General features: G+C 38.7%; 20 protein-coding genes and 4 long non-coding RNA genes across 34 annotated transcripts in view; 15 read left to right on the plus strand and 9 right to left on the minus strand.

Moving 5' to 3' along the window:
* LOC5575715 (protein krasavietz) overlaps window positions 1–3,757 on the plus strand; it is a 25,113-nt gene extending 21,356 nt beyond the window's left edge. For both annotated transcript variants that reach the window (XM_001655769.2, XM_001655770.2), the window contains 3 exons: window positions 2,058–2,277; window positions 2,350–2,472; window positions 3,336–3,757. In XM_001655769.2, the coding sequence (XP_001655819.1) occupies window positions 2,058–2,277; window positions 2,350–2,472; window positions 3,336–3,361 (369 nt within the window). In that variant the 3' untranslated portion in view covers window positions 3,362–3,757. The remainder of the gene's footprint in view (window positions 1–2,057; window positions 2,278–2,349; window positions 2,473–3,335) is intronic.
* A 27,613-nt stretch (window positions 3,758–31,370) lies between these two features.
* LOC110679643 lies at window positions 31,371–31,587 on the plus strand. The gene is made up of 2 exons (XR_002502674.1): window positions 31,371–31,407; window positions 31,487–31,587. It is a non-coding gene; the product is annotated as an uncharacterized LOC110679643 (long non-coding RNA).
* Window positions 31,588–32,521: 934 nt separating this feature from the next.
* Window positions 32,522–34,647, minus strand: LOC5575716 (alpha-1,3/1,6-mannosyltransferase ALG2). Of its 2 annotated transcripts, none has more exons than XM_001655768.2 (2): window positions 34,488–34,647; window positions 32,522–34,428 (listed from the first exon to the last, which is right to left on the minus strand). In XM_001655768.2, exon 2 carries the CDS (start codon window positions 34,424–34,426, stop codon window positions 33,179–33,181), a length of 1,248 nt encoding a protein of 415 aa, XP_001655818.2. In that variant the 5' UTR covers window positions 34,427–34,428; window positions 34,488–34,647; the 3' UTR covers window positions 32,522–33,178. The 2 variants fall into 2 exon arrangements, with proteins under 2 accessions (XP_001655818.2, XP_021706104.1); XM_021850412.1 differs by having other exon boundaries at window positions 32,522–34,442; window positions 34,488–34,621.
* An 11,939-nt stretch (window positions 34,648–46,586) lies between these two features.
* Window positions 46,587–74,893, plus strand: LOC5579220 (activating signal cointegrator 1 complex subunit 3). Its single transcript, XM_021854117.1, has 9 exons — window positions 46,587–47,024; window positions 47,086–47,353; window positions 55,654–55,809; window positions 55,874–57,698; window positions 68,602–71,812; window positions 73,602–73,770; window positions 73,831–73,997; window positions 74,061–74,515; window positions 74,578–74,893. The coding sequence occupies exons 1-9, from the start codon at window positions 46,897–46,899 to the stop codon at window positions 74,742–74,744; spliced, it is 6,546 nt and encodes a 2,181-aa protein (XP_021709809.1). The 5' UTR covers window positions 46,587–46,896; the 3' UTR covers window positions 74,745–74,893.
* A 47,898-nt stretch (window positions 74,894–122,791) lies between these two features.
* On the minus strand, window positions 122,792–126,473 carry LOC5579221 (metal transporter CNNM4). Its single transcript, XM_001664251.2, has one exon. The coding sequence runs from the start codon at window positions 126,252–126,254 to the stop codon at window positions 123,633–123,635; it is 2,622 nt and encodes an 873-aa protein (XP_001664301.1). The 5' UTR covers window positions 126,255–126,473; the 3' UTR covers window positions 122,792–123,632.
* A 16,309-nt stretch (window positions 126,474–142,782) lies between these two features.
* On the plus strand, window positions 142,783–154,850 carry LOC5579222 (copper homeostasis protein cutC homolog). The gene is made up of 2 exons (XM_001664252.2): window positions 142,783–143,472; window positions 154,468–154,850. The coding sequence occupies exons 1-2, from the start codon at window positions 142,924–142,926 to the stop codon at window positions 154,696–154,698; spliced, it is 780 nt and encodes a 259-aa protein (XP_001664302.1). The 5' UTR covers window positions 142,783–142,923; the 3' UTR covers window positions 154,699–154,850.
* On the minus strand, window positions 154,732–162,132 carry LOC5579224 (vacuolar protein sorting-associated protein 16B). 2 transcript variants are annotated; one of them, XM_021850490.1, is made up of 7 exons: window positions 162,103–162,132; window positions 161,624–161,707; window positions 161,041–161,558; window positions 160,957–160,984; window positions 160,438–160,585; window positions 154,870–155,408; window positions 154,732–154,811 (listed from the first exon to the last, which is right to left on the minus strand). In XM_021850490.1, exons 2-7 carry the CDS (start codon window positions 161,690–161,692, stop codon window positions 154,770–154,772), a joined length of 1,344 nt encoding a protein of 447 aa, XP_021706182.1. In that variant the 5' UTR covers window positions 161,693–161,707; window positions 162,103–162,132; the 3' UTR covers window positions 154,732–154,769. The 2 variants fall into 2 exon arrangements, with proteins under 2 accessions (XP_021706182.1, XP_021706183.1); XM_021850491.1 differs by lacking the exon at window positions 162,103–162,132 and adding an exon at window positions 161,958–161,976.
* Window positions 162,133–166,404: 4,272 nt separating this feature from the next.
* On the plus strand, window positions 166,405–202,550 carry LOC110678343 (coiled-coil domain-containing protein 174-like). The gene is made up of 4 exons (XM_021851097.1): window positions 166,405–166,544; window positions 166,606–167,036; window positions 167,770–168,059; window positions 201,262–202,550. The coding sequence occupies exons 1-4, from the start codon at window positions 166,473–166,475 to the stop codon at window positions 202,491–202,493; spliced, it is 2,025 nt and encodes a 674-aa protein (XP_021706789.1). The 5' UTR covers window positions 166,405–166,472; the 3' UTR covers window positions 202,494–202,550.
* Window positions 202,551–307,685: 105,135 nt separating this feature from the next.
* On the minus strand, window positions 307,686–801,514 carry LOC110679431. 7 transcript variants are annotated; one of them, XM_021853987.1, is made up of 4 exons: window positions 801,264–801,514; window positions 800,972–801,080; window positions 323,816–324,076; window positions 307,686–308,319 (listed from the first exon to the last, which is right to left on the minus strand). In XM_021853987.1, the coding sequence occupies exons 2-4, from the start codon at window positions 801,012–801,014 to the stop codon at window positions 307,787–307,789; spliced, it is 837 nt and encodes a 278-aa protein (XP_021709679.1). In that variant the 5' UTR covers window positions 801,015–801,080; window positions 801,264–801,514; the 3' UTR covers window positions 307,686–307,786. The 7 variants fall into 7 exon arrangements, with proteins under 7 accessions (XP_021709679.1, XP_021709678.1, XP_021709677.1 ...); XM_021853986.1 differs by having other exon boundaries at window positions 801,222–801,514; XM_021853985.1 differs by lacking the exon at window positions 800,972–801,080 and adding an exon at window positions 792,345–792,774 and having other exon boundaries at window positions 801,264–801,513.
* On the plus strand, window positions 529,129–529,894 carry LOC110679432. The gene is made up of 2 exons (XR_002502484.1): window positions 529,129–529,744; window positions 529,806–529,894. It is a non-coding gene; the product is annotated as an uncharacterized LOC110679432 (long non-coding RNA).
* Window positions 801,515–814,761: 13,247 nt separating the features above from the next.
* LOC5568222 (dynein light chain Tctex-type) lies at window positions 814,762–829,616 on the minus strand. Of its 2 annotated transcripts, none has more exons than XM_001652104.2 (3): window positions 829,401–829,616; window positions 817,177–817,342; window positions 814,762–815,613 (listed from the first exon to the last, which is right to left on the minus strand). In XM_001652104.2, the coding sequence occupies exons 1-3, from the start codon at window positions 829,419–829,421 to the stop codon at window positions 815,465–815,467; spliced, it is 336 nt and encodes a 111-aa protein (XP_001652154.1). In that variant the 5' UTR covers window positions 829,422–829,616; the 3' UTR covers window positions 814,762–815,464. The 2 variants fall into 2 exon arrangements, with proteins under 2 accessions (XP_001652154.1, XP_021708417.1); XM_021852725.1 differs by lacking the exon at window positions 829,401–829,616 and adding an exon at window positions 817,410–817,599.
* A 2,674-nt stretch (window positions 829,617–832,290) lies between these two features.
* Window positions 832,291–833,653, plus strand: LOC5568221. The gene is made up of 2 exons (XM_001652103.2): window positions 832,291–832,822; window positions 832,882–833,653. The coding sequence occupies exons 1-2, from the start codon at window positions 832,632–832,634 to the stop codon at window positions 833,270–833,272; spliced, it is 582 nt and encodes a 193-aa protein (XP_001652153.1). The 5' UTR covers window positions 832,291–832,631; the 3' UTR covers window positions 833,273–833,653.
* On the minus strand, window positions 833,442–834,763 carry LOC5568220. Its single transcript, XM_001652102.2, has 2 exons — window positions 834,329–834,763; window positions 833,442–834,276 (listed from the first exon to the last, which is right to left on the minus strand). The coding sequence occupies exons 1-2, from the start codon at window positions 834,497–834,499 to the stop codon at window positions 833,497–833,499; spliced, it is 951 nt and encodes a 316-aa protein (XP_001652152.2). The 5' UTR covers window positions 834,500–834,763; the 3' UTR covers window positions 833,442–833,496.
* A 117-nt stretch (window positions 834,764–834,880) lies between these two features.
* LOC5568219 (DNA-directed RNA polymerase II 16 kDa polypeptide) lies at window positions 834,881–835,861 on the plus strand. Its single transcript, XM_001652101.2, has 3 exons — window positions 834,881–835,062; window positions 835,321–835,501; window positions 835,565–835,861. The coding sequence occupies exons 1-3, from the start codon at window positions 834,999–835,001 to the stop codon at window positions 835,737–835,739; spliced, it is 420 nt and encodes a 139-aa protein (XP_001652151.1). The 5' UTR covers window positions 834,881–834,998; the 3' UTR covers window positions 835,740–835,861.
* LOC5568218 (gamma-tubulin complex component 5) lies at window positions 835,780–871,635 on the minus strand. The gene is made up of 5 exons (XM_021852724.1): window positions 871,398–871,635; window positions 870,836–871,337; window positions 848,257–849,488; window positions 846,849–848,103; window positions 835,780–835,948 (listed from the first exon to the last, which is right to left on the minus strand). The coding sequence occupies exons 1-5, from the start codon at window positions 871,476–871,478 to the stop codon at window positions 835,905–835,907; spliced, it is 3,114 nt and encodes a 1,037-aa protein (XP_021708416.1). The 5' UTR covers window positions 871,479–871,635; the 3' UTR covers window positions 835,780–835,904.
* A 48,199-nt stretch (window positions 871,636–919,834) lies between these two features.
* On the plus strand, window positions 919,835–920,346 carry LOC110678897. The gene is made up of 2 exons (XR_002502027.1): window positions 919,835–919,957; window positions 920,016–920,346. It is a non-coding gene; the product is annotated as an uncharacterized LOC110678897 (long non-coding RNA).
* Window positions 920,347–921,424: 1,078 nt separating this feature from the next.
* On the plus strand, window positions 921,425–969,681 carry LOC5568217. The gene is made up of 3 exons (XM_021851290.1): window positions 921,425–921,787; window positions 948,676–949,806; window positions 966,345–969,681. The coding sequence occupies exons 2-3, from the start codon at window positions 948,794–948,796 to the stop codon at window positions 969,208–969,210; spliced, it is 3,879 nt and encodes a 1,292-aa protein (XP_021706982.1). The 5' UTR covers window positions 921,425–921,787; window positions 948,676–948,793; the 3' UTR covers window positions 969,211–969,681.
* A 90,401-nt stretch (window positions 969,682–1,060,082) lies between these two features.
* On the plus strand, window positions 1,060,083–1,062,166 carry LOC5568216 (probable ATP-dependent RNA helicase DDX55 homolog). Its single transcript, XM_001652098.2, has 2 exons — window positions 1,060,083–1,060,348; window positions 1,060,408–1,062,166. Exons 1-2 carry the CDS (start codon window positions 1,060,244–1,060,246, stop codon window positions 1,062,124–1,062,126), a joined length of 1,824 nt encoding a protein of 607 aa, XP_001652148.1. The 5' UTR covers window positions 1,060,083–1,060,243; the 3' UTR covers window positions 1,062,127–1,062,166.
* Window positions 1,062,167–1,069,975: 7,809 nt separating this feature from the next.
* On the minus strand, window positions 1,069,976–1,099,073 carry LOC5568215. Its single transcript, XM_021855549.1, has 4 exons — window positions 1,098,583–1,099,073; window positions 1,085,083–1,087,270; window positions 1,079,656–1,081,110; window positions 1,069,976–1,071,243 (listed from the first exon to the last, which is right to left on the minus strand). The coding sequence occupies exons 1-4, from the start codon at window positions 1,098,703–1,098,705 to the stop codon at window positions 1,070,549–1,070,551; spliced, it is 4,461 nt and encodes a 1,486-aa protein (XP_021711241.1). The 5' UTR covers window positions 1,098,706–1,099,073; the 3' UTR covers window positions 1,069,976–1,070,548.
* Window positions 1,099,074–1,107,508: 8,435 nt separating this feature from the next.
* LOC5568214 (methyltransferase-like protein 23) lies at window positions 1,107,509–1,108,751 on the plus strand. Its single transcript, XM_001652096.2, has 2 exons — window positions 1,107,509–1,107,654; window positions 1,107,744–1,108,751. The coding sequence occupies exons 1-2, from the start codon at window positions 1,107,535–1,107,537 to the stop codon at window positions 1,108,329–1,108,331; spliced, it is 708 nt and encodes a 235-aa protein (XP_001652146.1). The 5' UTR covers window positions 1,107,509–1,107,534; the 3' UTR covers window positions 1,108,332–1,108,751.
* LOC5568210 (SRA stem-loop-interacting RNA-binding protein, mitochondrial) lies at window positions 1,107,625–1,108,751 on the plus strand. Its single transcript, XM_021851402.1, has 2 exons — window positions 1,107,625–1,107,654; window positions 1,107,744–1,108,751. Exon 2 carries the CDS (start codon window positions 1,108,419–1,108,421, stop codon window positions 1,108,692–1,108,694), a length of 276 nt encoding a protein of 91 aa, XP_021707094.1. The 5' UTR covers window positions 1,107,625–1,107,654; window positions 1,107,744–1,108,418; the 3' UTR covers window positions 1,108,695–1,108,751.
* A 12,793-nt stretch (window positions 1,108,752–1,121,544) lies between these two features.
* LOC110678375 lies at window positions 1,121,545–1,133,827 on the plus strand. The gene is made up of 2 exons (XR_002501544.1): window positions 1,121,545–1,121,583; window positions 1,133,389–1,133,827. It is a non-coding gene; the product is annotated as an uncharacterized LOC110678375 (long non-coding RNA).
* A 1,409-nt stretch (window positions 1,133,828–1,135,236) lies between these two features.
* Window positions 1,135,237–1,137,745, minus strand: LOC5568211 (tubulin alpha-1 chain). Its single transcript, XM_001652094.2, has 2 exons — window positions 1,137,604–1,137,745; window positions 1,135,237–1,136,688 (listed from the first exon to the last, which is right to left on the minus strand). Exons 1-2 carry the CDS (start codon window positions 1,137,604–1,137,606, stop codon window positions 1,135,339–1,135,341), a joined length of 1,353 nt encoding a protein of 450 aa, XP_001652144.1. The 5' UTR covers window positions 1,137,607–1,137,745; the 3' UTR covers window positions 1,135,237–1,135,338.
* A 7,728-nt stretch (window positions 1,137,746–1,145,473) lies between these two features.
* LOC110677770 (apyrase-like) lies at window positions 1,145,474–1,146,569 on the plus strand. Its single transcript, XM_021849154.1, has 2 exons — window positions 1,145,474–1,145,624; window positions 1,145,684–1,146,569. Exon 2 carries the CDS (start codon window positions 1,145,865–1,145,867, stop codon window positions 1,146,552–1,146,554), a length of 690 nt encoding a protein of 229 aa, XP_021704846.1. The 5' UTR covers window positions 1,145,474–1,145,624; window positions 1,145,684–1,145,864; the 3' UTR covers window positions 1,146,555–1,146,569.
* Window positions 1,146,570–1,153,433: the final 6,864 nt, after the last annotated feature.

The raw sequence follows: 1,153,433 nt of genomic DNA on the forward strand, positions 1-1,153,433 counted from the left end.
TTCCAGTTTGTTGCGTGTATGTTTTCACCGCGAAATAAGCATAAGCCTTCAAGGCCGTACAATTCGTAGTTGCTACTCAAGTAATTTGATCCATGTAATCTGTACCTGCACTGTATTATAAAATTATTCGAATAAAAAACGTGCCGTCACCAGAAGCTATAGTACAACGCCGTCATTTTTAATGACAAACTGTTCACAGTTATTGTATAAATTCAAAAATTGTTCAACAGGAATGCGAAAGCCTACTCACTAGACCTATTCATATTTTCAAAAATGTCTGGAAAATCCCCAGTCAACCAATACTTTGATTTTTCATTGCGAAATGAACTTCTGGCCAAAATTTCACTCAATTTAGAGTAAATTTAGTTGTGCTTCAAATCAATTATGTGTTTTTGGGCTATTTTCAAGCTTTAAAAAATCATAACTACCGAACGAAACATCAAAATTTATCGGAAATACTTCTACATAGTAGTTTATCCAATTCTACGAACTTTTGCCGAACACAATTTTATGATTGGAGCAAGTTTTAACATAGTTTGGTTGAGGTTTGTATCTCGAGGTTCTTGAAAATCTCTTTTTTCGGGAATTGTTTTCACTGAACAGCATGCCTGCATGAAAATTTCGGATTTTTTATTTCCAGACATGATGACAATGCATATCTAAAAGTCAATCCCGTTCAAAGTAATCATTTATCTTACGAAAATAAATTGTAAAAAATAGGTAATTATGAAGCACATTTGTAAATCCACTGTGGGTGAGCCAAGAGCACCACCGTGAGCTTCAATGAATACAAAAAATGAACACGTTAGCACTGCCTTTTCTCAGTCGACGATGATGATTGTTTTCAAATCGTTCTAAATGATCAGTGAAATGCGTTCAAAACAATCATCACTTGGAAAGAAAAAGCAATGCTAACTTGTTCAATTCATTCGTTTCCGGTACATGTGTCATGCATGATTTAACTATCATCAGGTTGCGATGCGGTGCTCAATCTTTGGGCATTTATTGTAATTTATTGCCTTTAGCAACATGTAATCTGTTGATGGTCAATGAATTCATAAATGTATTATGTTTGATTCCCGTTGACTAGGGCCTGAAAAAATAATACCAATGCATGTTTTATATACCATGTATATTGAGAAAACTGTAATTTCTGGGTACAGCGGAGCACAAATTTGGATCAAACAATGTTAAAACTCAATTTAATCTTGTTAACGTGTTCGACAAACTTTAACAGAATAGAATTAGCTTTCAAATAGTGGTAATAGCAAGTGGTTTTGATTTTCCACATGGTAGTTATGATTTTTCAAACCTTGAAATAAGCCCAAAAACACATTTTCAACTTGAAGCATACTGAAATCTTTATCAAATGAGCTGAAAATTTGACCAGACATTGTTCTTAGCATGAGAATTCCGAATACTGCTTGACCGGTAGATTTCCAGACATTTTTTAAAATATGAACAGGTCACAACTCACACTCCGAGCACAAAAGCCTGATTCCGGTTAAATACTATTAAAAAGGAACAAACTCACCAGATGCCTGCCTCCTGAATTTGTTTTCCGGACAAAAATCCAACACAGTATTGTTCCGGAAAGCAAGTAACACACGCAAGTTCTTTACGGTTCACCACTACTATTCACTATCACGAAAACATATGTTTTCACCGCGAGATGCAAAACTAGTTTTAAGTAAGAGTCATATTTTCCCTCTTTACCCATGGATCGCATCACCGATCAAAGGTCAATTACAGATCTTTCTCCTTCCTCACTAATCAACGTCCTTCCCGAGGTGATCGTGGAGATGCAGAGGCATCCTCGGTCTCTAGAAGCAACAATCATTACGCACTAACATTCCTTCCCCATCCCACCTTACTATAAGCACTTGGCCGGCGCCGTTATTGATCAAAAATGTGAAAGCTGCTAATCGCGGTAATCAATTCAACCAATAAACAAAAGAAAAGTGTCAGTTGTCTTGGTTTATTATCTTTGCCCAGTTCTAGCCGTCTCGGATAGCTGACGGGACCATTATCTCATGCTCACGCTTTCGCCGTTGCAGATCTGGAGCACCGTGATGTCACTAGCCGAATGGAACAAAAAGGAGGAACTGGTCGCCGAACAGGCGATGAAACATCTGCGAACCTACACGCAGCTGTTTGGGGCGTTCTCCACCACCCAGAAGGCGGAGATGGCCCTGCTGCTCAAGGTGCAGGAGTTCTGCTACGAGAACATGAACTTCATGAAGGCGTTCCAGAAGATCGTGCTAATGTTCTACAAAAGTAAGTTACCTATATTTATCCTGTGCAGTTTTGAGCAAACCTAACGGTTACCTTTCACCTTTCATCAAACAGCCGAGGTTGTTTCCGAGGATTCGATCCTCAAGTGGTACAAGGAGGGACACTCAAATAAGGGCAAGATGCACTTCTTGGAGCAGATGAAGCAATTCATCGAATGGCTGCAAAATGCCGAAGAAGGTAAGTCCCAATCCAAAAGCGGAAATCACAGTAGCTTTTTTGTCGTCCGCATCATGTAAACCCCAGACTTTGGGCCGTTTTTTCTGCCGCTGTCTGGTCGTAAACTGGTGCTAGAAAAAATACGTGCGATTCTGTTTCACCGCCAGTGCAGCCGATGCCGTGCTTTCTGATGGTTAAAGGAGTCGACACAATGTATGCAAACTTGGTTGTGAATCCATTCTATTTGTTGATGAAGTTTAAGGATGTGAGTAAATTGCGTTTATCGAAACCTGAGTTTTTAACTATGGTATACAATGTTGGATTATAAAGGGCTATTATCCGAGAAATTCCAGAGTTTCATTTTTTAATAGTGTTTCTAGTTTCTTCAGGATTTGTTGCAAGGAACTCCCAGATATTTCGATTGAGCCAATTCTTCCAAAATTAAAGTTAATAACATGGTATTGGCGAACTCGTCGCTCTAATAAAGATCAATAGTTATAATTATAACCATAATAATAACATGGCAGTTTGCAGTATGGCATCTCAGTCGCTTTTAGGTCTGCATTCATGACTTAGCTTTTGACTAGCACTACTCACATCACATGATAAGATTTCCTTATTCTTCAAATTTAGATGGATCACTTTTGGAAAATTATTACCTATGCATCATTAGGCAAACACAGTCAGTACGAAAATATGTTCGTTAAGGCTGTCTTAAAACTGATGCAAAAGTAAATTGATAACACTGGTTTGACCATTGAGTGCCACCTTGTTTGGTACTCAATGACTAATTGGGTTATCACAAAATTTATTTGCGTATAAGTTTGGTAACAATAATTTTAGGAATATTATTATAATTTTTTATTTTTTTTTTCTACTTGCAGAAACCGAATCTGAGGAGGAAGATTAAGTTATGCCCTAGAAATAAAAAAACTAAAATTGACGATTCATCGTGTAACGCGATGGGAGAGTATATCACAGACACTGGACAAAACACACCCATACATAACACACATTATATTAGCAAATGAAATGCAACATATTTATTCTATACACCAATAAATAGTTCTCACGTGGAACTATACGCAGAACGAGAGGAGTCGAAACACAAGACCTCACGGAAAACCCTCTCGAGATTTGAAACCCTCATATACATCAAGAATAACACGCGATTACGCAAGAAAAAGGGGCAGTGCAGAGATTCTAGATAGCGGAGTAAAACATTGTGAAGTTACAGTAACAACAGGAAAGCCCTTAAGAATTAGTTCATCTCTAAATTAATATATAAAAAAAACAGGAAGCTAAACGGTAAACACAAATTTATACAAAACAAAAAACGTAATAAAAAAAACTGCTACAAATCAACCAAATCAGGAAAATCTGTGACCATTTACTCAAGAGAAAACAAATTCTCCCAAGTCGAACGAAAAGAAATTGCACATCACAAAGTAACCAAAAAAAGAAAAACACCCCCAAAATGAGCACCTGTTGCTTTCTCAGTTGAAAGAAAGTTTGCTCAGACATGACAACATCCCTTGCCGAAAAACAATTCTAAACTAGAGAAACAGCAGCCAATCGTGGTAGTCATTTTTGCTACTAACCGCAAGTTCCGCGAAACTTGAAGTCACACCTTGTCTCGCGTTGATGAAACAAACGATACAGTCAACCACAGCGCAATTGAAGTATATAAACTCGTGTTTCAGTAAAGACATAACGTTAAAAATCACTTGATAAACAGCGACGCAAAACAGAGTTTGGAGTCTTCCACTTTTTTGCTACTTAAATTAGAAACCGAGTGAAATATTCTATTAAAAATGATATGAAACACAGAAAACCTAAATGACCCATAAGACCAGCAAGACACATTCGAGGGAGGCGTTCGGAGAGATGAAAAAGAAAACGAGAGATAGCAAAAGACAGCTAATGAATCAAGTTGCATAAAATCTCACGACACAGTTGGACTAAAATTAATAAATAAATTATTTAACGTAATCTGGTATGGTTGAAGTGCGGCCAATTCTTATGAAAGAAACATGTCCTGGTAATCTCCCACTCGCTGCCTTTCGTACTCAGTTTCGTCTCCTGGAGTACCGCTGACTTAGGGTCAAATTGATTACTATATGTCACAACTTCTCTTTTTTTCGACATTTACAGTATCGGACATATAAAATGCACCAAAGCCGTTTTCCCATACAAAATAGTTAACTTCAGAGAGCTATAACTCCGCCGTTTCTCAACCGATTTTTTTTCGCATAGTTTGTCTGATACATTACTTTTCGTCTTGGTGCATTTTTTATGTCAAAATTCAACCTATCTATAACTTTTGAATCAATAGTTTACACACAACTTTTTCAATAGTTATCGAAAATTGAGGTAATTTGTAGATCGTCACAGAAAAAATGAAAAAAATCGGTTGAGAAACGGTGGAGATATAGCTCTCTGAAGTTGACCATTTTGTATGGGAAAACGGCTTTGGTGCATTTTATATGTCCGATACTGTATCTTTTGATTATGTTGCATTCTCTTTTCGGGGATCAATCGTGTCCGGTTTACGTAATGCAAGTGCGGAAAGATATTCGTGTTCAGTCGAGAATGGATTACAAACTGGTGAGCTCGTTTCATGCTTATGATAACACAGGCAACATTGCGTTTGAATTTTTAAAACAATGGATGGCTCGTCACTACAAGTGTCGGCATGTAGCCTTAGTCCTGTTTCATATAATTTAAATATACACATAGGCAGGTACCTTTTTTTGTCAGTACTATAATCAACCTTGGAATAGTTCGACATTATGGATGCCGAAGTTACTACTAGTCTTGAGTAAGAGTAATATTTTTCCTCCTTGTCCATGGATCGCATCACCGACCAGAGGAGACTACCAGATCTTTTTCCTCCCTGACTAACACCCTTCCCGTTGTGATTGTGTAGATGCAGTTATTATCGGTATCTTGAAGCAACAATCACACACTAACGTTCCTTGCCCATCCCAACTGACTGTAAGGACTTAGCCGGTGCCGTTATTTATCATTAATATGAAAATTGCTAAATGTGGACTTCGAGAGTAACTGGAAAGTTTCATCCCTTATTATTTTGGATCTAAGTGCAATTCTTACCGGTTTACTCCCTGCCCTTAGGTGATGGGATTGACGGTGATTTATCAAGCGATTACATATTGTTGATATTGTGAAAAATTACTCTAATGCTAATATATTGATCGCGAAAATAATCGTAATTATAACTTATGAAATGTAAGCTAGTCGAATAGTTTTAAGTTAAATAATGAGCTGTGTTTCAATGCTTAAATATATTTTACACTTGATTTATCACACCTTCAGCATGAGTTTAGTTACTGTCGCATGATCTAACACCAGATAACTACGCGTAATGCTGGAGGGACCGGCAGGGCCTACTACCAGTCTCTACTAACACTCAAATCACTAACAAGACTGGGAAACCAACGATCACCTTCTTCAGTAGCACTATTTCTAATAGTAGTATTAGTTCAATATACATAAATCTTTTTCAGTAGACCACGAGGCGCAAGAGTGGGTGCGGGTGGTCTCTGCGTCCACAGGTCATTGAAAATAGACATTTATGTTAGGTTTACTAACAATGTAGTAATTATTACCTTAGTAATACCGTAAAGTGCCGTAATTCAGCGCATCGCCTAAATCCGCGTATTTGGTCCAAAATTAGTCAAAATTTAAGAACAATTTTGAAATTTGCCCATACTGCTATTTGTATATGCTGGTAATGCATCATAATTCCAATTAAAATTATCATTAACAATAATTTACGATTTTTGAGAAATATTCCAAAAGGTTTTGAATTACGGCATTTTACGGTATTGCGTTATTAAGCAAGGTAGGTTGTAGCGGTATTAGAGATAGTTTGATAGTGTTACTGATATACCGTGAGGGCCCCTAACTCTGCGCAGCTCCTAACTCTGCGCACTTTTACCAAAATTCACCAAAATCTGGTAAAACACTTAAATTTTTGTTTACAATTTTTGTTTCATATATTGCTACAATAGTAATAAAAAAGTACGCGAAGAATTTTCTTGACAAATTATGTTTATTACTCTAATAAAAAATGAAATAGCTTTAAAAATATTGAAAAACGTCCAAATTGACTGCCCGTTAGCAAAAATGCTAAGGGAGTACCTCATCACTTAAGTCATTTGAAGCAAATTAAAGAGAATATGTTTCAGATTTTTAGTACGTAGGCACTAGTTTATTTATCGAGCAATCATCACTGGTAAAGTGCAACTTTTTTTTCCTTCATTTTCTTATTCTTCTTAAGTGCGCATAGTAAGGAACCATTTTTCAACTATGTTCCTTACTATGCGCAGCAGTTATAAAACGTTATTTTCAACAAACAATCAACCCTCCAGAGGTCGATATTGAAGGGAACCATCGACTTGTCGACACCATCGTGATATGGAATAGAAATGCTTTGGAAAATTGTTTGAGGGGACCATCATAGTAAGGGAAGATTAAAAAATGACGTCCTTCACATTTTAAGGATTTCTACACTCCGTCTCCTCAGTCTCTGTCGCGATTTTTACAGTACCTAATGTCACATTGTCATAGACTCTTCCTCCCCTCAACGATGGACGTAATTTTTGAATGCTCCCTAACCATGCAATAAAATAATTTAGATATTTTGTATAGTTTCATGAGTCAATATCGAGTAATGGAACACCGAGGTTTAATCGTATTTGCTATATAGAAACGCCAATAAAGTACTGTTATTGATCTGCAATAGGAATCGTTCATTAATTACGTCACGCTTATACAGAGTGGCGATACTTCTCAATTGATTGATGAACAATACATGAAGAATGGATATACCCTTTCGCTTAAACTATTCTTCGTATTTAGTAGAAATGTTCGGGTTTTACCAGAGTCTATAAATGAAGAGTTGCGCGAAGAGTGAAACCAAATCTACCTATCGAACTGTCAAACCGTCTACCTATCGAGCAGACCAGCATAACAAATAGCCCCATTAAACATTTGACAGTTCAACAGCCGACTAAATTGGTTGTTGCACCGACGCTTATGGAAGTTTAACACAGCGAACAACTGACTAATCGCTAGATTAAATCGGGTGACCGAGGAAATCTGCGTTTTAGTAGGTCAACTTGCTTGGATTTTACTTAAAATACCGATTTATCCACCTATTTAGTAGGATTGCGTCGGCCCACCCTATTAAATCGGATGATATTCGATTGATCCTTGTGTTAATCTTCCATAAGCGACGGTGCAATAATCGACCGATTTTGCAACTAATTTAGTCGGCTGTTGAACTGTCAAATGTTTAATGGGGAGGGGCTATTTTTGAAGAAAAAGGAGAACAATCATTCAAAGAAGCCTCTTCGCGCAACTCTCTGTATATAGACTCTGGGTTTTACAAACCCGAACCAGGTTCTTATTTATTTACTTCAAACCCGGATCCGACCCGAATCCGAGACAATTATTTAATACCGAATCCGGACCCGAACAGAACCAAACAAATTTGGGTTTTATATTTTCTAATGAAAATACATAAACAGTCCAAGCTAATTTTCCTTTACACGCCAAAAGTGAACGCAAAAAAGACGTAGTTTGTACGTGTGATTGTAATTTCGATTATTTTAAGAGTTGCCCTTAATGGCATTCATTAACACTAATTATCATGGATTGAATTATAGATAAAATTCACTTCATTTAGTAAACTTCTATGTTACAGACATTCCACGCTCCACTAGGGACGTAAAGTCGTATAAAGTAAGAAAATGAAGATTAATTCAGAGTTTAACTGCTAGTAATGCTTTTAGTAAAATACTTTAACTGTTATAAAGAATTTATCGAGTGCGCAGAGTTAGGAACCTAAATGCGCAGAATAAGGAGCATTGCAAAAATGAGTGCGCAGAGTTAGGAACACGGACACCCTTGAGAAAAATTAAAAAAATGCAATAAAAATCATTACTTAGTGAAACTTTTATATTTTTTCCTTATACATAAGATCAATAAGTATTTGCTCCGAAAATTTCAGACTATTGTGTTTTGTTTTCAATTAATTACAGCTGTTTGAAATTTGAAAAGCCTTAAGTGCGCAGAGTATGGGGCCTTCACGGTATGTATAATAATTAGAAAACTGATGACGCTGTTGTTACTGAAATGTTTCATTTTTAAATATCTTTTATAATATAATATAATATTATTGAACAAAATGCTGTAATTTACACCTTATTTAATTCTCTACGCATTTTTGCACTACTTTGCATTTATTACACCAACACTGGCGACATTAGCGTTCTTTGGGTAGTATTTCTGTTATGTAGTAGTAACCTCTATCGTTTTTATTCTAACGATCATAACATAATTATCGCGAGCGTAGTAGTGGAAATAACATAGAAGTAGCTTTTGTATTTGTAGTTAAGGTATCATGGTTAGTTCCCTGTCCTTTGGTTCAGAAAGGGGTATGGGCGCGTTCTGCCAACTCGGTCGAGGCAGATTTCTTGTGTGAACAAGTTACAACATGGACGTTCTAAAGTTCCAGAATGAAGTGTTGTGCATTTGAAGATGGGATGGATTCACGTTCGTAAGCACTTCTGCTTATCTATAAAGTTATATGCAATAACCTACCCTTAGCTTAACTATTTGAATTAATAGTTGCAAATATAACTATCGTTTTAAGCTTACTAACATGTCGTCGCGTTAATTTTATCATAATGATCTTTTATCTACATCCATCGAACCATTCTGAATGGCCGTTGTGAGAATATCACCAAGAACTTCTCACATGCAATAAAGCTGGATTGTCATACATTGAAACATCAAGGTTCTCGCTCTTTCGGATTCATTTTTTTGTTGTTTATCATTAGTTTCAGGGATTGTTATCGTGGGAATCCAAAGAGCGAATTTTGTATGACTTCAATGTACGTCAATACTGCCATAAAGCATGTAATAATCACTAACATTCCTTCTCTCTTTATCCTTGTTTCCATATCTAACCCGCTTCGAGGAATAATTCATCGAAGAGGAAAGGCATCCTTATCATGGCAGCGTAATGGCCGAGAAAACGTCGGTTTGCGGTCGCATCTCTCCATCCTCGGTTCTGCCCTACGCTCGCCAAATCGATACGCACTTGATCCGCCTACCTAGCTTGCTGCACTCCACGCCTTTGTTAAGTATAAAGTTTCTGTAATCATTGAATACTAATTGAAAGGTAAATCAAATGAACTTATTATTTAACTTATAACAAATTTGTTCCACAGAGCGATTTACAAAACACCACACAAAATCCCTCCTTTCACATATCCTTAGGCAAAACACTTCACTACCGTTATATGTATGACTGATTCATGTTCTTTCGACCTTGCATCATTCATACGTGTAGGGGAAGTCTAGAGTAAAAGCAAAACTTAAAGAACCTTCTGGTCAAAGATGTTGCGTTGCCTACTTCCCAAACTCCAAAACCCTCGGTGTATTATGGAAGGTGTGAGTTTTAAAATAAAATAAAATAAAAGTGCAATTCTTACCGGTTTACTGATCAATCACGGAGTAGCAACCATTGACATGTACAGTCAGTCCAGTGGCGATTCCCTAACCTCAAATCTACCTGTTCCACGAATAGAAATTCTTGATTTTATGCAACCAATTTGCATCTATCAAGTAAAGATTTGCTAGAAAGGAAGATTCCAATAATTTACTATTTGCTTTATGATCTCAATTTGTCGAAAAAGGCATTTTTAGATGCGTAGAACAAGTAAAAAGTGAGGTTACGAGTCGCCTCGGAGTCAGTCTATGCTATGCAGTCGCTGGTTTAATGATGGGCATAGCCGGCAATGAGTCTCAGTCCCTTTTAGTTTTTTAGTAAATTAATCACTAGGTATTGCATAAGATCGCAGAAGGCAGCGCGCGCGAACAGATGTGTTGAAAATTTATCTTACGTTTTCATCGTCTCCGCAAATTATTAGATTCGGCTGGTGAAACGACTGGATTAGTTTTTGAAGAAAGTGTCTAGGGTAAATCGGTATAATGCGCCCCAACCGGGCAATACGCCTCACTTCATTTTCAAGGGATTAAGGCTTATTTGACACGTAAACATGATTACATACCTTAAATATCTGCGAAAAACTGATGTTGCGCTTATAAGATCTTTGAGAAGTATGAACAATCAATAAAAATATCGAAAATCAGCTTTTTGGCGTAAAATTTTGGGTCCGATCGATAGGGAAGCCTCGTTGTAAATGAAGCCCATCCTTTACTATTGTGCTTATTACAAAAACTTTTACCGGAAGACGACTGCTAATAGACCCTTTTAAGCTTAGCAAGTGGTAGAATTCTCCTTGGAAACATTTCTAAAGCGCTGCGGAACTTTTTCTACGGGAGGGGCATATTGCCCGGTTTGTTTTGAAATGTCAAGATTTGGACCATTTACGTAAAACGTCTTGTACTCTTTTTAGAAGCTACCCGGTAAGAGAATGTTGCATGCAGAGCATGGCGAATTCAGTAAATAACGCTTTGACACAAAAAAAACAGAAGTAATGCATTTGCTACTGCGATAGAGCAGTTTTGCCTTAGGGGGGGGGGGGGGGGGGGGGGGTGTATTATACCTGTTTACCCTATAGCGGAAATAAAATGGTTTATTCTGCACGCGTTCTGCTGGGCAATGCTTTGTTAAGGGGGCAGGATCCATCATTGATTTCGGAATTTTCAAACAGTTTTTTCGTTCAAAATTTACAGGAAAATGTGTTCACTGTATTCTTTTCTCCAACAGAAACACAATGAACACACTTTCATCAAATAATTTTTAGTTTTGAACAGAAAAACTGCTTCTGAAGTTTCGATCAGTGCGATAACGAAACGTTGAACGTTGTTAAAGCCCAAGTACCAGGTGAAGATGCAACGAAACCAAACCTCAAATTTCCAGGAGAGCGGGGTTGGAGAACCGCTGCACTGGGTTATTTCCAAGATTTGGGAGGAGGAAGTATTGCCGGAGGAGTGGATGGAAAGTGTCGTGTGTCCCATCTACAAAAAGGGCGACAAGTTGGATTACGCCAATTATCGTGCGATCACAATTTTGAGCGCCGCCTACAAGGTACTCTCCCAAATTCTATGCCGCCGTCTATCACCAATTGCTAGAGAATTCGTTGGACAATATCAGGCAGGATTTATGGGCGAACGAGCAACAACGGACCAGATATTCGCCATCCGCCAGATGTTGCAGAAATGCCGCGAATACAATGTACCCACACATCATTTATTCATCGATTTTAAAGCGGCCTATGATACAATCGATCGAGAACAGCTATGGCAGATTATGCACGAATACGGTTTCCCGGACAAACTGATAAGATTGATCAAGGCGACGATGGAGCGAGTGATGTGCGTAGTCCGAGTATCAGGGACACTCTCGAGTCCCTTCGAATCTCGCAGAGGGTTACGGCAAGGTGATGGCCTTTCGTGTTTACTGTTCAACATTGCTTTAGAGGGTGTGATAAGAAGAGCGGGGATAGACACGAGTGGCACGATTTTCAGAAAGTCCGTTCAGTTACTTGGTTTCGCCGACGACATTGATATTGTTGCACGCAACTTTGAGACGATGGCGGACACGTACATCCGACTAAGGGCTGAAGCTAGGCGAATCGGGCTGAACATCAATGTGTCAAAGACGAAGTACATGATAGCGAGGGGCTCAAGAGAAGACACGGCACGCCCCCCACCTCGAGTTCATATTGACGGTGATGAAATCGAGGTTGTCGAAGAATTCGTGTACTTGGGCTCACTGATGACCGCCGACAACGACACCAGCAGAGAAATCCAGAGACGCATCGTTGCTGGAAATCGTGCCTACTTTGGACTCCGCAGAACGCTCCGATCGAGCAAAGTTCGCCATCGCACGAAGTTGACCATCTACAAGACGCTGATTAGACCGGTACTCCAACGCGCCCTTGGTGTTTTCGAACGGAAGGTGTTGCGGACCATCTACGGCGGAGTGCAGATGGAAGACGGAACGTGGAGAAGGCGGATGAACCATGAATTACACCAGCTGCTGGGAGAACCAACCATTGTCCACCTCGCAAAAATTGGGAGGCTGCGGTGGGCCGGGCATGTCACCAGAATGTCGGATACCAACCCGGTGAAAATGGTTCTCGAAAACAATCCGACCGGCACAAGACGACGTGGTGCGCAGCGAGCAAGATGGGTTGATCAAGTTGAGGACGATCTGCAGACCCTTCGCAGAATGCGTGGCTGGCGACGGGCAGCCATGGACCGAGTCGAATGGAGACGTCTCCTACGTACAGCAGAGGCCACCCAGGCCTTAGCCTGACTGGTAAGGTAAGTAATGGGTTGGAGAACCGGAGGGCGGATGGGTCTGAGGGCTTGGTCGAATAATCACTCGCTTATGGTGACCATCCGATCAGGTTTTTAGCTTGAACTTTTCTAGATTTTTGCTCTTGAGAGTTTGAGTTTTGGCTTCATTTCATCTTTACTAGAAAAATAGTTTTTTTTTGCGTCGTGGCGTCGCTGGAGTTTTTTTCTCGTTTTAGTTTGCACGCGTTTTGAGTGCAATCGAGTTCAGGTTTTCTCGTCGGAGTGATTTTGCTGTTGTGAAATGAGCTTTCTGATTAAAGTAGCTACAGCTGCTCAAGCAAGGATGGATGATCAATTTGGTGAGCTCGTTTCATATTTTTATTTTAAATGTGCAATATATTATGGACAGTAAATCAATTGTCAACCAACACGCAGCAACAAAGACATTGTCCTCTCCTATTCTTGTTGCAACAATTCTGTGCGGCAACAACAGTTGATCATCACTTGAACAGAATATGACAAAGATTGCTCACCGCGTGCCCAGTGATTTTTGAGGCTTTGCATTGCAATGTTTGAGATTTTTTTCCATGTTGGTAAACATTGCCATATTATATGTAGAACAAATTCATAAAATAAATTTGATTTTGTGTTTAAAACAACTGATTAATCACGAGTTGAAAAGGTTGACCTGGTGTGTGACCTCTTTTGTAAGGCTTATTTGCTGTTGAACAATGTGTTTATTAATCGATATTCTGGTCTTCTTTGGTTAACTGCTCGGATGATATATCAATGTTGAATTAGAATTTTTTTAAATCACCCCTATTCTTGTTTACGCCAGCAAAATCAAATGGGCCATGGATTCGAACGAATAGGATTCGATCGAATGTTGGATCCGCCGTAAACAAGAATGAGGGTGAATACCTATTCAGCTTTTAATCATGTTCATATTAAGAATGGAAACAGTTGAAGTGTGTAGCAACCAAAATGTTAGTTCGTCTTTTGTAAAACTGTTTACACAAATATATTTGTTTGGTGGAATATTGGCTCTTAAATAGAAGGAAAAATGACTTGTTCAACTCATTAGTAAAACGATCTTGACAAGTCGACAGAGATTGTTTTGAAAGTTTAATAGGTGTTGATTCTACTATTACTATGAAAAATGTTGAACATTGACTTAAATTTGGATCTAAATAGCATCTTCTCAGCTCTTTGTAGGGCATTTTTTTTGCAGCTGTCACCATTTTCAACAATAATTAAATATTTATGTTTATTTGTGACTGGACTGTTAGTTGGGTAACCACTTTCATGTAATTATTGTTAAATTATTATTTATACTTTGATTATCATTAAAAATGTAAAAAAAGTTGAAATTTGGCGTGACATAATTTGTGTACCATCCCATACTCATATACTGCCATTCACATTGTTTATAAGTTTTACTAATCATGCTAGTCAACATTTTAAGTATTAGACACTGAAACTTTTGTACGATTTGTTGTTAATCAAATGTTCAATATTCTACTAAAATGATGACTACAACCTATAGAAGCTTTAAATCAGCCAATTGTTAAACTTCTTATGTGTTGTAGAACAAAAGCTGCTATATTTTCATTTTCGGAGGTTTATTCAGCTCTTACTCAAAACACAAACTTCAAGTGGAATGACAGCTTTTTATAATCGGAAATTAATTTTATTCAATTAATGATTCAACTAAAAATTTGTTCAGCAATGGTTGCTGCTATGCAGCTTGTATTAAACACGTAAGTATCTTAAGATCTACCAAATATTCCTTGGGAAGTGATAACACACCTACATATATGGGATTTTAATTTGTGAAAGTTGTGCAAATCTCAGTCTGATGTCGGCGAGGAAAGTGAAGAAACCAGCATTGAATTTTACAGCTTGGAGTTGTTCTGGTGAGTTCGTTCCTGCTCACCTGTAGTTATCTCTTTTTCCCACAAACAATTCCATGAGTCTACTTAGTTTTTCGTAACACGAAGGTAATACAAACCCGCCATAGAAAAAAACATGTCAGCTACCTCTCATATAAAATAGTTTCATGAACTACTGGTAGCTCTATTTTTTTTCTTTATTATTATCTTTGTCTTTGCGGGGCAGAGGTCAGAATGAGTTTTCTTCTCATTTCAGAGAGTGAGTAATGGCGCTTTAGCGTAGGCTTTATAGCTAGGACATGAGAAAGAAATACCCGTGTCCCATCCCAGGAAACGAAAAAGGACCATAAACGGAGTGCTCATCAACAAAAGTCCAGTTGTTAATTACACCTATCGTTTGTCTGGTGAGTTGCACGCTTACTGTCAATGATGATGTCACGCTACACGATAAGTGTTCATCTGCAACAACCAGACAGCTCACCAATCCACCGCGAGGTGGATCGTGCTGAGTTGTTGAGTTGAAGGAGAGCGAAAGAAGGAAGGCACAAAAGTCTGTTTGACAGCTCTGCAGAAAGACAGAGCGCGTGCGCACGGAAAGAGCGCGTGCGCACGGAAAGAGCGCCAGTTCGGCTCGATTTGCAATGATCGGTTATTATTATTATTATTTTTTCGCTATTGGATATTCTATGGTTTGGTTGATCGATGTTAAAGTTTGTTTTAAAAGCAGCTCCACTTATTTTGAAACACATTGCCGTGTACAATAGTAGACAACACAACTAATTTAATTAAAATAATTTGAAATTATAATTAGTACATATACAAAAGGGGAAGAACGTTTAGGCTGGTTGTGCATTACGATAAAATCTCTTAACATAAGCAATGTTTGTTGTTGGTTCTTGTGGAAGGTTCAACATGTTCGGCTTAACGAATCTTATTTTAAATATCGAATAACACCACATGCAATTGAACAAAAAGGATGTGATTACAATAGACTTTTGATATTTTCAATTCTGAACCACCGCAAAAAAAAATATATTGGGAATCAAAATTCTCCTGAGAGGGATGATGTGGGGGAGGCTCATTCTAATTAATATTGTCGTTCAATTATGGGGATAAATTAAAATTGTTTTTGTTCTATACATACTTATTTATTATAATTACCTGTAAATATTGATACAGCACAATTCAAGTATTTAAATATCAAATAGCAAACATAGATATGGTCGGTGTTCAGACAGACTGAACCAAGTGTTTTTTTCAATCGAGTAAGAAAAATGTACCCCAAACATGTGAAACATCAAAATATTATAGATATTTACTGTAATAATGGAACTTATCTATTTGATGATACATTTGTATCAAAATAACATGGAAGATTTAAAATTGATGGAGTTCTTTACGTATCCTTAGAGCTCCAAAATTCATCTAGTCTGGTCTGTCTACACACCGACCATATGATTCTCAAAAACTCATGAGAATGGTATTTTACTCTTTGAACTGTTATTTAATTTGGATGTGTTTAAAAGATTTATAAATTTAATTTATTATTGATGTTACGAGCTATGTCTGTAGTTAAACTTAATGCTACACAAGAAATATATTTGAATCAAAGTATTTTTATATATAAATCATATGAAAAAAAAAATGTTCCAGAAAGTACTCTAGAATTCTTTGGGAGCGTCTCCCGGGATTCTTCCTTAAATCATTCATGAATCCTTCAAATCCTCTCTTGAGATTATTTCTGAATTTTCTTCCAGATATCGCTCTGGGATTCATCCAAAAAAAACGTTACCATTCCGGTATTACTTCTGAGATTCTTTCGGATATCCCATTGCGATTATTCTGGACATCTTTTTGGATTTTTTTGCAGAACTCTGTATGTGATTTTGCGTGTATCTCCTTAAGGATTACTTTCGAAATCCAGGAAATTAAATTCTTTGAAATTCTTGAAAATTGTTTTCGAAATACTATGGAAGATTTTACCATAAATCCTGATACAATCCATTTGGATATTTAAAGAGGATTTTATCAAAAAATGTACGACTCTACTAGAAATTCTTCGAAAATTCCTCCGAAAAAAACTCCAGATTTTTATCCGGAAATACTTCTGGTATTCTTATGAGAATGCCTCTGGTATTCTTCCAAAAATGACTTGAGATGCTTTCGGAAATCTTTCTGAAATTCTTCAAGAAATTCCACTGAGATTTTTACGCCAATATCTTTGAAATACTCCTGGGACTCTTACAAAAATCCTGTTGGAAATTTTTTTTTTTCGGATATCTTTCTATTCTAAATTTTTCAAAAAATTTTGCTGGGATTGTGCTGTAAAACCTGCTAAGATTCATCCAAAAATACGACTGTCATTCTTCCGGATATCATTCAAAAATTCCACCGGAAGTTTTCGTGAGATTCAACCGTAAATCGTTCTGGTATTTTTCAGAAATTCCATTGAGATTCTTAAAAATATCCTTCTGAAAAATTTTCTGAGAATTGTTTTGGGATTATAGAAGGATTTCCAGAAGAATTCCAAGGCGATTCACAGAAACATCACTTCTGTATGAAGGATTATGGTTAATATCTGAAATAATCCCATGAGAATTCTAAATCCAAATTACAGTGATATTCAAAAGAATCCCAGAAGTTATTTCGCCAGAATCCCTGAAAGATTTAAAGGATATTCACAGACATCCAGAAGATTTCATGAATATTTTCCAGAATAATTCCGATGTCCAGATGAACTGTAGAAAGATTCATGGAATAATTTCAAACGGGATTTTCGGAATCATTTGAAAGTAACTTTCAGAAGATCCTCAGAAAAATAAATCAGTAATCAAAGTAATCGAAAAAATCTCATTATTTCAAGCAATGCTCGTTGGTTCATGTCGAAGGATCAACATGTTCGGCTTAACGAATCTTATTTTAAATATTGAATGACACCACATACAATTAAACTAGTATGTGATTACAATTCTGAATCACCGCAAAAAAAAATTTAGAATCACAATCCTTCTGAGAGGGATGATGTGGTGGATGCACATTCTAATTAAAATTGTCGTTCAATTATGGCGATAAATTAAAATTGTTATTGTTCCATAAATACTTGTTTATTATAATTACTTGTAAATATTGATACAGCATATAAAAAGATATTGGTCCAGAAATTACTCCAGAATTCTATGGAATTTCCCTCCTGGGATTCTTCCTTAAATCAATTATGAATCCTTCAAAACCTCTCTGCGATTGTTCTGGAAATCTAAAGATTATTTCTGATTTTTCTCTAAGTTCTTCTGGAAATCACAGAATACTTATAGATATCGCTTTTGAACTCATCTAAAAAACATCGTTAGCATTCCGGTACTATATCTGAGATTCTTTCGGATATCCTTTGTGATTCTTCTGGACATCTTATTGGAATATTTGCATAAATCTGTATGTGAGTTTGCGTTTATCTCCTTAAGGATTACTTTTGAAATCCTGGAAATTCTCGAAGATTCTTTCGGAAATTCAATGGAAGATTCTAACAAAAATCCTGATGCAATTCTTCTGGATATTTTTAGAGGATTTTGCCAAAAAATGTACTACGACTCTACTACAAATTCGTCGAGAATTCCTCCGAAAATAACTCTGGCCTTTTTCCGGAAATACTTCTGGGATTATTATGAGAATACCTCTGGTATTCTTCCGGAAATCACCTGAGATGCTTTCGGAATCCCTTTAGAATACTTTCAAGGATGCTTCCGAAAATCTTTCTGAAATTATTCTAGAAATGCCACTGAGATTTTTACGTCCATATTCTTGAAATTTGTCTGGGACTCTTCCAAAAATCCTGTAGGAAATCTTCCAGATATCTTTCTAGCATTCTTTCGGGAAGCCTTCTGGGATACTTTCAAATATCTTTCTGAGGATCCTTCAAATCCTTCTGTTAAGGATTCTTGCAGAAATTCTTCCCGAATTACCTCTAGACTCTGGGAGTTTCCTGAATTTTTCAAGAAAACTGTTATTATTTCGACTATCTCTCTAGGATTCTTTCGGAAATTCTTCTACAATACCCCCAGATTTCTTTCTGTTATCCTGCTGGAGGACTTCAAAACATCTTTCAACGATTCTTCCAGAAATTTTACTGGAATTTTTCAAGAAATTCTGCTGGGATTCTTCCGTAAAACCTGCCGAAATTCATCCGGAAATACGACTGGAATTCTGCTTGAATGATAAGCATTCAAGAATTCCACCGGAAGTTTTTGTGGGATTCAACCGTAAATTGTCCTGGTATTTTGTTTAAATACATTGAGATTCTTAGGGAAAAATATACAGGATTCTTAAAAATATCCTTCTGAAAATTCTTCTGGAAATTGCTTTGGAATTAAAGGAGGATTTCCGGAAGAATCCCAGGTCGATTTACAGAAGAACCACAGAAAAATCACTACAATATTATCAGGGAGATTTCTAAAGGAATTATTTTAAGGATTCTCGTAAATTCCTGAAACAATCTCAGGAGAATTTCGAATGGATTTTGAATGTTTTTTTTACAGTGATATCCAAAAGAATCCCAGAAGTTATTTCGCAAGAACCCCTGAAGATTCAATGAAAAGTCACAGACATCCAGACGATTTCATGAATATTTTCCAGAATAATTACGATGTCCGGAAGAGCTCCAGAAAGATTTACGGAATAATTTCAAATGGAATTTCCAGAACCATTTAAAAGTCACTTTCAAAAGATGCTCAGAAAAAGAAATCAGTAATCAAAGAATCTCATAGGTATTTTTTAAAGTCCCAGTGACTGTCCGGTAGTTTTCTTGGAGGATTTCCATTTGAAGTCAAGAGGGATTTTCAGAAAATTCTGCCAAGGATTTAAGAAAATTTTCAAGGAAAATCAATGATAAATCACGAAAAAAATTCAAAAACACTTCCTTATGAATTTCCAGAAGAATCACAGAGTTTTTTTTCTCAAAAAATCTTAGAAAAAAATTCTAAAGAATCACGAAGGAATTTTCGGAATAATTCTGGATATACAAAATTATCTCAGGCAGAAACAATAAAATCAATAGCAATAAATCTGTAAGAATATAAGGAGGATTTACAAACAATTACAGAGGAATTTTCGGATGATTTCCATAAATAAAGATTTAAAAAAATCCCCGTCGTCTGCAAGATTCTTAGCAGGATTTTCGGAAGTATTCCACAGGGATTTCTGGGAGAATTCCATTGGGATTTACAAAAGAATTCCAGAGGAATTTCCGAAAGAATCCCAAGAATTTGCACGGAAGAAAGTGAAGTGAAATAATAGATTTATTTGATTATAGTCTCAGGCGTCTTTCCGAGAGTATTCTAGAATAATAGGTATAATCTAAGACATTTTTCGGAAAGAATCTCAAAGGGATTTTGAAGAACTTTCAAAGAGTTTCACGGAAGAAATACTGAAGAATTACGAGAAAAATATCAGAATTTAAATAATAATTTCGATTGGATTTCCAGAAGAAATCCCGAGAAATTTTGTGAGAATCCCCGAACCCAGATTTTTAAAATAGATTCCATTACACTGGAAAGCAATCATTAAATCATTTTCGGTAGAATTCCAGAATTTTACGGCAGAATTCCAGAATTTTACAGCAGAATCCTGAAAGGATTTCCATAATAACCCAAGATGGGTTTCTGGGATAGTCCAATAGGAAGTCCCAAGGAGGTTATTGGAAAAATCAGAGCGATCAAAGAAATAACTACATATAATAATTTCAGAAGGATGAATCTCAGTGGATTGTCCTCTAGCACCACAACTAATATATACTAATATATACAACTCAATACTTAATTATAAATTGCGTTGATCTGAGTGTACGCCATCCAGTTTGGGGGCGGATTGACGGTATCGAAGTGGATTAAAAGCAATTATAGGAGAACGTGGGGAAAATACATATGAACTGCGCAGAATACATTTAGCATTGCTGCGCACTTCTAAAAGCATTTTATTTTTATTAAAATGTTTGATAGTAGAACGACAATGATCATCAGTTGATTTTCCGCTACTGTTTTTTTTAAATCACAATTGTTATTTCTTTCCGTGCACGCGCTCGGGAAATGAATCTGGCCATGGTGCAACAACCGCGCTACAATCGATGAATCCTATGCGACAAAAATTGTCGGCGCTATCCGTCAAATTCGCTCACCAAAGCTATTTTGGTGACTTTAACATCACAGCTAAAGCCACTCCCAACGAATTTATCTTTATCCCTGAATTGGAACGGTTGTCCCCGTTTCTTTCTAGAAAAATTGAAATTTTTCGTCAATCATGTTATTTATACGTAAATAATCTGATTGCCGGAAATTTTAGAAATATCTTAAAACCCAAGTCTGCACAGTGGGCCTGGCCATTTTAATATCTGATCATATTTCAGATATGCTACAAATATTAATACTGACACGAAAGTACCGTAAACTGGGTGAAGTTGATCACTTTTGAGCGATTTTGTTCAATAAAATCTGATGGGATGCAATTTTTATCATCCAGATATTTTTTAAACCAGAACTGGTTGAATGTTTATCGAATTATGTTAAGAAAATTTTGACAAAATCCAATTTTTTCACTGGAAATGATTTTTTATTCTCAATTTATATTTGAAACTGGTTAAAGAAAACATATCTGGAATGAATGCGACAGTTTATTTAAGTGGTGTCTTCACATGGTCTTAGAAATAGTCGATTGTTTGGAGTAGAACCCTTCAACAGTTCATAAAACATTTCATTAAAAACATGTTTTTCCATGGTGTAATTATTTTCTATGTCAAACCAAATAAAGGAAAATGAAGTACATGTACTAGACACTGCCACAACACAGAAATGTTGATAATTTAAATCGAATTATAGCTCCCTTGACTGATTGTCCCTGTCCTTTGGTTCAGAAAGGGGTATGGGCGCGTTCTGCCAACTCAGTCGAGGCAGATTTCTTGTGTGAACAAGTTACAACATGGACGTTCTAAAGTGTCAGAATGAAGTGTTGTGCTTGTGGGGAGCACTTGAAGATGGGATGGAAGGTCATTACTTCGCGTTCAAGGTGCTTTACTTCTGCTTATCTATAAAGTTATATACAATAACCGACCCTTAGCTTAACTATCTAAATTAACAGTTGCATATCCCTTTCGGGACGAACCAGCACAATTGTGCTGTTCGGCACCCTTGACATTGAATGATTATTTCAGCCAATAAATCATTGTTTTAATAAACTTTTTCGATTTCGATTATTGAATTATCATTGATACTTGCAATCAAACACAACAGCTTTTGTTTACATCGTGTTTAGAAAACACCAGCTCAGGGTAAACAAAAAGTAAATAAACACCGTAAGAATTGAAAAAGTTTTATCTGTCGCAACTTTTCAACTATTCGTTTTTTCTAGGTATGCACAGATACGAATCGAGAGTGAAAGAGTCATTCTTTGAAATGGTGAAGACCAAATGAAAATTGATTCAAACAGCAAAGATTTCTGGAGGGACAAAGTGGGACCAGCACAATTGTGCTGGTGCCGGCACTTACCCGGTCGATGTTCGTTGTGGACTCCCAATTTTCATTTTCAGTATTTTGATCGAATTAAGTGGCTGAATCTGGTTCTAATGTCCACAATAGTGCATTATATTGCATTAAAACATGAATGAGTGATTTCATACGAATCATAAGGATGATGTACCGTTCGAAAACTATGTAACAGAAACTCATAGCTTTGGTTTAAAAACTTTAATTTTTTATACGTCCATATTTGAAATAGATTTGGAATCTCATGTAATGTTTTAAATCTCCTATAGCAAAGTTTAAAACAAAGTAAAAGTTTAGGGGAACGTTCAAAAATTACGTCAATCATTTAGGGGAGTGGAGGTGTATGAAAGTGCGACAGTGCAGGTGGGAAAAAGCGTGATAGTGGACATGGGGAGGATTTAGATTGACTTAAAAACAATGAACGTAATTTTTGAATTTCCCCTTCCTTTGATAATCGATCAATACCATGTTGACGCGATAATCCATTTTGGTGTTCTAAAATTTATGCCGGTTCAATATCTGCCATAATATTTATGAAATTTGACAACTGAAGCTGAAAACCTTTACTTACTATTTGCTTCCGAACCACAGAGTCCTTTAAATGGCATACTATTGATGTATGCAGCCCATGCTGGTCTTCTTTTTCTTCTTCTTGGCATTACATCCTCACTGGGGCAGAGCCTGCTTCTCAGCTTAGTGTTCAATGAGCACTTCCATAGTTATTACCTGAGAGCTTGCATTGCCAAAGTTGTCATTTTCACATTCATATTTTATGAGGCAAATACGATGAAACTCTATGCCTCTATGGAAGTCAAAGAAATTTCCATTACGAAAAGATCCTGGACTGACCGGGAATCGAACCCGAACACCGTCAGCATGGCTTTGCTTTTTAGTCGTGGACTCTAACCACTCGGCTAAGGATGGCCCCTACTGGTATTACTCGCAAATATGTTGTTTATGATGAAATGCGTTTGAAATACTCTACTTAACTATTAAACAATGTATGAAGTTATGGAGTCTAGATTATCCGCTCATATAAAAAATATCGTTTCATTCCTTTTACGTATAAAATTATATTGTCCAAATCTTGAATTTTGAGACTTAGATAAGCTGATATATTAAAAATAAAAATCTGTACTTTATTGCCGTGCGTATAGTGTTGCAAAGTAACTAGCAGTATCGATCAAAGAAGTTTAGGTTCAATTGACGCTGCAGTATTTTTTTCGTCAGATACGTATTATGATACGTATTACGATTGTGCCATTTGGCGTTGCATGCTAGTCCGTTGATTCGTGTGATGCTCCCCTTACATAATGCTTTCCAGGAAACTTTCCACGGTAGGATTGACAGCTAAAAATGTACATGCAACCGAAACGAAAGGGAAAACAAAACTTACGAGTATGGTCGAGCTTTACATTTTCCTTAGTAATCTAACGGTCACACCGATTGCCAGAGGGGGCAGTGGCAATCCTCCTTCCCTTCGTACAAAAGAACAATTTTACTATGAGAATTCATCTTGTGTTTGAATTCTTCAACGATTGTCTCCAGCACTCGTATTTATACAGTAGTTACGTCATGGTAGATTATAAAACTTAAAAAGTCTTCCAAACATCAGACTTTTTGAAAACATCTTCGAAGGTTTTATCAACAGTCCGCAATGGAGATATGCACAGCTGAGTAGTCGACAAACGAATTACATACATTCGCGTGTATTAGTAAATCGTGATTCGTAACTTGGCAACCTGGCAATTATTTGGTAAAAATGAAAAACCGAAAAAAAAAGCCGAGTTCACGAAAAAGAAATTTGGTATGTAGGTTCATTCATGAATTCCTCTAAGAATTTCTCTAAAGGTTAAGATGCATCGAAGCCAAACCTCGAATTTTCAAGAGCACAAATCTAGAGAACCAGGCAACCGTTTGTACTGAAAATTTAACTCATTGGTCACATTTTGTTACATTCTTTCAGGGTTTTTTTTTTTAAAGTAATATCTCGAAGATTCCCTTTAAAATTTGCCTTTAATGTTTTATTGGTTTTCTGCCTTGAAAAACTCTATAAGCTCTTGAAAGTATCCCTTCAAAACTACATTTTGATGAAATTTGCTCACAGTATTCTGAATGTAGTTTGGCCTAGGACTCATCGATAGTTTCAAAAACTCCTCTTAAAACTGACTTAGAGTTTCCTTCAGAAATTCCTCTAATTTCACTTATATTTATTGCAAAATTGCTAAAATTATGAAGGATTTTTACTAGAATCATCTCACGAGATTTTTCAATAATTCGACCAGGAATTTCACGAAGTTTTTTTTCAAGCATTTAATCATCCCATAGGTATAGAAATAATTTCAGATATTTATTCACGACTTTATCGAATGTCATTTATGAATACAAAAAAATCGCAAACTAAAGAAAGTTTCCAAAAATATTATTTTTAAATTTTCATACCGGAAACAATTTTTTACAACAATTCCAGGTCAAATTCTTGATGAAATTCCTGCGAAACTTTTAAAACAATTCTATAAAAATCTTAAAAACAGTTCTGGATAAATTTAAAAATATTTTAAAATTTACATAGAAATCTCCAGTTGAAATATTTTATGAATTATACTTAAAGGAATAGCAAGAAGAGTTTCGAGGCAATTACTGATGCCATTTTAAAATAAATTCTGAAAAAAAATTTAAAGAAATTTTCGTTTGATTTTTCTTAGGAATTCCGGTGTCCTAAGAAAAATTCTTAGATAATTCAAAGGTTAGGTAGAACTAAGATTCAGATTGATGCCGGTTGTGTTACAGGCCAGAGCGAAATTGCCGATCAAAGGGATCCTTTGGCACGAAATTTGAGAATGCAATTGTGAGGGCCGCTATTCTCCCCCTGATAAACAAAAAAAAAAAAAAACTGACTACGCACATGTCCCTCGCCCCCTTTAAAGGCTATGTAGGTCGGGGGGGGGGGGGGGGGGGGGGCGACAAAATCGGTTCTCTACTGTATTACAATGACTTTATTTGCATTTTAAGCAAACAGACTCGATTTAAAAATAAAATAAAGTAAATTTGATATTGGGAGCCAGATAGCCATAACGGTAAAAGCGCAGATACTAAGCAAGATCATGCTGAGGTTCGTAGGTTAGAGTCCAGCCGGTCGAGCATCTTTTCGTAAAGGGAATTTTCTCGACTTCCCTGAGCGTAGAGTATGATCGTACCTGTCACATAATATACACATGCAACATTGGTCGATTGACAAAGAGAGCTGTTAGTTAATATCTGTGGAAGTGCTCATGAGAAGTTGAGAAGCAGGCTTCTTTAGCGTCAGAAAGAAGAAGAAATTTTATGGTAATTATTAGCACTTAAAAATGCGCCATTCTTGTTAATTAACGTCCAAGCTGTCGGGCACATATGACGTAAATTTACATGAATTTTTAGGGAAGCTGCTTACGCAGACTGAATATTTTGACGTTTCCATTTTAGCTCTAGGAATAAAATGAATGATTCCAGTTATTTAAAATAAATTAGTTATATGTTACAAACCTTAACAAAATCATCGATCAAGCATCATTTTAAGGAGGGCTATGTGATTTCAAAAGTGATAGTGTATATGTTAGGTAAAGTGAACGAAAGAGGTTGGAGGGAGTCTCTAAAAAAATAATTTATATATGAACAAACATAGCAAAACCAAGACGTTTTGATTGAGACAATTAGTTTTCAAGTTATTCACACATGTATGTTTACCCATTTTTATATGACGTAGACTAGTTCTTGAATAATCTCGATAAACGTCATCGTCACGTGATGCTTTGAATCTTAAAGAGAATATGAAGTATTTTTTATCTCTCGTACATTGTTTTCGTCCCATTTATAAAAACAAATCATATAAATTAAAATATATTATTTTTTTAAAAAACATAATTATTTCTGAATTTTTGAGTCACCCTATCTCACGAAAGAGCACCCTAATGACGAATTAAAAAAATACGGGTCCAAAATTTTTAAAAAAAGGCATAACTTGAACAATTTTTCAAAAAAAAAAAAAAAATTTTTTTTCGAACATCGACCGCCTTGGGGACGGACCAGCACAATTGTGCTGGTCTGAATTTGACCCTAAAAAGTTCATGGAGTGATAGAATAGCCAAAATAAAGAATGTTTTGTTCTACGAGATGATGAGTTTATAAGGTAAATTTTGAAATAATCACTCAAATATGGTCCGTCCCGAAAGGGATATACAATAATCGTTCCGAGCTTACTAACATGTCGTCGCGTTAATTTCATCATAATGATCTTTTATCCACATCCGTCGAACCATTCTGAATGGCCGTTGTGAGAATATCACCAAGAACTTCTCACATGCAATAAAGCTGGATTGCCCTACATTGAAACTTAAAGGATTTCGCTCTTCCGGATTCATTTTTTGTTGTTTATCATTAGTTTCAGGGATTGTTATCGTGGAAATCCAAAGAGCGAATTTTGTATGACTTCAATGTAGGCCAATACTGCAATAAAGCATGTAACAATCACTAACATTCCTTCTCTCTTTATCCTTGTTTCCATATCTAACCCACCATTATTATGAGGAACACCTTAACGGAGAGGACGAACATCCCTTATCATGTCAGCGTAATGGCCGAAGAAAAAGATGAGTATAAAGTTTTTATAATCATTCTTATTACTAAATGAAAGGTAAATCAGATTATCTTATTATTTAACTAATAACACATTTGTTCCACAGAGCGATTTACAAAACACCACACAAAATCCCTCCATTCCCAAATCCTTAGGCAAAACACTTCACTGCCGCTATATGTATGACTGATTCATTTTCTTTTGATTTTGCATCATCCATACGTGTAATGGAAGTCTAGAGTAGAAGCAAAACTTAAAGAACCTACTGGTCAAAGATGTTGCCTTGCCTACTTCCCATATTCCAAAATCCCCGGTGTATTATGGAAGGTGTGAGTTTTTAAACTTATGTTGGAGACTTGGCCCTTGACCCCCTTGTACATCAATAAAATAAAATAAAATAAAATAAAATTATAGCTCCCTTCACTGATTGTACAGGTGGCTACGCAAATGTTCAACTTCTCCCCACTGATCAACTACATCCCGAATTACGGTACCAGAAAATGTGCTGGTATTTCCAGGATGCTTTTCATTATTGGCTGTGCAAGCACTTAGAATAGAATTGCTAAGGATTGAATGATGGATTCTTGAGCCTTAAGTAATCGAATCTAATGGTGTATCATTGTGAAGTTAACTACGTCTTACGGTAATATACTGGGTGTCAATTGAAAATCTAAAATGTCACGGGCACTATTCCGTCACGAAACTATGTAAGATTTTGAGTAATAATAACTCAGCCAATTATCGGTAGATTTTCAATATTTTCCCACCAATCGGTCCGAAATTTATACAGGTATCAGGTATCAGAAATTTGGCTCAGGCGGCACGTTCCCCTACAAATGGGAGATTTGTGCCTCGCACGTCATCGCCGTCTCATCACTTACCCGATAGAAAGGATTATGGAAAGGGAGAGGATGGGAGTAAAAGGAAAGGAGGGGAAGTCAGGAGGAAATATCGTAACAAGCACCCCAAATGGGATGCTTATATCGATTGCATTGGTTTTGATGTTACGGAGGGTGTAGAATGATAGAAAACCAAACTAAAAAAAAGAATGATTTCCTAGCTCCCAACGTAAACATAATGTTAAGAATTCTGCTCAGCACCCCTGGAAAGGATACTGTAACTCATTCAACTTATCAACGTCTGCGTAACAACGGTTCTTCTGATATAGAAGTCCGTTGTTGAAGACGTTGACAAAAGAGCTTGAAGAGGGCTCATTTCTTCGAGAGAAGACGAGCAGAAATTTTATGAAAACCATAGTTAATCATAAAATTTTGCTTCCTAAGAAGTTCAACAGAGTTATCACCAATGCTGCAGAAGAACAGACGATATCCATTCTCCATTGACTTGACATTGTTGATCTTCCAGAAGTTTGCTAAAATCGAGGGATTCTGGAAAACTATTCGATTCAGCACATCAGTTTGGTTCAATTTTTCATTCGCATTCCAAGGAACGCGTAGGGTAGATGTACCAATAGTGGAGGTACTAAGCACGATTGAACTTCATTTATTCGCCTTAATTCAAGAAGCGCTATTAATGAACATGTTAATGTTGTAACGGGAAGGAACGGCCATTGACTTAATGAGAAAAATTATTTGATCTCAGTAATCCACGGCATGTCAGTGAAAAATAATACCTCCACTATTGGTACACTGTTCTTGTAGTTGCGGTATATTTTTAATTTGTGTTCCTATAGTTGCGGTATCCGTTGTTTTCCTAAGGGATCCTCCATTATAGGAACACTTTACCGCAACTATTGGTACAAGTAAGAAAAGTTTTAGCAATTTTAGTGATATTTCATCAGTTTAAAAGCAATTGGAACGCTCTTTACAACTATTCCGTGTATCAACAAGTCAATACGTCGATTGGCAGTGTCAGTTCTGTAGCTAATGTAATCAAATCAGTGAAAATGGCACTACCGCAACTATAGGAACACCCACAATTAAGGGAACACTTACCCTAAACAAACATTGTTTGTATAAAGATTGAACGGTTCAAATACAAATTTGCAACCATCAATCGCTGTCTCGTTGATCACCATCAACTTCTGCTTCAACCAGTCATGGCTTTCTTGGTTTTCGGGAGAAAACCACATTCGGCCATATCTGATCCCGCAGCCACACACGGAGAAAATGAAGTACTCAAAAGTGAGTTCATTCCACTCAATTCCGGGGGTTCGTGCGTTAACCTAATTTTGAGTTGATGGGGTAGAAGTTGTTTTCATTTGCAGCCATGCGAAAAAATACCTACTGGCTAAGTTCTTTCCACTCAACCGGCAGATCAAATAACTCAACTTCCAGTACTATGCCACTTACTCAAATTTGAGGTAACGCACAAAGGTTCGGTTTTTGGGTTGTTTGGCTCTTCGCTCTCTGACAACAATAGAAGGAGCGAATGAAATAGGGAGAGAAAAATAACTCAAAAGTAAGTTAAAAAATACTCAAATATGGGTTTTCCGTTTTCTCCGTGCAGAATGTAGGGATCAACGAGCCAGGCGGCGTCTGATATAGAAAAACGTTTAAATCGCTAAGTAATTCATCCTTCAGAGCGTTTGTGAAAAAGCCGTTCTGAAGCTTTATCTGAAAGCGCAATGACGATCGTGAATTACTAGCATTAACTTCCGAAAGAAGAATTTTACCTGCGGAAGCTGCTTTGCGGTTAAATTTTTCCGCTGGTTCTTTGTATAGTTTTTCCCCTAGAGGAACAACTAATTGCATCCAGTAGGGGTAGAAGAAGCAGCCACTGGTAATTCTTTGTCATCATTCTGAGTTCTCTCAAAAGCATGTTTAGTAGATGCTTTTGAGGAGGACTCGGCATGTGATTCTGAACTACCGGTTTCATTACCCACAAAATCAGCCATGTTAGAGATGCTGTGTTCTATAGCACGAACGAGATGATCAGCTATCCAAGGCGTCCAAAAGAGAAAAGAAAGATCGTCTGAGTTCAGATAATCTCTTGACCCATTGGAAGTTGTAACTCACCAACACAATTAGTTGTAATGATAATAAGGAAGAGCGAGAATCTTTCCAAAGCCGAACAAAGATATCGTAAACTAATTCGCAGTGCATACTACTTTACACATTCGCATACATACCTAGAACAGTACTCAAGAAAAAAGTACTTAAGGTGAAGATGAATCGAAGCCAAACTTCAAATGTTCAAGAACATAAATATAAAGAACCAGGCAACCGACCACACTGAAAATTTGATCAATTAGTGACAGATTGATAAAGATTTCAGCCTGAACGGATATCTAATTCTCCTGATCTGTGCTATTGAAAATCTGAAGGGTAGCTTAGATTAATCTTTACCTTAAGCCGCTTTTAAATCATTCACTTGTTTCTGTGAAATAAACCTGCATTCGTATGTGAACACAGATTCTCACAGCGATACCACAGACAAACAGACGTTACACTGAAGAAATTTCCATCGACCACTCATTTAACGATCATTTCAAATTCGCTATGTTACAAACCTCATAACCAGAGGCGCGCACATCGTTTTTCTTTGCGTTTGACGTTTCACACTACCGCCATCTGCCGGTCTTGTTGCACGAAACACCTTTTCGTGCAACATGCTCACCAGATGATGATGGTGTAAACTGGGCGATGGATTTTGAAGAAATTTGTTCTAAGTGTTACGTCTGTTTGTCTGTGGCGATACGGTAAACTCACAAGGCGGCTCGTTTCTTTCGAATACTGTGCCAGCCAGTCATGCAAATTTATGCCGCAGTCGTACCACAAACAATCCGTACAACATTTTACTCAAAAGTAGAAGAGAAAACTTTTGATTTTTGACGATAGACTGTCGAAAATTGGGAAAATGTCGACCCCTTTCTTACGCAACCAAACACGTTCTAATTGTCTTCCACGATTCTTTTTGGTTGGCAAGTGCACTATAAAAGCAGACCGATTTCTGCTTCTTTGCTCATTCTTCTTTTGACGTAAACTATAGTTAAATATACTGGGTGTCAATTGAAAATCTAAAATGTTGCGACCGTCACTATATTATGTTAGATTTTGAACTAAAGGAAGGCTGCATCTAGGACAATCGACTAAAATTCAAATGCAGAAAATCACTTGGCGTAGTTAACGTCATGCGGTCGTCTCTTGTACACAACCCCCTCGGATTTTTTTCATCAAATTTTTGTGGGAAAGCGAGCTTTTATTGCATGCAAAATTTTAGCAATGCACACGGAGAAAAAATGTTAAAAAGGGATTCATTCTTACGCAGAAAGGTTTTTAATCTTTTTAGGCTGTGAACCGTTTCACCGATTCGTTTAACTTTTAGTTAAAATTTGACAGTTCAATACACTCAAAAAAATCCAAACGTCATTGCTACGTGAAAAATCACGTAGATCATTCCAAATTCATTTTACCTCCACTTCACCTGACTAAGATAAAGATCACTAAACCATTCATAAACATCAAATAGTGACTCGGTAATGTTTACTGAGGTTACCTATCGCGCTTACGTGGAATTCACGTAGGTGCCTGAGTTCATTTTGACATCTGCATAGTGTACGTACATTCGGTGTTGAGCGCAAATCCTAAGATGGCGCCCGCTTGATTTAGAAGAACTTCAGAAGCTGCTGCGGCTTTAAACCCTGTGTAAGATTGATTTCAAGGTAAATATGCTTTGAATACCGAAGAATCCGTGCATTACTTCATATTTTATACGTGATTTATAACCTCTATCAATTATAGCACGCGAAGGCTACAACAAGACAGACCAAACTTACAACATTGGGGAAACGAACAGGAATCAAAATGCTCAGATTGACAATAAAAATATCACAATCTTTTAAGTTTGTTTACATTTTCCAATTGGGAATTAGTTTTCTTCCAAAGCCTATTAGAAATAAGATTGGTCTTTATTACAGTTAAATTTAATGCAAAACCATCTAGGTCCTATTGAAACGCTTCGTAAAGGCTACCGGAAAATCCACGTAGCTCTTACGTTTAGCGACGGTGGAATGGACGAAGTTCAAAAGTTCATGCGTTCATTCTGGGCTACCTATGATTAACGTAAGAGCTACGTGAAAAGTGCGATGGAAAAAAATCACGTATGTTTTCACGTAACAATGACGTTTGGATTATTTTGAGTGTAGTTTATTTATTTATTTATTTTCGTGCCTATTCTGCGCGGCGTTTGAGGTGACACAAGTCGAATGAGGTGAAAATTGTCGACTTGCTCCCATTTGATTAACATTAGTCGTCTCACGTGACTCGCGGTGGGAGCGACTCGTCTCGAATCACACGCCGCGCAGAATAAGCACATTTGACAGTTCAAAAGTTATTTTTTGCTCCCGGTAATTTGCGAATTACTAATCATCTGTCAAATTTGTTCTGAAATACTATTCGTGTGTCAAAATCGAAATGGATCGACCACGAAGTTAATTTTAACCATTTGAAGGGAAAATGACCACCGAAATGTCATATTTTAACTAAAAGTTAAACGACTTGGTGAAACGGTTCACAGCCTAAGGGGAATTTTTCGAATTTGGACAATTCTCCTTCCATGCTATGCTGGGCCAAATGACTGCATAAAAGTACATTGCACACTTATCACACTATTGTGGATCACGTAGTCATGATTATTAGTCGCTCTGTTATGCATGCAATTCAAAGGGAAATGACTCATAATAAGTGGGTAACCCGTAATGATGTGATCACTGTACGCAGTGAATTAATTCAGCTTCGTAATGTCTCTATCTCAAAAATGAACAGATAAACAAAACATATTTTTTTATCACTGATTTTATTTTAGGTGCAGCAAGTACTATGTTTCTAATTTCATTCACAAAGGTGAGGGTAAAACCAATAAAATTTCAGCGTTATTATTGATTCCACTAGAACTTATTCTGCCATTCGAAAATGTATATTGCTCATGATGAGAAAAATGAAAAAGTCAAGCTTGGCCAATTTTAGAGATGACTCCCATAACGAATAAGTTTCTAGCGCTGAAACAAGAATAACACCGAAAGTTACTTACGACTAGTTTTATGATGAATCGATATTCTTTGAAAAGATTAAGGTAGCTTTTGCGAGCCACATGCAACTACAAACAGCAGGAGCAAAGTTTAGAGGTTCAGCAAACTGTCATTGTAAAGCATTTTAACAGTATAATTATAATAACGCGTTTTAGTCACATTTTTCACAGGACTCTAATCAAGAACATTATTTTTGCCTTACAACTATCACATTAATAAATTTGGAACAAAATGAGCGCTTTCTTTTTTCTTTCACGTGGCACTATTTTGCCAAACCTTTCGGAGAAAACACCGCCATTGAAGAGAGGAGGTAGGTTAGCATTCGATCGATCAGTCAGTAGCAGTTAGCGACATTCCGCATGGCCTGCAGTAGCAGAAAAGCTGACAGCGGAAAGGCAATTCTTCGCTATTTCTGCTTCTTCTGGTCGTCCCCCTTGCTCACCACCAGATCCTTAACGATGTTGTCCAGCTTGGTGCTGAACGCTTCGAAGGCAAACCGCTGCTGAACGCGTTTCCGTCCCATCTCGCCCATTCGTTCGCAGTTCCGGTCGTCCTTGACGCACTTGGCCATGGCAGCCGCAAAGCTATCCGGTTCCGGTTCACACAGGAAGCCGGTTTGATCGTGAATGATGGTTTCCGTGGGGCCGCCACTGTTGGCCGCAATGACCGGCTTGGCGAGATACATTCCTTCCAGGGGCACTATTCCGAAGTGTTCGTTCTCCGGGGTGTACACCAGAACTTGGGCACGCTGAAGCAGGAACAATTTCTCCCGATCACTCGGCGACCGGAGGAATTTGATCTTACTGCGAAGGCCCATATCTTCGGCCAGGTCTTCCAGTTCGTCGAAATGTTCGACGTTTTCCAGGACGCGTTCGTCGTACCCACCTGCCACTATGAGAAGCAGTTTGTTCCATTCGTGGGACGAGACTAGCTTTTGCAGCTTTTCGAAAGCCAGAAGGGCGAGTGGCAGATTCTTCTTCCTCTCGTAACGGTTGATGGATAGGAATACGAAGCAATCGGGAGGAATGCCGGCGATTTGATCCTTCTCCTCTACGACCGTTTCGTCGAAGTATTTGGTATTGAGGGACGGGTATAGAATGTCCGGATCGACGGAGATTCGTTTGAAAGTTTCCTTGAATACTCTGCTGGTGAACTTGCTGTTGACCAGGATTCCATCTGCCTGTCCTGTCGTAACTTCCTCAAGGAAATTCAGCGGCATTCGATAGTACTTCTTCAGCAGGTTGCCCGGCTTCGACAGCAATTGATCCGGATAGTGACAATAGAACAGAACTTTTGGATTAGCTCGTGCCAACCGTAGAATGGGAATCCCCAGTGAGATTAGATCACAAAACACCACATCAAAACGCTCCTTCTTCGAGAGGAAAAACGTAAAGTAGAACGCCGCATAGACCATTCTGACGTAAGCGCACAGAGCGTAACATCGGCCGAAAATGTCCCTCGGAATCCAATCGCCAACCGTCTTGACCGCCAGTTTACCATCTTTGGTCTCCTCGAAGCAATGGTCCGGATCGTGATGGTTGGTCAGGAAGCTGACAGTGTGGCCTTTGTTTTGCAGTGCGAGGGCCGCATCGACGACCAGCCGCTCGGCGCCTCCAATACCCAGGTCCGGATGGACGAACAGAATGCGTACCATGTCTGAAATTTGACGACTGTTTTTGACTACGGTGTAACTATGAAAAAAAAAAACCACAAACCTGCGTTGATTTTTCACCTGAACTGGAAAATCTCCAACTTTTTTCTGTGAAACTCCTGATGAACGGATGCTGCACACGCAAAATCTGGATGCAGAGGCAGAGATACGTGGGAGTGCCAGCAAAACAAAAAGGATGATTCTGTCAGAAGCTAAAGGACAAAACAAAAGTGGAGACGCCCATGCGGCGAATTTAGGAGCTGATGTGTGAACGAACCCCACATAGAGAACATATGTGTCGCACCCTAATGGGACGCGATGCACCGACAGTCAATGCAGTCAATCAACAGTAAGCGCCGACCCTGGTCAGCTATCGTGAGTAGACAAAACAAAGTGGAAAGTTGATCAGCAGATAACATGTAGGTGCTTTATTTATCTATTTCTACTTAAATCCTAATTTGAATTGTTTATTCTACCTTAATCTAGTATTTACGGCTAGGCCGAGTGTTTAATTTGTTATCCTAGTTAAACTCTACGTAAACTAAAACACAGCACAGGTAAAATAAGAACTAAAAATCATGCAAATCTTAACCCTAATTATGCACATATCCACAGCAATTGCGACATAAATCATTAAACTAATAGTACGGATGTTGTAGCTAGTACGGACGAAAGTACCAACAGAAGAACACTAAACGTGAGTAACTAATGATTATACGGATTATGCATGCAACGACACAAAAACGAATTCCTATGTATCCCAAACACAACATATTAGCTATTAAGTACTGATCCCACAGTGGGCTGAATTAGCGTAATTAATGCCAAAATTTGAAATTAATTGTGAAATATTTTTTGGTTGTCTCTATTCCGCAAAGGGATTTTATCGCTTCGTGAATAAATTGTTACGAAATCGGAAACCGTTCTGTCTGTTAATCCGTCCGTCTGCTTGCGCAACATATTTATAAAATCCGTTTACGATCGGGGGCTCGGTATGTCAAAGAAAGGTGACGGTCAAAGCAAGCGGGGAACTTCTCCATCGAACAAAGATCCTTTGCCGGTAGTGAGCTGCGATATATGTCGGAAGCCGGATGATAGCCGTATGGTAGCGTGTGATTCGTGTGGGCAGTGGTATCATTTCATGTGCGTTAGTGTGGACTCGAGTGTACAGGACGAAGATTGGAGCTGCAAGAAATGTTCTGAAGCAGGAAAACAACTTCTAGCCAACACATCTACACCGAACAACGCCGGAACAATACCGAAGTCTGGAACAAGCAAACCAGCGGATCTGAACGTGGAGGACTATGTTCAGAAGCAGATAATGGCGATGCAGAAGAAGTTCGAGAAGATGATGAAGGAGAAGGATGACCAGCGGCTGAAAGAGCTCAGAGATCAACGGAAGCAGTACGAACAGCTACTGAAAGCCACGGAGCAACGTGTGCAGCAACTGGAACAGCAACATCGGGGAATCACATCGAGTGAAAGCGGGATAGCAGGGAGTTTGTCTGATAAGCAGCCCAAGCAGACTTTGCCTAGAGGCGGATCGACGACAAATTCGAATGATCTCCGAATGATGCTCGGTGGTGGATTACCTGAGAGTTTCGGTCGTTACCAGCATCCGGATGTGGCTAGTGGTGTAAATAATCCGCTGCAATGGACTCTTGGAACGGGGCCGACGGCTAGTTCGACCAGCAATCCATTACCGCAAATACATGTTCAGGACGTTAGCCAAGGCGACGACGTTCTAGCGCAGGAGCTGCTGTTACTGGAGGAGAAGCAAGCGTTAGAGAGGAAGCATTTAGAGGAAAGAAGTCGACTTCTACAGCAACGATACGCGATCGGCGGAAGTGCTACTACCGGGCTGAACCCTCAAGCGACAGTATTCCAGCCGAATGTAAGCAGTGCTTTCAGTGTTCCCCTGCTTAGCCAAAGTCAAGTTTCAGCGCGGCAAGCGGTTAACAAAGAACTCCCGCCATTCTCCGGAGACCCCGAAGAATGGCCGCTCTTCATAGCAAGTTATGAGCACTCTACTAGAATCTGCGGATACAGCGAAGAAGAAAACATGCTGCGTCTTCAACGAAGCCTGAGAGGAAAGGCTCTGGAAGCGGTACGTTGCCGACTATTGCTGCCTGCGAATCTTCCCGGAGTGCTAGCGACGCTGAAGACCCTTTTTGGAAGACCGGAGATAATCGTTCATTCGCTGGTGAACAAAATTCGTGAAATGCCACCACCGAAAGCGGAGAAACTGCAATCGCTGATTGACTTCGGAGTAGCGGTTCAAAACGTTTGTGCCACTATTGCTGCATCAGGCCTGGACGAATACATGTGTAATGTGGCTCTCCTTCAAGAGTTGACGGAAAGATTGCCGCCGGCGATCAGGTTGAACTGGGCGTATCATCGACAGGGTCTGAGTAGAGTGACACTTTCGGAATTTGGAGATTGGTTGGGTAAGCTAGTCGAAGCGGCCAGCATTGTTACGATACCCTCCATCAGTGCTCCGAAAACAGAGCGACGCGGACAGAAAGGGGAGAATTACATCAACGTTCATTCGGAAAGCTGTTCAATTGTCGATGCTGCTGCGAAGGAGCGTCCGTCTACGCCGAAAGGTTGTCTTGTATGTCAGAACGAATGCAGTGGTTTAGAAAAGTGTCCGAAATTCCTCGACATGGACGTCGGGACCCGCTGGACGATTGTGAAGGAGCAAAAACTGTGCAGAAAGTGTCTGCGGAAGCACTTCGGATCCTGTCACATCAAAGCGTCATGCGGAAGGCATGGATGTACGTTCATGCATAATAGTCTGCTGCACGATGACAAGCGATACAGCAAACCTGCTACCACGGAAGTAGCGAAAACGCCTGCAGAAAACTCATCGGAAAGCTGCAACACGCATTCGAAAACGGCGAGGAAAATACTCTTTCGGTACGTGCCAGTTACGATCTACGGTAAAGGGATACAAGTAACTACCTATGCCTTTCTCGATGATGGATCGTCAGCAACTCTGATGGAACACAGTCTGTTGAAAGAGCTGGGGCTTAAAGGAAGGTCCCATCCATTGTGCCTGGACTGGACCGGTGGACACCAGCGAGAGGAAAACGAGTCGGTCATGCTGGCCCTGAAGATTTCCGGTGCTAATGATGCCAGCGAAGTATTCGAGCTTCCAGAGGTCCACACAGTCCGAGACCTTTCTCTGCCGAAGCAATCGGTGTTAATACCGCAGTTAGAAACAACATATTGTTACATCAAAGGATTGCCATTAGAATCGTACGACAATGTCTCTCCGCGAATCCTTATTGGAATGGACAACTGTCGGCTGGGCCATGCTCTTAGAAGCATAGAGGGTGGTGAGAATGAACCAGTGGTGTCCAAAACACGTCTTGGATGGATGATCTACGGCCCCTGTGCGATCGAATCCGGTACGATCAACTCTAATCATAGCAGCCATCATAGTTTCCATATCTGCCCGTGCGTGAAGGAAGACGAAAAGGATCTGAATACGGCTGTGAAGGAGTACTTTTCCATCGAGTCTCTGGGGATCTCCGGGTCGCCCACATCACTTCCGTCGAAAGATGAAGAACGAGAGTTGAAGATCTTGTCTACCGAAACACGATTGGTTGGAAACCGTTATGAGACTGGCCTACTGTGGCGCTTTGATCAAGTCCCGTTGCCAGACAGCAAGGGAATGGCTCTGAAACGTCTGGGCTGTTTGCAAAAGCGACTGAGACGGGAACCTGAATTAGCCATTGCGATGCATGTGAAAATGGCCGAATACGAGGAGAAGGGTTATATCCGGCGGCTTTCGACAAGGGAGAAGGCAGAGAAGCACTCCAATGACTGGTATCTGCCGATTTTCCCTGTCACAAACCCGAACAAACCTGGGAAGCTACGAATAGTCTTCGATGCGGCGGCGAAAGTTAACGGCGTTTCACTAAATTCATTCCTTCTGACGGGGCCTGATCAACTAGTATCGCTACTTGCCGTGCTCTACAAGTTCCGCGAGTTTCGAGTTGCCGTCGTAGGAGACATCAGAAAAATGTTCTTTCAGGTTCGGATGAAGAAACAAGATCAACGAAGCCAGATGATTCTGTGGAACAATGGAAAGACCGAAGATGAGCCGGATGCCTACGTGGTGGCAGTCATGACCTTTGGTGCGGCGTGTTCTCCGAGCAGTGCACACTACGTGAAAAACCGGAATGCTGACAGGTTTGAAAAAGAGTATCCGAGAGCGGTCGAGTGTATTAAGTACGAGCACTACGTTGACGACATGTTGGCGAGTGTCGAAACCGAGGAAGAAGCGGTGAAGCTAGCCACTGAAGTGCGAACCATCCATTCTGAAGGAGGCTTCGAGATACGAAATTGGTTATCGAACTCAAGCAAAGTTGTCACGAGTCTGCATGAGAACAGCACCACAGAAAAGAATATGAGTTTCAATACGGAGATGTCGACGGAAAAGGTGCTTGGAATGTGGTGGGATACCACGACAGACACATTCACCTTCAGATTATCGCCGAAGCATGATCAGGAGCTGCTCTCTGGTACTAGGATGCCCACAAAACGCGAAGTCCTGAGGACGTTGATGGCAATATACGATCCATTGGGACTTATTGCCAATTTCCTGATCTACCTCAAAATTCTGTTGCAGGAAATCTGGCGCTCTGGATGCGGTTGGGACGACGAGATTAGTGGAAAGATAGCTGATAGATTGTCGACATGGATTGAAGCGCTACCGAACGTTCGCCAAGTCAGGATTCCACGCTGCTATAGATACGAAACGTCCGCTAAACCGACGAACAACGTGGAGTTGCATATCTTCTGCGATGCTAGCGAGAACGGAATAGCTGCTGTAGCCTATTTTAGATTCGAAGAAAAACAAATAGTGGAGTGCGCGCTGGTCGGGTCGAAAACTCGTGTGGCACCCCTAAAGTTTCTATCCATCCCCCGCCTCGAGCTTCAGGCTGCTGTCATCGGAGCTCGTCTCGCCGATTGTATCGTGAAATCGCATCGTTTGAAGATCACGCAACGTGTATTCTGGACAGATTCACGTGACGTAGTGTGCTGGCTGCGATCGGACCATCGACGATACAGCCAGTTCGTTGCGTTCAGGGTGAGCGAGCTACTCGACACCACCCAAGTGAGCGAGTGGAGATGGCTACCGACCAAACAGAATGTAGCAGACGAAGGCACGAAGTGGCAAAGGCCTCCAGATTTCCAACCGAGTAGTCGCTGGTTCCGCGGGCCTGATTTTCTGTGGAATCCCAAGAAGGAATGGCCCGGAGATAGCGGAGATCAAGGTGCGACCATAGAGGAGATCAGACCCAGTGTCCTGCATCACACATCCGTGTCTCCGTCAACAGTGGTGAACTTCGAGCGATTCTCAAAATGGAAACGACTGTTAAGATCGATGGGATACGTTCACCGATTTATCGCTACGCTTCGCAAAGGCACTAAGAAGCTCGTCGGCCCTCTAACGCAGGATGAGCTGAAACTGGCCGAAAATACCATCTATCGGATGGTTCAGCAACTAGCCTACCCAGATGAAATTCAACTGATCCGTGACAAAGATCCAGGAGCTTATCCGTGGGAGCGCGTTCTACCGAAAACGAGTCCGTTGCACAAGCTGAGTCCGTTCATCGACGAGCACGGCGTATTACGAATGCGTGGACGTATTGACGCCTGCGAGTGGGCAGACAAGGCTGCGAAGAATCCAATCTTATTGCCGAGAAATAATCACGTAACCAACCTCGTGATGGCAGATTACCACGCAGCGTGCCGTCATCAGAACCACCAGACGGCAATTAATCAGATTCGTTTAAAATACAACATTCCCCGTCTTCGTTCGGAATTCGGCCGCGTCCGCAACAGCTGTCAGCGCTGTAAAATCCGACAAGCACGTCCGCAACCTCCAGAAATGGGGAACCTACCGCCCGCTCGCCTGGCAGCCTTCCAGCGACCGTTTTCATACACTGGAATCGACTATTTCGGGCCGATGACCGTACTGGTTGGCAGACGCGCTGAAAAAAGATGGGGTGTCCTGCTGACCTGCATGACAACCAGAGGTGTGCACATCGAAGTTGCACATTCGCTGACAACGGACTCATGCATTCTCGCGTTACGCAACTTCATTGCTAGAAGAGGCGCACCGTTAGAAATTATAAGCGACCGAGGAACGAACTTCATCGGGGCCTCCCGAGAGCTTTGCGAAGCCCTGAAGCACGTCAACGAAGAGGAGCTGATGGTAGAATTCGTCAGCCCGGATACCAAGTGGACTTTCAATCCACCAGCCGCTCCGCATTTTGGTGGCTGCTGGGAGCGTTTGATCCAATCAGTGAAGAAGACCCTACACGATTTCGAGCCATCCCGCTTGCCATCGGACGAAATCCTTCGAACTATGCTATTAGAGATAGAAATGATCCTAAACTCTAGACCACTCACTGACATACCGCTCGATAACGATACCGAACCCCCACTAACTCCGAACCACTTCCTGTTAGGTTCTGCTAATGGTAGCAAGCCCCCGATCGTCTTTGATGATAAACCTAATGTGCTCAAGAGATCGTGGACGATGGCCCAACTGTACGCTGACCATTTCTGGAAGAAGTGGGTGGCCGAATACTTGCCTACCTTGACCCGCCGGACAAAGTGGTTTCAACCAGCCAAGCCAATTCAAGAAGGCGATTTGGTGATAGTCGTCGACAACAGCCTTCCGCGGAATTGCTGGCCAAGAGGACGAGTCGTCAAGGCGATTCACGCCAAGGACGGACAGGTACGACGCGTAACCGTGCAGACAGCGAGTGGGCTTCTTGAGAGACCGGCAATAAAGGTGGCAGTACTAGATGTCGGTGCAAAAGGAGGTAAGCCACTTGACCACCAGTGGCGTACCGAGGGGGAGTGTCGCACCCTAATGGGACGCGATGCACCGACAGTCAATGCAGTCAATCAACAGTAAGCGCCGACCCTGGTCAGCTATCGTGAGTAGACAAAACAAAGTGGAAAGTTGATCAGCAGATAACGTGTAGGTGCTTTATTTATCTATTTCTACTTAAATCCTAATTTGAATTGTTTATTCTACCTTAATCTAGTATTTACGGCTAGGCCGAGTGTTTAATTTGTTATCCTAGTTAAACTCTACGTAAACTAAAACACACAGCACAGGTAAAATAAGAACTAAAAATCATGCAAATCTTAACCCTAATTATGCACATATCCACAGCAATTGCGACATAAATCATTAAACTAATAGTACGGATGTTGTAGCTAGTACGGACGAAAGTACCAACAGAAGAACACTAAACGTGAGTAACTAATGATTATACGGATTATGCATGCAACGACACAAAAACGAATTCCTATGTATCCCAAACACAACATATTAGCTATTAAGTACTGATCCCACAGTGGGCTGAATTAGCGTAATTAATGCCAAAATTTGAAATTAATTGTGAAATATTTTTTGGTTGTCTCTATTCCGCAAAGGGATTTTATCGCTTCGTGAATAAATTGTTACGAAATCGGAAACCGTTCTGTCTGTTAATCCGTCCGTCTGCTTGCGCAACAATATGCTTGCACGGTGAAAAATTTTTAATGGTAAACTTTAATTTGAATTATTGACCGTTCAGTTCCTAATTGTTCGCGACCGTTTGAAACAGTCGTCGTTCTAAACGGTCGGTGAAACAGTCGCTGTCAGATTTGGCAGCAACAACGAGTGAGAAGATTTTCGCACGCAAACTAGCACCACTACTCTTTTAATTAGAGCAACAAGGACAGCAGAGTGAGCGTCGTCGAGTCAGATTTCCAAAACAGCTGTTGTTGACACTCGGCTGCCGGCTGCACAGCTCGGAAAATGAGGGATGGTTGGATGGAATGTTTATCAAAGGATTTATGTTTCACTAAACAAAATTTAACTTGTGATAAATGTTTCTAATGCTCAAAATACAGATTCAATGCAACAGTTCAATAAAAGGCAATAGCACAGACAAACAGACGTCACACTCTCATCGATGTCCATCGACCAACTTTTTAACGATCGATTCGAATATATGGTAGGTGGTCAATCGACCACCCGCAGCGCTCGCGTCGCTTTTATTCGTGTTTGACGTTTACACACTACCGCCATCTGTTGGTCCATCGGCCAACTACAGTGTTTTTAGCATTGGGCGTACATGTTTTCGCAACTATGATTTTGATCGCGATTTGTTCGAAGTGTTACGTCTGTTTCTCTGTGGCAATAGTTTATTGCGCGTAAGGTTATCCTAATAGGGTCCTAAAGCCCTGTCTCAATTTTGAAGCCAAACGCTTAAGATTAGGCCGAAAACACATGTTTACTCAATTTTTAATGTTTTTCATTTGTTTAAGTACAAAAAAAAACATTTTTTTTATGTTTTTATAGTTTTTGTCACACCCCTTGGTTTAAACTCAAGTTTTGGGTGTATTTTGTTTTCCGTGTCCCTTTCGAAATGTCAGATAGGAACAACCCAAGTGTTAAAATTAAAACCCCTGTGGTAATTTTGTCGACTAAGCGAACGTCAAACATGATCTCAAGTGTCAAGGTTCATTTATGGATCCAATTTTTAAATTAAAGTTTCAATATGATATATCCGTTATTTAAGAGGGAAAAATTGCTAAAGTAGTTGCAGTAACATGCTCTTTCGTATTATTAAATGAAAATAAGATTTCATCCAACATTTTAGGACCCTATTGAATCGGAAATGGCAGCGGAGAATATGGAGCTCGGAGAATATGATGTATTTTGTAACCTATTTCAGCCCGTGTTTTGGTGTATGTTGTCAATTGGTGAAAAGTCTCTAGACTCCCTCACCCATAAATACATATTTTATTGATTATCAAATTCGGCTTTTATTTTACAATACATTAACAAAACTACTTGCTTTTTGGAAGCTAGGGGTCCCATGGATTCCATCACAGATTTTTCAGGTCTTACTGCAGGACATCAACTCAAACTTTAAGCCAAGATAGCGAAGCTTACAGGATTGAAGAGCTGCTCCTAAAAGAATAATATGGTGATCGATACAATTTCCCGGAAGTGAGCATTTTGCTTTTTGTTCTGGAAACAAACAGCTAGCTGTTACTTTTACGCAAAGGTTCACAACCCGGATAAAAACGTATCATTCAGTGAATGGAATAAACCATTAATATACAATATAACGTATTGGATACAATACAGCGTATTGTAATTGAATGTCGAAGCAATATTATTCTTGTTTAGATATACAATTCAAATATTGTAACAGAACATTGTATTGTTTTTAATTGGTTTTATACCTTACAATTTTGGTCAAATTCCTATTTTCGCGTAAAACAACTGTTGCTTTTTTCTATGTAGCTTTGCTGAAAGAAATAAACAAAACAAGTTCAGAAAGCAAGAAATGTTGGGTGAAAAATATTCAAAAAGTAAAAATAAGTAGTTTTTTAGAAGTCACTTGACATTAGCTGTGACGACGTATGCAACCATGATACAGTTCGTTGAATTGTTTTTGTATTGTACAACAATACAAAAATTGCTAATCAAGACATTACATGAACATTATATCGTATTGTATTTTCAAAATGTTTGTATGAGAAAATATCTATATTTCTCGAAAACTTATTCATATAGACTCAAGTCAAAAAAAAGTATACAATTTACTTTATCGATCCTACGTGTTTCGCAGACGAAATTCTACACGTTTCGCTCTGAACAAACTCGATTTTCTACTTTCAGAGCGTTTAATTTCTGGATTTACAAAACGACGAAAGTAAGATTTTCAACTTTCGCAACCTAACCACTACTTTCGCCGCCCCGCTGTATGGAGAGACAAAGTGACTTAACAACGAATCAAAACAAAACACTACTTGAGTCGATTTTACACTGGTAGAAAAACGTCGCAAGTAACTGAATAAAACGGCTTATCATTTTGTCATGAAATTCTTGTGTGAAATAGTAGGAATCCCATAGTTTTTGAACGCGAGCTCATTGTATGCAAAATTTAAGCAATGTACACGTCGAAAAAATGTTAAAAAGGTGATTCATTTTAAAACAGTTTTCGAAGACAGGTTGAGATTCTACTGAATTAATTTTCTCAAAACTGTATGGAAGTTACTTACGTCTATTTGAAAAAGTAATCGAGATTTGTATTGTTACGATACTTAACCACCCATACATTACATTGCAAAAATCTCATATACCATACAGTGAACTGTTCAAAACAATATATTGTACTGTAATTGTATTGTCATTTTACATATACTGTATTGTATTTCCAATATATTGAATGGTACTGTTACAATACGTTATATAGTTTTTGTACTGTATTTTTTATCCGGGAATCTTTTCACTTAGCTTGGTTTATATCAGAATTGAAAATCCAACAATGAAAGTTACAACCGTTACTACTGTTTACAAAAACCCGTAGCACTACGCTCCCCATCATCAACATCATCATTGATTCTCCTTCCTATTCACATCTTTTTGCATCTCATCAATCTACGCGCATCGTTCAGCAGAAGATGTCAGCGTATGAAGGACGTAAAATCTAGAATAATGAACTGATCTAAAAAATCGGATTTTATCCACACGTGCATCTAACCGGTGATCTGTGAGTGTCGTCCCCCTCGGTATTTGGGCTATTTTCAAGCTTTAAAAAATCATAACTACCGAACAAACATCAAAATTTATCGGAAATACTACTAAATAGTAATTTATCCAATTCTACGAACTTTTGCCGAACACGATTTTATGATTGGAGCAAGTTTTAACATAGTTTGGTTGAGGTTTGTATCCCGAGGTTCTTGAAAATCTCTTTTTTTCGGGAAGTGTTCTCACTGAACAGCATGCCTGCATGAAAATTTCGGATTTTTAATTTCCAGACATGATGACAATGCATATCTAAAAGTCAATCCCGTTCAAAGTTACCATTTATCTTACGAAAATAAATTGTAAAAAATAGGTAATTATGAAGCACATTTCTAAATCCACTGTGGGTGAGCCAAAAGCACCACCGTGAGCTTCAAAGAATACAAAAAATGAACACGTTAGGGCTATGTAGCCCGTCATTCGTTTTGGCAAAAATTATGACTTTTCAGCTTGCATTTCAAAGTGATAAAACTCAGTCTTGATAGTTTATATTGACTTAAAAAAGTATCAGTGTACGCGCTAACAAGCATAAAGTAAGCTGATACTTTTTCATCTGTGTCAGTGCAAAACCAACTGATTTTCTTTGAGTCGAAATCATGAGATGAATTAGCAACAATCATCAACGATCCGTACAAATTTCAATGACGGCCTACTTCGCCTTAGAACTGCCATTTCTCAGTCGATGATGATGATTGTTTACAAATCATTCTAAATGATCAGTGGAATGCGATCAAAGCAATCATCATTCTGAAAGAAAAAGCAATGCTAACTTGTTCAATTCATTCGTTTCCGATACATGTGTCATGAATTATTTAACTATCATCAGGTTGCGATGCGGTGCTCGATCTTTGGGCATTTATTGTAATGTATTGCCTTTAGCAACATGTAATCTGTTGTTGGTCAATAAATTCATAAATGTATTATGTTTGATTCCCGTTGACTAGGGCCTGAAAAAATAATGCCAATGGATGTTTTATATACCATGTATATTGAGGAAACTGTAATTTCTGGGTACTGCGGAGTAATCTTATTGGCGTGTTCGACAAACTTTAACAGAATACAATTAGCTTTCAAATAGTGGTAATAGCAAGTGGTTTTGATTTTCCACATGCTAGTTATGATTTTTCAAACCTTGAAATAAGCCCAAAAACACATTTTCATCTTGAATCATACTGAAATCAAATGAGCTGAACATTTGACCAGACATTGTTCTTAGCATGAGAATTCCGAATACTCGTTGACCGGTAGATTTACAGACATTTTTTTAAATATGAACAGGTTTAGTATTCATATATAGCTTCGTGGTTACTTGCGTAAAGCCCTGTCTCAATTTTAGTGCCAGACGCCTGAGATTAGGCCAAGATTTGAGTCATATTTTTTTCTAATTTGGTGAATATATATATTCGTGTGCTAAACGAGTTTTGACCATATGTTGTACCTCACTTCTCACAGTGGATATAGATAAACATAGAAGTTGCGAACGCACTCCATCGTTTTTCGTTTTGCCATCACCTTGTTTTGACAGTTTCCTTCATTCTGCTCATTCGTGCCTTTTATCTGGTTCGTCGTTGTTTCGTTCGACACGAGCTACGTTTGCAATATCAAATTTTCATTTAAAATATCGTTTTCCTTGTAAGTTTTCCAGTGAATTCACGTGGAATATATCGTATATCTAATCAAATAGAAGTGCAAAGTGAAATTAGTGTTGGGGTCTGCCGATATTCCGATATATTTGATTAATCACCAGCGTAAACAGAATTGCCCCAGGTTCCTTTAGCTAACATTACGAAATACCTTTGAAACGGCATTTTCTGGGGAATTCACGCCGGAGGACAAGTTTCCAACTATGGCAGACCTACCGAAACTGTCTCGCTCGATGCGAGCCAACACAGATCTGGACATCCGCCGCGAACTCACAAACCGGCCCGAAGAACGGCCCACCTTACAGATGTTTCGCAGCAAGGAAGCTAAAAGGTAAAGGGTTCATGAAATAATCAAGAGGAAATTTAGGCTCTAAACTCATTGTTATTTTTAGCGGAGTGTCCTGGAAGGAACTGAAACTGTTCATCAATCAAAAATTGGACGCAAAAGAGGCATCCGTGTTGACGAATCAGCTGCGCGATTTGTGGAATTACTGTCGGGAGATGATTGGCAGTGAGGAGAATGCCGTTCTGGTGGACGAAGCGGCGATCTTCGTGTTGAGACTCTTTCTGGACCAGAAGATCGTCATGCTGAAGCACACCTCTCGCATTAAGAAAATGTTTGGACAGGTTCCAAATGCACTCATCAATAAGATGTGTACGGTATGTATCTTTTGTGGGTCATTATAGGACTGGTGGCGGGTTTCTATTGAAACAACTTGGGCACTGTTTTAATGCAAGTCGCAAAAAAAAACTTTTTCATTGCATTTTTTTTATTGTTCACCTTGTAAATCTTGGTGTGAAATTCTATTTTAGCTGGTATGGTACAGATATTTCTTCAGAGATTTTCACACGTTCTTAAGAAATTTCTTCTCTGATTCCACGAGGAAAATCTGTAGAGACTCTTCTAGTGATTCCCCCAGAGATTTCTTCTGAAAAACATTCAACAATTCCAGCGAAAATCCTCTAAAGATTTATTCGCCAATTCTTCAAAGAATTTCTTCAGCGATTTCTTGAGGGATTTCTAGAGGAATTGCCCTAGAATTTGCTCCAAATAATCCTTTATTACTCTGACCCATGTATGGAATAACTTCCCGGAATACATACCTTCAATCTACTGGTGTGATAAGCAATCTTTCAATATTTTTTATATGGCACAAACCCCTTACCATTCATACAAGTTAACAGGGCATTGTATGGATAAGTACCAATGTTCTTGGTCCTCCAAGGATTCAATCGAATACAGACCTAGGGATCTACAAGCATAAGCAGTTGTATATCGATGGTTTTCAATAATAACATATACTCTTAACCCTTCATATAACTAAACGGAGTATTTCATTGGTTTGTACGGATCCTGGGGGTGCGAACTCGAACATTTAGGTTGTTCAAATTGAACACATTTTTTTTTTTATTTACTGATTTCAGGCTAAGACCATGTGTTGGGAATCGTCATCGTTGGCGCAATAAACCAATTATTGAGAGCAGCCTTCGTGATAGCAGCTTCAATGCTGTAATTCATTTTTTATTATTAAACTAATTTAGAACTTAAGATTATACATACAATTTGGTTTTTATTTCAAGCTTCCAAGATACGGCCTCCCAACATTTCGAGTACACATTTCACTACTGATATCTCTATTGTACAGTGTTGCCAGTTTCACTAAAAATGCTTCCACAACATACCCCCACCCGTGAAACTGGTAACCGGTCTGAACAGTGGTTGCTGTATTCACATGGAATAGCGATCATCTGGAAACAACACAACAGCACTGCCGTTATTGTTCTTTCTCCGTCCGCTTGCTCATACAATTGCCACCGGGATCAAATACAACGCACACGACGGCTACTGTTGAAATTTTAGCATATTTTAATCGACACTTGTTGCACATTCCGTGAAGTGCAGATCCAATAATTCTTCGCTTTGTTGGAATACATTTTGCCCCTTTGGATTTATGTATCTTCTGATTAGTTTCTCTCACCAGCACACAGTTATAAACGCTGTTCATTTTGTGATGAGCGAATGATGATATCTCTAGGAATATTCGTGTCGACGAAAGAACGATAACATCTTTTTCGTGGTTGCGATTTCGAATACATTTCATTTGTTTCGTACCTCTGTCTCTTGGTTCTACTGGAACGTCGGATAGACACAATTGAGACTTAGAATCAGATGCTGTTTGCGGCGATACATCTATACCACAATATTCATTTTTCAACGCTTCTTTTCTGGCGTGAAATTCCAACTGAATTTTTCTCGCCGCTTCCTTGTACTTCGCCTCGATCTCGGCAAGTCCTCTGGCGTATTCTTCCACGATACGTTTTTCCTCCTCCTCGCAATATTTCTGCCATAACTTACTTTCCTCTTCGATCTCTTTGAGCCTTCGTATAGTGGACTCCATATTGCCCTCGTCGCATTGAATTTTACCTCAAATTCATTGAAGTTTGTTGGGAATCGTCATCGTTGGCGCAATAAACCAATTATTGAGAGCAGCCTTCGTGATAGCAGCTTCAATGCTGTAATTCATTTTTTATTATTAAACTAATTTAGAACTTAAGATTATACATACAATTTGGTTTTTATTTCAAGCTTCCAAGATACGGCCTCCCAACATTTCGAGTACACATTTCACTACTGATATCTCTATTGTACAGTGTTGCCAGTTTCACTAAAAATGCTTCCACAACACCATGGGTGGTCCATCTCGCCGCTGCTATATGTTGTCTTGTTTTGCTTGTTTTATCTTGCTTGTTTGCTTTGTTTATTCAGTGGTCTTTATCTGGTCGGTGTTAAATTTCCATTTTTATTTCTTCAAGGAAATTTGTTATGCACTTCAGTTCCGCCTCCTTTCCGTCTTTGAAGATCTCTTTCAATGGCTTGTACGTTTCCAGTACGTTGTATTCATGATCCATTGTATGCAGTGGTACAAAATGTGCTCTAACGTCTCTCCTTCTTGGCATAGATCACATTGGGAATCTGTGACCCATCCCCAACTTCCCTTTTACAGTGGTTCGACCGTATTCTGTTCAGAACTATCTTCTTTTGTATCGTGAGTGTTGTGTTTTTGCAACAGATTTTTTTACCTGGCTCTTCAGCGAATTCGAAGTGTAGTCTTCCTTTTTCTTCAGATATTAGTTTGTAGTTCCCTGGCCACGATCACAGGGTTTGACGGTGCCAAAGTAGAAGGTGCACCATAATAATATTCGTCTGTGAAACATATCACCTTCCCAATACTTTGGCACACCTCTAACGGCTCATGATTTTCATGAAACGGCTGCATCCAGGCGGAGGATCTGTTGATATGTTCGGCATATTATCAGGTCCTCTTCGAACGGAGGGACCGCCAGGGCTCAGTAGTTACTTATAAACCAGTGCTGGTTGTTGATGGTTCAGTTCGTTTACACGAGCTGTAGCATCCTTTGTACTAATCAGTAATGGTGGTTAACCCTTTCTTTCCCACGAGGTTTTTCGTAGTTTAAAAATAGAAAATGTGATATCGGGATATATCACCAGAACAAAAGATGTAAAGTTTTCCTCGAAAATATGAATAGAACTGAAAAAAAAATGTTGTGGTGGATCCAGTGTTGCCACAATTTTTTTGGATTCTCATCTGTGATTTTGGCTGAAAAAATCTTTTTTATCTTTAGTCAACCTCAAAAAATCTCGGTAAAAATCTGTGTTTCGTAAAAAAATTAAAATTCAACCAATTTGGTTGATAAGAGCTTTTGTCAACATATCCAGTCTGTTCTAGGAATGTTCATGCAAGATTTTTTACTAACAAGTACACTCTCAACGCAACCATGACAACCAGAATATGGTTTTATTTGATTGTTTTAATAAATTATGAAAAACTTTAGTAAGTGTTTGAGAAAAACTATATACAGAGGGGATACGCTGGTTGAAACACGACTGCCTTCCATCTAGCGAATGCAACTCGTTAGTTGGAATGACTGACAGCTAGTAAAAATGCTCCAGAGTAACGTATCTGGGGAGCAAATCGTCACGAAACGCACATATACATACACATTTGTTCTAAATATGGAGACTTCAATGCGACGGTATTCAGACGATAAGTTTGACATCTTCTCTTGACATTCAAGTGCTTTTTAGTTGGAGTTTTTTTCCAACCATCGAGTCATTTCATGTAGCGGACCCCCAACGAGCGAATCCCCACTGTAGAAGAATGGCATTTATTTTTTATATGTTCCAAAATCGTGCCTAAAGCTCATGTTATTTCCAGAAATCTTAAAAATCTTTTTTATATAAAAAATCTGTGATCTGTGATCACAGATATCTGTAGGCAAGAACAGGAAAAAATCTGTGTAATTACAGATAAATCTGTGTATGTGGCATCACTGGGTGGATCACCTGTTATCCATAGGGTAAGAAAAAGACATCAATATTTTTCCATTTCATTGTTTTTACTCATACATTTTATTTGAATAGTGTGTTCTGCACGCTTTAAACAAAGCTGGGAAAAAGTTTTTGTCTTTTTTGATACACAAGCAAACATCGCATTTAAATGAACTGAATGATCATTGATCTTTGCACAGAACGGTATTCAACAAGCCTCTCCGTCATACCGTACTCATAGCTGCTGCTGAGTATGTTGGTTTGTTGATCGTTCTCAGTGTCTTATAAATTTATTTCCAACTTAAAACCATTTTCCGAGACATGATGATAGTTTTGTTTTCAAAAAGATAGGTTAGAATGGAATTGACGAGAATGTCGTTTTATTCCCAATGGATCATCAGTGATCCACCTAATTTTCCGCATAATCAATAGTTTTGTGGAAAAATAATTCCATCGAGCTTGTTTTTATTTTTGTTTGTATTGTTTATATTTCTAAATATAGAAGTTTGAAAATCCACTTTGTTTAAATTAGAAAAAATACTGACTTCACTTCGGTTATTGTGCTTTATTAACAGGGCATTGTATGGATAAGTACCAATGTTCTTGGTCCTCCAAGGATTCAATCGAATACAGACCTAGGGATCTACAAGCATAAGCAGTTGTATATCGATGGTTTTCAATAATAACATATACTCTTAACCCTTCATATAACTAAACGGAGTATTTCATTGGTTTGTACGGATCCTGGGGGTGCGAACTCGAACATTTAGGTTGTTCAAATTGAACACATTTTTTTTTTTATTTACTGATTTCAGGCTAAGACCATGTGTTGGGAATCGTCATCGTTGGCGCAATAAACCAATTATTGAGAGCAGCCTTCGTGATAGCAGCTTCAATGCTGTAATTCATTTTTTATTATTAAACTAATTTAGAACTTAAGATTATACATACAATTTGGTTTTTATTTCAAGCTTCCAAGATACGGCCTCCCAACATTTCGAGTACACATTTCACTACTGATATCTCTATTGTACAGTGTTGCCAGTTTCACTAAAAATGCTTCCACAACATACCCCCACCCGTGAAACTGGTAACCGGTCTGAACAGTGGTTGCTGTATTCACATGGAATAGCGATCATCTGGAAACAACACAACAGCACTGCCGTTATTGTTCTTTCTCCGTCCGCTTGCTCATACAATTGCCACCGGGATCAAATACAACGCACACGACGGCTACTGTTGAAATTTTAGCATATTTTAATCGACACTTGTTGCACATTCCGTGAAGTGCAGATCCAATAATTCTTCGCTTTGTTGGAATACATTTTGCCCCTTTGGATTTATGTATCTTCTGATTAGTTTCTCTCACCAGCACACAGTTATAAACGCTGTTCATTTTGTGATGAGCGAATGATGATATCTCTAGGAATATTCGTGTCGACGAAAGAACGATAACATCTTTTTCGTGGTTGCGATTTCGAATACATTTCATTTGTTTCGTACCTCTGTCTCTTGGTTCTACTGGAACGTCGGATAGACACAATTGAGACTTAGAATCAGATGCTGTTTGCGGCGATACATCTATACCACAATATTCATTTTTCAACGCTTCTTTTCTGGCGTGAAATTCCAACTGAATTTTTCTCGCCGCTTCCTTGTACTTCGCCTCGATCTCGGCAAGTCCTCTGGCGTATTCTTCCACGATACGTTTTTCCTCCTCCTCGCAATATTTCTGCCATAACTTACTTTCCTCTTCGATCTCTTTGAGCCTTCGTATAGTGGACTCCATATTGCCCTCGTCGCATTGAATTTTACCTCAAATTCATTGAAGTTTGTTGGGAATCGTCATCGTTGGCGCAATAAACCAATTATTGAGAGCAGCCTTCGTGATAGCAGCTTCAATGCTGTAATTCATTTTTTATTATTAAACTAATTTAGAACTTAAGATTATACATACAATTTGGTTTTTATTTCAAGCTTCCAAGATACGGCCTCCCAACATTTCGAGTACACATTTCACTACTGATATCTCTATTGTACAGTGTTGCCAGTTTCACTAAAAATGCTTCCACAACACCATGGGTGGTCCATCTCGCCGCTGCTATATGTTGTCTTGTTTTGCTTGTTTTATCTTGCTTGTTTGCTTTGTTTATTCAGTGGTCTTTATCTGGTCGGTGTTAAATTTCCATTTTTATTTCTTCAAGGAAATTTGTTATGCACTTCAGTTCCGCCTCCTTTCCGTCTTTGAAGATCTCTTTCAATGGCTTGTACGTTTCCAGTACGTTGTATTCATGATCCATTGTATGCAGTGGTACAAAATGTGCTCTAACGTCTCTCCTTCTTGGCATAGATCACATTGGGAATCTGTGACCCATCCCCAACTTCCCTTTTACAGTGGTTCGACCGTATTCTGTTCAGAACTATCTTCTTTTGTATCGTGAGTGTTGTGTTTTTGCAACAGATTTTTTTACCTGGCTCTTCAGCGAATTCGAAGTGTAGTCTTCCTTTTTCTTCAGATATTAGTTTGTAGTTCCCTGGCCACGATCACAGGGTTTGACGGTGCCAAAGTAGAAGGTGCACCATAATAATATTCGTCTGTGAAACATATCACCTTCCCAATACTTTGGCACACCTCTAACGGCTCATGATTTTCATGAAACGGCTGCATCCAGGCGGAGGATCTGTTGATATGTTCGGCATATTATCAGGTCCTCTTCGAACGGAGGGACCGCCAGGGCTCAGTAGTTACTTATAAACCAGTGCTGGTTGTTGATGGTTCAGTTCGTTTACACGAGCTGTAGCATCCTTTGTACTAATCAGTAATGGTGGTTAACCCTTTCTTTCCCACGAGGTTTTTCGTAGTTTAAAAATAGAAAATGTGATATCGGGATATATCACCAGAACAAAAGATGTAAAGTTTTCCTCGAAAATATGAATAGAACTGAAAAAAAAATGTTGTGGTGGATCCAGTGTTGCCACAATTTTTTTGGATTCTCATCTGTGATTTTGGCTGAAAAAATCTTTTTTATCTTTAGTCAACCTCAAAAAATCTCGGTAAAAATCTGTGTTTCGTAAAAAAATTAAAATTCAACCAATTTGGTTGATAAGAGCTTTTGTCAACATATCCAGTCTGTTCTAGGAATGTTCATGCAAGATTTTTTACTAACAAGTACACTCTCAACGCAACCATGACAACCAGAATATGGTTTTATTTGATTGTTTTAATAAATTATGAAAAACTTTAGTAAGTGTTTGAGAAAAACTATATACAGAGGGGATACGCTGGTTGAAACACGACTGCCTTCCATCTAGCGAATGCAACTCGTTAGTTGGAATGACTGACAGCTAGTAAAAATGCTCCAGAGTAACGTATCTGGGGAGCAAATCGTCACGAAACGCACATATACATACACATTTGTTCTAAATATGGAGACTTCAATGCGACGGTATTCAGACGATAAGTTTGACATCTTCTCTTGACATTCAAGTGCTTTTTAGTTGGAGTTTTTTTCCAACCATCGAGTCATTTCATGTAGCGGACCCCCAACGAGCGAATCCCCACTGTAGAAGAATGGCATTTATTTTTTATATGTTCCAAAATCGTGCCTAAAGCTCATGTTATTTCCAGAAATCTTAAAAATCTTTTTTATATAAAAAATCTGTGATCTGTGATCACAGATATCTGTAGGCAAGAACAGGAAAAAATCTGTGTAATTACAGATAAATCTGTGTATGTGGCATCACTGGGTGGATCACCTGTTATCCATAGGGTAAGAAAAAGACATCAATATTTTTCCATTTCATTGTTTTTACTCATACATTTTATTTGAATAGTGTGTTCTGCACGCTTTAAACAAAGCTGGGAAAAAGTTTTTGTCTTTTTTGATACACAAGCAAACATCGCATTTAAATGAACTGAATGATCATTGATCTTTGCACAGAACGGTATTCAACAAGCCTCTCCGTCATACCGTACTCATAGCTGCTGCTGAGTATGTTGGTTTGTTGATCGTTCTCAGTGTCTTATAAATTTATTTCCAACTTAAAACCATTTTCCGAGACATGATGATAGTTTTGTTTTCAAAAAGATAGGTTAGAATGGAATTGACGAGAATGTCGTTTTATTCCCAATGGATCATCAGTGATCCACCTAATTTTCCGCATAATCAATAGTTTTGTGGAAAAATAATTCCATCGAGCTTGTTTTTATTTTTGTTTGTATTGTTTATATTTCTAAATATAGAAGTTTGAAAATCCACTTTGTTTAAATTAGAAAAAATACTGACTTCACTTCGGTTATTGTGCTTTAACTAGAAATCCAAGTGATCATTTTTGATGAAACTTTGCACATAATTTCATGAAACATATAGGTACATGTGGTGAAAAAATGGAAATGATCTAACTTGTACAGGTGCATCACCTGTGCTACAATGGGAAGGAAAGGGTTAATTATTAAAGATATTTCAAACATAAACTTATTATCTGAATGAAATCCTGTTTGGTTTCTTCTTGGTTCCTGTTCGGTCTTTTTCTTCGGAAAAGAAGTATCTACAGTTCCTGCCCCGTGATTATGGGAATAAAAGTTCGCTAATCCTAATTATCATTTCAGCTTGTTTACACCATGAGCAATCACTTGAACGAAGACTGCCGGAAGTATCTTGCGGAAACGGAGAAAGAGAACCAAGACTGTTCCACATCCATGTGGGGAGGACACATTAAATGTAACGTGCCAGATGGACTCCACGGAGACTTCAGCCTGCTCACGGTAAGGAGTGGCCTCTATGAGATTCAGCATGGATTGGAAGATAATAATTCCTTAAACATTTCAGGATTTATCTCCTATCCAACCAGCAGAGGTGAAATCAGCTGTGCAGTTCTCGATGAAATACGACAGTAAAAAGCACGAGCAACAGCAGCCTCAACCCGGGCCAAGTTCTTCGAAGCCTGCGGACGAAAAATATACTCGAAGCTGGTTGGCGAAACATGTGTCACCGGATTTGATAGACAATCTTGTGGAACTGCTCAAATGTGGCAAATCCAACGATGAGCTGCAGGGCGAGCTGTTCGATTTCTTGGGTTTCGATAAATTTGAGCTGATTGAAGAATTGCTCCAGAATCGAAAGCTCATAATCGAACGTGTTAAGGCAATCGCGCAGATCAACGTATTCAAAGAAAAAGCTACGAAAAAGTTGGAAGCAATGCAACATGCACCTTCCTATCTTATGCCAGTGATGATCCAATCCGAGTCGGAGAAGCAACTACGGAAGCAAGTCAACAAGGAAGAGAAGAAGCTGAAAAAGTTTCTAAATGCGGTAGGAGTGGAAGAGGAGGATGAAGAGCTCGATCCCATGAAGATGAGACTGAACTACCAGCAGAGTTTGCTGATGGCAGCTCAGATGGCGCCTCTGTTGGATGATAAACCTCCAAGGGCCATGGCCCCAAGACCCCCCAAGCTTATCAAGTATCCAAACGTATTCGACTCGTACAGTGAAGCGAAAGCCCACGTTGGCTTCATTGCTGGAGGGAAACTTATGCTTCCGGACAACGTTGAACGCAACGACACCAAAGTTTACGAGGAAGTCAAAATTCCTGCCACCGATCCACCACCTCTTTCGATTGGGAATAATCGAATTCAGGTCAGCTCCCTAGACGAAATCGGACAAATTGCCTTCAAGGGCTGCAAAGAGCTCAACCGAATACAGACCATAGTCTATCCGGCGGCCTACCATAGCAATGAAAACCTTCTAGTTTGCGCGCCAACCGGTGCGGGTAAAACCAACGTTGCCATGCTGACCATCGTCAACACTATTCGACAGTTTGTGGACCAGGGCGTCATCCATAGGGATCAGTTCAAAATTGTCTACGTGGCTCCCATGAAGGCTCTGGCAGCAGAAATGACCACTAATTTTGGTAAACGATTGCAACCGCTCGGAATCTCCGTTCGAGAACTTACCGGCGATATGCAGCTAACCAAAACCGAAATGCAGCAAACGCAAATGATTGTGACAACGCCGGAAAAGTGGGACGTCGTTACACGGAAGGGCGCCGGCGATGTCGCCTTCATCAGTCTTGTGAAACTGCTCATCATCGACGAAGTACATCTTCTTCACGGCGAGCGAGGTCCTGTTGTGGAAGCACTCGTCGCTCGAACTCTCCGTCTGGTAGAATCTTCCCAGAGTATGATCCGGATCGTCGGTCTGTCAGCCACACTCCCCAACTACATAGACGTCGCTCGGTTCTTACGAGTAAATCCCATGATCGGTCTGTTCTTCTTCGACTCTCGATTCCGCCCCGTGCCACTGAGCACGAATTTCATCGGTGTAAAATCACTGAAAGCACTCCAACAGCTATCCGATATGGATAACATTTGCTACGATCGGTGCATCGATATGGTTCGGCAGGGCCACCAGGTGATGGTGTTTGTCCATGCGCGGAATGCAACCGTTCGGACGGCGACCATCATCAAGGAATTCGCCCAGCAGAAGGGACACATCCAGCTGTTGACGCCGGAAAGCAATCCGGACTACGGAACTGCGATCAAAGCCATCTCGAAGAGCAGGAACAAGCAGCTGGTGGAATTATTCCAGAATGGATTGGCAATGCATCACGCCGGAATGTTGAGACAGGATAGGAATCTCGTGGAGAAGTATTTCGGTAAGTTTATACACTTTAAGTAATAGTTCTTACGAATTTATTTAGCAAATGCTGAGCACTCTAACGCTACTACCGTCAAACGGGGTGACTTGCAACGGTGGGGTGGCTTGCAACACATTGTAATTTAGAACTAAATTTCACTATCAAACATAAATTGCAAAAGAAAATTTGTTTTAAATCGGTGTTTCAATACGTGTGATTCACAATTCAAGTAGGGGCCACGATTTAAGCTGTTATTATAAATATGTTTATACAATATACATAATTTTTTAAATGTTTTGAAAACTGATACTTGATGGATGCTCAAAATCGTGACCTGAAAACATGAGATAGATTTTTTAATATACAAAAGTAATACTCTACATGTTGTTTCTATAATGTTAATTCTACAACTAATATATGACGAATTTTATTTTACGAAATTGAAGCAACAACTTTTCAAGAAAAATCATTTTTTATATAAATGTACCTATGCGGGGTGACTTGCAACACTTTATTTCTAAGCAATTTAGAGTTTCATAAAAGTTAAAAACTTTTGTGTTAGGTCTACTTTATAATCAAAAGAGTAATAATTCATCAATCAACTACAAACACTCGTTAAAAATATTGTTCAGTTAAGATATTGGAACTTGATGATTTAACGACTCTTTTTCCCAAACAAAAATAGCTCAATTATTTTCACACAAAAAGGTATTCTTAATGCTCTTGTACTGGTTCGAATGCTTTAAATACATAAATAATAATACTTAACAAGTGTGACTAATATTTTTATTAGTCACACTTCTTAAGTATTATTATTTATGTATTTAAAGCATTCGAACCAGTACAAGAGCATTAAGAATACCTTTTTGTGTGAAAATAATTGAGCTATTTTTGTATGGGAAAAAGAGTCGTTAAATCATCATCGACATTTTGTTGGAAAAAACTAAATCAGCATTGAGTGTTTGAAGTCATCCCGCACAAGGGCATTTCAAAAATTTAACCTTCTTGATGATTTTTGATATGACAAAATAATTCGATTCAATTTTCTATCATCTCATTTTGTAGGCCATTCAAAGTTCTACAAGGAATTTAGATTTTTAGATGGCGTTTAGATCATGGTTTTGGTTGATTGAAGTTGAAAAGTGTTGCAAGTCACCCCGTTTGACGGTACCTCCTATAATGTCCAAGGGATTACTCTGAAAATTACTCCAGAGGCTATCCCAGGATTTCCGTCAGATATTTTCCCACTAGGATAGGGTTTAACATGTGTTCAAGTGCTCGTAAGAACACTAAACTCACTTAGAATACTTTTCGTCGTAAATCTACCCTTGCTGTTGTCGCGAGGTTTCTCCACCAAACGCAAGCTACTGGCAAGCGTGGCACTATCCATACTAAGGTATGGACGAGCAATTTGGTCAAAAGCGCTTAGAACGAGCAGAAACCTAAAGCAGTTGGAAAGCACGACAGGACAATGTGCTTAAGAGTAGCAAGTACATACCGGACGGTATCTAAAGAGGCCGTGTGCATCATAGCCGGGATGACGCCCATCGGGCTCATCATCAAGGAAGATGTTCAATGCTTCAACCAAAGGGGTACCAGAGGAGTCCGCGACACGTGTAGAGAGGAAACGCTCAGAAGCTGGCAGCAGGAATGGGATAACTCCACCAAGGATAGATGGACCCATCAGCTAATACCAAATGTGTCAGATTGGTATGGTAGAAACCACCTGACGCAGTTTCTGTCAGGACATGGTAGCTATAGACAGTATCTGCATAGGTTCGGGCACGAAGAATCTCCTGCGTGTCCCAATTGTGCTGGTGTGGAGGAAACAGTGGAGCATGTCGTGTTCGATTGCCCCCGTTTCATTGCTGTGAGAGGTCGCATGCTCGCTACATGCGGCGGAGGGGGCACGTCCCCCGACAATGTTATAGAGAGAATGTGTGCGGATGCCGAGTAACTGGAATGCAGTAACTACGGCTGTCACTCACATTATGTTAGAATTGCAGCGCCTATGGCGCGTCGACCAAGAGTTGGCTGCAGAGGATTAGCCCTGCCGAGGCTGGTCCCTTGTAACATTGTTTAAGTCGGCTAGGAGAAGCAGTTTGCCAAGGCTACTTCTGCTACATTTTTTTTTTCATGCATCTCTAGGAGTTAAAAAAATCTTCTTAAGACTGGCCTGTATTTGTTCATGCTCATGCCACAGTGTATGGTTTGGCACTGTGTGGGATTCGCAATGGGGCGCCTACCCACTAAAAAGCAGTCTCCTAGGTACACCGTCACCGTAAAGAATTCTTCTCCGGCACCACCTTGCGGTATTACTTCGAAAAAGAGGCGACACATGCTACGCGCACTCTTCATTAAGCCCTTCGGCTCCATCATTAATTTGTTAGTTCCATTATTAATTTGTTTCGCTTTCAGCGAATGCCATGCCATGCTGAGCCCTTCGGCTCCCATTAATAATTTGTTAGTATTCCTAGTTTGTGATCTAAACATGCCATATTCAGCCATTCGGCTCACGATACCATGGGTGCCAGAAACTCCCTGACGAAGGAAGTTCTCTCGGTGCTGGACGCGTGCCATTTAGCACTCCAGGTTCTCGCGCACTACTCGGATAGTCCCCGGTGGTGAATCTACCCTACCCCGACGAAGAGTTCCCCGGAGGTGGAAGTTCTTCCGGTACCGATGCTGCCCGGATAGGTGCCAAGGTCGATCCTGCGATTCCGGTTGGTGGATGACTTCCGGTTCACAGGTGCCCTGACGACCAATTTGGCAAGACAATTCACACCGTCTTCAGCTCAAGGCTGCACAGACTGAACAATCACAAACATTAGGCAACGGACAACACGAAACACCCAATAGCCCAATGCTGAATTTTTCGTTTGACGAAATGTTTCTACCGACTGGAGTGGGAATCGAACCCACACTTCTTGGCACAATATGCCTAAACGACTGACGCCGCTAACCGCACGGCCACGAAGCCTACAACTTCCGGTGCTTTTCCACGATCTACTCGGTCCGGTCCCCGATCATGCATACCTACCGGTTGGGTGCCGAGGTCGGTTCGGCGATTCCGGTTGGAGACTGAATTTGTGCGCGGCTCGGGCAGTATACGACCGGGCTACGAAACCCGACCCGAGTTGTCGCCGCGCGCACTTGCTTGTTCCTCCCTCCACTTCCGCTGAAGCAATGACATTATTTTCGTCACCGCCATGTTCACCGCGTTCCACATCACCTCATCGCTACACATTCTATCCACTACGTTGTCTACGGTTACGTCAGCACCGCAGACCGCTGTCATCTCGCTACGTTCCGCAGCAAAACGTGGACACTCGAAAATGACGTGTTCCGGCGACTCCTCTACGACTGGGCACTCAGCGCAGAGCGGCGACTCTGCGTGGCTACTTCTGCTACATGTATTGTGCTATATGCACTGGTCCCACCCCGAAGAAATACCGTAAGGTGGTTCCGGGGAGATAAGGGTCTGAGTCCAAGGGTCATGTCGATGCACTGTTCAACACTTGAGCAATTCTCAAAGAATTGCTCAAGAACAGTGCATAGGCTGGTCTAAGCGGGTCGTCGTTGGTGCGTCATCCTCAGGGGATCAGTTTGCAGATTTCCCCCTTGTAAAAAAACAACAAAAATACTAGGCCTCAAACGCGATGATGCCACGCGAATACAGTATAGCCGAAATCTTGGTGTTGCTTTTGTGAAGGTAACCTACCTCGAAGTTGCACAAAAGGTGATCGAAGAGAACGACAATAAACACGAGCTTACTGTAGATGGCAAATCGTTCAAGATACGCTTGGCGATGGAAGATTTAGCAGTGGAGGTGATCTCAACCTCTCCGAGGACGTCATAAACAACAAAATCGCTAGGTTTCTGATGTCGTATGGAGAACTGTTCTCAATACGTGAGGAGGTATGGGACGAAAAACATCTTTTCGCCGGGTTGCCAACCGGCGTACGAATGATAGTTAGGAAGAACATTCCATCGTAGGTCACAATTGACTGTGAAACCACACTTGTGGCTTGTTACGGACAGCAACAAAGCTGCCGCCATTGCAACGAGTCTGTGCATAAAGGCGTGTCATGCATACAAAATAAAAAAAAACTGCTGTTGCAAAAACTGGCTACTAGCAGCAATTCGTATGCCGATGTTGCCAAAAGCTCACGACCGATACGAGCCAAGCCGGTCGTGCCGAAGCCAGCGGTGACAAAGCTCGCCACTCCGAATCCAACGAACCAAACAAAATCAGTCGGGCAGACACCATCTAATAGCGGCTCTATGCCTCCTCCGACCGTACACGCAAAAAAATTGTGCGGTAAAAACTACCATTTTAGGGGGTTAACTTAAGCGCTCGCACCGGCAATTTTCAGCAGACCAGAAATGCGCTTGATTTTACCATGTCTGTTGTCGAAATCAGATTGTAGTAAATTATTTCTGTCAAATGTACCAGTAATGTGGTGGGATGTACCGTAAACATAGTAAATGGATCATTAAAATAACCAAAACGGCCGCTATGGAAAGCATAGATAGCGCCACGGTAGCCTTGTGTGTTTGACAGAACAGCAATGCTGTCACAGTGTTAAATCCCATATACAGTGGCGCCTTTGTTTTGATGCAGTGAGCACTGACAAAAACTACCTTCAATGATCCATTGGTCAGAAATTCCATGGTAGTTTCAAGAATGGGCGTAGTCAGCTAAAATAGTATTTTTTACCACAGAATTTTTTCCCGTGTACCAATACAAAGGGAAACTGGTTTAGGCATTGGCTCATCTCCGATTATCCAACAACACGCACGAGCACGACATATGGAACAGAGTAACGCGCCGAACTGGCAAGAAACCCGATGGAAATGAGACTGACTCTTCTACCTCCTGCAGGACGTCTCAAAAACGCCCAGCAGGCAAAAAAAAAATGCGCTGCGATGAGGGTAGCGTCATCTTAAATAGCTAACAATATTGCAATCATTAACGTGAATGCAATCACGAATGTAAACAAGATTAATGCACTACGAACATTCATCCAAACAATGCAGCTAGATGTAGTTTTCATACAAGAAGTAGAAAACGAGCATCTCACAATCCCCGGTTTCAACGTCGTCGCAAACGTAGACTACTCTAGAAGAGGTACCGAACTTGCACTCAGAGACCACATTCAACACTAGCATGTGGAACGTATCTTGGATGGTCACCTCGTTACGTTGCGCATACACGGTACAACTCTGTGTTGTATCTACGCACCATGTGGTACGGCACTCCGTGCACAAAGAGAGCGTTTATTCAACGATACCCTACGATAGCCGGCGATTTTAATTGCGTGCTCCGGCAAAGCGACGCAACAGGATATAATATGAGCCCTTCTCTTCAGGTCACAGTTCAGCAGCTGCAACTAAATGATGTGTGGTTAAAACTACGTTCCAGAGATAATGGCTACACCTTCATAACAGCGAACTCATCCTCCCGCATAGCTCGCATTTATGTCAGTAGCGGTCTGTGTGAACAATTACGCACTACCCAAACCCATGTTTGCTCCTTCAGTGACCACAAAGCAGCTACTCTACGATTCTGTCTACCGAATCTCGGACAACCGCAAGGTCGTGGATTTTGGTCGCTCCGTCCGCACCTTCCTTACCAAGCCAATATTGCAGAGTTTCAAATTCAATGGCAATTTTGGACCCGTCATAGACGAAACTACCGCAGCTGGATGGATTGGTGGATACAACATGGGAAACCGAAAATTTCAAGTTTTTTTTTCGCTGGAAGTCGAAACTTGCGTATGGAGAATTTTATCAAATGCACCAAAATCTCTAAAGTCAGCTGCGAGCGGCATACGATCGATACTATCAAAATCCAGCAACGCTCACAATCATCAACCGTCTAAAGGGTGAGCTTCTATCTTTGCAACGTCGTTTCACTCAGGCATTCACATGTATAAATCAGAGTCTATGAATGGAGAGTTGCGCGAAGAGGCTTCTTTGAATGGTTGTTCTTCTTCGTCTTCGAAAATAGTCCCTATCTGTTTTGCTGGTCTGCTCGATAGGTAGACGGTTTGACAATTCGATAGGTAGATTTGGTTTCACTCTTCGCGCAACTCTTCATTCATAGAATCTGGTATAAATGAGCCAATAGTAGCGGGAGAGCCTCTCTCGATATTTCAACTCGGTGATAGGACACGAAAACGAACGACGATAACAAAGATCGACGATGAGCAAGGTGGTACTACTAATGAATCTCAAGAGATACAGCACCAAATGCTTCAATACTTCTATGAGTTGTATTCGGAGCCAAACAGAGAAGCAGGTCATACCGAAGAATTCCAGTATATATGTATACTATATATGGTCCGCTATGAACACAAGCACTTCTAAGAAATCACCAGAACCAGATGGTATACCTAAGAAATTTTACCATCGTATGTCATTTGATGTCATTCATCGTGAACTAAACTAGTGATCCTTTATAGAGAGATAAGCGGAAGTAAAATGGAATGATTTGGCAACAGACCAGCAGTGCTGATTTTGCTCGGCGTCGAGAATAATATTGTAACACGAACATGACTTCCTCATTGCTCTAAAGTGTATTTTGTTTCGTTATAGATCTTTGAGCTACATATTAAAACTAATAAACAGCCGAAAAAATCAAAAACTAAAAATCGCATTGACAAAAATTCAAAAAAGTAAAACATTTCATTTTTTTGCTTCATGCAAAATTACTTTTACCGAAATAATTTCAAGCGGATTACATTACTCCTCAAGAAAAGTTCATAACAAACATAACGCATGTTCGTTTGGGTCACACTTTGACAGCTCTCGCTGCTCGATTGGCTCACACTTTGACAGAAATGTCAGCTTCCGCGAATCTCTCTTATAAAGGATTTCTAAACTAAACCTCATACTCAACGAGGCACTGGCATCATATTTCCCAGCCAAATTTGTCGACGGCGTCATAGTTTTGGTAAAGAAACGGGAAGCTGGCGACACTGTTGGCTCGTATAGACCAATATCGCTTCTTAATTTCGATTACAAACTACTCTCGTATATTGAAAGCACGCCTTGAAAATGTTATGAAAGCTCATCATATACTTAGCGACGCTCAGAAGTGTTCAAACTCGAATAACAACATCTTCCAAGCAACGTTGTTGTTGAAAGATAAAATCGCTCTGCTGGCAGCTCGCAAACACGCTGGAAAACTCATGAGTTTTGAGCTGGATCACGCCTTCGATCGAGTGAGGCACTCGTTTCTCTTCGAGAATATGCGGTCTCTCGGCATTAATACCGAACTAATCGCTCTGCTCTCACGGATCTTATCGCTCTCTACCTCCCGTCTAATAATTAATGGACATCTGACTACAGCTTTCCCTATCCAACGTTCGGTGAGGCAGGGGGACCCCATCTCCATTCACCTTTTTGTGCTATACTTGCACCCCTTGGTGTCTTCTCTGGAGTGTGCGGTACTGATCTACTTGTCGCTTATGCCGATGATATCAGTGCGATTGCTACATCGCCACTAAAATTTCAAGACATGCTTGAAGTTTTTCCTTCGTTTCGGGCGAGTGTCCGGTGCGGTATTGAATGTTCGCAAAACGACATCGCTCGACGTCGGTTTCATCGATGAGAGTCCAATCCATGTGGACTGGCTGCGGACCGATAGCAGCGTCAAGATACTCGGCGTTGTGTTCGTCAATTCGATTAGGAGGATGATCAACGTTAACTGGGACGTGTTGGTGGGAAGAATCGCTCACCAAGTGTAGCTTTATTCGATGCGGACTCTCACTTTCCAGCAAAAAGTGATTCTTATCAACACGTTTATCTCAGCAAAAGTGTGGTACCTATCGTCTGTGCTACCGTTGTACAGTATCCACACGTCCAATATAAATAACAGCGACCATAGGCACCTTTTTGTGGAGGGGATGACCGGCACGAGTACCGGTCATGCAACTAGCAACGCCAAGAGACCTAGGACTGATCAATCGACATCTTTAAGAAATCGGCTCCATGCCTTCACTGAGCTAACTCTTATAGTAAACACTATATGTTACGCATATATTTTTGCACTATTGGATTTTCATATAGTATTAACTTGAGGGCGGAAGAGGTAACTTCAAGTTATATGCAACGCATATGATGAGGTGCTGGAAGGAGCATGATAGTATTATATGCCAACCATTTAATATCTGCAGAAGAAAGGTGTGTACAGGTTTTATATGAAAACGCAATATATTCAAATGAAGCCCGGCGGATTGATTATATGCAAATGCAATTTGTTTTATTAATGTAACAAATAATTCGAATGTATGTTTCAAATATTAATAACAAGGTGTTTTTACTGCATATTCAAGTTTTATTATTTTTATTTCAACATTCACACCAATTTTATTTAAATATATAATTGTATAATAAAAAGCATGTTTTGCCATGGGGCCTTCCTTAGCCGAGTGGTTAGAGTCCGCGGCTACAAAGCAAAGTAATGCGATTCCCGGTCAGTCCAGGATCTCTTCATAATGGAAATTTTCTTGACTTCCCTGGGGCATAGAGTATCATCGTTCCTGCCACACGATATACTCTCAGTTAATAACTGTGGATGTACTCATTAGAACACTAAGCTGAGAAGCAGGTTCTGTCCTAGTGAGGACGCAATGCCAATAAGAAGAAGATGTTTTGCCATAGCTTGGCATGGGAGACACTTTCGCTGATATGGTAAATCTCTTCCAAGGAAACTAGTGTGATGTTCAATTGGCTTTGCCGACCGGAAGAAAAATCTCGTGGAGGAATAAAATGTGTTTTATTAGAATTCCGTCTATTATCCGAACTACTGATAAAATATTTACCTTTGAAAATACTTCTACTGGATTTGATGTTTTATGTCGTTTGTACTTGTCTTCCAATTTAGAAAAAGTTACGAATCTAGGAAATAGATTTCTAAATATTAGCTGTCTTAAATTTCCTTGTATTTTAATGATTTAATCACCTTTTAAAAGAAGTCAAGAATGTATAACACAACTTTACGTACAAACGCTCCATTTTTCCTACTGACATCTCGATCATATTTTTTACAGCGCATACCAGCATATAACATTTAACGAGGCAGTCTGTTTGGAAAATTTAAATGCGAAGCATATACCAGGTAAATGCTTGCGGCATATGATACATGTATGAACCCAGCATCTTCAATGTTTATTTGACCCTTGTTGTATTCTAATAGCTTAACGAATGATGAGTATAGGAGTGTTTTTGGAATGTACGTGTAGCGCAGAAACTATAGCTTATATGAAATGTCTGATAGAATAACCTGTTCAATTTATTTCAGTGTTGAAAGATAAAACAATCCTGCAAGCACGATCCCTCTTGCCTCCAAGTATCCAACAACTTCCCTCCTCCGATCGAATTCATCATTTTTTCATTGATCAAACCGAACAACCAAGAGTCGAACAGCGATATCCGTTGATAAACTGGAGGCGTGTTTGGCTCAATATCAGGAGCAGATAATTATCATCGGCTTAACGCAGTGAGTGGTACCTCTTCGTAAACGAAAAAAACTGAACATAGACAGCTGTGGTACACTATCCGTCGTGTTGATTCCGAGAGATGCACACATTACAACGCAGCGTCGGAAACATTAAAGCACACATTCAGCGAGTGTCGTCGAGTTTTGGCGGCGTGGGAGCATATCAAGAATATTCTAAGGACCATCATAGGCACCCCGAGGAGCTTCTCATTTGAACAGCTGTTACATTCAGAATTGAACAACATAGGGAGAAGGCAAAAAACTTTAATTCTAAAATATTTAATTAATTACGTCAATTATATATTCACAAATGTGATAATAAATAATGTAGGGTCAGGCGGGGCAAGATGAGCACCCTAAGGATAAGCGCGATTTAGGCCTACTTAAACGTTCTTATTTTGGTAAAATTGGTAACCATCCTTAGCTTTTACATTATTACTTTGACCTACAACCATTAAAAGTTTTAAAAAGTGATAAATAGTTTTCCAAATAACACGTTAAAAAATAGCTTTTTTATCATCGGTCAAAAAAACTGCGGGGCAAGATGGGCACCTCCATAAAAAGATGCAATTTACTAGAGAAAACTATTATTTCTCAATGCTTGCAATATCCCAAGATATTATCTTTAATATATGATAATATTTATCTTCAACTAGCTTAGTTTTTAAAACTTTTATCAGAAAATAAATAACTTTTCATAAATTGCTAAGATTTTACTCAAAAAACGATTTAATTTGTTGTTTGTTTATATATTTTTTAGAAAAAAATGTTTTGTGCAAAGAAGATACCGTATGTCAAGCCCACAGCTAAATGTGGTTCTATAATTTCACACTTTCACTTAATTTTGAACATGGTGCTCATCTTGCCCCAAGGGTGTAAATTTATTAATATAATCAAAACAAATGAAATATTTTTAAAATTTGATGAAAGTTTTGCTCCTGATTATCTACAGAAGATTATTCTATAACTATACGGCCAAAAACGTATGAATTAATTTGTTTACGCAACAAAAATATCACTTTTAAATGAACAAATCTTATATGAAAAGGTAAATTTTTGGACTTCTATGTATTTTTGACAATATTTACGTTGCGCTTTTGATTTTTTAGCTGAAATTTATGGCCATCATATCAATTTAATGATATTCATCAGAACTTCAAATATTTTTTTGAAAAAAATCGGTAGAAACGACACAAACTAGGGGTGCCCATCTTGCCCCGGGTGCTCATCTTGCCCCACATTCCCCTAGACGTGTCAAAATTTATTTTTTTCTTACACGTTGAATTGTAAATAATTGTAGCATAAGTATTTTTGAACAAAACCAACAGAAATAAATTAAATTTTATGTAAAAAAAAGAAAAAAAAGTGTTAATATCTAATTGTTTATACTCTATCACTATTTTCTCGTTTCAGCTGAGGGAATCATCAAGGTTCTGGTCTGCACAGCCACCCTCGCTTGGGGTGTGAATCTTCCGGCGCATGCAGTCATCATCAAGGGCACGGAAATCTACGACTCCAAGCACGGTACCTTTGTGGACTTGGGCATTTTGGACGTGCTGCAGATCTTCGGTCGTGCAGGTCGACCGCAGTTCGATAAAAGTGGCGTGGGAACAATCATTACGACGCACGACAAACTCAATCACTATCTGTCGTTGTTGACGAATCAGTTCCCCATCGAGTCCAACTTCATTCAATGTTTGGTGGATAATTTGAACGCCGAGGTGACGTTGGGAACGATCAGTAACGTTGACGAAGCAATCGAATGGCTTAGTTACACGTATCTGTTTGTGAGAATGCGTATGAATCCTCAGTGCTACGGTTTGAACTACCAAGATCTTCAGGATGATCCCACGTTGGAACGGAAGCGAAGACAGCTGATAAATACGGCTGCGATGGCACTGGACAAGGCAAGGATGGTGAGGTATAACGAACGCACCGGAGATTTGAACGTTACGGACTTGGGTAGAACGGCGTCACATTTCTACATCAAATACGATACTGTAGAGGTGTTCAACGATATGCTCAAACCGATTATGAACGAAGCGGATATACTGGCGATGATGTCCAATGCGCAAGAGTTTGAGCAATTAAAGGTGCGAGACGACGAAATGGACGAACTGGATGAGTTAACGAGAATTTGCTGCGAAGTTCCTGTTCGGGGTGGAAGCGAGAACATCCACGGTAAGGTGAACATTCTGATGCAGACGTATCTGTCGAAGGGCTTTGTGAGATCGTTCTCGCTGATTTCGGACATGTCGTACATTACGCAGAATGCTGTGAGAATTGCACGAGCCTTGTTCACGATTGTCATTCGGCAGAACAATCCGATCTTAGCTGGGCGAATGCTGAACATCAGTAAAATGTTCGAGCGCCAAATGTGGGAATTCATGACGCCCATGTATCAATTTCCGATCCTGTCCTTTGATGTGGTGGAGAAAATTGAGCAACGCGGTCTGAGCGTGCTAGCTTTGAGAGATATGGACTTGAAGGAAATCGGAGACATGCTTCGGAATCACCGTCAGGCGCAAGTCGTGAAGCGATGCGCAGAAGAATTTCCACTGCTGGAAATCGAAGCATCTCTGCAACCAATTACCAGAACTGTACTGAGGATTCGAGTTTTTATCACCCCTGCGTTCAAGTGGAATGATCGCGTCCATGGCAAGACAGCAGAATCGTTTTGGATATGGATTGAAGATCCGGAAAGCAACTTCATCTATCACTCCGAATACTTCCAGATGACCAAAAAGCAGACGATTCGCAAAGAAGTTCAGGAGCTGATAATGACCATTCCTCTGAAGGATCCCCTTCCGCCGCAGTATTACATCCGAGCAACCAGCGATACCTGGTTGGGAAGCTCGAATCTCGTCCCTCTGTCCTTCAAACATCTCATTCTCCCGGAAGTACATCCACCTCACACAGAACTGCTTCCGCTGCAACCTCTACCTGTCACCGTACTGAACAATCGGAAATTTGAAGCCCTCTACAAGTTTACACACTTCAACCCCATACAAACGCAAATCTTCCACTGCCTGTACCATACGGACAACAATGTTCTGCTGGGAGCGCCCACCGGTTCCGGAAAAACAATCGCAGCTGAAATCGCCATGTTCCGGGTGTTCAAAACGCTCCCTAAAGGTAAGGTCGTCTACATCGCACCGCTGAAAGCCCTGGTCAAGGAGCGAATCGATGACTGGAAGCTTCGCATTGAGCAAAGGCTAGGCAAAAAGGTCGTAGAGTTGACCGGAGACGTAACGCCGGATATCAAAGCCATTCGGGAGTCACATGTGATTGTGACGACACCCGAAAAGTGGGACGGTATCAGTCGATCGTGGCAAACGCGTGACTATGTCCGAGATGTAGCGCTGATTGTGATCGATGAAATTCACCTGTTGGGAGAAGATCGTGGCCCCGTACTGGAAGTGATCGTATCCCGAACGAACTTCATTGCGTCGCACACTGAACGGACGCTACGAATTGTCGGGCTGTCGACGGCTCTGGCGAACGCTCGAGATCTGGCAAACTGGTTGGGTATTGGAATGATGGGTCTGTACAACTTCAAGCCCTCCGTTCGACCAGTTCCGTTGTCCGTTCACATTCAGGGATTCCCAGGAAAGCACTACTGTCCCCGTATGGCCACTATGAATCGTCCTGCCTTCCAAGCGATTCGTCAGTATTCGCCTTGTACTCCTGCCTTGATTTTCGTGGCATCTCGAAAGCAGACGCGCATTACGGCGTTGGATTTGATCGCCTTTCTGGCTGGGGAAGATAATCCCAAACAGTTTCTGCACATACCGGAGCAAGAGATGGATCAGATTCTGATGAATATCAAGGATAACAACCTGAAACTGACGCTGGCGTTCGGTATTGGTATTCATCATGCGGGTCTTCAGGAGCGCGATCGTAAAACGGCCGAGGAATTGTTCCTTCATCGGAAGATTCAGGTGCTGATTGCGACGGCCACCTTAGCTTGGGGTGTGAACCTTCCGGCGCATTTGGTGATCATCAAGGGAACTGAGTTCTTCGACGGTAAGCTGAAGCGATACGTCGATATGCCAATTACGGATGTGCTGCAAATGATGGGAAGAGCTGGTAGACCCCAGTTTGGAAACGAGGGAATTGCTTGCGTGTTCGTGCACGACGTGAAAAAGAATTTCTACAAGAAGTTCCTGTATGACCCGTTCCCGGTAGAGTCCAGCTTACTGGAGGTTCTACCGGACCACGTGAATGCGGAAATCGTGGCAGGCACGGTGCAAACCAAGCAGGGCGTGTTGGACTATTTGACGTGGACATACTTCTTCCGGCGGTTACTTCGCAATCCGGCCTATTACAATCTGGAGGACATTGAGCAGGCTCAAGTCAACTTCTTTTTGTCGTCGTTGGTGCAGAATGTGCTAGATACTCTGGTGAGAGCAGGATGTTTGGAAATTGCTGATGATGAACGTGGCCTGATACCAACTTCGATGGGTAGGATATCTTCGTACTACTACATGTCACATCAGAGTATGAGACACTTTGCCGATCGTCTGAGTCACGACATGAACTTCGAGGAGCTACTGAGAGCTATGGTGGACGCTTGGGAATTCGAACAACAACCAGTGCGTCATCACGAGGATGTTTATAATACGTAAGTACTGCATGTTGATTCTATAAAATTCCCCTGAAAATCATAACCAGAATGAACCGTTTCCCAGAATGTACCATTCCGTAGATTTATCCATGTCACAAAAGAATAGTGATGCATCAATTATTGATATTGGTGCTTTCAAAGTAAAGCTTTAATTATTAAACTTGTTTTGACTTGTTCCGACATCACTGACTAATAATCGGTACACCACTAGTAAAGAACTAATTGGGCACCTCCATGATTCATTTTGGCAGATTTCCTCGGTTAAATTGTCTGGAACGCGGCGGTAAGATGGCTTTCTATGTAGGCAGAGCTGCCCAACGTGCGGCCGGCAGGCCACATCCGGCCCATGTCTCCATTTTGTGCGGCCCGCGGGAGTTTGAGGATTGTATATTTGGCCCGTTTACTTTTTAAAGAACGTTGAAAAAAGAACATTATGCGGTTCATTGTTTTAGTTTCAAGCTAATAGTTTAGCTCGGTAGTTATCAAAATCATCTTCTTCAATACACAATATATACAATGTACTTAATTTTGTAAATTCTGTGCAGTTACTTCAATTGGGCCTTGGGTTCACCCCATACATTTCACAAGGAGGGAAAAACTACAATTACGTCGGTTATGTTCTTCAATACGCTCTCAAAAATTCAATTTTCACTCAATCCTTATAAAATCTCGGGAAAAGACTATTCAATCATCGTATAAAAATACAAAAATATTTTGGGAATTAATAGTGAAAGTTAGTTTATCGACTTTTTCCGCTCTCGCATCCCTGTGCGCTGTTTCTTTGAATTTTGATTAATGTTTCCGATTCCGAGCAGAGATGAACCAGCCTCTGGCTAAAAATCTCTCTAATAAAGATACAAAAAAATGTTTTCGATGAAAAAATCGACACGATTTGAGCAATCTTGCACCTACGTCTTTATAAAAATTAATGCTATAGTCCATTTGTAAATAAATATCAAAATACACGTAATATTGATAATTAATACCAATGCTGACATGTTCGTGTGCTTGAAAACAACATTTTTTTATGGAGCTTAAAGAACGGTATTCTTTACCAAGTTTTTTTTAAAAACTTGTAAGTATATACAGTCGACTCTCCATAACTCGATATTCAAGGGACCATCGACTTATAGAATTATCGAGTTATAGAACATACCGATACCAAAAATTCTAAAATAGAAGGTTCAAATTTCTATATTTACAATACTTCTATGACCACTTCTGTAAGCAAACAATACTATTTTGTTGATAGCATTTTTATAAAAATCTTTTTGGGAACTTATTTCAAAATGCTCGAAAAATCCCTCTTTTTTACTAAAAATATATTTTTTTATTTTTATGTTTATTAACTTTTATTACACCTTTCAAGTCCTTTATTCACTGCCAAACCAGAAATGGGTCATGTTTCCCTGAATAAAAAGCGTTTTTAAATGGATATCGAGTTATGGAGGGAAATATTCCTCCCACGTGACATCGACTAGTGGAGACATCGAGTTATAGAAATATCGACTTATGGAGAGCATGATGTATGGGAACTTGAAGGGACCGCAAAATCCATCGAGTTATAGAATATATCGAGTTATAGAACATCGAGTTATGGAGAGTCGACTGTAGTTATTTGTGGAATGGCGCGTCCTGAAGAATGATGGATTCTAGGGAATGTTTTTCTGGTTGGTGGAATTCCGGAGAACCATTTCCGGGGGAAAAGTTTTCTGGGGAATGTTACAGATTTGTTTATTGGGTATGGTCATAATTGTTTCAATAACACTCTTTATGAATTTTCCAGCGATTTGTCCAAGTTGTGTAGACTAAAAATAGATCCCCTATCGGTCGACAATCCACACACCAAAGTATTCCTACTGATGCAAGCTCATATGTCCCGGCTGCCTCTTCCGAATTCCGACTACGGAACGGATACGAAATCCGTTCTGGATCAGTCGATCCGAATCATTCAGGTAGGTTCCAGTAGCAAAATGATCGCAACCTCGAGATAATTTAACGTTTGATCGTTTCAGGCAATGATCGACATTACTGCGGAGCGTGGTTGGCTCGTAAGTACCCTTCGTATTCAGCAACTTATGCAGTGCATTGTTCAAGCCCGATGGATTGATGACCCAGTGGTGATGACCCTGCCAAATGTTGAACCACATAATGCTCACGTCTTCAAACACGTAAAATTGGAGTAAGTATTGACAGCGAACTGTAATATGTGAAAGCTCTATGATCATTTTTCACTTTTTCCCAGTCATCCATACCTGACACTGCCTGCCCTGAAAGAAAAATGCCACCGAAAGTACGAAAACCTGGCTGGCCCGTTGCGGCAGGAGTTCGAAGAGTCAGAAATCGAACAAATTTACAAAGTTCTGTGCTCGCTGCCCTCCATCAACGTGCAGCTCTCGATCCGTGGACCGTTCGGTGACGAGCCAAATGCTGATCGCCCCGTGATGCAACCTCAAACCCGCGACACCTGGATGGAGATCTACGCCGACCAGGAGTATGTGCTGAACGTGCAAATGATACGGTTGGGAAGCTTCGACACGTTGAACATCCACTGTCCCAAGTTTCCGAAAGGGAAGGACGAGGGTTGGTTCTTGACCCTCGGCCACCAAGCCGAAGGGGAATTAATCGCTATGAAACGCTGCGTCTACCGAAGCAACAAAAGCTCCCATCAGTTGTGCTTCTATGGGCCTAGTAGATTAGGTATTACCCTTAAATACATCTTTGAATCTATTGAATTTATAATAATGTGATCTATTTTAAAGGACGCTGCATATACACAGTGTACCTGATGTCGGACGGCTACATCGGGTTGGATCAGCAGTACGACATTCACCTGGACGTACTGGAACCTCCAAAGCAGGCAATACAGGAATCAAAAGCAGACGATTATGATGCAGACTATTTATGGCTAATGAAAGATAAGCTGTAGATGGTTTTGAATGCTATTACAGCAAGTGCAAATTATTCCACGTGAGCGTCTTATGATTAATCCATACATAGTTTATATTTCTACCTTACTGCTACTGGATATGCTATCATAATGTTCACTGCTTTCGAAAACATAGTAAACAGGTAAGTGTTAAATTACAAATGTGATTCGTTCTTTGATAGCCTATATTTTTTCCACAAACGTACTATGGAGTAGAAGTAGAATTATTTGAATTTTCTTTTTTTGTAAATAAATAACAAATATTTATTGCTTAATCAAAACGATTTCCACAAATAGAACAAAAGAACGCATTCAATTTTTTCCAGTTGCAGTTTTCTTTGGCCAATCAAAAAACTTATTAGCAAATGTTGTGTGTTTGTCTGATTCAAATTTAAGAATTGATTCCTTTTTCAAATTTATTCAAACATTTTGAGTATATCGCTTTTACGTCACCACCCTTTAACACATGGGAATCTTTAACCCAGCGGTTTTCATATCGTGCTCCGCGATAGTTCTGAAAAATTGTTCCAATGCCTTGAACTAAATACTAAACCATGACATATTAGAGTGATGCAAATTTTGAAATTATGGCTCCCCTATGCTTAAACGATTTTTATTATGGCAAATAGCATCCTCCTAAAGTTTGAAGTGATTCGGAAAAAAATTGACTGTGCACAGGCCATTTGAAGTTTATATGGAGATTACTATGGAGAACGCCATCCTTTTGTGTTCAACCCTCTATCTTTTCATCATAATGTTTTATATAAAAGTGAACCCAATCTTCTCATGTTAAATCCTTTCAGCTACAACTTTCCCGAAGACCACATTTTTATTGGACGTCAGGATAAATTGCTATTCATAATCATAAACTGTGTATGCATTTTGCATGCTGAACCAACTGCCCGGCAGGCAACAGTGGTGCTCCTGGCGGGTAGAATAGATCAAAGTAATCCAGGCTACTATGTTCTACAGCAAAAAAGCAGTGTTGCTCTGGAAGTAATTGAATGGTCATCTCAGCATGATTTAGACTTTGTTATCAATGATAACAAATTATTCTTACGACCAATCAAAATTCAAAATGTGGTCTTCGGCAAAGTTGTAGCTGGGAAGAATTCACATGAGAAGAGTATGTTCACTTTTCCGAGATTATTATTACGAGCAGTTAGAGGACTGAACACAAAAGGTTTGACAAACAGCCAACTATAGTTTCATTTAGATGCCTAAAGCGAAGTATGCACCTCAACAGAAAAGTAATCGCCTATCTCGATGCGTGGAAAATTTCTTGCAAGAAATGGTCAAGAAAAGCATTTTTCTTTGATCGTAGTGCGCAGATGAAAAGAAATGTCATTTCAAATGGAGCTCACTGTAGTAAATTTCTTGACCATTTTTTCAGCAGAAATTTTTACTTTTCTTGAGCGGAACAGCATAATTAGCTTAATAGGGTCCTAAAATGTTGAATGAAATCTTGTTTTTATTTAATATCATGAAAGAGCATGTTACTGCAACTACTTTAGGAATTTTTCCCGCTCAAATAACGGCTATATCATTTTCAAAATTTAATTTAAAAATTGGGTCCATAAATGAACCTTGACACTTTTGATCATGTTTGACGTTCGCTTAGTCGACAAAAACACCACAGGGGTTTTAGTTTTACCAAAGGGTTTGTTCCTATCTGCCATTTCGGAAAACAAAATACACCTAACATTTGAGTTTAAGCTAAGAAATGTGACAATATCTAAAGAAAACATAAAGAATGTTTGTTTGGATTTAAACAAACGGAAAACATTAAAGAATTGAGTAAACATGTGCTGTTGGTCTAAACTTAAGCGTTTGGAACTAAAATTGGGACATGGTTTTAGGACCCTATTGTAACCGTCTAACCTTGAAAGGAAGGAAGAACAAATGCCTACTAGTTGGTTGGAAGGACTCATTTGCCCTTTGTACAAGAAAAAGCATCGACAGGAGTGCGCCAATTACCGAGGGATAACGCTCCTTAATTCGGCGTACAAAATCATGTCTGGAATTATTTTCAACAGATTGAGATCGTAGGAGGAGTCCTTTGTCGGCGAATACCCAGCTGGTTTTCGAGAGGGCCGATCAACGACGGATCAAATGTTTACCCTGCGTCAAATCCTAGATAAATTCCGGGAGTACAACTTGCAGACTCATCATCTGTTTGTAGATTTCAAAGCAGCGCACGATTCAGTGAAGAGAAACGAGTTGTGGCAAATTATGTCCGAACATGGCTTTCCGGCGAAGCTTGATGGATCGAACTTATGTTTGCGGGTGGTGGACGAGATTTCGTCGTCGTTCGTAACCTTAAATGGATTGAAACAGGGTGACGCTCTTTCTAACTTGCTGTTTAACATAGCGCTCGAGGAGAGCCGGTGTGCAGAGAAGCGGTACGTTCTCATATGCTCCTTGGCTTTGCGGACGATATCGACATCATCGGGATTGGCGGTCGGGCAGTGGTAGAGGCGTTCGTGCCTTTCAAGAGGGAGACAGCGAGGATCGGGCTCATGATCAACACCACAAAAACGAAGTACATGATAGCTGGTGGTCAACGTGGGTCCGGACGTGTTAATGGTAGCGAAATGGTGCTAGGTGGTGAAAAGTTTGAAGTGGTGGAAGAATTTGTGTATCTTGGAACACTAGTGACATGCGATAATGATGTTACCCGCGAGGTGAAAAGACGTATTGCAGCTGCGAGTCGGGTTTTCTACGGGCTCCGTAACCAGCTGAAGTCCCGTAACCTGCAAACGAAAACAAAACTCGAGTTATACAAGACACTGATCCTTCCGGTTGTCCTATATGGCCATGAATCATGGACATTGAAGGAAGTCGACCGGAGAGTTTTCGTGGTGTTGGAACGTAAAGTACTGCGAACAATACTCGGCGGTAAACTAGAAAACGGCATCTGGCGGCGTCGCATGAATCACGAGTTGTACCAAGTGTATAAAGAGGTGGATATTGTCAAGCGCATAAAACACGGCAGGCTGCGTAGGGCTGGTCACGTTGCCGTATGCCGGAAGAACGACAAGCAAACATAATATTCAACAGAGAACCCGGACGAGGCCGCCGACTTCGTGGAAGACCACGCACACGATGGCTTTTTGCAGTTGAGGAGGGCTTAAGGGCACTTAACGTTCAGGGCGACTGGAACCGATTGGCCCAGGACCGAGCCCAGTGGAGAAGGCTCATCCATTCGGCGCAGATTAATCGTAGCGAATTGTAGCCCATCAAGTATCAAGTGAGTAACCTTTGACAATGAATATGTGAAATCAAATAAACAATTTTTTTTAGATTAAATTTGAAAATTAAATCAAAATTACTGAAAGATGGACCAACATAAATGTTACTTTGCGATTTTCGTAGGAATTATAGGGTCGATTTAAGCGTGTAACAAAATCAAGGTTCCAAACGAAGTGATGACGAAGCACAGGTGCTCCGCGCAATAATTTTCTTTCAAAAAGTGCTCTACGAGCCAGAAAGCATGAAAACCCCTGCTTTAACCCTCTGTCTGTGTCAATATGAACCCAGAGCATTTGTGAAATTTTTCACACATTTTTGATTTGCGTAGGGTGCCGGTACCAATGGTTGTAATTCTCAGGTTGTAATGTACCAGTAGATTGAACTATGGAATAAAAGGTATATTTTTAGATAAAAACGACGTACGCTAATTTTGGTGGATAGATCGCCTCTAGTTTAGTCGATTTGACAAATTTAGGCTTTTTTAATTTTATCAAAACTGCCCATAAAAGCATAACTGTCCCATATTGATTTTCGACCCAACACCTTTTTTCGTCGCAACATCCATGTTTTAATGTATATTTTACCATGCATATAAAAAATTATTCACTTTGTTCAAACATCCATGTTTTAATGTATATTTTACCATGCATATAAAAAATTTTTCTCTTTTTCAAAAATGTTGTGAAAAAATATGAAGTTGATGCAGTCCCATATTGAAAAATAAAGGCATAACAGTCTCCACATAAACTTTCAATTAAAATAACAACTGCAAAACGTGGATTGTCTTCAAGTTTATATTTTTCGCTAATCAATAGAAGCAAAATGAGCTGTCTGTGCGGTTGTGTTAAATGAAAATGGTATGTAGAAATGAACTACAAAATTATGAATATTTGTATGAGATGGCAAACTTCAACCTTTGAGTGCCATTTTCTCAATGCCTACTTTTTCCATATGGGACAGTTATGCCTTTATGGACAGAAAAGGTCATATAAATAATGTTTTAGCAAAAAAAAATGCTTTTTTGCACCAGTACTTGCCATCGTGTTCCAGTAGTGGATCATCTGATAGAAGCAGTTTTTTTTTCAAAAAGATATAAACATTAAAGAAATGTCCCAGAGATGATCTCTATGCTTTATTCTGAAGATTTTAGTTGCTGCTACGAGAAACCTATAAAAAAAAAAAAAAAAACAAACTATTTTGTTGAAATTCCTTATATCATTCCCGAACGTCTACTATTGGAGTACTAGCGTAACTACTGGAACACGTGAACCGATAGTGGGTCAAGCGATTTTAGCTCAAAAAAATAATTTTATCACACTTTTTATATTTTTCCCATATAGCAGAAGTTGAAATCTTCCTGTTAAGCCAAAAGATCTCTGTTAAGGCTTTTCGTTATTAAGTTTTAATTTTTCATTGCTTATGCAATCCACTAATGGCACTCTATAGATCTTTAAATAAAAGTTTAGAGTAGTTTTCATGAAAACAGTACGTTGTCTGTGCTTTGAGGTCATTCTTCTTCTTGGCATTAACGTCCTCACTGGGACAGAGCCGGCTACTCAGCTTAGTGTTCTTATGAGCACTTCCACAGTTATTAACTGAGAGCTTTCTTTGCCAAAGTTGCCATTTTCACATTCGTATATCGTGTGGCAGGTACGATTATACTCTATGCTCAGGGAAGTCAAGGATATTTCCTTAGCGAAAAGATCATGGACCGACTGGGATTCAAACCCAGACACCTTCAGCATGGCTTTGCTTTGTAGCCGCGGATTCTAACCACTCGGCTAAGGAAGGCTTTGGGGTCATATTAACCCCAAATTCAAATGTCGATAACTTCGCGAAATTTAAACGGATTTTCGATTTTTCTGCAGTTTTGGAAAGAAAAGTTAATTGAGTTTTACTAAAAATTCAAAACGGGGGCTGGTTTACCGCGGGAAGAATCATTGAAAAATGGTAAAAAACAGCGAATTTTTTAAACTGGACGCTTATATCCCAGAAAGTTATATATAAAATTATATTTTCTTCGGTGCAGATTTGCAACAGAAAAAGGGCCACTGTAGTACATATTGCACTTGTATGTGAGATTCGATTGTGATAATAAGAAATTTGGGGTGAGTCTAAATGGGTGCAAAAAAAATGTTGTTCATCTAATTAGTGCTGAAAAGGATCAATAGTCCCAGAACTATTTCCAAATAAGAGAATCATTCCTCTGTTCCAATATTTTACCAATGTTTTATAAACAAATATTATCAAGAAAACCCCTATAATAGGGTCCTAAACTGCCGTGAATCGCAAGTCAGTCAGGCCCATCTGCATTCTCGTCAAAATTAAGTTGAGTTCAATTTTCAACATATCTTCCAATGCTTTTTCAACTGCATTAATGAGATAATATGATTTGTTCGGAAAAATAGGAAAAAACAGCAAGTCAAATTGTCCCATAATGAAAAGTAACCGCATATCAGTCCCACTACAGATTTCCGCACCATGTAACACAACAATAAACCGTGTTCTGATCTTCTTTATATTTTTCTCACTCAAAATAATCCAAACGTTATTGCTACGTGAAAAATCACGTAGATCATTCCAAATTCATTTTACCTCAACTTCACCTGACCAAGATAAAGATCACTATGCCTTTCATAACCACCAAACAGTGACTCGGTAATTGTTACTGAGGTTACCTATCGCACTTACGTGAAATCCACGTAGGTGTCTAATAAGCGGTTTCTTCACCACCGCTTAGGTCTTAATCCTGGTTTAATCGTATGGGTAAACGTGGTTTACAGGTTAAGCGAAGGTGAAGAAATCGGCCCTAAGTTCATTTTGACATCTGCATATTGTACGTACATTCGGTGTTGAGCTCAAATCCTAAGATGGCGCCCGCTTGCATTTTGAAGAACTTCAGAAGCTGCTGAACCTTAAATCCTGTGTAAGATTTCAAGGTAAATATGCTTTTAATACCGAAGAATCCAATTACTTCATATGTTATAGCTGATTTATAACCTCTATCAATTATAGCACGCGAAGGCTACAACAAGACAGACCAAACTCACAAAAATTGGGAAACAGGATTCAAAATACTCAGATTGAATATAATAATATTACAATCTTTTAAGTTTGTTTATATTTTCCAATTGGGAATTAGTTTTCTTCTAAAGCCTATTAGAAATAAGGTTGGTCTATATTACAATTAAATTTAATTCAAAACCATTTAGATCCTATTGAAACGCTTCGTAAAGGCTACCGGAAAATCCACGTAGCCCTTACGTGTAGCGCCGGTGGAATGGACCAAGTTCAAAAGTTCATGCGTTCATTCTGGGCTACCTTTGATTCATGTAAGAGCTACGTGGAAAGTGCGATGGAAAAAACACGTATGTTATCACGAAAAAATGACGTTTGAATTATTTTGAGTGTAGGAAAGATATCATAATGAAGAACAAATTGTGAAATTTTCATCAAGATTGGATTATGTTCAAATTTTCTGGAAATTTTTGAATATTCGTATGGAAAACGAATTTGTAAACTTCTAAGTCGGTATCACACGACGCGACGCGAGACAGGACACAACACTTATGGTTCTTACAAACGTTAAAAGAACATATAAATTACCTTTTTTCACAATCGGTTTCGGGCTTGATGTTGCCCATCATCATCATCATCCGATGTCCAACTGACAGTGATGGAAAGTGGCGAACACTTCTTCTGAACTGGAACAAAAACAAAACCAAACGCTCCCGAGCGTCAGAGCGCTGGTTTACTCGCATCTGTCGGCTCCCGAGTAACTGAAGCTAAAAGTGATTCGCGAACGTGTTCGGAGCTGTTCAGAGTCATATTGTGCTTTTGGGAAAAAAGCTGCTTCCTCTTCGAGATTTATGGTTTTCATGGGCTTTTGACTACAAACTAGTAGTTTACTGTCGATATGATGGTTATGCAATTAATTTGTCTGTCAAAACCATAATAAATCACACCTTGTTCGGTTACTCGCGAGTAAACGCTCCCGAGCTTGTTGCTACTTCTTTTGACATGTTCTCCCGAGCAGACGGGTGCGGACTTACTCACACCTAGCCAGTTCCCGAGTCTGTGATGTTTGTTATGTGTTGGTATACACTCGTGAGCTGCTTCGTGATGCGAACTTTTCCAGCACTGCCAACTGATTGTATAGAAGGAAAACGCACATATACAGCTTCATACTTGGCTAAGTACACGTCGAATTTAGGGGGATAAAATCTTTTGATTTTTCGTTTGGTCTGGTAAAATAAGGGTGATGTTATTGGGGCTTCATCTTCGTTCATCAATGGTTGCTCAGCAGTAGCGATGTACATCGATTCCCACGATCGATCGATTTGTCTTTGGTAAAATCATGCACATGAAGGGAATGCCAGAGTTTAAAAAGACACCTACACGTTAATGCTCCCAGTGGGCATTTTGCCCAAATGCTGCAAATTTACACCTCATATCGTGTAAAATTACAATAATATCAAGTAAGTTTCCGCTATATATCGCATGGACTCTAACCGAATACGCGAGAATTCTCATAAATTTACACAATGTTGAAGTAATTTTACACGAGTTGTCAAGTAAATTTGCGACAAATCTGCCATTCCCTTCATGTGCATGATTTTACGCTGAAATTTACATATTTTTTCTGTGTACTTATCTTCTACGTTACTCACATATTTTTTTCTCAACGTTCCATAGTTTTGTAGATAAATGTATTTATCCTATAAAATTCTAACAAAAATATTTTGCAACGTTTTCAATATCTAGAATTCAATATAAGTAATGCAGTACACAATCCTTCGAACAAATCAAGCATATCAGATGACTTATATATCGACTTTCGATGTTTCTGTGACTTGTCGAGCTAGATACAGAAGTTCAATCCATTAACCCTCTAATACCCAAATTTTTATTTTCGATCTAAATATCATTTTCAGTTATCTAAAATCGTTCTAAACACGTTTTGGGCAATGATTTATTTTTATTCGCAAATCTATGAATTTTTGTTTTTAATTTTTATAATTTTTATTTTTGAACATCCCTATCCTTTGTCATTTTTTCTTGAATCCTCTTCTAGTTACAAATTTTTAGCAATAATAAAAATTCAAGTTTTTGCGGTGCTTTTGAAAATATAAAATTTTTAATTTTTTTCTGGATTGTTTTTTATTTTCCGTGTAATTAACGGAAAAACAGGTTTGAAAATATTTTAATACCATCAAGCTCTTTTTCTATGATAGGTTGATCGTAGCAAAATATAAAAGGTACGATTTTTTTTATATTACACGTTAAATAAACCATATGCATTTGTAGGTTATATAAGAATACAGTTTTTCAAACAATTTTCAAAAATACAAAAAAGTTTGAAATGTCATAAAAAACTTTTCTTATATGCGTGTTATGAGTCAAGGTGTGTGTGTGTGTGTGTGTGTGTGTGTGTGTGTGTGTGATACAATCCACCTCCCACTGGCCGGCAGTGCTTTTATGGAAGAATGCGTGTTATGAGTCAAGGTTTAAGTCAAAAATAAAATCATTTTGATTTCCGAGCTGCAAAAAAATACGCAAAATTCCAAAGTGTACCCCGTCTAAAGGCGGGGTTGGGTATTAGAGGGTTAATACTCCACGGGTGCTTAACACCCCATTTTACGGGTTTGCTCAACTTGATATTTTTTGATAGGTGGTTAACTTGCCCCATACTGTTAAAAATTCATTATTTTGGATAGTATTTGAGGAGCTCCAAAACATATATTTTTAGAATTTCTTTTCATTTTAAATGATACAACGTAAAAACAACATCATATACTAAATTGGTGGACTTGATAAGCTTAAAACAAAGTTAAATAGAAAATGAACTGCGTGAGGTGGCACACGTGCCGCTACATACATCATACTAAGAGGATCACCCAAACTTTTGCACGATGACTTGGATGACAATAGTTTGGATCAGGTTTGGATAATAAACAGTTCTCCATTTTTTTCACCAAAGTGCTCTGCAAGTGCTCTTCAAAGAATATAAGATTTCGGTTCTGATGACGCATTGATTTAAAAAAAATTCGATGCTGATACTATGAGCTATGTTTTTTTCAGTACGTTTTTTTTTAAATATGTTATAACTGCAAGTAAAGACTTAGTAAACAAAATTCACAAATTGTTTTTTTGTCAAAATACCTACGAAGTATTGATAATTCGAGTGACAATTAGAAGTTCGGCAGTCAAAACTTCGGCGAAGTTCGGCGTCGGCATTCTAATTTGGTGCTTCGCCGACGCATAAGGATTGCCTTTGTCGGCGTAGCACTTCGGTAGAATGCCGACGCCGAACTTCGGCGAACTTTCGGTGATATTTTATTTCTCTTATGAACTTCGGTCTAAAGTTAATCTGAATGCACAATAAGAATAACTCATTATCTTTCGAATGAGCAAGAGAAACTTTTAATTAGACGTGTAATCACAGAGACATGGACAATTTGGTATGTTTGTAGGGGTTGAACCCAAACTTTTACACCGGAGTGTACATGCTCTAAAGATGCGAGTAAAATATTAACACCTAAAAGAACAAAGGTAGGGTAACCAATATATTTTGGACCTCTATATATTTTGGATCCCCTGGGCCATTTTCCTGGAAATTTCCCAGTTTAAGTCGAAAGACCAACTCAATTCGCATGCCATTTGGAAAGATTGGACTATTCCGCACTTGCATCAACCGTTTGTACATAGAAAATGTTTATTTTATCTGAAATTATTTTAATTTAATCGGTTCATGCATGCAACCGTTACAACACGTTACACACAGAAATTGAAGCCGTCAGAAATTTTTCAAATGTAAACAAAAACATTTTTCGAGTTTCTGAACTAAAAAAGTAGAGTTCCTTCGGTTTTCCATTGTCAATCGATTGATTAGACTATGGGCAAGCATATTATACAACCAGTGCCGTGAGCTTTGTCGCCAAATGATAAAAAATGCCGGGGGTCCAAGATATATACTTTGAGGGTCCAAAATGTATTGGTGTGTCCAAAACAATGAAAAACACTGCCTCACAATTCAATTATTTTCGATGTTTCTTGTATCCTACATGACCGTTTGGGCATTTTTATCTCGTAGAGGAAATTTTTCTCTACATTTTAGCATGTTATTAGACTTGGTTACGCTGTGCAATTAATTAATTGGGACAACAAACTAAAATCACATCCTTAGGGGGTCCAAAATACGACCGTTACCCTATGTAATACGTCAACTGCGCGCACATTGTATGTAGATACGCATTACCACAATCTTGCTAAACCCTAACCAATGTCGCCGGTTGTGCTGGCGCTACACAACCTCTTGACGGGCACATTTATCTAGATTTAGTCAATCACCTTCATGTTTAAAACAAATCAGTGCACGCAGAAAGCGATAACTTAATTGGTCTTATCAATTTATTCCTCCTTTGGCCACCGCAACTGTGTTCGCTTCGTTCGTTTGTCCATACAAGCGATTTCTTGCCATTCATAGCAGATACCGACTTACTTGCGAGAACTAAGTGATGATAAATGTTGTCCCATGTACGGCAAAATGTGTTCGCGGATGATTCATTTCTGGGATTTGTTTTTCAATTATATTCCGACCTTTTGATGAATTTGGGAAGGTGTGCGAAAAATAAGCGAAAATTATCCATGCAAACAGTTAACGAAGTTGGCTGCACACGGGGATGGCATACTAATTATTGGCAGTGCTTGCGTTGTGTAAAGTACAGTCGTGAGGCATGTCATTTTTAAAAACCACACAGTAAGAGCGTCATACTATACGATAAGCTTTGTTGCCTAATTAGGTTCTATTTTGTGCAGTATTTTGTGGCGTGTTTCTGATCTTGACATAGGACTATTGTTGAAGATGCAGAGCTTTGGAGACGGAGTTAACCTTCGGGCTGTCGCGCTGTTGTACTTTGTACAACAGTTGTGATTTATATGCTATCATTTTGCAATAAAGATATCTATCGACACCAAACCAAAATGTATTCCTCAAGAATCTTCTTAAGAACAATACTCGACGGTTTTTATTTACAGTATGACCCTTGATAATGCGGTAAAATCAGCAAATATACATGAAAGCCGCATAATAATGAACGCATTAAATACGTTTCGAGTAAACCACAGTTTTAAATCGGTATATCTCAAAATCCAGATAATATAGAAACTTAGGGTCTTTAGTAAAGTTGTTCTGGAGGTGAAGCGTTATCTGATGGTACCGCATTTAATTCGGAATTTGACCGCTAGGTGGCACTAGTGGGCATGAAAGTTTTACTTTTGTTTTGTAAGTATTTCAGGATCCTGATCATTTAGAAGGATGGCGTCTTCGGCAAAGTTGTTTAGTAAGTTAAGGACTATCATTGATCGAGCTAGTTGATTCAAAATTTTGCCACAAGGCGGCGCTAGTGTGCATGAAACTTTTGTTTGCAGATATCTCAGGAGCCTGACCACTTAGAGAGATAGCGTCTTCGACAAAGTAGTTCAGTAGCTCAAGGACTATCATTATTTGAGGCAAGATATATGATATTTTGCCACCAGGCGACGCTAGTGAGCATAAAATTTTTGTTTTGCGGATACTGCAGAATCTTGACTTTTCAGACAGGCACCTTCAGCAAAGTTGTTCAGAAGCTCAGAAACTATCATTATTTTACAAAATCTCAAACTTTAAGCATTAAACAAAGAAATAATTTGAACTACTGAACAACTCTGCCGAAGACGCCATCTTTCCAAGTAATCAGGCTTCTGAGATATTTGCGAAACAAATGTTTTATGCTCACTAGCGCCGCCTGGTGGCAAAATTTTGAATCAACTAGCTATTACAATGATAGTTCATAAGTTATCGAGCAACTTTGCCGAAGACGCCATCTTTCTAAGTGGTCAGGATCCTGAGATCTGCGATACAAAAGTTTCATGCTCACTAGCGCCGCCTAGTGGCAAAATTCCGAATTTCTTGGCTAAAATAATGTTGGCCCTTGAGCTACTGAACAACTTTGCCGAAGACGTCATCTTTCTAAGTGGTCAGACTCCTGGGATATTCGCAAAACCAAGGGTGTTGTACAAAGTACAACGCGCGACTACTCGCGTTACAGAAATTCGCGCGACGACCGAAAGGTTAAATAGGAGCCATATTGTGCCCTTCAAGAAAAATCCACGGAATGCGATTATCTTAAAATGTTGATATACGGTCGCAGTGATACAGTCAAACCTCCATGAGTCGATATGTGAAGGGACCATCAACTCATGGAAATATCGAGTAATTGAACAGAAATCACTTTAAAAGCTGTTTGAGGGGACCATTTTAGCAACCATGAAATTTTGATTTTAGTATGGTCACGTATGGTCCCATTAGTCGATATCATCGAGTTATGGAATATCGACTCATGGAGGTTTTACTGTAATAAAAAAACACCAAATATTTCAGATTTGGGATCATTCAAAAATGACGTCCATCGTTTGGGAGAGGGGGGTCAAGAAATCCAGAAAAACGATGGACTTCAAATATGAATCGTCCCTTTAGCACATTTGTAATATTGAACGTCCATGAGGATCGAAAAAATCCAAGCCTGCTTGAATTTTAACGTTGCGTCTGAATGGCACGCATATTATGGGCCTATTCACAAATTTCATAACGGTAAAAGGGGTGGGTGGGTGTCCTTAAGATGTTACAGCTCAAACAAAATTTGACAAATATTCATACAAAATGCGTTACGAGGGGGTGGGTGGGTATCAAAAATGGCCATTTTTGGCGTTATTAAATTTGTGATTGAACCCTATCTGCGCGTTTCCGTCGCCGCTGGATGTGAATTAAAATGAGCGCCGCAATAACCAGGGTCGTAACAGGATTGTTGAGATACGGTACACGATTGCCTCGTTTTTGAACATCTTTATGTATAAATTTAAGGGTCGGATGTCATTTCAATATTTCCGAATTTAAAATTTTTCTTCGAGAAAATATTGAAGCGTTTCTGGAAAAGATATTGAAGGAATACATGGAGAAAAACTATAAGAAATACCAAGATGACTTTCTTTCGGAATTCTTCAAGAAAATTAATGTGGAGCAGTTCATGAACATCTCTAGAGCATTGTGATTTGTTTTGGACAATTTGGGATCTCTGAAAAAAATTGCTGTTAGTATCCTTCAATCAAATATGCAATGAGTAGTTCCGACAAACATCCTTATCCAAAATATTTGAAATTTCTTGGAAAAATTTCTGTATAAATTCCAAGAATAATTCCTAAAAATATGTATACAAGAGAATTCATGAAGAAACCATACACGCATAAAAACATGTAAATGCCGATGTACTGTAAACAGAAGAGTACTGTAAAAATAATTCAAATTCATGTATTGTTATAGCATCTTGTAAACCTTTACAATTATACAATACTTAAATGTTACACGATCGTGTAAAGTGAATTCAATTGAAAAATAATCGATTTGTCGTTGAAATTTACGTTTATTTTGATGCTCCAAATATGTGCATGAAAATGAACTTAAATTTACAACATATTTTTAGCTGTGTAAGAGAATTTCATTGAATAAAACTAAATTCCTGAAAGAATACTTGAACCACCTTTAGGTGGAACTCTTGGAGAAATTTCAGGTAAAATTCCTCGAGGAATATTTAATGGAATCTGTTATGTTCTACTAATGCAATACTGCTGAAATCCCTATACAAACTTTTGGAGGTATGTCTTAAAAAATTAGCAGAAGAACCAATAAAGGAATCATCGGAAATAAGTGGAATCACTAGAACCATTTCGGAACAAAATCTTGGAAATGTTTATAGATTTATATCTGGAAGAATATCTAGTGGAATTCTTGGGGTATTCCTGTCGGAAATCTTGGAAGAATACCTATCAGAATAAATTACCTCAATTTTTGATAACTATTGTAAAACATATGTGAAAACTAATACATGAAAAAAAGGATCGGATCAATAGTTTTCACACACCTTTTTCAAGAGTTATAAAAATTTGAGGAAATTTGTAGTTCGTCACAGAAAAAGGGTGGAGGTATAGCTATCTGAAGATGACCTTTTATATGGGCTAACCGCCAACGGCTTCGGTACATTTTATATGTCCGATACAAAAGGTTAATGCTTTATCGATGTCTGTAGAGCACCATCACATTTCGATGAATCCAACATAAACTGATTCGGTTCTATATTGTAACGTAGTTATTGGAGTAAGATTATAAGCTCATCAGAGCACTAGACTGGCCCAGCTCAATATGGGAGAAAAAAAAGTTGTATAATACCACGGCGCACCCCCCACGATTATTACTTAGGGTTAGAGGAAGACTTCTGAAAATTTCAGCTCATTTGGTTGGGTTGTTCCATGAGCTGGCGCAATTGAATTGAAGTTAATATGGGATTTTCAGCTCAAACATATGGGAAACAGCACATCATCTCCTGTTTGGGTCAGGAAAATTGTTGATTGCGTTCAATTGAACCCAGAATGTCGAAAACACTACTTGATACTATAGCGAACAATATTGTAGAAGGTAGTGTCATGATTAAAATTGAGAAAGTTGGTGTTTTAACTATCTGAAGTAGATTTCCAATACTGCTTAGTATTTCTCCAACATACCTTGGTGATAGCCACTAAGTGCATCATAGCCACCTATGACGCTGGGCGAGCTGCGGCACAAGGTGCATGCATATAGGGCAAACGCTCCCTTAGTGGAGGTAGCTCCAATAGTGGAGGTAGTGTGTTTTGGCATGTTTCGCGCTAAATTAGGATGATAGTGTTGTCTAATTACACAGAACACCTAGATATAAGAAATGAATGTAATGTTTGGAATAATACTAATAAAGAAATAAAAAAAAGAACCATTTTCTTCTACATCGAAAACGGTTCATGTAATATTTTATAATGATGTTTTAAGGACATATCTCCATGAGTACCAAAATGACCTCTAATATGGCACCTTACTCCCCCCTTCACTTTCCGCTTCCTTCTCCCACACTTCTTACAGTGTTTTCGAGAGCGATCACAAAAAAATGATTATTTGAAGTTACTAACCTAATTGTAGAGGGGTGGTTTCTTAACTGCAAGCATTCCATAATGTATTTTTCATAAATTACCGGTTTTTGAATGCAAACACGTAGTTATTGCTGTGATTTGTGTTAAAATATACCACGCACTACCAAATCACTTCTTCTTCACGCACCGAGATATTGTTTGCTGGCTTTTCGGTGCCCGTTCTAAAACTCACTTTTAATCGTATTTCTGCTCACCGTAGCACTTCAAAAATCTAATGCAATACTTGAAACATTTTGATTTTTCGGCACAATGCTCCTGGGAGCAATAAATTACGTATTTTAGTCAATTTGTGCTCGAAAACAGCACCGGAACGCGAATTCACTGAGCCAACATTGTTTATGAATCGGATGCGCCGCTCTCACTGATTGGAAGTGATGTCAATTTTTATGTTTGGAATTAAAACTTTTTGGATATTGCTACAATCACGTGTTTTACAATTTCGTAACACTCAAAAGTTGTACAATGTCACAAGTGTTGCAAAACATTTTATGCGTGAGAAAAACAATGTACGACGCAATTTAACAGCAAAAATGAATATAAGATGTACTGTATAATGTACAATTAACTATAGAATTCAAATGCATACTGATGGCAACTTTCTCCGTCCGTGAGAAAACTAGTTAAAAACTAGTTTTTGATCATGCACGTTTTCGCATTTTTTTTTATAATGAATAGTAAAGATGTCAATGAAACAGATTTTTTTCGGCGCGGATTGGTGTTTCTAGGCGCGGATCGAATTTCTCCAGTCGCGATTTTCGCGGTTACGATTTTAAGATTTTTGTAACAGCCCTGTATTTGCAATGACTATTAATAATTGAGGTCATTCAAACAATATTTAGAATCCGCGCTTCTCTGTATATAAACAAATTCTCTGCCTTCGTACACTCGAATATCATCAGGCGTTGCGCTGCCAACGGTTCACACACTGCTTGAATGTTTTTGTCTCTCCACTATGATCGTTTTCGGGCAGCCATCCAGAGGAGAATGATAGAAAAAAAAAATGCTGAATAATTCAATCGCTAATATTTCGCTTGTGTTTCCAACTAATTGAAATCTATTGGCGCTAACAGTAAGAGCACAATCATTCCGTTGCGATACATATAAACAAATTCAATTTCATGCCGCCTGTATTGAGCAAAAATGCAAAACCCCGAAAACCGGTAAAATCGTGTCACCACTGTGCTCGAGTCATTTCGCATTCGGGTTTGAAAAAACGTTGGGAAGAAGAAGATCACAGTTTTGAAGAGCCGTGATATTTTTTTGTTTTAAACGGTCATGGTTTGCTTTGGATTTTGATGTTCGTGTAGAAACATGTAAATGTAGAGGTGGTAAATGTTTGCTACAGTACTTTTCCCATCCCTGGTTCTGAGTGCAATCGAGTTCAGGTTTTCGCGGTGCTGGAGTGTTATTTTGCTTTTGTGAAATGAGCATGCTGATTAAAGTAGCTTATAGCTACTCAATCAAGGATGGTTGATCAATTTGGTGAGCTCGTTTCATGCTTTTATTTTAAATGTACAATATATTATGAACCGTATTTTTAGCATGACAACGGCGGAAAGGGCACTTAAATTAATTGATTTAACAAAATATGAACAACTACCGAAAAGCGAAACATTACATATACTTTGCAATTGGATTAGATGGACAAATTGATGTGAAGATTTGCGAAAAAGTTACACGTCTTCTCAGTGAGAATCGAACTCATGATTCCCCGATCGCTAGTTGGGGCGCGTTACCACTACGCTATGAGAGGACTCATGAATGCAGAAGTTAACCTGAATTCGATTTCAGGTCAATAATAACCTCTTTCGGAAGAATTAGATGCCCATCCAAACACAACGCTTTCTATTTATATCCAATGCCTTGCCCGAGAGCGCATTATTTTTTAGGTAATGAAATAGCACACAACACTAGCCAGCAACTGTACTGGTTGAGGTTTCTATTGTGTGGGCTTCCAATGGATCACGACGTTCTCAAACGACCGGTTACGGAACATGAGTCCGTTGCTCGATAAATACTTGTTTTTTAATTATGAATCGTGGTTTACGGCTAACCAGCCGAGTGGAAGTTTAACAACTACCGAAAAGCGAAACATTACATATAATTTGCAATTGGATTAGATGGACAAAGCGTTGTGTTTGGATGGGCATCTAATTCTTCAGAAAGAGGTGCACTTTGCGAAAAAGGACCACGTGATTATTGACCTGAAATCGAATTCAGGTTAACTTCTGCGTTAATGAGTCCTCTCATAGCGTAGTGGTAACGCGCCCCAACTAGCGATCGGGGAGTCGTGAGTTGGATTCTCACTGAGAAGACGTGTAACTTTTTCGCAAATCTTCACATCAATTTGTCCATCTAATCCAATTGCAAATTACAGGGTGTTTGCTTCCTGGTTGTGCATATTTTTAGAGTAGATAGAGGACCTTGAGACATGAAAAAGTGTCCATAGAACATAGGGTCGGAAATCACTGCTAAGTGATTTATTCAATATTCGATGTTTTAAAACTGACTCAAATTTGATTTTCGTTATCTCACTAACCACTTATCAAAAAAATAAGCTGAGCACATGAATGGAAAGCCTAAACTTTCATGCTTCAAAGCTTCTTGGACGTAAAAATTGTATAAAATGTTTTAAGTACATTAATTTTGACATCTTTGAAGCGGACACCCGAAAAAATACGCTTATTTAAGGTATTTTGCTAGTTTAATGTATGGCAATATCGTTTTAACAAAAAGTGTTCTTCTAGAAAACATTGATCATACTGTTTTCTACCAAACTTCTTTGGAGACCAACATTGGTTGACTTACCGTTTGACCACAATCGTTAGGTCAAAATCATGCATAAAACTCATCGAACAGCTGAAATCATCGCCATGATTTCATTAAATTGTGCCTCTGGCAGCCCTTCCTATTCGCTCTTTCTCTCGCAGCGTCGAATGTTGAATTTGTTTTTGAATCTTCGTTGGACTGGTGAAACCCATCCAGAATCATAGTTTCAGCTCCAACCCGATTCAGGTTCGACCGAACAAAAATTAGCCTGACGTTGGTTTATTTACATTTTCATCACCGACAAAGCTCACAAAAAGAAAAATGACATAAAACTTCTGGCGTGAGAACGAACGCTCGTATTGTTGTAGTAAGGTTGTAATCGCATCCTCAAATTGCGTTCGTATCTCCGCCGAGGGAAAACAGTGGTGCGGAAGGTTGTTTCTAAATTGCGCACAACGGAGAATTACTTCTATGCGCAACAATAAAGTTCTCGGCTGAGCGTATGACGATGCGTGTGGTTTAAAATTCCTTGCTGACTTCATATCCTTGCACTTGCAGTCGTGCTGCGGTGCAACACGGTTGGCGGGAGGGTATGCATGAGTTCGGAAGATAAACTTCCCCATACCATGAAACTACATGAGATTTATTTTAATACTCATAAGGGATGGTACACAAATTATGTCACGCTAAATTTCAACTTTTTCGACCCCCCCCCCCTTTGTCACACTTTTTGTATGAGTCCTCCGAAAATTTTGTAAGGCTTGTCACGCTTAGCTCGACCCCCTCCCTCCCTTGGAGCGTGACGTAATTTGTGCATGACCCCTAAGAAGTGTTTGATTTTTTTAGAACAGATATTTTAGGGGTAACAAATTTGCTTCCTTTCTCTGGCATTACGTCCCAATTGGGACAACGCCTGCTTCTCAACTTCTTATGAGCATTTCCACCGTTAATAACTGAGAGATTTCTTTGCCATTTTCACACGTTTATATCATGTGGTAGGTACGAAGATACTTTATGCCCTGGAGAATCGAAAAAAAAAGTCTTTTCAAAAATTCCTCGACGACTCTCAGCATGGTCTTATTAAATAGCTGCGCGTGTTCCGCAATGGATATGTGGGCCCCTAGAAAATATGGGCGTTCAATAATTACGCAAGCATTTAGAGGGGGGGAGGGGTGAGGCTGGAGTGCGTGTATAAAAAAAATACAATGGAGGCTTTATACGATTGAAGCTAAAATTACGTAACGTGTAAATCAATTATTTTTTTATTTGGTCATATGCATTTCCATGACGAAATTCCTTGAGGCTTCATGCCCGAATTATCTGGAAACCAGAAGTCAGGAAAGGAATACCGATTAATTTCAAGGATATTTTTTATGAAGATGCTGATGGAACTTCTAGAGAAATTCTTTTTTTTTTTTTAATTCTTTAGAGATGTTTTGATTATCCTGCAATCATTTACCTCTAGGAAAAATATTATGTTTAATCACTTATCTTTCGTTGTTCCGTTATCCATCTGTTGTTTTTATCTGCTTCCACAAATGTTTCTCCTCCTTTCGCATATTTCTTGAGGAATTTCGTATAATAATCTCTACTCCAAAATTCAACACTTTCAAGAATCTTAAGATAAAAGCAAAATTGCGGAATTCTTATATGCCGAAAGCATCTCGTTTACTAGCTGTTCTACCCAGTCGTTGAGCAATATTTACCTTATACGTATGGTTCTCATTTCTAAAAGTCCATCAGGAATTCCTCAACTAACATTCAAAGTAATGCAAGAATTTCTTCCAAGATATTCACTAGAAAAAAGTTGGATTAGAACTTTCGCAAGTAGGAAAAAATGATAATCGATTTTCGAGCTGTTTAGTAGAATTCCTATGAATAAAACAAAACCGTGAATGAAACTGTAGTTTATCAAGACAAAATGTTTTCTACACCAAACTATTCGACATTTAATTATAGTAAATCCTACAAAACCATTTAAGCTTTACCGTCAAGTATTTATGGAGATATTGTAGGAAAACTTGCAAAATTCTATATGAGATCTGTTGATTTTTCAAATCCCCAGAATAATTGCTAGTGCTGTTCCTCCTGGGATTCTTCCAGAAGTTCCTCCTGGGATTCTTCCAAAACTTGCTCCTGGGATTCTACCAGAAATTCCTCCACGGATACTTCCAGAAATTCCTCCGGGGATACTTCCAGGAAATCTTTCTGGTTTTTTTTCAAGACTTCTTGCTGGGATTCTTCCAGGAATTCCTTCTGCAATTCTTCCAAGAGTTCCCCTTGGTATTATTCTAGGAGATCCTCTAGGGATTCTTCCAGGAGTTCTCCCTGGGATGCTTCGAGGAGTTCCTCCTGATATTCTTCCAGGAGTTCCTCCCGAAGTTCTTCCATTCTTTCTCCTGAGAATCTTCAAGGCTTCTTCCAGGAGTTCCTACTGGGATTCTTTTAAGAGTTCCTCCTGAGATTCTTCCAGGAAATTCTCCTGAGATTCTACCAGGCGTTCCCCCTGGAATTTTTCCAGGACTTCTTCTGGGGTTCTTCGATGCGTTCCTACTGGGATTCTTCCAATAGTTCCCCTTTGTATTATTCTAGAAGTTCCTCCAGGGATTCTTCCATGAGTTCCTCCTGATTTTCTTCCAGGAATTCCTCCTGAAGTTCTTCCAGTCTTTCTCCTGAGAATCTTCAAGGCTTCTTCAAGGAGTTTCTCCTGGAGTTCCTCCTGGGATTCTTTCAAGAGTTTCTCCTGAGATTCTTCCAGGAGTTACTCCTGGGATTCTACCAGGCGTTCCTCCTGGAATTTTTCCAGGACTTCCTACTGGGATTCTTCCAGGAGTTCCTTCTGGGATTCTTCCAAGAGTTCCTCTTGGTATTCTTCAAGGAGTTCCTCCTGGGATTCTTCCATGAGTTTCCCATGGGGTTCTATCAGGAGTTCCTCTTGGTATTCATCTAGGAGTTCCTCCTAGGATTCATCCAAGAATTATTCGTGGGATTCTAACAGGAGTTCTTCCTGAGGTTCTTCCAGCCTTCCTCTTGAGATTCTTCAAGGCTTCTTCCAGAAGTTTATCCTGGAATTCTTCTTGGTGTCCTCGTGAGTTTCTTTTTGGAGTTCCTCTTAAGATACTTCCTGAAATTCCTCCTGGGATTCTTCCACGAGTTCCTCCTGGGATCCTTCCAAAAGTTCTTCCTGGGATTCTTCAAGGAGTTTCTCCAGGGATTCTTCCAAAAGTTCCTCGTGGGATTCTTCCAGGAATTCCTCCTAAAACTTTTTTAGGACTTCTTCCTGGAATTCTTCCAGAAATTCTTTCTGGGATTCTTCCAAGAGTTCCTCTTGGTATTCTTCAGAGAGTTCCTCCAAGAATTCTTCCAGAAGTTCCCCCTGGGATGTTTTCAGAAGTTCCTCCTGATTTTCTTCCAGGAGTTCTTCCAGTCTTTCTCCTGAGAATTTTCAAGGCTTCTTCCAGGAGTTACTCCTGGAATTCTTCCTGGAGCTCCTCCTGGGACTCTTCCACGACTTCCTCCTGGGATTCTTCCAGGAGTTCCTCCTGATATTCTACCGGGATTCCACCAGGCGTTCCTCCTTGAATTTTTCCAAGACTTCCTACTGGGATTCTTCCAGGAGTTCCTTCTGGGATTCTTCCAAAAGTTCCCCTTTGTATACTTCTAGGAGTTCCTCCTGGGATCCTTCTAAGAGTTCCTCCAGGGATTCTTCCAGGAGTTCCACCAGGGATTCTTCCAAGAGTTCCTCTTGGTATTCTTCTAGGAGTTCCCCTGGAATTCTTCCTGAAGTTCCTCCTGGGAATCTTCCAGGAGTTCCTCCTTAGATTCTTCCAGGAGTTCCTCCTGGGATTCTACCAGGCGTTCTTCCAGGAATTTTTCCAGGACTTCCTACTGGGATTCTTCCCGGAGTTCCTCCTGGGATTCTTCCAAGAGTTCCTCTTGATATTCTTCTAGGAGTTCCTCCAGGGATACTTTCATGAGTTCCTCATGAAATTCTTCCATGAGATTCTCCTGTGATTCTTCCATGAGTTCCTCATGGGTTTCTACAAGCAGTTCCTCTTGGTATTCTTCTAGGAGTTCCTCTAGGGATTCTTCAAAGAGATCCTCGCGGGACTCTTCCAGGAGTTCCTACAGGGGTTCTTCCAGTTTTTTTTTCTGGAATTCTTCAAGGCTCCATCCAGAAGTTTCTGCTGGAATTCTTCCTGGTGTCCTCCTGAGATTCTTCTAGGAGTTCCTCCAAGGATTCTTCCTGGAATCCCTCCTGGGTTTTTTTAGAAGTTCCTCTTGGGATTCTTTCAGGCATTCTCCCAGGAGTTCCTCCTGGGAATCTTCCAGGAATTTCTCATGGGATCCTTCCAGGAGTTCCTCCTGGGATTCTTTCAGAAGTTCCTCCCGGGATTCTTCCATGATTTCCTTCTGGGATTCTTCCATGAATTCCTCTAAGAATTCTTCTGAGTTCCACCTTGGATTTTCCCACGAGTTCTTCCTAGGATACTTCCAGAAGTTCCTCCTGGGATTCTTTCAAAAGTTCATCCTGGGTTTCTTCCAAGAGATCCTCCTGGGATTTCTCCAGCTCATGCTATGGGAATTCTTCCAGAAGTACCTCCTGGGGTTCTTTCAGAAGTTCCTACTGGGATTCTTCAGGGAGTTTCTCCTAGGATTCTTCCAGGAGTTTCTCCTGGGTTCCTCCTGGGTTTCTTCTGGTATTCTTCCAGATGTTCCTCCTCGGATTCTTCCAAAGGTTCCTCCTTGGTTTCTTCAAAAAGTTCAGCCATGGATTCTTCCATGAGTTCCTCCTGAAACTTTTTCAGGACTTCTTGCTGGAAATCTTCCAGAAGTTCTTTCTGGGATTCTTCCAAGAGTTCCTCTTGGTATTCTTCTGGGAGTTCCTCCAGGAATTCTTCCAGAAGTTCCCCCTGAGATGCTTCCAGGAGTTCCTCCTGATTTTCTTCCAGAAGTTCTTCCAGTCTCCCTCCTGAGAATCTTCAAGGCTTCTTCCATGAGTTTCTTCTGGAATTCTTCCTGGAGCTCCTCCTGGGACTCTTCCAGGACTTCCTCCTGGGATTCTTCCGGGAATTCCTCCTGAGATTCTTCCAGGATTTTCTTCCGAGATTCTACCAGGCGTTCCTCCTTGAATTTTTCCAGGACCTCCTACTGGGATTCTTCCAGGAGTTCCTTCTGGGTTTCTTCCAAAAGTTCCCCTTTGTATTCTTCTAGGAGTTCCTCCTGGGATCCTTCTAAGAGTTCCTTCAGGGATTCTTCCAAGTGTTCCTCTTGATATTCTTCTAGGAGTTTCTCCAGGGATTATTTCATGAGTTTCTAATGAAATTCTTCCATGAGATTCTCCTGGGATTCTTCCATGAGTTCCTCATGGGGTTCTACCTGCAGTTCCTCTTGGTATTCTTCTAGGAGTTCCTCCAGGGATACTTCAAAGAATTCCTCGTGGGACCCTTCCAGGAGTTCTTAATGGGGTTCTTCCAGTTTTTTTTCCTGGAATTCTTCAAGGCTCCTTGCAGAAGTTTCTGCTGGAATTCTTCCTGGTGTCCTCCTGAGATTCTTCTAGCTAGGAGTTCCTCCAAGGATACTTCCTGGAATCCCTCCTGGGTTTCTTTAAGGATTTTCTCTTGAGATTCTTTCAGGAATTCCTCCTGGCATTCTCCCAGGAGTTCCTCCTGGGAAACTTCCAAGAGTTTCTCATGGGATTCTTTCAGGAGTTTCTCCTGGGTTTCTTCCAGAAGTTCCTCCTGGGATTCTTCCATGATTTCCTCCTGGGATTCTTCCATGAGTTCCTCTAGGAATTCTTCTGAGTTCCACCTTGGATTTTCCCACGAGTTCTTCCTACGATACTTCCAGAAGTTCCTCCTGGGATTCTTTCAAAAGTTCATCCTGGGTTTCTTCCAAGAGATCCTCCTGGGATTTCTTCAGGTCCTCCAATGGGAATTCTTGCAGGAGTTCCTCGGTGGATTCTTTCAGGAGTTCCTACTGGGATTTTTCCAAATCCTAATCTGGAAAGTCGTGCAGGAGTTCCTCCTGGGATTCTTCCAGGAATTTCTCTAGGTATGCTACCAGGAGTTCCTCCTGGGATTCTTCTGAGTTCCTCCTTGGATTCTTGCAGAAGCTTCTTCTGGGATTCATCCGGGTGTTTTTTAGGTATTCTTCTTGGAGTTTCTCCAGGAATTCTTCAAGGAGTTCCTCTTGGAATTGTTAAAGGAGTTCTTCCTAGGATACTTCCAGGAGTTCCTCCTTCTTGGTATTCTTACAGGAGTTCTTTCTGGGATTCTTATGATTTCCTTCAAGGATTCTTCCAGGTCTTCCTTTCAGGATTCTTCCAGAAGTTCCTCCTGGGATTCTTCCAGTAGTTCCTTCTGGGGTTCTTCCAATCTTCCTCCTGAGATTCTTCCAGGAGTTTCTCCTGGAATTCTTCCTGAAGTTTCTCCAGGGATTTTCCAGGAGTTTCTCCTACGATTCTTCCAGCAGTTGCTCCTGGAATTCTTCCAGGAATTCCTCCTGGGATTCTTCCAGCAGTTTCTCAAGGAATTCTATCAGGAGTTCCTTCTGGGATTCTTCCAGAATTTTCTTTTGGTATTTTTCCAGGAACCCCTTCCTGGGATTTTTCCAGGAACTTCTCCTGGCATTTTCCAGGGGATCTTCCTAGGGTACTTCCAGAAGTTTCTCCCGGGATTCTTTCATGAGTTTCTCTAGGAATTCTTCCAGGAATTCATTCTGGGATTCTTCCAGGAGTTCCTCCTGGGATTTTTTCAGGTCCTTCTATGGGAATTTTTCCATTATTTCCTCCTGGGATTCTTCCAGAAATTCCTCTTTGTATTTTTCCAGGACTTTCTCCTGGGATTCTTCTGAGTTTCTCCTAAGATTTTTCCAGTAGTTCCTCATGTGATTATTTTATGTGTTCCTTTTGGTATTCATCCAGGAGTTTTTCCAGGAATTCTACCAGGAGTTCTCTCTAGGATACTTCCGAGAGTTCCTCCTGGGATGCTTTCATGAGTTTCTCCTGAGATTCTTCCATGAGTTCCTCCTGGAATTTTTCCAGAAGTTTCTCCTGATACTCTTCCAGGAGTTCCTCCTGGGCTCCGTCTAGGACTTTCTCCAGGGTTTCTTTCAGAAAATCCTTTTGGGATTCTTCCAGGAGTTCTTCCAGAAGTTCCTCATGGGATTCCTTCATTAGTTCCTCCTGGGGTTCTTCCTTGAGTTCCTCTAGGGGTTCTTCCAGGAGTTTCTTCTAGGATTCTTCCAGGAGTTCCTCTTGGTATGCTTCTAGGATTTCTTCCTAGGAAACATCCAGGAGTTCTTCCATGAGTTCCTCAAGGGATTCTTCTAGGAGCTGGGATTCTTCCAGGAGTTCCTCATGGGATTCTTCCATGAGTTCCTCCTGTGGTTCTTCCATGAGTTCCTCTTGGGATTCTTCCAGATGTTTCTCCTGGGTTCCTTGCAGGAGTTTCTCCTGGGATTTCTCCAGGTCATCCTATGGGAATTCTTCCAGGAGTTATTCCTGGGTCCCATTATGGGAATTCTTGCAGGAGTTCCAGGAGTTCCAGGAGTTCCTCCAGGGATTCTTTCAGGCGTTCCTCCTGGGATTCTTCCAGAGCTACCTCCTGGGTTTCTTCCCGAAATTCCTCCTGGAATATCTCCAGGTCCACCTTTGGGAATTCTTCCAAAAATCTTCATGGGATACTTCCAGGAGTTCCTCTTGGTATTCTTCTAGGTGTTCCTTCAGGGAATCTTCTGAGTTCCTCCTAGGATTCTTCAAGGAGTTTCTCCTGAGATTTTTTATCTAGTTCTTCCTAGGTTTCTTCTAGGAGTACCTCCTGGGATTCTACCAGAAGTTCCTACTGGGATTCTTCAGGGAGTTCCCCCTAGGATTCTTCCAGGAGTTTTCCTGGAATTCTTCCATGAGTTCCTCCTGGGTTTGTTCCAGGAGTTCCTCCTGGCATTTCTGCAGGTCCTCTAGGTATTCTTCCAGGAGTTCCTCCTGGGATTCTTCTGAGTTCCTTTTTGGATTCTTCCAGAAGCTCCTTCTGGGATTCATCCGGGTGTTTTTTGGTATTCTTCTTGGAGTTCCTCCAGGGATTCTTCCAGGAGTTCCTCTTGGAATTGTTCCAGGAGTTCTTAGGGGAAAAGCACTAAATTTCGGCCCACAAGAATTCTGTGCCAATTTTCGGATTTCCATACAAAGTAGGCCAAAATCGTATTAATGGGTCGAAAATTTGTGCTTTTCCCCTACTAGGATACTTGCAGAAGTTCCTCCTGGAATTCTTTAAGAAGTTTCTCCTGGGTTTCTTCCAGGTGTTCCTCCTGAGATTTCTCCTGGTCATCCTTTGGGAATTCTTTCAGGAGTTCCTCCTGGGTCCTCTTATGGGAATTCTTGCAGGAATTCCTCCTGGGATTCTTCCAGAAATTCCTCTTGGTATTCTTCCAGGAGTTCCTCATGGAATTCTTCTTAGTTCCTCCTAGGATTCTTCCACGAGTTCCTTTTAGTAATTTTCTAGGAGTTCCTCCAGGGATTCTTCAAAGAGTTCCTCTTGAAATTCTTCCAGGAGTTCTTCCTAGGATACTTCCAGGTGTCCCTCCTAGGATTCTTCCAGAAATTCCTCTTGGTATTCTTTCAGGAGTCGCTCCTCGAATTCTTCTTAGTTCCTCCTAGGATTCTTCCACGAGTTCCTTTTGGTAATTTTCTAGGAGTTCCTCCAGGGATTCATCCAGGAGTTTCTCCTGAGATTCTTCTATGTGTTCCTCCTGGATTTCTTTAAAGAGTTCCTCCTGAGATTCTTCCAGGAGTTCCCCCTGGGATTTTTCAGGGAGTTCCTAATGGGATCCTACAAGGAGTTCCTCCGGGGATTCTTCTAGAAATTCTTCTTGGTATTCTTACAGGAGTTCTTTCTAGGATTCTTATGATTTCCTTCAAGGATTATTCCTGGTCTTCCTTTCAGGATTCTTCCAGAAGTTCCTCCTGGGATTCTTCCAGTAGTTCCTTCTGGGGTTCTTCCAATCTTCCTCCTGAGATTCTTCCAGGAGTTTCTCATGGAATTCTTCCTGAAGTTTCTCCAGGGATTTTCCAGGAGTTTCTCCTACGATTCTTCCAGCAGATGCTCCTGGAATTCTTCCAGGAATTCCTCCTGGGATTCTTCCAGCAGTTTTTCAAGGAATTCTATCAGGAGTTTCTTCTGGGATTCTTCCAGAATTTTCTTTTGGTATTTTTCCAGGAACCCCTTCCTGGGATTTTTCCAGGAACTTCTCCTGGCATTTTCCAGGGGATCTTCCTAGGGTACTTCCAGGAGTTTCACCCGGGATTCTTTCATGAGTTTCTCTAGGAATTCTTCCAGGAATTCATTCTGGGGTTCTTCAGGTCCTTCTCTGGGAATTTTTCCAGGACTTTCTCCTGGGATTCTTCCAGAAATTCCTCTTTGTATTCTTCCAGGACTTTCTCCTGGGATTCTTCTGAGTTTCTCCTAAGATTTTTCCAGTAGTTTCTCATGTGATTATTTTATGTGTTCCTTTTGGTATTCATCAAGGAATTCTTCCAGGAATTCTACCAGGAGTTCTCTAGGATACTTCCGAGAGTTCCTCCTGGGATGCTTTCATGAGTTTCTCCTGAGATTCTTCCATGAGTTCCTCCTGGAATTTTTCCAGAAGTTTCTCCTGATACTCTTCCAGGAGTTCCTCCTGGGCTCTGTCTAAGACTTTCTCCAGGGTTTCTTTCAGAAAATACTTTTGGGATTCTTCCAGGAGTTCTTCCAGAAGTTCCTCATAGAATTCCTTCATTAGTTCCTCCTGGGGTTCTTCCAGGAGTTTCTTCTAGGATTCTTCCAGGAGTTTCTCTTGATATTCTTCTAGGATTTCTTCCTAGGAAACATCCAGGAGTTCTTCCATGAGTTCCTCAAGGGATTCTTCTAGGAGTTGGGATTCTTCCAGGAGTTCCTCCTGGAATTCTTCCAGAAGTTCCTCATGGGATTCTTCCATGAGTTCCTCCTGTGGTTCTTCCATGAGTTCCTCTTGGGATTCTTCCAGGAGTTCCTTCTGTTTTTTTTTCCAGAAGTTCCTCTTGGTATTCTTCCAGGAGTTCTTCCTAGGATACTTCCAGGAGTTCCTTCCAAGATTTTTGCATGAGATTCTCTAGGGATTCTTTTAGGTGTTCCTACTGGGATTCTTCTAAGAGTTCCTCCTGGGATTTTTCCAGGTCCTTCTCTGGGAATCTTCCAGAAATTCCTCTTGGTGTTTTTCCAGGACTTCTTCCTGAGATTCTTCTGAGTTCCTCCTAGGATTCTTCCTGGAGTTCCTCCTGGGACTCTTCCAGGAGTTCCTCATGGGATTCTTCGATTAGCTCCTCCGGGGATATTTCCAAATGTTCCTTTTGGTATTCTTCTAGGAATTCTTTCAAGGATATTTCCAGGAGTTCCTCTTGGAATTCTTCCAGGAGTTCTTTCTAGGATACTTCCAGGAATTCCTCCTGGAATTCTTTCAGAAGTTTCTCCTGGGATTCTTCCAGAGGTTCTTCCTGGGATTTCTCCAGGTCCTCCTCTGGGAATTCTTCCAGGAGTTCCTTCTGGGATTCTTCCAGGAGTTCCCCTCGGTATTCTTCCAGAAGTTTTTCCTAGGATACTTCCAGAAGTTCCTCCTGGGATTCTTTCAGAAGTTTCTCCTGGGTTTCTTCCAGGACTTCCTCGGTGGATTCTTTCAGGAGTTCCTACTGGGATTTTTCCAAATCCTAATCTGGAAAGTCGTGCAGGAGTTCCTCCTGGGATTCTTCCAGGAATTTCTCTAGGTATGCTACCAGGAGTTCCTCCTGGGATTCTTCTGAGTTCCTCCTTGGATTCTTGCAGAAGCTTCTTCTGGGATTCATCCGGGTGTTTTTTAGGTATTCTTCTTGGAGTTTCTCCAGGAATTCTTCAAGGAGTTCCTCTTGGAATTGTTAAAGGAGTTCTTCCTAGATACTTCCAGGAGTTCCTCCTTCTTGGTATTCTTACAGGAGTTCTTTCTGGGATTCTTATGATTTCCTTCAAGGATTCTTCCAGGTCTTCCTTTCAGGATTCTTCCAGAAGTTCCTCCTGGGATTCTTCCAGTAGTTCCTTCTGGGGTTCTTCCAATCTTCCTCCTGAGATTCTTCCAGGAGTTTCTCCTGGAATTCTTCCTGAAGTTTCTCCAGGGATTTTCCAGGAGTTTCTCCTACGATTCTTCCAGCAGTTGCTCCTGGAATTCTTCCAGGAATTCCTCCTGGGATTCTTCCAGCAGTTTCTCAAGGAATTCTATCAGGAGTTCCTTCTGGGATTCTTCCAGAATTTTCTTTTGGTATTTTTCCAGGAACCCCTTCCTGGGATTTTTCCAGGAACTTCTCCTGGCATTTTCCAGGGGATCTTCCTAGGGTACTTCCAGAAGTTTCTCCCGGGATTCTTTCATGAGTTTCTCTAGGAATTCTTCCAGGAATTCATTCTGGGATTCTTCCAGGAGTTCCTCCTGGGATTTTTTCAGGTCCTTCTCTGGGAATTTTTCCATTATTTCCTCCTGGGATTCTTCCAGAAATTCCTCTTTGTATTTTTCCAGGACTTTCTCCTGGGATTCTTCTGAGTTTCTCCTAAGATTTTTCCAGTAGTTCCTCATGTGATTATTTTATGTGTTCCTTTTGGTATTCATCCAGGAGTTTTTCCAGGAATTCTACCAGGAGTTCTCTCTAGGATACTTCCGAGAGTTCCTCCTGGGATGCTTTCATGAGTTTCTCCTGAGATTCTTCCATGAGTTCCTCCTGGAATTTTTCCAGAAGTTTCTCCTGATACTCTTCCAGGAGTTCCTCCTGGGCTCCGTCTAGGACTTTCTCCAGGGTTTCTTTCAGAAAATCCTTTTGGGATTCTTCCAGGAGTTCTTCCAGAAGTTCCTCATGGGATTCCTTCATTAGTTCCTCCTGGGGTTCTTCCTTGAGTTCCTCTAGGGGTTCTTCCAGGAGTTTCTTCTAGGATTCTTCCAGGAGTTCCTCTTGGTATGCTTCTAGGATTTCTTCCTAGGAAACATCCAGGAGTTCTTCCATGAGTTCCTCAAGGGATTCTTCTAGGAGCTGGGATTCTTCCAGGAGTTCCTCATGGGATTCTTCCATGAGTTCCTCCTGTGGTTCTTCCATGAGTTCCTCTTGGGATTCTTCCAGATGTTTCTCCTGGGTTCCTTGCAGGAGTTTCTCCTGGGATTTCTCCAGGTCATCCTATGGGAATTCTTCCAGGAGTTATTCCTGGGTCCCATTATGGGAATTCTTGCAGGAGTTCCAGGAGTTCCAGGAGTTCCTCCAGGGATTCTTTCAGGCGTTCCTCCTGGGATTCTTCCAGAGCTACCTCCTGGGTTTCTTCCCGAAATTCCTCCTGGAATATCTCCAGGTCCACCTTTGGGAATTCTTCCAAAAATCTTCATGGGATACTTCCAGGAGTTCCTCTTGGTATTCTTCTAGGTGTTCCTTCAGGGAATCTTCTGAGTTCCTCCTAGGATTCTTCAAGGAGTTTCTCCTGAGATTTTTTATCTAGTTCTTCCTAGGTTTCTTCTAGGAGTACCTCCTGGGATTCTACCAGAAGTTCCTACTGGGATTCTTCAGGGAGTTCCCCCTAGGATTCTTCCAGGAGTTTTCCTGGAATTCTTCCATGAGTTCCTCCTGGGTTTGTTCCAGGAGTTCCTCCTGGCATTTCTGCAGGTCCTCTAGGTATTCTTCCAGGAGTTCCTCCTGGGATTCTTCTGAGTTCCTTTTTGGATTCTTCCAGAAGCTCCTTCTGGGATTCATCCGGGTGTTTTTTGGTATTCTTCTTGGAGTTCCTCCAGGGATTCTTCCAGGAGTTCCTCTTGGAATTGTTCCAGGAGTTCTTAGGGGAAAAGCACTAAATTTCGGCCCACAAGAATTCTGTGCCAATTTTCGGATTTCCATACAAAGTAGGCCAAAATCGTATTAATGGGTCGAAAATTTGTGCTTTTCCCCTACTAGGATACTTGCAGAAGTTCCTCCTGGAATTCTTTAAGAAGTTTCTCCTGGGTTTCTTCCAGGTGTTCCTCCTGAGATTTCTCCTGGTCATCCTTTGGGAATTCTTTCAGGAGTTCCTCCTGGGTCCTCTTATGGGAATTCTTGCAGGAATTCCTCCTGGGATTCTTCCAGAAATTCCTCTTGGTATTCTTCCAGGAGTTCCTCATGGAATTCTTCTTAGTTCCTCCTAGGATTCTTCCACGAGTTCCTTTTAGTAATTTTCTAGGAGTTCCTCCAGGGATTCTTCAAAGAGTTCCTCTTGAAATTCTTCCAGGAGTTCTTCCTAGGATACTTCCAGGTGTCCCTCCTAGGATTCTTCCAGAAATTCCTCTTGGTATTCTTTCAGGAGTCCCTCCTCGAATTCTTCTTAGTTCCTCCTAGGATTCTTCCACGAGTTCCTTTTGGTAATTTTCTAGGAGTTCCTCCAGGGATTCATCCAGGAGTTTCTCCTGAGATTCTTCTATGTGTTCCTCCTGGATTTCTTTAAAGAGTTCCTCCTGAGATTCTTCCAGGAGTTCCCCCTGGGATTTTTCAGGGAGTTCCTAATGGGATCCTACAAGGAGTTCCTCCGGGGATTCTTCCAGAAATTCTTCTTGGTATTCTTACAGGAGTTCTTTCTAGGATTCTTATGATTTCCTTCAAGGATTATTCCTGGTCTTCCTTTCAGGATTCTTCCAGAAGTTCCTCCTGGGATTCTTCCAGTAGTTCCTTCTGGGGTTCTTCCAATCTTCCTCCTGAGATTCTTCCAGGAGTTTCTCATGGAATTCTTCCTGAAGTTTCTCCAGGGATTTTCCAGGAGTTTCTCCTACGATTCTTCCAGCAGATGCTCCTGGAATTCTTCCAGGAATTCCTCCTGGGATTCTTCCAGCAGTTTTTCAAGGAATTCTATCAGGAGTTTCTTCTGGGATTCTTCCAGAATTTTCTTTTGGTATTTTTCCAGGAACCCCTTCCTGGGATTTTTCCAGGAACTTCTCCTGGCATTTTCCAGGGGATCTTCCTAGGGTACTTCCAGGAGTTTCACCCGGGATTCTTTCATGAGTTTCTCTAGGAATTCTTCCAGGAATTCATTCTGGGGTTCTTCAGGTCCTTCTCTGGGAATTTTTCCAGGACTTTCTCCTGGGATTCTTCCAGAAATTCCTCTTTGTATTCTTCCAGGACTTTCTCCTGGGATTCTTCTGAGTTTCTCCTAAGATTTTTCCAGTAGTTTCTCATGTGATTATTTTATGTGTTCCTTTTGGTATTCATCAAGGAATTCTTCCAGGAATTCTACCAGGAGTTCTCTAGGATACTTCCGAGAGTTCCTCCTGGGATGCTTTCATGAGTTTCTCCTGAGATTCTTCCATGAGTTCCTCCTGGAATTTTTCCAGAAGTTTCTCCTGATACTCTTCCAGGAGTTCCTCCTGGGCTCTGTCTAAGACTTTCTCCAGGGTTTCTTTCAGAAAATACTTTTGGGATTCTTCCAGGAGTTCTTCCAGAAGTTCCTCATAGAATTCCTTCATTAGTTCCTCCTGGGGTTCTTCCAGGAGTTTCTTCTAGGATTCTTCCAGGAGTTTCTCTTGATATTCTTCTAGGATTTCTTCCTAGGAAACATCCAGGAGTTCTTCCATGAGTTCCTCAAGGGATTCTTCTAGGAGTTGGGATTCTTCCAGGAGTTCCTCCTGGAATTCTTCCAGAAGTTCCTCATGGGATTCTTCCATGAGTTCCTCCTGTGGTTCTTCCATGAGTTCCTCTTGGGATTCTTCCAGGAGTTCCTTCTGTTTTTTTTTTCCAGAAGTTCCTCTTGGTATTCTTCCAGGAGTTCTTCCTAGGATACTTCCAGGAGTTCCTTCCAAGATTTTTGCATGAGATTCTCTAGGGATTCTTTTAGGTGTTCCTACTGGGATTCTTCTAAGAGTTCCTCCTGGGATTTTTCCAGGTCCTTCTCTGGGAATCTTCCAGAAATTCCTCTTGGTGTTTTTCCAGGACTTCTTCCTGAGATTCTTCTGAGTTCCTCCTAGGATTCTTCCTGGAGTTCCTCCTGGGACTCTTCCAGGAGTTCCTCATGGGATTCTTCGATTAGCTCCTCCGGGGATATTTCCAAATGTTCCTTTTGGTATTCTTCTAGGAATTCTTTCAAGGATATTTCCAGGAGTTCCTCTTGGAATTCTTCCAGGAGTTCTTTCTAGGATACTTCCAGGAATTCCTCCTGGAATTCTTTCAGAAGTTTCTCCTGGGATTCTTCCAGAGGTTCTTCCTGGGATTTCTCCAGGTCCTCCTCTGGGAATTCTTCCAGGAGTTCCTTCTGGGATTCTTCCAGGAGTTCCCCTCGGTATTCTTCCAGAAGTTTTTCCTAGGATACTTCCAGAAGTTCCTCCTGGGATTCTTTCAGAAGTTTCTCCTGGGTTTCTTCCAGGACTTACTCCTGGGATTCTTCAGGGAGTTGCTCCTGGGAATCTTCCAGAAATTCCTCTTGGTTTACTTCCAGGAGTTCCTCCTGGGATTCTTCTGAGTTCCTTCTAGGACTCTTCCAGGAGTTCCTCCTGGGGTTCTTCCAGGAGTTCTTCCTGAGTATCCTCCAGGAGTTCCTCCTGGGATTTTTCTGGGAGTTCCCCCTAGGATTTTTTTCAGAAGTTCTTCTTGGAATCCAAACTAGAATTATTCTAGGAGTTCCTCCTTGAATTTTTCCGGAAGGTTCTCCTGGATTCCTCGCAAGAGTTCCTCTTAGAATTCTTCAGGGATTCCTTCCTGGAATTCCAGAGGTCCTTCTGTGATTTTTTGGGAGTTCTATATCGGATAAAATTGGTTTGGGTAACTCCTCCTGGATTTTCTCTAAAGATAACTCAGAAATATCATCAAAGATGTCTTCACGATTTTTTCTAAGGGTTATTTCAGGGACGTTTCTAAGGATTCGTGATTGTGTTCCTGCATGGGTTCATCTATAGATATCCTCTGAGAATTCATACAGAGATTGTTTTAACATTTATTTCTGGAATCCTCTCGGAATTAATTTTTGATTTTTTTGCAAAGATTCTTTGATAATAAATCTAAGAGAATTTCTTGATAAAAGTTTTCACAAAAAAATTCTGGAAAATTTCATAGTCAGGGATATTTTTTTCTCAAAGACTTCAGTGATGGTTCAATATAAAAAATTATATTTTGAAACTATGTGTTTGAAGTTTAATGTTAGTGAGTTTTGGAAGAATCCCAAGAGGAGTTTCTGAAAGAATCCCAGGAGGAATTCCTAGAAAAATACAAAGAGGAACCCCTGGAAGAATCCCAGAAGGAACTCCTGGAAGAAGCCTTGAAGAATCTCAGGAGGAAGATTGGAAGAACCCCAGGAGGAACTCCTGTAAGAATATCAGAAGGAACTCCTGAAAGAGTCCCACGAGGAACTCTTGGATGAAGCCCTGGAGGATCTCCTAGAAGAAAACCAATAGGAACTCCTGAAAAAATCAGAATGAACTCCAGGTAGAATCCCATGAGAAACTCATGGAAGAATCCCAGGAGGAATTCCAGGAAGAATCCTAGGAGGAACTCCTAGAAGAATTTCAGGAGGACACCAGGAAGAATTCCAGGAGAAACTTCTGGAAGAAGCCTTGAAGAATCTCAGAAGAAAGGCTGGAAGGACCCCAGGAGGAACTCCTGGAAGAGTCCCACGAGGAACTCATGGAACAAACCCTGGAGGAACTCCTAGAAGAATACCAAGGGGAACTCTTGGAAGAATCCCAGAAGGAACTCATGGAAGTATCCCAGTAGGAAGTCCTGGAAAAATTCCAAGAGGAACGCCTTGTAGAATCTCAGGAGGAACTCTTGGAAGAATCCCAGGAGGAACTCCAGGAAGAATTCCAGGAGAAACTCCAGGATAAAGCCTTGAAGATTCTCAGGAGAAAGACTGGAAGAACTCCAGGAGAAACTCCTGGAAGAATCCCTGGTGGAATTCCCGAAAGAATCTCTGGAGGAATTCCTGGAAGAATCCCTGGAGGAACTCCTGGAAAAATACCAAGGGAAACTCTTGGAAGAATCCCAGGAGAAACTCCAAGAAGAATTCCAGGAGAAACTCCTAGAAGAAGCCTTGAAGATTCTTAGGAGAAAGACTGGAAGAACTCCAGGAGAAACTCCTGAAAGAATATCAGGAGGAACTCCTCGAAGCATCCCAGGGGAAACTCCTGGAAGAATCCCAGGAAGAACAGCACTAGCAATTCTTCTGGGGATATAAAAAATCAACAGATCTCATATAGAATTTTGCAAGTTTTCCTACAATATCTCCATAAATACTTGACGGTAATGCTTAAATGGTTTTGTAAATTTACTATAATTAAATGTCGAATAGTTTGGTGTAGAAAACATTTTGTCTTGATAAACTACAGTTTCATTCACGGTTTTGTTTTATTCATAGGAATTCTACTAAACAGCTCGAAAATCGATTATCATTTTTTCCTACTTGCGAAAGTTCTAATCCAACTTTTTTCTAGTGAATATCTTGGAAGAAATTCTTGCATTACTTTGAATGTTAGTTGAGGAATTCCTGATGGACTTTTAGAAATGAGAACCATACGTATAAGGTAAATATTGCTCAACGACTGGGTAGAACAGCTAGTAAACGAGATGCTTTCGGCATATAAGAATTCCGCAATTTTGCTTTTATCTTAAGATTCTTGAAAGTGTTGAATTTTGGAGTAGAGATTATTATACGAAATTCCTCAAGAAATATGCGAAAGGAGGAGAAACATTTGTGGAAGCAGATAAAAACAACAGATGGATAACGGAACAACGAAAGATAAGTGATTAAACATAATATTTTTCCTAGAGGTAAATGATTGCAGGATAATCAAAACATCTCTAAAGAATTAAAAAAAAAAAAAAGAATTTCTCTAGAAGTTCCATCAGCATCTTCATAAAAAATATCCTTGAAATTAATCGGTATTCCTTTCCTGACTTCTGGTTTCCAGATAATTCGGGCATGAAGCCTCAAGGAATTTCGTCATGGAAATGCATATGACCAAATAAAAAAATAATTGATTTACACGTTACGTAATTTTAGCTTCAATCGTATAAAGCCTCCATTGTATTTTTTTTATACACGCACTCCAGCCTCACCCCTCCCCCCCTCTAAATGCTTGCGTAATTATTGAACGCCCATATTTTCTAGGGGCCCACATATCCATTGCGGAACACGCGCAGCTATTTAATAAGACCATGCTGAGAGTCGTCGAGGAATTTTTGAAAAGACTTTTTTTTTCGATTCTCCAGGGCATAAAGTATCTTCGTACCTACCACATGATATAAACGTGTGAAAATGGCAAAGAAATCTCTCAGTTATTAACGGTGGAAATGCTCATAAGAAGTTGAGAAGCAGGCGTTGTCCCAATTGGGACGTAATGCCAGAGAAAGGAAGCAAATTTGTTACCCCTAAAATATCTGTTCTAAAAAAATCAAACACTTCTTAGGGGTCATGCACAAATTACGTCACGCTCCAAGGGAGGGAGGGGGTCGAGCTAAGCGTGACAAGCCTTACAAAATTTTCGGAGGACTCATACAAAAAGTGTGACAAAGGGGGGGGGGGGTCGAAAAAGTTGAAATTTAGCGTGACATAATTTGTGTACCATCCCTTATGAGTATTAAAATAAATCTCATGTAGTTTCATGGTATGGGGAAGTTTATCTTCCGAACTCATGCATACCCTCCCGCCAACCGTGTTGCACCGCAGCACGACTGCAAGTGCAAGGATATGAAGTCAGCAAGGAATTTTAAACCACACGCATCGTCATACGCTCAGCCGAGAACTTTATTGTTGCGCATAGAAGTAATTCTCCGTTGTGCGCAATTTAGAAACAACCTTCCGCACCACTGTTTTCCCTCGGCGGAGATACGAACGCAATTTGAGGATGCGATTACAACCTTACTACAACAATACGAGCGTTCGTTCTCACGCCAGAAGTTTTATGTCATTTTTCTTTTTGTGAGCTTTGTCGGTGATGAAAATGTAAATAAACCAACGTCAGGCTAATTTTTGTTCGGTCGAACCTGAATCGGGTTGGAGCTGAAACTATGATTCTGGATGGGTTTCACCAGTCCAACGAAGATTCAAAAACAAATTCAACATTCGACGCTGCGAGAGAAAGAGCGAATAGGAAGGGCTGCCAGAGGCACAATTTAATGAAATCATGGCGATGATTTCAGCTGTTCGATGAGTTTTATGCATGATTTTGACCTAACGATTGTGGTCAAACGGTAAGTCAACCAATGTTGGTCTCCAAAGATGTTTGGTAGAAAACAGTATGATCAATGTTTTCTAGAAGAACACTTTTTGTTAAAACGATATTGCCATACATTAAACTAGCAAAATACCTTAAATAAGCGTATTTTTTCGGGTGTCCGCTTCAAAGATGTCAAAATTAATGTACTTAAAACATTTTATACAATTTTTACGTCCAAGAAGCTTTGAAGCATGAAGGTTTAGGCTTTCCATTCATGTGCTCAGCTTATTTTTTTGATAAGTGGTTAGTGAGATAACGAAAATCAAATTTGAGTCAGTTTTAAAACATCGAATATTGAATAAATCACTTAGCAGTGATTTTCGACCCTATGTTCCATGGACACTTTTTCATATCTCAAGGTCCTCTATCTACTCTAAAAATATGCACAACCAGGAAGCAAACACCCTGTATATGTAATATTTCGCTTTTCGGTAGTTGTTAAACTTCCACTCGGCTGGTTAGCCGTAAACCACGATTCATAATTAAAAAACAAATAAAATATGAACAGTTTGTCACTGTAAGTGTCGACATAGACTCTACACACTAAGCTCATTTTACCGGAAATCGGTGAATTTCAGCTGAACAGTTCGGTGAAATGGGACACCGTAATTTCGTCGAAATTTTACGGATTCCAGTGAATTTTTACCGAATACTGTGAAAATGTACCGTACTCCGTTAATTTATTTTGCCGCTTTTGTTCAGCTGTTGAGATTTCATAGGAATCCGTAACATTATTTAAATGTGTAGCACATTTAGAATCCCATATCTTTCCTTTAACCTCACAATTTCCTTGAACAATGAGCTTCTACTGATATATATGCAACGGTACAGAGATGTTTTGAATAAGACTCTTTATGAACGTTGTTTCACAAAAAAATATTTAATTGCATTTGTTACTGCATCTAAGTGTTCCTATTTTCGTTCACGGTAAACAGATTTCGTGACGAACTTACTAAAAAATGCATTATTTCGAATTTCGTTATTTATCCTGATATTTTTTATGCCCAAACCATAGCTACTACTGCAATAAAAAGGTGTATACTAATCGACATTTCTTTAAAATTTAGTTTAATATTTTGCATGAGCGGTTATTGGAACACACAAAAATAACTAGTGACCCAATAACCGCTTACGAGGTTTTGTGTTTTGAAAATAAAGATTTTTTTATCAAACGAAAATAATGTCAGACGACTTCATTTGAAAGTTGTTAATATTGCTAGAATGTATTTTCGTGCAAAAAATATTGGTTGTAGACATGAAAATTCAGTTTTTACACTAGTGAGCGGAAATAGTGGCACGAGCGGATACTGGTGCACTGACCATTTTGTATGGAAAATTAAAAAAAGGTGCAAATGGTCCAATACTGTCTTAAGTATCCAGCAAACGGCCCATGCTTCCCATTTAAGTTTTCTTCACTAAACGCTGGTTGTTGTTTGATGAGAGGGACTTTAAGCCGAGGGTCATTCTTTTCTTACTAAACGCTGGTCAAAAATGAATAGTGCATGGTCAGAGGTCTTACAAACAGGGTTATTAAATGTCATGAATATCACGTGACTTTGACAATTGAATATAGATAATATCAGTGGCGTCTCGTCTTAAGGTGCACTTGGTGCACTGCACAGTCAAAGATTTCAAACTAACAAATTAAATATATATTATAATTCTCAATACTTCCAACATTCATAATGTGTAGTTGCTTGAAAATGTTTGATTTATTCACCTTCAACTGGTCCATCGCTTTCAGTGAACAAACCGTTTGATTCTCCATCCATGGTCTTGCTCAACCAGCAAGCGAAAACAGCGAAGCAAACAAGACAAACTGCCATGCGTCTCCATCGTATTGCAGAGAATGTTCATTTCAGCCGTGCACTCTTTCTTGTGCACGAAAATAGCGTGTATGGACACAGCAGGAATGTGCATTTGTATTGACATTTCTAGAGCAACAGTGGCGTTGTATAAGTAAAATCTGGTTCACTCCAATTTGTGCACCCGAGAGAGAAATTTCCCATGACGCTCGCATTGGTTTGCAAGAATTGAGAAAGCGCGCGCAACTGGCGTCACGACGTCTGCTGTTGGAAGAGAAAGCGTCAACGCCATACATACTTTGTGTGTATGTAGGTATGTTGCATGGAGCTTCCAGGTGTCGCGCGATAGTAGGCGCAATATTGATTGGAACTAATACTAGATGTTATAAACATATTGGCCAAATTGATTATGTTTTATCTTATTAAATACACAAAATTCATGTGGCTTTGAATTGATTTATAAACTATGTGTGAATATAGTTTTTCTTGCTCAACAGACCGACAACTGATAAATTGCGGTGGGCGTAAAGTGGGCTTCAGCGTTCAACAGTCAGTCATCATTTCACTTGAAAGCTTTGAAGTATCCACAAAAGTATACAAAGAGATGTACCAGCGCTGGACATCGTCAAAACGCTAAGATATCGTGATACAATTGACAAGCAGTAAATAATAAGAATTATTATATAGAATAACAACGTTAGGAATAATGGAGATTCGGAATTTCGCGAAAGCCACGAAATCTACGGAATTTACCCTTCATCGCGAAACTTGGAAAATAACGCGTACATAGTTGAATTCTGAAGGTTTATATGATAATCTCAGAAAAGTTCAGATTTTTGCTCATAAGAATAATTTATTTATTTGTAAGCCGAGTTTCATATAAAACATGTGCTAATCGTTTAGTTTCAAGTTAAACGTCTATCTTCTTGCTTTAAATTTGTTAAAATGATATTAAACTTATTATGTCAGTTCGCAAAATACGAAAAATGATTAAATTTTATGCATATAAAGGTCATTTTTACTGTAAATATACATTTTTATGTCAAATATTATCAAACTATGGGACCGCGATTAATACGCAAAATTTTTCTTTCATCGCCTTGGTATCAGCGAAATTTTGAGAATTTTCCTTTTCCCTAAACATTTTATATTGGAATCATCCAAAATTCTTAAAACTTACAACTAGTGATTGAAACGAAGAAAACAAACAAAAAATACGTCCAATAAGCAACAAATATAATAGCTTCCAGACACTTCAAGATTGCATACAGTATTGGAAATTACATTTTAAGGTGTTAATAATAAGAAATTACATTTTAAGCTGAAATACATTTTAAAAAAACAATTGAAAAATTCGTATTCATAATTCAAAATAAACGGTTTGTGCGAGTCAGTGCACAGGTAATCAAATTCCTCACGGGACGCCTCTGGATAATATCATCCTCCCCCGTGGAAAAAGTAATCGGAAAATGTTTTTCCCGGTGACATTTTCCAAATTACTATCGGTTGGCAATATTAGCTGTGGTGATATTTCGCATGAAAAAGTGCTACCATCAGTGCACCAGATTCCGCTCATTTAAGGAAAGTTATGTGTCCAAATGTTTATTATAAAATAACTATTGTGTCGATCAATACTATTTTTATGTTACAGTGTAGCTCCAAGTATGGGTAATCAACGGCAAAATAAAAATAATTTGAAAAACTTTTATAAAAAAAAAAAATATTTAATTGCAGTAATGTAAGTTGTAAGGAAGTAATAAGATACTATCAAATTATGAATTCAGGAAACATCGTATGATAAGCAGGCTTTGATAAATTTGAATACAGGAACCGAAAAACAAACATTCTGTCAGTTATTGGTCTAATCTTGGATCGAATAGACGCTTCTCAATTAACTACAATGGCGTAGTTGGTAGAATTAAGGTAATGAAATTTAAATTTATAGAATAAAAATGAAAAGATATCTGAGAGAGACAGAGATCTTATGAAAAGATTCGAACAGTAATCTCCGACGGACATGCACACTAAACACACTACGGTGAATTTAACCGTAATCTCAACAGCTGAATAGTTCGGTGAAATAAAACACCGTATTTCGTAGGAATTTAACGGATTACGGTGATTTTTTACCGAATACTGTAAAAATTTACCGTACTCCGTTAATTTATTTCACCGAACTGTTCAGCTGTTGAGATTTCACAGGAATCCGTAAAATAATTTAAGTGTGTGGGCGGAGATGAAATTCGACGATTTCTGATGGACAAAGGCAGAAATCCGCGGAAAGATAGGTCTCCGATGGACAAAGGCGGAGAACCGAAAAATGGATTCTGACGGAAATGGGCAGAAATCCAAAACAATGAGACAAAATGTATCTATGGGTGAAAATAGAAATTTTGTTTGAGCGATGGGAGAAGTTATAAGCAAGATCATTTTGAATGACTGGAATCGTGAGAGAAAAGAGTTTGAGTTTCCTGATCGGCAGCAGAAGTATTTAAATTTTTAGCCTAATGAATCACTGAACTCATAAGTTCTAGCAACAAAATAAAGTTATAGAAGCAATCAATGCGAATTAAGTTGTTTTGGATGATCGTATTATAGTCCGTATTCCTGCACAATGCTGTAGTTGATACTCGGTAAACAACGAAAAGAGTCACGCATTATCCTGAATGATTAAGTCAACCTTTAATACGACTGCTCAAAATGAAAAGGAAGGCGTTCAAACGCATGCAATGGACGCTAGAAAATGATGATGCAGTTACGCACCTTCAATTGAAGCCACTGAGACGCATTAAACTTATATTTAGAATGTTCAAAGGAACCTCAAACAGAATTTCAATACACTTTGGAAGTTTATGGCCTAGAGAACGTAAAATATGGAACGAGATTTCTTTCAATATGTTCACCGAAATACAATCTTACGATATCGTGAGTGCAATAGGAAGTCACATTTTTTTTAATGCTAACTGAAACTATAAGTGAGGGTGCTGCTCCCTCGACTGCAGTAAATCCACTGGTCCTGATCAAGTACCAAATTTATTGCTCAATTTGATGAAAGCGTTGAAAGTAATTCTCGTCTGCTGTACAAATTGTCATTCATTATACCGATTACTAAGAAAGGACCAAAACCAACGTTGAAAACTATCAAGTTGTGGGTATACAGTCAGCGATACCGGAATTATTCGAATGTTCATGAAGCAGTTCAAACGAAATATTCACCTTCTTAAGGCCGCACGGGATGTCATCATAATCACCCTATCCATTTCAAGAAGCAAATCCCAAGAACCACTCCATATATCGATGCGAAAATGTATCACTATGATTTTATATATGTAGTGCACAACCCGATAAATTTTCAGCTTCATCGGTTCACTAAAACTCGAGATTTGCTTCCACAAAGTTTTGATGATTATTGTTAGAGTGAGACGAAAGATAGGGAAAATAACACGGTCTCCCGTGTCCCCTTAACACGGATTTATAAAAATGTATGTCTTTAATGTAAGGAAGTAATAAGATACTACAGTTAACTCTCCCTTACTCGATATTCCGTATCTCGATATCGAGTTAGAGAACCATAGTAAAAGTTGGTTTTCATGGCTAACTCGATGGTCCCTTGGTTCGCAGTTGCACTGGATTTGTGTTCTGTAACTCGATACCTCCCTAACTCGATGATCCCTTCAATATCGAGTAAAGGAGAGTTGACTGTATCAAATTATGAATTCAGGAAACATCGTATGATAAGCAGGCTTTGATAAATTTGAATACAGGAACCGAAAAACAAACATTCTGTCAGTTATTGGTCTAATCTTGGATCGAATAGACGCTTCTCCCTCCCCTTGGTTATGCGACCTTGCCGCGATGGGAGGGCATAATCCATTAGCCCATATGATGGAAACCAAAGGCGTAACCTGTAGTGGTGGTATCACATTTTGGCATTTTTTGCTTAAAGCCGCGTCATAATTCATATGGCATAGACGCAATAATATCTCGGATGTGATCCAACGGACATTCTGCGTCATTGATAGAATTGATGCCCATTTCAAATAATTAATCTATTCGAAGTGGACATTAATACTATTGGTGACGTTCAGTTTGCCTTTTGCTAACCAGAATGATCCGTAGCCACTCTTACTATTAGCTAGTTAGATACATCGTTATCATATACGACGTAGGGAATACATAGGAACTCTTAGGAAAATGACTAGTAGATTCACTGAGTAGAAATAAGTGGCGACAATCTTATTTTAATATGGTTTTTACATTGCCATAATAAGTAATACCTCTTTTGTAACAGCGGTATAAATAATCTAATTCCAGCTTCATTTTCGCACAATTTACAAGTAGAAAGTAGGCGTTGTGAAGCATTGCATTTGCCACCGAAAAGTGAATCATGTAGGAGACTGTAATAGAAGCCTAAGGTAACTTTACTCTTCAATATTCACTATAAAATGACTATGGAAAGTAAGACGCTGAGATCGATCATTAGGGTACACTTGCTAGTTTCGAAAAATTGTTGAACAGACAAGGAAAGCGACTTTTTTCTTTAAGGATATATGAACGTAATGACCAATAAACACTTTTAACAACAAAAAATAAAATTAACTAGAACTACCTAATTTTGTTAAAACTTGACGACAATTGACATTTAAGACTCTAATGTTACGTAAAAGACAGGAGTAATCAGAATAGCACTTGAATGACAAATTATTCAAAACCATTTCGACTAGACAGTATTAGTAATGACACTACTACACAACTATTTCAAACAAATTCTGATGGAGCTGCTGATTTTCACAATGCTTCCTTTTCTCAGAAGCAAGGGAATATGGGCACTTTTCAAAAACTACCACGTCACAATACTAATAAAAAACAGTGTTCATGTGGGCGCCATTGCCTAGTCCGTCTGAGTATTGGTCCTGGTAGAGGGGAAACTTGGCAAAAGCCAGACCGAGGGTTCAGCCTTGACAAGTTAAGCTGTCAGGCAGCTCCAACTGAATACCATACAAAAAAAAAAAAAAAAAAAAAATCTTGGATCGAATAGACGCTTCTCAATTAACTACATAAGTGTTCCTATTTCCGCTCACGGTAAACAGATTTCGTGACGAGATATCCGTGCGAAAAATGTTGATTTTTGACACGAAAAATCAATTTTTACACTAGTGAGCGGAAATAGCGGATACTGGTACACTGATGGTATATGGTGGTATATGCATTTTTTTTCCAAAGTTTTGACATTTATCAGCACTGCTTACAAACGATATGAAAATGATGAAGTCTTCTTATCAAATACAATTCAGTTGAATGAAACATAAGCTTTGATATTGTTCCATCTTGAAATAGCTTCAACATGAATTGAAAAAACAATCTGAAACACTATATAATCAAAATTATTTGTCATAATTTTTATTCCAACCGAAATTAGATTATTTCTTGAACCTGGAAATATCAGAGAATTTCATTCATGTAAACGAGTAGACACTAGTGTGGGACAAAATTTAGATTCTCGCTCCAGTCCACTTTTTAGATTGCATTTAGGTCCCATACCAACTGTGCAAAATTTCAGCTCGATCGGAGAAACTATATTTAAGCTTCAGCCGTTCAAAGTTTGTATGGGATTTACTATGGGAAAACTTACTTTTGCAAAGAAAAATCGCCAGAGGTCATTGACTTTGTAATTGTAATTGCTCAATCCACACCCTGGCAGACAATTATCCGCCAATCTAGACACGGGCTGGGTGAGGACCTACCAAGCCTCCCCCGTTAACATGTCCTATACCGTTTAGCACACCGGGTTCTTCCACAAGCAGGCGCCGGAATTAAAGCGGTCCCACAAGTTTCAGATACATTAAATAGATATAGTCACTCTGCCACTAAACCGAATAGCGCCCTCCACCTCATCACCAGCACTGCCCATCCCGCACGCCAAACAAAATGCCGGAAGTGGCGTGCCGTGTAGCACATCAGATGTTCTACAGAGCACACCACCTCCGACACCATGCTCAACGTACAGCAAAGACAGCGCTAATAAAAGCGGAATGCGCCATTCGATTCAGTACCAGAGGGACTATAAATGTAACGAAGAGGAAATGAAAAGATAGTAGAAATGGTTTGGCTGTTGGATTGCTGAAACGAGAAGAAAGAAATAAAGTTATTACGTTAAAACGTGGTTTTTATAGTTGAATAAATGTATCGATAGTTTCTCATCTGTTTCTTTTCCGTATCGTAGTTCCGTAGATTCTATCCACCTCGAGTTTTGTCGACTCCGCTCGGGCAATGAGGACCGCGATGAAATGAAAAATATAAAATATAAAAATATGAGCATTAGTGTTTATCTATTATTTAATGTAATTCTCATTTGCTTTCAAATACCTAAGTAACATTTGAACTCTGCCTCTATCAGAAAATTCTAATAATTCATAATTTATTCTCCTACACTTTCCCTAACACAAAGTATTCCTATTTAATAAGACAAGTGCAAAAGCACAAATAAAAGTGTGGGACCGCATCGAATCATGTTGATGCCCTCAGAGCACTCATTCTTCGATTTGCGAAATATGAGTCCGCTGAAAACACCGACCCGACTCGGCGCAATCGCGCACCTCTACCCAGTGATGCCACATACACAGATTTATCTCTACTTACACAGATTTTTTCCTGTTCTTGCCTACAGATATCTGTGATCACAGATCACAGATTTTTGAGACAAAAAAAAAAAGATTTTAGAATATTACAGCTGTTTAGCACACGGTTTTTGGAAAATATGAAGCAGAAAAGTTTTTTTTACTGAAATACTTAAGTGCATTATAGTTTTAGAATGAATTATGCACTTTTAATTTATTTTTAGTAGAATAAGTTCAAATTAAAAATTGTTGATATGCCAAGAATAGTCATAATACGTTTGCAAAGGTTCTTTTCGATCTAAAAAGGGTTTATTTTGATTTTAGCGCAACACAGATTTTTACCAAGATTTTTGGAGGTTGACTTAAGATAAAAAAGATTTTTTCGCCTAAAAACACAGATGAGAATCGAAAAAAATGTGGCAACACTGCCTCTACCGGCACCTCCGCACATGTAAAAACTTCTGCGATAATCCTGTGGTGTGAAAGAAATGCGCAATATTACTTTGATTTCAATCCTAACTTCATGACCCGTAGGCTCTACGCGTATGATTGTTCATTATTTAGGTTATTTAGGCTAAATATACCTGTTTATACCTGTACATCACTGCCCATAACTGCATATTTGTCACATTAGACATTTTTGACAATTTTGAGTTAATACCGGGGAGAGTCATCAAATGACAAATACATTCGATCAACTTACTGAAATCTGTGAGATTGTTCTAGAAAATTCGAAAAAAATACCAAGTTGATTTGTCACATTGGCAATTGTAACCGCATAACAGTCACATTGAGATTATACATCAGCCTCATAATGCAGTAGCAACGAAATTTCTATCAGAATTATTTTCTGACCATTCATCCAATATGCGATACGAGTTGTACAAAATTTCAGCTTAAAAAAGGCGCTATTAAATTCTTAGTGATTTTTTGAAATTTTAGTTTCCTCCCATAATGCAATAAAATGCAAACTTGGTATTCCATTTACTCAATGCCTACTTTTGTCGAATGTTACAAATATGCAGTTATGGGCAGATCAGAAAAAAACGAAAAACGACTACGAATATCTTGCAGCGTAAAGTTTAAGTAATCAAATATTCATCCTCTCTTCGACCCTGCACTATAATAACCTCCTAATATAACGCAGAGCTAAAGATTCTTTCTTGCGTTACACATTCTGAACAAGAAACCATTTTCAAATACTTCCCATAATTTATGCGAGACAAAACAGATTCCACTTTCTACGTAATGTAACCCAGCATTAACAGCTGCCCAACTCTCCAGACCTGCGCCCTCGAAGATCCAAGGTGCTGCTGCCACTTCTTTCCTCAAAGTCTGTCTATCAATTCCGAACTCTATTGCATACTACAATACCAAGCAGACCCTATTCCTTACAAGACACAGAGTCACAACCCCAATGTGATGGATTTACCCACAACCTTGTCATAACCCCTCTTACGTTTCGCTATCCTCGGAAGTCACCCATATTGATGCTTGGCAAAAATATCAGTATTCAATCCACAAATCCCAGATTACACCACATTACGTTGGTCCGTTTGGCGTCGCCGGTGGATACCTGTTCTGACATTCTTTTCTTTCAAACTCCATTTCAAGCCAGTCCCCCCACTTTATCAATAAGAATGTTGACGAATCACGATAATCTGAAGATCGTGACCAGAACGGAGGTAGGATTTATCACTAGGGACCAACCACCACCAAAAAAAAAATCGCCAGAGGTCATTGACTTCTATAAAAATTCTGAACACAGATCTCGATAGGTATTTTTACGATGAAACATTTTGCCTAAGACCGCGAAACAATCCGACACTTGTGAAAAATGTTATTCAATTAAAACCTATTGGCAAGGCGACGTTGATTAACACGTAAAGGAATAACAATAATAACAAAATCTACCAAAAATTTCGAATAGTCTATGCTTCATAACTTTTTTCATAAGCATCGGATTTGCGGTCTTCGACAATGTTGTTCATCGTAGAAATACCTATCGAGATCTGCGTTCAGAATTTTTATAGAGGTCAATGGGCGATAGCTGACGATTTTTCTTTGCAAAAGTAAGTTTTCCCATAGTAAATCCCATACAAACTTTGAACGGCTGGCGCTTAAATATAGTTTCTCCGATCGAGCTGAAATTTTGCACAGTTGTTATGGAACATAAATGCAATCCAAAAAGTGTACTGGAGCGAGAATCTAATTTTTTCGTATAACCGTGTCCCAGGCTAGTAGACACCCTAAAACAAGCGCAGACAAGCAAGAGCAATGGGTGAATGGCCAATTTTCGCGGGAAATAAAAAGTCCGAAGCGCACGTTTTGATTCGATTGTGTGAAAACTAGATTTTATTCGCATAATCTCCTGCATTGGATTCATGATAATGCACAACAAATGTTTTATTTTTTTTTCATCTTCTAAATTGCAGCAATGAAACGCTCTGGGACGATTCATTCGTGTTTTAAATGTATAAACTGTGTAACATCATAAAATAAACTAATACCTGCTTTTCCTCCATTTCTACATAATATAGTACTTGTGTGTTCAATTCAATGCTATCGAGCAGTGTTTGGGGGATGGGAGGGGGAATATCCCGAAAACAAATCGTGACGCGTCTTTTGCCCGTCCCGTTCTACTACGAAAAAGGAACTTAATTCGTGATTTCACCTACCGGTAGGTACTGTGTAGTTCTCTCTCGATCTCTCTCTCTCTCTCTCTTTCTGAAAGATACCGTACATACATTTTTTGATAGTTGGTTATACAATTTCGGTTCTGAGTTGGAAGCGATGTTCGATGTCTCTCGACGGCGATTTTGGGGGTTTCCCTCGATGCAGTTATGCAAAATGTGAACACACCTCTTTTGAACACGATGCGATTCCCTCGGCGCAACTCGCGGGGAAGGCCACTAACCAACTTTGAGGGTGGTGAAATTTTTCACTTAAATTCTATACTATCAGTTTTTTTTAAGGTTCGTGTTATCAACGTTTAGGGCAAAAATAAAACTTTCTTCTTTTATTAATTCATCTTAAATAGTAATAGCTTTGATTTGATTTTCATAATGATAATATTAATCTTTGACTACAACCAGGACTACAAACATTACTATCAACTTACTTTGCGAAAAACAGTTTAGTGTAGCATTATGAGGGTACAAAGAACATTAAGACTTGGAGCGGGTCAGCAGAGGTTTCTCCGAGTCATCGAACGTGACGGCCAGGCTGTTGCTGCGCATGCTGGTGATGGCATTGACCCCGAGGTTCCCCGGTGGCACCGGTCCATTGTTGTGATCCGAGAGGATCGTCGTCGGTGACGGAGCATTGCTGGTCGGTTTACTGGCCTTCGGAGTGTGAAGATTGGCTACGGTGTCTGCCCCGTAGCTGCGATCGTCTTCATCCAGCGAGTGCAACAGCTTCTCCACTTCGTCGTCGATGGGATCCAGCGATTGGTCGCCGAAACGCTGCGAACGCTCCATCAGGGTAGCACGTTTGGCCGCTAAGTACAGATTCCGTTTGATTTGGATGTAAACCACCTCGGTGACCGCCTTGACAGTGTAATCCGGGATGAAGGTGTGGCGCAGCATGGCGTCCATGTTGAGGGATTGCAGGGAACCCATGATTTGTTGGGGCGAATCCACAGGGACATCCACTCCTACATTCTGGATCAAGGCTTGCGTTCCGAAGTAAGTAAATGGGCCGCTCTCGAAGATTAAGTTTTCCTTGCCGACGGTCACTTCAACGCGACCTTCCAAGATAAGCACGAAATAGTCCACCGGTTTTCCGCGGGTGACGATGAACATGCTGGGGTCGTTACGATCTTTACCCTTGAGCTTAACGTGGTGCACAATGTCCTGATTCAGCAGACGACGGAGGATCGTTTCGGACACCGTCTCCATCTTAAATGCGTCCACCGAGGTGCTCAGGTACTGGAACGTGGCCAGCGTGAGCTGCGGTGAAATGCGCAAGCGCTGCGAGTTGGTGTCGCGACCTTGTGCGAATACTGTAAAGTCCTGGCGGAGTTTGGAACGATCGCGACGCACCTTGCGGCGATTGTCGGTGAAAACGTCCGTTTCGTCCATGATTTCCGCCTGGATCAGTTCCTCGATGACGTCTTCCAGGGTAATCAACCCGACGGTTTCGTAGAACGGATCCCCTTCGCCTTCGTTGTTGACGCGGTGGACAAATGCCATATGACCTTTGTGGCCTTCCTTGAACCCTTTGAACATCACATCCAGGGTCGTGTCTTCGAACACGAAATGGCACGGATTCTGATAGAACTCGCACAACGTTTTAAGCTGGGTATTATCGTCCGGGTCGACGAATGCCAAGTCCTTGATGTAGAGCAGTGTGACAATGTTCTTCCTATCACCCTCGTAGACCGGTATGCGCGAGAATCCGGATTTCATTATCTCGGTGATGGTTTCAAAGTCCAGCACAGCATCCATCGATAGCATAAATGCATCCTCAATGCGGGTCATTACCTCTTCCACGGTTTTTTTCCGCAGCTCCAACACACCGGAGATAACGTTCACTTCATCTTTGTCCAAATCGTTGATGTCCGTCGTGACTTTGACGAGTTCCTTCAGGCGTTCCCTATTGTAGAAGTTGCCAATTTCCTCACCAAGCAGATAATCGAGCACCTTTGAAGTCGGGTAGGACAATGGAAACGTTATCAGCATTACGGCTTTGGTGATGAATATCGTTTTGGCTCCGACGGCTAGGCCATGCCTAGAACAGATAGCTTGCGGAGTTATCTCACCAAAGATTACAATCGCAATTGTCGAACAGATGATCGCCACCAATCCGGATGTCAGACTGTCCAACAGAATGGTGAACGTCGAGTTGACCAGCACATTACCAAGGAGAATACTGCACAGAAGATAGTTTCCGTGATCCCGAACCGGTTGGATAGCACGCGCGTATCGCTTCTCCTCATCCGTTCCCGTATTACACAAGATCTTCAGATCGGTCCTGTCCAGCGACATCAGCCCCAAGTTCAGCCCGGAGAACAAAGCCGAGAACATAAGACACACTCCGATGATGATAAGCGAGCACCAAAGGGGAAGGATCGACTCATGACTGGTCAGTCGCATCCACGGTTCGGAACCCTGGTGGATAAACGGTTCCACCGATCGGGCCAACTGTTCCGTAGCTGTCTCATTCGAGGTTTCATACTTTGCACACACATAGAAATACTTTCCACTAGTCCCCGGGGGAAGTTCAATTTTCACCAGAGCGCTGTGTTCACTGATCGATTCCTTGCTAACGCGGAACTTGTTCGTTACCGGAACCAGACACGACCCCCCATACACATTATGTTCCTGTGTAAAAATCACCACCGTGTTCTCTGTCAGACCGGTGCCGAACAGTCGAAGCGTTACGGAAGAGTGCGCCAACACAGACGGAACAGCATCCTCGTCTATGATCGGTTCCTTTGCAGCGTGCTCCACTCGAAGGCCGTGCAGCATTAGGTTCTGCTGACTCGACGTAATTACCGCCCCCGCCGCCGTTTCTGCAACACTGTTCTTCCCCCCAATCCCTCCATCACTGCCAGAAGCGATACTGCGCTGCATTCGAGGGATCTCATTTGTCGGGAAGAGCGGCCGCGACGGCAAGAACAATAAACGATTCCCATTCTTCCGCTGCTCATTTGCAGGCACTTCTGATGCACACACTCGGAAAGATTGCGACACTAAGGCCAAAGTCACTAATGGCACTACTAATCTGATGACACCCCGATAACCGATAATGATTGTTCGCGACGAAACTCCACTGGCCTTCGGCATATTTTTACTTTTCCACCGAAATTGAAACAAGAACTAAACAACTACTACTGACACACTGAGGATTGATGGTACCCGTCGTCGTCGTGGAATCCGTGCATGTTCCGTTCCGTTCCGAGTTCGATCTAGGTATATTATTTTTGTTCTTCTTGCTGCTGACTAGCTGGCTGCTAGAGCAAAGCAACTGCGGAGCGGAGGATGACCACCGCACCAAGATGACTCACTTTTGTTGTCAGTTCGGGGCCGAGTTCATGCGGTTCATCGGATGGTTAGAGCGTCTTCACCAGTGGCTCCAAATGTTTCAACTGTACGAACTTGTAGAACAGTTTTGACTTGGCGTTAATTTTCACACACAGTTAAGCTCGTTTCCTTACAACGTTTTTGCTGATCGCATCTTGCTCTAATGCATTGAATCTAGCCAATATCCTTTGTTGCCTTGACACATCAGAGTTTTCAAAAGTTATCACGTTTACAAACAAAATTGACACAAGAATAATCTCATAGATAATTGATGATTTTTATATTCTCCAATCTATGAATATTAAATATTCACTTGAAAACTCATCCTGTACTTCGAAAAGCTCAGTTTGTTCTACTGTCTTGCCTTCAGTCGCACACACAGTTTATATACGAAAGGGGGAGTAAAACCGATAGTAGAATAACCAACAGAGACAGAAATTTCTCCAGACTTCTGGAACATTCTAGAATCTAGGCGTCGAGAATTTTCGCCATTATGTTCCGAAAACAAAATTTATTGAGTACTAATTCGTGGTGTACTGTATTGCACACAAATCATGTGATTTGCAGTTAGACTCAATGTGGTGTACACGTGTTCCGGTATTGGGTGCTGTCCAATACTAGAGGATCTGCCCCTATTCCTTCAGAGATCCTTCCAGCGATTTCTCAAGGGATGCTTGAAGGGATTTTTTCAGAATTTGGTCAGGAAAATCCTAGAGCACTCCAATGCTACTATGTACCTCCATTTTTATCTTGGCTTTTCGTCAATGGCAAATTCAACACTAGAATACTACCTCCACTAATTTGAACAGAGATTACTCTAAAGAAATCCTAGCGATGTGTTTTATTATTTTTAGCGATTTTTTCAGTTGTTACTTCTAGGAGATTCCCACAAATATTACACTGAAATGAATTTTATTGTAGAAACTACTGAATCCATGGTAAAATTAAGAACTGCACCAACGATTTTCAACCAACTACATTAATCTGTTAACTCTACCATAACATAGTCAACGAGAAAATATATTCTGTTTATTTAACCAGAGTTGTAGTATTAATGACTAGAAATATTCTAGATTTGACAAGTCTGGCATTGTACTTTTACCATACCGGGTACCCCCGTTGGTTTGACCACATTTAATCTGAATACTTTTTAATTTGTACCCCGCTAATTTGCGTTCAGATTAAAAATGGTTCAAACGTCATTTAGCTCATGGAAATAAAACGCTGTGGAATGGAGCGCAGAATCAAAACAAAACAGTTGAAGAGGTAACCAGAAACACGTTTCTAGGGTGACTAGATGTTCAAATTAAAAATGTACCCCGATGGTGTGCATGAGGTACGATGGTGTGCATGAAGTACCGTTCAAATTAACGGGGGTGTACGGTACTGCGTTGTACGGTGGGTGTCACGGATTGAAATAGAATGCTTTGTAGTCGAGGCTACAATGGACATAGTCACATTTACTACACTGCTCAGTGATTTTTACCAGATTATAGTAAACTTAACAGAACTTTGTAGTCGGTTAAAAATCGTTGGTGCTGTTCTTAATTCTACTATGGATTCGATTATACAACAAAATGTGTTTGCGTGTACAGGTTTATAATAGAGTTTAAAAAATCGTTTCGACATTTTTCCAAGAACCCGTACAATAATTCCTTCGTCGTTTTTCATCTATTCCAATAATTTTCATGAGGATTATTAAACAAAAATCAAGGTTCCACACCAGTTACAACTACAGCAGTTATTACAGTTATTGTTCCGATCATTACCACATAAATTTCTTCCGAAATTCTTCAAGAAATTTCTTCGAAAAGTCTTGTAGAACATTATTCAGAGATTCGAATGTTTTTTTTAGTATTTTAAATATTTTCATCAAGAATTCTAAAGTTTTTTTTAGGAGTTTATTGTAGGAATTCATCAAGGCATATTTAAAACACACACACAAGTTTCATCAGAGATAACTTAAGGCTATTCCTTAGAAAATCCACGCGGATTCATTTTTGCAATTTTCCTACAAAAAATCTAAAACAAATCCTTGGCATTTCCCTGGAGACATCCCTTGACATGATTGAAAAAAAAATTGGAAGACTTTCTTGGAAAAAAAATGGAATCGAAATCTTGAAGATGCTTCAACGGAAATGTTGCAGAAAGACATAGGCAGACTTGGCAGAAACTAGTCTGAGATGGAAAAATGAGGCGATTTTGACGTTTTACTGGCAGTAAAAATTTAACTCAAAATTTTCAACGAAGATCCTCAAACAATTCAAATGACAGTGCAAGAAAAATGCGAGAATTTTGACGTTAACTACATCTTACGGCAACATACTGGGTGCAATTGATTGCTTTGCTCTTGTCCACAATTGATCAGCAAAATTTTCTCGTTTTATTTTGTATGGGGAAAATGAAAGCACTAATCGAAAAAATATTTGGTAGGCGTGATAGTCATTATCATCACGTACAACCGGTACCAAATATTTTTTCGAAAACAGCTCCCAATTTTGTGAAATAATTCGTTAGATGCTTTTCGCCATACAAATATTTTTTGGGTTACCTTTCAACGATTTCAACTAGCGCATGTGCGTTACTATGTGGCGAGTAGCGAACCATTGAAAATCTAAAATGTTGTGACCCTCACGAAATTATGTTAGATTTTGAACACTAATAACTCAGCCATTTATCGATAGATTTTCAATATTTTACCACCAATCGGTCAGAAATTTTTACAACATTTTAAAACCCAAACGCAATGACAGCGGAACGGCAACGGAAAGCGGAACCAGTTCGCCAGCATGAACTATAGCATGCTTGTCGACTCAGACTTGGTTCACTTTCGTCCGTTGACAAATCACCCGCATAGAAAAATACAATTTGCCACTAGAGTGTCCATTTCCCAGTCGTTTTGCTCGTCCCGGAATTCGGGACAAATATCTATGCTTGTCCCGGGAAATCCCGGGATTTATCAAATTTTTAATAAAACCGGCATTTCGGTTGAAATGCTCGACACTGAAGAAGTCTGTTAGTTGCAGAAGAAAATGGCCTATCAGTTAAGATGAGCAACATATTAGAGTTGTACTCTTTCACATTATGATTTTCTACTCAATCAAATAAGGTTGATAGTGGGGAAAATTGCCATTGAAATTGAAATATAGTGATTTTCATCAAATTTTACGTACATTTCGGGAATCCCGGGATTCCCGGGATGTCCGAAATAAAATCCCGGGATTTTGTGTCTCGGGATGTCCCGGGATGGACACTCTATTTGCCTCACATTCCCAACAGTAAGCTTCATTTATCTGCTAAGGTTACTGTATCTCAAATTGTCGCTATTGTATTGAACAGTATGAAGCCTGATGCCAAATACCATTAAAAGCTGTTTATGTAATCTACACCAAACAGTAACATTATATCAAAGTGTACAGAAATTGTTGAATTACATAGAAATGACAACTCCTAGGATATGGTGGAAATATAACACAACTGTACCCAAAATTGTTTTGCGCAACAACAATACACATGAGCATTTCACCAAAGACAAATTAAAGACCTCGATGTCCCTTGCAGTTTCCCAAAATTTTATGGCTCATAAGGTAATCTAGAATGCCGTGAAAAGTGTACTGCGATCTGCCAAACTTGGGTACCTTTTGCACTACCGAGGGACCAAATGCAGTACTAGAAGTGGTACCCAATCTGAGCCCGAGTGCGACGGACCTGATTTCAATGTCCGCCACCAAAGCGGATCGCGCCAGAGAGACTCGCGACGCGCCTCAACTCGCCGCATTTTGAAATCAGTTTTTTAGTGTGGCGCTGAATTCCTACGATTTTTATGAACACAGCGCACTATTCACATATTAGCTGCGATGCTTGGGGCTCGAGAAACAATAATTTTAAATAAATGTTGGTCTTGATTTCTACCGGATATATACACACAAAAAAATTGTGCGGTAAAAACTACCATTTTAGAGGGTTAACTTAAGCGCTCGTACCGGCAATTTTCAGCAGATCAGAAATGCGCTTGAATTTACCATGTCTGTTGTCGAAATCAGATTGTTGTAAATTATTTCTGTCAAATGTACCAGTAATGTGGTGGGATGTACCGTTAACATAGTAAACTGGTTTGAAATTCCATGGTAGTTTCAAAAATGGGCGTAGTTAGCTGAAATAGTAATTTTTACCACAGAATTTTTTCTCATGTAACATTAATATTAATATTTAGGAACAGTTGGATTAACTGTTCTACGTATTCATCTTTATTATGCACTCTTGAAAAATCTCAATGACCGAATCTGTGAATTAATGAAACTTTTAGTCAGACATAACGGAATTTGCCTTATTTTATCTAAAAGATGGATGCGTGTGTACCTACATTTCTACAAAACGTTTGTTTCAAAATAAGAAAAAAGAGAACAACCATTTATTTCAACAATCTCAACGCATGAGTAGCAACCTCTGAAGCTAACTATCGTATGGGTATACCCAGACTATGGGCATGCCCTATATCAACTGCAGTGATTCGCAGTAGACAGGACGTCCCGGGCCGGTTTAGGGACAAAATATCGAAAGACAAAACGTCGAATCCCAAAACGTCGAATCCCAAAACGTCGAAAGGGACAAAACGTCGAAGGGACAAAACGTCGAAAGCAGTAATTTTTCTAGCGAAGGTATTTGGATAAATAGTGTTGCTAAGGACAAAATGGTTGCGATGCGAACGGTGTTGGAAACAGCAAAATTTGCAATTTTCATCACTGACCTTGATTTTCATCACTGACCTTGATCATTGCAAATCCTTAATGTCATTTGAATGTATAACTAATTCAATGTGATGTGAGCTAACTACTGACAACTAAGACGTGATTTTTGGCAAATAGTAAATTCTTTATTCTTTAACAACTTACTCATTCTTTCCTTGAATAATTACACTTAAATCGAATGATTGATGTTCTTTTCAGAAACAGATATTCAAAATCACATATGTAGATATCAGTATCTCTTGCAAATTTCCAATATGTAACATAGAATGGAGTACCAAACATCGATTTATTTTATGTGTAGAGAATTTATATAGTTGATCATTTAAAACAAAAGTACTGAATAGTTAAAACGATACATGTATCGTCGAGTAAGTGATAACCGATTTAAGTAGAATACCATTAAATTCCAACTGAAGGATATTGATAGTTTCAGTTCAAAACATGTGTTTGACTACAATAAGCACTTTGATGAAAGTGTTTTGAAACCTGAAAATTAAAAAAAAAACAAATATTTTAAACAATTCCAACATGTTTTAGCAATTTCCAATTTGAGTTTATACTACCCTTTCCAAGATCAACTAAAAATAACGGAATCGAGAAAATATATATAAAAATATAGGAAAATATAATCTTCACTGTCCGAATTTTTCAAAACATTATTTAGTATTTGCATTTCACGTTAAGTTCTGAACGATTTTCTTCTTATTTCCTCAATTTAAATCAAATAAGTTGAAGTTTTACCACATATTCCCATTTTTTTCTTTTCGACGTTTTGTCCCTTCGACGATTCATCCTTTCGACGTTTTGGCATTTGTTAGCGTGGCAATAACGACTGGTAACCCTATATACGGTTGATCAGGGAAAACGTTGAAGAAAGGTGAGCGGTAATGAGAGTGAAGTAGTTAGAAACAGGTCAGTTGGACAGACGGTTTGAAACCTAGCGGAAAGAAGCACTGAGAATTGTAAGTAATTATGCAATATTGTTATGAAAATGAATTCTAAATAAATCTGTTCTAGTTTAAGCTGATCAACAAGAAAAACCCGACTTTCGATCTGCTCTAAAAACAGTGTTGTGATTGAATCACCCTTAGCGCTCCAACAGCATTCGACATTTTGGCATTCGACATTTTGTCTTTCGACGTTTTGTCCTTTCGACGTTTTGGCATTCGACGTTTTGGCATTCGACATTTTGTCTTTCCACGTTTTGTCACCCAACCGTCCCGGGCCCGATCTATCTGACAAGCCAATGGACCGATGCACGAGTTCACTAATTTGACGTTTGAGCGGTGCCGAATTCACTTGTTGCCATGGTCACGTAAATAACACGGCACCGCTCAAACGTCAGATAGTGAACTCGTGCATCGATTCATCGGGCCCTCTGTCACCGTAGAAGATGGTGTATCCATCCATGTCGATAGCCTGTAACTAACAGTAGCTTTGTAGCTGCAATGCTACCTCTGTATAACAGTTATCGTTTACCGATGCAAATGCTCTAACCTAGGTCGCTGTTCATCCTGACAGCTGATTAAAATAAAAAAAAAACAAAACAGACTAATGATGACGACGATGATGCCTGTCCGCTGAAATGAACCTCATCTTTATGTAAAAATAAATATGAATATCGATACATACATCACGGGGTAAATAAGCTAGTACGCAAAAATCGTCATAGGCTGTAAATAAAAATATAGAAAAAATAATACAACTACCGTTCGTTCTTTGGTCGCATATGAATGAATCGGCACGAGTGAGATGTGCGTCTGAGTCCTGATGCGTCCTAACTAAAAATAACTGTATCTGTAGTACATACGTTGTTTTGATGTTTAGAAGCGGCAACTAATGCTCTGTTGATGCTGATAAATATGAATGAACGGCGTTTGATGACTGATGCCATCATACATTGCCACTGCAGATTATTTGAGCATGGTGTAAACAGGTGCATCTGTTATGTCGTTTTCGTTTTTAGGAACTGGGTCGGTGATCAAGACATAAACAAACAAACGTCAAGCAAATTGTAGTTCGGTCGAACCTGAATCGGGTTGGGGTTGGAACTGTGATTCAGAACGGGTTGCGCCAGTTCCAACCTAGGTTTAAAAACGAATTCGACATTAGTTTCACCTGCTGCACGTGTTTAATCCAAATCTACAGTATATTTGCAATTTTTTCGATTTTTCATACGAAATGGTTAAGATCTCAGTTATTTGTGGACCGATTCGAATGAAATTGTTTCAGCACGTCAGATATAACTTGAATTTTAACACACTTCCCTGAGCATCGAGCACTAATTTTCGACCTATTCAAACGATTTTGGCCTGCTTTTGTATGGAAATCAGAAAATTTGCACACTTTTCTTGTAGGTCGAAAATTAGTGCTTTTCCCCTATTATTGTGCCTGCCACACGTTATACGAATGCGAAAATAGGCAAAGACAGCTCTCAGTTAATAACTGTGGAAGTGCTTATAAGGACACTAAGCTGAGAAGCAGGCTCTGTCTCAGTGAAGACGTAATGCCAATAATAAGAAAAACAATAGGACCAGTACTACTTGTCGTAATGTCACGGGGAATTTTCAAGAAAAAAGTCTTAGAATATTCTTAGAACGATGTCTGGTCTCATAGATTAAGATATATGAGGAATCAAAATCGTATCTTCTGGTTGCTAATGGATTTTGTTTTCTTGATTCCTGATTGTTTTTTTTTCAGGTCGCTACAAGCTTTGCAAACAACAATAAAAAAGTAATGAAACCTTTGCTTCATAATACCTTTAGAAAAGATGTACATTCAGACCAGATGGACAATTTCGAATTTTCGAGGACTTTTTTTAGAAATTTTTCACAAAAAATTTCTTGAAGAATCTTTTGATGGAATCTCCAAGGTAATTGCTATGGTTATACTTAGAAAAACTAGGATTGTATTCCTAAGATATCCAAAACAAAACTTTTGGAGGGAAATTCTTGGAAGAAAGTCCTCCAGGATTTTCATAGATTTGTCTACACTGTCTCTATGAACTATCGAAAAGACTTATGAAAATTCGCCACAAGGAATCGAATCGAATTGCCTAAAATTTGAAAAAGAAATATATTCCAGATTGCATCGAACCAAGAACCATACGACCGATAGGCCCGTGCATACACTATACAATGTATACATTAATCGATGCCTTGATGCGAAGTTGAAATGATAGATAAAGCGTTGATGTCGCAACAATCGTTTAATTTTCCGTATAAGGCAAAATATATGATTTTCAATAGTCTAGTTCTAGTAAGAAAATTCAACCAGAAGATGCCTCCAGGGATTGCCTTAGATTTCCTACAAAATTGTCCTTCTGCATTTTTGAAGCTTTAAACAAGAAATTTCTCTAAGAATAAGGATTTCTGAAAGAACTCTTGGACTCGTGAAGAAATTTTAAATAGTTTCCTGGATGAATTTCTAACACAATTAAAAAAGAATTAATCGAATCTCTGGATAATATTACGAAGGATGTCTTTCAAAGAATTCCTTGAAAAACTTCAAACGGAATCCCTAAAGAAATTTGAGTATGAATGATCGGGGGATTTGCTGCGAAAATTCCCTTTGAAGATTGCACAGGATATTTTTTTTTAATTTGTTAAAAACAGTTTGGAAGGACTAAAGGGAAGTACTCCTTGGATAAAATGCTGGAAAAAATCCTAGGAAACGTACTACTTAATGGTGTATCACAGGTAGAATTTAATGGGGAATTTTCGGAAAAGTTCTTATTTGATTTCCTTGAATACCCTCTCGAGGATTTTTGGAGTATTTCTTCAGAAACCGAGGAATGAACCTTTGTGGATTTTCTTGGAAATCATGGGTATCCTAGAGAAACAACTGCTAAAATCGGTTAAAAATCTCTGAGGTAAATCTCAGCGTAAAACCATGATGAAGATAATAGCGTTGGAGTGCACAAGGCTTCTTGGAGCGAATTCTGAAAAAAAAAATCTGAACGTCATTTAAAAAAAATGCTTGAAGAATTTCTTGGAGAATTGATAGAAGAATCTTTAGAATAATTTCTGGAGAGATCCTCGTAGGAGTCCCTGAATGTAATACACATGAAATCTACGGAGAAATCACTAGGATAAATACTGAAGCTTTCCTCGTGAAATCTGAGAAAATAAAAATCTTAAATAGTCGTGTAATAGTTTCCGAAGGTTTCTCTGGAGCCTTCAAAATTTTGCATCAGAATTTACTGCAAGCAGAATAAGGAAAAAAATAGACTTTAGAGGCCATCTTGGAAAAAATAGAGTGAGAGCAACTAAGAGACCTTTCAATTAAAATAAATACTTTTTAGAGACTCGTACTAGAATACAGACAAAGAATCTAAAAGAGGCCGACTACCAGCTCTGTGTTTATGATAAATGGTTAATTTTGTCAATCAAAATACACTTAACTTAAACCGCATTGCTTTTCAACTTGTGAAAATGGTGAAAAATAGGTGTTGAAATTCAGGTCTGAAGTGCTGAGGATAAGTATAAGGATAAGATGAATTTATGTCACACCTCAAATCTTTGAGAACTCTTACTTTTTTCATTAGTTCTGGTAACTTATTTAAATTCAAGAATAATAATATGAAGAGGAAACTAGAATACTAAGAAAAATAACACTTAAATTTAAAATTCAAAACTAATTAATCAAGCGAAGTTGTAAAAACTATTTACACTTAAGGCTAAATAGCCCGTCATTCATTTTGGCAACAATGATGACTTTTCAGCTTGCATTTCAAAGAGATAAAACTCAGTCTTGATAGTTTATATCGAATTGAAAAAGTATCACTGTTCGCGCTAACATGCATAGAGTACGCTGATACTTTTACAGCTGTGTCAGTGCAAAACCAACTGAGTTTCTTTGATTCGAAATCGTGAGCTGAATTGGCAACAATCATCAACGATGCGTTCAAATTTCAATGACTACCTACTTCGCCTTAACAATCAACGCTCCGTCATCGTAATCATCGTCATCATCGAAACTTCAAAAGCAGTTTTTCTGTTCAAAGCTAAAAATTATCCGATGAAAATGTGTTCACTGTGTTTCGGTTGGAGAATAGAATACAGTAAACACATTTTCCTGTAAATTCTCTTGATTTTGAACGAAAAAACTGTTATTGAAAATTCTGAAATCAATGACGGATCCTGTCCCCTTAAGCCCTCTCAGGGTCTATCCGGGAGAATCGTTTAGGGGCAGACTCACAACCCACACTTGCTTGGCGACTATAATTACCACCACGAAAGAGAGAGGAAAAGCGAATTGCGCGTGAAATAATCATGCTTTCAACACTGTATTTTCAGCAAAGAATTCATTTTATAATTTTATTCAATTAGTTTACCTTCACCTTAAATTGGTCCACAAATATCTTAGACCGAACCCTCCAAAGTTGATATATTTTATGGAAAATCGTAAAAGTTGCAAATATATTGTCCTATACTGTACACCGTGTCCAATATATTCTCATACACTTTTTCTTTTTTTTGGTATAACTTTACTGAATGTAGGATAATCCAATGTTGTAGTATTTCATTGTAGTCTGGTAGTATTATACTAACGTAGAATAGCTTGTTTTATGAATAAGAAAAAATAATTGCTATGATAAGTGATGAAATGTCCATTGAAGTCGTGTTTTGCAACTTAAAATGAATTTTTGTTCATATTGGTCTGGTTAACAAAGTGAAAATCAGAGCATTCACAAAAAAGTTTCAGAAACTTTAAGTTAATCATATTGCGTTTTGAATAGATAGATATTGATAAAATTTGATAAATATATCTGCGATAACTGCAGATTGAAATTGGACTCTGCCTATGAGCGTGCCGCTGGAAATATTTTTCGTAAATCCTTAAGTTGATAAAATAAGTTTATAATTGAAATATTTCCAAAATATTTCCTGTAGTGAATCAGTATTATAACCACTTTCAAAAAATATTATCACCAATGATGTCAGTTAAACAAGCGCAAAGTAATGTTATCTCGAATTTGTATGAGAATATACTGGACACGGTGTATAAAAGTGATTCTCAGTCCTGTTTCTCAACCATTTTTATTTCTGATAATGAATAGTTCTCGTAATATTTTAGTTTGATGGCCTAACAGCTTTGGGAGTAGAACAGTTTCTCGAAGAAAAAATATTTGGAACTTATCAGATTTAAGAGATACAGACATCACGTGCGGCCCGCGGGCTATACTTTGATGACCATGGCTGCATACATCCATTATAAAACGTGTTGATCATGAGAAATTTTGCTTCAACTTGTTTATCTTTGTTCACGAATCAACGGCTGATATCAATAAAACGTGTCTAAGTCTTATGGGAATTAACGTATGCGTGATCCATTTATTGCAAAATAATTATTGTTTTTTCTGCCTTCAGTTGGACATTATCACCGGCTTACGTTTCATCCGCCTCGGCTGAATAAACTGGCCATTACGATACGCATTGATAAAGGCTCTTTAACGCGCCTTATCTCATAACAATGCATCGATTCCAAGTTCTTTGCACATCATCCGTCGTCAGTGACATCACCCGCTCGAGTCGTTTCAATTAGCAAAGATATTTCTATCAATTCCATTCAATCAAGAACTATGGGGGTTTTAGCGAATCGGATGGGAATCACCATCCCCAACCACGAAGCAATGACCTCTGTCTTACGACGGTGGAGATCTATAAATCTTTGAGAGACAAATAGATCATGAAGTCATAAATGTCTGCTCATTTCAAGGTTTAAGCGTCCACAGAGAGATACACAGTTTTGCGAGATATAGCAAAATGTGTCAGTTCGTAAGTCTTTTTTTAAATAGCATTAACGTTGATTTTTTTTAGCGAATTGACTGTTTAACGATAAACTTGCGACGATCGACGCGTCACCATGTTTCATATAACGGAGGGTATTAGAGCTAACTTGGAGGTGATGATTTGGAGGTTATTTGGCAATTTGGAGGTAAAAATCCCCTCCAAACACTAGCGATTTTGCGGTGGGATGTTGACGTTTGATGACGAATAAATTCGATTTGATACCTCAACTGGATTCCGTTGGAATGTTGCTGACTGCTACGTTTCACACGATCGTACGCTTTGATTATAGACAAGCGATCGAATGACAATGCATAATCTTGAATAACCGAACGATAAATAAATATAGTTTGAAATTTGATAATCTCTCCATCGATTCATTATGCATAAACAACAGAAAAGAAAGGACAAGGAGAAATATATAGCTTCGCTTCGGAAGTGGAAGTATACGCAATAGGATGATCCATAATGGCCAAACTACAAAAAAATTCAAGTAACACTTCCCCCAGCTCCTCATTTTTTTTATTTGACCTCCAAGAAGGCACTGTGAAAGTTTGAACGAAATTTCTCAACTTTAAAAGGGCTAAACGAGCTTAAAGTTTGTATGCGGAAAATCGACCAAATATATGTAAAAAACAATTCTTGGCACTTTTGATTCACTTCGGCAGTGGGGTGTTTTGAAAGCTAAGAAGCTCATATTCGGCCACAATGTGCGTCATAGTAAAGTGCTCCTTATAGCCAAGTTTCAGACAATTCGGCCGAGAAAAACCCCCCATGCCAAAGTGAATCATACAAGTGCCCAAGTGGTTCTGCACCCTATTTCTTTCATTATTGATTTGAAGGTTCTCTACACTGTAAACCCGGCAGTACCCTTTAAGGAGTAAAAAATACCCATTATTTTCTGATATATGAAGCTGTCAAAAAAGGGGTAGTTTCAAATTTTGGATAGAGGGTACATTTTATCCATTTATCAGTTTCGATGGTTCACTCTTTAATGGGTGAAAAATGTCGAAGGTTTCTGTCGGACGCTGTTCTTTTGTCCGTTCTCTCTCAAAGCCAAGGGAACAAATATCTAAATATTCGTAAGTTCAATACTATCTATTATATAACAAAGTAAAGGAACGATTTTGTTTTGCAGAACGAATAAGCTACATCAAAATACCGTCGCGGAATGAAGTAATTGTTTGGCAAAAACCGGCATACCAATGCTGCAAGAAGTGCTTGGAACTTTGACCTTAGTATGTGAAATGTGCCAATCAGCATGATATTTGTATTAATAAATTTAATTAAGTTCCAATAAAGTAAATTTCACTCGTTGATTTGACGTACAGGCGGTTTACTCTTTAATGAGTACAGGCCCTTTACTCTTTTTATGAGTTAAACTAGTTTCTCTCAAAGAGGGTACTTTTTTACCCTTTAAAGGGTACTTTGAGCTTACAGTGTAATCAATAGATGATGGCTCTATTCCATTTGGCATAAAGTCATTTAACATAATGTCGTATGGCATAAAGCCATTTAGCATAACGGCCATTTGACATAATTTTAAAAAACAATTCTTTCCCATTTAAAAACGTTAATTTTAGTGCTTAAATTGGAACGGGGAAATTCCTAATAGATCTGTTTTAAAAGACAAAAAGTCTCAAAGTGTGCGTTTGAGGCTGATGATAAAAACATCAGCAACGTAAAATCATTAATTTATTGTCACATCTGAGGTTGAGCATATCGGTGGAGAAGTATCGTGTAGAAGGAGATTCATAGCATATGGGCTAACTGATCTCAATACAGCATCATACGCAAGCTTTCTAGTTAGAGTGCGGTTAAACACAAAAATCAAACCGGATTGTTGGGAAATGAGAGAATGAGCATGAATCTCAAAGCTAACAAATGCCATGTGCGCCAGTAAGCCACCTGAATGACTCCGACCACAGGAACATTCCCGAGATCCTTTAGCCACTTTTAGAAACTAGATATGTTTGCCAGTATACTGATTAGAAAATTATTTGATCCCGTTAAGTATTCGCTGAGCGGTGAGGTTTTTAGTATTTCAAGCGTGTGCTGGAATAAGGGCGTAAGTCGCCCTGATACTCCACAGGCTCCGTTTTCGGTTAGGTTTAATTTAGACCCCCCTAACCATTCATTCTTAGGCACGGTAAGCTTGAAGCCGCATGCATTAAGAATCACCTGAGAGGTGGACTTTTACCACCAGAACAGGCAGTCCGTAGTGTTAATTCTTACACGCAAAAAAAATTGTGCGGTAAAAACTACTATTTTAGGGGGTTAACTTAAGCGCTCGCACCGGCAATTTTCAGCAGACCAAAAATACGCTTGATTTTACCATGTCTGTAGTCGAAATCAGATTGTTGTAAATTATTTCTTTCAAATGTACCAGTAACGTGGTGAGATGTGCCGTAAACATGGTAAAATGATCTGAAATTCCATGGTAGTTTCAAGAATGGGCGTAGTCAGCTAAAATAGTAATTTTTACCACAGAATTTTTTCCCGTGTAGCCAATTGAAACAATCGCTACCGACACCACACGGCTATCTAGGCTGCTCGGGAAAAGGAAGCTAATATTGATGACTTACTCCTGACGTGCCCAAGCTGCCGAATTAACCCGTATAGGCCTGAGTGAAAGCAAAAATCAAGCATGTGCTGGAATAAGGGCGTAAGTCGCAGGATCGATTTCTCTTCATCGACCCTCTCTTCTGCGAATAAAGCTGACAAGGTCCAAATTTTTAGCAGCTTTGCACTTCAGGATGCTAGGCAGCGTTGCAATCTTGCATCCTTAGAAGAAAAAATGCCAACAAACTTGCATCTTGTCACCAAATTTTCATGCTTCGTAATTATGGTTTTCATTGAACTATTATGAAATCCATAATAGCCTTATGAAAGATGGTATTATTAGGAAAATGACTAAATGACAGCAATGGAAATCATAAGGCGTGCAATGAAATTTGAGAACGTTCATTATAATTAACTATTTTATCAATTATGATTATCATTTCAACGGTATGAAATACATATTAGCCTTCTGAATTACACTCAGGCAAATTAATTAACGAATTCCATAATTTTTGCCTTATGAAGCATTGAAAAATCCATAAAAGCCAATTTCAGAAGGCTAATATGAATTCCATACCTTTGGAATGATAATTATAATTAAAAATATAGGTGAACATAATAAATGTTTGCAAATTTCATTGCGCGCCTTATGATTTCCATTGCTTTCATTAGTCATTCCATTAATGAAACCATACATCATAAGGCTATTATGAATTTCATATTAGCTCGATGAAAACCATAATTGCGAAGTAAGTTATACTTAATTACCGTATATCAATTTTTTTTAAGACGCCTTACGATTTACATAGCTGTCTCTAATGTGAAAAACTCATAAGGTTATTATTATGAAAATTGCAGCTCGAAATGACCGCCATCATTGAGATCCAACATACTGCGTCAACTTTTTCAGAGGTCCAGAAAGGAAGTTCAGCAATGTACAACCGCGAGGATCCAAAACATTTCAAATCGAAAATGGAAATTGAGTTTGTAATAAACGGAGAATAACGGTCGAGTTTACGTCAAAAAAATATTGTAGTCCGAATAATTACATTCCCAATTTGTTCAATATCTGTTTTGCATTAGAAAATGGTAACCAACGTGAGAAAATCGAATTTTCATTCCTCGCCACGTCGTAGCTTGATATACTGCTTCGCGTTAGAAAATGGGTTAACCAAGGTGCGAAGTTTGATTTTTGACCAACTTCGACGCGTCGCAACTCGATTCTCAATAATGCGCATGATGCACACGGCGGAGGGCATAGATGCGCACTATAACGAAGTGACTCGCGACGCGGCGAAGTTGGCCAAAAATCGAACTTCGCACGTTGGTTAACCCATTTTTAGTCGCGAAGCAGTATATGCAATAATACTTTGCTGCGTATTATTGTGATGCTCGCAATACGGCAAAATAGTTGGAAATTCGATTTCCACAGGTTAGCTAATCATTTGTCTACAGTTAAGTACACAGTTAAAAATAATGAAGATTACACGTCATGTAAACTTCATTTATGCGATGTAAACATGACGTCATGTAAATTTATGTTTGAAATCATGTAAAAATGTGTTATATGTCATGTAATCACTCAGGATCCTGCTAGATTACAAGATATATAATTGAAGTTTACATGACATATCATGTAAAAATCCATGATATTCCACGCTCCAATTATGTGCATTATATGTCTCAGAAATTTACACGTTTCGTTCAAACTGTGTAGTAGAACGCATTGAACTTTCTGTAAATACTCTGAATGGAATGTATTGTCAACTGAATATGAAAACGAATGATTAAATAATAATATGTGACATAGAAAGTAATGTAGTTTATACTGCTTATAGAAGAAATTCTTAAATGGTTGTTTCAATTTTCATAATGCTGTTTTATGAAATAAGCAAGACACCATATTGGCATGATTCAGATCAATTCATAGGGTGAATCAATGAAATACTTACCGATTTCTTGTGGCAAATAAACATAAGGGGAAATAATGAATATTCATAGTATTTTTGCCTGAGTGTAGGTTTTTATAGACTTTTCAACGCTTCATAAGGGAAAATTTATGAAATTCGTTAATTTATTTGCCTGAGTGTTTGATTTTGCTGGGAACAGCTGATCTTTGTTTATATTTTGCACCAGCAATTTTTAAGTAGTGTTGGTGACATGTATCGTGTATGTACACGAGCGCAGAAAACACTATGTACACAGATAACACTAAAGCGATGAACGACTTGTTGTTTTCGCTTTGGTCATCATTAAAAACTCCAGTTAGGTTTTGGTTCAGCGAAATTGTGACAGTAACCTTCGGTTTTCAACAATCCCTTTGCGTCGACCATGTGCCCACTGCTGGAAATTTGTATCGATTCGTTCGAATCGGCCGTGGCAGCGATTCGAGGCGGAGCGGATCGCCTCGAACTGTGTGCTGCCCTGAGCGAAGGCGGCCTAACGCCGTCTGTGGGATTACTTCGTGAGACGCGCAATTTTATCCAGGAGAATAATCAATTCCAACCGGTGCAACTCTACGCCATGATACGGTGCCGGAGGGGAAGCGATTTCTGCTACAGTCCAGCCGAGATGCGAATTATGCTGCACGATCTGGAGCTGCTGGCCGAGAATGGGGCCGATGGGTTTGTGTTTGGAGCGCTGGATGAAGCGGGGAATGTCCATCGAGAGAACTGCGGAATGGTGGTGGCGGAAGCGTTGAAACACAGGAAGGCGATCACCTTTCACAGAGCGTTTGATTGCACGGACCGGACTGAGATGTTGGCGAACGTAGAACTGGTGGGCTCGTTGGGGTTCACGACGCTTCTGAGCAGTGGACTGGAGAGTACGGCCATGAAGGGGATTGGAAATCTGGTGGAAATGGTTAAATTTGTTGCTGAGGTGAGATTTCTTGATAGTCCCAGGATTTCAAAAATACAACCAGTAACTTCTCCAGAGATGCCTCCAGGGATATCTTAGAATTTTCTACAAAATGAGCTTTCATTATGATGTCAAGTAGTAATTATCTAAGGATAACTTCAGGAATTACTCCAGAGATTTCTCTTAATATTTCTTCAAGATATTTCCTTTTTTAGGAAAAAGATTTTTCCAGGCATTCTTCCATGAGTTCTCATAATTTCCAAGAATATTTCCAGGGAAATGCCAAAGAAGCTTTTCAAAAATTATAAGGAAATTGTTTGAAAAAAAGGAACTATTATTAGAAAGCTGAGTAAGTTCTTAAGAAACCTTGAAGAACGAAAAACTCCTGGACTCCAAATGATGTTTTAAAATTTCCTAGATAAATTGCTAAGATAATTTAAAAATATCAATCCAATTTGTAGGTAATACCTCCAGGATTTTTTTTTTTGTCGGTAGCGATAGGGGTAGTACTGGCACTCTTAATCTGCCCTAAGCTCCTTCCCAGCATTTGCTTTTATAAGCCTCTATTGCGTTCATCACACAGACGTTCCTAAGCAATGTTGCTCAAATGGTCACTGTGTACCCTAGCAGCAATCAGCCCTTACCGTAGTTTTGCAGTCTAGTACTTTAGACTACTATCAAACTATGATAAGGCCTGAAATGCTACTAGAGTGGTTAAAGTGAAGAACGAAATAGTTTTATTAAAAGGTCCTCATTCCCCATTTCATTTCATCACTCACTATCGTCACTTTTATTTTCGACACTATCACGTATTTCACCGATTATCACTCATCAACTTTCGTAATACACTTCAGATATACTTTCCATTATATCACTTTTCACATCACACCATTTTCATATAAATTCATTGTTATTAGCATTTACCATCTGTTAGCATTAGGGGCCCAGATAGCCGTAGCGGTAAACGCGCAGCTATTCAGCATGACCAAGCTGAGGGTCGTGGGTTCGAATCCCACCGGTCAAGGATCTTTTCGGATTGGAAATTTTCTCGACTTCCCAGGGCATAGAGTATCTTCGTACTTGCCACACGATATACACATGCAAAAATGGTCATTGGCATAGTAAGCTCTCAGTTAATAACTGTGGAAGTGCTCATAAGAACACTAAGCTGAGAAGCAGGCTCTGTCCCAGTGAGGACATAACGCCAGAAAGAAGAAGAAGAAGAAGATCTGTTAGCATTACTAAGTAATTAAAAGATATTCAATTTAAATGTTTCATCATTTTTGTTGTTGTAGAGTCATTACTATTCAAACTACAATTTAGCACTATCAACAAAGTTACTGTAAAACAAAATCACTTCGATCCATTTTTCTGCACTCGCTGCACATTATTAACACTTTTATCATGCATGTTTGAAGAACTAGGCAATAATGTTTATATTCAGAGAAATGATTGCAAAATGTATTATGGCCTTTATTAAATTAGTGGAGTTCACATCATTATAAAAAAAAATTAAATTAGTGGAGTTCACATCATTATACATCATCATTATTATATTTCTAACAAAACTATCAGAATCACTTCCAATTTCATTTTCAAATTTTCATCACCATAGATTTTATTATAAACACACCATTAGCACCAACACAATCACTAAATTTAATAACAACAAGTGTTACGCGCAATTCCACCAAACACCCATTCTTAAGTTGCATTATAAAACGATTGATCACACGTTAGCTTCGAGACTTAACAACCATTACTGATTAGTACAAAGGATGTTACAGCTCGTGGTAAACGAGCTGAACCATCAACAACCAGCACTGGTTTATAAGTAACTAATGAGCCCTGGCGGTCCCTCCGTTCGAAGAGGACCTGATAATATGCCGAAACATATTAACAGATCCTCCGCCTGAATGCAGCCGTTTCATGATAAATCATGAACCGTTAGAGGTGTGCCAAAGTATTGGGAAGGTGATATGTTTCACAGACGGGTATTATTATGGTGCACCTTCTACTTTGGCACCGTCAAACCCTGTGATCGTGGCCAGGGAATTTAAAAATATCAATCCAATTTGTAGGTAATACCTCCAGGATTTTCTGAAGAAATTCTTTGAAAGACATTACATGGAATCCCTATGGAAATTTGAAGATTCCATGAGGATATTTGAAAAATTATGGAATTCTGGAGAAATTTCTTGAAAAAATCTAGAGGAACTTTATGATGAACCCCAGGTCTAAAAGACTAATGATTTCCTTCACATGGAAAGGCGTACAAATTCGTGAAGTGTTTCGTGGTATAATCCCTGAACGATTATTTTTAATTCTGGAATGAACCTTTGTGTATTTTTTCTGTGGTTATCTTTAGAAGACCCCCTAGAGTAACAACTGGATAAATAGGTTCAAGGATTAGGTTGTAGAAATAATTGGAGGAAATCGTAGGATATTTGAAAAAAAAAAATCAAAATAGTGCCTGAGAAAATTACTGGAGGTACTGATTTCCTGAAGAAAATTCTGGAGAAATTCGTCTAAGAATCCCTTGAAATATCGCTGGCAGAAATTCTGGACGAAATGCTTAATGAATGGTGAAAGAAAACTCTAAAGAAATTTCTGGAGTGATCCCTGGAGTAGTCCTTAAAAGTATTCATGAAAAAATCTGAAGAAATAACGCGAAGAACTCCTGAATTCCTTGAGGAAACTTTGGAGAAAATTCGAAATAAAAAAAAATCAGGGATGATTGCATAAGAAGTTTTTGAAAATGCAATCAGAAAGAGGAAAAAAGTGCCTTTGGAGACCATTTTGGTTAAAAAAAGAGATAACCAAAAATTTCATTTCATTTCATTTTCATTTTATTGGTTTGTATTAGCATATAAACGTGTTACATAATTTTCTTAGCTGAGATATGGAGTTCCTTTCAACAGCTCAATAGTTCAGTTTGCCAACAAATTTACCGGTTACAAAAAACAAATTAGCATTAAAGGGAAAAACTACAAAAAAAACCTTCAAAATTGCAAAAAAGTAATGGGGATAGTTAGAGGAAGAGTTAGAGTCCTTATTCTAATATCACAGTCTACGCGCCAGTTGTTCTAGCAAAGGATTTGCTGAAATAGAACATCCCAACCAGAACTTGGGAAGTACACGCTGGATCCAGTCGTCAATAATTTCCATCTTCGCTAGCCTATGCACGTCTTCAGTGGGGTAGAACGGGTCCAAGTTCAGCATCATCTTCAATATACGATTTTGCTTCACCTGAAGCTTCTTCCTGTGAGTAGCGGCGCAGTCAAACCAGGCAGGAAAGCCATACGTTATGGAAGGAAGAAACAACATCTTGTAAAGAAGCATTTTAGATTTCTTATCCAGCTGTGAGCGTCTCTTGATCAGTGGGTAAAGCATTCTGGTCAGTTTGTCGCATTTACTCAGTGTGTTCTTGATATGGGATGCGAAGGTCAGCTTACGATCTAAAGTTAGACCAAGATACCCCACGTTTTCGGACCATGGAATTTGTTGTCCCCATATTGAAATTTCATTCTGAGGAAGTTTTTGTGGGGATCGTTTTCTAGTGAAGAAAATTGTCTGCGATTTGTTCGAGTTGGTCTTGATCTTCCATCTACGCTGATAAGTTTCAATGGCGTTTTGTGCCGCTTGCAGTTTGTTCACTACAACACCTGCATCCTTATCCGCTGCGATGAACCCAGTATCGTCCGCGAAGAGAAAGTACTGCACGCCATCTAGCATCACCAGGTCACCGGTGAAGATGTTGTAGAGCGTCGGGCTTAAAACAGCACCTTGAGGGACGCCGAAGGGCACTCCATGTCTGCTAGAGGTATGACCGTTAACAGTCACGTGGAACGATCGATTTGACAGGAACGAACGAATAATTTTCAGAATGTAGGATGGAAAGTTCCCAAGATGCATCTTGTGCAAGATTGCTTCCTGCCACACAGAATCGTACGCCTTTTCAACATCAAGAAGCACCATTCCTGACGACTTCTTCTGCGAAAAGTTGGTTCGAATCTCCTTCACAAGTCGAGCTAGCTGATGGTTGGTGGAATGTCCAATTTTGAAACCAAATTGAACATCAGGAATAAGACGCGTAGTTTCAAGATGTTGTTCGATGCGCTTCAAAATTACACGCTCAAGAAGCTTGCTAAAGGCAGATAGCAGGCTAATTGGCCTATAGTTGGATGCATTCGTTGAGTCCTTGTTTGGCTTCGGTATAGCGATCACTACTGCGTGCTTCCACTTGGCAGGAAAGTAACCAAGACGGAAACAAGCAGAAAAGATTTTTGCGAGAAAAATATAAGCCTTCCGAGGCAATTTCTTGAGCACACAATTCCGGATGCCGTCTTGACCCGGAGACTTTTTTGCCTTGAGCCTACGGATAAGCTGTATAATTTCTTTTGGACGAATCAACCACGGATGAGCATCAGCCAGGCGAATTTGATCGATGTGTGTGATCGACTCGTTCACCGCAACCACAGTTTCTGGATCATCAATCATTTTATTGACATGAGATTGAGCAAAACTTGAGGCTAGTAGTTGGGCCTTCTCAGACGACGAAGCGATAATATTGTCTTCTTGACGCAACGGAGGACTGTATTTGGTTGATTTCTTCAGAGCTTTGGAAATTCTCCAAAGTGTGTCTCGATCGTTGTTCAGGGTGCGCAGCGTGTCCTGGAATTTTTTGAAGTTGGCCTGATAGCATTCTTCGCGTATTCTCTGGTTGAGTGATAGCACTATACTCCGGTAGATGGGATCTCTCCTTCTATACCATTGGCGTCGACGTTTGTTTCGCAATGCAATTAATCTGCGAGTGTTTTCGGGAATTGTCGCTGTTTGATACGGACGTGTCTGCAGTTCAGGGACTGAAACAGATTCGGCTTCAACAATGGTCCTCGTTAACAGTTCGATGGCATTGTCAACCTCTGCTTCGCTGCTTAAGATTGTGATCGCTGGGTCAAGCAGATCCAACTTTGAGTTTATTAATTGCTGAAAACGAGACCAGTCTGTACGTGCATAGCAATGGAACTTCGGTGGTGTCTCCGTAGCTGGAGCTGATAAGTTGATTTTGAAGATTACCGGAAGATGGTCTGATGACAGTTCGTTAAGAGTAGTCGGCTTGGTCATGTCTAACAGGTTGTTGGAGAGAGTTAGATCCAGAGTAGATGGACGACCGCGACCCGTGGGGTGGAATGTAAAAGAATCCGGGAAGTGGATATAAAAGTTGCGGCATGTGGCTTCCTGAAACAGCAGTTGGCCAGCCTTGTTGGCTTTTAAACAGTTCCAATGACGATGGCGGGCGTTCAAATCGCCCACTATGAAGAACGGCTCTGTGAATCTGGTGAGAGTTGAGATGTCGCGACGAAACTGTGTCCAGACTGATCTTCTTCTTGCTCCTGGGAAGTATGCGGCAATAATATGTATATTTCCGTCTGACGTGCAAATCGAAATGCCTACGCTTTCGATAATCTTGGTAGTGATGTTGAGCTCTGTAAATCTGATGCCCTTTCGAACCGCTATAAGGACTCCTCCTCCTCTTTCAGCATCGTTAGAAGTGCGGTCAAAGCGAACACATGAAAATTTCGGATGAAGGAAAGAATGTTTTTGTTGTAGCCAGGTTTCAGTAACTATCCCTACATCTACTTCATTACGTTCTAAGAAGTCAAAAAACTCGAGTTTCCTGCCATGAATGGAACGCCCATTCCAATTTGCGAGGCGTAAGTAGTCTGAGTTAGACATTGTAGATGTACTTAGTTGTCAGCTCGAACAGAGCTAGAAGTTGTTGCTGTTTTGACTGACAATTTGCTAGCCGATCAAACATATCTCTTGCCAGAGCTAAAAACTCCGAAAGCGAGAATAGATCTTTATTACCAGATGTTTGATCTTTTAAGACCTGGGCGTATGAGCTACCCGAAGGAGGAATGAACGTGTTGTTTGGGCGGTCTTGGGAGGAACGGAAGAGGAGTGGGGGAGGCGCTGATTGCCGGCGTTCTGCTCTTAGTTTCGCCAACTTCTCGATGTATATTTTACGACTTGGACAGCCACGATAGTTCGCAGTATGTTGGCCACTGCAATTCGCACATTTGATTAGTGCCCGTGTTTCGTTCGGGTTGTTTCGCTGCAAGTCCGCTTTTTTCGGAAGTTTGCATTCAGTCGAGTGATGTTTTTCACCACACTTAACACACAGAGGAGGGAGATTACAATTCCTCATTCCGTGACCAAAACGTTGGCAACGGTGACACTGGACAGCATCTGTGGGTCTTCTTTCATAGTAGCGCCATTTCACTACGGTGTTGAAAACAGCTTTTACCTTTTGCAAATCTGCTAGTTTAACACTTCCTTTCACAAAGTGGAGTAGATACAAAGCAATTTCTTCTTGCCCAATAACTTTGAGAGAAAGTAACTTTACTTCAGTGGCTACTACACCGAGATTAGCAAGTTCTGTTTCCAACTCAGCGATATCGTATGACGATAGCCCTGATAGAACGATTTTCACCGGTTGCTCGGATGCAAGGGTGTACGTGTGGAACTCGACGTTGGATTTTTTCAACGCATCGACCGAACTGTGGAAACTTTCTTCGCTCATGCAAAGTAGTTGTACTCCCGATCTGGTTACTTTCATGTGATACTCGGTTTGCGCGATATTGATTTTCGACATCAGTTCACGTAGCTGTTTGGTTGTTAGATTAACAACCGTTATGGGCGGGATACGAATCTTTTTCGTCTTGGACGAAGTGCTCGCAGTGGTCATGACTGGAGTAAGTATTGGCATCTCTTCGGTGTACTCGTCTACCTCTTCCTCCGATAGAAGGTCGTATTCGTTGCTCACGGTGATATTGATATTATGTTGAATTGAGCCGCTACTGGTACAGCCGCTGGGATGTTGTTCAGTTGGTCTTTTTGGCGAATTGGCATTGGCATTGGATACGGATGACATTTCTTCCATACACGGGCTTTTCGGTCGGGGTGGATGAAGATTCGGGTCGGTGAGGTTATGCTCTGACACTAAGCCGCGCTTTTGCCTTGAATGTGTTTCGCTTCTAAGGATTCTTTGCGACGTTTTCGAGGCCGCATTTTGACCGCCAGTGCTCACGGGGTCTACCTGGGGCTTCAGAGTGCCGAATCGCGATTTTTTACTTCGAAGTGAACGTAGAAAACTCGGAAAAAGTGAGGCGCGAATATATGGTTTGTTTACTAGGCAGGCAGTGTTGCCAAAAAAACTATAACCAAAAATTAATTGAATGTTAACACTTTATTTTGCAAAAGAAAAATAAATAAATAAAATACTAAAAATCACTATTATGGCGAGCAAATAACGTTAAACTCTAATATGTAACTTATCTTTTGACGGATATGCCTATTTCGTTTGCGGCTCACAAACTTCTCCAGTGTCGAGTGCTCGATATTGAAGAAGTCTGTAAGTCGCAGACGAAATACGCCTATCTGGCCACAAGAAAAGCAACATATGGGTTTATTCCGCGCGGCGTGTGAGGTGAGACGAGTCGAATGAGGTGTCGACTCGCTCCCATTTGATTAACATTAGTCGTCTCACGTCACTCGCGGTGAAAGTGACTCGCCTCGACTCACTCGCCGTGCAGAATAAGCACAATAGTAGGGCGGCATGATGCATGTGCATATATGGTTGGGAAAGATTTTGATGGTGGGATACCAGGGGTTTATTTGGGAGGATTTCAAATTCAAATTTAAATTATTTATACAGTAATACCTCGATATAACGTAACTCGATTTAAAGTTTCGTTATGTTATATCGTGTTATAACTTTAAAGAAATTCGTAAATGAGATCTCTCAGAAATCTTAAAGAAAGTTTATGCAGTCCATGAACATTTCTAGCAGGCAATTACGGAACTTCCATTTTTTTTTATGAGGAACTCGTGGTAAAACTCATAAAGCAAATCTTTTTGTTATTTCTTGACACAATTTTAGAATCAATGCCCCAAGAATTCATTGATTTTTTTTCCAAAATTCATGAAGAAATCACTAGAAAACAAGAACTATCTTCGCGGAATTTTCCATGCAAAAATTTCTTAACGAATACGTGGTGGAATTATCGGCAGTATTCTAGGAAAATTTTCTGGGGGATCTGGGAAACTTTATCAGTTTTTGGACGAATCCCTGAATTCAATAGAAAATTTTTTTTTTTTTTTTTTTTTTTTTTTTTGTATGGTATTCAGTTGGAGCTGCCTGACAGCTTAACTTGTCAAGGCTGAACCCTCGGTCTGGCTTTTGCCAAGTTTCCCCTCTACCAGGACCAATACTCAGACGGACTAGGCAATGGCGCCCACATGAACACTGTTTTTTTATTAGTATTGTGACGTGGTAGTTTTTGAAAAGTACCCATATTCCCTTGCTTCTGAGAAAAGGAAGCATTATGAAAATCAGCAGCTCCATTAGAATTTGTTTGAAATAGTAGTGTAGAATTTGTTTGAAATAGTAGTGCATTACTAATACTGTCTAGTCGAAATGGTTTTGAATAATTTGTCATTCAAGTGCTATTCTGATTACTATTGTCTTTTACGTAAGATTAGAGTCTTAAATGTCAAGTGTCGTCAAGTATTAACAAAATTAGGCTGTTTAGTAGTAGTTCTAGTTAATTTCATTTTTTGTTGTTAAAATTATTTATTGGTCATTACGTTCATATATCCTTAAAGAAAAAAGTCGCTTTCCTTGTCTGTTCAACAATTTTTCGAAACTAGCAAGTGTACCCTATGATCGATCTCAGCGTCTTACTTTCCATAGTCATTTTTATAGTGAATATTGAAGAGTAAAGTTACCTTAGGCTTCTATTACAGTCTCCTACAAGATTCACTTTTCGGTGGCAAATGCAATGCTTCACAACGCCTACTTTCTACTTGTAAATTTTGCGAAAATGAAGCTGGAATTAGATTATTTATACCGCTGTTACAAAAGAGGTATTTCTTATTATGGCAATGTAAAAACCATATTAAAATAAGATTGTCGCCACTTATTTCTACTCAGTGAATCTAATAGTCATTTTCCTAAGAGTTCCTAAGTATTCCCTACGTCGTATATGATAACGATGTATCTAGCTAGCTAATAGTAAGAGTGGCTACGGATCATTCTGGTTAGCAAAAGGCAAACTGAACGTCACCAATAGTATTAATGTCCACTTCGAATAGATTAATTATTTGAAATGGGCATCAATTCTATCAATGACGCAGAATGTCCGTTGGATCACATCCGAGATATTATTGCGTCTATGCCATATGAATTATGACGCGGCTTTAAGCAAAAAATGCCAAAATGTGATACCACCACTACAGGTTACGCCTTTGGTTTCCATCATATGGGCTAATGGATTATGCCCTCCCATCGCGGCAAGGTCGCATAACCAAGGGGAGGGAATCCCTGAATTCAATAGAAAAATTTCTAGCTTTATCGTCTTCCAGAATTACTTGAAGAACCCAAAGAAAAAGAATCATTGAAAACTTTCTTAAGAAATTCCTGATGGAATCAATGAAAGATTTCATTGCACATTTAATCCTTGAAGAAACTTAAGTAGTACATAGAATAGTTTTTGCATAAATATTTGGAGAAAGTTCTGCAGAAAATCAAAATGAAATTGCTGAAGAAATGCCAGCATTCCAAGAATTAAAACTGGATTGCTCTCTGAAAGGACCGCTGGAAGAATTCATGAACATTTGCTGAAATAAATTATGAATCTCTAGACTCTGAAAATATATAAGGTATCATATGCGGAATGGTTTGAAAAATTCATAGTTGATTCCACTTTATCAGGGTGTCTACTCATTTACACAAATAAAATTCCCTGAGATTTCTAAGTTTTCCAGGTTTAAAGAAAACAATTCGAGGTTAAAAATTCCCCAAAATATTGTATCGTTCACTACTGGACTGCGAAGTGCGGCTTCATAAGTGCGAAAATGCTAACAAAAGTGCTGATTTGCATCGAATTAAGTGGTGTCTTCAGAGCACTTACTCTTTGGATTGCGATGATTAACCCCGCTGAAGACACCGATTCGATTTGATGCAATCGCGCAGTTTTATTAACGTACCCGCACTTATAAAAACTTCTGCGATAGCTCAGTGGTGAAAGAAATGCGCAATATATGGAATTCCATGATTCATTTTGGTGAAGATTTTTTCTCGGCCGAATTGTCTGAAGCTTTGCAATAATAAGCACTCTAATACGACGTATATTTTGGCAACATATGAGTTCAGTAGCTTTTAAAAAAACCCACTGCCGAAGTGAAACAAAAGTGCCAAGAATAGGATCCGGCTTGATATCTTTGAAAATATTATTATTATTATTAACTTTATTTGGGAGACTTTCAGACCGTGGCTGATTCGTCTCTGTCTCTTTGAAAATAAATTTATCTAGCTATAAATTTTAAAGTATTTTTCACTTTAATAAAAACAATTATCTTGTTTTTTCTTAACACAGGAAAAAAAAATAAAAAAAATGATGATTTTCATTTAATTTCCACGAAAATCAAAAATGTTTATCAAATGATCTGAAAGTGCCTTTAATTATCAGAGTCAGATATGACAAAATAGTCTTTTCGATCTTTCCTTTAAAATGAGATTCAGATACCTGAATGTATTTTTAAGTCCATACATATGTATACATACATATCAGCGACGAACCAACAATATTTTTCTGGAGAGCGTTTTGTATTTTTTTTTCTTTGGGGAAATTAGGGCTGGTAGTATGATTGTATTATCGCCTTAGTGATTTTTGGTATTTTTTTCTTTTTTTTTTTTCTTTTGCCACGTGAAGTGTGAAATTCAATTAGTTTGTGGTTATAAAAAAAACTCTAATAATCCCACCAAAGTACGAAGTGTAGTACAAAAGGTACTTTAGAGACCAAAAAAGGTTGCTTTAGAGACTGTTTTGATTAAAATTGAGAAAAAGTCTCTAAAAGCATGCATTAAACTAGAGATCAAGCCTAAAAACCTGTTACAAGCCCTATAATAGTTCGGATGATTTAGTATCATAAATGGTTGTTTCATTTCAGCGCGATGATATTCAACTGACTATCATGCCTGGCTCGGGAGTTTCGCCGAATTATGCGCAGGAAATTGTTCAAAAGACTGGATGCAAGGCAATCCATGCCTCAGCTCGATCGTTGAAGAAGGATTCGAAAGGAAGCTCTATCGCGATGGGTGGAAATGCAGCTGATGGCGAGGGTTTGCTGGTATGCAACGAAACAATTGTGAGGGATATCAAAAGCCAAATTACAAGCTGAAGGGACGTGATATAAAAGTTTGTGTCAGCGAAATCGGCGATTGGAATTGTATTAATACTTAGGAAATCGAATTATTTGATTAACTTGATGGCATCACTTTTCCACTTATTGTTCTGAAAATCGAGAAAGAATAAATCCACGTTTACCAAACATTCCAGTGCGTTTACTTACCAATGATTTGAAAGCATTGTCCGCATAGTACCTTTCCTCGGTTCCACTTTCCAGCGACCGGGCGAAGTTTTCCAGCTCAACTCGATCCTTCAAGGCAACCAGCGCATCCACTATTCCCCTCTTGGCATTGACTCGCCTGGCCAAGGCAAGCCTTCGCTGAGGATCTTCCACTTTGGCGAGGAAATTGTTCAACACTGGATCCGGTGCGTGAAGCGAGAAAAGCCGCAGGATTGTCTTATCGATGGGGATGTGAATATTGAGAGATTTCTGCTTCAAGTTGAGCCACGCCTTCTTCTCGAAGATGTGCTCAAAGTCCATCCACGCCTGATTCTTGGCCCTCTCGTTCAGAGCTACCCACTCGAACTGGGATTGTGCCACCTGGTGAGCTTCGGCCAGCTTGAAGGGGTTTTCATTGGTTTGGTGGGAGGTATCGCCCCACTTGTACCGGCCACAGATGTAGAAAAGAGTTTCCAGGACGGATCGGTCCAGAATCGAACCGGCTGTAGAACTGTTCGAGTGTTGTTCCGCTACTTGGAGATCTAAAGTTAGGATAAGAAAGCATCAGTGTATCTCAGTAAAAAAAACAATGTTCGAAAAGACATGGAGTTCAACCCTCGAATGAAAGATATGCTTTATTTATAGCAAATTTTAGAACAAAATTTGTTTTAAAAATTATTTAATAAACTTTCTATAGTACAGCCATTTGGCATAAAGCCGTTTGGCATAATGATCGAAAACTGAATTGCTATGTTTTTGGCGTTACCATTGCTAACATTCTCATATGTGATTTTCCCTTCTTTTGGTCATAGGCTGTTCTTTCTCATTACGTTGTTAAACTAGTGGTTTGCATTGTAACTACTAATATTTCATCGACGATTTTCCCTTCTTTCGATCATCAGATCTTGTGCTACCTCAATAGGGCGGTTCAAAATTAAAAAAAAAATGTTTGAGAATCCCATATATTTTATGGTTTACACTCTTTTTATGGTAAGGATGGTAAGGAACATATTTTCCTTACCATCCTTGCCATAAAAATAGTGTTGTGTGAAATTTTCAGTTCTCTAGGTGGTTATTTAAAGGTGGCCCAAAGACAAAGTAGGGTTATATGGAAATTACTATGGAGAAATTTTGAGAGATGTTCCAAACACGCTAGAACTGTAATGTAAGTACAAACTTATTATACCATAGTAAAAACTCATTCTTCAAACTATAATAAAGAAGTTTGCTGAAGAGAGAAATTTAATCCAACGGATAGCAGAAGAGATATTTATGAGTTTGTTTGCTATTATTTAGCTAAATATGGGATTATAACCCTGCAAACATATACAAAAATCCCAAACAAAACTAAATCAAAAGGGATTTGTTTCTTTAGCAATATCCTTCATTAAGATTTGAAGAATGAGTTTGCAATATGGGATGATAAGTTTCTACTTACATTACAGTACAAGCGTGTTTGGAACATTTTTCAAAATTTTTCCATAGTAATTTCTATATAAACCTACATTATCTTTGGGCCACCTTCAAATCACTACCTAGAAAGCTGAAAATTTCACAGAACACTAACACTTTTTTTTCGAATTTTCTAGAACAATCTCACAGATTTTAGTAAGTTGATCGAAAGTATTTATCATTTGATGACTCTCCATAGTATTAACTCCAATTTGTCAAAAATGTCGAATGTGACTGTTATGGGCAGTATAAACTCTATCAATTATAGCACGCGAAGGCAACAAGACAGACCAAACTCACAAAATTTGGGAAGCAGGATTCACAATGCTCAGATTGAATATAAAAATACCACAATCTTTTAGGTTTGTTTACATTTCCCAATTGGGAATTAGTTTTCTTCCAAAGCCTATTAGATGTAAGGTTGGTCTTTATTCCAGTTAAATTTAATGCAAAACCATATAGGCTCTATTGAAACACTTCGTAAAAGCTACCGGAAAATCAACGTAGCTCTTACGTGTAGCGCCGGTGGAATGGACGAAGTTCAAAAATTCATGCATTCATTCTGGGCTACCTATGATTAACGTAAAAGCTACGTGAAAAGTGCGATGGAAAAAACCACGTATGTTTTCACGTAACAATGACGTTTGGATTACTTTGAGTGTATATACCTACTTTAAAGTTTTGAAATACAGTAATGTCCCGATTTTGTCAGCCCCATGCTACATTTAGGGTTGACAAAATCGGGAAATGTTTCGACTGTTTTCAAATTTTATTTCAACTTAGGGACTTAGTTTAATGATTTTGTCAATATAAATATTGTTGTTTTCCTTACATTTTGTATGTATCGTATTATTATTATTTATTTTTATTAGAGTGGCTTTTCGCCCTTGGCGAGTTCACCACTTAAACATATGTATCGTAATCTAAGGTAATATTGATCAGTTTCTTGGATAATTTTTACAAAATTTAAATTTATAAAATTCGGTCTTTAGATGATTGTATAGACGTGGCCAAGGTCATAATTGACTTTATGAACCAAAAATGGCTAGTATAGACGTGCTTAATCTGATAAAAATAAATATCAATTTTAGGCTGGCAAAATCGGGCAAAAAGGATGCTAAAATCGGGGGCTGACTCATTACTGTAATCTAGTTAAAAATAAATGAAAATGAAACTCCATACAAAGTTTTTTACAAGTAAGTACACGAGAAGATTGACCCAGATAGCCGTAGCGGTAAACGCGCAGCTATTCAGCAAGACCAAGCTGAGGGTCGTGGGTTCGAATCCCACCGGTCGAGGATCTTTTCGGGTTGGAAATTTTCTCGACTTCACAGGGCATAGAGTATCTTCGTACCTGCCACACGATATACGCATGCAAAAATGGTCATGGCATAGTAAGCTCTCAGTTAATAACTGTGGAAGTGCTCATAAGAAAACTAAGCTGAGAAGCAGGCTCTGTCCCAGTGGGGACGTAACGGCAGAAAGAAGAAGAAGAAGACATGAGAAGATTAGCATTGGTGCTGCTAATTATGAATACTTTACGCATAATTCAAATTTCATTTGCAAATGAACTATCACAGTAGTTTCACTTTTATTGGCACTTATGAAGACTGATAGATCAGTCTAGGGGGAACACAATATCCAATATTTATTTAAAAGAATATACAACTCAACAATATACACTAATCTGCACAAAATAGAGCTACATTCTTCTTTCGGTATAGTAGTTTCCAAATGTATAATTTCACATGTATGTCCAAATTTTATCAAATATAGTTATGTATCCAGCTTTTCATCAATGTTTCAAGATGGTGCATTATAGCTTACATTTTGGGGCTTCCCCGAATGGAATAAAGACGTTCGTACTTTCATATTATACGTTTCCGATATAATTATTACGTAAATTCGGCAAAATAAAAACGTACTATTCTGCACGTTAAAATGATACGCACTTCTTTACGTCAATTCTAAATTACAAGGAACCGTCCATAAATAACGTAGCATTTTTGGGCAATTTTTGACACCCCCTTCCCCCATTGTAGCCTATTTTCCCATACCTAATACATGGTTTGTAGCAAAGTCGTAGACTCCGCCTCCCCCCTAAAATGCTACGTCATTTATAGACGGTCCCAAATGACTTGTTTAATTTTGCACAAAATAGTGATACACCCTTCTTTCAGTCTTATCCTGTTGACGATATAGACAAAATGTTTCGTAAGGGTACCAAATGGCAAGAAGGTATTTGGCATGATTGATTAAAAATGGTCAAGGACCATTTGACATAATGGTCATTTGGCCAATGACCATTTGGCATAACATGGAGAACATCCTTTTTGAAAAGAAGGAGCATAGGTATGGCTGGATGGCAAATGGCTTTATACCAAATCATTTTATGTCAAATGACCTTATGCTATATGGGCTCTCCATCGATATATTTTGCCTATACAGTCAACTTTCGTTCGTTGCACTAAACCCGTGGCCCACCTAGTGAAAGACTTTCACTAATCGGGCTAAGTTTTGCGCTGTCAAATAACCGATTACAATAGAAATTCAGCGCTACCAACATTGACCAATTACGGTTTATGTCAGAAAGTGACATTTGCCTTCGTTTTAAGTGGGCTATAGCCCACTTAACGGGAGCCCAATTAAAACGAAGTGCAATTAAACGTAGTGCAAGGAACGAAATTCGACTGTATCATTAATGAGATAATACTGAAAGAAGGGTGCACCAATATATAGGCAAGAATAAACATATAATTTGTATATTTTATGGGAATTTACTGAAAGAAGGGTGTATTATTATAATATGCAAAATAATCATGAATAGGGGGATTAGGGGCATAATGGACACATCAGGCAAAAACTTATTTTACATAGAATAAAAAAATATATGTTTCAGTTACTCTCGGCTGGTGTCCAAGTTCGTAATTAGTATGACGTGCTGCATCCATTCATGCTAAGGAAAAGTCTTATCAAATGTAAGAAAAACGAGATAGAAAATTGGGTCCAAAACACGAATGATAAAAAGGCATCCGGGTAAAATAAACACTTTCGTGGAATTTAATGAAAACTTAATTATTAATAGGTGTCAAAACGTACTGATGTGTAAAAGTACTCCCCCCACCCCCCCCCCCCCCCCCTATCACATTAGCAAGAAGAAACTTCTCTAGGTTAGTTACTTTTGCTCTAAAATTTAACTCTTCCACCGCTTTGCTTATAAACTAATTTGAAGCTGAGAAAAAAACTATAGTAGAATTTCAGAGGACAAATGAAGCAAAGCATAAACTTTTATACCGTCAAAAAGTTCATATACAATACAGATTTCGTACTGTACGGTACGGAAATCGGGGACTTCGCCAACTCTCGAGAGCAAACGCTGGATTTATGCTGTTAGCTTCAAGCTAAAATTCATTTCAATGTTTATTTCAATTAGAACTAGAATTCATTTTCATAATTAAAGCTACTTACAAATTTGGTGAATCGACTACTTATATGAATGAAGAATGGTGAGTCGTCGGATTCAAGCTAAATATATAGATGACAGGATCGTTAATTACCTTAATTTTAGAAACAAGAGTTATAGCTTACTTTCAGTCTAATAGAAGTATTCACGACTATGTTTTACTTGATTTCAACGGATTAGATTCAGGAATAATATAAACGCTGTGTCAACAGAACTGGACTTCAATTTCGCATAATCATCTATTTTTTGTCCTATGATATTTGTTGATGTTTCCGATGGCATATCGGATAGCTCGTCTGAGGTCATTTGACATTGACAGCGTTTTGTACGGATAACACTACCGCAACGGGGGGTCTATCGCACAACGTACAGTTTATAAAGTTTTGCTGAAATATGCATATTCCCAGAGAATAAGGGGGTGTCCATTTCGCCCCGCGTGTTCATTTTGCGCCTAACCCCTCTACCTACATATTTGTTTTGTCACATCAGAAAAAAATGGATATTCATATAGCTTTCTGGGGAACGTGACATTCTGGGGAACGAGATTCTGGGAAATGGTTCGTTCTGGGGAATGTTATAGAATCCTTTTATTCTAGGGTTGAGCAATGACTTTTTGAACAGTTTTTTGCATTGCAACACTATATGCAAGTACCTACCTAGCAAGTTAATGTAATTTGCAACTAGCTGAGCATAAAAACTGTTTGCTCCTGGCTGGGAGAAATAGTCACAGTAGATCTTTTTTAACCGTTGTCGCTTGAATTCAATATTTGATGTGCTCCGCACGTAGATAGAGAACTGGAGTAACTGTAATGAGTCATGTGGTAAATTGGTTAAAATATGTTTTGCCCATACTAGCATAACAGTCCCATATTATACAGTCAACTTTCGTTCGTTGCACTAAACCCGTGGCCCACCTAGTGAAAGACTTTCACTAATCGGGCTAAGTTTTGCGCTGTCAAATAACCGATTACAATAGAAATTCAGCGCTACCAACATTGACCAATTACGGTTTATGTCAGAAAGTGACATTTGCCTTCGTTTTAAGTGGGCTATAGCCCACTTAACGGGAGCCCAATTAAAACGAAGTGCAATTAAACGTAGTGCAAGGAACGAAATTCGACTGTATAGGATTTCCTCGAGTATGAGCAGTGTTAACTCTTTCAATATTTACTTACGCTTGCTTCATGATGTCTTCCAAGGTACCTAAAGTTGAAACATCAATGTTTTAATACTGAAGGAACAATTCGCGGCATACCTACGTCAATAGATCCGTACATTCGGTGACCTGGAGCCTCAACGCCATATAATTCACGTAATGACTAACCGCTTCCGGTCTGGTTTGAAGCAATCGGTAGAGCAGCTTCTTCTTCAGAGTCTTCTCCAAAAAGAGCACAACTTTCAGTATGGCATTCCCATTCCCACTGGCCACGGCCTCGTCCAGCAGGGCTTCCTTTTCTTGTAGAGACCGGAACATTTCCAGCGAACAGCATTTCCCCAAAATCAGCTTCGCCACGACACACGGTGCCGATGGAGCAAAATTAAGCTCTTGCAGCTTCTTGCGAAGTAATTTCAGTTCCTCTTCCACGCTGGCGCCCTTCGGCATGGCCCTTTCGCTACGGGACTGGTCCTCCAGAATCATCGTCAGATCGCTGTCCGCGATTATCATGTGCAGTGGCAGTTCGCTCTGGACGAAGGCATAGTTCACTTCCGAGGCGGTGTCCTCTCCAAATAGGCTTCGCCGGTTAGCTCCTCCGGTGGGAAGTTCCAGAATGGCCACCTGTTGGCAGGGCAAACAAAAGGCCTGATGAGCCGAATAGTTTAAGGGAAAAAAAATCAACTCACGTCATCTTCGTCGAAGTTGAAAGATTTGTTGGCGGAGTCGTTCCAGTAATCATCGTCTTTTGATTCCATTTTTGATTTATTTCACTTAAATAATAAGAAATAATTTTGTATTTAATACACAAAAATTAACTGGGAGTTTGCACAAAATTCCACCACTTCGTCACGACTCACGATAAACAAACTTTTATGTTTTTTTAGCGAGGGGCACACGAATGCGATAAAAAAATGTTTTTTGCAATTTCTCATCGTAATAGGCTGTTTTTCATCACGCCAATCTGTCATGATACGGCCTACTTTCCTGCACTGAAGTATGCAGTGCGGGAATAGTCATTACCTAACTGAAACCAGTGCTGTAATGATTCATTACGCAACGCTTTCTCATTACGCAACTGTTTTCAGTTGCGTAATGAATCATAACACAACCATTTCTCAGAAATTGTAAAATAATGGTGGATGCGTTCCGATATAATTTCTGATACCCTCAAGTGGTCTTCTACGAAATTGCAAAAAATGTTGTACGTAACTCGTTGCAGAACTCGATTTTTACAGCACTCGTCGTAATTATCCTACTCGGCAAGCCTCGTAGGATAATTTTACGACTCGTGCTGTAAAAATCATCATTCTGCCACTTGTTCCGTAAACTACTATTAACAATCTTTGTTCTGAACAAACATGCACTGAAGAAAACGTCACATAAGAATTTCATTGAGCTCTCGCTGAAACCCGAAGAAAATAGAAAACCCCCCAAGTATCCATGATAGCATTATATGATTACTTAGGGATGGTACACAAATTATGTCACGCTGAATTTCAACTTTTTTGACCCCCTCCCCCCCTTTGTCACACTTTTTGTATGAGTCCTTCGAAAATTTTGTAAGGGTTGTCACGCTTGGCTCGACCCTCCCCCCCTTGGAGCGTGACGTAATTTGTGCATGACCCCTTATATAAAGCAGCTGCAATGCCATAAACCTACCATTAATATAGTTTAAAGGTGGAAAAAGGCCCTTATATAGTCGAACTAATGCAATAATGTTTATAAAGCAACCAAGCAATTTTATTCATAAAGTAATACTAGTGCACCCAGGTAACCACTAATCACTGTTATAAGCGGTATATGAACTGTTAAACAGATTTGCAGTGCCTATTAGCATCATAAGACATTTTCAAATGCTTCTAGGCACTGTAGACTTCAAGCCCTGAAATAAGCCGTATATGAGTATATAACGCTATGTTACAGGGCCTGTAAACCCTGTGTCTATAAGCCGAATGCAACGGCTGTCAATGCTTATAAACGGCTTAATATCATGACGTTTATATCGAATGGAGCAAAACAGATTTCAACCAAAACAAAAAAGTGTTGAGCGATGATGCAAATTGGGAACATTTTTTTCCGATTCATAAATGCTATCCGAGAAATTAATTCGTGAGTAGAGGAAATGCCCCAAGTAACCACAAGCATTAAGGTATTACCGTATTTTAACTTTAATTCAACAAGTGCAATGCATCATTGCTTTTATTCTGCAATATGCGTGCAATAATGCTTTAATTCAATTTTATGAATGCAATGTAGCATTGCTTTATTGTAGCAATGAAATGTGCATCAATGAGTGATATACGGTCGCCGCTCAATGCTTCATTGCATCATCTTACTCAATGCTTCATCGCAACAAAAACGACAAGACTTCAATGCAGTATTTATCGTCGATCCTTCATTCACTCAGGCAAATAGACTATAGAAATACTTAAATATCCCTTATAAAAATTCGCCATAAGAAATCTGGTCGAAATTCGTAGATTTGTCTTATGAGAAACCAGAATTTGAAAACAAAAAAAAAGTTGCATCAACCTGGAATTGAACCAAAAACCTTACGATTGATAGGCCCGTGCATACACCACACGCCTTTCACTGATTCAATGTGACAAGATGCTAAAACGATACATAAAGCGTGAAGATGAGCAACCGTTTTAGCCCCACATAATGAAAACAAAACAAAATCTCAACAGCAAAATAGCGACAGCCGCGGTAAACTTGGAAGTGCAACAGTCGTGTTCACCAAACTTATTGGGGCCCATTCACAAATTTCATAACGCTGAAGGGGGTGGGTGGGTGTCCTCGTGATGTTACAGGTCATACAAAATTTGTAAGATATTCATACAAAAAGCGTAACGAGGGGGTGGTTGGGTGTCGAAAATTGCCATTTTCAGCGTTATGAAATTTGTGAATAAACCCTTGCGCACTTCACCCCAAATTGAACTATCACTAAATTTGTAGAGTGCAGGTAAAAAGGGATCATCTCAACGTATTCGGTGGACTTGTTCCTTGAACCACAAGAAATAAGTGCACTAAAAACATTATCATGATTGGACTTATCTCTGCTATCACACTTTGAGGGAGCTTACACACTTGTGATGGTCCAACTTGGAGTGAAATCGACAATATTTGCCACCGGCAACGAAAGGGCGCTGCTTGGAGTTGCACAATTTTCCCGGCCAAGACATGCAGCATTCATGGTCCGGAGAATAGGCGCGGCGAGTCATCGAAAACATCTCATTTAATTTAGGTTCGAATCCCACCAATCATACCAAAAAGACAGACAAATAGCTCGTAAGCAAACGCTGACCTGACATCGAACGAACAAAAAAATACTATAATATTTTTGTGTTTCTATTTTTGATCTCAAAACAATTGTTTCCTTCATGCATCAAATACACTTTGGCTAAAGCTTTTATACGGTACAGACCGTAACTATACTTTAGCAATTGCCAACATAGAGATAGGAAATGTAGCCGTATTTAAACTTTAATAGCGCCCTTTTCCACTTTAATACTGCATTAATGAGACATGTAATGCAGTATGACTTTATATGCCATATTTTATAGTAGCATATAAAGTGATATTGATGCAACTATATACAGCTGTACGGTTACTTGGGGCTGGTGAAATGCCTTTGCTCAATATAGATTTTGATAACGAAGTGGATTTGGAAGTTTCTTAACTAATGAGAGAAAACGGGAAGGGAAAAAGTACAAAAAATAACGTGAAAGCAATTGCGGGGAAAGGAGATTTACCACGAGAAAACATATTCTATCAGCTATCTGGGCATTCTCATGTGAAATGAATCCATGTCTAACTAGCTACCTACACGATCTAGCTGGCATTAACAGTATCTTAAACTTTCTTCTGCTGGATAGCCTCAAAGGCTACAGCAAATTTCCTTACTTTATATATTATGCTGGGCGATGTAAATTATTGATGAGTTGGAGCAGTTGGGAAATGCAATGAAAATCGTCCGAAAGGAGCTTCAAATACATAAGTTCAAATCTGGAACAAGCAGCAAAAAAAACTTTGGAGAGGAGCATAGAAAGAAAAGAATGGTTCAGAAAATAAACAACATTTTTTTCTGTTTTCCTTAGTCCACGTGCTACAAAATTTTGACATATTTTATTTCAGTGACTCGGAACTAGTAGGCAGTTTATTAGCCGAATAATTCGCCAAAAGTGGCTTTATAGCAGCCCTTAATTACGATATAGTTCCAATTAGCCCTGTTAGCCATGCTTTTAAATCGACTATAGAACCGAAGACACATTAAAGACCTCCATGTTCCTTGCAGTTGCCCAAAATTTTATGGCTCATAAGGTAATCTAGAATGCCGTGAAAAGTGTACTGCGATCTGTCAAACTTGGGTACCTTTTGCACTACCGAGGGACCAAATGCAGTACTAGAAGTGGTACCCAATCTGAGCCCGAGTGTGACGGACCTGATAGAACCGACTTGGGACCGATTTATACTGCCTACTGGTTACTTGGGTAGCGTGATTCCAAAGACAAATTAAAGACCCCCATGTCCCTTGCAGTTGCCCAAAATTTTATGGCTCATAAAGTAATCTAGAATGCCGTTCAAAGTGTACTGCGATCTGTCAAACTTGGGTACCTTTTGCACTACCGAGGGACCAAATGCAGTACTAGAAGTGGTACCCAATCTGAGCCCGAGTGGGACGGACCTGGTGATAAGGCTATCCATGAGGACTTTCCGCGATAGGACTGACAGCTAAAAGTGTGCATAGAACCGAAACAGCTGGATAAACAACACATGCGAGTGTTATCAGAGCTTAACATTTTCCTTTGTAATCGAACGGTCACTCCGATCGCAAAACGTCAAAAACTCGTGGTAAACAAAAAACCAGCTGATCGCAGCTGTCTCATGGATTGCCTTATTCACTACATATGCTCGTCGAAAAATATTTCGTGTTTAAAGGCTGGTTTGCTACTGACAAGAAACGGAATCGCCTATCTCGATGCGTGGAAAATTTCTTCTAAGAAATGGTCAAGAAAATCACATTTTTCTTCAGTACGCAGTTGAGAAGAAATGTCAGTTCAAAGGGGGCTCTCTGTAGGAAATTTCTTGACCCATTAAATCAAGAAATTTCTTAACTTTTCTTGAGCGAAACAGCATACTTAGCTTAAGCATGGAAAGGTATAAAACATAATATTTCGGTGACTAATTTTAAAGTTTCTCAATGATTAAAATGGGATAAAGTTGGGAATATATTAAATCTCATACTAATTAGTATTTTCGCCTTTTTCCTCTTATAAGAGTGAAAGAGAGATGATGACAGGTGTCACACAACGATACAAACATTTTTACCAGTGAAGATGAATCGGCCACGGTTCTGAGAGCTGAATAGAAACTTGTTAACGTGTCAATCAATGGGTGAAAAACAAAATTTGTGTTTTGGTCGGCTGGATTTCACAAATTTTGTTCTGTTTTTGAAATCATATGTTTTTTGTTGATAAACACTTCTCCTTCAAGTTTGGATATTTTTGCGCACTGCAAACGTTATCACGGTTTATGCCGTATTTTTTTTCATCTGCATTCACGATGAATGATCCCAACAGAAAGATAGACATCGATAAATCATCGGTAAGTACCGATCCTGCCGGCCAAATTTCAATCGAGTAATGTTCCGCTCTCCCCCAAACAGCTACTCAGCCTTAAAGCGGAATTACTCCGCAAACAGGAGGAAGTGTCCAGGGCCAAGGCCTTCAACTCAATCGACGATTTTGTGCCAAAAAAGGTGCCCAAACCGGAGAAGCCACCGCCTTCGTCCCGGACGTCCACAAAGCACAAGGATGCCCAACAGATCGAGCTGGAAGATTCGGCCGAACTAACCCGGTCGAAAAAGATCCTGGAATCGAAGGCCAAGTACTACGACCGGATGGTTGCATCCGGTGGGGCGCTGAATAGCGACGAGAACTGTTTGGTGATGTTCAATTATAAAAAGCAGACCGACAAACCTGCGCCGAACCCGGAGGAGAGACAGTATAGTAGTTCGGATGAATCGGAATTGTCCTCCGGGGATGAAGAGATGGTCAGAAAACCTAGGTCAGATGTGGCACCCGCGGCTGGAGATTGGTAGGTATTTTTTTTACAGTAAATTAATCTACGATGGGATATACTTAAGCTTAAAAGGGGGCTCCGAAAAAAAAAATCAATGTTTGAAAAGTTGTGCTCAACCCTGGACTAGGGATGCCAGGGGATTTGATGGGATTCCTCAAACAATTACTCCCGAAACGCCTCTAGTCTAGAGGCTCTAGAAGTTTCTTCAAAACTTTTTCAAAAAATTTTAATGTTATTCATTTTTTAAATATTTTTTTAGATTCCTTCAGGAATTCCTAACCAAAATACCTTCGGAAATTCTAGAAAAGGGTGTGGCGAACTCGCCAAGAGCGAAAGGCCACCTAAATAAAGATAAATAATAATCATAATTCTAGCAAAGATTTATTATAGAACATTTCCTCAGCTTTCTAGAGAATTTCATTTTATTCCGCATGATTTGATCCTCCAGGGACTCTTCCAAAACTTTCTCAAGCAGGGAAGTTCATTAGGAAGTTGTCTATGTAGTTCTCTAGGACTCCTTCCTATTTATCATCAATATGTTCGTCCCTCTGAAATTCTTGTAACATTCGTGGAATTCTTAAAAGAATTCTTAGATGAATATCTGAAGAAGTTGATTTGTACCACAAAAAGCTACAAATAAATATTTTTCAATCTAGGCCTAGGGACTATGAGCAATATGACTTTTCGATCACTGATTTTTCCTGTATCACCTTAATGATTACGCTAATTTTTTATTTCCCCCCCAAAGGGTCGAATACACGGATTTCCTCGGCCGTAGCCGCAAGTGCAGGAGGAAAGATTTGGAAGAATGCTTGCGGCGGGACAAAGACATGGCACGAGATGCCAAGGGGAACGTTGATGACAAGGAGGAGGATAAGGACGAAGAAGAGGGAGAACTGATTGGGCCCGTTCCGTCGATGGCTATCACCGAGGACACGATCGGGGAACGGTTCCGTGAGATGCGCGAACAGTGGGCCAAACAGCAGGCGGAAAACTTGGACAAGGATTCGGTGCATTATCAGGATGTGCTGTTCGATGGTGAGTACCTTGAATTGTTTCTCCTGATATAGAATTTGAGTCTATTCCATCATCTACCCGAGTGGAGAGGATAGAGGAGGGAAATATGGGAGGCAATAAGAGTGGGGTTCCTTGAAGAAAGAAAATCGCATATGCGAAATGAGTACATTTAGCTTCATATCACAATGGGTTCAAAACAGGGCCCTAAAAAGGGCACTGCAAAACTATAGTTAATTATAATTAGCGTAACGAGAGCCTATACCTCTTTACCACGGCAGATTGAGAAAACATAATGTTCTGAAGATTCAGGTTTCTGAAATCAGTTTCACTTAATAAGTGTTAACCGAATAATCGGAATCGCAGCTACGCGAAACTGAACTGTTACATTTCAGATGATAAGTAGGGTAAATTGCCAATTGTTGAACGGTCAAAAATGCTCGCTAACTGTTGAACACGCCATAAGGAATACACGGACTGTTCAACAATAGACGAGGTTTTTAGCCCTTCAACATTAGGCGAATTGCCCTATTTTTATAATCTGATTCACAAATATAACATGCAAATGAGTCAGCACGCTGAATATTTGCCATGTGATTGTTGAATCAGCAGTGATAAGTCAACGCTTTGACCAAGGACATGCGAATTTTCTAAAAGGAAAGTGACAAGCAATTGTGGGATCATTCGAAGCTGGGGCAATTATATCCTAATTCACCAGAAGTGGAAACATTCAAATCACTTTTAATGCGCGGAGAGTATCCATGACATTTGATTACAATTTCGTGACATACAAACACCATTCCATTTTATTTTATTTTAAGTTCCGGATCCTAACCGGATTAGGGGGAACTTGGGGGTTTTCTTATCACTGCGTAAACACGACTTGTTTGTTTGAGGTGCAAAAACTGAAGAGAGCCTCTTCTTAGTGCTTGTTTATTGGAAATCGAGAGGGATTCGCGATAAGGGCCTATCTGACAAATCAATAACAATGAGAAAATAACCAATGAAATTTTCATGTGCACTTTTTAATCCCAATTGGAGAAAATATACTCCAACTTTAACTATTTCACTTTAATACACATTTCATAAAACCTAGTTCAAAATCCCCATCAATACCACACACATCTCCTTCAATTTTCCTAGCTATTTCGTAATAAAAAAATATTATAAAGTTTCGCCTTAAACGCACTCAAGAATGCCCAGTATCGCCCAATGTTATGAGCCTGTAATCGATATTATTTTCAGTGTCGCCTATTACTTTTGCGCCGTGTTTTCATTCTGGTTTCAATTAAGCCCGCCATGTACGCCTTGTTTATGTTTTATTTGCAGTGTCGCCGTTTACTCTCGCCGTGTTTTGATTTCGATTTCAGATGCGCCCATCACTTTGATAAACAAAAACACAGGGCGTAATCAATGAAGTGTGTGGTTTGGCCATGAGGTGAAGTTTCGTCTTCTACAAATTTGCGTTTTTTGAATAGTTAAATTATCGAAAGGGGAAAAGTTCAAGTGCAGTGAATAGACAATCAAGCTGCAATTTCACCGCTATAGTTTCCTAAATTGTGTACATTTTGTCAGTTTCGCCTAATTCGCGAATCTTTCTAGAAATATAAGTGCGACAGCAGTGTTGCCAGTTCCCGCTGACTATTTTATGGAATGCTAAATACACTCCCAAATTTTTATACACAAATATATCATTTCGATATACATCAGCTCTTCCTTCTTATAAAAGATTGAACAGTAATTCAACAACAATAGTAAACTTTAATATTATTCGAATTTACTTTTTACTTTAGACTTTCCTGGTTAATAACACAGGGTTTGACGGTGCCAAAGTAGAAGGTGCACCATAATAATATTCGTCTGTGAAACATATCACCTTCCCAATACTTTGGCACACCTCTAACAGTTCATGATTTTCATGAAACGGCTGCATTCAGGCAGAGGATCTGTTAATATGTTTTCGGCATATTATCAGGTCCTCTTCGAACGGATGGACCGCCAGGGCTCAGTAGTTACTTATAAACCAGTGCTGGTTGTTGATGTTTCAGTTCGTTTACACGAGCTGTAGCATCCTTTGTTCTAATGAGTAATGGTGATTAAGTTTCAAAAGCTACCCGAGGAGGAAAGAATAACTCGCAATAACTTTATGCATACCATATTTTTGTATCATACCATAATTAGGTATTTTCAGTTGTGAATCCCTAATTTGGTATTATAATGGTATTTGCAAAAAAATGTTAAAACAATTAAATACCGTAAAATGGGGGTGTTAAGGACTCGTGGGGTTTTAAGGGATTGAACTTCTCCATCAAGTTGACAAGTCACAAAAACGTCGAAAGTCGTTATATCAGTCATCTGAAATGCTTGATTTGTTCGGAAGAATGTGAGCTGCATTATGTGATAGGGGATGTCTATTGAAATAAAGTATTGTAAAGTCTAAGACATTGAAAACGATTCAAAACATTTTTGTTTGAATTTTATAGGCAAAATACATTTAATTACAAAAACTATGAAACAATATTAAGAAAAATATGTGACTAACTTAGAACATAAGTATATTTAAACTGAGATCACAAAACAGACAAAAACTTTGAAAATTTTATATAGATTTCGATTTTTAATTTTTCTTATGGAAAAAGTCGCCTTTTCAAAATAAGTGGGGTGTTAGAGGATTATCTTTTTTACTTATTCCAAGTGACAAAACTCATTTGATTTATGCCGTAATCAATTCCAATATACTTCTGGCTTGTTCCGTGAAGTAAACCAGCATTGTAAAGTTAAGGGGTTCTATTTTGTTTGTTACTGAATATAATCAAAAGTCTAATCTCGAAAAACGGTAAAAACTGGTATTTTTTCCAAAACTTGTTTGATCACACTGCTAAAATGTTTGGAATGTTTGAATTGATTCTTTCATATGGAAATGGTTTAGAAAGCCATTGATTTTTTAGTGGTAATCCTATGAAGTGGTAAACAATATTAATGTTTTGTCATTACACAGAGTCTATAAATAAACAGGCCGTTGCAGAATTCGCTCTCATTTGAGAAATGAAGCACGATCAAAGCAAGCAAAGAAAAACATCCCATCTGTTGCTGTCCACGATCGTCATTGTATCGCAAGGTGTAACAAGTCTGATAAATGGAAGCAGCGAGCGAGAGCTCCAACGAGAGAGCGATGATAAATCCATTTTTCTCGCTTGTTTACCGTTGGGGATAGGCGTTTTTCTTTACTGGCACGATAAACAATCCACGAACTTCCAATAACAACAGTGTCCCCCAGGCTTGGAGCATGTTTAGAGAGGTTTTATCATGCACTACTATCCCCCCAATCTGATCAAACTTGTAGCAGTATACGATAAACAGTCTTTTCATAATGATGCTGCACATTATGCACGTTATGATAGTTACAGAGAGCGATACGTGAGAGATTCTCTCATTTTCTCAGGATTCAATCCTGTAAATAAAGAGTTGCGCAAAGAGTGAACCAAATCTTCTTTTCGAACTGTCAAACCGTCTACCTATCGAACAGACCAGCAAAACAAATAGGGGCTATTTTCGAAGACAAAGGATAACAATCATTCAAAGAAGTCTCTCGCGCAACTCTCTGTATATAGAACTCTGTCATATCTGAGCTCTTTTTGAGAAACTTCGCGGCCTTCGGGCACTAAACGCATTGTGTTATAGAGTGAGAATTAGATTTCCGCTCCATACTGGAACATTTCTTCTTATTCAGTATTTTTCGACGCACACAGAAAGAAAAATCCATGTAAATTTCAGCGTAAAATCGTGCACATAAAGGTAATGCCAGATTTGTCGCAAATTTACATGACACATAATAACACAGAAAATTACATCAACATCATGTAAATTTATGCAATTGCACTATGGTCAGGAATCAGTTTTACGCGGAAAGATGCATTCTGAGCTTTAGTATGAAACATTAGACAAAAACGGTCTTCTACAAAGTTGTTTGTATTAGTTGAGGCCTTTGTTTGATGTTATTGAAAATTAGGGTGGACCACATTTTCATAGAAATGATTAAACTAACTTTCTTATTTGTAGAAATTATATTATACATGCTTCAGCAAAGTTCTAGACCATTCAATTTCAAGCAACTTTGCCCAAAAAAAGTTTTTTTGTATCTCTTGAATTGAACGATTTAGAGCTTTTTTCCTACGGTGACAATAGGGTGGTCCGAACAAAACTGGTTTTCTGGCTCTAGAGTTTTAATTCAAGTTTCTCATCAAAGTAGTCTATGAAACACTTTTAGAGCTTTAAAAAATGCGTAATTTGGTGAGTGAAGAAACTCGCTATCTCCTTCCGTTTAGGAGTTATTATTGTTTTTCTTCCAAAAACATGCCTACTTTGATTGTGGATTTCTCTGATTGGGGCAAAACATTAAACATATCTTTTGACGGCGTTCAAAAAGGACAAAAATAAAATTGTATGTTATATCAAAAAATTACAGATGTGTTATTTTTGTAACTCTAATAAAACCATCTTGAAAGTCAAAACCATTTTTAATTCACAAAAACTTTAATAACTTTTGAACTAAAATAGATATTAAACAATCTTTTTGCATGAAAATTTGCGTTTTGTTAAGTTCTAAAAGTCGTTTATAGACGACTTTGACGAGAAAATAATATTAAAAAAAACTAGAGTTAAGCAAACTTATTTTTGTTGGACCACCCTGCGATGATTAGGAAAAAATGCTCTAGATTGGTCAAATTTTTGAGCTACAGAAAAACTTTTTTTTGGCAAAGTTGATCAAATTTTAAGTTCTACCGCTTTGCCTAAGAGCAATAACCAGTATTTTTGCAAATAAAAAAAGTTGATTATATGATATGTGTAATATTGTGGACCACCCTAGTTTCAAATGACACAGTATGAAAGCTTACATTTTTAGAAACAATTTTGTAGAAGATCATTTTTGTCTAAAATTTCATTTTCATACTCAAAATGTAAAATAATAAAGAAAATACATATCATGAAAAATCTTTCAAAATAGTTTTTAGAGCCCTATCTTTTGTTATTTCAGATTTCTCGTCAAAAGCGGTCTATGAATGACTCTAAGAACTTAACAAAACGCAAATTTTCATGCAAAAATATTGATGATATCTATTTTAGTTTCAAAAGTTATTAAAAGTTTTTCTGCTTAAAAACCTTTGTTTTTCAAGGCATTTTTATAAGAGTTACAAAAATAACACATCTGTAATTTTTGATATAATATTACAATTTTCTTTTGTCTTTTGAACGCCGTCAAAAGATATTTTTTATGTTTGCCCCAATCAGAGATATCCACAATCAAAAGTAGGCATGTTTTTGAGAGAAAAACCACAATAACTCCTAAACGAAAGGAGATAGCGAGTTTCTTCACTCACCAAATTACGCATTTTTTAAAGCTCTAAAAGTGTTTCATAGACTACTTTTGATGAGAAATTTGAATTGAAAACTCTAGAGCCAGAAAACCAGTTTTGTTTCGGACCACCCTATGTCACTGCAGGAAAAAAAGCTCTAAATCGGTCAATTCAAGAGATACAAAAAAAACTTTTTTTGGCAAAGTTGCTTGAAATTGAATGGTCTACAACTTTGCTGAAGCATGTATAATATAATTTCTACAAATAAGAAAGTTAGTTAGACTTATTTCTATGAAAATGTGGGTCCCACCCTAATTTTCAAATAAACATCAAACAAAGGGCTTTACTAATACAAACAACTTTGTAAGAAGACCATTTTTGTCTAATGTTTCATTCTAAAGCTCAAAATGCCATCTTTCCGCGTAAAACTGATTCCTGGACCACTGTGAATTGTCGCGTAATCGGTTAGAGTCCATGCTAGATTACACGATGTTATAGGCAAAATTTTACATAATGTTATTGTAATTTTACACGATGTGACGTGTAAATTTGCGACATTTCTGGCATTCCTTTAAGTGCATGATTTCACGCTGAAATTTACATGAATTTTTCTTCCTGTGCATGCCACTGGGTGTTTGCATTTAAATACTTTGTTTAGTGTAGTGTTTTATTTTATAGGACAAATTGGCCATTTTCCCCTATTAAAACTTAAAAGCTTGTTGAAATCATCCGTCTATTATAGATTATTTATACAGTTGCTCTGCGTACCTTATTAGGATTCGTAAACTGCACATATATAAGTATGGATTCTGTTGCATTTAAATATAAACATCATTTCAAGGACAATTTTACGATGTATTAATAGTTTCCAAATAGGATTAATTAACTACGAAATATTCAGCCGTTAAAATAAACCGGTTTGAGTTTACAGGAGTTCCAAAGCTCGATACTGTTGATGTATTACCTGATTATGGTTGAACATAGCTTATGAAATTGAATGAAAGTATCAAAGTTATTGACCAAAAAAGATTATGCTTTTGCTGTTGGCAAAATATATCTGTTTTGTCTATGCTACTAGTTTTAATGATGGTTATTATTTTATGCAATCATTTCTCTGAATATAAAAACTATTGCCTAGTCTTAACACAATCATGATAAAAGTTTTCATAATGATAGAGAGTGCAGTATAGTTTATCAAAGTGATTTTTATTTTCTACTGTAACTTTTCTTGATTTTTCAATTATTTAAAACTTTTTCATGTAACAGATGGTAAAGGGTAACAAAAATGAATTATTATGAAAGTAGTTATGTAATTTTTCATAAAAATTGTAAGCTGTGAAAGTGAAGTGATATAATGGAAAAGTAGACATATATTGATGTGTATTACGAAGTTAATGAGTGATAATCGGTGATATTAGTGATAGTGTTAAAAAAGTGACAACAGCAAAAGTGTGGTAATTATGTGACAAGTTGACTTTGAATGAAATGAGGGGAATGAGGACCCTTTCAATAAAACTATTTTCGTTCTTCACTCCAACCACTTTAGTAGCATTTCAAGTCTTATCATAGTTTATACTAGTCTCGAATACAAGACTGCAAAAACTACGGCAAGGGTTGATTGCTGCTAGGGTACACAGTGACCATTTGAGCAACATTGCTTAGGAACGTCTGTGCGATGAATGTAATAGAGGCTTATAAAAGCAAATGTTGGGCAGGAGCTTGGGGCAGATTAAAAGTCCAGTGCTACCCCTATCGCTAACTGAAAAAAAATTTACTATGGAAAAGGTGAACCTTTCATGTTCAGTCCTCTAACTCCTCTCATAATAGTCTATGGAAAAGTGAAATAAACTCTTCGCGTGTGAAATCTTTCCAGCTACAACTTTGTCGAAGACCACGTTTTGCTTCGACATAAGAATAATTTGTTATTATTGATAACAAATCATACTGAAATGATCAAATGAATTCCCGCAAGAGCACCGCGAATAGTCGGTAAGGCATGCTGAATAACAATTTATCCTCTCGTCCAATCAAAATGTGGTCTTCGGCAAAGTTGTAGCTGATAGGATTTCAAATAAGAAGAGTTTGTTTGCTTTTCATAAAATGTTATGACGAAGAGATAGACACAAAAGGTTGGGCGTTTTCCATTTGAATCTCCATAGAAACTTTCAAATGGCGTGTGCAAGTCAAATTTCTTTCTGTGATGATGCTATTTACCATTATAAAAATTGTTTAAGCATTGGTGAACCGAAATTTTAAAATATGCATCACTCTAGTGGTCATTATATTGGCGAAGCCTGACTTGCAACATATCAATCTTCATGAATTTGCAAATCAAGTCTAAAGAACGGTTTAAACGGTTTAAAATCAGTGGTTCTCAACTTTTTCGGTGCTGCGACCCCCTTTGAAGCTTTATAAACGTCTCGCGGACCCTTAAAGATGAATTTTCTTGAAATCAAATGCAAGAATCCTGCTATGATCCTTTGGAAGAGTTTACTAATAATTGAGCCAGGAATGTAGATTTCTGACTACAGCATCTTTTCAAAGGTATGACAAGGGAACCTACACAAACAATGTTGACAAAATCAAATAATTGCAGGGCAAGTAGAATAAACCTCTTGGGAACCTTCATCTTTCGCGTTTAGGGGGCTGTCCATTTATTTACGTAAGATAATTTTTGGGATTTTTCAAACACCTCCTCCCCCACCTCCCTTCTAAGAATTTTAATATGAAAATAGAAATTAAATTGTATCACGCGTAAGAAATCTCAAACCCAATCCCCCCCATAAACCCATTAATTACGTTAGGGTTAATTATTAATGGATGATCGCTTAACATAACATTTTTCACCATCAGAAGGTTCTGAAACTCTGCAGTAAATCGCATTTATGTCCGGCATTAGAATAGAGAAAAGAAAAAACATGGAACAACAACGATTCACTATAAGCTGGTGAATTTTTCTCGGCCGAAACATTGCAATTAAAACGTTTCTTCAACGCATTTCAGCCCAAATATGAGCTCAGTAGCTTTCCGACTTTTCTTGCCGACGTGAAAACTGCAAAGATAATATACATACTTCAACATTCCAAATCCCACTAGCTTCTCAACAAAAGTATTCCCAGGAGTCATACCAAATGCTTAAGTTTAGGCCAGATAAAACTTTTTTTCCTGATTTATGAGATCTTGTCACACCCCTTGGTTTATATTTAAATTTCAGATGTATTTTGTTTTCCTTCTGAAATGTCAGATAGAAACAACCCCAGTGTTAAAAACTTGAGCCCCTGTTACGTTTTTGTCGGCTAAGTGAACGTTAAACTTGATCAAAAGTGACAAGGTTCAAATTTGAACCCATTTTTTTAAATTAAAGCTTAAATATAATATAGCTATTATCTTCGCGAGAAAATTTGCCAAAATAATAAGGAATTTGCAAAATTTGCAACTTACCCGGCTTACATTTATTATGTAATGCTAAAATTGGAAATTTATGACCATCGTCCGTAACGCTTTTTGTATGAAATATTTCAATTTTTTGTATGAGCCATAACGCTTGAGTTTACTCCCCTCTCCCCCTAGAGAGTTACGTAATTTGTGGACGGCGTCAACTATATTAGGAAAAGATTTCTTATATCAAGAGAAACGACACTTATTTTCAATGGCTTCACGGACCCCCTGAGAGCTCGTCACGGCCCCCTAGGGGTCCGCGGACCACCGGTTGAGAAACCCTGGTTTAAATGGTTTAAACGTATTTGGATGACTTGAACACATGCCGGATTGTTCCGGATACCCGGATTCCTGGGGTAAATGGCCACTAAATTGGTGGTTTCGAAACATATCTGTCGACTGTCGACATATCAAACTTTATAAATTCCCAGATTAAGGCTAAAAAAGTTGGTTGGTTCAAACGGTTTTGGATGACTTGATCACTTACCAAGTCGTTTTGGATACTCTGTTCCTCAGGGAAAGTGGCCATAGTATTAGCGGTTTTGAGATCATTCTTGCGACATAACAAACTTCATGAATTTGCAAATCATTTCTGAAGAAGAATAATTCAAGAGATTTTGGATGACCTAAACCGATGAAAATGGCGAATATATTGGCGGATCTTAAACATAGTAGTCAAACATCATGATTTTACCAACCAAATCTAAAAAAATATTATATTGTGCTATTTGTGTCGTGAATTCTGATTTAAATATTTAGTCCGCAAAACAATTTTCAAATCGCAGATGAATTTCTGCCAAGCCTGCAGCTGGAAGAATCGATATAGCAATTTACCACCTTTGCTAAATCTTGTAAACACTTTAACTTACTCATCAACATTTTTCTTCACCAACTCATACATTTTCTTATTATCCCACATACAGAAAATTTTGGTTTCCATCCCAAACTATAAAATTATTATTTTTTTTCACTTCTCCACATGTGGCTCCATTTGACACATGTCAATTGAGCCTTCATTAAGTGCCTTAACATAGTCTAGAAGATTAAATCTATATATAAGAATGGTCACCTGCTGTAGGTGTATACTCACCACATAATTGTTCACTACTATCAGTGGGACTGTTATGCGTAGAAATTCATCAAAAAACCCGTATTTTTAAGCTTAACAGTCTCACTTTGAATTTCGTAGCAAAATTAACTTTTTCCCGTAATACAAACTCTTGGCTCTAATGAACACGCTTTCTTTATGCGATTACAAAGATTTTATTTAAATTTATCACAAACCAGGTCAACCAATGGTGAACAAGGGCAAGACAAGGGATAAATTTGATAAAATCTTTAAATGCGTTTTCTCTGTTGCATACAGTATGGCCCATAAAAAATGCTAAAATCGTCATATCATGTTTTATGGTAGTTTTCATAATAAAAGTGTTAACGAAACATACATTTTATTCATTATTTGTATTGTTTAATCTATTCAAACTCAGGTTTACGCTTTGAACATGATTTTTATCTGTTACTTTCATCTTACTAGAGAGGAGTTGGAAACATACCTTCAAATTTTATCATGCAGTCATCAAGTTCAATATCTTTGTGATGAAAGCTTCCAAAACATCAACGATGGGGTGAGGACCTTCACAGGCTTTGTCTCCAGCATTCGCCGATATCATAAATAGAATGGATTCATACCTGGATCATTTTAGACATAAACATATTTTCGAAACAAAAACTGCTCATTTTGGAGAGCCGTGGATGAACCTTCGTATAAGTGTGATAAGCGGCTCTGTTTTGCTCAAAACTTATGAGCTAGTATTGATATAAGTTGTCTCTAACCGAAGGAACATTTTTTCCTCAAAAAAGTGTTATACACCTCTGTGTTTATTTTTTATTAAACTTTAACAAAAAATGAAGGCATATCAAACCCATAAGACGCAAATGCCTCAAAATAAGACCCTGGCAATATATTTTATTGTGACCATGGAAAACACGTTCTCCAAGAACTCCTTCATCCTCTGATACCATACAAACTAATATTTTCAACAATAAAGTGTGATTTTCGAAGGTGGAAAGTTTATTACCACAATCAGACGCTGATATAGCTTTGAGCGTACAAAACCTTTAAACTTTTTTTTATTTATTACATTATTTTGGAAAGTAAGAAAATTATGGCAAAAATTACCCTAGATAGTGAAGTTATGCACGAATATACTACATTAATGAGACATTACATTCACTCACAAAAACAACGAAAATAACGCTTGTGGATGCTAAATTCACGTTCAAACAATTTTCGTGTTTTTTATGGGCCATACTGTATTTTGGAACATGGGACAATTATGCGTATAACGGCAGCATAATCAAAAGAAAATCGATGGTAATGATTATATACGAAACATTAGAAAATTAAACCGAATTTCAAAAGAAGGAATAATCATTGTCAAAAATATGAATGACGAATAAGTTATAACCCCTCTACCTGCAGCTTCATAATTTACCGCAATAAAACCTTGATTACTTTTTTATTTCTCAATATTTTTGCATCATTATTTTACAAGTTCTTAAAAAAACTCTTCTTGTTTTAGAATCTGTTTATTAGCCATGATTTGTATGATTTTTTCAGAGTAGGTCATTATCATCTAGCTTTGTATAGCCCACATTTTATTTCTTTGATTAATTGACGTAAAACAAAATGGCCGCCAAAGACAAATTATATGAAGACGACGGATATTGACATAGATTCTTAAACTAGGAGAGTTTTTTAAGAACTTGTGGAAAAATGATGCAAAAATATCGAGAAAAAGTAACTTGAAAATACCTTCTCAATTTTGTTTTTTCATTCTTATGAGCATGATAATTTTTTCTCAGAATGCATATCCTCAATTGTTTACATAATAATAAACACTTTTTAATATGGCTCCCACTAATCTGCACATCGTTCGAATTGAAAATGGTTTTAACGTCATTCTACTCATGGAACCGAATTGGTAAAGCAGGCCTGCCCAACTTTTTCAAACCGCGGGCATAAACGCAGAAACAATTTTGTGTGGCGGGCCACCTTTTTATATGCATAAATATTCGCATGACAAATGACAAAAAGTCAGTAAATGAATCTCAGAAGTCTGACAAAAGTCAGGGAATGTAACAAATTTATTTGAGAGAAATCGAAACACAGATAATTACTGCAAAGCTTCCTGCTGTGTAAGCTCAACATTCCCATTATTACGGTACTACGATTCATTTTAGGTTTCTTATTCAGGAGTGTATAACAGGACAAGGACATTTAGATTTAAGGAAAATTGTCGTTCTCGTTTGATTTTGCATGGAATTTTATGGAACAAATAGCGTAATTTAGGTAAATTTCAGAAAGTATATAGGGAAAGCGTACCAGTTATGGTAATAATGATTCCCTATTTGGCAATATGTGAAATTTCGAAAACATTCATACTTTAAATAGCTTTGAATGTTTTAACATCAAGATATATCTGATTTCTTACTAGAGATGGGTGACTCACTCACGAATCGTTCATAAGAGTCGACTCTCTAAAATGAGTGAACGAATCACGATTCTTTTCAAAGAGTCACGATTCACTAGCACTTCATTTTTTAAATAGAAGAAAATTTTGCTTAAAAAAATTACCAGGAATCTTGCTTTTGAGTTGGATTCATCTTAGTTAAGTACCCCGGACATGTATGAATTGTTGATGTAGCTTTATGAAGAATGATCTCATTTTAAAATGATTACACATTTTGTTTCATATGCGATATCCTTGATTTTGATAAGATTTTGCTAAATGAGTCACTGAATCGACCAAAAGAGTCGATTCACTTTTGTGAGTGAATCACCTACGATTCACTCCCACAATTAGTCCATTTTGCCCATCTCTATTTCTTACTACTAAAACATACAAAACAGTTCAACATTTGGAAACATTCAAATTATCTGTATGGCAATATAGGGAACGGGTACACCTACCATATCAACTTGATTATTTCAGTAGTTAATCCTTGACACACTAGTTCAGTAATAGGCTTACCGCAATGTTAGAAATGATAACCTTATGCGTGTACTATTAGTTTTGTAAATTTGCAGTTTAACGTACCGATATTCCAATCAATTCTATTGTAAGTTACAATTCTATTTGCACTATACTATACTATGGCGAAACCCGGTGCATGTACCCTATCGATAATTACCTATATCCCCAATCGCTAAATCTGCAAACCATTCCTCCAAACTGCTATGCAAACTAAAAATATGTTTGAACGAACGCAGATCCGTTTGGAAACGTGAAAAGCTTGCAACAAATCATAACGCCATGCGAAGAATTCACCATTGTCACGCATGTAGGTACAGAAACCTATCTCAAATTGCCGAACACGATCCCTAGAGGTCGTTGCAGCTGGCACATCACTCTGTGGACTGTATTGTCTACTATAGCAAACGACAAGCCATCGGATCCGCACCCAGGAGGAACAATTGTACGTGATAGGCAAGTCTGGTTAATTTCCGTTCCACATGTCAGACCACCCCGCACCGATGCCTTCGAAAATTATCCTAAAACAATTATTCTCAGGTCGGGAGCTGCATTGCCCTGATAAAAAATATTCTAAAAATACAATAGGTATTATTGTAACAATGTCATACTTTCCAGCAGATCTACCATAAGAACTAAATGTATTTTCTGCGTTTTGTACCTTTGAATCAATTGTAAAATAATATTTTACATTTTTGAATTTATTTTAGTATCATTCCAAACATTACATTCATGTCTTATATCTAGGTGTTCTGTGTTTAGCAACACTATCATCCTAATTTGATATAACAAAATTAAGCTTTTATTTACATTTTGTTAACAACATTTCATTTACCATAGCAGTTACGATTTTTTACAGGTGAATTGATTTCATCTGCTCATTAGAGAAAAAAAAAACGCTTTCAATTTACTTCACCTAACTTAACCTAACTTAACCTAAATATATAACGCATTAATCGTGGCAATAGAAGATTGTAACGATTTTTTTCTAAAATTATTAATTATACCATAGGTTGTATGGTGTTTCTATAAGTTCAACTGTTGAATTAATTGTACATTTTCTACTGGGGTGATCCCGGTTTGGGGAGGCTCGTCTCGTCGTTTGTTGACCGGGGCGCTTACGATTCCTGCACCGTTGAATAATACATTCCCACTCATCGTCGGTTGTCAATGGGGTTGTTTCGAGCCGAGATTATGCTGGCTTATGCCGTTCGTTGCAGAGTAATTATTCATAAACGTCGGAATCATGTCTGCACGCGGTGGAGTGTGTAGTAACATTCGTCATTTATCTCTCGATTGCAGTATTGTGTCTTTATGCTTTGGGGCGCACGATGTAGTCACTACGTTAACACCGGGTTCGATAAGGACGATAAAAGCCATGTAGATTGAAGTGAAAATCGAACCCACACTTTAGTGCATGATAGTTATTCCATACTTTATCTCATGATAAAAGGGTACTTCGTCGAGGTATTCATTAAAAAAAATGCAATATTCAGAAATCCCAGTCGAGAATTCCTTCAGGTATTTCTTCACGAACACTTTAAAAAAATCCTTGTAATGTGTGCAGGACATTTTTAAAAAATTCTTCATTATTTTTTCTAGGAGTTTCTCCGAAGATTCCTCCAAAAAAATCATTAGGGATTTGATTATTGTTGACTTAACGAATCTTCTGAAGGATTCCTCGAGCAATTGTATCTGAAAATCCTCCGGGAATTCCATCAAGAATTTCAATTGGTTTATGTCCGGGAACTTTCAAGAAATTATCTTCAAGGAATTCTCCAAGATTGGTTTGGATTGTTCAAGTGTTTTTTTTTTTCGCAGATATATACTTCCCCTAATCGCATAAATATCCCATGTAGGAAATTCCATAGAATATGGGACAATTATCTAAATAAATATGGGCAGTATACTACCTGCCAACAAATTTCCCAGAGTTCTCTTCCAAAACTTTTCCATACAATCTTCTAGCAGTTCGTTAAAAAAATCCTAAACATTTTTCCAAGAATTGAGTAGGATTTTTTCGAAACCCCGGATAAAAGTCCTGAAATTTCCTTAGATTTTTCCGGAGTTTTCGCAAGAATTTCTCCAAGGGTTAATATGAAAATTTTAAGAAGTCTTCTAGGGATAACTCCAATTGTTCCTCTAGGAATTCTTCCAAATGTGTCTTAAATAAATCAATGCAGAATTTATTTTGGAATTCTTCTAGGAATCACTCCAGCAACTCTGATAAAAAAGAAATCCAGGAATTTCTCAAGGGTTTCTTCCAAAGATTTCTTTAGAAATACTTTCACAGACCTCTTTGGAAATCTCCTGGAATATTTGTATCAGCGTTGACATCAATGTTTGATTCATTTTAAGGATTTTATAGGGAAAGAAATCTTCAAAGGGTTACTTTAGAAATTCTAGGAAGTTCGAAAAACCATTTTGATTCCTCAAAGAAACCTGGAAAATATTTGGCAAGAGATTTGTGTCGAATTCCAGTTATTTTATTGCAATATTTTTTTTTGGTATTTCCTTCCTCCTAAAATTTAACTCGTTTTTTTTTCAAGTATGCCTGTAAGAGCTTCTTTAGGTTTTTTATTTTCAGCTTACGCCACATCCGCCAGAAATCCTTGAGTAGTATCAAGTATTGATCACAATAGTTTCCCAGAGATTTCTTCTGAAAAATTCTGAAACTATTCGAGAATGTTTCGAGAAATCTCTCTGGAGTTTCTGAAACAATCCCTCTGGGATTCTTCCGAAAATTCATCGGAGAGTTTTCCTGATTTCTTTTTAACATCTTACTTCAGGGATCCCTTAGGAAATTTTTCAGAAAGCCCTCTGGGGTTCTTGAAGAAATTCCTCATGTATTCTCCCGTATATCCCTCTGAGATTTTTGGGATGTTTTCTGGGACTCTTCTAAGATTTGCTGTGGAATATTTACGGGAATTCGTTTTGGGATTCTGCCGGATATCTCTTCCGAATTCTTCCAAAAATCCTTTTGGGCTTATTTCGACAATCTTACAGCAATTCTTCCGGATATTTTCGAGAATTCTTTTCGAATGATTTCTGGAAGATTCACAGCTAGTTTTACCGGAAAAATTTCGGATTTTCGAAAGAATCCAAGAGGCGTTTCCAGAAAAATTTTGGAGAAGTCAGATAATCTCAAAATAATTTCTGAAAGAGTCCCAGGAGATGAATCCTTAAATGATATCCGGAAAAATACAAGAACTGTTACCCGAGGTTTCTCTAGAAGAATCCCAGTAATATTTCAGAAAGAACCTCGGAGAAATTTCCGTGAAAAACTTTGATGTATTTCTTGAAGAATTCCAGGAGGATTTCCGGAACGATTCCCGATGAATTTCCGGGAGAATCCTAATGAGATTTGTGGAAGTATCTCAACGAGATTTCCGGAAGATTTCGAAAGGGCCACAAAGCGATGTCCGGAAGCACTCAGAGGGTTTCCAGCAGCAACCATGTAGTAGATCCAGAAGAATCTCAGGAGGATTTTCGAAAGATCATCGAAAAAATAACCTGGAGGATTGTAGCAAGATTTCTGGGACGCACATCTCACAGAGATTACCGGACAAATCCCAGAGGGTTGTCCGTAAGAATCCTTTAAAAAAACATTCCGAACAATTTCAACATAATTCCAGAACTTCTCTTACGGAGACGAACCAACTAACGGCTGAAAGTCTCGATAATAAAGATAATAAAAATAATAATAGAGAATAATCCGAGAAGAATTCGTAAGAATTGCAGAAGCATTTCCTTGAAAAATCTCCGAGGTTTTGTGGAAGCTTCCCCACAAGGATTTCTCGAAAAATACCGGAACAATTTTCGGAAGATTCCTCGAAAGACACCTTGAAGAATTCCAACAGGATTTTCGCAAAAATTCAGAGGAAAAATCCTAGAAGGATATCCAGCCCAAAGGACTCTCAAAACTAATTCTGGAAGATTTTCGTGAGTATCCCAGAAGGATTGCTTGAAGAATTCTCGAGAAATATCGGGAAGTAATTCCAAAAGAATTTCATAAAGGATCTTTAGAAGCATTTTCGGAAGAACCCTAGAGACATTTTCGTAAGAACCTCAGGGATATTTCCGGAGAAAAATATTAGAACATTTTCCAAAGAATCGTAGTTATTCGGAGAAAGGATTTTACATCAACAATTTCTGAAAGAAGAATAATAAAGGGTTTTTTCCTGGGAGGAGACACCGATACTACACACGAATATGACAACAAAGTTATTTCGAACTGCAAGAAAACTCCAGCTTGTCACAACAATCAAGGCAGACTTGATCAAAATCGCTAGTTTTCTTTTGTTGTGTTCTTCGATCGTTCTGGACAAACATGGAAAAGGGCCAAAGTTTTCTATGCATTTAAGGTGACACAGTTTGGAATCAACTTCTAAGATTGCACTGAAACTTCCAAAGGCACAAATCTCGCGAAGAAAGCATCCAACAACAGTGGAACTTTTTATTTTGGCTTTATGCACAAGCAGAAAGCTTAAAATAAGAAGATCAGAAACGTTTGCAAACTATTTCTCCAGTTTTTGTGCCTTTTTGAAAACGTGAGTAAGGGGCACAAGTCGGCATTTGGGACGGCCATCTTTGGATTCCGAGATGTTCACCTTAATTTTCGTTTTTTAGCATAGCAGTAGCATAGCATAGACTGACTGTACATGTCAATGGTTGCTACTTCCGTGATTGATCGGAACTGGTAAGAATTGCACTACGATCCAATGAATAAGGGATGGGATTTCCGCTTACTCTCGAAGTGCAATTTAGCAAGATCTAATATTATTGATCAATAACAGCGCCGGCCAAGTCCTTACAGTCAGTTGGATGGGAAGGAATGTTAGGGTGTAATGATTGTTGCTTTAGAGACCGAGAATACCTCTGCATCTCCACAATCACCACGGGGAAGGGTGTTTATTAGTGAGGGAGGAAAAGATCTGGGAGTTACCTCTGGTCGGTGGATGGCCGATCCGTATGGACAAGGGGGAAATATACGGAGCTTATATTTAAAGCTAGTTGTGTATTTTGTCTCGAGAAGTTTTTTGGTAGAAGCCTTTTAAAAAATAGGTCAACATCCTATAATGTCGAACAATTCAAAAGACGTTTTTATTATGTCCGAAAACTGAAAATTACATGTATATATTTTAAATTATATGAAACAGGAATAATGCCGACACTTGTAGTGACGAACCATACATAAGTTTGTGTTTGAAAATGACATATGAGTATTACTGTGCATTTTGTCTCGATATCGGTAAGAAGTTTAAAAAATACGTCAACATTTACAATGTCGAACAATTCAAAAAGATAATTTTTAATAATGTCAAAAAGAGAAAAATATATGTATATTGAAATTGTATAAGAAAATAGCATAATGCCGACACTTATAGTGACGAACCATACAAAGTTTGTTTTAATATTACATAAGTTACGCTTTCAAGAAAAAATGTGTTATCATAAGCATGAAACGAACTCACCAGTTGGTAACCATTCTCGACTGAACACAAAACTGACATTGACAGCAAAACTTCTTGGCGTTCACGAAAACAAACCGTCTTGCCTTGGGCCTTCCCAAATACCTACCCAGCAAGACGCTCCAAAACAGGGAAAAAAAAACTCCGGCGACGAAAAACACGCGCGAAAACCGTGAGCAAAATCTATCGACGACGCAAAACCGAACTGTCCTGCTTGGGCATCACGAAGCACTACCCAGCAAGAACGCTCCCAAACAGGAAAAAAAAATTCTCCGGCGACGAAAACGCGCGAAAATTGTGAGCAAAATCTAACGGACGACGCAAAACCGAACTGTCCTGCTTGGGCCTCACGAAGCACTACACCAGCAAGACGCCTCCAAAACAGGGAAAAAAATATATTCTCCGGCGACGAAAACGCGCGAAATCGTGAGCAAAATATATCGGACGACGCAAAACCGAACTGTCCTGCTTGGGCTCACGAAGCACTCTGTTTTCACCTTAATTTTCGTTTTTATTTGAAAAGTAAAATGATGCGTATTTGAGTATTTTATATTCAATCAGAATAAAAGTGCTATTGTGACTTTAACCCTTACTTACCAGTCAGGCTAAAGCCTGGGTGGCCTCTGCTGTACGTAGGAGACGTCTCCATTCGACTCGGTCCATGGCTGCCCGTCGCCAGCCACGCATTCTGCGAAGGGTCCGCAGATCGTCCTCAACTTGATCGACCCATCTTGCTCGCTGCGCACTACGTCGTATTGTGCCGGTCGGATTGTTTTTGAGAACCATTTTCACCGGCTTGGTATCCGACATTCTGGTGACATGTCCGGCCCACCGCAGCCTCCCAATTTTTGCGAGGTGGACAATGGTTGGTTCTCTCAGCAGCTGGTGCAATTCATGGTTCATACCGCCTTCTCCACGTTCCGTCTTCCATCTGCACTCCCGCCGTAGATGCGTCCGCAACACCTTCCGTTTCGAAACACCCAGGGCGCGTTGATCCTCTGCACATAGGGTCCATGTTTCGTGCCCCATAGAGGAAGTACCGGTCTAATCAGCGTCTTGTAGAATGGTCAACTTCGTGCGATGGCGAACTTTGCTCGATCGGAGCGTTCTGTGGAGTCCAAAGTAGGTACGATTTTCCAGCAACGATCGTCTCTGGGATTTCTCTGCTGGTGTCGTTGTCGGCGGTCACAGTGAGCCCAAGTACAACGAATTCTTCGACAACTTCGATTTCATCACCGTCAATATTGAACTCGAGGTGGGGGGCGTGCCGTGTCTTCTCTTTGAGCCCCTCGCTATCATGTACTTCGTCTTTGAACATTGATGTTCAGTCCGATTCGCCTAGCTTCAGCCCTTAGTCGGATGTACGTGTCCGTCCATCGTCTCAAAGTTGCGTGCAACAATTATCAATGTCGTCGGCGAAACCAAGTAACTGACGGACTTTCTGAAAATCGTGTCACTCGTGTCCTATCCCCGCTCTTCTTATCACACCCTCTAAAGCAATGTTGAACAGCAAACACGGAAGGCCAATCACCTTGCCGTAACCCCTCTGCGAGATTCGAAGGGACTCGAGAGTGTCCCTGATACTCGGACTACGCACATCACTCGCTCCATTCGTCGCCTTGATCAATCTTAATCAGTTTGTCCGGGGAAACCGTAATTCGTGCATAATCTGCCATAGCTGTTCTCGATCGATTGTATCATAGGCCGATTTTAAAATCGATGAATAAATGATGTGTGGGGTAACATTGTATTCGCGGCATTTATTTTTTTTTATTTTTTTTATTTATTTCATAATTCATCGAACAAAAATTCTACATGAATATTCTTTAATTTTAACATTAAACATCATAAATTTCTAGAATATAAACGTTTACGGAAGACATCAATACTCATATTAAAATCAAACAGGTCATACACACAGTTAAAAACTTCGCACATTCTTCGAATTGGCTCATGCTGAGCGCAGTCAGTTCGTTGGAAATCCAGCCTAAGAAAATTTCGAGTACGTAGGGGTCTGGGTACTACAATTCAAATTGATTCTGGATAGAATAAAAGGAGCATCAATGTTCGCGGTAATGATTTTTCCAGCGAAAACGGCTATCATCATCTTTCTCCGTTTTTCAAGTGTGTCCAGTTCCAACAAGCGGCATCGGGTTCTCATATGGAGGAAGCTCATCAGGGTTGCTCCATGGAAGAAACCGCAATGCGTACCGGATAAATTTAGCCTGTATTGACTGGATTCGCTTTATCCAGACGTCGTGGTACGGACTCCACACAGTTGAAGCGGTTTCAAGTGTTGAACGTACCAAAGAACAGTAGAGAGCCTTTAAACAATGTGGATCGGTGAACTCCTTAGACAGACGAAAGATAAATCCTAAGCTCCTGTTGGCTTTAGCAATAATGTACGAGTAGTGTTCTCTGAATGTAAGCTGACTATCAAGAATCACCCCGAGGTCTCTAAAGCTTGCAACTCTTTCAAATCGCATTTCCTCTGATTGTGTAAGGCCATATCAAAAGATTCCTACATCGTGAGAATGATATCACAGCACATTTTCCAACGCTTATGCACATAAAGTTGGCCTCGCACCACTGGGAAAACAAATCTAAGAGTCTCTGTAGTTGCCTACAGTCTGCAACACCTGGCGGATGGCGAATATCTGGTCCGTTGTTGCTCGTTCGCCCATAAATCCTGCCTGATATTGTCCAACGAATTCTCTAGCAATTGGTGATAGACGGCGGCATAGAATTTTGGGAGAGTACCTTGTAGGTGGCGCTCAAAATTGTGATCGCACGATAATTGGCGCAATCCAACTTGTCGCCCTTTTTGTAGATGGGACACACGACACCTTCCATCCACTCCTCCGGCAATACTTCCTCCTCCCAAATCTTGGAAATAACCAGTGCAGCGCTCTTGCCAGTGCATCACCACCGTATTCTAGCAACTCGCTCGGAAGTTGGTCCACTCCAGCGGCTTTGTTGTTTTTCAACCGTCTAATCTCCGTTTCTACCTCTTGGAGATCTGGAGGCGGAAGTCTTTCGTCGTCCGCGCGTGCTCCCAAAGTTATTTCCGTGCCACCTCCGCTACTGGCCACATCACCATTAAGGTGCTCGTCGTAGTGCTGCCGCCACCTTTCGACCACCTCACGTTCGTTCGTGAGAAGATTTCCGTCACAGTCTCTGCACATGTCGGCTTGTGGCACAAAGCCTTTGCGCGAACGGTTAAGCTTCTCGTAGAACTTCCGTGTGTCTTTAGCGCGGAACAGCTCTTCCATCGCTTCGCGATCTCGTTCTTCTTGATGGCGCTTTTTTCTTCGGAAGATCGAGTTTTGTCTGTTCCGCGCCTGTTTATACCGTGCCTCGTTCGCTCTCGTGCGGTGTTGCAGCATTCTCGCCCATGCTGCATTCTTCTCATTCTTCAACTGCTCCCATTCGCCGTCGTACCAGTCGTTTCTCTGATTCGGGGCCACTAGGTCCAGCGACCTGTTGCGGTGCTACCTATGTCTTATGTGCCTCCAGCCATCTTCAAGAGTGGTGGCGCCAAGCTGCTCTTCCGTTGGTAGGGCCACTTCCAACTGCTGCGCGTATTCATGGGCTACTTCTGAGTCCCGTAACCGCTCGATGTTAAGCCGCGGCGTTTGGCTTCGACACGAGTTGTTCACCGTCGAAAGTTTTGAGCGCATACATACAGCAACTAGATAGTGATCCGAATCTATATTCGCACTGCGGTATGTGCGAACATTGGTAATGTCAGAGAAGAATTTTCCGTCGATAAGAAAGTGGTCGATTTGGTTCTCGGTTAGGTTCTCGGGTGATCTCCAGGTGGTCTTATGGATATCTGCGGGGGAAGAAGGTGCTTCGGACTACCATACCACGAGAGGCTGCAAAGTTGACGCATCGTTGGCCGTTGTCGTTAGATACGGCATGCAGACTGTTCTGCCCGATCACCGGTCTGTACATCTCCTCTCGTCCTACCTGTGCGTTCATGTCGCCAACAACGAGTTTCACGTCACGCGGAGAGCATCCGTCATAAATCTGCTCCAGCTGCTCGTAAAACGTCTCCTTCTCGTCGTCGGGTCTCCCTTCGTGTGGGCAGTGTACGTTGATGATGCTGTAGTTGAAGAAACGGCCTTTTATCCTCATCTTGCACATCCTTGCGTTGATCGGCTGCCACCTGATAACGCGTTGTCGCATCTTGCCCAACACTATGAAGCCAGTTCCTAGCTCATTTGTGGTGCCACAGCTTTGGTAGAAGGTAGCCGCTCGATGCCCGCTTTTCCACACCTTCTGTCCAGTCCAACAAAGTTCCTGCAGTGCTACGATATCGAAGTTACGGGGATGTAGTTTCATCATAGATTATCCTGTCGCAACCTGCGAAACCAAGTGACTTGCAGTTCCATGTTCCAAGTTTCCAATCGTAATCTTTATTTCGTCGCGTGGGTCTTTGCCGATTGTTCCGAGTCGTATTATCTCCTATGTTATTCGCAATAAGGTTTTTTACGGGTGGCTTATCGGGTCTACGCCAACACTCCTGTCTCGTCGGAGCGCCATCGTGCCAGCTCTGTTTAACGTCCCAACTAACACTAGGACGATCGCGCTGATGGGGCTACCACCTTGGATTTAGCTGTGCGCGATTCAGCATTTCTTACTCAGCCGCTGGATACCAGAACAGACGCTGTTTGAGCCGCACCTCCTAGTGAACAGACGCTCGAGACGTACCTCCTCAATCTAGCTGATGTCAAAAGGACAACAGTGCTCAGGCTGCACTACCAGCTAAGTACGCAATCCTTAGCTGGCGGTCTTTGTCATCGTTTGACCCGTGGAAGCGTGAGGTAGGAACTTGTGAGGACCAGAGCTGTGTTGAACGCTCCTTCCTGGTTGTCGACTCACCGTTTTGCAGCCGTTTTGCTATTGTGACATTACTTTTGAATAAGCATGAATAGCTTTTTAACCGATTTTTTGTCACATTTGATAAAATGCAAAAAATATGTATTAATCAATTACGCACTTTTATCATGTTTGTCCATTGTTTTAGATCTGGGCTCACAGTGACAGCAGAATCTCGGCTCACCTTGACGTACATAAATTTTGTATCGGTTTCTCCCTCCCAGGGTTTTCCCTACACTGCCCATACTCGCACAACAGTCCCATTTATATAGGAAATCCCATAGAATATGGGCAGCGCCGGATTTGGGCTTCGGGGGGCCCGTTTTAGATCTCATAAAGGGGTCCCTTTAATAAAAAAATCAGCCCGGTTCCACAAATTAACGTTTTGAATTTGGTTTTTAAATTAGATGTTTGGTCCTAAGATATGCAAAGGAGTGTAAGTGTCGTTTTGGTCAGTTTTTAGAATCAAAATTTGATCAAAGAATTTGACTTTTTTCTTTCAACAATTCGTAGAAGATTGGTTTGTGTATTGGCTTCTTTATAATGTGTATGGAGTGAAAAATTGATGAAAAGCTTCAAAGCCGAGTTCCTCGTATATAGCCTTCAACCCCCTCATAAAGAACATTGTATCTTTTCACTCTAGTTATTGTTCTCCATTTAGCCAAAAAGAACAAAGCCACTAGTTGATATGATGAACTTTTTTTATTGTTTATGGAATGATGTCATTTTCATTGAAATCTTTATTTACGAGAGTAATCCTTCTGAAATCAATAAAAAGCACTTTTTTTAAATCAATAATTAACTTTTCAATAAAAAGTTTTTCTGTCCTCGGCATCATTAACATCAATTTTTAGTTTCAATCAACCATTTTTTTTTCTCTTTTCTCGTTTTGATCCTTTTACTGGGCCGTATTTAAACATTGGACAGTCATATAAATGTATTAATAATTATAAAAATATTTTTTTTATGATCGATTGACTCTATTGAGTACAAGTTTAATGTTTTTCTCTCGTTGTCGCAATCTTTAAAAAAAAAATAGTATTTGTTTTCTATGGATTTTATTCGAATTTAACTCTAAGATTTGACTGAATTAAAAAAAAAACTTCATCAACTATAGAGCTATATCAACATGGAGAAGTTATTATAAATACTGATTACCGCATCAAAAAAGAATTTTTATATCATTTCAAGTTCCCGAAAGCATTGCAAATATGTTCAAGTTATAGAGTTCAGATAGGAAAACAATAAATTCTTTGGATTGAGAAGTACTCTACAGGTTTAGCCATATATTTTTAGATCCTGCAAAAACGTTAACGCATTTTCATTTCCAATAATCCAAGCTAACTCGAGAAGAATTTTGAATATATTGGCTTAACATTATTGATTTATTTTGTAATACATTCAAGGATAATAATTGACTAAACCATACTATGAGATTCAGATACATTTTAAGAAAAATAATATACACATATGTTCCATTGTTAACTGGAAAGTTTAAATTTTATGTCTAAAGAAAAAATATTGCAAAGTTTTTTAAATATTTTTGCACTATATTTTCATTTCTTGGGGGGCCCATCTGATCGGGGGGCCCGGGGCATTTGCCCCCTTGGCACCCCCCCAGATCCGGGCCTGAATATGGGACTGTTACGCGAGTATGGGCAGTACAATAGGTTTCAACATATCAGTGACATCAAATTGGAATTCAAACGATGGGTGCCGATGGCGGCCTGGTTTCAGCAAGAATGGCTCATGGCTGAATATTTGGATAGTTCGTAGTTTTTTTTTTACATATTATTCGCACAGTTGAAAATCGGAATTTTCGACACGCGAAAAACGGATTTTATCCAAACCCATGCGCCGGAGCTACGTCGGGCAAAGTGCGTTGTGCAGCACACAAGATCCGATGTCCAGCGCACTATGCCCGACGTTAGGTTCAACGCATAGATTAAGAGAAAAATCGGTTTTCGCGTGTCGATGTTTCCGGCTTTCAACTGGAGACGCGATAATTAGACAAATGTTTTCCGTACTGAAAATTTACAGGTATAACTGGTGTGCAGCGATATTGGACAAAATCACAAACAAATGAAATCAATACTTGTACAACACTAGCTAGACTCGACCTAAGTCGAAGTTGAATTCGAAATACGCGTATCTGTCAAAGCATACAAACTCTAGTGGAATTAAATGATATAGTACTAAATTCGGTTTTCATTCACATATAAAGAATGTGTTTAGGAAATGTTACAATGGTTTCTCCACGGATTCCTTTCGGCTCACAGGCCTAATTTCCACTTTGCGAATAAGCTAACAAATGTTTGTTTAAGCGTCATTTTTCGTTTTCACAATGAGAGGACTTAAAGACTCCACGTCCTGGTTCAATTATGTATAACTTACATACAAGCTCAAAATACGAAACAATCTTACTAAGTACTTTCAATGAAATGTATATGAATTAATTTTAGATTCCTTTATATTGAGAAATTAATTAGTTGCATAAGTGGTTGGTCGTCCAACTCCTTATCCAACTGCAACGCTTCATATTTCGGTTATCACATTTTCACTTATCTTGCTAAATATTCACCACCCCTTCTGTTTTCCTCCCTTCGTTGAAAATCGACAGATGTTCCTCTCTTTTTTTTTCTGCAACGCAACCGTTCTCATCCCGATGTTGCGATTATTATTACAACCGCCAAGTGTTTCGCTATTCTCATCTCTGAAACTATTCGCCTGGTTGATATTCGCTAAAATGCCTTATGCCCACTTCACATCCTATTCGCGAGGAACAGTAAAAATAATATGGGACAGAATTGTTATTATCTCGTATCCAACTTAGTAACAGGATATACGGCTGAGGCATACAGTGCATACTTCTCTCCATGTAGGCGCAAACCAACTGGAATGAAGCGCAAGCACGACGCAATGGAGGAACAACGTTGAGCTTTCGAGTAATGATTCCAGTGCAACTGGTAGGATATATCCGACGATGGATATTACTATTTTTCCGCCAGTAGTGCTGCCATGCTTTCCAAAGGCAACCGTCGGGGTGGAACAGATTTTCATTCAACTTTTTAATTAAATTATGGTTCCAACTGGCACCAGGTCCTGCAAGCTGATCTAGGGGAGGGTAACGGAGAGGGGAGGAAGTTCAGTACAGCTGATATGTATAAGCCAACACTGTGCAAGAATTCTGAAAGGCGGAAGGATTTCTGTTTGCACAATCTGCCACTGCCGGATCGTCAAGGATGGGAGCGAGTTTCGGTGGTTTGGCTCTGTACAGTATAGTTTTGTTAAATCTTTGGATATGGTTTCAATTGAGCATGAGTGTGATTGATCGCTCGCAGTTGCTTGCTACTCCGTTATTGTTGTAATCACACAAAGATCCAATAGACGTAATTACACAAAGTTCCAATAGACTCTTTCTAGTTCATCACCCTGTCACTGAAGGCAATTCTTGCACCTTTTTGCAGTTCATTAGTTTACTACTCGGGGAAACTGGTCGTTCGAGGAAAAGGGTCATTCGAGGGACCTGGCGTTCGGGTAAAAGATATTCAGGGAAAAGTAGCACAACCCATAAAAAAGATCTTTGAATTAATCCGCAGATAAACTATCCTAGGCACCTGTTGAGAATTTGGTTCGAGTTCATCATCTAACTCTTAAAAAACTAGTGGAATTATTAAAACCTTTGGATTAGTTTATAGAGAAATCTTTGCACAAATGTTAGAGAACTGTGAAAAAGCTGATGAACTCATATATTGTGTTTTTAAAGCAATCAATTTGATAGAACACATTGGATGTTTCTGGAAGAACTCCTTGAAGAATGCAAATCAGCAGGAGGGGAACCTAAGAAAATCTTGGTCAAATCTCTACAGGAATCCCTAGACATTTTACTTGGGGATTTTCTGTTGAATTCCTTGGTAGAATACTTGCTAGATATAATGGTGATGGAATCTATTTTAGGGATTTATTGGAGGAACTGTATAGATAATACAGTTTTCAATAACTGGCTAAGCTAAAATTGTCGGTCAATAGAAGATGAAGGGTCAATGTCATGTCAGGCAAAAAAGTCCAGAGGTTGTGTACACTGATCGAGGTTTTGAATTTATCAGATGATCACGTCACGAAAATATTTTACAGAGTCGTTTTGAAATTTCAAATTTCACTGGGATAGTTCCCAAAGGTGATCACGAACGCAACCCGATCAGTGATTACAACAGAATTATATCACAATTGTATCAAAATTTGTTACAAATATCATATTTTGTTTCAATGTTGTTAGAAGTTTGAGTTGATGGAGTAAATTATAAAACAATTAAAACAAAATCAGTCATAATAACAAAAGCTGTTTCAAATTTGTATTAGTTTAAAACTAAATTACAACACAATTTATTATAGAAAATTTGAGGACAAAGAAATTAACCCATTAACGCCCAGTGATCTATTTTGAGATCAGATGCCTCGAACGCCCAGTGATCTATTTTGAGATCAGTAACATTTCTGAATACAGTTAATTTTTTAGACAAAATGGATGGTTGGTATCTTTGACAAAGTTGTGAAAGACATTATGGGCAGTCTAACGACAGGTTTTTTAGTTCATATTTCTTCCACTAGGTTGCGCTATTAGCATGAATCATTTCTGTTTTGTCACCAGCTCTTGTCGGCATCACCACGCTCGTCTTATACTACCATAAGCGTGGTTTGCAAATCAGAGATTCCTGAACAATTATAGAATAAATCCTGTGCTGGAAGTCAGTGTGGATTCCGGGATTCCAGTGTAAATTCTGGGATTTCAGAATATATCCTGGGATGCCAATGTGGATCCAGGGTTTCCAGTGCAGAATCCTGGGATTCCAGTGTGAATCCTGGAGTTATAGTGTGGATCGTAGGGTTTCAGTGTGGACGCTAAGATTGTAGTGTAGATTCTGGGAATCCAGTGTGGATTCTGGGAATCCAGTGTGGATTCTGGGAATCCAGTGTGGATTCTGGGAATCCAGTGTGGATTCTGGGAATCCAGTGTGGATTCTGGGAATCCAGTGTGGATTCTGGGAATCCAGTGTGGATTCTGGGAATCCAGTGTGGATTCTGGGAATCCAGTGTGAATTCTGGGAATCCAGTGTGGATTCTGGGAATCCAGTGTGGACTCTGGGAATCCAGTGTGGACTCTGGGAATCCAGTGTGGATTCTGGGAATCCAGTGTGGATTCTGGGAATCCAGTGTGGATTCTGGGAATCCAGTGTGGATTCGGGGAATCCAGTGTGGATTCGGGGAATCCAGTGTGGATTCGGGGAATCCAGTGTGGATTCGGGGAATCCAGTGTGGATTCGGGGAATCCAGTGTGGATTCGGGGAATCCAGTGTGGATTCGGGGAATCCAGTGTGGATTCGGGGAATCCAGTGTGGATTCGGGGAATCCAGTGTGGATTCGGGGAATCCAGTGTGGATTCGGGGAATCCAGTGTGGATTCGGGGAATCCAGTGTGGATTCGGGGAATCCAGTGTGGATTCGGGGAATCCAGTGTGGATTCGGGGAATCCAGTGTGGATTCGGGGAATCCAGTGTGGATTCGGGGAATCCAGTGTGGATTCGGGGAATCCAGTGTGGATTCGGGGAATCCAGTGTGGATTCGGGGAATCCAGTGTGGATTCGGGGAATCCAGTGTGGATTCGGGGAATCCAGTGTGGATTCGGGGAATCCAGTGTGGATTCGGGGAATCCAGTGTGGATTCGGGGAATCCAGTGTGGATTCGGGGAATCCAGTGTGGATTCGGGGAATCCAGTGTGGATTCGGGGAATCCAGTGTGGATTCGGGGAATCCAGTGTGGATTCGGGGAATCCAGTGTGGATTCGGGGAATCCAGTGTGGATTCGGGGAATCCAGTGTGGATTCGGGGAATCCAGTGTGGATTCGGGGAATCCAGTGTGGATTCGGGGAATCCAGTGTGGATTCGGGGAATCCAGTGTGGATTCGGGGAATCCAGTGTGGATTCGGGGAATCCAGTGTGGATTCGGGGAATCCAGTGTGGATTCGGGGAATCCAGTGTGGATTCGGGGAATCCAGTGTGGATTCGGGGAATCCAGTGTGGATTCGGGGAATCCAGTGTGGATTCGGGGAATCCAGTGTGGATTCGGGAATCCAGTGTGGATTCGGGAATCCAGTGGTTGGATCCAGTGGATTCGGGAATCCAGTGTGGATTCGGGGAATCCAGTGTGGATTCGGGAATCCAGTGTGGATTCGGGGAATCCAGTGTGGATTCGGGGAATCCAGTGTGGATTCGGGGAATCCAGTGTGGATTCGGGGAATCCAGTGTGGATTCGGGGAATCCAGTGTGGATTCGGGGAATCCAGTGTGGATTCGGGGAATCCAGTGTGGATTCGGGGAATCCAGTGTGGATTCGGGGAATCCAGTGTGGATTCGGGGAATCCAGTGTGGATTCGGGGAATCCAGTGTGGATTCTGGGAATCCAGTGTGGATTCTGGGAATCCAGTGTGGATTCTGGGAATCCAGTGTGGATTCTGGGAATCCAGTGTGGATTCTGGGAATCCAGTGTGGATTCTGGGAATCCAGTGTGGATTCTGGGAATCCAGTGTGGATTCTGGGAATCCAGTGTGGATTCTGGGAATCCAGTGTGGATTCTGGGAATCCAGTGTGGATTCTGGGAATCCAGTGTGGATTCTGGGAATCCAGTGTGGATTCTGGGAATCCAGTGTGGATTCTGGGAATCCAGTGTGGATTCTGGGAATCCAGTGTGGATTCTGGGAATCCAGTGTGGATTCTGGGAATCCAGTGTGGATTCTGGGAATCCAGTGTGGATTCTGGGAATCCAGTGTGGATTCTGGGAATCCAGTGTGGATTCTGGGAATCCAGTATAGATTTTGCGAAACCCAGTGTGGATTCTAGGAACTTAGTGTTGATTCTTGGAATACAGTGTGGATCCTGGAATTACAATGTGGATCCTGGTGTTCCAGTCTGATTCCAAGTGTTTCAGTGTGGATCATAGGATTCTAGTGTAGATTGTGTTGCTGCATTGTGGATCCCTGGTTTCCAATGTAGATATTAGAACTCCACTAGGTTTGTTGTATTTTTGTGTATATCTTGGGACTGTTGTTCCGAATCTTGGTATTCCATTCTGGATATTGAAATTCCTGGAATTGAATCCGTGAATTCCAATTTAGATCCTGGGATTGTAAAATGGGTCGTGTAAATTCAATGTGAAACCTGAGATTTCAGTAGGGACCTTGGGGTTTCAGGATTGATGGACCTTGCGATTTTAGTGTGAACCGCAGGATTAGAACATGGGTCCTTGGTTTCTAATGTGAATGCTGGGATTTCAGTGTGGATTTTAGGATTTCAGTGTAGATATTTGTACACTAGTGAAGATAATGCATTTTCAGTGTAAATCTTTGAATTTCACTGGGGATCTTGGGATATTCTAGTATGGATTTCAGATGGATCCTAGGGTTTCATTGATGGATACCAGTGAAGAGTTTGAGTTTCCAGTGTAGATTCTTCCAGCGTGGATCTTTGGATTCCAGCATAGATCATGGATTTTCTAGTGTGGATTTTGGGATTCTAGTGTAGATGCTTGTATTCCAGTGAGGATTCTGGCATTCCAGTGGGAATTGTTAAATGGTAACCCAAGGATATACTGAGGGAATCCTGTTGGAGTTGTCCTGTTGAATCCTGTTGAAAGTCTGTGCAAATTTTGTGAAAAAAATTGCGAAAATAGTGAGCAAAAACATTGGGAATCTAACGAGAATGCTGAGATTCTTGTGATGGCCCTGTTGAAATCTTGTCTCATAGTTATATGGCAAACAGTTAGTATTCCTGAGAGAATCACGTAGAAATACTTTGGGAATTTGGATTGGTCTTATTGGTAAGAGTCAATTGTAAGAATTATTTGGGTATTGTGTAGAAATACTGAGGGAATTGTCAACATTATGAGAATTCAGTGTGTTTTTTTCATGAGCATCCTGGAATTAATGCAATGTGGATTTTGTGATATTCTTCGAGAATCCTGAGGGAATCCTGATGGAATTCTGTGCGAAGCCTTCAGGATTTCTGTAGAAACAATATGTAGTTGTTGGGAATCCTGCTAAATCCTTAGTGGCTTTTATTACGACAAAAAATATCATATTCGTGGAAATTTGTATAAGTGTGTACCCCGTAACCATTTGATACAAACGAGCCTGGCGTAAAATAAAGGAGGAAAATGCGACTACTGCGGCTATATGTGTATGAATGTATGCATGTTTGTATGTACAATCGAGTATGTGTTGTGCATTTACGTGTTTGTGTGTTTCGTACGCGTGTCACATTCAGCATCATTCTGTGGTGTAGTTTTCAATTAAGCCTCGTTTTGTTATTTATACTTATGGTATCATGTTCTTACCGTTTACATAATGTTTGTCGTAATATCTTGTCACTTTTTAATGCACCATACCACCTTCAAACATTTGCAAAAATAATAAAGTATTTTATTTTTTTTCAATATTTTGCGTACATATGACCCACTGTGTACTGTGACAAAATGTGACCGTAGATTTCTATTTAAATGACGGTTTAAGTATTCTCTTATCATAATGCGATACTCCAGAAAGAATCAGGTGATTACTACAAATGTGAAATAATTCGGGCGTTAATGGGTTAACAAGTTTTGTTATGATTCTGTTATGGGAAATAACATAATGGATTAAAAATTTGTTTGATTTGGAATTTTGTGTTTCAAATTATATTAAGAAATTGTGTCATAATTTTTGTTATTTTAACTACTAACCATTCCGATTTATAACACATTTTGTTAGAAAAAATGCGCTACCTGAGTAACAAAATCTGTTACAACTCTGTTGTTATCCACTGATCAGGAACTAAAAACTTGCAATTAGTGACGCTATCACGTATCCGAGAATATTGTGCACTTTGCGAAGTTACATTTCATCATTTTCAGTTTTAGGCAGTGAAAAATTATATTTAATCAGTACGAACAGACAGAGTGGGTGGCTGGCGAAAGAGATGCACACATATAGTCGTATCTATATAATTCGGTATACTTGATAGTCGTTCACCGTTTTGGGTACTACTTGAAACACAAAGAGAGTCATATGAGCCAACAGGACGAGCTCGAAGTTTCAAATAGTTGACGAATGCTGAAAATGTGAACCAGGTCAGCTGTGTATTCCGAGGAGAAAATTAATGAATTGAACAAACTTTGTCGAAAATTTTGCGGAAACGGGTCCGACTCCGACAGAAGCATTCCCGTGAGAGATAGTTAGCTTCGTGTAGAGTAGAGGTAGTTATTATGTATAATTTGTATGATATGCGATGAGAAACTAGGTACGTCCTTTGAGTTAGGATCCCAATTTAGAACCGGGGTGACGAGAAATGTTGAATTAGGATGAAATTAGATTACCGTTATTAAATGCATCAAGGTCGAGTATGATATCCATAATGATGGACAAAAGCAACGTGGAAGTTGATATTCTAAGGCGATGAGATGTGCTTTCACTTCCTATGCGTCTCTCAAGAGGTTTACGTTGATGCGTTTTTCTTAACATTCATTGATATAGTAACCACATCATAGCCGATAGCTATCAGTGACTTGAAATTTGCCTACCCTCAGGGGTACATAAGCACAGAACCTATTTCACCCAACCTGATTCAGTGACCCACCGGAATAACTACGGCCACAGAAATATTCCTGAGATCCTTTGACCACTTTTAGAAACTAGATATGTGTACGAGTAGGTACCTATACTGACAAAATACTAAAAAGAACTTTTGGAAACACCCTTAGAGAAATGACTATCATGATTATCTGTAAATCCCCTATGAAACCTCTTTTCTCTTATTCCTTTTTGGATTCTTTTTTTTTCTTGGGTCATAGTTTCTTTTAGGTTTCTGTTTTTTAATTCATTTTTGGTTTCTTTTTTTACCCATGAGGTCCCTAAAGTTCCTATTTTTGGTACACTCAGTTGCTAGATGCTAATCCAGTATTCCAGCGTTATGATAATTTATCTCAATCGTCATTTTTCCCATCTGATTTTCCCTTTTACAGAGGCCCGTCAGCACGGTGTTGGTTACTATGCATTTTCGACTGACCGTGAGGAACGGAACCGCCAGCAGCAGGAGCTGGACTCGATTCGCGATGCCACGCTAGAGGCACAAAAAGAGCGGGAAGATTTGCGCAAAGCACGTGACAAGATAATTGCCGACCGGATGAAGGCGGCCAAGGCACGGCAACGGGCTCGTCAAGGTTTGCCTCCGGAGGAGGAGAAGGAGGAGCCGAGTGCAAAGCCGGAAAAGGAACCGCAACAATCGGAAGCTACGGAGGATGCACTGTACGATACCAGTGAGGAGAAGAAACGACTGAAGGCGGAAGCCAAGGCGCAGCGGAAGAAGGAAAAAGAAGAACGCAAACGGAACCGTGAGCGTCAAAAACACGTTCGACCTTGGGACGAAGGGAAACAAAAGGACGATGAAATGGATTGGAAACCGGCCAGAGAATGGCACGTCATGTCACAGGAGGAATGGAACGAGATGAAGCGGAAGGAGCGAATAGATGAGTTTGCCCCACCTGTCGATTATACATCGAAAACGGAGCGGAGAAGAAACAATCCTTCGCAGCCAACGGGACACTATGAGGACAAGATTGGACGGCGAGATGAACAGGAGGATGGTGGGAATGGCGGAAATGATTCCGAAGAAGATGAGGACGAGCAGATTGGTCCGCTTCCTACAGATCGATGTTATAACAGAGCACATAGTACGGCCAATAATCCACTTCTACCGTCGTCGGTATTCTATGGCGGCGGAGGTGCAATAGATGAGGATGTCGTCAGCATGCCTACCATCCCGGGAACGGAGGACGACATCATTTTACCGGAAGAAACGAATCGTACGCTGTTTTTCACCACCAAGAAGACCAAGAAGGAATTTAAACGGCGGAATTATGATGCATCGTTGGACGATGCAGGATCAGAAAAGCGACCCAAACCACAGCCGGTGCCTATACGAAATGAATTGAGCGAAGGCGAATCGGGTGATGAGAGGGAATCGTGCAGACGAGGCCAAGGGGAAGGGGCGGAAATAGCTCCACCAGCTACGTTTGAGTATTATGGACCAACCTCGTCGGCGGCAAGGCAAAACCAACGGAAAGCACCGCCAGTTTCGAAAAATGCCCTTGAGGCATCCATCGAGGCTGGCTTACGGTTTTTGCGGGAACAATCCGACAAGGGTGGACCCAGCACCGGTACCAAAAACAAGTGGACATCTAATGCGGATTATTGAGTTGCATGGGGTGCGGTTTGGGGTTTCATGAATATATATATATTTTCGTTTTCATAATTAGATTGCTATTCATACAGGCAACTGTAGAGGAGTGAACATCCAATCCGATCTGATTTAAAATACGGTATCATGTTTAAACAGGTAAGTAGGTTTAATTTGTATTGTCCACCAACCCTTCGATACAAAATAACAGAAATGAGAGATGATTGATAGGGTTCCTAGCCCCTCAGAACGTTAGACAAAGCTCCTTAACTAGGGTAAACAGGTATAATACGCCACGCCTAAGGAAACACTGCTCTATCGCAGTTGTAAATGCCTTACTTCTGCAGTTTTTGGTGTCAAAGTGCTATTTATTTAGTTGGCCATGCTCTGCATGCAACTTCCTCTTGCCAGGTAGCTTCTTAAAAGAGTAAAAGACGTTTTCTGTAAACGATCCAAATTTTGGCGTTTCAAAACAAACCAGACAATATGCCCCTCCCGTAGGAAAAAGTACGAACCAATGTTTTTTTAAATATTTCTAAGTAAAATTCCACCACTTGCTAAGCTTTAACGGGTCCATTAGCAGGCCCAAACATCGACTCTGATCACTATCTCGTTGTTAGTAAAATTCGTGCACGGTTTTTTTTTTATTAGTGCCATTCCAAACATTACATTAATTTCTTATATCTAGGTGTTCTGCGTTATTAGACAACACTATCATCCAAATTTGGTAAAAAAAACTTAAGATTTCATTAACAACATATTACATTTCATTTGCCGTAGCAGTTCAGATTTTTTTACAGGTGAGTTGATTTCACCTGCTTATAAGCAAGACTGGTAGCGAGTCACTTTTTAGTGACTTGGTCACTTTTTTGAGGCCAGTCACTTTAAAGTCTCTTTTTTGAAGCGATTTCAACTAAAGTCACTTGGTGGTAGTTGGTCCCTAGTGATTTATCCTACCTCCGTTCTGGTCACGATCTTCAGATTATCGTGATTCGTCAACATTCGTATTGATAAAGTGGAGGGACATGGTTGAAATGGAGTTTAAAAGAAACGAATGTCAGAACAGGTATCCACCGGCGACGCCAAACGGACCAACGTAATGTGGTGTAATTTGGGATTTGTGGATTGAATACTGATATTTTTTGCCAAGCATCAATATGGGTGACTTTCGAGGATAGCGAAACGTAAGAGGGGTTAGGACAAGGTTGTGGATTTACTGGGTAAATCCATCACATTGGGGTTATGACTCTGTGTCTTGTCAGGAATAGGGTCTGATTGGTATGGTAGTATGCAATAGAGTTCGGAATTGATAGACAGACTTTGAGGAAAGAAGTTTTGAACGTAAGGCAGCAGCACCTTGGATCTTGGAGGGCGCAGGTCTGGAGAGTTGGGCAGCTGTTCATACTAGGTTACATTACGTAGAAAGTGGAATCTGTTTTGCCGTGCACAAATTATGGGAAGTATTTGAAAATGTTTTCTTGTTCAGATTGGGTAACGCAAGAGAGGATTTTTAGCTCTGCGTTATATTAGGAGGATATTATAGTGCATGGTCTACTGATGACTGTGTATTTTAAGGGTGATCGAATGAAAGCTTTGTTGAGTAAAGTTACCGTTGAATTTTTGCAGTTCGTAATTGTTTTGAAATGTTTGTCGGACAATAAGAAAATTTTCTAGGGTATTTGTTTGGATGCTAATGCATTATATTAATAAATCTAATTGTTCGTATCACACGCGAAGCATAGCATAACCCAATGTATAATGAAATTAGGTTCGAAGAAAGGATTAATATTTGATCACTTAAACTTTACGCTGCAAGATATTCTTAATCGTTTTTCTTTTCTTCTGATGTACAGGTTAACTGGTATATTTAGCTAAAATAATGAACAATCATACGCATAGAGCCTACGGGTCATGCAGTTAGGATTGAAATTAAAATAATATTGCGCATTTCTTTCACACCACAGGTTTATCGCAGAAGTTTTTACATGTGCGGAGGCGTTGGTAGAGGTGCGCGATTGCGTCGAGTCGGGTCGGTGTTTTCAGCGGACTCATTTTTCGCAAATCGAAGAATGAGTGCTCTGAGGGCATCAACATGATTCGATGAGGTCCCACACTTTTATTTGCGCTTTTGCACTTGTAAATGTCTTACTAAATAGGAATACTTTGTGTTAGGGAAAGTGCAGGAGAATAAAATATAATTCATTAGAATTTTCTGATAGAGGCAGAGTTCACATGTTACTTAGGTATTTAAAAGCAAATGAGAACCACATTAAATAATAGATAAACACTAATGGTCATATTTTTATATTTTCATTTCATCACGGTCCTCATTGCTCGAGCGGAGACGACAAAACTCGAGGTGGATAGAATCGACTCAACTACGACACGGAAAAGAAACAGATGAGAAACTATCGATACATTTATTCAACTATAAAAACCACGTTTTAACGTAATGACTTTATTTCTTCTCGTTTCAGCAATCCAACAACCAAACCATCTCTACTATCTTTTCATTTCCTCTTCGTTACATTTATAGTCCCTCTGGCACTGAATCGAATGACGCATTCCACTTTTTATTAGCGATGTCTTTGCTGTACGTTGAGCATGGTGTCGGAGGTGATGTGCTGTGTAGAACATCGGATGTTCTACACGGCACGCTACTTCCGGCATTTTGTTTGGCGTGCGGGATAGGCAGTGCTAGTGATGATATGAAGGCCGCTATTCGGTTTAGTGCCAGAGGGACTATATCTATTTAATGTATCTGAAGCTTGTGGGACCGCTTTAATTCCGGCGCCTGCTTGTGGAAGATCCCGGTGTGCTAAACGGTATAGGACATGTTAACGGGGGAGGCTTGGTAGGTCCTCACCCAGCCCGTGTCTAGATGGGCGGATAATTGTCTGCCAGGGTGTGGATTGAGCAATTACAATTACAATTACGATTTCAACTAAAGTCACTTTTTTCGTCAAAAAGTCACTTTTTTCAACTATTTTGAGCTAATCTTTCGGGAGAAAATTTTGAATCGGCCTTCTTAATTTAGGCTTAAGTTAGCAGGGTGTCTACTACCTGAAAAATCCTGGAAAACCTGGAATTATCAGGGAATTTTATTGAACGTGGAAAAACCTGGAATTAACAGAGGATTTCGGCTATACGCAAGAAAAAAAAAACCTCGAACCACTAAGGCAGCGTCCATTTATTACGTAACGCTAAAATTGAAATTTTTTGACCCCCTCCGCCCCCCTCCGTAACGCATTTTGTATGGGAAATTTTGAATTTATGTATGAGCCGTAACGCTTGAGCCTACTCCTCCCCTCCCCCTAGAGCGTTACGTAATTTGTGGATGCCGCCTAATTATTATGGCAGAATATGTCCTTTTTGTAACATAACATTTATTCAATCAAAAAAATTCGGCTGCGCAGCTGTTACAACTTGAGGTATTCAGTCCATTCACTTTAAGTTATTTTTAATATTTATTTCGAATAACTTGTTTAAATAAGGAAGTAGGACTTAGGATTGCTGAAATGGGAAAGGCAAATACGATTCCCAGTTCTAGTTGGGTATCTTTCATGAGCATATGAAATAAATAATATTTGTAGAAAAAGATAGAAGCAAGTAAAAATAGTATATTTTCAGGTAAGCAGATCTTTTTTAAAGGCTTGGATACTATTTCAATGCATATCTCTGAAAAGTGTTTATTTTTAGTCAAGGTCTCTAAAGACATTATAATCAATATGGTATCTAAAGTCACTTTTTTGCCATAACCCACTCTTTCCCATGGTAGCTCCAGAGCTCAATTATTTTTGACGAACTTGAGGCAAACCGAATCAGAGGAATACTATGCATTAGTTTCTACAGTCAACTCTCCGTAACTCGATATTGAAGGGGCCATCGAATTATGGAACACAAAACCAGTGCAAATGCGAACCGAGGGACCATCGCAGTAGCCATGAAAACCAACTTTTACTGTGGTTCTCTAACTCGATATCGAGATACGAAATATCGAGTAAGGGAGAGTTAACAGTAGATTATGATTCTATACTTATCCGATTAATCCAAAAGTCAACTAACTTTTTGAATAGTAAAACTATTGGTGAGCAATCAGTAAAACAACCAACAAATTTTAAACTGATTTTGAAAAAATAGAACCTTTGAAATATTGTTTTTTGAATTACTTTTTACAAAAACGCTTTTTCATAAAGAAACTGTAGATTGAAGTAGTCGGACATACATGGTTAATCTGCTTGCAATGAATTCTGGTGCAACATTCTAGAGGCTCCAGAGAAACCTTCAGAGACTATTACGTAACTATTTATCCAGAGATTCCTTCTGGAATTCTTTCAAGAACTCCACCAGGAATGCCACCAGCAATTTTTCAATAGAAGCTCAAAGGAATTTCTTCTCAATTTTATACTAAAAATTTTAGAGCATTCCTACGCAATTTTCACAGAGAAGAGTGCTTTGTGAAGCCCAAGCAGGACAGTTCGGTTTTGCGTCGTCCGATTGATTTTCCTGACGGATTCGCGCGTATTTTCGTTGCCGGAGAATTTTTTGCCCCTGTTTTGGAGCGTCTTGCTGGGTAGTGCTTTGTGAAGCCCAAGCAGGACAGTTCGGTTTTGCGTCGTCCGATTGATTTTGCATGACGGATTCGCGCGTATTTTCGTTGCGGGAGATTTTTTTTTCCTGTTTTGGAGCGCTTTGCTGGGTAGTGCTTCGTGAAGCCCAAGCAGGACAGTTCGGTTTTGCGTCGTCCGATTGATTTTGCTGACGGATTCGCGCGTATTTTCGTTGCCGGAGAATGTTTTCCCCTGTTTTGCAGTATTGTGTGATCCTTTGACTGCGACGCTTGCTCCCGCGGGGGCGGGTGATGCGGTCAGGATCGAACGTGTTACGCGCGAAGTGCAGGGAAAAAAAGTGGCGTGACTCGCGGATCGGTTCAGTAGTGTGTGATCCTTTGACTACGACACTTGCTTCTGCGGGGCGGGTGATGCGGTAAGGATCGAACGTGTTACGCGTGGAGTGCGGTGAAAAAGTGTATAGTATTTTACGGAAACCCCAGTGCGGCGACGGAGAAAAACTGCTTCACATCCTGGTAAAATCGTTCTTTATTATTGTTTACTTTACTCACTTATTACCAATTCAAACTAAATACGTGCCAGGGTCGAAAATATAATTTTCGATTCGGGAAGTGTAAAAACATTGCATATATCCATTTGATATCTGGATGTTTTTATGCGGGGCTTACTGTAAATGAAAATGACCTCAGAATGTGTGTGTATTTACTGCCATTCTTGAAATGGGTCGTTGGAATTTCAGTAGAGCTATCACCTTTCATCTCCTGGGCTAAAATTGTCTGCAGATATAAAGATATCGAAGGGTATTATTAAATACATGCATACAATTTTCTTCCATAAAAGCACTGCCGGCCAGTGGGAGGTGGATTGTATCACACACACACACACACACATTCCTACGCAATTTTCACAGAGATTACTCTGAAGAAAAAATCTCAGTATTTCTTCCAGATCACTGATTCTTTCACAGATTTCTTCAACTTCAACTTCTAGGATTCTTCCCGCATGCCCTACAGAAGTTTTTCCCCAAAGGTTTATTATAGAGTTTTCGAAAAAAATCGACATTTTACAAGAAACCCTACAATAATTCCTACGCATTTTTCATTTAATCCAGGCATTTTTATAAGGATTCTCTCACAAACTCAACCATAATTACTCTCCGGAATTTCTCAAAACTTACTTAAGCTATTATTGGATAAAATAGCTCGATGAATTGCATCTGGGATTCCTGATTAGATTCCTCTAGAAATTTCTCCAGCATTTCTTCAAAATATTATTACTGCGGCTCAAACACTTCACTGATATTTTTTCGAATACAGTTTCCAGACCTGCAGAGATTCTTTAAAATTTCATTCACTAGTTAATACTACAGAAATTATTACAGTCATTGATTCGACCATTGATGGATTAATATGCTTTTATTATCATAGCAATTTATCAAGAAATATATTCATCAAGAATTCGAGAGATCTTTCAGTTATCCTTGTAGGTATTCATCATTATAACTCACACAAGTTTCATCAGAAATCACACTATGATTTTTTTCTTAGAAATAAAAGACACAAAATTTTGAAAATATTGAAAATCTACTAAAAAGGATTATTTACGTAAATATAAACTACCCTGTTTGAAAAAATTCTAGGCGAAATCTTGGAAATTTGGAAGCACAATATGTCCAAATATGGTACTCAACTAGACCTACTACATGTAGAAGATCATATGGAATATTCCCTATCATGATTGATATTGATCGTAAAACAGTATACTAGAATTGAAATAACATTGATTATGGCTCGCTTTTCAAGTCACTTTTAGTCACTTTTTCGAGAATAGAAAGTCACTTTTTAGTCACTTATTTCTCAAATTTGGTCACCAATTTCGGTACCAATTCTTGCTACCAGCTCTGCTTATAAGAGAAAAAACACGTTTTCAATTTACTTAACCTAACTTAACCTAAACATATAACGCATTAATCGTGGCAATAGAAGATTGTAACGATTTTTGCCTGAAATTATTAATTATTTCATTTGACATTTGTTCCAATGTTTCAACATTGGATATTCTATGTAACTCATTGGTACTATACCAGGGAGGAAACTTCAGAATCATTTTCAAAATTTTATTTTGAATTTTCTGCAGAGCTTTCTTCCTGGTATTATAACAGCTAGTCCATATTGGTACAGCATACAACATGGCTGGCCTGAAAATTTGTTTGTATATCAAAAGCTTGTTCTTGAGACAAAGTTTTGATTTTCTATTAATAAGGGGATAGAGACATTTTACATATTTATAACATTTGGCATTCAACCTCAGTGTGATTTTTGAAAGCTAAATTTTTATCTAGCATGAGTGCTAGATACTTAACTTCATCTGACCAATTTATTGGAACCCCTCTCATCGTGACAACATGTCTACTTGAAGGTTTCAAATAACGAGCTTTTGGTTTATGTGGGAATATTATTAGTTGAGTTTTGGAAGCATTAGGAGAAATCTTACATTTTTGCAAGTATGAAGAAAAAATATCCAAACTTTTTTGCAATCGGCTACAGATGACACGCAGGCTTCGTCCTTTGGCGGAGAGGCATGTGTCACCGCAAACAAAGATTTTTGACATCCCTGAGGTAACTCAGGTAAGTCAGATGTGAAAATATTGTATAATATTGGTCCCAAAATGCTACCTTGAGGAACACCAGCTCTTACAGGAAGTCTTTCAGACCTGGAGTTCTGATAATTAACCTGAAGTGTACGATTTGACAGATAACTTCGAATTATTCTAACAATGTATGTTGGAAAATTAAAGTTTTTTAATTTTACAATCGAACCTTAATGCCAAACACTGTCGAATGCTTTTTCTATGTCTGGAAGAGAGAAGAATAGCCTTCAGATTTATTGGAACGGATCAAATTTGTTACACGTAAAAGTTGATGAGTGGTCGAATGTCCATGGCGGAATCCGAACTGTTCATTGCCAAACATTGAATTTTGGTTGATGTGGGCCATCATTCTGTTCAAAACAACCTTTTCAAAAAGTTTACTGATGGAGGAAAGCAAACTGATTGGACGATAGCTAGAAGTTTCTGCAGGATTTTTGTCTGGTTTTAAAATTGGAACAACCTTAACATTTTTCCATTTGTCAGAAAAATATGCTAGTTGAAAATATTTGTTGAATATATCAACTAAAAATGATAAGCTACTTTCTGGAAGTTTCTTGATGAGGATGTAGAAAATTCCATCATCGCCAGGAGCTTTCATATTTTTGCATGTTTTAATAATAGTTCTCACTTCTTCCAAATCAGTCTCACAGGCATTTTCGAAAACGTTCTCTTGATTGAGAATGTTTTCGAAGTCCTGAGTAATTTGATTTTCAATTGGACTAGTAAGTCCTAAATTAAAATTGTGCGCACCTTCAAACTGCGTAGCAAGTTTTTGAGCTTTTTCGCAATTAGTCAGTAATACTTTGTTTTCCTCTTTCAATGCCGGTATTGGCTTCTGAGGTTTTTTCAAAATTTTAAATAATTTCCAAAAGGGCTTAGAGCCAGGGTCCAATTGAGAAATCTTTTTTTTTCAAATTTTTTGGTTCTTAATTGAGAAAAACGTTTCTTGATTTCTTTCTGCAAATCCTGCCATATAATTTTCATAGCAGGATCGCGAGTGCGTTGAAATTGCCTTCTCCTCACGTTTTTAAGGCGGATCAAGAGTTTAAGATCATCGTCTATAATCACGGATTCAAATTTTACTTCACATTTTGGAATTGCAATGCTCCTGGCTTCATAAATGGAATTTGTTAAAGTTTCAAGAGCATTGTCAATATCAAGTTTTGTTTGTAAAGAAATGTTAACATCAAGATTAGAGTCAATATATGTTTCATATATATTCCAGTCGGCTGGAAAATAATTGAAAGTGGAGCTGATAGGATTGAGAATCGCTTCATGAGATATTTGAAATGTAATAGGGACATGATCAGAATCAAAATCAGCATGAGTAATCAGTTGGCTACAAAGATGACTAGAGTCGGTTAAGACCAAGTCAATCGTAGATGGATTGTAGGGCTATCGTAGGACATCAGGGTATTAAATTGTACACGTAGGGCTATTAGGGTATTAAATTGAGAAATATCCTGAAGAGCACTCATCAAATAAAATTCTGCCCTTGGAATTACTTTGAGAATTATTCCATGACCGATGTTTGGCATTAAAATCACCAATGACAACAAACTTTGACTGATTTCTAGTCAATTTTCTCAAGTCAGTTTGGAACAAATTAACTCGCTGTCCAGAGCATTGAAAAGGCAAATAGGCAGCTATGAAAGAATATTTACCAAGCTGTATATCAACAGAAACACCTAAAGTTTCAAAAACTTTAGTTTCAAATGACGAAAACAGTTGATGTTTTATACGCCTATGAATGATGATTGCAACTTCTCCACATGCCCTATCAAGTCGATCATTACGATAAACAAAAAAGTTAGGATCTCTTTTGAGTTTAGATCCAGGTTTTAAATACGTTTCGGTAATAACGGCTATATTATTAACTGCATGTTATTAACTGTAAGAAAATTAAACAGCTCGTCCTCTTTACCATTCAGAGAATGAGCATTCCAATTTAAAATATTTAAATTATTATTTGGATGCATTAGGAAAACGTAATCCAATCACACGGACATCGAACAAAAATTTTGCTTTTTTTAAAGCTTTAATATTATTTAGTTCTTTTTTGTTAAAGTGAACTAAATAATATTCTTGAGAAAGCCCTTTACGACCAATGCCAGATTGGGTTCTCTTTTTCATAATGATTACTTGGACTGGGGAAAATCTAAGTAAATCATTTATTCCATTTTTGATCTCACTTTAGAGACCTTTCAAGACAACTTTGAACAAACGTTCAGTTTTACCATCATAAGTAAAAATTTGTGCTTCTTCTCTTCAAGATTCTTCAAGATTTTTGAGAAGAAGTTCGTGATCTTTAAGAATTTCCGGCAAAACGCGACTCCTTTCTTTGCGATTTGGGAGGAAACCTTGATTCCCCTAATGGAGTTCTAGATCTCCTGCCTAAATCCCCCAAATTCAGAACAACTGACCACGATAGGCGGCACTCTTTGCTTCCTCACTTGAATAGAAGAGCCTGGGCTAGAGTCTGCTTCGATTTGGTGTTTAAAAAATTTGTCTAGACTCTAGAGCATCGAACTGATTGCTCATTTCGATACAATTGTCAACATTATTCATTTCACCCTTGGAAGAAAGTTCGCATTCCGGAGAAACGTCCTTTCTTCCATTCTTGCCACGTTTAGTGACAGTTTTAAATCCCACTTTTTTGGAAGGAAGTTGTGAATTCAGAGATTCACCCTTCCTTTTGTTTGTAGTTGCAACCATGTTTAGTGAATAAACGGAAGAAGACGAGACCTCCTAAGAAGTTTTCCTCAAGAAGGATTACCACCGCTAGCTTTCCCCAACGGGTCCAAATAAGGATCGAAAAGGGATCAATAGTAGAAAAAATAGTGCTGAAAAGTACTGTTTTAGTAGCATTGAAAAGTACCGTTATTAATTTTAGCACTGAAAAGCACTGTTTTTTTAGCACTGAAAAGTACTGTTTTATTGCTTTAGGTAGTTTTCAAGAAAACTGATGATGACGGGGTTGGTGGTCTGATGGCTACCGCTTCTGCTTCATATGCAGAAGGTCATGGGTTCAATCCCAGGCCCGTCCCTTTCCTCGTATTTTGTAGTTGTATATCTCTCACTTGCTTCTATCTTCCATTCTAAATATATCACACTCAAACTATTCGTTCATAGCAAACGCTAGAACCAGAGACGGACTAGAAACCGTTTCCCTAACGCTTCCTACTTCCACGCGCACGCCTTTCTTACGCCTGATACATAGGCAGTCTGCTAACCACAAAAGCAAATCTCTCTGCCATGCCTTTCCATACACTCCCGCATGAACTGACGTGGATGCAGTGGAATGGGACCGATGCACGAGTTCACTAATTTGACGTTTGAGCGGTGCCGAATTCACTCGTTGCCATGGTCACATAAATAACACGGCACCGCTTAAACGTCAAATAATGAACCCGTGCATAGGTCCATATACGGTCTACGTGGGAGTCAGTTCAATGCATCATCAACTCCTCCCCCTTCCCCTCATTGGTCTGCATTCTGACGTGGCAGGTGCCATTGTTGCCTAAAAATAGAAGATCACCAGCACTTATACACTGAGGATGCCTGTTAGTCCCAAGCAGTCATTCGGTTGGTTCCTTGTGTAAGAGCAGCTGATCTGGTGATACTGGAGTGCATCCACGGGCGGCCAATCAAGCTCAAGCTCAAGCTCAAGTTAGGTAGTTTTCAAGAAAACTTTCCAGAGCAGAGAGAATTCGTGTACGCGCAGCACGAAGGTACGATGCGCACTTGTAGTATAGGGCGTCTGTTCCAGTGATAGTGGCAATAGTAACGGCACAGACAAACAGACGTCACATTCTCACCGAAGTCCATCGACCACCTTTTTAACGGCCGATTCAAATATATGGTAGGTGGTCCACTCGCAGCGCTCGCATCGTTATTGTTCGCGTTTGACGTTTACACACTACCGCCATCTGTTGGTCCATCGGCCAAACACACCGATTTTAGCATTGGGCGTACATGTCATCGTGACTATGATTTTGATCGGGATTTGTTCTAAGTGTTACGTCTGCTTGTCTGTGGTAACGGGTTGAGGAATAAAAAATCGCCAAAAAATAACGGAAACTCGTTTTTTATATCTGAATACGTCATTTGAAAGCTTTTTTATTATATTTCACGTAAAAAATAATCTTAGAATGATAAAATCATTAAATCTATCAAAAAAGCATTTCCTCCATCACTGGAACACGTTCCAGTAATAGTGGTATTTGCTAACTTTTGTTCCTATAATAGTGGTTTACATTGATTTCCCATTGAGACTCACTATTATAGGAACGCCCCACTATAACTGGTGCAAAGGAGCAAAAAAGTTAAGGATTTTAATTGTTTTCTACTATTTCCTTACTGTTTCACAAGATTTTTTTCACACATTCATATCATTTTGACAATGTCCATGTTAGAAAAATACACATAAAAATAAAAATTGGCTATAACACGCTTGAAACGGCACTACCACTATTATTGGTACACACACTATGACTGGATCAGACACCCTACTTATTTAAATCAATCACTGCTATCTGAATCAATTTTCAAATTATGTCTACTTTTACGGATCTTCCAGAACCCCAAAAAGTAGCCATTCGAGATCAGACGACGGAGATAATATTGATATGATTCTGAAATCAGGCATGCAAATTGTTTGGAAGAAATCGCAGATCTGTGGGTCTATTGTCAGCATATTTCCATTTTTACGAATGTTTCGGATCTTCCGGAAGAAAAATTTAATGGTAATTGTGGACCATACTGAGGGAACGATGGTATACTAATTTAAAGTTCATCACTGCAAGTCGTTTGAAAAAAAAAACCAAATCTCTTGGTCCACTTTCACGGATGTTTCGGATCTTCCGTATGACCATGAAATGGCCATTCGAGATCCTACCGAGAAAACGCTGGTATACTAGATGATGAGCTTTAAATTAGTATACTGCAAGTCGTTTCGACCCAGATAGCCGTAGCGGTAAACGCACAGCTATTCAGCAAGACCAAGCTGAGGGTCGTGGGTTCGAATCCCACCAGTCGAGGATATTTTCGGATTGGAAATTTTCTCGACTTCCCAGGGCATAGAGTATCTTCGTACCTGCCACACGATATACACATGCAAAAATGGTCATTGGCATAGTAAGCTCTCAGTTAATAACTGTGGAAGTGCTCATAAGAACACTAAGCTGAGAAGCAGGCTCTGTCCCAGTGGGGACGTAACGCCAGAAAGAAGAAGAAGAAGTCGTTTCGAATGCCATACGAGATCATACCAAGGCAACGATGGTATGTTAATTTTAAGCTCTCTAGGTCAACTTTCGGGATATGTCCACTTTTACGGATGTTCCGGATCTTCCCGAGGACCAAGAAATGGTCATTCTATTCTATTATATTCTATTCTAAGTGATTGCACAGCCAGTATTGAAAAGCATCCTGGAAATACCGAAATTTCTCCCAGTATTTTCTTGTCAGCATAAATATTTGCAGTATATCCGTGATACAGATATTAAAATGGCCCGGCGCGCTCTGCAGACTTGGGTTTGAAGATAATTCAAATGGAATACGGCTACCAAATTAACTACGTATGAATAACGTGATAAAAGGGAACAACCATACCAACCGTTTCATTTCAGGGAGATATATAAAAACGTTGGGAGTGGCGTAGCTAAGAATGTTGATACACGCCTCATGTGTTGGTTCTCCTTTTCTTAAGATGCATTTCTCCCTTGTGCCCTGGCTCAATAGCCTTGACTTAAGCGCCTTTTCTCGCTCTCTGTTAAGACATGAAGACCCACACATAACGCAATAGTTTTAAATAAACAACTAAAATTCAATCGATTCCAGCTCTCGATAAAAAACACTTTTAAAGACTATCCAAAGGGGTGACTTCCAGTTTCCTTTTCGAGTGGCACAAGGAATAGAGTGGCAGTTAGGAATAGAAATATAACATAACTATTCTTTGCTTCTTCTAGAATTATTATTTGACTAATTTTCACTTTTAACACAGTTACGGCTTGAATTCTTCCCGGGTAGCACTACACAATCTCCAATCCACAATGTCTATAAGAACTAATTTGGATTTTCACTTTGAACAGCCGAAACGATATTTTGTGCAATTTGATTTTTATCACGAAACACTAATCGATCCTTGAATCTGACCTGTTCGGATTTACTATTCAAAATCGAAAAGCAGCTTCAAGATTTGACTTTAGAAATTATATGAAGCGTTAAACACTAAAATATGTACTTTTAATGAGCCTCCAAGACTGGGAGGAAGTAATGTATCAGAAATCCCTATTATAGCAAAGATACTAATTGTTTCTCTCACTGAACACAGATGTCACCATAGAGAATAAGCTATTGTAAGGAATATCAAAACGTGTCATATTTTTTCATATAAGGATTTAAAATTGAAATACTTTCAATTAGGATAAAAAAACTTCTTGGGCTCCCCGATAATTTACTTTAGCATCTGGGGTTTTTATTGGCCAAATTGTTTGAAAGTTTGCAGTCATATGCATTTAAGGTGAAGATGAATCGAAGCCAAACTTCTAATTTTTAAGAGCACAAATCTGGAAAACCGAACATTCGTTTTAGCTGAAAACTTAATCGATTGGTCACCAACAGCTAGGGATCAATTGATTGAGTTTTGAGCTTAAACGGATATTTGGTTCTCCAGATTTGTGCTCTTGAAAATTTGAGGTTTGGCTTCGATTTATCTTCACCTTAAGTAAGGAGCATATTGCTGGCAAATATGAGTTCAGCGGCTTAAGAAAAATCCATGCCGAAAAAAATTAAAAGTGCCTAAATAATATTCGTCTCCGTTTCGGCACAATTGGAAAACTGGAAAAATTTGAAAAATATATCGGAATAACAGGGGAATTTCAAAATAAAAAAAAGTAACCGCCCTGTGAAAGCAACTTGATCAAATTCAACCTTTTTTTCTTAGTTATGCCAAATGGAAATTATGCCAAACGGCATTGTGTCAAACAGCTATTATGCGGATGAATGCTCAAAAAACACAACTCAACCGGTTTGTATGATTTGACATAGAAATACTTCAAAACCAGATGACGAATGATCAATATCGACACAAATCTAATATTAGAAGAGTTTTTTGAGAACTTGTAAAAAACATGTTTTTGCGGGGTGTTATGTCTTTTTCAGATCTCTTCATAATAGACAATTCATTGCTGCTAAATGTGCATCGCTATTTAGTATAACTTGGTGAAGGCAGATAATGAGAATGCAAATTTGTTGCTAGCATACTAAGAGTCGGACAATAAGATTGGATTTTGCGGTGGGTGTCGCCTGACAAAGCAATTGGTGGTAAATTAGTTTCTTTCGTTATGTTTGTCTCGCTGTTTTCCTCAATGTAGTTTTTGTTAATGCTCTGGATGGTTTTGTGGTTCATGTGGTAATTGTATGAGTTAAACGCGGTTGTTATTCCAAATATTTGTTCTTTAGGTTGTTAGCTAGCATTTTTTATGGATTGTGCTGTATTCAAACAGATATGTCATTACTATTTATTTAACACAGCAGTATCATAACTGATCAATCTGGGTGAAATCGATGACGAGTAAATAAAGAAGACATTTTTTTCCTAGCGAGGTTAGACTTGAACGTTAATTCTAATATAATTGTAATACTTGGGTGCAGATAGAGACAGAGACAAGCCTTGAGGTGCTGATGTGAATGTGTATGAAGTTCATATTAACAAGATGTGAAAACCCATTAAACATTTTATAGGGGAACTCTTCTGAAATGTGATAAAATGGATAAATTTTGTGTGACATAATTAAGGGGACACGGGAGACCGTGTTATTTTCCCTATCTTTTGTCTCACTCTAACAATTATCATCAAAACTTTGCCGAAGCAAATCTCGAGTTTTAGTGAACCGATGAAGCTGAAAATTTAATCGATTGTGCACCACATATATAGAATATAGTGATAAATTTTTCACATCCCTATATTGAGTGGTACTTGAGATCTGCTTCTTCAAATGGATAGGATGATTATAATGACGTCCCGTGCGGCCTTAATGAACATTCTCTTTCCTTATGAACACCTCCTCATCATTTGTTATGCTTACTTCAACAAGTGTTATAATTGTGCAATTATGAACTGTAATTAAATGCATGCATCATCACACACACGACTGCTAAAACAGTTCACTGACGCGTCTATAAGTGCGACGGAGTTCAGTATGTAATGTCGAGTATCTATGTACAGTAAGACAGCAATACCGACTCTAAGAAGTGATTGATGCTAATATATTTCACGCCAAATCGCATCTTTCGCGGCTTCACTGCTGGCTGGATGGTGAAGTCTGTCATGGTCTCACAGTTTGGACTATTTTTATCATCTCGACCAACGTTTTGACCGAATTTCAGAAGATGCAGTAGCTATGCAGGAAGTACATAGCTAGATTGCAGGATGATAGGAGAATTATGAAATGCAATTATGAGAGCAAGGTGAGTCATGTGAAATGAAAAATGAATGTTATTGCGCTTCTTGAGATATATTTTAGTTTCTCTCTCTCAAAAGACTGTCAATCAGTTATGCGCCAGGGTGAATTTCTTATCATGGACAGCGCGCTTATTTTCCCTGCTAAGAGCAAATCTGCCCTTAACAGTATTTAGCATTCAATCCAACCAACACTGCGCGCAACTCCCTGGCGCACAATTATAATACCACAGAAAAATTAAAAAAAGTTTTTGCAACTTTTGTATCACAGTCAATTGATGTTTAAACGGACCAAAATTTATACCCGTACCTTGCAGCATGCATAAACACTTCACAACGGTCTGCTGGTAGCCAGTTTTGACATTTATCCTCGTTTTCGTTGGCCACAAACAATGAATCTGGACAGCGCGTAACCCTGGCGCGTAACTGGCCGGCGCGCAACTAACTCGACGAAAGCTAAATTTTACAAAATATTCGCAATACTCTGCCGTGTGCATCGTACTTTCGTGCTGTGCGTACAATAATTATTTTTGCTGACGGATGTTTACTTCCTTCGCCGAGTGGTTAGCGTCTGCGGCTACAAAGCAAAGCCATGCTGAAGGTGTCTGGGTTCGATTCCCGGTCGAGCCAGAATCTTTTCGTAATGGAAATTTCCTTGACTTACCTGGGCATTAAGTACCTTCGTACCTGACACACGATGTACGAATACGAAAATGGCAACTTTTGTCAAAGAAAGCTCTCAGTTAATAACTGTGGAAGTGCTTATAAGAACACTAAGCTGAGAAGCAGGCTTTGTCCCAGTGAGGACGTAATGCCAAGAAGAAGAAGAAATATGTTTTAAAAAGCAACAAAACAGCACTAAGTAGAACCAGTGCGCATTGTACCTTCGTGCTGTGCATACACGAATTCTCTCTGCTCTTGGTAGTTTTTAAAAACTATCTGAAGTACTTCTCAGTGCTACAAAAACAGTACTTTTCAACAGTACTTTTCAGTACTATTTTTCTACTGTTGATCCCTTTTCGATCCTTGTTTGGACCTGTACCTTTGATGTTTCGTTGGGCCCGTTAGATAAAGCTAGCGGTGGTAATCCTTCTTGGACACCGCCTTGGGAAAAAACTTCTTAGAAGGTCACTTCTTCTTTTGTTTATTCACTAAACATGGTTGCAACTACAAACAAAAGGAAGAGTGAATCTCTGAATTCAAAACGTCCTTCCAAGAAAGAGGATTTTAATCATTAATCGTGGCAAGAATGAGAGAAAGCGCGTTTCTCCGGAATGCGCACTTTCTTCCAAGGGTGCAATAGATAATGATGATAATTGCATTAAATGATCAATCAGTTCGATGCTCTGCACAAATTTACCGAACACCAAATCGAAGCAGCCTCTAGCCCAGGCTCTTTGATACAAGTGAGGAAGCAAAGAGTGCTGCCTGTCGTGGTCAGTTGTTCCGAATTTGGAGGATTTAGGCAGGAAATCTTGAACTCCATTAGGGGAATCAAGGTCTCCTTCCAAATCGCAAAGAAAGGAGACTGTCGCGTTTTGCCGGAAACTCTCAAAGATCGCGACATTTTTCTCAAACATCTTGAAGAGAAGAAACACAATTGTTTTGCTTATGACGACAAAACTGAATGTTTGTTCAAAGTCGTCTTGAAAGGTCTGAAGAGATAAAAATGGAATAAATGATTTACATGGATTTTCCCCAATCCAAGTAATCATTATGAAAATAAGAACCCAATATGGCATTGTTCGGAAAGGGCTTGTACGAATATCCCCCAGAAGCTACAACCCTGACTTGCAGTATGCAGTTTTTCAACTTTCGCTTTCGTTTGACCCAAATTAACAACGTTATTGTTCGTAACTACGGCCTAGCTGGATAGCAGAACGATACCCATCATACAACGTCTCTGATCTAGTATCTGTTGGCACAGCATCCACACATAGTTGCAAGGCTATCGTCATGCGAGCGGATCTGTATTCGAGATAAGAGAAGGGAGAACTGAATGTGATCTAAATCCCGATGGACAGCCGATCATCACAGGAGATTCTCTACACTGGCCGTGCACAGAGAAGACCGTGGGTCAACTGATGACCAGAAAGAGTATCTGCCGCAAGTACAATTCGATCTCCGCCGGGTATATGTCACCGCAATAGTTATATGTGTTTGGTCTAGTTTACAAAATAAATGTAGTATGTAGATTGTAGTTTTTTATTCAAATAAAAGTGTTGTTAATTCATGAGATGTAAGATTTTGTGTATGCCAAGTGACCGAAGTGAACCAAGAACCCCAAACGCATGGAAACCAACCACTAACATTTCACGACAGAAAGTGCGCTCAGCTTGCCCACCACTCCTACCTCGTAAGCAACATCAACCAACCGGTCTCATCAGTGTTGGAGTCGGAAGCACATCTCCATTATTCGAAGGTGAGGGCCGACTATCCAACAGGGCTTTCTCAAGAATATTATTTACTTCACTTTAACCATAAAGATCTAAATAATATTATAGCTTAAGAAAAAGCTATACTAAAGTTCGATGTCCGTGTGACATGGGAACATTTCCAGAAACCTGGAGGAAATTACCAGAACCCCACTCAGTGCCGTCGGTGCCAAAAGTGTGGTCATGGTACAAAACTTTGTCGCATGGATGCATAATGCATGATTTGCGGAGGTTCTTCTCACGCTTTATATGCTCGAATTGCGGGGGTAATCATAAGTCCAATTCTTGGGATGGCCTTCGCGAAGGAGATTCGTCGATGCTCGTGTCAGGCAGATGAACATACGATAACGGTCGTTTCCGGAATTTGCCTGGTAGAGTATCGAACAATGGTCATTTTTCAGTTAACTATCGCTTGATTAGGAATCATACCCATCAGGAAGATCATAATCATGCTCCTTCACAAACTAATTTTAATCCGTCGGGTAGCCGTTCGAATCTTTTAATTTCGAATGTATCTATCCAAGGAAAATCCTTTGCCGATATCGTAGCAGGTAATTTGAACTCCTCCCCTTTTCATGCTGCGAGTACCCGTTCTACTTGTTTCAAATCAAATGGAAAAACCCTGCCGCCACAGGAAACTTCTACTCCGCCTATTCGTCTACCGAAAATTCTTATGGAAAATCACCAAATGTACCCACTTTAAGTGATATGTCTGCCTCTGATTTTATTTTTCTAATCGAACAATAGAATCTAATGATTGATGCAATGTTCAAAGCCACCACTATGACTGAAGCAGTCCAAGTAGGTGTAAAATTTACTAATCAAATTGTTATTGGATTACGTTTTTCTGATAGATCCAAGTAATAATTTAAATATTTTAAATTGGATGAATGGTCAAGAGGACGAGCTGTTTAACTTTCTTACAGCTAGTAACATGCATATAGCAGTTATTACTTAAACGTATTTAAAACCTGGATCCAAACATAAAAAAAGATCCTAACTTTTTTGTTTATCGTAATGATCGACTTGATGGGGCATGTGAGGTAGTTGCAATCATCATTCATGGGCGTTTTATACGCCTGGTTATCAACTGGTTTCGTCATTTGAAACTAAAGTTTTTGAAACTTTAGGTGTTTCCGTTGAAACACAGCTTGGTAAATATACTTTCATAGCTGCCTATTTGCCTTTTCAATGCTCTGGACAGCAAGTTGATTTGCTTCAAACTGACTTGTGAAAATTGACTCGCAATAAGTCAAAAATTTTTGTCATTGGTGACTTTAATGCCAAACATCGGTCATGGAATAATTCTCAAAGTAATTCCAACGGCAGAATTTTATTTGATGAGTGCTCTTTAGGATATATCTCAATTCAATACTCTAATAGCCCTACATGTTTTTTCATCTTCTAGAAATCCTTCTACGGTTGATTTGGTCTTAACCGACTCTAGTCATCTTTGTAGACAACTCATTACGCATTGCTGATTTTGATTCGGATCATGTCCCTGTTACGTTTCAAATATGCCATGAAGAGATTCTCAATCCTATCAGCTGCACTTTCAATTATTTTCGAGCCAACTGGAATATATATGAAACATATATTGATCAAGATTAAAGATGTTAACATTTCTTTACAAACAAAACTAAATATCGACAATGCTCTTGAAACTTTAACAAATTCCATTGTTGAAGCCAGAAGCATTGCAATTCCAAAATGTGAATTAAAATTTGAATCCGTAAATATTGACGATGATCTTAAGGCCCAAGTAAAAATGGTGCAAGAGTCAAAACTGAAAAAGCAGTTTTCTCTTATTAAATAGACACATCGAAGAAAATAAAAACACACAGCTCTTGCATTTGCCAAAGGCTGTGTGTTCTTATTTTCATCAATTTATTATTTTGAAAGGAGAAAACTGCTTTTTCTGTTCTGACTTTTGAGCCATTTCTTGCACTTTAAACTCTTGATCCGCCTTTAAAAAACATGAGGAGAAGGCAATTTCAACGCACTCGCGATCCTGCTATGAAAATTATATGGCAGAATTTGCAGAAAGAAATCAAGAAACGTTTTGCAGAATTAAGAAACACAAATTTTGAAAATAAGATTTCTCAATTGGACTATACCGGCATTGAAAGAGGAAAACAAATTATTACTCGGGGACGGACCTGGTGTAGTGGTTAGAACACTCGCCTCTCACGCCGAGGACCTGGGATCGAATCCCATCCCCGACATAGTCACTTATGACGTAAAAAGTTATAGTGACGACTTCCTTCGGAAGGGAAGTAAAGCCGTTGGTCCCGAGATGAACTAGCCCAGGGCTAAAAATCTCGTTAATAAAGTCAAACCAACCAACCAAATTATTACTAACTAATTGCGAAAAAGGTCAAAAACTTGCTATGCAGTTTGAAAGCGTGCACAATTTTAATTCAGGACTTACTAGTCCAATTGAAAATCAAGTTACTCAGGACTTCGAAAATATTCTCAATCAAGAGAACGAAACTTTAATTTTCCAACATACATTGTTAAAATAATCGAAAGTCTGAAATACTTCCTGTAAGAGCTAGTGTTACCCAAGGCAGCATTTTGGGACCAATATTATACAATACTTTTACACCTGACTCATCTGAGTTACCTCAGGGATGTTAAAAATCCTTGTTTGCGGATGACACAGACCTCTCCGCCAAACGACAAAACCTGCATGTCATCTGTTGTAGATTGCAAAAAAGTTGCGATTTTTTTCCTCATACTTGTAAAAATGGAAAATTGCTCCTAATGTTTCTAAAGTTTATCTTATAATATTCCCGCATCATCAGAACAATTCCTCTAAAAGCACTTTACTCGAAATTTTCAAATAGACATGTTGCCACGATGAGAGGGATTCCAATCAATCGGTCAGATGAAGTTAAATATCTAGGGCTAGGTAAAAAAAATAGCTTTTAACATTCACATTGAAGGCATTCAAGCCAAATGTAACGAATATATAAAATGTCTTTATCCACTTATTAACAGAAAATCGAAACTTCGGCTTAAGAACAAAGCTGTGTTTCTACTTCCCAGTAGCACAAATTCCTCTCCATAACGACTGTGGAGATACAGGAGTGATCTCGGTATCTGGTAATAGTGGCTATCCAACTAACATTCCTTTCCTTCCCCGAATGCTGTAAGCAATAAGTTAATCACGGAGCATCAACTACGAATTTTATGGTCATCAACGTTCATACTCTTTTTAAAACGTGCTGCTCAATTTTCGTTCTTCGAAGATAGACTACATCCAGGTAAATCCAGCTCAACGTGTAGGCAGTTCCAATAATTTATACCGAACGTACCATTTTGCAATGCAATAAAATTTTAAAGCTTCCCCTCTACTCGGTAATGTCCCGAACAAGGAGGATATCTCGTCAGAACATTTGTCAACTTGCCTGGCTGTCGATTTCAGGAAAACTGATGCAGCTTTTATGTCTCGGTAAAAGTTGAGCCACCCATCAGGACGACGTTTGTCTTTGTTATGCAAATAACCGTCTTACCTTTCTCTCGCCGTACTAAAACATTACTATCTCTATCTCTATGCTTTGCTTGCCAAGCTGTGCGAAGCAAATATGTAGGTACCTACGTTGTGTGACGCTTGTGGTTCCGCACTCGGCAATTGCAGACCAATTAAATATTGTTGGAGTCTGCAAAGTTTAGTCATTGTATTTTCCGCTGGTTGCCTGAAGCCAGACAGAATCTGATATAGACAAACGGTGATTTTCGAAAAGCTCTTTGGCAGAGTACAATGGCATTATTTTATTATGGGTATTTAATTCAATAATACTAGAGTTTCCCGTCAATCGGATGGATGGTAGGCTTTAAAGATCGTTCTCGAAGAGCATTCAATTTTATTTTTGGGTAATCTGTTTTACGATCCGGCTTCCCTGCTTTATTATTTATGTTCGATGATGATGAGTGCGATATGAGTAAGACAAACAATATGTAAATTCAAAAGAGCTGCTACCAAACAAGTAGTCGATCACGATCAATAAATTTGGTTTCATTGCCATCAGTTTCCAGCAGTTTTCCTGCTTTTTAGTATCGCAGTAATAAATCCTATTAGTAGTGCAATAAAATTGGAATCATTTCTCCAATTCAATATATGTGGATTTCAACGAATGTCGAATTTGGTTAATATATTCATTCTTTCTCACACAAGGTTGAAGCCTTTCGTGTTATAGTCAACTCTTGTTATAACCAGTGCCGTAGCGTGCGGTTGGCCAGGTTGGCACCCGCCAAGGGCGCCAGCCATTGGGGGGCGCCAAAATGCGTAAAGTATTTTGTTAATTTTGAAAGGCATTTATTCAAAAAGGGCGCCTCCTAAAACAAATTTCCAACAAAATTTTTTTAACATAATAATGGAAAATTTGAACAATTCCTGAATCGCTTTCAAATACTTTTCAGTATTTTGGATAATTCCCATACATTTATTTCAAATTTTAACATTATGGTTACTTGCTTAATCTTTAATGGTTTTTAATAGCCATTAAAACTGGTTTGAGCAAAAATCAAGTTTGTGGTATTTATTTGGAGGTTCTATAGGCAAATTTAATGGGCCACCATCATAGAGGTCGCTAGGGAAGAAGGAGAGAAATGTCATTGAAAATGTTTGTTTTCGTCCAAAATTCAATTTTTCGACCCAAAAATTAGCTCATAATCAATTAATTATTAAACTATTTTCCATTGGCATAATCATTTTGACCCTTTATCCTTGCGATATGCGTGATTTCACGACAAATTTACCCACAAACAAAGAATCCGGAAGTTTATAACCTATGTAGCCAAACACCAATTTTCCAATTTTATCCCACTAATCGTACATGAGCACTGACCGGATCTGTACATTTTCGAAGGAAAAAAAAGTTTATCATGTTTTTCAATGCTCTCTGATCGTCTACAACATAACTATTCCGAGAAATAGTGTAATATGTGTGCTCCTTCCTATGCTGCACACGGTGCGTTCTCAACCCAACCTCTTTTATGACGGTTCTCCTACTAGCCACCAGATGTCGAAGTGATCGTTCAGCTTTGAAAATATTAGCCTATTGGAAATAAAAAAAATTCAAATAAACTTGATAAGAATTAAACAGTCTTTTTGGAAGCCTAAGAGCATCTTGAACAGGGATATCAGAGTACAGTAGATCATTATGACAGATAATCTTGAACAGGCCTTTCATTACAGCTCACAGTGATTTATCTCCATACAAATGGTATAGAAAGTCTTGAAATGGATTGTTCATGCCCAAATGAAAATCCCTTACTATGAATGACCAGATAATTGCCGTCTGAAACTATTTATCTTCATCGCATTATAGACTCTTCTTTGATCATGATAACCTCATCATCATCATGATCATCATATCTGTCAAGTTATATGACGCATCAGCCAAGCAACAACAAAACATGATACAAAGACCTTCAACTTATTTGCATTAGAATTTTTCAAATGATTTGTAAATGTTGTTTCAACATTTAAACAAGAATGTTCATTGGATCCATTTAAACATTTTGGCCATACAGATTTGTAACACCTAAATTCTTCAACCAACCGAAAATTATGGTGTGCAAGTTTGCTCAAGATGAACCTTTGATTTTCTGAAGGTTGGTATAAAAATGTATTGTTTAAGCATGTATTCGAGTGTGTGCTCACATTTGAAAATTTAGTCGAAGTTGATTATAATTCCACATACATTTTACTAGGGAGCACAAACACAAGAATTTTGATAACGTTCTTTGAGGAAATGTAAAAAAATCAGTTTTTATTTAAACTTCAAAAAATTCTGGGTTTGAATTTAGAAGAGAAATACAAAAAATACTTTCAGAATTGGTAGTGAAAGTTTTTTTTTTCCCCGCCTTGACATCACTGTGCAGCTGGGCAGAATATTCAAAAATTTCTACACGTGGGAGGAACTCTTACAGAATTCTGAACAACATTTTCAGAGAATTTCGTGTCAGTGATAAGCAAACATGAGTTAAAAAGATTGAATTTATTTTCTCCCTAGAATGAAAATATTCCACGCTGACTGACTATAGTTTTTTTTTTTTAATTTTTGATTCGCTGGAGATGATTTAGCATTAATAAATTTTAGATCACATTAAATACCATTTCTGAAATTCAACCAAGGGGAAGTGTTGGAGATTCTAGAACAGTTGAAATTTTCTTTAAGTAAATTACTAACACGAGTATCACAGAAACAAGGCTATTGAGTAAGGGATGCTTATAAATTCGTTGCAAATTCCATGCACTTTTAATTAACTAATAAAACAAATTCATATTTTTCCATGTTACTATTTAGGTATTAAACTTCTAAATGGTATAACGAATCTTATTATTTCCTCTGATTCAACTAAACAATTGATAAAAAGTTTTTTATTGCATTTTATTCTAAGAATTTGACGAATTTGCTTCCACTTATTGGAAGACTCTTGCGAAAACAACTAAAAAAATGTTTTCTTAAGGAGTTGTTAGGCAAAATCATTACACAATATTTAGAAGCCTTTGCATTTTTTAACAAATGAAAATATAATTAACAATGTCAAGAAATAAAAAAAATGTATTTAAGAAATTAAAAATAAAAACTATTGATTTTAGGAAGAGTTTTTTCAATGCTATGCTCAATTGTTTCCGCAAAAGTGCCTCATGAACAGTAGATTTCTTACAAATTTCTTCAAAACATATTTTATAAAATCTCACACAGTTTTCAAGAAGAACTGTGTTGTACACGTTTCATTGATATTTACTAATTATATTAATGAACTCTAAATTAGTGAATGCTTGAGTCGCAATTTAATATATGCATTCATTTAAGAGTTGTCCTAGTATTTTAAAAAGGATCTTTATGGAAATTGTCTAGTATCCCAAGCAAAAACTGCAATATATGCATATAAACGGTATACGTTAACCTTCCTTGTGCATTAAGAAAAATTTACACATTATGCATTAAGGGTCAAAAATGACCCATGACTTTGAAACGCTCCCAAAAATCCATTTTCATACCGATTTTCGTTCTTTTAGCTTTATATGAAAGATATGGAACTCAAGAATGGAACCCTGGAAGTTGTTAGTGAGTATGGCCATTCTGGGCACAAGGGAACAAGGGAACCTGGAACCTGTTCCAGATGGATTTGGCGTCATATCATATTCAGCAGTTCATATACATGTATATAACGACGATTCAAATGTCATGGTTTTTCATTCCGATTTATAAGAGCACTAAGAGGACCAACATTTAGATCTGGCCGGTTTTTCGGAGTATTCCGGAACCGGTTCCGCTAGGGTGTGATGTGGACATTTTCAGACCATCATATAGTTCCAACATGCGACGGCTCAAAATACACGATTTTTCATCCAGATGTAAATGGACGTAATGCCATATACCTGGCGTTACGTCCCTACTGGAACAGAGCCTGCCTCTCATCTTAGTGTTTTTATGATTACTTTCACAGCTATTAACGGAGAGGTTTGCCATTTGACTATTTGTGCCTATGTATATCGTTTGGCAAGCACGATGATACTTTATACCTGCAAAGTCGAGAAAATTTCCAACCCGGAAAGATCCTCTACCGGTGGGATTCAAACTCATGCCCCTCAATTTGGTCTAACTATAAAGCTGCGTGTTAACTTGGGCCTCCAAAAACATAAAAATATTACATTAGAATATCATTTCCGTTACGGCCAAATTAGAAGAAAAAACATATACACTCAACTCTCCATAACTCGATATTTAATGGACCATAGAGTAAGGAAGATATACAGTAATCAGTGCGCATCGTACTTTCTTGCTGTGCGTACACGAATTCTCTCTGCTCTTGGATTTTTTCCCTAAAAACTACCTAAAGCAATAAAACAGTACTTTTCAGTGCTACAAAAACAGTGCTTTTCAGTGCTAAAATTAATAACGGTACTTTTCAGTGCTACTAAAACAGTACTTTTCAGTACTATTTTTTCTACTATTGAGCCCTTTACGATCCTTGTTTGGACCCGTGCCTTTGATTTTTCGTTGGACCCGTTGGAGAAAGCTAGCGGTGGTAATCCTTCTTGGACACCGTCTTGGGAAAAAATTGTATCGAAATGAGCAATCAGTTCGATGCTCTAGACAAATTTTCCGAACACCAAATCGAAGCAGCCTCTAGCCCAGGCTCTTTTATTCAAGTGAGGAAGCAAAGAGTGCCGCCTATCGTGGTCAGTTGTTCCGAATTTGGGGGATTTAGGCTGGAGATCTTGAACTCCATTAGGGGAATCAAGGTTTCCTTCCAAATCGCAAAGAAAGGAGACTGTCGCGTTTTGCCGGAAACTCTTAAAGATCGCGAACCTCTTGTCAAACATGTTGAAGAGAAGAAGCACATTTTTTTACTTATGACGACAAAACTGAACGTTTGTTCAAAGTCGCCTTGAAAGGTCTCTCAAGTGACTCACCTGTAGAGATCAAAAATGGAATAAATGATTTACTTGGATTTTCCCCAGTCCAAGTAATCATTATGAAAAAGAGAACCCAATCTGACATTGACATTGACGAAGAATGATAAGCTACTTTCCGAAGGTTTCTTGATGAGAATGTAGAAAATTCCTTCATCGCCAGGAGCTCTCATACTTTTTATTTTTTTTTTTAATAATAGTTCTCACTTCTTCCAAATCAGTCTCCCAGGCATTTTCAAAAATGTTCTCTTGATTGAGAATATTTTCGAAGTCCTGAGTAACTTGATTTCCAATTGGACTAGTTTGTCCTAAATTAAAATTGTGCGCGCATTCAAACTGCACAGCAAGTTTTTGAGCTTTTTCGCAATTAGGGCGCCGGTGCCATTAGTGGACTACCTAAGCTATAAAAAATCATAACAAAATAACGAAAAGACTTAACAGAAATCTTTTGACGTCAACAGATAGATTTTAACCTCTACTATATGGGAAAAATATAAAAAGTGTGATAAAGCTATTTTTTAACATAAAATTGCTAGAGCCACTATTGGTACACGTGTTCCAGGAGTTGCGCTAGTGCTCCAGTAGTAGACGTTCGGGAATGATACAAGGAATTTTAATCAAAATGATAAATATTTACATAGGTTTAACATTTTTCCCTCGGAACAGCAACTAATATCTTTCGAATGAAGCATAAAGAACATCTCTGGGACTTTTCTTCATTTTTATACATCCAGCTTAGCTTAGCTTAGCTTAGACTGACTACACATATCAATGGTTGCTATTCCGTGATTGACCGAAGTCAGTGAAAATGCACAAAGAATCAACTAGAAGTTCGGCTGGGATTGGCCATAATCTTCCTCAGTGTGCATAATTCAGTGCCTCTATTTATACAGGGTCAATAACGGCGCCGGCCACGTCCTTGCAGTCAAGTGGGATTGGGGGAAGGAATGTTAGTGTGTAACCTTTGCTATATGGAGACCGTGTTTGCCTCTGCATCTCCACAAAGGTTACTGGGAGGGATGATTGTTAATGGGGAGGATCGTTGGGTCACAGGATTCACTTTGATAAGCGATTAGACCATGATAAATAGATATTGGTGAGATATAAACATGCTTATATGTAAATATATTTTTTTCATTTGATATGAACAATACCTATGTAGAGAAAAATTATGCCGACACTTGACGTGACGAACCTTTCAAAGTTTGTTGAATAACGTGAACCTTTCGCAAGTCTACACTCGTAGTGTTGAACCATTCGAAGTTTTTTTTTTAATTACAAAAATAAAGATAAAGAGAAAAAGGTGTTTTGAAAAAAAAAATTAGACATAAATAATATATGAATCAGAGTTTATGTCGACACTCACAGTGACGAACCTTTCATAGTTTTTTGAAAAATCATATTTACGTCTCACCGTTGTGATGATTAAAGGTGCAGTCATACATATTTTATAGATTAGAAATAGTAGCATGAAACGAGCTCACCAATTGAACCGTTATCCTTGAGCAGCAACAATCCACTTTCAGCTTCACTCGTTTGCTCGGCTATATAAAACCACTCAGAGAAAATAGGCGCGTCACCCGAGAGGGAAAACAACTGACGACTGTTCGGGTTTTCTTGACGCACTGCCCAGGAGCAAGCGTCAACGTCGAAAGATCAAAAAAGAACTAATCGAACGCGGCACTTTTTCACTTTACTCGACCGATGCGCGACAGTTTTGATCCTGCCCTCATCGCCGGCCCCCGCAGGAGCAAGCGTCAAGGTCGAAGGATCAAACACAACTACTTGATATAAACACTGAGTGGAATAAGAAAAAAACGCAGCAATTGCAGAAAAAGAAGACCGTCTCCGCGAGTCTCTTCTCAGATTACAACCATTGGTACCAGCACCCTATGTCACAATTTGATCCATAATATAGTTTTCAGAAACCGATACAATTTTAATTTTTTATGCAATCCTATGTAAATACTGAAAACCGTTTATTAACCGAAGTTCTAATTTTACACGATTCAATTCATGCTTTTAAATTACAATTTTAGGTTTTTCATGTCGGTTTAAAGAATTTTATAGGTTGAACTCCACACTATTTGATCCATAACTGTGGGGTAATGGTAATTTTTTTTTGTGCACAAGGTGGCCACAGTAATTTTTTGTTACGAACATTGACTCTTTTGTGGCCATGTCACTAAAAAGTGGCCTGCTAATAGCCCTGTGAGTACATCTGCAACATCAAAATGACACTGAAACACTCAAGTGCATTTAACAGTTATGAAATAGAGAATTATATTGGAAATTATCAACTTTTGCTTAGTGTACTAAGTTAAGTTTTTATGTATGCTCTCATAAAATTAAGGTGCAAGTAAAAATGAAGCAAATGTCAAAAATTAAAAAGCAGTTTTTGCCCCTGAAATCAACAAATCAGAAAAAATAAAAACACACAGCCTTTTTATTTTGCAAATAAAACAGCTGTGTTTTTATTTTTTCGATTTGGCGATTTTAACGGTGAAAACTGCTTTTTCACTTTTGACCTTTGCTCCATTTTTACTTGGGCCTCAACATTACCCCTCCTCTAATAAGCTGGTGCCGCCTATGCTAAATAAGGAAGATCCTCCTCAACACTACTCGTTTGGATTTGATTCAACCTGATATTCAGAAACACTACATTAGTATAGCAGTGAACGTCAAAATGGATACGCAGCAAAATATCAATGAATTTTTGTACGAAATCCACTTCACTATTCCATCCTAGGCTTAAATTCCTTCACTTCCGGATTGAGGCAAACCCAAACCATACCCACAACCAAAACGTAATAACATATCCTTTTCCATGCGATGGTTGTAGAAAATCAATTTTACCTTGCAACTCAAATCCGGATTCCGTCACGACAATCCCACTCTGGAAATGGAAAGTGTCTTCCTGTTTCAGTCCAGACTTTTGGGGATGGTCTGGCACAGGAATGGTTACCGTAAGGGCTACTCCAGCATTCACATCAAAACACTTCCACATTCGATTGATAGAAAACACACGGGCCCCCCTTCGAATGCCCTTTTTTTCTCTTCCACCCAGTGGGGCTACTGCTTTTATTGCGATGGGCGCTTCTTTTGGCTGACCAGTGGAACGCGTTTTGCTCCCTTCTTCCTTTGCGTCCGGCCGAAACTCGAGGAGAAAAATTTCTTTTATCCCCCTCACTTCGAAAATCGGTCCCCTTCACAAGTTTCTGGCGATTCCCAGGCGGAACCGTTTTCCACTACACTGGAACACCGTTTTCCGGACTCGACACGCGCCGTAACGCGATAATTAAAAAACGGAAAATCTGCACAATCTAGTTTTCGATACGATGGAGAAAAATGGTTGCCTCTTTTTTCCATTTCTTCATTTTTATACATCCATTTTAAAAACTGCTTCCATTCGTTGATCCACTACTGGAACACGACGGCAACTACTGGTGCAAGGGGGGCAAATTTTTTGCGTAAATTTTATTATTAATATGACTTTTTGATAAAATAAAAAGCTGAAATTTAGCAAATCGGTTAAACTAGAGGCGATCCGTCCACCTAAAATAGCACAGGCCGTTTTTATCGAAAAATGTACGTTTCATTCCATAGTTCAATCTACTGGTACATTACAACCATTGGTACCGGTACCCTAGTTAGTAATAATTTGTTTTCCTCTTTCAATGCCGGTATTGGCTCCTGAGGTTGTTTCAAAATTTTAGATAATTACCAAGAGGGTTAATGATGTTGTAATTCACTGGTTGCGTACTGTGTACGTGCTGTAGCCTTATGTGTAGGAGTTATAAGATCCAAGATGATCTCTACTGTTATCCTTACAACGATTTCTCCATGTATTCCACAAGCGGTTTTCCTGAGATTCCTCCAAGAAACAAATATTGTTCGTTTTCGCTCAGTTCCGATAGGGCTCTAATAATATCTTCAGCAATTCAATTAGGAATTTCGCCAGGAGTACCTCCAGGTATCCCTTCAAGGATTATTCCAGGAATTTTTGCCGAAATGACTCAAGTGATTCCTCCATAGACTTCCCCAGTAAAATCTTTACTAGAATTTCTCCAAGCATTCCTCAGGGAACTTTTCCAGAGATTACTTCTGGGACTCCTCCTGATATTCCTCCAAAACTTATTTCAGACACCCGACCAGAATCACATAACAAGATTATTTCATATTATAACAAAAGCTGTTAAAAATAACAGAAGCTGATATAACTTTGTTGCCAAGATGGCTTTGTTCCTACCCGAGCAAAGTCCAACATAACAAAGAAAGCAAGTCGAAAGCATATCGTGTTTTCAGCATCAGGTTGCTATCATAATTTGATATTCATCATTGAAATATTTGATATCATATTTTGTTTTCGTTCTGCTATAATTTTAAATTTTTGGTTTGTTTTCATTTCATATAATCATAAATGTATTCGTGCGATTCCCATATTGATATAATAACGGTCAGGTACGAAATTGGCCACATCCCCCAGGGTACCTTGTACCTACTATAGAGTGGCCATAGCAGATGGTTGTTCTAAAAATGCTTCTGGAAGCCTCAGCTTTTAAAATCGTGAAGTATGTTGCCTATACTGATACACTTCTGGACATTTTTTGGGGGTCCTAAAGCCCTGTCCCAATTTTAGTTCCAAACGCTTATGTTTAGGCCAAAAACACATGTCTACTCAATTGTTTAATGTTTTTCATTTGTTTAAGTACAAAAAAAACATTTTTTTTACGTTTTTATAGATTTTGTCACACCCCTTGGTTTAAACTCAAATTTTGGGTTTATTTTGTTTTCCGTGTCCCTTCCAAAATGTCAGATAGGAACCACCCCAGTGTTAAAACCAAAACCCCTGAGGTTTTTTGTCCACTAAGCGAACGTCAAACATGATCTCAAGTGTCAAGGTTCATTTATGGATCCAATTTTTGTATAATAGTTTTAATATGATATATCCGTTATTTGAGCGGGAAAAATTGCTAAAGTAGCTGCAGTAACATGCTCTTTCGTGTTAGGACCCTATTGGCCACATCTCCCGGGGTACTTGGAATCTCGAAAGCATCACGTTCAAAAATCTTAAAATTTCCACCCACATTGATATTGCACCGCACATGTTCCTAATTGGCCACCTCCCCCAGGGCACCTAGAACCCACTATAAATTGGTAAGAGCATCTAATGGTTCTGAAAACTTTCTCGGAAGTATCATCTCAAAATTTGATTTCCACTTGGATATAGTTCCAGTTGATATATACATGATAAGAAATACAAACGTGACTGATCATGTTTTCCGGAACAAGTTTTCCGGAAATGGCCGGAAATGGAAGATTTCCAACGAATCTTATTGCGTTCACCTGCATTCAATCTTCGATTGGATCTAATTTCTTGGAAAAATGTTAACATCTATCTAGGGGGAGGACAGCATTGCTCTGAGCAGGCTATACACATCGAGCAGCTTTGAGTTACTCACTTTTGCTCAGAAATTAGCAAATCAAAGCATTCAATTTCATACATTTCCTATTATCAAATGGTCGGCGTTAAGTCAGAGGGGACCAAGTACAAAACATGGGAAAATTGGATTATTCGTTCATTAGATGCGAAATTACCTTACCTCCATTTCACTTTGATCAGATTTGATGAAAACTGTAAACTGCGAGAGATATGTAATAAATTTACTTTGGATGATCAATAAAAATTGATATAAGTATGCAGTCAGAGTGGACCAAGTGCTTATTACCATAACAGCGATAATGATCAGCGGGCTAAGGAATGCGAGGAAATGAAAAACATTTCAAGAGATTTGTCAGATTTTTCGACATTGAATTATTCTTCTACTCATCCATCTATAGAAATTTATAAATTTTACTTAACTCGATGCATTTGAGTTTGATTTTTGACCATTTACCATATTTGGATGGGTGGTCAGAAATTGCAACAATTTCTGTGCAGACAGAGCGGACCAAGTGTTGAAAAGCAATAAACTGATTGATTATTGTACACTTTGAGTCAATTTCAGAGTTCAATAGAAGTTTATGGCAGTTCTATGGTGTATGTATGGGATGTGCTAGAACCCGCCTTTGGGACCAGTGTATTTTGGTCGGTACTCAAAATTTTCACTTGGTCCACTCTGACTGAACAAATATTTGAATATTGCTGGTCTTCAATGCCCGACCCTGCAAAACCTTAATGTTAAAGCTATTATAATCCCATTGATTTCGGGATTGACGATATGGATTATTGGTGAATTTACGATACTGGTGTCGAAAGGTCTTGATAATCTGTTTATCTTAGAGATATGCACCCAGTTAGACCATGCCAGCATAGAATGATTGTTATTTTCCTAGGAATTGTTCAGTCAGAGTGAACCAACTCACTGAATGGTGATCTTTAGTTCAGTCAGAGTGGACCAAGTAAACATAGTCTATCAAAAAACCGTTCTATCATAGGTTTGAATTATGATTTTTAATGATTATCACTTCACATAATATTGTTTGAAAGTAACACAAAGATGTGTAGAAATATTGAACCGAAATTTCAACGATTTCAAAAAATTACAAAGGGTTAGACTTTAAACCCATTTTTCTCAAAATATGGAAAATGTCACTTGGTCCACTCTGACTTAACGCCGACCAAATATGCTTCGACGTTGCATCTGGTTTCAAAAAATGTCGGATAGATATGCTTTTTGTTCTGTCATTTAACAAATACTGCTCATATCGATTATTGCTTCGAATAAAGCGCTATCCCGTTCTATCGTATCGTTAAAAGCTTCGAAAGATACGAGATCATTAGTTCTAAAGTTACTTGTATACCGTAGTGCATCAATACCCGGACGCTTAGGTCGACACAAATGTTCAAATGCTAATATCAAGGTGTTGTTTTAGAATACCTTCAGTGTAATATTGTTTCAAACCATGTTTCACTCAAGATCTTCACACTACTGATGAACTTTTTGGTAAAAATCATGATTTTAACATTTTCCTGGTTTATTCCAGTTTTCACTTAACGAACACGACTACGGTGCAAACGCGACGGACTTACTTTAATTACGGTGCGATAGCCATCCTGGTATTCACCAAGTGGGTCGCATTGGAGTCTTCAACGTAGTGGTCGATAGCCAAGATTGGATAACATCCAATTGGGTCGAGCTAAATCAAAAGAATCCTTTGTTGTCTGAAAGTTCTAGGGTTTTTATACCCTGTCAAATACAATACAATGCATGTGTCTGAAAGAGTGGTATAGATATGTAAAGGAGACGACTGGAGTGACAAATAGCCAAAATTGCCTATCCTTGCATTATCGATTCTTTTGGGTTATTTGCTTCAAGTGCCCATGGCTTTGTAATTTGAATCCTCCGCGCTGCGGGCTATCGGCCCTCGCGCCACACAAGTAGAGGTAGAGAGAGAGTCGATAGAACGGTGCGCCTTGGTGGTTAATGACTTCCAGATGTGTTGTTTACAATTGCATAACTATGCGTTTTTGCGCACGGTCGTTGCTTTGTTATTGGTGAGTAAATTTTATTACAGTTTGACTTTGCATATATGACATTTGTGTATTAGGGTATGCTACACCATCCCCCTTTGGGAGAATAATGTAATGTAATGAAATTATTCTAAAAGAAATGTCTCTCCAGTTGACTCTTACAAATGATTATATATATATATATATATATATTTTTTTTTACAATGTTGGTACTTAATTCTACTATAGTTCTAACCGAATTTTTCACTCCGTAGCTTTGAAGCTCGGAACATTCACCTACCTCATCTATTTACTTATTTTTTTATTTTTACTATTTTTTGTTAGAGGTTAGGCTCGGTGGAACTCTTACTTAAAATTAAGCTCTTCTTAATTATGCTCTTATTAGTCTGTTTTTGTGTACTGTTAAAGATTTTCCAGAATTGACATGTTTTATTTCACAGTTTGGCTCGCTAATTGATATTACTTGATAAGGTCCAATATAAAACGAATCTAATTTTCTTCTATTTTCGTTTTTCAGATATACTGTATCATTAATTGAAATCGGTAGTGGATTAATATTGTTGTCAAATTGTTTTTTTCTTTGGTGTTTTTGTATAATTAATTTCTCCTTTGCTATTGCTTGTGATTTACGTAATTTATATGTTAATTCGTTCTTATATAAATCAAAATTGTATATTGGTTCATTACTGGTTTGTATAATATCCTGTGGAAGGTTTGCCTTTTTTTCCGAAAATTAACTCAAACGGTGTGAAACCATGTTCGGTGTGGGGTGTTGTATTGTACGCGAATTCGTAAAATTTAATCCAGTCATCCCAATCAGTTTGATGTTCATTAGTAAACGATCGCAGGTATTCGTTCAAACACCTGTGATTCCTTTCTAATGATCCAATTGATTGAGGGTGATATGGGGTTGAGAATGTTTGCTTGATTTCAAGAATTTTGCTGATCTGTTCTATTACTTCGTTATTATACTCGGTACCTTGATCAGAACGCATTTCAGTAAAGTGTCCATATGTTAATATGAATTCTTGAACTATACCTCTTGCTATTGTATTTGCCTCCTTATTTTGAATTGGAATAATTTTGATATATTTTGTTAAGTCGCACTGTATAGTAATACAGTAACGATTGTTATTTGGTGTTCTAGGTAGTGGACCTACCGTATCGATGGAAATTACTTCGAATGCTTTGGACGGTGTTGTTGTTATCACCATTGGTTGTATAGTGTGCTTCAATATTTTATTTCTTTTGCACAATTCGCAGGCCTTGACGAATTGAACAATAGAATTTTTCATATTATGCCATTTGTATTTTCCACGGAGTCTGAGGTACAGACGATGCTGTCCTACGTGACCTCCAATAGGGGTATTATGATGATTAGTTAGAATATTCCTAATATCATCTATGTTGTTTATGAAGATTGGTTCTTTAAAAATAATTATTTGTAAATCCTTTAATGTTTTATTTACCATTAGTTTGAATAAATTGATTGGTACCATTTTAAATATGTAGTCATCTGCAGACATTGCTATTTTCCTCGTTTTGAATCCCTTTGTAATTTTTTCAATTTTTGGAAGAGCATGCACTAATGCGTGACTTCCATTTCTGACATCTTCGTGCACTTGTGCGTGAAGTGTTTTGTTATCTTTCTTCAATATTTTAAATTTGATTGCATTGTTTTCTATTTCTGTCGACAGTTTCATTAATTTTCTTGCTTCATAGGGATTTTCAATTTCATAGCACAAGAGGTGATCAATCTCTGTGTTTTCATTTATATTTTTCTTATTATTGCTAATGATATTTTTCTTTGTCATAGATCTAGTATTTACAACTAGTACATCTACTGCTTTTAACATATCTGATGTAGTAACTATACGTGATAATGCGTCAGCTGCTACATTTTCCTTACCCTTAATATATACAACATCAAAATCAAATTCTTCTAATTCAATTCTGATTCTTGTCAGCTTTGAGGTAGGATTTTTCATCCCAAAAAGGTAGACAAGTGGTCTATGATCGGTTCTGATGGTGAATCGTTTACCATACAGGTACGGTTTAAAATAATTTATCGCCCAATGTATGGCTAACAATTCTTTAAGTATGGTCGGTTTATTTTTCTCTGCTTGTGTAAAGGTTTTACTAGCGAAAGCTATTGGTTGGTCTCCTGCTTCTGTAGCCTGTGACAAGACAGCTCCGCAACCTATATCGGATGCGTCTGTCGTTAATGTAAATTCTTTAGAGAAATCGGGATACTGTAATATCCTAGGAGACATTAAATTATGACGTAAAAGATTAAATGCATGTTGGCATTCCGAAGTCCAATTAAATTTAGTATTCTTTTTAAGAAGTTGATTCAAAGGATATGCGATTTGTGAAAAATTTTCGACGAATTTGCGATAGTAGTTGCAGAAAGCAACGAATCTTCGCACATCGTCGGCATTTTTAGGAATAGGGTAATTCTTGATTGTTTCATATTTTGATTCATCAGGTATTATTCCTTTATCCGTTAACTTATGGCCCAAATATGTAACCTCCGTTCTGAAAAATTTACATTTCGAAATGTTTAATTTTAATTCGTATTTTCTCAATCGTTCGAAAACTGATCTTAAATTTTGCAAATGGTGATTCAAAGAACATCCAATTACCACAATATCATCTATATAGACAAATGCACGCTCTGGGGTTAACCCAGCCATAGCGATGGTCATCATTCTTTGAAAACTATTCGGGCTAATGTTTAATCCAAATGGTAGTCGTTTAAATTGATAATGACCAGAATTTGTCGAAAATGCTGTAAACTTTCTTGAATTTTCTTCTAAGGGGATTTGATGGAAACCAGACATCAAATCCAAAGTGCTGAAATATCTAGCTCTACCAAGCTGATCTAAAATGCTATCAATTCTTGGTAAAGGGAATTTATCTGGTAGAACTCTTTTGTTTAGTTGACGAAAGTCTACTACCAAACGCCATTTTTTATCATTGTTTTCTGATTTCTTCGGTACTAGTAGTATTGGCGAGTTATAAGATGACACAGAAGGTTCAATAATGTCCTCTTGTAGCATCTTTTGAACTTGCCTTTCCATTTCTTCTCCTTGCGAATAAATTGTTTTATAATTTGGAATGTACACAGGAACATTGTCGTTTAAGTTAATGTTCTGTTTGTAAAAATTGTTGAATGTTAAAATTTCATCGGGCAGACAAAAAGTGTCTTCATATTCAGTTATTAATTTTTCAAAATCATTTCTCGCGTAAGTGGGAATTTCATGCATATTGACTTCTGACAAGATTTTTGCTCGTCGTTCTGATTGAGTTTTGTTAGCCTTCTTGGGTTTACAGACATGAAAATTTTTAAGCGGTTGCATTTTTGGTTTGAAAGTTGCATATGCGATATAAGCTACGTCATTTGTAGTATTAATAAATTTGAATATGGGTTCTTTGGCTGATATTATTGTATTGCCACAAAATATTCCAGGTTGAATTTCTTGTGAATATACAACCATATCTTCTTGTAACTGCATTCCTGGTATATATCGAGTAACTTCATGACGAGATGGTAGAAACAACATTTTCTGAAAATTATCTTCTATTGGTATTGAAATCTGTACTTGGTCTATCGTAAAGGATAACAACCATGGTTCATAGTCAATTTTGCAATGATATTTAGTTAAAAAATCTCTTCCAATGATTCCATCTGTTGGAATTGGAAAATCATTTTCTACTATATGGAATTTCTGTTCTACTGATACGTTTTCAATAGATATTTTAGCAAAAGTGCTACCTAGTGACGAAATTCCGTTATGACCAATTCCTGAAATAATACATTTTTCGTTTGGATAGTAAATTTGAGTAGATTTCACCTTATTTGCCTTTATAATAGATATATCAGCACCAGTATCTATTATGAAGGTACATCGAGTGTCTGATAAATCTAAAGATAAATTTACGTAATTAGAGACGGCTGCATTTATAGTGCCTACCGTCCAAACGGTGTGCCTAAAAAATGTTGGTTTGGCATTTGTGTTTGATTATTTTGCAAATTTTGATTTGGCATAATTGATTGTTGAGTATTTTGTTGCATTTGTTGAGCTAGAGGTTGTTGCTGAACCGATTGGTTCATCATTTGTGGATTAGGTTGCATAAGGTAAATCGATGGTCGTCCTCTATGGTTCCATTGACCCCGATAGTTCCCTTGCCCTCTCGTATTTTGGAAACGCGGTTGGTAATGTTGTGGATGATTGAAATTATTATTTCGCCAATTGCCTCCATATCTGTTGTAAGAATTATAGTTTCCTCGTCCGTAGTTAAGATTACTACCTCGTCCACGGCCTCGGTATTGGTTCCTGTTAGCCATAAACATTTGTGCTTGAATACCGTTTGAAGATTTAGCTCTATCTTCTGAATGAGATCCCTGAACCTTTTGTGTTGCATCATTCTCATGTAATTTTTGAATCGCATCGTTTATTTTAGTAAACGTTCCTGCGCGTAATATTGTTTTTGTTTCCGAATTTTTCGTACCGGCAATTAGTGCGTCAACTCCACTTTTGGTGGCCATTTGGGTTGCCACATCTGCTGGAATTCTATTCCTAATGTAGATAGTCTTCAACTCTTGGGTGAGCTTTTCTACTTCTGTACAGAAAGCCTCTGCGGAAGTTGATTGCCTTGTACTTTTTAGCTTTGCTAAAACGTTATCAGCTGTGGTTTTCGGCGAACAGTTTGCCTTTAATGCGTCGATCAATTGATCGAGAGTCGCATTTTCTGGAATTGCTTGCCTAGCAGCTTCTGTTAGTCGGGTTTTTATAAATCGAAGTGCGGTGGCTTTAGCAGCATTTTTAACATCCTGTGATGCGGCTGCGTTATCGTTATCAACGAGGTCTGCGAAAAGTGCAACCGAATCCAGGAATGTATCTAAATTTGTTGGGTTACCATCATACACATGAATAAGTGTGGCACCAGTTTTAATATCTACTTTTGCCATCTTCGGACTAATTTTACTTTTTAATTTGTTGATAAAAAGAATTGCATAACCTAATGAGAATATGCTGATTTCATGTATTGCAGCGAATTCAAGCTTGGTTGATATTAAAATATGTATGTCACTGTAAACTTGTCGAGCTCCCTTAGTTAAAAATAATAATTCTGACTCCTCTATCACCGTTTCAATTTTAGCTAAGGCATCTGTAATTCGCCCGTAATTTAATTTTGCATGGTTCAATTTTTGTTTTAATGTAAATTGCCTATATTTTCTATTGGGCGCTTTATTTAAATTCCTCAGGATATTATTCAAACTTTTCATGCCCTCATCAATAATAAATCTATTTTCAGTTATGTTCATACCTTTGTATTATGTTACTTGATTGGTACATCTGGCAGCGACATGTTATTTAACTGCATCAGTCGTCGTATCAGTCGGCATGGAGCGGCACACAAAACTACTTCATCAGGGTTCGTCTCGTTGGTAATCCTCACGCACTGGCACTCAATTTCACTGCTTCGGGTAATTCGTGTTGTCTCGTGAATATTTGCACTTAACGCCCGGTGTGTAGAATAAAACAAACGTGGGCGGTCGCAATTATGGTCACAGCTTCTATCTAACACGATCACTGGTGGTCAGAAAGCCACTCCAATTATTTGACCTCCCATACGTTGGTGTAAAGCTTCGTGGTGGGACATAACTCCCATCCTTGTAAAAATGAGTAAATTACCCATCACAGTCGGCACCAGCTTTGCAGCTATTTGTAACAAGTTTGTTCTTCTTACTGTGATTAGTTGTGACAATGCACTAAAACTTGATGCCTCTTTGTTCACTTTCACTATTATTTGTTCGTTATTACAGATCACTAATTGTAACAGTCCTTGATCTGATAAGATTTGCAATAGTTTCTTAACGTTAGCATTCACTGCAAATTCAACTTCCATGCACCTTTCCCTGGCAATATCCAATTGCTCAAGCACTGATTTTAGCAAATTAAGAGTTGCCATTTTGTAGGTTTTAGTTCACACTTTTTCATTGCAGTTCTCCTTGCATGAATGGCACAGGTACACTGATCAGATTTGTTGTGTTTTTTCCACTGGCTTTTCTGTTTTTTAAATTTTCTATCACTCACGCTTCTGCCAAATTGTTCACACTTTTGGCCAATTTGAACGCTCGATTGCGCTCGCGTTTCTTCAACATGAAGTACAGAGTCAATAGTAACTGAGTAGCCACTATGCCCAGGATCAAATAAATTAGTGTTTCGTGCTGCTGTAACATTTCAGCATGATATTCTTGGTTGTTGATTATTCGTACTTGTGGGTCCGCATTATGCACTACGTCTGACTTCGAACTTGTTTTACCCATCTTCAACTATTGGGTTTCACTATATGCACTTATCACTAAGTTTATTCATCAGGTTCGATCGGAACGGTCGCCATTTCCTGGTTTATTCCAGTTTTCACTTAACGAACACGACTACGGTGCAAACGCGACGGACTTACTTTAATTACGGTGCGATAGCCATCCTGGTATTCACCAAGTGGGTCGCATTGGAGTCTTCAACGTAGTGGTCGATAGCCAAGATTGGATAACATCCAATTGGGTCGAGCTAAATCAAAAGAATCCTTTGTTGTCTGAAAGTTCTAGGGTTTTTATACCCTGTCAAATACAATACAATGCATGTGTCTGAAAGAGTGGTATAGATATGTAAAGGAGACGACTGGAGTGACAAATAGCCAAAATTGCCTATCCTTGCATTATCGATTCTTTTGGGTTATTTGCTTCAAGTGCCCATGGCTTTGTAATTTGAATCCTCCGCGCTGCGGGCTATCGGCCCTCGCGCCACACAAGTAGAGGTAGAGAGAGAGTCGATAGAACGGTGCGCCTTGGTGGTTAATGACTTCCAGATGTGTTGTTTACAATTGCATAACTATGCGTTTTTGCGCACGGTCGTTGCTTTGTTATTGGTGAGTAAATTTTATTACAGTTTGACTTTGCATATATGACATTTGTGTATTAGGGTATGCTACAACATGAAAACCATTCAAATACTTGAGCATGTCTTGTCCATAAATCCGGACAACTGATGCAAACGATGTCTTTAAATCCGGACACTTATGAATCAAAATCCGGACATCTGTGTAATAGCACATAATATTCGTTTAATTTTTATGAACATCATATCAATACATAATAAAATATAGATATTTAAAAAGCTTGACGTCTGCGTTTGCCCTATAATGTCAAAAAGAATAGCACGTTTGTAATATTAGTGGTGAATACCTGAGCCGAGTAGCGTGTGGCTTGAACTGCAGTCGGTGCGGCTCGAACTGTTATTATGAAAATTAACACTATTTATTTCACATCAAGTTAAATTTTGAATACTCACAAAGCTTCTAATAGCTATTTTTCAAGTTTTCTCTTATTTTTTCTTGCACAAAACTCACTTACACTAATTAAACCAGGGTCTTCTAGAAGATGTCCGGATCTTAAAACACTGGCTCGTAATCCCGGACAGTCTCTAGAAGCACCGATAAATATGTATTTCTAACTTATTCACACACAAAGGAGTCACCAAACTTTTGAAATATATTTTCTTAACCACTTATGGTTAAAACTTGCAATAAAATATAATTCACAAACTTGCCTTTCAATCAAACGATGTTCGCGCGGTCATCGATCGTAAAAACTTGAGTTGGAGTCAGACCGCGGCGAAATGACGTCCAACAGGAACAAATTATTTGTTTTTATTTTTATCAATTATTTGACGATGGTTACTAGATTAAAAATAAATGTAAAGTAATAAGCACTGTTAATAATAAACGGAGTGAATAAAAACCAAACATATTGCCATTTAATTTAATTCTAATTGATTAATATAACCAGAGTGTCCGGATATTGGTACCGTCCGGATTTTGATTCACCACGGTATTTGTCCCAATTTTTCTCAATTATATAAACTAATCTGCTGCTTGGCATTTATTTCTATTGATACTTTAAGATAAACGTTACAATTCTAGGAAAGTGCTTCAATATGAAAGTGGTTCAATGGCGAAATCATCACGGCATTTGAACAGAATCGTAGCGAGCCCAACTTCTGTTTGGGAGAACCGAATTTAAAATAATTAGAGTTGAAGCTACGTGAGCTCTACTAACACTAGCCCAAATACATGTTCTTGTACTAGTTCTGTTGTTTTTGAACAATGCTGGAAGAAATTTAAATATCCCGCTCAGCTAAAGACCTTTGACAAGGATTGCCGACTGCATACGACACGACGCGAAAAATTTTCAGTACGAAACAAACAACCCCTCGCTTATGGTTGCTATGCTTACATGCAGCCGAGCTAATCGAGTTAAGGCCCAAACGCAATGATAGCGGAACGGCAACGGAAAGCGGAACCGGTTCGCCAACATGAATCACACCACCTCGACTGACATCAACGAATGAAAGTGAATCAACACCAAGTCGACAAGCATGTTGTAGTTCATGCTGGCGAACCGGTTCCGCATTCCGTTGCCGTTCCGCTTTCATTGCGTTTGGGCCTTTACTCAGAGTTGCTCAAAAGCAACTCGTGATCTAACTCAAGATCAGTAGGCTGTCCCACCCCTTGACATCTATAGAACGACAAATTCCTGAAACTAGATCAAATTTGCCATCGAATGCTTCCAGATGCATCCGATTTCATCCATTTTTCAAAAAGTTATGAGAATTTGAATTTGTGCAAAATTTTGCCCATCTCAATCATTTTGCTTATCCCCTGTATTTCAGAGCCAAACTTTCTATTAACTCCTTCTATCAGGTCGGGGATTCCTCTAAGAATTTCTCCAGGAATATTTCTACAGGTATTTATGCGGAGATGTCTTTCTCCAAGTTACAAGTTATGACGATTTCTTCAAGGATTACTCCAGTTATTTCTCCAGAATATTCTCTGGTAGTCTTCTCGAGATTCTTCTACGAATTGTTCCTGAGATTTCGTCCGGAGTCGCTCCAGAAATTCTTCTGGAGAAATTCACCTAGGGATTTCACAAGAAACAACTTCGTGAATTCCTATAGGGACTCCTCAAGAGTTCACTTTAGGAATTCGCTCAGCCATGCATCCAGCTAATCGCTGCGAGTATTCCTCTAAGGTTTTCTTCAGGTAATCTTCCAGGGATTTCCCTTAAAAATTCTCCAGAGGCTCGTTCTGGGCCTCCGAAAACTCCTTCGGGGAATTCTTCGAGAATTCCTCTAGAAATTCCTACAGAGATTTTTCAAATTTCATCTGCGATTTTGTAGAGATTCGTCTTGAAACTCCTTTCCTAATGAAGTTTTTTGAAAAAAAAAAAATAGATAAGCTTCTGAAGAGATTTCTGGACTAATTTCACTATCGAAAAACGTTCATGACGAAAGGTTTTCCGAACTGAAGCGAGAATCAAACCCTCACTCCTTGGTCGATGTGACTACATGCTATGTAATTCTAGAAAAAAAATCTAAAAAAATCCTTGAGGAATCTCCGGTTAAATTCCTGAAAAAATCTCTGAAGTAATTCTTGCAGGAGCCTATCGAGAAGTTCCTGAGAAAATCTCTGGAGGAATTCATAAAAAGTTACTGGAGCATAATTATGCTTTTTAGCTACGTTCTTTTTTCAACGGCTTTTTTACAATAAAGACTGCATAGATGAAAAGCATATTTCACTAAAGTGTACAGTTGATTGTCTACCAGCTCATCTCTGGACAATTTCTGGAGGAAATCATTGTGGTACGCAGAATAATAAAGCATCTTATCTGTTTGATGGTTTATTACAGAATAATCTTATTCCTTCCTACGTCAGTTAATACTCTATGTCGATGGCTACTATGTTAAGTGTATAGTGTGCTATTGTGAGGAATATCGTAACTTACTCTACTTATTTACTACAATCATCTAGAGATTTTTTTGAAGCAATCCTCTGTGAAATTCCTGATGAAAAAGCTGAAGAAATCTCTGTAGAATTCGCTGAAGAGATTTTACAAGAGAAATCCCTGGATGAGCCTTTGGAGAAGCTCCTGTAGGAATTTCTGAAGAGCTTCTGGAAGAATTTCCGGAGAATCCTTGGAGGTATACCACAAAGTATCACTGTAGAGAATTTACTGGTAGAATTTGCAGTGAAATCCCCGGAAAACCCCCTGTAGAGGCTTTTCTGGACAAAGGAATTTCAAAACAAACTCTTGTAGGAATCCCCGAAGGATCCGTTGGAGGCTCAGAACGGGTCCCTGCAGAAATTCCTGGTGAATTTCTGGAAGATTATCTGGAAAAATCATTAAAAAAATTCGTGTCACGATTTTCGTATGTGGTAACTCTGGGAAAATTCCTGCCAAAAATTCTTGAGGAATTTGTGAGTTGTAGAACACCTGCAGGAATTCCTGGTAGAATCCCTGAAGCAATCCGTGGAGGAATCCCGGAAGAAATTTTCGAAATGATTCTTGGAAGAATCTTGAGAGGACTACTTGGGGATATCTCTGTATGTTTCCGTGGAGGAATCATCGGGGAAATCCTGGAGAAACCACTAGATAAATATCTTGAGTAATCCTTGAAAAAAAAAACATGTTCTAGTTTAACTCCTGGAGAAATTCCTGGAGGAAACCTTAAAGATATAAACACACTAATTGAACATGACCATGCTCTTATAATCCCTCCATAAAATAAAAAAATCTTCAAGGGTACACGAAGATTTTCTGCAAGAATCTTTGATTTTCTAGAGGAATCTTTGAAGGAATGTCAGAAAAAATCGCTAGAAAATTATCTAAAGAAATTCCGAAGCTTTCCTGAAAGAATTCCTGGAATAGATATTATAGCATTTCTGGGAGAAATTTCTGGAAGAATCCCAGTAAGCATTATACTCGAGGAATCACTAGACATTCTTGCAGAAATTACTTGCGAAATCTCTAAAGAAATATTGTTTGCAGGAATCCTAGGAATCGAATTCCTTATCGATTCCTTGGAGGAATTGCTTGTCATAACATGAATTATGACTTGTCGAATGATTCCGATTCCTTATATTACATTTTATTTCTAATTTGGTAATAACGGAAATGGAATTTCAGTATGATAACTTTATGTTTGAGAGGCCCATAAAGCTTTAGCGGTAAACGCGCAGCTTTTTAGCAAGATCAAACTGAGGGGCATGTGTTCGAATACCACTGTTAGAGGATCTTTCCGGGTTGGAAATTTTCTCGACTTTCCAGGTATATAGTATCATCGTGCTTGCCAAACGATATACATAGGCACAAATAGTCAAATGGCAAACTTCTCCGTTAATAGCTGTGAAAGTGCTCATAAAAACACTAATATGAGAAGCAGACTCTGTTCCAGTAGGGACGTAACGCCAGGTATATGGCATTACGTCCATTTACATCTGGATGAAAAATCGTGTATTTTGAGCCGTCGCATGATGGAACTATATGATGGTCTGAAAATGTCCACATCACACCCTAGCGGAACCGGTTCCGGAATACTCCGAAAAACCGACAGATCTAAATTTTGGTCCTCTTAGTGCTCTTATAAATCGGAATGAAAAACCATGACATTCGAATCGTCGTTATATACATGTATATGAACTGCTGAATATGATATACGCCAAATCCATCTGGAACAGGTTCCAGGTTCCCTTGTTCCCTTGTGCCCAGAATGGCCATACTCACTAACAACTTCCAGGGTTCCATTCTTGAGTTCCATATCTTTCATATAAAGCTAAAAGAACGAAAATCGGTTAAAAAATGGATTTTTGGGAGCGTTTCAAAGTCATGGGTCATTTTTGACCCTTAATGCATAATGTGTAACTTTTTTTGTAGCGCCGCTCCTAGAGGTCGCTGAAAGCTCGTTTTAGCACGAAAATGTTCGTTTTCAAAAGTTAGGAAAAGTCAGAAAATTTCAGATTTTTATCTTTTTTCTCTGCAAAGTTACAGCTCATTTAATGTGCCGATTGGCCAAAAATGACCCCAATGCACAAGGAAGGTTAAGCTAGCAATACTGTATAACTACAATTAAAGTTTATTTAAAGTGGAAAAGGGCCCCTCTACAGGCATTTTTGTGTTATATTTTATAAAAATTACTCGACCTTTGTGAAGCCTTTTGACACCTTAAAGTAGCTATACAGTAGATGCTAGCTTTATGTACACCATATATATGCATGAATAATAGCTTGAGCCACATGGTTACTTGGGATGTTCAACGAAAACTTCAATCACATACAAAATTGCATCAGAGGGGCGCCCAACGGGAGGTTTGCCAAGGGCGCTGTGAGGCCACGCTACGGCTCTGGTTATAACGTAATTGTTATTGTGGAGAAATAGACAATAACTATGGAATAGTGAAGTGGGGCAAAACGGCTGTCATCCACGAACAACTGGAGTGAAGCCAAAAATTTGGTGCTGGAGAAGGTGCTGATTTGACAGCTCGTCCAAAAATGCCGTTTTAGGCACGAGACACACTCGTTTTCTAATGCGACATTCATATTTTACCTATCAATCCTGTGTTAAGTGCGTATTACTTTATCCAGATTTTCTGTAATTGCTAGATAATTAAGCCACATTTTTTTGGCACAACGATAAACCAATATCAATAGTATAATGTTTTTCTCATACGACATTTGTCGCTTCCGTGCGGGGTTTGATGAGGGAAAAGCCTAAATTTGGTCACTCCAGCACTAGCGCCACACAGATGGTGGTAGGCTTCAAGAACTAGCGGGGGTTGAGAGAGAAGTCAGCTAGCATGTTTTCTTGCCTTCTTTGACTTATTTTTTCAATTCTTCGGTGGTGCACAACGGTCAGATGAACTTTTTTTGGTCAAAATCACTATGAAAAACTGCATTTAGGGTTTCTACTTTTTGAAATGTGAAATCATCGTAGAAATTTTAATTACATTTACTTGAATTTTGACGCTTTTTTCACGTTTTGCCCTCCGAATGTGTTGGTTTTCCAGTGACAGTTGGTGACAGGTTCCCCAGACTTTTGGGAGCTCGTAATCTAAGCTGTCTCATCTATCTCTCTCAGTTCAAAAGTTGACTGGGAGAGACTTTTTGATTAATTTATTTCTTATGTCAGTGAGTTTGTGAGTTTGATGATCGATATGGATGAATTCACGTAAACATCGCAGGTCACTGTCATAGCCTTAAAGGCTGGTTTGCTACTGACAAGAAAAGGAATCGCCTATCTTGATGCGTGGAATATTTCTTTCCAGAAATGGTCCAGGAAATCACATTTTTCTGACCGCAGTACGCAGTTGAAAAGAAATGTCATTTCAAAGAATAAAGACGGCTTGGTGGTGAGTGCGTCAAAAACAAAGTACATGCTGATAGGCGGAAATGAGCGCGACAGAGCCCGTCTAGGAAGCAGTGTTACGATAAACGGGGATACTTTTGAGGTGGTTGATGAGTTCGTCTACCTCGGATCCTTGTTAACGGTATCAAGCTTAACGTCAGAATTTTTCTTTACTTACTAAAAATATTAGCGGCTATACATCATGAATTAGAGTGAATTGCCTCTGTTCCCTCTGATCGATATTTTATTTTTACGAAAGCCTCAGCTCCATTGAGGCTATACGTTCAAGGCCGGTAAAGCACTCCTCGTATTTCTTTCGTATACGATCTTCATTGAGTGCTTTATCCAATCACACCATCAATTGGGTCCCTTCACATTGCTCAATACCGGGCAATGAGAAAGCAGACTTACTCGCCAAGGTGGGAGCTATGGAAGGTGATGTTTATGATCTTCAAATTACCTTCAATGAATTCGCTCGTCAGCAAACCCTGCTTAGTTGGCAAAAACAATGGGACAATGGTGACTTGGATAGGTGGTTCCATTTCATTCTCCCTCAGGTGTCCAAGATGCCGTGGTATAAAGGGTTGATCATGAGTCGAGATTCTATCAAGGTAATGTGTCGGCTGATGTCCAACCACTACTCTTTGGGATTGCACCTCTGTCGAATAGGGCTCTCAGACAGTAACCGTTGGGGTTGTGGTGCAGGATTTAGATACATCAATCATGTGGTGAGGTACTGTTCCGAATACGGCATTGTCAGATCCGATTTATGTGAATCCCTCAGTTCCCGAGGGAAACCAGATAAGGAAGACATTAGAGATGTTATGCAAAAGAGACGATGGATGTGTTTTAGTGAAAAGCGATACGTAAGTGACTTAAATGATAAGCTTGGTTTCTTATGACGAATGACAGGATGACACGCAGACTAAAATGTTGTTTGAATGACCTCAATGTTGTCATTGCAAATGTTGTCACCAATAGCAATTCCCGGCAAGCTCACAAGACTAATAAGAGCAACGATGAACAGTGTGCAGAATAGTGTGAAGATTTAGGGCGAACATTCCAGTTCGTTCGAATCCCGCCGGGGACTTCGACAGGGTGATGGACTTTCGTGCCTGCTATTCAACATCGCTCTAGAAGGAGTCATGCGGAGAGCCGGGTTCAATAAACGAGGTACGATTTTCACAAGATCCAGCCAATTTGCTGCTTCGCGGATGATATGGATATTGTCGGCAGATCATTTGGAACGGTGGCACCCGCCTGAAACGTGAAGCGACAAAAAACGGCTTGGTGGTGAGTACGTCAAAAACAAAGTACATGCTGATAGGCGGAAATGAGCGCGACAGTGCCCGTCTAGGAAGCAGTGTTACGATAGACGGGGATACTTTTGAGGTGGTTGATGAGTTCGTCTACCTCGGATCCTTGTTAACGGCTGATAACAACGTTAGTCGTGAAATACGGAGTCGCATTATCAATGGAGGTCGCACCTACTATGGGCTCCAGAAGAAGCTGCGGTCGAGGAAGATTCACCCCCGCACCAAATGTACCATGTACAAAACGCTTCCCAGACAACCAAAAATCGCATGAAAAATCACATTCTTCTTCTTTTTGGCGTTACGTCCCCACTGGGATAGAGCCTGCTTCTCAGCTTAGTGTTCTTATGAGCACTTCCACAGTTATTAACTGAGAGCTTACTATGCCAATGACCATTTTTGCATGCGTATATCGTGTGGCAGGTACGATGATACTTTATGCCCTGGGAAGTCGAGAAAATTTCCAACCCGAAAAGATCCTCGACCGGTGGGATTCGAACCCACGCCCTCAGCTTGGTCTTGCTGAATAGCTGCGCGTTAACCGCTACGGCTATCTGGGCCCCGAAAATCTGGGAAAAATCACATTATAACTCGTTTATTCATACTAATTACATCAAACCCGCAAAACACCGTGGATAAACTCGTCAGATTGATGAGTTTCCTCGCATAAATTTTTTTTTCTGAGTTCATTTGTACATTTTGCTTCGTCCCGTACATTCGTACAAAGTAAGTCGAATCAATTCGTAGCAGCTGTCAAATCAACATTTATTATCATAAGTTAAGTCGCATAAGATCAGAGGTTAGTTCGGTAGAATATGTATACACTCGCAATGTATGTTATTATTCATCACATAGGTAACATATGCACGCATATCGCTTCCACTTTTGTACGTAGAAGGCCTTTTCGCGACATCCTATAAGTGAAATTTTGCACATACAAAGCCTCCAGGTGATTTCGTTATACGTACATTTTGGTTGTCTGGGTTATGAGACCGGTGGTCCTCTATGGACATGAAGCATGGACCATGCTGGAAGAGGACCTGCAAGCACTTGGAGTGTTCAAACGAAGGATGCTTAGGACCATTATTGGCGGTGTGCCGGAGAACGGTGAGTGACGGCGGAGAAAGAACCACGAGCTCGCTAGGCACTACGGCGTACCCTGTATTCAGAAGGTGGCGAACAACCCTGCAAAGATGGTGTTCGCGTCAAATCCGGTTGGTACAAGAAGACGGGGAGCACAGCGGTGGGTTGATCAGGTGCAACAAGATCTGGAGAGCGTGGGCCAAAATCGAAGTTGGAGGGACACAGCCATGAACCGAGTAAACTGGCGTAACATCGTTAAGGTAACACGGCAGACCGTGTTATTTTCCCTATCTTTTGTCTTACTCTAACAATCTTTTGTTTTACTCTTGCAGAAGCAAATCTCGATTTTTAGTGAACCGATGAAGCTGAAAATTTAATGGGTTGTGCACTACATATATAGAATTATATGATATTTTTTTCATATCGATATATGGCAGGGTACTTGAGATTTGCTTCTTCAAATGGATTGGGTGTTTATAATGACGTCCGGTGCGGCCTTAACGAGGTTTTAAGTATTAAACTAATTGATGTAACACCATGTGAATAAATAAAAAAATGGTTACGCCAGCAAATCCCTCTTCTTCTTTAGAGAAATACGTTCCCACTGGGGCAGAGCCTGTTTCTCAGTTTAGCGTTATTATAAGCACTTTCAAAGTGATTAACTGAGAGCTATCTTTGTCAAAGTTGTTATTTTTGCATAAGTACGACAATATTTTATGTTCAGGGAAGTCAGGGGAATTTCCATTACGAACCGACAGGAAAAATCCATCCTGGACCGACAAGAATTGAACCAAGACACCTTCAGCATGGCTTTACTTTGTAGCCGCGGACGTTACCATTACACACTTAGATTTTTTCTCGTTGTTCGGTAAATTTTCTTACCGGAAACGTACTGTAAATAAATATGTAACTGAGGTTTCGGTATGACCAACGAGATTTACCGAACAACCTTGAAAAAATAAAAAAAAATCAAAACAATACTACTTCGCTTTTACCGATACCGTCGTTTTTTTTTACCGAAAAAACTGTAAATCGTTTTGATTCGCCGAAGGCTGTAATTTTTTACCGTAATTCAGTTCATAGTACTCAATGCTTTACCGAACGAATGGTAATCTGAAATTTCTGAGGCCGCCATATTTGTTTCTAAGTTTCTAAGTGCTAATCATCAAGATATTGCATCTGTTTTTCCAAAAACTACAGCAGCGGGATGAGTGACTAGTAGGTATTTTCTGTAAGTATGACCTGAGGGTTTCTACCGTGAAGCTTATTTTCAAGATGGTATAAAATGTTTTCTTTGTAGTATACAACTGAAAATGTACGTTCCGGACTGCAGCATCGCATTAACGAGCATGACCACCCATGACGGAAACGGTGGCGGTTTTCTTAATAAGGGGTGAACAGCCAAAATTAGCGTTCAATGTCCCACCTGAGCCTGCTGATGATGTTTAATTTCCTGCCTCCATTTACACAAAGCAGCAGAATTAGTAAAATAAATCGATTTGTTGCATTTGATTTCAATATGGACTTCATTGTTTTTATTTTTTCGGTGATCCGATTCTGCCTGCTGTTACGAACATTGCGTTCGGTAATTCATTTAACATTTTGTTCGGTAATAGTTAACGAACATATTGTAATTTTTTGACAGCTGTGTGTCGATTGAAATTACAGATTGTTCAGTAATTCTTAACTTTACCGAAAGCATTACCGAGCGCTCAGCGGTTTATATTTCGGTAAAAAAAATTACCGCAGTCGGTGATATTTTCTAAGTGTGTAGGCTAAGAAAGACCCCTCCTGAAGGTTTTCCATATAGGTCCCCATTAGGCCGTTGCGCAATGAACTCATACGACAATGCATAATTCGGTGCGGGAAAGTATACCGTTCCATGATGGATTTGCGTGACGGAAATCCTGTCACGATGATAAATTGCAAAAACAATTCCAAAACTGTTTTACTTACGCCATATCGAAATGCCACTGTATTGCTGAAAACTCGTTAGCATCCATGTACCATCATGTAACCTGCCCGCTATCCCAAACAGGTACGTGTATGCAAATTCAATCCGATTAAAAGTACCCCCAGAATGACGAATAAGGGGAGCCAGAGTTGAACCATTACGAATAGCTATAGCTCAAATTGAGCTGCTCAATTTCAACTCATTTCGCCTCTCATATGGGGCAAATGTCGAGGTCTGAGACGAGACTCGCGAAGACGGTCTTCTTTTTCTGTGATAGCTGAGTTTTTTTCTTATTCCACTTTGTGTTTATACCAATTATACACATGCTGTTCAAATCCTCACATGAATCTCTCAGCAAAAAATGATTGAGTTTGCATCACATCGAATCATAAATAGCCGTTTGAGTGATATTTCATGCCAGTAAACGTAGCAGAGATTATAAATAATTAATCTTCTGCTTGGGCTGCAAAATGGTGAGTCGACAATCAGGAAGGAGCGTCCAACACAGCTCTGGTCCTCACAAGTTCCTACCTCGCGCTTCCACGGGTCAAATGATGACAAAGACCGCCAGCTAAGGGTTGCGTACTTAGCTGGTAGTGCAGCCTGGGCACTGTTGTCCTTCTGACATCAGCTAGAGTGAGGAGGTGCGTTCTGAGCGTCTGTACACCAGGAGGTGCGGCTCAAACAGCGTCTGTTCTGGTATCCAGCGGCTGAGTACGAAACGCTGTATCACGTCAGCTACACCTAAGATGGCAGTCCCATCAACGTGATGTAGGTAGCGCGACCCCGGTAAGGTAGCATACCGAATTCATTATCCACCACGAAAAATGGAGAAAGAAGAAGAAACGAACGTTATTTTCGGCAACCGACCTGGCAACGAAATAAGGACTATGATTGGAAACTCGGTACCTGGAACGTCAGGACCTTAAATGAACCTGGACGAGTGAGCCTTTTGGCTCGTGAATTGCGAAAAGTTGGCGTGTGCGTGGCTGCTATTCAGGAAGTGCGTTGGCTAAGATCTGGAGAACGTGAATTCAGAGCGGTAGATCTCGTCGCTAACACCGCTTTCAAATACAACATCTATTACAGCGGTGGCGATAAAGCTGAACACGGAGTCGGTTTCATAGTGATCGGGAAGCAGATGAAGCGCGTTATTAGGTGGAGGCCGATCAACGAGCGAATCTGCGTATTGAGGATTCGGGGCAAGTTCTTCAACTACAGCCTGATCAACGTATATGCACCGACTAACGACAAACCCGATGACGTGAAGGACGCGTTTTACGAATGTCTAGACAAGACCTATGGAGAATGCCCAAAACACGACGTGAAAATTGTCATCGGCGACGCTAATGCGCAGGTCGGAAAAGAGGACTTCTTCCGTCCTATCATTGGTAAAGAGAGCCTTCACTCTGTTACCAACGACAACGGCCTACGTTTAGTGAACTTTGCTGCCACCAGGGGGATGGCCATCAGTAGCACTTACTTTGCACGCAAGGATATCCGCAAGCACACCTGGCAACACCCAAATGGCGAACTTTGCAACCAAATCGACCATGTTCTGGTAGACGGCCGACATTTTTCCGACGTCATCGATGTTAGAACTTTCAGGGGTCCTAATATCGACTCAGACCACTATCTCGTTGTAAGCAAAATTCGAGCGCGATTATCAACCGTCTCGAGTTCTAGAAATCGACAATCGTTGCGTTTCAATATCCAACGCCTGTCAGCAGATGGTGTAGCAGCGGACTACCATCAAAAGCTCGACGAGCGGATTAGCGAAATCGACGAAAGCGTCAACCTCAGCGATCTGTGGGAGTCAGTCCACGGAGCAGTGAGCACAGTAGCGCGAGAAGTGGTAGGTACTGCTCAACGAAGACCAAGGAACGGTTGGTTCGACGAGGAGTGCCAGAGAATGACGAACGAGAAGAACATGGCTAGAAGCCGGATGCTGGTGTCTGGTACCCGTCAGAGCAGAGAGCGGTACAAGGAAGCAAGGGCAGCCGAAAAACGGATCCATCGCAGAAAGAAAAAGGAGCATGAAGAGGCAGTAATTGCTCAGGCGCAAGAAGCTATGGAAGAGAACAACATGCGACGGTTCTACGAGTCCGTAAATGGTGTGCGGAGAAAAACAGCGCCGTCTCCCGCCATGTGCAACGACCGCGAAGGAAACTTGCTGACGGATAAGACAATGGTGGCCGCCAGGTGGAAAGAGTACTTTGAGTCATTGTTGAATGGAAATAATGGAAGTGGATCTGGTAGCAGAATTCAAATCGATGACGATGGACAGGCTGTGGAACCTCCAACGCTAGATGAGGTAAAAAAAGCTATCAATGGGCTGAAGAACAACAAGGCTGCTGGGAAGGACGAGCTCCCGGCCGAACTTCTCAAACACGGAAGCGAGCAGCTGCACGAACTCCTTCACCGTATCATATCGAGGATATGGGAGGAAGAACAAATGCCTACTAGTTGGTTGGAAGGTCTCATTTCCCCTTTGTACAAGAAAGGGCATCGACTGGAGTGCGCCAATTACCGAGGGATAACACTCCTTAATTCGGCGTACAAAATCATGTCTGGAGTTCTGTTCAACAGATTGAGACCGTATGAGGAGTCCTTTGTCGGCGAATACCAAGCTGGTTTTCGAGAGGGCCGATCAACGACGGATCAAATGTTTACCCTGCGTCAAATCCTAGATAAATTCCGGGAGTACAACTTGCAGACTCATCATCTGTTTGTAGATTTCAAAGCTGCGTACGATTCAGTGAAGAGAAACGAGTTGTGGCAAATTATGTCCGAACATGGCTTTCCGGCGAAGCTGATTAGACTGATTCGTGCAACGCTTGATGGATCAAAATCAAGTGTGCGGGTGGTGGACGAGATTTCATCATCGTTCGTAACCTTAGATGGATTGAAACAGGGTGACGCTCTTTCTAACTTGCTGTTTAACATAGCGCTCGAAGGTGCTATCAGGAGAGCCGGTGTGCAGAGAAGCGGTACCATTATCACACGTTCTCATATGCTCCTTGGCTTCGCGGACGATATCGACATCATCGGGATTGACCGTCGGGCAGTGGAAGAGGTGTTCGTGCCTTTCAAGAGGGAGACAGCGAGAATCGGGCTCACGATCAACACCACAAAAACGAAGTACATGATAGCTGGTGGTCAACGTGGGTCCGGACGTGTTAGTGGTAGCGAAATGGTGCTAGGTGGTGATAAGTTTGAAGTGGTGGAAGAATTTGTGTATCTTGGAACACTAGTGACATGCGATAATGATGTTACCCGCGAGGTGAAAAGACGCATTGCAGCTGCGAGTCGGGCTTTCTACGGGCTCCGTAACCAGCTGAAGTCCCGTAGCCTGCAAACGAAAACAAAACTCGCGTTATACAAGACACTGATCCTTCCGGTTGTCCTTTATGGCCATGAATCATGGACATTGAAGGAAGTCGACCGGAGAGCTTTCGGGGTGTTTGAACGTAAAGTGCTGCGAACAATACTCGGCGGTAAACTAGAAAACGGCATCTGGCGGCGTCGCATGAATCACGAGTTGTACCAAGTGTATAAAGAGGTGGATATTGTCAAGCGCATAAAACACGGCAGGCTGCGTTGGGCTGGTCACGTTGCCCGTATGCCGGAAGAACGACAAGCAAAGATAATATTCAACAGAGAACCCGGACGAGGCCGCCGACTTCGTGGTAGGCCGCGCACACGATGGCTTTTTGCGGTTGAGGAGGACTTAAGGGCACTTAACGTTCAGGGCGACTGGAAGCGATTGGCCCAGGACCGAGCCCAGTGGAGAAGATTCATCCATTCGGCGCAGATTCATCGTAGCGAATTGTAGCCCATCAAGTATCAAGTAAGTAATCTTCTGCTTAGATTTATCTGCAACTTTGGAAAAAACTGCTCCGCCGAATGAGGTTTTTAATAACAGTTTACTTTGAACACAATACTTTTCACTTTTTCAGCCATAAAAACGGTGGGCTGCATTTGACGTTTCGTGAGAGCGGAATCTGGGTTGCATATGACGTTGATATTTTTCCTCTTCGCGAGTCTCTCTCAGGTCGAGGTATGTTGTTACACATCTTAGGGATGGAGTTTTATCCAGTCTACCATCCGCAGGGTCATGGTTTTCCGCAAATAAAACAAAACATGAACGATTTTTGATTCCAGTAGTTTCACATATACCGCGAATCTGAAGAATGCTCACACTGTTATACTCAGTATGCTTCTATTATTTTTAAAATAATCGAGATTTTTGCTTAATATTTGGACTATGTTCCTTTAAGGTCAGTTATCAAACAAATATTATTTTGAAATGAAATAATTCAAAATAATATTTGTAGCCCACTAAACAATAATTTCCATTCCATTTAATCTCACCGATCCATCAGATTCAATTGACACGTTATATAATTTATTATGCGCCGTGTAACTATCTCTTTACATGGCAAACAACTCCTCATATGTAGGCTTGAGCATGGAACGAGGCAAAAATTGAAAAATGATAATTTATTACAACCATTTATGGATTGTCAATACCTACCAGAAACATCCCCAAAGTACATGTTTGTACAGCAACAGTTGCCATAATTATGAATAATTACTGCTTTTGCTAGCAAAGGTCATACACATTAAGTGTTCAACACGAACATGGTTTCATTGTTAAACACCGGCGGCGATATTGTAAATAACAAGAGTGACGAACATTGTAAAAAAATGCAGATCATTGTTTTCCAGAGTGCCACTGTGTACGCGAACCTGTTCCTGTTGATGAAAGTGATGCTGCACAATCTCTTACCTACTCTCACCGCATTCCACGTTTTCATAGATAGTTGCACATACCTAGCATAATTGACAATAAATTCTCTTAATCTATCGCTTCAGCTTCTGATAGCACCAGGTTAATATGAATAGCAGATTCCCATCGGATTCCAATACGATACGCATAGCACTGTGTTCTTTTTTTTGTGAATTTGAATAGTGGGTTTTACGTGAAACATGTGGTCAAAAGAGGTGAATGGAGCCTTGGCAGGGCGCACGATTGTCACTTCGTATTCGAAAAAAAAATAATATAAGTAGAGAACTACTTGGGCAAACGAACGTTTAGAGGTAACCATACCATCTCCCATGGGGCCCAGATTGCCGTAGCGGTAAACGCGCAGCTATTCAGCATGACCAAGCTGAGGGTCGTGGGTTCGAATCCCACCGGTCGAGGATCTTTTCGGGTTGGAAATTTTCTCGACTTCCCAAGGCATAGAGTATCTTCGTACCTGCCACACGATATACACATGCAAAAATGGTCATTGGCATAGTAAGCTCTCAGATAATAACTGTGGAAGTGCTCATAAGAACACTAAGCTGAGAAACAGGCTCTGTCCCATTGGGGACGTAACGCCAGAAAGAAGAAGAAGAAGAATACCATCTACCAGCGACGGCGTTTAGACCAATATGCTTGATTGACACGGTGGGGAAAGTGCTCGAGAAGATCATCCTCAACAGACTGTCGAGGTACACCGAGGGTGTAAATGGTCTCTCAAGCAACCAGTTGGGCTTCTGGAAAGGGAGGTCCACCGTGGACGCTATTCTGACGGTTAAGAAAACCGCTGAGATAGCACTCCAGCGTAAGAGGAGGGGTATGCGCTATTGCGCAGTAGTGACTCTGGATGTAAGGAACGCATTCAATAGTGCCAGTTGGGCGGCTATTGCTGATGCACTCCTGCGTCTGGGGATACCCGAGTACCTGTACAAGATTCTCGGAAGTTACTTCCAGAATCGGGTATTAGTCTATGACACAGAGGTGGGTCGGAAGTACCTTCACATAACCTCAGGAGTCCCGCAAGATTCCATCCTGGGTCCGGTGTTATGGAATGTCATGTACGACGAGGTGTTGAGATTAAAATTCCCGGCGGGTGTGGTCATCGTTGGCTTTGCCGACGATATTACGCTGGAGGTCTACGGTGAATCGATCGAAGAAGTGGAATTGACTGCAGCCCACTCGATCGCAATTGTGGAGGAGTGGATGAGCTCCAGGAAACTGGAATTGGCTCACCACAAAACTGAGGCTGTTGTTGTCAACAACCGAAAGTCGGTGCAGCAAGCGGTGAGCAGTGTAGGCGACTGCACAATCACTTCGAAGCGCTCCGTCAAACACTTGGGGGTGATGATCCACGACAAGCTTACCTTCGGTAGCCATGTCGATTATGCCTGCAAGAGAGCCTCCACAGCTATTGTGGCACTGTCCCGGATGATGTCCAATAGCTCTGCGGTGTACGCCAGTAAGCGTAAGCTTCTGGCCAGTGTCGCCTTGTCCATACTGAGGTATGGTGGCCCGGCTTGGGGCACGGCTTTGAGTACCGATAGCTACCGTAGCAAGCTAGAGAGTACTTATAGGCTAATGTGCCTGAGGGTTGCGAGCGCGTACCGTACCGTGTCACACGATGCACTCTGTGTCATCGCCGGTATAATGCCTATTGGTATCCTTATCATGGAAGACATAGAGTGCTTCGAAATGCACGGCACAAGAGGCATACGCAAGTCTGCCAGACTGGCCTCCATGGTCAAATGGCAGCGTGCGTGGGACAGTTCCACCAAGGGAGTGTGGACTCACAGGTTGATTCCGAGGTTAGATATCTGGGTCAATAGGTGCCATGGGGAACTAATATTCCACCTAACACAGGTCCTTTCGGGCCATGGATGCTTTAGACAGTATCTACACCGTTTCGGTCATGCGGGTTCTCCCGAATGTCCAGTTTGTGCAGGTTTAGAGGAAACGGCGGAACACGTTTTGTTCGTGTGCCCGCGTTTCCGCACAATGCGTGACCGCATGTTTGCCACATGCGGTCGCGACACGACTCCGGACAATTTGGTCCAGAGGATGTGTGCAGACGAGTTTGGCTGGAATGCCGTTTCATCGGCTATCACCCACATTGTCTCGGAACTCCAAAGGAGGTGGCGTGTGGACTCGAGGAGTGACTAGTGCAGACGCTAATCAACAGGTGGTCCAAGGGTTCGCAGTCGGCTACGTAGGTCATACCGGTGCCCTACGGTTGAAATCGACCCTTACAGAGATTAAGTGGCCGCGGGGAGAACATCCTGGTAGCACTGCTGTCGTGGCGCCGGCCTACTGGGTGGATACGAGCCCCTGGTTGTTCGGGGCAGGTGGAGGCCCCTTCGTCAGCAATCCCAGCTGGTGCTAGCTGATAGGGCCTGAGCCTTCAGTAGGTCAAATTGCGAAGCCCGCAGTATCAGTTCTTGATACCTGCGGTGCAGCTGGGCGCTGGCTTTGTGGTCGACCCTGCCCGCTTTCAGTGGACAACGGGAGGTGAGGACCACCCGGGAAGCTGGCAATGCGCCAGCATGCTACCTTGGTGGACCCCCCTAAGCGTGTCATCGATGTTCGTTGCTGCATGGCTACGCAGCTAACCTGGAGGATGCGATGTGCAATAGCCCCTCTCCGAAGCAATGCCTTCTTGGTGGTCCCGGAGAGACGAAGGGTTTGGCAGCAATGGAAATGGTTTAGTGGGTCGGGGGTGTAGTCCTGTTTACTGCTTGTATGTAGTAAATGGTCCCCAACCCCACACTCCCGGACCTCGGTCCGGAGTCTGTTGAGCAGATTATCCCCCCATTGCTTAGAAGGAAAAAAAAATACCATCTACCAGGCAACACGCACGAGCTGGGAACAGCTTTTATAGTGATGGGTGATATGCAGAGGCGCGTGATCGGGTGGTGGCCAATCAATAAAAGATTGTGCAAGTTGAGGCTCAAGGCCGGTTCTTCAACTTCAGCATAATAAACATGCACAGCCCTCACTCCGGAAGCACTGATGATGATAAAGACGCGCAGCTCGAACGCGAGTACGACAGCTGCCCAAGCCACGACGTCAAAATCATCATAGGAGATCTAAACGCTCAGGTTGGTCAGGAAAAGGAATTTAGACCGCCGATTGGAAATTTCAGCGCCTACCGGCTGACGAACGAAAACGGCCTACGACTAATTGATTTCGCCATTCGGCACCTACTTCCTGGAGATCAGCAGACAGAATCGCAAATCGACCACGTTCTGATTGATGGACGGCACTTCTTCGACATTATCGACGTCAGGACCTATCGTGGCGCTAACATCGACTCTGACCACTATCTGGTGATGGTCAAACTGCGCCCAAAACTCTCCGTCGTTAACAACGTACGTTACCGACGGCAGCCCTGGTATGACCTAGAGTGGCTGAATGAAGTCCCTCTTGAGGACTGCTGGAGAACAGTGAAGGCAGTCATCAACAATGCAGCTGAGAGCAACGTCGGGTACGTGGAACGATTGGTTCGACGAGGAATGGAAGAGAAGAATGCAGCGCGGGCGGTCATGCTGCAACAAGGGACCTGGCAGAACGAGAACGTGGAACGTTATAGACGGAAACGGCAACAGCAGACCCGCCTCTTTCGGGATTAAAAACGCCGTTTCGAAAATCATGGACGAGAACAGTTTTCCCGGGAAACTCACGAGACTGATAATGGAAGGTGTGCAAAATTGTGTGAAGGTTACAGGCGAACACTCCAGTTCGTTTGGATCCCACCGGGGACTACGACAAGGTGATGGACTTTCGTGCCTGTTGTTCAATATTGCGCTAGAAGGTGTTATGCGGAGAGCCGGGCTTAACAGCCGGGGTACGATTTTTACGAGATTCAGTCAATTTGTTTGCTTCGCGGATGATATGGACATCGTCGGCTGAACATTTGAAAAGGTGGCAGACCTGTACACCCGCCTGAAACGCGAGGCAGCAATAATTGGACTGGTGGTGAATGCGGCCAAGACAAAATACATGCTAACTGGTGGGGCCGAGCGTGACAGGGCTCGTCTAGGTAGCAGTGTTACGATAGACGGGGATACGTTCGAGGTGACAACAGTGCCGTAGCGTGCGGTTGGCCAGGTTGGCACTCGCCAAGGGCGCTAGGCTTTAGAGGGCGCCAAAATGCACGACGCACTTGAAAAAAAAATATGAAAGAGACATATTGAATAGGATTGTTTCCTTAGTCACAATTTCAATTTTTACAAAATCCTGAAAGAATTTTCAAAGAAAACTGATAAAAAAATTAAACAACTTAAAAAATCTACAGAATGATTACCAAGATCGAATGGATGATTAGAAATTTTGATGATGATTGATTAGGGAATTTTGTCCAGATTTTCACAATATTCTAAGCAGGATTTTTTCGAAATCTTTGGCATGATACTCACATTATCCTCTACAAGATTGTTATAGAATACGAAACATAATTCTCACATAAAATCTTGAGCAGGCCTAAAACGCAAAGTTGGGTTTGGGCTGAATATTTTGAAGTTCTGTAGTTTGAAGTTTCTGTACATAATTTTGAAAAGGTATCATTTTCAATTAATTCAAACCTGCATATTCAATCTAGATCCTTAGAATCTTGAGCAGATTTAAAACTAAATAATTTAATAATAGTAATTAGCAAACGTGAGTTATGAGCTGTAAATTTAGTTTTTGTTTCTGACATGAGAAATTTGATCAACATATTTCACAACAACCAACAATTGGTTTTGCGAAAATGTTGAAAAAAGTTGAGATACTCAATCCGTTGGATCATACCGTTGGAAGGAGATTCTCTATTTCCCATGGGTTTCGCGTAAGTGTCTCTGATTACGCGTCCGCCACCACCCTTTTGGCCCATCATACAGCGGTATGTTGAATTCTGATCGGTAATGATTTTTGACCTTACTGTTGAGTGGAACCGCAAGCAGAGAGACATACACTCTTAAAAATAATGAAAATCACTGCGGACGTAATTCACATTATTACTGAATGACACATGATGTAAGTGATGAAATGACGTGAAAATGTCTTCTGAAAGATGTATTGAACGAAAAATGTATTTTTACATGATGAAGGACATGAGAACGATGTCGTTGAGATGATTGTGCGCTAACAAGTTTCAGGTTACAATATTATTTCTGTGGCTGAACCCGCGCTTCATAAGTTTGAGTGGGCATGGTTGAGATACTAATAATTCTTTCGGTGCATGGAGTGATTACGAGGTTTGGGAACAGTTTTAGTGTGAGATTAAATCAGGTTCGGAAGCCTGCCAAAATCCTTTGTCGATAATTTTACACAAAAATGAAATTGCAAAATGATTATTGATTGATGAAATGATTGATAATTTTGCTCTACTACTCACATTATAGAAAACATTTTATATTATTAGGAGTGAATATGGCTCAAAAATGCATAAAGAACTCTTCGTTACATTTCAAGATATTTATATTTACTAATAATTATTTTCAATTTACTTTTATGTTACTATTTTGGAATAAAGCTTTTAACTAATATTCCAAAAATTTGCATGTTCCCTAGAAAAATCTTGATCTCATTCATCTCAATTTTCCTGAAAAACAGGGATTTCTTTTTCCTAATACAAAGGATTTTTTTCTATCTTTATTAACGAGATTTTTAGATTTTACCTGGTAATTTAATGTACCTATTTCAAATAAGTAAATTCTCCTTGATATCTTTTGAAGGTTTTATCACTCTAAATTCAAAAAAGGATCTCTTATGAAATGTTCCTGGTATACTTCACAAAACGTGTTTCTCCAACAAACCTGTAGGTATTTTGCTCAATACAACGAATTTTGGCTTTGACTAAGGGGCGCCCATATAAAGGTTCGCCAAGGGCGCCATAAGAGCACGCTACGGCTCTGGGTGACAATAACGTTAGCCGTGAAATACGGAGGCGCATCATCAGTGGAAGTCGGGCCTACTATGGCCTCCAGATGCTCGAGGAGGACCTGCAAGCACTTGAAGTCTTCGAACGTCGGGTGCTTAGAACGATCTTCGGCGGTGTGCAGGAAAACGGTGTGTGGCGAAGAAGGATAAACCACGAGCTCGCCCAACTCTACAGCGAACCCAGTATCCAGAAGATGGCAAAAGCTAGGAGGATACGATGGGCAGTGCATGTTGCAAGAATGCCGGACAGCAGCCCTGCAAAGATGATGTTCGCGTCGGATCCGGTTGGTACAAGAAGGCGTGGAGCGCAGCGACTTAGGTGGACGGATCAAGCAAGCGTGGGGCAGAACCGAGGATGGAGAGATGCGGCCACGAACCGATGTGGCGTGAAATTGTTGATTCAGTGTTATTTGTCTAGATGTTGACTAAATAAATAAATGATTCAAAAGAAACGCCTATTTCTGAACGAAGGGAAAATTTGTAATTTTGTAATCATTTTTTTGAGCATATCTCGAAACAAGATTAAGTGTTTGTAAAATATAAATGTTTGTTGAAATATTGCAGGATTCAAAGCAATGATTATTCTAACAGCAAGTCTTGAAAGAATGAATCGATTAGCAAAATATGAAAATGAATCAAATAGCAAAATGTAAAAAAAAAACTCGGGCAGGGACTTATGTATTCGTTTGTTACCTTTATTACTGTGGGAAGTTCTATATCATCTTCAAAATCAATAATTTTGGAACAATATAGCTCTAAAGAACAGCTTATGATAAAAGGAAGGTAAAATTTATGTCAATTAAAATTAACAGCTGAAATTGTTGTACATCATGTTTAAAAAAAAAAAAGCTATAATGATTGTTACATCATATATCTAAAGTACAACCAATATTTCAAAGAAGAATCAATTTGTGATAAATATATCAAAAGCTTTCTTGGACCGCAACTCAAACACATGGCTTATATTTTAAAGAAGGGCAATATCTAGGTCAATCATAATATACTATTTGCAATATTTTCTCCACTGTCGGTAATAATTGAGTTTATTTAAGAGCAATAATCCCGTTTGCATGAAGTATCATTTTTTTAGTACCGTTGTACATATTGATGACAACTTTAAACTGCGTTTAGAAGTAGATGCAAAAACCGAATTTAGTACTACACCATTTAATTCCACTAGAGTTTGTATCCTTTGACAGATACGCGTATTTCGACCTCAACTGTAAGGCCGTCTTCAGTGTCGTGTACTAGACTCGACTAGTCTAGTACACGACACTGAAGACGGCCTTACAGTTGAGGTCGAAATACGCGTATCTGTCAAAGGATACAAACTCCAGTGGAATTAAATGGTATAGTACTAAATTCGGTTTTGCATCTACTTATAGGTATTCTACTAAACAGCTCGAAGATTTATTATATGTTCAGAAGTTTTATTTCAGAAAAAATGTTAGCAAAATATACATTCATAGCAAAAATTGCCATTGGTCTGTTATAATTGAGAGTCATCTAATAACTAATCAATATTAAAATAAACTATCATACTAAAATTTGTTATTTGTTCAAAAATACTAAAAAACATTAAATATCTAAAGAACAACAAACTTTGCTATCACAATAAAATATGTCATTATTTTGATATTTGATATATTTGATAACTGTATTTAAATAGTTCATGAGAACAAACCAATTTCAAATTGTAAAAAAAAAACACATGAAACGATCTCACCAATTGCTAATCAATCCTTGACTGTGCAGCCACAAACCAAATTCAGCTTCGTCAACACAAAACACACAAGCTGATGTACATATACAATAGCATTCTAAACGCGCACTAAACGAGCTCGAATTCGTGGAACCTCCTAGAACACTCTTGCATACAATCGACGTACAGTATTGGAAATAAAAAAGTAAACAAATCCTGATTTTCATACAAAATTGTCATATTTGGTGGCTTGTTGTTCTGTGCGTTATGATCTGAATGACATGAAATTTTGGTGGCGAGCTAGAAATAACGTAAATTTAGCAGTTTTGTTGAATTTTAACATTTTTACACACATGTCTCGAAGCTTTAGACGGTTTTAAACTGGAAATATAAAAGTGAACAACATTATGGCCTTATATTTTAAGAAAAAAAAAATAGAGAATTGATTTACCTCTAATGTGTAATCCGGCACAGTCATAGGACACACAAGTATGAGTTGATTTTGTAATGTATTTCTGTTTTAAGTTATTTAACGTTGGTGTTTACTTTTTTGTTTCCAATTTGAAACCATCTCAAGACATGTGTATAAAAATGTCAAAATTCAACAAAAATGCTAGATTAACATTTTCGCTGCCAAAATTTCATGCCATTTATATCATTACACACAGAACTACAGGCCTCCAAAAATGACCATTTTGTTTGAAAATTGGAATTTTTTCACTTTTTATTTTCTAATACTGTATAATTGGAAAAAAGAGTTTTGGAAGCCATTTGTGTAATATCTTTGAAATGTTTTATTTTCTGTTTTGAGACTGTTTTGTAGCATATATTGCCAAGGCAATTTGAAATATAAAATTTATTTTGTAATTTTTCAGTATTTTTTCACGATTCATGTTCATTTTAATCAAAAGTGTATAGGTTTTTAAATAAATAATTGTTTGACGATTTATTGTTCTTGTTCAGTCAAAGGGCATGCCAGAGCATAGGTGAGTACAAAAATGTGAGTATTGGATATTTGTTCATAGAAAAAAAAATTAATAAAAGTTGACCCATCCTGCCCCTGGATTATAAAAATATAGATTAAGCAAACGTTTTGCAAACTGTGTGACAAAAGGTGGAAATAAAACTTTATGACTTCCCATTGTATTATTAGCATAGCTTATTAGTGTGTGAAAGGATTCAGGAAAAAAGGTCCATTCGATTTTTATATGTGTAGATTACGGAGTCCCTTCCTTTGGCGACCCATTTTGCCCCTCCGTACCCTATATATCACCAAAAATGCTTTAGAACGACACAAGTCTTATACTTGAGCAGAGTATTCGATAAACTTTCAATGTCAAACTGGAAGTGGATATTGCTGCAAGATTCGACAAATCTCGTGGGTATTCTGCATCAGTGCATCTAATCAATGTCATATGGTTGGTTACCACAATTATGTCTTAATTACAGAAACCTTATACCCCTATACTATGTACCAGTATGACATGTTCAATTCTATTAGGAAAGGTTATTGTAAGGACTGTTCATTTTATAAAGTGGACAACTTGTACATGAAATATCTTTTAAATTTATCAATGAGATCGGAATCGGTTTTCTGTACATCGATAGACATATATTGTACAACATTATGATAATAAAAAAGTTGCAAAAATAATACAATTTCACACTTGTTGGCGCTGTTCACCGTGGCCAACTCCGGTTGGGTCGGGGTGGACTGTATATCGTGGGTCGGGATTTCGGATGAAAGGATAACACCACTACTTGTTCGCGTCTCAGCGCGACACGTGTTCCAGACGCGCGTGGAACATTCGCGAAGCATCTGCACTCATCAGTTCGCTGCTGTTGTGGTGAGTTCCAGTGAGTACCTTGATGACGATGACAATGATGGCGGGAATCTCTCACAGGCACTCACGACTAGAACTCACGTCAATCGAGGTAACTCGCGATCTCAGTGACGTAGGCAGGCTGGGTCACGCTGGGGGCTGTTTTCGGTGAGTGGTTCATCGCATTTGTATTGGGTTTGCGAACGGATCGTCGATTGCGCCTTTTCCGTACGTTGCGTACGGAACAACACTAATAAGGCAAAACGTTTAGAACAGTCAATTTTTGGAGGTTATCAAAAACAATGATTATTAGAAATTGACTGGAAAACTCGACAATATATATTTTTTATTTTCAAAAAAGGCTTGCTCTTCAAAAGCATCATCAATCGAAGCCTTCACAAAAATATTTGGTTATTTTTGGAGCAAAAATTTTCCAGATATAATAAACTTATTTTTTACTGATATTTTAAGAGAAAAATATTTCAAATTCCAATGAAACTCATATGAGTAGAATTTTTAAGTTTAAAGTACATCCTGATGGTAGTACTAATATAGTAAATAGTATTAATGTTGAAAATAACTTACGCAAGTAATTATGGTTCCTTGAGAGAAAAGGTTAATTATGATCTACAAAGAATTTTAGATTTGTCACAGCGAAATTTGTTACCAATCAATCCAGCAAAAACTAAAGCAATGCTGATAAATAGAGGTAGGAATATTTTTGAGTGTCCGGATTTGGTATTGGATGGAGTAAACATAGAATTTGTTGATCGTGTAGAGAGTCTAGGAATAATCATAACGTCTAATCTTAATTGGGATGATCAGATAAACTCTCAATGTGGTAAAATATATGGTTGCCTAAAAAGATTTAATTTAGTTACCAGACATTTTAGTATCCCTATTAAACTTAAACTTTTTAAAACTTTACTTCTCCCTCATTTCATTTATGGTGATTTTATTAATTTGAATGCGTCGGTTGCCTGGCTAGATAAGTTGAGACTTGCTCTAAATTCTTGTGTAAGATACGTTTATAATTTGTCGAGATTTTCAAGAGTGTCTCATCTCCACAAAGAACTCATTGGTTGCAGTTTTTCGAACTTTTATAGATATAGGTCATGCATAACAATATTCAAAATTCTATTGTTGAAAAAGCCAGAATATTTGTTTACAAAACGTTCTCCTATGCGATTCGATAGAAATAGAAGCCTTTTAATTCCACAACATCGTTCTGCATATTACAGTCAATCTTTGTTCGCAAGAGGTATTGTTTTCTGGAACCAATTGCCACTAAATATTAGTTGTGAATTTTAAAAGGGACCTAAAACAGTTGTTGGCAGTATGTATCAGGGATTTGATGAAGTATAGTTTGAATTTACATTGAAAACTAAATATTTAAATATCTTCGGCGTATTATTTTCTTATCAAGTGCAATGATTTACAAGGCTTTTAGCCTTATATTGAAAAATGAATGCACAAATAAATAAATAAATAAAAGCATTTCGTAAGATTTTATTTTTGCATAACATTGTAGAATAATAGTTGCACGATGCACAAAAAACCGATTGCAATTTTATCAACAAATAAAAAAGTTATAGCAAAAACAAAGTGTCCTCTTTATAAAATGAACAGTCCTTACATATCTTAATCCAACAAACAATGTGTTATCACTAGACAAATTCATTTGATCTCCCACTGTGCCGTCCACCTTAGCAGCAGGTCGCATGATAAGGGGGACCCTTTTATCGCTTGGCTTGGTGCGTGCTTCCGAAAAGCGACCCCCTACACTTCGGGTCCCATTAATTTGTCTGGTTATGCGCCCATTGAATGGGATAATTTATGTACATATCAATTTCACATGTTCCTGACGGTGGACCCATATTTTTGAAAATTTCTCCTCGGCGCGAAGCTATTAATTAAGTGATACGGTCACATAAGAGCGCATAAAGGCTAGGACAGGGAGCCCTCCGTTTTCGGAAATCGTCAGACAGCATAAAGCGGTGGTTCTCAAGCTGCAGCATACTGCGGGCCAAACTGCAATTTTTCGTCATAACTGCGGGCTGCATTGAAAACATATTTTTTTACGATAAATGCATATGCGTTTTACCTCGACACATTTAGAGAAAAAGTAGAGTTGCACATTCATTTACTTCAAAGAAATCTTCATTTTTACAAAAAAAACTCGGATCTGATGTTCTTGATTACTTGTAAACTTTTCTAAATCCAAATATAAAACTGAATATTTCTTTATGTGATCGAATATGCAACGAAATTCCGCTTTGATTAACTTTTCTGGCTTCATCTGTCTCTCGTCAAAGCTTACTATATATTCTATGATACGGAAAAAATGCAGGATTTTTCTGGATTTAGCTAGAATTTTTATGATCAAACTTGGAATGTAAGACTTAAGTCAGTTAGTTGTAATCAATTACTTTTGATTGGAAAAGGTGCGATCCCATTTACAATAATTACAATCACTATTTAAAAATCAGACAAATTCAAAAAGTTCCGGGAATTCTTTACAAATTTGTAATACATATATGTTTAAAATACATGGAGCTATTATAATTATAAAACTGCGGAAGTTATTATTTATTCTAAGTGTTTTCTATGGCTTTGTTCTTATTTTAGTATTATTATTGTTTATTTAACTACCGTCGGACGGGGCTACTTTTGATTCCGGGGGCTACTTTGGACACTCACCTTTTAGAATTTATTTGCAGCATAAATATTAATCTGAGCATTTTTTTGTCTTCAGCACTTTTATTGTATGCTATATCACTAGACATGAATTATTTTTGGAAAAACATCAACAATAACAGAATAAACAAGAATGTATTTCAAAAAAGTCCGAATATATATTCACAAGGTATAAAACATTGGCTATGTAAACATTGTTTGAATTTTTCCCAAGTCGTGGAAAGTTATTGGGAGCATCACACAACTATCGAATCGTCATTTTTCATAAAAAAAATGTGATAGTGTTTAGCTAAACATTGTTGTTTTATTAAAATAATTGATCAAAAGTCTTATTTTTATGACTTATTTAGTTCAACCCACAACATGGTTGTATATTTTACAATATAAAAAAATAAAATAAATATTTGGAAAAGTGAATAGACATAAAAAACACATATTTCAAGACGTAATAATGGAAAATTCACAACATAATCTCTAGAAACATTATTTTCCGTCATATTTTATATGAATTTGCAGTACAAATAATTGCATCCTTCTATTTCTAAAATATACAACTCTTAAGCCAGCTCTAAACTGCTAAGAAGCTAAAAGCACATTACAAGAGCATTCTTTTACTTCTTCACGATCTTGCACAACTTTACTTCATAGATTGCGTTTTTAATGAAAATCACTTTTAGTTACAGGTATTAATGTGATCCCTCAACATACCGTTCATGTTATATGAAGAAGAATAGAAAGGACACTTTTTGTACATTACTCATTAATCATCGCAGTACCTAGTAGACACATTGTTCGTTTACGTCAATTCAAAAATCAAACATTCGTAACTGATAGTTCCATTTGAAGGGAAGTTTAAAGTTTATGTTTCATACTGCAAACTGAAAAGTGTGAACAGCAATTCGCTGAAATTAATTGTTATATATGTGTAATTGTATCGATCTTTGCAATTTTCTAAATTATGTTTTTCAATGAAAAAACGTTCCATTACATCACATTGGATGATAATCTATATAATCAGTTTGAAATTAATGAGAAAAAATAATTTTATGATCAAATTGTGAAAATTTCTGAAAATGTCCAAAGTAGCCCCTTTTTTTTCTTGCAGGACACACTTTTTTCGCTATTTAAGCATTTTTGTTATTTCTTGATGGATTTGCCTCATATTTTGCTGATTTGTTACGTACATATACAACTTAAATATATGTAAGAATTATCTATATCTATCCAGAATTCTAAGAGTTACAAATCCTCAAAGTTGGAGAATGTGGAAATATTGTCAAAAGAAGCCCCGTTTGACGTTATCTTTTAAGATTACACATGACATAGCATTTCACAATCATTTTTTATGATAAATTTATAAAAAACTTTTTGGTTTAATAAAACAATGAACTCTCATGTTCTTTTCAAATTGGTGGTTTCAAAAAGTAAAATTATTTGTTTTTAAATTTATTGAATTCTCAATTCGAACCAATAAGAAATTGATCTAAATCCGTTCACGCCTGCTTTTTTTTGTAGTGTAAATTTTGAATCTGTACGAATTTCAGTCCGCCATTGTGATATTTTATAAAAAAAATCCTTCAATTTTTAAATATTGATTGAGCACCACTGCCATGAAGCGACATGTTATATTTGTGGTGCAGCCTGGCGATTGTCTTCGATCGACGGGTGGCAGTCTAAACAAACAGAACGGGGATCATTATGATGGCTTATTTAACGGCTTGAGTGCAACGGGAGATTTGTTTTTTGTTTATGGCGATATATTAATACATTCAGTCGGAGGCAGTTTAGATTTATTTTTCGGTTTCACCTTTCCTTTTTTTGGTGTGGGAATGATGAGCTTACATACGGCAAACATGGAGTGGCGTTCACACCATGTTGTTATGGGGAAATTTGACGCTTTGATGTTTTACCGCTAAACCGAACAGAAGCTAATTGTTTATGCTATTTTCATGTGTTTAGGCCATCTATGGGTTTGAAATGAACTATGGTATTGTCGCTGTAATTATTATCGTAGATATCAGTGCGCGTCGTGCTCCTGTGCTGTGCGTACACAAATTCTTCCTGCTGACGGATGTTTTTTTTTCTATCTCTATTTTTAGCCCGGTCTCGGTTTTTAGCCCTGGGCTAGTTCATCTCGGGACCAACGGCTTTACTTACCTTCCGAAGGAAGTCGTCACTGAAAATTTTAGTGACTATCTCGGGGATGGGGTTCGATCCCAGGTCCTCGGCGTGAGAGGCGTGTGTTCTAACCACTACACCAGGTTCGTCCCCTCTGACGGATATTTTTTGAATCCTCTGCAGAGCTTTCTTCTTGATATTTCAACAGCTCTTCCATATTGGTACAGCATACAACATGGCTGGCCTAAAAATTTGTTTGAAGATCAAAAGTTTGTTCTTAAGACAAAGTTTCGATTTTCTGTTAATAAGCGGATACAGACATTTTATTTATTTGTTACATTTGGCTTGAATGCCCTCAATGTGATTTTTGAAAGTTCAATTTATATCTAGCATGAGCTCTGGATACTTAACTTCATCTGACCAATTTATTGGAGCCCCTCTCATCATAACAACATGTCTACTTGATGGTTTCAAACAAAAAAGCTCTTGGTTTATGTGGGAATATTATTAGTTGAGTTTTGGAAGCATTAGGAGAAATCTTTCATTTTTGCAAGTATGAACAAAAAGTATCCAAAATTCTTTGCAATTTACTACAGATGACACGCAGGCTTCGTCATTTGGCGGAGAGGCCTGTGTTATCCACAAACAAAGATTTTTGACATCCCTGAGTTAACTTACGTAAGTAAGATGTGAAAATATTGTATAATAGTGGCCCCAATATGCTGCCTTGAGGAATACCAGCTCTTACAGGAAGACTTTCAGACTCGGAGTTCTGATAATTAACCTGAAGTGTATGGTTTGACAGATAACTTTGGATTATTCTTACAATGTATGTTGGAAAATTAAAGTTTTTTAATTTTACAATCAAGCCTTCATGCCAAACACTGTCGAATGCCTTTTCTTTATCTAGAAGCGCAAGATCAGTAGAATAGCCTTCAGATATGTTACACGTAAAAGTTGATGAGTTGGCAAAAATTGCATTTTCGTTGATGTGGGTCATCATTCTGTTCAACATGACCTTTTCAAAAAGTTTACTGATGGAGGAAAGCAAACTGATTGGACGATAGCTAGAAGCTTCTGCAGGATTTTTGTCTGGTTTTAAAATTGGTACAAACTTAGCATTTTTTCATTTGTCAGGAAAATATGCCAATTGAAAACATTTGTTAAATATATCAACTAAGAACGATAAGCATCTTTCTAGAAGTTTCTTGATGAGGATGTAGAAAATTCTATCATCGCCAGGAGCTTTCATATTTTTGAATTTTTTAATAATAGTTCTCACTTCTTCCAAATCAGTCTCCCAGGAATTTTCGAAAACGTTCTCTTGATTGAGAATGTTTTCGAAGTCCTGAGTAACTTGATTTTCAATTGGACTAGTAAGTCCTAAATTAAAATTGTGCGCGCTTTCAAACTACATAGCAAGTTCTTGAGCTTTTTCGCAATTAGTTAGTAATAATTTGTGTTCCGCCGGTATTGGCTTCAGAGGTTTTTTCAAGATTTTAGATAATTTCCAAAAGGGCTTAGAGCCAGGGTCCAATTGAGAAATATTATTTTCAAAATTTTTGTTTCTTAATTGTGCAAAATGTTTCTTGATTTCTTTCTGCAAATCCTGCCATATAATTTTCAGAGCAGGATCGCGAGTGCGTTGAAATTGCCTTTTCCTCACGTTTTTAAGACAGATCAAGAGTTTAAGATCATCGTCTATAATCACGGATTCAAATTTTACTTCACATTTTGGAATTGCAATGCTCCGGGCTTCAACAATGAAATTTGTTGAAGTTTCAAGAGCATTTTCAATATCAAGTTTTGTTTGTAAAGAAATATCAACATCAAGATTAGAGTCAATAAATGTTTCAGTCGGCTCGAAAATAATTGAAAGTGGAGCTGATAGGATTTAGAATCACTTCACGGGACATTTGAAATATAACAGGGACATGATCAGAATCAAAATCAGCATGAGTAACTAATTGGCTACAAAGAAGACTAGAGTCGGTTAAGATCATGTCAATTATAGATGGATTCCTAGAAGAGGAAAAACATGTAGGGCTATCAGGGTTTTGAATTGATAAATATCCTGAAGAGCACTCATCAAATAAAATTCTGTCGTTGGAATTGCTTTGTGAATTATTCCATAACCAATGTTTGGCATTAAAGTCACCGATGACAAAAAATTTGGACTTATTGCGAGTCAATTTTCGCAAGTCAGTTTGGAGCAAATTAACTTGCTGTCCAGAGCATTGAAAAGGTAAATAGGCAGCTATGAAAGTATATTTATCAGACTGTGTTTCAACAGAAACACCTAAAGTTTCAAAAACTTTAGTTTCAAATGACGAAAACAGTTAATGTTTTATACGCCTATGAGTCCCGCACATGCCCCATCAAGTCGACCATTACGATAAACCAACAAGTTTCAAATAAGTTTCAGTAATAACTGCTATGTTATTAGCTGTTAGAAAATCAAACAGCTCGTCCCTAGGCTCGTCCTCTTTACCATTCAAAAAACAAACATTTCAATTTAAAATATTTAAATTATTATTTGGATCCATTAGAAAAACGTAATCCAATAACAATTTGATTAGATAATTTTACACCAACTTGGACTGCTTCAGTCATAGTGGTGGCTTTGAACATTGCATCAATCATTTGATTTAATTGTTCAGTTAAAAAATAAAATCAGAGGCAGACATATCACTTGAAGTGGGTACATTATCTGATGAGTTTCCGTTAGAATTTTCGGTAGACGAAGAGGCGGTGTAGAAGTTTCCTGTGGCGGCCTGGTATTTTTCCATTTGATTTGAGACAATTAGAACGGGTACTCATAGTACGAAAAGATGAGAAGTTCAAATTACTTGCCACGATATTGGCACAGGATTTTCCGTGGGTAGATACATACGAAATTAAAAGATTCGAACGGCTACCCGACGGAATAACATTAGTTTGTGAATGAGCATGGTTATAATCCACCTGATGGGTAATCATACATCATCCTATTCAAGCAATCGTTAACTGAAAAGTGAGCATTGCTCGATACTCTACCAGGGGAATGCCGGAAACGACCGTTATCGTAACGGACATTACCGTTCATATGCCTGGCACGAGCCGAGACGACTCGCTTATGCGAAGGGCAAGCCCACAAATTGACTTATGATTGCCTCCACAATTTGCGCATATGAACTTATCTGTATCTTCCTTCACTGGACAGACATACTTGGCGTGAGAAGAGCCTCCGCAAATCATGCATTTTGCATCCACGTGACAATTTTATGTACCATGACCCCACTTTTGGCATCGACGGCACTGAGTGGGGTTCTGGTAATTTCCTCCAGGTTTCTGGAAATGTTCCCATGTCACACGGACATCTAACATAAATCTAGCTTTTTCTAAAGCTTTAATATTATTTAGATATTTTTTGTTGAAGTGAACAAAATAATATTCTTGAGAAAGCCCTTTCCGAACAATGCCAGATTGGGTTCTCTTTTTTCATAATGATTACTTGGACTGGGGAAAATCGAAGTACCGTTTTGATTCATATTACGGACAGCTTCAAATTCCGGACACTCTACTTTGTATGGGAAACATTTCACACGAAATGTTTCAATTTTTGTCATTCGAAAGTTCTCACTTTCATAGCTCATTTTAATAATCATTTTTAACCGATATCTATCAAAATATATAATGCCGAACTGCCTTAGACGTCTATTTCGTGGTTTGACATTTGAATTGATTATACAATTTTTCTATCTATGCTTTAAATGAGCTGTCCGGAATTTTAATAAAAATGTCCGGAATATGAGGCAAAAGTGAGGAAGCGTCCGGAATAAGAATCATGAAAAGTACACACATTTCTATTTATTTAAAATGATTCATGTTGCGGAATCAAAATCTTCACCGACCATTCGAAAGCTAAGTGTTTTGGAGGCTTGATAACGCGGAGGAATCATACAGAATGATTTATTTTGTATGCTTTTTGATGAATACTACTTCACTGGGGCCTTAAGGTGAAGATAAATCGAAGCCAAACTTCAAATTTTCAAGAGCACGGATCTGGGGAACCAAACATCCGTTTAAGCTGAAAACTTAATCGATTGGTCACTAGCTGGTGGTGACCAATCGATAAGGTTTTCAATACAAACGGATGTTTGGTTCTCCAGATCCGTGCTCTTAAATATTTGAGCTTTGGCTTCGATTCATCGTCACCTTAAGTGTCCGTAATATGAATCAAAACAGTAAATCATTTATTCCATTTTTGATCTCTTCAGGTGACTTATAGTCACTTGAGAGACCTTTCAAGACGACTTTGAACAAACGTTCAGTTTTGTCGTCATAAGTAAAAAAAAATGTGCTCGAAGATGTTTGAGAAGAAGTTCGCGATCTTTGAGAGTTTCCGGCAAAACGCGACATTCTCCTTTCTTTGCGATTTGGAAGGAAACCTTGATTCCCCTAATGAAGTTCAAGATCTCCTGCCTAAATTCCCCAAATTCTGAACAACTGACCACGATAGGCAGCACTCTTTGCTTCCTCACTTGAATTTGAAAGAGCCTGGGCTAGAGGCTGCTTCGATTTGGTGTTTGGGAAATTTGTCTAGAGCATCGAACTGATTGCTCATTTCGATACAATTATCAACATTATTCTTTTCACCCTTGGAAGAAAGTTCGCATTTCGCAGAAACGTCCTTTCTTCCATTCTTGCCACGTTTAGTGACAGTTTTAAATCCCACTTTTTTGGAAGGAAGTTGTGAATTCAGAGATTCACCCTTCCTTTTGTTTGTAGTTACAACCATGTTTAGTGAATAAACGAGAGAAGACGAGACCTCCTGAGAGGTTTTTTCCCAAGACGGTGTCCATGAAGGATTACCACCGCTAGCTTTCGCCAACGGGTCCAACGAAAAATCAAAGGCACGGGTCCAAACAAGGATCGTAAAGGGATCAAAAGTAGACAAAATAGTACTGAAAAGTACTGTTTTTGTAGCACTGAACAGTGTTTTTTTGCTTTAGGTAGTTTTTAAATAAAACCTTCCAAGAGCAGAGAGAATCCGTGTACGCACAGCACGAAGGTACGATGCTCACTGACACAGATTTTTCGTGTTTTAAGTTAGTTCAAGTGAACCCAAACTTTTGCACGATGACATGAATTACTGTTTTATTGATTTTGAATAGTTTTTGACAAAAAGTCGTGAGTGCTCCTTAATGAATATAAGATTACGATTCTAATGACACCTTGTTTTAAAATTTTGGTCGATCCAATGTTGAGGAAATGAGCTATGTTTTTTTAGTGTTTTTTGAAAAATGTCACAAATTTAAGTAAAAATTTAGTAGGTACACAAAATTCAAAACATGTTTTTGGAAAAATACGTACAAAATAAGAATAACTCTTTGCCTTTCTAATGCGACTAAGAGAGTTTCAATTGCACGTGTAATCACAGAGATATGGACATAACACTTTTGTGTGTTTTTGAGGAGGTGAACCATAAATTTTGCACGGGAGTGTGTATTGGGGAAAGGCCCCTGATCAGCCGTACGATGCAACTTAGTCTCGATGCTCTTACAAGAGCGCTGGACGGCTTTCGTCTTCCGGATCCTCGTGGTCAACTGCTTCGTATCCTTGGCTCGCTAATTATTGTTGTGCACTAGGGCACTGAGGGAGCCGAAAAAAATCCTCAATGGGATGGCGCTGGGGCAGGTTAATCGGGTTCCTTTCTTCGGCACGTACGACAAGGAGTTAGCTTGTGTTTGTCAAATAATGATGGTGATGATGAGTGTAATAATCTGGGTTCGACATTTTCTAATGCTTAATAGGAAAATAACAAATTTTGAGTTTTACCTTTTCTGCATAAAACCCACGTGTGCACGATTATCCTCGAACCCTATCTTAGGATGCGACTTCAACTCAATTTAGTTGTACGAATGAACACTTACTGTGGAAATACCTACCGTTCAGGAGGTGGTAGGCACACGACGGTAAAGTGCTGGGTTGGTTTGTTTGGCTTTGTGTGTTTGGTGGAGGAAAATTAAGCGCAGGAAATCCTGTTTGGCTCCTTTCTCCGAGAACCCCACTGCAGCAGCATTGCGAATATGCGAAACCAAACCAAAACAAACGACCCAACACTATTCAATGAATACCGAGTAGGGCCAGGTTCTCTATGGATCGTTCTGGGGGTGTTATAATCAACCAACAGAGAAGAAACAATACGGCAAACCCCCCGTTCCTTTCTCACTAGACTTATTCGTATCGTTCTGGATCCAAAGCAGAGAACTTGGGCCCTATTTTGCTCATTGTAGCCGGCTTTTGTGAGAAACGTTGGTGCACTTGACTAGAGGGGTTGAATTTGAAGGTGCCTGATAGGGCTGCTGTTGCTACTTTGCGACAATATTTGCTCACACAAACAGCAACGCAACAACGTTTCTAGCTGGACATGGATGACCAAATAAAACAAAAGGGCTTCCACAGAATGAGCCACTAACGTCGGTTTTTGCTCTTTTAGAAAAACGGTAGGGAACAGTACAAACCCACTCACACAGCATTTAATTTATACAGACTTTTCCAGACAAACGCCTCTCTGTATTGTTAATTACCGTACTTTGGGGCTACCAATAATACTGCGGAACTCTGCTTTGTTTCAAGCACCAAAACGTTACCGTTACAATTGCCGTTTTTAAAAATATAATAGTTTTTGAAATATTAACTGTTAAACATGCAAAATTTGAATATTTTAGATAACTTGCATACAAGTTTGCCAGCATGTATACATGGCAATTTATTCGCTTAAGGTGAAGATAAATCAAAGCCAAACCTCAAATTTTCAAGAGCACGGATCTGGAGAATCAAACATCCGTTTGAGCTAAAAACACCACCAGCGAGTGACCAATCGATTAAGTTTTCAGCTCAAACGGGTGTTCGGTTCTCCAGATTTGTGTTCTTGAAAATTTAAAGTTTGGCTTCGATTCATCTTCACCATAATTTGCGAATTCAAACTTCATGTGTAGGTATAACAATTAGTATCAACAAAGTTCAGAATACTTTCGATGCTCAAAATTTATTTTTTTAATTTTTCGAAAAGTATTCTATTTTGCCATATAAGAGAATCAAAGAATTTTGTATCGATGTTGAAAAATTCAATCTTGCAATTTCAACCAATTATATCTGAAATGAAAGTTAAAGGCATATATTGCATGCTTGGTGGATTAGAACACAAAAAAGATTAATAAATCATACTTTAAATTTCATGTAAACATCAATGAAAACAGTATTTTATACAAATTTGACGACCTATAGCTACAAATTGTGACGCGCTGAAACATTTCTGAGGACGGCATCAGATACAGCGAACCCAAATCAACTAGAGATATTTGAATTTGATCTTTGAGACACACAAGATTGTTTTAATTACGAGTAATTAATTTGATTAATCAACAACATACGAGATCTGGACCAAAATTCATGATTCTCATATAAGAATTACGTGTAGGATACGTACTTTTTAACGGGGTCCATAAGCTAGTGTAAACCGGATGCTCTGGTGTTTCAATTGATGTGAGGCCTTCATTACAGCTAAAATGCTTCTAACCATAATGTTTCGAAAGTGAATTTGATTGAAACGCTTCGAATAATGTAAAATTGTCATCATTAAAAAAGCATGGCTTCTACTAATATGTAATTCATAATAACTTGTTATTTTGGATAATGCCTATTTAACTCTTTAATAATTTTTGGCTTTGTCATAGGTTATGTACAATGAAAACAGTGGGTTATAAAATTTTAATGTGCAAATGATGAAATGAATGAAAATGTACTGTAAGGAAGCAATAAATATAATTAATAAACAGTTGTCAATGCTTTTCAAACAGCAAATTTCATTTAATAATGCCTTAATACATTTTTTTTTCAAATAAATGTAATCCTTACAAATATTCTAAGTTCAATTCAAAATGCATCTTTGTTGCCCCAAACATGACATTTTGATGTTTTCTCAAGACCGTATTACTTTTAGGTTGATTTTTATTCATTTTGTAATCCGTACAAATATTCTATGTTCAATTCAAAATGCATCTTTGTTGCCCCAAACACGACATTTTGATGTTTTCTCAAGACCGTATTACTTTTAGGTTGATTTTTATTCATTTTGTAATCCGTACAAATATTCTATGTTCAATTCAAAATGCATCTTTGTTGCCCCAAATACGACATTTTGATGTTTTCTCAAGACCGTATTACTTTTAGGTTGATTTTTATTCATTTTGCAGTTGTTTGGAATTTTGTCCCAAAATTTGGATTTCTGGCCCATAGTGCAATGATCAATATTGACGCAGATTCCTCAACTAGATTTGTTTTTCGAAAATTTATTAACATATGGTGCCAAAATATCGAGATTTAAAAAAAGTTATCGCGATTTGAATTTGTTTTTTTTTTGCAGTAAAAAATGAAGCTGCTAGTAGAGGGGTTAATAATCAAAACATTTTCATTGTCATTTATTTGTTGAGTAATTTTATTTATAATTTTATATATTATTGTTTTTTTACGGTACAGTCAACTCTCTATAACTCGATATTGAAGGGACCATCGGATTAGGGAGGCATCGAGTTTTAGAACAGAAAACCAGTGCAAATGCAATCCAAGGAACCATCAAGGTAGCCATAAAAACCAACTTTTACTATGGTTCTCTAACTAGATATCGAGATACGAAATATCGAGTAAAGGAGAGTTGACCGTAATATTGCTGTGTACGTTTGAAACGCAAATATCAAATGCGGGAACACTAAGTGCGGTAAGATTTTTAACAAGGAAGGCGAAGTCAACGATTGGTTTTCTTTGCTAGGATGGCGTTGATATGGATCATGATTGTACCCCGTTTGGCATAAAGCCGTTTGGCATAAAGTCGTTTGGCATAATGGTCGTTTGGCATAATGGCCGTTTGGCATAATGGCCGTTTGGCATAATGGTCATTTGGCATAATGGTCGTTTGGCATAATGATTGACTTAGAATAAATATCGGCATTTTTTAAGCTTTTACAGAGATCAACACCATGGAGCCCATAGCAAACAAATTTGGTAGGTTTTCAATAAGCATGGTGTTCGTTCAGAGATTTTCCAAGCTATGAATGTCAAAAATTGTTGTGACATTAGAGAGCATAACTAAATAAAACTCGTAATGGGTCTGGTGGAAGATCTTTTTGGAATGATATTTTTTTCTACATCTCTTTGAGCTTGTTGCGATATATATATGAAAATATAAAATTGGCAAAGAAAGTAAGCAGTAGAATATTTCGCTCATAGAATATTTCGCTGCAAATCAAGCTCTGTCCCAATTCGGACTGGTTAGCCAAACCAAAGACCAGCATAATGCAAAAATAGCCTATATACGAAAGCATATAATTTTACGTTCAAAATGTTTGAGGCTCTAACGCAAAAAAAAAAATGTTTCCGCGGCATAACTCAAATGAACAACACATTTAAAAAAATGTGTGGAAAACCTTCTGAATGATTCAATAGAAATTTTAATTTTTGAAGTGTACGTCAAAAACACCATATATTAAGGGAAATGAGATCATATATTCGCAAGAAAAAAAATATGTTGGATATTGGCAGGTAATTATCATTCTTACAGCACGTCTAGCAAGAACTGATAATACAGCAAAATATAAAAATGATTTACATTTAACTTAACTAAATAATAAAAATTTAAAACAGTATAAATATAAAGAACAGCCTGTTTTTAAAAGAAGGCAAAATTTATGATTGAACCAATAGAAGATTGGACGCCAAAAAAATTGTTTTTTTTTTTTTTTTGAAAAGGAGGTTTTTTAAGACATTCTGTGGCGGAATCAGTTGATCTGTAGCTTCTTCTTTACCGATACAGATCTATTTTCAACTTATCTATATTTACATCTTACTTTCAATCTCTCCTACTCTTTTACTCTCACACCGAGCAGGTCGGAGAGAGCTCTGCTGTTAGTGAGGCTAGCTGCCTGCGAAGAGGGTCAGTTTGTCTCAGTCACCATCTGATACTGACGGAGGATGGATGTGCTCCCCAAAGCACGGTTGGTTGGTTTGACTTTATTAACGAGATTTTTAGCCCTGGGCTAGTTCATCTCGGGACCAACGGCTTTACTTCCCTTCCGAAGGAAGTCGTCACTATAACTTTTTACGTCATAAGCACGGTCCTCCGTGAGGCGTCTTCTGCTGGCTGGACGGGTTTTTTTGTGGAGGGGCTGGGAATCTAACTCATGACTTATGAAGCGAAAGCGTAACCTCAAGGCTACAGACCCCCCTAACCCCAAAAACAATCGCGTAATAATAAAACGAAAAGACATCAAAAATCAAAGAATGATAAGCAATCAAAAGAATGAGGTATTCTGTCATTCTTGGCTATACACATGTTGGCAAAAATGCTGAGGACGGTAAAACTCGAAAGAACCGCAAATTAAATAAAGAAGGGTGCATATTAGATGGTTAGTTCGTTCACCACCTTGAAATGTATAAAGTTACGACAATTATAAGTGTCAAAAACTTTTCGGGGAAGTGGGCTAATCGGGAATACGGGATATTCAGGGAACTGGCATTAAGAGAAACGACATTCGGGGAAAAGTAACACAACCCATCGAAGTTACTGCAGTAATCGATTTCTCTTTTCGCCAATAACTTGAGATCAATGTTATCGATTGCCGCTCTTCTGTCAGGTGGAAGCAAAAAATATCTACAATATAGCTCCAAAGAACAGCCTATGAATAAAAGAAGGTGAAATTTATTTAAATTTTAAATCTACCCAGACAACCAGAAGTCGCATAACAGTTTACGAACAAAGTCGTTTATTTATACAAATTACATCACACCCGCACTACATAGTGAACGAAATCGATTGAGCGATGGATTTCCTCGCATAAAACGTTATTTTCTGAGTTCCTATGTACATTTTGTTTCGTCCCGTATACTCGTACAAAGTAAGTCGGATCAATCCGTAGCAGATGTCAAATGAACTTTGTTATCATAAATTAAGTCGCATAAGAGTACAGATTAGTTCGCAATAAAATCGATACACTCGCATTGTATGCTAGTTTTCATCATATAAAAATGCACGTATATCGCCTCCACTTATGCATGTATAAGGCCTTTTCGCACCATCTTATACGTGTAACTTTCCACATATAAGCATCGCATAACGCAAAAGGTGATTCCGTTATGCGTACAGTCTGGTTGTCTGGGTACACTCTTTATACTTTTAATTATGGTTATATCATGTTTAGAATGTTGAAAAGAAGGGTAAATTTGTGCTAAATATATCAAAATCTTCAGTGCAAAAAAATATTCCTATAGCGAAACTCAAAAGGAGCATTGATATTAGAAAGTAGTTTATTCAAAGTGTCATTTTGTTTCAATTGACTCCAAAACAAGCCTGATGCCATCAGAAAGATTCATTAGAAAAGTAAAAACGAATGTCATCCTAAGAAAATCTTGGTTTAAGACTCATTATGCCAAACGACCATTATGCCAAACGACTTTATGCCAAATGACCAATATGCCAAACGACTTTATGCCAAACGGATTTATGCCAAACGACTTTATGCCAAATGACCTACCACCATGGATCATGGTTCTAAGTATCCTTTGATTACATTGTGTTACTACATTTGAACCCCAGTTAGTCTGTTTATGGCAAAGTAGCCCGTCATTCATTCTGGCAGCCATGTTGATCTTGCAGCTCGCCAATTTCAAAGTGATAAAACTCAGACTTCGTAGGTGATATTTTTTATGAAAAGTATCACTACTTGCTCTTACATGCAGAAAGTATGCTGATACTTTTTCAGCTATCTCAGTGCAAAACCAAGTGATTTTCATTAAATCGCAATCGTGAGACGAATCAGCCACAATCATCGATGCCCAGTACAAATTTAAATGACGGCCTACTTCGCCTTAACGTTCAATGCTCCGTCATCGTAATCATCATCATCATCGAAACTTCAAAAGCAGTTTTTCTGTTCAAAACCAAAAATTATTCAATGGAAATGTTATGTTATAAATATCTTCGGTTAAGTATAATTCACAAATTACTACAAAAATACAAAATTTCCTTAGGAAATTGCTTACCTTTAGGCGTATTCCACAATTCAATGTGTTTTTAATTTTGAAATAACTCAAAAAGTCAATGACTTGTAAGAATTTGGTCTTCATATTCGGCTTTAGGGACTACGTTTTTAGTAAGTAACGATATTTTCAATATTACCGAACGATTTTTTCATAGGTGATCATTGTTACTCCATATAAAACATTTTTTTAAGCATGCTTAAAACTTTCAGAAAACAAAATACAGTATGTAGACACCAGCAATGGGTGTCAGTACTGGTTTTAAAAATATAAATCATGTAACATTTGCTTTTTCAAATGAAATTTTGTAGAAATATACAAAAAAATAATCAATGTAACCCCAGATTACGGTACGATATTTCCCTTTACCTGTGTTAGTAGATTTTTACATTTTAATCTACAATCATCATGCCCTCACCGCTCAGTGCTTTCAACATTTGTTGTCAGTATACTCGTACATATATTTTGTTTTAAAAAGTGGCCAGAGGAACTTTGGAATGTTCCTGTGGGTGTGCTCTTGCTCTTGCTGTGCTTTTGTGGCCCTGTAAATAAGCAAATTTCCAGCTACATATAATTTCTGGGATCGTCCATGATGTGACCGCTATATCAAAGAATTTCACGAAAAACGCATCAGTGTACTCCAGCGTTTCCCAAACTATTTTGAGTTTCACCCACTTGAAGCCCACTTGGACCCGGGCTCTAAGCCCTTATGGAAATTATCTAAAATTTTGAAAAAAAAGCTTTAGTAGCCAGTGCCGGCATTGGAAAAGGAAAACAAATTATTACTAACCTGAGAGAGACTCGCAAAGAGGAAAAATATGAACGTTATGTGCAGCCCAGATTCCGCTGTCACAAAACTTCAAATGCAGCCAGTCGTTTTTATGGCTGAAAAAGTGAAAAGTATTGCATTGAAAATAAACTATTATTAAAAGCCTCAGCCAGCGGAGCAGTTTTTCCAAAGAAGCTGCTAAATCTAAAGACAAGACAAGTTATTTCTAATGCCCGCTATGTTTGCTGGCACAAATCTCACTTAAAAGGCTATTTATGCTTCAGTGTGGTGCAAACGCAATATTTTTTTTTTGCTAAGATGTACATGTGAAGGTTTGAACGGCTTGCGCATGATTAATGTAAACCCAGAGTGGAATAAGAAAAAACTCAGAGACCGTCTTTGCGATTCTCTTCTCAGTTACTAACTAATTGCGAAAAAGCTCAAAAGCTTCTGGTGGGTGAACTTTCTACCATGGCGTTACGGGTCTCGGCACCATACGGGATCTTCAGATGGTAGGTCGGTTTTTTCACTGCCGGCCTCCGGCCGTGCCAAACGTCACGCGGCCGCTTATACACCGGACAACCAGATAACGCTGAATCGGGTGTAGTCGCTTTGTTCCTTGGCACAGGGCTCCACGAAGGTTCACAAGCACTCGCACAATCTCCACACTAGTCGACCGGGCTAAGAATAGTAATTGTGGCACACTGGGGCTTTATCGTTCACTGTACTATTAACTTTTAAGTTACGAACAGCCTTTCTTCAATTAGGCGTTCACTAATAGCCACTGCTGAAATCGTGACAAGCAGTTTTATTGCTCCGTTGGTTTCGGGCGGTTACCAACGGCACTGACTGTTCGTTCTACTTCCCAAGTAACCACTAGCCCGCTAATTCGCCTTTTTGGTCTTATAGGGCTATTATACGGCTAATATAGAACATGTCAGCTGTATTATAGCCCTATAAGGCCAAAAAGGCGAATTAAGATGCTACTTGGTTACTTGGGTTGGTAGGTACCGGTGTTAGTGGTGTGTGGGTAGTAATTGGGATAGGGATGGGGATGTTCAGGTAGGAGTGCATTCGATGTTTATTTTAGTAATTCATTTTTTTATTTCATTTTATTTTAGGTATAAGCGTTTCAATTTTAAAATATTTCAATTATTAAGTTCATAATATTTCTAAACAGCCGTAAATATAATAATAGCGATAGGCGTAGCAATTAGAAAAATAATAATGATAACAACAATAATAAGAATAATATTTAGAATAATAATATGAATATTAATAACAATAATAAGAATAATATTGGGGCCCAGTTAGCCGTAGCGGTAAACGCGCAGCTATTCAGCAAGACCAAGCTGAGGGTCGTGGGTTCGAATCCCACCGGTCGAGGATCTTTTCGGGTTGGAAATTTTCTCGACTTCCCAGGGCATAAAGTATCTTCGTACCTGCCACACGATATACGCATGCAAAAATGGTCATTGGCACAGTAAGCTCTCAGTTAATAACTGTGGAAGTGCTCTTAACAACACTAAGCTGAGAAGCAGGCTCTGTTCCAGTGGGGACGTAATGCCAGAAAGAAGAAGAAGAAGAAGAAGAAGAAGAAGAAGAATAATAATGAACAAAAAAAAACTATTTAAAGGGTATATTTACAAAAAGACAAATGTAACCATTTTGATAGGTTACATTTTATGTCATCGGGCTTATCGTTCGTTGGCGCATGTATGCTGATCAGGCTGTAGTTGAAGAACTCGCCCTTCATTCTCAACACACAGATTCGATCGCTTACCAGTTTCCACCGAATAATTCGCTTCATCTGCTTCCCAATAACTATGAAGCCAACTCCACGTTCTGCTCTGTCGCCACCGCTGTACTAGATGTGGTACTTGAATGAAGTGTTGGCGATGGGGTCCACCGCTTGGAATTTGTGTTCTCCGGTTCTCGACCACCGTATTTCCTGGATAGCTGCCACGTTCACGCCGCCATTCCGCAGTTCACGAGCCAGGAGCCCAACACGCGCGGGTTCATTCAAAGTTCTCACCTTCCAAGATCCAACTTTCCAATCGTTGTCCTTTATTCGTTGCCGAGTCTGTTGCCGTAAAATCAATCCGTTTGCTCTACTTTTGCCTTTCTTGGTTGGAGAAGTCTTCGATAGGCCACTTAACCAGGGTTGCGCTACCTACATCGTGCTAGAGGGGCTGCCTCCTCGGTGCTGACACGATACAGCATTGTCCGCTTGTTCTTTACATGATGACCACGGTCATAGCCATCACAACCATCCACCTTTATCAGGGCTTTGGACCTGTAGCTCTGGTTCTCAATAGTTCCAAGTTCTTTCGGACATGCTACTATGGTGAGCCGTCATGCGCTAGTGGTGTTTCAACTTTTACGTGCAACAAATTTGATTCGTCCCAACAAATCTGAAGGCTATTCTACTGGTCTTGCTCTTCTAGGCATAGAAAAAGTATTCGACAGTGTTTGGCATGAAGGCTTGATTGTAAAATTAAATAACTTAAATTTTTCGACATACATTGTTAGTACGCTTCGAAGCTAATTATTTTCTCCAGGTCTGATAGACAGCCTATAAGAGCTGGTGTTACTGAAGGTAGCATTTTGGGAACAATTTTATGCAATTTTTTCACATCTGACTTACCTGAGTTACCCCTAGGGATTCAACAAATCTTTGTTTGCAGATAATACCGGCCTCTCCGCCAAAGGACGAAGCCTGCGTGTCATTTTTTCTTCATACTTGCAAAAATGGAAGATTTCTCCTAATGCTTCCAAAACTCAACTAATAATATTCCCACATAAACCAAAAGCTCTTTATTTGAAATCTGCAAATAAACATGTTGTCACGATGAGAGGGGTTTCAAAAAATTGGTCAGATGAAGTTAAGTATCTAGGGGTCTTGCTAGATAGAAAATTATCTTTAAAAAATCCCATTGAGGGCATTCAAGCCAAATGTAACAAATATACTTTTGAAATGGCGGTATCCCCTTATTAACAGAAAATTAAAACTTTGTGTTAAGAATAAGCTTTTAATCTTCTAACAAATTTTCAGACCAGCCATGTTGTATGCTGTACCAATATGGACTAGCTGTTGTAGGAAGAAAGCTCTGCAGAGTCTGCAGAGTATTCAAAATAAAATTTTGAAAATTATTCCGAAGCTCCGTTTCTGGTATAGTACTAATGAGTTACGAAGAATAAACAATGTAGAAAAATTGTCAAATAAAATAATTAATAATTTTTGACAAAAATCGTTGCAATCTTCTATTGCCACGATAGATGCCTTATCGGTTAATTCAGGTTAAGTAAATTGGAAGCGTTTTTCTTTTTTATTCTTTCAAGGGATGGTACACAAATTGTAAACGTCAAATCACAATCTCACGCTAAATTTTAACTTTTGTTACCCCTCCCCCCTCTGTCACGTTTTTTATGAGTCATCCAAACATTATGTAAGGCTTGTTACGCTTGGCTTGACCCCTTCCCCCCTTGGAGCGTGACGTAATTTGTGCATGAACCCAAGGCAGGTGAAATCAACTCTCCCGTATAAATTCTGAACTGGTACGGCAAATGAAATGTAATATTTTGTTAACGAAATATCAATAAAAGCTTATTTTTGTGTTACTAAATTAGGATGATAGTGTTGTCTGACACAGAACACCTAGATATAAGATCTGAATGTAATGTATATAATGATACTAATGAAGAATAAAAAATGATGCGTAACGGTAACCAGAGCACCTCTTCATACTATTGTAAATCAAGCTTATTGCACGGTAAACTCTACAGCGTGGAAAATATCCAGATTCAACTCTTTGACCAAGTGGCACTTCCTGTACGTGTGTGTGCGCCGAAGAGCAAGGCGACTAAATTGAAAGTTTCGAGTGTGTGCAGATGGCGCACAAGTGCGGTTATAAATTTTTGATGACTTCTGGTTCCGGCTGTATGAGCTTTGTTGTTTGGATCCCGATGCTCTTTTTTTTACTACTGCTGCCGCAGTAGAAAGAAGGCCAAGGTGCTACAGGACAAGCATCTCACCGATACCCTGCCACGTGTTCCTCCAACGATTGGGGTGCATGTGGATTTTACGGAGCTAAGCGAGCATAAAGGATGTGCCGGCACACGTAGGCGCACTAATACGATACAGAGCACAGTGGTACAGCCCATAGGCCAAAAATCGAAAAATAAGAAGTCTTATGATTTACTCTTTTACCTTATCATGGATCAATTATCGCCTCAAGATTGTAGAAACATGAATTTTTCACACATGCCTGTCGGATACTAATAGTAAATCCGTGAATGATGCAATAGACTTTTTTTCAATATGTGAAAAAATTAAGTCTTTTCTACATTATATCTATTGTCTTTGTGGACCAAATCAATTGAATTTTCAAATTTAGCTACTAAAAGGTACGTCAACTTTCGTATTTTCAAACTAATCAAAGGGTATTTTTAGTTATGACTAAAAAGAGAAGTATCACCATCAAAAATTATATAAAACAGGAATAAGGGTTCTTGACGACACTTGTAGTGACGAACCATTAGTTTGTTTGGAAATTACATAAATATAGGGTTACCATATTTGCTGTCACCGGAAAGAGTACATTTTTCCAACTCTGGAAAAGAGTACTAAAGAGTACGATTAGCCTTAAAGCCTTAACTTTATTGACGAGTGTGCAGTTTTGAAAAATTTGGAAATATTTAATAATTACGTCTCTACCTAAAAATGCAAATATTATAAAACTTTGGATTCTTATTTGGCAACATTATAGTCTATCAAATATTTTTTAGTACTTAGCAAGATGGTTCCTTTCCAGATATAGAAAAATATTTGTTTGTTCAGGAAACTAGAACTAGAAAGAGCAAATTTTTCAACCTTGGAGCTGAAAAGAATCTCAACCATTGTTATTCATTTGAGTGTTTCTAAGGAATTGTTCAAGCATATAAAAGATGTAAGCTTGATTAATTTGATAGTTTATTTTCATGTTTAATGCACTGTATTTTAAAGTTAAACCTTTCCATTCCCACAACTTTGTTCAACCGTTGGACCATTGCCCGAGGAGGAAAGAATAACTCCTTAATAACTTATGCATACCATTTTTTGGTATCATACCATAATTAGGTATTGTTCAGTTGTCAATACCTCATTTTGGTATTATAATGGTATTTGAAAAACATGTTTAAAACAATTAAAAATACTTCATTTTGGTATTCGATAGGTATTGAAGACTGCTGGAGGTATTGAACTATTATTGAAAAAAATAACTTTGATATGAAAATCCATCAAGTATTATTTAGGTATTACAATACCTAAACTAGTTATCAGCTTGGTATTTGTAGAATATGCTGAAGGTATTATTTGAGGTATTTTACCTCTTATGTAGGGCTTATTCATACCTCATTCAGGTTGTAAGTATTGGAAATTGTCTGGTATGGAATACCTCAATTTGATATTCAGTAGTTATTTTCTTCTGCTCGGGTGGTTAACGACGTTTCTAATAAAAGTGCATGAACAAAAGCTGTTCCAAATCGTTTGAATCCAATTCGAAATTAATAATAAACTATAAACTAAAAATCAATAGTTAGTTAATTGTTTATCAATGGTTTTACCACATGGTCACTTTTTTAATTTAGTGAGCTTATGAATACTTTCTAATTATTTTTGAGCTAATCGTTCCAATTTGATTCAACTATTATTTAACGAAAATCGTTGGATATCCTGTTTTCATGGGAAACATGTGGATTTTCCAAAAGATTATTTGATTTGTTCGGCGATCGTCAGTAATAACTAGAAAAGAGTACACTTGAGCCCATTTAGCAAAAAGAATAGTGCACACATTTTTGAGGCAAAAAAAGAGTACATGTACTCTAAAAAGAGTACGTCTGGTAACCCTACACAAATACAACACATGAATGACAACAATCACGAGTATGATTTTGATAGCCAAAACATAATTGATTTGGAATTCCCTGATGACATTTGTCATCAGATATTATGTAAGATGATTTATGACCGCTTCGTATAACAAACGGAACCACTATGCAGAGGCGGCGAAATCGTTCGTTAGACTCTCTTTCCGATTCTGGCCTAGGGATCATTTAAATATGACGTCCACCATAAGGGGTGAAAGTGTGACAGTACGTGTATAACTTATTGGAAAAAGCGTGACAGAGGGGGGAGGGGGGTATAGAAATCCAGAAAAACGATGGACGTCTTATTTGAATGTTCCCCTACCGGACCGAACCGGATGTGATGGCTTGTGCGGCCAAAGGTTGAGACCTATTGGACCCCGATCTGATTGGAGTGGTAAATCAGAAGCAATATCTGATTGGGCACTCTTGCTCTCTGTGTCGGCATTATAGCTGGCCGGCCGGAATTGCAATGCGCTGTCCGTAATCTGATAATAGGCTGAGACAGGGATAATTAAACGAGGGCAGCTCTCTGTGGCAGAAAACAATGGTTGTTGCTGTTGATTTTCGATAACCTATGCAGGGCATTGTGAATAACTGATGAGACTGTGTGATGGCTGGCTTTGCAATGCGGAACAATTCAGGTGCATTATTCTGTAGTCTGCACTCTGATGAGGTTTTCAGATGGATTTCGAATATTTGCGATTGGACTTTTATGATTTTAACGCATTTTGAGAGTTTACATAGTTGTTGAATACTCTGGTTTTCTCTGAACATCTAAAAATGTATGTTATTATTGGGGGTAATGGAAATTCGTGATTTAATACATCTGCGAAACGTGGCCTTTTTTATTCTTTTTTAAATTATCTATTAGTATCATTCAAAGTATTACATTCATTTCTTATATCTAGGTGTTCTGTGTTAGACAATACTATTATCCTAATTTGGTAAAACAAATTTAAGCTTTTATTGACATTTTTCTATATCTATGCTATCATTTTAAATTTTTGGTGATGTTTTCATTTCACACAATTATACATTAAATAAATGTTATTCGTGCCACATGTATGCACACTATGAACATATAAAAATGAAGCATTTATTTTGTCGCAGACTCGTTTCAATATCAATCGAAAATATGCACATCTCATTGAGTTCTCAATTTGCCCTCCATGATAGCAGAAACAGTTTTCAATTTGCTGTAACTTATAGCAAAAATAGTTTTCAATTTGTTTGCATGGGAACATTTTTCTCCTCTCAGTTTTGATATTTTAACCGTTATAACGGCCAAAATGACAGCAAACTGAGTTATAAAAAATCACAACATCAAAATTAGTTTTGAATATGATCTCAAGCTTTGTTTGGGTACCCGAGCAAGTTGAATAGCAAAATAATAACACATCTTGTTACCTGGTTATCATCATTTGATAACTGATAACTGATAACTTCCTTAGCCGAGTGGTTAGAGTCCGCGGCTACAAAGCAAAGCCATGCTGAAGGTGTCTGGGTTCGATTCCCGGTCGGTCCAGGATCTTTTCGTAATGGAAATTTTCTTGGCTTCCCTGGGCATAGAGTATCATCGTACTTGCCACACGATATACAAATGCGAAAATGGCAACATTGGCAAAGAAAGATCTCAATTAATAACTGTGGAAGTGCTCATAAGAACACTAAGCTGAGAAGCAGGCTCTGTCCCAGTGGGGACGTTAATGCCATGAAGAAGAAGAAGGAGAAGAAGAAGAAGAACTGATAACTAATATCACTTTGGCTGAACTAACAGCCAACATAACAAAAATGAGAGCTCAAATTTGTTTGTCGAATAGCTAAGTAATAGTAAATTATACTATCACTTAGTTCAAATTGATAACTAAATTTGCATCATCATATATTTTTGTGTTTTATGGGCATAAATCAAGGCAATATTTTGAGAGATGAGTGTTTTGAACAAACCTTACGCTTCAAATAATTTTACAAAATTTTGTATGACGAAAAGTCAACTTTGTTTCACAATAGACGCTTTATATTGTAAATTTTGCACCCTATCGGACGCGACGATTTGTAATCGTCGCCAGCCTAGCAACCGATGTGAATTTGACGTTACACCAGTCTTACCAACACAATGGCAAATCACCTCCTTTGATTTATTTTCTGGCATTTGACGTTTCCCCAGTCTTGTCAACACAAAAGCAAAGCACCTTTTTTGATTGGTTTGCTGGCGATGATTTTTTTCAGTCTGTTCGAAAGTTGGCGGCGCGTTTTGTTGTGAATGAAACAGACAATAAAAGAAAGATATGTGATAACATATTTTGTTATCAACCTGTTATCAAAAATGTCTGTGACAGATGCAATGATAACAAATTTTGTTATCATTCGGTTATCATTGATAACATAATATCAAAATGATAACAGCGATAATAGAAGTTGTTATCACTTTGATATCATCCAGTCAACCGACTTTTCTCGGGCAGCTATGAAAGTATATTTACCAAGAAACACCCAAAGTTTCAAAAACTCTGGTTTCAAATGACGAAAAATTTAATGTTTTATACGCCTATGAATGATGATTGCATCTCCCCTACATGCTTCGTCAAGTCGATCATTACGATAAACAAAAAAAACAAATTGGATCTTTTCTGTGTTTGGATCCAGGTTTGAAATAAGTTTCAGTAATAACTTTAATATTGCACTAAACATTTGATTGAATTGTTCAGTTATAAAATCAAAATCAGAGGCAGATGTTTCACTAGAATGATTTTTTGTTGAGATTATCCGTCAATGAAGAGATGGAATAGAAGTTGCTTGCAGCGGCAGGGGTTTTTCCATGTGATTTGAAATAATTAGAATGGTAATCGTTAGAAAATAATTTGAAGGGGGAAGTTGAAACTGCCTGCTACAATATCGGCATATGAGTTTCTTTGGGTAAATCAAATCGATATCAAAATGTTCGAACGGCTACCCGACGGAAGAAAATTGGTTTGTGAATGAGCATGATTATGATTTGCCTGATGGGTAAGCATGCGATCGAAACTGAAAAATGAGCATTGTTGGAGATACTGCCTGGGGAATCACGGGAACGAAAAACGTTACCGTTCATCTGCCTGGTACGAGCCTCGTCGACTCGCCTACGCGAAGGAAAATCCCGAAAGCTAGACCTATGGTTGCCCCCGCAATTCGCGCATACAAACTTTTTCGTATCTTCCTTCCTGTCCTAGGCCTCCTTAGCGTGAAAAAACCTTCCGCAAATCATGCATTTAGCATCCATGCGGCAATTTTTTACACCATGACCCCACTTTTGGCACCGACGGCACTGAGTGGGGTTCTAAAGCTTTAATATTACAGTCGACCCTCCATATCTCGATATCGAAGGGACCATCGAAATAGGGAGAGATCGAGACCTGAGACGAGACTCGCGAAGACGGTCTTCTTTTTCTGTAATTGCTGAGTTTTTTATTATTCCACTTTGTGTTTATAACAATCACACGCAAGCCGTTCAAACCCTCACGTGAACCTCTCAGCAAAAAATGATTGCGTTTGAATCACACAGAATCATAAATAGCCATAGATTTATCAGCAACATTGAGAAAAACTTCTCCGCCGACTGAGGTTTTTAATAAGGGATGGTACACAAATTATTTCACGCTAAATTCCGACTTTTTTTACCCCCTCTCCCCCCTTTGTCACGTTTTTTGTATGAGTCCTTCGGAAATTTTGTAAGGGTTATCACGCTTTGCTTTACCCCCTCCCCCCTCCCTTGGAGCGTGACGTAATTTGTGCACGATCCCTAACACTTTATTGTTAATACAATACTTTTCACTTCTGCAGCCATAAAAACGACGGGCTGCATTTGACGTTTCGTGCACGCTAACTTGAAAGTACCCATTATTTGACGCGGTTAAGAAAAATCTAAATTCAAACATTTGTCAAATCGTCAAAATATGTCATATTTTGTTGAATTTTTTCTTCATGATTCAATGGCTTTTTGTGAAAACATTAGGTTCCTTAATGGACGCATCAATTGTTCAATGTGCCTAATTTGACGCACTATGTTCCTTATTTGACTCACTAAAAACAATGGCTCAAGTTTACAATATATAAGAGTACTAGTATTCAATAGTTCAATTAATTGAAAAAAGCGCTTTAAAGTGAACATAAAAGTTAGAACTTTTGAAAAAAAATTTGAATGACGTAATCCGGTAGTACTTTTGCTGTGCGTTCAGTTAAAGTGTAGAAAATTATACCAGCAATTGAGTTCAATCCATAGTCAAGCATTTTGTTTAGATTAATGCATTTTCGTCGTGATATCAATCAAGAGAAAGGTTTGAAAACTACGTTGCGCTGTAACAGGGAAGAAAATTGCACATAAGGAAAAATTGGTCGAAAACTAGAACGAAAACAAACGGTTCCAAAAATGGCCGTTTGAGAATCTTCAATACTTATAACACGTAAACTACGCCTACTTGTCCCATGTTCTATGTAAACCTTATGTACCGTGGGACAAATATACGTAGAACCAACGGCAGTGTTGGCCTCGAAAACGATCGAGAACCATATTTGGGGCCATTCATTAGGTACGTCATGTTATTAAGAGGAAGGAGGTGTTCTGCAAGATGTGACGAATCATACACATTTTATGAAGGTTCCATATAAAAAGTGTGACGTAGGGTGGATGGGCGGGGTTGTTGTAGAAAATGGTACGTTTTTGTGACACGTATCTTATGGACAATTGTAACAATTGGGGGTATTGTAAAAAAATTACTAAACCAACCAACCATTGAATCAACACCTCACCTCCTGACGTGATTTATTGAAGCTTCCTTAAAACATTAGGGGACGTCCATAAACCGCGCTAAATTTTACCATTTTTAATCCCTCTTCACCTTGGCTACATTTCTTGTATGGAAAGGGCGAATATTTTGAATGACTCGTTTCGTTTCCCTGAACCCCCTCTTCACCCTAATAACGTTACGTAATATATGGATGGCCCTTTACATGCGATTACATAAAGCATTGGTTTGTTTAGCGGACGGATTTTTTGAATGCAAGCACTATTTCTTTTCCTATTTTCGATCCAACAAAACATGCTGAACAAAATAGCAAATAATAAGGAACATTGTGTGCCTAACCTGACGCACAAGATTTTCATACAAAAATATGTCTTTAAGCTTAAAAATAGAAAAAATCGACGTCAATTCATGAATAGAAGAATATTACTGCCTGTTGTTGATGATTTGCTGTAAAACAGCACAATATTTTCAAGAAAACTGATTAACAATATTTAGCACATTCACTAAGGAATGAAAAAATTGACGCACTTGTCGGATGCATTTTCAAATAATTTTTTTTTGTCTATTATTAATCAAAAATAAACTTTTTTCTATTGGAATCCTTCAATAACATGTAAATGAAGATTAAGCAATAAATTTTCGAGTGCTAGTCTGAATTAGAATTAATTAATGATAAAATTACAAAGAAAATGCGTCAAGTTTGGACCCGCGTCAAATATGGTACGTTTTCGGTATCTATATAAATAAAAATAGAGTGGTGTTTGTAAGTCACGAAATTGCTTGAGAACAGATCAATGGATTGACGTAACTCTTTCACTGTTGCATTCGACAAGGGAGGCGACGTGTGAGGAAAAAGTTCGGGAAAGTCTCCGGAAAATAACTCAACTTCCAGTACTGTGCCACTTACTCAAATTTGAGGTAACGCACTAAGGTTCGGTTTTTGGATTGTTTTGCTCTTCGCTCACTGACAACGAAAGAAGGAGCGAATGAAACAGGAAGAGAAAAGTAACTCAAAGTAAGATAAAAAATACTCAAATATGGGTTTTTCGTTTTCTCCGTGTACACTAATAAACCGGGGGTCCACTATGGGCGGTTTCCATACAGACTGGCGGCCAAAAATATTTTTTCATCTAATGTCGTTTTTATGAGTTGTGAGATACAAATTTGATGTTTTATTTTCCAAATCAAGTTCTCGAGACTAACTTAAAAAGTATGGGATGAGTAAAGCTTCGATATAAAATCAAATATATTTTTTTAGTTCGCTCCCCACATTTTTCCGACTTTAAGTACAAATTTTTATTTCATTTTATTTTTCTAAGATAGCTTTTTGAATAAGCTATCGGTCAGTGTATAAAGATCTGTATAAAATATTATAGTTATGCAGTATATATTGTATTCAATTTATACCTTGTGTTTACATTATTTATTTTTCTTAAAAATTCTAACTTTGACATACCGTAAAACGGGGAATATTTATGCATGCTGTTTCAAATAATTATTATTTGTATTTTTAAAACAAGTACTGGCATCCTAACTATCGATTTCAGTTGATTGATTGCCAAAAGATTTATTCTGAATGGATATATAATTTTTCATATAATCGAAAGGCGGTTTTCTGTTATGGGGTAACTTTGATAATGGAATACAAATCGAACAAAATTGAATCAATTACGGAACATTTATATGGCGTTGCATACCTCTAGGTGTTTAACGCTCTATGGAAATTTCTTACTTAGATTACAAATATGGTCCCAGTTTGTAAAAATGGTTTTCGCTAAAAGATTTGAGATCGAATTCATGTTCTACTACAATTAGGCTGTCAAAAATAAGTGACTTCATCAAATAGTGATCATAGAACAGTTTGTTTGTGAGTGTTTCGAAAATGATAAAATCTTACATTTTTTTAATATTAGCATAAAAATCCTCAAATGTAATCGATTTCAACGAAAATAGCTTTGACATGAAATGTCATTGTTAGCGACGGTCACTCGGTGTATACTGGCCTTGAACCGATCACAAATTCTGACGACTGACATTGACAGGACAAATTATAATGATGAGACAACTGACATTGACATTGAGAAAGAAAACAGAAAAGAAAGTAGTAACTGATATCACATGTGCAAATCAAAACTTATATCTTATTAGTACATGTTAGTTAAAATCTTGATTGAATTTGTATTCTAATCGTAAATAAAAACATGAATTTATACGTCTATGAATTAGCTAAAATGAACATTTATATGAAATAGATTACATGCAGAAAGTCGATTCCATAAGACTGACACAGTGGACTTTACACGTGAAGAGGATTAAAATTTGTAAGTCTAACACATCAAAAACATCATCATTATCAAAGTTACTCCGGTTTACGGTACTGCATTTATTAAACTATATAATATCTTGTCCTGATATTCCAGGAATATCTTAATAAAAGTGTTTACTATGGAATGTTTTACTAGAAAATCGTTACAGAAAAAGTATTTTTTTCGATTTTTTCCCACCTGATCGCCCATAGTGGGGTCCATTAGGCGATGGCTGTACAACAAAACTTGTTATCAAAGTGTTTAGAATGATAACACAACACGTTTGTTATGTTGTCTGCTTATTCAACCAAACCGAAAACAAACTAAGTTATCGAATGCTTGTTATCGGATAACGCAACTTGTTATCTTTTTGTTACCCAACTTTACTCGGGTAGTAACTGGACACTGTCCGAGTAGATTGTTCAGCAGTTCAAAGAACCTTCTCGTAGGCTTTGTAAACTGTCTTGAACTTCTCTTATTATGTTGAAAAATGTTTACATTTTTCTGATTCATTTTGGTATTTTACTATAGGGTCCTTCTTGTAGTCTTCATAGACCGCAACATCTAATGCGCATGGATCTAACGTATGAGTGGAAATCCGATTGTTACGCAATTCGTACAGTATAGTGACAGTTGAAAGAGCGTTCTGACCCAATTAAAAGACTGGGTCACTGCACGTGTCCAACTAGCCTAGTCCGTCACTCTGATTCAGCAGCACCGATGCTGTGCGGATAAATTATGACCACATCATTAGCATCTATATAGACAAACAGCACCCGGGCGCGTTCGAATTCGTGATGATGAGTGATATTGACAATCACGTGTTTGTCTATAGGTTTCGATTTTGTTCGAGGGGTGAAGAGGTTCACGAGAATGAAATTAATAATAATGGTGTAAATAGCCAAGTTATGCAGCATCGAGTGTTTTCCCCATAACCTAATTAGCACTTCTCCTGCAACCACAACATGACCATGTTTGATGGGTTCAGTATGGGTTATATAAATTGGACAGTTAAAGATGACCTACCGTACCCGTTAGTGTCAATTCACCATTCTTCTTGTTGGCATTACGTCCTCACTGGCATAGAGCCTGCCTCTCAGCTCAGTGTTCAATGAGCACTTCCACAGTTATTATCTGAGAGCTTTCTTTGCCAAAGTTGCCATTTTCGCTTTCGTATATCGTGTGGCAGGTACGATGATACTCGATGCCCAGGGAAGTAAAGAAAATTTCCACTTCGAAAAGATCCTGGATCGACCGGGAATCGAACCCAGACACCTTCAGCATGGCCTTGTTTTGTAGCCGCGGACTCTAACCACTCGGCTAAGGAAGACCCCAGGATGGTTGACGAATGCATGTAATTCGAAAATGACACTTGATGCTTTTCAAAAGCATCATTTCAAAAGTCTTTAGTCATTGTCATTTATTGGTAATTATTAAAATAAACCCACGTCAATAATGCCTTGCCGTACTTCTCGACTCGACCTTCAGCCTTGGCAGCGTTACAAACGCACCCAATCTTGCAGAACTAAGTCAGCCCATCTCGCTCATTGCCCTCCACGCTATTTTGTACGTGAAGCGTACGCCTTATTCGCAAGGTTATCCCGCATGCTCACAACATGCTCCGCCTAACGTATCCTTCCAGCTTTTGTCTCAATTAGGACGCTAAGCCCACCGTAGATTTCAACCGTTCACTGTTAAGGATCGTTTTAAGCAAAAGACGTTAAAAAATAACACAAAAATTCCATATTTTACCAAAACTTGACCATAACGTTTCTTATTTGCATTTTAGAACCCTATTATCTTCCTAAAAGTTGTATGGTTTGACTGTTTACATGTTATTGTACAACATTGTTATTGTTGAAAACATTATAATTTTGGAAATATTCTAATAAAATGATATTTTTAGGTCCTGTCACATTTTTCGGTAGGGTGACCAGATAGAGAGTTGATATTTCAGGAAACTTGTTTCAATTTCAATTTAAAACTTTGTCAAAGAATTTGAAATATGTGTTTAGGGATTGTCTTCAAACGGCGGTCTATTCAATTAATCCCTTGATCCTATTCTGTCATTCGTATTTATTTCGACCTATTTATGGCAAGAGAAATTCAAATTGTATGCATTATTTCGGGCCTGGGAAGATTCGTCATCGACTAATTATGACGCTTGTTCATTATTCTATTTTGGTGCATGTTTTATACTTCCATTGCATTGTTCTTATAGTAGTTGTCGGGATTTCATCTACGGTTCGTTGGTATTACAGCTTCATTTATGTATTCGGTAATATTTTAATATATATAACACACATTTTGTATGCAACGGTTTGCCATGCTTACAATATTAATAAATTACAATCTACACATGGTTGTCATTTTCCAACGAAAAATAAAGAAGATACACTCGTTGATTCGCTTTAACCCTTAATTTATACTTTTCTATCATGCATTTCTAAAATACATACGTTTTCGGCTTCAAAATCAGATAAAATAATTACAGCTCTTTACGATTCTACTAGAAAGAGGAAAAATCCGTGTCTAATAGTTTTTGTTTGTCTAATTCACATTATGTACACTCAGATGTGATATTTACATAAAAGGGGGCCGGTATGCAGAGACGTTGTCATCGTTATAGGCATTCGGTTTCTATTTTCAAGATTCCGATTCACATGAATACGTTATCGTTATAGATTTATCGCATGGCTTAGTACTAATCTGAACCAGTTTGACTCGTTCAATCGTCTCAATTCTACATTTTGTTTATAAACTTAAATTGATCTCTGAAAAATGTTGTCCAAAATTAAAGCATATTTGTGTTTTTTTCGGATAGCAGTTTGCTTTCATTTGATTTTACTGTGTTTCATATATTCACTTACAATAAATATTTTCTACATTTATTTAAACTAACGAAAATGAGCATTTTTATTCAATGGAACTAAATACTGAAACACTTCAATTAGAGAAAGTAATATTAGTGTTTTCATCTATCGTTATCGGAAATTCAGGTTCCTAAAATCAGTTTTTGGTTATTTGACAGGGCAAATATTCCTTCAAAACTTCTAATTATTTTTTAAATGTTAATGCTTTTCACAATTTTGAAAAGTATAGCGGGCTTGTGTGTCAAACATGCTTCCCTAAGCTATTTGTGACAAATTGAGCGACCCTTACGTTTAACAATGTGAATTCTCCCTTACTCGATATTAGTTATGTCTATTGCGGTATTTCTCATTTGCTTAGTCTTAGGAAAACATTAACGTTGACTGTTCAAAGTTGGACACTACCAACCGTATTGAATGTTTATCATCCTGATCATTTCTTGCTCCAATGAAGTGCCTGATACTTATCAAACTAAAAGGAATTATCTTACTTTTGTGGCTGGTGTGCTTTTAAAGCATTCGAAAGCACCATCACAGTTGTGTCAATTCACATTAAATTATAAGAAACAGTGGTCAAGATTTCAATTCAAACACAATGGGTCGTCCATAAATCAATTCTATGAGTGATATTTTTTGTTTTCATTGACTTGATTCCTTCTTTACTAGGCGTCGTCCTTTATAGAAATACGGGATATTCATTTTTCAACTTCATGTTCATATTACACCTGTTTTTTTTTTTAAATTTCAACTTTTTGTGGTCTTTTCACAATTTCCTCACGTGCTTATTGGTGACTCCCAAAACATACCTACTTCCCAAACTGAAGCTTTTAGAAAGTTCATCTTGAAGTTACATATAAAAACCATTTTTGTGACGCTTGTGTTTTCGTAGACTTTGTATTTTCTATGAAAAAATATGATTCAGAATTATAGTTCAATTTACCGGCAATACTGACTTTTGCCTTAAACTAAGTAATGCTGTAGGTTGGTTGGTTGGTTTAACGAGGCTTTAACCGCAAAAGCGGTCATTCGCCTCTCGAGTATGCTGTAGGGGTTCCTAAGGTAATGCACCACTTAAGGAAAATATGCCGAAATGAACACGCAATAATCTTGAAATTGCATTTGATGATATTTCGTCATATTTTTTTCTCAGAAATTATGGAATCAAAGTGTGCAGATTTTTTTATCCCATTAAATCCTTGTATTTGTTGAAACCAAATAATTATGTATATATCGAAAATAAGTAAACTCTTCCAAGTTGTAAGCGAAGCTAATCAATTCAGATTTACAGGTAAACAAGCTCATGCAATAGGGTTTCTCGTAGATTCTTAGGTTAAACAAATTTGAAATGTTATCAGAAAATGTCTATTTCTACTCAAAAATGTTAACTTAGCTTCCACAAGCAAGTTCATGTCGAGAAAACTATTTGCCATAGCTTTTGATTTCGATCTACAGGCAGACATACTCATGACATTGAGTTTTTAGCAGTTTCTTTGGTAAAATAAATTTTTAGTGTAATCAGAAGTTTCTTTTCTTATTCAAACATCTTCACTTGACTTGTGCAATTAGTTTAATGGTGAAAAACGTACATGTAATTGCTTTTTTATTTTGAGCTACAGTCAATCAAGTTAAAAAAAAGTTTTTCCGTTATATTTTAGGTAAAATAAATTTAAGGTGTTTTCAAAAATATATCTTTATTAAAATTTGTCAAGTTCACTTCGATAATCAACGATATGCAGAAAAAAACTATATGTCATATGACAGCTATATAGCTATGAATTTCAATTTACAGGCAAACTGGACAAATAAATAGGGGACACCCCTTAAAAACCTTATATCTTGCTATAATATTTTTTTTCTCTGACAGAAACAACTATAGGCATTCAAATGGTGGAAGAAAATCGAAAATCGGTTTGCTCATTATAAAGTTATGATTTTTTAAAGTTTTTGGGCATTTTTTAGACGGCAGCCCCTTATTCCTGCTTTTCCTCGCTATGATCATGTTAAGTATTTTTCATTTAAAGATCTGCACTACAAGTGTCAATTTGTGAAACAAAATCGTAAATTGATTGCATAGCTGCACTGAAATATTTTTTATAGATTTGGTAAACATTCCAAATAGGAGCCTCCCATTGAACGTGAAAAAATGCAATTCAATATCCTTTAGCAGAAAGCGTAGTATACCTAACACAACAGTCTACCATCAACTAGTAGAAAAATGCGTAAGAATAAGAGATTTAGGAGTGATTTTAGATTCCAAAGTTACTTTTATAGATCACTATAATACAATTATCAACAAGGCAAACAAGATGTTAGCATTTATAAAACGATTTAGCTATAATTTTCACGATCCATACACTATAAAAACATTATACATAACCTATGTGCGTTCAATTTTAGAATACTGTAGCATAGTTTGGTCACCATTTTCATCAACCCATGAAAATCGTATAGAATCAGTTCAAAAACAATTTCTGTTGTTCGCACTTCGAAAATTAGGTTGGACAAGGTTACCTCTACCATCTTATGAAGCACGATGCATGCTCATTAATATTCAAACATTGAAGAAACGTCGCGAATTTGCAATGGTCTCGTTCGTAAACGATATAGTTTCGCATCGTATTGACTCGATGACACTTTTATCAAAATTAAATTTGTATGCTCCTTCAAGACAACTGCGAAGTCGTAGTATTTTTTATACAAACCATCACCGCACAAATTATGCCAAATTTGAGCCTTTAAATCAAATAATGTCTGTTTACAATAAACATTGCGAAACCATTGACTTTACTATGACGAAATCGAAACTAAAACAAAAATTTATGTCATATCAAAATTCGAACTAGATTAAGGAAATAACGTTTTCAAACTATATAATATTAAGTGTAAAATTGTAACAAAATGGTCTACTTCTGATTGACGACATGAAATAAATAAATAAATAAATAAAAAATTCTCCATTTGCCTTGCTACGACTATGTTTGCTATTTTTCCCTGCAAGTCTGGTCTTGAATGTTTCCAACGGTAAAATAAAATTATAATATTGTTGTCTGATGGCTGAGATATGAGCTCTGGACCATTGTAACGCTGTTTTTTCTGAGTTTGACCATCTTTGCTCAGCCCCTCACGGACCGTCTACCTTGCTACGACCATGTGTGTTATTTTTTCATAAGCGTTTGACCACAATGTTTTGTTAGTGAAAAACTTTCAGCATTTGGACAAATATTTGTAAAGTTATGATTTTTTTAAAAGTTCGTGTAACGCTGTTTTGGGGTCACCGTCGTCTACGGGGTTTTTTGCTCACAGTAGCGTGACAGTTAATCAACGTCGCCTTGTCAATAGGTTTTCATTGAATAACTTTTTTTTACAAGTGTCGGATTGTTTCGCGGTCTTCAGCAATATTCTTCATAGTAAAAATAACTATCGAGGTCTGTGTTCAGAATTTTTATAGAGGTCAATGGGCGACCTCTGGCGATTATTCTTTGCAAAAGTAAGTTTTCCCATAGTAAATCCCAAACAAAATTTGAACGGCTGGCGCTAAAATATAGTTTCTCCAATCGAGCTGAAATTTTGCACAGTTGGTATGGGACCTAAATGCAATTCAAAAAGTGGACTGGAGCGAGAATATAAATTTTGTCCCACACTACTAGACAGTCCCCTATAGTCGCACTATTAGGTTTTACAGCCGTCGCAAAATATTTTTTGTCATGAAGGTCAGAATCTAGGTACCATTGATAAACAGCTTGATTTTGTTCAAACTGTTATCGAAATAAATCGTTTTGCTTAAAATTTAAACCTCCTATAGTAAATCAATTGGTGCTATAAGCTAAGTACCGTTTTGATTCATATTACGGACAGCTTCAAATTCCGGACACTCTACTTTGTATGGGAAACATTTCACGCGAAATGTTTCAATTTTTGCTGTTCAAAAGTTCTCAATTTTAAGGCTCGTTTTAGTAAACTTTTTCCATAAATATATTTGAAAATTTATAATGCCCAACTACCTTAGATGTCTCTTTGGTGGTTTAACGATTTCGATTGATGATTTGACTGTTCCATTATTGATTATCATGAGCTGTCCGGAATTCGATTCAAAGTGTCCGGAATATGAGGCAAAAGTGAGGAAGCGTCCGGAATAAGAATCATGAAAAGGCCACACATTTTGATTTATTTAAAATTATTGAAGTTGCGGAAGCGTATTCTTCACCCACCGTTCGAAAGTAAAGGTCTTTCGACGCTCGATAGCGCTAAGGAATCATACAGAATGATTTATTTTGTATGCTCTCTGCTGGGTTATATATCCCAGAGTCCTTAAGTGTCCGTAATATGAATCAAAACGGTATGCTGTTCCGCTCAAGAAAAGTAAAAATTTCTGCGTAAGAAATGGTCAAGAAATTTTCTACAGTGAGCTCCATTTGAATTGACATTTCTTTTCAACTGCGTACTGCGATCAAAGAAAAATGATTTTCTTGAGCATTTCTTGCAAGAAATTTCCCACGCATCGAGATAGGCGATTACTTTTCTGTCGAAGTGCATACTTCGCTATAGTAGCAAAACTAAGAGAAACTATTTTTTATTAAACGAAATGATTGATGAATTTAGAACTTTAGAACGTCAATCGAAAGATTTTGATCCACACTTATTAAAGTTTTGTAAAAATATGGTTTTGGTTTGTATTTTTCCTATGCCTTGTAGCTAGTGCTACTATAGGAACAGAAATTAGAACTATAGGCACTATAGGCACAAGTGTTCCTAAAGTGGCACAAGCGATAATAAATATAACAATATGAGACTTCGTAATTTTCATATTTATCCACAAAACCAAGATAAAAAGCTTTCAGATGATGTAAAAATAATGCCGCTAGCTTTATTTTTCGATTTAATACGAATATTTGTTCTTGGCTATGCGATTGTTGGTACATCGACCCTAGCGCCCTTTGATTTATTTTGACGATTTCGAGCGCTTTTTGAATAACACCTAATTTTGCTTCTCAGCTAAGTGTTCTTACGAGCATTTTCACTTTCAAGAATCGAGCCATGTACCTACTCAGATTTAATGGACAATTTTTTTGCATTATAACGATCTGTCGGGGTACCGTAGGTCAAACAGCTCGCAAAAATAAGTGTGTTGACCGATTTCAGTTCTGTTGGGCTTAAATGAAAGGCACACATGTCTAGTTTCAGAAAATCTCTCGGAGATCCGGAGACTGTGGCCATTGGGAACCTGCTACATCTAACAAAATTCTCTTTAAAGACCCTTACTTTGATAACTTGTAGTTTTGTTACTGAACAAGTAATCTGAAGCGTCCTTATTTTGTTGAATAGGTATTTACGTTGACTGTGAATAGTAAATTTCAAATAATTTAGTTATTCATATTCAATTCCTGAAACCCGTAACATCCGAAAAGTAAGTTTCCATCGAAGTTTTGTATATGTAATACACATCGGTACTATTCGGTAGATGGATATTTTGGCATAAAATTTCTCTGTATAATAAAGAACTAACTACCGGAGCAGATCCCCTGAAAAATTAAAATTTTCAAGTCGAAAACGATCCTAAGTCACTCACAATAACTTTTGTCATGGAAGCCCTCCTAGGGGTAATTCAAATCTTTTGTTTCCAGAAAAAAAAAAATTAAATTCCTAGGTTATTTCAATCAAAAGTTATCCTAGGGTATTTCAATTCAAAAGTATCTTGTTCATATAATCTGAAACTAGTTAAAAGGATAACATTAGCTGCTGTAACATAAAAATCATCAATTTGTAGCAAACATCCTTTGATTCAGTGTGTTATGTTAAGTCCTGTTACATAATCTTCAATAAAAACAAATCGTTAAAGTCTACCGAATCACACAAGCATCACAAATTTGCATCCAATTAAATTAGATTAGTTCCCTAGCGAAACCTTTACTACTGGGCAAACCGCCACATCGAGGCACCAATTAGCACCAGAGCGACCCAACCGTTTCTCGTACTGCTGAAACCGACTAACCACCGGGAATTGCTACCACTTTTAGCGCTCGAATCGGCACCTCCTTCGCTACTGGAGTTCCGCCGTTCGCTGGAACCGGAAATCGGCTTCAGCGTCATGACAACCTGCGTCGTTTCGTAGCTCTTGTCGTTGCTGTGATGGTGATTATTGTTGCTGCCGTTTTGATTCACCCGGTGATTATTGCTGTTATCATTTCTGCTGATGGTTCGATGCTTTTCGTGGGAATCTTCCATGCCGGACGATTCGGTTAAGTCCTCGTCGTCGCTGTTGTGGTGCTGCCTCAGATGCTCCGACAGGCCACCCATCTGCGAGTCTTCAATCTCACGCCGGATCTGGGTTCGCTTCAAGCTGTTGCACAAATCTACACTACAGTAGCAGTAGTCGATTTTATTGGCGCTCTTGCAGTCGTTAATGGGGAGATTTTCCCCGCAAGTGCGCACTTCCACATCACCTGGAGAAGAAAAACAGAAAAATTCATTACTAATTAGTAAATCAATCTATAATCTTTAGGTGATATTATATTTGTAGTGGCTATAAAAAAGTGAAAACAAAAATCATGTCCACCATGAATATAATGGCATGTGCACCGCCAAATTTCAAGCTTTAGAAAGACGATATTTACCATAATAGACATCGTTTATGCAAGGGGGAACCAAAACTTCAAAAAAAATATCAGCTTGTGCACTTCTTTATGTATTAATTTAACTACAGAAATCTGCTTAAATATTAATGCAACAAGTTGAAAATATCATCACCTTCTTAGCAGTTGGCTAAGGGACCTCCGTTACGAAATGTATGTTTTCATCCGGATAAACTGTTTCAACCGATGAATGTATGTTACCTAGTGAGAACAAATGAATAAATTTAGCTGGTATGCAATTAATTCTACTGTTTTAAGTTGGAAATCGTGTTATTTCCACTATGTCGATAACTGGTACAAAGAGTGTATGAGAGCCCAATTATGGCAATACTCTGGAGGCGGTTTGTTTACAATTTTTGATCAGTAAAATAAAAGAAGTAAAGCTATTTTACGGGTGACTTCCACGACGGGACGGTTCGGTAAGGCATTATCTTCATGTTTTGTACTCAATTACTAAGATTTTTCAATCACACGTTCGAAAACGTTCGCGAGCGGAAGATGCTAATTTCATGATAGAGAGGGTTTTTCAGCGACACTCGATTTTTGAATTTTCCCTCTTTTTTCGTTAAAAATTAGCACTGGAAAGGTAATGTGAGATCATTAATGATGTTTTGTATCATAATTTGCATTTACACTACATTTTGACTTCTTTTTCGAAAATTAATTTTCTCCCATGAACCCATTGCAAAAAATTGATTTAACATCTATTTAACCCTATTTTTGGAAAATTTTATGAGCGATATCTTTATTACATATTAGCGTTGCATTATCATTTGCTCTTCATGGCGTTTGAGTTCATTTCGTGCAAATATTCGACAGTCCATAATTGGTACACCTTTATGTCGAATGCTAGGAATGCTATTGCCATAATTGGTATAAAGACAACGCTTTTTAAAATCCATTTTTAGAAGCTTAAAGTCAATTTAGTACTAACACTGTTTAAATCAACAGATTCGCAAGGCTTTAAACTAGTAATTGACACCAACAAGTCATGCTTGCGTTTTAGAAACGCGGTTACAACTTGATTTTTATTACTACTGTTGACATATTGCATCCATAATTGGTACACCTACCCTACACAAATATTTTCCAGTTGGTGCCTACAGATATCTGTGATCACAGATCACAGATTTTTGAGACAAAAAAGATTTTCAATATTTTAGGATATTACACCTGTTTAAGGGCCATCCTTAGCCGAGTGGTTAGAGACCACGGCGACAAAGCAAAGCCATGCTGAAGGTATCTGGCTTCGATTCTCGGCCGATCCAGGATCTTTTTCGTAATGGCGATTACCTTGACTTCCCTGAGCAAACAAGCAAAAAAAATGTGCAGTAAAAACTATCATTTTAGGGGGTTAACTTAAGCGCTCGCATCGGCAATTTTAAGCAGACCAGAAATGCGCTTGAATCTACCATGTCTGTAGTCGAAATCGGATTGGTGTAAATTATTTCTGTCAAATGTACCAGTAATGTGGTGGGATCCCAATACACATTTTTGCTGTATAAAAGTCTAACAAATCACTCTCAAGCATACTTCGGCTGAATAAACCGTTATTCAACTACTATTGTTACTTGGGATGTACCGTAAACATAGTGAATTGGTCTGAAATTCCATGATAGTTTCAAGAATGGGCGTAGTCAGTTAATATAGTAGTTATTACCACAGATTTTTTTCTCTTTTTGGCATAGAAAGCTCTTAGTTAATAACTGTGGAAGTGCTCATAAGAACACTAAGCTGAGAAGCAGGCTCTATCCTAGTGAAAACTTTAATGTCAAGAAAAAAAAACCTGTTTAAAACACCGTTTTTGGAAGATATGAAGCAGAAAAGCTATTCCTTTGTATAGTTTTTCTAAAATACTTAAATATATTAGTTTTCAGAATTAATTATGCATTTTCAACTTAATTTTATTACAATAAGTTACAATTAAAAATTGTTGATATTCCAACAACAGTCATAATACATTTGCGAAGGTTCTTTTTAATCTTTAAAGGTTTAATTTTGGATTTCCGCGCGACACAGATTTTTACCAAGGTTTTTGGAGGTTGACTTAAGATAAAAAAGATTTTTTCGCCTGAAAACACAGATGAGAAGCGGAAAAAATGTGGCAACACTGTTGGCAATCTGTTTTTCATCGGACTCACACACACGAGCAATCGTCCGACGGGGAAGAGAAGATTCTTGCCGGAGGAAGTCAGTCGTCATTTGGCTTTTTTGGCGGATGTCCGCCATTGTGAAAAAGAACGGTGTCTGGGCGCGCGTGAAAGAAAAGTGATCGGAAGGAAAAAGCTGGGGCGCGTCAAACGGGGACACCGTTCCCACCTCACCCAAGGCCCGATAGGAAGCAGCTGAAAGTGAGAAAAAGTGCAAAAACCGGGGCGCGTCGAAAGGGAACACCGTTCCCAGTTCAGCCAAGGCCCAATAGGAAGCAACAGGAGTGAGTGAAAGGTGCAGGAGTTGGGACGCGTCGGAAGGGGACACCGTTCCCAATCCGAGTCCAAATAGGAAGTCGCTGGTTCCTCACGCCGAACGCACACGACGAGGTGACCGTCGCAATCCGGCGGTGGGTGGAAAGTACCACGTGTTGAGCCTTCCAGCTGCAGGACTTGCTCGGTGAGTACCACCTGACCCAGTGTCTGATTTGGGGGTTTGCTTTGGTAGTTCTGCTCTACCCCTACCGGGAAAATTGCAATAATATTTTTGTAGCACGAATTGTACATGTATCTATCATAACGAGTTGCATAAAATCGACCAGTGCAGAAAAAAACGAGTTTTGAAACAAGTTGTATACAACATTTTTTGCAATTAAGGAAATTGTCGTTATAGTTGGAATATTTCTAGGAGCATCTATCATATTTTCTCCCAGCATCCCTGACCCAGTGTCTGATTTGGGGGTTTGCTTTGGTAGTTCTGCTCTACCCCTACCGGGAAAATTGCAATAATATTTTTGTAGCACGAATTGTACATGTATCTATCATAACGAGTTGCATAAAATCGACCAGTGCAGAAAAAAAACGAGTTTTGAAACAAGTTGTATACAACATTTTTTGCAATTAAGGAAATTGTCGTTATAGTTGGAATATTTCTAGGAGCATCTATCATATTTTCTCCCAGCATCCCTCGCCTTAGTCGAATTCAGATCATCCAGTGGATATAGAATCAGAGGCTAGTTGACTAAGTCAATGAGAAATCCAAAGCAGTTCGATGAAGGTACTTTTCATCATGAGGTTAAACAACGTAACGGTCCATTTGTCTTATCAAAAGCAACAATGCTGAAAAGTGATATATTTTCAGCACTGTTAATGGTGCCGGCTGTTTTTTATCACGCCAATCTGTCATGAAACGGCCTACTTTCATGTACTGAAGTATGCAGTACGGGAATAGTCATTACGCTACTGAAACCAGTGCTGTAATGATTCATTAAGCATGTTTTTTTTCATTACGTAACTGTTTTGAGTTGCGTAATGAATCATAACAACAATTTTTCAGAAATTGTAAAATAATGGTGAATGCATTCCGATTCAATTTCTGATACCGTGAAGTGGTCTTTTACGAAATTGCGAAAAATGTTGTACGTTACTCGTTGCAGAACTCAATTTTTATAGAACTCGTCGTAATTATTCTACTTCGCAAGCCTCGTAGGATAAATTTACTAATCGTGCTGTAAAAAATAATCATTCTGCAACTTGTTCCGTAAACTACTATTACGGAGCAAGTTGCAGAATGATGATTTTTACAGCACGAGTGGTAAATTTGCCTCAGGGCGCCCTTGGGGAACCTCCATTTGTACGCGTGGTGAGTCGACAATTAGGAAGGAGCGCCGAAGTAACAATTTTAGTTTTACGAATTACTTCCAGGGTGCTATAAATATACGCCCATAAAACCACGGTCAAGGCACTGTTGCTTCCATTGCATCCCCCATATACATCAAACCCGCAAAACACGGTGGATATAATCGTCAGACTGATGAGTTTCCTCGCATAAAACGCTTTTTCTCTGAGTTCATTTTTACATTTTGTTTCGTCTCGTACACTCGTACAAAGTAAGTCGAATCAATCAGTAGCAGCTGTCAAATCAACATTTGTTATCATAAGTTAAGTCGCATAAGATCACAGGTTAGTTCGGTAGAAAATTTATACACTCGGATTGTATGCTATTAATCATCCCATAATATATATCGTCTCCACTTTTGTACGTAGAAGGCCTCTTCGCGACATCTTATAAGTGAAATATTGCACATGCAAAGCCTCCAGGTGAATTAAGTATACGTACATTTTTGTTGTATGGGTCCTATAGCTCCTCACAGTTCCACTCGAGATATTCCACGGGTTTTCTCTAACAAATTTTTGTTGGGTAATTTCCAATGATTTAACTATTAGTTTCTCTGAAAACTCATTCAAAAATCCAGAAGGGACCAGGAGACCTTTAAAAGACCTCTCTTTTGTAGGAATTTATCATATCATGTATTTCATCAGTGATATCTTAACGATTCCGTTTAGAAATATATCTAGCTTTTTAAGAGATCCCCTACAATAAAAATTTAGCATTTTCTTGGACAAATTCCTAAAGAAATCTTGTGAAAATTCTTTGAGGACAAATTTGGGATGTTTTTTGAGGGAATGTATAGAAAAAAATCAGTGGGTATCATTGGAAAAAGTTTTAGTCGAGTTTTTCAAGGTATCTCTAACGAACATTCTGGAGGAATTCCTTGAGAAGTCTGTAGAGAAATCTTCTTATTAATAGTCGAAGCAAACTTTCATCAAATACCTGAATCACATTTTGATGAAATTTCTAAAGAAAATCAATAAATCCCACATAATCTTTTAGATAGACGCTTTGAGAGATGTCTGGTCGGATTGCTTGAAGAATCCTTATCGAAATGTGGTTCCTGCTCAGTCTCATCTTGGTTTCATTGTTCTGGCATGAGGTCTCTTAAGTTCCTTTTTTTAAACACAGGTATCGGTATAAAATTCCCCATTAATTGGCATTTTGGCATACTAACTAAAAATTAAAAACGATTTCAACAATAGATGAATACAAGATCCATTATTTTCAATCTCAACTATTAAAGCTGACAACTTAATCGATTGATCACTACCAGCTAGTGACCAATCGATTATGTTTTCAGATTAAACGGATGCTCAGTTCTCCAGATTTGTGCTCTAAGGACTGTTCATTTTATAAAGTGGACACCTTGTGCATGCTGTATCTTTTTTATTTATCAATGAAATTTCAATCGATTTTCTGCACATCGTTTGACTAGTATTGTACAATGTTGTGATAATAAAAATTCTCCAAAATTAATTAAATTTCACACGAATTTGGAACAACGATTAGAACGGTCGGTTTTTGGAGGTTATCAAAATCAATGATTGTTAGAAATTGGCTGGAAAATTCGATAATTTATATTTTTTATTTTCAAAAAGGGCTTGTTCTTCGAAAGTATCATCAACTAGAAGCCTGATGGAAAAAATCAAGTTATTTTTGGAACAACAATTTTACAGATATAATAACATCATTTTCCCCCTATATTTTTAGAGAAAACCATTTTAAAATTGAAGGGGATCGGTATGAGTAGAATTTTTTGGTTAAAAGTACGTCCTGACGGAAGTCCTAATATAGTATTAATATGAAAAATGACTTACGCCTTCATAGAGTTACTTATTAAGTCCCCAGTTGACATTTAAAGCACAATAGATACACAATTGCTTTATTCTTAGAAGACCTTTCAAAGTACATTGACAATCATCAAAATTGGCAACACTGCTGTAATAAAATCGACTTCATTTTGCACCTATTATTTTTGTAATATGTTATTCTCAGATTACCAATTGAAATTTTCGGAGAAAACCATTTATAATTTGCTGCAGATCGATAAATATGCGTACACGATTTTAAAAGTATGAGACTTTTTAGTAAAACTACCCTGCCCATACTCGCAATACAGTCCCATTAGGAAAATCATCATGTCGAGAAAAACGCAACTGAACATTATTGCAAAAAAAAATCTCAACGCCGCTGCCTGCAGCAGAAAATTTTAGTGGCATCCCTCAGCACATTATCATTAGAGTATGAGAAAATGATCAACAACCAAAATATTGTTATTACGTTTGTTTTTAATGTACAAATTCAAGATACTTGCAAGTGGGACTCGTTATCCGAGTACTTTTCTTATCATATTCAAATATACCCGCATACCAGTCCCATTGCTTGGGACTCGCTTTGTTATCGCGCATCTTGACATATTTAAAGCCAAGTTTACTATAGATTCCAAGGCACTTTTACTTTTGCTACTATTAGTGCTCTTATCTTCTAGTTACAAAACTTCTTGAAAAATATTAATCTTAACGGTAGATAGCGACAGTCCTGAAGACATTCTTGGATTTGGTGAAAGCGTTGCGGCCGGCCGATAGGAAAGGTACTCTGGATTCACCTGCAGCACGTTTATATTGGATTTGAAACACAGGTACCCAGGCGGGCAAGTATTATTTAGCTTGATTTCGGCAGAGCTATTCGACATTTCTTAGACACCCATAATGCTGCCTTCTTATTGGATCTATTATTTTTTCAGCATAGTTTGACCAGTTGACGATACCAGTGCGCTGTAGTGGTAATTTGCGTATTCCCATGTTGGCCCAAAAAGGCTTCCCCTCCATGTCTTAGAAAGATGAACCTACCGAAAATTTCGTTGATAATTGGTCAGAAGACGAGGTCAATGACAGCTGTAGGTTTGACTTGGAGGGTAGCGATTTATCTTAGTTTTAGTTTAGACTCTTATAAGGATTAACATTGAGATATTTTTTCTATCACTTATCGCACCATAAGTTATTTCAAGCAATAACAATATTTGTTATGGAATAAAGATGGTTCAAAATACTGTAATTTGTAGTATTTATTTTTCTTAGAGGATGAAAATTACGATCCAGGATTATAGAAATCATAACATGAAGAGGTTTGCTTGAATTTCAGTGGGACTGTTATGCGGGTACTTTCAATATGGGACGCACCTGATTTGATATTTTTTTCGCATTTCTTCCATACAAAAATACAATTTTAGGTATGATACCTAGAAGTACACTAATAATAAACATGATTCACGAAGACATCTCAAAAGTGATGAAAATTCAAATGGGACTGTTATGCGAGTATGGGCAGTACCATAAACAGTAAAATTTGTACTTAGGACTGTGGTTTAAACGCACGATTTGGCTCTCGTTTGCACAAATATAGTTTATTTAGTAAACCAGACCAGTTTTGAACACGCTTTTTACTTTCCTCTTTTGCTGGGAGTGAAAGGATGGTGTATCAGCAAATTTGGCCATTAATGGGTGCATCACTAATGTTACTTAATGTCAGAGAATGGTGGAATATAGTTGATTTTTTTAAAGCTATACCTTTTGTAGAATAGTAAAGGATACAAACATACTATATGTTCATAAAAATTAGGATTTTTGTTTTGCGAAAAATAATGTTAAACTTTGACGAACAGCTTTTCTTAGGAGTTTTTGGAAAAATTATTTGGCTCTTCAACCAAAAGCATTTTTTAAGATCTTATATTTTAATAGTATTGTAGAATAATAGTTGAACGATGAACAGAAAACCGATTACGATTTTATCAATAAATAAAAAAGATATAGCAAAAACAAAGTGTCCACTTTATAAAATGAACAGTCCTTACATTGAAATCTTTGCCTTGCTCATCCAAGAACCTCCTAGATCTTCGTTTACCTCTACGAAACCAACTCAGGTCCTTACAACCTCCATGAGAGCCTTTTTGAAACTTCGTGGACCATGTGGATTTCTTTCACAGCCTTCGCGTAACTTTCAAACTTTTTCGGGGCTTCGCTAGAAACTTTGAAATAAGGATATGGTGTCCGAATAATGTTTTGAAAATCTTAGCAGCTCTTTTTTCAATACAGTCCTGGTAGGAACTGAAATATCAGTGTGATTCAGTAAGGGATGTAAGTTATCATATTACTTTTTCGAAGAAAGCTTTCTAAAAATAACTGTAGAAATGCTATCTTCTTCTTCATCTTGGCATTACGTCCTCACTGGGACAGAGCCTGCTTCTCAACTTAGTGTTCTTATGACCACTTCCACAGTTATTAACTGAGTTTTCTCTGCCAATGCATTCATATATCTTTTGGCAGGTACGACGATACTCTATGCCCAGTGAAGTTAAGGAAATTTCTATTACGAAAAGATCCTGGACCGACCGGGAATCGAACCCAGATATCTTCAGCATGGCTTTGCTTTGTAGCCGCAGACACTAACTAACTCGGCTAAGGAATGTTAAAAAACACTAAAATGAGAAGCAAGCTGGGTCGTAATTTCATGATTCGAACGAAATTTTACGAATCAATATCATAAGATCTTACATTATGAACAGATTGCATGGAATAAGCGTAAATACGTTTTTTTTAGAAAACGAAGGAATGTACTTAGCATGTATTATAGCTATATTGCAGCACAACTGCCACCTACAAACATTGTAAACTATCACAGCTTATGCCACAGAATCAGCTGCAGTGCTGACATCGTTAGCAATTATTCCGGTATGTGACCCCTCCAAAAATCCACTTCTGGAGCCGTCATTAAAATTTCATTCCATTTTCTCGAATCCATCCCGGACTGGAAATTCATTTTAATAAACATCCCTCTTCTGCCGCCATCCGGGAAACCGTTGTGACGCCACGCAGTCTTACCCGATTGTCGTGAGGTTAGGTGAGGTGAGTTTCTTCTTCAAGACTCCCTCAGCGTCAACAACAAACACACCGGTCGCATTTCGGAAATTGGACGAGACAACCGTGCCGCAACTATTTTGCTCAGATTGGGAACTATAAGCTCAGCAGACGAGCATCCAACCGCACCGAGAGGTCCCCTTGGTTCCCGGTACACACTTTGGGGAAATATCATTAAAATTAAATTCATAGCGGAAAAGGTTTACCTCTTCAACCCGAGAGAGGGTGCAGCCCAGGTCCTCCAATGTGGGTCGTCCATAAATGAAGTACGCTCTAAGGAAGGAGGGGGCTTCGGTGACGATCCACACGAAATTTTCGAATTCTTCATATATAAAAAAGTGTAAGTGGAAAATGATCAATATTTTCGTGAAGAAATTTGAGGACGTTCCCATATTGGTATTATTCCCGTGAAAGTCAGCACAGGATCAGAGCGGGAATGGGGTTCTTATACAATCAGGTGTGCGTAATAATGACGGTGTGTGTGGCGAGAGTGAAATTTCTGGTTTGGTCGTTATGATGAAGCGAAAAGTTATGCGAATGGATGGCAATAACAATTGTGCGCCCTTCTTATGGGGAAAGGATTGCATGCACTCGGCTCAAGGAGGGTGCTTTTGGTTTCCAGAAATTTATCAGCTGTGGCAATTTGTGTGCTATTAGTATTTGTTAACAATGTTTCGGTCGCGCGATTAAATCTACGCTGGCGACACAAATTCAATGAGATTTTTTCTATGCCAGTCCTAATTGGGAAGCTTTTGCTTTTCCTAACTTTTTGTGCATTTTACACGTTTTAGCATGCCACACTAAGGTGGTCAGCACACACAAGGTTGGTAAATGGCTGGGCATGGCGTACCATTGAATTGGTGCCTCGCGTACCTGAAGGAATAAAATAGACCCCTCTGTGCGGTCCTTAGCCTCCTGCCCAGCAACTCCTATCCCTACCTCCTCGCGGTACTGGCCGGGGTACGAGTAACCTTGGGGAAGATCGGGTAACCAACCCGGTGGGAACTTTGGTGGAATGCTGACAGGGAAGGGGGGGTTTGCTTTTGCTTTTGTTTCTGCAAACCTGGGGCGTCTGTACTCCATGTTAGGAGCGGCTCACAACAACGTCTGTTCCTCATGTCAGGGGCAGCTGATCATCGTCCGAGTGCCAGAGAAGGACTCTAAGCTAAACTGCGCAATATGGTCCTCCGAACATTTTGGGGAAATGGTCCTCCGGAAATCAAGGGGGTTGGTGTCAGGCCCTGCAAGCCAGCCGTAAAAAAATCAAGCAACGAATAATCAACGAGAGAATACGAACCGGGACAATCGGCGAAGGCCACAGCGACGGAAACGGACTAGCGATTGGAAGCTCGATACGTGGAACTGTAAATCTCTCAACTTCATCGGGAGCACACGCATACTCGCCGACGTGCTGAAGGACCGCGGATTCGGCATCGTAGCGCTGCAGGAAGTGTGCTGGAAGGGATCAATGGTGCGAACGTTTAGAGGTTACCATACCATCTACCAGAGCTGCGGCAATACACACGAGCTGGGAACAGCTTTTTTAGTGATGGGTGATATGCAGAGGCGCGTGATCGGGTGGTGACCGATCAATAAGAGTGCAAGTTAAGGCTCAAAGGCCGGTTCTTCAACTTCAGCATAATAAACGTGCACAGCCCTCACTCCGGAAGCACTGATGATGATAAAGACGCTTTTTACGCGCAGCTCGAACGCGAGTACGACAGCTGCCCAAGCCACGACGTCAAAATCATCATAGGAGATTTGAACGCTCAGGTTGGCCAGGAGGAGAAATTCAGACCGACGATTGGAAAGTTCAGCGCCCACCGGCTGACGAACGAAAACGGCCTACGACTAATTGATTTTGCCGCCTCCAAGAATATGGCCATTCGTAACACCTATTTCCAGCACAGCCTTCCATACCGATACACCAGGAGATCACCACAGCAGACAGAATCGCCAATCGACCACGTTCTGATTGATGGTCGGCACTTCTCCGACATTATCGACGTCAGGAGTTATCGTGGCGCTAACATCGACTCTGACCATTATCTGGTGATGGTCAAACTGCGCCCAAAACTCTCCGTCGTTAACAACGTACGGTACCGATGGCCACCCCGGTATGACCTAGAGCGGCTCAAGCAACCGGATGTTGCAGCGGCATACACGCAGCAACTCGAGGCTGCATTACCGGAAGAGGGTGAGCTGGACGAAGCCCCTCTTGAGGACTGCTGGAGAACAGTAAAAGCAGCCATCAACGATGCAGCTGAGAGCAACGTCGGGTACATGGGACGGAGTCGACGGCACGATTGGTTCGACGAGGAGTGCCAGGAGGTTTTGGAGGAGAAGAATGCAGCGCGGGCGGTCATGCTGCAGTAAGGGACCCGGCAGAACGTGGAACGCTATAAACGGAAACGGCAACAGCAGACCCGCCTCTTTCGGGAGAAAAAACGCCGCCTGGAGGAGACGGAGTGCGAGGAGATGGAACAGCTGTGCCCGGTGCTGGTCTCAAGAAACGCGTAAGTTGTATCAGAAGCTCAACGCATCCCGCAACGGCTTCGTGCCGCGAGCCGAAATGTGCAGGGATAAGGATGGGAGCATTCTGACGGACGAGCGTGAGGTGATCGAAAGGTGGAAGCAGCACTTCGACGAGAACCTGAATGGCGCTGAGAGCACAGGCAATGAAGGTCGGGACAACGGAGGAAATGCCTTCGTCGGTACTGCGGAGGATGGAAACCAACCAGCCCCCACTTTGAGGGAGGTTAAGGATGCCATTCATCAGTTCAAGAACAATAAAGCTGCTGGTAAGGATGGTATCGGAGCTGAACTCATAAAGATGGGTCCGGAGAGGCTGGCCATTTGTCTGCATCGGCTGATAGGCACAATCTGGGAAACGGAACAGCTAACGGAGGAGTGGAAGAAAGGAATAATATACTCCATCTACAAGAAAGGCGACAAGTTAGATTGCGAGAACTTTCGAGCGATCACCATTCTAAATGCGGCCTACAAAGTATTATCCCAGATCATCTTCCGTCGTCTGTCACCTGTAGTAAACGAGTTCGTGGGAAGTTATCAAGCCGGCTTCGTTGACGGCCGATCGACAACGGACTAGATCTTTACTGTACGGCAAATCCTCCAAAAATGTCGTGAATACCAGGTCCCAACGTATCACCTTTTCATCGATTTCAATGCGGCATACGATAGTATCGACCGCGTAGAGCTATGGAAAATCATGGACGAGAACAGCTTTCCCGGGAAGCTCACGAGACTGATAAGTGCGACGATGGAAGGTGTGCAAAATTGTGTGATGGTTTCAGGCGAACACTCCAGTTCATTTGGATCCCACCGGGGACTACGACAAGGTGATGGGCTTTCGTGCCTGTTGTTCAATATTGCGCTAGAAGGTATTATGCGGAGAGCCGGGCTTAACAGCCAGGGTACGATTTTTACGAGATCCAATCAATTTGTTTGCTTCGCGGATGATATGGACATCGTCGGCCGAACATTTGAAAAGGTGGCAGACCTGTACACCCGTCTGAAACGCGAGGCAGCAAAACTTGGACTGGTGGTGAATGCGACCATGACAAAGTACATGCTAGCTGGTAGGGCCGAGCGCGACAGGGCTCGCCTAGGTAGCAGTGTTACGATAGACGGGGATACGTTCGAGGTGGTCGACGAGTTCTTCTACTTTAGATCCTTGCTGACGACTGACAATAACGTTGACCGTGAAATACGGAGTCACATCATCAGTGGAAGGCCCTACTTGGCCTCTACAAGCAACTGCGGTCAAAAAAAAATCACACTCGCACTAAATGTACCATGAACAAAGCGCTCACAAAGCCGGCAGTCCTCTACGGGCATGAAACGATTGATAGGTGGATTGATCAGGTGCACCAGGATCTGGAGAGCGTGGGTCACAGTCGAGGATGGAGAGAAGCGGCCATGAACCGAGTGAATTGGCGAAATATTGGCGAGGCTTTATCAAGATAATTGATGTGAAGCCAAATAAGTTAGTGAGTAAGTACTTCTCGCTAAGCAAGTTCGGTGGAGCTCTTACCAGCTCGAAAGCGGAAATGGAATGAAACTGAATCCGACGAAGGCAGCATGTTTTACAACCTTGGAATAGCAGATGATGCTCCTCCCTTTTGTGCTCTTCGCTTTCTGATCGACCAATCTGAGAAATGGGTATGTGCCAATAATGTGTTGGGCTTAGAATTACTTGAAAAATTCGGAGAATGCTAATGCGTGAGAAATTGGTCGAACATGAATTGTTGGAATGATTGACATTCCCTCAATATTCAATACGAGCTATCAATAGTTTTCTTTATTATAAAGGTAAATTTCTGATCCATTGGTGCCAAAATTATTACAATTGTTCAATGAGAATGTCTTTTCAAAAGCATTCTGAATATGTCGCAATTTTGTTACATGTGATAATTTTCCTAATCAAAGTATTCCCTTAAAATATGGAACATCAAAGGTGCTGTTGGAAATGCCACTGTATTTTACAATCGTTGTGAAATGTTGAGCACTCACCCCGACGGCACTGCGAGTACAATGTCAAATTGTTGAGTCATAAATTATTCATGACAAATGAAATTTTGTATGAAGCTGTGAAATTTATTTAGAAGTCGGAAATATTTCTCTTTTTACTTTTTTCCATTAATTTGATGACCCTGAAAAGGGCCGATGGCTTTGTTAGCTAAATTTAGGCAAGTTATTTGCTTATACGACGAACCAGCTGAATGTTGCGTGGCTGGAAACGTTGCTCTCTCTTGAAATCTTGAGCGGTTTCACTAGTCCAACGCTCGATTAGCAGCTCCTCGGACCAGCAACTCAGGTGGCTTCTGGTATTTGTTCCTAACGGGATTGCTTCTTAACCACCAATGCTGATTTTATCACGAGTCGAAATCTTGAAGCGTGGGTCAACAGCTCCTCGGCCGATGAAATTTGCGGCGGCGATGACGATGGCTGGGTAAACGCAAACAAGCGGTGAACAACAAAGCGAAAATGACTCGCCTGACCGTGTTCACAGTTCGACCGCAAATTCTCCTGTGAACTGCTTCCTCTTCTTCTTCTTCTTGGCGGCGGCGGCAGCGGTGATGGCTTTGGCTTCGGACGGCATCTTCTCTCGCTCGCTCGACAGATTGATTTAAGCGAAAAAAGACAAACGGGGGCGTCCTTCGCTATCGATGTCTGTGCCTGAGAGGCACGCCCGGTCAGAGCAAGCCGATCTGTTGCCTGCTGAGATGCGAGCCAATCGGAGAGTTAAAAGCAAATGACGTCAAATTTTCTCTAGCACCCCTATTTATAGATTTGATTGAAATCAACGTTCTCTTTTTAAACAGTTATTATACTATTTGGACTGGTATGCGGGATTCAGTAAGTAAACGACATGAAACTTCGATGTCTTGTCTTTCGATTGAGGTGCTAATCAAGAAATTTCGTTGAGCCAGCGAAAAGTTATAAACGTTTAAAATATTTCATGCCAACGTAACGCTGTTGGTTTGGAAATCACAATTTCACTCCTGTATAGAGAAGAAAGAAGTAGTTCTACGTCAAAAGTTCACTGTTATTACAGCTTATTGTTACCACTATGGTAATGAGCTGTAGTGTTTACTTCGCCTCAGATCAACGGTGACGATAATGACTATGCTAAGGCTAACAACAGCTTCCCACCATACTATGCACTCAATCTGCCTCGTTTCCTAATTGCAATTATAATCATTGCCCATAAACGCCGTTATGAGATGAGTGACTTTGACTTGGGACAAAATGCATTTGATGCAAGCTGGATCACCGGCGATGTCCGGAGAACCGATAAAAAGCTTTCATTGACGTTCAGGGCGACATTGACTTAGTTACCGTCGTTAAAAGCCAACTTTACGATTATCATCTCATAGGCGTTGGGGCAGTTTGTATGCTTCGATTAACCCTTTGTCTGTGTTATAGGGTATATAACACCCTATAGTAATTTGAAGGGCTGTAACATTTTTGTTAGTGAACTGATTTGTGAAATTTTACGTTTGATGTCTGCTTAGTTCATCAAACTGCTACTAGGTGACACTGACGTGCTTCACATATTTTGAACTTATTTTCTTCTTTTTCTTAGCATAACGTCCTCACTGGGGTAGAGCCTGCTTCTCAGCTTAGTGTTCAATTAGCACTTCAACAGTTATAAACTGAGGGCTTTCTTTGCCAAAGCTGCTATTTTCGCATTCGTATATCGTGTGGCAGGTACGATGCCCAGGGAAGTCTAGGAAATTTCCATTACGATGAGAACCTGGACCGACCGGGAATCGAACCCAGACATCATCAGCATGGATTCTAACCACTAGGCTAAGCATGGTCGCATTCCACTTGTGTACTTCCTTTAAATTTTTAGTAAAACTTCATCAAACTTTCTTTCAAAACAGCAAAAAAAAAGGAACGCCACGAGCTTATCACCATTCAAAATTAAGGTCCATATGGCCCTTAGGTACAGACTACGAAACTTTTTTTTAGCACAGACATAAGGTTAAATGCTACATGGTAGGGTCAGTAGGTTCCAAGAACCGTTCGAGTTCACTTACCGTCGACCTGGGTCAGACAGCTGGTGTACGCCGGGGGACACTCGAGCACGTATTTGTCCAGCTCGTTCCGATCCCGTTCGAAGTCCTCACAGGTGGTCACAATGTTTGGCAGGCTGCCAAGTGGCCGGGGATGCCGAGAGGAGGACGATTCGTCTGCTGCCTGGGCCAGAGATAACCGGAAGGGGGCATCCGCTCCCTCGCCGCAAACGTAACATCTCCGGGCTTGTGGCGTGGTGGCTAGCGATGGATCGACGGCCAGTGCTGTAAAGAGGAACAAACAACGGAAAGGTAATGGGTAATGTGGACGGTTAAAACCGAAGACAATTAGAATAATGTTTTGGCCGGGTGGTGCACCCGTAGGAGTAATCAAGTGAATCATTAATCTTAGGCTAATAAGCCGAATGGAAGTTTTAACAACTATCGAAAAACTAAACTTATTCCAGCCCCTTTTCTAAAAAGGGAATTAAAAATCATTATGAACTTACTTCATGGAACGGATCTAGAGTTCGTTTTCTTTCTTTTTATCTCGATGTTAACCATTGTCAGTGCAAGATTCGAGGCAATAAAAATGGAACTGTTCAGAAAAGGCGTTATGGATGTTCCTGTCGGTTGCCATATCTTAGATTTCCATAAGGGATCAAGCCCACACATGATACGCCCATGTGCGGGAGACAGTCGATATGTGATTGCTAATGGTTTTATGTGCGAAATAAAACGTCGGTGACAATTAGACAATTAGTTTGTAGTCACGTTTGGAGCGAATGCTGAATTCATGGATGAAGATGGGAACCGCTCCGGAGGGATACAATAAAGTGGGAAACGGTGCAGCCAAGAGGACTTCCAACAGAAACAGGTTCATTGCCAACGGCGCGGCGGAGAAGAGGATACTCGGTTGGACCGTTGCCAAACTGAAACTCATGCATTCCTCTGCACATTTATAGATCTGCAAACAATATTGGAGGAAAACAAAACGAAACGAACTAATGTGCGCCGGATGGAGATTTTAAATTAATTTATTATTCGAACCAGACTGGGGACTGTGCGATATTTGGATGGGGGTAGGGTGGGGGAGGCCAATTTATGTTATGACTGGCTCCTCTCGAACATAATTCACGTGATTGATGAGGTTGCGCCTGTCAGTAGAAGTGTTGATTGGTGCCAACACTAGGAACTGAGCGAACGATGAGCAGATTGTTTTTAATTTTTGGGCGCCACTGGAGTGCACATCCGACAATACAGACTGTCATCGTTCAATTAATGTGAGGTTCGAAGTTGAGGATATGATCGATTATAGAAATATATTAATAGTAAGTTTAAAGTAAAAATTAAACTTTTATACTTCTACACATTCTACGTCAGATTTGGCTATAGATCATTTTTTTACTCTTTTTTTGGGTATTACGTCCCCACTAGAGCAAAACTTTATCCTCTGAGCAGCAAAACAGCTTGCCGAGAAACCAACAGCTGTAGATTTCGATAATATTCAATATCGAGTATTAATACCTAATTTTGTCAAACTCTGCGTCAAACAATCGACTTTTGTCAAGTTCAAGGACAGACACCATTCAAACAACCTATTCCATTTGTTCTAGATAAGTTCCCTTCAAAGTTTCCATGAGAAAAAAAAAAAAATCCCTCAACTAGGTAACCAGTATTGAAGGAAATCGCCTGGGATATTCAATTTTGTGATTCAATAAAATTTACTTACGAAACCACCAAACGTTAGAGTTTTGAGTTTTAAAATAGAGTGAATATCATATTCTTTTCTAAACTTGGAATCCTATCACAGTAGTTGATCAACTTCAACCCGGTTATCATTGATTACAATTTTCATTTTCAATAATTGTTTAGTTTATCATTACAACTTTGTGTCAGACTTTTCATTACATAGTTCGACAAATATCATATCAGTACCGTAAAATGGGGTAACATTGTCGCTAATAGTAAGAAGTTCAAAGCAACATACGTCAATGGAATATTTTCAATACATGGATGGTGTTTTCTTATGTTCATGCGCTTATAAAAATTAATGCTTATGTAATAAATAAGTTTTCTTTATACATACATTTTTCAACTTTTTGAAATATTCATCTCCACTATTATTGGTGACACTGCTAAAGATTCATGTCCTCAAATGATTTTTAAAACTGATATAAGCAAGGAAAAAGCGGTTTTTACTAAAAATGACAACACCTATGACGATTTCACTGTCAAAGTTTTATAATTATTTTCAATTCAGCAAAATTAGTATAAGCATAAACATGTATACTGTAAATACTGTATACTAGTCACGAGCGTTGGGTGCCAATAGGTACTTGTTTTAAAAATATAACACTTGGTTCATTTGCACATTCAAATAAAATTATTAATAAATATCTTGAAAACTGTCAATGTTACCCCGGAATACTGTACAGGTTTTAAAAATAGTTAGTAGGCAAATGTTTCGGAAAATAATCATCGATATAACCACTCAAGGATTCTGGGTAAAACGTTTACCGAAATCGATTCCCAAATTTAAGTATGTGCAATGCATTGAAAATTCTATATGTAGTATGTTCAATGCATTGATCCTCTATCTAGGTAACCTTAAGGACTCAGTTTTTGCTACTTTCGGTAAACGCAAGTTTGCGTGTCATGCCTTATGCACGGGTGGTAGACTTTGCGGCAAGTGTGCCACATAAAGGAACTTGTTCGCTAACGATGATTGATGATTGATGTTGTACATGCTCTTAGTAATTCAACGAAGCAAGTGCATGACGGGTCACCATAGTAGCATGTCCGAAAGAACTTGAAACTATTGAGAACCAGAGCTACAGGTCCAAAGCCCTGATAAAGGTGGATGGTTGTGATGGCTATGACCGTGGTCATCATGTAAAGAACAAGCAGACAATGCTGTATCATGTCAGCACTGAGGAGGCAGCCCCTCTAGCACGATGTAGGTAGCGCAACCCTGGTTAGGTGGCCTATCGAAGACTCTTCACCAACCAAGAAAGGCAAAAGTAGAGCAAACGGATTTATTTTACGGCAGCACACCCGGCAACGAATAAAGGACAACGATTGGAAAGTTGGATCTTGGAACGTGAGAACTTTGAATGAACCCGCGCGTGTTGGGCTCCTGGCTCGTGAACTGCGGAATGTCGGCGTGAACGTGGCAGCTATCTAGGAAATACGGTGGCCGAGAACCGGAGAACGCGAATTCCAAGCGGTGGACCCCATCGCCAACACTTCATTCAAGTACCACATCTACTACAGCGGTAACGACAGAGCAGAACGTGGAGTTGGCTTCATAATGATTGGGAAGCAGATGAATAATTCGGTGGAAACCGGTAAGCGATCGAATCTGTGTGTTGAGAATGAGGGGCAAGTTCTTCAACTACAGCCTGATCAGCATATATGCGCCAACGAACTATAAGCCCTATGACATGAAGTATGAGTTCTATGAGAGCCTCGATAAGGCCAACGGAGAGTACTCAACACAAGATGTCAAGATAGTCATCGGCGACGCAAATGCGCAGATCGGGAAAGAAGATTTCTTCCAACCCGTCATTGGAACGGAAAGCCTTCATTCCGATACCAATGATAATGGCCTGCGGCTAGTGACCTTCGCTGCTGCTAGAGGGATGGCAATCAGCAGTACCTACTTCGCACGAAAGAATATCCGCAAACACACCTGGCGACACCCGAGTGGCGATACTTACCTGCTCCCAAAAAGACCACGTGCTGGTTGATGGGCGACATTTATCAGATGTCATTGATGTCAGGACCTTCCGAGGCCCTAATATCGACTCAGATCATTATCTCGTTGTAGCTGAAATTCGGGCGCGGTTATCCAGCGTCACGAGTTCCACAACAATCAGAACGCTGCGCTTCAATATACAACGCTTGTCGACTGATGGGGTAGCTGCGCAATACCGTCAGCAACTAGACGAGCATTTGGGAAGAATCAACGTTGCTGGAGACGTCGACAGCCTGTGGGACCCTATCCACGAAGCTGTGACAACAACGGCGCGAGAAGTGATCGGCACTGGTCAACGTCGAAGACAAAACGGCTGGTTCGATGAAGAGTGCCAGAGGGTGACAGACATGAAGAATGTCGCCAGAAGCCGTATGCTTGTGGCCAGTACCCGACAGAACAGAGAGCGATACAGGGCAACGAGAGCCGAAGAAAAGCGAATCCACCGCATAAAGAAAAGGCAGCATGAAGAAAGTGTGGTAGCTGACGCTCAAGAAAGCATGAACCGGAATGATATGCGGAGATTCTATGCAACGGTCAATGGTGCGCGACAGAATACCGTACCAGTGCCCACCACATGCAATGATCGAGAAGGTAATTTGCTGACCGATAAAACGGCGGTGGCTGCCAGGTGGAAGGAGCACTTTCAACAATTGTTGAACGGTGAGAATGGAAATGTAGCGAGGAACAGGATGAACATAGATTATGACTATCAAGCTGTGGACCCACTAACCATAGGAGAAGTTAAAAAGGCTATCAGCGAGTTGAAGAACTGTAAGGCTGCTAGGAAGGACGAGATCCCGGTCGAGCTTCTCAAGTACGGAAGCGAGCAGCTTTACCAGTCGATCCACCGAGTACTTCTGAAAGTATGGGAGGACGAAGAATTGCCCACCGGCTGGTTGGATGGCCTCATCCGCCCTATCTACAAGAAAGGGCACAGACTGGAGTGTGCCAATTACAGAGGAATTACCCTGCTGAATTCGGCGTACAAAATTCAGTCGCGCATCCTGTTTAACAGACTGAGACCGCTCGAAGAGTTCTTTGTCGGCGAATACCAAGCTGGTTTTCGTGAGGGCCGTTCGACAATGGACCAGATGTTTAGCTTGCGAATGATCCTAGACAAATTCCGGGAGTATAACTTGCAGAGTCACCATCTGTTTATTGATTTCAAGGTGGCGTACGACTCAGTGAAAAGAAATGAACTTTGGCAGATAATGTCTGAAAATGGTTTTCCGGCGAAACTAATTAGGCTGATACGTGCTACGCTGGATGGTTCGAAATCAAGTGTTCGGATCGCAGACGAGGTGTCAACCTCGTTCGTGACGTTAGACGGATTGAAGCAGGGAGACGCACTTTCGAATTTACTGTTCAACATTGCACTCGAGGGTGCTATTAGGAGATCTGGCGTGCAGAGAAATGGCACTATTATCACAAGGTAGCACATACTCCTTGGCTTTGCGGACGATATAGATCTAATTGGAATCGATCGCAGTTCAGTGAAAGAGGCCTTCGTGTCTCTGAAGAGGGAGACAGCGAGGATAGGCCTGACCATTAATTCTACCAAAACGAAATACATGGTTGCAGGTAGAGATAGAAGAGGCATGGTGGAGTAGGTGCTGAAGTAGTGTTCGATGGGGATGTGTTTGAAGTTGTTGAAGAATTTGTTTACCTTGGAACACTTGTGACATGTGAGAACGACGTTTCCCGCGAAGTGAAAAGACGTGTTACGGCTGCGAATAGGGCCTTTTACGGAGCTATATCCAAATGGGCATTAAATTTCAAAATGATGCTTCCTGCAGCATATTCAGAGCCATTAGATGCACTGAACACTCTATAGTAGGTTCTAGGTGCTCTGGGAAGAGTTACCACCCAGACAACCTGAAGTCGCACAACAATTCACATAAAAAGTCGTTTACTTGTGCGAATCACATCACACCCGCATAACATGGTGACTGAAATCGTTTGGTTGATGAATTTACTCGCATAGAACGCTTTTTTTTGCATTGTGTTTCGTCCTGTATAAACGTATGCAGGAGGTCGAATCAATCCGTAGCAGCTGTCAAATCAACTTTAAAATAAAATCGTGATAAAATCGGTACACTCGCATTGTATGTCAAATTTCATCATATAAATTACACTGCGGAACACGTTTTTGTCTCAAGCATCAAAATACCACTATTTACTTAATTAAAGATTGTTAAGGATTGCTGAATTCATTGCCGTTTTCAGAAATATCATAGCACGTCTGGTTTTTGAGATATTCTCGGTTGAAAATGCAAAATTTTATTATATCAGCTAACTTGCATGCAAGTTTACCAGCTTGTATGGCAATTTATTTGCTTAATTTGCCACAGAAATCAAACTTCATGTATTAAAAAATACTTATCATAAGAGTTCATAATATTGTCGGTGCTCAGAAGTTATTTTTTGATGCTTTAGAAAAGTATTGTATTTTGCCATATAAGAAAAACGAAAAATTTTGTATGGAGACTGCAAGCATGTTGAAAAAATCGATTGAATTTAAATTTAATCGTTCAATTTCAACCAAATTATATTTAAAATGGAAGTTCAAGTGCTACTATGCATGCTTGGTGGATAAGATTACAAAAAAGTTTGATGTAGCTAAAAATTGTGACATGCTGGAGCATTTCTGAGAGCGACCCCAAATCTACTGCATCTGAGAGATTGAGCGACCCCAAATCTACTGCAGACAGATTATTTGGTTCTTGAGACACGCAAAAATGTAATTTTTTTACGCTGTGTTATGTACATATATCGCCTCCACTTTTGTACGCATAATGACTTTTGACGACATCTTATACGGAATCTTTGCAAATATATGCATCACATAACGTAAAATGTGATTTCGTTATTTATACATTCTGGTTGTCTGGGCAGTTAGGAACATATCCGGAATCATATCAATATGGGTATTGAAGCTACTGACCAAATTTTCCGTCGATTGCTTCCAGATGCATCCAATTTCATCCATTATTCATAAAGTTATGAGAATTTGAATTATGGCAAAAGTTTGCCTATCCCCTGTAGTATAAATTTTGGATTATTTAAAACAGTCAATCGCTTAACTTTCATAGTATCTACTGGAGAAGAAGTGTTAGACATAATGCTCAGCTTGAACAGAATCAGTCACGAGTTGATAACTATGTCACAGTCACATGATTAGTTCGTTATCCTGTTTGACCATTTCGTTAAGGGCATTTGGAAACGATTCCGTATAACTATCGGTTTTCTTCATTAGCATTTTAGTTTGCATTGCGATGTTGACCAAAAATTTTGCTTTTAGCTTTAAACCGTTATGAAACTATTTGTTCAGTAACAAACACGTCCCTATCAGTTTTGTTTTAAAAAGATTATCATGTGAATGGGATCTATTGGACACAAAAGGTTTCATGCTTATTGACTATGTCAGACGGCTGCAACTGGCGTATGACCAGAACCGGTGCTTCTACCCTACAGATATACTCTGTTATCTGTTACTAGTCTAAAAACGCCCAAAATATAGAAACATAGACTTTGAAATACTCGGTCAGCTATAGCGATAAACTGAAATACGGACAGGGAATTGGGAGGAGATTCGTTTTAATTTCCACTCAGATTGAAACTGACACTCTCTGGTTGTTGCAATTGTGGCAGTTACGAAACATATTCCCAAGCCAGATTCGTCATGGTTTGAACTACAACTGATGCGCGAGTGATGTCTGCTCGTCCGTTAGTCAGTTGGTTGTGAGTGAGAGATGTGGCGCCATTATTCGCTTCCCAAAGCGACGACGACGGTATTCGTGAGAAAAAGAGAGCCATAGGATAGGGCTTCTACTGCTGGCTGGTGGCGGATGTATACGGACTATAGGTGGGGTGTCCCTTTTAGGCTTTCCACCGGCATCCGCCAGAGGCGAGCCATGCAGGAAAATGTGCTGACAGGTTGTCTTCTGCTGTTTCAGCACGATTTTGTGCTAGGTGTAGGTAGGCTAGTGGATACCCGATCAAAAAATAATGAACGATAGTCGAGCTTTGAAAATAGGAAATGTTTTCTACTTCCTTTATTAATATCATTTCGAATATTACATTCATTACCTATATCTTTTAGGGATGATACACAAATTATGTCACGCTAAATTCCAACGGAGGTGGTCACGTTTTTTGTATGAGCCCTCCGAAAATGTTGTAAGGCTTGTCACACTTGGCTTGACCCCCTCCCCCCTTAGAGCGTGATATAATTTGTGCATGAACCCTTATCCAAATTGACATTTGTGTCTATGAACTTCAGGCTTTTCTAAATACCAATCGGCTGGTAAGCCGTAACAGTGGCAACAACCCTAGCTATGCAGTTCTCATATAAAGTTTTAGATTGGTAGTTCAAAAATCAACCTTCACCTGATATAACTTTTGAATATAAGCTCTGCCCGGGCTCACCAACATACAAACGTGAAACAACGACATGGTGGAAGGCTAGGATGGACAGCGGTGCATATTTTGTTGCAGACAGCGAACCTTCCCATTGATAGGAAGGACTTGAAAGGGCAACGAGGCTGGAGGTGAACGAAGGAACTCTGTCCCGTTGACGATGGAAGGCTGCTCTGTTTGTGTACCATCAACACGTCAACTGTTTTGATAGGATTAAACTTTACATTTTACCGGTGGAGCGTTACGAAACGTAGTATCAGAACCAGCTTCAGCAATCAGTGGAAGGATGCTGTCGTCAGTTGAACTATAGTGGTCTGTGAGCGAGCGATTGTTTCTACGTTTAGCTCATGGAATTTGTGCAAAAATGTAGCTATTCACTAGTGTATTGGCGGTGATGATTTATTGTTCGACTTCAGAAGTCTTATTTCATGTTTTAATTTACAATCATTTCTTTGACCTAATGAAAAGTATAAATAACCAGGTATCGTTATTACTAAATTACGAATTACAAAATAAAATGGATTATACTATTTTTTCCCTCATCTGTAGAGCCTTTTAACCACTGCTTCCATTATTTAGGAATATTGTGGTATGACCCATATTTTATTTGGTGCTCATCAAATATCCTTTCACAATTGAGATGTGATAGACATTGGTTGATGTGTCACACTGTCCCAACTGGGCACAACTCGTTTTATAAAGTCTATTACCCTATTAGGACTACCTTGCCAAATTTCCAAGGGCTCCAATAACCCTTTTCCAAATGTTAACGTTCTTTGATTAAGCAATGCTCCGCAGTTGCAGAGTAAATGCTCAGCAGTTTCGTCTTCAGCTTGACAAAAACGACACTCAGAGGATTGTATTTTTCCTATATTTTTAAGATGATACCTACTTGGGCAGTGACCGGTCATCAGGCCAGTTATTACCCTAAGATTTCCTTTATAAGATTCAGTATAGCCCGGGCTTTAGCTAGACTGGGTTTTATGAATCTTTTCGCTTGCTTGGATGTATCCGTGGCGTTCTAATTGGATTCTACCATGGACATTTCCCAATTTTTCAGTTTCATCCTGAGAGTGCACTCAGGAATACCACAGAACGGTTCAGGGCCTACAAAGCTCGAAGCTGCACCCTGTCTTGCTAGATTGTCGGCGATTTCATTCCCCTCAATTCCACAATGGCCGGGCACCCAGTACAATGTAACTTCGTTCCTACTGGCCAATTGCTTCAAAGAAAGAATGCATTCCCACACTAACTTTGATCTACATGTGAATGCCTTTAGCTCTCAGTTAATAACTGTGGAAGTGCTCATAAGAACACTAATCTGAGAAGCAGGGTTTGTCCCAGTTGGGACGTAACGCCAGAAAGAAGAAGTGAATGCCTTTAGAGCATTCAAAGCTGCTTGACTGTCTGAGAAAATACAGATCTTTGCAAACCTATAGTTTCTTTTGAGACAAACATTTGTACAGTCAATGATGGCTTGTATTTCAGCTTGGAACACAGTGGGACTGCGCCCCATAGCGATTACCTTGCTGATACCAGGGCCGAAAACTCCAGCTCCGGTATTGTCGCCCATCTTTGACCCGTCGGTATAAAACACAATAGAACCTGCACGTAAACTTGGCCCACCAGAATCCCAAGTATAGCGGCTTGGTTTAACCACTTTAAAGGGAACATCATAGTTGGTCTTCGTTGTCATCCAATCTTCTATTGTTTTGTTATCTGAATTCAAATTGAATTCCTTGATGATTTTCATGTGACCAATCAAATCACCATCTAGTATTTTATTATAACGAATAAACTGCAAGGCATTTTTTGCAGCTTGCAGTTTAATGAATTGATGCAAAGGCAGTATATTAAGAAGGGCATCCAAGGCAACCGATGGTGTACTTTTCATTGCCCCTGTCATTGATATACAAGCAAGTCTCTGCAACTTAGCCAGCTTCTTCTGAGCGGTTACCTCATTTGTCTTGGGCCACCATACCAGTGAAGCATAACTAATTTTTGGTCGGACTATTGCTGAATAAATCCAGTTTACCATATTAGGTCGCAGTCCCCAAGTTTTTCCTAGGGCTTTATTGCAGACCCATAGGGCATTAGTACCCTTACTTATGACCTTGCTCAGATGAGAGTTCCAGTTCAATTTCTTATCCAAAGTAACACCAAGGTGTTTAACTTCTTCCGAAAATTGAATTTGAACTCCATTCAAAGAAGGCTGTATAAGCTTTACCTTTTTCCTTCTGGTAAAAGGCACGATAGTAGTTTTTGAAGGGTTTACGTTTAACCCCTCTTTCCTACACCATTTGAGAGTAATGTTTAACGCAGTTTGCAACCGATCGGAAATCGTGTTATTAAACTTTCCACGAACTAAGATGGCCACATCGTCGGCATATCCAATTACCTCAAAACCTTGATCTATTAAATTTCTAAGGAGTTCGTCTACTACAAGAGACCACAGTAAGGGCGATAACACTCCTCCTTGAGGACATCCCTTCGTAGATCTTATAGATATTTGCGCACCTCCTAGATCAGCAGAAATTGTGCGACCCTTGAGCATGGTCATAACCCATTCGATAACACTTTTATCCAAGCCCCTTGCTTCCATGGCTGAACTCATAGAGCTATAGGATGCATTATCGAATGCTCCTTCAATATCGAGAAAAGCAACCACGGCTATTTCTTTGGCTTCAAGAGATTTCTCGATTTTATTTACCAGCGACTGCAGCGCCGTAATGGTAGATTTACCTGATTGATACGCAAATTGGTATTTACAAAGAGGCATTTCTATTAAACTTGTTGACTTGATGAAGTCATCAATTATTTTTTCCATTGTCTTTAAAAGAACAGAGGAAAGGCTTATAGGTCTAAAGGCTTTGGGAGTTGTTTTATCCTTTCTTCCAGCTTTTGGAATGAAGACAACTCGAACCTTTTGCCACGCTTTTGGAATATATGAAAGCGCAACACTTGCTTTGAATATTTCGGTTAAGAGCGGACAAAGCGTCTCTTTTCCTTGTTGCAGTAAGGCTGGGAAAATATCATCTTTCCCGGCAGATTTGAAAGGCTGAAAAGAACTCAATGCCCATTCGACCCTCGAAGGCATGAAGATTTCACAAGCTTTCTGATAGGCATTTATCGACCATACATGTCTTGCCTCATCTGAGACCTGTTCTTCATCCGAATATGGGATCGATTCAGGGAAATGAGTTCTCATCATTACTTCCAGTGTTTCAGAAGAGTCAACAGTATAACTGCCGTCTTCTTTTTTAAGGCAACCTAGACCATTTGAATGGTCTTTTGAAAGGACTTTGTGCAGCCTTGCAGCTGCAGGAGCGTTGTTGATGGTTTCACATACCCGTCTCCAGTCCTTACGTTTGGCGTGCCTTAGTTCTCTGTTGTATTCTGTTAGGGCTTTTTTGTATCCAACCCAATCTAAAGTGATCTTTGCTCTATTGAACAACCGCCAGGATTATACTATTACCACAATAAAACATATTGTTTCATAATGAATACTAATTTTATATAACAAAAATCATCATAAACTTCAACGGACGGGCTTCGACATGCAGGGCACGATCTTCAATAAATCCAGCCAGTTCATCTGTTTCGCTGACGACGTGGACATTGTCGGAAGAGCGTTCCAGATGGTTGCTGAGCAGTATAGCAGACTGAAACGTAAAGCAGAAAGTGTTGGATTGAAGGTGAATACGTCAATGACGAAGTGTCTGCTTGTGGGAGGAACCGAGCGCGATAGAGCTCGCATTATAGACGTGTGATGATCGCCGCAGAGGAGTTCGAGGAGGAGGATGTTTTTTTTCACTACGGATCATTGGTAATGTCGGATAACAACTGTAGCAAAGACAATCGAAAACGTGTCATTGCCGGAAGTTGTGCTTACTACGAACATCACAAGACCTTGTGGTCTGGAAAACTTCACCTCCGTACTAAGTGTACCATGTGCAAGACGCTGATAAAACCGGTAGTCCTCTATGGGCATTAGACGTGCTCGAAGAGGACCAGGAAGTGCTTAGTGGTTTTTTTAACGCTTCAAACTTCAGAATACTCTGGAATTCATTTATTCAGTAAACATTTAACAGATAACACTGAATCAACAATTTTACGCCGGTTCGTGGCCGCATCTCTCCATCCTCGGTTCTGCCCCACGCTCACCAAATCGATACGCACTTGATCCGCCCACCTAGCTCGCTGCGCTCCACGCCTTCTTGTACCAACCGGCGAACATCATCTTTGCAGGGCTGCTGTCCGACATTCTTGCAACCTGCCCTGCCCATCGTATCCTTCGTGGTTCATCCTTCGAGCTCGTGGTTCATCCTTCGCCGCCACACACCGTTTTCCTGTACACCGCCAAAGATCGCCCTAAGCACCTTTCGTTCGAACATTCCAAGTGCTTGTAGGTCCTCTTCCAGCATGGTCCATGCTTCATGTCCATAGAGGACTACCGGCCTTATGAGCGTTTTGTACATGGTACATTTGGTGCGGATGTGAATCTTTTTTGATCGCAGCTTCTTGTGGAGGCCATAGTAGGCCCCACATCCACTGATGATGCGTCTCCGTATTTCACGACTAACGTTGTTATCAGCCGTTAACAAGGATCCGAGGTAGACGAACTCGTCGATCACCCTGAACGTATTCCTGAGCAGTCCCCGTAACACTGCTTCCCAGGCGGGCTCAGTCGCGCTCGGTTCCGCCTATCAGCATGTACTTTGTTTTTGACGTATTCACCACCAGGCCGACTTCACGCTTCACGTTTCAAGCGGGTGTACAGGTCTCCCACCGTTCCAAATGTTCTGCCGACAATATCCATATCATCCGCGAAGCAAACAAATTGGCTGGATCTTGTGAAAATATTAGCTCGGTTATTGAACCCGGCTCTCCGCATGACACCTTCTAACGCGATGTTGAACAGCAGGCACGAAAGTCCATCACCCTGTCGAAGTCCCCGGCAGAATTCGAATGAACTGGAATGTTCGCCCGAAATTTTCACGCTATTCTGCACATCGTCCATCGTTGCTCTTATTAGCATTGTGAGCTTTCCGGGAAAGCTGTACACGTCCATGATTTTCCATAGCTCTACGCAGTCGATATTATCGTAAGCCGCTTTAAAATTGATGAACAAGTGATGCGTTGGTACTTGGTATGCACGGCATTTCTGGAGGATTCGCCATACAGTGAAGATTTGGTCCGTCGTCGAGCGGCCGTTGATGAAACCAGCTTGATAACTTCCCACAAACTCATTTGCTATTGATGATAGACGACGGAAGATAATCTGAGATATCACTTTGTAGGCGGCATTCAGGATAGCAATCGCACGATAGTTTTCACATTCCAGTTTGTCGCCCTTCTTGTAGATGGGGCATATGACCCCTTGCTTCCACTCCTCCGGCAGCTGTTCCGTTTCCCAGATTCTGACAATCAGCCGAAGCAGGCGGCCAACCGGGCCCATTTTAATGAGTTCAGCTCCAATACTATTCCTACCAGCGGCCTTGTTATTCTTGAGCTGGTTGATGGCATCCTCCGTGCCATTCAGGTGTTCATCGTAGTGCTGCTTCCACCTTTCAATCACCTCACGTCAGTCCGTCAAGATGCTTCCGTCCTTATCCCTACACATTTCAGCTCACGCCACAAAGTCTTTTCGGGATGCGTTAAGCTTCTCGTAGAACTCTCGCGTTGCTTGTGAACAATGAAGCTTTTCGTTTTCTTCACATTCCGCTTCTACCAGGCGGCGCTTTTTGTCCCGGAATAGGCGGGTTTGCTGCTTTCGTTTCCTGTTATATCGCTCCACGTTTTATCGCGTTCCTTGCTGCAGCATTGCAGCCCGCGCTGCATCCTTCTCCTCCAAAACCTGCCTGCATTCTTCGTCGAACCATTCGTTACATGTCCTCCTTTCCACGTACCCGACGATGCTCTCGGCTGCGTTGTTGATGGATGCTTTTATGTTGCTCCAGCAGTCCTCAAGAGGGGCTTTGTCAAGCTCCCCCTCTTCCGGCAACGCTACCTCGAGATGCTGCGCGTATGCGGCGGCGACGTTCGGTTGTGCCAGTCGCGCTAGGTTATACCGAGGCGGGCGTTGATACCGTACATTATTGATGACGGATAGTTTTGGCGCAGTTTCACCATCACTAGATAGTGATCAGAGTCAGTGTTTGCGCCACGATAGGTTCTTACATCGGTTATATCGGAGAAGTACCGTCCATCGATTAAAACGTGGTCGATTTGTGATTCAGTCTGCTGCGGTGATCTCCAGGTGTACCAATACGGGAGGCTGTGCTGGAAGTAGGTGCTGCGAATGGCCATGTTATTCGCGTATCCGTTTCGGATCTATTTATAATTCTGTCAGTCAACCCAATAAAATGAAAACAAAATTTGGTAGAGCAAGATTTGAACCAAGAACCTTCAGATTAAGAGCCACGTACGTACCAATTTATCGTGATGAATAATGGGTGATCGATACGAATGAATTGAAGCAAAGTATACCGCTTTGTGTTGTCGCTCTGGATGTTACGTTTATGAAGAATCAATGACTCCAGAAACCATGGTTTGTCGTCCTGATATCACGACCTAACCAATTTATGAATATCATGACTTGTAAATCATGATGTGGGAATCAGATTTTTATCCGTGTAGATGGTATGATTACCTCTAAAAGTTCGCACCTTCGAACCTGTCCAGCATACCTCCTGCAGCGCTACGAAACCGCGGATCTTCAGTACATCGGAGAGTATGCGTGTGCTTCCGATGAAGTTGAGAGATTTGCAGTTCCACGTACCGAGTTTCCAATCGCTAGTCCATTTTCGTCGCTGTGGTCTTTGCCGATTGTTCCTCTCGTTGACGTTCCTGTGCTGATGTGTTTTTACGGTTGGCTTGCAGGGCCTGACACCAACCCCCTTGATTTCCGGAGGACCATTCCCCCTAAATGTTCGGAGGACCATAGTGCGCAGTTTAGCTTAGCGTCCTTCTCTGGCACTCGGACGATGATCAGCCGCCCCTGACATGGGGAACAGACGCTGTTGTGAGCCGCTCCTAACATGGAGTACAGACGCTCCAGGTTTGCAAAAGCAAAAGCAAACCCCCCCTTCCCTGTCAGTATACGACCAAAGCTCCCACCGGGGTTGGTTACCCGATCTTCCCTAAGGTTACTCGTACTCCGGCCAGTACCGCGAGGAGGTAGGGATAGGAGTTGCTGGGCAAGAGGTTAACGACCACACAATGGGGTCTATTTTATTCATGTAGGTACGCGAGGTACACATGGTAGGGGAAGTGGTGGTAAAATGAACAGGGGTGGTAAAATGAACACCTTGCCTTTTATCGGGAAAAAACAAATTTCGATGAATTTTTATCACGCACGGACAATTTATAGCATAAATCAGAGTGTTCGAGTTGATACGTAGGTCAATTGAAGTAAAAATATCAACGAAAATTAAGATTTTAGAAAACCACGGTTGAAAATTAAAACTGACGTAACTTTAAGCTCGGGAGACGTGAGGTTTTTCAGTGAGGTGAATATCGTTATGATATGAGGTCAAATCTGATACCTTTAGAATTCTTTTTGAATGGGTTACAATCATTAATGAATATATTTTCGGTGGGGAAATAAAAATTTTCAGAAATATTTGTTTCGCTCGCGTTTTTTGCATGATGTTCATTTTACCACCAATAGCTGTTCATTTTACCCACATAGTGCAGGTAAAATGAACAATTACATCGTTTTTAGCTAGCGACAAAAATATGTGAAAATTCAGCAATTTTAGTCTGAATTCGTCTCGTTGCTATAGATAACATCCCTGTTTTTGACGTTGTGGGACAGAACTAAACACATTCCTTGTTTTTCTATCAGAAACAAGATGATTTCCTTAAGGTGATCATTTTACCACCCCTTCCCCTATGCCATGTCCAGCCATTTATCAAACAACTATTGATAATAAGCATAATTGTCGGATACCTTGGGCGTTAACGTGATAAATAGACTGAATTGAGATATTTTTAACTGATTAAGATACAATCACGAGCAATTTAAAATAAAGCAATATAAATTTCTCCCTTAATAAAAAACACTGCTATTTTCGATCGGATCTTCCTCAAACTACATTCTACATGTAACTACATGTAGTTACATTCGGAATTTTGTTTACAATTCATGTGTTGCATTGCGATGTTAGACTTGAGCATCTACTTTAGCGAGAGAATCATCATATTGATTTTATTCAAATAATGACGTTTACCCAAAAATAAATTCCTGGTGTGACGCAGTAAATGCTGAAAATGTAAATCTGAGTGAAATCACAAAACAAATTTCCCTCTTCATCTGTACAAGCCGGTCGCCTCTAAATCATGTATCAAACATTTCCCAGCAAATCCCCAGCGTGAAAACTCCATCGCTTATTTCACACTGACAGGTTCGACAGCAAGGCAAACCGTTTGCCAAACTAGCTGGCGGGTTGTGGTAAATTGCACACCGAACACGTTCATTGGCTGGTTGCACTTTGTTTGTAGAACATTTCGCACGCCTCGAATTCCCGCGTATTCCGGGCGCTGACGGATTGGTGCTAATAATAATCGCAATCAAAATAAACTGCTGCACAACTGCCGGCAATTGCATTGCAACTGCACTTCGCGAGTGTAGTAAAGCAAAATTACGTTGTACGTACCACTTGGATTACGCACAGTGCACAGTGTTCTTTTTCGCTGATTTCGTGCTCGGAATTGAATAGCTCCTAAACTTTTGCTTTTATGAACAAAGTTTGTCAGATAAATGGCTCGGCTCGATAATTTATTCGTCTTAAAGTTAGATAAGAAAACAATTTTTGCCGGAATGAGATTGACGGATAGTGTATTGAGCCTAAGCAAGCGGTTTCTTTTCGCCGGATTGAATGATATTTTTCGGCAATCGAGGACAGAATATCAAATGGTGAGCTCGTTTCATGTCTCTGTTTCAAATATGTTAAGGTGAAGATGAATCGAAGCCAAAGTTCAAACTTTCAAGAGCACGGATCGGGAGAACTAAACATCCGTTTGAGCTGAAAACCTAATCGATTGGTCACCACCAGCTAGTGACCAATCGATTAAGTTTTCAGCTTAAACGGATGTTTGGTTCTCCAGATCCGTGCTCTTGAAAATTTGAACTTTGGCTTCGATTCATCTTCACCTTAAATATAATGGTTTTGTTATCGTGGCAGCGAAAGAACACTGTGCAGTGCAAGCCTCGTCTTGCATCCAACCAACTACTGCAACGACCCAGAGGCAGTTGAAGCGGAAAATGTGTGTAACCAAAGTGCACTGTTAGTATGTGCTTCCAGCCAGCGTGATGATGGTCTGTGGTTTTTCACGATATGTCTATAGGTTAGGCACACAGATTTAGCTACTAATTCTAGCGTGTTCCAAACGTTTCTGGTGCGTTTTGCTATCGGCGCTCGGAAATTGAATTGAAATGTGAGGTCAGCCGTAAAGCTGTTGAGAGTAAAAATGTAACCATTGATTGTTGTACTCCGTAGAGCTGACAGATGACTATCTGGAAGATGAAATCCAATTGACAAACTAAAATGTACAAACGATTGTATATGTTACTGCTTGAATTTGTGTGGAGTGGAGTGTGGAGTTGTGGAGCACTAATTATAAAAACAACATTGCAGAAAACTTACTGAAACTTTCTTATACTCTACACCCATACATAATTGTGCCAAGTGACTCTTGAAAAGTTACTTTCACACCGCCACAGAGTGTACTTTGTAAGGAAATGAAATATAGTTTATACTATGGCATAGGGGAATGCAATGTAGATATATAACTACATTTCTACTTAGCAAACCACTTCTCTTTGAGATTGGGCACTTCTGGAAACATCTAGTATTCATCTTCTTTTTTCTGGCGTTACATATCTACTAGGACAGAGTTAACTTCTCAGCTTAGTGGTCTATGCGCGCTCCCACAGTTATTAACCAAGAGCATTCTTGCTAATTAACCAATCTTGATAGACAACATATGGATAGCACGCAGATACTTTAAGGGGGTGGTTGTCAAAATAACTGGGATAGGAAAAAAATTGCCCAGTTACCGAATGCTGTCGTTTTATCTAATATTGATCGATTTTAGTTCTTCAACCAGACTGGACGGGTAAACTCGGTTGTTCATCATGAATGATCCTATGATAGCTTGAAAACAAGTCCTGGATTGATTTGACCACTCATGGCACCATTAGGTGCCCTGGGGAAACTTTGTCATAGGGATCATTTCAGTTTTAACACTAAAACACATCATGCGACGGCTAATTCTTCATATCTTGTCATCAATAGGATAACTGTTGACCTAAAATGACTATAGTGCCCACTTTTGGGACCACCGGATGTGCGCAAGGGAACCTCTCATTGGGGACGACAGTGTTTCAAATGTGCGATTGCCAATGTTCATCCTCCAAGCAAACAAATTGACTGGTTCTATTGAAACACACATTTGAGCGCAATATTGAACCATAAGCACATAAGTCCATAACATTGTCGTAGTCCTCGGCGGAGTTGGAGTGCTCTATAGGAATTTTTGCACTGTTTTGAAAACCATCCATTGTTGGTCTAATTTAAAACTTTCCGAAAAGCTGTTCTCTTCTTTGATTTTTCATAGCTCTACGTAGTCATGCTTTTGTATGCAAACTTAAAATTGAGGAAAAGATGCTCAGTTGTCATCGAAGCGAGTTTGAAAACATTTCACAAACTTGTTTACTGCAGGCGATGAACAACGAAAAATGATCTAGGATAATAGTTTGTAGGCGGCATTTAGATTATGGAATGCCCGGAAGTTCCCACATTAGAACTAGTTTTCATTCAGATAAGAAAGTTATTTAGCCTCTTCCTTCCCATCCTCTGTTAGTTTTTCTGTTTCTCAGATTGTGATTACACAGCTTAACAAAAACGGCATTTTTGTGTGTCTCAAGGAATAAATTACTTGTGTCCCTGGTAGATTTGGGGTTGCTGAAACTGAATTCAGTAATATTCAAAAATCGTAACGGAGGCATTGCAATTTGTTTTTCAATGCTATAACGACGCCACCGCCTCTAGAAAGGTCAGTTGTCGCCTCACTTCTGTCACACCGAAATAATGCATAATTGCTTGTTAGTTCTTCTTCTTCTTTTCTGGCGTTACGTCCCCACTGGGGCAGAGCCTGCTTCTCAGATTAGTGTTCTTATGAGCACTTCCACAGTTATTAACTGAGAGCTTACTATGCCAATGACCATTTTTGCATGCGTAAATCGTGTGGCAGGTACGATGATACTTTTATGCCCTGGGAAGTCGAGAAAATTTCCAACCCGAAAAGATCCTCGACCGGTGGGATTCGAACCCACGACCCTCAGCTTGGTCTTGCTGAATAGCTGCGCGTTTACCGCTACGGCTATCTGGGCCCCTAGTTAGTTAGTTCTGATTTGCGTATGTCAGGCCGGAGCCACGACTCAGTAAACACAATGACATCATAATCGCAGGAAGATAACATTAGCCTAAGTTCTGTCGTTTTGGTACGTCGTTTTTGATAACAGCCCTGTCGTCCAGCTTAGTCGCTCTTAGTCGATGACTAAGAAGCTTTTCTCATATTTTTTTTAGAAAGTTTCACTCGAAGTCAAGAAAATATGTACAGTGGCCCAATTTCATATTCGTACAGGACACTAGCTTCGCTACAAGTATGTAAAAACTATTAAATGATATATTGAGTTTGAAATGCTTTATTTATATTGATGGCCATAGGTGTCATCCACAATTTAACAGTCATAAAATGTTTCCATTTACATTCATCTTGGATTCATGGAAAAGTATTGAATTTGTGTCTAATATTCACCCAATCCCATATTCGTACACCTATCAAAATTGATTGCTCAAGTGCTATTTTACGTTGTTCAGATGTAGTAGAGTACATTTGGACAATTTATAAGAAGACATATTTGAAACTTAGGTAAAATTATTCGAAATACCAGTTTTTCAATGATTTTTACTATAAAATCCAATAATTGTAACAATAGCGCTAATTTTTGTTGTAGGATTCAATCTAAAAATATATTCGTGAGCATTGAAAGAGTTTTGGTTAAAATATATTCAGTTTACAGAAATCATAAAAAGTTTTTAGCCCCGTTGAGTTTAGAAAATTGTTATGTCATAACTTCAAAACTTTTCTGAAATGTTATTTTCAAACAATGTAAACCAAATTTTCGTTCTAAACAACAGTAAAAGTTTAATTTCAAACTTGTCTGTAGAAAGAATTTTAACTAAGAACTTCGTTTTACAACAAAGTACCCTACACTATGTTGTACATACCTGCACATAATTGATGTTATCTCAATATTCAGTTATTTTTGAGTTCATATTCAAAATATTCTCAAAATAGGAAACTATTCTGCGGTTTATTTATTTAATAATAAAAATATAAAATATTCCGAGTGAGCGGAGAGCATTGATATACTTTTTACTAGAATATAACCTGTTGTTTTCATCATTTCAAGTAACGCATGATATTTATTCTAGCAGTCTCTATGATAATTTTTGGTAGTAAAACATGAAACAATAATTGCGCAATTTTTAGGTAGGAACATTAACTATGGATTATGTACATCCATTTAAGAGCCAAACTGAAAGACATTGACTAAAATTTTTGGTTTTAGATTTTTTATAAATGTTATATTAATCAAGATTGTGAAGTATTAGATACCGATATCTACTAGTAAGTACTCTAAAGCTGATTATAAGTTTTTGAAACTCGTTCAGTATTCGTAGTTATCATTGTTGATGAAGTTAACTTGAAAAAAATTACGTTATTGTTCGATCTAGTAATTGTTTTTAGCAAAAAACATTAAAAAAGTGGTATGTTTCTTAAATTTACTTAAGTTTGAAATATATTCGCTTATATTTTTTTTCCAAATGTACTCTACTACATCTGAACAACGTAATGAAGATATTGAGCAATCATCTAGCACATAAAAAAATAGTTTTGAATGTTGTATGTTTGATTTTTGTTAGGTGTACGAATATGGGATTGGCTCAATTGTAGACATTAATTCAATACTTTTCCATTATTCCAAATATTTTAGCGAATAAATAGAGTTTACGATTGCAAAGCAATAGATGACACCTACAACCTTCGTAAATGATAACATATATCGAAGTCCGTAAATCATTCAATAGTGTTAAACCTACTTGATGTGAAAACAGTGCCCCGTACGAAAATGAGGTTGAGTCACTGTATACATAGGTGATGTGATAGAGCTTTGCAAGATCAACAAACAATTTAACGCCCCATAAGATATCAATCTAAATTTCCAACCTGTGCCAACGCTCTGGAGTAGTTTTTCCTTATTCAAGCATTATCAACGCCCTGGAGTTATTTGTCCTCATCTTATGTAGACCAAGTGCATCCTTACGCCGCCCTGTAAAACATCAATTGAATATTTCAAGCTTTATCAATCGCACTTTGATGCACTGTATCGACTTAAAATTCCAAGTTGTATCGACGCCCTACATCAAAAGAAATTGGCAAGATGTATAAACGCCCTAGACTAATTTGCCATCGCTCTACGTAGATCAGGTGCACCTTAAAGTCCTGCATCGAATAAAAATTTCCAACTATATCGACGCCTTGGAGTGATTTGACTGAATCTGTCTCGTGAAGATCAGGTATACCTTAACGTTTTGAAGGACATCCATTGAAAATTTTAATCTGCATCAACGCCCTGGAGTAATTTAACCTCATCTTATTATGACCAAGCGCATTTTTACGCCCTGTATGACATCCTTAAAAATCCAAGCTCTAGCAACGCCCTAGAGTAATATGACCTAATCCTATGTCAATCAGATGCATATGAACGCCATGTTGGGCATCAATAAAACATTTTCAAGCTTTAGTAATGCTCTGGAGTAATTTGGCGTAATTCTTCAAGTAGTTCAGAAACATCTTGACGCTTTGTATAACATCAATTGATCAAACTTTATCAACTCCCTGAAGTAATTTGACTCTTATTCCCATTGATCTTTGCAAGATCTGGAGCTCATTAAAGCTCTGTTGAGAATCAATCAAAAAATATTAGCTTTATCAACGCCCTGCCGTACTTTGACTTTATCCTATATAGATCAGCAGGTGAATTCCGGCGCACATTTTCTTCGAAGAGAAGAAATTTTCTTCCATAATCCACCAGCAAGAAAATTTTATTTTCTTCGAAGAAAATACGCGCCGAAATTCGCCTACAGGTGTATCTTAACTCCCTTCTTCTTTCTGGCGTTACGTCCCAACTGGGACAAAGCCTGCTTCTCAGCTTAGTGTTCTTATGAGCACTTCCACAGTTATTAACTCAGAGCTTTCTTTGCCGATTGACCAATTTTGCATGTGTATATCGTGTGGCAGGTACGATGATACTCTATGCCCAGGGAATCGAGAAAATTTTCTTTACGAAAAGATCCTCGACCAGCGGGATTCGAACCCACGACCCTCAGCATGTTCATGATGAATAGCTGAGCGTTTACCGCTACGGCTATCTGGGCTCTTCTTTTTCTTCTTGGCATAACGTCCTCACTGAGACAGAGCCTGCTTCTCAGCGTAGTGTTCTTATGAGCACTTCCGCAGTTATTGACTAAGAGCTGTCTTTGCCAAAGTTGCCATTTTTGCATTCGTATATCGTGTGACAGGTACGATTATACTCTATGCCCAGGGAAGTCAAGGGAATTTCCTTTACGAAAAGATCCTTGACCGACCGGGATTCGAACCCAGACACCTTCAGCATGGCTTTGCTTTGTAGCCGCGGACTCTAACCACTCGGCTAAGGAAGGCCCCCATATGACATCAATAGCAATTGTCAAGATGTATCAATATCCTGGAGTAATTTGACATCGTCTTACGTAGATCAGCTGCATCTTGACGCCCTGTTTGTCATCAATTGAATATTTCAAGCTGTATCTACGTATTGCAGAAGTTTGACCTTATATTATGTAGATCAGGTGCATCTCGACGCCCTGTATGACATCAAATTGACAAGTTGCATCAACACTCTGGAGTAATTTGACCGTATCTTATGTAGACAAAGCGCTTTTTTACGCCCTGTATGATATCCATGAAAAATACGTAGGGTATCAATCGAAAATTCCAAGCTGTAGCACTAGAGTAGTTTGACGTTATTCCACATTGGTCAGGTGTATCATAATGCCCAACCTCTTTATACTAAATTCAATTGAATAATAAACTAAAACACTTCATCTGAAATTCAGTACCTTTTTTATAACATTAACACATGAAAAGAAGTCGTACAAGTTGAAAAAATTTACAGACCAAATTCGTAAGGACTGTTCATTTTATAAAGTGGACACATTGTATATGCAATATCTTTTTAATTTATCAATTTAATCCAAATCGGTTTTCTGTACATCGATCGAATAATGTTGTACAATATTGTGATAATAAAAAGCCACAAAAATAATTAAATTTCACACTAATACGCAAAACGTTTAGAACAGTCGATTTTTGGAGGTTATCAAAAACAATGATTATTAGAAATTTACTAGAAAATGCTTAATCTATATTTTTTAATTTCGAAAAAGGCTTGTTCTTCGAAAGCATCATCAATCAGAAGCCTGCAGAAAAATATCTGGTTATTTTTGAAGCAGCAATTTTCCAGATATCTTGAAATCGTTTTTCACTGATACTTTTAGAGGAAAATATTTTAAATTTCAATGGAACTGATATGAGTTGAATTTTTAGGTTTAAAGTACATCCTGATGGAACTACTAATATAGCATTACTATGAAAAATAACCTACGTCTTCATGGAGTTGCTACCACGTCACATTAAAAGGACAATAGAAAATCAAATACCTTATTTCCAGAAAACATTCCAGAGCACAATGACAATCATCAAAGTTGGGAACACTGCTATAATGAAATCGAGTTTAGTTTCCAAGTATTCTTTTCATAATGTGTTATCCTGTGATTACCCATCAAAATATTTGAAGAAAAACGCTTACAATTTGCAGTAGATCAATATATATATATATATATATATATATATATATATATATATATATATATATATATATATATATATATATATATATATGCGTGCAAGATTGTAAAAGTATGAGATGTTTTAATAAAACGACCATGAACAGATAAATTTATATCTAAGAATGCGATTAATACTCGTGATATAAGGATATACAAATGTAGTTTCTTAGTAATATGAACCATTTTTAAAAACGATTTTTACTTTACATTTTTGCAGATACAGTGAAACCTCCATGAGTCAATATTCAAAGGACCATCGACTCATGGAAATATCGAGTCATGGAACAGAAATCCTTTGGAATGCAGTCTCGAGGGGCCATCATAGTAACCATGAAATTTTGTTTCTAGTATGGTTCCATGAGTCGATATCGAGTCATGGAACATCGACTCATGGAGGTATCACTGTAGTAAAAGAATGGTGTTTTAGCAAATTTGGCCATAAAGACCTAGAATGACCTGCGAAATGCGAAATGCGAAAAATAATGCTTAACTTTAATTAACAGTTTTTCTTAGGAGTTTTTGGAAAACTATTTAGTTCTTCAACTTAAAGCATTTTGTAGTGTCCACTTTATAAAATGAACAGTCCTTATTGGGTTTCGTTCATTCCGTACATATATAAAAGTATTTGTGATAAGTCACAATTTAGTTATTAAAATATTGGCGATATTTCTTAGGAGAAGACACCACCGCCAAGGAGTAAAAGCGCCCTCGGGGCTATATCAACGCCACCCCACTCAAAAAGGGACGACTAAGAAGCTCAAATATTACGGCGACAGGGTTGTACGTAAACCACGAATATTTTAATAATAGACGGAGAAAAATATGTACCGTAAAATGGGCGTTTAGTGCCCGACGAGGCCGCGAAGTTTCTCAAAAAGAGCTCAGAAATGACAGAGTTTATATACAGAGAGTTGCGCGGAGAGGCTCCTTTGAATGATTGTTCTCCTTCGTCTTCGAAAACAGCCCCTATTTGTTTTGTTGGACTGTTCGATAGGTAGACGGTTTGACAGTTCGACAGTTGGTTTCACTCTTCGCGCAACTCTTCATTTATAGACTCTGAGAAATGACAAAATTTGATTATTATTTTTTTTTTATTTAATTCATAGGATTACCACTAAAATGATCAATGCACTCTTAAAAATTATGAAAATTACTGTGGACGTAATTCATACTACGACTGAATGGCACATGATGTAAATGATAAAAGGATACGAAAAGATGTCCTTGAAGATTGATTGACCGCAATATGTAATTTTACACGTTAAAGGACACGAAAACGATGTCACCTTGATCGGCATTTCCCGAATCGGACGCTATGGTATTTGAAATGTGAAACAAATTTACGTCATTCGACTTTCTTCTTTTATGTGCATCCAAAAGACGTAAAATCACATGTTTTTTTCGGAGTGTGTGGCTTCAAAACTATTTCCAAATAAAAGAATCATTCAAACTTTCCAAACATTTTATCAGTGTGATCGAACAAGTTTTGGAAATAGTATCAAGAAAAAATCCCATATTTACTTTCATACGTTGTTATCATGATTTTCCTACCAATTTTAACGATTTTCGAGATTAGTCATTTCTGGTAATATGTATTGAGGACTAACAAAATAGACCCCTTAACTTTTACAATGCAGTTTTACTTCATGGAACAAGCCAAAAGTATTTTGGAATGTTCCTTCTTCTTCTTGGCATTAACGTCCCCACTGGGACAGAGCCGGCTACTCAGCTTAGAGTTCTTATGAGCACTTCCACAGTTATTGACTGAGAGCTTTCATTGCCAAAGTTGCCATTTTCGCATTCGTATATCGTGTGGCAGGTACGATTATACTCTATGCCCAGGGAAGTCAAGGAAATTTCCATTACGAAAAGATCCTGGACCGACCGGGATTCGAACCCAGACACCTTCAGCATGGCTTTGCTTTGTAGCCGCGGACTCTAACCACTCGGCTAAGGAAGGCCCCACAATGTATTACGGTTTAAATCGAATGAGTTTAATAACTTGTAAAAAGTAGAAAAGATAATCCCCTAACACCCCACTTATTGCTGTTCGCGTTTGACGTGCAAATCTTGTTCAAATGCGTTCCAAATGCGGTAACACAAACTAATCAAAGGACATCTAGCAACCGTGGTTCATATCACCGCCAACCTAGCAAAGAAAAGCTATCTTTGACTTCGCCTTCCTTGTGAAAAATCGTACCGCATTTGGTGTTCCCGCATTTGATATTTGCATTTCAAACGCACACAGCAATATTTTGAAAAAGAGTATATTTAATTGAAATTACAACGAAGACAAAAACTTTTGGAAGTTCTATCTAGATTTCGACTTTCAATATTTCTTATATTGAAAGTCGAAATCTAGATAAAATTTCCAAATGTTTTTATCTTCGTTGTGATTTCAAATAAATATACTTATCTTCTTAGTTACTCAGATATTTTTCTTAATATTGTTTCATAGTTTTGTAGTTAAATGTATTTAGCCTATAAAATTCGAAAAAAAAATATTTTGAATCGTTTTCAATATCTAGACTTCACAATACTTTATTTTAATAGACATCCCCTATCACATAATGCAGCTCACAACCCTCCGAACAAATCAAGCATTTCAGATGACTGATATATCGACGTTTAGACGTTTTTGTGACATGTCAAACTTGATGAAGAAGTTCAATCCCTTAAAACCCCATTTTACGGTTGATGATTGATCGGTGTTCGGTAGGGTTGCACTATGATGCCTGGGCTAGGAGTGTCCATGGAGCCTGCGTTGACGCATTCCAGTGTCAGCGTTGATGATGAAACGAAGTGGATGAGCGACTGAAACTGGAGCGTGGATCAGAATCCGTACTGTTCGAAGCATGACTGTACTTGCCGTGATTTGCCAATTGGAAGACCCCTCCTCCGTACCTACACACAGGATCAGGACGGCTGAAGGCTGGTTTATCAGTAACAGGAACGGAAAATACATTCTGGTTAAGTTGTTTACGACCGGACTGACATTCCGAAGAGAAGCGTTCAAATGAATGCATTTCACGAAGTCGTTTGTTACTGCGCGTGGGTTCACTAATAATCGGCCAGCGATTGCATCTTGAAGATTGTACTGATACCGGTTTACCCGAGATTTTCTTGATTTCTGTTTGGAGATTGTTGATAGCATCCGTAAGCGATGTCAGAGGTGATTGTTCATCAGCTTGTCTCGTTATACCGTGTACCCCCGCTAATTTGAACGGTACCTCATGCAAACCATCGGGGTTCATTTTTAGTTTGAACATTTAGTCACCCTAGAACCGTGCTTCTGGTTACCCCTTTGGCTGTTTTGTTTTGATTCTGCATTCCGTTCCACAGCATTCTATTTCACTTTGCTCCGTTCCATAAACTAAATGACGTTTGAACCATTTTTAATCTGAACGATGTGCAAATTAGCGGGGTACAGATTAAAAAGTGTTCAGATTAAAAGTGGTCAAACCAACGGGGGTACCCGGTAGTCAGGAGATGGGAATTCTCGAACAGGATTGCGCATTTGCCACACATCCAGTAAAGATTTTTACAATGTGACGTGACATAATTCATTAATGCACGTGTCACGCCAGAACATGTCATGTGAAACAGGCCGCCGCAATATCCATGACAGGTAACTGAGTCGATGCCCGTAATGGGTTGATTACATTTGGCGCAAATGTTCTCCATGTCTCCGAATGTTGTAGAAACTTTGGGTAGAATACTTTTAGCATTTGCTGAACGGAGAGAATACGAGTGCGTCTGAGAACAGATTAATTATCAGCAATGATGGACAAGCTGTGGAGCCCCCTACGCTAGATGATGCTAGAAGAGCGATCAAGGAGTTGGAGAACTGTAAGACTGCTGGAAAAGACGAGCTCCCGGCTGATCTTTTCAAGCACGGTAGTGAGTAGCTGTACGAAGTACTGCATCGTACTCTGTTAAGGATATGGGAGGAAGAATTGCCTGCTAGTTGGCTGGAGTGCCTCATCTGCCCTATGTATAAGAAGGGACATAAACTGGAATGCGCCAATTACCGAGGAATAACGCTTCTCAATACGGCGTACAAAACAATGTTAAGTGTTCTGTTCAACATATTGAGACCGCTGGAGGAGTCCTTCTTCGGGAATACCAAGCTGGTTTATGTGAGGGCCGATCAACGGCGGATCATATGTTAACCTTGCGACAAATGCTTGATAAGTTCCGGGAATACAACTCGCAGACTCACCATCTGTTCATTGATTTCAAGAAACTGATTAGACTGATTCGTGCAACGTTGGATGGATCGAAATCAAGTGTGCGGGTTGCGGATGAGACTTCAACCTCCTTCGTAACCTTAGATGGATTGAAGCAAGCAGATGCGCTTTCGAACCTTTTGTTCAACATTGCACTCGAAGGAGCTATAAGGAGAGCGGGCGTGCAAAGAAGCGGTACCATCGTCACCCGGACGCATATGCTCCTGGGTTTTGCGGACGATATCGATATAATCGGAATTGATCGTCGAGCCGTAGAAGAGGCATTCGTGTCTTTTCAAAGGGAGACAGCGAGGATTGGACTTACCGTCAACACCAGCAAAACTAAGTACATGATTGCTGGTAGACAGCGTGGTTCCAATCGTGACGTTGGTAGTGAAGTGGTGCTGGGTGGTGTAAAAATTGAAGTAGTGGAAGAATTTGTGTATCTTGGTACTTTAGTGACGTGCGATAATGATGTTACCCGCGAGGTGAAAAGACGTCTTGCAGCTGCGAATAGGGCTTTTACGGGCTCCGTAACCAGCTTAGGTCCCGTAGCCTGCAGTAGAAAACAAAATTCGCGCTATATAGGACACTTAGCCTTCCGGTTGCTCTAGACGGCCATGAATCCTGGACGTTAAAAGAGGTCGACCGGAAAGCGTTTGGAGTTTTTGAACGTAAAGTGCTGCGAACAATACTCGGCGGTAAACAAGAAAATGGCATCTGGCGGCGTCGCATGAATCATGAGTTGTACCAAGTATATAAAGAAGTGGATATTATCAAGCTCATAAAACATGGCAGCCTGCGTTGGGCTGGTCACGTGGTACGAATGCCGGAAGAACGACAAGCAAAAATAATATTCAGTAGAGAACCCGGACGAGGCCGTCGGCTTCGTGGTAGGCCGCGCACACGTTGGCTTTTTGCAGTTGAAGAGGGCTTAAGGGCACGTTCAGGGCGACTGGAAGCGATTGGCTCAGTACCGAGCCCAATGGAGAAGAATTATCCATTCGGCGTAGATTCAACGTAGCGGATTGTAGCCTATCAAGTATCAAGTAAGTTAGGAACTCCTGACGGAATGCCTAAAGAAACTTCTGAAAGAACCCCTGTAGGAATTCCAGGTGGAATCTCTGAAGGAGCTCTCGATGGAATTCCTACAGAAACTTTTTATATAATCCCTGGAAGAACTCTAGGCGGAATATCTAAAGGAACTTCTAATAAAATCCTTGGAGGAGCTCCCGATAAAATCCGTAAAAGAACGCCATATGCATTCCACAGAAGAACCCATAATGTAGTCCCTCGAAGAACTTATTATGTAATCCCTAAGGGAGTACCAGTTGGAATCTATGAAGAAACTTCTGATGAAATTTCTAGAGGAACTGCTGAAGGAATTTCTATAGGTATTCCTAAAGAGATTCCTGATGGAACTCCTGATATAATCCCTAGAGGAACTCTTTATGATATCCTTAGAAGAAATCCCGATGAAATTTCTCGAGGAACTCCTGTTGTAATTTCTTGAGGAACTCTTGATAGAATTTCTGGAAGAATTCTAGATGGAATTTCAGTAGGAGATATTAGTGAAATCCCTGGAGCAACTCCTGATGAAATCTCCAGATGAACTCTGATGAAAGCCTTAAAGGTACTTCTGATAGAATTCCTATAGGAATTATTGGAGGAAACTTCTTATGAATTTCCGGAATCATTCCTGATGGAATTACTATAGGAACTTCTGTTGAAATCCCTGGAGAAATTCATTCTCTTGAGGAATTCCTGGTTAAATCTCAGAAGACACTTTGGATGGAATCCCTGGAGAAACTGCTGAGGAAATCCCAAGAATGACTCTGATGAAGCCCTAAAGATACTCCTGATAGAATTCCTATAGGAACTCCTGATGGAATCTTTGGAGAAATCGAGTCCACGTTCAATGCTTCAACCGAAGAAGTCCGCAACGCTTGTAAAGAGACAACTCTTAGAGGATGGCAGCAGGATTGGGATAACTCCACTAAAGGTAGATGGACCCATCGACTAATACCAAATATGTTAGATTGGTATAAAAGAAACCATGGGGAACTTCCACCTGACGCAGTTTCTGCCAGGGCATGGTTGCAATAGGCAGTACCTGCATAGGTTCGGGCACTCAGAATCTCCTGCGTGCCCCAATTGTGCTGATGTGGAGGAAACAGCGGAGCATGGCGTGTTCTATTAACCGCGTTTAATTGCCAACTAACATGTGTAAAAGTGCCATATATACTGGCCTCGTCTCGAAGTAATGCCGTAATGTGGTTCCGTAGAGAAAAGGGTCTGAGGCCAAGGGTAATGTCTATGCATTTTGTACACCACTTACATGGGCTGCGTCGGTGGTGCAACATCCCCACACTCACTGAGTTACCTTCTTAGGGGTCAGATTGCAGTTAATTTTTCCCCTTGTAAAATAAATCATCTGTCAAGATATTCCCATTTTTATCCCCTTCACCTTCAAAATCTGAAAAATTAATTCTAACGTCGATAATGTTGGAAAAGTGTCCAGATGTCCAGGTGTTGCATTGAGAAAGGTAAAGTAAGTAGGTGATTCCAATGGTCATTTTCTTTTAGTTTGGTTCTGAACTTTCCAAATGTCAATCTGAACTCATATCCTCCAGATTAATAAAAAATAGCTGCACAAAATACCACAATTTTAATTCATTATCGCCCGCAGATATTCTGAAAACTCCACAACAATCCATCGCTGATTACCTTCAACCCTTACATCGTCCAGCGCCAGCACTTGTGTCAGTGTGACGACGTCCCACTCAACCAGAAACGCTAATCAGCACGTGATAAAGCAGCAACATGGTATTCCACTTGTTCCCTTACAACAAATCAGCACGAGAGCAAACATCCTCCATGAAGCCGAGAGGGCGAGCTTAACTGGAGCCAGAGCTACACTGAACCCACTGACTGAAGAATGCCGTTGTTTATTTATTTGAACACCGAGCGGATGCTTGTTTACATGTTCAACTTTGCGATTGTTCCGTGAGGCGAAATCGTACAATCGTAAACCCAGGAAGAAGAGTTCCACAACCGCACGGTCCCAAAGTTGCACACTTCATACCTTCCGGTTGCAACCAAGTTTGTCTTTCCAGTCCTAATTCAATGGTTCTAATTCCGTAAAATCTCTTGACATACATCGTCCGACACCGTAAAATGCCAAGAACCCTGCGGCGGGGCGTCTTCGGGCATAACCCGGACCGAATCTGAGTTTTGGTTTTCTGGTGTTTTCTTTGGAGCCACTAATTTGCATTGCTTTCCACCTCTTGCACAGGGACACTGCTTCTGCTATGGGCATAAGTGTAGCTAGACTTTTTTGGAGGGGGTCTAGAAGGGACACACAAATTTTTGTTTCACGGGAGTAATTTTGGTTATAATTATCACCATTTTCATAAATTTCTTAGTTAGGAAAGGCATTTTTAGGGTTTTCAACCCCTTCCACCGGTGAGACTTTTTGTTTGGAAATTTAAAATAATTTTAATTTGTATGGTGCATGAGAAAGCTCAAACCCACCTCGCCCCATAATCCTTTACGAATTTATTGGACGACACCTAAAATTTTTCTTAAGACATTGTAATGTAAATTGATTTATTTTTATTTTTCATTCATTCTGGAGGATTCTGGCCCCCTGTTCCTACGCCAATAGCCATGCTGTGGTTTGGGTTGCGTTTTGAAGGAAGCGTCTGCCTCGTTGTCGTCGGCTGGTCATGAATGGATGAATTTCTCGCCTGTTTCACTACGTATATCTGTGACTGTGGGTAGTTTACATGACAAGCAGTGCACGCTTTCAACGTCTGTCTGACTGGGACTGGGACAAGCCAACTCCTTGTCTGGGGTGCGATAAAGGGTAGGGGATATAGCTACAATCGTGTGCTTCGTGAGTTTAACCGCGGTCAGTGGGGAGCAATTTCATTCATAAATTTCACTTGCACAGCGCTAATTGAGATACATGGCCCAATTGTTGGTAGCCGTGATACCGAAGTCGAAAGTGGAGACGAGGACACTCGCTGTAGTTAAATTCCTACCGTCTGTGGGAATATATTATTTTTCATTATTCGGAGGCCTTTCGATAACGTGCGCTACAAAACAACATAGAACATTCAATTCTTTTTATCTAGTAAGAATGTTTCAATACTTTTCGAATTAAAGACTTTTGTGTTTGCTACAAAATATACGAAAGCGGAAATAATTTCATTGGCAGAATAAGCTCTCAGTCATTAAACTTTGGAAGTTGGAAGACAGGTTTCGTTACAGTAGGGCCATAATGCCAGAATGAAGACATCTCAGTCTTCCCAGGATGTTACCTGAAGTGAAGCGCATTTTACAAAAAATTGAGATCTGTGGCATTCGAGGGACTGGATTTTTCATGATTCAAGTTTTTAATTGAGAAGTGCGTGAGTTGATGCCCACGTTGACTATTGATTATTTTTTGTGACTCTTTGAAAAAGTATTTATGTTAATGGAGGGCAATTATGTTTCTTGTCTTCAGTATAATCTAGAGTGTGACGGTATTTTTGTTTTAATTCTGTATGAGTATCATTCCAAACATTACATTTATTTCTTATATCTAGGTGTTCTGTATTAGGCAACACTTTCATCCTGATTTGGTTAAACAAATTTAAGCTTTTATTATTTAACATTTTGTCAACAACATTACACATTTCATTTGCCGTTGCAGTTCAGAATTTTTACAGGTGAGTTGATTTCTCCTGCTTATAAGAGAATAAACGCTATCAATTAGATATTCTATGTAACTCATTGGTACTATACCAGGGAGGAAGCTTCAGAATCATTTTCAAAATTTTATTTTGAATTCTTTGCAGAGCTTTTTTTTCTGGTATTATAACAGCTAGTCCATATTACAACAGCATACAACACGGCTGGCCTGAGAATTTGTTTGAAGATCAAGAGCTTGTTCTTAAGACAAAGTTTCGATTTTCTGTTAATAAGTGGATACCGTGGACGTACCATATTTGTCGCGGTTAAGAAAATTCTAAATTCAAACATTTGTCAAATCGTCAAAACCTGTCCGATTTTGTTCAAATTTGAACCTATGCTAGCTCAACTATTATAGAATTAGGGAAAAATCAGTAAAAAAATATTAAATGTTTGTTTCTTTATGTTTGATTGACTTTTTGTGGAACACATTAGGTTCCTTAATTGACGCATCAATTCTTCAATGTGCCTAATTTGACGCACTATGTTCCTTATTTGACGCACTAAAAATAATTGCTAAATTTTAAAATATACAAGAGCTGCAGTATTCAATAGTTCAATTAATTGAAAAAAAAGCGCTTTAGAGTGGACATAAAAGTTAGAACCTTTGGAAAAAGTTTTGAATGACGTCATCTGGTAGTACTCTCGCATATGCGTTTAGTTAAAGTGTAGAAAATAAAACCGGCGATTGAGTTCAATCCATAGTCAAGCATTATTGTTTAGTTTAATGTATTTTCGCCGTGATACCAAACAAGGGAAAGGTTTGAAAACTACGTTGTGCTGAAACGGAAAAGGTAGTTGCTAAAATAAGGACAAATTGGTCAAAAACTAGAACGAAGCCGGTTCCAAAAATGGTCGTCGAATCTTCTTTACTTATAACACGTGAACTACGCATACTTGTCTCATGTTCTATGTAACCCTAATGGACCGCGGGACAAATATGCGTAGAACCAACGGCAGTATGGGCCTCGGAATAGATCGAGAACCATATATGGGTCATACATTAAGTACGTCATGTTATTAGGGGAAGGAGGTGTTCTGCAAGATGTGACGAATCATACAAGTTTTTTGAAGGTTCCATATGAAAAGTGGTACGTGGTACGTAGGGCGGATGGGCGGGGTTGTTGTAGAAAGTGGTATGTTTTTGTGACACGTATCTCATGGACACCCCCTATTATAAATTATACGAAACAAACCATTGAACCTACACCTCACCTCCTGACGAATTTATTGAAGCTTCCTTAAAACATTAGGGGACGTCCATAAACCGCGATGAATTGCACAATTTTCAACCTCTCTTAACCTCGGCCAATTTTTTTTTCAATGAAAAGTGCGAATATTTTGTACGAATCGTTGCGTTTCTTTGAACCCCTCATCTCCCTAAAAACGTTACGTAATATATGGATGACTTTTTACATGCGATTACATAAATCATTGGGTTGTTTCGCGGACGGATTTTTTGAAGGCAAGCACGATAAATTTTTTTTCCTGTTTTCGTTCCAACAAAACATGCTAAACGAAATAGCAAATAATAAGGAACATTGAGTGCCTAACTTGACGCACAAGATTTTCATACAAAAATATGTCTGAAAGCTTAAAAATAGAAAAATTTCGACGTCAATTCACGAATAAAATAATATTACTGACTGTTGTTGATGATATTGCTGTAAAACAGCATAATATTTTAACGAAAATTGATTAACAATATTTAGCACATTCACTAAGGAATGAAAAAATTGACGCACTTGTCGGATACATTTTCAAATAAATTTTATTTTTTGCCAATTATTAATCAAAGATAAACTTTTTTCGATTGGAATCCTTCAATAACATGTAAATGAAGATTAAGTAATAAATTTTCGAGTGCTAGTCTGAATGAGAATTAATTTATGATACAATTAATGAGAAAATGCGTCAAGTTTGGACCCGCGTCAAATATGGTACGTTCACGGTACAGATATTTTATATATTTGTTACATTTGGCTTGAATGCCTGGATGTAAATTTTTGTCTAGCATAAACCCAAGATACTTATTTTCATCTAATCAATTTATTGGAATCCCTCTTATCGTGACAACATGTCTCCTTGAAGGTTTCAAATGAAGTGCTTCTGGTTAATTTGGGAATATTATTAGTTGAATTTTGGAAGCATTAGGAGAAAGTATGAGCAAGTATGAAGCAAAAATACCCAAACTTTTCGCAATCTACTACAGATGACACGAAGATTTCGTCCTTTGGCGGTGAGGCCTGTGTCATCCACAAACAAAGATTTTTGACATCCCTGAGCAGTGAATAAATTGTCACCCAACACGCAGCAATAAAGACATTGTCACCTCCTATTCATGTTGCAACAATTTTATTCCGCAACATGAGTTTGTCATCACCTGAACAGAATATGACAAAGATCGATCACCACGTGCGTGGCGATTTTCTGGGCTTCGCATTGCAATTTTCGAGAACTTTCTCCGTGTTAGTAAACATTGACACATTATCAAACAGCATCCATAAAACAAATTTGGTTTTGTGTTCAAAATTACTGATAAATCGCGAGTTGAAAAGGTTGCAACAATATTGCGCTCTGTGATTGTCATGACAATTCTGCTTTTAACTGTGTCCTGATTCGCAACAGTTGTGACAAACGGTTGTGAGCGAGCTTGCTTTGTTATTTGTTTTTCGTATATTTTGATGATAATTTGATTCACTGTCCCTGAGGTAACTCAGGTAAGTCAGATGAGAAAATATTGTATAATATTGGTCCCAAAATGCTGTCTTGAGGAACACCAGCTTTTAAAAGACCAGTAGAATAGCCTTTAGATTTGTTGGAACGTTTCAAATGTGTTACTCGTAAAAGCTGGTGAGTGGTCGAATGTCCATGTTGGAGTGCGAATTGTTCATTGGCAAAATTTGAAATTTCGGGGATGTTGATCATCGTTCCGTTCAAAAAGACCTTTTTCGAAAAGATTATTGATGATGAAGCTGATTGGGCGATAGCTAAAGGCTTTAGCACAATTTTTTTTCCGGTTTGAAAATTGGTACAACATTGGTATTTTTCAGGATAATATGCTTACTGAAAACATTGATAAATTTATTAATCAAGAATGAAAAACCAGGTGCTTTCATATCTCCTTTTTTTTCAATAATACACTCTTAAAAATAATGAAAATTACTGTGGACGTAATTCTGGTTATGACTGAATGACACATGATGTAAGTGATGGAACGACACAAAAATATGTCCATGAAGATGTATTGAACAAAAAATGTAATTTTACATGCTAATGGACACGAAAACGATAGAACTGTGATCGATATTTCCCGAATCAGACACTAACGTATTTTAAATTCGACACATATTTACGTCATTCGGCTCGCTTCTTTTATGTGCATCCTAAAAGACGTAAATCACATGAATTTTTCGCAGTGTGTAGTTCTCATTCATTTTAAATCACTCCCCCAGAAATTGTCGAAAACGTTCTCTTGATTGAGAATGCTTTCGAAATCCTAAATAACTTGATTTTCAATTAGACTAGTGAAGGCTAAGGTCAGGGCCAAAATTTCAAAGTTTTTGTTTCTCAATTGAGTAAAATGTTTTAATTCATATAATTGCGAAATGATTTTCATATCAGGATCACTAGTGCGGAATTGCCTTCTCGTCACGTATTTAGAAAGGATCAAGAGCTTAAGATCATCGTCTATAGTCATGGATTCAAATTTTGGTATTGAAATGCCCTTTACTTTAACAATGGAATCAATTTAAGTTTCAAGAAAACTGTCAAAAAAGTGGAGCTGATAAGATTTAGAATCGCTGCATAGGATATTTGAATTGTAACAGGGACATGGTCAAAATGAAAATCAACGTGATCACTGATCCCTAAACAGTGTCTGGTAGAACAATCTTATCACAAAAAATAGGCATCGTTATATCTTTTACCATTCGAAAATATAGGATTTAAGCTTTCATTTAACGTGTTCCCCTAAAACATACACTGAGGGATCCCATACATTTTTTATTTAAATTTTTGTTCTATAAAGAACATTATTTTTATATGTAATCATGTAATCAAGGCAGTTTAACCCATATCCGCCCAGCGTCCCAAAAATAGGACAGATGCCCCGAACGCCCAGCGTCCTATAAATAGGACAGTACTTATAGTGTAAATATTTTGATAACAAAGAGGTTTAGAAGAAATTAATTCAGAATTAACTCACCAGGTGGCGCACAGACTCCAAAAAATATTGCATGTAGAAGCTACATATGAAACAAGTTTTCGATGTACAAACATTTGCTTTGTTTATATCTCAGCACAGCGATGAGATACAAAATTGGTGTCTTTGACTTGACGATGTTCTATTAGCTATTCTTTGGAAAGCTGTTTGAAGGGGTCATCATAGTAACCATGATTTTATATTAATAGTACGGTTCCATGAATCTATATCGAGTAATGGAACATCGACTCATGGAGGGTTCACTGTAGTAATGTTTTCGTTATCAGCTGGCAAGTTTTATAAAATCTTTTTGAAGACTTTTCTGAAACATCTGTAGGTTTTTTTTATTATCAAAATTGTCGACGCAAGATTTTGATTTATGTTTGATTTGATATGATGTAGGGGGATTAGGGGCATAATGAACATACGGGGCGAAATGGACACCCTCTCAAAATCTGATAATACACATATTTCATCAAAAGTTCATTCACTGCATGAAATCTGTAATGCATTTGAAATGCTTGACGGTAAAAAAATTTATTTTTTGCTTCAATTGTTCTTTAAAATTTGGCTTAAAATTTTTCTCAGTTTCAAATTGGTATATAAGCAAGACCGTGGAAGAATCTAATTTTTGAGCAAAGTAACGAACCCAGAAAGGTTCTTTTTAGCTATTATGATTGAGGGAGAGTCCTTTTGCATATCGGAATGATTGACAGTCATTGAATATGTTAGAATAACTAAATTTCATACAGGTGTTCATTTCGCCCCGATACCTTTTTACCAGCCTTGTTTTCGACCCAATTTTCTATCTCGCTTTTCTGACATATGATATGATTTTTATCACTATGAATGAATGTGGCACGTCGTACTAACATCAAACTTGAAAACTAGCCGGGGGTAAATTAAAAACATTGCCATTTAAGGGTCTTAAAACGAACATTTGCTTAACGTGTCCATTATGCCCCTAATTCCCCTACATCCATAAAATAAATAACGCAAAGTTTTGCCATGTTCATCCTCCTCTCTTTTCCGGTACATCACACTTTTTGTATGGATTTCAATATTTATACAGTCAGGTCTCCTATTAGACACTTGGTTGGGGGGCGTAATAGGAATCTACGTTATAGGAGACCCAGGGCTTATGGGATTTCATCACTTTGGGGGTGTCGTTGAATATCTCGTATGCCAAAAGAGATAGCACAGTACTGTCTTCGACGAAGTTTCAGTGCTAAGTACGATCTACATTTAGGAGTTGAGGATCATCCTTTTAAATGAGAACTTGGCCGGTAGGGGCGCTTTTTCTGATTTGCACTTTATGAACCATGAGGGATAAGAATGCAAAATTTTGTAACATATGATATCTCTGAATCTTGATGTTTTGGAAGGTTGGTGCCTTCGGAAGAGTTGTTCAGTAGCTCAAGGGCTGACATGTGGTGGTCATTCTGATTCGGAATAAAGCCACCAGGCGGCGCTAGTGGGCATGGAATTTTTGTTTTGCGCATAGCTCAGTAGCCTGACCACTTAGAAAGATGGCGTTTTCGGCAAAGTTGCTCAGTATCACAAGGGCCAACACTATTTGAGCCGAAAGTTTCGAAATTTTGCCACTAGGCGGCGCTAGTGAGCAAGGAATTTTTGTTTCGTGGATAGCTCAGTAGTCTGACCACTTAGAAAGTTGGCGTCTTCGGCAAAGTTGCTCAGTATCACAAGGGCTAACATTATTTGAGCCGAAAGTTTCGAAATTTTGCCACTAGGCGGCGCTAGTGAGCAAAGAATTTTTGTTTTGCGCATAGCTCAGTAGCCCGACCACTTAGAAAGATGGCGTCTTCGGCAAAGTTGCTTAGTATCACAAGGGCTAACATTATTTGAGCCGAAAATTTTTAAATTTTGCCACTAGGCGGCGCTAGTGAGCAAGGAATTTCTGTTTCGTGGATAGCTCAGTAGTCTGACCACTTAGAAAGTTGGCGTCTTCGGCAAAGTTGCTCAGTATCACAAGGGCTAACATTATTTAAGCCAAAAGTTTCGAAATTTTGCCACTAGGCGGCGCTAGTGAGCAAGGAATTTCTGTTTCGTGGATAGCTCAGTAGTCTGACCACTTAGAAAGTTGGCGTCTTCGGCAAAGTTGCTCAGTATCACAAGGGCTAACATTATTTGAGCCGAAAGTTTCGAAATTTTGCCACTAGGCGGCGCTAGTGAGCAAAGAATTTTTGTTTTGCGCATAGCTCAGTAGCCCGACCACTTAGAAAGATGGCGTCTTCGGCAAAGTTGCTCAGTATCACAAGGGCTAACATTATTTGAGCCGAAAGTTTTGAAATTTTGCCACTAGGCGGCGCTAGTGAGCAAAGAATTTTTGTTTTGCGCATAGCTCAGTAGCCCAACCACTTAGAAAGTTGGCGTCTTCGGCAAAGTTGCTCAGTATCACAAGGGCTAACATTATTTGAGCCGAAAGTTTCGAAATTTTGCCACTAGGCGGCGCTAGTGAGCAAAGAATTTTTGTTTTGCGCATAGCTCAGTAGCCCAACCACTTAGAAAGTTGGCGTCTTCGGCAAAGTTGCTCAGTATCACAAGGGCTAACATTATTTTAGCCAAAAGTTTCGAAATTTTGCCACTAGGCGGCGTTAGTGAGCGAAGAATTTTTGTTTTGCGGATAGCTCAGTAGCCCAACCACTTAGAAAGTTGGCGTCTTCGGCAAAGTTGCTCAGTATCACAAGGGCTAACATTATTTTAGCCAAAAGTTTCGAAATTTTGCCACTAGGCGGCGTTAGTGAGCGAAGAATTTTTGTTTTGCGGATAGCTCAGTAGCCTGACCAAAGTTGTTCAGTATGACACTAGGCTATCGATTTTCCTCGCATTGTCACGTTTTAGTAAAAGTGCCTGGAGAAAAATATAAACATTACTTTTTACAATCGGATAAAAGTATTTTCGACGGATTGGGAGAATTTTTGATCAACAGTTTGATATGAGATTGAGTGAGGATCCGTTTACTACTCAAATATGTGATCGTTAGCTTTTCATATGAACCAGAGAAAAAAATATGTATGTTGATTTTTATTTCGTCATTGCATAAACTTCATTTCTTGAACATTTTCCAAGGTATGGATTGGATAGAAATGAAGTTAGGTTGGAATGTCAGTCATTACTAATAAATTGGGAAATCCATTCGCTAACAATCTTAATGAGATAACTATGACTGGCCTTTAGTTACATGACATTCTTGTTTGAATATTTTCAAAATATAAACCTTCTTTTTCATAACGATAATTCAATCTTATAAAAAAAACTTTTTCTCCCGATTTCTACGTACATATAAAATCTCGAAACTTTCGGCTCAAATAATGTTAGCCCTTGTGATACTGAGCAACTTTGCCGAAGACGCCATCTTGGTAAGTGGTAAGGCTACTGAGCTATGCGCAAAACAAAAATTATTTGTTCACTAGCGCCGCCAAGTGGCAAAATGTCGAAATTTTCGGCTCAAATAGTGTTAGCCCTAGTGATACAGAGCAACTTTGCCGAAGACGCCATCGTTCTAAGTGGTCAGGCTACTGAGCTATGCGCAAAACAAAAATTCTTGGCTCATTAGCGCCGCCTAGTGGCAAAATTTCGAAACTTTCGGCTCAAATAATGTTAGCCCTTGTGATACTGAGCAACTTTGCCGAAGACGCCAACTTTCTAAGTGGTCAGACTACTGAGCTATCCACGAAACAGAAATTCCTTGCTCGCTAGCGCCGCTTAGAGGTAAAATTTCGAAACTTTCGGCTCAAATAATGTTAGTCCTTGTGAAACTGAGCAACTTTGCCGAAGACGCCAACTTTCTAAGTGGTCAGACTACTGAGCTATCCACGAAACAGAAATTCCTTGCTCACTAGCGCCGCCTAGTGGCAAAATTTCGAAACTTTCGGCTCAAATAGTGTTAGCCCTTGTGATACTGATCAACTTTGCCGAAGACGCCATCTTTCTAAGTGGTCAGGCTACTGAGCTATGCGCAAAACAAAAATTATTTGTTCACTAGCGCCGCCAAGTGGCAAAATGTCGAAATTTTCGGCTCAAATAGTGTTAGCCCTTGTGATACAGAGCAACTTTGCCGAAGACGCTATCGTTCTAAGTGGTCAGGCTACTGAGCTATGCGCAAAACAAAAATTCTTGGCTCATTAGCGCCGCCTAGTGGCAAAATTTCGAAACTTTCGGCTCAAATAGTGTTAGCCCTTGTGATACAGAGCAACTTTGCTGAAGACGCCATCGTTCTAAGTGGTCAGGCAACTGAGCTATGCGCAAAACAAAAATTCTTGGCTAACTAGCGCCGCCTAGTGGCAACATTTCGAAACTTTCGGCTCAAATAATGTTAGCCCTTGTGATACTGATCAACTTTGTCGAAGACGCCAACTTTCTAAGTAGTCAAGCTACTGAGCTATGCGCAAAACAAAAATTATTTGCTCACTAGCACCGCCTAGTGGCAAAATTTTGAAACTTTCGGCTCAAATAATGTTAGCCCTTGTGATACTGAGCAACTTTGCCGAAGACGCCATCTTTCTAAGTGGTCGGGCTACTGAGCTATGCGCAAAACAAAAATTCTTTGCTCACTAGCGCCGCCTGGTGGCAAAATTTCGAAACTTTCGGCTCAAATAATGTTAGCCCTTGTGATACTGAGCAACTTTGCCGAAGACGCCAACTTTCTAAGTGGTCAGACTACTGAGCTATCCACGAAACAGAAATTCCTTGCTCACTAGCGCCGCCTAGTGGCAAAATTTCGAAACATTCGGCTCAAATAATGTTAGCCCTTGTGAAACTGAGCAACTTTGCCGAAGATGCCATCTTTCTAAGTGGTCGGGCTACTGAGCTATGCGCAAAACAAAAATTCTTTGCTCACTAGCGCCGCCTAGTGGCAAAATTTCGAAACTTTTGGCTCAAATAATGTTAGTCCTTGTGATACTGAGCAACTTTGGCCGAAGACGCCAACTTTCTAAGTGGTCAGACCTACTGAGCTATCCACGAAACAGAAATTCCTTGCTCACTAGCGCCGCCTAGTGGCAAAATTTCGAAACTTTCCGCTCAAATAATGTTAGCCCCTTGTGAAACTGAGCAACTTTGCCGAAGACGCCAACTTTCTAAGTGGTCAGACTACTGAGCTATCCACGAAACAAAAATTCCTTGCTCACTAGCGCCGCCTAGTGGCAAAATTTCGAAACTTTCAGCTCAAATAATGTTAGCCCTTGTGATACTGAGCAACTTTGCCGAAGACGCCATCTTTCTAAGTGGTCGGGCTACTGAGCTATGCGCAAAACAAAAATTCTTTGCTCACTAGCGCCGCCTAGTGGCAAAATTTCGAAACTTTTGGCTCAAATAATGTTAGCCCTTGTGATACTGAGCAACTTTGCCGAAGACGCCAACTTTCTAAGTGGTCAGACTACTGAGCTATCCACGAAACAGAAATTCCTTGCTCACTAGCGCCGCCTAGTGGCAAAATTTCGAAACTTTCGGCTCAAATAATGTTAGCTCTTGTGATACTGAGCAACTTTGTCGAAGACGCCATCTTTCTAAGTGGTCAGGCTACTGAGCTATGCGCAAAACAAAAAGTCCATGCCCACTAGCGCCGCCTGGTGGCGTAATTCCGTATTAGAATGACCACCACATGTCAGCCCTTGAGCTACTGAACAACTCTTCCGAAGGCACCAACCTTCCAAAACATCAGGATTCAGAGATATCATATGTTACAAAATTTTGCATTCTTATCCCTCATGGTTCATATAGTGCAAATCAGTAAAAGCGCCCCTACCGGCCAAGTTCTCAACTAAAAGGATGATCCTCAACTCCTAAAGGTAGATCGAACTTAGTTCTGAAACTTCGCCGAAGACAGTCCAGTACTATCTCTTTTGGCATACGAGATATTCAACGACACCCCCAAAGTGATGAAATCCCATAAGCCCTGGGTCTCCTATAACGTCCTGGTGTGTCTTATAGGAGTGAGCGTAATAGGAGTGCACGTTATAGGAATGCGTTTAATAGGAGACCCGACTGTATGGGTAATCATGTTTCCCTGAAACCCTCTCTCTCCCTCCTCCTGTGTACTTGATGTAATTTATGAATGACCCCTCAATTGCAATTTTTTTCACTTCTTTACATTGTAATGAGTTGAATAGCATGGAAATACATTTGATAAATCTCGTAAATAATATTGTAGAACAAACAGATATGGACGACACACTTCTAAGACGGTCCTCGAAAATTTGTAGCTTACAAATGTATCTAATATATAGTATCAGTGTCGCCCAAACTTTCAACAGCACTTGGGCAATCACTACGACCGACAGAATTAATTGCTTCTTTTCTCATAATAATTCCCATAAAAACTTTGAACAGCTTGTGCAACCTCAGTTTTCATCCAAATAAGCTCAAAAAGTTGGGAGAACACTCTGAATTTGATCTGAAATCGAATAACTGTTTGGGGCAAAAACTATTTTTGAACCACTCTAACGTCCATACTATATGAACAACAAAAATACAGACAAAAGAACATAAGTTTTCACAAGTATTTATTACCAGTGATCATGGAAGATCAATAAAATTCAATAGAATTGCCAGAATGGATAACGCCACACTATATTTTGGATTTACTTTGTTCACTGTATTCTATTCTCTAAGCGAAACGCAGTGAATGTATTTTCATAGAATAAATATCATTTTTAAACAAAAAACTTATATATACTTAAAAACTTGAAGTTTCGGTGATGACAAATTCTTGAGGGGCTGAGGCTTAATAACTTAATAATAACACTTGTACACCCAACCCCCTCAGAGAGTCGGAAGTGCAACTTTGATCATGCATATCTTTATCGTTTTCCAAGCGATTTCAAAAAAAAATCAGCAATGGAATCGGACACTATTCAAGATTGATGTTCATTTTTGAGATTTTGAAATATATACGTCTACCCAAAGTAATTAAGCAAAAGGCACTTCCTAGTTTTTTGACAAACGCATTTTTTCACAAACTCAACGATAAAACAAAATTTAAAACGATGACATGTAGTTTTTTCGACATTGATTTGCTTGTTTGAGTGTAGTGAACACATTTGAGCAAAAATTAAATGTTTGTTTACATTCATTTTTTTACTCCAACATGTTCACTTGACTTTCACAATCAATTCCATGTCGAAAAAACTATATGTCAACTCATTGAATTTTGAGATACAGCCAAATGAGTCTTAAAAATAAAGGTTCTCCTAGTATTTTATGTAAAACAAATTTTGAGTGTTACCGAAAATTTCTATTTCTGCTCGAACATGTTCACTTGACTACAACAAGTAAATTCATGCTGAAAAAACTACATGTCATAGCCATAAGTTTTTATTTACAGACTAACAAACTCGGGAAACAAGGTAAAAACCAATTTTGAGTGTAGTCAAAAAAATATTTTTCTACTCTACAATATTCACTTGACCTCTGCAAGGAAATTCATTGCCGAAAAAATTACACATCATAGCCTCCAATTTTTAGTAACAGACAAAAAAGCTCAGGAAATACGTTTCTTGTGTGGTTTTCTGGGTAAAATAAATTTTGAGTGTTATCGGCAATTCATTTTTTTTACTAAAACATGTTCACTTGACTATCGCAATCAATTTCACGTCGAAAAAACTATGTCATCGCTTTGAATTTAGTTTTATCGTTGACTTTGTGAAAAAAATGCGTTTTTCAAATGCGTTTTTTTTTGATTCCCCCATAGACTTGAGATTTTTATTGATGAAGTAAGGTTCAATATCAAATACGGAGCGGAATTCCAATTGTGAGATACCTTGGGCGTTTAACGGGTTAATTTCACTCAAGCTCGATGATAGCTTAAATTTGAAATATAAATTGAAAGAACAAATATAGATGAGGTTGCATTGTGTAATAGACAAAACGGTCCTATGTGGTTTTCAGGATTGAATGAGTCGGACTCGATTTTGCGGAGGTATCGATTTTTTCACTCCGGATAATCGAACCACTAAACGAAAAATTGAAATCTGCGATAAAAACACTCTAATATAATCTTTTTTCGTTGTTTAATTTATATTGCTATTTGCGTTTGACGTGCAGACCTTGACTTAACTGGGCTTCAAATGCCGTTTTCATTCATATTTACGGACAACTCAGCATGGACCATACAAAATAAATCATTCTGTATGATTTCTCAGCGTTATCGAGCGTCGGATACCCTTAACTTTCGAATGGTGGGTAAAAGAATACGCTTCTGCAACTTAAATAATTTGAAATAAATCGAAATGTGTGGCCTTTTCATGCTTCTTATTCCGGACACTTTGATTTCGAATTCCGGACAGCTCATGGAAATCATGAATAGAAAAGTCAAACCATCAGTTGAAGTTGTCAAGTCACTAAAGAGACGTCTAAGCCAGGTGGACATTATAAGTTTGTATAGATTTGTATGGAAAAAGTTTATTATAAACGAGCCTTCAAACGTGAGAACTTTTGAACAGCAAAAATTGAAACATTTCCTGTGAAATTGTTTTCCCATCACCAAAGTAGAGTGTCCGGAATTTGCAGCTTTCCGTTAATATGTATTCAAAACGGAACTGTTTCATTTTCATGTTCAGAATCAGTTGAAATCATCAACATAGACGAAAACAACAAAAAGCAGGCTCCCTCCAACAACCGTTTGCTCGCCCAACTGTTTTGGCGGATAAGGACACATAAAAGCAAAACTTGTCCATGCACAATCACAGAGCGCAACGTTTGTTTGCAACCTTTTCAACTCGGCCGATTAATCAGTTATTTTAAAACACAAAACCAAACTTTGTTTTATGGAATGGCTGCTTAATAATTTGTCGATGTTAACCACACACGGCAGAAGGTTCTCGAAATTGCAATGCGAAGCCCACAAAATCTCTGCGCACGTGGTGATCGATCTTTGTCATATTCTGTTCAAGTGATGATAAACTCATGTTGCGGAATACAATTGTTGCAACAAGACAATGGTGACAATGTCTTTGTTGTTGCGTGTTGGGTGACAATTGATTCACTGAAACAATCACTTCCTTCTTCTTCTTCTTCTTCTTATGTCTGTATGTATGTATGTCTGGCATAATACACATATTGCGACGAAGCCTGCTTCTCAGCTTATTTCGCTTATTCATTAACTGAGAGTTTTATTTGTTAATCGTCCATTTGATATGTTTCTAAGAAAGATGTTATCATTATTCATTTTTGTAGCTTTTACTTAAATCACTTATTTCAGTGTTCAACTCCATACAAATTTAGAGTTGAAAAGATTGAAACGAAATAGAACTCATCAACCCAATTCAACACATTATTAAACATTTATGCTGCGTTGATTTTGCATATTCTTCTCAATCAATATGATGCACAAAAAATGCTTGATGTAATCATTTGGTTGTTACAAAATTAGAGACAGGCATTTTAATTTTCAGTAGACTGCAAACTGTGTTCTCTAGTTTGTTCCATGATTGATATGCTAATGCAAGATATCCCGAAACAAGTGGAATCTAAAAATAGAAAACTCAAACATATTATACCGTCAAGCTACCATTCACCGTGCATTTAAGAAAAATTTGCGCTTCAAAAAATTATATAACTTTTCCAAATAATTGAAGTGGACTAGAATACTACTACGTAGCGTGCAATTATATAATTATTCAGGGAAAAATCTAAAACTTGTGATGCATAACAAAAAATTACTCAAAAATTATGTTTGAAATGTCATGCTGAGGTCGCCTCGTACCGTTCTATGTCACCATTTACCGTGCCCACACTAGTGCACCATTCACCGTGCGTATAGTTTTCGTCATGACTTAATTTTGTATTTTGAAGAAACGTTGTTGATGGAGCAACTCAAAAATTATGTTTTGAAAATGTCATGCTGAGGTCGCCTCGTACCGTTCTATGTCACCATTTACCGTGCACACTAGTGCACCATTCCACCGTGCGTATAGTTTTCGTCATGACTTAATTTTGTATTTTGAAGAAACGTTGTTGATGGAGCAACTATGTTGCTAGTAGTGTGCGCATTCGTTTTTAAGATTGAATACTCTTTACAATAAAAACTTATAAAAAGTTTAAAAATTGGCTAAATTATTATTTTTCCATTAGAGTCGTTTATAAGAAGTTTGACTGTATTGTCCCAAACCATTCCATATTCACTCAAAAATAAAATATGAAGTAGTTTAATGACGACATGACAATAAATCTTAATATTATCAAAAATGTCTTGCCTTCCACACTAATGCATGGTAATAGAACCATATATATTGAAAAGGATCCATTCACCGTGCATTTGGGTTTCGACTGAAACACAATTAAAATTCTAATTTGCATTAAATCTCATTGCCAGGCTTTGCAGAATTCGCTCTCATTTGAGTATGAAGCACGATCAAAGCAAGCAAAGAAAAACATCCCATCTGTTGTGGTCACGATCGTCATTGTATCGCAAGGTGTAACAAGTCTGATAAATGGAAGCAGTGAGCGAGAGCTCCCAAAGAGAGTGCGATGATAAAATCCATTTTTATCGCTTATTTACCGTTGGGATAGGTGTTTTTCTTTACTGGCACGATAAACAATCCACGAACTTCTAATAGCAATAGAGTCCCCCAGGCTTGGAGCATGTTTAGAGGGGTTTTATCATGCACTACTATCCCCCCAATCTGATCAAAGTTTGTAGCAGTATACGATAAACAGTCTCTCATAATGTGCAGCATGTTATGATAGTTACAGAGAGCGATACGTGAGAGATTCTCTCAATTTTTTGCAGGATTCAATCCCTGCTCATTGCTCATTACGATGAAATACATCTTACTAATAGATCCACAGTGAAAACTTGTCGAAATTTTTGAAAAATTTCATTGCTTCTAAGTTAAAATGAAAAATGTGAATTTTTGGCGTTCCTACTAAGAGTGTTTGAAAAATCTCTAATTATCAAACAGAATTCAGATGATTTTAACTACATAAACTAGATTTTTCAAAATTCTTTGTGACAAGAACTACTACGTTTCATCAGTTTTTATTCTTAGTTTGCTGACAAAAAGATATAATTTGGTGAAAATTGTATGAATATTCTGTTAGGAAATTGTATATGTGCACGGTGAATGGAGGCCGCACGGTGACTGGGTGACTTAACGGTACAGTTATAATTATCAATTTACAAATATTTTTTATTACCTTCTGATAGCATATTTGCTGTTGTGCGCACGAAAGGGAAGATTTTGGTTTGGAGATATTGAAACCCTTAGAATAATGTCTGGAAAATACGCCAAAAGTTCCGGTTACTCCACTCCGCGGGCAAGTGAGACACATAAAAATTAACTTATTAAGCTTCCTGAAATAACATTAGCATAAATCGAATAATTACCAATATTTCATTTCCGGAAACATATTTGATGATAAATATGGTATCTACAATGAAATACGCAATACTTTCAGAATGAACTGTTCTGTGTATGCAACTGTAATAACATAATCAAGATCATTCGAAAATCTTCATGGAAAGCATTAAGAGGAGTATAATATGGTCAAACTTTCTTTTATATAAGTTGCTTCAATTAGCAACTTTTCTAAAAAAATAACGTTTAATAACTTTTAATTCTAACAACAATTGTGAGAATGCCCCGTTATTGTTGTCATGCTTTGGCAGAAAACGCTTTCACCGTTTTAAGTTTAATTGAACGGAAAGAATGTTGATTATCTTAATGCTTCACTATGCTGCCGTGAATCGCAAGTCAGTCCTGTCTGTAAAAAGTAGGCATTGAGAAAATGGGCTGTGAAGTTTTTCAAACTCGTTTTCCATAACAAATAATCTAAAAGTTCCAACAGATTGGAACATGTTCCAATCTCAATGAAACTTTCAGAAATTGCTCTTCACTATGATATCTTTCCGCGAAAAAATATAAAGATGACCAAAACATGGTTTGTGGTTTTTTGCTACACGGTGCGTATACTTGTATTGGTACTTATATGCGGTTAATGTTCACAATGGGACAATTGACTTGGTATTTTTTCTAAACAAATCATGTTGTCTCATAAGTGCAGTTGAAAGCTCATTGGAAGATATGTTGAAAAGTGAACTTAACTTAATTTTAACGAAAATGCAGACGGACTAACTTGCAATTCACGGCAGTATGCCTTTGTTAAATTTTGTAATTGTATCTTGAACACTTCCAAATAATTCAAATGGTATTAACAAATTCCAAAATTACTTATCTGAATAATTACATGATGAGTGAATAATCTATGATAATATTGATTGTTTGGGTGGTTCATATACTAGTAAGCGTTTTGAATTCCTGTCTGAATTGAAAATGACTTTGAAGTGACAACTGTTACAAGGTTCACATGTTACACATGTACAAGTTAATACCTTGTAAGGGCCCAAATAGCCGTAGCTGTAAACGCGCAGCTATTCAGTAAGACCAAGCTGAGGGTCGTTGGTTTCGAACTCCACAGGTCAAGGATCTTTTCGTAAAGGAAATATTCTCGACTAAGCTGAGAAGCCAGGTTCTGTCCCAGTTGAGACGTCACAACCAGAAAGAAGAAACACTATTTCTTGTAATTATGGCTTCAACTTTCTAGAAGGACACTTGAAAATATGCTATGTCTGATGGTCCTGGATTGTCACTTGCTCCGGATATCTCATGTTATGTTATTGAGGAATTTTAAAAGTTTTTCGCTATGGCTTGGGTGTAAGGCGTTGAATCATATTTAGTTTCATTCCTTTCGGATTCCTTCTGCAGGCTGTTGTAGTGTTGATTGGTTCTACCTTTTATCAACCTCGTAAAAACCAATACAGCTAGTCATTTTTGTACAACCTTTTTTCTACTAATATATTGTTTTGGGTCTTTTTGAGGCATCTACGAATTTGATCGCGTGGTCTAATGAGTTTGATCACCGAAGGATATCTGGAGTTTAACGCGGATAACTCATTCCAGCAAAAATTAGCGATCGCATTCATAACCTCCAGCACATTCAGCTCGAATAAGTGTCCTATGATCCATTAAATCCTGAAAATCACATAGGACGGTTTTATCGTTTACAAAATTAAACCTAATATAATTTTGTTTTATATACTTTTGTTTAAAATTGAAACTTTTATTGAACTAAAGGGGTTTTTAAAAATGTGATTATATTTGAAAATAATGTATTATAAGGAACAAAAATTTAAAACAAAAACAAATGTTCGGGATCCCTGGGTGGATTTTTTTTGGGAACACGTCAAATGAAAGCTACAATCCTATATAAGTTTTGAATAGTGAAAGATTTAGCGATGCCTATTTTTTGTGATTAAACCTTTCCCGTATACAAGCCGTGGGACTATGAAAATATTGAATTGAGAAATATCTTTGAAGGGAAGTCAAATTCTTGACGTTGGAATTGCTTGCGAAATATTCCATAATCGATGTTTGTCATTCAATCCATCAGTGCCAGAGAAAAAGAAATATTGAAAGGACAATTTCTGCATGCCTTGAAGCAAATCAACTTGCTGTCCAGTGCATTGAAAATTAAACTGAAACACACAAAGTTGCAAAAACTTTGGTTTCAAATGACGAAAATAGTTACGCCTATGGAAGATGATAGCAACTCCGACCACATGCACTATTCAGTCGATCATTACAATAAACCAAAGAGCATGGTTTTCTTTTGAGTTTGGACGCCTCCAAATACTGTTTCTGAGGTTTGGCCAGTGGCTCAAAAAGGTTGGGAACACCTGCCATAGGGAAATTCCACTTCAATTTTCTCCCATAAATCCCATTAAAGCGTCGGAATGACCTTATAACAAAGAGTAAAGCGTATCTACCCAAACGATGAACTGCAGCACATTTTGCGCCAATAGCAAAATAGAACTCCCTAATAGGATTGTCAGAGCGATTATTGCTTCCGCCCTTTAAGCAACCAGCCAAATCGTCGTGACAATGTCGTCTTTCTAGTCGCATGCCTGGTTCGCTCACGTGACTTTCCCCAACAGTCATCGCAGGTCTGCGGTTCAAGAAAATAATTTTTTTCCGGAAGCATTTCCAGTAACTTTTTCGATCGTGCCGCGGGAAGAAAAGTACCCACAATAAAAACGTTCGTCTAGGTCCAGACTAGAGCTCACTAATAATGGCCAAGCTTCCTGTATAGAGAGAAATGAATTCAATTAATAGCTCGTTGCCAATGGCTATGGTAAAATTTTTACACAGTTACCCAGAAGAGTCCTTCTCTGAGCCTGGCATCCATGAATGATGGAAAAAATAACGACGAAGAACAATTTGCGCTGATTTTATCCGAGAGGGGATAGTCGCCCCCCTGTTGCCGATAGTAGTTGGGGGACCCAACTTTTCAAATCTCCGCCGCAGGAAAATGGTTATTCCTGCTGTTGGCGATTGGGTGACTGTGGTCGGTATATCCACGACGCACAGTGGCGCATGGCTGGACAAAACCTAGAAAATTTATGTTTTTAAAATTACATGTTTCATTTTCCATAGACTTCTGCACTATTATTGATGCTTTCACACAATTTTAGATTGATCAGGTATGTTTTCGATTTTTTGCGCTATTTCACGTGAAGAAAAGATTGAAGCAATTGATTGAAGATTTAATTGCTTGAATTTACCAGAAACGAATAGAGACATACTTCTATTTCTTGCGTTATTTTGTATTTGATTCCAATTTTTATTCAAAGTATCATTTTTCAAATTGTTGAAAAATGTCATCTGAACAGAATAGCTATAAAAAATATTTAAATTGTTATTACTTTAAGCATGAGGCAAAGTTGATAAATGATTGTTTTTGGAACACTTCTTGCTGTTTTGTCCGACATTTGTATGAAGGCGAGCCACTCTGCGACGGTTGGTGGTCTGTCGCCTCTATTTCTGCTGCTTTTCCTGGCTTGGGCAGAATTATGAATCACCGTCCGACGGTTCCCTTCTTGCAGGTCCGACCTGCTGTCGAGCGACCCGTACAGTGCATATATTATAGTGCTTGTTGAATCCGTAGAGAAGGAAGTTTTTTCCATTAATAAAGTCACGATATACTTGATATGGAGTAGTTTATCCAACTTCCTCCGGTGGTATGCTTTACTAACCGCTGAACTCTAGTGAATATGTTCAGAAGTTTCGCATTTATGGCCCAGTTTTAATGTTGAAGTTTTGCTCTGATTGGATCCACGCATGCCCACAAATGAGGTATTTTCATATAAGCATAGAATGATGCTCAATGTTCCAGCCTAGCGTAAAGCTAGGAAAAACACTACTTTGGTTATTTGTTTCATATGGTGGATGATGAATTATGGAATTATTTCAAGGACATTTTGAGATACTTCAAAATGATTAGTGGGAGATTCTCTATTACCCGACAGCACCCATTACCGGACATCGATGAAAGAATGTATAAATTATGATCTAATGAAATGGTGTATTAGATGAATGGAAAGCTTTAGAGAGCAACGTTTTCGTTGAACAACACATGCCTTGAAATACTCAAGCTTTTCGAATAAATGTAATTGTAATTTCTAAATCGATAAAAATAATTTACGTATCGTCACAAATTTGAACTTAAATTACAATTATTTTAAACAAGACAACTTTTCTTGAATCACGCATGTCCAGAAACAATTGCTATTTTGAAGGTATGAATGTGTTTTGTAACATGTTTGATCTTTCTGTGGACAATAATTCTGGTCTTGCAGCTACTGTCTCCCAGTCTGCCCAGTAAGCTTGAATCGTTTCAGGACAGCTATGCTATTTTTGCTCCAGTGTCTCAAAATACATTTTTTATCCATGCAATAAAAATAAGAAGACCTAAAATTCCAGAACAATTATCGGAAAAGGTGTAACTTATCACCTTATATTAAGTAGTGTTATGATAGACATCTTGCAGGATATTTAAAAACTTGAAGCACCTGTGCAAATGCTCGGAAAGCTTTGAATAGGAAAACTACTAAAATCCGCGTTGAAAGTATTACTCCCTACAATTTATGACATTATTTGTAAACATCTTATCTATCTATATACACTCCAACCTCTTTTTACGACCGTTTTTTTACCGACGGTTCTTTTTCCGACCACTTTTTTACGACCGAAATTCAGATTAACGACCGTTTTTATAAATGACCATTATCTTAAAAAGTATTCAAAATAGAGGATCATGATGTTCAGCAAAATTGTTCAGTAGTTCAAGGGCTAACAAATGGTAGTCATTCAATTGCAGAATTTCTGCCACTAGGCTACGCTAGTGAGCATAGAACTTTTTGTTTTTGCGTATAGCTCACGATCCTGACCACTTAGAGAGATGGCGTCTTCGGCAAAGTTGTTCAGTAGCTAAAGGACTATCATTATTCTAGCCAAGAGATTCGAGATTTTGCCACCAGGCGGCGCTAGTGAACATAGAAATTTTGTTTTCCCGATAGCTCAGGATCCTGACCACTTAGAGAGATGGCGTCTTCGACAAAGTTGTTCAGTACCCTCAAGCGCTATTATTATAAACGCTATGAAGTTCAAAATTTTGCCACCAGGCGGCGCTAGTGAGCATGAAACTTTTGTTTTGCGGATATCTCAGGATCCTAGCCACTTAGAAAGATGGTGTCTTCGGCAAAGTTGTTCAGTAGCTCAAGGACTATCATTATTCTAGCAAAGAGATTCGAGACTTTGCCACCCGGCGGCGCTAGTGAACATAGAAATTTTGTTTTAACGATAGCTCAGGATCCTGACCACTTAGAGAGATGGCGTCTTCGACAAAGTTGTTCAGTACCTCAAGCGCTATTATTATAAACGCTATGAAGTTCAAAATTTTGCCACCCAGGCGGCGCAGTAGCTTCAAGGACTATCATTATAAAAGTTATGAGATTCGAAATTTTGCCAACAGGCGGCGCTAGTGAACATATAATTCTTGTTTTGCGGATAGCTCAGGATCCTGGCCACTTAGAAATATGGCGTCTTCGGCAAAGTTATTCAGTAGCTCAAGGACTATCATTATTCTAGCCAAGAGATTCGAGATTTGGCCACCAGGCGGCGCTAGTGAGCATAAGATTTTTGTTTTCCCGATAGCTCAGGATCCTGACCACTTAGAGAGATGGCGTCTTCGGCGAAGTTGTTCAGTAGCTCAAGCGCTATTATTATAAGAGCTATGAGGTTCAAAATTTTGCCACCAGACGGCGCTAGTGAGTATGAAACCTTTGTTTTGCGGATATCTCAGGATCGTGGCCACTTAGAGAGATTATGAGATTCAAAAATTTGCCACCAGGCGGCGCTAGTCAGCATAGAGTGTTTGTTTTGCGGATAGCTCAGGATCCTGGCCACTTAGAAAGATGGCGTCTTCGGCAAAGTTGTTCAGTTGCTCCAAGGACTATCATTATTCCAGCCAAGAGATTCGAGATTTTGCCACCAGGCGGTGCTAGTGAGCATTAAATTTTTGTTTTCCCGACAACTCACGATCCTGACCACTTAGAGAGATGGCGTCTTCGACAAAGTTGTTCAGTAGCTCAAGCGCTATCATTATAAACGTTATGAAGTTCAAAATTTTTGCCACCAGGCGGCGCTAGTGAGCATGGAACTTTTGTTTTGCGGATATCTCAGGATCCTGGCCACTTACTAAGATGGCGCCTTCGGTAAAGTTGTTCAGTACCCAAGCAACCAATAGTTCGGATTGTACTTAAGCAGTGAAACTCCGTAGTTCACTTCTGGTATAAATATAGTTTCAGTGAATCTATCTCGCTGATTAAGAGATCACCGTGGATGTTAAATGAACTTGATTCTCAAATGAGTAACTCATGAACTCATCAACAACTTGAAAGTTCAGAGCAAGTTCGAATTGAACTTATTTTGTACTTGAAGGTAAAAATCAAACTTAAACGTACTTTATATAAACTGTAAAGTCCGGTTAATTACTTAAAAAGTAAGCTGATTAAGCCAAAACATGCCCTTTAATCCGAACTTTTGGTTGCTTGGGTAGCTCAAGCGCTATCATTATAAAAGTTATGACATTCGAAATTTTTGCCACCAGGTGGCGCTAGTGAGCATAAAATTTTTGTTTTGCGGATAGCTCAGGATCCTGGCCACTTAGAAAGATGGCGTCTTCGGCAAAGTTGTTCAGTTGCTCAAGGACTATCATTATTCCAGCCAAGAGATTCGAGATTTTGCCACCAGGCGGTGCTAGTGAGCATTAAATTTTTGTTTTCCCGATAGCTCACGATCCTGACCACTTAGAGAGATGGCGTCTTCGACAAAGTTGTTCAGTAGCTCAAGCGCTATCATTATAAACGTTATGAGGTTCAACATTTTGCCACCAGGCGGCGCTAGTGAGCATGAAATTTTTGTTTTGCGCATATCTCAGGATCCTGGCCACTTACTAAGATGGCGTCTTCGGTAAAGTTGTTCAGTAGCTCAAGCGCTATCATTATAAAAGTTATGACATTCGAAATTTTGCCACCAGGCGGCGCTAGTGAGCATAAAATTTTTGTTTTGCGAATAGCTCAGGATCTTGACCACTTAGAGAGATGGCGTCCTTCGGCAAAGTTGTTCAGTAGCTCAAGCGCTATTATTATAAATGCTATGAGGTTCAAAATTTTGCCATCAGGCGGCGCTAGTGAGTATCAAACCTTTGTTTTGCGGATATCTCAGGATCGTGGCCACTTAGAAAAATGGCGCCTTCGGCAAAGTTGTTCAGTAGCTCAAGCGCTATCATTATAAACGTTATGAGGTTCAACATTTTGCCACCAGGCGGCGCTAGTGAGCATGAAATTTTTGTTTTGCGGATATCTCAGGATCCCGACCACTTACTAAGATGGCGTCTTCGGTAAAGTTGTTTCAGTAGCTCAAGCGCTATCATTATAAAAGTTATGACATTCGAAATTTTGCCACCAGGCGGCGCTAGTGAGCATAAAATTTTTGTTTTGCGAATAGCTCAGGATCTTGACCACTTAGAGAGATGGCGTCTTCGGCAAAGTTGTTCAGTAGCTCAAGCGCTATTATTATAAATGCTATGAGGTTCAAAATTTTTCCATCAGGCGGCGCTAGTGAGTATCAAACCTTTGTTTTGCGGATATCTCAGGATCGTGGCCACTTAGAAAAATGGCGCCTTCGGCAAAGTTGTTCAGTAGCTCAAGCGCCATCATTATAAAAGTTACAAGATTCGAAATTTTGCCTTCAGGCGGCGCTAGTGAGCATAAAATTTTTGTTTTGAGAATAGCGCAGGATCCTGACCACTTAGAGAGATGCCGTCTTCGACAAAGTTGTTCAGTAGCTCAAGGGCTATCATTATAAAAGCTATGAGATTTAAAATTTTGCCACCAAACGGCGCTAGTGAGCATGGAACTTTTGTTTTGCGGATATCTCAAGATCCTAGCCACTTAGAAAGATGGCGCCTTCGGCAAAGTTGTTCAGTAGCTCAAGCGCTATCATTAAAGAAGCTATGAGATTCAAAATTCCGTCACCAGGCGGCGCTAGTGAGCATAGAACTTTTGTTTTACGAATAGCCCTTGATTATGACTATTCAAAAAGGTGGAGTCTTGGGCAAAGTTGTTCATCAGCTAAAAAACTATCATTATAAACGCTATGAGATTCTAAATATTGCCACGAGGCGGCGCTAGGAGCATAAAATTTTTGTTTTGCGAATAGCTCAGGATCCTGACCACTTAGAGAGATGGTGTCTTCGGCAAAGTTGTTCAGTAGCTCAAGCGCTATCATTTTAAAAGCTATTAGATTCAAAATTTTGCCACCAGGCGGCGCTAGTGAGCATGAAACTTTTTGTTTTGCGGATATCTCAGGATCCTGGCCACTTACTAAGATGGCGTCTTCGGTAAAGTTGTTCAGTAGCTCAAGCGCTATCATTATAAAAGTTATGACATTCGAAATTTTGCCACCAGGCGGCGCTAGTGAGCATAAAATTTTTGTTTTGCGAATAGCTCAGGATCTTGACCACTTAGAGAGATGGCGTCTTCGGCAAAGTTGTTCAGTAGCTCAAGCGTTATTATTATAAATGCTATGAGGTTCAAAATTTTTGCCATCAGGCGGCGCTAGTGAGTATCAAACCTTTGTTTTGCGGATATCTCAGGATCGTGGCCACTTAGAAAAATGGCACCTTCGGCAAAGTTGTTCAGTAGCTCAAGCGCCATCATTATAAAAGTTACAAGATTCGAAATTTTGCCTTCAGGCGGCGCTAGTGAGCATAAAATTTTTGTTTTGAGAATAGCGCAGGATCCTGACCACTTAGAGAGATGCCGTCTTCGACAAAGTTGTTCAGTAGCTCAAGGGCTATCATTATAAAAGCTATGAGATTTAAAATTTTGCCACCAAACGGCGCTAGTGAGCATGGAACTTTTGTTTTGCGGATATCTCAAGATCCTAGCCACTTAGAAAGATGGCGCCTTCGGCAAAGTTGTTCAGTAGCTCAAGCGCTATCATTAAAGAAGCTATGAGATTCAAAATTCCGTCACCAGGCGGCGCTAGTGAGCATAGAACTTTTGTTTTACGAATAGCCCTTGATTATGACTATTCAAAAAGGTGGAGTCTTGGGCAAAGTTGTTCATCAGCTAAAAAACTATCATTATAAACGCTATGAGATTCTAAATATTGCCACGAGGCGGCGCTAGGAGCATAAAATTTTTGTTTTGCGAATAGCTCAGGATCCTGACCACTTAGAGAGATGGTGTCTTCGGCAAAGTTGTTCAGTAGCTCAAGCGCTATTATTATAAATGATATGAGGTTCAAAGTTTTGCCACCAGGCGGCGCTAGTAAGTATGAAACCTTTGTTTTGCGGATATCTCAGGATCGTGGCCACTTAGAACGACGGCGCCTTCGGCAGAGTTGTTCAGTAGCTCAAGGGCTATCATTTTAAAAGCTATTAGATTCAAAATTTTGCCACCAGGCGGCGCTAGTGAGCATGAAACTTTTGTTTTGCGGTTATCTAAGGATCCTAGCCACTTAGAAAGATAGCGTCTTCGGCAGAGTTGTTCAGTAGCTCAAGGACTATCATTATAAAAGCTATGAGATTTGAATTTCCGCCTTCAGGCGGCGCTACTGAGCACATAATTTTTGTTTTTCGGATAGCTCAGGATCCTGACCACTTAAAGAGATGGCGTCTTTGGCAAAGTGGTTCGGTAGCTCAAGCGCTATCATAATAGAAGCATTGAGATTCAAAGTTCCGCCACCAGGCGGCGCTAGTGAGCATATAATTTTTGTTTTGTGGATAGCTCTGGATTATGACTATTCAGAAAGGTGGCGTCTTCGGCAAAGTTGTTCAGTAGCTCAAGCGCTTTCATTATAAAAGCTATGATATTCAAAATTCCGCCACCAGGCCCCGCTAGTGAGCATAGAATTTTTGTTTTGCGGATAGCTCTTGATTATGACTATTCAAAAAAGTGGAGTCTTGGGCATAGTTGTTCATCAGCTAAAGGACTATCATTATAAACGCTATGAGATGAGGCGGCGCTAGTGAGCATGAAACTTTTATTTTGCGGATATATCAGAATCTTGACTACAAAGACATGGCGTCTTAAGCAAAGTTGAGCAACTCAACAAGTTTACCGAAGACTCCATCTTTTTAAGTGGTCCGGATCCTGAGATATCCGCAAAAACAAAAGTTTCATACTCACTAGCGCCCAAGGATGGAAAAAAATCGTCTCTAGCGACAAACAACAACGGTATACGAACGATCTAAGAGGGCCGCCGCTCTTGCAGCAAGCGTGATTTGAACACCTCACGACGCGCGCACTCTACCGACATATGGAGCATCCGATGCATTGTTTGTCGTGGGACAAAGAGTTTATCGGATGTTGTTACAAGTAGCGATCAACTTGAATCATTATTTTTTACTAAAACCATGCTCGAATGATTTTAGAATCACAAACAATATATCTGAAGGGATATCAACAGATAAAAATGGAACAATCCTCGGAATGATAAAACTATGACTCGCGAACACTTAATCGCTAGCACACATGCAGTACGATGCATTATTCGCGGAGCGTAGTTTGTTGTGATATCTTAACGACAAAAGGTTAATCGTTGTTGCTATGATCGCACGATAAAGAACAACCGCGATGCATCGTGGATTTTGTCATGATCACTAGATTTCCATCTTTGCTAGCGCCACCTGGTGGCAAAATTTTGAGTCTCATAGCTCTAATAATGATAGTCCTTGAGGTACTAAACAACTTTGCCGAAGACGCCATCTTTCTAAGTGACCAGGATCCTGAGCTACCCGGAAAACAAAAATTCTATGCTCACTAGCGCCGTCTGGTGACAAAATCTCGAATCTCTTGGCTAGAATAATGATAGTCCTTGAGCTACTGAACAACTTTGCTGAAGACGCCATCTCTCTGAGTGGTCAGGACCCTGAGCTTTCCGGCAAACAAATAATCTATGCTCACAAGCGCCGCCTGGTGGCAAAATCTCGAATCTTTTGGCTAGAATAATGATAGTTCTTGAGCTACTGAACAACTTTGCCGAAGACGCCACTTTTCTAAGTGGCCAGGATCCTGAGCTATCCGGCGAACAAATGATCTATGCTCACTAGCGCCGCCTGGTGGCAAAATTTGGAATCTCATAGCTTTTATAATGATAGTCCTTGAGCTACTGAACAACTTTGCCGAGGACGCCATCTTTCTAGGTGGCCTGGATCCTGAGCTATCTGCAAAACATACATTCTTTGCTCACTAGCGCCGCCTGGTGGCAAAACTTCGAATCTCATAAACTTTTATAATGATAGCGCTTGAGCTACTGATCAACTTCGCCGAAGACGCCATCTTTCTAAGTGGCCAGGATGATCCTGAGCTATTCGCAAAACAAAAATTTTATGCTCACTAGCGCCGCCTGGTAGCAAAATTTCGAATCTCATAACTTTTATAATGATAGCGCTTGAGGTACTGAACAGCTTTGCCGACGACGCCATCTTTCTAAGTGGTCAGGATCCTGAGCTATCCGGCAAGCAAAAAATCTATGCTCACTAGCGCCGCCTGGTGGCCAAATCTCGAATCTCTTGGCTAGAATAATGATAGTCCTTGAGCTACTGAACAACTTTGCCGAAGGCGCTATCTTTCGAAGTGGCCAGGATCCAGAACTATCCGCAAAACAAAAATTATTTGCTCACTAGCACCGCCTGGTGGCAAAATTTCGAATCTAATAACTTTTATAATGATAGCGATTGAGCTACTCAACAACTTTGCCGAAGGCGCCATCTTTCTAAGTGGCTAGGATCCTAAGATAACCGCAAAACAAAAGTTTCATGCTCACTAGCGCCGCCTGGTGGCAAAATTTCGAAACTCATAGCTTTTATAATGATAGTCCTTGAGCTACTGAACAACTTTGCCGAAGGTGCCATCTCTCTAAGTGGCCAGGATCCTGAGATATCCGCAAAACAAAATTTCTATGTTCACTAGCGTCGCCTGGTGGCAAAATTTAGAATCTCATAGCTCTTATAATCATAGTCCTTGAGCTACTGAACAACTTTGTCGAAGACGCCATCTTTCCAAGTGGTCAGGATCCTGAGCTATCCGGAAAACAAAAATTCTACGCTCACTAGCGCCGCCTGGTGGCAAAATCTCGAATCTCTTGGCTAGAATAATGATAGTCCTTGAGCTAATGAACAACTTTGCCGAAGACGGCATCTTTCTAAGTGGTTTAGATCCTGATATATACGCAAAACAATAGTTGCATGCACACTTGTACTGCCTGGTGGCGCAATTTCACTTAAGCAGTGTTGCCAGCTACGAAAAAATTTGAACCCTTCATGAAAAACTGGATTACAGCTGAAGAGTATTGCTATGTTGCTAAGCATTATATTTTTCTGTTCCGCTCAAGTTTGATGGTTTTGATCTCTACTTTATTCTTCTTAAACAGTGTTGCCAGCCACATGAACATTTGTGATTCGGCCGACTGTGTGGCACGCAACACTTCCTTCAACGTTGGTGAATATTCGGTATCGTTATCTTTAATTTTTTTGGTATTTGCATATCACACCCCCATAAAATTGACTCTTTTGATAACAATCGAGCAGTGTTGCCATATATTACCAAAATATGAAAACTTGAACGGCCATTTTGGAAAGTTCTCAACCCATACTTCAACTTTGCCGAATATGTCGAATCAGTATTTCTGCATCTAGACGTTGCATTTTTCAAAAACATAATTATATCCCTGATTGTTTTTACGACCGATTTTTTTTACGACCCCCCGATAACGGTCGTAAAAAGAGGTTGGGGTGTAAATAAAAATGGAGTGGTGTTTGTATGTCACGAAATGGCTTGGGAGCGGGGTAACCGATTTGCACAATTCTTACACTGTTGTCTTCTCTAAGGGTTCCGACGTGTTCATGTGAAGAAAAAGTTTAGGAATGTTTTCGGAAAAATTCGGTTACACAGGAGCGAATTGATATGTCATTTTGTATGGGATGTTTCATGGCATTTTTCAATAGCCTACTTGAAGACAAAGTTTGCCGGGACCCACAAGTTTTAAATAAAAATAAACTAAATTAAGCTATTTACATTTTGTTAAAAACGTATTACATTTCATTTGCCGTAGCAGTGTAAAGTTTTACAGGTCAATTCAATTCACTTGATAAAAAAACGTCTTTTTACCTGTACAGTGCATTGCGATGGTCCATGAAATTAAGTTCGTTTACTGCACGCCTTCGTAATGATTTTATGTTTCTCCCTAAAAGCTATCGGTAAACCGAGTGTGTAGCTTGTTGTTATCGAGCACACGAATGAATTTACACGTTATTCAACAATGTTACGATGAAGAGAAGATACTCCTCTATCTTTCAATGGGGATAGTTTTCATCCTGGTCCATTCATTTGCTTAGAAACAAGGAGCTACACACTCGGTTACCGATGGCTTTTAGGGCGGGATCACAGGTTACGAGAAATATACATGCAGAATGAGTTGAAAATGGTTTATGGCTGCTTAGACGAGGATGGATTATCAACTGGTGAGCTCGTTTCATGGTTTTGTTTCAAATGAATAACGACGACATAGACCTAATTGGAATCAATCGCAGGTCAGTGGAAGAGGCATTCGTGCCTATGCACTGAAAACTGTTTTTCGTATTTTGTCCGATATACATTTCGATATATATTTCGGGCCCAGCTAGCCGTAGCGGTAAACGCGCAGCTATTCAGCAAGACCAAGCTGAGGGTCGTGGGTTTGAATCCCACCGGTCGAGGATCTTTTCGGGTTGGAAATTTTCTCGACTTCCCAGGGCATAAAGTATCATCGTACCGTTTTGATTCATATTACGGACAGCTTCAAATTCCGGACACTCTACTTTGTATGAGAAACATTTCACACGAAATGTTTTCTGGTATGATACCATAAAGGACATATCGGAATTAGTCAACTTGACTCTATGGTTGTTGATTATGTTCTCTTTTTTATTTTGAAGTCAATCTTACAGCTAACCTCGAGCTTAATCTAGTACTCCACTATATTACGAGAAGGCTGAAACAACCAATATCAATTAACCAATCATAGAATACAAATTTAAAAGAAGGCGTTTACCAAACGGATGGGTAAACGTTTACATGTGTGTTCGCTGGGCCGTTGCACTGTCGGGTCAAATCAGTGCAAAGGCAAAAGTAGAAATTGTCTTTATGGGAATTGAAATATGAAGCTTCTCAGCATGAATGCGCTTCGTCATGAGAACAAAATAAGTTGCTCAAGTTGTGTGGTATGTGGATAATCGATGGGTTGTGAAAAATGAAACCTAGTCGATTAGTTGAAAAATGACATGTACCAAATGCTTTGAAGATGCAAGTACAGCTAACTTGCGTGTGGGAATGTTTTCCTAGAAGTTGAGCAATGTAAGTTGTCATGATCCTTAAATTATGATCTTTTTGAAATGCGTTAAAATAAACATGCTACACCATCCCCCTTTGGGTGAATGACGTAACGTAGTGAAGACATTCAATTCTTGTCAACATATGTGATATAAATGAAAAAAAAAAAAAAAAATGTTGTTTCAATCTCCTTTACAATGTTAGATTATATTATTTTGATAGAATATTGGTAAATGTATTCAAAAACAAGAAGAAAAAATGCTTAATTAAATATCCGAATTTCTCACTTCTCAGCTTGCGCTAAGAATTTTGACCTATCTCATTTTTTTACTGTTTTTTTTGATTTTCATTATTTTTTTATGAGATTAGGCTCGGTTTTAAAACTAACACTTCCTAGGATTTAATTAACCTATTTTTATGAACTAAAGATAATTGATTTGTTTGTAAATTGATGATCTCACAATTTGGTTCTGTTATTGATTTTACTTTATATGGACCTGAATAAAATGAATCTAATTTACGTCTGTTTTCTTTTTGCAAATAAACTATATCTCCTATCTTGATTTGTAATGGGTTTATCGAACGATCATTTATTTCCTTTCGTATTTGTTTTTGTTCAAGTAATTTTTGTTTAACTATTTCATGTGACTTTTGAAGTTTGTATCTTAATTCTTTACTATAGAGATCAAAATTATAAACAGGATCAATTCTATCTGTGTATGTTTCGTGTGGTACTCTTGCTTTAACTCCAAAAACCAATTCATATGGTGTTAAACCATGATCAGTGTGTGGGCTAGTATTATATGTAAATGCATAAAATTGTAACCAATCATCCCAATCTGACTGATGTTCGTTGACAAAATTTCGCAGGTATTCATTTAAACACCTGTGATTTCTTTCCAACGAACCAATCGTTTGAGGATGATAGGCTGTAGAAAAAGTTTGCTTAACCTGTAATAGTTTACAAATTTGATCAAGGACTTCATTTTTGTATTCAGTTCCTTGATCCGATTTTAACTCTAAGAATTTTCCATATATTAAAATAAAATTTTCAACTAAAGATTTAGCAATTACGTTTGCTTCTTTTGTTGGAATAGGGACTAAAACTACATATTTAGTTAATTCACACTGTATCGTTACAGCATATCTATTATTATTGTTTGATTTGGGAAGTGGTCCTATAGTATCAATAGATACCACTTCAAACGGTTTAGACGGTGTATTTGTAATTGTTAATTTTTCCTTTGTATGTTTGGTAATCTTGTTCAGTTTACACAATTCACAGGCCTTTATAAATTGTGCTATTGAACTTTTCATATTTGTCCAATTATAAATTTCTCTCAACTTGAGGTATAGTCTGTGCTGACCTATATGTCCTCCAGTCGGTGTTTGATGGTAATTTTCAAGTATTCTTTTAATCTCATCAAGATCACTAATGAACTTGGGTGGATTATATATTATTATCTGCAAATTTTTTATAGATTTCAAAACTAGTTCTTTAAATGTTTCTTTGGGTACCCATTCAAAAATACAGTCATGACTCGATAGCGCGATTTTTGTAATTCTCTTCATTTGCATTTCTTTTTCTAACACTGAAAGTGCAAACACTAATGTTTGTCTTATACTTCGCAGTTGTGTTGTAATTCGTATTATTATTTTATTCTTTTGTGATGCTTCATGTAATGTAAAAATTAAATTCTCATTTTCCATTGCACTTCGAAGTTTTGGTAGTTTTCTAGTTTCAGTCGGATTCTCTGTCGTATAAATAACAAGTTGATCAGGCTTATTATTAACGGCATTGTTTTGACTTTTGTTTTCATCAGGTAGTTCCTGACTACGTTTAGACTCTTTCAGTTTTCTTTTTGTCATGGCTCGTGTATTAACAGTAAATATACTTTTAGATTTTAATTCATCTGACGTCGTTACTATACGTGATAACGCGTCGGCAGTAACATTTGTTTTACCTTGAATATATTCAATAGTAAAATCGAAATCTTCCAAATCTAATCTCATCCGGGTCAGTTTGGATGTTGGGTTTTTCATATTAAATAAAAATACCAATGGACGATGATCTGTACGAATTACAAATTTACGTCCATACAAATAAGCTTTGAAGTAATCGATAGCCCAATGTATTGCTGTCAATTCCTTCAAAATTACTGATTTATTTTTTTTCTCCAGGCGTAAAACTTTTACTGGCAAAACGCTATGGGTAAATCGTTGCCATCAATATTCTGTGATAATACCGCACCACATCCTACATCTGATGCGTCGGTAGTCAATATAAATGTTTGCTTAAAATCTGGATATTGTAATAGTTTTGGTGACATCAAAAATGATTTTAGAGCATTAAAAGCATCTTCACATTTTGATGACCATTCAAATTTTATGTTTTTTCTCAACAATTGATTCAACGGGTATGCAATTGTTGCAAAATTTGGGACGAATTTCCGGTAGTAGTTACAAAAAGCTACAAACCTTCTGACTTCGTCACTGTTTTTGGGAACTGGATAGTTCTTTACGGTATCATATTTACTACTGTCAGGCAAAATACCTCTATCGGTTATTCTGTGCCCTAAGTACGTTACTTCTGTATTAAAAATTTGCATTTTGACAAATTTAATTTTAAATTATATTTTCGAATTCTTTCAAAAACAACTGATAAGTTGTGTAAATGGTGTTGCATTGAACAACCTACAACAATTATATCATCGATGTAAACAAATGCTAGTTCTGGCGTCAACCCAGACATTGCAATTGTCATCATCCTTTGAAAGCTGTTTGGGCTAATGTTTAGTCCAAACGGCAATCTTGTAAACTGGTAATGACCTGATTGGGTCGAAAAAGCTGTATATTTTTTCGAATTTTCATCCAATGGGATTTGGTGAAATCCCGACATTAAATCTAAAGTTGAAAAATACTTCGCTCTACCAAGCTGATCTAATATGGAATCAATTCTTGGTAAAGGAAATTTGTCACTTAAAATCTTTTTGTTGAGTTGTCTAAAATCTATGACAAGACGCCATTTTTTCTTATCATCTGTTGATTTCTTCGGAACCAAGAGTATTGGACTATTATATGAGGATACTGAGGGTTCAATAATATTATCCTTCAACATTTTATTAACTTGGGATTGTATTTCATTACTTTGAGAATGAATAGTTTTATAATTTGGTATATAAGTTGGAACTGGATCATTCAAATTAATGGTCTGTTCGTAAAAATTGTTTGTAGTTACTGGTTCATCGGGTAGTGAAAAAATATCTGTATATTTTGTAATTAATTGTTTTAAATCATTTTTTGCATAATCTGGAACATTTGTTAAGTCAACTTCCTTCAAAATTTCATTATTTCTTTTCTGTGTGTCATCGGGTTTATTATTTTTTCTAGTATTTAATATTTGATAACGGGTTAATGGTTCTAACATAAATTCTAGGTCAACATTTGAAACATTGATGGGTCGTGATGTAGTATTCATAAATTTTACATACTGACAGGTTGGTGAAATTATTGCATTACCACAGAAAAGACCAGGCTTAATTTCCTTAGAAAATAAAACCATGTCTTCCGTGATTTTTAAATCTTTGATCTTCCGAATCACTTCACATCTCTGCGGAATTATGTAATTCTCATTTACTGTATCTTGGATTGGAACAGATACAGCTATATTATCAATATTAAAATTCAAAAGCCAAGATTCGTAATCAATATTGCATCTAAAAAGAGACAAAAAATCTCTTCCTAAAATACCATCTGTTAAAATCGGAAAATTCGCATCAACTAAATGAAATGAATGATTAACTCTTATCCCATTTCCAAAATTCAACACTGTCTCTGTTATTGCCATTGTTTCAATTTCTCCTTCTGTAATGCCTGTAATTCTTGTTTTAACTTTGTAGTTTATATTGTGATTTGTTAAAATTTTGTCAGTTTTAAATATAGAAATGTCCGCACCGGAATCTACAAGTAAAGTACAAACTGAATTTGCCATTTCTACTCCAATCTCGATAAAATTAGAAGCAGAAAGGTTTATGGTTAACACTGACCTAAAAAATTTCTTTGACTTTGTTGTTGTTGTTGTTGTTGTTGGGGAGCAGCTCTGTTTGGAGCATCGCGGTTCTGGTTTTGTGGTGGACCGTACGGTTGATCCACATTTGCCACATATACTCGATTAGGGTTGTCATATCGTGGACGATTATCATTAAATCTTCCACGATTATTGTATCCGTTATGGTAACCACCACGTTGGTATCTTCCACGCGAAGAGTTATGATAATAATTGTTTTGGGGTCTTTGAGAAAAACCTCCTCTATAGCAATTTCCAAAATTTCGGTTTCTGTTGAAACCATTACCTCGGAAATTCATTTTCCTTTCATTTGGGTTAAATTGTTTATTCCGCAAATTGAAAACTTGCGATGATGTATTATCAGTAGCACTCTCTTGTGCTTTTTGCAAGGCTTCTCTAATCGAAGAGAAATTGCCAGCTTTTAGGATTAGTTTAGTTTCGCTAGCGTTAATGCCATTAATGAGAGCATTTACGCCTGCTTTTGTGGTCATTGCCTTTGCTACATTTTCCGGGACCTTTTGGGAAATGTAACTATTTTCGAGTTTGCTACAGAGATTTTCAATCTCTTCACAGAAATTTAATACTTGCCCTCTCTGTTTTGTTGCATTTAATTTTGCAACAATCAGATCTGGTGTTAAAGTATCTTGACACTTTATTTTAATGTGCTCAATTAATGCATCAATTGTTACTATCGTATCTGGAAAGCCACAGCGAGCTTTTCCTGTTAAACGTGTTTTAAGGAATTTTACGGCCATTGCCGTATGGTTAGGTTGAATCAATTCTTTTAAAAAATTTACAGAATCGATAAACGATTCCAAACCAGCCGCACTACCATCATAGGGCTGCACTAGCGCTGTTGCTTGTTTAACGTCAAACTGACGTTCCACTTCTGGTTGCACCATACTGATCGAAGTTTCGTCCAACTGGTTTTTGGTGTTTAAATTATCTAATTTGGCTTTTAAAACTTGATTTATTTCTAAATACCACTTTTTTGCATTACTTATTAAAATTTCATCCACAGAGTTTTCACTAAAATAAATTTGCAAATTTTCATAAATTTCCTTACAAGAATCTGATTTCTCTCTCAGGGTGTTCTCTGTGAGAGGAGTGTTAATTGATTTTTTTATATAATTATATAAATGTTTTAATTTTTCATATTCACTCATTTGAAATTCAAGATTATTAAATCTTTGGAAATTATTAACTATAAATGAAATTACTAAAATAACAATAAATTTGTGATGCTTGCTATGTGTTACATAATAATTTTTCCTAAATCAGTATATGATGGTGATGTAATAGTGACGTAATTGCACGTAGAGAAATAGATACACTGACCTCATCTAGTCGACTGGTCCGCGACTACAAACCTCAGCGACGGTAAGCCGGAATCATCTTACGTACGAACTGGTCCGCATTCCGCAACCACGAATCTCCGCGGCAGCAAGCAGGCATCATCTTCTTATTAAGCTGCCTAGAATCACTGGACACTGGCACCATCCCTGTACGTTGAATTGTTGCACCACTGCTCCACCGCAAAAAATCTCAAATTTACACGACTCGCAATTTCACCTTGAACCATGTAAAGTCATTCTTTTCCACTTTTCTGAAATAACTTTTTCCGTGAACTCTCAAAATGCTCACATAATTGTGCACTGTACGGCGGTATTAGATTTTCATTTGCACACATACTGTACTGGAACCAAGAATGTTTTGTTCGTAATCACCTTTTAACCTTTTCAAACTGTGCGGAGGTTACTTAATTGTACTTCTCTCCTCGCTTCTTCTTTCACTTTTCCTTGCATGTACTTTGTGTACATCCTCATTATGACGAAAAGAATTAAAACTGCCACAATCACTACGAGTGTAGATGCAATTACTGTGTTCTCGGGCGTGGATGCATTGGCAACAATCTCATCGTTACTGAAAAAGCCCATTATCACTTATAATATCACTGTTTTTCCACTAAAACTTTGTCTGATTTTCCACTAAGACTTTGTCAGTTTTTCCACTAAAACTTTGTTGACTGTGAATATTTCACAAAGTGTCAACCAGTCCGGTCGCCATCTGGTATGATACCATAAAGGACATATCGGAATTAGTCAACTTGACTCTATGGTTGTTGATTATGTTCTCTTTTTTATTTTGAAGTCAATCTTACAGCTAACCTCGAGCTTAATCTAGTACTCCACTATATTACGAGAAGGCTGAAACAACCAATATCAATTAACCAATCATAGAATACAAATTTAAAAGAAGGCGTTTACCAAACGGATGGGTAAACGTTTACATGTGTGTTCGCTGGGCCGTTGCACTGTCGGGTCAAATCAGTGCAAAGGCAAAAGTAGAAATTGTCTTTATGGGAATTGAAATATGAAGCTTCTCAGCATGAATGCGCTTCGTCATGAGAACAAAATAAGTTGCTCAAGTTGTGTGGTATGTGGATAATCGATGGGTTGTGAAAAATGAAACCTAGTCGATTAGTTGAAAAATGACATGTACCAAATGCTTTGAAGATGCAAGTACAGCTAACTTGCGTGTGGGAATGTTTTCCTAGAAGTTGAGCAATGTAAGTTGTCATGATCCTTAAATTATGATCTTTTTGAAATGCGTTAAAATAAACATGCTACAGTTTCAATTTTTGTCATTCGAAAGTTCTCACTTTCAGAGCTCATTTTAATAATCATTTTAAACGATATCTATCAAAATATATAATGCCGAACTGCCTTAGACGTCTATTTCATGGTTTGACGATTTCAATTGATTATACGATTTTTCTATCTTTAAATGAGCTGTTCGGAATTTGAATCAAAATGTCCGGAATATGAGGCAAAAGTGAGGAAGCGTCCAGAATAAGAATCATGAAAAGTACACACATTTCTATTTATTTAAAATGATTCATGTTGTGGAATCAAAATTTTCACCCGCCATTTGAAAGCTAAGTGTTTTGGAGGCTTGATAACGCGAAGGAATCATACAGAATGATTTATTTTGTATGCTTTCTGATGAAAAGTACTTCACTGGGGCCTTAAGTGTCCGTAATATGAAACAAAACGGTACCTGCCACACGATATACGCATGCAAAAATAGTCATTGGCATAGTAAGCTCTCAGTTAATAACTGTGGAAGTGCTCACAAGAACACTAAGCCGAGAATCAGGCTCTGTCCTAGTGGGGACGTAACGCCAGGAAGAAGAACATTTCGTAAAATCAGATTTCGTACATATTACGCTATTTTCATTTATCATACGAAATTGGCACAATCCCGCGACTTAGTAATTTTATGAAATATTCGTAAAATACACGTTTCGTGATTCGTAGATGAGCAAACTGTTGCCAGGAAAAAAATACAAAACCTTTCGTAAATATAAAATACACATTTCATGATTCGTAGATGAGGAAACTGTTGCCGAGAAAAAATACGAAACCTTTCGTAAATAGCAAAAAAACAACCGTCGCGGCAAAAGTACTGTCAAAATGTGTCACGAGGGATAAACCTGTGACCCATTAATTAGTTCCGTGCATGAAGAAACACTACACGCAAAATTGTTATATTTCACAAAATGCATCGTTTGCTATGGGGATTTTTTTAATTTCCGTACGGGTTTGGGCCGAAAGGTCTCAGATTTTTGTGAAACTTTTTCCACAGGCAGGGCTCATCAATATATGAATAAAAAAAAATTGAGAAAAATTCAGAGTCGCCTATTTTCCCGGAAAACTCAGTTGGATTTTTTTTGTTTTCCCCTGATACTACTTTACTTCGTAAAGAAAAGCCGGGAAAACTAACTCGGGTAAGATTTTCAAAGAAACATTTTTGAGAACAGAATTTTATAAATTTCAGTCACTGAAATTTTTAAGATGTACTACTTTTTAATTCCTGCGTTTGGTCATAGTTTTGTGAAAAATGCCCAGATTTCTCGTACAAGTCTTTCAGTTCGAAAATCATAACTGAAGATAAAAGCGTCGCAGAAACATTTTTTTGTCAAATCGGAATCAAATTATCTCAAAACTTTGAGATTTTTTGAAATGGAATAAGTTTCCTAGGACATTTTTCGCCGTTAAGGAAAATAAATAATGATAACCCGATTAGCTATTCCAGCTTACAAACAAAGTATATTTGAAAAGAGCGATCAATAAGATCCAATCCTAAACATTTTTTCAAATACGCTCATTTTTCGTTCCTAAAACATGATCAAATATTGCCAAGATGAGCTGTTTATAAATTTATACATTTATAAGTTTATAAAGCTTATTTTCAAATTTATAAGTTTATAAACAAAACTACTTAAGAACGAAACAGCATAGAAACAAAGATTTCTTCAATCATAATGTAGGCATTTTTTCCAGCTACCTGTTAGGTAACTACAAAATTGACAGTTAAATCAATGGGTAGACAATATGCCAATTAGGTATTTACCAATTCTGGTTAAAAGCGTTGAAATGACTTGAGAATCATAAGTTTACCAAAAAACTAACAAAGAGCAGTGAGAAAGTGCAAGTGTTGTCAGCTGTATATAATTCGTTATTACCGAAGCTGTTGAAATGGACAAAGTTCAATACTACGAATACTATTCGCTATGCTGTAACCCATTCGGACTGGACGGCCACAAATCGGTAAGAACAAAGTTACGCTCGATTAGCCATTAGCCTGGGACACGGTTATATGAAACATATGAAACAAACAAATTAAAAGCTCAATAAGTTAAGTAAAAATCAATGCTTTATCGACTTGAAAAATATTGTTTATATGCTGTTTAAATGCTACGTCATTTATGGACGACCCCTAATGTCGGATTGTTTCGCGGTCTTCGGCAACATTCTTCATCGTAAAAAGCCCTATCGAGGTCCGTGTTTAGAATTTTTATAGAGATCAATGGGCGACCTCTGGCGATTTTTCTTTGCAAAAGTATGTTTTCCCATAATAAATCCCATACAAACTTTGAACGGCTGGGCTAAAATATAGTTTCTCCGATCGAGCTGAAATTTTGCACAGTTGGTATGGGACCAAAATGCAATCCAAAAAGTGTACTGGAGCGGGAATCTAAATTTTGTCCCACACTATTAGCCATGGTCTCATGACCAAGTTTCATTCGAATGGAGTTCGGTGGATTACGGAAAAGATGAAAATCTGCATGAAGTGCATGATTATGATTAACCAGAAATGTAAGTTGTATATTGAATAATTGAATAAATAAAATTAAAAACAAAAATAATAAGAATAATCTTATGGAACAAAGAAAAGAAAGAATCCCTTTTCAGTGTAATGAAAAATTGAGGCAGAAACAGTTTTTTTTCAGTTTTTCTTAGCGGTGTATTTTTTCATGAAAAATATCATCCATTCCGACTTATACTTCATTAAAACCAATCCCATATCTTGTTTTCAGATGTTTTAGAAAATTTGCAATTGCTTTGATAAAAAATCTTTGTTTTTCCGATGCTTCGATTGAAATATGGGTTTTCAAAGAAAAGGCTTATATGATCATTTTCCACAAAATTGGCCACAACTCAAAAACGAAATAAAAGTACATTTCAAAAATTTCAGCGAATAAAGCTTATGAAATTATCTTGTCAAAAATATTTTTTTGAAAAATTTTCCACGAGTTAGAGCATAGTTTTTCTGACTTTTCTTTACGAATTTTCTCAACGGTGGAAAATGTTGTGGAAAACTTTTTCCAGTTAATATTTTTTTTATTCCTGAGAAAATTTGCTTTCATTTTCATAAAAAAAACTTTGTTTCTACGATGCTTCGTTCTTGAGTTATGATTTTTCAAAGTAAGTAGTGTCAGAGGAAAACAAAAAAATTCCAACCGAGTTTTCCGGGAAAATAAGCGACCCTGAATTTTTCTCAATTTGTTTTATTCATATATTGATGAGCTCTGCCTGTGGAAAAAGTTTCATGAAAATCTGAGACTCTTTGGCCCACTTTGTGCGGAAATAAAAAAAATCCCCTATACGAAATCATTTCGTTGTTTTCTGCAACGAAATGGTTTCGTAGATTCATTTCGTAATTTATCCCCGCGTTTCGAATATTTCGTAAAATAAATTAACATGTTCGTAATATGTACGAAACATTTTCGTAGAATACATGAAAATTACATTTATCGTTCTACGAACTTTTCGTATTATTCCAGACATGTTTCGTACAATATATTACAAATTGCTTGTTTTTATTGCTAAATAGATGAGTATTATATACGAAATGATTCGTACCATGAAACAATCGTTCAAAAATATTAAATGTTACTTATAACGAAGCTGATTGCATACATTGTACGAAACAGTTTCGTTGCAGAAAACAACGAATCATTTCGTAACCCAAACGAACGATTTTATTGAATAAACGAAAATATATTATCAGTGTGAAGAGTGAGACAGCGAGGATAGGCCTGACCATTAATTCCACCAAAACGACATGGTTACAGGTAGAGATAGAGTCAGGCTTGGTGGTGTAGGTGCTGAGGTAGTGTTGGATGGGGATGTGTTTGAAGTTGTTGAAGAGATTGTTTTCCGTGGAACACTTGTGACATGTGACAACGACGCTTCCCGCGAAGTGAAAAAACGTGTTGCGGCTACGAATAAGGCCTTTTACGGACCACGTAACCAGCTTAGGTCCCGCAGCTTGCGAACGGAAACAAAATTCGCCCTGTATAAAACATTGATTCTTCAGGTGGCTGTCTACGGGAACGAAGCGTGGACGTTGAAAGAGCCAGACCGGTAAGCTCTCGGTGTTTTTGAGCGTAAAGTGCTGCGGACAATACTCGGCGGGAAAATCGAAATTGGTGTGTGGCACAGACGCATGAATCACGAGTTGTATCAAGTGTACAAAGATGCGAATATTATCAAGCGTGTAAAATACGGCAGACTTCAGTGGGCTGGTCACTTAGTGAGAATGTCGGAAGAAAGAATTGCGAAAATAATATTCAGAAGTGAACCAGGTAGAGGTCGGCGGCTTCGGGGAAGACCACGAATACGCTGGCTGTACGCAGGACCTGGCGACCCTAAACGTTCGGGGCAACTGGAGAAGTCTCGCCCAAGACCGACGAAGATGGAGCTCTACAACACGCTCGGCAATGGCGTGACGCTACGCTGTAGCCATCAAGATATCAAGGTAAGGTAAGGTTGTTCTCTTCGCCAATCAAAGTGAATCCTGTGACTCCACGATCCTCCTCATTAACAAATATCCCTTCCAGTAATTTTCGTGGAAATGCAGAGGTGAATACGCAGGTTACACACTGATATTCCTTTCCTCAAACCCACCTGACTACAAAGACGTTATTGACTTTGTGTAAATAGAAGCACCTTACAATCAGTTTAAGTTATAAGCTTTAAGGTCACATATTACCTGTGATATGGATTCATAATTATACTGAACTCTTTGTTGTTAGAGTAGCTTTTCATCGATTACCAAACGAGTCATGGTAAGCATCAATATAAAGCAGCTGGTCGTTGACTAATATCCATTAAGCTCATGTATTTTATCATAATTTGTGATATACGGCGTAAATCGGACTTTTATGGCTCTCATAACTCTAATCATGATAGCTTAGAAAACAGCATAAATAACTGAACCACAACACTCTTGAGCAAACTTCCCGCGTACGTGACAAGTGATGAAAAAGCTTAAAATGCACCATTACTCTGGAAGAGATTATCTAACCCAAACCGTACTATGGCTTACCGTAACAACAATTTCAGCATCACATCACGATCCCATAACCGTTCGAGCGCACCTTACAGATAGTAGTTATAAACGCATTGCAGATTGCAGATCATTTTCGTCCTGATTTTGTAAGCGAGCCGTTTGATGTTAGTGCATAAACATATGAGCATAAAGACCCCCCATGCCGTGCCGTGTGCTAATAATCTACCGTAATGGCTTGCCTTACATGGCACAATGGTCCAAATCAACAATTTATCAGGATTATGAATTTTCTCTGTTTCCGTTGATTTCCGTCTTCAGTGAAGTTTTTCGGAATTCAATTTTATGGATTAGGTAGTCCTTATTTAGGTTTAAATTTTAAATCAAACTACTTTTTTAGGTAATTTGTGATTGTGGTCTTCATACTTTTAGAAAATGTTATAATGAATAACTTTGCTAAAGACGCTATTTATTCAACTATTATTTTGTATTTGTCTTACAAATGACAACACAAGTAGAGGGGCTGGGAGCAAGAAGGACACCTTAAGATATATAGGTTCAAATCATGGTTGATTAGCACATTTTTTGAAGGTTATTCCAGTGTAGGGGCAAGTTCACTTCTTGTTCTAAATGATGTTATCGATAGATTTCAAAAATATAAGAAACACATGATGATTTGAGATTTTTGAAAATGTCCCTTCTTATGAGGTTTTTAAACGAAGCACGGGGTAAGAGTGCCACTCGTATGGGGCAAAAAGACCACCAGAGCAAAATGCCACAAATTTTGTATATTATTATTTTCCCGCCTAAACGATAAATTCTAGAGTAAGTAAAGATTAAAACTGAGGGATAAAAGTTGACTTATAGTTAAAAAGTATTTTTACGAAATTAATTTAGTTCTTATCTTATTTGACAGTAACAATAATAGTAAAAATTTTGAGAAACCATTTTGAATGTCAAAGATGCTTTATTTTGATTTTGTGTAGTAGGAAACATTGATTAAATGCAATTTTAAACAAGAAAAATAAAAATTCATTTGATTTTATATGAGAAAATTGCGGTGTCCCTCTTGTCCCATAAGACATACTGTTTTTATATATGTAAAACTTAATGTCAAAAAGACTCGAAATAAAAAACGCTCGCAGCTATATTGAACAATTGAAAATTATCAATAGTTTGCGGAAAAATCAGTATGTTTTGTATTTATTGGGAGTCAAACCTTGTTTTCCAATCTCACATTCTTTAATATTTCGCATTTTTCGCGTTGGTGAGTTAAAGACATTTTTTAAGTTACATACTATGATGATGACAGTGGTGAGTAATTAACTAATCTAGATATTCATATTCACCACTGAATGACGCAACACATCATATGGTGGCACTGGTGATGTATGTCAGTTTGAATCTTTACACAGGTTTTCAGAAGATTTTTATTCTAGCTTGATTATCTGTTATCTTCCTAAGCTCTTATCTTACCTCGAACAAAAAAGTTTAATTCAAAACATACAGCGTGATAATCATTTTTTTTGTGAGGGGATGCAAAACTCAATTACAAACAACTTTTCTGGAGAAATAATACGTCTAAATTAAACGAGAACATAATTATATACTATTGTTAGACTGTCGATTCAAACCACTGTGCACTAGGAGCGGGATGTCGTTACACAGTCAAATTGGTGTACCGCACTTTTATTATGATGTGTCTCGCCCCCAGTCCACCACGGTTCTTTAGGCAGTCTTCTCGCAAGATCATCCTCACCGGGCGGCAAAAGAAGAGTTCTGTAACAAATGGCCTAGGCCATCTGCTGTGACTGAAATGTCAGTGTGCTCAGATCACGCACGGACTCATCCTGCCCCGCTTGCCACCCCCATATTGCGCCAATAGCCAGTTCCGTTTCGCCGAGTCTGTGCCACTGACTTGGCCACCCATTCGCGTGTGGTGTCATATGAATCTTGGTGCCGTAATCTAGGGACAAATTGAATCACTATTTTATAAACTCACTGTTATATCATCCTCATAGATCCAGATATCATCAAACAAATTTCGTCAAAATCATTACTTTGTTGATCTTTGTTAGCTTGCATGTATTGATTGTTTAATGTTTTTTTTAAATAAAACTTACATTAATTTCGAAAATCCCGGAATTCCCGAGACCGTCAAAACATTATGTCCCGAGAACAAGTGTACGAACACTCTATTAGTGATCAGTTTGACCCCGTATTACGGTAACGAGCGTTGATACAGTGCATTCGTCCATCCAACTCTTCTGCCCACGTCAGCGCAATTTCAATCTAGAGCGGTACGTTTTCATTCAGAAATAAAGGTCCACGTACCTTCAGATGATCCCCATGTCTATAAACGATTCGTACACAGTTATGATGAGTGAGATGAACGTCAGAACATAGACGCAGTTTTAATGGTCTGGTGGATAGTCATTAAACCGGTAGTTATCCACCGCAAAATTGGTAAACAAAAAGGGGAAATGAAGTTCCGTACAAAAACACTGCACGGCTTTGATTTACGTTGGAGGTAGATGGTGACTACGTGTTTGGCATCAGTAATTAAATAAGGTCAAACAAATCAGTCTAGCATCCAGACATGCCGTCGCTCATTTGACAGATCCAGTAAAAAGGAACTATTTTTCCCCAATCTGGCGTTCAAGAAGATCCGTGTTGCAATGTTGTAGGGTGATGTGTTAGTATCCATCGTATTAAGCATTGATCAGTGAGAACTGCAATTTTCCCAGTATTGCAGTGAATGATGCTGACACAAACCAATGCCAAAAAATTCTTTCTCAAAACGGCTTTAGCATTGTACAATAACATTTTGATAAATATTGATCTCATTTTGGAAATAATGCAAAGAAAATGCATCTTACCGTATTCTCAGTCCGTCGTATCGTTTTCAACTCCGTCGCAATCAGTTTCCAGATTCGTCTCACAACTTACGGCTCACTGTGGTTAAAACACAACATATCAACGCTATAATAAAATATTTTACTAGAATATATAGATCTACTGGCATCTCCCTCCATTTCTTCAGCATGATGGAATATTTATTTATTTATTTATTTTTATTTTTTCTTCATCAACAGGCTATTGAGCCCCAATGATGGTTATTAATAATTGGTTATAATACACAGACTACAAACAAAAAATATTTAAAAGTCACAACACTTAAAAACTATCTGAAAACAGTAAAAAATCTACCACGAAGCACGTCACGTGACACGTTAAAATCGAATTCTGCATCTACTCTGTTGAACGTCCTTTGTAGACCGGTTATGGCGCAGTTAACTCCGTAATTGGTGCGTTGAGTTTGCGGCCGAAGCATTGAGGTGATACGCAAAGCTCTTGGTCGTACGTATAAATTAACCTGCTGTAGGATTTCCGAGCAATCGACTCGGCCCTGCAAAACGTCAGCAACCAGAAGGGCCTTGGCAACATCTCTGCGTGTTCTGAGAGTGTCTAAGCCAATTAGGCGACATCGGCTTTCATAGCTCGGGAGGTGAAATGGGTCGCGCCACGGCAACCGGCGAAGAGCGAATCGAACGAAACGTCTTTGGACAGACTCTATCCTTTCAGCTCCATTTTGATAGTATGGACTCCATATAGTTGAGCAATACTCCAAAATTGAACGAACCAACGCACAGTAGAGCGCCTTCAAACAGTGAATGTCAGTGAACGTCTTGGTCACTCGAAAAATAAATCCAAGGGATGCTGAAGCTTTGTGCAACATGTACGACAAGTGATGTCTAAAAGTCAGCTGACAGTCAAGTATCACTCCAAGATCCTTGATTCGATCAACTCTTTCCAGAATGACGCCAGAGAAGGTGTAGTTGTACAATTTCGGGTTTTTCAAACGGGAAAAGGTGATAATCGAGCATTTCTCTGGGTTTACGGTCATACGATTACTGTGACACCATTGAGCGAAAGCGTCTAACTGCTGTTGCAAAAACCAGGCATCGGCGTCAGAATTGATTTTAAAATACAGCTTGAAGTCATCAGCGAAAGAGAGTTTTGGTCCATCAAGAACGGTGTTGACGTCATTGAAATACAACAGGAATATCAACGGTCCAAGATGACTGCCTTGTGGAATACCGGATGGAATCGGAAAATATGCTGATTTAGACTCACCAATGACGACTTGTGAACGACGCCCATTAAGATAAGACTTAAACCAGCTTAATAGTGCACCGTGAACACCAAACCTTTCGAGCTTCGCTACCGCGATTTCATGATTGATTTTGTCGAATGCTGCAGTTAGGTCCAAATATAGAACATCTGTTTGTGATCTTAGGCGCATGCTTTCAGCCACGTATGTGGTGAGACATAATAGATTAGAGGCGGTTGATCGTCCGGAAAAAAATCCATACTGATTAGGGCTGATGAATTGCTTGCAGTGAAAGAATAGTCGGTCTACTATGACCAGCTCGAAGAGTTTGGAAACAGCACACAGTGATGATATTCCACGATTTTTTTTTTTTTTTTATTTTTATTTTTTTTTTAATTTCTTTATTAGTATCATTCCAAACATTACATTCATTTCTTATATCTAGGTGTTCTGTGTTATTAGACAACACTATCATCCTAATTTGGTAAAACAAATTTAAGATTTAATTAACATTTTGTTAACAACATATTACATTTCATTTGCCGTAGCAGTTCAGATTTTTTACAGGTGAGTTGATTTCACCTGCTTATAAGAGAAAAAAAAACGCTTTGAATATACTTAACCTAACTTAACCTAAACATATAACGCATTAATCGTGGCAATAGAAGATTGTAACGATTTTTGCCTGAAATTATTAATTATTTTATTTGACATTTGTTCCAATGTTTCAACATTGGATATTCTATGTAACTCATTGGTACTATACCAGGGAGGAAGTCTCAGAATCATTTTCAAAATTTTATTTTGAATTCTCTGCAGAGCTTTCTTCCTGGTATTACAACAGCTAGTCCATATTGGTACAGCATACAACATGGCTGGCCTGAAAATTTGTTTGAATATCAAAAGCTTGTTCTTAAAACAAAGTTTTGATTTTCTATTAATAAGGGGATAGAGACATTTTACATATTTATTACATTTGGCTTGAATGCCCTCAATGTGATTTTTGAAAGTTAAATTCTTATCTAGCATGAGCCCTAGATACTTAACTTCATCTGACCAATTTATTGGAACCCCTCTCATCGTGACAACATATCTACTTGAAGGTTTCAAATAAAGGGCTTTTGGTTTATGTGGGAATATTATTAGTTGAGTTTTGGAAGCATTAGGAGAAATCTTCCATTTTTGCAAGTATGAAGAAAAAATATCCAAACTTTTTTGCAATCGACTACAGATGACACGCAGGCTTCGTCCTTTGGCGGAGAGGCCTGTGTCATCCGCAAATAAAGATTTTTGACATCCCTGAGGTAGCTCAGGTAAGTCAGATGTGAAAATATTGTATAATATTGGTCCCAAAATGCTGCCTTGAGGAACACCAGCTCTTACAGGAAGTCTTTCAGATCTGGAGTTCTGATAATTAACCTGAAGTGTACGATTTGACAGATAACTTTGAATTATTCTAACAATGTATGTTGGAAAATTAAAGTTTTTTAATTTTACAATCAAACCTTCATGCCAAACACTGTCGAATGCTTTTTCTATGTCTAGAAGAGCAAGACCAGTAGAATAGCCTTCAGATTTGTTGGAACGGATCAAATTTGTTACACGTAAAAGTTGATGAGTGGTCGAATGTCCATGGCGGAATCCGAACTGTTCATTGGCAAAAATTGAATTTTCGTTGATGTGGGCCATCATTCTGTTCAAAATAACCTTTTCAAAAAGTTTACTGATGGAGGAAAGCAAACTGATTGGACGATAGCTAGAAGCTTCTGCAGGATTTTTGTCTGGTTTTAAAATTGGAACAACCTTAGCATTTTTCCATTTGTCAGGAAAATATGCTAATTGAAAACATTTGTTAAATATATCAACTAGAAATGATAAGCTACTTTCTGGAAGTTTCTTGATGAGGATGTAGAAAATTCCATCATCGCCAGGAGCTTTCATGTTTTTGATTTTTTTAATAATAGTTCTCACTTCTTCCAAATCAGTCTCCCAGGCATTTTCGAAAACGTTCTCTTGATTGAGAATATTTTCGAACTCCTGAGTAACTTCATTTTCAATTGGACTAGTAAGTCCTAAATTAAAATTGTGCGCACTTTCAAACTGCATAGCAAGTTTTTGAGCTTTTTCGCAATTAGTTAGTAATAATTTGTTTTCCTCTTTCAATGCCGGTATTGGCTTCTGAGGTTTTTTCAAGATTTTAGATAATTTCCAAAAGGGCTTAGAGCCAGGGTCCAATTGCGAAATTTTATTTTCAAAATTTTTGTTTCTTAATTGAGCAAAACGTTTCTTGATTTCTTTCTGCAAATCCTGCCATATAATTTTCATTGCAGGATCGCGAGTGCGTTGAAATTGCCTCCTCCTCACGTTTTTAAGACGGATCAAGAGTTTAAGATCATCGTCTATAATCACGGATTCAAATTTTACTTCACATTTTGGAATTGCAATGCTCCGGGCTTCAACAATGGAATTTGTTAAAGTTTCAAGAGCATTGTCAATATCAAGTTTAGTTTCTAAAGAAATGTTAACATCAAGATTAGAGTCAACATACGTTTCATATATATTCCAGTCGGCTCGTAAATAATTGAAAGTGGAGCTGATAGGATTTAGAATCGCTTCATGGGATATTTGAAATGTAACAGGGACATGATCAGAATCAAAATCAGCATGAGTAATCAGTTGGCTACAAAGATGACTAGAGTCGGTTAAGACCAAATCAATCGTAGATGGATTTCTAGAAGAGGAAAAACATGTGGGGCTATCAGGGTATTGAATTGAGAAATATCCTGAAGAGCACTCATCAAATAAAATTCTGCCGTTGGAATTACTTTGAGAATTATTCCATGACCGATTTTTGGCATTAAAGTCACCAATGACAAAAAATTTTGACTTATTGCGAGTCAATTTTCGCAAGTCAGTTTGGAGCAAATTAACTTGCTGCCCAGAGCATTGAAAAGGCAAATAGGCAGCTATGAGAGTATATTTACCAAACTGTGTTTCAACAGAAACACCTAAAGTTTCAAAAACTTTAGTTTCAAATGATGAAAACAGTTGATGTTTTATTCGCCTATGAATGATGATTGCAACTCCCCCACATGCCCCATCAAGTCTATCATTACGATAAACAAAAAAATTAGGATCTCTTTTGAGTTTAGATCCAGGTTTTAAATACGTTTCGGTAATAATTGCTATATGCACGTTATTAACTGTAAGAAAATTAAACAGCTCGTCCTCTTTACCATTCAGAGAACGAGCATTCCAATTTAAAATATTTAAATTATTATTTGGATCCATTAGAAAAACGTAATCCAATAACAATTTGATTTGTAAATTTTACACCTACTTGGACTGCTTCAGTCATAGTGGTGGCTTTGAACATTGCATCAATCATTAGATTCAATTGTTCAGTTAGAAAATTAAAATCAGAGGCAGACATGTCATGTGATTTCCCATTGGAATTTCCGGTAGACGAAGAAGCGGAATTACCTGTGGCGGTAGGGTTTTTTTCCATTTGATTTGAAACAAGAAGAATGGGTACCCATGGATCGAACAGGGGAGGAGTTCGAATTTCCTGCTACGATATCGGCAAAGGATTTACCGTGGGTAGATACATTCGAAATTGAAAGATTCAAACGGCTACCCGACGGATTAAAATTTGTTTGTGAATGAGCATGATTATGATCTTCCTGATGGGTATGATTCATGATCAAGCGATCGTTAACTGAAAAATGAGCATTGTTCGATACTCTACCAGGCAAATTCCGGAAACGACCGTTATCGTAACGGATATTATCTTTCATCTGCCTGGCACGAGACTCAATGACCCTTTTGCGTGAAGGACAATTCCAAAAATTGGACTTATGGTTAGCCCCGCAATTACAGCATACGAATTTGGTGGTATCTTCCTTCACTGGACAGTCGTCCTTAGCGTGAGAAGAACCTCCGCAAATCATGCATTTAGCATCCATGCGACAATTTTTTGTACCATGACCCCACTTTTGGCACCGACGGCACTGAGTGGGGTTCTGGTAATTTCCTCCAGGTTTCTGGAAATGTTCCCACGTCACACGGACATCGAACATAATTCTTGCTTTTTCTAAAGCTTTAATATTATTTAGTTCTTTTTTGTTGAAGTGAACTAAATAATATTCTTGAGAAAGCCCTTTCCGAACAATGCCAGATTGGGTTCTCTTTTTCATAATGATTACTTGGACTGGGGAGAATCCAAGTAAATCATTTATTCCATTTTTGATCTCTTCAGGTGATTTATAGTCACTTGAGAGACCTTTCAAGACGACTTTGAACAAACGTTCAGTTTTGTCGTCATAAGTAAAAAATTTGTGCTTCTTCTCTTCAAGATGTCTGAGAAGAAGTTCACGATCTTTAATAGTTTCCGGCAAAACGCGACAGTCTCCTTTCTTTGCGATTTGGAAGGATACCTTGATTCCCCTAATGGAGTTCAAGATCTCCTGCCTAAATCCTCCAAATTCGGAACAACTGACCACGATAGGCGGCACTCTTTGCTTCCTCACTTGAATCAAAGAGCCTGGGCTAGAGGCTGCTTCGATTTGGTGTTCGGAAAATTTGTCTAGAGCATCGAACTGATTGCTTATTTCGATACAATTATTCATTTCACCCTTGGAAGAAACTTCGCATTCCGGGGAAGCGTCCTTTCTTCCATTCTTGCCACGTGTAGTGACAGTTTTAAAACCCACTTTTTTGGAAGGAAGTAGTGAATTCAGAGATTCACCCTTCCTTTTGTTAGTTGTTGATACCATGTTTAGTTAATAAACGAGAAAGACGTGACCTTCGAGAGGTTTTTTCCCTAGACGGTGTCCAAGAAGGATTACCACCGCTAGCTTTCGCCAACGGGTCCAACGAAAAATCGAAGGCACGGGTCCAAACAAGGATCGTAAAGGGATCAATAGTAGAAAAAATAGTACTGAAAAGTACTGTTTAAGTAGCACTGAAAAGTACCGTTTTTAATTTTAGCACTGAAAAGTGCTGTTTGTGTAGCACTGAAAAGTACTGTTTTATTGCTTTAGGTAGTTTTTAAGAAAACTTCCAAGAGCAGAGAGAATTCGTGTACGCACAGCACGAAGGTACGATGCGCACTGATGATATTCCACGATAATTTTCAATATTCTTCCTGTCTCCCTTTTTGTGAACTGGAAACATATACGCATTTTTCCAGCACGCAGGAAACACTCCAGATGATAGAGATTTGTTGAAAATTGTTCGTAGGGGAACGAGTAAGCAGTCAATGCAGTTCTTCAAAAACAGGGAGGGAATTCCATCAGGTCCTAGACACGTTGAAGCTTTAAGCTTACTTGATGCTTCTACAATGGATTCGTTGCTGACAATCACATGGGGCATTACTAAACCGGTCAACTGAGTACTAGCTGATGCTGATGTTATTTGCTGGTCCGATAGAGCTTCGTTAGAGAAAGTGCTGGAGAATTTAGAAGCGAACATATCGCAGATGGCTTGTGGATCAGAGGTTACTGTATCGTTCCATTTCATCGAAGAAGGCAATCCGTACTCGTTTCGCTGTTTTTTAACATAATTCCAAAAATATTTTGGATTATACTAATATACTAATAATATACTAATTTCCTTTAAAATTCATTGTTCGTTATCAAAATTCAGCCCAAACATATGAACACAATTCCTTTTGACCATACAATTATGGCATTTGCTCACAGTACAGCGAAAACAACACAATCAAAGGAACCATATTTTTACATCGAGCGTCGCGCACACATTGATGCGCACATGCTTTTTTGTTCTCAGTACGACGGATTAAACTTTGTTTACATTCTCAATTATACGCGGCGGTTGAGGAAATTTCGTAAAATTTGGTGATTTTTTGAATTTTTACGGCGTGTGATTGGAATGAAATCCTTCAGTGAAGAAGTACGAAGGTTTTCCATAGTGAAAATAAGTGCCCGGCGAAGTGAGTCACCCACGGGGGCGGGAAGAAACTTGTGTTGGAAAGTGGTGTGGCTCAGTCGATCGCTAAGAATTTCTCTCAAATCGTGTTCGTCCATGCGATTTCAGTGAAAAAGTGCAAAGTGGATAATTGAACTGAAGTTATTTACCGAAATACAGTAGTTTTATTGCATTTTTGGTGTACAAGTGTACAAACCATAACAGCTTTCACAAAATTACACTTGGATAATGAATCTATGTTGCAGGTAAGTTTGAATATCCGCCGTAGTGGAACATTTAAAGTTTGATACGACGAATAGTAGCGCTTACGACGAAGAAGAACAAAACCCTAAAGAATTATTCGTATTTAGGAAACATAAGCATAAGTATATCTGATGCGGTCCTGTTATGGAATTGCTAAGGTGCTGAGCCTTGATAAGAGTAATTAACTCTCCAACCGCCAACGTCTTACTTTCCATTGAAAATGTATTGCTGTGTGCGTTTGAAATGCAAATATCAAATACGGGAACACCAAACGCGGTAAGATTTTCAACAAGGAAAGCGAAGTCAAAGATTGATTGTCATTGCTAGGCTGGCGGTGATATGGACTTTGGTTGCTAAGTATCCTTTGGTTACTTTGTGTGACCGCATTTGAAGCCCAGTTAGAATTGATTTGCACGTCAAACGCAAATAGCAATACTTTAAAAAATCATAACTTTGTTAGTTATAGACCGGTTTTAGATCTTTGGGTTTTTTGAACCGCAAACTCTTCTAGATTTATTATGTTCCGGAATTATTCCGCATTCAAAGCCTCAGTGGATCTCAGTGGAAGTAAGATTTGCGGTAGTTACCCTTTCACTTTTCACCGCCAATGAACAATTTAGAACAATTCCCAAAAATTAAATCACGACGATGAATTGAACTTTTGGCCTTCATATCCCATTCGAAATGCATGCGTTACGTGGATGCTTTTTGTCGCTCCAAATCAACTCTACGGAGCATACTACAGTTTATGCATATGCACATGCATCTTTTTTTTTCGAGCCTGACATACCCACAAATTGCATTTTGCGCCACTTTGTATTCAAATGTTGGTACCCTTCCGAGGGTGTCGATCATAGACGTTCCAGGGTGGCAAGGGGTGGCCCACAGAAATAAATCGAAATGAAGTGCTTGTTTTTAATTATGAATCGTGGTTTACGGCTATCCAGCCGAGTGGAAGTTTAACAACTACCGAAAAGCTAAACATTACATATAGTTTGCAATTGGATTAAATGGACAAATTGATGTGAAGTTTTTGCGAAAAAGTTACACGTCTTCTCTGCATTACCCCTACGTCATGAGAGGACTCATGAACGCAGAAGTTAACCTTCATTCGATTTCAGCTCAATAATCACGTGGTCCTCTTTCAGCAACGAACTCATGTTCCGTAACCGGTCGTTTGAGAACGTCGCGACCCATTGCACATTGGGGAAATCTGAACCCAAAGGTGGAAAAAAATTGATAACTTTCTTAATAGAAAGATTAAAACTAAGTTTTATAGCTCATTCGAAAGGAAATTTTCTCAAGAATCGATTGGTGATAGTTTCATGTACGTGGGACAGCTCTGAGATAAGCTATGGTGCCCGTTTTGCCCCGATTCCTTGGAAAGACTAGTTTTTTATGTTGTTTTGTGTAAAACTGTTTTATTGTGGAGAATTTTTCCCATGAATTTCATCATTCTTGATCCATTCAACAATGTTTTATAGAGAACGTGATAAAAAGATGGAAATTTAGGGGATTATGGAACCAAATGTACAATGGGATATATTTAAAGAGGAAGTTTTTTTCAACTTGTTTTATATTAAAATAAATTACAAAATAGTCAGATATTAATGAATATAGCTTGCAGAAATAAGTTGTAGTGAAATTTGTACAAAATGTATGGTTAGTAATTATTGTTTGCGCAAAATATTGTGAATAATTTACCTACAAATTCCAAACATTTCCAAACGATATGCTATAGCCTCATTGATAGGAGATAGTGGGAGCATATAGTTATATGGCTATATTTGCCCCAATTCCCCTAAAAACTATATATTTCATAATTTATTGAACAGACATCTCCGAATTCAAATTATTACGTACTAAATTGAGTTTTCAGTAGATGGTACAACATTTAAATTATGAAATATAGGAGATTTTGGGAATCTTTTATAAATAAATAAGAAAATAATAAAAAATAAATAAAATTGAACACATGAAACGACAGTTTTTTTTTCTTATTGAAACTAGTAACTCAGGGTCAAGTTAGTTACACAATCATTGATATATTATTTACATGAGAGTTAAATTGCATTTTACACGGAATTATTCTAGAAATAATTTTGTCTTTATACGGATATTTGTTATTACAATATAACAATTTCCATCATATGCTACAGAAAAAGTGAGCAAATAAAATCCTCCATATATTTCAATTTGGCACTTTTTTGTTGAAGATGTATTTGTTAAATATATTCAATTCTCAATCTTTTCCAACATTTGTCATCCATTTCATCAGTATATTTTTTTATTAGTCTGTTTATTACATTGCCTGCTTATTCAACCAACATGAAAACAAATTAAGATATAAAATGCTTGTTATCTGATGACTGAACGTGTTATCTTTTTGTAATCCAAGCTTGCTCGGGCACTTTTATGAATTCGATATGTATATTGATTATTTTAAATTGACTGAAACAATAAAATATATTTTTTTTGTGTTGGGCATATTAGAAGGCTCTTTAACATGCTTGATCTTCAGACAATAAGATGTAACCATAATAACGGTTTACAATATTATCACAGTTTGATTCACCAAGAGGGACATAGGTGTCAACAAACAAACGATCTGTTTGTTTGTTGCAAAGGCTGAGGGTGACTGTCAAATGTGAACAAAATGGACTAGCCGGCCACCTAAGTCCAGAACCAGTTTTAAAGCTTAACGCGGAAAAGTAAAAATCATTATTCGAAAAATTTCACCTTAACAATAAATTTGAAAGAAGTTGTTTGTAAGCCGGTATATATTATGTGCTATTGCAGCTTGCTGTTGGCGATTTAAACAGCAAATTCTGCCATATGGTTAAATAAGATGCTTTAAAGAAACTAATCTCGTCTTCACCCTTGGTCGTTATTATGTATGATTGTTTACATTCTTGAACCATTTACATGTTGGAGTAGCAAAAAAGAGCCGAAGACTTCCCTTGCTTTTCAATTAGGTGAACGAAAGTCTTCAATATGTTATGTCAGTTTGTCTGCGACTCCCCAGACAACCAAATTGTACGTATAACGAAATCACCTGGAGGCTTTATATGTGCAAAATTTCACTTATAAGATGTCGCGAAAAGGCCTTCTACGCACAAAAGTGGAGGCGATATGCGTGCATATATTATGTGATGAATAATAACATACAATGCGAGTGTATAAATATTCTACCGAACTAACCTATGATCTTATGCGACTTAACTTATGATAACAAATGTTGATTTGACAGCTGCTACGGATTGATTCGACTTATTTTGTACGAGTGTACGAGACGAAACAAAATGTACAAATGAGCTCAGAAAAAAAGTGTTTTATGCGAGGAAACTCATCAATCGGACGAGTTTATCCACGGTGTTTTGCGAGTTTTTTGGGCTGCAAAATGGTGAGTCGACGGAGTCCTCACAAGTTCCTACCTCATGCTTCCACGGGTCGACGGATGACAAATGACCGCCAGCTAAGAGTTGCGTGCTTAGCTGGTAGTGCAGCCTGGGTCCTGTAGTCCTTCTGACTTCAGCTAGATTGAGGAGGTACGTCCACCGAGCGTTTGTTCACCAAGGAGGTGCGGCTCAAACAGCGTCTGTCTGGCATCCAGCGGCTGAATAAGAAATGCTCTTCCCCGGAAGCTACACCTAAGATGGCAGCCCCATCACGGCGGATAGGGAACCTTAGGCTAACAACCTACTGTCCCCGAAACATCAAAAAATGTTCAAGAAACCGATAGAGAAAGATTACGAACTGATTTAACGGCAACGACTTTTAGCGCGAAACAACGGACACGAATTGGAACATGGAACGTACTAACCCTAGCCCAGCAGGGTAAACTGGCACAACTCGCCAACGAGGCGTGTCGCATGAAGCTGGAGATCCTAGGACTGAGCGAAGTCCGTTGGCCAAACTTTGGAGAACACAGAATACCATCGGGACAGATTCTGCTATATTCTGGCCTGCGAGGTGAACACGCTCCTCGGCACCGTGGGGTTGGCTTTTTGCTCAGCGCCCAAGCTTACGCCGCGCTTATGAAGTGGGAGCCTATAAATGAGAGAATAATCGTCGCCAGATTTAGAACACGGGTCCGAAACCTTACCATAGTCCAATGTTATGCGCCAACCGATGCTGCCGAATTGCAGGACAAAGAGAACTTTTACAGTCAACTCAATGCTGTCGTGGATAAGATTCCGAAAGGTGATATCAAGATCTACATGGGCGACTTCAATGCGAAGATCGGATCCGACAACTCGAGCTATGAGCCTGTCATGGGACGCCATGGTCTCGGAGAAATGAGCGAAAACGGAGAACTGTTGGCAGAGTTTTGTGGCAATAACGACATGGTGATCGGGGGATCGCTCTTCCCCCATCGTCCGGTTCACAAGGTCACGTGGGTCTCCCGTGACGGCTTTACCGAAAATCAAATTGACCACATCTGTATCAGCCGAAAGTGGTAACGGAGCCTTCTTCATGTGCGGAATAAACGTAGTGCTGACATCGCATCCGACCATCACCTCCTCATCGGCGAGGTGCGTCTGCGCATTGCGCGGATTCGTCGACAGGAGGAAAGAGTCGGACGTCGATTTAACACACGCCGACTGGAAGATGCCACAGTGAAAAGGTCCTTCGTCGAAGAACTGGAAACTCGTGCTGCTAATATTTCGGAAGGTGGCAGCGTAGAAGAGCAATGGACCGCCATCAAGAATGCCTTCATCACTACCAGCGAAAATAATCTGGGTGAGCTACGCACTCGGAGAAAACAGTGGATTACCGATGAAACCTGGAGGAAGATAGAGGAGCGGAGAGAAGCCAAAGCCGCGATAGAGCGGGCGAAAACCAGAGGAACCAAGGCACTTTCCCGTCAACGATACTCGGCTCTAGAAAGGGAAGTTAAGCGCTCATGTAGGCGGGACAAACGAGCGTGGGCGGACTCCCTTGCTGACGAAGGTGAGAAAGCCGCAGCAACCGGCGACATTCGTCTTCTCTACGATATCTCACGACGCCTTAGCGGGGCAAAGATGAATACGACGATGCCCGTGAAAGACACGACTGGACAACTGTTAACCGACCCCACTGACCAGCTAAAACGCTGGTTTGAGCACTTCGAACAACTTTTCCAAGTGTCAAACCGGCCACCAACACCTCAGCATGATCCGCCTAGGGTTCGGCGTATTAGTCGCGTTAACACCGAAGCTCCATCATTGCATGAGATAGAAACAGCCATCCAAAGTATGAAATCCAACAAAGCCCCTGGGGTCGATCGCATATCAGCCGAGATGCTCAAAGCAGACCCCGCAATATCCGCTCAACTGTTGCATCAACTATTCCGCAATATCTGGGACACCGCGACTTTTCCGGCCGACTGGATGCAAGGCGTGTTAGTGAAGGTACCCAAAAAGGGTGACCTCACTGTATGCGATAATTGGCGGGGCATCATGTTGCTATGTATTGTTCTCAAAGTTCTATGCAAAGTGATCCTAAACCGGATCCAGGAGAAGATCGATGCGACTCTCCGTCGACAGCAAGCGGGATTCCGTGCCGGACGATCCTGTGTGGACCATATTGTCACGCTCCGTATCATCTTGGAGCAAGTCAATGAATTCCAAGAGTCCCTGTATATGGTATTCATTGACTACGAAAAAGCTTTCGACCGACTCAATCACGAAAATATGTGGGGTGCCCTGAGACGCAAGGGTGTTCCTGAGAAAATCATCGGCCTCATCGAAGCGCAGTACGAGGCCTTTACGTGCAGAGTATTGCACAACGGGGTCTTGTCTGAACCCATCCGGGTTGTAGCTGGAGTGAGGCAAGGATGTATACTATCACCACTACTGTTCCTCATCGTAATTGACGAGATCCTGATAGGCGCCATTGACCGTGAACAAAACCGTGGGCTGCTGTGGCAGCCTATTACTATGGAGCACTTAAATGATCTCGATTTGGCTGATGATATTGCTATACTAGCTCAACGGCGCTCTGATATGCAGAGTAAGCTAGACGATCTTGCCGAACGCTCCTCAGCGGCAGGTCTCAACATCAATGTCAACAAGACCAAATCGTTGGATGTAAACACGGCCGGCCCTTCCAGCTTCACAGTAGCCGGGCAAACAGTGGAGAACGTCGAAAACTTCCAATATCTTGGTAGCCAACTGACGTCTGACGGCGGTACCAAGATCGACATAGGTGCACGGATCAAAAAGGCGAGGGCTGCTTTTGCGAGCTTAAGAAATATTTGGAAGAACAGTCAGATTAGTCAACGCACCAAAATTCGAATATTCAATTCCAATGTCAAATCTGTGCTGTTATACGCCAGTGAAACGTGGTGTGTATCAGCGGAGAACATTCAACGGCTGCAGGTGTTCATCAACAGATGCCTGCGGTATATAATTCGGGCATGGTGGCCACACAACTGGATTTCTAATGCTGACCTCCATCGTCGGTGCCACCAGAAACCGATACAAACCGAAATTCGACAACGAAAGTGGGGGTGGGTCGGCCACACTCTACGTCGGGGCGGAAACGAAATCTGCAAACAAGCGCTGGAATGGAATCCAGCAGGACATCGCAGCAGAGGCAGACCCAGAGGATCATGGCGGCGCAGCCTCAACAAAGAAATAAAAGAAGTCGACAGCAATTTGACCTGGCCGCAGGTCAAGGCGATAGCTGGTAATCGCCCAGGATGGAAATCTTTCACGTCGGCCCTATGCACCAGAATGGGTGCCCAGGACCCATTAGGAGGTAAGTAAGTTTTGCGAGTTTGAAGTAATTAGTATGAATAAACGAGTAGTAACGTGAACTTTCATGCGATTTCTGGTTGTCTGGGTCAGCCTTGAAAATTTCTAGGATATTATGATAATAAATCTTCGAGCTGTTTAGGGGAATACCTATAAGTAGATAAAAAAAACGAATTTACTACTATACCATTTGTGTGGAATTAAATGGTATAGTACTAAATTCGGTTTTTCATCTACTTTTAGGATAATATCTTTAGGACAAGTCAAACATAAAAACAAAAAAATACATACTAATAAAATAGATGATCGGTTTTGGAAAAGATCGAGAATTGAGCATTGTTAACTACTGCATCTTCAATAGAAAGTGCCATGTTGAAATATATGGAGGACTTTATTTGTTCACTTTTATCATTAGTTTTGTGTAGCATTTGATGGCAATTATTTTTATTGTAGTAAGAAATATCCATGAAAAGACAAAAGTATTTCTCAAATGATTCCGTGTAAAATGAAATTTAACTCTCATGAAATTTCTACATTACTGATTTTTAGCTAACTTGACCTTGAATAATTAGTTTCCTTAGGAAAAAAAAAAACTGTAGATAGTTTTTTCATGTATTCAATTTCAGTTTTTTTTTTATTATTTTCTTATTTATGTATGAAAGATTCCCAAAATCTCCTATATTTCATAATTTAAATGTTGTATCATCTACTGAAAACTCAATGTAGCACGTAATAAGTTGAATTCGGTGATGTCTGTTCAATAAATTATGAAACATATCGTTTTTAGGGGAATTGAGCATCGTTTCCAGATTTCGACTTGTACCCGGGGATCCAATACCCGTTGCTGTTGTGTACCATCCACGTCACGAACCATTCAGCTGGTTCGTCGTATAAGCAAATTCTCCGTTTGACCATGGCAATCAACTGATAACATCCCGTAGTGCTATTTATCTGTGGCCGTATCGAGGCTAAGAAAGCCATCGGCCCTTGTCAGGGCCATCAAATTTGTGGAAAAGAGTTGAAGGAATAATATTTCAGACCTCATTACATCTTATATTCCTCAATTAATCTCGCAGCTTCGTATAAAATTGAATTTGTTATGAATAATTGATGGCACGACAATTTTAGACTATTCGTGGACGCTGCTGCAGTGCCGTCGGGGTGAGTGCTCAACATTTCACAACAATTGTAAACTAGAGTGGAATTTCCGACAGTGTGTTTGATTTTCCATATTTTATGAGAACACTTCGATTACGAAAATGATCACATGTAACAAAATTGCGACATATTTAGAACGCTTTTGAAAAAAAAATCCCATTGAACAATTTTCATAATTTTGGCACCCATGGATCAGAAATTTACCTTCATATTAAAGAAAACTATTGAATATTTAGTAAATGTCAACCCTTTCATTCATGTTCAACCAATTCCTCACGCATTATCATTTTCCGCAATTATCAAGTAATTCTAAGTCCAACTCATTATTGGCACATATGCTTTTCCCAAATTGGTCGATTAGAAAGAGAAGAGCACGAAAGGGAGGAGCATTATCTAAGGGTATATAGCATGCTTCCTTCGTTGGATTCGGTTTCATTCCGTTTCGACTTCCGAGCTGGCAAGAGCTCCTCCGATCCTGTGCAGCGACGTCCGCACCTGCTGACCTTCAAGCTAGCGATCCAACGTCTGGTGATCGGTGGTCAAGAAACAAGCCCGTTAGGAGCCACATACCAGAAGCCCCCAGAGTTTGCTGATCCGAAAAAAAAGAGCAGCGAATCGAGCGTCGAACTTATGAAGTCGCTTAAGATTTCAAGCGTTAGCATCGTTTCCAGATTTCGCCTTGTGCCCGGTGATCCACTACCCGTTGCTGTTGTGCGCCATCCACGGACCATGGCAATCAACTGATCAATCCCGCAGTGCTATTTATCTGTGACCACATCGAGGCTAAGAAAGCCATCGGCCCTTGTCAGGGCCATCAAATTTGTGGAAAAGAGTAGATAGAATAATATTTCCGACCTTATTACATCTTATATTCCTCAATCAATCTCTCAGTTTCGTACAAAATTTAATTTGTTATGAATAATTGATGGTACGACAATTTGAGACTATTCTTGGACGCTGCTGCTGTGTCGTCGGGGTGAGTGCTCAACATTTCACAACGATTGTAAACTAGAGTGGCATTTCCAACAGTGTCTTTGATTTGCCATATTTTATGGGAGCATTTCGATTATGAAAATTATCACATGTAACAAAATTGCGAAATATTTAGAATGGTTTTCAAGAGAAATTCTGATTGAACAATTTTCATCATTTTGGCACCCATTAAATTCACCTTCATACTAAAGAAAACTATTGATTGTCAATAGCTAACTATAGAATATATTTATATTTAGTAAATGTCAAGCATTCCAACTATTCATGTTCGATCAATTTCTCACGCATTATCATTTTCCGCAATTTTCAAGTAATTCTTAGCCCAACACATTATTGGCTCATACCCATTTTCCAGATTGGTCGACTAGAAGAGAAGAGCATGAATGGGAGGAGCATCATCTGCTAATTTAAGGGTTTAAAGCATGCTTCCTTCGCCGGATTCGGTTTCATTCCATTTTCGCTTTCGAGCTGGTAAGAGCTCCTCTGGACCTGCTTAACGAGGAGCACCTCATAGCCAGAAGCCTGCTGAGCTGTTGATCAGCATCTGGTTTATTTCGGCTCGTGATAAACTCATCTGTGGTGCAGTCGAGAATCAAGCAAGTTAGGCATCATTACTACTATTATAAAACAAATCGAGCGTCCGGCTTGTGGTATCGCTCAAGATTTCAAATTTAAGCTACGTTTTCAGATTTCGACTTCAGCCGTGTGATCTAATACCTGTTGCTGATGTGTGCCATCCACACCACGAAACATTCAACTGGTTCGTCTTATAAGCAGAGAACTTATACAAATTTCTACACTTGCGTTGGGGATTCTTCGTTTAACCATGGCAATCAACTGATAACATCCTATAGTGCAATTCATCTATGACACCGTCTGAGCTAACAAAGCCTTTGGCACTTTTCAGGGCCACCAAATGTGTGTAAGAGAGTTAACAGAGTAATATTTTCGACTTTATTTATCACACTGCCAAGCAATGAATAATATTTCTCTCAAACCATAAGATCAACAAAGCGATGACTGAAGCTTTCATTATAATCCTCGAATAACTTCCTATAGACACATTGCTGTTAAATATTCTTTAATTCTGAACAAGCCTCAATCACTACTGTTCTTTCCAATGCTACCATATATTTCATAGGGGGTTACTAATATAATTTCAAAATGATCATACAACCTGAAGTGAAATTTCACATTTTTATAGATAAATATGACGAATTCATCGGATAAGGATAATGTATACTTGGGACATGATTAAACGTACACTTGGCTGCAAATCGTTATATGCATAAATATTTACGAAAGTTTCGAGCACTGAAAACAGTATGAAGGGCAATTTTTTAAATTATCGGACAGGTTTGGGCCGGAGGTTCTCCGATTTGCATGAAATTTTCACCAGAGGTAGAGCTCGTGGATACATGACCAAAAGTGAAATTCAAAAAAAATTATAGTGGCCTATTTTCCCGGAAAACTCTAGATGAATTTTCACGATTTCTCTATATACCTCAAACTTTGAAAATTCATATCTCCTGAACTATGCATCGTAGAACAAAAGTTTTTTAGTCAAATCGAAAGGAAATTTTCTCAGCAATCTATTAAAAATATAAAAAAAAACATTTCTCGGAAAATTTTTCATTATGGAGAAAATTGTCGGAAAAATAGCGTTAAAACTACTACTACTCCTGGTACTTAGTCTCCATGCAATTTCAATTTCACAACTCCTGGCAGGATCGCCATGAATTGTTAACTGAAGTCGTTTTTAAGTCGTCAACCAGTTCGGACGCGTTTGTTAATTGCTCCAGCCCACCTGTGCGCGTTTTCATTTGTGATTAAATTTTTATTACATCAGCTTTTAGTAGCTACAGGTGCCGTGCGCGATATTATTTATAATCGAATCAGTTTTTTTTTGTCACGCGTAATGAGTTGCGAAATTTGTGCTTGCGACACTTCTGTCGACTCGGTCTTGTGGTCATGTGTAGGCTGCCCGCGGAAGTTCCATGCAAACTGCATTGGTGTCACCGTGCAGAGGGGTTCACTGCGGAGGAGAGACAGGAAGGTAGTGGACGTTAACTCTTACGTACTACCATGCTGTGAATCCTGTCAAGAGCTAATTCAGGCGAAATTAGATTTTAACGGACTATTGGAGCAACAAAAAGTTCTCGAAAAACAGCTGAATGCCAATACGGAAGTGATGCACAGACTCTCGCTTCATCAAGAAAAAACCCAATGTTGTCCACGAAGCTATCGAAGGTATGGAGATTTTGCTAACTAGCGTAAGAAATGAGCTGGCAGCAATAAATAAAAACAGCAGCTTGGCTGGGAGTGTCGTTGCCATCAAGAATCATATTACCGGTCTTCTTGATACCGCAATAACGGCAACTACTGAAAATATGTACTCCACGCTAAAAACGGTGACATCCGATATATCTACTGACCTGCGCAACATAAACGACGAAATTAGCCATTTAAGTCAATTATCAATTGACACAGCGGCAAGTTGCGCGATGAATTCAAATCCAATGTTGGGGCTGGACATCCTCGATGAATTAAAGTCTTTGTCCGCAAATATATTGACAAACAAAAATACGTCGGCTCCACCATCAATAGAATATCCAAGTTTGGAAGCCGAATTGAATAATAAAATTGCTGAGGTATCAGGATGGCGACTAATTGGAAACAGAAAAGTTTGGAAAGCCGATTGGACGCAATATGACATGCGCCAAAGCTTTCGCAAAAGGCAGCAAAATATGGCCGATAAAGCAAAAAAGCGTAGAAAGCGGAGAATCAGGAACGCTAACAAAAATTGTAATAAGAACAACATTAACAACAACAACGTGAACATTAATCACCATTGCCGTAATAATGTCCCATCCAAAATTCATCACAAAGTAAGCAAACAACAGAATAACAATCACGGAAATTTCGCCTTCAACAATAACCACGAAAGGAGTCATCAACTTCCTCCTGACAGAGAGCTTCTTGCGGCAGCGAAACATCATTTCTCTAGACCGCCAACAAATTATCGACCAACCATGCAGTTTAAAAGAGGAGAAATTTTAAACCCATATCTGGCGAGGGAGGCGCCCCGGCAGTCCGTTGCAGTATCACCCCCGATCTGGACGACGGAAGGATCTTCAACTGGTGGATCTTGTGAAGCATGCGGTGCATGCCGGCATTCGGAATTGACGGACCCCTCAGAGGCAGAAAATAATTCAATTCAACCCGGTGAAGCTAATCAGCACTTGGTAACAAATAATAATGACAATTCACCATATGGTTTAACAGACTTAAATAACGAACTACCAATAATTTCTTCTGAAACACAGCCAACTGAAATTTTAATCTATTGTCAGAACTTTAATCGCATGAAAAGTGCTTTTTAAATTAATGAAATTCATAAAAATATGTTAAGTTCATCGTACTCAATCATATTGGGTACAGAAACAAGTTGGAATGATGATGTGAAAAGTGAAGAAATATTTGGTAGCAATTACAACGTATTTCGCAATGATCGTGACTTACTTTTGACACAAAGAAGATCGGGCGGAGGAGTCGTCGTTGCAATATCATCAAATTTCAGTTCTGAAATCATTGATTCACCTAAATTTAAAGAATTTGAGCATGTGTGGGTTAAATCGAATATTGGTAATGAAACTCATATTTTTGTATCAGTTTACTTTCTCCCAGATCAGGCTTGTAAGTCAACATACGAGAGTTTTTTCCTGATAGCAGAAGAAATCATAACTCAACTTCCTCCCGAAAACAAGGTGCATATTTATGGCGATTTCAATCAACGTAATGCAGATTTCATCCCTGATTTTGAAAACGAGAGTATTCTACTCCCTGTTGTTGGCGATAATGGAACTTTGTAATTTATTTTTGACAAAACTGCATCCTTAGGCCTTAATCAAATAAATCACGTAAAAAATAAACAAAACTGTTACCTAGATTTTTTATTGACAAATATGCATGAAGATTTCTGTGTAAGTGAGTCAATTTCACCATTATGGAAAAATGAAGCGTTTCACACGGCAATAGAATATTCTATGTTTATGCATATTTATCATACTCCTCACGAATATGTGTAAGAGAATATTTTCGATTATAGTAGAGCCAATTATACTAATATTAGATTAAAATTAGATAACGCAAATTGGCAATCTGTTTTGAGAAATCAAAATAATATTGAATGTGCAATAGAAATCTTTTACAATTCATTGTGGGAAACCATTAGGGAGGAAGTACCTGTTAAGAAGAGACGAAGGAATCACAACTCAAAAAATCCAATTTGGTTCAACAAGCAAATCATAAATTTGAAAAATCGAAAACAAAAAGCTCACAAAGTTTACAGAAGATATAAAAAACCAGACGATTTAGAAAAATATCTGGTTATTTGCGACCAACTCAATTTAGCCATTTCTACAGCACTTACCGAGTACAACATAAAAACTGAAAATGAAATAAAGTCATGTCCAAAGAATGTTTTCAATTACGTTAAAACTAAACTCAAATCGTGCAACTTTCCATCAACAATGACTTTGGATGAAAAAGTAGGAAATAATTCTGAAGATATTTGCAATCTTTTCGCAAAATTTTTTCAAGAAAATTATTCAACATTTTCGGAAAACGATCGAGATTATTCTTACTTTTCACATTTTGCTGACTTTCCGAGTGATGTTGGCGTTAATTCTATAAATGTTCAAGACCTTTTGTTTGGTCTTAAAAATTTGGACGCCACTAAAGGATCTGGGCCAGATGAAATTCCACCCGGATTCATTAAAAACTTAGCAACTGAACTCACAACTCCATTATTTTGGTTATTCAATATGTCTCTTCAAACTGGTCAATTTCCAAAGGTATGGAAAAAATCATTCCTTATACCTATATATAAATCAGGTAAGAAATCGGACATTCGAAATTATCGCGGTATTGCTATTATGTCATGTATTCCAAAACTTTTCGAGTCAATTGTAAACAAAAATATGTTTGCCCAAATAAAAAATCGTATAACAAACGCTCAACACGGCTTTTTCAAAGGTCGTTCGACCACTACGAACCTTCTGGAATTTGTAAGTTACTCACTGAGTGCAATGGATAAAGGTTACTTCGTAGAAGCTCTTTACACTGACTTTAGTAAAGCATTTGATAAACTTGACATTCCAATGTTGACTTTCAAGCTTGAAAAAATGGGAATCGAAATGAGTCTCCTAAAGTGGATCAAGTCCTATTTAAACGACCGTCAGCAAATAGTAAAATTCAATGGGAAAAGATCAAATCCAATACATGTTACATCTGGAGTACCTCAAGGCTCACACTTAGGCCCTCTTCTTTTTATTTTATATGTTAATGACGTTTCTTATATTCTAAACAAACTGAGGGTCCTTATATATGCTGACGACATGAAGCTATTTTTAGAAATAAAGAATGATGACGATCATAATGTTTTTAAGAATGAGATAAAGATTTTCTACACGTGGTGCTGCAAAAGTTTATTGGAATTGAATATAAAAAAATGTAACCTCATAAGTTATAGCAGAAAACGAACCACACCAAATATGTCTATTGTTTTAGGAAACGAACATGTAAAAAAATGTGATAAAATAAGAGACTTAGGAGTTATCTTAGACTCAAAACTATCATTTGTAGATCACTATAATGCAATAATTCATAGAGCAGGAAATATGCTCGATTTCATAAAACGATTTGGCCAACACTTCCGTGATCCTTACACATTAAAAATACTTTATGTTGCATATGTAAGATCAATATTAGAATATTGTAGTATTATTTGGTCACCTTACACAAAAAAAACATGAAGAACGTATAGAATCGATACAAAAGCAGTTTTTATTATACGCACTACGTAATTTAGGCTGGTCAGTACTTCCTCTACCATCATATGAATCACGATGCATGCTTATCAATATGAAATCACTGAAAGTGCGTCGTGATTATGCTATGGTTTCTTTTGTTAACGATATTGTTTCACAGCGCATTGATTCTGCTGATATACTTTCAAAACTGAATTTTTATACTCCAACTCGTCACTTGCGCAATCGTTACTTGTTCACAGTAGGTCATCATCGCACGAACTACGCTAAATTTAGTCCGTTGAATCAGATGATGACTATATATAATCAGCATTGTGAAATGATTGATGTTAACATGTCTCGAACAAAACTGAAAAAATACTTTTTTGATATACAAAACAATAGTAACTGAGGAATGTATTATGAATCGAGTATACTCAACAAATTTATAGTATATAATCAAATAGATATTAAGAACACAATGTAATTTAGAATGGTCTACAAAATGCTTGACGTCAAATAAATAAATAAATAAAATAAATAAATAAAAAAAACTATCGTCTGTATCATGAAAAATTTTCAAAAAAATATTTTTTGTTTCATCAATCCATACTCTAACTTTCGTCCATAGACGCCAAAGTGGTATCTTTTACCGTTTAGGCAACAGAACTGAAAAACCGATGACCACCCGCACGCTTCCCATAGGAAAATGTGTTCTATTGTGGGCCTCATAACCGTGCGCTAACGGCGACGGTAATTTACACGCATTGTAAGTGTAACACAGTAAACCATCCTTTCCTTTCCAGTCAGAAGAAGCTTTTCGTCAATCGGACCACTCTCCATTGGTCAGTTGGATGTTTTGTGTGCCCTTCATCAGCAACGTTATTTAGTATTAAAGCTAACAGCCTCTATGAAAGCCGCACGGGAAGTTCTTGTTACAATCAATCATTATGGTAACGTTTGAAGGATCAAATGTCAAGATCCACTTTCTTCGAAAACTTATGAATATATTGTTAATATGTTGTTTCGGCCAGGACGTCTTTCCTACGTTGTGTCTTTTACGATACAACGGACGGCAAATCAAGCGAACGGCTTCACTTTAACAGATTTATTACCATTGAGAGGCAGCATGCCTACTCGGTGGAGAAACGAAAGAAACTACATTCTTACAAATTCAATGGGTGCGCCTTATATAGGCGCACGATACGGCCAGACAAAACATACAATAATTATTCATTACGCGCGTACGCATCTTAATACAGTTTGGCGCGCTGTTAGGTTGGCGCCAACTGTAGAGGCTGCACGCTGACTGGCAGTGGAATATTCCACAGCAGCCATCAATGGAACAATAGATAGCGTCCCGGATTGTTATACAGTTGATTGATATTATATACATACAAATACTTTACTATATTCTTCCAAGGAGCAATCAGAATTTATATCAAATATATCACTTTGTATAGAAAACAAAACTGAAAATTTATTCGCGCGCTTTTAGTTAATTATCTAATCATTTGATAGATTGAACAAAATTTGAAAAAAGCAAGAAAATTACAAATATCACTTTATGTATGCATAAATATCCTTTTTACTTGGCAACTATATCATACTGAGGGTCAAGCATGGGAAACACTCACTCGCTTCCACGCACAGTCGGGAGCGAGAAAGCCGTTTTCTTAACCAAGCCGAACGTTTCAATTTCCAGTGGCCATTCTGCTTCTTCGGCGAGCACTAAGCGAAACAAAAAACGGCATCTGATCAGTCGAATGCAGTACCAAAATTCGGACAAAGGACAAACATTTAAAAAGGGCCCAAGAGGTCTTGAGCCTTTTTTCAGAAACGTTGCTGTTGAGCCCTTTTTAGCCCGCCCACGCAAACTAACCCCACTATTAGAAAGATTGGTGTTAGCTCTGCCTGATAGTGGTATTGGTGAGCGTGATCGAGTTGAATTGGGTTCAACAGAGGCTTGCAAAGCCAATGTTTACCAATTTCGATGTGCACTTTTGAAATGTTTGTCCAGAATGATTGTTTACATGCTGATTCCGTTCGAATGGCATTCGGATTTGAGTGCTAATGAGCGTTCACTGACTGGGAGTCCACACCACGGAATGATTCAGTGAGTAGGAATCCTCTCAGTCAGTTCAATGCATTCGGCGAATGGATGCTAAGTGCATTAACTCGTGCCTCGCAGATACAAGTGTATTGGTATTCACTTCTCTTCGCGTTCCTTCCGATTGTCGCTTTTACACAATCGGTTTCGACGCTTTCATGCTACACTTCACCTAGGACGGTTCAGCTATTACTGAATGTTCGATAGCAGCAGATTTTTTGCTATTTTTCATCGGTGGCGTTCGGGTGAGTGAGTGAATTTTCCCATGCTTGCTGAGGGTCAGTTCCTATTACCTATATTATTAAATGTTAGGATCGTTTTCAATTAAAGACTGTTGGTCTCAATAGTAAAGGTTACGAATAAAGGACATACAAAACACCCAACAGACTAAAGGAGATTGCTCCGTTTGACGAAAAGCTTCTTCTGACTGGAAAGGAAAGGATGGTTTACTGCGTTACACTTGCAATGCGTGTAAATTACCGTCGCCGTTAGCGCACGGCTATGAGGCCCACAATAGAACACATTTTCCTATGGGAAGCGTGCGGGTGGTCATCAGTTTTTCAGTTCTGTCGCCTAAACGGTAAAAGATACCACTTTGGCGTCTATGGACGAAAGTTAGAGTATGGATTGATGAAACAAAAAATATTTTTTTGAAAATTTTTCATGATACAGACGATAGTTTTAACGCTATTTTTCCGACAGTTTTCTCCATGGTGAAAAATTTTCCGAGAAATGTTTTTCTTTTTATATTTTTAATAGATTGCTGAGAAAATTTCCTTTCGATTTGACAAAAAAACTTTTGTTCTACGATGCATAGTTCAGGAGATATGAATTTTCAAAGTTTGAGGTATATAGAGAAATCGTGAAAATTCATCCAGAGTTTTCCGGGAAAATAGGCCACTATAATTTTTTTGAATTTCACTTTTGGTCATGTATCTACGAGCTCTACATCTGGTGAAAATTTCATGCAAATCGGAGAACCTCCGGCCCAAATTGCCCGATAATAAAAAAAAATCCCCTGAAGTAAAACGAGCAACAAAAACGACATCAAATTCAGTTAAATTAACCATCGTGGTCCTACGTCACCAGTTCGCACAACCCCATAGGGATGTACCCTTATAGTTTTTCCATTTGACGGCGACGATTGTCTACCCTGCAGTCAAAACAAATCTTGCAGAAAACTTGACATACATCCCAAGATATGTCATGGACGAATTTCTTATCGGTTCCTTAGAGGAATATAAAAAAAAAACAATTATATTGGGAAGTTTTTCCTGAAATAAACGTTGATAAAATCTTTCTTAAAAATCCTTGAAGGAATTGTATAAAACTGCTGGTCAATTGGAACTCTACACAGAAAAAATCCGTTGCCGGATTCATGACAAATAAGTCATGTAATTATTATTTTTTGTTTTATAATGTCACGACTAAAATTCATGAAGCCATGACTATTATTCAAAAATTTGTGTGCTCAAAGCATTAAACAAATCTAATTTTCACTTCTTTCATATTAGTCTACGATTTCTTGCGATCGGTGGCGTTTTCAACAAAGTAGCAAGAATCATATGTGACAGGTTACTAAATCCATGAATAGTTCTAATGTATTCATGAACATCATTCATGGTCAGAGCCGTAGCGGGGCCTCAAGCACCCTAGGCGAATCTATTTATGAGCGTCCTTTAGCCAAATCTTAATTTCGTTTTAATTTTGCAAAATACCTACAGGTTTGTAGGAGATGCAAGTTTTTGTGAAAAATAATAGACGTATTTCATGAGTAACACTTTTTTTTTAAATTCTAGACGATTTTATGTCAAAAGTTTTCATGGTGTAAGTATTCATACATTTAAAATATGTACATTAAATTGCAACCAAATAATCAAGAGTCATCCACTGATTGACATGAATTGAGACAAATCCTTTGGATAAGGAAACAAAAATGAAACTCTTGTTTATCAGTAAAACTGAGATAAACGAATAAAAAAAAGGGTATTTTAGGAAGATTAGGTAGTATGCGCAGATTTAAGTTATATTATCCACAGGTGTTTTATTTTAAAATAATCACAAGAAAGTAAATGGCAATTTGACTCATTATTATATAAAAAATCTCTTGAAATGTTACAAAGAGTTCTTCATGAATTTTTTAGGCATTTTTTACTTTTATTTATGTTACATATTTTTATACAGTGAAACTAATGTGACTTATTTAAACACGATTGCACTTTTCTATTGTGTTTCTCTAGAATGACCCAAATCAAACGATTATTGTCATAAAGGAAAAGAGATGATCTTTCCAGAATCATTCTGCATTTTATTTTATTTTTATGTAAAATGTGAATATAAAAATAAGACAATGAGTGTCTAAAATTAACACAAAAATGTTCCTGAATCAAATTCTTTTTCTTGCACCGAATAACAAGTAGAATCTTGACCAGGCCCGTCCGAACTTGTGAAGCGCGTGTTGAATCTCAGAAATTGTCTTGTACCCTAAAACTTGTTAGCGCACAATCATCTCAACAAATTCAACATTTTTGTAGAATTAAACGTCAGTTGCTATGAAATATGCAGCTCAAATTGCTTAAGTTAGAAACAATCACACGTATTTTTGTTTACGTTCGAATGTTCTTTTGATGGAAAACCGTTTTGCATTATCGAAAATCGTATTTCCCGTAAACGCCAGCAAAATCAAGTGGGCTATGGATTCGAACGAATAGGATCCGATCGAAAATTAGATCAGGCTGAGCAAGATTGAGGGTAAATACTTAAATATACAGATAACCATCCTCATTCTTGTTTACAGCGGATCTGACTTTCGATCGCATCCTAATTGTTCGAATTCATGATCCATGGTTTTGCTGGCGAAAACTGGAATGCAAAACGATTTTCGATCGAAAGAGTATTCGAACGTAAACAAGAATAGAGGTGAGTAACTCATGTTTGTATTTACTGTTTTGAAATTCTCTGATAAAGCTGCCAAGGATTCTAAGAGGATCGGATTCTCAGATTGAAATTCATTAAAATTAAAAAAAATCCTGTGCAAAAACCATCTTGGATTGTGTTGTAGGCTTGCTTAGGATTTTCTGTGAAAATTATCACCCTCATTCTTGTTTACGGTGGATCCAACTTTCGATCAAATCCTATTCGTTTGAAACCATCGTCATCTTCTTGGGACTCACTGGGACAGAGCTTGCTTCTCAGCTTAATGTTCAATGAGCTATTAACTGTATTAACTGAGAGCTTTCTTTGCCAAAGTTGCCATTATTCGTATCCGGTATGGCAGGTGCGATGACACTCTATGCCCAGGGAAGTCAAGGAAATTGCCATTACAAAAATATGACCGACCGGGAATCGAACCCAAATACCTCTCTAACCATTCGATTTTGCTAGAAAAACGGAAATACGAAACCATTTTTGATCGAAATAGCATTCGAACCTAAATAAGAATAGAGGTGTATGTTTTGTATTCTATAACAATCCTGTAGAGAGTTTTGTGAGCACCATGCCCAAGATTCCGCAAGAATCCTTTTCAAAGTTATCTAAAAATCTGGACAACTTATTTAGGGAGTCAATTTTTCTATTGAAATCTTGTAAATCTCGAAAGAAGCTTCTATTATATCCTCGTGAATGACAAAATTGCTCATGCAGAACTATTGTTCAGAATGCAAAGGGTAGACTCTGCAATATGTCCAAATTGTTTGGCTGGCACAGAAAGTTTAGCTCGTAAAATATCAACTTGTCCTAGAATAGCTGAATCGTGGAGGATTCTCCAGCAAGAGCTTTTGAAAGTCTACCCTACATCGAGGAGCTAATCCGACCATCAATGAAAATTAATTGAGTTAAGAAGATCAAGATATTGAAGCTTTTTGTAAACCATGTCATATATATTAACGAGTTTAATAGCAATATTGACAACACTGCACTGCGGTCCTTGTTAAGAAATATAATATAGAAGTTGTAGTATATAATTAGATATAATAACTTAAATGTATAAATGTATTAACTGAACCAAATAAAGATTTTATAAAAAAAAAGTTTAAATTAAAACTGAACCCCGCCCAGACAACCAAAAATCGCATGAAAGTTCACGTTATAACTCGTTTATTCATACTAATTATATCAAACTCGCAAAACACCGTGGATAAACTCGTCAAATTGATGAGTTTCCTCGCATAAAACACTTTTTTCTGAGTTCTTTTGCACATTTTGTTTCGCCTCGTACACTCGTACAAAGCAAGTCGAATCAATTCATAGCAGCTGTCAATTCAACATTTGTTATCATAAGTTAAGTCGCATAAGATCACAGGTTAGTTCGGTGGAATATTTAAACACTCGCATTGTATGTTATTATTCATCACATAATATATGCACGCATATCGCCTCCACTTTTGTACGTAGAAAGCCTTTTCGCGACATCTTATAAGTGAAATTTTGCACATACAAAGCCTCCAGGTGATTTCGTTATGCGTACATTTTGGTTGTCTGGGCGATGGTTTCACTATGCCTGGTATCCCGAGCAAAGTCAAATAACAACCACATAACATAGTGATAACAAGATGTACAGCATGATTTCATTTTGTTATTTTTTGTTATCAATACGAAGACTCTTGTTATCAACGAATTTTGAGCTGTCAGCTCGAGGATGCTACCGACGGGTGAATGACGTCAAATGTTTGTTATCATAATTCGATCTTCATAACTAATTGATAACATAATGAGTTATCAATGAGGAAAATTGGCTGGATAACAAAATTTGTTATCAATGTGTTTCAAATGATAACAGAGTGAGATATTTATATGATATCTTTAGTATAAACTTTTGTTATCAAGTTTGTTATGTTGCCTGCTTATTCAACCAAAATGATATCAAAATATGTTATCAAATGCTTGTTATCCGATAACACAACTTGTTATCATTTTGTTACCCAACTTTGCTCGGGATGCCTCTCTTATTTTTTCAAGTGCGTTGTACCTTTTGGCAAGCCCTAAAGGCTGGCGCCTACGCTACGGCACTGCTCATGGTTCCAGTATGCATAGTTCAACATTTCATGCTTTAAATTGTCACATTTCTTTAGTCAAAATTGTAAACGTAACGTACAGCTGGTGTTACGGTAAAATGATCATGTTATTACGGTAAAATGGTTGGTCATGGTGTATTTTTATAACAAAAAATCATAAAAATCATTTTTATAACATAATAACATCGAAATCATGACTCATTTTCCTGGTTTAGCGTGTCGCATTTTTCCCCGTGTACCGATCGAGTTCTCAAACTTTTCAGCCAGCAAAGTGAACCATGGCGCGTTTTAGACTCCACTTTGTTCACAGTGATTGAAATAGGAGGATGGATCTTTTTTCTTAGTTGGTGGTGTACAGTGATCATTTATGAGTAAAATTCGTAAAAATCTTTTGAGGACGCTACACCCCTTCCTCCTGATAGAAATCCTGGCTACGCCCATGGGGTCCAATCCGCATCCCCATCAGTGAGGGGGCACTGAATTGGCGTGTAACTTTTCTACTTTTGTACGCCCTGCGAATATCGATATTAACCGGGATGGAACGGAAAGCAGTCCACCACAGTGGTAGCGCACACACCGTTTGACTGAATGGACTCTAACGGCGGCGTTCCGTTGGAAAAGTCAATTTAGCCTCGCTATTTACATACGTGACGATGATGATGAAGGTCCATTTGATGGGGAGTTCGTGAGAATAGTTAAATGGTTTTTGCATACTAGGTACCTACCAGGTTTTGCAGAATGGGTCAATTGTTTGATGTTGAATCACGATCGCACTTCGCGTGTGAAAGTGCTCGAATTCTAATGACCCGTGAAAGAATTTGAATTTTACGGTTCAACTTTACTGCAGTCATTTTATGGGAATGGTTTCAGTGTCACGTTTTGAATACAGCAATGTAATGTTGATTTCATCAATCAAGCTCATATTTCGCACAATTATTGTGTTTTTATTATTATTTGTTTTAATAAATAGAAAAACATTCAATTCAATTGTAAGATTGGAAAACATCTGCATAAAAAGTCAAAATATGGCAAAATTGATCAAAAACGTCAATTTCCCATTATACGATCAAGGGGAACCTCCGCTGAATGCTTTATTTTGTATGGTTATTTGTTCCACAAACCTGCTATAAATAATCATATTTTTCATTATGTTCAGCACCAAGACTTTTCGAAAATTGTTTTTTTTTTTGGTATACTCTAATGAAAATTATCTTAAATGAAAACTGATGCAGCAATCCCAATAGGATTATAATTGCACACCATGCAGTGATCAGACTTGTTTGTCCGTCTGCAATCTACGAACAATTGCAGCTGATTGTGTCCCGCTCCTTACAGAGAAGTGAATTGTTTTTACTTCACACTCTCTCTATATTATATCATCCGAATGGGAATATGCATTCAGTTCTTCAATTACACACCAATTGAAACAGTCCGACATCCGAGACATCCGTTTTATGCAGCAGTGTTTACTTGACATAGCACGTTCTCGATCTATGGTACGTATTGTCGATTCCTGAAAGTCCTCCCACCCAACAGAAGGTGATTCTTGTGATTCTTCTCATCTGCAACTTTTTGCTGTTTGGATACCCCCGGCAAACAAACAACAGCACTTCGGATGTAGGGGAACTGGGTGTAAAATGTACCGTGGTGGTAAAACGCGTCACTGCAATATTTTCAAGGCAACTGGTATCCCAAGGTTTTGGAAACCTTGAGAGTATATAAAGTAAGACAAAATGCGCCATGCTTAATGGAGTTATTCCCAAATATTTGAAAATTATTGATTGTAGTTAAATCTCTTTAAAATAACATTTAAATATGATTGCCTTAATCCTATGACTGTTTAAAGTAATTGCGAGTTTATTTATGCCACTTCACTGTTAACCCCACTATAATTCTAGAGGGATTCGCGATAAGGGCCTATCTGACAAATCAATAACAATGAGAAAATAACCAATGAAATTTTCATGTGCAATTTTTAATCCCAATTGGAGAAAATATACTCCAACTTTAACTATTTCACTTTAATACACATTTCATAAACCTAGTTCCAAAATCCCCATCAATACCACACACATCTCCTTCAATTTTCCTAGCTATTTCGTAATAAAAAAAAATATTATAATGTTTCGCCTTAAACGCACTCAAGAACGCCAGTATCGCCCAATGTTATGAGCCTGTAATCGATATTATTTTCAGTGTCGCCTATTACTTTTGCGCCGTGTTTTCATTCTGGTTTCAATTAAGCCCGCCATGTACGCCTTGTTTATGTTTTGTTTGCAGTGTCGCCGTTTACTCTCGCCGTGTTTTGATTTCGATTTCAGATGCGCCCATCACTTTGATAAACAAAAACACAGGCGTAATCAATACAGTGTGTGGTTTTGCATGAGGTGAAGTTTCGTCTTCTACAAATTTGCGTTTTTTGAATAGTTAAATTATCGAAAGGGGAAAAGTTCAAGTGCTTCGACAAAATTTACAGTTAAAATTGATTTGCCTTAGGAGGTGCATATTACCCCATCTTCCCTTATTAGCACGGCAACTATCAGTGTGTTATTTGAGAGCTCCCCGAAGGACGCTGGTTCACATATCAAAACAATATCCCATCCCCATCAGCCAGTGTACAGAGAGGTGCAGTTGCAATTGCAACTAGTCGTCTTCGTAGCACACAAATGCATAATGTGACATACTCCTGCAGCTCCGTACATATGTACCCAACAGGAAAATTGCATCAAGTGTATTTTATTGACTGCCAGCTCGCTCTCTCAATGAAGATTTACGGGCACTTTCTTCAATCTTCGTGTTTTGGGACGACGCACAGGGGAGTAATTTTGGTCAATTATGGCCAAAACCATTGTTTGCCTCTAATAATATTTTTCATGCCTCAATATTTATAAATAAGGATTTATTTAGAACCGTTGTAGGACACCTATCAGTGAGTAATTGTATCCAAAATCATGCCGTTGCAAGATGGTCGGGCTCCATATACAGAGGCGGCTACCTAATTTATTATATTATTTTTATCCTATAGGGTCAGTGTTCCCTTAGTGGACAGTCCCCTATAGTCGCACTAGTGGCGTTTTACGGCCGTTTTGCTATGAATCTTTTCAAAATATTTTTTGACATGAAGGTCAGGAGCTATTTATCTAAATACCATTGATACACAGCTTGATTTTGTGCAAAAAATGATCGAAATAATTAGTTTTGCTTAAAATTTGGGCTCCCTTGCGCCTATAGTTAACCTATTGTTCCTATAGTAGCACTACTGAGAGAAACTATTTTTTATTATACGAAATAATTAATGAATTAAGTACTGTTTTTACATCAATCGAAAGCTTTTGATCCACACTTTCAAGGAAAAATATAAAAGCTTTGTAAAAATACGGTTTTGATTAGTATTTTGCCAACGCCGTGATGCTAGTGCTACTATAGGAACAGAAATTAGAAATAGTGCTACTATAGGCACATGTATTCCTATAGTGGCACAAGCGATAATAAATGCAAACATATGAGTTTTCGCAGTTTTCATATTTTTCCCACAAAACCAAGATAAAAAGCTTTCAGATGATGTAAAAATAATGACGCTAGAGTTATTTTTCGATTTTATACGAATATTTGTTCTTAGCTATGCGGCTATTGGTACATCGACCCTATTAAAAACAAACATGAGGTTTATTTATTTATTTACTTGTACCACCAACAGGCTTCAAAGCCCCAATGATGTCATTTTAAAACTAAACAATTTCTTTGATTTTTATGACGTCATATTAACCGAAGTCGAAGTATTTAAAAATGTGATAATAAAACAAAGTACAAAATTCATATTTTAGGAATGCAATATTTCCCTAATGTTGTTCACCACCTAAAAGCTTACAATTTAACAGTTCTATCGAGCATGAGGATGGGAAAAAAATATAAGGTTGAAGTTTCAGTACTATACATTTAAGTAATTTTGATGATTTTTAACATGTAAAACAACTCTTGTCGCGAGGTTTTCCCACCAGTTTTGTGCAAAATACAGCGACATCCATGAAGTGCTACTCAACGTGTCTGGTAGAACAATATTATCACAAAAGAATAGGCATCGCTAAATTTTTCACTGTCCTTACATTTAAATTTTTAGTCTTCATTTAACGTGTTCTAAAAAAAAAAAAAAAAAAAACGCCGAGGGATCCCGAACATTTTTTTTTATTAATATAGTTATTTTTCTATGTAATCATGGTAAAAGACAATTTTATTTCAATCAAGCTCAATAAAAGCTTAAATTTCAAATGAAAGCTTACGCACAGATATATGAGGATGTATGTTGTAATAGACTCCGATTGACCTATAATTTTCACTGCAGCTTGAAAGTAACTTCGAAATTGCAAAGCTGACGTTCATAACAAACTTCGACAAAAATGATAAGGGCCGAAAAATAAAAATGAAAAAAAGTTTTATTTTTAACGTTCATCTTTTTGCACATTTTTTCAATCGTGCTCCGAATCGCTATTTTATGTGTTTTTTTTTCTTTAAAAAACACTTTCGAGTTTTTGCTTCTTCAAAATTTTTGATTGTTTGAAAAATAATATTTGCATTAGCCTTAACTATACTTCCTATTTATAGCCTGATTTTCAACACAATTGTTTCATTTTGACGCAACATAAGTTATTAAGTCTTTTAGTTGAGTCAGTAGTCGGGTTTAGACGCATTTTTAAGCGCTCCGTAGTTATTTTAATTTTTTTTTGTTTTGCTGTGTACAAACATCGCGCGTGACCGGTAAAAATGCAGTGTAGTGTAAAATCGTGCAATATCAGTGACGATCGCTTCCTAAGGAAGTGCGATTTCTGCTTCAAAAACTACCACGCGGCATGCATTGGTGTGCAACGGCATCAGAAGAGTTTTATCTTATCATATATGGTTCCTCTCTGCGACGATTGCCATAATAATTTGAAAACCGGAATTGACACCCGCAAAGAGCTCCATCAACAGCAGCAGCTAATCGATTCAATTAGGGCGCAAACTGACGTCAATCTTCGAGTAGCCGCCGATCTAAAAAAGCTCAGTGCAATGGAGGATTTATTTGACCAAATTGAGCTTCAACTAAAGGAATCGGTGCTGAGTATTAACAACAGCACATCGTCGATCGTTTCAAATGCTGTGTCGGCATTATCGCGTGTGGCTGAAAAGAACTCAATACTAAAAAATGATACGCCCAACAGTGATTTCCTTGCAATAAAAAAACATTTGACCGGGCTTTTGGACATATCTATGAAATCTTAAAAACAGCGCATTGAAGATTTTGTTAAAGCGTTGGCTACAGATCTAACTGGCGAACTAAAAAAGATCTGAACTGAAGTTGTGATTGAGCAGTCTGACCATTAAGATGGCTGCTCATTGCAACGATCATAATGCCAGTCAGCCACACATGACAACGGATGCGATAGTGGAAATGCAATCGATCGGCAATGAAATTTTGAGTGAAGTTAATGGTAGTTTTCGGAATAAGTTGCAGAATGATGATTTTTACAGCACGAGTCGTAAATTTATTCTACGAGGCTTGCCGAGTAGGATAATTACGACGAGTGCTGTAAAAATCGAGTTCTGCAACGAGTTACGTACAACATTTTTTGCAATTTCGTAGAAGATCACTTAAGGGTAACAGAAATTATATCTGAATGCATTCACCATCATTTTACAATTACTGAAAAATTGTTGTGTAATGATTCATTACGCAACTCAAAACAGTTGCGTAATGAGAAAGCGTTGCGTAATGAATCATTACAGCACTTGTTTCAGTTGCGTAATGACTATTTCCGCACTGCATACCTCAGTGCAGGGAAGTAGGCCGTGTCATGCCAGATTGGCGTTATGAAAAACAGCCTATTACGATGAGAAATTGCAAAAAGTTTTAATCGATACTGTTAACTCACCTCAAACCAACATTGGCACTGTTCGATTCGTGGGAGATGAGTCACCCCCTAGCCTTTTAGATGAATTGGCTGATCAAAGAATCGAAACTGTTAAGTTGAACACGGGCCGAAATTCGAATGGCACTGCAGGTTGGCGTTTGCTAGGAACAAAAAAGGTTTTGCGCTCTGATTGGGGACAGACTATGACAATCGTCAACAGCGTCGTGCATCACAGCAAAAAACCAAGGATACGGACCAAAAACGGAAGAAAGCGAAAAAACACAGAGGCCATAACAACAGTACCAATCGAAAAACAAACTCCATTTTTTTAAAAAACTCCCTCCAAGCACACCACAAGTAAAAATGTTCGCGACAATATGAAAAACAATACCTCACAAAAATGGTTCAACTACAACTACAGCAACATGAAGCGCAGAAGCAATGGAGCGGTTTCTAGTGGTCTTCCCTTGGATAAGGATTTACTCGCAGCAGCAAAGCTGACTTTTTCCAAGCCTCCAGATAACCAACGTGGGATCAAATTTCAGAGAGGCGAAATTTTGAATCCGTATCCTGTCGATGATGGATTCCCTTCATGCTCAACCTCTAGTTCGAACTGGTTGTTTGGTCCTGCCTTAAGAAACTCCTTTTCGCAGCATTGTTCTTCGTGCTCCTGTGAAAAAACGTGTTTTCGATCAACTTGACGCAGTCTTCAGACGTAGACCCTGACGATCCAATCGTGGCTGATGTACAACCAGTTGGTAATATTTTGAATGACAATGTATCTAATAATAGATCTGAACTTTCTAACATAGTGTTATGCAAAGGGATCTTCAGAAGCAAATGCTACCGAAATTTTAGTAAATTGCCAAAATTTTAATCGTATAAGGAGTGCATTTGAAATGAACGAAATTTATAAAATAATTGTAACTTCATCCTTCTCAGTTGTTTTGGGCACTGAAACTAGTTGGAATGAAAAAAATAAAAGTGAAGAAGTTTTTGGTAATAGTTTTAATGTATTTTGAGATGACCGAAATCTGGTCCTTACCCAAAGAATGTCTGGTGGTGGAGTTCTCTTCGCAATATCTACGAAATTCAATTCAGAATTAATTATTTTCATCAAAACATAAAGAATTTGAACATGTGTGGGTGAGAGCACACATCGCCGGTGAAACACATATATTTGCTTCTGTGTATTTTCCGCCAGACCAAGCTTGAAAATCATCATATGAAATTTTCTTTTAAACTGCTGACGCACGCTTTGTCTAAACCAGCAGATTATGCAAATCGATTGTACCTCGGTTGTTTTTCCGCTAGAGGTCAGTAATTGTATTATATATTCATAATCGGAATTTTTAAAATATTCCATCGGTGAAATTTTGATTTTTTCCACTTTTTACACACTAAGCTCTTATGGTGAATTTCACCGTAATCTCAACAGCTGAACAGTTCGGTGAACAGTGTTTTATACTGTAATTCCATCGAAATTTTACGGATTCCGGTGATTTTTCACCGAATACTGTAAAAATTTACCGTGCTCCGTTAATTTATTTCACCGAACTGTTCAGCTGTTGAGATTTTACAGGAATCCGTCAAATTATTTAAGTTTGTAGCTATTTTTTCATATGAAGACTATGAAAATCAGTGAAAATCACGTTTTCCTACACATGTTAGCCCATACATAATGTATGGGAAAAATTTCACCGATAGAATATTTTGTAGCCTTCCGATTATGAAATTACAGACCAAATACTGATATCTAGTGGGAAAAAATCCGAGGTACATTCGATTTGCATGATCTGCTGGTTTAGACCATAAGTATATTTGATAAATGGTGTAGCAAAAGCTTACTTCAATTAAACGTAAAATAATATAATTTAATCATATATAGCAGAAAACGGAATACACCACAGATTACTGTCTCTTTAGGAAATCAAATTGTTCAAAAAAGCGATAAGATTAGAGATTTAGGTGTCATATTAGATTCTAAACTTACCTTTACTGATCATTATAATACGATTATCCATAAAGTTACCAATATGTTGAGCTTTATTGAGCGTTTTAGTTACAATTTTCGGGATCCATATACGATGAAAACCTTGTATATTGCTTATGTAAGATCAATTCTAGAATATTGTAGTATTGTGTGGTCTCCACATATAAAAACACATGGTGAGAATCGAATCAGTACAGAAGCAATTTCTTTTATATGCATCACGCAAATTAGGCTGGACAACTTTTCCACTGTCATCATACGAGGCTCGATGCATGCTTATCGATATTCAAACTTTAAATGATCGTCGCGAAATAGCCATGATTTCATTTGTCAATGATATTGTATCGCAGCATATTGATTCCACCAATCTTATATCATGTTTGTATTTCTACACGCCCACTAGACAGTTAAGAAATGGGAATTTGTTTGCATCAAATAATCATCGAATTAACTATGCAAAATTCGGCCCAATGAATCGAATGATGTCTCTTTATAATCAGCATTGCACAGAAATTGATCTGACCATGTCGCGAACAAAGCTAAGACAATATTTTAATTCCTTAAGATATAATACAACATAGAATTAAGCAAACAAGTAGTCTATTATTAATTGACGAAATATATAAATAAATAAATAAACGTGTGAAAGCAGAAAATGGCACTGAAGTGACTTGTTACAAAATGCACTTGTTACACATGAACACAACAAACTTTTGTAATGTTGATCAATTGAATCAGTTGATACTTTTTATCGACCTCATAATAAACCATAGCTTTTTACTGATAGGTACTATTTGTAACCGCGGCGAAGTTGGGAAGACCGATTTGAGTTGAGGTTTTGCTTCTCTCACTGCACTAATTCGACACGGCGCATGTTATTTTGCAGACTATCGCTATAGGAAATTTATTGGCGAACGGAATATGGATACAGAGATGCGTACTTTAAGGAGATTTATTTTCGACTAACTTTATACTGGCTTGCATACGGGTTTAAATGGGATTTCAGTTAAATTAGGATTGGAAAAGGCCTATTTGTATATACATCGGAATCGTTTTTCACTTACTAGCCGAAGGCTAGTGTTAAGGAAGAATGATAACTGATACAATTGGAACAAATGAGATGGATGCTGTTATCGCTAGTTTTGGTACAAGAGGGTACAAATTGGGAGATATTAACGCTCTTAAGTCTAGGGTGGCTCCAACACTATTGTTTTGGGTTTTTTGAGACATCTGTGAGTTTGTGATATAGTGAGTGCGATCGCCGGAAGATATCTCGATTCAGCACAGATAACTTATTCCACCATAAAAAGAACATGATAAACCCATTCATAGACCGCGATATCAAGAGTTGACTTATTTTTACATACAATATACAAAGGTTAATTGACAAACATAATGCTCAATTAACAACTAAGTGCTCAACAAACTCTAAGCTGAGAAGCAGGCTCTGTCCCAGCAGAGGTGTAATGTCATGTAGAATAATAAGAAGAAAGTTAATGTATTCTATTCATGAAAAAAAAAAAAAAACAGTTATACGCACTGCCGAAGTCAGGCTTTGGAAAATTTAACGATCATTTACACATGAGCCATAATTTCATCCCATTTATTTGCCTGCATTCATACAACACAAGATAATAATGTTATTCAAAATTTGTTTCAATGTTTGAACATTGGATATCCTATGTAACTCATTAGTACTATACCAGGAAGAGAGCTTCAGGGTAATTTTCAAAATATTATTTTGAATCCTCTGCAGAGCTTTCCTCCTGGTATTACAACAGCTAGTCCATATTGATACAGCATACAACATGACTGGCATGAAAATTTTTTTGAACATAAAAAAATTATTCTCAAGACAAAGTTTTGATTTTCTATTAATAAGTGAATAAAGACATTTTACATATTTATTACATTTGACTTGAATGCCCTCAATGTGGGCTTTGAAAGCTTGCAAGAGCCCTAGATACTTAACTTCATATGACCAATTTATTGGAACCCCTTTCATGGTGACAACATGTCTACTTGAAGGTTTCGAATAAAAAGTGTTTGGTATATGTGGAAATATTAATAGTAAAGTTCTAGAAGCATTAGGGTCGATGTACCAATAGTCGCATAGCTAAGAACAAATATTCGTATAAAATCGAAATATAAAGCCAGCGGCATTATTTTTACATCATTTGAAAGTTTTGTGGAAAAATATTAAAACTGCAAAAAATCATATGTTTGTGAAGTGTGGGTGAAAAGCTTTCGATTGATGTAAAAAAGTTCTTAGTTCATCAATTCTTTTGTTAAAAAAAGTTTCTCTGAGTAGTGCTATTATAGATTTACTATAGATGCTCAAATTTTAGGCAATACTATTTATTTCGATCATTTTTTTTACGAAATCTTGCTTTGTATGTATCAATGGTGCTTAGATAAATACCTACTGTCAAATATGACCCTAGGAGAAATATTTCATTTCTGCAAGTATGAAGAAACAATATCCAAATTCTACTACTACAGATGACACGCAGGTTTCGGTTCTTTAACGGAGAGGCCTGTGTCATCCGCAAACAAAGATTTTTCACATCTCTGAGGTAAGACAGATGTGAAAACATTGTATAATATTTTCCCCAAAATGCTGGCTTAAGGAGCACCAGCTCTTACAGAGAGTCTTTCAGACTTGGAGTTCTGATAATTAACCTGAAGTGTACGATTTGACAGATAACTTTGAATTATTCTAACAATGTATGTTGGAAAATTAAAGTTTTTTAATTTTACGATCAAACCTTCATGCCAAACACTGTCAAATGCTTTTTCTATGTCTAGAAGAGTAAGACCAGTACAATAGCCTTCAGATTTGTTGGAACGGATCAAATTTGTTACACGTAAAAGTTGATGAGTGGTCGAATGTCCATGGCGGAATCCGAACTGTTCATTGGCAAAAAATGAACTTTCGTTGATGTGATTCATCATTCTGTTCAAAATTACATTTTCAAAAAGTTTACTGATGGAGGAAAGCAAACTTAGAAGCTTCTGCAGAATTTTTGTCTGGTTTTAAAATTGGAAAAACCTTTGCATTTTTCCATTTGTCAGGAAAATATACTAAATGAAAACATTTGTTATATATATCAACTAAAAATGATAAGCTACTTTCTGGTAGTTTCTTGTTGAGGATGTAGAAAATTCCATCATCGCCAGGAGCTTTCATATATTAATTTTTTTTAACCTTCCGCGGATGTTAAGAAAAACAACTTAATAAGATACTGGGGTCATTATGACCCAGAAATGTATACCCCTATAAATCAGCGAAATATCAACCGAATAATGAAATTTATGCCGCATTCGAAAGATATACTCCTCAAGATTCGGATCCCTACCTGGAATACCGGTTCCGGTTCCAGTGGCCACCGGGAATCGGCTACGAAGGGGACCATGTTGGCCACGTGGAATTTCAGTACACTCAGTCCAGAAATCTGCAGTCATCACAAAATTGTATAAGATGCAGGCCATATAGGAACGTACTGTCTTCAGCAAACTTGCTTCGGGGACCAAGAACTTCCACATGGGATACATTTTAGTTCAGAACTCGACCACCGCGTGGCGCTAGCGTCGATATGAACTTCCGGAAGGGGCTAATTATGCGATTACTCGAGATTGCGAGCACATAGAAAGATGTTATCTTCGGCAAAGTTGCTCAGGAGGATATGGACTACCACATAGGATACAATTTAGTTCAGAATTCAACCACCGCGTGGCGCTGGCGTCGGTTTGGACTTCCGGTAGGGGCTAATTATGCAATAACTCGAGATTGCGAGCACATAGAAGGATGCTGTCTTCAGCAAAGTTGCTCAGGAGGATATGGACTACCACATAAGATACAATTTAGTTCAGAACTCGACCACCGCGTGGCGCTGGCGTCGGTTTGGACTTCCGGTAGGGGCTAATTATGTGATAGCTCGAGATTGCGAGCACATAGAAGGATGCTGTCTTCGGCAAAGTTGCTCAGGAGGATATGGACTACCACATAGGATACAATTTAGTTCAGAATTCAACCACCGCGTGGCGCTGGCGTCGGTTTGGACTTCCGGTAGGGGCTAATTATGCAATAACTCGAGATTGCGAGCACATAGAAGGATGCTGTCTTCAGCAAAGTTGCTCAGGAGGATATGGACTACCACATAAGATACAATTTAGTTCAGAACTCGACCACCGCGTGGCGCTGGCGTCGGTTTGGACTTCCGGTAGGGGCTAATTATGTGATAGCTCGAGATTGCGAGCACATAGAAGGATGCTGTCTTCGGCAAAGTTGCTGAGGAGGATATGGACTACCACATAGGATACAATTTAGTTCAGAATTCGACCACCGCGTGGCGCTGGCGTCGGTTTGGACTTCCGGTAGGGGCTAATTATGCAATAACTCGAGATTGCGAGCACATAGAAGGATGCTGTCTTCGGCAAACTTGCTTCGGAGACCAAGAACTTCCACATGTGATACAACTTAGTTCAGAACTCGACCGCGGCGTTGCGCTAGCGTCGATATGAACTTCCAGTAGGGGCTAATTATGCGAAAACTCGAGATTGCGAGCACATAGAAGGATGCTGTCTTCGGCAAAGTTGCTCAGGAGGATATGGACTACCACATAGGATACAATTTAGTTCAGAATTCGACCACCGCGTGGCGCTAGCGTCGATATGAACTTCCAGTAGGGGCTAATTATGCGATTACTCGAGATTGCGAGCACATAGAAAGATGTTATCTTCGGCAAAGTTGCTCAGGAGGATATGGACTACCACATAGGATACAATTTAGTTCAGAATTCAACCACCGCGTGGCGCTGGCGTCGGTTTGGACTTCCGGTAGGGGCTAATTATGTGATAGCTCGAGATTGCGTGCACATAGAAGGATGCTGTCTTCGGCAAAGTTGCTGAGGAGGATATGGACTACCACATAGGATACAATTTAGTTCAGAATTCGACCACCGCGTGGCGCTGGCGTCGGTTTGGACTTCCGGTAAGGGCTAATTATGCGATAACTCGAGATTGCGATAACATAGAAGGATGCTGTCTTCGGCAAACTTGCTTCGGAGACCAAGAACTTCCACATGGGATACAACTTAGTTCAGAACTCGACCGCGGCGTTGCGCTAGCGTCGATATGAACTTCCAGTAGGGGCTAATTATGCGAAAACTCGAGATTGCGAGCACATAGAAGGATGCTGTCTTCGGCAAAGTTGCTCAGGAGGATATGGACTACCACATAGGATACAATTTAGTTCAGAATTCGACCACCGCGTGGCGCTAGCGTCGATATGAACTTCCAGTAGGGGCTAATTATGCGATTACTCGAGATTGCGAGCACATAGAAAGATGTTATCTTCGGCAAAATTGCTCAGGAGGATATGGACTACCACATAGGATACAATTTAGTTCAGAATTCAACCACCGCGTGGCGCTGGCGTCGGTTTGGACTTCCGGTAGGGGCTAATTATGTGATAGCTCGAGATTGCGAGCACATAGAAGGATGCTGTCTTCGGCAAAGTTGCTCAGGAGGATATGGACTACCACATAGGATACAATTTAGTTCAGAATTCGACCACCGCGTGGCGCTAGCGTCGATATGAACTTCCAGTAGGGGCTAATTATGCGATTACTCGAGATTGCGAGCACATAGAAAGATGTTATCTTCGGCAAAGTTGCTCAGGAGGATATGGACTACCACATAGGATACAATTTAGTTCAGAATTCAACCACCGCGTGGCGCTGGCGTCGGTTTGGACTTCCGGTAGGGGCTAATTATGCAATAACTCGAGATTGCGAGCACATAGAAGGATGCTGTCTTCGGCAAAGTTGCTCAGGAGGATATGGACTACCACATAAGATACAATTTAGTTCAGAACTCGACCACCGCGTGGCGCTGGCGTCGGTTTGGACTTCCGGTAGGGGCTAATTATGTGATAGCTCGAGATTGCGAGCACATAGAAGGATGCTGTCTTCGGCAAAGTTGCTGAGGAGGATATGGACTACCACATAGGATACAATTTAGTTCAGAATTCGACCACCGCGTGGCGCTGGCGTCGGTTTGGACTTCCGATAGGGGCTAATTATGCAATAACTCGAGATTGCGAGCACATAGAAGGATGCTGTCTTCGGCAAACTTGCTTCGGAGACCAAGAACTTCCACATGGGATACAACTTAGTTCAGAACTCGACCGCGGCGTTGCGCTAGCGTCGATATGAACTTCCAGTAGGGGCTAATTATGCGAAAACTCGAGATTGCGAGCACATAGAAGGATGCTGTCTTCGGCAAAGTTGCTCAGGAGGATATGGACTACCACATAGGATACAATTTAGTTCAGAATTCGACCACCGCGTGGCGCTAGCGTCGATATGAACTTCCAGTAGGGGCTAATTATGCGATTACTCGAGATTGCGAGCACATAGAAAGATGTTATCTTCGGCAAAATTGCTCAGGAGGATATGGACTACCACATAGGATACAATTTAGTTCAGAATTCAACCACCGCGTGGCGCTGGCGTCGGTTTGGACTTCCGGTAGGGGCTAATTATGTGATAGCTCGAGATTGCGAGCACATAGAAGGATGCTGTCTTCGGCAAAGTTGCTGAGGAGGACATGGACTACCACATAGGATACAATTTAGTTCAGAATTCGACCACCGCGTGGCGCTGGCGTCGGTTTGGACTTCCGGTAGGGGCTAATTATGCAATAACTCGAGATTGCGAGCACATAGAAGGATGCTGTCTTCGGCAAACTTGCTTCGGAGACCAAGAACTTCCACATGGGATACAACTTAGTTCAGAACTCGACCGCGGCGTTGCGCTAGCGTCGATATGAACTTCCAGTAGGGGCTAATTATGCGATTACTCGAGATTGCGAGCACATAGAAAGATGTTATCTTCGGCAAAATTGCTCAGGAGGATATGGACTACCACATAGGATACAATTTAGTTCAGAATTCAACCACCGCGTGGCGCTGGCGTCGGTTTGGACTTCCGGTAGGGGCTAATTATGTGATAGCTCGAGATTGCGAGCACATAGAAGGATGCTGTCTTCGGCAAAGTTGCTGAGGAGGATATGGACTACCACATAGGATACAATTTAGTTCAGAATTCGACCACCGCGTGGCGCTGGCGTCGGTTTGGACTTCCGGTAGGGGCTAATTATGTGATAGCTCGAGATTGCGAGCACATAGAAGGATGCTGTCTTCGGCAAAGTTGCTGAGGAGGATATGGACTACCACATAGGATACAATTTAGTTCAGAATTCGACCACCGCGTGGCGCTGGCGTCGGTTTGGACTTCCGGTAGGGGCTAATTATGCAATAACTCGAGATTGCGAGCACATAGAAGGATGCTGTCTTCGGCAAACTTGCTTCGGAGACCAAGAACTTCCACATGGGATACAACTTAGTTCAGAACTCGACCGCGGCGTTGCGCTAGCGTCGATATGAACTTCCAGTAGGGGCTAATTATGCGAAAACTCGAGATTGCGAGCACATAGAAGGATGCTGTCTTCGGCAAAGTTGCTCAGGAGGATATGGACTACCACATAGGATACAATTTAGTTCAGAATTCGACCACCGCGTGGCGCTAGCGTCGATATGAACTTCCAGTAGGGGCTAATTATGCGATTACTCGAGATTGCGAGCACATAGAAAGATGTTATCTTCGGCAAAATTGCTCAGGAGGATATGGACTACCACATAGGATACAATTTAGTTCAGAATTCAACCACCGCGTGGCGCTGGCGTCGGTTTGGACTTCCGGTAGGGGCTAATTATGTGATAGCTCGAGATTGCGAGCACATAGAAGGATGCTGTCTTCGGCAAAGTTGCTCAGGAGGATATGGACTACCACATAGGATACAATTTAGTTCAAAATTCGACCACCGCGTGGCGCTGGCGTCGGTTTGGACTTCCGGTAGGGGCTAATTATGCAATAACTCGAGATTGCGAGCACATAGAAGGATGCTGTCTTCGGCAAACTTGCTTCGGAGACCAAGAACTTCCACATGGGATACAACTTAGTTCAGAACTCGACCGCGGCGTTGCGCTAGCGTCGATATGAACTTCCAGTAGGGGCTAATTATGCGAAAACTCGAGATTGCGAGCACATAGAAGGATGCTGTCTTCGGCAAACTTGCTTCGGAGACCAAGAACTTCCACATGGGATACAACTTAGTTCAGAACTCGACCGCGGCGTTGCGCTAGCGTCGATATGAACTTCCAGTAGGGGCTAATTATGCGAAAACTCGAGATTGCGAGCACATAGAAGGATGCTGTCTTCGGCAAAGTTGCTCAGGAGGATATGGACTACCACATAGGATACAATTTAGTTCAGAATTCGACCACCGCGTGGCGCTAGCGTCGATATGAACTTCCAGTAGGGGCTAATTATGCGATTACTCGAGATTGCGAGCACATAGAAAGATGTTATCTTCGGCAAAATTGCTCAGGAGGATATGGACTACCACATAGGATACAATTTAGTTCAGAATTCAACCACCGCGTGGCGCTGGCGTCGGTTTGGACTTCCGGTAGGGGCTAATTATGTGATAGCTCGAGATTGCGAGCACATAGAAGGATGCTGTCTTCGGCAAAGTTGCTCAGGAGGATATGGACTACCACATAGGATACAATTTAGTTCAGAATTCGACCACCGCGTGGCGCTAGCGTCGATATGAACTTCCAGTAGGGGCTAATTATGCGATTACTCGAGATTGCGAGCACATAGAAAGATGTTATCTTCGGCAAAGTTGCTCAGGAGGATATGGACTACCACATAGGATACAATTTAGTTCAGAATTCAACCACCGCGTGGCGCTGGCGTCGGTTTGGACTTCCGGTAGGGGCTAATTATGCAATAACTCGAGATTGCGAGCACATAGAAGGATGCTGTCTTCAGCAAAGTTGCTCAGGAGGATATGGACTACCACATAAGATACAATTTAGTTCAGAATTCGACCACCGCGTGGCGCTGGCGTCGGTTTGGACTTCCGGTAAGGGCTAATTATGCGATAACTCGAGATTGCGATAACATAGAAGGATGCTGTCTTCGGCAAACTTGCTTCGGAGACCAAGAACTTCCACATGGGATACAACTTAGTTCAGAACTCGACCGCGGCGTTGCGCTAGCGTCGATATGAACTTCCAGTAGGGGCTAATTATGCGAAAACTCGAGATTGCGAGCACATAGAAGGATGCTGTCTTCGGCAAAGTTGCTCAGGAGGATATGGACTACCACATAGGATACAATTTAGTTCAGAATTCGACCACCGCGTGGCGCTAGCGTCGATATGAACTTCCAGTAGGGGCTAATTATGCGATTACTCGAGATTGCGAGCACATAGAAAGATGTTATCTTCGGCAAAATTGCTCAGGAGGATATGGACTACCACATAGGATACAATTTAGTTCAGAATTCAACCACCGCGTGGCGCTGGCGTCGGTTTGGACTTCCGGTAGGGGCTAATTATGTGATAGCTCGAGATTGCGAGCACATAGAAGGATGCTGTCTTCGGCAAAGTTGCTGAGGAGGATATGGACTACCACATAGGATACAATTTAGTTCAGAATTCGACCACCGCGTGGCGCTGGCGTCGGTTTGGACTTCCGGTAGGGGCTAATTATGCAATAACTCGAGATTGCGAGCACATAGAAGGATGCTGTCTTCGGCAAACTTGCTTCGGAGACCAAGAACTTCCACATGGGATACAACTTAGTTCAGAACTCGACCGCGGCGTTGCGCTAGCGTCGATATGAACTTCCAGTAGGGGCTAATTATGCGAAAACTCGAGATTGCGAGCACATAGAAGGATGCTGTCTTCGGCAAAGTTGCTCAGGAGGATATGGACTACCACATAGGATACAATTTAGTTCAGAATTCGACCACCGCGTGGCGCTAGCGTCGATATGAACTTCCAGTAGGGGCTAATTATGCGATTACTCGAGATTGCGAGCACATAGAAAGATGTTATCTTCGGCAAAATTGCTCAGGAGGATATGGACTACCACATAGGATACAATTTAGTTCAGAATTCAACCACCGCGTGGCGCTGGCGTCGGTTTGGACTTCCGGTAGGGGCTAATTATGTGATAGCTCGAGATTGCGAGCACATAGAAGGATGCTGTCTTCGGCAAAGTTGCTGAGGAGGATATGGACTACCACATAGGATACAATTTAGTTCAGAATTCGACCACCGCGTGGCGCTGGCGTCGGTTTGGACTTCCGGTAGGGGCTAATTATGCAATAACTCGAGATTGCGAGCACATAGAAGGATGCTGTCTTCGGCAAACTTGCTTCGGAGACCAAGAACTTCCACATGGGATACAACTTAGTTCAGAACTCGACCGCGGCGTTGCGCTAGCGTCGATATGAACTTCCAGTAGGGGCTAATTATGCGAAATCTCGAGATTGCGAGCACATAGAAGGATGCTGTCTTCGGCAAAATTGCTCAGGAGGATATGGACTACCACATAGGATACAATTTAGTTCAGAATTCGACCACCGCGTGGCGCTAGCGTCGATATGAACTTCCAGTAGGGGCTAATTATGCGATAACTCGAGATTGCGAGCACATAGAAAGATGTTATCTTCGGCAAAGTTGCTCAGGAGGATATGGACTACCACATAGGATACAATTTAGTTCAGAATTCAACCACCGCGTGGCGCTGGCGTCGGTTTGGACTTCCGGTAGGGGCTAATTATGTGATAGCTCGAGATTGCGAGCACATAGAAGGATGCTGTCTTCGGAAAAGTTGCTGAGGAGGATATGGACTACCACATAGGATACAATTTAGTTCAGAATTCGACCACTGCGTGGCGCTGGCGTCGGTTTGGACTTCCGGTAGGGGCTAATTATGCAATAACTCGAGATTGCGAGCACATAGAAGGATGCTGTCTTCAGCAAAGTTGCTCAGGAGGATATGGACTACCACATAAGATACAATTTAGTTCAGAATTCAACCACCGCGTGGCGCTGGCGTCGGTTTGGACTTCCGGTAGGGGCTAATTATGTGATAGCTCGAGATTGCGAGCACATAGAAGGATGCTGTCTTCGGCAAAGTTGCTGAGGAGGATATGGACTACCACATAGGATACAATTTAGTTCAGAATTCGACCACCGCGTGGCGCTGGCGTCGGTTTGGACTTCCGGTAGGGGCTAATTATGCAATAACTCGAGATTGCGATAACATAGAAGGATGCTGTCTTCGGCAAAGTTGCTCAGGAGGATATGGACTACCACATAGGATACAATTTAGTTCAGAACTCGACCACCGCGTGGCAGTAATGCATTTTGAACTGAACGCGAGCCAAAAGTGAACGGAGCCCGAGCCAAATTTGCACGAGAACGCAGTAGACAATGAACTTCCGAGCAAGAGCAAGCCGCTGCTCAAGAACGGCCCGTTCAGTTCACAATTTAGATTGGAGCTCTTACGTGAGAAATGAATGAATTGATTGTCTCAAATTTCCATGAACAGAAAAATCATACTGCTCTTGCTGTTTTAAATTTCTAAACATAGCTTTGACATAGATTTTTGTCGTGTATCAGTCAAAGTCAATTGGGTTCAGTTTTTGGCTCGCACGGGTTCATTTTTTTGAACTGCTCAATGTTCAAGCCTACTTGATCGCTGCGTTCAAAAAATTGAACGGGAACGCGAACTGAACGCGTTCAAATGCATCACTGCCGCGTGGCGCTAGCGTCGATATAAACTTCCGATAGGGGCTAATTATGCGATAACTCGAGATTGCGAGCACATGGAAGGATTTTTATTCTGTCTGGAACATAAACCACTGCGACCAATATTTGATCTATTGTAGTATATCCCGTGTCTTTTGTTTAGTGCATATCGTTTTACTTTGTCATCATTGACAAGAGATAATGTATTCGGTTTTCTTACAGTTGTAATTCGTAACTCGATCGCTGGAAAGGATTCTAATTGGAAGGTTTCGCTTTTTATTCCCTTCGAAGAGTGTGGTGAGTGCACTCTCCATAGGCGCGCACCTTTGTCGATCAAAATCGGATCCTTTGATAAAGCTAAGAAATTACACAGATATTGTCCGTGCATCAGAATCATAGTCCCTACTTCTTCAAACTAGAGAATCAAATGAATAAATAATTATGAAACAAATTGTTCAATTCGACTCCATTTTTTTCCTTGTCTCGATTATTGTCAGATCATTCTCGGCAACTGTGAAAACCGTGACTTGTCACTTTCAACAAGGTTTAAAATGTAACAAGGACTAATAAGTGTTCCTTTCATTACTCGAACATCCTGTTCTCTTTGTTTGAAGCAGTCAGGGCTAGGGTTCACTGGTATATCTTTTCTCCATAACGCACCACGAAAAGATGATGTACCCGCGTTATGGGTCATTTAGAAGGATGCTGTCTTCCACAAAGTTGCTCAGGAGGATAAGGACTTCCACATTGGTTACAATTTAGTTGAGAACTTGACTACCGCGTAGCGCTGGCGTCAGTATGAACTTCCGGTAAGGGCTAGTTATGCGATATCTCGAGATTGCGTGTTTTTTTTTCAAAGTTGCCGAAGAGGATATTTTTTTGTCTCTTATATGATGAGATTTTTAACCCATAGCAAGTTTATCTCGAGACCAACGGCTTTGAGATCCAAAGTGACCATCAAGGGTATGTGATTTGATCCCAGGTCTTCAGCGTGAGAGGTTTGTGAACCAACCACAATATTAGGGTCCGTCTCACAAAAGAATAAGGTATTCCACATGGGCTACAGTTCAGTTTAGAATCCGACCACCCGGTGGATTAGACGACGATTTATATTTCCGGTAGAGGTTAATTATTAGAGGGGGGGTTTCACATTTTTTGAGCTGAAACCCGACCCGTACCCGACTTACTTTATTTTTTCAAACCCGGACCCGACCCATATCCAGACCTGACCCGAACCTGAAAAAAAATCGCTGTTCAAATCCGAATCTGACTCGAAACTTAAAAAAATTTTGTAAGAAAAAAACAATTCTTAAAATAGTTAAATTCATCTTTTCTGATGCATAAGGAAGCTTTCTGGTTGTTACTCTTTCCATAACTCTTACCAAACTCCACCTAAACCCGAATTTTTACAAGCCCGATTCCGACGTAATCGTACTTTTTTTTTATCGAGATTGTAAACTTATAGAAGGATGCTCTCTGTGGCAAAATTGTTCGAGAGAATAAGGAATTCGTCATGAACCAACATTCAAAATTTAACCAGCATGTGGTGCTGGCGTCTATATGTATTTCCATAAGGAATTCTTTTTTAAAGGTTTTATCTTAGAAAAAGTTGTTCAGTGTTTTTTTAAATTCTGCGTAGTAAATTCCGCGTGACGCTCGTCATTATATATATAAATGATATGAACTACAGGATCTGACATGAAATATATGGTACGATATAAACTATAGTCGACTCTCAATAACTCGATATTCAAGAGACCAACGACTTATAGAATTATCGAGTTATAGAATATACCGACACAAAAAATCACAAAATCAAAGGAACAAATTTCTGTATTTCCAATATATTTAATATCATTTTTTGTAGGAAAGAAATATCATATTGTTGATGGTATTTTACAAACAATTATTTGAAAACATTTTTCGAAGTACACAAAAAATCACGTTATTTTTACTGACAATAGTTTTTATTATTTTCATGTTTTTCATCTATCATTACAACTTGTAAGCATTTATTCACCTTCAAACAAGAATTAGATCACGTTTCCCCAAAAAAGAAAAATTTTAAAATAGATATCGAGTTATGGAGAGAAATTTACCTCTCACATAACATCAACTTGTGGCAGTGGCGCAACCAAGGGGGGGTTTTGGGGGTCGTAACCCCCCCCCCAGAGCAGATTTTTTTTATAATAAATTTTAAATATATTTTTGAAACTCAACACCAAAGTCCACAAACACTGGACCAGTAAGTTGTATTGACAATTATGTTGTTTTGAGTTGTGGATCTCTAATTTGAAGACTTTTGAAGGAGTTAAAAACGTAGTTTACTAGCTTTTTCTGATAAATTAGCCACAGATTTTCCAAGAGAAGTTTGTATCAAACAAACATGCAAATATGTTTGTATATCTATACCGTTCAAAAAGCTGTTTGATGCAAAATTCGATGCTTTGAAAAATCTTTAAGTTGGCTCAGCATTTGGCAAATTTCAAGATCTCCAGATAGCACGTGAATTTCCGGAGAAGCAATTCTTTAGTTTTAAGTATATGATTACAAATAAAAACCCTAGGAAAGATTATGGAAGATGGTGATTCCATTGCTAAGCTGAAAATTCGTCTACAATATGGAAATGCTTCAATATCTACAATGCTGATTTGCCCTCGACAAACTGCTAATGACAGTCGCAATGCTTATTACTGCGACTTGTACTTGAAAGATTCTGATAGTTGAAAAGTGTGTATAAAATGGGATTTCGGATGGACGGAGAAACTCGATTAAAAATCCAGATATTACTTCGGGAGATAACATAATCTTGTAATTCGCGGTTGGTAATAAAAGAACAAAGTAAACACATTTGACATTAGCAAAATACAGCCAAGTCGTTATAAAAGTATGCATACAGTATTGGGTATTCATACAGGCCTGGTTGCCAGAGGTTGATCCTTTACAGTGTATGTGCGCGCATCCATATGTAGCTTGGATAAACTTTCGAACAAACTACGCGATATGTAATACGCATTTTGGAAAACTTCATCAGGTACAAAAGATTTCCTTTGAATAGAGTTGTAAATTTATATAAAAATGTATGCCCAGAATGGAAGAGAAAAGCTTAAGTTTGCATTTGGTGTTAATTTTTTCTTATGGTAATCTCGCAATAAGGCTGATACAAATATTAATTTTCTTTTATTTCCGAGACCACTTGAAAGGTACTAGGGGGGGGGATAAAAAAAAATAAGGAACAAACAAATAAAAATAGAAAAAAAGTTATTTTTTCGAATTTTTATTTTGAACGATAGTTGTTCAACTTTTTTCAATCGTCCTCTGGACCTTTATTTTACCTGTGTTTTACTTCGAAAATTAAAAAATCCCAACTGATGCCAAAAAATTGATGAATCTTTTTTTTCTCCCCTGCAAAATTTTCGGATTTTTGAAGGGAGGGGGGGGGGTGACATAAAAGAAATTCCTCTAGGAAATCACATGAATTGCCTCAAGAATTTCTCAAGATAATCTTCCAGGGATTCCCCAAGAATTTCTCCAGGGATTCGTACTGGGTCTCCAATAATACGCCATGGATTCCCTCAAGAGTTCTTCTTGAAATTTCTCCAGAGATTCTCCCATTAATTCCTGCAAGAATATTATCAGAACTTATGCTAAAAATTTTTCCATGGATTTCATTAAAACAAATTTCTACATATAATCCTCCAGTAAAATCCCTATGTATATATATATACTTTTTTTTTTTAATTTATTCATGGATTTCTTAAGATATTTCTCCTTAGATTTTCAAGAATTTTTTCCATTTAAATATTCCTATGAGGATTCTTCCAGGGATTTTTCCAGCAAAAAAAAACTACAGGAGTTTTTCCAGAGATTTCTCTAGCGATTGCACCAGCAAAATCTCCACAACGATTCTTCCTGGGATACCTCCAAGGATTCTCCAGTGATTCCTCCAAAGATGTCTCCAAGAGTCCTCCATGGATGCCTACAGGAGTCTATCCAAAGACTCCTCCAGAGATTTCTCTATGCAAATATTTACAGGAATTCCTGCAGAGATTTCTCCAGCTTTTTCTTCAGAAATTTCTCCAAGAATCGTTTCAGAAAAATCTCTACATGGTTTCAGGAATGAGAATAATAAATAGAACGTTGAGAAAAATAAAGACTGCGTAACTGAAAAGCATATTTGATGTTCCGGGGATTTTTGTAAGGAATTCCTCCAGAGTTTTCCTCGAGTATCCCTCTTTGGGCTCTTGCAAGAATTTCTCCAGCGATCCCTATAAGAACTCATAAAATAATTTCTTGTAAAATCCCCAATTGAATGGTAGAATCTCTGGAATAATTCGTTATAGAATTCCTGGAGCGATCCCTGGAGGAAATCTTAGGAATAAATCCTAGAGGAATCTTGAGAGGACTACCAGCGGAATGTGTGGAGAATTCACCGTGGAAATATTTTAAGTAATCCTTGAAGAAATGTTAATTAGAGATGTCAGAGGTTTACATTCTGCAAAAATCTCTGTAGAGATCTTCTGGAAGGAATCCTTAGAGGAATCTCTATTTTTTTCATTAGAGGAATGTCAGGAGAAATCGCTTGAAGAATCTTTGGAAGAATCGCTGGAGAAGTGCTTGAAGTAATCTATGCCATAATTCCTGGAAAAGTTCCCTGAGGGTGGATTGATTCCCGGAGAAATGTATCTGGAGTGAATTCTTCAGAGTTTTTGCAATTCCCTCACAGGTCTTTTTTATTGAATTCTTCTACGATCTGATTTTAAAATTGTTTTCGGTATTTCTCAAGTTATTATTTTTGGATTTGACGGAATAATATTCTGATTTTTTTTTCTAAAGGATAATTTCGAATTTTCTCAAGAGGATTTTTTGTAAACACTTCAGAGTACCTTTCAATAATGCGTCACAATGAAGCTATTTCTGGAATTCCTCCAGCTGTTCTTTGTAGTATTAGTCCAAAAGATGTTTTCAACATTCGTTCGAGTTAATGTATGAATTCCTCCATGGTAATTTATTTAATTGCTCCAGAAGTCTACTGAAGGTCTCCTTGAAGTTCTACATGAGTTTGATTTGATTCTTCTAATACTTTATTATGGAATTCTACGAGAAATTGGGATTTTTTCATTGGTGTTTGCGAAATTGCGAAATTGCTTAATTTTTTTTTTTTACAAATCTTCTTTCAAGATAATCTGATGAAATTTCTCTGAGTTCTTCCTGGCAATATTGTTATAATACAAAACTTTCACGCAAATTCTTGTACGCAAGATTTGTTGAAATTTCTGCAGAAGCTGATTCTAAAGAAATGTCCAGAAGTTAACGGAGAAGAATTTTTTACGTTGGCGTTATTATCCTGTTCATTATTCTTACTTACACAAAAATTGATTCTGAATCAAATCAACTACTGTAGCACTAAATTTTACGTTAAATTTTATTCACACACTCTATTGATTTCACTATAAACTTTTATTTATCTCAATAATAACATTGATAACTATCACTATCCGAACACATTCACATCTTTATACTTCAATTCATGCTCGCAAATCTACGTACTCTAACTTGCGAAGAATAGTGTAGGTGATAAAATAAGCACAACTCAAGCAGAGGATCACGTTCAAATTAAAGTTTATGACGTGCACTTTTTTAAGTAGAGGTAAGAAAAGGTAAGAAGTTTCTTAGGAAATGTGCTCAAGAGTTTCTTTCGAAATTCTATCTCTAATTTCTTCTAGGGATACGCCCCAGAATTTTTTTTCGAGGACATCCTTATAAATTATCTCCTAGGAGAGATACCCGTAGTACTCCTCAAGGCGTAAGTTTATCAATTTATTTATTTCTCCAATGATTTTAAAAATTACTCCTTAAATTACTGTTTAGGTTTTTCTGGAGTTTCTCACGAATTTCTTTCAGCAATTTGTTTCTTTGTTTTCATTGAAAATAGTTTGAAAGTTCCTTGCACAAATTATCTACCTATGCATTTCCTTCCGCAATTTCTCCAGAAATAGTTTTATAACGTAACCTCGATATAACGTAACTTTTACCTTGATATAACGTAACTATTTTTTGGCTCTCATTTATTTTTCCAAGTTTTATTAAAAACATGATGTATGAATTACAATAAACATTCTTCAAAATTCAAACACCAATCAATACTAAATCAGAGCAATCAAAGCGATTACTATCACTGAATACAGATATTCTTCAAATTATTTCTCTAAGAATTTGATGTTTCTCCTGGAATTTCTTCACGGATTTGAACTAGAAAATCTTCTGATATTCATGTTCAATACTTTAACTTAAATAATTGTGACAGTGATCTTGTAGGAATTCTACTAGTTAATCCTAGCGTTGGGCGAATTCGTCTACAACATCGATGTTACTGAATCGATTCACATTTGAACTGCCGAATCGATTCACCGATTTAATCGAATCCTTTGAATCGATGTTTTTGAATCGATTCGAATCGAACTCGAACTGATTTTTTTAGTTTGAAATGATATTAAATGCATTTTTATTTGATTCGAACACCCATAAATTAAATCAGTCTTGAATTTCAATTGAACAGTTTTACTACTTCAAGATAGATCAAAATATGGATTCATTTCCATCAGTTCATTGAGAAACATTCATCAAGTTCAACAAAATAAATCGAATCAAAAAATCGAATGGAGAAAATCGATTCACCCGATTTCAGATACCCCAAACATCGATTCAAAAAATCGATTAATTGAAATAAAAACATCGATTTTCGGAAAATCGATTCAAAATCGCCCAACGCTAGTTAATCCTCATGATATTCATGTATAAACACTTCTGAGATATTCCTCAAAAATAATTACAGCGATTCCAGCATTTTTCAAGGTGATTTCAGAGTTCCTCCAAGAATTTCAAGAAATCTAGAAACGGGTTCCCGTCCTAAGGATTTCTTGAGACATTTTATCAGAAAATTGTAATTCAATTCCTCCAGGTTTTTTTTTCCAAAATAAGTCCTAGAACTGTTTCCAAAGAATCCCGGATTTTAAATTCAAGGATTTTGAATTTCTCCAAAAGTTTCTTTTTCAAATATATCTATGAATTCTTCTATGCCTTTGATCAAGAATTTCACCAAGTGTTTTCTCCAGGATATAAAGAGGATTCAACTATAAATTCTTCAATCCATTCAGCCTACAATACTTTAATTTTTCCGGAATATAGAAATTCATAAATTATTCCAACAATTTTTCATGAATTCATCCAGCGACCCTTTCGAAGAACTTTCCAATAATAATTCTTGGAATGCCCTAGCAATTATTTTAAAAACTCGTACAAGTATTCGTACAAAAACCTGAAAAACAATCTTCTCGAAATGTCGTAAGTAAATTAGTTATGAATTTTAGCAGTACATTCTGTAAATATTCATGCAAGAACCATTTTATGTACTGCTTAAAATTCTTCAACGATTCAATGTGGAACGAAATTCTTCCTTTTGATTCCATCAGGAATTTCTTAAGAAAAGTCTTTAGGATCTTTTTCAGTGGGTTCTCCAAGTAATCTTTATAGTTTATAGATTTTCCTATTGATAAACCAAAAGTACAAAAATGTATTCTGGAATTCCTCCAAAAACTGATCAAGTTCCCCAGATCCCCCAGCGAATTCTCCTAATATAATGTCGATAACGTATTTGTTCTTAAACTTTTCCATGGAAAATCTCTCAAGAATAGTTCTTGTTGAATTTATTGATACATTTTTTAAGGATTCTTGGGGAATTTATTCTAAAATTCTTTCAAGAAATTACAGAAAGATATATTTCAAGAGTTCCTCATAAAAAAACTACGGGTCCCATATTTGCCTGATGGAACTGTTCATGGACGGCTTAACATTATCTTTTTTAAGGGTTTCTGAAAGAACTCGTTAATGAATTTCTTGCAGAGTTTTTCTGAGTGTTCAAGGATTCCGCCAAAGATATTTCAGGAATACATTTCTTCACAGATTGCAGCAAAATCTCACTTTTGTTAACTATTAAAACACTAAAATGTTCGTACTTGGTAAAATATTTCTTCCTGAAAAATCCATGGTAAGTCGATCTACATGAAGTCTGAAAATTGTCTGAAAAACAATCTTCTTTCTATGTAAGCGCAATTTCTCAATATCGCATAACTAGCTCCTATTGAAAGTTCATAAAACGCCAGCACAATGCGGTAGTCAAATTCCGTGCTAAATTGTAACTCATGTAATTTATTATATAACTTATTCTCCTGAGCAACTTTGCCGAACACATCACCCTTCTATATGCTCACAATCTCGAGTTATCGCATAATTAGCCCCTACAGAAAGTCCAAACCGATGCCAGCGCCACGCAGTGGTCGAATTTTGAACTATGTTGCAACCTATGTGGAAGTCCATCTCCATCTGAGCAGCTTTGCCTAAGAAAGCATTTTTTTATATGTTCCCAATCTCGAGTTATTGCAAAATAAGCCCCTACCGGAAGTTCATATCGACGCTAGCGCCACGCAGCCTTTGAGTTCTGAACTAAATTGTATCTCATGTGGAAGTCCTTATCCTCCTGAGCAACTTTGCCGAAGACTGCATCTCTATATGTGCTTGAAATCTCGAGTTATCACATAATTAGCCCCTACCGGAAGTCCAAACCGACGCCAGCGCCACGCGGTGGTCGAATTCTGAACTAAATTATATCATAGTCCATATCCTCCTGAGCAACTTTGCCGAAGATAACATCTTTCTATGTGCTCGCAATCTCGAGTAATCGCATAATTAGCCCCTACCGGAAGTTCATATCGACGCTAGCGCCACGCGGTGGTCGAATCAGAACTAAGTTGTATCCTATGTGGTAGTCCATATCCTCCTGAGCAACTTTGCCGAAGACAGCATCCTTCTATGTGCTCGCAATCTCGAGTAATCGCATAATTAGCCCCTGCCGGAAGTTCATATCGACGCTAGCGCCACGCGGCGGTCGAGTTCTGAACTAAATTGTATCTCATGTGGAAGTCCTTATCCTCCTGAGCAACTTTGACGAAGACTGCATCCTTCTATGTGCTCGCAATCTTGAGTTATCGCATAATTAGCCCCTACCGGAAGTCCAAACCGACGCCAGCGCCACGCGGTGGTCGAATTCTGAACTAAATTGTATCATATGTGGTAGTCCATATCCTCCTGAGCAACTTTGCCGAAGATAACATCTTTCTATGTGCTCGCAATCTCGAGTAATCGCATAATTAGCCCCTACCGGAAGTTCATATCGACGCCAGCGCCACGCGGTGGTCGAATTCTGAACTAAATTGTATCCTATGTGGTAGTCCATATCCTCCTGAGCAACTTTGCCGAAGACAGCATCCTTCTATGTGCTCGCAATCTCGAGTTATCGCATAATTAGTCCCTTCCGGAAGTTCATATCGACGCTAGCGCCACGCGGTGGTCGAGTTCTGAACTAAAATGTATCCCATGTGGAAGTTCTTGGTCCCCGAAGCAAGTTTGCTGAAGACAGTACGTTCCTATATGGCCTGCATCTTATACAATTTTGTGATGACTGCAGATTTCTGGACTGAGTGTACTGAAATTCCACGTGGCCAACATGGTCCCCTTCGTAGCCGATTCCCGGTGGCCACTGGAACCGGAACCGGTATTCCAGGTAGGGATCCGAATCTTGAGGAGTATATCTTTCGAATGCGGCATAAATTTCATTATTCGGTTGATATTTCGCTGATTTATAGGGGTATACATTTCTGGGTCATAATGACCCCAGTATCTTATTAAGTTGTTTTTTTGTGGCGCCATCTTAGAATCACCTTAAGAAAAAATTTTTTGGTCTTGCGCTTCGTTTGCACAAAATATTAAAAGTCAGGGAATTTCAGAAAGATCCGTTTGATAACAACAGAGATATTGCAGGTTGAAATCCGATTTTGGGTCATTATGACCCCAGTATCAAACTAAGGTTAATAATAGTTCTCACTTCTTCCAAATCAATCTCCCAGGAATTTTCGAAAACGTTCTCTTGATTGAGAATATTTTCGAAGTCCTGAGTATCTTGATTTTCAATTAGACTAGTAAGTGTTGTGTTGTGTTCTACATGCATGTTTTGAGCTTCTCGCAATTAGTTAGTAATTAATTTGCTTTCTTCTTTTAACGTGAAGATGCATTGAAGCCAAACCTCGAATTTTCAAGAGCACAAATCTAGAGAACCAGACAACCGTTTGTGCTGAAAATGCTACTCACTGGTGACTCACTGGTGTTGACCAATCGATTAGATTTTCAGCACGAACGGTTGTCTGGTTCTCTAGATTTGTGCTCTTGAAAATTCGAGGTTTGGCTTCGATGCATCTTCACCTTAAGACCGGAAAACATGAGATAACCCATGTTTCCACTGTTTTTATAAGTCCAAAGCATTTAAATAAATGTTTTGGGAATAGCAACTTTTAAAATTTACAATTATAGCCACAAATTACTTCCAGTTACTCGTATGTGCGGCGTCGGCACACGGATGAACTGAAAACACCTCGATATGCGATGTTGACGACTCAGACAGGAGCAGCAGCAGCCGGTGGAATCCCGGTCGGTACCCGAGCAGAAGAAAATAACTACTGAATACCAAATTGAAGTATTCCATACCAGATAATTTCCAATACCTACAACCTGAATGAGGTATGAATGAGCCCTGCATAAGAGGTAAAATACCTCAAATAATACCTTCTGTATATTCTACAAATACCAAGCTGATAATCAAATCAGGTATTGTAATACCTAAATAATACGTGATGGATTTTCATATAAAAGTGGATTTTTTCAATAATAGTTCAATACCTCCAGCAGTCCTCAATACCTATCGAATACCAAAATGAAGTATTTTTGATTGTTTTAAACATTTTTTTCAAATACCATTACAATACCAAAATGAGGTATTGACAACTGAACAATACCTAATTATGGTATGATACCAAAATATGGTATGCATAAGTTATTGGCGAGTTATTCTTTCCTCCTCGGGTAGTCAGCGCCACCAGCCGCTCGCCGATCGAATGTATTTTATGGTGTCCTCGTTCGCAGGATAGAATCCACCCGACTGATGCATCGCTTCAAGGTAGGTTGTCTTCTGGGAAATGTTTACGATTCCATGGATTTGATTGACTGCAATGTCGCTTTTCTGCCAATCTGCTTATACTTGCTGAGATACCGGGGGAAACATACGGTGAGTGCTTTGGAGAGTTGTCTAGGACACCAAATCCGAGCCGCCCTCATTCTCGGAGAAGCAGGATTGTTGACAAATATTCGTGAAAAGTATATATCATTTTTTCACGTTGAATATTTCTGCAGCCTCGTTGTCCTGATTTACACATTATTATGATGGAATAGTTTGAAGGAGAAAACAATTGTCAAAGGCAAAAATAATTTTGCGACGGATATAGAAACGATTCTGTTGACGAGTTCAACTTGAATTAATCTGAGGAAAAATGAAAACGTGCGACAATTAAATTATACGAAGTATCTCCAATCGAAGTACATACTATTGATCTCTGCTACACAATCTATCAAACCAGATCAATGCAAATTTTCAATTTTATTTGTGAAAATTCTGAATATTATGAACGTTTTTATTGAAATATTTTTTTGAACGAAGTTTTACGCTTTAGTTATAGTTGCCACACCTATCCTGTCGTTATTGTAAAAGTGAATCAAGCTTGATACCTTTTTTATATGATCTGTTTTTTTCTCTTCGGGTCTAGGAACACATCAATGGTATACGAACCTAAAAATATAAAGAGAAAAGATCTGATTAAACAATTGATTTAAAAAAATGTATAGGCGGGTAACCTCAGTCTTATGTACTATTTTTCTTGACGTTACTGATGAAGTCTAACCATTTTTATATTTCAACTTGTAAAATTACTGTATTGAAAAATGGTTCCAATTACCTACATTTACAATTTGCATGAGAGAAAATGATGCAAGGATGAACACTAAGAAGTCGGAAAAAACATCAATTAAATTTCATTCCAATTTTCAATTTGTCTCATCAAATACACATGAAAAAAATAATTGAATTTTAAATACATGTAAATCTTGAAAGCTGTAAGCTTTTCTTTCCTAGCATAACATCGCCCAGAAACAGATCCTGTTTCTCAGCTTAATGTTATTATGAACACTTCTACAGTTATTAACTAAGAGCTTACTTTGTCAAACGTGCTAATATTGCATTCGTATATTACGCCAAGGGTGGTAAATGACTGGACAATGCGTACCATTGCACACTGATTCAGAGCCCGTAAAAACGTAGGTTTTTTTTTTTGTTTTCGATGTCTAATCGAGGTTTTAGAAGGGTGGTATGTTCTGAAGAGTTGGAGGATATTGCTTAAGCTTTATTTTGACTCAAAAATAATTGTGATCTATCCACCTAGCAGTGCAGTGTCAAAATATTTTTTATATATTTGCTCAAATCAAATAGCAGTCTTCAGCAAAGTTGTAGATAATGATAGTTGAATTTTTTTCTTCTAAGACACCAACTTCGTCTTCTTCTTTCTGGCGATACGTCCCAACTAGGACAAAACATGCTTCTCATATTAGTGTTCTTATGAGCACTTCTACAGTTATTAACTGAAAGCTTTCTTTGCCGATTGAACATTTTTGCATGAGTATATCGTATGGCAGGCACGAACCCGAAAAGATCCTCGATCAGTGGGATTTGAACCCACGACCCTCAGCATGGTCATGCTGAATAGCTGCGCGTTTACCACTACGGCTATCTGGGCCCCTACACCAACTACGTACGAGCGTTTGTTCAAGAGTTACAGAGCATTTAGCATAAAATACTCCTAAACCAGATTTTTTAAAATAACTTTATCCATAACGGTTTTAGCCAAAATGTGTATTCTAGAAAATTGTCAACAATCGAAAAATCATTGTTTCTCTCGAAGACACCAGCTTTCTATCTCATCTTCTTTTAAAGTTATTAACAATTTTATTTAAAAAATAGTCACGTTTTGTCTCAAAATATCATAGAAAGCGGCAAACCGAACAACTTCTATCTGAAAGATATTCTTTTAGGCTAACTATCAGGCATTGTTTCATTTTGTTCTGTCGTGTTCCAATGCTTATTAGAAACTACTGTTTATGGGCCCATTAAGAGCAATTTGAAATAATAATAATAAAATAACATGAAAACATGCCCCATTTGATCAGCTTTCATTCTCCTTGCCCGGTAAACCGTGATGGAAAAAGTTATTTTAAAAAATCTGGTTATAGAAGTATTTTATACTAAATGCTCTGTAACTCTTGAACAAACGATCGAACGAAGTTGGTGTCTTAGAAGAAAAAAATTCAATTATCATTATCTACAACTTTGCTAAAGACTGCTACTTGATTTGAGCAAATATCAAAAAAAAAATATTTTCACACTGCACTGCTAGATGGAAAGATCACAATAATTTTTGGCAAAATATAGCTTAAGCAATATCCTCCAACTCTTCAGAACATACCTCCCTTCTAAAACCTCGATTGGACATCGAAAACAAAAAAACGTACGTTTTTACGGGTTCTGAACCAGTGAGCATTGGTAGGTACTTCCCGTACCTGCAGGTATAAAACAGACCCCTTTTGTGGTCCTTAGCTTCTTGTCCAGTAACTCCTATCCATACCTCCCCGTTGTGCCGCCTGGGATACGAGAAACCTTAGGGAAGATCGGGTAACCAACCCCGGTGGGTTCTTGGTCGTATGCTGACAGGAAGGGGGGCTCCTCTCTTCTGAGAGTGTAGCTTATCAGAGCGTCTGTTATCCATGTCAGCAGCGGCTGATCGTCGTTCTAGTGCCAGCGTGGGACTCTAAACAGTGCTGTGCACGATGGTCCTCCGGCGAGACAGAGGGTTGGTGCAGGCCTTACAAGCCAGCCGTAAAAATCATCAGTACAGGAAGCATACAATTCGAACCGGAACAATCGGCATAGACCCAGGCATCGAAAATGGACTAACGATTGGAAACTCGGATCATGGAACCGTAAGTCTCTCAATTTCTTGGGAAGCACCCGCATTCTTTCCAAATTATTGAGGGTCCGCAAGTTTGACATCGTAGCGCTGCAGGAGGTTTGCTGGAAAGGGACGACGGTACATACGTATAGGGATGGTTATACCATCTACCAGAGCTGCGGCAACGGACATGAGCTGAGCATAGCTTTTATCGTGATGGGCGAAATGCAGAGGCGCATGATTGGGTAGTGGCCAATCTACAACAGAATGTGCAAGTTGAGGCTCAAAGGCGTTTCTTCAATATCAGCATAATCAACGTGCACAGCCTTCACCTAGCAAGTGACGATGACGATAAGGGTGCTATCTACGCGCAGCTGGAACGTGAATACGACGGCTGCCCAAGCCATGATGTCAAAATCGTTATCGGAGATCTCAACGCTCAGGTTGGCCAGGAGGAGGAATTTAGACCGATTATAGGAAAGTTCAGCACTCACCAGCTTACGAACAAAAACGGCCTTAGACTGATTTTATTTATATATTTATTTATCTTTTTTTTTGTTTTGTCAAGCATAGGCAGACTACATACAATAATAACAATACTTTCTTACATGCTATGGATTACTTCTATTGTTCTTTAGTCGTGTTTTAAGCTGCTCTTTGGACATAGTAATGCCAATGAATTCGCAATGTACATTGTACTGATTTATTGGTCCGTTTTGAGCATAATGCGTTCTGCATGATTTTTCTGAAAATAATTTTCTTGTTCTTAACCTTTCGGTCGTCGCGCGAATTTTTGTAACGCGAGTAGTCGCGCGTTGTACTTTGTACAACACCCTTGGTTTTGCGAATAACCCAGAAGTCTGACCACTTATATAGATGACGTCTTCGGCAAAATTGTTCAGTAGCTTAAGGGCTATTATTATGATAGCCAAGAAATTCGGGATTTTGCCACTAGGCGGCGCTAGTGAGCATGAAACTTTTGTTTCTCAGATCTCATGTTCCTGACCACTTAGAAAGATGACGTCTTCAGCAAAGATTGAATTACATTATTCACGTTAGCTGTACATAACAATGAAGTTGACTATTGATTTTTCTGTATCCGCTTACCCCACGGTACCTTATAGTTATCTTGCAAGTAAAAACGAAGTTCAAAACATCAAGAGCAGATATCAGGTTATGTGACATCACAAAAATGGTAATAATTGACATCGGATCATAGCTCTCTTGACAGTTTATACATGGTCTAGAAATCCCGAAAAACAATGGATGTCATATTTGAATCGTCCCTCAGAGCTTTACATTTTCCTTTGTAATCTAACGGTCACACCGATTGCGCAACTTTAAAAACTCATGGCAAACCAAAAAGCCTGCTGATCGCAGCTGTCTATTGAATTGTCTTATTAGAATTATTTTCAGTTTATTTATTGTCAAATCTGATAATTTCCAAATAGTAGAATACATTCGAAAAAAATTTTGATTGTTTCATGTATTTTTTCAAATAGCTGAAATATATGTTGTAGTAAATGAGCTGAATAATTGAATAATTATTCAGCTCATTCACTATACATATATAACATTTTCAAAAAGCAAATTCATGCTCTAATATGGTTAATGACCTGATTTTGACAATGCGTTTTTAAAAGGGTTTTCAAATTCCCTGTTATATGTTAGCTATCCGTCTTAGTTCTTTCAGTCCTACCCAGTACTTAAAACTAATATTATAATGACGTAAATTCAATTTCAAGCAAAATACTCGATGTAAAAAATAAAATAAAGTAAATTTGATATTAGGGGCTAGGTAGCCATAATAGTAAACTCAGCAAGACCATGCTGAGAGTCGTAGGTTAGAGTCCAGCCGGTCGAGGATCTTTTCGTAAAGGAAATTTTCTCGACTTCCCTGAGCGTAGAGTATGATCGTACCTGTCACACGATATAGACATGCAAAATTGGTCGATTGATAAAGAGAGCTGTCAGTTAATAACTGTGGAAGTGCTCATGTGTAGTTGAGAAGCAGGCTTCTGTAACGTCAGAAAGAAGAAGAAATTTGATGGTAATTATTTGCGCTTAAAAATGCGTCTTGGTAATCAAAGTCCAAGCTGTCGAGCAAAGGTGCAAGTGTCTCTAAAAAACTAAACTTACTTTTCGAGTCTAGTACATGACTCTGATAACAGCCTTATAGTGGAGGTCAAATTACGAGTATCTGTCAAAAGATACAAACTCTAGTGGCATTAAATGGTACAGTACTAAATTCGGTTTTCATTTATTTATAAGTACCTATTCCACTAAACAATTCGAAGGTTTATAATTATTTTCAATTTTAATTTTTATTCCATAAATATTTTTTTTGAAAAAAATCTTATATAATTTTTAAGGATATAAACAAACATAGCAAAACCAAGATGATTTGGTTGAGGCAATTAGTTTTCACACATGTATGTGTACCTATTTTTCTATGACGTAGACTAGTTCTTGAATTATAGCGATAAACGTCATCTTCACCTAATGCTTTGAATCTTAGAGAGAATATGAAGTATTTTCATATCTCGTACATTGTTTTCGATCCATTTATAAAAAAAACATATATATTAATCACATGTAATTAGAGTATTTTTTTTAATTTTAATGCACATAAAAAAAAAACAAAATTATTTCTGAATTTTTGGGTCACCCTATTCCATGAAAGAACACCCTAATGACGAAATAAAAAAATACGGGTCCAAAATTTTTCAAAAAGGAACAATTTAAAAAGAAAATAAAAAAAAAATTTTTTTTTCGAACAACGACCGCTTTGGGGACGGACCAGCACAATTGTGCTGGTCTGAATTTGACCCTAAAAGTTCATTGATTGAAAGAATAGCCAAAATAAAGAAAGTTTTGTTCTACGAGATGATGAGTTTATAAGGTAAATTTTGAAATAATCACTCCCGAAAGGGAGAGTGCTTCGTGAAGCCCAAGCAGGACAGTTCGGTTTTGCGTCGTCCGATAGATCTGGCTCACGGTTTTGCGCAAGTTTTCGTCGCCGGAGATTTTTTTTGACGTAGAAGTACGTCTTTCTTCTCTATACAGGAGTGAAATTGGAATTTCAAAACCAGGAGCGTTACGTTGGCATGAAATATTTTAAGGTGCAAGAGAAAATGGCACAAAAGTCAGAACTGGAAAAGCAGTTTTCTCCTTTTAAAAATACAAATTGATGAAAATAAAAACACACAGCCTTTTTATTTGGCAAATAAAAGAGCTGTGTGTTTTTATTTTCTTCGATTTGTCTATTTAAAAAGAGAAAACTGCTTTTTCAGTTCTGACTCTTTCAACATTTTTACTTGGGCCTTAAACGTTTATAACTTTGCACTGGCTTAACGGAATTTCTTGATTAGCACCTCAATCGAAAGCCAAGACATCAAAGCTTCATTTCGTTTACTTACTGAATCCCACATACCTGTCTAAATAGTTTAATAACTGTTTTAAAAGAGAACGTTGATTTCAAGCAAATCTATAAATAGGGGTGGTTATAGAAAATTTGACGTCATTTGCTTTTCACTCTCCGATTGGCTCGCATCTCAGCAGGCGACAGATCGGCTTGCTCTGACCGGACGTGCTTTTCAGGCACAGACATCGATAGCGAAGGACGCTCCCGTTTGTCTTGCTTCGCTCAAATCAAACTGTCGAGCGAGCGAGAGAAGATGCTGTCCGAAGCTAAAGCCATCACCGCTGCCGCCGCCTAGAAGAAGAAGAGGAAGCAGTCCACAGGAGAAATTGCGGTCGAACTGTGAACACGGTCGGGCGAGTCATTCTCGCTTTGTGGATCACCGCTTGTTTGCGTTCACCCAGCCATCGTCATCGCCGCCGCAAATTTCATCGGCCGAGAAGCTGTTGACCCGCGCTTCAAAATTTCGACTCGTGATTAAATCATCATTGGTGGTCAAGAAGCAATCCCGTTAGGAGCAAATACCAGAAGCCCTGAGCTTTGCTGGTCCGAGCAGTGTTAGTTATCCGTAACAACATCGAAGCTAACAAAGCCATCGGTTCTTTTCAGAGCCATCAAATTTGTGGAAAAGAGTTAAAAGAGAAATATTTCCGATTTTATTTATAACTTCTAATATTCCTAAATCAATTTCACAGCTTCATACAAAATTTCATTTGTCACGAATAATTTATGACTCAACCATTTGAGATTGTACTCGCGAACGCTGCTGCAGTGCCGTCGGGGTGAGTGCTCAACATTTCACAACGATTGCAAAATAGAGTGGCTTTTCCAACAGCGCCTTTTATGTTCCATATTTTATGGGAACACTTTGATTAGGAAAATTATCCCATGTGACAAAATTGCGACATATTTAGAATGCTTTTGAAAAGACATTCTCATTGAACAATTGTAATAATTTTGGCACCCATGGATCAGAAATTTACCGTCATTATAAAGAAAACTATTAATTATCAATAGCTCGTATTGAATATTTAGGGAATGCCAATCATTCCAACAATTCATGTTCGACCAATTTCTCACGTAATAGTATTCTCCGCAATGTTCAAGTAATTCCAAGCCCAACACATTATTGGCACATACCCATTTCCCAGATTGGTCGTTCAGAAAGCGAAGAGCACAAAAGGGAGGAGCATCATCTGCTATTCCAAGGTTATAAAACATGCTGCCTTCGTTGGATTCAGTTTCATTCCATTTCCGCTTTCGAGCTGGTAAGAGCTCCTCCGAACTTGCTTAGCGAGAAGTACCTCGCTGCTAGAAGCTTGCTGAGCTGTTAATCCAGAATCTGGTTTGTGAAATCGCTCAAGATTTCAAGATTGAGCTACGTTTCCAGATTTCAACTAAATCCCTGTGATCTGCTACCCTGTTTCTGTTGTGCACCCATGAATTATTCAGCTGGTTTGTTGAATAAACATCAAATTAAATTTCATTCCAATTTTCAATTTGTCTCATCAAATACACATGAAAAAAATAATTGAATTTTAAATACTGTAAATCTTGAAAGCTGTAAGCTTTTCTTTCCTAGCATAACATCGCCCAGAAACAGATCCTGTTTCTCAGCTTAATGTTATTATGAACACTTCTACAGTTATTAACTAAGAGCTTACTTTGTCAAACGTGCTAATATTGCATTCGTATATTACGCCAAGGGTGGTAAATGACTGGACAATGCGTACCATTGCACACTGATTCAGAGCCCGTAAAAACGTAGGTTTTTTTTTTTGTTTTCGATGTCTAATCGAGGTTTTAGAAGGGTGGTATGTTCTGAAGAGTTGGAGGATATTGCTTAAGCTTTATTTTGACTCAAAAATAATTGTGATCTATCCACCTAGCAGTGCAGTGTCAAAATATTTTTTATATATTGCTCAAATCAAATAGCAGTCTTCAGCAAAGTTGTAGATAATGATAGTTGAATTTTTTTCTTCTAAGACACCAACTTCGTCTTCTTCTTTCTGGCGATACGTCCCAACTAGGACAAAACATGCTTCTCATTATAGTGTCTTATGAGCACTTTCTACAGTTATTAACTGAAAGCTTTCTTTGCCGATTGAACATTTTTGCATGAGTATATCGTATGGCAGGCACGAACCCGAAAAGATCCTCGATCAGTGGGATTTGAACCCACGACCCTCAGCATGGTCATGCTGAATAGCTGCGCGTTTACCACTACGGCTATCTGGGCCCCTACACCAACTACGTACGAGCGTTTGTTCAAGAGTTACAGAGCATTTAGCATAAAATACTCCTAAACCAGATTTTTTAAAATAACTTTATCCATAACGGTTTTAGCCAAAATGTGTATTCTAGAAAATTGTCAACAATCGAAAAATCATTGTTTCTCTCGAAGACACCAGCTTTCTATTCTCATCTTCTTTTAAAGTTATTAACAATTTTATTTAAAAAATAGTCACGTTTTGTCTCAAAATATCATAGAAAGCGGCAAACCGAACAACTTCTATCTGAAAGATATTCTTTTAGGCTAACTATCAGGCATTGTTTCATTTTGTTCTGTCGTGTTCCAATGCTTATTAGAAACTACTGTTTATGGGCCCATTAAGAGCAATTTGAAATAATAATAATAAAATAACATGAAAACATGCCCCATTTGATCAGCTTTCATTCTCCTTGCCCGGTAAACCGTGATGGAAAAAGTTATTTTAAAAAACTGGTTATAGAAGTATTTTATACTAAATGCTCTGTAACTCTTGAACAAACGATCGAACGAAGTTGGTGTCTTAGAAGAAAAAAATTCAATTATCATTATCTACAACTTTGCTAAAGACTGCTACTTGATTTGAGCAAATATCAAAAAAAAAATATTTTCACACTGCACTGCTAGATGGAAAGATCACAAAATTTTTGGCAAAATATAGCTTAAGCAATATCCTCCAACTCTTCAGAACATACCTCCCTTCTAAAACCATTGGACATCGAAAACAAAAAAACGTACGTTTTTACGGGTTCTGAACCAGTGAGCATTGGTAGGTACTTCCGTACCTGCAGGTATAAAACAGACCCCTTTTGTGGTCCTTAGCTTCTTGTCCAGTAACTCCTATCCATACCTCCCCGTTGTGCCGCCTGGGATACGAGAAAACCTAGGGAAGATCGGGTAACCAACCCCGGTGGGTTCTTGGTCGTATGCTGACAGGAAGGGGGGCTCCTCTCTTCTGAGAGTGTAGCTTATCAGAGCGTCTGTTATCCATGTCAGCAGCGGCTGATCGTCGTTCTAGTGCCAGCGTGGGACTCTAAACAGTGCTGTGCACGATGGTCCTCCGGCGAGACAGAGGGTTGGTGCAGGCCTTACAAGCCAGCCGTAAAATCATCAGTACAGGAAGCATACAATTCGAACCGGAACAATCGGCATAGACCCAGGCATCGAAAATGGACTAACGATGGACTCGGATCATGGAACCGTAAGTCTCTCAATTTCTTGGGAAGCACCCGCATTCTTTCCAAATTATTGAGGGTCCGCAAGTTTGAATCGTAGCGCTGCAGGAGTTTTGCTGGAAAGGGACGACGGTACATACGTATAGGGATGGTTATACCATCTACCAGAGCTGCGGCAACGGACATGAGCTGAGCATAGCTTTTATCGTGATGGGCGAAATGCAGAGGCGCATGATTGGGTAGTGGCCAATCTACAACAGAATGTGCAAGTTGAGGCTCAAAGGCGTTTCTTCAATATCAGCATAATCAACGTGCACAGCCTTCACCTAGCAAGTGACGATGACGATAAGGGTGCTATCTACGCGCAGCTGGAACGTGAATACGACGGCTGCCCAAGCCATGATGTCAAAATCGTTATCGGAGATCTCAACGCTCAGGTTGGCCAGGAGGAGGAATTTAGACCGATTATAGGAAAGTTCAGCACTCACCAGCTTACGAACAAAAACGGCCTTAGACTGATTTTATTTATATATTTATTTATCTTTTTTTTGTTTTGTCAAGCATAGGCAGACTACATACAATAAAACAATACTTTCTTACATGCTATGGATTACTTCTATTGTTCTTTAGTCGTGTTTTAAGCTGCTCTTTGGACATAGTAATGCCAATGAATTCGCAATGTACATTGTACTGATTTATTGGTCCGTTTTGAGCATAATGCGTTCTGCATGATTTTTCTGAAAATATTTTTCTTGTTCTTAACTTTCGGTCGTCGCGCGAATTTTTGTAACGCGAGTAGTCGCGCGTTGTACTTTGTACAACACCCTTGGTTTTGCGAATAACCCAGAAGTCTGACCACTTATATAGATGACGTCTTCGGCAAAATTGTTCAGTAGCTTAAGGGCTATTATTATGATAGCCAAGAAATTCGGGATTTTGCCACTAGGCGGCGCTAGTGAGCATGAAACTTTTGTTTCTCAGATCTCATGTTCCTGACCACTTAGAAAGATGACGTCTTCAGCAAAGATTGAATTACATTATTCACGTTAGCTGTACATAACAATGAAGTTGACTATTGATTTTTCTGTATCCGCTTACCCCACGGTACCTTATAGTTATCTTGCAAGTAAAAACGAAGTTCAAAACATCAAGAGCAGATATCAGGTTATGTGACATCACAAAAATGGTAATAATTGACATCGGATCATAGCTCTCTTGACAGTTTATACATGGTCTAGAAATCCCGAAAAACAATGGATGTCATATTTGAATCGTCCCTCAGAGCTTTACATTTTCCTTTGTAATCTAACGGTCACACCGATTGCGCAACTTTAAAAACTCATGGCAAACCAAAAAGCCTGCTGATCGCAGCTGTCTATTGAATTGTCTTATTAGAATTATTTTCAGTTTATTTATTGTCAAATCTGATAATTTCCAAATAGTAGAATACATTCGAAAAAATTTTGATTGTTTCATGTATTTTTTCAAATAGCTGAAATATATGTTGTAGTAAATGAGCTAATAATTGAATAATTATTCAGCTCATTCACTATACATATATAACATTTTCAAAAAGCAAATTCATGCTCTAATATGGTTAATGACCTGATTTTGACAATGCGTTTTTAAAAGGGTTTTCAAATTCCCTGTTATATGTTAGCTATCCGTCTTAGTTCTTTCAGTCCTACCCAGTACTTAAAACTAATATATAATGACGTAAATTCAATTTCAAGCAAAATACTCGATGTAAAAAATAAAATAAAGTAAATTTGATATTAGGGGCTAGGTAGCCATAATAGTAAACTCAGCAAGACCATGCTGAGAGTCGTAGGTTAGAGTCCAGCCGGTCGAGGATCTTTTCGTAAAGGAAATTTTCTCGACTTCCCTGAGCGTAGAGTATGATCGTACCTGTCACACGATATAGACATGCAAAATTGGTCGATTGATAAAGAGAGCTGTCAGTTAATAACTGTGGAAGTGCTCATGTGTAGTTGAGAAGCAGGCTTCTGTAACGTCAGAAGAAGAAAGAAATTTGATGGTAATTATTTGCGCTTAAAAATGCGTCTTGGTAATCAAAGTCCAAGCTGTCGAGCAAAGGTGCAAGTGTCTCTAAAAAACTAAACTTACTTTTCGAGTCTAGTACATGACTCTGATAACAGCCTTATAGTGGAGGTCAAATTACGAGTATCTGTCAAAAGATACAAACTCTAGTGGCATTAAATGGTACAGTACTAAATTCGGTTTTCATTTATTTATAAGTACCTATTCCACTAAACAATTCGAAGGTTTATAATTATTTTCAATTTTAATTTTTATTCCATAAATATTTTTTTTGAAAAAATCTTATATAATTTTTAAGGATATAAACAAACATAGCAAAACCAAGATGAATTGCTGAAGACAGTACGTTCCTATATGGCCTGCATCTTATACAATTTTGTGATGACTGCAGATTTCTGGACTGAGTGTACTGAAATTCCACGTGGCCAACATGGTCCCCTTCGTAGCCGATTCCCGGTGGCCACTGGAACCGGAACCGGTATTCCAGGTAGGGATCCGAATCTTGAGGAGTATATCTTTCGAATGCGGCATAAATTTCATTATTCGGTTGATATTTCGCTGATTTATAGGGGTATACATTTCTGGGTCATAATGACCCCAGTATCTTATTAAGTTGTTTTTTTGTGGCGCCATCTTAGAATCACCTTAAGAAAAAATTTTTTGGTCTTGCGCTTCGTTTGCACAAAATATTAAAAGTCAGGGAATTTCAGAAAGATCCGTTTGATAACAACAGAGATATTGCAGGTTGAAATCCGATTTTGGGTCATTATGACCCCAGTATCAAACTAAGGTTAATAATAGTTCTCACTTCTTCCAAATCAATCTCCCAGGAATTTTCGAAAACGTTCTCTTGATTGAGAATATTTTCGAAGTCCTGAGTATCTTGATTTTCAATTAGACTAGTAAGTGTTGTGTTGTGTTCTACATGCATGTTTTGAGCTTCTCGCAATTAGTTAGTAATTAATTTGCTTTCTTCTTTTAACGTGAAGATGCATTGAAGCCAAACCTCGAATTTTCAAGAGCACAAATCTAGAGAACCAGACAACCGTTTGTGCTGAAAATGCTACTCACTGGTGACTCACTGGTGTTGACCAATCGATTAGATTTTCAGCACGAACGGTTGTCTGGTTCTCTAGATTTGTGCTCTTGAAAATTCGAGGTTTGGCTTCGATGCATCTTCACCTTAAGACCGGAAAACATGAGATAACCCATGTTTCCACTGTTTTTATAAGTCCAAAGCATTTAAATAAATGTTTTGGGAATAGCAACTTTTAAAATTTACAATTATAGCCACAAATTACTTCCAGTTACTCGTATGTGCGGCGTCGGCACACGGATGAACTGAAAACACCTCGATATGCGATGTTGACGACTCAGACAGGAGCAGCAGCAGCCGGTGGAATCCCGGTCGGTACCCGAGCAGAAGAAAATAACTACTGAATACCAAATTGAAGTATTCCATACCAGATAATTTCCAATACCTACAACCTGAATGAGGTATGAATGAGCCCTGCATAAGAGGTAAAATACCTCAAATAATACCTTCTGTATATTCTACAAATACCAAGCTGATAATCAAATCAGGTATTGTAATACCTAAATAATACGTGATGGATTTTCATATAAAAGTGGATTTTTTCAATAATAGTTCAATACCTCCAGCAGTCCTCAATACCTATCGAATACCAAAATGAAGTATTTTTGATTGTTTTAAACATTTTTTTCAAATACCATTACAATACCAAAATGAGGTATTGACAACTGAACAATACCTAATTATGGTATGATACCAAAATATGGTATGCATAAGTTATTGGCGAGTTATTCTTTCCTCCTCGGGTAGTCAGCGCCACCAGCCGCTCGCCGATCGAATGTATTTTATGGTGTCCTCGTTCGCAGGATAGAATCCACCCGACTGATGCATCGCTTCAAGGTAGGTTGTCTTCTGGGAAATGTTTACGATTCCATGGATTTGATTGACTGCAATGTCGCTTTTCTGCCAATCTGCTTATACTTGCTGAGATACCGGGGGAAACATACGGTGAGTGCTTTGGAGAGTTGTCTAGGACACCAAATCCGAGCCGCCCTCATTCTCGGAGAAGCAGGATTGTTGACAAATATTCGTGAAAAGTATATATCATTTTTTCACGTTGAATATTTCTGCAGCCTCGTTGTCCTGATTTACACATTATTATGATGGAATAGTTTGAAGGAGAAAACAATTGTCAAAGGCAAAAATAATTTTGCGACGGATATAGAAACGATTCTGTTGACGAGTTCAACTTGAATTAATCTGAGGAAAAATGAAAACGTGCGACAATTAAATTATACGAAGTATCTCCAATCGAAGTACATACTATTGATCTCTGCTACACAATCTATCAAACCAGATCAATGCAAATTTTCAATTTTATTTGTGAAAATTCTGAATATTATGAACGTTTTTATTGAAATATTTTTTTGAACGAAGTTTTACGCTTTAGTTATAGTTGCCACACCTATCCTGTCGTTATTGTAAAAGTGAATCAAGCTTGATACCTTTTTTATATGATCTGTTTTTTTCTCTTCGGGTCTAGGAACACATCAATGGTATACGAACCTAAAAATATAAAGAGAAAAGATCTGATTAAACAATTGATTTAAAAAAATGTATAGGCGGGTAACCTCAGTCTTATGTACTATTTTTCTTGACGTTACTGATGAAGTCTAACCATTTTTATATTTCAACTTGTAAAATTACTGTATTGAAAAATGGTTCCAATTACCTACATTTACAATTTGCATGAGAGAAAATGATGCAAGGATGAACACTAAGAAGTCGGAAAAAACATCAATTAAATTTCATTCCAATTTTCAATTTGTCTCATCAAATACACATGAAAAAAATAATTGAATTTTAAATACATGTAAATCTTGAAAGCTGTAAGCTTTTCTTTCCTAGCATAACATCGCCCAGAAACAGATCCTGTTTCTCAGCTTAATGTTATTATGAACACTTCTACAGTTATTAACTAAGAGCTTACTTTGTCAAACGTGCTAATATTGCATTCGTATATTACGCCAAGGGTGGTAAATGACTGGACAATGCGTACCATTGCACACTGATTCAGAGCCCGTAAAAACGTAGGTTTTTTTTTTTGTTTTCGATGTCTAATCGAGGTTTTAGAAGGGTGGTATGTTCTGAAGAGTTGGAGGATATTGCTTAAGCTTTATTTTGACTCAAAAATAATTGTGATCTATCCACCTAGCAGTGCAGTGTCAAAATATTTTTTATATATTTGCTCAAATCAAATAGCAGTCTTCAGCAAAGTTGTAGATAATGATAGTTGAATTTTTTTCTTCTAAGACACCAACTTCGTCTTCTTCTTTCTGGCGATACGTCCCAACTAGGACAAAACATGCTTCTCATATTAGTGTTCTTATGAGCACTTCTACAGTTATTAACTGAAAGCTTTCTTTGCCGATTGAACATTTTTGCATGAGTATATCGTATGGCAGGCACGAACCCGAAAAGATCCTCGATCAGTGGGATTTGAACCCACGACCCTCAGCATGGTCATGCTGAATAGCTGCGCGTTTACCACTACGGCTATCTGGGCCCCTACACCAACTACGTACGAGCGTTTGTTCAAGAGTTACAGAGCATTTAGCATAAAATACTCCTAAACCAGATTTTTTAAAATAACTTTATCCATAACGGTTTTAGCCAAAATGTGTATTCTAGAAAATTGTCAACAATCGAAAAATCATTGTTTCTCTCGAAGACACCAGCTTTCTATCTCATCTTCTTTTAAAGTTATTAACAATTTTATTTAAAAAATAGTCACGTTTTGTCTCAAAATATCATAGAAAGCGGCAAACCGAACAACTTCTATCTGAAAGATATTCTTTTAGGCTAACTATCAGGCATTGTTTCATTTTGTTCTGTCGTGTTCCAATGCTTATTAGAAACTACTGTTTATGGGCCCATTAAGAGCAATTTGAAATAATAATAATAAAATAACATGAAAACATGCCCCATTTGATCAGCTTTCATTCTCCTTGCCCGGTAAACCGTGATGGAAAAAGTTATTTTAAAAAATCTGGTTATAGAAGTATTTTATACTAAATGCTCTGTAACTCTTGAACAAACGATCGAACGAAGTTGGTGTCTTAGAAGAAAAAAATTCAATTATCATTATCTACAACTTTGCTAAAGACTGCTACTTGATTTGAGCAAATATCAAAAAAAAAATATTTTCACACTGCACTGCTAGATGGAAAGATCACAATAATTTTTGGCAAAATATAGCTTAAGCAATATCCTCCAACTCTTCAGAACATACCTCCCTTCTAAAACCTCGATTGGACATCGAAAACAAAAAAACGTACGTTTTTACGGGTTCTGAACCAGTGAGCATTGGTAGGTACTTCCCGTACCTGCAGGTATAAAACAGACCCCTTTTGTGGTCCTTAGCTTCTTGTCCAGTAACTCCTATCCATACCTCCCCGTTGTGCCGCCTGGGATACGAGAAACCTTAGGGAAGATCGGGTAACCAACCCCGGTGGGTTCTTGGTCGTATGCTGACAGGAAGGGGGGCTCCTCTCTTCTGAGAGTGTAGCTTATCAGAGCGTCTGTTATCCATGTCAGCAGCGGCTGATCGTCGTTCTAGTGCCAGCGTGGGACTCTAAACAGTGCTGTGCACGATGGTCCTCCGGCGAGACAGAGGGTTGGTGCAGGCCTTACAAGCCAGCCGTAAAAATCATCAGTACAGGAAGCATACAATTCGAACCGGAACAATCGGCATAGACCCAGGCATCGAAAATGGACTAACGATTGGAAACTCGGATCATGGAACCGTAAGTCTCTCAATTTCTTGGGAAGCACCCGCATTCTTTCCAAATTATTGAGGGTCCGCAAGTTTGACATCGTAGCGCTGCAGGAGGTTTGCTGGAAAGGGACGACGGTACATACGTATAGGGATGGTTATACCATCTACCAGAGCTGCGGCAACGGACATGAGCTGAGCATAGCTTTTATCGTGATGGGCGAAATGCAGAGGCGCATGATTGGGTAGTGGCCAATCTACAACAGAATGTGCAAGTTGAGGCTCAAAGGCGTTTCTTCAATATCAGCATAATCAACGTGCACAGCCTTCACCTAGCAAGTGACGATGACGATAAGGGTGCTATCTACGCGCAGCTGGAACGTGAATACGACGGCTGCCCAAGCCATGATGTCAAAATCGTTATCGGAGATCTCAACGCTCAGGTTGGCCAGGAGGAGGAATTTAGACCGATTATAGGAAAGTTCAGCACTCACCAGCTTACGAACAAAAACGGCCTTAGACTGATTTTATTTATATATTTATTTATCTTTTTTTTTGTTTTGTCAAGCATAGGCAGACTACATACAATAATAACAATACTTTCTTACATGCTATGGATTACTTCTATTGTTCTTTAGTCGTGTTTTAAGCTGCTCTTTGGACATAGTAATGCCAATGAATTCGCAATGTACATTGTACTGATTTATTGGTCCGTTTTGAGCATAATGCGTTCTGCATGATTTTTCTGAAAATAATTTTCTTGTTCTTAACCTTTCGGTCGTCGCGCGAATTTTTGTAACGCGAGTAGTCGCGCGTTGTACTTTGTACAACACCCTTGGTTTTGCGAATAACCCAGAAGTCTGACCACTTATATAGATGACGTCTTCGGCAAAATTGTTCAGTAGCTTAAGGGCTATTATTATGATAGCCAAGAAATTCGGGATTTTGCCACTAGGCGGCGCTAGTGAGCATGAAACTTTTGTTTCTCAGATCTCATGTTCCTGACCACTTAGAAAGATGACGTCTTCAGCAAAGATTGAATTACATTATTCACGTTAGCTGTACATAACAATGAAGTTGACTATTGATTTTTCTGTATCCGCTTACCCCACGGTACCTTATAGTTATCTTGCAAGTAAAAACGAAGTTCAAAACATCAAGAGCAGATATCAGGTTATGTGACATCACAAAAATGGTAATAATTGACATCGGATCATAGCTCTCTTGACAGTTTATACATGGTCTAGAAATCCCGAAAAACAATGGATGTCATATTTGAATCGTCCCTCAGAGCTTTACATTTTCCTTTGTAATCTAACGGTCACACCGATTGCGCAACTTTAAAAACTCATGGCAAACCAAAAAGCCTGCTGATCGCAGCTGTCTATTGAATTGTCTTATTAGAATTATTTTCAGTTTATTTATTGTCAAATCTGATAATTTCCAAATAGTAGAATACATTCGAAAAAAATTTTGATTGTTTCATGTATTTTTTCAAATAGCTGAAATATATGTTGTAGTAAATGAGCTGAATAATTGAATAATTATTCAGCTCATTCACTATACATATATAACATTTTCAAAAAGCAAATTCATGCTCTAATATGGTTAATGACCTGATTTTGACAATGCGTTTTTAAAAGGGTTTTCAAATTCCCTGTTATATGTTAGCTATCCGTCTTAGTTCTTTCAGTCCTACCCAGTACTTAAAACTAATATTATAATGACGTAAATTCAATTTCAAGCAAAATACTCGATGTAAAAAATAAAATAAAGTAAATTTGATATTAGGGGCTAGGTAGCCATAATAGTAAACTCAGCAAGACCATGCTGAGAGTCGTAGGTTAGAGTCCAGCCGGTCGAGGATCTTTTCGTAAAGGAAATTTTCTCGACTTCCCTGAGCGTAGAGTATGATCGTACCTGTCACACGATATAGACATGCAAAATTGGTCGATTGATAAAGAGAGCTGTCAGTTAATAACTGTGGAAGTGCTCATGTGTAGTTGAGAAGCAGGCTTCTGTAACGTCAGAAAGAAGAAGAAATTTGATGGTAATTATTTGCGCTTAAAAATGCGTCTTGGTAATCAAAGTCCAAGCTGTCGAGCAAAGGTGCAAGTGTCTCTAAAAAACTAAACTTACTTTTCGAGTCTAGTACATGACTCTGATAACAGCCTTATAGTGGAGGTCAAATTACGAGTATCTGTCAAAAGATACAAACTCTAGTGGCATTAAATGGTACAGTACTAAATTCGGTTTTCATTTATTTATAAGTACCTATTCCACTAAACAATTCGAAGGTTTATAATTATTTTCAATTTTAATTTTTATTCCATAAATATTTTTTTTGAAAAAAATCTTATATAATTTTTAAGGATATAAACAAACATAGCAAAACCAAGATGATTTGGTTGAGGCAATTAGTTTTCACACATGTATGTGTACCTATTTTTCTATGACGTAGACTAGTTCTTGAATTATAGCGATAAACGTCATCTTCACCTAATGCTTTGAATCTTAGAGAGAATATGAAGTATTTTCATATCTCGTACATTGTTTTCGATCCATTTATAAAAAAAACATATATATTAATCACATGTAATTAGAGTATTTTTTTTAATTTTAATGCACATAAAAAAAAAACAAAATTATTTCTGAATTTTTGGGTCACCCTATTCCATGAAAGAACACCCTAATGACGAAATAAAAAAATACGGGTCCAAAATTTTTCAAAAAGGAACAATTTAAAAAGAAAATAAAAAAAAAATTTTTTTTTCGAACAACGACCGCTTTGGGGACGGACCAGCACAATTGTGCTGGTCTGAATTTGACCCTAAAAAGTTCATTGATTGAAAGAATAGCCAAAATAAAGAAAGTTTTGTTCTACGAGATGATGAGTTTATAAGGTAAATTTTGAAATAATCACTCCCGAAAGGGAGAGTGCTTCGTGAAGCCCAAGCAGGACAGTTCGGTTTTGCGTCGTCCGATAGATCTGGCTCACGGTTTTGCGCAAGTTTTCGTCGCCGGAGATTTTTTTTGACGTAGAAGTACGTCTTTCTTCTCTATACAGGAGTGAAATTGGAATTTCAAAACCAGGAGCGTTACGTTGGCATGAAATATTTTAAGGTGCAAGAGAAAATGGCACAAAAGTCAGAACTGGAAAAGCAGTTTTCTCCTTTTAAAAATACAAATTGATGAAAATAAAAACACACAGCCTTTTTATTTGGCAAATAAAAGAGCTGTGTGTTTTTATTTTCTTCGATTTGTCTATTTAAAAAGAGAAAACTGCTTTTTCAGTTCTGACTCTTTCAACATTTTTACTTGGGCCTTAAACGTTTATAACTTTGCACTGGCTTAACGGAATTTCTTGATTAGCACCTCAATCGAAAGCCAAGACATCAAAGCTTCATTTCGTTTACTTACTGAATCCCACATACCTGTCTAAATAGTTTAATAACTGTTTTAAAAGAGAACGTTGATTTCAAGCAAATCTATAAATAGGGGTGGTTATAGAAAATTTGACGTCATTTGCTTTTCACTCTCCGATTGGCTCGCATCTCAGCAGGCGACAGATCGGCTTGCTCTGACCGGACGTGCTTTTCAGGCACAGACATCGATAGCGAAGGACGCTCCCGTTTGTCTTGCTTCGCTCAAATCAAACTGTCGAGCGAGCGAGAGAAGATGCTGTCCGAAGCTAAAGCCATCACCGCTGCCGCCGCCTAGAAGAAGAAGAGGAAGCAGTCCACAGGAGAAATTGCGGTCGAACTGTGAACACGGTCGGGCGAGTCATTCTCGCTTTGTGGATCACCGCTTGTTTGCGTTCACCCAGCCATCGTCATCGCCGCCGCAAATTTCATCGGCCGAGAAGCTGTTGACCCGCGCTTCAAAATTTCGACTCGTGATTAAATCATCATTGGTGGTCAAGAAGCAATCCCGTTAGGAGCAAATACCAGAAGCCCTGAGCTTTGCTGGTCCGAGCAGTGTTAGTTATCCGTAACAACATCGAAGCTAACAAAGCCATCGGTTCTTTTCAGAGCCATCAAATTTGTGGAAAAGAGTTAAAAGAGAAATATTTCCGATTTTATTTATAACTTCTAATATTCCTAAATCAATTTCACAGCTTCATACAAAATTTCATTTGTCACGAATAATTTATGACTCAACCATTTGAGATTGTACTCGCGAACGCTGCTGCAGTGCCGTCGGGGTGAGTGCTCAACATTTCACAACGATTGCAAAATAGAGTGGCTTTTCCAACAGCGCCTTTTATGTTCCATATTTTATGGGAACACTTTGATTAGGAAAATTATCCCATGTGACAAAATTGCGACATATTTAGAATGCTTTTGAAAAGACATTCTCATTGAACAATTGTAATAATTTTGGCACCCATGGATCAGAAATTTACCGTCATTATAAAGAAAACTATTAATTATCAATAGCTCGTATTGAATATTTAGGGAATGCCAATCATTCCAACAATTCATGTTCGACCAATTTCTCACGTAATAGTATTCTCCGCAATGTTCAAGTAATTCCAAGCCCAACACATTATTGGCACATACCCATTTCCCAGATTGGTCGTTCAGAAAGCGAAGAGCACAAAAGGGAGGAGCATCATCTGCTATTCCAAGGTTATAAAACATGCTGCCTTCGTTGGATTCAGTTTCATTCCATTTCCGCTTTCGAGCTGGTAAGAGCTCCTCCGAACTTGCTTAGCGAGAAGTACCTCGCTGCTAGAAGCTTGCTGAGCTGTTAATCCAGAATCTGGTTTGTGAAATCGCTCAAGATTTCAAGATTGAGCTACGTTTCCAGATTTCAACTAAATCCCTGTGATCTGCTACCCTGTTTCTGTTGTGCACCCATGAATTATTCAGCTGGTTTGTTGAATAAACAGAGAACTTATTCACTTCTTTTTCTTCTTGGCATAACGTCCTCACTGGAACAGAGCCTGCTTCTCAGCTTAGTGTTCTTATGACACTTCCACAGTTATTAACTGAGAGCTTTCTTTGCCAAAGTTTCCATTTTTGCATTCGTATATCGTGTGACAGGTACGATTATACTCTATGCCAAGGGAAGTCAAGAAAATTTCCATTCCGAAAAGATCCTGGACCGACCGGGAATCGAACAAAGACACCTTCAGCATGGCTTTGCTTTGTAGCCGCGGACACTAACCACTCGACTAAGGAAGGCCCCAACTTATTCGCATGCATTTGCAACTTTTTCGATTTTCCATACAAAATGACCAACTTTGGTAAGTTAGATCTCAGTTATTATGGAAATATTTTCGAATGAAACTTTCACAGAACATCAGATGTAACTTGAATTTTAACATATATTTTTGAATAATTTTTCCAATCACAAGTTTATAAGTAATAACGGTTTGACTAAACTGTAATTTTCGACGAAAAATTCAAAACTTTTTATCTTAAAATTTCATAGCCTTACACAAAACCTGTCTTCAGCAAACTTATTCATCTCGTCAAAGTCTACAACTTTGCTGAAGATACCCTGAAGCTATTCCTTCAATATGTTTAGTTATGTCAATCATAAAAAATCGTCAAAATATTCACTTTAGTCAAACCGTAACTGCTTTTCAACGTGTGATTGGAAAAATCACTCGAAAACATATGTTAAAATTTAAGTTATGTCTGATATTCTGTGAAAATTTCATTCAAATCGGTCCATAAATAACTGAGATATAGTTTATCAAAGTCGGTCATTTTGCATGAAAAATCAATAGAGTTGCCTTTTTTTCTCAGCGAAGAATTACACCATCAACGAAAATAGCGCGAAAGCAATAACCAATCGCGTGCGAGTAGCGAACGGAGTGACGAAACAATCAAGGGAGAGCCCCACCACTCGCCATCGGTGAACGGAGCTCGAGCAAATAAAACCACTGGTTGTTCTGCTCCCAGCTCATTCACAAATCGAACGGCATAATGAACGGATCAAGCAGCGGAGCAGCAAAGAAGAGCGCGTGAAAGCCACATCAGTGTGCGAGTAGCGAACGGAACCAGAGATCAACGAAGCGAAAGCAACAACTGAAAATCATTAAGTGGACGGATTAGTAGTCAGCGCGAACCGGCGACCTGTTGGAAAGTAACGCCAGCGAAATATACACCATCTGCCTCTCCTTACCATTCATATTCTTGTATATGATGAATTCAATGAAATGGTTTGGTTTGGCGATGAAGCAAAGAGTTATTAAGGATGATTTTACTTAACAAAGAGTTGTTGATAAATATTCCAATCAATAAGAGTTGTTTTGAAAAAGTTCACTTTTATCAGAATTTTCCTCGGAAAATTTCTGCTTTACCAAAGAGTTGTTAATCAAATTCCTGCAGTAAAGGGTCGAGTTTCTCCCCACGAATATTTCCAGCCAGGACCAGTCATGGCCCCCGCTTCCAAAATTCTCGAGTACGGAAATTGGAAAATGTATTAAAATTGCGACATTAAAATCAATAAATTGTTTCTTGACCAATTGTAATGAGCAACTATTGATCTGAATTGATTTTTCTACATGTTGTCTATTGCGTTAATCTGAGAAATAGGCTATATGAAATTGATTTCTTGGCAAGGGATGTACAAGATGAGCATTATGCTGTTGTTGCATTCCGACGGCACTGCAGCAGCGTTCTTGGAACATCCTCAAATTGTCGTATTGTCGATTATTCGTGATAAATCAGATATTGTATGATGCTACGAGATGAATTAAGAGATTATAGCAAGTTTTTGGTAAGCACATTAAGAAATATTACTAGCTATATTATCACGAGAAGTTCTTACTAGCTCGAAAGTGTAAATGAAATGAACCGAATCATGTTGTTGTTACAGAGGGATTTTAATCCGAAGGTCATTCGTCCCTTAAATGAACCGAATCTGTCAAAGATAGTATGTTTTACATAATTTGAATTGCAGACGATGCTCCTCCCTTTCGTATTCTTCGCCTTCTTCTGATTGACCAATCTAGGATAAGGTACATGAAGTTGATGTCTTGGTTAGGGATTTACATATCTTGGAAAATTCACATGCGCGTTCGTATGGACAGTAAAAATATCAACATTATTTTAATAGCTTACAATAAATTAAAATCACGCATGATATTCAATAGTTTTCTTTATTATGACGGTAAATTTCTGATCCATGGGTGCCAAAATTATTACAATTGTTCAATGAGAATGTCTATTCGAATGCATTCTTAAAATGTCGCAATTTTGTTACATGTGATAATTTTGCTAATCAAAGTGTTCCCACAAAATATGGAACATCAAAGACGCTGTTGGAAATGCCACTCTATTTTACAATTGTTGTGGAATGTTGAGCACTCACCCCGACGGCACTACAGCAGCGTCCGCGATTACAGTCTCAAAATGTTTAGTCATAAATTATTCATGACAAATGAAATTTTGTATGAAGCTGTGAAATTGATTTAGGAATATAAGAAGTCATATATAAAGTCGGAAATATTTCTCTTTTAACTCTTTTACACCAATTTGATGGCCCTGAAAAGGGCCGATGGCTTTGTTAGCTTTGATGCTCTTACAGATAAATAACACTGCGGGATGTTATCAGTTGATTGCCATGGTCAAACGGGGAATCCGCAACTCAAATGTATAAATTTGAGCAAGTTATTTGCTTATACGACGAACCGAAAGATTCGTGGCGTGGATGACGCACAACAATAACAGGTAGTGGATCACCGGGCTTAAGTTGAAATCTGATGATGGCGGCGATGACGATAGCTGGGTGAACGCAAACAAGCGGTGAAGCACAAAGCCAGAATGACTTGCCCGACCGTGTTCACAGTTCGACCGCAAATTTTCCTGTGGACTGCTTCCTCTTCTTCTTCTTCTTCTTGGCGGCGGCAGCGGTGATGACTTTGGCTTCGGACGGCATCTTCTATCGCTCGCTCGACAGTTTGATTTGAGCGAAGCAAGACAAACGGGGAAGTCCTTCCAGGTCCGTCCCACTCGGGCTCAGATTGGGTACCACTTCTAGTACTGCATTTGGTCCCTCGGTAGTGCAAAAGGTACCCAAGTTTGACAGATCGCAGTGCACTTTGAACGGCATTCTAGATTACCTTATGTGCCATAAAATTTTGGGTAACTGCAAGGGACATGGGTGTCTTTAATTTGTCTTTGGTCCTTCGCTATCGAAGTCTGTGCCTGAGAAGCACGCCCGGTCAGAGCAAGACGATCTGTTGCCTGCTGAGATGCGATCCAAGCGGAGAATGGAAAGCAAATGACGTCAAATTTTCTCTAGCCACCCCTATTTATAGATTTGCTTGAAATCAACGTTCTCTTTTAAAACAGTTATTAAACTATTTAGACAGTTATGTGGGATTCAGTAAGTAAACGACATGACCCTTTGATGTCTTGTCTTTCAATTGAGGTGCCATTCCAGGAATTTTGTTAAACCAGAAAACAGTTATAAGAGTTCAAAATATTTCATGCCAACGTAAGGCTCTTGGTTTTGAAACTCCAATTTCACTCCTGTATAGAGAATTTTTATTTTACTTTCAAACTGTGCGGCATAATCAAATGCAAACGCATTCAGTTCCCGATGGTTAGCGCCTGTGCTTTTACTGTTCATAAGTCGCAAGGTGGAACTTTCCCCGAGGTCGTGTACGACTATGACAAAAGCCAGGATCAGCAATTGGTATATGTTGGTTTGTCGCGGGTTACTTCACTGCAAGGGCTATTTTTGACAAACTCTTCCTATTTTTTGACGTTGGATAACGTCTTACGGCAACATACTGGGGTACAATTTCGAAAAACGAAAAATCGCTCGCGTCACGAAAAGTTGTTAGATTTTGACTTTTAATAATTTACTAACACCCGGATAGATTTTCAAGATTCTTGCACCAATCGATTGGAAATCTTTCGAATCTACTCCAACAATGAAAACTATTGATTATCATGACTAAACTATTGAAAAATTGGGAAATATCGAAGCATGTCTTATTTTTTATAGAAAAGCACATTTTTCTTGTGTATTCCTGACACAGACATCATTGCGCGATATCTTAGCCACTTTCGTCATTCAAAGGGAAACGCCCCTTTCGGTCTTCTTCTTACTTCTCTTTATTATCTCGTGTTCAGTCGAAGCCAACCAAACTCGACTTCACGCGCGCATCAGTCAATCGTTGACCAGCAACCGGAGAAGGACTCATATCGGAATAAAATTTACACGTTCGTCGCTGCTGCTGCTGTTTATTCCCAAGCTAAAAGCTGCGGGTTCCGTGTAATCGCTCATCATGGCCCTTGGCATCCAGCTAGCCCATCGAATTCGTGGAGAATGCGTCCAGAAACCTTGATAATTACCGTCGGAGGAGTGAGCAAACCATCGAATACAAGGATGGACAAGAGAGCACAAAATTACCGACCGCATTTTAATTTAATCGTTTTCGGTGATCTTTTGGTGTGTTCCTGTCTAACAATGGAATGAAAACCCAGTTTGATCGACGGTGACTACCACCAACCGTCCTTTTCAGGACGACAATTTCATTTTAAAAGAGTTGTGAGAATTTTCCACCGTGAAGAGCGACATTACGGATGATTGAATGTGATTGATTCAGATTTTGGTCAGTCATTTGCACGCAACCATAAATGGGAAATAAATTTCCCATTGTGCGCGCGAGGCGATCCTCGACAGTGTGTGCATGAGTCGGATAAATTGCGAACGGCACTTGAATGAAGAATTCCTCCCGGTTTGTTTCGCATTTAGAGATGATCGCATAATGCCGTTGTCGCCGTCGCTACCTAAATGATACTAGAGCGATCAGTATCAACTCGTCGAACACAGAGCTAAAACTAATAAGCAACTGCTTTGTTGACGTTTCGATTTGGTAAGACATTGTCGAACGAATGGAAATACGCACACAGAAAAGACTGCTACCGCCGCCCGACCCGAACGACGGGAACCTATGTTAAACTTTGTTTGCCATTTATCTCCGTTGAAAACTAATCATCCGAAACTATAATTGATAACTAAATAAATTATTGAATCAATTGTGGCCCTGAAAAGGGCAGTTGTTTTAAATTGTGCTTCAATGCAATTTCAGCACGTTCGCCACGGATACGACGAGTATCGAAAGGCTTCGGAACCCACTTAAGCAATCAATCTTAGTGGATCATGCGTGGACCTTCAAGCGGAATATTTGTTTGTTGAGCAAAAGTTATCGCTCATGCTTCTTCTTCCATCGACTGGTTGAAGAGTTAATCGAACCAACCAAATAATAACACAAAATGTTCTTAATAGGTCAACAATGGCATGCAACAAATAGTGTGAAAATTGATTAGAAGAGCACTTATTTTCGACCTACAAGAATTCTGTGCCAATTTTCGGATTTTCATACAAAGTAGGCCAAAACCGTATCGAAAATCGGTCGAAAGTGTTGGGTCGAAAATTGGTGCTGTTCTCTCAGAAATCTTTCATAAGTTCATGACGGTCTCAAGCCAGGAAATAGAAGATGCTAATGTTATCCAACGTCACTTTGGCGGTCGTATCTCGGAAACAACCTCTTACTTTTTAAGTTCAATCACGCCAAAGGCAGCAATTCTAGAAAGATTCGCGAATCAGGCGAAACTGACAAAATGTACACAATTTAAGAAAATATAGCGTTGAAATTGTAGCTCGATTGTCTAATCACTGCACTTGAACTTTTCCCCTATCGATAATTTAACTATTCAAAAAACGCAAATTTGTAGAAGACGAAACTTCACCTCATGCCAAACCACACACTTTATTGATTACGCCTGTGTTTTTGTTTATCAAAGTGATGGGCGCATCTGAAATCGAAATCAAAACACGGCGAGAGTAAACGGCGACACTGCAAACAAAAAATAAACAAGGCGTACATGGCGGGCTTAATTGAAACCAGAATGTAAACACGGCGCAAAAGTAATAGGCGACACTGAAAATAATATCGATTACAGGCACATAACATTGGGCGATACTGGCATCTTTGAGTGCGTTTAAGGCGAAACCTAACAATATTATTTTTAGTACGAAATAGCTAGGGAAATTGTAGGAGATGTGTGTGGTATTGATGAGAATTTTAAAATTTGGTTTATGAAATGTGTATTAAAGTGGAAAGGTTAAAGTTTGAGTATATTTTCTTCAATTGGGATTAAAAATTGCACATGAGAATTTCATTGGTTATTTTCTCATTGTTATTGATTTGTCAGATAGGCCCTTATCGCGAATCCCTCTAGAATTCTACCAAGAGGGTTGACTTGAGGAATGAGCTGCAGCGCTTAGGCAATCATCTATTAGTGACGCTTTGAGACGAACTGCGTGAAATACTGGATCATAGCGGCCAAGCCTGCATATTGATGAGTATCAATGTACAGAGCCTAAATGCTCATGCAGCCCTGTCGTCCTGCTTAGTCGCGCTTAGTCGACGACTAAGAAGCTTTTATTTTTATTTTTTTACTATTTTAGCCAAAATGTATGCAGGGGCCTTCCTTAGCCGAGTGGTTAGAGTCCGCGGCTACAAAGCAAAGCCATGCTGAAGGTGTCTGGGTTCGAATCCCGGTCGTCCAGGATCTTTTCGTAAAGGAAATTTCCTTGACGTCCCTGGGCATAGAGTATCAGTATGAAATTGTAAATTTCATTACAATTTCCGGAAGAAGGGGTCACTTCCTTTTTTTCATAGATTAGTGGCTATTTCGGGGATGGGATCTGAGGTCATAAAAGTGGAGAATAGATAACAAGGCATACATGGGGAAATCGGAAAGTTTCTTCGATATGCTAGAACGGCACGAAAATTTGTTTTTGATGGTTTTCTGGTCGTTACCAATATGAACCTGCTATGTGAAAACCTAAAAGATTTGATCAAATTACTTGATAACGCTAGTCAAGCTCGAAAAATTCCTACAGGGCTTTAGTATGCACCTTATCTCGTAAGGGCCTACGAGAGATATAATCAAGTCAAATAAGGGCGCTGATAGAGCTCAAAAGGGCGTTGACACACTTTGAAAAATTATGTCAATGCTCTACAGGGCGTTAGTCTGCACCTGATCTCGTAAGGAACTAGGAGAGATGTTATTGAGTTAACCAAGGGCGCTGATACACCTTGGAAATTTCATTTGATGTCCTACAGAGCGTTAACAGTAGGCAATTGTTCTTCTTAGGACATATCAGAGATGTGATCAAATTTCTTAAGGGCGCTGATTAACCTCGAAAATTACATTCGATGCTTTAAGGGGCGTTATCACTTGATCTTTTATGGTTTAATGAATATACTCAATGCCGCATATATAGCTTGAAAATAACTGTTCATGTTCTACAGGGCGTTAACAGTAAGCAACTGTTCTCGTAACGACTTATGAGAGATATGATCCAATTCCTTAAGGGCGTTAATACTCTTCAAAATTTGTTTTGAATGTTCTAGAGGGCGTTAACAGTGAGCAACTATCCTCGTAAGGCCTTATTAAAGATATCACCGAATTCCATAAGGGCGTTGATACACTTTGAAAAATTCTTTCAATGTTCTACAGGGCGTTAGTATGCACCTGATCTTGCAAGGAACTAGAAGAGATGTAATAAAGTTGATCAAGGGCGCTGATACAGCTTGAAAATTTCATTTGATGTCCTACAGGGCGTTAACAGTAAGCAACTGTTTTTCTTAGGACCTATCAGAGATATGGTCAAATGTCTTAGTGGGCGCTGATTACCCTTGAAAACTACATATGATGTTCTAAAGGGCGTTAGCACTTGATCTTTTATGAATTAATTCATTTACTCAAGGACGCATAAATAGCTTGACAATATCTGTTCATGTTCTACAGGGCGTTAACAGTAAGCAACTGTTCTCGTAACGACTTATGAGAGATATGATCCAATTCCTTAAGGGCGTTAATACTCTTCAAAATTTGTTTTGAATGTTCTAGAGGGCGTTAACAGTGAGCAACTATCCTCGTAAGGCCTTATTAAAGATATCACCGAATTCCATAAGGGCGTTGATACACTTTGAAAAATTCTTTCAATGTTCTACAGGGCGTTAGTATGCACCTGATCTTGCAAGGAACTAGAAGAGATGTAATAAAGTTGATCAAGGGCGCTGATACAGCTTGAAAATTTCATTTGATGTCCTACAGGGCGTTAACAGTAAGCAACTGTTTTTCTTAGGACCTACCAGAGATATGGTCAAATGTCTTAGTGGGCGCTGATTACCCTTGAAAACTACATATGATGTTCTAAAGGGCGTCAGCACTTGATCTTTTATGAATTAATTCATTTACTCAAGGACGCATAAATAGCTTGACAATATCTTTTCATGTTCTACAGGGCGTTAACAGTAAGCAACTGTTCTCGTAACGACTTATGAGAGATATGATCCAATTCCTTAAGGGCGTTAATACTCTTCAAAATTTGTTTTGAATGTTCTAGAGGGCGTTAACAGTGAGCAACTATCCTCGTAAGGCCTTATTAAAGATATCACCGAATTCCATAAGGGCGTTGATACACTTTGAAAAATTCTTTCAATGTTCTACAGGGCGTTAGTATGCACCTGATCTCGTAAGGAACTTGATGAAATGTAATAAAGTTAATTAAGGGCGCTGATACAGCTTGAAAATTTAATTAAATGTCCTACAGGGCGTTAACGGTAAGCAACTGTTTTTCTTAAGACCTATCGGAGATATGGTAAAATTTCTTAAGGGCGCTGATTAACCTCGAAAACTACATTTGATGTTCTACAGGGCGTAAACACTTGATCTTTTATGGTTTAATTGATTTACTCAAGGACGCATAAATAGCTTGAAAACAACTTTTCATGTTTTACAGGGCGTTAACAGTAAGCAACTGTTCTCGTAATGACTTATGAGAGATATGATCCAATTTCTTAAGGGCGTTCATACTCTTCGAAATTTGTTTTGAATGTTCAAAAGGGCGTTAACAGTAAGCAACTATCCTCGTAATGAACTAAGAGAAATGTAATAAAGTTACTCAAGGGCACTGATCCAGCTTGAAAATTTTTATTTGATGTCCTACTGGGCGTTAACAGTAAGCAACTGTTCTCGTAACGACTTATGAGAGATATGATCCAATTCCTTAAGGGCGTTAATACTCTTCAAAATTTGTTTTGAATGTTCTAGAGGGCGTTAACAGTGAGCAACTATCCTCGTAAGGCCTTATTAACACCCAAAAGGCCAAGGTAATTTCGGTACCAAATTTTCAAATTGAAAAATTCATAACTCAGGTGAATTTCAACCGATCTTTATGAAAATTGGAGACAAGGTCCAGTTTTTATTCTAGTTTTGATCAAACGGATGGTATGGACCGAAATGCGGATGGTTCCGGATTTATTCCAGATTCCCTTGGGGTACCTAGCTTAAGCCATTTGGGGTATTTCAATCAAAGCTATTTTTTTCTCTATGGAATCACATGGAACCATTATTATAAATCGAAGCGTTATCAATGGTGATTCTAACAGAGAATATTCTGAATTTCTAGAGAACCTCCGGATGTTCCGAGGACCTCTGGAGTGCCCCGGGGGAACCAGAAATATGGACACTTGCATTTTTACCATGCCTTGCGACAGCTCATTCTTCATGATTTCTCATAACTAGATGTCCCGTTACTGCTAAAAGGGTCTTGGACCAGTTTGGCCACTTCCGGAACATCCGGGGTGCCCTAGCGGAACCCGTAGTAGAAGACATTGTCAATTTTATTCCAAAACACATCGTGTGACAGCTCATTTTTCATGATTTCTCATAACGAGATGTCTCATTACTGCGAAAAGGGTCTTGGACCAGTTTGGCCACTTTCGGAACCTCCGGGGTGCCCCAGCGGAACCCGTCATAGAGGACATTGTCAATTTTATTCCAAACCACATCGTGTGACAGCTCATTCTTTATGATTTCTCAAAACCAAATGCCCTGTTACTGTAAAATGGTCATTGGCCACTTTGGCCGCTTCTGGAACCCCTGGGGTACCCCGGCGGAACCTGTAGTAGGGGACAATCCCGGTTTTGCTCAAAAGTGCATCATGCGACTGCTCATTTTTCATGATTTCTCTTGAATAGGCTATCAATCGGCATAAAAACAGTCAATGGCCACTTTGGCCTCTTCTGGAACCCCTGGGGTACCCCGGCGGAACCTGTAGTAGGGGACAATCCCGGTTTTGCTCAAAAGTGCAGTTTTCCAGCAATATCTGTATAATTTTTGTTACCTTTTATTACCAGGATTTCTTTTGTTAAAAAAGAGTCGTTTCTGCTTGTAGACATAACGTGAGATATTCCTTTTATTATTTTTTGAATGCAATTTTTAAATTATTGTAAGATTTAAGAACTTCTATATTGTTCTCTACAATCGTTGGACCAAACAAACAACTGTTTTGCATCGATACAGAAAACGAGATTTTTTTGATAATTTAAAATTGTATATATTTTCTCTTTCTTGTCACTTACAATTACAAACAATTAGAACGAAATTTCATGGTCTGTTCTTCGTGCTCATGAAGAACACACACATATTTTGTGCATACACAGCAGTATACGCTGGTTTTTCGATCTTTTGAGCGATGGCAAAGCTGACATCGCTTTTTTCCAGAGGTTTTGGAGATCTTTGATGGAGTTCCATTTTTTCAGTCTGCACATTTGTAAACCTGCTTTAGTTTTGTATGGCCGTTGCAAGTCGTAATTCTGCATTTTGAGCAGCTTGCCATCTCTCCCTGTTGTCCGCAAACCCCACATTTTGCGGTTGGTTTCGAACATTCCCCATATAAACCTTCGTAATTTTCAATAAAAGTTTTTATGTTCTTTCTCAGCTCTTTGTCATGGCCAATGGTGTCCGTCCGCTTCCTGACGTGCTCAATGGCTAAATCCTTAGCCAGCCACTCCAAAAATTTCCGTTTTCGGGATGGGCAACCCTTTTGCCAGCTTGGATTCGCTGATGTGAATAGTATATATGCATTATGCACACATAAATCGACACAATTTTCCATCAGCGCCAAGGTCCACCTCCTCGTCTTTCGCTGACAGGTATACTCTCCAGTATGCCGGTCAGTTAGGTCCACTCCAGCCTTGCATTGGTTGTATAATAACACCACCCGAGGTTTCTTCATGTCCTTCAGAATCTTATCCAAAAAGTTGGAATATATGCAAATGATGTACTAGACAATCAACCTTCAAGTAATCGTCGAACAACCTTCGCTTTCATCGGCGTTTTAGTTACCGATCGTTTCGAATCACTTTTTGGAGTCCTTTTGGATCGAGATGTGCTGGCTTCAGAATGGCTCATTCATTCCGTTGTTCTCAATTTTATCAGTCTCCTTCTCCATTGCATCAGGATCTGATGATAACAATAGGATGTTTTTCCTACTTTTGGAATCCATGATGTTAGCATGATGTTTTCGTGATACGCCTGGAGACATGAACCAACCATGTTGAGTCTTTCATAAATGTATAATTATGGGTCAAATTAAAATGTTATATAGAATTGAGTGACTAATAAGTGTAACCTTACTGAACATATATTGAGTGGATTTGTAACTTGATATTTCAATGAAATTTGAATGTAAAAAAAAGTAAACCAACGATAATGATTTCGGCTCCGTTATGTCCTGTGGCGCCCGAGCCTACCAAATAAATGGATAAGTAAAAAAAAATTCAATGAAATTTGTACTCGCATGTTCCAATATATCTGATGAGTGACAGGAGATGATTTGCCCTTGTAATTGTAAATAAGAAACATATCCGTTCTAACCTTAACATTTGTAAAATATTGGCTTTCAGTATTTCATATTAGTCACTTTTTTGCGAAAAGAAATATTTCCTTTGATTGACTTACCAGAGTATACCTCGAAAAAGATGAAAAACGAATTCTCCGCATCAGAAATGCCCCAAATTTTTATGCCATACGGATGTGGTTTCGCTTTGATGTAAACGATGAAAAAACATCGCCCACGGTATGACACAATTCTCTCGTCAACAGTCAAGTTCTTACTAGGATTGTACTTCGAAGAGAAATTTTCTCGAAACTTGTCCAAGAACCAACGAACCTTCAATAGGCGGTCAGATGATGCAGATGGACCGTTCAGCTCACGTTGTAGCGCACGACGATTAGCAGTGTCATCAAATCGAATATGTCGCGTGATCTCTTTGTATCGATTTCTCGACATAACAGCTTTATAGAATACGATCCCATTCACAGAATCCGTCGACCACAACTCTTCAATACTCATTTTATTCGCGTGCATTCGGCCTGCGTTTATGAGAATTCCCAGCCACGCCTGAATCGTGCAGCGCGAAACTGGGCGAAAGCTTGTATCCCCTTGTGCAGCAGCTTCTCCATTAGTGAAAACAACGATCCTGTCCATCATTTCCTTGTCAAAAAACTCCATAAACGCATGTATGGGTGATGTAATACGTTCCAAACTAATGTTAAAACTTCTGTCACACTTGGATTCCGCCACTTTTACCGGGAAGTTACAAGACTGCTTTGTCGTCCACTTAAAATCTCCTGCTCTATTTTCAAACTCGATTTCATCGTCATCATAAGCGAACGGATGCTCTTCTACACATTCTTCGTCACTATCTAAGTCTCACTCGTTCAAATCTTCTTCTGAATTTACGTTCACAATATCCGATTCAGATTCCGACGACATTTTTTCCTTTTGAAACTTTCTGAATTACATGCACGAGTCACACGGTAATTGTAGTGACTTCAACGGCTACGGGAAGGCAGAGGCCAACATGCGAGGATTTTCATGCGGAATTCGTAAGGATTGTACAGGTCCGTCCCACTCGAGCTCAGATTGAGTACCACTTCTAGTACTGCATTTGGTCCCTCGGTAGTGCAAAAGGTACCCAAGTTTGACAGATCGCAGTACACTTTTCACGGCATTCTAGATTACCTTATGAGCCATAAAATTTTAGGCAACTGCAAGGCACATGGAGGTCTTTAATTTGTCTTTGGATTGTACGTACCGGGGAAGAACATTTATCGTAAGGAGTAAATTTGGCACAACCGAACCGATCAACATACGAACTAATTGTGATTCCATTCACGATCATAAACGAAGATCACACAATGCAATCGGAAATGCGCTACGTATTCTATTGTTCGTGCTTCCGTTCGGAAAGTGATAAAAGAGAGTTGAGAGAGCACTCTTACGAACTAGCCTGGTGGTACAGTCATAATACAAGCATCGGTCATTTACATTTGAATTGCATGACGAGTTGGCTGACTAATAATTGTGACAGAGTGATCCATAGCTGTTTGATGAGTGTAGTAGATACTGTATATGTTGTTTGCACTTGCTGTGAATATCTACAGATATGTTTACCTCATTTGATTCCTGGCGTGTGAATTCAGTTTACCTAAGAAGAGTGACCTGCTGGTATGCGACATTTGGCAGGACGTCATGTTGCAGTGTTTGATACTCGAAACCATCAGAAAAAAAGGGTCCGCCAGTACAAAGATATTATACTCTTCCCATACAAATTAGAAAATTACTATGAGTTAAAGTTGTGGCTATGCGTATTTTGTAGAAAACTCATAACTGTTATCTTCTACAGGCTTCGTCGGGAAATCTCAGGATTTTCGGGAGTGATAAAAGAATAACGATCCTTTTCTTGTTCACGGAAATCGTGGAAATTATATGTAACAAATCATGAAGAAAGAACTACCACTTGACGTATTTTGTCCGAATTCCATATTTGTATAGAGTGGAAAAGAACATTTTTATTTGTGATAGATAACCTACTTATAAAAAATAAAAAGAGCATATTTGTATTCTGTATGAAAAAAAATGGAACTCCATCAAAGATCTCCAAAACCTCTGGAAAAAAGCGATGTCAGCTTTGCCATCGCTCAAAAGATCGAAAAACCAGCGTATACTGCTGTGTATGCACAAAATATGTGTGTGTTCTTCATGAGCACGAAGAACAGACCATGAAATTTCGTTCTAATTGTTTGTAATTGTAAGTGACAAGAAAGAGAAAATATATACAATTTTAAATTATCAAAAAAATCTCGTTTTCTGTATCGATGCAAAACAGTTGTTTGTTTGGTCCATCGATTGTAGAGAACGATATAGAAGTTCTTAAATCTTACAATAATTAAAAAATTGCATTCAAAAAATAATAAAAGGGATATCTCACGTTATGTCTACAAGCAGGAACGACTCTTTTTTACAAAGGAAATCCTGGTAATAAAAGGTAACAGAAATTATACAGATATTGCTGGAAAACTGCACTTTTGAGCAAAACCGGGATTGTCCCCTACTACAGGTTCCGCCGGGGTACCCCAGGGGTTCCACAAGCGGCCAAAGTGGCCAATGACCATTTTACAGTAACAGGGCATTTGGTTTTGAGAAATCATAAAGAATGAGCTGTCACACGATGTGGTTTGGAATAAAATTGACAATGTCCTCTATGACGGGTTCCGCTGGGGCACCCCGGAGGTTCCGGAAGTGGTCAAACTGGTCCAAGACCCTTTTCGCAGTAATGAGACATCTCGTTATGAGAAATCATGAAAAATGAGCTGTCACACTATGTGTTTTGGAATAAAATTGACAATGTCTTCTACTACGGGTTCCGCTAGGGCACCCCGGATGTTCCGGAAGTGGCCAAACTGGTCCAAGACCCTTTTAGCAGTAACGGGACATCTAGTTATGAGAAATCATGAAGAATGAGCGACGCATGGTAAAAATGCAAGTGTCCATATTTCTGGTTCCACCGGGGCACTCCAGAGGTCCTCGGAACATCCGGAGGTTCTCTAGAAATTCAGAATATTCTCTGTTAGAATCTCCATTGATAACGCTTCGATTTATAATAATGGTTCCATGTGATTCCATAGAGAAAAAAAATAGTTTTGATTGAAATACCCCAAATGGCTTAAGCTAGGTACCCCAAGGGAATCTGGAATAAATCCGGAACCATCCGCATTTCGGTCCATACCATCCGTTTGATCAAAACTAGAATAAAAACTGGACCTTGTCTCCAATTTTCATAAAGATCGGTTGAAATTCACCTGAGTTATGAATTTTTCAATTTGAAAATTTGGTACCGAAATTACCTTGGCCTTTTGGGTGTTAAAGATATCACCGAATTCCATAAGGGCGTTGATACACTTTGAAAAATTCTTTCAATGTTCTACAGGGCGTTAGTATGCACCTGATCTTGCAAGGAACTAGAAGAGATGTAATAAAGTTGATCAAGGGCGCTGGTACAGCTTGAAAATTTCATTTGATGTCCTACAGGGCGTTAACAGTAAGCAACTGTTTTTCTTAGGACCTATCAGAGATATGGTCAAATGTCTTAGTGGGCGCTGATTACCCTTGAAAACTACATATGATGTTCTAAGGGGCGTTAGCACTTGATCTTTTATGAATTAATTAATTTACTCAAGGACGCATAAATAGCTTGACAATATCTTTTCATGTTCTACAGGGCGTTAACAGTAAGCAACTGTTCTCGTAACGACTTATGAGAGATATGATCCAATTCCTTAAGGGCGTTAATACTCTTCAAAATTTGTTTTGAATGTTCTAGAGGGCGTTAACAGTGAGCAACTATCCTCGTAAGGCCTTATTAAAGATATCACCGAATTCCATAAGGGCGTTGATACACTTTGAAAAATTATTTCAATGTTCTACAGGGCGTTAGTATGCACCTGATCTTGCAAGGAACTAGAAGAGATGTAATAAAGTTGATCAAGGGCGCTGGTACAGCTTGAAAATTTCATTTGATGTCCTACAGGGCGTTAACAGTAAGCAACTGTTTTTCTTAGGACCTATCAGAGATATGGTCAAATGTCTTAGTGGGCGCTGATTACCCTTGAAAACTACATATGATGTTCTAAGGGGCGTTAGCACTTGATCTTTTATGAATTAATTAATTTACTCAAGGACGCATAAATAGCTTGACAATATCTTTTCATGTTCTACAGGGCGTTAACAGTAAGCAACTGTTCTCGTAACGACTTATGAGAGATATGATCCAATTCCTTAAGGGCGTTAATACTCTTCAAAATCTGTTTTGAATGTTCTAGAGGGCGTTAACAGTGAGCAACTATCCTCGTAAGGCCTTATTAAAGATATCACCGAATTCCATAAGGGCGTTGATACACTTTGAAAAATTCTTTCAATGTTCTACAGGGCGTTAGTATGCACCTGATCTTGCAAGGAACTAGAAGAGATGTAATAAAGTTGATCAAGGGCGCTGATACAGCTTGAAAATTTCATTTGATGTCCTACAGGGCGTTAACAGTAAGCAACTGTTTTTCTTAGGACCTATCAGAGATATGGTCAAATGTCTTAGTGGGCGCTGATTACCCTTGAAAACTACATATGATGTTCTAAGGGGCGTTAGCACTTGATCTTTTATGAATTAATTAATTTACTCAAGGACGCATAAATAGCTTGACAATATCTTTTCATGTTCTACAGGGCGTTAACAGTAAGCAACTGTTCTCGTAACGACTTATGAGAGATATGATCCAATTCCTTAAGGGCGTTAATACTCTTCAAAATTTGTTTTGAATGTTCTAGAGGGCGTTAACAGTGAGCAACTATCCTCGTAAGGCCTTATTAAAGATATCACCGAATTCCATAAGGGCGTTGATACACTTTGAAAAATTATTTCAATGTTCTACAGGGCGTTAGTATGCACCTGATCTTGCAAGGAACTAGAAGAGATGTAATAAAGTTGATCAAGGGCGCTGGTACAGCTTGAAAATTTCATTTGATGTCCTACAGGGCGTTAACAGTAAGCAACTGTTTTTCTTAGGACCTATCAGAGATATGGTCAAATGTCTTAGTGGGCGCTGATTACCCTTGAAAACTACATATGATGTTCTAAGGGGCGTTAGCACTTGATCTTTTATGAATTAATTAATTTACTCAAGGACGCATAAATAGCTTGACAATATCTTTTCATGTTCTACAGGGCGTTAACAGTAAGCAACTGTTCTCGTAACGACTTATGAGAGATATGATCCAATTCCTTAAGGGCGTTAATACTCTTCAAAATCTGTTTTGAATGTTCTAGAGGGCGTTAACAGTGAGCAACTATCCTCGTAAGGCCTTATTAAAGATATCACCGAATTTCATAAGGGCGTTGATACACTTTGAAAAATTCTTTAAATGTTCTACAGGGCGTTAGTATGCACCTGATCTTGCAAGGAACTAGAAGAGATGTAATAAAGTTGATCAAGGGCGCTGATACAGCTTGAAAATTTCATTTGATGTCCTACAGGGCGTTAACAGTAAGCAACTGTTTTTCTTAGGACCTATCAGAGATATGGTAAAATGTCTTAGTGGGCGCTGATTACCCTTGAAAACTACATATGATGTTCTAAGGGGCGTTAGCACTTGATCTTTTATGAATTAATTAATTTACTCAAGGACGCATAAATAGCTTGACAATATCTTTTCATGTTCTACAGGGCGTTAACAGTAAGCAACTGTTCTCGTAACGACTTATGAGAGATATGATCCATTTCCTTAAGGGCGTTAATACTCTTCGAGATTTGTTTTGAATGGAGGGCGTTAACAGTAAGCAACTATCTTCGTAAGGCCTTATTAGAGATCAGTCCGAATTCCGTAAGGGCGTTGATACACTTTGAAAAATTCTTTCAATGTTCTACGGGACGTTAGTATTTATCTGATGTCGCAAGGAACTAGAAGAGATTATAATCAAGTTAATCAAGGGCGTTGATACAGCTTGAAAATTTAATTTAATGTCCTACAGGGCGTTAACAGTAAGCAACTGTTTTTCTTAGGACCTATCGGAGATATGGTCAAATTTTTTAAGGGCGCTGATTAACCTCGAATATTACATATGATATTCTGAGGAGCATTAACACTTGATCTTCGAAATTTGTTTTGAATGTTCAAAAGGGCGTTAACAGTAAGCAATCATCCTCGTAAGGAACTAAGAGAGATATAATCAAGTTACTCAAGGGCGCAGATACAATTTGAAAATTTTATTTGATGTCCTACAGTGCGTTAACAGTAAACAACTGTTCTCGTAACGACTTATGAGAGATATGATCCAATTCCTTGAGGGCGTTACTACTCTTCGAAATTTATTTTGAATGTTCTAGAGGGCGTTAACAGTAAGCAACTATCCTCGTAAGGCCTTATTAGAAATGAGACTGAATTCCGTAAGGGCGTTGATACACTTTGAAAAATTATTTCAATCTTCCACAGGGCGTTAGTATGCACCTGATCTCGCAAGTTACTACAAGAGATGTAATCAAGTTAATCAAGGGCGCTGATACAGCTTGAAAATTTAATTTAATGTCCTACAGGGCGTTAACAGTAAGCAACTGTTTTTCTTGGGACCTATCGGAAATATGGTCAAATGTCTTAGTGGGCGCTGATTAACCTCAAAAATTACATTTGATGTTCTAAGGGCCGTTAACACTTGATCTTTTATGGTTTAATTAATTTACTCAAGGACGCATAAATAGCTTGACAATATCTTTTCATGTTCTACAGGGCGTTAACAGTAAGCAACTGTTCTCGTAACGACTTATGAGAGGTATGACCCGATTTCTTAAGGGCGTTAATACTCTTCGAAATTTGCTTTGAATGTTCTAGAGGGCGTTAACAGTAAGCAACTATCCTCGTAAGGCCTTATTAGAAATGAGACTGAATTCCGTAAGGGCGTTGATACACTTTGAAAAATTCTTTCAACCTTCCACAGGGCGTTAGTATGCACCTGATCTCGCAAGTTACTACAAGAGATGTAATCAAGTTAATCAAGGGCGCTGATACAGCTTGAAAATTTAATTTAATGTCCTACATGGCGTTAACAGTAAGCAACTGTTTTTCTTAGGACCTATCGGAGATATGGTAAAATTTCTTAAGGGCGCTGATTAACCTCGAAAATTACACATGATATTCTAAGAGGCATTAACACTTGATTTTAATGGCGTTAATACTCTTCGAAATTTGTTTTAAATGTTCAAAAGGGTGTTAACAGTAAGCAACTATCCTCGTAAGGAACTAAGAAAGATGTAATTAAGTTACTCAAGGACGCCGATACAACTTGAAAATTTTATTTGATGTCCTACTGGGCGTTAACAGTAAGCAACTGTTCTCGTAACGACTTATGAGTGATGTGATCCAATTCCTTAAGGGCGTTAATACTTTTCAAAATTTGTTTTGAATGTTCTAGAGGGCGTTAACAGTAAGCAACTATCCTCGTAAGGCCTTATTAAAGATATCACCGAAATCCATAAGGGCGTTGATACACTTTGAAAAATTCTTTCAATGTTCTACAGGGCGTTAGTATGCACCTGATCTCGTAAGGAACTTGATGAAATGTAATAAAGTTAATTAAGGGCGCTGATACAGCTTGAAAAGTTAATTTAATGTCCTACAGGGCGTTAACGGTAAGCAACTGTTTTTCTTAAGACCTATCGGAGACATGGTAAAATTTCTTAAGGGCGCTGATTAACCTCGAAAACTACATTTGATGTTCTACAGGGCGTTAACACTTGATCCTTCATGGTTTAATTAATTTACTCAAGGACGCATAAATAGCTTGAAAACAACTTTTCATGTTTTACAGGGCGTTAACAGTAAGCAACTGTTCTCGTAACGACTTATGAGAGATATGAACAAATGTAAACAAACCTATGGAATTCCTTCTAGCTGATTTTGGGCGCCCCAGGGACTCAAATTTGAACGAACACAAATGTAAACAAACGAATGGAATTCCTTCTAGCTGATTTTGGGTGCCCCAGGGACTCAAATTTGAACGAACACAAATGTAAACAAACCAATGGAATTCCTTCTAGCTGATTTTGGGCGCCCCAGGAACTCATATTTGAACGACCACAAATGTAAACAAACCAATGGAATTCCTTCTAGCTGATTTTGGGCGCCCCAGGGACTCAAATTTGAACGAACACACATGTAAACAAACCAATGGAATTCCTTCTAGCTGATATTTGAACGAACACAAATGTAAACAAACCAATGGAATTCCTTCTAGCTGATATTTGAACGAACACAAATGTAAACAAACCAATGGAATTCCTTCTAGCTGATTTTGGGCGCCCCAGGGACTCAAATTTGAACGACCACAAATGTAAACAAACCAATGGAATTCCTCCTAGCTGATTTTGGGCACCCCAGGGACTCAAATTTGAACGAACACAAATGTAAACAAACCAATGGAATTCCTTCTAGCTGATTTTGGGCGCCCCAGGGACTCAAATTTGAACGAACACAAATGTAAACAAACCAATGGAATTCCTCCTAGCTGATTTTGGGCACCCCAGGGACTCAAATTTGAACGAACACAAATGTAAACAAACCAATGGAATTCCTTCTAGCTGATTTTGGGCGCCCCAGGGACTCAAATTTGAACGAACACAAATGTAAACAAACCAATGGAATTCCTCCTAGCTGATTTTGGGCGCCCCAGGAACTCATATTTGAACGACCACAAATGTAAACAAACCAATGGAATTCCTTCTAGCTGATTTTGGGCGCCCCAGGGACTCAAATTTGAACGACCACATATGTAAACAAACGAATGGAATTCCTTCTAGCTGATTTTGGGTGCCCCAGGGACTCATATTTGAACGAACACACATGTAAACAAACCAATGGAATTCCTTCTAGCTGATATTTGAACGAACACAAATGTAAACAAACCAATGGAATTCCTTCTAGCTGATTTTGGGCGCCCCAGGGACTCAAATTTGAACGACCACAAATGTAAACAAACCAATGGAATTCCTCCTAGCTGATTTTGGGCACCCCAGGGACTCAAATTTGAACGAACACAAATGTAAACAAACCAATGGAATTCCTTCTAGCTGATTTTGGGCGCCCCAGGGACTCAAATTTGAACGAACACAAATGTAAACAAACCAATGGAATTCCTCCTAGCTGATTTTGGGCGCCCCAGGAACTCATATTTGAACGACCACAAATGTAAACAAACCAATGGAATTCCTTCTAGCTGATTTTGGGCGCCCCAGGGACTCAAATTTGAACGACCACATATGTAAACAAACGAATGGAATTCCTTCTAGCTGATTTTGGGCGCCCCAGGAACTCATATTTGAACGACCACAAATGTAAACAAACCAATGGAATTCCTCCTAGCTGATTTTGGGCACCCCAGGGACTCAAATTTGAACGAACACAAATGTAAACAAACCAATGGAATTCCTTCTAGCTGATTTTGGGCGCCCCAGGGACTCAAATTTGAACGAACACAAATGTAAACAAACCAATGGAATTCCTCCTAGCTGATTTTGGGCGCCCCAGGAACTCATATTTGAACGACCACAAATGTAAACAAACCAATGGAATTCCTTCTAGCTGATTTTGGGCGCCCCAGGGACTCAAATTTGAACGACCACATATGTAAACAAACGAATGGATTTCCTTCTAGCTGATTTTGGGCGCCCCAGGAACTCATATTTGAACGACCACAAATGTAAACAAACCAATGGAATTCCTTCTAGCTGATTTTGGGTGCCCCAGGGACTCATATTTGAACGAACACACATGTAAACAAACCAATGGAATTCCTTCTAGCTGATATTTGAACGAACACAAATGTAAACAAACCAATGGAATTCCTTCTAGCTGATTTTGGGCGCCCCAGGAACTCATATTTGAACGACCACAAATGTAAACAAACCAATGGAATTCCTCCTAGCTGATTTTGGGCACCCCAGGGACTCAAATTTGAACGAACACAAATGTAAACAAACCAATGGAATTCCTTCTAGCTGATTTTGGGCGCCCCAGGGACTCAAATTTGAACGAACACAAATGTAAACAAACCAATGGAATTCCTCCTAGCTGATTTTGGGCGCCCCAGGAACTCATATTTGAACGACCACAAATGTAAACAAACCAATGGAATTCCTTCTAGCTGATTTTGGGCGCCCCAGGGACTCAAATTTGAACGACCACATATGTAAACAAACGAATGGAATTCCTTCTAGCTGATTTTGGGCGCCCCAGGAACTCATATTTAAACGACCACAAATGTAAACAAACCAATGGAATTCCTCCTAGCTGATTTTGGGCACCCCAGGGACTCAAATTTGAACGACCACATATGTAAACAAACGAATGGAATTCCTTCTAGCTGATTTTGGGCGCCCCAGGAACTCATATTTGAACGAACACAAATGTAAACAAACCAATGGAATTCCTCCTAGCTGATTTTGGGCGCCCCAGGGACTCAAATTTGAACGACCACAAATGTAAACAAACCAATGGAATTCCTCCTAGCTGATTTTGGGCACCCCAGGGACTCAAATTTGAACGAACACAAATGTAAACAAACCAATGGAATTCCTTCTAGCTGATTTTGGGCGCCCCAGGGACTCAAATTTGAACGAACACAAATGTAAACAAACCAATGGAATTCCTCCTAGCTGATTTTGGGCGCCCCAGGAACTCATATTTGAACGACCACAATTGTAAACAAACCAATGGAATTCCTTCTAGCTGATTTTGGGCGCCCCAGGGACTCAAATTTGAACGACCACATATGTAAACAAACGAATGGAATTCCTTCTAGCTGATTTTGGGCGCCCCAGGAACTCATATTTGAACGACCACAAATGTAAACAAACCAATGGAATTCCTTCTAGCTGATTTTGGGTGCCCCAGGGACTCATATTTGAACGAACACACATGTAAACAAACCAATGGAATTCCTTCTAGCTGATATTTGAACGAACACAAATGTAAACAAACCAATGGAATTCCTTCTAGCTGATTTTGGGCGCCCCAGGGACTCAAATTTGAACGACCACATATGTAAACAAACGAATGGAATTCCTTCTAGCTGATTTTGGGCGCCCCAGGAACTCATATTTGAACGAACACAAATGTAAACAAACCAATGGAATTCCTTCTAGCTGATTTTTGGCGCCCCAGGGACTCGTATTCGAGCGCCCACAAATGTAAACATACCAAAGGGGTACCTTCTAGCTGATTTTGGGCACCCCAGGGACTAAAATTTTAACGAACACATATGTAAACAAACGAATGGAATTCCTTCTAGCTGATTTTGGGCACCCCAGGGACTCAAATTTGAACGACCACAAATGTAAACAAACCTATGGAATTCCTTCTAGCTGATTTTGGGCACCCCAGGAACTCATATTTGAACGACCACAAATGTAAACAAACCAATGGAATTCCTCCTAGCTGATTTTGGGCGCCCCAGGAACTCATATTTGAACGAACACAAATGTAAACAAACCAATGGAATTCCTTCTAGCTGATTTTGGGCGCCCCAGGGACTCAAATTTGAACGAACACAAATGTAAACAAACCAATGGAATTCCTCCTAGCTGATTTTGGGCGCCCCAGGAACTCATATTTGAACGACCACAAATGTAAACAAACCAATGGAATTCCTTCTAGCTGATTTTGGGTGCCCCAGGGACTCATATTTGAACGAACACAAATGTAAACAAACCAATGGAATTCCTTCTAGCTGATATTTGAACGAACACAAATGTAAACAAACCAATGGAATTCCTTCTAGCTGATTTTGGGCGCCCCAGGGACTCAAATTTGAACGACCACATATGTAAACAAACGAATGGAATTCCTTCTAGCTGATTTTGGGCGCCCCAGGAACTCATATTTGAACGAACACAAATGTAAACAAACCAATGGAATTCCTTCTAGCTGATATTTGAACGAACACAAATGTAAACAAACCAATGGAATTCCTTCTAGCTGATTTTGGGCGCCCCAGGAACTCATATTTGAACGACCACAAATGTAAACAAACCAATGGAATTCCTCCTAGCTGATTTTGGGCATCCCAGGGACTCAAATTTGAACGAACACAAATGTAAACAAACCAATGGAATTCCTTCTAGCTGATTTTGGGCGCCCCAGGGACTCAAATTTGAACGACCACATATGTAAACAAACGAATGGAATTCCTTCTAGCTGATTTTGGGCGCCCCAGGAACTCATATTTGAACGACCACAAATGTAAACAAACCAATGGAATTCCTTCTAGCTGATTTTGGGTGCCCCAGGGACTCATATTTGAACGAACACACATGTAAACAAACCAATGGAATTCCTTCTAGCTGATATTTGAACGAACACAAATGTAAACAAACCAATGGAATTCCTTCTAGCTGATTTTGGGCGCCCCAGGGACTCAAATTTGAACGACCACATATGTAAACAAACGAATGGAATTCCTTCTAGCTGATTTTGGGCGCCCCAGGAACTCATATTTGAACGAACACAAATGTAAACAAACCAATGGAATTCCTTCTAGCTGATTTTTGGCGCCCCAGGGACTCGTATTCGAGCGCCCACAAATGTAAACATACCAAAGGGGTACCTTCTAGCTGATTTTGGGCACCCCAGGGACTAAAATTTTAACGAACACATATGTAAACAAACGAATGGAATTCCTTCTAGCTGATTTTGGGCACCCCAGGGACTCAAATTTGAACGACCACAAATGTAAACAAACCTATGGAATTCCTTCTAGCTGATTTTGGGCACCCCAGGAACTCATATTTGAACGACCACAAATGTAAACAAACCAATGGAATTCCTCCTAGCTGATTTTGGGCGCCCCAGGAACTCATATTTGAACGAACACAAATGTAAACAAACCAATGGAATTCCTTCTAGCTGATTTTGGGCGCCCCAGGGACTCAAATTTGAACGAACACAAATGTAAACAAACCAATGGAATTCCTCCTAGCTGATTTTGGGCGCCCCAGGAACTCATATTTGAACGACCACAAATGTAAACAAACCAATGGAATTCCTTCTAGCTGATTTTGGGTGCCCCAGGGACTCATATTTGAACGAACACAAATGTAAACAAACCAATGGAATTCCTTCTAGCTGATATTTGAACGAACACAAATGTAAACAAACCAATGGAATTCCTTCTAGCTGATTTTGGGCGCCCCAGGGACTCAAATTTGAACGACCACATATGTAAACAAACGAATGGAATTCCTTCTAGCTGATTTTGGGCGCCCCAGGAACTCATATTTGAACGAACACAAATGTAAACAAACCAATGGAATTCCTTCTAGCTGATATTTGAACGAACACAAATGTAAACAAACCAATGGAATTCCTTCTAGCTGATTTTGGGCGCCCCAGGAACTCATATTTGAACGACCACAAATGTAAACAAACCAATGGAATTCCTCCTAGCTGATTTTGGGCATCCCAGGGACTCAAATTTGAACGAACACAAATGTAAACAAACCAATGGAATTCCTTCTAGCTGATTTTGGGCGCCCCAGGGACTCAAATTTGAACGAACACAAATGTAAACAAACCAATGGAATTCCTCCTAGCTGATTTTGGGCGCCCCAGGAACTCATATTTGAACGACCACAAATGTAAACAAACCAATGGAATTCCTTCTAGCTGATTTTGGGTGCCCCAGGGACTCATATTTGAACGAACACACATGTAAACAAACCAATGGAATTCCTTCTAGCTGATATTTGAACGAACACAAATGTAAACAAACCAATGGAATTCCTTCTAGCTGATTTTTGGCGCCCCAGGGACTCGTATTCGAGCGCCCACAAATGTAAACATACCAAAGGGGTACCTTCTAGCTGATTTTGGGCACCCCAGGGACTAAAATTTTAACGAACACATATGTAAACAAACGAATGGAATTCCTTCTAGCTGATTTTGGGCACCCCAGGGACTCAAATTTGAACGACCACAAATGTAAACAAACCTATGGAATTCCTTCTAGCTGATTTTGGGCACCCCAGGAACTCATATTTGAACGACCACAAATGTAAACAAACCAATGGAATTCCTCCTAGCTGATTTTGGGCGCCCCAGGAACTCATATTTGAACGACCACAAATGTAAACAAACCAATGGAATTCCTCCTAGCTGATTTTGGGCGCCCCAGGAACTCATATTTGAACGACCACAATTGTAAACAAACCAATGGAATTCCTTCTAGCTGATTTTGGGCGCCCCAGGAACTCATATTTGAACGAACACAAATGTAAACAAACCAATGGAATTCCTTCTAGCTGATTTTTGGCGCCCCAGGAACTCATATTTGAACGAACACAAATGTAAACAAACCAATGGAATTCCTTCTAGCTGATTTTTGGCGCCCCAGGGACTCGTATTCGAGCGCCCACAAATGTAAACATACCAAAGGGGTACCTTCTAGCTGATTTTGGGCACCCCAGGGACTAAAATTTTAACGAACACATATGTAAACAAACGAATGGAATTCCTTCTAGCTGATTTTGGGCACCCCAGGGACTCAAATTTGAACGACCACAAATGTAAACAAACCTATGGAATTCCTTCTAGCTGATTTTGGGCACCCCAGGAACTCATATTTGAACGACCACAAATGTAAACAAACCAATGGAATTCCTCCTAGCTGATTTTGGGCGCCCCAGGAACTCATATTTGAACGACCACAAATGTAAACAAACCAATGGAATTCCTCCTAGCTGATTTTGGGCGCCCCAGGAACTCATATTTGAACGACCACAATTGTAAACAAACCAATGGAATTCCTTCTAGCTGATTTTGGGCGCCCCAGGAACTCATATTTGAACGAACACAAATGTAAACAAACCAATGGAATTCCTTCTAGCTGATTTTTGGCGCCCCAGGGACTCGTATTCGAGCGCCCACAAATGTAAACAAACCAATGGAATTCCTTCTAGCTGATTTTGGGCACCCCAGGGACTAAAATTTTAACGAACACAAATGTAAACAAACCAATGGAATTCCTTCTAGCTGATTTTGGGCGCCCCAGGGACTCAAATTTGAACGACCACATATGTAAACAAACGAATGGAATTCCTTCTAGCTGATTTTGGGCGCCCCAGGAACTCATATTTGAACGACCACAAATGTAAACAAACCAATGGAATTCCTCCTAGCTGATTTTGGGCACCCCAGGGACTCAAATTTGAACGACCACATATGTAAACAAACGAATGGAATTCCTTCTAGCTGATTTTGGGCGCCCCAGGAACTCATATTTGAACGAACACAAATGTAAACAAACCAATGGAATTCCTTCTAGCTGATTTTTGGCGCCCCAGGGACTAAAATTTTAACGAACACATATGTAAACAAACGAATGGAATTCCTTCTAGCTGATTTTGGGCGCCCCAGGAACTCATATTTGAACGAACACAAATGTAAACAAACCAATGGAATTCCTTCTAGCTGATTTTTGGCGCCCCAGGGACTCGTATTCGAGCGCCCACAAATGTAAACATACCAAAGGGGTACCTTCTAGCTGATTTTGGGCACCCCAGGGACTAAAATTTTAACGAACACATATGTAAACAAACGAATGGAATTCCTTCTAGCTGATTTTGGGCACCCCAGGGACTCAAATTTGAACGACCACAAATGTAAACAAACCTATGGAATTCCTTCTAGCTGATTTTGGGCACCCCAGGAACTCATATTTGAACGACCACATATGTAAACAAACCAATGGAATTCCTTCTAGCTGATTTTGGGCGCCCCAGGGACTCAAATTTTAACGAACACATATGTAAACAAACGAATGGAATTCCTTCTAGCTGATTTTGGGCACCCCAGGGACTCAAATTTGAACGAACACAAATGTAAACAAACGAATGGAATTCCTTCTAGCTGATTTTGGGCGCCCCAGGGACTCAAATTTGAACGAACACAAATGTAAACAAACCAATGGAATTCCTTCTAGCTGATTTTGGGCGCCCCAGGGACTCAAATTTGAACGACCACAAATGTAAACAAACCAATGGAATTCCTTCTAGCTGATTTTGGGCGCCCCAGGGACTCAAATTTGAACGACCACATATGTAAACAAACGAATGGAATTCCTTCTAGCTGATTTTGGGCGCCCCAGGAACTCATATTTGAACGACCAAAAATGTAAACAAACCAATGGAATTCATCCTAGCTGATTTTGGGCACCCCAGGGACTCAAATTTGAACGAACACAAATGTAAACAAACCAATGGAATTCCTTCTAGCTGATTTTGGGCGCCCCAGGGACTCAATTTTGAACGAACACAAATGTAAACAAACGAATGGAATTCCTCCTAGCTGATTTTGGGCACCCCAGGGACTCAAATTTGAACGAACACAAATGTAAACAAACCAATGGAATTCCTTCTAGCTGATTTTGGGCGCCCCAGGAACTCATATTTGAACGACCACAAATGTAAACAAACCAATGGAATTCCTTCTAGCTGATTTTGGGCGCCCCAGGGACTCAAATTTGAACGACCACATATGTAAACAAACGAATGGAATTCCTTCTAGCTGATTTTGGGCGCCCCAGGAACTCATATTTGAACGACCAAAAATGTAAACAAACCAATGGAATTCATCCTAGCTGATTTTGGGCACCCCAGGGACTCAAATTTGAACGAACACAAATGTAAACAAACCAATGGAATTCCTTCTAGCTGATTTTGGGCGCCCCAGGGACTCAAATTTGAACGAACACAAATGTAAACAAACCAATATAATTCCTCCTAGCTGATTTTGGGCACCCCAGGGACTCAAATTTGAACGAACACAAATGTAAACAAACCAATGGAATTCCTTCTAGCTGATTTTGGGCGCCCCAGGAACTCATATTTGAACGACCATAAATGTAAACAAACCTATGGAATTCCTTCTAGCTGATTTTGGGCGCCCCAGGGACTCAAATTTGAACGAACACAAATGTAAACAAACCAATGGAATTCCTTCTAGCTGATTTTGGGCGCCCCAGGGACTCAAATTTGAACGACCACAAATGTAAACAAACCAATGGAATTCCTCCTAGCTGATTTTGGGCACCCCAGGGACTCAAATTTGAACGAACACAAATGTAAACAAACCAATGGAATTCCTTCTAGCTGATTTTGGGCGCCCCAGGGACTCAAATTTGAACGAACACATATGTAAACAAACCAATGGAATTCCTTCTAGCTGATTTTGGGCGCCCCAGGAACTCATATTTGAACGACCATAAATGTAAACAAACCTATGGAATTCCTTCTAGCTGATTTTGGGCGCCCCAGGGACTCAAATTTGAACGAACACAAATGTAAACAAACCAATGGAATTCCTTCTAGCTGATTTTGGGCGCCCCAGGAACTCATATTTGAACGACCACATATGTAAACAAACCTATGGAATTCCTTCTAGCTGATTTTGGGCGCCCCAGGGACTCAAATTTGAACGAGCACAAATGTAAACAAACCAATGGAATTCCTTCTAGCTGATTTTGGGCACCCCAGGGACTCAAATTTGAACGAACACATATGTAAACAAACCAATGGAATTCCTTCTAGCTGATTTTGGGCACCCCAGGGACTCAAATTTGAACGAACACAAATGTAAACAAACCAATGGAATTCCTTCTAGCTGATTTTGGGCGCCCCAGGAACTCATATTTGAACGACCACATATGTAAACAAACCTAAGGAATTCCTTCTAGCTGATTTTGGGCGCCCCAGGGACTCAAATTTGAACGAACACAAATGTAAACAAACGAATGGAATTCCTTCTAGCTGATTTTTGGCGCCCCAGGGACTCATATTTGAACGAACACATATGTAAACAAACCTATGGAATTCCTTCTAGCTGATTTTGGGCGCCCCAGGAACTCATATTTGAACGACCACATATGTAAACAAACCTAAGGAATTCCTTCTAGCTGATTTTGGGCGCCCCAGGGACTCAAATTTGAACGAACACAAATGTAAACAAACGAATGGAATTCCTTCTAGCTGATTTTTGGCGCCCCAGGGACTCATATTTGAACGAACACATATGTAAACAAACCTATGGAATTCCTTCTAGCTGATTTTGGGCGCCCCAGGAACTCATATTTGAACGACCACAAATGTAAACAAACCAATGGAATTCCTTCTAGCTGATTTTGGGCGCCCCAGGGACTCAAATTTGAACGAATACAAATGTAAACAAACCAATGGAATTCCTTCTAGCTGATTTTGGGCACCCCAGGGACTCAAATTTGAACGAACACAAATGTAAACAAACGAATGGAATTCCTTCTGGCTGATTTTGGGCGCCCCAGGAACTCATATTTGAACGACCACATATGTAAACAAACCTATGGAATTCCTTCTAGCTGATTTTGGGCGCCCCAGGAACTCATATTTGAACGACCACAAATGTAAACAAACCAATGGAATTCCTTCTAGCTGATTTTGGGCACCCCAGGGACTCAAATTTGAACGAACACATATGTAAACAAACCAATGGAATTCCTTCTAGTTGATTTTGGGCACCCCAGGGACTCAAATTTGAACGAACACAAATGTAAACAAACCAATGGAATTCCTTCTAGCTGATTTTGGGCGCCCCAGGAACTCATATTTGAACGACCACATATGTAAACAAACCTATGGAATTCCTTCTAGCTGATTTTGGGCGCCCCAGGAACTCATATTTGAACGACCATATATGTAAACAAACCAATGGAATTCCTTCTAGCTGATTTTGGGCACCCCAGGGACTCAAATTTGAACGAACACATATGTAAACAAACCAATGGAATTCCTTCTAGCTGATTTTGGGCACCCCAGGGACTCAAATTTGAACGAACACAAATGTAAACAAACCAATGGAATTCCTTCTAGCTGATTTTGGGCGCCCCAGGAACTCATATTTGAACGACCACATATGTAAACAAACCTATGGAATTCCTTCTAGCTGATTTTGGGCGCCCCAGGGACTCAAATTTGAACGAACACAAATGTAAACAAACCAATGGAATTCCTTCTAGCTGATTTTGGGCACCCCAGGGACTCAAATTTGAACGAACACATATGTAAACAAACCAATGGAATTCCTTCTAGCTGATTTTGGGCACCCCAGGGACTCAAATTTGAACGAACACAAATGTAAACAAACCAATGGAATTCCTTCTAGCTGATTTTGGGCGCCCCAGGAACTCATATTTGAACGACCACATATGTAAACAAACCTATGGAATTCCTTCTAGCTGATTTTGGGCGCCCCAGGGACTCAAATTTGAACGAACACAAATGTAAACAAACCAATGGAATTCCTTCTAGCTGATTTTGGGCACCCCAGGGACTCAAATTTGAACGAACACAAATGTAAACAAACCAATGGAATTCCTTCTAGCTGATTTTGGGCACCCCAGGGACTCAAATTTAAACGAAAACAAATGTAAACAAACGAATGGAATTCCTTCTAGCTGATTTTTGGCGCCCCAGGGACTCATATTTGAACGAACACATATGTAAACAAACCTATGGAATTCCTTCTAGCTGATTTTGGGTGCCCCAGGAACTCATATTTGAACGACCACAAATGTAAACAAACCAATGGAATTCCTTCTAGCTGATTTTGGGCGCCCCAGGGACTCAAATTTGAACGAATACATATGTAAACAAAACAATGGAATTCCTTCTAGCTGATTTTTGGCGCCCCAGGGACTCGTATTCGAGCGCCCACAAATGTAAACAAACCAATGGAATTCCTTCTAGCTGATTTTTGGCGCCCCAGGGACTCAAATTTGAAACGACCACATATGTAAACAAACCTATGGAATTCCTTCTAGCTGATTTTGGGCACCCCAGGGACTCAAATTGAACGAACACAAATGTAAACAAACGAATGGAATTCCTTCTAGCTGATTTTGGGCGCCCCAGGGACTCAAATTTGAACGAACACAAATGTAAACAAACCAATGGAATTCCTTCTAGCTGATTTTGGGCGCCCCAGGGACCACATTGAACGAACACAAATGTAAACAAACCTATGGAATTCCTTCTAGCTGATTTGGGCACCCAGGACTCAAATTGAACGAACACAATGTAAACAAACGAATGGAATTCCTTCTAGCTGATTTTGGGGCGCCCCAAGGGACTCAAATTTGAACGACCACAAATGTAAACAAACCAATGGAATTCCTTCTAGCTGATTTTGGGCACCCCAGGACTCAATTTGACGAACACATATGTAAACAAACCAATGGAATTCCTTCTAGCTGATTTTGGGCGCCCCAGGGACTCAAATTTGAACGAACACAAATGTAAACAAACCAATGGAATTCCTTCTAGCTGATTTTGGCGCCCCAGGAACTCATATTTGAACGACCACATAATGTAAACAAACCAAAGGAATTCCCCTCTAGCTGATTTGGGCGCCCCAGGGACTCAAATTTGAACGAACACAAATGTAAACAAACCAATGGAATTCCTTCTAGCTGATTTTGGGCACCCCAGGGACTCAAATTTGAACGAACACAAATGTAAACAAACCAATGGAATTCCTTCTAGCTGATTTTGGGCACCCCAGGGACTCAAATTTAAACGAAAACAAATGTAAACAAACGAATGGAATTCCTTCTAGCTGATTTTTGGCGCCCCAGGGACTCATATTTGAACGAACACATATGTAAACAAACCTATGGAATTCCTTCTAGCTGATTTTGGGTGCCCCAGGAACTCATATTTGAACGACCACAAATGTAAACAAACCAATGGAATTCCTTCTAGCTGATTTTGGGCGCCCCAGGGACTCAAATTTGAACGAATACATATGTAAACAAAACAATGGAATTCCTTCTAGCTGATTTTTGGCGCCCCAGGGACTCGTATTCGAGCGCCCACAAATGTAAACAAACCAATGGAATTCCTTCTAGCTGATTTTTGGCGCCCCAGGGACTCAAATTTGAACGACCACATATGTAAACAAACCTATGGAATTCCTTCTAGCTGATTTTGGGCACCCCAGGGACTCAAATTGAACGAACACAAATGTAAACAAACGAATGGAATTCCTTCTAGCTGATTTTGGGCGCCCCAGGGACTCAAATTTGAACGAACACAAATGTAAACAAACCAATGGAATTCCTTCTAGCTGATTTTGGGCGCCCCAGGAACTCATATTTGAACGACCACAAATGTAAACAAACCTATGGAATTCCTTCTAGCTGATTTTGGGCGCCCCAGGGACTCATATTTGAACGAACACAAATGTAAACAAACCAATGGAATTCCTTCTAGCTGATATTTGAACGAACACAAATGTAAACAAACCAATGGAATTCCTTCTAGCTGATTTTGGGCGCCCCAGGAACTCATATTTGAACGACCACATATGTAAACAAACCTATGGAATTCCTTCTAGCTGATTTTGGGCGCCCCAGGGACTCAAATTTGAACGAACACAAATGTAAACAAACCAATGGAATTCCTTCTAGCTGATTTTGGGCACCCCAGGGACTCAAATTTGAACGAACACAAATGTAAACAAACCAATGGAATTCCTTCTAGCTGATTTTGGGCACCCCAGGGACTCAAATTTGAACGAACACAAATGTAAACAAACCAATGGAATTCCTTCTAGCTGATTTTGGGCACCCCAGGGACTCAAATTTAAACGAAAACAAATGTAAACAAACGAATGGAATTCCTTCTAGCTGATTTTTGGCGCCCCAGGGACTCATATTTGAACGACCACATATGTAAACAAACCTATGGAATTCCTTCTAGCTGATTTTGGGCGCCCCAGGAACTCATATTTGAACGACCATATATGTAAACAAACCAATGGAATTCCTTCTAGCTGATTTTGGGCACCCCAGGGACTCAAATTTGAACGAACACATATGTAAACAAACCAATGGAATTCCTTCTAGCTGATTTTGGGCACCCCAGGGACTCAAATTTGAACGAACACAAATGTAAACAAACCAATGGAATTCCTTCTAGCTGATTTTGGGCGCCCCAGGAACTCATATTTGAACGACCACATATGTAAACAAACCTATGGAATTCCTTCTAGCTGATTTTGGGCGCCCCAGGGACTCAAATTTGAACGAACACAAATGTAAACAAACCAATGGAATTCCTTCTAGCTGATTTTGGGCACCCCAGGGACTCAAATTTGAACGAACACATATGTAAACAAACCAATGGAATTCCTTCTAGCTGATTTTGGGCACCCCAGGGACTCAAATTTGAACGAACACAAATGTAAACAAACCAATGGAATTCCTTCTAGCTGATTTTGGGCGCCCCAGGAACTCATATTTGAACGACCACATATGTAAACAAACCTATGGAATTCCTTCTAGCTGATTTTGGGCGCCCCAGGGACTCAAATTTGAACGAACACAAATGTAAACAAACCAATGGAATTCCTTCTAGCTGATTTTGGGCACCCCAGGGACTCAAATTTGAACGAACACAAATGTAAACAAACCAATGGAATTCCTTCTAGCTGATTTTGGGGCACCCCAGGGACTCAAATTTAAACGAAAACAAATGTAAACAAACGAATGGAATTCCTTCTAGCTGATTTTTGGCGCCCCAGGGACTCATATTTGAACGAACACATATGTAAACAAACCTATGGAATTCCTTCTAGCTGATTTTGGGTGCCCCAGGAACTCATATTTGAACGACCACAATGTAAACAAACCAATGGAATTCCTTCTAGCTGATTTTGGGCGCCCCAGGGACTCAAATTTGAACGAATACATATGTAAACAAAACAATGGAATTCCTTCTAGCTGATTTTTTGGCGCCCCAGGGACTCGTATTCCGAGCGCCCACAAATGTAAACAAACCAATGGAATTCCTTCTAGCTGATTTTTGGCGCCCCAGGGACTCAAATTTGAACACCACATATGTAAACAAACCTATGGAATTCCTTCTAGCTGATTTTGGGCACCCCAGGGACTCAAATTGAACGAACACAAATGTAAACAAACGAATGGAATTCCTTCTAGCTGATTTTGGGCGCCCCAGGGACTCAAATTTGAACGAACACAAATGTAAACAAACCAATGGAATTCCTTCTAGCTGATTTTGGGCGCCCCAGGAACTCATATTTGAACGACCACAAATGTAAACAAACCTATGGAATTCCTTCTAGCTGATTTTGGGCGCCCCAGGGACTCATATTTGAACGAACACAAATGTAAACAAACCAATGGAATTCCTTCTAGCTGATATTTGAACGAACACAAATGTAAACAAACCAATGGAATTCCTTCTAGCTGATTTTGGGCGCCCCAGGAACTCATATTTGAACGACCACATATGTAAACAAACCTATGGAATTCCTTCTAGCTGATTTTGGGCGCCCCAGGGACTCAAATTTGAACGAACACAAATGTAAACAAACCAATGGAATTCCTTCTAGCTGATTTTGGGCACCCCAGGGACTCAAATTTGAACGAACACAAATGTAAACAAACCAATGGAATTCCTTCTAGCTGATTTTGGGGCACCCCAGGGACTCAAATTTAAACGAAAACAAATGTAAACAAACGAATGGAATTCCTTCTAGCTGATTTTTGGCGCCCCAGGGACCATATTTGAACGAACACATATGTAAACAAACCTATGGAATTCCTTCTAGCTGATTTTGGGCGCCCCAGGAACTCATATTGAACGACCACAAATGTAAACAAAACCAATGGAATTCCTTCTAGCTGATTTTGGGCGCCCCAGGGACTCAAATTTGAACGAATACATATGTAAACAAAACAATGGAATTCCTTCTAGCTGATTTTTGGCGCCCCAGGGACTCGTATTCGAGCGCCCACAAATGTAAACAAACCAATGGAATTCCTTCTAGCTGATTTTTTGGCGCCCCAGGGACTCAAATTTGAACGACCACATATGTAAAACAAACCTATGGAATTCCTTCTAGCTGATTTTGGGCACCCCAGGGACTCAAATTGAACGAACACAAATGTAAACAAACGAATGGAATTCCTTCTAGCTGATTTTTGGCGCCCCAGGGACTCAAAATTTGAACGACCAACAAATGTAAAACAAACCTATGGAAATTCCTTCTAGCTGATTTTGGGCACCCCAGGGACTGAAATTGAACGAACACAAATGTAAACAAACGAATGGAATTCTTCTAGCTGATTTTGGGCGCCCCAGGGACTCAAATTTGAACGAACACAAATGTAAACAAACCAATGGAATTCCTTCTAGCTGATTTTGGGAGCCCCAGGAACTCATATTTGAACGACCACATATGTAAACAAACCAATGGAATTCCTTCTAGCTGATTTTGGGCGCCCCAGGGACTCAAATTTGAACGAACACATATGTAAACAAACCAATGGAATTCCTTCTAGCTGATTTTTGGGCGCCCCAGGGACTCGTATTCGAGCGCCCACAAATGTAAACATACCAAAGGGGGTACCTTCTAGCTGATATTGGGCACCCCAGGGACTAAAATTTTAACGAACACATATGTAAACAAACGAATGGAATTCCTTCTAGCTGATTTTGGGCACCCCAGGGACTCAAATTTGAACGAACACAAATGTAAACAAACGAATGGAATTCCTTCTAGCTGATTTTGGGCGCCCCAGGGACTCAAATTTGAACGACACAAATGTAAACAAACCTATGGAATTCCTTCTAGCTGATTTTTGGCGCCCCAGGGACTCAAATTGAACGAACACAAATGTAAACAAACGAATGGAATTCCTTCTAGCTGATTTTGGGCGCCCCAGGGACTCAAATTTGAACGACCACAAATGTAAACAAACCTATGGAATTCCTTCTAGCTGATTTTTGGGCACCCCAGGGACTCAAATTGAACGAACACAAATGTAAACAAACGAATGGAATTCCTTCTAGCTGATTTTGGGCGCCCCAGGGACTCAATTTGAAAGACCACAAATGGAAACAAACCTATGGAATTTTCTAGCTATTTGGCCGCCAGGGGACTCATATTTGAACGAACACAAATGTAAACAAACCAATGGAATTCCTTCTAGCTGATTTTGGGCGCCCCAGGGACTCAAATTTGAACGACCACAAATGTAAACAAACCAATGGAATTCCTTTCTAGCTGATTTTGGGCGCCCCAGGGACTCAAATTTGAACGAACACAAATGTAAACAAACCAATGGAATTCCTTCTAGCTGATTTTGGGCGCCCCAGGGACTCAATTTGAACGACCACAAATGTAAACAAACCAATGGAATTCCTTCTAGCTGATTTTGGGCGCCCCAGGGACTCAATTTGAACGAACACAAATGTAAACAAACCAATGGAATTCCTTCTAGCTGATATTTGAACGAACACAATGTAAACAAACCAATGGAATTCCTTCTAGCTGATTTTGGGCACCCCAGGGACTCAAATTTGAACGACCACAAATGTAAACAAACCTATGGAATTCCTTCTAGCTGATTTTTGGCGCCCCAGGGACTCAAATTTGAACGACCACAAATGTAAACAAACCTATGGAATTCCTTCTAGCTGATTTTGGGCACCCCAGGGACTCAAATTGAACGGACACAAATGTAAACAAACGAATGGAATTCCTTCTAGCTGATTTTGGGCGCCCCAGGGACTCCCAATTTGAAAGACCACAAATGTAAACAAACCAATGGAATTCCTTCTAGCTGATTTTTGGCGCCGCAGGAACTCATATTTGAACGACCACAAATGTAAACAAACCTATGGAATTCCTTCTAGCTGATTTTGGGCGCCCCAGGGACTCAAATTTGAACGAACACAAATGTAAACAAACCAATGAAATTCCTTTTAGCTGATTTTGGGCGCCCCAGGAACTCATATTTGAACGACCACAAATGTAAACAAACCTATGGAATTCCTTCTAGCTGATTTTGGGCGCCCCAGGGACTCATATTTGAACGAACACAAATGTAAACAAACCAATGGAATTCCTTCTAGCTGATATTGAACGAACACAAATGTAAACAAACCAATGGAATTCCTTCTAGCTGATTTTGGGCACCCCAGGGACTCAAATTTGAAACGACCACAAATGTAAACAAACCCAATGGAATTCCTTCTAGCTGATTTTTGGCACCCCAGGGACTCAAATTTGAGCGAACACATATGTAAACAAACGAATGGAATTCCTTCTAGCTGATTTTGGGCGCCCCAGGGGACTCAAATTTGAACGACCACAAATGTAAACAAACCTATGGAATTCCTTCTAGCTGATTTTTGGCGCCCCAGGGACTCAAATTTGAACGACCACAAATGTAAACAAACCAATGGAATTCCTTCTAGCTGATTTTGGGCGCCCCAGGAACTCATATTTGAAAGACCACATATGTAAACAAACCAATGGAATTCCTTCTAGCTGATTTTGGGCGCCCCAGGGACTCCAATTTGAAAGACCACAAATGTAAACAAACCAATGGAATTCCTTCTAGCTGATTTTTGGCGCCCCAGGGACTCAAATTTGAACGAACACCAAATGTAAACAACCAATGGAATTCCTTCTAGCTGATTTTGGGCGCCCCAGGGAACTCATATTTGAAAGACCACATATGTAAACAAACCAATGGAATTCCTTCTAGCTGATTTTGGGCGCCCCAGGACTCCAATTTGAACGACCACAAATGTAAACAATCCTATGGAATGTCCTTCTAGCTGATTTTGGGCGCCCCATGGGACTTCATATTTGAACGAACACAAATGTAAACAAACCGATTGGGAATTCTTCTAGCTGATTTAGGGCCCCCGGGATCAATTTTGAACGAACACAAAATGTAAACAAACCAATGGATTTCCTTCTAGCTGATTTTGGGCGCCCCCAGGACTCATATTTGAAACGACCACATATTGTATAAGCAAACCAATGGAATTCCTTCTAGCTGATTTTAGGCACCCCAGGAACTTCTAAATTTGAAAACCCACAAATGTAAACAAACCAATGGAATTCCTTCTAGCTGATTTTTGGCGCCCCAGGGACTCAAATTTGAACGAACACAAATGTAAACAAACCTATGGAATTCCTTCTAGCTGATTTTGGGCGCCCCAGGGACTCAAATTTGAACGAACACAAATGTAAACAAACCAATGGAATTCCTTCTAGCTGATTTTGGGCGCCCCCAGGAACTCATATTTGAACGACCACAAATGTAAACAAACCTATGGAATTCCTTCTAGCTGATTTGGGCGCCCCAGGGACTCATATTTGAACGAACACAAATGTAAACAAACCAATGGAATTCCTTCTAGCTGATATTTGAACGAACACAAATGTAAACAAACCAATGGAATTCCTTCTAGCTGATTTTGGGCACCCCAGGGACTCAAATTTGAACGACCACAAATGTAAACAAACCAATGGAATACCTTCTAGCTGATTTTAGGCACCCCAGGGACTCAAATTTGAACGACCACAAATGTAAACAAACCTATGGAATTCCTTCTAGCTGATTTGGGCGCCCCAGGGACTCATATTTGAACGAACACAAATGTAAACAAACCTATGGAATTCCTTCTAGCTGATTTTGGGCGCCCCAGGGACTCAAATTTGAACGAACACAAATGTAAACAAACCAATGGAATTCCTTCTAGCTGATTTTGGGCGCCCCAGGAACTCATATTTGAACGACCACAATGTAAACAAACCTATGGAATTCCTCTAAGCTGATTTTGGGCGCCCCAGGGACTCAATATTTGAACGAACACAAATGTAAACAAAACCAATGGAATTCCTTCTAGCTGATATTTGAACGAACACAAATGTAAACAAACCAATGGAATTCCTTCTAGCTGATTTTGGGCACCCCAGGGACTTCAAATTTGAACGACCACAAATGTAAACAAACCAATGGAATACCTTCTAGCTGATTTTTAGGCACCCCAGGGGACTCAAATTTGAACGACCACAAATGTTAAACAAACCAATGGAATTCCTTCTAGCTGATTTTTGGCACCCCAGGGACTCAAATTTGAGCGAACACATATGTAAACAAACGAATGGAATTCCTTCTAGCTGATTTTGGGCGCCCCAGGGACTCAAATTTGAACGACCACAAATGTAAACAAACCTATGGAATTCCTTCTAGCTGATTTTTGGCGCCCCAGGGACTCAAATTTGAACGACCACAAATGTAAACAAACCTATGGAATTCCTTCTAGCTGATTTTGGGCGCCCCAGGGACTCAAATTTGAACGAACACAAATGTAAACAAACCAATGGAATTCCTTCTAGCTGATTTTGGGCGCCCCAGGAACTCATATTTGAAAGACCACATATGTAAACAAACCAATGGAATTCCTTCTAGCTGATTTTGGGCGCCCCAGGGACTCCAATTTGAAAGACCACAAATGTAAACAAACCAATGGAATTCCTTCTAGCTGATTTTTGGCGCCCCAGGGACTCAAATTTGAACGAACACAAATGTAAACAAACCAATGGAATTCCTTCTAGCTGATTTTGGGCGCCGCAGGAACTCATATTTGAACGACCACATATGTAAACAAACCTATGGAATTCCTTCTAGCTGATTTTGGGCGCCCCAGGGACTCAAATTTGAACGAACACAAATGTAAACAAACCAATGGAATTCCTTCTAGCTGATTTTGGGCGCCCCAGGAACTCATATTTGAACGACCACAAATGTAAACAAACCTATGGAATTCCTTCTAGCTGATTTTGGGCGCCCCAGGGACTCAAATTTGAACGAACACAAATGTAAACAAACCAATGGAATTCCTTCTAGCTGATATTTGAACGAACACAAATGTAAACAAACCAATGGAATTCCTTCTAGCTGATTTTGGGCACCCCAGGGACTCAAATTTGAACGAACACAAATGTAAACAAACGAATGGAATTCCTTCTAGCTGATTTTGGGTGCCCCAGGGACTCATATTTGAACGAACACACATGTAAACAAACCAATGGAATTCCTTCTAGCTGATATTTGAACGAACACAAATGTAAACAAACCAATGGAATTCCTTCTAGCTGATTTGGGCGCCCCAGGGACTCAAATTTGAACGACCACAAATGAAAACAAACCAATGGAAGTCCTTCTAGCTGATTTTGGGCACCCCAGGGACTCAAATTTGAACGAACACAAATGTAAACAAACGAATGGAATTCCTTCTAGCTGATTTTGGGCGCCCCAGGAACTCATATTTGAACGAACACACATGTAAACAAACCAATGGAATTCCTTCTAGCTGATATTTGAACGAACACAAATGTAAACAAACCAATGGAATTCCTTCTAGCTGATTTTGGGCGCCCCAGGGACTCAAATTTGAACGACCACAAATGAAAACAAACCAATGGAAGTCCTTCTAGCTGATTTTGGGCGCCCCAGGGACTCAAATTTGAACGAACACAAATGTAAACAAACCAATGGAATTCCTTCTAGCTGATTTTGGGCGCCCCAGGAACTCATATTTGAACGACCACAAATGTAAACAAACCTATGGAATTCCTTCTAGCTGATTTTGGGCGCCCCAGGGACTCATATTTGAACGAACACAAATGTAAACAAACCAATGGAATTCCTTCTAGCTGATATTTGAACGAACACAAATGTAAACAAACCAATGGAATTCCTTCTAGCTGATTTTGGGCACCCCAGGGACTCAAATTTGAACGAACACAAATGTAAACAAACCAATGGAATTCCTTCTAGCTGATTTTGGGCACCCCAGGGACTCAAATTTGAACGACCACAAATGTAAACAAACCAATGGAATACCTTCTAGCTGATTTTAGGCACCCCAGGGACTCAAATTTGAACGACCACAAATGTAAACAAACCAATGGAATTCCTTCTAGCTGATTTTTGGCACCCCAGGGACTCAAATTTGAGCGAACACATATGTAAACAAACGAATGGAATTCCTTCTAGCTGATTTTGGGCGCCCCAGGGACTCAAATTTGAACGACCACAAATGTAAACAAACCTATGGAATTCCTTTTAGCTGATTTTGGGCGCCCCAGGGACTCAAATTTGAACGACCACAAATGTAAACAAACGAATGGAATTCCTTCTAGCTGATTTTGGGCGCCCCAGGAACTCATATTTGAACGAACACACATGTAAACAAACCAATGGAATTCCTTCTAGCTGATATTTGAACGAACACAAATGTAAACAAACCAATGGAATTCCTTCTAGCTGATTTTGGGCGCCCCAGGGACTCAAATTTGAACGACCACAAATGAAAACAAACCAATGGAAGTCCTTCTAGCTGATTTTGGGCGCCCCAGGGACTCAAATTTGAACGAACACAAATGTAAACAAACCAATGGAATTCCTTCTAGCTGATTTTGGGCGCCCCAGGAACTCATATTTGAACGACCACAAATGTAAACAAACCTATGGAATTCCTTCTAGCTGATTTTGGGCGCCCCAGGGACTCATATTTGAACGAACACAAATGTAAACAAACCAATGGAATTCCTTCTAGCTGATATTTGAACGAACACAAATGTAAACAAACCAATGGAATTCCTTCTAGCTGATTTTGGGCACCCCAGGGACTCAAATTTGAACGAACACAAATGTAAAACAAACCAATGGAATTCCTTCTAGCTGATTTTGGGCACCCCAGGGACTCAAATTTGAACGACCACAAATGTAAACAAACCAATGGAATACCTTCTAGCTGATTTTAGGCACCCCAGGGACTCAAATTTGAACGACCACAAATGTAAACAAACCAATGGAATTCCTTCTAGCTGATTTTTGGCACCCCAGGGACTCAAATTTGAGCGAACACATATGTAAACAAACGAATGGAATTCCTTCTAGCTGATTTTGGGCGCCCCAGGGACTCAAATTTGAACGACCACAAATGTAAACAAACCTATGGAATTCCTTTTAGCTGATTTTGGGCGCCCCAGGGACTCATATTTGAACGAACACAAATGTAAACAAACCAATGGAATTCCTTCTAGCTGATATTTGAACGAACACAAATGTAAACAAACCAATGGAATTCCTTCTAGCTGATTTTGGGCACCCCAGGGACTCAAATTTGAACGAACACAAATGTAAACAAACCAATGGAATTCCTTCTAGCTGATTTTGGGCGCCCCAGGAACTCATATTTGAACGACCACAAATGTAAACAAACCTATGGAATTCCTTCTAGCTGATTTTGGGCGCCCCAGGGACTCATATTTGAACGAACACAAATGTAAACAAACCAATGGAATTCCTTCTAGCTGATATTTGAACGAACACAAATGTAAACAAACCAATGGAATTCCTTCTAGCTGATTTTGGGCGCCGCAGGAACTCATATTTGAACGACCACAAATGTAAACAAACCTATGGAATTCCTTCTAGCTGATTTTGGGCGCCCCAGGGACTCAAATTTGAACGAACACAAATGTAAACAAACCAATGGAATTCCTTCTAGCTGATTTTGGGCGCCCCAGGAACTCATATTTGAACGACCACAAATGTAAACAAACCTATGGAATTCCTTCTAGCTGATTTTGGGCGCCCCAGGGACTCATATTTGAACGAACACAAATGTAAACAAACCAATGGAATTCCTTCTAGCTGATATTTGAGCGAACACATATGTAAACAAACGAATGGAATTCCTTCTAGCTGATTTTGGGCGCCCCAGGGACTCAAATTTGAACGACCACAAATGTAAACAAACCTATGGAATTCCTTCTAGCTGATTTTTGGCGCCCCAGGACTCAAATTTGAACGACCACAAATGTAAACAAACCTATGGAATTCCTTCTAGCTGATTTTGGGCGCCCCAGGGACTCAAATTTGAACGAACACAAATGTAAACAAACCAATGGAATTCCTTCTAGCTGATTTTGGGCGCCCCAGGAACTCATATTTGAAAGACCACATATGTAAACAAACCAATGGAATTCCTTCTAGCTGATTTTGGGCGCCCCAGGGACTCCAATTTGAAAGACCACAAATGTAAACAAACCAATAGAATTCCTTCTAGCTGATTTTTGGCTCCCCAGGGACTCAAATTTGAACGAACACAAATGTAAACAAACCAATGGAATTCCTTCTAGCTGATTTTGGGCGCCGCAGGAACTCATATTTGAACGACCACATATGTAAACAAACCTATGGAATTCCTTCTAGCTGATTTTGGGCGCCCCAGGGACTCAAATTTGAACGAACACAAATGTAAACAAACCAATGGAATTCCTTCTAGCTGATTTTGGGCGCCCCAGGAACTCATATTTGAACGACCACAAATGTAAACAAACCTATGGAATTCCTTCTAGCTGATTTTGGGCGCCCCAGGGACTCAAATTTGAACGAACACAAATGTAAACAAACCAATGGAATTCCTTCTAGCTGATATTTGAACGAACACAAATGTAAACAAACCAATGGAATTCCTTCTAGCTGATTTTGGGCACCCCAGGGACTCAAATTTGAACGAACACAAATGTAAACAAACGAATGGAATTCCTTCTAGCTGATTTTGGGTGCCCCAGGGACTCATATTGAACGAACACACATGTAAACAAACCAATGGAATTCCTTCTAGCTGATATTTGAACGAACACAAATGTAAACAAACCAATGGAATTCCTTCTAGCTGATTTTGGGCGCCCCAGGGACTCAAATTTGAACGACCACAAATGAAAACAAACCAATGGAAGTCCTTCTAGCTGATTTTGGGCACCCCAGGGACTCAAATTTGAACGAACACAAATGTAAACAAACGAATGGAATTCCTTCTAGCTGATTTTGGGCGCCCCAGGAACTCATATTTGAACGACCACAAATGTAAACAAACCTATGGAATTCCTTCTAGCTGATTTTGGGCGCCCCAGGGACTCAAATTTGAACGAACACAAATGTAAACAAACCAATGGAATTCCTTCTAGCTGATTTTGGGCACCCCAGGGACTCAAATTTGAACGAACACAAATGTAAACAAACGAATGGAATTCCTTCTAGCTGATTTTGGGCGCCCCAGGAACTCATATTTGAACGACCACAAATGTAAACAAACCTATGGAATTCCTTCTAGCTGATTTTGGGCGGAACACAAATGTAAACAAACGAATGGAATTCCTTCTAGCTGATTTTGGGCGCCCCAGGGACTCAAATTTGAACGAACACATATGTAAACAAACGAATGGAATTCCTTCTAGCTGATTTTGGGCGCCCCAGGGACTCAAATTTGAACGAACACAAATGTAAACAAACCTATGGAATTCCTTCTAGCTGATTTTGGGCGCCCCAGGGACTCAAATTTGAACGACCACAAATGAAAACAAACCAATGGAAGTCCTTCTAGCTGATTTTGGGCACCCCAGGGACTCAAATTTGAACGAACACAAATGTAAACAAACGAATGGAATTCCTTCTAGCTGATTTTGGGCGCCCCAGGGACTCAAATTTGAACGAACACAAATGTAAACAAACGAATGGAATTCCTTCTAGCTGATTTTGGGCGCCCCAGGGACTCAAATTTGAACGAACACATATGTAAACAAACGAATGGAATTCCTTCTAGCTGATTTTGGGCGCCCCAGGGACTCAAATTTGAACGAACACATATGTAAACAAACCAATGGAATTCCTTCTAGCTGATTTTGGGCGCCCCAGGGACTCAAATTTGAACGACCACAAATGAAAACAAACCAATGGAAGTCCTTCTAGCTGATTTTGGGCACCCCAGGGACTCAAATTTGAACGAACACAAATGTAAAACAAACGAATGGAATTCCTTCTAGCTGATTTTGGGCGCCCCAGGGACTCAAATTTGAACGAACACAAATGTAAACAAACGAATGGAATTCCTTCTAGCTGATTTTGGGCGCCCCAGGGACTCAAATTTGAACGAACACATATGTAAACAAACGAATGGAATTCCTTCTAGCTGATTTTGGGCGCCCCAGGGACTCAAATTTGAACGAACAAAAATGTAAACAAACCTATGGAATTCCTTCTAGCTGATTTTGGGCACCCCAGGGACTCAAATTTGAACGAACACAAATGTAAACAAACCAATGGAATTCCTTCTAGCTGATTTAGGGCACCCCAGGGACTCAAATTTGAACGAACACAAATGTAAACAAACCAATGGAATTCCTTCTAGCTGATTTTGGGCGCCCCAGGGACTCAAATTTCCCGCATAGAAAATTACAGTTCGTCATACATTTCAAACAATAAACATCTTGTAGCGGTAAAGGTTAACATTTCATGAACAGTTTTCAATATGTCGAACAATATGAGAGTTACATACTTATACTATATAGAATGGTATGAATAACCTATAGCAAACTGTAACAATATATTGAAGTGTTCAGATATTGTGGCAACGTTTTGGGGAGATAATTGGTATCACAATATATAACTGATTTTTAACAGTTTTGCAAACGGTATTCGTGAGTCACTGCAAATTGAACACGTTTAAAAAATAAACAACACGAAAGCTGTGTATAAATTACAAACCCATGATGAAAAGTTTCAGTTTTTTTTAATATAAGGTCTGAATTTATAGCTTCCAATACTTTCCTGAATCGAAAAATTAACATTATAAACATTTGTTGAATAAGTTTTGTAAAAATATGTTTAACGCAATATAAAAACTTAGACTACCCTTTGTGTTAAATTTTCCTAGCGTGCAGGTTGTTGTGTTTATTTTGCAAGTGAAAAAAGAAAAAAAAATCTGCCAATTTTGTTCCCGTTTCTTCGGATAAAAACTAGTCGCAATTTATTGTAAACGCTTGTTTATTGCATTTTTGTTCCGGGCAGTGCCAATTAGAGTAAAACATCAGTTGGAAGATACTCTCAAATCAGTGTTGTATGCCGAATGGATCGGTTTGATAGTAAACCACTGACGATGAAGGTGTTAACGATAACGAGCAACAACAACCATCCGGACAGTGCCGATGTTACAAGGATCGAGTATCCTTGTGAAAACAAAACGCTCCTCGCTCCTCGAAAAACATTCCTCAATCTGTCCAGCACCTATGGAAATTTTACCGGAGATGTTCAATAGAATGCAGGAATTGCCGTCGTGTACCTGATCGGTAAGAGTTTTTAACTATATGATATTCTCGTATTCTGTATTTGTTTCGTTACTTCCAATAGAACCTATCATTATGGACGACACTTTCAAGGATCCACAGAGGAACGATGTCTAATAGAGCAGCCGGGTGAAACGATGTGGCCATTTAAGAAGAAAATCAGTGTTCTGAACTTAGCTTTGATAGAATAAATTCATAGCATCTAGAATCACTACGCTATGCAATAAAAGAAAAAAATATAACATGGTGTTAATTTTTTATTGAGAAATATTTGCAAGAAGTGCGTTTAGAATACATAAGGTACAAGCACATCATTACAGTATAGTAAAGGGTTGAAAAAACCATAACACACCGTTTATTTGTCATTATACATACATTACAAGTTTTATGTCATCTTTATTGGTCAACAATTTCACTACAGTTTGCAATACGGTGAATTGGGTAAAACATGGATAATATATCGACCGTTTCACATACTATCATTGAAAAATTTTGTTCGCAAAAATCGGCGTTTTTAAATGGTGACATAACTTAACCGCCTATTCCCCACATTGTTATTTGTTCAATTACAATTTGCCAAACTGTCAAAATTGTTTACGGTACGGTTGGTTTATTGTTGCTTTGGGTGTTATACGAAACTGTTTACAAATTGTTGTTAACAGTTGCGGAGAGTTTCTGAAACAGTGGCTGTATTGTTCCGGTTTATGCGGGTTGAACGACCACAAATGAAAACAAACCAATGGAATTCCTTCTAGCTGATTTTGGGCGCCCCAGGAACTCATATTTGAACGACCACAAATGTAAACAAACCTATGGAATTCCTTCTAGCTGATTTTGGGCGCCCCAGGGACTCAAATTTGAACGAACACAAATGTAAACAAACCAATGGAATTCCTTCTAGCTGATTTTGGGCACCCCAGGGACTCAAATTTGAACGAACACAAATGTAAACAAACGAATGGAATTCCTTCTAGCTGATTTTGGGCGCCCCAGGGACTCAAATTTGAACGAACACATATGTAAACAAACGAATGGAATTCCTTCTAGCTGATTTTGGGCGCCCCAGGGACTCAAATTTGAACGAACACAAATGTAAACAAACCAATGGAATTCCTTCTAGCTGATTTTGGGCGCCCCAGGGACTCAAATTTGAACGACCACAAATGAAAACAAACCAATGGAAGTCCTTCTAGCTGATTTTGGGCACCCCAGGGACTCAAATTTGAACGAACACAAATGTAAACAAACGAATGGAATTCCTTCTAGCTGATTTTGGGCGCCCCAGGAACTCATATTTGAACGACCACAAATGTAAACAAACCTATGGAATTCCTTCTAGCTGATTTTGGGCGCCCCAGGGACTCAAATTTGAACGAACACAAATGTAAACAAACCAATGGAATTCCTTCTAGCTGATTTTGGGCACCCCAGGGACTCAAATTTGAACGAACACAAATGTAAACAAACGAATGGAATTCCTTCTAGCTGATTTTGGGCGCCCCAGGGACTCAAATTTGAACGAACACATATGTAAACAAACGAATGGAATTCCTTCTAGCTGATTTTGGGCGCCCCAGGGACTCAAATTTGAACGAACACAAATGTAAACAAACCAATGGAATTCCTTCTAGCTGATTTTGGGCGCCCCAGGGACTCAAATTTGAACGACCACAAATGAAAACAAACCAATGGAAGTCCTTCTAGCTGATTTTGGGCACCCCAGGGACTCAAATTTGAACGAACACAAATGTAAACAAACGAATGGAATTCCTTCTAGCTGATTTTGGGCACCCCAGGGACTCAAATTTGAACGAACACAAATGTAAACAAACGAATGGAATTCCTTCTAGCTGATTTTGGGCGCCCCAGGGACTCAAATTTGAACGAACACATATGTAAACAAACGAATGGAATTCCTTCTAGCTGATTTTGGGCGCCCCAGGAACTCATATTTGAACGACCACAAATGTAAACAAACCTATGGAATTCCTTCTAGCTGATTTTGGGCGCCCCAGGGACTCAAATTTGAACGAACACAAATGTAAACAAACCAATGGAATTCCTTCTAGCTGATTTTGGGCACCCCAGGGACTCAAATTTGAACGAACACAAATGTAAACAAACGAATGGAATTCCTTCTAGCTGATTTTGGGCGCCCCAGGGACTCAAATTTGAACGAACACATATGTAAACAAACGAATGGAATTCCTTCTAGCTGATTTTGGGCGCCCCAGGGACTCAAATTTGAACGAACACAAATGTAAACAAACCTATGGAATTCCTTCTAGCTGATTTTGGGCACCCCAGGGACTCAAATTTGAACGAACACAAATGTAAACAAACCAATGGAATTCCTTCTAGCTGATTTAGGGCACCCCAGGGACTCAAATTTGAACGAACACAAATGTAAACAAACCAATGGAATTCCTTCTAGCTGATATTTGAACGAACACAAATGTAAACAAACCAATGGAATTCCTTCTAGCTGATTTTGGGCGCCACAGGGACTCATATTTGAACGAACACAAATGTAAACAAACCAATGGAATTCCTTCTAGCTGATTTTTGGCGCCCCAGGGACTCGTATTCGAGCGCCTACAAATGTAAACATACCAAAGGGGTACCTTCTAGCTGATTTTGGGCGCCCCAGGGACTCAAATTTGAACGACCACAAATGAAAACAAACCAATGGAAGTCCTTCTATCTGATTTTGGGCGCCCCAGGAACTCATATTTGAACGACCACAAATGTAAACAAACCTATGTAATTCCTTCTAGCTGATTTTGGGCGCCCCAGGGACTCAAATTTGAACGAACACAAATGTAAACAAACCAATGGAATTCCTTCTAGCTGATTTTGGGCGCCCCAGGGACTCAAATTTGAACGAACACAAATGTAAACAAACGAATGGAATTCCTTCTAGCTGATTTTGGGCGCCCCAGGAACTCATATTTGAACGACCACAAATGTAAACAAACCTATGTAATTCCTTCTAGCTGATTTTGGGCGCCCCAGGGACTCAAATTTGAACGAACACAAATGTAAACAAACCAATGGAATTCCTTCTAGCTGATTTTGGGCGCCCCAGGGACTCAAATTTGAACGAACACAAATGTAAACAAACGAATGGTATTCCTTCTAGCTGATTTTGGGCGCCCCAGGAACTCATATTTGAACGACCACAAATGTAAACAAACCTATGGAATTCCTTCTAGCTGATTTTGGGCGCCCCAGGGACTCAAATTTGAACGAACACAAATGTAAACAAACCAATGGAATTCCTTCTAGCTGATTTTGGGCACCCCAGGGACTCAAATTTGAACGAACACACATGTAAACAAACGAATGGAATTCCTTCTAGCTGATTTTGGGCGCCCCAGGGACTCAAATTTGAACGAACACAAATGTAAACAAACCTATGGAATTCCTTCTAGCTGATTTTGGGCGCCCCAGGGACTCAAATTTGAACGACCACAAATGAAAACAAACCAATGGAAGTCCTTCTAGCTGATTTTGGGCACCCCAGGGACTCAAATTTGAACGAACACAAATGTAAACAAACGAATGGAATTCCTTCTAGCTGATTTTGGGCGCCCCAGGAACTCATATTTGAACGACCACAAATGTAAACAAACCTATGGAATTCCTTCTAGCTGATTTTGGGCGCCCCAGGGACTCAAATTTGAACGAACACAAATGTAAACAAACCAATGGAATTCCTTCTAGCTGATTTTGGGCACCCCAGGGACTCAAATTTGAACGAACACAAATGTAAACAAACGAATGGAATTCCTTCTAGCTGATTTTGGGCGCCCCAGGGACTCAAATTTGAACGAACACAAATGTAAACAAACCAATGGAATTCCTTCTAGCTGATTTAGGGCACCCCAGGGACTCAAATTTGAACGACCACAAATGTAAACAAACCAATGGAATTCCTTCTAGCTGATTTTGGGCACCCCAGGGACTCAAATTTGAACGAACACATATGTAAACAAACGAATGGAATTCCTTCTAGCTGATTTTGGGCGCCCCAGGGACTCAAATTTGAACGAACACAAATGTAAACAAACCAATGGAATTCCTTCTAGCTGATTTAGGGCACCCCAGGGACTCAAATTTGAACGAACACATATGTAAACAAACAAATGGAATTCCTTCTAGCTGATTTTGGGCGCCCCAGGGACTCAAATTTGAACGAACACATATGTAAACAAACGAATGGAATTCCTTCTAGCTGATTTTGGGCACCCCAGGGACTCAAATTTGAACGAACACAAATGTAAACAAACCAATGGAATTCCTTCTAGCTGATTTTGGGCGCCCCAGGGACTCAAATTTGAACGACCACAAATGAAAACAAACCAATGGAATTCCTTCTAGCTGATTTTGGGCACCCCAGGGACTCAAATTTGAACGAACACAAATGTAAACAAACCAATGGAATTCCTTCTAGCTGATTTTGGGCGCCCCAGGGACTCAAATTTGAACGAACACATATGTAAACAAACGAATGGAATTCCTTCTAGCTGATTTTGGGCGCCCCAGGGACTCAAATTTGAACGAACACAAATGTAAACAAACCAATGGAATTCCTTCTAGCTGATTTTGGGCACCCCAGGGACTCAAATTTGAACGACCACAAATGAAAACAAACCAATGGAATTCCTTCTAGCTGATTTTGGGCACCCCAGGGACTCAAATTTGAACGAACACAAATGTAAACAAACGAATGGAATTCCTTCTAGCTGATTTTGGGCGCCCCAGGAACTCATATTTGAACGACCACAAATGTAAACAAACCTATGGAATTCCTTCTAGCTGATTTTGGGCGCCCCAGGGACTCAAATTTGAACGAACACAAATGAAAACAAACCAATGGAATTCCTTCTAGCTGATTTTGGGCGCCCCAGGGACTCAAATTTGAACGAACACATATGTAAACAAACGAATGGAATTCCTTCTAGCTGATTTTGGGCGCCCCAGGGACTCAAATTTGAACGACCACAAATGAAAACAAACCAATGGAATTCCTTCTAGCTGATTTTGGGCGCCCCAGGGACTCAAATTTGAACGAACACATATGTAAACAAACGAATGGAATTCCTTCTAGCTGATTTTGGGCGCCCCAGGGACTCAAATTTGAACGACCACAAATGAAAACAAACCAATGGAATTCCTTCTAGCTGATTTTGGGCGCCCCAGGGACTCAAATTTGAACGACCACAAATGAAAACAAACCAATGGAATTCCTTCTAGCTGATTTTGGGCACCCCAGGGACTCAAATTTGAACGAACACAAATGTAAACAAACCAATGGAATTCCTTCTAGCTGATTTTGGGCGCCCCAGGGACTCAAATTTGAACGACCACAAATGTAAACAAACCTATGGAATTCCTTCTAGCTGATTTTGGGCGCCCCAGGGACTCAAATTTGAACGAACACAAATGTAAACAAACCAATGGAATTCCTTCTAGCTGATTTTGGGCGCCCCAGGGACTCAAATTTGAACGACCACAAATGAAAACAAACCAATGGAATTCCTTCTAGCTGATTTTGGGCGCCCCAGGGACTCAAATTTGAACGAACACATATGTAAACAAACGAATGGAATTCCTTCTAGCTGATTTTGGGCGCCCCAGGGACTCAAATTTGAACGACCACAAATGAAAACAAACCAATGGAATTCCTTCTAGCTGATTTTGGGCCCCCCAGGGACTCAAATTTGAACGACCACAAATGAAAACAAACCAATGGAATTCCTTCTAGCTGATTTTGGGCACCCCAGGGACTCAAATTTGAACGAACACAAATGTAAACAAACCAATGGAATTCCTTCTAGCTGATTTTGGGCGCCCCAGGGACTCAAATTTGAACGACCACAAATGTAAACAAACCTATGGAATTCCTTCTAGCTGATTTTGGGCGCCCCAGGGACTCAAATTTGAACGAACACAAATGTAAACAAACCAATGGAATTCCTTCTAGCTGATTTTGGGCACCCCAGGGACTCAAATTTGAACGAACACAAATGTAAACAAACGAATGGAATTCCTTCTAGCTGATTTTGGGCGCCCCAGGAACTCATATTTGAACGACCACAAATGTAAACAAACCTATGGAATTCCTTCTAGCTGATTTTGGGCGCCCCAGGGACTCAAATTTGAACGAACACAAATGTAAACAAACCAATGGAATTCCTTCTAGCTGATTTTGGGCACCCCAGGGACTCAAATTTGAACGAACACAAATGTAAACAAACGAATGGAATTCCTTCTAGCTGATTTTGGGCGCCCCAGGGACTCAAATTTGAACGAACACAAATGTAAACAAACCAATGGAATTCCTTCTAGCTGATTTAGGGCACCCCAGGGACTCAAATTTGAACGACCACAAATGTAAACAAACCAATGGAATTCCTTCTAGCTGATTTTGGGCACCCCAGGGACTCAAATTTGAACGAACACATATGTAAACAAACGAATGGAATTCCTTCTAGCTGATTTTGGGCGCCCCAGGGACTCAAATTTGAACGAACACAAATGTAAACAAACCAATGGAATTCCTTCTAGCTGATTTAGGGCACCCCAGGGACTCAAATTTGAACGAACACATATGTAAACAAACAAATGGAATTCCTTCTAGCTGATTTTGGGCGCCCCAGGGACTCAAATTTGAACGAACACATATGTAAACAAACGAATGGAATTCCTTCTAGCTGATTTTGGGCACCCCAGGGACTCAAATTTGAACGAACACAAATGTAAACAAACCAATGGAATTCCTTCTAGCTGATTTTGGGCGCCCCAGGGACTCAAATTTGAACGACCACAAATGAAAACAAACCAATGGAATTCCTTCTAGCTGATTTTGGGCACCCCAGGGACTCAAATTTGAACGAACACAAATGTAAACAAACCAATGGAATTCCTTCTAGCTGATTTTGGGCGCCCCAGGGACTCAAATTTGAACGAACACATATGTAAACAAACGAATGGAATTCCTTCTAGCTGATTTTGGGCGCCCCAGGGACTCAAATTTGAACGAACACAAATGTAAACAAACCAATGGAATTCCTTCTAGCTGATTTTGGGCACCCCAGGGACTCAAATTTGAACGAACACAAATGTAAACAAACGAATGGAATTCCTTCTAGCTGATTTTGGGCGCCCCAGGGACTCAAATTTGAACGAACACATATGTAAACAAACCAATGGAATTCCTTCTAGCTGATTTAGGGCACCCCAGGGACTCAAATTTGAACGAACACAAATGTAAACAAACCAATGGAATTCCTTCTAGCTGATTTTGGGCGCCCCAGGGACTCAAATTTGAACGACCACAAATGAAAACAAACCAATGGAATTCCTTCTAGCTGATTTTGGGCACCCCAGGGACTCAAATTTGAACGAACACAAATGTAAACAAACCAATGGAATTCCTTCTAGCTGATTTTGGGCGCCCCAGGGACTCAAATTTGAACGAACACAAATGTAAACAAACGAATGGAATTCCTTCTAGCTGATTTTGGGCGCCCCAGGGACTCAAATTTGAACGAACACAAATGTAAACAAACCAATGGAATTCCTTCTAGCTGATTTTGGGCACCCCAGGGACTCAAATTTGAACGAACACATATGTAAACAAACGAATGGAATTCCTTCTAGCTGATTTTGGGCGCCCCAGGGACTCAAATTTGAACGAACACATATGTAAACAAACGAATGGAATTCCTTCTAGCTGATTTTGGGCGCCCCAGGGACTCAAATTTGAACGAACACAAATGTAAACAAACCAATGGAATTCCTTCTAGCTGATTTTGGGCACCCCAGGGACTCAAATTTGAACGAACACAAATGTAAACAAACCAATGGAATTCCTTCTAGCTGATTTTGGGCGCCCCAGGGACTCAAATTTGAACGAACACATATGTAAACAAACCAATGGAATTCCTTCTAGCTGATTTAGGGCACCCCAGGGACTCAAATTTGAACGAACACAAATGTAAACAAACCAATGGAATTCCTTCTAGCTGATTTTGGGCGCCCCAGGGACTCAAATTTGAACGACCACAAATGAAAACAAACCAATGGAATTCCTTCTAGCTGATTTTGGGCACCCCAGGGACTCAAATTTGAACGAACACAAATGTAAACAAACCAATGGAATTCCTTCTAGCTGATTTTGGGCGCCCCAGGGACTCAAATTTGAACGAACACATATGTAAACAAACGAATGGAATTCCTTCTAGCTGATTTTGGGCGCCCCAGGGACTCAAATTTGAACGAACACAAATGTAAACAAACCAATGGAATTCCTTCTAGCTGATTTTGGGCACCCCAGGGACTCAAATTTGAACGAACACAAATGTAAACAAACGAATGGAATTCCTTCTAGCTGATTTTGGGCGCCCCAGGGACTCAAATTTGAACGAACACATATGTAAACAAACCAATGGAATTCCTTCTAGCTGATTTTGGGCGCCCCAGGGACTCAAATTTGAACGAACACATATGTAAACAAACGAATGGAATTCCTTCTAGCTGATTTTGGGCGCCCCAGGGACTCAAATTTGAACGAACACAAATGTAAACAAACCAATGGAATTCCTTCTAGCTGATTTTGGGCACCCCAGGGACTCAAATTTGAACGAACACAAATGTAAACAAACGAATGGAATTCCTTCTAGCTGATTTTGGGCGCCCCAGGGACTCAAATTTGAACGAACACATATGTAAACAAACCAATGGAATTCCTTCTAGCTGATTTTGGGCACCCCAGGGACTCAAATTTGAACGAACACATATGTAAACAAACGAATGGAATTCCTTCTAGCTGATTTTGGGCACCCCAGGGACTCAAATTTGAACGAACACAAATGTAAACAAACCAATGGAATTCCTTCTAGCTGATTTTGGGCGCCCCAGGGACTCAAATTTGAACGACCACAAATGAAAACAAACCAATGGAATTCCTTCTAGCTGATTTTGGGCACCCCAGGGACTCAAATTTGAACGAACACAAATGTAAACAAACCAATGGAATTCCTTCTAGCTGATTTTGGGCGCCCCAGGGACTCAAATTTGAACGAACACATATGTAAACAAACGAATGGAATTCCTTCTAGCTGATTTTGGGCGCCCCAGGGACTCAAATTTGAACGAACACAAATGTAAACAAACCAATGGAATTCCTTCTAGCTGATTTTGGGCACCCCAGGGACTCAAATTTGAACGAACACAAATGTAAACAAACGAATGGAATTCCTTCTAGCTGATTTTGGGCGCCCCAGGGACTCAAATTTGAACGAACACATATGTAAACAAACCAATGGAATTCCTTCTAGCTGATTTAGGGCACCCCAGGGACTCAAATTTGAACGAACACAAATGTAAACAAACCAATGGAATTCCTTCTAGCTGATTTTGGGCGCCCCAGGGACTCAAATTTGAACGACCACAAATGAAAACAAACCAATGGAATTCCTTCTAGCTGATTTTGGGCACCCCAGGGACTCAAATTTGAACGAACACAAATGTAAACAAACCAATGGAATTCCTTCTAGCTGATTTTGGGCGCCCCAGGGACTCAAATTTGAACGAACACAAATGTAAACAAACGAATGGAATTCCTTCTAGCTGATTTTGGGCGCCCCAGGGACTCAAATTTGAACGAACACAAATGTAAACAAACCAATGGAATTCCTTCTAGCTGATTTTGGGCACCCCAGGGACTCAAATTTGAACGAACACATATGTAAACAAACGAATGGAATTCCTTCTAGCTGATTTTGGGCGCCCCAGGGACTCAAATTTGAACGAACACATATGTAAACAAACCTATGGAATTCCTTCTAGCTGATTTTGGTCGCCCCAGGGACTCAAATTTGAACGAACACAAATGTAAACAAACCAATGGAATTCCTTCTAGCTGATTTAGGGCACCCCAGGGACTCAAATTTGAACGAACACAAATGTAAACAAACCAATGGAATTCCTTCTAGCTGATATTTGAACGAACACAAATGTAAACAAACCAATGGAATTCCTTCTAGCTGATTTTGGGCGCCACAGGGACTCATATTTGAACGAACACAAATGTAAACAAACCAATGGAATTCCTTCTAGCTGATTTTGGGCACCCCAGGGACTCAAATTTGAACGAACACATATGTAAACAAACGAATGGAATTCCTTCTAGCTGATTTTGGGCGCCCCAGGGACTCAAATTTGAACGAACACAAATGTAAACAAACGAATGGAATTCCTTCTAGCTGATTTTGGGCGCCCCAGGGACTCAAATTTGAACGAACACAAATGTAAACAAACCAATGGAATTCCTTCTAGCTGATTTAGGGCACCCCAGGGACTCAAATTTGAACGAACACAAATGTAAACAAACCAATGGAATTCCTTCTAGCTGATATTTGAACGAACACAAATGTAAACAAACCAATGGAATTCCTTCTAGCTGATTTTGGGCGCCACAGGGACTCATATTTGAACGAACACAAATGTAAACAAACCAATGGAATTCCTTCTAGCTGATTTTTGGCGCCCCAGGGACTCGTATTCGAGCGCCCACAAATGTAAACATACCAAAGGGGTACCTTCTAGCTGATTTTGGGCGCCCCAGGGACTCAAATTTGAACGACCACAAATGTAAACAAACCAATGGAACTCCTTCTAGCTGATTTTGGGCGCCACAAGGACTCGTATTCGAGCGCCCACAAATGTAAACATACCAAAGGGGTACCTTCTAGCTGATTTTTGGCGCCCCAGGGACTCGTATTCGAGCGCCCACAAATGTAAACATACCAAAGGGGTACCTTCTAGCTGATTTTGGGCGCCCCAGGGACTCAAATTTGAACGAACACAAATGTAAACAAACCAATGGAATTCCTTCTAGCTGATTTTGGGCGCCACAGGAACTCATATTTGAACGAACACAAATGTAAACAAACCAATGGAATTCCTTCTAGCTGATTTTTGGCGCCCCAGGGACTCGTATTCGAGCGCCCACAAATGTAAACATACCAAAGGGGTACCTTCTAGCTGATTTTGGGCGCCCCAGGGACTCAAATTTGAACGACCACAAATGTAAACAAACCAATGGAATTCCTTCTAGCTGATTTTTGGCGCCCCAGGGACTCGTATTCGAGCGCCCACAAATGTAAACATACCAAAGGGGTACCTTCTAGCTGATTTTGGGCGCCCCAGGGACTCATATTTGAACGAACACAAATGTAAACAAACCAATGGAATTCCTTCTAGCTGATATTTGAACGAACACAAATGTAAACAAACCAATGGAATTCCTTCTAGCTGATTTTGGGCGCCACAGGGACTCATATTTGAACGAACACAAATGTAAACAAACCAATGGAATTCCTTCTAGCTGATTTTGGGCGCCCCAGGGACTCGTATTCGAGCGCCCACAAATGTAAACATACCAAAGGGGTACCTTCTAGCTGATTTTGGGCGCCCCAGGGACTCAAATTTGAACGACCACAAATGTAAACAAACCAATGGAATTCCTTCTAGCTGATTTTGGGCGCCCCAGGGACTCAAATTTGAACGACCACAAATGTAAACAAACCAATGGAATTTCTTCTAGCTGATTTTGGGCGCCCCAGGGACTCAAATTTGAACGACCACAAATGTAAACAAACCAATGGAATTCCTTCTAGCTGATTTTGGGCGCCCCAGGGACTCAAATTTGAACGACCACATATGTAAACAAACGAATGGAATTCCTTCTTGCTGATTTTTGGCGCCCCAGGGACTTAAATTTGAACGAACACAAATGTAAACAAACCAATGGAATTCCTTCTAGCTGATTTTGGGCGCCCCAGGAACTCATTTTTGAACGACCACAAATGTAAACAAACCAATGGAATTCCTTCTAGCTGATTTTGGGCGCCCCAGGGACTCCAATTTGAAAGACCACAAATGTAAACAAACCAATGGAATTCCTTCTAGCTGATTTTGGGCGCCCTAGGGACTCATATTTGAATGAACACAAATGTAAACAAACGAATGGAATTCCTTCTAGCTGATTTTGGGCGCCCCAGGGACTCAAATTTGAACGACCACAAATGTAAACAAACGAATGGAATTCCTTCTTGCTGATTTTTGGCGCCCCAGGGACTTAAATTTGAACGAACACAAATGTAAACAAACCAATGGAATTCCTTCTAGCTGATTTTGGGCGCCCCAGGAACTCAGTTTTGAACGACCACAAATGTAAACAAACCAATGGAATTCCTTCTAGCTGATTTTGGGCGCCCCAGGGACTCCAATTTGAAAGACCACAAATGTAAACAAACCAATGGAATTCCTTCTAGCTGATTTTTGGCGCCCCAGGGACTCGTATTCGAGCGCCCACAAATGTAAACATACCAAAGGGGTACCTTCTAGCTGATTTTGGGCGCCCCAGGGACTCAAATTTGAACGACCACATATGTAAACAAACCAATGGAATTCCTTCTAGCTGATTTTTGGCGCCCCAGGGACTCATATTTGAACGAACACAAATGTAAACAAACCAATGGAATTCCTTCTAGCTGATTTTGGCGCCCCAGGGACTCATATTTGAACGAACACAAATGTAAACAAACCTATGGAATTCCTTCTAGCTGATTTTGGGCGCCCCAGGGACTCAAATTTGAACGACCACAAATGTAAACAAACGAATGGAATTCCTTCTTGCTGATTTTTGGCGCCCCAGGGACTTAAATTTGAACGAACACAAATGTAAACAAACCAATGGAATTCCTTCTAGCTGATTTTTGGCGCCCCAGGGACTTGTATTTGAGCGCCCACAAATGTAAACATACCAAAGGGGTACCTTCTAGCTGATTTTGGGCGCCCCAGGGACTCAAATTTGAACGACCACAAATGTAAACAAACCAATGGAATTTCTTCTAGCTGATTTTGGGCGCCCCAGGGACTCAAATTTGAACGACCACAAATGTAAACAAACCAATGGAATTCCTTCTAGCTGATTTTGGGCGCCCCAGGGACTCAAATTTGAACGACCACATATGTAAACAAACCAATGGAATTTCTTCTAGCGGATTTTGGGCGCCCCAGGGACTCAAATTTGAACGACCACAAATGTAAACAAACCAATGGAATTCCTTCTAGCTGATTTTGGGCGCCCCAGGGACTCATATTTGAACGAACACAAATGTAAACAAACCTATGGAATTCCTTCTAGCTGATTTTGGGCGCCCCAGGGACTCAAATTTGAACGACCACAAATGTAAACAAACGAATGGAATTCCTTCTAGCTGATTTTTGGCGCCCCAGGGACTTAAATTTGAACGAACACAAATGTAAACAAACCAATGGAATTCCTTCTAGCTGATTTTTGGCGCCCCAGGGACTCGTATTTGAGCGCCCACATATGTAAACATACCAAAGGGGTACCTTCTAGCTGATTTTGGGCGCCCCAGGGACTCAAATTTGAACGACCACAAATGTAAACAAACCAATGGAATTCCTTCTAGCTGATTTTGGGCGCCCTAGGGACTCATATTTGAATGAACACAAATGTAAACAAACCAATGGAATTCCTTCTAGCTGATTTTGGGCGCCCCAGGGACTCCAATTTGAAAGACCACAAATGTAAACAAACCAATGGAATTCCTTCTAGCTGATTTTTGGCGCCCCAGGGACTCGTATTCGAGCGCCCACAAATGTAAACATACCAAAGGGGTACCTTCTAGCTGATTTTGGGCGCCCCAGGGACTCAAATTTGAACGAACACAAATGTAAACAAACCAATGGAATTCCTTCTAGCTGATTTTGGGCGCCCCAGGGACTCATATTTGAACGAACACAAATGTAAACAAACCAATAGACTTCCTTCTAGCTGATTTTGGGCGCCCCAGGGACTCAAATTTGAATGACCACATATGTAAACAAACCAATGGAATTCCTTCTAGCTGATTTTGGGCGCCCCAGGGACTCGTATTCGAGCGCCCACAAATGTAAACATACCAAAGGGGTACCTTCTAGCTGATATTGGGCGCCCCAGGGACTCAAATTTGAACGACCACAAATGTAAACAAACGAATGGAATTCCTTCTAGCTGATTTTGGGCGCCCCAGGGACTCAAATTTGAACGAACACAAATGTAAACAAACCTATGGAATTCCTTCTAGCTGATTTTGGGCACCCCAGGGACTCAAATTTGAACGAACACAAATGTAAACAAACCAATGGAATTCCTTCTAGCTGATTTTGTGCGCTCCAGGGACTCAAATTTGAACGATCACAAATATAAACAAACGAATGGAATTCCTTCTAGCTGATTTTGGGCACCCCAGGGACCCAAATTTGAACGACCACATATGTAAACAAACCAATGGAATTCCTCCTAGCTGATTTTGGGCACCCCAGGAACTCATATTTGAACGACCACAAATGTAAACAAACCAATGGAATTCCTTCTAGCTGATTTTGGGCACCCCAGGGACTCAAATTTGAACGAACACAAATGTAAACAAACCAATGGAATTCCTTCTAGCTGATTTTGGGCACCCCAGGGACCCAAATTTGAACGAACACAAATGTAAACAAACCAATGGAATTCCTTCTAGCTGATTTTGGGCACCCCAGGGACTCAAATTTGAACGACCACATATGTAAACAAACCAATAGAATTCCTTCTAGCTGATTTTGGTCACCCCAGGGACTCAAATTTGAACGAACACATATGTAAACAAACCAACGGAATTCCTTCTAGCTGATTTTGGGCGCCCCAGGGACTCAAATTTGAACGAACACAAATGTAAACAAACGAATGGAATTCCTTCTAGCTGATTTTGGGCGCTCCAGGGACTCAAATTTGAACGAACACAAATGTAAACAAACCAATGGAATTCCTTCTAGCTGATTTTGGGCGCTCCAGGGACTCAAATTTGAACGACCACATATGTAAACAAACCAATAGAATTCCTTCTAGCTGATTTTGGTCACCCCAGGGACTCAAATTTGAACGAACACATATGTAAACAAACCAATGGAATTCCTTCTAGCTGATTTTGGGCGCCCCAGGGACTCAAATTTGAACGAACACAAATGTAAACAAACGAATGGAATTCCTTCTAGCTGATTTTGGGCGCTCCAGGGACTCAAATTTGAACGAACACAAATGTAAACAAACCAATGGAATTCCTTCTAGCTGATTTTGGGCACCCCAGGGACTCAAATTTGAACGACCACATATGTAAACAAACCAATAGAATTCCTTCTAGCTGATTTTGGTCACCCCAGGGACTCAAATTTGAACGAACACATATGTAAACAAACCAATGGAATTCCTTCTAGCTGATTTTTGGCGCCCCAGGGACTCGTATTCGAGCGCCCACAAATGTAAACAAACCAATGGAATTCCTTCTAGCTGATTTTGGGCGCCCCAGTACGTAGCCCCAGAAGTCATTCAAGTCATCGTGCAAAAGTTTGGTCACCCCTTAGTATGGTTTATCGTGCAAATGTTTGGGTTCAGAACTTGCTTGAAACACGAAAATTATGTGAAATCCCCAACCTCATTATTTACGTTTAAATATGCCATAGATAGACTAATGAAAATTATCGAAAACGGCAGAGATATTGACAAAAATGATGTGCATGCGTCATAGGTGTCAAAATATTTAAGAGATAAGATAAACTCATAGACTTTTGAATGCACAACACATCTAGAAAGATTCGCGAATTAGGCGAAACTGACAAAATATACACAATTTAAGAAACTATAGCGTTGAAATTGTAGCTTGATTGTCTATTCACTGCACTTGAACTTTTCCCCTATCGATAATTTAACTATTCAAAAAACGCAAATTTGTAGAAGACGAAACTTCACCTCATGCAAAACCACACACTGTATTGATTACGCCTGTGTTTTTGTTTATCAAAGTGATGGGCGCATCTGAAATCGAAATCGAAACACGGCGAGAGTAAACGGCGACACGGCAAACAAAAAATAAACAAGGCGTACATGGCGGGCCTCATTGAAACCAAAATGTAAACACGGCGCAAAAGTAATAGGCGACACTGAAAATAATATCGATTACAGGCTCATAACATTGGGCGATACTGGCATTATCGAGTACTTTTTAGGCGAAACCTTTAAAGATTATTTGGTGGTATTGATGAGGATTTTAAAACTTGGTTTATGAAATATGTTTTAATGTGAAAAGTTTAAAGTTTGAGTACATTTTCTCCAATTGGGATTTAAAATTGCATATGAAAATTTCATTGATTATTTTCTCATTGTTATTGATTTGTCAGATAGGCCCTAATCGCGAATTCCTCTAGACATGTAGCAGAAGTAGCAAACTGTTTCTCCTAGCCGACATAAACAATGCTACAAGGGACCAGCCTCGGCAGGGATAATCCTCTGTAGCTGATCGGCACGCCTTAGGCGCTGTATTTCTAGCATAATGCTCCGCTGTTTTCTCCACACCAGCACAGTTGGGCCACGCAGAATATTTTGAGTACCCGACCCTAGCCAGGTACTGCCTATAGCAACCATGTCATGACAGAAACTGCGTCAGGTAAAAAAACACTTCTCCATGGTTTCTTTTATACCAGTCTGACACATATGGTATTACCCGATGGGCATGGGTCCATCTACCTTTATTGGAGTTATTCTATTCCCCTCTGGTACCTCTTGGTTGAGCTTGAGCTTGAGCTTGATTGGCCGCCCGTGGTTGTTACTCCAGTATCGCCAGATCAGCTGCACTTACACAAGGAACCAACCAGATTACTGCTTGGGATTAACAGGCACCCTCAGTGTATAAGTTCTGGTGATCTTCTATGTTTAGGCAACAATAGAGGTCCCCAAGCAAACTGCCACGAACACCAACGCACAATCATTCTTACACAAGTCGATTTCCGCAGAATGAAAACGTATCGATGTTTGTTTGATGTCATTGAGCTTTCGGTCAACGGCAGGCCAACAAGGAAGTGGTTGCTTTGCAGCAATTCTGTTTATATTTGGATTCTCACAGCAAACAAAAGCAATGTTGTGACAGTTCTCACAGCAAACAAAGAAAATTTTGTCAACATTGCACTACTACGCAGGCAATTGGATTGGACTATGGTGCCTGCCACGTCAGAATGCAGACCAATGAGGGGAAGGGGAAGGAATTGATGATGCAATCAACTGGCTCCCACGGTTGACCGTATATACCACTGCGTCAACGCCATTTCATATGGGAAGGGTGGAAGGGTGGGGTAATTTTAATGGCAGAGAGGCTTGCTGGTTTGGTTAGCAGAAGGCATGCTATAATGATGAACGAAGCGTAGGGAAACGGTTTATTTCTGTCCGTCTCGGTTTCTAACAGATACATCAACTGTGATATATTAAGAGTGGTAGATAGAAGCAAGTGAAAGATACAACTGCAAAGTACGAGGAAAGGGACGGGGCTGGGATTGAACTCTTGACCTTTTGCTTATGAAGCAGAAGCGGTAGCCATTAGACCACCAACCCCGTCTCCCCTCTGGTACCTCTTGGTTGAAGCATTTAACATCTCCCTTGATTGGCCCGATTGGCGTCATCCCGGCTATGACGCACACGGCCTTTTTAGATATCGTTCGGTATGCGCTTGCTCATTATCAAAAATCCAATCGATAGTGCAAAAAAAAAAAACTAGCTGATAATACATAAAAACGCGTATTGAGAAGATTCGTAAAAAATAATTAAATAGGGAGCCGGATCCAATTCTTGGCACTTTTGATTCACTTCGGCAGTGAGGTTTTTTGAAAGCTTCAGAGCTCATATTTAGCCACAATATGCGTCGTACTTAAGCGCTTCTTATTGCAAAGTTTCAGACAATTCGGCCGAGAAAAAAACCCCATGCCAAAGTGTCCAAGTAGCTCTGCACCCTATGCATATACCGAGCTAAAGTTTGAACCTAAATTCAAAACTAAAACAGTTAGCCTTGGTATGTTGTCAGGTTGGTAAAATAATCAACGGGCCAAATACAAGAAGAATCTTAAATCCCACAGCGGGCCGGATGCGGACCACGGGCCGTGCATTGAGAAGCCCTGTCTTAACCTTCCTAAGGTGTTCAAAAAAAGTTACGTTTAAGGTGTTCGGGTCATATTGACCCGGATTTGACCTAAGCATTTCGTAGCCGTTTTTTAACCAAATGTAAATGTTTATATACTCAAAATTATCGTCTTGGCTTATATTTTGAGAATCTAACTACAAAACTTAGTTTGTTTGGAATTGGCCGCACAAAACCGGTGCCGAAGGAACCAAGGTTTTTCCATTTTTGAAAAAGCATTTGTAAGAGTTAATTTTTCAGGGCACTACTGGTTACCAAATGGCCAAGCGGCCAATCTCGAAGGCCATTGAACGGTTCCCACGGCATCCGGATTAGTGGCCAATTTATGTTTTTGATAGAATCCACCCGTGCGGCACATCAAATTTTGTAGAATTTTATAAAAAATTGAATCAAGACGTTGGTACCTGAGTATGGCAATATAGTCCACATGGGTTACCATGGCAGATTCCCTTGGGGGTCCTGGGAAAGTGACCAATTCAATCATTTGATAGAACCATATCATGCGACCTATCAAACTTTTATGAATTTCGTGAACAAAATGACCAATTCATACATTTGATAAAATTGAGTCGTGTGAAATACATCAAAACATGTTGAATTCCATACAGAATTCATCAGAGTTATCTTCAAGTATCAAAAGCAACATTGACCATTGGTTCCGTAACATGTTCCGGAATTCCCGGAAAAGAGGTCAATTCGTTCATTTGATGCAAGCACATAATGCAAACTTTTCCGAATTTCATACAGAATTTACGTTACCTTAGTAAATATTGGTTACCCTGTGGTTCCGTAACAGGTTCCGGGATTCACGGATAAGAACCAAATTCAAGCATGTTGTGGAAGCCATGTGGTACATCAGAATTTTTAGAATCCATGTAGAATTTATCAGATAATTAAATTTTCAGTTATCTAAAGTAACATTGGCCACCTAGCGGTTTTGGAATAGTTGCATGATTCTCGAATAAAAGGCCAATTCATTAATTTGATAAAATTGCAGAAATTTGCAGAATTCCATAGAGAATTCATCAAATAAATCTTCAGTTATATAAAGTAATACTGGCCACCTAGCGGATCCGTAACAGGTTCCGGAATTCCCGGATAAGTGCCAAATTCAAACATTTGATAGAACTAAACCGTAAGACACATTAAAATTTACAGAATTCCGTACATAATTCATCAGAGATATATTCAGTTACCTAAAGTAACATTGGCTTAGTGGTTCCGTAACAGATTCCGGGGTTCCCGAGAAAGTGATCATTCCAAACGTTTCATAGAGTTGAACCGAGCGGAATGTAAATTTTCTTAGAATTCTTTTAGAATTTATCAAAAATATCAACAGTAGAGGGGGAGGGGGGTAACTTTGACCAGAGTAGTGTATGCTCCTTTGACTGTGACGCGACGCATGCCCCTGCGGGAGCGGGTGGAGCAGTCAGGATTAAGGCTAAGTAACCCGTCATTCGTTTTGGAAACAATGATGATTTTTTAGCTCGCATTTCAAAATGATAAAACACAGTCTTGATAGTTTATACTGTACGTGCTAACATGCATTAAGTATGCTGATGCTTTTTCAGCTGTGTCAGTGCAAAACCAACTGATTTTCTTTGATTCGAAATTGTGAGATGAATTACCAACAATCATCAACGACGCGTACAAATTTCAATGACGGCCTACTACGCCTTAATCGTGTCAATTGCGTTGTTCGCGTAGTGCTGTGGAATAGTGATAGTGTATTGTACGCGTAGAAGTACAAAAGTATATATTCTTTTATATTCAACTAATCAAAACTTTCTTCCAGTAATGGTTTGAGATATCAAGTAAGTTCAAAATTAATATTAATGTATTTATTATCATATATTACCATGTATTCATATATTACCAATCATGCTCTAAATTGTCGAATTGAGCTCATCCTCCTTTGCACCCTACCCTATTAACACAATTTCCCTATCCCGTGACGTCTATGAAGATAGTTTTAGTTCCCTGTACCTTCTTAAGTAGACGTTAAACTAATATTCCTTCCCTTCCCCTAGCGATTGTAAGGACGTGACCAGGTGTACAATGTGATGCTTGTTTTGTTCATTTCTATTATGTAGGAAAAGACGTTCATCCCAAACGTTTTTTTTTTGCGACGGTACATATGGATTTCTCAAAACCGATAGAGCTGAGCATTGTACAGCCACCCATGATTTGTACAGTTGTTAAAAAGGATGGAAATAAATCGTCTCTAGTGACAAACAACACGGTAATCAAACGGTCTAAGAGGGCAGAAGCATGATTTGAAAACCTCACCACGCGCGCATTGTACCGACATAAGGAGCATCCGATGCAATGTTTGTCGTGGGACAAAGAGTTTATCGGATGCTGTTACAAGTAGCGATCAACTTGAATCATGGCGCATTCGCGCTTTTATTTTCCGTTAAAACCATGCCCGAATGATTTTAGAATCAAAAACAATATATCCGAAGGGAAAACAACAGATAACAATGGAACAATCCTCAGAATGATAAAACTATGGCACGCGAACACATAATTGCTAGCCCACACACAGAACGATGCATGAATTGCGGAGCGTAGTTTGTTGTGCTATCTTAACTACAAAAGGTTAACCCTCAAAGCCCCGGGACAGAACTTTAATTTTCAATCGACTGGTGCTCAGAAACAAATAAGTTTAACGAAATGCGGTTTTCACTATGATCGATGGGATGAGTTAGACTTCTTGCGAGTGAGGTTTTCAAACGGGAAGTTTAGGTCAGGACATGTTCTTCAACCGGAAATAGGTGTTCCCTAGTCACATTTTTTACAACTTTATCCACGAAACCAATATTATACGATACATTTTAGCCATTTTTAGTCAAGGCTAGACTATATCATTTGGTTTATTTTCTTGTATGGGACGAAAGCCGGAACCTGGTTCCGGAAGTACTCTTCGGGTAGGAGCCGCAATCAAGGAACACATGTAAATTTTACCCAAAGTGACAATGCGGCTACTTGAACGTCATGAAATCATCCCAGAAAACCAATGCACGACATCATGTCAATTTTAACATATGGCCAAGGCTGGGTTGTGGGGTCACTTCCGGCGAACTAGGAAGAGGGTCACTTCCGGTGAATCAGGAGACAAACATGGATGAACTCAAAACTAAGGATGCGACTACCCAAACTTCATGAAATAGTCTAAACGTTGCTATAAGAATATGATTCTTGCCTATATGGACACTTCGGCCAGATTGCCAAACATTGACTGGCTTCTGAGGTCACTTCCGGTGAATCTGGAGATAAACATAAATAACAGGTAAAACTAGACATGTGACCGTTCAAACTTCATGAAAGAAACTCAACACTGCTGTAAGATCATGCTTCTTGACTCTATGGACACTTTGGCCAGATGACCAGACAATGACCGGATTTAGAAGTCACTTCCGGTGAATCAGGAACGAACATAAACAATTGAAAAAAAACTAGGCATGCGACCATTCAAACATCATGAAATACCCTCAGCGTTGCTGTAAGAAAATGTTTTTTACGTATTGATGCTTCAGTCAGATGAACAGACAATGGCCGGTTTCTGAGGTCACTTCTGGTGATTCAGGGAATGAACATAAATAAAAGTAAAACTAGAAATGTGACTACTGAAACTTCATAAAACAACCTCAGCGTTGCTGTACGAACATGCCTTCCACATGTATTGATACTTCGGCCATGTAACCAGACAATAACAAGATTCTAAGTTCACTTCCGGTGAACTAAGAGAGCATAGCATAGACTGACTGTACATGTCAATGGTTGCTACTCCGTGATTGATCGGAACTGGTAAGAATTGCACTGGGATCCAAATGAATAAGGGATGGGAGTTTCCGCTTACTCTTGAAGTGCAATTTTAGCAGATCTAATATTATTGATCAATAACGGCGCCGGCCAAGTCCTTACAGTCAGTTGGGATGGGGAAGGAATGTTAGGGTATAATGATTGTTGCTTCTAGAGACCGAGAATACCTCTGCATCTCCACAATCACCACGGGAAGGGTGTTTATTAGTGGAACAGGAAAAGATCTGGGAGTCACCTCTGGTCGGTGATGCGATCCATGGACATGGGGGAAATATACGACTTATATTTAAAGCTAGTTTTGTATTTTTGTCTCGAGAAGTTTTTGGTAGAAGCTTTAAAAAATACGTCAACATCTATAATGTCGAACAATACAAAAGACTTTTTTAATAATGACGAAAACTGAAAATTACATGTATATATTTTAAATTAAATGAAACAGGAATAATGCCGACACTTGTAGTGACGAACCATACATAGTTTGTTTGAAAATTCCATATGAGTATTACTGTGCATTTTGTCTCGATATGGTAGGTTTAAAAAAATACGTCAACATTCACAATGTCGAACAATTCAAAAGATAATTTTTAATAATGTCAAAAAGAGAAATATATATGTATATTGAAATTGTATAAGAAAAGAGCATAAAGTCAACACTTATAGTGACGAGCCATACAAAGTTTGTTTTAATATTACATAAAAGTTACGCTTTCAAGAAAAAATGTGTTATCATAAGCATGAAACGAACTCACCAGTTGGTAATTCATCCTGGACTGAACACAAAACTGACACTGACAGCAAAACTTCTTGGCGTCCCGAAAACAAACCGTCTTGCTTGGGCCTTCCCAAATACCTACCCAGCAAGACGCTCCAAAACAGGAGAAAAAAAATTCTCCGGCGACGAAAACATGCGCGAACCCGGGAGCAAAATCTATCGGACGACGTAAAACCGAACTGTCCTGCTTGGGCTTCACGAAGCACTACCCAGCAAGACGCTCCAAAACAGGAGGAAAAAAATTCTCCGGCGACGAAAACACGCGCGAACCCGGGAGCAAAATCTATCGGACGACGTAAAACCCAACTGTCCTGCTTGGGCTTCACGAAGCACTCAACTTCCGGTGAACTAAGAGAGAAACACAAATAAAGTAAAACTGGACATGTGACTACTCAAACTTAAAGGAATTATCCTCATTGTTTCTGTAAGAACATGTTTCTTGCATGTAAACTTCAGCCAAATGTCCGGATTTTGAGATCCGTTCTGCAAAATCAGGCAACAAATATGAAAAAAACGATGCTCTTTTATCAAAAAATATGGTACAAAATTCTTACAATTGCAAAAGCAGAGCTTAGACGATTCCATGAAGTGAAGATCCATGAAGCACCTCTTTTTATACCTTATTCATGTGTGTCTTCTGGTTCACCAAAAATTCACCTACAGGAAAAGATCATGTTCTAACAGCAATGCTGAGGTTATTTCATAAAGTTCAAGCAGTCGCAATCCTAGTTTTGAGCTTCATTCATGCTTGTTTCCTGATTCACCGGAAGTGGCCTCAGAATCCGGTCTTTGCCTGTCCGATTCGACGAAAAGTCAATCCAGACATGAAGCATGTCTCAGCAGCTACGCTGAGATTATTTCATAAAGTTTGAGCAGTCGCACGTCTGGTCTTACATATTATATATGTTTATCTTCTGGTTCACCGGAAGTGACCTCAAAATCCATTCATATTCTGTTTATCTGACCGAAGTATCGATTGAGGCAAGAAGTATGCTCTTACAACAACGTTGTGGTAATTTCATGAAGTTTCAGTAGTCGTATTTCTAGTTTTACCTATTATCAAACAAAAGCATGATCTTATAGCAACGCTGAGGTTATTTTATGAAATTTGAGCGGTCACATGCCTAGTTTTGCCAATTATATATGTTTGTTTCTGATTCAACGGAAGTGACTTCAAAATCCGGTAATTGTCTGATCATCTGACCGAAGTGTCCATACAGGAGAGAAGCATGATCTTACAGCTATGCTAGGGTTATTTCATCAGGTCTGAGCGGTCGCATGTCTAGTTTTACCTGTTATTTATTTTTGTCTTCAGATTCACAGGAAGTGACCTCAGAATCCGAACAACGTTTGATAATCTGGTCGAAGTGTCCATATAGGAAAGAAGTATGTTCTTACAGCAACGCGGAGGCTATTCCATGAAGTTTGAGCAGTCGTTTGCCTAGTTTTGAGCTTCATCCCTGTTTGTCTCCTGATTCACCGGAAGTGACCCTACAACCCAGCCATGGCCATATTGTAGAATTGACAATATTGAGAGTTGGTGTCTTGCATTGGCTTTTTGAGTTGATTTCATGACGGTCAAGTAGACGCATATGTTGCTTCGGGTCAAATTTATATGGGTTCCTTGGCCTCGGCTTCTACCCGGAAAATACTTCCGGAACCTGGTTCCGGCTTTCGTCCCAAGCAAGAAAATAAATCAAATGGTGTATTCTAGCCTTGTTCCGTTACATAATGTCTAAAAACGACTCAAACTTATCGTTAAACATTAGTTTCGTGGTTAAAGTTGTAAAAAATTTGACTAGGGAACACTTATTTCTGGTTGAAAAACATGTCCAAACCTGAACTTCCGGTTTGAAAAACCCACTCGCAGTAAGCCTAACTCATCCCATCGATCATAGTGAAAACCGCATTTCGTTAAACTTATTTGTTTCTGAGCACCAGTCGATTGAAAATAAAAGGTCTGTCCCGGGGCTTTGAGGGTTAATCGCATGTGAGCGATAAAAAAAATTAAAATTATCATCCGCGATAAACTAGTACAGGAAAAGACTTTAAAGTAAAATATCTCGGAATAAAGATTTTGGCACTTGGTGCGGTTTAGCAGAACCCCGACCAACTATCGTTAAAAATAAAAATTAAAAAAAAAAATAACTTTATTTTTCATTTTTATTTTTTGTTCCTTATTTATTTTTATCCCCCCCTCGTACCTTCCAAGTGGTCTCGGACATAAAAGAAGTTTAATATTTGTATCAGCCTAAAGAACAATCGCGAAGCATGGTGGATTTTATCATGATCACTAGATTTCCATCCTTGGTTGTTGATGCTATGCTAGTTACATTGGGTAACTTTGACCTCTAAATGGTTCCCTAAGGGATTCCGGGAAAGTAGCCAATACAATAAGTTGATGATTTTTTTAGCTGCTTTCATAAATATCTGCCGTTGTCTCATACATAAAACATTTGGTGTATGTGCTAAGGTCAATATCAATATGTACGTAACTGATTAGAAAATTCACCAGCTACAATGACTGAAGTAATATTGGTCATCTGGTGCACCATGGACTGTTTGTAGGAACTCGGAAAAATAGCACCACTAGACTGCTCCCATCATCGCCAGATTTGATGAAAAGTATTGTTACCAAAGCAGGTACGCCATTTTGAACAGTTGTTACTGGTTTGGAAACACGTGAAACAAACGTGAATAAAAATGTTATCAATTTTTATATTTTTGACAGAATACACATCATACATTATACACATAAAATCTAACGGCATTTTATGGAGAACTAAGCAGACAATAAATAAGCAAAATCATCTAAACTATTTCCAAATCAGCGAAGTCGTAATGACTATCATATTGCGAATATTTTGAGAATTTTCCGTTATAAGGTAGCGGCAGAGTTGTACCGCAGCTGTCAAAGTTTTACCGCAGGCTTGAGAATCATTCTATCATTGAATAAATCCTTTTAATCAAAGTATGCCATGAAGCCATGAAAAACAGCAGAAAACAACAGTCGTCAGCGTGATTTCCGAAATATCATCACAGTCAATACTTGTACAAGCGAAAGCTGTACAATACATCGAAGAATTTTACAGCAAAATAGATATTGTTCTGTGTCTTTCTGAAAAGGTTAGTAAACCATCAATTTATAATTTTCATCTCGAAATTTCTGCGATAATTTTTCATGAAATTCTATAAAAATGAGTGTGTTGAATTTATTTGAATTGACCATTAGTCCGTGACTCCCAGAAACTGTTTCGGAATCACTAGATAATCAAAATTACTTATGATTACTGAATACATCTCTGATGAATTATCTATCAAATTTTAAAAGATTTTATGAGCCACACGGTTGGGTTCTACCAAATATTTAAATTCTTAATTTATCCAATACTCTCGAAACCACTAAGTGACCAATGTTACCTTATATAACTGTGGGCATCTCTGATTAATTTGAACTTTATACACGTCAAGAATCTTTTTCAATAATCCTAGACTCTTTTGCAGAACTGAGAACTGAGTGACCAATATTTTTATGATAACTTAAGACATTCTTGATAAACTATCATCAAATATTGATGAGCCGCGTTCAGTCATATCAAATATTTGATTTGATTACTTATTCGCGAATCCCGTGTTACGAGACCGCTAGGTTCACAAATTTGTTTGAGATAACTTCAGACATTTATGATGGATGCTCAAGAAAATTTTAAAGATATGTTGTTTCACAAGGCTCGGTTCCATCAACTATTTGAATTGGTCGTTTTTGCGGAACTCCCAGAACCTGTTACGGAGCCAATTAGTGGGTGACCAATGTTAATTTACATAACTCTTATCAACTCTGTATGGAATTGTGAGAATTTCTGCAGTTCTATCATATGTTTGAATTGGCCACGAAACCAGTGATGGAACCGCTAGATGGTCAATGTTACTAAAGATATCTCCTTTTAATTCTCTATGGAATTCTGTATTTTTTTAAATGCCGCACGGCTCAGTTCGGTCTAATAAATGAATTGGACACTTATCCAGGAAACACGGAACCTGATACGAAATCACTGGGTGTCAAATATTACCTTAAACATCTGAATGCATCTCTAATGGATACTGTTTGAATTTTTGAAAAATTTGATGTATCGCCTGATATGGTTCCATCAAATGAATGCATTGACCACTTCTCCGGGAATCCCGGAACCTGTTACGGAACAACTGGGTGACCAATATTAACATAAGTAGCTAAGTGAATATCTCATGAGTTCTGTATGGAATTCTGAAAAGTTTGATGTGTCGCATGATATGGTTGCACCAAATGAAAGAATTGACCACTTCTCCGGGAATCCCGGAACCTGTAACGGAACTAATAGGTGGCCCATGTTGCCTCAAGTAATGAATTCTGTACGAAATTCTTAAAAGTTTGATAGGATAGGATTTGATATGGTTGTATTAAATGATTGAATTGATCACTTTCCCAGGCCCCCAAGGAAACCCAAGAATCTGCCTAAGTAACCCATGTGGACAATATTGCCATACTCAAGTGCCAACGTCTTGATTCAATTTGTTATAAAATTCCGCAAAATTTGATGTGCCGCACGGGTTGGTTCTACCAAAAACATAAATTCGTCATCAATCGGGATGCCGTGGGAACCGTTCAATGGCCTCCAGAATTGGCCCCTTGCCCACTTGGTAACCAGTAGTGCCCTGAATAACTAACCGATGGATTGGATACCATTTTCAATGCATTCTACATCAAATCTTATGTTTCACAATATACAACAAATGCATTTTGCTCTTACAAATGCTTTTTCAAAAATGGCCAAACCTTGGTTCCTTCGGCACCGGTTTGGAGCGGCCCATTTCAACCACACCAAGATTCTCAAAATATAAGCCAAGACGATAATTTTGAGTATATAAACATTCATATTTGGCAAAAAACGGCTTCGAAATTCGTAGGTCAAATCCGGGTCAATATGACCCGAACACCTTAAACGTATTTTTTTTGTCCAACCCTTAAGAATTGTCCTAGATTTTTTTTCAAACGTGAAATTCTTATTTTCCACAATGTATTTGAAGGCAACAAATTTCATAGCAATAGGAAGTAACAAACAAAAGTTGTGGCGCTTTGAAAGTGCGTTTCTTGTCATATAGACCCGAACACCGTAGGAAGGTTAAACGAATTTTTGCCTCACCGGTGCGTCTCCAGAGTGATTTCTTTCTCAGTTAGTCTGTATGCGTTAAGTGAAGTTGAAATTGCTGCTCAGTCAAGGATGAACGACCAATTTGTGTGCTCGTTTCATGCTTTTATTTCAAATCTGTAAAATATGTATGAGTGTACAGCCAAACCTCTTTTTGCGCCCCTAACTGGGGGAGCGCAAAAAGAATCGGAGCGCAAAAGGAGGGAGCGTAAGTTGGAATTCGGAGCGTAAAAAGAGGGAGCGTAAGTTGGAATTTGGAGCGTAAAAAGAGGGAGCGTAAGTTCGAATTTTGAGCGTAAAAAGAATTAGAGGCGTCATAAAGCTTTTCTTTTTTTTCTCGAGAAGTTTTGCGAAGAGGTGGGGTTTATCCGTGGTACTTCTCGAGGGTATCAATAGGGATGACGTAAATCATAGTCCGACGCCATTTTGAATCCAAGATGGCAACTTCCGGTTTGTGAAAATCACTTGAAACCCACTATATATGGGTATTTTTGGAACGGGACCGACGAGTAGATGTCGGAAATCGATGTCCGACGCAATTTTGAATCCAAGATGGCGACTTCCGGTTTGGGAAAATCACTTGAAACCCACTATATATGAGTATTTTTGGAACGGGACCGACGAGTAGATGTCGGAAATCGATGTCCGACGCAATTTTGAATCCAAGATGGCGACTTCCGGTTTGTGAAAATCACTTGAAACCCACTATATATGGGTATTTTTGGAACGGGACCGACGAGTAGATGTCGGAAATCGATGTCCGACGCAATTTTGAATCCAAGATGGCGACTTCCGGTTTGGGAAAATCACTTGAAACCCACTATATATGGGTATTTTTGGAACGGGACCGACGAGTAGATGACGGAAATCGATGTCTGACGCCATTTTGAATCCAAGATGGCGACTTCCGGTTTGTGAAAATCTCTTGAAACCCACTATATATGGGTATTTTTGGAACGGGACCGATGGGTAGATGACGGAAATCGATGTCCGATGCCATTTTAAATCCAAGATGGCGACTTCCGGTTTGGGAAAATCACTTGAAACCCACTATATATGGGTATTTTTGGAACGGGACCGATGAGTAGATGACGGAAATCGATGTCCGACGCCATTTTGAATCCAAGATGGCAACTTCCGGTTTGTGAAAATCAATTGAAACCCACTATATATGGGTATTTTTGGAACGGGACCGACGAGTAGATGACGGAAGTCGATGTCCGACGCCATTTTGAATCCAAGATGGCGACTTCCGGTTTGTGAAAATCTCTTGAAACCCACTATATATGGGTATTTTAGGAGCGGGACCGATGAGAAGATGACGTAAATCGCTGTCCGACGCCATTTTGAATCCAAGATGGCGACTTCCGGTTTGTGAAAATCACTTGAAACCCACTATATATGGGTATTTTTGGAACGAGACCGACGAGTAGATGACGGAAATCGCTGTCCGACGCCATTTTGAATCCAAGATGGCGACTTCCGGTTTGTGAAAATCAATTGAAACCCACTATATATGGGTATTTTTGGAACGGGACCGACGAGTAGATGACGGAAGTCGATGTCCGACGCCATTTTGAATCCAAGATGGCAACTTCCGGTTTGTGAAAATCTCTTGAAACCCACTATATATGGGTATTTTAGGAGCGGGACCGATGAGAAGATGACGTAAATCGCTGTCCGACGCCATTTTGAATCCAAGATGGCGACTTCCGGTTTGGGAAAATCACTTGAAACCCACTATATATGGGTATTTTTGGAACGAGACCGACGAGTAGATGACGGAAACCGCTGTCCGACGCCATTTTAAATCCAAGATGGCGACTTCCGGTTTGGGAAAATCACTTGAAACCCACTATATATGGGTATTTTTGGAACGGGACCGACGAGTAGATGACGGAAATCAATGTCCGACGCCATTTTTTATCCAAGGTGGCGACTTCCGGTTTGGGAAAATCACTTGAAACCCACTATACATGGGTATTTTTGGAACGGGACCGACGAGTAGATGACGGAAATCGATGTCTGACGCCATTTTGAATCCAAGATGGCGACTTCCGGTTTGGGAAAGTCACTTGAAACCAATGCAATATGGATATTTTTGGAACAGGGACAGCAGAGTAGATACCTGAAATCGATGTCTCACGACATTCTGGAATCCGAGATGGTGACTTCCGGTTTGGTTTTGGAACGGGGAAAATCGATTAAAACCCAGGATGTCGCCATCTTGGATTCAAAATGGCGTCGGACATCGATTTCCGTCATCTACTCGTCGGTCCCGTTCCAAAAATACCCATATATAGTGGGTTTCAAGTGATTTTCCCAAACCGGAAGTCGCCATCTTGGATTCAAAATGGCGTCAGACATCGATTTCCGTCATCTACTCGTCGGTCCCGTTCCAAAAATACCCATATATAGTGGGTTTCAAGTGATTTTCCCAAACCGGAAGTCGCCATCTTTGATAAAAAATGGCGTCGGACATCGATTTCCGCCATCTACTCGTCGGTACCGTTCCAAAAATACCCATATATAGTGGGTTTCAAGTGATTTTCCCAAACCGGAAGTCGCCATCTTGGATTCAAAATGGCGTCGGACATCGATTTCCGTCATCTACTCGTCGGTCCCGTTCCAAAAATACCCATATATAGTGGGTTTCAAGTGATTTTCCCAAACCGGAAGTCGCCATCTTGGATAAAAAATGGCGTCGGACATCGATTTCCGCCATCTACTCGTCGGTACCGTTCCAAAAATACCCATATATAGTGGGTTTCAAGTGATTTTCCCAAACCGGAAGTCGCCATCTTGGATTCAAAATGGCGTCGGACATCGATTTCCGTCATCTACTCGTCGGTCCCGTTCCAAAAATACCCATATATAGTGGGTTTCAAGTGATTTTCCCAAACCGGAAGTCGCCATCTTGGATTCAAAATGGCGTCAGACATCGATTTCCGTCATCTACTCGTCGGTCCCGCTCCAAAAATACCCATATATAGTGGGTTTCAAGTGATTTTCCCAAACCGGAAGTCGCCATCTTGGATAAAAAATGGCGTCGGACATCGATTTCCGCCATCTACTCGTCGGTACCGTTCCAAAAATACCCATATATAGTGGGTTTCAAGTGAGTTTCCCAAACCGGAAGTCGCCATCTTGGATTCAAAATGGCGTCAGACATCGATTTCCGTCATCTACTCGTCGGTCCCGCTCCAAAAATACTCATATATAGTGGGTTTCAAGTGATTTTCCCAAACCGGAAGTCGCCATCTTGGATAAAAAATGGCGTCGGACATCGATTTCCGCCATCTACTCGTCGGTACCGTTCCAAAAATACCCATATATAGTGGGTTTCAAGTGATTTTCCCAAACCGGAAGTCGCCATCTTGGATTCAAAATGGCATCGGACATCGATTTCCGGCATCTACCCATCGGTCCCGTTCCAAAAATACGCTACTAAATTGGTTCTCGTGGGTCGTTATCAGGCAGGAGCGTAAATGGAATTTTTGGAGCGTAAAAAGAGGGAGCGTTATTTGGAATTTCGAGCGCAAAAAGAGGGAGCGTAAGTTGGAATTTGGAGCGTAAATGGAGGGGGCGCAAAAAGAGGGAGCGTAAAAAAGTGAGCGCAAAAAGAGGTTTGGCTGTACATTTAATCGTTACAGCGGTGGACGTAAATATGATTTTTCAACAAACAAAATTGTAGGGAATGATATAGGATGTTAGCAGTTGAAATTATTTGTTTGTTTGTTTTATTAACGACACTTTAGGGGCCGTCCATAAATAGCATTTTTACACTGATTTTTACACCCCCTCCCCCCTCGTAGCATTTAGTAACAAATGCTGATACCCCCCGTTGGAAAATATGTAGCATATCAAGTAACCCCACCCCCTCAATTTTTTATTTGTTGGGCTAAAACGAAACATATTAATCCAAAAATTCAAAACAAAGTTTGATATTATCTTATATTATTTACTGATTGAAACGTCAAGATAATCTAACGGATGATACTTTCATATACCGTAGCGCTCAAAAATCATTTGGAAAATAGTTTGAACAAACTTATTTCCTTTTAAAGTCAAATAATTTTGGGGTCCAGTTTATACAGGTTTGTAGTACTTTTGCTGTTGTTGAAACTTACAACAAGTTTACGAAAAAAAATGTAAAAAGGTAAAAATCTTGTTCGGAATGATAAAGCTTCCAGCATTGAGTAAGGGTTCAAAACTTTTTATAAGGTACCGCGGGGCAAGTGGGAACGAAAAAAACGATAGTTCCAACAAATTGTTCAATAAAATTTTCAAATGTCAATATTTTGCAAATCCAACAACACGGTCACATTTTGGCAACATATTTGCTGGTGTGTGCATGAAACTGATCGAATAATTTCGAAATTGTGAAAACCTTGGAAGAAAGTTTTAGAATGAGCCATTGGACGCAGTTACCCCGCTAAACGGGGCAAGTGGGACACATTCAGTTTCATGCGTCAATCCACATCAGTAAGTCAACCATTACAATGATAGGATTGACAAATCATAGATTTTTAATTTAAGTACATATTTGATGTACATAAGGGATCAACCATAAAATACGTAACGTTTTAGGAAGAAAACCTTTATTTAATAGCATGTCACCTCACATTTAATATTAACTGAAAATTCCTCAAGCGTAAAGAGGAATTAAACTTGTTCAAAATATATCATTTATAAGTTGTTAATTAAAATGTAACACATAAACAACCAATAATTGACGAAATTATAAAAATGTTTCGTTATTATTTATATGCATGGCAAAAAACCACTTAATGGGGTGGAATTGTTCTCCATCACTACTTAATTTGGTAGAAATAACAAATAAAGTTCAAATAAAATAAAAAAGTAATCGTTCTCATGGTGCATTTCAAATTTCATCTCTGTGTTCGTTCAATTTTGAAGTCGTATTTCAAAAATAAAAATAAAATAAAGTATGATTACACTTTTCTTCTCCCTCTTATGCAATTACGTAATTTGAGATTGTTCTTTTTTGATAAAAATCATTTGTTCGAATGTTTTTGTGGTACTCTCAAGGAAAATGTATGAAACGTATACGAAAAGTTTTGATTCTGGTTTTTGTTTTGATAGGTCCCACTTACCCCGGGTACAAACATATATTGGGGTAAGATAGACCATCAAAAATTTCATATGAAATTAAAACAAAATACTGGTTTATCGTTAGCAGCTTGTAATAATACCTAAAATTGTAGCTTACAGATGGAAATTTGATTTATAACACATTTATTTTTTGCGAGTCAATGCAAGACGGGAAACGTGTAACAATTTATCATGCAAGTTGAAAATGGCGCTGAACTGACAACTGTTACATGAACCACATGGTAATAAAAATAACAATATGTTTAGTACTAAATACTTTCCTTGTCATTGTATCTTCAACTTTCTAGAAGAATACTCCCATGAAAAACTTTTCCTAAGTGAGCTATGACGAAACGCCCCACTTACCCCGTATTCTCACTTGCCCCGGGGCACCTTAATGTATTAAACAGAAATTTTGTTACATTAGAGGATTTTTTATAATTATTCGTGGTTAAGAAACAGATTTCTGTGAATATGATCCTCTTTCGCTGAATTACCGTGTGATTGAGAAAACTGAATGATAAGATAATTTCGATAACACTCGAATTTGATAACCTCATTATTATCCCATGGTGTGTTTCGAGAGCAATTTCAAAACAAAAAATTCGGCGTGTCTGAAATTTTGACACAAGAAAGCAATGATTTTCCCCTTTCATTTGCGACCAACACGAAAATTATCGGTCGGGGGGTCTAGATCAATTTTTTTTTTCATTATTTTACGGAGTTTGAGATATAACTTAACCTTAGTAAGGACCTTGGGTTGTTTTCGACCCATTTCAAAATTCAAATCATAATAACTTTTGATTAAAATAACCTAGCAATTTGACGTTTCCTGACAATTAGGTATTTTTTGTGGGAACATTTATTTTTTGCGGATACAAAAGTTTTCAGTGGCCCCTTAGTATGCTTCCATAAAATAAAAGTATCAAATTGTGACTTAGGGTCGACCCAAAAATTCAAACAGCACGAAAAAATCAGTGTGTTGACCGAATTTAGTTCTGTTGGGCTGAAATGGAAGGTACACATGTCGATTGAGAAACCCATCCGGAGATCCGGAATTGCGTCACTGTGGCCACCGGGAACCTGCTACATCTGATAAAAGTCCCTTTAGCGACCCTTACCCTGACGACCTGTAGTTTCGTAACTAAACAAGTAATCTGTACCGTCCTCATACTATTGAATAGGTATTCACGTGGACTGTGAATATAGATTTTCAAATCATTTAGTTATTCATACCCGGTTCCCGTAACCCGGAACATCTGAAAAGTATGTTCTATTGCAGTTTTGTGTATGTAATTCACATCGGTACTATTCGATTGATGGGTATTTTGTCATAAAATGTCTCTGTAATAAGGAACCAATTACCGGTGCACATCCCATGAAAAACTCGGTCCAGTATGGTCCATGCAGAACCGGTTCCTGGAGACGCGTAAGGTAGCCCATCTTGACAATTCGATGAAATTACTTGTGTCCAACTCATAACGATTTATTATGTTTGAATATATTTTGCCAGAAGAATGAATTGATGGTTATTCTGGTCATTTTTGGCACCAAAACTAGGCATGCGACGGCTCAAATCCCTGTGACTCTGCTAATTCAATTGGAGACTTTTATGATTCACCTGATATTTTTGTTAAAGCTTCGTATGATTTCGTTATTAAGCTAACAAAATCGTAAAGCTACTGAGTAACATTTTCAAAGCTGATCGAATTTATTTGTTTTATGAACTACTATAGAATTCCGTACAACTCTAATAAAACTATGCTAAAACTGAACATGGCAGCACTTATTGAGATCTTTTAGCAAAATGTTACGATCACACGATCAATCTTTCACAGGTAGATTTGTTATGAATGAAACCTTTCGATGTTTGTATGAATTCAGTTGCACTTTTTCTACCATCAATTTAAAAAGGAAGTGGATATTCATCAGCATTATTATTAATACAGTCAAACCTCCATGAGTCAATATCTGAAGGGACCATCGACTCATGGAAATATCGAGTCGTGGAAACAAATGCTTTGGAAAGCTGTTTGAGGGGACCATCGTAGTAACCATGAAATTTTGATTTTAGTATGGTTCCATGAGTCGATTTCAAGTTATGGAACATCGACTCATGGAGGTATCACTGTATTCTTATCTTTATTTAAGAGATGTTCAGCCCTAGACTGGCTGCTAATCTGAGAATATTTGTCAGCAATTCTGTTTGTTTTACCATCGCAAACAAAAACAATGTTCTGTCAATGCTCACAACAAACACATGGACAGTAGTGTAAACACTGCATTGCTATTGCAATTGGGTCTGTCATTGGCACAAATGTGAACTTGTCAATTTTCTAGAATCTATGACATAAGGTCGAAGGGCAAAAGATCGAAGAGGAATAAAGAAGGGATAAAAGGTCAAAAATCTTCTTTCAAAAATGATTTAATTTCCCATAATGCAAATCACATTCACCATTTGGTCCTTTTGATCTTTTGCATTTTCGACCATTTGTCTTGTATTCCTTTTGTATTTCGACTTATTGTCCTTTCAACCTTTTGCCTTTCGATCGCTTGTTCTTAAACCAAGTCAGATAGATAAATATTGCTGTTGAGTTACAAATAAAAATTGAAATAAGGTTGTTCGACATACTTAGTTTTAAAAGCAATGCAAATTTCAACAATAGATGAAAGCAAAGAGAGGCAACTAGAAAATTTAAATTTCGGCCTTAAAAAAAATTATTAATTTACGGTGCATATAAAATGATATTACAAACAACAAAATTAAAAAAAAAGTGCACTAGACCCCCCGTAGGATTATTTTCATTTAAACAGCAAATGAAAGAGGAAGGTCTTGTCTTTCATTGGTCCAAATTTGAGACATGCCGAATTTTTTGTTATAAAGTTACATGAAAAAGACACCGTGTATCCAGGCTGTTCCATCAAGAGCATTGATATATCAAGACAAACCGATGAGTTGACTGATTGGAGATCTCCTGCAATATTGAACGCACTTAATCAATATTTTGTTTCACTAGAATAACGTTAATATTTGCCCAAATGAGCATATTGTATTTTTCTGAAGAATTGAAGCTTGAACAGAAAATATGAATAAAACTAAAACGGTTAATTCTATGTCTTGTAAGCAAAAGGAAAAACAATAATTTCCAAGTCGATAAGGCATTGATTTTTATTTAACTTATCAATCCTTTAATTTGGTCATTTATACATTAAATAGTTTAGACACGGCAAAAATATAATATTCACATAACTATTCGAAGCATAATAATATTTGTTCAATTGTATTTATCCGGAAAATTTAAAATTTCTTAGAAAACTATTATTCTTATCATATTAACATTTTAAAGCTGAATTATTTTATAACCCAAGTTTAATAAGTCAGACAAAGAAGTTTGATAAAATACTATTTGTCGTTTTTTTCAGCGCAACTATTTTTTACCAAAATTATTCAAAATGCTACGACCACTAGGTGGGACCCCTCCCTCCCCCTCGTCAAACATTAGTATTAGCATTAAGCATTTCGCACAAATTCGTAGGTGGTACAGTCCTAGACCATTGTATGAGGGTTGCTTCCTTCACGTCCTAATCTAATCTAATCTAATCTAATCTAAGCGCTTGCACAGCCAATGTTGAAAAGCATCCTGGAAATACCGAAATTTCTTCCAGTATTTTCTTGTCAGCATTAATGTTTGCAGCATATCAATGATTTGATACAAATAATAAAATGGCCAGGCCCACTGTGCAGACTTGGGATTTGAAGAGAATTCAAAAATTAACGTCGATCACGAATGAATAACATGATCGACGAAAAAGTTTGAAGTATAGTGAAAGAAGAAACGGGGACAACCGTACCAACCGTTCCATTTAGGATGATAAGCCTCCTTCACGTCCGTTACCAAAGTCAGAAATTTAGGACTAACCTCTACTGCCGATAACTGCATATCTGTAACATTCGACAAAAGTAGGCATTGAGTAAATTGAATACCAAGTGTGCATTTTATGGCAGTATGGGAGGAAACTAAAATTTCAAAAAATGACCAGGAACTCAAAAGTTATTATTTGAGGCTGATATTTTGTACAACTCATATCGCATACTAGGTGAATAGTCAGAAAATAATTCAGATAGAAATTCCATTGCTATTACATTACGAGGCTCATTTATAATCTCAATGTGACTGTTATGCGGTTATAATTACCAATGTGACAAAACAACTTGGTATTTTTTTCGAATTTTCTAGAACAATCTCACTGATTTCAGTTAGTAGATCGAAAGTATTGATCATTTGATTTGGAGAGTCATGGTATTAACTCCAATTTGTCAAAAATGTCGAATGTGACTGTTATGCAGTTATGGGCAGTCTAACTCTTAGACAAGATTGACGCATCCTCCAACAGTCGAAAGCTGTCCTGGCCATGTCCTTGCGAAAGCTGGGGAATGGGAAAGGTTGATTAAGGCCGGAAACTCGAAATTTTACTTTTGTCACCCCTCCTTCAAAGTTTTCAAAAAGTCAGAGGGTGAAATAAATAAAATGTCTTATTTTTTGTGTTGGTTTTCATTGTTTTTTTTTTGTATTTTTAGATTCAGATGAGATAACAAGAGTTATTGGATTAAGAGTCCTAAATCTGTTCGTTAATGCTTATATGTGCGGGATTTTTATTGAACATTTTTCTTTTAAAATCAAGTTTACGCCACTTTCGCTGTGACAGTGTAGCCTTTGGAAAAAGAATATTTTAGTGATTTCGATGAATTATTTTTTATAAAAACTTTCAATGAACAATCAGTTTGTAAAATCAATTCAGCAATTGGATCTTAAAATTTATTTTTATTTGAATACATGTTTTCCTAGTTCTTCTTCTGGATGTATAATTATTGATAGCGTGATCATCATCTTCAAACTGCATATCAAATGTCCTTGTCCTTGTCTTCATTGTATTCGTGTAAACGTTATGATTCTATTTTTTCGTTAAAGAATATAAGCTCTATAAGTAAAAAGCCGTAAATAGAAAGAATGCCAACAAAGCTGCTTTTCAGGGCACGTACAACTAGAGACAATAGAAATTTACGATTTCGCGGAAGCCGTGAAATTAGGCCGTCGACGCAAAATTCGTTTGTTTGTTTTAATTCATATGAAAAACGCAATAATTTTCAGTTTATTTCCTATTAAAATGGTTTGTTTATTTTAAAGTTAAGGTTCCTCCACCAATTTTCGTATCATTTAGTTTATCTTGGACTTCTTCTGATAGCTTGTTTCGTTTTAAATTTTTAATTGCTACTCTGAAAATAAACTTATTACCTTGATTTGTAAAATACAAATTACAATTATTAACACATTGCTGAGTTAACACATTTGAAATATATTTTCACTTGAGTGCAAAATTTGACCAAAAGTACCAAAAGTAATCTAGTGAAATATTTTTCCAAAAAAAATGTTATATGTTAAATCAAATTTAAATAATCTAAATTTATTTTAAAGTTGCATCCAAGTGCAACATATCTGCAGTGTTCATAAAATTGTAAATAGCTTAAATACAATTTGAAAGCTTAATATTGTCTCTCATCAAAACTCAAAAAAAAAGGAAGGAAAAAAAATTGGAGATTGTTGTTATGAAAAATCGGCCTCCCTCTCCCTCGTCACATATCGTCACAAATTCGCGAAAACCCCCCTCCCCTCTAAAATGCTACGTCATTTATGAACGACCCCTTACACCAAACAGGTGCATTCGTGTCAGTTGAAATGATTTGAAAACAAATTTGTTGGCGATAAAATCCTAACTGTCATGAGCCTTGATAGGGAATTTGCAGCGTGCGGTTTTGCAATAAAAATGTTCCTGTTCAATCAAATAAAAGCGCATTTTTTTAAAGTCTGAAGAGATCGCACGAATAATTATGCTTTCTCTCAAGTTCATTTCTATAGATGTTCCAAACACTAGGTCACGACAAAAATTATCAACTGGTTCGGCACTGTGTCGGCATAAACTCTTATTCATACATTATTCATGTTTTACATTTTTTCAAAACACCTTTTTCGTTTTACTTTATTTTAGTAATTTAAAAAAAGCTTTGAATGGTGACACTGTAAGTGTAGAATTACAAATGGTTCACTTTAGTCAATAAACTTTTAATGGTTCGCTACTGTAAGTTTCGGCATAAGAGTGTTTATGATAGTCCAGCCAATCGAGTTTTTTCTTTTCATAAAATATGATAACACATGCTTTTGTCCTGACAGCTGTAGGAATATTACGTTTAATATGTCTTTGGTTTAACTGTTTGTTCAATAAACTTTGAATGGCTCGTCCCTTTAAGTGTCGACATTATTGTCTTCTACTTGGAGATTCTTCATAACAATTGAAAATATTATATTTATAAGCATGTTTATATCTCACAAATAATTGTTTATTATGGTCTAATCGCTTATGAAAGTGAATCCTGTGTCCCAACGATCCTCCCCATTAACAAACATCTCTCCCAGTAATCTTTGTGGAGATGCAGAGGAGATCACGGTCTCCGAATAGAAAAAAAAATACACAGCATTCCTTCCTCCAATCCTACCTGACTACAAGGACGTGGTTGCCGCCGTTATTGACCGTGTTTGAATAGAGGCACTGAAGAAGATTATGGCCAATCCCAGCCGAACTTTTAGTTGATTCTTTGTGCATCTTCACTGACTTCGGTCAATCACGGAATAGCAACCATTGATATGTGTAGTCAGCCTGAGCTATGTTAAACTACGCCAATAGTAGGTCACAGTAGGTTTGTCACTTACACTTCTTTGTTTCTAACCCCCTCAAGTATAAAAGTTTGGGCCGGTCTCATCGGGAATTACTCATATTCGACATTCCTCCCCTTTTCTCTGATGCAAGCGCCCACCCCTGATTCAGATAGAAGAAATGTTTCTTTCCGTTTATTTTTGTCTAACTGTTTTTGAATCATTACCCTAGAGCATAATTGTATGACATAAGTCTATTTTACAAATCGAGCAGATTCATGCTACTCTTCATCAAATGTCGATCAAATTAAGCATACCTTTTTTTCAAAAGTCACTCATCGACTGCCATAGTAATAATATCATATAGATAAGCAACTGTAAAAAAAAGTGACAGAGTCGTGTCGAGTGATTTTTTTAATCAACAGTGACTCCAATCGAGTCTTTTGGATCAACTTGACTTATAAAATAGGGCCTCAATTAATTAGATTATTAATATTTTTATTACATACACTCTGGTTATTGTTGAAGAATAATGACTGCAGTGGTTCGGTTCAGAATGGTTTTGATCACGGCATAAAAACAGGCTCTTTTCTGATGTAAATATCAAGTTTGATAGTAAACATGTGACGTCACTCCTATCGTACCATATACCTTCCGGACCACTACATCATTTTTTTCGCAAATTTGTTCGAGGTGGATAGGAATGGCGTCGTCAAGTAGCAACTGTAAAAAATATCACCTTCTTAATATAGTACACCGTGGTTTTGATTTTCCTAATTTCATAATCCCTACGCCTACTTTATTGAAAACGGAAATAAATTACATACTAGATCAATGAACATTCACGCTACTACATTATTATGTCTTCTTATTTATGCAGTCTCTTTATTCTATGAATTCATATAAGTTCAAACTATATAATACCTTTCAGAAAGAATATGCCAAGGGCGACGGTTCCGGTCTGATAGAGAATTATATTGGAAAATTTGTAGATTTATGTACCAAGAATATCCTTGTGCTTGGTACAGAATATATGCAAATAAAACATCTTTTGATACCAATGCGTTAACTTAATAAATATGAATATATATAGAAGTAAAAGATGAGAAGCTGGTTTTATTCCTGTAATGACGTGATGCCAGAATATAATAGATTATAAGGGCTATTAATTTTGTTTGTAGGATGAATCCAAACATTTATTATTCAAAACTTTTGACAGGATTTGAATTTTAAATTTGATACTCAATTCAATTCGTTATTTAATGAAAACACTTTTTGTGATTTTGAGCTTCTCTTAAATAACATTGTCATGCTGAATGCCTTACATATGCTAATATAAATTGTTTTCAATTTTAAGCCCAAATTTAAAAACTTAACAATACATAAATCCCTTTGATGCACATTTAAAGTACATTGGAATTCGAACTGAACATATGTCAATGCATTAATAGTACTCTTGTATTGGAAAGTTTATTAAATTATTCGGAAACATATCTTCGAAGGCGCCCTCACAAACGCCTGGGTATAGAAGCGCCCCTTGGACTAGCAACGCCCTCCTCCCCAAAAAGACGACTAAGTAGCTCAAACTTTACGACGACAGGGCTGACCACACCTTTGCCGGTTTTTCATTAGAGTAAAGTGGGGTAAAATTTCGAGAGTTCTGTTTGATCTTTCGACCTTGACGCTTGCTTCTGCGGGAGCGGATGACGAGGGCAGGATCACACATGTCGCGCGTCGGTCGAGTAAAGTGAAAAAGTGCCGCGATCGGTTAATTCTGTTTGATCTTCGACCTTGACGATTGCTCCTTGGCAGTGCGTCAAGAAAACCCGAGCCCCCAGTTGTTTTCCCTCTCGGGTCGTGCGCCTATTTTCTCTGAGTGCTTTAATATAGCCGAGCAAACGAGTTAAGCTGAATGTGGATTGTTGCTGCTCAGTCAGGGATGACGGATCAATTGGTGAGCTCGTTTCATGCTACTATTTCTAATCTATAAGATATGTATGACTGCACATTTAATCGATACAACGGAGGGACGTAAATATGATTTTTCAACAAACTATGAATGGTTCGTCACTGTGAGTGTCGACATAAACTCTAATTCATGAATTATTTATGTTTAACATTTTTTTGTTTTCAAAACACCCCTTTCTTTTTATCTTTATTTTTGTAATTATAAAAAAAACTTTGAATGGTTCGACACTACAAGTGTAGACTTGCGAAAGGTTCACTTTATTCAACAAACTTTGGATGGTTCGCCACTGTAAGTGTCGGCATAAGAGTGGGAGTGTTCTATGATGTTCCAGCCAATCGAGTTTTTGTTTCTTTTCAAATGAGTAAAATATAGTAACACATGCTTTCGTCCTGACAGCTGTAGGAGTGTTACATTTAGATATTTGTTCAACAAACTTTGAATGGTTCGTCACCTCAAGTGTCGGCATAATTTTCCTTTACCTAGAAATTGTTCATATCAAATGAAAATATTATATTTTCATAAAAGCATATTTACATTTGACAAAAAAACTATTTATCATGGTCTAATCACTTATCAAAGTGAATCCTGTGACCCAACGATCCTCCCCATTGACAAACATCTTTCCCAGTAACCTTTGTGGAGATGCAGAGGCAAACACGGTCTCCAAATAGCAAAGGTTACACACTAACATTCCTTCCCCCAATCCCACCTGACTGCAAGGACGTGGCCGGTGCCGTTATTGACCCTGTATAAATAGAGGCACTGAATTATGCACACTGAAGAAGATTAGGCCAATCCCAGCCGAACTTCTAGTTGATTCTTTGTGCATTTTCACTGACTTCGGTCAATCACGGAATAGCAACCATTGATATGTGTAATCAGTCTAAGCTAAGCTAAGAGTAAAGTGGGGCAAAATTTCGAGTAAGGCAAAAACATGGTTCTGAAATTTCAACTGCACTTCAGGTTTAATGTTATAAACATCACTGTGATATCTAGCTCTTGATCAAATTTTAAGGCTGACCATGTTGTGTGATGTACCAAAATGTAATATGTTGTTAATAAAATGTTCATAAAAGTTTGATATAGTTTTACCAATGTCGATGTGTCCTTTTCTAATATTCCAAATTTCGTGTTTTACTCAGCAAAATACTAGTTTCGAATTTTTGCCCTACCGATTGGATAAAATTTCGTTCAAGATAATCAATTTTAAAACTTTTGTAACTGTTATATTGTGACATAGCTTTGATAACATCAAAGGTCTACTGTGTGGTATTTATTCCATTTTCACTTATTATAGTTTTCCTGGCAATGTTGATTAATTCACTAAAGTCTAACTTTTGCCCCACCTTACGCTATGGCACTCTGTGGTTACCGAAGATTTCGCCCCATCCGTGAAAGTGAGGATAATATCCAGCAGGAATCACATTCCCAACCATCATTCATTGCCCATCACCATCGTTGACATCCTCTTTGGCTGCTATGGAAAAAAGTGAAGCCACGTGGACGTGGAGACTTTCCTGGAGCTAGTCCCATTTCAATTTGTGCAGTTTAGCCTTGTGTATGAATGGGCTTCTAGCAGTTTAGCGAGCTCTAACATGGTAATCTAATGAAATTAGTGCTCGCTTCGTGGTGTGGACGTGTGGTAATGCTATTTCAGCTCTAGCGAGGGAAGGCGAGTTTAGCGTTCAAAGTTGGCAGCCGAAAGCCAGATAAATTGAAATTTCATTCAAATTATATCCTAATCAACTGGCGCAAAGTATGTGTCATTCCCCGATGACTGTTCGAAAAGTGGTCTCTGCATGTGGTCGTCGACGGTGGTTTTTGCAACTTTGTCAGTCTGCCATGTTCCATGATGCATGGGTAGAGTAAAACCGCCTCGAGTCGATATTGAAGGGAACGTCGAGATGCGAAAGAGAAACCATTTGGGGAATTATTCAGATTGGATAATCAACAATTTTATCGAACGTATTGTTAACTCAATATTCTTTGTCCAAAACGGAAACATTGTTAGGATGATGTAGAATCAGTAAATTTCATAAATGATTTATCTCGTATGTGATATACTTTTTTACACTGTAATCTAAATCCACGCATTAGATCGGAAGACCGGATTCGGCCTTTCTTAGCCGAGTGGTTAGAGTCCGCGGCTACAAGGCAAAGCCATGTTGAAGGTGTCTGGATTCGATTCCCGGTCGGTCCAGGATCTTTTCGTAATGGAAATTTCCTTGACTTCCCTGGGCATAGAGTATAATTGCACCTGCCACACGATATACGAATGCGAAAATGGCAACTTTGGCAAAGAAAGCTCTCAGTTAATAACTGTGGAAGTGCCCAAAAGAACACTAAGCAGGAAAGCAGGATCTGTTCCAGTGAGGACGCAATGTCAAGAAGAAGAAGAAGAAGAAGAAGAAGAAGAAGAAGAAGAAGAAGACAATGCAGATCTCACAGACATTCCGGAATGGAACGTTTAAACGCGTTTGTCCATATCTGTCTTTGTATTCGTCTCCAATAAACTCTCGGCATCTGAAATAAATCCGGTAGTATTCGCCCTGCCCCGGTATTCATATTACCCCCATCTTGAGTGATTCTACTAATCAAAATTTTTTTCAGAGATGAGTGATTCCAAGCAACAGCACCAACATTTGGTAAATTTTTTAATTCATTTTTTTCTATTGAGCTGAAACTTTGCACAGTTTTCCAGTTCCATCTAAATCGTTATTTTCCGATATTAAATCTTCAAGTTGAGTCACGACTAACTTTTCAAAAGGGTGTATGTGAAAATGGTTCAAAAATATTCAAAAAGCTGCACAGCAAAAACGGTTCGTTCGATTGTTAGACAACTAAAGAAATAAAGTTAGACAACTGATAAAGATTCCAAAAAAAAACACACAGTAAAAAATTATTTCCCCTCAAGTATAAAATTTGGGCCGGTCTCATCGGGAATTACTCATATTCGACATTCCTCCCCTTTTCTCTGATGCAAGCGCCCACCCCTGATTCAGATAGAAGAAATGTTTCTTTCCGTTTATTTTTGTCTAACTGTTTTTGAATCATTACCCTAGAGCATAATTGTATGACATAAGTCTATTTTACAAATCGAGCAGATTCATGCTACTCTTCATCAAATGTCGATCAAATTAAGCATACCTTTTTTTCAAAAGTCACTCATCGACTGCCATAGTAATAATATCATATAGATAAGCAACTGTAAAAAAAAGTGACAGAGTCGTGTCGAGTGATTTTTTTAATCAACAGTGACTCCAATCGAGTCTTTTGGATCAACTTGACTTATAAAATAGGGCCTCAATTAATTAGATTATTAATATTTTTATTACATACACTCTGGTTATTGTTGAAGAATAATGACTGCAGTGGTTCGGTTCAGAATGGTTTTGATCACGGCATAAAAACAGGCTCTTTTCTGATGTAAATATCAAGTTTGATAGTAAACATGTGACGTCACTCCTATCGTACCATATACCTTCCGGACCACTACATCATTTTTTTCGCAAATTTGTTCGAGGTGGATAGGAATGGCGTCGTCAAGTAGCAACTGTAAAAAATATCACCTTCTTAATATAGTACACCGTGGTTTTGATTTTCCTAATTTCATAATCCCTACGCCTACTTTATTGAAAACGGAAATAAATTACATACTAGATCAATGAACATTCACGCTACTACATTATTATGTCTTCTTATTTATGCAGTCTCTTTATTCTATGAATTCATATAAGTTCAAACTATATAATACCTTTCAGAAAGAATATGCCAAGGGCGACGGTTCCGGTCTGATAGAGAATTATATTGGAAAATTTGTAGATTTATGTACCAAGAATATCCTTGTGCTTGGTACAGAATATATGCAAATAAAACATCTTTTGATACCAATGCGTTAACTTAATAAATATGAATATATATAGAAGTAAAAGATGAGAAGCTGGTTTTATTCCTGTAATGACGTGATGCCAGAATATAATAGATTATAAGGGCTATTAATTTTGTTTGTAGGATGAATCCAAACATTTATTATTCAAAACTTTTGACAGGATTTGAATTTAAATTTGATACTCAATTCAATTCGTTATTTAATGAAAACACTTTTTGTGATTTTGAGCTTCTCTTAAATAACATTGTCATGCTGAATGCCTTACATATGCTAATATAAATTGTTTTCAATTTTAAGCCCAAATTTAAAAACTTAACAATACATAAATCCCTTTGATGCACATTTAAAGTACATTGGAATTCGAACTGAACATATGTCAATGCATTAATAGTACTCTTGTATTGGAAAGTTTATTAAATTATTCGGAAACATATCTTCGAAGGCGCCCTCACAAACGCCTGGGTATAGAAGCGCCCCTTGGACTAGCAACGCCCTCCTCCCCAAAAAGACGACTAAGTAGCTCAAACTTTACGACGACAGGCTGACCACACCTTTGCCGGTTTTTCATTAGAGTAAAGTGGGGTAAAATTTCGAGAGTTCTGTTGATCTTTCGACCTTGACGCTTGCTTCTGCGGGAGCGGATGACGAGGGCAGGATCACACATGTCGCGCGTCGGTCGAGTAAAGTGAAAAAAGTGCCGCGATCGGTTAATTCTGTTTGATCTTCGACCTTGACGATTGCTCCTTGGCAGTGCGTCAAGAAACCCGAGCCCCCAGTTGTTTCCCTCTCGGGTCGTGCGCCTATTTTCTCTGAGTGCTTTATATATAGCCGAGCAAACGAGTTAACTGAATGTGGATTGTTCTGCTCAGTCAGGGATGACGGATCAATTGGTGAGCTCGTTTCATGCTACTATTTCTAATCTATAAGATATGTATGACTGCACATTAATCGATACAACGGAGGGACGTAAATATGATTTTTCAACAAACTATGAATGGTTCGTCACTCTGTGAGTGTCGACATAAACTCTAATTCATGAATTATTTATGTTTAACATTTTTTTGTTTCAAAACACCCTTTCTTTTATCTTTATTTTTGTAATTATAAAAAAAACTTTGAATGGTTCGACACTACAAGTGTAGACTTGCGAAAGGTTCACTTTATTCAACAAACTTTGGATGGTTCGCCACTGTAAGTGTCGGCATAAGAGTGGGAGTGTTCTATGATGTTCCAGCCAATCGAGTTTTTGTTTCTTTCAAAATGAGTAAAATATATAACACATGCTTTCGTCTGACAGCTGTAGAGTTTTGATTTGGAGAGTCATGGTATTAACTCCAATTTGTCAAAAATGTCGAATGTGACTGTTATGCAGTTATGGGCAGTCTAACTCTTAGACAAGATTGACGCATCCTCCAACAGTCGAAAGCTGTCCTGGCCATGTCCTTGCGAAAGCTGGGGAATGGGAAAGGTTGATTAAGGCCGGAAACTCGAAATTTTACTTTTGTCACCCCTCCTTCAAAGTTTTCAAAAAGTCAGAGGGTGAAATAAATAAAATGTCTTATTTTTTGTGTTGGTTTTCATTGTTTTTTTTTTTGTATTTTTAGATTCAGATGAGATAACAAGAGTTATTGGATTAAGAGTCCTAAATCTGTTCGTTAATGCTTATATGTGCGGGATTTTTATTGAACATTTTTCTTTTAAAATCAAGTTTACGCCACTTTCGCTGTGACAGTGTAGCCTTTGGAAAAAGAATATTTTAGTGATTTCGATGAATTATTTTTTATAAAAACTTTCAATGAACAATCAGTTTGTAAAATCAATTCAGCAATTGGATCTTAAAATTTATTTTTATTTGAATACATGTTTTCCTAGTTCTTCTTCTGGATGTATAATTATTGATAGCGTGATCATCATCTTCAAACTGCATATCAAATGTCCTTGTCCTTGTCTTCATTGTATTCGTGTAAACGTTATGATTCTATTTTTTCGTTAAAGAATATAAGCTCTATAAGTAAAAAGCCGTAAATAGAAAGAATGCCAACAAAGCTGCTTTTCAGGGCACGTACAACTAGAGACAATAGAAATTTACGATTTCGCGGAAGCCGTGAAATTAGGCCGTCGACGCAAAATTCGTTTGTTTGTTTTAATTCATATGAAAAACGCAATAATTTTCAGTTTATTTCCTATTAAAATGGTTTGTTTATTTTAAAGTTAAGGTTCCTCCACCAATTTTCGTATCATTTAGTTTATCTTGGACTTCTTCTGATAGCTTGTTTCGTTTTAAATTTTTAATTGCTACTCTGAAAATAAACTTATTACCTTGATTTGTAAAATACAAATTACAATTATTAACACATTGCTGAGTTAACACATTTGAAATATATTTTCACTTGAGTGCAAAATTTGACCAAAAGTACCAAAAGTAATCTAGTGAAATATTTTTCCAAAAAAAATGTTATATGTTAAATCAAATTTAAATAATCTAAATTTATTTTAAAGTTGCATCCAAGTGCAACATATCTGCAGTGTTCATAAAATTGTAAATAGCTTAAATACAATTTGAAAGCTTAATATTGTCTCTCATCAAAACTCAAAAAAAAAGGAAGGAAAAAAAATTGGAGATTGTTGTTATGAAAAATCGGCCTCCCTCTCCCTCGTCACATATCGTCACAAATTCGCGAAAACCCCCCTCCCCTCTAAAATGCTACGTCATTTATGAACGACCCCTTACACCAAACAGGTGCATTCGTGTCAGTTGAAATGATTTGAAAACAAATTTGTTGGCGATAAAATCCTAACTGTCATGAGCCTTGATAGGGAATTTGCAGCGTGCGGTTTTGCAATAAAAATGTTCCTGTTCAATCAAATAAAAGCGCATTTTTTTAAAGTCTGAAGAGATCGCACGAATAATTATGCTTTCTCTCAAGTTCATTTCTATAGATGTTCCAAACACTAGGTCACGACAAAAATTATCAACTGGTTCGGCACTGTGTCGGCATAAACTCTTATTCATACATTATTCATGTTTTACATTTTTTCAAAACACCTTTTTCGTTTTACTTTATTTTAGTAATTTAAAAAAAGCTTTGAATGGTGACACTGTAAGTGTAGAATTACAAATGGTTCACTTTAGTCAATAAACTTTTAATGGTTCGCTACTGTAAGTTTCGGCATAAGAGTGTTTATGATAGTCCAGCCAATCGAGTTTTTTCTTTTCATAAAATATGATAACACATGCTTTTGTCCTGACAGCTGTAGGAATATTACGTTTAATATGTCTTTGGTTTAACTGTTTGTTCAATAAACTTTGAATGGCTCGTCCCTTTAAGTGTCGACATTATTGTCTTCTACTTGGAGATTCTTCATAACAATTGAAAATATTATATTTATAAGCATGTTTATATCTCACAAATAATTGTTTATTATGGTCTAATCGCTTATGAAAGTGAATCCTGTGTCCCAACGATCCTCCCCATTAACAAACATCTCTCCCAGTAATCTTTGTGGAGATGCAGAGGAGATCACGGTCTCCGAATAGAAAAAAAAATACACAGCATTCCTTCCTCCAATCCTACCTGACTACAAGGACGTGGTTGCCGCCGTTATTGACCGTGTTTGAATAGAGGCACTGAAGAAGATTATGGCCAATCCCAGCCGAACTTTTAGTTGATTCTTTGTGCATCTTCACTGACTTCGGTCAATCACGGAATAGCAACCATTGATATGTGTAGTCAGCCTGAGCTATGTTAAACTACGCCAATAGTAGGTCACAGTAGGTTTGTCACTTACACTTCTTTGTTTCTAACCCCCTCAAGTATAAAAGTTTGGGCCGGTCTCATCGGGAATTACTCATATTCGACATTCCTCCCCTTTTCTCTGATGCAAGCGCCCACCCCTGATTCAGATAGAAGAAATGTTTCTTTCCGTTTATTTTTGTCTAACTGTTTTTGAATCATTACCCTAGAGCATAATTGTATGACATAAGTCTATTTTACAAATCGAGCAGATTCATGCTACTCTTCATCAAATGTCGATCAAATTAAGCATACCTTTTTTTCAAAAGTCACTCATCGACTGCCATAGTAATAATATCATATAGATAAGCAACTGTAAAAAAAAGTGACAGAGTCGTGTCGAGTGATTTTTTTAATCAACAGTGACTCCAATCGAGTCTTTTGGATCAACTTGACTTATAAAATAGGGCCTCAATTAATTAGATTATTAATATTTTTATTACATACACTCTGGTTATTGTTGAAGAATAATGACTGCAGTGGTTCGGTTCAGAATGGTTTTGATCACGGCATAAAAACAGGCTCTTTTCTGATGTAAATATCAAGTTTGATAGTAAACATGTGACGTCACTCCTATCGTACCATATACCTTCCGGACCACTACATCATTTTTTTCGCAAATTTGTTCGAGGTGGATAGGAATGGCGTCGTCAAGTAGCAACTGTAAAAAATATCACCTTCTTAATATAGTACACCGTGGTTTTGATTTTCCTAATTTCATAATCCCTACGCCTACTTTATTGAAAACGGAAATAAATTACATACTAGATCAATGAACATTCACGCTACTACATTATTATGTCTTCTTATTTATGCAGTCTCTTTATTCTATGAATTCATATAAGTTCAAACTATATAATACCTTTCAGAAAGAATATGCCAAGGGCGACGGTTCCGGTCTGATAGAGAATTATATTGGAAAATTTGTAGATTTATGTACCAAGAATATCCTTGTGCTTGGTACAGAATATATGCAAATAAAACATCTTTTGATACCAATGCGTTAACTTAATAAATATGAATATATATAGAAGTAAAAGATGAGAAGCTGGTTTTATTCCTGTAATGACGTGATGCCAGAATATAATAGATTATAAGGGCTATTAATTTTGTTTGTAGGATGAATCCAAACATTTATTATTCAAAACTTTTGACAGGATTTGAATTTTAAATTTGATACTCAATTCAATTCGTTATTTAATGAAAACACTTTTTGTGATTTTGAGCTTCTCTTAAATAACATTGTCATGCTGAATGCCTTACATATGCTAATATAAATTGTTTTCAATTTTAAGCCCAAATTTAAAAACTTAACAATACATAAATCCCTTTGATGCACATTTAAAGTACATTGGAATTCGAACTGAACATATGTCAATGCATTAATAGTACTCTTGTATTGGAAAGTTTATTAAATTATTCGGAAACATATCTTCGAAGGCGCCCTCACAAACGCCTGGGTATAGAAGCGCCCCTTGGACTAGCAACGCCCTCCTCCCCAAAAAGACGACTAAGTAGCTCAAACTTTACGACGACAGGGCTGTGCTCATGCAATGGATATTGCTACAGACCAAAGCACTGGACCGATTCTATCGATTAACCCGATCGAAGCACCCGAGCTATCAAACATCTAATCTACTGGAGGAGTTTGGCGAAACCAGCCAGAAACCAATCACCCAACCAAGCAACACAAGGAAGCAACGACCAAACAAACAAATTCAATCATCTGGCATTATTCCTGGAACACCAAACACTGGTTCTCGGAACCACAGAACGACAAATGGTTCTTTTCAGGACTACCAAAATAAGTCCAAAAAGAGTTAACTTCTGAAAACTTCATCCGATCAATAACAACACAAAACTAGTACACTTACAAATTCATACACTTGACAAATCAAATTATTATTCATCGTAGTTCTACGTCAACCCCGCGGTAATGTAATAGACATTACCCACCCCAATTTTTTTTCCTGTTTTGGAGCGTCTTGCTGGGTAGTGCTTCGTGAAGCCCAAGCAGGACAGTTCGGTTTTGCGTCGTCCGATAGATTTGGCTCACGGTTTCGCGCATGTTTTCGTCGCCGGAGATTTTTTTTCCTGTTTTGGAGCGTCTTGCTGGGTAGTGCTTCGTGAAGCCCAAGCAGGACAGTTTTTACATTCAGAAATGGAATAGTGAAAAGTGAAAAATGAAAAAGTGATTTGTTTGATTTGTGTCCTCAGTACTGTAGGTTTTTGGCTGCCCTAAGTTCACCGAACCATCCGGAAGTGACAGGCAGCACATAAATTTAGAGAATCAATCCGGTGAGTTTGTTCCAGTATGATACTTTTTCTTTTGTGAGCCTTCCGGATCGTTTTTGTCCGCGTCGTGGAACTTCTGATCGTTTCTTGAACGGAAAATGTTATTTTCGGAGTTTGATAATTATGTTCAGATTGCGCATTCTGTCCGGGCGGGTGTTACGCAACTAACAATCGGTTGTGGATGCTTTTTAACCGTTCGATGACCCTGGAGGGATCGATTCTGCTTTTCGTATAATTTTGAGCAGAAAAACCGACTGTGTTATCCTAGGGTGTTTAGTTCGAACGCGCTTCCTTTCGTTTTTAGATTATCTAAAAATACAGTACCACCCAGTACAGTTTTTCAATAGGCGTGATTTTTTTTTTACGCGTATCGTTATTTATACAATCCGATGACCCTGGAGGGATCGGTTTTGCTTTTTACTGGTTATTGAGCAAAAATATTACTGCACAACCGACAAGCATTTCGCGAAATACTATTTATACTATAAATAAGCTATTGTTTTCTCTTTTGATTGCCGGCATTCAAAAGATTAACTTGAAAACGCTTAAACAACAAATATTTATGGTCTATCGCTAGCTTTCTAGGCGAATCCTGACAATATACCTTCCCCAACCTCCAACTCCGTAGCACTTATGAGGGTGTCGCTGAGTCGGTGGCCTCTCATTAAGTAAGTGCTACATCAACATTTCCTTCCCCTATCCCAAGTTACGGTAAAGATGGGCGTGGCCGGGAATAGCGATATTCATGCTTTTAGTATTCTTGTTTATGATTTGAACAAGGTATACTTCCCTGCCTTGTTCTTGAAAGTAGTCAGGATGAGATTATTAAAAAGAAACATGAATGTTGCTAGTATCCAATCTACGAAGTATACCGTAACTACGCTAACGCTAACGCTAACGCTAACGCTAACGCTAACGCTAAATTTTGAAATAATCACTCCCGAAAGGGATATCGTAAGATGAGAGACAATATAAGGACATGCTAGTCGGGCTAAAAATGCGTTTCATGTTAAAAATGTTGAGCCTATTAGATTTTATTTTACCCCCAGTGGAAATGAGAACAAAGCTGTTGAAAATTTGTCTATCTATTAAGCTACCCTATAACCTTTCAATACCCGGAGAACCGAATTCGGAACACGGAATTAAAATTTAGATGTAATAAATATTCTATATTGATCTGCTAATGAATTGGGTAGATATATCAAGTTCCATCGTTTTATGTGAAAAAAACGATTGGAGTTCGCTTTTATCTGTTGTGCAAAATATGTTTGACTCTAGCTTGTTGGATTTTCGCACCTATTTCTGAGTGGAGCATATTTCAAGTAACCCCTGCCATGACAAACTAGTTTTGGGTACATTGAAGCATCCCCATTACCATAAACTGCTTCCGAAAGGTGATTTGTTTTTGGGTCGAAAATCAAAGTATAAATGTTGAAGTTCGATACGGAACGCAATTTATTCAGCTATTCCTCCCATAGGCAATGCGCAGAACATAGTTCTCCAATAGGCCAGTAAATTCCTACGCCTTCGCAACAACTACGACCGAAACTCGAATAAAACTTTTCCTGAACTTAACGCTTAAAATATTCATCGCTCGGAGATGAAATAAAAATTTTGAATTGCAAATATCTTCCTTCTCTACTAGACTTCGCATCGGCTGTCAAACAACTGCTAGCTCTTCTTCGGCTCTCGCTCTCTAGAATAGGCTGCCTGCCATCAGTGCTGCAGACCCAGAATCGATTATTATGCAGTAAATTATAAGGAAATGTACAACTTCGGAAAACAATCTCACCCCTTCGCCATGCCAATCTCCACTCACAAACAGTAGCGTATCTAGGGGGTTGTGGTCCGCACCGGGCCACAAGTTCCTAGGGACCTCAAAATCATGGTTAAAATTTCTCAAAGCAGTATAATTTCATTTTTTTTACAGTTATTTTTTTACTCACAATTGGAGCAATATTTATGAAAATCTATCATTGCACTTGCTATCTGTTACACCAGTGATTCCCAAAGTGGGCGATTTTCAGGCTCAAGGGGGCGAAAATTTGTAAAACAGAATTTGGGGGGTGAAAAGTTAAGAAAGGGGGCGAAAAGGCTAACACGGAATCATTTGAAAATAATTACGCATAACCTTTGGAGGACACACATCTGAAGGTTAATCAATTCCATACTTAACTAATTCCAGGATTTTTAACCTTAGATCGATATATCTCTAATCGGGGTCATTTTAAAATTATGATAGACTACACTTGATAATTGTCATACACAAAATGTTTGTGTTATGCATTAAGGTTCTTTGATATCATAAGAGTTTTTTAGAATGGTCAGTATTTGAGATTTTCACAAGGTCGGATGGTAAGTCACAGATAACATTTAAAACACAACATATTTTAGATGTACAAAACATGTATCTGAGAATTTTTAGATTTTTTTGCAAATGAATTTTGAGGTTTTGAAGCTTATATTTCTTTTATTGGCATCCAGCTTTTTACGGAGAAAAACTACAGTACCCATTCTGCACTCATTTTTATCATTTCAGAAACAAATTTTTAAAAATTTAGCGGATAAAAATCAGATTCTAACGACAAAACCTTTTGATGCCGAAGACGAAAAACACTACTTAAACAAAAAAATGAAGAAATATCATAGATGCGTCCTCCAACTACGCCACTAGTTAGCGCCGTTGCATATATTATATTCAAATAGTTTAAACTGGGCCGAACTTGTATCAAAAACTGATTTAGTAGCCTGTAATGCACACAAAATATTGTGAAAATTGCTACTATAAATTGTAGTCTAGTATATCATTCCTAACAATTGGGGATTATCGATATTTAAGAAAATATTTTTAAATGTACTTAATAGTTATTGTATTATGATTCTATGGACATGCGAGTCTAAGACATTTTCAGTGCCTCATTAAAATATTGAAATCACATATCAGGGGGGCGATTCCACATAAATAATGGCCTCAAAGGGGCGAGCGTTGGAAAAGTTTGGGAAGCACTGTGTTACGCGGTGATAGATAATCATTTCTTTGAATTAGAACAAAAAAAACTGTGATATTTTTTTAGTTTTGATGATCGTTGATGATTTTTGAGCCTGTACACTAGATACAGGGTCGGTGATGTCAGCTCGAATAAATAGCTATATTGAATTTTAAAGAATGCGAACAAAAACTGATTTCAAGTAACGAATTCGGCAAAATTGTGCGTGTATTCCAGGCGTAGGGTGATAAGCTAATATCCATCGTATTGAGCTTTGATCAGTGAAAACCTGCATTTTATTTTTCCAGTATTGAAGTGAATGATGCTGATACAATGCGATGCCAAACAATTCTTGCCCAAAACGGCTTTCGCATTGTGCAATACGATTTTGATAAATCTTGATCGTTTATTGGAAATAATGCAATGAAATTATTACTTACCGTGGTCTCTATTCGTCGTATCATTTTCATTTCTGTTGCAATCAGTTTTCAGATTCGTCTCATAACTAATGGCTCACTGTGATATAGTGAGTGGTCAAAATAAAACACATAAACGCTATCATCATATGTATAAAATCCCAGAGTTGTCTGTCTGTCAGTAACGCTTTGAAATTTTTCATCGAAAAGTTACATTGAACGCTATTAGCGCAACAGTAAGTTAAGAGCACTACAACAGTCAATTTTAATACTAGAGCTTTACAACTGCTTATTTAGAGCACTACAACAAACACATGATAGATTATTCTCGAACTTTCATCATTGTCGTTTTCGTTTTAAAGAACTTGGTAGATGATCAAAACCTAAACAACCAAAATTCAAGTAAATTGAAGTTTGATCGGATTCAATTCGGGTTGCGGTTGAATATTTGATTCATAACGATGTTTGCCAATTCCAACCTAGGTTCAAAGACGAATTCGACATAAGCAAAGGTCGAATAATGAGATGAATGTGCAACAAATATTCGAGTTGTTTTATTTACAGTAAAACCTACACTGCCCATAACTGGATTTTTGTAACATTCGACAAAAGTGGCATTGAGTACAGAGTAAAGTGTGCTTTTTATGGCTTCATGCTTTATGCTTTTTATGCGAGAAAACTAAAATTTCTAAAAATTACCAAGAACTCAAAAGTGCTTATTTTTGGCTGAAGTTTTGTACAACTCTCATCACATACGTACTAAGTGAATGGTCAAAAAATAATTCTGATAAATATTTCATTGCCACTTCATTACGAGGCTCATGTATAAGCTCAATGTGACTGTTATGCGATTACAATTGCCTATGTGGCAAAACAACTTGGTACCGTAAAATGGGGTAAGGTTGATCACTTTTGAACGATTCTGTTCTATATATTCTAGTAGGATGCATGTATTCTCATCCAAATATTTTTAAAACCTGTACTGATTGGATGTTTATCGAATCATACAAAAAATTTTGTTATGAATTGTTATCATAATAACAAAAACATTTTGTAGAAATCAAAAAATGGAATTTTTGATTCCGGGGTGAAGTTGATCAATTACTGTGACTGGTTTCCTAAAATAAAGAGATATGCTTTTTAATAAATTGGGGATCACTGATCCCGAATCAAGTCTCAAAAATCTTACAACTTGTTGATAAATCGGTCAATTTTAGAATTGAATGTTGTGAAATCCAGAATACACCAAATAAAGCGCCTAAAGGTATGCAATTTTCTTTGAAATTAGCAACTCGCTCACAAAACGAACATTTTTATCACTGAATATGATTTTTTATCCTCAATGCAAATATAAAACTGGGTTCATAGAACATATCTGGAATGTACGAAGCAGTTTATTTAAATGGTGTCTTTATATAGCCTTGGCAATAGTCGAATTTTTGGGGTAGAACCCTTCAACAGTTCATCGAACATTTCTTTAAAAATCTGTTTTTCCATGGTATAACTATCTTGAACGACGAACCGAATTTAGAAACATTAAGAGCAGCTATCAGGTTATACGATATGACATAACTTGTGATAATTGAAAACGGATAATAGCTCTCCTGGCAGTTCATACATGTGGGTACGGGAATGATCAACTTCTCCCCACTGATCAACTACACCCCGAATAACGGTATTTCTTTCTAACTTTCTAGAACAATCTCACAGGTTGCAATTAGTTGATCGAAAGTATTTATCATTTGGTGACTCTCCACGGTATTAACTCGAAATTGTCAAAAATGTCGAATGTGAAAAATACAGTGACTCAATTTCATTTTCGAACGGGGCACTGTCTTCATATCAAGTTGGTATAAAACTATTAAATGGTGCATGGACTTCGATATACTTTATCAATAACGAAGGTCATATGTATCATCTATTGTTTGGCAATGACAAACTGTATTCATTTGCTTAAATCTTTGGAATAATGGAAAAGTATTGAGTTTGTGTCTATAATCGACCCAATACCATATTCGTTCACCTAACAAAAAAGAAATATACAACATTCAAAACTAATTTTTATTGGACTAGATGATTGCTTAAGTTCTTCGTTGTATTGTTCAGATGTAGTAGAGTAAATTTGGAAAATTTATAAGCGGACATATTTGAAACTTAAGTAAATTTAAGAAAAATACCTCTTTCCATTTTTTTGCTAAAATATTCAGTTAGTCGAACAATAACTTACATTTTTTTCAACATCACTTCCTTAAGAATGATGGTTTGTTTAACATACATACTTAACATAGTGGGGGTAGAGAGGGAGGGTATCAGACTAATTGCAGACTGGATGAGGGATTCGTGGAAACCAGGCCCAAGTCAAGGAGGTGATCGCTGCTATGGCCAAAATTCTTGGATTTGGAACATAATTGATGATGTCTTCCAACAGTCTGCAATTATTCGACGCACCCTATAGGCAATACCTTGTTACAAACCACCAGACGGAAATCTTAATATGTATTGCGAGTTGCTGAATCATATAATATGATCAGTCGGTTGGAAGGAGATTCTCTACCCCTGAAGTGGATTGCGCATAGGTCTAAGTACTTATGGGTCCACACTCCATTTTGGCCCTTCATACAACCGATTAGAGAGTATTTTATAGTCCAGCACCTTGATCTTGCTATTAAGAGGAACCGTACGACATGGCAAGTCCTGCACTGGTGGTGGCTTTATATCACATCACATATCACATCACATCACACATCACTTCCTTAAGAATGATTTCTGCGAATATTGCACAAGTTTCAAAAAAATATAAGCAGTTTTAGAGTAGCTAGGAGTGGATATCGACAGCTTATACTTTTGGATCTTAGGTAATATAACATGTATAGCAAATGCAAAACCAAAAATTTCATTAAATTTCTCTCAGTTTGGCTCCTAAATGGATACACATAATCCATAGTTTATGTTCCTATCAAAACATTGCGTAATTATTATTTTTAATATACATTTCACTACCAAACATGATTAAAGAGATTTATAGAATAAATATTATTGCCGTAATCACAAAACAAACGTTTTCTAAAATGATGAAAACAACAGGATATATTCTAGTAAAAAGTATATCAATGCTCTCTGCTCATTCAAGTTATTTTCTATTGTTCATATTAAATCAATAAATTGAAAAATAGGATGTTATTTTGAATATAATTTGAATATAATTTCAAAGATGTATGAATATTGTGATAACATCAATTATGTGGAGGTATGTACAGCGTAGTTTAGGGTACTTTATTGTAAAACGAAGTTCAAATTATTTTTACAGACAAGTTCAAAATTAACCTTTACCTTTTATTTAGAATCAAAATTTGGTTTACATTAATTAAAAATATCATTTTAGAAGAGTTTCGAAGTTACAGCACAACAATTTTCTGAACTCAAAAAGGATAAAAACTGTTTATGATTTCTGTAAACTGTATACATTTCAACTAAAATTCTATCAGAGCTCACCAATACAATAAATAGATTGGATCTAATGACAAAAATGAACGTTATTGTTCGAATTATTGGATTTTATAACAAAAATCATTGGAAAACTGACATTTCTCATAATTTTACCTAAATTTCATATATGTCCGCTACTAAATTGTCAAAATGTACTTCACTACATCTGAACATCATAAAAAAGCACTAGCAATCAAATCGAGCTTTCAAATTTAGCTTTGAATGTGATACGTTCGAATTTTGCAAGGTGTACGAATATGGAATTGGGTGAATTTCGGACATAAAGTCAATACTTTTCCATTAATCCAAAGATGAATGTAAATGAAAACATTTTGTGATTGGCGAATAATAGATAACACCTATTATTTGATATTTCCATGAGGCGATGGTCACTCCTCCCTACTGTGATTTTGAATGATGACAATATATTACTGCAATATTCGAGAATTTTCGATATGAGTATTTTGTAATTCATAGAATATTCTGGAACTTTTTAAATATTTCACAACAGAAGAAACACTACAACAGCATTTACAGCTATAATTATTTCAGATTAGGACATTACAACAGCATAAAGGTCACGTGGTCGATTGACTATGGTCAGAGCATGAATTTAGACGATTTTGCGGTCATTAGTATCATGCACTTTAAAAGATTATACATAGCTTTTCGCTATGCAATTTTTTTTTGAACATGGCTAGCCATGTTGGGTAAGCTAGTAATAAAATATTAGACAAGATTATTTCGATCTTCGAGCATCCCGCTACATTCTACAGCATGACGAAACATGTGAATTTCCCTTAAAATTCATTGGCCCCATCAAAATACAGCCCAAACATATAAGCACAATTACTTTTGACCAAAGAAATGCATGACGGCTCACAGTGCAACGAAACCAAAACAATCAAAGGAATCGTTTTCTACGACGAACGTCACGCATACATTGATGCGTACAAGTTTTTTGCGGTCGGACTGTGAACACGGTCGGGCGAGTCATTTTCGCTTTGTGTTTGCCAGTGATGCCACATACAAAGATTTATCTGTATTTACACAGATTTTTTTCTCGTTCTTGCCTACAGATATCTGTGATCACAGATCATAGATTTTTGAGATAAACATGATTTTTAAGATTTTGAGATATTACGCGAGTTATACACATGAAGATATAAAGATGAAATAACATTACTCTACGATTTATTCTCTAATACCTTAATATTTTTAATTTTTAGAAACAATTATGCATATTTTTCTCTACTTTAAGTAGAACAAGTTAAAATTGAAAGTTGTTGGCATTCCAAGAACAGTCATAATACGTTTTCAAAAGTTCTTTTAGATTTAATAAGTACAAATTTTAAATTTTTACGCAACACAGATTTTTACCAAGATTTTTTGAGGTTGACTTAAGATAAAAAGATTTTTTCAACCTAAAACACAGATGAGTTCGAAAAAAATGTGGCAACACTGGCCCAAACTGAAGTGAAACGCCAGGCCCACAGTTACACGGGCCGAGTTGCCGCAGAAAATCTGGACTCACTGTCCAAAACATAAAGGGATCCGGTTGAAACCCCTCGCCGGCTGGGTCCGTCTTAGCATCACCCATCCACCTTGAAGCGTCTACCAGTGGAACATGTCGACCAACTTGGTTCGCAAGTGAATAAAATGCGCAAGTAAAAAAAAACATAATTTAAGCTTTTTCTTTTGTTCCAAACAAGCCCTTTAAATTGCATGGTCCCCACAATTCAAGCTGCCATCTTTTTTTGTTGTTAGTTTACATGCTGGAAACTACCTGTAAGTGGGTTGAAAGTCTACCTAATGGGTTGAAGTTTCTCCTCAGATCGCCCAAATAACACGGCCCGTGAAAAGTGTGCTGTGAACTCCTGTCTAGCAGAAAACAATACAGGGCAGTGGAGCTCAATCCTACAGGAGTTCCCCACCACACTTCGTAAACTATCAAACTTTACTTTTAACATTCGACCGTCGGTTATCTAAGTGTTCGAAAGTTATTACGCGTTGCAAGAAAAATTTTGATTCCTGGAAAATTCACCTACATCGAGCAGGAAATTTTCCAGGCAAAAAATCAAAGACAGCTATGCTCGTTACTAGGTTGTTAATTGTTTGGTTTGATTGATGACATTGAGAAATCTTGAGGATGATCGTTACGACTGTGTATTGCATGCTATGGGAACTGAAACATTACTATGTTTCGCATAAAAACGGCATGTTGACCCAATTACAGCTGCTGTGGAGCGCCCTTATTCTGTTTGGTAAGGTCTGGAGAGATTTGGAATAAGTACCATCCACTCATTTAGAACCCATAGAAATTCAGCACGATGCGATTTGGTTGTTCTTTTTACACTGGAGTGAATCACTCGAAATTAGATACGGGTTGCCATTTGCGGGAATTATGCGATATTAAGGTGATTATAGAACGAAGCCACAACTCAAATTTTCAAAAGCACAATACTTGAGAACCAAAAAGCGTTTCGCGTTGAAAATTTATCCCATTGGTCACAACCAGCAAGCAAGCAATTTGATTGATTTTCAACGCGAACTGTGGTCAGATTCTTCTGTCTTGTGCACTTATAAATTCAAAGTTTGGCTTCGTTTTATAATCACCTTAAACAACGTCCCTTATCGAGGAAAATTTGTATCAACAGCATTGCAAATCTTTGAAACGTTCCGACGGCAATATTTCTTATGCACTATTTATTGGAAATCTGCGATGTGACAGGAGAGGACCCCCAGCTAATGACTAATTTGATGATGCTACTATCAAACAGCACGCAAAGCACACTTTGTGAATTTTGTTCTGTGCGGAGATAGCTCGGTGTGCGTTATTTCCGCGAACCTATCCAAATTTTTAAATTTCCCCGCAATAACAAAAATCATACGAATTTTCCAAACGATTAGTTCTGCTATTTTTCCCCAAGTATAAGTTCTCCGGATGTCGTTTCCGCAAACTTCAATTACCCGAATGCAAATCCCCCGAATACCCCTGTTTCTCGAATGATCCATTTTGGGTCATCCGATATTCTTTATATGATTGGCGGCACTTCGGACTTTCACCGATGTCGGCATAATTGACAAGATGTGTTTAGCGCATTGTTTCCCTTATCTCGATTATCAAGGTACTAACTTGAGTATTGAACTTCTTTTTGAGTTTTCCGCAAGTAACGCAGCTCAAATAAGAATTGCACTGTTGTTTGTCGCTTCCCTCATATTTGGTCTATAGCAGTAAAAATAATTTAAAGATGTCTTCTATGGAAACCGAGGGAGACGAGAATGTCCATTGTTAGCGTGACATAATTTGTGCTCAACATCATTGAAATAGAATACAAAGTGTATTGAAATATACATCAGTCGAAAATGAAAGTTGGTGGTACACGCCGGTAAAAGGTTTTCCGGTAAATTACATTCCGGACAATGGTATAGTGCGTTTGAGCAAGATACCTCCGCGGGTAGTGGCGGAGAGCAATCTTTGCGGTATAAAGAAGGTGTCCTTTAATTACTTGTTATATCTACAATATTAACATTCAATTTACAAATAATAACAACATTTAAAAATAAATTTGCATTCGGGGATGCTGATGGGATCGGTTCTTCTATCTAGATGAGAACGAGTTACCGACTAAAAAACAATATGCTGAAAACCAAATTTGCACAGGTTTCGGGCATGTGCAGCTATTTATAAATTTAGGATCCAAAAATGTTCAAACATATTTTTATTTTAAAGCTCTCGTATTTTATCTTAACAGATAGGAATTTTAATTATTTGTTCAGCATATCGGACAGAATACTGTAAGTCAAATTGGGAAGGTTGTTTAAAAGTAAACCCGGACTTATGCATGTTTAGCCCAATCTCGAAACCAACGACGGTAACCAAAAACAAAAATTCTCATTATTCAGAAATGATTTTACCAATTTGCTCCATTCTTTCACTACAACCACTCACCAAAGTATTGTTTTGAAAAACAAATACATAATTGGCTTATGAAACTTATATAGCAAGGGATATTCACGTCAGTCAGTCGGGTCAGTCCCATCGAATTTCGGAATATCTCCGGAATCAAGTGACCAATGATGCAATTCGACATAGATTTTCAAAATATGAGAATGTTTATAGGCTTAATGGAAAAGTGGTGCAAAAATATAGAAAAACGAAATAGTTATCGTGATTAACATATTTTTGTGGTGAAAAATTATTGCTGCTGTAGAGTGTCGACAAAACGTCGAAAGCAGTCAATTTTCAAAAGCGATTTGGGATTGTTCTCCGGATCTCTTCTTCGCTTCGTGTTCGATTAAATATGATATTAATAACGTTTGGCAATTAGCGTATTACTTATTCTTCCGGAAAAGAATAATTCCTCAAACCATGTTCGTTTCCGTTCAATTCTTTGCTTTCGACATTTCGTCTTTTGAATTATTGGGCAACAATAAAATGGCACATGGACACGGGTTCCATTGTTTCACAATTATAGAAAGCATCAGGGTGGTTCAAAAAATCCACAGCCCTCATTCGATTCAAGATGAAATTCTGAGCATCTTCCCAACATTTGAGCTCATTTGGATGATAACTGAGACTGCACAAGCCCTTCAAAGTTTATATGGGAGTTACTGTGGAAAGAGCAAGCAATTCTTCAAATCAGATATACTGCTTCGCGACTAAAAATGGGTGAACCAACGAGCGAAGTTCGATTTTTGACCAACTTCGTCCTGTCGCGAGTCACTTCGCTATAGTGCGCATCTATGCCCTCCGCCATGTGCATTATGCGCACTATTGACAATCGAGTTGCGACACGGCGAAGTTGGTCAAAAATCAAACTTCGCACGTTGGTTAACCCATTTTTCAACGCGAAGCAGTCTATAAACCAATGCAGGAGTTCATTATTTGATGCTTGAGCGGAGCCATGTTGTTTATGTGACCATGGCAACGAGTGAATACGGCACCGCTCAAACGTCCATGGACCTATGCTCGAGTTCACTAATTTGACGTTTGAGCGGTGCAGTGTTATTTATGTGACCATGGAAACCAGAGAATTCGGCACCGCTAAAACGTCAAATAAGTGAACACGTGCATTGATCCATAGTGTTTGCCTATGTTCACTTAAGAATTAAAACTACTTTGATACTGTTAGATATGAGCAATTCTCGCTGAAACCAGGCCGCCATCGGCACCCATCGTTAGAATTCCAATTTTATGTCACTGATCGCTAGTTTTCGATAAAACTTAAGGGTGGTCCTTTCTGTTTTCTCAAATTGGTGGACCCCTCGTACGCCAGCTAGCTGAACAGTTTGCGAAAAAGCCCATTTTTAGATAAATCTTGGGTATTTCTTCACGGAATATGTCTCATAATTCGCTTGGAACACAAAGCAAACTTAGTGGCATCGTATAGAGAAAGGATATAGCTTTCATTTAAACTTGAAAAAAATTTGGCGGCCATTTTGAATTTGGACGCCATCTTGAATTTTGTTAGAAAAATCGATTTTTCACCATTAGCGCACCGCTAGTTTTGAATTCTGAGATCACCATCAGAAAGCTGAGGAAAAATTGCGTAAGATAGGCTACAGAAACTAGGTGAGCAAAGGTATTTACCCTATCAAATGAACGATTTTCTAAATCATGTTATACGATTTTGACGAATTAGGCGAGTGCAATCAATACAAACATCATTTTTTGTACAACAAAGATACAAGTTTTCAACCTTTGGTGTTTTATTCGAGTCGAGTAAATAATAAGAATGTTATTATTAGTGAAAAAATCTGGCGGCCATCTTGGATTTTGACGCTATTTTGATTTTAGGTAGTAGAATTAATTTTTCACCTTGATAGCACTCAGCATGTCGAATTTAGAGGCTACCAATAAAACAAGGTTACGTATACTCTTCTTCTTATTATTCTTCATTTTACTGACGTTACGTCCCTACTGGAACCGAGCCTGATACTCAGCTTTATTAGTTATAAATCCTGGTTATTAAACAGGAATTTTCTTTTTTAATGCGATTTCTGACAACAGAATAATTTTTCGACATATCTTTGAATTCAGTAATAATGAATAAATAAATTCAATAAATGAAAACCGTCAAAAAACATTGATTGTATTAAACAAACATTTTTTTACCCTATGCATTGTTGTTCATTGTATGAAGTTTATAGATTGCGTGTCGGGACATTAGTAAGCCTTGTGGTAATATCTGTAGCTCTAACGTAAAACATTGACAAAAGTGCATTAATTTATAATGAAAGTCTTAAATTTTGAAGCAAAAATCATCCTTGATTTTCTAAGTCATAAAGTATCGTTTTTAGTACCGCCCAACATGCATGTGAAAAATAGCGAAATTGAATGATGAGAAGCAGGTTTTGTTCTAATGTGGACGTAATGCCGAAAGGCAGGTGTATAATTTTGAGGTTGAAAAACTGGCGGCCATCTTGGTTTTTAGCAGTTGCATGATTTTTTACCATCTCATTGCTCATCATGTTGAATTATAAGGCCTTCGTTAAAAAAAACAATCAGATTCTATCTTTCTTATCTTATCTCAGCTGTTCAACTGGCTGTTCATTTGTATCAATGGTTTTAGACCAAATAAATGAATGAAATAATTTTTTTTTTACAACTCGAAGATTTGCAGAAGAATCATTCAGGTAGCAAATAAGCGTTAAAAAAATCCTATTTGATAATTTGTTTTTAAAACTAGTTAAGCTGAAGGGCTGGCTCTGTTCCAGTAGGGACGTAACGTGAGGAAAAAGAAGAACAAGAAGAAGTATAAGTGTAACATGTTGAGTGCTAACAAGGTGAAAACTCATTCTACTACTTAAAATCAAGATGGCGTCAAAATCCAAGATGGCCGCCAGATTTTTTCACTCAAATTAATACTCCTATTCTTCATCTGTCTCAAATAATACACCAACGATTGAAAACTTGTTTCTTTGTCGTACAAAAAATTATGTTTGTATTGATTGCACTCGCCATATACGTCAAAATAGTAGAACATGATTTAGAAAATCGTTCATATCATAGTGTAAATTCCTTTGCTCACCTAGTTTTTGTAGCCTATCTTACGCAATTTTTCCTCAGCTTTCTGATGGTGATCTCAGAATTTAAAACTAGCGGTATGCTAATGGTGAAAAATCGATTTTTCTAACAAAATTCAAGATGGCGGCTGAATTCAAAATGGCCGCCAAAATTTTTTCAAGTTTAAATGAAAGCTATATCCTTTCTCTATACGATGCCATTAAGTTTGCTATGTGTTCCAAGCGAAATATGAGACATATCTCGTGAAGAAATACCCAAGATTTATAAAAAAAAATGGGCTTTTTCGCAAACTGTTCAGCTAGCTGGCGTACGAGGGGTCCACCAATTTGAGAAAACAGAAAGGACCACCCTTAAGTTTTATCGAAAACTAGCGATCAGTGACATAAAATTGGAATTCTAACGATGGGTGCCGATGGCGGCATATTATGATTTCGATTACATGTTGATTGTTTAAATAGGCGTAACGACACATACCCCCATTTTAAAGGCCCCCAAATCTATTTCCGCACCGAGCCCCAAAAACCCTAGCTACGCCACTGCTCACAAATTCTCACCCAAGGGCTGAAGTCCCAATGTGACACCTTTCATTGATTTTATGTGTTGTTCGATAGACGAAGATCAAACAGCTTTTGCTTCTATCCTTCTATCTTGAAATAGAGAGAAAAAAAAGCGAGTAAATTCATCCTTCGTCCATTACGTGGTACTCGAAGGCAGGCTGGAGACTGCTAGGAAGGAAGGTCATTATTTATGTTTCCCATCCTGCGGCGGAGTCCCACTAGAACTGGATCAATCAGATTCTCGGCAAGGAGGAGTGGGAGTTGGGAGACCGAGGTATAATCTTCTGGTAAACATAATCATATTTATTTTCAATTTTACCCGATCCGGGTGTTTCGCCGTCTTCCTGCTCCGTACCTCGACTGTTCATTTTTGGGCTCCATGCGTAAGATTGATGACGAGGTTCCTGACTTTGGAATCGCCTTATTCTCCTTTGGCTTGAAACTGGAGGTTTTCATAATTTATTTCAATAGAACGAGCTTTATTTTTTTCCGGGGATTCTTTTGATGCTGGTGGGTATTTTCCATCAAAGCTTTTAGTCATCTTTCACTGTTGGGGAAAAGTATACTCTTGTCTTAGGAGCGAGTCATGTATCAAATTTATTGAGTGCAGAAACTGATACCTCTTCTAACGTTGGTTATGTCTTTCGGTGCGACGCGTGGAAGTTGGTCGTGTCAGGAAAAGTGTCAAGAATCAACCGCTTAAAATTGTATCACTCATGGGGCATTTCAATTTCTAAGAAGAACCAAAGGACTGAGGGAATAAATTTGGAAATGAGTAATGAGGGGGGGGGGGGTGTAACATGAAAGTAACAAGTGGGTTCATGAATACTATATCATAGCTCTTAAATAACACATGATGTTATATATTACACAAATAAAGTTTCAATATAACATGATCTATAGTATGCTGCAAAAAAAATGTATTAAGTGTTACTTGGGATGTTCTTCAGCCGCCAAAAACTTAGTTTGGAAATTGGGTTTTTGCCTACTTTTTGAAAATCTGGACAATTGTAGCGGACTTTGGGGCAAGTGTGCCAACCCTGTTTTTTATAAAAACTACAGTATATATTTTCTCTTTGAGCTTAACAATACGTTCCCTTATGATTCACAATACAATGATCAAAATATGATGAAAATTGCTCTATTTTTCACGTATTCACATCGACTTGTGCAAAGACAACTAAATTTGAGAGGATTTTTATAAGATTTCGTTATTTCTAAATAGCATGGTGAAAGGTAAATTATTAACAGAATTTTCTAACGTACTGTACATCGTGAAACTATTCCAATGTGTAAGTTATTGTGGTATTTGAAAGAAAAATGTATTTAGTTTTACACACGAAATCCAGTTTGGTTGAAATGTACTTATTGGGGCAAGTGTGCCACCTATTTGCTAAACAAAAATTGTTCGAGTGAAATTTATAAAAATGTAAACATCATCAAGAAAACCATCATAATAAACCAAAATGAGGCACTAGTAGTAGTTTCTGAAGTATAGTAGGGGAATAACTGACTTTTTTGCCCCCCAAAGTGATTTTTTTCAAAATATTGAATAATGACATGTTTTTCGGCTTATTAAGTATCGTTTTACATATCTACATCAATATTTTACCGTTATTTAGTGCTGATCTAGTTAAATATTTTACATTTTCGCCGTAATATAAGGGTAATACATATATTGTATTGAATGGAGACAAAAATAACCATTTTAGTTATTCGAATTGAGTAATAGGGAGTTACGCATGGTTAGAGCCTTGTTATAAAGCATCCCCATATTACGATAAACTTGAATTTATTTTTTAAATTATCGATTAACGTCTGCTTTGTAAATAATATTAATAGGAAATAGAGAAAATTTCATTAAAAGTAAAATTACATGCGATGTTCATTCGGTGGCCGTCTTGCCCCATATAGATGGCACACTTGCCCCATAGTGTCGAAAAATAGGTTATTTTGGATGAAATTTGAGAAGCTCCAAAACTAATACTTTTTGAAATTATTTTCTTTTTAAATGGCACAGTGGTTATGAAAAGATGTGAAACTAACATCATGAGGCTAAATTAGTGGATTTTATAAGCTTTAGGCAAAGTTAAGGAACAATTTGCTTAAGGTGGCACACTTGCCCCAAATTCCGCTAAGGCGGGTTTTAGCAAGAATTGCTCCAATAAGGAAATCTGCGCACCGATTAAAATCATTTAGAAATTTTCAACATAATTGTTGATGATGTTCGTGTATGTTTCCTGTAGTAATTACTAATATCGTATCGTTATATTAAGATTTACGTTTGTGTCAAAAAAGCACTGTCGGTAAAATGGTGAACCAATATCCTATTTTGACCAATATTCATTCAAATGTAATTAAAAAATCTAATCTCAAATCATCATTCTCATAGCAAAAGTGTCTCCAAACTCGTAAACCTGGTACCGTTCCACTTACTCCGAGTTCAATCCAAAGAAATATATCACAAAGTGATGTTGGTAGTGATCTTGTATCCCTTCAGTGCAAATAACTGCACAAGAAAGGCAAAACCTCTCGTATCACAACTTTCGCACGATAAGTGAAACTAATGATTGACTTTCTCAAATTAGCAAAATTGCACCATCCTCCCTCCCGGCTTACCTCTTCCAATCGAGAGCTGGCACATTTCAGAAGCAGATAATGAAGAGTAATTAGATTCCTGCCCGGTTGGAATGGAAAGTGCCTGTATTTTTCTTCTAACATTTAGCTTGAACGTTTTTCTTTTTTTTCGGATGCAAAGGCATTCGGGGCCCTGTCTCATTTACGTTAGTACGAAGGTAGCTTTAAATAATGATCGTTGCACCTAAATTAATGACTGTTAGCAAGTTTGTTCGAGTGTAAAAAAGTGAAGATAGTTTAACGCGAGAAACGCGATTATCAGTTGGGTGTTTTCCGCTAGGAAGGACATGGAAGTTACACAAAAAGTGCAGGAATGAGTTGAGTAACACTCTTGAAACGAATTTTATAGCTCAGATCCAGCGTGGCATCATCACTTTTTCTTCGGAATGAGAATGAATGGTTCGAGAATTGAAATATAAGAAAAACAGTCGGAAGGCGACAATGTGTGTAGGAGGAGATGACAATTAAAAAAGAAGAATTCTAAACTCGGCTCGTATGGAACTGAGCTAACCATTCGAGAGACGTCGTTCGATGAGACACCCAGGATGACTTGGATGCACATGGGGAGACAAATAACGGGGTTCAATTGCGCGGGAATTTGACTCATCATTAGTCAGTATTACGAGGTGAATGATGGCGGAGATAACATATGCAAAGGAATTACTTTCTAATTGGTTTGATGTAGATCTGCATGATTCAGACAAATACGGCTGCTGAGGCATACATACAATACAACCTAGTTTTACTAAGTATTTCTTCAAGTAAACTAAGCTTACAAAACTTGTTTTTATCAATTTGTTTTTTTTTTTTTAATATTATATATTGACTTTTTTCGGTGACCGGTCACCGAGAAAAGCCAATATATAATATCAAATAGAAGTTCACGGTGATCAATTCAACCAATAATAATTGTGCATTGAATGCATTGAAGTGATAAATTTTCACGATAATGTTCTTGTTTGTTCTACGTTTTTGCTTTATAATTTGATTCAAACATGTTTTATCTAGAAAATAACCAGGTAACCGATAGGAGTACACGGAGAACAAAAAACAACATAAAAAATTTGCGAATTTTTACTGGCAATACAATTCCTGCTGAGTTCATCTAGAAATTTTTAAAGAGCTCCTTCAGATTTTTTTAGTTTCTTCAAGAATTACTGCGTCGATCCTCCAGGATTTCCTGCGAAGTTCCTCTAGGAATTCCAACGGAGTTCCTCAAGGATTTGCAGCGGTAATCCTTCAGTATTTCCTGCGAAGGGTGTCCAGGAATTTCTGCACAGTTCCTCCAGGAATTTTTGCGGTGTGTTTTGGAATCGTGTACACTGTACAGTGTAGCAATGCAACCAAATAACTTGGTATTTGTTCAAATTTTCTAGAACAATCTCACAGATTTCATTAGGTTGGTCGAAAATATTTAAGATTTGATGACAATCGCCGGTTCTGAATCCAAATAGTCAAAACTGAGAATGTGACAAATATACAGTTATGAGCAGTGCAGCTCATCACCCTATTGTATTATTCAATAAAGTCTACTAAATTCAAACTCATCATCAATCCACTTTTTCTTTCAGTATAGATTAAAGATTCAACTATGGGATTATCTTAAGACCATTGAGATACACTGATCTCTTACAACCCTCATTTAACAGTTTTCTTCTGCTAAACTAGAAGACGCTCCAACTCCCTAGCTACCGAGTTCCAGCTAGCAGCTCAAAGAGTTAGCCCACATTGACGGAGGAGTATCGACTTCATGTCGTTCTGCATGGCAATAGCCATTTATTTTTCAACAATTCAGTGCCCACTACAGCCGAAAAGCAGTCTTCTTATCGAAGATTTCCAATTAAGATTAATATTTACGATTGGGTTCACGCAGTGTTGATTAACCGAATATGTGCCTAAGCAAGGAGATGTTGTTACGTACGACCGGTTCAACATAAAGTTCTAAGCATCCGCAGGCGGGCCGGCAATACTTGGCCAACGGAAGGGCACAGCCAGTGTGAGGCAATTTAATTAAACACGGCCTTTGGTCTCATACGAACAGACGCAACACTGACCATTCAAATTTTCTACGTTTCTCAATTCATTACCAGGAGTGCACGCATCGTGTTTAATATTCCACACCAGCGTCTTTTGTAGGCCTTGTTGCACAGAATCGTAATTCACGCAACATGGTTATCTGATGTTGATGGTTTGAAAAAAGCGGGGATTTTTAATAAAATTGTTCGAAGTGTCACATCCGTTTGTCTGTGCTTTGGTCTACATTTCCACGCAGCTCCACATCTTGTGATGGGATCACTCTGCGAGAGACAGTCAGTGGCTGGCGATTCCAAACAGCACAGAATAAAACTACCAAGTGTTCCCCAGGACGGAAGTTCCTAACTGCGGATTCCTTTGTTCTCAAGAAGGACGGGACTGCTTAATTTATCCACTCTGCATATGGCTCCGGTTCCGCTGCGGTAGTTTCGGTCGGCAAGAGGACAGCTAATTTACTCGATGTCGTGTCGCTGACAGTTAACATGTATTTAATACGACTGTTTGGCAAATAAGTACAACCTTCCATGTGCTGTGGGTGTGTTAGCGTTTGAAATGAGTAATTATTTCGATTGCGTTTCCAGCTCGATGACAGTTGTTGCTAATCTAATCTAATATCGGCGAATGAATTTCATTTGCATAGACTTATAACTTTGATTGAGATAATGAACAGTGTTTCACTGACGCAGATTTGTTCCTTGTTTTGAAAGAATAACTTTACATAGAATATAAGGTTTTGATGTTTTGAAGTTTACATTCGTTATTTAGCTTTACATCAATTATCTTGATAAAGCCTCGCCAACAATATTTCACCAATTAACTCGGTTCATTGCCGCTTCTCACCATCCTCGACTGTGACCCACGCTCTCCAGGTCCTGGTGTACCTACCTAGCTCGCTGCGCCCCACGCCTTCTTGTTCCGACCGGATTCGTAGCGAACACCATCTTTACAGGGGTGTTGTCCAGCATTCTTGCAACATGCCCTACCCAGCGTATCCTTCCAGCTTTAGCTACCTTCACGATACTGGGTTCGCGGTAGAGTTGAGCGAGCTCGTGGTTCATCCTTCGCCGCCACACGTCGTTCTCCTGCACGCCGCCGAAGATCGTCCTTAGCACTCGGCGTTCGAAAACCCCAAGAGCTTGCAAGTCCTCTTCAAGCATAGTCCACGTCTCATGCTTATAGAAGACTACCGGTCTTATGAGCGTTTTGTACATCGTGCATTTGGTGCGGGGGTGAATCTTTCTTGCCGCAGTTTCTTTTAGAAACCATAGTAGGCACGACGTCCGCGGATGATGCGCCTTCGTATTTCCCGATTAACATTGTTGTCAGCCGTCAACAAGGATCCGAGGTAGACGAACTCGTCCACCACCTCGAAGGTATCCCCGTCTATCGTAACACTGATTCCTAGGCGGGTCCTGTCGCGCTCAGTTCCGCCAACCAGCATGTGCTTTGTTTTCGACGCATTCACCATTAGCCCGACTCTTGTTGCTTCGCGTTTCAGGCGGGTGAACAAATCTGCCACCGTTTCAAATTTTCTCCCAATAGTATCCATGTCGTCCGCAAAGTAAACAAATTGTCCGGATCTCGTGAAAATCGTGCCTCGGCTGTTAAGTCCGGCTCTCCGCATGACACCTTCAAGCGCAATATTGAACAACAGGCACGAAAGTCCGTCGCCCTGTCGTAGTCCCCGTCGAGACTCGAACGAACTGGAGTGTTCGCCCGAGATCTTCACGCAGTTTTGCACACCGTCCATCGTTGCTCTGATCAATCTTGTGAGCTTCCCGGGAAAGCTGTTCTCGTCCATGATTTTCCATAGCTCTACGCGGTCGATACTATCGTATGCCACCTTGAAACCGATGAACCTGGTACTCACGGCATTTCTGGAGGATTTGCCGCACGGAAAAGATCTGGTCCGTTGTCGAGCGGCCGTCGATGAAACCTGCTTGATAACTTCCCCCGAACTCGTTTGCTATAGGTGATAGACGACGGAAGAGAATCTGGGACAGCACTTTGTAGGCAGCGTTTAGGATAGTGATTGCACGATAATTTTCACACTCCAGTTTGTCGCCCTTGCTTCCACTCCTCCGGTAGCTGTTCCGTTTCCCAGATTCTGACTATCAGCTGATGCAAACAAGCGGCCAACCTGTCCGGGCCCATCTTGATGAGTTCGGCTACGATACCATCCTTGCCAGCGGCCTTGTTATTCTTGAGCTGTTGAATGGCATCCTTAAATTCTCCCATCGTGGGAGCTAGTTGTTTCCACTGTCCGCTGTGCTGACGTAGCCATCGCTTTCGCTGTCCTGACCTTCTGTGCCTATGTTCTCTGCGCCATTCAGGTGTTCATCGTAGTGCTGCTTCCACCTTTCGATCACCTCGCGTCCGTCCGTCAAGATGCTCCCATCCTTATCCCGGCATATTTCAGATCGCGGCACGAAGCCGTTCCGGGATGTGTTGAGTTTCTGATAGAACTTCCGTGTTTCTTGAGAACTGAGATTTTCTTGAGATGGGCGTGGCCGGGAATAGCGATATTCATGCTTTTAGTATTCTTGTTTATGATTTGAACAAGGTATGCTCCCCTGCCTTGTTCTTGAAAGTAGTCAGGATGAGATTATTAAAAAGAAACATGAATGTTGCTAGTATCCAATCTACGAAGTATACCGTAACTACGCTAACGCTAACGCTAACGCTAACGCTAACTTCCGTGTTTCTTGAGAACGATACAGCAACTCCATCTCTTGGCATTCCTGCTCTTCCAGGCGGCGCTTTTTGTCCCGGAATAGGCGGGTTTGCTGTTTCCGCTTCAGTCTGTATCGTTCCACGTTTTGCCGCGTACCATGCTGCAGCATTGCAGCCCGCGCTGCATTCCTCTCCTCTAAAACCTCTTGGCACTCCTCGTCGAACCAATCGTTTCTTGAGCTCCGTTCCACATATCCGACAATGCTTTCGGCAGCGTCGTTAATGGCTGCTTTGACTGTCCTCCAGCAGTCCTCAAGAGGGGCCCTATCGAGCTCGCCCTCATCCGGCAACGATGCCTCAAGATGCTGCGTGTACGCATTGGCGACATCCGGTTGTTTCAGTCGCGCTAGATTGTACCGAGGCGGGCATCGGTACCGTACATCGTTGATGGCGGATAGGTCGGACTCAATATAAGCGCCACGATAGGTTCTGACGTCGATTATGTCGGAGAAGTGCCGTCCATCGATCAAAACGTAGTCGATTTGTGATTCTGTCTGCAGAGGTTATCTCCAGGTGAATTCCCGGTAACCAGGTGTCGTGCACCTAAAGTGGAATTTAGTGCAAATTGTGGGACCGATTTCGGTGGATAACCGCCACTTTAACTACATGGTGAAGTGCTATGATAGTGAAGTTCACGTTCCCGTGATTTGATGCACCGCTATTAGCGATAGCGGGTAGAAAAACCTGGCCGGCAATCTTGAGCTCCACGCTCGAACATTGGTGTACCGATACGGGAGGCTGTGCTGAAAATAGGTGCTACGAATGGCCATATTCTTGTAGGCGGCAAAATCTATCAGTCGTAGGCCGTTCTCGTTCGTCAGCCGGTGGGCGCTGAACTTTCCAATCGTCGGTCTGAACTCCTCCTCCTGGCCAACCTGAGCGTTCAAATCTCCTATGATGATCTTGACGTCGTGGCTTGGGCAGCGGTCGTACTCGCGTTCGAGCTGCGCGTAAAATGCGTCCTTGTCATGCGTCCTTATGCTGAAGTTAAAGAATCGGCCTTTGATTCTTAACTTGCACATTCGTTCATTGATCGGCCACCACCCGGTCACGCGCCTTTGCATATCACCCATCACTATGAAAGCTGTTCCCAGCTCGCGTGTGTTGCCGCAGCTCTGGTAGATGGTATGATTACCTCTAAACGTTCGAACCAATGCTCCTGTCCAGCACACCTCCTGCAGCGCTACGATACCGAAACTGCGGGTCTTCAGTACATCGGAGAGTATGCGAGTACTTCCAATGAAGTTGAGAGATTTGCACGTACCGAGTTTCCAATCGTTAGTCCATTTTCGTCACTATGGTCTTTGCCGATTGTTCCGGTCCGTGTTTTTACGGTTGGCTTGCAGGTCCTAACACCAACCCCCTAGATTTCTGGAGGACCATTCTCCCTAAACGTTCGGAGGACCATAGTGCGCAGTTTAGCTTAGAGTCCTTCTCTGGCACTCGGACGATGATCATGGGGAACAGACGCTGTTGTGAGCCGCTTCTGACATGGATGTACAACCCCACCCCCTTCGTTGTCAGCATACGACCAAAGTTCCAAGGTTACTCGTACCCCGGCCAGTACTACGAGGAGGTAGGGATAGGAGTTGCTGGGCAAGAGGCTAAGGACCACACAATGGGGTATATTTTATTCCTGTAGGTACACGAGGTACGCCATGCCCAGCCATTCTCCGTGCCGATTTCGCGCGGTACGAGCTTCAGTTCGTATTTTTCGAAGTACTGTAGTTTAATTGTATTCTTGGTGTACAAGTGGACGAACTGTAACAGATTTCGCAAAAATACACTTGGAAAATAAATCAATACTGCAGATAAATTTGAATATCTGCCGAATTTGCTACGACGCTTGTTAGAGCTAGCGACGCAACAAATCGAAACCCTACGAGAAGTTTTGCCTTTCTCGTGAATTTATTTGCACTGAAGGGATACAGGATTACTACCAAAATGACTTCGCGATACAATGTTATGGATTGAGCTCGGAGTAAGTTGGGTACAGTTCAAGGTTTACAAGTTTAGAGACACTTTTGCAATTAGCATGGACCAACGTATGAGTTCACTAACTGCAAAACATAGCACTATCCTTAATTATCAAACTACGGATCTATTTCGACAACTCTAGGACGATCTAAAACTGTCAAAAGCTGAAAAAGTAAACGAAACCAAAGAACGTCTCTCCGTTTTCTCACAAGATGTGAATCTTTAATAAAAATCGACTGAACTGCGAAGCACATCATATCTGAGGGATTCCACGGAGGCATGCAAGTCGATTCTGATCGACCATTTCAAAAATATCTGAAACTTTGCACAGTTTTTCAGTTCCATCTAAATCGTCGTTTTCCGATATCAAATCTTCAAGTTGAGTCACGACTAACTTTTCAAAAGGGTGTATGTGAAAATGGTTCAAAAATATTCAAAAAGCTGCACAGCAAAAACGGTTCGTTCGATTGTTAGACAACTAAAGAAACAAAGTTAGACAACTAAATAAAGATTCCAAAAAAATACACACAGTAAAAAAATTTTTTTTTGCTTTAAAAAACATCATTTTTGTCACAAAAACTCAAATATCTCAAAACCCTATCGGAATACCAACGTAATTTTTTGAGGGAAAACGGTCCATTATATTAGCTATCTACCATAAAAATTTGGTGATGGTAAGCCAATAAACAAAAAAGTTATGACATTTCAAATATTTCACAAATTTGACACTTAGTGATTTTTTTTTTTCATTGTTAATTTTTTTAGGACCGCAGTTTGTTGCTGAATTTTTTGTTAAGGGTACCACATGAGGTTAACAAGTTGTTTTCATGATATTTTATTTAATTATTCATAACTATTATAGCATCTATTAGAAAGTTAGACGCGATCCAGTGTTGTGATCTAAAGTCTTGATAGTGTCATATTTTTTATTGTACGTAACTGAAGAAAAATTCTCTCAATAGTGTTGAAACCTTTTGATAAAAGAAACCTATAAGAAATCTAATATTGAAGACAAAAGCTACAAAAGAAGTTTTCTATACAGGTATACGACTAGTTTACCTGCAAAAAGTTTACCTCGTAGAGAACAAGGCGGGTCTATACCCAGGTGATCTAGGATACGTAAAGCAGGTCGGTTTTCTCGGCGCTGGTTTTCTCCACAAAGTTAAAATCTGATTACACCTGGGTATAGACCCGCCTTGGCAGAGAATAGACTTTGTTAATCATATTTGGAAGAAAGCGAGTAACTTCAACAACATCAAAAACATGATAGGTACATACCATGAACATACTCACGAAAAAGCTAAAAATATACTACCACTATGGTTATAAAAGATTTAATTGTAAAATTTTCTTCAGTCAAGCAAACGACACCAAACTAGTCAGTAAAAACTTAAAAGTGATTTTGTTTATCAAAATCTAACGAGCAACATGAGTAGTCGCTTTCTCAACTGTTGCAGGCCGTTTGCAGAAAAAAAATGTTCGAAAGAGCTACGAAATCTCACCGAAAGCACCATAGATAAACTGAAAGCGGCTGGTTATGCTCCAATGTCTACATTGAATACAAATTTACGCATTTGTACGTCCTGCCGTTTAAACGTTGACAAACGGGCAATCTGTACATCATCGGTGGATCAGGTTGCAGGAAGTTCGAAAACAACAACAACTGAGGAATTACTAGATGCACCGACAACAACTGAGGAGTTACCAGAAGTACCAAGTGCAGACAGTCTTGCCACGGTACCATCAGCGACATCTGTTTCAACAAATCAATCAGAAGATGAGTGCATCCAGAAGGTCAACATCGAACGCTTCAACGAAGGGATAGCTGGAATAAAAGTGACTCCGATTAAATGGACGAAGATGGGTTACGTCAATTATCCCGAGAAAAAATACCGTGAAATCAACGAAGCTGTACAAAGAAACCTCTTCAAATTAGGACCTGAGGATGTGGAAAATACAGACTACGATGAGGTAATTATGAATATGAAGGAAAGGTTCTCGAATCTAGCCACGACAAGGAAAGAAAAATTATTGATTTTGTCGATGCTGCCAAGCTCGTGGTCTATTCAAGACGCCATTGATGAGTTCAAAACCAATAGAAATACAGCAAAAGAGGCAAAACAATTCAAAAATAACTGTCTTGCAACCAAAAATGCTAGGTCGAGTACTTCATTAACAGATGAGACAAAAGAAAACATAATTCAATATTTTGAAGACGATGAAGTAAGTAGAGCTATGCCTGGCCAAAAAGATTATGTATCTGTAAAAAAGATGGAAAGCGTCAAGCAATCCAAAAACGATTAATGATGACTACTTTGAAAGAAGCGTATACACGCTTCAAGGAAATTAACAAAAATATTAAGGTAGGTTTTTCCTCATTTGCAAGCCTTCGTCCAAGGCAATGCAAGCTTCTATCCAATTCAGGAACACATAATGTTTGTGTGTGCACAACACACGAAAATATTAACCTAATCTTACATATTTTGAAAAGAATCAATTTATCAAAGGATATTAAAATGTTAACTGGTAGTCTTTTGTGTGAAAATACAACATCAAATTGCTATCTACGATCTTGTTCGGATTGTCCAGATTCTTCATCATTGGAAAATACTTTATTCGCTGAGTTTGAAGAAAATTATATTGATCAGTTATCATTTGAGCAACGGGTGACCACGGATAGGTGTGACCTAGAAACTATTGTAAAACCTGTAGATGAGTTTGTGTCATTTTTTTGCTTGAAATTAGAATGTTTAATTCCTCACGACTTTATTAAAACAGAGCAATCCCGCTTTTTAAAAAATACGAAAAATACATTACAAGATGATGAATTTTTAGTCATTTGTGATTTTTCTGAAAACTATAGCTTTGTATTGCAAGATGAAGTGCAGTCCCATCACTGGAACGTACAACAAGCTACAATTCATCCATTCGTTATTTATTTCAATGGAAGTACGCAAATTGAACATTTTAGTTTTATTGTAATTTCCGAAGATTTAAGACACGACTCAGTATCTGTAAATTTGTTCATTGCCAAAATGATTAACTTTTTACGCGTTGATAAGGATAAAGAAATCAGAAAGATATACTTCATGTCTGATGGAGCAGCATCGCAGTACAAAAACCGTAAGAATTTTTCGAGCCTATGTCAATTTAAATCAAAGTACGGAATTGATGCAGAATGGCATTTCTTTGCTACGTCACATGGCAAAGGTCCTTGTGATGCTATTGGAGGAACCATAAAGCGCATGGCCACAAGAGCAAGTTTAGCCAAAGAACGTGAGCATCCAATTAAAACTGCAAAAGAACTATTTGATTGGGCGAATCGCGGAAAAGAAGAAGATTTAACAAAATTATCATTTTGTTTTACTACTACTGAAGAGTACGAATTAACGGCATCAGAGCTCAGCGAGCAATATAATAACGCGAAAACGATCCTAGGAACCCAAAAATTTCACTGTTTCATTCCATTGTCAGAAAATAAAATTAAAGCAAAACTATACTCGAACTGTACTGATAATGATGCAAAAGTGTTCGATATTGTAAAAAATTGAATAACAATAAATAAATAAATAAGTATTAATAAAATGTTTTCATGATCTCATAACGCATACCCAAATCCAAAACTTTTAAAGTTTATATATAACATTTAGAAACTCATCGATCATACTCTAAAAAAATTATCCTGGTAAAAACAAAAATTATTTTCGTGTAATCTGTTAATTCATTTTAATTTATACATATATACATATACATATAATATTTATACATATACATAATATTTATACATATAATATACATAATACTAATGAATACATGAAAACGACTTGTTTAATTCACGCAAGGCCCTTAACAATAAAATCAGCAACAAACTGCGGTTCCCGTAATAATTTACACCGAAAAAAAAATTTTTTTTCTACTAAATGTGAAAATTGTGACATGTTTGAAATGTCATAACTTTTTTGTTTATTGGTTTACCATCACCAAATTTTTATGGTAGATAGCTAATATAATGGACCGTTTTCCCTCAAAAAATTACGTTGGTATTCCGATAGGGTTTTGAGATATTTGAGTTTTTGTGTCAAAAATTATGTTTTTTAATGCAAAAAAAATAATTTTTTACTGTGTGTTTTTTTTTGGAATCTTTATTCAGTTGTCTAACTTTATTTCTTTAGTTGTCTAACAATCGAACGAACCGTTTTTGCTGTGCAGCTTTTTGAATATTTTTGAACCATTTTCACATACACCCTTTTGAAAAGTTAGTCGTGACTCAACTTGAAGATTTAATATCGGAAAATAACGATTTAGATGGAACTGGAAAACTGTGCAAAGTTTCAGCTCAATAGAAAAAAATGAATTAAAAAATTTACCAAATGTTGGTGCTGTTGCTTGGAATCACTCATCTCTGAAAAAATTTTGATTAGTAGAATCACTCAAGATGGGGGTAATATGAATACCGGGCAGGGCGAATACTACCGGATTTTATTTCAGATGCCGAGAGTTTATTGGAGACGAATACAAAGACAGATATGGACAAACGCGTTTAAACGTTCCATTCCGGAATGTCTGTGAGATCTGCATTGTCTTCTTCTTCTTCTTCTTCTTCTTCTTCTTCTTCTTCTTCTTCTTGACATTGCGTCCTCACTGGAACAGATCCTGCTTTCCTGCTTAGTGTTCTTTTGGGCACTTCCACAGTTATTAACTGAGAGCTTTCTTTGCCAAAGTTGCCATTTTCGCATTCGTATATCGTGTGGCAGGTGCAATTATACTCTATGCCCAGGGAAGTCAAGGAAATTTCCATTACGAAAAGATCCTGGACCGACCGGGAATCGAATCCAGACACCTTCAACATGGCTTTGCCTTGTAGCCGCGGACTCTAACCACTCGGCTAAGAAAGGCCGAATCCGGTCTTCCGATCTAATGCGTGGATTTAGATTACAGTGTAAAAAAGTATATCACATACGAGATAAATCATTTATGAAATTTACTGATTCTACATCATCCTAACAATGTTTCCGTTTTGGACAAAGAATATTGAGTTAACAATACGTTCGATAAAATTGTTGATTATCCAATCTGAATAATTCCCCAAATGGTTTCTCTTTCGCATCTCGACGTTCCCTTCAATATCGACTCGAGGCGGTTTTACTCTACCCATGCATCATGGAACATGGCAGACTGACAAAGTTGCAAAAACCACCGTCGACGACCACATGCAGAGACCACTTTTCGAACAGTCATCGGGGAATGACACATACTTTGCGCCAGTTGATTAGGATATAATTTGAATGAAATTTCAATTTATCTGGCTTTCGGCTGCCAACTTTGAACGCTAAACTCGCCTTCCCCTCGCTAGAGCTGAAATAGCATTACCACACGTCCACACCACGAAGCGAGCACTAATTTCATTAGATTACCATGTTAGAGCTCGCTAAACTGCTAGAAGCCCATTCATACACAAGGCTAAACTGCACAAATTGAAATGGGACTAGCTCCAGGAAAGTCTCCACGTCCACGTGGCTTCACTTTTTTCCATAGCAGCCAAAGAGGATGTCAACGATGGTGATGGGCAATGAATGATGGTTGGGAATGTGATTCCTGCTGGATATTATCCTCACTTTCACGGATGGGGCGAAATCTTCGGTAACCACAGAGTGCCATAGCGTAAGGTGGGGCAAAAGTTAGACTTTAGTGAATTAATCAACATTGCCAGGAAAACTATAATAAGTGAAAATGGAATAAATACCACACAGTAGACCTTTGATGTTATCAAAGCTATGTCACAATATAACAGTTACAAAAGTTTTAAAATTGATTATCTTGAACGAAATTTTATCCAATCGGTAGGGCAAAAATTCGAAACTAGTATTTTGCTGAGTAAAACACGAAATTTGGAATATTAGAAAAGGACACATCGACATTGGTAAAACTATATCAAACTTTTATGAACATTTTATTAACAACATATTACATTTTGGTACATCACACAACATGGTCAGCCTTAAAATTTGATCAAGAGCTAGATATCACAGTGATGTTTATAACATTAAACCTGAAGTGCAGTTGAAATTTCAGAACCATGTTTTTGCCTTACTCGAAATTTTGCCCCACTTTACTCTTAGCTTAGCTTAGACTGATTACACATATCAATGGTTGCTATTCCGTGATTGACCGAAGTCAGTGAAAATGCACAAAGAATCAACTAGAAGTTCGGCTGGGATTGGCCTAATCTTCTTCAGTGTGCATAATTCAGTGCCTCTATTTATACAGGGTCAATAACGGCACCGGCCACGTCCTTGCAGTCAGGTGGGATTGGGGGAAGGAATGTTAGTGTGTAACCTTTGCTATTTGGAGACCGTGTTTGCCTCTGCATCTCCACAAAGGTTACTGGGAAAGATGTTTGTCAATGGGGAGGATCGTTGGGTCACAGGATTCACTTTGATAAGTGATTAGACCATGATAAATAGTTTTTTTTGTCAAATGTAAATATGCTTTTATGAAATATAATATTTTCATTTGATATGAACAATTTCTAGGTAAAGGAAAATTATGCCGACACTTGAGGTGACGAACCATTCAAAGTTTGTTGAACAAATATCTAAATGTAACACTCCTACAGCTGTCAGGACGAAAGCATGTGTTACTATATTTTACTCATTTGAAAAGAAACAAAAACTCGATTGGCTGGAACATCATAGAACACTCCCACTCTTATGCCGACACTTACAGTGGCGAACCATCCAAAGTTTGTTGAATAAAGTGAACCTTTCGCAAGTCTACACTTGTAGTGTCGAACCATTCAAAGTTTTTTTTATAATTACAAAAATAAAGATAAAAAGAAAGGGGTGTTTTGAAAACAAAAAAAATGTTAAACATAAATAATTCATGAATTAGAGTTTATGTCGACACTCACAGTGACGAACCATTCATAGTTTGTTGAAAAATCATATTTACGTCCCTCCGTTGTATCGATTAAATGTGCAGTCATACATATCTTATAGATTAGAAATAGTAGCATGAAACGAGCTCACCAATTGATCCGTCATCCCTGACTGAGCAGCAACAATCCACATTCAGCTTAACTCGTTTGCTCGGCTATATAAAAGCACTCAGAGAAAATAGGCGCACGACCCGAGAGGGAAAACAACTGGGGGCTCGGGTTTTCTTGACGCACTGCCAAGGAGCAATCGTCAAGGTCGAAGATCAAACAGAATTAACCGATCGCGGCACTTTTTCACTTTACTCGACCGACGCGCGACATGTGTGATCCTGCCCTCGTCATCCGCTCCCGCAGAAGCAAGCGTCAAGGTCGAAAGATCAAACAGAACTCTCGAAATTTTGCCCCACTTTACTCTAATGAAAAACCGGCAAAGGTGTGGTAAAAGTAGAGCAAAACATTCCTTTCTTTGCGCTTCGGTCGGATGACAATGGCAGCGTCTCGAATTCCTGGACGCTTTCCTCTACTTGAGAGTGGATTGGTTTTTATTCGCCGTTGCCTAGGTGAACACGTCCTGCGGAGAGGATGCAAGGAGTGTGCAGGCACAGTAACGTGTACACACGCCACGTCAGGTGTGAATGAATATGAATGGCGTTTCTCATCTTTGACCTGGATTCTGTAACGGTGGCGACAGCAACGGTGCGTCCATTGGAAGTTGTTAAAAGTTAATCTTGAAGAAATTATGTTAAAGACATCTTTGCACTATGTAGGTACTATAAGGTGGTATAACTTTGATTATGGGAATAACTTTCGTCCTTATAACTTGGGTCCTTCTTTAGTCGAGCGGTTAGAGTCCGCGGCTACCAAGCAAAGACATGCTGAAAGTATCTGGGAACGATTCCCGGTCGGTGCAGGATCTTTTCGTAATGGAAATTTCATTGACTTTCCTAGACAGAGAGTATCATCGTACCTGCCACACGATATACGAATGCGAAAATGGCAACTTTGGCAAAGAAAGCTCTCAGTTAATAACTGTGGAAGTGCTCATAAGAACACTAATTTGAGAAGCAGGCTCTGTCCCAGTGGGGACAGTTTCATGAATTGACCATTTTTACGGATATTCCGGATTATCCGCTGGAGAACGACGTTGTTTAGCATCGAAGCCAAGTACTCCACAACATGTAAGAGACTATTCCTGCACTAAACGGCACCTGTCTAGCCATTAAAAACCAAAGCTACTTGATCAGATTTGAGTGAAAAACAAGAGAAAACAGACAAACCCACATTTTACAAAAACGGGGAGGGTTTAAGTGGGGTGGCACCAACGCTCAAGTATAACTATTTCCATCTACTAAAAATTAAAAATTTTGAAAATCGGTTGTAGCATTGCTGAGAACGAGCATTTTGAAATTTGTAGTTTCATTCTGAAAATTTACGGTTAAAATTAACGTAACGCGACACCAAAACTTTGCACCTAGTTTAAATTTTCAAAGAATGATCCGATTTTAAATCTTTTTTATGGAAACACGTATCTTGACGAGTAGGAAGAGAATCCAAAATATAAGAGTTCTATAAGAAGTATTTATTTTACAATGTCAAAAATAAGGCAATTTTCGTAACGCGACGCCATAATAATGTGACTATTTGAAAAAAATACGTTTTCAAAGAACCAATAATTCGTTTGAAAAAATTAAACCCACACATAACAATGTCATCTAATACCCTTCTAGTTAACGTATAAGATAATCTATTACACTTGATAAACTATGATACAGGGCTTTTATAAAATTTTATTGTTTAATGTCTCAATTTCCCACCAATAAATTATATAAACTTTATATAACTTTTCAGGTATGTTTTTCACTGTATTTTCAATCAATTTTATGTTTTTTATACAATTCAACATATTGTCTTTTATGTTCTGCATAGCTTTGGAAATATTTCAGAGTTTGAATTTTTAATATGCGTAGATGTGCGTGGAATGTGAGGAGTTTTTTTTTTATTTCCGTACGGGTTTGGGCCGAAAGGTCTCTGATTTTCATGAATTTTTTTCCACAGGCAGGGCTCATCAATATATGAATAAAAAAAAATTGAGAAAAATTCAGGGTCGCCTATTTTCCCGGAAAACTCAGTTGGATTTTTTTTGTGTTCCCCTGACACTACTTACTTTGAAAAATCATAACTCAAGAACGAAGCATCATAGAAACAAAGTTTTTTTTTATGAAAATGAAAGCAAATTTTCTCAGGAATAAAAAAAAATTACTGGAAAAAGTTTTCCACAAAATTTTCCACCGTTTAGAAAATTCATGAAGAAAAGCCGGAAAAACTATGCTCCAACTCGTAGAAAATTTTCAAAAAATATTATATCCAGATTACAAACAAAGTATATTTGAAAAGAGCGATCAATAAGATCCAATCCTAAACATTTTTTAAATACGCTCATTTTTCGTTCCTAAAACATGATCAAATATTGCCAAGATGAGCTGTTTACAAATTTATACATTTATAAGTTTATGAAGCTTATTTTTAAATTTATAAGTTTATAAACAAAACTACTTCAGAACGAAACAGCAAGGAAACAAAGATTTCTTCAATCATAATGTAGGCATTTTTCCAGCTACCTGTTAGGTAACTACAAAATTGACAGTTAAATCAATGGGTAGACAATATGGCAATTAGGTATTTACCAATTCTGGTTTAAAGCGTTGAAATGGCTTGAGAATCATAAGTTTACCAAAAAAAAACTAACAAAGAGCAGGGAGAAAGTGCAAGGGTTGTCAGCTGTATATTACTCGTTATTACCGAAGCTGTTGAAATGGACAAAGTTCAATACTACGAATACTATTCGCTATGCTGTAACCCCTTCGAACTGGACGGCCACAAATCAGTAAGGACAAATTTACGCTCGATTAGCCATGGTCTCAAAACCAAGTTTCATTCGAATGGAGTTCGGTGGATTACGGAAAAGATGAAAATCTACATGAAGTGCATGATTATGATTAACCAGAAATGTAAGTTATATACTGAATAATTGAATGAATAAAATTAAAATAATAATAATAATAACCTTATTTGTTCCATAGAAAAGAAAGAATCCTTTTTCAGTGTAATGAAAAATTGAGGCAGAAACAGTTTTTTTTCAGTTTTTTTTTCAGCGGTGTAATTTTTTGTGAAAAATATCATCCATTCCGATTTATACTTCATTAAAACCAATCCCATATCTTTTTTTCAGATGTTTTAGAAAATTTGCATTTGCTAAAAAATCTTTGTTTTTCCGATGCTTCAATTGAAATATGGGTTTTCAAAGAAAAGGCCACAAAATTGGCCATAACTCAAAAACGAAAAAAGTACATTTTAAAAATTTCAGCGATTAAAGCTTGTGGTACAGTTAACTCTCCCTTACTCGATATTCCGTATCTCTATATCGAGTTAGAGAACCATAGTAAAAGTTGGTTTTCATGGCTAACTCGATGATCCCATGACTCGCAGTTGCATTGGTTTTGTGTTCTGTAACTCGATACCTCCCTAACTCGATGGTCCCTTCAATATAGAGTAAGGGATTGATGACTGTATTACCTTCTCAAAAATATATTTTTGAAAGTTTTCCACTAATTGGAACATAATTTTTCCGGCTTTTCTTTACAAATTTTCTCAACGGTGGAAAATTTTGTGGAAAACTTTTTCCAGTTAATATTTGGTTTTTATTCCTGAGAAAATTTGCTTTCATTTTCATAAAAAAAAACTATGTTTCTACGATGCTTCGTTCTTGAGTTATGATTTTTCAAAGTAAGTAGTGTCAGAGGAAAACAAAAAAAAGTTTTCCGGGAAAATGAGCGACCCAGTTTTTTTCTCAATTTTTTTTATTCATATATTGATGAGCCCTGCCTGTGGAAAAAGTTTCATGAAAATCTGAGACCCTTCGGCCCACTTTGTACGGAAATAAAAAAATCCCCACGAGGAAGAGGGGATTTAAATGATTGCTCGCTCTAAATAGGGAATTTCTGTAATAATATTTGCCTCTGCATTTTGTAATAGGTATCATTGAATGATATTTATCGTCTATCAACCTTCGAGTCTAAACGCCGTCACCGGCGGAGATTTGCCGGAGATTATCTTCCTCCTTTACCTTTCCGTGTGACATAGTTTAGGCGTAACTCATCACCGGTGCCCTCAACGCACACGACCCAATGCAACACAACGGATCATCCTCATCAGTCCTCGATGGCCATGTTATCATCCAACCTAAGGAACAGAATGTAAGGCCACAAGGAACGAAACGCAAAGGTATGTCATCGTATAGGGTAGATGTGCCCGTATTTGCCATACCAGATTATAAACCGTTTTATGGCACAAATATGCTGCCGTTCTACGCATATTTGTCCCGCGGTCCATAAGGTTTATATAGAATATGGGACAAGTAGGTGTAGAAGGGCAATATGCATAAACCGTTTATTATTCTTACAATTATTGCTCTTTGGTACTTTATATCGCCATGTCAAGACCTCCCATAAGAAATCAATGCAGCTGGCGAATTTAGAAGCAGAAATTAAGAACATGGTGAATACTGGCGCAGGTGATCGATTATTCGACCCATTCCATTTTCAATCTTACTTAACATGGAATACATACTTTTAAACGGTGAAGAGATTACTATCCGGTTAATTACTTTTACTTCGGCAAAAATAGTTTCTTCTAGCTTGCGAGGAATAGTGTAGGTGATCACTTCAAAGCAGCATTCTGGGACCAATATTATACAATATTTTGACATCTGACATACCTGAGTTACCTCTCATACATACCTGTAGTATGGAAGATTCCATTTCAAAGAGAATTCAAAATAAAATTTTGAAAATGATTGTGAAGCTCCCTCCCTGGTATAGTACAAAAGAGTTACATAGAATATCCAATGTTGAAACATTGGAACAAATGTCGAATAAAACTATTAACAATTTAATGATATAGTTAATTTGAATGGAAAAATTATTACGAACAATATATTCTGCTCTCCGTGCTTGTAACGTATTTACAGTATTCAAAAGTCTATTGCCTGATTTTAAAAATATGTTTCCTAAGAAAGGCGAATACTGCTGCACCTACCCTACGGCCGTGTGTCGGGTGTTCTTGAATGGATGCTGGGACGCGGAATGATTTGTAAAAGTCTTCACACGTCGACGACGAACGCGACGTTGATTCCAATTCCGACTGAGAGAGCTGCACTGTTCGGATGATGATGATGATACCAGAAACCTAACCAAGAGCAGGAGGCACATCATTATATCCTACCGTCGACTGTTCTTCCTTCGGTGGTCTTCCGCATGCGGTATCATATCCTATTCTTTATAGCAAATCATTGAGTGACATTCGGAATGAGAGTGAGGAATAGGACAAAAGAAGTGTACATTCCAAGTTCCACTTCTTGTGTTATCATAATTCTGGGTGAAGATGATTCATTTCAAGGGAAGCGTGTCCTTTTTTCTTAATTCTCTGTCCTTTACCAATGCTTGATAGATTACATTTCCAGCTATCTCACGACATGGATTTTCAATTGAAGACCGGTTTTTCACATCATGATATATGTTGAACGAAATTGCTGTAGTCAGTTTAGTTCGATTTCGTGATGTCTCTACATTAGGTGAATCTATAGAGAACTGCGACAATCATTGTAATCTCAGTATTTGTTAGCCAATTACTTAAGGTGAATGTTCACTGCGTAAATACTCTGTTTGAATCATTGGCTTCTTTCTGCTCTTGAACTTGAACTACCTAAAGCAATAAATTCAATACTTCGCAGTGCTACTATCTTCTACCTATTGATCCCTTTTCGATACTTGATTGAACCTTCCTTCCAAAATAGTGGTTTTAAAAGGACGTTTCTCCAGTATGCGCACTTTCTTCCAATTATGACATGGTCAATGTTGATAGTTGCATCAAAATGAGCAATCAGTTCGATGATTTAGACAAATTTGGGAGTTGCAATCATCATTCATAGGCGTATTTGCCTATTTGCCTTTTCAATTCTCTGGACAGCAAGTTAATTTGCTCAGGATATTTCTCAATTCAATACCCTGATAGCACTACATGTTTTTCCTCTTCTAGAAATCCATCTACGATTGACTTGGTCTTAACCGACTCTAGTCATCTTTGTAGCCATTTAGTTACTCATGCTGATTTTAATTCTGATCATGTCCCTGTTACATTTCAAATATCCAATGAAGCGATTGTCAATCCTATCAGCTCGACTTTCAATTATTTAAGAGCCGACTGGAATATATATGAAACATTTATTGACTCTAATCTTGATGTTAACATTTCTTTACAAACAAAACTTGATATTGACAATGCTCTGAAACTATAACAAATTCCATTGTTGAAACCAGGAGCATTGCAATTCCAAAATGTGAAGTAAAATTTGAATCCGTGATTATAGACGATGATCTTAAACTCTTGATCCGTCTTAAAAACGTGAGGAGAAGGCAATTTCAACGCAATCGCGATCCAGCTATGAAAATTATATGGCAAGATTTGCAGAAAGAAATCAAGAAACTTTTTGCACAATTACCTACCTTGATACCTTGATGGCTACAGCGTAGCGTCACGCCATTGCCGGGTGTATTGTAGAGCTCCATCTTCGTCGGTCTTGGGCGAAACTTCTCCAGTTGCCCCGAACGTTTAGGGTCGCCAGGTCCTCTTCCACTGCATACAGCCAGCGTATTCGTGGTCTTCCCCGAAGCTGCCGACCTCTACCTGGTTCACTTCTGAATATTATTTTCGCAATTCTTTCTTCCGACATACGCACTAAGTGACCAGCCCACTGAAGTCTGCCGTATTTTACACGATTGATAATATTCGCATCTTTGTACACTTGATATGCGCCACTCACCATTTTCGAGTTTCCCACCAAGTATTGTCCGCAGCACTTTACGCTCGAAAACACCGAGAGCTTTCTGGTCTGGCTCTTTCAACGTCCACGCTTCGTGCCCGTAGAGAGCTACCGGAAAAATCAATGTTTTATACAGGGCGAATTTTGTTTCCGTTTGTAAGCTGCGGGACCTAAGCTAGTTACGTAGTTCGTAAAAGGCCCTATTCGCAGCCGCAACACGTCTTTTCACTTCGCGGGAAACGTCGTTGTCACATGTCACAAGTTTTCCAAGGTAAACCAATTCTTCAATAACTTCAAACACATCCCTATCAAACACTACCTCAGCACCTACACCACCATGCCTGACTCTATCTCTACCTGCAACCATGTACTTCGTTTTGGTAGAATTAATGGTCAGGCCTATCCGCGCTGTCTCCCTCTTCAGAGGCACGAAGGCGCTTCCACTGACCTGCGATCGATTCCAATTAGGTCTATATCGTCCGCAAAGCCAAGGAGCATGTGCGACCTTGTGATAATAGTGCCATTTCTTTGCACGCCAGATCTCCTAATAGCACCCTCGAGTGCAATGTTGAACAGTAAATTCTAAAGTGCGTCTTCCTGCTTCAACCCGTCTAACGTCACGAACGAGGTTGACACCGCGTCTACGATCCAAACACTTGATTTCGAACCATCCAGCGTATCAGCCTAATTAGTTTCGTCGGAAAACCATTTTAAGACATTATCTGCCACAGCTCATTTATTTTCACTGAGTCGTACGCCGCCTTGAAATTAATAAACAGATGGTGAGTCTGCAAGTTATACTCCCGGAATTGGGTCCTAAAATGTTTAATGAATTCTTGTTTTTACTTTACAATACGAAAGAGCATGTTCTTGCAACTACTTTAGCAATTTTTCCAGCTCAAATAACGACTATAACATATTTAAACTTTAATTTTAAAAATGGTTTCAAATATGAACCTTGACAGTTTTGATCATGTTTGACGTTCACTTTCTCTACAAAAAGTCCACAGGGCTTTTAGTTTTAACACTGGGGTTGTTCCTATCTGACATTTTGGAAGGGACACGAAAAACATAATATACCCAAAAATTTGAGTTTAAGCCAAAGGGTGTGACAAAATTTCAAAAACCGTTAAAAATGTTTTTTGAGATTAAACCAATGAAAACCATTTTAAAATTGAGTAAACATGCATTTCTGGCCTAAACTTAAGCGTTTGGTACTAAAATTAGGACAGGGCTTTAGGACCCTATTTGTCTAGGATCATTCGCAAGCTAAACATCTGGTCCGTTGTCGAACGGCCCTCACGAAAACCAGCTTGGTATTCGCCGACGAAGGACTCCGCGAGCGGTCGCAGTCTGTTAAACAGGATGCGCGACAGAATTTCGTACGCCGAATTCAGCAGGGTAATTCCTCTGTAATTGGCACACTCCAGTTTGTGCCCTTTCTTGTAGATAAGGCGGATGAGGCCATCCAACCAGCCGGCGGGCAATTCTTCGTCCTCCCATACCTTCAGAAGTACTCGGTGGATCGACTGGTAAAGCTGCTCGCTTCCGTGCTTGAGAAGCTCGACTGGGATCTCGTCCTTCCCAGAAGCCTTACAGTTCTTCAGCTCGCTGATAGCCCTCTTAACCTCTCCAATGGTTGGTAGGTCCACAGCTTGATCGTCATCATCTATGTTCATCCTGGGACCCAGATAGCCGTAGCGGTAAACGCGCAGCTATTCAGCATGACCAAGCTGAGGGTCGTGGGTTCGAATCCCACCGGTCGAGGATCTTTTCGGGTTGAAAATTTTCTCGACTTCCCAGGGCATAGAGTATCTTCGTACCTGCCACACGATATACGCATGCAAGAATGGTCATTGGCATAGTAAGCTCTCAGTTAATAACTGTGGAAGTGCTCATAAGAACATCAAGCTGAGAAGCAGGCTCTGTCCCAGTGGGGACGTAACGCCAGAAAAGAAAGAAAGAAGTTCATCCTGTTCCTCGCTACATTTCCATTTCCACCGTTCAGCAATTGCTGAAAGTGCTCCTTCCACCTGGCAGCCACCGCCGTTTTATCGGTCAGCAAATTCCCTTCTCGATCAATGCACATGGCGGGCACTGGTACGGTATTGTGCCGCGCACCATTGACCGTTGCATAGAATCTCCGCATATCATTCCGGTTCATGCTTTCTTGAGCGTCAGCTACCATACTTTCTTCGTGCTGCCTTTTCTTTCTGCGGTGGATCCGCTTTTCGTCGGCTCTTGCTGCCCTGTACCGCTCTCTGTTCTGTCGGGTACCGGCCACAAGCGTACGGCTTCTGGCGACATTCTTCATGTCTGTCACTCTCTGGCACTCTTCATCGAACCAGTCGTTTCGTCTTCGTCGTTGACCAGTGCCGATCACTTCCCGTACCGTTGTTGTCACAGCTTCGTGGATAGGGTCCCACAGGCTGTCGAAGTCTCCAGCAACGTTGATTCTTCCCAACTGCTCGTCTAGTTGCTGACGGTATTGCGCAGCTACCCCATCAGTCGACAAGCGTTGCATATTGAAGCGCAGCGTTCTGTTTGTTGTGAAACTCGTGACGCTGGATAACCGCGCCCGAATTTTAGCTACAACGAGATCGGAAGGTCCTGACATCAATGACATCTGAGAAATGTCGCCCATCAACCAGCACGTGGTCTATTTGGGAGCAGGCATCGCCACTCGGGTGTCGCCAGGTGTGTTTGCGGATATTCTTTCGTGCGAAGTAGGTACTGCTGATTGCCATCCCTCTAGCAGCAGCGAAGGTTACTAGCCGCAGGCCATTATCATTGGTAACGGAATGGAGGCTTTCCGATCCAATGACTGTGTGTGGTACTGAATGAACATTGTCATAGATCTTGTCTTCCAACCCTGTTATGATGGTTGACAATCAATAGCCTGTTGAAAGAACTCCGAGAATGTAACATCGGATCGGACATCAAACGATCTAGTAGGCATGGAACAACTTCGACGCCTCACTCCTATAGTAATGTCAGAATGGAATGTAAGGTTCTTCGTGGTGCTCCCGCTTGCCAACAACGATTCTGAGCTTCACAGACTGGTCGGAAGAAATCTTTTTTTCCCGATCTGCGCATTTGCGTCGCCGATGACTATCTTGACGTCTTGTTTTGGGCACTCTCCGTAGGCCTTATCCAGGCTCTCATAGAACTCATCCTTCATGTCATCGGGCTTATCGTTCGTTGGCGCATATATGGGGTGGTCCATTTATTACGTAAGACAATTTTTCGGATTTTACAACCCCCCCTCCCTCCAAGATAAGATTTTTTGTATGAAAATAAAAAATAAATTGTATGGCGGATAAGATATCACAAACCCCCCCTCCCCCCATAAACCCTTACGTAATTAATGGACGGCCCCTATGCTGATCTGGCTGTAGTTGAAGAACTTGCCCTCCATTCTCAACACACAGATTCGGTCGCTTACCGGTTTCCACCGAATAATTCGCTTCATCTGCTTCCCAATCACTATGAAGCCAACTCCACGTTCTGCTCTGTCGCCACCGCTGTAGTAGATGTGGTACTTGAATGAAGTGTTGGCGATGGGGTCCACCGCTCGGAATTCGCGTTCTCCGGTTCTCGGCCAGCGTATTTCCTGGATAGCTGCCACGTTCACGCCGACATTCCGCAGTTCACGAGCCAGGAGCCCAACACGCGCGGGTTCATTCAAAGTTCTCACGTTCCAAGATCCAACTTTCCAATCGTTGTCCTTTATTCGTTGCCGGGTCTGTTGCCGTAAAATCAATCCGTTTGCTCTACTTTTGCCTTTCTTGGTTGGTGAAGAGTCTTCGATAGGCCACCTAACCAGGGTTGCGCTACCTAAATCGTGCTAGAGGGGCTGCCTCCTCGGTGCTGACACGATACAGCAATGTCCGTTTGTTCTTTACATGGTGACCACGGTCATAGCCATCACAACCATCCACCTTTATCAGGGCTTTGGACCTGTAGCTCTGGTTCTCAATAGTTTCAAGTTCTTTCGGACATGCTACTATGGTGAGCCGTCATGCGCTAGCGGTGTTTGCACAATTAAGAAACAAAAATTTTGAAAATATGATTTCTCAATTGGACCCTGGCTCTAAGCCCTTTTGCAAATTATCTAAAAACCTCAGAAGCCAATACCAGCATTGAAAGAAGAAAACAAATTATCACTAACTAATAGCGATAAAGCTCAAAAACTTGTTATGCAGTTTGAAAGCGCGCACAATTTCAATTTAGGACTTACTAGTCCAATTGAAAATCAAGTTACTCAGGACTTCGAAAATATTCTAAATCAAGAGAACGTTTTCGAAAATGCCTGGGAGACTGATTTGGAAGAAGTGAGAACTATTATTAAAAAATTCAAAAATATGAAAGCTCCTGGCAATGATGGAATTTTCTACATCCTCATCAAGAAACTTAGCATATATTCCTGACAAATGGAAAAATGCTAAGGTTATTCCAATTTTGAAACTAGACAAAAATCCTGCAGAAGCTTCTAGCTATCGTCCAATCAGTATGCTTTCCTCCATCAGTAAACTTTTTGAAAAGGTCATTTTGAACAGAATGATGGTCCACATCAACGAAAATTCAATTTTTGCCAATGAACAGTTCGGATTCCGTCATGGACATTCGACTACTCATCAACTTTTACGTGTAATAAATTTGATCCGTTTCAACAAATCTGAAGGTTATTCTACTGGTCTTGCTCTTCCAGACATAGAAAAAAGCATTCGACAGTGTTTGGCATGAAGGTTTGATCGTAAAATGAAAAAAACTTTAATTTTCCAACATACATTGTTAGAATAATTCAAAGTTATCTGTCAAATCGTACACTTCAGGTTAATTATCAGAACTCCAGATCTGAAAGACTTCCTGTAAGAGCTGGTGTTCCTCAAGGCAGCATTTTGGGACCAATATTATACAATATTTTCACATCTGACTTACCTGAGGTACCTCAGGGATGTCAAAAATCCTTGTTTGTGGATGGCACAGGCCTCTCCGCCAAAAGACGAAATCTGCGTGTCATCTGTAGTGGATTGCAAAAAAGTTTGGATATTTTTTCTTCATACTTGCAAAAATGGAAGATTTCTCCTAATGCTACCAAAACCCAACTAATTATATTCCCACATAAACCAAAAGCTCCTTATTTGAAACTTTCAAGTACTAGATACTACTTGATCATGCTAGATAAAAAATTAACTTTTAAAAATCATATTGAAAGTATTTAAGCCAGATGACACAAATATATAACATGTTTTTATCCACTTATTAATAGAAAATCGAAACTTTGTCTTAGTCCCTGCTTTTGAAATTGGGATCAGAAATTCTTGAGCTCTAACAACATTGACCTAAATCTTATATTTCGATTTCGTAATAATCTTGAATCGAATTTCCAAACATCAACATGGAATTTTTAGAAACTCCAAGCTCCAAATCACTCCAACCATAATAATTTCATCAGTCAATCCTCATTAATTCGTCATAAAAAAGGAACATCGATTGCCCGGAGAATATATCCGATTCCATGTGATTGCGTGCGAGAACCAGTACAAAGTTCATGCCCTGTTGCTTATGCCGTTTGACTTTCCTCGTTTTTGGCACTGACTTACACCATCAGCCAGTGCACTATAGTCGGTCTTCTTGTATGATGGCCAAAGCTATCAAAAAGAATTTTCAAATTTTAATGCTTTTTGTCATATAAATATATTGTATAAACTATATTCTTGTGATTCTTAATTGAAAATGTATGAAATTTACCATATCTTTGCCTTTTATTCTGTCAAAATTAAGTTTTGGCTGAACTTTATTTTTATCCCATTGTGCAGTGGAGTGAGAATGTTTGAACGATCTATCATCAGCCCGGCCTAATTTCATATATTTATTGGCTGGGTGTTTCGGCAGCAGTTTCCGTGCGTGGTTTTTGGGCGCAACTTTTCAATGGGTGTGATGAACATAAAAATCGAGAAACGCATTTCTTACTTTCGGGGAGGAGGCAAGTGCTAATGATATGTTGTTAGTGGGCCCCGGAGATTTTCTCCAGTTTGTGTTTTTCGTAAGACTCGCGCGCGCTATTGTGCGCTGGATTGGAATGCTGCCAATGAAGTGTGAAGGATGTTTGGAACTGTTTCTATCACAGTAGAGATTATATAATCTGTGCAGCAGATAATGATCATTAATGCACTAGAGAGTGTCTTTTGTGGCATACTACAACACCGTTATGTTCAAAACCCGGTTCATAGGTTTCTAATAGATGATTTTCTCGACTTCCCTTGTTGCCTATCAAACGCTACACTAAAGATGTAGAGTACAGTTTCCCAAACTTTGAGTCACGACCTCCCAAGGACTATTAACATGAACAGTAAGGCAATACTTGATTTATCTAACATCATCTGAAAAGATGACATTATGAAAAATCTGGAGCAGATAGCTGATTTTTATAAATATAAGTTCCATCTGTATCCATGATTTGTTAATGTCATGAACTAATTTCATTGTTTTTGTAAATAAAGCAATAAAAGATAAGAACAAGTCATTCTTAAAATGTGTACATAATTTAAAAGATTAATTTTATGGCTATCCATATCATCTTGTGAAAACATTTAAATATCATACCCGTTGTACATGGTACGATCTTGTTGGTTCGGCGATATCTGTTAGAGCAACTTCCAAATTTAGTGTTTTGGTCCACTTTCATTTATTTCATCACAGATCATTGATGCATTGCATAGGTCGAACGAGAAAAGAAAAACAACACGGAAATTGTCGTAGGCAAACATTAATAACGCCATTGGCAGCACCCCCGCCCGCATCAAACAAACATAATATCGCGCCGAGGATAAAAGCAAGGGAAATAAACGATGCGCTGGTAATGGTTCCCAGCATCGGACATCGATAAATAAGAAGTAAAAACAACATTAAAAAATACCATGTGATATGCACAGTACCAAAAAATAATGTGATTTACGTCTTTTGGGATGCACATAAAAGAAGCGAGCCGAATTACGTAAATTAGTGTCCAATTTCAAATACGTTAGTGTCAGATTCTGGAATTGTCGATCACAGTTGCACCGTTTTTGTGTCCTTTAACATGTAAAATTACATTTTTAGTTCAATACATCTTCAAGGACACGTTTTTGTGTCGGTTTATCATTTACATCATGTGTCATTCAGTCATAACCAGAATTACGTCTAGAGTAATTTTCATTATTTTTAAGAGTGTGTTTATTTGTTCAAACCGCTTCCCCCTACCCTTATGGCAGTAGTAGTGTTTGACCCTATAACCGAGAGAAGATCGAAAGTGCATCCCATCATTCCTTTCCGTCCGATGGGTCGGCACTCAATTAACGACGCGATGGCAATAACTTTTACCGGACGAATAAATTAACGGAGAGGGATGTGCATTTTGCAGTTTTATTGGCGCGAAATGGAACGTGTAAATTTACATAATTTCTTCGATGGTTCTTTTGCATGACTGTGGGCATTAAAACTGCAGTGATAGATGTCGTGTCCACTAGGACGGCTCATTTTTCAAAAGTTCTCCAAACTAAAAATTCGTGTGCTCTTATAAATTTAAACCACATTAAAAGAGAAACCTCAAAGTTTGAGCTAAAACTATTTAGATTTAGAAGATGGATTTTCAAGTTATTGAAAATGGCCTTCAGTGAAGTAATCACAACTTCGTTATTTTTTCACCAATTTTGCAACATGTAGCACCATTACCTTCAAAATTAAATTTATGAGAACTTTGGATAATATCAAATTTGTCTGAAACCAAAACTAGTCTTAGTTAAAAATAGTTTTCTCCATTTTTTTCCGCATTTTACTAAAACATTATCTTTGCTTGAGCATAATATCATAAATACTGAACCGATTCCAAACCTTTTTAAATGTTTTACAGGAAATTTTAGTTGATAGTGAATTTTGTTATTAATTAGTTATTACATGACTTTCAAGTTTAACATACCAATGACAAATTTTGCTATGATTGTATGTTTTGCTATAATATAATACAATCGTCAGAAAAGTATAAAAAAATTTACCTTTTGTCGACCGGTTTCGGGCTCGATGTAGCCCATCTACAGGACAAGGTCGGACAAGTTTCTCTTTAACTATGATTTGAATTCATAAGAGCACACGAATTTTTGGTTTTGTGAACTGAAAAATAAGCCGCATGACACTGTCCAGGCAATGCAGATTACATTCTTATTTGATTTTGAAGAACGATCAAAGCAATCGACGAAAAATAACCTCCACTGTTTTGATTTATTATGGAAGTTTGACGTTTACTGGCCTTGTTGTTTACTAATTTCATGGAGGAGTGAGAGAGAATGAATGATTCTTGTGTAGAGCCCCATGCACGGGTTCACTATTTGACGTTTAAACGGTGTCGTGTTAAGGTTGGGGGTGCCTTACTGCCTTACTCGAATTTTTACGGCGACAGCCACAAACAATCAACGTGATTTCGCTGCATGCACAGTTTGATTTGGGGGAGCCTTAATTTATATTATGACCATGGAAACCAGTGAATTCGCACCGCTCAAGCGTCAAATTAGTTAACTCGTGAATCGGTTCATCTTGATCAGTGAATGAAGATTTCTTACGTGCCATACAAATTATTTTTGGTTTTCATACAAAAAATCTTACCATAGGGGGAGAGGGGTTTAAAAACCGCTAAAATTGTCTTACGTAATTAATGGACAGCCCCATATACGGACGGCAAGGCTTGGTGCGCAAAGAAAAGCGCAATGAATGAACTAATATATCTATCGCTGATTTCACCCCAAATTGTATCCTCTTCAAAGTGTGATAGCAGCTCATCGCTCAGGGTAACGTCGAATCCTGATGGTGTCTTTGGAGCACTTATTCCTTGTATTTCAAGTATTAAGTTCACCAAATAGGTCGACACGATCCGCTCCAAACGTGCACTTTTATCACACTTTTTCTGCACTCTTAAACTTGTGTAAACCGGTTTGCGGACTTAAGAATCATCCTATCAATGATTCAATCAACCTAAGCATAGTATACTTGCAGAGAAAAAATATTTGAAAACATTATGATCTTGGTGTTCAAGGTATCAATGAAGTTGATTGATGATTCCTCAGTGAAAACCAGTAGGGTAAGCTGCGGTTGTATTCAGTTGAATCGTAAATCGGAAAATTTTCTCTGAAATAGCAATACTTGTTTCCAAATAAAATGCATTTTGTTCAATGTTCACTAATCCAACATTTCGTATCAATAATAGAATCATAACGTAGATGAAAATTTCGGCGTTGACTTTAAAATCTTTTATCCGTTGTAATTCTAATAGATAATTTGCGAGGCGAAATTTAAAAGATTTTTCTAAAAAAAAAACGAAAGAACGGTTCAAAAGAACTAGTTCGCTTTCAAGAACGGAACGAACGAGAACTGTTAATTGAAAAGAAGTGTTTTGCCCATCTCTAATTGAATGTAATTCAAGCGTGTGGTAGAATTAAAGCGAATGTAACATGATGGATTTCTCTTTATCGTTTCTTTCTTCAGTGGGTAAAGGTGACAACCAATGTTGTAAGCAATCACGGTAGTTGACACGTTTTCGCTGATATTCAGCAGCGCTTCCCTTAAACATTCACAACGCGAGCGATCAAACGAATGTCGACAAGAAAAATGTCATTTGAATGCCACTGACCACGATAGCTTTGCTAGGTAGTGTAGGAGTAATAAGTGTGAATATAAGAATAAATAAAATCTATTAATTGAATCAATGTAAAAACATAGCGTTAAACATTAATTAGCGTATACGAATAAAAGTTTGGTCATTATTCCTGTCAGTGTAAGATAAAACGGCGAGAGTCAAGTTTTTAAATACATTCAGCGTTTGGCAACACTACAGAGATGAAGAGCAGAAGAGAGTTTGAAAGAGCGAGCTTTCACACGTTCACTTGAACGACTGGTGCTGAGCAGAGCGCGTTTGATCACGCTATCCCGCAATGGCGAGAAACAGCAAGAGAGAAGAGAGAGCTTCGCGCAACGAGATGAACACGGCTATTGGTGGCTGAATGAAATCAGTTTAGAAAAGAGTTTTGTGTAGAACGGATGTGCATGAGATGTGAAAAAAATAAAAATTAAAAAAATGAAGCTCAAAGTTTTGTGTATTATTTCGGCCAATTCCTACAGGTAGCATTACGGTTTTGTTTGTTTTTGTTCTGCTTTCACTGTACAGGGTGTCCGCAAATTATCCGAACAGCAAAATATTGGAAACATGATCTCGCATTGAAAACAATAAACAATCAATGTCCATGTACCTTTTATAATACATCTATATGTTAACACAAAATACAACTTTAAAAAAATCGAAATGATTGCTTGTTACTAAGATAGGCAAATTAAAATTTTTCGGAGACGTTTTTCCTAAAGGCCGCTAGTCATACTAGAGATGTGTTATCCCTAAAAACTAAAAGAGATGAATCCAAATGTCCTATTATTATTTGAAGTAATCTACAGGTCAGTGGCTTCAAGTTAGACTGGAAATAGGAAATTGTACGGTTCAAATCCAGTGAGTTCTACGGACATTTTTTTTTGTCATAAAGCTCGGAAAACAGCTCCCTTTAAGACACCTCAATACATTTGGGTTGGCTTTACAATTATTTGAGATCGCAAATGTGTCAAACTTACTTCTTAAGAATATAATAAGCCAATATTAAAAACCATGCAAGAATATTGAATTTATTATGCTTGACTGTATAGAGCCATGTCTTCAAAGTTTGTACGGATAATTTGCGGACACCCTGTATGTGTGAAACATTCGACATAACAGACAAGAGCAAACTATTCATGTTGTTTATGATCCAATGTCTGAATTCTATGCAAAATTTATTATTTGTGCAAATATCATCGTATCAGATGACATTCAATTGACACTTTTTTGTGTTTGTCGACGTTCATTCTAACGCTCGTGCTGTGACTGCTGACCATGGCAACAAAACGAACGTCGCGCAAAGTGTCGAATATTTACAGCACTGGTGACAACATGAAAGTTTATTGGCATGTTTCCACATCAGGATGTAAGATCGCTTCGCTGACTAGCATCCTAAAGTAAAGAAATGCTATGAAACTTGCATCTTATCACTATTATTTGCAGAAGAGAGGATCAATAAAGATAAATTCGCCCAAATTACAGCACACGCTGGAAATAATAATGGAGCTTTGCACGAGTTCATTATTTGACGTTTGAGCGGAGCCGTGTTATTTATGTGACCATGGCAACGGGTGAATACGGCACCGCTCAAACGTCAAATTAGTGAACTCGTGCATTGGTCCATAGATCTAAAAAGTTCATCGATCTTCGATCAGGTAGCGTAGTGTTTATCCTCTCACCAATAGCGTAGTGTTTATTCTCACCAATTGCCTCCTTTTCAATTTTCATATAAGCTGTGCACGATAAACTGAGTAATAAACAGAAATGATTTAGTTCTTCGAGAATTCCTCGAGAAACCTCATTGGATTTTTCCCGGCGTTTCTTCCAGCACTTATATTGTTCAATAATTTGCCTAGGAATTTATGCAGAAGCTGTACTAAGGATTCATATAACCATTTTTTTTTTTTTTGAGAAATTCTTTCTGAGATTTCTCATATTTTTTAATTATTCTTTAATTGATTTTCATGAATGGTTCCAAAAATGTTTGGAAGAGTTCCTCATAGCATTTCTTCAGAAATCCAACAATTTTCTTAATGATTCCTAAGAAATTCTTCGCAGGGTTGCTCCAGATTATTTCCGTAATTCATGCATATTATTCTCGGATCCCTTTTGCTGGAATATTCTTGGTGTTTTTTCGAAAACTTCCAAAAAATAGTACTGGAATGCATCTGGCGGGTAAACTGTGATAGGATGGCTGGTGGTTCGCTGGCTTTTTGGTGATGCGATCCCGGGCGTTGGGTACACTGATGGTAGGATGTTTCCACGTGGCTTAGCAAGCCGATGAGGGAACGACGGGTTTCGCGGGCCCAACTAGCGTTTCCAAGTGCTTGCTAGTATATAGCCACGGAATGTGACCTCCGGAGTGGATTATGGGTTTGGGAACCACTCCTAGCCGAAACTTAAATGGGTCCCAATGGGAATGGCATAGGGGTAGTGAGCTATTAGGGTTCTGCTAGGCCGCTTTGTTAGATTAGGTTACCTGACTCGGTGGTACTTTAAAATTACTCACTAGCTAGTGAACTAAGGTCCAACTGCACTTCACTAACTATTTTTGTACGTCTGTACTGCTCGATGACTTAAGTGGAAAAGACTGGCCAAAGATCTTACAGTTTGAGGTAGACCCCTTAGCATACCCTATCTTGCCCCTTTGCACCTCCTTTTTTCATCGCCATTGGCCCTCTTCCTCACTTTGATTGTATTTATCAAATTAAATATGAAATCAAAAAATACATGTAGGCTTGTAATTTATATTCATAGCTTCCAATATTGCTCTTCAATTGAATTCATTGTTCCATCTAGTAATCCTTGGCAATTAAATATAAAAAAAAACAAAAACAAATAAGCAGCACCAGTTGAACGTCGTTTCTCCAGCTCCAGAGCATCGAATCCATTAGTGAAGGGTTTTCGACAAGAACGTCAGCTACTCTCGACTGACGTTGAAGCTAATTAATCATACAATTTCAATATTGTCTGTGTCTGAGAAGTTTTCGAAATGATAGTTTTAATGTGTAGTGCACGAAAAAGTGGAAAAATTTGTGCAAAAAAGCATTTGTGATGTTGAAATAGGCTGCCTCGAACGATGTCCGGATTTATAGGCTAGTGATCATTAAGCCGGACGTATCGTAAAAACCTTATATTTATCGAGCTTTTGAAAAACATTTTAATGTGAATTGAAACAAAACTGTATAATAACAGAACAAAAAATGTAACTAATTAGCAGACAGAAGATTTACGCAGGAAAAATATAAATATTGAGGATCATTTCAGAGAACCCAAAATGCAGGCCTTTGGCATGGAGTGCAGGTAAAACAATAATAATTTTACACAACGTTTTGGCCTGCCATGTATGTTTAAGCATACGAATACATCGAATTCTATTATTGAATTGTAATTGTAATTGTAATTGGAATTGGAATTGGAATTGTAAGCTGATATTGAAGATTGTAGGTTTAAGTTATGTGTCTTTTATTAGTTTTTTATATGTATTGTCTACCTAAACGCTTCTGTCCGGATTTCGATTCAAAAGCGTCCGGCATTTCGGTGCATGTGTCCGGATTTAAGAACACGACATCCTTCATTAATTTAACGTTTTTCATGTTTAACTTGCATTTTTAACTATATTTTTTGTCCATGATTCAAAGTTTAGACGTGTATCTATGTGAATAACAATAACACTTGTACTAGATGTGGTAGAAACATATTTGAAGTAGCGATTGAACTTTTGGTGTTGCTTAAGTGTCCGGATAATGATGCATCACGGTAAGACTATTTGCTTACAATATTGTATACAATAAATGAATGACTATCTTATAACTTGACGAACAGTAATACCCTAATTTATACAGTTTTTATCGGTATCGTGTTTTAGGTTGGAAATTTTCAAATAAAATTGCGCTTCGGGAGATCAGCACATTTTTTTCAGAACCCGTCCACAGGTGGCGCTGTAAACTTTAACTTTTTATTTGACGGTTTTCAAAAATGGGGTCTTTGACACAACTGTAAATTAATGAAATTGAAAAAAAGTTTGCTTACTACACCAATGGTCTGTCTGGTCACTCTAGCGGACTACAAAGGACCTCATCGTTTGATTCGAATATTTTCAAAATGTTTTTACTATAAAATGAAGTAAGTAATTAAAACACACAACTTTGGGAAATTGAATAGGGTTCTTAAACGCTAGAAATATTAGCAATTGTTAGCAACAAAAAAATTCAAGATTTTGTTGTTATCAGGGAGACAGACGGATGCAGACAAAACCTCCCTAGGTTCAAACTACATCAAAATCAGTTCCATATTCTAACGGTTTCGCTTGCATTCATAAGTATTCAAATTTGAAAATTGAACATCATTAACTACTAATTCAAGCTGAAGGATGATCGTATCTGCTTTTCTTTAAACTTTAGAACTCCATAATATTCAAAACAGTTATGTTTTTCAATCATTTACACGTTTAAATTAAGAATTTTATAAATAAATTTAAAAAGTGTTTTTATAAACATGAAGAATGAAATTTTTTGTTTGGAAGTTCTTACTCTCTTACTCTGATATAACCAACCTGTTTGCATCAAAAGAACATCACTTCTCCTATTGTTTTTGTTCTATCCAGTAATTTCTGAAAACAAAACACTAAATTAAAAAGAATTTTAAAAGCATGGAATAGTTCTTTATTATTAAGCGACTACATCTACCAATTAATCAGTGTAATTTTCATCTGTATTCCAACCATCTTTAATAATTCGGAGAATATGACATTTGAACCTTTTCAACGAAGCTATAAAAATTGTTTGATATTTAAGGACATGAGATTATTCAATTGAGTATAAATAAATTATTCTCTTTACCTAAAACAACAAGTTAATTTTTCAAAAGTTGGGAAATTTTAGATTTATTTTAGATAGTTTTTCTTCATATGATGTAAGTAGTTAAAGTATATTACTTTCTTAAAGGCACAATGGTTAACAATGGTATAAAATATCAAATATGGCTATGGTCATATTAGAGGTGAAAACAGTGATCCATGATTTATCATTTAGATACTCATGAATACAGGTGAAACTCATAGAATATTCAGCTGATTATAATCTAGTTCGAACCCAGGGAGGTTTTATCTGCATCCATTTGGCTTGTAGATAAAATAATCAATAGAAATGGCCATTTTTTATAAAACAAAGTTGACGATATTTCTTCGTGTTTGCGTTTCTAAATCTTATTCACTTCCATAAAGCTGTGTATTTTGAATATTTCCAGGCAGGATTGGCAGGATTCCGAATTAAATGTGCTGGTCACCCAATGCGCCATTATTATTATTTTTTTTTTTGAATATTTTCATCCAAAGACACCATACCGATAAGAAAACGATTCAACACGCTACTGAAAAATGTTCACGATTTTGAGAATTCATCCCACTTTAGAATTTAGATTACTCGATACGTGCTTCTAGGGATTCGCCAAGAAATTACTCAGAAGGGATCCTCGAAATGGTAACAAATATTTCTTTAGGGATTCCCCCAAGAATTTGCTCAAGTGGTTCTCCGACATTACCCGAAAAACCATTACCCGGAATGCAATTTACCGGAAGACCATTAACCGGAAAACCACTTACCGGAATGAACCATTTACCGGAAAACCATTACCCGGAAGGACCATTTACCGGAAAATTATTTCTCTATTTCTCGCCTTTTCCATTAACGTTTTTTTAACCGTTTTACGGTCATTCAAATATTTAAAATGATCACCAACGATAATGGACAGGGTATGTTCTTCCTTCAAAGTACATAAGCATCGAAGCGGAGTCTAAGATATCTACTGTAATAATGTGAGAACACAACCTATTCAGATTAGTACTGTAGAATTAATGACATTTATTGTACGTTTCCTTTCTCAGCCTACTGTGACATAATTCCTTATCTCAGCCTACTACATCTCTCCCCTTCTTCAAATAGTAATATTATTTGAAATAACATTTTTTTTAACAACAGAAGCAAACCTAAATTTAAATTTTCATAGAGTCTTCCTTCGTAGCTAATATATCATATTTTTAGTGGAAACATGACAAGGATCTCTAAAACTTCATCTTAGGCCAAATTCCAAGTCCCATCGAATATTCTGATTTCCTTTTTGTTGTTTTGCTTCAGTGGTGTGATCGGCAACACTATGATTGGTGACGGTATTTCCAGTATTAGTTTTTGATCCATTGGTCTTCTGTTGCAATCCCCTCTTCATAGCTCGGTAATCCTCTCTTCATAGCTCGGAAATCTAAATGTGGTTGGAAATACATACGCAGTAAATTGATCATCATTTGTGGAATTCAAAGGAATTCAAATATATTATACTTAGACATTCTCAATACTTATTATCTTCTTTTTCCAGAAAGAGCGTTTTTTTTTAATTTTGAATTGACCCATGCTCATTCCATGTTTTTCACATTCATTCTTATTCAGTATAGCTTCATTCTTGAAGTTGATTAAAACACAATTTGCAAAAGAAACTTCAAAATAAATTTGTTTTATGTTATTTAAATATTTTGTATCCGATTTAGATCAATTCCTCTATCTTATGGTAGACTGGACTGTTAAATGGTATGAGCCAGATCTGCTTCATCTGGTCTTTTTATTGTAGACTGGAACATTTCGGTTCCTATGCATATCGCATTATCACTTAAGGAGATGGACTGAAGTGCAGCAGACTTTCTACATCTCGAGATAGACTAGATAGTATACCAAATGAACTGAAATTGCCTTCCTTCATTTTGGTGTTTTATTTACTGACGTCTTCTAAAGCGCCATCTAGAATGAACTAGGATTCGGAATCCTCTTCATTCTTATATCTACTTTAACTCCAAATAGACTAGGATAACTTTACCCCCTTTATTTGGATACAGAAACGGACTAGAACTTCAGTTGAGTTCCCTACGTTTCTTCATAGGAATTAGACTAAGGTTGCGTAAACCTCCTTTAATTCCCTGTATACAGCGAACTGGAACTAAAATTTCCCTTCGCTTGTATTTTTATTTTCAACTCCAAATAGACTAGGACAAGTTTATCCCCTATATTTGGATACAGAAACGGACTAGAACTTTAGTTGAGTTCCCTACGTTTCTTTATAGGAATTAGACTAAGGTTGCATAGACCTCCTTTAATTCCCTGTATATAGCGAACTGGAATTCGAATTTCCCTTCGCTTGTATATTTATTTTCAACTCCAAATAGACTAGGATAAATTTATCCCCTATATTTGGATACAGAAAATCATTATCACATTAACTACGATTTTCATGAGGAATCCGACTGTTAATTCCCAAAACTCATTAAAACTTCTTATTATGTTGTTATCATGCTAGACGAGAATTCATAATTCCCCCGTACCATTTACTTCTTAAATGAACTGTAACACTGAAACTTATAAGTTTTTTTTTATGGGCTAGGATATTTTATATGTGATTCTACCATTTATTATTGTTTGGAAATGGTCACTTTTTCCTCTTAAGCGAACTAATCCTTTCATTAGTTATCATAAAAGTATTACATCAGTTTGTATTGTCAGCTGTTCTAACTTTCTAACTCTTCAATTAAGTTGCTATTATTTTCTTCACGGTTTATTTGTGTTATGGAGTGAAAATCTCACACATCATCTGATAATTTGTAACTTAAGAAGTATAGTTCTAAATTACCTGCTCTCAATAAAATCACATGAAAGATTATTATACAATTTTTGAACACCACAATTTTTATTTTTTTATTTTCCTCGTATATTTTTTTTCTTTTATTGTGCAAACTTCTCTCATTTATTTCAAGAAATACTCACTTTAATTATTAATTACGGCTTTATTTATTTAATTTGGTCCAATGGCCCAAATTTTGCATAATTATTTCGGTGATATTTGATTGCAAATAATTCTCGATGATGTAAAAGTTGGTATAGTACATAAAAGTTGAAATTAGATAACTATAGATATGGTTAATCAATTTTATTGATGATTAATGATCATGAATGAATCAATAATCATAAAACAATAATGTTAAATAAAATATTTACGACAGTAGCAACACAGCTCAAATAATGAACACAACAGTAGAATATTATCAGAGGTGTATCAAAATATACACGTTGTTTTCTTGACTTTTCCCAATGTTCTGTAAACAATACTTCAGAAACATTCTCAAGTGTTCAAAATTTCTAAAATTATCAGTTCAATTCTATATCAAATAGATATAAATTCATCTTGATTTTTTTCATTCAAATCCTAAATTGGGGCTTGAGGCTACATTTTAAAAGTCGCAAATAAAAGTTTTATTAATTTACAATGGCCAATTTGCTACGTATCAGATGATGTTTAATGATGATTATTTATGGATGACCTTTTTTTATTCAGTTTGTGAAGTACTTTTGTTGAATCCTAAAATAAAAATCTTTCTTTCTATCTTTGTGTTAGTTCAGATTAGACATAAAGTTTCTCAATTCCAATGCACAATTAAAAATATAAAGTTTAGAATAATTTCCACAATGAATAGAGCTAGGAATCCCTAGCGACTATTTTCAAAGTGTCTTTTTAAAAATCTAGCTTTTACCGTGGTGTGAATGGTGACTTGGTGTGCTTACGCTGTTTGTTAATCTTTTCAATATATAATCTTAGCAGGCATGGATTTTATCAATTCATCTGAAAACTTTTTATTTGTTAATTTTTTGTTTGCGTATTCAAAACAAATATGGTTTATAAATTGTCAAAACGTAAATCATTTCACATTGGAGTGATTTTGAAGAAAAATGAGACTCTTCATTCTGCTCAGGAATCATGTAATTTATGTTCTCATTACGTATCTGCTCAACTTTGTCTTGGTCTTTTTCATTTATTATTAAAGCAGCAAATAACACAATCAACGAGGTTATAATTAAGTTCATCTTACTTTACATCGGTGGATCCTCGGTGCATACGGTCGGTTCACTTGTGCTCGTAAAATTCACACAACCAGTAACACATTTGATCACAAAACTCATCAGAACAATCCTCCATCAATTACACAAATGACCGCTGTTATTTTACACAAGGCAGCTTTAGTCCAAAATAAAGTCTAGAAATCTCCAGGAAAATCAGACTTCAGTAGTAGTTCTTCAACCACTAATCGTTTTGGTTTGCATTAGCACAAATGTTTTTCGTTCTCTACGTTATATAAATGTACAACATGGTCAATATTTTCCTTCTTCGTTCACCTTCTTTTTCCCAAAACGGCACGGAAGTTCGAACAAATCTTCGTCGCCAATGTAATAATGTGAGAACACAACCTATTCAGATTAGTACTGTAGAATTAATGACATTTATTGTACGTTTCCTTTCTCAGCCTACTGTGACATAATTCCTTATCTCAGCCTACTACATCTACAAACTTGATCATGTCAATATGCACCATCTTCATATATTTATCGTTATAATAATAGGTTATCGTTTATAATAAAGTTCAAATTACAATTACAATTATTTGCATTTCATAGATGATTCACCCTTTTTTCAAAAATAAGCTGTTCTTTCAACTTATCTTTGCAGCTTGTCTTGGCTGAACTGGCTAAATTTGGATACAACTGTGTAACTTAACTTTTGACATTCGACCGTCGGTACTCTAAGTGTCCAAATGCTAATTGATAAGCAATGATTAGAATATTTAACACGATTGGGGCCCAGATAGCCGTAGCGGTAAACGCGCAGCTATTCAGCATGACCATGCTGACGGTCGTGGGTTCGAATCCCACTGGTCGAGGATCTTTTCGTAATGGAAATTTTCTCGATTCCCAGGGCATACAAGTATCTTCGTACCTGCCACACGATATACACATGCAAAAATGGTCAATCGGCAAGAAAGCTCTCAGTTAATAACTGTGGAAGTGGTCATAAGAACACTAATCTGAGAAGCAGGCTATGTCCCAGTTGGGATGTAACGCCAGAAAGAAGAAGAACACGATTGGTTGTGCTACTTTTTGCCGAGTGTCAATTCACCGAATGTCGTTTCTGTAAACGTCAATCAACCGAATGCAAATCCTCCATATATCCCTTTTTCTAGAATGACCCATTCCGGGTCATCTGAAAATTACCCTTCTTTATTTGGTTGGCGGTTCTTTCAAGTTCCATCGATCTCGGCATATTTGGCAAAAGTTGAAAATTACCAAATATCTTCTTCTTATGATTGCTTTCTGTTCTTTCTAGCATATTATTCGGGGTACAGACATTCAGAGTTATGACATTCGTAGAAAAAAAGGCACAATCAAGCAAATTCAAAGGAAAAGTAGATCTATTGAGGTTCAATATTTCGGAAACCAGAGATGGACGTCACAATGGCGTATAGTGTCCCTATTCTCGATCACCAAGGCACTCTTAGTTTCGTCTTGATTTTTTAGATTTCCTCAAACCATAAAGGCTCCCCTAAATCAAAGCGACTTTTTACGGTGACAGCGCCATGCACATGCGCTGCATGCACAGTTTGATGAGCGTGTCTGAGCCACAGCGACGCAGTGATTTTCGGCGTGTCGGTCTAGATGGTTCCATATAAGAGTGCTTGCAGCGACTCAACAGCGTAATCGCGTCGATTTTTTGTAGATGTCGCTTAAAAATCATGTTGATTTGGCTCTCCCACAGCCAAAATGAGAATTGCACTGTTATATGTCACTTCCCTCGCAAGTTTAGTGTATTTCTTTTTTTTTTTTTTTGATAGAATATTTAAATTGGATTCTAAACTGTTTTAACTGAAGGGAATAAGAAAACCATCATATATACAAACATTTTAAAAAAAGGAGATGTTTTATTTTCTTCAATCCACCCTACCCTAATTGTTAGGCGATTTTTTTTTCGATTTATATCGACCTTGTTAATATTTCACATCAAATATATATAACAAAAATAATTCTTTTCATTCTTTTTATCCTTGTTTGTAATGTTTAGTTTTATAGCATAAATTTGAAGACAAAGTTTTTCGAACTATAGGGAGCCGAATCCTATTCTATGTACTTATGATTCACTTCGGCAAAGGGGTTTTTCGAAAGCTACTCAGTTCATATGTTTCCACGATGTGCGTCGTACTGTAGTGCCTCATTTTGCAAAATTTTAGATAATTCGGCCGAGAAAAACTTGTGAAAATGCCCAAGTAGCTCTGCATCCTATCAGACGATTATTTTCTAATTAAACCGCAAATAAATGACATGTGCAATTAAATTTTGATATCGTAATATTCGTTGCGGCAAAGTGAAGCTATTCAGAAAGATCAAGCTGAGGTTGGTAGAATTGAATACCGTCGGTTCAAAATTATTTCTGGTTGGCAAGTTTGACGAGCTAGAGTACATACATACTTGTCAAACTATGAACGAATGCAAAAGTGGTCGATTGACATAGGCTCTCAGCTATTAACTGTAGAATTGCTAGAATAGCTTTGTCCCAGTTGAGTCGTAATGCCGGCAAGAACAAAAACATATTTGGTACATAGCTGTTTGAAGATGTCTTTTGATAAAGTGTTTATGGAAACCGAGGGAGTCAAGAATGTCCATGGTTAGCGTGACATAATTTGTACTAAGCATCAATGAAAGAGAATAAAAATGGTATACAAATGTACTGAAAAAGGTCGTCAAAAATGGAAGATTTGGCTTTCCGGGTAATGTTGCATTCCGGTAAATGGTACATTCCGGTAAATGGTTTTTCCGTGTAATGGTACATTCCGGTAAGTGGTATTACGGTAAATTGTATTCCGGGTAATGGTATTCCGGGTAATAGTATAGAATCGCTCAAGTATTCGTTTTCAACTTCCCTCGGGAGTTCTGCCTAGGATTTCTTCCAGGCCCCAGCATTTTTTGCCCTCTTTCGTGTAAAGGATTTTTTTTTCTAATTGTTTATTTATTGGGCTCATACGTGTATAACACTTTACGGAGCCAATTGACTTTTAAATTATATTTTTTTTATACAATTTAATAAAAAAAAGCTAAAATAAAACTAACAGGTGAGCTAATCGGATATATCGGACTTTGAACCGATAGAAGATAGTCGGGAAGAACTTCTCTGCTTTTTTTCTTCTGATGGTGTTAAACTCCTTGATGCCTTGGCCTCCAAGTCCCGTTTTTTCTGCGGTTCCGTTTCGTCTTCCACTCTAATCTTTGCAATCCCTGCATACTGCGTATATGTTTTCCCATTGGACCTCCAAAATCTTATCGGTACCGGTTCAGGCTTGGGATCCACTACTACCTCCGCTTCCTGCATTTCCGAACATACTTCTTCCGATTGAATGCTTTCCGTTTCTAATACCTCGATCTCCAAAAGTTCCGTTTCATTTTCCTTATCCACCGTTGTATTCACCTTCACCACTCCAGCGAAAGACATTTGGTCGAATGACATTTAGTCGAATGGACATTTGGTCGAAAAGTTTTAATTGCAATAGAAAGCATATAATGTTTGGTCGAACGGACATTTCTTGGAAAGGATAGTGGTCAAATCTAAATAGGATGGAAGCAAAGTTACGTTTAGTCTGACTATCGTCGAGAGTAGCATTTTATCGCTAATACAAGAGTGATTGAATAATTGAAAAAGTGTCAGCCATTTTACCAACAATCTATATGCGATTAACAAAATTATGTTATTCAATTTGATGGACGCTTTCCCAACATATTGGTCAACCTTCTGCGTTTTAGACGTTTCATGCTGCTTTTTCGTTCAGGCATGTTCTGTAATTCGAGATAAGCTGATCTTAAATAGAAGCAAGCCAACTTTTGTCGCCTCTGTCAACTCGGCTTCCCTCACCCGATACATAGTATTAGCACAATTTTCATTTTTAATAATTTAAAGCTTCTACTACAAACTCTGTTATTCACCCGGGGTCATCAACAATGTCGGCAAAGCCATATATTAGCTCAAGGAATGTTATTTATTAAGGCGAAGAGTAGGTCATCATTGCAATTTGTAAGCGGAGTTGATGATTGTTGGTAATTCATCACTATTTTGAATCAAAGTAAATCAGTTGGTTTTGTACTGACAAAGCTGAAAAAGTATTGGCATACGTTATGCATGTTAGCTCGTGCAGTGATATTTTTTCAAGTAGAAAAACTACCAAGATTAAGTTTTAACATTTTTATTTTGCAAGCTGCAAAATCATCAATGAATGACGGGCTACTTAGCCTTAAGCTGGAAGTCACAATAAACCAGTTTGCCACAAGTAGATTCACCGACACCTAATATTCACTTCGCCATAAAGGTTTACCTTAAAGCAAATTATTGCTGCCGTCTTAATACAGATTCTCACAACATCTTAGCCAGACCCGCAATTCAAAGAAAGATCCCGGGAACTCTCTCCGTATGCTTCCATCAGATGAAGATCAGCAGTTCTTTACGAAGAACGATGAAATTTCAAAAGAATAATAAATAATAAAAACATTATATTCACATCGTTGAGTAATAATATAACTTGTTAAGCAGTTTTTTAAAGAATGATGATATTTTCAAAGAATAATATATACACTTGAACTAAACATTTCAGTCAATGTACAGAAAAGAAACTACTTTTAAAAAGTTCATACGAATAATCATCGACATAACATCGGTTTTGACATAACTTCAAATTACAAATAAAAAGATTTATAAAATTAAAAATCCAGAGTACATAAAAGATCCCATTCTTTATTCAACAACAGTTAATGATTCATATTATTCAAAACATTACGTTATCTAACCTACATTGCAAAACTTAGAACAATAATAATTTTACCACATGATCTTTCAATGAACCATTTGAATAAAAACTTTCAACCGAATTTCCGTTCAACTAAACGTCATCCGACCAATATAAGTGTTCCAAAGCAATTCGACCAAATGTCCTTTCGACCAAATGTCCGTTCGACCAAATGTACATTCGACCAAATGTCATTCGACCAAACGTCATTCGACGTTTGCTCACACACCCGAACGTATTGGAAATTGCCCTCCGCGTCTGATGTTTGCACCTGGGAGGGAGGCACCGATACTACACACGAAATATAAGACAACGTCATTTTGAACTGCAAGATAACTCCAGTATAGAGCTTAGTGACATTTGAACACACGTAGACTAACATACGCTCGTCATACACAGTTTGTTTTTGTTTTCCTCAAAGAAACTTGCACACGCTTTCCAGACTCACCAAAATGCATATGGAAATATTACCCAATTTGAAAAAATTAAACCCGTTTTCTGCGTGTTTTTAGAGACTGAGTGCATATTGTTTTCCTCTAAGGTTCACAACTACATCTACACTAGGGTACCCATACCATTGGGCGTGAAAACCACTATGCCAACAACAATCAAGGCAGGCTTCGAGAAAATCGGTAGTTTCCTTTTGTTGTGCACCTTCGATCTTTCCTGACAAACATGAAAAAAGGGCCACAGTTTTCTATGCACTAAATATTCATTTTCATTGGAAAAAGTAGAACGATGCGTTTTTCAATGCATTATGTTCAATCAGATGAAATGGTGCTCACGTGACATTACTTGCATTATGTGCATGAATTGATTTTTATTCGATTTTTATCACTTTGAAGAAATACGAAAATGTGTTTTAATCAGTTACGCGCTTTTTTCATGTTAGTCCAATGTTTGAGCTCTGGGCTCACAGTGACAGTTCGTGACAGCGGAATCTCGGCTCACTATGACGTACAGAAATTTTGTATTGGTTTCTCCCTCCCAGGTTTGCACAGCTCTGTCGTCGTAAAATTTGAGCTTCTTAGTCGTCCCTTTTTAAGGGGGGCGTTACTATAGCCCAGAGGGCGCTTCTATTCCCAGACGTTGATGATGTCTTCTCATAAGAAATAGCACAAATATTTTAATATACAGGGATCAACTGTGATGGAGGTTATGTTGCTATGAGTTTTCGACTTTCAGTCTTTACAGATCATAAACGGAAATCCAAAAACCATCATTTTAATATATAAATATTACAGATATCACAAATACTTTAATACACATTCCAAACAAACGAAAACCAATATGCTTTTGCTCGTATTTAGTTTGTGTTCCATTTCTATTGAAATATGCGAAGAAATCAAGTACATGGATTTAAACATTATATAGTGGAAAAATTTGCTAATGTAATAAGTGAAAGTTATGTTGTCCTTGTATAAATTGAATCTACCATAACAATGCTTTATATATTGCTGTGTGCGTTTGGAATGCAAATATCAAATGCGGTAAGATTTTTTACAAGGACGGCGAAGTCAAAGTTTGATTTTTTTTTTTGCTAGGTTGGCGGTTATATGGATAATGGTTGCTAAGTATCCTTTGATTGCATTGTGTTGCCGGATTTGAAGCCCAGTTAGCTAAGGTTTGCACGTCAAACGCAAACAGCAATACTACTGTGTATGCTATGTGACTATTTCCTAGAGTCTAACAACTAAGACTATTACGATGTGCCCTTTTGAAAGAAATTTCAATCCATGAAATAAACTCAGTCTTTTAGAACCTACCACTCAGTGTAAAACGGATCATCTCTTGCCAATCCAAAAACCTCACCGATCGTTTATTTGAAAACGTTTTTGTGTTTGCATCAAATTTCAAAATTATTCTTGTGTTTGGCATCTTGATTTTAAAACAATATATTGTTATTGCAATTCGTTTAAAAAATGTGAAAATGTGAAAAAGCATAATTTTGACAATACAACTGAATTGTATAATTTTTATTACTTGATATTGTATGAATTATTGTTTGATAAATTGACTAAGAACAAAATGTTAATCTCAGAATTCTAAACGAAGCGCTAACAGTGAAACATGTTTTTTGATAAAATTAAAAAGGGAGTCAAATTCAAAATGGTCGCCAAAATTATTTTAAATTAGACTACATCTTTTCTCCATGCGATGCCTCTAAGGTTGCTTTATGTCAGAGCGTTAATGATTAACGGGTCTCAATGATTGAATAAGTGATTAATGATTAAATTCAATTTTATCATGATTAATGATTATGAATAATGATTAAAATGTTTGAAGTCATGATTAATGGTTGTGATTGATTATTAAGCTAAAGTATGATTAATGATTATGATTAATGATTAAATTACAATTTTAGATAATTAGTGATTATGATTAATGATTAAACTCAGTATGATTAGTGATTATGATTAATGATTATGATTAACCCTTACGTGCCTAATATCAAATTTGATCAAAATTTTCAATTTGAAAATAATACGTTTTTTAATTATCATTTATCGTTTTTATATTGAGAACGTCGCGACCCATTGTGAGTACTATACAAATCTCGTCCAACAAGTCGTTGGCGAGTAGTGTGTGATTATTGAGTTCAAAACGAATTCAGGTTAACTTCTGCGTTCATTAGTTCTCTCGTGGTGTGTCTCGATTCTCATCGAGAAGACGTGGAAATTTATCGCAAATTTCACTTTTTTACTCATTTTCATTTTTCCATTTAATCCAAATGCGAAGTGTATATAACGTTTAGTTTGACGGTAGTTGTTCAAAATTATGTTTTTCAGTTGTATTCTAACGTAATTCCGAAAATATTAGGATTGCTGTTTGTCTTTTAAACTAAGGGTATCGATTCAAAAATTACAATAGTTTCGAATTCAATTACGGGGAGTACTGGAGTAGTCCCCCCTAAGAGTCAGTAGCCACTTTCATATCGAGTCCCAAAAGTTATTAACGATTAATCAAGCTTCATTTTTGGCAGACCGAGTCTAAAGAAGTATGGTTCGAGAGCAGAGCGTAAGTTAACCATGATTGAAAAATCACGATGAGAGATGTTTGATTCATATTTGAAGTGTGAATTCGAGAGAGTGATGCATTCGTTGCATACTTAAATGTGTTTTGGGCATCTCAAGTCATTTATTTATTGTTTTTATGATTAACCTTTGATTAATCATTAATCATTTATCAACTAATGATTAAATTCTCGAAAAGATGCACTAAGCGACTTGAAGTATGCAACCAATGGGTTATACACTAAGACTAGATAATGATGATGATATTACTCATGATTAACAAACAATCCTATATAAAAATCTTTTGAACTTCGTTATGGCAAATTGATCACAGTGTTTAATTATAAATCAAGATTAATTGCTCTGGTTCAAAAGCCAGTATCCTGGAAGTAGTGGTCAATATATTGGCTTTGCGAAGCGTAGCTTGTGACACATCCAACTTCATGAATATCAAGTTTTAAACGGATGTCTCAAGCGTTATTGATAAAGAAGGATGTCGGGTTGTTAAGGTTTGTCGATTTCCCGGAGAAAGTATTCAAAATATTGGTAATTGAATTTCAACACTTTACTTCAAGTTAGAAGAGTGTTGAAAAACTCATTAGTAAGGCGAGCAAACCCCGGTAAACTCTAATATGCTGCTTATCTTGTGATTATTATATTATCATAGATTAATAGCTCGAATTTTCGACCAATAATAATTCTGTGCCAATTTTCGGATTTCTATACAATCCTATATATAAAAGTTTAATGGTATTTGCTCGCCTTCCTAGTGATTATTAGTATTTTTTTGTAAAGTGAAGTGTTAAAATTCAATTAATTGTTTATTCATACTCCAAAGTGAAAGTAAAGCACTATATTGACAGTTCTGAAACCTAGCTTTCCATATATTGAACTTCATGAATTTTTTAAACCAAGCCATTGAATTCATTTTCAAGGGAATTATTTAAGTATTAGATATAAAATTATTCGGGAGAATTTGCTTGTTTAGGAGTATCAAGTTTTATGTATAATCTGAATCTACGTTGAAGTTTGAACCAAACCCAAAATTTTAAAATTGTCCGTGTCCTGAAACTATTTTAATAACGCGTTTAATATTAAAATGAAAATCACTTTTGAATTACCCCCGGCAAATTTTTCTTCGAGCGAGCTGTCATTATGTACATTGAAATGTCTTTGAGCAGTTGAGAGTTGATCTTTTGAACAAGCTACAAAGCACTGCAAATATTTCATTACTTCTTCTTCTTCTTTTTGGCATTAACGTCCTCACTGGGACAGAACCTGCTTTTCAGCTTAGTGTTCTTAAGAGCACTTTCACAGTTATTAACTCTATGCCCAGCGAATTCAAGGAAATTTCATCACTAAACAATTTAATTATTGGAGAAATGTTGGGCGAAATCAGTTTGAACATTTGCTAGAAATTTCCTAATCATCAACTTAATCATTAGCCTTTAAATGATTTACCATCAATTAATGATTATTTATAAAAGTAATGATTAAATGGCATCTCCCTAAGGCACCGTTCACAAGTTACGTAATGCTCCAAGGGGAGGGGCAGGATCTCACCGTATGAGCCTCAAACAAAATTTTGAAAATGTTTATACAAAAAGCATTACAGAGAGAGGAAAGCTTTCTCCGGGGTTCAAAAATTCAAATTTTTAGCGCTATGTAATGAATGGATGCTACTTACACGCCTTGGCCTATGCAACGAATGAGCCATAACACTTTATTCATTATTGAAGAGAACAGTTCAAGTTGAAAAGCTTTAAGCATGATTTATTGTTTATAATCATCAAATGTTTAATCAAGATTGACTTAATGCTCTGCTATATTCGGTGGATATCTGCAGGCGATGTTAGATTGCAAACATCAAACGTGAACATAAACAGCGAAGCTATTGACAGGAATACCATCTACTAGGGGAAAAGGAATATTTTTGATCTCGAAAATGTTGCGCCAATTTTCGGAATTTCATACAAAGTATACACAAATCTTATGAACAGCTAAAAAGCTTGTGCTAGGTCGAAATTTGGTGATCTGCCCCTTCATGTAGAATGGTACCACTCACAAGCTTCCAACCGGATCTTCGGATTCAGATCAAATACAACTGAGAAAATTCACCGTCTTATATGAAGGATATATTTAAGGGTATTTTTAGTCTTATGGTAACGTCCGCGGATACCAAGCACAGCCATGCTTTACTTGGTTGGATTTGGAACTTCCTTGGGCATAAACTATCATTGTTCATGTCATAAGATATAAAAATTCAAAATTTATTTTGGAAGGCAATTTTGTAAAATTTGTTTAATGATTGATTAAATGTTTGACTTATGATTAAGATTATGATTACTGAATAAAATTAGCGATCTTTATGATTATGATTAATGATTAATGATTAAAACATAATATTTCAATGATTATGATTAATGATTAATGATTAACTTTTGATTTTTTGTGATTAATGAATAACATTTTTGATTAATCATAATCATTAATCATTAATCATGATTAAATTTATGATTAATCATTAACGCTCTGCTTTATGTATCAAGGAATATATGAGAAGAAAGATACGTGAAGAAATACAAAGAATTTATAAAAAAAAACTGAGTCTTTAGCAAACTGTCAAGCTAAGATCCGCCAATTTGAATTAACCAAAACACTCTCCTCCATTTTTTTATTCAAGCAAACTAAGACGCAAACTGTAGTTCAAATTGCCTATGGTAACCGCGATTCAGCGATAATTACTGAACCATAACTCGAAACATGTTTTTAAAGAAATATGATGCGTATTCTCAGTCATGTCAGACTTGAAAAATTTGTAGGCTTGACTAGAATGCAAAGAAAAGTTTTAAAGTTAAACATAAATAAGTCAATACTTAAGATTCGACGTTTCAAATGTTTGATTATGTTTGAACGTAAAGTAATATATGAATCATGCTTATAGATATATATGATAAATTAAAAAAAAAAAACTAATTACTAAAACTAAAATTTTTTTTAGTTTTTTAAAAGCAGGTCATCTAGAATGTATGAACTGTTTTTTTTACTAAAAGAAGAGGTGTTCGATTTTCAGCCAAATATATGGCTTAAATTAAAAATAAAATGTCGCTCTTGAGGTAACATCAAAATGAAAAAGTCAACATTTGCTCTGGAATGCAATATATTTCGCTATGGTTTTATCTCTTGTAGTTTTACGTTAGATATATAAGTGAATCTTGGAATTGCCAAGTATCAATTAAAGAAGGGTTTCAAACTAATGTCATCAAATTTATAAACAACGAAAATGCGTACTTGATTATGAAAGTTTATCACTATCACATGAAAATTATTGGTCCAAAATAAACAAGGGTATGAACTGACTGTCCTAAGAACATATAGGTTGAAGATTTTTTCAGCATTAAGCTTTAACATATTTCATCAAACTTCGAGAGTGGTCTTGGGCCCCTTAATGATCACGTGCTCTTATCGAAGGATCTCTCGAGATAATTTAACCAACAATTTCTTTCATAATACCGAATATTAGGGATTAAGAGCATACAGCCCTGTAGGCAAATGCTTTTATATCGTAATATCAATTTAACTTAGGAACTGTACTACTTTGCCCTAAATATTGATTTCCCAAATGTCGTTTCATCGAACGTCAGCTCCTTGAATGTCTGTACTCCGAATATGCGGTTTCACAATTTCCTACATTTTAGACCGAACCGGTCATCTGGTATGCACCCTGTCACTGAGAATTATTCTTGCACCTTCATGAACTGCATCACTTCTCGAAGAGACAGGTCATTCGAAAAAATGGGATTCGAGGAAAAGGGGTATTCTGAAAACTGTCATTCGCGGAAAAGAAATTCGAGGAAAAGTAACACGTTTGATAAATAGTATGGAAAAAAAATGAGACAAAATATAGATATTATAAACAACATATAAAGTGTAAATAACTTACCAATATAATAAATAAATTGCTCGGCATACCCAATACGGTAATCAACATTGATCCTGATTGTATCGCTCGTTCCCGCAAGAGCAGATAGCGCAACTAAAGGACCAAATACTACTCTTCGCTTGATATACGTTAGTTAAGGTCATAAAGCAAACAAAATTTAATTGGTTTTCGACAGGGCGTTAAGATGCAGCTGATCTACGTGAAACAAAGTATAATCACTTCAGGGCGTTGATACAGATTAAAAAAATGATTGATTTTTACAGGGCATTACGATTAAATTCATTAATGTGGACTAAGGTGAAATTACTGCTGGATGTTAATGGAGCTTGGAATTCTCAAATAATATCCTACAGGGCGTTGAGATGTACCTGATCTTCAAAGGATAAGGTCAAATTACTCCTGGCTGTTGATAATGCTCAGAATGCATGCACATTTTAACATGAAATTGATGTTCTACAGAGTGTTAATATGATCTACATGAGACAAGATCAATTACTATACAGCTTGACAATTTCGATTGATGCCAGCTTGATGATTGATGATTGGAATAAGGTCAAATTACTCCAGGGCGTTGATACAGCTTGGAATTTTCAATGGATATAGGGCATTAAGTTGCATCTGATCTATGTAAGACAAGAAAAATAGATATCGAATAATATGAAGTTGATTTACATGACACGAGACTAAATTACTCCAGGACGTTGGTACAGCATAGAATTTTTAATTGATGTCCTACAGGACGTTAATATTTACTTGAGAAAAGGTTGAGAAAAGGTCAAATTACTCCAGGGCGTCAATACAGATTAGAATTTTCAATCGATACAGTGCATTGAGGTGCATCTGATGTACGTAAGACAAGGTCAAATTAGTGGTGGGACATTTGTCCCACAGGTTGTTGAAATGCAACTTATTTATAAGGAGAAAGGGCAAACCACTCCAGGGCGTTATTTAAATTTGGAATATTCAATTGATGTCCTACAGGGCGTAAAGATGCACTAGGTCTACGTAAAATGAGGTCACATTACTCCAGGACGTTGATAAAGCTTAAATTTTCTATTGATGTCCTACAGGGCGTCGAGATATATTTGCTCGATATGGGATTAGGTCAAATTACTCCAAGGCATTGATAGAGCTTGGAATTTATATTGATGTCATACAGCGCGTCAAGATGTTCTTGATTTACATAGGATGCGGTGGAATTATTCCAGGGCATTTATACAGCTTGAAATTGTTAAATAATGTCCTACAGGGCGTTAAGATGCAGCTGATCTATATGAGTTTTCAATCGATGCAGGGCATTGAAGTGCACCTGATCTACGTATGACAAGATCAAATCAATCAAGGGCATTTATACGTCTTGACATTTGTGCCACAGGGCGTTAAGATGCAGCTGATTTACATAGCACGAGTCCAAATTACTTCAGGCCGTTGATAATGCTTGGAATATTCAAGTGATGTGATGTGATGGGGCGTAAAGATGCACTTGGTCTACATAAGAAAGGTCAAGTTACTCCTAGGCATAGATAAAGCTTGAATTTTTAATTAATGTCATGTTAGGATGCTACGGATCTATATGGGATAAAGTAAAATTACTCCAGGGCGGTGATACAGCTTGGAGTTTTCAATTTAGATCTACGTGGAATAAGGTCAAATTAAAGCGTTGGTAAAGCCGTATAGAAATGGTGAAATTACTCTAGGGCGTTGATACAGCTCGTCAATTTCGATTGATTTTCTACAGGGCGTTAATATGCTTCTGTTCTACAGTGAAACCTTCATGAGTCGATATTGAAGGGACCATCGAGTCATGGAACATGGTTATGGAGGTATCACTGTATATGAAATGGGGTAAAATTACTCTAGAGCGTTGGATGGTAAATGTTGGTAATTTCGATTGATTTCTGATGGGGCGTTAGATTGTTGTTGATTGCGCACATATTTTTTTATGACTTCGGGTGAAAAATTCTAAAAACAAATCTGAGAAAAGCTTCTTAGTCGTCGACTAAGCGCGACTAAGCAGGACGACAGGGCTGGGTTTGCACCATCACTGTTGCCCCATTGGCATATTCAAAGCGAAGTGCATGCCCATTGTTTTTCAACGCTTGCTTGAATGCTGTTTGGCTCCTATTTCAGGTAAACGCTGTGATTTTCTGCTCGTCTATACAGCGTATCAATTTCGACGATACTGACATCCAAAGATTTCACAAATTTGGCGATCTCTTCATATGATGGCCGCGCAGATCCCGGAGGAAATGGAAACCTCACAGTGTTCTTGATTTCGACCATATCGAAGCACACTTTGAACAGCGGCAAAGAGAGGCTAGTTTTGCTGCAACCGTTCGTGACAGCAGATGAAAGCAAACTGACGTGTAAAGGATTGTTTCAATTCTTTTTAATGTATTTCTCTAATGATTTCTTCATAAATTATCTTAAATCCTGGTAATTTTTTCAGGGTTTTTGCTCGAGGGATTTTTTCTAAGAAATTTACTAAAAATTCTCGTAGGAGTTCGTTTTGGAATTCTTTTTCTAGGGTTCCGGTAGATATTTCATTAAGAATGCGTTTCACCTTCCAAATGATCGGGAAAAATATCACCTTTGTTACCATATGTGAGATTTCCTGTAAATGACCACAATGTCTAAAATATTTCTTTTTGAAATTTCTCTAACGGTTCTTCTAGTATTCCTACAAGTTCTTTCTCAAGGAATTCTTTAAAAAAATCTGGATTTTTTAAAGATTAGTTAAGAATTACTTCAGAATTCTTCCAGTAATTAAACAATTTCGCAATGTATTTTCCAACGAATAATTCAATACATTTTCCTGGTATTTCTTCGTGAATTCCTCCGATTACTTCTCCAGAAGTTCTTCCAAGGGAGTTTTTGAGTGATTTCTCCATATTTTCCTGCTAGAAGTTATCTAGGTTTTCCTTGAATTACTCTAGGGATGCCAGGCGGATTATTTTCGAATATCCGTAGCATAATTCCTACAGAACTTCCTGCACAAAAAATCTACAAAGACTTGTCGGAACAATTTGTAGACTTTATCCAGAGATTATTGAAGGAATCTCCCAAGAGTGAGCTTCCGAAGCTCAAGAACCCGTTTGTTGTTTGTTTCACCGCTGTTGTTTTTTTTTTCGGTTTGAGCGTTTGACTTGGCAAGTGGTGAAATTAAAAACGATTGGCAACTGCCCTTTCAACGATAGATTATCATTGGTGAGCTCGTGATGAATTGTATATGTGATGGTGAATGTATATGAACGGTGCAAATGTTACGTTTTTGCTTTTATTAGTTTGAAGTTGATTAGTTCGTCACTATAAGTGTCAACATATTCTTATTCACGTTTAACTTTTGTTCTGTAATTATGTAAAAAAAAGCTTTGAAACATTCAATACTAAAAGTGAATCCTTCCCACTAACGAAAAATATTTCTCGTGACAATGGATGTCTCACTAACATTCCTTCCCTATCCCGATGACCTTAAGGACATTATTGACTCAGTAATGATTTTAATTCTCGAAATTTTACACTGCTGGTTAAGCTTTGTCTACTAAATAGAAAATGTGGATTCAATACTCACCAGATAACATAATGTTACCACAGTTACCCTGAAATTGGAGCAAATATCGGATCTAAAGAAGTAGTTTTCCCCATAATAATCGAAGAACCGCAAAAAAAACACACACAATCGTTTCATTTTCAAAATAAAACAGCTATGTATTTTCATTATTTTCGATTTATCGATAATTATAGAGAAAACTGCTTTTCCGTTATTGCCATTCACTCCAATTTTACTATGGTCTTAATGTTGACTTAGTATCTCTCTAGCCCAGTTGTAATAAAAATAATTATTGATACTCAAAAATGTCACTGTAAAACATTTTAATCAATTTTCATTCTGTGCAACAAACTAGATTTCGAAAGACAATGTCAAATGCACTACACTAAATTCTTCGAAATTTAATTCCATTTACCGTTCAACTTTCCAATTAAAGCTTTTCAATTTTTACCTAAAGTACCACGCTTTCAATCACGAACGAATTCAGCAGCTCACAATACCGCACAAAATTTCATTTAATTGAATGTATGCCTCTAATACATTTACATATATGATGATGCACATCTACCAGGACCCGGCCGGTGAACGCCACCCGGCAGCAGCTATCGTCACTTGAAAAACATCGAATGTGCATCAATATCGAATGAAAAGATCGAGAGTCACCGAAAGGAGCGACCGCCACAGCCCATATAGGGTAAGGTGGGGCTGAAGTTCGACTTTAGGGGAATAATATACAGTTTCTGTGAGACTATCAAAATGAAAAAAATAATAATAATACCAAAATATGGAAAACAATTTCTAGAACGAATGTCTCATACTTGAAGAACATTCGAACTACCACGATGTTTATGACATTTATTGTTTTGAGTTGATCTATAAATCTCTGAAAGAAACTTTTGCCCCACCTTACTCTATCGCGTTAGACATGTAGATACCTACATATAGCGAGTGGAGCGCATCTATCGGTTATTCAATTCCGCAAGCAAAGGGAACCAACAGGCCACATATAAAACGTTTTGGTATGATGCTGTCTGTATGCAGCAGCACAATATTCAGCGCACAAATTGAGCCCTACTGTATCGTCGAATGAAGTATGAATAGGGTGAAAATTATTTGCTCGTCCAAATTGATGCTTTCAGTATATGCATAACGAGAAGTATCTACTAAATATCAGAGTATCGAGCACTATCAGGTTTCTGGTACACGGGAATATCGGTGGTTTTATACTTTTGATACAGCATTCGAAGCTGTGGTTGATGATTTCGTTTCGCTTTAGAAATGTATAGAATATGGTTCATTAGGGGTTCTTTAGTATATTATAAATGAGATATACGATTTATGAAACATCGAAAATGAATAGTATAAATGCACCCTTTATTTTAAAACCGTTACCATCTAAATCCAAAGTCGTGGTAGAGATGTTGTAGTACGAAGAATTTTATATGACAAGATATAATATCACTCGATTCTTTGAACTTTCTAATCATACCAAGAAGAGTTAAGAATATTGAAGGTTTTTTATGTAACGGCATAGACTCTTAACCACGCCCTCCCTCCTTCAAAAGCGTTCACTATAGTAGCATGTCCGAAAGAACTTCAAACCAGGGAGTACTACGGGAGGGAACACTGCCGAAGGATCCCGTGAAAAAGTGTGATTCCTGCAGTACTAGAAAAGCTTCATTCAAGTTCAATAACACCATTATAAATGTTTACCCGAATGATGTTTGTTATACCTTTATTGTGGTACTTTTTTTAAGAGTGTGCTGTGAGTTTGACAGAACGGCTCAATGATTTGTTTTGATATTCCGTCCAACAAATTTTCACTAGTTTAAAGATGGCGACGGTGCTATATTGGTGTGCTGTTCCTGGCTGCCCGTCGAAATACAGGAAGAAAAGTGAAAATAATGAGAATTTTTTTCGTTTTCCAAACCCGGATTGCTTAAAAGTGTTGCACATGCAGAAATTAGCAAGGATTCGTTTGAAGAAATGGGAGGCAGCCATCCCTAATCGTCGCACTGCATCAAACCGCATTTGCTCTAAGCATTTTGTTACAGGTTAGTATATTTTTGAGGCTGCTTTATCCATTTTCCGTTTTGTTCATCTCATTATTATTAATCATTATTTCAGGATGTCCAGCTGCTCTCACCAGTATCAACGATGTTGACTGGGTGCCGACGGTAAACCTAGTGGCAGCTTTTAGCGCCAAGAACAAGATACCTCTTACCAACGAAAAACAACCGCTCAGAGAAATGTATGTGCCTGGCGTTCAACCTTCCATCCTGCAAAACATCAGCTTTCAGAATGTAACCATTCAGAGGACCCCCGTTCGTTGTGCAGTTCCCGCAAATGATGTTCTTTTCCACAGCGTAGAGAAGGGCTTGACTGTGCCAGGTATGAATCCAACCTACAACCTACTAGTCTAATGCCGTTTTTCTTTTTGAACCTGGGTTGGTGCCGAATGCATAAACAAATGTTTGTCCGGTCGAACCTGAAATTTGTCTGACATTGAATTGTTTACGCATTCAGCACCAACCCAGTTTCAAAAAGAAAAACTACATAAGAGTAGTTGAGAACGATCTATAACATTCCCCAGAATTCCAATCTGTTGAATGGACTTTGGTAGGGTTAAGGGCAGCCGCGGCTCAATTTTTTTTACTTCGTCACTGAAAGTTTTTACACTTAATTATCTGAAGCTTTGGGAAGATTCATAAATTACGTCCATCATCTTTTCTGGACCCCCCCTCCCCCCTGTCACGCATTTTTCCTATACCTTATACACGTACTGTCACACTTTCGTATACACCCCCCCCTCCCCCAATTGATGGACGTAATTCATACATCTTTCCACAAAGGGAACATTCACAAATTTTGTGAATGTTCCCTTTGCGGAAAGATGTATTTTTGTACGGCCTGTTGTTAAGGCCTGAATTCGGAGGGAGTCGGCACTCTCCGTGTGCATGTGATTGTTCAGGATTCGAAGGTTTCGCTTGCCAATCGCGCCAAGAATTTGAAAGTGGTTTCGAAGATCCAGACGGTGTTCTTCGCGGTGGCGGGAGTCCGCGAGCCTTCTCGGCAGGTTTCTGGTTCTCCAGGCCATTATGTCCACGGTCCACAAGGAATTCAGGCCTAGTGCAGCGACACGGAGCGTATCCTCGTACTCCGGAGGGTGCGGAATTATAATATTAAATAAAATTTCAATTACAATCTGCTGCACGAACGAACATCATCGCAAAGGCAAACTGGAGGGGTCGAAATAAACAAACGGAATGACAGTTCTCTCTAAACACAGCTGTTAGTTTGCTGGCAGAATGTGCTGGCAAACTTGCTGTCGGTTGGTAAGTACTAGATATCTGTTCTAGTACTTGAGGTTTACACTTGACACTTGAAGTGTGAATGTACACTGTGAATTTTACTAGACTTATCAGAAGTTGTATGAGATGGAAAACACGAAAAAATTGCAGATGCTCCCTCCTTAAGATTCCTCCATGGTCGCAATACCACCCGCGTCCATGTGCTAAATCCGAAGTGATCGTTGAACATCGATAGAAGTAGGATAGAAAATCCGCACACACTTTAGGGGAAGCTTAGAAGCTTAGAATAGGAAAGGAACACACAGTTATGAATAAAAACCTAGGTTATCAAATTTGAATAAATTTCTGAATGATTTTGCTGTTCTCAGCTTTCTCTGAGCTTTCTCTGTAACTGTTTTAGGTCTTCGAGATTTCTCACGTTTCACTTCGTTCTACCTGTTTCTTTGTTTGTTTTTGTACGCCAGGATAGACTGCTTGGGAAATCAGTCTCTCCACTCACGTGTCTGAAGCGGACAGGGAAATTTGAATTAGTGAGTTCTTCCAGAGGTGATACTCGTGAGTGGTGTCTTTTTGTGTCGGTAGAACGACACTATAGGGTTTCATTCTTCTTCGTCGTAAGCGCTACTATTCGTCGTATCAAACTTTAAATGTTCCACTACGGCGGATATTCAAACTTACCTGCAACACAGATTCATTATTCAAGTGTAATTTTGTAAAAGCTGTTATGGTTCGTACAATTTTACACCCAAAATGCAATAAAACTACTGTATTTCGGTAAACAACTTCAGTTCAATTATCCACTTTGCACTTTTTCACCGAAAACGCATGGACGAACACACGTAGGGTAGGTGTACCAATTATGGATGCAATATGTCAACAGTAGTGATAAAAATCAAGTTTTCACCGCGTTTCTAAAACGTAAGCATGACTTGTTGGTGTCAATTACTAGTTTAAAACCTTGCGAATCTGTTGTTTTAAACAGTTTTAGTAGTAAATTGACTTTGAGCTGCTAAAAATTGATTTTAAAAAGCGTTGTCTTTGTACCAATTATGGCAATAGCGTTCCTAGCATTCGACATAAAAGTGTACCAATTATGGACTATCGAATATTTGCACGAAATGAATTCAAACGCCATCCAGAGCGAATGATAATGCAACGCTAATATGTAATGAAGTGATTGCTCATAAAACTTTCCAAAAATTTTGTGTTAAATAGATTTTAAATCAATTTATTGCAATGGGTTGAATGGGAGAAAAATAATTATCGAAAAGGAGTCGAAATGTAGTGTAAATGCAAATTATGATACAAAACAGCATTAATGATCTCACATTACCTTTCCAGTGCCTAATTTTTTACGAAAAAAGAGGGAAAATTCAAAAATCGAGTGTCACTGAAAACCCTTCTATACCATGAAATTAGCATCTTCCGCTTGCGAACGTTTTCGAACGTGTGATTGAAAAATCTTAGTAATTGGGTACAAAACACGCAGATAATGCCTTACCAAACCGTCCCGTCGTGGAAGTAACCCGTGAAATAGCTTTACTTTTTTTATTTCACTGATCAAAAAATGTAAACAAACCGCCTCCAGAGTACTGCCATAATTGGGCTCTCATACACTCTTTGTACCATTTATCGACATAGTGGAAATAACACGATTTCCAACTTAAAACAGAAGATTTGTTTGCACACCAGCTACATTTATTCATTTGTTCTCACTAGGCATCATACATTCATCGGTTGAAGCAGTTTTTCCGGATGAAAACATACATTTCGTAACGGGTGTCCCTTAGCAAACTGCTAAGAAGGTGACATAAATGTGAGGTAAAATTTTCAAATGTTCATTTTTCGAAGCTTATTGCACGAATGTTCTTTTCAAGGTTTAGTTACCATCAAAAACAAATAGTTTTATCATTTCTGTGAATATTAGCCGTTATATTCTAGTGAAACATTAATAAAAATCTCTTTTTGTTCCCACTATTGCCATAATTGGTGCTATAGCCATAATTGGTACTTCTACCCTACTCGTACTGAGAAAAAAAAGCTCGTGGGCATCAATGTGTGCGCGACGCTCGACGTAAAAATACGGTTCCTTTGATTGTGTTGTTTTCGCTATACTGCGAGCAAATGCCATAAATGTACTGTCAAAAGGAATTGTGTTCATATGTTTGGGCTGAATTTTGATGACGAGCAATTAATTTTAAAGGAAATTAGTATATTCCAGCATGCTGAAGGAATAGAGGGAGATGCCCGTAGATCTATATATTCTAGTAAAACATTATATTATAGCGTGGATATGTTGTGTTTTAACCACTCAATACATCACAGTGAGCCGTAAGTTGTGAGACGAATCTAGAAACTGATTGCGACGGAGTTGAAAACGATACGACAGTTTGAGAATACGGTAAGATGCACTTTCTTTGCATTATTTCCAAATAGAGATCAAGATTTTTCAAAATGTTATAGTACAATGCTAAAGCCGATTTGAGAAAGAACTGTTTGGCATCGGTTTGTATCAGCATCATTCACTGCAATACTGGGAAAATTACAGTTCTCACTGATCAATGCTTAATACGATGGATACTAGCACATCACCCTACGTTTGAGTTTTCTGTATCGTTTCCTAAATTGCTATTTGGACCAGGGCCGCATTTACGGGAGGGGCCGAGGGGACCATGGCCCCCGGGCCCCCACATTTTAGGGGCCCCACGAATCTTAACAAAAATATATGTAGTTAAACTTTTGAGGGATTCCACGGAGGCATGCAAGTCGATTCTGATCGACCATTTCAAAAATATCTAAAACTTTGCACAGTTTTTCAGTTCCATCTAAATCGTCATTTTCCGATATCAAATCTTCAAGTTGAGTCACGACTAACTTTTCAAAAGGGTGTATGTGAAAATGGTTCAAAAATATTCAAAAAGCTGCACAGCAAAAACGGTTCGTTCGATTGTTAGACAACTAAAGAAACAAAGTTAGACAACTAAATAAAGATTCCAAAAAAAATACACACAGTAAAAAAAAATTTTTTTTGCATTAAAAAACATCATTTTTGTCACAAAAACTCAAATATCTCAAAACCCTATCGGAATACCAACGTAATTTTTTGAGGGAAAACGGTACATTATATTAGCTATCTACCATAAAAAGTAATGACATTTCAAATATTTCACAAATTTGACACTTAGTGATTTTTATTTTTTTTTTCATTGTTAATTTTTTTTAGGACCGCAGTTTGTTGCTGAATTTTTTGTTAAGGGTACCACATGAGGTTAACAATTTGTTTTCATGATATTTTATTTAATTATTCATAACTATTATAGCATCTATTAGAAAGTTAGACGCGATCTAGTGTTGTGATCTAAAGTCTTGATAGTGTCATATTTTTTATTGTACGTAACTGAAGAAAAATTCTCTCAATAGTGTTGAAACCTTTTGATAAAAGAAACCTATGAGAAATCTAATATTGAAGACAAAAGCTACAAAAACAGTTTTCTATACAGGTATACGACTAGTTTACCTGCAAAAAGTTTACCTCGTAGAGAACAAGGCGGGTCTATACCCAGGTGATCTAGTATACGTAAAGCAGGTCGGTTTTCTCCACAAAGTTAAAATCTGATTACACCTGGGTATAGACCCGCCTTGGCAGAGAATAGACTTTGTTAATCATATTTGGGAGAAAGCGAGTAACTTCAACAACATCAAAAACATGATAGGTACATACCATGAACATACTCACGAAAAAGCTAAAAATATACTATAATAAATCTTCGAGCTGTTTAGTAGAATACCTATAAGTAGATGAAAAAACCGAATTTAGTACTATACCATTTAATTCCACTAGAGTTTGTATCCTTTGACAGATACGCGTATTTCGACCTCAACTGTAAGGCCGTCTTCAGTGTCGTGTACTAGACTCGACTTGAAGAAAACCATCGTATGCACACATTATATATTAACACTAGGTATAAACGTATTTCCCTACCCATTATTATTATTTTTTTTTTTTGACTTAAAATTTATGAGCTTTAGGTACATTCCATCCCTCTTTTGTTGAAACTTTAAATGCTGAAAGGTACATCACGGGAACGATTAGTAGGTACCAAGTTGAATAGCCATGTATTGCCGTTGCCGTTGTCTCTGTTGAGTAGCGTCGTAGGTACCTGTTTGCAAATTTCCAGACTCTCCGCCACATCCAGTTTCCAAGGAGAAGAAACATTTCTCAAAATTTTGATATCGGCCGTCGTAATTGTATGTCCTTCTGAAAAGATATGTTCTGCCACCTTAGATTTGAAATCGTATGTCATCCCCTTGTCTATCGTCTTCTGAGCTTTTCCTATTTCCGCTAAGTGTTCCTTGAATCTAACCTCGAGAGACCGCTTTGTTTGACCAACGTAGACCTTGCTGCAGTGGGAACAGCTGATTTTGTAAACACCAGCCTTGTTTAGTGTGTTTACCGGATCCTTGGTAGAGCCTAACGAAGTTCTAAGTTGGTTGTCTCTGCTGGAAAATAAACAAAGTTAGACAAGGCAAACAAGGACGAGACGAGGATCGTGAAAGAACTCAAGGATAAACCAGTATTCTACATCAAGGCGGATAAAGGCAACGCAGTCGTCATCATGGACAAGACGGATTACGACGAACAAATGGCGAAAAAGATCAACGAAGGCCCCTACCGACATTTGAGAGTGGATCCACTACCCGGACTCATCAAGCTCACGGACAAAACCCTGAAGGACTGCAAGGCAATTATTGGCGAGGCTCGTTTGAAAGAGTCAAACCCCATTCTTCCACGGATTAAAGGACTACCGAAGATTCACAAACCAGGAAAGGAAATGCGAGAAATCATCTCGGCCGACGGATCCCCCACTCATAAACTGGCGAAATGGTTAGTCAAGGAATTCCAGAGTATGCCGAATCCATTCCCCACTAGGTCAGTTAAAAACACCCAGGAGTTCTCCCAGAAACTATTAGAGTCAGGACACATCGAGGATGACGAGATGATGGTTTCTTTCGACGTAGCGGCTCTTTTCCCCAGCGTTCCAGTAAAGGATTCCCTAAATCTTCTCGAGGACTGGTTATTACCCCAAAGGACGGATGCAGCATGGAAAGGAAAGGTCAGGACATACATGAGGTTGGCAAGATTGTGCATGGACGAAAACTACTTTCAATTTCGAGGAAATTTCTACAAACAGACGAAAGGAGCCCCCATGGGAAACCCTCTCTCCCCGTTTTTGTGCGAACTATTCATGGCGAATTTTGAGGAAAATTTAAAGAAACAAGGAGTATTACCGGATAAATGGTGGAGATATGTCGACGACATTTTCAGCGTTATCAAGCGGAACGATCTGGCTAAAATTTTGGATACAATCAACAGCGTACACAAGGATATCAAGTTCACCCACGAGGAGGAGAAGGATGGAAAACTATCATTTTTGGATCTACTTGTCACCAGGGAAGAAAGTTCAACTTACAATTTCGAAATCTACAGGAAGCCTACAAACACCCAGCGAGTTATCCCTTACACATCGAATCATTCGTTCCAGCATAAGATGGCAGCGTTTCACCACATGATCCACAGGATGCAGACTCTACCCCTCAGCGAACACGGAAAGACCAAGGAACTGGAATATATCTACGAGACGGCAAGGATTAACGGATACAAGGAAAGGACGATAAAAGCTATCATCGACAAAAAGGAAAGACAGCGAATTCGGAATGCTTTGACGACACTAACCCCTATCACCGAACCCATGAAGAGAGTCTCCATCCCATACGACGTACACATCAGCAAACAGCTCCGCCCAAAGCTAAGGAATTTCGGAATCGATTTGGTATTTTCCAGCAGAGACAACCAACTTAGAACTTCGTTAGGCTCTACCAAGGATCCGGTAAACACACTAAACAAGGCTGGTGTTTACAAAATCAGCTGTTCCCACTGCAGCAAGGTCTACGTTGGTCAAACAAAGCGGTCTCTCGAGGTTAGATTCAAGGAACACTTAGCGGAAATAGGAAAAGCTCAGAAGACGATAGACAAGGGGATGACATACGATTTCAAATCTAAGGTGGCAGAACATATCTTTTCAGAAGGACATACAATTACGACGGCCGATATCAAAATTTTGAGAAATGTTTCTTCTCCTTGGAAACTGGATGTGGCGGAGAGTCTGGAAATTTGCAAACAGGTACCTACGACGCTACTCAACAGAGACAACGGCAACGGCAATACATGGCTATTCAACTTGGTACCTACTAATCGTTCCCGTGATGTACCTTTCAGCATTTAAAGTTTCAACAAAAGAGGGATGGAATGTACCTAAAGCTCATAAATTTTAAGTCAAAAAAAAAAAAATAATAATAATGGGTAGGGAAATACGTTTATACCTAGTGTTAATATATAATGTGTGCATACGATGGTTTTCTTCAAGTCGAGTCTAGTACACGACACTGAAGACGGCCTTACAGTTGAGGTCGAAATACGCGTATCTGTCAAAGGATACAAACTCTAGTGGAATTAAATGGTATAGTACTAAATTCGGTTTTTTCATCTACTTAAAAATATACTACCACTATGGTTATAAAAGATTTAATTGTAAAATTTTTCTTCAGTCAAGCAAACGACACCAAACTAGTAAGTAAAAACTTAAAAGTGATTTTGTTTATTAAAATCTAACGAGCAACATGAGTAGTCGCTTTCTCAACTGTTGCAGGCCGTTTGCAGAAAAAAAGTGTTCGAAAGAGCTACGAAATCTCACCGAAAGCACCATAGATAAACTGAAAGCGGCTGGTTATGCTCCAATGTCTACAATGAATACAAATTTACGCATTTGTACGTCCTGCCGTTTAAACGTTGACAAACGGGCAATCTGTACATCATCGGTGGATCAGGTTGCAGGAAGTTCGAAAACAACAACAACTGAGGAGTTACCAGAAGTACCAAGTGCAGATAGTCTTGCCACGGTACCATCAGCGACATCTGTTTCAACAAATCAATCAGAAGATGAGTGCATCCAGAAGGTCAACATCGAACGCTTCAACGAAGGGATAGCTGGAATAAAAGTGACTCCGATTAAATGGACGAAGATGGGTTACGTCAATTATCCCGAGAAAAAATACCGTGAAATCAACGAAGCTGTACGAAGAAACCTCTTCAAATTAGGACCTGAGGATGTGGAAAATACAGACTACGATGAGGTAATTATGAATATGAAGGAAAGGTTCTCGAATCTAGCCACGACAAGGAAAGAAAAATTATTGATTTTGTCGATGCTGCCAAGCTCGTGGTCTATTCAAGACGCCATTGATGAGTTCAAAACCAATAGAAATACAGCAAAAGAGGCAAAACAATTCAAAAATAACTGTCTTGCAACCAAAAATGCTAGGTCGAGTACTTCATTAACAGATGAGACAAAAGAAAAAATAATTCAATATTTTGAAGACGATGAAGTAAGTAGAGCTATGCCTGGCCAAAAAGATTATGTATCTGTAAAAAAAGATGGAAAGCGTCAAGCAATCCAAAAACGATTAATGATGACTACTTTGAAAGAAGCGTATACACGCTGCAAGGAAATTAACGAAAATATTAAGGTAGATTTTTCCTCATTTGCAAGCCTTCGTCCAAGGCAATGCAAGCTTCTATCCAATTCAGGAACACATAATGTTTGTGTGTGCACAACACACGAAAATATTAACCTAATCTTACATAGTTTGAAAAGAATCAATTTATCAAAGGATATTATAATGTTAACTGGTAGTCTTTTGTGTGAAAATACAACATCAAATTGCTATCTACGATCTTGTTCGGATTGTCCAGATTCTTCATCATTGGAAAATACTTTATTCGCTGAGTTTGAAGAAAATTATATTGATCAGTTATCATTTGAGCAATGGGTGACCACGGATAGGTGTGACCTAGAAACTATTGTAAAACCTGTAGATGAGTTTGTGTCATTTTTTTGCTTGAAATTAGAAAGTTTAATTCCTCACGACTTTATTAAAACAGAGCAATCCCGCTTTTTAAAAAATACGAAAAATACATTGCACGATGGTGAATTTTTAGTCATTTGTGATTTTTCTGAAAACTATAGCTTTGTATTGCAAGATGAAGTGCAGTCCCATCACTGGAACGTACAACAAGCTACAATTCATCCATTCGTTATTTATTTCAATGGAAGTACGCAAATTGAACATTTTAGTTTTATTGTAATTTCCGAAGATTTAAGACACGACTCAGTATCTGTAAATTTGTTCATTGCCAAAATGATTAACTTTTTACGCGTTGATAAGGATAAAGAAATCAGAAAGATATATTTCATGTCTGATGGAGCAGCATCGCAGTACAAAAACCGTAAGAATTTTTCGAGCCTATGTCAATTTAAATCAAAGTACGGAATTGATGCAGAATGTCATTTCTTTGCTACGTCACATGGCAAAGGTCCTTGTGATGCTATTGGAGGAACCATAAAGCGCATGGCCACAAGAGCAAGTTTAGCCAAAGAACGTGAGCATCCATTTAAAACTGCAAAAGAACTATTTGATTGGGCGAATCGCAGAAAAGAAGAAGATTTAACAAAATTATCATTTTGTTTTACTACTACTGAAGAGTACGAATTAACGGCATCAGAGCTCAGCGAGCAATATAATAACGCGAAAACGATCCAAGGAACCCAAAAATTTCACTGTTTCATTCCATTGTCAGAAAATAAAATTAAAGCAAAACTATACTCGAACTGTACTGATAATGATGCAAAAGTGTTCGATATTGTAAAAAAATTGAATAACAATAAATAAATAAATAAGTATTAATAAAATGTTTTCATGATCTCATAACGCATACCCAAATCCAAAACTTTTAAAGTTTTTATATAACATTTAGAAACTCATCAATCATACTCTAAAAAAAATATCCTGGTAAAAAAAAATTATTTTCGTGTAATCTGTTAATTCATTTTAATTTATACATATATACATATACATATAATATTTATACATATACATAATATTTATACATATAATATACATAATACTAATGAATACATGAAAACGACTTGTTTAATTCACGCAACGCCCTTAACAATAAAATCAGCAACAAACTGCGGTTCCCGTAATAATTTACACCGAAAAAAAAAATTTTTTTCTACTAAATGTGAAAATTGTGACATGTTTGAAATGTCATAACTTTTTTGTTTATTGGTTTACCATCACCAATTTTATGGTAGATAGCTAATATAATGGACCGTTTTCTCTCAAAAAATTACGTTGGTATTCCGATAGAGTTTTGAGATATTTGAGTTTTTGTGTCAAAAATTATTTATTTATATTTATTTATTTTATTTCATCATCATCTTCGGCGTTTGCCGCACAGACTGAATCTTAAAAATATGTATAATACAATTAACATTCAACAAATTCTCACAAATCTAACACAACGATGACATCAAGCTACAAAACTGATAAACGTAAAATGAAAATTCACACTCATCGATTTTAAACTATGTCGTCTGTCGAGCGTCTCGATTTGATGGCCTCCATGGCGTTTGAGAAAGGCTCCTGAATTCACGGCATCGCACTCCAACTGGCCAATTCGAACATTCCAATGCAGCTTTGCGGAAATGTGCATCTACGACAATTGTGAAAGAGACGTTATCCAGTGTTGAAGTATCCTTCCATGCTGGCACGAGAGGTTTGATAAATCGATAGATTTTAATGCAAAAAAAATTTTTTTTTACTGTGTGTATTTTTTTTGGAATCTTTATTTAGTTGTCTAATTTTGTTTTTTTAGTTGTCTAACAATCGAACGAACCGTTTTTGCTGTGCAGCTTTTTGAATATTTTTGAACCATTTTCACATACACCCTTTTGAAAAGTTAGTCGTGACTCAACTTGAAGATTTGATATCGGAAAATGACGATTTAGATGGAACTGGAAAACTGTGCAAAGTTTCAGCTCAATAGAAAAAAATGAATTAAAAAATTTACCAAATTTTGGTGCTGTTGCTTGGAATCACTCTTTTACGAATAATTAGAATCAGTGCAATAGTACATTTATAAAACGCATCATATGATTTGAAAGATTCAATTTTATTTTGAGAAATCCGGAATAATGGGCGAAATTTATGCAAAGCATATAATTGTAAATGAAATCACTAAGCCACAATATCAGAACATTCCGAATGGAATTTTGTTGCCTTCAAGAGAAACCAAAATATTCGGAAATGATTTGGATAAACAAGTAGAGTGCAATCATTTTGCTTAAATTTAGGAGTTTTTAACATGACTCTTCCAACTAATGGAATCTTTCTCAACGAAGTTTAAGACAAGGTTGGAATCAAGCAATAGTGCTTAATTATTAAAATATTAATTTGGAAAATAACTCTATCGATCACACTGCATGGTTAGTAGTTTTTAGGTTCCTTGAATATAGAAACTTTGGAGACATTGAGCTTGGAGAAAAAGACCAAGAAGAGACTAGATAGGAACCAAAAACAATCCGAAAATGAACCAAACAGGAAACAGAAAAACAAAACGTACTCTACTAGTAACCAGAAGATGAGAGTTTGATTTTTTATCATAGAATTAGGTCAGACGTTTCTCTTTTTTTTTATTTTGCGTGGCATAACGACAGTATTACTGTTTTTTTTTTCAATAATTTTCTTTAGAAATTTCTTGAGAATTTAGGTATTTTTCCAAAGATTCAGAGATTATTCCAAAGATTTCTCCAGAAAATCATAGGTATTATTTCCCTTCGAATTCCTTCAAGAATTGTCCTAAGAAATTCTCTCAAGCTTGTTGAGATTACAATAAAAAATTATCTAAGATTTTCCACTAGGAATTTCTCCAAAGATTCTCAGATATTTTTTAAGGTGGTCCTAAATCCCAAAGAATTTTCCGGTTATCGATTTTCCATCGATTTAGTATATTCTCCAAGATTTATGTTTATAACATCTTCAAAAAATATATTAGATCTCCTAGAGTAACAATCGGTTGAATGATTAGTGAAAAAATAACTGAGAAAATAACTGGAGGTAATATCGTTGGAGTGCTCAAGGATTTCCTAGAGAAAATTGTGGTGAAAATCCTCTAAACATCCTTTGAAAAATCACTAGAAGAATATCTGTGAGAATTGGTAAAGGAATCTCTAGAAGAATTTCTAAAGAGATCTCTGTAGGAGTACCTGAAAGTATTCCAGGTGAAATCTGTGGACAAGCCACTAAAAGATTTCTTGAAGTTTTCCCTCGAGACATGTTATAATTTTTCTTTGGAAAATGTTGAATTTTTTATCAGGTTTTACTGTAACCAGAATAAGAGAGAAAAGAGACTACAGGTACCATTTTCATTGAAACAGAAAATTAAGAAATTTTCAATTAAAAATAGAGACTTTTTAGAATCTTGCATTGAAATAAAAATCAAGTTTCTAGAAAAAGACCTGCTACCAGCCTTAAATCAATTTCTTCAACTCAAAACTGTTAAATAAATCTGTAACTTCAATATTCAAATTTATATTCAGCAAGTAATGAATAAGTATAATTTGCATTAAGAAATCATCAAATAAATTTTGTTGTTGACGAATAAGCCCCAAAAACATTGAATTTAGTCTGTAAACATATGAGCCTCTGTACGTGCCATAAATTCTTTTGATCTGATGACTTTTACTGTGCGCCGTGTGTTGGTGCTGTCTCGCTCTCCCTCACGGGCAACTTGAAAACAGGGCGCACAGTAAAAGTCAAACGTTTTATAGCATGCACAGGCTCATAAACATGACTTCTTATAATGAAAACCTTACTAAAACATAAAAAATGTGTAATCTATTGTAATGTATAAACATGTTTTTTATCTGGGAAAAGGGCCCCCACAAGACAATGGCCCCAGGGCCCCCACATTTGTAAATACGGCCCTGATTTGGACTCTTATAAAACAAACCCGCCCTGAGGTTGGGTTTCTTGCCGGGTAACATAACTCGACAGACGGTCCTCTTTGAAGGTGGCACTAAAGCCGTCTGTTTTTTGAGCCAGGGAACGAAACAGGAGACGGAAAACCTTTAGCCGTATTTTACGTGTTACACAACGGACTCTTTTCGGTTGAACCACATAGTCGATCTGTCAAACGAATGGGGTGGCAGTTCTATAACACGCAACGATGACTTATGATACTTGATATCGTGAATGGTTTGAGATTGTTTGTTTCCACATCAAGTTCATCTTAAATTCTAAATTCTTAATTAAAAACTATTCTAGTTGCTGTATTCTAAAAAGGTAACTATAGTGAATTTGTTAAAACAATATACAGTAATGACCCGATTTTTTCAGCCCCTTTTTGCGGAGAGCTTTTTGCTCCCATGGTTTGAATTTCAAATTTTCTCCAAATCTTATTCAACTCAGTCAAAGTTATTATTAATATGCATAAAATAGTGAAGAAAGAATTGTGATAACTTGTTTTATTTTAGAAGGAGAGCTGAAAAAAGTTTTGAAAAAGGGGCTGACAAAATCGGGTCATTACTGTACTACAATTACTCGATATTCCGTATCTCGATATCGTGTTAAAGAACCATAGTAAAAGTTGGTTTTCATGGCTACCTCGATGGTCCCTTGGATTGAAGTTGCACTGATTTTGTGTTCTGTAACTCGATACCTCCCTAACTCGATGGTCCCTTTAATGTCGAGTTATGGAGAGTTGACTGTATATCAAATTCTGAGTGTACTCCAAAATTTGAGCTCATTCGAATGAAAACTGAGACTTCCCCTCACTCACTTGACTTATAACGTAAGGACACTTTCAATTTTGATTTTCACGAACCGAAGCACACGAACTCCAGAAGATGAGATATGACGAATTAATTTTGCGCTTCAATCCTCACAATCTCCCCTATTATGAGACATACATTGTTACCACCCCTTTTGTATGACAGTTTATCGACCTGAGTAACAACGACAAATACTCTACAGCGCTAAACACATTTACGGATAGGATAAGTTATCATCACTAGCTGGAAACACGACTTCTCTATCGATTGGACTGCCGCATTAGCATAATTAGTCATAATTATGCTGTAATTGACGATTTTTAAAACAATTTATCCAACGATGATGATGATAATGTTGATGGCGAATAATGTTGAGTGGTATTTGACGTGCGTGCGTGTATGAATGTGTCCTGCATTATGCTCGGTTTCCACAATTAGCACAATCCGATGACATTCTTCAACCGTAATTGATCGTTCACCAGCGGTGTCGTCTCCACCTGAACCAGACGCCTCACACAGGAGTAATTTGGGCCATCCATTGCTGGGCATCTATCCACAATGTCAGTAAGTATTTATATAAAAAAAGACCGTTATAGACAAGCAATTTTTCATTTTATTCTTGATGTCCATTCAACTATGTAAGGTAAGTGTACCAGTTATGGACATAGTGGTTCCCTATTTCACCATACGTGGTTACTTTAATGTCATCAAATTTTGAAATTTTTTGTGTGTTGTAGTAGTTAGATTTAATATATATCTTGATGTTAAAGTATTCAAAAAGACTTAAAACGTGAAAGTTATCAAAATGTCCCAGATGACCAAATAGGAAACCACTAAGGCCATAACTGGTACAATTTCCCCAGTAGTGGTCTTTTGATTATGTTGCATTCTCCGGTTCGCATTGTGAGAGTGCGAAAATATATTCGTGTTCAGTTGAGGATGGATTACTAAGTGGTGAGCTCGTTTAATGTTTATGATAATGCTTAATCCTGTTTGTAAAGTTTTTATATGCACAAACCTTCGAATAGTTCGACGTTATGAGTGTCGACGTACTTTTTGAATCTTACTCATATATTTTCACCACGAACAAAAATGCAAACCCAATTTTTAGTAAGAGTCTTTTTGCTCATTATTGGGTCGCACCCGATCAAAGGTGACTCTTTTCTCCCTCACAGATAAACACGGAGGTGCAGAGATATTCTCGGTCTCTAGAAGCAACAATTACGCACTAGGGTGATTCAAAATTTAAAAAATGTTTGAAAATTCAATCTCCCATATCTTGCTTACTATCCTTACTATAAAAATAGTGTCCTGTTATATTTTCAGCTTTCTATGTGGTGATTTAAAGGTGGCCCAAAGACGATTGGTTGCCGCGAAAACTATTTTTGTTTTCAAATTTCGGTTTCATAAGGCAAATTTATATATTTCAACCTGATTTCTTGTGGCGAATTTTCATAAGGGGTTCCTATGTTTATCGATAGTCCATTTGCCTGAGTGTAGTGTTAACTCATGTGCTCTTGAGGATTAGAACTATGTTGATACTGTGAGATACAATAATCAGCTACAGCTACAATCGAATGAGCGGTGTGGAGCAAACACGATTTTTTGAACCACTCTAACATTATATGCAACACGGAGAAATATGTTTACCTAATTTTTGAGTTTACTTTACCCAATATTAAGTATATCGATTATAGTTTCAACCCAAAATCTCTCGGTTTTCTCTTTCTCCCACACGAATAAAGTCAAAAATAGAGAGAGAGCTGCATCTACCCAATGGGGGTACTTTGGCCTAATAAGCCAAATTTGGGTAAATGCAACTTTTCTTATGTTTGGGTCGAAAGAACTCAATTTTCCGTTAAATCAACCCAAAATTGAGTAAATTTTTCTAATAGAATTAAAGCCAAACTACCTAGTGCGGACCTTGGAAATTTAGCCAAAATTGAGTTATTGGGCTCAACTACGGAATTGCGTTGAAACAACCCAAAATTGAGTTGAATTCCGTCTCCGTGTATGCTATTGCCCATTGCACGGTGACGTCATCAGAAAAACGCTCTCTGTCCCTCCATCGGGAAATCTGAAAACAACGGTGCCAGTACCTGTCAAAGTTGACAGGTATTGGCACCATTGTTTTCAAGTTTTGTTGAAGAGCGAAAGAAAGAGAATTTTGCCGTGAAATGCCTAATTAGAAATTACGGCTACGAATTCGTTCCATTTACTCCTCGGTGCGCCGTCTCACCCTTTGGAAGTCTAGGTCGTGCGGTTATGACGGCGATTAGCCACGAGCGGAAATTCACCTTTGTCGTCGAGTCGGCTAGTTTCAGTTGAAAGCCTCGACCGCTGAGAGAGTGTGTAGATTGCAGTGATTATTAGCTATCGTGGGATCGACACGCGAGGGGGGGGGGTCGATTGAAAATCTTTGAACTATTAAATATAATTGATAGCGTTTCGAACGGAGCCACGGTTGAGAGTGGAGATAAATGAAGCTCGTTTGACAAGTTATCTCGCATATTGAGGCGATTGTGCGAAGTTTGTGTGAGACCAGCGCGGAAGGGTCGGCCGAGAAAACTGGTTTTCTAATCAAATGCTAATGAATTGTCGTTCCATTCAATCGCCATGTGCCGCCTTAGTTATTGGATGAGGCAATTGATAAAGCTAATCACAGCTTATTAGATAAAAAATGGTCGTGCTCATCTTTTATCCAATTTCGAAAAAAATATTCCATAATCCTCCGCTTAACAAATCATGTCAAAGGAAAACATTTTCTCAATAAATAAAGTGATAAAAGTAAAATGTGCATTGCCACAGCTTTGTTGAATACATACAAACTGCTTCAAATGCATTTTAAAGTGCAGCTCGGTTTCACATCGTTCTCAGTACACGGTTCTCCCCAGGCCGTTATGACCAGAAGAAAGCTCAAATTATGTGGCTTATCTAGGATAATCTAGACCAAATTTTAAAAAATCGTAGGGCCTGGAATGGAATCATTTCCTAAGACCATCAATTCTAAGGAAAATAATAATATTTACACGATGTTTAATTACCAGTTATTTTCAGAAGATATACACCAACAATGGCTCTTTATCAAAACTTCATGCTCGAATCTTTCAAATGTACCTACCCACGGAAAATCCTTTGCCGATATCGTAACAGGTAATTTGAACTCCTCCAATATTCGTACTATGAGTACCCATCCTACTTGTTTCAAATCAAATGGGAAAAAAACCCTACCGCCACAGGTAACTCCTACTCCCCTTCTTCGTCTGCCGAAAATTGTAACGGAAAATCATCAAATGTACCCACTTCAAGTGATGTAAAGATACCGTACTGTAAAGATCTGGTCCACGAACTCACTTACTATAGGTGACAGACGACGGATGATTATCTGGGTAAAACTTTATAGGCCGCATTTAGAATGGTGATCGCTCGAAAGTTCTCACAATCTAACTTGTCGCCTTTCTTGTAGATGGGGCATATTACCCCTTCCTTCCACTCCTCCGGTAGCTGTTCTGTTTCCCAGATTGTGCCTATCAGCCGGTGCAGACCAATGGCCAGCCTCTCCGGGACCATCTTTATGAGTTCAGCTGCGATACCATCCTTACCAGCAGCTTTATTGTTCTTGAGCTGGTGAATGGCATCCTTAACCTCCCTCAAAGTGGGGGCTGGTTGGTTTCCATCGCCCGCAGTACTGACGAAGATATTTCCTCTGGTGCCCCGTCCTTCATTGACTGTGCTCTCAGCGTCATTCAGATGTTCGTCGAAGTGCTGCTTCCATCTTTCGATCACCTCACGCAAAATGCTCCCATCCTTATTAGGGGGAGATCCCCCAGTGCCGGACAGCACCCAATACCGGACAAAGTCGAAACATTGAGAAATCATGGTCCAATCAAGATGGTGTATGAGTAGCAAAGAAAGCTATTATGTAGACTAATGTTTACGTAGAATAACACATCCTTGAAATATGCATGCCTTTTTAAAAAAGTATAAAAGTTTGAAAATCTTTAAAAAATTGACGTATCTTCTTAATTTTGAGGCTGTTTAGTAATTATTTCGAATATGAAAAAATACTTTGGATCCCGCAAGCATGATCGAACATAATCCTAATTTGATAGTATGAATGTATTTTGTACAATAATTGAAGTAAATATGGACAAATTACAATTTTGGTTAAGCACCTCCTGTCCCTCAGTTTCGGACAGCTTGATTTGTTATATGATATTTTTGTAACTATTGCATCAGTGTCTCAAAATACTTTCATTTTTCATGGGTCCCGTCGACCATGGTATCAAACATGCAATAAAATTAAGAAGAATAAACATTCATAACAACATCGTGAAATGTGCTATTTTTCATCATATATGAAAGAGGTTTTTGATAGGCATCTTGCAAACTAAGAAAAACTAAAACTTATTTTTGTAAATGTTGCAATTGCATTGAATTGGTAATTATAAACTATTCCTATAGTGTACACATTCAATGATGTTCAAATTTACAGAATTCGAGGCATTTCCAGATCGTGTCCGGTATTGGGCGCCACCTTTCAAGATCGATCAATTTGGTACTAAAATACATCATCAAAACGCAATGTCAAAATTCATATTTATATTTTCAAATTTATTTTTGTACAATATAAAAATGATAATATTTATCACAAATGGGTAACACTAGCCCATAAAATCAATATTTTTCGAATTATGAATTTAGTGGCTTAAGTGTCCGGTACTGGGGGATCTCCCCCTACTGCACATCTCGATTCGCGGCACAAAGCCGTTGCGGGATGCATTGAGCTTCTGATAGAACTTACGCGTTTCTTGAGAGCGGCACAGTTGTTTCATCTCCTCCAGGCGGAATTTTTTCTCCCAAAATAGGCGAGGCTGTTGCCGTTTCCGTCTATGACGTTCCACATTCTGCCGGGTCCCTTGCTGCAGCATGACCGCCCGCGCTGCGTTATTCTCCTTCAGAATAACCCCCGACATTGCTCTCAGCTGCATTGTTGATGACTGCTTTTACTGTTCTCCAGCAGTCCTCAAGAGGGGCTTCATCCAGCTCAGCCTCTTCCGGTAATGCTGCCTCGAGGTGATGCGGGTATGCAGTAGCGACATCCGGTTGCTTCTGGTGCTCAAGGTCATACCGGGGAGGCCGTCGGTACCGTTGTTAACGACAGCGAGTTTTGGACGCAGTTTAAGCATTTTGGCTGAAACCACGAGGTGGAAAGGCGGTCTGAATAATCAGAAGAAGAAAAACTACTACGTGGTTTATGGACGACCCCTATGGCCATTCGTATCAGCTATTTCCAGAACATCCTCCAGTATTGGTACGCATGGAGATCACCTCATCAGACAGAATCGTAAATCGAACACGTTTTGATCGATGGACAGCACTTCTCCTATATAACCGACGTCAGAACCTATCCTGGCGCTAACATCAACTCTCACCACTACTGTTTGCATAAAAATATGCTTAACACAAATGTTATATTTTTGGTTTGTTTGTTTTGCACATGTACATGGAAAAGCGATACTACTAATTTTACATCAATGATGATTTGAATGATTCTTTGAGTTACACGCCACTTCACCTTAAGGAAAGGAAGGGAGATGGCGGATGCAATACTGTCTGTTAAAGTGCTCCAGATTGTAATCGGTTTTACTCTGGTGATCAAGTTTCAATAATTCAAGTTATGATGGTTTTTGAGCGCTGAAACATAAATTGTGCATGGAAATGAAAAGTTTATCTACCGTGATCTGTTTATATCACTTTAATAGTGCAAAAACTCTCGCCTCAGCGTTAAGATTATATTAATGTCAACCCTCATATAGTAAAAATGTTCCACTTTCCGGCTGGTTTGTATATGTATATCTCTACTCACAACACGCGAATTGGATGTCATATCACATAAGTTCTATATTTGCTCTGCTGTTTGCTTATATAACAATTATTATTTTTACAGGGTGAAAGAAAAATGATCATTACAATATCGACAAATTATAATTGTATATTTTTTTCGAGGCTGAGGTTTTGTGGATAGAAATGTTATCACTGTGAAAAATGATTTGTGGAAACAATCCAAAGAGCGTTTCTCCAGTGCAATACAGAGGAATTCGCTTTCAATTTCATGATTGACGATGATGATCATCTTCCTCTTGGTTCGATGATTACCAATATAGCCCAAAGATGCACTATTACATTGTTGATCTGCGAAACACATATATTTCTGTGAATATACATATGTGTTTCGTGGATCAAGTATATTCTAGTTGTACCACAGTTGAATTTTTCTTCGTTACCAACTCTGTGTCATCAATGCGACTGCCACGGTTGTATTGAGCATCCAGTGCTGTTTTATCTCCATGTGGATAAGGTGTTTTGCTTGAGCACATTTTTCGTTTGTTTATACAGTTTGCTCTTTAAGGTGTTTTCTTTTCACTAAAGCTGCTAAAATCCCAGAAAATGATAAGTTTAACTTTTCCATTTCTGTCAAATTTAATATAAAGTCATTGAGTGCAATTCAATGTTTGAAATTATTCAAAACATATTCTACAAACAGGATTCGTTCTGCTATATTTTTTTTTTCTAGGATATAGACGATATTTTGCTCATGTCCAGTGGGGATGAGAATGCCTCCAGCTCAGACATAAACGTTGTGGACGCTGCTGGTACCCTAAATGACAAAGTTTTTGACAAATCAGTGTCGACACAATTTGAACATCGCAAACGTGCCGCAACCACACCTTATGCAAACGCGAACAATTAATCTAGAAGTGAGGTGTTGAAAGTTATCATCACTGAGGAGAATTCCTCCATTGATGATACCTTCGTGGCGAAATTACTAGACGGCTTATCGAAGCTACAAGATAGTGTACCACTTTCGGAGAATCAACCCAAATTCAACGGTTCCAGGGTTGTTCAAGAAGAACTTTGGATCGAAGCTGCCGATCACGCCAGCTGAAAAATGCCTTACAGTGGCCCAATTTCATATTCGTACAGGATACTGATTCTACATCAAGTTAGTAAAAAACTATTAAATGAAGTATTGAGCTACAAATACTTTATCCACATTGAAGGTAATAGGTGTCATCTAGTGTTTGCCAATCACAAAATGTTGCCATTTACATTCACCTTTGGATTAATAGAAAAGTATTGAATTGATGTCTAAAATTCACCCAATTCCATATTCGTACACCTACCAAAATTCAAACGCACAACGTTCAAAACTAAATTTAGAAGCTCTATTTGATTACTGAAGTGCTTTATTATGATGTTCAGATGTAGTGAAATACATTTGGACAATTTATTAGTGGACATATATAAAATTTAGATAAAATTATGAGAAATGCCAGTTTTCCAATGATTTTTGCTATAAAATCCAATAATTCGAACAATTACGTTTATTTTTGTCATTGGATCCAATCTATAAATTATACTCGTAAGCTCTGATAGAAATTTAGTTGTAATATATACACTTTACAGAAATCATAAACAGTTTTTATCCCTTTTGAGTTCAGAAAATTGTTGTGCCATAAGTTCAAAACTCTTCTAAAATGATATTTTTAATCAATGTAAACCAAATTTTTATTCTAAACAACAGGTAAATGTTAATTTCGAATTGGTCTGTAAAAATAATTTGAAGTACGAACTTCGTTTTACAATAAAGTACCCTAAACTACGCTGTACATACCTCCACATAATTGATGTCATCGTAATATTCAATTATCTTTGAAATAATATTTAAATTATATTCAAAATAGCACCCTATTTTGCAATTTATTGATTTTATAAGAAAAATACAAAATAACTTGAATGAGCAGAAAGCATTGATACACTATTTAATAGAATATATCCTGTTGTTTTCATCACTTTAAAAACACGTTTGTGTTGCGGTTATTGCAATAATATTTATTCTATAAATCTCTATAATCATGTTTGGTAGTAATATGTAAATTAAAAATGATAATTACGCAATGTTTTGATAGGAACATTAACTATGGATTATGTATATACATTTAGGAGCCAAACATAAAGAAATTGACTAAAATTTTTGGTTTTGGATTTGTTATAAATATTATATTACCTAAGATTCAAAAGTATAAGTTGTTGATATCCACTCTTAGCTACTTTAAAACTGATTATAATTTTTTGCAACTTGTGCAATATTCGCAATTATCATTCTTAAGGAAGTGATGATGAAAAAAATGCAATTTATTGTTCGACTTACCGAATATTTTAGCAAAAAACATGGAAAAACTGGTATTTTTCTTAAATTTACTTGAGTTTCAAATATATCCGTTTATAAATTTTCCAATTGTATTCTACTGCATCTGAACAACACAACGAAGAGCTTAAGTAGTCATCTAGTCCATTAAAAATTAGTTTTGAATGCTGTATATTTATTTTTTGTTAGGTGTACGAATATGGAATTGGATCAATTATAGACACAATCTCAATACTTTTCCATTATTCCAAAGATTTAAGCAAATGAATACAGTTTTTCATTGCCAAACAATAGATGACACCTATAACCTTCATTATTGATAAAGTATATCGAAGTCCATGCACCATTTAATAGTTTTATACCAAGTTGATATGAAAACAGTGCCCCGTACGAAAATGAAATTGAGCCACTGTAGATGGATTGTGGGTTCACTTTGAGCCTAAATTCGTAGTGAGGGACGACGCTCTATTGTCGCCTCTGCAGCGGATGATTGGAACAATTCCATATTATGGACTGGATCGCTTGCTCTACAAAGACGTGATGAGAAACATATCCTGCCTGAACCCTAACCTGAAACAAATATTTGATTCTCGGAGTGGATTCGGATTCTGCCCATGATCGCAAGAAATGTGAATTTAAGATTTTCTACCGTTTTAGTCAGATCTCGTGTATGAGAAGAAGAAAGTGGCCTGAGCTTGGGCTCAAAACCTGATTTATCTACGAACAGCCCATTCTTTTGTGATCCTGCTTAATGAATTGGTTTTGAATGAAATGAAATAAAATGTGAAACAAAATAAAACCTATTTTTTGATTCACATTATTTATCTTATTTATGTTTTTTGGAGTTTTTATGTTTTCTTTAATAATTCAAAAGTGATTTAACTATGTAGTTGCCTGCTTGATTTTCAATGATTGATTGATTAATGCGCTCTAACGGACTGAAAAACAAAAATCGTTCATCCGTACGTTTTATTTACTCCAGTAAACAGTGCTCTTTTTTAGATATGATTGTCTCAGTATTAGAAAATATTGTATATCCAAATAACAGGTAGGGATGCCAGATATTCTTTGCACTTTTGATTCACTTCAGCAGTGAGGTTTTGTGAAAGCTTCTTCTTCTTTCTGAACCTGAACACGCCATTTCACCTTAATAAGCTCTTGAAATTGGCTGGTGATCAGAGATACAATGGGTTTTTTTTTTCTAATAACACAGATCTGTGGAGCACCGTAAAAGTAGCTGCATTTATTGAACCCTAGAACTGCACATTGTATAGTATCGACTCGACTGCGAAAATCTAGCTGTGTGCACTAGACATGCAGGGCAAAGGCGAAATAGACACTTTTCCCCCCATAGTACTTGGCTACTGGTTTTGCTGCACCAACAACAACACCAACAACTACGACGACGTCGACAGGGCATAAAATTGCAAACTCTGGCAGCTCGGTCGGATGCAACAATAATCGTCTCCGCCTCGGCAATAGATCGTCAGCAATGGCATTTTTATGAGGATTGATAGCGTTTTTAAACAGGCTGTTTAGCGATGGAAATTAGCTTCCAGTGGCAATTGTAAGTGGCCATTACACACTTTATCGTGGAACTAAAATGGCATTGAGTTGTGCAAGGATTGAAAATCATCATGAAGAATTGGTGTCTCTGACCAATGAAAGGCATTTCTCTCGACCAAGGCAAATGTTTGACCGTGAACTAATGAATCTAGCAGAAACGCTGATGATGATAAACGGTTCGGTCAAATGTTGTTCATTGCCAAACAAGGCGAACAATATCTTTGAATTTGGATCTGAGATTAGGAAGGCACGATTTATTCATAGAATTCCACTGTCAGCTTCGAAACGACACGGTAGCGTGCGGTTCAAGGATGAAATCAGGCATGATTTATGATTTGAAAACAGCAATACGTACTGTCTTTCGAGTCTTTCAGGTATTATAAAACTTTCTGGTAACACATAAAGTTATCATCATATCAAATTGTTGTTCAAGGTTGCATGATTCTCATTTGATGTTTGCACAGATTGTGCAAGTTTTTGCAAAGTTTGAACACATTTATATGAAAAATGAGACTGCAATTGAAGGACTTGTAGTTTGTATGGTAATACAGTTCGGACTCGATTATCCGGAGTATCGATTTTTTTTTTTCACTCCGGTTAATCAAATCCTCCGGATAATCGAATCACTAAGAAAAAAATTGAAATCTTCGACAAAAGAGCTTAAATATTATCTTTTTTTTGTTGTTTTATTTATATGATGCGGTGGCGTAGCCAGAAATTATTTCTAGGAACAGTAGGGGTCTCTACTAGAAAAAAAAAAATTTTGACCAGCATACACAAAAAACACTTTTTCAAACCCTTCTTTTCTTAAACACGTTTAAAACTGCAAAACCATTCATATTGTATATTGATATACCAAATTAACGCAGATTTATGCATAAAAATTTAAAAACAAGAACATCAAAAAACAAATTCCGGATAATCGAGTCTAAAATTCCGGATAATCGAATCCCGGATAATCGAGTCCCCGGATAATCGAGTCCCCGGATAATCGAGTCCGACCTGTAACTACAGCGAAACCTCCATTGATCGATATCTGAAGGGACCGACGGCACTGAGTGGGGTTCTGGAAATTTCCTCCAATTTTCTGGAATTGTTCCCATCACACACGGACATCGAACATAAGTCCTGCTTTTCCTAAAGCTTTAATATTATTGAGATCACTCTTGTTAAAGTAATATGTTAAAATATTCTTTGGAAAGCCCTTTCTGAACAATTCCAGATTGGGTTCTCTTTTTCGTAATGATTTCTTGGACTGGACAAAATCCAAGTAAATCATTTATTCCATTTTTGATCTCTTCGGGTGACTTTTAGTCACTTGAGAGACCTTTCTAGACAACCTTGAACAAACGTCCAATTTTGTCGTCATAAGCAGGGTGGGGAAAAAATCTGAAATTCATTCTACAGTAGCCAAACAAAGCCAATCGCAGTCAGCGAAGCCAGTGAAACTCACGGCTATCGCTGCTGTAGGCAAAGAGCCTTGAAAATCGCAAAACAGCCGTTGCTAAGGGCAACCCAGAATTACTGTAGAAAAATGTTCTATTTCCCGCTGCATTTCCCGCATTTAGAGCCTTCAATGACACTAACGATTTGAGAAATTCATGCTCCCAACATAGACTACTTGATGAGATTCACGTTTTTGAACTACTGTACTGGGAAAGCCACGTGATTTTCGTGAAATTCAAGCCTACTACTATTACCATTTCCAGCACTGGTCATAAGTAAAAAATTGTGCTTCTTCTCTCTTGTTTGAGAAGAAGTTTGGGATCATTAAGAGTTTCCGACAAACGCGGCGATTTCTTGGCGATTTGGATGGAAACCTTCATTCCTCTAATGGAGTTCAAGATCTCTGGCCTAAATCCCTCAAAATTGGGAACAACTGACCACGATTGGCGGCACTCTTTGATTCCTCGCTTAAATCAAAGAGGCTAGAGACTGCTTCGATTTGGTGTTCGGAAAATTTGTCTAGAGCATCGAACTGATTGTGTCAAAGAAAGATTACCACCGCTAGCTTTCGCCAACGGATCCAACGAAAAATCGAAGGCATGGGTCCAAACAAGGATCGTAAAAGGATCAATTGTAGAAAAAAGTACCGCTTTTAGCTCTGAAAAGTTCTAGTTTATTGCTGTTGGTAGTTTTAAAAACTTCCAAGAGCAGAGAGCGCACAGCACGAAAGTACGTTGCACACTAGGGTTAAAACAGCTGGTGTCTAGAAACTTGGGTCTTTGCAAACACCAATTACATAGTTGGACAACTTCTAAGTCTGAAGTTAACCCAAACGAATCCAGTCCCACAGAAGCCCTCTCACACCGCTCCTCACTTTGACCATCCCTCACTAAATTGCTAAAAGCTCTTAGAGATCATCAGCGAAGTGACACTCCTACCTAATTACTGCCATTATACTTCTCCGCACAATAATCATCGCATTCAGCGAGCGGTGCCCTGTTGAATCTGATCACTTAAGCCGACTCACGTCCACTTAGGGTTCGCCACGATGATGATGAATAAGTGTTTGCTAGAGCTTAGAGGGCTTTGAAAAGTCGCTAAACCTTTACTGACACCATTGGTGGTGATGACAACGAAACGTGTGCTCACCGCCAGAAGTGATTGAGTGATTTACTGCCTGACTGACTTAGAGCGGTTTGCGCATGGATGCTGGGATTTGGTTTGAATAAAAACCTATTGATGGGTGATTCCATACTAGGGTATATGTACCAATAGTGGAGATACTAAGCACGATTGAACTTCATTTAATTGTCTAAATTGAAGAAGCGCAATGTACATGTTAATATTGTAACGGGAAGTAACGACCATTTACTTAATGAGAAAAATGATTTCATCGCAGATAGCCACGGCATGTCAGTGAAAAATAAAGCCTCCACTACTGGTACACTATTCCTTTAGTTGCGGTATATTTTTAACCCGTTGTACTTAACGGATTCAAATAATTTTTTGTCAGTATACTGGCCCACATATCTAGTTTCTAGAAATGGCCAGAGGAACTCGGGAATACTCCTGTAGCCGGAGTTATTGCGGTAGGTCATTGGGTCAAGTGGGGTAGAAAAAGGCGAATTTTTGGGACATGCCAAGTAATCTTTATTTATTTCCAATGCCATTAATTTTATTTTGCAGAAATCATTAAAATCTGATATTCAACATTATAAATGAATAGTTTTGCACCATTTAGAGTGTACCAGATGTGGCCACTTGGACTTAATACCCTGAAGAACCGGCTCTAGATTTGTTAGGTACTAAACCGTTTCAAATCTCTAAAAGTATAGATCGAAGATAATACTTCACTAAAATGCGTTCCAATAAGCTTGACACAGATGTGAAGATACAAATTGTGCACTTTATCATAAGTTTGAGGCATCCAGGGGACCCGAAAATGGTCATTTGTAGGATCAATCAAATGCAGTTAACAAAATTATTCAATTTAATCGACTACCAGAAGGTTTACGCTGATGCGTTTTTTCTTAAAACTCCTTGATATTGTGGCCACATTATAGCCGATTCTGGAAATTATCTGTGACTTGAAATTTGCCTACCTCCAGGGGCACAGAAGCACAGAACCCTTGTTACCCGACCTGACCCAGTGACCCACCGCAATAACTCCGGCCACCGGAACATTTCCGAGATTCTTTGACCACTTTTAGAAACAAGATATGTGTACGAGTATACTGACAAAAATAATTGAAATCCGTTAAGTATTCACTGAGCGATGAGAGTTTTAGTAATTTTTCTTTAACTCAGGCCTATACGGGTTAATTGGTGTTCCTATAGTTGCGGTATCCATTGTTTTCTTATGGAATCCTCCACTATAGGAACACTTTATCGCAACTATTGGTACAAGTAAGAAAAGTTTTAGCAATTTTAGTGATATTTCATCAGCTTTAAAGCAATTTGAATGCTCTTTTCAACTATTCCGAGTAACAACAAGCCAATACGTCGATTGGCAGTATTGGTTCTGTGGGTAATGTAAGGGGTCGTCCATAAATGACGTAGCTTTTTTAGGGGGGAGGGGGGTCTTCACGAATTTGAGACGAAGTGTGACGAGGGGAGGGAGGGGTCCTAGCTAGTGGACGTAGCATTTTAAATCAAGCCCGTAAAAAGAAAGGCGCTAAAAAAATTGCATACAATTATTTTTTATGAAACGTCTTTTAAACTTGGGCTATAATATTATGATTAAGCTTCAAAACATTCATATGACAAGATTGAAAAAATATCTATGAAACTTTAGATTTTCTTGATAAATGCAATCAAACAGATGTTTTCAAGCTTTAATAATTAGGTGAATATTATATTATATTCGTGTCCAAATTAATAAATTTATAAATAAACAAAATAAGTTTAATGAATTGATTAAAAATGAATGCTCTAACTACTTGAAGTACATTTTTTTGCCATTTGTTAACATGACATAAAGTCAGCCGTTTTAGTTTTATTCATATTTTCTTTTAAGGCTTTATTTCTTCAAGAAAATAAAATATGCTATTCTTGACAAATATTACATTTAAAGCAAGATATTTATTCCGTGAATTATGCCTTCAATGTTGCAGGAGATCCCCACCCAATCAACTCATCATTTGTTTTGATATATCAATGCTCTTGATGGAATAGCCTGAATATTAATGAGGGTAAAAAATTCGAGTGTTAACAAAATTGCCCTATCATTAAATTTTGGTAATAACTCTGTAATTTGAAGATTTTTTATTATTTAACGGTTTCATTATAGGTTGTGTAAGATTATTTCAGTATGGAAACGATAATGAAAATCAACTGAAATATTAATAGAGATTTGTATTTGTATAATAATCGCTAAAATTTTCTAAACATTCCAAATATTTCAAGTGTAATCTTTTATGTATCTGACCACTGTTTGCTAAAATGATTTGAAATTGGATAATATTAACGATGATTCATTTCAAATTAATATATTTTCTTGATCATCTTCATTGAAATCTATTTCCTAACAACGAATAATTAAAAAAAAACAATCCTCTAATATAACGAATATATATATATTTTTGTTCAATATATTATAAAATATATTGGACCCTAACTCGACAGTAACGAGCTTCATCAATCCAATCATTTTTTTTTTCACTTTTTTTATAGTAAACTTGTTTTTTTATGGTAAGAACAACAATAGTAATATAATTTAGTCTATAAGAAACTGGAAACCAAAAGCAAGGAAAATGTTTATTTAAAACTTTTCCAAATTACTTTTGAGCGCTACTGTATATCAAACTGTTAGAATAGATTATCCTTTCATTTCAGCCAGTAATTAATATCAAACTTTGTATTGAACTTCTCAATTCCATTTTTTTGTTTCAACCCAGTCACTAAGGAAAACAAATCAAAAAATATAAGGGGGGGGGGGGGTGCTCGATATGCTACGTATTTTCCAGGGGGGAGTACCACAATTTGTGACAAAATGCTACGAGGGGGGAGGGGGGTGTAAAAAATCAGTGAAAAAATACTACGTCATTTATGGACGGCCCCTAATAAAATCAGTGAAAACGACACTACCGCAACTATCGGAACACCTGCAACTAAGGGAACACTTACCCTACCAGAAAAATGTTCAGCTCCTAGGTCTGTTTTTACTTCGAATTGTTCACCATTGAACAACACAACGTATGAACTCGATATTTGCTATTTACAAACTTGGAAGCCGAAGCACAATTGAATCTCCATTTGGAGATACCGACGTCGTGACGTGAGGACACTGGCTCTATAGGAAACCTAACAATCTCGATAGACAGTGTTGTCGCATTTCTGATTGAGTTGAGAGCATGAATCTCAAAGATCTATCATCAGTAGGTACTGCCAGATTTGGGTAGCTCCCAAACAAAAGCGATCCTTGGCCCATCGCCATGTTAGCAATTCCTTGGTACAATAGAGGCCTTTCAAAAAGATTTTTGGGCATGTAGCTCGTTTGTTTGAAATTAGCGAAAGCCATTATCAACAATTTTTAGCTTGATGTCTAGGGCTTACCAAACAGTCCCTTAAGTAAAGTAACCAGACGTCCCGCTTTTCACTTAAATTTTTAAAATGTCCCTCGTTTCTGTTCTAGTTTTTATCTACCATAATTCACAGCTATCTTTTTAAAAATTTTCAAATGTGCCTTTAATTTGTAATAGTTACCCAACATTAAGAATTTATAACATTTATGAACTCAACAACATCTGTATAGTTAATTTAGCGCTTCTGAAACCACCTAAAAGTTTTATTTAGTTGGTTTTAAACAAAATTTCCATAAAATCGATCGATTGTCCATTAGTAAAAATATTCTTTTGAAACTTTCTTTCACAAAGTCTTGTGTTTATGATGTTTTGAAAAACATTTTTATATGTTTTACCCTTGTTCTCATTACAAGGTTATAAAATTCTGCAAGAAACTTGCTCAGGATTCTGCAGGTTTTTTTTTTCTTTTTCTTGAAATGTCCCCACAAGTAAAGATATGCATTAACTTTATCAGATATAGATGTAAATAAAAGCCCTTCTGGAGATTCTGCAATTATTACTTTCCTGAATCTATGAAAATCTTCGATTTGAAAAGATTCTGTGACATTCTTACAAGTATTTTGATAGTAGTTCTTGTGTATGCCATCAAACGAGGTGATAGTAAACACATGGTAATTTACCACAACACTTCACTATAAAACACAAAAATCAGAAGAAAATTTGTTATAAATCGGTCTTGCAGTATGTATGACCTAATTGAGTAATTATCAAAATATAACCGATTGTTGTTAATATGTTTACAGATAAAATATGAATCTCGTAAATATCTAATAAGTAATAAAATTCAGGTAGGTTTCTCCAACCAATCAGAAGTCAATGTCTCGACTACCTGTCTCAGATATGATAGTAAACAAAACAGCCATCCCTTCCTCACCTACCCTGTCTGTTTTTTCTCCACAAAGTGAGCATAACGGGACACCTTAGAGAATTGAACCCGCCTTGATCACGCTAAGCCAGCTTCACGCGCACGCTAAACTTGCTACACTCAAAAATGAGTGCCGAGTACACAAAATAGGCCTCTCTCCATGCAGCACAGATTCTGTGCAAAGGGGGCTGTACACAGTTTTGCGCAAACGGTGTTAAGGTGAAACAGTTTTGAATCAACTTCTAAGATTGCACCAAAACTTCTAAGGCACAAATCTCACAAAGAAAGCATCCAACAACCGTGCACTTTTTATTTTGGCTTTGTGCACTAGCAGAAAGCTTAAAATAAAAAGATCATAAACGTTTGCCAACTATTTCTCCAGTTTTGTGCCTTTGAAATCGTGAGTAGGGGCACAAGTCGGCCATTGTGCCGGCCATCTTTGGATTCTGAGATGTTTCACCTTAAACAAACCGAATGAGTGAATTGCGCACAGAGGAGGAACGCTCGGAATGCGGAATTCGCTTCCATTTTTGTTTAGCATCTGAAGACATGAAAAAACATTCCAATTTTTTAAGTTTTTCAGGGATTTTTTCATTGGAATAGCCGAAGCGGAAGCAAATGGGAAACAACTCTCACATTCACGACCATTTGCCGGCTTTTCGCCAGAAAAAAATCCCGAAAAACCTCTCATCCTACCAACGGCCAATTGTTTGCTGCCGCGCGGGAGACGACTGACAGTTCCATTTCCATCGATCCGCGCACAGCCGAAGGCCAACACGTCGGCTACTCACATAATGAGTGCGACCTATACAGAATTTTCACTCAGTCAGCCAGTTCTGCATTGGTTGCCTCATTCTGTGTAGTCTAAACACATACGCTGCGTGGAGCAGGCGTAGCGCGCAAGAGTAGGACCGTAGAGTAGGAGAAGGAACACGTGTAAATAATACAAATCAATACACCGAAATTAGCATGTTTGTTGAATAAAATATTGTTTCAGGTTTTTCGTTAATATATTTACTTGTTTCGTTAATGAATACTCCTTGTTTGTAGTTATTAAACAGTTCTGAGAATGACTTTGTACAGTACCGAAATGTTGTCCCGTTCAGTGAAGCGTATAATACATTTTTATGCTATTGTTGCATTGCTGTTACATTCACATGCAGGAGGTATCAAAACATTCATGTATGACATTCAGTTTGCTGTTGATACATTCCTACTGCAGCCATGAATGTATTACCTGACATGGATAAGAATAGCGTGCCATTCTTTTCAGCCTACAATCACGACGCAGCTATTCGTAGCAAGCATTTTTCTCCCGTTTGCTTCTGATCTAAATTGCCACTTTGATTACAGCGCTGAACTGTCAAACGCTGCCTTTAAAAATTGTTTAAATATTACGTAACGCATCAGGGGGAGGGAGAAGTGTTCCATAGTGTTACGGTCCGTGCAAAATTTTTAAATTTTCCGTACAAAAGCTATTGCGTGGGGGAGGTTGGAGGTTTAAAATTGGCAATTTTTGCGTTGCGTAATATTGAATCATTCCTTATGACGTTTTCTTGCAGTTTTCTCTTCAGCATGTGGTTTCACTGCTGCGTTAGGTAGCGTCCACAAATGACGTTACAATTTTGAGCAAATTTTGACACCCGCTCCCCCATTGTAGCCTATTTTCTCATACTTGGTTTTTGACGTTTGCTCCATCTCTTTTTTTTTCGTAGGTTTCTGTTTCGTGCCGATCTCGCCAGTCTGTCAATAAACTACGTGGCCATAAATGGTAGAGAGAGGGGGAGGGATTTGTCTGGCCAAAGATCATGATTGATACCTCAAGCTAGTGCAATGTAATAGACAGTGCTGGAAAAGTTCGCATCACGAAGCAGCTCACGAGTGTATACCAACGCATAACAAACATCACAGACTCGGGATCTGGCTAGGTGTGAGTAAGCACGCACCCCCTCTGCTCGGGAGAACATGTCAAAAGAAGTAGCAACAAACTCGGGAGCGTTTACTCGCGAGTAACCGAGCAAGGTGTGATTTATTATGGTTTTGACAGACAAATTAATTGTATAACCATCATATCGACAGTAAACTACTAGTTTGTAGTCAAAAGCCCTTGAAAACCATAAATCTCGGAGGGTAAGTAGCTTTTTTCCCAAAAGCACAATATGACTCTGAGCAGCTCCGAACACATTCGCGAATCACTTTTAGCTTCAGTTACTCGGGAGTCGACAGATGCGAGTAAGCCAGCGCTCTGACGCTCGGGAGCGTTTGGTTTTGTTTTTGTTCCAGTACAGAAGAAGCGTTCGCCACTTTCCATCACTGGTAATAGATTTTACTAAGGTGGCGCAGATCATTGAAGCGTGCCACTAGTTCTCTCTTTCAAAGAGAGAACTAGTGGCACGCATCAATGATCTGCGCCACCTTGAAGCTAGTGCGGCTGGTTGACACAAGGATAAAAAGAAACAAATATTTCAATCGGTGCTCATAAGGCAATCTGACGTTTAATCACCTACGCATATGGATTGTTCTCATACGGAAACCGTTTTCATATGAAAACAACAAACAAAACATCCCATTTGATCTTGTTGCTGGAAAGAGAAGGGTGCGATAGCCTTATTGTGAGTGGCACATGATGAAAACACAGGTTAACGTCAACTACAGTAATGCAATACAATTATGAAAAATTTATAGCTGAGCAAAAAAAAGGTCATAGTCGCGCGTGATTTTTGTTTTCAGTATCGCTTGAATGTTTTTATGCATGAAGGTAGTGGTAGTCAATGCGTGATTGTCACGCTCACTACAGTTTTTGACGGTACATTCTCGTTCTATGAAATATTTTAACCTTCTTTACTGCCCATAACTGCATAACAGTCACATTCAACAATTTTGACAAATCGGAGTTAATACCATGGAGTCATCAAATGATAAATGCTTTCGATCAACTTACTGAAATCTGTGAGATTGCTCTAGAAAATTCGAAAAAAATACCAAGTTGTTTTGTCACATTGGCAATTTTAACCGCATAACAGTCACATTGAGATTAAAAATGAGTCTCGTAATGTAATAGCAATGAAATTTATATCAGAATTATTTTCTGACTATTCACCTAGTATGCGATATGAGTTGTACAAAATATCAGCCTCAAATAAGCACTTTGGAGTTCCTGGTAATTTTTAGAAATTTTAGTTTCCTCCCATACTGCCATAAAAGGCACACTTGGTATTCCATTTACTCAATGCCTACTTTTGTTACAAATATGCAGTTATGGGCAGTTTAGTCCCTAACCAAAAGTACAAATTGTGACTTAGGGTGGTTTTAGACCCGAAGACTCATACCGCTCGCAAAATTCATTATTTTGATCGATTTCAGTTCTGTTGGGCTTAAATGAAAGGCACACATATCAAGTTTCAGAAACCCACTCGGAGATCCGGATTTGGTCACTGGAGTCACCTTAGAGACCCTTACTTTCACAACCTGTAGTTTCGTAACAAAATAATGAGCCGTCGCATGCCAATTTTTTTCACAAAAACTTAAATATCGCACAATACGGGTATCTCCGGTTGCCGTTCCTGGGTTTTTTCCGTGTTTCAGAATAACCAAAGTGGTCATTCATCTATAATTGGACTAGAAGAGTTACAAAGGTTCAAAATCATGAAGATTGAGCCGTTGCATGCCAAGTTTTGGTGTTAAAACTTAGTGGTCCCATATTACGGGTTTCCCGGTGGCCATCCCGGTGCTCCAAAAGGACCAGAATAAACATCCATTCATCTTTTTAGCAAAATACATCTAAACATAAAAATTGTAAAGAATTTGACACATATTTTTTTTTTTTGGTTTTGGGGCATAAATCTGAGTAATTTCATCGAATTGTCCAAATTAACCACTTTCCGGGACTTCAGGAACCGATTCCGCATGGACCATCTTCTTCTTCTTTCTGGCGTTACGTCCCCACTGGGCCAGAGCCTGCTTCTCAGCTTAGTGTTTTTATGAGCACTTCCACAGTTATTAACTGAGAGCTTACTATGCCAATGACCATTTTTTGCATGTGTATATCGTGTGGCAGGTAGAAGGTGGAAGATACTCTATGCCCTGGGAAGTCGAGAAAATTTCCAACACGAAAAGATCCTCGACCGATGGAATTCGAACCCACGACCTTCAGCTTGGTCTTGCTGAATAGCTGCGCGTTTACCGCTACGGCTATCTGGGCCTCATTCATCCGCATGGACCATGCTGGAGTGAATTTTCCAGGGGATGTGCGTCGATAATTGGTTCTTTATTACAGATTAATTTTATGTCAAAATATCCATCACCCGATTAAAAAGTACGGATGTGAATTACATGTACAAAACTGCGATGGAAACTTACTTTTCGGATGTTCCGGGTTTCCGGAACTAAATGTTTTGAGAATCTCTATTCACAGTCCACGTGAATACCTATTTAACAATATGAGGGCGGTTCAGATTACTTCACGAAACTACAAGTTGTCCAAGCAAGGGTGTCTAAAGTGACTTTTTTCAGATGTAGCAGGTTCCCGATGGCCACAGTGGCCATCTACAAGTTGTCAAAGTAAGGGTGTCCTAGAAAGTATGGGCACGACTTTACCATACTGCCATTTTAAAACTAGTGTAGATAAAAATCTGATTTTTTACACGTTCTATTCTTGTACTAATCAAGAGTAGATTTTAAATTTTGTGCGAGTTTTTCGCTGCTGTTTATGGTTATACATTTCCAAAAGCTAAATCGTGTTATTTCTGAGCGCCTTTGCTTTATAAAATTTGTTCTTAGCCAGAGAGCGTGTATAATATAAATCTGAAAAAATATATTTATCAGCGACGATATGATTATTGATCAGAATATCATTAATTCAAATTTAAATTTCAAACTTAGGTATATGACATTTTCATAGAAACTTAAAATCATATATTAGCTGTGGTCAATAAAATAATGGTTCAAAACCAAGGACTTATTTACGTTAAAACATATAAATATCTTAAATTTTTGTTACTTATTCAAGAGTATAGATATTTGACATAAGTTAATGTGAAATTAATTATTTGTATTTATATTGAAACTACCTGAAAAGTTATGATTTCATGATGTTATCGTATGTGAACAGGAAAACCAGTGATTTTTTTAAATGTCACCATTTTGACAAATGTTTTCTAGCAAAGCCAAATAAAATTTCTAACAGAACATCTTAGATATAATGCACTTGAACTCACCACATCAAAAGATTTTGATAAAAACTTACTATTACTAGGTAAGTTCCAACAAAACACAAAAGTAGGGTCTATGCTGGCCAGATAAGAATTGATTTTCTTAAATCAAAAATGTTGATGTTGAAAGGTAATTTCTCATATATGAAATACCCCAAGGAAAAATACAAAAATATAAAAATATTAATGTGTTTGAAAAAACATTATGATTCTCGGTACAAAGTCGTGCCCATACTTTCTGCGACATCCTAAGTATAGACACGTGTGCTTTTTATTTAAGCCCAACAGAACTGAAATCGGTCAACATACTGATTATTGCGAGCTGTTCGAATTTTCGGGTCGAAAACGACCCTAAGTCACAATTTGTAACATTTTTATGGGAGCTCCCCTAGGGGTCATTCAAAACATTTCATTCCACAAAAATCAAATTTCCCACAAAAAATAATCGTCAGAAAATTTTCAAATTGCTAGGTTATTTTAATCGAAAGTTACATTGATTGGAATTTTGAAGACCCAAGGTACTTACTAAGGTAAAAATATTCGAGGGTTCAAAGTAATTCGATCCAGCAGAAGGATGAATAAGTAAACCGTTTTAGCTACTGTCAAAAGCTGACTACAAACAAACGCGTTCTTCTTTCAGCACTGACAGTTTCTTGAATTAACACCATAGGGCAAATTATGTGTATATCAATGATGATTTATACTTCTTCAAGAATAAGCTGAAAAAATTGTTTGAAATTCGTTACACATGCATGTTTGCAATTTCGGCCAAATGTCATTCGGCCAAATGACCCGGAACCACCTCGAATAGGTCACTACTTTGAAATCCATTACCCCGAATAGTTTAGAAAATAAGGACAAAACAAAAGTGAGGGCGAAAATGTGAACAGTATTGTAATATTGGTATGACCAAAGTCCGACGTAAAGTCTCTAATGCCACGTTTCTCAACAGGGGGTCCGCGGACCCCCAACCATGTAAAAAGCACGCTGAAACGAACATCTCACAGCGAGCCATTTTTTCGCCGCTACCAAGGTTGAGAAACAGTGCTCTAATGTGAGCTGGTGGTTATCAACGATGCACAAAAAGCTCACAAAATTTTCATCAGACAATTTCCCTTCTTCAATATGCCTGCTATTCTTCCAAATTATTGCGGAGCTAATTCTGAATCCACATCCAGTGGAAGCGTAACGCGCAGAGGACATACCCGCAATACAAACGCAACGTCAAAAATCAAGTCGGAATGGGTATTTTTTTACCTTTTTCGATCATCAGCTACATATAGATTCAATTTTTGTTAAAACTTTGATAAACTGAAATCAAGAAATTTTCCCTGGCTTCTTAAATAGGCTGTTCTTTCAAATTATCACTCGAAAAAACAGTCACTAATACTTTCAGTAGAAACTGTGAATCCTTTGAAAATTATATCGTTTAAAAAGAATACTTATGCTGTTGGTTATTGATTAGTAACATAGATCTTCTGTGTTTAGCTTTCATTGATGTTTGAAGAAACTATAATTTTAATCTGAAATCTCCTCTTTTTTAAAACCTAAGCTGATCTTTTAATTTATGTTGTTGAAGTAAAATCTCTTATATCGTGTTGATCCGAATTTCCCGGACGCTTAGAATCCCGGACATCGGCCTTAATTCACCCAAGCGAGTAAGTGATAAAATACCACTAGAACGGCGAGTGTCCTGGAGATCGATGCCATTCACCAATCGTAGGGGAAAAGCATCAATTTTCGACCCAGCACTAATTTTCGACCCATCCATACTTTGTATGGAAATTCGAAAATTGGCACAGAATTCTTGTAGGTCGAAAATTAGTGCTTTTCCCCTATACAATAAAGCTTACTAAACGTTACAAATAACATATTGCAAATGTAACCAACTTAGATGAAAACTCATATCAAAATGTTGCAGTACAGTGTGATAGCTTCCGATATTAGAAATTTTACAACTTTGTAAAATTGAACCCATCAAATGTACGACATGTATAGACTGTCAACCAATACGTCTATCTTATTAATTCCTGTTCACAATCAGATTATAAATTTATCATCCTGAAAAAAAAAAACATGTTGATAAAGCATTTCCCGCGCAAACTGCAGATCTCTAGGTAAATATCTCACTAATGATTGCGAACTTTGAGTGGAATCAAACCTTTCATGGCGCGATAAACATTCCTTCCGGTACTTCACCTGTTCTGCATGGCTGCCATTTGTTAAAAATGCTTACCTGAAAAAGGGAAAAAAGAGAGAGAAAAATATCAGTACTTTTCACTTCAACATTGTATCTGTCCGCCACCGCCGCAGCGCGCCGGATGTGATGATGGCTTTACTGCCCATAACAGCACTACTGTCCCTTATGTAAAAATTGGACATTGAAGGGATGTTGAGCATATATTCAAATTGATCATCCGACACAACTGTTCATGATTTCCTAGTACATTTATTTAATTCATATATGTTCAATAGTACTTTATTATACAAATCTAGTTTCCTCAGTATTCTACTCCAATTTTAAACCTGTTCCTAACTTCACTTTTATATTGTTCGTAGTAAGAGAAAGGATGGATAAACCACTAGAATGACATTGTATTTGAAATTGGTTAAATATTCCTGGTAGGTCAAAAACCCTTCCTATAGTAGGATAGTGAAAGATAAAACATATAATTTGTTAATTAAAATGAGGATATTTGTTTCGAAAAACATGTTAATTGGCAACATTTGAATATTCGTTTATGTGAACCATTATTTTGTTCAAAATAACTATGTCAAAAAGTTTACTGATAATAAAGCAAGTTGATTAAACTATAGCATTTTTCATTTGTCAGGAAAGTATGCCAACTGGAAACATATGTTAGCTACATCAACCAAGAATGATAAGCTACTTTCTGGAAGTTTCCTGATAAGGATGCTTTTCAACAGCCTACTTGATGGCAAGACGAAGTTTGCCGGGATCACTAGTTGTATATAAAAATGAAAATTTTGCGTTGAAAAAATGGTTTAATGTAAAAAGAAAGTTGTATGAGACAGTTATGCGTTTATCGGCAAAACACTACTGATGAGAGACCGAACTCTTGAGATCGAAAAACACACCAAGTCAAAGCAACCAATGTCAAATGCGAATGGTTCCCAAAGATTACTTCTAGCGAGCAGCACGGTAGAATCATCCATTTGGATGGGAGCTAAACGACCCCAAGCGGTAATGCTTCATATTGGTTAGCGAGCTTTTTCAAATGCGACGAAAGCATAACGATATGATCAAAGCACAGCTATCCCGCGTCACACAGTGGTTCAGATTTAGAAAATCATAGCAAAAATTTCGCATTCTCGATAAAAATTTAACTTTCAAAAATCACATTAATGGCATCCAAGCCAAATGTAACAAATATATAAATTGTCTGTATCCACTTAATGTCAGAAAATAATAACTATGTCATAAGAACAAGCTTTTGAACTTAAAACAAATATTCAGGATGGCCATGATGTATGCTGTACCAATATGGACTAGCTGTTGTAATACCAGGAAGAAAGCTCTACAGAGGATTCAAAATAAAATTATAAATGATTCTGAAGCTTCCTCCCTGGTATAGTATTAATGAGTTACATAGAATATCCAATGTTGAAACATTGGAATAAATGTCGAAAAGCAAAAATTAATTATTTTAGACAAAAATCGTTGCAATCTTCTTTTGCTACGATTTAGGGGTCATATATTTAGGTTTAGTTAATTGGCAGCGTTTTTTTTCTCTTATAAGCAGGTGAAATCAACTCACCTGTAAAAATTCTGAAGTGTTACTGCAAATGAAATGTGATATGTTGCTAACAAAATGTTAATAAAAGCTTAAATTTGTTTTACCAAATTAAGATGCCTAACAACACAGAACACCTAGATATGAGTAACGAGAGTAATCTCGCATAACTTGTGATTTCGCCCTAAAAGCCATTGGTAACCGGGTGTGTAGTTCCTTGTTTCTAAGCAAATGAATGGCTCAGAATGAAAACTATCACCACTGGGAGATATAGGAAGATCTTCTCTTAATCGTAGCATTATTGAATGAAGTGTAAATCCATTCGTTCGCTCGGTAACAACAAGCTACAGACTCGGTTACCAATGGCTTTTAGGGCGAGATCACAGGTTATGCGAGTAATGTTTGAAATGATATTAATAAAGGAACTAAAAAAAAGTATGTTTGCTTAACTATCTGATATTGTAGATTTATTCTATCTTTGACTTTCAACATAGTTTTGAATTGTTTTTTTTTTTTTTGTCAGTTTTATGCAAAACTGGACCCCTATGCGTCATCCCTCTCATCACAATCGCAACAGCGAGCAGGAGTGATGCATTCGTTTATTTTTTAGCATGGCTTGCTTTTGGAGTGTCCTGTAAATACCATCTCATGCTGTGTGTGAGTTACATGGTTTCCAGCATAAAACGAATGCAGAATGAAAAAAATCGGAAATAAACTGAGCGCAATGGAACAAAGGGAACAATGTTGCGACTTATCGTTAAATAAAAATAATGTGACCAGCTTTAGAACCCGAAGCCGTTGAGGCAGCCATGTATAATCTATCTGCATATTTTTTCTCCGAGCAGACTGCAATTTAGTTAATCCTGTTATAAATGCCGACCGTTATGAGCTGCAGCGCAGCATAATTCATATTCAATTTAAAAATTTATTAAATTTAATGTGATTCGCAATTCGTTTGGAATCTTGGAGCGAAAACTTGAAATAAAGTGAAATAAAACTCTCATACATTTTCCAGAAGTTAAAGATGCAGTTGAAGCTTGTTATAAAGACATAGCAAAAAAAAACGTCGTAAAAGAAAAAATTTGGAAAAAAAGAATAGGTACAATTACATTAAAATATGTTTCAAGTGAATAAAAAATGTCTTTATAGAGATGATGCCGTAGGGAACTCGTCAAAATGTAGAGCGATATACAAGCAGATCAGGATGGGGCCTTTCTTAGCCGAGTGGTTAGAGTTCGCGGCTACAAAGCAAAGCCATGCTGAAGGTGTCTGGGTTCGATTCCCGGTCGGTCCAGGATCTTTTCGCAATGGAAATTTCCTTGACTTCCCTGGGCATAGAGTATGATCGTACCTGCCACACGATATACGAATGCGAAAATGGCAACTTTGGCAAGAAAGCACTCAGTTAATAACTGTGGAAGTGCTCATAAAAACACTAAGCTGAGGAGCAGCCAAGAAGAAGAAGAAGAAGAAGAAGAAGAAGAAGAAGAAGAAGAAGAAGAAGAAGAAGCAGATCAGGAGGCAGCAGACCGATCTTAATTGGGATAAGACGTGCCGCTTGGAATAGATAGAGTATGAAGAAATGGAGCAAGCAGAAATTTTTCGGCTTGTCACTCTCGTCAACAGTACCGGTATAGCTAGGCATCCTACCATCTTCACGTATTACCTCTACGCCATTCAAGTGTTCATCGTAGCGTTGCTTCAACCTTTCAATCATCTTAAGCTCATCCATCACTGAATCTCCCGACACATTGCTGCTAGCGGCACGGTGTTGGCTCATTACGCCGAAGTACGTTGGGCCAAACGAGTCATTAGGCCGAACGTATCTGAAAAAGTTAAAATCGAAGAAGGAAGCATTTCTCGTTCCTGTAATAATTTGAACGTTTCAGCCTAACAACCAATTCGGCCTAACGAACTTTGGCCAAATGACCTGACACCTATTAAGATGGACCTGGATAAATTGGCTGCTTGTCTAGCTAATAGTCAGAATTTAGGATACAGAACTGCTACCAAAAATTTGGAACGAAGTTGTAATATACACAATTTGTAAGGAAGGTGATAAGCTGAAATGTAAGAACTATTGCGCGACTCAAAGCGATCTACAAAGTGTTTTTTTTATTGTCTTCCACCGTCTATCGCCGCTGACGAGTAGATTCACGGGAAGTTATTAAGCCAGCTTTATAGATTGGTGTTCGACAATAGACTGAATCTCTATGACTCGGCTTATCCTCCAAAAAGTGCCTCGAATATGGAATGATACGTAGGAATCAATTTCAAGGCCACATATAATGGTATCGATCATGAAGAGTTGAGCTATTTATCCCCGTATATCTCGTTTCCCGAGTAATAAATTTTCCGAAAAAGTCAAAGTGATGAAACAACCGGTCATCTGTTGTGCTGTTGTGCTCATGGGCTGGGTGGAGAATCGGTACCGGGGTTCATTGTATCTCATCCGGTAGGTATCTCGAAGCAACTAAATTGTCGTATTGTGGCGTTGTACCAACTTTTTCTGGGGGTTTCGGTCAGGAACTTCATTCCAACATAGAGGGGACAACACACAAAACAAACTGGGTAAGAAAGCACAAGAGAATTAAACTTTTATGCAACACAGACGAAGAAAATCGTGAATCGACATCATGTAAACAAAATCGCAGGAGCCCAGCACATCTCTTACTAGAACATAGGGTTGCCTACCTCGGGCCGCAAGGGTATCCAAAAGTTGCTCTCTGGAGGCGTCCATATCCGGGCATTTCCAAACTACGTGATCGATGTAATCATAACCGGATCCATACCTATTACATATATTGCTCACCCCGAGGTTAATCCTGTGCAAATGTGCATCTAGCGAGTAATTATTGGATATCAAGTCTAGACAATACGCAAATAAAATCTCGATTTATGTCCAAACCTTTTCACCACGCTCACAAGGAAACTCTAGGAATTATGGAATACCACCGTCCCAGTTGGCCATTTAGCCGATTACTTTGACAACCGTGAAGAGAACATTGTCGTACTAAATGAAAAAAATCATTGTGTGAAATTCTTCTATCATAAATCTCACCTTCTTCAGCGCCCACCTTTGCTAGAGAGTCCACCTTCTCATTGCCACAAATTGAGCAATGTGAGGGGAACCACACAAAGGTAATCTTGTATGATCTTTCGACCAGTGTACTCTCTTATTTTTGTATTTTTTGTAAGAAAGTGAGATGCATGCTTAACAGGTTTCATCGATCAAAGTGCCTCAATAGAACTGATACTATCCGAGAAGATGAAGAAGTGGTCGGCGGGCATGTTGGAAATCATCCCCAAAACGAAGTTGAATGCTGCCAGCTTAGCAACATAAACCGTGCAAGGTTCCTAAAGTTTTCGGAAGGCGAAAGAGTTTTCGTTGAATACACCGAAGCCAGTGGATCCATTAATACGGAACACGTCAGTGAAATATTTCTTGTAGGAATCGACATTCTGGTACTTTGCGTTGAAAATACGTGAAATCGAAGTTTATCTAGAATTCCATGAATAGCTTGTTTCATGGGCAGATCGTATTCAACAGAGGAACTGTCATTGGTGAAACGTATACCTCCACGTGTTATAAAATGGAATACTTATGTCAGATGACATCCCGAGCAGAAGAAAATAACTTGTTTTTTTTTTATTTATTTTTTAAATTTCTTTATTAGTATTATTCCAAACATTACATTCATTTCTTATATCAAGGTGTTCTGTGTTATTTGACAACACTATCATCCTAATTTGGTAAAACAAATTTAAGATTTAATTAACATTTTGTTAACAACATATTACATTTCATTTGCCGTAGCAGTTCAGTTTTTTTTACAGGTGAGTTGATTTCACCTGCTTATAAGAGAAAAAAAAAGTTTTTAATATACTTAACCTTACTTAACCTAAACATATAACGCATTAATCGTGGCAATAGAAGATTGTAACGATTTTTGCCTGAAATTATTAATGATTGTATTTGACATTTGTTCCAATGTTTCAACATTGGATATTCTATGTAACTCATTGGTACTATACCAGGGAGGAAGCCTCAGAATCATTTTCAAAATTTTATTTTGAATTCTCTGCAGAGCTTTCTTCCTGGTATTACAACAGCTAGTCCATATTGGTACTGCATACAACATGGCTGGCCTGAAAATTTGTTTGAATATCAAAAGACAAAGTTTTGATTTTCTATTAATAAGGGGATAGAGACATTTTACATATTTGTTACATTTGGCTTGAATGCCCTCAATGTGATTTTTGAAAGTTAAATTCTTATCTAGCATGAGCCCTAGATACTTAACTTCATCTGACCAATTTATTGGAACCCCTCTCATCGTGACAACATGTCTACTTGAAGGTTTCAAATAAAGAGCTTTTGGTTTATGTGGGAATATTATTAGTTGAGTTTTGGAAGCATTAGGAGAAATCTTCCATTTTTGCAAGTATGAAGAAAAAATATCCAAACTTTTTTGCAATCGACTACAGATGACACGCAGGCTTCGTCCTTTGGCGGAGAGGCCTGTGTCATCCGCAAACAAAGATTTTTGACATCCCTGAGGTAGCTCAGGTAAGTCAGATGTGAAAATATTGTATAATATTGGTCCCAAAATGCTGCCTTGAGGAACACCAGCTCTTACAGGAAGTCTTTCAGATCTGGAGTTCTGATAATTAACCTGAAGTGTACGATTTGACAGATAACTTTGAATTATTCTAACAATGTATGTTGGAAAATTAAAGTTTTTTAATTTTACAATCAAACCTTCATGCCAAACACTGTCGAATGCTTTTTCTATGTCTAGAAGAACAAGACCAGTAGAATAGCCTTCAGATTTGTTGGAACGGATCAAACTTGTTACACGTAAAAGTTGATGAGTGGTCGAATGTCCATGGCGGAATCCGAACTGTTCATTGGCAAAAATTGAATTTTCGTTGATGTGGGCCATCATTCTGTTCAAAATAACCTTTTCAAAAAGTTTACTGATGGAGGAAAGCAAACTGATTGGACGATAGCTAGAAGCTTCTGCAGGATTTTTGTCTGGTTTTAAAATTGGAACAACCTTAGCATTTTTCCATTTGTCAGGAAAATATGCTAATTGAAAACATTTGTTAAATATATCAACTAAAAATGATAAGCTACTTTCTGGAAGTTTCTTGATGAGGATGTAGAAAATTCCATCATCGCCAGGAGCTTTCATGTTTTTGAATTTTTTAATAATAGTTCTCACTTCTTCCAAATCAGTCTCCCAGGCATTTTCGAAAACATTCTCTTGATTGAGAATATTTTCGAACTCCTGAGTAACTTCATTTTCAATTGGACTAGTAAGTCCTAAATTAAAATTGTGCGCACTTTCAAACTGCATAGCAAGTTTTTGAGCTTTTTCGCAATTAGTTAGTAATAATTTGTTTTCCTCTTTCAATGCCGGTATTGGCTTCTGAGGTTTTTTCAAGATTTTCGATAATTTCCAAAATGGCTTAGAGCCAGGGTCCAATTGAGAAATTTTATTTTCAAAATTTTTGTTTCTTAATTGAGCAAAACGTTTCTTGATTTCTTTCTGCAAATCCTGCCATATAATTTTCATAGCAGGATCGCGAGTGCGTTGAAATTGCCTTCTCCTCACGTTTTTAAGACGGATCAAGAGTTTAAGATCATCGTCTATAATCACGGATTCAAATTTTACTTCACATTTTGGAATTGCAATGCTCCGGGCTTCAACAATGGAATTTGTTAAAGTTTCAAGAGCATTGTCAATATCAAGTTTAGTTTCTAAAGAAATGTTAACATCAAGATTGGATTAAACATACGTTTTATATATATTCCAGTCGGCTCGTAAATAATTGAAAGTGGAGCTGATAGGATTGAGAATCGCTTCTTGGGATATTTGAAATGTAACAGGGACATAATCAGAATCAAAATCAGCATGAGTAATCAGTTGGCTACAAAGATGACTAGAGTCGGTTAAGACCAAATCAATCGTAGATGGATTTCTAGAAGAGGAAAAACATGTGGGGCTATCAGGGTATTGAATTGAGAAATATCCTGAAGAGCACTCATCAAATAAAATTCTGCCGTTGGAATTACTTTGAGAATTATTCCATGACCGATGTTTGGCATTAAAGTCACCAATGACAAAAAATTTTGACTTATTGCGAGTCAATTTACGCAAGTCAGTTTGGAGCAAATTAACTTGCTGCCCAGAGCATTGAAAAGGCAAATAGGCAGCTATGAAAGTATATTTACCAAACTGTGTTTCAACAGAAACACCTAAAGTTTCAAAAACTTTAGTTTCAAATGACGAAAACAGTTGATGTTTTATACGCCTATGAATGATGATTGCAACTCCCCCACATGCCCCATCAAGTCTATCATTACGATAAACAAAAAAATTAGGATCTCTTTTGAGTTTAGATCCAGGTTTTAAATACGTTTCGGTAATAATTGCTATATGCACGTTATTAACTGTAAGAAAATTAAACAGCTCGTCCTCTTTACCATTCAGAGAACGAGCATTCCAATTTAAAATATTTAAATTATTATTTGGATCCATTAGAAAAACGTAATCCAATAACAATTTGATTTGTAAATTTTACACCTACTTGGACTGCTTCAGTCATAGTGGTGGCTTTGAACATTGCATCAATCATTAGATTCAATTGTTCAGTTAGAAAATTAAAATCAGAGGCAGACATGTCATGTGATTTCCCATTGGAATTTCCGGTAGACGAAGAAGCGGAGTTACCTGTGGCGGTAGGGTTTTTTCCATTTGATTTGAAACAAGTAGAATGGGTACCCATGGATCGAACAGGGGAGGAGTTCAAATTTCCTGCTATGATATCGGCAAAGGATTTTCCGTGGGTAGATACCTACGAAATTGAAAGATTCGAACGGCTACCCGACGGATTAAAATTAGTTTGTGAATGAGCATGATTATGATCTTCCTGATGGGTATGATTCATGATCAAGCGATCGTTAACTGAAAAATGAGCATTGTTCGATACTCTACCAGGCAAATTCCGGAAACGACCGTTATCGTAACGGATATTATCTTTCATCTGCCTGGCACGAGCCTCAATGACCTTTTTGCGTGAAGGACAATTCCAAAAATTGGACTTATGGTTAGCCCCGCAATTACAACATATGAATTTGGTGGTATCTTCCTTCACTGGACAGACGTCTTTGGCGTGAGAAGAACCTCCGCAAATCATGCATTTAGCATCCATGCGACAATTTTTTGTACCATGACCCCACTTTTGGCACCGACGGCACTGAGTGGGGTTCTGGTAATTTCCTCCAGGTTTCTGGAAATGTTCCCATGTCACACGGACATCAAACAAAAGTTTTACTTTTTCTAAAGCTTTAATATTATTTAGTTCTTTTTTGTTAAAGTGAACTAAATAAAATTCTTGAGAAAGCCCTTTCCGAACAATGCCAGATTGGGTTCTCTTTTTCATAATGATTACTTGGACTGGGGAAAATCCAAGTAAATCATTTATTCCATTTTTGATCTCTTCAGGTGATTTATAGTCACTTGAGAGACCTTTCAAGACAACTTTGAACAAACGTTCAGTTTTGTCGTCATAAGTAAAAAATTTGTGCTTCTTCTCTTCAAGATGTTTGAGAAGAAGCTCACGATCTTTAAGAGTTTCCGGCAAAACGCGACAGTCTCCTTTCTTTGCGATTTGGAAGGAAACCTTGATTCCCCTAATGGAGTTCAAGATCTCCTGCCTAAATCCCCCAAATTCGGAACAACTGACCACGATAGGCGGCACTCTTTGCTTCCTCACTTGAATCAAAGAGCCTGGGCTAGAGGCTGCTTCGATTTGGTGTTCGGAAAATTTGTCTAGAGCATCGAACTGATTGCTCATTTCGATACAATTATTCATTTCACCCTTGGAAGAAAGTTCGCATTCCGGGGAAGCGTCCTTTCTTCCATTCTTGCCACGTGTAGTGACAGTTTTAAAACCCACTTTTTTGGAAGGAAGTAGTGAATTCAGAGATTCACCCTTCCTTTTGTTTGTTGTTGATACCATGTTTAATTAATAAACGAAAGAAGACGTGACCTTCGAAAGGTTTTTTCCCAAGACGGTGTCCAAGAAGGATTACCACCGCTAGCTTTCGCCAACGGGTCCAACGAAAAATCGAAGGCACGGGTCCAAACAAGGATCGTAAAGGGATCAATAGTAGAAAAAATAGTACTGAAAAGTACTGTTTTAGTAGCACTGAAAAGTACCGTTTTTAATTTTAGCACTGAAAAGGACTGTTTTTGTAGCACTGAAAAGTACTGATTTATTGCTTTAGGTAGTTTTTAAGAAAACTTCCAAGAGCAGAGAGAATTCGTGTACGCACATCACGAAGGTACGATGCGCACTGAGAAGAAAATAACTACTGAATACCAAATTGAGGTATTCCATACCAGATAATTTCCAATACTTACAACCTGAATGAGGTATGAATGAGCCCTGCATAAGAGGTAAAATACCTCAAATAATACCTTCTGCATATTCTACAAATACCAAGCTGATAACTGGATGAGGTATTGTAATACCTTAATAATACTTGATGAATTGCCATATAAAAGTGATATTTTCAATAAAAGTTCAATACCTCCAGCAGTCCTCAATAGCTATCGAATACTAAAATGAAGTATTTTTTATTGTTTTAAACATGTTTTTCAAATACCATTATAATACGAAAATGAGGTATTGATAACTGAACAATACCTAATTATAGTATGATACCAAAATATGGTATGCATAAGTTATTGTGAGTTATTCTTTCCTCCTCGGGATGTAATACAGATAAACTTCCTTGAGTTTTGACTGAGTATTCAGTTTGAGCATTTCTTCGAAATTTTCGATAACGGGTGTGTTGCTCGTTCCACACTTAATCAGTATTCTTCGCGAGAGCCCCCAGAAACGGTTCTGTAGCGGTAAAACCCCTGCCAAAAGAACATATTTATAACATTTCTACCAATATATTAATATATTGTCGAAATAAAAACCACTGAGGGTTCAACAAGATTGCCAAGATTATTATTACCACAAGACTCTTGAAGGTTTCGCAGAGAATTTCAATAGGAATCCAACATGATTCTCAAAGAATATCGACCGAATCCCCACAAAATTTCCACTGAAATTCCTCCAAGATGCTAAAAGAATTCACACCGAATTCCTAAAGGTTTCGCACAAAGTTGCCACAAGTCACAGACATCCCAAAATTCCCTTAAGATTTCCATTGTATTATCAAACTATTTGCTCACCCTTTTTTCGCAGTATTTCTACATTTTCACAGTATTTCAACATAACTTTACAGGATTCCCACATAGTATTGCAACTGAAAGCCCAGGATTATCACAGAAAACCTAGGATTCCCATTCAACCATTCCCACTGGAATCGCAGAATCCACACTGAAAACTAAGGATCCACATCAAAATACCAAAATGCACAATGGAATCCCAAGCTCCACACTGATATCCTAGAATCCACATTGTAATACCATCTGCATCCACACTGGAATCCCAGGATCTACACAGGAGTCTCATAATCCATACTGGAGTATCAGAATACACACTGTCACCCTACGATCCGCATCACAGTCCCAGAAGCAAAAGGGATGCATACTGAAATACAACAATCCACACTGGAGCTCTGGGATCCATGCGATCCACAAAACAATCCCAGGATCTTCACTTGAATGCTACGATCCATACTACAATCCCAGGCTCCACACTATAATCGAATGATGTACCCTGAAACACTAGAATTCACACTAGAGTTCCAGGATACACACTAGAATCCAAGGATCCACACTGAAGTTTTACGATCTGCACTACAATCCCAATTTCCATTCTGGAATTGAAAGATCCACACTGAAATACCAAGATCCACACTTAAATGCTAAGATCCACAACACAATCCTAGCATCACACTAAAATACCAGGATTCTTATCGGAGTCCCTACACTGGAATTCCAGGACCCATTATGAAATCTGATAATTCACACTGGCTTCCAGCATCCATTCTACAACCTTCAGGAATGTCTAATTTGAAAATCACGCTTACTGTAACATAAAACGAGCGTGGCAATGTCGACAAGAGCCGCAGACTAAACAGCTAGAAAAAATGTTTTTTTTTTTTATGTAAATGTGGTCATTTCACTGCCTTTGAACTCTTTCACAACTTCGCAGCGGAAGATACCATCAATCTATTTTGTCTCAAATATTAACAGTATTTAGAAAAGTAACTGATCTCAAAATAGATTACTGGACGTTAATGGGTTAATGAGGTTTAGGCGTATGATTTTACATGAGTACATAGAGATCTTTTCATCAATGCAAAATACAACAATCTCTCGTTATTCTGGTCGCCAAAAGTCAAGTCGGATTAAAATGACCCCAACTTCCTTTTCAATCAACTTTTACCCAACTTATTAGTATAAATTTAGGCTCAACTTGTTTTAATAGTTTCGACTTCGGACGTTATGTAAGAACTAAATTAGACGCTGAGACCAACTTAGATAATTTTTCGGTTATTTATGCGACCTCCTTAGAACCGGCCGAGGATAGGTCAATTTTATTTTTCTTCTAAACTTTCGAAGTTTGGGTGTTAAACTACATAATTTGAAATAAATAACTCAGACATAGTCCTGAATTCCAAGAAAATGGCCACGTGTATAACAGGTCCAGTGACTTAGTCATGAAGCAGTTTTTTTGCAACATGGAAAAAATCGAGGGAATATTGTCAACTATTCTTCTATTTCTAGATGGCCAATACCCTTAAAATGTTCTTGTTCGATCAGGTCTGAGCTGCTTCTTCGAAATTATAATATTTAATACCCATATTTGACAGTTTTGAAGAAACATAAAATTAAATAATCGAAAAAATACCTAAGGCCAGAGCTGGTTTCAGTGTCTCATTTAGTTCTCTCATAACGTCCGTAGTAGAAAATTTAAAAACAAGATGAATTGGAGTCAGTTTTATACTAATAAGTTGGGTAAAAGTTGATTGAAAAGGAAGTTGGGGTCATTTTCACCCGACTTGACCCAGTGACCCACCGGTATAACTCCGAACCGGTGGACATTTCCAAAAAAATCCAATAATGATAAAAAAAACTAGACATCCAGGCGATTTCAATCGAACTAAAATGAAAGCAATCCGTCAAGAATTACCAAAATGGCAGAAATTTGAACTTTTTCCCATTTGCTGGGTGGATACGGGTTAATAATGCTATAGACTCTTCATCATTAATTTAATTCAACAGAGTATTGCATTGGTTTTCCAAGGACTCCATCGAATATAGGCCTTAGGAACTACAAGCGTAACCACAGTTCTATTGATATTTTTCAGTTACGATACAGCTTTGGCCATTTACATAACTCAACGGAGTATTGTTTGGATATACCAGTGATCTTACAAGAGCTCCATGGAGTACAAGCCCCTTGAAATCTACAGTTGTGGCATATACTCTTAACCCATCGTATAAGTGTTCTGAGTTTTAAGTTTTTTAACGGGTGTTCTTGGTTCCCAAAGACTTCATAGAACATTAGCCTATTATTTACTAGCGTAACCAGCGGTCTATCAACCTTCTGTCTGTGCGAAAAAAAAGTTACGTTGTCTGTGTCTCAGAAAAAGTTCTTTGATAAAAATATACCTTCTTCGGTGAAGAGTTGCAACAGGGAAAGGGCTACTATTTCACACATTGGTTAGTAAGGGATTTCACCGCATGATGGTGCTAACTAAAAAAAACATGATTTTCTGATTCCCCTAAGTGGCTATGACGTTCTGTAACTACATCTTAGGATGGTTCTGATGACTTGAATCGTTGATGTCTTCGGCAAAGTTGCTCATTAGTCTAAAGGCCGATACACTACAGTTTTGCTTAGTTCACTTTCTACAGACGCTAGTGAGCTAGAAATATTTCTAGATTTATAGAACATACTAATCAAGTAATTTCGTAGCTTCGATCGAAGTTTTCCACAACTTTGCCGCTAAATCCATCGTAGTATCTTTACTTTTGTAAGAAGTAAAATCGTGGGTAAATCACATGTACGATACTTTCGTAATAAGGATTCAATATCCCGAAAAACTTATCCCAACTCATCATCCCTCTAAAACTAATATTTCGGGGATAAAACATTCAGATCACGGATTTAAGCCTCAGAAAAAAGTGTGTACTGCCACCAAAAACTTAGGTGCAACAAATCAAACATCAATTGAACCTTGTTAAGTCAAACCGGAATAGAAGCTTAAAAAACCTTAAAAAACTGGAATGAAAAGCATATAAGCATGAACCGTTTCTTAGCCCGCTGCTACAAAGCAAAGCCTTTTTGAAAGTGACTGGATTCGATTTCCGATCGGTCCAGGATCTTTTCGAAAGGCAAATTTCCTTGACTTTCCTGTGCATATAGTATCATTGTACCTGCCACACGATATACGAATACCGAAATGGCAACTTTGGCGAGAAAGCTTTCAGTTTTAATTTTTACTTTCGAAAGTTTCATGAAAAACTCTTATAAAGTGTACAAAATTCTTCGACAGAGTTTCAAATCTTCGAGCTGTTCAGTGTCCACCTATAAATAAATGGAAACCTAATTCAGTACTATATCATTTAATTCCACTATAGTCTGTATCCTTTGACAGATACGCGTATTTCAACCTCAAATGTAAGGTCATCTTAAATGTCATGTGCTTTACTCGAATTAACTTATTTCATTTGATTCGCCGAAGCAGTTCAGATTTTTTTCAGGTTAGTTCATTTTTATCTGTTTATAAAAAAAACGCTGGAGTTATTGATTTTATCATCAGTGGGTCACGAAAACCACTCATAGGGCATAATAAAATTTAAAGTGTTGCATGGGATGTCAAATGTTGATGGAAACATTGTTAAAATACAACAGTCAGGCATTTCAGTGTAAATAATGCAGAATAGAATATTGCACCATTTGCAGGTTTTCCGACATGAGAACCAGTGACAGATTAACTCAAACCTACAGAAGAATAACTCTTTCCGAAAAGCATGTAACTGGCCCCAGAACGGAAAACGGGAAGTCCTATCACGGAACCGCCAATATTCGAATACCGCAGCATAAAATACGCTTCCAACTTCGATCAAATGAATGAACACTGCAAGTCCACGAAGAGAGGCACACAAAAAGCACTTTCCGATTCCCGAATGTTTGGATTTATTCCGTCTGTTTCTGTTCCCGAACAGACGGACAGTGCAGCAGATATTGCTCTTTTCCGCTTCCAGTCGATTTCACCCGGAAAGATAACCCCCGGCAACCGGCTATAGGGGAGACTGGGGAGAGTTGATCCTTCCCTATTTTCTCGGAATCTATTCTAAGAAATGTTGTGCAATACTACGTTTTTACGAAAGGAAATGTAATTTTTAAATCTATTCCGTCTCTTCATCAACGAAAAATCGTACCAGAAAATCAGCAGAAACTGTACCTTCTGCTAGTAACATGTCTTACTCTGATTTTGACTTTTATTTTCCACTGGACATTTTAGAAAAAGGATTGATGCAATGTTCAAAACTACCATTATGACTGAAACAGTCCAAGTTGGTGTGAAATTTACTAAAAAAAATGATATTAGATTAGTTAGTTTTTTCTAATATATGCAAATAATTTTGTAGATACACGGATAAAAATCTGATCCCCACACCATGATTTACAAATCATGAAATTCATAAATTGATTAGGTCATAATATCAGGATCACAAATCATGGTTCCTGGAGTCATAATCATGATTCATCACAAGCGTAACATCCAGTGTGAAAACACTAAGCGATGAATCAAGATGATGAAGCGGTTGAGTGGTAGAGTACGTGGCTTACAATCGGAAGGTTCTTGAATGTATGCTACTTTTAACTTTTTTTATTTTGTCGATCATAAACGGATGGGCGACTCAGCATTTTTGACATTTGAATCATGATTCCGAGCAATCAGCAGCAAAAACCTAACGCGTGTGTTGCGTTACGGCAATCTGACTCATGATATCATGAGTCCAAATCATGGTGTATTTTCATAAGATGAAAACACACTAGAATCATGATATCATGAGTCATAATCTTGTTTTTTGATTCTGATTTCTACCCGTGTAGTTTGAATTGGTATGCTCGTTCTTTAATGCTAGAAAAGAAGAGTTTTTCGATTTCTATCATCTAATAACATACAGCAGCAGATATAACTGAAACTTATTTGAAACCTGGATTCAAACTCCAAAGAGATCCAAACTTTTTTGTTTATTTCGACTAAATCATCATTTATATGCTTTTTGGTCATTTGAAATTAAAGTTTTTGAAAACTTGAGAAAAAGTGTTTAAGTCTCCCCAGTCTCCCGTACCTACCGGCAGAAACCCGCTTCGGTAGAGCGGGGATTTATTGAAAGCCTATTTCAATGCAATGTACCCGACTACCGCACCGTATAAATCAGCCATCAACTAAAAGAGACAGAGCTGTTTCGAAAGAACATCCAACTCCAGTGCAGTTTAATTGGAAGAGTACGCTTCAACAAGAGCTCTGCAGTTGATGAATAGCGCCGAGTAGACAACCGAGTGGATTCTGGTTGGGTAAACTTAATTAACGAGTGATTCTTGTTCGTATAGTGGAAATGAACTTTTTTGTCGATATTTCATCACAATACTCACCACGACGGGGGGTATAGATTAAAAACGAAAATTGCAAATACAATGAGGTAGGGATATGACACGTAGAGCTTGGAGCCTTGAGAGAATTGATTGAGATGTACACAGCAAAAAGAACTTAAAATATCGTATTGATGTACAACTGTAGCAACTAGAAAATATCGTAATTCAGTGGGGTAAAGTCACTCCTGAACCCATGTATATCGATTGTAAAGGGAGCTACAAATTCATTGAAATCTCTTTGATGTCACATTATTTGAAAATTATTCTTGAATTTTGAAGTAGTTTTACACGATGTGTAATGTAAATGTGCGACAATTCTGGCAATCTTTTTATGTACATGATTTAACGCTGAATATTTTTGTGTTTGTTGAACCTGTGAAAAGTTATCCTACAACTATCGCATATTGTCAAGTTCATGCAAAGACACCATTCAAATAACCTGTACACTATGATAAAAATCATTGAAACTTTCGTCATATGTGACCGACATATAATAGAAAGTTATATGACGCATTTTTATGAGAAAGACGTATTTTTAAGCTCGAATACTATCATATAAACGTCATTTCATTTTTACATCGAGTATTTTACTTGCCAAGAGATTTACGTCATGTGTAATGTTAGTTTTTTCTTAGAGTGTATCTATATTTCAGCTAAGTTTCCTGAACTCAGTTCCGGATTTGGCATTTTGCTTCGAAGTTTATTTTCAAAGAGAAAAACCTGTTTTTAAGAAAATGTTGACATTATTGAAGGAAACTACCTGGCTTTAAGCGATCAATGTTATATATTCAGTGTTTAAATAAATTGAATGCTAAAATCTACCGATCAAAAAAGCCAATAGTAAGAGATTTGAGCTTTATCGCAGATTCAGTGGCTTAAAATTGAGTGAATAGCAAGTCAACTGGATAATATCAAACTGATAACAACTTTCATTATCACTGTTATCATTTTGATATTCTGTTATCAATGATAATCGAATGATAACAAAATTTGTTATCATTGTATTATGTATGTCACACATGCTTGATAAAAAAATATGTTACCACACATGTTTTCCATAACATTTTTGTAAAGTGTGTGTCGGTAAGAAAAAGTATACTTTCAATCATATAACATTTTAAATTGTCTGGAGCGTAGGTTTTAGCCAGATCACTCATTTTTCAAATAGTGTTTGTTATTCATGACCATAACATTAAAAAATAAAATATGATGGTGTACATTTAGTTCTCAACTTGAATTCAGTGATAACAGGATTTACTGTTATTTTGTTTATCGTCGAACATATTTGAGCTGCCATTTTTATTATGTTGACTGTTAATTCAGCTAAGATGATAACAGAATCATTTATCAAATGATGATAACCTGGTAACAAGACTTCTTATCATTTTGGTATTCAAAGTTGCTCGTGATATCTTCTTAATTTTTGAATCCTATCACATTAATTGATCAGCTTCACCCCAAAATCAAAGATTTCAAATTTTCATTTTCAAAAAAATGTTAAATCATCATTACTACTTTGTGCCGACTTTTGATGATTACATAGTGCGATAAATATCATATCAGTACATTAAAAAAATGCATGATCCCCATTTTACGGTAGCTGAAACGCCCATATTTTTTTTTTTTTGGATAAATTTCTCCAGCGTTCCTTCCAGGAATAAATTCAAAATTATTCCAGATATCCATCGAACAGTTTTCACCCACGAATTTATTCTCCAAATTTCTGTAGTGATTATTCTCTAGATCGTTCAAAGATTTGCATCTAAAGTGTTGCTTCAAAAACACAGAGAATTTTATGAGTTTCGCCATTAGCCGAACGGTTACAAGTTGTCTTATAAATATTTCAAGAATTTTTCAATGGAATTTTACAAGCGTTCAACTGTAGGGGAATTGGGGGTAAAATTAACATTCTAAGCAATTTTAATGTTTTCTTGCTTATGAAGCTGTCAGATTCGTTCAAAATTGCTCAGAATTGAAGGAGAATGGTTATGTCATGTAACGAGTTGAAATATTGTGATGGACATATAATTTTATCAACATTATTATAAGATTTCAAAATTCTGTCCACAGAGTCAATGTTTCAAACATGTGGGTAAAATGAACATACAGCGGGGGTAAAAAGAACACCATTCAAATTGCCGTGTTGTGGTAGGATTCTCGGAATCTGGTACAGGTATATACAGGTCTCACAGGCAATCCGGAATCGATGGAGTAGCTGTATATCCATGTTGTCTATGTATTTTTCTCCGGTAAACTCTCGGCATCTGAAATAAAATTCGGTAGTATTCGCCCTGCCCTGGTGTTCATTTTACCCCCATCTCGAGAGGTTCATTTTACCCCCAAGGAATCAACATATTCAAATCATTTGTTTTGCATTTGGATGATGAAAATTCTTTCAGGTATCAGGTATCAGAAGGCCGGCTCCAAAGGCACGTTCCCCACCAGTTGGGAGATTTGTGCCATCACCATATTTGAGCCTATTTCATCATCTACCCGATGGGAGAGGAAAGGGAAGGGAAAGATGGGAGGAAATAGGAGTGGGGTCCCTTGAAGAGGGAAGATCGCATAAGCGAAATGAGATGTAGAGAAAATCTCCTTTTTGGTTGTCATCATCCTCGATAATTAAAATGGCAAACGAACCTCTCGGTTTGAGGGTCAAGACAGAATTGATTTATTCAGTTATCCAAAATTATTCTGACACTTATTTAGTTCGGAGACACTTGAAAGCACTTATGTATTGTTATGTATTTGATCACCAATCAGTGATCGACACCGAAAAAGAGAATGCTCAGAGAGAGAGCGATACGGAGAAGGCTAATTGCGCCAAACCGAATTGCGCTTGACGACCACACGCTGTTTGCGTGTTCAGAATGTAATATGATCCCAGCCTATTTTCTGCCGGGTCAGGCTTTAAGTCATCGAACTGCTTTATGGGCTCATATTCGTTCGCCGCATAAATCAGTTCGATGGCATTGTAAAACGTTTGCTATTTTCTTTGTGGGGTGCCACTAGAGTGGTCCCTTAAAGTTTGGAAATGGGATTTGCTAACATGTGGGATGCACATGCCACACCATCCCCCTAACGGAAAGTGATTGGTTGTAGATGATTAAAGCGTCTCTCACAAAATTGGATGTATAATTTTTCATTTCCTCTTTTTATCGAGTCCTCTCTATTTTATAAAATTGAAACTTTTCGCTATTTGTTTGGATGCATCAATGTATGTTGTATTCATGTCTATATGTATGTATGTTTTCTATGAATCCTTCCCTTCCCCCTTTGGAAAAGCTTCAGCATATATTTTTTCTATAATTTTAGTAACCTAGATTTATGTACCTCAACTGTTTTCTTATCTTTTTGTATGGTTGCGTTTGAATCGGTTAGCTTTATTATTTTATAAGGTCCTGAATGTACCTGATCTAATTTGTAGTTGTTTTCGGATTTTAAGAATACTAAATCTCCTATATTTATTGATGTAGTTTTAATGTTTTCGTTCATTCGATTTGTCCTTAGTGTTTTACTTTTTACTATTTTCTGCAAAACTTTTGAATGAGCAATCTGTAATCTATATCTTAGTTCGTGATTGTATGAATCATGGTTATAAAGTGGATCAATTTTTTGGGTTGCCAAAAATTGTATGTCATTGCACTTTCTTCCAAAAATGAGCTCAAAGGGTGTGTATTCATGGTCTGCACTCGGTGTAGTATTATATGAAAAACAGTAATGTGGTATCCATTCATCCCAATCTGATTTGGATTCATTAGAGAAAATCCGTAGGTATTCGTTTAAACACCTATGGTTTCTTTCTAATGCTCCTATCGTCTGTGGATGATATGCGGTAGAACATGTATGGTTTATATTTAGTAGCTTACATATTTCGTCAAACACTCCTTTATACTCCGTTCCTTGATCGGTTTTTATACTTTTCATGGGTCCGAAGTTTAAAATGCAATGTTGGACAACTGCTTTCGCTATTGTGTATGAAGATTTATCTGGTATCGGAACGATTATTACGAATTTAGTAAAATCACACTGCATAGTTACAGCGTAACGATTTCCATTCTCAGTAAGTGAAAATGGTCCGACAGTGTCTATCGACAGAACATCGAAAGGTTTGACTGGTGTTGATGTAATTACTAATTTAGATTTAATTGAAGGAAAATTTTTATTAAGCTTGCATTCTACGCACGATTTGACGTAGTTTGATATGGTTTCTTTCATATTCTGCCACGTGTACATGGATTTCACTTTTCGGTATAACCGGTTAATACCTAGGTGTCCTCCTGTGGGCGAGTTATGAAACTTGTTTAGTACATTATTTACCTGTTCTTGACTTGTCAAAAGCCTAGGTTTTTCGAATAATAATATGGTCGTATTCCTTAGAATATCATTACCGATTTGTTTAAATTTTTGAATGTCAATGTATTTGAATATAAGATCGTTTGTTGCGATCGCTAGCATGTATGAATTGTTTCTTTTATTTGTTATTTTTGGGGCCCCCTTTTCAATTTCCTTCATTATTGTTTGTATTGTTACTATTTTATTTATATTGTCGTTATTACTTTGGATTTTCAGCCCGAAGGCCGTTCCCTTAGTATAATTTTTATTAAAAATTACTATATCTAGTGAATTATCGATATTATGTACAAAACTTAATTTCGGCAGAACAAAAGCTTCCTCATTACTAACTGTTTCGTACACAAAAAGTTGATCAGGCTTTTGTGACTGAACGTTAGGATGTGTAACGCTGTTTTGCCTTTTATGTATGGATCGTGTTACTACATACATCTGTTTGAGAGATTCAGTACAAATTTGAATTCTCGAAAGGGCATCTGATACTACGTTAGACCTTCCTTTTATATATTCCACTTCGAAGTCAAATTCCTCCAAATCCAGTCGCATTCGGGTGAGTTTGGAAGAAGGTTCCTTCATTGAGAATAGGTAAACAAGAGGCCTATGGTCCGTTCTTATTTTAAACTTACGACCGTAAAGGTATGGTCGAAAGTGTTGAACCGCCCAATGGATTGCGGTCAACTCCTGTTCGATTGTAGATTTGTTGGATTCGCCTTTTGTAAAAGCTTTACTGGCGAATGAAATAGGTAGTTCAACACCATCATGTAGCTGAGCAAGAACTGCTCCACAGGCTACATTTGAGGCGTCTGTAGTTAAAATAAATTCTTTTCTAAAGTCGGGAAATTTTAGGATATTTGGTGATAGTAAAGACCGTTTAAGGGAGTCAAATGCTTGTTGACAAGCATCACTCCACTGAAATGGTACGTTTTTTCTTAGAAGTACATTGAGCGGGTTTGTAATAAGAGCAAAGTTTGGTATAAAACGACGATAATAATTACAAAAAGCAACGAATCGACGAGTTTCGTCTGTATTCGTTGGTACAGGAAAATTCTTAATGACTGTGTATTTATTTTTGTCAGGTTGTATTCCGCTTGCGGATATATGATGGCCTAAATAGGTAACATCTGCTTTAAAAAAATTGCACTTGTGAGGGTTAAGTTTGAGGTTGTATTTCCTCAAACGTTGAAAAACGTCTTTAAGATTGGCAATATGGTGATTTATTGAGCACCCGATGACAATGATGTCATCGATATATAGGAATGCAGTTTCGGGAGGAAGACCGCTTAATGCAATCGTCATCATCCTTTGAAAGCTATTCGGGCTAATATTCAGCCCGAATGGCAATCGGTTAAATTCATAGTGCCCTGAATTCGATGAGAAAGCTGTATATTTTTTGCTTTCTTCACTTAACGGGATTTGATGAAATCCAGATTTAAGGTCGAGCGTCGAAAAATACTTCGCTCGTCCTAGTTGGTCTAAGATTTCATCTATCCTTGGCAATGGAAATTTATCTGGGCTTATTTTTTTATTTAATTGGCGAAAATCCACTACTAGGCGCCAAGTTTTATCGCCCGTAGCGGACTTTTTCAGTACTAGAAGTATTGGGTTGTTGTACGGGGAAACTGAGTTTTGAATTATTTTATTTTTCAGCATATTTCGGACTTGAATTTCCATCTCATGCTTTTGTGCTTCCGGAATCCTGTAATTTTTAATATACGTGGGACTCGGATCATTTAGATGTATCGTTTGCTTGTAAAAATTATTTTCTGTCAGTTCGTCGTCGGTCAATGCGAAAACATCACTGAACTCTTCAAAAAGATTTTCGAGCTTGCCTTTGAGTTTTGTATCAGTTACGTTCAATTTCAATTCATTTAATAGTGCTTGCTTCCTGTGAGTATTGTTTGCTGATTTATTTATATTAAATACTTCGTAATTTGAGATTGGTACTAGTTTTGGTATAAAATCATTTGGAATTTGCACCGTTTCATCTAAAGTGTTCATGATTTTAACATAAGGGTAATTTGTGCTAATTATGCCATTAGCACAGAAAACTCCATGTTGAATTTCCTGTGCTATGGTAACGCTATCCTCAATATTGCCAAAATGCAGTCGTTTTAATACTTCGCATCGTGGTGGAATAAAGTATTTACCTCTCAGGTGATTGGTTATAGGAATTTCGAGGGTGTTTTCTGAAGTTCTGATTGACAATATCCAGGTATTATAATCAATATTGCATTTCCAACCTGCAAGGAAATCTCTACCGAGAATTCCATCGGTAGGAATTGGGAAATTTTCGTCCACGATGTGGAAATTTTGGGCTAAATTTTGGTTATAAATTTTGATTTGCACTAAAGTGTCTCCTAGAGTGGATGTTGTTCCATTCCCTATACCGATTACGTTGCATTTGTTCGTTGGTCGATAAATTTGGCTTGGTTTAACTTTGTTTGCTTTTAAGACTGATATATCAGATCCACTGTCCACCATGAAGATGCACGGTGTTTCTGATGCATCAATATTAAGACATACGAAATTCGAGGCAGCTACATTTATTGCGTATGCTGCCCGAACGTTACCCCTAAAGGGTGTTGCTGTATTGATTGTACCCCTAAAGGGCGTTGTGTCTGCTGATAGTTCACGGGCGATACTAAAGGGGGTATTTGCTGCTGAAAACTTGGCAGTTGTTGTTGATATTCCTCATTTGTACTTTGGGCAATAAACATTCCATGATTTGATAAAGGAAATCCACGATTTGGAAATGAATTTCCACGACTTGACCAACCTCCTCTTTGATGTGGATATCGCTGATATCCTCTGCTTTGACGGAAACTTCCGCGATTGTGACCAAAATTTCCATGGTTGTACTGATGGAAATTTCCACTGTTGTGCTGTTGACATCTGCCGCGATTATTTTGCGTTTGGTGGGCTCGAGCACGACCTCGAGCTCCATCTCTTGATGTCCACATTATTCGAGTAGTATTTTGACTTGTTTCTCCAGTAATTGGGCTGGATTGTGCATTTTCTTGCAATTTCTGAATTGCATCATTAATATTGGTAAAATTACCTGCTTTAAGAACAATGCGTGCTTCATTGTTCTTATTGCCCCTGATGAGAGCATCTACGCCATGTTTTGTGGCCATCTTCTGTGCTGTAGCTTCAGGTATGTTGTCACCCAAATACACCGATTTTAGCTGCGCGATAATTTTGTCGACTTGTTCACAAAAGTCAGTCACGTTGTCCGTTTGTTTAATTGCAGCGAGTTTAGCTATGAGGTTTTCTGCTGTTATTTTTGACATGCAGTGATTTTTAACAGCGTCTAGAGTTTCGTTAAGGGTTTGATTTTCATTCACGGCCTGACGAGCTTTGCCGGTTAAACGAGTTCTTACGAACCGCACCACCGTGGCTTCGGCAGCATTTTTCTGGGCAGGGGTTGCCCCCGCAAATGTTTCCTCTACGTTTGAGTGAAACAACCTCACTGCGTCCAGAAAAGTTGTTAAATGTTCTGATGTGCCGTCGTAAATTTGCACTAGGGCTGTGCCCAATTTCAGATCGACTTTAGGAGTCGCCATTGTCGTGATATTTATGACTCCTGATTTCGCGTCGTTTACTTTTATTTTCCGTTTTATTATTTCGGTTATTTCAAAATATGCTTGTCTTGAAGATTTAATCAGAAAGTTTAAATTTGTTAACGATATTTCCTCTTCGAACTCTATAAGTCTTTGTTCAACATCGGCATAGAGTTCATGAGCATATTTAAATTTTGCTTGAAGAGTTTCGGTTCTATAATTCGTATTTATGGACTTTTTTAGATTATTGGCAAGTCTAATCAACTGACCAACATCCTCTTCAAGCTGTATCATTAATATTTTGCTAATCTTATATCTATAAACATTAAAAGTAAAAACAAATCCTTTACTTATCTTACAACCATTCCACCCGTTTAGCGGAGGCGCACTCCTCGACGCTGAATTCTGGTTCGATTGCTGTTCCTTGCGGCGGAGGCGCACTCCTCTACGCTCGCTTTTAATGATGATTCACTTTTCTGCTGCTATTCGCTGCTACTGTTGCCGACCTCAGGCAAGGGTCTCGCGTTCATTCATCATGTTAGATTCGGCTACTTTCTTTATTATGGGCTACTGCCCCACTGTTTATCTCTTAGAGGCGAGATAGATGCCTGAAAAAAAAAACTGACCGTTTTTCGAGTTCGACACTGTTTGTACTTTTTTTTTTTTTTTAAACCTCACTTAGTTTATTTAAAGCCGACACACTCTTCGCAGCTTTTAAAGCTTGCTTCCGTGAATGTTCCTTTATTTTCCGTGTTCTTGGACTCCGTAGTGCCCATGTTGCTGATTCACTCAAACTACACTGTTCTAACGCTCCTTGTCCGTTTTATTTCACTTCAGTTAGTTCGTTAATATGGCAAATTGTGCCTTTTCCATTCCTTTAGCCCACTCGGTGATTACTTGCTGCATTAATGCCACTGTTGCGCACATCAAAATTAATGCTAGCATTATAATTAAGATCGATGTCACCGTCATGTTACAAAATCTTCACTTCAAAATCTTCACAACTGTTTTTCACACTTTTTCACTTTGGTAGCCTGTCACTTTGGTAGCCATGTAGAGAAAATCTCCTTTTTGGTTGTCATCATCCTCGATAATTAAAATGGCAAACGAACCTCTCGGTTTGAGGGTCAAGACAGAATTGATTTATTCAGTTATCCAAAATTATTCTGACACTTATTTAGTTCGGAGACACTTGAAAGCACTTATGTATTGTTATGTATTTGATCACCAATCAGTGATCGACACCGAAAAAGAGAATGCTCAGAGAGAGAGAGATACGGAGAAGGCTAATTGCGCCAAACCGAATTGCGCTTGACGACCACACGCTGTTTGCGTGTTCAGAATGTAATATGATCCCAGCCTATTTTCTGCCGGGTCAGGCTTTAAGGGGGCAGGATCCGTCATTGATTTCGGAATTTTCAAAAGCAGTTTTTTCGTTCAAAATCTATAAAATTTACAGGCAAATGTGTTCACAGTATTCTGTTCACCATCCGAAACACAGTGAACACATTTTCATCGAATAATTACTAGGTTTGAACAGAAAAACTGCTTTTCAAGTGTCGATGATGACGATGATTACGATGACGGAGCGTTGATCGTTAAGTCATCGAACTGCTTTATGGGCTCATATTCGTTCGCCGCATAAATCAGTTCGATGGCATTGTAAAACGTTTGCTATTTTCTTTGTGGGGTGCCACTAGAGTGGTCCCTTAAAGTTTGGAAATGGGATTTGCTAACATGTGGGATGCACATGCCACAGAGAGCATGTAGCTCCATACCACAATGGGTTCGAACAGCGCCCTAAAAAGGGCACTGCAAAACGCATGAGCGTAAAGAGAGCCTATAGCTCATTACCACAGCGGGTTAAGAATAACAGAATGTCCTGAAGATTCAGGCTTCTGAATTCAGTTTCACTTAATAAGTGTTTACCAAGTAATTGGAATCGCATTTGCGCAAAAACTGGACAGTTACATATCAGGTGATACGAAGTTCCATAATCGGAGTCACAACTATCACACACAAATGAGTCAGCACGCTGAATATTTGCCATGTGATAGTTGAGTCGGCAGTGGCCTGTCAACGCTCTGACCAAGAGACTGCAATTCTGCTTTGACAGATTTGTTAAATACTTCGCCACCTTTGGAGATGGCTCAGTAATATACAATTTTGTTTGACGACACGACTCCAAACTATTCCAATATTGCTTGTGCTGAGTTGCCGCCCAAGAGTTTATCTGAAGCTTCACCCAGCACTTCGAAATTGGAATAGCCGGCTCAGGGCCAATGAAGTCATGCGATGCTCCATCGCGAGCTAGCTCATCAGCCAATTCATTTCCAGCGATGGAAGAATGGCCAGGTACCCATACAAGGTTTACAGAGTTGACTGAATTCAGTTCCTCAATTTGAGTTCGACATGCGATAACAAGCTTCGACCTTGAGTTGGCCGAAGCGAGAGCTTTTATAGCAGCCTGACTATCTGAACAGAAGTATATGACTTTACCCATTACGCGCTGTTGGAGTGCTGATTGCACTCCACACATAAGAGCAAATATTTCCGCCTGAAAAACGGTGCAGTTTCTACCAAGTGAGTAAAACTGATTCAGCCTTAGCTCACGAGAATATACTCCTGCACCAGCTCTACCTTCAAGAAGGGAGCCATCAGTGTAACATACTATATTGCTTGATATACTTCTTTCCAAATAGCCAGACGTCCACTCTTCCCGTGAAGGGAATTGTGTGGTAAATGTCCTGTAAGGAAAGTTACAAGCAATTGTGAGATCACTTGGAGCAAGGACAATTTTGTCCCAATTCACCAAAAGTGGAAACAACGAAGTGTGTGTAGATCTACGATTCACTGGATTTTTCTCCAGTAGATCCAGTACCCATAAACGGTAAGAGCAAGAAAGTGCTTCTTGTTTAAGATATATGTGTAGTGGCGCAACGTCGAAAAGGGCCTCGAGCGCTGCTGTGGGAGTTGTAGAGAACGCACCAGACATCGCCATCAAGCACATCCTTTGGAGATGGCCCAATTTTGATTGGATTGTTCTCACTTCGCCCTTTTGCCACCACACAAGACATCCATATGCCAATATTGGCCGAACAACTGTTGTGTAAATCCATTTGATATATTTGGGTTTGAGGCCCCAAGTTTTACCAAAGGTTCGCCGGCATTGACCGAAGGCCATGCAAGCTTTTTTGACTCTGAAATCAATGTGAGGTGTCCATGAAAGTTTGGAATCTAGAATGACTCCAACATACTTTACTTGATCAGTCACATTAATCTCAGTGCCAAAAAGACGTAAAGGTCGAATTCCATCGCGGTTTCGTCTTTCCGTAAAAAGAACAATAGATGTTTTATTCGGGTTAACCGAAAGGCCATATTGGCGACACCAACTCTCGACTACCTGAAGAGCACTTTGCATCAGGTCGAATAGGGTGCTTATGCTAGAGCTAGATAGTCGTCGGCAAATCCATAAGTTGGAAAACCGCAATTATTGAATTGCCTCAATAGCGTATCTGCTACGAGATTCCACAAAAGTGGTGACAAGACTCCCCCTTGGGGGCATCCGCAAACACTCAATTTTCGAATCGCTGCTTGACGCAATGTCGAGAAGAGATGTCGGTTTTTGAGCATTTGATGAATCCAATTGGTAATCATTGTAGGTAGCCCATGGTTTCGTGCTGCTTCCAATATGGCATCGAAAGACACGTTATCAAAGGCACCCTCAATATCCAAGAAAACACCCAAGCAGGATTGCTTCTGAGCGAATGCTTTCTCGATATCGTATACAACTTTGTGTAAGAGAGTCACAGTGGACTTTCCAGATTGGTAAGCATGTTGATTCACATGAAAAGGCATGTTTGCCAAATAAACATCACGGATGTGATGATCGATAATGCGTTCCAGACATTTCAGAAGAAAAGAGGTCAGACTGATTGGTCTAAAACTCTTCGCTTCCTCATACGACGCACGTCCTCCTTTTGGGATAAACTTTACAGTAACATCACGCCAGGATTTGGGAATGTACCCGGTAGCAAAACTGCTTACAAGTAGCTTTTTCAAAACATGTTTGATAGACTCAAATCCCTTTTGGAGCAGAACAGGATAAATCCCATCCGCTCCTGGAGATTTGAAAGGAGCAAAACTATTAAGTGCCCATTGAATCGATTCAGTAGTTACGATACTGCGAGCCGAGGCCAGAGACTCGTAACTACATGAAAAGACATTTGGTTCATCCGTAGATGCTATGTCCACACATCCGGGGAAGTGTGTATTGAATAAACATTCTAAAACTTCTTCATCGGAAGAAGTAAAGTCACCATTAGGTAAGCGAATTTCGTTCACTTGGAAATCCTTAGATTTTGCAAGAATTTTGTTCAATCGACTGACTTCACTCAAACTGGAAACATTTGTACAAAGGTTTTTCCAGCCGGATCGTTCAGCAGAACGAAGAGCCTTCTTGTAAGCCTTGCGAGCTGACTTGAACGACTCTGATCCAGCTGAACGGCGTCTGTTCCAACTCCTTCTACATTGTTTCCTGAGTCTAGTCAGATCGGAATTCCACCATGGGGTCCCTCTTGTAGTCTTTACAGACCGCAGAGGACATGCTTCTTCAAAAGCTTCCATAATGTAGGATGTTGTAGTATCAACGGCATCATCCAGATCACTTGGATTTTCAATGGACGAAGAATATCCATGAAATTTGGTCGCAAATTGTTGACCGGGGATTCCTAAAACGCAAAGTCTGCGCAGTTACATTTGAATGTTCAAAGAAGATGTAGCGATGATCAGATAATGATTCCTCATCTGATACATGCCAATTCGTCAACTCGTGACTGATTCTATTCGAGCAGAGCGTTATGTCTAACACTTCTTCTCTATTAGAAACCATGAAGGTTGGGCGATTGCCTATGTTAAGTAATCCAAGGTCTGTACTACTTAAGTATTCCATCAGACTGGAGCCTCTCAAATTGATATCCGAGCTGCCCCAGATGATGTGATGAGCATTGGCATCACTGCCCACAATCAGCGGAAGGCCTTTTGTTACGCAGTGTACGACAACTCGTTTGAAGTCATCCGTTGGGGATGGTTCATCATGTGGTAAATATACCGAACAATAGACGTATTTCCTGTTGAGGTCACCAACAGAAACATCGATTGTGACAGCACATACATCTCTGGTAGTTAACTCAGAAATGAGTGTAGCAACGATTGCTTTATTAACGAGCACGCATGCGCGGGGCATGGAGCGCGAGTTTGCCATTTCAAGTTTGCTAAAAGTAGCAAAAACTGGGTCCACAAGGTTACCTAGATAGAAGTTCCCTCTACGAAAGTAGGGTTCTTGAACTAGCGCCACTTGGGCTGCACCATTTTGCATGAGTCTGCAAAGATTGATCGTTGCTGTTCTTTTATGCTGAAGATTGATCTGAGCTAACCTAACCGTAGCCACTACCCAAACTAGGCAGGATTAAGCTTTTTGCAATCTCAGCACGAAAAAGACCAGCAACGAAAAAACCAGATCGGTATCTATTTAAAGTCGCCAAAGGCGAAAGAGCAAAACGTGTAGAGCAAACTGTGTAAAACGCATAATGCGAATCCATATAGGTGATAATTTAAATTAAATGTCAACATATTCATAATCCCACCCTTATTAAGCCTCAGGATAGAGACTGAAGAAGGGCAGCCGATTATCTCGGAGAAACACAAGGTCACCTGCACCATTGCTCCGGGTAGCACAGGAAGGACTCAATACTGTGGAGGGCGCCCTGGTACCCCACAGGCTCCGTTTGCGGTTAGGTTTTATTTAGACCCCCCTAACCATTCATTCTTAGGCACGGTACGCATCACACCATAAATTAGGGGTCACCTGTGAGGTGGACTTTTACCACCGGAACAGGCAGTCCGTATTGTTAATTCTTAGCCAGTTGAAACAACCGCTACCGACACTACGCGGCTATCTAGGCTGCTCGGGAAAAGGAGGTTAATATTGATGATTAACTCCTGACGTGCCCAAGCAGCCATGATGTTCATTTTACCCCCATCTCGAGAGGTTCATTTTACCCCCAAGGAATCAACATATTCAAATCATTTGTTTTGCATTTGGATGATGAAAATTCTTTCAATTTCCGTCTACTACTCATAAGTACATTAAAGATATGATATGCTACGCAGTTCAGTCGTTTTTTATGGTTTCAGTCATAAAAACCATCAATTCCACAAGTAAAAATACACCATCAGAGCAAACAGATAGACGCACTTTGTTTTTGTTTACTTTTCTAGCTTTTAACAGTTCTAGATCATCCTAGAGTTGTCAAAATAGTTCCCTAGTTTACGAATTAAGGATGATGCTATGTTTTGCATAGATTTATAACATAATTACTGTAAAACACAAACCTGTTCATTTTACCTACGCCTAGAGTGCAAGCTAAGGCAAATCACTAAAAGTACCCCAGGAAAAAATATTGATGGAATTTTTGAAAAAAAAAAAACACTAAGAAAATATCTAATAAAAGTATTAATCTAATTCTTGAAAAATTCTTTGTATGATTCCTGAAGCTTTCCATTATCTTTGAAAGAGATGAGTTACTGCAAAGTGCTTTAAAAAAATCAAATTTGTTGTAAGAAAAAGAATTGCACTTTGTAAAACACCCTTGGTTTTGCGAATATATCAGGAGTCTGACCACATAGAAAAATGACGTCTTCGGCAAAATTGTTCAGTAGCTCAAGGACTATCATTATTGTAGCAAAGAAATTCGGGATTTTGCCACTAGACGGCGCTAGTGAGCATGAAACTTTTGTTTCGCAGATCTCAGGATCCTGACCACTTAGAAAGATGGCGTCTTCGACAAAGTTGTTCGGTAACTCAAGGACTATCATTGTTTGAGACAGTTGATTCAAATTTTTGCAACCAGGTGGCGCTAGTGAGCATAAAACATTTGTTTCGCGAGTATCTCAGGAGCCTGATCACTTATAAAGATGGCGTCTTCGGCAGAATTGTTCAGTAGCTTAAATTATTTCTTTGTTTAATCCTTAAAGTTCGAGATTTTGTAAAATAATGATAGTCTCTGAACTTCTGAACAACTTTGCCGAAGGTGCATGTCTAAAAAATCAAGATCCTGCAGTATTCGCTAAACAAAAATTTCATGCTCACTAGCACCGCCTGGTGGCAAAATATCCTATTTCTTGGCTCAAATAACGATAGCCCTTAAGTTACTGAACAACTTTGCCGAAGACACTATCTTTCTAAGTGGTCAGGCTCCTGAGATATTTGCAAACAAATGTTTCATGCACACTAGCGCCGCCTAGTGGCAAAATTTTAAACCAACTAGCTCGACCAATGATAGTCCTTAACTTACTAAACAACTTTGCCGAAGACACCATCTTTCTAAATGATCAGGATCCTGAAATATCTGCAAAACAAAAGTAAAACTTCCATGCTCACTAGTGCCACCTAGCGGTCAGATTCCGAATTAAATGAGGTACCATCAGATTGCGCTTTATCTCCAAATCAACTTTACAAAAGACCCCAAGTTTCTATATAATCTGGATTTTAAAATATACCGATTTCAAACTGTGGTTTACTCGAACCGTATATAGTGCGTTCATTATTATGCGACTTCCATGTACATTCGTTGATTTTATCGTATTATGAAGGGTCATACTATGGTGTATATTTCTTCCTCTTACAATAATATCATTGAGGTAGTCTGGTAACTTATTGTTCGTCAATTTGTAAATGAGCAAAAGAACATTAAATATTATACGCTGCTTAACAGATTGCCACTGTAGTGTATCTAACATTGTTTGGATTGGAGTATATCTATCACAGTTAAGAATTAATCGCATAAATTTATTTTGAAGTTTCTGTAGTCTCCTCAGATGTATATCACTCGCCAGAAAAAGAACAGATGAACAGTAATCTATATGAGGCGCAATTAAAGACTTATACAAAAACAATTTACTCCAAAATGTAAGCTGACTTTTCAGACGTACTAACATACCATATTTTCTTGCCACTTTTTTCACTACATTATCATTATGTTCTTTGAAGGTTAGTCTATCGTCATTATAAACACCTAGATACTTAAATACATTTACTCTTTCTATTTCCAATCCGTCGATTTCTAATTTTATTTCGTCAAGTTCTATTTGCTTTTTATTCGTTATAATCATCAATTTGGTTTTTTGCACATTTAATTTCAATTTTTTAGATTTTAGCCAGTTGGTCAATGTTAAAATATCCGCTCTAATTTTTCTAACTGCTGATAAAGGATCCTTGTCACCAATGAATAAAACAGTGTCGTCTGCAAACAGGTTAATATCACAATACTTGACAGCCTTTTTCATGTCATTTATATACAGAATGAATAATAATGGTCCAAGGACACTACCTTGTGGTACTCCTAAAGGAACTACTCTGGGCAATGAATTTGATCCGTTATATTGGCATATTTGTGTCCGACTCGATAAATATGATTCAAATCAACTTAGGATTTTTCCTGCAACACCATATCTACGCAAAGTGTTTAACATGATTGGGCGTGAAATTGTTTCGAATGCTCGTTTAAGATCCAGAAACAACACAATTATTGACTTTTTTTCTTCGATCATCCTTTTCCATTTGTACAAAAGTAAATTAAGAGCTGATTCGCAAGAGTGGTTTTGTCTAAACCCAGATTGTTCTTCAATTAATATCTTTTGACTTTTCAAATAATCCAACAACTGATTTTTTACGATGACTTCCAACACTTTTTCATAGATGGGTAGCATATTAATTGGTCTATATTCTTCCGCTTTAGTTGTTCCAGGTATTTTCGGAATTGGTACAACAACTGATTGTTTCCTATTTTGTGGGCATTTGCCAATTTCGAGACTTTCATTAACAATGTTTAGTAAATATTCGCCAGTTACCTCAAATGAGTCCTTCAGTACTTGAAGATTCACGTTTTCAACACCAGAAGAGTTACCTATGCTATATACTACTTTTCTGAGATCATCCAGAGAAATCTGTCGAAATACACTCAATTGATCTGATAAATGTTCATTTTGATCATTATAGGTATCAGGAACGTTTTCTATGCTGCTATTTATTTCTTGAACACTATCAACAAAGTACGAATTAAATTTATTGCAAATTTCATTACCATTTTCTACACTTGACCCATTGAAACTTATACAATTAGCTGAATTCTCTTTATTTTTTCATATTTTTTAAGCGTCTTCCATAGCTGTTTACTATTGCCTCTATTTAAATTTATCTGTTTTTGAGTGTATTCTGCTTTCGCCTTTCTAAGAGAATTAGAATATTCGTTCCTCAGTATAGTATAATTTTGCCATTCAACATCATCCCAACTTTGGCTTGCTATTTTATAAGCTACATCTCTTGAATGTTTCAGTTTTTTTAGTTCTATTGTATACCATTTCTTTCGGGATCGACATTTAATCTTTCTCACTATAACAAGTTCGTTCACGCTTTCCTTAAGAACAGTAGCTAAAACGTCAGCTTTTTCATCTAACAATCTTGCACTCTCATGAGACATTTTATATCTCAGCAATGCTAGTAATGCATCTTTAGAATAATTTCTCCAGCATTTTATTGTCAAAACATCTTCAACACATCCATCATTCTGACCAAGATCAATTCGCAATGTTTCATGATCAGATATTTTGCTGTTTTCTTCAATTGAAACTTTAACATCGTCATTATTACAAAAAACTAAATCTATCATCGTTTCGGACTGTCTTGTACGTCTTGTTGCATCTTCTACTCTCTGATTCAAATTGAAACACTGTGTAATGTTGCGCAGGCTCTCACTGTCACTTGGGTCCTTCCAATTTATATTGAAGTCTCCCGCAATCAAGTTCATCTGATTATCGTCTAGAGTATTTTCTAACCAATTTAGTTCCAAATATTCTAAAAATTCATTTTTATTGCCATTTGGGGAACGATAGAGCAAACCATATACTCCTACTTTTAGTCCTTTGACTATTTTAACTGCTAAGAACCAATTCATTCCTTTCACCAAATTATTGATTTCATGAAATTTTATAGAGTCATGAATATACATGAATATACAGACACCAGTGTGTCTCGAACTTGAATAACAGCAACAAATTTTGTAATTTCTTATGCTAAATGCCGCAATATCTATATCAGTTGTCAAGTGTGTTTCATTAAGCATAACCAATTTTGGTTTCTTGGAATCTACAAGAAGTTCCAATTCGTCAAAATGTGTAGTTATTCCAGCAATATTCAACAAAATAATGTCCGCTACATCCTTTGATTGCTATTTATTATAATCAATATACTGTTTTGATAGTCTTAACCTTCTCAAGTAGATTGGACACTCAGAGCTCCATGCAGTATGATTAACATCTAGTCTTGTTTTCCTGTCCTTATTTGAAACTGCGCAGTTTATACATTTTTCTTGTTCAGACGAACACTCTTTTATATCATGATTCCCGGCACATCTTGCGCAATGTAAACCATTTTTACAATCTTGTGATTTGTGAGCGTAACCACAACATTTGAAACAACGAAATATATCAACACTTTCTGTGACTCTGCAACTATCAAAATCGATGTAAAGTCTTCCTTTACGCATAATTTGCTCAAAAGTACTTGAGTCAGATTCACAAATAAGCGTGAATTCCGTATAAATACCCCTACGATGGTTCAGTGTCTTCAAAATTTTCAAAAATTGGACATTTTCAATGTTGTTCTGATTTTTTAAAATATTTCTCAGCTCATCAGAATCATATTCGTCTTCAACACCAATAATTTTAAACCTTGGTCTTTTTGGTTGCTCAATTGCTGCCATATAGTTTTCTCCCAGTTCATTTCTTACTTTGTCCAATAGCCCTTCGGCTTCATTTTTTGTTCTTAAGTAGATTCTTGAGGAATACATTTTGGTTTGGTGTCGATAGGTACGTTTACAGCAGCGTGACAGCCCGAAGGTTAAAATAAGCATAAATCATCCTAAAAGTACACCCCAACCTATTTTACGACGGTTATCGGGGGGTCGTATAAAGAATCAGTAGTAAAAAAAATCATGGTTATAATTATGTGTTTGAAAAAATCAACGTCTAGATGTGGAAATAGATATATCCGGTAACGTTGAAGCATTGATTATGGACTTTCCAAAATGACCATTCAAATTTTCATATTTCAATAATAGATGGTAACATTGCTCGATTTTTATCAAAAGAGTCAATTATATTTGCAAAACAAAAGTTTATGCTCACTAGCGCCACCTGTTGGCAAAATCTCCAATCTCTTGGCCCAAATAATGACAGCTCTTAAGCTACAGAGCAATTTTTCAGAAGACGCCATCTTTTCAAGTGGTCAGGCCCCTGTGATATCCACAAAAAAGATTTATGTTCACTAACGCCACCTGGAAGCAAAATCTCGAATTTCACGGCTTGAGCAATGACAGCATTTGGCTTACTGAACTTTTTTGTTGACGGCCCCATCTTTATAAGTAGTCAAGATTCTTGGGCATGAGCATAAACGACCATACTACGCGAAGTTGCTACTCCGTGATTGGCCAGAGATTTTCGAAGATGCACAGAGATTGGCATTAGCTATACGGAGTATACCTCTGCATATTCACAGTTGTTATTGAAAGGATATTGGGTTCGTGGGATACGGTGAGGTACAGCCAGTCATCTATGGTGATGTGATCCATAATATATTCACGGCTTACCGAATTCTCTATACCTATAATTCGATAACCGCATTGTACTACGAACAAGTGTTTGTCGCTCACCCCCACGACGAGATCTAAGGATCAAACAACGATCTGCGAAACTTTTACACTTCACTACGCGAGCGACGCGCGGCAGGTTTGTTCCTGATCCCAACTCAAAAATACGCACATCGTTAAGGAGATTGATTAATTCTTTTGTAATGTGTTAGGAAATATCGATTAACTCCAATTAACTAATTTAATAACGGACAGGTTTTCTATGCCTCTACTTAATTTTTAAAATTATTGTAATATGTTATACCAATGATTCAATCCTGATTGAAAAAAATCAGCAGGGTTTATATGATCCTTTTTAGAAAATTTCTACTAAATGCCTATTTTAAACTGAAGTCATTGCGTTTTATACAAAAACATAGACGTAAAACACTTCATGCCGTAATTTCTTCAAAAGTCGACTAGCTTTACCTTGAGGTTGTCCAGAAACCACGCATAAATCGTTATATTGGGAGCCTCAAACAGATTTCTCTGTTACAGCCTTATCATCACTTACAAAACTTATCCTATGCAAGATTCCCTTGATAATCAATCCACTTGGGCTAGAAAATCAGGGATGGAGTTTGCGCCGCAAAAAAACTCAACTGGTTGTATATTCTAGGAAGCGGAATGCTACCCAACTGAAGCTTAAGCTTTTGGGAACAGACATCGATCAGTCTTTGACTTCAAAATACCTTGGGGTCTGATTTGATTCAAAAGCACTTGGCGAACCCATATTAGATACTTAACGGAAAAATGCCAACAAAGGATCAATTTTCTACGAACGATTACCGGAACATGGTGGGGTGCTCACCCAGATGACCTCATAAAACTCTATAAAACAACCATCCTATCTGTTCAAGAGTATGACTCTTTCTGTTTTCTCTCAGCAGCAAACTGCCACCTGATTAAATTGGAACGAATTCAATATCGTTGTTTGCGTATCACCCTAGATTGTATAAGCTCGTTTCACAATGCGAGCTTGGCAGGGATTTTACAATTTCCGAACCGTTTCTGGGAGCTCAGTTTAAGAATACTTATTAAGTGTGGAGTGAGCAACACACTCGTTATTGAAAACTTCGAAGAAAAATTCATGAGAGTTTACCTCTACTACATGTCACCTGACATAAGTCTGCCATGTTATAACCCTCCTCGTGTACGCTTCACTAATGACAGTCCATCAGTTGAATATGATCTGTCCATGAAACAAGCTATTTATGGAATTCCAGATCAACTTCGATGTATAACTATTCCACGCATTTTCAACGCAAAGTTTCAGAATATCGATTTCTACAGGAGATATTTTACTGACGAGTCCCATATTAATGGATCCACTGGCTTCGGTGAAAACTCTTCCGCTTTCGAAAACTTCAGGAACCATGTACGGTTTATATTGCTGAGCTGGCAGCAATCAATTTCGCTTTGGGGATGATCTCAAATATGCCGGCAGAGCACTTCTTCATCTTCTCGGATAGTCTCAGTTCTATTGAGGCTCTACGATCGATGAAACCTGTAAAGCATACATCTGGTCGAAATATCATACAGAATGACCTTTGTGTGGGTCCTCCCACATTGCTTAATTTATGGCAATGAGAAGGCGGACTCTCTCGCAAAGGTGGGCGCTGAGGAAGGTGAGATTTATGATAGACGAATTACACACGATGATTTTTTTCATTTAGAACGTCAAAGTTCTCTTCACGGTTGCCAAAGCGATTGGCTACATGGCCAACTGGGACGGTGGTTACATTCCATAATTCCTAGAGTTTCCTAGCAAGCCTGGTTCCGGTTATGATGACATCGATCACGTAGTTTGGCAGTACCCGGATATGAACGCCTACAGAGCGCAACTTTTGGATACCCTTGCGGCCCGAGGCAGACAACCCTATGTTCCAATTAGAGATGTGTTGGACATCCGCGATTTATTTATATTGTCGCAATTTACGATTTCCTTTGCTTGTTTTGTATAAAAGCTTAATTCTCTTGTGTTCTCTTCCGCAGTTTTTTTTTTTTTTTTGTTTGTTTAGTGCTTTGTGCTGGATTGAGGATCCTGGCCATCCGGCAGTCGAATACCCGCAAGAAATTGCTACCAACGCCATGAAACGAAAATCAAGATGCCACTTTATACCTCTCCGATGAGCTGCTGAGAATCCTGATCCCAATCCCTACCATGTCCTTCCTTCAAAAATTGTGACCACTAACCTCGAGCTGCCTCGAGTACTCTGGCTCCATCCCATATTAATCTTGAACTGAAAAAGCCAATGAATTGTATACAATAAAAATACAAAAAAATGAATTTCGGCTCCGTAAAGCGTTAAACGCATTTGAGCCTCAAATAAACGAACTAGTAAAAAAAACTTGTCCTAGTAGAAAATTGAAAAAAAAAATAGTTTTATTTAAATAAGGTTTTATGTAATTTTTCAATCAGCTTTGAATTTAACCAAGCTCGAGAACAAACTCTTGTTGTAAAGTAGTTGACTTTGGTTGCTTTCGTTGTTTTAAAATTTAATAAAACTTATATAATTGGTTGATCATATTAACAACAGCGAAGTAGCAAATATAGTATTAAAAATCGCTTAAATTATCGCATAAACTTGAATCGATCTATCACGACCATCCGAAAATATATGCAAAAACTTTTGGTAGCACGTGAAAGAGTGGAGACTATGCTTCCACCTTAAACTGTTTGCAAGCCGAATAACACTTTGTTTTTAAAAATGAGCTAGCAAAAAAAAAGTAAATAATTGGTAAAGTTTAAAATTAACATTGTTCCTTTGTCAGACATGCAATATACAGTAAGTTTGCTTTCCAAAAATATGCACACGATATTATTTCTTGTCATTTTACTACACAAACTAAATTTCTTTAGAATAAGTGCAATGAAATAATGTAAGAAATCAAATAAGATCGTTGGTATACAATCATACATATTAATTGAAAAAAGGTTTTTGGACTTTTATCCAGAAATTTTGAATGCTTTCCCATTGTTTCGCAATTAAAATTTGTACAAACTTGACATTTTTCCAATTGTCAGGAGGCAACTGAAATTGTTATTTATATCAACCAAGAATAATAAGCTAATCTATAGCAGTTTCTTGAAGTTGATGTAAAAGGCTGTCATATTTTTGATTATTTATTAATAATAGTTCTCACTTCTTTCAAATCAATTCCTCAGGAATTGTCGAAAACGATCTCTTGTTTGGAAATGCTTTCGAAACTCTAAGTGACATGATTCTCAAATGGACAAGTGACTTCTAAATTAAAACTGTGCACGCTTCAAACTGCATAGCAAGTTTTTGAGCTGTTTTGCAATTCAATTAGCTAGTAATAATACATTTCATCTGCTGGAATTGTGTTTTGATTTTTTTTTATTTTAGATAATTTTCAAAAGGGCTTGATTTACAATTTTATTGTTTCTTAATTGAGTTTTTAAATTTCTTTTTGCAGATCCTGCCATACAATTTTCATAGAAAGATCGCAAGTGCGGTGAAATACCCTTTCCCTCACATTTTTTTTCATCTTGACCTTTTTGTGTTTGATTGTGCATATAAAATGGAAATCACTAAGTATAAGCCAAATGTCACAGTTTGATTGTGTTACTGTTAAGAAGAAGGGGACTTAAGGTGACCGGATGGATTGTTTTTATCAATGGCTTAAAAACATCAAGACATGAAACCTGTTTCATGAAATATGCAACGCAACGCAAAACACTCAACTCACGTCAAATCCCGACTATAGTGACCATTAGCGACACAAGATTCAGCCAATTAGCCGTTGCAAATTCGGTGTTTTCCAAAGAAAAAATGTTGGAATGTGTTGAATCGTCTTGTCCCGTATCGAATCTTGTCCGTAAATCATTCGTTCTTATCGACAGCGTAACCTTTTCTCTTCGACCGATAGCCGGGGCTCACTAACCGTTCTCTCTATTAAAGAAACGAAGAACAAATATAAACAACCTGTTGCGTATTCGAATGTCGTTAACAGGAGAACGTGTTTTATGGCTTTGGCCATCCGGTTAACGTGCATTTGAGTTACTGTCCGATAAACTGAAGAAAAAAGTATGTTTATTCGCCGATGTGTATTGTGGATCGTCGGAGGTTAGCTTCTTCTTGAGCGAGAATAGGCGATAAATGATAAGCCGAAGTTGAGACAGCTCAAATGAGACAAGTTGATTCGGAATGAACAAGTTGCATTTTGGATTTCATAAATTTCCATCGACGAGAACAAATGTATTTTTCTACCTATGCTGAATGGTTTCTAACATAGGGGAAGACCCCCCGAGACCAGGACAGACCGGAAGCCGTGAAATTTGTAGTTACGCCATTTTTGTAATATTATATATAAATTATAATATTCGCACATAAACCAAAAGTTTTTTTTATTTCAAACCTTCTTGTAGACATGTTCCCGAGTAACACACATGTTAAAATTAATGCATATTAACTCTTATATGACAAAATCTAGTCATATAAGAGTTAATATGCATCAATTACAACATGTGTGTTCCTTGGGTTGTCATGGTGAGAGGGGTTCCAATAAATTGGTCAAATGAAGTTAAGTATCTAGACCTCATGCTAGATAAAAAATTAACTTTCATAAATCACATTGAGAGCATTTAAGCCAAACGTAACAACTACATAAAATGTCTGTATCCACTTATTACAGAAAATCTAAACTTTATCGTAAGAATTATAGTTCCATGTTATAATGTTATAATTCCAGGAAGAAATCTATGCAGAGCACTCAAAATAAAATTTTGAAAATGTAAAAAAATGGATGCTCCTTCCCTGGTACAGTACTAATGAACTACATAGAATATCCAATGTTGCAACATTGGAACGAAGTGCTGTTGTTAACAAAGTGTTAATGAAAGCTCATTTTAGTTTTACCAAATTAGGATGACAGTGTTGTCTAACACAGAACACTTAGATATAAGATATGACTGTTATCAACAATAAATGTTGATTTTCTGTTGCGTGCCTCATAATCATTATTGTGATATTATAACTGTCACAACACAATTGTTAACCGTCAATACCACGCTCGCCAATAATCGTTACCGTTAACTTATCGACTCGGAGTCACCCAAATCAACATTGGGTATCTACTGATGTATTTAGCGGCACTGCTCGTGCAATTATCAGTCAACCGAACAGATATTTTGTCTCCAAACAAAAGAACCAACAAAACGCAAAGGCGCAAAAATCCACAGTCATCTGCAAATCAACCATTCATTAGCCCGGTCGTCGTTGCTGGATGGATTTGCGTGCGCGGTAGGGTGTCCCAGAAAACAAAAAATCAATGTTCGACAAGTTATGGTGCGTAAGGAAGTTATGAAATGTAAGGTATGTTTATTTATAACATTTTGACATAATTAAATAGTCATATTTTGTAGGTGCTTTCAAAGCTTACCCAGAAAATCAGAATGTCTTCTTCTTCTTGGCGTTAACGTCCTCATTGGGACAGAGCCTGCTTCTCAGCTTAGTGTTCTTTTGAGCACTTCCACAGTTATTAACTGAGAGTTCTCTTTGCTAAAGTTGCCATTTTCGCAATCGTATATCGTGTGGCAGGTACGATTATACTCTATGCCCAGGGATGTCAAGGAAATTTCCATTTTGGAAAGATCCTGGATCGACCGGGAATCGAACCCAGACCCCTTCAGCATGGCTTTGCTTTGTAGCCGCTGACTCTAACCACTAAAACCAAAATGTACGTAAACGAAAACACCTTTTGCGTTATATGATATTTATATCCAGCTTTTTACGCTGGTTATAAATCTACTGTGCACCCCCGCTAATTTGAACGGTACCTCATGCAAACCATCGGGGTTCATTTTTTATTTGAACATCTAGTCACCCTAGAAACGTGTTTCTGGTTACCTCTTTCACTGTTTTGTTTTGATTCTGCGTTCCGTTCCACAGCGTTCCATTTCACTTAACTCCGTTCCATGAGCTGAATGACGTTTGAACCATTTTTAATCTGAACGATGTGCAAATTAGCGGGGTACAGATTAAAAAGTGTTCAGATTAAACCAACGGGGGTACCCGGTACAGGGAGTGAATTATATTTGACGTTTCTTGCCTACAAGTTGTATAGCTTGATTTTAGTAGGCTGTGATTTAAGATTGTTGATTGGACTGTCATGAATTTTCACTATTTACATTTGTTTGTGCATATCATGGTAGTTACGGCAGCTTTAATTTCCAATTTTTAAAAATTTTACTATTTTATTACTAACTAATTGGGTTTATTTTTAGGAATACAATGAAAGCATCCTAAAAACTTCTGAATGAGCAGAAAATGGATACGATTAGAATCTGCATCATCGTTGAATTCTCTAGCATACCTAGTGTGAGTCAATATGGAAGCGTCCATGAATATGAGCCCTACATGGTTAATGACCTATTTGGAACATTCCGGAAGGCTTATTCAAACGCACAGGGTTCTTCTCAAAATCGGTGAAGTCGAAACGAATTGCTGTCACCTCGAGTAACGTGTGATGACTAATATTAACCACTAACAGCGTGTCGGGTTTTAACACCACGTCTCACCTCAACCGACTCTAATAAGCAAAATATATCGTATGATTGAGAGGAGGCTAGTCTATTAACAAAGTTTGGTATTATCCGTGGCGTAGTTAGGATTTTTGGGGCCCGTTGGGGCCCCTTCTAAATTGATGTATGTGCAAATTAAATAATCAATTAATCGAATGGGATTGAGAATCATGGACCTTTTGTTCATATATTGGAAGTCGTTTTTATTTAGTATTTCTCGAAATACTTAGATTTCTTGAAATAGTTTTTACAAGAATTACAACAAATTGTAGAATAAACCTTCATTATATTTCTGAAAAAAATTTATAGGAATATTTTAAGTTATTTCAATTACACTGAGTAGACCTGGAGAAATCGTTAGAAAAATATTTAGGAGAATTTTTGTTGTAATTCCGTCGTTAGCAGTGGAAGGATTTTTTGGAGCAAATTTGAAGGGAATTCCTTTTAGCATATCCCAAGAAATCATTGAAGTCTTACTGTTATATGAACGATATGTAGATGGAACACATTAATACCAGTCACTAATTTAATACCAGTAAGTAATTTTCATTTAAAACACAATCTATGAGGTAAAGTTTTGCAAGATCGTAAAGAAACAGTTTGCTTTTGTAATATGCTTTTAGCTTCTTAGCAGTTTAGAGCTGGCTAAAGAGTAGTTTATTTTACGCATTTGAAGGATGCAATTGTTTTGTACTGCAAAATCATGTAAATTATGACGGAAAATATTTTTTTAGAGATTTCGCTGTAAATTGTCATTGGTACGTATTGAAATATGTGTGTTTTATGTCTATTCACTTTTACAAACATTTATTTTAATATTTTTATGTTGTAAAATATACAAACCAAAACATTATAATAAAATAAATGTCGAAAAAATAGGACTTTGATCAATTATTTTAATAAAACAACAATTTTAAGCAGAACAACTCACAAGATTTTCATGAAACATGACGATTTGATAGTTTTGTGATGCTCCCAATAAGTTTCCACGACATGGTTTAAATTCAAACAATGTTTGCAAAGCCATTGTTTTATACCTTGTGAATATTTATTCGGACTTTTTTGAAATGTTTTCTTGTTTATCCTGCTATTGTTGATGTTGTTCCGAAAAAAGTCATGCATAGTGGTAGCTCTGACGTTTTAATGACAATATTTAACATCACAAAGCATGCTTTGATTTTGCCATAAAGAAAACTATAATGTGGGCAAGAAATGTCAGAAAGGGGTGATTCAAATTTTATGGCATGCTAGCGTAAAAAGCTAAGCTAACAATTTCGGAAACATTTGAGAAACGTAGAAAAGCAGTTTGGAATCCCAAAGGAAATAGGAGCATTTTTGAAAATATGCTCCAGGAATTTTTCCGGAGAATTCCTTATCAGGGGATTTCCAACAGGAATTCTCTCAGGGGTTATTTCAGTGAATTTATCCGGGGATCTCCTCTAAGAATTTCACTGAGGATTTGCACCAGAGATCTTTTCCAAGAATTCCTCCGGTGATTTCCACCAAAAACTCCGGTTATTTCGGCGAGAATTTCCTCCGGAGATTTTCTCAAGAAAATCTTTCGAAGATTTTTTCAGATAATTTATCCAGAGCCTCCAGGATATTTTCTTTGGATTCAAACCAGGAATTTCTCAGGAGATGTCCTTCCGGCGATATCCCTCGAGAACATTCCGGGATTTTCTTCAGGAATTCTTCCCAAAAATTTGCTCTGGAGTTTTCTCCAGAAATTCGTTTGGTGATTTTCTTCCGAGGATTTCCTTCAGAAACTCCAACGATTTGCTCCAGGTATTCTTCCGGGGACTTCGTTATGAATTTTCTTCGGGGATTTCCGCCAGAAACTCCTCTTGCGATTTGCTCCAGGAAATCCTCCGGAGATTTTCTCCAAAAATTCCTGCAGGGCTTATTTCCAAGAACTCTTCCAGGTATTCTTTCCAGAAATCCCTTCGGAGATTCCAACCAGGAATTACCTGGAGATTTCCCACAGGATTTTTTTCGGAGATTTCCCTCAGAAATGTTTCCGGGAAAACACATTTTTCTGCATGTTCAGACGTTGAAAAGCTTGTCCAAAAACCTATATTATTGCTTCAAAACTCAACTAATCCATTTTCACCAAAACCAGTGCAAATTTGGGTTTCAGCATATTTTTTTCTGGTCGATTAAACATTCTCATGTAGGATGAAAATTTATATTCAGGTGTCTGTAACCTTATCAAATTAAGACTTATTGTTGTAGGTACTCCAAATAGTAAAAAAATATCTTCTTTATTCCGTACAAATCATTCCCCGCCACTCCTCGCGGAGATATCTTGCTCAAACGCGCGTTCAACACTAGAGAATCGAAGGAGATTCTTCATGCCTAAGTTTGCCTAAACGACAGTTGTTTGAAAAAGTTGAGAGCCAAAAACAATATGAAAAACAGAATTTTGGTTAAAATTTTGCTGTGTGAGAACCAAATAATTGTGACTTTGCACAAAATAGAGTCTTCAACGGTAAATCATGTTCCAAAACACTACATGTGATGATTAAAAATAGTAAAAATAGTAGTGACAATTCCATAATTTTTTAAAATTGAACCACTGTGCTCCCGGGATTTCCTCTCGAAAATATTTCTGTGATTTCTTCCAGAAAATCCATTGGAATTTTTTTCCAAGAGCTCAGTGGATTTTCTCCAGAAATTCTATCTGGGATTTTTTCAGAGATTTTTTTTTCAGGAGATTTCCTCCAGGAAGTGTTTGGGAATTTGCAGCATGAATTTCTCCGTCGATTTCCTCCATGAATTCCTCTGGGGATTTCAAGGATTCCTTAGGGGATATCTCCCAAGAACTACTCCGGGATTTTCTCCACCAGAAATCCTTCCATAAAATTTTCCGAAGATTTCCTTCAGAAATTCCTCCGGGGATTTCCTCCAGGGATTCCTCCGAGGATTTTGTTCATAAATTTCTGCGAGGAATTCTTACAGCAATTCCTCCGATAATCCCACCAGGAATAACTCCGAAGATTTGCTCCATAAATTCATACGGGGATTTTCCCCAAGAATTGCTGTGAGAATTTTCTCTAGAAATTCATTCCGGGCCGAGGATTTCAGCAATTTTCTTCAGAAATGCTTCCAGAAATTCCTTCTGAGTTGCTCTAGAAATTATTCCGAAGTTCTTTTAGTAATTCTTCTGAATTTTATCAAGCATATCCTCCGGAGTTCATCCAGAGCTCCACAAGAAATTCCTTTGGGTTTCCTTCATAGCTCCTTTTGGAATTATTCCCTAGTTTTTTTTCAGAAATTCAGGAATTCTTTATTTTTTGTTAAAGTTAAATAAAAATAAATACGGAGGCCTAGAACAGATTTTTGAGGATAAAATTTGTTCCTTCGGTTAGGGACAACTTATATCAATGCTAGCTGATAGGTTTTGAGCAAAACGGAGCCACTTATCACACTTATATGGAGGTTCAATCAAAGCTTTCCAAAATGAGCCGTTTTTTTTCGAAAATATGTTTAAGTCTCCATTTACCCAGGTATGAACCGGTTCTATCATTTGATATGGGCGTATGCTGGAGACAAGGCCTGTGAAGAATCTCACGCCATCGTTGATGTTTTAGAAGCTTTCATCACACAGATATTGAACTCGACGTCCGCATGATATAATTTGAAGGTATGCTCCCAATTCCTCTCTGGTAAGGTAACAGATAAAAATCATATCAAAAGCGAAAAACTGTGTCTAAATAGATTAAACAATACAAGTAATGAATAATATTTATGTTTCATTCACATTTTCTGTGTAAAAATTACCATAAAACATGATATGACGATTTTCGCATTATTTTATGGGCAATACTGTACTATAATGTTACAATCAGAAATGCTCATCAATCTACTTACTCAAATAGTTTCCCCTTTCCTTACAAATCCCACTTCTTCCTAGATCCTTTTACTCCTTTTGCCTTTTTCTAGTCCCTGCTATTTTAACAATTCATAAATAACAGTTTCGTTTTCTCTTTTCAGGTTACTTACAACTCTGTACAAAGCACAGCAACGTAACGGTTGTGCTCCTATACTTCGGTTCGCGTGTGGTACAAACTGTGGTAAGTATTTGTTATTTAAAATACCTTTCGTTATACAGTAAGGACCCGATTTTGTCAGCCCTTCGATGAATTTTAGGCTGACAAAATGGGGATCCTGACAAAATCGGGTCATTTTATTTTGTTCCGGTTTTCCAAATTTTGACGTGTTACATGGTTACATGGACTTTTAAGAGGTCGATGGACATGGGCGTAGCCAGTTTTTTTTTATCAGGGGCTCCCCCTTTTGCTCATATTGGTAATATCGATTTTTAATATTTTCTAAAAGGCATTGCCATTGCCCCCTCTGGCTACGCCCATGCGTGCATGAGATAAAAATCATCATCAATTATAATGTAAACGTGATAAAACATGACGATAACAATTTTTTGACAAATTTAAAATAGGCTGACAAAATCGGGTCAAAAAGCTGACAAAATCGAGGGTAGACAAAATCGGGGGCAGACAAAATCGGGGGCTGACAAAATCGGGTCAGTACTGTAATTCCAATTAAATTATTTTACTTACTTAGAGGAAGAAAGGATACACATTTTTGCTGAACATTGTAAGTTTGTAATTCTTGTGATTTTGAAGTTGTGAGCAAATTTAAGTGAAAAACTACGAAATCTTTAGATGCCAATAACTGATGGAGTTAGTTTGATATTTTTTTTTCTTTTAGCGGCATTCAAAGTCCATACATTAGACAATTTTTACTGCCAAAACTGTTAGAACGTCATTTTAGTAAATTGAGGAAATTCACTTTAAAAACATAAAATTCATCCTACTATTCAATAAATCGACTTTTTCGAAAGTTGGTTTGCTTTACAAAAAAAAAAGTTATAGGTAAATAAGCTTATATTTCATTCTAGAGTCGAGCACCATAACTTTTTAATCATCGATTTTTTTTTTCTGGGACACCCTACTGTGTGTCCTCTCCCGAACGCAATATTTGTATACGGGGCGTCCGGCCGGGTTTATTTACTTTATATTGCTCGGGTAACATCATTATTGCAGTCATAAGCCACATTCAGCTGTTTAGTTTTACAGCTTCGGTTTTTGCTCTTTTTTTTTCCTCTCCTTTGGCGGCAGCGTTTGCTTATACCTACACGTCGCAATGCAATGCGTCATCGAGAGACACGCGGGATCAAATTTTTGTTTGCTTTACCTTACAATAGCAATGGCAAGGCAATATTGCACTGACGGGATTTGCAGACTGGAATTTGCGGAATGTTCTTCCTGATTTGTACTAATTGCAGGGGATTGTTATGGTAAACTATCAATTCAATTTTGGCAACTGGAAATTTTGATTTTGTTGCCAAAAACCGGAATCCCGCTGCAATTCTTCAACAAGCCATCATCTATATTTTTATCTGATTCAGTTTCGGGCCGTTATTTTTTAATCATTTTTAATTTCCATTTTCCAATTTTCCATGAGACATATTGAGGTAAGCATACCCTATACGGCCAACATTCAAGATATGGTCATTAGTTATACATTCTGCATTGATAAGGCCACATCAGCGATTAGGTAATTTTACAATTATGACTGCTGACCTAAGGTGAGATAGAGCACTTGATCCATCAATGCCGGAGAGCGACGATATTTGGCAAAGTCATCCACTTGTGTGTCTCGCCATTCATTTCATGTTACGCTCATATGATGCCTAATAGATGTGTTCACTAGTATTTGGCCACGGCACGGTACAGAATGGATTGTTGGTTCCTGAGCTGTTTTTTTTTCGAGAGAATTTGTCACGCTTTTTGTGTACTTCGCTACTCATCACTCACATCTTGCTTTGTTTGGTGTCATTAGCTTCGTCAGTTACCGTTGAACGACACTCGAATTATCATATTTTTTTCTTTCGAAACACGACAATATGGAAAGGCTATGGAAATTCATAGATAGCCAAACGATTCACAGTTTTTTTACTAGTTACGAACATGAAACTTGAAATATTTGGAATGCAAATCTTGGAGTAATAAATTATATAAAAGAAATATTGAAACAAATATGTACAGTGTACATGTATCTCGATATCTTTCATCTCAATAATACTATAATACTTTAAACATTGCACTGTTGAGAGTCAACTGCATACTAAAGTTGGATTCTACGCGTTTTACACAGAGAGAAGTGACTTTGAATCATTTAAACCAATGGATAGATTAATCTGACTATTCAAATCTCTCTAGTTGTATGATGAGAAACTTCTACATATTATATGTGCATCATCAAATAAGGAATGTGTGCTATTCAGATGGATTTCTGAACATGATTGAATTTCAGCTGCAGAATCCGATCACTGATTGGTAGACATTCCAACTATTCTCATATTCCTCAGCGTTTTCCGGACCATCCAATGTCTGTTTATTGAAATCGAAAAGAAGGTTAGGTACACTAGTGAATCAACAACAGCAGTTACATAAGCATCAAAGCATAACTGTCCCATGTGGAAAAAGTGAGAAAATAGCTCTCAAAGCTTGAAGTTTGTCTTCTCACACAGAAGGTCATTATTTAGTAGTACATTTCTGCATGACATATTCATTTAGTAACCATACACAGATAACTCATTTAATTTCTATTAATCTCAATTTTGCATCACAATTCACATTTTCAGTTGTGTTATGCGTAGTAAAATATATATATAATGAATGTTGCAATGAAAAAAGGCATTGGTTCGAATATCCACATGGGACAGTTAACCATTTATAGACAGCAGTAGCCCCAACAGCAATGAATGATGCATATGGATGCTGTGCTGGCTCCATCCCATTACCCCGAACGCCACTACCACGAATGGGTCACTACCCCGAAAGCCATCACCCCGAATGGGTCATTACCCCGAACGCCACTACCCCGAATGAGCCATTACCCCGAATAGTATGAGGTACAGTGCAGTATCTTGTTTTGCGGGCAAAAATGCGTCTCTAATGAAAACCGGTAATTAATGGCGCGTAAAACTCGTCGGTTAAATGTTCATTATACATTTTCCCTTCTTTTATATGTCAGCTATTCTTTCGAAATATCTTGTTGGCAACTATTTTCTTCTCATTCTTTCTGAGACAGTGCCTGTTTATCATCTGAGTGGACACTTTCGTAATTCAAGGGTTCAGCAACAAATTTCATAACGCCAAAAATAGCCCTTTTGATAATTATCCACCCCTTCGTACCATTTTTTGTATGGAAATTCTACATATTGTGTATGGGCTGTAACATTTTAAGGACAACCACCCACAACATTTTTTGCCTCCTTCAGCGTTACGAAATTTGTGAATGGGCTTTTAATAAAACAATACTTTTATTGACTGAGAGCTTTCCTTGTCAATTTGCCATTCTTGTACATGTGCCTTAGTGTGGGACAAAATTTAGATTCTCGCTCCAGTCCACTTTTTGGATTGCATTTAGGTCCCATAACAACTATGCAAAATTTCAGCTCGATCGGAGAAACTATAATTTAGCGCCAGCCGTTCAAAGTTTGTATGGGATTTACTATGGGAAAACTTACTTTTACAAAGAAAAATCGCCAGAGGTCACCCATTGGCCTCTATAAAAATTCTGAACACAGACCTCGATAGGTATTTTTACGATGAAGAATATTGCCGAAGACCGCGAAACAATCCGACACTTGTGAAAAAAATATTCAATGAAAACCTATTGACAAGGCGATGTTGATTAACACGTAAAGGAATAACAATAATAACAAAATCGGGCAAAATTTCCGAATAGTCTATGCTGAATAACTTTTTTCACAATCATCCGATTGCTTTGCGGTCTTCGGCAATGTTGTTCATCTTAAAAATACCTATCGAGGTCTGTATTCAGTATTTTTATAGAGGTCAATTGGCGACCTCAGGCGATTTTTCTTTGCAAAAGTAAGTTTTCCCATAGTAAATTCCATACAAACTTTGAACGGCTGGCGCTAAAATATAGTTTCTCCGATCGAGCTGAAATTTTGCATAGTTGTTATGGGACCTAAATACAATCCAAAAAGTGGACTGGAGCGAGAATCTAAATTTTTCATATAACCGTGTCCCAGGCTAATGTGCCTCTATGCCCAGGGACGTCAAGGAAATGTTCAATGCATAAGATCAGCCTGGGAAGGAGAAACCAATACGAAATTTGTGTGCGTCAAGGTGAGCCGAGATTTTGCTGTCACGATCTGTCAGTGTGAGCCGCCTACTAAAACAATGGACTAACATGATGAAAGCGCGTAATTAATTAAAGCATATTTTAGCATTTTGTTGAAGGTGACAAAAAAGCAGAAAAGATTTAGTTTCTATACATCCAAAAGCAATGTCACAATAGCAGTTTTGATTTTAATTAAAAAACAGTAGTGAAACATGCTTGTTTCTACTCTCTTTCTTAAATAAGTGAAATTAAATGCATTGAGAAATGTGGCCCTTTTTCAATGTTGGTCCGGATAGACCGAAGGCACACATTAAAACGAAACTGGTGATTTTAACGAAGCCAGCCTTGATTGTCGTTAGCGAGCTAGAATTATCTTGAAGTTTGTTGCATATTAAGTGTGTAGTATCGGTGTCTCCCTCCCAGAGATCAGCCACCGGAGGAATTCGAACCCATATCCCTCAATATTGTATTGCTGAACAGCTGCGAACAAAATTGAAATATGAACACCGCCATGAAGTCCAAATACCGGTGATTTGGACTTCATGGTGGTGTTCATATTTCAATTTTGTTTTTAAACCAATATTCTCCTTTCTTATGCCCATATTCATAAGAAAGGAATATAATTTACCATAGCACCACGTTGTTACAGTGATCATTCACGTCATAGCTGCAAATATTTCGCCAGAAGTTTGCTCTTCTTTCTTAAATAGGCTGTTCTTTCATGTTTTCGTTGGATAAGCTAGTCACTTATATTTCCAAATAGAACAGCTTTTTTTAAAAGTAATATATTCTGAATCCTGCTATAATTCAAATCAGAAATTTTCCCTTTCTTTTATCTTCTTGTATGAAAACAGACAGGTCTCTTATGAATTTGCTTACCACTTTTCTGCCAACATCATTTCTTCATTGCCTTGAATAAAAATATATATATTTTATTTTGTGATTATTTCATCGAAATTCAAATTAATGATCCCACAAACCTACGAAAGTTTTTACTGTAGCGGCAATCAGAGGCCGCCGTTTTTCTATCATGTACAAGTGTTTTAACGTTCCCTTGCTATAGCAGAACGGTTGTCTATTTGGTTGGTCTTTAAGCAGGTTCCAAAGAAAAACACTTGCAGCGACTATTTCAGGATCTTCCATTACCATCGTTTACGAAACAAAATCTTTAAGAAGATCTTAATGCTAGTAGCCCGACACCTACAAAAATGAGTAAAGGAAGTGGGTACCGTTGTCCAATAAGAGACTTTACTACATCCTTGTTTTATGCATATTATAATTATCCTTTTCATAATAAATACACCCTTCTTTTCGAAAATGGATGTTCTTCAGAGCATTGCAATGTGGCTGTGTGAATCTCACTAAAATTAGAGGACAAATTTAAAGAAAACTTAGTACTAGAGGACAAATTTAAACAAAACTTAAAACTAACTGCATTTTATCTTCAAATATTTGAAAAATACGTTGTTGAGCCAAATTCGTTAAATACTCATAAGAAATCGTACTATTATCTCCACACTCTATAACTAGAATAAGTCTCAAAATGTTATGCATTCGGGGTAGTGGCGTTCGGGGTAATGACCCATCCGGGGTAATGACCCATCCGGGGTAATGGCTTTCGGGGTAGTGGCGTTCGGGGTAGTGTCATAGAGTCTGCTGTGCTACCTGTCGGATGTCTGACGCAGCCATGTTCCGAACCGACCGATATGAATGGTAAGAATACAACTGCGATTGCATCTGTTTTTGCTCCGCATGTTTGATTGGATATCTTGGGTAAACATTGTTTTCTGCATATCCAACATCTCTGTGAGCCGAAATGGGTGGGAGGAACCGCACCGGGCTGACACGTGTTTCTCGATGAGGTGGGAGATGGAGTTGGATGGACAACAGGATTGAAAAACAGAAACCGTTCGGAATCGCCAACGCTTCGAAACCGCGAATGTCCTTACGTGCTGTTCTGTGTGCCAGCAGTTTTCCGATGTGGTTGGCCAGTTGTGGTTTATCAATCGATCACTAGGGATGTATTGAAAGATATGTAGTATGGACAAAATATATGTTTAAACAATATTCTGTCGAATATCGTTTTGAGTTTCGAGAAAATGCTCACTTCTCTGAACATACTAGCTATCACAAACAAAACCAAGGGTGAATCTTAAAATTCACAACTTCTTCCCTAAAAAGTGAGTTTTAAACTGTCACTGAACGTGGCAAACCTGAAAAAAAAATACGCGCTGTATACGTGTAAATATGCGGCACTCAAAACAAGGAGGAAAAGTCATGATTTTTAGAGGAAGGTGTATTTTCATGTTATGACAATACACCATGACCAAAATTCATGAAATCATGAATCTTTTTACCGTAACGCCAGCTGTACATTACATTTCCAACGTATAAATTCAAATAATTAAATCATAAACTATGTAGAACGTCCATTGATTACGTAATGGTTTATGGGGGGAGGAGGGTTTTGAGATTTGTTACGCGCCCTACATTTTTTTTTTATTTTCATACATAAAACCTTATATGGGGGGATGGGGGTTACGTAATAAATGGATCACCCCTATGCTGGAACCATGAATAAAATTCATGAAAACATAAAAACTGTTCATGGATTTAGATACCTGTCATTTATGATTCCGGTTTTGGTGATAAGAAGTGGAAATTTGAGTCATGAAATCATGATGCAGGGTCATGAAATCATGAACTAACTTCATGAGAACATACAAACGTCAATTATGATTCCAGTACATTTGTCATAGGTAAACAAATAACATGAAGATGGATTTTGTGCCGGTAGTTTCGGAATAAACTGTGAGAAGAGTCAACTTAACGAGTGCCACATCTTTGGCAGGAACGCGAACATCCGGTGGTTAGGTTTGCACGCAAAATGTCATTTCAAACATCAATTGAATTGGGACATCGTTCCTGGGCTGCAAAATGCTGGTGGATTGTATTGGCGATGGAAAAATCCTAAACGACTCTGTGGGCGTAAGAAATGGTAATGATCTGAGAGAGACTCGCGAAGACGAAAAATATTAACGTCATATGCAGCCCAGATTCCGCTGTCACGAAACGTCAAATGCAGCCCGCCGTTTTTATAATTCGGTGTGATGCAAACACAAACATTTTTTGCTGAAAAGATGTAAGATGTGGAGAACGCATCACATCCGAACATTTAAAATCGCCGACGAAGTTGTCAAGCAAAACCTTCGTCAATCATTGCCCGGTACGGAATAATCAGTGTGAAAGCTTGCAAGTCATTTTCGCACATCTAATAGCACCGGCAGTCATTGGGTCATCAGGAATGTCATCAATATGTTGACAATGTTCCGACGAGCATGGTACTCAAATTAACCTCATTGGCAAACAAAACTTATTTATAATTTCACTGAAAAAAAAAACACTAACGATCGCAAAAGACGTGTTGACTTAAATGAAAAAAGTGACAGTATGATCCATGTAACGCCCTGAGCACACAAATTCTTGAATAATAGCCATGGTTTCATGACTTGTAGTCAAAAAACATAAAATTTTATGACTTTTTGTTCACGATTTCGGCAACGGATTTTTTCCGTGTATTTGAAAAATGTAAAAGACTGAAATGAACAATGTTGGAAATTCTATATAAATCAACAGTCCATCCGATGCAATTTTCCAATTTTCCGAGCACAGTTCACGGCAGATTATAGCCGAGGATATTTGTTTCAAGTGAGGAAGCAAAGAATGTCACCAATTGTGGTCAATTTTTCCAAATTTAGAGGATTTAGGCAAGAGATCTTGAACTGCATTAGGGGAATCAAGGATTCTTCCCAGACGACCAGAAGTCGCATAGAAGTTCACGTTATATTATTTATCGTTTATTTTTACAAATTACATCAAACCCGCAAAACACGGTGAATAAAATCGTCAGATCGATGAATTTCCTCACATAACACTTTTTTTTTCTGAGTTCATTTGTACATACAAAGTAAGTCAAAACAATCCGTAGCAGCTGTCAAATCAACATTTGTTTTCATAAATTAAGTCGCATAAGATCACAGATTAGTTCGGTACAAAATTTGTACGCTCGTATTGTATGCTATTATTCATCACATAATCACGGTGCTCCCCTAACGTTATTGCCGTTATTATCAGAAAAAAAATCTCCATCATATCTGTGCTCACCAGTCGTTTTCTATAGCCAGCTGCATGTCTGGGCAAAATTCCAAAAAAATCGTAGGGCCCGTTTTGAAGTTACGTCCTTTTGATTGTTTAAGTCCACAATTCAAAGGAAATCTGAGATATTTCAACGGATTGTTATTGGCCGTGGTTATCAGACGAAATAAACCATCAAAATTTGGTTCAAAGCAGGCGTTTCTAGTTACTTGTAACCTCTGGGCGAAGTTTTAAATGAGAAGATCGTGGAAGTTTTGAATTACGCCCTTTTTGAAGTGTAACTATTAAAATCGCCAATTTCAATTTGATTAATTAGGCATTTTAATACCGATAAGCATGTTCAAATGTTTTCAATTACACATTGCACTTACATGGCGTCAAAGTCTTTCACAATTGACTGATTTTTCATAGGCTCAAGCGATAAAAGGCATTACGGAGCTAATTTTATCATGTAACCAAATTAGTTTTTATTCAACAATATTCTGGATAGTTTGGTGAAGCAATGAACTCACGATTCAGATTATTTAACATGCAGTTCATGTTGTATATCGAAATGCAAGTTGACGTCAAAGAATACTTTCGGACTTGAGTTCTCGGTTATGAGTAGCAGGGTATGGGATAAAATGAAATTAACGATATAGAAGGCAACGATACAAAATGGAAAAAAATAATGCGAAGTATAGAATATCCGTTATTGGAATGTATTGAAATATAATGAATTGTAAATCGTAGTAGTTACAGAGCTTAGTTTTAGATGTTTGTCTTTGTCACCTATTTGTTTAACAAAGTATGATTTATTTTAGTTTGTCTCCACTGATTATAGCAGCGGGAGAGTCTTTACTTTACAGGCACAGTTTGTGATGGAAAAAATTGAAGTTTACAGATAAATCATCAATTTGTGCAGGATTCATATTCTGTTATGGTAGATAGGTTAGCAGGTAAGTGAAAACTGGTAGAGAAGTTTTTGGAGAAATCGTTGAAAAAGTATGAAAATTAAACACAAAGAAATCTTCTTGGGAATTCTCAGAGGAATCTCTTAAAAGCGCTTGGTTGAATGCCTGAAAAGTTCGTAAAAGAATCAGCGGTTTGAGACAAAATCACAAACAAATAAAATCAAAAACAAATCTATGCAAATTAAGAAATTTGTTCTAGCAGTCATCTAATTAGCTTATTGCTTTCCTCTATCAGTAAACTTTTTGAAAAGGTCATTTTAACAGAATGATGGTCCACATCAACGAAAATTTAAATTTTGCCAACGAACAGTTCGGATTCCGTCATGGACATTCGACCACTCATCAACTTTTACGTGTAACAAAAAGACATAGACCAAGCATTCGATAGTATTTAGCATTAATGCTTGATCGTAAAATAAAAAAAAACTTTGATTTTCCAACATACATTGCTAGAATAATCCAAAGTTATTTGTCAAATCGTACACTTCATGTTAATTATCAGAAGTCCAAGTCCTGTAAGAGCAGGTGTTCGTCAAGGCAGAATTTTGGTATGTAATGTAATGAACTACTACCGTAAATGTTTAGTTCAGTACAGTAACGAACTCTATCTAGAGAACAGGGAGTCGTTATTTCGTTACTCACCGAAAATAAATCCAATTGCAAAGTATATGTAATGTTTAGTTTTTCGGTAATTTTTCAAACTTCCAATCGGCTGGTTAGCCGTAAACCACGAATTATAATTAAAAAGTATGTAATGTAATGTTTAAATACATAAGTAGCATAAGTTTTCATGCTAATGTTAAAAAAAAAAAAACAAATTGTAACGAATCGATAATTGATGAAATCCAAAGTAATTGTCCGACATCCCTAGGTCAGCCCGCCGATCGGTTCAACCCGCAGAAGCATTGCCGAATCCTTTAATCCATCGAACTCAACATGGAATTGATGAGAATCACTCTTTTCACATTCTCGCGAGGATGAGCGCACCGGAAATCTAAACAATCCGGTACACCACCGCCGTTATCTGCAGCCCGTCATCGTCAGGACTTTGGCACACAAATCATAGCCGCATACGTTAACCTTTGTCTCCCTGATCTACTTTCTACAACCAAATTTTCACAACTTTCAGGCAATTTTAATGCAATTTTGACATAACACCACATAACTATTCAAGTTTCATTAACTATATTGAGAGGTAGGAGAGTCGGTTTCGGATTCGGATAAATGCAACTACGAAGGAATCACGTAAAACCGTTGACTCGTTCTCGAGACATTTCGTGACATACAGACACCATTCCAGTTGTATTTCTATAGGTAGAGAGATATAGATTTAATTCAACTGACTTTGAGGGTCTTATTGAACAGCTTATTACTATGTGAACCATATGTAGTATTTCATTAAAATCGTCTGAAAATTACGTAAATTAGAGCCAAAAGATCACTAAAATTGGATTGTGAAAAATAGGTCAGGGACGCAGAGGTTAACTCACTCTTCCGAGGTGGAGAAAATATGCGCTGCAGTGGGGAACTCATCATGAACTATGAGTGGGCAGCAGCCCGTATGTATCCCACACAGTTTTACCGCATGGGATTTTTCCGCAGTATCGAATTTCGACGTTTTGAGAACTCTCGTCCGATTTTTATGTATTCGGCTAGGCAGTCACAATGCATCATACACTGCAGAAACCTTTTGCCGATGGTTGCCCTTATTTTTGCGATAACTTATTCGGCAGAAATTTAGTCGGATGTTGCCTTTTTTACTGTTACTGTGCCATCCGACGACGACGACTACACAGATGGTTCACTCACAGGAAATGATTTATTCAGTGGAAAAGTTTTACGGTGACTATATTTCGGACTGCACCTGGTTGCGTTGTTTCGGTCGAGTGACATGTCGTTCCCAAGTCCATACATTTATAATGCGAATATATTGAATATCAATGTTACGCTAGCGCAAACATGTATTTCTAATATCTAGTTGCGCTACTGAAGGGCAACTGAAATACACTGCCAATATCGAATCCATCGAGCATTTACCTTTTGTTGCTAATACAGACTTGAGAATTAACCTTAATTGCAAAGCTTTGTTTGTATTTACTTACATAGAAATATTTTAACAAGGGGGAAACAGAATATGGCGGTGGATAAAAATTTCTTTTCCAGATTTCAAGATCAATTCAAAATATAGGTTATAAATAACATAGCGTTCCAAATGCATTTCATGTAAAACACTTTCACTCCTAATCTCATTAACTTCGAATGAGATTTTCAAAAGTTACGGCTACTTGTTGTGTGAAAATTGATGTATTTGGTTGCCAAATTGCATTTGTATATCGTGTGGCTGATATGATTATGGCTTCATGCCTAAAGGCTTCATGCCTAAAGAAGTCTAGAACATGTCCTTTACAAAAGGATTCTGGACCAACCGAAAATCGAACCATGGCTTCATTTGATACTCAGCTAAATTTCGAAACTGTAACGAGAAAATATATTTCTGTCTGCTATACTTTCCAGACGCTAGGCTTTAAGTTCCCTTCCTCTTTAGACCCAATCAATGATTAAACATCTTGTTAACCAAAGTTCAGTCGGGGTTCAAGTAAAGAAATTTGTGCCACCGCATTTTATGAATGATAAAACCGACATTTCAATAATTGGATGAAATTTTTTATGTTTCAACTTTACAATCGTTCCAGCTATTTGTCTCGCAGATTTATGACCATCGTGTCGGGCGCCCTCAATTACAGCATCTTGGACCCTTATCGAACCATTTTATGGGATCATGATTCTAGCAGATATCTCAATTAGGAAATGCCTCCCTTCTGTTCGCCTCCAGCGGCACAACGGGAGGGGCCTTCATTGCATTGCTAGGTGTGAGCTCCCTAATCCACCAGAAGTTAACTATATCTACTGTGGAACTGCTTCATTGGAAATTGAGGAGGAACTGTGGTGGTACTGCGAGGCATTATAAAGCAGCGTAAAACCGGCACATGGCAATTGAAATGATTTATCACCACGTGTTGGAGGAAACTGGAAACCGGAAGGCGCCACGGAAAGCAACTGGTGCAAATTACAGTGTAATATCGAACCTCGGGAACATCTGCTCCGACATTGCCGCCCCATCATAGGCAGGAGGACCAATAACAGGGCCACGGTTAGCGAGCTACGCCGGGGAACATGGTAATGAATGTTGAACAATTTATGATTGCAAATTATTGCTGATTTCGCCCCAAATAGGACCGTCACAAAAGTATGCACGCTCCTTCAAAGTGTGATAGCAGTTCAGGGTTTCGATTATGTTCGACGCACTTTTTCCTTGTGTTCAAGGAATAAGTGCACCAAATACGTCGTGACGATCCGCTACAAACGTGCACTTTTATCACACTTTTTACACTCTGCATCTTATACGACAGTCCAACTAATATCACAAGGTACCATATTAAGCGTTCATGATGTTTCGAAAAGTTGTAGAGAAACATGAATGACACATAGTTTTGACGTTAGATGACAATACTGTTCCATTACTTTAAAATGAATTTTAACAAATTAGAACTGAAACAGGTCAGTAGTGTGGGGTCTTTTGATTCCGTTGCATGCTTCTACGGGGTGAGTGACAGAATCAGAATCAATCGTGTTCGGTTCGCGTTGTTCGAGTGAGAAAAGATATTCGTGTGCAGTCGAGGATGGATTGCATACTGGTGAGCTCGTTTCATGCTTATGAAAACACATTTTTATCGTAACAACGTTACGATTATGTTATTTTCAAACCAACTATGGATAGTTCGTCACTACAAGTGTAGACATAAGCCCTTATTCCTGTGCATGTAATTTCAATATAATCTGCTACCAATACATTTTTACCAATGAACTAAAATGCAAAACTTTTTTTTAAGTGAGAATCGTATTTTCCTCCTTATCCATGGATCGCATCACTAATCAAAAGTGACTCCCAGATCTTGTTCTTCCCTCATTGATCAACATCCTTCCCATGGTGATTGTAGAGATGAAGAGGTATTCTTGGTCTTTAGAGGCAACAATCATTACACACTAACATTCCTTTTCCTTCACAACTTACTGTAAGGACTTGGCTGGTGCCGTTATTGATTAATAATATGGGAGCTGCTAAAATATGTACTTCGAGAGTAAGCGGAAAGTCCCCCCTTATTAATTTGGATCGAAGTGCAATTCTTACCAGTTCCGATGAATCACGGAGTAACAACCATTCACATGTACAGTCAGTCTATACTATGCTATGCTAATCTTATTGAATTGGACCGCGACAAAATAGTAGATTTGAATGTCCAGTGATGATAGATTGGATAACAGCTACTAATCAGAGTCAAATAAAGTACAAAAAACTAATTAGTTAACTAGCAACACTGTTCACGAAAGTATCTGTTAACTTGAACTGGAATCACTTAAATACGTAACATCCGAATGATAAGGCAATGTTAATTGAAATGAGATAACTACTACCGAAAGACAAAATTATTACATATGCTTTGAAATTGAATTAAATAGACGAATTAAACTGAAAGTTGCGAAAAAGTTACACCTCTTCTCGGTGAGAATCGAACTCACGACTCCCAACTCGATAGATGGGGCGCGTTGCCGCTATTCTACGAGAGGACCCCTAAACGCAGATGTTAACCTGAATTCAATTTCAACTTAATAATGCATGCAGGTTTAATGTCATACAGGATGAATTGAACATAAACAAGTTTGATAAAAGATACTAAACATTTATGCTAGGAAAACAGCAGTACTCTGGCAACGAAGATGAAACATTAAAAAGCAAATGCCAAAATGCGGAAATAGCACAATGCGAAATTTTAGAAGGCTTAAAATACCAGAAGGAAGAAAGCCCTAAATGCAAAAAGTCCGAAAAGCGGAAAAGATCGAAAGACAAAAACGAAAGGCAGACAATAAACCGGTGACATGCATTTTAGGAAGACATGAGAAAAAACAGGAGATACTAAATGGGTTACAGAAAAGTTTATAATCAACTTCATTCCCTGCAATGCAAATGCAGATTTTCATAATCAAAGATTTTAAGTTACTTTTTTGCAATTTCTCATCGTAATAGGCTGTTTTTCATCACGCCAATCTGTCATGAAACGGCCTACTTTCCTGCATTGAAGTATGCAGTGCGGGAATAGTCATTACGCAACTGAAACCAGTGTTGTAATGATTCATTACGCAACGCTTTCTCATTACGCAACTGTTTTGAGTTGCGTAATGAATCATAACACAACATTTTTTCAGAAATTGTAAACTAATGGTGAATGCATTCCGATATAATTTCTGATACCCTCAAGTGGTCTTCTACGAAATTGCAAAAAATGTTGTACGTAACTCGTTGCAGAACTCGATTTTTACACCACTCGTCGTAATTATCCTACTCGGCAAGCCTCGTAGGATAAATTTACGACTCGTGCTGTAAAAATCATCATTCTGCAACTTGTTCCGTAAACTACTATTTAGCTATTTCTCATACTGAAAATCATTTAAATCCTGTTCTACGACACATTTCAGCCCATACAAAATGTATGAAAAAAAAATCGATAGAATATTTCAAAACCTTCCGAATATGAAAATATAGCTATAATATTGATCTCTAACGAGAAAAAATCCGACGATCTTTAAATTTTTAGTATCTGCTGTTTCAGACATACCGTGGGGGGTCATAATAAGTCCATGGAGCATAATGGGTTTTAAAACTTTGTGGTAACAGGAAGGTTACAAAAAAGTATGTAATGAACCTCAATCCCCATTCATAACCCTACTGGACACCGTCTCCTGAAATGTATTGTAAACGGCCCTGGAACTCGAGCACAAATTGGGTAAAAACCATTTTCACATTCAATTTGTTATCAAAAACAATATATGAATTTTAAAAAATTCTATAGCAATTTGAGTCCAATCGACAATATTTGAATATTCAACGGTTTTATATGCGAGAGCACAGGAAATCAACCTAAATTTTCAAACACATCCAGTTTTAGTTTGGCCAAATTTTGACGGTTTTTTCACGCTCTGCCCTTCGAATGTGCGGTTTTCCAGTGACAGTTGATGACAGGTTCCCTTGACTTTTGGGAGCTTGCAATCTAAGCCAGCTGTCTCCTCTCTCCCAGGTTAAATAGTGTCGTATACTATAAAATCAGTTAAAATTATTATCATATCATTATTTTAACAATCTCTCAGGTCATTCTATTATGGTAAATTTAACAACATACAGTCTTTGAAATCCTTATACAGATTTTGACAATTTATGGCTCAGTCAACTATCTTCATTGTTTACAAGATAATGAAATTCTGAATTTGACAATGTTTACAATGTAAAAAATAACGTCATTGAAATAAATTTCCTCATCCGTTTTTAATTATACACTGTCCTCCATTTTGTCCTTCATCTCATTGCGTAAATGTTCCAACGCGAGAATAGTTTATAAGTTTACTTATCTAAAAAGTGTTTAAAAACATTGAAAAATATTTCAATAAGTAGCGCAGACTAGGAAGAATATACAATGATTGTTGGTAAGTAAACATTTAGTGGGAATTGCTTCAATCCTCATTTGTTTGTTGATATGAACGAATTATGAAGGAAAACAATTCAATTAGTAACAGCGCAGAATACATTTGGCGATATTTCTTTACAGCAAATAAAGTTCAGTTCGCTCTTTGATCGTAGCAGAGCAGATAGCAGTCGAACAATTTCACATTGATATTTTAACTGCAATGCACATTTATTCAAAACTATGTCAGATAAATACAAAAAGTTAAATAAAACTTCTTCTGTGTTATATTTGCAAAGAAACAATTTTATTATTATTAAATACCATAGTGATATTACCATGCTGCAACACTACCAAGATCATCGTTTTTCTAGTATATTTAACGGATCCATAGTAGATTTCTTAGTAGAGGCACCAACCTCGAAAAACTCTTGCCATAAGGGACGATTCAAATATGACGTCCATCGTTTTTTGAGATTTCTAGACCCCCTCCCCCCTCTGTCACGCTTTTTCTAATACCTTCTACACGTACTGTCACACTTTCATAGACCCCCCCCCCCTCCCCCTAATGATGGACGTCATTTTTGGATGATCCCTAATGGTAAAATATACAATTCTTGTTCTAATATCAATAATGAAATCACTTCGGTTGAAAATCGTGGGTGCGAGTCTGTCAATTCTCACCCCTATTGTAGTAATTTCCACCATCAACCTTCTTTCAGTGTAGTTTATTTGATACCGTCGTTGGGGGTGACATTAGACAAAAGCATAATCTGAAATATCTCAGCAAGTATTGGGAATATTAATATAAAATTATAAGAATATCGAGAAACAAAAAAGATAACAAGGTTTGAATATTTTTATTGCGGTAAAAAATGAAACTACCAGTAGGAGGGTTAAGGTTAAAAAGACTGCTGCAGGTTATCCCACATGAATAGTAAAAAATGTTTTCGTTTCTTTTTCTGATATTGTCTTGTAAGGTTATTAAAACTTTTATCAGGCTACTTTTTATACTTGTGAACACTGCCACTTCGAGTAACGATGTTGAATTTCATATACACTACCCGTTATACATACGGACTCGCTTGAAAAAGTATTGCAACACTCAGCTGAATATAGATTCACCCTGAAATGCTTATCATCCCCTCAAACCAGGAACATTCATGATGCTATATCTCGAGATGCTGATGATCTATATGCACATTCATCAAAGTAGTTCAGAAGATCAAGGACATTCGGAAAGCAAATAGGTGGCACTAGTGTGCATGTTAAATTTAACACTTTATGCACTTTATTATTTATCTTGTGATCCACATGAGATAGAAAGTTCAAGTCTTCGTAAAAGTTGTCGAAAAAGTCAAGGACTTCCAGAATACAGGTAATTTGATTCAAAATTTTGCCGCTAAGTGACGCTAGTAAGCGTATAAAAATGAGCATCTATCTTATCATCCAGATAATATAGAAAGTTCGATAAAGTTGTTTACAAGGTCAAAGGCGTGCGAGATGCAAACAGATTTGTTCGAAACTTTACCGCTAGGTGACGCTAGTGAGCATTCTTAACTCTTTATTTTGTAATTCAAATAAGATAGAAAGATCGAATCTTCGCCAAAATTATTCAGAAAGTCAAGAGCATCCGGGAAACATTTTGATCATGTTTAAATGAGTACTTCTCGTTCTATCTTATGATTTTTTTGAGTTTTTTGCAATTTTTTTTTCAGAGGGTCAAGGAAATTACAAACATTTTAGTTTGTAATTTTGCCACTAGATGGCAATAGTTGTTGATTTGATAATTTTAAACTAGTTCAGTATCGTGATCCTGATGAAATAGCAAGTTTGAGTATTCGACAAAGCGCTAGTGAGTAAAACACATAATCAGTGTTATTGCGGTCCGAGTTAGCCATGAAAACCAACTTTTACTCTGGTTCTTCAACTCTATATTGAGATATGGAACATCCAGCTATAGATAGTTGACTGTACCTAAATCTTATGATTATGATAACATAGAATGTTCAGAATGTTGTTCAGAAAACCTTCGGCATTTGAAAGTGGAAGTGATCAATAATCATATTATATTCAAGTGATTAAGGTCTGATTCATATTCTAGTGATTATGGTATGATTTACTTCACGTGCGATTGATTCAGGCCTACAATCATAGTTTAGTTTAGTTATTCAAGTCAGAATCTCTTCATACCCAAGTGATTAGTGTCTGATTCTCTTTATATTCATGTGTTTCAGGTTTGATTCAAGTGATTCCTATCGGATTCACTACATATTCAAGTGATGCAGGTCCGATTTACTTCATATTCGCCTATTATGATTTACTAGTTATTATTATTTAATGATTCAGGTTTGACTCACCTAGAATTTTGGTCATGCAGTTTTGTTTCACGGCATTTTTCAGTCTGCTTCAAGTTTAAGCAATTCACTTCATTTTCAAGTGATTCAAGTCTGATTCATTTTATATTCAAATTTTTCAGGTACAAAATCAATTTTCTAGAGATACAGAGCTGATTTACTTCATATTTGAGGAATTCATTACTGAGTCACTCCATCGTTTACAAATGATTCATGTCTTAATCACTTCATTTACAAGTGATTTATGTTTGATTTACTTCACGATCAAGTGTTTCAAGTTTAATTCAAATCATTTTTTAGTTATTCGGGTCTGATTTGCTGAATATTTAAGGTATTCAGGACTAACTTACTTCATTTTCATGTAATTCAGGTCTGATTTACTTGATTGTCAGGTAATTAAGTCATGTTCAAATATTTATTCATGTGACTCAGATCTGATACTTTTAATATTCAAATGATTTAGCAAGTTTCGATGGATCTTCTTCGCGAAAGATCATCAACGCATCTTCACAATCCAACATTCGTCAAAATTCATTTTTATTTTTGCATCCCGAAGAGCATCGCAAAATGCGAACGGAAGCAATGCAGAAGAAGCAAAATAAACACACCGAAAAGCCTCGCTTGCAGGATTCATTTATCCACGCGCTGTTCATTCTCGTGCTTCATTGCAAGATTGCTTCTTCTCGCAAAGCCAAGCAAACACTTTACTTAACGTAATCCGACAGAAGCACGCTTGATGAACACAATTCATAGGTACAATTACTACATAATATCGATAGTATATATACGAATTGCAAAATGTACCGATTTCAACACTTATTATTAGAGAGATATAAAAGTATAGCATCGCACTATAAAAACAAAAATTGCTTTTGTAGTCTTGTTGTTAAGTTAAACTTAATATAAATGTTCAACAGACTTGATGAAAGCTTTTTGAAAACGATTTTTACAACGCTTCGAACAACTCTTGTCAGTGTGAGTATTGTCGGCAGCCTCATTCTCTTCGGCAGCTTCTTCCCATGAGAACTGCAGGCGAATCATTTCGGCAGCTCCAGATCAGTCGCGCTATGAGGCGTAATCATTGGAATTGATGACATCTCCGGCGAAATTAATACTAATAATACTGTGTTTTTGGGGTTTGAAATTTGGTTGCTGATAATAGTTGCTTGGTGCCAAAGCCTTAAATTACCCTACTTTACAGAATTCATTCGATTTTGTTCGAAAACTCCTTACAAACCGAAATAGATATCTATTCAGAGATATAATTTTATACAAATTATTATCAACTTATAATGGTACTTATCATGCTTGTTTTGACTGGAAACACCTGTGAAAGTGATTTTTGCTACAAATTGTGTATAGATAATCGCACGAAATCTAATTCACGTTCTCTATTAACATTCTCCAATCCAGTTCCAACTGCAACGATGTAAAACAGTTTTTGGGTTGTGTATTTTCATGTGTTTATCTACCCATTAACAAAGTTACCCGAAAACTGAACATCGATTTTCGATTATATTAAAATTTTCAAGTGCATTCAAAATGAAGCGTTTGCTATTTTTTAACTGCGATCGACAGCTTAGGGGAATTCGGGGCACATCAAGCAAATGTCTTGTTTAAAACCATAAAATGGCAATATTTATAATTTACTCTCGGCTAGTTTTCAAGTTTAATATCAGTACGACGTGCTACATTAATTCATGGTCATAAAAATCATAATATATGTCAGAAAAGTGAAGTAGGTACAGGGCTGGTAAAAAGGTATTGGGGCAAAATGAACACTTGCGTGAAATTCAGTGATTCCCAAATATGTAATGTAACCAATCGTTCCGATAAGTAAAAGGGCTCTCCCTCATTCATAATAGCTGAAAAGAATCTTTCTGGGTTTGTTACTTTGCTCAAAATTAAGATTCTTCCACCGCCTTGCTTAAATGCCATTTGAAAACTGAGAAAAACTGAAAGTCTAATTTCAAAGAACAATTGAAGCAAAAAATAAACTTTTACACCGTCAAACATTTCAAATTCAATACAAATTCCATGGAGTATATGAACTTTTGATGAATTATGCATATTCTCAGAGATTATGAGGGTGTCCATTTCGACCCGTGTGTTCATTATGCCACTAGGGGTACTAGGGATAGTAAGGGGACTCCCTACTTGTTTTAAAAATATAAATCTCAAAATCAAAATGCGAAAATATTTAGTCTTTCTTCTAAAACACTATCAAAATTACCCCGTTTTAGGTACTATCCTTCTCCTTTTATAACAGTCGTAAAAAGAGGTCGCAGTGTTTTATCTGTAGAAACAAGTTCGATCAACATGTTGCTGAATTGGGCTTCAACATTTATGCTATGAGAATAAATATATTTCCACCTGATGGTACATAATGAATTGAACTATAAATGAGTTCACCTAAATTTGTTGGGTTAAATAAACTGTTTTTTACCCTTCTTACCCGTCGACGATAATCTGCAACTTCTCTGGGCATGTTTCAGCGGGTACGGCTGGACCACTGATCTTGGCCATCGCCACCCTGTATGCATCTCCCCACGGATTTGCATTGGCATCGCGACACAACTCCTTGAAGCACGTTCTCTTGCTCAGCGAAATTTCTCTTTTCAGATCGGCTTTCGCCGCCCTCAATGTTACTCTTCGCTCTTCCCTCTCACCATCGGTTTTGGCTCTTTGCATCCGTCTCCTGGCTTGGAGACATCTTTTGCGGAGGTTGCCAAGTGTCTCATTCCACCAGTATACCGGACGACGTCTGTATTTCGGCTCGACCTTCCGTGGCATGGCAATGTCGCATGCTCGTACCATCGCAGCCGTTAACTCCTCCGATCTCAAGTTCAGAACCTGCTCTTCTCTTCTGAGGGCTTCCACGAAAAGCTCTTCGTTAAAACGTTTCGTTTTCCACATCTGCCCATGAGGTGTACTCGCTCTCTGTGAGCATTGTGTTCTTCCACCAATTCTATACCGGACCTCCTGATGATCGCTATGAGTGTACCCATCGCAGACTCTCCAGTTCAGGCCTCCCGTCAACACAGGACTACAGAAAGTGATGTCGATTATTGATTCCCGGCCATCTCTACGGTAGGTGCTGGTTGTTCCTTCGTTACCCAAGTCTACGTCCAGCCTTGCCAGCGCTTCTAGTAGACTACGCCCTCTTGGGTTGGTGAGACGGCTGCCCCACTCAACTGCCCAAGCATTGAAGTCGCCAGCGATGACGACTGGTCTCCGGTCGGCTAGCTTATCGGTTAGCTCGTCCAGCATCTCGTTGAACTGGTCCAATGTCCAGCGGGGGGGTGCGTAGCAGCTACACACGTACACATCGTTAAGCTTTGCAATAACGAAGCCTTCGTCCGCCTGGAACACTATTTCCTGGATAGGATACCTCCCCATCGTCCAGATTGCCGCTGTCTTCGCCTTATCAGCGATCCAGTTACCGTTTCCAGCTGGTACTCGATACGGCTCGGCAAGGATAGCTACGTCGCACTTCGATTCCGATACGGACTTCCACAGCAGCTGTTGCGCTGTGTCACAGTGGTTGAGGTTTAGCTGAGTTACCTCCACTGCGGTTTAGAATTTCTCGCTTGCTTGAAGGCCGGACACTTAGGGCCTCCCGTCGCGTGTCTGTTGCGACTTTTGTCCTTGCAGATCAGGCACCTTTGCTTATTGTTGCAATCTTGCGCCTTGTGACCTTCGTCGCCACACCATCTACAGAGCTTACTTCTGTCTGGTCCTTCGCAGTTCCGTGCCAGGTGGCCGTATTCCAGGCACCTGTAGCATCCCTCCGGTCTCTGGGAGATCTTCAGTGGACATACTGAACAACCGACTCGAATTTTCCCGACTTCCAGCGCTTTGTTGGCTGCGTCTACTGGGAGCTTTATGGACGCCGCCTGTGTACCAAGCGGTGCTCTTCTTAGCCGTACTGTCATCTGCACCGTTTCCAGATCGCACTGCTCCTTTATGGCGGTCCTCACTTCCTCTTCGGTGGTGATCCAATCCAGATCCCGCAATTGGAGTGTCACTTCAGGGCACATGGCTTTCACCTGCACCTTTTCGCCCATGACTCTCTCGGTTAGCTCTTTGTATGTCGAGCTTTTGTTCACCGAGTCTTTTTTTAGCTCGATGAGCATGTCTCCCGTCTGGGTGCGTCTGATCTTCTGAACGTCGGCACTAAACTCCTTTAGTTGAGGGTCCGTCCTCATGGCCCGCAAGACTTCAGCATAAGTGTCCTCGCTAGTTTTGACGACAACAGCTTCGCATTTTGCCTTCTTCCTGATTGGCCTTTGCTTTCTGGCACTCTCCTGTTTGCCTCTCTTCTTCTTGTTCCGGACCTCTTGCCATGGGATATCGCCAGGTCCCCCTCTGAGCACTTCATCCGCCGGTTTTGGATTTACGTTTTTCGGCTTCTTGGATACAGCCTGTCTTTCGTCTCCTGGTGACGACCTATGTCTTTTGGGGGTGAAACTTGGCGTAGTTCCTATTCCCGCTGACCTTTCTTTCCCCTTGCTGTCTTTCCGAGGGGCTATGCCGGTTTTTTCCGGCTGCACTACCGCAGCTGCCAGGGCCTTTTTGGTCGCCGCTAACTCGGTTTCAACAGCTTCAATCCTCTGCATCACTTTCCTCCAGTCCTTGACGGCGGATCCGAGGGTTCCTTGAATCCTTGCCACGAGGTCCTTAATGTCTTTGTGCACGTTGTGCCTCTTATCGACGAATTCCCGAAGCTCATCTACGACGGTTTTCGCCGCTTCCACCTTCGATTGCCTCGGGGGTAACTTCCACGCACTTTGCAGCTGATGTTGCTGCTGTCTCTCACGCTGCTCCTGCTCACTTTGCGACTTATCCCGCCGCTCCTGTTCACGTGTTCGCTGCTCGTGCAGTTCATCTTCGCTCTGCTGGTGTTCCAGCTGCTGCTGTTCCAGCTCCTGCTGTTGGCATTGCTTCGGTGGCGACCTCGGCAAGCCACTTTTTGCGAACGGATTCGCTGTTTCACCTACGTTGATGTTGTTAACTTCCATGCTTAAGGGTCCCCCCTCCAAGCCGCTATCTCCACCCGTCGTAAGTAGTCGTCCTTGTGATCCCATGGGTACCTTTGCTTGCAGTGAGGTCCACGCGAGGGCTGACACGGTCCTTCATGGGGTACCGGGTTCAGAGCCAGATCGACGCTAGTCAGGAATATCCATCTGAGCCTACTTCCACCAGCTAAGGTGGCGAGCTTTGAACGTACTAGGAGGCCTGCCACGGTTTTAACGGGACGGGGGCAACCGTTCCATTAGCCCACCTGCCGTTTCAGAATAGTGTCACCCATTCTTACTAAGGAAGTGGAATAGAGCGATTGTCAGCTCTATAACGTCGTGTTGATACAGTCCTTGACCTTGTCCTTGTCCTTGCAGCCAGTATGCCGTAATTAGGATCTTACTGGCATCGATCCTAATGTGCCGGTTGGCACTCCAATGGTTGGGCTAAGGCACTTTGAAAGCGGTACCAGGTCGCTTGTTCAGGGTTACTTACAGATATGTGGTTTTTTGTAGAGATTCACCAGAGCCCACTGATGAACCCCCGCCACATCCTAGGTAGACCATGCTTGAGCCCCTGGTCAGATGGACCAGACGCTCGGCCACCTCCCGAAGGAAGTACCAAAGGTGGTATTCCATACGGCTGTATGTATGAGTTTCGCTTGGAAAGGGTAAAAATCCCAAGCTTCCACCTGGCACCTCCTCACTCTAGCTGATGTCAGAAGGACAACAGTGCCCAGGTTGCACTACCAGCTAAGTACGCAACCCTTAGCTGGCGGTCTTTGTCATCGTTAGACCCGTGGAAGCGTGAGGTAGGGGCTTGTGAGGACCAGAGCTATGTTGGACGCTCCTTCCTGGTTGTCGACTCACCATTTTGCAACCCTGTATGTGTATGTATGTGTGTGTATGTGTGTGCGTATGTGTGTGTGTATGTGTGTGTGTATGTGTGTGTGTGTTACAAAAAATGTCACTCAATTATCTCAGCCGTTTGTCAACCGATTTAAACACTTTTAGCTCTTAAAGAAAGCTACAACATTCCCATAGAACGCTATTGAATTTCATTGCGATCGGACATTTCGTTACAGAGTTATGATTCAAACAGTATCGTGAAGTACTAGAAAAAGCATATTCTAATATTTTCAACTGTCTGCATTTTGATCGATATCTCAGCCATTTTTGAACCGATTTAAGTTCTTCTATCGGCTAATGAAAGCTCTGATATTCAATCATAAGCCTTCAAATTTTCATTGAAATCGGATTACTAGTTTCAGAGATATCATTGGAAGAATTTTCTAAAGTACTGAAAAAAAAAATTCTCTGAAATATTCATTTTTTTTACATTTTGATCAATTTCTCAGCTATTTTTAATCGAATTTCAGCTCTTTTTTCGTCGATTGAAAGCTCGGATATCATTCACAACCATATTGCAATCGAATTATAAATTACAGAGATAAAAATCATTATTTTCAAAAATCTCTAAAATTCCCCTTTTTACCCTTCTTACAACCATAAGAAGGGTATAAAGATCGCTTGAAAAACCGACTTTTGATCCGAGGCCCGGAGGGCCAAGTCTCATATACCAATCGATAGAGCTCGACGAACTGAGCACATGTCCGTGTGTGTGTATGTGTGTGTGTGTATGTGTGTGTGTATGTGTGTGTGTATGTGTGTGTGTGTTACAAAAAATGTCACTCAATTATCTCAGCCGTTTGTCAACCGATTTAAACACTTTTAGCTCTTAAAGAAAGCTACAACATTCCCATAGAACGCTATTGAATTTCATTGCGATCGGACATTTCGTTACAGAGTTATGATTCAAACAGTATCATGAAGTACTAGAAAAAGCATATTCTAATATTTTCAACTGTCTGCATTTTGATCGATATCTCAGCCATTTTTGAACCGATTTAAGTTCTTTTATCGGCTAATGAAAGCTCTGACATTCAATCATAAGCCTTCAAATTTTCATTGAAATCGGATTACTAGTTTCAGAGATATCATTGGAAGAATTTTCTAAAGTACTGGAAAAAAAAAATTTCTCTGAAATATTCATTTTTTTACATTTTGATCAATTTCTCAGCTATTTTTAATCCAATTTCAGCTCTTTTTTCGTCGATTGAAAGCTCGGATATCATTCACAATCATATTGCAATCGAATTATAAATTACAGAGATAAAAATCATTATTTTCAAAAATCTCTAAAATTCCTCTTTTTTTAATTTAAACTTGCACGTATATCTTAAAAAAATCGCTGGCAAAATCATTTTAGGACATCAATTTTTCATTTTTCGATATTATTTTACAGGATGGCAACATGGGTTTATAGGCCCTCTTAAACTATGATAATAAGCGTATGAAAACTAATAAAGTTCGATATCCGCCTTTTGACGTGCAGTTTCCTGGACTTTTTCGCAAACCATTAAACTATTAGGGCAGATAGAACATAGTCACAACATCCTAAAGTTTAGTTATACACCGGGGATTCGCTGGTTGGAACACGACTGCCTTCCATCTAGCGAATCCGACCCGTTAGTAGGAAAGACTGACAGCTGGTGAAAATGCTCCACACGAACGCATCTGGACAGCAAATCGCCACAAAACGCACATATACATACGCATTTGTTCTATATATGGAGACTTCAAAGCGACGATACTCAGACGTCAAAGTCAGTTTGACATTTTCTGTTGACATTTGAGTGCTTTTAGTTGGAATATTTTCCAACCAGCGAACATCCAACCATCGAGTCATTCCATGTAGCGGAACCCCAACGAGCGAATCCCCACTGTACTGGTACAAGGTTCCAAATGAATGATGAATAATAATTATCTCATACCTGTATGGAAATGTAAGAAGGGTTCAGTCTCACCATCGGTGGATTAAGTCAGGTTTTTTTTCTACTTGTTGGATAAGTTCCGACCTTCATCACTGATTCGGTGCACAAGAAGAGCAAAACAGAACTCTAAACTAGGCTCCGTCTTATCGATTAAACAATCTAGCTACTCTCGATGGCCGTCTCCCTTTCGAATCTATAGATGCTAGTAGATAACAATTAATAGCTTCATTCGGTGTCAATAGGAAGTTCGTTGATGAGTGAACACTCCTCACATCCATCTCGGAGCGCAGATTAAAAAGAGCACCCACCAAAATCGACCGACCAAAAGCGAGAGCGCGATCATCAATCACTGTCAATTTAATGTGGCCTTTGAGTGATGCGCGTTCGTTTGAAAATATCATTCGCCCAGTTCCAGTGTATTTTTTTTTTCAGTGAACATGAGTTAGATTCCACAGTGTCTATAATAGATTATAAACAGAAATAAACTAACGCCCAGAATGAGCTTTTCCACTTCTCCATCATACTCAATCTTCCTTTATAGGCACATACACCCGCATATTTGCAGGTAGGTATGCCGGTCCGATAATGCCGGTAACGGTCAATCAAATCAAAAAAGTTTCGGACCACAAACAGGAGCGAAAGTTTTCTTATCATCCGCTGTGAATTCATCCATGCATGAGTAAACTTTCACTGACAGTCCGGAATGATAAGGATTGTATACTGCTAACGGCGAAACTTCTGCGCTTATGCTGGCCGCGCATTTTTGGCCTCGTTGCGGAACTTTTATCGGGACAGTTTGGGCAGTATTTTTTTTCTCTGAGAACCTGTTGGAAATCGAGAACTTCAATCAAATCACGTAATAATTTTGTTAGAAAGGTTTTCAAGTTTTCTATTTGAGGGTTGAAGCATGAAAAATCTTCGAAAAACAACGAAAGTTCGTTTTTTATGTCTGAATGTCGTACGTACCAGTACGTCGTTCAGAAACTTTTCTAATATATTTCACCTAAAAATAAACTTAGAACGATAACATCATTGTATCTTTGCAAAAACCACTACCTCCGTTATAGGAACATGTTCCAATAATAGTGGTGTTTGCTTATTTCTGTTCCTATAACAGTGGTATACATTAACATCCTATTAAAACCCACGTTTATAGGAACGTGCCACTATTACTGGCGCAAAGGAGCAAGAAAGTTAAGGGGCTATTCATTAATTACGTAACTCAATGTTGGCGATTTTTGGAACCCCCCTCCCCCATGGTAAGATATTTTGTATGAAAATTTAAAATAATTTGTTTAGTGTAAGAAATCTCAAACTCCCTCCCTCACCCAACAACAACCATTACGTAATTAATGTACAGCCCCTAAAGTTTTCATTAGATTGATCATAACGTTAATTACACTGATCTCAACCTTTATAGCACTGGGAGCTGATATCAATGTTTCAAAATTCTATATTTTCAACCTAGTTCGATCAATCTTGATGAAATTTCCAGGAAAAATCACATATGAGTTATACTTTTATTTATTTATTTATTTGCTTCATCTTCAACTTGGAAGTTGCACAGACTGTTAAAATTCACTTAATCCTATTCTTATAAATTAATTTACTAATATTAAAGTCGAACACATTACACACTTGATTAAACAGTCGACAACATATATCAAAGGGATTATTCAGTCCGTAAAGAGTGCTATGGCCAGGAATCCACAACAGTTGGCGGTTTCGAAGCTTACGAATGGGCACGTGTAGTCTGACATTCTCCAGAAGGCTGCTACAGTCAATGTTATTTCTGATAACGTCGAAGGTAAACAGGCGTTGAAGCATCACTCGACGACTCGCTAACGGCTTTTCGTAGGGCGGTATTCATGTGATTCATGCATTGAAACTTTTGAATTCGCTGATGGTTTCGGATTAAGGTCCAAATATTTGGGGTACCTACGGTAATTCAAAATGAAAATTATGGAGAAAATGCAAGAAATTTCATCAAAAAATTTCAAAAATCAATCAAAAATTGATCTATTTGATATTAGCAGTTTACGGAACCAGTAGCAACTCAATACAGTTGCGTAATTAAAAGGCATTGCGTAACATTCGTGACGCAACTGATTTCATTTACGTAATAACTATGACCACACTGCAAACTGAAAAATAACATAACGTTAACTACTATTACGCGATATGTTTGTTTACAGCACGAGTCGTACAATTATCTAACGAGGCTTGTCAAGTTGGATAACAACGACGAGTGCTGTAAAAAATGAGGTCTGCTACGAAAGACCACTCGAGGGTATCAGAATTCATATCGGGATGCATTCAACATGTTTTTTTTTTATTTTCTGAAAATTGTAGTGTAATGAATCATTACGCAACTCAAAACAGCCGCGTAATGAGAAAGCCTTGCGTAATAGTCATTACGCAACTGATTTTAGTTGCGTAATGAATATTACCACACTGCATGATTCAGTGCAGGAAAGTAGGCCGTTTCATGACAGATTGGCGTGATGAAAAACAGCTGATTGCGATGAGAAATTGCAAAAAAATAATACTTGTATCAGTTTGGAAACTATTGTGGTCATTTAGGGAACATGGTCACTGGATATCGGTTCTTCCAGAATATCATGCACTGATACTTTTCAACGGCTCCAAATTCATTTTTTTTTCACTCAGATGTGATTAAATATCGTGTCATGAATTATGAACTAGTTCTGAGGAAGTATATGATATGAGTGACATCATATCATATACTTCCTTTTATTTCTGGCGTTACGTCCATACCAGAGCCTGTTTCTCAGCTTACTATTTCACAAGCAGTTCAATTTTCTAGTTACCCTAATAAATTCATACCTAATTCTGAAACCGTCACCGAATTGTGATTTTTCCGGAAACTCTTCTCAAAATCGATCAATGGCGAAGATATAGTATTTTAAAAATTGGATGTCGACATCGAGGTTAATTTCGTTTGCATTTCAAATTGATCCTAATTTTACATGAAGGACGGATTATTCAGGATCGTGCTACTTTTTCCCGAATGTAATTTCTCTAAATGCCACATCTCCAAATGACCTTTAACCCCGAATGACCCATTACCACCCCCCCCCCCCCCCTTGAAAAATAATGTAATTCAAACAGGTAGAAGAATAGTCTTCAGACTAAACATGAAGAACAATAAGCAAAAAATAAAGGGGATATTGAATCATTGTCGACTAAACACAAATTGTCAAAAATGCTGATGACGGTGAAAAGCGAAAGAACCGCGAATCAAATAAAGAAGGATGCATTTCAGATGACCAGTTTGTTCACCACCTTGAAATGTAAAAAGTTATTACCAAAATTTTTCGAGTAAATGGGCTATTCGGGTAGAAAGAGTATTTGGGGAACTGGCATTTGGGGGAGCTGATGTTGGGGGAAAACAAATTCGGAAAAGCTGACACTCAGGGAAAAATAGCAGCACCATTATTCAGTGGTAAGGCAATCAAACTTACGTTGTTTAGGTTGTTATTTATATTAGGTGAAAGATGTTTTCGTAGTATGTAGACTGTCGATCAGGTTTTTCACTCAGACTGATTGTCGAGTGTATACACTTCTCACACACCCATATGCTCAAATTGACATAAGCTTTACCTCATTAAATTTAAATTATTAAGGTAAAATGGTCCAAAAAGTCACTTTAAAGATTTGTGTTGTTTTCTCGTAATGTGATCCACATTTTAAAGCCATACGAAGTCTAGACAGTAACTTTACAATATGTATTTGCTAGTTACCATCATGAAAACACCAAACAAAAACATTCGTTTCTTTTACGGTTTCCAATTTTGTCTAAAAGTTGTTTAAAAAATGGGGTTGATTCAAAATGATCGAATTGATGGGGTAGAATGCCATTTATTATGGCGTACGAAGAGTCTGCAACCAAGCGTCTCCATGAGTATGGAAACGCTTATTTGTTAATAAAATCATCGGAAAATTTTAGGGTAGAAGCACCGGGTGCCACCATAGTGCCAATTTCAGGCATAATCATAGATTAAACACCGTTCAAACCAGCATACTAGCATGAAACATTTCGTGTTAATAGAACACATTCACATGATAGATCTACATTCATTTAATTGTCCGAATTAATCCAAAAAAAGAAAGAAAGGAATAATTTTCGTTGTAATTTTGATTTTTATATACCTATTTGACCACTCTCATAAGAAATCAATGCGATTGGCCATTAGTTAAAAATGTGGCTGAAACTGGTTCTGGTGACCAGAGTTGGGAAAAATTATCTGATGATTGCTCTTGATGATCCCAAATTCTGTTTGACAATCAAGATAAGTATACCATGGATAAACAGACATATTAGAAAATGTTTGATGAACTGTTGAAGGGTTCTTCGCCAAACAATCGATTATTGACAAGTCTATAAACCAAAACAATATAAATAAACTGTTTCATACTTTCAGATATGTTCTGTGCATCCAGTTTGGAATTTGCATTGTGGATAAACAATCATTTTCTAAGTAAAATATGTATATTTGTGCGTGAGGTGCTAATTTCAAAGAAAATTGCATACCTTTGCGTTTAATGTGGTGTAATTCTGTAATTTACACCATTAAAATTAAAAATTGACCGATATATCATTAAGTTGTAAGATTTTTGAGACTTGGTCCAGGTTCAGTGACCATAATTTAGTGAATAGCATATCTCTTTATCTTAGGAAACTTATCGTAATAATTGATCAACTTCACCCCGAAATAAAAAAAAATCCACTTTTTGATTTTTTCAAAATGTTTTTGTTATGAAGAGAACATTTTGTCGAAATTACGTTTGTATAATTCGATAGATATCCAACCAGTACATGTTTTGAAAATATTTGGATGATAATGCAATACGCTTCCAATTGCAAAACGCAACATACTGTTAGCCATCTATACTTTGGTAGCGCAACTAGTCAGATGATGAAAGATTTGATTTTTCACGCATCCATCACATGCCGCTGTGGGGAAAAATGTTTTATTTTCCTGATATAAGACGGTTCACAATGAAACAGTTAGGCGGAAAAGGTAGGAATATCCTTTCTCTATGTTCTACATACGTTTGTTTTTTGTATTATTGCACTATTTTCATAAAAAATTGAGATCCGGCTGGTAGGAGTACTAGTTTGAGGTTGGAGAACCAGGATACACGCTCAAAAAAGAGTTCTGGAAAAGGGAAACTTTCAAAGATACACCATGAACTACCACCAACGTTCACATAAACATGATCTTGTTCACGGTGTATTTTTGCTTGTTGACGAGTTCACGTCTGCTGTTCACGGATACGAGAACGGATTTTTTCTGTGTATGTGAGGTTAGTTTCTTTGGAACTTTCGCCTGAGCGATTTTTGCGCTTGAATAAAACACGTTTCGGGACATTCTCCGCTGCCTCTAAAATACCATTGGGTAGATAAATGAATTCTCTACCATTGGATCTCATTCAATTTCATACATTACTTCACTTAAGCGGTGAAAATAAATATTTTGTTCCGAATGTTTTGAAACCATGAATGGGTTTGACATTGCTTTCGGAAACCATCATCATGACGACAGCAGCACACCCCAGCGGACAAATTGTCGTTTTGGGAGCGAATTAGGTGTTTTCTACGCGATGCAATCATAAAATCATATAATCAAAAAAAACTTTTTAATTATATAATAGAAATAGGTCTATAATTACGACTGTCTTCCACGTTTACACCTTTGAGAATAAGAACAACTCTTGTTATTTCTAAAAGATTGGGAAATTCACATTCTGCCAAGCATGTGTTGAACATCAATGATAAAATATTTGAAAAGATATGTCTGCTTTTCTGCACATCTTGATTTGATACTTTATCGGACCTGGACTTTTGTTGGGTGACAATTCATTGCTTATTTCAGCCCCTCACACCGGATTCAAAAAAAGTGTGATAAACTGAGTTTATTGTTATGTACTTAATTTATTTGTTGCTGTTTAATTCGCTAACTACATAAATCTGAGACGATTGATGTAAAATACTGGTTGATCTGGTATTATGCTATGCTTAAAGGTTCAACAGGTTTTAAAGATGTCATGAAAGGAAACCAGAGTTGCAGCGAGCAAGGCAAATAAGAAGACAATGTTACTACAACGTTATGTAGCAAAGACATCAATCATCCGATACTAACATCATTAATTTCCACCGCTGCAGTCAGCGAAATTTGGCGTTGATTGAAATCAAATTGCATCCGCATAGGTGAGATTGAGATTACAGTGATCTTTCCATCTACGACGCTTAGTATCAACGTTGGTCTCGAAGGGTGACGTGATTTATCGCATGTGAAATTTAACTGATTTGAAATCATCGAAATAAAAAGAAAATCACTAAGATACTACATAGGTTAGAGCGGATCAAATTTTAAAATGCTTTAACGTTTTTATCTCTCATATCTTTCTTGTAATCTTTTGCTGTAACAATTTTGCTGAAGATCTAAAGGTGGCGACCCAAAGACGTTGAAAATTTGTATATGAGTTTTAATGAAGAAATTCGAATGGTTTGTACTTTGAACGACCCTAATATGGGTTACCATTCTTCTCCATAGTCCCATAGTGTACTAAATGGTAAACTTACTGTAGTATACTGTAGCCGCCAAATGCCATCAGGTGGAATAAATTATGACTTTGTTGTTCAAAAACAGCGGCACTGTACCGACCGACTGACGTCGAACGATCCACATATTCTGGCGCAGCATCGAGTGCCTGAGAGAGGGCTGTCTTTCACGGTAATAGGTTTTGTAGGGCGATCCGCCATCCTTCGTGACAACATCTCCGACCGACATCATCAAGGTTCAAGAATGGCTATGGCTTGGAATTCTCCGGTGGTGGATTTTCTTGAGAAGTGGATACAGCTTCGGAAGGGAGTTATCCTGCGCCGGGGGACAATAATGGCCCACATATTTGCTCCCTGAGAGACATTTGGCCCAGACACTGAAAACATATCGAAGGATACGCGAAGATAATTTGAAAAGGGCGTATTACCAGCACACAACAAGTTTGTAACACATAAAAGTAATCCAGTAATAGGTACAGAAACTAATACTATAGTACACAAGTGATATGATAAGAGCTTGCGATAGATTAAACTGAAAATCATACGCCCTTTTGGAAATCACGTAAGTCCAGCAAGCTTCACAATGCAGTAGCAGAGCATCGTTGTCGTAAGGTGTGCATCTGCCATTCCATGCTTCTAGCATCAAACTTTCCCCATCAAACATTGATATATCTCGTGGCTTGTATGTTGTAGCTAGGAACAGAATCTGGTGCTGTTTGGCAGGAAGCCATCAATACAAACATCTACGGGAACGGGAAAGTTTACTAGTCTAGTCTAGCCATCGTTAGTTCCCCGCTCGCTTTGAGGTTCACCCACGGATGCTTTCTATACCCAGAACTACGACATAGAACATCATACTAGGTCTGGTCGATTCGACGGCCGGCTGCATTGAAAATCCATAAATAATTTTCCTCACAGGATGACACACGGACCGGCCACACAGCTCTTCGCTCAAAACTATTGGGCATAGTCTGCAAGGTACACGGTCATAGATTCCCACTCGAGGAGAAATCGACGAAATCATGTTCTGACCACCTTTGCTTATGCAGTACCATACATAAAGGTACATCCAACACTCAGGGAATGGTAATCAATTTGTGCAACATTTGGAACCGTCCGTTTTTGTTCCCATACGTTTCGATGGGCTGCTGATGCTTCAAATCTGCCTTAAAATCCCCTCTTTAAGGCAGATTTACCTTGTTCGTTCGTTTCGATTTTTGGCACACAAACAAGCATGATTATGATTCATGGATTTGACGGTTGATCTAGTGGTGGCTGGTGCGAGACAAGTGGCACATGAATTATGGATAAAGTTTGGTGCGCTTCCCATTTGAAAACAAGCTGAACTGTTGGTGAAAGAAACTCTGATGAGTAAAAAGCTTTTATAGCTGAAATATATCAGAGATCCAGTGGATGCGAGTAACTGACACTGAAAAAGGCTACAAGTGGTAGTCGAAATACGCATATCCGTCAAAAGTTAGGCAATTAGGGAGTAACAAAAAGGTACAATACTCAAATCTGATTACCCAAGTAACCAAATAGCACTTTAATTCGCCCTGCCTGCTAATATAGTGCTTTTATAGAGCTTATAAGCTCTATATTAGCTAAATGATAGCCCTATAATCTCAACAAGGTGAATTGGTTACTGAGATTCTTTTATTTAGTTAACATCTTAAAATATAACACTGAATCAAGAATGTCATGCCACAATACTCGGTTCGTGGCCGCATCTCTCCATGTTCGGTACTGCCCCACACTCGTCAAATCGATACGCACTAGATTCGCTCACCTAGCTCGCTGCACTCCACGCCTTCTTGTACCAACCGGATCGGAAGCGAATACCATCTTTGCAGGGCTGTTGTCTGGCATTCTTACAACATGCCCTGCCCATCGTAACCTTCCAGCTTTGGCCATCTTCTAAATACTGGGTGCGCCGTAGAGTAGCGCGAGCTCGTACTTCATCCTTCGCCGCCACAAACTGTTCTCCTGCACACCGCCAAAGATCGTCCTAAGCACCTGACATTCGAAGACTCCAAGTGCTTGCAAGTCCTCCTCGAGCATCGTCCACGTTTGGGTTTGTTCACAAATTTCATAACGCCAAAAAAGTCCATTTTTGACACCCACCCACCCCTTCGTTACGCATTTTGTATGAATATTTTTTGAATTTTGTATGAGCTGTAACATCTTAAGGACACCCACCCACCCCCGTCAGCGTTATGAAATTTGTGAATGGGCCCTTTCATACCCGTAGAGGACTACCGGCCTTATGAGCGTTTTGTACATGGTACATTTGGTGCGGGCGTGAATCTTTTTTGACCGCAGCTTCTTGTGGAGGCAATTGTAGGACCGACTTCCTTTGATGATTTTTGGAATTGTTGAAATTCCTGGCCGCATTAAATGTTGTAACCAGTGTCAGTGTGATGTCTAGTGTTGATGAGATTTGTCGCGTTTAGTTTCGTAAAAGTATTGTAAAAAAAAGAAAACGTTTGTAGATAGGTTAGAGTAGAATGTCCCGAAAACTCCCACGAACGCAGCCAACACAGCTCCACCCTATATAAAGACGAGAGTAGTACCACTAGTCACCACCAGGGCTGCGCTAAACCACACGAATGGGCGGCCATGGGGGTGGTGAAATGGGTGGCCAGGATGAGGCGGATTACGTCATCAATGGACATGGGTCAACGGCCAAAGGTTCGGGGTCAACGATCACCAAAACGAAACATCATAAGCCTGGTGATCTTTGAAGACAGCAGTTGTGCTTGCTAAAATCATAAGTTATCGAGCAAGTTTGGAGAAGTTACAGAGTACAAAGTGAAAGGATATTGTGAAGAAAGGAGTAAGGAAGTGAAAGTTAAACTGGACATCCAGGTAAATTTCCGTCCCCAAATAACCCCGAACCTAGCCTGACTGTACCGCGTCTAACTCCCGCCATTTTGAATCCATCGTGCCCACAGGACATCGCGGTTTTTATTTGAAATCGTCATCGCGGTTTTTGTTTAAGAAACGCTATTGCGGTTTGCGCCATTACCACCGTAATCTTCCTGCGTTGACTCTACGTGAGTCCGTGATGACCTGTACCCCAGAACGTCAACCAAGTGCGCTTGGAAACCCAGGCTTTCCAGTGAATTCACGGATCACTGAAGCCTCGAGTCCATCACAACACTTGAGGGGCGTACGGGACAGGCAGGAGGTCCACGAGAGGCTGCAGACGAAGGAGGAGAAAGGAGAAGGAAGGAGCCAACCGCCCCCTGGCCCGGATAGCGGAAGTAGTTCCAGTGGTCAGTGAAGGAGCAGCGGAGAAGGTGCTGCAATGATCGGGGCCCCGAAGAAGTGAAGGAATTGTAAGGTAGGAGTAGGATAAGAAAGTGGGAGGCGTCGTCCGGTGTTGAGGACGGACGCAAGTAAAGAGAAGGAAAGATTAGGAGAGAGAGACGAACAGGAAGTAGGACTTCAAGGAAGTGGGAATAAATCTGTGCACATAGACCACGAAATAGAGGGATTTTTCCTAGAGCCGATCTGTAAGTGTTTTCTTTCGCGGAGTGGCACGAGCGTAGCGCCGACCCTGAGGCTTGGAGACGGGGGTCTCATCTAGGCTGGGAGTAACACGGCCTGCAAGTTAAAATGTAGAGCTGGCAAATGTGGGTACAGTGAGTACCTTCCGCAGGAATAGTGCAGAATGGATTATCGATGTGACGTTCTGTAGTCCTAAAACCTTTTAGGTACCATGAACTGGCGCGTTGATGACGGATATACTCATAACGATCATCAATCAATTCGCTATGGTATAGTACCAGGAGACGGAGGGCAGTGCGAAGTAACTCGACCCAAGTCCGAGGTTGGAAAACAACGCACTTCGACGACGAAGTGTTCACAGATGCCGAACGGAATACTCTAAACCTAAGCGGTGAAGAGCTAGTTGCTGTGATATGACGAGCGTGTAATGCTTCCATACCGAGAAAATCCCCTCTCAGAAAGGAAAGACCGACGGTGTTCTGATGGTGCAAATAACTGCAAGCCTTCGAGCGATCTGCCTCCGGGCTATACGAAGATGGCAACACGCAGGCACGGGACCATAGAGAGAAGAACGCAGTGCATCATTCAGGGATGCAAAGTTAGCTCTCAAAAAGGAAATCAAGAGTCGAAAATGGGCATGCTTCGATAGTCTATGCCAGAGTGCCAACTCGAGTCCGTGGGGTGACGCCTACAGAGTGGCAATGACTAAGACCAAAGGTGTCATAGCGCCCCAAGAGAAGTCGCCCGAGTTGCTGCGATCGATAACCGATGTACTCTTCCCGCATAACCCTTACAAGCCCGTGAGAACGTGACGAACGAAGAGTTAGCAGAAGTCGTGAAATCATTCGCGTCAAACAAGGCACCGGGTCCCGATGGTATCCCGATTGTTGCCTTAGAAGCGACAGTGAAGGCGGATCCGGACAAGTTCAGAACCACGATGCAAAGCTGCGTAGATCAAGGAATCTTCCAGTATGTACGGAAGTGACATAAATTGATGCTACTACTAAAGACGTGGAAACCATCAGGTGACCCTTCGGCGTATACAGTTATCTGTCTACTAGATACGACGGGAAAGTTGTTGGAGAGGTTGATTCTCGACAGGTAGTACCGTATACGGTAGGTGCGGACGGCCTATCTAACAACCAGTTTCGATTCAGGAAAGTTAAATCTACTCTGGACGCTATCCAGTCAGTCTTTCAGACAGCTGAGGTGGCAAAGCATAGAAGGATTACTGCGTTACTGATTGTCATTCTGGATCTGAATAATACGCTCAACAAGCTGGGATGCGATTGCCCACGTACTTCATCGCTTCAAATTACCGGTGCAGTTGTATAAGCTACAAGAAAGCTAATTTGATGACAGGATGCTACTGTTTGGATTAATCATGAGCCCGATATTATGAAATGCGATGTGCGATGACTTACTGAGGCTGCCCCTTCCGGCGGGTGTTAAGATTGTTGGCTTCGCCGACGACATCACCCTAGTGGCTTATGGCAAATCGATGGAGGAAGTAGAGTTGACAGCAGCACACATGTCCATAGTTGAGGAATGGATGAAGTCTAGGAAACTAGGACTGGCCCGTCACAAGACCGAGGTGGTGATGGTTAACACCATAGAGTCCAAGCGATCTCTTTGGCATCTTGGGATAATGATCGATGACAAGCTCAGCAGCCACGTTTAATATGCCTGTAAAAGGGCATCTATGGCTGTAGCGGCGTTTTCATGAATGATGTCGAACAGCTATGCTGAAATTGCCAGCAAACGCAAACTACTGGCAGGCGTGGCACTATCCATACTGAGGTATGGAGGACCAATCTGGTCAAAAACGCTTAGAACGAGCAGAAATCCAAATCGGTTGGTAAGCACGTATGGGATCATGGCCTCAAGAGCAGCAAGTGCATACCGAACGGTATCTAAAGAGGCTGTGTGCATCATAGCCGGGATGACGCCCATCGGGCTCATCATCAAGGAAGATGTTCATTTTTCCAATCGAAGAAGTATTAGAGGCGTCCGCCACGCGTGGTTGGCAGAGGTTGGCAGCAGGAATGGGTTAATCCACCAAAAGGTAGATGGACCCACAGGCTAATATCAAATGTGTCACATTGGTATAAGAAACCATGGGGAAGTGAACTTCCACCTGATGCAGTTTCTGTCAGGACACGGTTGCTATAGGCAGTACCTGCATAGGTTCGGGCACTCAGAATCTCCTGCATGCCTCAATTGTGCTGGTGTGGAGAAAACAGCGAAGCATGTCGTGTTCGATTGCCCCCGTTTCATTGTTGTGAGAGATCGCATGCTCGCGGAGGGGACATGCTCCCGGATAATACAAACCGAGCAGATGCCGAGTGTCACTCACATTATGCTGGAGTTCCATCGTCTATGGCGTGTGCCGACCAAGAGTGATCTGCAAAGAATTAGCCCTGCCGCGGCTGGTATCCTGTAACATTATTTAACTCGGCTAGGAAAAGCAGTTATCACTACGATTCATAAAAAAGAAACGGTTTGCGGCAAATAATGATAGAACATGGGTTTCCGGCGAATCTGTTTAGACTAATTCATGCAACATTGGAAGAATCGAAATCAAGTATTCGAGTTGCGATTAGATTTTGCGGACGATGCGGACGGTTAAGAACAAACCAACTTATGTCCCGATGAGACTCTGCTTCTTCCGGTTGGTCTGTACGGCCATCAATTACACTGTTCGACAAAAAATTTTTTTTGGCTGGATCAGGGACGCGGTTATATGGGTCTTGAAGTATAAGAAAAGTGTAGAAAGAGGCCGTTTTCAAATGATTTGCAGCACCCCTGGATTAGTTTTTGACAAAGTTTAAAAATTTTGCATTTTTCATCAAAAAAAGCGTAATAAGCAAAATATCAATATATTTTCAAATTCAATTATTCAACCATTGAATTAGTCAAATCAATATTTTTTAGCCCTAGATCGCTTCAGGGAAACGTGCACTATTTCAGAAGAATATTGGCATCATTTTTATATATGAATTTGGAATGTTAACGATCATTAAACAAGCATATGAGGATGTGCACCATATAAATACTACTTATTTTTCTATTCCACACATCTGGTTCATTATATAATAATTATTATAGGTACAAGAAGACGCTTGATTAGGATTTAATTTTTTGCTCCATTTTATATAGCAATGAGCAATGCAATCCAGTAACAGTTGAGTTCAACAAGGATACGAATACGGAATATTGATGTGTCTGTTATGTTTATATGGGCTAGTTGGTCTAATAAACTCTTGGCAGTAATACAAAATTAGGTTGGACACTAGACTGATGCAAATTTTGAAGTTTTTGCTCCCCTATGCTTAAACGATGTCAAATATGATGAAAATGATCCTCCCAAAATTTGAAGTGATTCGGAAGAAATTTGGTTGTGCACACGCTATTTGAAGTTTATATGGAGATTACTATGGAAAAGGCAAACCTTTTGTGTTTAGTCCTCTAACTGCTCGTCATAATAATCTACGGCAAAGTAAACACTCTCATCTCATGTGAAAACTTCCCAACTATAACTTTGCCGAAGACCACATTTCGATGGGATGTAAGGATAATTTGTTATTTTTGATAACAAAGTCTAAATCATGCTGGGATGATCATTCAATTACTTTCAGAGCAACACTGCTTTTTTGCTGTAGAACATAGTAGCCTGGATTACTTTGATCTATTCTTCCCGCCAGGAGCTCCAATGTTGCCTGACGAACAGTTGGTGAAGCATGCTTCATGCAAACCTACTTTATGATGATGCATAACAATTTATCCTGAGGTCCAATCAAAAAGTGGTCTTCGGCAAAGTTGTAGCTGAGAAGTTTTCACATGAGATAAGGGTGTTCACTTTTCCATAAAATATGATCACGAAAAGATAGAGGGCTGAACACAAAAGATTGGCGTTTTCCATAGTAATCTCCATATAAACTTCAAATGGCGTGTGCACAGTCAAATTTCTTGCGAATCATTTCAAACTTTGGGAGGATGCTATTTACCATAATTAAATTCGTTTAAGCATAGGGGAGCAAATATTTCAAAATTTGCATCACTCTATTGGACACTGACATGTAAGTGGTCTTACATGAGCTAGTCGGTTTATCAGGAGCCGATGGCAAAGTCTGTGAAAAATGTCATAATAATGTTATTTACGATTTCCAAAGATTTTTAAAGGTATTCATTAAGAATAGATTACCTATCGTGAGGTCCATTTGTTATCAGAATATCCCTAGAAATTACAGACTAACGTAAAATAGCAACCAATAATTCAGTAATCAACATTTCCACATTTTTTGTGACAACATTTGACAGCCACTCAGGCAGGCATGAGATCTTTTTGATTCAGTTTGCGCACAATACTAATCATTTGTGAAAACTGATTTAGTGGTAACATGCCTACTTCTTACTTGTAAGATGATACAATTTATGGTTAAACCATTTCCCATTTTTTTGTTGGTTCGACATTTTACATATTTTTCGGCAATTTTAATCAAACTTTCAAATGGAGCGTTAGTTTCTTGTTCAATGGGATGTTTTCTTCAAATGGGTTTAGTTGTAAGCATATTGGAAACATAAAGAAGTCGACCATTAAGGTTAATTTTAAACTCGTCTCCCATATAAGGACAAACGTGTCCATTTATGAGCCCCAATTGCCATAGCCTCGAAACGAGTAAAAATGCTTTTCAATTAAGTGAAGAAACAATTTATCCATACATTTGTGATAAACAATTTTGCGAAACTTCACGTAATTTCTATTTTACTTTCTTTAAACAAGAAGACATAGAAAAACAACTCATTTTGAATATATCGCAATTATTTGTGAAATTCATTCCAAATCTCAAAACTGAAAGTTTGATTAAAATTGCCAAAAAACATGTGAAATTTAGAACCGAAAAATAAAAAAATATCGGAAATGGTTTAACCAGAAATTGTTTCATCTTACAAGTAAGTAGCAGGCATGTTACCACTAAATCAATTTTCACAAATGATTAGTATTGTGCACAGACTGAATCAAAAAGAGCTCATGCCTGCCTGAGCGGCTTTCGCAAAAAATGTGATAATGATGATTACTAAATTATTTGTTGCTATTTTATGTTATTCTGTAATTTTCCTAGGGGTATTCCGAGAAAAATGAATGTCACGTTAGATAAACAATTATTAATGAGTACCTAGAGATGGTACACAAATTATGTCACGCTAAATTTCGACTTTTTCGACCCCCTCCCCCCCCCCCCTTTGTCACGTTTTTTGTATGAGTCCTTCGAAAATTTTGTAAGGATTGTCACGCTTGGCTTGACCCCCCCCCCCTTGGAGCGTGACGAAATTTGTGCATGACCCCCTATCGAAATATTTAGAAATTGCAAATAACAATGTTATCACATTTTTTACAGACATCGTCTCCTGATAAACCGACTAGCGCATGTAAGACCACTTACATGTCAGTGTCCAACCTATATAAATTTTGTATTTCTGCTGAGAGTTTATTAGACCAACCAGCCCATATATTCACATCACATCACATCACAGACACATTAATTTTCCGTAGTCGTATCCTTGTTGAACTCAAATGTTACTAGATTGCATTGCTCATTGCTTTATAAAATGGAGCAAAAAATTAAATCATAATTAAGCGTCTTCTTGAACCTATAATAATTATTATATAATGAACCAGATGTGTGGAATAGAAAAATAAGTAGTATTTATATGGTGCACATCCTCGTATGCTTGTTTAATGATTGTTAACATTCCAAATTCATATATAAAAATGATGCCAATATTCTTCTGAAATGGTGCACGTTTTCCTGAAGGATCTAGGGCTAAAAAATATTGATTTGACTAATTCAATGGTTCAATAATTGAATTTGAAAATATATTGATATTTTGCTTATTACGCTTTTTTTGATGAAAAATGCAAAATTTTCAAACTTTGCCTAAAACTAATCCAGGGGTGCTGCAAATCATTTGAAAACGGCCTCTTTCTACACTTTTCTTGTACTTCAAGACCCATATAACCGCCTCCCTGATCCAGCCAAAAAATTTTTTTGTCGAACAGTGTTATGGACGTTGAAAGAGGGCCTTTATAGTCTTCTGGCGAAAAGTGCAGCTAACAATAGTATTTGACGTTAAATTGAACAATGGCCACTGGCGACGTCGCAAGGATCACGAGTTATACCAAGTATAAAAATAAACGATATTGTTAAGCATATGAAACACGGCAATCTGTAGTGGGCTGGACATCCAGCTCCCTAGACAACCAAAATGTACGTATATAAAAATCATTTTTTCCGTTATGCGACATTTATGTGTGCAAAAATCCCGTAAGGTCAAAAGTCTTTATACGTATCAAAATGGAGGCGATATATGTGCTGTTCTATATGATGAAAATTGGCATACAATACGTGTGCATTGATTTTATTACAAACTAATCTGTAATATTATGAGACTTAATTTATGGTAGCAAAGTTGGTTTGACACCTGCTACGGATTGATTCGACTTATTTTGTATGTCTCTACGAAATGATTTTGTTCCATTTTTTGATTTGTTGCACTGTTGAACTTAGAAAATCGTTTTTATGCACAGAAAGTCGTAAGTGAAACGATCTCTACTACCGTGTTGTGCAAATTTGGTGTAATTCATACTAATGAACGACTTTTTGCGTAAATTTGTATGTGACTCCTGGTTGTCTGGTGGGTTTAGACAGAATACCATAGCACATAGGGTTAGCACAGTTTCATCAATTTGATAAAAAGCTTTGCCAATAAAACTAAATTATGAGTATATCATCTAAACTAGAGGCGGCCAAATCAAACAACGCATCATCAATTCTGTCATTTGAATTGTGGCTTTAACATCGATATGTTCCATCCAAGCCCTTTTCTATTCCGATCTCGCCTCGGCAGTGTAAAATTTCACTGCGCACATGTCCATGGCACTGGTATTACTGCGGCAGTATTATATGCCAGGCACTGTCCAAATTAATTTGCACATTACCTGGCATCCCGATAAAATTATTACAAATTCCATTCGAATGACACTCGATTGTAATTACCCTAATAAATTGCAAATTGATTCGTTACACACTGTCGCATCACATTGGATTGGTCCTTTTGTACGTATCCAATCCCTGGCGATATATGCAGGCTGATGTACCAGCAGATTCAGGTTGAAATCGACAGCACAGAGCTTGTTGTCCAATAGATAGTCCGTACACAGTACAATGGTCGGGTTCCTTACGAAGAGGCGGCCAAAACTACCAAAAATGATTTTGAGAATTTTATTATTATCATACCCATGATTCTCATGATCTTTGATTGAAACTAAAATTTGAATTTCGTTAACATTTATGTCGTGAAATTGACCTCAGGCGAAAAAAAGAAGGGTATTAAAATGCCAAAACGCCAACTATTATTATTAGATGTTTCTTCAATTAAGGCAATAAAACTAGTTTTGGCCAAGCTTTATTCAATTTCGACCATTGTGCGACCAGAGGTCAGCGACGAACGGGTTGCGTTTCGATTCGGGGGAAAATTTGCATCCGCAGCACGATCCCACGTAGGTGGTAAATATTGCGGTGATAATTACATTACGTGCCACCAAATCCATCGGATGGCATAATTTATGATTGGCAGGTATTTGCCCGCACTAATGATTGTGGTCGGTCAATATTGGAACTGTGTCATGTAGCAAAGCTGAGAATCGTTCTCCCTCACCCTTGTTTTTGAATGTATGAACGCTGACCACTGCAGTATTCTCTGATGTCTGGCAGTGATGTTATAAATCCATCACTTTCAGTTAAGATTATCAATACGACACATAAAAAAGGTGTAAAATTCTGACACGTGACGCACATAAATAGAATGTAACAATAGGGCGGTTAAAAATTCAAAACAGTTTGAATATCCAATCTTCCATATTCTCCTAATCATCATTACCATAAAAATAGTATTCTGTGAAGTTCTCAGCTTTCTAGGTAAAGGTGACCCAACGACGATGTAGGTTTGTATGGAAATTACTATGGAACAATTTTGAAAAATGTTCAAAACATGTTAGTACTGGAATGTAAGCACAAACTTATCATCCAATAGTGAAAATTCATTCTTAAAACCATAAATTGAAAAAAAAAAATCTGAAGATAGCAATTTAAATCCAATGAATTTGATGGCGCTTCAATCCTCCCAAAGCCTTTCACTTCGGTGGACTGTTGGAGGCAGCAATTCACTCCGCCCAAAAGCATTTTTTCCGAGTCTTGGGCAGCCACACTCTTCCGATGGAGGACACGCAAACGCTTCTGGCACAGATCGAGTGTTGCCTCTATTCACGACCGCTTGCTCCCCTCAGCGACGATGCTTCGGACTTCGAACCGCTTACTTCGGGGCACTTCCTCACTGGGTCGTCGTTGAAGGCCGTTCCCGACGTTGATGTCACCAACATTCCACTGAATCGCTTAAAAATTCACCAGCAAATCCAAAAACTGCTACCGTACACCCCCGTTAATTTGAACGGTACCTCATGCAATTCATCGGGGTTCATTTTTAATTTGAACATCTAGTCACCCTAGAAACGTGTTTCTGGTAACCTTCTTCTTTTCTGGCGTTACGCCCCCACTGGGCAGAGCCTGCTCTTCTCAGCTTAGTGTTCTTATGAGCACTTCCACAGTTATTAACTGAGAGCTTACTATGCCAATGACCATTTTTGCATGCGTATATCGTGTGGCAGGTACGAAGATACTCTATGCCCTGGGAAGTCGAGAAAATTTCCAATCCGAAAAGATCCTCGACCGGTAGGATTCGAACCCACGACCCTCAGCTTGGTCTTGCTGAATCGCTGCGCGTTTACCGCTACGGCTATTTGGGCCCCTCAACCTCTTCTACTGTTTTGTTTTGATTCTGCGTTCCGTTCCACAGCGTTCCATTCCACTTTACTCCGTTCCATGAGTTAAATGATATTTGAACCATTTTTAATCTGAACGATGTGCAAATTAGCGGGATACAAATTGAAAATTGTTCAGATTAAATGTGGTCAAACCAACGGGGGTACCCGGTACAACAAATTTGGCAGCGTTGGCACGTCGAATATCTCTGCACTCTCCTGTCCCGCTCGAAGTGGATCAACCCTCCTACAACCATCAAACGGAACCAGCTTGTGCTGCTGAAAGAGGACAACACACCGCCTTTTCAGTGGTCTACTGCACGGGTTCTCGAAACACATCCTGGAGCAGACGGGGTGACGCCGCTACCCTAAAAACGCCAGCCGGAGAGTAGGGTAACCAATACATTTTGGACCTCTATATATTTTGGACCCCCTGGGCCATTTTCCTGGAAATTTCCCAGTTGAAGTCGAAAGACCAACTCAATTCACATGCCAATTGGAAAGATTGGACTATTCCGCACTTGCATCAACCGTTTGTACATAGAAAATGTGTTTATTTTATCTGAAATTAATTTAATTTAATCGGTTCATCCATGCAACCGTTACAACACGTTACACACAGAAATTGAAGCCGTCAGAAATGTTTCAAATGTAAACAAAAACTTTTTTCAAGTTTTTGAACTAAAAGCGTAGAGTTCCTCCGGTTTTCCATTGTCAATCGATTCATTAGACTGTGGGCAAGCATATTATACAACCAGTGCCGTGAGCTTTGTCGCCAAATGATAAAAAAAATTCCGGGGGTCCAAAATATATACTCTGAGGGTCCAAAATGTATTGGTGTGTCCAAAATAATGAAAAACACTGCTTCACAATTCAATTATTTTCGATGTTTCTTGGATCCTACATGACCGTTTGGGCATTTTTATCTCGTAGAGGAAGTTTTTCTCTACATTTCAGCATGTTATTTGACTTGGTTACGCTGTGCAATTAATGAATTGGGACAAAAAATCACATCCTTAGGGGGTCCAAAATACGACCGTTACCCTACACCAGACCAGTTTCGAAAATCTGCCTTCTGCCAATTCCTCCATCCGATGTCAACATTCCAACGTAAACAACAGCAATCGCACCTAAAAATAAATAATTGCAGGGTCCTTTTACCAAAAGGACAAGGTAAGCACCCTAGTTGCCTTTGAACCCGCTACCGGGTCTTATATTTTGATTCCAGTAGTGCAATCATTCATTACACCGCAAGCATCAAATGACGTTTTCCACCACTACATCGACTAGCTAGAGAGAACCCATCATAATCATCATGTTGAACATCGACGCAACTGTCAGAATTCGATCTTCGACGGGGCCAGGATGTCCACACAAGCGAAGAAGGAGACTGATCCCACACCTTTATAGCATCATAATCATCAATCCTCGAGTTGCGATTCCCCCGTTTGTCGACTACTACTAAAACCATGAGCCTCTGTACGTGCCATATATTCTTTTATTCTTTTGACTTTTTACTGTGCGCCGTGTGTTGGTGCTGTCTCGCTCTCTCTCTCACGGTCACATTGAAAACAGAGCGCACAGTAAAGGTCAAACGTTTTATTGCCCATTGCACGATGACGTCATCAGAAAATCGCTCTCTTTCCCGCCCTCGGGAAATCTGAAAACAACGGTGCAAGTACCTGTCAAAGTTGACCATTGTTTTCAAGTTTTGTTGAAGAGCGAAAGAGAGAGAATTTCACCGTGAAATGCCTAATAGCATGCAAAGGCTCATACAGCCTGCGTTTTGGCGTTTCAACTTTTCCATCCGCCATGAATTTCCGTCAAGTGTATATAAATCCTCAGCGGCCCAGATACCACCTCTTTTTCGCCTTCGATCCAACCGGCAGGTGGAACCCCGATCATCGCGAACGAGTGGTTGCAACTAGAAAATTTGGTCGTGTGAATAATTTTGAGAAGTGATTAGAAGTTTTCAGGTACATATTGAAATTAAAACTGTAATTTAGAATTTAATTGATAATTTAATAAGTGAAGTGCCTGAAGATTAAAAAAAGTAGTTATTGCGTGAAGAATAAAGAAGTAGTAAATGAACTTAACCTGTGCGTGACGTCACTGATCCAAGGACAAGAACTTAGTGGGAAAGTGAAGATTCTGAAAATAAAATTGTGTCTCTAACCGCTATGCAGAATCACAATAATAAATAATAAATAAATACCATAATCAATCACAACTTGCTCGGTTACTCGCGAGTAAACGTCCCCGAGCTTGTTGCTACTTCTTTTGACCTCGTTCTCCCGAGCAGACGGATGCGGACTTACTCACACCTAGCCAGTTCGCGAGTCTGTGATGTTTGCTATGCGTTGGTATACACTCGTGAGCTGCTTCGTGATCCGATCTTTCCCAGCACTGTTTCACGCTCGTTCAAATCTACTCAAAGGAGAGTAACTTCTACTCACTTTAGAACCTCCATGCTAGTTGTCAAAAGTGAGTGACATTATTCTATTAAAGTGAGTTATTTTTAACTCAATCATGATATAAATCAACTTTACTCACTTTTGAGTAACTACAAAGATGTTTGACTCACTTTTAAAGAGAGTGACATCTACTCACTTGTGCAAAGTTCAGACTTAACGAACTGAGTAAGTGCTACCCTAATTCTGAAAGAACTGTACGTTACTCTAAAGTGTGTATCATTGGGGTCACTCACTTTTGAGCACTTCCACTTTGTTCCAAAGTGAGTCGAATTCAAAACAATTTTGTGTAGATTTGAACGAGCGTGTTTACTTTTTGACACTGGGGTTGTTTTTCTTATCGGACATTTCGGATCGGACTTACGCGGAAAACCAAAAAGTGTGCCAAATCTCAAAAACCGAAAAAAATGTTTTTTGGAGGTAAACAAATAAAAAACATAAAAAAATGAGTAGGGTCGAAGTTCCCTTAGTAGACAGTCCCCTATAGTCATACTAGTGGCTTTTTACGGTAATTCTGCTATAAATCTTTGCAAAATATTTTTTGACATAAAGATCAGGAGCAATTAATCTAAGTACCATTGATACAAAGCTCGATTTTGTTCAAAAAATGATCTAAATAAATAGTTTTGCTTAAAATTTGAGCTCCCTTGCACCTATAGTAAACCTATTGTTCCTATAGTAGCACTACAGTGGGGATTCGCTAGTTGGGGGTCCGCTACATGGAATGACTCGATGATTGGATGGTCGCTGGTTGAAAAATATTCCAACTAAAAAGCACTCGAATGTCAAGATAATATGTCAAACTGACTTTGACGTCTAAGTACCGTCGCATTGAAGTCTCCATATATAGAACAAATGTGTATGTATATGTGCGTTTCGTGACGTTTTGCTCTCTAGATGCGTTAGTCTGGAGCATTTTCACCAGCCGTCAGTCGTTCCAACTAACGGGTCGGATTCGCTAGATGGAAGGCAGTCATGTTCCAACCAGCGAATTCCCGCTGTACTAAGAGAAACTATTTTTTATTAAACAAACTAATTGATGAATTAGAAACTTTTTATATCAATCGAGTGCATTTGATCCATATTTTAAAGGAAAAATATAAAAGTTTTGGGGAATCACGGTTTTCATTTGTATTTTGCCTACGCCGTGAAGCTAGTAGACCTAGCTAGGAACCTAGGAACAGAAATTAGAAATAGTGTGATGTATTCCTATAGTGGCACAAGCGATAATGAATAGAAAAGTATGAGTTTTCTTAGTTTTCATATTTTTCCTACAAAACCAAGATAAACAGCTTTCACATTATGTAAAAATAATGCCGCTGCCGTTATTTTTCGATTTTATACTAATATTTGTTCTTAGCAATGCGGCTATGGGTACATCGACCATATGGTTCTGGTCTAAACTTAAGCGCTTGGTACAAAAATTCGAACAGGGATTTATGACGCTATTGTTCATTTGTAAAGATGCAGAAACGATAGAAGGTAGAAAGGTCTCAAAAATAAACACTTATTTTTTCATGTAACACATCGACTGAAAAGTCCGTAGTATAACTGAAACGCTGAAACCAGGCCGCCATCGGCACCCATCGTTAGAATTCCAATTTTATGTCATTCATCGCTAGTTTTCGATAAAACTTAAGGGTGGTTCTTTCGGTTTTCTCAAATTGGTGGACCCCTCGTATGCCAGCTAGCTAAACAGTTTGCGAAAAAGCCCATTTTTTATAAATCTTGGCTACACGTGATGTGTCTCATATTTCCCTTGGAACACATAGAAAACCTAGTAGCAAAGTATAGAGAAAGGATATAGCTTTCAATTGAAGTTAAAAAATGTTGGCGACCATTTTGAATTTGGACGCTATTTGAGGTTTGTTAGAAAAATCGATTTTGCATTTTGCATTTTTCCTCAGTTTTCTGATGGTGATCTCAGAATTCAAAAGGAGCGGTGTGCTAATAGCGAAAAATCGATTTTTCTAACAATTAATTCAAGATGGCCGCCAACATTCAACTTCAAATGAAAGCTATATCCTTTCTCTATACGGTGCCACTAAGTTTGCTATGTGTTCCAAGGGAAATATAAGACATATCACGTGTAAAAATACCCAAGATTTATCAAAAAATAGACTTTATCGCAAACTATTTAGCTAGCTGGCTTACGAGGGGTCCACCAATTCGAGAAAACTGAAAGGACCATCCTCAAGTTTTATCAAAAACTAGCGATCAATGACATAAAATTGGAATTCTAACGATGTGTACCGATGGCGGCCTGATTTCAGCGAGAATTGCTCAAATCAACGTTATTCATCAACATCATCTCCTTCGAGGGATATACTATCTTTCCAGCGTTTCTCAAAAATGTCGATACCTTGCTTATAGAAAACGAATTTTGATCTTTAAATAAGCCTCTAGTAAGTTTTTTTTTATTTAGCTGGAACATCTCGAAAGAGCTGTTGAAATCAACGACACGTTGTTGTTATTTTAGATCCAATGTGCACACATGCAACATCCATTTCGAAAACAATATTAAGGTGTCTGATATATCTATAATTTACAAAACAAATATTCTGTGAAGTTTTTTGATATTCTCAGGTGTTACCACCTCTATTGAGTGACTAGAGCGTTCCACGTCGGCCATGTTTAAATTAGCCAAATCACTTCGCAACTGTTAATATAGATAGAGCAGTAACCGAATAACACTTGTGCGATGATTTTTCCCCTTGAAATTTATGAGTATCAACACACGAAATTACTTGCAATCATTATGTCTAAAACTTTAAAAGTTGCATTACTGAAACCGCTGTAACTTTTGAACTGATATTTAAATTGTAATGAAATTTTGACAGGGTTCGTTTACTAGTATTATCTAAGAACTATATGAACTTTTTAATTAGTGGACCGAATATGAGTCATCCTATGGATTTATCAGCCGATGTGTTAGCTCAGCTGTCATGTACGGCATAATTGTCCCACTAGAACGGGAAGTTCTAGGCTAGGGGATAATTCAACGAGAGGAATATTTGCCATTTCTATACCCTTGTTCTGAAACTCATTATTTAAAACCGTTTTTGTTTTGTCTAAATGATCACCATTACCGACATAAGAATATTGGATAACCACCAGCAGACTGCATTCCACCTAGCTCTCCAATAACATGTAACAGACAGTTGAGATTTCAGATGACATGGCATTCTTTTTTGTCTTGCAAAAACAATGATAACATTCTTAAAAGAATGTTATCATTGTTTTGTAAGACAAACAAGATCTCATCTTATGATAATTTTTAATAGGCACACAGTTTATTTGAAATGCTACATATTTATTTGTGGGCTTCGTGGTCGTGCGGTTAGTGTTACCAAGCATTTAGCTGCATTGAGTCAAGGAGTGTGGGTTCAAATCCCGCTTCAATCCGGAAAATTTTTCGTCAGGAACGTATTTCGACTATGCTACTGCTCGTTGCATGCTAGTCCGTTGTCTAGTGTGGTGCTTCCTTCGAAGGACATAATCGTTCACTGGAAGCATTAATTAGTTATTGATTTTTGAATGAGTTGTAAAACTTTGGCTATAATTATTGGGCTGTTCTGCAGGCATCACTGGATATATGCAGTAAAACATAGTAGCCATGATTTGTGCGTGAAATGCAGCAATGTTGCCTGTTCAGAAGTTAAATGAGCACTGCTGAAGAATGTGTGACTGGGTATAAATCAATAATGAATTACTGAGGCGTCCGATTTGAAAACGGTCTTCGGCAAAGTTGTAGCTGATTATTGTACCTCACAGTATCAACATAGTTCTAATCCCCAAGAGCACATGGACAAACACTATGACCAATTGAATGAATTGGTTGCTTTTCCCATAGTAATTTCCATACAAACTTTAAAGGGCTTGTGCAGTCTCAGTTTACATCCAAATGAGCTCAAATTTTGGGAGGACACTCAGAATTTGATCTAGAATCGAATGACCGGTGTGGAGAAAAAAAAACCGATTTTTTGAACCACTCTATTAACCCAGCTATGTTGAAGGAATACTAAGCAATATTGCAAATCTACTTCAGATAGTTAAAACACCAACTTGATCAATTTTAATCATCATACAACCTTCTACAATATTGTTTGCTATAGTATCAAGTAATGTTTTTGACATTCTGGGTTCAATTGAACGCGATCAACAATTTTCCTGACTCAAACAGGAGATGATGTGCTGTTTCCTATATGTTGGAGATGAAAATCCCATATTAACTTCAATTCAATTGCGCCAGCTCATGGAACGACCAAATGAGCTGAAACTTTCAGGAAGTCTTCCTCTAACCCTAAAGAATAATCTTGGTGGGTGCCCCGTGGAATTATACAACTTTATTTTTCTCCCATACTAAGCTGGGCCAGTCTAGTGTCGGCGTCTCTTATTATCAAAAACCTTGGCCGGTGAATATGTTTTAACAGAAGCACTTATAGGTAACTACAAGTAATTTTACTGATTTTACTAAAAAGACTGTAGCCTATTCAATGCTCTATTAAATTTCTTATGACTGAATGTTCGACAATCACCAAGCCGAGTCACGTTTTGGACTGCATCCTATTTACAACACATAGATTTATTACTTATATAGAGCACCTTCTTCCTTCTTCACTTGTCTCTCTGATAAAAAGCCGAACTACACATAGGAGGCATTCTGATTTCAAATATTATCGCTTTTGCATCTCATATTTTTAATAGTAGCACACTTTGTGTTTCAAGTTATTCTGTTAAAATCTGATCCATGAATCTACCCTTCATTCACCTTTATTTTATTTCCAAATCTTATGCTCCCTTCTTCCTCTTATCGTAATATTCCATCCCAAACGCAAAATTACAGGCCTGCGCTGCGCTCACAAAGCAAACATCAAACAACGGGGCAAATGACAGCACTTTACTCACTCATTCAATCATTGCGCTACTTGAGTTCTACGCCACTCAACGGAACCCGTTTTCAATGGCACAAAACGTCCCATTAACCCGGGAGAGGGAAGTGCGAGACCCAAGTAGATAGAATAAATAATTAATCAATTGAACCCTACGACCCACGGTGGATCAAAAGCCGTTGTAAACGGAAAAAATGGCCATCAATTCTACACCCACCATTCGAAAGATATGATTTTCTAGCATCTTCTCCGTATTTAAATAAAAAAAATGTTTGTTTGGGAATAAATAATGCAGCATAAGGTATTATATTTTTGACTTGAAAATTCCTTTGGAATTGGCCCTGAATCTTCAATCACTATTACTTTCATGTCCCTCGATAAAACATTTCCAAATTCATGGAGGAGAGGATACTAGAATACCATAACTTCCGAATGGTGGGTGCATAATTGATGGTTATTTTTTTCGTTATTAACGATTTTAGACACACCGTGAACAGCATATAGCGTATAGCTTCCGGAAATTGGACACGTGCCGCCCCACTTACCGAGTAGCAGAATTGACACAAGCGTGACGCAGATCCTCAGCTTCATTGTGAACATCTCACTGTAAGGAGCCCTTTCTCCTCTATATTTCTCTCTCGGGAAAGCAGGACTCGGCAGAATTGCTGATGAACGGTTTCGCTGGCTATACGCGGATGATGATGCGATAATACACTTTGTCGAGCGCTATCTCCTGCTGGACAAACTTTTTCGCCGCTCCACAACCCCCTATTGAGTAGGGAGCCACACTTCAAAGCACTTGAGAACTCGAGAACTCGCGCCCTGGCCCAACAAACTGTTATTATTCGATTTACACTTGGAACAACACTTATCTTCCCCTGGAACTAATGGAGCGGGCTCAATTTTCTGGCGATGAAGCACTGCTGAACCTTGGCACCTTGTTGATGCGCTGACTTTAACTTTTCGATCTGCTTCCTAAAGAGAGGACACGTTGAATTTTTAATGATTTCTATTCACCTTCTTCAACACTTCTTTACTTTGGGACGGCGCGTCGGCGGGGCCTCCGGGACAAATGCTAGATGGATTTTCCATGGAAATTACATTGAACTGAGGCGCACTACACTTGGACGATGAGGTGGGTGGGAAGTTCGTGGATAAATGTCGATTTTGTTTTGTTATTGGCATGTGGAAATTCGTATTGAGGGGATCAATGCCTGGAGATAACATCGACCGACGGCATTTTCCATCACTTTGATTCACTACCTTCCTAGAGATTATGATATCTTCAAGACAACATAGGATGGCATTTATTGCGACAGATATCAACGCATTGTAATTCCATGTTTCCTCCAGGAGGAGAGTAAAAACTATTTATTTAACAACCTTATAACAAATAAATATATATTTGACAACTTCAATAATTAAATTTTATATATGAAACAACCAACACCGTCAGACAAAGGGGTCAAATAAAAAAAAAAACCGTTGTCTTTGGAAGGTTTTAGCACAGGCACAGTTTGCGGTTCTAGGTCGTCCTGACCGTCTGGAGCTCAGAACTCAGCTGTAAAGCCAAAAGTTTTTTTATCCTACATTGAGGTATGCTACGAGATAACTCATGTGTGTTAAGGCTAAGTAGCCCGTCATTCGTTTTGGCAGCCATGTTGATTTTGCAGCTTGCAATTTCAAAGTGATAAAACTCTGTCATCTTAAGTAATATTGATTCAGAAAAGTATAATTACTTGTGCTTACATGCAGAAAGTATGCTGATACTTTTTCAGCAACGTCAGTGCAAAACCAAGTGATTTTCTTTAATTCGCATTCGTGAGACGCATTACCCACAATCATTGATGCCCAGTACAAATTTCAATGACGGCCTACTTCGCCTTAAAGCTTTGAATCTCAATATACATGTTCAGCCATTCCATGAAAAACTGATCTAGTGGGTCAGCGAATAGAGTTACTGTGCACGTGCTGTAGCCGTAGGTGCAGGAGCCTCATTGCATGCAAGCGCACGGGCGCGCTGTACATTGTGAGACCTTTTCTGTTGCGCATCATTTTTCTTGAGATGTGTCTCAATGTGATATCATGTGCTCCGTCACATGTGCTGTTTAAAATTCAGCGCAATAGGGGAAAAGCACCAATTTTCGACCCAGCACTAATTTTCGACCCATTCATACGATTTCGGCCTACTTTGTATGAAAATCCGAAAATTGGCACAGAATTCTTGTAGGTCGAAAATTAGTGCTTTTCCCCTAATTGAAGTGATTACAAAAGTTTTCAACTAGGATCAAAATTGTAACATTTGAATCGCGAGTCTTCGACCATATCATGAAGGCCATGTAGACACCTGCATAATGTAGCGAAAATATTTGTAGAGGCTCTTCGTTACTAAGCAGTTGTTTCACAACTTGGAGACCGTTGGCGAGCCGTAGTGCCGAGCAGCGCATCACCTAGCGCGCGCTTTTAGAATTTTCGTGAGCCTCTGTCTAGCGCAGCACACTAGGATTCCGATGAGCTAGGAGACGGTTTGGTTGGAGGCTCGTCAGTACATTTATGTGCTCCTGAGAAATATGTAACTCTATCAGCGAATTCCGTGAAAATTTGCTATTTTGTTCCTTATCCGAAATAAGGATACACGTGTTTTTGGATTTTTTGATTAGGGTGACCATTTCCGAAATAGGATGGCCAGAAAAATCGCGATTTTGTAAAATTTCTATTTAAAAAAATATATAACTTCTTGTTATTGCTGTTCTCATTTTTTCTTGAAAGTTCAAAAAAATTTACGTTCCCTGTCAAATTTTCAGCGCTGTATGTTTTTTAGTTTTTTAGATATATATATATTTTTTTTTTTTTTAAATAAAATATCAGTCATTTTTCATCGGCAAACACTGTAGGTTTCAGCGCATTAGATTTTTTATTTAAAAAAAATCATAACTTTTGAACCGCTTAACCGATTTCCAATCTTTTTCTATGGAATGAAAGCCAAAGATTTCGACTTTTCAGAACTTCGAAAAAATATTTTTTTTTACATTAAAATAAATGAAAATATATGAAAAAAACGAGAAACTTTTAAAATTTTCCATGTAAACCATTTTTTTCAGTTTTTTCTATTTTATCTGAAAAGTTGAAATCTTAAGCTTTCATTCCATAAAAAAATATTGGAAATCAATTGAGCTGTTCAAAAGTTATGATTGTTTTTTAAATAAAAAAAATAATGCGCTGAGACCTACAGTGTGTGCCGATGAAAAATGACTAATTTTTTATTTTCAAAAAATATTTCTCAAAAACTAAAATATATACATCGCTGAAAATTTGACAGTAAACGTAAAATTAACTGCTGAACTTTCAAGAAAAAATGAGAACAGCAATAGCCCCTTTGGTCCCGGGGCCTTAAAAACACGAAAAAACGGAAATTATTGATCTTTTTTTTTTCATGTAAAAAAACAATTTTTGTGAAATTTTATATGTTTCCTTAAGTTAAAATCTGTAGCTTTCATTTCGTCCAAAGAGATTGAAAATCAGTCGAACGGTTCAAAAGTTATAATTTTTTTTTTTAATAAAAATTAGGCAAAATCGCGATTTTTCTGGTCACTTTATTTTGGAAATGGTCACCCTAATCAAAAAATCCAAAAACACGTGTATCCTTATTTCGGATAAGGAACAAAATAGCAAATTTTCACGGAATTCGGTGACCCACTAGATCGGTTTTTCATGTAATGGCTGTGTTATTATAATTTTCAAATATTTTAGGCCATACATAATGTCCTGGAGTTCAGAACATGGGATTTACAGATGAACAGAAAGCATTCTTCGGTATACAAAATTAGAATACACACAAAAAAAAATCCATTCTCGTATCCATGAACAGCAGACGTGAACTCGTCAACAAGCAAAAATACACCGTGAACTAGATCATGTTTATGTGAACGCGTTGCCTAGTTCCGAGAACGATGATGGTAATTCACGGTGTATTTTTGACAGTTCACGTTTTCCTGAACTCTTTTTCGAGCGTGCATGATCAACTATACAAACTGCAATAAAATTAAGAACATATTTATGTTCTACAACCAAAACATCAATTGTGCTTAGTCATTTTTTGTTCTTTATTCATTTTACTTTTATTTCGTCAAGCATAAGTAGACTACATACAATAATTACAATAAATTCTTATATGCTATATCCAAGCAACAATTTCAGCGCTATAAGCAAATATTATTTGCTTTCTGCTGTTTTGAAGCAGCGAATGCTGCAAAAAAACGAAACTTGTCAGAAATAGGAACGATTAACGTTAACATAGCTATAATGCAAACATTTTGCAGCTACAAATCTTTTGACTATATTTCATCTTTTATAGCTTTTGTTGCTGTAACTCAATGTCTTAAACAGTAGCAACCTAATGTTGTGGAATAAAAGTCAAAGTCCCCATCATTCATCCGGTTGCTTGTATGCAATATTTTGTTATGCTGCTTAATATATTGTCGAGCCGCCAGCAAACTGGATTGCGCCAGTGAGACTCGCGACGCACTTCAACTCGCCACTTTTTGAAATCAGTTTTTAAGTGTGGCGCAGCATTCTTACGATGTTTATGAACACTGCGCACTATTCAAATATTAGTCGCGATGCTTAAAGATTGAGAAAAAATAATTTTAAAAAAATGTTTGTCCTTATTTCTGCCGGATTCATAATATAAATAAGAAGCGCTTTGCCGCTTGTTATACAGGGCACGAACAGCAAAATGCTATATAATAACAATATGTGACGCAACTACACAGCCTGTTGGATGTAAACATTGCGTTTGACGTTTCTCACACTTTTACAGCCTGATGAGCATGGTTATATCATCTTAAGGTGAAAGTTCATTGAGCACGTAAACATAATGCTGCCACCCACTCGAGCCATCCGCTAAAGCACCCTTTCGAGCCACCCAACAAGGCGGAGCACAATGTTATGTGCGTAGGCCAAAAATAAATCATCATGGTCCATGTACACTTCCACCCACAGAATTATGTACGCTGTATTACTAGCACACGTTTCATACAAAGGTATGATTGTATATGTGATATGAATTCATCAACAACTTATGATATGATATGAATTCATCAACAACTTCATAAAAGCTCAAAATCACAAATTATTTCATTTGATAGTGATAACATGTTCTTTGACCAAAATTATAAGCATTTTTCACACTATGCGTGTGTTGTTTACTTTTTTGGCAGTTTTCTCCTCTCTTCTCTCGCTTCACCGGACGGAGAAAGTTGCCATCAGTATGCATTAGAATTCTACAGTCAATTGTACTGTGTAATATCCAGGGGGGGTATACGCAACGAGATGCGCCTACCGTTCATGTTTTATGGGTGTATTCGTTTGGCTCACAACGCTGCTAGGCATCCTGCTTTTTGGGTGTTGAAATCCATCAGCATTTGCTGCCTGGCATGGCCCGCGTTCGAACTGTGCTGTTTGGGTCGGCCCGCGTGAGAGATGATGCTGTTTGGGACGGCCCGCCCGAGAGATGATTGTTAGGCGAGCTTTGTTTGTAGTTGACAGCCGTACACCCACCCTGGTAATATCTTATATTCATTTGTGCTGTTAAAATGCGTCGTGCATTGTTTTTCTCACGCATAAAAATGTTTTGCAACACTTGTGACATTGTACACCTTTTCAGTATTATGAAATTGTAAAATACGTGGTTGTAGCAAGTGTATGAATATCCAAACAATTTTAATTCCAAACATAAAAACTGACATCAATATTAATAATATTAATAATATTAGTTTCTCGTCAAAGTCATCTATAAACGACTTTTATAACTTAACAAAACGCAATTTTTTATGCAAAAACATTCATGATATCATGATATTTTAGTTCAAAAGTTATTAAAGTTTATGTGATAAAAAATATTTGTTTTTCAAGACATTTTATTAGAGTTACAAAAATAAGACATCTCTAATTTTTTGATATAATATACAATTTTATTTTGTCTATCTCATGCTGTCAAAAAATATTTTTTATGTTTGCCCCAATCAGAGTTATTCACAATCAAAGTAGGCATGTTTTTGAGAGAAAAACAACAATAACTCCCAAACGAAAGGAGATAGTGAGATTTTTCATTCACCAAATTACGCATTTTTCAAAACTCTAAAAGTGTTTCATTGGCTACTTTGATGATAAATTTGAATTGAAAACTCTAGAGCCAGAAAACCAGTTTTGTTCGGACCACCCTATGTCACCGTAGGAAAATAGCTCTAAATCTGTCAATTTAAGAGACACAAAAAAAAACATTTTTTGGCAAAGTTGCTTGAAATTGAATGGTTTACAACTTTGCTGAAGCTTGTATAATATAATTTCTACAAATAAGAAAGTTAGTTACACAATTTCTATGAATCTATGTCCATCCTATTCTTCAATAACACCAAACAAAGGACCTTACTACTACAAACAACTTTGTAGAAGACCGTTTTTGTCTAATGTTTCATTCTAAAGCTCAAAATGTATCTTTCCGCGTAAAACTGATTCTTGGACCATAGTGCGTTGGTACTATACCAGGGAGGAAGCTTCAGAATCATTTTCAAATAGAAGAAAACGGTGTTTTTCTTTGCTTTCGATATATACTGTGATGGCAGTAAGAACAACGCCGATATTTGTGGATGCAGAGATCATGAGTTCAATCCCAAACGGTGGTGGGTACTTTAATTATGTAACGTTGGGAACATTCAATTCTGATACTTACGAATTGAATTTCGGAGGCTGTAAAACGGCTTGAAAATAATATTTAATCAATAATACAGTGAAGTTGCATAAACATTATTCAACAGTCGCGGAATGTTTGAAAAAGCGCTTTCCGAAGATGTTATACAGCTACTTGTCCTATAATGCAACCCACAGACGCTCAAACGGTTTGACCAACATTGACTCCGCCCCCAAGTTAATCAAACCGATTTATGTTGCTGCAACCGTTTGACCGACTGTCACAGTTCGTTGCAGCAACACTATATTTCTTCGCATGTTTTGAATGATCTCGGAAAGTCCATTGAACATTAATGGTTATTTTTTCGAATTATGTGGCTGTGGGGGGAATATTTTTACGATTTTTGGGCAAAAATCGTAGTGAGGAAGAGCAGAATTTTCAAGATTTAAGAACCGGAAGAGATAGATATTGATGAGGAATTCCAGTTATAATTCGCACGAAATATTCCGGCAAAACTTAAAAATTATGAGAAGTCTCTGACGGGGACTATTTTGAATAGTAATCGATATGAGAATGGAATGGCTATGATCATTTATTCAAAGATTATATCCATAATCTTCAGTGGTTCCCTCTAGTTATTCTACTTTGAAGTTTTTCCAGGAATCCATGGATTATATTAGGGATTCCTTCAGAAATTCTTCCTGGGATTCTACCAAAACTTTATCCTGTAGTTCCTCTAGAAATTTATCCACATATTCAATCAGAAATTCCTCCGGGAAAAAATCTTCAGGCAAACCTTTAGGTGGCATTCTTTCAGAGATACCTTCAAAGGTTCCTCTACTGATTGTTCAGAATTTCTTCAACTGATTCATTCAAAGATTAATCCAAAAAATTTCTCAGGTAATATCTTCAGTAATTCAGCTCCTAGGACTCATCCTTGAATTCCACAGGAGTTGCTTCAGAAATTAAAAGAGGAATTTCTTAGGGGATTCTTTCTTGTAATTTTCCTACAGAGTCCTGCAGGGATTTATCCAAAGGAATTTCTTCAGTGATTCGTCCAACGTTTTTCTAAACTTCTACTGAATTTCTAAACATATTCTATAAAGATAAGGAATTCCTCTAGCAATTCTTAAACAGATTACTCAATGAAACCCTCCCAAGAAATTAATACAAGTATTTCATCAACTGAACTGAATTTTGACATAATATGAGATATTTTCACAACTAAAAATTGTGTTCTCATATCACCCTATCGGTAAAAAAATCGACTGGAAAAATGGCAAATTTTGAAAAATCATTCATTTATACGTGAATTTATAAAACAATAGTTTAATAGTTTAATAGAAAATACGTAAATCTTTTACATTTTATACTAAGGTGAGGTCAAGACAACGGAAATCATGCAGATTTAGTGTATTGGGGTAAAAATCTAGTCTTCGCCCCCCAAGAAATTTGCACTAATCTTCACCCCTTCATACAAAAAAGTTTAAATGTGTATGAATGGGGCGAAAACTAAAGCTAGGCGAAGACTAATACATCTACCCTGATATAAAATTGTTGTAACTCATGTAAAACTCCAAACATTCAATAATATTTTTAGCACTTTTATCAACTTTTCCTTAAGGTGGCCAAACTGCCCCACTTTCCCCTATTATTTCTAATTAATCAATTTATTTATGTTTGATTAACACTTTCTTTTTATTGGCGATAAAACGAATTTTGACGATTCTTTCAGTTTGTTGTTCAGTTTGACTGTTATTGTTGTACATATGTATAATCTTAAATCTGTCCAGTTCCCGTTATGAAGCTCCACAAGATTCTGCCAGTAGAACTACTAGTTATATTTAAAATAACTTATCCAGGAAGAATAAATTTAGATCTTGTCAAGAAATCTCTCCATTTTTTTTTCAAGCGTTCCTGCAATATTGTGCAATTTTTCCAAGAAAAATTAACCTGAATTGCCCTTGGATATTAATTTTCACCAGATCTGCGGTCCTATAATATGCATTTATTCATTGCGGCACCTAATTGCGCGTTCTCTTCCATTGATTGTTGCTTCAAATACAAAACGTATAAGATCGATGAACTGTTCTTGTTGCACAGATCCGGAATGTTCTAAATTTTCAACAAATTATTATTATCAAAACACATTAATCTTCTTCTTACAGCTTCCAGTAATTTCCAAACCACTTCAATCATTCACACACGCCACACTTTTTCCCATAGTTCTCAGGTTACCACCGCAACCACCACGTCCAAAAGCGCGCAACTGTCCAAATAAATATAAAATATGCAAAACCATGTTAGCGATTGGAAGTCCCACCGACGACCCCCCGCCCACTAGTCACTACATCAAGATAAGAGAAATACACACGAAATTCTTCTCGTTTCCAGGATACAGCACAGCAAAAAAACACCAGGTGGAATAAAAATACCGGCGCGCTAACCTGCCAATCAATGATTATTTATTCACAAATCAATTACACTTCTTCGATGCTGCTGCAATGCTTCTACTGCAAACAACCATTGGATGTATCAGGATCTTTCTTCTGCCCCTCACGTTTTTTATTTTTGCTTCTTCTCTTTGTCACACCTGTAATCAAGCACCGAATAAATTCTACGCGTTCCAACGGCGACTCGAAACTAGATTCCCTCCAGCATATGCCAATTGAACATCATCCATCACAACTCAGCACTACCAGCAGTGTGCAAAACGCATACAAAAATTACATACAGCATCCAACAATTAACCGCCTCGAGAGCACACGCCAATCACCTTTCCGTTCAGGAATAGATACCGCCTCTACCGTAGTTCGCGCACGCGAGCTTCCAGACTATACAGTATGAACTTCGATACGAAAACACGAAATGCGCACACGTCATACGTCCTCGTCGAATGCCGGTTAGGGTTCTACTGCCGCTGGGAGCCAGAACCGTAGTCGTATCGTGTAGTCCATCCGTCTAGTCACAGTTATGTCCAACGTGAGAGAAATTCACGCTGATAGTGCGCTGCTGAGACCGTGCTCGAGCAATACTCTGCTGGACGCTGCAGGTTGCATTCAATAGTATGACTTGGATACGCTGTACGCCTCGACTCGACCATCTGATCTCTGCTGGATACAGAGGAGACCTTCAGCGAAAGGTCCATTCCACGCGCGCAATCTGCTAAACACATGTTTTGGTCTATCTGAATTGGCGCCGCTCGCACGGCATCACGACGGGAGAGAAAAGTGCATGCAGGCGTCTCTCACACGCTTGAATGGAGTTACACAGCCATGGGTGAGGGGCGTCCACAGTAAGGTTTTACGAAGTTTTACAGATCGAACTAATATATAACAATATAGCTTTCGTGCCTACATGTAGAACATCAGTGCTAATACGCAGTCTACATAGTCCCAACTAGTGTTTAAAACTAGCTATCCTTGATGCGCACAACTTGCATCTTCTGGCACATTAATTTGTATAAAAATTCAAACGTGCATGGAGCTGTGAGTAGATGCTGGCAGTTTATTCCAATCTCTCGTGAGCAGATCAGCTGGTGCAAAAGCGCGCATTTTTTGTGCTGTCAGTTCGTGGCAGCATCGTCACGAAATGATTCACGCGTATAAATTTCTGTTCGTCGCTATGATATGCGAGGTTCACATAAGGCAGTGGTCACCAAACTGCGGCCCGCGGGCCGCATGCGGCCCTCGAGAGCGTTTTGTGCGGCCCGCGAACAAAATTTTGGATAGCAATGTGAAGTGGCCCGCAAGTAGTGAATTATTGATGACAAGGGTTGAATTCTTATGTTCTTGCAATCGGCTACTAAAATTAAGGCCCATTCGTCTGCTTTTTATATGGCCAACAATTGATTGACGAGCAGGAAATAATGAGGTATGGAGTGTGTTTATTTGCTCAGGAATAGCTTGAATTTTGTCTAACATCCAAATATTCCTCAAATCTTACAGTCATTTCGAGTTCAAAAAATGTATCGGCAGACTGAAGGCTTCAAAATTGCCTCAAACTTCCAAAAAATTCTTCACTTCCCAGTAACGTTCAGCGTTTATGGCTTCACAATGTATCCTAGTCTTCAAAAAAAGACCGGATACCTAAGAAATTTTTCATAAATGTATTAGGTAGGTTTTGAATTTTGCCTTGTTTGAAAATATTTAAAGATTTACAAAATTGAAGGAATCATTGAAATTTATGTGAATTATGATATTTCATGTCATCAACTTTTCCTGAAATTGCATAAATCTTCCTGTTTATAAAAACAGAAATCTTTATTGTCACATAAAAAGTCGTTCAAATGAATCCTCACCAGTGTTGGCAATCGTGATGAACTTCAATCCAAAATAGTTAATAACGATGTTAGTTCCTTCTGATCCCCTTTCTTAACACTTCAGTCGTCGCGCTGTTGTATTTTGTACAACACTGCTGAAAAAAACTCGTTCACAACAGCAGCGCGGAGGTTCTGACGGTGGCAAACCGCGCAGCGACTGGAAGGTTGAAGCAGGAGGCGTTTGTTGTGTATTCGCTAGCTACGCACCAAATAACGAATTCCATCACATAATTGCTTGTATTGGCAATTGAACCCGCTTTCTTCATTGTTCTACAATAGCCCTGATAGTAAGCGCGTGGACTTGACGATTAAGAGATCCGCTCGTCGATTCCGTATGCGTTTTTCTTTGTTTGTGCTTTTTTTTTTTTTCAAAAAAGCTTATAATCTGTCGACGACAAGATTGAATTTTTTCTCAGCACAGAGCTCCCGAACGAAGATTCTTCCATTGCGAAGGAAGCTTTATTATTCGTTATGAAGCAAAGCCTATGTGACGGATCACTGTAGCTAATAGTCATCCAACGCTTGAATGACTAAGACGATTCTTTCTTCAGTTTCGTCGCCATTTGACGGCAAAGATTGTCTACCCTGATCCTCAAATAACTTGCGGCCCGTGTCATGTTTTGAAACCATTGAAATGGCCCGTCCAAGCAGTTAGGCTGAGGACCACTTGTCCGATCACGGACAGTAGTTGACGAGGGCAATCCTTCCGGATGGAGGATCCCTGCTTCGGCGGCCAATTCCTCTTCGGAATGCCAGGGATGATCGGCCAATTCCTTCTCCTGAAGGAATGCCCGGGGTGTCGATAGCTCAGACTGTGAATATGATTTCTAACAACAGTCCTGAAAAGGACTACTAGCTGGGCTGCTTCGGTGAGAGAAACGCTTTGTATCGGTTTTCGAACTACGACGGTTTATTGCGCGTGCCATACAACGGCTAAATACTGAATACTGAATGAATGAATTCTGTGCACGCAAGCTCCTTAAGTAGGCTGCAGGTAGAAGGATTCATTGCATGCACAGTGAAATGGCTTCGGTGGGAAATTTCCACTGTCTTATGTACTACATACTGGATGCTGCAATCGGTGGTCCGGGTGGTGTGATGATGGAGAGCTCAAGCTAGTCGGTTGGGTTGCGTGGAGTAGTGTGTGTGTGTGTGTGGTTCAGGTAGGAAAGGGTTTTTGTTAGTGGTGGTAGCCGAAATACTCGCGGCGACTCGAGGTTAGTGTTTTACATGAATGGGAATAGGGGGAAATGGATTACATAGACAGGATCAACAACAAGATGGTGAAAACGATGACTGAACTGATCAGGGTTGAAATGTTGCACACCGTTCGCGTTTTGCGTGAACATTCTCCCGCCAGCGAAAAGTGTGAAACCGGTGGATTTGAGGGCAGTGGTGCTACAGTGATTTTTGGATTCATTACGGGCTGGGTATCTGACAGATTAGCGGAATCATTTACATTAACTGTATTAACGGAAAGCGGGCGTTGTTGACCTGGATTGATTACGGTGGGTTTGGTAGTAACGGTTTGATTCTGGTTAATGAGTAGTGTGCATGAATTAGACATGCGTTTTGAGTTAGTGGGGGCAGAACGAGAATTCACTAAAGACTGTCGGGATTCTAGCAGAAGATCGTAAAGCGGGTTTTCAGCACTAGTGATTGGAGGATTTTGTGACTGTGTGGGTTTCAAGGGCTCATTTACTTGGATTGGTAACTGACAACTTTGTGGGTTTGTGGACTGACGGATCTGTTTCATGTATTGCGTATCTTCGAGGTTTTGGGAAACAAACGGATAAACAGGGTTTCTTTTTCGTGCGATTGATCGTTTTGGGAAAGATGGAAAATCAGGCGAATCGATAGGGAAATCATCTGTGGAACTATACACTGTACGACGGGGCGGACGGTTTTGACAGGAGGGATTCACTTGACCGGTTAACGACTGTACACCAACTGTGTATTTGTCTGGCTTAGCACGAGCAGAATTAACAGCTCCAGCGACCACCCATCCAAGACGGGTTTCTTGGAGGATAGGAAGATCGTCGGAGAGTTTGATTTGTCCTGGCATCATCAGCTTGAAGAAGTGCTGAATGCCAATGAGGAGATCGATTTCACCGGGAATGTGGAAATTTGGATCGGCAAGGGCAAATCCGGGCGGAATGTCCCATGATTTGATATCGATGGAAGCTGACGGTATTGGGCCAGTGACTTGATCAGCAACAAGACACTCTAACTGCGCACTGTAGTCGGAATAACGAGATTGAATTCTGAGCTTCGCTACTTCTGACAGGGATGATTTTTGATTGTTGGCTCCAACAATATCAACCTTTGTTGCGAGCCGAGGGAGTTTCAGGGTTTGGACAAGTTTACGAGAAACAATGTTTGCTTGGGATCCACTATCGAGGAAGACTCGACAAGGTTGAAGTTCACCATTGGCATCGAACACTTGAACCATTGCGGTCATCAAGAGACTGTTGCACATAAGGTGGACTTTCTTGGCGGGATAGACGGCAGAAGTGGACTGTATTAAATGGGATTTGATTTCGGAATCCGAATCATCGGATCTGGATTTGGGCGGAGACACATCAGATTCGTTAGGGTGGAGAATGGTGTGGTGTCGACCTTCACATTTCCAACAGTTAAAGAGGGATTTACACGCACTACTCCTATGACCCGTTCGCAAACAGTTAAAGCAAGACTTGAGCTCTCTTACCTTGGCTTCTCGTTCTGGAACGGACATCTTGCGGAGGGCGTCGCACTTGAAGATCGGGTGGCTTCCACTGCCACACACTTGGCAGGTCGGTTCTGCTCTCTCGGTTACAGCATAAGTCTTCAGTCGGTTGGAACTATTCGCTGGAATCGGCTTCACGGTGGGCTTCTCGATTGCGTCCTCACATCGCTCGAGGATTGAACAACGCTTCTTCAGGAAGTCCATGGTCTCGTTGTAGGTGGGTATTTGCCTGTGGGGCACCGTGGATTCCCACTCCATCCGGGTTCGGTTGTCCAACGCTGTCGCAACCAGGTTCACGACGAAACGCTCGGACATTCCAAGCATTTGCTCCTCCATCAGGGTCAGACCGTCGATGTGCCGGGTTACATCGTCGATCAGTTCACGGAGCTCCTTTGCACTGGGTCGGGTCATCTTCTTCAGGTGTAGCATACCCAAGATGTGAGTATCTACGATGAGGCGCTTGTCTTCGAATCGTTCTTCCAGCAGCTTCCATGCGTGGGCGTAGTTGTTGGATTGCATGGTGCAATCATCGATGATTCCCGCTGCACTACCGATCAAAGCTCGATCAAGGTGGTAGAGCTTGATGGCATCGGAATCGGTGGAGGTCCTCATCACGTCGAGAAACATGGCCTTGAAGCGTGGCCAGTTCTCTGGTTTCCCATCGAACGTGGGGATGGGTGCTTTCAGCGGTTGCTGCTGGACGATGATGCGGGGTGCTTCTTCTTGCTGGCTTCTTCGTTGTGGTCTCATGTCGGTGGTGTCGGTCATGGACTGGATTAGCGTTTCGACTAGCAGGCAGGTTTCGTTGTGCTGGGCTTCGAACACGATGTACGCTTCATCCTGTTCGATCAGCTTCTCGGCGGGCGTCAGAGTCACAATTTGGCGATGCAACTCACAATACTCCTTGTAGTGGGTTTCCAAATTTCGCTGGTAGAGCTTCAGCTGGATCAAATCTAACTGCACTGCTCCAGCTCCGGATGCTTCTTCGGCGGAATTGCGGATGCGCGTCACTTTCGCTTTCACCTGTCCGCGTAGGTGAACAAGCGATTTCAGCTCCGCCATCCTCTCCTTCTGGTCGGTTTTCGTTGGTGTGTGCTCGATCGGCATCGAACACGGCGATGGTGCGTTTCGCTTCCGCACGACGACGACAGGTACGAACGTGTTTCGACACGTTCAACAAGTTGCACACGTGGCAACTTTTCTCACTGGTGGATCGATTTTCACTTCCGCGGCGATGATTCCACGCACTCTCGGAACAGTTTTTCACTCACGTTTTGCGAAATGTTTCTCACTCGCGACTTTCTTTTGCACTTACGTTTTTCACTCGCGACTTACTTTCGCACTCAACTAAGGGCAATTTCCCTCATCGAAGCAGCAAGGAATATTTTTCCAAACAACTCTGCTGAGCATCGACGGGAACAACGGGAACGATGTGCAATCGGCTGATTGCCAAGCCACGGTTGCGGGTGCAACACGATGGATGCGGATCACGTAGATCCGGTTCGAAGGACCAAAATGTCCGATCACGGACAGTAGTTGACGAGGGCAATCCTTCCGGATGGAGGATCCCTGCTTCGGCGGCCAATTCCTCTTCGGAATGCCAGGGATGATCGGCCAATTCCTTCTCCTGAAGGAATGCCCGGGGTGTCGATAGCTCAGACTGTGAATATGATTTCTAACAACAGTCCTGAAAAGGACTACTAGCTGGGCTGCTTCGGTGAGAGAAACGCTTTGTATCGGTTTTCGAACTACGACGGTTTATTGCGCGTGCCATACAACGGCTAAATACTGAATACTGAATGAATGAATTCTGTGCACGCAAGCTCCTTAAGTAGGCTGCAGGTAGAAGGATTCATTGCATGCACAGTGAAATGGCTTCGGTGGGAAATTTCCACTGTCTTATGTACTACATACTGGATGCTGCAATCGGTGGTCCGGGTGGTGTGATGATGGAGAGCTCAAGCTAGTCGGTTGGGTTGCGTGGAGTAGTGTGTGTGTGTGTGTGGTTCAGGTAGGAAAGGGTTTTTGTTAGTGGTGGTAGCCGAAATACTCGCGGCGACTCGAGGTTAGTGTTTTACATGAATGGGAATAGGGGGAAATGGATTACATAGACAGGATCAACAACAAGATGGTGAAAACGATGACTGAACTGATCAGGGTTGAAATGTTGCACACCGTTCGCGTTTTGCGTGAACACCACTGACATAAGGAAAACCCGTAACATTGAAGAAAATTTCTGATCTGATTTGCATCGACCACTCATTTAATCATTATTTGTATCTATGTTTAACGCTCAACGATCCGTCATCGTAACCATCGTCATCATCGAAACTTTAAAATCAGTTTTCTGCTCAAAACTAAAAGATATTTTATTAAAAATTTCAATGTTCAATGTGTTACGGTTGGAGAATAGAATACAGTAAACATATGTTCGTATCCATTCATTCATTTATTTAGTTAACATCTAAACAGATAACACTGAATCAACAATTTCACGCCACAATACTCGGTTCGTGGCCACATCTCTCCATAGTCGATTCTGCCCCACGATCGCTAAATCGATTCGCACTTGATCCGCCCATCTAGCTCGCTGCGCTCCACGTCTTCTTGTACCAACCGAATCCGAAGCGAACACCATCTTTGCAGGGTTGCTGTCCGGCATTCTTGTAACATGCTCTGCCCCAGCTTTGGCCACCTTCTGGATACTGGGTGCGCCGTAGAGTAGGGCGAGCTCGTGCTTCATCCTTCGCCGTCACAAACTGTTCTCCTGCACACCGCCAAAGATCGTCCTAAGCACCTGACGTTCGAAGACTCCAAGTGCTTGCAAGTCCTCCTCGAGCATCGTCCACGTTTCATGCACGTAGAGGACTACCGGCCTTATGAGCGTTTTGTACATGATACATTTGGTGCGGGTGTGAATCTTTTTGGACCGCAGCTTCTTGTGGAGGCCATAGTAGGCCCGACTTCCACTGATCATGCGCCTCCGTATTTCACGGCTAACGTTTTGTCAGCCGTTAGTAAGGATCCAAGGTAAACGAACTCGTCGACCACCTCGAACGTATCCCCGTCTATCGTAACACCGCTACCTAGGCGAGCCCTGTCGCGCTCGGCCCCACCAGCTAGCATGTACTTTTCTGAAACAAACAAATTGACTAGATCTCGTAAAAATCGTACCCCGGCTGTTTAGCCCAGCTCTCCGCATAACACCTTCTAGCGCAATATTGAACAACAGGCACTTAAGTCCATCACCTTGTCGTAGTCCTCGGCGGGATCCAAACGAACTGGAATGTTCGCCTGAAACTTTCACACAATTTTGCACACCTTCCATCGTCGCTCTGAGACGTCGAGACTGATATCGTGAGCTTCCCGGGAAAGCTGTTCTCGTCCATGATTTTCCATAGCTCTACGCGGTCGATACTATCGTATGCCGCCTTGAAATCGATGAAAAGGTGATGCATTGGGAACTGGTATTCACGACATTTTTGAAGGATATGCCGAACAGTAAAGATCTGATCCGTTGTCGATCGGCCGTCAACGAAGCCGGCTTGATAACTTCCCACAAACTCGCTTACTATAGGTGACAGACGACGGAAGATGAGCTGGGATAATACTTTGTAGGCCGCATTTAGAATGGTGATCGTTCGAAAGTTCTTACAATCTAACTTGTCGCCTTTCTTGTAGATGGGGCATGTCACCCCTGCAGTGATTTGACATCGTTTTCTTCAACGCGTCTGTGCGAGCCAAGATTAGACCAATAACTGACAGAATATTGTTACTTGGTTTCTATGCTCAAATTTTTCTAAGCCTGCTTGTTGTTCTGTGTTGACTGAATAGATAATTCAATCACACTTCATTACTTCCTCACAACCCCTTCCTTCCACTCCTCCGGTAGCTGTTCCAAAGACACATTAAAGACCTCCATGTCCCTTGCAGTTGCCCAAAATTTTATGGTTCATAAGGCAATCTAGAATGCCGTGAAAAGTGTACTGCAATCTGTCAAACTTGAGTACATTTTGCACTACCGAGGGACCAAATGCAGTACTAGAAGTAGTACCCAATCTGAGCCCGAGTGGGACGGACCTGGCTGTTCTGTTTCCCAGATTGTGCCTATCAGCCGGTGCAAACAAATGGTCAGCCTCTCCGGGCCCATCTTTATGAGTTCAGCTCCGATACCATCCTTACCAGCAGCTTTATTGTTCTTGAGCTGGTAATGGCATCCTTAACCTCCCTCAAAGGGGGGGGCTGGTTGGTTTCCATCCTCCGCAGTACCGTTGAAGGCATTTCCTCCGTTGTCCAGACCTTCATTGCCTGTGCTCTCAGAGCCATTCAAGTGTTCGTCGAAGTTCTGCTTCCACCTTTCGATCACATCACGCTCGTCCTTAAAAATGCTCCCATCCTTATCCCTGCACATTTCGGCTCGCGGCACAAAGCCGTTGCGGGATGCGTTGAGCTTCTGATAGAACTTACGCGTTTCTTGAGACCGGCACAGCTGTTCCATCTCCTCGTACTCTGTCTCCTCCAGGTGGCGTTTTTTCTCCCGAAAGAGGCGAGTCTGCTGTTGCCGTTTTCGTCTATAACGTTCCACGTTCTGCCGGGTCCCTTGCATGACCACCCGCACTGCATTCTTCTCCTGCACTCCTCGTCGAACCAATCGTTCCGTCGACACCGTCCCACGTACCCAACGTTGCTCTCAGCTGCATCGTTGATGGCTGCTTTTACTGTTCTCCAGCAGTCCTCAAAAGGGGCTTCATCCAGCTCACCCTCTTCCGGTAATGCAGCCTCGAGGTGCTGCGCGTATGCAGCTGCGACATCCGGTTGCTTAAGCCGCTCTAGGTCATACCGGGGCCGCCGTCGGTACCGTACGTTGTTAACGACGGAGAGTTTTGGGCGCAGTTTGACAATCACCAGATAGTGGTCAGAGTCGATGTTTGCGCCAAGATAAGTCCTGAAGTCGATAATGTCGGAGAAGTGCCGACCATCAATCAGAACGTGGTCGATTTGCGATTCTGTCTGCTGTGGTGATCTCCAGGTGTATCGGTATGGAAGGCTGTGCTGGAAGTAGGTGCTACGAATGGCCATATTCTTAGAGGCAACGAAATCAATTAGTCGTAGGCAGTGTTGCCACAAGTACAGATTTATCTGGAAAGGTACAGATTTTTTGATAGTTTTTGGTACAGATTCTGTACGGTACAGATTACAGATTTTTACGAAAAAGGACAGATTGGTATAGATTTTTGGAATTGGTAATTTTGAGACACACAATCTAAAAGATTTATGAAATTTGTATCTAATTTACACAAAACCTTAATTGAAAGATACAATTTCCATAGAATTGAATAATAATTATGTATCTAGTGAAATTATTTCAATAAAAACTATGTTAAATTTCCAAGTTCATTAGGGTTTTAAGGATTTTTTCAATAATTTTTATTGGATGTGGTACAGATTTTGGGTACAGAAATTTAGAATCTCTGGTACAGATAAAAAAGATTTTTGAGCCTTCGGTACAGATAGAAATGTGGCAACACTGGTCGTAGGCCGTTTTCGTTCGTCAGCCGGTGGGTGCTGAACTTTCCAATAGTCGATCTGAAGTCCTCCTCCTGTCCAACATGAGCGTTTAGATCTCCTATGATGATTTTGACGTCGTGACTTGGGCAGCTATCGTACTCGCGTTCGAGCTGCGCGTAAAAAGCGTCTTTATCATCATCAGTGCTTCCGGAGTGAGGGCTGTGCACGTTTATTATGCTAAAATTGAAGAATCGGTCTTTGAGCCTCAACTTGCACATTCTCTCATTGATCGGCCACCACCCGATCACGCGACTCTGCATATCACCCATTACTATAAAAGCTGTTCCCAGCCCATGTGTGTTGCTGCAGCTCTGGTAGATGGTATGATTACCTCTAAACGTTCGCACCATTGATCCCTTCCAGCACACTTCCTGCAACGCTACGATGCCGAATCCACGGTCCTTCAGCACGTCGGCGAGTATGCGTGTGCTCCCGATAAAGTTGAGAGATTTACAGTTCCACGTACCGAGCTTCACAGTGAGTTGAGAGGACCGCTTAAACAAATTGATGGACCGTTAATAGCGGACAACAGGGTAAAAGCGGGTTTTAATTAACCGCCACCTTGAATGAATAGTGGAATGCACATCGAATTGAGAGGACTGCTTGCGAATATTGTATTTTGTTGTCAGGGTCTAGAATGCGATTGCAGCTCAATTTGGAAGCTGCGAGCATTCGCACGGCAAAGAAAACTGCCCATAACATCTTACAAAAACCTTTTTGATTACTGACACCACAGACAACCGGGTTCATTCTACGACTGGCGTGAGGTGACAATTGTCGGTCTCGTATGGCGAGGTGACAATTCTCGACTCGAGTGAAGTGACTCTCCATTTGATTTACACGGCGAGTCACTTTACTCGAGTCGAGAATTGTCTCCTCGCTATACGAGACCGACAATTGTCACTTCACGCCAGTCCTAGAATAAACCCAAGCGAAGTAAATTCACAATGGAGATTTATGTTACTTGTCAGAGTGGAGTGCTACAGATAGTAATTGATGAGAAGGCAACCGTTTCAGTGAAATTAGAACAACTGAAGTGTAATGTGGTGTAAAGATCACGTCTCAGTTGCATAGCATTTTTTGTAAATTGTGATTGAGAACTTGGTGTATAAGAGATCGGTTTAGCCGTTTATTTACATCAGTGAAAGTCTTCACAGCCGCCATGCCATTGCTTTGACTTTGACGTTGGCTTCGCATCAGAGTACTTTGCATCACATAAGAACGCGATTGCGGTTTGGTGCTGTGAAGTCAATAAATGGATTGGTAGCAAGTCTAGAGCTGTGCGATGCATTTTGCGTTGTGAGAGGTTTATATCTGAATTTTGGAAGGATTGAGTTTTGAGGACAGATAACAACCATGAAATTTGGTGGCCAAACTGCATTAGTTATATAAGAGATACAAAACGCAATAAGAAGCTCAATGGCTTGTGTTTGATTGTGGTAGAATACAAAACTGGATAACTTGGAAGGCTATTTTGTGTGTTGAGTAATATTGAGCCGCGTTATAAGAATCGCCTATCATGACATGCGTTCGGATTTGCTGGAAGAACAGAGACAAAATAAAAGGGGCCGCATATTAAGGTTTCTGTGGATATTGTCGTTGCGGTGTTGTGCATTTTGGTGGTTTGTTTCATCATTTTTGGATACCTAAGATCTTGGTCATGTACCATTGTTGTTACGTTGAGAAGTGCTTACCGTATGGATGCCTATAGATATTTCTTTATTTAAAGTCCTTTTGTGTTCTTACTTTGGCATCTTGGCTGGAACATCAACAACTTCGTGCTATGTTTTTTTAGCTAAGGTCGTTGAGAAGTGATGAATCGTCGAAGTATGGATTGCGTCGTGAGTGAGTGCATGGTTGCACCGGTGGTCAGAGATTCTGTTGCGATAGAAACCATTCTCATCAGGCTTTGTGCAGGAATGCTGCATTATATTTAAGTGGCAATCGAGTTCACGAGTCCACCTTACTTTCGAGTGACTTAGTCGGAAGTGGATGTGGCTTTTGGATGTGATTCCATCAAGGTTCGTTGATTAGTTTTTGACTATAGATTTCGTGTCGCAGCTCGAAGATTTTTTTACAGGCGTTGTCAATTTTTATTGTGTTCAAGGGCACTTCTTCATCGATGTTCTTGAAATAGGACTGCCGATCCCGGGTTTTACCAAAGGGAGATCGGTGTTACGTTGTAGGAATTGGTTTTCGATATGACTTTGCTAACGACGTTTTCAGGATGTTTTATGACCTTTTTCCAGATCTCAACTAGGAAGTTCATAGGAAGTCTCTATGAGTCCGGAACTCGACCTTTGGAAAAGGGAATGTTTTACGCTATAGGTCGCAGAGTAGAGAATCATTGCATGGTCGTGCTGCTATCAAAAGGCTTGTTAATTTCCGTAGGATGACTCGTGATCAATCGATATTGATTCTTTGAGAGCAACATGCGGATGCTGGAAGCAAGGTGAATGTGGACTGTACGGCTCAAAGAGGCATACACATCCGTTTTTTTTTCAGCGATGGAGCTTGATGGAGGACTGCCGTACTCTTCGGGGATTCTTTTTGCGGAGTACGCGCTGAAAGTTCGATTCATTTGAAGTAGGGTATCTATTCGGTACGCATCGGCGAGGCAGAAGCTATCGATGGTATTTTTATTTTATTTTTTCAAAATACGTTATTTCATAGTTTTTTTTTTTCTCCGGAGAGAAAGACAACAGTGTGTTTGTGTCGTCTCGGCCCGATTGAATTATAATCAATATGATTGAATGTAATATTTCGCTCGTTGATTATTCGTTGCTTGATTTTTTTTACGGCTGACTTGCAAGGCCTGACACCAACCCCTAGATTTCCGGAGGACCATAAAGCACAGTTTAGCACTACCGCGAGGAGGTAGGGATAGTAGTTGCTGGACAAGAGGCTAAGGACCGCACAGAGGGGTCTATTTTATTTCTTCAGGTACGCGAGGTACCAATGGTATGCCATGCCCAGCCATTTACCAACAATCGATTTGGCGAGTGTGGGGCAGAACCGAGGATGGAGAGATGCGGCCACGAACCGAGTATTGTGGCGTGAAATTATTGATTCAGTGTTATCTGTCTAGATGTTAACTAAATAAATGAATGAATGACATATTTCATAACAATTTTATGAAGCTTTTCATTCAATTACATATTTCAACGTTCAATTCCATACAAATACAGAGTTTATATGATTGAAAACGAAATAGAAGTCTTATAACCCAAATCAACACACTAACAAAAAACTTACTCCAGAGGTTCCTAAGAAATATTTTTCAAATACCTGCAAAAATTCTGCCAAATATATTACAGATATTTACACAGTATTTTTTTCAACATGAATGATACTTTAAGAAGCTTCTGAAAATAAAAAGTTCTATTGAAAAATAATGTATTTTGTAAAAAAAAATATAAAGTTGAGGCCTTAATTACAGTTTTAAAATTTAATGACACAGAGGTATTCTGCTGCTAACATCAACGCAATATTTTTAATAGATAGCAGCATGGTTATCTAGGACTCGAAATCAATGCAGATACGATTGAGAGGACCGCGATATGGGACCGGACATCACGATGTAATAGTCGACTTGTACAATCGTACAATTAAGGAATGTTCGGATCTACGCAGTAATCAACGCTCCCTCGTAATTCGTTAAATCTTACAATCTAGATTTTATTCCAACATTTACGCATACAACTTCTCCACGCGCTGCCCTGAAATATTTCTTCCTTAAGCGCAACGGCGCGATAAGTTCCCTTCATACTAACACCTAAATTTGCGCACATCGATCCTTCATTCTCTTCTTCGTTTACTCTCATATTCACTCGCAATCAATTAATTGGTAATTAATTTCAACCGATCGATCATATCCAAGGCCCAATTTTGTTGTGTCTTCTGATTCTACAACATTTCTAGAGTTTCGAGATTTATTACAGTTTTATGTGTATTTTATTATTTAGCAAACGGAACAAGGCGACAACGGGAGTAACATGTTTTGATTTGCTTAAAAAATATACTTTTGCGTAGAACAATCAAATAATGGGTTTGGGTAAATTTATAAAATGGGAAGGAACCCATTTACTATACATATATTTTCGCTTCGAATGACAAATGGTAATTATATTAAATAATTTACGATAACTAAAAGTGTAGCATCAGAATCAATCATGTTATAAATTGGAATATAAATATTAATGGTGATGTTAAAACATACCAACAGCTAGTTCTGCGAATGTACCAAATGGGACGTGGGAGCTTTCGAATCCGCTTGTCAGCGTGTAGTCAATATAGTCAATTTCACATCCCTCCGGTATAGGAAACATTCCGCAGTGACACTGGATAACGTGCGCTAAACTTAGATAGACAGTCCGAACACCGACACGATACAGTACATCGTTTTATTCTCCCAGCGTACCGTGCAGGAACCGTCCGTTTCGTTGTTCCAGAAACATGAGCTTGCCGTGTGCAGTCCGGCTCCGTTTTTCTGCATGATCATACAGGTGACTGCGAGGGCGTGCGATGAGAACCGCAAGAAAGGAAGATAAGAAAAGATAGAAGAGAAACAATTATAATTATATCGATAATGATTCGGGCGTCCCGAGGGGGTTTCGGACTGGGAAAGGTCATCGTCGTATACTTTTGTTATTACTAGGAGCTCTGCGGGATGGAGATGGGAAAAAGTTTCCTTTTAATCTCAAATTTAATGAGTTTTGTAGCCGCGCGTAACTTTCATTATATCGCATTTGGTGATAGTTTGTGGCAATATGAGAAATTCATTATAGTTGTTTGGGCTCCTATATTTGTGTTGTAGTTGACCCGATAAAATTGAGCTGGTGTATTCTTCTTTCTCTCTTACGTCCCAAATGGAACTGTGCATATTTCTCAGCTAGAGTACATCCCACAGCAGGGTGTTCATTTAAAATTAGTTTTCCAATTCCCGGATTTTTTCCCGGTTACCTAGTCTAGCTATAATAGCCGTAGCGGTAAACGCGCAGCCATTCAGCAAGACCAAGCTGAGTGTCGAATCCTACCGGTCCTAGTCTTTTCGTAATGGAAATTTCCTCGACTACCCAGGACATCTTCGTACTTGCGATACGATATATACATGCAAAAATGATCGATTGGCATTCAGTTAATAATTGCTGAAGTGCTAAAGAACACTGAGCTGATAAGCCTCTGTCCCACTTAGGACGTAACGCCAAAAAAAGAAAAAAAAGAAGAAGATTTTTGTGACAGGCTTTCTAAGCTGATAAATTTTGTAATTGTGTAAATTTTTGTAACTCGTAATAATTATTCCAATTTCCAACATTAATACAAATTGGTCACGATAACAGATTTTAAAACCGTGATTGTTAGCAAGGGGAATACAAGCGGGGACATAGATCGATCTATAATTGATGTCTTTTCACTAAAATTGCCTCAGAACCAGGGATGAGAAAAGTACTGGAGCAAACATTTACCGCCTCTACATTTACATCTTTCTACACGACCATCAAAATCCAAAGCAAACCATGACGGTTCAAAACAAAAAAATGTCACGGCTCTTCAAAAATGTAATCTTCTTCTTCCTAACGTTTTTCAACCACGAATGCGAAATGACTCGAGCACAGTGGTGACACGATTTTTGCGGTTTTCGGGGTTTTGCATTTTTGCTCGATAAAGGCAGTATGAAATTGAATTGTTTATATGTATCGTAACGGAATGATTGTGGTCTTTCTGTTAGAGCTAATAGATTTCAATTAGTTGAAAACACAAGCAAAATATTAGCGATTGAATGATTTAACACTTTTTTCAATCATTCAGCTTGGAATGGCTGCCCGAAAATGGTCATAGTGGAGAGACAAAAACAGTCAAGCAGTGTGTGAACCGTTGGCAGCGCAACGCCTGATGGTATTGATGCTGCTGCTCCTTTGTGTTTTGGTGGAATGGCAGAATCGATGAACTGTGGTGAATTGTGGTCACAGTTCCCAAGACTGCTCAGAACACAGTTGAGAATCAGGCTGTATCTCAGTAAGAACGTATAATGCTTAGAAAAATAACAAAAAATATCCATAAAACTTCACTCACCGATATACTTGTAGGGTTTCTGCAGTTTGGTCAGCACACTAAGGCAGGTTTCCACAACCGATCCGGTCCAATTGTTCACCTTGTCATGTTGGTACGCGTTGCCTCCGATTGTGGTTTCGATGGCCTCCTTGATAATTTTGCTCACATCATCCACGACGAATTGATGCTGGTTAAGAATAAACATAATTTCGATTAGTGTTTCTGTTGATGGATTCCTTCAGTTGAAGCGACACGACGAATTGCCTGCCAGCTTGCGTATAAATCACTAAAGGGGACGACGACGACGGTGCAATAATGTTGTCTATTATCCTAATCGCCGTAATCGCACATCCCGCCAGCTCTCTGCTAAAACATTGCTCTGCTGCCGCACGAATGAACATGCGACGGATGGGAAATTCTTTGCGAGCTCTCCCCGATGAATGTGCGCCACCTTAGCATAATTTCCGGCTCTTCCCTAGCGGACAAGAAAAACAGTTTCTGTCTACAGGTGTGCTCCAGATTGTGCGGATTGTATCAATGCCTATGACCCCTAATAAAATCCTTAGTATAAATAAACTGTTTTTTCATCATCTCAACTAAGCACATTTTAAGAGAAAATAGAAACTTAAGGATCATCTTTCGATTCAACAAGAATTTCCCATTCGGTTTTCCTCGATAATTGAGTATAGACTGTAAAACAATATTGTAGGCAAGTGGGGGTGTAAGGAAGCAGGTAAAGTAGACACGCGATCTGCTTGCTCTAGAAAGGTGTCCAACACTCATGTCTTCCAAAATAAAAATCCCCTTTTGAAAAATGTTTAGCTTGTTTCATGTGTATGACATATTTCATAAAGCATTTATTATATTGCGTTTTTAGAAAACTGAGCATCCCCAGAAATGTTACTTTGAAACTATTTAGTTTCCACGCCCAACTACCAGGCTGTAACTAGCACTGCAAGTAACTACCTATTCCCTAGTTTAGTTCCTTCTAGCCTATGAGCTTTTTTGTGGAAAATGTAGGAAACGAAATCGAAACCAACGATGCAGTCCACATAGGAATGTTTGATCAATTTCATGAAGTGCTAACAGGCACCTTTCACGTCGCATGTTGTGATGGAGGCATTATCCCTCTCTGGCTAATGATTGACTGCTGAGGTCATAAACTTTCTGGATGTCTACATTATTCTGCCAATGAATGAATCTGAGCTTAGCAGACGGTTTGGTGGAAATTTTGAAAACAAAATATCTGTATCACGCCGTGGTTGATTGATTATTCTTGGTAGCAGTTTTGATAGTGGTTTCTGCAAGGTAGGATGCAGTAGCATTCCGTCCAGGAAAAAATAACTTCTGGGCTTAGAATCTTCAACATGTTTTTGTGTCTTTTCTGTTATTTTGCTCAGATGGATAATTAGCGCCGACATTAACGTGATTATTGGTTTCGAAACGTATTAGTAGGATGCAATATAAGTTTATATAATGTTGTACTAATGTCAATCCAAGGATAAGATAGAGAACCTATTACTCTTTTGGAATGAGAAATAGCAGTTAAAACTCTCGCCCGGTCAAGTAATTAGCTCAAAAGGAATCGATCACTGCAGACACTGAACGCAAAATTTCTACAAAAGCAATCTTCCTTTCCTTCAATTCGTCTCTACAAGCTCAAATGAGATTCGTCGCACGTACTTGAGTAACTCAAGGCACTCAAAGGTCCTTGAATGGTAAGCCCAAGCAAGAGAATGAGCATAGATGACCGTACAATTCGTTGTAGCAACTACGAATTGTGTACGGCTCTGATTGTCCGGAACAATAAAAAATGCACAAGGAACCAACAGACGGAGTTTCCAAATAGATAACCATATTCAAACATAACATAGTCAATAACTGCCCCGGCCACATCCTTATGCTCATCAGAGAAATAAAGGAATGTTGGTGTGACACCATTGCACATTGGTCCTAAAAGCCATATTTAGGAAGACAAAAATGATTGCGCCTAAACCGTCAATTTTAGGTTTATGATGTCTTCGGCAAAGTTTCCCCATTTTTTTAGACACGCATTTAGGCCTATACAATGTTCTACAATGTTTAGAATAACCGATTTGGAGCAAACTTTGCTGAAGAACCCAAATTTCTATATCTTATGGTTCGCGAGCTATGATTTTTTTAAACAAATAAGTTAGGGTGATCCTGAAAAATCAGTTTCAGAGCGCTTTTAGGAATTTTGAATGCGCAACTTTTTGCCGAAAAAACTACTGTTCTATCTCTTATGGTTTCAGAGTTATCAGTGATTTTCTTAGAAAAAATGTTATTTTCAAATTCCGATATCTATGAAAGGCGCAAACGGATTCTCAAGCTTTTATCACTATTAGAAAGATATTTTTTCTCTGTTCATGGTAAAAAAAACGGTGAGGACGTTTTTGGTTTGAAGATAACAAAATTTTGAAAATAATATGTTTTTAAACGAAAATTGTACATAACTTGAAAAATAATCGAGATAGCTCTTTGATGGCTTCAGCAAAAATGTGCAAAATTGAAAGTTCTGAAAGTGTTTGATACAAATAATTCATAAAAAAATCAATGCTTTAAGATATATTCACCAAAAACCGAAATTTATATGGTAAATAAAGCGAAAAAAGAGACATTTGTTAGAACAGCCGACTTATTTCGATAACACAGCGTAACAAAAATGACATGTTTGCGTGTCTCAAGAACCAAATTATGTGTCTCTAGTAGATTTGGGGCTGCTGAATCTGATGCCGTTCTCAGAATTGTTCCAGCACATCACAATTTTTAGCTACAGGTCGCCAAAGTTGTACAAAACAATGCTTTTATTAATGTTTACATGAAATTTAAAGTACAATTTATCATACTTTTTTGTAATCTAATCCACCAAACATGTAAAATAGAACTTGAACTTTCATTTCAGACATAATTTGATTGAAATTGCGTGATTAAATTTCGATTAAACCGATTTTTTCAACATGCTTGCAGTCTCCATACAAAATTCTTCGTTTCTTCTATATGGCAAAATACAACAATTTTCTAAACCATCAAAAAATAACTTTTCCGTATCGAAATTAATACAAACTTTGATGATAAGTATTGTTATACACATAAAGTTTGAATTCAGTGGCAAATTAAGCCAATATATTACCTTACAAGCTGGGAAACTTGCATGCAAGTTGGCTGAAATAGTCATTTTTTGCATTTTCAACAGTCAATATCTCAAAAACTGGACGTGCTACGATATTTCTGAAAACGGTAATGGATTCAGCAACCCTTAATTAAGTGAATAGCGGTATTTTGGTGCTGGAGACAAAAACGTGTTCCGCAGTGTAATTTAAAATAGTATATACAGTAGGGTGTCCCATTTTTCCCCGACCATCTCTGATTTTGCCTCCCCCTAAATTAACTGTTTCTTTTTCATGTTCGAAAACTTCCTGCCAAATTTCAGTTCAATTCATCCAAATCTCAAGCATCGCAAGGAGTTTTTCGAAATTATGCTCATATATTGACCGCCCATAATATTGTAAGCGATCAGCTTGCATGCAAGAAAACATATTCCTAGTATGCCGTGATATTTGGAAATAAAACCAGGTTTGACAGAACACGTTTGTTTCTTCCGCTGTTGTGTTATGAATCACTCACGGCATACAAAATTATATTTTACACCGTGAAATCACTGAATGGCTAATTATTTTCAACATTTTTTAGGTTTCTTACAAGAACAGCGATTGAGAATGATGGGTGATAACAAGGATTTACCATTTACTAGGATTGCATCAGATTCTTTGTGACGCAGTATGCCAGAGGATTAACACTACAGCATGTTATTCGTTATTTGCTTTGGAATTTGAACTGTATCAAATTTGGATCATTAAACTTACACAAATGCACTAGCATCGTGGTCCAAGTTACAATTAGACATCTGATCTGTGTGAAACCTATTTGACACTCAGTTTGTGTCTGCGCTCTATCCTACTTGACCATGAGTAGGATCGATATAGATAGTTGAATGTAAATTATTATTATGGAAGCTTTAGCAAGGAAAATATCTGAACACCATTCTACCACTTTAGTCAGTAGCTTTGTAATTTAACAGTTTCAATGTGCAAAAACTATAATGAAAGCTAGAATGAACATCTGTGCGCTTCCAATGGTGTATGATGCAAGTGAATTGAAGTCTTTATTAACGTTTGTATCTGTTGCAAAGCGTCAATCTAATTTCATGATACCCAGTTTTATTAAAAAGATTATTGTTCTAACAACACTCACATTTAGAATTTCGCTTAAACATACTGTTAATGATGAAGCAATTAATTTATCTCGTGCATTGAAAAGTACTAGGCCATGGTATTATCTCATTCAGGAAAAAATGAATGGGGCTATTAATAATAGCACTAGCAAAGACCCAGCTCTTAGACAGATTGTAAAAATTGAATAAAAGAGTAAAACTCCTTCTCAAATTGTGTTCAAATGATACAGATATGGAAGGAGTTATCAACTGCCAGCTGATGTCAGAAATTGTTTATATGCGTCTTCATTTAAAAAATCAGTGCTCACTATGCATAAATTTTCTTGTATACAAGTTAATTGCATACAACCCCATGGACGATTTAATTAATTCATCTAATTTCTAAAAAGTCCTTGCGATGCTTGAGATTCAAACGAATTAAGCTGAAATTTTGCAGGGAGTGTTTGAATATCAATCGGAAACTGTTATTTTATGGAGAGGTGAAATCCAAGATGGTCGAGGAAAATTGGGACACCCTAATATACAGGTAAAAAAAAAGTAATTTTAAATTGAATATACAGGTATGTTCCGTTTTTATCAATACGATCGGAAATTTTGAGTTGACAAAAACGGAATAATTTTCTTAGTCAAAATATTTTACAAATTTTTAAATAAAATTCCAGTTTTGTCAGGATAATACAAAATTTCATTATATAAATGCACAGGATTGATATTTATGAGACTGTTCATTCGTATAAGTTCGCAAATAAGGTTGATTGCAGACTCCAATCAATCATTATGATTGTGATAAATCATTAATAGTTTCAGTTTTCTTGGCTAGAATTTTAATAAATGTTATAAGGAATATTCAAACGATAATCACATACATCATGAGATGGGTAATATTTGTGAAAATAACTATAAGGAAGTGGGTCAAGCTAATCACGTTTTTTTAAGAAAGATTCAACAAGAAACTGCTTTTTTCTTTTCTATTCATCCTCATCCTTCTGCTTCTTCTTTTTCTCTCTGGCGTTACATCCCAACTGAGAAAGAACCTTTGTTCAGCTTACTGTTCTTATAAACTCTTTCGCAGTTATCAACTAAGATTTTTGCCAAGGTATATTTTTTGCATTTTTGGCCACACCCGATTGGCGATTAAATGTAGGGTTGTGTTGTGAAAGTTTTACAATCTTAAATGAATATTTACGGTTTCTTGTGCCTTGAATTGCCAAGATCTCATCAGTAAAATGATTGTGGTGATTTTTCTTCTAAAGTTATCACTTCCACGTTTGTTAAGTTTTATTAACAAGCGTATGGCTGTTGATATAAGACTTTTAATCAATCTTTTGATCTCCATGTTTTTTTTGTTTTTACAAGGCGGAAATCTGCAAACAGATCCCCTGAGAAGGTAACTCAGGGAATGTGGGGATGACGCACCAACGACGACCGGCTAAAACCAAACTAAAAAAATCTTTTTGAATAGGTTAACGACTGTTTATTTTATTCTCAAACGCTAACAGTTGGCGCCAGCGGGAAAAATTACAGACAACAACCTTTCGAACATTCAGTTTCTCTTACCGGCCGCCGAGCGGCGACACTGATGTTTATATTCCACTCACTGATCGCGCTACGCTGGATTCTCAAATTTCTCAAACTTTCAACACAAGCGCATGGAAGAATGGTAGTCGGAGAACTGTCAAAACGTATGAAAAATAATCAAAATCGTAAATTGCTTGCAATTAGGAAACTGAATCAAAAAAGTAATGATTAGAAATCAAGTGTAAAGTGAATACATAACTTTTAGTGTTTAGTTCATCTTCCGTGGTGCTTTCTTTGCTTCAGGATTTCGTTTTTACTACCATTGAAAAAGAGCCATCTATTGCCAGTTTTGAATATCGCCCTATTGCTCAAGTAAGTGGTGTACAGTGCATCGACATTACCCTTGGCCTCAGACACTTATCTCCCCGGAACCACCTTGCGGTATTTCTTCGAGGAGAGACCAGTGCATATAGCACAACACGTGTAGCAGAAGTAGCCTAGGCAAACTGCTTTGCCTAGCCGACTTAAACAATGTTACAAGGGACTAGTCTCGGCAGGGCTAATCCTCTGCATTCAACTCTTGGCCGCCGCGCCATAGGCGCTGCAATACATAATGTGAGTGACAGCCGTAGTTACTGCATTCCAGCACTCGGCATCCGCACACATTCTCTCTTATATTGTCGGGGGACGTGTCCCCTCCGCATGTATTGAGCATGCGACCTCTCACAACAATGAAACGGGGGTAATCGAACACGACAAGCTTTGCTATTTTCTCCACACCAGCACAGTTGGGGCACGAAGGAGATTCTGAGTGCCCGAACCTATGCCGGTACTGTCTATAGCAACCATGTCCTGACAGAAACTACGTCGGGTAGAAGTTCACTTCTTCACTTTGGTATTAGCCGACGGGTCCATCTACCCTTAGTGGAGTTATCCCATTCCTGCTGTTCATGGTTCATGGTACCTAAAAGGTTAGGACTACAGAACGTCACGTCGATAGTCGATTCTGCACTATTTCTGCGGAAGGTACTCACTGTACCCACATTTGCCAGCTCTACATTTAATGCGTCCAGGGATTCCAACAATATCTGGCCTCTTTGATTGGTGCAGCGGCTACCCAACTCCACTGCCCATGCATTAAAGTCTCCAGCTATCACTATTGGCTGCCGATTAGCTAGTTCGGCTATCATCCTGTCGACCATGTGGAAAAATTCCTCAATCGACAACCTTGGAAGCGCGTAACAACTGCAGTAGAACACGCCGTTGATTTTTGCTATCGCAAAACCGTCATTTGAGCTAGAGACTACTTCTTGGATTGGGTATCATCCTGTCGTCCCTATAGCTGCTAGCTGTTGAGACCTATCCGCCACCCAGTTCCCGTAGTTGGCTGGTATGCGATATGGGTCCGATAGTAACACCACGTCAGTCTTGGTTTCCGAGCTGCTGGGCTGCATCACAGTAGTTTAAATTTAACTGTGTTACTTTCGTTTTGGCTGCTTTGATACTCCGCTTGTGGCCGGACATTTGGGTCCGCCCGTTAAGTGTCCTTTGTCTGCTCTGTCGACACATATTAGGCACTTAGCGATTTGCTTACAATCCCTATGGCCTTCGGTGCTGCATTTTCTGCACATCTTACTTCTGTCAGGACCATTGCAATTCCACGACTTATGGCCCTTCCCGAAACACTTGAAGCAAACTTCAGGAGGCTGTTGTATGCTCAGCCGGCAAACCGCCAACCTACCTTGAGTATGCCCAAGTTCTTCGCTTTGTTGGCCTCTGCGACCGGCAGCTTGATTACAGGCGGGTGCCCTGCGGGCCCTTTCTAAGGTGGATAGCCTTACTGGCTACGTCGATGTCACACTGCTCTTTGAGAGCAGCCGAGACCTCCGCTGCGTCGGTGATCTCATCCAAATTTCTACACTGGAGAGTCGTTTCAGCAGTAAGGGATCTTACATCAACCTCGTCGCCAAGTACTTCTTGTGCCAGTTGCTTATAGACTGCACCCTTTTCCTTGGCGTCCTTCTTTAAGTCTAGGATCATTTCACCAATCCTAGTTCGCCTTATGCTCCGCACGTCTGCGCCCAATAGCAATAGCTTCTCCGTGCTTCGCATCGCCTTCAGAACCTCGGCGTATTTCGCTTCCTCCGTTTTGATAACGAAGGCTTCGCCTAAATTCCTACGTTTCGCTGTTTTCGGTTTAGCGCTCTCCTTGGGCTTCGTTTTCAGTTTCCTCTGTTTTTTTTTATTTCCAACTCGTATCCACGGATTGCTGTTGTCTTGCACCCGTGGTTCCTGTGGATGCACTGCCTGGTTCGGGTTATCCCGTGGCTCCTTTTTCTTGGCTTTCTTGGCCTTAGGCTTGGTGTTAGCCTCTCCTTTGTTGCTGTCTTCTTGATCGCGGGGCTTGGCTCGTGCCAGCTTTTCCGCTCTGGAGGACAGCCGCATAGGTCACTTTTCCCTTAGCGATCATACGTCTTTTCACCACGTATTTATCCCCGGAAGGTCCCCTCTTCCGCACCGCGTATCGAATAATATCATCAGATATATTCGCGTTGCCTGTGAAGGAAAACACTTCGATCTGACACGACCTAGTGTCTTTTTTGCCTTATACCTTGCCAAGTTGTTCCTTGGCTTTCGCGTAGTCCTGCTTTGCAGCTAGGACTGTTTGTCGCAATTTCAGTAGACTTGTATTCAAGTCTTTGCTGATATTGCTTTTGCTCTTAACAAACTCGATGATGACATCAAGGCGCTCAGCAGCTATCTGCATTTTAAGGAGGTACTCCCTATTACGATCCATGGCCTCGATTAGTCCCGGGCCATCGGTCACCTCACATGTTGCACTGGATCGACCAGTGCCTGCCGTCGTCACAGTTGATGTTGATCGCCTCCTTCCTTGGCGGGAACTTAGCCGGTTACTGATAGGCCCAGAAGCCTCTCCTTCACATTCCGCTAGTTGTTTGTTTTGGTTGATCATCTCTTATGGGTCCCCCTAAGAGCCGCTATTCAACTCCGCTGGAATAGTCGCCTTTATGATCCCATGGTTATCTATGCAAGCAGGAAGGCCATGCTAGGGTTGACATAATCCTTTATGGGATACTATGTTCAGAGCCGGATCGGCGCAGGTCAGGTAATGGCAGCTGAGCCTACTCCCGCCCAGTTGAAACAACCAGGCGACGGATTTGGAACGCACTAAAGCCTGCCACAGTTTTACGGGACGGGGGCAGCCTGCGCCATTAACCCACTCGCCGTTTCGGGTCAGTGTCACCCGACCCTACTAAGGGAGTAGAATGTCGCCGCTGTCAGCGTCAAAGCATATTATCCAGTACATATACCGTTACTTGTCCTTAGTCGTGCGCAGCCAGTATACATAATTGGGGCCGTACTGGCGTTGGTCCCAATGTGCTCAAAGCACTACCGTGCACCCCCGCTAATTTGAACGGTACCTCATGCAAACCATCGGGGTTCATTTTTCATTTGAACATCTAGTCACCCTAGAAACGTGTTTCTGGTAACCTCTTTCACTGTTTTGTTTTGATTCTGCGTTCCGTTCCACAGCATTCCATTTCACTTTAACTCCGTTCCATTAGCTGAATGACGTTTGAACCATTTTTAATCTGAACGATGTGCAAATTAGCGGGGTACAGATTAAAAAGTGTTCAGATTAAATGTGGTCAAACCAACGGGGGAACCCGGTACTACTCCTAGTTCCATGCCTTGTCCGTTATGCCCCTGGACTTTCGTCCCTGCTGGTTTGGAACCAGCAAATGTGAATTTTACTTAAGAAATTACTTGCGAAACATTTGGAAGACTGCATAACAGGTAAGAGAAGTTCTAGAGAAATGTCTGGACTCAATTCATGAGAATCGCTGGTGTAATTTATAGGGGATATCCTGGAAAACTTATCAGACTGATGTAAATTTTGAAGTTTTTGCTCCCCTATGCTTAAACGATGTCAATTATGATGAAAATGATCCTCCCAAAATTTGAAGAGATTCGGAAGAAATTTGATTGTGCACACGCTGTTTGAAGTTTATATGGAGATTACTATGGAAAACTCCAATCTTTTGTGTTCAGCCCTCTATCTCTTCGTCATAACATTTTATGAAAAAGTGAGCACACTCATCTCATGTGAAAACTTCCCAGCTACAACTTTGCTGAAGACCACATTTTGATGCGACGTAAGGATAATTTGCTATTCTTGATTCCAAAGTCTAAACCATGCTTAGATGATCATTCAATTACTTTCAGAGCAACACTGCTTTTTCGCTATGGACCGATGCACGAGTTCATGAATTTGACGTTTGAGCGGTGTCAAATTCACTCGTTGCCATGGTCACGTAAATAACACGGCACCGTCCAAACGTCAAATAGTGAACTCGTGCATCGGTCCATAGAACATAGTAGCCTGGATTACTTTGATCTATGGACCGATGCACGAGTTCACTATTTGACGTTTGAGCGGTGCCGTGTTATTTATGTGACCATGGCAACGAGTGAATACGGCACCGCTCAAACGTCAAATAGTGAACCCGTGCATAGGTCCATTCTTCCCGCCAGGAGCACCACTGTTGCCTGCCGAACAGTTGGTGAAGCATGCTACATGCAAACCAACTTTATGATTATGAATAACAATTTATCCAGACGTCCAATCAAAAAGTGGTCTTCGGCAAAGTTGTAGCTGGGAAGTTTTCACATGAGATGAGTGTGTTCACTTTTTCATAAAATGTTATGACGAAGAGATAGAGGGCTGAACACAAAAGATTGGCGTTTTCCATAGTAATCTCCATATAAACTTCAAATGGCGTGTGCACAGTCAAATCGCTTCCGAATCACTTCAAACTTTGGGAGGATGCTATTTACCATAATTAAAATCGTTTAAGCATAGGGGAGCTAAAATTTCAAAATTTGCATCACTCTATTGTTCATAGATTTCCTTGAATAATACCTAACGGAATATTTTACGCATTAAACCGAATGAATTTATTGTTTAAAAAAAATCTTTATTTAAGGAGCAGAAAGAATAACTGAAAAATCGGCAAGATCCTGGAGGGTTTCTAAAACTTTCCACAAACGATTTATTTGTATTAAATTTTGGAATATTTTTTAAATATTTTATTGGAAGAACTTCTGTAAAAACTTTTAAAAATATAGGAATATTCTTGGATAAAGCTAGGTATGCTGTTCAGCACAAGATAAGTAAACATTTCTGTGCAAGAAATTATCAAGAAATTTTCTACAGTGAGCTCCATTTGAATTGACATTTCTTTTCAACTGCGTATACGGAGAAATATTTTTACCTAATGTTTGAGTTTACTTTACCCAAAATTAAGTATATCGATTATAGTTTCAACCCAAAATCTCTCGATTTTCTCTTTCTCCCACACGAATGTTGTCAAAAATAGAGAGAGCTGCATCTACCAAATGGGGGTACTTTGGCCCAATAAGCCAAATTTGGGTAAATGCAACTTTTCTTATGTTTGGGTCGAAAGAACTCAATTTTGCGTTAAATCAACCCAAAATTGAGTATATTTTTCTAATGGAATTAAAGCCAAACTACCTAGTGGGGACCTTGGAAATTTAGCCAAAATTGAGTTATTGGGCTCAACTACGGAATTGCGTTGAAACAACCCAAAATTGAGTTGAATTCCGTCTCCGTGTACTGAGATCAAAGAAAAATGCTTTTCTTGAGCATTTCTTCAAGAAATTTCCCACGCATCGAGATAGGCGATTACTTTTCTGTTGAAGTGCATACTACCCATAACCCCGAGATTTTTTTTCTGAGTAAATCCTATGAAAATTACTCCTACTAGTGATGAAGTATTTCCTGTAGAAAATTTTGGAAAATTCCTTTAAGCCCGTAGGAAATCGCTGGAGGAATTTTTGGACAAACATTGCTGATAACCATATAGGTACGTAGGAAGCAATTACCAAAATATCAATTTTTATTTTAGGACGAGGAAAACTAACAGTCGGGCAGCGGATTAATCGTAACGATCGATCAAATGTTTAACTCGGTATCGAGGATGATGTTTTTATGAATCAAGCCAAGCGTCTCGCCAGTCGAAATAAAACATTCATCCAACCGCAGTCAAAACAAGACCGTCTCTTATGCCTTCAATTGGCAATGTTTCTCTCAAAAACACGAAAATGTCAGCAATATTGCTCGCCATTCTTCGCAACGCTTCAGATAAATTTTCTGCAATTTATTTGCATTTACCAGCTGAGGGTAGCAGTAAAGTGCATCTCTCTGCGGAAGGCGGAATTTACATTGCGGATTATCTTTCTGCGCCGCACCCGGAATGAATAATGATACAAAAATGACGCAAGCTTTGCCTAGAGAGTGGAGGAAGATTCCCGTTCCCGCTCTTCCTCCTCCGCCTCAACAAAATCGGACCGATTAAGGAAAGAAAAAGAAAAGGAATTTGACGTCAGCTGGCAAGCCAAAGCATCCATCGCTGGGAAATCTAAAACTTACCTCTTCCCGTCCGTCATCCATTGTTTGCTGGTGGATTTCTAGCTAGATTCCGTCGAACTCCAGCAGGACTTGTTGAATCGCCGGGAAAACTTTACGGATTCACTTCACAATATACCGTAAAAGAGCTTCGCGTACTGCAGGAGCAGCTAGAATTTTCTGTTGAATCTGCTTTTCGAAAGAAAAAAAAACTATCACCACAGCAGCCGAAAAGTCTGCGAAAAAACGACGTTTGACGTTTCGGGGTAAATGTTCGAAACACGGTGCAGTAGCGCAGGATAAAAGTGGGGGCATTCGTAGGGTTACCAGGCGTACTCTTTTTAGAGTACAAGTACTCTTTTTCGCCTTAAAAATGTGTGTATTGTGCTCTGCAAGATAAATCCACGTAATGCGATTATCTGAAAATGTCGATATACCGTCGCATTGATAATGAAAATCACCAAATGTTTCAGATTTAGCAAATTTGAAACATTTGTGTCCTTGAAGGGCGAAAAAATCCAAGCCTACTTGAATTTTGACGTTGCGTTTGAATAGGGTAACGACTGTTTATTTCGTTCTTAAACGCTAACAGTTGGCGCCAGCGGCAAAAAGTACAGGCAACAACCTTTCGAACATTCAGTTTCTTCCACTGGCCGCCGTGCGACGACACTGTTGTTTGTATCCCTCTCACTGATCGCGTTACGCTGGATTCTCAAATTTCTCAAACTTTCAACACAAGCGCATGGAAGAATGGTAGTCGGAGAGCTGTCAAAACGTATGAAAAATAATGAAAAACGTAAATTACTTACAATTCGGAAACTGGATCAAAAAAGTAGTGATTAGAAATCAAGTGCAAAGTGAATACATAACTTTTTGTGTTTAGTTCATCTTCCGTGGTGCTTTCTTTGCTTCAGGATTTCGTGTTTACTACCACTGAAAAAGAGCCATCTATTGCCTTTTTAGTTTTGAATATCGCCCTATTGCGCGCATATCTTCTGCGCGTTACCGCCGCCGCTGGATGTGGATTTAATATAAGCGCCGCAATACTATTCTTTTTTGCATAACGGGCTCAAGTGTACTCTTTTTCAGTTATTACTGACGATAATCGACAAATAAAATAACCTGTTGAAGAAACCAGATCAACAGTTTTCCCAGGATAACACAGATAATTCACCGATTTTCGACAAAAACTGGTTGAATCAAATTTGCACAATCAGCTAAAAATAGTTAGAAACAGAATTATACGCTCGTTACCTCACTCAAAACATTAAATGATAAAACTACTGATATACAATCAACTTACTATTAATCTTCAATTAAAAATAGTCAGTTAAAATTCAAAATCACTTTGTTTCGAACAATTTTATTGAAGCAACTTTTTTTTATCAAGCACTTATTCTAGAAACGTCGTTTTGGCGATGTTTTTTTTTATGAACAAAACTATGGGAATGAAAAAGTTTCACTTTGAAGTGTAGTTTGGAAATCACAAAAATAAACTATTAAATCAATCAGGTTTCTAAGTTTTATAATGTTTTAACAAGAGATCAATTAAACTTAAATCAAAGACAACCCAACTAACAATTCAGAGCCACAAACAAGCATGCATGTTTAATTATTGTTCAATAATGGTAATGGCAGCTGAATAAAAAAGTTGCTCTATAAAGAGCTGAGAAGGTGCTTTTTTAACACAAACTTAGATCAATGTTCAACGTTATGCATTAGAATGAACAAAAGTTGAATCACCACTTATTAAACGTTTCCAAAGATTCTCATTCGACTAGTCAAGATTGTTCTACAAATGAGCTGAACAAGACATGTTTCCCCCAATTAATAAGCCAATATTCCACTAAACAAATGTATATGTATAAAAGGATATTCAGAAGACGAACTAACGTTTTACTTGCGTCGCACTCCAGCTATTCCCACATGTTTAACCCTAGGCATTCGGTGTAACGAGGATTTAGCAGTACCGAAATGTTAATGCGTCCCGAATATTACACCGAATAATGCACTGTTGGGGCGATCAAATGCTATTTCGATCAGGTCGCAAGAGTTGCGTGCCAATATTCAAATTTTTGCGCGCGAAAAATTAATGCACCTGACTTAGGGTTACCATATTTGCTCTCAGTGAAAAGAGTACATTTTTTAAACTCTGTAAAAGAGTACTTAAGAGTACACTTAGCCTACCATGAAAAATTTTAAATCTACTACAAATTAATAATTTCAACATTTTTTGCAAAAAATGTCTGATTCTTACTCACAGCCACTTTTCCTACATTTAGATTAAGGTTAAGTTTTTCAGGGAGACACTATTCTCAACTTTTCATTGAAGATTTTACGAAATTTAACTCTTATTTATCTCACCGATTCTGTAATGTTCTGTCTTACTATATTCAACATGGACTCTGAGTGAATCGATTTTTACAATCAATATTTTTTTAAATTACATTTACTGTACCGAAAGTCGTTCGACTTTTTGTAATAATATTGTCTTTCAAATAAGGTTTTTTGAAAAAAATCTTTCCTTAGTCCTTAGCAAGAATATTCTTAAGAAAATGTAGAACAATATGAGTTTGTGAAGAAATCAGAAGTACTGAGAAGAGTGAAACGTGGATCTAAATAGACTCTCAAGCATTGTCTTTGATTTAAGTTTAATTGATCTCTTGTTAAAACATTATAAAACTTAGAAACCTGATTGATTTAATAGTTTATTTTTGTGATTTCCAAACTACACTTCAAAGTGAAACTTTTTCATTCCCATAGTTTTGTTCATAAAAAAAAACATCGCCAAAACGACGTTTCTAGAATAAGTGCTTGATAAAAAAAAAGTTGCTTCAATAAAATTGTTCGAAACAAAGTGATTTTGAATTTTAACTGACTATTTTTAATTGAAGATTAATAGTAAGTTGATTGTATATCAGTAGTTTTATCATTTAATGTTTTGAGTGAGGTAACGAGCGTATAATTCTGTTTCTAACTATTTTTAGCTGATTGTGCAAATTTGATTCAACCAGTTTTTGTCGAAAATCGGTGAATTATCTGTGTTATCCTGGGAAAACTGTTGATCTGGTTTCTTCAACAGGTTATTTTATTTGTCGATTATCGTCAGTAATAACTGAAAAAGAGTACACTTGAGCCCGTTATGCAAAAAAGAATAGTACACACATTTTTAAGGCGAAAAAGAGTACTTGTACTCTAAAAAGAGTACGCCTGGTAACCCTACACATCTCGATTGTTGAAATGTGAGACCAAAACATGGAACAAGTGACTAACACTGCGCTCGAGCAAATTCCATCGTTTTGTGAGCATTTTGAGCCACTCTTGGTTGAAGAAATAGCACTTGCCAGGTATCCCACTTCAGTTCATCATGGAAAATGCGCCATCATTGGCTACCTGCCAGAACGAAGCAACTGTCTGGAATCCCTAATGGTACCCAGTCTGCCCAAGTGAGTACTTTTCGAAACCTTTGGAACTCTTTATTTTAAACCAAATCATATTCCTACAGAGATGTTCAACTACCAGACGGCACATGCAGCGTTCGGTTATGCTTCGATAACTATCGAGGTTCAATGCCACGTAACTGTACTGTTCGAGCCTACGGGACAATACTCCTTCGTGGCCCTAGCGATTCCCCCTACAACAGTTCCCGTGATTTGATTGGTCGCCTGTACGATCTGAAGCAGGATGCTGAACAAAGGAAATTGAGCACCGTCAAGTTGGATAGAATTCTACGCGAAGAAAGGGAAACTATGCGGAACAATTTCCAACCGTTTTTGGAGGTACAAGGCTGCGAGAGGGTGAGCCAAGCCAGGGAGCTGATCGGCTGCAATCTAAGACTGAAACGTATCAACAGGAGGATAGCACCGCTCATCAGGGACATCGAAAGCGGGATTTGAGTGAAGAATTAGCTGGATGTGTCGAAATTCACTTAAAGGTTCTCAATTAATGAATAGCTAAGCTACAAAAATAACGTAACTTTTATTTTTTTTTTATTGTTTTGAGCGAGTGTAAATAAAATTGATAAGAATTTCTGTGTTTAATCAAACATTGATCCAAATCTGTAGGTTATCCATAACTGTGGGTTGACTGAATCACCAATCATTAAATACGTTTAAATCCTTTATTTCAAATGTAAAAACATGGGAAAGTGTGTAACGAGAACAGTGAACTCTAGAAAATTATCCCTCTTTACCTGGTCAAGTAATGCTGTTAGCAAAGGGTCATCAGGTTTAATGGCCTCATACAGGATGGCAGCTATCGAACGAATCGTGTCGGGATATAAAGCTAAGAATCTGCTCTTGGATACATTCGACTTCAGTGTTTTGAGAATGGCAGTCAACAGCATTTGGGCTTTGTCCGGACATACGGAATCTCGCTGCGCCAACTGCAGGCTTACATGTTGGAATACTTCTGGGATGGTGACGAGAGTGACCACGCTGTTGAAGCTTTCGTTATCCAGCAATGAATCGACGTCCGCTGCATCCGAGCTCAGAAGATTTTCAAGTGCTTGATTGATTGCATCGGGGTAAACTGAGACCAGCTTAGCAGTCAGTTTAACTTTTTCAGATTCCACACTGAAGTCCCACAATCGTTGCAGAAACGAATTCCAGGCGTTATATTTCGCACACATCTCCGCAAAGGGCTCTAGCTGGTGGAGGACCTCCAAAAGTCGTTGCTCGTTTGGTTCTTTGTTGCAATGAAGCTCGGCCAAGCCCCAATTTAAAACTATCGAAACTCTATGCACCACTTCCCGACAGTGGCAAGTTTGCCTTTCATAGCCTCGTAAACCGGTAATAATTGAATTTGAATCTTGTGGAGCAGCATGGTCTTTGAGAATATCGCTCAAATCGGCTTCCGAGTGTACGTAGTTAGCCTTCTTCAAATTGCCCAGGAAACAGGCCTGAAATTTAGAAAATTATTGGATAATATATTAAATCTATTCAACTACTCACAAGCAACTCGTCTGCTTCCTCGTCCACGTCGTCCCAAGCGGAATCAACCAGCTGATCGAGGGCCTTGTCTAGTTTGGCGGTCTCTGACGTGTCGTAACTGTGAGGCCCGTGGAGGATGGGAATTCGAGGCTTCGAATCCGAACACTTACACGAGTACTTGAAGGAGCTCATGGAGAAAACTTAGCTATCGGTTTCAAATTGTTCTCCAATGTAATTTTGATCACGTTTTTCTTTCCTTGACCTTGTGTAAAAGTAAACTAATAGGCCCACGTATGATAAATAAATTACAATTACAATTACAATTACAAATTAGGACTTAGTTTTGGGAGCTCAAGGAAATTTTGTAAATAAACTCGATCGCCAGCGGTGTAATCACAGCTATCATATGGAGGTCGAACGAACAGAACATCGTAAACTTACCCTCTGGACATGAACCGTTTTGATACACCGCATGACCCGCATGATGTACTTTTTCGTGTGAATGTAGCTGAACATGCCTAGATTCGGAAACGAAACAAGCGATAATGCCGAAACGTCAAAAATTAATGTTGTTTTGAACACGAGTGCGCTTCACAAGTCGGGTTCGGCATTTCAAATTCATTTTTCAAATAATTACCCGGAAAACTTCACATTTCTACCGCAGTTTACGTCTCATACCGTTCAGTAAATCATGGCCAATTACAATCCAGTTGATCTCGTCGAGGAGGACGCCGCAGATCTGCAATTTCCCAAAGGTAGGAATCCTGATCATTGACGACGGCTCTCAATAGGTACCGTACTGCCGGAGCACTTTGAGAATCTATCGACGCGCTTGGTTAAGGCGAAAGTTAAAATGAAGCCAATCAAGCGGGCGTAGTAAGTCGCATGATCGATTTCTCTTCTGAGAATAAAGCTGACAAAACAAGGGTTTCATTAGCATTTTTTTTTTACTTCAGGGCGCTAGGCAGTGTTCTCATGACACATTATGTTTTGTCTTTCCTTTCTTCAAACAGAGTTCGAGAATGCCGAAACGCTGCTGATCAGCGAGGTCCACATGCTGTTGGAGCACCGCAAGAACCAGAACGAAAACTCCGAGGAGGAGCAGGAATTTTCCGAAGTGTTCCTCAAAACGTACAACTACACCGGCATGTTCCGCAAGTTCAAGAACAAGGAAACCATCGCCAGCGTCCGAAGGTTAGAGTTCCATGGGATTGAACGTTTTAATTTAAAACTAACCGCGTTTTTCCCTATTTCTAGTCTGCTAATGTCCAAGAAGCTGCACAAATTCGAACTGGCAGCGTTGGGGAACCTCTGTCCGGAAGCTCCCGATGAAGCCAAGGCTCTCATCCCGTCGCTGGAGGGACGCTTCGAAGACGAAGAACTCCGGCAAATCCTGGACGACATCGGCACGAAGCGAAGCTTGCAGTATTAGGCGGGTGTTCTCATTATTTAATATTCCACAAAAAAATGACGACTATGAGGTAATTGCATTTCTAAGGTGATTTGTTTCAATAAAATTGTGTGCTGAGCAGCATAAACTTGGTGAAAACATAATGTGCTATTGTTATTTGAATGTGAAAGCCTGGAATTGTCGCGTTCAGTAGGGTACGTTGGAACTCAGAGCGTCCGCCAGGGCTGTGACTGTAAAAGATGAAACAATCAATTATGTATTAGCTGGTAGTGACTGCAGCGTTGGTAGCGACTAAGTGACTTGGAAATAGGAACTTTAGAGACTTCTTGCCTAAAAAAGAGACCAAACAGAAACCAAAAAAAAAACAAGAAGGGATTCAGGAGATAAGAATATTTTTTGGGAATTTCCCATGACTTTTACTTGTATTACCGCATGAATCTAATTTAGGCATTTGCCCAAAGTTTGTTTCAAATATTACTCTAAAGATTTAGTGGTTTGCCGTGCAGGAATTTGTCCAATGATTTTACCATCGTTTTCTCAAGACATCCGACAAGATCTTCGTTTCTCAAGAATTCAACCAGTATTTTCTCCAGAAATCTTCTAAGATTTCCTGCGAAATTATAGTTTAGGTTTACTTTTATATTTCAACCAGAAATTTCTCTAAGAGTACCACTAGGAATTACTTCAAAGCTTCTTCCTAAAATCTATTTCAGATATTCTTTGGGAAAGTTCCCAAGAAAGTCTTCAAATAATTTTCCAGTTCTCCTGGAGAAAATTCTGAAGAAATATCTTCTGAGTATCCCTTGAAACACAATTGGAAGAATTTCTGAGACTTGACGGAGGAATTTTCGAAGAGATCTCTGAAAGTATGCCAGAATAATTCTTTGTATAAATCACAAGAAAATTCCTGAAGCATTTCCTCGAGGAATCTGAGAAAAAATCCTGAACACCTGTGAAACAGTCGCGTAGTTGTTTCTGAAGGATTCCATGGAATCTCTAGAATTTGACAGCAGGATTTACTGTAAGCAGAATAAGGAAAAAGTGACTTTAGAGCCCATTGTGGTTAAAATAGAGGCTTTAGATACCTTCCGGTAAAAATAGAGACTAGCGTATAAATAGAGACCAAGTTTCTAATAAAGACCTGCTACCAGACCTGTGACTGAGTGGTTTAAAAATAGGAAATAGGAACTTTGGAGAACTCATGACAGAAAAAAGAGAACAAAAAGAAAACAAATCTAACAGCCACCAGGAGATGGGAGTTTTCTAGAGTTTTTATTTAACAATTCCGACTAGACATTTCTCGAAAACTTATTCATACAGACTCAAGTCAAAAAAGTATACAAACTTACTTTATCGATCCTACTGCCCATACTCGCATAACAGTCCCATTTGAATTTTCATCACTTTTGAGATGTCTTCGTGGATCATGTTTATTATTAGTGTACTTCTAGGTATCATACCTAAAATTGTATTTTTGTATGGAAGAAATGCGAAAAAAATATCAAATCAGGTGCGTCCCATATTGAAAGTACCCGCATAACAGTCCCACTGAAATTCAAGCAAACCTCTTCATGTTATGATTTCTATAATCCTGGATCGTAATTTTCATCCTCTAAGAAAAATAAATACTACAAATTACAGTATTTTGAACCATCTTTATTCCATAACAAATATTGTTATTGCTTGAAATAACTTATGGTGCGATAAGTGATAGAAAAAATATCTCAATGTTAATCCTTATAAGAGTCTAAACTAAAACTAAGATAAATCGCTACCCTCCAAGTCAAACCTACAGCTGTCATTGACCTCGTCTTCTGACCAATTATCAACGAAATTTTCGGTAGGTTCATCTTTCTAAGACATGGAGGGGAAGCCTTTTTGGGCCAACATGGGAATACGCAAATTACCACTACAGCGCACTGGTATCGTCAACTGGTCAAACTATGCTGAAAAAATAATAGATCCAATAAGAAGGCAGCATTATGGGTGTCTAAGAAATGTCGAATAGCTCTGCCGAAATCAAGCTAAATAATACTTGCCCGCCTGGGTACCTGTGTTTCAAATCCAATATAAACGTGCTGCAGGTGAATCCAGAGTACCTTTCCTATCGGCCGGCCGCAACGCTTTCACCAAATCCAAGAATGTCTTCAGGACTGTCGCTATCTACCGTTAAGATTAATATTTTTCAAGAAGTTTTGTAACTAGAAGATAAGAGCACTAATAGTAGCAAAAGTAAAAGTGCCTTGGAATCTATAGTAAACTTGGCTTTAAATATGTCAAGATGCGCGATAACAAAGCGAGTCCCAAGCAATGGGACTGGTATGCGGGTATATTTGAATATGATAAGAAAAGTACTCGGATAACGAGTCCCACTTGCAAGTATCTTGAATTTGTACATTAAAAACAAACGTAATAACAATATTTTGGTTGTTGATCATTTTCTCATACTCTAATGATAATGTGCTGAGGGATGCCACTAAAATTTTCTGCTGCAGGCAGCGGCATTGAGATTTTTTTTGCAATAATGTTCAGTTGCGTTTTTCTCGACATGATGATTTTCCTAATGGGACTGTATTGCGAGTATGGGCAGCCTACGTGTTAAGCAGGCGGAATTCTACACGTACCGCTCTGTACCAACTCAACTTTTCACTTTTAGAACGTTTAATTTCCGGATTTACAAAACGACGAAAGTAATATTTTCAACTTTCGCAACCTAACCACTACTTTCGCCGCCCCGCTGTATGGAGAGACAAAGTGACTTAACCACGAATCAAAACAAAACACTACTTGAGCCGATTTTACACTGGTAGAAAAACGTCGAAAGTAACTGAATGAAACGGCTTATCATTTTCTTATAATTATTTTTGTGGGAAATAATAGAAACTACCTAGTTTTTGAACGTGAGCTGAGTGTATGCAAAATTTGAGCGAAGTACACGGCAAAAAAAAATGTTTAAAAGGTGATTCATTTTAAAACAGTTTTAGAAGATAGATTGTGATTTTTCCTAATTAATAATCCTAATTAATAATTTTCTCAAAACCGTATATAAGTTACTTACGTCGATTTGAAAAAGTAATCGAGATTTCTTTAATGATATTTCTGCCAGTTTTTTTTTTCGAAAATTCTTTGTGCATTACGACAAGAATCGTGTTAATTGTATATATTTTTCATAATGTTCCTCAGGGATTCCAACTAAAATTAATTCTGGTACTTTTCCAAAGTTTTTCAAGATACTTTCAAGAATGCAATGTGGCAATTTTTGACAAGGAGCTTCCCAGCAATTCTTAAAGAATTTCTTCAGCAAGTTCTCAATATTCATTCAGAAATATTTCAAGGAAACTTAATTCCTACAGGAAATTATCCTTTATTTTTCCATCAATTCTACAATACTTTGGTTCTCCCTTCAGAATCGTTTGCCTCAGTTCAATTTCAATAACTCCACGGATATTTCTTAAGGTGAAGATAAATCGAAGCCACATCTCAAATTTTCAAAAAAAAAAAAAAAAAGACTGGAGAACCAGACATCCGAATAAGCTGAAAACTTGATCGAATTTTCTCTCCCTGTTTTTTTTTTTTGTGCTCTCTAAATTTTGAGGTTTGGTTTCGATACATCTTCACCTTAAAAATGAATAATAAAAATCGCCCTGGATTTCTTTAAAATTTTAGCTAGTAATTTCTTTAAGAAAATGATCTTCAAGAATTACCGAAGAGATCCTAAAATTCCTTCAAATTATATTGGCAGAGTTCCAGAGGACAATATATTCAGGAGATAGATTTTAAAAAGAATCCTAAAACTGATCTCACACGAAAATTTTGTTGAAATTCTAAATTACCTGGACAACATCCATCAGGAATTTCTTGAAAAATATTGAACATCTCCGAAGAACTTGTTGTAGGAACGGTCGGAGGAATAACTGGAATAATTGTATTGTATGCTGATGTGAAACCCAAATGCAGATTTGACTAGGGTCAATAGGGGCAGTATGGTCCACCTAAGCAAAAGTTCTTGAAAAGCAAAGAAAAACAATACAATTTAATCGATCCATAAGCTTAATTTGTAGTTTGAAGCATCTCCTTTCATACCAAAGTTGTATTTTGGTAAAAAGATTACTTAGAATTTTTTTGGGAACATTTTTGAAAAACACTATTTTGTGTGTGACTCTACACTATACGGGGCGAAATGGTCCCCCCTACGGGGCAATATGAGCCACCATACTAAATCTTATTATTTTAATTGGAAAACCATTTGCAAGGCTTAATTTAGAAGAAGACAATAATGTATGATAGAGTTTAGTACAAAAACTGGGTTGAAGTCTGATTTGAATCATGAAATGGTATGTTTTGCTGACAGTTCAATAAATCATGATTCTAAGAGCTTCAGTTTTCAAACATAGTCGTTCAAATAAGTTTAACCAGTTAAAAATTCTAGTTTTAATTGAAATCACGTGCGATAACAATATTGCAATTAAACTGCTAAAATGACATGCCATTTTTGGTTATCTATTTTTGTGATAAGATAGCTTTGACCGGCTATGACCATATTGCCCCGTTCCTAGACTGCCCATACTCGCATAACAGTCCCATTTGAATTTTCATCACTTTTGAGATGTCTTCGTGGATCATGTTTATTATTAGTGTACTTCTAGGTATCATACCTAAAATTGTATTTTTGTATGGAAGAAATGCGAAAAAAATATCAAATCAGGTGCGTCCCATATTGAAAGTACCCGCATAACAGTCCCACTGAAATTCAAGCAAACCTCTTCATGTTATGATTTCTATAATCCTGGATCGTAATTTTCATCCTCTAAGAAAAATAAATACTACAAATTACAGTATTTTGAACCATCTTTATTCCATAACAAATATTGTTATTGCTTGAAATAACTTATGGTGCGATAAGTGATAGAAAAAATATCTCAATGTTAATCCTTATAAGAGTCTAAACTAAAACTAAGATAAATCGCTACCCTCCAAGTCAAACCTACAGCTGTCATTGACCTCGTCTTCTGACCAATTATCAACGAAATTTTCGGTAGGTTCATCTTTCTAAGACATGGAGGGGAAGCCTTTTTGGGCCAACATGGGAATACGCAAATTACCACTACAGCGCACTGGTATCGTCAACTGGTCAAACTATGCTGAAAAAATAATAGATCCAATAAGAAGGCAGCATTATGGGTGTCTAAGAAATGTCGAATAGCTCTGCCGAAATCAAGCTAAATAATACTTGCCCGCCTGGGTACCTGTGTTTCAAATCCAATATAAACGTGCTGCAGGTGAATCCAGAGTACCTTTCCTATCGGCCGGCCGCAACGCTTTCACCAAATCCAAGAATGTCTTCAGGACCGTTAAGATTAATATTTTTCAAGAAGTTTTGTAACTAGAAGATAAGAGCACTAATAGTAGCAAAAGTAAAAGTGCCTTGGAATCTATAGTAAACTTGGCTTTAAATATGTCAAGATGCGCGATAACAAAGCGAGTCCCAAGCAATGGGACTGGTATGCGGGTATATTTGAATATGATAAGAAAAGTACTCGGATAACGAGTCCCACTTGCAAGTATCTTGAATTTGTACATTAAAAACAAACGTAATAACAATATTTTGGTTGTTGATCATTTTCTCATACTCTAATGATAATGTGCTGAGGGATGCCACTAAAATTTTCTGCTGCAGGCAGCGGCATTGAGATTTTTTTTGCAATAATGTTCAGTTGCGTTTTTCTCGACATGATGATTTTCCTAATGGGACTGTATTGCGAGTATGGGCAGTAGATGTTTCATATAAATTATATTTTATTGAAAATTTATTTTAGAATCTATACAATTTTGTGCACATAATGCCTATGAATAATGGAAGAACGAACTGCTGTGAAAAAAATTGAAGTCAATAAACAAAACTTGATGCAAAGCTTATTTTTACATCCAAAATCTTATAAGATTTTCGTAGTAGCATTAACATTTCAGATTTTTATCGATATATGAAGTTCCAAATCAGTTTTTTGCCTAGTTTTCACGTTGGTGACTAATTGAAGCATACTTTATAAGGTCCTAAGGTTATTAAGATCAAAATCTGTGTTTTAAGCTCAAATAAAAGGTGGCCCATTTTACCCCGTATGACCATACTGCCCCGCCTTCCCCTATAGAGAAATTGCTTGGAAAATGTTTGGAAGGACTTGCGTGAAATGCTAGAGACGATCTTATAGTAACTTCATAAGGAATCACTGGTCTTATGTATTGAGGGCATCATGGAAGACTTCGTAGCAGATTTCCTTTAGAAATTCCTGTTGAACTTTTTAAAGCAATTCTTGGAAGAAACTGTAGACGAAATCTTGAAGAGATCTTTACGAAAATTACTGAAAGAATGAATGTAAAAAATCATCTTAGGAACTCCTAGAGCGATTCTTGTTGGATTTCCTAGAAAGTACAATAAAGATTGGACTCGGAAAAAATGCGACACTTTGTTTTGAGTGTAACTTTTTATCGTGTGCGGGTGAAATTTTGCCCGTATAGGGGAGTTGGGTACAAAATAGGCACAAGTTTTTTTTTTCTCAGTCCGACGGATTGGAAACTTTGTTTACGTTTTTAATTATATGCGGTCGACAAAAGAATTTCTTAAAATATTGTGAGTTATACAAGTTTTACGGCGTGTGGTTGAGAGTTCTGTTTGATCTTTCGACCTTGACGCTTGCTTCTGCGGGAGCGGATGACGAGGGCAGGATCAAACATATCGCGCGTCGGTCGAGTAAAGTGAAAAAGTGCCGCGATCGGTTAGTTCTGTTTGATCTTCGACCTTGACGATTGCTCCTTGGTAGTGCGTTTTCCCTCTCGGGTCGTGCGCCTATTTTCGCTGAGTGCTTTTATATAGCCGAGCAAACGAGTTAAGCTGAATGTGGATTGTTGCTGCTCAGTCAAGGATGACGGATCAATTGGTGAGCTCGTTCCATGCTACTATTTCTAATCTATAAAATATGTATGACTGCACATTTAATCGATACAACGGCAGAACGTAAATATGATTTTTCAACAAACTATGAATGGTTCGCCACTGTGAGTGTCGACATAAACTCTAATTCATGAATTATTTATGTTTAACATTTTTTTTGTTTTCAAAACACCCCTTTCTTTTTATCTTTATTTTTGTAATTATAAAAAAAAAAACTTTGAATGATTCGACACTACAAGTGTAGACTTGCGAAAGGTTCACTTTATTCAACAAACTTTAGATGGTTCGCCACTGTAAGTGTCGGCATAAGAATAAGAGTGTTCTATGATGTTCCAGCCAATCGAGTTTTTGTTTCTTTTCAAATAAGTAAAATATAATAACACATGCTTTCGTCCTGACAGCTGTAGGAATGTTACATTTAGATATTTGTTCAACAAACTTTGAATGGTTCGTCACCTCAAGTGTCGGCATAATTTTCCTTTACATAGAAATTGTTCATATCAAATAAAAGTATTATATTTTCATAAAAGCATATTTATATTTGACAAATAACTATTTATCATGGTCTAATCACTTATCAAAGTGAATCCTTTGATCCAACGATCCTCCCCATTAACAAACATCCTTCCCAGTAACCTTTGTGGAGATGCAGAGGCAAACACGGTCTCCAAATAGCAAAGGTTACACACTAACATTCCTTCCCCCAATCCCACCTGACTGCAAGGACGTGGCCGGCGCCGTTATTGACCATGTATAAATAGAGGCACTGAAGAAGATTATGGCCAATCCCAGCCGAACTTCTAGTTGATTCTTTGTGCATTTTCACTGACTTCGGTCAATCACGGAATAGCAACCATTGATATGTGTAGTCAGTCTAAGCTAAGCTAAGCTAAGCTAAGTGTAACTTTTTATCGTGTGGGTAAAAAATAATGAAATTTTGGGTAATACTAGTTAAGAGCAGTGTCGTAAAAATTCAGCCGAATGACACCCGATCAGTGCGAAAACGAACAAAAACAAACTTCGTTAGCAAGAAGCCAATCTGACTTCGAGTGCGAATGCGACGAGAAAGAGAGTGGGTGCAACACACGCACACATTCAGTTTCACCCACTGTTGGTGTCATTTCAAAATTCAGTTTCACCTAGAGGCACTGAAATTGAAAATTGAATATAAAAAATTACAAATGAATTTTATATTACTGGTGTAAGAAAACGACAATGTGATGCCTCCAGTTGATGAATCATGATTGTCTTTTAATAAAAAAATACAACTTTTGCAATTTGCGGATGTTTTGTGGGGTATTCTGAAGGAAATGATTTTTTTCACTAGTGAAATTGAATTTGAATGTCAGTAGTGGATGAGAATTAGTGTAGCAAAAGTAATTGAAAAACTGAATGCACGTCCTACCAGATTCGTGCATGTATTGTCAAACAAACATTAACACAAAGAAGAATTCAACGATGACGGAGCCTACTGAGGATCGGCGTTGTTGACTGTATATTGAAATATGCAGACACTGGTTAAGAGTATTAGGTTTATGTGTGCAAATTTTTTGCGATTTGTCAAATAGTTTTCAAAATTCGAAATTAGAAGAACTCCGCAAGCAAATCTAGGGCGCGGTGATCGGTAATCCTGGTCAGTCGCACAGATGGGGATCGGCAAAAGCAGAGGCGACTCGTAACCTCACTTTTTACCTGTTCTACGAATCTAAAAATGACTAATTCGGCGAAATTAGATTATAAAGCACAAAGTAAATGGTTGGAATCTTCCTTTCTAACAAAGCTCTACTTGCTAGATGCAAATTTGTTGCTGAAAGTCAAGAATTTGTAATCGTGGAACAGATAGATTTGAGCTTAGGGAATCGCCACTGGGCAAAAGTCTTGGAATCCACCATTCCACCGTGTTTCGTGTCGTGAAGATGTTCCAGGAGACGAAGACCATCGAGCAGCGCGTTGGAAGCGGCCGAAAATGGAATACCAAGAGAATGCGCGGAAGATAAGGCAGTACTTTATGGATAACCCGAACCTTTCCACCTGAGACGTGGTAAAAAAAAAACAATTCGTCGAAGTGGTTCATGCAGCAGATCATGAAGCGGGCTGGGCTAGTTGTTGTTAAGGTCAGGAAGGCGCCAAACCGAACTGACAAGCAAAACACGGTGGCCAAATTGCGTGCGCGGAAGCTGTACCGTGAGTGGCTGGTCAAGCCAGGTTGTCTCGTCATGGACGACGAGACATACATCGAAGCGGACACCAAACAAATCCCCGGCCTCGAGTTTTTTGTCGGTACGTCCCGCATGGAGGTTCCGGAAGAAGAAGATGGACAAATTCACGAAGAAGTACCTGTTGTGGCAGGCGATCTGCAAGTGCGGACGGTACAGCAAGCCGTCCGTTACAACCGGCATCATAAATGGGCAGATTTATCAAGAGGAATAATTGCAGAAGCACTTGCTGCCCTTCCTCTGCTCTCACCGTGGTCCCACGCGTTTCTGGCCGGATCTTGCTTCGTACCATTACGCCAAGCTTGTAACGGATTGGTACGAAGCGAAGGGCGTTAATGTGGTCCCGAAGGAGGCAAACCCGCCAAATACACCAGTAATTCGTCTGATCGAAAAGTTTTGGGCAATAGTGAAGAAGAAATTGAATAAAATCGAAAAAAAAAACATTCGAAACCGATAAATCTTTGAAGGAAAACCGGAAGAAATAGTGTAAAAAAGATAGACAATGCCTCGCACAAGATCTCATGAATATTTTAAAGAGAAATGTACGAGCATTCAGCTCGGAGGAGGAAATTCAATAAATAAATCATGCCAAAACGTAGCTAATATATAGTTGTTTAATCCCTGGAAATTTGAGAAGTATCCGATTTAAAATGAATTTTTGGTGATCATTTGTGTTTGTCTCATTTTGCCGAGTCCAGTCTTTATTCTGAAATAATCTTTAATTTCATTGGAAGAACTCCTAATAGTAATAACTAAAGAAAATCCTGGGACAAACACTAGGAATTCTTTTAGATTAATTTCTATTGAAATTAGTAAATTTAGTGCTGAGTGAAAAGTAAAAAAGTGGAGTGCTGAAGAATTTCCTGTAGAACATTCTTGACGAATTATTGGGATAATTGATGAATAAATCTCTAAAAGTATTCCTGGAGAAGCTCAAAGTATGCTAGAAGAATCCTCTGGAGAAATCATTAGAAGAACTTTTCAAGCCAGAACCTGTGGAATAATTGTCTAAGAATCTATGAAGATATCTCTGAAGCCTCTATAATTTTGCATCAGCATTCATTCAGGAGGAAGAGGAAAAAAAACATTTCAGTTAGGAAAAAGTCCTTAGAGATCTCCCATTAAAAATAATACTTGAATTAAAATAGAGACCGAGTCTCTTAAAAAATATCTACTGACAGTTCTGAATTATCAATCAACACTACTGCAGGAGTAATTCTTGCATATAATGCTAGAGAAATTCTAATGGTAACTACACCAGGAGTCACTTGTTCCTTGAACAATTTCTGACAGAATTTTAAAAGCCATTCCTGAAAGAAGCTGTGGCTGAATTCATGAAGAGATCTCTAAGAAAATGGCTGGAAGAATGACTGGAAAACGGCGTAGGAACTCATGGAGGAATTCTTGTTGGTTTCCCTGGAGGATTCAGAGGGTTTCAGAGAAATCTGGAATACACCTTAGTGGAGTTAATTGGAAGCACTCCTGTACAACCTGGAGAATTCGGTGGAACAATAAGTGGAGGAAATCCTGGGATAATCCCTGGAAATTTTTCAAAAGTAACATCCGTGGAAAAAAATCTGTGGAAATTTCTAAATTTAGTAACTTTGAAGAATTTCCTGTAGAAAATTCTAAGATCTTTCCAGAAATTTCCTGTAGACATTTCTGGACACGGCATCTTGGGTGGAGAAATCTCTAGAATAATTGGAGAGATCCCTGAAGGAGTTCAAAGAGTATTCTAGAAGAAACCTCTGGAGAAATCACTAGAAGAACTTTCTAAGTATTTCCTCGAGAAAACCGTGAAAAAAATCCTGAAGGACCTGTGGAATAGTCGTCTAGGAAACTCTTAAGCCTCTATAATTTTGCATCAGCATTCTATTAAAACTAAAGACGTTTTTGAGACTTCAGAGACCAAGTTTAAAAAAACTTGCTACCAGCCCTGAAATTATAAATCAACGAATAGATACTTACGATGCACTTTCTGCTTGGTGTAGACGTCCCTGTTGAGTTGCTCCGCCAGCTGATGGTGACACTTACAATAGGTCTTCTCCAGCATGCCAACCTGCGCATTGCTGATGAAATCCCCGATCATACTATTATCTTCAATGTCCCCTCGGGCATCCATTTCCGTATACAGAACATTGCTGTTCCACTCGTCCCGAACGATGTGCACCAAATTCAACAACCGGATGACACCTTCGCGGAACACTTGGCTTTCGTCCGTCTGAAAGCAATGCTCATAGATGGTGCTGATGTACGACTGATGGACGGCGATCATATCGTTCAGATTATCGGCTGCTTCCAGTCTTTCGTCCAGCTGCATTCCCAGCGATTGCAGGACATGTGTCATCAGATGCGAATGGATGCACTGCACCGTGAAGATCATCCAGAACTTCAGCATGGCCAGCCTCTTCAGATTCAGATCCAGGACGCATGGCTCCTCGTACGGGGGCCGTTTCTTGTAGCATTCCGGATAGCGCAAAGCTTCCAACGTATGCAAAGCCCATTTCACCTTCAGCAGGAATCGGAACACACAGTTATAGCTGCTCATCGTTTGCTCGTTGATCATGTTGCTCAGATCCTGACTTGGGCTGTACAGAATGCGGACCTTATCGATCGCATCCAGCACCGTGGTCGTGTCGCACTTGTAGTCCGACAAGATCTCAATCGTGAACAGGGACGTCATGTCAGTGAATCTTGACGCAAGGATGTCGTTCAGCTGGATGGTCAACAGATAAGGATTGGCCCAATTATCGCCGGCTTCGATCCGTCGGAACAGATCGCTGTAGAAGTAGTACATGAGATCACTCGCCTCCAAGAGCAGCACCTTCCGTATGTTCTTCAGATGATTCAGAACGAGGAATTCTTCCTTGTAGATTGTGGTAACGAAGTGGTTGGCCGCTTGCCGCTTCGTTTCCATGAGATTCTTGATGGCGCTGAAGAGCACGTGTTCGAGAGGGAGCGTCAACTGGCCGGAGATCGCGTTCAGTCGACGGTACAGAGAGTTGGCATTGGTTAGGCAGTTTGCGGAGGTTTCTGTTGGAAGATTCGATTCGTCATCGTCCTGGTCGTCGATGCAGGCCAGCTGCAAGGAACTGCCCAATGCCAGCATCAGCACTTCATCATCGCAGATCTCCTTGATTTGGTTCTGCAAGTTTTGCAGCTTTGAAGTCGCGGCCGTGTCCTTCAGCATGCGTTCGATGGCTTGCACGTCGGGTTGTTGATCCTGTTAGGAGTGAAGTATATATTATAATGTATTTGGAAGGTATTGTTCTTATTTTACGCCGATGAGATGCTGACTAATCCCATAATCATTAGGCCGCCAAAACTCCCCATGACGAAGAGAACAAAACTGCCAAAAATAACCTTATGAACATACCTGCACGCGCTCGCCATCCACGGATTCATCCTCCACCGTTCTGAACCCCTCCAGTACCTCCACTATCGCCTCCAGGAAGCCCACGTACACCATCGGTTCCTCAGATTCCTGACCGCTCCTCAAATCGCTAATCCTGTCCAGATCGTTCAGGATGTTCAACGTATAGCCGGCCTCCAGCGAGTGGTGCATCAGCAGCCTAATGATGGCATCGTTCTCAATAACCTCGGAAACGGCCGCGCTAACGTAGAACGACCGTTTCTTACACTTGGAGAAGAGCCGAGCCTGGTAGCCTGTCATCTGGCCTCCTTCCTCGGCGTACGTCCGCTCCACCAGAAACTCCTCTCGCCAATCGTCCAGCCTGCCCTCGGTCCACCAGACATCGATCATGTTCATGTAGCCTTTGAGAGTGGACAGGAGCAACGCAAAGGCCAGGTTCGTCTTCTCAAGGCTGCCGCTGAGCTTGACGCTTCGGAACAGTCCCGACAGGAGATGGGCCACGGCGATGTGTGCCGGGAATTTGGTCCAATCGAGCACAGAAAACCGGTGGATGTCGTTGAGGTTTGTTAGCAGACGGAATTCCGGTTCCAGATCGTGGAACAGCGTTATGATGGAAATTATTTGGTCGGGCTGTTGGGCCACTGCTTGCTTCTCTAGTTCAACGATGGTCGAGTCCAGATGTTCCAGGAAGTCGCGGATTCCGGAAGCATAGCACTCGAAGCTGTAAGGTGCCGGAATTGGATTGCTGGTGGCCTCAGACACTCGACGGCAGAAGTTACGCAAGCGGTATACGATAGTCATTTGCTGGGTAAAGTTTATAAGGAATGTATGAAGGCCTCGCTCTGTGGTGCTGGACAAAGAAACATTTGGATTAATCCAAATCTGATCATCGTCAATGCGAAAGAATTTACAATTTGTGGGGTTCGTGAACATCCACAGAATCTCTCGTATCAAACAGTACTCCGACACGGTTGAAACTGGATCCGGCTTAATGAAACTGTGTGAAGCCTTCAGAATAGTCTGGTTCCAGTAGTCACAAAACGATGCTCCCTCGTGGGAACTGTTGACTTCCGCTTTTGCTTTTGAATCGTTCCACCAATTCGATTGGACGTGTTCTTTCAACCACTGCTCCGACGATGATCCATCAAAGCTTTCGTAACCCAGGTCTCGCTGTGGCGACAGAACCCTTGTGTAGACCACGATTTCCTTCGCTGTTTCCGCCGGAACTTCATTTGCTATATTACACATTTTCAAGGTTATTGAATGTATACAGAATTCTTAATTCAGATAATGAAAGTACACACCCATAGGGTGCCGGTACCAATGGTTGTAATGTACCAGTAGATTGGACTATGAAATAAAACGAACAATTTTCGATAAAACCGACATGTGCTATTTTTGGTGGATAGATCGTCTCTAGTTTAGTCGATTTTCCAAATTTCAGCTTTTTATTTTATCAAAAAGTCATATAAAGAATTAAGTTTATGCAAAAAAATTGCTCCCTTGCACCAGTCGTAGCCGTCGTGTTCCAGTAGTGGATCAACGGATGGAAGCAGTTTTTAAAATGGATGTATCAAAATGAAGAAAAGCCCTAGATTTGATTTTTATGCTTCATTCGATAGATATTATTTGCTGTTCCGTGGGAAAAATGTTAAACCTATGTAAAAAATTACCATTTTGTATAAAATTCTTTGTATCATTCCCGAACGTCTACTACTGGAGCACTAGCGCAACTACTGGAACACGTGTACCAATAGTGGCTCAAGCGATTTTATGTTAAAATATTAGTTATATCACTTTTTTTTATATTTTTCCCATAAAGTAGAGGTTGAAATCTTTTTGTTGCCGCCAAAACATCTCTGTTAAGGCTTTTCGTTATTTGTTATGATTTTTTATAGCTTAGGTAGTCCACTAATGGCACCGGCACCCTACTAGAAAACCCCTACTTGGGATTTGAAAGTTTAGTTTGAATTTTGGAGTTACGCAGTTTTCAATTTTTCAGTTTGGTTTTTCCTTAGTACGGCTGTACCTTGAACTGTTGAGAATTTTTCAATACATACTTCGTACGAAATGTTCTTCATACAAAAAAGCACAGCTTTTGTGAACATATCGGGGTGATATTCCCATTTTTTCGTAGTGTTTTTGTACAAAAACTCCGAAAAAATAACAGGTTTCCACAAACAGTCTGTGTTTTAGCATGACGGTATTTTACAAAGAATATTCTCTTAACCAACACAAGCAACTTTGCTGAACATTTTTATAAACTACAAACTTCTAAAGGAACTGAATGAATCATTGGTCGAATTTATTTGTAGAATTCCTGAAAGAATTCTTCACAGATTTCCTGAAATAATCACTGGAAGATCTTTGGAACAGTTCTTGAGATAAAGCGTGTAGATCAAGCCTAGCTATCCTTTTTCGCTCTTTTTCGACATAAATGGTTGGCACGTTCGCAATTATAGTCCGATCTGAGAAATTTTTATCTCAATAGAAGGCTTGATATTTTATATGATTGATCAATGTATAAAAATTCTAATTTATATTAAACTTTTTGCAAACGATGTAAGCAAAGCCAAAAATCAGCCCGGCCCGCGGGCCGCACGATTTTTTTTTTGGCTTAAGGTGAAACAGTTTGGAATCCAACTTTCAAGATTACACCAAAACTTCAGAAGCACTAATCTTACGAAGGAAGCATTCTACAATAGTGTATTTTTTATTTTGCTTTTGTGCATTAGCAGAAAGCTTAAAATAAGAAAATCAGGAATTTTTGCCCACTATTTTTCAGTTTTGTTCCTTTGAAAATGTGAGTAGGTGCACAAGTCGGCCATTGTGACGGCCATCTTTGGATTCCGAGATGTTTTACCTTAAACGCATCAGCAACTCTTCAAGAGTTGGTTATAAAGTTGAATTTTTATGCATAGATCATTCAGATATAACATCAAGCTTTCATTTGACGTAAACATTTCTCAGATCGGACTATTATTGCGAACGCTTCAACCATTTATGCCGAAAAAGAACCAAAAAGGTTATGCAGGCGTGGTGTAGATGAATAGGGTCCTAAAGCTCTGTCCCAATTTTAGTACCAAGTTATGTTTAGGCCGTTATTTTCGGCAACTGACTTGGCAACGAAATCAGGACTATGATTGGAAACTCGGTACCTGGAACGTCTACTATCACAAGTTGCGTGGAAAATTATTCCAAAAAATATTAATAATAAAAATAATGCTTTTAGAAGTGCGCAACAATGGTAAATCGGTCTGATGTATTCTGCGCAATTCATACTTATTTTCTACACGCTCTCCTGTAATTGTTTCTAATCCACTTCGATACCATCGATCCGCCCCCAAACCGGATGGCTTACAAATCACTCGCTGAGCTCGTCGCAATTTGTAATTATGTATTGAGCATTGCTAATCATTTATGTAGCTTTCATGTACGTGACGTATATATGCTATATGTTACAAATATGTCATAATATTAGTTGTGGTGCTAGAGAATTTCCTGAAAATCCTCTGAATTTATTTCTCTGATCGCTCTGTGATTATTCCAAAAACCTTCTTGGGACTTCCTATTGGATTATCCCGGAAACCCCTCTTGGGTTAAGGTAAGTATGCTGTTTCAATCAAGTTTCAATTCAATGCGGGCTGCGTAGCCGTGCGGTTAGCGGCGTCAGTCGTTTAGGCGTATTGCGCTACGTAGTGTGGGTTCGATTCCCGCTCCAGTCGGAGGAAACTTTTCGTCAAACGAAAAATTCCTCACTGGGCCACTGGTTGTGTTGCGTGTGTCCGTTGTCTAGTGTAAGTTATGTTCAGTCTGTGCAGCCTTTGGCTGAAGACGGTGTAAATTGTCTCTTTTTAATAAAAGTAAAAAAATTCCTTGACTGAATGAATCAAGAAATTTCCTACAGAGCGCCCCCTTTGAATTGACATTTCTTCTCAACTGCGTACTGCGATCAGAAAAATGTGAATTTCTGGACCATTTCTGGGATTCCACACATCGAGATCGGCGATCCCTTTTCTTGTAGGCTGACCATAAGCCAACCAGATAAAAACGGGACAAATAAAAAACAAAAAAGGGACAATTTTAAAAGACATAGACTATGTGATTGTGCTATTTTTCCCCGAATTCCAGATCCCCGAATGGGCCGTGTCTCCGAAGCCATTTCCCCGAATGACCCATTCCCTTGTAAAGCAATGCAGCTCAAAAAGTGCAATAATAGTCTTTACCCGAGCAGGCGAAAAAAGCTAAGTAATAGCAAATTTTTATATGGACATACAAAAGTGATATAACTTAAAAGATATAAGAGATAGAAGATCCGAAAATAATATCTAAAATTTACTCCTGGAATACTATAAGCATATCATATTTAGCTTTTATAAGATCTCACCAATATCAGCGAGCTATTCCTTACATCTTCCAACATCAAATTTAGCTGTGGCTCAGAAGTTCCAGGAATACAATTTTGAAATTATCTTCAGATCTTTTATCTCTTATTTCAATCAAATCTATATCTCGATTTAATGGTCAGAACTTTGCTTCTGCTCGGGTAGTGAGATAGTGTTGAATTAGAAAGATCGATAAGCTACCAAAGAAGGAGATATTTGATCATTCTCGACTAAATACATATTGCCAAAAACATACATTGTTCACCACCTTGAAATGCAAAAGGTTATGACAATTATGAGTGTTAGAATTTTTCGAAGAACTGAGCTATTCGGGGAAACGGGGTTTCGGGGAACTAGCATTCTGAGAACAGGCGTTGAGAGAACGACATTCGGAAAACCTCCATCCGAGGGAAATTAGCAGAACCAGATTATGCAATCCCAAGCTACATGACTGTATGATTCAATAATAGTTATTTATGCAACAAGTTGCAAAATGATGATTTTTTCAGCACGAGTTGTAGATTTATCCAACGAGGCTCGCCGAGTTTTCTTGAAAAATTCAGGATGCGTCTGGATCCTAGAGGTAATTCGGGAAGAATTTCTGCAGGAATCCTCAAAAAAATCTAGTAGGAAGGATTTGAAGGATCCTCAGATAAATTTCCGAAAGAATCCCAGAAGGTTTTTCGAAAGAATCCTAGAAGGATATCCTGAAGAATTCCAACAGGTTTTTTGGTCCAGGAAGTATTTCAAAGATATTGACGCAAAAATCTCAAAGGCATTTTTAGAAGAATTTCAGAAAGATTTTCGGAACCATCCTCGAAAGTATTCAAAAGGATTACCAAAAGCATGATTTCCGGAAGAAAACAAGAGACATTCTTACTCTAGGATTTTTAGAAGGTTTTCCGATAAAAAAAAGAGTTTTTTTCGGAGGAATTCCCGAAGAATTTCTAGTAGAACCCTAGTACATTTTTTGGCAAAATCCTTTAGGGGTCATGCACAAATTACGTCACGCTCCGAGGGGGGGAGGGGGTCAATCCAAGCGTGACAATCCTTACAAAAATTTAGGAGGACTCATACAAAAAACGTGACAAAGGGGGGGAGGGGGTCGAAAAAGTTGAAATTTAGCGTGACATAATTTGTGTACCATCCCTTAAAATATACAGAAGAAATGCATAAGGATTTTTGGTAGAATCTTTCTTAGTATTTCCGAAAATATTTTCAAGAATTTCGGAGAATTTAATTTCTAGGATTTCAAAAGTAATCCTTAAGGAGATACACGTTAAATCACATACAGATTTCTGTAAAAGGATCATCCAAAAGAATCTCAGAAGTAATACTGGAATGGTAACGATTTGTTTGGATGAATCCCAGAAGAACTTAAGAGAAATATCAGAAATAATCACAAGATTTCCAAAACAATCCCGGAGGGTTGTCCGACATTTCGCGGTAAACCATTCCGCGGTCAACCATTTCGCGGTGTACCATTTCGCGGTTTGTATTGACTGGTCTGCTGAATATGATACACCGCGCGGCTGTTGTAAAGTTTCCAAAAACGCGCATTTGCCTAAAATTCCACGCGGCAAATGATCCAGGAAAGGAACAACCGCGTTTGATGAAACGCCGCAATGTTATCTCCCATAAGAATGAAGTAAAAAGTGAGCAAAACCGCGGTTGTTCCTTTCCTCCAAGGTACGCCGCGTATCCTTTTCGGCAAACGCGTTAATATTGCAACTTTAGAGATAACAACTTTTCGTTCTACGGTTGAACAGAAAGCTACCGCAGCTGTGAAGTAACTGATTTTCACGAAGCATCATCGATCGGCTGCGATGATACCTCGGAAACCCCGCTACTGACTGTTGTTTTCTGCTGTTTTTCAAAGCTTTGGACCAGTCTTCCCAAACGAACACCGAACACGTTGGTTCAGGCGGTTTCGTACGCTCCGCTTTCGTGTGCAAACCGAAACGCTCGAAACTAAACCGAAACCCAAACATGTGTAAAGTGAACTTCGGTTCAAACGCCGGTTCGAAAACCGGTCCATTTGTACCTCGATTGCAACCGTGGTTCAAATGTTAGTGCCAATCTTCGGTTGCATTCGAGGTTCAGAACAATGACACAAACGGACAGATACAAAAAAAGTTGATATCCACGCTTATCAATTTCTACTTATTGAGTCCTGTTGTTTGATATAGGGTGATGTGCTAGTATCCATCGTATCAAGCATTGATCAGTGAGAACTGCAATTTTCCCAGTATTGCAGTGAATGATGCTGATACGAACCGATGCCAAACAATTCTTTCTCAAAACGGCTTTAGCATTGTACAATAATTTTGATAAATCTTGATCTGTTTTTGGGAATAATGCAAAGAAAATGCATCTTATCGTATTCTCAATCCGTCGTATCGTTTTCAACTCCGTCGCAATCAGTTTCCAGATTCGTCTCACAACTTACGGCTCACTGTGATGCATTGAGTGGTTAAAACCAGGGTTGGGAAAACATTTGAAACTCACTCTACAGTAGCCAAACAAAGCCAATCACAGTCAGCGAAGCCAGTGAAACTCACGCCCATCGCTGCTGTAGGCAAATGCCTTGAAAATTGCAAAACACCCGTTGCTAAGGGCAACCCGAAATTACTGTAGAAAAATGTTCTATTTCCCGCTGCATTTTCCGCATTTGGAGCCTTCAATGACACTCATGATTTAGAAAATTCGTGCACCCAACAGAGGCTACTTGATGAGATTCACGTTTTTGAACTACTGTACTGGGAGAGCCACGTGATTTTCGCGAAAAGTCAAGCCTACTACTATTACCATTCCCAGCACTGGTTAAAACACAATATATCAACGCTATAATAAAATCTCGCGTAACTTTTCAAAACGGCCTATCTAACAATTCACACATTTTGAGTAAATCGAGCTTGAAGGTTGTGAAAATACATTTTGAAACTGTATCAAAATGAAACAATTTTTCCCCACTGTGTTGCTTGTAGAGGGAAGCAGTGTAATAGAGTTCAACGTAAGAAATGAAATTTTGTCAATTTATTTGGAAATTACATTGAAATCTATAAAAACATCAGATAGGACGTTTTGACCAAAAATATGTACATAGGATAAATCACATAGGTCGTTCTGTTTCAACAATTGTTACATTGGACATTCACTTCGGTCATTTTGTTTCAGTTATAGTAACATCGGACATTTTGATTTGAGCACACAGCAAGCATGTTTTATTTCATTTTGTATCCACGTGCGTTGAACTGCTTCAACATTCAAGTTGAACTGCTCATTTTGTTGCGGTGTGATAATCGCAGGCACCAGCTGTGCTTTGTTTTGATTCATTCAATGCCACGACGTCACTTTCTCCCCTCCGTCTGTGTGTCCTATGTAACAAAAGAAGGAGGGAAAACGTTGAGCTGTACATGGGACTTTTTGCTTTCTCGCTGTTTCTCTCTCAATCTTCTCCCCGTTTCAATGCTGGTTTCGCCCACACTTGTTCGTGTGTGAGTTACCCACTGCACGATGGGTGGTGACGACTGTGTTGCATTCGGCACCAGCCGTCGGCGCAAACAAATAGCGGTGGGAAATGATGACGATGACGGCGCCGTCGATTGTGTTGTAGGAAACCAATGCCAAACAAATACATACACCTTCTCCGCTCTTCGGTGAATGATTGCTCTGCAAATACCTATATGTGCGCAAGTCGCGCATGCACGTTGCTCGTGTTGCTGCCGTGCCAAAATACAGTTTTGTGTACATCGTTCTCTTTTTGTTATTAATATTAATATTATTATTAATATTATTATTAATATTTGAGCGTATTCAATATTGCGAGGCAGAGCGACTCTGAAAATATCGACATTTTGTTGCGGTGTGCTAATTGGAGACACCAGCTGTGCTTTGTTTTGATTGATTCAATCCCATGACGTCATTTCTTCCCCTCCGTCTATGTGTCCTATGTAACAACAGAAGGAAGGGAAACGTTGAGCTGTATGTAGGACATTTTGCTCTCTCACTGATTCTCCCTCAATTTTTCCCCCGTTTTTATGACGGTTTGGCCCACATGATCATGTGTGAGTTTCCCACTGCATGACGTGGTGGTGGTGACGGCTGTGTTGCAATCAGCACCAGCCGTCGGTTGAAACAAGAAATTGCGGTTGGGAATGATGACGATGACGACGCCGTCCATCTTGTTGTAGGAACTTGAGAAAGGAGCCCACGCCTAACAACATACAGCTTCTCCTCTCTTCGGTGTTTGATCGCTCTGAAAATATGTGTGAGCAAGTCGCGCATGTACGTTGCTCGTGTTGCTGCCGGGAAGCATATTTATACGCTTGATCGATCATGCATCTGAATCAGATTGATACAATGACATCATGATGCTCAATCTTGTGCTCAATATCATTCCCCTATATACATGCAATGTGCTAATAATATGAAAAGAGAAGTTGCAGCTGATCCAATTCATCGAAACGGTAAAACATGGTTTGGCAAAAAGACCAAAATACCGTTTTGTGTAACTCATTCTCTTTTTGTCACTTGAGCGTTTTCAATTTTGCGAGACAGTGCGACTCTGAAAATATCGACTGAAATGATTGAGAAGCAGTTATTAAGGCATTCTATACATCTAAGTAGTGTCTCAGACAAGCTTCTACAAATCATTCTACCTTTTAAACTCCATTTCAAAGCTTTATTCAGGAATGTCCAATGTAACATTAGAATCGTGTTTATTCATAAATGTTACATAGGACATGTGGTTGGTTCTCTGATCAAAGGTCCAATGTAACAATTGATTAAAAGCGATGCAGTTTTGAACATTGGTCATTTTGTTAAGCTTTTAATAGATTAATTTATTGTTAATATATCAGAACGAGTGTTCTAGTGTGCTGCTAAGTGGTGCAACGCAAATGATTTGCAATGATAATCTCGATTTGTTTACATTTGTTACTTAGGACGTTTTGAAAAGTTACGCGAGAAATGTTTCACTAGATTATATAGATCACCGGGCATCTCCCTCCATTCCTTCAGCATGTTGGAATATACTAATTTCCTTTAAAATTAATTGTTCGTCATCAAAATTCAGCCCAAACATATGAACACAATTCCTTTTGACCGTACAATTATGGCATTTGCTCACAGTACAGCGAAAACAACACAATCAAAGGAATCGTATATTTACGTCGAGCGTCGCGCACACATTGATGCGCACAAGCTTTTTTTTCTCAGTACGACGGATAGAACTTTGTTTACATTCTCAATCATACGCGGCGGGTGAGGAAATTTCGTAAAATTTGGTGATTTATTGAAGTTTTACGGCGTGTTATTGGAATGAGATCCTTCAGTGAAGAAGTACGAAGGTTTTCCATAGTGAAAATAAGTGCCCGGCGAAGTAAGACACCCACGGGGGCAGGCAGAAACTTGTGTTGGAAAGTGGTGTGACTGATGTCGATCTCTAAGCATTTCTCTCAAATCGTGTTCGTCCATGCGATTTCGGTGAAAAAGTGTAAAGTGGATGATTGAACTGAAGTTATTTATCGAAATACATTAGTTTCATTGCATTTTTGGTGTACAGGTGGACGAATCATAAAAGCTTTCACTAAATTACATTTGGAAAATGAATCTATGTTGCAGGTAAGTTGGAATATCCGCCGTAGTGGAACATTTTAAGTTTGATACGACGAATAGTAGCTCTTACGACGAAGTAGAACGAAACCCTAGTAAAATCCTTGGTTTTTTTTTTCATAAAGTTACCGCTAAATGTTATTTAAAGTATTGATCTTAGTTGATCTGCTTAAATGAAACATTTATTCAATACTAGTGGTCCCGGCAAACTTCGTCTTGCCATCAAATAGGCTGTTGAAAAACGATTTGAATCGTCCCATACAAAATGACAGTTCCGTTCATTCTCATTATTTCGACTTTCCTGGTGAATATGATGGGATTTTTTTGTACACAAACACGTTGGAACCCTTGTAGAACAAAGCGGAGACAGAATCATACAAATCCGTTGACCCGTTCGTAAGTTATTTCGTGACATACAAACACCATTCCATTTTTATTTATGTAGATGACGTAGAAATCAGAGGCGTCGCGTCCACATGTGCAACATGTGCACTGCACAGGTGACAATTCGTTCAACTTAACCACCTACAATATGTACTGCTTTTGAAGTTCAATTTAATATTTCTTTTAACAAAATTTAGCCCATTAAAATTATTCTTATTGCTGATAGCTTGCAACGCAATTTTCACCTATCAATTGTTAAATTTTTGCTATGCAAAAGCTGTTTCGTGCGAAGCGCGAATCAGACTTAATTTTCTCTACGCGCTCAGCGCGATGCATGCTGCGCAACACTTTGTTCCACGCTAAACTTTGCTGCTGTGACGATAACAACCAACGCGTGCACTATCCTCGAGAAACGTGTTGCCTTGCAACGTATACGCAATCCTGTGTATGTGGTAGAAAGATTTTTGAACTACAAATGCCAGTGTGTAAGTAAATCAGTCCACGAGAGAGATCCATTTTCTTGCTCTCTTTTGGTTTTCGCGCTTTCAGCAACGCCAAGCTTGTGGTGTGAAGTGCAGGCGTGATGTTTCAGGCGGCTGGCAGTAGGGAGTTTTTTTTTTAAGTTGGCACTCGGTAATAACTCTGTTGTTTTTTGTTATTTACTTATTAAAAACCTCGCTTTTAACATACAGCATTAGCGCGATAGTATACTTACGATGGTCAATCAGAAGACAACCAGAAATTATCTCAGGTGCGGTCGCGCCCTCCTTCATCGCCAGCATCTTCACGCTTGTAGTGTGTTTTAAAAGTGAGCATTTTTCATGATGCGTGCACTAAGTACACGATGTAACCGATCGTGTACTTATTTTATGCAAAAGTATCGTAAAACGGGGTGAACAGAAAAAAGTAGGGCGAATAGAAACGAAGCGACCTACAGTTAGAAATGCCACTAGTATGTAATGATAATCTTTAAAAACCCGACTGAAATATTTTTGTTTCTTTAGTTCAATAGCAAAAGAGTAAGGTGTCTATATCTATAGAATCTTTTCAAATTCAAAATTTTGCATGACATGAGAATAAAATAATAAAATCTCAACAACAATTTTTTTTCCCATCAAGTTAACTGTCCATACTCGCATAATAGTCTCATTTAAATATATAGGAAATCCCATATAATATGGGACTGTTATGCGAGTATAAGCAGTTAACACAATTTGATTTTTTCAATGCACTTAAAATGAAAAAAAGTACTGATATTTAATAAACATTTTTCTATTCGCCCTATGTTACGGTATGTGGGCTATGATCACAGCCCTGCATTATAATATTAGTTAAAATTCAATGCTGACCCGCATAAATAAAACTATTTTCATATTCAAACTTATAATTTGCCCATAATGAGGACAAATCCTGATCATTGAAAAACTGTTGGTTGAATTGATAAATCAAACTAAACAACCCAGCATCTGAAAACTAAAATGTTTTGAATCAACTGAAAGACTAGAAGAAAATTATGTTTGAACAAGAAGGTTTGTAGCCACTAGTTACACATTTTCAATAATTTAAAAAATTGTTTGAATTCAATAATAATAATGGCAAAAATATAATGACACTAATTCATAAGTGCACATGTTGATAATTAGGCAACGCGACGCCTCTGGTAGAAATATATCCACGAGGATTTCAACCGTTCCCTGTCTGCCGGCTTTGTGCCACTATTTGAACCCAAGTTTGAACCGAAGTGCACATGTACTGGGTTCGGTTTGATACAAAGCAGCGCCGTCTACTGCACAATGACTGTTTTTCCAAATTCGACTTGAAAGGTCTCTCAAGTGACTATATGTAAGTACCTGAAAAGATCAAAAATGGAATAAATGATTTTTTTTGGCTTTTCCCCTCCAAGTCCAAGTAATCATTATGAAAAAGAGAACTCAATCTGTCACTCTTCGGCTTTCTTAAGAATATCATTTAGTTCAATTCAACAAAAAAGATCATTCTCTCCAAACCACTCGATCGGTTCAGACGGTCTCTGACAAGGATTGTGAAGCGCGTTCGCGAGCGAAAAGTGAGAAAAGGAAAAAGTGCCTGACTAACCTCAAGTAAAAAGTTGTACATATTAGTGATAAGATTACATTATTAGGGGGGTCTGTAGCCTTGAGGTTACGCTTTCGCTTCATAAGCGGAAGGTCATGGGTTCGATTCCCAGCCCCTCCACAAAAACCCGTCCAGCTACCAGAAGACGCCTCACGGACCGTGCTTCGGGGAGCACATCCATCCTCCGTCAGTATCAGATGGTGACTGAGACAAACTGACCCTCTTCGCAGGCAGCTAGCCTCACTAACAGCAGAGCTCTCTCCTACCTGCTCGGTGTGAGAGTAAGAGAGTAGGAGAGAGTGAAAGCAGATGTAAATATAGATAAGCTGAAAATAGATCTGTATCGGTAAAGAAGCTACAGATCAACTGATTCCGGCACAGTAGTGGCCACGAGCATAGAGTGCCTTAAAAAAAAAAAACTATAAAAAAAAAAAAAAAAGATTACATTATTGATTACTGTAAGTATTCTCCATTACGTTGATTCAATTAGGTGTAAGACTATAAAAGTGCTTTTTGGGGATATTGATATATAAGGGAGGGTAGGGAATTCTGATGTGGAAACATGATGGGGACGGGAGTTGGAGACAAGATGGAGGATGATGATTGGGCAAAAGTGCCATTACGGAAGTCAAAAGCAAGACACAAAGACACAGACGACGACAGTGACTATGACAGAGAGACAAAGAGAAATAAAAAACAAGGCAACTACACAAGGAAATTGGACAAATATCAGGCCACACGAGTATTGAATGACAACGCTAACGGACATACAACTACGAACGAAACAGAAATCCAAGAAAAACAAAATGGCGATTTTACTGAAAGCAACGAAAATCAGACCACACGCACACAAAAACAGACAGGTACAGTACACAAGTCAGACAAATACACGACAAGACAGAACAAAGACAAAACCGACGGAATTTACGATGACGGATGGATAAAAAACCAACACTACAAGACATTTATTATTGAAAAGGAAATGAAAGACGAAGACAAAACCAATAACGTGAAATACCCACATCCCATGGAGGTAGCAAAAATGCTCAAAAATATTGGAGTAACGAAATACAGTGCAATGAAAGGAGTTGGTAGGGGAAAATTCCAAATTAGTTTTGAGAAACCCAGAGATGCAGAACAGTTACTAAACTCAACCCTACTCAAGGAAAGTTTTGGCTACTCAATCTTTGTCCCAATGAGGTTCAAAGAGAGCATAGGTGTAGTAAGGGACATTCCACCATCTATCACAGAAAACGAAATTATGGAGAATATGGTATGTGGAAACAACATTAAGGTATCGAAAGTGGAAAGAATAAAGAAACGGGTAGGAGAAGGAAAGTTTGTACCAACGTATTCGATAAAAATGTTTGTGAAAGGAGAAAATCTACCTGAAACTGTGGAAATCTATGGGTCGAATAGGTATGTTGAACCTTACATTTTTCCTCTGAAGTTATGCATGAAATGTTGGCGTTACGGTCACCGAGAAAAGTTTTGCAAAGCGAAAGAAATAAGGTGCTGTAACTGCGGACAAGAACATCAAGAAGATAAATGCGAAACAACGGAATCGAAATGTGTGAATTGTACAGGAAATCATAAAGCATCGAGTAAGGAATGTCCGGAAAGAGCTAGACAAGACCTAATTAGACAAGACATGGCCATAAATAAAACATCCTTTTTCGAGGCATCTGACAAATACCCAAAACGACCTAAAAATAACGTACAAGGAAGACTCGACTCCATCAGAGATTACCCACCACTGGAAATTGGAAATCAACAAATGAATAAATCACAAATCAAAAATACCCGAAACATTGTAAACACTAAACCAAATTTTCCGACACCTCAAAATTGGTTCAACACACAAAACTCGAAACACGAATTCCTAACTAATCCGTACAAAACAACCGATATTGAAAAACTAACCCAAATGATCAAAGATGACCTCATTAAACAGTTTAACCTTAACAAAATGTTCGACAAAATTAAAGCGATCCAACAAACCATAATCCAAAGTTCCAAAAAAACCGACTCAATAGAACAAGACCTGTTACTGATAAACATAAGTGAAGAATTAAATAAAATAGTAAATCCGGAAGTAAGTACATAAACCTGAAAAATACAATAGTAAATAGTCAATCATGCATAACAAGCTACGAAAACTTAAAATTATTCAAAATAATGTTACTAGTATACGTCCTATAGATACTAGAGAAACAATCAAAAACTTCCTCTCGCAAAATAGTACAGACATAGTCATACTGAGCGAAATTTGGCTAAAGCCAGATGAAAGTTATAAATTTCCCGGCTACAAATTATTAACCGAAGCCAGATCCACCGGATACGGTGGAGTTGGCTTTTTGATTAAAAATGAAATTGCTTTCAAACCTTTTACATTGCCAAAATTACTTCCAGTAGAATCAATAGCAATTATCACTCAGAATACACAACCAAAAATATTATTTATATCCATTTACATACCACCTCTTCCAGTTAACAATAGTGAAATTAGAGAACCACTGATAAAATTATTTGACACAATAGAAAATTTTGAAGGTTCGGTGATATTAGCAGGTGATTTTAATGCTCATAACAAACTTTGGAATCCACTACAAGAAAATTGCCCGAGAGGCGAATTACTAGAACATTTATTAGATAGTCGAGAAATGGTAATATTAAATGACGGCTCTAGTACATTAATTAAACCCCCAAACTCCATTCCATCTTCAATAGACCTAACGCTTGCAACACCGGATCTAGCTTGCAAAATAGACTGGAATGTTATCAACGAGGATTTTTTTAGCAATCACAGAGTAATAGAATTTGTAATAGACAATACAGTTAATAATTATAACTATAAAACAGAATATTTTAACAAGAAACAGGCTATAGAAAAATTAAACGAATTACAACCCCATGCATTCCACGTACCAGAAGACATCAATGAAATAGTTCAAGAGAAATTCAAAGAATGTACATACAAAACAAATAAACAGAAAAACAAAAACCCAAAAAAATGGTGGACGAATCGTATAAAAGAATTACTGGACATAAAAAACGAAAATCTCAAACAATTTTATAAAAACCAAACAGAGAAAAATTTTACTGAATTCAAAAAGAGTAGAGCAATACTAAAAAGAGAGATTCGAAGAGAAAAAAGGAAAACTTGGAAAGAATTAATAGACTCAATTGATGGAAATATGAACAGCAAAACACTATGGAACACAATAAAAATGGTTGGTGGTGGAAGGCCATCAAAAAACAATATACATCTTTTAAATAATAAAGTTATTTCACAACAGTTCATGAATATAAATTTTCCTCCAATTACTGAAACAGTCAATTATACTCCAAAAAATGGAAACATTATTAAAATAGACTATAGAGAAATATTAAAAATAATAAAATCAAAAAAAGATCATTCAACACCAGGTATAGACAACTTATCATTTTTTATTTTAAAAAATCTTAACTTAAACTTAGTTATTAGATTTGCAGAACTGCTCAACGAAGTGTTAATATCATGCAATATACCAAATGAATGGAAATCAATAAAAGTTATACCACTCCTCAAACCCTCAAAGGATTCAGATAATCCACAATCATATAGACCACTAGCGATGCTAAATGTATTGATTAAGCTTATAAATAATGTAGTTAAAAATAGATTAAATAAGTTCATAGAAGACAAACAAATCATTCCAACAAACTCATATGGATTTAAGAAGCATACGTCAGCTATTAACTGTGTAAATACTCTAGTCACAAAAGTACAAGAAGCTAAGAAAGAGGGTATGGTCGTTGCGGCCACTTTTCTTGATCTTAGTAAGGCGTTCGATAATGTTGACATAAATAAATTATTATCTATAATGGAACAATTAGAAATACCAACTGAAATTATAAATTGGGTCTACGCTTACCTTAAAGAGAGAAAAATGATACTAGAATTAAATGATGGATCGCATATAGTACAAATATCAAATAAAGGACTACCTCAGGGCTGTCCATTATCACCTATACTTTTCAATATTTACACCAAACTGATTCACAATATAACTAGGAACGGGGAAACTTTAATACAATTTGCTGATGACTTTACAGCTATCGTAGTAGGTTTCAGTGTGGCAATAGTCGCTGAAAAAATGACAAGTTTTTTAAGTCGATTAGCAATAGAGTTCAAAAAATTAGGAATGGAATTAAATCCTAATAAGTCAGCTTGTATGATATTCAGAAACAAATTTGACCCAACAGTATCTATAAAAATAAATAATTCACCAATACCAATAGTCCAAACACACAAAATCTTAGGAATCCACTTAAATTATAAACTTTCATACAAAACTCATATTGATAACAGTATAGTAAAAGCGAAGAAAAAAATAAATATTTTAAAAATGATAAGCCGAAAACGAAGTGGTGCACATCCCGATCAAATGTTAAAAATCTATAAAGCAATAGTACGCCCTCACTTAGAGTATGGTATAACAATCATAGGAACCACACCAAAAACAATATTCCAAAAATTAGAAACTACGCAACACCTTGCAATCCGAACTTCATTAAGACACTTAAAATCTACACCTAATCACGTAGTATTATACGAGGCAGGAGAACTTCCCTTAAAATATAGAGCTGAAATGTTAGCATTGAAAGAAATAGCTAAAACACTTTACTACAATAAAAGTACGATTATAGAAAACCTCAATAATGTCATGAGTCAAGATTCGATCCCGAAACACACATCGTATTTAGAAAAAACCGCTTCAGTCAATAATTTCCTATTCTATCAATTAGCTCCAAAAATAGACCCAATTTATGATGAAAATATTTATAATAAATTATCGATTGCCAACAACATTAAAGATCTAAATAAGAAAGCATTAAGTATTAGCTCACAAAAACAATTAGTTTTAGAGTTAATTTCAAACAAATACAATAACTTTTATCAAATATATACAGATGGGTCTATAATCAATAATTTAGTAGGATTTGGTTACTACGACACACAGGAAAAACTTTCATACAGTAGTAAGCTCAAAACTGGATTCACAATTCTTAATGCAGAAATAGTTGCCATAATTAATGCTATAGAATATGCAAATCATAAAAACATAGAGAATTTAGTTATATTCACAGACTCCAAAAATGCTTGCACGTTACTATTAAATTTTCACAAAACAGACAATTTTTTGATTACTAAATTACTTAATGATATACACAAATCCAACATTAACAATATTCACATTCAATGGATACCAAGCCACATAGGGTTGATTGGTAACGATAGAGCTGATCAAGCAGCTAAACTGGGTACTACTAGAAATAAAGAAGAACAAATAGGATATACTTTAGGTGATTTAATAAATGTTTTCAAAAACGAAGTTTCAAGAGAATGGCAGGATCAATATGATTTAATTTCAACAGAGAAGGGTAAATTTCACTACGAACATTCCAGAATAGTAAACAATAGACCATGGTTCAAAGGACTTAATCTAACAACTTACGAAATAATACAAATAGGACGAATTAGAACTGGACATGTTGTTACAAAAGAGAAACTTGCTAACTGGAATCTTGTCTCCAATTCACGTTGTGACCATTGTATGAATACTGAAGATTTGATGCACATACTATACGGTTGCTCACATTATGACACACACAGAGTAAATTTTCCAATACTGTACAATAATACACCATTAATTGATATTCTTAACGAAAATAACCCCAAAGAGTACAAACAAATAGTCGAATATCTGAGAAGAATTAACAAAAATGTTTGAGATTAACTATTAAAAAAACACGTAAATGTAATCAGGTCACTATTAAAGTATAGCAAATTACTGAAGGGGCATCAGATTCGGTCGTCCCGTTTGATCAATTTTAAAACACTACTACAAACGTCACAATCCTTGGCTTTATGGACCAAAGAGGTCTGAGCCACAAATCAAGAGAGAAAAAAAAAAAAACAAAAAAGATCTAAATAATATTGAAGCTTCAGAAAAAGCTAAACTTATGTTCGATGTCAGTGTGACATGGGAACATTTCCAGAAACCTGAACGAAATTTCCAGAATCTCGCTCAGTGATGTCGGTGCCATGGGGTCATGGAACAAAACATTTTCGCATGGATGCTAAATACATTATTTGCGGAGGTTCTTCTCACGCTAAGGACGTCTGTTCTGTGAAGGAAGATACCACAAAATTTGTATGTGCAAATTGCGGTGCCCTCATAAATCTAACTAACAGGCTCGTGCCAGACAGATGAACGGTAATGTCCGTTACAGTAACGGTCGTTTCCGGAATTTCCCTGGTAGAATATCGAACAATGCTCATTTTTCAGTTAACGATTGCTTGGTTAACCCTCTAATACCCAAATTTTTATTTTCGATTTAAGTATTATTTTTCGTTATCTAAAATCGTTCTAAACACGTTTTGGGCATTTATTTATTTTTATACGCAAATTTTTAAATTTTGGTTTTTGATTTTTATAATTTTTATTTCTGAACATCCCTAGCTTTTTTTCATTTTTTCTTGAAGCCTTTTCTAGTTGTTAATTTTTGGCAATAATAAAAATTTAAATTGTTACGGTATTTTTAAAAATATTAAATTTTTAATTTTTTTTCGGAGCGTATTTTATTTTCCGTGTAACTAACGGAAAAACAGGTTTGAAATGATTTTAATACCACCAGGCTCTTCGTTTGTGATAGGTTAATCGTAGAAAAATATAAAAGATACGATTTTTTATATTACACGTTAAATGAAGCCCAGGCATTTGTAGGTTATATAAGAATGCAATTTTTCAAACAACTTCTAAAAATACAAAAAAGTTTCAAAAGCCATAAAAAACTTTTCTTATATGCGTGTTATGAGTCAAGGTATCCAGCTTTTTACGAGCGCTAATGGCTGCCGAAAACAGGCTCGCTTTCTGGTAGGGATTCAACGATTTGACGTTTAGCTTGGGTCCGTTCAATAGAAAATGACCCAAGCCAAACGTCAAATCGACATGTCCCTACCAGAAATCGAGCCTGTTTGTGGCAGCCATTAGCGCTTTCAAAAACCTGGATAAGCCAAAAATAAAATCATTTTGATTTGCGAGCTACGAAAAAATACACAAAATTCCAAAGTGTACCCCGTCTAAAGGCGGGGTTGGGTATTAGAGGGTTAAGAATCATACCCATCAGGAAGATTATAATCATGCTCATTCACAAACTAATTTTATTCCGTTGGGTAGCCGTTTGAATCTTTTACTTTAAAATGGATCTACCCAAGGAAAAATCCTATGCTGATATCGTAGCAGGTAATTTTAACTCCTCCCTTTTTCATACTACGAGTAACCGTTTTAATTGTTTCAAATCAAATGAAAAAAAGAACCTTCTACTCCGCCTCTTCGTCTACCGAAAATTCTAAAGGAACGCACTTCTAGTGATATGTCAATGGATTAATTACTGAAACAGTTACAGTACTGACCCGATTTTGTCAGCCCCCGATTTTGTCTGCCCCCGATTTTGTCTACCCCCGATTTTGTCAGCTTTTTGACCCGATTTTATCAGCCTATTTTAAATTTGTCAAAAAAATTGTTATCGTCATGTTTTACCACGTTTACATCAAAATTGATGATGATGTTTGATGTCATGCACGCATGGGCGTAGCCAGAGGGGGGGAATGGAAATGCCTTTTATTAAGCGTTAAAAATCGATATTACCAATATAAGAGAGGGGGAGGCCCTGATCAAAAAACTGATTACTCCCATGTCCATCGCCCTCTTAAAAGTCAATGTAACCATGTAACACGTCAAAATTTGAAAAACAGGAACAAAATAAAAAGACCCGATTTTGTCAGGTTCCCTATTTTGTCAGCCTGAAATTCATCGAGGGGCTGACAAAATCGGGTCCTTACTGTATTACTGAAACTTATTTTAAACCTGGATCAAAACTTAAAAGAGATCGTAATGATCGACTTGATGGGGCATGTGGGGGAGTTGCAATCATCATTCATAGGCGTATAAAACATCAACTGTTTTCGTCATTTGAAACTAAAGTTTTTGAAACTTTAGGTGTTTCTGTTGAAACACAGCTTGGTAAATATACTTTCATAGCTCCCTATTTGCCTTTTCAATGCTCTGGACAGCAAGTTAATTTGCTCCAATCTGACTTGCGAAAATTGACTCGCAATAAGTCAAAAATTTGTCGTTGGTGACTTTAATGCCAAACATCGGTCATGGAATAATTCTCAAAGTAATTCCAACGGCAGAATTTAATTCGATGAGTGCTCTTCAGAATATTTCTCAATTCAATACCCTGATAGCCCTACGTGTTTCCTCTTCTAGAAATCCTTCTACGATTGATTTAGTCTTAACCGACTCTAGTCATCTTTGTAGCCAACTGATTACTCATGCTGATTTTGATTCTGATCATGTCCCTGTTTCATTTCAAATATCACATGAAGCGATTCTCAATCCTATCAGCTCCACTTTCAATTGTTTTCGAGCCAACTGGAATATATATGAAACATTTATTGACTCTAATCTTGATGTTAACATTTCTTTACAAACAAAACTTGATATTGACAATGCTCTGAAACTAAGTTACTCAGAACTTCGAAAATATTCTCAATCAAGAGAACGTTTTCGAAAATGCCTGTGAGACTAATTTGGAAGAAGTGAGAACTATTATTAAAAAAAAAAAATAAAAATATGAAAGCTCCTGGCGATGACGAAATTTTCTTCATCCTCATCAAGATACTTACAGAAAGTAGCTTATCATTCTTAGTTGATATATTTAACAAATGTTTTCCATTAGCATATTTTCCTGCCAAATGGAAAAATGCTGCAGAAGCTTCTAGCACAGACAAACAGACGTCACACTCTCATTGATGTCCATCGACCACCTTTTGAACGGTCAATTTAAATATATTGTAAGCGGCTAATCCACCACCCGCACTTTTACGTGTAACAAAGTTGATCCGTTCCAACAAATCTGAAGGATATTCTACTGGCAAGACTAGAATAGACTCTTCTAGACATAGAAAAAGCATTCGACAGTGTTTGGCATGAAGGCTTGATTTTAAAATAAAAAAAAAATAATTTTCCAACATACATTGTTAGAATAACTCAAAGTTATCTGTCAAATCGTACACTTCAGGATAATTATCAGAGCTCCAAGTCTGAAATACTTCCTGTAAAAGCTGGTGTTCCCCAAGGCAGCATTTTGGGACCAATATTTTACAATACTTTCACACCTGACTCATTTGAGTTACCTCAGGGATGTCAAAAATCCTTGTTTGCGGATGACACAGGCCTCTCCGCCAAAGGACGAAGTCTGTGTGTCATCTGTAGTCGATTGCAAAAAAAGTTTGGATATTTTTTCTTCATACTTGCAAAAATGGAAGATTCCTCCTAATGCTTCAAAGACTCAACTAATAATATTCCCACATAAACCAAAAGCTCTTTATTTGAAACCTTCAAGTAGACATGTTGTCACGATGAGAGGGGTTCCAATAATTTGGTCAGATGAAGTTAAGTATCTAGGGGTCATACTAGATAAGAATGTAACTTTCAAAAATCACATTGAGGTCATTCAAGCCAAATGTAATAAATATGTAAAATGTCTCTATCCCCTTATTAATAGAAAATCAAAACTTTGTCTTAAGAACAAGCTTTTGATATTCAAACAAATTTTCAGGCCTGCCATGTTGTATGCTGTACCAATATGGACTAGCTGTTGTAATACCAGAAAGAAAGCTCTACAGAGAATTCGAAAAAAAAAACAGAAGAAATCTTTAAAACATCAATAACAGAATTCCTGAAGTTTGTTTTTTCGAGGAATCTGAGCAGAACCTATGAAATAGTCTCTTAAGATTTTTTCGGAACCTCTAAAATTTGGCAGCAGAATTCACTGCAAGCAGAATAAGGAGAATTGTGACTTTGGATACCATTTTGGATACACTTTAGGTACCATTTTGGTTATAAAAAGAGACTTCCATTAAAAATAGAGACTTGTATTAACATAAATACCAGGTCTCTAAAAAGATACCTACTACCAGCCTTGCAAATAGAGCTTTGCTAGTATGGATGTGTACTTTCAGGATCTGAAGCCAGAATTCAACTTACATTTTGTGCGTTGAACTGTGTTCTGAATCTCTTCGCTGCCTTCATCCTCCTCCTCAGAGTCCGACCATTCGCTAAGCTCCGAATCATCCTCCCAGCATTGAATGTTATCCGCCTTTAGCTCCTCCACCAAAGCCCTCCGCTCATCATCCGGCACCGGTTCCGGTTCCACAAGCCCCCTAGCCTCAATCATCCGCACCGGAGAACCCCTCCTAATCCGTTCCCGCAGCGCTCCGATCGGATTGTGAGCCACCGTCATCAGGAACAGCAGCACTGACCACTGGATGTCGTGCACGTAGTGATCGGCACAAGCCGGATCCCCAATGAAACCCTCATAAAGTTGGCGGAACCGATCGGCAAACCGGTCCAGATTCGAAATCCGGAGGTTCTCCATCAGTCCATCGGCTTTGCGGCGGATCTCATGACTGTTCACCGACAGGAACCGGTGATTCCGGATCGTGGCCTGTGCGAACTGGTGGCACAGAGTGAAGTTTTCTTCGGATTCCTGGAATGGAAGGATGGATTAAAACACTTTTGTCCCGGACCTTTGAATTTCAAATCGTACATCGAATCCGGTGAGCACTTTTATCAACTCGGATACACATTCCTGGACGATGGCTTCGCGCTGTTCGAGCGCCAGGGACATAATGCAGTCTGCACGCAACAATGCAGGAAAATTATAAATATTGTAAAGCACTTTTTACACAGTTTAAAACAGTTTCGCTTTTTGAACACCTAATTCTAACGAAAATTGTAACAAACAGTCTGTTACTGATTTTTTTTTTGTTTTGATTACTTTCGTCCTATTTTGACGTTTTCGTTCAAAGGTGTCGGAAGCTGAGTTAAATGCGCGAGATGTTTGACCGCGCTAGCAGAAAGGGCGTAGAATAAGATAGGGGCATGAGTGTCTAGAATGTTGCATGCAAGTTGCTAGTTGATTTGGGGTTTTCAGGCTTTCTTGCCATCGGTATCGGTTTTACTATTATTTATTATTATTAAATATATATTATTTACTATATTTCGCGCATTTATCACATGCATCTGTAGGGGGAAATATAACGAACAGCACCAGAATTGTTGCTCTCTAAAACAAAGTTACCTAAACTAAATGGGACTCCTTGAACCATTTTAACACATTTTGAAAATCGATTGAGTACTGATCTATGCACCATTAAATAAAATTTTACGACACACGGGTATGCCCATGCGTGGCTTCTTCATACATTTCTTCTTATGTATAATACACATGATTTGTTGTAGCATGTAGTATACCTATAGCTGAAAAAATACATATTTACGGCATTGACACCTAATGCGACCAATGCAGACAGGTGCCTTATACTCAAAAATAGCACCCTGCACAGTTATTTTGTCCCTCTAGGCCTGAATTGTTTGTCAATAGTCAAATATTGCAAATATCATAAAATTACATGAAGCACACAACTATTGAAAAAAAATCATATATTTGGCATTGACCCCTAATGGGACCAATGCAGGCAGGTGCATTATACTCCAATCAAGCCCCCTGCACAGTTATTTTGTCCCTCTAGGCCTGAATTGTTTGTCAATAGTCAAATATTGCAAATATTATTAAATTACATGAAGCACACAACTATTGAAAAAAATATCATATATTTGACATTGACCCCTAATGGGACCAATGCAGGCAGGTGCATTATACTCTAATCAAGCACCCTGCACAGTTATTTTGTCCCCCTAGGCCTGAATTGTTTGTCAATAGTCACATATTGCAAATATCATGAAATTACATGAAGCACACAACTATTGAAAAAAATATCATATATTTGGCATTGACCCCTAATGGGACCAATGCAGGCAGATGCATTATACTCCAATCAAGCCCCCTGCACAGTTATTTTGTCCCTCTAGGCCTGAATTGTTTGTCAATAGTCAAATATTGCAAATATCATGAAATTACATGAAGCACACAACTATTGAAAAAAATATCATATATTTGGCATTGACCCCTAATGGGACCAATGCAGGCAGGTGAATTATACTCTAATCAAGCCCCCTGCACAGTTATTTTGTCCCTCTAGGCCTGAATTGTTTGTCAATAGTCAAATATTGTAAATATCATGAAATTACATGAAGCACACAACTATTGAAAAAAATATCATATATTTGGCATTGACCCCTAATGGGACCAATGCAGGCAGGTGCATTATACTCTAATCAAGCCCCCTGCACAGTTATTTTGTCCCTCTAGGCCTGAATTGTTTGTCAATAGTCAAATATTGCAAATATCATGAAATTACATGAAGCACACAACTATTGAAAAAAATATCATATATTTGGCATTGACCCCTAATGGGACCAATGCAGGCAGATGCATTATACTCCAATCAAGCCCCCTGCACAGTTATTTTGTCCCTCTAGGCCTGAATTGTTTGTAGGCTGACCATACGTACCGTATTTAACGGGACAGTACCGTTTTCATCCCCTCGACGGATTGTCCCGTCGTTTAATGGAAAATGCTCGAATTGTCCCGTATTTTAGGAAATGGAGATTTGGCACATAATTTTCAACACCAGTAAAAAAATAAAAATAACAACATAACAAACAGTTTTTAGAAATATTTCAAAGTTTATTGTCTTACTCATCTATTTTCCAAGCAATTATTAGTTTCTCTAACAGAGTTAAACTTGATCCCGTACATGCTTTTGCTTAACCTTTTGCGTTTCTTTACTCATATTTATGTCTAATTTTGGTGGGTTTCCAAAATACGGATCTTCATAAGATAATTATTCATATAATACCTAAAATGAAAAACAACAACTATGTGTTTACTTCTGATACGCAATTGATTAGATTAAATGTTTAAAAATAGGATATTTCAATAAAGTAATGGAATATTAGAAAAAAATACGATTGAATTTGAAAATATGAAAAGTGTAACGATTTTTTTCGGAAATCAAAGAATGAGCTTCGAGGTTCTTTAGTGATTTTTATTGAATCATACAGACATGTAGCTTGGTATTGCATAATCTGGTTCTGCTACTTTTCCTCGAATGGCGGTTTCCCGAATGTCGTTCTCATAACGCCAGTTTGCAGAATGCTAGTTCCCCGAAAACCCCGTTTCCCCGAATAGCTCAGTTCTCCGAAAAGTTCTAACACTCATAATTGTCATAACCTTTTCATTTCAAGGTGGTGAACAATATGTATTTTTGGCAATATGTATTTAGTCGAGAATGATCAAATATCTCCTTCTTTTGTAGCTTATCGATCATTCTAATTTAACACTATCTTACTACCAGAAGCAAAGTTCTGACCATTGAATCGAGAGATTGATTTGATTGACATAAGAGATAAAAGATCTGAAGATAATATCAAAATTTTATTCCTGGAACTTCTGAGCCATAGCTAAATTTGATGTTGGAAGATCTGAGGAATAGCTCGCTGATGGTGAGATCTTATAAAAGTTAAAAATTTTATGTGCTAATAGTATTCCAGGAGTAAATTTTAGATATTATTTTCGGATCTTTTATCCCTTATATCTTTCAAGTTAATATCACTTTTGTATGTCCATATCAAAATTTGCTATTATTTAGCTTTTTTCGCCTGCTCGGGTAAAGACTATTTTTGCACTTTTTTGAGCTGCATTGCTTTAAGCCTGATTTGCTACTGAAAAGGAATCGCTAAAGAAATTTCTCGCCGATTCCTTGCAGAAATTTTCTACAGCGACTCCCATTTGAACTGACAGTTCTTTTCAACTGCGTACTGCGATCAGAAAAAAGCGCATTCTTGATCGATTCCTGGCAGAAATTTTCCATGCATCAAGATAGGCCGAGAAATTACTTGTCAGCAGCGAATCAGGCTTTACAAGGGAACGGGTCATTCGGGGAAAATGGCTTCAGAGAAACGGGCCATTTGGGGAACTGGAATTCGGGGAAAAGTAGCACAATCGCATAATCTATGTCTTTTAAAATTGTCCCGTTTTTATCTGGTTGGCTTATGGTCAGCCTAATTGTTTGTCAATAGTCAAATATTGCAAATATCATGAAATTACATGAAGCACACAACTATTGAAAAAAATATCATATATTTGGCATTGACCCCCAATGGGACCAATGCAGGCAGATGCATTATACTCCAATCAATCCCCCTGCACAGTTATTTTGTCCCTCTAGGCCTGAATTGTTTGTCAATAGTCAAATATTGCAAATATCATGAAATTACATGAAGCACACAACTATTGAAAAAAATATCATATATTTGGCATTGACCCCTAATGGGACCAATGCAGGCAGATGCATTATACTCCAATCAAGCCCCCTGCACAGTTATTTTGTCCCTCTAGGCCTGAATTGTTTGTCAATAGTCAAATATTGCAAATATCATGAAATTACATGAAGCACACAACTATTGAAAAAAATATCATATATTTGGCATTGACCCCTAATGGGACCAATACAGGCAGATGCATTATACTCCAATCAAGCCCCCTGCACAGTTATTTTGTCCCTCTAGGCCTGAATTGTTTGTCAATAGTCACATATTGCAAATATCATGAAATTACATGAAGCACACAACTATTGAAAAAATATCATATATTTGGCATTGACCCCTAATGAGACCAATGCAGGCAGGTGCATTATACTCTAATCAAGCCCCCTGCACAGTTATTTTGTCCCTCTAGGCCTGAATTGTTTGTCAATAGTCAAATATTGCAAATATCATGAAATTACATGAAGCACACAACTATTGAAAAAAATATCATATATTTGGCATTGACCCCTAATGGGACCAATGCAGGCAGATGCATTATACTCCAATCAAGCCCCCTGCACAGTTATTTTGTCCCTCTAGGCCTGAATTGTTTGTCAATAGTCAAATATTGCAAATATCATGAAATTACATGAAGCACACAACTATTGAAAAAAATATCATATATTTGGCATTGACCCCTAATGGGACCAATGCAGGCAGGTGCATTATACTCTAATCAAGCACCCTGCACAGTTATTTTGTCCCCCTAGGCCTGAATTGTTTGTCAATAGTCACATATTGCAAATATCATGAAATTACATGAAGCACACAACTATTGAAAAAAATATCATATATTTGGCATTGACCCCTAATGGGACCAATGCAGGCAGATGCATTATACTCCAATCAAGCCCCCTGCACAGTTATTTTGTCCCTCTAGGCCTGAATTGTTTGTCAATAGTCAAATATTGCAAATATCATGAAATTACATGAAGCACACAACTATTGAAAAAAATATCATATATTTGGCATTGACCCCTAATGGGACCAATGCAGGCAGATGCATTATACTCCAATCAAGCCCCATGCACAGTTATTTTGTCCCTCTAGGCCTGAATTGTTTGTCAATAGTCAAATATTGCAAATATCATGAAATTACATGAAGCACACAACTATTGAAAAAAATATCATATATTTGGCATTGACCCCTAATGGGACCAATGCAGGCAGGTGCATTATACTCTAATCAAGCACCCTGCACAGTTATTTTGTCCCCCTAGGCCTGAATTGTTTGTCAATAGTCACATATTGCAAATATCATGAAATTACATGAAACATACAACTATTGAAAAAAATCATATATTTGGCATTGACCCCTAATGGGACCAATGCAGGCAGGTGCATTATACTCTAATCAAGCACCCTGCACAGTTATTTTGTCCCTCTAGGCCTGAATTGTTTGTCAATAGTCAAATATTGCAAATATCATGAAATTACATGAAGCACACAACTATTGAAAAAAATATCATATATTTGGCATTGACCCCTAATGGGACCAATGCAGGCAGGTGCATTATACACTAATCAAGCACCCTGCACAGTTATTTTGTCCCCTAGGCCTGAATTGTTTGTCAATAGTCACATATTGCAAATATCATGAAATTACATGAAACACAAACTATTGAAAAAAATATCATATATTTGGCATTGACCCCTAATGGGACCAATGCAGGCAGGTGCATTATACTCTAATCAAGCACCCTGCACAGTTATTTTGTCCCCCTAGGCCTGAATTGTTTGTCAATAGTCACATATTGCAAATATCATGAAATTACATGAAACACAAACTATTGAAAAAAATATCATATATTTGGCATTGACCCCTAATGGGACCAATGCAGGCAGATGCATTATACTCCAATCAAGCCCCCTGCACAGTTATTTTGTCCCTCTAGGCCTGAATTGTTTGTCAATAGTCAAATATTGCAAATATCATGAAATTACATGAAGCACACAACTATTGAAAAAAATATCATATATTTGGCATTGACCCCTAATGGGACCAATGCAGGCAGGTGCATTATACTCTAATCAAGCACCCTGCACAGTTATTTTGTCCCCCTAGGCCTGAATTGTTTGTCAATAGTCACATATTGCAAATATCATGAAATTACATGAAGCACACAACTATTGAAAAAAATATCATATATTTGGCATTGACCCCTAATGGGACCAATGCAGGCAGATGCATTATACTCCAATCAAGCCCCCTGCACAGTTATTTTGTCCCTCTAGGCCTGAATTGTTTGTCAATAGTCAAATATTGCAAATATCATGAAATTACATGAAGCACACAACTATTGAAAAAAATATCATATATTTGGCATTGACCCCTAATGGGACCAATGCAGGCAGATGCATTATACTCCAATCAAGCCCCCTGCACAGTTATTTTGTCCCTCTAGGCCTGAATTGTTTGTCAATAGTCAAATATTGCAAATATCATGAAATTACATGAAGCACACAACTATTGAAAAAAATATCATATATTTGGCATTGACCCCTAATGGGACCAATGCAGGCAGGTGCATTATACACTAATCAAGCACCCTGCACAGTTATTTTGTCCCTCTAGGCCTGAATTGTTTGTCAATAGTCACATATTGCAAATATCATGAAATTACATGAAGCACACAACTATTGAAAAAAATATCATATATTTGGCATTGACCCCTAATGGGACCAATGCAGGCAGGTGCATTATACACTAATCAAGCACCCTGCACAGTTATTTTGTCCCTCTAGGCCTGAATTGTTTGTCAATAGTCAAATATTGCAAATATTATTAAATTACATGAAGCACACAACTATTGAAAAAAATATCATATATTTGGCATTGACCCCTAATGGGACCAATGCAGGCAGGTGCATTATACTCTAATCAAGCACCCTGCACAGTTATTTTGTCCCTCTAGGCCTGAATTGTTTGTCAATAGTCAAATATTGCAAATATCATGAAATTACATGAAGCACACAACTATTGAAAAAAATATCATATATTTGGCATTGACCCCTAATGGGACCAATGCAGGCAGGTGCATTATACACTAATCAAGCACCCTGCACAGTTATTTTGTCCCTCTAGGCCTGAATTGTTTGTCAATAGTCACATATTGCAAATATCATGAAATTACATGAAGCACACAACTATTGAAAAAAATATCATATATTTGGCATTGACCCCTAATGGGACCAATGCAGGCAGATGCATTATACTCCAATCAAGCCCCCTGCACAGTTATTTTGTCCCTCTAGGCCTGAATTGTTTGTCAATAGTCAAATATTGCAAATATCATGAAATTACATGAAGCACACAACTATTGAAAAAAATATCATATATTTGGCATTGACCCCTAATGGGACCAATGCAGGCAGGTGCATTATACTCTAATCAAGCACCCTGCACAGTTATTTTGTCCCCCTAGGCCTGAATTGTTTGTCAATAGTCACATATTGCAAATATCATGAAATTACATGAAGCACACAACTATTGAAAAAAATATCATATATTTGGCATTGACCCCTAATGGGACCAATGCAGGCAGGTGCATTATACTCTAATCAAGCACCCTGCACAGTTATTTTGTCCCTCTAGGCCTGAATTGTTTGTCAATAGTCAAATATTGCAAATATCATGAAATTACATGAAGCACACAACTATTGAAAAAAATATCATATATTTGGCATTGACCCCTAATGGGACCAATGCAGGCAGGTGCATTATACTCTAATCAAGCACCCTGCACAGTTATTTTGTCCCTCTAGGCCTGAATTGTTTGTCAATAGTCAAATATTGCAAATATCATGAAATTACATGAAGCACACAACTATTGAAAAAAATATCATATATTTGGCATTGACCCCTAATGGGACCAATGCAGGCAGGTGCATTATACTCTAATCAAGCACCCTGCACAGTTATTTTGTCCCTCTAGGCCTGAATTGTTTGTCAATAGTCAAATATTGCAAATATCATGAAATTACATGAAGCACACAACTATTGAAAAAAATATCATATATTTGGCATTGACCCCTAATGGGACCAATGCAGGCAGGTGCATTATACTCCAATCAAGCCCCCTGCACAGTTATTTTGTCCCTCTAGGCCTGAATTGTTTGTCAATAGTCAAATATTGCAAATATCATGAAATTACATGAAGCACACAACTATTGAAAAAAATATCATATATTTGGCATTGACCCCTAATGGGACCAATGCAGGCAGATGCATTATACTCCAATCAAGCCCCTGCACAGTTATTTTGTCCCTCTAGGCCTGAATTGTTTGTCAATAGTCAAATATTGCAAATATTATTAAATTACATGAAGCACACAACTATTGAAAAAAATATCATATATTTGGCATTGACCCCTAATGGGACCAATGCAGGCAGGTGCATTATACTCCAATCAAGCACCCTGCACAGTTATTTTGTCCCTCTAGGCCTGAATTGTTTGTCAATAGTCAAATATTGCAAATATCATGAAATTACATGAAGCACACAACTATTGAAAAAAATATCATATATTTGGCATTGACCCCTAATGGGACCAATGCAGGCAGGTGCATTATACTCCAATCAAGCACCCTGCACAGTTATTTTGTCCCTCTAGGCCTGAATTGTTTGTCAATAGTCAAATATTGCAAATATCATGAAATTACATGAAGCACACAACTATTGAAAAAAATATCATATATTTGGCATTGACCCCTAATGGGACCAATGCAGGCAGATGCATTATACTCCAATCAAGCCCCCTGCACAGTTATTTTGTCCCTCTAGGCCTGAATTGTTTGTCAATAGTCAAATATTGCAAATATCATGAAATTACATGAAGCACACAACTATTGAAAAAAATATCATATATTTGGCATTGACCCCTAATGGGACCAATGCAGGCAGATGCATTATACTCCAATCAAGCCCCCTGCACAGTTATTTTGTCCCTCTAGGCCTGAATTGTTTGTCAATAGTCAAATATTGCAAATATCATGAAATTACATGAAGCACACAACTATTGAAAAAAATATCATATATTTGGCATTGACCCCTAATGGGACCAATGCAGGCAGGTGCATTATACTCTAATCAAGCCCCCTGCACAGTTATTTTGTCCCTCTAGGCCTGAATTGTTTGTCAATAGTCACATATTGCAAATATCATGAAATTACATGAAGCACACAACTATTGAAAAAAATATCATATATTTGGCATTGACCCCTAATGGGACCAATGCAGGCAGGTGCATTATACTCCAATCAAGCCCCCTGCACAGTTATTTTGTCCCTCTAGGCCTGAATTGTTTGTCAATAGTCAAATATTGCAAATATCATGAAATTACATGAAGCACACAACTATTGAAAAAAATATCATATATTTGGCATTGACCCCTAATGGGACCAATGCAGGCAGATGCATTATACTCCAATCAAGCCCCCTGCACAGTTATTTTGTCCCTCTAGGCCTGAATTGTTTGTCAATAGTCAAATATTGCAAATATCATGAAATTACATGAAGCACACAACTATTGAAAAAAATATCATATATTTGGCATTGACCCCTAATGGGACCAATGCAGGCAGGTGCATTATACTCCAATCAAGCCCCCTGCACAGTTATTTTGTCCCTCTAGGCCTGAATTGTTTGTCAATAGTCAAATATTGCAAATATCATGAAATTACATGAAGCACACAACTATTGAAAAAAATATCATATATTTGGCATTGACCCCTAATGGGACCAATGCAGGCAGGTGCATTATACTCCAATCAAGCCCCCTGCACAGTTATTTTGTCCCTCTAGGCCTGAATTGTTTGTCAATAGTCAAATATTGCAAATATCATGAAATTACATGAAGCACACAACTATTGAAAAAAATATCATATATTTGGCATTGACCCCTAATGGGACCAATGCAGGCAGGTGCATTATACTCTAATCAAGCCCCCTGCACAGTTATTTTGTCCCTCTAGGCCTGAATTGTTTGTCAATAGTCAAATATTGCAAATATCATGAAATTACATGAAGCACACAACTATTGAAAAAAATATCATATATTTGGCATTGACCCCTAATGGGACCAATGCAGGCAGATGCATTATACTCCAATCAAGCCCCCTGCACAGTTATTTTGTCCCTCTAGGCCTGAATTGTTTGTCAATAGTCAAATATTGCAAATATCATGAAATTACATGAAGCACACAACTATTGAAAAAAATATCATATATTTGGCATTGACCCCTAATGGGACCAATGCAGGCAGGTGCATTATACTCCAATCAAGCCCCCTGCACAGTTATTTTGTCCCTCTAGGCCTGAATTGTTTGTCAATAGTCAAATATTGCAAATATCATGAAATTACATGAAGCACACAACTATTGAAAAAAATATCATATATTTGGCATTGACCCCTAATGGGACCAATGCAGGCAGATGCATTATACTCCAATCAAGCCCCCTGCACAGTTATTTTGTCCCTCTAGGCCTGAATTGTTTGTCAATAGTCAAATATTGCAAATATCATTAAATTACATGAAGCACACAACTATTGAAAAAAATATCATATATTTGGCATTGACCCCTAATGGGACCAATGCAGGCAGGTGCATTATACTCTAATCAAGCACCCTGCACAGTTATTTTGTCCCTCTAGGCCTGAATTGTTTGTCAATAGTCAAATATTGCAAATATCATGAAATTACATGAAGCACACAACTATTGAAAAAAATATCATATATTTGGCATTGACCCCTAATGGGACCAATGCAGGCAGATGCATTATACTCCAATCAAGCCCCCTGCACAGTTATTTTGTCCCTCTAGGCCTGAATTGTTTGTCAATAGTCAAATATTGCAAATATCATGAAATTACATGAAGCACACAACTATTGAAAAAAATATCATATATTTGGCATTGACCCCTAATGGGACCAATGCAGGCAGGTGCATTATACTCTAATCAAGCCCCCTGCACAGTTATTTTGTCCCTCTAGGCCTGAATTGTTTGTCAATAGTCAAATATTGCAAATATCATGAAATTACATGAAGCACACAACTATTGAAAAAAATATCATATATTTGGCATTGACCCCTAATGGGACCAATGCAGGCAGATGCATTATACTCCAATCAAGCCCCCTGCACAGTTATTTTGTCCCTCTAGGCCTGAATTGTTTGTCAATAGTCAAATATTGCAAATATCATGAAATTACATGAAGCACACAACTATTGAAAAAAATATCATATATTTGGCATTGACCCCTAATGGGACCAATGCAGGCAGGTGCATTATACTCTAATCAAGCCCCCTGCACAGTTATTTTGTCCCTCTAGGCCTGAATTGTTTGTCAATAGTCAAATATTGCAAATATCATGAAATTACATGAAGCACACAACTATTGAAAAAAATATCATATATTTGGCATTGACCCCTAATGGGACCAATGCAGGCAGATGCATTATACTCCAATCAAGCCCCCTGCACAGTTATTTTGTCCCTCTAGGCCTGAATTGTTTGTCAATAGTCAAATATTGCAAATATCATGAAATTACATGAAGCACACAACTATTGAAAAAAATATCATATATTTGGCATTGACCCCTAATGGGACCAATGCAGGCAGGTGCATTATACTCTAATCAAGCCCCCTGCACAGTTATTTTGTCCCTCTAGGCCTGAATTGTTTGTCAATAGTCAAATATTGCAAATATCATGAAATTACATGAAGCACACAACTATTGAAAAAAATATCATATATTTGGCATTGACCCCTAATGGGACCAATGCAGGCAGATGCATTATACTCCAATCAAGCCCCCTGCACAGTTATTTTGTCCCTCTAGGCCTGAATTGTTTGTCAATAGTCAAATATTGCAAATATCATGAAATTACATGAAGCACACAACTATTGAAAAAAATATCATATATTTGGCATTGACCCCTAATGGGACCAATGCAGGCAGATGCATTATACTCTAATCAAGCCCCTGCACAGTTATTTTGTCCCTCTAGGCCTGAATTGTTTGTCAATAGTCAAATATTGCAAATATCATGAAATTACATGAAGCACACAACTATTGAAAAAAATATCATATATTTGGCATTGACCCCTAATGGGACCAATGCAGGCAGATGCATTATACTCCAATCAAGCCCCCTGCACAGTTATTTTGTCCCTCTAGGCCTGAATTGTTTGTCAATAGTCAAATATTGCAAATATCATGAAATTACATGAAGCACACAACTATTGAAAAAAATATCATATATTTGGCATTGACCCCTAATGGGACCAATGCAGGCAGGTGCATTATACTCTAATCAAGCCCCCTGCACAGTTATTTTGTCCCTCTAGGCCTGAATTGTTTGTCAATAGTCAAATATTGCAAATATCATGAAATTACATGAAGCACACAACTATTGAAAAAAATATCATATATTTGGCATTGACCCCTAATGGGACCAATGCAGGCAGATGCATTATACTCCAATCAAGCCCCCTGCACAGTTATTTTGTCCCTCTAGGCCTGAATTGTTTGTCAATAGTCAAATATTGCAAATATCATGAAATTACATGAAGCACACAACTATTGAAAAAAATATCATATATTTGGCATTGACCCCTAATGGGACCAATGCAGGCAGGTGCATTATACTCTAATCAAGCCCCCTGCACAGTTATTTTGTCCCTCTAGGCCTGAATTGTTTGTCAATAGTCAAATATTGCAAATATCATGAAATTACATGAAGCACACAACTATTGAAAAAAATATCATATATTTGGCATTGACCCCTAATGGGACCAATGCAGGCAGATGCATTATACTCCAATCAAGCCCCCTGCACAGTTATTTTGTCCCTCTAGGCCTGAATTGTTTGTCAATAGTCAAATATTGCAAATATCATGAAATTACATGAAGCACACAACTATTGAAAAAAATATCATATATTTGGCATTGACCCCTAATGGGACCAATGCAGGCAGGTGCATTATACTCTAATCAAGCCCCCTGCACAGTTATTTTGTCCCTCTAGGCCTGAATTGTTTGTCAATAGTCAAATATTGCAAATATCATGAAATTACATGAAGCACACAACTATTGAAAAAAATATCATATATTTGGCATTGACCCCTAATGGGACCAATGCAGGCAGGTGCATTATACTCTAATCAAGCCCCCTGCACAGTTATTTTGTCCCTCTAGGCCTGAATTGTTTGTCAATAGTCAAATATTGCAAATATCATGAAATTACATGAAGCACACAACTATTGAAAAAAATATCATATATTTGGCATTGACCCCTAATGGGACCAATGCAGGCAGGTGCATTATACTCTAATCAAGCCCCCTGCACAGTTATTTTGTCCCTCTAGGCCTGAATTGTTTGTCAATAGTCAAATATTGCAAATATCATGAAATTACATGAAGCACACAACTATTGAAAAAAATATCATATATTTGGCATTGACCCCTAATGGGACCAATGCAGGCAGATGCATTATACTCTAATCAAGCCCCCTGCACAGTTATTTTGTCCCTCTAGGCCTGAATTGTTTGTCAATAGTCAAATATTGCAAATATCATGAAATTACATGAAGCACACAACTATTGAAAAAAATATCATATATTTGGCATTGACCCCTAATGGGACCAATGCAGGCAGGTGCATTATACTCTAATCAAGCCCCCTGCACAGTTATTTTGTCCCTCTAGGCCTGAATTGTTTGTCAATAGTCAAATATTGCAAATATCATGAAATTACATGAAGCACACAACTATTGAAAAAAATATCATATATTTGGCATTGACCCCTAATGGGACCAATGCAGGCAGGTGCATTATACTCCAATCAAGCCCCCTGCACAGTTATTTTGTCCCTCTAGGCCTGAATTGTTTGTCAATAGTCAAATATTGCAAATATCATGAAATTACATGAAGCACACAACTATTGAAAAAAATATCATATATTTGGCATTGACCCCTAATGGGACCAATGCAGGCAGGTGCATTATACTCTAATCAAGCCCCCTGCACAGTTATTTTGTCCCTCTAGGCCTGAATTGTTTGTCAATAGTCAAATATTGCAAATATCATGAAATTACATGAAGCACACAACTATTGAAAAAAATATCATATATTTGGCATTGACCCCTAATGGGACCAATGCAGGCAGATGCATTATACTCCAATCAAGCCCCCTGCACAGTTATTTTGTCCCTCTAGGCCTGAATTGTTTGTCAATAGTCAAATATTGCAAATATCATGAAATTACATGAAGCACACAACTATTGAAAAAAATATCATATATTTGGCATTGACCCCTAATGGGACCAATGCAGGCAGGTGCATTATACTCCAATCAAGCCCCCTGCACAGTTATTTTGTCCCTCTAGGCCTGAATTGTTTGTCAATAGTCAAATATTGCAAATATCATGAAATTACATGAAGCACACAACTATTGAAAAAAATATCATATATTTGGCATTGACCCCTAATGGGACCAATGCAGGCAGATGCATTATACTCCAATCAAGCCCCTGCACAGTTATTTTGTCCCTCTAGGCCTGAATTGTTTGTCAATAGTCAAATATTGCAAATATCATGAAATTACATGAAGCACACAACTATTGAAAAAAATATCATATATTTGGCATTGACCCCTAATGGGACCAATGCAGGCAGGTGCATTATACTCTAATCAAGCACCCTGCACAGTTATTTTGTCCCTCTAGGCCTGAATTGTTTGTCAATAGTCAAATATTGCAAATATCATGAAATTACATGAAGCACACAACTATTGAAAAAAATATCATATATTTGGCATTGACCCCTAATGGGACCAATGCAGGCAGATGCATTATACTCCAATCAAGCCCCCTGCACAGTTATTTTGTCCCTCTAGGCCTGAATTGTTTGTCAATAGTCAAATATTGCAAATATCATTAAATTACATGAAGCACACAACTATTGAAAAAAATATCATATATTTGGCATTGACCCCTAATGGGACCAATGCAGGCAGGTGCATTATACTCCAATCAAGCCCCCTGCACAGTTATTTTGTCCCTCTAGGCCTGAATTGTTTGTCAATAGTCAAATATTGCAAATATCATGAAATTACATGAAGCACACAACTATTGAAAAAAATATCATATATTTGGCATTGACCCCTAATGGGACCAATGCAGGCAGATGCATTATACTCCAATCAAGCCCCCTGCACAGTTATTTTGTCCCTCTAGGCCTGAATTGTTTGTCAATAGTCAAATATTGCAAATATCATGAAATTACATGAAGCACACAACTATTGAAAAAAATATCATATATTTGGCATTGACCCCTAATGGGACCAATGCAGGCAGGTGCATTATACTCTAATCAAGCCCCCTGCACAGTTATTTTGTCCCTCTAGGCCTGAATTGTTTGTCAATAGTCAAATATTGCAAATATCATGAAATTACATGAAGCACACAACTATTGAAAAAAATATCATATATTTGGCATTGACCCCTAATGGGACCAATGCAGGCAGATGCATTATACTCCAATCAAGCCCCCTGCACAGTTATTTTGTCCCTCTAGGCCTGAATTGTTTGTCAATAGTCAAATATTGCAAATATCATGAAATTACATGAAGCACACAACTATTGAAAAAAATATCATATATTTGGCATTGACCCCTAATGGGACCAATGCAGGCAGATGCATTATACTCCAATCAAGCCCCCTGCACAGTTATTTTGTCCCTCTAGGCCTGAATTGTTTGTCAATAGTCAAATATTGCAAATATCATGAAATTACATGAAGCACACAACTATTGAAAAAAATATCATATATTTGGCATTGACCCCTAATGGGACCAATGCAGGCAGATGCATTATACTCCAATCAAGCCCCCTGCACAGTTATTTTGTCCCTCTAGGCCTGAATTGTTTGTCAATAGTCAAATATTGCAAATATCATGAAATTACATGAAGCACACAACTATTGAAAAAAATATCATATATTTGGCATTGACCCCTAATGGGACCAATGCAGGCAGGTGCATTATACTCTAATCAAGCCCCCTGCACAGTTATTTTGTCCCTCTAGGCCTGAATTGTTTGTCAATAGTCAAATATTGCAAATATCATGAAATTACATGAAGCACACAACTATTGAAAAAAATATCATATATTTGGCATTGACCCCTAATGGGACCAATGCAGGCAGGTGCATTATACTCTAATCAAGCCCCCTGCACAGTTATTTTGTCCCTCTAGGCCTGAATTGTTTGTCAATAGTCAAATATTGCAAATATCATGAAATTACATGAAGCACACAACTATTGAAAAAAATATCATATATTTGGCATTGACCCCTAATGGGACCAATGCAGGCAGGTGCATTATACTCCAATCAAGCCCCCTGCACAGTTATTTTGTCCCTCTAGGCCTGAATTGTTTGTCAATAGTCAAATATTGCAAATATCATGAAATTACATGAAGCACACAACTATTGAAAAAAATATCATATATTTGGCATTGACCCCTAATGGGACCAATGCAGGCAGATGCATTATACTCCAATCAAGCCCCCTGCACAGTTATTTTGTCCCTCTAGGCCTGAATTGTTTGTCAATAGTCAAATATTGCAAATATCATGAAATTACATGAAGCACACAACTATTGAAAAAAATATCATATATTTGGCATTGACCCCTAATGGGACCAATGCAGGCAGATGCATTATACTCCAATCAAGCCCCCTGCACAGTTATTTTGTCCCTCTAGGCCTGAATTGTTTGTCAATAGTCAAATATTGCAAATATCATGAAATTACATGAAGCACACAACTATTGAAAAAAATATCATATATTTGGCATTGACCCCTAATGGGACCAATGCAGGCAGGTGCATTATACTCTAATCAAGCCCCCTGCACAGTTATTTTGTCCCTCTAGGCCTGAATTGTTTGTCAATAGTCAAATATTGCAAATATCATGAAATTACATGAAGCACACAACTATTGAAAAAAATATCATATATTTGGCATTGACCCCTAATGGGACCAATGCAGGCAGATGCATTATACTCCAATCAAGCCCCCTGCACAGTTATTTTGTCCCTCTAGGCCTGAATTGTTTGTCAATAGTCAAATATTGCAAATATCATTAAATTACATGAAGCACACAACTATTGAAAAAAATATCATATATTTGGCATTGACCCCTAATGGGACCAATGCAGGCAGGTGCATTATACTCTAATCAAGCCCCCTGCACAGTTATTTTGTCCCTCTAGGCCTGAATTGTTTGTCAATAGTCAAATATTGCAAATATCATGAAATTACATGAAGCACACAACTATTGAAAAAAATATCATATATTTGGCATTGACCCCTAATGGGACCAATGCAGGCAGGTGCATTATACTCTAATCAAGCCCCCTGCACAGTTATTTTGTCCCTCTAGGCCTGAATTGTTTGTCAATAGTCAAATATTGCAAATATCATGAAATTACATGAAGCACACAACTATTGAAAAAAATATCATATATTTGGCATTGACCCCTAATGGGACCAATGCAGGCAGGTGCATTATACTCTAATCAAGCACCCTGCACAGTTATTTTGTCCCCCTAGGCCTGAATTGTTTGTCAATAGTCACATATTGCAAATATCATGAAATTACATGAAGCACACAACTATTGAAAAAAATATCATATATTTGGCATTGACCCCTAATGGGACCAATGCAGGCAGATGCATTATACTCCAATCAAGCCCCCTGCACAGTTATTTTGTCCCTCTAGGCCTGAATTGTTTGTCAATAGTCAAATATTGCAAATATCATGAAATTACATGAAGCACACAACTATTGAAAAAAATATCATATATTTGGCATTGACCCCTAATGGGACCAATGCAGGCAGATGCATTATACTCCAATCAAGCCCCCTGCACAGTTATTTTGTCCCTCTAGGCCTGAATTGTTTGTCAATAGTCAAATATTGCAAATATCATGAAATTACATGAAGCACACAACTATTGAAAAAAATATCATATATTTGGCATTGACCCCTAATGGGACCAATGCAGGCAGGTGCATTATACTCTAATCAAGCCCCCTGCACAGTTATTTTGTCCCTCTAGGCCTGAATTGTTTGTCAATAGTCAAATATTGCAAATATCATGAAATTACATGAAGCACACAACTATTGAAAAAAATATCATATATTTGGCATTGACCCCTAATGGGACCAATGCAGGCAGATGCATTATACTCCAATCAAGCCCCCTGCACAGTTATTTTGTCCCTCTAGGCCTGAATTGTTTGTCAATAGTCAAATATTGCAAATATCATGAAATTACATGAAGCACACAACTATTGAAAAAAATATCATATATTTGGCATTGACCCCTAATGGGACCAATGCAGGCAGATGCATTATACTCCAATCAAGCCCCCTGCACAGTTATTTTGTCCCTCTAGGCCTGAATTGTTTGTCAATAGTCAAATATTGCAAATATCATGAAATTACATGAAGCACACAACTATTGAAAAAAATATCATATATTTGGCATTGACCCCTAATGGGACCAATGCAGGCAGATGCATTATACTCCAATCAAGCCCCCTGCACAGTTATTTTGTCCCTCTAGGCCTGAATTGTTTGTCAATAGTCAAATATTGCAAATATCATGAAATTACATGAAGCACACAACTATTGAAAAAAATATCATATATTTGGCATTGACCCCTAATGGGACCAATGCAGGCAGGTGCATTATACTCTAATCAAGCCCCCTGCACAGTTATTTTGTCCCTCTAGGCCTGAATTGTTTGTCAATAGTCAAATATTGCAAATATCATGAAATTACATGAAGCACACAACTATTGAAAAAAATATCATATATTTGGCATTGACCCCTAATGGGACCAATGCAGGCAGGTGCATTATACTCTAATCAAGCCCCCTGCACAGTTATTTTGTCCCTCTAGGCCTGAATTGTTTGTCAATAGTCAAATATTGCAAATATCATGAAATTACATGAAGCACACAACTATTGAAAAAAATATCATATATTTGGCATTGACCCCTAATGGGACCAATGCAGGCAGGTGCATTATACACTAATCAAGCACCCTGCACAGTTATTTTGTCCCCCTAGGCCTGAATTGTTTGTCAATAGTCACATATTGCAAATATCATGAAATTACATGAAACACAAAACTATTGAAAAAAATATCATATATTTGGCATTGACCCCTAATGGGACCAATGCAGGCAGATGCATTATACTCCAATCAAGCCCCCTGCACAGTTATTTTGTCCCTCTAGGCCTGAATTGTTTGTCAATAGTCAAATATTGCAAATATCATGAAATTACATGAAGCACACAACTATTGAAAAAAATATCATATATTTGGCATTGACCCCTAATGGGACCAATACAGGCAGATGCATTATACTCCAATCAAGCCCCCTGCACAGTTATTTTGTCCCTCTAGGCCTGAATTGTTTGTCAATAGTCAAATATTGCAAATATCATGAAATTACATGAAGCACACAACTATTGAAAAAAATATCATATATTTGGCATTGACCCCTAATGGCCAAGGCAGGTGCATTATACTCTAATCAAGCACCCTGCACAGTTATTTTGTCCCTCTAGGCCTGAATTGTTTGTCAATAGTCAAATATTGCAAATATTATTAAATTACATGAAGCACACAACTATTGAAAAAAATATCATATATTTGGCATTGACCCCTAATGGGACCAATGCAGGCAGGTGCATTATACTCTAATCAAGCACCCTGCACAGTTATTTTGTCCCCCTAGGCCTGAATTGTTTGTCAATAGTCACATATTGCAAATATCATGAAATTACATGATACACAAAACTATTGAAAAAAATATCATATATTTGGCATTGACCCCTAATGGGACCAATGCAGGCAGATGCATTATACTCCAATCAAGCCCCCTGCACAGTTATTTTGTCCCTCTAGGCCTGAATTGTTTGTCAATAGTCAAATATTGCAAATATCATGAAATTACATGAAGCACACAACTATTGAAAAAAATATCATATATTTGGCATTGACCCCTAATGGGACCAATGCAGGCAGGTGCATTATACTCTAATCAAGCACCCTGCACAGTTATTTTGTCCCTCTAGGCCTGAATTGTTTGTCAATAGTCAAATATTGCAAATATTATTAAATTACATGAAGCACACAACTATTGAAAAAAATATCATATATTTGGCATTGACCCCTAATGGGACCAATGCAGGCAGGTGCATTATACTCTAATCAAGCACCCTGCACAGTTATTTTGTCCCCCTAGGCCTGAATTGTTTGTCAATAGTCACATATTGCAAATATCATGAAATTACATGAAGCACACAACTATTGAAAAAATATCATATATTTGGCATTGACCCCTAATGGGACCAATGCAGGCAGATGCATTATACTCCAATCAAGCCCCCTGCACAGTTATTTTGTCCCTCTAGGCCTGAATTGTTTGTCAATAGTCAAATATTGCAAATATCATGAAATTACATGAAGCACACAACTATTGAAAAAAATATCATATATTTGGCATTGACCCCTAATGGGACCAATGCAGGCAGGTGCATTATACTCTAATCAAGCCTGGGGACAGACCTGGTGTAGTGGTTAGAACACTCGCCTCTCACGCCGAGGACCTGGGATCAAATCCCATCCCCGACATAGTCACTTATGACGTAAAAAGTTATAGTGACGACTTCCTTCGGAAGGGAAGTAAAGCCGTTGGTCCCGAGATGAACTAGCCCAGGGCTAAAAATCTCGTTAATAAAGTCAAACCAAACCAAACCAATCTAATCAAGCCCCCTGCACAGTTATTTTGTCCCTCTAGGCCTGAATTGTTTGTCAATAGTCAAATATTTCAAATATCATGAAATTACATGAAGCACACAACTATTGAAAAAAATATCATATATTTGGCATTGACCCCTAATGGGACCAATGCAGGCAGGTGCATTATACACTAATCAAGCACCCTGCACAGTTATTTTGTCCCCCTAGGCCTGAATTGTTTGTCAATAGTCACATATTGCAAATATCATGAAATTACATGAAGCACACAACTATTGAAAAAATATCATATATTTGGCATTGACCCCTAATGGGACCTGTTAAGTACAAACATTATTAGTTTAATATTTGGCTCTTTCTGAGCATCCCTAGACGGTAGCATAATTTCTCCCAACCAAATTCACTCTCTCAAAAAGCTTAACGCTATCAGTTGTGGTGCGTATATACGCCTAGGTAATAATAAATTTTTGGTTTTGTTGCTATCGCTCCGTTCGCCATATGATCAGTACGCAATAAAGATCGATCACGAACGGTCGCCGGTTTTTCTCTAGCTCTTAGAAGTTTGTAAAATAAACTTAGAAGTTTTGTAGATGTCTCACAATACCACATCAAACATGATTCTGGAATTTTACATTTTTTTTCATGGAAATAACATTCTTTAGCATAAAAAAAACTTCACAATATGCAATTCGGCAGTAATTAAGGCATACAACGTTCATTTTCCAAAGGTTGCATTGATATTTGTTCTCTATAAATAAAATATAAAATTGTGTGACACGATGATCAATTTCACCCTACCGATCAATTTCACCCGAATTAACGGTATCTTGATACTCCAGTATGGATCTTGCGATTTTAGAATAATTGCAGCTTTGATATAATTCGGAAAAAATACTAAATTCCTGTCGTAGATTTAAGAATTAAACCCCTTAGAGTTTCTGAAACTTTTTGACAATGTACCTCTGAGAAAAGCTTTAAAGGTCCTTGAAGGATTTAACACAGACATTTTTGTTTCTTTTTTCTTCGGATTTTTCAATAGAACACGATTGGTGTTAAAACGGATGGAACTTATACTGAATGTGTGTAATTAAAATCTTAGATAATTTTTTATATGAACTTTAAAGTTTTATGATACTACTGTGAACATATTGATGTAGGAAGAATTCATTTTCCCCACCTTTAGAAATTCCAAACAAACTTTTATATCGATTTTTTTTGTACTACTGTAGAAGTTTTACCCGAAAATATTGCCGGTATTTTTAAGAACATAACCGAACATGTACTGTAGTAAAACTCATAATGTAATATTTTAATGAATTTGAAACTTGGGGGAAACTTTTGCATTACTTAAAAAATTGTTGAGTAATTCCTTATGGACTTTCAGAAATCAAGAACCATACGCATAAGAATTCTGTATTTTTTTAAGCTCTTCTATTTTACCTTTTTTAAGATTCTTCAAAATGTTTCTTTTTGAAGTATGGAAAGATTTTTGTACGAAGTTCCTCAAAGCGTCATGCGAAGAATGGAAAACAACAAAATGTTGAAGCAGGTAGAGCAATAGATGGGCAACGATGCAATGAAAGATAATTTATAATCTAGAAACTATGTTATTTACAGGATAGTTAAAACCTCTCTAATAATTTTACAAATAAAGCAATTTTTTAAGAAGTTCAATCAAAATCTTCTTTAAAAATTATTCTTGAAATATATCCTTCCTTGACCTCTGGTTTTCTAGAATTCTACCAGAAAGCCTCTAGAAATTCTGCCCTCGTATCGCACAAAAATTCAAACCAAGAATATGTATTCTAACAATTCTAACACCGACCAATTGGTGTTTAGATAGACTGGAGCAAGTATTTCTGAATGAATTCTGGAAAACGTACTTCAAGCATTTGGAATAACCAAATATTTGCCTTGTTTGCTGTAATGTTGAAGCTTATGAATTTCGTAACACATCTGTATCAAAATTTATACAGTCCTCTACTTATCTTTAGAAGCCTAAAATATCATCTAATCCGGTCTGTCTGAACACCGACCAATTGGTGAAATTATTTGTAGAGAAGTGTTTCAAGGAAGATCAATAAAAATTTCTTTATGGATATCTTAATAAATCTTTTTTTTTCCATGGGGGTTTTCAACAAATTCCCTCTGAAGATTCGAAGGCAAGAGAAATTTCAAAAACAATTTTCTTTCCATTTCTGAAATAATCCGGGAATTTGAAGCAAAATTTCTAGAAAAAAAACATAGAAGATTTTTTGACGCATTTTGTGATGTATTTTGGACACATTTTTTAAGGACTTTTGATTAACTTTGCGGAAGAATTTGTAATGAAATTTTTGGGAAAAATATTTAAAGAAATTCACAGAAGAATTTCTAGTACACAGTTCGAACGAAACGTGTAAATTTCTGAGAAATGTAATGCACATAATTGGAGCGTGGAATATCATGGATATTTACATGATGTATCATGTAAACTTCAATTATACGTCATGTAAACCAGCAGGATCCTGAGTGATTACATGACATACAACATATTTTTACATGATTTCAGACTTAAATTTACATGACGTTATGTTTACATCGCATGAATGAAATTTACATGACGTGTAATCTTCATTATTTTTAACAGTGTAGAACTTTCAGCAAAATGTCTCAGTATTAGATTTGACAAAATGAATGATTTTTCGGAGGAATTGCGAGGGAATACTGAACTGTTGAAAGATTTTTTTTAGGTAAATCCGGGAACATTTTCCGGGAACATTCTCCGGAATCAATTTACCAATAAAAAGAAGACATGAAAGGTATGGAGCTTTGAATAAGTCCGACAACATTACTTGACTATTTTCCAAGAAATTTGCAAAAGTTCTAAAGCTACCCTTCAATATTCCTTGAGGAATTTGACTACACTAAAATTCTATAAAAAATATTGAAAAGTTTTCTGAAAAATGTTGTTGAAATCTGTAGAAAATTAGTCAAATTATTCAGTAAATTTATTCATGTGAAAATACCTAAACAATTGAATCAAAATCAACCAAAGATTTTTTGATGGATTTGTTTGGATTGGAAACCAGGCTAAATTTCTGCCATTCATCTGAAAAAAACTTAGCCATGCCGAAACTCCTTGAAAATTCAGCCTTATTTTTCGACAAGAATTCCCGCTATGTATTGTTTGAGAAATTCCTCTATTAATTTTGTTTTTTTTTCAATTATTTTTTCGAACATTAAAACAAAAAAAAAACTTTTCTATTTATGACTTTCATGAGCTGTCCGGAAAACGATTAAAAGTGTCCGGATTATGAGGCAAACGTAAGGAAGTGTCTCATGAAATCATGAAATGTCTACACATTTCTATTTATTTAAAATTATTCATGTAGTGGACTCGAAATCTTCACCCACCATTCGAAAGTTTATTGGTTTGAAGGCTTGATTACGCGGAGGAATCATGCAGAATGATTTATTTGATACGCTTTCTGATGAGTTATACTTCACTGAGGCCTTAAGTGTCCGTAATATGAATCAAAACGGTACCTGACACCTCGAGTAGGGTATCCTAAAAACATGAAAAATCAGAAGGCAGTGAATATGCTGCTTCATGGTGAAACAGCATAATTTGGATTATTCAGAAAAGAACCTAATTTTTGGAATAAAATTGACGCTTGTACAACGGTATTTTTTTTGCAATGAGATTTTGAAAAATTGCGCTAATCCCATACAACAAGAAGCTAGTTATAACAGTAACCAATCGATCGACAGCCGGACGGTTAAACATTCACCGAAGTCAGAACCGTCACGCTGATGCTGTGTAAGAGAAGCATGGTGTTCTCTAAAATAACGTAACCACTGAAGAGATTTTTGTCAAAAACAAGAGTCACGTTATTGTTGTTTGATAAGGGGGACTTCAACCTGAAGATCATTCGTCCCTTACAAGAGCCAAGTAATTGATTGAGAAGATTTTGCTTCGTGTTTATTTTTAATTTTAATTGATTCTGGAGGGGGCCAAAACATATACCAAATCAATCGGTTAATAAATGTCAAAGTTATTCCCTGTATGCTATCACAAATTGACAGATCCATTAAAGTTTTTGGAATTGAAAATTTTATTGGAAAATTTACTGAATGTTTTATATGTTCCACTTGCCCCGTTCTATCATCTACTAGCACATCAACTGCCTTTCTACACTTACTTGGCTCATGTTCTTTGTAAACCTTCCACGGGGCAAATATGCGTAGAACGGCAGTCAACCATTATACAAAATAAAAAAAAAACAGTTTTCAACAGACTGAGGGATTTATCTCGGAACTGAATTTGACACTGAATTATGTAATTAAAGGAAAAGCTATGTGATATTGTCATGAATTATGTAATATTTTTCAGAATGAATAAACTTGATTTTTTGCTAACATATACCATAACATTATTTTGATGGCCACTCGACTGCGCGGATCTCGGTAAAAGAATGAAAATTAGTTAAATTCAACTGAGGTTGTCCTTCACTGTACGAATAAGTATCTTATGGCCTATTTAATCCACAAGATCACATAGGACAGTTCTGTCCATTACAACATGTAACCTTCTATATGTTTGTATCATCAACTTTCATTTAAAATTTAGGATAAAAATCTCAAGCTCGATGGTAGCCTAAATTTCAAATGAAAGTGCCTTTTACCATGATTATATTTGAAAATAATCTACTTCAAGGAACAAAAATTTTAAATAAAAATAATGACCGGGATCCATCGGTGGATTTTTTTTTTTGGGGAACACGTCAAATGAAAGCTAAAAGCCTATATTTTTGAAAGGGTGAAAGATTTAGCGATACCTATTTTTTTGTGATAATATTGTTCTACTAGACACGCCGTGATATGCTATTGATCTTCGAGGTTGTATTTTTCATAAACCTTGATCGAACAGGCGCAACATTCATTGTATGATTTTACTCATTTTGGAGGGTGGCGGAAACATCAAAGGGGTGCTATTTGCATTTAATTATTCCTGTAGGTGTTTCGTGAATGTTACAAATCATTATTTTTTCATATTTGACAGCGGCATAATTACCATACAATAGTTTAAGCCCACTCACTAGGGTGGAAAACTGCCTAATCACACGTAACAATAAGAAGGTATGGGGCGCAATGCGTTACACATGATAGTACTGAGGATATTACTCTTTGAGAAGGTTGGCGCCTTTTGCATTTTTGCTCAATCACAAGGCCGCAATATTCATTTTATGATTTTACACTATTCAGAGGTGAACGGATCAAATTTTACAACAATTTCCCAGAATTATAGGGGTACAATGTGCATTAGATGATTTTAATCTTTCAAGAAGATGGTGCTAGAGTTTGCTATAATGTCTGAATCATTGGGCGCAATTTTCTTTCTCATTACAGTATGTTACTTCTCTGGGTTGTGAGCGGAAACAATGAAATAAACCGCAAAGGAAAATTAATCATTCTTCGGGATGAGATCTTACTATCCTACTGCGCTATTTGCATCAATTTATCAGATTTTTTTGATAAAAATTGGACAAACAAATTTTTTTACTCTGGGGAGCTAGTAACTCAGTGAGTCACTTTGAGTAACCACCATGACACCTCACATACAATAGTTTGAAATTGATGACCATTTAAAGTAAAAAAAGAATTCTTTAGGTTAGATAATAGATAAATTTCTTAATGATTATTACAAGATTACTACACGAATTTTTTCAGGAATGTGGCTATTCTTTTTTTGCAAAAAAAATCATCAGATTTTTTTTTAAGAAAATTTTTAAACATTCATCAAGCAATTTTTCAAGTACTTTTCACAAGTGTATCATCAAGGATTCCTTTCAAAATTTTCTCCTTGCAATTTCTTTCTGAAATTCTACCTATAATGATTCTTTCACAAGTTCATACAAATGTTTTTCCAGATATTCTGTACTAAGTTGTACTAGAAAGTTCACCAGATAATTCATCCTAAGAAATTTCTTAATGCGATTGATTTTTCAGACATTCCTATAGATCTTCAGAGATTCCTATAGATTTTCTCCAGAGTTTTCTTATGGATTTCATCTTTGGACTGCAACAATAGTTCTTTTATGAATTGCAACACTGATTTATTTTGAGATATTTTTTAAGCATTCCTTCAGAGAATTTTAAAAAAATACTTTGAACAGAGACGAATAGAGGTGTAGTAGACGGGTTCAGTACTAAAAGTGGTACTCATTCTGCATTTGGTCCCTTGGTACTGCAAACGGTACCCAAGTTTGATGATCGCAATATACTGCCCATAAACGCATATCAGTCCCATGTCTGCTGGATTTCCTATTCACATTATGCGTTTATGGGCAGTATACTTATCACGAGATTTTAGATTTTGCTATATTACCTTATCTGCCATAACATTTTGGGCAACTGCAAGGAACATGGAGGCCTTCGATGGTGGTTTCCATGGTGATGACAGTGCCGTGGCCAACTTGGACGAATTTGGTGAGATTGTTCTGATTAAATATGATTGTTGCTTTTATAAACTAAATACGTGCAAGTTCTGAATAGTATATTTCAGAATTTGGAAGTGTATTTGTATTATCATTATCCATTTGATGACGGTAATGCACACATTCGGGGCTTATTGTAAGTGAAGGTGACTTCTGAATGGACGTGTCTCTCCAGCCATTCTGAAATGGGTCACTGGATCTGCAATAGAGCTATCACCTTCTAACTCCTGGACTAAAGCTATCTGCAAAAGCAAAGTAGCATTGCAGAAAGGTTTTTTCCATGATATCACTGCCGGACAGTGGGTGTTAGACGGAATACACACACACACAAACACACACTGTAAGGAACATGGAAGCCTTGTCTTTGCATTGAGTATCTTCTTCTTCATGGCATTAACGTTTCCACTGGGACAGAGCCTGCTTATGAGCACTTCCACAGTTATTTACTGAGAGCTTTCTTTGCCAGAGTTGTCATTTTCGCATTCGTATATCGTGTGGCAGGTACGATGATACTCTATGCCCAGGGAAGTCAAGGAAAGTTCCATTACGAAAAGATCCTGGACCGACCGGGAATCGAACCCAGACACCTTCAATATGGCTTTGCTTGGTAGCCGCGGACTCTAACCACTCGACTAAGGAAGGCCCAATAATGCATTGAATATATTCCTCTAGAAATTCTTGAAAATATTTCACCAACCGTTGAAGTTTTGATATTTAGTTGGAGAAATTCTTAAAAAAATCTTAGAAGGAAATACTTTAGAAATTTTAGGTAACTAGGGATATTTCTAGAGAAATCTTTCGAAGAATTCCTGGACCAATTTCTGTAAAAAAATGATGAAGCATACCCTGGAAGAACTCCTAGAGTAAACTATGGAGGAGCTGCTGGTAGAAACTCCTGAGCAACTCTTCTTGGAATTCCTGAAGCTATGTATAGGAATTTGTAGATAAATTCCTGGAAGAATTCCTGGAGGTGTCCTTGCTAGAAGTACAACTAGTGAAATTAGAGAAAAAAAAACCTGTAAATACACGGGAAAAAATTGAAAGAACTTTTGGAGTAATTCAACGAAAAATTGCTAGAGGAGTTTCCGGGTATTATTGGAGAAAACCTTAAAAATTTTGTTGAAGGAATGTTTGGAGGCATATTTGGAAGAACCTTTGAAGATATTCGTGGAGAAACTTCTGGAAGATTTTTAGAATAATTCCTGAAGGGGTAACTGTAGAAATCTCCATAAGAATTATTGAAAAGATCAGGAAAATATTCTAAAATTACTCAAAGATGGAATTTTGAAGGCATTTCAGAAGTTCCGAGGGAAATCCAAGAAGTTATTCTTTAAAACAGGGAAAAACTCTGGAAGAATTCCAGGAGAAATCAATGGAGGAACTCCGGAAGGAATCCTTAGAGAGATTCCTAAGGAAATTGTCGGATGAAACCCTAAAGGAATTTTTGGAGGAACTCCTTGAAAACTCGTTAGAAGAATGCGTGCAGGAGTCACCGAAGAAATTTTTAGAATAATTTCTGAAGGAGTTTAAACAGCATTCCAGAAGGATATCTTTATGGTTTACCTGGAGCAATCTTTTGAAATATTAATGGAGATATTTCTGAAAAAATCTTTGAACTTTTTCTAGGAGAGATCCATAGGATTATAACTGACGGTATCCTTGGAGGTATTCCTAGAGAAAACACTGGTGGTGCTCCTGAAAAAAAAAAAAAAATATATATATATATATATATATATATATATATACTAGTGGTCCCGGCAAACTTCGTCTTGCCATCAAGTAGGCTGTTGAAAAACGCTTTTGACCGTCCCATATAAAATGACAGTTTCGTTCGCGCTTGTTTTTTCAACTTTCCCGGTGAATATCCTAGGATTTTTATACACACAAACACGTCGGAACCCTTGACAAACAAAACTAAGAAAGAATCATTTAAATCCGTTGACCCGTTCGTAAGCCATTTCGTGACATACAAACACCATTCCATTTTTATTTATATATATATACTAACGACATTGATCATGGGGCCCCTTCGCAATGCCGATCAAGGAGTTTTCTAGAAATCAATATCATAATAATGAATGGTATTCTTACCACAATTTGGGGGCCCTTATGAACTCGGGGCCCGGTGCGGACCGCACCCACCGTACCCTCCTAGCTACGCTACTGCTCCTTGGTCTTGCGGACGATCCTTACTGGAGTCGATCGCAGGTCAGTGGAGGAGGTTTCCGAGGCTCTGAAGAATTCGTTGAAGAATATCTTCAAAGCTTCCTCCCGCAATATTTTTAAGGATTCCCCCTGATACTCCTTCAAGAATTCTTTTATGAATTTCTCCACAAATTCTTAAGTGAATTCTTGCAAACATTTCTTCAGGAATTTTCTTTGAGATGTTGGAATAGAGATAGTGTCGCACCTCAGGTAGAAGAATCGTCGGTTGAGGAGCATGCGTCTTCGTAGGTAAAAGTGTGGAAGATTTGTTGTGAGAGATATGATATTTGTGTAGGATATTGAATTGTAAATGTATATATATATATATATATATATGTGTACGGGCTAGCCTCACTAGGATCTGCGTGGTCTTAGCGGACTAGCTCCTCAACATGAGATACATCCAAGGATTCCTCTAGGAACTCCTCTTAAGTTTCTTTCTATATTCTATATATATATATATATATATATATATATATATATATATATATATATATATATATATATATATATATATATATATATATATATATATATATATATATATATATATATATATATATATATATATATATATATATATATATATATATATATATATATTCTATCCAGCTTTTTACGCTAGCACGCCATAATATTTGAATCACCCCTTTCTGACATTTCTTGCCAACACTATATTTTTGTTTATAGTTGGATCACAGCAACCTTCGTGATGGAGCAAATTATTGTTGTTGATGAACGTGTTTCCAGGAAACCAAACCCAAGAAGTGTTTCCAAAAAAAATCATACTTTATTCTTTATTTTTACCTATATTATTTGCTCTTATTCATTTTAGGTGCTCGCTTTCAGAAAGATTTATTTATCCGCCAATGATGGAAGGAGTGGAGTATTATGCTCCATTGACACAAAAGACCATCTGAGCCTGGATGTAACCTGGATTTGAGCCTGGATGGATAATTTTCATTAGTAATCAAGAAAACTGATTTAATTTGTCTTTGACTAGCAGTACTATTAATGTGAATAGGGACGACAAAGAGGTTATTCGTTAACCGTAACTTCGTGTGGGATCTAGTGCCATCCATCGTTACTAATAATGTTAGAATTTAAAATTCGTTTAGGAAGTTTGTGGGAGAAGAAATAATATTGCGATCAGGGAGGACTTTCTTGACAAACCTATCACAAATGCGAGGAAGTTGGCGCTGAGGGTTTCGCTCGTTCGCTAAAGTAGAACTACTAGTTTGCTAAACTAGTAGTTCGTTAAGGTCGTTCGTTAATACTTTCCTTGCTAAAAAAAGTGAAACCTACTCATTTCCATGAAAAGCTTTCAGTTTGTAGCGGGTTCAAGCAAAATTTGAAAACTTTAATTTCACGATAGCCATTTATTCAGTGTCTTGCTTGCGTAGAAAAGCGCTCAATATTCTCATTCGTAAAGTTCCAAAATCCACACCAATTAGGCCAATTATCCAAAAATTGTATGGGTACTCGTTCACATCAGGAAACTTTTAATGGATCCTATTATTTGATTGAAATCATACGAAATAAATAAAAAAATATAAGAAAATGTTTTATCTCAATGTAAAAAGTTGAATACGAAGATAATTTTGTTGCAAAACACATCGAGTGAAAATTAATGACAGTTCAATCAACAACATAAAATCATTGCCTGCTATGACGTAACTATAAAATGTGTACCCAAGAAATGTCAAAACTGAATTACCCCTTGTTGATTTATAGCTAGCGTAAAAAGCTGGATATTCTATATATATATATATATATATATATATATATATATATATATATATATATATATATATATATATATATATATAAATATATATATATATATATATATATATATATATATATATATATATATATATATATATATATTTATTATAGTTATTTTTAGAGAAGTTCCTAGATATATTCTTGGAGGAAAAAATGAAAGTACTTCTGGATTAATAATTAGGTATCTCCGAAAGAATCACTGAAGGAGTTACTGGAGGTTACTAGATAGCTCCTATACAAATCCCCGGAGGAATTGATAAAAATATCATGAAGTTTATCCAGGAGGAACCCAGGAAATTTCAGGAGGAATCTACGAGATAGCGAAATCTAAGCAGTAATTTATGGAGGAATCCTGAAAGATATTCCTCTACTTGGAGGTATTCCTTGAAGAAACCATGAAGTTATTCCTAAAGAATCCCTGACAGTATTCTTAGAAGATTTTTTAAAGTTATTTCTTGTGTAGTTCGTGTAGTAACAGTTATTTTGTCCCCCTAGGCCTGAATTGTTTGCAATAGTCACATATTGCAAATATCATGAAATTACATGAAGCACACAACTATTGAAAAAAATATCATATATTTGGCATTGACCCCTAATGGGACCAATGAAGACAGGTGCCTTATACTCAAAACAAGCACCCTGCACAGTTATTTTGTCCCTCTAGGCCTGAATTGTTTGTCAATAGTCAAATATTGCAAATATCATGAAATTACATGAAACACACAACTATTGAAAAAAATCATATATTTGGCATTGACCCCTAATGGGACCAATGCAGGCAGGTGCATTATACTCTAATCAAGCACCCTGCACAGTTATTTTGTCCCCCTAGGCCTGAATTGTTTGCAATAGTCACATATTGCAAATATCATGAAATTACATGAAGCACACAACTATTGAAAAAAAAATCATATATTTGGCATTGACCCCTAATGGGACCAATGAAGACAGGTGCCTTATACTCAAAACAAGCACCCTGCACAGTTATTTTGTCCCTCTAGGCCTGAATTGTTTGTCAATAGTCAAATATTGCAAATATCATGAAATTACATGAAACACACAACTATTGAAAAAAATCATATATTTGGCATTGACCCCTAATGGGACCAATGCAGGCAGGTGCATTATACTCTAATCAAGCACCCTGCACAGTTATTTTGTCCCTCTAGGCCTGAATTGTTTGTCAATAGTCAAATATTGCAAATATCATGAAATTACATGAAGCACACAACTATTGAAAAAAATATCATATATTTGGCATTGACCCCTAATGGGACCAATGGAGACAGGTGCCTTATACTCAAAACAAGCACCCTGCACAGTTATTTTGTCCCTCTAGGCCTGAATTGTTTGTCAATAGTCAAATATTGCAAATATCATGAAATTACATGAAGCACACAACTATTGAAAAAAATATCATATATTTGGCATTGACCCCTAATAGGACCAATGAAGACAGGTGCCTTATACTCAAAACAAGCACCCTGCACAGTTATTTTGTCCCTCTAGGCCTGAATTGTTTGTCAATAGTCAAATATAGCAAATATCATTAAATTACATGAAACACACAACTATTGAAAAAAAATCATATATTTGGCATTGACCCCTAATGGGACTAATGAAGACAGGTGCCTTATACTCAAAAAAAGCACCCTGCACAGTTATTTTGTCCCCCTAGGCCTGAATTGTTTGTCAATAGTCACATATTGCAAATATCATGAAATTACATGAAGCACACAACTATTGAAAAAAATATCATATATTTGGCATTGACCCCTAATGGGACCAATGCAGGCAGATGCATTATACTCCAATCAAGCCCCCTGCACAGTTATTTTGTCCCTCTAGGCCTGAATTGTTTGTCAATAGTCAAATATTGCAAATATCATGAAATTACATGAAACATACAACTATTGAAAAAAATCATATATTTGGCATTGACCCCTAATGGGACCAATACAGGCAGGTGCATTATACTCTAATCAAGCACCCTGCACAGTTATTTTGTCCCTCTAGGCCTGAATTGTTTGTCAATAGTCAAATATTGCAAATATCATGAAATTACATGAAGCACACAACTATTGAAAAAAATATCATATATTTGGCATTGACCCCTAATGGGACCAATGGAGACAGGTGCCTTATACTCAAAACAAGCACCCTGCACAGTTATTTTGTCCCTCTAGGCCTGAATTGTTTGTCAATAGTCAAATATTGCAAATATCATTAAATTACATGAAGCACACAACTATTGAAAAAAATAATCATATATTTGGCATTGACCCCTAATGGGACCAATGGAGACAGGTGCCTTATACTCAAAACAAGCACCCTGCACAGTTATTTTGTCCCTCTAGGCCTGAATTGTTTGTCAATAGTCAAATATTGCAAATATCATGAAATTACATGAAACATACAACTATTGAAAAATATCATATATTTGGCATTGACCCCTAATGGGACCAATGCAGGCAGGTGCATTATACTCTAATCAAGCACCCTGCACAGTTATTTTGTCCCTCTAGGCCTGAATTGTTTGTCAATAGTCAAATATTGCAAATATCATGAAATTACATGAAGCACACAACTATTGAAAAAAATATCATATATTTGGCATTGACCCCTAATGGGACCAATGCAGGCAGGTGCATTATACTCTAATCAAGCCCCCTGCACAGTTATTTTGTCCCTCTAGGCCTGAATTGTTTGTCAATAGTCAAATATTGCAAATATCATGAAATTACATGAAGCACACAACTATTGAAAAAAATATCATATATTTGGCATTGACCCCTAATGGGACCAATGGAGACAGGTGCCTTATACTCAAAACAAGCACCCTGCACAGTTATTTTGTCCCTCTAGGCCTGAATTGTTTGTCAATAGTCAAATATTGCAAATATCATGAAATTACATGAAACATACAACTATTGAAAAAAATCATATATTTGGCATTGACCCCTAATGGGACCAATGCAGGCAGGTGCATTATACTCCAATCAAGCACCCTGCACAGTTATTTTGTCCCTCTAGGCCTGAATTGTTTGTCAATAGTCAAATATTGCAAATATCATGAAATTACATGAAGCACACAACTATTGAAAAAAATATCATATATTTGGCATTGACCCCTAATGGGACCAATGGAGACAGGTGCCTTATACTCAAAACAAGCCCCCTGCACAGTTATTTTGTCCCTCTAGGCCTGAATTGTTTGTCAATAGTCAAATATTGCAAATATCATGAAATTACATGAAGCACACAACTATTGAAAAAAATATCATATATTTGGCATTGACCCCTAATGGGACCAATGCAGGCAGGTGCATTATACTCTAATCAAGCACCCTGCACAGTTATTTTGTCCCCCTAGGCCTGAATTGTTTGTCAATAGTCACATATTGCAAATATCATGAAATTACATGAAGCACACAACTATTGAAAAAAATATCATATATTTGGCATTGACCCCTAATGGGACCAATGCAGGCAGATGCATTATACTCCAATGAAGCCCCCTGCACAGTTATTTTGTCCCTCTAGGCCTGAATTGTTTTTCAATTTTTTAGAATTTTTCTAGGGATAACCATAGAAGTAACCTCAGAGATTCCATAATGAATTCCTTGAAAGATTCTTTCAATTTTTTTTTTTTAAAAGTCATTAGTGCTCATGTATGATATGAATGGATCATAAATGTATCCAATGATTTTTACATCATTTTCAGATTGAGATTGAGATGAGATTTCAATTATTATTTTCTTCAGGGATTTTATAAAATTTCGTTCAAAATTATCGTATAGATTTCAATCAGAGAATTTCTACAGAAGTTACTCCAGTGATTGTGATTAAGATTCCTTCAGGAATTTTTCCAGAAATTATAAGGAAATTTCACAAAGATTTCTTCAAAGAATGTTCTTAGTCATTTTCTCAGGAATATCTCCAGATAAAGATCAATGTTTTTTTCAGAAATTATTGATGATTTTTTTTTTCCAAAACCTGGAGTTATTTCAGCAGGAAATCTGAAAGTAACATCTGATGAAATTCGATTTAGTTTGAAAGTAACCCTTGATGAACTCCCACAAAGTTCTCTGAAAGAATTCTTGAGGAAGTCTAGAAGGATTTCGTAATTGAATTGCTAAGATGATTGAAATTACTAGAGTATTTACTGTAGAATTAGCTGTGGTGTGAACTTGTGAAGGAGCAATGAAGATTTTATTTGAAAAGATTCACAAAAAAATGTTTGGAAGACCTTCAGGAGTAATTTTGCATGAAATGTGGGAGAAACAGAGTTTGGATTTTGATCCGAATAATCCGAATGACCCATGTTCGGAGAACCGTTATTCAGACCCATAATTCGTGAACCGTAGCAGTTCGTGGTACTTCGCAATTGATGAGCCCTATGAATGTTGATATTCATTCTCTCGATTGGCACGTGACGAGAGAGCATTCAAGAGCAGCAACTTCCACAGACGACTACGCAGCTAAGCCATTGGAGAGATTTAAGTTTTGCTTTAAATTGATAAAAACTTTTGTGTTTTCCGGTAATGCAATACTTAGCAACTTAATTATAACGTATTGATATATTAATCATCTTTTTGATTTCAAACATAATACAAAAAAAAACTTATTTGCTTCTGATTTTTTTTTATCAGAACGGGAGATTGCAGCAAATTTAACACGTGGTATCACACATTGATCGGCACCATACAGAGTATGGAGTGTGTATTTCTTTTTCAATTTGTGATTCTTTATCTTCCTCGAACGATGGAAGTCATTCGTGTAGTGTGAATGCGGGCGGATGAGAGTGAATAAAGTATGGCTCGTGTGTCAATAAACGTTGAATTTTCCAAAGCCTGGGGAGAAATCTGTAGAGAAATTTCTGAAGGAGCTTCATGAATAATTACTGGGAGAATATTGATTATATATCCCCGGGTGATCCCACAAAGAATTTTGGGAGCAGCTCCTAGGGAAATTTCTGAAAGGATAACTGGAAGAACTAGAATTAAAATTCCCATTGATCTTTTAGGAAAAATCCCAAAATGAATTTATTCAAAAACTGTAGAATGTTTTTTTTTTTTTGATAACTCTTGTAGGAAACTTTGGAAGATCTTCTATAGTTACAACTGGGGAAATCAAAATAGTCTAGAAAAGCATTGTAGTGCTCATTTTCTGGAATTTCCTGGAGCAAATTACGAAAAACATACTCTATCCTTTCCTTTAAACGACGCTGGAAGATAAGTTGAGACACTTGGTGGTGGAATCAATAGAGACCTGTCTGAAGCAAATCCCAGAAGTATACCTGAAGAGATCTTTGTATAAATCACTAGAAGAATTCCTCAAGTATATCCTCAAGGAATCTGAAGAGAAATTCTCGAAGAACCTGTGAAAAAATCGCATAATAGTCTCTGAATGTATCTCTGGAACCCCTTTTAAAACAAGATTCACTTTAAGCAGAATGAAGAAAAAAATGACAAACACTGTCCCGAAGATGGTAACTGATTTATTTTTACAACTATAATTGAAATGAAAATCGGCAAGTTTAAGAATATGGCCTGTAACATACCTCCAAATTAATTCCAGATACAATTATGGGCCCCTCACATTTAGGTAGATCCGCCTGAATAACAAAATTAAACCGATTTATCGAAAATAAATTTTGAATAGGTATTTAGACAACTCTAATCACTAACGACATTGATCATGGGGCCCCTACGCAATGCCGATCAAGGAGTTTTCTAGAAATCAATATCATAATAATGAATGGTATTCTTACCACAATTTGGGGGCCCTTATGAACTCGGGGCCCGGTGCGGACCGCACCCACCGTACCCTCCTAGCTACGCTACTGCTCCTTGGTCTTGCGGACGATCCTTACTGGAGTCGATCGCAGGTCAGTGGAGGAGGTTTCCGAGGCTCTGAAGAATTCGTTGAAGAATATCTTCAAAGCTTCCTCCCGCAATATTTTTAAGGATTCCCCCTGATACTCCTTCAAGAATTCTTTTATGAATTTCTCCAGAAATTCTTAAGTGAATTCTTGCAAACATTTCTTCAGGAATTTCCTTTGAGATGTTGGAATAGAGATAGTGTCGCACCTCAGGTAGAAGAATCGTCGGTTGAGGAGCATGCGTCTTCGTAGGTAAAAGTGTGGAAGATTTGTTGTGAGAGATATGATATTTGTGTAGGATATTGAATTGTAAATGTATATATATATATATGTGTACGGGCTAGCCTCACTAGGATCTGCGTGGTCTTAGCGGACTAGCTCCTCAACATGAGATACATCCAAGGATTCCTCTAGGAACTCCTCTTAAGTTTCTTTCTGGGATTTCTCCTAGCACTAGGGATTTGTTCAGAATCTCCTCCAAGGCTTTTTACAGGAATTCTTCCAGAAGCTTCTCTAAAGATTATATCAGGACTATCTCCTTGAATGCATTCAGGAATATTTACAAAGATTTCTCGTGGAATCTTTCTAGGGCTCCCTCAAGGAATGCCTTAGATTACATTCCTTCAGGCACATTCTGAAGAAAAGAAATGCTACCAAGAATACCTCCAAGAGCTTCTCCAAGGATTCCTTCAAAAATACTTCCAAGGTTTACTACACGAACTACACAAGAAATAACTTTAAAAAATCTTCTAAGAATACTGTCAGGGATTCTTTAGGAATAACTTCATGGTTTCTTCAAGGAATACCTCCAAGTAGAGGAATATCTTTCAGGATTCCTCCATAAATTACTGCTTAGATTTCGCTATCTCGTAGATTCCTCCTGAAATTTCCTGGGTTCCTCCTGGATAAACTTCATGATATTTTTATCAATTCCTCCGGGGATTTGTATAGGAGCTATCTAGTAACCTCCAGTAACTCCTTCAGTGATTCTTTCGGAGATACCTAATTATTAATCCAGAAGTACTTTCATTTTTTCCTCCAAGAATATATCTAGGAACTTCTCTAAAAATAACTATAATAAATATATATATATATATATATATATATATATATATATATATATATATATATATATATATATATATATATATATATATATATATATATATATATAATATATATATATATATATATATATATATATATATATATATATATATATATATATATATTTATTATAGTTATTTTTAGAGAAGTTCCTAGATATATTCTTGGAGGAAAAAATGAAAGTACTTCTGGATTAATAATTAGGTATCTCCGAAAGAATCACTGAAGGAGTTACTGGAGGTTACTAGATAGCTCCTATACAAATCCCCGGAGGAATTGATAAAAATATCATGAAGTTTATCCAGGAGGAACCCAGGAAATTTCAGGAGGAATCTACGAGATAGCGAAATCTAAGCAGTAATTTATGGAGGAATCCTGAAAGATATTCCTCTACTTGGAGGTATTCCTTGAAGAAACCATGAAGTTATTCCTAAAGAATCCCTGACAGTATTCTTAGAAGATTTTTTAAAGTTATTTCTTGTGTAGTTCGTGTAGTAAACCTTGGAAGTATTTTTGAAGGAATCCTTGGAGAAGCTCTTGGAGGTATTCTTGGTAGCATTTCTTTTCTTCAGAATGTGCCTGAAGGAATGTAATCTAAGGCATTCCTTGAGGGAGCCCTAGAAAGATTCCACGAGAAATCTTTGTAAATATTCCTGAATGCATTCAAGGAGATAGTCCTGATATAATCTTTAGAGAAGCTTCTGGAAGAATTCCTGTAAAAAGCCTTGGAGGAGATTCTGAACAAATCCCTAGTGCTAGGAGAAATCCCAGAAAGAAACTTAAGAGGAGTTCCTAGAGGAATCCTTGGATGTATCTCATGTTGAGGAGCTAGTCCGCTAAGACCACGCAGATCCTAGTGAGGCTAGCCCGTACACATATATATATATATACATTTACAATTCAATATCCTACACAAATATCATATCTCTCACAACAAATCTTCCACACTTTTACCTACGAAGACGCATGCTCCTCAACCGACGATTCTTCTACCTGAGGTGCGACACTATCTCTATTCCAACATCTCAAAGGAAATTCCTGAAGAAATGTTTGCAAGAATTCACTTAAGAATTTCTGGAGAAATTCATAAAAGAATTCTTGAAGGAGTATCAGGGGGAATCCTTAAAAATATTGCGGGAGGAAGCTTTGAAGATATTCTTCAACGAATTCTTCAGAGCCTCGGAAACCTCCTCCACTGACCTGCGATCGACTCCAGTAAGGATCGTCCGCAAGACCAAGGAGCAGTAGCGTAGCTAGGAGGGTACGGTGGGTGCGGTCCGCACCGGGCCCCGAGTTCATAAGGGCCCCCAAATTGTGGTAAGAATACCATTCATTATTATGATATTGATTTCTAGAAAACTCCTTGATCGGCATTGCGTAGGGGCCCCATGATCAATGTCGTTAGTGATTAGAGTTGTCTAAATACCTATTCAAAATTTATTTTCGATAAATCGGTTTAATTTTGTTATTCAGGCGGATCTACCTAAATGTGAGGGGCCCATAATTGTATCTGGAATTAATTTGGAGGTATGTTACAGGCCATATTCTTAAACTTGCCGATTTTCATTTCAATTATAGTTGTAAAAATAAATCAGTTACCATCTTCGGGACAGTGTTTGTCATTTTTTTCTTCATTCTGCTTAAAGTGAATCTTGTTTTAAAAGGGGTTCCAGAGATACATTCAGAGACTATTATGCGATTTTTTCACAGGTTCTTCGAGAATTTCTCTTCAGATTCCTTGAGGATATACTTGAGGAATTCTTCTAGTGATTTATACAAAGATCTCTTCAGGTATACTTCTGGGATTTGCTTCAGACAGGTCTCTATTGATTCCACCACCAAGTGTCTCAACTTATCTTCCAGCGTCGTTTAAAGGAAAGGATAGAGTATGTTTTTCGTAATTTGCTCCAGGAAATTCCAGAAAATGAGCACTACAATGCTTTTCTAGACTATTTTGATTTCCCCAGTTGTAACTATAGAAGATCTTCCAAAGTTTCCTACAAGAGTTATCAAAAAAAAAAAAACATTCTACAGTTTTTGAATAAATTCATTTTGGGATTTTTCCTAAAAGATCAATGGGAATTTTAATTCTAGTTCTTCCAGTTATCCTTTCAGAAATTTCCCTAGGAGCTGCTCCCAAAATTCTTTGTGGGATCACCCGGGGATATATAATCAATATTCTCCCAGTAATTATTCATGAAGCTCCTTCAGAAATTTCTCTACAGATTTCTCCCCAGGCTTTGGAAAATTCAACGTTTATTGACACACGAGCCATACTTTATTCACTCTCATCCGCCCGCATTCACACTACACGAATGACTTCCATCGTTCGAGGAAGATAAAGAATCACAAATTGAAAAAGAAATACACACTCCATACTCTGTATGGTGCCGATCAATGTGTGATACCACGTGTTAAATTTGCTGCAATCTCCCGTTCTGATAAAAAAAAATCAGAAGCAAATAAGTTTTTTTTTGTATTATGTTTGAAATCAAAAAGATGATTAATATATCAATACGTTATAATTAAGTTGCTAAGTATTGCATTACCGGAAAACACAAAAGTTTTTATCAATTTAAAGCAAAACTTAAATCTCTCCAATGGCTTAGCTGCGTAGTCGTCTGTGGAAGTTGCTGCTCTTGAATGCTCTCTCGTCACGTGCCAATCGAGAGAATGAATATCAACATTCATAGGGCTCATCAATTGCGAAGTACCACGAACTGCTACGGTTCACGAATTATGGGTCTGAATAACGGTTCTCCGAACATGGGTCATTCGGATTATTCGGATCAAAATCCAAACTCTGTTTCTCCCACATTTCATGCAAAATTACTCCTGAAGGTCTTCCAAACATTTTTTTGTGAATCTTTTCAAATAAAATCTTCATTGCTCCTTCACAAGTTCACACCACAGCTAATTCTACAGTAAATACTCTAGTAATTTCAATCATCTTAGCAATTCAATTACGAAATCCTTCTAGACTTCCTCAAGAATTCTTTCAGAGAACTTTGTGGGAGTTCATCAAGGGTTACTTTCAAACTAAATCGAATTTCATCAGATGTTACTTTCAGATTTCCTGCTGAAATAACTCCAGGTTTTGGAAAAAAAAAATCATCAATAATTTCTGAAAAAAACATTGATCTTTATCTGGAGATATTCCTGAGAAAATGACTAAGAACATTCTTTGAAGAAATCTTTGTGAAATTTCCTTATAATTTCTGGAAAAATTCCTGAAGGAATCTTAATCACAATCACTGGAGTAACTTCTGTAGAAATTCTCTGATTGAAATCTATACGATAATTTTGAACGAAATTTTATAAAATCCCTGAAGAAAATAATAATTGAAATCTCATCTCAATCTCAATCTGAAAATGATGTAAAAATCATTGGATACATTTATGATCCATTCATATCATACATGAGCACTAATGACTTTTAAAAAAAAAAAATTGAAAGAATCTTTCAAGGAATTCATTATGGAATCTCTGAGGTTACTTCTATGGTTATCCCTAGAAAAATTCTAAAAAATTGAAAAACAATTCAGGCCTAGAGGGACAAAATAACTGTGCAGGGGGCTTCATTGGAGTATAATGCATCTGCCTGCATTGGTCCCATTAGGGGTCAATGCCAAATATATGATATTTTTTTCAATAGTTGTGTGCTTCATGTAATTTCATGATATTTGCAATATGTGACTATTGACAAACAATTCAGGCCTAGGGGGACAAAATAACTGTGCAGGGTGCTTGATTAGAGTATAATGCACCTGCCTGCATTGGTCCCATTAGGGGTCAATGCCAAATATATGATATTTTTTTCAATAGTTGTGTGCTTCATGTAATTTCATGATATTTGCAATATTTGACTATTGACAAACAATTCAGGCCTAGAGGGACAAAATAACTGTGCAGGGGGCTTGTTTTGAGTATAAGGCACCTGTCTCCATTGGTCCCATTAGGGGTCAATGCCAAATATATGATATTTTTTTCAATAGTTGTGTGCTTCATGTAATTTCATGATATTTGCAATATTTGACTATTGACAAACAATTCAGGCCTAGAGGGACAAAATAACTGTGCAGGGTGCTTGATTGGAGTATAATGCACCTGCCTGCATTGGTCCCATTAGGGGTCAATGCCAAATATATGATTTTTTTCAATAGTTGTATGTTTCATGTAATTTCATGATATTTGCAATATTTGACTATTGACAAACAATTCAGGCCTAGAGGGACAAAATAACTGTGCAGGGTGCTTGTTTTGAGTATAAGGCACCTGTCTCCATTGGTCCCATTAGGGGTCAATGCCAAATATATGATATTTTTTTCAATAGTTGTGTGCTTCATGTAATTTCATGATATTTGCAATATTTGACTATTGACAAACAATTCAGGCCTAGAGGGACAAAATAACTGTGCAGGGGGCTTGATTAGAGTATAATGCACCTGCCTGCATTGGTCCCATTAGGGGTCAATGCCAAATATATGATATTTTTTTCAATAGTTGTGTGCTTCATGTAATTTCATGATATTTGCAATATTTGACTATTGACAAACAATTCAGGCCTAGAGGGACAAAATAACTGTGCAGGGTGCTTGATTAGAGTATAATGCACCTGCCTGCATTGGTCCCATTAGGGGTCAATGCCAAATATATGATATTTTTCAATAGTTGTATGTTTCATGTAATTTCATGATATTTGCAATATTTGACTATTGACAAACAATTCAGGCCTAGAGGGACAAAATAACTGTGCAGGGTGCTTGTTTTGAGTATAAGGCACCTGTCTCCATTGGTCCCATTAGGGGTCAATGCCAAATATATGATTATTTTTTTCAATAGTTGTGTGCTTCATGTAATTTAATGATATTTGCAATATTTGACTATTGACAAACAATTCAGGCCTAGAGGGACAAAATAACTGTGCAGGGTGCTTGTTTTGAGTATAAGGCACCTGTCTCCATTGGTCCCATTAGGGGTCAATGCCAAATATATGATATTTTTTTCAATAGTTGTGTGCTTCATGTAATTTCATGATATTTGCAATATTTGACTATTGACAAACAATTCAGGCCTAGAGGGACAAAATAACTGTGCAGGGTGCTTGATTAGAGTATAATGCACCTGCCTGTATTGGTCCCATTAGGGGTCAATGCCAAATATATGATTTTTTTCAATAGTTGTATGTTTCATGTAATTTCATGATATTTGCAATATTTGACTATTGACAAACAATTCAGGCCTAGAGGGACAAAATAACTGTGCAGGGGGCTTGATTGGAGTATAATGCATCTGCCTGCATTGGTCCCATTAGGGGTCAATGCCAAATATATGATATTTTTTTCAATAGTTGTGTGCTTCATGTAATTTCATGATATTTGCAATATGTGACTATTGACAAACAATTCAGGCCTAGGGGGACAAAATAACTGTGCAGGGTGCTTTTTTTGAGTATAAGGCACCTGTCTTCATTAGTCCCATTAGGGGTCAATGCCAAATATATGATTTTTTTTCAATAGTTGTGTGTTTCATGTAATTTAATGATATTTGCTATATTTGACTATTGACAAACAATTCAGGCCTAGAGGGACAAAATAACTGTGCAGGGTGCTTGTTTTGAGTATAAGGCACCTGTCTTCATTGGTCCTATTAGGGGTCAATGCCAAATATATGATATTTTTTTCAATAGTTGTGTGCTTCATGTAATTTCATGATATTTGCAATATTTGACTATTGACAAACAATTCAGGCCTAGAGGGACAAAATAACTGTGCAGGGTGCTTGTTTTGAGTATAAGGCACCTGTCTCCATTGGTCCCATTAGGGGTCAATGCCAAATATATGATATTTTTTTCAATAGTTGTGTGCTTCATGTAATTTCATGATATTTGCAATATTTGACTATTGACAAACAATTCAGGCCTAGAGGGACAAAATAACTGTGCAGGGTGCTTGATTAGAGTATAATGCACCTGCCTGCATTGGTCCCATTAGGGGTCAATGCCAAATATATGATTTTTTTCAATAGTTGTGTGTTTCATGTAATTTCATGATATTTGCAATATTTGACTATTGACAAACAATTCAGGCCTAGAGGGACAAAATAACTGTGCAGGGTGCTTGTTTTGAGTATAAGGCACCTGTCTTCATTGGTCCCATTAGGGGTCAATGCCAAATATATGATTTTTTTTTCAATAGTTGTGTGCTTCATGTAATTTCATGATATTTGCAATATGTGACTATTGCAAACAATTCAGGCCTAGGGGGACAAAATAACTGTGCAGGGTGCTTGATTAGAGTATAATGCACCTGCCTGCATTGGTCCCATTAGGGGTCAATGCCAAATATATGATTTTTTTCAATAGTTGTGTGTTTCATGTAATTTCATGATATTTGCAATATTTGACTATTGACAAACAATTCAGGCCTAGAGGGACAAAATAACTGTGCAGGGTGCTTGTTTTGAGTATAAGGCACCTGTCTTCATTGGTCCCATTAGGGGTCAATGCCAAATATATGATATTTTTTTCAATAGTTGTGTGCTTCATGTAATTTCATGATATTTGCAATATGTGACTATTGCAAACAATTCAGGCCTAGGGGGACAAAATAACTGTGCAGGGTGCTTGATTAGAGTATAATGCACCTGCCTGCATTGGTCCCATTAGGGGTCAATGCCAAATATATGATTTTTTTTCAATAGTTGTGTGTTTCATGTAATTTCATGATATTTGCAATATTTGACTATTGACAAACAATTCAGGCCTAGAGGGACAAAATAACTGTGCAGGGGGCTTGATTAGAGTATAATGCACCTGCCTGCATTGGTCCCATTAGGGCTCAATGCCAAATATATGATATTTTTTTCAATAGTTGTGTGCTTCATGTAATTTAATAATATTTGCAATATTTGACTATTGACAAACAATTCAGGCCTAGAGGGACAAAATAACTGTGCAGGGTGCTTGTTTTGAGTATAAGGCACCTGTCTCCATTGGTCCCATTAGGGGTCAATGCCAAATATATGATATTTTTTTCAATAGTTGTGTGCTTCATGTAATTTCATGATATTTGCAATATTTGACTATTGACAAACAATTCAGGCCTAGAGGGACAAAATAACTGTGCAGGGTGCTTGATTAGAGTATAATGCACCTGCCTGCATTGGTCCCATTAGGGGTCAATGCCAAATATATGATTTTTTTCAATAGTTGTGTGTTTCATGTAATTTCATGATATTTGCAATATTTGACTATTGACAAACAATTCAGGCCTAGAGGGACAAAATAACTGTGCAGGGTGCTTGTTTTGAGTATAAGGCACCTGTCTTCATTGGTCCCATTAGGGGTCAATGCCAAATATATGATATTTTTTTCAATAGTTGTGTGCTTCATGTAATTTCATGATATTTGCAATATGTGACTATTGCAAACAATTCAGGCCTAGGGGGACAAAATAACTGTGCAGGGTGCTTGATTAGAGTATAATGCACCTGCCTGCATTGGTCCCATTAGGGGTCAATGCCAAATATATGATTTTTTTTCAATAGTTGTGTGTTTCATGTAATTTCATGATATTTGCAATATTTGACTATTGACAAACAATTCAGGCCTAGAGGGACAAAATAACTGTGCAGGGGGCTTGATTAGAGTATAATGCACCTGCCTGCATTGGTCCCATTAGGGGTCAATGCCAAATATATGATATTTTTTTCAATAGTTGTGTGCTTCATGTAATTTAATAATATTTGCAATATTTGACTATTGACAAACAATTCAGGCCTAGAGGGACAAAATAACTGTGCAGGGGGCTTGATTGGAGTATAATGCACCTGCCTGCATTGGTCCCATTAGGGGTCAATGCCAAATATATGATTTTTTTCAATAGTTGTGTGCTTCATGTAATTTCATGATATTTGCAATATTTGACTATTGACAAACAATTCAGGCCTAGAGAAACAAAACAACTGTGCAGGGGGCTTGATTGGAGTATAATGCACCTGCCTGCATTGGTCCCATTAGGGGTCAATGCCAAATATATGATTTTTTTTCAATAGTTGTGTGTTTCATGTAATTTCATGATATTTGCAATATTTGACTATTGACAAACAATTCAGGCCTAGAGGGACAAAATAACTGTGCAGGGGGCTTGATTAGAGTATAATGCACCTGCCTGCATTGGTCCCATTAGGGGTCAATGCCAAATATATGATATTTTTTTCAATAGTTGTGTGCTTCATGTAATTTAATAATATTTGCAATATTTGACTATTGACAAACAATTCAGGCCTAGAGGGACAAAATAACTGTGCAGGGGGCTTGATTGGAGTATAATGCACCTGCCTGCATTGGTCCCATTAGGGGTCAATGCCAAATATATGATTTTTTTCAATAGTTGTGTGCTTCATGTAATTTCATGATATTTGCAATATTTGACTATTGACAAACAATTCAGGCCTAGAGAAACAAAACAACTGTGCAGGGGGCTTGATTGGAGTATAATGCACCTGCCTGCATTGGTCCCATTAGGAGTCAATGCCAAATATATGATTTTTTTCAATAGTTGTGTGCTTCATGTAATTTTATGATATTTGCTATATTTGACTATTGACAAACAATTCAGGCCTAGAGGGACAGAATTACTGTGCAGGGTGCTTGTTTCAAGTATAAGGCACCTGTCTGCATTGGTCCTATTAGGGGTCAATGCCAAATATATGATATTTTTTTTAATAGTTGTGTGCTTCATGTAATTTTATGATTCCCACATTCCCCCTTGACTGCGATGACGGGGCCTGTTTAAATAGAGGCATTGAATTATGCACATTGAAGAAGATTATGGCCAATCCCAGCTGAACTTCTAATTGATTCTTTGTGCATCTTCACTGATTTTGGTCAATCACGGAATAGCAACCGTTGAAATGTGTACTGCCGTGAATCGCTAGTCATTCCCATCTGCATTTTCGTCAAAATTGGGTTGAGTTCAGTTTTCAACATAACTTCTAATGCTCTTTCAGCTGCAGTAATGAGATAATGTGATTTATTCTGAAAAAAATAGGAAAAAACAGCAAGTTAAATTGTCCCATAATGAAAAGTAACCGCATATCAGTCCCACTACAGATTCCCGCACTATGTAACACAAAAATGAATCGTATTTTGACCATCTTTATATTTTTCTCGGAAAGATATTGTAGTGAAAATCAAATTGTGAAAGTTTCATTGAGATATTATGTATCCGGTAGAAATCAAGATCAACATTTTTTTAAATTATTGTTTAGTCGGGCCCCGAGCGTCGCAGCTAATATGTGAATAGTGCGCTGTGTTCATAAAAATCTATTTTTGCAGCGCCACACTAAAAAACTGATTTTAAAATGCGGCGAATTGAGGCGCGTCGCGACTTTCACTGGCGCGATCCGTTTTGGTGGCGGTGCGACAATATGAACATGTTCCAATCCTCTGAAATTTTTTGAATATTCGCATGGAAAATGAGTTTGGGAACTTCACAGCCCATTATCTCAATGCCTACTTTTTACAGATGGGACTGACTTGCGATTCACGGCAGTGTAGTCAGTCTAAAGCTCTAAGCTAAGCTAAGTAAACTGCATTATGTAATTTCGTAATATTTGCAATATTTGACAAACAAGTCAGGCCTAATCACAGACAGACAGTCTGTGGCGTAATGTTAAAGTTTCCTAAAAAACGCGCATTTGCCCAAAATTCCATGCAGCGAATGGTCCAGGAAAGGTACAACCGTGTCTGATGAAACACCGCAACGTTATATCCCATAAGTATGAAGTAGAAAGTTAGCAAAATCGCGGTTGTTCCTTTCCTGGTTCCTTCGCGTATCGTGTTCCCGCGTATCCCCTTGAGGAAATGCGCTAATGTTGTCACAAAATTATTCCAGAAAATACATTTTCATGGTTTTCCTCAAAATAGCCAAAAATGATTTAATTGGTTCAACCGGTGAAAATCGGCGCGAGCAACTTGTATACAAGAAAATATTTAATCTAAACTGCTAGCGCACTTGCATGCAAGTTACCCCCTTTTTGTTGCCCATGGAAAAAATGACTGCTAGCGCTGCTCGATTGCTCGCGCATTTAACAGCAGTGGTGTCGGATTGGTTGCGGATGGTCGAAATGGCATGAAATCGAAAAAAAAGTTCAATAGGTACACGGGAAAAAAATCCGTGGGTAAAATTACTATTTTAGCTGACTACGCCCATTCTTGAAACTACCATGGAATTTCAGACCAATTTACTATGGGTCTGTCTCAATTGGGCTATTAAAAATAATTCGTACTTAAACTTGACAGTTCGATAATTATTCCACCCCTGATTTCGATCTGTCAAAAATAAGTCTGCTGCAGAGCAGACTTAAATTTGACAGATCGATAGTTAATTTCTTTTTCGCACGCTCGGGCGATCGGTGTTTGTTGTTTACTTCCAACATAATGTTGTTTCCCCTATCCGGTAATTCATCTGCGGTCGGACATTCCTGCTGCCTACGCAAGATCCAAGACCAGTAAAAGTAAGTTTAACGAAATATTCTGACCAGAATAGCTTTATTTACGATCACTTTTTCTCAGTGACGGAACAGGTTGCAATGGTGGGATGAAATCCTCACAACCAGAATTCTTTCCTGAACAGCTGGCAAGGTACTCGCAAAGCATTTCGACGGACAAAACATCTGGAAAGCAGCGACCACAGGAAACCTGATGATTTCCAGTATATCTCAAGCCGGAATCAACCAAAATAGTCTCATCAATGTGCACCATGCAAGGACCTGCGGAAATTTGGAGTATGTCGAGCTTCTAGTGTCCAAAATAGAAGTCAATAAAGTGCATGTTGGAACAGGTTGGAACAAACGCCGCCAAGGCAAACTTTCTAGCCTGCATCAAGAAGATTATGATTGAGAAAGCTGAGTTGCTATTGGTGAAAAATCCCAAACCCCGTCTATGTGCCCAAAAGAAGTTCATCAGTTCTCTACATGTAGCCGTGAAACGGCGGAACTGAAATCTGGTTGAACTACTCGTTGATAATCATGCGAACTTGAATGTTTCGGATTTCGCTGACGAGACGCCACCCCTACAGGATTAGAATAAGGAACCATAAGAATAGGTACAATAATAAATGGAGTTTTCTCAGAATCCGTGCAGGATACCACTCTTTGCAAGTAGGGCGTATTAGAGCTGCATTCGCATAGATTTAAAAAAAATCCAATTTCGGAAGCCGTTTCTAACTTTAACCGCAAGCGCCGACAATAGTAACACAATTTTCCTCATTAAGGCTGACGATACATTGACGGCATATTTGCAGAGTCTTGTTCCCTAGAGATCAGAAATGTTGAACATTATTACAACATATCTCATATGTTTGATAAATAAAAAAAAACTATTTACTTGACTTGGCTAAAACAGATACACTTCCAATGATTCGAAGCAATTTTCAACAGACAAACAAAATAGAATGAAGTATTTTCTTTTCACGAATCATCATAAATCATGATATCGTTGGTTCGGCAACTTTCGCGAATTGGACCAGCAAAAATTAATATTTGACAGTTCATTAATCGTTTTTAAGGAAAATTATTTTCGAACTGTCAAATTTAAGTGTGAATTATTTTTAATAGCCCAATTGAGACAGACCCTTCAATTATTAATCTTGGACAGACCCTTAGGCCCCAAGCACAATGTGAACGGCAACGCGGTACAACGGCATGCCGTTTTGCCCATCTTGATCTACACTTTACTTATCAATCCCATGTTGACTAAATCCTTTTCAACATTGACTTGACAAGTAGAGTGTAGCTCAAGATGGGTTTGACGTTTTGCCGTTGTACCGCGCTGCCGCTCACATTGTGCTTGGGGCTTTAGTCTTGATCTCATCATGCAAAACGGTGCAATTGCGCTTCGACCTCACAGCCCCATTGCTTCGCACTGATAACATCAACATCCTCACTTTCCGGTAGGGCGTTTTGAACAGTTTTTGTCATTTTATTTTCATCCATCGTTCGTTCGTTCGTTTTCTGTCATCACAGTTTTGCGGTCGCGGTGAAAATATCGGAAAAATCACGAAAACTCCGGATCTGCAAATTTTGAGCCACCACAAAAAATCGGAAAAATACTCGTGAAAATTTGCTTCCCTGTTCGTGTTTTGCGTGTGAGTTTGTAACGCGTGTGAAGCAGTGCATACGGAAAGTGAAGTGCTTGGAAGAACTTTGTTGGATTGCGAGAAATCGACGAAAAGAAATTGCGATTTTCACCCCTTGACGATTTGTCCCCCGCAGTCATCGGCAGTGGATCCAAAGCTGACGTAGCAAAATATCAGCTGTTGCAGATCGAGAAAATCCAGGCCAAAGGTAGGGAAATTCTTCGCAGTTGTGAAATTTCTAAAGAACTTTTGCAGAAAATTGCGTTTATTGGAATTTATTACCCCCACATCTGCCTGTTCTTGACCGTGGCTGCGGATTCTGATTGGGTGTCAAATGTAAACATTCGAAAGATGTTTGTTCTGCATTCTAGCGTTTCCCAAACTGGTTGACGCGGGTCACGACAGATTTGCTGCTGGTAGTAGGAGTCTTTAGAGACTTGGTCATTATAATTTAAAAGTCTTCAAATAGTCTTTATTTTTTACTGGAAGGTCAATAGCACTAATAACTTCCACAGGGATTCTGAAAAATTTCCCAGGCACTATCCCACCGGAGATTTTTCCACTTGTTTGTATTTGCATTTGTATTTTTTTAGACGCAAACCTGGTGGATTAACCTTATGTCAGTTTGAATGATCTACAGATTTCTACAGCGTGTACTCTAGCAGATCTTTTAAAGATACCCACAACAGTTCTCCCAAAAATATTCTCAATGTTTATTCCAGAAATTTTGAAGAAACACGCTTAGGGGTTTTTCCAGGAAACTCTAAAAGCACTCCCTTGCACATTCTTTAAATTGTTCTGCCAGCAATTTCTATGTGAATTTGAATTAATCCACAATACCTTCTAGACATTGTTACAGCCCTGGGCTTGGAATTTATATTTTCCAGGGAGCTATGATTTTAGATATTTGATCACTGTATTTTGTAGTGTTGATTAGAGGTTGTATGAATTTCAAAACAATGGCAAAGTTTTTATTACAATCAGATCTTTTGGGTATTCGGATTTAATGACCCTATTCAAACTATTGCATAAGAGTTTTTTTTTCAGGTTTTTTAGTCCAGGAAAATATAATTTCAAGCAGTGAGAAGATTAGAAGACCGAGAGCTTCACCGTCCGGCTGTCGATCGATTTGTTACTATTAGTACTACAGGGTGTCTACTACCTGGAAAAACCTGGTGTTCGGATTTTCTTTTAGAAATTCGCACCACCTTTTCTGAGCAGCTTAATAGCAGCTAAAACTGTAATTCAAATTATTTTCATTAGCCTGATTTTATAAGTTTTAACATTGTACTTACAATTGATAGTTTAGATTCTAGGACCTCCTGCCACCAGTGTTCAGTCGGAGTGCACCAGTTGATATTTCCTGCTGTATACAGTATTCTAATTAGGTATTTTCCAATAATTTGATTATTTATTTATTTATTTATTTATTTATTTATTTATTTATTTATTTAACAGTCAATATCAACAGACTTCAAAAGCCCTAATGATAGAATGAACTAAAATAAAAATTGAAATTAAAAACGAGTCAATCTGGCAACACGGTCGGATATTGCACGCGCCTCATTTCGTTCACTTTTGCAAACGAAATTTACCGTCGTGTCTTCGATAGTGTAAAGTCCCAAATACATTCGCGTTGGATTTCTTAGTCCCGCCCCCTACCCAGGGTCACTTGAATGTCCCCGGAAAGTCCGGGATACAAATAAGATGTGACTACAACAAGTCACATAGAATCGCAGCTAATTCTAATGGCCACGAAGTATCTACCCCTGAGTGTCCGAAGCGTCAAAAAATGAGCCACCCTGAACTCACGACTTCCACTCAGTCAACCCACTGTAATATGAGTGTCGTCTGTCACAACAAAATCTACAACAGACTGCCTAATGATGTCGGGGACACTTATGACAACACACCCCAAAACCAGCTATTACCGCCGAGGCCCTCTGAACCCAAAAAGTTCAGATGCCCACCAATAACGGTCACTGGGAAAAGTACAAAGGAACTTCGCCTATTCTTCTCAACGGAGAATATGCCTCAAGACAAGTACCAAATGAAGGTGATCAAAAACGGTGTTCAGCTCATTCTTGGAAGTAAACAATACTTCCACCAAACGATTTTTAGTCTGAAACAAAACGAAATGCAATTCTACAGTTATGTCCCAGCGGAAGAAATACCTGTGAAGATCATACTTTCGGATTTATCGATGTATGACCTCGAAGAACTCAAAGAAGAACTGAACAGTAATAACATTTCTCCAAAAGAAGTGAAAGTGTTCTCTGTGAAGAAGAACGGTGTGGAAAACAATGTTCTGTACATGAGCGGTTCCACAGAAAATGACGATTTTTTTCCCAAATTTCATTTTTATATTTTTTGATTTGGATGAAATTTTGCACATGGTTTCTTTATGCCCAAAAATGCCTTTTTGCATCATCGGCTCGCCATTTTGACTCTAGCCTTACTTTTGAGAAGGGCCTAAGAAAAAAAATCCTTAATAATTTTCAAAAAAATATAACTTAGAAACGGTTTGTCCGATCAGTTTGGTGCTTTCCGCAAAGTTTTAGGTTATTGTTGGGATTATCTGGAAAAAAATATACACTGTAAAAAAAATGTTGTAATTTTTTATACATCGAAAATAAAGCTTAAAAATCAATTTTCTCAAAAATCGTATTTTTATTTTTTTTTTTTATATGTTAAAGTAGACAAAAAATGAAGTCTTTTGCACAGTGGGTCAAGATGGAGAAATCATGGACAAAAAAGTTATGATTTTTTGAAAATAGGTGAATTTTTGAAAATGGTCATAATAAACTTTTTAAGTATTTTTAAACTCGATTTTATGAAAGAACGCAAAATTTACAACAAAAAAGGTACATGGAAAAATCAGGCTAACTTTTACCGTTTTAAAGATACAGCGATTTTAATAAAAAAATATGATATAATTTTCAATTTTTGGTCATTATAATATAACTTAGAAACGGTTTGTCCGATCAGTTTGGAGTCTTCCGCAAAGTTTTAGGTTATTGTTGGGACTATCTGGAAAAAAAATATACACTGTAAAAAAATGTTGTATTTTTTTATATATCGAAAATACAGCTTAAAAATCAATTTTCTCAAAAATCGTATTTTGATTTTTTTTTATTTTTTTATATGTTAAAGTAGACAAAAAATGAAGTCTTTTGCACAGTGGGTCAAGATGGAGAAATCATGGACAAAAAAGTTATGATTTTTTGAAAATAGGTGAATTTTTGAAAATGGTCATAATAAACTTTTTAAATATTTTTAAACTCGATTTTATGAAAGAACGCAAAATTTACAACAAAAAAGGTATACGGAAAAATCAGGCTAACTTTTGCCGTTTTAAAGATACAGCGATTTTAATACAAAATTATGATATAATTTTCAATTTTTGGTCATTATAATATAACTTAGAAACGGTTTGTCCGATCAGTTTGGAGTCTTCCGCAAAGTTTTAGGTTATTGTTGGGACTATCTGGAAAAAAAATATACACTGTAAAAAAATATTTTGTAATATTTTTATATATCAAAAATAAAGCTTAAAAATCAATTTTCTCAAAAATCGTATTTTGATTTTTTTTTATTTTTTTATATGTTAAAGTAGACAAAAAATGAAGTCTTTCGCACAGTGGGTCAAGATGGAGAAATCATGGACAAAAAAGTTATGATTTTTTAAAAAAGGTTGATTTTTCAATATGGTCTAAATAAACTTTTTGAATGCTTTTCGACCCGATTTTATGAAAGTACGCAAAATTTGCAACAAAAAAGGTATATGAGAAAATTTTACTAATTGCTACCGAAACATTTGAAAAGTTTATTATGACCATTTTCAACAAATTCACCTTTTTTTTAAATCATAACTTTTTTGTCCATGATTTCTCCATCTTGACCCACTGTGCAAAAGACTTCATTTTTGTCTACTTTAACATATAAAAAAAAATCAAAAATACGATTTTTGAGAACAATCCCTGCTGTCTCCTAGCGTCGAACATCATCGTCAACCACATAATAACAACGGCCGTCCGCGATACTCCGATGTGGTTCGTAATAGCGAAGCCGGTGGTAGTGGAATGGACCCTGATCTATTCTCTATATCGGAATTTCTGAGCTTGGCCCGCGATATGTTTCACCGTCTGCAAGGGTGCAGAAACAAAATGGAACAATTCTCAGCTCTATCTGAGCTGATGCTAAAATATGTCTACAATGCCTAATCACGCTAAACTAAAAATGCTTAACTGGAACGGAAGGTCTATACTGCGAAAATATCTTGAATACTTCGATTTCCTTCACCGGTATGGTATTGACGTGGCTGCTGTTTCGGAGACATGGTTGAACTCGCACAACTTTTTTACCCATCCGAACTTCTGCTGTTTGCGAGCGGACAGTCAGCGTGAAAATGCAGAGAGGGGAGGCGGAGTTATGTTGACGGTTGAAAAAAGACTTTCGTTCAAGCAAATTGAACTTTGTACTAAAGTCATCGAAGCAATCGGAATCCTCGTGGTCTGTAATGGAACATTGATGAAGATCGTCGCAGCATACTTTCCGGGTGCATGGCACAGAGGAGAGTGGCAGCATTTTCGTAACGACCTTAGGATGCTGACAGCTGGTGATATTCCCACATTTGTCATTGGCGATTATAACGCTCGCAGTCGTCAATGGAACTGCAGCCGAGGTAACAAGGCCGGTACTCAACTGCTACAAATGTCAGTATCAGAAATTTTTTTCATCCATGCTCCAGACGCACCTACCTTTCATCCCACGGGCAGAGGGCAGTCGTCTATCCTTGATTTGGTTTTATCCAATAACATAGTTGTTTGAGAAAAATCTTGTACTCGACGCACCGCAGGATAGCAGGGTTAAATGTGAGAGCTTTTCGTGTGTAGACTGTTTGCGCGCCTAGACTGAAAGCTTGCTAGCGTGTGTGAAGAGGTGAAAGGTACAGTCGATTCAAGAGAAAATGCAGCTGGATGGAAGACATGAATGAACAAGCAACAGTCCACTAGCAGACTTCGCGGAGTGATATTCTCGCGGAGAAATCAAAGTTAATAAAGTTAAAGTTATCTTGAAAATCAACCCACGCGTTTCAGTGCAAGTTAAATCCAATTCGGAGAAAAACCAAATCCCCTGAGCTACCGTCGGAACATTTTGGTCCATCCGAACCGGATGTTGTGAGTTGTTTTCCCGGATGCTGTGTCCAGAAGTTGTCGCTGTTTCGTGTGTGGAAGAAGAGCACCAAGTGCACAAGTGCGGTCCGTGACCGAATGATACAAGACGATTATGTCCGTGGCATAGTGCGTGGTCGGAAGAAGTTAATTGCACCGTGTGCAGTGGAATAGCCCGTGGCGATTAGCGAACATTGTATGGAGTGGCCCGTGGCCAAAGACAATCAGTGAGCGTGTACGTGGCGTGATGTTACCCGGTGAGTGCTTCGTGCAGCCCGTGGCAGAGTTTTGGGAATTGATTGTGCCCGTGGCACAGGAGTAAGTGAACATTCGTACGCACCGGGTGCGTATTTCGGCTGAGGTCAAAGACGAAACATTTTAAAAGCGTTTATCGTGCTCGTGACACGAGTGGTGATTTGTGGGAATGTGTCCGTGACGCATTGCGAACTCGATTGAACTAGAGTGAACAAGTTCAAACATGAGCGAAAGTGAAACACCACGTGGTGTGCTAAAAGGTGTATGGCAAAGAAACATATTAAGAGCTAACGGAATCGAGTAGTGACAACGTGCTGCCAGTTCCGTCGGTGGCAGATCAAAAGATTGCGAAGCAACTACTCGAGCAGAAGAAGATGATGGAGTCCAAGTTGGAAATGTTGACAGATCGGCGAGATCTGATAACGGAGAAGCTGATACGAATGAAGGAGTCTTTGCGAGGGGAAGGTGTGAGCATACATTTGCTCAACCTTCACTTTGAAACACTGCGACGATGTGCGGATGAATTCGACAGGATTCATAGCGAAATCTCGGCATTGCTGCCGAAAGAACAGCGAACCGTAGTACGTCAGGAGTACGCGGTATTCGAGGATATCCACAACGAACTTTACGTAGACTTGCAGACAAGAATTGCACGAACGCAAGAAGCATGTCGCGTAACTTCAGGTACGTCAAGTAGTTTAAGCATTCCAGGCTTCCAGCAACCGATAGTAGTGCAAGCAGCTGTCCCGCAACTACACGCTCCGTTCCCAAAATTCGATGGGACACCGGAGAATTGGTACAGCTTTAAGAGCCTCTTCAAGAGCATTATGGCGAAGTACCCAAACGAGACTTCAGCGATGAAGATTTTGCACTTGCGCAATTCTCTCGAAGGCGATGCAAAGTGCAAGATCGACCAAGACGTCGTGAATAACAACGATTACGAGAGGGCCTGGAAGATTCTCGAGGACGCGTACGAGGATAAGCGGCTGATAATGGATACTCATATTGACGCTATTCTGGATTGCACCGTCATCAGCAGTGACAACCGTGGGAAATCGATTTCACAATTGGTTGAAACTTGTTCGAAGCATGTTGATGCTTTGGATGGTCACAGCTATCCCGTCGAAGGTTTAGGGGAGTTGATTCTGCTTAACGTCCTCTACAAGAAGCTTGACAAGGAGACGCAAGAGCAATGGGAAATGAAGATACCCAGAGGAGAGGTACCAGAATACGAAACGTTTATGGAGTTCCTTCGTGAACGAGGACGCGTTCTGCAGCGTACGAACCGCTCACAGCAGCAGGTACAGCAGTCAACGGTCCAAGCGAAACAGCGTGTTGCTGGTATCAAAGCGCCAACACAAGCATTGAAATCGTTCATGCAAACGGGTAGCGAAGCGTGTCCATGCTGTCCGGAAGAGCACGCCATCTACAGATGTATGAAATTTCAGGACATGAATTTCTCGGAGCGCAAGTCCATTGCCGCAAGGATGAGCTTGTGTTACAACTGTTTGAAATTGAATCATCGAGTCAATGACTGCCAATCCAATCAACGGTGCAAGGTGCAAGGTTGCGGTCGTAAGCATCATAGCCTTTTGCATCCCGAGGCTGAGATTTGGCAGAATAGTGTAGAGAGGTCTCCGACGCCAGATGTTGATAAAGATTACGAGTCAAATCAACAGGAGCCAGATGGTCGGCGTGCGACAACGATGTGCACGCTGATTGATACAACGAAGCGGCAAGTGCTGCTATCAACGGCAGAGGTCTTGGTGGTCGGACATGGAGGTTTCACCATCAATTGCCGTGCCTTGTTGGATTCAGGATCCGATAGCCATATTCTTACGGAGAGATTGGCCAACAAATTGAGGCTAAAGATGAAACGCGTCGACTTTCCGATTAGCGGTCTCAACGACATCCAGACCAGAGTGAAGTATCTGGTATCGACGAAAATTCGCTCCCGAATCAATACGTATGCGACGAGTGATTTGAATTTCTTGGTCGTACCAAGAATCTCAGCAAGGCTTCCACAGGTGGAAATGAAATCCGGTTCTTGTAGGGTACCGACAGGTTTGCAGTTAGCAGATCCATCGTTCCATGTACCAGGAGAAGTGGATATGATTATCGGCAACGAGATATTTCTCGACTTGGTGAAGGCTGGACGCCTGAAAATAGAGAACACTGCGATTACGTTGGCTGAAACAGAGTTTGGATGGATTGCTGGAGGATCAGCGCAGATGAAAAAGGATGCACCACGTGCAGTACAGTGCCAACTAAATTATTGCACGCAAGTTGGCAAGATCATGGAAAAGTTTTCCGAAATCGAGAACGATCCTCTCGGTATTAAATCAGCAGCGGTCGATTCAGCTGTTAAAAAGCGTGCGAGAAATGGACGAAGACGTGGTGTACAACAACTCTCATTCAACGGCAAAAAGTATCAGCTTGGTGATTCTTTCGTTATGACGAGAAACCGTTGCGAACCATCAACCTCTTCATCATCTGGAAAACGAATATGGTGTAACGAATTCAAGGCTAATCCGTATGCTGCAGCAAAATCGAAAACGCTGTTAGTTGAAGATGGAGTGACGCGAAGGGATTTACAAGAGCAACAATTAGTGAACGAAATGGTTCGAGAGAAGCGAGATGTGTTGGTAGAAGATAGTCCGTTTCCAGCATAGGCAGGTACTATAATGAAGATGAGTGAGCGACTTCAGCCTGGACGATCGATCAAGAGTGAAGTAGTTACTGTTTTGTTGAGCCAAAGGTCTCAACGGGGGGTGTATGTTTGAGAAAAATCTTGTACTCGACGCACCGCAGGATAGCAGGGTTAAATGTGAGAGCTTTTCGTGTGTAGACTGTTTGCGCGCCTAGACTGAAAGCTTGCTAGCGTGTGTGAAGAGGTGAAAGGTACAGTCGATTCAAGAGAAAATGCAGCTGGATGGAAGACATGAATGAACAAGCAACAGTCCACTAGCAGACTTCGCGGAGTGATATTCTCGCGGAGAAATCAAAGTTAATAAAGTTAAAGTTATCTTGAAAATCAACCCACGCGTTTCAGTGCAAGTTAAATCCAATTCGGAGAAAAACCAAATCCCCTGAGCTACCGTCGGAACAATAGTGGATATGTCAAGACCCATTGTTATCAACGAATTATCTTCCGACCACCTACCAGTGGTATTCACTGTCGACTCCACACCTTCGACCGACGTTTCCGACAATACTAAATATTGCTATGTTCGTGCCAACTGGTCCAGATTCCAGAGAATTGTCAACGATAGCATCGAGCTTACAGCGCCAATTGTTCTGGAGATCAACGACATCACATCTGTAGATAGTGCAGTCGAGTTCTTCAGCAATACTATTCTTCATGCGGAATGTCTTTCCGTTCCCAAGCTACCTATTCGGCCATACGATGTTCCAGAAATATCGCAGCATACCAGAAACTTAATTCGCCTTCGCAATCGGCGCCGGCGGCAGTGGATACGGTCGAAAGATCCGTTCTACAAGGTAATCGTGGATGCGCTCAACAAACGAATTCGTGAAGAATGTGCCCAGTCCCGCTTTCATAAGTTTGGGGAAGTCATCAGCAATGTGAACTTCGGTGAAGTTAAAATGTGGAAAATCTCCAGAGCACTACGTGAAAACACCAAATACACTCATCCACTGCGACATGGTGATCTCCTAGTTGCTTCATCCCAAGGAAAAGCAGAACTACTAGCTGAAAGCTTTGCTGCAGCACACAACAATACTGCAGTTAGTGACAATGCCACGGTAACAGCAGTAGCGGAATCAATCCGCGAGATCAACGAATCAAACAACAGCTTGGTGCAGCCTGTCTGGTAAGACCGAAAGAAGTTCAACTACTAATCAATAATCTCAAGAACAAGAAGGTTCCTGGTCGTGATAAACTATGCAACCAGCTACTGAAGAAGATACCGCGCAAAGCTGTTATCCTGTTAGCTAGGATCTTTACGGTCTGCTTACAGCTGTGCTATTTCCCAACCGTTTGGAAACATGCTGTGGTCGTTCCTGTTCCAAAAGCTGGGAAGGATATTACTAAAGCTGGCAACTACAGGCCTATCAGTCTGCTTCCTGCTCTAAGTAAACTGCATTCGTCGCAACTGATTCAGATCCTACAATAGTAATCACAAAGTTGCAAGCCGCACAAAACGCCATTGAAGGATACCAACGCAAATGGAAAATGAAGATCAACCCAATCAAAACTCAAGCAATCTTCTTCTCTAACCGTCGCAGTCCGAGACACTTACCGCAACGTAAAGTTATTGCGGGGGTGCTCGAAGTAGAATGGTCAACAGAAGTAAAATATCTGGGGTTGAACTTAGATCAGAAGCTGAAATTTGGTATTCATACCCAGAAGTCGCTCCAAAAGTGCGACAAACTTGTTAAATGTTTATACTCGCTAATCTGTCATCGCTCTCGCCTGAATACATCCAACAAACTGCTGCTCTACAAAGCCATCATCCGTCCAACGATTACCTACGGTTTTCCAGCTTGGTGCAATTGTGCGAGAACCCATCGCAGGAAACTACAAACCAAACAAAATCGACTGCTGAAAATGATACTAGATCTGGACCCATACTACCACACAGAAGCCTTGCATAGGCTAGCTGGAATCAACACAATCGATGACTGGATCAACGGCCTGCTACCCAAATTATGGAATAGCTGCAATCTTTCCGCAAATCCATTGCTACAAACTATTCGGCGCCCTCTGTGATATTAGTACATTAAGAAAAATTTTCCTTTAACTATCCCATTTTCTTTAAGCAATTACAAAGGTTTTTTTTTGTTATAGTTTTCCTTTAAAGTTGAATCCATATTTATAGACCCTAAACTAAATTAACTATACATGAACTACTTTACTGTTGAAAGGATCTCCAAATCTCAGTGTATGAATAATGTATGAAACTATCTAAAGAAACAATCAATAAAATGAAATGAAAATAAAATTAAAAACATTTTAAAACTTAAATATACTATTCTGCGAAATGTGACACAAAGCGCCGACGCAAAGTTGACCGAGGTAGGTGAAAATCGAATGATGCAGAAACTCGGTTGAAAACGCGCTGAATTCCACCAATCGCACCGTTCAAGCCATAATTAGTTCGATGAAGCGGCGTTCTCAACATAACACTGTTACGCAGGGCTCGAGGTTGTACGTTTATGTTGATCTGCTGTAGTAAATAGCTGCAGTCTATTCGGCCTTGCAAGATGTCAGCAACCAGGAGAGCTCTTGACGTATCCCTACGAACTCGAAGCAGCTCCAGACCAATCAGCCGCCAACGATCCTCATAACTTGGCAGACGGAACGGGTCACTCCAAGGCAGTTTGCGCAAGGCGAATCGAAGAAACCGTCGCTGGACCGATTCAACTCTTTCAACGCCGTTGTTATAAAATGGATTCCAAACGGGAGAACAATATTCCAGAATCGAGCGCACCAACATCCATACAGAGATTTCAGGCAATGAACATCGGAAAAATGTTTTGTCATCCTAAAAATGAAGCCTAAAGCCCTAGATGCTTTATCTATGGCGTATGACATGTGTTGTTTGTATTAACTGGTTTGACCACATTAAATCTGAACACTTTTTAATTTGTACCTCGCTAATTTGCACATCGTTCAGATTGAAAATGGTTCAAACGTCATTCAGCTCATGGAACGGAGTAAAGTGAAATGGAACGCTGTGGAACGGAACGCAGAATCAAAACAAAACAGTGAAAGAGGTTACCAGAAACACGATTCTAGGGTGACTAGATGTTCAAATTAAAAATGAACCCCGATGGTTTGCATGAGGTACCGTTCAAATTAACGGGGGTGCACGGTAGTTCAACTGCGAATCAAGGATAACTCCTAAGTCTTTAATGTTGTACGTTTAATTGTCGTGTTGGACAGCTCATAGTCGAAGTAGATGGGCTCTTTTTTCCTTTAAAAAGTAATCACCGTACATTTCTCTGGATTAACCACCATACGGTTTATGCTGCACCAGTTCGAAAATATTCCGAGTTGTCGTTGTAGGAAATAACAATCATTTACAGACTGGATTCGCAGGAAAAGCTTGAGTCATCAGCATACGAAAGACGTGGGGCTTCGAGAACTAGGTTCACATCGTTAAAATATAGCAGGAAGATTAAAGGTCCTAAATGGCTGCCTTGTGGTATCCCAGACGCGGCAGGAAAGGTTTCTGATGTGCAATCGTCGATGGTGACCATCAGCTGGCGACCAGAGAGCTAGGATCGAAACCATTGAAGTAATGTATCGCTCACCCCTAGTCTGTGTAGTTTAGCGATAGCAATACTGTGGTTCAGCTTATCGAAAGCAGCTGACAAGTCGGTTTATATTACATCTGTTTGCATCTGCTCAACCATGCTTTCGGTAATAAACGAAGTGAGACATACCAGATTGGTGGTAGTTGACCGGCCAACCATGAACCCATGTTGGTCGTCACTCATATACTGTTTAGAATGCGATAATAAAGGTTGCATTATGATAAGTTCAAATAGTTTCGATACAGCGCTCAGAGAAGAAATGCCCCGATAGTTGTGTTGGCTGCTTGGGCACGTCAGGAGTTAATCATCAATATTAACCTCCTTTTCCCGAGCAGCCTAGATAGCCGCGTAGTGTCGGTAGCGGTTGTTTCAACTGGCTAAGAATTAACACTACGGACTGCCTGTTCCGGTGGTAAAAGTCCACCTCACAGGTGACCCCTAATTTATGGTGTGATGCGTACCGTGCCTAAGAATGAATGGTTAGGGGGGTCTAAATAAAACCTAACCGCAAACGGAGCCTGTGGGGTACCAGGGCGCCCTCCACAGTATTGAGTCCTTCCTGTGCTACCCGGAGCAATGGTGCAGGTGACCTTGTGTTTCTCCGAGATAATCGGCTGCCCTTCTTCAGTCTCTATCCTGAGGCTTAATAAGGGTGGGATTATGAATATGTTGACATTTAATTTAAATTATCACCTATATGGATTCGCATTATGCGTTTTACACAGTGTATTCTGTGCTCTTTCGCCTTTGGCGACTTTAAATAGATACCGATCTGGTTTTTTCGTTGCTGGTCTTTTTCGTACTGAGATTGCAAAAAGCTTAATCCTGCCTAGTTTGGGTAGTGGCTACGGTTAGGTTAGCTCAGATCAATCTTCAGCATAAAAGAACAGCAACGATCAATCTTTGCAGACTCATGCAAAATGGTGCAGCCCAAGTGGCGCTAGTTCAAGAACCCTACTTTCGTAGAGGGAACTTCTATCTAGGTAACCTTGTGGACCCAGTTTTTGCTACTTTTAGCAAACTTGAAATGGCAAACTCGCGCTCCATGCCCCGCGCATGCGTGCTCGTTAATAAAGCAATCGTTGCTACATTCATTTCTGAGTTAACTACCAGAGATGTATGTGCTGTCACAATCGATGTTTCTGTTGGTTACCTCAACAGGAAATACGTCTATTGTTCGGTATATTTACCACATGATGAACCATCCCCAACGGATGACTTCAAACGAGTTGTCGTACACTGCGTAACAAAAGGCCTTCCGCTGATTGTGGGCAGTGATGCCAATGCTCATCACATCATCTGGGGCAGCTCAGATATCAATTTGAGAGGCTCCAGTCTGATGGAATACTTAAGTAGTACAGACCTTGGATTACTTAACATAGGCAATCGCCCAACCTTCATGGTTTCTAATAGAGAAGAAGTGTTAGACATAACGCTCTGCTCGAATAGAATCAGTCACGAGTTGACGAATTGGCATGTATCAGATGAGGAATCATTATCTGATCATCGCTACATCTTCTTTGAACATTCAAATGTAACTGCGCAGACTTTGCGTTTTAGGAATCCCCGGTCAACAAACTGGGAACTCTACATTGAATTGGTTGCGACCAAATTTCATGGATATTCTCCGTCCATTGAAAATCCAAGTGATCTGGATGATGCCGTTGATACTACAACATCCTACATTATGGAAGCTTTTGAAGAAGCATGTCCTCTGCGGTCTGTAAAGACTACAAGAGGGACCCCATGGTGGAATTCCGATCTGACTAGACTCAGGAAACAATGTAGAAGGAGTTGGAACAGACGCCGTTCAGCTGGATCAGAGTCGTTCAAGTCAGCTCGCAAGGCTTACAAGAAGGCTCTTCGTTCTGCTGAACGATCCGGCTGGAAAAACCTTTGTACAAATGTTTCCAGTTTGAGTGAAGTCAGTCGGTTGAACAAAATTCTTGCAAAATCTAAGGATTTCCAAGTGAACGAAATTCGCTTACCTAATGGTGACTTTACTTCTTCCGATGAAGAAGTTTTAGAATGTTTATTCAATACACACTTCCCCGGATGTGTGGACATAGCATCTACGGATGAACCAAATGTCTTTTCATGTAGTTACGAGTCTCTGGCCTCGGCTCGCAGTATCGTAACTACTGAATCGATTCAATGGGCACTTAATAGTTTTGCTCCTTTTAAATCTCCAGGAGCGGATGGGATTTATCCTGTTCTGCTCCAAAAGGGATTTGAGTTTATCAAACATGTTTTGAAAAAGCTACTTGTAAGCAGTTTTGCTACCGGGTACATTCCCAAATCCTGGCGTGATATTACTGTAAAGTTTATCCCAAAAGGAGGACGTGCGTCGTATGAGGAAGCGAAGAGTTTTAGACCAATCAGTCTGACCTCTTTTCTTCTGAAATGTCTGGAACGCATTATCGATCATCACATCCGTGATGTTTATTTGGCAAACATGCCTCTTCATGTGAATCAACATGCTTACCAATCTGGAAAGTCCACTGTGACTCTTTTACACAAAGTTGTATACGATATCGAGAAAGCATTCGCTCAGAAGCAATCCTGCTTGGGTGTTTTCTTGGATATTGAGGGTGCCTTTGATAACGTGTCTTTCGATGCCATATTGGAAGCCGCACGAAACCATGGGCTACCTACAATGATTACCAATTGGATTCATCAAATGCTCAAAAACCGACATCTCTTCTCGACATTGCGTCAAGCAGCGATTCGAAAATTGAGTGTTTGCGGATGCCCCCAAGGGGGAGTCTTATCACCACTTTTGTGGAATCTCGTAGCAGATACGCTATTGAGGCAACTCAATAATTGCGGTTTTCCAACCTATGGATTTGCCGACGACTATCTAGCTCTGATAGTTGGTATGTGCATAAGCACCCTATTCGACCTGATGCAAAGTGCTCTTCAGGTAGTCGAGAGTTGGTGTCGCCAATATGGCCTTTCGGTTAACCCGAATAAAACATCTATTGTTCTTTTTACGGAAAGACGAAACCGCGATGGAATTCGACCTTTACGTCTTTTTGGCACTGAGATTAATGTGACTGATCAAGTAAAGTATGTTGGAGTCATTCTAGATTCCAAACTTTCATGGACACCTCACATTGATTTCAGAGTCAAAAAAGCTTGCATGGCCTTCGGTCAATGCCGGCGAACCTTTGGTAAAACTTGGGGCCTCAAACCCAAATATATCAAATGGATTTACACAACAGTTGTTCGACCAATATTGGCATATGGATGTCTTGTGTGGTGGCAAAAGGGCGAAGTGAGAACAATCCAATCAAAATTGGGCCATCTCCAAAGGATGTGCTTGATGGCGATGTCTGGTGCGTTCTCTACAACTCCCACAGCAGCGCTCGAGGCCCTTTTCGACGTTGCGCCACTACACATATATCTTAAACAAGAAGCACTTTCTTGCTCTTACCGTTTATGGGTACTGGATCTACTGGAGAAAAATCCAGTGAATCGTAGATCTACACACACTTCGTTGTTTCCACTTTTGGTGAATTGGGACAAAATTGTCCTTGCTCCAAGTGATCTCACAATTGCTTGTAACTTTCCTTACAGGACATTTACCACACAATTCCCTTCACGGGAAGAGTGGACGTCTGGCTATTTGGAAAGAAGTATATCAAGCAATATAGTATGTTACACTGATGGCTCCCTTCTTGAAGGTTGAGCTGGTGCAGGAGTATATTCTCGTGAGCTAAGGCTGAATCAGTTTTACTCACTTGGTAGAAACTGCACCGTTTTTCAGGCGGAAATATTTGCTCTTATGTGTGGAGTGCAATCAGCACTCCAACAGCGCGTAATGGGTAAAGTCATATACTTCTGTTCAGATAGTCAGGCTGCTATAAAAGCTCTCGCTTCGGCCAACTCAAGGTCGAAGCTTGTCATCGCATGTCGAACTCAAATTGAGGAACTGAATTCAGTCAACTCTGTAAACCTTGTATGGGTACCTGGCCATTCTTCCATCGCTGGAAATGAATTGGCTGATGAGCTAGCTCGCGATGGAGCATCGCATGACTTCATTGGCCCTGAGCCGGCTATTCCAATTTCGAAGTGCTGGGTGAAGCTTCAGATAATCTCTTGGGCGGCAACTCAGCACAAGCAATATTGGAATAGTTTGGAGTCGTGTCGTCAAACAAAATTGTATATTACTGAGCCATCTCCAAAGGTGGCGAAGTATTTAACAAATCTGTCAAAGCAGAATTGCAGTCTCTTGGTCAGAGCGTTGACAGGCCACTGCCGACTCAACTATCACATGGCAAATATTCAGCGTGCTGACTCATTTGTGTGTGATAGTTGTGACTCCGATTATGGAACTTCGTATCACCTGATATGTAACTGTCCAGTTTTTGCGCAAATGCGATTCCAATTACTTGGTAAACACTTATTAAGTGAAACTGAATTCAGAAGCCTGAATCTTCAGGACATTCTGTTATTCTTAACCCGCTGTGGTAATGAGCTATAGGCTCTCTTTACGCTCATGCGTTTTGCAGTGCCCTTTTTAGGGCGCTGTTCGAACCCATTGTGGTATGGAGCTACATGCTCTCATTTCGCTTATGCGATCTTCCCTCTTCAAGGGACCCCACTCCTATTTCCTCCCATCTTTCCCTTCCCTTTCCTCTCCCATCGGGTAGATGATGAAATAGGCTCAAATATGGCGATGGCACAAATCTCCCAACTGGTGGGGAACGTGCCTTTGGAGCCGGCCTTCTGATACCTGATGATAAGTTCAAATAGTTTCGATACAGCGCTCAGAGAAGAAATGCCCCGATAGTTGTCCATGTTCCGTTTACTACCTTTCTTATGCACCGGAGTCTGAGCATACAGAGGTGAGGAACATTAGTCGCCGCAATAGCGATCTGACCATCAGTAAGAGTTTCTCGGTAAACACATCAGCGAACTTGGAAGAGAATAACTGGCAAATCCGCTGAGGATCAGATGCGGTTGAATTGTTCCACGTCATTGACGAAGGAAGGCCGGTCTCTTTGCGTTGTTGGTTAACGTACTTCCAAGACGACTTCGGGTGCGACCTCCTTGAATATTTTGTTGGTAACGAGAATAGCATAAACGACTAATCCGCTTGTACTCATAATTCAGTCTAACGTAATGAATTTTCAAGGAAACCGTGCGATATTTTGTGTATCTCCTAAGAGCGGCTCTCTTGATTGTTTTGAGCTGTTTCAATTCACTTGTCTGCCACGGAAGTCGATTTAGCTGTTGACTTCTTTTTGGAACATGTCTGTCTATAACATATTCCAGCACATGTCAAAAAGTAAGAGCAGCACTATTCGCATCATCGGTGTCAAAGATGACATCCCAATCTAGACTAGTCAGCACGTCGGTTATGCTACGATGGTCAGCCTTCCGGAAGTCGTACGATACGGGTTCAGGGAAATCAATAAAGTCCCTGTCCAGACACTTTGGAATGTTAACTATCAGCGGAGGGTGGTGGGACACATGCTTAACCAAAGGAACAGGAGCCTCGGAAATAAATGGAGCTGTGTCCTGGGTACTAACGAAACAGAGATCCAAGCTGCGTTGGTTTTCATTCAATACGTGGTTGATTTGAGAGAGAGTCGATGCACTGTAACTATCGAGAAGATTTATGGCCGCTGGATGGGGTACAGACTGCCGGCTATCCGGAAAGGGAAAACCGCTATGAGAAGGTTTCCACGAAATACCAGCCAGGTTGAAATCACCCAGCACCATGAGCTCATCGAGTGGGGACGACATTTCAACTACTGAGGAAATCGAACGACAATGTGTTCGTACATATGAAAGTTTTAGTTACTCACGCTATAATTCAACTAGGCTAAGTAGACGTTAAACCCTTAGTTTAAGGTGAAGATACAGTGAAGCCAACCCTGGAATTTTCAAGAGCACAAATCTAGAGAACTAGACAACCGTTTGTGTTGAAAACTTAACTCACTGGTCACTCGCTGATGGTGACCAATCGATCAAATTTTCAACGCAAACGGTGGTCCGGTTCTCCAGATTTGTGCTCTAGAAAATTCTAGGTTTGTCTTCGATGCATCTTCACCTTAAGCTCAATTATTTTTTACTATTTAACCTCTTCGTGCACGTTTCAAGATCCCTAGAATAATTAATTAATTTATAATTCTAGTTAGATAGTTTTAACAATTTACCGGCAATAATGCTCATGGAAACTAATGATTCACACGGTATTTGAATCCACGTTTGCTTTCCAACACGTTTTGTTTTATTTTGATTCTCGTTCCTTTACTTTACCTATCCATCAAAAACGTCCCATCAACAGTGTGCATTGTCTGCTAGACTGTCATTGTCTACCCAGCGGTTTTCAGAACACCTGGAATTAACAGGGAATTTAATTCAACCTGGAAAAAACCAGGAATTCTCAGCGAATTTCGATCACAATCAGGGAAATTATTTTGAGGCAGTAATTCATGATAGAATATGTTCACGACAAATGATTTTTGCGTCATAACCTAGAACTACCATTATCTGCCAGAAAACTCTTTTCATTCAAAAAAAAAAAAAAAAAAATCGGCTGCGTCGCTCACAGAACACTATAGGCTATGAGCTGTTCAGTGAGGATCCTTTCAAGTATCATATTTTATCAGCTTACCAAAACATGATTGTTTTTAATGTCTCTATATTTATTTAGTAAAGGATTAACATATCTAGGACTGGTAGCAGGTTTCTTTTCAGATACAATTTTTATGCAAGTCTTTGAAAAGCCTCTATTTTAATCAAAATAGTCTCTAAAGTCTTTTTCCCTTATCTTGCTTGCAGATAATTACCATGCAAAATTTCTTCTCATATTCCTCTAGAACAGTTTCAGGAATTATCCTTGTGGTTGCTCCAGAGATTTTATCAGGAATTCTTCAAGAAATTTCTTCAGAAATTTTTCATAAGATGCTTACCGGAATTCTTTGAACAAAGTCTATCCTAGGACTTACTCCAAATATTTTTTCACTGACTTTTCAACCAAATTCCACAGACGTCTAATCTAAAAGACATCCAAAGTTTCCCACAGAATTTCTTTCAATCAAACTCGACAAGTATTTCAACGCCATTTCATCTACGGTTATTCCAAATAAAGGCTCCAAAAGTTCCTCGAGGGGTTATTCAAGTGAATCTATTGAGAAGATTACAAATAATTCCCTAAATTCAACCCGTGTTTCATTATTAAATTTCTTTAGATTTTTTTCTGTGAATTTCTCCAGCGTTTTGTGTAAGGAATTTTGGAGTTCGTCCAAACGTTTTTCGATTAATTTCTCAAAAAATCCCCATAGAATATTTAAAAGTTCAATAAGGTTCCACACCAGCATTTGTTTTTTTTTTATGAGATCCTACGATTGTAGTTATAATTATACTTACACATTTTTTTAGATATTTCGTCCTGTTTTTCCAGAAGTTCCTTCACAATATCCTGCGAGATATGATTTTTTTTTCTTTTTTATTTTTCATTTATCTTAGCAATAATTTTGAAATTATCTTGGAACCCTTCTAAGGCTGTGAACCGTTTCACCGATTCCTTTAACTTTTAGTTAAAATTTGACAGCTCGATAGTTATTTCCCCTCCGGTTAGAAATAACCCTGCTCTGGAGCATGGTTAAACTTGACAGTTCGATAGTTATTTTCTGCTCCCGTGAATTTGAGAATAACTTATCATCTGTCAACTTTGTTCTGAAATAACTACTCGACTGTCAAACCTCAAATGGGTTGACCGCGATGTTCAATTTAACCATTTGAGGGGAAAAAACTATCGAAATGTCAAATTTTAACTTATAGTTAAACAAATTGGTGAAACGGTTCACAGTCTAAAAGTTCTTCAAGAGTGAGTCTTACTGAAAATCCTCATTCATCAATGGTGACCTAATAAATTACATAAGTAACTGTAACAGAAGGTACCCTAAAATTTGCTTTAGGAATACGTCACGATTTTTTCTGAACAATTTCTCAGCTTAGTGGAGAATTTCATTCAAATTTCCTTGAAGAAAACTCCTGGAAGAATGCTCGAGAAAAAAAAGTTTTGAAAACATTCTTGAGAAATCTTTTAGAATTAATGGAGAAATTTTCGAAGAAATCTTAGGAGCAATCTCTGGAGAAATTCTTGAATGTATCCTCAGAGAAATTTGCAGTTAAAATCTTTAAAAAAATCTGAAGAACAAGTTTGTAGAAAATCCGGAGAAATCCTTGGAGACATCTGGAGAAGTTTCTAGTTGAATATCGTTACATGTTTTGAACGGGAGTCTTGGAAGATGTTCTAGAAAAAACTGATTGGAGAATCACCGGATAAAATGCTAGAGGACTAAGAACTTTTTCGAAAAATATCTGAAATGATATATGGGTGTTTTTGATGGAAGCCTTGAGGTATTGTTTGTGATATTTTTGGAAAAATCCTGGTTCTTTTTTGAGATATCCAAAACATAATTTTTGGAGGAATTCCTTACAAAATTCTTGGAAAGTAAAAATCTCAAATAACGATATCAATCAATCCCTTTCGTAATGTCGTCATAATGTTTGTCCTTTACTGGCATATACCAGATTTGTTGGTATGTCGTAGTAATGTCACGAGAAATTCGAAAACAAGTTGAAAATATTCTCAGAGAAATGTCTGGTCTCATCAAACTATTTCATCCTGGTTCCTGTTAGGTTTCGTTTTTTGATAACTGTTTCGTCTCGTTCTGATTACTTTTTAGTCTCTTTTTTCTTCAGAAACCTCTAAATTTCATATTTTCAAGAAACTCAGTCACCACCAGCCAAATATTTGATTGGAAAATATTTGATTTCAGAGCAAAGTTTTCTAGAATTTGAACAACTTTAAATTCAAAACTTTGTAACAATCATGATTAATTTAGAACTTTTTCGGAGGAAATATAAACATTCGTCATTTTTTTAAATTACCACAGTTGAAGTTATGCAGTTGAACGCGATTACCCAGGGGCTTGATAATCCGTGTTTCTATTATCCGAAAAAAAATGGATCGGGATCCAAAAATTTTACGGATTATTCGTATTAATTTAGATGGGTATATATTTACTCAAATATGTAGCACATGACCATTAATACGTTTGATTCAATTTGAGATATTTTAAAGAATTTGGCTTTTATGTACGTCAGAACTGTATCTATTACTTGCTTACTTGCAGTATTTATTGTAAAATATTGCCATAAATCCAAATAAAGTTTTACTTTTACGCCCATGAAGCTGTCTTTGTTATCTAAACGACCGATGGAAATGAGTGGTACATAATCTGTACTAAAAATACTTTCAAGAAGAAGCATACTGATGTACTTGAGAGTTCCGCTCAGTTCACAGAGATCTTACAAACGAAATAAAAGACATCATCATTGACAAATACAATTCATTTGAAGAAAACTTAAGCTTTGGTATTGTTTGCATCTTCATAGTGTAGTATTAGATATTGGAATAACTTCAGCATGCTTTAAATAATGTTTAGAAGTGTATAAACAGCTATTGAATTGAAAACATTTTAAAATTTGTTATTAGGGCCGTTTCTTCACCTTTGATTAAGCCGTAAACCACGTTTACCCATATGATTATACTACATTTAATACCAAAGTGGGGGTGGAGAAATCGGCCCTTAGCTTAGCATATATCTTACACATATCAATGGTTGCTATTCCGTGATTGACCAAAGTCAGTGAAGATGCACAAAGAATCAACTAGAAGTTCGGCTGGGATTGGCCATAATCTTCTTCAATCTGCATAATTCAGTGCCTCTATTTATACATGGTCAATAACGGCACCGGCCACTTACGAACCATTCAAAGTGTTTTGAATAAAATGAACGTTTTGCAAGTCTTCTAGCACAGACAAACAGACCGAACCATTCAAAGCTTTTTTTGTAAAAATAAAGGTAAAAGGCAAGCGATTTTATATGGAAAGATAAAACAAAAAAGAAATGAATTAGAGTTTATGCCGACACTTACAGTGACGAACCATTCATAGTTTGTTGAATAATCATATTTATGTCCCACCGTTGTAACGATTAAATGTGCGGTCATATATATTTAATAGATTAAAAAAAAAGCAGGAAACGAGCTCACCAATTGATCCTTCGTCCTTGATTGAGCAGCCACAATTTTCAGTTTTATTTGAAGCATACATACTAACTGAGAAACGCGAATCTTTTTTCGCACTCGCGCCAAGCGGACCGAAAACAATTCTAAGTGGGGGTGGAGAAATCGGCCCTTAGATATATAAACTTAGATTATTTCTTAAACCTGGATTTTTTTTTGTAAAACCTGGAAATATCAGGAATTTTAATTTCGGTAAACGAGTAGACACCCTGAACTAGCTTCTTGTTGTATACGATAAGTGCAATTTTTCGACATCTTCGTTGCAAAAAATACTGTGGTACAAAAAAGCGTCAATATCCTGGAAGTATTGGATTCCCAAAATTCGTTTTTTTCTGAATAATCCAAATAATGCTGGTTGAGCATAAAGCAGCATATTCACTGCATTCTGATATCTCATGTTGTTTTAGGATACTCTGCTCAAGGTTTCCGGTGATGATGATTTCCCTCATAAGAATTCATCAAAGAAATCCATACATTAACTTCAACTTTTCCAACAAAATGTCCCAAAATTCGTTTTTTTTCTGAATAATCCAAATAATGCTGGTTGAGCATAAAGCAGCATATTCACTGCATTCTGATATCTCATGTTTCTTTAGGATACTCTGCTCGAGGTTTCCGGTGATGATGATTTCCCTCATTAGAATTCACTAAAGAAATCCATACATTAACTTCAACTAGTATAATGTCCGAAAACATAGACAAAATTACTAAAGGAATTGCTCAGACGGAAATTTTTGTCGAAAAATAAGGCTTAATTTTCAAATGAATAACGGCATAGCCAAGTTTTCTTTAGATGAATGGCAGAAATTTAACCTGCTGTGAAAAAATATAACAAAATCAACCATAGCAATAAATAATCTTTTTAATTTTGATTCATTTTTTTAAGTATTTTCGCATCGCCAACAAATTTGTAGAATTTGTTTTCAAAAAACTTTTTGGTATGCTTTATGGAATTTTAGTATAAATTCCTCAAATAATATTGAAAACTTTTGCCCAATGTCTTGGAAATTAGTCAAATAATATTATTGACTTGTTCATCTTTCAAAGAAAATTCCTCCTGGACATCCATTCCTTCCATGTCATCTTTTTAATAGGAGAATGATTCCGGAAAATGTTTCCGGATTTATCTTTAAAATGTTACTTAATCTTTCAAAAGTTGAGTTTTACCTCGCAATTCTTCCAACAAAATCATTGATTCTATCAAATGTAATACTAAGACATTTCGCTGAAAGTTTTGTTGGTTCTTCTTTTATTTTTTAAATAGTTCTCCCAAAATTTTATTACAAATTCTTCCGCGAAGTCCTTAAGAAATATTTCCAAAATACATCACAAATAAGGTCAAAAATTCTCCCATGATTTTTTTTCCTAGAAATGTTATTTCAAATCACCAAATAGTTATGGAATGGAAAGAAAATTGTGTTTGAAATGTCTCTTGCCTTCGAGTCTTCAGGGGAAATTTGTTGAAAACTTTTGCTTCCGAAATTAGCATAGCGGTGAAGGAGTCTGTAGAGAACTACATGTGGCAAAATAACTGGGAAGGGGGAAATAAATTTGGGAATTGGGAAATGAATTTGTATTGATCTTTCTCAAAGCACTTCTTCAGAAATAATTTTGCCAATTATTGGCAGAATCCATATTCTGGTTTGAATTTTGATACGAGGGCGGAATTTCTAGAGGCTTTTAAAAAACCAAAAGACAAGGAAGGATATATTTCAAGGATAATTTCTAAAGAAGACTCTGATAAACCTGCTTGAGAAATTTGTTTTATTTGTAAATGCATTAGTTTTAACTATCCTGTAATTTACCGCAAGAGAAAAGATTAAGAATTACCTTTCAAATTCAAATCAGGTTATAAATAATTCGGTAAAATTTACTAAATTCCAAACAAACTTTTTTGAAGGGTCTATTATTGATAATCGATAGTACCACAACTATAGAAGTTTAACCCGAAATTATTGCCGATATATTTTAAGAAAATTACCGACACACTTAAATTATTTTACGGATTCCTGTAAAATCTCAATAGCTGAACAGTTCGGTAAAATAAAACACTGTACCGAGATGAGCCAGCCTCGGGCTGTAATTACGTCGAAATTTTGAAGATTCTGGTGAATTTTTACCGGATACTGTGAACATTTATTGTACTCTGTTAATTTATTTTACCGAACTGTTCAGCTGTTGAGTTTTTACAGGAATCCGTAAAATAATTTAAGTTTGTCGGTAATATTCTTAAAATATACCGGCAATAATTTCGGGTTAAACTTCTACAGTTGTGGTACTATCGGTAATCGATAATAGACCCTTCAAAAAACTTTGTTTGGAATTTAGTAAATTTTACCGAATTATTTATAACCTGATTTTTTTGAGAAGTTAAAGAATAAATTGCAAAATCTTAGTAAATTTGGTGAAAAATATCTTCAAAAAAATCTTTAGTGTGGTTTAAGAAAAAATCTCTAGAGAATACCTAGATTAATCTCTGGTAATTTATTCGAAAGAATCTTAGGGAAACAATAATTTAATTCTCTAAGAAATCCCTGAACAAATTACTCGGGAAATTTTGAGTGTTTCCGCGGAAGAGTTTTTGAAAGAACATATGAACACTAGGAATTTTAGAATTAATTAAATATGCATATTTTTGAAGAAATAAATAAAATAGTTTTGAAAGAGTTTTGGAAGGAATGCGAGATGTTGTTCCTTGATTTAAGAGAAATCAATAAAATAATTATCTGTGAAAAAATACAGATAGATCGACAGTGAACTTCTCTGAGATATCATGAATAATATTTTTCCAATTGAATTCTCTTTAGTTGCTCATGAAATTCTTGTGAAATATTACGAGGAATCCTTACATCCTGGAAGAGTAATTTAGTTTTTTTATTGTTGCAGGAAGTCTGGATAATTTTTGCTGTGATTTTTTCAAACAATCCTGTAGAGAAATTTGAGGAAGAACTTCAGTAACAAATTATTATTGATTAATCGAGAAGGATACTTTAAACTAACAATTGGATGTAATTAGTACGTAGATGACCTTCAAGAGATTTTATAAGCAATAGAGATTCTTCGAGAAATTTTCTGGTGGGATCAGAAAGTCTAGGAATGATTTTCTGTGGGAATCCCAGGACGAACTAAGTGCAAACTGGTGAAAATCGTGATTATTGACCGACATTACTTCTGCAAAACAATTATTTGCTAGACCTCCCCTAGACCCCCTCCAGAAAAAAATCCTATTGTCCATTGCACGGTGACATCATCAGAAAATCGCTCTCTTTCCCTCCTTCGGAAACTCTGAAAACAACGGTGCCATTACCTGTCAAGGTTGACAGGTACTGGCACCATTGTTTTCAAGTTTTGTTGAAGAACGAAAGAGAGAGAATTTCGCCTTGAAATGCCTAATAAGGCTATCCATGAGGACTTTCCGCGATAGGAGTGACAGCTAAAAGTGTGCATGTAACCGAAACTGAAGGGTAAACAAAACATGCGAGTGTTATCAGAGCTCAACATTTTCCTTTGTAATCGAACTCAAATGTCAAAAACTCTTCTTCTTCTTCTTCTTTCTGGCACTACGTCCCAACTGGGACAAAGCCTGCTTCTCAGCTTAATGTTCTTATGAGCACTTCCACAGTTATTAACTGAGAGCTTTCTATGCCAATTGACCATTTTTGCATGTGTATATCGTGTGGCAGGTACGAAGATACTCTTACTATGCCCTGGGAAGACGAGAAAATTTCCAACCCAAAAAGATCCTCGACCGGTGGGATTCGAACCCACGACCCTCAGCTTGGTCTTGCTAAATAGCTGCGCGTTTACCGCTACGGCTATCTGGCCCCCAATTCAAAAACTCACGGTAAACAAAAAACCAGCTGATCGCATCTGTCTCATGGATTGCCTTATGGACCTATGCACGGATTCACTATTTGACGTTTCAGCGGTGCCGTGTTATTTATGCCACCATGGAAACTAGTGAATTCGGCACCGCTCAAACGTCAAATTAGTGAACTCGTGCATCGGTTCACTGTTAACTTTTGGGCTTATGACAATGGACCAAGGCATGAGTTCACTAATTTGACGTTTAAGCGGTGCTGGATTCATTCGTTGCCATGGTCACGTAAATAACACGGCTCCACTCAAACGTCAAATAGTGAACTCGTTCATAGGCCAGGGGAAGTGGTTCACCCAGAGTGAATTTATAGCAGAGAAAAATTAGATTTTGTATGGAAATGGACCAGTGCACGAGTTCACAATCTGACGTTTGAGCGGTGCCGTGTTATTTATGTGACCATGGTAACGAGTGAATTCGGCACCGCTCAAACGTCAAATTCGTGAACTCGTGCACTGATCCATTGTCAGGAAAATGAATGACAAGTTCATCCACTTCTCCTGGCCTATTGGACCATGGAGAAGAGAAACTATAGCAACCGGCCACGTCAGCGGCGGACCTGTTTTTCACTATGGACCAATGCACGAGTTCACTAATTTGACGTTTGAGCGGTGCCAAATTCACTCGTTGCCATGGCCACATAAGTAACACGGCATCCCTCAAACGTCAAATAGTGAACTCATGCATCGGTCCATGCACAGGCTCACTATTTGACGTTTTAGCGTTGCCGTGTTATTTACGTGACCATGGCAACGAGTGGATTCGGCACCGCTCAAACGTCAAATTAGTGAACCCGTGCATTGGTCCATGGACTTTTGCACGAGTTCACTAATTTGACGTTTGGGCGGTACCGAATTCAATAGTTTCCATGGTCACATAAATAACACAGCACTGCTAAAACGTCAAATAGTGAACCCGTGCAAAGGTCCATAGAGTCTTGCAGTTTAACAAAGATCCTCGCAAAAGTTCACTAGGTGGTGAAATTTGTAGGGGTCTACCCCGTTTGCATGGTGTCTAATACCTGGAAAACCTTCAATTATCAGGGAATTTAATTCGGGAGTGGGACGTTTCGCATAAGGACGTTTGGCATAATGAGAATTATATGCCTTCTTTGAAAAGGTAGCATTTCTTGTATGAAACTGTGTTATGCGAAACGTCTTTATGCGAAATGGTCACCCCCATTTAATTCAACCTGGAATTATAAGGGAATTTTGACAACACTCAGGGAAATTAAAATGAAAGTAAAATTACATTTTCGCCTTATAAAAAAAAAACATTGGAACATATGGGAAAGGAAGAATCTAAAATAACACTCAAGATTATACATACGCTCGTCAATGATTGTGGATTATTCAATGCTGATTTTATTTTATGCTTGTTTCTCTTTTCTTGTAGATTTGTGAGCTTCAACCCGTTCCAACTAAGCGAGCCCAAGCCAAAACGGTAGACGGAATCCGATTCCCCAAAGCGATGGATGTATCTGTTTGGTGCGATCCAGAAGCACTAAAGTAGCATGCCGCATCATAAGAATCAACTTGCCGCCGTGATAAAGGGCCGAGGCCAGACAGGATTCAGCGAGTACGAAGTGCTGAAGATATTCTGCGATGTGTGCGAATCTCTGGCTCAGTTGCACTGCTGCCAAGCGCCAGTCATCTATCGGGATTTGAAGGTAGAGAATGTGGTGCAGAACGATATGGGGAGATTCATCCTGGCCGAGTCCGGTACAGCCACAACACGTTTCCTAAACCCGGCAGCTCACGGTAAGAAAGTCGTTGAGGATGAAATCCAGAAGAACACCACCCAAGGCTATCGGGCACCTGAAATGATTGATCTGAACTCAGGTCACAGCATCACGACCAAGAGCGATATCTGGGCCTTAGGATGTTTGCTGTATCGACTTTGTTTCGGCTCGCTGCCCTTCGGAGAAAGTTCTAAAGCTATTGTACACTGTCAGTATAACATTCCAGAGAAGTGCAAATATTCGCCTGAACTGTGTCAATTAATTCGCTTCCTGTTGGAAGCAGACCCGGAGAAGCGTCCTAGTATCTACCAAGTCTGTGAGTTTGCATTTAAAATCTCCGGCAAGGACAACCCGCTGAGAATCGCCCGGGAGCGACAAAAATCGTTCAGCGCCAGCAGCAACCACAATTCCGATTACAACAATGACCGGAAGCATCACCAACCTGCTTCGTCGACAGGGCCGTCGTCAGTGGCTCCGATCAGCGTCAGCACCAGTGTTGCACCGAGATCGCGTCCCAAGGGGCAGCACTCGGGGACGGGTAGTGGGTTCAATTTGGGACCACCCCCACCCAATCCATCACCAAAGAACGTTGTGTCCCCGGTTCCTGGCATTGAAACTGATGGCAAGCCAAGTGCCATTGCAGAGAGAACATTTGTGGCGAATTTCAGTGAAAATTTTCCAATGGCCAAACAGATTGCCAAAAGTCCGGCAGGACTGAGCATTGACTTGCAACTTCAGTCAGCAAGCGCAGATGCGCAGCGAAGTAGTAACGATACGAGCTTTAGGTAAGTTTGTGAAGTATCATCAGTAGTTACCCCCAAATAATCAATAAGCAGGATAACGTAGCATACTAACAGTGCAGTCATTAATTGCCTGTACATAGCTCTACATACTAATATTATAATGCTATTAAATGTAATACCAGAAAAGGCAAAATTGCTTGACAATATAAAGCCAAGCATGCTTCTCTGCGCAATTAATGTAGTAAAACGCTATTTTCACCCTATTTTCGGTGCGAATTTCTAACGCTATCGTGTATAGGTATGGGTTTCGACCTAAGACCTACGCTGCCCAGAGAAGCATATAGATTTTCGAATCATCACATTGTTTCATCACAATATTCATGTTTTAATAATACCCTATTGCGCCTAAAAAAAAACTAACACATTTTGTTTGAAATTGTTGTGGAAAAATATGAATTTGGTGCAGTCCCACAATGAAAAATAAAGACATAACAGTCTCTATATGAACTTTGAACCCAAATAGCAACCGCAAAATGTGTTGTTACCCAAAGTTTTCATCCGAATGAGCTCAAATTTTGGGAGGACACTAAGAATTTGATTCAAAATCGAATAAGCGGTGTGGAGCAAAAACGATTTTTGAAACCACTCTAATATCTATCTATCTGTATAAATGAAAATCGAATGGTGTTTGTATGTCACGAATTGGCTTGAGAACGAGACGATCTTTTTTAAAGCCTCTACGGCCTATTGGACAACAACGTTTGCCGGGACAGATGATTGTTGATAAATATGGGCTTGGTAGCTTTAAAACATTAGCGTGGTAAATGACTGGACAATGCGTACCATTGGCACTTCGCGTACCTGCAGATTGTTAAGGGGCGATCCATTAATTACGTAAGACAATTTTGGCGGTTTTTAGACCCCCCCTCCCCCCATTGTAAGATTTTTTATATGAAAATTAAAAATAATTTGTATGGTGCGTAAGAAATCTCAATGATCAGAGCGGCTGATCATCGTCCTAGTGCCAGCGTGGGACTCTAAACAGTGCTGTGCACGATGATCCTCCGGCGAGACAGGGGGTTGGTGCAGGCCTTACAAGCCAGCCGTAAAAATCGTCAGTACATGAAGCATACAATGTAAATTCGTGCCGGAACAATCGGCGTAGGCCCAGGCATCGAAAACAGACCAACGATTGGAAACTCGGATCATGGAATTGTAAGTCTCTCAATTTCTTGGAAAGTACCCGCATTCTTTCCGAATTATTGAGGGCCCGCAAGTTCGACATCGTAGCGCTGCAGGAGGTTTACTGGAAAGGGTCGACGGTACATACGTATAGCAGGGCTGGTAGCAAGTCACTTTTAAGTGACTTGGTCACTTTTTTTTGGTCACTAAAAAGTCACTATTTCCAACAAAAAGTCACTAAAGTCACTTTTTTCAGGAAAATGGTCACTAAAGTCACTTTTTTTTGTGATCTGATGATAATGAAATTTAAGGCTGGGTTAGCTTTTCAAACAAAAACAACAAGAAACAGATTTTTGTTATTATAAAGACAATAAAAGTGTGATTTTGAAATCAAAGTGTCAAGATTCTTGACTCAAGAAAAGTAGAGACTCCTGGCTAACTATATTATTATTGAATCCTTATTATGGGGAGGTTCAGCCCGATACTGGTTCATCCCCGCCCTTCCAGCTTACTTTTTGGAAGAATTCAAGTGAATATTCCGTAGACATTTCCGATAGAAAAATTTAAAAATTTCGTTGGAAAAATTTTGGAGAACATTCTGGCAAAACTTAGAAAGCAACATTAGGATAAATTTGTTGTCCGAAAGATTTTATTAAATTTCGGCAAAAACCAGAACCAATATCTGATATGAGTAATCTATGGCTATACAAGAAATCCAAAACCAGGTTTCTGAAAATAAACATCATCAAAACTCCTCCGGAAGATAAGCCAGAGACGGCTGAGAATAACAACCAAAATAAATTATAAAAGTTTGTCAGAAATTCGTCCAGGACTTCAACTGCAAGTACTATTTTTGCTGGAAATCATTTCAGATATCACATCAGAAATTTCAACGTGGCCGTGCGGTTAGTGTGATCAAGCTTTTAACCGCATGGGGGCAATATGAACATACAGGGCAATATGAGCCATCCCGGTTTTGACCTCAAAAACAGTGTTTTAATGTCTAGTGTCATTAGGATCTGCTAAAGGATGCCTCAAATAGCCACCACAATAAAAACCGTAAGAATATTCGTTTGAACACTCAAGATATTTACACAAATGTACAAATTTGTCCTTCTTTAAAAAATAAGCCGTTAGAATCAATAATTTCAAGCAGAGCTAATACAATTTCCTTTCCAATAATGTACTCATTTTATAGTACAAGTCACTTGCATTTAAACCATATTTTTTGCTGTTTTTTCTATGCATTCCATGATGTTTTCCTTAAGGCGGCCCATATTGCCCCGATCACCCCTACATGATTTTATAATGAATGATAGAACATTGTTGGACGATAATAATTAATCAACAGTGTTGTCAGTGGCTATTCTCTAACCCAAAATCCACCTGTTCATGAATTTCAGCAACAAATATGTGCTTTCTATCGTTTACTGTTTACTTTATAATTTAAATTTGCAAAATTCAGGGTCGTAGATCAGATAAAACGTGAGGTTACGAGTCGCCACTGATTAATGTGATTATTTTCAATAATTCATTTATTGCAGTGGCGATTCCCTAACCTCAAATCTACCTATTCCACGATTAGAAATTCTTGAATTTCAGCAACAAATTTGCATGTAACGAGTAGAGATTTGTTAGAAAGGACGATTTCAATAATTAACTTTTTGATTTATAATCTAAATTTGCCGAAATAGTCATTTTTAGAGTCGTAGAACAGGTAGAAAGGGAGGTTACGAGTCGCCACTGATTTATTGAAATGCTGATGAAATTCTAATTCTTTATATACGACATTCAACTAATTTGTTCTTTTCTCGAGTTCGTTAATAATCAATTGTGTTCTGGAGTTATTGTTTATTTGGATTCTTTATTTTACAGAAATTCTGCCACAAATTTAGCATGAGTTTCTATTTTTCGTTTGTTTTTAAACTTTGAATTCTGTCTGGAATTTTTCAAAATTTACTGAAATTTATTCTCAATTTTCACCACAATTTTGTCTACAACCAAACCTTTTTCCTCGATTTATTCCACAGTGTTGCGACGACTGCATCCATCGAAGCGCCCCTCGAACGCATAGAAACCATCCATGCGAATGAGTGGGGAACTGTCAAATCAAATAAGAATTGAGAAACAGCTTATCATTGTTGATTGATGTGGAAGCAGAATCATTTATTAAGAAGTGAATTATAATCTATATTATTACTATATCCTTATTAAAACTAAATATTTACAGATAGCGCCTTGAATTACAATATATTAAATATAAAAATTTGAATTTGTTTGCCTAGTAAGAGACCAAATGTAAGTAATATGAAATATGCCATTCGACTATCTCTAACTAATAAATTTATAGCTTTGAGCTAATCTCATCGGGAACATTGACGAGTTTTTGCTGAAAAGACCTCCGAAAGGCCAATACGTCTTAACAATCTCAAAGATTTGAGCCATCACCATGCAGAAATCTTTCGTTCGTCAGACGCGATCGAAAACTCGAGCCACCGAAGGAGCGGCTACCAGTCGTTCTCAACCTACCCGTGACGACGGTGCACGACTCAACATTCCAGAGATAGTTGCAACAGTCTTCGAACCTTCGTTGGTTGACATTGAGCACGGCGATGATAATGATTGTGCCGAGTGTAGACGACCCAATAGCGCGGAGTTGTACATGGTACAATGCGGATATTGCAAGCATTGGTACCATTTCTCGTGTGCAAAAGTGGATACAGTTACGGCACGGTCTAGTGAATTCGTTTGTGCGAAATGCAAAGCGTTGGATCCACCACCACCCGCTAGCACGCGAACCGGGCGATCGAGTGGTGCAAGTTCGAAGAGAATGCAGATTGCTCGGGATCTTCAGCGGTTAGAGGAAGAAAGAAATTTGCGGGAACGACTGGAAGATGAAAGGATGCAGAACGAGAAGTTGCTGGTCGAAAAAGCGATGAGAGAAAAATTGGAACGCGAAAAGGAGTACTTGGATCGGAAGCATGAATTGCTTCGCCAGCAAGACGAGGAGGCATTGAGTATGCGGAGTAGCCGTAGCAGTCGAAGTCAAGCAAGCAGTCGACACAAGGTAGAGGCTTGGTTTGACCAACAACAAAGGCTCGATTCGCTCATCCTTCCGTTGAATCAAAAGGATCCTGAACAGGTATCTGCGAATCCACCTGCAGACCCTGTGGGTTCATCAACACCTGTGGACATGAGCAAAATTACTGACGTCGAACTCCAGCAGGCTCCAGCTGGAATCATGGAAGCTGAATCCGTTCCTCGTACAACTGATAGCATTTCCATTGGAGAAAGTCCGGGGACGGAAGATGATTTCCGTCAAGTTCAGCCACAGTATAATATAGAACGACAGCCAAACGTTCCCAGTCTACCGTTGGTGAACTTACAGCCGTTCATTCGTCTTCTGGAGGAAGCGAATCCCACAAGCACGTTCGTCCCAAAACCAATAAATGCGGATCCAAGAATCGTGAAGAGAGTTATGGGGCCATCATTACCCTACGCAGTATGGCAACGCGAAACAAGCGAGATGCGGAAGCAGCATGCTCGTGAACAGCAATGCCCAGAGGAATTAGAAGAACCCCGTAATCGACACCATCGCGAGCAGGAGTTGGTTGATCTGTTGAAGCGTTCCGAGGAACAGCGGGAGCAGGACAGGTTGCGGATGCAGGAAATTGAGGCTATGCTAACGAGGCAACATGTAATCGAAAAGCAACATCAAAAGGAGAACGACGTTAGGAGAAAGCGAGAAATGGAGTTAATAAATCAACTGAAGCTCATTGAACAACAGTACATGCAGGAAAAGGTGAAGCGTGACGAAGAAAGGCAATCGTTTCTGGCCAAGGAACAGCATCTGACTGAGCAGCTGGATTTTTTGCGTCTACAGAGCAGACAACCATCGACTGCGGAACAGCACGGAAAACTGACGGATCCAACTTGCCAACAAGGTTCAACCGTGAGTACTAACCCTCCAGCGGCTCCGGTAAGTAGTTCTCAAATGGAGCATTTCGAAACAAGTCATTTGTACGAGACAAATCCGAATCGACCTACACCGTGTCCAAGTATTGCAAGTCAGTATAGGAGAGTAGGATCCCCCCAGACTCCATATGTAACTCCAAAGTTAGGGCCAAGGCAGCCAGACTTCATTCAAGCCGAACCGGCGCAATTCGATCTCTTCGAGTCCGCCTATCCTCAACCGGTGTTACAAGCCCCTACACCTCATCAGATGGCAGCAAGGCAAGTCATATCGAGAGAGTTGCCGATTTTCTCTGGTGACCCCATCGAATGGCCACTTTTCATTAGCAGCTACAATCATTCTACCGAGGCATGTGGCTACTCCTCTTCAGAAAACCTGCTACGTTTGCAACGATCTCTGAAAGGTGCAGCCAAGGAAGCTGTTAGTAGTTTTCTCCTGCATCCGTCTACAGTGCCACTGATCATTTCCACCCTTCAGACGCTGTACGGGAGACCTGAACAGATAGTGCACAATCTTGTAGCTAAAGTGCGTAGTACGCCCGCTCCGAAAGCAGAAAGACTGGAGACGCTTATCCAGTTCGGTTTGGCTGTGCAAAATTTGTGTGGTCATTTAAAAGCGGTAGGAATGGCAAACCATCTTTCCAACCCTATCCTGCTTCAAGAGCTGGTGGACAAGCTGCCGGCCAATATTAAGTTTAGCTGGGCACTTCACCAAGAGAATCTACCCATGGTTGATTTGGATTCATTCAGTGAATACATGAGGAAGGTTACGAACGCTACCAGTGGAGTTACGAACTTCTGCGTAACAGGAAAACCTACGAAAGACGAAAAGGTCAAGATAAAGGATAAGGCTTTCGTGAATGCTCACGCGACGTATGAACGGAAGGATTCAAAGCCAGCTACCAATCCAGTATCCACTGATCAACGAGAGCAGATCCAAGATTCTAAAGGGAAACGAAGCGAAGGAAGTAAGTACTGTCCAGTATGTAGCGTTGACAACCATACTACTGCGAGCTGCCCAGTCTTCAAGAAGCTTTCAATAGATAATCGGTGGAATTTTGTGAAGGAAAACAGGCTGTGTCGCCGTTGTCTGGTTTCCCATACTCGTTGGCCATGCGAAGGTGAAGTCTGCGGAATAAATAGTTGCCAAAAACGACACCATCGACTGCTACACTATGAACCAGCCAAAAAGCAATGCCAGCAAGCAGTGAACTCAACCGATGCAACTGTGACTATCCATCGTCAGCCCTTTTCTTCAACATTGTTCAAAATCCTACCGGTGACACTGTATGGGAAGAATGGCTCAGTAAACACGTACGCTTTCTTGGATGATGGTTCGTCTGCAACCCTCCTGGAGAAAACCATAGCGAACGAATTGGGTATGAGTGGGAGTGCCCATTCCTTATGCATTCATTGGACCAGCGGAATAAATAAAAAACTTGCGACAATGGAATTGGAAACTTTCAGTATTTCGGAGCCTGGGAGTGAAAAACGCTTCAACCTTTCCGAAGTGTACACTGTTGAGAATCTGGGTTTGCCTGAACAGACGTTGGATTTCGAACAGCTAACGAAAGAGTTCGAACATTTGCGTCATCTTCCCGTCAAAAGCTTCCAAAGGGCCGTTCCTGGATTGCTGATTGGATTGAGCAATTCGCATCTGCTGACCACCGTAAAGATTCGAGAAGGCAAGGAGCAAGAACCAATCGCTTCAAAGACCCGTATAGGATGGGCCGTCTGTGGTCGTGTACGAGGGGGAGAAAAGCAATTCCACCACCGTCAGATGCACATATGTACAGATTCGTTCGACCACGACCTGCACGACTACGTCCAGGAGTTTTTCTCTGTGGAAAGCCTTGGAGTAGCCATAGCCCCAAACCTGGAAGGTAGTGAGGAGCAACGAGCACGTCAAATTCTCGAAGAAACAACAGTACGGACAGAGAGCGGTAAATTTGAAACTGGGCTACTGTGGAAGCATGATATAATTGAGTTTCCGGATAGTAGACCAATGGCTGAGCGTCGATTAAGATGCCTGGAGAGACGTCTGGAGAAGAATCCACAGCTATACGATAGCGTGCGGCAACAAATAGCCGATTACGAGTCAAAAGGATATATCCACCCAGTAACCAATGAAGAAATGTCGAAGTTTGACCCGCGACGCACCTGGTACCTTCCGTTAGGCGTGGTACTCAACCCGAACAAGCCCGGGAAAATACGAGTCATCTGGGACGCGGCGGCAAAAGTTGGCGGAGTATCTTTGAACACGATGCTTCTGAAAGGACCAGACTTCTTAACACCGCAGCTGTCTGTAACGTTTAAATTCCGTGAGCGGGAAGTGGCGTTTTCCGGCGACATTCAAGAGATGTTCCTTCAAGTCGGAATCCGTAAAGAAGATCGCAGCGCGCTGTTATTTGTCTATCGCAATTCTCCAAGGGAGCCGATGGTGACGATGGCGTCCGACGTTGCTATCTTCGGAGCAACTTGTTCTCCAGCTCAATCACAATTTGTGAAGAACCGGAACGCTACAGAGAACGAGGAAGAATACCCTAGAGCAGCGGCAGCGATCAAAAACAAGCATTACGTCGACGACTATCTTGATAGTGTCGACACTGAAGAGGAAGCCGTTGAGCTAGCATTGGATGTGGCTAAAGTCCACCAAAAAGCTGGTTTCCATATCCGCAACTGGGTTTCAAATCGATCATCAGTCCTCGAAGCAATCGGTGAAGTGAACCCAGTAACAGTGAAAAATCTTTCGATGAACAGTCAGAGCGGTTTCGAGCGGGTTCTTGGGATGTCGTGGCTACCGTGCGAAGATGTGTTCTGTTTCACAATCAACGTACAAGACAACCTGGATGCTGAGATTGCGCCGACCAAGAGGAGAATGCTTGGCTTCGTAATGAAAATCTACGATCCATTGGGGCTAGTTGGCTCGCTAGTTGTACAAGGAAAGATACTACTCCAAGACGTCTGGAGAGCTAAAGTGGATTGGGACGAGCAAATTCCCGAAGTTCTGTTCGCACGATGGAAACAATGGATGCAGATTCTGAAGGAGGTGAACGAAGTCCGCATACCTCGATGCTACTTTCCGGGATACAGTCCAGCCTGTTACGATACCTTGGAGCTCCACATATTCGTGGATGGAAGTGCACAAGCATATTCCTCTGCTGCTTACTTTCGTGTTCGAGATCGTGGCCAGATACGATGTGCGTTAGTTGCCTCTAAAACAAAAGTAGCTCCGCTTCAACTAGTTTCTGTTCCACGATTAGAATTGCAAGCGGCCGTAATTGGTGCACGTTTGCGGAAGTCCATCGAGGATGGTCACTCAATAAAAGTCACACGCACGTACTTCTGGAGTGATTCTAGCACTGTCATTTCGTGGATCAAATCCGACACCCGTCGATATCGGCAGTACGTAGCGTTTCGAGTCAATGAGATTTTAAGCTTATCCAAAGCTGAAGAATGGCGATGGTTAGGAACTAAGAGCAATGTTGCAGATGAAGCCACCAAGTGGGGAAAAGGACCAAACTGCAAGTCTGGAAGTCGCTGGGTACGTGGTCCTGCCTTTCTGCATGGTGAAGAGAATTGTTGGCCGAAGGATAAGTTCGAGATAATCGACGAAACGCAAGAAGAGCTGAGACCAGCGTACGTGTGCAGTCACTTTGTGGCAGAGACAATCATCGACATATCACGATTCTCCAAATACGAACGGCTGCTACGGAGTATGGCGTATGTGCACCGTTTCAGTAATAAGCTTTTGCAACGAATGAAAAGAATGCCGTTCGAAGATACAGGGAGTATAAGTGGTGAGGATTTGCGGAATGCGGAGAGATTTCTCTGGCGATACGCTCAGTCAGATGTTTATCCAGATGAGGTCGCCTTATTGAAGCGCAACAGCCATTTGACACCAAATAAACGACAATCGCTGTGTCGAAGCAGTTCGTTAGCGAATCTTCCACCTGTAATGGATGAACACGGACTGATCCGTGTGGATGGTCGAATCGCTGCTGCAGATTACGTAGAATACGATGCCAAGTTCCCTGTGATACTGCCTAAGGGACACCCGATCACAAGCTTGTTGTTGGACTATTACCACCGAAAGTTTCGCCACGCTAACAATGAAACGATCGTGAACGAAATTCGTCAGAAGTTTTACGTGCCGAAACTAAGAACTCAAGTTCGATCAGTAGCAAAACGTTGCCAGTGGTGCCGTATTTACAAAGTCGTTCCGGAAGTGCCGAAGATGAGTCAACTACCTCGGTTCCGTATTACGCCCTTTGTGAGACCTTTTACGTTTGTAGGCATAGACTACTTCGGGCCTTATCTAGTAAAAGTCGGTCGTTGTGCGGTCAAGCGTTGGGTAGCGATATTCACGTGTCTAACCGTTCGGGCTATACACATGGAGGTAGTGCATTCTCTGTCAACGGATTCGTGCAAGAAGGCAGTTCGACGGTTTATAGCTCGCCGAGGAGCGCCACAAGAAGTGTACACGGATAACGGAACAAACTTCATTGGTGCGAGTAAAGAGCTAAACGACGAACTACGAGAAATCTACAACACCTTGGGCAGCAGTTTTACGGATACGAATACTCAATGGCGGTTCAACCCACCGGCTGCCCCACATATGGGCGGATGTTGGGAGCGGATGGTCCGATCCGTGAAGACTGCTATTGGAACTTTGCCGGAGTCGCGGAAGTTGGACGACGAATCGTTTATCACCCTACTGGCAGAGGCGGAGCACATGGTGAATTCGCGCCCGTTAACCTTTTTGCCACTCGATAGCGAAGAGAAGGAGTCGTTAACTCCAAACCATTTTTTGATGCTTAGCTCTAATGGAGTTCGACAATCGATCAAGATGCCGGTAGATGAAAAAAGCGCTCTGAAAGGCAGTTGGGAGCTAATTCAGAACAAGTTGGATTACTTCTGGACTCGCTGGACCGTCGAGTATTTGCCAATAATATCTCGGCGATCAAAATGGTTCAAGGAGGTTGCACCAATCGAGGTAGGAGCGTTGGTGATGATAGCAGACGGGAAAATCCGGAACCAATGGATACGTGGTCGTGTTACCCGGACATATCCCGGCAAGGATGGAGCAGTACGACTAGCAGACGTAGAGACGCCTACAGGGGTGTTGAAGAGAAGAGCGGTGTGCAAGCTGGCAGTTTTGGATGTCTGCGATCGTCAGGAACCTGCAATGAGCAATGGTGATATAGGCAACGGGCATCATGGAGCAGATCGTCGTGGATATGGTGCCGTCGAACCAGTGTTCACACGACACGAGGGGGAGGATGTTGCGACGACTGCATCCATCGAAGCGCCCCTCGAACGCATAGAAACCATCCATGCGAATGAGTGGGGAACTGTCAAATCAAATAAGAATTGAGAAACAGCTTATCATTGTTGATTGATGTGGAAGCAGAATCATTTATTAAGAAGTGAATTATAATCTATATTATTACTATATCCTTATTAAAACTAAATATTTACAGATAGCGCCTTGAATTACAATATATTAAATATAAAAATTTGAATTTGTTTGCCTAGTAAGAGACCAAATGTAAGTAATATGAAATATGCCATTCGACTATCTCTAACTAATAAATTTATAGCTTTGAGCTAATCTCATCGGGAACATTGACGAGTTTTTGCTGAAAAGACCTCCGAAAGGCCAATACGTCTTAACACACAGCTTTGTTAAGAAATGCTTTAAGTAATTCATTTTGCATCTCTACTTCAAAATCTTGCCAGTAAGTTCATCATGTACAGGAATTTTGTTTAGAATTTTATCACGAGTTTGTTTACCAAAGTTCATGTATTTAATTTTTTTAAACTGAAATCAGAGATATAACATGGTAACCTTATTTTAAGCTAATGTTCGTCTCGTAAATAATGATAAATGAAATCTCGAAAAAGGTTATCTTTTTGACCATTTATGACAATCAAGTCTTATCCCGGACAGATAACTGTTACGAAATATTTGAAATTACTGCAGTTCTCTACATTCTAGATTCGCCTAATATGTAGAATGGTTAATATTCACTTAGATCATAGTTTCATTTCTAGTCATGTCAATGACTAATACTTTCCCTTTATCTAACACATCGAAAAAAACCTTGGAGGAAAGGAGATAGTTTTCGTCTGGGTTCCAGGACATGTCAACATTGTCGGAAATGAAGCCGCCGACGAAGCAGCCAAACGAGGACGAATCAGTCGACCCCTAAAAGAAGGTACCCCGATAGAAGATTTAGTTGAATGGTTCAGAAATCTCGTTTATTCAAAATTTCATGAAGCATGGCTGAATGAATCAACTGAAAATCAGCTTAGAGTCATTAAGCCTACTACTGCAAAATGGATCGACAGATCAGCTCTTGCAGAACAAAAATGTTTAACTATGGTAGGTGTACCAGTTATGGCCATAGTGATTCCCTATTTCGCCATGCGTAATAATTTGAATGTCTCAACATTTTTAAAAGTTTTTTTGTGTTTTAGCAGTAAGATTAACGATATATCTTGATGTTAAAACATTCAAAAAGATTAAAAATGTGAAAGCTATCCGAATTTCGCATATGGTCAAATTGGGAACCACTATGTCCATAACTGGTACACTTTCCCTAGTTGTCGTACAGTCGACTCACCAAAGGTCACATACTCGATAAAACATCACCTCCAGTCTGCAGCATGTGTCAAGAATAAAACAGCATAGAACACATTAGCTGTGTTCAATGACTTTGATCGAACTTGCTCGGGGTTGGTTGTACTAGCTCGTATTTTTTGTCAACAAATAACTGTCAAAGCTACTTCGAGCAACTCCAAGCTGCTTTCTCAATGAACGCTCTTTTTACTCTTTTTACTAATTTACCGGAATTCCACGTGAAAAAAAATTCGCGCACTTAACAATCCGTATCGCTTCGGAATTTTGCTTTTTTTTCTCAATGTTTACGTTTTAAACGTCAAAAACACGAGCTACTGCGAGCTGGTTGAACTAGCTCGGACTCTAGCTTCCAACCTGTTTCGAGCGACTCGGAGTTGGTTGGACTCGGCTCAATGAACACAAACCCGAGCGACTCGAAGTAGGTTGGAGTGGCTCAATGAACACCAAAAGCTGACTCGCAAGTGGTTGCAACCAAGTTCGAGCAGCTCGTTGAACACAGCTATTCTAATCCATTGTAATCAGTTTAAAAGTCTAAGAGACAAAATAGGATTAGCTAAATCAATGAAAAACATTTTGAAGATTGACAGAAAATCAGAAGGAAAGTTATTAGCGTTTCTCAGAAGAGCGAAATTGTTTGAATTATTGTAAATAATTAAATCTTTTTTAAGAGGCAAATTAATTCAATAATTTAAAGCCTCTATAATAAACGCAAAAAAAGACTAATACTTGTAGTTTTCAAGTCACTTTTAGGCCACTTTTTGGTCACTATTTGGTCACTTTTTTGATCATTTTGGTCACTAAAGTCACTATTATTTTGCTGTCTGACTGCTACCAGCCCTGGTATAGGGATGGTTATACCATGTCAAAATCGTTATCGAAGATCTCAACGCTCAGGTTGGCCAGGAGGAGGAATTTAGACCGATTATAGGAAAGTTCAGCGCTCACCAGCTTACGAACGAAAACGGCCTTAGATTGATTGATTTCGCCGCCTCCAAAGACATGGCCATACGTGGTACCTATTTCCAGCACAGTCTCCCGTACCAGTACAGCTGGAGATCACTCCAACAGACTGAATCGCAAATCGACCACGTTTTGATTGATGGAAGACACTTCTCGGACATTATCGAAGTCAGAACCTATCGCGGCTCAAACATCGATTCGGATCACTACCTAGTGACGGTTGAAGTGCGCCAACGACTCTCCGTTGTCAACAACATTCGGTACCGACGCCCGCCACGGTACAATCTGGAACAACTCAAGCAACCCGAAGTCACAACTGATTACGCGGAAAGCCTTGAAGCAGCGTTCCCGGAAGAGGGAGAGCTCACCGAAGCCCCTCTTGAGGACTGCTGGAGTAGTCTCAAAGCAGCCATTAATAACGCAGCGTAAGGTGCCATTGGGTTCGTGGGAGGAAATCGACGGAACGGTGGGTTCGACGAGGAGTGTCAGACGGTTTTGGAAAAGAAGAATGCAACACGGGCGATTATGCTGCAGCACACACTTAATTTATTTCGCCGGGGCCGGCAAAAATAATTGCCGAGAACCTACACACTTAAATTATTTCACCGACCTCAGTAAAATTTTTCGCCGAGAACTTAACAGCTGAGAGCTCGGTAAATTTTAACGCCGAATCTCGGTACTTATTTTACCGAGATTTCGGCAATCCGAATTTTTTGCCGAGATCTCGGCGAACGTTACCGAGATTCGGTAAACGTTTACCGAGATCTCGGTAAAAGTTTTACCAAGAATCGTCAAATTATTACCGAGATATCAGCTGTTGGGTTCTCGGCGAAACCGTTTAAGTGTGTAACAGCTGAGATTTCGGCAAAAATCTCGGTAAAAGTTCAAAGTACCGATTGAACTAAAAAATGTGAAATCAATCCAGCTGTCAAAATTTTACGAAAAGATCGGCAATCCATTGCTGAAAATCTCGGCACATCACTACCAAAATTCGGTAAATGGTTATTGTTTCGTTTTGAAGAAGAATAAGAAGAAGAAAAAAAACTACACATAAATTTCAATAATCAAAACAAGTTTATATAAATTAAATATTTTATGTATCGTGACTTGTACCAATAACTGAAAACATCTAAATCGTCAAAAAAAAAATGTGAAATTTTGTGCTTCCCCTTAAAAGCAAATTGCTAGCAGCACAACCATTTTTGCTGCACTTCCATTGCAAGGAGTAGAAGTTCCCGGGAAATATTCCTAAAATTTTAATAGAAATAGCATTATCTGAACCTGACTCGTTCATTCACACGATTCACATCATTTATAGGCACAAATATACGCCATAATACAATAAATTATGTGAATACTTACATAAAGGCGCTCTCCTCTTTTCCAAAAACGTTTCAAAATATTTCGAGCACATGGTGGTTTCTGCAGTTCTGTGTCTTCGGTTTTGACAGATGCACTTTGCCGAAATTCAGTAAAAATATTTGTTTGATGATTGTTTTGGTAAAATGGATTACCGAGTCTCATGTCGTTTTCGTTTTTAGGAACTGGGTCGGTGATCAACACATAAATAAACCAACGTCAAGCAAAATGTGGTTCGGTCGAACATGAACCGGGTTGGGGTTGAAACTGTGATTCAGAACGGGTTGCGCCAGTTCCAACCTAGGTTCAAAAACGAATTCGACATCAGTTATTCATGAAAACTACCGATTTTCGTCAATTTACATCTGTCAACATCGCTCAACTGTCAAAATTGAACGAGATTTCAGTAAAAATATGTTTTACCGACTGAATTCGTCATTTAAGTTTACCGAAATGAAATTCTACGATTAAGTGTGCAAGGCACCCGTCAAAACGTGGAACGATACAAACAGAAGCGAAGAAAGCAAACCCATCTATTCCGGGATAAAAAGCGCCGCCTGGAAGAGTTGGAGTGCGAAGAGATGGAGCAGCTGTATCGTTCCCAAGAAACACGTAAGTTCTACACGAAACTCAATGCATCTCGCAAAGGCTTTGTGCCGGGATAAGGATGGTGGTATCTTGACGGACGAACATGAGGTGATTGAAATGTGGAAGCAGCACTACGATGAACACCTAAACAGCGCAGATGAGGAAGATCAAGACAGCAGGAGGAATGCCTTCATCAGTACGGCGGATGAGGGAGACGTGCCAACTCCCACAATAGGTGAAGTTAACTCTTCTACCGGCAGCTTCATTTTTTACCGCAAAAGAATTTTAATCGTATTCGAATATTGACTATTCGGAACAATACATTAATGAGAGTATGTTGTTAATAAATGAAGCAATTTGGTGCAGGCTTCTGGAACCACGCTGGTCAAATTCAGATTAATTAAGTAATTAGGTAATTTTCAGATATCTCCAAGAATTCTTAATTGATTTGTATGATTTTTGTAGAGTAGCTCCTTATTACCTGGCATTATATAGCCCACATTTTTTTTTTTTTGATAAATTGGCCAAAACCAAAATGGCCGCCAAAGACATTTTATATGGAATATGTCGGTCCCCCAAGGAACTACGGAATATCCTCAAAACCAGATCACCGATGATTAATGTCGACACGGATTCCTAAACTAGAAGTGTTGTTTGAGAACTTGTGAAAAAATGGTGCAAACATATTGAAAAACAAAAAAGTTATAACGATGCGAATATCAAGTCCCTACGCACCACCTATTCATCGATTTCAAAGCGGCCTATGATACCATCGACCGCGAAGAGCTATAGAAGATTATGGACGAGAATGGTTTTCCCGGGAAACTGACTAGACTGAACATGCGGGCACAATCTTCAATAAATCCAGCCAGTTCATCTGCTTTGCTGACGACGTGAACATTGTCGGAAGAACGTTCCAGGTGGTTTCTGAACAGTATATCAGGCTGACACGTGAAGCAGATCGGATTGGATTGAAGGTAAATCGTCGAAGACGAAATATCTGCTGGCTGGAGGAACCGGAAGTCGTGCTTACTACGGACTCCACAAGACCTTGCGGTCTGGCAAATCAAAACTTCACTTCCGTACTAAGTGTACCATGTACAAGACGCTGATAAGACTGATAAGATAAGTCCTCTACGGACATGAGACGTGGACAATGCTCGAAGAGGACCTGCAAGCGTTAGAAGTTTTTGGATGGCGTGTGCTTAGGACGATCTTTGGCGTAGTATGTGAGAACGGAACCCAGTATCCAGAAAGTCGTCAATGGTGGAATGGTACGATGGGCGGGACATGTTGCGATAATGCCGGACTACAAACCCGCAAAAATGGTGTTCACCTCGAATCCGGCCGGTACAAGACGAAGGGGAGCGCAACAAGCTAGGTGGTTTGACCAAGTGGAGCAGGATCTTGGAAGAGTGGGGCGATCGAGAAACTGGAGAGACCGAGGATTCAGCCTTGACAAGTAAACCTGTCAGGCAGCTCCAACTGAATACCACAAAAAAACAGTCTATTGATTTTCAATCGTAATGTTTAATGTGATTTTGAATAATTTAGCTTAGAACGCCATTTTGACTGTTAAATGGTCGAACAAAGCTGTGGGAAAACGGTCAAGGATTAGTCTATATGCGAATATAGAACCATTATAATGCTTAATTATTGCTTGTGCGCATCAGCATAAGCAATTAGAAGCAACTATTATGCAGTAAGAGTTTCATTTGGTAAACATGCTGTTATTATGACGTGTCAGCATTTGTAATTCTATTATAATGCCTATAGGCATGTTTGATGCTAATTTGGAGTTAATTATTTGTGCTTACGATAACTTGGTTCATCATGAATGTGTAATGATTTTGAATATTTCTTATTTCCACAGACGTTTTTCATCAGATGCCAAACACCTACTGATACCATCGGTGGATCCTTCGGCACAAAAAGAGAAATCCGCTGCTGTTTCGCCGCTATCATTGCTATCTCCTTTTGAGCCGGAACCACCCTCGTCGTCCTCATCGTCAACGCGACCTCGTCCCACAACTTTGCAACCCTCGGCGCATCATCAGTCCAAATCGTCCACTTCATCATCACAGCACCGCCGTCAGCATCACGTGCTAAGCAATTCCAACAGTGAAAAGTCCCTAGTATCTCCCGTATCTAGCTCCACGTGGAACCCATTCGGCGATGCATCCTCCTTTAGTCCGAACTCCACACTCATGGAGGACCAACTGTTCGGCGCCGAGTTCGACAAGCTACGTTTGGAAGGCGGTAGTCAGACGTCCATCGTGACTTCTCCCGAAGAGATGAAATCCGAAAGCACGTGGTTGAGAAGATCGCAGCATCAGCAGCAGCAACAGAGGTTCTCTTTGCCAACCCTCACGCAAGCCGTTTCTACCGGTGTGCTGCCGACGTCTACAGTAGAAGTGGTTCCGGAAGAGGATCCATTCGGGTCGGCTCCGTTTACCCTACCTAAACGGGTGAAGGACAAAACCGGGCGATCTTCAAAGCTGACCTCGAAGCTGAGCGAAGTAATAGCTGGAGCTGCTGGCGGCGGAGTCTTGTGGCGACATTCCGCTGGAGGTGGAGGTAAGGAGAGTTTGATTTCGTCTGTTCCCGGGGCGATGAACGGAGAGAACGGAAGGGAGGGGAATGGCGATGAGGGGTTGGACAAGTCCGCACTGTTAGGAATTAAGTTGGACGATTTGATCAGCGGTGGAGAGAAAGGTTCGCCGAACTTTATAAAATTGCCGTTGGACGATAGGAACAAGTATGAGAAGCTGAATTCGAATGATGTTACGTCGGATGATAGTGATTTGGATTATCCGGATGGAACTGGAGGGCAGAAGAAGCAGAGCTTTAAGCAATTTGTGGAGAACAACATACCGGAGAAGTTGCAAGCGGTTTATCACAAGGTCGATAAAGGGCAAATCAAGAACGCGCAGATTGTAAAGAAGCTGCGGGGCAAGGTTGTGAGCAAAGACGATGGAAAGAAGGGATCAAGGGGTGCCAGATCGAAAGATAAGCAGCGTGGCAAGGACGCGGTCGGAGATAATGAATGCAAGGAAGGTGAATCAGATGATTCAATCGGGTCGGCTAGTGATCTGAGGGCAAACGATGATTTTCCCGATGGAGAAGAAGGAGAAAATGGGAAAACCGTTGCTGGCAAACCGTCGAAGAAACTCAACAGAATGACGTTCGGCGATGGAAGCGTAGATGATTGTATTAGTGAGAGTATTAAGACCTGCGGATCAAGTGCCTATCATGCTGAGTGTGAAAGCGTTACGACAAACGAAGACAACACCAGTCGAATCGTCACCAGAGTACGGGTCAAGAAACGAGAGCACGATTCGAAGCATAGTGTAATCGACGAAGACGATTCAGGCGAAGAAGATATGTTACAAGGGGACAAACCTTTGCTGTTGGACGATGAACTAGATTACGAATCTGCTCCGGAAAATAATACTAGCGGTGAGGAAGTTCTTATGGATCCTTTTACTCCAGAGTCTTTGCCTGATGAATCGGAGAAATTGACCGAAGAAGATGAAGTAGATTTGGATCCATTCGCAATGGCTCCTTTCAAGAAACCGGCAGTTCCTAAGCGAAGCAGTATTAAATATCAACCTAACGTGAACCCTATTCCTGAGAATTGTCCTACCATACCAGCACCGACACTACCTCCAACTTTGGACAACTTTTGCCCTTCTACACCCATCAAGCTTGTCCGATCTCTACCCGAACCCAGTGATCCTCCACCGGTTCTTCCTACAGCACCAGTAGCTCCAGAACCGGTAGTAGCATTCTCCCAACGATCTCCCAACACCCGAACCGATCTATTCGGCTCGGAACCGTTCCCCTCACTAGTCCTATCGCCCCCTATAGTAGCTGTCCGACCTATGCCGGAAGTCACGCCAATTCCAACGGTTACCGTCCAATCGGGATCCATCGCACTAACGCACATCATTCCAAACGCGAAGGCAGCTTTACCCATTGTTATCCCATTGGAACCGGTACCGGCACCTCCAATCACTCCAAAGCAGCCCACTCAGCCCCCAATGAACGCGCGAACATCGTACGTCAACTTCAGCCAAATTCCGACGCAAAGCGTCAGCAGCATCTCTCCGGACAACAACTATGTCAACTTCTTAACGGATTACGACGAAGATGACGATGTACGGAAGCTGAAGTCCGACGAATACGACGATAGCAGCGACACGGTTGTGAAGAGTTCCTCTAAGAGTGGTGGGTTCCTCAGCAAAAAAGAAAAAGTTAAGTACAACTCCCTGAAAGATCACAAAATATCCCCCGGAAAGGAAGACTCCGGGCATCTGGGTATCCTAGGCGGAAGCACGGGGTCCGCCGGAAACCACACGTCGAAAATTCCAATAAAGCTTAGCCAAAAAGTTAAAGTTAATGTAGGCAGTTATAAGAAGGTATCCACCAAGGGTAGCAAGAAGGACAAGTCCAACGGCACAGGCGCCGAAGCGGAACGATACGAGGACAACGGCACAAAACCATCATCCAAAGCTTGCAAAAACATGGGATTCAGCAATATGAGCTTCGAGGATTTCCCGTCGGACGAAGCGCTCGAGGAGCATCAGCAGCAGCATCTCCATCGAAGCGGTGGCGGAGCGGCTGGCCTTGTCCAACGCCTCCACGCGCCATTCGAAGTCATCCGGAACGAGAAGACCCTGCTCGAGGCGGAGAAAAAGTTCGGATCGTTGAAACGACGGAGCAATCCGTTCTCATGATTGTATGCGTCGGAAGCTCAGAAGCGAAAGAAGTGAGTACGGGAGCACCATTCTGAAGGCGATCGGTTGGTAAGTTGTTCACATATTTATTTTGTAATATAACTATAGTTAGGATATTTATGTTGAAGCTTAGACAGCCGGACTGAATCTCACTAAAATCAGTTGTTTGAATAGTGAGATGTATATATAACAAAGTTACACTGGATTCAGTTGGACTCAAAATATATTCCTATGAGGAATACGATACATAAAAAACCGGTAATTGATGGCAAATGTGACGTTTACGATATGAAGACACCAACACGATTTAAAGTAACTGCGGCGATCTACAAGCCATTTCAAGAAGTTTTCAAGATCGCCTTCGCGACAAATATTCACGCGATGCACAGAAAAGCCGCCGAGAGATATCGTAGAGCTCCATCTGCTTTGGTCTGTGGTTATACTTCGTCAGTTGCCCCGAATGATCAGGGCTCACAGGTCCTCTTTATACTGCGTACAGCCAACAAAGTCATGGCTTCAACCCGTCAAACGCCAACTCTGGACCAACACCGTTAGATCTTCCTCTATCTACAGCCATATATTTCGTTTTTGGTAGAATTAATGACCAAACCTATTCTCGCTCTGCGATCCCGTCCAATGAGGTAAGCCAAGAAACATACTGTATTGGACAAAAAATTTGCAACTTTTTCGATTTTCCATACAAAATGACCAACTTTGGTAAGCTAGATCTCAGTTATTTATGGACCGATTCGAATAAAATTTTCACAGAACATCAAACACTGAAACTTGAATTTTAACATTGATTTTTGTACAATTTTTCAAACCACGAGTTTGATTGTAATAACGATTCAACTAATGGCCATGCCTATCACTGACATGCAATTATTTTCACTGACTTCCACTTGCTTCAATTTGTATAACGACACAAACGAGGTTTACACCCCGTCTGCATTCCGTACGTTACACGAGTTAAAAAGTTTGGAGGAAGGAGTTCTTTTTAAAAAAGGTGTGAACCTGACTACGACTCTAAAAAGACTAACTTTATTGCACCTAGCTAATTAACACCTAACCGATGAACGCCTCGCGATAACTGCTGCCTCAGCACCTCATGCGATGGGTCCCAAGTCCGTCTGACTGACCTATCGATCGCCGTTGCGATGTGGCTGAATTCTGCTGACTTCGCCAACTGCCGAGTTGGAATGTATCGAACTCCGGATAGCAACGTCGTTAACTCGACCCGCCTTAGTTATGAGGCTCCGTCCGAATTATATCTTCTAAACTCGTGTGTTGGAAACCAAACGTCATCTCCCTGGTTTTGGTGGTTGTTGTTGGTACGTCCCTCGGTTGTTGGTTGAATTGGATTTTCATCGTTTTCCTGCGGACAAAAATACTAAGAAGAATGGCCAAGCCGATTACGATAGGGGTGAGGGAAAACGTTCCGAGAATCGACCAAGGGGTCCACTGGAAACTGTTGTTCTCCAATCGTATAAGCTCCAAATCTTTCCTCGTTTCCGTTTGTAGGTGGTGCAGATGTTCCAAACTTATGTTGAAAATTTGTTGGCCTTTAGTTATGGTGAGACCATCCAATGATAACTGAATTGGTTTTCCGGTCAACTGTTGAACTTTATTGCTTACCATGAAGTTACTCACGTTGATCTTACAGTTATCGTAGGATACCAAGTAAGATTCCGATAGGTTTCTTTCTGACAATCCACAGTCAGATCTCATGGTAAAATTTCGTGCTGTATTGATCAGCAGGTGTTGATCATCTATGGAGACAATGTCTTCTGATGTTACAAATGGCTGACTGTCCTTGTAGGATTCTTGGTATGCACGTTGAATCGTCCAATCTTACTTCGGAGGGTTTGAATATGATTGGTTTCAAGGATTTGATGATGAACGTTTCGTTGCTATGTATGATGAAGTTTCTGTTTGGTAAATGAAGCTGTTGATTATTGTGGTTGATGGGATGGACGTGGACCTTTCGATAGATTTTGCTGTTGAGCTTAGGCAGTTTTATCAGAAGTGCGATTTCTCTCTGGTTGGTGGCGATGGAGGTAGATGCGTAGGATATGGCCTCTGCTGCGGTAGATACGATGACCTTTTCCCTAGCTAAGTCGTGAATAAATGTAGTGGTTTCATTATCGCTAAGTATCAAAATGTTTAATATTCCTAGTTTCGCTAACGTTATAATGTCCAAGATCTGACCAAGAGTTTGTGATAAAAATTTAAGATTTTCTAAAATCGCTATTGCGTGAAATTCGGTCGTTCTAGAGTTGAACATTTGAATTGCGTCCTTTGTTTTAAAAGCTACTTCTTTCAACTGAAGAGTTATCTCCCGATTAATTTTGACTTGCAGAGTATTATTTGAGACAAGATAGTTAATGGAAGAATTGATTAATTTCAAATCATCGGCGTCTGGGGTTCCTGCAATATATTTCCAAATTGTACCTAGGCACTTTATCCCAGCGCTTCTGTCTTTTATTAGGATTGAGTTTCTGTAGCAAAGAGTTTATAATTTCGAACTGTTGAAAGATAAGTGGAGAAAACTGGTTCTTTGGTAGATCTACGAATTGATTACTCAAAAGATCTACATAAAATCTAATTGAAGTTATATTGAAATGATGCAAGTAATAGTAAGATCCGCTCTGTCCCATGGTCAAGTGCGATTAGAGGTTGTCCGTCTACGTTGCGTATGTCAATTGTCTGAGCGGTGGCTAGTTGAAGGATCCAAAGTCTGGAAAGAACAGATGTCTTGCGTCTCTTTACTTGTCTTATTTTTATATCGTCTTTGTGAATTCGTCTGCCGTCTTTTGTCTGGACAGTACTCTTGTTGATTTGATGAATTTGAGTCTTTTTGTATCGAGGTTTATGTTTTACCCGCTGCCGAGTCTTTTCGTAAACTTCTTGATTTACTTCGAGATCAACTAGTTTCCTATTTTTATTGTGGAAAGTGAGGTCTTTTCTTTGCTTCATAATTAAATTTTGATAGACTGAATCAATTATGGAAGGACTTCTGGCAGATGGTAAAATAACTTCTGTCGGGGTGTGTTTCGTGGAACTGTGTATAGTATTGTTGTACTTGTTAAGAGACAAGAAAAGTAAGTCGTGAAGATTGTTGTTGGGGTTCTCCTGTTGCAAGTTCACTTTTACTTTGCTTGGAGGTCTTTTCGGAGACGAATAGGTATCCGGACTATGGTAGACCAGAGCGGTATCCACCAGAACGGACCTAATGACTCGCAGTAGATTGCTTGCCAAGAAGTAGGTTTAAAAGAAGTCCTGCTTTATTGAAAGGTTCTTACTTATATATGATTCGTACAATGTTTGCCTATCTATATTAACAGTAAGAGAAAAAGAGACGGCTGGAGAACCATTTACAAGAATGCAAAGTCAGAGAAATTTGGATGGCATTGCCCCTACTCGATAGTGCAATTTGAAACCCTTTTGTTCGAGTGCACCCGAGGACGGAGCCTACGCGGGAGGTGACGAGTGAAAGAATAGAACGATAGCTATTGCAGTGTCACATGTTTGTAATTGAGTTGTCTGTTATCTTCTTCTTCTTCTTTGCTCTGGTTGAGCCGTTGGAACAGCTCGTTTGAGGGTCAGTCATAGTTGACTATATGCCCTGTGTCATCTGCATCCGTCCGTGACTGTTGCTGGCGTTCGTTACAGGTCCAATTTACAGTGTTTTACAAAGTTGCAAATTTCTTTGTAGAGAGATATACTCTTGGATTGTAGTACTTCTACTAGTGTCCTGTAGGATAGGTCGAATTCGTAGTGCATCCTGATGTGGCCGTATTTCGGGCAGTCCATAATGACATGGTCTGCTGTTTCAGCCTCCTGACATAAATCGCATGTTTCGTCGTCCAAAATTTTCATTCGCGCCAACCAGTAGCGTGAATAGTTGTGTCCGGTCATTAAACGGTTTATCAGCCGAACTTCTTTGCCAGTTAGGTTCTTCCCGTGGAACCAGGGTTTTTCCTGGAATGCATCCTGTATTTCGTGGAATCGTTTGCCTTTTTCTTCAGAATAATGCTCGTACCATATCCTTGTGTTACGTGCCATTTGGTTTTTCAGGTGGTTGAATGCATCCTTTGTAAACAGCTCGTGTTGGTCTTTGTAAACAGCTGATGTTGGTCTTAACCCCGCACGAGCGAGTTCGTCCGCCAAGTCATTGCCACGCGTTTCGACGTGGCTCGGGATCCACTGGATTGCGGTTCCCCAGCGATGAGCTAACTCCAAGATGTCCGCGATAACAGTTTCTGCTTTTCTACTATCCAGCGCATTTTCGAGCATTAGGCAAGCTGTCATTGAATCAGTATAGATGACTTGACTCCTAAGTTGCCCTTCTTCAATGAGGAGAAGTGCTGTCTTCAGAGTCTGAAGTTCTGCTGCGGTGATGCTAATCTCTTGTTCGAGGCGAAATGATCGCCTCATTCGTGTTGCTTCGATAAAGATTCCTATTCCACATATCGTCGACTCTTTGGATGCGTCGGTGAAGACACGTCCCCGATCCTTGTATTTGCCATACATTACGCCAAGTGAGGCTTGCTTCAACTTGGCTTTAGGGAGATTTTTTTTTGATCCAGCAATTCCTTCAAGTGATGAGCAAATTTCAACGTTGATCTCAGCAGGTATTGTTACAATTGGCATGATCTTGTTGAAGAGAGATCTGTTTTGGTAGTATACTTATCCTCGTCTTCCGCTTCAAGTTCCGTCACTCTAATCAGCTGCTCCGAGACAATATTGCTTTTTTCAAAGCACCGTGCGATGTTCCTACCTGTTGCATACTCCATTCTCATTTCCAGCGGTTCTTGAGCCGAAATCGCCGCTAGAGCATTTAGCGGTGTACTTTTGGTACAGCCGGTCGCTTTCCTCAAACATTGGTTGTTTACGGTTTTCAAAATCTCTCTGTTTGTTTTCTTTGCGTTCCAAGTCACGGTACAACCATATTCCATTACGCTCCTTATCAACGCTTTGTAAATGTTCAGCAACACTTGTGGGTGGCTTCCGCATTTGATCCCGGATATCACCTTAATCATGTTTAGGCGATCGTTGATTTTTACTCGGGTTTCCCGTAGGTGCGCCCCAAAACTCAAGTAACGGTCCATCGTCACGCCCAGGTAACGGGTGTTTCTTACCGTTTCCAGAGGGGCATCATTTATTTTGACATTCATAGTCCTGTCACTGTTAGTGAAAAGAATCACCTTTGTTTTGTCTGGATTTACAGCAAAGTTCAGCTCTTCCGCCTGAGTTGTGGAGTTATCCACCGCGATTTGTAATTTGGAGTTGAGCGTTTCTGTGTTTCGAGCCCTTACGATTAATCCGAAATCGTCCGCATACTGGACTAGGACTACATCTTCGTCCACTTCCACCGCACTGTGTAGTCCTACGGTGTATACATTAAATAGGGTTGGTGATAGGACGTCTCCTTGAGGTAGTCCGTTGGAAATCAGTCGACTGACAGTACAATTCCTCAATTTCATGTTTACCTTCCGATTATACAGGAAAGATGTTATCCAAACGGTGATTTCATTTGGAATTAAAAAGGAGCACAAAATTTCCTCCAGCTTATCGGTCTGCACGGCGTTGAACGCGTTGGATAGGTCGATGCACACCATCGCCGAGATGAAGCCGCTTCTTTTGTTTTGCTTTACATGGTTGATCACAAAGGATAGGCAAGTATTGGTCGACATATTTCTGCGGAAGCCGAAGGATGTTTTGGGCAGGATATTTCTCGACTCAACGAAATCTTGGAGTTTCTCCAAGACTGCGGAGTTGATGATTTTGGTAGGCGTGGGTACCAAAGAAATTGGTCGCTTTCCGGCAGCTGAGCTTTGATCACGGCCGGGCTTTGGAATCGCGACCACCTTAATTGTTTTCAAGGAGTCGCAAAGCCCGCCATTTCTCCACATCCTGTTGAGATCATCTATGATGCTAGCTGTTCCTGTTGTGCTCAGATTCCTTAGCATATCGTAGGTGACGAGGTCTTCTCCAGGTGCTGTGTTTTTCTTTCGATTAAGGATTCTGTGCCAGGTTTCCAGGTCGAGTATATCGTAACGAGCTGCCACACTATAGTGTCCTACAACACGTACATCGTTCTTCCCGAAGTGTACATCTAGGAATTCTTCTGCTACTTCTTGTACGTCAAAAGTAACATCATTTTCTTTTCGATGAACATGTTTGCCAGTCAATCGGTTCACTTTTCTCCACAGTTCCTTGGAGTCGGTGAACGGTGTTAGCTCTTCTGGGAATGCTTGCAGTTTTTTATGCATCTCCTGCCGTTTTTTTCGCTGAAAAATTGCAGCTCTTCTTTTGAACTCGATAAGATTTTCTATTGTATTGTTACGTATTGTTGAAGTTTCTTCTCGCCTCAGCCTTTTCCTTCCAGGCCTTATCCACATCCTCGCTCCACCAAAATTTTGGGTCATGTTTGGCTTTCTTTTTGTGATTTTTGGAGATTTTCCTCACGTTGCTAATTAGGTCCTCTACACCCTGCAGTTCCAGCCTGGATATGTCTTCATTGATACGCTTGTGGTTATAGATGAACCTGGCTTCGTTATTCGCTTGTGTAGTGCTGAGTATTGTCTCTAGCGCTAAGTGGTGACTGCCTCCTACTCCGACGTCCAGAACTTTCCAGATTGCATTCGAGAAGATTGCCGCCGTACACATAGTCAGGTCGACAGCTGAAGACCTCCGGTTGACTTGAACAGGTACAAAAGTTTTTGTTCCGTCGTTCAATAACAGAAGGTTGTGGTCGTTGATTATCTGCATCAGTATTTCACCTCGTCGATCCGTTTTGTCCAACTCAGAGTCCCACACAAAATGATGGGCATTGAAGTCTCCTCCGATGACCGTTTTCGTGGACGGCCGCAAGGCGTTGATTACTTTGTTCATATCATCTTCGAAAGTGCTATTTGATATTGATGGACTAACATAAATTGATGCTAATATAAGATCTAAGTTTGCTACTCTGATTGCTACAGATTGTGTAAATTCTGACAGTGTAGGTATTTGTATTGGATAATAATTATATGAATTTCTAAGGAAAATTGCGGCTCCACCGTAGTTATCTGGTCTAGAATGAAGGATTTGATGATAATTTGTTATTCTATACTTATTTGTTTTCTCTAGGTTATTCTGAGTCCATGTCTCGGACAATAATGCTACGTCATATTTATCTGCCTCTAAAATTCTTTGGATTTCTGATCTGTTTGAACTTAAACTTTGTACATTACTTTGAAATATTTTAAAAGAACTAGCCATTTTTAACTATGAATGTAACTTATACAATTGTCTTCTTCAAATCAAAACACTCCTTCGAAATCTCCTTAAATGTTTCCTGAACCTCGTTTGGTAAATCCTTATCGATCACCATCGAAAAAAATTTCATAACCTGCTCTTGGAATGCTCTATTCGCACTCTCTATTGCCTTTTCTGTGGCTTGCTGTATGAGTCCCTGTACACGTTCTATCTCCAACACGCGATGCGGGTTGTTCAGACCCACGCCGTTTGCTGATGTCTCTTCCGCTTTCTTTTTCGCTTTTTCCTGTGCTTCCTGGTCAGAACCGCTGTCTGGATCGGACGAGCGATTTCGCTTGTCGCCTTTCTGCTTATCCTTCGCCTTGGCATCTGGTTTCCACCACTTAACCGCTGGAGTGATAGGTTCTCGTGGGAGGTTCGTTTTGTCCCATTGTTGCTTGAAGGATTCTTTGGATTTGATGGTTGTGGAGTAGGTTTCTGACAGTGACGGGTAGTCCTGGAAGTTGCTTAGCATGTCGTACCCATTTGAGCATGCGATGGGGCACTGCTCCCGGGCTTCGGTGTACGTGAGATTCGTCTTTGCGCGAACCGCATTGATGTTCGCTTGGCGCTTCCGTTCTGGACATTTCGGGTCAGTAGAGTTGTGTCCCTCTGTTCGGCAGTTGACGCATCGAATAGGTTTTTGGCATGCTTTGTACTCTGCTTCGTCTTCGTGCCGGTTGCCGCATTGCTGGCATCGGCGCGCACCGTTGCAGTTGTTAGTCAGGTGGCCGTACCGTAGGCACTTCTCGCATAAGGTGACTTTCTTGATGAAAGGTAGCACCCGCGTCACGCAGGAGAATAGTCTGACTTTTTCCGGCAATTGGCTGGCACGGAAGGTTACGCTGATTGCACTTGTTGGTAGTTTTTTCCCATCGATGTACCGGTGTAGCCTGCGGGCCTGCAGTACAGGTACTTCACTTTCCAGGTCGTCTTCGATGTCCTTTTCGGTAATATGCGTTGGAACCCCCGTGATTTTTCCGGTGACTGTCACCAGATGAGCAGGGATGTATGCTTGGTAGTAATTGTCTTCGGCGTTCATTTTTTGCACCAACAAGTTGGCCTTGAGGAAGTTGTTGAGGAGTACGATGATCTTGAAGCGGCCGACATACTTCATGTCAATTATGTGGCCCCTGAGTCCCTGCATTTTGCGGATGGTTGCACCCAACGCGTACTTGTTGATCTTCGCATCTGGTTTCTTCTTGTCTGCCAACTCGACGTAAACTCGGTTTGGCGGAGCGTCGGAAAATGTGTAGAGGATGTCATCAAACTGCTTTTTGGTGGAATTGTGTCCACCGTGTTGCTGGTTGTTGATTGTATTTGCCGGGATTACATCCGTAATCATTTCATCGCTTGCCGCCGGGAGTGGTGTACCCCCAACAGCACCTTCGGAACCGTCAGGTTCCTCCATACTTCGTCGTCACACCTAACCTCACTTTTTAGTTTTCACTCTCTTCTTCGTAAAAACAAAATGGCTGCCTTAGGCAGGTGGCGTCTTTTTCGCAAAAACTGACGATTAATCACTTATTACTTTCACAGGCTGCTTATTTTCTCAAGTTTCCCCTACAACCTTCCCTCGGGAACACACCCACGTAATTCCGGCGACGATACCGCACTTGAAACTGTTAAAATTAGAAATCACTCCGTAGAAAAAAAAAAAAAAAAAAAAAAAAAAAAAAAAAAAAAAAAAAAAAAAAAAAAAAAAAAAAAAAAATTTTAACCGCACGCTACCGCTTTGCAATCCGAGTTGTCTGTTATGCATATTGGATGCAAAGCATATTTTGAGGCGGATGGCTTTTGGGTTAATTTATGATTCTGTTTTATGTCAGTGGTTCTCAACCATCTTACACTCCGCTTTGGTAATTCTATAAATTTCTAAAATCGTTGAGTGGAAGCGTTCCACTACTCCATTCATTTCGCTACGTCCTGTGGCAGTAATGAATGTTTGTATTCTGTCTAGATTATAGAAATTAACCAATTCGCCTGTAGCAAAGGATTTTTCTCCATCCATAACCAGTATATCTGGTGTCTTATATGTTGTTAAAATATCTTTTATTACCGGAATTAGATCAATAGCAGCTCTGGAAGCTATTGGTCTGATTTGCGCGAATTTGGAAAACTTATCGATGTATGTTAAAAATGTTTCATTTTCGAGGAAAAGTATATCTATGTGCGCAATTTTGAATAGGGATTTAGGAATAGGGGTTTCTTGTAAGGGATATTTGATCGGGTTATGATCGTATTTATTTTCATGGCAAATTTGGCAATTTGCCGCAAAGTCGTGCGCGTTTTGAGAAAGCTTTGAAAAATAAAACTTCCTTAAAAGTTGCAACTTGTTTTCATCTGCACCTCGATGTGCACGGTAATGTTCGTTACGGATGACATCCCATTGTTCGTCCTCTTGCCGGATGTCCTGCAGTTCGTATTGAGCGAAACGAATGATAAACGACTTTTGATTTCCAAAATGTTTTTTATGAACTTCTTGAAGTGTTCCCAAGATTTGCTCGGTCGTTAAAATTCCGTTTAATTTGTTTGTATCAAAGTACCTGTAAAAGAGACATTTCGTTAATCTCTGGTATATAAACGATAACTCTAGTATATTTCTCGAAGGGTTTCTCGGTAGTGATTATATTGGGGCCTTGCCTTATAATGACCTGGTGTCGAAACACATTTATGGGAGCTTCCGTTGATTTAATGTAAAAATGTTCACTGTTTTCCGCCGAATGTTGTGTGGCAGTCATTGAGCATACTATACGGCTGAGGGCATCAGCCACAACATTGCTTTTTCCGGGTTTGTATTCGATTGTATAATCATGTTCTTCCAGATATGCTTTCCAGCGCTTCAACTTAGCGTTGGTATTTTTTGGTGAAAGAGAAAAAGTTAAAGATTGGTGATCCGTTAATATTTTAAAGCGAGTCCCATAAAGATAGTTTCGGAAAGTTTGTAGTGCCCAGAAAATCGCAAGCATCTCCTTTTCTGGTACCGAGTACTTTTCTTCTGATTGAGGCAGGTCGGACTTCGGATATTGAGATATATCTTCACAATGCGACTTCTCGGTGTGGAGTTACGAATAGGAATCAATTTTATTTTACTTGACACTTAAGAACTAAGTTTTGAGTTGAACAGAAAATAGGAAGTAGGTAGGTTAAACAAGAATGGCAGTTGTTTGGTAAACTACTCGAGTCTTGCATATGCGTGTAATTTATTGCGCGCATATGGAAGCACTTTAAGAAGGTTATGGAAACAAGGAAAAGGTTTCGTTACTGACTGCATGTTTTGGTAGGTGAAGAATTTGGATGGAGGTTTCGGGTGTTTTGTGTCACGCTGAGAAAGTGTTTAATTTATGACGGAAAATTATATTGTTTTATGATGAAGCCCAAAAAATGTTGAAACGAGATTTGTGGGAGAACTGTGCCACGACACTGATGCCGATACCCGACCAACCAGTTTTCCGATTTCTTTAAAGATCTTTGTCCAACGATGGCGATCGCCAACGATTCAAAACGAATCGGTATCGATCGCTATCGAAAACCACTGACTGGTTGACCGGGTAAGGTCCTAGACGCAAAGTGAATGGGTTTGTCATTTCCTGCTTCTCCCTGAGATAATACCGCTCCTATAGCAAAGTCAGATGCATCAGTAGTTAATAGGAAAGGATTATTGTAATCTGGATGTATCAAAATATCTGAAGATGATAATAATTTTTTTCATTTTTTTTGAAGCAAATATGTTCTCCTTCGTTAAATTTATTTTTTTTTGTTGGAATGACATCTCTCTCCTCTTAGAAGGTTAGTAAGAGGTTTTGCGATTTTCGCAAAATCTTTTACGAACCTCCTGTAATAGCCCATCATTCCTAAAAATGATCTGAGCTCTTTGATGGTTGAAGGTTCGGGGTAGTTCTCAATCGCCTCAATTTTTTAATATTTGGCTTAATGCCGTCGGACGTGATGACGTAACCCAGGAATTCAATCTCCTTATGTAAAAACACAGATTTGTCGAGTTGAATTTTTAGGTTTGCGTCATTTAATGCCTTCAAAACTGTTTCCAGATTTTGAAGTACTTCGCTAAGTGTTTTCCGAAAATTATTACGTCATCAATATAAACGATTGCTCGCTGAAATATTGTGGGAGCATTTTTTAGACCAAATGGCATACGAGTAAATTCGTATTTGCCATTGTTGATCGACAAAGCGGTTTTCTCGATATCACTATCTTTCATTTTGATCTGGTGGAAAGCAGAAGCCAAATCGAGAGTGATAAAATATTTCTGACCTTTCAATTGATCAATGACATAATTGATTTCGGGCATAGGGTACCTATCCGAAATTGTTTTTTCGTTAAGTTTCCATTGGCGTAGCTAGGATTTTTTTCTGGAGGGGGCCTAGGGGGTCAGGCCAATAATTGTTTTACAGAAGTAATGTTGGTCGCAACAATAACAATTTTCAAAAATTTCGTAGTTTTAACAGATTTGTATTGATTTTATTTAATTGTTATTTTGTCTCAATTCGTGGCACATCAGGCATATTTGTAAATTTCAATTTCCGCTACGAAAAAGATTAATGTTTTTTGTAACCCAGCCAAAATCCTTCAAGAATTCTAGCAAAAAAAAACTAGCAATGAATGTCCTTTGTAATTCTTCTACGAACTTTTCAGGTATTCAGCAAATTTCTCTAAGAATTCCTACGGGAATTTCTTCATGAATTATTTTCGTACTTTTCAGTGATTTCTTCAAAATCTCCTTTATCAGTTTTCACTTAGTTCGTCCTAGGATTCCCACGAAAAATCATTCCCAGACTTTCTGATCCCACCCGAAAATTTCTTGAAAAATCTCTATCGAATTGCTTAAAAATTCTTTTGAAAAATTCCGCCATGCATTAGTGTTTTTAAAATAATTTCTCTTTGAAGGTCCTCTACGTACTTATTACACATAAATTCTAATTGATAGTTTAAAGTATCCTCCTGTAGTCATTAATAATTTGTTTAGGATTTTCAGGATTTACAGCTAATTTCTCAAAAAATAGTTCAAAAAATTCTGAGAGTCTCACCAAAACATGTCTTCAAGATTACCAAGTAAGAATTCAGTCCACGAAATCATCAGAGAGTACGCCAACAGTTTTTCCAACTTTGATTTTGAAGTTCTTCCTGAAGATTGTTTGAAAAATTGCAGCAAAAAATATCTAGACTTCCTGAAAAAAAAAATTCTTCCAGGTGTTACTGTAAGAATTCCTCGTAATATTCCAAATGAATTTCATGCGGAATTGAAGAAAAATCAATTGGGAAAATTTTATTCATGATTTTTCAGTGAATTCCTCCGCAGAACTACCTGCATTTTTTTCACAGATAATTATTTTTGAGGTTTAGCTAAAATCAAGGAGCAACACCTCGAATTCCTTAAAAAGTCTCTCGAAAATATATTTTTCACTTTGTTTCAAATGCCTAACTAAGAAATGTTTAAAGAATTCTAACATTCTTATTAAATTCTTACCGAAATACGTTCAAGTGTTCTTTCAAAAACTCTTTCGCAAAAATACTCAAAGATTCCCCGAGTAATTTGTTCAAGGATATCTTCTTCCAAAAAATTTACCAGTGTTGAAATTCCAATCCAAATTAGAAATTCCAATCTAAGTATTTTCCAGAGGTTTTTATCTTTAAACCGCACTAACCATTCTTTCGAGAATTTTTAGAAGAAATTTTACACCAGATTTACTACGATTTTGTAATTAATTCCTGAACTTCTCAAAAAAATTTCTCCAGAAGTTCCATCAAGTATTTTTTTAGGTTCTAAAAAAACTACTTTTTTGCGAATTGTAAATGGTAATCTCAGTATACTTCCTTAAATAACAATTAAAAATGTATCCATTCTCCATTTTTTTGTACAAAAATCAAATCCAAGAATATCTTAATATTTTTTAGGGATTTCTTTACAAATTTACATATCGTCAAATTCTATACATAAATCGTAGAATTTCTGAATCTTGTTGACAATGTACTTCACAGAAGAGATTAAGTGGTCCTTGTAGGATTTACTACAAAAATTCTTGTTTTTTTTTCTCTTCGTCTTTTATAACAGAAAATTATTGCTGTTAAGATGGATGAAACTTTTACTGAAAGTAATTGTAACTAAAATCTTATATAATATTGTGTATGAACTCTGAGGTTTCATGATACTATGGTGAACATATTGATGTAGAATTATTTTTTCTTCCCTTTAGAAATTCCAAACTGTTTCGAAGGGTCTATTATTGATTTTTTTTTTTTTTTTTTAAGAACATTCGTAGATGTATTGTGGTAAAATTCGTAATGTACGGTTTTATTGAATTTAAACTGATGGATTTTACGATACGACCATACGATAATTTTACCATACGACCAACCATTTTATGACCATACGTATAAGAAATTTGTAATTTTTCAAAACTTCTATAATTTACTTTTTTTAAGATTCTTTAAAATATTGCTTTTTGAAGTATGGATAGATTTTTGTACGAAGTTCCTCAAAGTGTCATGCAGAGGAAGGAGAAACAACAAAATGTTGAAGCAGGTAGAATAAATGATGGGCAATGGAATAATTTATAATCTTTTCTCTAGAAGTAAATTAAAGGATAGTTAGAACCTCTCTAATGAATTTACAAATAAAACAAATTTCTCAAGAAGTTTCATCAGATTCTTCTTACGAAGTTTTCTTTGAACTTTTGAAAGATTAAGATTAAGTAGACATAGAAGGAACGGATATCCACCGGGATGAATTCGCTTTGAGAGTATGAAAAAGTCCCATAATATTATTCGACTAATTTCCAAGCGATTTGCAAAAGTTCTGAAACCATCTTTCAATATTCGTTGAGGAATTTCAGGAACTAAAATTCTATAAAGAAAATCGAAATGTTTTATGGAAAAGTTTGCTACAAATCTGTTGGAAAATAGTCGAAAAAATTATGAAATAATAAGTATTTTTGGAAGAATATACCTAGTTAAAGCAATAAATTTATTCACGCTAAAATACTTGAAAAATTGAATCAAATTCAAAGAGAGAATTTATTGCTGCAATAAAAAAAAACAATTGCCGATTTTCTTACATATTTTTCACGCAAGGTTAAATTTCTGCCATTCATCACAAGAAAACTTGGGCATGCCGAAATTCCTTGAAAATTAAACCTTATTTTTCGACAAAAATTTCTCGCTTTGTATTTTCTAAGAAATCCATTAAGTAATTTCATCTATTTTTTTATTTATTTTTTTCTGACATATAAGTTGATGTTAATGTATGGATGTTTTTTAATGGATTCTCATAAGGGAAATCATCATCACCGGACACCTCGAGCAGGGTTTCCTCCAAAAACATGAGAACAACAACAAGAAGCAAGTTCTAACAGTAACCAATCGATCGACAGTCGGACGGTTACGCTTTCGGTTGTCGCGCGATTCACCGAAATCAGAACCGCAACGCTGATGCTGTGTAAGACAAGCGAGGTTTTCTCACTATAGCTGTACTACATGAAATAACGTAGCTATTGAAAAGATTTTATCAATAACAAGAGTCATGTACATTGATTCAGAAGATTTTGCTTAATATTGAATTGTTTATTTTTCATTATCATCAAAAATTCTGGGGGGGGGGCCTAGATGCTTCTGGAGGGGGCCAGGCCCCCCTGGCCCCCCCTGTTCCTACGCCAATGTAAGTTTCCGGTAGTCAGCTACCATTCGAAACTTTTTTTTCTCCAGAAGCATCAGCTTTTTTAGGAACGATCCAAACTGGGGATTTCCAAGCTGAGCGAGACGGTCTTATGATCCCGTCTTGGAGTAATTTTTCAATTTGCTTGTTTACCTCCGCAGCGTAGGCTGCTGGGTAGGGGTAAACTTTTTGATGGTTGGGGATGTCGTCCGTGGTGTTGATGGTACATTCAACAACGGTGCTACACGACAATTTTGAGTCGGGCTTATGAAATGCCTCCTCATGCCGAGTCAGTACACTTTACAGCTGTTCCTTCTGAAGTTCTGTATGTGTGCTCTGGCCGATTCGTTTGGCACACTGTTTGAGCCTCATGAGGTGCGCCTTGCGTGATTATATTATTCGAAGTTTTTGTGCTTGGTGGCTCGAGGGAATATTGTAGAAGAGTAATAGTCAATAACTCGCTGCCTTTACTTAGTTGCAACGTGTGATTGCCAAGATCAATTTTCGCATTGAGTGCAATTAGCACAGCAGTTCCAATGATCCCATGAAAGAACGGGTGGAAATCATGCAGCAAGAATTGGGCGCAGTGATTGATCTTTGGGTAAAAGAAATTTAGGTCAATTGCTGATTTGGCATTAAATTTGCCATTCGCACTTTTTATATCATCTGCTTTGAAATAATATGGTTTCGTTAAGGAACACGTATGTGCTAACAGGGGATGAATCAAGTTGATGTTTGCACCTGTATCGATAAGAAAAGGAAATTCGCCTATAGATGTCTTTAGGTTTATAAACGGCATTGTTGGGGTTACCAACGTGGGTGCCATTCTAAAAAAATCGTTTCTTCCCGTAGAAAGGCATTGGACTCTGTTTCAGGGACTTCTGCGATTTCATATGCTGGCTGCTCTGATGGGTCATATGAATCGTTAAATATAGCATAATCAAAATACTGTTGGTCGTACTGACCGTGATCATACTGATAATCATATCCATAGCCATTGCGTTCACCATATCCTGGGACTGGGTAAACGTTTTCTAGTGGATGTGCTTGCCTTTTAAAATTATGGTGCTGCTGAGACGCAGGGTGAGGCCGTTTTAGGTTCAACATTGGCCGATTACCATAGTTCAGCATTTTAGTTTGCAAGCTGGAGTCCACTTCCATAGGTTCGGGTTTGGACGGTTGAGCAGGCTTAAATGGATTAGTTTGGAAAGGATTCGGCCGATATGGGTTATTTTGGTAAGCGTGTTGATAGAATGGATTTGTATTTGGCCGGAATGGGTTAGTTAGTGGAGTACCCCTGGGAGGTACTGCAAAGTTTTGAAAGAAATTTGGCCTTCTTGGAGGTGGTGGTTACATAAATATTTTTGGGTTAAGGGCATGTGGCCTTGGAGGTACTTTCGGTGGGTCTGTTGGTTTGGGTAAAGTTTTTCTACCAAGTTCATTTCTGTAAGGGGCGGATATGAGATCCATGTTGAAATATTCGACACAGAAATTATAAGCCTGGCTTAAATTCTGAGGTTTCGTGCTCTTGAGCAGGATACTCAAAGGTTTATCCAATCCTCGGATAAAAGCATCCAAAGCTTTATCGCTAAAATAGTCTATATGAGCAGCAGCGTTTACTTTCATCTTATCGTTGGTTTGAACTTGTGCTATTAAGAGTGATAATAACTCATTCACCCTACTATAGTATGTATTCAGATTTTCATCGGCCGATTTTCTTATGGACGTTAATTGATAGTCAAGAGTTTTAATTTCTCTTTGATCCCTATAATAGTGAATCAAAGTGTTTTTTTTATCCGGCAGCTTCTCCTTCTACCTTCCTGCGGATGATTCTCTCTAACACGCTTAGCTGCATAACGGTTGCTCCATTTTGCCTATAAGTTCCTAAGATCGATTCAGCGTCGTTCAACCAATCGATAAATTTGGTTGTCCTTGTCTGTAGAGCCTTTTACCCACTGCGTCCAATAATTAGGAATATTGTGGTATGACCCATATTTGGTTGGGTCGCCGGTGAATGTTTTCAGGTCGCGGACAAGGTCCGGAACTTTTCCAAGGTCTAAAAACTGTTGGGTGGTCATGTCTGGGACTGGGATCTCCGGTGGAATTACTGGAGGCATTTTTATGAATTTATAGAAAAAATCACTTCAAAGTTTCAATCACTATTTTTCCTATTTAATTATTCGCACAACTTCAAAATTTCACTCACACTTGATAAATGGTTTGATACAAATTAGAAACTAAACGAGTACAAATTCAAAAGTTCACACTAAAATGTTTTTTGAGGGATTATATAAGGGGTTAAGGTTTAAAATTGGTTTACTCACATAAAGATTGCCAACATCCCGTTGGACTTTTTGGATGTTTTTTTCCTGGGTGCCTCTTCTTGTGGAGAAAAACCAGGCAGTCACTTCGGGGATGTCCTTTTTGCTGCGGTGCTACTCGGGGCCCTGATGACGATTGAGCCGGTTGGCTACGGTGTCCTGGTTTCTGCTTCAGTCAGTGATGGGGCTCGTGTGACCCTGTGTGATATAGGCCTGGTTCCTTGGACCAATTTCATTAGGAATGAATGATATTTCACTTGAGGATTTTTGGCACTAACACTTTGACTTAACGATTTTTCACCACTTGACTATTATACAATTTCCACTGAGAAGTCCCTATTCGGGCGCCAGTTAAAAAGTTTGGAGGAAGGAGTTCTTTTTAAAAAAGGTCTGAACCTGACTACGACTCTGAAAAGACTGACTTTATTGCACCTAGCTAATTAACACCTAACCGATGAACGCCTCGCGATAACTGCTGCCTCAGCACCTCATGCGATGGGTCCCAAGTCCTACTGACTGACCTATCGATCGCCGTTGCGATGTGGCTGAATTCTGCTGACTTCGCCAACTGCCGAGTTGGAATGTATCGAACTCCGGATAGCAACGTCGTTAACTAGAGCAGCAAGCTTCTAAAATTCGAGGTTGGCCTTCACACCCTGCAGTTGGGCGAGAGAGACCTGTCCTGTTTGAGCCGTATTCAGCCGCTTCCAAGAAAGCGCAGCACATCCCAAGACTCTAAAATTGCTCTGAGCTGTGAGGGTGCCTTTGGGGTCGATCAGCTTATAGAACCTCCATGATGTGCCATATGTTCGAACAAGCTGATCCATAACCTTTTGCCATTTTGGGAGCTCCACCAGGACAATGGGAGAGACGTGAAGTCGGGTTACATCAGTAGTAAGCCAGAACTCAGCAATCAGTGAAAAGATGGTCATCGAAATTTCCTGAAAGATCAGATTCATATGCTGGAGCTCCGGGCTGTACTGATCAAGCACGGGAATGAAGAGTGCTTTCTTCAGCCTCGGGAAGAACCCCAATTCACCGTTGAGCCTTCTGAGGTGCTCCTCTTCAAACAGGGGTCGAATTGTTGTCTCCCAGTCAATTGATTTGGCTTGAAGCCCGAGGGTATGGCACAAGGCTCGAATTCGTCGGTCAATGAAGATGTTGAGTTGGTTTGCCGCGTTGGCATTTATTGTCTTGATGATCATTAGAAGAGCAGCATATGCTGCGCAGGTCATGGTCGCTGTTGGCGCGTCTTTGCCAATGAACTCCGGCTTGAGCTTAAGAGCAGCAAGCTTCTCAAATTCGGGGTTGGCCTTCACACCCTGCAGTTGGGCGAGAGAGACCTGCCCTGTTTGAGCCGTATTCAGCCGCTTCCAAGAAAGCGCAGCACATCCCAAGACTCTAAAATTGCTCTGAGCTGTGAGGGTGCCTTTGGGATCGATCAGCTTATAGAACCTCTATGATCCCAACTAACAATTTCAGTGCTTTTTGATCTTAGATGTTATTTATGGAGGTTTTATTAGAGATGTATCCATTCCTAACAGATTTAATGAAGCATTGCAAAGTGCCAAACGTTCTTTTCGGTAAAACCCACTTTTAAACGTTTTGTAGATATCTACAAGAGCTCCCGTTAAAACTGATTTGCTGGCCACATTTGTTGAGAAAAATTGTATTATGAAGGAGCTGTGTAGTGTCTATTAAAACCTATATTTAAAACCTCGTCTTGCTTGTCTTGTCAAGGCATAAGTAAAACTTCTAAGACTATGCTAAGTCATGTTAAAGCCTTCTTAAATCTCAACTGTCTGATGCATGTTATTGGAATGCAGTCTGCGTGTGGTTATCAATATAATTATGTTGATAATGATAATCATGTAGTTAATCACGAATTAATCAGAACGCAAACATAGAAATGACAAATATTCCTCTCGAAGAATTAACAGACTATCGAATACTTTTCCCTTACTTGCCTGAACTCCCCGTTCTAGTGGGACAACTATGCTGCACACAACAGCTGAGCTACACGAAAAAAGCTTTCATTTTTCAGACACTTATCACTTACCGTTTTCTGCATCAGTACAACCGATCAAGCACGACGAGCTTAATTATAACAATTATTCCAATAAAACAGTTAGAAACATAACGGCACAAATTTAATTAAAATGGATTTCAATCTCAAAATTGAATCTTCCGATTTGTTTACCTTTTTGACAGCACTAGCTTTCCTGAGTGCATTAAGTTTAAGTCAAGGCTCCCAAAAAACCAATTTGCCTAAGTGCAGAACAAATATTCTGATTTAAGAATATTTACGCCAGTGAGGGTTTTGCGCACGGGTTCTTAAGATCAAAAGCGTTTATGAATGATTATATTGTTCGGAATAATCACCAATTGATCTTAAACCATCCCAGATAAGACCAACAAGATTGGAATCCATTTTTATTGTCGCCGTTTCGGATTGATGATTACAATATGCGTGGGATATTTCAATTTATGATTGAGATGAGCATGAAATCATTCTAAAAATGGAATGAAGTAAAATATTGGTTGGCCAATAATGATGTCGTAATTGTGGCGCGTTGCTGTAAATCGAAAAATTTTATGTCATTCTACCAGTAAATTTTTATTGGCAGGAATTTCACGCGATCGTAAGGAAATTTTCTGCCACGCAAAAAATTATTATTTTAATTGATTATTATGAGTCGGCAGACATCATGATGGTTTCAAAATCAAAAAAGGTTATGGTTTATAAACAAATTATTGTTTGTTGTTTGTTCAATCCGTAAAAGATTTAATACCGCTAGTTGAGCTCAATAATGCTATACAATAGCTCTTACGAATGTTTTATAGCATACTACAAGAGTAGATGTATTCATACGATACAAAACTAAGAAGTTTAGAAACGGTTTTAAGGTGTAGTCTTAACAACCTCCTGTAGTGTGGGCCTTTTCGGGCTTAACGGAGTTTTATCAAAAGTTTATTAAGGTTATTAAGACTAATAAGTTCTAAAATGAGTTTTAACGATATGGTGGTAACAACAGCTTGTAGTAAATGAAAAAACTAAAAATGTTACTTGGGATGTGCCATATGTTCGAACAAGCTGATCCATAACCTTTTGCCATTTTGGGAGCAGCTCCACCAGGACAATGGGAGAGACGTGAAGTCGGGTTACATCAGTAGTAAGCCAGAACTCAGCAATCAGTGAAAAGATGGTCATCGAAATTTCCTGAAAGATCAGATTCATATGCTGGAGCTCCGGGCTGTACTGATCAAGCACGGGAATGAAGAGTGCTTTCTTCAGCCTCGGGAAGAACCCCAATTCACCGTTGAGCCTTCTGAGGTGCTCCTCTTCAAACAGGGGTCGAATTGTTGTCTCCCAGTCAATTGATTTGGCTTGAAGCCCGAGGGTATGGCACAAGGCTCGAATTCGTCGGTCAATGAAGATGTTGAGTTGGTTTGCCGCGTTGGCATTTATTGTCTTGATGATCATCAGAAGAGCAGCATATGCTGCGCAGGTCATGGTCGCTGTTGGCGCGTCTTTGCCAATGAACTCCGGCTTGAGCTTAAGAGCAGCAAGCTTCTCAAATTCGGGGTTGGCCTTCACACCCTGCAGTTGGGCGAGAGAGACCTGCCCTGTTTGAGCCGTATTCAGCCGCTTCCAAGAAAGCGCAGCACATCCCAAGACTCTAAAATTGCTCTGAGCTGTGAGGGTGCCTTTGGGGTCGATCAGCTTATAGAACCTCCATGATGTGCCATATGTTCGAACAAGCTGATCCATAACCTTTTGCCATTTTGGGAGCTCCACCAGGACAATGGGAGAGACGTGAAGTCGGGTTACATCAGTAGTAAGCCAGAACTCAGCAATCAGTGAAAAGATGGTCATCGAAGTTTCCTGGAAGATCATATTCATATGCTGTAGCTCCGGGGTGTACTGATCAAGCACGGGAATGAAGAGTGCTTTCTTCAGCCTCGTGAAGAACCCCAATTCACCGTTGAGCCTTCTGAGGTGCTCCTCTTCAAACAGGGGTCGGATAGTTGTCTCCCAGTCAATTGATTTGGCTTAAAGCCCGAGGGTATGGCACAAGGCTCGAATTCGTCGGTCAATGGAGATGTTGAGTTGGTTTGCCGCGTTGGCATTTATTGTCTTGATGATCATTAGAAGAGCAGCGTATGCTGCGTAGATCATGGTCGCTGTTGTGTGGAGGGCATACCCCTCAAGTGGTGTATTGCCGCCATATTCCGGGTGGGCTTCAACCATTAAGGCAAACATTTCCTGTGTGCCCTCTCCTACGACTTCAACCCCCAAACCGAATAAAACGCAATCATGCAATAATGTTTTATTAATCGCAATTTCCAGCGTACGCAACTGGTCAGCGTAAAAGCGTGCGTTCTTAACGCCACCTTCGACTATCTCCTCATGACTATGTACTTAGCTCAATTCCAAGTGCGCGCTCGATGATAGTCGCAACAGAATCCGTCCTGGATCTGCCGCCGGTGATGTATCTCCAGCAATCAGCATAACCACGTGTCCACAGCTACCGATGCAACAAAGCAGATGAACAATAACCGCCGTACTATGGCGATCTGTACAATAGCGATCCGAACAATGGCGAATCCACAATCAACCGCACTGGTCAACAACCAAAACGAACTTTCTCAACTGGGTCAATTCCCTATTCGCGACTCCGGGACTATCCGGATTGCACTTATGGGCGATTACACTGGTGATGAATCCCTCACACGGATAGGCAGACTTCTTTCTACCGCACAACAGAACACTGGTTTACTGAACGGAAACTAGAGCGTTTATTGAGACGACTAGTTTACTCGCGAACTGAAATTAGACTGTCCGTACTATTTAAAATGTACTGATGATCTACTTACTTTCTCTTATCTCCGGGTGACCGGAGAGATAGGTTGAGTGATATGGCTAGTATCTCTGCTGGATGGATGCTGCGAGAATGGGTGACCATCTCGCGATCATCAGGGATTGACTCCGGTTGTCTTTTTTCTGCGTTTTCTGTTCTGCTCGCAGCTCTTTGTTATGCCGCCTGTACATGTCCCTGCAATGAAAACTGCTAGGGCGTACTCGTTGAAGAATGATGATCATGCGTACCAATTTTGTTGGTATTTAGGGTTTTGTTTCGAAAAGATATTAATATTTTCCATGTAATCCTTGGATTTCTGGTAGTATTTATGTATTGATGTTGATTCGTTCATTTTGTTCTGCCAAATCTAACTCATATAGGTGGATAATTCTTGTCTATCACCTATAGCGTTAGTTAGAATGTAACACACCTCATCAAAATCTTGCGGATTGCCTGCTAGACATAAAATCTCTTTCGACTTTCCCTCTATTTTGTTTAGTTTTAGTACTGCTGTTACGTACATTCTGTACTGGGTGGTTGTCACCAGTGGTTGGAGGGTTTCTAATGAGTCTTTGGCTATTGCAAACCATGCTGATAACTGCCTCCTATCACCATGATACGTTAGTAAAGACTCAGCGAGTCGCGTGGATGGTTCGGATTAATTGACATGCATAAGTCACGCAACTTCGCGGTTGATCAAAACTGATTGCCTTTTGTTTATTTTTCCATATACTTATAGCTACCTTACATTCTACTACTTCAATTGAACATTCGCATAAGTGCGTCACTCACGCTCTCACTCTCTTAAGCCTATACAGTCAGCTGTTAAGAGCACGCTCGCAACTCGACCATGCCTATGTTTTATTATACTAATGACCTGGTTCTGGTGTGGCATGAATAAGGAAGTTTGAATGTTTGCTACTCAGCGCTTTAAGGTTGCTACTGGTAGGTTTGGTGTTATGCTTTACTTTCGGTTAGGTTCGGTAGGTCATGTAGAAAAGGTCACCACATCTCCCCCTTTTAAAAAGAAGAATGGTATCACCATTCTGATTAACGAGTTAATAATTAACAACGATTAACGATTAACAATAATAAACCATATTTTTGTTTTGCTTTATTTTACATTTTGATTAACCTATTTTCATGAACTGTAGATTGTTTTTTAGATTGAGGATGAATTATAACACAGTTTAGATCTTCATTTTTATGAACAATATACGGTCCTAGATAGAAAGGATCTAGTTTTTTTTCTGTTATGGTTAGAAAGATATACACTATCTCCAGGGCAAATGTTGATTGGATTAGTCTTTTCATTATTTTTCATTTGTCTCTTTTCTTTATTTTGCAATTTGAATTAAGGTTGGTTATGATATTGTTCGATATAATAAATTGGCTCAATTTTGTGTACATCATGTTGAATATTTTGTGGTAATTTAGCCTTTTGGCCAAAAACAAGCTCAAATGGGGTATAACCATGTTCAGTGTGTGGAGTCGTGTTAAAGGTAAATTCGTAATCTGAAAGTCCGTCCGGGGACTAACAGTAGGGGGTTAAAGACTTCGGTCTTTTAGCCCTTAGAGTTGCTTTCTTGTTGCCAACCTCAGATCATAAGCAGTATCTGGGAACCAGAGTGCTACAGGGACGTTCAGTATGCATTTAGAATGCAGTGAAACAAGTGAGTCGAAGGCCAGAACAAGACTGCCCCGGTGGTGGAACCTCTGTCCCTTTTATTTGGAAAATGTCAATTAATTGAACTTAATGGATAGATAAAGACGCCTGGGACGGCGGTGACGATATTTTGGCAATTGCCGCTTTTGTATGTAAACAAAAACGGACTCAAACAGTAGAATCAGCAAAACATGCGCACCGTTCGAGTGCCTCGGTACAAGCTGCTAATGCGTGCTTCGCCGTGGTATTCGTTTGTGCCCATGTGGGTCTGTGACTAATTAATGAAGAAGTATGCTTTGCATCAATGCGTGCATAGCACACCTTCCCCCTTTGAGAGAATGATGTAATGGAAAAAAAAAATGAAATGGAATCATTCTTGCGGTTGCCTGTCCCAGATGCCTTTGAGATAAAATTTTACAATATTTCGGGTTTTACAATATTTTATAATGCATATAAGCAGCTTTTTTTTTTGTTCGATATATTTTTTTTTTTTTTTTTACGTATTTTATTTCATAGCCTTAACTTAAAAGTCTAAAACATCCAAATTTCAAACGCTGCCTGTTGAATGCTCCGGCGCTACATTAACTTAGTCTACATTTATAAGTTAAAAACAAATTTTACATCTTTATTATTCTGTTTTTATGTACAATAATCAACTTTCTCGAATTCAATTCTTGCAACTTACAATTTTGTGTCTATACATTCTTTACTTTAAATGGTCCAATATAGTGAGGGTCCCACTTTTTCCTATTTTCATTCGTTATGTATACTAAATCTCCTTCGGATAATTTGATCGAGTTTGTATATTTATTTGAACTTTGCAATCTTTTTTGTTTTTCTCTAATTAGGTTTTCTTTTGCTACCAGATGGGATTTTTGGAGTTTATATTTTAACTCATTACAATATTGCTCTAAATTATATACTGGATCAATTTTGGGTTTAAAAATATCTTGTGGTAAGTTAGGTTTTCTCCCGAATACAATCTCAAAAGGTGTATAATCAGTATCGGTATGTGTGGTGGTGTTATAAACGAATGAATAAAATTTTATCCATTCATCCCAATCATCATGGTGTTCGTTTGAAAAAGATCGTAGATACTCATTGAGACATCTATGATTTCTTTCTAACGCACCTATTGTTTGCGGATGATATGCCGTAGCAAAGTTCTGCTTGAATTTTAGTATTTTTCCAATTTGATTCAGTACTTCGTTCTTATATTCTGTTCCTTGGTCCGATTTGAGTTCAAGAAAGTTTCCATAAATAAGTATAAAATGTTCAACCAAAGCTTTTGCTATGGTCGAAGCTTCTTTATTTGATACAGGTATTATGACAACATATTTTGTTAAATCACACTGTATAGTTATGCAATATCGATTGCTACTGTTGGTTCTTGGTAAAGGTCCTACTGTATCAATTGATATCACATCAAATGGTTTAGCTGGGGTAGTGGTTACTATGTTTGGTTCCTTGGTATGCTTGTACACTTTGTTGATTCTACAATATCTGCAGTTCTCGATGAATCGGTTAACTGTTTTTTTCATACCCTTCCAATCATATTTGTCTCGTAGTTTTTTGTATAATCGGGTTTGCCCAATATGCCCTCCGATAGGTGTTACATGATAATCATGCAGTATTTTCTGAATATCCTCTGAATTTTCAATTTTTCTGCGTGGTTTATGTAATAATATTTCCACGTTCTTTAGCGTTTTTATCGCGATCCTTTTAAACAATTCTACTGGTAGAATTGTGAATATTTCATTTTGTGTCGACATTGCAAGCTTGTTTATTTTCATTTTCTGAAGCATATCATTCAACCTTAGACAAACTGACTCTAGCGTCTGAGTTCCATCGGCTGTGATTGCATATATTTCTTTACTTTCTTTTGGATCCGTTATGATAATTGTGATTTCTTTGAATGAATTTATCGTTGTGCGTATTTTTGGTAACTTGTAGGTTTTTGAAGGTGAATCCGTTTCGTAGATTGACAGTTGCGCACCTGTCAAATCATCTAATTTTGGTTCCTTCGTCTTCGTTCCAGTCATTGATCTAGTGTTTACCTTTAAAATTGACATCTTCTTCAATTCGTCTGACGTGATTGCTATTCTGGAGAGTGCATCAGCTCCAACGTTGTTTCTGCCTTTGATGTATTCAATTTCAAAATTGTAATCTTCTAGATCCAGACGCATTTGTGTAAGCTTTTTTGTAGGTTCTTTCATTCCAAAAAGATAGACGAGCGGTCTGTGATCTGTTTTAATTTTGAATTTTCTGCCGTATACGTAAGCTTTAAAATAGTTAATCGCCCAATGAATGGCAATCATTTCCTGATAAATAGTATGTTTTCTTGACTCAGCGCTGTTGAACGTCTTACTGGCGTAAGCGATTGGTAAGTCATTACCATCGAAGTTTTGAGATAACACTGCACCGCACGCTACATTAGAAGCATCCGTCGTAATGGTAAATTCTTTCGAGAAATCTGGATATCTTAAAATTTGTGGTGATAATAGATGAGCTTTTAATTCTTCAAAGGCTTTTTGACATTTATCAGACCATTCGAACTTAACATTCTTTTTAAGTAGATCGTTTAATGGCTTTGCTATGCCTGCGAATTTTGGTACGAATTTCCTATAGTAATTGCAAAAGGCGACAAATCTGCGAACGTCATCAACATTTGTTGGAACTGGAAATTTTTCCACTGCTATAAACTTTGAATCATCAGGGTAGATACCCTTATCGGTAATTTTATGACCTAAATATGTAACTTCGGTCTGGAAAAATTTACATTTACTTGGATTTAATTTTAAGTTGTAGTATTTGAGGCGATTAAAAACGTTTGCTAAATTTGAAATGTGATGTTTTACAGAACATCCTATCACAATAATGTCATCAATATAAATAAATGCGTGTTCAGGGGTTAACCCTGCCATGGCTATTGTCATCATACGCTGAAAACTATTTGGGCTGATATTTAGTCCAAATGGCATTCGCGTATACTGATAATGACCTGATTGTGTTGAAAAAGCTGTGTATTTTTTGGACTCTGGTGTAAGAGGAATTTGGTGAAATCCTGACATGAGGTCAAGAGTACTGAAGTATTTTGCTCGACCAAGTTGATCCAGAATTGAATCAATTCTTGGCAAGGGGAATTTATCTGTCAAAATTTTTTTGTTCAGTTGCCGAAAATCGACAACCAATCTCCATTTTTTATTGTCATTATTTGATTTTTTCGGGACTAGTAAAATTGGTGAATTATATGACGAAATAGAAGGTTCAATTATATTTTCTTCAAGCATTTTATCAATTTGTTTTTTAATTTCATCTGTTTGTGAGTGAATTTGCTTGTAATTTGGTATATATACAGGGGCATTATCGGTAAGATGAATGTCTTGACTATAAAAATTATTTGAAGAGAGTTTATCATCCTTTAAACTAAAGATGTCTGCATAGTTCGTGATCAAATTTTTAAAATCTTGTTGTACAAAGCTAGGTATATCCGAAAGATCAATTTCATTAAAAATTTGTTCTTGACGATTGGTGCTTGTAAGTGTATTCTGCATAGTTTTCAGGACATGATAATTGTCAAAAGGCTCTATAATAGGATTAATCTGATCATAGTTTATAAAAGCTGGTTCATTTGTAGTGTTGATAAATTTTGCATATGGTTCGTCCTTGGAAATGATTGTATTACCAACAAAAATTCCAGTTTGGATTTCATGAGCGTGTACAATCATGTCACTTGGATAAGCTCTTTTTGATAATTTACGAATGGTTTCACTTCTTTGAGGAAGTATAAAGCCATTATTAAAATTGTCTTCAATAGGTATGGAAATTGTTTTATTTCCCATGTCAAAATGTAATAACCAAGAATCGTAATCTATTTTGCACCTGTTGGTAGTGAGAAAATCGCGCCCTAGAATACCATCTGTTTGTATTGGAAAATTCTTTGAAACTAATTGAAAAGTATGTTTTACCTTTAATCCATTTTCGAAAAATATTTCTGTATCCGTGGAAGCAAGCGTTTCGACGGTTTTATCTGTAATTCCCGTTAATTTGATTTTGTTAGCTGTGCTCACGAATCTGTCTGGTTTAATTTTGTTGATTTTAAATAATGAAATGTCTGCTCCACTGTCTATAATCAAAGTAACTTTACCTTCGGACATCTCAGTACCAACAGAAACGAAATTAGAAGCATTCAAATTTATTGAGAGGACCGTTCGATCTGGTCTGCTCTCCCTCCTAAAAAATTATGTGGTCCGGTTTCGCGTCTGTCATCGCATTCATTATTGCGATTGTTTTGAAGAGGAGAATCGTTCTCTTGTGTCGTAGCATGATAGATCCTACCATGACTTGGGTTATGTCTGTTACTGTTGTATCGTTCCTGGTGTTGATCTCGATGGCCATTGCTATAGTTTAAACTATAGTTTCTGCCATTTCCTCGATTGGAATTGTTATTACCTCTGTACCAATTTGAGTTGTTACCACCTCGGGAATTTGAGTTGTATCCTCGAAACCGCGAGGTATTGTCTCTTTGTTCTGAATTCGAGTTGTTATTTCCTCGAAAATTTTGGTTGTAACCTCCAAACCGCGAGGTGTTATCTCTTTGTTCTGAATTTGTTCGATGATTGTTCTGGTAGAAGGATCTATACCGTTGGTCATGATTAAAGGAGTATATTCCTCCTCTTTGTCCGTAATGCAAAACTTTCATTGACGGTGTTTCCTCCTGGTCGTTTTCCGCTGCTCTTCCTATGGCCTCATTTGTGTACTAAATGTGCCTGCTTTCACAATTAATTGAGTGTTCAAACTTTTCAAGCCGTTGGATAAGGCTTTGATTCCAGCCTTATTTGCCATCTTCGTTGCTGTGTCCAATGGGATATTATCTCCTATGTAGGCTGCCTCAAGTTGGCTAGTGAGTTCCTCTATCTCACTAGTGAACTTATTCAGCGCCCCACTTTGTCGGGTTGCGTTTAGTTTTGCTAGCACTACATCTGATGACATAGACTGTTTGCATTTCCGAGTCAAATTATTGATGATCGCCTCGATATCAACGGGTGAATCTCCAACCGCTGATCTTGCTTTTCCCTCTAATTTTGATAAGATAATCTGTATTGCAACAGGTTCCGTTGCGGCTGTAACAACAGTTTTTAACGCTTTTAACGCCGCGGTTATGTTGTTAAGCTTCTCGCCGTTCCCATCATACTGGGGTATGAGGGACGAGGCAATTTTTATTATTTCCGTGGCATTTGCCATGTTTTCTTGTATATTTAGTACGATTGGTTCGGGTTTTAAGCGTCTTAAAATGATGATGGTGGATACTAATGTTTTAAAAGGAATGGTTCGTTTTGTGTGCGCCAATTTGGTGTTCAAGATTTGTTGGACACACAGAAAAGCCTGTCTTGAAGCCTTTTCAAAATAAGTCAATTTTGATTCTGATAGAGAATCTTCTAAGTTTATTAATCCTGTTTGTACATAATCATATAGTTGGTTGTTTAACCTTTGCTTCTCGAGCAAAGTTTTATGCAGAAATTTTTTATAGATGGATTTTTTTAAGTTTGATTCTAGAATTAATAATTCTTTTAACTTTTCTTCAAGGTCCAAGATGTTCATATTCTGTATTGACTGTAGTTATTGTATTCATTTGTCTATAACACCAAGAATGACATAGTAAGCTTAAAGAATATACAGTTTATAAAAAAAGACATTCACATCCGTTAAAAAAAAAATCTCTTACCACTTCACCGTAGATTATCTCGATGATTCTGCTGATGTCGTAATCCTTAGGTAAAACTGCTGGATTTTTACTTCGCTGCTGGATTTTCAGAAGATTCGGGCGATTATACGTCCACCCAAATTTTTCTCCACTGCGCTTAAGTGCGTCATTATTCCTCGGTGTGTTGATATAACTAGGCTGCCCGTAACACTAGGTAGCTGTTCACTTGCGTAAAATAGAATTTCGTTAACTCCTACCGGTGTTCGGTCCACGCTGGTGATGTCACACATTGAAGATTGGAAAAGTGCTTGTTTTTTGTTCACGTTTTTTATTCTTTGCTCACGTTGTAAAATGTTTACAAATTGTTTTCCTGCCTTCGTATGAGTTGTTATCTTCACAGGTTTCTTCTCTGCTATGCCTCTCCTGAGGGTTATGATGATAGTTGCTATTTCTGACATATTGTTTTTTCTTCACTGTATACCTTCTTATGGCGAGGTAGACGCCTTCTTCACTTTAGCTTTATAATCAGCCGTTGGATGCACTGTTTGTTTTTATTGTTCACTTTTTGGAGACAACACTAAGTAGTTCTTCTGCCTTTTTCGAGGCCTTCCTGTTCATATACCCTTTAATTTCGCGGTATGTCGTCATACAGAGTTGGATTGCTACCACTACTAGTATGATTTGTAATATCACTTTTTGTTCGTTAAATTTTGTAGTGTGTTCGCTTTGCACATTCACTATTTCGATACGGCTATCTCCGTTATGCTCGACATGAGCCTTCGATTCTTCTGACCCCATTTTTAAATATTTTTCACCAAGTTCACATGTGTCAATTTCACTTTTTTTTTCAGGTGGTCACTGGGTTATTATTTCAACAGGACTATTCCTGTGAATTCCTGTTTTATAAACAGAAACAACTGATATGCTACCAGTAGTAGGATCACTATGGTCACTGCACACAACCACATTTTCACTTGGTTTCGGTTCAGTTCGGGCTTCTACGTGTTTTCACTTCACCTTAATTCTTCACAAGAAATTCACAAAACTATCCGAACATTGCGTGTTCGAAAGTCCGGTCGCCATCTGAAAGTCCGTCCGGGGACTAACAGTAGGGGGTTAAAGACTTCGGTCTTTTAGCCCTTAGAGTTGCTTTCTTGTTGCCAACCTCAGATCATAAGCAGTATCTGGGAACCAGAGTGCTACAGGGACGTTCAGTATGCATTTAGAATGCAGTGAAACAAGTGAGTCGAAGGCCAGAACAAGACTGCCCCGGTGGTGGAACCTCTGTCCCTTTTATTTGGAAAATGTCAATTAATTGAACTTAATGGATAGATAAAGACGCCTGGGACGGCGGTGACGATATTTTGGCAATTGCCGCTTTTGTATGTAAACAAAAACGGACTCAAACAGTAGAATCAGCAAAACATGCGCACCGTTCGAGTGCCTCGGTACAAGCTGCTAATGCGTGCTTCGCCGTGGTATTCGTTTGTGCCCATGTGGGTCTGTGACTAATTAATGAAGAAGTATGCTTTGCATCAATGCGTGCATAGCACAGTAATATTTAACCCAATCGTCCCAATCTGTTTGGTGAGCGTTAGTGAATGATTTCAGATATTCATTTAAACATCTGTGATTTCTCTCTAACGCTCCTATAGATTGTGGGTGATAGGCAGTTGATAATGTATGCTTGATTTCTAAATGTTTACATATTTTTTCAATTACTTCGTTATTGTATTCAGACCCTTGGTCTGTTCGAAGTTGAAGAAATGATCCAAAAGTTAAGATGAAGTTATCAACAATTGCTTTAGCTAAAACGTTTGCTTCTTTTGTTGGTACAGGGATCAATGTCACGTATTATGATAAGTCCCGTTGTTCGTTTTTGTAAGTGGTCCCACAGTGTCTGCGGAGATAACTTCAAACGGTTTGGAAGGAGTCGTAGTAATTACTTCTGCTTCCTTTGTGTGTCTATAGACTTTATTTATTTTACATTGGACACATTTTCCGACAAAATTCATTATGTCATTTTTCATGTTTTTCCACACGAAATATTCTCTTACCTTCAGGTATAATCTATGTCTACCTACATGTCCACCGGTGGGTATTATATGAAATTGTTTGAGGATATCCTGAATTTCTTTAATATTCTTCAATATTCGTGGAGGTGTAAAAAGGATAATTTGATAATTGGATATGGCATTATTTGCGATTTCCTTAAATGTTTCAATCGACATGTTCTTGAACATGTTATCCTTCTTTGAAATTGCTAGCATGTTTCTGTTATATTTACTCATGAGTGTTGATAATTGTAGAAATGCAAACTCTAATGCTCGACTTCCACTGTTGATTAATACGGGGACAATAATTTGTCCTAAAATTTTCCGATAGTTATGATTTAAAAGTTTCAAGGAAAGTTTGTTGCGGTGCACTTCACAACTAACTTTAAGAAGTTTTCTTACTTCCGAAGAGTTGTCGGTTTCCCAAATTGCAAGGTGATCAATCTTGTTCAGTGGTTTCGACACATCCTTGGATTGTTTACTAGTTTGTAAAGATCGAGTCATCGATCTTGTGATCACTTTAAATACTTAATGTTTTCTGAATTATGTGGTATTCTCGACAATGCATCAGCACATACATTATCTTTACCTGGAATAAATTCAATATCGAAATCAAACTCTTCTAGTTTAAGACGCATTTTGGTCAACTTTGAGGTTGGATTTCGCATGCCAAATAAATAGACTAGGGGTCTATGGTCAGTTCGAACTTTGAACCTTCGCCCGTACAGATATGACTTGAAATAGTTGATTGCCCAGTGTATTGCAGTCAACTCTTTCTCAATTACTGGTTTATTCTTCTCTCCTTTGGTGAATGCTCTGCTGGCGAATGCAATAGGTAAATCGCCATTTGCATGATTTTGAGACAACACAGCTCCACATGCAATATTTGAAGCATCTGTTGTCAAAATGAATTCTTTTGAAAAGTCTGGATAGCTTAGAATTTGTGGGGTAAGTTAACAATCGTTCTTGATGACGAATTGTCCATTTAAAGCTAACTCCATTTTTTAACAAATCATTGAGTGGTTTGGTAATTTCCCCAAAATTAGGAATAAATTTTCTGTAATAATTACAGAAAGCTACAAGGCGACGTACTTCGTCTGCATTCGTAGGTACTGGATATTCACGTATAACTTTATATTTGGAGTCATCGGGCAATTCGTTATTTTATGGCCTAAGTACGTAATTAAGTCTTAAAAAATTTGCATTTCATAGGGTTCAGTTTAAGATTATAATATCTCAATCTTTCGAAAACTATTGCTAAATTATTCAGATGATGCTTGACAGAGCAGCCAACACTAACATTAAGCCCAAATGGCAATCTCTTGAAATTAAAATGTCCGGATGGCGAGGAAAACGCTGTATATTTTTTCGATGTTTCGTCAAGAGGGATTTGATGGAATCCGGCCATCAAATCTAATGTACTAAAATATTTAGCACGACCCAATTCATCCAAAATAACATCAATACGTGGTAAAGGGAATTTATCCGCAATTACCTTTTTGTTGAGCTGACGAAAGTCAACTACCAATCTCCATTTTATTTTTCATTATTATTAGACTTTTTTGGAACCAATAATATTGGCGAATTAAATGGTGAAATTGAGGGTTCGATTATGTCATCTTCTAGCATTTTGTTTACTTGCCGGTTGATTTCATCCTTCTGTGCATGAATAATTTTATAATTTGGAATGTAAACCGCTTTGTGATCTGTCAGCTCTATGTTTTGGGTGTAAAAATTATTTGTTGTTAGTTTTTCGTCTGGGAGCGAAAAAACGTCTTCGTATTTTTCTATCAAATTCTTAAGGGGATTTTTGATGTATGGAGCAAACTCATCAACTCCAGTTAATTCAAAAATTTCTTGTATTCTTTGCTGTTGGGTTTTACTACAACGCGTATTTTCAGCCAATTCGTAGTTATCTAAACTTTCAATTTTTGGAATAAAATCTGAAATTACGACAGATGAACCAGTAGTGTTAATGAATTTTACTAAGTGACTTTGGCTTGATACAATAGTATTACCACAAAAGACACCTGGTTGTATCTCTTGAGATACTATCAAACAATCTCCTGATGATAACGGTTTTGGTAATTACTGTACTTTCGTAGGTCATTACGGTTTCTGTTGAATGTAAGTGGTTGTGCAGAATTATCAGTTTCTGGAACATTTTCATTCACTTTCTGGATCGCATCCTTGAGATCCGTAAATGTGCCCGCTTTAAGTATCAGTGTTACTTCTGGGTTGCCAACTCCATTTATTAGGGCATCTACGCCAACTTTCGTAGACATTTTTGAAGCGACATCTGTTGGAATTTTATTTTCGATGTATACGTTTTTCAGTTGAATAGTAAGATTTTGAACTTCTTCGCAAAATTTTTGATTCGATTGTTTCGATTTTATCGCCTTAAGTTTTGCTATGATACTCTCAGGCGTTGTTTTATCTTGACACCTGTTTTTAACATCTTGGATTATTAGAGGTATTGTTATAGCTTCATTTGGCAATCCAATACGAGCCTTTCCTGTAAGTCTAGTTCTGAGGAATTTTGCGGCTATTTCTTCCTCACCAGCTTGAATAATTTCCAATAAAAGATTGGATGCATCTATAAATGCATCTAACCCCGCAACTGAACCATCGTATGGTTGTACCAAAGAAGTAGCCGTTTTATAATCTAACATGTTTGTTTGTATATGTTTTTTTCGAAGTTTAAAAAATGCAACTATTATTTTCGCAAGTGCTTTAAATTTAATCAAATGCTTACCATAGTCTAATCTGATATCAATGAATATTTTTATTTCACTAAATAAAGAACGAGCATCTCTTAATAATGCTTTTTGATGATATTGATCATAGTCTTCTAAGATATATAGAATATTTTCGTATAATTCTTTTGCTTTCCTAAGTTTATTGACGCGGATGGTGGTTCCAGATCACGGATGTGGTATCCTAAAAAAAAACAACCGCACTCTTTGAAGGTACAGACTTGATTGATTTATTGGTAAATTTTTGGTTTACAGGCAACCTACTGGAAACAGTTGAAGTTTACGCTTATGTGAATGCTATTTACTCGATCACCAATCAGTGATCAATATGGTGAGTACGGGAGACTAAACAAGAGAGAGCAAAGAGATAGAACAGATGGTCGGAGGAGTCCGATTGTGGCCTTGGAAACAAACACGACATAGTCACATTGAAATATGAGCATGACGGGTTAGAGTCCCTGGCTGCAATTGGAATCGTGTCATTTAACGACTTTATGCATTCGAATGCTGAAAGAGGTTTATTTTCGTGGGAACGTTATTTATTGCCAAATCGACGGGGTGTTTGACTTTCAGTGAGGTCTTATGCAAGCGAGTAATGTGATCTAGGGTTTCGACGACGTCTGCGTTGCAGATGTCACACCATCCCCCTAATAGAAAGAATGAATTACGTAAAAGAAAATTGCGTTAGCTTCAACGGTCTCTCACAAATATGGTTTACAACGTCTGGAAATTATTATTAAAAAAATTTATTTTATGCTATAATGCTCCTACTCCCTAATGGAAAAGTTATTTTTTGAATTTTATGAGTCGGGTTTTATGAACTTCCATACGTTTGTTTTGATTATCGATAATAGTTGCGTTTGAGAGGGTGGTATTAATGACTTTATATGGACCTTCGTTTACGTTATCAAGTTTTGTTCTGTTTTCTAATGCCAAATATACTATCTCCTACTTTAAGGTATGTTGGTTGAACATTTCTATTAAAATTTTTAGTTCTTTCCTGTTTAGTTTTTCGAATTGCTTCCAAAACCTGTGCGTGTGCTACTTGTAGTCTGTATTTCATCTCTTTGTTGTACGAATCGTAATTATATATGGCTTCGACTTTTGTTGGTATTACTTCGAAAATATTGGCGTTACGGGCGAATACTAGTTCCAATGGCGAGTAGTTATGGGCAATGTTAGGAGTTGTATTATAACAAAAACTGTAGTATGGCATCCAGTTATCCCAATCGTTAGTTCTATCGTTACAGAAATTTCGTAGGTATTCATTTAAACACCTATGGTTTCTTTCTAACGCGCCTATCGTCTGTGGATGGTAGGCGGTTGAACATGCATGGGTAATTTGGAAGGTTTTACACACTTCATCAAAGACTGCTTTAAATTCTGTTCCTTGATCAGTTTTTATTTTAATCATTGGACCAAATATTAATATGCATTGCTCAACTATGGCTTTTGCCATAGTGGCTGCTGTTTTGTCTGGCACTGGAACTAGTATTCTGGTATGATACCATAAAGGACTTATCGGAATTAGTCAACTTGACTCTATGGTTGTTGATTATGTTCTCTCTTTTATTTTGAAGTCAATCTTACAGCTAACCTCGAGCTTAATCTAGTACTCCACTATATTACGAGAAGGCTGAAACAACCAATATCAATTAACCAATCATAGAATACAAATTTAAAAGAAGGCGTTTACCAAACGGATGGGTAAACGTTTACATGTGTGTTCGCTGGGCCGTTGCACTGTCGGGTCAAATCAGTGCAAAGGCAAAAGTAGAAATTGTCTTTATGGGAATTGAAATATGAAGCTTCTCAGCATGAATGCGCTTCGTCATGAGAACAAAATAAGTTGCTCAAGTTGTGTGGTATGTGGATAATCGATGGGTTGTGAAAAATGAAACCTAGTCGATTAGTTGAAAAATGACATGTACCAAATGCTTTGAAGATGCAAGTACAGCTAACTTGCGTGTGGGAATGTTTTCCTAGAAGTTGAGCAATGTAAGCTGTCATGATCCTTAAATTATGATCTTTTTGAAATGCGTTAAAATAAACATGCTACACCATCCCCCTTTGGGTGAATGACGTAACGTAGTGAAGACATTCAATTCTTGTCAACATATGTGATATAAATGAAAAAAAAAAAATGTTGTTTCAATCTCCTTTACAATGTTAGATTATATTATTTTGATAGAATATTGGTAAATGTATTCAAAAACAAGAAGAAAAAATGCTTAATTAAATATCCGAATTTCTCACTTCTCAGCTTGCGCTAAGAATTTTGACCTATCTCATTTTTTTTTTACTGTTTTTTGATTTTCATTATTTTTTTATGAGATTAGGCTCGGTTTTAAAACTAACACTTCCTAGGATTTAATTAACCTATTTTTATGAACTAAAGATAATTGATTTGTTTGTAAATTGATGATCTCACAATTTGGTTCTGTTATTGATTTTACTTTATATGGACCTGAATAAAATGAATCTAATTTACGTCTGTTTTCTTTTTGCAAATAAACTATATCTCCTATCTTGATTTGTAATGGGTTTATCGAACGATCATTTATTTCCTTTCGTATTTGTTTTTGTTCAAGTAATTTTTGTTTAACTATTTCATGTGACTTTTGAAGTTTGTATCTTAATTCTTTACTATAGAGATCAAAATTATAAACAGGATCAATTCTATCTGTGTATGTTTCGTGTGGTACTCTTGCTTTAACTCCAAAAACCAATTCATATGGTGTTAAACCATGATCAGTGTGTGGGCTAGTATTATATGCAAATGCATAAAATTGTAACCAATCATCCCAATCTGACTGATGTTCGTTGACAAAATTTCGCAGGTATTCATTTAAACACCTGTGATTTCTTTCCAACGAACCAATCGTTTGAGGATGATAGGCTGTAGAAAAAGTTTGCTTAACCTGTAATAGTTTACAAATTTGATCAAGGACTTCATTTTTGTATTCAGTTCCTTGATCCGATTTTAACTCTAAAAATTTTCCATATATTAAAATAAAATTTTCAACTAAAGATTTAGCAATTACGTTTGCTTCTTTTGTTGGAATAGGGACTAAAACTACATATTTAGTTAATTCACACTGTATCGTTACAGCATATCTATTATTATTGTTTGATTTGGGAAGTGGTCCTATAGTATCAATAGATACCACTTCAAACGGTTTAGACGGTGTATTTGTAATTGTTAATTTTTCCTTTGTATGTTTGGTAATCTTGTTCAGTTTACACAATTCACAGGCCTTTATAAATTGTGCTATTGAACTTTTCATATTTGTCCAATTATAAATTTCTCTCAACTTGAGGTATAGTCTGTGCTGACCTATATGTCCTCCAGTCGGTGTTTGATGGTAATTTTCAAGTATTCTTTTAATCTCATCAAGATCACTAATGAACTTGGGTGGATTATATATTATTATCTGCAAATTTTTTATAGATTTCAAAACTAGTTCTTTAAATGTTTCTTTGGGTACCCATTCAAAAATACAGTCATGACTCGATAGCGCGATTTTTGTAATTCTCTTCATTTGCATTTCTTTTTCTAACACTGAAAGTGCAAACACTAATGTTTGTCTTATACTTCGCAGTTGTGTTGTAATTCGTATTATTATTTTATTCTTTTGTGATGCTTCATGTAATGTAAAAATTAAATTCTCATTTTCCATTGCACTTCGAAGTTTTGGTAGTTTTCTAGTTTCAGTCGGATTCTCTGTCGTATAAATAACAAGTTGATCAGGCTTATTATTAACGGCATTGTTTTGACTTTTGTTTTCATCAGGTAGTTCCTGACTACGTTTAGACTCTTTCAGTTTTCTTTTTGTCATGGCTCGTGTATTAACAGTAAATATACTTTTAGATTTTAATTCATCTGACGTCGTTACTATACGTGATAACGCGTCGGCAGTAACATTTGTTTTACCTTGAATATATTCAATAGTAAAATCGAAATCTTCCAAATCTAATCTCATCCGGGTCAGTTTGGATGTTGGGTTTTTCATATTAAATAAAAATACCAATGGACGATGATCTGTACGAATTACAAATTTACGTCCATACAAATAAGCTTTGAAGTAATCGATAGCCCAATGTATTGCTGTCAATTCCTTCAAAATTACTGATTTATTCTTTTCTCCAGGCGTAAAACTTTTACTGGCAAACGCTATGGGTAAATCGTTGCCATCAATATTCTGTGATAATACCGCACCACATCCTACATCTGATGCGTCGGTAGTCAATATAAATGTTTGCTTAAAATCTGGATATTGTAATAGTTTTGGTGACATCAAAAATGATTTTAGAGCATTAAAAGCATCTTCACATTTTGATGACCATTCAAATTTTATGTTTTTTCTCAACAATTGATTCAACGGGTATGCAATTGTTGCAAAATTTGGGACGAATTTCCGGTAGTAGTTACAAAAAGCTACAAACCTTCTGACTTCGTCACTGTTCTTGGGAACTGGATAGTTCTTTACGGTATCATATTTACTACTGTCAGGCAAAATACCTCTATCGGTTATTCTGTGCCCTAAGTACGTTACTTCTGTATTAAAAAATTTGCATTTTGACAAATTTAATTTTAAATTATATTTTCGAATTCTTTCAAAAACAACTGATAAGTTGTGTAAATGGTGTTGCATTGAACAACCTACAACAATTATATCATCGATGTAAACAAATGCTAGTTCTGGCGTCAACCCAGACATTGCAATTGTCATCATCCTTTGAAAGCTGTTTGGGCTAATGTTTAGTCCAAACGGCAATCTTGTAAACTGGTAATGACCTGATTGGGTCGAAAAAGCTGTATATTTTTTCGAATTTTCATCCAATGGGATTTGGTGAAATCCCGACATTAAATCTAAAGTTGAAAAATACTTCGCTCTACCAAGCTGATCTAATATGGAATCAATTCTTGGTAAAGGAAATTTGTCACTTAAAATCTTTTTGTTGAGTTGTCTAAAATCTATGACAAGACGCCATTTTTTCTTATCATCTGTTGATTTCTTCGGAACCAAGAGTATTGGACTATTATATGAGGATACTGAGGGTTCAATAATATTATCCTTCAACATTTTATTAACTTGGGATTGTATTTCATTACTTTGAGAATGAATAGTTTTATAATTTGGTATATAAGTTGGAACTGGATCATTCAAATTAATGGTCTGTTCGTAAAAATTGTTTGTAGTTACTGGTTCATCGGGTAGTGAAAAAATATCTGTATATTTTGTAATTAATTGTTTTAAATCATTTTTTGCATAATCTGGAACATTTGTTAAGTCAACTTCCTTCAAAATTTCATTATTTCTTTTCTGTGTGTCATCGGGTTTATTAATTTTTCTAGTATTTAATATTTGATAACGGGTTAATGGTTCTAACATAAATTCTAGGTCAACATTTGAAACATTGATGGGTCGTGATGTAGTATTCATAAATTTTACATACTGACAGGTTGGTGAAATTATTGCATTACCACAGAAAAGACCAGGCTTAATTTCCTTAGAAAATAAAACCATGTCTTCCGTGATTTTTAAATCTTTGATCTTCCGAATCACTTCACATCTCTGCGGAATTATGTAATTCTCATTTACTGTATCTTGGATTGGAACAGATACAGCTATATTATCAATATTAAAATTCAAAAGCCAAGATTCGTAATCAATATTGCATCTAAAAAGAGACAAAAAATCTCTTCCTAAAATACCATCTGTTAAAATCGGAAAATTCGCATCAACTAAATGAAATGAATGATTAACTCTTATCCCATTTCCAAAATTCAACACTGTCTCTGTTATTGCCATTGTTTCAATTTCTCCTTCTGTAATGCCTGTAATTCTTGTTTTAACTTTGTAGTTTATATTGTGATTTGTTAAAATTTTGTCAGTTTTAAATATAGAAATGTCCGCACCAGAATCTACAAGTAAAGTACAAACTGAATTTGCCATTTCTACTCCAATCTCGATAAAATTAGAAGCAGAAAGGTTTATGGTTAACACTGACCTAAAAAATTTCTTTGACTTTGTTGTTGTTGTTGTTGTTGGGGAGCAGCTCTGTTTGGAGCATCGCGGTTCTGGTTTTGTGGTGGACCGTACGGTTGATCCACATTTGCCACATATACTCGATTAGGGTTGTCATATCGTGGACGATTATCATTAAATCTTCCACGATTATTGTATCCGTTATGGTAACCACCACGTTGGTATCTTCCACGCGAAGAGTTATGATAATAATTGTTTTGGGGTCTTTGAGAAAAACCTCCTCTATAGCAATTTCCAAAATTTCGGTTTCTGTTGAAACCATTACCTCGGAAATTCATTTTCCTTTCATTTGGGTTAAATTGTTTATTCCGCAAATTGAAAACTTGCGATGATGTATTATCAGTAGCACTCTCTTGTGCTTTTTGCAAGGCTTCTCTAATCGAAGAGAAATTGCCAGCTTTTAGGATTAGTTTAGTTTCGCTAGCGTTAATGCCATTAATGAGAGCATTTACGCCTGCTTTTGTGGTCATTGCCTTTGCTACATTTTCCGGGACCTTTTGGGAAATGTAACTATTTTCGAGTTTGCTACAGAGATTTTCAATCTCTTCACAGAAATTTAATACTTGCCCTCTCTGTTTTGTTGCATTTAATTTTGCAACAATCAGATCTGGTGTTAAAGTATCTTGACACTTTATTTTAATGTGCTCAATTAATGCATCAATTGTTACTATCGTATCTGGAAAGCCACAGCGAGCTTTTCCTGTTAAACGTGTTTTAAGGAATTTTACGGCCATTGCCGTATGGTTAGGTTGAATCAATTCTTTTAAAAAATTTACAGAATCGATAAACGATTCCAAACCAGCCGCACTACCATCATAGGGCTGCACTAGCGCTGTTGCTTGTTTAACGTCAAACTGACGTTCCACTTCTGGTTGCACCATACTGATCGAAGTTTCGTCCAACTGGTTTTTGGTGTTTAAATTATCTAACTTGGCTTTTAAAACTTGATTTATTTCTAAATACCACTTTTTTGCATTACTTATTAAAATTTCATCCACAGAGTTTTCACTAAAATAAATTTGCAAATTTTCATAAATTTCCTTACAAGAATCTGATTTCTCTCTCAGGGTGTTCTCTGTGAGAGGAGTGTTAATTGATTTTTTTATATAATTATATAAATGTTTTAATTTTTCATATTCACTCATTTGAAATTCAAGATTATTAAATCTTTGGAAATTATTAACTATAAATGAAATTACTAAAATAACAATAAATTTGTGATGCTTGCTATGTGTTACATAATAATTTTTCCTAAATCAGTATATGATGGTGATGTAATAGTGATGTAATTGCACGTAGAGAAATAGATACACTGACCTCATCTAGTCGACTGGTCCGCGACTACAAACCTCAGCGACGGTAAGCCGGAATCATCTTACGTACGAACTGGTCCGCATTCCGCAACCACGAATCTCCGCGGCAGCAAGCAGGCATCATCTTCTTATTAAGCTGCCTAGAATCACTGGACACTGGCACCATCCCTGTACGTTGAATTGTTGCACCACTGCTCCACCGCAAAAAATCTCAAATTTACACGACTCGCAATTTCACCTTGAACCATGTAAAGTCATTCTTTTCCACTTTTCTGAAATAACTTTTTCCGTGAACTCTCAAAATGCTCACATAATTGTGCACTGTACGGCGGTATTAGATTTTCATTTGCACACATACTGTACTGGAACCAAGAATGTTTTGTTCGTAATCACCTTTTAACCTTTTCAAACTGTGCGGAGGTTACTTAATTGTACTTCTCTCCTCGCTTCTTCTTTCACTTTTCCTTGCATGTACTTTGTGTACATCCTCATTATGACGAAAAGAATTAAAACTGCCACAATCACTACGAGTGTAGATGCAATTACTGTGTTCTCGGGCGTGGATGCATTGGCAACAATCTCATCGTTACTGAAAAAGCCCATTATCACTTATAATATCACTGTTTTTCCACTAAAACTTTGTCTGATTTTCCACTAAGACTTTGTCAGTTTTTCCACTAAAACTTTGTTGACTGTGAATATTTCACAAAGTGTCAACCAGTCCGGTCGCCATCTGGTATGATACCATAAAGGACTTATCGGAATTAGTCAACTTGACTCTATGGTTGTTGATTATGTTCTCTCTTTTATTTTGAAGTCAATCTTACAGCTAACCTCGAGCTTAATCTAGTACTCCACTATATTACGAGAAGGCTGAAACAACCAATATCAATTAACCAATCATAGAATACAAATTTAAAAGAAGGCGTTTACCAAACGGATGGGTAAACGTTTACATGTGTGTTCGCTGGGCCGTTGCACTGTCGGGTCAAATCAGTGCAAAGGCAAAAGTAGAAATTGTCTTTATGGGAATTGAAATATGAAGCTTCTCAGCATGAATGCGCTTCGTCATGAGAACAAAATAAGTTGCTCAAGTTGTGTGGTATGTGGATAATCGATGGGTTGTGAAAAATGAAACCTAGTCGATTAGTTGAAAAATGACATGTACCAAATGCTTTGAAGATGCAAGTACAGCTAACTTGCGTGTGGGAATGTTTTCCTAGAAGTTGAGCAATGTAAGCTGTCATGATCCTTAAATTATGATCTTTTTGAAATGCGTTAAAATAAACATGCTACAGTATAATAAATTTTGTGAAGTCGCATTGCATCGATACTGCATATCGGTTTCCGTTAATCGAAAGCGGAAACGGTCCAATAGTATCAATCGATACTACTTTGAATGGTTTAATGGGTGTTGTAGTAATTATGGCTGAAGCTTTTACTTGTGTAAAATGCTTATTTCTTTTACAAAGCTCACATTTTTTCACGTATTCTGTTATAATTTGTTTTATATTTTGCCAGTAAAAAATTGGTCTCAGTTTACGGTATAGACGGTTTATTCCTAAATGTCCTCCAAGTGGAGTATTATGATACTGGTGAAGAATTTGATTTACTTCGGTATCTGATTTAATAATTTTTGGTTTTTCATATATTAATATGGTGAAATTCCTAAGAATTTTGTTACCTAATTCCTTAAATAAATTTAGGTCGACATACTTAAAAATCATATCGCTTTTTGCGATTGCATAATGTTTGGCTTTCTTTGCGCTAAATTTAATGGCATTTCTAGTGTTTCGTTTAGTATTGCGATTTTTAATAGTAGAAGGGATCCCTTTTTCTATAATTTCAAATGCACTTTGTAACAGTTGCATTGAATTTAAATTAGAGTCTAGCGCTAGAGCTATACTCTTAGAATAAGTTTTATTGAATACAATTAAATTAAATGCATTAGTTTTATGATTAAATGAAAAGCTTAGCTTAGGTAAGTCAAAAGTTTCTATACCGTTGATAGCGTCATACACTCGGAATTGATCAGGTTCCGGTGGAGAAGCTTGAACAGTTTGTGGAGTTGTATTATTTTTGGTCATTGACCTAGTAATTATGTACATATTTTTTAATTCTTGTATATCAAGATTTACTCTGGAGAGTGCATCCGATATTACGTTACTTTTGCCTTTTATATATTGTACTGTAAAGTCATATTCCTCTAAATCTAATCGCATTTGCGTTAGCTTCGATGAGGGGTCCTTCATAGTAGACAAATAAACAAGCGGACGATGGTCAGTTTTAATTACAAATTTTGTCCCATAGATATATGGTCGAAAGTATTTGATCGCCCAGTGGATTGCTTTTGTGAAAGTCCGGCTGGCGAACGCCACAGGTAATTCGATGTCATCGTATTGTTGTGCCAGAACAGCTCCACAAGCCACTTTTGAGGCATCCGTCGTGATTATAAATTCCTTCTTATAATTTGGGAATCCTAGGTGATAATAGTTGATGTTTTAATGTAAGAAATGCTGCTTGACATTCGTTAGTCAGAATAAATTTTGAATCTTTTCTAGTAAGCTGATTCAGGGGGTGCAAGATTTCCGCAAAATTTGGTATAAAACGTCTGTAGTAGTTACAGAACGTAACGAACCTACGTGTTTCATCCGCATTTTTAGGAATCGGATAGTTTTTTATTGTAGCGTATTTTGTTTTGTCAGGTTGCACACCATGTTGAGATACGTGATGGCCAAGAAAAGTAACTTCAGTTTTGAAGAAACAACACTTATTGGGATTCAATTTCAAATTGCAGCTTCGCATGCGTTCGAAGACTTTTGTTAGATTTGCTAAATGGTGATTTAATGAACACCCTATTACAATTACGTCGTCAACGTAAAGTAAAGCGCATTCAGGTGGCAAGCCGCTCAACGCCAGCGTCATCATTCGCTGGAAACTGTTAGGACTTATATTTAGTCCAAAGGGGAGTCTATTAAACTCAAAATGTCCATTTCCCGCTGTGAATGCTGTGAATTTTTTACTATTTTCTTGAAGTGGGATTTGGTGAAATCCAGACATAAGGTCGAGCGTAGAGAAGTAACGTGCTCTTCCTAATTGGTCAAGAATTTCATCAATCATAGGTAATGGGAATTTATCGGGAATGATATTTTTATTAAGTTGTCTAAAATCGACAACCAGTCTCCATTTTTTATCGTCTGTATTAGTCTTTTTCGGAACGAGTAAAATGGGAGAAATGTACGGTGAATGTGAATTTTGGATAATATTTTGATCAAGCATCTTTTTAATTTGCTGATCGATTTCAAATTTTTGGGCTTCAGGGATTCTGTAATTTTTAATATAGACAGGAGATTTATCGTTCAATAAGATTTCCTGTTCATAAAAATTATTCGTCGAAAGGTTATCTCCTTGTAATGCGAATATGTCATTAAATTTCATACACAGTCGTTCAAGATTTGGTTTAATTACTGGGTCGATATGATTTAGTTGCAATTCACGTAATAATCGTTCATTTCTCTCATGATTTGCAGATTGGGAAGTAATTTTACTATAAAAGCAAAAATTTTTCAGTGGCTTCATTGTTGGGATAAAACTTGAGGGAAGTATTAAGTTTTCGTTTGTTGTATTAATAAATTTCACAAATTTGTTTTCATTATTTATGATGCAATTTGCATACATCAAACCTAGTAATACTTCGTTTGAAATGGTTACCATATCTTCACAGAGATGGGGTAATTCAATTTGTTTGATTAGTTCACATCGTGGAGGAATGATGTGTTTAGTATGTGCTCTGTCCTGGATTGGTATTGAAATATTGTTATGTTCGGCATTGATGGTGAGGATCCACGTGTTGTAGTCAATGCAGCACTTGAATTTTGTAAAAAAAAATCCCTTCCTAGAATTCCATCTGTGGGGACTGCGAAATTGTCATGAACAATGTGGAGTTTATGATTCAGGGAAGTTCCATCTATTCGAAGATTGGTAATGAGACTTCCCATGGAGTTTATGATATCGTTTCCAATTCCTGATACTGCGCAGAAATCATGAGGATTGTAAGGTTGATGAGTTCTTATTTTTGAAGCTTTCAACACCGAAATGTCTGATCCACAGTCTACTATGAAACTGCATTGTTGATCAGCACATTCGATATTTAAGAGAACGAAATTAGTAGCGGACAGATTTATTGCATGTACTGTCCCTGTGGTTGGCCTAAAAAATGTTGTTGGACTCCGGATTGTATAGGTTGATGCATTATCTGTGGTTGAGAACTGTTTTGTGGTGGTTGAAAATGTTGTTGCTGATTTAATGGCTGTGGACTATTTTGTGCAAAGAATATTCCGTGGTGAGGGTTGAAATTTCCTCTTTGCGGGAAAGATCCGCGATGAAAATACGAACCTCTAGTTTGCTGAAAACTTCTGTTTCCTCTATTATGAAAGTTCCCGCGGGAATGGCTATAACTCCCACGGTTCCTCTGGGAATAATTATGACTTCCTCTTTGATTCTGAAAATTGCCACGACCATTTTCACGACCATGGTTTAAATTTCTTCCACGGTTTTGCGAATATGCGCTTCTCACAGTAAACATTTGAGCATTGTTGGTATTGCTGACTGGTTTGTCATTTTCCAAGAGTTTTTGTGTAGCATCTGAAATTTTAGTGAAGGACCCGGCCTTTAGAATAATTTTTGTGTCATTATTTCTGACTCCATCTATGAGAGCTTCAACTCCCTTTTTGGTGGCCATAGTGTTTGCTCTGTTTAATGGGATTTGCTCCCTTACATAGACCGTTCTTAGTTGTGTTGTTAGTTTTTCGATATCACTAACAGAATGATTCTGCTGATTCTTTCTGTCTCAAAGTTTTTAATTTTGCTATTATATTGTCAGAAGTAATTTTAGATTCGCAGTGTTGCTTCACAGCGTCTAAAATTTCTTGCAGGTCGTTTGCTTCTGCAATAACCTGACGTGCAACTCCAGTGAGTCGCGATTTTACGAATCGTACTACCGTAACTCTAGCTGCAGCTTGCTGTACGTCGGTCGATGCAGCAAAGTCATTTTCGACGGTATCGCGGAATAGATTCACCGCATCAATGAAAGCGTCTAGATTTTCCGGAGCACCATCGTACATTTGTACGAGGGTGGTGCCTAACTTAATATCAACTTTCGCCATTCTACTTCTAGTTCTATATTTTAATTTTTGAATGTAATGTATAACACACACCAGTGAATATATGCTTATTGTATGAGTACTTTCAAACTCGAGTTTTGTTAAAATCAACGTGTGTATTTCACTGAATAATTGTTTTGTACACTTGTATAGGAAAATAAATTCGGTTTCGGAATATTTTGATTCATATTCTGCTAAAAGATTTGTTATTTCCGTATATGTTGCGCGAGCATCTCGAAGTTTCGTTGTCAAAGTGTTTCTTTTATATTTACGATTAGGGGCTTTTTTTAAATTTCTCAAAGTTGCATCTAAGTGTGCAATGTGGTTATCGATTACACGTTTTTGTATTTCAACCTTCATTCACTAAATACCTTGTAATGCCAATATTTTTAAAGTAAGCCAATCAATTTCGAATAAAACCGAAATTTTTGATACGCTTTATTAAATGAAAATTGAATTGTTTCGTTATTCCTTGCTAAATAGTAAATTCACTCTTACTAAAAATAGAAACAAACTTACAGTTGTCGTCGTCTTCGGAAGGCTCAGATTCCTGATTGCACTACGTTGATGTTGTACGGCGGAGGCGCACTCCTCAACGCTCGTTTCGACGTCAGAGTATTGGATTTTGACACCTGTGGATCGCACTGGATAACCTGCGCACCTTCTGTGTTGTACATCGGGGCCGCTCCAAGTTGCCGGTTAGCCCATCAGGAACGGTTCCACCTTCTTCTTTTCATGAATTCTCGTGTTACGTATTGAAACTTGGGCCAGTTAGTGGCATAGAAGATTTGCTTTTCTGTTCGTTGCTTCGTTGTTTCCCACTTTGCACTGCTCTACGGTAATAATAATATGATCGTTTGTTGCTGTTTTCTGGTTTCACATCACTTTAGTTTTTGATCATTTTTCAATTGCGATTGACTCGAGATTATCTCTCGAGAGTGCCCTAGCGCGATCGAAACCTTGTCGACGCCACTTCTTTTTTAGAACTTTATGAAGGATCCACAACAGTTGTATAGCATTAACTGCTAAAATCAACCATAATTTGAGTTCGTGTTCTTCGTGGAATAAGTTATTTGACGTTAAGTGCTCTTCAATGTTAATGTTGGTAATCCCGTCCTGGTGCTTGGACTGAGATTTCCCCATTTTTATCACCGGTGGTAAATTTAGGTACTTTACTTTCCATGTATTTTTAATACATGGTATTCCTTGTTATTTTCACTGCCACTTTTAGTTCTTCGTAACAACCGATGAGTATTTTAATCATTACTACCACAAGTACTTTCGACACTAGGTTCACGATACATTTTTTTTATTATCACTGTCTATCGGTCGCCATGACGCGGTTGGTGGTTCCAGATCACGGATGTGGTATCCTAAAAAAAACAACCGCACTTTTTGAAGGTACAGACTTGATTGATTTATTGGTAAATTTTTGATTTACAGGCAACCTACTGGAAACAGTTGAAGTTTACGCTTATGTGAATGCTATTTACTCGATCACCAATCAGTGATCAATATGGTGAGTACGGGAGACTAAACAAGAGAGCAAAGAGATAGAACGGATGGTCGGAGGAGTCCGATTGTGACCTTGGCAACAAACACGACATAGTCACATTGAAATATGAGCATGACGGGTTAGAATCCCTGGCTGCAATTGGAATCGTGTCATGCTGGTTCATGCTGGAACTGCGATGGATCTTCTTCGTGACACGTTGCTTTTTCAATGTTATTTCTCACTAATCATTAGTCACATCACATTGTTCTTGTTCGTACATTTGTAACACGCGAACTTTTGTTACTTTTCGCTATGCGCAAATCAATTTCTCTTTTAAAACAACGCCACACGAAATATGCGCTTGTGGCTAAGATAGCCAGTACAAAACATGCTGCGATAATATCATTCGATTCTAAACTGTTTTTTGTTACAGCAGGAGCAACTTGTTGGGCTTGCTGAGCCACAATGATATTTTCTTCTTTCGACTCGACTCGGTTGCACCCATTTTTGTACTTTTATTTCACTTTCGCTTAGTTTGTAAGGGTGATGTATTTTGCTTGCTTCATAGTTTCACACCAGCTGTCAAATTCTTCTTTTGAAATTTTCACGACAATCACTGTTGTAGTAATTACAATTGCTATGGAAATCGCGATTAATTTCGACATTCTTCCCAACAGTGCTTTATGGTTCGTTTCTGCACTGATCACTAATTGCACTTGTTCACTTTAAGTAACTGTCTCTTCTCAATCCTCGCGGCGCTTTTTGATTAAGTGCGAATTCACAGGTTCACTTAGGACGGTCGCCATCAGCGAGTCGCGTGGATGGTTCGGATTAATTGACATGCATAAGTCACGCAACTTCGCGGTTGATCAAAACTGATTGCCTTTTGTTTATTTTTCCATATACTTATAGCTACCTTACATTCTACTACTTCAATTGAACATTCGCATAAGTGCGTCACTACGCTCTCACTCTCTGAAGCCTATACGGTCAGCTGTTAAGAGCACGCTCGCAACTCGACCATGCCTATGTTTTATTATACTAATGACCTGGTTCTGGTGTGGCATGAATAAGGAAGTTTGAATGTTTGCTACTCAACGCTTTAAGGTTGCTACTGGTAGGTTTGGTGTTATGCTTTACTTTCGGTTGGAATGTAGGAAATGTATAGAAATGGAAAGCTATGTAGGTCATGTAGAAAAGGTCACCACAATTTGAACACTTGTCACATCACGCCTTCCAGTCACTTCCGGTTATGATTATCCTGATGGTGATTTTTCCCACGAGAGTTCGAATTTCATCGTTCCTGCAACTGCTGCTATGATTATCCCGATTGTCGCTCCAATTTCTGCTCTATCCCGCTTACAGATAATTATCTCCAAAGGTCTCCATATCGATGATTTTACTTTTTCTTCACATTTTAGTTTATGTTCATTTCACTCATTAACAAGTTTCTTAGTTTGTTGTTTAGTCTTTAGACTTGCATTTTTGCACTTTTCCCTTGCTTAAACTGGTACAACGACTCGACGTGCCACTCTTTCGGCCAATCTTTCAGTATTGTGGCGGTGCAACCTAGCCAACACTTTTACCGCAACGTATCCCGTCGTTACAGCTGCTAGCACACATAATGCGATAGATTGTGCGGTGAAATGACCTTCGTAGTTTGCTGCGGTGGCTGGGGCGGCGAAGATTTCGTCCGCACTGAACCAGCCCATGATGGATTAATAATTGCCTTACGACACTTTAACACTGTACACTGTTATTCTCGCTACCCACAGTAACTTTGGTTGAATCGGGGCACTACACTACAGGCACATTAGTGTTTGCTATCCAAAGAATTCTCTCCTGGCAGGATCGCCATGCAATAAGTTGATCGAATAATTGGTGGAAGAGGTCTTTCACAAGAAGTAAGCACGTCTGATCAGTTGAAGGGTATAACTTTGAATCATTTATTCATTTCAGCTTCTTACGCTATGCAGTCGGTCCGCGCGGTGGCTACGTGACCTTTTTTGTCTACTCATCATAAATGCGCTCATCGCCCCGGATGGCATGATCGCGTTTATGCTGATCCATGTTTACTTTATTGGGTTGCGTTTATCGCAACCACTTAAGCCATGTATCCACCACAGAGCCTTCTGAGGTGCTCCTCTTCAAACAGGAGTCGGATAGTTGTTTGGCATCTTCGGACTTCGGATAGTTGTAGTCATGTGACTTGACACTCTGAACTCAGAATCTTGAATGAAGTTTATTGAAATGAAAGTAAAAGGAGAAAGTTCTATGGGTATGCTGCACGAGCGAAGTGAGTGCGTTTGTAAAACATTGCATGACCATGTACCGCACATGTGGCAACAGTTACGAAGGTTTCAAAACAAGGAATTGAGGAGAGTTTAACTGCTGACTGGGAGGTCGCAGTTGTTTATGCATATTTTGGTACTGACTGTGAGGTCGTCGTAAATTTAGGAAAGCAATTAAAATAGGATATCTTTAATGAAAATGTTTACCATATGTGGGTCATGGGTACAGTACTGAATTATGAGAAATGTAGTAATGCTACTACAGTTGTCTCCCAGTCAATTGATTTGGCTTGACGCCCGAGGGTATGGCACAAGGCTCGAATTCGTCGGTCAATGAAGATGTTGAGTTGGTTTGCCGCGTTGGCATTTATTGTCTTGGTGATCATTAGACGAGCAGCATATGCTGCGCAGGTCATGGTCGCTGTTGGCGCGAGTTCGCGTTCTCGCGTTTGGGATTTCTTTTTAAAAAAGAACCAAGTCGATTGACTACTAAACTTAAACTGATTTATTGTCTTAATGTAACCTACCACATAACCTAATAGTGCCATATCAGCACCCTACAACTGGCCTCGATGCCAATCGATGATACTGCTGACCGAGCTCCGTGCCGTCGCCGTTGCCGAGGGCACCCAAATTGCTGACGTCGGTGGTGCTATCGATGAAATGTGCTAAGTCCGGGTGGCCGGGGCGTTAACTCGCGTCTTTGCCAATGAACTCCGGCTTGAGCTTAAGAGCAGCAAGCTTCTAAAATTCGGGGTTGGCCTTCACACCCTGCAGTTGGGCGAGAGAGACCTGCCCCTTTTGAGCCGTATTCAGCCGCTTCCAAGAAAGCGCAGCACATCCCAAGACTCTAGAATTGCTCTGAGCTGTGAGGGTGCCTTTGGGGTCGATCAGTTTATAGAACCTCCATGATGTGCCATATGTTCGAACAAGCTTATCCATAACCTTTTGCCACTTTGGGAGCTCCACCAGGACAATGGGAGAGACGTGAAGCCGGGTTACATCAGTAGTAAGCCAGAACTCAGCAATCAGTGAAAAGATGGTCATCGAAGTTTCCTGGAAGATCATATTCATATGCTGTAGCTCCGGGCTGTACTGATCAAGCACGGGAATGAAGAGTGCTTTCTTCAGCCTCGGGAAGAACCCCAATTCACCATTGAGCCTTCTGAGGTGCTCCTCTTCAAACAGGGGTCGGATAGTTGTCTCCCAGTCAATTGATTTGGCATGAAGCCCGAGGGTATGGCACAAGACTCTAATTCGTCGGTCAATGGAGGTGTTGAGTTGGTTTACCGCGTTGGCATTTATTGTCTTGATGATCATTAGAAGAGCAGCATATGCTGCGTAGATCATGGTCGCTGTTGTGTGGAGGGCATATCCCTCAAATGGTGTATTGCCGTCATATTCCGGGTGGGCTTCAACCATTAAGGCAAACATTTCCTGTGTGCCCTCTCCTACGACTTCAACCCCCAAACCGAATAAAACGCAATCATGCAATAATGTTTTATTAATCGCAATTTTAAGCGTACGCAACTGGTCAGCGTAAAAGCGTGCGTTCTTAACGCCACCTTCGACTATCTCCTTATGACTATGTACTTAGCTCAATTCCAAGTGCGCGCTCGATGATAGTCGCAACAGAATTCACCCTGGATCTGCCGCCGGTGATGTATCTCCAGCAATCAGCCTAACCACGTGTCCACAGCTACCGATGCAACAAAGCAGATGAACAATAACCGCCGTACTATGGCGATCTGTACAATAGCGATCCGAACAATGGCGAATCCACGCCGTGTAGAACAATCACCGCACTGGTCAACAACCAAAACGAACTTTCTCAACTGGGTCAATTCCCTATTCGCGACTCCGGGACTATCCGGATTGCACTTATGGGCGATTACACTGGTGATGAATCCCTCACACGGATAGGCAGACTTCTTTCTACCGCACAACAGAACACTGGTTTACTGAACGGAAACTAGAGCGTTTATTGAGACGACTAGTTTACTCGCGAACTGAAATTAGACTGTCCTGACTATTTAAAATGTACTGATGATCTACCTACTTTCTCTTATCTCCGGGTGACCGGAGAGATAGGTTGAGTGATATGGCTAGTATCTCTGCTGGATGGATGCTGCGAGAATGGGTGACCATCTCGCGATCATCAGGGATTGACTCCGGTTGTCTTTTTTCTGCGTTTTCTGTTCTGCTCGCAGTTCTTTGCTATGCCGCCTGTACATGTCCCTGCAATGAAAGCTGCTAGGGCGTACTCGTTGAAGAATGATGATAATGGGCTCCATCCCATTACCCCGAACGCCACTACCCCGAACGCCACTACCCCGAACGCCACTACCCCGAACGCCACTACCCCGAATGGGTCACTACCCCGAAAGCCATTACCCCGAATGGGTCATTACCCCGAACGCCACTACCCCGAATGAGCCATTACCCCGAATAGTATGAGATACAGTACAGTATCTTTTTTGCGTGCAAAAATGCGTCTCTAATGAAGGCTGGTAATTAATGGCACGTAAAATTCGTCGGTAAAATGTTCATCATATATTTTCCCTTCTTTTATATGCCAGCTATTCTTTCGAAATATTTTGATGGCAACTATATTCTTCTCATTCTTTCTGAGACAGTGCCTGTTTATCAGCTCAGTGGGTACCTTCGCAATTCAAGGGTTCATTCACAAATTTCATTTCGCCAAAAATTGCCATTTTTAACACCTACCCACCCCCTCGTACTTTTTTTGTATGGAAATTCTACATATTGTGAATGGGCTGTAACATTTTGAGGACAACCACCCACAAATTTTTTTGCTCCCTTCAGCGTTACGAAATTTGTGATTGGGCTTTGATAAAATAAGCCTTTTATTGACTGAAAGGAATTCGAATCCATAACCCTCAATATGGTGTTGCTTAACGGATGCGTAATCACCGGTATTTGGACTTGTTGGTTTTGAACAAATATTTTTCTTTCTTATAGGTTATGTCATAGCATCACGTTGTTACAGTGATCATTCACGTCATAGCTGCAAACATTTCACCAGAAATTTGCCCTTCTTTTTTAAATAGGCTGTTCTTTCACTAATATTTCCATATAGAACAGCTTTTTATAAAGCAACATATCTTGAAGGCATTCACTAAAGTGATTCCTGCTATAATTCTAATCGGAAATTTTCCCTTTCTTTTATCTTCTTGTATTAAAACAGACAGGTCTCTTATGGATTTACTCACCACTTTTCTGCCATCATCATTTCTTCATTATCTTGAATCAAAAAAAAATTTTTTTTTTGTGGTTATCTCACAGAAATTCAAATTAATTATTCCACAAATCAACAAAAGTTCTTACTGTAGCGTCAATCAGAGGCCGCCGATTTTTCTAACATGTACAAGTGTACAAGTGCGATAGCGGAACGGTCGTCTATTAGGTTGGTTTTTAGGCGGGTTCCATAGAACAACACTTGCAGCGACTATCTCAGGGTGAACTTCCATTACCATCGTTTACGAAACAAAATCTTTAAGAAGATCTTAATCTGAATGCCCGACACCTATAAAAATGAGTAAAGGAAGTGGCTACCGACGTCCAATAAGAGACTTTACTACATCCTAATTTTGTGCATATTATAGCTATCCTTCTCATAATAAATTCACCCTTCTTTTCGAAATAGGCTGTTCTTCAGAGCATTACAATGTAGCTGTGTGAATCTTCCCAAAATTAGAGGACTTAGTGTGTAAAAAATATTTGCTGAACAACTAGCTGCTTTTTTATCTTCTAATATTTGAAAAATACATTTTTGACCCAAACTCGTGAAATACTCAAAAGGAATCGTACATATCTCCCCACTCTCTAACTAGAATATGTTTCAAAATGTTATCCATTCGGGGTAATGGCGTTCGGGGTAGTGACTCATTCGGGGTAGTGGCGTTCGGGGTAATGACCCATTCGGGGTAATGGCTTTCGGGGTAATGGCGTTCGGGGTAGTGGCGTTCGGGGTAGTGGCGTTCGGGGTAGTGTCATAGAATCTGATAATGCGTACCAATCTTGTTGGTATTTAGGGTTTTGTTTCGAAAAGATATTAATATTTTCCATGTAATCCTTGGATTTCTGGTAGTATTTATGTATTGATGTTGATTCGTTCATTTTGTTCTGCCAAATCTGAATCATATAGGTGGATAATTCTTGTCTATCACCTATAGCGTTAGTTAGAATGTAACACACCTCATCAAAATCTTGCGGATTGCCTGCTAGACATAAAATCTCTTTCGACTTTTTCTCTATTTTGTTTAGTTTTAGTACTGCTGTTACGTACATTCTGTACTGGGTGGTTGTCACCAGTGGTTGGAGGGTTTCTAATGAGTCTTTGGCTGTTGCAAACCATGCTGATAACTGCCTCCTATCACCATGATACGTTAGTAAATACTTTATGGGGTCTGGGATTCTAAATAGGTTTTCAAATAGTTGGTTTGTTGGCGGTACTGTACTGCCTGCGACGGTGGAATCAATTTTGTGATTTAATTAATTCATTCAGTTTTTGATCTTGTTGCTTTTGGTGTTCTAAGATTCCTTGTAGGCCTCTCATCATGTCATTCATTTGAGAATTGAGATGTGCCATTGTGTCTTCTTCTGGGTTGAAACTTATTGAGTCGATCAATGGGAGATCAATTTTTAGAGGTACGTGTGAGTATTCCTCCGAGGCTTCTGAATCACTGCTTTCTTCCGAGTCTGAGATTCCGTTTTTGAAGAATGGTCGTTTGACTTGTTTCAAAGTAGCGCTCGTTTTATGAACCTTCGACATCCACTTGGTTATTGTGATCCTATTCAAGTGTTCAAGGGTTTCCGTATGGTTTCGATTTTAAAATTCAGAGTGTCTATCTTATAGTGCACTCCAACTACCTAAAGAATCTATCTTATAGTGTGCTCTAATGACGTAAGCAACGTTCGAAATTTGTTGCTACGATTTTTGACCCGTTGAGTCTATCTACGTGGTAAATGACTGGACAATGCGTACCATTGGTACTTCGCGTAGTGCAACAATTTCTCGCGAGTTGCGGTGCTCACTGATTTAATTCATGGAAAACGTTATCGTACCCGCATGTGGGCTATGTATCGAAGTGGTGCCCAATATTTTTTTCTAGGTGTGCAAGAATGAACCTGCGGTCAACATTCTCTGAGTGGTGAAGCTGGTGTTTGGTTTAATTTGGTTGCGGGAGGGGGGATTTATTCAAGCGCACGGCGTAAAAGGTGCTGTTGTTTTTGTTACGAAAATTTAAAGTACTGGACTTAGTAATATTCGCTATACTAGGAAATTCATGTGTTTTTCCAAACAAGTTTTGAAAAAAAACTGCAACATTTTGTCAATAAATTACCCCAAAAGTATAAAAGTATAAAAAAGAATAGTCTTATGAATTTGAGTTGTAATTACTCACCATGTTGGGGCACTTTTTTGTCTTCACGTTCTAACTGACCGCGGTTTAAGAGTTTTATTCGTGTGAATGATTTGCATTGAGGATCTTATTTGTTCTGATACTGGCTTTAAACACAATAACTGAAAGTTCGTTAGTAGTACTCAGACCCAATCTTCAATTTTCTTCTCTACACTGAAATCAACAAAAACACGAAGTGATTTTTGTTATTTTCACTTTCCTGTCAATTTTGTGAGTCTCTTTGTCCAGTTAATTTTCACTTTATCTCCACTTTTCAGTCAGTTTTCGTTGCTCTTTCCTTTTTTTTTCACCAGTCTGAAATTTTGGCGGCCGGTGTTTTGAAGAAACGCTTTTCCGCTGTCACCACTGTAACGTTTCCTATCATCCGGCACTGGTTTTCGGATCTTTACACAATACTCAACACTTAATTCTTCTTCTGCACAATTCTTATCTTATGCGATTTATTTGGAACTCCTCGCCTATAATCTAGTTTAATGTGCCACCTTAAAATCAATTCCACTTTTAGTTATTCCAATAACGAAAAATCACTGTTTTAGGTCAGCTATTATTCATTTCACGCAATTACCCAGAAACACACTCTCGAACCGAAACTCCGACCAAACTCACGCCGCAAACGCTCCCAATCTCGACTCGGATCTTACACGCCAGCGTCGTACACAAGAGTCCCTTCCATCTTGGCGGGTCGGTTTTAAAGGGTTGATTCTCCTCTCTGGCGAGGAACTCACTCTCCTAATTGGTAGAACTTGTCGTCTTGTACTACCTATCCGTGAGCGGTGAGCAGAACAAATCCGCAGGTGAGTCACCGTCCTTCGCTCTTCGTGGTGCGGCTGGAAAGAAAAACTTAAGCAAAAACAATCCGATTGCCCGCCACCTATAAAAGCTAAGCAAACAGGAAAGCTGCGTAAGTAGAAAGTTCTCGCGCACGTTTGTTTGCTTTTACTCTATAGCGGTAAAATTATGTCACTCTAAATTTGGCACTGTAGGATTCCTGGCCAAGGTAAAACAAACAAAACCAAATTGACTTCTGGGTTTGCAGTTACGCAACAAACCACTGCAACGAGGATGCACCCGTTACTTTGCTTCGTCAGGCTTTATGCAAGAAAACTATCATTTCCCGGATACATAGAAAGTACCGTATCATGATACTAGGCTGGTACACGACCTGCCCTGTTTGAGCCGTATTCAGCCGCTTCCAAGAAAGCGCAGCACATCCCAAGACTCTAAAATTGCTCTGAGCTGTGAGGGTGCCTTTGGGGTCGATCAGCTTATAGAACCTCCATGATGTGCCATATGTTCGAACAAGCTGATCCATAACCTTTTGCCACTTTGGGAGCTCCACCAGGACAATGGGAGAGACGTGAAGTCGGGTTACATCAGTAGTAAGCCAGAACTCAGTAATAAGTGAAAAGATGGTCATCGAAATTTCCTGAAAGATCAGATTCATATGCTGGAGCTCCGGGGTGTACTGATCAAGCACGGGAATGAAGAGTGCTTTCTTCAGCCTCGGGAAGAACCCCAATTCACCATTGAGCCTTCTGAAGTGCTCCTCTTCAAACAGGGGTCGGATAGTTGTCTCCCAGTCAATTGATTTGGCTTGAAGCCCGAGGGTATGGCACAAGACTCGAATTCGTCGGTCAATGGAGATGTTGAGTTGGTTTACCGCGTTGGCATTTATTGTCTTGATGATCATTAGAAGAGCAGCATATGCTGCGTAGATCATGGTCGCTGTTGTGTGGAGGGCATACCCCTCAAATGGTGTATTGCCGTCATATTCCGGGTGGGCTTCAACCATTAAGGCAAACATTTCCTGTGTGCCCTCTCCTACGACTTCAACCCCCAAACCGAATAAAACGCAATCATGCAATAATGTTTTATTAATCGCAATTTCCAGCGTACGAAACTGGTCAGCGTAAAAGCGTGCGTTCTTAACGCCACCTTCGACTATCTCCTCATGACTATGTACTTAGCTCAATTCCAAGTGCGCGCTCGATGATAGTCGCAACAGAATCCGCCCTGTATCGGCCGCCGGTGATGTATCTCCAGCAATCAGCCAAACCACGTGTTCACAGCTACCGATGCAACAAAGCAGATGAACAATAACCGCCGTACTATGGCGATCTGTACAATAGCGATCCGAACAATGGCGAATCCACGCCGTGTAGAACAATCACCGCACTGGTCAACAACCAAAACGAACTTTCTCAACTGGGTCAATTCCCTATTCGCGACTCCGGGACTATCCGGATTGCACTTATGGGCGATTACACTGGTGATGAATCCCTCACACGGATAGGCAGACTGCTTTCTACCGCACAACAGAACACTGGTTTACTGAACGAAAACTAGAGCGTTTATTGAGACGACTAGTTTACTCGCGAACTGAAATTAGACTGTCCGTACTATTTAAAATGTACTGATGATCTACCTACTTTCTCTTATCTCCGGGTGACCGGAGAGATAGGTTGAGTGATATGGCTAGTATCTCTGCTGGATGGATGCTGCGAGAATGGGTGACCATCTCGCGATCATCAGGGATTGACTCCGGTTGTCTTTTTTCTGCGTTTTCTGTTCTGCTCGCAGTTCTTTGTTATGCCGCCTGTACATGTCCCTGCAATGAAAGCTGCTAGGGCGTACTCGTTGAAGAATGATGATAATGCGTACCAATTTTGTTGGTATTTAGGGTTTTGTTTCGAAAAGATATTAATATTTTCCATGTAATCCTTGGATTTCTGGTAGTATTTATGTATTGATGTTGAATCGTTCATTTTGTTCTGCCAAATCTGAATCATATATGTAGGTGGATAATTCTTGTCTATCACCTATAGCGTTAGTTAGAATGTAACACACCTCATCAAAATCTTGCGGATTGCCTGCTAGACATAAAATCTCTTTCGACTTTTCCTCTATTTTGTTTAGTTTTAGTACTGCTGTTACGTACATTCTGTACTGGGTGGTTGTCACCAGTGGTTGGAGGGTTTCTAATGAGTCTTTGGCTGTTGCAAACCATGCTGATAACTGCCTCCTATCACCATGATACGTTAGTAAAGACTTTATGGGGTCTGGGATTTTAAATAGGTTTTCAAATAGTTGGTTTGTTGGCGGTACGCTTGGTGTTGGTGTCGCGTTGGAGGTACTGCCTGCGACGGTGGAATCAATTTTGTGATTTAATTCATTCAGTTTTTGATCTTGTTGCTTTTGGTGTTCTAAGATTCCTTGTAGGCCTCTCAGTATGTCACTCATTTGAGAATTAAGATGCGCCATTGTGTCTTCTTCTGGGTTGAAACTAATTGAGTCGATCAATGGGAGATCAATTTTTAGAGGTACGTGTGAGTATTCCTCCGATGCTTCTGAATCACTGCTTTCTTCCGAGACTGAGATTCCGTTTTTGAAGAATGGTCGTTTGACTTGTTTCAAAGTAGCGCTCGTTTTATGAACCTTCGACATCCACTTGGTTATTGTGATCCTATTCAAGTGTTCACGGGTTTCCGTATGGTTTCGATTTTAAAATTCAGAGTGTCTATCTTATAGTGCACTCCAACTACCTAAAGAATCTATCTTATAGTGTGCTCTAATGACGTAAGCAACGTTCGACAATGCGTACCATTGGTACTTCGCGTATCTGCAGGTATAAAATAGACTCCATTTGTGGCCCTTAGCCTCTTGTCCAGTTACTCCTATCCCCGTGGTGCCGCCTGGGGTACGAGTAACCGTAGAGAAGATCGGGTAAGCTACCCCGGTGGGACCTTGGTCGTATGCTGACAGGGAAGGGGGGCTCCTCTCTTCTGAGGGTGTAGCTTATCAGAGCGTTTGTTCTCCATGTTATGGGCATTCTCGTTTCGATGACTGTTGGTTCTGATAATACTCTGGAGTCACCGCAAGAGCTGAAAACTTCTACGTTGGGATTTGTGTCGATAAATATTATACTTCTTATGATCTCCTTTACGCTGATCCTTTGTTCTGCCTTTCTCATTGTACGCCTTGGCTTTTGATGCGTCAGGATTCTGTACACGCACTCGTCTTCTAGTGGTGTTGATTCTTCACAAATGTTGCATCTTTCTCGTAGTGGTATGTAACTGGATGACTGTACTGATCCGCGATTGGTTGATGCTGACTGTCTGTAGGTTGAGAAGATCGTAGGGGCTGCTGTCCAGAATTGGGATCTTCACCAGGATGATGATATTGTCTTTGCTCATTGTTATACTCCCTGAGCTAAATTGGAATATTTCATCTATGTATTTCAAATCTAAATTTTGATGAACTAGTTTTTGAAAAATATACTTTTTATCCTCTAATGAGAGAATGTTTTAGTTTAAAAGGTCCTGTTTGGAAAAGTTCTATCTCTTATTCTATATCTTCGAGGGCATGAAATAACAAATCAGTATTAAAAAGTAAGAGGTTGTTTCCAAGAAACGACCGCCAAGTTGACGTTAGATAACGTTAGCCTCTTCTATTTCCTGGCTTGAGATCGTCACGAACTTATGAAAGATTTCTACTGTTAAAAATCCAATTAATTTTCACACTATTTGTTGCATATCAATTCTGATTTATTATAGACATTGTGTGTTATTATTTTGTGTTAATACAAAATAATCACTTTACATGTATTTAGAAGCTTAGGCCATTATATTGAAGAATTGATTTTTCAGTGTATACTTAATCATTGTTAATTTGGAGCAATTCATTCAAATTACTCTTTTCCATTGATTTTGGGCTACGTAATATTTGAATCATTCGTTAACAATAGAAAATATATTGCATTCCGACAGCAGTGCAGAAGCGTCCTAGGAAACATTCTCAAATTGTCGTTTTAGATCTAAGGATCTAAGGACTGGCTCTGAAGGAACTTCACTGAGCAGGAGTTTATCCCATGAAGGAAAGATCAGCAGTTGCATGTTTCTGACTGAAAATGTTGGATGCCAGAACAATTTCCGTAGCAATTTGGCCCTGATCTGTTAAGATCTTAACAGTTTGGCAAGCCTGCAACCGATTTTCCTGAGGGACAATGCTGGACACGTAGGATGCCCTGGCAAATGGCAAGACTCTTTTTAGAATGTCACCATCTGAGGCACCTGCCACATTGCTCAGAAGCTTGTTCTCCTCAATCAGATAGAGAAGCAATACTTTTATTAATGAGGTTCCATTCGGACCCTTAGGGAAAATAGCAGCTGCTATAACAGTTTGCATCTGCCTGGGGAAGTCATTTCCGAAATCATTCACGTTGAGAGTGACAGCTCTTGGGACAACTACCTCCCCATTAGCCAATATGAAGAGTGTTGCCATTGGGAAAACAGCTGCCACTCTTGATAGGGTTATTACATTATTTCCGCCACGGGCCACACTGTTAGACAGATTGTAAACGGTTTTTAAATTAGTGATTCATAATTTGCCAGTTTCATTTGTTCTGACAAGCATCTTGTCAATATTATTGCCTCTGCTAAGGAAGAGGATGATCATAGTACTAACATCGCTCTGGATATCAATTCTTGCCTTGCCAGCAGAGCCTCCTCTTCTGAAGATATCTCTCACCAAGAACATCGAGGCCCTGATATTCAAATTCAGGTAAGGTGTTCTTTAGAATAGTGATGAACGAGTCATCAGTCAGCTTGTTGACAAGGAGGTTCATCTCCGTGCGAACATCATTAAGGTTGTTGAAAGTAGCCATCTTGTATATAGGGGCGTTGGGATTTATGGGTCTAAGATTTATCCTTTAAATGGTGGTTAGTTAATGCCTATAATGGCTATCAACAGCTGTCCTCTAATAGCGAGGAGGTGAGCAGGTTTGGAGGAGCTCTTACCAGCTCGAAATTTTGCACGATGGGTCCATCATCTCCTAGCTTGAACTTCTCCTTAAGAAGCAGGTCGAAGAATAATCCTGCTCCGATGATAACACCCACGCCACCGGGTACAGTGAAGAGTGGATCGGCGAGATGTCTTCCGGAAGATCCCAAGACTCTAAAATTGCTCTGAGCTGTGAGGGTGCCTTTGGGGTCGATCACCTTATAGAACCTCCATGATGTGCCATATGTTCGAACAAGCTGATCCATAACCTTTTGCCACTTTGGGAGCTCCACCAGGACAATGGGAGAGACGTGAAGTCGGGTTACATCAGTAGTAAGCCAGAACTCAGCAATCAGTGAAAAGATGGTCATCGAAATTTCCTGGAAGATCAGATTCATATGCTGGAGCTCCGGGGTGTACTGATCAAGCACGGGAATGAAGAGTGCTTTCTTCAGCCTCGGGAAGAACCCCAATTCACCATTGAGCCTTCTGAGGTGCTCCTCTTCAAACAGGGTCGGATAGTTGTCTCCCAGTCAATTGATTTGGCTTGAAGTCCGAGGGTATGTCACAAGACTCGAATTCGTCCACAAGACTCGTTGTCCACGAAAATCTATTAGTACATCGGCTAAGTCTCGCTGTACGTTTTAGCACTTGCGTCAAAAACTACCCGTAATTTTGTCGATGTGGAGTCAGGCTTCTCTACGCAACTGTGTGGGATGAAATATTTTATATTGTAGAATTGTTCTGCGGAAACGGGTTCCATGTGTCCCATTTCAACGTATTCCTCCATAAACTTCTGGTATTCTGAGTACTTCCTTCTGTCTGAAGCTAGTCGTCGCTCCAGCGTCAGGAATCTCCTTCTGGCTTGTTCGAATGATTGCCCGAGTTGCTGGCAATTGCTTCTGAAGGGCATTCGCACTACAAATCTACCTTCTGGATCTACGATTGTGTGTTGCGTGAAATGCTCCTCCGCTTCTTTGTTGAGAGTTTCTGGCTTCTGACCTTCGTGTCCAATTTCTTCAATTTTCCAGAAATTCTTCTTTGGCATCTTCGGACTTCGGATAGTTGTAGTCATGTGACTTGACACTCTGAACTCAGAATCTTGAATCAAGTTTATTGAAATGAAAGTAAAAGGAGAAAGTTCTATGGGTATGCTGCACGAGCGAAGTGAGTGCGTTTGTAAAACATTGCATGACCATGTACCGCACATGTGGCAACAGTTACGAAGGTTTCAAAACAAGGAATTGAGGAGAGTTTAACTGCTGACTGGGAGGTCGCAGTTGTTTATGCATATTTTGGTACTGACTGTGAGGTCGTCGTAAATTTAGGAAAGCAATTAAAATAGGATATCTTTAATGAAAATGTTTACCATACGTGGGTCATTGGTACAGTACTGAATTATGAGAAATGTAGTAATGCTACTACATCTGGTCTTTGGGCTTCCTCCTCCTCTGGTTGATGTTCAACTTCAATCTGTTCATCCTCGTTATCATCTAGTTCGTTATTGACGTCTGCGGGGCCTAAAAAAGGAAAACTGTTAATGTCTATATCGTTTTCATCAGTTCCTTGTGGTTGCCCTTCCGATATTTAACTTCATAGTCGAAGTTTTCCAAATTAAGTCTCCATCTAATAAGTTTTTCGTATGTTATCGGTTCATAATTGTTCAGATGTGTCAATAGGTATTGGAGTTAGAAGTTCGAAATTGTTTACTTCAATGTTGACTACCTCATTCAATTTTGGAGGACTTGTTGTTGTGGTTAAGATTCGAATAACAGAAGACTTTCCTTTTGAATTGAAAATTCCTGGTTCAATAACGATTTTGTCCGTTAATCTTTTGAATGTAGGAACAAACCAATCGCCTTTTTTGTGTTTTAATTTCTAAAGTACGGCTGGATATTTTACTGGAGAGGAGGTGATATATTTTGAAGGGTATGGAAAGCTTGTTAATAGTTATTGTACAGTTTTCGAAGTTGATTAAAGCTCTATTGCTGGCTAAAAATTCTGATCCTAAGATGTCATCGAAAAAAGTGTGAAATTCGAGTTCATAGAAAATTTGTGGTGATATCTGTAGAAAAGCTTAATTTGTTTGTCGTTACTATAATCGTAAATGAAGAGGGCAGATAGTTCAAGTCTCTGTTACTGTTTTCCGACTAAGCAAAAATTGATTGCTACTGGGTCGTCTTCATCGGACTGCGACTCGTCGAAATCCGAATTCACCTCGTTGTTATGTAGCTGTCTTCTATTCAGCGTGAGCCTGTTTTTTAGACGGATCAAATTCCATACTTTCAGCATTTTCCGTTGGGTATATTTTCGGGTGTTGGTATGGTATATTTTTTCTTTTGGGTTTTCTTCGTTTGGTTTGTTAAATGGTCTTCTATTGGCTCCGGTTGTCTTTTTTCTGTGTTTTCTGTTCTGCTCGCAGTTATTTGTTGTGATCTAAATTTACAGAGGAATGCATATGCGTCCTCTATTTCTTTGGGGCGTGCCCCCTGTACATGTCCAAAGTAAGGATCGCGCAGTCCTGCAATGAAAGCTGCTAGGGCGAACTCATTCATCAACGATGATATTACGTCCCAATTTTGTTGGTATTCAGGGTTTTGTTTCAATAAGATTTTAATATTTTGTACGTAAACTAGGATTTCTGGTAGTATTTATGTATTGATGTTGATTCGTTCATTTTGTTCTGCCAAATCTGCCTCATATAGGTGGATAGTTCTTGTCTATCACCTATAGCGTTAGTTAGAATGCTACACACCTCATCAAAATCTTCCAGATTGCCTGCTAGATATAAAATTTATTTTGCCTTTCCCTCTATTTTATTAGTACTACTGTTACGTACATTCTGTACTGGGTGGTTGTCACCAGTGGTTGGAGGGTTTCTAATGTGCCTTTGGCTGTTGCTAACCATGCTGATAATTGCCTCCTATTACCATCATACATTGGTAAAGACTTTATGGGGTCTGGGTTCCTAAATAGGTTTTCAAATAGTTGGTTTGTTGGCGGTACGCTTGGTGTCGCGTTGAAGGTGATTTAATTCATTCAGTTTTTGATCTTGTTGTTTTTGGTGTTCTAAGATTCCTTGTGGGCCTGTCATCATGTCATTCATTTGAGAATTGAGATGTGCCATTGTGTCTTCTTCTGGGTTGCAACTCATTGAGTCAACCAATGGGAGATCAAATTTAGAGGTACGTGTGAGTATTCCTCCGATGCTTCTGAATCACTGCTTTCTTCCGAGTCTGAGATTCCGTTTTTGAGGACTGCTCGTCTGACTTGTCTCAAAGCAGCGCTCTTTTTATGAATTTTCGACATCCACTTGGTTATTGTGATCCAATTCAAGCGTTCACGGGTTTTCGAATGGTTTCGATTTTGAAATTCAGAGTGTCTATCTTATAGTGCACTCCAACTACCTAAAGAATCTATCTTATAGTGTTCTCTAGTGACGTAAGTAGCGTTCGAATTTTTTTGCTACGATTTCTGACCCGTAGAGTCTGTTTGCGCCGACCAACGAAAGGTTTAGGTTCAGTACGAGTGTATATATTCACCACTACAAGAGCAATAGTTAGATAACTAGTGTCCGAGTAAGCTTAGATATATTTATACCTCTCTAGGTCCGAACATCTGGTGAAGAGGTGAAGAAAGGCGTTGACCACTAGTCGTCTGACCTTTGATTCGGCCAGACTCCAGAGATGAATGTCGTCCTATCTTCTAGTAACTGCAGAACCGGATCACACTTCGTGAGGTTTCTTGATTCTCACAATCATTGTTTTTCACTTCACTTAGCACCAAACGCCTTTAGGCTGCGCCAATTGTACGATCGTGGCCAGTGATACCTGTTCAAAAAAGGGTTAAATACCGTTTGTTACCATTTCACTCACTACTTTTTAATTCATAACAATTCGATTAGCTTTAATTAAACTGTTCTCTCGCGTAACGATCCTGTCTCGATGATGTCCGGGGTAGAAGAGAGCGTACCAATTTCGGTTAAATTCGTGTTTATTTTAATATTTGATTTGGGGGGTACAATTATTTTTACAGATAATATGGTCGGCCAAGGGTCTTTCAATCTTGGTTGATTACTTTTAATTTTTCTTTGATTAAGTTATTTTTACAGTTCGGCGCTGGTATTTTTTGTCATTTGATAACCTACTTAACTACTATGTACAAAAACAGAAAAGACAAAATTTGATAACCTAGGGGGTGCGACTGCGGACGACCTGCGTGCGGCAACGAGTCCTGTACCTCTCGATAGACTCACTAAAGCGATCCTCGAGTGTCTCTACTAGACCGATGAAGGTGATATTTAATCATTGATTAAAAGACTTGTTTGGTTCGAAGACCCAAATTGAACTTTTTTATTAAATAAATCTGGATTCCTTAAATAGGCCTAAAAGTGTTGCACCGGTATGTGCTACATTAATGGTTTTGCTGGGGTTCAGAAACCTTTAGGCACGGTATATTTTCTGCTGCACTGTGCTTTAGCCACTTGAGTTTGTTATTATCTATGTTATTTTTCTGAACTAGCGGGGGTTCAGAAACCTTAAAGCATTCTTTCTGCTTAATGTTCTTTGTTGGATTACTTGTAAATTTATGCGCAGTCAGGGGATTCTTCACGTTAGATCACTTTTTAAAAAGCACAAACTTTAAATACAAAGTGTCTATTGATATAAGTAACCTTACTTGTACACCTAACTAGCAAGAACAAGAGACCGAGCCACGCTGCTGGCTCGCTTTTATTAATAATTAGTGCACACCTTGCACATTCCTATGCCTAACACCTGATTGGTGCACCGCGTGGCGTAATACCGCCGCGTTGCGCGCCAATCGTTCCTATTGGCTAATCCACCTACCAGAGTTTCCTGACTACTCCCCGTCTACTTGAAAGCCGCCCTCGGCTTTCGCGATCTTCGGCAGCTACGGTCCTCCGTTGCTCCGGGCGTTCGTCGGTGTGCAGGGTCTTCATTGTTGCGGGATTAACCTCGGTTTTCTAGGCTCAGGAATGGTACTAAGTTCCTCTCTCGATTCTGGTGGCACCATCTCTTTCTTGTTGACGTCACTAATGCGTAGGATAATACCTCGGAATAGACAAATGAAAAAGACTCCAATGCATATGATCATCGTAGTAGAGATTGACCCGAAAGAAAGCCATTTGAAGATGTTGAGCCTTAACTGAATGTTTTCCGTGGTAAGGTTCAACTTCCTAAGGGTTTCTCGATGCTCCAGGTGAAATGTCTGTAAATACTCTAGGGGTATACGGTCTATAATTTTGGTAGCATTTACCTTTAGTCCGGTCGTTGGTAAGAATGATTTGGTTGGTATGATGGTGTCCAGGTTGACGTACTCCTCTCCGTCTATGTATACTGAGCAATTTGACATTTGGATTAGAAAGGATCCAACTAAACTTCTCGGTTCATCCAAACAGTTTGATGATATGGTAGTGTTTCCGTTGTTGATGATGACATTGACTTCATCAATTCTCTTGAAGAGGGGTCCGTAGCCTTGAGGTTACGCTTTCGCTTCATAAGCGGAAGGTCATGGGTAAGATTCCCAGCCCCTCCACAAAAAACCCGTCCAGCCACCAGAAGACGCCGCACGGAGGACCGTGCATAGGGGAGCATATCCATCCTTCGTCAGTATCAGATGGTGACTGAGACAAATTGACCCACTTCGCAGGCAGCTAGCCTCAAACGACTCAGGAACACGGCAAAACGAACCACCGCAAGAGCAATGGACTATGGCTTATGGAAATCGATTGGACCAACAGCAGAGCACTCTCTCCTACCTGCTCGGTGTGAGAGCAAAAGAGCAGAAGAGAGTGAAAGCAGATGTAAATATAGATTAGTTAAAAATAGAACTGTATCGGTAAGGAAGATACAGATAAAACTGATTCCGGCACAGTAGTGGCTACGAGCACGGAGTGCCTTATAAAAAAAAAAATTCTCTTGATGTGGTTCTTGCTGTATGCCTTTTCTATGGGACAATCGGCTGGAGATCTGGGTGTTAAGGTCTGCAATTCTATTCTCGACAGAATATCACCATTTATCAATCTTTCTTTGGTTTTTTTCACACTCCTTCTTTAAAAACACAGAAAATACTGTGTGCTCCACTGAGTGAATTAAGATTTCCTCAGGTTGTGCTGTGATCGGAACCGCCTTATCACATTTATCCACCTTATATAAGTATTCTCCTAATTTATCATCTTTGGGGATTTCATCTTTTGAAATTCCGATCCATGTACCATCATCAAAAGAAAATCCGGTCATCCCACAAAATTCTCGCACACATATCCTCTTTGTTGATTGCAAAGGATAATCCGGACTCCAAAAAGAGTATTGTCCTTTATCACCTTTCCGAGCAAATACATAGACTTGACTCAATGTCTCCTTCAGACAACGAGGTAGATTATTATCAATACTCATCCACATCACTCCTTCCTTAGTTGTGTAGCAATGAGCCTTGTTACATTTTCCATTCAGAAACAAATCCGAAATCTTGTGTCCCTCGTAAGGATCAAACAATACAGGATGTGGCCGAACTTCAACTTGAATATTGTTTTCTGCTGATGTTCTTAACCAGGAACAAGATGCCGCCGGATGTTCAGAAGCCTTAAAATCACCTTTCAACCAGTCTATGATGGCTTCCGAACATTCCATATCTGATATTTTGGAACTGTCTGTGTAATATTTAATAGATTGACTACCAAAGAAGTTTTCTGTGCATTCAGTAGTCAGAATTGTTTTAATACAGAGATATCCATCAGATGTATAATTATCACGTAGTAGAGGTGCATATGACCTTATTCTTAGTCCGTGTTTTCCCTGGTATCCTCCGGTATCACAATCAATAGCAGATAAGTTGGCCAATAACCATTTTAGGATAGGTGATGTAGGAAACAAAATGTCTATTCCTATGACATATGTCAATAGATAAGACTTAATTAAAACTCTCAAAACCCGTTTAATCATTTCAATAGATATTCTAAGTTTACAGTATGAACTGTGTAATGTAACTTAATGATTCTCAAGTCTTCCGCGTCAGGGCTACCGGAGATGTATTTCCAAGCTGAACCTAAGGTTTCCCATCTCTTTCTACGTCTCGACGTAACTGGCCTTAGTTTGGTGTAAGTTTCGGTTAGTTTATTTAATTTTAGATTAATCAATGGCCCTAATATATCATCTTTCCAAACCCTATTTTCGACTACTAGTTTAATCTGCTCGATCGCTTCCTCTATGCCCTCTAGGTTTATTCTGTGTAGAATCCTAAGGCTACTGCTGCTGATTCTAGCGTCGCCCATCATTACCACTGCAAGGGGGTTCTGCCCAAGGTCGTGGACATGTAAGAATTTTGAAGCCACCGTCGCCAAAAAACATAGTCTGAAAGTAAAATAGTTGGGTGTTAGAGAAGTTTGATGTCAGTCTTGAGTGTCTTTATGTTATGTCCGTCGGTGACAGTCTTGTCCGTCTGTTTTGTTACGTCTATCAGTCTGTATCGGTTGCCAGAAGGGTGTGGCTTAGCCTTTCCTTTGACCAATACTTGTTTTTCACTTAAAATTTTGTATTTGTTTTCATCTGCTTTAGTTTTGTCGTTCTCTTTTGTGGCCATTGCCTTGATATTGTCCCGAGCGGTTTGAATATTCCTTTGCCTCGCGAGATTAATTTCTGCAGGGATCAAGGATGAACTCGTTCCGAAAATAATTTCGCGGGGTTTCAGGTTAGTGGCGCTATGCTTCGTATCATTATAGAGCGCTGTTATAATTGCCAGTCCCTCGTAGAGAGTCAAGTTTTCGACTTTGCTACGATTAGCTAGGTACATTTCAAGCAATGTATTGTATTCTTCCTGCTGTTCCTCTTCTTCAGGTTCACTTATGATATCATTCTCCTCCGTGTGATTAGTCTCGGCCCTTGGGTTACTGTAGAACGGTTTTTTATGTTTATGAAAGGTGTTGGGTTGCGAAGCGCTAGCTTGTGGGGGACGAGAATCGTTTGCCTGTGCATTCTGTGATTTGTATGGAGTAAATTTGCTTGAATACGTTTGCTTCTGAATGGGTTTCCTAGTTTCGGCGTTTTGATTGATAACGACGGATTGATAAGCGTCGTCAAGTGATTTTGGTTTAGAATTGCGGATAATTGAAGCTAATGGTTCACTGATCCCATCTAAAAATTTGGTCACTGTAAGGATCTCCAGCAGTTCGGTTGTGCTTAATGGGTGGAGCTGTAGGTTTGACTTCAGCTTCGTATTTAATTCTTTTATCTCATTAAAATACTTGCTGTTGCTTCTATCACCCTTGCGTATATGAAACAATTGGTTGAGATTTGTTACGAAATCTCTTTGATCGCCAAAATTGTCCGAAGAATTTGTTTCAACTCTTGTATTGTGTCTGGATTGCCGTTTGCACAAACAACTGTACGGGCTTCCCCTCTTAATTTATGTTTTATAGCCCTTAAGTAGTGGGCGTTTATAGAATCTGGAGCACCGTTCTCTCCTTTAATTTTGAACTCTTCGAAAAGTTCATCTACTTCCTGGAGCCAGGCATTTAATTCCTTTTTATTGCCTGTGTATTCGGACAATTGTTTAATTGGGTCGGGAATATGGTAAGCATTTCCCGTCCCTTGAACGAGGGCTTGAAGCTGTGCGATCTGATCCCCCAACTGCTCAAGTTCACTGCTGTTGTCACGATCGCGTGGAATTTTTACGGATAGAAAGTAAGGCTGGTATAGGCGGGAATTATTACTTACGATAAAATCCGTAGCATCTATTCCGGTTCTGTGAGCGGCTTAAATGTTGTCGTCCGTCCGGTCGATGTCGCTGCGGTGCTCGAAGGATGGTTCCTCGTGCTGATGCGGAGCGTGATGCGATTCCTCTGGAGCTGTTACACTAAGCACTTTAACAACACTCACTTTATAAATATCCCACTTCTGACACCAGTCAGGGGATTCTTCACGTTAGATCACTTTTTAAAAAGCACAAACTTTAAATACAAAAGTGTCTATTGATATAAGTTACCTTACTTGTACACCTAACTAGCAAGAACAAGAGACCGAGCCACGCTGCTGGCTCGCTTTTATTAATAATTAGTGCACACCTTGCACATTCCTATGCCTAACACCTGATTGGTGCACCGCGTGGCGTGATACCGCTGCGTTGCGCGCCAATCGTTCCTATTGGCTAATCCACCTACCAGAGTTTCTTGACTCGCCAATATTATTTTTCGACTTTTCAGTTGTAACCGTTCGGCGGAAATGCTCGAGGTGTTGTGACAACCGGTGGCTTTAGCGCCACTCTCGAATCCGAGAGACCACCGGCCGATTTTTATTTGCCCGACTACTGATGACCTTTAACCTCAGGGGTCCTCGAACGGTCGCTGGCTCAAACTCAAATTCAAAACGCAAAACTAAGAAAGACTAGCTTTTCTCCTCCGGACAACAAACCCACTGAAACTCATTCAACCCTCTGATATCAACAGAAAAAAACTAACAATGAAAATGAAAATCGAAGTATTAACGGAACGTAAACTAAGAGCAATTGGAATGACTTTCTCTATTGCACCTAAACGGAAACGGAATAAATAAAACGTAAACTACTCGATTTTCATAAAACATCACAATTAATTAATCAATTTATTGAACTTCGGGTTGGACTTATAGTTTGGGTTTGGACGGGATAGCAATTCAATAGATCATGGCCATGTCTAACTCTATCACATACCTGCGCAGGATTTTTCTTCGTCGACTTGTTGCTCGTTGACGACTCGAAAACGCCAGGAACCTCGGCGATGGCGGCTAGAACCTTCGTAACGATGGCGACGAGTACCTCCGTTGAAATGGCGGCGAAAGGGAACAATTCGCCGTCGCTGCCTGATTACTTTGCAGCGAAATGAGTCCGTGCTGGTATGGCCGAAATTAGAGTTGCGAAGTGGGTGGCGGTTGGACGGATGGCCTCCGATTTCTTCCGGAGAGCGATTCGCTACGACGGATGTCGTGCGGCCCGGGAATTGACCGTCTTCCTCCGGACAAGGACTAACGTACCTTCGTGCGGCCTCGCGTATTGCGCTCTGACCGCCCGTGATGAAATGCACCCTTACCGTTGGATCTGGTCCGGAATCGTGGTGCGCAATTGGCGACGCAACGCACGATCCGCGCTCTCCAATACTGTGGTCCGTTGGAATTGACGTAAGGGGACCTCCGTCGATTGATTGGCGATCGACGGTCTTTCTTCGCTTCACTTTCTGGCGAAACACCACACTCCGTTTAGCTACCCTTAAGGGCGGGCCTTGACGGTTGCACGGACTCAAGAAACTCCACAAATAATCTTCGTCGACTCCGGTCGACACACGAACTCCAGCCCTATCCAAAAAGCGCTAAGCGCTGGAAAGTCCAACAAGAAATTGTATTTAGTAAACTGAATTTTATCAAAAATCGAGTATCTTAATAGAAATTACCTTTTTGGGTGTAAACTGAAATAAAATTCCAAAAGTCGCGAATGTCGGACGCACCGACTACTAACGAATCACTAGAGAACAAACAAAGCACATGAAAAACGTTAACTCCAATTACTTTAACTACCTTTACTGTAAAACGTTTCTGAAAACGGTCACTAATAGAAATTAAGAATTACGACTTGACCTAAACTCGCGAAAACTTCTGGAAACCAGCCGATTTAGAAGCGAAATGACCGAGTTTCAGTTTTCTAACAGACAAGAAACCTACTTACGTAAAGAGCCTATTCTTTAATCTTTTTGCGCCCAAATTAAATTTGAAATGGCGAGAGTTCGCGCCTTCGGTAAACGAACAAGCTAAACGAATAAAAACATTACAATGGTTCCCACATCACTACACATATCCCATACTGGGTGACGTCAATTTAGTACATTTAGTCAAGACACAAACCTTATCGATACTTTACGTAACACTGAGCTCAATCAAATTCAAATTCAAGTGATTTTGCTTAAAAAGATAAAAACGTCAAAAGTTCACAAACTTTCCACTATATTTTTTCAAGAAAAAACGTAAAACGTTACACAGTTCTTCTAAAACTTGTTGGTGTTCATGAGTCACATTAGATTTTCTGTTCTTTATTTTTCATAATTTTAATGCACTAGCACTTTTTCAAACCTTCGTTAGCCGTACAAACAGCGCGGGCGACTTTCAATTTCGCGCATCAGGGTTTGCCAAATTACACGTAGGAGGATAGCAACAATAAAAATCACCATGCATGTGGCAATCACATGCACTGGGCCAATTCCTGTTGATGTCACTGGTTGCATCTGCTGCTGCACTACGATTTCTTCTCTTTTAGACTCCGTGCTCCCCATGTTTGATCACTATTGGATGGCGATCTTGGCCAATTTCATAATTTCCTTTTGTTCTTCTAGGAAATCAGCTGCTAGTTTTAGTACGGTTATCCGGATTTGTAGTTAAGCGGTCACTTTGCTTAGCACTTGGAGAAGGCTCCAAAGATTCTACCTGTCGTTAGGTCGCCATCTACTAGACCGATGAAGGTGATATTTAATCATTGATTAAAAGACTTGTTTGGTTCGAAGACCCAAATTGAACTTTTTTATTCAATGAATCTGGATTCCTTAAATAGGCCTAAAAGTGTTGCACCGGTATGTGCTACATTAATGGTTTTGCCTAGAAGTAATGGGTGAAGAGTTCTGGAGTACATATGCTGAGGTCAGCGTGACAAAATAATTGTGGTCCGATCGTTGCCTATCGCGATCGATCGAACTGTTGATCGAGCTCCCCGCAAATGCGTGGAACCTAGATGTTGGTTCATCGTTCGCGTCAGCATATATTTTTATGACCACCGAATTAACTTAACTGAAGATGGGCACGTCTTTTGACTGTGCACCACATGTCTGTATCTCGGTCAGACGGTGGACCTCAGAATTTCGCATTCGGACATTCAGATCCGTTCTCAGAAACTTGCTCTGAACCCTCTACAGCTTTAGATGGTGTGATTTAGCGCAACTCTCCCAGACCGGCATGCCGTACTCGATCACGGGACGAATGATTTGTTTGCAGACAGCAAGCTTGTTCTTTCGGGACAGTGTCGACCTTCGGTTTATGAGGGGATACAACATTCGCAGCATTGTGTTGCACCTGATCAGCTTGCTGTCCATAGTCAAACCTAGATAATCGGCCTCCTTGGACCATTTCACTGCTGTGCCGTTTAGGATGATTTTGCAATCCTCAGCCGGAACAAGTCTGGGGGATTTGGAGTGGGGGAAGAGGATGACCTGGGTCTTCGCCGCGTTAATACATATCTTCTAGCTGGTGAGGTATTCTGTCAGGACATCCAAGCCTCGTTGGAGTTTTGCCGTGAGCGCTCTGAACACTCTTCTACTGTAGACGATGGAGGTGTCATCTGCGAACAGAGAAAGCGCACCGCCTCCTGGGAGTGCGGGCATATCGGAGGTGAACAGGTTGAATAGCAGGGGCCCAAGGATACTGCTCTGGGAAACGCCTGCGATGATGTCGTGCGCGTCGGAAATTGCTCCATTTAGTGAGACCCGGAATGTCCTCGCTGACAGATAATTATTCACTATTTTCACCAGGTACCTGGGAAGATTATATTGTTGAAGTTTGAACACCCGGTCATCAGGCCATACATTATCGAATGCTTTTTCGACATCGAGCAGAGCCATGGCAGAGGATTTGGATAAGGACTTGTTCCGTCTGAGGATGTTGGTGACTCAGGGCAGTATGTGCACGGTTGATCGACCGCGTCGGAAACCGAACTATTCCTAAGCTTTGATAACGCTTGTCCGAGATTGTGTGAGCTGACGAAATGTCGACTTATTTCGGCTGCCTTCTCAGCAGGCGTTATCAAGCGATCTACGGAGCTATTGTTATCTAGTGGAACCAGCGGTGGAATGGGTCTAGGTTTTGTTTTTTAAATTTTTGCTAGCTTCTAGAACGGCTGAGCACAGTCTGGGAGAGCGCGGATCTTATTTGTAAAATTTTGGTTTCTGGGGTTCAACATTCTGGCCTTGATAATTTTGTTCGTCTGATTTACATCGGATTAAAGGGCAAGCCTGCGGATGGTGTTGCGAAGTCTGATCAAATCTTTAGTAAGCCTTTCGATTGGTATGTTGTTGCTCACCTGACTGGTTGCCGGCACGTGTCGTTCCCTGGTTTGGGAGATCGCTTCTTCGATGGCCTGCAGCTGCCGATGGACGTCATCAGTTGACTTGGCCCGCACCTCGTAGTTGACGTGGGTGTCGACACACTGCCGGAACTGGTCCCACGAATCCGTTTCGGTTTTTTCGGGGGTTCCCCAGGATTCGTGCTTCGCGTTAAGGTCGCCAGCGATGATGTACCGCCCGCGTCGTCGAGTTAGCTTGGTGATGTCCTGTCGTAATGCCGTTGCCGACCCGTCGTTGAGGCTCGGCAGCAGACGGCAGTTCATGTTGTGGCGCAAAGCGATGGTGACTCCCCTTCCTTCAAAGCCAGTACGATCTAGCCGCACAAGTCGATGGTTGGGAATGAAGACGCTCATCTCAGGCTTGAGGTGCGTCTCCGTGATGATAACGGTGTCGATGCTCTTCTCTTCGAGAAAGTCGACGAATTCAATACCTTTGTTCCGGAGGAAACAAGTGGAACGGCAGGCGCGTAGCCGTTGGAACAAGTTGCTGGTGTATTCCAACATTTGCTTCGGTGTGTACAGGGAGCCGTCGTCGGAGGGAGGAGGAGTACCGGGAGCACTAGGTCCAGAATTCCTCCATCCAGGAGGGGACGCTCTCTGCACCGGTGGAGCAGCGGCGGCGGCCGCAAAGCGTTGCTGAACGGAGGGGGGCAACTGGCGGGATGCCTGCCGGTGGGTTGGTGGTAGCGGTGGCAGATTGGGCACCTGGTAGCACACTTCGGTTTGATGCCCTCCTCCATTCGTTGGCATGACGTCGTTGCGTGCGCGCCGGCATATTTGCCACAGCGGGGTTTCATATGGCATTCTCTCGTCCCGTGGCCGAACGCGAAGCAGTTGATCTCGTTTATTCGAGCGGTAACGCTCCCATTCAACGACGATGTTGAAGCCCGCTCTCACCCTCGTCAGGCCCGCCATGGTGATGGAACCTTTCTCCAGGTGGGCCAGGTACAGGTTGTCCTGGAGCCTGCCTCCTTGCACTCGCCGGATGGGGAACACGTTCGTCGGCTTCAGTCCGGCCAACACCATCTCCTTGATGATAGCCTCCAGGGTGCATTCCGGGAGCCCTCGAATTAAAACCTTCAACGGCTTGCTACCGGGGGCATCGTGGGTATAGAACTCCAACCCCTTTGCCTTCAGCAGCTTACCGGCCTTCTCGTAGTCATTGCGGGAGTCGCATATGACCCTCGTGCCGGTGTGGCACAGCTTGAACAGCGGCTTGATGTTGAGGGCCGCTAGTTCCGACCGCAGTGCCGAAATGTCCGTCGTCGCCGCGAACCGGGTGCAACCTTCACCTTCTGGGGGACATGGTCCACTGGCAGGGTGCAAACTGGTTGTTTGCCAGCAACCTGTTGTACGCCGCCGGGGTGGCATCTTCATTGCGGGCTCGCTTCGAGGCGCTTGTATGCCCGTTGTCGGCCAGCGAGGCAGGGTTGTGGAATCCGCCTTCTGCTTTGGGTTGCGACCTATCGCAAATGCTATGGGTCGTGGTTGGTCTGCTACTACTTGCTGCAGGAAGGCTCGCTCGCTAGTCACACCAAGAAGGTATGATAGCAGGGAGCAGTCACAGGAAAAATATCGAAAAAACGCGAAGTGCACTTCGCACAAGAAACGAACTTCGGAAGCGAGCGAATCGAAAACAAACACGTCCGTACTGAACGGCACTCCGAAACAGAAAGAGAGCGCACCAGCGATTGATGAAGGTTTTTATAATTCAATGCTGCTGACCGTTCGATGCTAACTGCTGACATGGTTATCCACGTGATGTCGGGCTTCGTGCAACTCTAGTTTTAAGAAAATTGACTTTGAAGTTTTTTCAGTATTTTTTCTTTTTCATTCCATACAAATTTTATGGAAGTAAAAAAAAAAACAAACCAATCTTCTACGAATTATGTAATTTTTACCGTTGGACGAAAATATCACCCAAAAATACCGTTGGAAAGCTTGAAAACAGTAGAATTTTTCAGTATTCCTAGATCAAAACCGACAAAAATGGCACTTACACCTTTTTGCGTTTGGGCTTCTTACGTAGAACACTAAGCCGGCTCGGTCCCAGTGAGAATGTAACGCCAAGAAGAAGCAGTTCTGTTATTTATGAAACCCTTGCGGTTGGATAACCACGCTCGAATTTTAGTTACAACGAGATAATTATCCAAGTCGTTATTCCAAAGGTCCTGACATCCATTAAAATGGTCAAACAATAAATTAATCGTAAACGTCGCATTGCCATCTTATTATAATTCATATTTATACAGAAGTACTTTCTTTTTATTTCTACACGAGCAAAGCAATTGATGTTGCAGAAGTGACTATACCACAAACAAACATATATAACAGTTAGAACAATTATCTATTTAAAACATAGTACATACCGCGTTTTAACACCCAATGCTAAAAATACTGATATTCCGCCTTACGGAAACTAGGTGACGGTAGTGCGCAAACGTCAAACTCGAACAAAAGCGATACGAGCGCTTCGAGTGAGCATGTGGCTCACTACCAAATATTGGAATTGAACGCTATTTTGCTGTACTGTACGATGAAGTAAATCCGAGTGTTATGTCTGTTTGTCTGTGACTATACTATTGAACATTGATCTTCTGATTTCTTACCAATACAGTGGTATTATGTTGATCACGATAGCTATAAAAGCCGGTAGAAGAACTATAATCCAAATATGTTTTGTTAGCTATTTTGTGTATAAGATCCAACTAGCGTTAAAATAGAAACAATTGTAATCACATTATGTTTTCAAAAGTATACAGATAGAAAGGTAAACACTACATATGAAAAAGGAATCGTTCGTAAACCACCTGGTTCTGGTCTGGCCAAAACATGGTCCACACAAATTTAGTTTTTTGTGTAGGGTACAGACCACAAGAAAATGAGAGCTCGTGATTCATGGACAACCCCTAAGCACATAACTTATTTTTACATGTGAGCCATCAGTATCTGACTCTAGTTTTATATTAATTTCATCACGTGTACACTTAAGGGACCTCAGGAAGGTTTGATATATTTATTATACACTTTTTGTCATTCCAATTACATTGTTTCGTCATGATGAAATTTACAAACTGTCGAGGAAACTAATATTTTGAACAAAATTGACAAAACGCAAGTTCCGCATAAATCAGTGTAAATCTATTGGGAACGGCTTCAAAAGTAGGCACTTGTTATATTTTGTTTTGCGTTTGAATAGAAATTTTAAAATAAAAAAAAAACAAACCATCCGTTGCACTGAGCGTTTAGGTCGTCTAAAAAATATTTGTCCACGGAGCGAGTGGCATAATCTTTAGGCACCAATAGAATTCGTAAGGATAATTAAAAACTGTCAACGCATTTTTATAGGCCAACACTCCGCTGTGGCCGTATATGATATTCGAGACAGACTAGCTAAATAAAAAAGCAGCTTTCGTTAGAAACAAGGTAGCTGAATAGTTTTTGCAAGCAGAGCATAGCGGTGAGAATTATTATGTAGAACTAGTAATGTAATAAATGAAGATATACACTGAAACATAAGCACGGACTGAAACGTGGAGAGATATATTGGAGATCACTACAAAGAAAGCAGAAACTACAAATATGAAATTCGTATTCTTATGCAGCTATCTCAATGTATACAATAATCTGAAAAGGGTCAGTAGAAATAAACGCCCTCTATATATTTATACTGGAAATTAAAGAGATGCAACCCTTTTATTATTCATCCGAAATGAATCCTTAGTCCATATACTGCCGTGAATCGCAAGTCAGTCCCATCTGCATTTTCGTCAAAATTGAGTTGAGTTCAGTTTTCAACATCTCTTTTAACGCTCTTTCAGCTACACTAATAAAATAATATAGTTTATTCGGAAACATTAGGAAAAAACAGCAAGTCAAATTGTCCTATAATGAAAAGTAACCGCATATCAGTCCCACTACAGACTTTCGCACCGTGGAACACAAAACTGGTAGCGAGTCACCTTTAAGTGTCTTGGTCACTTTTCTGAAGGCTGTGACTGCAATCCCTATAAAGCAACTTTTGGAAGGCATTTTTACTTAAGTATGATTTTATTTTTAATTTGAAATGTTGAATAATGGCTAAATAAAGGAACTTACTTATTCTCAGCCGTTTTGTTCTCTTCGCCATGAAGGCTTTTTATCGACCAAATCTTTTGAAATTCTGAATTAAGATGCGCCTTTATGGTTATAGTATTGATGCAAATTTTGAGCCCAATAGGTTTAAGAAAACCATCCGTGACGAAGAGAACAAAGCTGCCAAAAATACAACACCCAACCACATTTTTTACGATGTTCATCTAGTTGCAAAAAAATATTTACTAATTTCGGTAGAAGGATTGCAAGTGTTTTTAACAAAAAGTATTCCTTACATTCACATATGTTCTATACTTTACCCTAAATAAAAGTTGCCTTTATCATCCTTGGAACATCATGCTGTTTAAATTCACAAACATGCTCGCAGCAGTAATGAGAAGCATTGCTTCATTTTCCTGGTTACTCAGAAAAGGTAAGACAGATTTTCGCAAAACGTTTTTGGATGAGCTGGTCCTGAATACGAAAATATTTCATTTTTTTTCTAGGCTGAGCTCTTCATGGAAAAATTGCGCATCATGACCCGTAAAACCCATTCTGAAGGAAGCATTATCAACGGCGTACAACTAAATTAATCAATTGCTATGAGTGTCACAGATACATTATTTTTTATCACGATTTATATATTATTTATATATACAAATGAACAAGTAAGAATGAAAGATTATTTAAAGCATTAATAATAAAGAAAAATAATAATAATACAATATAATACTACAATCAAACCCAAAAACCCGGTTGAATCAACCAGTAAATTTGTTTATTTCAAAGTCGTTCTTGATTATTTCAAACCATTTTCATTAGTTTGAATCAACCTACTGTTTTGGTTGTTTCAAGAACTGTCAAATCCAGCAACAAATTTCATGGTAGTTTCAAACTAACTTATGTCAAACTTATCTGGAAAATCGTGATCAAAATAACATAGAATTTTAGTTTGCTTTAAACGGTGCGTGTCTTTGATTTTAAACATAATTTTATTTGTGCAAATTTCAACCCAAAAATGTGTTTGTAATTACCTGCCACACGATATACACATGCAAAAATGGTCAATCGGCAAAGAAAGCACTCAGTTAATAACTGTGGAAGTGCTCATAAGAACACTAATCTGAGAAGCAGGCTTTGTCCCAGTTGGGACGTAATGCCAGAAAGAAGAAGATATTGTCTATACTGACATTGAAAAAGGACCAAAATATAATGAAAATATACACATTTCAATATAGCTGAACAATGACTGTATCAAAGTTGACCGAAACACTCGAACATCACTTATCTGTACCTATATTTTGCGTCTGTATTCTATTCCATTCTATTTAATTCTTCTCTTCTATTCAATTATACTCTACTTAAATTTATTCTTCTCTGATCAAGAAGGGTGTTCTTCTTATACATATTTTTACAAATGGACACTGTAATAATTAACAACTGCGAGCAAAAGATTTGAATGATACACTTTCGATATTTGTACGGCTTTTTAGCGCTTCCAGCTCTGTAAACAATTGCTCTGCACAGATTCTGACTCCTAATGAAGATTTGAATTATTATTTCACATATATGATATATATAATAGTTTTTATGTATTTTAACTGAAGCATTTTGTATTAAATGCTTTTCATTTGAGCTGGATCCTTGTTTAAAAGGTAATTTGAGCAAGTTTGTCGAGAGCTGGCAAGAACAGAGTCTGACAAAATCTTCGAAATATCATATCACCAAGTTTCATGTAAAAGGCTTGTGCAATGCGACTGGTCGAGGCTGATATAATGAGACCTGTCAGCGCTATAAAGTCGAACAAACATCGAAAGTGTACCGTTCAATTCTTTTGCGTGCATTTGTTGATTACAACATTGACATTTGGAAAAATTTGTACATATAAGAACAAGTAGGGTGGATCAGAATAGAATAAATTTAAGTAGAGTAGAATTGAATAGCATAGAACAGATTAGAATATAAAAGAATTAAATAGAATTGAATAGAATATAGAATACAGAATTATGTAGATACAGATATGTTATGTTCGAATGTTACGATCAACTTTGATGTTCCGCTATATTGATGTGTATATATTTCAATTATACTTTGGCCCTTTTCTAATGTCAATCTAGACAATATGTGTACGTGTGAATTTTATGCAACTTGCTAAATTTAATGAAATAAGAACAACCGTACAGGTGTAATGATTATGTATGCACCTAACCGTTGATTATAGATGAAACGGAATTCACCATGCAATATTCTTTCCATACACTTCAAAAGGGCGTATCTGCATATCCTGTCCAAGAATTATTCATTCATATTTGAATGCTTTGGACAATTTCCTAAAATCACTATCAGGCGTTAGATTGTTAGATATAATTGTTCGTGTATTGGTTGATAAGTAATAACTAAACATAGCATTGGCCCTTTTCAAATGTGTCCTAGATTTTTTTTAGGAATATGTGTTTTTCAATATCTTAAACCAGATAAAACATCAAAACTACTTATTTTTGTATAATCTCTTTGTTTAAACAAGTAAAAATGGCATATTTTTATGTGATTTCTATCATATAAACTTTAAAAGGGCGTAACTAAAAATTCTGACTAAGGATTTTTTTTTCAAAATCGGCCCAGAGGTACAAAACAACGTCAGGAATCAACTGCTGACCGTTTGAATGGTATATTTTATTTGATAATAACGGTAATTGGAGCACCGTGAGCATTATATGCGTATATAAAACTGACATGCATCAAATGATTACCCTATACGCGCATATAATGCTGTTACCGTGCCGCAATATCGTGCTTACTGGTTACTTCGACCTTTTGTCCTTTCGACCTTCTGTCTTTCGACCTTTTGTCCATAAACCTCTACCGACATTAGTTGAGCTGTACACTCAAAATAATCCAAACGTCATTGTTACGTGAAAAATCACGTAGACCCTTGAAAATGAACTCTCTTCGACTCTTACCTGACTAAGGTAACAAGCACTGAACCATAGGTATATATAAAATGAGGCTCCGCTAAATTTCACTGCGGTTGACCTATCAATCCTACGTGGAAATTACGTACACGGATTGATTCATTTTGATCGTGTTCACTCTGCAATTCATTCTGTGTTGTGATGGCGTCAGTCCAAGACAAGCTTTGAGAGTAATTGTTTCGACCGCTATAATAACATGAATTTTAAAGTAAATTCTGTTTTGGTTTCTGCAATAGCATTTTGGTATAAATTACACTTCTTAAGGCCAGAATTGCATAGCTTTTTTGATGAGTCAAGCGGCTTAAGGTGATCCGGTTTTGAACGAAATAATTTTCTCTCGCTGACAGCTAAACGTGAGTAAATCATCTAATTTTGCGTATTTTTTACTATTCAATCCCTTTTATTACATTCTCACTGTAACAGGAGCGGTACCTGCAAAAACCCGGTGAAAGAATCTAATCATACTTGTATCTAGAAGCGGAAGTATGCAGCAACCTACCAATTCCGATACCAAAATGTGTGTTTATTCTATAAATGTTCTGTGACGAAAATGTTTTAACTGAGGTTTCACATCTACCAGTCAGCTAATAAAAGTTTTATAAATATTGTGTATATATTTCGTTTCATAAAAAATATGAAATTGCAGACAATAAAGCAAAGCCAAGCAGATTATATTAACGACGATTTCAATTGACATTTACAGGAAGCTTTCTTTAGTTTCCATCAATTCCCTTGGTGGAATTTACGAAAAAATCACGTAACCCTTACGTAGTTCTCCGATGGAAAGAAAATAGTTCATTGGTTCATGCGTTCATTCTTCACCACCTATGATTCCCGTAAGAGCTACGTGAAAAGTGCGATGGAAAAAAACCACGTATGTTTTCACGTAACAATGACGTTTGGATTATTTTGAGTGTACGCTGCTGAGAAGTAGATCTGATTTCATAATGTCGGAAAAAATGTGCAGCTCAATTATTCCGCAAGTAAAAGTGACACTTCGCTCATACTGGATCGGCTGTCAAAATTACTTTGGTAAAAAAGATAAATTTTACTTGAGCGCTTTACGTTTCAGGTGCATACTAGTGATCCTTTATAGAGAAATAAGCGGGAGTAAAATGGAATGATTTGGCAACAGACCAGCAGTGCTGATTTTGCTCGGCGTCGAGAATAATATTGTAACACGGACATGACTTCCTCATTGCTATAAAGTGTATTTTGCTTCGTTATAGATGTTTGAGCTACATATCAAAACTAATAAACAGCCGAAAAAATCAAAAACTAAAAATCGCTTTGACAAAAATTCAAAAAAGTAAAACATTTAATTTTTTTGCTTCATGCGAAATTACTTTTACCGAAATAATTTCAAGCGGATTACATTACTCCTCAAGAAAAGTTCAAAACAAACATAACGCATGTTCGTTTGGCTCACACTTTGACAGCTCTCGCTGCTCGATTGGCTCACACTTTGACAGAAATGTCAGCTTCCGCGAATCTCTCTTATAAAGGATTTCTAGTGCATACCAAGCATATAGGAAGAAATTAAAATTGTTTATGCTTCATACATTGTGCATATTTTTATATTTATTATTTTTTTAAGTTTTAATTGTTATTTTTTGATACAATATAATTCAAGTATTTATCATCAAATAACGAATTTATATCCTTAATGAGAATGGGATTTTACTCTTCGCACTGTTATTTAATTAGGATGTGCAAAAATTCACCTGAATAAAGATTTATAGATTTAATGCAATATTGATGTTACGAGTTGTTTCTACAGTGAAATTCAATGCTACACAAGAAATTGATTCAAATCAATAATATTGTTATTATTTGAACTATTCTTGAGATAATTACTCTAGAATTCTTTGGGCAATTCTCCTGGGAATCGCCCCATAATTCCTCTTGAATTTCACCTTAACTCCTTTGGGACTGTTCTGGAAATCTTGGGATTATTTCTGATATCTCTTCAAGAAGAAAGAAGAACTTTCGGTATTACTTCTAGGATTTTTCTAGACATCCCTCTGTGATTCTTTTGAACATATTTTTGAGATTCTTGCAGAAATCCCTCTGTGATTTTTGAGTGAAGATTCATGAAATCTCCGTGTGATTATTCTATAGAGTATCTCCCTAGGACTCTTTCGGAAATTCTTTAGGAATACTTCTGAATTTCTTCCGGAAATCTCGGAATTTGTTTTGAAATGCTGGAAATTAAAATCTTAGAAATTTTTTTCTGAAATATTGCGGATATTTTTAAATGATTCCTCTGAACTTCTGAAAAATATTCTAAGATTTTTTCCAGTAATACTCCTGGAATACTTACGAGAAGGCATCTGGATTCTAAAAAAAGTCATCTGAGACGTTTTCGGAAATCCTTTAGGAAAACTTTCGGATATCTTTCTGTTGAAGAGCTAGTCCGCTAAGACGTAGATCCTAGCGAGGCTAGCCCGTCCACATCCGATTGCAAATCATAAGGAAATACAATACAGTAGATGTTTCCTTCAACTGGGCAGCTAACTGACTGATACCTCAATCAGCAGCTGCAACTCTCTTTATTCAAACCAGGTATCTATTTTTACAATTCAACATCCTACACAAATATCATACCTCACAACAAATCTTCCACACGTTTACCTACGACGGCGCATGCTTCTCAACCGACGATTCTTCTACCTGAGGTGCGACACTACCTCTATTCCAACACTCCTCCTTAGGGTCGCAACCTCAACTCCCGATCGTCTCCTCCTGTTTCGAAGCTCCTCCTCGTTCCGAACTTCGTGCACGCTCCGTCATCCATCCGAGCTCCTCCTGACTTCGATCCTGTCCACGAGCTCCTTTGACCAGCCAGCGCCATCCAGTGTCCTGTATCGCCTACGTTCCCGATAGATCCCGTCCTTCGTTGCGGCCAATCCATCCAGCCTGAGGATCCCGTCCTGCGCCACGCGGCTTATGCGGCCAATCCTCCTCCAGAACGATACATGCTGTAAGAACACGTTCCTGGGCCTATAACCTGTTGAAGAGCTAGTCTGCTAAGACGTAGATCCTAGCGAGGCTAGCCCGTCCACATCCGATTGCAAATCATAAGGAAATACAATACAGTAGATGTTTCCTTCAACTGGGCAGCTAACTGACTGATACCTCAATCAGCAGCTGCAACTCTCTTTATTCAAACCAGGTATCTATTTTTACAATTCAACATCCTACACAAATATCATACCTCACAACAAATCTTCCACACGTTTACCTACGACGGCGCATGCTTCTCAACCGACGATTCTTCTACCTGAGGTGCGACACTACCTCTATTCCAACCAGGGGGGGTATACGCAACGAGGTTCGCCTACCGTTCATGTTTTGTGGGTGTATTCGTTTAGCTCACAACGCTGCTAGGCATCCCGCTGTTTGAGTGTTGAAATGCATCAGCATTTGCTGTCTGGCATGGCCCGCGTTTCGACCTGTGCTGTTTGGGTCGGCCCGCATGAGAGATGATGCTGTTTGGGACGGCCCGCCCGAGAGATGATTGTTAGGCGAGCTTTGTTTGTAGTTGACAGCCGTACACCCACCCTGATTCCAACACTTTCGAGGATACATACTTTCGAAAATCCTTTGGAATTCTTCTAAAATGCCGCTGTAATTTTTTATCAATGTCCTTATAATATTTCTGGGACTCCTCCGAAAATCCTGTTGGAATTCTTTCGGACATCTTTGGATAAAACTTTTTTTTAAAAAAAAGCTTTTCGGAAAACCTTTTGGGTTTCTTTCGGAAATCTTTCTAAGGATCCTTTGAATACTTCCTACTAGATTTTTTTCGAAGATTGTTTCATAAGTTCTTCCGGAATTACTTCTACGATGTTTCTGAGCATTCCTCCTGAATTTTTCAAGAAATCTCTAAAAGAATTCTATAGAGTATCACACTAGGATTCTTTCGTAAATTCTTCTGGAATACTTCTGAATTTCTTCCATAATATCTTTTAAAGATTCTTCCGGAAATTATTCTTGCTCTTCCGTAAAGCTTCTGAGATTCATCCGAAAATACCATATCATCCAGATATCATTAAAAGATGCCAACGGACGTTTTCCTGTTTAATAACCTTTAATCGTGGTATTCGTCCGGAAATACCATTGGGATTCCTCAGACAATAATTCTAGGACTTTTCCGAAAAACTTTCTGAAATTCTTTTGAAAATCCTTCTGGGAATTTTTTTGGGATTGTAGAAAGATTTCCAAGATAATTTGCAAAAGAATCACACACAGGTTTCTGAATGAATTTTGGGGGGATTTCTGGAAGAATTACTTAAGGATTTTCGTTAAAATCTTAAGAGTGTCCCATGAAGATTTATGGAAGAATTACAAATGGATTTTTGGATGTACAGGGGATAGGCAAAATGATTGAGATAGGCAAAATTTTGCCCAAATTCAAATGCTTATAACTTTATGAAAAATGGATGAAATTGGATGCATCTGGAAGCAGTCGACGGCAAATTTGGTCCAGTTTTAGGAACTTCCTTGGCCATGCATATTGGCCACTGGACACAGGAGATGTTCCGGATTTTCTGAGGTCATGTCCAAATGTCATTTTTTCTGTCGCTTCTATTTTTGTGCGGTGTAAAGTTCGATAGATGTTTGCAATTTTCCTAGAAACTAGAACTAATAGGAAGTTGAATGCCACCGGACGCATTAAGATTGGTTGGAAATCTTCAGAAATATGACCATTTCCGTAAAACTGGTTCTTGAAAGCATGGTCGGTCATGTTTGTATTTCCAATCATGTTAATATTATACGGAGCTATATCCAAGCGGACACTAACCTTAAAAATGATGATTCCTGCAGCATATTCAGAACCATTAGATGCACAGACTACACTATAGAAGGTTCCAAGTACCCTGGGGGAAGTGGTCAATTAGGAACATATCCGGAACCATATCAATATGGGCATCAAACTTCATGATTTTTAAAGGTTATGCTTTCCGAAGCATTTCCAGCATCACCGGCTACCATGACCACTTTATAGTAGGTTGCAGGTGCCCCGGGAATATGGCCGATTCGGAACATGTCCGTTCATCTGTTTAGAATCACATTCTACCATAAACAGTAAGATCCATGGGACTTGGAAAATGGCGATCATTTTCAGAACCACATGATGTAATAACCACTCTATAGTAGATTCCAGGGGCTCCTAGAGATGTGGCCAATTCGAAACATGACCTCATCCCCCAGGGCCCATGGAACCTACTATACAGTGGTCGTATAAATAAGTTGCGCTGTAAATACTTCTATTAGCATCACCTTCAAAAATCTTGATGTTTATACCCATATTGATGTGTTTTCGGGCATGTTTTGAATTGGCCACATCCTCCGGGGCACCTGCAACCTACTATAAAGTGGTCATGGCAGCCGGTGATGCTGGAAATGCTTCGGAAAGCATAACCTTTGAAAATCATGAAGTTTGATGCCCATATTTATATGGTTCCGGATATGTTCCTAATTGACCACTTCCCCCGGGGTACCTGGAACCTTCTATAGAGTGGTCTGTGCATCTAATGGTTCTGAATACGCTGCAGGAAACATCATTTTTAAGGTTGCTGTCCGCTTGGATATAGCTCCGGATAATATTTACATGATTTGAAATACAAACATGACTGACCATGCTTTTCGGAACCAGTTTTACGGAAATGGTCATATTTCTGAAGATTTCCAACCAATCTTAATGCGTCCAGTGGCATTCAACTTCCTATTAGTTCTAGTTTCTAGGAAAATTGCAAACATCTATCTAACTTTACACCGCACAAAAATACAAGCGACAGAAAAAATGACATTTGGACATGACCTCAGAAAATCCGGAACATCTCCGGTGTCCAGTGGCAAATATGCATGGCCAAGGAAGTTCCTAAAACTGGACCAAATTTGCCGTCGACTGCTTCCAGATGCATCCAATTTCATCCATTTTTCATAAAGTTATAACCATTTGAACTTGGGCAAAATTTTGCCTATCTCAATCATTTTGCCTATCCCCTGTATTTCATAGTAATATCCACAAGAATCCCAGAAGTTGTTTCGGTAGAATCCCTGTAAAATTTGCAGGAAATTCACACCCGGAATTTCAGAGCGATGTCCAAAAGAACTCCAGAAAGATTTACGGAAAAATTCAAACGGAATTTCCGAATCTATCTCAGAGTAAAGGCCCAAACGCAAAGATAGCGGAACGGAAATGGAAAGCGGAACACAAACGAATCCTGAAAAAATCTAAGAGAGATATCCAAAAAAAAGCCCAGGGACATTCATGAAATAATTAGTGATGGGTTTCTGGAAAATTTCAGAGGGTTTATTATAATCATTTCGGATAGATTTTCTGGATTTTTGCAAGAAACCTTGAAAGAGTCCCAGATCTTTTTAAAGAATTTCATCCCTCAGAAAAGCAATCATGAAAACATTTTCGGCAGAATTCCAGGGAAATGTTAAGTAAAAAACCCGGAAGGATTTCCATAAAAATCCTAGAAAAATTTCCGAGATAATCCAAACAAGGAAGATGTTCGGAAGAATCACAGAGTGATCCTTGGAGTGATCAGAGATTCAACTATAATAGTTTGAGAAGGATTTCCGAAAGAAACTACGAGGAATTTCTGAGAGATTTCCGGAAGAATCCCAGAAAGGGTTTTTGGAAGAATCTCACAGGGATTCTTGAAAGATTCTCTGAAAGATTTTCTGTAGTATCATAGAAAAATTGCAAGAGTAATTCCAGAAGTAAATAAAGTAAATAAAGAAGTAAAATTCATAAAAGATTTTTGGAAGGAACAGCGCAAGATAAGTTTATGAAAGAAGTACAGAAGGATCTCATCAGTGTTGATAGACTCACACTCTAATCTCAATCAATACGCTCTCCCGTGAGAGCAAACTCATCATTTGCTTCGCAAATCTCACGCTTGAGATTTTGATGCAAAATCACGCAATCAACTCAAACCGTAAACAATGATTCAGTCGCAAAACCCGTCGAAAACTCGTGAAATCAGAATGTTGTTGTTGTTTACATTAGAAAGGATTACTATAATTCTACCAGACAAAGAAATTATTGTCGTGTGTGAGTAAACTGTGTAAATATGAGACAATGAGTCAAAAAGGTGAGCCAACTCATCCATAATTTTTTGACTGCTGAGTTATGAGGAATTGAGTTTTTCACAACACTGGATCTCATGAAAAATTTAAGCAGGATCTCATATAAGGATTTCCATGAGGATTACAGAAGGAACTTCAGAGATTTTTGGGATAATTTCAGAGATTTTTTTTCGGAAGAATGGGTTACATGCATGCCCTGATTCGCTGCTCGCCACATAGTAACGCACTTACGCTAACGAATTATTTTAAAAAATTGGGAACTATTTTCGAAAAAATATTTGGTACCGGTTGTGCCAATGATTCTGGCTTTCATGCACACCAAATATTTTTTCGATTAAAGCTTTCATTTAAGAGATATTTGCAGTTAGATGCCTTTCCCCATACAAAATAAAATGAGAAAACTCCTGCTGATCAACTGTGGGCAAGAGCAAAGCAGGTAATCCATTGATTAGGGGTTGCAGGGAGAATCTCAGTTAGATTTTCCGAAGAATGTCAGGAGGATTTTCAGAAGAATCCCAGAGAACTGTGGAATTTCTTGATGAATCCTATCTTAGATAAACGTCCGAAAGAATCCCAGAATAAATTAAAGAAGAATAGAAAATAATCATTAATGCATGCGTTCGAGAAATGAAACTGGCCATGGTGCAACAACCGCGCAACATTCGATGAATTATATGCAACAACAATTGATCATTAAAATAATCAAAACGGCCGCTATGAAAAGCATAGATAGTGCCACTGTAGTATTGTGTGTTTGACAGAACCGCAAAACTGTCACAATGTTAAATCACGTATACGGTGGCGCCTCTGTTTTGATGTGGTGAGTGCCGAAAAAGTTACCTTCAATGTTATTGTGTTATTCTTAGAAAAAAGTGCTCTTTCGATCAAGCTACAAAAAATTGTAACTTTTTCATCGCTAAACAAGGGTTTATTCACAAATTTCATAACGCCAAAAATGGTCATTTTTGACACCCAGCCACCCCCTCCCCTCGTAACGCTTTCTATATGAACGTTTTCCAAATTTTGTAAGAGCTGTAACAACCAAAGGATACCCACCAAAGGATACCCACCCCCTTTAGCGTTATGAAATTTGTGAATGAGCCCCAACCCAATTGAAAAGCCATTGAGCCTACAGATTGAAGTTTTCTTTAATCACAATTTAAAAAAACCGAAAGAACACAATTTTGATTTTACCATATTTATTAAACATTTATGTTATGTAAAAGTCTCAATTGAATCCTATTTTTTTTAATAAAATCTTGTTTTTATTTAACAACCCGAAAGAGCATGTTACTTCAACTACTTTAGCATTTTTTACCGCTCAAATAACGGCTATATCATATTAAAACTTTAATTTAAAAATTGGGTCCATAAATGAACCTTGACACTTGAGATCATGTTTGACGTTCGCTTAGTCGACAAAAACACCACAGGGGTTTTAATTTCAACACTGGGGTTGTTCCTATCTGACATTTCGGAAGGGACACGGAAAACAAAATACACCCAAAATTTGAGTTTAAGCCAAGGGGTGTGACAAAATCTAAAAACATGTTTTTTTGACTTAAACCAACGGAAACCATTAGAAAATTGAGTAAACATGTGTTTTTGGCTTAAACTTAAGCGTTGCTTTTCGACCATCTCAAGCAACGAACGACCAACTGTCTTTTCGACCAACATTTCGAACCCTCACCAGAAAAATCAATCCGTCAAAATTCGTAAACAGAATTGTAAACAAAAAACATTTACATGTGCGCTGTTTTCTGCTCCGCTTTATTCTGTTTTAGTTTTTCAAATAGTTAAAACTATTTCAATAATTGTTGGTTGTTAATTAGGTTTAGTACGCGAGTTTCCCCGTCAATTCGAGATGGCAAAGCCAAGCTCGAAATGGACCGATCTGGCCAAACCGCTGAGCTCACCGGTCCTGGAAGTCATTGCTGGATTTGGCTTTCAGAAAATGACACCAGTCCAGGTAAGAACCTATGATCCGGTGAAGATGGTCAAATTATTCCTAACGACTCCAACTTTTAGGCAGCAACAATTCCGTTACTTTTGTCCTACAAAGATGTCGCCGCCGAGGCAGTTACCGGATCCGGCAAAACGCTGGCATTTGTGGTTCCGTTGCTGGAATTGTTACTGAAGCGGCAGCGGGATACGATCTGGAAAAAATCCGAAATCGGTGCAATAATCATCTCTCCAACGCGAGAACTGGCCACCCAAATAAGCGATGTGCTGCAGGATTTCCTTGAGCACGAAAAGCTGGCGATCTTCAAACAGAAACTGCTGATTGGCGGGAATCCCGTAGAGGAAGATGTTGACTCGATTAGGAAAGAAGGGGCCAATGTTTTGATAGCCACTCCCGGACGGCTGAAAGACTTACTCGAGCGGAAAGGCGATCTAAATCTAACGGTGAAGGTTAAGAGTTTGGAACTGCTGGTACTGGATGAAGCTGATCGATTACTGGATTTGGGGTTCGAGTCCACTATCAATACCATTCTGGGGTATTTGCCACGGCAACGGAGGACTGGTCTTTTCTCGGCGACACAAACAAAGGAGGTGAAAGATTTGATGCGAGCTGGTCTGCGAAATCCGGTTCTGGTTAGCGTCAAAGAGAAGGCCACAGTTAGCACGCCAAAGCTATTGCAGAACTTTTACGTGATCGTTGAGCCGGAACAGAAGCTAGCAGTAATGCTGGATTTCATCGAACGCCAGGAACTGAAGAAAGCGATGATTTTCTTTCCCACGTGTGCCTGCGTTGAGTATTGGGGAATTGCTTTGACGGAACTACTGAAACCAACCAAGGTTCTCGCCCTGCATGGTAAGATGAAGGCTCAGCGGAATCGAATACTGAAGGATTTCAGGGAATCGGAAAATGCCCTTCTCCTTTGCACGGATTTGCTTGCAAGAGGGGTTGACATACCGGAAGTGGATTGGGTATTACAGTGGGACGCTCCCTCGAATGCTGCGGCCTTTGTCCACCGAGTGGGACGAACTGCCCGGCAAGGCCACGAAGGAAATGCTCTAATCATGCTCCTCCCTTCGGAGGATGCTTACGTGGATTTCCTTACTCGAAACCAGAAAGTTTCGCTGAAAAAAGTAACATTGGAACCGAACGACAAGAAGTTCAAGCTTGCCCTCAAAACACTGCACCGTCTTCAAAAGAGTGATCGTGGGATCTACGATAAGGCAAGTCGTGCCTTTGTGTCCCACATTCAAGCCTACAGCAAACACGAATGCAACCTAATTCTTCGAGTGAAAGATCTCGACCTGGGCAAGATTGCCACCAGCTATGGGTTGCTTCAGTTGCCAAAAATGCCCGAAATGAAGGAACACTTCAAGAAGTCGTTCCAGGGTCCCGGCGAAGAAATCGACATCTACAAGCTCACCTACAAGGACAAACAGAAGCAAGCGTCGTACGACAACAAGGTGAAACTCTACCAGGAGACCGGCGAGTGGAAGGGTAAGAAGAAGCTGCTGAAAAAGAAATCCATCCCCTGGGAGCTGGCCAAACAGGAACGCGAGGAGCGGAAAGAGATCCGTAAGAAGCGACGCGAAGCCAAACATAAACGCAAGGCGGCCATAGAATCCGGCGATGTGGAACCGGTTAAGAAGAAAAAGGCCAAATTCTCGCAGGAAGAACTGGATGAACTGGCGAACGATATCCGGGCGCTGAAGAAGCTGAAAAAGAAGAAAATTACTGAGGAGGAGTGCGACGACGAGCTGGGGCTAGCAAGTGATGATGATGAATAAGATGTCCTACGATTCCCGTAAGGTATGTACCGAATTGGAATTTGGAACTCATTTCTAGAAAATATGAGAATGCCTATGTTGAAGGATTTCCGAAGATTGATTTCTCGGATTTCTTTACCAACCACTCTAAACCCACGGTCAGTCGCCCTAGTGTACTGAGTAGGCACACGCACTTTACGAAAAGTCGAAAAACATGTTGAAATTTCATTAAAATTGATCCGGGTCTTGGTCCTATTTCAAGATCTACTCTTCTTTTTGTTTGTAGAGAAGAAATTCTTCGAAAAAATCAACGAAAAGTATTCGAAAACATCGTGTTTCTAACCTATGTATTTACGCGTGTACTCAGTACACCAGTGCGACCGCTCGTGTAACTTTTTTTACCAGGCCCGTCAAACGAGCGGTCGCATCGTGTACTGAGTGAACGCGGAGTAATTTTGATATTACAATCACGAATATCTCAGGATCCCGTTTTTTTTTTAGAAAAAATGGTGTTTTTGGCAAAGTTGTTCAGTAGTTCAAGGACTAACATGTGATCTGTTTGATTCGGAATTCTTTCACCAGATGGCGCTACTGAGCATGACATTTTTCGAACACAGATATCTCAGGATCCCGATTACCTAGAAAGTTGACGTCTTCGAAAAAAATGTTGAGTAGGTCAAGGTCTAGCATGTGATAGGCCACCCAGCTTGAAATTCTACCACCCGATGGCGCTAGTGAGCTATCTCAGGATAGCGATATTTTAGCAGGATGGTGTCTTCGGCAAAGCTGTTTGGTTGATCAAGGACAAAACATGTGATGTGCCGTTTGATTGGGAATTTTTCACAAAACAGCGCTACTGATCATGTATTTTTTTGAACGTAGACATATTTGAATCCTAAATGCTTAGAAAAATGATCCTGAGCAGGGTGGCCAGTGAGAAGTCAATTTCAAATTCCCGGTTTTCTCCCGGTTTTTTTTCCCGGTATTTCAAAAATATTCCCGGTTTAATGATATGCAAAGAAACATTATTGCGATTTTTTTTTTTTTGCCATTTCAAACAACTTTTAAGTATGAGTTTTTTGGTCATAAACCAAAGCATTTCTATTATGGGTAGACGGAAACCAGATATTTTGCTGCGCATTCACATTTTCTGGGCTGATACTGCCAAATTCCAGTTTGATCTGAAACGATATTTTACGACGGTCACTTCAAGTAATCGTGGAATTTGTTATGAAAAAGTTCAGCGTTAAAAAAAGTTTGACCCTTGTTTATATGATGGGATCGAGTCAAACTTTGAATGAATTATAGTTTAAATTTCAAACGGTCACATATTTGGTAGACATAAAAATGAATATATCAATTGTTCAACATTTCGTTCCATGGTCATCAGCATAGAATTTTTTGTTATGTTTTATCCCCACAAATCTAGAACATTTTCTCAGGGCAAATATTTCTGGTAAAAAATAACAGTCATAATTTTGAAATGAATTAGAATTTTATACTATTTTTAGCAAGCCCAAACAAGGTTGTAAACGCATTTAATTTGATCAGTGAATTGCAAGCTTGTTTAGAGAAATTGATAACATCCAAACATTGTAGTTTTTAACATAAAATACTTCATGAAACTATATGAAAAACTTTTCGCAAGATGTTTGTTTATTAAAAGTTTTTAATTTACTGGCTTATTATTTACTTGATTAGAACAAGTAGTAACATTAGTATAAATAATACGTTCTTGACTTTATTGACTAACTTGAAATTCGAATTCAGAAGCTTTTGTAAAAATCCACTAAAGTTTAGATCAACACGATAGCGATAGCGATTAAAACGTAATGTTTTTTCTAGGGCGTAGAAAAAACATTACGTTTTAATCGCTATCACTAGACTGAAAGCCGAAAAATCCCCCGGTGTTACCTATAATCAGTCGAAAGCATCAACATAAAGTTTAGATCGTGCTGGTTGAACATTACTTGGTATACAAAATTTTTCCGGTGCTAATTAAAATTCCCGTATATTTCCCGGTTTTCTACCGGTGATTCGAAATTCCCGGCTTTTTCCCGGTTTTCCCGATTTCCCGGTGTGCTGGTCACCTTGCCTGAGATATCTTTATTACTAAGAAAAAATATTTCTTCGGCAAAGTTGCTCATTAGATGAAGGCTTAAATACGAAGTACCTCAAGTTTCAAAAGTGTTCCAACAGGTGGAACTAGTGAGCATGCATATTCTTCTTCGCTAATATCGGAGGATCACGATTACGTAAGAAGATGGAGCCTTCGGCTAAATGGTTCAGTAAGTTGAGTATAAACTTGGTGTGGGCCACACTCTATTCGGAATTCTTCCACTAGATAGTGCTACTGACTATGCAATATTTCCAACCCAAATAGGTATCTAGGATCGTGATTGCTGAATTATGAAAATGACGTCTTCAACCAAGTTGTTTATTCTGTCCAAGGCTAAAGTATGTTTCACATGTAATAAACCGTTTGATTGGGAATTATCCCACTAAACGGCGCTATTCAAAATGCAATTCTATAAGTAAATACTTCAGAATCCTAAGGCCTAAGTAAAGATAGGGCAACACTAAAAAAGCGGTTTACTGCTTCAGAATCGTCAAATCGAAGAAACACACAGCTGATTATTTTGGAATGAAAACAGCTGTTTGTTTTTATTCTTTTCGATTCGTCGGTTTTAACGACGAAAACTGCGTTTTCAGTTTTGACATTTGAGCCGTTTTCGTGACCGCCGCAAAACAAGCTTGTCGCCAGGAACGCAGACGGTTTTGCAGCTACCGATGAACCCAAGGAACAATTGGTAGCTTTTAAGATACTTACGTGTTTAATACAAGCTTCATAGCAGCAAACATTGCTGAACAAATTTTTAGTTGAATCATCAATTGAATAAAATTAATTTCCGCTTATAAAAAGCTGTTATTCCACTTGAAGTTTGTGTTTTGAATAAGAGCTGAATAAACCTCCGAAAATGCAAATATAGTAGCTTTTGTTCTAAAACACATAAGAAGTTTAACAATTGACTGTTTAAAAGCTTCTATAGGTTGTAGCCATAATTTTAGTAGAATATTGAACATTTGATTAACAACAAATCGTACAAGAGTTTCAGTGTCTAATACTTAAAATGTTGACCAGCATGATTAGTAAAACTTAAAAACAATGCGAATAACAGTATATGAGTATGCTTTTATTCAAGCAAAACATATTATGTCTCTTTCAATGTTATTTTCAAATGTTTCAAATGTTTTTCAAATCAAATCTAAGACATGTAGGCGACTATGGATCAACGAGGGTAAAGTTCGAATCACATTGGATTAAAAATATCATAATTTAAATTTTCCAAATGTAATGATCATCATCTGCGACGTTATTGATATCGGAAAAAGTAACTAATAATAACATTTTTAATGATAATCGAAGTATAAATAATAATTTAACAATAGTTACATGAAAGTGGTTATCCAACTTACAGTTCAGTGTCACAAATAAACATACATAGTTAATTATTGTTGAATAATGGTGACAGTTGAAAAAATGCCCTAGAAAGAGCTGAGAAGATGGTATTTAGATCCAAATTTAAGTCAATGTTCAACATTTTTCATTGGAATGAATAATAGTAGAATCAACACTTATTGAACTTCTCCAAATAATCTCTGACGACTTGTCAAGATTGTTTTACTAATGAGTTGAATAAGTCATTTTTCCTTCTATTAAAGAGCCAATATTCCACCAAACAAATATAATTGTGTAAACAGATGTATAGGAGACGAACTAACGTTTTGGTTGCTTCGCACTTCAGCTGTTTCCATGCTTAACATGAACATGATTAAAAGCTGAATAGGTGTTTTATAAAATCTTAATACAACAAAGATATATCATCCGAGCAGTTAATCTAAAGAAGGCCAAAACGATTAACAAACGCATTGTTCAGCAACAAATGAGCCAAGCAAAAGAGGTCACACTATGGCCAAATTTTCGAAAAAATGGACGAAATATCTAAAAATTGCGTTGTATTCCTAATGTATTACAATGTTCAACTTACTATTATTATCAAGAATGGAAATCTAGTGATCATGACAAAATAAATCTTTATCGTGCGATCATAGCAACAACGATTAACCATTAGTCGTCAAGTCCAAACAACAAACTCCGCTCCGCAAAAAATGAATCGCTCGGCATGTGTGCTAACAATCAATTGTTCGCAAACCAAAGTCATAACTTTTAGGAGATTTTTACGTTTTTATTCCGTGATCTGCCTTGTGGTATGTCATTTAAGATTCGAATGTCAATCGAGTATGGTTTGAGTGAAAAATTATGCCGTGAACGCGTTCTGATTCATGTTAATCGCGACTTGGTACAACATCCGACAAACGGTTTGTCCCGCGACAAACAGTGCGTCGGATTCTCCATTTATCCTTACTAAGCGCGCGTGATGAGCTGTTCAAATCATCCTTCTGCAAGAGCAACGGCCCTTTTAGACCATTCAGATACTATGTTGTTAGTCATAGAGGCGATTTTTTCCATCCTTGATTATCATTATTATTTATCTTTATTTGAGTGGCTTTTCGCCTTTGGCGAATTCGTCACTTACTTACTAATATATAAAAACATGTTGGATACAATAATAAATGATGCTTTCTCAATACAATTATTCAATTATGTTTATACAATATTTTGAATCAGTCTTCTGACATAGGATTATTTTGAAAAACAAAACACACATTGAACATACAACTGATTCAAATATATTTTATATTTGTATTGCTGTGTGCGTTTGAAATGCAAATATCAAAAGCGGGAACACCAAACGCAGTAAGATTTTTCACAAGAAATGCGATGTCGAAGCTTGTGTCGAAGATAGATTTTTCTTGCTAGGGCGGCGGTGATTTATATTATCGTTGCTAGGTGTCGTTTGATTGTTTTGTATTACCGCATTTGGAGGACGTTTAGTCAAGATTTGCATCTTAAATGCGAACAGCAATATAATGTTTAATAGATGGAAAAAGTACGACAAATAATTAAAATATTAACCTAGTAGAAATATTATACATTTAATAAATGAATTTTAGTATAGTTAGATGAACAATTCAATTCAAGTTTTAACAAGTTAAAACTTATTATGAAATTCGATTAATCATTTCAGACTGTTTTTACTTTGTGACTAAACTTTATTTTTGACCAGCATTGACATAAATTTTCTCACTGTGCGCTATAAATAGCCGACTGAGTTCAGCTCGCATCAGTACTGAACAGCAGCAGAAGTAATGCGCTTATTCAGTTGTTGATCAGCATAGCACGTGTTGATTAGTTATTGTTGAATAGAAGCTCAAGCATGATCAATAATCAGCTACAAGAGGTTTATATTGGGCACTGGGAGGCTGATATATGAATTCAAGGATGGCACAGATGGCAAGGTATACCGCTGACGATGGGAAGGTCTCGAGTTTGAATCCAGTATTCAGGTAATCATTTAAAGTGGTTATTAATTCGTCCCCTTAATGCTACAACTAGATAACTCGAAAATCAAAATTTTGAGATGTGCAACTTTGAAAGTATGACCGTTTAACAAGGTGATGGTTAATCGCTACAGTCAGTAAATGATAAGAAGCTTAATAATTTCGCCAGATTTGCTTGAACAATGTGTGCGTAGCAGCTGCAAAGTAATATAATAAAGCAACTATTCAGTATGTAGTTGTGAGAAATTGCTTAATAAATGATTATAAAATAGGCAAATGTTTCTTGGGAACGTGACGTCACGTAGAACGTGGAGAGCACTATTGATGTACTGATGGTATTTATGTAATAAAGTGCAGAAATTCCAACCTAGCAAAGCATATGCACTGTGTGTATGATAATTCAGTAAGTTAACGGACAAGGAATTTCGGACATCGAAGTTTTCACCGTTCATCAACCTCAATTTATATCATTTATTCGTTCGCTAGGAAATAGCAACACTACTACTACCTATTCCAACGAAAATGCGCGTTAATTTAAAAACTACGTATCGAAGTCGACTTAACGCCTAGAAGTTCTTTTTATTTATGTACAGAATTTCGTCGCTTACATTACCACTAACATACTCGAAAAGCTGCTGTTGAGAAGCCGCGCCTAAATACATACGATTTTATTTTTGCACCCTAAGTGGGATTAATTTTTCTTTTTTGAGGGGAAACTTAGAGCAATTTCTTAGATACTACAAATCAAAGCAGTTGGTAGATAGTATTTTCGGTTGTGAATATGAGATCTCCGTTTGAATCTGTACACAGTAATTTTAGGACAAGTTAAGGAAGGTTTTTTGTGAGCTTTTTACAGTAACAAATACCACAAAGTATTAATGCAGAAAACTAGTTATAATCGTTACATAAGTTTTATCCAACGCACTCATGATACGTCTTAAATGCGGTTTATATAAATAGTATTAGCTCAAAGACTACGCATCAGAAAGACTGGTAATTTCCATACTTGTTTTGTAGATCTGTTTGCCGTACAAAATGTGCAATAGCAGCATATCTATATAGAAGGATAGCTTCCAAGTGTTTGAAATACTCTAGTACAGTGAATCACCGTAATTACCCAGTGATGTCGAGGAAATTAGCATTTCGAAAAGATCCTGGACCGTCTGGGAATTGAACCCAGACACCTTAAGCATGGCTTTGCTTCGAAGCGCAGATGCATTTCCGATGCTAATTTTGGTGCTTGTTATTGGTGCTTATGGTGGAGGCGGCTACCTCACTTTTTACCTGTTTTACGAATCGAAAATAGGTAAATCAGCATATTCAGATTATAAAGCATACAGAAAATGATAGGAATCGTAGCTTCTAACAAATCTCTACTCATTAGATACCAATTTGTTAGTGACATTCAAGAATTTTTATCCGTGGAACAGATAAATTTGAGGTTAGGGAATCGTCACTGGCTTATGGCTACTTGGTGAGGTTCCGCAAAAGTGATGATAAGACTCCCCCTTGGGGTCGTCGCAAACACTCAATTTCCGTTTATAAATGTGTTGTATTTTGTAATATAAGAAAATCAAATAATTTTATATGCAGACTGCACTCGTGTTTTATCAAAATTTAGTCGGGTAATTTCAACCAAATTGTATCTGAAATGAAAGTTAAAGTCCTATTTTACATTCTTAGTGGATTAGATCACACAATTTGTTGATGAAACATATACTAAATGTTATACAAACATCAATAAAACCAGTATTTTATATAACTTTGGCGACCTGTAGCTGAAAATTGTGACGTGCTAGAACGCGTCTGAGAATGGTATCAGATTCAGCAATCCAAAATCTTCTAGAGACACATTATTTGATCCTTGAGACACGCAAAAATATCATTTTTTTACGCTGTGTAAAAGATGTTGGTTTTTTTTTTTGAGCCATTTGGTAGGTTATCATTGTAGGTAGCTCATGATTTCATGCAGCTTCCAATAGGTACCGAAAACACCTTCAATATCTTAGCTTCTGAGGTGTTACTCAGCAATTTCAAACTCCGTTAAAATGCACAGTCTATTTGATATTCAATATCAAGAAGGGAGTGGTTACTCCCACAAAAGTTGCGATAAGACTCCCCTTTTTGGGCATCCGCGAACACCCAATTTCCTAATCGCGGCTTGACGCAATGTCGAGAAGATAATTCGTTTTTTTTTCGAGCATTTGATAATTTCAATTGCTAGGTAATCATCGTAACTTGCTCACAATTTGCAGCTTCCTACGAAAGACACCAAACGCACCTTCAATATCTAATAAAACACCCAAGCAAGATTGCTTCTGAGGTGTTACGCGGAAATTCCAGTTTCCCTTCAAAATGCACAGTCTTTTTGATATTTAATCTCTGGCTACAACTAACCAAAATAATCCATCGCGAACACAAGTCGACAACACTATTCGACTATAATCCATGTGAAGCGTGCAGAGCAGGAATAACCCGAATTGATGATCTGTTGTCAAAAATACCCAAATTGCAGACAATACTTTCTAGAAAATAAGAAAATAGTGTGTGGCGCAAACTCTTAAATCACGAGATATATTGAGCGCACATATGTGGGAATATTATTCAGCATATCGACATGAGACAGACATCAGTGGGCTGATCACTTAGTGCGAGTGTCTGAGGAAAATTTAAAAAAATATATTGAGTTTGTGTTCTTCAATCGCAATTTGGTGGCTCGATAGGTTCGATATAGAGAATCGAACTCATCATTTCCAAGTAAGCAACCGGACGCCTTCTCAAAAAGGCTAACTGGTACAAACATAATTTAAGTTTAGTGACGAATACGGCATACGGCAACAATGAATGCTTTATCAAACTTCACACGGTATTTGTCGAACAATGTGAGACTACATATTAAACATAAAAATGCACACATGACACAAAAGTCGAAATCCTGAAAGAAATGCAGCAATCCTCTCCTGTGACTTAAAGTAACTTTCTAGACAAAACGCTTCTTCTTCTTCCGTAACTTACCGTAACCTTTACCGTACCAACCCGGCCTGACGCGACTCTTTTTACCTACGATCGCCTTGACCGAACTCTCCTTACTAACCACTGGCGTTTGCTCTTGCCTTACAGTCAATCGCTTCTGCCTTGCTCCAGCTTCGTCCAATTGCCGTTTATCCAGCGGTTTTTCCTCCGACGCATCGGACTCCAGTTCACTCTTGATTTCCTCCTTGGAGGTCGATGGAACCGGATTGATCTCTTCTTTGACCTCGACCTGCTCGTCCTTCGGTACTTTCTCTTCCGCGTCTTCCTTATCCTCCTCTTCCGTCTTAATCTCATCCTGCTGCTCATCCTCTTCGTCGGAGAAATCGCAGCACTCGCAAACGATGGTCTTTCCACGGCGCATCGATTTCACGGCGAATTCCGCCGGCTGCGTGGCGTAGAATTGACACACGGGCTGCCGGTAGTTTTCGAAGCAGAACTTACACTCGACGGCGGCTTCGCGTTGCTGCTTGTTCGGTGAGCCTCCCCACAGGTTCACATTCGGTGGCGGTGGGTGGATGATGCTGTGCAACCCAGAGTAGGCGTAATTCACGTCGTACCACTGGGGCAACTGGCCGGAACCCTGTGCCTGCAGGACCTTGCAGTAGTTGAGGATACGTTTCACCTTCTCTTGGGCGGATTCGGCTGAAAGTGGCGTACGAAAGTGTAAGAATTAGTTTGGGATAACTCGTCGCGATGTTCCCAAGCCTATTATTATCAAAAAAATCTACATCAATTTTGTGCTCAGCAGTTGATTTCTATAACTTAACTGAATGACTAGGTAAATCTTCAATGTGTAGGTACTGGTGCTCTCAATATTATAACAAACAATAACGGCGCCGGCTGCGTCCGAATGCAGGTCAATTTGTGGATGGAAGCGAAATGTTAACGTGTTACTTGCTCTTTGGAAGCCGAGGAGACCTCTGTACTTCCATATGCAAACACTGGGAGTTTGGATACGGGAAAGGTTGTTCAAGGAATCAGTATTGGTAACGATAAAGATATAACTTGAATTGAATACGTGAGCATAAACATAGACGACACACAGGAGCAGGCAATAGAATCCACGAATCAAACACTACCCCTCGGCTGATGACCCAAGTTCACACATTTTCTACAAATGTGAGTTTCTATAAGTATTTTTCATATTTTTTTTTAAATATTGCTTATTCCTTACATATACATTTTTATATGTTAAACATACCATATCAATATTGAATCAATTTGCTCGTAGGCTCTAACATCATCAATAGAATTGTTTGACCTAAAGATTCATTACATTTTGCATTTTGCATATTGTGTCAAGTCTATCCTTTTAACCTAACACCCAAGCCAATCCTATTTTCCTTCTCCCATGGCGTTTGCGTGGTCAGCATAGACTATTCAGCCATTACCCCTCCTATCATCGGCTTTGGCTTTGGAACCAAACGCTGCAAAATGAAAATGAATTGATTTTTTTATTTTTGATCTAAATGTTGTTTTTTGCTATCCAAAATCGACCTGACCACGTTTTGGGAAATAATTTATTTTTATTCGCAAATATCTTCTTCTTTCTAGCGTTACGTCCCAACTGGGACAAAGCCTGCTTCTCAGCTTAGTGTTCTTATGATCACTTCCACAGTTATTAACTGAGAGCTGTCTTTGCCGATTGACCATTTTTGCATGTGTATATCGTGTGGCAGGTACGAAGATACTCTATGCCCTGGGAATCGAGAAAATTTCCTTTACGAAAAGATCCTCGACCAGCGGGATTCGAACCCACGACCCTCAGCATGGTCATGCTGAATAGCTGCGCGTTAACCGCTACGGCTATCTGGGCCCTATATATGAGTTTTGGTTTTTGATTTTTCTAATTTTTATTTTTTTAAATTCCTATATTGTTTTTATTTTTTTCTTGAGCCTCTTTTGGTTATCGATTTTTGACAGTAATAAAATGTCTACGGTCCTTTCAGAAATATGTTTTTTTTTTCAATTTTTATCTGAACCATATTTTGTTTTCCATGTAGCTAAGACAAGTGGGCTTATTCTACGAATGGCGTGAGTTGAGAATTGTCGGTTTCGTATTAGCGAAGTTTCAATTGACTAGAGTGATGTGACTCGCCGTGTAAATCAAATGGAGAGTTACTTCACTCGAGTCGAGTATCGATATACGAGACCGACAATTCTCAGCTCATGCCACTCGTAGAATAAACCCAAAGAACAGTTTTGGAATAAATTTAAGAAGATAAATCGAAGCCAACCCTCAAATTTTTAAGAGCACAAATCTAGAGAACTAGACATTTAATCAAGCCACCACCAGCGAGTGACCAATCGATGAAGTTTACAGCTTAAACGGATTTCTGGTTCTCTAGATTTGTGCTTTCGAAAATTTGAGATTTGGCTTCGACTCATCTTCACCTTAATACAACCACGTTTTTCTTCTATGTTAGGTTGATTCTGGAAAAAAATAAAATGTACGCTCAAAATAATCCACACGTCAAGGCTACGTGAAAATCACGTAAATCCTTAGAAAAAAACTTTCTCTAGTTTACCAGCCGATGGTAACAATCACCCAGACGTAGATATAGATATATTAAATGATCCTACAACAATATTTACTGTTAGTGTCCATCACTCTAACGTGAAAAACACGTAGGCGTAAATAGTCTACAATATTTACAACATTTTGGTGAGTAAATCTTGTTCAAGATAAGCTTTTATCCTTTTTTTATTTATTTTTCTTTCGAATAGGGCTGAGCATCATGCTTTAACCACCAATTGCAGCTGGCTTATGCTCATTAATCAACGACGTACAATACCTCAAATTGACTCCGACAATGTACATTTGATTGCAGAAGTATTCGTTCAGGTAAATTTCAACAAATATTGAAGAGTCATTTAGTGCAATCTTTCATTCCGAACAAAACATTGTGGTAGAATAAAAAGAATCCTATTAAAACGTCTTTTCTATTCAAAGTTTCCGTAAGAAATGATAATGGAATTGCTCACAAGGGAGGGACACGATAGTGCCCCCGGGGATTTCAACCGGACTATTTTTGTTAGATTCTATTAGTCAAAATATGGAAAAATCCAAAGCCTTTCGGGTGATGGGCCAGCGGTGCTGCCAAGAGGGGCTCTTAAATGTGCAAATTTTTGCATATCGAATATAATTGTAAAATTTTCTTATTCAACTAAAACTATAATTTTAATGCTGATTGTAGTAGTTACAGACAAAATGAACAATTGGTCTATCAGAGGCGTAATCAGGATGAAAGCTCGTGGGAACAATTTTACAATATTTTATGTTTACAATTTTTTGGCTTAATTTTCCGACCACTTGACGCTCTTTCCACCTTTACCACAAAAATAGAGAATAGCCACATGTTTTCTCCAGTCGTGTAGAAAGGAGGTGCAAACATAAGAGCAATGTAGAAGATGAGTTTCTACTGATAAGGGAAGTAAACGATATGGCTTAGCCATTGGTTTACAAGTGATTTCAATGAATATTGTTGGAACTACATAAAAAAATCATAAGTATGTTTTTATAGAAACGAAACGATATACCTACAAACATTGTGAGCTAATTTCCAATTCTACCCAGCTATATGAGTTACATACTACGAAACATTTTTTGGTCGGTTAAACATCGTATCAAAGCAGACATTAATTACATTACTTATAAAAATAATGTTAAATATTAAACGTTTTAAGAAAAAAAAACAAATGTTAGAGGAAAATCATGATTTTGTGTGAAATTTATAGATGGTGTTAAAGTTGTCACCAAACATATCATTCCATTCGAATGGATTCAAAAGAAAAATCGGTACAGTAAATACAAATGAAAATATATTGAAATCAACTTCAAAGGGCACGTGGATGTATGAATTTTGTCTAGTTCTATTACATCGAGGGTACAATCTAGCTAGATCGAGGTTTAACTGAAAATACCGTAAAGTGCCGTAATTCAGCGCAGTTAAGGAATAAAACGATTCAAATGGTTACTTAAAAATTAGTATCGCATCAGCAAAAAAGCTTTATGGGTGGATCGTTAGCAAATCTATTCTAGGTTATGGCAAAAATATTAACTAGACTGTATTTATAATTTACATTCGTGATTTTTTTGAAATAGTTCACTCGTTGTAATTGCCTAATTCCGCGCATTTTTTAAACGCTTTTCCATATTCCGCGCAGAAGAATGCCTAATTCCGCGCACTCATGAAACAATCAAATTAACATTAATTTTGATGAGGGGCTGCATCCATTTGTTACGTAACACTTGAAATTAAAAATTTTCAAACCCCTCCCCTTCCGTAACACTTTTTGTATGAAAAAACGTAGAGTTTTGTATGAATCGTAACTTTTTAGTCTACGTTCAGTGTTTTTTCATTATTTTTTGTCTATCACATGAAATAGAGATAACCAATGCCGTGGCATTGGTACGTGTGAATTTCGTCTAGGGGAAAGTGGGGCAATTTGGTCATCCTTAAAAAAGTCCTTAGAATCGCAATTTTTAGATCAATACACTAGATATGCACGATTTCCGTTGTCTTAAAAAAATCACGAATGAATTTTTCGTCAATTTTTTTTTGATGGGGTGATATGAGCACCCTATTTTATGTTGTGAAATTATCTCATAGAATCTAACAATTTAATTATTTTATTCACAGATCTGGAAAGTTTAGAAATGAAATACTCGTTTGAAATCTACTGAGCTCATATTTGGCTTAAATATGTTTCATATTGCATAGTTTTAGACAATTCGGTCGAGAAAAAAAAACCCATCTTCTTCTTCTTGGCATTAACGGGAATCGAACCCAGACACCTTCAGCATGGCTTTGCTTTGTAGCCGCGGACTCTAATCCCTCTGCTAAGGAAGGACCCTGAAAAATCCCCATGCCAATGTGAATCATTCCACCCCATTGGCGAAACCGCCCCGACTACCCCTATTTGTATTCTGCACTGTTCATACAATACAATACCTGCCACACGATATACACATGCAAAAATGGTCATTGGCAAAGTAAGCTCTCAGTTAATAACTGTGGAAGTGCTCATAAGAACACTAAGCTGAGAAGCAGGCTCTGTCCCAGTGGGGACGTAACGCCAGAAAGAAGAAGAAACTTCAGAAGAACCTAAGGGTCATACATGAATTACGTCACACAAAATATGGCCATTTTCAATCCCTCTCCTACGTATTATCATACTTTTTGTATGGAGGCTTCGTAAATTATGTAGGGATCGTAACGTTTCCATGAATCATTTCCCGAGAATTCTCGCTCCAGTCCACTTTTTGGATTGCATTTGGGTCCAATAACAACTGTGCAAAATTTCAGCTCGATCGGTGAAACTATATTTTAGCGCCAGCCGTTCAAAGTTTGTATGAGATTTACTATGGGAAAACTTACTTTTGCAAAAAAAAAAAAATCGCCAGAGGTCGCCCATTGACCTTTATAAAAATTCCGAACGCAGATCTCGATAGGTAATTTTACCATAAAAAATATTGCCGAAGACCGCGAAACAATCCGATACTTGTGAAGAAAGTTATTCAATGAAAACCTATTGGCAAGGCGACGTTGATTAACACGTAAAGGAATAACAACAATAACAAAATCGGGCAAAATTTCCGAATAGCCGATGCTTAATAATTTTTTACAAGCATCGGATTGCTTTTCGGTCTTCAACAATGCTGTTCATTGTAAAAACCGACCTCTGGCGATTTTTCTTTGCAAAAGTAAGTTTACCCATAGTAAATCCCATACAAACTTTGAACGGCTGGCGTTAAAATATAGTTTCACCGATCGAGCTGAAATTTTGCACAGTTGTTATTGGACCCAAATGCAATCCAAAAAGTGGACTGGAGCGAGAATCTAAATTTTTCATATAACCGTTTCCCAGGCTACTGTGCATGAACCACGTGGTATTTTCCCTGTAAGGGACCGTCCATAAATGACTTAGCATTTTAGGGGGAGGGGGAAGTCTACGATTTTGCTACGAACCAGGTATTAGGTATGGAAAAAAAGGCTACGAAGGTGGATGGGGTGTCAAAAATTGGTAAAAAAAATGCTACGTCATTTATGGACGCTGCCTAAGTGGGCTTTCCCGATATTCCGCTTGTACATGAAACGTATGTATGCATTAAGTTACTTTTCAGAGAAATAGACAGATGTGAAGACGGATATAGCATTTACTTGTCTGTTGTTATACAAAGAACAGTACGCGGAATTAGGGCATTATGGAAAAAAGACGTAGCCTAATTCCGCGCAATACTTTTTTGAATAAAACTCAATAATTATGCTAATATTTGATAAGATTCCATATAAGCACCATGAAACATATATGTAGCAAATAGTTTCATGGAATATTGCATAAAAAATAAAACATTTTTGATAAAGAAATCGCGTTTGTTGTTGTCCTACAGTGTCCTACAGTAATCAGTGAAGGCCCGTCGGAGTAGACGTCATTTTTCTAATTTTCTTAGCGTCTGTGCTAAGAGACGCTAAGAAAATTAGAAAAATGACGTCTACTCCGACGGGCCTTCACTGATTATTTTTTATGCCGCGAAAAAATGCCTTATTTGCTTTTAATTGTGATTCAAACTTATGCTAAATCAAAGTAGCCTCGAATAGCATTAAAAGTTGCTGAAATATTAATGTGTATTTCCATATATAAATAATTTAGTATGAAATGCGCGGAATTAGGCACTGCGCTGAATTAGGGCACTTTACGGTATATCTTACAGATCGCTGTATGCCAATTTTGAAAACTTTGACCATGAACTAGAATCAACGTATCGATGGGTCCCAGATGATTTACAATATAATCGCACTTAAAGACAATCAAAACGTATAAGGTTTTCAAACAGTTTGGTAGCAAATTGATAGGGTTGAAAAAATTGAACTCAAATAACATAGTCCCTGTGCCAAATATTGATGTTGTATTTAGCTATCAGTAGTGTATCTGTCAGAAACTGGTCAAAGTATTGTTATTTCTGGTGAAATTGATCATTTTCACGGGGTTTTTTCTGGGCTGTTCCTCATAATGTTGACAATGCCAATAAACTAAATACAGGAAAACAAATACGACAGCGATCATTGACTCATGTACCGAAATTTTCATACAGAAATGATTTTAGTGCCGAAAATCATATTTAATATAAGAAAATCAGAGGATCCCATTTAGAAGACACGGACACCGTCTTCAGCTATTTAGCTGCACAGACTGTTAATAACACTGGACAACGGACAATCATGCTCTAGTGGTATAGCCGAGAAACATTCCTGACGAAAAGTTTCAATGGCTGAAGTGGAAATCGAACCCAACCCTCATATCACGATGCGCTTAAATACCTGACGACACTAACCGCACGGCCACGAAGCCCACTTTTGGGATGAAATTTACCACTTTTCAAAACGATTATTGTTAGGATTGAAATCAACACTTCATATTTAATATAGGCTCCCTGTATCAAAAATCGCTTACTAAATTTTTAACAATGCAATATTTATGGAAATAATAAACAATTAAAACACAGACAAACATACATAACACTTGGAACAAATCTCGATAAAAATCATAGTCACGCCTAATGCTAACCTAAAATCGATGTGTTAGGCCGACGGGTCAACAGATGGTGGTAGTGTGTGCATGTCAAAAATGAACAAAAACGATGCGACCGCTGCGTGTGGCGGATTGGCCACCTACCATATTTATGAATCGATCGTTAAAAAGGTTGTAGATAGACAATTATGAGAGTGTAACGTCTGTTTGTCTGTGATTGAAATTTAAAAACCTTCAAAGGAAACTCCTGATATTGCCTTTGAAATGATTTGACGTTTGAGCGGTGCGCGAGTTATTTATGTGGCCATGGTAACGAGTGAATATGGCACCGCTCAAACGTCAAATTAGTGAACTCGTGCATTGGTCCATGGACCTATGCACGGGTTCACTTTGTGACGTTTTAGCGGTGCTGTGTTATTTACGTGACCATAGCAACGAGTGAATTCGGCACAGCCCAAACGTCAAATTAGTGAACTTGTGCATAGGTTCATTGGACGTGTGCACGAGTTCACGAATTTGACGTTTGAGCGGTGCCGAATTCACTTGTTGCCATGGTCACGTAAATAACACGGCACCGCTCTAACGTCAGATAGTGAACTCGTGCATCAGTCCATACTTTATATCACGTAAGCCTTCAAAAAATCAGTTGAGATTAATTTTCATAGCAGGTAAACCAAAGCAGGTAAATTAACAGTATCAAACATATAAAATGCACCAAAGCTGTTTTATATGTAAAAAATGGTCAACTTTAAAGGGCTATAACTCCGGCCATCCGGGGCCCAGATAGCCGTAGCGGTAAACGCGCAGCTATTCAGCATGACCATGCTGAGGGTCGTGGGTTCGAATCCCGCTGGTCGAGGATCTTTTCGTAAAGGAAATTTTCTCGATTCCCAGGGCATAGAGTATCTTCGTACCTGCCACACGATATACATATGCAAAAATGGTCAATCGGCAAAGAAAGCTCTCAGTTAATAACTGTGGAAGTGCTCATAAGAACACTAATCTGAGAAGCAGGCTTTGTCCCAGTGGGGACGTAACGCCAGAAAGAAGAAGAAGAACTCCGCCATTTCTCAACAGATTTTTTTTTCATTTTTTCTGTGACAAACTACAAGTTACCTCAATTGTTGATAACTATTGAAAAAGTGGAATCAATAGTTGTTTTCACATAACTTTTTCAATGGTTATGATTAATTGAGGAAATTTGTAGTTTGTAACAGAAAAAAATGAAAAGAACCGGTGCCTTTTGGAATAAAGTCGTTCGGCTTAAAACCATTTGACATAATCAATCAAATGACCGGCATAATAGTCAATTGGAATAAATAACGACCTTCAAGAAGCATATTTGAAAAAAGGAGCATAACTATGACGGAATCCCAGTTATGCCAAATGGCCATTATGCTAAGCAAAAGGCTTATCATTGCTTATTATAGTTATGCCAAATAGATTTATGACAGACGACTTCATGCCAAACGGCCTTATGCCATATGGGCTCCTGCCTTGAACCGAAGGAAATCAACTTACCAACTCCGCCCTGCAACGTCGACGTTGTGACAAACTGCTGGAGGTATCCGCCCGGGGGTGTGAACGTGAGGAAACTTCTCATGGGTATGGTCGATCCTGCCGGTGACGTAGGAGGTGTCCGTAGAAATGAAGCACCGCTCGGAGACATAACAATCGTTTGTAGCACTGTAGGTTGTCCTGCAACCGGTTTAGTGGGCGTTTGCTGTGGTTCTTTTGCCGCTGAATCATCCTGCTTAACATCTTGCTTCGTGGCGTTCGGCGTCACATCCTTAGGCGGATCCTTTTTCGGACGTTTCTTCTCCGGGTGTTTGATGTTGAGGAAGTCGGTTTTCTTGCGAATTCGGAAACTACGCGTCCGTCCGGGAGATGGAGTTGTCTCGTCGGGTGTCGAATCCACATCCGTCTTCTGAGGAGTCTCCAAGGTGACTTTATCGGGGGTTGACTCCACGGTACAATCCGTGACGGCTGGAGTATTTTCGTCGTTCGTGGTTGATTCTATCCTTCTAGATCTTCGGGCAGTTTTGGATGGTGTTTGTCGGGACTCATCATCCGTGGGAGGAGGAGGATGTGGTTTCATATCTGCTGTCGAGGTATCCTGGATCGACTGATCCGGTGTGGAATCGGGAGGAGTCTGTGGTAGCTTGGTTGGTGTTTTTTGGATAGGAACTTGAGGAAAACTGGGAGTAAATACTTTTGTAGGACTCATAGGTCTTGGAGGTGCCGTGAGTAGGACAATATTCCCGGTTTGGTTTTGCATGCCATTGTTCAACACGTAGGCTATTGGGAATCGATGAGCCGGGTTTACTGGAATGGCTTTCTGGGCGTTTGTCCCCACATTGGAGGTAATAATGGCGGGCATACCGTTGATCATAAGCGGTGAAGGTACGGCACCATTGACTATCAGTGGAGGTCGTACAAGCAATCCGTTAGTAGAATGCGGAGGACTAGCTACTTTTGAAATTGATGGCCCAATAGGCCTCGGAGGGTCAACGACATCCTTGTTGCCTGGGATATTGTTCTGTGGACTCCGCAAGCGGAAGCTTTTGAGCTCTGAAGTTCCTCTCGAAGGTGTTACCAAACGTGGTAGTATGGGTTGCTGTCCTCCAAGAATGATTCTGCTGGCAGCCAGAATTTTCCTATCAATCGGATTGGTTGGTGGAACTGGAACATTCTTGTTGTTACTGTCCCCGAGAACTTTCGTTGGAACAGTTGTTCCGGCTAACGGTTGAGAATTGGGTGCTGCCCCCGCCGCATTCGGAGTGGGTTGTAGTTTGATCGGCAGTTGAAATTTGATAGGATTGATGAGGGTCAATCCAGGTGGGAACCCGTTGACGAACTTGGGAGCACTTTCGTACAAACTAAAGATCGGACTATGGCTCAGGATCACTTTGACCGTATTGGGAGGCGGCGGTTGACTGGCTTGTGGATCTTCTGCAGGTTTAGTTCCCGTAGTTTCTGGAACAAATAGGAACATAAAGAATCGTTTACACTAAATTTTATTTCAACCAATAGAACAGCTAAGGTACCGCGGGGCAAGTGGGTAAATGGGATAAATGAAAATAATTTGCATATTTTTATGAATATGGGATTTACAGTTTAAACTTACGCGTAAACCTTTGAGTCCATTCAGAACATTGCAATTTTATTTAAATAGTTTCAGTGTAAACACAGCTTCAACCTCGACATATAGCTAATTTTGTTCGTTGATGTTGATTGAATAGTTCCAATGTAAGAGAACGCATGGAAATCTCGTGGAATGTCTATGTAAAGCTAGTTCAAAACATAAAAATGGGTTATAGGTCTATCCAAAACAGATACTAAATGATTTCTCCCGAAGTGTTATCCGACACAATACGACTTTCCTAAAACAAATTACGAGCGGTGGAAATTCTACAGAGCATAAATGCAATTGCTGTCCCATGATGTAAGAACTAACATTGAAGATGTTGTAGTTATAATGTTGTCAAATCATTTGAAGCGGCTGTACTCCATATGTTAGGAGCGGCTCCCAATACGTCTGTTCCCCATGCCAGGGGCGGCTGACCATCGTCCGAGTGCCAGAGAAGGACTCTAAGCTAAACTGTGCACTATGGCCCTCCGGAAATCTAGGGGGTTGTTGTCAGGCCCTGCAAGCCAGCCATAAAAAAAATCAAGCAACAAATAATCAACGAGAGAATACGAACCAGGACAATCGGCGAAGACCACAGCGACGTAAAGGGACTAGCGATTGAAAGCTCGGTACGTGAAACTGTAAATCTCTCAACTTCATCGGGAGCATACGCATACTCCCCAGACAACCAAAATGTACGTATAACCAAATCACCTTTTGCTTTATGCGATGCTTATATGTGCAAAGTTTCACGTATAAGATGTCGCGAAAAGACCTTATGCGTACAAAAGTGGAGGCGATTTACGTACATATTTTATATGATGAAACATATCATGCAATGCGAGTGTGTAGATTTTCTTGCGAATTGGTCTATACTCTTATGCGACTTTATTTATGATAACAAAGTTTATTTGACAGCTGCTACGGATTGATCCGACTTACTTTGTTAAACTATGCGGAACGAAACGAAATGTACATATGAACTCATAAAATTGCGTTTTATGCGAGGAAACTCATCGATCAAACGATTTCACCCACCATTTAGTGCGGGAGTGATGCAGTTTGTACAAATAAATGACTTTCGTCGTATACTGCTATGCGACTTCTGGTTGTCTGGGTCGCCGGCGTGCTGAAGGACCGCGGATTCGGCATCGTAGCACCTACTTCTAGCACAGCCTTCCATACCGATACACCTGGAGATCATCACAGCAGACAGAATCGCAAATCGACCACGTTCTGATTGATGGACGGCACATCTCCGACATTATCGACGTCAGGACTTATCGTGGCGCAAACATCGACTCTGACCACTATCTGGTGATGGTTAAACTACGCCCAAAACTCTCCGTCGTTAACAACGTACAGTACCGATGGCCGCCCCTGTATGACCTATAGCGGCTTAAGCAACCGGATGTCGTAGCTGCATACACGCAGCATCTCGAGGCGGCTTTACCGGAAGAGGGTGAGCTGGATGAAGCCCCTCTTGAGGACTGCTGAAGAACAGAGAAAGCAGCCATCGACAATGCAGCTGAGAGCAACGTCGGGTACGTGGGAGGGAGTTGACGGAACAATTGGTTCGACGAGGAATGTAGGCACATACTGGAGGGGAAGAATGTAACGAGGGCAGTCATGCTGCAGCAAGGGACCTGGCAGAACGTGGGACGTTATAGACGGTAGCGGCAACAGCAGACCCGCCTCTTTCGGGAGAAAAAACGCGCCTGGAGGAGACGGAGTGCGAGGAGATGGAACAGCTGTGCCGGTCTCAAGAAACGCGTAAGTACTATCAGAAGCTCAACGCATCCCGTAACGGCTTTGTGCCGCGAGCCGAGATGTGCAGGGATAAGGATGGGAGCATTTTGACAGACGAGCGTGAGGTGATCGAAAGGTGGAAGCAGCACTTCGACGGACACCTGAATGGCGCTGAGAGCACAGGCAATGAAGGATGGGACAACGGAGGAAATGCCTACGTCAGTACTGCGGGCGATGGAAACCAACCAGCCCCCACTTTGAGGGAGGTTAAGGATGCCATTCACCAGCTTAAGAACAATAAAAGTGGTGGTAAGGATGGTATCGGAGCTGAACTCATAAAGATGGGCTCGGAGAGGCTGGCCATTTGTCTGCACCGGCTGATAGGCACAATCTAGGAAACAGGTAACTGTTCTACAAGAAAGGCGACAAGTTAGATTGTGAGAACTTTCGAGTGATCACCATTCTAAATTCGGCCTACAAAGTATTATCCTAGATCATCTTCCGTCGTCTGTTACCTGCAGTTAACGAGTTCGTGGGAAGTTATCAAGCTGGATTCGTTGACGGCCGATCGACAACGGACCAGATCTTCACTGTACGGCAAATACTTCAAAAATTTCGTGAATACCAGGTCCCAACGCATCACCTTTGCATCGATTTCAAGACGGCATACGATAGTATCGATCGCGTAGATCCAAGGGAAATTATGGACGAGAACAGCTTCCCCGGGAAGCTCACGAGACTGATAAGAGCGACGACAGAAGCTGTGCAAAATTGAGTGAAGGTTTCAGACGAACACTCCAGTTCGTTTGGATCCCGGGGCCTACGACAAGGTGATGGACTTTCGTGCCTGTTGTTCAATATTGCGCTAGAAGGTGTCATGCGGAGAGCCGGGGCACGATTTTTACGAGATCCAGTCCATTTGTTTGCTTCGCGGATGATATTGACATTGTCGGCCGAACACTTGACCCATTTTGAATAAAGACGTCTCGCATAAAAACGTTTCACATACGGACGTTTTTCATAATGAACGTTTCGTATAAAGCAGTTTTATACAAGACCAGTTAGCATTTTAAAGAAGGCATATAATTCTGATTATGCCAAATGTCCATTATGCCAAATGTCCGTATGCGAAGCGTTCTTATGTGAAATGGCCCACCCCAGATGAAAAGGTACAGACCTGTGCACCCACCTGAAACGCGAGGCAGCAAAAGTTTGACTGGTGGTGAATGCCGCCAAGACAAAGTACATGTTAGTTGGTAAGGCCGAGCGCGACAGGGCTCGCCTAGGTAGCAGTGTTACGATAGACGGGGGTACGTTCGAGGTAATCGACAAGTTCGTCTACCTTGGATCCTTGCTGACGGCTGACAATAACGTTAGCCGTGAAATACGGAGGCGCATCATGAGTGGAAGTCGGGCCTACTATGGCCTCCACAAGAAGCTGCGGTCAAAAAATATTCACACCCGCAACAAATGTACCATGTACAAAAAGCTGGTCTATGCTCGAGAATTACTTGCAAGCACTTGGAGTCTTCGAACGACGGGTGCTTAGGACGATCTTCGGCGGTGTGCAGGAAAACGGTGTGTGGCGGCGAAGGATGAACCACGAGCTCGCCCAACTCTACGGCGAACCCAGTATCCAGAAGGTGGCCAAAGCTGGAAGGATACGATGGGCAGAGCATGTTGCAAGAATGCCGGGCAGCAACCCTGCAAAGATGGTGTCCGCATTGGATCCGGTTGGTACAAGAAGGCGTGGATCGTAGCGAGCTGGGTGGACGGATCAAGCGCGCATCGATTTGGCGAGCGTGGGGCAGAACCGAGGCAGAAAAATCGTTTCGGAGTTATTTTAAGGATATTTTCTGGAAACTTTCCGTGGGAATATCTTCAGTAGTTCTTAAAAGATTCTCTTTAGCAAAATCTGGAAAATATGGGGATATGATGATTAATGTCAGGAATTCTTTCCCCAGACTATCATTTCTGGAGAAACCAACTCGCAGCTTTTGGAGAGGACCGATGATGTCAGTTAAGATCTGATGAAGTAGCAATGTCAAATCTAATCAAAAATTTGTTACCTGCTTCCGATCCGGTCAACCTTTTGGTGTCTGGTGGTGCCTCTAAAGAGTTTTCTCTCCCTGGATCTTCAATCTTGTCACAACAGTTGTCCATACTTTTGGTACGTTCCGAAGAAACAAGAGGTGTTCCTGTTTCGACACTATCGGATTCTGCGTGGTTATCATCCTTTTCTTCGGTCGATTTAGGTTCAACTTCGCCTGAAACTTCAACGTGATTGGGTAAGCTATTTTCCGCTTTAGCTGATGTCTGTTCAGTATCCCTCAATGTGGAATCCGTTTCACACTGCTGTGGATCGTTGATAGATTCCACACGACCATCTGTTTCCGATTTGGATAAGGTTGAAGGCGTGTCGCTTAGCGATTTTACGTCATCAGCAGGCGGAACGTCTGTTCGTACCTTTTCGTCCGGCTGTTTCTGAACGGTTTCGTCCTGTTGAAGAATGCAATCCGGAAGACTCTCGCTGATTTTTACTGGATCATCAAACACTGATGCTGACTGTTTCTCCGTATTTGTTTCCGTAGAGTCTGAAGATTGTAGCAAATTAAGTGGTGTTTCTGTTTGATTCACTGTGCAGTTGTCACTTGGTTTATCCGGTTCGGGTTTCACTGGCACTGTCAATGGTATAAGCTTGGGGACGTCTGTAGCAGCTGGCATAAATGGCTTCATAAGAATGTGAATTTTGCTGGGCGTGGTCATTGGTTTGGGGTCGGTTGCAGTGGGTGATTTGAGTGAACCGGGGTCAATGCCTGGGTTCATCATGTGACGCAGGTTCCCGAACAGACTAGAAGCGGTGTCGATTTTTATAACGTTCACCGGTGGAGGTGACTGTGGAATGGGTTGTTGGTGAGGTGTGGATTGAGGACTGGTCGCAGGACGGATGCCATTCGGCGAACAAGGAACAAGAGGCGGGACAGGTAACTTAGGCGGTAAGGTTGTTGAATCCGGATTTGCTTCGTTCTTGATTTGCAGTTGAGCTGCGTTCAGGACAATGTTATAATTGTTGAGTTGCTGTTGCAGCAGTAGATTATTGATATAGAGCTGCTGAGGTGTGAGTAAGGACGGTGGACTGAGAAGTAGGGGAATCTGCTGCAACGTAGGCTCTTTCTTAACTTCCACATTGTCTGCCAAAGGTTCTTGTTTAACTTGGAACCCATTCGAGGAGGAGCTTTCCCCGCAGATTTCGTCCTTGATGGCTTTCTTGAGCATCGGCTGGGAAGCCGTATGCTGTTCCTCGGGCAGTAGAAGGGTAGCATGAGCAAAAATAGGATCCTTAATTCGATTATACTCCGGAACGTCGATGTTCAAATGCTTCATAACCAGTCTCATAACTTCGTCGCACTTTCCGTTGATCTTCAGTGCCGAAACCTTATCCTTCGGCGTCCACTGCAAGTTAACGATGAACAGTTTGGGACGTTTCTTGATCGGCTTATCGATGGCCCATAGCCAGTTGTACTTTCGGAGGACTTTGAGGCTAGAGCCCAGGCAAAGAATGGCATCAGTCTTTTCGGTATGGGGTGTTGCTCCAGCCCAGTTCAATGGCCACTTCAGTTGCCCACGTTCGCCGAAATGGACGATCGTATCGATCAAAGGTTTTCCGCACTTCCTGCACCGGCGATTCGTTTTGTGCTTGTGGGTAGACGTGCGTTGCGTCGTATCAAAAAGTCGCCAGTATTCGACGTTCGGTTTACAATTCTTGCACACTTCGACGTACATATTGCCATGAACTTCCGATAGACAAAACCTTGGCAGTCCGGATCTTAGATGCAATCCATCGCAATTCTGAGATACTACATGCTTCAGTATTCCTCTTCGGTGCAGCTCAGACAGTGCCATGTGAGTGTATGTCGGATCTGCCAGCGACAAATCATACTCGCCTATATCCTTTCCTTGTGCCAACAGTGTCCAAATGCCCTGACTGCCACGGTAATCCGGAATCTTTGCCGAGGTACTAATGCCGGCCCCGGTGTATACCATCAAGTGATTCGACCTTGCTATCGCTTGAGCCAGTCTCAGCGCTTTCGTTTCTATCTCCTCGGGTTCATCTTCCTTCTCCAGCATCCGCTCCTTATAGACCACCCTCCGTTTCCTCCGCTCCAGAATCTGCTTGACCAGTGTTTTATGATTCCCAAGCAAACGCTCATCATCGCCGCTCCGTTTAGATTCAGCCTTATTCAGGATTGAAACAATCTGCCGAAAAAAAAAACAAAAGCCAAATGTTAACATCTTGATAATACGACTGGTAGCGACTGAGAGTCTTGAAAATATGAAAATTAGAAGCCTCATGCATTGAAAAAAGAATAAAAGAGATCAAACAGGAACTAAAAAGAGACCAATCAAGAATCAAGAAATAAGAGTTTTCATAAAATTACTATAGAAAATCTGAACAGACATTCTCTAATGATATATCTAAGCGTTTTCATTTCAGGAGTTCATTCATTCTTGTTTTAATTCCTTCAGAAATACTTTTTGAAATTCTTCGATAAATTTCCCAAATATGTGCTCTTTTGAAGATGTCTGAAGAAAATGTCAAGCAAATTTTTACTTGAAATTATTTGAAAAATTTCTGAATGAATTTTTTGAAACCCGTTATTAAAAGGTATTAGTAGAATCACTAGAATATTAAATTATGTGAAACCTTCTTATTCTTCTTCTTTCTGGCGTAACATACCATCTGGGACAGATCCTGCATCTCATGAGCATTTCCACGGTTATTAACTGAGAGCTTTTTTTGCCGATTGACCATTTCTGCACTCGTATATCGTGTGGAAAGTTTAGCATTTCGTATGAAAAACTGTTTTCATTACTATTATTCTGAACACAACTGTACAAGCAAATCCCCACTGTACAATTTTTTTAGAATTGAAGTCTAAATTATGAAAAGTCAAAACATTCGCTCAATTGTTCGAGTTTATTCGGCGGAAAACTTAATATCTACTTTAGAGATGCCTCCATGGATTTATTTGGATTTCCTTAAACAGTGTTGTCAGGATTTCTTTAAGATTTCAACCAAGAATTTCTTTTTTGAAATAACTCCAGAGTTTCTTCCTAAGATTCCTTCAGTCTTTAGCGGTCATACAGCAAAATTGTGACTTTAGTGACGGAAATGATCGAAATAGTGACCTGAAAGGGATTTCTATACTACAAGTATTAGTTATAAAAATGACGAAAAATTTAAATACGTTAACCAATCTACATATTGAGTGAATTTAGAATATAGAGAACTGCAGTAGTTTGAAGTAACAGTTATTTGTCTGGCACAAGATTTGATTGTCATAAATGGTCAAAAATATGACGCATTGGATATTTCACTCCTCATTTTTTATACCAGATGAATATTAGCTTGATAAAGGTTATTATTTTAAATTTCTGATTTCAGTCGGAAAAAAAATCGTAGTAAATAATACAAATACATGAACTCCGGAAAACAAACTCGTGATACATTTTTAAGTGAAATTCCTGTTCATGAGGAACTGACTGGCAAAAACGCATTGAAGATTCTGAAGTAGAGGTACAAAACGAAATACTTGAAGAATTTATTAACAAATCTGTGGAATAAATCGAGGTTTTTGGTTGTTCACAACATTGTGGCGAAAATAATCATGACTGTATTTCAGAAGATTTTAAAAAACCCTGGCAGAATCCAAAATTTAAAAACAAGCAAAAAATAAAAACTCTAATGCCTAAATTTTTAGTAAAATTTCTGTGAAACTAAACCCTTTCTTGCAAATAAACAATCGGTTCATAACACATTTTGATTATTGACGAACTTGAGATGAACCAAATTAGATGAATGTTGTGCATAAGTAAATGGAAAAAAGATTAAAACTAAACGTTCCAATAAATTAATTATTAAAACTATCATGTCACTAGGTGGCGACTCGTGACCTTACGTTTTATATGATCTACGGACCTGAAAATGATTGATTTGGTGTACTTAGATTACAAAGCAAACAATTAAAATCGCATACCTATTTGTTGCTGAAATTTATTAACAAGAGGATTTAACGTTAGGGAAATATTTGATTAATTTTTATTGTCTAACAATGTTCAAGCACTCATTCTAGGAACATGTTTTGTGTATGAAAATAGTTGACTGAAGTCGTGTAAAACACAGTATAAAGGGTTAATCAATAAAAAAATGTAGAGCAAAATTAATACTCGTTTGTCCTAGACAAGTTTCTTACAAACTCATTGAATTTGTTTGTTGAAATTTCTGTTCGGTCTCACCGCAAACGCATCTCCCATTACTGTATGCAAGGCGCAGTGAGATATAGCAGCCCAAAGCAACTGCATATAAGCAATTGGGCTACTTGCTGCTAGCTGGGGCAAAACAGAGAAATTGAATTATACATCGCAGCGCTGCTGCTATATCTTATACCTTGGACAGGCATCTGATACATATACCATGATACAAGTTGTCAAGAAAATTATTCCAAGACTATCTTGAATGAAGACAATTATCAGTATGGAACCCATTTAAAGATAATTGTACCATGATACGTATACCACAAGTGTGTTATAAGTATTACTGCACCTTGCATACAGTAATGGGAGATGCGTTTGCGGTGAGGCCTAGTGATCCTTTATAGAGAGATAAGCGGAAGTAAAATGGAATGATTTGGCAACATACCAGCAGTGCTGATTTTGCTCAGCGTCGAGAATAATATTATAACACGGACATGACTTCCTCATTGCTAAAAAGCAGTGTTGTTCAGACTCATTTCCCCGAAAATAACATTTTCCGAACTACGAAGCCACGAACTACTACAACCATGCTCTATCCTCCTAAGATAGAAAAGCAGATGGTTAAGCTTGAGTACTGCACACAAAATCGATCAATTTTGATCCCAGAGAGCCATAATTCAAGTTTCGGTGAAATGAAATGAGTGAGTGAGTGAGTGCGAATCATTTCACCGAAACTTGAATTGCGGCCCACCGAGATCGAAACTGTCGGATCCCATGTGCATCACTCAAGCCCAACCACCTCCCCCTCCATCTCAGGAATACAACGCACAGTTATAACAGTTCATGGCTTCACAATTCGAATTTCGGGGAAATGAGTCTGGTCAACACTGCTAAAAAGTGTATTTTGTTTCGTTATAGATCTTTGAGCTACATATCCAAACTGATAAACAGCCAAAAAAATCAACAACTAAAAATCGCATTGACAAAAATTTAAAAAAGAAAAATATTTAATTTTGTTTGCTTCATGCAAAATTACTTTTACCGAAATAATTTCAAGCGGATTACATTACTCTTCAAGAAAAGTTCAAAACAAACATTACGCATGTTCGTTTGGCTCACACTTTGACAGAAATGTCAACTTCCGAAAATCTCTCTTAGGGCTCATTCATTTATTTCATAACGCTGAAAATGGCCATTTTTGACACCCACCCACAACTTTGTAACGCTTTTTGTATGAATATTCTACAAGTTTTGTATGAGCCGTAACATCTTGAGGACACCCACCCACCCCTTTCAGCGTTATGAAATTTGTGAATAAGCCCTTATAAAGGATTACTAGTGAGACCGAACAATTTCTGATAAGGTTCTTTCAAAAGGCAGGTTTAATATTCCTTCTATAGAAGCAGATTACTGCAAGAAGTTCAGTAGTACATTATTGAGCAGGTATGTCAGATATTGTTCCAGGTTTTCGCTATTTTATTTAAAATTTCAGCTAGAAAACTCATCCCATTGCCAGAATTTTGTCCAAAACATTTCCCATAAAATTTAAATATTTTTCGTTGGGAACTTTCACGGAATATTCGCTTGAATACTTCCGCAAAGTTACTCACGAGTTCCTATCTTTCTTGACACTTTGATTACCAGACCACACTATGGCAACTATTATGAATGATGTGAACAATGTGTGGGAGTCTTCTTCACTTCATCTTTTGACGCAAAAGCATATACCTACATCATGCACTGATTATATGCACCATCTGAAAAGCACACTTGTTGTACACAGTACAAGCGTGGTATTACTTTCAGTAGCCATTTGCGACTGTCCTAGAGTGCAAATGTGCAAAGCAAGATCATATTGAAAGCAGCAGATTACGAATACAGGATTTGTTAGAGTGGGTTTATTTTTGGGAGTTCCTGAACATAGAGTGCAATTTTGGTTGCCGAACGTCTTATGTAGTGATCAAGGTTCTATAATGAAAAAAAGGAAGATCTTATGAATTACTATACTAAAATCAATGTTGTCACAGTAATGTCAAGATTGGATAGAAAAAAAATAGAAGTTATTCATCAAACATTTACAGTAAGGCCGTAAAAAAACTACACGCCTTTTTCGGATCATGCCACTTTTCAATGCTTTTTTCAGACCACCATGCACCCAGAATAGAGTTGATGACGAGATCTCATCAATGTTCGTTTGCTCGGATTCGGTAATGGTAAAGAAGTATTTTTTGCTGGAATTGTTGAAGCAACATGAGCAGTATTTTTCGAATTATATATGAATGAAAATTGTTGAAATTTTTGCTGCTGATATTTCAAATCAATCTCATTTTATTGAGTTTCTTTTTTCACAAGAATATCGTAAGTTTTTTGACGAATTCTTGAAGAAACTGCTCGCAAAATCTTTTTGGCACATGTGATTTTTTTCAAAGATTCCAACCAATTGATGCTTCTGATGAAATCGATATCGATATCGATACAATAGGGATACAATTTACGATTTTATTTCTGCGGGATTTTCTGCAATATAAATAAGAATGAAAACGAATGGCTTATATTTTGCGGAATCTATGGAAAACAATGTAATAATCTTTAAATCTTTCTTCTTGCGGAATAATTTTTCGTCTATTTTTTATAACAGTAAAATTTTTTCGATGTTTTTGTTTTAATTGTAGAGGCGCCTGCCTGTCTATAGCATCCAAATAACAATCTCCTATGCCACAGCTGTCGCAAGAATGTGGTCAGAAAAACCCTTGACTGCTGAAGAATCGTCAATCTGATCTAGATTGCTAGAGATAATTTCTAAATGTCTTTAGTGGATAAATGCGACGGAAAGAAGGAAATTACACAATTTTTACCAATGTCCAAAGAATTTTGAACATGGGCTTTTTTTATCCGCTCTTAGAATTCCTCCATAAACGTTTTTCGATGACCACGTCAAGAATTATTATTAACATTTTATCCAGATTGTCATCTTTCAATTCAATATTAATTAGTACAGCTTGCCTGCTGTATAAGACTTCTCGTGTACGTTAAACAATAACTTTGAAATATGCGAGTTCTACTCATAAGTACGTGCCACATTACGTTTCTCAGCTCGCAATGGTAACCACAATTTTCATTTTGACTTATTCTCACTTTGTTTTAACTCAAAATGTTTGGTTTCAGTATTTAATAATTAAGTATTTTTCAATGTGTTGCCAAAATCGGAAAGAAAATGTTGCTAAAACGGATGTTGCTAAAATCGGGGGTAGACAAAAGTGAGTGTTGCCAAAATCGGGAAGGCAATGTACTTCCTAAGATTCTTTGATAACATTTCCAAGGATTTCTTCAAGGAAATGCCAAGACATTTTTTCATTCATTATTCGGGAAATTTTCTGAATGAATTGCTTGAAAAACGGATTATCAAAGGAATTGCTAGAATGAATGGTATGAATTAATGCTAAATGAAATTTTGAAGATTCACGGAGATTTTACTTAAGGAATTACTCAAGAAATGTTTGGAAGAATCATAGGAGTAATCCCTGAATACAATTTCTGTACGATTTTCGAACTAATTTTTTGGAAGGTCTGGTCGAATTAAAATTTTTGGAGGAGTTCTTGATAAATTTTCCGAAATAGACCTGTAGGCGAATTCCGGCGCGTATTTTCTTCGAAAAAAATAAAATTTTCTTGCTGGTGAGTAATGGAAGAAAATTTCTTCTCTTCGAAGAAAATGTGCACCGGAATTCACCTACTGGCTGGAGAATTTTTTGAGCCAATGCCTGGGATAAACCCTGGATAAATTCTTGTGAATTTTAATTTGAAAATAACTAGGAAAATTGTTTCAAAACTCACCGTAGAAACTCCAGGATAAATCTACACTGTTACTTCAACAGGGCCTAACTGACATGAGCGATTTACCTTGATCGATCCTCTCTTTCGCTAATAACTTCGCTAAATTAGATAAACCTGTAATACTTATTGTTAATGAAGCAAGATATAGTGATTCTTCATCATACAACACAAAAATATATTTACTATGGCAGATCAAAAAATGTTTCTAGCTTCTAATGTTAAATATGTTGTCGTACTATAGTACAAACAATAACAATCAGCTAATTAAAGTAAATTGATTCGAACTAGTGCTGTGTATAGGGCCTCATCCTAAAGCGGTGAATGGCGCACTTTACCTTTATCATTGGCATACATGTCATTCGGTACCATTATACATTTTTCACATTTCAACTTTTTTCCTACAAAAACAAATGGTTTATCTTGCGTCTAGCGCAAAAAGTTATGAAAAATATCAAACGACTGATTTTCGAAAGAATTTAACATGTTGAAATGTTGTTAAATGAGCGGTGAATGGCGTCCTTACGGTACTCTGAAGGAGAATTTTCTTAGAAGAACTTTTGTATGAAATTTATGGGATACCATTCTAGAGTAACAACAGTGTTTTCAAGTTGGTGAAGGATATTAGAAAATGTCTGTGGGAAACAGTCCCGGCAAAAGAAAATCAATGTAGGTAATCCCTATAGAAATTACAAGAGGTAATCACACTTTTCCCCGGATCCAACTCTCGGTCGAACCCTATTCGTTCGAATCCATGGGCCACTTGATTTTGTTGGCGTTAACGTGAATGCAAAATGGTTTCTGATCGAAGGAGCATTGGGTGAGTAGCTTTCGAGTGGTCAATGATTGCGACTGACTGCCTTCAAAATAGGAACTTTTGGGACCTGCTTGAAAAATGACACCGAACAGGAACCAAGAAAATTTGATCCAAATAGCGATCAGAAGATTTCAGTTTTCATGAGAATTTTTCAGATACTTCGGCCAGACTATACTTTTTATTATTGAGATTTACTAGTATTCGTAGTTTTATATGCATTTTCAAGATTCCTTCAAGAAATTTCATCAGAAACTAATTCAGTTATTTACTTTAAGAATTCATTAATGTGCTTTATCTGCGCAGCGTGTGAGTCGAGACGAGTCGCTTTCACATCGAGTGACGTGAGATGACTAATGGTAATCAAATGGGATCGAGTCAACATAATAAGCACATAATTAATTCTTAAGGAATTCCTCTATGAAATTAGATCAAGATACCTTCTAGAATTCAACCTGGAGTTTTCTAGGGATATCCCGAGTTTCTGGGATAACCATAAATTTCTTCGGAAATTCGTCCAAAGATTGTTTCGAAAACTTCTCAAGAAAATCCTGGAGTTCATACAGTGTAGAAGAAACGTTAGGATTTCGTCCAAGATTTCCGTTTAAAACATTTTTAAGATCCCAAGCAATATTTTTCCAGAGATATCTCCATTGATGTTTTTTCCAAGTATTTCTCTAAGATTACCTTCTGAAATTACTCCAGAGATTCCTCCTAAAATTTCTTAAGAAAGCCTATCAGAAAATCTTTGAGAAATTTCCCAATCAAGCTCTCAAATAATTTACCCAGAGAATTTTTTTCTAGGAAATCGTCAAGCACAATTTTGTAGATATTATTGGTGAAATCTAAAAAAAATCGAAGAGTAACGCTAAAATTAATTCTTTAGTAATCCCTGGTACAAATTCTGTAAAAAAATCTGATGAACTCTGGCGCGAAGATCTTTGAAAATCTTCCTAACTTCTGAGGAAGTATTGGGGGTTTTGTCCAGATGAATTGTTAAGATAATTATTAAAAAATAATCAATTAAATCCATGGATGAAAAAAAGCACTGCAATCTTGTCTGCAGGCAGTCCTTGAAAACATTGAACAACTGCTATAGTATATGCAAGTGTGAAATTTTGAAGAAACTATGGATGGTTAAAAAATTACTCTTGAAGTGTTTAAAAGATTAGATAAAGGAAAGTTTAATGAATCACTGGTTTAATTTGTTAAGGAATTGCTGAAAGATCTCTCAAAAGATTTCCAGGCATAACTCCTGAGATACACAATATGAGAATAGCTGGAGAAATAACAGAACAAATCGACGTAGGAACCAGAGGCGTCGCGTGCTCAAATAAGCCACCTGTGCAACAACAAGGAAAATATATTTTTTAATTGGGTAAATAACGCCTATGTAAACGGTAAACTGGTGATTAACTGGATTTTGCACGTTTCAGTGACAAAACATATCAGAAATAACAAAATGTATCAATGTGCGCGTATTTGATATATTCTTGCATTTAGTAAAATAACTGCAGTGTGCATTTTTTTTACGATTTATTGGTACGTTTTACTTGATTTGCAAATGTTTTCATCTGCATATTAATCTCGTGTATCCGGCAGAAATATAGAAAAAAAAACACTATTTTTTTAAATAATTTTCTTGGTCCCTTAGGCATTACAACTAATATGTGAATATGTGCGTATTGTGCTCTGCAAAAAAAATCCACGGAATGCGATTAACAGAAAATGGTGGTATATCGTCGCAGTGATAATAAAAATCACCAAATGTTTCAGATTTAGATAATTACAAACATTCGCGTACTTGAAGAACGAAAAAATTCAAACCTACTTGAATGTTGACGTTGCGCGCATATCTGCGCGTTATCGCCGCCGCTGGATGTGGGTTTAAAATGAGCAATACGGTCGTCTTTGGTCCATAAGGGTGACTTTGGGCCAAGATTTTTACAGCAAACTATAACCATAATAATGAAAACAATGTAGCAAGCTTCAAGAATACGTTATAAATAGCTACTAGATGGTCATGGATTAGTTTTTTGCCTCCCGTGCAATTCAAGAGATGCATCGAAAAAGGCGATCAAAGTCACCCCCTAGGACCAATGTCACCCCACACGGCGGTACTTGAATTGTATGAATGCAGCGTAAGAACACATCGCGAATGATTTGTACGCTGTCCGCTTCGGTGGCGAGCCGAAAATCCCGTTAGAAAGGTTAATCCTTCTTTAAAAACAACATGAATCCCACAATAAACTATAGAGAAAACAGATATGGAATCATCTATTATTAAAATATGGAAATTGGAGCAGTCTACGGAGCAAAAATAAATGCGCTAATTCCATTGATAATACATTCTTCCTGAGCTTTTATCATCTTCTTCAGCTTGTTCAAATCGGCTGGTTGAACCTGTCGAGAGAAACCGATTTCGTATTGCATGAAAGTTAGCACCGTAAAGCATGCAATTTGCACTCTAAGAACACTCTATTTCCATATTGACTGCGCTAACTTCACCAAAGACCAGAAATGATTAGTTTAATATTGGATTAATCGAAATTACGTATGCTTGGTATGCATTCGAATTGTTATAAATTTGATTTTAATTATTAAAACCCCACATTTTATAATGTGGATATCATTCTAATGTCGTTTTCGTTTTTAGGAACTGGGTCGGTGATCAACACATAAACAATCCAATGTCAATTAAATTGTAGTTCGGTCGAACCTGAATCGGGTTGGGGTTGAAACTGTGATTCAGAACGGGTTGCGCCAGTTCCAACCTAGGTTCAAAAACGAATTCGACATAAGTTGATGTAAATATGTCTGGATGGACATTGGACATCCGATCTATTCCGAACAAAATGCATTCTATTAGGAAACTGCTTAGCGTGCACCAATATTTCGGAAGGAGAAAAAGTAAAACCTGTTCAACTTTTTTCGTTGAACGGGTTGTTTCCACACATGTATGCTTTTGAGCATGTACAGATTACTAAGCTGTGAATGTATGTGGGACCTTAGTTATATGGGATTTGGTTCAACAGCAGCAGTTGAACAGGCACAGTAGTTTCTCTTCAACTTTTGCGCTGCTGTCTTTGGTGAAATACCACGCTTGTGCTGTGGATGTCAAGCGAGCTTTTTACATTGTGCGTGAACTCAGCACACTACGCGATCGTTCTTGGTGCCTTGGGACAATTGTTATGCTACTTTCTTTGTAGTACGTATGAACCCACACTCATGCTTTTTTAAAATTTGTTGAATTTGATTTACTTTTTTAAATTAGTTGTACGATTTTGATTCAAATGGTCTTCCTGTTCAATGAACAGGTTGAACAGGCTGACCAGACGCCTCTGGTAGGAACTCCTTAAAGTATTCTTGTTGGGGTTCCTGGCAAAACTTCAACGATTTTTTTCAACATTTTAATATTTTTTTCTGGAATAAACCATTGGAGTTTATCTTGGAAGAACTTCTGTAGGAATCTTTGGAAGATTTGCTAGAACAGGCCTGCCCAACGTAATCCGATACAATCTTTAAAATACATAAATTTTCTGAATTACTTAAAATTAATTTAACATAAACTCAAATTTAAAAAAATCCTGAATTTTTTGAATCTAGATTTTTAATACTGTTGAATGGACATGATCTAGTTTAGGTATACTATAAAAATACAAGTTTATAAGATAGATTTTTTTAGAATTACGGGACCCAGATAGCCGTAGCGGTAAACGCGCAGCTATTCAACAAGACCAAGCTGAGGGTCGTGGGTTCGAATCCCACCGGATCTTTTCGGGACTATCTTCGTACCTGCCACACGATATACGTATGCAAAAATGGTCATTGGCACAGTAAGCTCTCAGTTAATAACTGTGAAAGTGCTCATAAGAACACTAAGCTGAGAAGCAGGCTCTGTCCCAGTGGTGACGTTATGCCAGAAAGAAGAAGATAGAATTACATCAACATTTTTCACCATGACTATAACTCCATCATTCGATGCATGACGCCTGAGCAAATATAATTATACTAAAACCATAGACTGATATTCTCATAGAATTCTGGAAATTTTTTGCCAATTCATGGAAATTGTTTGCTAATTCATAACAAAAAAAATACCAGAAACTTTCACAGGCTTTTCCAAAATCTTGGACAGGATTCTCAAAGAGCTCTAGGCAATACTTTCAAAGAAAACATGGGTAAAGGATGCTCACAGAATCTTGAACTGGATTACATAGACATCTTGCCAAGATTTTCATCAATTTCGATACGTAATTTAGTATGACAATCCTTCAAGTTTTTCCTCGAAGAATCTGAGATGAAATTCTTGAAGAACCTGTTGAATAGTCGCATTTTTAACTCTGAAGTTTTCACTGAAGCCTACAGATTTTTGCTTCAGGATTCACTACATTCAGAATAAGGAAAAACATAAACTTAAGAGACCATTAGGGTTAAAATATAGAAACCTTACATTTCAAATAAATACTGTTTAGCAACTTAGAGACCAAGTCTCTAAAAAGAGACCTACTACCAGTCCTGAAATTTAGTCCAAAACATAGTTAAGGCGAGCGTCCGGCTTTCGAATCGCCCGGCAATACTTAGCTAAGCTCGCAAAATTAAATTTTGTAGACTCGCGCTTATAGTGCCTATAAACTTTTAATAATTATTATACTCTGCTCCCACTCACCTTTTTCCATAGGTCCAACTTTTTCTTCTTCGGGCATTCCTCCTGCTTGGTTTCGGACCGGCGGCACCGTTTTGTCCCCTGCTCGAGGATTGCCGACGGTTTGATGCCCTTCAATCGCATCATTCACGTGCTCTGCCTCTGATTGTGAAATTCAGCAGCTCCTCTTCCCAACGATGATAATTACCGCATCCATATTATTATCGCTCAAGCATCACCCAAAAAAGAAGCACCATCCATTGAGGGGTGACAAAAATAATATTCTTTGTTTTGTGTCCCTAATTTGGAACTCGTTTTTGCTCGAATTTCATCACAATTACCGATACCCACTAGCGCAAACTAATCACACGAACGCCCGAGCACTTTTGGAGTTTAAAAACTGCAGTATTTCGTTAAAATTTCAACAAAAATTGGACAAAGTCTGTCCAATTAACTTTGTATTATTGTTTATGTGTTTCTTCTTCCTTCAAGATCGCACGTAGTCTCGCTCGAAAGACAGCTTCACTCATCGCATCGTTCGAACGCAGGGCCGAACTCAGTAAAGATAGAATAAAATCAAGCGTGTGCTAGAATAAAGGCGTGAGCTTAGCTTGATCGATTTCTTTTCATCGATTTTCTCATTCTTGAATTTCGTTGAACGCCTCTGATGCACTCAATCACGATTTGCTTGTTCGGTATTATTTTTATGGGGCTCTGCACAAAAATCATCCTCTCTCTTTTACTCTGCCATGAAATTAGTAAACAACAAGGCCAGTAAATGTCAAAATCCCATACAAAATCAAAACAGTGAAGTGACCTATACTGGGTCAAGGGGAATGCCTCTCGCCAGTAGTTTTCAAAAAAAATGTCAACGCTTTTCAATCGATACACACAGTTTTCTCATCTTAACAAATCTTTCAGTGTCTTAGCATGGGATGATGACGGTTAGAAAATCTTTCCGACGGTTAGGAATGGTTAGAATCGGACTTTTATGTGAATTTTGTGGAAATGCAAAAAGAAAAATATCGTAAGTAAAAACACGTCTAATAGGGTTCAACGTTGGAAAGCGAATGAAAAGTTTTATTGATTACTAGTTGTCCCGGCATACTTCGTACTGCCCAGTAGGCTTTGGAGTAGGCCATGGAAAATCCCTATACAAAATGTCAAATTTGTGTGCCCGTTTTTTTCATCATTCTCGTTGAGTTTTTCGCAAATATTATTCCACATAAACACGTCGCAACCCTTGAGAAATGCAATTGCGAAGGAATCAGGTAAATCCGTTGTCTCGTTCTCTAGTTATTTCGTGACATACAAACACCATTCCATTTTTATTTATATAGAAGATAGATAGATTACAACAAACAAACTTCGGTTACTAAGATCGTCATGGATTACTTGATGCTAACACTCCTCCCTAATCCTTGATTCCGATGACTCCGGATTGTACAAGAGGCTTGGTAAATCCATCTGCGGCTTGGTCCTTAGTATTCACGTAATTGATTATGGCCGGTACGCTGATCATAAGTACTGTGCAAAAGGATAGGACAAGAAACGGTCAAGGAATGATTCCGCTATTGAAATGACTTGAGCTGTACGATGCTAAGAAGTAGAGCTGATTTCATAACATCGGTAACGCCTGCTGTACAAATCAAATGGAGCTGTCACTTTTCCGTACGGAAAAATGTGCCGCTCAATTATTCCGCAAGTAAAACTGACATTTCGCTCATACTGGATCAGCTGCCAATATTACTTCAGTAAAAAGGAGAAATTTTACTTGAGCGCTTTACGTTTTAGGTGCATACTACGCATTACCACTGAACCATTTTCAATAGCATCGTGAACAAAGTGAAAACGTATATCGACAAGGAAGACTTCGCATTTGAATGCTTGGGAATCGATGTACATCGCTACTGCTGAGCAACCATTGATGAACGAAGATGAAGCCCCAATAACATCACCCCTATTTTACCTGACCAGACGAAAAATCAAATGATTTTACCCCCCTACATTCGACGTGTACTTAGCCAAGTAGGAAGCTGTATATGTGCGTTTTCCTTCTATACAATCAGTTAGACATCGTCCTGATGATGGGCAGCATCAAGCCCGAAACCGGTCGTTAAAAAAGGTAATTTATATGTCCTTTTAACGTTTGTAAGAACCATAAGTGTTGTGTCCTGTCTCGCGTCGCGTCGTGTGATTGTATATCGACATGCTTTGTCCTAGGGCTGTAGCTTCCATTTTTGGCTATGGCGATAGCAGATTGATTATCACAGAAAATCTTGATTTGTCTTTCTCCAAAAATTTGCTTCAGCATATTTCTCCACCAAAACGCTTCTTGAATCGTTCGTGATAACGCCGTATATTCTGCCTCGCACGATGATAAAGCTACCGTTGGTTGCCTTTTAACATTCCATCGTCTTGAAATGCTGACTTCAACTTGTTCCAGGCTTCTTGTGCGTCCTTCGCATCCATGACTAGACTGTAATTAGTCTTTTCGAGACTGAGACAAATTGTTGATAACGCTCGCATTTGAATATCTTCATCGACGAAACTTGAAACCTCTTCAGGACTACGTTACGGCCAAATTCGTATTTGCGTTACGGCCAATGTCCTGGGCCCATAACCTATCGTAAGTAAAAACACGTCTAATAGGGTTCAACGTTGGAAAGCGAATGAAAAGTTTTATTGATTATTACAACTAACAAACTTCGGTTACTAGGTCGTCATGGATTACTTGATGCTAACAAAAAAGAAGAAATCTGACGGATTATCTCGCATTTTGTTTTGGTTTATGTTTTCTTTCAATCTGTATTAGCAAAATGAAATATAATCGTCGACAAATCAAGGCCTACATGCGAGACAAGACAAAGCTGTCGTAAATATTGAATTTCTCCAAATCCCAATGCATGTAAATATATGAATATTCATTGCCACAGAACTTCTATAGACGTCTATAGAACGTTCTATAGAACCTCTGTAGTTTGCTCATTCGTGTCTCCTACACTCCAATCAGCAAGTCGATCAATGCGAATGTGAATCTGGATCTATTATCCGTTTGATTATTCTCTATTTTTATGGTGATGTCAAGGATGAAAAGAAACTCAGGGCACATCATGCTCGTTGATCAATCTGTAGAATTAAGCCCTCAGTACACTGTTTGTCAAGTGTGCAAATTTTTCCGCACGCATAAACCAACATGCAAACATCGGTCTCAACAATGACAAAACATCTGAAGTGTCAAGTGGATATTGAAGTGTTAGTTTATGCGTGTGGAAAAATTTGCACACTTCAAGACCAACAATTGAAAAGGCCTCAAGTCCAAAATGTAAACAAATCGGTTTTCTGCTGATTTCAGTGTATAAGAGCCTATTCTTACTAAAACATACAATAGTCATTTAAAAATATGCATAAAAGTTGAAAAAATAACATTTTTCTAAAAGACCCCATCTCATTTTCCGCTAACCAGGATATTCATCGCAAATGCGGCCTTTTCTCAAAAAGGCCTCATTTCTATATCTGACGGAAACCGAGTTGAGGCCTGTTAAACAAACATCAAAATTGCAATGTAGATTCAAAAAACGTTCCAAATTCACTAAGTAGATGCAGGTTATACTACGGAACGACTGCTCCTTGTATTATTTTACACAGTGGTTGTCTAAACGGCAAACATTATCAAGTTTGCCGTCGGGTTCCGGTAGACTGATGTATTTTGTATCATACTACCTAATAATACCTGTGTCAGCCTGTCTGTACTTCACAACTTATCAACAAAAACACGATTTGGTTTCAATTGCATGAAAAATAACGTTCAATTGCAATATTATTTCAATTGAACCAATATTTCCATACATTTTCTCGACGACGAACTCGCGTACCACATACATAATGTTCATGGATGACGAAGGGTTCAATCAATCACACATTTATAAGACCGCACGATTCTTTTCTTGCTGTAGGGATCTCCATGTACTTTACTTCACCACTTAACACTCTTCTACACTTCAAATTTCTTATTTCATCATCAATTTTGAATGATTTTCAAAAAGGCCACATCAGAAGATGATGAAAAAACAAGCCACAACTAGAAGGCCTCAACACATTTTAGAGTAAACAAAGGCGTCAACTCACAGGCCTCATCAGCGTCGGCCGGCGTCTAGGGGCACAAATGAAAAGGGCTGCACAGCTTTTGGTGAAATAAAAGCCTCATTTCCTTTGACTCGTTTTTTTAGCAGGATTTTTTTGCTAAAATGATAGTAATGAATATTCATAGCTATAAATCAGTTTATCCATCGACTTTCGGGACGATAAAATAACATACAATGCTTAAATTCATAATTTAAATTTGATTTATTGTTTGACAAAACAAGATTGCATTTTTCTCATTGTTTACTTTTTGGAGATGAGGCCTTTTGAATTGTTAGTCTTGACTTGGCAAAGAGTGTACTGAAGGCTTTAGATACATACGCGGCCATCTCAAACCAAAAAGCAGGAGTTTCCCAGATTGTTTTCTTCTTTTTTTGCTTCGATTGGAGCCGGAGTTTTGTTTTTGTTCCGAAGAAAAGTCAATTTCTTCGGTTTCCTTTTATTTATATATATATATATATATATATATATATATATATATATATATATATATATATATATATATATATATATATATATATATATATATATATATATATATATATATATATATATATATATATATATATATATATATATATATATATATATATATATATATATATATATATATATATATATATATATATATTTTTTTTTTTTTCACTTTTTATACCAGTTCCGATTACGTTCACGACAAAACAGCAGTGAACGCTTCCGGAATAAAGAGCTTAGGGCCCATTCACAAATTTCTTAACGCGGAAGGGGGTGGGTGGGTGCCCTAGTGCTGTTACGGCTCATATAATATTTGTTAAAAATTCATACAAAAAGCGTTACGAGGGGGTGGGTGGGTGTCAAAAATGGCCATTTTTGGCGTTATGATATTTGTGAATAAACCTTTAGAAACGGATAGATGTTGATAGAGACGGTTAGGTCAGGTTGGGTAAAACTGGAAAGGATATTGAGGGATAAACGGCATTCTGTAGCGGTTAGAAGACGGTTTTTTACAGAATTCGTCAGTGCCGTCCCCCTTGTACTGGGTACGAATTGTAAATCATAAAGAATACCGAACTTTCAGCTTTTTGATTGAAAACTTCTGAGGTTCAGTAATACTTAAAATGCTGTTTTTGTGATGTTGAAAGTTAAACTATGATTGATATATAGCAGGCCCATGGCAAGAGACGACTTCTAGCGTAGTGAACATCTAGCGGTGTTTACCCATTTTCGTGTAAATTTAATCGAGAGTGCAATTATAATGCGAAGTTTTGTTTAATGTTTATGACCCGTTATCAAACCAGCATCGCAATAAAATAACTGATTGCTTGCTTGCTTGGATGCTTGCAGGATGCCTATGGACCGATGCACGTGTTCACTATCTGACGTTTGAGCGGTGCCGTGTCATTTACGTGACCATGGCAACGAGTGAATTCGGCACCGCTCAAACGTCAAATTAGTGAACTCGTGCGTTGGTCCATAGATGTTTGATCTCCTTCCAAAACCATCGAAATGTTCAATGTGCTTCAACTTTTTGGCACATTATTAGCTGATTTAACGATAGCAAAGATTGATAACCAAACCATAACAAACAACACCCACCCAACCCCTCGTAACGCATTTTGTATGAATATTTTTCAAATTTTATATGAGCTTTAACATTTCAAGGACACCCACCCACCCCCTGCAGTAATCTGATCTTAGCGTGTGCAGCGTTATGAAATTATGTGAATAGAGGTTATCACACTCAATGGTATGGGTGCCCTAGTGTAGATATAGTTGTGAACCTTAGAGGAAAACAATATGTACTCTGTCTCGAAAAACACCCAGAATCCGGGTGTAAATTTCCATATTCATTTTGATGAGTCTGGAAAGCGTGTGCAAGTTTCTTTGAGGAAAACAAAAACAAACTGTGTATGCCGAGCGTATGCTAGTCTACGTGTGTTCAAATGTCACTAAGCTCTATGGGCCCTTGTGATTGGCCCTTTAGACACAGATAACAGATGTTTATGCTAGAACAAAAATCTTCTGAAAACTTGTGTAAATATTCAAACTAAAACACGTTGAAAACACTAGCGCCGCCACACAACGTATTGCTGCAATCAGTGGTGAATATAAGTATTTTGAAATGTTTCATATTCACCACTGACATCATCATGGGAACTTAGCGATAACAGCGCCACCACGATGTTGCTACTTGTGTTGCCACTTAAAATCACAATTAATTTTATTAACACAGTTTTACAATCGGACATAAACATCTGTTATCTGTGCTTTAGATTTCCTACGCGTGAAATCTCGCGTAACTTTTCAAAACGTCCTAAGTAACAAATGTAAACAAATCGAGATTATCATTGCAAATCATTTGCGTTGCACCACTCAGCAGCACACTAGAACACTCGTTCTGATATATTAACAACAAATTAATCTATTCAAAGCTGAACAAAATGACCAATGTTCAAAACTGCATCGCTTTCAATCAATTGTTACATTGGACCTTTGATCAGAGAACCAACCACATGTCCTATGTAACATTTATGAATAAACACGATTCTAATGTTACATTGGACATTCCTGAATAATGCTTTGGAATGGAGTTTAAAAGGTAGAATGATTTGTAGAAGCGTGTCTGAGACACTACTTAGATGCAGAGAATGCCATAATAACTGCTTCTCAATCATTTCAGTCGATATTTTCAGAGTCGCACTGCCTCGCAAAATTGAAAACGCTCAAGTGACAAAAAGAGAATGAATTACACAAAACTGTATTTTGGTCTTTTTGCCAAACCATGTTTTACCGTTTCGCTGGATTGGATCAGCTGCAACATCTCTTTTCATATTATTAGCGCATTGCGTGCATATAGGGGAATGATATTGCTTGAGCATCATGATGTCATTGTATCAATCTGATTCAGATGCATGGTCGATCAAGCATATAAATATGCTTCCCGGCAGCAACACGAGCAATGTACATGCGCGACTTGCTCACACATATTTGCAGAGCGATCAATCACCGAAGAGAGGAGAAGCTTTATGTATTTGTTAGACGTGGGCTCCTTTCTCGAGTTCCTACAACAAGATGGACGGCGTCGTCATCGTCATCATTCCCCACCGCAATTTCTTGTTTCAACCGACGGCTGGTGCTGATTGCAACACAGCCGTCACCACCACCACGTCATGCAGTGGGAAACTCTCACATGATCATGTGGGCGAAACCGTCATAAAAACGGGGGGAAAATTGAGGGAGAATCAGTGAGAGAGCAAAATGTCCTACATACAGCTCAACGTTTCCCCTCCTTCTGTTGTTACATAGGACACATAGACGGATGGGAAGAAGTGACGTCGTGGGATTGAATGAATCAAAACAAAGCACAGCTGGTGTCTCCGATTAGCACACCGCAACAAAATGTCGATTATCAGCGAATTGAGTGCATGTAGGGAAATGATATTCAGCATCATGATCTTATTGTATCAATCCTATTCAGATCCATGGTCGATGAAGCATATACATATGCTTCACGGCAGCAACACGAGCAACGTGCATGCGCGACTTGCGCACATATATTTGCAGAGCAATCATTCACCGAAGAGCGGAGAAGCTGTATGTATTTGTTTGGCATTGGTTTCCTACAACACAATCGACGGCGCCGTCATCGTCATCATTTCCCACCGGTATTTCTTGTTTGCGCCGACGGCTGGTGCCGAATGCAACACAGTCGTCACCACCCGTCGTGCAGTGGGTAACTCACACACGAACAAGTGTGGGCGAAACCAGCATTGAAACGGGGGGAATATTGAGAGAGAAACAGTGAGAAAGCAAAAAGTCCCAAATACAGCTCAACGTTTCCCCTCCTTCTGTAGTTACATAGGACACATAGACGGGGGGAGAAAAGTGATGGCGTGGCATTGAATGAATCAAATTGTTGTTGTTCGTGAGAGACTTTAACCCGAAGGTCATTCGTCTCTTCTTCAAATGAATAAAAACAAAGCACAGCTGGTGCCTGCGATTATCACACCGCAACAAAATGAGCAGTTCAACTTGAATGTTGAAGCAGTTCAACGCACGTGGATACAAAATGAAATAAAACATGATTGTTGTGTGCTCAAATCAAAATATCCGATGTTACTATAACCAACTGAAACAAAATGACAGAAATGAATGTCCAATGTAACAATTGTTGAAACAGAACGACCTATGTGATTTATCCTATGTACATATTTTTGGTCAAAACGTCCTATCTGATGTTTTTATAGATTTCAGTGTAATTTCCAAATAAATTAACAAAATTTCATTTCATACGTTGAACTCTATTACACTGCTTCCCTCTACAAGCAACACAGTGGGGAAAAATTGTTTCATTTTGATACAGTTTCAAAATATATTTTCACAACCTTCAAGCTCGATTTACTCGAAATGTGTGAATTGTTAGATAGGCCGTTTTGAAAAGTTACGCGAGAAATGAACTAATTTACAATGACGTCACGCTGCTTCTTCCATCGGGAAGAACACCTTTTACTGCGGGCCGTGTTTACAAAAAATGAACGATTTCGTTGTGCATTCATCCACTTCATGTTCATCCGGTGAACATTCGTCGTCCGGATGTTGGTCCGGATGTCATTTTATGTAAACATTGCCCGCATTTAGAGCAGAAAAGAAAAAGAAAGTCAAGGATAAAAGAAGACCGTGGATAAGTCCATGCATGAAACAGACGACACACGTGGAATGTTTTTAGAGTGTTGTTAATCGATCAACGCTGGTTGTCAATGTATGCGTGTGAAGCACGTTGAAATACGTGAACGTGCTCCAGAATGTAGGCGCAAAGCAACATCCGAAAAGAAAATAAATCACTTCTTGTCAAAAATGACAAGATTCCACCAAATGGAAAGTAATGGCGAGCAGATAAAAACGTTTGTTTTCGGCAATAAATCCAAGCAGAACTCGGCGGAAGCAAGCGAATCGTTGCAAATTCTGATCCCGGAGGTGAGTACAATGTTGGGGGGTTGAAATTTAGTTGTTCTTTGTCACAAATCGGCGATTAAATCACTGCCAATGTTGTGTCCGAATTCCAGTTGCTGCTGCCCGGATATTCTTTCTACACCTGGCCATCTGCCCAAGTATTGGCGTGGTTTCTTTGGGAGCGACGATTATCCCTGCCGAACAAACGTGTGCTGGAGCTGGGAGCTGGAACTTCGCTTCCCGGAATACTGGCAGCCAAGTGCGGTGCTCACGTAACACTAAGCGATTGCGGTACACTTCCGAAGACCATCCAGCACATGCAAAGGTGCTGCCGGCTGAACAGCCTTACGCCCGGAAAGGACATAGAAGTTGTGGGATTGACGTGGGGATTGTTCCTGGACCAGATCTTCCAGCTGGGCCCGATAGATTACATCATCGGATCGGACATTTTCTACGATCCTTCGGTTTTCGAGGATATCCTTGTGACGGTTTCGTTCCTGCTGGAAGCCAATCCCCAGGCAAGGTTTCTTTTCGCCTATCAGGAACGAAGCTCGGACTGGTGCATCGAAACCCTGCTGAAAAAGTGGGGACTGCAGTGCAACATTGTGAGTTTGGAAAATCTGGGGTCTGAACTGGGAATCGATCCGCAGGAATTGATGGGCAGCCATACCATACATTTGCTAGAAGTAACGAGAAGATAACGATTGAACAAGTTACAAGCTTACAAGTTTAGGAGTATATTCATTTATCAATAATTTAATTTAATAAGGGTAAAGTAGCTCAAAACCATGTCTTCCTCAGGGGTCAATGCCCTTGCTCGCGGCGTTCAGAAACTATTTGTCGGCAATCTGCCGTGGACGATCAGCACAAAGGAGCTTCAAGTCTATTTTTCAAAGTACGGACATGTCCAGTCGTCGAATGTGATCTACGACAAGACGACTGGGCTGAGCCGTGGGTATGGGTTTGTAGTGTTCAGTACCAGAGATGGGTACAGCAATGCCACGAACAAATCCTATCACTCGCTGGAGGGACGAGTACTGGATGTTCAACCGGCATCTTCGTGAGATGGTTCAATAGATTGGTAGCATAATTAGATGTAGCAATAAATCAATCAGAAGTAACATTGTTAGATGCATTCATATCACAATGAGTCCGGGTAACTATTTAAGAGGCCTTCGATAGGACGTGTACACAAAATCAAGGCTGGTTGACTAGACTTTTCTCAAACTCAAACAAGTCTCTATTTTTAATGATTAGTCAATCCTGCTGTAAAATTCTGTACACTTAAGACATTTCAGGGACTCCTTTGGGAATCCCTCTAGAAATTTCTCTCGAATCTGCTTCAAGGAAACGTTGAGCACTTCAACGTTACTACTTCATTACTCTCAAAATTCCCTCAGTGTCTCTTTTAAATGTTTTTCTACTATTTATTGTTGTTAAATAAATTCATTTAGAGTTTTTTAGGAAACTTTCCCAGAAATTTTCCTGAAGCTCCTACGCAGATTTCCCCAGTAATTCTTCCAACTATTTTTTCAAGAAATCATTCACGGTTTCTCTCAGGAATTGGTTCAACATTTCTATCAGGGATTATTCAAGGAAATCTATTAGGAACTGTTTTAGGAATTCGTGGATACATTCGTTCCTCATTAATCCTCCAGAATTGCTCTATGAAATTTTTCACCATTATAGCCAGGGATCACTCCTCCAAATCTGTTAAAGATTTCTCAATGATGATACTTACTCGATACTTGATGGGCTACAATTCGCTAAGATGAATCTGCGCCGAATGAATGAGTCTTCTCCACTGGGCTCAGTCCTGGGCCAATCGCTTCCAGTCGCCCTGAACGTTAAGTGCCCTTAAGTCCTCCTCAACCGCAATAAGCCATCGCGTGCGCGGCCTGCCACGAAGTCGGCGGCCTCGTCCGGGTTTTCTGTTGAATATTATCTTTGCTTGTCGTTCTTCCGGCATACGGGCAACGTGACCAGCCCAACGCAGCCTGCCGTGTTTTATGCGCTTGACAATATCCTCCTCTTTATACACTTGGTACAACTCGTGATTCATGCGACACCGCCAGATGCCGTTTTCTAGTTTACCGCCGAGTATTGTTCGCAGCACTTTACGTTCAAACACCCCGAAAGCTCTCCGGTCGACTTCCTTCAATGTCCATGATCCATGGCCATATAGGACAACCGGAAGGATCAGTGTCTTGTGTAACGCGAGTTTTGTTTTCGTTTGCAGGCTACGGGACTTCAGCTGGTTACGGAGCCCGTAGAAAGCCCGACTCGCAGCTTCAATACGTCTTTTCACCTCGCGGGTAACATCATTATCGCATGTCACTAGTGTTCCAAGATACACAAATTTTTCACCACTTCAAACTTTTCACCACCTAGCACCATTTCGCTACCACTAACACGTCCGGACCCACGTTGACCACCAGCTATCATGTACTTCGTTTTTGTGGTGTTGATCGTGAGCCAAATCCTCGCTGTGTCCCTCTTGAAAGGCACGAACGCCTCTTCCACTGCCCGACGGTCAATCCCGATGATGTCGATATCGTCCGCAAAGCCAAGGAGCATATGAGAACGTGTGATAATGGTACCCAGTGCTGTAAACATTCGACACTTTGAGCCACGGCATAAAAATTAACAAGGCAGTCTCTTTACTGATGTAAATATCAAGTTTCATTGTAAACATGTGACGTCACTCCTATCGTACCATATACCTTCCGGACCACTAGATCATTTTTTTCGAAAATTTGTTCGAGGTGGATAGGAATGACGTCGTCAAGAAGCTGTCAGTTTTCGGAATATATCACCTTCTTAATTTTAGTACACCGTGCTTTGAGCGACGTTCGTTTCGTTGCCATGGTCAGCAGTCACAGCATGAGCGGTAGAATGAACGTCGACAAACACAAAAAAGTGTCAATTGAATGTCGTCTGATACGAGAAAAATTGCATAAATCATAAGTTTTGCATAGAATTCAGACATCGGAACATAAAAAAACATGGATAATTTGATCTTGTCTGTTATGCCGAATGTGACACACATACAGTGAAAGCAGAACAGAACAAACAACACCATAACGCTTCCTAACATAGCTATCGTGGTCAGTGGCATTCAATTGACATTTTTCTTTTCGACATTCGTTTGATCGTTCGTGTTGTGAATGTTTGAGCGAAGCGCTGCCGAATATCAGCGAAAATGTGTCAACTACCGTGATTGCTTACAACACTGATGGTACCGCTTCTCTGCACACCGGCTCTCCTGATAGCACCTTCGAGCGCTATGTTAAACAGCAAGTTAGAAAGAGCGTCACCCTGTTTCAATCCATCTAAGGTTACGAACGATGACGAAATCTCGTCCACCACCCGCAAACTTGATTTCGATCCATCAAGCGTTGCACGAATCAGTCTAATCAGCTTCGCCGGAAAGCCATGTTCGGACATAATTTGCCACAACTCGTTTCTCTTCACTGAATCGTACGCTGCTTTGAAATCTACAAACAGATGATGAGTCTGCAAGTTGAACTCCCGGAATTTATCTAGGATTTGACGCAGGGTAAACATTTGATCCGTCGTTGATCGGCCCTCTTGAAAACCAGCTTGGTATTCGCCGACAAAGGACTCCTCATACGGTCTCAATCTGTTGAACAGAATTCCAGACATGATTTTGTACGCCGAATTAAGGAGTGTTATCCCTCGGTTATTGGCGCACTCCAGTCGATGCCCTTTCTTGTACAGAGGGGAAATAAGACCTACCAACCAACTAGTAGGCATTTGTTCTTCCTCCCATACCTTTAATATTATACGGTGAAGGAGTTCGTGCAGCTGCTCACTTCCTTGGCGGCCACCATTGTTTTATCCGCCAGCAAGTTGTCGTGGTCGTTGCACATGGCGGGAGACGGCGCTGTTTTTCTCCGCACACCATTTACGGACTCGTAGAACCGTCGCATGTTGTTCTGTTCCATAGCTTCTTGCGCCTGAGCAATTACTGCCTCTTCATGCTCCTTTTTCTTTCTGCGATGGATCCGTTTTTCGGCTGCCCTTGCTTCCTTGTACCGCTCTCTGCTCTGACGGGTACCAGACACCAGCATCCGGCTTCTAGCCAAGTTCTTCTCGTTCGTCATTCTCTTGCACTCCTCGTCGAACCAACCGTTCTTTGGTCTCCGTTGAGCAGTACCTACCACTTCTCGCGCTACTGTGCTCACTGCTCCGTGGACTGACTCCCACAGATCGCTGAGGTTGACGCTTTCGTCGATTTCGCTAATCCGCTCGTCGAGCTTTTGATGGTAGTCCGCTGCTACGCCATCTGCTGACAGGCGTTAGATATTGAAACGCAACGATTGTCGATTTCTAGAACTCGAAACGGTTGATAATCGCGCTCGAATTTTGCTTACAACGAGATAGTGGTCTGAGTCGATATTAGGACCCCTGAAAGTTCTAACATCGATGACATCGGAAAAATGTCGGCCGTCTACCAGAACATGGTCGATTTGGTTGCAAAGTTCGCCATTTGGGTGTTGCCAGGTGTGCTTGCGGATATCCTTGCGTGCAAAGTAAGTGCTACTGATGGCCATCCCCCTGGTGGCAGCAAAGTTCACTAAACGTAGGCCGTTGTCGTTGGTAACAGAGTGAAGGTTTTCTTTACGTGTTTTGGGCATTCTCCATAGGTCCGGTCGAGACATTCGTAAAACGCGTCCTTCACGTCATCGGGTTTGTCGTTAGTCGGTGCATATACGTTGATCAGGCTGTAGTTGAAGAACTCGTCCCGAATCCTCAATACGCAGATCGTTACTTGTTCACCGTAGGTCATCATCGCACGAACTACGCTAAATTTAGTCCGTTGAATCAGATGATGACTATATATAATCAGCATTGTGAAATGATTGATGTTAACATGTCTCGAACAAAACTGAAAAAAATACTTTTTTGATATACAAAACAATAGTAACTGAGGAATGTATTATGAATCGAGTATACTCAACAAATTTATAATATATAAACACATAGATATTAAGAACACAATGTAATTTAGAATGGTCTACAAAATGCTTGACGTCAAATAAATAAATAAAGGAAAGATCCGCTCGTTGATCGGCTTCCACCTAATAACGCGCTTCATCTGCTTCCCGATCACTATGAAACCGACTCCGTGTTCAGCTTTATCGCCATCACTGTGGTAGATGTTGTATTTGAAAGCGGTGTTAGCGATGGGGTCTACCGCTCTGAATTCACGTTTTCCAGATCTTAGCCAACGCGCTTCCTGAATTGCAGCCACGCACACGCCAACTTTTCGCAATTCACGAGCCAAAAGGCTCACTCGTCCAAGTTCATTTAAGGTCCTGACGTTCCAGGTAACAAGTTACCAATCATAGTCCTTATTTCGTTGCCAGGTCGGTTGCCGAAAATAACGTTCGTTTCTTCTTCTTTCTCCATTTTTCGTGGTGGATAATGAATTCGGTATGCTACCTTACCGGGGTCGCGCTACCTACATCACGTTGATGGGACTGCCATCTTAGGTATAGCTGACGTGATACAGCGTTTCATACTCAGCCGCTGGATGCCAGAACAGACGCTGTTTGAGCCGCACCTCCTGGTGTACAGACGCCCAAAACGCACCTCCTCACTCTAGCTGATGTCAGAAGGACAACAGTGCCCAGGCTGCACTACCAGCTAAGTACGCAACCCTTAGCTGGCAGTCTTTGTCATCATTTGACCCGTGGAAGCGCGAGGTAGGAACTTGTGAGGACCAGAGCTGTGTTGGTCGCTCCTTCCTGATTGTCGACTCACCATTTTGCAGCCCAAAATGATGAGTTGATGCGAATATAAAACAATGTCCTAAGGAGCAGTCGTAGACGACCAGATAATGCACGATAAACGGACGTCCAACGTATCTATTTCCTCGGGAACTTTGCCCTGGAAATCTGAAGATTGCACGCGTTGTTCCAATTCGCAAATCATGTAGTAAAGCGGAAGTGAATAACTATCGATCCTATCGGGTAAACTTCTCGAGCCGCTTTTAACCGACAGGGTTTCCAGGTTGTTAAACAAAAAGTGGTTTACGATCACTAATGCGGTTTTATAGTTGGTTCAAGTATCTGGACGGCTGCGAGTGAGCTTGTAGACGATATTTATCGGGCAATTTATAGACATTATTGACCATGATGTATTATTGATAAAATTAGAGTAGGGTGACTTGTTGTGTATTTGGCAGTTTTGTTCTCTTCGTCATAGGTGATTTTAAAAAAACCAATTGAACTAAAAATCTGCATCAAAAATTTTAGCATATTAGAACACCTTTACTGCCGAATTTCAGAATTTTTGTCCAACAAAAACCCCCTTTAACGAAGAGAACAAAGGAATCGGTAATACGCATGTTCCCTTATTAAAATATTCAGAGGCACCCCCACAATTGGTCCACGTTCGAAACCATGGGCTGGACAAACGTTGGCACATATTATATACACGAAAAATTTTAACACTGAAGTGGAAATGGAAAGTTACTATATTTGAGGGACACAAACGCAAATGAGTGTAGGGGAATTAGGGGCATAATGGACACGTTAAGCGAATGTTCGTTTTAGGACCATTAAATGGCAATGTTTTTAATTTACCCCCGGCTAGTTTTCAAGTTTGATGTTAGTACGACGTGCCACATTCATTCATAGTGATAAAAATCATATCATATGTCAGAAAAGCGAGATAGAAAATTGGGTCGAAAACAAGGCTGGTAAAAAGGTATCGGGGCGAAATGAACACCTGCATGATATTTAGTTATTCCAATATATTCAATGACTGTCAATCGTTCCGATATGCAAAAGGGCTCTCCCTCAATCATAATAGCTAAAAAGAACCTTTCTGGGTTCGTTACTTTGCTCCAAAATTATATTCTTCCACGGTCCTGCTTATATGCCAATTTGAAACTGAGAAAAATTTGAAGTCAAGTTTTGAAGAACAATTGAAGCAAAAATTAAACTTTTATACCGTCAAACATTTCAAATGCATTACAGATTTCATGCAGTGAATGAACTTTTGATGAAATATGCGTATTATCAGATATTGAGAGGGTGTCCATTTCGCCCCGTATGTTCATTATGCCCCTAATCCCCCTAAGTGATACTTTTAACGGTTTTGAGTTGAGTTGAGTTGAGGAAAGCATAATATTCCCAAGTGCTCTAACAATATTTTCATGTGATGTTTTCGCTCAACAGAAAAAAAATAACATAATTCTTAGAAGACTGGCTTGTTTTTTGACTCTCATACAATTAATATAGAATGAAAAATTGCTTGTTAAATTTCAAAGTAGATTTTCTCAAAACTAGATTTTTGTCACTGACTGTCATCCTTTGTTCCTAACCCTCTCATTTTCATGACACAAGGCTTTTTGTCTTTAAAGGGCGGGTGGCGACATCTTCTTCTTCTTGGTATTACGTCCTCACTGGGACAGAGCCTGCTTCTCAGCTTAGTGTTCTTATAAGTACTTCCACAGTTATTAACTCAGAGCTTTCTTTGCAAATTGCTCAAGAGATTCGTTCTACGATTTCTACAGAAATTTATCCAGTAATTCTTTGAGTTTTTCTCAAGTAAGTCTTGGAAGTTTTTTTTTTTTCATGAATTCTTCCAGGGTCTCCAGGGATATCCAAAAGAAAAAAATGGCTGAAAATAAATGTATGGGAAATTTCGAAATAAAACCGTAGAGTAACCTCTGATAAAACTTGGATAAATTTAAAGTCACCCTCAATGAACAAGGATCTCTGAAATAACTCCTGGACTCTTGAGGAAGTTTAAGAATATTTCCTAGATACTTTGCTAAGATAATCGAAAAAAATCAATCGAATCTTGGGATAGCACTCCGCAGGATTTTCTGAAGAAGCTTCTCGAAAAACATTAGACAAAATTATTGGAAAAATTGCTTTAGTGTAGACTGGTGTGAAAACTTGAATAAACTTGAACTTGAATAAATCACATGAACAGGCTGAAGAATTCTATAAAAGTTTCTTGAAAAAAAAAAATCCTTAAGCTATTTATCTCAAACACTCTGAAACCTTCCTGGATTTCCTCGGAAAAAAATCTGTAGAAATCTTTGGAAAATTTCCTAGAGTACAAACTTGAAAATTCGGTCGAAGGAATCATGAAATGGCTGAGGGTTGTGGGTTCGAATCCCACCAGTCGAGGATCTTTTCGGGTTGTAAATTTTCTCGACTTCCCAGGGCATAAAGTATCATCGTACCTGCCACACGATATACGCATGCAAAAATGGTCATTGGCATAGTAAGCTCTCAGTTAATAACTGTGGAAGTGCTCATAAGAACACTAAGCTGAGAAGCAGGCTCTGTCCCAGTGGGGACGTAACGCCAGAAAGAAGAAGAAGAAGAATCATGAAATGATATGTAGAGTAAGCTCTAGGGTCCCAACCAAAGAAAATCTAACAATGCACAAACCGCTTCACACTTTACTTGGCATGAGAATACCATGAAAAACGTTATCGTGTATTCCACCCTCAATAAGAATAAGTTGATCAAGTTTGTATGTACAGTCGACTCTCCACATCTCGATGTTCTACATCTCGATATCTCTCCCTATGTCGATGATTTTTTCGGTCCCTTCATTTTGCATACATTTTCACTCTCCATATCTCGATATCTCCCTACCGTGAGGGACCGAAATCCGTACACTTGACCTAATTATCATTATGGCATTTAAATTTCTTAATATGCAGTAGTAAATGGACACAACTAATCACAATAAGTTATAAGTTGCTGGTAATGCCAACTGTATATAAGTAGGCCATGATCTGAAAATTATAAAAATCAAAACGTGATCGCTTGTCATTGTGCTGCGTGGTTTGTTTGCCTTCTTAGCGATTTGCTAACAAAAGTGAATATAGTTTTCAACAGATTAACAGTAAAATTCTTAATTTTTTGAGCCCGCTGCTTATCACGATGTCTTTGAATAGTAAGTATTTGTTATTCCAATGCAGTATATGCCGTTTCTGACTAATCTAATCTAATCTAAGCGCTTGCACAGCCAATATTGAAAAGCATTCTGGAAATACCTACCTAAATTTATTCAGATATTTTCTTGTCAGTATTAATATTTGCAGAATATCAGCGATATGATACAAATATTGAAATGGCCAGGCCCACTGTGCAGACTTTGGTGTTGAAGACAATGGACCTATGCACGGGTTCACTATTTGACGTTTTAGCGGTGCCGTGTTATCTAGGTGACCATGGCAACGAGTGAATTCGGCACCGCTCAAACGTCAAATTCGTGAACTCGTGCATCGGTTCATTGAAAAAATCATGACGATTAGGTTATTCACGCATGAATGAACTGATAGGCAAAAAAATTTTCAATTTTAAGAAAGAAAAAACTGGGACAACCGTACCAACCGTTTCGATTCAGGGTTATAGGTAATATCGTTGGGAGTATATGCCGTTTCTAACTAGTACAATGACTATTATTGAGGTTTATTGCACCGTACGGATTTTGATTCATATTTTCAATTTGAATCTAAATCCGTACACAGGAAAAGTTTAACATATTTCATCATGTTCTAGACAAAACACATGATACAATGAAGCCCAAATATAGCGCTGGGAATGGATCATTAAAATAACCAAAACGGCCGCTATGGAAAGCATAGATAGCGCCACCGTAGCCTTGTGTTTGACAGAACAGCAATGCTGTCACAATGTTAAATCCCATATACAGTGGCGCCTTTGTTTAGATGCGGTGAGCACTGACAAAAACTACCTTCAATGATCCATTTGGAAAAAGCCTTTGAAGCATTGCGTAATGGCCTGCATTCCGGAAAGCTGTGGATGCTTTTGGTATACCGAAGACCACTGTCAGAGATGCTGTTATAATTCGGTACGCCCAGAATAAGGAGCTCCCACAGTTTTTCCAACCGATGAGGAAGCTGGAATTGTGAACTGGATCCTTGCAACGGCCGCAGCAGGATTGCCGGTGGGTGAAAAGCAGGTATGTTAAATCTATCGATTTTGGTGACGTCTGTTAATTTATGCATTAATGTATAGGCAACTTTGTACATCGGGAGGTTATTTCGTACGTCACTGCTGTTATTCACATACAATTCACAGTATACGATATGCTAATGCAAAATATGTTATTTTGCGAAGAATTACAAACCATGAAAGTACTCTTAGGACACAAAGCTGAAAATGAGGCGTTGTCCAATTTGGTATGTAATGTCAGTAATTAAGAGAAGAAGATAAAAATGCCATCTTTAGCATCCAGGTTTTGAATTTTAAGTAGCTGTACGGATTTCAAATCACAGGTGTACGGATTTTGAATCAACCTTATTCATGTGGACGGATTTCGATTCAAGGCAAGTCATTTTTATTATGATTTCTACTCAACTTTTGGATCTTGATGTAATTATTTACATCTAAAAAGATGTTAAGGTAACAGAAAAAAGTCTGATCGATTCTCTATACAAACCCACACATTTTAATCATAGGTTTTTATCTGGCTTTGCGGCACCTAAGCGTACGGATTTCGGTCCCACGCGGTATCTCGATGTGATTTTCGTTTCCAATTTTCTCTCCGTATGTCGATATGCCCATTATCAAAGCTTACTAGACTAGATTTTAGAGATTCAAAACAATTTGCGAAGACGAAATGACAACTGTTTGTTTTTGATTTTCCTGGCAACGGAGTGATTTTCAATCTACTATTCGTTAAAAACTTGTTCTACACGCAGCGAACTGGACTATCGAAATTCATACTTTTTGCCTTATGAAAGATGGAACGATTATCGCAATACGAACGCTTATGTATCGTTTTAGCATCATTCCACGCCAAGGCGTCGATAGGCGCGGGGTGTACGTACGAATCTATCGATAGCAAGGTCCTTGGTTCGATTCCAGGTTGCCGCGAAAACTATTTTTGTTTTCAAATTTCGGTTTCATAAGGCAAATTTATGAATTTCAACCCGATTCCTTGTGGCGAATTTTCATAAGGGGTTCCTATGTTTATCGATAGTCCATTTGCCTGAGTGTATAGATCGTTGCACCACAGACAAACAGACGTCACACTCTCACCGATGTCCATCGACCACATTTTTAACGGCCGATTCAAATATATGGTAGGTGGCCAATCCACCACCCGCAGCGCTCGCATCATTTTTGTTCGCGTTTGACGTTTACAAACTACCGCCATCTGTTGGTCCATCGGCCAAACACACCGATTTTAGCATTGGGCGTACATGTCATCGTGACTATGATTTTGATTGGGATTTGTTCTAAGTGTTACGTCTGTTTGTCTGTGGTTGCACGCTTGACCTAACCTCGAAACTCCATATAAAAAAAATGTCAACAATTCCAGCAGTGAATGTCAACTCCATATAAAAAAAATCTAAACAATTCCAGCAGTGAGTGTCAAAGAGCAGGACAGTCAATTGAGCGTGATGAAAGAGGGACAGAGAAGGAGAATTTTTCTTGACGTCACCATGCACTCTTCTATGTCTCGATCTCTCCCTATCTCGATGGTCCCTTCACAGTGAGAAAATTTATTTCAATGCTGGTCAAAAATAAAGTTTATTCACAAAGTAAAAACAGTCTGAAATGATTAATCGAATTTCAAAATAAGTTTTAACTTATTAAAACTTTAATTGAATTGTTCATCTACCTATACTAAAATTTATTTATTAAATGTATAATATTTCTACTAGGTTAATATTTTAATTATGTGTCGTACTTTTTCCATCTATTAAACATTATACAAATATAAAATATATTTCAATCAATAATCCTATGTCAGAAGACTGATTCAAAATATTTTCTAAACATAATTGAATATTGTATTGAGAAAGCATCAGTTATTATTGTATCCAACATGTTTTTATATACACGCAGAGAAATATATTGTAAATACAAACGAAATCTGTATAGATTCAACAAATTTTATTGTTGACTCACGGCTTATCGGCAATTTTTGTTGACTTAATGATAACTTCCATTTATTCCTACAAAATAAATTGTTGTTTCTAAAAATGTCTCAAAATAGCCAGCTGTCAAAAACAAAAAGAAATGCAATTGAAACAAAAATATAATTTGTTGATTCTAAAAACACCCCATATTGAAGTAACAAAGAATGGGTGTTGAAAGAAAAACCAACTATTGTTGTTTCTACAATTCTGTTCATTGATATTAACAAAGTATTTCATTGATTTAAAAATAATTTTTTATTAACATTCCTACACTCAAGATAAACTTCTCATTTGATTCATGTGCCAACCCATATGGATTTTTGCAATGGGGGTATGCACATACATAGTATGTGCGAAACCAATAAATCATCACCAATCTTCATCTTCATTGAAAACATGATTACTTCATATTTAATCCATAATCGAAACACATACTTTTCATAGCTGGCTTAAATGGAATTTATTGGTCACCTATATAGACTTTTTTCTTAGCACAGGGTGGCCACCGAACCGAGAAAAACAGGAAAAGCGGGAAAAAGACGGGAATTTGATTGCACCGGGAAAAAGACGGGAAAAACCGGGAATTTGAGATGACTACTGGGAAAATCGTATTGAACGAACATTTTGGAGCTATCAATCTACAAACCAGAAGTTGTAGAAAATCGTTATATTTGAATAACACATAGGATTGCTTATTTTTTTTAACGATTTAATTTCTACTTTTACACTATGCGTCTTAACAATGTTCACGTTTCAAGTCCAGTATATTTATATTAATAGACAAAAATATAAACTTTAGCGAAGTTCGCCATTAGAAAATTAAAAAAACGCAGGCCACGCCTAATGATTGCACAGGTTGTCAGTGTAAATTTCGGTATATGCTAAAAAGATTGATTTTCACCGAGCTTTGTGTTAATTTTTCACAGACTTTTGTAAAATTTTGGCTTTCACCTAATTTTCTGTGAATTTTTGACAGTTATGTTGAAACCACTGTTATTCCACGGAAAAATCTGTTGAATCAAATGTCACGGATTTTTGTTTCATTCTATGTATGTTGCACAGACAAACAGACGTCACACTCTCATCGCTGTTCATCGACCAACTTTTTAACGATTGATTCGAATATCTTGTAGGTGGTCAATCGACCATCCGCAGCGCTCGCGTCGTTTTTGTTCGTGTTTGACGTTTACACATTACCGCCACCTTTTGGTCCATCGGCCAACTACAGTGTTTTTAACATTGGGCGTACATGTTTTCGCGACTATGATTTTGATCGCGATTTGTTCTAAGTGTTACGTCTGTTTCTCTGTGTATGTTGTTTGCTTTGGAGAACTCTTTATTTTCATTGTAATTGTAATTGTAATTGCTCAATCCACACCCTGGCAGACAATTATCCGCCCATCTAGACACGGGCGGGGTGAGGACCTACCAAGCCTCCCCCGTTAACATGTCCTATACCGTTTAGCACACCGGGATCTTCCACAAGCAGGCGCCGGAATTAAAGCGGTCCCACAAGCTTCAGATACATTAAATAGATATAGTCCCTCTGGCACTAAACCGAATGGCGCCCTCCGCTTCACCACTAGTACTGCTTCCCCACACGCCAAGCACAATATCGAAAGTAGCGCGTTGTATAGCAAATACAGTACACCACCTCCGACACTATGCCAAATGTACAGGAAAAACAGCACCAGTAAGAAAGCGGAAGGCGCACCACTCGGTTCAGTGCCAGAAGGACTATAAGTACAACGAAGAAGAAATGAAAAGATAGTAGGGATAGTAGAGTTGGTTCGGTTATTTGATTGCTGAAACGAAAAAAAACAGAAAAAACAGAAACAAAGTGTTAACATTAAAACGGGGTTTTATAATTGATAAATGTATCGATAGTTTCTCATCTGTTACGTTTCCTTATCGTAGCGCTGTCGATTTTTTCCATCTCCAGGGTGTTCGTCTCCGCTCGAGCAATGAGGACCATGATGAAATGAGAATATAAACATGTGAGCATTAGTGTTGATCTAGTAATAGATTAATTTAAACTGCTTTTCATGTGCTAAGTAACTTGTAAACTCCTACTCAATTATGTTTTGTTGGCCTACACGTTTTATTTAGACACAATTTTTATTTAGAAAACTATTTGGATCCGAGATTTTAGGTGCAGATTGAGCATGTTTGATAAAACAAGCATCCTGTTTTCAGTTAAAGAATGTTCAAGAAGTTGATGATTCTGTTATTTATACTGGCTACATACAAGAATTCACTATTGATGTAATATATGGATATTGAAAGTTCCAACGCGCGATTATAATACTTCAGTTTTCGTGCTGTTGTATTGGTGTAAGTAGTGGGAAACCAATCAGTTTGGTGATTCTAACGGTAACAAATAGCAAGACGAAAGGAAAGTTGATAATCTATCATCATTATGATTTCAGTCCTAATTTCATGATCCGTTCAATAAATTCCGCGTATGATTCGGCAATTTTAACAATTTATACATATGTATTCGAAGAAAACAGACTACGAGCATTTATTACCTGTTGCAAGGTTCCTAAGTGATCAGATATTTATCATTTTCTACAGCCTAATTTAATAATACCTACATTGCACACTGTAGCCGTCGCTGAAAAAACGTGATCGAAATTGTTTTGACCTTGAAAACATGATTTTAGTACTATAGTGTCTTCGGGAAAGTTTTTCCATAAAATAATCGCTATTTTATTAAAGTGTCAGTTTGGTGATTAATCCACCTATAAGTGAGAACGAAATTTTATTTTTCGTATTTATGAATTTGAAAATAAACTTTATTCGGGAAAGTTGTAGGTAATATTAGAAGAAACAACTTTGCTCAAGACACCGTATGCATATTTTTTGATTTTCATGTACATTTGTGGAGTTTTTTGTGGAACACCCCTAAAAATCACTTTTTTCATCATAACTTGGTTGGATGATTTTGTACAATTTTCAATTGTTCTAGTGTTATTTGTTACTTGCAAAAACACATAACTTTCTCCAAAGGAGCATATTTTTATCTCTCATACTTTTTGAGTTATTGAAGGTTTTATATAAAATTTTGCACCTTTTTGACACTAAAAATCATTTGGACGCGCACATTTCCGCAGTCTGAAACATGTTCATCCAATGGTTTGAAACTAATACTATGAAATGCAGAGAAAGCCGTTTTTAGCCTGCTTTAGCCTGACGGTCAAAAGAAAGTCTGAAAAAATGTTTACTTACATGCAGATATAATTTACACTTATTCACTACACCCTATATTGGCTTAACTTGAATATCTGGCATCACTGTATCGAATTTTATGCAATAAAGTCAACAATATAATCAATCAACAAAAGGTCGAAATAATCTATTCAGACAAGTTTATCCCAGACAAACAGACAACATATCCAACAGACTTTTCGTCGTTATTTTATGGAAAAACTTTCCCGAAGACACTATAGTACTAAAATCATGTTTTCAAGGTCAAAACAATTTCGATCACGTTTTTTCAGCGACGGCTACAGTGTGCATTGGGTTGTAACAAAAATTTGATCTTGGGATGTTGATTTGCCTCCTAATCATAGTTTCGACAATAGTCACATGCTTACTATCCCTTATGGCAGTGTTGTTGATTCTATTGTCTATCGCTCATCAGTTTCGCGCCACCCGGCAGGGACTTGGTCCTATGTACCTACTCAGCTGTGTCTTAACTTCACGCAATATATTCTGTAGATGTGTGATACAGTTTGCGGAATATTATGATTTATCACTTCGTTCAGATGGAAAATTCTGTTATGGTACCATATTCACATATCAGATAACTCCCACCTGGAACGATATAATACATCGGAGACATGTAGATTCAGATGTATGTATACGATCTATGCCTAGTTCGGCTCTGATCGACAGGCAATCAGTGTATTCAGTTTTTCAACTAGCTTGAAGCGATGAACGTTTCAAGACAAGCTCTCCACTATATCTGCTAGCAATCACCGGTCGTCGATAGACATTTCGGTTCTTTTCTGCTAAAGATAGATCCGATTGTAGGGGCCCAGATAGCCGTAGCGGTAAACGCGCAGCTATTCAGCAAGACCAAGCTGAGGGTCGTGGGTTCGAATCCCACCGGTCGAGGATCTTTTCGGGTTGGAAATTTTCTCGACTTCCCAGGGCATAGAGTATCTTCGTACCTGCCACACGATATACGCATGCAAAAATGGTCATTGGCATAGCAAAAGCTCTCAGTTAATAACTGTGGAAGTGCTCATAAGAACACTAAGCTGAGAAGCAGGCTCTGTCCCAGTGGGGACGTAATGCCAGAAAGAAGAAGAAGATCCGATTGTATGCCAAAGACTATGGCTCATGCTTTTCAATACAGCTGGAAAAACAAGAACTACACCCAGCACCAAATAGTACGTAACTATGAGGCGGACCGGAAGGTTTGATGAGCAATCCCCACCGCTTTGGAGAACTCTTTATTTTCATGAAGGAAAAATAAAATGATGAGAAATTGAGTTGAAATATCTTCAATTAGCTAAATCAAAAACCGGGAAAATTTTGGCGACTGTACCGGGAAAACCGGGAAAAAAAGCGGGAATTTCAAAATTGAAACTTGGTGGCCACCCTGTTAGCATTAAAAGCAAGAATTTCCACTTTTCGTTTCTTGGATCAGGAATATTCCACCGGAATCACACACACACACATGATTCCAATGAAATAAGATCCAAGAAACAATAAATAGTAAACCCCTCCCCTAGGACGTGTAATCTTGCCGCGATGGGTGGGCTTACCCCATTAGCACTTATATGGGAACCAAAGACATGTCCAGTCGTGGTGGTATCACATCAGGAAATATTTGTTTAATGCCGCGTCATCAACCATCTGGCATAGATGCATCAATCTTACGGATGTGATCCAACGGTTATCCTGTTACCAGGCATCGGGGTAACAGGAGCCGTAGCCACGCTTTAATGCAGATAGGTTAGATTTTGTTTAAATGGTTATAATATTGACTAATGAGGAGAATGACTGAGGATCCATCGAGTAGAATGTGACACAAATGTTAATTTGTTATGCTTCTCTCATTAGAATCATAATAAAAAACCACATTTATTATGTTGGTATCATAAAACTACAACAACTTCATTCTCGCAAAATTATAATAAATAGATAGGGCTTAGGCGCGATGAAGCTTTATTTTGTCACCGAAAAGTGGATCCGGACAATAAAAAAGACTTTCTATTTCTTTATTATTTCTAGTAAAGTTTTTAACACATAGAAATGTATTTACGACGATTCTAAATGAAAACAGACGAGACCAGATTTGAATATGAATAGATGTATAAAACAAACTGATCAAAATCATTATTGACCAACATGACAAAAGTAGTAAACTTAAAATATTCAACTTGTCCAAGTACTAATAAACATGTTAAAAAGGACCTTTAGCAATACTGACCAACGGGACTGAGGAAAAACTAGATCAACAGTCAACACATAAAGTTTCCGATGTCGTTGACTATAATCAGTGATGTAGTCAAATGTAATTCAATGAAAACTCACTAAATTCTGTTTATTCTTAATACTAATAACATTCTTTCTTTCTTTCTTTTCATGTATAACAACTAACAACAACACCATCACGAGGGAGCAAGTCGTCTGTCGTATGTATCAAACGTCGTGTTAGGAGCCGAAGCCCGAAGCACATAGATCAGCAAGGACACGGATCGAATTACCATCAAACTGAGGTAAAAACGATCCATATGCGTTGGTGGGTATACTAAGAAAAGGGTAAGTAACATTTTTAGTTCTTAGCGAACACATATTGTATATCATTTCAGCCCCCCTATATATTCATAATACCGTACACTCAAGATAATGTCCTCATTTGATGCATGTGCCAACCCATATGGATTTTTGCAATGGGGGTTTGCATATGAAGGGTATGTGCGAAATCAATGGATTGTCGTCAATCTTTATTTCCATTGAAAGTACGATTATTTCATATCCAATCCATAACCCAGACACATACTTTACATGGGCGGCTTCAATGGAGTATATTGATTGGACAAATCATATTAATGAACGTTTTTGGTTTTCCTTGTTATATTCAATAATTATCAAAAATAAAGAAGAAAGGTTTATTGTATAGATTAATAGACATATTACAACAGCCTCAATATGCGGTATGATAAAAAAAATAATTATAATAAGTAGGTGAAGCAGACGAACCAAAAATTGCTTGTTGAGGCAACTCGTTTTGGTCTTTATTCTCATCACATCTCTGTGGGCAGTGAGGTGGGTAGTTCATAAGTCGGTTATCGTCCTAGTCATCGTTTATTACTGTAATATTCTTTGCATAATAGTAGATTAAGTTATAACAATATCATAGAGTTGATTTTCAGCCATAATTACCTTCCAATTCAAACAAAATATCGCTGAACAAATGCAGCTTATTTAGATCACCACCGCGAAAACTTTTTACGGACGCCATGTTTTTACACAATGTGCTTCAGAAGAATGTATACATTGCACATACTTTGAATACGTTTCAAATGGCGTATATGTGCTGCAAATAGTAGGTATTTATTACTATCATAGTGTGTATATGGCACATATAAAACTAATGATTTTGGAAATTTAAGCAACGTACCGTGTACGCACCTAACTTTGCGCAGCTCCAAACTTTGCGCATTTTTAACAAGCATGAAAAAATGTTAATTTATCAATGATTTTTTCAACAATTCTGTTTCAGTAACATGTTCGTTTATGTGAAATAAGTATTTGACATACATTTGTTTACTAAGAAACCCTCGTTAATGTTTGTAAATAATCAAAAAACCTTGACGTTACTCGTATAAATCTCAACTTTTACACCGTCTTAACACAAGCGCTAAGAAGTGGCTCTGCCAAAAATCAACATTTTTCTGAACAAAACTGTGTTGTGAGAAGTATATTTGCGGTATATTTGCAAAAAAGGTAATATTCTATTAATTCCATTAATTTTCCAGACAATATGTCGATTTTTTATTTGAAAAAAGCGATGCGCAATGTTAGGACCCACTTTTTACATAAGGGTCTTAATTTTTGCGCACTTCTAGCAATTCAAAATGGCACGTAAATACATGTACGTCATTGCAAATGATAAAAGCTGTCGGTCTAACCAGGAATGGTCACTCAATCCATAAGGCAGCGGCTACATATAATATTCCTGAAAGTACCTTTTGTATGAAGCTGAAGGCATAGTGTGCATCGAAAAATCTCGAAATACCCTACTGAATACTGTATTGACGCAGGAGGAGACTTTTACTGTAAACTTGGATAATTGATAGCGGTTGGCTTCTCAGTGGATAGACAATGATTCACTTTCCAGTTGTCTAGCAAAAAAACCCGCTCAATTATGGAATATCCGGTACGTACGGCAACAAAAAATAATGAATCCCTAGTGATCAACGATACATCTCCCGTACTAATTGATGCTTTCCATTAATTCGATTTCAGTGGAAAGCTTGAATATACTAATGGACAGCATTGCAAACGAGAAAACTCTCGAGCATAGTTCGGCTGAGCTTCAGTTGAAGCACATAACTGCTTATTAAGACTCGTCAAGTTCATCTGGAAATCCTCCATTTCCAGCTGCCAACATGTACAACAGAGAAGATTTGCTTTAAAAAAAGCTCATATTAGTTGTACCCTTTTTGTTTAATACAAAAGCAATAAAAAAGTAATATTATTTGGAGCTAACGAGCATTTTAAGGCATGCGCAAAGTTAGGCACATCATGCGCAAAGTTAGGAACAATTCAGATTTTGTGCGCAATGTTAGGCACAAAATGTTGTATCACCTTTTGCATTTTTTTAATTTTTTATGAATTATTTTTATTCTTTTTAAATCATGTGTTCTACTGAAGGGTTAAATGCCTATCTTTGGCAGAAATTTGAATAAGAATATACGTATTTTATCCTTATTTGAAGCAAAAATAGGATGATAATTTCTTAACTGCGCAAAGTTTGGTGCGTACACGGTATGTGCAAATCCACATTAATTCAAGGGAGCCATTTTCTTGAGTGTACCAATAATACCGTACCAATAACTTTGTCTATCCAAACTGTAAACTAACTTGAGACATTATTCAATTGAATTCTCATTTTGAGAAGACCTCAGAACAATAACAATAAGACGAACATAAAGCACATCGATGACCACACCAAACACATTTACAGTACATTTAGACTTGACACTTCTCTTCATATTAATCATCTACAACTTGGATTCGGTACTACAAGATGGCAACATAGACAGTCATCTCTCCTAGAAAAGTATTGTATTGATTAGCATTCCAGTACGACCTTCGGAAGATAAAGACTATTTAAAACCAAACACTTGATTCATATTTTGAAACTTATTCATATAGTATAACACATCACGTTTCAGACTAGTAGCATAAACGACTAAAATACTAGAGAATACATGACGTACAATGACGAGGCACTTCAGATAGTTCTTGTTCGCGTATAGTGGTTTTCACGCCCAATGGTATGGGTACCCTAGTGTAGATGTAGTTGTGAACCTTAGAGGAAAACAATATGCACTCAGTCTCGAAAAACACGCAGAAAACGGGTTTAAATTTTTCAAATTGGGTAATATTTCCATATGCATTTTGGTGAGTCTGGAAAGCGTGTGCAAGTTTCTTTGAGGAAAACAAAAACAAACTGTGTATGACGAGCGTATTCTAGTCTACGTGTGTTCAAATGTCACTAAGCTCTATAGATAGAAGTACATTTCATGTTTTTCACTTCAATAACCTTCATTCAATTCGGGAAAAAAGGATCTCCCTATCGCTATCGTTTGATATACGACCGTATTCTGTATAATTAACATTTTCTGTCTATCATTGTCAAAAGATGCTTGGAGATGACATCTGTGCTACAATTTGTCAACATAGACTACTACAACATAGCTCTGTATGTTATTTCCAAGAAATGCATTAATTAATAACATATATTTTCATGTCGCTTCTCCATGCGTAAACAAGAATCCGATTGCTCAGAATTAAAGGATGACTATACAAACATGACTACGGGAGGGAAACTAAAGCAAAAACAATTTAATAAAACTACTTCTGCACAATATTCATCCAAAATAGTGTTAAAGCGGGCAACATAGCCTATTCCGTCTAAATATTGGCAAAAGTAGAGGTAAAATTTGCACTACGGGGTCCAGCACAGACAACGAAGCTGTCATACAGCTCCAGCTGAGTACACCATAAAAAAAAAAAAAAAAAAAAAAAAAAAAAAAAAACAATAAATAGTAAACAGCTATAATGAGCATACGAAATAAACATTTATTAAAATAAACTTATTATTAAAAGATTAATCACGCGGAAATTACATCCGCATATTAACATTCTTGGTGGAACTTATCTTCGATTTCATTTATGGCTTGCAACATTTGGTCCCGATGCTATTCAGGAACTCTCTGTTTCATTATTCCCGCATCTGCATAAATGAAAATAAGTGCTATAAATCCACTAGAATAGTTTTTTTTTTCTTTTATAAATACCTGTATATTTAATCAAGATATCACCGAAATACTGCTATTAGAGTACATCGAGAAGATCACAATCGCGGAAACATTTTTCAGAGGCCATGTTTGTTTACTCCATGTGTTCCAGAAGGGTATGAACTTTGCACATACTTTGAATGTTCTTCAAATGATATAGATGTTACTCAAATACATGGTATTAATTACGAGCATAATGAATATGAGGTACACATACAATTAATGAGAATGAAAATTCGACCAATGTATGTGCAAATGCACCTTTATTTAAGGGGGCTGTTTTCTTGAGTGTACTAATTCAATGCGCAAGCTTTACATATTATATTTGATCATTGAGTTTGTGTTTCGAAACAATAGGTGTAAGATGATATAGTCCGGTACCCTCGCCGCTGCACAACCGACCGGTCGGAACAAATTTAGGAAATTCTGAAATAAACAAAATTAAAACAATCAACTTGTCTTGCAATTTAATCGATTGTTTTTCATTACCTATAGCTTTTCTTCCTTTCGTATTTACACCGTCATAACCATCATGAATAGTGATATCATCTTTTTCATATGATTACTAAAATAATATTGTATTTAACAACTACCGAAAAGCTAAACATTACATATAATTTGCAATTGGATTAGATGGACAAATTGATGTGAAGATTTGCGAAAAAGTTACACGTCTTCTCAGTGAGAATCGAACTCACGACTCCCCGATCTCTAGTTGGGGCGCGTTAACCACTACGCCATGAGAGGACTCATGAACGCAGAAGTTAACCTGAATTCGATTTCAGCTCAATAATCACGTGGTCCTCTTTCGCAAAGTGCACCTCTTTCGGAAGAATTAGATGCCCATCCAAACACAACGCTTTCTATATATATCCAATGCCTAGCCCGAGAGCGCATTGTTTTTTAGGTATAGGAATAGCACACTACACTAGCCAGCAACTGCGCTGGCTGAGGTTTCTATTGTGTGGGCTTCCAATGGGTCGCGACGTTCTCAAACGACCGGTTACGGAACATGAGTCCGTTGCTCGATAAATACTTGTTTTAATTATGAATCGTGGTTAACTTCTGCGTTCATGAGTCCTCTCATGGCGTAGTGGTTAACGCGCCCCAACTAGAGATCGGGGAGTCGTGAGTTCGATTCTCACTGAGAAGACGTGTAACTTTTTCGCAAATCTTCACATCAATTTGTCCATCTAATCCAATTGCAAATTATATGTAATGTTTAGCTTTTCGGTAGTTGTTAAACTTCCACTCGGCTGGTTGGCCGTAAACCACGATTCATAATTAAAACAAGTATTTATCGAGCAACGGACTCATGTTCCGTAACCGGTCGTTTGAGAACGTCGCGACCCATTGGAAGCCCACACAATAGAAACCTCAGCCAGCGCAGTTGCTGGCTAGTGTAGTGTGCTATTCCTATACCTAAAAAACAATGCGCTCTCGGCTAGGCATTGGATATATATAGAAAGCGTTGTGTTTGGATGGGCATCTAATTCTTCCGAAAGAGGTGCACTTTGCGAAAGAGGACCACGTGATTATTGAGCTGAAATCGAATTCAGGTTAACTTCTGCGTTCATGAGTCCTCTCATGGCGTAGTGGTTAACGCGCCCCAACTAGAGATCGGGGAGTCGTGAGTTCGATTCTCACTGAGAAGACGTGTAACTTTTTCGCAAATCTTCACATCAATTTGTCCATCTAATCCAATTGCAAATTATATGTAATGTTTAGCTTTTCGGTAGTTGTTAAACTTCCACTCGGCTGGTTGGCCGTAAACCACGATTCATAATTAAAACAAGTATTGTATTTAAATTAAACTACGACGGATTATGTATACTCACCAAAGGTATTAAAATTGACAGCTACCGAATATCCCATGAACACTTCTTTTTCAACTTTAAACAAAATTTAATTTTTGCCTCTAACTTCTCTGTTTATTTCTCAAATACAAAATGGCGACAAGAAAAAAAAATGGATTTAACAAAACGATATTGTTGAAACAACAATTGTCATTTGTTGAAATGAAAATCGAGCTTCAATATTTCATTCGGCACAGAGTTTTGTTGTTTCAAAAATAAGCCGGATTAGAAACAAACCACCAGATGGGTTGATTTAATTCAAACAAGAATTGTTGGTTCTAATAGGCGCGTTCTTAGATTCAACCCTGCAATATTGTTCTACTTATATATAAGTAAGTTAGTGGCGAATTAGCCAAGGGCGAAAAGCCACTCAAATAAGGCTGATACAAATATTAATTTTCTTTTCTTCTTCGAAAATCCGAAAATTTTGAAGGGGACAAAAAAAAAGATTCATAATTTTTTGACAACAGTTAGTTTTTTTTTCAATTTTTAAAGTAAAAAACAGGTTAAATAGTGAACCAGAGGGCGAAAGTTCAACAACTATCTTTAAAAATAAAAATTAAAAAAAAACTTTTTTTTTCCTCTTTATTTTTTTGTTCCTAATTTATTTTTATCCCCCCCTCGTACCTTCCAAGGGGTCTCGGACATAAAAGAAAATTAATATTTGTATAAATAATAATAATATTAGTAAGTTAAACATTGCAATGCATTAAGAATACAACGCAATTTTTAGATATTTTGTCCATTTTTCAAAAATTTGGCTATGGTGTGACCTCTTTTGTAAGGCTTCTTTGTAGCTGAACAATGTGTTTAGTAATCGTTATTTTGGACTTCTTTGGATGACCTGCTCGGATGATATATCTATGTTGTATTAGGATTTTATAAAATACCTATTCAGCTTTTAATCATGTTCATGTTAAACATGGAAACAGCTGAAGTGCGAAGCAACCAAAACGTTAGTTCGTCTCCTGTACATCTGTTTACACAATTATATTTGTGGAATATTGGCTCTTTAATAGAAGGAAAAATTGTTCAACTCATCAGTAAAACAATCTTGACAAGTCGGCAGAGATTCTTTGGAGAAGTTTAATAAGTGTTGATTCTACTATTATTCATTCCAATGAAAAATGTTGAACATTGACTTAAATTTGGATCTAAATACCATCTTCTCAGCTCTCTGTAGGGCATTTTTTCAGCTGTCACCATTATTCAACAATAATTAACTATGTATGTTTATTTGTGACACTTGACTGTAAGTTGGGTAACCACTTTCATGTAACTATTGTTAAATTATTATTTATACTTCGATTATCATTGAAAATGTTATGATTAGTAACTTTTTCCGATATCAATTACGTCGCAGATGATGATCACTACATTAAGAAAATTTAAATTTTGATATTTTTAATCCAATGCGATTCGAACTTTACCCTCGTTGATCCATTACGTCGCCATTACGTCCATTACGTTAATCCATCCATCGCATACACGTCTTGGATTTGATTTGAAAAATATTTGAAACATTTGAAAATAACATAAAAAGACATAATATGTTTTGCTTGAATAAGAGCATACTCATATACTGTTATTCACATTGTTTATAAGTTTTACTAATCATGCTGGTCAACATTTTAAGTATTAGACACTGAAACTTTTGTACGATTTGTTGTTAATCAAATGTTCAATATTATACTAAAATGATGGCTACAACCTATAGAAGCTTTTAATCACTCAATTGTTAAATTTCTTATGTGTTGTAGAACAAAAGCTACTATATTTGCATTTTCGGAGGTTTATTCAGCTCTTATTCAAAACACAAACTGCAAGTGGAATAACAGCTTTTTTATAAGCGAAAATTAATTTTATTCAATTAATGATTCAACTAAAAATTTGTTCAGCAATGGTTGCTGCTATGCAGCTTGTATTAAACACGTAAGTATCTTAAAAGCTATCTATTGTTCCTTGGGAATTTATTTTAGGATCTTCCTAATCGGGTTTTGTGTTTTTAAAAAGGCATTGTTTTCTGCATAAAACTGTATAAGATTTAATAATTTTGCCACAGAAAATAGGCTTTTAAATGCTAGTTGAGCACAGTCATGATACAATTTGTCATACATGGTCTCATGGAGGTCATCTTGTGCACTTTTATATGCAAAACATGACTACTAATTTCAAGCTGTACAAGTTTTAGTAAACATTTGTCTATATAGACTTCAAACCATACCATCATTTGATAACTCATACAGAATTGCTAGTGTCAACTACCCACCTACATTTCCAAAAGCAGCTTTAATCAATATTTCATCCACCCACTACCTACACCGACTTCCTTACCACCAAGTAGATATACTTCGTGATCAAGATGATGTAATCGTGTTTCATTTTCCATTTACCGTAGGAACAGCCATACGGATGGAGAAGTGTTTCTCCCTGAGAGTTTCACCAGAGCGACAAACTTAAGCACGGACGGAAGAGGCGTAGACGGAAAGCAATGCCTTCCACCACATGCGTTTTCGTGTCTGTCTGACTCATCTGCATCACGTCACCTCCATTCCTCGTAGTTAGGGCCATGAATGGAAATGGTACTCGCCGCTGGATCATCAATTCCATATATGGCTTTCGTTTGCTGGATGTTTTATAATATTGCCCATGGAATACTTGACAGAATGATTAAACCCTGTTTTCTCTTCAGACTTCATTGATTTCCACGAACTTGAGACAAGGCAAACCAAATCAGATAACTATGCAATATTTACTAGGTTTCGATTCTATGCTCATTCATAAGATTAAGCCAATAGTCAACCAATTATTGCGATAGTAAAACTATTGATTATCAAGTCATTTATTATTATCGGACGGTCACTTTCAACATTCGACCAAGTACTTAGTTGATTCCATATTACTGAGAAACTTCGATGTGGGTGATTGACCTATGTACCTACTAAATTAAAAGCAACGGGTTTTGTAACCAATCCAGCTAGCTACCCGAGCAAAGCTTGAGATCATATTGAAAACTAATTTTGATGTTGTGCTGTCGCGGATTTTGATAACTCAGTTTGTTGTCATTTTGGTCGTTTTAACGGTTAAAATATCAAAACTGAGAGCAGAAAAATGTTCCCATGAAATCAAATTGAAAACTCTTTTTGCTGTCAGTGAAAGCAAATTGAAAACAGTTTCTGCTGTCATTGAAAGCAAATTGAGAACTCGCTGAGATATACATATTTTCGATTGATATTGAAACATTACTGCGACTAGATAAATGCTCTATTTTTATATTTTCGTAGTATTTAAACATGTAGCACGAATAAATTTATAATTAAATAAAAAGAAAATATAAGTAAAAATTTAAAATGATAGCAGAAAGAAAACAAAATATGATATCGAATATTTCATTGATAAATTGATACTAAATTATGATATCAACTTGATGCTGAAAACAATATATGTTTTCAACTTGCTTTCATTTTGTTGTTGGACTTTGCTCGGGTAGTTTTCACCATTTTGTCTGCACGGTGCATTCCCAAGTAGAACTTGTTCTATTTTTGGCAGTTTTGTTCTCTTCGTCTATGGGGAGTTCTACCGGCCTAATCGTATGAAATTCAATAGCAAGATGCGCTTCAAAGCAGAACTGCATGTTTTGAACCCAATTTAGAAAACTCAATACAGCGAAGAGAACGTAGGGAGCCGGATCCTATTCTTGGCACTTTTGATTCACTTGGTGTTTTTTTTTGTAAGCTACTGAATGAGCTCATATTGGCCACAATATGAAGTTCTTCTTACTGCATAGTTTCAGACAATTCGACCGTGAAAACTTCATTCCAATGAGCGTCATGGAAGTGCCCAAGTAGTTCTTTACAGAACCGCTTGGAAACACACAAGCTACCCTGTAAATTTACCTTTTAATGAAACCATATCGAAGTAAAACAGCAAGGTAGGTATGTGCACACTCCTACTCCATAGCATGGGCGAGCACTCCTTGAATTATGAATATGATATGATTGGAGATATCCCCCTTGTAAAATTAAAAAAAATACCAAAGACCATCCCGAAACTGCCTACCACCGCATACTTTTCAGTACCCAACATGGGTAATTGAAATCTGTTGAAATGAAAGCTCATCAAACCCGCTAACTCCCTAAGCTAAGCTTTCTCCCGATCCACATCACGCACCGCTAGACCCAGAAAACCAAACAACCGTGAATGAAACGCATCAAACCGTAAGATGAAAAATAAAAAGACAGTTAACTTTAATTCGAGAGCAATTTATTCAATTATTTCCTCTTTTCTTTGAGCCACGCTTCGGTCAACATTGACCGTTCTCTCGGTAGTGAGATTGCTTGTGACGGATTTAGTATTCCTCAGCACCCTCACCCTCGCCTTCGCCGGAGTCCATGCCGACTTCTTCGTAATCCTTCTCGAGGGCAGCCAAATCTTCACGGGCCTCGGAGAATTCACCTTCCTCCATACCCTCACCGACGTACCAGTGGACGAAGGCACGCTTGGCGTACATCAGATCGAACTTGTGATCCAGACGAGCCCAGGCCTCGGCGATGGCAGTCGTGTTGGACAACATGCACACGGCACGCTGGACCTTGGCGAGGTCACCACCTGGAACGACGGTTGGTGGCTGGTAGTTGATACCGACCTTGAAGCCAGTTGGACACCAATCGACGAATTGGATCGTACGCTTGGTCTTGATGGTGGCAATGGCAGCGTTGACATCCTTAGGAACGACATCTCCACGGTACAACATGCAACAGGCCATGTACTTGCCGTGACGTGGGTCACACTTGACCATCTGGTTGGCCGGTTCGAAACAGGCATTGGTGATTTCAGCCACCGACAGCTGTTCGTGGTAGGCCTTCTCAGCCGAGATGACCGGAGCGTAGGTGACCAACGGGAAATGGATACGTGGGTACGGCACCAAGTTGGTCTGGAATTCAGTCAGATCGACGTTCAGGGCACCATCGAATCGCAGCGAAGCGGTGATCGAAGAGACGATCTGGCCAATCAAACGGTTCAGGTTGGTGTAGGTTGGGCGCTCAATGTCCAAATTACGACGGCAGATGTCATAGATAGCCTCGTTGTCAACCATAAATGCGCAGTCGGAATGTTCCAGGGTAGTGTGGGTCGTCAGAATCGAGTTGTATGGTTCAACAACGGCGGTCGAAACCTGAGGAGCTGGGTAGATGGCGAATTCGAGCTTGGACTTCTTGCCGTAGTCAACAGAGAGACGCTCCATCAGCAGAGAGGTGAAACCGGATCCGGTACCTCCTCCGAACGAGTGGAAGATGAGGAAACCTTGCAGACCAGTGCACTGATCGGCCAACTTGCGGATGCGGTCCAGGACAACATCGACGATTTCCTTTCCGATGGTGTAGTGACCACGGGCGTAGTTGTTAGCGGCGTCTTCCTTGCCGGTGATCAACTGTTCCGGGTGGAACAGCTGGCGGTAGGTTCCGGTGCGGACTTCATCGACGACAGTTGGTTCCAGATCGACGAAAACGGCACGGGGAACATGCTTGCCGGCTCCGGTCTCGCTGAAGAAGGTGTTGAACGAGTCGTCTCCTCCTCCGATGGTCTTGTCCGAGGGCATCTGACCGTCCGGTTGGATTCCATGCTCCAGACAGTACAACTCCCAGCAGGCATTACCGATCTGGACACCGGCCTGGCCAACGTGTACGGAGATACATTCACGCTGTAATCGAAAGAAAGCGATCATTAGCAACAATTTACTCAACGAATAACAGTGCTTATTTTTACAGTAAAATAATGTTCATCTCTCCATCAGTTGACTCACCAATGATAGGAGTGGTGAGCCTTTAAAATTGGAAAGACATGTCTCTTTTGCCTCACTGATTAAAGGTCGGGTTGCAACGGTAAAGCAAAATGACCTTTTGCCCAGAGAGGCATTTTCTAGAAAGACAGTGACCAAAATTCATATTCTTACAGATCACTGTTCACACAGGTTGGTAAGAAACTATTTCTCAAGTGTTTTAGAACGTTCAAATTTAAAACAAGAAAAATCCATTTTTTAAATAATGTGAAAACAGTGCCCTGTACCAATATGAAATCGAGTCACTGTAAGCACTCAGACCAAGTACTAAGAAATGATCCGTTAGGGCACTGACCCGGGTGAAACTTTCACCCCCTTCCGAATAATCGATTTTTCATTTCATGATGACCTCATTCCCAACATCGTGCGAAGAACATGAGTCATGCTGCGGCATTTTTTTCTCGCGTTAGCTTGCACCGTTGCCCGATTATGCGCGTGGCGTGGTTCAAGGAAAAGGCAAAATGGCGTCACTCTCGCACCGGAGAAATGATTGCATGAATCGAAAAATGACTCGCTTGGGTGTGGTCAATAAAATTACTAATTTACATCGTTTTGCATTAAAATAGCATAGAAAGTTGAGTAAATAGGACAAACCAATTGAAACTAAAATTATAGCCGGTAATTAGGAAGAATTTTCACTTCCGCCATTGAAGGCGATGACGTGGAATTTTTCCGGGTGATAAAAATGCCGGCTCGAAAAGTTTCAATTAAAAGCATAATTTACTGATCTTTAAAATATACTTCTCAAACTAATTAATTAAAAAAGAAAGCACTTACCATTTTGTAGAATGAGGTTTTCACACACCGAAGTGATTAGCACAAATTGAGGGAAATAATTTTCTTCACAGAAAAGCTCGGCTTGGAGCAGCTTACAAGGACGCCTTCCAAACTGAGAATGATGAAGAAAAACCGAACGCAAAACAGTTTTATAGACCGGCATTGGAACGGGTGGAAAACGGGCGTCGACAAGCCCTCTCTCGGTCCGGTTCGGTTGTTTGCGCTCTCGCTCACGTTGATCGCTTGGTAACGGTTTTTCGTCGTGTTCGGACGGCGAGCACGAGTGCAGGGCTGCCAGATTACGTGAATTTTGGCGAATCAAAAACGAAACATATATGGACGAGTTCATGAATTTGACGTTTGAGCGGTGCCTATTCGTTGCTATGGTCACGTAAATAACACAGCACCGCTCAAATGTCAACTAGTGAACTCGTGCATCGGTCCATAGGGAATCGTATTTATTTATTTTGTTTGGACCAAAAGGGATCCCGCCGGGATAAAAACGTATCTTTCAGTGATTTGAATAAACCAATAATGTACAATATATCGTATTGGATACAATAATACAGCGTTTAGTAATTGATTGTCGAACAAACATTATTCTAGATTAAATATACTGCTTCGCGACTAAAAATGGGTGATGTGTGATTTTTTACCAACTTCGTTCCGTCGCAACTCGCAACTCGATTCTCAAGATAAAGTCCTCATTTGATCCATGTGCAAACCCACATGGATTTTTGCAATGGGGATTCGCATATGCATAGTATGTGAGAACTTAATGGATTATCTTCAATCATTGTTTTCATTAAGATCATGATGAATTCAAATGGATCATTGAATGTAGTTTTTGCAAGTGCTCACCGCATCAAAACAAAGGCGCCACTGTATATGGGATTTAACATTGTGACAGCATTGCAGTTCTGTCAAACACACAAGGCTACGGTGGCGCTATCTATGCTTTCCATAGCGGCCGTTTTGGTTATTTTAATGATCCATTGACTCCATACTTCACGCACATACTTTTTAAGGGTCGCATCAATCGTACTTATTGACGTAACGCTTAAAGCCAAGTACGGACCTGAAACGTAAATCACTCAAGTAAAATTTCTCCTTTTTACCAAAATAATTTTGACAGCTTATTCAGTATGAGCGAAATGTCACTTTTACTTGCGGAATAATTGAGCGGCACATTTTTCCGTTCGGAAAAGTGACAGCTCCCTTTGATTTGTATGGCAGGCGTTACCGACGTTATGAAATCAGCTCTACTTCTCAGCTGCGTACAGCTAAAGTAATTTCGGTAGCGGAATCATTCCTTGACCGTTTCTTGTCCTATCCTTTTGCACAGTACTTATGATCAGCGTACCGGCCATAAGTTCAGGCCAAAAACACATGTTTCCTAAATTTTTTAATGTTTTCCGTTGTTTAAGCACAAAAAACATTTTTTTATGTTTTTATAGATTTTGTCACACCCCTCTGTTTAAACTCAAATTTTGGGTGTATTTTGTTTTCCGTGTCCCTTTCCAAATGTCAGATAGGAGCCTGTTCACAAATTTCATAACGCTGAAGGGGGTGGGTGGGTCTCCACAAAATGTTACAGCTCATACAAAATATTCAACATATTCATACAAAAAGTGTTACAAGGGGGTAGGTGGGTGTCAAAAATGGCCATTTTCGGCGTTATGAAATTTGTGAACAAACCCTAGGAACAACCCCCGTGTTAAAACTAAAACCCCTGTGGTATTTTTGTAGACTAAGCGAACGTCAAACATGATCTCAAGTGTCAAGGTTCATTTAAGGATCCAATTTTTAAATTAAAGTTTTAATATGATATATACGTTATTTGAGCGAGAAAAATTGCTAAAGTAGTTGCAGTAACATGTTCTTCCGTGTTATGAAATGAAAACAAGATTTCATTAAACATTTTAGGACCCTATTCGTCGGAAAATTTCATCGATGTTCCGAACAATGTTTTCGCTGGCTGCTGTTCCGGCACCCGTCAATGCGTCTTCCAGTTCGTCTCTTGAAGTTTACGATTGACTGTTTAACGATAAACTTGCGACGATCGACACGCCACCATATTTTATATAACGGAGGGTATTAGAACTAACTTGGAGGTGATGATTTGGAGGTTATTTGGCAAGTTGGAGGTTAAAATCACCTCCAAACACTAGCGATTTTGCGGTGGGATGTTGACGTTTGATCACGAATAGGCGATCGAAATATATGTTTGCATCTTAAGGCTAAATAGCCCGTCATTCGTTTTGGCATCAATGATGACTTTTCAGCTTGCATTTCAAAGTGATAAAACTCAGTCTTGGTAGTGTATATGGACTTGAAAAAGTATCAATGTACGCGCTAACTTGCATAAAGTATGCTGATCTTTTTCAGCTGTGTCAGTGCTTTTATATCCTGCAAATAAAGAATAAAATAATATGTTAATCAGTCCACAGTTCAGGAAGTCCCTCTTCTGCGCCAACTGCAGCCAGTACTTATAGCTCAAAAATACCGTAGGTACGAACAGATAAAAGGTACCAAGCCAAAAGGCAGAATAATTAATATCACTTGAGATAGGTAGACATGACAGTCCTTTCCCCTTTAGAAACTTTCTAATAACTCTTTAAAAGCCAGCTACAAGTTGCAACAACTCATACAACGAACAATCGAAAATATATCCAAAGAATTCCACGATCTTATTTTAAATACGCAAATTTGCTAATTCCAAGACTACAACAAAACATTCAAATCATAGGATTTTACTGCTCAACATTACATTTGACAAATTCGTCAGCACTAAAGAACAATTTCGTTCATCTCCATTCAGCAATCGCTTCACTGCTCAACATTACATTTGACAAATTCGTCAACACTAAAGAACATTTTCGTTCATCTCCATTCAGCAATCGCTTCACAAAAGAACAACTATGTTCACAATAAACGACAATTTCGTCAGCTCTGAAGAACAATTTGGTTCAACACAAATTGGTAATTTCACCACACTCAAATAAATAAAATTGGCAAACTCGCCACCTCAAAGAAAAACGCCAACACACGTTTCCATGATCCTCGTCGCCACTTTTATATCCTGCAAATAAAGAATAAAATAATATGTTAATCAGTCCACAGTTCAGGAAGTCCCTCTTCTGCGCCAACTGCAGCCAGTACTTATAGCTCAAAAATACCGTAGGTACGAACAGATAAAAGGTACCAAGCCAAAAGGCAGAATAATTAATATCACTTGAGATAGGTAGACATGACAAGTGCAAAACCAACTGATTTTCTTTGATTCGAAGTCGTGAGATGAATTAACAACAATCATCAACGACGCGTACAAATTTCAATGACGGCCTACTTCGCCTTAAAGAACATATTGTCCATTTGATAGAATTCCAGACTGGGAGCGCAATAGGGTCCTAAAGCCCTGTCCCGATTTTAGTGCCAAACGCATAGGCCAAAAATACATGTTTACTCAATTTTCTAATGTTTTCCGTTGGTTTAAGTCCAAAAAACATTTTTTATGTTTTTTTTACATTTTGTCACACCCCTTGGCTTAAATTCGAATTTTGGGTATATTTTGTTTTCCGTGTCCCTTCCAAAATGTCAGATAGGAACAACCCCAGTGTTAAAACTAAAACCCCTGTGGTGTTTTTCTCGACTTAGCGAACGTCAAACATGATCTCAAGTGTCAAGGTTCATTTATGGACCCAATTTTAAAATAAAGCTAAGTATGCTGTTTCGCTCAAGAAAAGTAAAGAAATTCCTTGACTGAAAGGGTAAAGAAATTTCCTACAGAGAGCCCCCTTTGAAGTGACATTTCTTCTCAACTGCGTACTGCGATCAGAAAAAAGTAATTTTCTTGACCATTTCTTGGGAGAAATTTTCCACGCATCGAGATAGGCGATTCCTTTTCTTGTCAGTAGCAAGCCGGCCTTAAAAGTTTAAACATGATATAGCCGTTATTTGAGCGGGAAAAAATGCTAAAGTACTTGAAGTAACATGCTCTTTCGTGTTGTTAAATAAAAACAAGATTTTATTAAAAATTTTAGGACCCAATTTTCAAATGTATTTTTACATTCATAAACTTTGAACGCATTCATGGCTGTGCAGACCTCCTTCAAAATTGATCCTTTTTCTTGATGGGTTCTTCTCAGGTGTTGTTTGATCTGGCCAAAAACGAACTCGATGGGATTGAAAAAAGGGCAGTAGGTCGGCAGGAATATCGGGATAATACCAATGGAACGGACAGGTTTGGACCCCTATATATTTTGGACCCCCTGGGCTACTTTCCTGCAAATTTCCCTGTTTAAATCGAAAGGCCAACTCAATTCGCATGCCATTTGGAAAGATAGAACTATTCCACACTTACATAAACCGTTTGTACATAGAAAACGTGTTTATTTTATCTGAAATTAATTTAATTTAATTGGTTCATCCATGCAACCGTTACAACGCGTTACACACAAAAATTGAAGCCGTCATAAATTTTTCAAATGTAAACAAAAACTTTTTCAAATTTCTGGACTAAAAGCGTAGAATTTCTTCGGTTTTCCATTGTCAATCGATTGATTAGACTATGGGCAAGCATATTATACAACCAGTGTCGTGGACTTTGTCGCCAAACGATAAAAAAATGCCGGGGGTCCAAAATATATACTTTTAGGGTCCAAAATGTAATGGTGTGTCCAAAATAATGAAAAACAGTGCTTCACAATAGGGTCCTAAAGCCCTGTTCCAATTTTAGTGCCAAACGCTTAAGTTTAGGCCAAAAACACATGTTCACTCAATTTTCTAATGTTTTCCGTTGGTTTAAGTCCAAAAAACATTTTTTTTAGATTTTGTCACATCCTTTGGCTTAAACTCAAATTTTGGGTGTATTTTGTTTTCCGTGTCCCTTACGAAATGTCAGATAGGAACAACCCCAGTGGTCGAACTAAAACCCCTGTGGTGTTTTTGTCGACTAAGCGAACGTCAAACATGATCAAAAATGTGAAGATTCATTTATGAACCAAATTTTTAAATTGAAGTTTAAACATATTATAGCCATTATTTGAGCGGGAAAAATTGCTAAAGTAGTTACAATAACATGCTTTTTCGTGTTATTAAATAAAAACAAGATTTCATTAAAAATTTTAGGACCCAATTCAATTATTTTGGACGGGTTTTGGATCCTGCATGACCGTATGGAAATATTTTTCTAGTAGAGGACATTTTGGCTACATATTGGCATGTGCTTTAACTTGGTTACGTTGTGCAATTAATTAATTGGGACAAAACTCTAAAATCACTTTCTTAGGGGGTCCAAAATACGACCGTTACCCTAATATCTGAGACGAGACTCGCGGAGACGGTCTTCTATTTCTGCGAATGCTGAGTTTTTTTTCTTATTCCACTCAGTGTTTACATCAATCTTGCGCAAGCCGTTCAAGGTCTCTCATGACCATCTCACAAAAAAAAAAAAAACTATTGCGTTTGCATCACACCGGAGCATAAACGGCATTTTTAGTGAAATTTCATGCCAACAAACGTAGCAGACATTATACATAACTAGTCTTGTAGATTTATCAGCATCTTTGAAAAAAATACTCCGCTGACTGAGGTTTTAATAATAAAAATTTTTGAATACAATACTTTTCACTTTTCCAGCCATAAAAACGACGGGTTACATTTGACGTTACGTGACAGCGGAATCTGGGCCCGGCTGCATACAGGGTTGCCACATATAGATTTATTTGTATTTTACAGATTTTCTCGAATATTTTTTGACCAAGAATCTGTAAATACAGATTACAGATTTTGTGGAAAAATTACAGATTCTGTACACAGAATTTGGCCAAAATTATACAGATTTATTCAGATTTTTGAGAAAACTGGAAATTCATATTTTTGAAAATCTTGAAATTCAATCTTTGATGTGATAATTATGCAATGTATTATAGTTACAAATGATTGGTATTTTTATGAGATTCTTGCGTAATTTTAACTTCTATCTCAATTTTCAGGAATACAGATTTAAAATACAGATATTTTGTTCAAGTATACAGAAATACAGATATTTGAAGAAAAAAATACTGATTTAAATGTGGCAACCCTGGCTGCATATGACGTTGAATTTTGTTTTTCTTTGCGAGTCTCTCTCAGTTTAATATCAGAGTCTATGAATGGAGAGTTGCACGAAGAGTGAAACCAAATCTACCTATCGAACTGTCAAACCGTCTACCTATCGAGCAAACCAGCAAAATAGATAGGGGCTATTTTCGAAGACGAAGAAGAACAACAATTCAAAGAAGCCTCTTCGCGCAACTCTCCATTCATAGACTCTGGTTAATATGAGACAACATCAAAACAAAATTCATGGTTGCCATACACGGCATAAATTTGATAACTAATGTGTCAGTACTTCGGCATACCGAGCACAAAATGCACTGAGCCTTCCCACCCCCTGGACAAGATGCAAGTTTGTTAGGGGTTCATTCACATATTTCATAACGCCGAAAATGACCATTTTCGACACCCACCCACCCCCTCGTAACGCTTTTTGTATGAATATTCTAAAAAATTCGTATGAGCCGTAACACCGTGAGGACACCCACCCACCCCTTCAGCGTTATGAAATTTGTGAACAAGCCCTAGGTTTTTTCCTCCTCAAGGCGCAACAATGCATCGCTACCAAGCGGTCTGAAGCGAAAAAATGCTAACAAACTTGCATCTTAGGGTTTGTTCATATATTTCATAACGCCAAAATTGGCCATTTTGGACACCCACCCACCCCCTTGTAACGCTTTTCGTATTGATACTATTTTATTTTTGTATGAACCGTAACAACTTTTGGACACCCACCCACCCCCTACAGCGTTATGAAATTTGTGAATGGGCCCTATCACCTTTATTCACAGAAGAGAAGATCGATGAAGCGAAATCGATCATGCTACTTACGCCCTTATTCTAGCACACGCTTGATATCAAGCGTACACTGAAACAAGCGTTGCAGTAATGAGAACCATGAACGTGTTTTTAAATTTACTATCCCAACCACGATTGAGCTATCATGAACGCTTTTTATTTGCGTTTTGTTCCCTCTCAATCCAACCGCGTCGATAGCCGAGCGGCTAGCGTTCGCGCTTGGCAATCGCCAGATCCTCGGTTCGATTCTGGTCTGCTGCAAGTTTTTAACCATGATATAGTAATTTTTACTATACAAATGGTGCCATGGTAAAATTGAATGCACAAAATATTCTAAATAAATGCGAATTTAGTCTGCACAAATCAAGTGGCGTTGTGTATTTAATTTAACCCTCTGATATAGTATTTTCAACCGCAACGCTGTTCTCAGTGTATGCTAGAGTAAGGGCGTAAGTCACATAATTTATTTCACTTTATCGATCCTCTCTTCTAGCCTGATTTGCTGCTAGCTAAAGAAATTTCTCGTCGATTCCTTGCAGAAATTTTCTACAGCGACTCCCGTTTGAACTGACATCTCTTTCCAACTGCGTACTGCGATCATGAAAAAGCGCTTCCTTGATCGATTCCTTGCAAGAATTTTCCATGCATCAAGATACGCCAAGAAATTACTTGTCAGCAGCGAATCAGGCTTCTTTGAATGATGTTGACAAGAGGCAGGTTTGATACTTTTTTGAGGTTTGATAGCATTTTTCACTGCAGACCGCTTGCAAGTGCGGTGATGCAATCTTGCGTCCTGATGTGAAAAAATGCTGATAAACTTGCGTCTTGTCAACATTATTCCCAGAAGAGAGGATCGATTAAATGAATTCGATCATGTGACTTACGCCTCACTCTTCTGTGAATAATGTTGATAATATATTTATAACCGTGAAGATTTTCGCTGCGAGCAAACCAACAACCCCTGCGCATAAAAATATCACACAGAGCTGTTTCCAATTTGACGTTTATTTTTAACACGACAACGAAAGCTTCACACCTTTCTTCATAGTGTAATCCCCATCGAGTCTGAAACCAAGTAAAATCACCAAAGTTTCCATCTTTCAGGATTTTTTGGCAAAGAAAAAGTAAGTAAATAATCCATTACAAGTAAACGATGGAATATAAAGATTTATCCCTATTACAGTGATGAAAGAACGCAAACGCGAATAGTGGGACTGTTTGGAACTCGCAAAACCAGTCGCCGTTTCGACTGGCCAAATTGTTGTGAAATTTGGTTCCTCAAGGTCCTTTGATTGGAAATCGTCCATCGAATAAACTCGACACAGCGAATGTAGCACGAATTACTTCCGGTAGAGGAGAACTAGATGAAAAAATACAACTACAGTAAACTGAGCCAACGGGACCTGGAAGCCGCTTCTTCTACGGTTTCTTCCGCCGCTGGCAAAAGCATCATCGGCAGTAGCAACGGAACTACAGTCATCGAAACCGGAATGTATCTCCGCGATTGGCGCCAGGCTTTGAGGACTCCTCCCTCGTACCGTATCGGGAACCGAACTATCCGGCTGCAGGTGCACGTCATATGGCCGTTGGCTGTTCTGGGAGCACTGCTTCTGTTCCTGCTCTACATCATCGGAAGCTCAACGATGCAAAGTGGGTCCAGCATCGGCAATTTGGACCGGAACTCGGTGATTTTCTACAACAGCACCTATCCGCTAACGGAGCCGATTGTGAGCAATGGAATGTACACCTTCCGGATAGGGGTGATTGCGGATTTGGATACCAATTCCCGGGTGGGCAGCAAGGATTCGTGGAACAGCTACTTCATGAAGGGCTACCTCAGTTACATTCCGGCGAAGGGAACCGTCACCGTTTCGTGGGACGAAACGGGACCGAAGGAAATGAAATCTAGCTTTTCATTGAAAGGTAAGAATACTAGTGGGTTTTGGAGTGATTATAGGGAAATTAAGGTAGCCCCCAGAAGCTATTGTTTAGCGAAATCCATCAAGTCTAAAAGGGGCTTACCTAGCTTGAGAATACCAACCAAATACTTATAGCAGGTCTCTTTTCAAAGACTGGGCTAATATTTAAATGCAAGCCTCAAAACAAGCCCTTAAAATACCATCAGTGCACCAGTATCCGCTCATGCCTCTATTTCTGCTCACTAATATAAAAATTGATTTTTCGTGTCAAAAACCAACATTTTTCGCACGGATATACCGTGTGGGACCGAAATCCGTACACCTAAGCACTAAGCCAAATCAAAACCTGTCTAAAATATTTGGATTTATAAAAAGGCAATTAATTTTTCTTTTTTATGAATTTCACAACCACAAACCTTTAAAAACAGGAATTAAAATCGCTTGTCTTGGATCGAAATCCGTACACTCTAATAAGGTTGAATCAAAAACCGTACACCTGTGATTCGAAATCCGTACAGCTGCCTTAGTCTTTTTATTTCAAGTGAGCATCAAACTTCAAAATGATGCTTCCAGCAGCATATTCAGAACCATTTGACGCACTGACCACTCTATAGTAGATTCCATGTGCCCTGGGGGAAGTGATCAATTATTAACATATTTGAAAGCATATCAATATGGGCATCAAACACAGGGTGTCTACTACCTGGAAAACCTGGAATTATCAGGGAATTTTATTCAACCTGGAAAAAACCTGGAATTCTCAGGGAATTTCAGCCACAATCAGGGAAATTATTTTGAATTAGTAATGCATGGTAGAATATGTCCTTTTTGCGACTCCAAAACTTTTCAAACAAAAAAAAATTTCGGCTGTGCCACTAAAACACTACTTTCGATGTGCAGTCATTTAACTATTTTGTCATCTAGTCTTTAACATGCCTTTTTTTATGTAAATTTTTTTTTTGTCTTAATATGCTTGCTGTGAATCTTGATTCAAAATTCTAGTGGCCCCAGAGGAGCCTTCAGAGCTATTACGCGGCTATTCCACAAGTTCTCAATTATATTTTTCTCAGATTCCGAGGAGTTCTTCAGGAATTCTAGTGATATCTGCAGAGATTCCTTCTGGAATACTTCCAGGAACTCTTTCAGGAATGCTACCAGCGATTTGTAGAGGGATACTTAAAGAAATTTCTTCAAAGATATTTTTCAAAGATATCACTCCCAAAGAATTCAATTATTCCAGGGTTCCCTTCATTTTTTTTTTCTCACTAGCTTTTGTAGTGATTTTTTCAGTTGTTAGTAGCTTGTTACTTATAGGAAATTTCCTACAGATCCTACAGGAGTTCTTCCATAATGGTTTATTCCAGTGCTAAAAAAACGTTTCAACATTTTTCCAAACCTTATACCGTGGTGCATCAATACCCGGACGCTTAAGTCGACATAATTGTTCAAATTCCAATATGAATATGTTGTTTTAGGAAATCCTTAATGTTATAGTGCTACGAAAGTGATGACTTTTTTTTAATAAAACCATGATTTTAACTATAAAATCATTCCAATATTAGAGCGTGTCTTGTCTCTAAATCCGGACACCTGTTGCAAGTCGTGTCTTTAAATCCGGACACTTTTGGATCGAAATTCGGACTACTGTTTGAAAGCATGTAAATTTCGATTTATTTTAATGAAAATCATATCAACACACAATTAAATATCACTTTTCAATAAACTCGGTGTTTGAGTTTACCGTATAATATCAAAAATAAAAGCAGGTTTGTAATAATAGTGATTTGATTACCTGAGCTAAAGTTCATGTGATTCGAACTGCAGTTGATGCGGCTCGAACTGTCATCAAGGAAGATATACTCAATTTACTTAACACTCTTTTGATTTCTGATAGTACACTACACTTTACCTTTTTATTTTTCTAGTTTCCTCATGTTTTTTTTCCACCACGAATCTTTTTTACACTAGTTAAACGTGGGTCTTTCAGACAATGTCCGGATCTTAAAACATTGGCTCGTAATCCCGGACAGTCTCTTTACACACCAATAAAATCATATTTCTAAGTACAAAGCAATAGTGGTGTCACAGAACTTTCAAATTATATCTTCTTAAACACTAATTGATAAAACTGTCTAAAGAAATATATTTCATAAACGTTTTCTTCAACCTTTTCTTGTTCGCGCGTTCATCGATTGTTGAACTTTAGTTGGAGTTTTATCGCGACCAAATGACGTCCAGCATAAACGAATTATTTGTTTTTGTTTTTATTGATTATATTAATAAATTTTAATAAAAAAATGTATGTAAAATTATTGGCATAGTCAAAAATAAAAGGAGAAAATAAAAACCGAACATATAATAACTTAATTTCAACTCTAATTAATCAATATAATCAGAGTGTCCGGATATTGGTACCGTCCGGATTTTGATTCACCACGGTAGAGTAAGGTGGGGCAAAAGTTCGACCTTAGTGGTATAATCAAAGTTATCAGGAAAACAATAGCAGTTGAAACAAAACAAATACCATACAGTGAACCTTCAACATATTGCCTATAATTTTGCTGAACAAACTTGTGTCAAAATATTTACCCATTTTTAGTTATAACAGTTTCAAAATTGATTGTCTTAAACAAACTTTTGCCCCACCGGTGGGGCAAGAGTTCGAATCTAGTGTGGGGCAAATCCGTTTATGACAGGCATACTTTACACCAGCCGTAAAGTTTGCCGAAAAATACACACTAAATTTTCATCAAAAAATTGCCCAAAACCGGGTTAAATGTAATTAATTAAAAAATAGCAGTTTTTCGCAAAACTAAGTGGAAATGTAAAATTTTGGTGACAGTTTTCCCATGATCAGACAAATTTAGCTAAATTTGAAGATAATATGTGGAATTTAGCCAATTTGCAAATTTATCCGTGAGCTCATACATGGGTCGAACTTTTGCCCCGCTGATTCGAACTTTTGCCCCACTATGGACCAACAATTGTTTCCAAGCATTTATGCAAAAACTAATACTCCTCAAAGCAACCTTATGATAGGCCTTACATAAAATATTGAAAAAGATTTTATCTTCAATTGGTTCCATGCAACGAAAGTTTGACCAAAAATTACAATATTGACGTTGAAAAACAACAAATGGCCATAACTTTTCCAAATCTCAATCGATTTTTATGATATTTGTAGTGAAAGTCTCTTACTTGAATAGCATTCGAACCACCATGACATTTATAAGTTTTGTTTTGAATTGAGCTAGAAATCTTAAAAAGAAACTCTTACCCCACTAGAACTTTTGCCCCACTTCACTCTAATAATTCCTACGCTAATTATTTTATTTATTCCAGGCATTTTGAAAAGGATTTTTTTTTAAATCACTCCGATTACTCTCAGTAACTGCTCCAGAAATCATTCAGGCATTTTGCGATGAATTCTATTATAAACTTTTCCAAGAAATCCTTTGCGATTCAAACATTCCTCGGAAAAAAAATCAAATAACATTAATAACACTAACACTAGTTAATACCTGAGACGAGACTCGCGAAGACGGTCTTCTTTTTCTGTGATTGCTGAGTTTTTTCTTATTCCACGTTGTGTTTATACCAATCATGCGCAAGCCGTTCAAGCTTTCACATGAACATCTCAGCAAAAAATGATTGCGTTTGCATCACACTGAATCATAAATAGCCTTTTGAGTGAAATTGCAGACATTAGAAATAACTTATTTTGTGTTTAGATTTTTAGCAACTTCGGAAAAAAACTGCTCCCCCGACTGAGGTTTTTAATAACAGTTTATTGTGTATACAATACTTTTCACTTTTGCAGCCATAAAAACGGCGGGCTGCATTTGACGTTTCGTGACAGCGGAATCTGGGCTGCATATGACGTTGATATTTTTCCTCGTCGCGAGTCTCTCTCAGGTTAACACTACAACAATTATTACAGTTACTATTCCGATCAAACACACATAAATTTCTTCAGATATTCTGTCCGGATTTCTTCTAGGAAAAACTTCAAAAAGTGTTATACATTATTCAGTGATTCGAATGGTATTTTAGTTATTTTAACAATTTATTAGACAAATCCAAGAAAGATTCTCATCATGAATCCAAGAGTTCTTTTCGAGATCATTGCAAAAATTTATTAAGGCAAACTTAGAGTTCACACAAGTTTCATCGGAGATTACTCTAAGATTTTCTTTGACAGTTCCACGCGGATTTTTTCAAAATTTTCTCTAAAAAATCTGAAAAAAAAAATCTGACATGATGAATGATTGGATAAATTTAAAGTCCTTGGGGAATTAAAAAAAATGGTGGATTTCCTGAAGGAATTTTGATTTCTTGAAATGCTATAAACAGAAATGTTGCAGAATGTCATAGGATAATCAATGGAAGAATCCTTAGATAAATTTCTGGAGAACTTGGAACTGCCTTCAAAAATGAAACAATCTTTGGAGGACTTTTTTGATCCTTAGAAAAAATTCCCAACCCTGCCTGGAACCTACTATAGAGTGGTCATGACAGTTGGTGTTTCTGGAAATGCTTCCGGAAATATCACTTTAAAAAATCTTGATGTCAGGGTGTCTACTCATTTACAAAAATAAAATTCCCTGATATTTCCAGGTTTTTCCAGGCTTCAAAAATTAATTCCAGGTGATTCCAGGTTCAAGAAATTCGCCAAAATACATAAATGATTGATTGCAAATAGTGATTTAATTTTAATTTCCATAGTTCTCATGCTCGTCAAATGATTTGAAAGTGCCTTCAATCATCAAAGTAAGATATGAAGAAAACACTAATCAAACTGAAGAAAAAATAGCCGTTTCTTCAAAATGGGATTCAGATTTAAGGATCAGCGATGTACCCAGTAAATTTCTCTGGAAGTCGTTTTGAATATTTTCAAAGATGATATCTTGGGGAAATCAAGGCTGGTAGTGACTATGACCGACCCTGAAAATAACAACTTTAAAGACCTCTAACTTAAAAACTGAAAAAAGACTAACAGAAACCATGATCTGAGAATTTAATTCTCCATTTGAATTGACATTTATTTAAGAATATTTCTTAGATTTTTTTAATTCTTCGTAACATTACGACAAATATAACTGCTTATTTTGCTGTAGATTTCTTTCACATGTTACTCCGAAGATCTCTTCTGGAGTTTAATTTGTGATTTCTGAGTAATTCTTCCAAGGATTTCGTTTCAGATATCTGAAATTCACTCTACAGTAGCCAAGCAAAGCCAATCACAGTCAGCGAAGCCAGTGAAACTCACGCCCATCGCTGCTGTAGGCATAATGCCTTGAAAATAGCAAAACACCCGTTGCTAAGGGCAACCAAGAATTACTGTAGAAAAATGTTCTATATCCCGCTGCATTTCCCGCATTTTGAGCCTTCAATGACACTCGTGCACTCGAAAATTCGTGCACCCAACATAGGCTACTTGATGAGATTCACGTTTTTGAACTACTGTACTGGGAGAGCTACGTGATTTTCGCGAAAATTCAAGCCTACTACTATTACTATTCCCAGCACTGGTTCCAGGTGCTCCGGGGGATGTTGCCAAATCAAAAAATGTCGGGAGTTACTTCAATATGGGTATCAAATATTAAGATTTTCGAATATGATGCTTCCGAAAGCACTTCCAGAACCACCGGCTGCCATGACCCCCGTATAGTAGGTTAGAGGTACCCCGATGGAAGTGGCCAATTTCACATATCTACGAAATCATATCAATTGAAGTAACAAAGTTCAATATTTATAAAATTCATGCTTCCAGAAGCAGTTTTAGAATCACCGTCTACCATGGATAGTAGGTTTCATGTGCCTTGGAGGATGTGGAGTATTTTCAGAACCACAAGATTTAATAACCACTTTATAGTAGATTCCAGGGGCCAATTCGGAACATGACCACTTCTCCCGGGGCACTTGTAACCTGCTATAAAGTGGTCTAGCAGCCGCTGGTTCTGAAAATGCTTCCGGGAGCTTTACCTTCAAAAATCTTGAAGATTGACACTCATATTGATATGGTTTCAGACATGCTCCTAATTGGTCACTTCCCCCAGGGCACCTGGAACCTACTATACAGTGGTCTATTCATCTAATGGGGCATGGCAACCGAACACAAGATAAAATACTGGGTGTCATTTTCGCCAATTCCATCAGATTGATGGTTACACTGAATTGGGATGCTCTGGTGAAGACTTTCACTCGACTGGTATGGTTGCATGGTATGCGCGCACTCACGCTGCATCAAAAAGTAACTCTGTCGAATACCTTCATAAGCTCCAAAATGTGGTATATTTCCTCAATACTTCCTTCGTACTGCGTGCACATTGCTAAGATCACGGAAAAAATGGGCAGTTTTATATGGAGCCGTAATCCAGCGCGTGTCCTGATACAGCAATTGGCGCGTAGCACAGGCCACGGTGGATTAAAGCTGCACCTCCCAATCTTTAAGTGCAAGGCTTTGCTTATAAATCGGTACATCCACGACATCGACTCCAGTGTATACTATAAGTCCTTCATTGGCCAAGATAATCTCCTCCCAGATTATCCTTGTTTGAAATTGATTCACCAACATTTTCCAAATTTGCCACCTCAAATTCAGCAAAACCCATCCGCCGATCTGATTTATCGTTTCTACGTTGAACAAACGGATCCCTCAAAGGTAGAACAGGAAAATCCAAACGATAACTAGGCCCGAGTTTGGAAGAATATAGCATCGAAAAAACTATCGTCGATGGAGCGTAGCGTACTCTCTATCTGATTGTGAATCAGAAAAAAGAACATCGCCGTTTGTTGCATAGGATAGGGCGAACGGATGGAGAAAACTGTGTACACTGCGGTGCACCGACAGAAACACTTCAACACAAGTTTAGTGAATGTCCCCGTATAATGGCAGCAGTTCCTGGAAAGAAAAGTGTCAACGATTTTGAATGGGTGGCGCAGATTATCCTTTACGAACCTTTCTCAACCCTCATTGGAGAAAATCGGACAGACGAAAAAAACTGAAATACT

The sequence above is a fragment of the Aedes aegypti genome, chromosome 3 (assembly GCF_002204515.2).
Source record: "Aedes aegypti strain LVP_AGWG chromosome 3, AaegL5.0 Primary Assembly, whole genome shotgun sequence".
Taxonomy (NCBI): Eukaryota; Metazoa; Arthropoda; class Insecta; order Diptera; family Culicidae; genus Aedes; species Aedes aegypti.

Bases quoted from the DNA above. Each gene is read 5' to 3' on its own strand.
- LOC5575716 (XM_001655768.2), bottom strand. From the start codon at position 34,426: ATGGTACGCATTCTGTTCGTCCATCCGGACCTGGGTATTGGAGGCGCC.
- LOC5579220 (XM_021854117.1), top strand. From the start codon at position 46,897: ATGGCAGACCTACCGAAACTGTCTCGCTCGATGCGAGCCAACACAGAT. The intron at 47,354-55,653 runs GTATGTATCTTT...TTATCATTTCAG, and splicing joins TCATCAATAAGATGTGTACG to CTTGTTTACACCATGAGCAA. The intron at 74,516-74,577 runs GTATTACCCTTA...TCTATTTTAAAG, and splicing joins CTATGGGCCTAGTAGATTAG to GACGCTGCATATACACAGTG.
- LOC5579221 (XM_001664251.2), bottom strand. From the start codon at position 126,254: ATGCCGAAGGCCAGTGGAGTTTCGTCGCGAACAATCATTATCGGTTAT.
- LOC5579222 (XM_001664252.2), top strand. From the start codon at position 142,924: ATGTGCCCACTGCTGGAAATTTGTATCGATTCGTTCGAATCGGCCGTG. The intron at 143,473-154,467 runs GTGAGATTTCTT...GTTTCATTTCAG, and splicing joins TGGTTAAATTTGTTGCTGAG to CGCGATGATATTCAACTGAC.
- LOC5579224 (XM_021850490.1), bottom strand. From the start codon at position 161,692: ATGGAATCAAAAGACGATGATTACTGGAACGACTCCGCCAACAAATCT. The intron at 161,559-161,623 runs GTGAGTTGATTT...CCCTGCCAACAG, and splicing joins TCAACTTCGACGAAGATGAC to GTGGCCATTCTGGAACTTCC. The intron at 154,812-154,869 runs GTAAGTAAACGC...CTCGATTTTCAG, and splicing joins ACAATGCTTTCAAATCATTG to AACAATAAGTGGAAAAGTGA.
- LOC110678343 (XM_021851097.1), top strand. From the start codon at position 166,473: ATGCCGTATTTTTTTTCATCTGCATTCACGATGAATGATCCCAACAGA. The intron at 166,545-166,605 runs GTAAGTACCGAT...TCCCCCAAACAG, and splicing joins TAGACATCGATAAATCATCG to CTACTCAGCCTTAAAGCGGA. The intron at 168,060-201,261 runs GTGAGTACCTTG...TCCCTTTTACAG, and splicing joins TCAGGATGTGCTGTTCGATG to AGGCCCGTCAGCACGGTGTT.
- LOC110679431 (XM_021853985.1), bottom strand. From the start codon at position 792,399: ATGTTCACAATGAAGCTGAGGATCTGCGTCACGCTTGTGTCAATTCTG. The intron at 324,077-792,344 runs GTAAGTGGGGCG...TCCTCTTTACAG, and splicing joins TGTGTCAATTCTGCTACTCG to CACTGGCCGTCGATCCATCG. The intron at 308,320-323,815 runs GTAAGTGAACTC...TTTCTTCTCCAG, and splicing joins CTGTCTGACCCAGGTCGACG to GTGATGTGGAAGTGCGCACT.
- LOC5568222 (XM_021852725.1), bottom strand. From the start codon at position 817,556: ATGTTCATTCGTGCGGCAGCAGAGCAATGTTTTAGCAGAGAGCTGGCG. The intron at 817,343-817,409 runs GTGTCGCTTCAA...ATTCTTAACCAG, and splicing joins AAGCTGGCAGGCAATTCGTC to CATCAATTCGTCGTGGATGA. The intron at 815,614-817,176 runs GTGAGTGAAGTT...ACGCCCTCGCAG, and splicing joins GAAACCCTACAAGTATATCG to TCACCTGTATGATCATGCAG.
- LOC5568221 (XM_001652103.2), top strand. From the start codon at position 832,632: ATGGAACAAGTGACTAACACTGCGCTCGAGCAAATTCCATCGTTTTGT. The intron at 832,823-832,881 runs GTGAGTACTTTT...ATATTCCTACAG, and splicing joins ATGGTACCCAGTCTGCCCAA to AGATGTTCAACTACCAGACG.
- LOC5568220 (XM_001652102.2), bottom strand. From the start codon at position 834,499: ATGAGCTCCTTCAAGTACTCGTGTAAGTGTTCGGATTCGAAGCCTCGA. The intron at 834,277-834,328 runs GTGAGTAGTTGA...TCTAAATTTCAG, and splicing joins AGGAAGCAGACGAGTTGCTT to GCCTGTTTCCTGGGCAATTT.
- LOC5568219 (XM_001652101.2), top strand. From the start codon at position 834,999: ATGGCCAATTACAATCCAGTTGATCTCGTCGAGGAGGACGCCGCAGAT. The intron at 835,063-835,320 runs GTAGGAATCCTG...TTCTTCAAACAG, and splicing joins AGATCTGCAATTTCCCAAAG to AGTTCGAGAATGCCGAAACG. The intron at 835,502-835,564 runs GTTAGAGTTCCA...CCCTATTTCTAG, and splicing joins ACCATCGCCAGCGTCCGAAG to TCTGCTAATGTCCAAGAAGC.
- LOC5568218 (XM_021852724.1), bottom strand. From the start codon at position 871,478: ATGTCCCTGGCGCTCGAACAGCGCGAAGCCATCGTCCAGGAATGTGTA. The intron at 871,338-871,397 runs GTACGATTTGAA...CTTCCATTCCAG, and splicing joins AAGTGCTCACCGGATTCGAT to GAATCCGAAGAAAACTTCAC. The intron at 848,104-848,256 runs GTATGTTCATAA...CACTCCTAACAG, and splicing joins TGGATGGCGAGCGCGTGCAG to GATCAACAACCCGACGTGCA.
- LOC5568217 (XM_021851290.1), top strand. From the start codon at position 948,794: ATGCCGCATCATAAGAATCAACTTGCCGCCGTGATAAAGGGCCGAGGC. The intron at 949,807-966,344 runs GTAAGTTTGTGA...TTATTTCCACAG, and splicing joins AGTAACGATACGAGCTTTAG to ACGTTTTTCATCAGATGCCA.
- LOC5568216 (XM_001652098.2), top strand. From the start codon at position 1,060,244: ATGGCAAAGCCAAGCTCGAAATGGACCGATCTGGCCAAACCGCTGAGC. The intron at 1,060,349-1,060,407 runs GTAAGAACCTAT...TCCAACTTTTAG, and splicing joins AGAAAATGACACCAGTCCAG to GCAGCAACAATTCCGTTACT.
- LOC5568215 (XM_021855549.1), bottom strand. From the start codon at position 1,098,705: ATGATGCGATTGAAGGGCATCAAACCGTCGGCAATCCTCGAGCAGGGG. The intron at 1,081,111-1,085,082 runs GTAACAAATTTT...TATTTGTTCCAG, and splicing joins GTTGACCGGATCGGAAGCAG to AAACTACGGGAACTAAACCT. The intron at 1,071,244-1,079,655 runs GTAAGTTGATTT...CGCCACTTTCAG, and splicing joins GACGTTGCAGGGCGGAGTTG to CCGAATCCGCCCAAGAGAAG.
- LOC5568214 (XM_001652096.2), top strand. From the start codon at position 1,107,535: ATGACAAGATTCCACCAAATGGAAAGTAATGGCGAGCAGATAAAAACG. The intron at 1,107,655-1,107,743 runs GTGAGTACAATG...TCCGAATTCCAG, and splicing joins TGCAAATTCTGATCCCGGAG to TTGCTGCTGCCCGGATATTC.
- LOC5568210 (XM_021851402.1), top strand. From the start codon at position 1,108,419: ATGTCTTCCTCAGGGGTCAATGCCCTTGCTCGCGGCGTTCAGAAACTA.
- LOC110677770 (XM_021849154.1), top strand. From the start codon at position 1,145,865: ATGAAAAAATACAACTACAGTAAACTGAGCCAACGGGACCTGGAAGCC.